The sequence below is a fragment of the Lissotriton vulgaris genome, chromosome 1_1 (assembly GCF_964263255.1).
Source record: "Lissotriton vulgaris chromosome 1_1, aLisVul1.2, whole genome shotgun sequence".
In the NCBI taxonomy this organism is placed as follows: Eukaryota; Metazoa; Chordata; class Amphibia; order Caudata; family Salamandridae; genus Lissotriton; species Lissotriton vulgaris.
The window spans coordinates 1492303856-1493200516 of NC_141685.1; the positions used below are offsets into that span (position 1 = coordinate 1492303856).

The window sequence follows — 896661 nt, forward strand, 5'->3', positions numbered from 1 at the left end:
AGGGACATTCTAGAAAGCTTATTGTTGGTGATAGTATTGAGGGACTGGGTAGAAACACGTTATTTTCCCTTCACTGGTCAGATGGTCCCTGTAACCAAGGCCACTGGAATTATGAGATTTTTAGAATTAGGCGTTTTCGCCATGATTATGGATGTGCCGCATTTGCCACATAATCCATAACTTTCAGATTTTAACAATTGAAATGGTTCCTAGGACAAATGTATCGAAGGTTACTGAAAACTCTGCAACATGTATTGCTGCGCAGTGGACAGCCTTTTCCATAGGTTGACTGGTCCCCTGTCTGGTGTTAAATGCTGTATTTGGGTGTTGAACTGATAGTAATAATGTGAAACCTTTGCCCAGACCGTGTTAACATGTGTAAAAAATGGCCAAATATGGATGAATACTGTCACAAATGTGTCTGATTACACAGCATAATTTGCCTTTTTTTTGTGGCATAATTTAGACAACCCTGATGCATAATTTGCTCCTCCCATGCCACATAATTCTAGTGACCCTGCCTATAAGGGCGATAGAAATAGGGCTGATTAACCAATTTTTTCTTTTCTGCAGAGTGGCGCCCTGGTTCCACGTCACAGATTCTGTCTGACCTGGATTTAACCTCACAGCGCGATGGCAGGTGGAAACGTTTCAACACTCTTAAGCACTATAACGTAAGTGAGACGTCCATCGCCTTTTGTCCATGTTATGAACTCCAAGTAGTTCTTTTGTACTGTTTTTAGGTCGAGCAGACGTACTCTCAATGCGTGAGCATTGAGAGTGTCTGCTACAGACCTAATGTGGCCCGTATTTAGGAAAGTGGACACGACTCAGACGCGCCCTTTTGCAGTCTCAGTTTTGACCACGGGAGCGCGCGTCTGAGCCGCGCTTGCGTAGAGTAACTCACAGCCCCTGCTCACACACAGACACAGCCAGCCCCCACCCCTCTGCATGCACGCACACACACACAGGCGCGTGCGCACACACACACACACACACACACACACACACACACATACATACACACGCTGCCGCCCCCCACCCCCCACCCCCCACCCCCCTGCATACACACAGACACGCAAGCACGGAGCCCCACTCACCGGGACTTCTACTCCGCAGGACCCTTCCGACGTCAACGGGCACAGGGACACCGGCACACCGCTCCTTGGCTTCCCGGGCGGACGCCGGCTGCACGCAGGGCTCTCCTCTCTCTGCACCGGAGCCATGCGCCAGCCACTGCAGCCTGCCTCCTGGGAAGCTCCGGTCGCGTGTCCGGCCCCGCCCCCATCCCAACAAAGGTTGCCTGGCTTCCTGTTGAAGCCGGGCTGCGGCGGTGAGTTTGCTATTTGGTTTTCTTGCTATGTGCGTCCCATGAGACGCTGGAGAGGCGTTCTTTGCCACACCATTGAATTTGATATCGGACATAGTGATATAATAATTGATGGGCAGAGAGGTGGATACATCAAAGTGGTGTACGAGAAGTCGAAAACATTATACCATCAATCGTAGGATTTCACCCCGAGGAGCCTATGTTTAGGCGAAACGAGAGGCGTTCTTTGCCACACCATTGAATTTGATATCGGACATAGTGATATAATAATTGATGGGCAGAGAGGTGGATACATCAAAGTGGTGTACGAGAAGTCGAAAACATTATACCATCAATCGTAGGATTTCACCCCGAGGAGCCTATGTTTAGGCGAAACACGTTGTCTGTGCTACCTGAAAAAGGATTGGAATAAAAGAGGGAATATACGGAGTGACTGATTCAATTTGCTTCTTCTAGTACTGTTCTTAATGTGTTGACTGTTACACTGAGGTTTGTTGTTGCCTCTCATCTTGTGTTCTAAAAGTCATTTATGTATGACCAATTGGAATGGGTCAATTTTGAGGAGGGCAACTTCGGCTTGATACATTGATTGCTACTTCAAGTGGTTCGGTAAGAGATCCCCTTGCTGCAATAATCTGTTGTAAAGTAATCATGATTCACACGGTTATTTACATTCAGTTACAGTTCTCATCAGTATGAGCTCATATCTATGTTAACCCGCCGGACGTCATAAATTAACCTTCAATTACTATTTATTGTTCAGGTACAATATTTTTGAAAAACTAGAAGTAAACACACTGAAAAAACTGTCCTTGCCAGAAGGTCACCTGTTAAAAGGTTGCAGTCAGATAGTTGCCGAATGCCCTGTGTCATGCGTGACACCTTCACCCGTCAGGTCTTTTTAGCCAATCGCACTCTACATGCCGGGAATTTTCAGACATAACATACTTCAAATGTTAAAAGCATAACTAAAAAACCTGGGATGCGATTTGTTTTTTTTCCGAAAAGCCGGTACTGGATGTAAGTGTCACACATTCCACTAGGCAGTTATACGCACTGTTCTGGAGCCAGACCGAAAGACACTGATTACCCTTCCAACTTTCAAAAAGTTTTCGAAAACAGTGTTCTCTAAAGTGGCATTTTAATAGTACTGGACCAACTCGTCACACCCAGGGGCGTGGCTACCATTCGTGCAGCTGGTGCAGTTGCACCGGCACTTAGAGCCCAGAGGGGCCCATTGAACCCTGATAATTGCTGTATTTTACTACCCTAGCAGCAGTGAAGGGGTAATTTTCCATACTTGCACCAGGGCCTATGGCATCCTTGTTACTCTACTGGCCCCGTCCACATCCCACCTCTCCCACAAAGAAGAGACGAGACCCTGGAGACCCTGTCTGTCCCACTGGCAGCTAGATTAAACTAAACGACATTGCAGTGCTGCAAAGTGCTGCAAACCTTGTAACACATGGAATTTCTTGAAAACAAATAAACAGCTTCAAGCTTTATTACAAATGTAACAAAAACATGTTAATATTTCACATCTGTTCTTGGATTTTCGCTTTCAATAAAATACACTGAACATAATCTTCACAAAAGTTATTTACAAAACTTTAAGCTATTGCCATTATAAAATACAATGACTTTTATTTAAGTATTAATTATTGAAAAAAAATTAAAAGCCATTGTTATTTGTAATATCAATACATGTATGTCACGTAAATACAACACATTGCATTACAAATGCTATAGGTGTCGCATTTGCGAAAGTTATAACTATTGGCATTGTAAATGACAAAGCTATTAATTTAGCTATTTTAAAAAACAAAACATGAATAAAACATTCGTCATTTACAATACCAATAGCTCAAACTTTCCTAATGCGAGACCTATTGCATTGCAAATGCTTGTTATTTCTTGCTTTTGCCCTTAGTGTGTCAGCAATATGCACAATATTTTTTCTTTACTAAAATTTCCTACAGTATATGAAATGTTTGAGCATGAAGGAGGGAGGGGAGTCAGATAAGCAAAGTCAGCCCCTGCTTAAAAAGAGCCATGGATGTCCACCTGGGTCTGGAAGAGTCCTCAAGTGCTTAGATTTTAAGTCATCTACTAATCCCATCTCTCTTCACATCTCTGTATTTCACGCAAAAATCTCATTAATGCAAGGTCCTCTTTACAAATGTGCTAATGAACAAATGGGTAAAAATCACCTAATGGTCTCAGGTCCACGGTGTTTGTATTGACACTTGGATGTCAAGTTCCAGTTTTGTAGTAAGACTGATTGCACGTTCCAGGCAGCTGAGAGCTCCCTTGCCCTGGGTCGGATATGGGGGGTTAGGTATGGTTGGGATAAGGTAAAATCATTTCCAACACTGAGGTCTCATTCAACAAGTCGGTGCTTCTTAGTGGTTTTAGTCATTTTTTCGATTTTTAAAATTTTTGTATTTCAGATGCCCCAGGTCACACAGTGCCACACAATATAGTTTTCATTCACTCTTGCACTACCATGAACCTCCACTTCATAGCTCTCAATCGTGGCCCGTTATAAACACCTGGGGGGGGGCGACTCAGTTTAAAGTATGTTTTCTACAAGAGCAACTAACTAACAAAACAACCCACAGAATCTCAACATCATGGAACTATCTAACACTCGTTGAGAATGCAAAATTAAGAAAAACATTGAAACTATATACAGGAACGAGCTCACAGGCATGGATTACCTTAACAGTTTTTGCATTTATTGTTCAGAAACGGATGCGTTTTTTTGCCAGTAAAGTTAAGGACAAAAATATTAGGGGTGGGCGGAATTTGCGTAGTGGCGCTACGCAAAGCTCAGCGAAACGGTAAAAAATCTCCACAAGCACGCAAAAGTTCAGCAAATACGCAGAATTGCGTGTTCCACCCGTTCGCGATGCTTTTTTCCTGTTCGCGAACACTGTTTGCGTGCTCGGGGAGAAATATCTCGCGAACACGCATTTAGAAAGCGCGAACAAGCCAAAAATTACACGAAGCTGCGGATCGCAGAATTTTTGGCAATTACGCTTTCTTCGCGTAACGTGGTCTGAGACCTGGCCTACCTAAAGCCCTAGCTGATTTCTAGTCTGTGTGAGGAGGCTCTGGGTAGCCAAAGCCCATCAGGAGTTATACAGCCTTCCTCAGAAGCCTTTAATTCTGTTTTTTGGGAAAGAATGAGGAGGGTCGATTCTGTCATAAAAATCCTTAACTTACCCTCGCCCCCTGCTTTTTCATGGTGGCCAGGTACTAATTGTCTGCAAGCCCTGTCCATGGATGTCATTTAGTTGTCACACCTGCAACCCCTGGCTTGCTTCTTGTGAACCCCCGGCACTGCCTTTGCAACCCCTTACAGGGGTCCTCGTCCAAAAGTAGTGCCGGAGGTAGTGGTGTCACTCTCCGAGGAGATGTCATCTCCGGGGTAATCTGGCATCTTTTTATTGAAATTGCTACATTTTAGATCATCGATGAGGTAGTCGTCGGAAGAATCGTCGATGAAGATTGGACCGTAGACGATGATGGAATGATCTTCGGCGCAACAGTCGATGAGCTCGTCGTTAGTACCACTGTAGATGTTGACGTCGACATAGTCATCGAACCATCCTCGTCGAGGTAGTCATCGTTGACGACATTGTAACTGGCACCTCAGATTGTAGCCTTGACAAAGTCGTTGGCGACTAAGGCACTGAAGATGAACAAGCTCTCGACGACAAGTCCGTCAACTGAGCTGAAATCAACGTCAATTGAATCTTTGACACTGTTGTCTACGTACCTGATGTCGTCGATGGACGGATCTTCTTGTCCGATTTTCCCTCAGAAGGTACTAAAGCTGGTTTTTTGAACAGCTTTGGCTTCTCAAAGGGTGGAGGCGACATAGAAAGCCCATGGCTCACCTTCTGAATAGAAAGTACCTCAGAAACCAGTCCTTCCCTCTCCTTTACTCCTCCGTGAGGGGATTTGATGGGACTGCGCCTGTCAGACCTATCAAAGGTCTTTTGCAAGGCCTTGGCAGGGGGGTCAGCCGAAGTAGGTGAAGACCTACCCCTTTTATGAGATCTCCTCGAAGATGTCGCAGAGGAGGCATCACACTGTCACTGGATATTGGTTCCTTTTGTGACTTTAACTTTTGGAGCCAGGTAAGTAAACGTCCCTCGCGTTCTCTCAAGGTCTTTGAAGAGAAAGTCTAACAGATCTTGCAGTCAGTGGCCTTGTGGTCAGGGTACAAGCAATAAATACAATCTTTATGCACGTCCTCCACATAAAGCCTCTTCTTTGAACAGGTGGCACAAGCTTTAAATAAAGCCGCCTTCTCCTTGTCTGACAAATGAAACACAGAAGTTGAAGAGAAATCTGAGCAGAGCTCAGTGGAGACTTCCTAGCACAACGTGCAGTAGAAAATCTGAGGCTGTCTCAGGAAGGTTCTAAGGGGTGAGGCTATTCTGATTGGTTGTTGCATTAGTTTGGTCTCTTTTGCAAAAAGGTGGATATGCTACAAAATGAGATGAGGCCTAGGCCTTTTCTTTCTCTTTTTGACCTACTGCTATGTTATTTTTATTTACCGAGACTCCCATTCTGACGACTGGGAATGATAAAAGCTATGGGAATCTATAAAAGTTACCAATACTGGAGAACCAAAGGTACAGGTACGTAACTTGATTTCTTTCACTCCACCTTGACGAGTATATTCCGTTGACCTCTTGTTATTGGCTGCTTGTTGTATCATTTAGCCTCCTATGCTTGCATGGCAATCCATCAGACACTATTTTGCATCACAAGGATTTGATTGGGCTTTTTTCCCCGCCTGTATTGCCCATTGTTATCTTTCATTTGTTCTTCCTTTATGCTATTTCTCCCTTTTTCCTGGATATGAAGTGCATTGTTTTTCCTCCTCCCATATCCCAAAAGTCTGCCTTTAATTTATAAATCTGAAAGAGACGCGTTCGTAATAGATTCCTTACCTTAGAATATCCCCAGGCGTCAGACTGGATCCGGAATGTTTTTGCGTAGCAGTATACCCCTGCACGTCAGTAGGTAGTGTCCTGCAGCTCCGCGTCCGTCACTGGCGTTGTCAGTGCTGAGATGACATCACGGAGAGTACTTGGGAGCCACCCATGCGCGCTGACGTCCGTTCTTTCTTTTTCCGCGCCAGTAAGCGCAGATCCGGATTGAGCACGTTCCTGGGTCACTTTTTGACCGTTATTTTGAGACTTTTGTCTCCCCACTTTTTCTCCTGGTGCACGTAGGGATACCTGGCTTTGGGTCTTGTGGGGCCTGTCGCCAAAATATGTCGGTGGAGGACCCCCACGATGTTTGCCTCTACTGCCTGGAGACTCATCACGACTCCCACGACTGTCGTGCCATGGCCCACAAGGCCTTGCGGGAGCGGCGCTGGAAGTTGCTGGAGGTCCAGCATTCGTCACCTTGCCTCTCCGGGTCTAGGGGCCGTTCCTGGGACCGCTCGCAGGACCGGAGACGTCTCTCCTCAGACTTCAAGTCTTCACCTTCTGATTCCGGTAAGCGTCGCCATAAAAAGAAGTCCAAGAAACGTGTTTGCTCTCTGACGTCACTCCTCGTAGGCAGACGAGGGGATGGGGGCCTCGCCCCTGTGGCTCCTCTGGAGCCTGGGAGTCCCGCGGCCTACCCGCCATACCCGGGTCCATCTGCGACTCCCGAACAGATGCAAGAGTTCCTTACTGGTATGGACAGCCTTTACAGGCCTCGGGCTCCCGCTGGCACGCCTTTGGGCCCTGCGGTCCCGTGTCCAGATCCTGCTGGCCCGGCAACTTCGCCACCGGCTCAAGCCCCGGCGCCACAGGATCCTGCGCTGCTGGTTCGGGCCCCGGCGCCACAAGGTGCGGCGTTGACTGCTCCGGCCCCGGCGCCACCCTCAACTCCAGCCCCGGCGCCACCCTCAACTCCAGCCCCGGCGCCACCCTCTGTGCTGCACTGGGTGCCATTTATCCAATCTTTACCCCGGTTCCCGGACCATTTTGTTCCGGCCTGGGATCCACATTGGGAGCCGGCGTCAGTCCCCCTCTATGCCAGAGACGGATGACGACTGGGAAGGGTCTGAGGACCCGCTTGCTCGACAATATGACTCCGAACAAGATTGGGTGAACGACTTGGAGGATGCAGGCGACCTCGATGTCTCCTCTGACCCGGGGTTTGCCTCTCCCCCGCCTGCGATGGAGGAGTGTGCCTCCTACACAATGGTGCTCCATCTGGCTGCTGAGGCCCTCAACCTTGACCCCCTCCCACAGTGGCCCTGAAGACCAAACTCCTCACCGAGGTGCTCCAGACGGCTTCTACTTCATCGCCGCTTCCCTTAATGATGTCCTTACAGAGGTCGTCATAGGCACTTGGTCGAGGTCCGCCACGTGGGCCCCAGTGGATAAAAACGTCACCAGATGCCACCGCCCGGTGACCACGCTTTCTTGACCACTCACCCTACACCTGAGAGCCTGATCATTCAGGCCTCGATGTCGCAGAGTGCCATTCCCACAGTCCCGCCAGATAAGGACTTTAACAGACTGGACCAGTTTGGGAAGCAGTTGTTCTCTTCGGCCAGCCTGGAGCTGCGGTCTGTAAACACCACCTGCTTGTTGGGCCGCTAATCCCACGCGGTATGGGATGCCATTGCTCAGGTGTTGCGTCAGTGTCCTGAGAAGATGCAGGCTGTCCTTTCTCAGGCAATTGCTGAAGGCAAGGATGCGGCTGAGTTTGTCATTCCCCAGCGATGCCACCTCGGTGCCACCGCATGTCAGCGCATCAATTGGTTCTTCTCCGATAGGAAGTCGCAGCCCTCTTGTCCAAGGGGCCCATTGAGTGCGTTCCTGGGCCAGAAGTAGGGAGTGGTTGTTATTCCCACTACTTTCTGGTCCCCATGAAGGACAAGGGGGTCTGCGCCCTATCTTGGACCTCCGGGACGTCAATCGCGTCCCCTGGAAGGAGAAGTTCAAGATGCTAACTCTGGCTCAGGTCTTGGCTGCCCTTGACCCTGGAGACTGGATGGTAGCATTGGACTTGCAGGACGCATATTTTCACATCCTCATCCTTCCGGCCCACTGGCGTTACCTGCCGTTCACGGTAGGCCAGGAGCATTTTCAGTTTACTGTGCTCCCCTTTTGCCTCACAAGTGCCCCTCGGGTGTTCACGAAAGTGATGGCGGTGGTCGCAGCTCATCTGCTCAGGTCAGGGGTATCAGTCTTCCCCTATCTCGACGACTGGTTGTTGAAGGCGGGCTCGCCCCAGGCAGTCGTCACCCACCTTCAGACTACGACTGACCTCCTGCATTTGCTGGGGTTCTCCATCAACGTGCCGAAGTCGCACCTGAGTCCCTCTCAGAAGCTCCCCTTCATCGGAGCAGTTTTGGGTCTATCCTACCGAGCAGCGAGTCTGGGATATTCAGGCTATGATTCCGATCTTTCAGCCTCTATCCCGGGTTTCAGTCAGGATGACCCTCCGGCTCCTGGGCCTGATGGCCTCCTGCATCCTGTTAGTGCAACATGCCAGGTGGCATATGCGGGTTCTGCAGTGGGACCTGATGTTCCAGTGGGCGCAGCATCAGGGCAACCTGTCCGATCATGTCCAGATCTCGGTGAGCACGGCACAACATTTGCAGTGGTGGCTCACGAATCACGATTGGGTCAATGGCAGATCCCTCTCCCTTCCCCAACCGGAGCACACAGTGGTGACTGATGCGTCCCTCCTGAGATAGGGAGGCTTCTAGGGAGAGGCGGAGGTCAGAGGCCTCTTGTCTCCGGCTCCATATCAATCTTTTGGAGCTTCGGGTGATCCGACTTGCACTGAAGGCATTACTTCCCTCTGTCTGGGGATGTGTAGTGCAGGTGTTCACGGACAAAACCACCGCCATGTGGTATTGCAACAAACAGGGCGGGGTATCCCAAGCTACTCAGTATGAGCATCGATCCCCCGATCAGACTGCCTCTTCGGGAGGATCTTCTGTCGCAGCAGCAGGGGATGGTCGTTCACCCGAAACCTGTCCAGCCTCCACCTCCATGCGTGGAGATTGAGCGGCGATAGTTGATGGCTTTCGACCTTCCTTCTGAAGTCTGTAATGTCATTCTTGCAGCCAGGCCTCCCTCCTCTAAAACAGTATACGCCTGCAGGTGGAACAAATTGTGACATGGTGCACAGCGAAGGCTGTGGATTCCCTTTCAGCCCCTCTTGCTGAGGTTCTTCTGTTTCTTCTATCTTTGGCCCAGCAGGGCTCTGCTCTGGGCACTATCAAAGGCTATCTTTCTGCCATCTCCGCCTTCTCTTTTAAAGTCCCCGGTTGTTAACCATTTCCTCAAAGGTATTACACACACGTTTCCTCCCATGCCTTTCATGATGCCTTAGTGGGACTTAAATCTTGTCTTGACTTAACTGATGTGCGCTCCCTTTGAGCCCCTTCATAACTGTCCCTTACGTCTTCTTACCTTAAAGATGGCTTTCCTGGTAGCTGTCCCTTCTGCCAGAAGAGTGAGTGAGCTCTAGGCTCTTTCTTCCAAGCCTCCTTTCCTCTCTGTTCATCCGGACAAGGTGGTTTTAAGGACCCGTCCTTCTTTTTCGCCAAAGGTTGTCACGCCCTTCCACATCGAGCAGACCATCATTTTGCCCACCTTCTTTCCGCCTTCGCATCCTTCCAAGGAAGAAGAGAGGCTCCACCGTCTGCACCCAAAACGTGTGCTTGCTTTCTATCAGCAGCGTACACAACAGTTCCGGGTGGATGATCAACTCTTTGTTGGCTAAGTGGGTGCCAAAAAAGGTTGGGCTGTGCACAAACGGACCATATCCCGGTAGGTCGTTCTGTGCATCAAAGCATGTTACTCCTTGGCCAAGAAGGAGCCTCCTGTGGGGCTACGTGCCCATTCGACCAGGCCAACTGCAGCCACTACTGCCTTTGGACGCGGCGTTCCCTTGCAGCACATTTGTGAGGCAGCTACGTGGGCCTTGTTGCACACGTTTACAAAGCACTACTGCCTTGATAGTCCGGTCCGGAGAGACGGCTTCTTTGGCCGTTCTGTGCTCCGTGACTTTCTGGTGTAATCCAGTTCGCAGACCCACCTCTGGGGTTGGTATTGCTGGGGTATCTATTCTAAGGTAAGGAATCTATATTTAACGGGTATCTTTCAGATGCACAAGTTACTACTTGTGTAACAATATATCTGTAAGACATTAATGATAGATTCCTTACCGTCCCACTTATCCTCCCCATTCTGCAAACTGATGACTAGGGTTAAGGTCATCCCCTTTCAGGACCCTAGTTTAATGCACCAATGGTCAGTATCTTGCATGGCTCTGGGTTCCTGGCACGGAAAGTAGTGTACAGAACTGACGTCAGCACGCAGGAGTGGCGCCTAAGTACTCTCCGTGACGTCATCTCGCCGCTGATGACGCCAGTGACGGAGGTGGAGCCGCAGGATGCCACCTACTGATGCGCATGGGGTACTGCTACGCAAAAAATTTCCAGATCCAGTCTGACGCCTGGAAATATTCTGAGGTAAGGAATCTTTCAATAACTAATGTCTCTTACAGATATATTGTTACACAAGTAGTAACTTGTGCTTTAAAAACATTATTGGTATTACTTGATAGTCAATCTAGGTTCCAGTAAATATGCTCAAGAACAATCATTACTATTATAAATTGCCCTTCATCACTTGCATATTTGTTATTAAATGTGATGACTGGTATCTTTTATATTGGCAGAAATTTTAGAAATATAAAGGAGTAAAAAAATGAAACCAGCAGAACCTGGGCAAAAAAAAAAGTACAGTATTTAACTTTTATTCGTACAAATACACCCGTACACAAATGCGGTTTTCGTATCTTAGTTCATTAAAGCTAGACCTGTTGCCTTTGGAAGTACTTGTTTCCTTTCCTATTGCATAGGATGAAGAAAATCACATCTACAAATATTTTACTTTGCAGACAATAAATAGCTTGCCCTGTAGGAATAATGAAAAAAAATAAGCACGTTATTGGTGTGAATTGTTGAATGTTTTTGCTTGGACTGGGGATTTACTCCCCAGGTCCCTTAATGCTTAAGTATCCTGCATCGCCAACACTAAAGAGCATGAATTATGGCAAAGGGAGTGCAGACCTGTACATGAGGGCATACCATCAACATTATTTCCATTTAGCCCCAGTCCTGAACCAGCATTGGCTTGTGGAAGTGAAATATTAACCTATACCATTTTGTACATTTTTACAAAAGCCAAATCAGAAAGGACTACTTGATCTAAATGTCTTGTGCCCTGTTCACTGAAATGCACAGGTAGCTGCAGTTCATTACAGAGGATTCTGATTAAAGCATGTTTGTCTAATTAATGCTCTCTGTTGTGTAATATGCAACATTCCATGGTTTGCGAACCAACTGTGATACTAATTTTTAATGTGAGATCTGTGGTTTTTGATTTGTCAGGTCCGGGATGGCGCAACGCTGATCCTGTCCAAAATGGGCATTTCCCAGCAGCAGGAGGAGAATCACCAGGACTTTCCAGGGGAGAGTGAGTGCATTGTTGTGTGTTTAACTCCTGCATAGAGGAGAAGTTGCCAGTCGCGCTTGGAAAGCGCTTGTTGACCCAGTTCCCTTAAAACCGCTTATCTTAGCAGTTTGGCAGTGGGAGGCGGTATTTCCCAGACTTCTAAATGAGTTGCTCTTTATTTACTGAAACAGTGTCAGGAGTACATGACTCAGTTCAGAGCACCCTCCTCAGCTCGGATAACCCCACTCAGAGTTTAAATTCATGAATACCTCTAGACTGTTTACCTTTTCACGATTCGCTGCCTTCACATCACGTGACAAATATGACCAATACGTGATGTACAGGTGCATACACATGATTGGACATTCTTTTGTTTTTACATGACTTTTAAGGAAAATGTCGACCCAAAAAATGATTTCCATGTATATACATCACATTGTGCAGCAACAGATGGAGTGTATCTCCTTATTACCAACAGCTCATGTAACCGTCCCTCTACCCGGTTCCCTTCAATAAGGGACTTGATCAGAAAATCACCAAAAAAAGGGGGGAGAACGAAGACGGGTGGCTAAGAAAGCACAGCGTAGAAAAAGATCTGGGATCCTTTCCTTGCTTATCCTTGACTAAATTCGGGGCTGTTAGTCCTCAGCCCTCCCTAATTCACCTCGCAGATTAGAGACCAGCAGAACACTCGTTTTAAATTTAATAGAAGTGAAAACAGTTTGAATTAATGAACCTAGGGAATGGTTCAGCTTGTGATTTAGTGCTGTAAAAACTATCACTGAGGGTGTACAATCAAAGTGTATCCACACTACTCTGTAAGGGTAATTGCAGCTACAAGTCTGCTGCAACACGATCGCTACCCAAAGCATCCCATACCTGCCCCAATACTTGCTCTCCAACCGTGTTCACTATACAGGGCATCTTCTTACACAACCACACTCCTGCTACAAGATCATACAATCCCCCTTGACAAACTGCACAGTTACAGGTTCTGATTTTGCTTTTATAATATTGATAAAGGGTTAAGAGTAAACATGCTATGAAGATCTCGTCCTATTGGAAAGCTATATTTTGTTTACAATTTTCCTCTATGTAATACTAGAACAGCACAGTCATTCACTTGTTTTCTGTGCCCTTGTCAGGTTGGTTTAAAAACTGTGTTAAGTGGTACGGTACCCACCTATTGACAAAAACAACTACCTGAGGTTAACTGTAATAGAGATTATCTGGAGGATGTTCTGTGGGCAGCCGTTGATCAGAGCTAGTAATAAAATTGATGTCGCGAGAGGCCAGAGGTGTCCCATGTATCCTAATTTACACAGGAGCCCGAGGTTTAGTCTGTTGTCCACTACAATTGCATGCCTGGAAGCTCATTGTACGTGTGTGTGTCAAACAACTACCCTGAGTATTCAGTTAGTGACTTGCTAAAAATTCTTAGCAATTAGGGTATGTTGTACAGAAAAGCCAACAAGTTACCAACATGTCTTGCATGTAAGTAACTTTTATGATTATTTTTTTTAATTTAGTAGTTTATACCTTTTAAAAAAAAACTCATCCGTGTTTAAAACGTGCTCCCTTATGCTGAGTATCAATATAACATTCAACATTTAAATGGAAAAAAAAACCTGAACATTTTCTTCTACCTGTAGCCAAGATCATAGGCAATTCATTTGCTTTCCATCAGCAAATTAATTCTCTCCCGCTGACTTTAAGCCACAAATACATGCACATTTGGAGCCTGCAATGTATGACTTCAGATTGAAAAGTGAACTGGAATGAAGTATAAAATAAGCTGCATGCTTTCTTAGCACTGTTCACAAAATCTGCACATTTTATGCCTTGAGGTGCTAGGGACATCCAAAAGTGAAGTGCTCATTTATCTATATATGAATCGCAAAAGAATTCCTAATTTCTGGGTTTGTGGCCTGTTCCAGATATCTGGGCACCAAGTACCACAGTGTATGCAACATAACTAAATGATCCTTGAATAGCTATAGTAGCTTCAGTATCTTGAGGCAAAGCAGTGGTGTAATATTCCCCAAAACTGTTGTTTGATGCAAAGAGGTTGTTATTAAGATACCCATATTTGAGATACAGGAATTTTCTTGCACTCCTAGGCCCCTGTGCTACTGCATCTGCTGCATGAGCGATAGCTTACGGATCGTCTTTGCACCATCCGCTCATCTCTTCCACATCTTCATTCCGTTCTCCTCATCTCCTTACATTTTCCCCTTCCAGTCCACTTGCAGGCTCTTCCCCATCACTTATCCTTATCTCCCTAAATTTCTTAGCTTTTCTTCCTGTTCTTGCTCCTTTACCTTCTCTTTCCCCTTTCACTCCTTCCTCCATTACTCTCATCTAACTACTCCCTATCCTTTGTTTCCCAGCCTCCCTTTAATTTCCCTGCTGTCCCTGCTCCCGTTTTATTCCACAGATACATGTTTTCTACACTTCTCTCTCATTTCCTACTTCCATGACTTACCTAGGTCTGACCCTTCTGTATTTCCACCCTACCCTTTTGCCCGTTCTAGTCTTTTATCTCCCTACTACATTATCTCCCTTTTCCTTCATCCCTTCATCATCTCCATTATTTCCTTATCGTCTCCTATTTTTCTTTCCCTTTTTTGTATCAGCTCTATGGCTCATCTTCCTTCTTTCCCTTTCTTTCTCCTCCTTGCCCCTTACCATCCTTCTTTCGTTCATTTGTGCTTCCTATATTTATACATTCCTTTTCCTTACTTTCTGTATATTCCATCCTTAGCTTACTTATGTTTTACTTTCATCCCACTGTTGTGTAAACAAAGACACTAGTTTAGCTTTTCAATGTTTGCTTTCACACCCAAGGGTGTCACGAGTAAACTTAGTTCAATACACCAGCAATTGAATGTGATGAGCAGGTTGTTGCAGCCCCACATAACCCCAATCAATACATAGTTCATGTAGTGTCTGTACTTTCTAGGTTAGCAACAGTCCCTTAAAAAGGTTCCAGGTATGCAGTAGTAATTTGATGACATCACCCATTTCCTAATGGCACATGCATTACAAACGGAATAGTTACTTGTCACAGCCATCATTGTGATATACTAAGGTCACAGAGTGAGGATCATATACCTAAGGGAAGACAAGGCGGTGAATCATAAGAGGAGTGATAAGTAAAAGACTGAAGTAGCAACACATTTGGACAAAAAAAGAGAGCAGCAATCAGTAAATGTCCTCAATGCTGCAAATGTATGCCAAATGTTAAGTAAGATGGTACTGTGGCACCAGTAAAGACTCAAGTGGACATGAAGACTCTCTTAACTATCACCACTTTTATGTTGGGAAAGGAAAGCAGTAATTTGACTTGACCGTAACATATGTGAACCTCTTACTATTTCTTTCCACAGAACATGCATTGCTAGAAGAAGAAAATAAAATTTGGCACCTTGTTCGGCCAGCTGATGAAGTAGATGACAGTAAATCAAAGCGAGGTAGCATGAAAGAAAAGGAACGAACCAAAGCCATAACTGAAATCTACCTGACTAGGCTTCTTTCTGTAAAGGTAGGATTTGTACCCAAGTGTGTAGGGGCTGTTATGACCAGTTATTCTACTTCTGCAAATTTAAACAGTGGTTGTAGATGATAGACACCATTTCTGACACTAGAGGCTGCTAGAGAGGGACAAGCTTGGAGAATTTGAGTTGACCATGATATACCCCTTAAAAAAGAGGGCACCCGCGAGAAGCATATGACATTCCAGATTGTGACATTAACACCATAATGATCTAAATAATTTGTGTGTTTACCAGAATGCTGTGACCCAAATATGATCAGGTTTATCAGCTACCTGTTTTTTTATATCAATAAAACTGTAATTCTTAAACATAATTCAGATCATTGAGATCCCTTCTTTGACACATAGCTTGCAGAATTATGTCAGACACACTGACATTATAGCTACCAGTGGATGCTAACTGTGGTGATACTTGTATGAATGATAAACCCTCTTACCAGTCTCCGAAAATGAATCAATTATTTTATGAGGAGTTTTTATTCTCTTGCATAAAGTGAAGAATGTCTAGTCTACTTTGTCACAGGGTAAGGATGAAACCCAGCTTATAGATCAGCAACCTGTAAAGTGGTAGAACAATGTGGTAATGTATGGTGTATTGTAGGTTTAGTTTACAATGTCCTCTCTGAATATCTCCAAGTTTTTGCCGTAAAGGTATTGGGAACTATGCTAGTGCCTTTGTTCATTTCTATCATTTAGAGGGGATTGAGTAAGTCCATGCTTAGAGTGCCTCTGGATGCAAGAGTTTTCTGAGCTGTTAAAAAAAACAGTACTAGGAAAAAGCCTAATTTCAATTTGTTTTTGCTGTTCCACTGCAGGGTACGCTTCAGCAGTTTGTAGATAACTTCTTTCAAAGTGTACTCACTTCCAGTAAAATTGTGCCACCAGCTGTAAAATACTTCTTTGACTTCCTCGATGAGCAAGCAGAGAAGCACGAGATCAAGGATGACGATACCATTCACATCTGGAAAACAAACAGGTGAGCTGTTACAGAAGATACTCAAATGAGGAAACTAAGTACAGTAAGCAGCATATTGTACATGCAGAGCAAAACAAATATTGGAAAAATCCATGTTTAACATGGTTTTCTTGTAGAGCAGTGTGTTGGTAAACAAGGTTGAATTTTCATGAATACTTCCACGCATAAATTGACTTTTCTTCAAAACTATCGATCATGTGCTGCCCGCAGACCGTTTGATGAAAGCCCTTTACACTAATAAGACGGAACTCACTCACAGGACCGACTGCCCACACGATAAAAATCTGGCATACAGCACAAAGGGCACTAGGATGGGAGGGAACACTAACCCAGGCCACCACTCTCTGGGAGACCCGACGCTTGGGCACACTGGCCAATACTAAGGGTTTTAAACAATGGGACCTCATTGGCCTCACCAAAATAAGGGATCTATGGGTTAAAGGGGAGGTCCTGCCTTTCGCAAAACTGAGGGAAAAATACGGGATGGCAGAGAAGGAACTCTACCGATATACACAAATCAGACACACACTCCAAAGTGATATCCCCCCAGACACTCACTTAGCAGAGACCTCACCTCTGGAAGACAGAATCCTCACGGAACATATGAAGAGGAAGGCCATATCCCAGACATATCGTAAATTGGTAAACAACCAACTAGACCCCATGGTAACACTGAGGGAGCGGTGGCAAGCCGAAATTGGGGACATGGAAGACTCCGACTGGATGGACGCGTTGGCGTCTGTCCGGGAAGCGGCGATCCCATCTAGGCTTAAACTAGTAAAACTTAAGGTGCTTCACCGGATATATTACTCCCGCTCTACACTACAGAAAATTGGTCATGCACCTGACCCACTGTGCCTTAGAAACTGCGGTCACATAGGAACTTTTTACCATATAATATGGGAATGCCCACACATACAATCCTTCTGGGAACGGGTCCCGAATATGATGTCGGAGGTGGGAGGGGGCTGAAGTTCCGTTGGATCCCAAAAGATACCTTCTAAATGCGTGGGAGCCTACAGATTTGAACCTGGCACTACAGAACTGGGCTACCCTGGGGATGACGATCACCAAACGAAACATAGCCAGAAATTGGGGTTCTGGTGTGCTCCCCACACACCAACAATGGGAAAAGGATATGGATGTCGCGATGGTGGCTGAGAGGGCGGTATACATTCATAGAGGATGTCCCAAGAAGTGGTCTAAAATATGAGGCAGGTGGAATAAATTTAGGGGGAATGTGTGTGAACCTCCAGAGATTGACGTGACTCCTGAGATCAGCACATAAACAATGCGGGGGTGGGCTCGAAACGAGGTGGGTGTAAACATCGGCGGAGGGAGGAAGGATAAAGGGAGCACTGTCAAGGGATGTATTTCTATGATAGTCTGCTATGATGAGATTGAGGTGTTTATCGTAATATGTGATATGTACTAGCAAATACTGATAGAGAGATTGATTATATTGTTCATAAGTTGTAATGTAAGAAATGCAATAAAAACAAATTTAAAAAAACTATCAATGATCATCTGTTTAAGGTACAACGATTTCTGTTGAAGCATATGGCATTCCTTTTTCCTGCCTAACTTTCATTGTAATTGTATTTATTGCAAAACTAGAGGAAATGGTATTGGATGGAAAATCAGCAAACGTGGGCTTGCTTTCTGCCCCATTGTATATCATTTGCTTCTTTCTTTCTTTACTTCCTAAGCCAGATAATGTGATACTGTTTTGTATTTAATGTTATGGATGTTACATAAATACCCTGTCTACGATAGATTAATAGCTACATGCTTCACTTTGGAGGAATTTTTTGATGCAATTACCATGGGTTGTGATTTTCAGAAGAAATCATAACCACTTTATCTCTATTTTTTGTTTGATGGGATGTCAGGAAATGTGGTTCTGTAACTGTCTTTGGTCATTGAAATAATATTTTGTGTTTTTTTTCAGTTTACCTCTGAGGTTTTGGGTGAACATTTTAAAGAATCCCCATTTTATCTTCGATGTTCATGTACATGAAGTTGTCGACGCTTCCTTGTCAGTAATTGCACAAACCTTCATGGACGCCTGCACGAGGACGGAGCACAAATTAAGCAGAGTACGTTTTGGGGGGGGTTTCTTTTATCAGAGAACTAACATATTTGACAAATTCTGCATTAATTGTTGGTCTTTGCCTGATAGAAATCTTTAAGGCCTCTAACGAGACCCCTCTGCTAAGGCTTTAGCCGATTTGAACTAATGATAACCCCCTCCCCCCGATTCACAGACGGTTCTGCAGTCAAAGTAAATGGTCTTTTTTGATATGTAAACCTCGCCTAGATTCAGATGGGCATGGTTTTTAAATTGATTGGCTGGGTCCAGGATTGTAATTAGCATTTTTAAGGTTATGTCCATGCCTCTTTTAAACCAAAGACTATTAAAAACAAAACAAATTAACAAATCATCAGTTGGCACATTAAGCGAAAATGTTGAAGAAAATTGAAGACAACGCCAACGCTGGACTTGGGCTTCAGAAACAAAATGTGCAACGACGATAAATGTACAAGCTATTGTACCACTACTAGAGAAGAATGACTTACTGGATTCACTTTATAGACATGTACTTCCATATACCCGTACATCCACCCCTCTGAAGATATCTGTTTTGTAATATTAGGAATGTGCTGCAAGTTCAAAGTATTACCATTTGGAATAAAGATTGCTCAAAGAGTGTTTACAATGTGTCTGCCAGTGGTGGCAGCATACCTGAAACCTATCCATTCACCTATATTTATACCTAGACAATTGGCTATTAAAAGGAGAATTGTTTATAGCATGCCAAAAAGTATTCAGAAGATGGTTAATCTAGTGTATCAACTCATGTTCTTGGTAAACCTATCTAAACTAGTTCAAGACTTTTGGCTTTGTGCAGTGGTATGAGACATCACTTAAAGTCCATCATATTCACGGTCTAGAAACATATGGAAAGACTACTTAAGAAGCGAGCTAGACATGTCATACGGATAGAAGCTAAAACAGTCCTTAGTCGCTCAAATGCGGGACGTATCAAACACAGAACTGTTTGCGACAAATCTAAACAAAGGAAATGCCAAAACTTTGCAACCAGGCTCCAACACTTTGCTGTTTCTAGAGAGTGCATGGTTGATAAGTTAGTTTGGGATCTTTGCATACACTTTTTCATAATCCCACGTAACCTATATTAAAAATAAAAAAAATCCATTATTAGATTTTTTGAATGATCTAATTGCTCCACAGCAGGTGAGGCACATAGTGAGTCTATGCAGGTGAAGGATAAAAAATTACGAGTCTCCAAGGACATGTCAACTATGGACGAATCTACTACCCATATTCAGAACAGTTAAAGATAGAAGCATGGCACCCTAGTTACTGGAATTTCAACACCACACTGTTACCTGAAAAATGGATAAATTTTATCTGGGAAGCAAGAAAAACATCCATCTGTAAATGTTATGAAGCAGAATAAGATTCATGAATTAGCGTTCAGAAAATATATTCAATGGACAGATAACAGAAGAGTCATAGTCCAATATCTAATGTTTTTCTCAAGTGTAATCTAAACTATGCTTTACCCCTTCGATGCTGATGAGGAGCTCAGCTCGTCATCACCCACGGGTGGCGTGTGCTGATGACGAGCTGAGCTAATCATCCAACGCGGTAATTAGAAAATAGCCGCACAGCGCAAAAATCGCCGCAGCAGCGATGTGGTTAATGAAGAGATGGTTTATCAGTTATAGTAGCATACACTAAAGCTATGAATCAAAAACAAATTGTCTCTATATTGGTTACTAAACAGTGCAAGGAAAGATTTAAAACCTATCAACCACAGGAGAACAGAGGAATTTAACCTCGTTTTGGCAAGCTCTGTGAAAGTCTTTTGAGCCTATTCATAAATCTAATGTAAAAAATGTAACTTTAAAGACTACTTTTGTTACAGATATTACATTTTTGGGAGCTGGTGTTGCTGTAGGTTGCATGCTGTGCCCAATCCTGCCATCTCGTTTTATGTTTTGTGTATAGAATGTTACAAGTTGTATTTCTTCAAAGAAGAGGTTTTGGTTTCGAGATGAGTTGTGATACTGCCTGATACCCACAATGCACAAGGTCAGTCTAGACCTCAGATTGTGTTTTTCTGCTATTGGGTCAGGCAGATTCAACTGCTCTGCTGCACACTATAAAACAATATTTGTGATGCACAAACTCCGCTTGAGGAACCATAGTTAGTTATACTCTGAGCCAAAATGGTTATGCAATCTAATCAATTGATGCCAATAGTGGCTTCCCACTTTCATGTTAAATCAACTGCCAGCCTTCTTTCAAAACCTTTCAAATCCATCTAAGAAAACATTGCACATGTTCGATGGTAGAGAACAGGTAATGTGCTACTTGCAGGAATCCAAAAATGTATGCAAATCAAAACAGCTATATATAGTATAGGCTCTGATAAGGGTCTTGGGCATACCAGTAATTAAGGGAACCATAGCGAGGTAGCTTGTAAAAGCCATTCAGTTCAGTTATGCGTTCAATTATGCTACTCCTTGGCAATTGAAACATTCGATTGGAAACCAAAAGCTCACGCTACTTGCAAAAATAGGGACATCACCTGCATGTATGGGTAATATTCGTGCTGATTGACGTGGCGCAATCGCAACCAAATCGCTTACGAGTAAGCAGTTGTGCAATATGCAGCCCGTGTGCACAGCAGAGAGGACTGCTTCCATGGCACTTGGAGTTTGCAAGGCCAATAAATGAGTTGAGTATGTATATGCCTCACTTGTCTCAAATGTGTGCCACTACTGTGTTGATCGCCACAATGCAGCGATGGGATTTCAAATATTAATGGGGTTCTGCAAGAGGCGCTGTTGTGTTGTGCGAATGGTTATACCTATTATAACCTTCCGGAACCCTCGAGGGTGAACCATGCTGCACCGATGTACATAGTCGATGATGAGTACTGGATGTGTGATCTGGCACGGCCCTGGGTGCAGTTCACACAGAAGGGGCTGCCAGAACTCCATAACAAACATTAACCCCATTGAAAACCACCCTGTGATGGCCCCGGCATTGTGTGAAGACGATAATGAACAGGCTAATGTGCCAGTGAAAGAAGTCAGCACTGTTAAATGTCTTTTATGCATCAAGGTCATGTGCTAAGCAAGTTTATTCTGTATCGATTTGTCACATTGCTCCTTATACCTACAGTGGACCTTTAATTATGTCCAGGCAGCAGCATTCTGCCACACCAGCAACTCTGAATTTCACGGAGTTCTTGGGGAACTCCCACCCCTACTGTCAATCCAAACAAATTGTTCCTCTAAAAGCTGCGGGGCAAGACATTACCTTCTTCATTTACAAAAGGCAGATCTAGCATAAGCTTCCATACGGTTACACCTTGCTGCAATTGCTGCCTACCTCTAAAATAGACATCTCTCACTTTAAGAAAAATTCCAGTCATTTGAAGTCTGTTGCACTTATTTTTGTGCATTGCAAAACTTTTTAAAAAATCCAGTCATCAAAGCTTTCACAGAAGGGCTCAGATGACTTATTCCACCAAGGGTTCCTCCAGCACCCTCCTGGAACCTGCACATCTTTCTCACCAGACCCTTGGGTCCACGATTGGACCCCCTACACTCATACCCCCTTCAATTTCTTTAGTGGAAAATGGCATCTTTTATGCCGTTACCTCACTCAGGTGTGTAAGTGAGCTCTAGCCTTTAACCTTAGAAGAACCCTTCTATCAAATACATAAAGACCAAGGGTTCTTTGCATCAACCCTAAATTCCTACCTGAAGTATTCTCTCAATTTCACTTCAGCCAATTGTAACGTTTCCAAATGAAGTTAAAACGAGGTATATTGTATATGTATTTATTAGGAATAAATACAGCAAACCATCTAGTAAAAGAGTCAGGGCCAACTGACTCATAATAGAATATGAGACATGTAGAACCCTGACCAATGGTTCGACAAGTCACCATTGGCCAGGATGCCACACCAATCCATTGAAGTGCCAGTGTTTTCCCACAAGATTATATTGCAAAAAGAGCTCTTCATACGTTAGATATCAAAAGAGCATTCATGTTCTGCATAGATGCAACATAAGCTTTCATAAAATGTAAACAACTTTGTCACTTTTTCACCACCTCATACAGTCAACCAAGTATCCAAATCCGGCATAGCCAGATGGATAGTCAAATGTATTGAAACTTGCTACCTTAAAGTCAAAAGATCTTTACCTATTCCTCCCAGAGTGCTCCACTCGGAAAAAGGGAGCGTCCATGACTTTTCTAGGAAACCTCTCCAGAGCTGACATTTGTAAGGCTGCTACATGGTCCAACTACCACCACCTTCACCAAACACTACTGTGTGGATATTCTAGCACAACAAAAGCCACTGCAACACACACAGGCTAGCCACCGCTTCTAAAGAGGGACTACTTTACAGTCTGTGCAGAGCATGTGTATCTATGACCACACATGCCATCAAATGGAATATGTTACTTACCCTTTAAGCATTTGTTTGTGTCATGTAGTGCTGTAGTCACATGCGACCTCCCTCTTCCCCAGACACAGGCCATTATACATTTACACTTAGCATGGTCATCCCATTACTTACTCATAGTTTACACTTTCTCACCCACCTGCCGAAAATCTATGCCCATGCACAATATCACAAGAGGAGAAGTCACTCAACCTTGTGACTCGAAAGACTTCTTCGAAAGAAAAGAACTTGAGCAACTCCGGACCCAACACTAGATGGCAGGAGTTTGTAGAGCACTTGTATCCACGGCCACACATGCCATCGAATATACATTTACTAAGCATTACTGTGCAGAGGAAGCTAAAGTAGGTCAGACATTATGACCTAATTTGTTTGGGACTACTCTCTTTAAAGAATCCTCAACATGGGAGCAGTACAGCTACATAAACGATGTAAAGCACATGAACGTAGAAGAGGTTCATGCTTCAGAAGAAATAGGTTACTTACCTGTAACAATAGTTTACAGCTTGCAATTCCAAATTCCTTCTGACCCTCCGATCCCCCTAGTGAAGGAACAAAGTTAATGCCAAGCTGCCCTAAAAAAGAAAGCTAGGATTGTGGGTTTATAATCAACTTCATATTGAGCCATCTTGACTCAAATTGTGGTTGACGCCCCTTATAAATGTTTAACATGCTGGGAATCTAGAAGAGTGTCAAGCCTCAAAAGCATTTATACAAGTAACTAGTTTCTTGCATGGCAAGGGGAAATTGGTATTCTCTGCATTTAATGTATATCTTTGCCCCACAGTTCATCAAATAACTGCAGATTTTTTAAAATCTACTTTAGAATTTTGAAGGATACCCTATAATTGCTTTTTGTTGACTGGAACTCAGTGGCTTCTTGAAAAACAAAATATATTTTTTCTAAGAACGACACAATCGTGTGCAGGAATTAAAAATGCCCATTTTGCATGTGTTCTCTCAAGTGAACCTTGTAATGTTTCAAGCAAACCTTGTAAAAAATGCATCCTTATTAATACTGTTTCTTTATATTTTCAGGATTCACCAAGTAATAAGCTGCTTTATGCAAAAGAAATCTCAACGTACAAAAAAATGGTGGAAGAGTAAGTCACTTGTTTATAGCTTCGCCTGATTATCAGTTTATTGTTCATGGAAGCATTGGACAATTAGTGTACCTGTAAATGAATCACCAGTACTACTTTATAACTTAGCAACAAATATTTCACCCACATCAAAGGTGCATCAGAAATAGTAATTTGCCATCAGATTCTGCTCAACCTTTAGTGTGATTTGCAAAATCTGATATTTTAGAAGTTATTTTAGTTTTGCTTGTGATCCAGTCTGTATAGCGCATCTAGCAATATTTGATGAGTTCATGTGTTGATCAAGTCCATTTCAGATTATAATAATTTGGTCATTGCATCATACACAGTCTCCCTGTCATTTCTTTTATCCCCTAACAGACACAATGGGATAATGGGATGTGCTAACAAACCACTCTGTTGAACTGCTCAGTTATTAAACAAATTGGTGAACTAGCAATTAAAATACATGGGGCCAGAAGTACGACCATAGTAAATTGCGACTTACAAATTACGAGTCGCAATTTTGCATGAATTACAGTGTCAAAGACACTGATTGCGATTCCCAATGGGGTCACAAAATGCGAGGCTCATTAATATTAATGAGGCCCTCCCATTTTGCAACCCGATTGGGAATGGCTGGCCCTTCAAGGTATGGTGGCCTGCTGGGCTCAGCAGACCACTGTCTGGGACTGCTTTTAAATAAAGCAGTTATTTTTAAATGCAACCCGTTTTCCCTAAAGGAATATAGAATGCATTTTAAAAAATGTAAATGAAACGTTTTAGTTTAATTTTTTAAGGGCTGGTAGTTGTCCCTGGGACCCACTGCATGCCCACAATAAATATTTTTGCATGCTTTTGCAAAGGGGAAGGGGGACCCTGTAGACCCTTTCCCATTTGCGATTGCATTACCACCTACTTGAAGTAGGTGGTAATTAGCGAGTGTTTTGCAACCGCTATTGCTCATGAGGCATTCATAAATGCCTCATAAGTCACTATTAGGAAGGGAACACCCCTTCCTATTAGCAAGTTGCAAAACATTTTGTGAGTTGCAAATTGATTAGCGACTCGCAAAATAGGTTTTGTACATTGGCTCAAACCTGTTTCCACATGCTAAAAACCGTTGTACATCTGATCCTAGTTCTTTTTTATAATTATTCACAAATGACAATCTCTTTTTTTAAAAACTTTTTATTCTTTTCCATCTTGTCAACAAATTGAGTCAGTCTTATACATAACAAACCCTCATTATACCACAGTACAACAATGCACAGCCTTTCAAATAGCACAATTACATTGTTCTGCCAATTATTCGCAATCGATGTCAAGCCCTGTCCCCCACACCACCACTCCTCACCCTTCATCCAGCCCCGAGGTATCCTATATGTCGGTGGATCGCAAATACCCCCCCCTGTAGTCATTCCATGTCCTCCAAATTTTAGTCCAATTTTTGGGGCATCCTCTATTACTAAACGCGCTCTTTCAGTTATCAAAGCCTCATCCATGTCTCTGCCCCACGCTGCAAGAGAAGGCACCCCCCTCTCCCCACCTTTGTGCTATATTCCTCTTAGCTATCATTATTTGATTGTAACCCAATTCTGCCCATGGCGTGTGAGATCATTTGGCTCCCATATATTTAGCAGACATCTGCGTGGTTCGGGCTTAAGTGACAACCCCTGTGATTGTGACATAGTACGCATCACTTGTGTCCAGTACGCTGCTATTCTGGGACATTCCCATATAGTATGGAAAAAGGTTCCCTCCTCTCCGCAGCCCCGGATACAAAAGGGGTGGTCCATTCTTCTCATCTTGTGCAGAACAAGTCTGGTATAATAGGATTGATGCAAAATTCGGAGTTGTACAAGTCTAAGGCGTGAGGGTGTGCCCACCTCCCTCGAGGACGCTAATGCTTCTTGCCATTCTGAGTCCTCCATCTCCCCTATGTCCTGCGACCACTTGAGTTTCAGGGGGCCTGTGGGGTCGGGCAAGTTGTTTACTAATTTACGATAGGTAAAAGAGGTAGCCTTCTTCTGCATGTAATCAGTTAGTAACCTATCCTCTATAGGGGACGCCTCAGGGACGTCGGAGCCAGGTGGTATCGCCGTCATCGGGGAATGCCTAATTTGTGTATATCTAAACACTTCAGAGGGCGCCAACTCATATAGATGTTGAAGGCGCTCAAACAACACTATTTCCCCTCCTTGCCACAAATCACCCACTGTTGATATTCCTATGTCATCCCATTGATCGAAGCCTTTGCTATTTCGGAGTCTTCCTAGTTTCTTGGTGTCCCATAGTGGAGTAAGCTGTGTTAGTACCCCCGGCCATCCCAGTTTTGCCTGTGCGGAATGCCATAACATCAGAGTATGGTGCAGTGGGCCAGACACCAGTTTCTTGTCATATAAGGGAGAAAGCATACCCCTTGTGCCAAGTTGTGATCTATCTGCCTTGTATGCCGGGTCAGATACAAATGACAATCTTGATCAGAATTCCGCTGATATAATTCATGCAACTTTTTTTTCATGGGCATTGAAAATATCTTTTGCTCGAGTAAATAACACATGATTCGCGACATATACAACATATTCCGACTGTTGGGAACAACAAATCCTTCCACTTCAATTTAGTCAGACTTTGGATAAAATCACTATAAACCTTAGATAAAAGAACCTTAGGATTTTAGCAATTAACAAAGTGCCAACTCAAGCGTGTTGAGGGAGTAAAGAAAGAGAACATAAATTAGTCTTTAACCTTTAATGCCCTTTTACCCAAAGGGGATCATAGCAGATACTTTTGCCAGTTGTAATAATTATTGTTACAGATTACAATAAAGCGTGATAAACCCATTTCATCCATTTTTCATGGACAGTACTGGCCAGTGTACTCTAAAATACCCCCTTTCCCACTAACATTCCTAAGATAATGCTCAGGGACAACCCACAAACCCTCCTGGAAAATTGCCTTTTCATTTTATCCAGCCATAACTCATACCCTTTGTCAGCCATAGCACATAGTTTCACAGTCCAGTCACTTAGAAATCGCTGGGTTATCCGATGGCAGAGACTGCCTCTCATGTAGGTTGTAATTCAGAATGATCATTCAGCCTGATCCCTCCTCTCCCCAAGTGATGATCTTCTAGACTCTCCTAAAGATCCTATTGATATTGACCTGCCCACTTCTCTGCTCATTTCTTTCATTTGTGCTTTTAGAGTCAGTCTGCCAGGTATAAATTTCAATCAGTCTCTCTAGTTTCGGCGCTTTATAAAGGCTAGAACTGTGTATTTAGCAGATGAAAACCCTACGAGAAGCCTGGCACAAACTTAAATGAAGGCTACTGAAGACCAAAAGTGTTAGCCTGTGAATTCTAATGGCAAAATGATGCGCAACTTTGAGTTGTTTCACTTTGAATGATTTCTTTTTGTTGTTGCAGCTATTACAAAGGGATCCGCCAGATGGTTCAAGTGAGTGACCAGGATATGAATACACATTTAGCAGAAATTTCCAGGGTAAGTGTCAGTTCTGTTATGCCCAATTTGGTCATTTAATAATGTATTGCATTTACAGTAAGTTTCGGCAACTCCAATGCGCTGTGATGGACTTTTGCACATTGATTGTAAGAGTAATGAGTGAGGGCAGTTGGATATGGGGTTAATGAAAATGCAAGGTGATAGTGCATAGTGCATTACTGCACTTAATACAACATATTAAAAGGTGATGCTTTACGGCTGTGTTTTAGCTACCTGTGTGAGGTAGTCTTTTTTTTTACCCTGAGCCTATCAGGAATAAAACTGAGCTGGAAATTTCTTGCAGTGATTTTGACATTTGTTTAGCGCTTCCAGTCATTATGTATTCATAGTACTTTTCTCAAACTGGGTGTCCTTTCGTGTAGACTGGGGCCGTATTACTTACTGCGGCTCATTCTCCTGATTAGCGCTGGGCGCACCTTTCAAAAGGAAAATGCACTGCATTATAGTGATGGCGCTGCCCCTAGGGCAGTCGCAAACTCGCACCTCCCTTGGCACAGCGCATTCAGGTGAAAAATACAGCGACAGGTTTGAAGCAGCTCAGTGAGTGACTGCGCCCGCCTGCAAGGGAATGTCTTGGTCTGTGAGACTCCCTTCGCCCCTTTCAGAGTGCTGGCATCAGGGGGCGCACTGAAAAGGTGGCGCACTGTCAGTGCGCCTCCTAACAGCTTCTTTGCCTCTTCACCTGCATCTGGATAACAGCGCAAGCACAGAGGCAAAAGGATTTCCTCATTTGCATGAAGCCACGCTCCCATGCAAATGAGGGAACGCCTTCTGATGATACCGCTGGCGCTTTGTGTGCGCCAGCAAGATCGGGATTACAGATGGGAATGTACAATTGTCTGCAGCCCCTTCTGTAATACCATAGTGCCCCGGGGCTCACAAAGCGGCTACAAACGTCCGGGCAGTCTGGTGATACGGCCCCTGGGACCTTAATATTTAAAGACACACTTTCCCTGTTTGCGCCCGGAGCACCTTGAAACAGGTGTGTCGGAGTGCAAACAGGGAAAGTGCGCTCTGTCACATGGAATGTGATGCCTACAGGGCAGGTGCCAACTCGTGCTGCTCTGCGGGCAGCTCATTCAGGTGAAATATAGAGCTGCTTTGAAGCAGCCAGCTCGTTTTAAACCTGCCTGCACTTTTAAAGGATATTCTAGATCTCCTTGCATGCGAGTGAAGCACCCACCTGCACAGGGACGTCTGGGGGATCCATGGGGACTCCCTTAAACTCCACCAGGGCACTGCAATCAGGAAGAAGCACTGACAGTTCGCCTCCTTGCAGCTTTTGTGCCAGCATCTATAATACGCCGAGGGTGCAGAGGCAAAGGGATTCCCTCATTTGCATTGGGCACTCCCCTATACATGTGAGGGAACGCCCTCTGAAGATTGTGCTGCCACTTTATGTGCACCAGCGCTATCTGTATTACAGATGGGTCTGCACATGCATATAGGGCCCTTTCTTTAAAACCATAGTGCCCAGAGGATGCGCAAAGTGGGCGCAAACACCTATTGCATCGCCCGGGCACTTCGATAATATGGCTCCTGGAAGTGCTTCCAGTCATTTGCGTTGTTTTGATGGATCTGTGAAAGTCCTAGTATCTACTTTCTTGCTGACAAGTAGCTAAAGCTAACCAGATTAATTAATCAAGGCATTAAAATCTCGCTGCTGAAGCCTGCAGTGATTTTCTGGTTACCAGTTTAAGTCTCATCAAAGCAGACTCAGCCTTTCCTTCTTTCAAGGTCCGTAATTTTATAACAGTAATAGACGTACTGCAAAAGTCCTAGATAGAAAGGGTGTTATGGTTTCCCGGTGAAGCCTCGGTGTTGACCTGCAGCCCATTGGCACCTCGAACAGCACGGACTTCCTCAGATTCCTGGGACCCATTTAATGTCCTCTTTGCCCCAATTAGCACAAGTTAAATATTCCAAATTGGGAAAGGCTAATTCGCTAACCGAATACTCAAGACTGAAAGATAAATAATGGATAAATAAGTACAGTTTCATATTTGAAACAGATATCCTGATATAAACCTTACCTTAGAATATCCCCAGGCGTCAGACTGGATCCGGAAACTTTTGCGTAGCAGTACCCTTGCGCATCGGTAGGAGTCGTATGCGACTCCGCGACCGTCGTCGGCGTCGTTGGTGGTGGGATGACGGCGCCGGAGTACTTAGACGCCGCCCTCGCGCGCTGACGTCAGTTCTTCTTTTTTTCCGCGCCAGCAAGTGCCGAACCGGAAAAAGTGGTACCCTTAGTCAATTTTTTACTAAACTTTTTCAATCATTTTTTGAAGTCTATCTACTCAGACGGTGCCTGTAGGGATGCCCGGGTTCAAACCCTGCGTCGATTGCAGCTGACTGATGTCAGTTACCGACCCCCATCGCCGGTGCCTCCACTGTCTGGGCCCCAACCACGACGACCAGTCCTGCTTCGACTAGACGGGGGCAGTCCCGCAAGCGACTCGAGCTCCGGCAGTCGGCCCGCGCCGCTCGAGGTCCCAGCCCGAAAGGAGGTCGAGGGACCGGTCGTGGGGTCGGAGTCCTCATATGTCCGGGAGTCGTCACCAGTCTTCGGGCTCGAAGTCCTAGAATAAGAAGCACAAGAAGTCAAAGAGGCGTCATCGCTCTTCCGACTCCCCCCGACGCTCGCGCGGCGCGGCCGGGGGTTCGGGCGACACAACCCATGCGGCTCTCCGGAGCCACAGGCGTCGCAGCCTGCTTCATACCCGCCGGTCCCTGGGCAGAACGCGACGCCGGAGGAGGTCAAGGCCTTCCTCATGGCCATGAGGTCGCTCGCTCCTCCGTCGGGTTCCACGGCGCCTTCGGGCCCAGCAGCCCCGACTGGGGGCCCTAGAGGGTCGGGTGCTTTGGCCCCGACGCCGCAGGTCCCCGCTGGATCCGGTTCCAGATCCGGGTCGTCGCTGGTTGACCTTACGACCTCGCTGATTCCCAGGTTGTCGCCTCCGGGCAACGCCGTCCCCGATCCCAACCTCGGTTCCGGCGCCGTGCTAGGAGATTTCTACTTCTATGACCCTGTCCCATCCTTTGACCCGGAGTTTCAGGAGATGGGTGGCGAGGGGGATTGGGAGGGGTCTGAGGACCCTCTGGCACAGGAGTGCCAGTCTTATCAGGACTGGACAGATGAGCTAGGGGAGGCCAGTGGTCTGGACACCTCGCCAGACACTGGTTTTGTCTCCCCTCCTACCGTGGCTACGGAGGAGGGGGCTGCCTATAGTGTGGTGCAGACGTGGGTGGCCAAGGCCTTGGGCCTTGTGCTCCCCGTCACGGCCGTGAGGACTAACCTCCTCATTGAGGTCCTTAAACCGCAGGCAAGCTCGGCTGAGCCTCTGCTGCCGTTTAATGAGGCCTTGTCTGACGTTCTTCTGGGCACTTGGTTCAAGCCCGCTAAAGGTCGACCTGTAGATAGGAACGTGGCCAGACGCCACCGCCTGGCTCCGGGCAACCCTTGCTTCCTGTCCACCCACCCCACCCCAACCCTGAGAGCCTGGTCATCCAGGCCTCTAACTCCCAGACCGCATCCCCGACAGCTCCCCCCGATCTGGAATCCAAGAGGTATGAGCAGTATGGAAAAAAGGTATTCTCCTCCCTGAGTTTGGGGTTACGGTCAGTCAACACCGCGTGCCTCTTGGGCCGTTACACCCAATCTCTGTGGGACACGGTCGCGGACGTGCTGCCACAATGTCCGGAGGAGGCTTGGACTAAACTCGCCCAGGCCCTTGCGGAGGGTCGAGATGCGGCACGGTATTCCATCCGGTGTGGGCTGGATACCACTGACTCACTGGGCAGAGCGATGGCAACGACGGTGGCGATTCGTCGCCAAGCCTGGTTGAGGTCCAAAACACCCTTATGGACATGCCGTTTGATGGCCGTCCCCTCTTTGGCAACAAGGCAGACCATGTGCTTCATCGCTTTAAGGATTCCAGGGCTACGGCCGAGTCTTTAAGCCTCTCGGCCCGCGCCAACAAACGGCTGCCTTTTGCTCCTTTCGTGGCCAAGGAAGGGGCACCCCCACACGTTCTGACAGCCACGGGCCGCAGAATAACATCCAGCGGGGTGGCGGACATGGAAACCGCCGCTGCGGCGGTCTGGGACAACGGCGAGGCCAGTCCACACCTACCCCTGCAGCATCCGCCTAAAAACCCTCCTAGTCCGAGCTTTCCGGGCCATGTGACGCCAGTGGGGGGCAGGGTTCGCCACCACCACCACTGCTGGCGCACTGTCACATCGGACAGGTGGGTGCTGCAAATCGTCCGAAGGAGCTACTCCCTCCCCTTCGAGGCGACCCCTCCAGCCATGCCACTGCAGTATCACCGTGTGTCGGGGATCACTTGAAACTTCTACAAGAGGAAGTTACAGCTCTCTTGGCCAAGGGGGGCATTGAGCGCGTTCCTGGGCCAGAAGTAGGGTGTGGTTGTTACTCCCACTACTTTCTGGTACCCAAGAAGGGCAAAGGGGGCCTACGCCCTATCTTGGACCTGCGGAACGTCAACGGCTTCCTCCGGAAGTAGAAGTTCAAGATGCTGACACTGGCTCAGGACTTAGCTTCCCTGGACCCGGGACACTGAATGGTAGCGTTGGACTTGCAGGACGCTTATTTCCACATCCCCGTCCTGCCAGCCCACCGGCGCTACCTGCGGTTCACGGTAGGCCACAAGCACTTTCAGTTTACCGTGCTCCCCTTCGGCCTTGCCAGCGCCCCACGAGTGTTCACGAAGGTGATGGCGGTGGTCGCAGCTCATCTGCGCAGGTTAGGGGTTTCAGTCTTCCCCTACCTCGACGACTGGTTGTTAAGGGGGGCTCGCCACAGAAAGTAGTCAGCCACCTCCAGACTACGGCCGACCTCCTGCACCTGCTGGGGTTCTCCATCAATGTGCCGAAGTCACACCTGTGTCCCTCTCAAAAACTACTCTTCATCGGAGCGGTTCTAGACTCTGCGCAGTTTCGGGTTTATCCTCCCGAACAGCGGGTTTGGGATATTCAGGCTCTGATTCCGATCTTTCAGCCGTTATCCCGAGTCTCGGTCAGGTTGACGCTGCGGCTTCTGGGGCTGATGGCCTCCTGCATCCTTCTGGTGCATCACGCCCGGTGGCGGATGCGGGCTCTGCAGTGGGACCTGAAGTTTCAGTGGGCCCAGCATCAGGGCAACCTGTCCAACCATGTCCTGATCTCGGAGGGCACTGCGAAACAGCTGCAGTGGTGGCTCACGGACCGCGATTGGGTCAGCGGCATATCCCTCTGCCTACCCCAACCAGAGCAAGTAGTTGTGACGGACGTGTCCCTCCAAGGTTGGGGGGGCCACATGGGAGAGGCGGAGATCAGAGGCCTCTGGTCTCCGGTGGAGTCCCGGCTCCACATCAACCTTCTGGAACTGCGGGCGATTTGTCTTGCACTGAAGGCATTCCTCCCCTCTGTGCAGGTGTTCACAGACAACACCACCGCCATGTGGTACTCCAACAAACAGTGCGGGGTGGGGAGGTGGACCCTCTGCCTCTGGCAGTGGCTGGAACACCAGGCGTGACCCTGGTGGTTCAACACCTGGCAGGTTCTCTGAACGCCACGGCGGATGAACTCAGCCAAAGGTGCATGATGGATCACGAATGGCGTCTGAACTCGGACGTGGTGCAAGGCCTCTTTCTGCAGTGGGGAGAGCCTTGGTTAGATCTATTCGCCACCGAAGAGAACGCGCAATGTCATCAGTTCTGCGCGTTGGAATTTCCAAGGCGGTACTCGCTCTGAGACGCTTTTTGTCGCGAGTGGAGTTGCGGTCTGTTGTACGCCTTTCCGCCTATACCACTTCTGCCCAGAGTGCTGAAGAAGATCAACCGTGACCGGGCCCTAGTCATCCTTGTGGATCCGGACTGGGCACGAAGGTACTGGTATCCCGAGCTACTCAGCATGTCAGTCGATCCCCCGATTCGTCTGCCTCTTCAGGAGGACCTTCTGTCGCAGCAGCAGGGGACGGTCCTCCACCCGAGCCTGTCCAGTCTCCACCTCCATGCTTGGAGATTGAGCGGCGACAGTTAAGGCCATTTGACTTGCCTCCTGAAGTTTGTAATGTGATTCTGACAGCCAGGCGTCCCTCCACAAAGTCAGTATACGCCTGCAGGTGGAAAAGATTTGTGGCACGGTGCACAGCAAAGGCTGTGGATCCACTCTCTGCCCCCCTTTCTGAGGTTCTCCTCTTCCTTCTTTCTCTTGCCCAGCAGGGCTCTGCTCTGGGCACTATCAAGGGCTACCTTTCTGCCCTTTCCGCCTTTTTAAGGCTACCTGATCAGCCTTCTTTGTTCAAGTCCCTGATTGTAAATAGGTTCTTGAAGGGCATCACTCATATGTTCCCCCCCCTGTTCCTTTTGTGATGCCCCAGTGGGACTTGAACCTGGTTCTGACTTACCTGATATGCGCTCCTTTTGAGCCGCTTCATAACTATCCTCTCCGTCTTCTTACCCTTAAGACTGCTTTCCTGGTTGCCATCACATCTGCCAGGAGAGTGAGTGAGCTCCAGGCTCTTTCCTCCAAGCCTCCTTTCCTTTCTGTCCATCCGGACAAAGTTGTGTTGCGGACAAGACCTGCCCAAGGTAGTCACAGCCTTCCACATCAGGCAGTCCATCACCTTGCCCACCTTCTTTCCGCATCCCTCTAAAGAGGAAGAGCGGCTCCACCGTCTGGACCCAAAACGTGCGCTCTCATACTATCTGGATCGCACACGCCAATTCCGGGTGGATGACCAACTCTTTGTTGGTTACCTGGGCGCTAAGAAGGGACGGGCGGTGCACAAACGGACCATCTCTCGGTGGGTCGTCTTGTGCATCAAGGCATGCTACTCTTTAGCTAAGAAGTAGCCTCCTGTTGGGCTGAGGGCCCATTCCACTCCGGCCACGGCGGCTACTACTGCCCTGTGCCGGGGAGTCCCCTTGCAGGACATCTGTCAGGCAGCTACGTGGGCCTCGCTGCACATGTTCGCAAGACACTACTGTCTGGACAGCCAAGTCTGGAGAGATGGCTTTTTTGGCTGTTCCATCCTCCAGGACTTTCTGGTGTGTTTATTGGTTCGCAGACCCACCACCGGGATTTGTATTGCTGGGGTATCTATTCTAAGGTAAGGATTCTAATACTAACCTGTTTCTTTCAGATGCACAAGTTACTTACCTTCGGTAACAATATGTCTGTAAGAAACAGTAGTTAGTATTAGATTCCTTACCGCCCCACCCATCCTCCCCGTTCTGCGAACCGATATCTAGGGTTAAGGTCATCCCCTTTCAGGGCCCTAGTTTCATGGCACCAGTGTTGGTTTTTATCATGGCTCTACGTTTCTGGCGCAGAAAAGCTGTGTATAAGAACTGACGTCAGCGCACGAGGGCGGCGTCTAAGTACTCCGGCGATGTCATCCTGGCGCAAACAACGACGGACACATAGCCGCAGACGACGTCTACTGACGCGCAAGGGTACTGCTACACAAACGTTTCAGGATCCAGTCTGACGCCTGGGGATATATATTCTAAGGTAAGGAATCTAATACTAACTTCTGTTCCTTACAGATATATTGTTACCGAAGGTAAGTAACTTGTGCTACTCTCACAAAGCCAGCAACTCCATTCTGTGGCATGAAACAGAAGGACCTTGTACTGGCACCAGCTCATCCGAGGCGGGAATGGCAGGGACTGGCTGGAATATTTATTTTAAGCTATATGGAATTATTGGAGATATAATATCCTACATGCTTGGAGTGGATTGTTTGGATTAGTTCAGATGTATATTCTTATTGAAGTAGATAGAAATTGTAGTCGAAATTGGATGGAAAGATAGTAATGTGATTATTTTATGAAAGAATGTTATCGGCAGTATTATTTATTGTTTCATGTACTTTCGTAGGCGCATACAGATTCGTTAAATACGCTTGTGGCCCTACATCAGCTGTACCAATATGTAAACAAATATTATGATCAGGTGAGTCTACATTTATTTTTGAAATATTACACAATATGCATTTGGCAAAATGACAATTGACAATGTGAGCGCACTGTAATGTGTGCTGCTTCCAGATAAAATTGTTTATCAGAAGGGGTTTTCTTTTAAAATACTTTTTAATTTTATTAGTGGATGGCTGCCATACTTCCAGTGTTGCCAAACCCTATATATTTTTCTCTCTCAGTGGAAGTAGTTGGATTTGACTGCGCCAATGAATGTTTTCTTTACTGGTCACCCAGTTTTCAGGAGGCAGGGGTGCTTAACTCTGGGACGGTAGAGCACAAGAGGACAGTCTTGAAAAGCACGACAAGGCCAGGGGCAAAAATGTATTCAGTTTTCACAAATATTTTTCTTCTCCCTTCGCAGACAACTAAGCCATATTGAATGCTTCGAGATGCCTTTTGGCTTGTTGGTGGCACCTCAGTGCCTACCATCGTAGGCACTGAGGTGTCGTCAAAATAGCATGTAATGGTAAGCCACAAGGATTGATCTAGAAATGTCTGCTTCTCCATACTTTTGTAGATTTAAACATGTAAAGAAAAATAGGTACTCTAGCAATAGAGACTTTAATCAAACTAGCGTAGCAGGTTTCTGTTTGTGCACTGCTAAGAGGCTGTTGCTCAGATCTGACAGTTACACCTTCCTCTTTGAAATATTTGCAAGAATTAATTTTACAATTGGTATTTTCCCAAGTGTGTGTTAATTTCACTTCTTTTTATGACCACGCTGTCTTAATTTTAGGTTTGCTCTTATGCACACTAACTTAGTCTCCTTAAACAGACACAAGTTAATGTTCTATAAAATCAAGGTATCTGACAGTTTTTACTGCTTTGCTGGCTGGGAGGGGGCTACATGTGCACTTTCCTTAGCTTTTTTTAATAACGAGAAAAAGAATCCACTTAATTTGAGGCAGTCTTAATTCTATATGATCCACTCCAATAAAGCCGCTATGAGGAAGTGTAAAAATTAATTTAAGTATTTGTGGAGGAGGAGGTACAATAACTTCCTCACCTACCCACTTCCATCACCATGCCCACGCACACCACAAACTGCTTCCAGCAAGGGCATCTATTTAGCAGTCCCTCAAACTGTCTGCTCTGCTCTCACCCCTTGCCACATCTATATTTTTTACTTAGTTTTCTTCTTCATTCAGAGCACTTATAATTGGTTTGCAATTTCATCCTTTTTTGTGGCTAAATTTGGGAATGTTTTTTCCTTGCTTTCAGTGAAGTGAAGGAAAATGAGTTAATTACCTTTAACTACAGGTATCCAATATTGGTATCTTTCATGGATTCACATGCTTGAATCATCACAGATGATGTGGGAGTCCCACTGTATAATTATGAAAGTAGTAAACAACATATACCTTAGACCTCAATGCAACGAGAAAGCAGTGCAATAGCCTGTCCTTGTCATTTTGTAAAAAGAACCAAATTTGAACTATAACCAATCCGGTGACAGCAGCCTTTAGAACACTCCCAAGAGAGACTCAGTCCCTCAGATTTTCTACTGCATATCATGTGATTGGGAGTCTCATTGAGCTCTGCTCAGTTTTTTCTTCTCTTCAACATGTCAGATGCTTAAAAAAAGGACTCTTCAGGTCATGTGGATCTTGTGGTAAGAAGAGGTTTCATATGGACGACCCACACAAGAACTGTATTTATTGCCTATATCCACGCATAAGGTCAAAGAAGGTAAAATCTGCTGTCTCAACCAAAACCCTCAAGTACAGAGAGGAAAGGCTATTCATTTGGTTAACAAAAATCAAAACCGAATCGGATTGGTACCGGAGGACAAGGGCACAGTTCTCACACCTCTGAAGTGAAACCCAAAACAGACCGAAAGCTCAAGAGTCTGCTGAGAGCCATAGAAAGGCTTCCAAAAATTCTCACCACGAAGCCTTCTCACAAAAAGGAAAGCACACATTTCCTTCTCAGGTTAAATCTGACCCTTCAACACCAGCATCAGTGGCCTTGAAACCTGGGAAATCCTCTTCAGACTCATCGCTGTCAAAAAAAAGATTTCCATAAAATCAACATAGTCAACGACGCAAAAGTCATCTTCAGACATCTCTTCTCCATCTTTGACTTAACCCATGTCGACTAAGGTTACACTGTCAACAAAACATCCATAGTCTACAAAAGATTAATCGTCGACAAAAGCTTTGCTGCCGTGGAAGCCCATCTCATCGGCAACAAATATTCCCCTCACTGCCGACGACCACCACCTCGTCTACGACGGCCGCAGCATCTATGCCGCCGGAATTGAAGGCATCATCGATGATCCTTCCAATTTCCTCAACGACTAAACCATCTTCACCTCCACAGTCGGCGAGAGTCTTATCGACGTCGCCAAAACCCAAGAGACCTTCCACTTTAGTCATTATGCCTATGTTAGCACCGTCTATGTTCTCATTGACAACGCCGTAGACTAGGCTTTTTCACTTTTAGAGGAGTCGGGTGACGACGATGGATTGTTTGGCTCAGTACACAGTCTATCTCAGCTTCATGTCAAATGCCAAGAAGAGGACTATGATAATGCATATTATGCGCAGGAATTTAATCACCAGCGCTACATTGCCAGAACGATGGAACCCATTCACCAGCCCATGGTTCAACTGTCTGTAGCTCTTATATAGGATTTACAAGCCAGGCTATAGGACTGTCACATTTTCCAACACCTGCAGGGAGGATCAGTTCATTTAATACGTGATACACAGGAAGTGAGACACACAGGTACAGTGCTGCAGGTAAATAGCTGCACATAGCGCATTTGAGAGGGGAGACACCACTAAGTTGTCCCAAACCAGCCACTGTTGAAGTCCTGGACCAATGCACAAACAAAAAACAAAAACAGCAAAGAAACCTGTGCATACAGTTAAAATTGGTATTAAGATGCACCATACCCAATGTGGTCCACACCCCTACCATATTGTGAGTTATCCAGAACGGTTGCTTCCATAAAAACTTGAAGTGGTCATTTATAGACTGACTCGAGTGGTTTACTATCAAGTGACTTAACATCCCTCTTGTTTCTTCTTCCCTTAAGAATGACATATCCCCATAATGTGTTCTTCAAGTGCCAAACTGCCAATTAAAATACTGACAGAACACTGCTTTCTTGCACACGCCCATCGATCACTGTATAATCAAGAGAAGAACTTTTTTCCACGCTGAAACTTTTTTGAGACGTATTTTAGTACTCTAGCTTGTGCTGCATACTTAAACATCACATGGAAGTAAAGATTTGCTTTTCTAAATGTCACATGTTAAAGTTTAACTCACATTTTTGTTAACCTTTTTAAGTTACTTTGCGTGATTACTTGAGTTATAAAAGCTCTTTCAGGAAATGTGAACTAACCAATGAATGAGTTGGTGCCGTAAGGCAACCATGTGAGGATGTATAAAACTCTAAATAGTAACATTTACGTTCTATATATATATATTTTTTTAGAACATTATGGAGAGGCGCTCCTCTTCTAATCACTTGCTTTCCTTTGTGGCTATCGGCCATCAGAAACATGTTTTCAGTCCTTTCAGTGGCACTTTGCCTCTGCAAAAGGTGCATGAAAGCATAAGGCAAAGACCATCAACCAGTTTGGCTTGTGTCTGTCAGGGGAAAAAACATTTTGAGCATATGGTTCACTTCCTGGCGTAAAACTGGTCAATGAGACACTGGGATTTCCATATAATTTGTTACCTGGTCCTTGAGCGACTCCATATAATGAAGTGTCTTAAATCTTTCCTCTAAAGGTTCCTAAGCTTTGGATGTCGAATCTAAAGGTTCCTAGTTATTTAGAGGCGATAGAAGAGTGTGTTGTAGGCCATGAATGGTAGGATGTCATGTGAGGGGATGGCTCGGTTAAATCTCAAACAGAACAGGCTTTTTCACATTTGTAATTTTTTTCCCACTGCAGATCATAAGTGCACTAGAAGAGGATCCGGCCGCCCAACGAATGCAGTTGGCCTACCGTTTACAACAGATCGCAGCAGCGTTAGAGAATAAAGTAACGGACCTTTGATTAGAAAGTGGCAATAAAGAAATCTGAGAGCGCAGATGCTGAAAACTCTTCTTCCTCGATATGGAAAAAAGTGTTATATTTTTAAATGCACAATGCCATTTTTTTTAAATGCAAATTTTTCCTTGTTTTAATATCGGCATCTCAGTGTACAGGTTTTATTGTAAATTATGCCTCTACTTGAAATCATGTCTTGTGTAGAAATGAACTTTGAAGGAAGAGGGGAGGGAAAGAGTATAGATGATAAAATAAAGTAGCACATCATCATTTTTAGAATTATGCAAGTGCACACAAAGCTACTTTAGCATCCTCTACACTCCAGCAATATTTGTACAAAGAAAAAATAGCAACAGCACATTTGAAGGTACAGCTGTGTCGCCTGGGTTTCCTTTTTGTGTTGCAATAATCGGATACAATAGTTAGTGTCCGACAGCTCATTCCTTTGAGATCTTACTTCTCAATTACTCTCAAAATGTAAAAGTGTTGTAACACCTCTTAATCTAATTCAGAAAGGAATAGATCTTCATATTGCGAACAGATTGGGCCTGCCACATAATACAGCCTTTGTATTGTGTGTTTTATTTTATATAAATATATATATATATATGCTAATGTGCCTTACCTGTACTAATTCATGTGAGTCTGATATTGAATGATTTTGTAAAGAAAGCAAGAGATCATGCATATTTTATTTATGTTCTTGACTGAATTTTGAGTCATTGGTACAAACAAATTCTTACAATAAGTGGCTCCTCAAGACTATTGTTTGACACGGTTTTGTAAACTTTTAATATGTTTAGTATCTTGTATTGGAAATTTCTGGTACGTTTTTTTATTTGCATACACAGCAGTCTTGATGACGGCAACAAATAATTTCTTACTATAAATGGAATGTAAATTACAGTGTAAAATATATTGTACAATTAGTCCCAAATACCACTATGTCTACAAGTTGTGAGCTTCAGCGTGCCACAGGACCTGTGTTGCAACTCCATGAGCTGATATTAAAGGAACTTACACATTTGGATTGTAAAATGTGTTTGACATATGACCTATCATCTAGGTTTCCACCATGCGGTACACTTTGGATTACACTCGGAGCCCTTTCTTTAACAAAGCGACTCTGCTCGCAAGGACCTAAGTACAGAGGCTGTGCTCAGTTTGTTGTGGGAGCATCATGGTTCATGTAGCATCTACTTCCTTCCTCTTTACTATAATTTAGAAAGCCACAGAAACGTCATCCAGCAGCTTTTTGGACAACCACTCATAACCACTAATACCATTTGTCAATTGAGGAACAATCCGAGAGAGAGTTCAGAAGAAAATGCTTATGATCTACTTACAAGGAGGACAATTTAAGGATAAGAAATCAATTCTATACAGTATACTTATCGGAACTGGGTATGGTACTGTGGCTCATAGGAACGTGTAAGCTGGGGCAATGGATGCTCTGGTGTTATTTTTGACAGTAAATTAGTTCACGTCGTGGCAATGGTTATTGGATCTTTTTACATATATTTCCCTTCTTGGAAATGTTTTTGGAAGAATACATTCTTTTGCCCAACTCATATTTCTTGTGACACAATTATACTATGCTGATACAATGCCTGAGCTCTCTGGATTTGTAAAATTCATATTGCTATTTATTCCAGTTTCTGTTGTGTTTTTGGTAACACACCGTGCATCTCTCATCGAATTACACTAAAATGTCCCGGTTTAGTTTGTAAAATGTGCCTGTTTTTGTCATCACAGTGCTGTATTTGTCGTAGTACTACTGTTTTGCTCCTTTTTTTGCAGTGACTTCACATTCTTGACTTTCCTAATTTCTGAACATTGCCTTCCTTTCCTCCAGAGCATTGTTTTTTTATGTACACCAATTGAAGTCATTAACAGCTGCCAAGTTTTGTCCTCCAGCTATTATGTCTTAGGAGCTGTGTGTATTTTTTTTAAGGGATGAATGTTCACTTTCTCCAGTTTCTCAGTACTATAGGCCCAAATTGGCATGTCTGTAAAGCTTTTTACTTTGTTTTTCCATGTTGTCATACCTCTCACTATTTCTCTGTTCTTTCCATTTAAGTTCGGTGTTGCTGGCACGTTCCCCACTTGGCTAACACTTCCCAACACCTGGCACTTTTGCACAACATAGTCCTTGTCACGTTCAGCTTCCATCCAACAACGCTAGGATGCCTGGCTTCACCTTGGGGGTGCCCAGGAGTGGGCACTTCACAGGAAAAGGCCAGGAAGGGTTCCTCAGTGGTATTCGTATAATCGCCGAGATGCCTCCGGGTAGTCGTGCGCTATACAAGTACCTCTACATTTACATTTTACATTTACCTCCTGTTTGATCGAAATATGTGTTTGGACATTTTGAGCTTTGTTTTACACTTGGCATGATCCTTCCTCCTTGACATTGAATTATTATCCTTTGAGCCTGGAATGTCTTTTGTGTAAATATTGCCTACCCGAAAATTCCATGACTCCTCTCCGACTCTAAAAATGGCAAGCTTTCATCTTTTTTCCTGGCAACTGTCTCCCTCACTTCATCAGTTCCCAAGATCTCTCAATAGTTGCCATTCCATTTCACTTTTTCCATTCTTTGTTTATTGCCGCCATCTTAACTATTTTTTTGTATTCTTTGAGTTTGTCAGCTCACTAAATGCTCCATGTCAATTGTCCTAGACACGTGCTGAAGCCCACCTTACTTGAGCTCCAATGCACTTTATACCAATTGGCCTCTAGGACAACTGCCCATTATTCATTGAGTATCTTCGTTAATTTAATGGCCCAATAAGATCATTCATGTATCAATTTCCAACGGTTTCTTAGGTATGCATTGTGATGTTTCTGAACCCAGCTCGCATGCACAAGTGGTAAAATGACCTTTATTTTCCTCATTACTCATCCCTGTGGATTATCTGGCATAATATTGTTGTTTTGGCACACTTGTTTTTATGTTTGAATTAGTGTCTGGTTTTCTTTGAAACCACATCACTGTGTCCCCATCACCTTTGTGCTGCACTATGTGGTTTTTGTGCCATCCTACAAATTGTTTCCTAGACTGTTTATTCTTCATCATCTACCTAAAATATGTAACTGTCTTTTGCATAACCTTGTTGTACCTTACTTTACGGTATCTGTAAAGTGCTATAGAAGAAGGCGTTTTGTAAATGAACAGAAATAAAATCTTTATTTTCCTGTTTCGTGTTTTTTTCTTGACGTGAAGCTCTATTTCACTTCCATTGACAGACAAAATTGCTTGTTCCAACCCTTGTTTTTTACCTAATCTACGGTATTTAGAGAAAGCAGTAGTTTTCCCAAAAATGTAATTTGCTAATTTTGAAACGTGTTGAATTTCCCAATCAAAAACTCAATCTTGTATGTTTTTTTTAAAACTCTTATATAATGTTCTTACTTGGTGTGTGATATAGTTTGAATCAGTAAGTGATTGGGCATTATTAATGTGCAAAGTAAGAATTGCAAGTTCTTGTTGATAGATAGTAATTAAAACAAGCATTGGTAAGGCCAACAGGTCTAGTGTTAGCCGCCAGCCTTTTAACATTTATTGTGTCAAAAGTTTTTTTTATTTAAACCTTATTGTTGAGGGCCAAAACATTGGCTAAAGGCACAAATACTTTTCGGGCCTTATAGCCATCATATTCCCATGTTTTAAAGGCTACTACATTGTTTGCTGATTTGATCTTTGTAAAAGGGCAGAATGCTGGCACTCAATGAGAAATTAACCAGTGGCTGAAGTGGGCTGCCCCATGCTGTAGTGGGCAGAGCAAAAATGTGAATGGCTATACACGAGACCAATTGATGTAGAGGATTGGCTGAAATATCCTGTAAGTATATAAAATGTTGGCAATTTTAAGTTCTGCCTTTAGCAGAGACCTTTTAATTTTACTAACTTCTACTTAGCACATTTTTACTATAGTAGATATGAGCATTCTATTGCTTTAACTTCTCTGATCTCACTTCCTATTCAAGAAAGTCTACTAATGAAGAGCATCCCAAGATGCAACAATGCACAGAAAAAAGATCAAGATATACAAGTGCAAAGTTGTGATTGACAAATCTGGTAGCATTTAATAAAATAATAGTCATTGACAACATATATTTTTTTTAATAAGCTGCTTTGCCGCTTTAATCAGAGCTAAAATGGTTCTATTCTTCCCTTGGCTCTGTCATTGTCTGAAAGAATTAATTTTGTGAATGAACTTGCAGCACGGTCCCCTTTTCAGCAGTAAATTCTACTTATGTGATGTTGAAAACTAAATTACAATGCAATCTTATTTTGTATGTTGGTAACAAACTGCACCTCAGACAAAAATTATCGCAGTTATGACCTGCCTTTGTTGGCATCCTCTGCGATAATATTTGTTGGCAGTCAAATCCTGCTCTCAAAAATTGCAAAGGCTATATTGTTTTTTAAACTTTAGGGTTTTCAAATTTGGAAGAAAATCTGAAAATAGTAAAGCGGCAGCCTTGCTAAGTCTCAGGAGCAGATCTCTACTCTAAATTTACAGAAACTGAATCCTATTTTTTCCAACATGGAACTACGTGACCACTTCTTTTCGATATTCATGAAACCACTCACTGTACTGAAGTAAGAAACTGGATTAATATTTGGATGACCTTCCATAAGTAACAAGCACAACCCTTGTCAGGGTGAACATTCACATTCACTAAATTAACCTGAGATCAACACCTTGGTATCTATGGCATAAAGCAGACAGGCCTAATGTAGAGCACTGTTAAAGTAGTTATGCAGTACCAAAAGAGTAACACTGTTGAAAAGCAACACAATAAAAATAAAATTTGAGTTAGAAAGCTAGAGTAAACTGTTACAAAATGACAATAATCCAACAAGGGGAACGTATGGATGTTTAACGTTTTAAGTAAGAATAGCGCAAAGAAGCATAAAGTGCCAATAATAGTTCATGGTCATAGATGACTGAGACCTTGCTGCGAATTTGGAGCTGACCACAATGGAGCATGGGTTGGACACACCAACTATTTTCATCCTGGTAATAAAATTTACCATCTGACTTTAGTCCTTTAAGTCCCTATCCACCACAGGACTACACTTCTCAAGCCCCCCAGAACCTAAGGAGAACCAAGCACTTAGAGACTCACAGGGTGTCAGGCAGATGCCAAACAAGCAAGGTCCAGTCCAGGATCAGTTGCCAATAGTGAGGTAACAGTTGCAGGAAACGGCTTCTTGTACCTTAAACAGGAAGTCAGCCTTATGACCATTTGAGTCAATATTTCTGTCCTGGGTACAAGAGGGAGAGCTGATCCGGTCTTCTAGGCTCTCCTCAGGTCTCAGACCACAGGTTCAGCCACGTTTGTTCTTCCACAGGTCCATGAGTATTCTGTAGAGGGTGCCTGCATGTGCCATATTTATGCCTGGCTCAAGCCAGTGGGTGGGAAAGACTCATAGGTACGCCCTAGCCAATGGGGTAAATGTTCCTATCTATTTGGGAACCCTATCCACTTGGCGCATTTTCAAGATAGTGAAAGTCTTCAGCCTCACTAAACGTAATGCTCTGAGGTTTGGGGGTGTACATGGTAGTGTACTATTATACCTTTAGTGTCCTTATGCATCAACATTAAAATCCAGTTTGTAACAGCCATGGTATTCCCAATAAACCCAGAGACAGAATTCTGGTAGTAGAAAGTGGGGGTTGCCCGTAACCAGACAGGATGTCAAAGTAATTTGTGAGTATACACTGTTTCCCTATTTTGACTTGCGCCCCCAGTAAATCCAATCAATCTGTCGAGCAAGCGTTGTCACCGTAATGTCCAAATGGGTGCTCACATTGATTGTAGCCTATCTAGTTTGGGGTGACAAAGGAAGGGCACGGCCCAGCAATCAGCTAACATTTGCCTGTGATAGAAGAAGCATCTTTGGATTTAATCAAGTTCCCAGTCACCAGCCATCCTGCCACAAGAATAACACCTCCCCACACTACAGGCCTTTGTCTTGCACTTGGAGTTTTCAACCCTTATTAAGGGGGCTATTCAGCTGCCAGGGGACAGTTGGAGCTCATGCAAATGAGCCTCCAGAGGCTTTAGGCAGGGAAAAGGTAACTTTCTAAAAGAACCTTATCCTTAGTATTTGTTTAAAAGTGTGATTTTACCAATACATTGAATTTAAACTAACTATGAATCAAGTGTCTTTAAATTTGATTGGGTGCTGTTTTCTTACCGAAATTAGCATTATTAAATGTAGTAATGTAACCCAGGGTTTTCCTATGGAACAGCCACCCTTGCTACAGTGAAAATAGCTTTTGGGGTCTTTTCACTCTAAGGACATGTTTAACATTAAACGTTTACATGCACTATCTTTAAATACCATGCACCCTGTCTTGTAGGCAATAAGGCCTACTTAAGGGTGACATATTTAAAAGGACGTTTGTAACCTATCTAAAGGGGTTATTATGTCAGGTCAAATTTACCGTGTAAAACTGCAACAGTCAGACTACAAATGATAGACCTGCAATCATTTTTGCATATTCATTGTAGTGGGTGGCACAATAGGTGCTGCAGTCGACTAGTGACAGTTAACTTTCAGACCCAGGGCTTTATACCATATACTAAGAACTTATAGGTAAGTTAAATATGCCAATAGGTGATATGCTTATGTCATATTGTTGAAAAGAGGAGCAAAGGCACCCATGGATAGCAGGGGTAACGTGTACAGAATTTGACTTGCCTGCAGAAACAGTTCAGGCAAACATCTGGGGGTAAACGGTGCAAAAGATTGGAAGTGCCTACAGCCCAGATCGGGGCTAAGAACATAGTTCAGTGAGCATGCTGGTTTCCTAGATTTTTACTTTTATCAACACAAATTCTTAATTTCAAATATATAGTATAACACTTCTACACTTATTAAAGTTAAGTTAAAAGATTGAATTATCACAAGTGCCTGTAGTTGATTTTAATTTCAACAGGGACTCCGACATCTTGGAAACTCTTGATATAGTAGGTCTCTAGACCAGGAGTCTCCAACCTTTTCAATAGTGAGAGCTACTTTTGATGCGAAAAAAACAACCTGAGCTCCAGCCTAATTTATGGATTAAATAACCGCCCAAAAAGGACAGATACTTTTAACACTGTCCCTAGAGCACCCAGTGCTGATGCAGTAAGCACACTCCACTAATGCAGAAGATCTATCGGGAAAGATTGTGGAGCTGTGTGGTCCACAAGAACCAGTGTTGTTGTTCCTTTACTCTCTGTGAATCATCTGTGAGATGTGTATTCATGATTTTGTGGTCTCTTAGTCATACATACATGGGAAAACACTTTCCTTATTATGCAAGATATCCCAAAATCCATTTGTTGATCTCCAGTAACTGGCACTGCCGTAATAATGTAAGATTAAGGGAGATCTGGGGTCTGCGAGGTGGACACGAGTGTGCGCAGCTCCTGAAAAGCTCACCTTTTCCGATGATTTAGAAGCGGCGGCAGTAATATTACACAGTAGCGAGAGCTAACTATTTACGGTCTTTTTTTAATCCGTTGGCAACTGCTCGTGAACGTTCTGTGGATCGAGGACTAAACCCAGCTGTGAGAACTGAGCTGAGTGTACTGGCGGCAAAACAGGGAGGCAACGGCAGTAAGCGGCAGCTGCTCACCTGCGCTGGATCTACGGGCGGCGTTCACGCTTCAGAGCTCGCTGCAAGAGTTGGAACTGGTAACACACTGGATTCGCATGCTTAGAGGAATTGCTTTTCTGAGGTTAGCAGCGAGGTGGATATTGGCGAGCTGGCTGCTCTGGGTGCTGTTCTCCCCTCTGGTTTTTGATTAACTTTACCGGCATTGAAAAAACATTTTTAAAAACAACGGAGGCAACATAAGACTTCGCTGAGTGTGGGGGGGGGGGCAAACTGAAAACTGGGACAGTGGCACATTGAGACTTTTCACCCTGTTCACAGCAAGGTGTGTTAAATGTTTAAAGACTGTCCCAACAATAGCGACAAGGTGGGCCCAAAGGATGAGGTACCATGGGAACTTTGGACTATTTGATCACTAGAGCCCCGAACGTGATCACAAAAGAGATTGCGGTGACTGAAAGACGGCTCTCACTTGGCTTGGGAGCTGCCAGAACCTCGACGGAGAATAGACAAGCGCAGGACGCTTTTTCCCCGGAGGCCCTAAACGTGATTATTAATGACCTCCCGGCACTGGACAGTAACACCTTACTTATGACTCAGGAGTGCGCCCAAGATTCAAGTACACCTAATCAGTCAGGTTGCGCAACAACCAGTTCTAAGTCAGCCTTGAACAAGCAAAGTCTGGACTCTCTGAAAGATAAACAAGGCCAAAAAACCAAGAGGAGGGGAGGTCATAGACAAAAGGGAAAAAATTGTGTGGGCGGCGGGATACCAATGAAGCGTGGGGGGGAGGGGAGCAAAGATGCGGAACAAATTGGGGAGTCAGAAAAGGAGTCAGAAAAGGTGGACCAAAGTGTGGTGCCTGAAATGGTGGAGTTGTCGCCACCTCCAATCATTCCGGACATACCGGTGGTTCCTGTGGTCTCTTTGAATAGTGTCTTTTGGGAGAAAGTGGGGACAATAATTGCTGAGTGCCTTATGCCCCTATCAAATAAAATGGCTGCCATAGAAGCAAAACTAATTTCACTCATTAATGCATTAGATAGAATCCCTGGTGCGCAAACAAACCTTAGCACCCCTACCACGGGACGATCGTCCCTAACTCCCTATATATAGAGCAAATGACCCAAGTGGAGTGAGGTCAGTGATAGACCATCAAAGTGTACAGGAGGTCGGAACAACATCATCTGCTAAACCAGGGACAGGAGGGAGTAGGTCGGGAATACAGACCCTAGTGGGTGGGAATTTAAAACAGGTGCTGCTAAGGCACCGGATAGGCATCCCCAAAGTAAGGATACAGTGAGGACAAATCCAAACACTGTCCCAAAACCCCTTGGCAAGAATAAATCTAGCGACTGTACGAATTTACCTACCCCCAGTATGGAGTCCCCTCGTAGTGGTTCTTACGGGGGTGCCATCATTGAAAAATGGGCAAGAAGAAAGACACACCACCCTTAAGAACAAAGTCACTGATTGGCTAAATAAAAATAGACTACTACCACAAGATGTTACCAGTGATATTCTGATGGTTCGAAGAGTAGCATGGGTAGGCCAAAGAACTAAGGACTTAGTGGGAGACTGTCCTAATTAATTTTAGGTACACACGGACAGTGGCCCATGTATGTCAGTGGCCCTATCCCACACCATCGACTGCCATACAGTCCCTTCCCCTCTCGTATTTTTATCCACCTGTTCCACCGCACAATATTATTGATACGGATGCAGGTTAGAACTGGGCAGCCTCCACAATAAGAACAGGAACTAGTCAGGGCAGACGCAGAGAATCCCTTGTTGCAGAGGACACGTGTCAGAACAGATTTAGCTCCTTAGACATGGTGGATTGACTAACTCCTAGTAAATTGGATATCAATCCCAGGGGCACACAGGGGGGGCAAACAGTGAAATGGAGGGGCTGGAAATGGGCGGATGCATGCAGGAAGGAAAAAACTGAAAGGGAATGATACATGCAGTGTGGTAGCCCTACTAAGCCCAGCAGATGCACCCACATTGCAATGAGATAGAGGGCCTGTAATTGATATCTGTGGGGGGGGGGGGCAAGCCGATGACTGGTAATGGCCCTAGAACTGGCTCTATAGAAGTGGGGAATGTTGCACAAATTGAGAGACGAGCCCCTACCATAAATTCAAAATCTATAAAAATTGTGACATGGAATGTTGCTGGACTATCCAATAAAATCACATGTCCAGAATGGGGATCATTTATGGACAAAAATGACGTGTGTCTACTCCAAGAGACCTGGGCACGCACAGAGGAACTCAGAGTTGGTTTTGCCTCCTTCCACGTCCTGGCACTATGGAGTGGGAGGAGGCGTCCCTCTGGCCGCCTCACAACCTGGGTTGGGACACAACTGGGCTGTAAGGCTAGTACTCTTACCACCTACTCCAGAGACATACAATGCGTGGTCCTTGCTTGGCCAAATCGTTACAACCTAGCATTGATTAATGTTTACTCGCGCTCAGTTAGAGCAGGCAGTGAGTCTAGCACTATTGATGATCTTTCCACCTTCATCTCAACTATTCCGAATAACTGCAATATAGTGGTAGGGAGCGATCTAAACTGTCACTACGAGCCGCTAGAGGGATTAAATGAAGGTGCCCTTACAGCAGAGGATGACCACTGGTCAATCCCCATGACCCAGGCCCCGTACGTCAGGGCATGGTCTCCTCTAGCTGTCCAAGTCACTGCACTAACCATCACCCATTCCCTACGAGCATGTAATGGGCGAACATCATCGGACATTCCAGCCAAACACACATACAATAAACCTGGACGAACATCGCATCTTGATTACATTATGGTGGAAACCAGGCTATGGCCAATGTTATCGATTTTGCTGTAATGACAAGAGAGGACCGTGACCACAACGCCCTAATTTTAGAAATGGCCGTGCCAAGGTCCAGCAGGTCTGGGGATCTATCGAGGGGCGGAGGCATTAGCAATCTGACCCTGACAAACAATAGGCGCAGAATTAGATGGTCACGACTAAAGGAAAAACCAGAACAGATTGCGAAACTATATAACCTGGCAGTTCCGCTGCTGATAGAAGCTGCTGTTCTGAATGATTTACCACCATCCCCTGACTCTCTTGTACGGATAGAGGCCATACATGGGAGCCTAGTATGTAGCCTGACCGAAATACTGAATCCCAGGGTGACCAGGGAAAGAAATAGTACCCCCTGTTCCTCCTGGTATAATAAGGCATGCAGGGAAGCGAAGTCGGAGTTAGTGGCAGCCGTAAAAGATAATAATAGAGCCCTAATAAAAGTCAAGAGGGCTCCCTATAAGAAAAAAATGAGGTGCGCTAAGGAAGAATGGGACCAGGAAAAGTGGTACAGTTTATCCTCTGCCCTAAACTGCAAAGACTTCAAAACATTCTGGTCTATAATTAGTGTAGGTTCAGGACAATCAAAACAAGCAGTAGAACCGAAATTAGGGCCTGAAGTATGGGAAGACCATTTCCGGGCTCTGTACTCCTGCGAGGCCATCCCTGAAGATGTGTCTGCAGATGCACTGGCCTATGGTTTGAGCACTTTCTGCCCGGAGGAGTGTATGGTCACGGTGGCCGAAGTATGCACAGCCATTAACAGACTTGCATCAGACAAAGCTCCCGGCTTGGATAAACTTCCGGGCGATCTTTTCAAGCACCAACTAAAAGTATGGGGCCCTTATCTCTGTCTGGTATTGAACGCAATCCTGAGGAGAATGGCGCTCGCCAGTACTTGGCTGGGAGCAGAGATAGTACCTAGTTTTTAAAAGGGCTCGCCTCTGCTCCCATTCAACTACAGACCAATAAGTCTCATTGATGTCCCGCAGAAGATCTTCGCAAGACTTATTTTAGATCAACTGCAGGATTGGATGGAGGAATTTGAAATACTTAGCCCCTATCAGGCAGGGTTCAGGAAGAACACCTCCACCATAGATCAAATCTTTTGCTTGGTATTATTATACTGGAAAAACGGTGCTTATAGAGGGTGGCAGTCTCTATATGGTGTTCGTAGACCAGCGGTCTGCCTTTGACCTTGTACCAAGAGGCAAATTATGTAAAGTCCTTCAAGATCTGGGCATCTCGATCATCTCCTCTCAGTCATGATTAGGTTACATGAGGCAAATTTTGCCCAAGTCCGATGCGGGAAAAGTGGTACTCTTACATCTAGATACCCCGTTGGCAGTAAGGCAGGGCAGTGTAATCACACCGACCCTGTTTTGCCTCTATGTCAATGGGGTAATCACGCATCTGAATGGGGTGCTGAATAATGATGCGCCAAGGATAGCCGGGAATAGGGTACCGGCGAAATTGTTCGCAGACGATACACTATTGCTCTCGAAATCCCCGATGGGTATCCAGAGAATACTGGATTGATTTGAAGAATTTTGTAACAAACCGGGTTTGGAGATCAATTCATTGAAAACAAAATTCATGATCTTCAACCCTCCCAGAACCACAAGACACAATCCCATCCTGGGCAAAATAATACTGGAAAGGGTTAGTACCTTTTATTTACCTTGGGGTCACGATCAATGAGAGCTTGTCGTGGGGTCCCCAGGCAACTAAATCCCAGCTAAAGCTTGCCCAATTAGCGGGTGGGATTTTGAGGCTATCCAATGCCTCAACAATAAAACAGTTGGGCCCTTCACCGGAGGTCTACAAATCACGGACGAGGGGCGCAAGTATGTACGGTAGTGAGCTGTAGGGTCACTGTAATAAATCCAAAATCTCCAGGGTTGAAAATAAGTTCTTAAGAAATGTATTAGCTCTTCCGCCCAGTACCCCGCTCCTCCCACTGAGACTTGATTTGGGGATTACCCCAATCGAGGAGGAGCTAGCTTTAAGACCACTGAAGTAATGGCGCCGTTTATGGGTTACACCTGAGCTGGTCAATTATAGGCAAGAGCTTAAAGAAGTACTCACTAGTAGCAGTGCATGTAAAATACCATGGCTTGCCTTCATTAAGAAGGAACTCATTAGACTGGGACTTTCAAGCCTATGGACTGACCCCGAGAGGGAATGCAATCAGATTTCGGCTACCATGCTCACGAAAGGATATCGTGCAGCGAGCTTGGATATGGCCTTGTGCAATCCTAAGCACGGCTCCAGAACTGTATCCTTTCTTATGGTAAAAGATGCATACTATTTTGAAGGCTTCCTGGATGTTATCTATCCCGTCATAGCAAGAAAACTTTGTGCAATGGTGACATGGTGTATTACCTATACAGGCCTTCACATCCAATAGGAGCATGTTTGCACCGAAAAATTGCCCCTGCTGTCAATGTGACAGTGAAACAGAGCACCACGTTTTCTTCTTTTGCCCTGCATACCTCAAACCAAGGAAATATTGGCTTGTTCCACTTTGTAAAAATCTTGGCTTCCGGCAGTGCACGCAAGCACTTAGGGTAATGCAAAATGACACCTCATAACCCATTGTTTTTGCAGTTTCGAAGTAGCTATGTGGCGCATAAGGGGATCCTCAAGTATTAAGGGCTAAGCGTACCTTATTGGACAAACAATGTATTCTGCTATTGAGGCTTTCCCTGGTCTCCTAGCCCCCTAGAATAGTGAATAACGAGCCCCATTGTTTTTTTTTTCTTTTCCTCAAAAAGAAATTTTTTTCATGTGATTTTATTGTGACTGTAACAATTAACTGTGTTTTTATAATATTTTTTTTAGTACATGATCTATGTCTTTTAAGCCTGTGCTTTTGTGGTATTTTCTTTTTTTTTTTTTTAAATTTAAACTTTCTTGTGCAAAAAATACCATTACAAGTATGGGCCTACAACCACAAGGGCCGGCGGCTAGAACGTATGAAGCAATTGTATAAAATCACAAAGCAGCGACCGCTCTCTAGTGGTCCAGCACAGTACAGGATACCTTTTGGCAACACAGGATGTAGGCAGGATATAGATGTTTTAAATTTTCAGAAACAAAACATAAAGGAAAACAAAAGAACAAAACTCAAGGCGAAAAGCGTTCTAGACAATGTCGAGCTCTGATGGGGGGGACCTACAGTACCGGACAACGAATCAGGAGGGCAAGAAAGATGATTGGGGGGAGGCAGTGGGGAAGTCAGACCATCGGAAAAAGGAGTAAATCGTTTCAGGAACCTCAGGATCAGGGGGAAAGTGGTGTGTCCGGAGTGTCTTCGATGAGGGATGTGCAGATCTTCCCTCGGTAGGTGTTCCATTGACCCCAAATTTTACTCCACGCCCTTGGCTTGCCCCTAGCCAAATATACCGTCTTCTCTCTAAACATGCACCAGACCATATTCTCCTTCCATACCGATACGGTGGGAGGCCGTGGGGAACCCCACAACTGCGCGATGTCTCTTTTTGCGATTATGTTCCCCAGTGCCGCCCACCGGGCCTGAGCAACGTTGTAATCATTTGGCTCCCACACATTAAACAATCATCTACGAGCCTCAGGCAGCAGAGCGACCCCGGTGACACATTCCATGATCGCATGCACCCGCTGCCAATACGCCGCCACATCCCGACACTCCCAGAGGATGTGGAAAAAGGTGGCACTCATTCCACATCCGCACTTACACAACCCATCTAAGGAAAAACCCATTGCAACCAAACGAGGACCCGTAACATACACACGATGAAGAATTTTGAGCTGGACGAGACGGAGACGGGCAGGAATGGCGACTTCTTTTGGGGAGGACAAGGCGGACTGCCAGTCCTCGTCGTCCAGCTCCAACCCGTCTCCGGTCCAGACCTCTCTGAGACGCGCAAGGAGATCTGCCCGATTGTTGATTAGGTTCTTATAGATCAAGGAGATCGTACTATCGGGCAGATGACCGTCAAGTATACGGTCCTCGAGGGGGGAAGATTCAGGAACCGTAACACCAGCTGTGAAGACAGACAGCAAAGCGTGGCGGACCTGCACATACCTGAAGAACTCCCGATCCCCCAACTCGTACTCACTTTGAAGCATCGCAAAGGTCTTCACCGCGCCTTTCACCCAGAGGTCACCCACTCTGCTAATACCAATCATATCCCAGTTCTCAAAACCTTTCGTTGTCCAGAGGCATCCCAATTGTTCAGAAGCATACAAAGGGGTCGCTCGTGTCAACCGATCATTCCAACCCATGGCCACATTGGCATCCTTCCACACACGCACCGCAATATTTGTGGGTTCCGTTAGGTTCCTCCCCGCCATCCGAGAGTAGAGAGCTCTATTAAAGTTACCGCCGGGCAGTTGATATTTGTCCATATCGAAGGCAGGAGTCCGACCGGGTGCATACGTAGCATGGTTGATGGCGGACAACTGGGAGGCCCAATAACCTCACCTCCTGATGTCCGGGAGCGCGATGCCCCCGTCATACCAGGGGAGAGTTAGTTTTGCAAGAGCTCTGCAAACCCTCCACCTCCCGAAAGTAGGCCGCCGGAATAACGTCAAAAGAATTTTGAAGTGCATAGAGAAATTGGGGCAAAGACATCATTTTAAAAAGAGCCGCTCGACCGAGTGGCGAAAGCGGCAATCTACTCCACCGAGCCACGTCCAACTTTAATCGTCGGATAGGAGGAAGGACATTATGCTCGTAACGGGCAACTGGGTCTACCGATATATAGACTCCCAAGTACTTGAAGCCCGAGATGACATACACACACGATTTGGAACAATTAATGATCAAACCGGAGTTCTTACCGAATGAAGTGAGAACGTCTAACAGGACGTTAAGGGATTTACGAGGTGAGGTACAGGAGGATATCGTCGACGTACGAGACACAATCTTCGAAATCGGGGGTCCACTGAATGCCCTTTATCGACGCCTCCCATCGGTGCCAGGCTGCGAGCGGTTCTAGAGCAAGAGCAAAGAGCAGGGGGGACAGCGGGCATCCCTGCCTAGTACCCCTCCCGAGAACAAAGGACTGGGACACTTTGCCGTTAACGACGACCTGAGCCAATGGATCTGTATATAAAAGTCTGACCCAACTGATAAACTCCACATCGAAACCGAACTTCGCCAGAGTGGCCCAAAGGTATGGCCACTCAATCGTGTCAAAGGCCATTGTGGCGTCCAAGGAAGCCAAGATGGCCGGCTCCGGAAGAGACTCCGCCCTAGCGAGAACGCCGTGTAGGTGCCGCAAATTAAGAGCAGTGTTCCGGTGCGGAATGAAACAGGATTGATCCGGGTGGATCAGGTCACAAATTACAGTGAGTAAACGATTAGCGAGAACCTTGGCAAGAATCTTGCATTCACTAGCGAAATAGGCCTATACGACGCACAGCGATCACAAGGCTTGCCCTCCTTAGGAATTACAACTATAGTAGCCAGACGCAGGTCACAAGGGAGGGCGCCGAGCTCACGTGACTCTCTGAACATTGCGCGAAGATAAGGCGCGACTTTGTCCGGGCGCAGTTTATACAGTTCGATAGGCAGGCCATTAGGGCCCATAGCCTTGCCAGAACGGAGGGAACGGATTGCGGTAGCAATCTCGTCGACCGACAACGGGGCCTCAATGCGCTCTCGATCCTCCTCAGACAGGGCAGTGCGATGTCCCTCAGCAGCAAACGAGAGTCATCCTTGTCTCTGTCGGACACCGGGGAGTAGACCACACGAAAATAATCGACAAAACACTCCACAATCTCGCCAGGGTCAGTCACGCACACACCATCCGAAGTCCGAATCACCGGGACCACACGATTCGCTCTTTCCTTTTTATCAAGCCAGGCGATCAATTTACCCGCCTTATCCCCAACATCATACAATCTACCCTGCTGTTCCCTATACATTGTCTTGGCAGCATCTGTAACAAGGGATTTATAATCAAACTGCCTCAAACTAAGGGCGTGGAGTTTCTCCCGGGTGACGCCTTAATCTAGGTCAGCCTCCAACTCCAGTATTTTGGCCTCCAGACTCACAACCTCCCTATTTCTAGCCTTCTTGGACTCCGCTATTAAAGATAGGGCCTGTCCACGAATAACAGTTTTGAAGGTTTCCCACAGGGACACAGAGGACAAAACGGACCCCTCGTTTTCCAGGAAGTAGTGATCTAGGGACTTTATCAGGCAGCTACAGGTCTTGGGGTTGCACAAGTACCATGGATTAATAGGGGCAATCCGCCCGCAGCGTGTATCCCCGTATCAAAACTAAGCCACACAGGAGAGTGATCTGAAATGCCTCGGGCCAGGTGTCTGATCTCCCTAACGTAGGAACACTGGACAGCAGGCATAAGGATGTAATCAAGCCTGGAGAGACTTCCATGAGCCCCGGAGTGAAAGGTGTATTGACATTGCGTCGGATGCATTAACCTCCAGCAGTCCACCAGACCAAAGGTGTCTATGAACCCACCAAGCCAAGATTGGGAAGTGGGAAGTGGGAAGATCCCTGGGAGGGTGGCGATCCAAACCGCCTGAAAGCACAGAATTAAAATCCCCACCCATGAGGAGAAGACTGTCAGGGAGTTCCAGCATCATCCGGCCAACATCCGAGAAAGTAGAGGTCTGGAGACCCGGGGGAATATATATAGTAACCAGTGAAAGAGTCTTACCCTCCCACCTACCAGTGAGGGCAGCGTAGCGCCCTCTGTCATCAAGGATAACATTATCAATCTCTATGGGGAGAGAAGACCGGATCAAAATACCAACCCCTCTGGAGCCAGTGGTGAACCCCGAGTGAGCAACCAATCTGTAACCCCACCTATTCATAGCATGACACATATTTCCCACCAGATGCGTCTCCTGCAAGAGTACCACATCAGGAGACAAACGACGCAAATATTGCAGTACAACACCCCGTTTGATACGATCCCCCAATCCATTGACATTCCAAGATACCAACCTCAACCCACTACCCCCCATCCCAACAAGTGATGCATAAGTCACCCCGCAAAGAGCAGGACACCTGAAGCAAAGAAAAAAACAATTTGCCGCCTTGAGAGAGAAAAACATACACACACAAACACCCCATCCCACCCCCCAACCCACACCTGTTACAACTCCCTGCACCCCTGCAGTAGACTAAGAAGCCACCCCAACATGCAGTGTGCCTGTCGCCCTAACAGCCCCATTCTACAAAAAGACCCCGGAGGAGGAAAGAGGCCCGTCACCACCGCCACCCGGATGTGGACAACAATGAAACATACTATAAAAAGGAAAAGAACCCAGCTGAGAAATGTCCAATGTTCGGAGGTCAGGGACCGAAAAGTCACTTCTGTGTAGTCTCACCCCCCCTCGGCACCGCCAGGGTGCTCCGTCCGATCGCCTTGGCCAGGCAGGGAATCCAACCAGTCACTCACATTGTCTGGTCGATCGAAGAAGAAGGCCCGCTCCTCATACTCCACTCGAAGCCTAGTAGGGAAAAGCATTGCATACTTTAGTCCCAGGTCCCGAAGACGTTGTTTTACTCCCTGAAAACCCATCCTTTGTCTCTGGACAAGTTGAGTGAAGTCCGGGAAAAAATTGACAGCCGAGTTCTCAAATTTTACCTGGCCGTGCACTCTCGATGCCTGCAGGATCGCATCCCGGTCTCTGAAGTGGAAAAGTTTTTCCGATAATAGGCCGCAGAGGAGCGCCCGGCTTGGGCTTACCACCCGGAACACTATGTGCACACTCCACTGCGAAAAACTTGCTGAGTCCAGAGGGGGAAAGATGGTTCCGGACAAGATCCTCGACCAGGAGATCCACTGAGTGAGTCTCAGGATTTTCTGGAACACCTATGATGCGAATGTTGTTGCGTCGCGCCCTGTTCTCAATCCTCCAGTCGGTGGGACATCAAGTCATTGGCCGATTTCAGATTGCCAAGTTCTGTTTGGAGTTCCGACACATCGGCCGTAAGGCTGGAAGTCTTCAGGTCCAATGACTTCACTTTCTCATTGGTTTTGGACAGGTCGGCCCTGATCAAGGTGACATCAATGGCGACCGTGTCGATTTTACGAGCCAGAGCCTCATATTGCTGGCCGATAGTCTCCTTCATGTTGGAGATGGCGCCCATAATGTCCTGCAGGGACAGATCAACAGGAGCGGACAGGTCCTCCTTGGCGTCCTCTGGGGTACAACTGGAGAGTCCGGGGGATCCTTTGGACTGAGTGTATCGGTCCATAACGTTTGTCTGGACCGGTCCCCCACGAAGAGGTGTCTTTGTCTTCCGCTTCTCAGCATCACCCCTGCCAGCCATGTTGGAAGATGCGCCCCGGAGGGGCCCGCGAGACCTGGTGAAAATGGCCGCCAGCAGGCCGGGTACCAACAGACCACAAAAGCTGGCTCGTACGGCCAAGAAAAGTCAGAAAGTGATCCAAAAGGCTGTGATGTTAAAGCAGTGCTTGCATTGAGTGGAGGCTGGATTGGCCCCCAGCCGAGCGAAACGGCCTCTCAATCAGACCGTGCCGGGAACCAGAAACGAAACCGAAAGTTATGATAGGGCTACCAAGGAGACCCCCCTGCCGTTGTTGTTCAACTTCGTCCCGGATCCACAAAGTCGCCCAGTCCCCTGCTCGCCTCCAGGTGGGCCCAAAAAGTTCAGATCGATGTAGTTTCGGTTGCCCAAGTCCGATTTAAATTCTGAAAAGAGTTATGGACTCAATCGAGGTTCATCTTAAAGGATCCATCCAAGAATTCAGGATATCATCAGGATAGATTGCAAAGAGTGGCGAGGGTCCGGAGAGCCCTGTACTCACGTGACCATCTTGGATGCGCGCTAAGCTCCTCCACCTTTTGTGGTATTTTCTGTACCGAAATAAAGATTTTATGATGATGATTAAGAATAGGTACATGTACACTTCATAGTAAACATACTACTGCAGCATCCCCATAAGCATACCTGTGAGGCAAAGATGAGAAACACAATAAATAAAGAGATTTGCTTTAAGAATTTAAGTACCTCTAAAGAACAGCAAGAAAGAGAAAAGGGAGTGAAACAAAGGAGAGAAAGAAGAAAGTCTGGGAGAAAGAAAGTCTGAAACAGTTGGTGAAAAGAAGTAAATAATGAAAGTAGGGACAAAACAGAGGCAGGAAGGGGAGGCAGAAAAGATGAAATGTGGAGAAGGAATCAAGAAAATCTAGAACATTTGCAAAATGAAGGAGAAGGAAAGGAAGGGTAGAAAGAAAGGAATATAAGAAGGAAAGAGAACCAAACAAAGGGAACTGAGGGAACAAAAAAGAACAAAGGAGAGAAGAAAATTATAGGAATGAAGAGAAGTAAAACTGGGAAAGAAGTAAAATAGAATAAAGGAAAGAAGTAACAGTGCAGGGGAAAGGAAAAATGGACAAAGTGAGAGACAGAAGGGAAGAAAGGAGAGAAGGAAACAAAAATAAAATAAGAGCCAGTGGGAGTGAAAGAATGTGAGGAAAAGTATGTAAAGGAAAGTCACAGAAAAATGAAAAGATAAAACAACCATTTGCAATGCAATAGCTCTCGCATTTACGCGAGTTTGAGCTAGTTATTGTAAATGACAATGCCTTTTCTTTGTTTTGGTTTTTAAAACATAAAGAAAAGGCTTTGGCATTTACAATGCCAAAAGCTCGAACTTGCGTAAATGCGAGACCTATGGCATTGCAGATGCTTGTTTTTCTTTGAAATGGAAAAGATTTTAGAATATGCAATTAAAAGGTTGGTCCCTGGTTAGGGGGTTATAATGTTTACTTTGTAAAACAAGACTGCACAATATTCACAGATGGATTGTCCATAAATTAGGTGACACTACATATGCCTGACTTTTGTAATGGGGTCACTGATTGGTCACAGGCAAATTCACCACTTGGATCATTAAGGGGCAGAGTAGGAGGAGATGTGAGGAGTCAAAAGAAAGTTAAAATGGCACTGTGCCCCGGTACTAGAATGGGTTCCAGTGCTCTGTGTGCAGTCCCCTCCAGTGCACAGGCTCCGCATACGACACATGCACACCACCACCAACTAAAAGCTTGTGTTTGGGGTACAAACTCAGCCTTAGTACTTCACCTGTTTAAATTGTTTCTGCACTGTGCAGCATGTGTTTTCTACGTTGGGATTGGGACTTAGCCTTAGAGTGCTACCACTCGGTGGTAGGGTATTACAAGAAAAAAGAAAAACCTTATTAGGGGATGTAAATGTGGAGCGCTCCAGAGGCAAAACTATGTAACGCATGCAACAGTCACCCCTTTGCATCGTTCCTGGTTGAGTCTCGCATGTACAGATCATCCATTCACCCCACTCAGGCACTAAGTTGACACTTCATTATATTTCACTGCTTTCTTTTCTAAATGATAAAATATTCTGTGCCTTTGTGCACTATAAATTCCAAGCTTGCACACAGGACAGACACATGTGCACCCACACCACTGTCTGCTAGTGCCTTAAGGGTTGACCTGTTTACACGCAGACCCTATGCGTGTATTCTTTAGGGCTACTGCCCTTGTATTCTTTAGGGCTACTGCCCTAAAGAATACATGTTTACACGGAGACCCATGATCTCTTCTAGTGGAAAATGGAAAAATAGAAGTGCCGCCACTGTCCAGCTCAATATAAACAAGCATTGGAAATGCAATAGGTCTTGCATTAGGAAAGTTTGAGCAATTGGTATTGTAAATGACACTTTTTTTATTTATGTGTTGGTTTTGAAAATAGCAAAAGTAATAGCTTTGTCAGTTACAATGTCAATAGTTTTAACTTTCGCAAATGTGGCACCTACAGCATTTGTAATGCAATGTGTGTTATCTTTACGTGACTTCGATGTATTGATATTGCAAATAACAATGGCTTTTAATTTTGTAAATAATTAATACTTAAATAAAATTTATTGTAATTTATAAATGGCAATAGCTTAAACGTTTGTAATTTAATTTTGTGAAGATTATGTTCAGTGTATTTTATTGTGACGAAAATCCAAGAACATTGCATTTGCACCTGGTGGTGGATGTGGTGGTGGATGTGGTGGTGGTGGATGCGGTGGAAGTGGTGGTGGATGTGGTGGAAGTGGTGGTGGATGTGGTGGTGGTGGTGGATGTGGTGGTGGTGGTGGTGGATGTGGTGGTGGTGGTGGTGGTGGATGTGGTGGTGGATGTGGCGGTGGTGGTGGTGGTGGTGGTGGTGGTGGTGGTGGATGTGGCGGTGGTGGATGTGGTGTTGGTGGTGGTGGATGTGGCGGTGGTGGATGTGGTGGTGGTGGTGGATGTGGCGGTGGATTTCATGATGGATGTGGTGGTGGATGTGATGGTGGTGGTGGATGTGGTGGTGGATGTGATGGTGGTGGTGGATGCGGTGGTGGATGGGATGGGGTGGTTGTTGTAGTGGATGTGGTGGTGGATGAAGTGGTGGTGGGTGTGGTGGTGGTGGTGCATGCGGTGGTGGTGGATGTGGTGGTGGTGGATGCGGTGGTGGTGGATGTGGTGGATGTGGTGGTGGTGGATGTGGCGGTGGATGTCACGATGGATGTGGAGGATGTGGAGGTGATGGTGGAGATGATGGTGGATGTGGTGGACAGTGCACACAGTCAGAGCAGCGTGCACCAAAAACAAACACAGCCCATACAAAACCGAAACAGCATGTATCAAATGCAGAGACGGTTCACACAGAAAATGAGCACCGTGCACCTAAAGAACACACAGCCTATGCACAACTGAAGCAGCATGCATTAATAGTTCCGACAGTACACATAACACGAGCAGTGTGCATCAAAGTACACAGGGATTAAGCAGCATGCAGCCAAACCAGCATTTCCCAAACAGTGGGTTGTGTGACCCACAGGTGGATCGTGCGCCAGTTTAGTCGAGTTGAAAAAGTCCCAGCATATGCAAGCAATTAGCTTTTCGATATTGCTATTTAATAATAAATGTAACAGTATTAGAAAAAATTACATGCCTACTGTTAAAAGTAATAGTGCTACCAAGATAGTCGGCAGCCTGTGTAGTCCACTTTCTAGACCAATTGTTAAGAGAGACGTTGACAGCTGTATGACCCGCCCATTCCAGGAGACATTTAACTGGCTGAGGTGAAGACCAATCATGAAAGGTCACATCTATTGAATGGACCGCCCCTCCAAAAAACAAGAGTAAGCTGCGGTATTGATCGGAAAATAGTGTACAGGAAGCGTACACGTCTTTGCCTGCACCTATCCAGACAGTACATCGTTGCATCTTTCTAAGTTTACTAGAAAGATTGGCGGGACGTGCAACACTCTCCATGAATACAAATAAAGCAACCATTTTGAAATAGTGATTCGTTGTGTTTTCACTGTTTTATATTAAGCCGCAAAACAATATAAAAGGGAAATACGTATTTTTTCTGTATTCAGCATAATATTATGCTTGGGTTAAGGAAGAAAGAGAACGATTGCGCCAACGAAAAAATAAAATGTGAAGTTTTCAATTTAATTAAGTACAATTGTAATACTTTCAATAGCATATATTTTAACTTTCGAAGTGTGTTCTCCACTTGTCATTAAATAAATGCTTCGAAACGACTAGCAGTGCTGTCATTTGCCTCCATTTGCCGCTTCATCCGGAATATACTTTTGTGTCCCTTATCTATGTTTGGAAAAGACTGTTCCCTCCTGAGGGCGATACTATCTTTGATATGTTTCAGGGTTTGTAATTTCTGCAGCTCGATTACGTGCCAGATAAGGCGTAAATTAATCCCTAGGAATCATTTTTTTGTTGTTAGTATCCCACCGAACGACAAAAGAAATTAGCTCGGAGGTGGAGATTTGAAGATCTTTCCCACCCCCTTCTTCCGAATCAGATGGTAGAGTCTACTCGAAAGCCTGCCCCTGGTGTGCTCCGGAAGTGTTTTGTAGTCTCTTTGGTGACGCTACCAGTGTGTGTGAAGGAGTGACTGCTGGAATCATGGGGGCCTGGGAAGGTAATGGTTTATTTTATTCCATTCATTTGCCTTTATGCTGAGCTATCGAACTTTGGTAACAAGCCTAATTTGAAACATTTATTATGTTTTTTAAAGTCTCGGTGAGGAAACGTTAAGGTTTAAGTGAAGGGATAAAAGTGCAATGTCTGTAAATGGCAACAGTGATCTCACTGGAGAGCCATGATTATTGAGTGAAAAATGGGGAGAGTGGGTTAATGCACGGAGCTAAAAGTGGTAAAGCAAAATGCACGAACCGGTATACGGATGTAATTTACCTTGACAGCAGAGAGGTGACCAATGGACGGAGGGAAGAGAGAGAAGGGGAGGGTTGAGGAGAAATGCGACACGGCGGGCAGGGGAGGGGGCGGAGCGGGTAAAAAAATAAATAAACAAGACGGAGGGAAGAGAGAAGGGGAGGTGGGAGGAGAAATGCGACACGGCGGGCAGGGGAGGGGGCGGAGCGGGTAAAAAAAAAATAAACAAGACGGAGGGAAGAGAGAAGGGGAGGGGGGAGGAGAAATGCGACGTGCGGATGAGGGAACTGATGTGCACGCGCTTTTAAGCTCAATGCGCATGCGCATTGAGCTTAAAAGTCACGGGCACTGCAAGGAATCGCCACGATTCCTTGCAAGTAGTTAAAGAGTGGATAAGCCCCCATAGTCTCGCAAGCTCGATGCGCATGCGCATCGACAGGCGAGACCTAAAAAACACTCGCATACCGACATTGTAATGCGGGTCAAGAGATTAACAATAAACAATGTTGTATATTTTCAGCAAAAACCACTCGCATACCGACATTTTAATGCGGGTCAAGAGATTAACAAACAATGTTGTATATTTTCAGCATATTACTTTTGTGATAAAACCAGCATACATAGACCTGTGCGACATTTCATTTTAATCAGTATGTCATGCTACTAGATTACTAATCCCTAGGACATTTCATGGACAGCGTGGAATATATATGCACATTTTGGAGCAGACTACAGTATGGAATTCAGATTTCTATGGAAACAGAAAATGCAGCAGCGCAGACAAGCAAAGAAAATATTACTGGACTTAGGTTGTTCGTGCAACTGAAAATGGCTACTGTCTGATGAGGGAACGCCTGCCTGTCTCGAGGCTGCTGACCTCCAGGGTCTGTCTTATACATTGTGTCCTGGGGGCGCAACAGGCACAAGAGCATGCTTTGAACATCCCCCCGTAGCACAATGGTGTTAAAGAAGGGGTGCAGATGCTTGTGCGTCCCCTTCTGGAATACACATAGCTCTGGTGCGCATGTTGCAACAGCGATATTATAAGAGGGCGGGCGTATCCTCATTTGCAGGGGTGTTCCCCATGCAAATGAGAAAATCACATTGCTTCGGCGCCCATGCTGCATTACCGATGAGGAAGCAGAGGAAAAAATGCCTTTGAGAGGCGCAATTTCAGTGCCCCTCTTAAAGGGAGCCCTTGGGGGGGTGAAAGGGGGGGGAATTGGTAGACCCCCGTGAACATTCCTCTGCAGGTGGGTGCAGCCCCTAACTGCACCGGTCTGCAAGGAGATCTCCAACCCGCCTGCAAGATCTCCAATCCCCTTTAAAGGTGGAGGCAGCTTGCTGCCAGCACTGTGAAACATGGAGCAGCTTTTAAACAGCTGGTCCCCGAACGCAACAGGAGTTTGCGCCTGCTTTGTGAGCCCCAGGGGCACTTTGGTATTACAGACAGGGCGGCATATGCCTGTGCAACCCCTTCTGTAATACCGATCGAGCTGGTGCATATGTTGCGCCAGCACACTCTCAATAGGGCAATGTGGGAATCGCTTTACATTTGCTCCCATGCACTATCATGGGCGCGGGCGCAGAGGTAAAGAAGCTGTCAGGAAGTGCGCTGACAGTGCGCCACAAAAAAGTGGGGCATTGTCAGTTCATCCCCTGAAGGCAGCACTCTGGAGGTGGTCAAGGGGGCCCTATGGACCCTCTCCTGACACCCCTTGCAAGCAGATGCAGTCACTCACTGCACCTGCCTGCACAGGGATCTCTCTGCCCCATTTTAAAGTGCAGGCGAGCGCTGCCAGCACAGTGAAACACTGAGCAGCTGTTTCAAAGCCTCTCTGTAGTAAATTTGAAATGTGCTGCCCCAAGACAGTACGACTTTGTAGCTGCCATGAGGGCAGCGCATGCAACCTAATGGGGCACACTTTCCTTGTTTGCACCTGGCACACCTGTTAGAAGATGCGCAGCGAGGCATACAGGGACAATTACAGTATATGTAATAGGGCCCCTGCTCCGAATTTCACGTGAATGCACTGCCCTGGGTGCAATGCAAGTTCACGGCTGCCCTGGGGGGCAGCGCATTCATTCTAATACACTGCACTTTCCTTGTTTGCACAGGTCGCACCTTTTGAAAGGTGCACTGTGGCGCAAACAAGAAAAGTGTACCGTATTTGTAAAACGGCCCCGGGACTGCAAACGTACGGTCAAGAAAACAAATCTAGTGCACAGGAAGCTGAAAAACTGGTTGTGCTACAAATTTGCCAGAAATGAATAAACTAAGTCAGCAAGTAAAGTAATTAAAAGAAACAGGAGCCCTGTAAAGCTGGAAATATGGCGTTGACTTCCATAACCCGGACGGATGTAGCAAAGACACTCACTAACGCAAAGTACGGAAGCGAAGTTCCTACCGCAAAACAAAACCTACAGAAGGCATGTGTGAAATCTTAACACCCTTGAGAAGGTAGGGAGGGTGACCACTCTACGTCCTTCGATTCATGTACCGCTGTTGCTTACAGGTAGCACTCAGTTGTTGTGGTGCCACTGCCACGTGTAAAGAGCCCATCAGGGAAAAGGATTGGGAGAGCTAGTCAAACGGAGATCCCCACCCCTTACTTCCCCTTCGAAATCTCCTCTTGTCCCACCACACACATGTTCACCGACTTGCCATACAAACACAGCCATCGAAACTCATTTAGTCAAACCATCCACTTATTTGGCCCTAAAGGATGCCATATTGGAATAACCAAATAATTGAAGGTTAAAGGTAAGAGATGCTTAATTGTGAGCCAGTTCTCACAGAACATCTAACACATAACATCACGAATCTGACCCTTTGCTTAAACACTGTACGAAAACTTTATTTTACAGCTTTAGTGGAAAGAGTATCACTGTAGGCTCAGTTTTGATTTTTCCATGGCGCCAGCAGTACCGCACCCTGTACTGGGGAGACAACTCTTAAGTACGTAAATGGACTTAAAGGGGGAAGTTGCAGACAAATAATAGCCGAAGTAAAACAGAGGAACCTGCGTCCCTCTGAAATAAAGAAGTCCACACTCTTACCGAAGGCGAGACACCGCCAAACACAGTAGCGATCTTCAGCACGTACCCCCAGAGGAATGAAACGTAAAGAAACTCTAACTTACCCCTTTAGATTTACCTACAGCTGAGAACAGAGATTTAAAAAAAAGCAATTACAGAACAGCCGTCGAACCAGAGTTAACAAAACAAATAGAGGGTTGAGGAGAAATGCGACACAGCGGGCAGGGGAGGGGGCGGAGCGGGTAAAAAAATAAATAAACAAGACAGAGGGAAGAGAGAGAAGGGGAGGGGGGAGGAGAAATGCGACACGGCGGGCAGGGGAGGGGGCGGAGCGGGTAAAAAAAAATAAACAAGACGGAGGGAAGAGAGAAGGGGAGGGGGGGGAGGAGAAATGCGACGTGCGGATGAGGGAACTGATGTGCACGCGCTTTTAAGCTCAATGCGCATGCGCATTGAGCTTAAAAGTTACGGGCACTGCAAGGAATCGCCACGATTCCTTGCAAGTAGTTAAAGAGTGGATAAGCCCCCATAGTCTCGCAAGCTCGATGCGCATGCGCATCGACAGGCGAGACCTAAAAAAGTGCCAGTACTCGGTACCGGCCCGTTTAAAGCACTGAACACACAGGCTTTCCAAGTCCTACTAACGCCCTTCCTTGGTGAAAGTGGATCGTAGAAGACAGCAGTGTAGTTGACATCTACTCTCCGATCTCCCCGTCTTCGAACACCCCTTCTGCCCCCATACACACACAACATCGGGTCCTCGACAAACAGCCCGCTGTGCCTTTACCCCGTCACAAGCAAATCTCACAATCAGGAAACCCCACATACTCGAATGAGTGAAAGAGCATTTGATAAACTGGTCTGTTTTCTAGCCTGGAACAAGGCGACGCTTGCCCGCCATCCATGGCGTCATATTTCCCGTGCAATCAGCTATGTTTTCCCCTGCCCCGGGGTAGGCCAGTGGCAGCGAGAATCCTCGACTTTGTCCTGTTTGTAGTGGTGTAAGTATTCACTTCAACAGATGCCGACATGTGCGCTTCTAGCATGTTTAGAGAACTGTCTTAAAAAGAAATCCAGACGGAGCACTAGACTCTTGGCCTCAGCTCATCAGGACAATCACCTGTTTTAAAGTGCAGCTGCAATTTAACTCGACAGCTCTTCCTGGTTCCCTGTTGTCTTCTTATCTGGCATTTCCAAAGTCCCGGGCCATGCACCCTTTTAGACGGCAACACAGCCTGCATCCATTGTTTCTGCAGGTCAGGCAGCTGAAAGAAACCAGAGAAAGGGCAAAGGAATTCGGGTATTAACTCGACCCGAAGGTATTGGTGCGCTGTACATGAGCACCAGTTAGTTACGTTACAAAAGAACACAGGGCTTTTAGTGGGAAAAAAAATGGGGGTGCTCTAAAAGGGGTGTGGCAAATGTCTTAAAGGGGTGTGCCCTATCAAGTAGGGGCGTGGTCTAAATCAAGATAACTAGCATTGTGTGCTTAAGAAAATCATGAAGTCGCATCCAGTCACAGAATTACCCAAAGTAGCATTTTTCCACAACTGTGAAACACCTTCTTATTACACTACAATGGATTAGTTGGGGCAACTAATGTGTAACTAGAGATAGGGTCAGCAGAACGTACTTGGGTCTCATCAGTGAGGTATAGCTTGGTTCCTATGACAATTGAGCGTGGTACCCACAACTGGGCGTAGCCGCTGCATTTACGGAGTCAGCCGCAACAACCAAGAAGGTGATGGGAATAATTCTAACATGAATTGCTGTCAGGTTTCGGACTCATGAATCCACTGAAAGCCCATGCCAACTCTCCATCTCTGCACTAATGCACAGGATGGAAAGTGCCAACAGGCCCAGAAATCAGGTGAGAAAGAGAATCCCTCTGTCTTTAGAGAACCAGGGAATGGGAGCAGAAGAGCAATGGCGATCTGGAGCCCACCTCCTTTGCACAGCTCTGTTTCAAGAGACAGCATCCCCTGTCTTGGTGTTACAAGGGGAGGAAAGCCAACTGGCTGTAGGACTGAGGGCATGTGCTGTACAGATAATACTGGGCATATAACAAGGAATAGATTCCTTATGAAACAAGCCGTACTGGTTTCAGCAGTGAGTGGTACAACAGTGACCCGGGGGCGTGCCAGGAATCTGACTGACCGGCGCACTGCTGCAAACACACTTGTAAGACCCACCAAAGTAGGCAAGAAGCAGCACTACAAAGGGGCATGGCAGGAGAGGTGCCAACGGCGACCCAAGAAATAGAGAGGGCGACAATGAGCAACTGCGAGGGCTGCCAACCAGATGTTAGCTATTGGGCTAAAGTCCAGAAGTCTTGAATATGAATCTCCCCCCAGTGGTGTAACAAAGGCCCCCCCCATATCAACAATATTCACCATCCAAAGCAAAAGTAAATACTGATCACGACTCATAGTTGCAGGAAATATGGCCGTTGCCTTCAAGGGACTGGTAGACCAATATGAAGCCATGGACGGCTTCCTTATCAAGCCCATCAAAAATGTCAAACCCCAAAACTACTTCATCTCATCCAGATACGTGGGAGTCCACCAGGTAGCACTAGAGTGGGACCCAAGTCTGGCACTGTTGTCCCTCAAAAACTGTTCAGCATACAAATTAGTCTGCTCAACAATCTCAGCCAAAAATACATCATCCAGAAACAAGTGAAAAAAACTGTATAGGCCAAAGAGATTGCCCCCAAAGGGGAGCGACCCTTGCCCAAGGGGCCACTCCCCACAAACAAATCCCTGGTGGTCTAGTGGGCCCCATCTTATAAAAACATGGCGAGACAGAGCCACACACATTACCCCCAAAGGAGAGCAACCCTTTCCTAAGGGGTCACTGTGAGAAGTTGGCCTGATATGATGCTCACTAGTTCTAGTGATCACCTTGTATCAGTCCAAACAACCCTTAAACCCTTATGGTGATTGGTTGTAAGTCAACCTTCTAGACCAGCTATCCTAATGGTAGCAGGGACAAAGCAGTCTTAGGCTAAACTCTTTTGGCATGTGAAGCCAGCTGTTTTACCACATATAACCCCTTGAATACCAAGTGAATGGACACCACACAGGTTGTTATAAAAATAAACAAGATATTTATTAATAACAAACACCTCTTAACTCTTTATGAGATCAGAGGGCTAAGCACAGGACAAGACTCTTAGGAAAAATACGTTTAAGTTGCACGAATTACAATGGTGCCCTAGGGGCACATCAAACCATATACTAAGTAAGTGGGTTGAGAAAGTCGATATAAGGAATGGAGCTGTCCAGAGGCTGTAGGATCACTGGGACTACACTATCCTAACCTTAGGTAAGTAATAGGAGGCCCACGGGACGCGTGTGCAGAGTGTGAACTCACACTAGAGATGCGTAACAAAGTCAATGGACAGTACAATTTACGAAAAGGTAAGTATTAGACAGTTCCGACTAGCTAGGACTAAAACGACTGGAAATCTGGACACTAGAAGAGTCAATCTACCCTTGAGCACCAAAATGCTCTTGTTACCTCACCCATGGGCTGCGGGTGCATAGGTGTCAAAGTGTGTCGGGTTTCCGCGTTGAAGTCTATGGAGCCTTGAAGAAAGATGCTGCAGGCGATCAGGAGGAAGCTGTCCGGAGTGATTCAAGGGTGGATCAAGGAAGATGAAGACCAGAAAGCAGAGGATACAATGTTCAAAGTCACTCGCCAGTGACTGGAGTGGAACCAGGAAGGAACCAGATGCAGTTGTCGCGATCAGGTGAAGAGTGGACGCTTGACTCTGCAGCCACGTGGACCAGGAGGTGTCTTCGACGACTAGGATGGAGGCACGAGCTGTCCCACGCAGGCTCTCGCTGTCGGCAGTGTTGGTTCTGGATTCGGCATCAACAGGCCTTGGCAAAGGCAACCAACGCGGTGAGTGGAAAAGGCGTCTGGTGCGGACCAGGAGGGTCCGGGGTGCTTCTTCTTTGCAGGGAAGCAAGGGCCAGTCTGGACCAACCAGACCAGCGGTGTGGTTTTCAAGGATAGTCGTCTAGGAGGCCACTAGCCAGCCGGCAAGTGACCAGACAACGCGTCGAGCAGCAATCAAGCAAAAGGGCCCCACGCAGATCTCATGGATGCTGGAGGGCTGATCTTCTGTGCAGGAGCTGCTCGGGCTGGGGCTTCTCAATCCCCAAAGCACTTCGTCGAGGATGCCACTGAAATCGTGCTGGAAGCGAAGTGCAGTTTCTTCAAGATGGCCGGTCCCACGTGTCTCGTCGCACCCACGGATCTCAGCTGTGCTGCAGATGTGAGTTGAGGTCGGAGAGGTCTGGAAGTCCTCTGGAAGTCCGGGTCTCGTCAGGCTCTGAAGTCTGGATCCACCAGGGAAGACGACAAAGTGAACCGCTGGAACGCTTGATGGTGCCTGCTTGTGCAGGGTGGTTTAAGAAAAACAAGGGTACCCCAATAGTTAAACCTGGGGTTGAATTCGTTTTGAGGGAGAACAATGGTTTTCGGTGGCCTAAAAAGGTCCTTGAATATATGGAAATTAGTAAATGTTGTTCGAATGAATCAAAAGATGGGAGAGGACGTTCTTTTGTAGGATAGCGTATAAAAAGCAACTTTATTCTATTTTTAAACACATTTGTAAATATATATTTCAGGTGCTCACATTGGTGACAAAGTGCATAAGGTGACTAAGTGAAAATTTACAAAAACTATGTACAGATGTCACACAAACAAGGATATATTCCACATAAATATATAGAATGGGGCAAGGAATTTCCTTGGTGGGGTCGACGGCGTTTCGATCTATATCAATTTAGATCATCATCAGGACATGGTGAGCTTTCTTAGGTTGGTGGAAATTCCTTCCATCCAATTTAGGCTTAGGAGTAGTTAATATGGTTGCCAATTATAAATTTGGTGTCTATTGACTTTCAACAGTGGTGTTAATTAAATTTCCATAGGTTATCGGTTTTCATTACAGCCACAATCCAGATTCAATTTGATGGATATCATAGATTTAAGCGAGCCAGGTGGCGACAGTCTGGTTTCTTTTATTCTAGAACGTTCATTTAAGCCTCGTCCCGGCAGGAGTGAATCACCGCGTCCGCGGGTACGATCGCTCTGCCTCGCTGCTACGGCGTCTTGTGCAAGGGTGGTCACTATTTGGCCACAAGTGAGATTTCTTCAGTCTTCTGTGGAGCAGAACGTCGGAGTCCAGAGTTTCTTCTTGTAAAGTTTCAATTCAGGATAATCTTAATTTGGAATGGGACCAGCTCCTACCTTTATTCTCCTAAAGGGGGCTGTACTATCACCAGGTCCCTCCCATTGGTGGGACCAGGAAAGGGGGTGGTTACACCCCCTATCCTTTGTCCGGTTTCGCGCCAGAGCTGGGGCTGGAGTGCCCCAGCAACTGGTTTGAGCCAGTGTATGCACAGGGCACCTTGTGTGCCCCAGGCAGGTCGCATTCCTTTCAGGCCTGTCCTACCCAATACACAAAATCCTGTCTGGGGTGGTGCTAGCACCTCCCAAGGCAGGAAACCCTTTGTCCAGGCCTCCCTCGCTGGAAGGACTCCTAGCAGCAGGAGGTCAGACTCGTGTCTGTGGTGGCAGCATCCATTTTGTGATGCTGAGGCTCAAGTTAACTTTAACAGGGGTTCACAGTTACATACATGTCGTGTCCCTCTAAAAGGGTGGAATGCTACCCCCGTCGCCAGAATTGGCGAGGGGGTAGTATTCCAATTCGTATGACACCTTACTCAACATGTTTTGATAATGCTATGCCAAAGTTAGCAATAACCCGAGGATTATAATGCACTTAAGAGTATATGGTATAGCGTTATCATGGAAACAGCTAAATGACCTGGTTCCGAAAGCTGTAGACAGGCTCAGCTTATGCCAGAGCACTATCTCACATAATTCCAAGCACTCTGCCTCCAGGATTGTTAAGGCCTGCCATAGGAGTGACTTATAGGAGTATATGTGTCCATTTTAGGTTTAGATATAGGTATACTATATCTAAAGCAAAGGGTGATTACACCACCTTGCCCAGCTGATTGATCAGCCAGTTGTGTCAGATTTGGATGGCCAGTCAGGGGTGGCATAATACATGCTGCAGCCCCTGGTAGGCCTTGGGTGCACTTATGCCCTGGGTACCTATGGTACACTGTACAAGGACTTACAAGAGTGACCCAATACCAATTAGATATGTACCTAAGGTACATGGAGTCCATTTTAACAGAGAGAGCAGGAACCCTGGGGTCCTGGATAGCAGGATCCCAGGCAAACTATGTCGAAAACCAGCAAAACACTAGGCAAAAAGTTGGGGGCAACCATAGTCAGATATCCACCTTCCTACAGTCACTCTCCACAAATAATTCCCTGGTGGTCTAGTGGGCCCTATATAAAAAAAAAGTGCAGAATCTGCCCCCGCCCCCATGGGGGCAGACAGCCATTAACATTGACCCCAAAGGGAAGCGACCCTTGCCCCCCCCCCCCACAAATGATTCCCTGGTGGTCCAGTGGGCCATGTTTAAAAACAAAATGGCAAAATATGCCCCCCCCCGGGGGGGAACAGACAAAGCCAAAAAACATTGTCCCCATAAGGTAAGCGACCCTAAGAGGCCGCTCCTCCCAAACAGTAATTCAATTTAAAAAAAATAATAATCCCTGGTGTCTAGTGGGCATGCCTGCTGTACAATCGCAGGATCCTGCAGCAGGAATGCACCAAAGAGGCAGCAGAGAAAAGGAAAAACCTTTCCCTTCCCCCGATGCCTCTTTTGTTTAAATACCCCCATTCCCCAAGGAGAAAATCACCTCCTCTCTTCCCAACGCGCTGGAAGCAAATGGCTTCCAGCAAGTTGGAAAACCTCTAATGTTGTCAGCAAGCCTTGCGCGCTGATGTCATTAGATGATGTGGGGGCAGGGGAAGGGCTCCCCCTGCCTTCCCGGTGGGGACACCTTAAAGAGCTGCCCACGGGGGGAGCGCCACCGTGACGTAGGATGGCTCCCGGCCATCCGACGCACGGAATGGGTTAAGAAAAATTGGCATTTTTTGGTATCAGGGAATTATAAACTCCACCCCGCGTCCCCTCTTCGCTTTCAAGTGGGTGCCGACCGTTGGGTATGAATTGGTAAAAGCTTGGTAAAATCTGACTTGGCCTAGTGCTCCCGACGGGTAAAAATCAAACCAGGGTCAAAGAAAGGCTTTCTGCGAGACTCCCTTTGAACTTGGTTTGATGCATGCTGGTCACGTGAACTAGGCTCACCCACACAAGTGAAGGTAACATTTTTATCAGGAAGAGTGGAGGAACGCTGGGTGGTATGAATTTTTTGGATTCCTGCTGATTCCCTAACTTTGCCACAGAAATGCATGGGAAAATATGCAATTTTAAGCTTGGAGGACATTGTGGGTAAGAAAACTTTGTGGGATCCACACAAGGCATACCACCCTGCACTCCCCAGGGTGTCTAGTTTTCACAAATGTCTGGGTTTGGTAGGTTTCTCATGGTGACAATCGATCCCTAGCCGAAAAACTATCGCTACCCCATTGCCAAATCAGAGCATTTTTAGGTTTCGCTGGGGAAAGGAGCCGTTAGGCTCCTCCTCCAGAGAAATCTATTGAGTACAGTAAGCACTATGGAACACGCCCCCCCGTCCCATTGGCTAGCTCCATAAATGGAGCCTAGCCATTGGACGAGGGGCCTGTCCATCAATGCCGGACCAGACACGGGGGCGTTCCCGAGATTCTTTGGCTTTTGCCGACGTCACGCGACGCCGGGAACGCCCCCGAATCCATCAACACGTGTTTGGTGCAGACTGAAGGTTTGTGAGCCTTCCCCGAGCAGAGCGCACTAAAATAACCTGTGTGCAGCTTCACCACCGCAACCCGGGATCAGTAAACCCCCGACGAAGGGCCCCGTACCTTGCCGGTACCAACGCGACCGAAAACGAGCCCGCTGCTCTCCGATTGGACGGGAGAGCCGAGCCCACTCACCAAACGCCGCGACGGGATTGGCCCGTGCGGCGCAGCGTCACCACTGTTGCCGTGTGGTGATTGGATTCCGGGGTTTGCAGTAATTTGGTACCCCCGAGTGCTTCGTTGCACTTTATTCTTAATTGACGGGTGCCACCCCGATTATGGCGCCCTTTGCGAGTGCCCACCTCGCTTCACTGTTTACTTTTGGTCTCGAGGGTGTCCACCCCTCTTAAATGCCCGAGAATCACCGCCGCGGCCCGAGCGCCGCAAAACAGGAAGCCAGGCACTACGGTGCCTGACGCGGGGCGGGACTTCCACATTTGGAGGGAAGTCCCGCCTGCCGCCGCGCACCGATTGGCTGCTCGCTGCCGCCGGGGAAAAAGAAACAAACAGCGCGAGCCATTGACGGCCCGGTCCCGAGATGGGGGACCGGGGGAACAGGTAGCGGGCCGGGAGCATTGTGAAGGCGGGGCTCTCATGTGCTGAGAGAGCCCCGCAAAGCGCTACCGCCACACAGGAGAAAGGACCGGAGTCACCCACGAACCGCCCGGTAAGTGAAGGAGGGCTGGTGGGGGCTCCGTGACTGTGCAAGGCTCTGGGGGCAGTTCCTATTTGTTCGCCGAGCGGCCCCAGTTGGCAGAGGGCCGCTCCAACGCGTCGGGTGGCATCTTCTTTTCGAGCCAGGAGGCTCAAGGGGCATTGGCGGCATCTCGAGTCCCCCGAGAGGGACTCCAGCGAAAGGGGGCATTTCTGTGCATTTCGAGTCCCCAGGAGGGGGACTCCAACCCGAGCCAGAGAGGCTCTTCCTGCCATTGGTCTTCCTGAGTCCCCAGGAGGGGGGACTCCACCGTGCCCACATTTGTTTATTGAGTCCTGAGAGGCTCACAGTATGACATCACTATCCCACGGGTAGAAGATAGCTTGTAGTGCGCGCTATATGCAACGTAGAACAACACCACAAGTCCCAGAATGCACTTGTTAAAATCCGGGCCAGGATGCACAGCTCCCACTGCAAATGGGACAACCGGAGAGTCTTGCTTGGGGGGAAGAACTTGTTACGGAGGGCGATAATTCATTGCCCCCTCCTCCCAGGCATGACATTTGGGTAAATAGTGACATTTCGTCAGTTGTTTCTGGAAAGTATATGGCGTTTGTTTTTATGGTTAATATGTTGCGGAATGTTCATGCATGTACTTTGTATGACGCCGCTGCTTCATGGTGAGTTTGCGATATGACAGAGCTGCCCATTGCCTTTTCCAGATCGTGAAAAAGCGCTGTATTTCTGATAGCGCCGCCGCTTTAAGGCGCTTAGCTGTTGACCAGGGCTGTCAAGGTTCTTTTGATGGCTTTTAGATAAGCGAGCGGGACCCTGGCCAAATCGCTTTTTCGCGTCTTCAGGTTGTCACCCCCACTTCTGTTGGTTTATGCTTGCGTATATGTCGAAGGCGCTTAGAAGCACGCTGGGGCAACTAGTAGATACTTATAAATTGTGCCCCCTCCCCTTGTGAAAAAATAGATATGCATTGCCCCAGTAGCCTGGAAAAGAAGGTCCCTTCGTGAAGCTTTGGGGGTCCTGTGTTGTGATAAAATGACGGGCTTCCCGTGTGTTTAATGTTGCTTTTCTTTGTTTCGATTCTGCATGGTGGTCATTGCGTAAGGGGTTTAAAGCCCTTTCTATTTTTTTTCCCTGGGGGCGATAGGAATACTGTTCACCTAGTTTTGGTCCAGCGGCAGTGGTGCCCCGTTTCACAGCGCTTTCTTTCTATTTTTAGCGCCTTTCTAATGGATTGTCGCACTTGCCACTTAACCCCTAACTGGCCGCTTCACTTGTGTCTTACTTGACACCTGCTGTCAAATAAATCAACTGAATGTAACACTATTGACACATGTATGGTGACTGTAAACATTGCCCGCCTGGGCTCCAGAGTCCTTGCATGCAAAGCAGCACGAGTTAAAGAGCCAGTCCAGACTCAAGGTGTCCCAGTGTGGGGCTGCGGGAACATCTTTACCAATGCTTGTTTATTGTTTTCAGTCCGGTTCTGACAGGAGCATGGGACACACCCTCTTTGGGAATGCGAGTTGCCCAAAGTCATTGGGGCGTGTGTGTTCACCATGCTGGACGGTGCTTTTAATTGTGTGTGTGTGTGTGTGTTTGGAGGGGGGGGCGAGGTCAACTTCACGTTCAAGCCTCGTTGTCCATTTGCTTAAGGTGGCAGGATTTTTTTCATTTAAAAAGAAAAATACGTGAAATGCTGTTCATCCAATTTAGACATCACTATGATAAAATTAATGAAAATCGCAATATTTTAAGAAAGGTATTCAAAAGTACAATAACACTATTTTAAAAACAAAATGTCTGCAAGCAAAGTAAAAAGGAGTATAATATAGGTTATTTGTGATATTTTGTAGCGCACTGAAATGTCGCAGCTCACTAGCCGCTACAAAGATGGGATATGGCTTTGTTTAAAGGGACCGCCATAAATAAATAATTGAATAAATAAGATGCATTGGCTACATGCAGCTATTTTTAGGGCTCGCCTGCTGTGCGCATGAGCACAGCTGGAAGCTCTAATGGGGCTTATCCAGTGTTGAACCACCACTGGCGATTCCACTGGCGATTCCTTTAAGTGCATGTGCTTTTTAGGTCATTGCGCAAGCGCAAGCCCTAAAAAGCGCGTGCACAATGCCACCAGCCATCTGCCTGCCTGCCTCGCATTACCACATCAAAGGCAGCCGTCCCAGGTCATTTGTCACCTCCTAATTATTCACTGCCTGCCGGCCGTATTTTCAGTTTCGTCTCCTAATCTTCCCGCCCCTTGCTGCAACAACTGTTTATGCTCTGCTTGAAAAGAAACATGGAATGCATGCTGTATCCAGGACCACGAATTCCATTTTACCTATCAGGTTTTGGGACTAGCTATTATGATGTTGCATTATTTGCTTTAAAAATCTGGGAATTTAGTTTCCCCTTTGATTTGCACAGAGGTGGCGTGCACAACTGTTGTCCTAGTGTGCAGTATATCACATTCTGCGCTCAACAATACCCTTTCTTTCACACTTCTCGTCCCAAAAAAAGTTTTTGTAAATTAGATGTAACTAACTGAAAATCTGAAAAGCAAAGATATTTCCATGCACTACTTATCTTCTTGGGGTCTTTTACAAAAGTATGCATTCTCCTTGAGTTATAGCGGAAGACATGCCACACATCAGTTGAGTTATCTCTTGCCCCATTAGATTGCACCCGAGTCTAGCTGTTTTTTAGTGTATTTTCCAAAATGAATTACTTTTTCGATCTGTAATTAGACAGACTAGTCTTCATTGTCTGGTGAGGAACCAGGATTGGGCGAAAAGGACCCCCGGCTTTAATCCTTAGTTCCCATGTGAAGAATTGTCCAGGTAGCAGTTTGATTGTTTTTTGCAACACATCGTGGATAGTTTAAAATACTGTAGATTCATAACTAATGCTAGATTTATGTGCCCTTTTCGAAGTGACAGCTTGTTGCCACCCCCTGTCCCTGAGCAAAGGAACATCTTTTCCTGGTTGTAGTGACAGTGGGTAATCCTCTACTTGTCACCCTAGGCGGCTGGCTTGTCTTGCCTTGTCCTACCACCCACTCTTCATAAAGTCTCGACCTGCTGATTGCTTTTTTCCAGCACTAGTCACTTTTTTTCCCTACATCCCGTGTTTGCACGGGAGGTGAGATTGGAAAAAATTCAAGGCCAGACATTTAAGTTGCTCCATGGACAAGATCGATTTTTATTCGTTTCCTTGTGCTGACGCACATGGTTTAGTATTTTGAGAGCTCGGGTATGTCAAGCTGCGTTCTCCATGCTGCGCAGCATTTAGCCTTTGGAGATGTCGGGTCAGGCTGGAGTGGAGGTCGGCAGCGTCATAAGCTGCAATGGGATGTTTGCATAAAGTCAAGTGTTGATGTATGCCCCCATTAGCCAAACCTTGGCAGTACGTCTGATTTTGTCTTACCTTTTATCGTGTATTCTTTCACCTTGGAAACCTTGTATTTATGAATTTACTGGCTTGCCACGTACGGTCTGAAGACAATCAAACCTTGCCATTTCATGTTTCTCACACCAGTGCAGCGCTGCCTTTCCTACTTTTAGTGATTCAGGCACCGGCGTAAGGGGTTGCGTTTAATGCCTGGGTCCCATGACCTGGCCCCTTCAAATAATTTTTCTCGTCACCTTTAGTAGTGCGTGAAGCGTCAATTTTGTTTCAAACAATTACCGCCAGTGGCTTGATAGACTTAATTAAGGATGCATGTGTGGGGTTTAGGTGTTCGGGCTATGCCGACCACTGAGAAATGCTTTCTCGGGCTGGCTGTTGGGCCAAGCAGGTTTCGCCAGAGTATAGCAACACTCAAGACAAAGGAACAGGTCTCCCTGCATCTTTGTAGAGCATAATTTAATTACAACACCACACAGCTCCACTGATGCACCCACCACACAGCTCCACCGACACAACTCCACCGATGCACCCACCACCCAACTCCACCTACACAGCTCCACCGATGCACCCACCACACAGCTCCACTGAGGCACCCACCACACAGCTCCACCGAGGCACCCACCACACAGCTCCACCGATGCATCCACCACACAGCTCCACCGATGCATCCACCACACCGCTCCACCGATGCACCCACCACCCAACTCCACCTACACAGCTCCACCGATGCACCCACCACACAGCTCCACTGAGGCACCCACCACACAGCTCCACTGAGGCACCCACCACACAGCTCCACCGATGCACCCACCACACAGCTCCACCGATGCATCCACCACACAGCTCCACCGATGCATCCACCACACAGCTCCACCGATGCACCCACCACCCAACTCCACCGATGCACCCACCACACAGCTCCACCGATGCACCCACCACACAGCTCCACCGATGCATCCACCACACAGATCCACCGATGCATCCACCACACATCTCCACCGATGCACCCACCACCCAACTCCACCGATGCACCCACCACACAGCTCCACCGACACAGCTCCACTGACGCACCCACCACACAGCTCCACCTACACAGCTCCACCGATGCACCCACCACTCAGCTCCACTGATGCACCCACCACACAGCTCCACTGATGCACCCACCACACAGCTCCACCGATGCACCCACCACCCAACTCCACCGATGCACCCACCACACAGCTCCACCGACACAGCTCCACCGACGCACCCACCACACAGCTCCACCGACACAGCTCCACCGATGCACCCACCACACAGCTCCACCGATGCACCCACCACACAGCTCCACCGATGCACCCACCACACAGCTCCACTGATGCATCCACCACACAGCTCCACTGATGCATCCACCACACAGCTCCACTGATGCATCCACCACACAGCTCCACCGATGCACCCACCACACAGCTCCACCGACACAGCTCCACCGACGCACCCACCACACAGCTCCACCTACACAGCTCCACCGATGCACCCACCACACAGCTCCACTGACACAGCTCCACCGATGCACCCACCACACAGCTCCACCGACACAGCTCCACCGATGCACCCACCCCACAGCTCCACCGACACAGCTCCACCGATGCACCCACCACACAGCTCCACCGATGCACCCACCACACAGCTCCACCTACACAGCTGCAGCGATGCACCCATCACACAGCTCCAGCGATGCAGCCACCACACAGCTCCACCGACACAGCTCCACCGATGCACCCACCACACAGCTCCACCGATTCAGCCACCACACAGCTCCACCGATTCAGCCACCACACAGCTCCACCGATGCAGTCACCACACAGCTCCACCGATGCAGCCACCACACAGCTCCATCGATGCAGACACCACACAGCTCCTCCGACACAGCTCCACCGATGCACCCACCACTCAACTCCACCGATGCACCCACCACACAGCTCCACCGACACAGCTCCACCGATGCACCCACCACACAGCATCACCTACACAGCTCCACCGAGGCACCCACCACACAGCTCCACTGATGCACCCACCACACAGCTCCACCGACACAGCTCCACCGATGCACCCACCACACACCTCCACCTACACAGCTCCACCGATGCACCCACCACCCAACTCCACCGATGCACCCACCACACAGCTCCACCGACACAGCTCCACCAATGCACTCACCACACAGATCTACCTACACAGCTCCACTGATGCAACCACAACACAGCTCCACCGATGCAACCACCACACAGCTCCACCGATGCAACCACCACACAGCTCCACCGATGCAACCACCACATAGCTCCACTGATGCACCCACCACACAGCTCCACCGACACAGCTCCACCGATGCACCCACCACACACCTCCACCTACACAGCTCCACCGATGCACCCACCACCCAACTCCACCGATGCACCCACCACACAGCTCCACCGACACAGCTCCACCAATGCACTCACCACACAGATCTACCTACACAGCTCCACTGATGCAACCACAACACAGCTCCACCGATGCAACCACCACACAGCTCCACCGATGCAACCACCACACAGCTCCACCGATGCAACCACCACACAGCTCCACTGATGCAACCACCACACAGCTCCACCGAGGCACCCACCACACAGCTCCACCGAGGCACCCACCACACAGCTCCACCGAGGCACCCACCACACAGCTCCACCGAGGCACCCACCACACAGCTCTACCGAGGCACCCACCACACAGCTCCACAGATGCACCCACCACACAGCTCCACAGATGCACCCACCACACAGCTCCACAGCTGCACCCACCACACAGCTCCACAGCTGCACCCACCACACAGCTACACCGATGCACCCACCACACAGCTCCACAGATGCACCCACCACACAGCTACACCAATGCACCCACCACACAGCTCCACCAATGCACCCACCACACACCTCCACCGATGCACCCACCACACACCTCCACCGATGCACCCACCACACATGCCCCCACCACACATGCCCCCACCACACTTGCCCCAACCACACAGCTCCATGAATGCCCCACCACACAGCTCCACCGATGCACCCACCACACAGCTCCACCGATGCACCCACCACACAGCTCCACCGATGCACCCACCACACAGCTCCACCGATGCACCCACCACACAGCTCCACCGATGCACCCACCACACAGCTCCACCGATGCACCCACCACACAGCTCCACCGATGCACCCACCACACAGCTCCGCCGATGCACCCACCACACAGCTCCGCCGATGCACCCACCACACAGCTCCGCCGATGCACCCACCACACAGCTCCGCCGAGGCACCCACCACACAGCTCCACTGATGCACCCACCACACAGCTCCACCGATGCTCTAACTAAGCTCCACTGATGCACACACCACTCAGCGCAACCACAGCATCACTCAGTGCAACCACAGCATCACTCAGCGCAACCACAGCATCACTCAGCGCAACCACAGCATCACTGGTTCAAATATGTTCTTTCAATGTTTCAAGCGGTTTTCAAGCTTTCTTGCTTTATTAAAAATCACAAAAAGATGTTAATATTTCACTTCTGTTTTTGGATTTTCGTCACAATAAAAAACACTGAACATAATCTTCACAAAAGGTATTTACAAAAGTTTAAGCTATTGCCATTACAAATTACATACATTTATTTAGGTATTAATTATTTACAAAAATTAAAAACCATTGTTATTTGTAATATCAATACATCTAAGTCACGTAAATACAAAACATGTTGCATTACAAATGCTATAGGTGTTTGCGAAAGTTAGAACTATTGGCATTGTAAATGACAAAGCTATTAATTTAGCTATTTTAAAAAATAACACAAATAAAAAAAAAATTCATTTATAAGACCAATAGCTCAAACTTTCCTAATGCGAGCCCTATTGCATTTCCAATGCTTGTTATGTGTTTGAAGCAAAGCCCCTTTACCCTTCTCTCTGCCTCCAGGATTTTGCAGTCTGTTACTATATTTTTAGAGTGAAGGTGCCTGTCTAGAAAGAAAAGACAATATTTCTCAAGAGACTGGAGTCTCTGAAAGAGGTATGGCTGGATGTCACCAAACCTCTCATGCTTCTGGCTCTTGCCTGGTCCTCCCAGAGGTGCACCCTCAGGATATATTTCCTGATTGCACTTTCTTTCAGCCAGTACCTGCTCTGACGTGGGATGTGAAGTCCTTCCATCACCGAGACAACGCCACATGGTTTGGCGTTGTGCCATGTGCAGAGTGGTTGGTCTTTGGTTAAATCACCGCCCTGCCTGTCTGGGATTGGAGAGGAGATAGAGTCTTGTCCTCCATCTCTCTCTTGTTCTCTCTCCTTCCTGTCCTCTCCTCCTCTAGCCCTCCTTCTCCTTCCTGCCCTCCCTCTCCTACCTGCCACCCTCTCCTTTCTGCCCTCTCTCACACACTCCTACCTTCCCTCCTGCCCTCCCACTCCTTCTTGCCCGCCCTCTCCTTTCTCCCTATTTTCCTTCCTGCCCTCCCTCTCTCTCCTGCCCTCTCTTCCTTTTGACCTCTCTTCCTTCTTCCTTCTTACTCCTGCTCTCCTTAACTTCTATATCTATCACTTCTTCTCTTGCACTCAGTCTCCATCTCTCTCCCTCTTGCCCTCTCTCTTTATCTTACACTCTCTCCTTCTTGCCCTCTCTCTCCTGTCTTCTCTCACACTCCTGGCTTCACTAACATGCTTTATGAAATAACGTGTATTCTAATTCACTGTGCATCTGCAACTAATTGCATTATAAATGTATCCATATTTCTGTGTAAAGTAAAACACATCAACGTTTTACACATAATTCAAAGAAGTTAGAAAAGACCATTTGTCAAAAGCAATACCAAAAGCTCAAACTTTAACAAAGGCGAAACCATTGCATTGTAAATGCTTGTTGTGATAGGAAATGTTGAAGTCTCCACATTGTATTTTGGGACCTTTCCTGTTGTCTGCACAAGGCCTACCCACACAAGCAAGGTACCATTTCTATTGGGGACTTGGAGGGGGGGGGCTTGGGGATGGTAAACTGTAGGAAAAGTGTGGCTGCCTGCAGATTTCAGAACTTTCCATCACAGAAATGTGAGGAAAGTGTGTTTTTTAGTCAAAGTTTTGGGACCAACTCACCTTGACGACATCCTTGCCGCCACCGCCGAGAGTCAGACGAGTGCTGAGAAAGCCAGAGGGAAGATCGCCGCCACCGCCCAGAGTCCCCAGGCACCGGACTCCGCGCCGCCGCTCCGGGAGACCACAAATCCCGGCAGGCCTCGCGGCGGCGCGTGCTGTGTGACGCGGCTAGCGCCAAAGAGAGCGCCAAAGAGAGCGCCAACGGAGCTATAAAGCTCAGGAGCCCCGGCAGAGCGGGGGGGACCAACTCACCTTGACGACATCCTTGCCGCCACCGCCGAGAGTCAGACGAGTGCTGACAAAGCCAGAGGGAAGATCGCCGCCACCGCCCAGAGTCCCCAGGCACCGGACTCCGCGCCGCCGCTCCGGGAGACCACAAATCCCGGCAGGCCTCGCGGCGGCGCGTGCTGTGTGACGCGGCTAGCGCCAAAGAGAGCGCCAACGGAGCTATAAAGCTCAGGAGCCCCGGCAGAGCGGGGGGGACCAACTCACCTTGACGACATCCTTGCCGCCACCGCCGAGAGTCAGACGAGTGCTGACAAAGCCAGAGGGAAGATCGCCGCCACCGCCCAGAGTCCCCAGGCACCGGACTCCGCGCCGCCGCTCCGGGAGACCACAAATCCCGGCAGGCCTCGCGGCGGTGCGTGCTGTGTGACGCGGCTAGCGCCAAAGAGAGCGCCAACGGAGCTATAAAGCTCAGGAGCCCCCGCATCGCGGGACGCCCGGGGCGAAGCCCGGGCAAAGGGCGGGCCCTCTGTGGCCCTCCGAGGACCGAGGAGCCGGGCCGGGGCCATACCTTTTTCGTCCCTTGTTCCATCATTCGAGCAGCTTCCTATTATGTGAGTGAGAACCTGTTATTTTATCATTTTACTTCTCGTATTAAGCTAGCATTCAACTATCAGCCACTATGACTACTAAAGTGGTTACTATGGACAATTTTCTTATAAAGAAGGTAGCGCAAATTAACAGTAACAGGAGGGCTTCACTGGGTCTGGAATACTCACCTGCCATTACTATTGCATCAGAACCCCCAGTTACTGGTTCTGATAACTCTGTGGCTAAGGAACACCCGGTCCCTGCAGGCAAAGTAACTATTGTAACAGCCATGGTCCATGCAGGCCAGTATGACGAAATCCCTTGTGCTCCAGTTCCCACAGTATTGGCCATATCATCTACAGGTTTAAATGATCTTGCAACTAAAGAATCCCCTAGAAAATTGAAGAAAGCCCGAGTGAGACGGAGGGGGAAGCAAAGTAAGACAAGTCATAAAATTACACAAGGAGGGGGGAGTGTGCCCGAAACTGCACCTCTACTTCTTGAGTTGAGATCTTCAAACCTGGGAGGAGTGGGGGATGCTACTTCACAGTCGACCCATAGATTCCTTGATGCTTATTGATTTTTCACAATCAGGGATCACAGACAATATTGATAATTTTCCCCTTGATCCCACTATAATGAGTAAGCATCTTTTGTCTAGTACGCCAACTACCTCATCTTTACTAGACTCATCTACAGGGAATGATAATGGAAGGTTATCAGGATCACCAAAAATGCCCATTGAGGCATCTTCCAGGTCTTCTATCTCACCCCTCACTATAAGAACAAGTAAAAAAAAGGGGGGGTGAGCCACTGTGTAATCGACCTCAGAAGATAAGGAAAGGGGTAGTTCAGACCCCACAGTCACAAACTGGTCAAACTTTATTAGGCGAAGAGGCCATGTTGGCCAAAATTCTAGAATTAATCAGGGGTGTGATGCAACCGATTTTGGATAAGACCGACTTGATGTCCACACATTTGGACATCATAGAGAAAAAGGTTGAAGAGAATTCCCTCCTTTTATATGACCTAATAAAAGGCCCGGGAAAAGCTAAGACAAATCCCGCAGTTAAGACTAACCCTCCTGTAAAATCTAAAGCTGTAGCGCCCCCTATAACACCAGCTCCTATAACCTCAGTAATTAAGACACCAGCACCCGTGTTAAAAAAGAAACTAGTGCAAGAAAAGGGAAGAGTGGATAGCCCAACGATTTTGCCATCAACTCCCATACTGCAACAGCCTGCAATTCAGCTGGCGGCCCCAGTAACTAAAGAACAAATTCAAAAATCTGGGGGGATCTCAAAATCAGGGAGGTAGAAAAGACCCTTTAACAACTAATCCGAGAAATAAGAATCCACCAACCACTGCCCTAGGAAAAACGAGCCACACTATAGACTTACCCCCAGATTCTGCCCCTTTCGTCATTGTAATGGCAGGGGTCCCAGAACTATCTGCAGGTAAATGGGAAGATCACGTTGCCTTACGGAACAAGGTCACATTCTGGCTCCGAGACAACAGACCGCTGCCTGCATCCATCAATGGAGAAATCCTAAGTGTAAGGCGTGCCCATTGGGTGGGAGTCAGACCTAAGGCTAGAAGGGGTGATGTAATAGTCATCAATTTTAAGGATTATAGGGCCGTGAGGCACATTGGAGATTGGTTCGATGCCAGTAGCAGCGATGCCATCTCCACACATCTTTAATCCTATTTCTATCCCTACGCACCACCAAAAGATTATAACAAACAGGGTTGGAATAGGCAGCTATTTAAGAAAACATCACATCGACAGCGGGGTTTTAGAAAAGTGGGACCATGGGATATGCCCGGTTTAATGGGGCCACCACCTTTGATGGGTTATCCTGTTTATGTAAATGCTCAGGACCCCCATATTCACATGCAAAGGTCGGAGGAGCTCTATCCCAGATACCAGGTATCAGATTATCAATACCCCCCTATAAATAGCCAATACCCACCACATCCCGAGTCCAACCTCCTGCAAGGGAGAGCATGGAACAACAGTGAGCTCCACCCATCCATGTATAATCTACCTATCCAAAATCGTTTCCAGATTTTTAATGGTCTGGATGGGGTAGATTGACAACAAGCTCAGACATCTCAAGAAATTCTGGTTGGGAATAAGTTTCTTCCTCCACTTTTTCACCCCTCTATTGAGGAGATAGTTCCCCTTAAAAGTACTGAGATGTTGAGCGGCCTTCCCCAAAATCAGCCAATCTTACAAAAGGCCCCTAACATTGACAGTTTGTTACCATGCAACAGTAATACCCTGGAACAGATGCAATCCCCCATAGTTGATATTAATAACAGGGGTGGGGAACAGGTAGGAGAAGGCCTGACCCAGAAAGAGAATGATCTATGTGCACTGTTGTTTTGGAATATAGCAGGGTTTAGGCAAAAAATTACAAATCCAGCCTGGGAGTCAGTAATAAACGGTCAGGATATAGTGGCCTTGCAAGAAACTTGGATACAGGAATCAATCCATGTAAGTGGCTATAGAACCTTCTTTACACCAGCGGTTGGAGGTCATTTTGGAAGAGCCAAGGGTGGGTTGACAACGCTTGTTTCAAATCAACTCAAAATTAAACAAGCTCACTGCCATTTAAATTCCTGTTATTTCAAAATTATAACTTTACGGAATTATAAAGGAGCTGTGGTGTTAATTATTAATTTCTATAACAATGTCCCGAGAGATGATATTCTGGTTGTAATGAAGCAGCTTAAAGATGAAATTCAGTTAGAGGTAGACAGAAATGAAAGGGAGCTGATAATCATATGGGGGGGGGGGGGGATTTTAATTGTCCATTATGTACTAAAAGGAATCAGGGCCTATGTGGCCTAATGACAGAGAGAGACATGCACTTGACACATTTTGATCATACCCTGATGGGGGACTTACTTAATGAATTATTATTCATGTTTGATTTGGGGTTCGCCAATGAATCTGCCCCAGAACCTACACCCTTTGTTCCGACTTTTGTTGGTAGAGGCTCATCGATAACTATTGATTTTATTATTACCTCCAGTAACCTCAATCATAGACTCTTGGGGGTTACGAATATTCAACTACCCATAAGTGACCACCTTCCACAATCTCTTAAGGTAGCAGTTTTGTTCCCAGACCCATCGACGGCCGCGCCTCTAGTAGAGACAGCGGTTGATGTCCTTGGGAGACAAAACGGGTACACACTTAAATGGAGTAAAGTAATCCCCACAACCTTTTTCGAGAAACTCTGGGAGGTGTGCTCAAATAGTTTTAGGATTTGCCTAAGTGACAACTCCACTAACGATCAAATTATTGAGCACTTTGGAACAATAGCTGCAAACATAAAAAGTAGCCTAAGGGTGGAGGCAAAACGCAAAGGCAAGGGGCCCAAGAGCTGGTTTAACACTGCATGTACAAGGGCTTTGAAAAATCTAAAACAGGCAGTACACAGATGCCCCAGGGATAAAAATGAAATAAGAGAGTGTAGGAATACATATACTCAGGCCCTGAAAGTAAGGAAAACCGCGTTGAATAAGGAGGCATTAGATTCCCTTTGTGAGGCCTCGCAATCTAAAGATTCCGCTGCATTTTGGAAAGCAATTAACACCCCTTTCCCCTATGAAACCCACACGGCGCGAATCGAGATTCCAATAGATGAAGACAAGGGGGTAGACCATTTTTCAAATCTTTACAAGGCACAGGGAGACATCCATGGTGGGGGTCTTAACTCTAGCCTGGATGCCCAACAGAGTTACAACCTGGTTACGACAATTGATGAAGTGCTTTTAGCCCTGGGATCTACTAAATGCGGTAAGGCTGCCGGACCAGATGGGATTCCGGCAGACCTATTTAAAGCTAATACTGAAATCTGGGGGCCAATGTTAGTACAACTTTTTAATGCAGCTCTTTCACTGGGTCTGAAAGAATCGTGGTTCACCTCAGTCATTGTCCCGATCTACAAGAAGGGGGATAGGAACAGCTGTGCATGTTACAGACCAATCTCCCTTCTTGATTCCTCAGTAAAAATTTTAGGACGCGTTGTGTTGGCAAGACTCCAAAGCTGGGCAGAGGAAAATGATATCAGTGATTTGCAATTTGGTTTTCAAAAAGGGATTGGTACAATTGAGCAAGGGTTAAACCTAATGCTTTTGCAGCATAAATATATAAGGATAAAATCTGAACGCTTGTATTTTACTTTTGTCGACCTTTCTTCAGCGTTCGACTGTGTATCACACTCTAAATTGTGGGACATAATGAAAGGTTTGGGAGTGGACAATAATATTATTTGTTTTTTGAGGGAACTCTACAGTGGAGCCACAGCCTCTGTTCGTTACGGCAGGGGAGGAGAATGCTCCAGACAATTTAGCGTAGGCCGCGGAGTGCGGCAAGGTTGCGTATTGGCACCTTTTTTATTCCTTCTTTATATTAATGGGCTCGAGCGTCACCTGCTGCAGGAGTGTAGGGATATGCCCAGGGTGGGGAGGAGGGAAATCCCTGCGCTCATGTATGCGGATGACGCAGTACTCATGGCACGCACTCCTCGCGCTCTGCAAAAACTAGTAGTTAGCTTTGAGAAATTTATGTTGAACCTGGACCTACTAGTAAACTGTAGCAAGACTTTCACAATGAATTGTGGCCTAAAACCAGGTAAACTAATGAAGCGTATTTTCTTAAACAATGTGCCGCTGGATAACACCCCAACCTTTTCTTATTTGGGCATTTTATTCCATGAGTCAGGTTCCTGGACAAGCGCTATTAAGGCTAGAACTCTTTTATTTATGAAAACGATCATGGCCTTACAGAATTTTGTTAGAAAACTGGGCAGGAAGCCGATAAAAGAAATGTTAACCATCTATAAAGCTACATGCTTGTCTGTGGCTATGTATGGCTCAGGTCTGTGGGGATATGCAAATGTTGATCAAATCCAGCTGGTAGAGAATACATTTCTGAGGGGAGTTCTAGCAGTTCCACAGTGTGCTGCCACATTTAATTGTCACGCTGAACTTGGCCAACCTTACATAACGGACATTATCAGAATTCAACCTATCCTATTGTGGCACAGGGTATGGACTACTAACGAATGCGTTATGAACCGGGCCCTGCTACGTGACACCCTCAGTTTGGACCATGCGGACAGAATGGAATGGCTGGGTTACGTAAAGCACTTTCTGACCGAGATTGGACTACATTCATATTTCTCGGACCCAACCTCAATGGACACTATTCCTAGGAAGACACTAAAAACTATCTGCCTGGACCACCTGCTGGATAAGAGGAAGAGAGTGGAAATTTTGAAATCTACAGTACACTCTCACCTTCCTACCCTCTGTGAGACTAACACTGTGCAGCCATATTTATCCCTGTCCATGACTAACTATGATCGTTTTCTTTTAACTCGTTTTAGATTTTGTATATTTTTTAGACTAGTGTCTTTTCCATGCATGAACTCATGGAATCATATTTTGCCCACCTGTTTGTGTGATGGTACGTCACAACAATCTGATATTCATATCCTTTTCTTCTGCAAATTTTATACTGCTATACGTAGGAAAATCATAGTCCCTTTTTTAAAAAATATGAATTTAACCAGATGTCGCCCAGCTTTTTCAGAAGTACAGAAAATTGACACGATTTTAACTGTTACTGTGATTTTAAATTATTTAAAAGTGTTTTTAAACTTAGGAAACAAATTCAAACTGAAATATCTTACACTCCCTACCGACCTACCTCACTGTACTACTAATCATGAGAAGTAACTATTGTAACTGCTGTAATCATTGTATTTTGTTTTATGTCTGTTACTTTTATGGTTATTTGCTTTTTAACCGAATAAAGTTTATTGAACTGAACTAGTCAAAGTTTGCTGTTTGCAAGGGCTTCTAGGTACGAAAACCTTTTGAGAGTTAAGCACGTCATGCCACTCTGGATTCCCCCAGTGTCTAGTTTTCATAAATTTGCAGGTTTGCTAGTTCTCCCTAGGTGCTGGCTGAGCTAGGGTCCAAAATCCACAGCTAGCCAGATTGCAAAAAAAAGGCCAGTTTTCAGTGTGAAAATGTGATGTGTCCATGTTGCGTTTCATGGCCTTTCTTGTGGCGGGCACTGGTCCTACCCACAGAAGCGAGATATCATTTTTATCTGGAGACGTGGGAATACAGAATAGTAGGAAATGTGTTATTACTAATTGTATTTCTTTGCATTTGTGACTTCCAAATGTAAGGCAGTGTGTAAGAAAGAAGAGATTTTGATATATGCGCTCTCAGTCACATGTAGTAAGGGTACCCACAAATTCACAGATGTACAGATAACCACTACTCATAAAGTCTGTTATGGTATCTATCTCTGAAATTTAGTTTCTTTGATACCAATTTTTCGCGGTTTATATATAACCATATGGATTGCTCAATACCGGTTATACAATGAAAAACCATTGTAAGGTGGAGTTCAGTTGTTGGCTCAGGGTACCTCAGATTCCTGCAGAACCTACAATCCCTGCAACTAGAAGGGTCTAGCAGACGTAATGGTATATTGCTTTTGTAAACTGGCCATCATGACAAGAAGTTACAAATGAAAACGTTGTCACAAATACCTTTTTTCCCCCTACTCAATTTAAATATTTCTTTATTTCAATAGTTATTTTTGGGGGGGAAACCTTGAAGGACTTACACAAGTTATCCCTTGCTGAATTTAGAATTGCCTACTTTTCAGAAACCAATAGCTTTCTGTGATCACCCATGGGTTTCATCCTGGTTACCACCATAAACTGGAAGTAGATTGAATGCACAAAAAGTAAGAAAAATTGGCTACCTCTGTGAAAAAATGGCAAAACTGTTATTCAACTCTGCATGTTCCTGAAAGCCAGGAATATGGTCACATCTGCACGGCAAACCTTTTCATAATGCCATTTCATTTTCAGGAAAGAAAAAATATGAGGAACTTTTTAGTGGAGCACTTTTCCCCTTTCCCCCCCCCCAAAAAGACCAACATTTTGCTACATTTTTGCTTTTTTCTCAGTCCCATCCAGGGAAATCTATAGATATATTTTATCAAACTAGTAGGATTTAAACTCCATTATTGCATGATTATTACTTAGTGTTCGAAGAATTTTACAAGGGTAGATGCATTCAGATCCTAGTAGGAGAGGTTTCAGTTAAAGTGGTCTTTAATGAAGATGCTTAGACCATATCCAGTGGCCAAGTACTCTGAAGATGTTTTTTTCTGCTCTATTCTTTCTGGCTATGCAGTATGCACAGCTCTTGCAGTTCTTCTCCACTGACTGTTGTCACATGAGGCCAGTAAAACATTCTTTAGACTGGCTCAAAGGTGTTACTTCAGAGTTAATTATCAACATCTAGTGACGTTCACACCATCTCATGGTACTCTTGTGGCAGAGCGTCATCAGTTGATCGATTTGGAATGGCAGAGTTTGGGTTTCTCTTTATAGGATTCCTCCTTGCACCGCAGATTTATTCCAACATCTGGGACAAGTTAGTCTCTTGATGAGCACACCTGACTCTGTGTCCTGCCTCCTATTCAATAGAGACTCTCTGGGGGTTGTTGTGTGCTTGGTTTTTTGCTCTTGTGATTATCCTGTCAGGGTATTCTATGCGAGTTTTGTTTGTGAGGACTTCTGCTTCTCTTTTGAAATCCTCTATTTTTGAACAGTTACTCCTTAAGTGTGAAAATTGCCCCACCCGCCCCCGGGTGGGTGCAGGTGAAATGAAGGAGGCTGCTTCAGTCTGTAGGTTTAGTGTATAGGTTAGTGGTCCACATTCTGTTACTGGTGTCAGGGCCTTGGTTTCTTAAGCCCCCCCTAGAGTTTCTCAGGAGCACTACCCTGAAGCCTACTATCTGCTGCAACGCTAGTACTTCCTCGTTTTCCTAGATGTGACAAATAACTCTGTCTAAAAAGGAAAACAAAGTAACTTTCCACCATGTAGTCTTTATATTCAGTAAGCAATATTCAGCACGCAATTTTGCGTTAATCGGCATAGACATAAAGTATCAACATGTATCACAGATTCAGTCAAGACTCATAATGGTTACAATAGCACAGGAGTTATTCAATACGTGGTGCATAAAGACTTACACAAACACAGGTGTTTTTCAATACGTACTGCATGGAAGTTGTTTCAAAGTAATACACGCAAATTAAGTCACCTCACATTAACCTCAGGTTGATGCACAAAAGAATGAATAGGTCTCAAGAACTAACTACTGTTCTATTCACAGCATTGTTCATTGCAATCATTCAAATACAAAAGAGCCAAGATGAGACCAAAAGAACTTAGAACAGAATCTATGCCCTAAGCCCTCCACCGAGGCAGTAGAAGTGTTTAGAAGTCTCAAAACTAGAAGCAAGAGTCCAGAAACCAAATCCGATAAACCAAGTCCAGAAAACAAACAAGGAAACGCCCCTCGCGTTTGTCCTTAAGAGCCTCTTGAAGGTTCCTCCAGCCGGCAAATAGTAATTGGTTAAATCCTACCTGCGTTTTCTGCAAGCGGATTTTCGTGGTAGTTTACTACCATTTTACAGGAAACAGGGTTGCTTGGAACTCCAGCGAAGACCTCCAGCGTTGGAAGCGAAGACCGGATCAGAAGCAGGGGACCTCCGATCTCAGGAACCGAAAGGAATAATCCGCGCGGTGGTTTGGGCGTGGCCGCCTTTATAGTCCCAAGCTGAAGTACGGAGGCTGCAGAGGGAACAAAGACCTCGGCAGCAAAACTCGAAATAGGAACTTCTGAGGCGTAAGGCAACAAGCATTGGCAAGGCGCTTTGATAACATTCGTAACAACAAGCATTGGCACACAGGTGATTCCAGCAACAAGCATTGGCAAGGCGCTGTGATAAACATTAGCAATAACAAGCATTGGCAGATTGATAGCAACAAGCACTGGCGCATAGCAAGGGCAAGGATCCGGTAATAACAAGCGGGCACATCGATAACAACAATCATTGGCGCATAGCAACAAGCATTGGTGCAGGGCAAGGGCAAGAATCCTGACAGTGCCCCCCAACAAAAACGGAGACACCCCCCCCCCCCAGGACCTCAAAATTGAGAGATCGGGTGCCGGGCATGAAAAGATCGCACCAAACGGGGAGCATGAACATTGGCCTCAGAGACCCATGAGTCCTCCTCAGGTCCATAGCCTTTCCAGGAGAGCAGGTACCAAAGCTTCCCCCTAACACGCTTACAGTCCTTAACACAGCGCACCTCGTACTCATCCTGACCTTTCACAAGAAGAGCAGGAGGGCGAGGTCGCCGTTTGACAGTTGCCCTCTTCAGCAGGGAAACATGGAATACAGGGTGAATTTTCATACTGTTAGGAAGGAGTAGCTTGTAAGTCACTGGATTCACACACTGAATAATCTTATATGGTCCAATGAATTTAGGATGGAACTTGTAACGTTTCCTGAACTGAAAGTTTCTGGTAGAAAGCCAAACCACATCTCCTACATGAAGATCTGGACCCTTTTGACGCTTCCTGTCTGCAAACTTTTTGTACGTGGCTTTGGCTTTCAATACATTTGTTTGCAAGGCTTTAGTGATGCGTTCCATTTCCCTAAAATGCGAATCCAAGGAAGGTATGTGGGTCTTGTGATGAGCCAGTAGCAAGGGTGAGAAATGAGGATGCCGGCCATAAACAGCAAAAAAGGGCGACAGACCCGTGGAGGCGTTCTGCAGGTTATTGTAAGCGAACTCAGCTTCCCATAAGAGAGTTAACCATGAACCCTGCTTCTTGAACAGGAAACACCTCAGATATTGTTTCAGGACCTGGTTAACTCGTTCTGTTTGCCCGTCTGACTCCGGATGGAAACTAGTGGAGGTGTTACAAGTAATGTGAAGAGCCTTACACCAAGCCTTCCAGAACTGCGAGATAAACTGTGGACCTCGATCTGAAGTAATGGATCTAGGAAGGCCGTGTAGACGAACCACATGTTCCAGGAGTAATTGGACCAAATGAGACGAAGTAGGAAGCCTAGAGCAAGGGATAAAGTGGGCCATCTTTGATAAACGATCCACCACCACAAGAATAGTGTTCATACCTTTCTCTTCCGGCAAATCAGTTATAAAGTCCATAGCAATGTCCTCCCAGACCTGTGTTGGGGTGGGAAGCGGAAGAAGAAGACCTTTCTTTCGACCATGTTCAGTTTTAGCTTGGGCACAAACATCGCAGTTTTGTATGAAAGATTGAACATCCCTATTCCAGGTTGGCCACCAGAAATTTCGCTGTAGCAACTCTTTGGTTTTTGTGATACCAGGATGACCAGCCAATTGACTAACATGACACCACTGTAAAACTTGAGTTTGTAGTTTCTTTGTTGGAACAAATAAGAGGTTGGAGAAGAAGGGTAGATTCTGATGGATTGTTCTATTGGGCCCATCCCGAACCCAGGAAAGAAGTTTGGGTATAGGCATTGCTTGTCTAATTTGTTGAAAGAAAACATCGGACATCGTGGCACCTATGATTTGCTTTTCGGAAAGCATACTAGTAGGTTTGGGATTTGAAAGGAAATCATCTGGTTTATGATCATACCGTGACAGGGAATCTGCTTTGTTGTTCTTGGTTCCAGGTCTAAAAGTTATGATGAAGTCAAATTCTGCAAAAAACAATGTCCAACGGAGTTGTCTGGGAGTTAAGGCTTTTGCACATCTTAGGAATTGCAGATTCCGATGGTCTGTGTATACGGTTACTGTGTGTCTTGCTCCTAGTAAATAGTGACGCCATTCTTTGAAGGCATAACGAATGGCCAGGAGTTCTTTCTCTGCAATGGTGTAATTAGTTTCTGCAGGTAGAAACTTTCTGGACAAAAAGGCAGTGGGATGCAGTTCATTGGTTTCTTGGTCTCTTTGTGAAAGAATCGCTCCTACTGCAAAGTCAGAAGCGTCCGCTTCTACGATAAAAGGCAAGTCCGAGTCAGGTTGTCGCAAAATGGGTGCTTGCGTAAAGGTTCTTTTAAGGGTTTGAAAGGAGGAGTCAGTGGTAGAGGACCAAGTGAACTTAACATTTTTCCTTAACAGCTGGGTCAAGGGTGTGGCCAAGGTTGAGAAATCTTTGATGAAACGGCGGTAGAAGTTGGCAAACCCAAGAAAACGTTGGATATCTTTCACTGAAGTTGGGGTAGGCCAATCAAGGATTGCTTGGATTTTTCTTGGGGCCATAGTAATTCCAGATGGAGAAAGAATAAAGCCAAGAAATTCAACTTTGGTGGTATGGAACTCACACTTAGACAGCTTACAGAACAGACCATGAGATCTCAAGGTGTTTAAGATGGTTTTCACATGTCTAATGTGTTCCTCCGTTGAGGATGAAAAAATTAAAAGGTCGTCAATATAGGCTATGACGAACCTATCTAAGAAGTCCCGAAGGACGTCATTAATAAAAAATTGGAATGCAGCCGGAGCGTTGCATAAGCCAAAGGGCATTACACAATACTCAAACAAGCCAAAACGAGTTCGGAAGGCGGTTTTCCTTTCATCACCTGGTCTGATACGGACCAAGTGGTAGGCGCCTCGCAAGTCGAGCTTCGTAAAAATTGTGGCCGAGCGCACTTGATCAAGAAGCACCGGGATCAATGGTAAAGGATATCTATTCTTGATGGTGATATTATTAAGTGCTCTGTAATCGATATAGGTGCGCAATTCTCCATTACTTTTAGGCACAAAAAAGAGCGGAGAAGCTGCGAGAGACTTGGAGGGCCGGATGAAACCATTTTTCAAAAATTTATCAAGATATTCCCGAAGGTGGTTATTTTCTAGGTCGGTCAAGGCGTAGATTCTACTACAGGGTATCTTGGCCCCAGGCACTAGATCTATGGCGCAATCATAGTCTCTATGTGGTGGTAAGGTTTCTGCCTTTTGCTCACAAAAAACATCTGAATATTTTTCGTAGATGGGAGGAAGATCTATGTCTTGCTCAGCGGCTGTGGAGACATAAAGGGCAGATGCAGTGTGTAGAAAGGAACTTGGAGAGTTCTTAGAGTCTTTTACCGGACCCCCACAGCATCCCTGTTTACACCAAGAGGAAGTGAAGTCAATTGTACGTTCAGTCCAATTGATGGTAGGATTATGCATCGTTAACCAGGGAATGCCCAAGATAACTCCGAATTGGGGTGCGTCAATCACATCGAAAGATATTGTTTCTTGATGTTGTTCGGAGCCCACATCACAAACCATTACTATGGGAGAGGTGCAGTGAGTGATCATTCCTGAAGTTAATTGGGTTCCGTCGACTGCATAGACTATTTCAGGTTTCTCCTTCACAATAATGGGTATACTTGTTTTTGCAATGAACTTGGAATCTATGAAATTTCCGGTGGCACCAGAGTCAATCATTGCTGCCACCAAGATTTGGTTGAGTTTAGGTATTCTGAAAGAAACATTCAAAGTGAGATGAGGCACTGTTAACTGCAAGGTGTTTGCAATGGTTTGTTCAGGAGGGGACTGCCAACTCGAAAAAGTCTCCTGATCCAATTTCGAGTTCTCTAGTTTTCCGACTTCGTTTCCTTTCTATCTCGAGACCAAGAGTTCTTAGGTTTGAGTGAACATTCCCTAACAAAATGTCCCTTTTTTCCACAATAAAGACATAGACCATTCTTGCGCCGGGTTTCTTTTTCTTCAGAAGTTAAGGGTTTCCTCAAACTTCCTATCTCCATAGGCTCTGTGGATTCCTGGGCACTGGGAAGTGATCTATCCTTAGTTCTGGAGAAGATTCTAACATCAGTTCGTTTCTTATCTCCTTTGCGGTCAGCAACTCGATGGTCCAGACGTAGACTGAGTGCTATAAGATCTGCACATGTTCGAGGTTGAGGATCGATTGGTGCAATAAGGTCTTTAAGCTCATCTCTTAGCCCTTGGTAATAAAGAGCTGCCCTCTTGGCTTCTGGCCAGCCAGTTTCTGCAATGAGACGGTTGAATTGGGTAAGGTAGTGTACAAGTTCCTTGTTTCCCTGTCTTAATTCTAATAGTTCTCTATCGGCTGATCCTGTTATTGTTCTTCTATCGAAAATTCTCTCAAACTCTCGTTTAAACTGCACCCAGTTATATAATATTGGATCATCGGATTGAACCAGGGGAACCGCCCACATAGCTGCGTCACCACTCAAAAAGGAAATCAGAAAGGCAGTTCGTGACTGAGGATTTGGGAACGAAGCTGGTTTAACCATGAAATGCAACTGAACCTGCGTAAGAAAGGTTTGGAACTTGTTTGGTTCCCCACCAAATCTCTCAGGCTGGGCCAACGGAACAGTAGTAGGAACAGTAACTGAAACAGAGGGCGATGAACCTGATACATTTGTTTGATGCTGAGCTGTAGATGGTGCTGAATCCAAACGTGATTGCAAATGAATAACCTTATTGGCTAAAGCTGCTGTTTCTGTTCTACTGACTGTTAATTCGGTTTGTAAATTCCCAATCATTGCACACAGATCATCCATGGTGGCATTCATTTGGTTTTGCTCGGGAGAAACAAAATTCGTGGGCGGATTATTCTGTCAGGGCCTTGGTTTCTTAAGCCCCCCCTAGAGTTTCTCAGGAGCACTACCCTGAAGCCTACTATCTGCTGAAACGCTAGTACTTCCCCGTTTTCCTAGATGTGACAAATAACTCTGTCTAAAAAGGAAAACAAAGTAACTTTCCACCATGTAGTTTTTATATTCAGTAAGCAATATTCAGCACGCAAGTTGGCGTTAATCGGCATAGACATAAAGTATCAACATGTATCACAGATTCAGTCAAGACTCATAATGGTTACAATAGCACAGGAGTTATTCAATACGTGGTGCATAAAGACTTACACAAACACAGGAGTTTTTCAATACGTACTGCATAGAAGTTGTTTCAAAGTAATACACGCAAATTAAGTCACCTCACATTAACCTCAGGTTGATGCACAAAAGAATGAATAGGTCTCAAGAACTAACTACTGTTCTATTCACAGCATTGTTCATTGCAATCATTCAAATACAAAAGAGCCAAGATGAGACCAAAAGAACTTAGAACAGAATCTATGCCCTAAGCCCTCCACCGAGGCAGTAGAAGTGTTTAGAAGTCTCAAAACTAGAAGCAAGAGTCCAGAAACCAAATCCGATAAACCAAGTCCAGAAAACAAACAAGGAAACGCCCCTCGCGTTTGTCCTTAAGAGCCTCTTGAAGGTTCCTCCAGCCGGCAAATAGTAATTGGTTAAATCCTACCTGCGTTTTCTGCAAGCGGATTTTCGTGGTAGTTTACTACCATTTTACAGGAAACAGGGTTGCTTGGAACTCCAGCGAAGACCTCCAGCGTTGGAAGCGAAGACCGGATCAGAAGCAGGGGACCTCCGATCTCAGGAACCGAAAGGAATAATCCGCGCGGTGGTTTGGGCGTGGCCGCCTTTATAGTCCCAAGCTGAAGTACGGAGGCTGCAGAGGGAACAAAGACCTCGGCAGCAAAACTCGAAATAGGAACTTCTGAGGCGTAAGGCAACAAGCATTGGCAAGGCGCTTTGATAACATTCGTAACAACAAGCATTGGCACACAGGTGATTCCAGCAACAAGCATTGGCAAGGCGCTGTGATAAACATTAGCAATAACAAGCATTGGCAGATTGATAGCAACAAGCACTGGCGCATAGCAAGGGCAAGGATCCGGTAATAACAAGCGGGCACATCGATAACAACAATCATTGGCGCATAGCAACAAGCATTGGTGCAGGGCAAGGGCAAGAATCCTGACAACTGGCCTTGATACAGCGAGAAATGATACAGAATATTTTCCGTCGTTGTGAACCTGAGATATGGGTTTTTATCGTTTAGCCACTCGAGGAACAGCTCTGTGGTCCTTTCCTCTAAGCACCAAATCAACAGGATGTATATCACCATGCCAGAGGTGTATCCCCTCTACAAAAGGGTTGTTGGTTCAGATCTTCTGCTCCTCAAACCAATGACCATACAGGCAAGATGTGCTCAGGGTAAAAGTGCTTCCCACAGATGTACTGTGACGTTGGAGGTAAATTTTATCCTTGAAGGAGTGCCAGTTTAGCCAACTTCATAATCCAGTGTGGGTCATACTCCACTTCTTTGATTATGTTAGAAACCAGTCAATGAACTGGGACAAAAGCTCAAGTACTAAGCCTATGTCAGAGATATTAGGTCTGCCTGGTGGTGATATTCGCCCTTTATGTATTTTTTGGACTGATTTGCCAGATCTAACCCAAATACAGGCCCCTGCAGATTGTTCAGGTTGTAATCAAGGACTTATTAACTGTTGACTGTAGAGGGTTGGGCCGCATGCCCATTGAAAAAGGCTATAGGGAATTACAGGTGAGCATGATTTTAGATTAACAGCTGTTAAATTTAAGATAGTTATGTGACAACCAATTCGATACTTTGTCCAAGGCAATAGCGAACAAATTCTTTGCCATGTCTTCGCCATTTCCAATATTTAAAAGAAGTTTGAAATTATAAGCAAACAAGTACATGACAGACCTATATTATGTATCAGGCAGGCTAGTGGAAGGAGGTACAGAGATAATGACAATCCTTGAGAAACTCCCCAGTAACTGGTTGGACTTTCGAGGTGAAAGTCCATCTGACAACTTAGGATCTGTCAGACAAAAATGATTAAACCCCCTTAGATATTGTCCAAGAAATAGTGGTTTCAGTTGAACAGCAAATGAGAAGCTGATGATGTTGAAGACCACAGACCAGTCGAATAAAATCAGGGCTCCCAAAAGTGCCATATCCACCATTTTACGTACAGCCAACAGTGAGACTGTCACCTCGGTGCTGAAGCCCAGTCAGAAAGCGGTGTGTCTAAAATTTAACAATGAATTGCTTCTGACAAACATTGAACTTGGACCGAAACTCCGATGGGTTTGGTATTAAAAGGAAGAAGGGAGATAGGGTGGAAATTGGCTGCTTCGAAGGTGCGGAGTGAGGTTTTTTTAAAAAGCGGACTTACCAAAGCAGTTTTGAGCTGAGAAAGACGCACATCCAAGTGATAAGTAGGCGTTAATGCGCTGGATAATAGGGCACAGAGTGCCTGGTATTTTAAGAATTTTGCTAGGATAAATGTCATTGGGAGAGACCCCAGGCTTACTCAAAACTACAAACTCATGAATTTGCACCACAAATAGGAATTGAAAGATGCAAAGTCAGGCCGTGTGAGAGATTTAAGTGGGGGAAAGAGGAGATCCGTGCAAGGAATGTTATTAGCAGTAATGTCTTTTCTCCAAAGCTTAATTGGGTTAAATAAGTAAAGGGAAAGGGAGTCTTCAAATTCTAGTGAAAGGATTAATTCTTTCTAGAGGATCTTAGTATGGGTAAGAATCAGGATTGTCTTTAGGAGAATTAGCATCCAGGTCAATAGTTGTCTGGTAATACTATCTTTTTTTAATATGTATCTAGATAATTATATTTTATCAGTTAAAACAAGATGATGTCAAAAGCAATCCACTTATTATTTGATGGCAGAACCAGGATTTTTAGAGCTGGACATGAGTCGTGATTGTAACTAGACATATTGGACTGTTAATTAACATGAGGTTGGTCCTGGGCACATAGTACTTTAACATGGATACAAGAGGATGCTACTAAGAATAAAGGTCTTTGCTTAGGTACATGAAAGTGGTATTGCCTTTGAGGCAGTCTCACACAACAAAATAACAGCACATTGGTATGTCAAATGGAAGCTGGGGTATTGAAGCTCTGCCTGGTCATAAGATACAGTATCTTGCATATGATGCAGCCATCATAACTAGATACAGTCTCGTATGGCCATGCAGAGAATCCCATGCCTAGGCGCCTGCCGCTGGATATCTAAACGTGCCAAGCTGGAAAAATATTGGATTTGGAAGCTGTACTTGGCATAGAACAACCAAAGCAGGACTGGAAATAGATTTGTGGCCTAAGTATAGGAAGCTGCATTTGACATATGACTGTACTGGGCTTGAGAGATTGGGTCTGCAAATATAAAGGCTGGTCCGGGGTATATATGTTTGGGAATATGAGGATGTAAGCAAACATTTTATACTGTGCTGGCAGATGAGGCTGTATCTTCTCGCAAGAAGATGCACTTGGCTAATTAACTTTGTATATTTGGTCGCACTGGACATTTGTGGCTTTATGAGGAGGTGGTTTAGCGAATGTGACTTAGTATATTAGGCTTTTTTTGTGGGCCTGATAAACTAAAGGAAAAGGTGTCCTTCCTCTTTGAGGCAAATCCTTTTTTATGGGAAAGGATTGGGATAGCAAAGCACAGTGGTTTAATATAGCATGTAGTGTTTTTTTTTTAATTATTTTTTTAAATATGCAATTGTAACATCCATAAATGCATATCGGTGTGAATTATACTGGGATCATAAACCAACCACAGTATCGTGCTAGTGAGAAATTCAACAATCCCAGCCAAATCAATTCATCAGTATTGGTCCTTGGTGATCTCTGAACATATCACCTCCTCATAAGCCACCAATTTTGAAGATACCAATGAGAAACCAACCACAGGATCCCTTCAGTAACACTACTACCCTCAACATGATGCCCACCCACAAAACGTTCACTTGTTATCCTGTCTTTCTATCCAAGTGACATCATTATTATTATTATTTTGAATTTTGTAGAGCGCCCAGCTACCTCCGACGGAGGTGTCCCGGCGCTGAAGACATAGTCTCAGGAGGGTCGGGGGGAAGTACAGAGGGGTCTTAGATCTGTGAAAATAACCAGGTCTTTAGTTTTTTTCTAAATAGGGGTTCGGACGTCAGGAATCTTAGTTCAGGGGGTAGCTGATTCCATAGTTTGGTGGTTGTTACTGCCAGGGCCCTTCCCCCTGTACGTGTGAGGCGAAAGCGGGGGCAGATATTGAGGCGAAGATGATTAGATCTCAGGTTTCTTGGTGCTTGTGAAAACCTCATTCTGTGACGTAGGTAGGATGGGCCTCTGTCATTGAGTGCTCTGAAGGCCAGTGTTAAGGCCTTGAATTGGATACGGAGTTTTATTGGTAGCCAGTGAAGTTTGATTAGATGGGGTGTGATGGAATGGCGATAGGGGACATTGCAGACAAGCCTGGCCGCCGCATTCTGGACTTTTTGAAGTTGGTGGATGAGGTAAGTGGGGGTGCCTACGTATAGGCTGTTGGCATAGTCCAGATGAGCGGTAATCAGGGCATGGACCACCGTTTTGCAAGACTCCAGTGGGAGGTATGGGATGATTTTTTTTATAATTCGGAGTTTGCTGAAGCAGGCTGAGGTGACTTTGTTGACTTGAGTTTTGCAGGAGAGGGAGGTGTTGAATTGAAAGCCAAGGTTGCGTGCGGTTTGAACTGGTTCTGGGGGGGGTTGAGTTCAGACGGCCACCAGAGGTTGGAGGGTATAGACGATTTTTGATTGAAGAACAGTACCTCGGTTTTGTCTGTATTGAGTTTCAGGTTGTTGGCGGACATCCAGGCTGCGATGTTGAGCATACAGAGGCGGAAGTTGGTAAAAGATTTTTCAGTGTGTTCTTTGAAGGAGAACACCAGTTGGGTGTCGTCACTTGCTGTATTCTATTTGTGAGAAAGGATTATATCCATGCAAGTGGGGGTCCGCTAATACCAACTTCTTGTAGGCGGGTCAGGAGTTTTTCGTGCGAGATGGTATCGAACGCTGCGGATAGTTCGAGGAGGACTAGCATGGCCTCCTCTCCCTTTCCGTGCATTTGCGGATCGATTCAGATACCTCGAGTAGCGCCGACTCGGTACTGTAGTCCGGTCTGAAACCTGACTGGGTGTCGTGGAATAGGGAGTTGGATTCCAAGTAGTGTGACAGTTGTTTTTGGACAGCTTTTTCCAGAACTTTTGCGAGTTTGGGTAGAAGTGATATTGGCCTGTAGTTATTTAGACAGGAAGGGTCGACGCCGGTTTTTTTTTGGCGAGGGATCAGCATGGCGTGTTTCCAGGCTGCGGGAACAACCCCAGTGAGTAGTGAGGAGTTCCAGATGTCAAGTAGGGGGTTAATGATGATGGGGGCAATTTCGTTCATGATAAGAGCTGGTGCTGGGTCCAGAGGTGAGCCAGATTTACATTCCAGAAATAGTTTTAGAGCAAGTTCTTTGCTAAGTGGTTGGAATGAGGTAAACGCATGAGTGCTATTGGGGATTGGATCTTTGGTGGTATCGGAATCTTTCTGCAGGATTGCTGCCGCTATGTTGGCAATTTTTTCTTCGAAAAAGTTGGATACGTTTTCACATAGTGTCTGTGACATGGGCACAGGGGTCGAGAGTGCGCTGGGGTGAGTGAATTCTTTCACTATATTGAATAGGGCTTTGGTCGAGTTTTTTGCTTTGTCGATTGTTTCAGAAAAGTAAGTGCTCATGGTTTGGCGTTTGAGTTTACGAAACTCTTTAAGGCTTTGACGATAGAGGGCTTTTGCTCCGGTATCGTAGTTCTGTCTCCATTGTCGTTCTAGCTTTTTGCACATGCTTCTGTGTGCCCGTAGTTTTTCCGTAAACCAAGGGGCCGATGGTTGTTTTCTACGGGAGGACAGGCTTTGAAGAGGCGCTACTTTCTCGATGGCGGACGTGAGGTCGCTATTTAGTGTGGTCACAGCTTTGTTGAGGTCGTCCGGGAGAGGGCTAAGACTGTTGTGGTAATTTGGTTCTCGGGTAGCAAGTGTAAGTTTGTGCCATTTTCTGCCCTGAGATCTGATGGAGGACTCTTGTTTTGTAGCTAGAGTCAGGGGTAGCTCGAAGGGTATAAGAAAATGGTCGGACCATGGGAGGGGTAGTGAAGGGAGGATTTGGAGTTTCTCGCTGTTCGAGAAAATAAGGTCAAGGGTATGGCCTGCTTTGTGAGTAGGGCCTTTTACTTTTTTGCGTAAGATTGATGTTTTGCATGGATTCGAGGAGTTGGGAGGCGCGGTTACACCTACTTACATCAACGTGGTGGTTGAAGTCTCCCAGAACCATGAAGTGGGGATGTTTGAGGGAGAGATCTGCTGTTGCAGCCAACAACTCTTGGACAGCCGATTGAGAGGTGTTAGGGGGGTTATAGACCAAGATCCCTGAGCAGACGGCCTTGGAGTAGTCAGTGATAGAGAAGTACATAGCTTCAATGGCGTTAATATTAGAGATTTTTCTTGAGGTGATTTTCAGGTGCTTCTTTAGAATCACCGCGATTCCTCCTCCTGTTTTGGAGCCTTCACGGCTGAGTCCCGTGAAACTGTAATCAGTGGGTAGAGCTAGAGCGATGTCAGGGTTGGAGGAGTCTTTAATCCATGTCTCTGTTAGGAACAGTGCGTCCCAGGCTAAGGTAGACAGTAGAAGCCAGATGTCATTGGCGTGACTGGGTAGAGAGCGACAGTTCACCAAACCCATGGAGTAGGCGTTGGAGGGGGGGGGGGGGGTTGTTTGGTAGTTGGTGTACTATTCCTAGTACGAGTCCAGTCGGGACAGAGGGAGAAAGGACAGTTGGGGCATTTGTGCCGGAAGGGGCAGGGTAGGGGAAAGCTACAGGTGATGGGAGACAGGCAGGATGTCTTACCTAGGTCTAGTAGCTGTGTGCTGGTCCACGTGATTCTTGGGGCTGGGGACTGACTGGCAGCGAGGCTGGCCCTAGGCCCGGAGCTGGCGTGGACGGGCGCAGACGGGCTTGCCTTAGGCACGCCTTTGGCGCGCAAACGTCGCGCCCGCTGCGCTCGCCCGCTGCGCGTTCTGTACATGCACATATTTATGGAGGAAGGGGGACTTGGTTAGAGAGGCGTGGCCTCGTAAAAAGGGGCGTGGCCTCAGAGTGTGGCGGGAAATGGCGGCAAAGTTTGTTTACCCAGCGAGTCCTCGGCAGCGTTAGGATCCGCTGTGGGCGGGAGAGTGCAGCTGTGAGAAGGTGAGGTTTTTTAAAATCAACACACACACATTCACACAGGATATCAACAGGTAGATTTTAGCAAAAGTACAAGTTATTTGTGACTCAAGTATTTTTAAAAATGAGCGAGTGCTCGTGCCTGTAGCTCCCGGCTTCCGCCTCAGGAAAAAAGGTCTTCTGACCAGATCATTGCTATCCTCCAGGCTTTAAGTACCATTAATGTTACTGATGGAAGTGAATCCCTTCCCCTACCCCCCCCCCCTATATAAATGCACTGCATGTATGTGTCATCACTCACAGCAATTCTAAATGAAATGAGGATTCCGTAATGAGAATGTGCACCCAATCATTCAAGACGAGGAGTTGGAAAGCCCAGTAATGTGGTCTTAGATATGGCAGTGCTACAGTTCTGTTATAGACCAGTCTGTAAAGGGCAGCCAGTGCTACCTATGAAGACCTACCGTCCTCCAAATAAAAACCATATTTTTTTTCCCAGTCTCTGGAACTATATAGTGACATTTGGGCAGAGAAATAGTTTTTAAAATGGCTGTTTTCCCCATTATTGACAGTGGCAGTCTATGCCAATGTTCCACATCTTCTTGGACTCTAAACATCATAAATTCTAAATCGTGGTCAAAAAACGTTGTTCATTCCTTGGTCATATTATTTCTAGGCATCTAATCTCATCTAAGATTACTCTCATACCCTATGAGTAATCATTCATATCCTTTGTATGTATCTTAAGCTCTTAAGCACAACAGAGTTGGTCCAATGAATCATTCAGACATACTACTGTCCCTATTTTCGAAAGATTAGCAATCCAGTATTGTCTAGAAAGGATTTACCATTTGAAAGAGAATGTAATACGTGTATAGACGTTTGACATGTGAATCCTATTTCTAGTACTCTCTAAGAGTGACTGCTCTGCTTGGCTAAACCAGATTAAAGAGCAGTCTCAAAGCAGTTGCTTGCTATAAATAAAATAAGACATTGGACCAAGCAGATATTTTGACTCATACAACCCCTGTTGATGGGCACCTTTCTCATCACACAATTATAATTTCTTATTTTGAACAGTTTTACTTGCGCAGATTAAGATAATCAATTGTGAACGCACTGGGAGATACTTGTTCTTGGATGAAACAATAATAAATCCATGCAGTCTGGCACAAACATTGTCAAAGTCTCTACATTTAACCTTGATCAACCACAGTCAGGTACACGTCGTTCAGATTAAGATTAGGCTTTTGTTGAATTATTGTCATGTCAACATTGAGGTGGTCTACTGCAGCTTTTCTAATGCTCTCCTTATGTCTACGGCAACTCGTCAAGATAAAGTTTAGGACCAAGGCACATTTCATCAGCACAGAAAACATTTAACTGCTCTAGTGATGAACCTTAAATCCTTATTAGATGAGTCAGATTTCTTTGTACCAAATGGAGTCGATCACCAGGTCAAGTGGCTCTGAAATAATGTGCTTAACCCCTTCGATGCTGATGACGAGCTCAGCTCGTCATCACCCACGGGTGGCGTGTGCTGATGACGAGCTCAGCTCGTCATCTAACGCGGAAAAGTGAAAAAAGCCGCGCAGCGCAAAAATCGCCGCAGCAGCGATGCGGTTAAGAGAGGACGACACCTTTTTCGTATTTAACCGCTTGAATTTCACATGACTGCTGGGGTTACTAATGCACCCGATTATTATTTATCTACCATAACTCAATACTTTCAAATACTTTTTTTGGGGGGGCGGGTGGGGGGAGATTAGCAAATGTTATCATGTTTTAGGTAGCCCGAGCACATAAACTGGGGCCTGAACAGCAATGCTTCCGTGTGCAGAGTTTGAAAATTGATAACACCAACAAGCCTTGGAAATGCAATAGGTCTCGCATTTGTTGGAGCTGGAGCTATTGGCATTGTAAATGGCAATGTGTTGTACTTTGCAGTAGGTCTTGTATTTGTTGGAGCTATTCACATTGTAAATGGCAATGGTTTTTATTTATCCTTGGGGTTTTATTTAGCGCGAACTTAACAGCCTCAGTTGTGAACTTCGATTCATCAAAGTTTTGTGAGGCCTGAAATTTGCACAAGTAAAGTGCTAGCAGTATAAATATTGGCACTGTCTAACACCTTAGCAGCTATGGAACATCCAGCTCCAGTGCTGAACGTTCCATTGCGCAGGTGAGGTTCGAACGTCCAACGGCCGACGGCAGCACTCCTGAGGTAGTGGTGCTGTCGGCCGTTGGACTAGGCGCAGCACTTATGAGGTTAATAAACGAAGTCACTGCAATACAAGAGCAAAGGTGACCGAGTGACTGCTTCTGGGTGGACGAAGTTGCTTACAGTCACTGCCTGTTAAAGCTAGCAGGCCCGCTACTATGAGTTTATCAAACTTAATGCTATGTTTTCTTATGTTATGCTATGCAATGCTATGTTTTGTTGCGTTTTGTTATGCTATGTTTTGTTTTGCTATGCTATGTTTTGTTTTGTTATGCTATGTTTTGTTATGCTGTTTTGTTATGCTATGCTTTGTTGTGTTTTGCTACGCTATGTTTTGTTTTGTTCTGCTATGCTGTTTTGTGTTGCTATCCTATGCAGACTTTAAGCCCGTTTTGAAGATTATTTAGGTTAACAATAGATTTCACTTACACTGAAACTTGAAATGGAGCACAAGGTAAGGGGGACAGTGACGGTGCCTGGAGTGGCATATGGCCCCCTGTGAATATTTCGAGGATGGCATTCAATTAAAGCTTAAAGACATGGAAGATGAAATCTCGCCAACTGAAACTTGACCACTAAAAAGTGACCAAAAAGTGTGGCGTGGTGCCTGTGTACTGTGGGTATCAACACAGAGCCAGGGAGATACTGCAAGTTGGTTCTTCTGACTCTTAGGACTTGCTATAAAACCAGAAGTGACGTCTCCAGTATACACTGACAGGAGTCCCATCACACTGACAGCAATTCCATGGTTTGAGTTTCCAATTAAATGGGCTGAGAGATGGGCTGAGCAACACCCCGGGAGTACACTGCAATGTGAATTCCAAAGTGCTCAAGGACATGGGAAACTTGCAGAGATGCGTGCAGTAACTATTCGGTGTACCAGGGATGCCTGTATCAGAGTTGCACATGCTGGGCGGGTGGGTGTCTGGTGACGTCTTTGGTAGTGTGCACTGATGCCCAATGTGTTGCACCTGTTCTGAAACTATTAACAATTTTTTTTTTAAATGCCTCAACGACTGGATTTGACAGTGCTTGGTGATGGCTCCGGTTAGTACTGGGCCTTCCTTACACTGCGTAGCCAATGTATTATGGGCCCTAGTGAAAAGACCGAAATGGGCGTCCAGCTGTTTTCATCACATAGTAAAGCAATAAGCAGGGTTCAGCGAGCCTCTCTGGCCCCTGGGCACCAGTGCCACTGCACCTGCTGGACCAATAAAAGCTAGGCCCTGCATATGCTACAAAAGTCTGTTTTCACCCTGTGAGGATCACCCCTCCCTGGCGGGGTGGTCTGCGCGGCTCTTGAACGTGCCGGAGCAGATTTTACCCACTCCCGATGGCAAGCTATGCTGAATGTTTCTGCAAGCAGTACTTCAGGGCTTCTCTGCGCTGTGGACATGAGTGCCAGAGCAATAGGAGGGTTACTTCTGTGCCAACCCCTCACACTGTGTTGCACCATTAGTCAGAGGCCTGAAGCTCAGTAAATGTTTTAGAACTTTGGTGCCCAGCTGATATGGTTATCTTTGAAACTTTCGCTAAACTGTGCTGTGGCTCTGAAATCTGTAAAGAGTAATGGCGCGCCTTTGAGAGGTTCCATGCATCAACTATACTATACCTGTGTGTACTTGGCAGACTTTGTGTCTTTCGGTGACACTTCGAATCTCTGAGGACTATGTACATCTTAGGCCAGTGGAATTATGCGGCGAGGGAAAAGCAAATTATGCAGCAGGGTTGACTAAATTATGCGTCAAGAAAACGTGAATTATGCGGCAAAACGCAGCAGATTTTGTGATAGTACTGCTTCACTATTTTGTGATTTTTACACATGGTAATACTGGGCAAAGATGTTACCTCAGTTTAACAGCAAAATATAGTAAGAAACAACTAAAAGATGACCACACAACCTTTGTTAGGGGCCTTCCACTGTGCACAAATACGTCGCCACATGTTTTGTATATTTTGATCCGAATGAGCTATAAACAGTTTTTGTTACAATCTGCATAGAATGCATCAGATGATCGATTAAGTGGCAAATCCATGATTAAGTGGTAAAAACGCCACAGTCGCAGAATCGCGTAATTCCAGTGGCCCTGGTATTTGTGGGCTAGTGCGTCTTAGAGAGCCCAGTGGGCACCCAAGCGCCTTCAAGCACTGCTGTGATTGTCTAAATGAATGTGGCCTTTTTGCTTGCTGTAGGTCCAAGGCGCTTTTTACATCATTCAAGACACTGCACAGCACATCCAGTAAATGTCCATGTAGTGTTTTGAGTGTTCACATAAATGAAAAGTACGAAGAGAAACGTATTTTAATCTTCCTTGTGGACAAAGAGGAACTGTTGAAACGTGGAACACAAATTTGCAAATTATGCCTGCATTGTCACTGTCTGCTTGACCATACCATCTTTTCGCGTGTTAGCAAGCTCATAGATGTGTTTGGCGGTGTCCAATTAGTAGTTTGTTTCAATATTTCTTCTACTTTAAGACACTTTTTATGTTCAATGTTACCATTACAGTCCGGGTAGCATCACGCAGCGAGGTATGGTGTTTTCTTTATTTATTGCAGGCAGATCTACTATATTGGCGTAGGTGTTTTAGCATCACTATAGGGTCTTAAATGGTCCTCATGGCGATGACTAAGACAGAAAGCAGTAGACACACATGAGCGGTGTGAGCACTAATAGCGGTGTTTATCTTATATTTACATTCTCATCCATTTTAAAGTGTGTGCAGACACCTTAACTTTAGTAATGAGCACAGCATCCCTCTCTGTCCTAGTGAACACGAGGCTAGAATATCAAATGAACACGCCATGGGCGTCAGTGGCTTACTCCTAGTAGTACTGCAACTACTCCTACTATACTTCTGCTACTATTACTACTACGACTATTAGTCTTACTAACAATAATAATAATAAATATGTTTACTATTATTATTTATATGCCGTCTCTTGCCGCACTGCTGTGCTTCTAAGCGCTTTAAATAACCGAAAGGTGCTCTTATTAACCACATTAATGATATTCACAAAGTTATACTTATGTGGATGTTGCAATGTCATTCATAACTTCCAATCCCTCCCCCAAAACACATGTCCCTTGGAAATGCCCCCACTCAGCCCACAAGGTCACACTCTTAAGACTCAGACTTTCAGCAGTCTGTTGCTAAAAGGTGGACCAATGCAATGGGTGATAACAGGAATTCCATTTAGGGCCGTTCTGCACTGTGCACGTACTAATAGCACTGCAAGTTGTAAAAAATAAAAATTAAAAAAAATGAACACGAGCACTAGACACAAACCAGGGCGTCCAAGGTTCATGACCTCTGCGAATACCTTTTCGACCAAAGTACGATGACATTCTTGAGTGATTACGTCATAACAGTAACACATCTAAAAACCAGGCTTCACAAACTTTGAAAAGTTTGCAACGTTAAAAAACGAGATGAGCTTAGGTTATGAGATCGCGGCTTAGTGCACACCGTTTAAAAGATGTCAGCGGTTGTTTTCTTTAGTTGCTCGCCGTGAAATGGATCCAAAAAACGCATAAAGAAATCACGCAAATTTTAAGCCCCTATACATCTCCCCCAAAGCACCAATGGGCCAAGTTTCCGCTGCAGAGCACGGACAAGCTTTGCACTTGAAATAACTTTTTTAGTGGGATCGATAGTATGCCCAACAGGAGATTTTTGCTAAATAAAAGGACTGTGCATTTTCTTCTTTCGTGCACCATAGCGCTGCAGTTTTTCACGCAGCGCTACATCGAGGTAAGACGAGTTATATAACCCACAGTCCTCAAATATATTTCCGGGATCCCCTCTATTGACGGATGCAGCCTCGCGCCTGGCATGCTCCATGTGTGGGGAGGAAGGGCTGCGTACCCCTCTGCCCCCCAGGGCACACATCCCACGTGTTCAAATGCCCGGCTTGGGAGCGGGATTGTGAGAGAGGGTCGCAGAGCCGAGACCACCACGGACCCTGCTCCTAGGCCGCAGACCTGCCTCAGTTGCTCCGCCGTGAAATGGATCCCAAAAAAAAGAGCCATTAGTGGTGCGCGCGCGCCCCACTGCGAGGCATATATCTTCAATTATCGGGGCTGTGTCTGGCCACAATAATTGAAGACATATGGGCTTTGGTGCGCGTAACAGACACCAATAGGCCATAGGCGGAGCTACGCGACCGCCTATGGCCTATTGCGTGTTCTGTTAAAAAAACAGCAAGCACGCAAAGCCCAATCAAAATGGACCTAGGAAATGCACACGCACGAGCGTGTGGAATTTCCAGGTCCATTTTGAAAACCCCTTCAAAACGGCTCGCCTACGCAAGCAATGCTACGCAGTGCATCACAAGGGCTCGCCCTAACGAAAAAATGGGGGTGACCATGCAAAAAGAGTACCTTTCTCACACTTCCCTTCTGGTTTCACACACCCTCTGTCCTGCCCTTAGATGAGTCAAGTGCATGGCCAAGGCCCCCCTTCCCCGAGATCATAACACTGGGCCTCATCAGATTACAGGTACACCTGTGCTACCAGGCGACTCAACTAGCACCACCCCTCCATGTAGAGATGTAGAGAGCCACCCAGCCTCTCTAGTACAATGTATCTTTTGCACCCAAGCATCCCCTCATCTCTCGGGGTGGGCTTGTCTGCTGCCCTGCCGTGTCCTGCGGCTCTATTCCTGGCTGAGGGAAGAGGCCCCCAGAGGCGAGGTTGCCCCCTCCAGTGCCTGCGCACCCAACGGCGTCCTCAAAAGGCGCCCAGCGACGTCCTCAAGCAGGAGCCTGCTCCCACCGCAGTGCCGGTGTGCATTCCACGTGACCCACCATCATCAAGCATTGGCAAGTCCAAGCCTTGAGTGGCTGATTGGGGAACAAGTACGGTCAATCTTCGGGGGCAGAAAAAAAATTATTAACCGAAGGAAAAGAAGACAGGGAGACCTAGAGGAAGAGCGCAGTCAGCAGTGGTAGGTGCTACATAGCCAGAGGGACACCGGTGGAGGAGCGCTGCAAGCTGAGAGGGAAGACAGAAGAAAACACATCGTGCGTGAGGCAGGCAGTGACTGAGCTCGCCCAACACAGTCCTCATCTCCCCCCCACATGCACACCCGCAGGACTGGGTCCAGAAGAGCAACCACGCCCCCTGCTGACAAAGGCAAGGAACGCAGCACAGAGCCACGTGCTAAAATGTCCGCCCCAGCGCAGTACGTCTACACGCAGACCACACCCTCGCGTCTACACACCGCCACAGCCAAGACAGGATGTCTGACCCAGCAGCAGGCGCCGCGGCTCAGCAAGATGGAAGATGGAATCCAGTGGTCGCCACCAATCCTCCACTCCCGGTGCACACTCATACCGCTGTCGTGCTGCTACCACCCTTCAGCGAAGCCTCGGATCCCGCGACAGCTGCACCCCGATGGAAAGCCTGGGTCGGACGGCTCCACCACTACTTTAAGGGGACAAGGGAGACAACGGCACCGTGAAGCGGTCACTCCATCTATTACAGCGGAGCAGAGATATATGACCTCTTCGAGACACTCCCCAACACAGGGAGGGAAGACGACTACGAGGCGGCGGTTGCCGCTCTCAATAGACACTTCGACCCGCAACAAAATCACGATTTTGAGAAGTTCAAGTTCAGTGGGGCGTGGCAAACCGAGACTGAATCAGTCGACATGTTCTACGCTCGGCTACGCTGGCTGGCTAGCACGTGCCCAGCGGGAAGAGATTCGTGATCAGATCATCCTTGGCTGTTGCTCGAAGCTTCTGCGGAAACTGATCCTTCGGCAACCTGGGATCTCACTGGACGAGATCCTGGTTCTCGTTCGCTCCCACGAACTGTCTGATGCTAGGGCGGAGGAAATGGAGGCCGCCCTACATTCACTGGTTGTCACTTCGCAGGCTCCCAAGATCCCGACAATCAAGGAGGAGAGAGTAGAAGCCATCCAGAGACGCCCCACGACGCCTCGCCAAGCGCCGAAACCAACCATGAGTGGACTGTGTGGATATTACGGTGAAGATCATCCTGCAACGGCCGTCTGGGGGGCAAAGGGGAAAACATGCTCTCGGTGCGGAAGACAAAATCATTATGCCCGAGAACATGTCTCAGAGGGTCCGACAAATATCCCATGTGGACCCGTCACCAGTGCCGGATGACCAACCGCAGGAACGACGTCCCATGTATGAAGACGAAGCCGTCGAAGAGGTATTTGTGGTGTCGTATGTCAGCCGGACAAGAACTCGTCGGAGGCCACCTCCCATGTGCTCTGTGTCCATCGGCGGAACCCTTGTGCGAGCTCTCATAGAAACGGGAGCCTCGGTCAACATGATAGACTCCGATCAATATGACCGCCTATCACCGCAACCTCCTCTAACACCGTCTACTGCCCGCATCTACACCTATGGAGGGACGGACCCGCTTCCTCTATGCGGCGTCATCCAGGTCATGGTCGCCAGCGGCAGCTACACTACGGAGGCGAGGTTCCACGTCACCAAAGGCAAGAAAGGGACTTTGTTGAGTTGCCACAAAGCGGAACACCTGGGGCTAGTCTTCTTTGCCAACCAGGTCCACGAATCCCATGCCGAAGCAATGCTAGAGGAATTCCCGGAGCTCTTCAAGGGACTGGGGAAGCTGAAAGTCAAAAGGTTCAAGCTGCACATTGATCCGTCAGTAGGGCCGGTGGCCCTCAGACATTGACGTGTGCCTTTCAACCTACGCCCGCAAGTGGAGGAGGAGCTGAGGAAGCTCCGAGAACTGGGAGTAATCGAAAAGGTGTCTGGGCCCAGACTGTGGGTGTCCCCGCTGGTTGTGACGCCCAAACCCAAGCAGCCAGTAGCCATTCAACTCTGTGTCGATATGAGACTGCCTAATACCTCAGTAAAGAGCGAGCGACACATCACCCCCACGATATCAGCGACGACATCTTGGTATATTCCCACACGCTTGAAGAACATCATGGCCATTTCCGGGCCACTCTGAGAAGACAGGTGGATTGTGGCCTAACTCTACACAAAGCCAAGTTTTCCTTCTATCAAGAGAGCGTGGACTTCTTCGGGTACACTTTCACTCGGGAAGGACTCCGGGTTGATCAGAAGAAGGCAGAAGCCATTCGGACAGCCAGCATGCCACAAAACCCTACCGAGGTGAGGACCTTCCTTGGTATGGCCACCTATTGCGGAGGCTTCATCCCCAATCTGGCCGCCATATCAAAGTCACTGCATGCCCTCACATGGCACTAATGGGAATGGACGCTTGCGGCCAACAAAGCGTTCCAGGACGTCAAGGCGGGCCTGCTGGACAAGTCCGTAATGCCGTACTTCCACCCACGATGCCGAACAGAATTGATCGTTGACGCCAGCCCGGTGGGTCTCGGGGCAGTCCTTCAGGAAGACAGCTCGGATGTGTGGAAGCCAGTGGCCTATGCCAGCAAAGCCCTCACCGACACCGAGACCAGATACGCCCAGATCGAAAGGGAGGCGTTGGCGATCAAATGGGCGTGCCAGCACTTCCATCTGTATCTGTGCGGCCACAAATTCAGTGTTGTGACTGACCACAAACCGTTGCTCCAGCTGTTTGCGGGCTCCTCTCGGCTAGCCCCTCCGAGGATTGAACGATGGGCCGTGCAGCTGCAAGGGTACAACTTCAAGGTGGTTTTCCGCGCCGGGGCGCACAACCCGGCCGATTACCTGTCCCGGTCACCCAGAATCTTCTACGTCACCCAAGTCGTCTGCGGATGCCTGCAGCACAGAAGAGTCCATACACCTGGTGTCGCAAGGAGCCTGTCCCAAAGCCATGACGCTTGAAGAGATTAGCCAAGCCACTCGAGATGACCCCACTCTCGCCCGAGTTCGATAAGCCCTGGAGAACAATGGCTGGACTCAATTCATGGACGGGGCTCGTGCCCTCCGGCTGGAGGTCAGCCATGCACGTCGACAGCTATGGCAAGTGAGAAGTGAGTTGAGCGTGGGAGCTGAAGGAGTGATTCCGAGAGGACATCTCATCGTCATACCCGAGAAGCTCCAGAAGAGGATCCTCGTGTTGGCTCACGTCGGCCACCAGGGAATGGCCAAGACCAAGGCCAGGCTACGGGACAAAGTGTGGTTTCCGGCGATGGACTTCATGGTGGAGGAGATGGTGAGGCAGTGCCATGCCTGCACGATCACAGGAGGAGACCCTACCACGGCACCCGTGCTCACAGAAGAGCCAAGCAATGCCCCATGGACACACCTCAACGTAGACTTCGGTTGTTTTCCCAACGGACGACATATGCTGGTCATAGACGATTCCTACTCGAAATTTCCGATTGTTGAGGTGGTGGCTCCCACTGCGTTTCCCCACGTGAAGAAAGTATTAGACAGGGTTTTCGCGATGATTTTTCAGGGGAGGGAGTTTCAGGAATACCTTGAGAAGCGAGCGGTGCGGCAGCGGAAGATCACCCCACTGCAGCCCCAGGCAAAAGGAGAAGTAAAAAAGGCTGATGCGAACCATCAACAGGGCATTATGCATCGCTGTGGACAAAGGAGAAGATCCTGAAGCGGCCTTGGAACAATTCCTGGGTGCGTACCGTCAGACTCCTCATAGCACCACTAAATCTGCTCCGGCTCATCTCCTGTTCAAGCATGCCCCAAGAGACAGCATCCCGGCTGACCCAACGTGGGTGCCCGTGGAGCAGGATGATGCTGCTGTCCAGGCGAGAAGGGAGAGGATGAACCGGAAGGCGAGTGAGGCCCGAAGGGCTCAGGAACCCCAGCTAAGAGTGGGAGACCAGGTAGTGATCAAAGACCGACACCCCGGGTGGAAGTTCCGGACGCCCTATGAGCCTAAAGCATGGGAAGTTGTGAATATCAAAGGCACCATGGCTCCTGTCCAAAGAGGACAGCAGTCAGTCACGAGGAATGTATCAAGCTTCTAGAAGACAGTGGAGACAGATGCAGATCCCGAGGCATCGGTGTGTCAAGGCTCCCCGCTGATCTTCTCTCCCACAGGATCGCCCGATGCAAGGAGCTCTGTGTTGGAGTCACCAAGGACCGTGAATCCAGGGAGTCCGGGAAATGCAAGGCGGACGATCTAAAACACTGGCGCAGAATCAGTGGAGGGCACCCCGGCTGGAGTGGTGACATCTCCTTTCTCCCAGAGCCAGAGGTATGGTCTCCGGCCAAAACCGGTGCCCAGTCAGTGGTTGAAGGACTTTGTGTACACCTCTCCATGAGGTGAGCGGTTTTGATTGTACAGGACTAAAAGAAGGAAGGGATGTAGAGAGCCACCCGGCCTCTCTAGTACAATGTATCTTTTGCACCAACGCATCCCCTCATCTCTCTGGGCGGGCTCGCCCCGAGGGCATAAATAAAGGGGCCATAGACCGCTCGGGGTCTTCCGGCCAGCCGAATAATACTGACCGTCTGTGTATCATTATAGCGCTGCCTCGGCCTATATAGCCCTAGGTCCGCCGCTACACTCCTTACCATGGTTGTGGAAAAGATCAACTGACACTAACCGTTAGCTTATAGTTTGTGAGGAAGGCGAGTGTTTGGTACTTTCATGGACACTAGTTCTTGAAGTTGGACCAGCAGGTGTGCACAAACAAGGCTGCGGTGATGTAACCACTCTGCAATGCATGTAGCGAAAGAGTGAAGAACATGATCATGTGGTTCAGCCTCCACCTCCCCACCTGTACAAGTCACCTAGGTCCTAGAACGCATGCATTGTAATATTGTCAAAAGCCTGGCAGGAGACCATTCAGCTCAGTCACTCAGTATAGCGCCTACGCAGCGAATGAAGCTGGAGGACCACCAGGCATCACCACTGTAGCTACAGTCCCAGGAGCAGTCTTGACCGGCTCCTTGGGGGGCATAGATATGGTGGCCAGAGTAACAACTGTGTGGTAGCGGAAGGGGGCACTAGCGTTGGCTGTCAGGTCTGACATATGCTAGCGAGAAGAGGCTGAGGGGAGCAGCTAGGAAGAGCTACTGTGAGCAAACGCTGGGGAACGCTAGCAGGACCCATAAACTTCTGGGCAGCATTTATCTCAGCGAGACTGCTCGGCTCGCACCACCAGCAGTGGGAGAGGCTGTCTGAGACGTGGACGGCATGTGGTCTTCGAGCTACAGGAGTGTGACGGGTCGGTGGCCACCCAGCGGAATTGGTGGTGTTCAGACGCACTGCTCACAGAGGTCGCTGAGCTAGGTCAGATGCCACACCAGCACGCAGAGGCTTCGAAATGGGGAGAACCCAAAAGAAGCAGTGGTTCACGGTTATTAGTGTAGACGCCCCGGGTCCTGACTCCAACGAGGAAGATGAATCGCCCGAAACAAGTGGAAACATGACCTCCTGGAAACCTACATTAGCTGAGATCATGCAGGCCATACCTGCCTCCAGAGAGGCGCTGGAAAGAAAAATAGATGCTATCGGTACGGACCTCAGTCTACTTAAAGATGATCATCGCAAGCTCACAGATATAGTGTCCAGCAATGAAAAGGAAATGAGCAGCCTGTCCGGAATCGGACCACGAGATGCGCCGATCTCTTGCTGTCCTGGAAACTAAGGTGAAAACCCTGGAAATGCATGCAGAGGACAGTGAAGGGTGGTCCCGGCGGAACAATATCTGCGTCATTGGGATGCCAGAAAAACGGAAGGGACAGACATGGTCCGCTATTTGGAGGAATGTCTCCGCGCTTAGGTGGCTCCAACAGGTCTGTCCCCCTTCTATGCCCTGGAGCTGGCTCACAGAGTTCCAGCTAAGCCACCAAAACCAGGAGCTCCCTCCCCACCTGTGGTGGCTAGACTTTTACACTTTCGGGATAGGGCCCACATTTTACAATGTGACCACCAAAAACAAACTCTATGCATCTACAATAGTAATTTCATGATTTTCCCAGATTTCACGAGAGAAGTTCAATGAAGCAGGGCATCCTTCGCTGCTGTCAACGCTAAACTGCACAAACTGAACCCGTCCTATGCAATGCTATTCCCCGCTCGACTTAGGGTGGCGGACCCGGTGGGAGCACGTTTCTTCAAGAAGTTTTGGACTGGCTTGAAGCCCGCAGCTCAGTAGATCATCATGCTTCAGCTTCAGGGACCCCACAGCAGAGCCCTTGTGGCCATAGGGCAGGCTCCAAGGCTCCTTCGTCCAGGGAACTTAGCCTTGAACATCGTAAAGCGCTGCAGGCAGTGGTATCACACAGTCAGAAAAGCCCTAGTTCCATTCCGATTTTTTTTGTTGCAAAAAACATAATTGATGGACAGAATGCAGAACAATGTCTTACATTCACCCCAGTACAAAGATCTGGGCCTAAATCCATCGTTTTTTGCACTCCACACCACCCTAGGTCAGACACTGGCTATATGCAAATCAGCCTTGACCCTGTGCCTCATGGGAACAGTCCAGCCCGAACTACCAAGCCATGTCTTTCCCAGACCGGAATCAAGCATCAAAGGACCGGTTTCTGGCTATCAGCCTTCTTCAGCCTGGATAGCTTGACTCCAGTGATGTGGAGAGCCTGGGACTCAAGTCTGAGCATACCCAGCCCACTCGGGGTGAAAATTGCAAAAAACACAGTTGATGGACAGAATGCAGAACAATGTCTTACATTCATCCCAGTACAAAGATCTGGGCCTAAATCCATCGTTTTTTTTGCACTCCACACCACCCTAGGTCAGACACTGGCTATATGCAAATCAGCCTTGACCCTGTGCCTCATGGGAACAGTCCAGCCCGAACTACCAAGCCATGTCTTTCCTAGACCGGAATCAAGCATCCAAGGACCGGTTTCTGGCTATCAGCCTTCTTCAGCCTGGATAGCTTGACTCCAGTGATGTGGAGAGCATGGGACTCACGTCTGAGCATACCCAGCCCACTCGGGGTGAAAATTGCAAAAAACACAGTTCCATTCCGAGCAGCAGTGGATTCCGCACTGGCAGATCAGAGACCTCAACGCATCGCAGTGACGACGACAGCCTAGCAGCGGACATGCCACAGGTTATGCCGATGATTTAATGTGAAGATCGTGGTCTGCCATCCAGCATGAAGGTTTCCCCTGGGCCTCTCATTCTGTTCCATAGGTGCAGTTTCAACGAACTTGTGGCTTCCCCACTTTGAACTATGGGCAACATTTAGCTGAACCGGGGCTTATTGGCTGGAGCAGTTAACCGGAAGGCAGCACTACAGGGGTGCCTTGTAAGGTCCTTAGCAGGAGACCACCCCTTCCTTTGTCACTAGACATTGGTTTGTACTATCACGGTTTGGATGGGAATACTTTGTTGGGATACCTGTCCTGGGAAGGGAACCAGGCGTCACAAGGGAAAAGTTTAAGGCTTGTGTGTGTGTGTAGGTTACAGCAATGGGACCCCCCATTAGGCTTGGCTTGTCTCTCGTGGAATGTGCAGGCATGCACTCTATGGTCAGACGCCACAAGATACACTCCTATCTGATTCGCAGAGGCATTCAGATTGCATTTCTTCAAGAAACCCATCTCCAGGCAAAAGATGGGCAGGTGTTATGACGCCGCTGTAGGGGTCAGGTTTAATATACTACTTACTCTGCCTTTGCGAGAGGAGTATTGATATGGATAAGGGCGGGCATCCTATTCCAATGCTCAACACAAGTGATTGATACAGAGGGCAGATATGTGGTGGTGACGGGGAGACTAGACGGTAGAAACCTCACCCTGGGTAGTATATATGTGCCTAACGCGGATCAGCCGGCCTTCTTCTCCCTACTATCAAGAAGGTTGGTGACCGCCCTCACAGGGTCGCTTTTACTGGGTGGAGACTTCAATTGCACCTCAGACATTACCCTTGAACTATCTCACACCCACTCCGTATGCACCTGCTCACAAACTGGCAGAATCACGCCAGAATTGGCAACAGAAATGGGGCCTGACACCTGGCTAGACGGGAGTCAGTTATACTAGAAATTAGGGACCAGGTATGACCAACAGGGGATCAACAACCTGTTTTTGGAATATTACACTGAGCTCTATTGGAGTCAGCTGTCCCCAATGGATGATTAACTACAGGAGTTCACACAGGAAGTTGACTTACCTGCACTGGAGGAGGATACGGCAACCTTGCTGGGCTGAGAGATCGAGGTAAGGGAGGTGCACTGACGGCCTCCAGATAGAATTTTACCTCGTCTACATTGACCTCCTAACTCTCAAACTCACACAATTATATAACGACACCAAGAGGCTTGCCAAACTACCTGTCTCCAATAGAGAAACGATCATCATTCCTTTGCTAAAGCCGGGCAAGCAGGCATGGCATAGAACTGCATATCACCCTTTATCCATGCTCAATCTCGATTATAAAATACTAAACAAGATCCTAGCCTCCTGTTTGCTCCCTCACATGACCACCCTAATACACACTGACCAATCCGGGTTCATACCCTCCAGAAACCCAGAAATATCAGAAGACTCCTGTGCATCTCGGAAGCGGATACTTACCACGTAGACACCGCTACGATCTTTGCAGTAGATATACAAAAAGCCTTCGACAGCCTGGAGTGGGCTTTCCTGTTTCAAGTGATGCGGAAAATGGGGCTCGGTTCTGACTTTGTGAGTTGGACGGCTCTCTTATAAGCTGAGTCCACCACCAGAAATAAAACTGGGGGTCTAATCTCGGAAACTTGCAGGGTGGGTCGGGGTACGCAGCAGGGGTGTCCCCTCTTCCCTCTGTTGTTTGCGCTGGCGATGGAGCCCTTAGTGGCACAAGCCAGATCAGGGTGGGCGTATCAGGGGCTTGATGTACACAGACAGGTCCATCATATTGCGCTATATGCTGTCGATCTTTTGCTTTTTGCTGTCGATCTTTTGCTTTTTCTTGCTGACTTACTTTGGGCGAAAACCTGCTCCACGCTCTCAGCAGAGTGGCAGGATTAAAAGTGAACTGGTCAAATTCTTGTCTTTTCTGGCGTGTAGTGATAGAATGGGTCCGCAGCACACGGAGGGAGTGAACTGGGAAGACAGATGCCAACCCTACCTGGGCACACATATCTAACACAGGCAGGAGGACATTCTTGAGGGTAATATTGGAAAGGCCGTCAGAGGGGGAAAAGTTAACTTCGAATTCTGGAACTCTTTGCCGTTGTCCGTAGCGGGCCATGTGGTTCTACTCAAAATGGTAACCCTCCTGAGGCTCCTAGATTACTTTGGGACCTTACCGATCTGGATCCCGGCAACCAACTTCAAGCAGCTCTGTTCAATGATCACAGCTTTCCTATGGGGGCAAGGGCAGGCACAGGGTAGCACTCAGCACGCTCATGCGACCAAGAGCAGGGGGTGGTCTAGCAGACCCAGACTACAAGACTTATTATCTGGCAGCCCAACTTCAATGGCTTACACAGTGGGTGGCGAGTGCCACTAGGGGGAAGAAGAGCCCAGGGAGGTCTTGGGGCCACTACTGTTGTTGTCCCGCATCATACTGCGACTCCCAGTCAGCGCCACATCCCTCAGCCTGGAATTTGCCACAGCCCGAAAATGCTGGTACAGATATTTATGGAGGGCTTCTATTAAGAACCCCAGAGCGCCGGAAATACCATTGATAATGTGCAGGGCCCTGCCACACGGTGGCAACTGGCAGAGATTGAAGTTTTGGGCGCAGCGAGGGCGGACTACCATGGGGGACCTCTATGAGGAAGGAGCCATGATCCCGTTTAACGATCTGCAAACCCGCTAAGAGTTCCCGGGGGTGATTTCTTACAGTAAACGGCCCTCACTGCAGCCATCAGGAAACATTGGGGTGGAGGACTCACAGAACCACCCACTTCTATGGGGAGCCAGTATGTGGTTTTGGCAGCGGGCACTTTTAAAGCAGTGAAGGGTCTCTATAGATGTATGACAATTGAATCCCTACCCCCTCTGTCAGCCCTAAAGCTCAAATGGGAAACTGATATAGGGGAGGCCATCTCAGACAAGGCATGGGGAGAACTCGTAGAGAGCCAGGAAGAGCACGAGGAATGTGAGGTTTCAATTAGTACATTTCCATATGTTACACAGAGTATATCTTACCCCAGCAAAACTACACGCATATTTCCCATCCAGGCAGCGTCCTGCCTGAGATGTAATGCAGACAGCGCAGACTTTAAACATATGTTATGGGACTGCTCGTTCCTCGACAGTTATTGGGAAGAGATATCAACATTACAGACAGATCTCACGGATAGGGAGCTAGAATCAACCATGGCTCACTGCATCCTACATTGGTTTCCCCATACTTCAAAGAACAAAATCACTAGTAAGTTTTTATATTTGGGCCTGCTCCTAGCCAAGAGAAACATCACCACACATTGGAAGGTGAACCAGGATCCTAGTATCGCTAAGTGGAAAGCAGAATTACATAAAATGGACCGAGTGTGAGGGAGTGATTAGGTTACAAATTGCGAATCGCACGGGGACTGAAAAGGCTCTGGAAAGGGCAAGAGCCTGGGAAACGCTCTTTGTAGCACTCAAATCTTCTGAAGACGAGGTGGAGGATGCATCTGTAGGTGACCTTGTGGCAGCCATAGTCTAACGTAGAGCCAGCTCTGCGCCCACCTTGCTCTGTAGCCTCATGATTAGCAGTGGCGCTAGACACGTAAGCCTGCTATCACTCAGCTGCAGCTATCTCCCATTCCAATAAGTCATACCTCTGAGATAACAGTTCTACTGACCTCTTGCAACCAGCACTTAAGTGACACGCCTGGGGGGTGGAGAGGGAGGAAGGGTGGGGGGTTAGTTGGGGATGGGAACTTTCAATGGTTGGACAATACTTATTGCGCGGATCATAAGCTTTGCCCGTGCAGTAGGCAGGGACATCTTAGGGAGCCATAACTGTGCCTAAAATGATCTGATTTAAAATGTGACTTCGCTAAATGGCTGGGGTATGTAACCGAACCCCTTTTGTCCTTTTTTACCCATTCTATTGTTTTGCTTTTTGGATGTATGGAAAATCAATAAAAAGCGGTTAAAAAAGAAAAATGTGCAAAGAAGAATCTGTGATGCTGCAGAGAAGAAACTTGGTGAACTAGGGGTAAAGTATATGATGCTGGTCCCAGAGAAACTTAAGATTATTGTGGAGGCCTAGATCTTGTATGTAAGGAGTGGTAATTTGTGGGGCAACATAAATAGTGTAGTGGGGAGTGGCTATTTATGCATACACCTCACACTGTTTAGAATTCACCTTAGATGGATAGACAGGAAGGGATGCTATGTCATGGTGTAACATGGATGGTGCAATACATTGTTGATATGCTCAACCTAGGCTCCAAAAAAAGGTTTAGAAGGCAGTAGGCACCCTGATACTGGAGGTCCCGAGGCAACATTGTTGATAAGAGGAGACTTCACAGACATTATGGACCCCCACAAAAGGCAAAAATATAGCCTATGTGTGAATTACTTTGAATAACCTATCAAGATTTGAAACAGCGATGGGGTATGCACCTCAATGCAAGTGCCACCCAATAATTTTTTCTTTTAAAACTTTATTTTTTATATTTTTCGTGGAAATTGTTATGCATACATCAGTCATACATCGAATATATCCATCGTATACAATATTGATGAGCATCAAAGGGACAACGCATAACAGTTGTAGTTGTGAGGCATCATGGCAAGTAATAACTCCATCTAAGTAATAGCTGCTGTAGAGACATACATCAAGAGCGGGCAGTCCAAAACACGAGGGGTGATGATAAATGTCCAGCAAATAGGGCCTACAATGAAAAAACATAAGCACAGCAATGCAGCAGAATGAACATTCACAACATCCACATTTCCGTTATCAACAGTAAATGAATCCGCAATACATTAGGGCCAATCTACAATATATAATCACAGGATTCTGTAATGGCGAAAGTCTCCAAGTAGGGCCCCCACCCATCTCCTTAAGCGTCTTAAATGAGGCCCCCCCACCCCCCCTGGGTACCAATCTCCACACCCTCCTCACCCGTTCTCTCCTCAGCCTTCAGCAAACACTCTTGTAAGGGGCCCCATATATCCTTTGGCCTAGACGACAATGGCAACAATTCCGCATATACAGCAGCTTGCTCCTGGCAGTATATAAGATCATGCAGCAAATCTTTGAATTTCGGAGCCCTCCCTCTCCCCCATCTACAAGCAACCCTACGCTTCGCCATCAACAGTGCAATGTCAATAAATTTGCTCGCCTTTTTCGGAATATGCATCGTATACCCCAGCAACATAAACAAGGGGTCAATATCTATATTGGTGCCCATCATACTTTCAAGTGCCGCGTGAACTTGTGACCAATACTCATTCACCTCTGAGCATTCCCATGCCAAATGCAGGAACCCTGCACCAGGTCTCCGACATCTCTCACACCTGTCATTGTCTGATAGTTGAAAGCGATATTTCTTGGCAGGGGTATAGTAAACACGTTGCAGGAACTTATAATGGATAACTTTGAATCTGCAGCTAGCCGATATATTTTCCGTGATGGTGCAACAATATTTTCACTGCTCATCTGTCAACTCCTGCCCTAGGTCAGCCGACCACTTAGCACGAGCGGAGCTATTAACGCCCGTCCTACAGTCTCTGATCATTTTGTACAACTTGGACACTAGATGTTTCCCATCAGGGGATCCAAGGAGGAGGTGCAACGGCGCCAGGTCCTCCGGTTCCGAGGGGAAGTCTGTGAGTAACATACGAATCCCCTGTCGAAGACAGATGTATAAGAAAAGGTCCAGGGGCTTGGGGTTAAGATCGTGAAAAAAGTGCTCCCTCGTTCGGAACTGGCAGTCAGCAAAGAGGTCGCCCCAGGAACCTATCCGTAACTTTTTGCCTAAGCCCTGAAATCCTGCCTCTTGTAATAGAAGCAGCTTGGGGTGATATGCAAGGGGCAATCGTGGTGAGTACAGCAATTGCACCTCCAGGATGCACGCTATACATTTCCAAGCATCCACTGTGCTAGTGACGGTCGTGAAGGGAGTCTCCACAGCTTCCAGCGGGCCATGGATCGCCCCCCCGAGTGGGAGCGGGCGAGCCATCCAATCCTCATCCGCCAGCTGGGGCATTAATGGCGTAGGTGCCATCCAGTGATACGCGTAGTGAGCCTGTGCACTCAAGTAATACATCTCAAAGTCTCAAAGTCAGGTATGTCTAAGCCACCCTTGCTATATGGTTGTATAAGAATCTCCCACCTGAGGCGCGGTTGTCTGCCACCCCACACCAGATGGATCAACGCAGACCGCAAGGTCTTAAAGAAATGGGCTCCAGGGTAGTATGGTATATTAAGGAACAAATATAAAAACTGGGGCAGAATTACCATTTTCACTAGTGACGCCCTACCCGCCAACGACAGAGTTAATGAGATCCATCGGGTGACTCTGGGCTCTAATTGCGTAATCACCGTTCCATAGTTTAAGTGTATCGTCTCCTCTCGATCTCTCAACACCTGTATTCCCAGATACCGTAGATCACCACTACACCATTCCAACAGAAAATCCAATGGGAATTTGGCAACTGCATCCGTTAGGGGGAAAAAAATTGATTTTTCCCAGTTAATATTAATCCCAGAGAGTTGCCCGAACACCAGGAACTCTCTTAGGAGAGGATTGAGGTTATGTTCTGGGTCCCTCACATACAATGTTATAACGTCCGCATAGAGCGATATCAACAGTTGCCGCTGATAGCAACAGAAAGCTTTATCATTGTGAATCTGATGTAACCTAGCCGCTAATGGCTCAATCGAGATCGCGAACAGTAAGGGCAAGAGAGGACACCCCTGGCGTGTGCCCCTCGTGAGTTCCATTTCCGATGACATGTGGCCGTTGATCACTACCTTAGCTGTCGGCTTGTAATACAACAGTTTAATCCATGTCACAAATATAGGAGTGAAACCCATTCGTAGTAGTATTTTAAACAGACAGCCCCACTCCACAGAATCGAAAGCCTTTGTGGCATCCAAGAAAACCGCTGCTACTGGAAAGTCTGGGGCTATTGTCTGTATCAGGGAGAACAGGGTGCGCAGATTGTGCGTGGTAGCCCGACCCGGAACAAACCCTGATTGATCTGGGAGCACTATGGTATTCATCAATAATGTCAATCTGGTAGCCAGTACCTTCGCGAGAATTTTAGTATCGCAGTTAATTAGCGACAAAGGCCTATATGAGTCTGGCCTTTGAGGGGGCTTCCCAGGCTTCAACAGCGAGGTAATGAGCACTTCTCTCAATCGATGAGGGCAAGACCCCTGCCGCCATAGTTTCCTCAAACCGTTCTCGAAGCACCAGCACCATGATATCTACATAGCATTTGTAAAATTCGGCAGGTATGCCATCTAGGCCCGGCGCTTTCCCATTTTGCAGGGAGATTATCGCTTCCCGGAACTTATCCGTCTCTAGTGGTGCACCAAGAAACTGTCTATGAACGTCACTTAGCCAACAAAGTGCCACGTCTCCTAGAAAATCCTCCAAGTCGACCTCCCCTGTCCCGCGCGTAGAGTAGAGATTTTCTTAATGTGCCTGAAATAATGCAAATATCCCTTCCATATCGTGCATCATCTCTCCCTCCTGTGTTTCTGTCTCCAAGACGGTGTTGGTGAATCTAGGACTTCTAGTAACCTCCGCCAGTGCCTTCCCCGGCCGCTCCCCCTCTCCGTTACCGTCGTGCCACCCAATGTTTCTCCCTAAATTTAGCTTCCTTGTCAGGTTCCTCCTCATATGTGGACAATTTATCTCTGAACTCACCTTGCAGAGCCTCTCCCCTCCCACCCCCCTCCCCCCCATTTGGTCCTCCAGCTCCTTTAACTCACTCTCTAAGGCTGTCAATGCGCGCTGGATATCCCGCAGGACTCCAAAACTCTTAGAGATACAGTAGCCAAGTATGGTGACCCTAAATGCCTCCCAGATAACTTCTATACTGTCCACCGACCCCTTATTCCTCGAGAAAAATCCTTAATCTCCTCTCCCAGTATACCAAATCCAGCAATGTCTTTAGTTGAAACCGCCAAATAGGTCTCGGTCTATCAAGGCCAGGCATCTGTAGAGTAAGCTTCACCGGGCAATGATCAGAATAGGTACGGGGTAAATGTGCAGCCCGCAACACTCCAGCCATCAAACCCCTGGATACCAGAAAGTAGTCCAGCCGTGCCAATGAACCAGAGTATGACGTGAAGTGCGTTCCTTCCCTGTCCTGCGGGTGCAGCATCCTCCATGCGTCCACCAAGCCACCATCTGTAATTAAATCCACTAGCACGTCACGGGATATATCATGATAATGTGCAGCTCCCTCCATCCTATACACTTCGGGGACCAAGCTGACCCTGAAGTCACCCCCCCATAATACATGCGATCCTATGTTAACTATTTTCCCCCACAACAGGGTAAAAAAATCTGGGGCATCCACATTAGGTGCGTAATAATTGACAAGCGTAATCGTGTCTCTGCCCATCCTACCCATACAATGACATAACGTCCCTGTGGATCTGTTATTGACCCTACCAAAGCAAACAGAACACCTTGTCGTATCAGTATTGCTGTCCCTCTAGCATAGGAGGAATAAGAGGAGAATATACCCACTGATGCCCAACGAGCCGCAAAGGTGTGATGTGTCTGCGGACGAAGGTGTGTTTCCTGCAGCAACGCTTTATGAATCTGTTGTCGATTAAGATACGCCAACACCTTCCTACATTTACATGAGTCATTATGCCCTCTTACATTCCAAGACAGTATATGCAAATCAGAATTTGTGCCCTGTCCCGCCATGCCGTCTCTCCTCATCTCCAGTGCCTCGTTGCCTCCATAAGCAACACGTCAGACCGAAAACCCATCCATGCTCCATCACCACCACAGCGACATCATCCATCCATACTCCACTCAGCATACACAACAAATAAGGCATGTCCTGATACCCAACATAAAACGAATGTAACGCAAATCATTTCAACAGCCACCCTCCCTTCCAGTCCCCACCTCCCCCCACCCCCCATCCTCCACTTAGAACACCGCATCAACCCATCTAGTCTTACCAGCCACCCATCCTCGTGTGACAAAATCATATACATTTCCCGTTTCGTAATCTGAACATTCCAACTCCCCCCTTACCCTCCCCCTCCAATTGAAGCAACCCAATCTTGCCAGCATCCAATCCCCACATCCCGCAACTGCATCAGACACAACATTTCTCCCGCCCCCAACAATGTGTCAGTACTGCTTGTGGGGGTACTCCCTCGGGGGTCATACCTAGAGAGCTACTCAGTCCCTCTGCTCCATTGTTCCCCCCCCCACCATCGTGCCTGTGCTCACAGAGGGGGTGGAGGCAGAGTCTGGAACTTAAATTCCTGAATATCCAATGAGTCAATACAGGATACTTCACCGTGCTCCTATACTTTATTCGCCATCGCAACGTAGTCCCTTATGCAGCGCTATTTGGCATCACATATTCGGTCTAGGACAGAGGTCTTCAAACTTTTTTACTCTGAGCCCTCCTAAGCAAAATGTTTTGAGGTCGGGCCCCCCTCCAAAACTTGATGGCAAGGATTGGGGGAGCGGGAGGGACATGGCTGCGTGCAGGGAGCGGGGCTTTTGGGATGATTTCAGGAATACTTTTTCTATAGCTTATGAACCGCACCAAATATGAGACTTATAATACAGCAAATGTATCGAACAAAAACAGATAACCCAAACAAACTGCTCCCCATAATTGGAGTGTTGGGAGCCCCTCACACTCTTTGACCTCAATGCAACTATACCTGCTGCACTAATGATAACTGCAGGCCAGAGTAGTAGGCTATCTCCTCTGCCTCTTACCCGGGCACCTGTATGCTGCACAAAGCCCAGCTCAGCCCCTACTTCTGCAGCCTCCACCCCTTCGGATGGCCGCAGCCCTGAGCCTGCAGTGTAAGTGGCACCGGGCTTTGGGTTGTGTTTCTGCTGAGAGTGGCGGGTGGGCGGGCGGATGTTTGTGAAGCGTGGCTCTCTGAGAGAGAGTGTGGGCTGGCAGAAGAAGAGGTCTGCTAATGCCACCTGCGAGATGTGGGCAGGCATTAACACCCCTCTGCCCGAGGCATTTCTGGGGACTTGAGTTTGGCTCCCTCCGGTGCAGGGATGGAACCCGGTTCAGTGTGCATTGGCGACCAACACTACGCCCCCTACCGGGTGACAGATATGGACTTGGATATATCTCTTTTGGACACTGAATCAAAGGGTGGGGCAAGCTCCCACCCCAGAGTAACACAAAAGGACTGGGAATACTTCCTTTGGGAGCAGAAGTCATGCTCCGGGATGTTGCCCCTTCCACTCCATGCTGGCAGATATGGCCTACTACCTACTATGCCTTTGGGACATTGGAAACATAAGCTGTAGTATTGCCCCCCTGCTGCTCCCAGGTGACAAGATATGGGCTCAGGCTACTCCCTAGGTAAGGTGGGATCATGCACAGCGCTCGTCGCCTCTCCAACCCGCGGTTAAGGATTTTTAATTGGGGTGACTCCATCTGGGAAGCTGAAAGTACGAGCTGGGGTATTGTACTGTATTTGGGCGAGGGTGTGGGCTGGCTCTATCTACCGCAGTGTGCTGGAGTCACTTGACCCATGCTCGTTTAAAAGTAGCGCCCTTTAACCACTTTGTGTGCCCCACGCTCACTTTGAATGAAGGGGGATAATAGGGCCTTAGAAACTGTGTTCAGAAATGCTTCTGCACATCTAACTTCGCCAAAGAGGTTTGTTTATATTTTAGTTCAAACAATATTTTAGTGCTGGTAGTGATTTGATCCTGTGTTAATGGACTGACAAAATGAGCAATGATATGATATTGAATATAACGACAAAATGAGCACGCCATAGGCTCTACTGCGTTGGTACAGGACACAAATGTCCATTAAAACAGATGGATTCATTCTTATTACTAGGACTATCTAGCCAGCCCTAGTACTACACTGCTTGGTCTCCAGCTTTGACTTAGCTGGTGCATCCTGATTTCTGTTGCCCGTGCATTCCCTTCCCTTGCTCTCGTTCTGCTTCGAGTATTGTGTCTGCCAGGCCTCGTTGGAGTCAGTGACTGTTTACCTCTTAATTGTGTCCCAGTACCTCTGCTCAAGCCAGCCCACTGCACTGCCTTAGTGTGCGGGTTTCACAGTGTTGCCAATCAGGGGCAGTGAGTGTACTTCGTCATTCATACTTAAAAGCTGTGGGCTTTTTTCGGTTAGTGATTGTTCTGGCATGGAGGAGGAGATATGCAAAGTTTTCTGCATCTTTTCTTTCTCTGCTTGCTTGCTTGCAGGGGTCGATGGCTATTAACATGGAGATTTGACCCTGAACAGAACCGAGGGGATGCAGCTTTTGAAAAGAGGTACTGCAGGGAGAATCTCGGTTCTGGGGGAGAGGGGCACCTCTGCTGTGATGCTGTTTAGTGTGCCTTTGCCAGTCAGGGTTGTGAGTTTGGAGGAAGGGGACCCTGGCCAACAACCTGAATGAATAATGCAACACTGCATCATATTTAGTTGGAATGTCTGCAGACCTGCATCTCGCATAGTGTGATTGTGCAGCTTTATTGCCAGTGCTTATATGAGATGTAAGGAATAGGCAGAGTGGGGCCCAGGGGGTAATGGAAAAAGAAAAAAAAACTAAGCCTCGATAAACAGTTTCCAATGGTATGCAAATGGTCTTTAAAGACCTGTGAAAAACATGTGCTGGAGTCTCAATAAGACTCCAGACACTGCCCAGCCAAGCCCCCAGCAGCACACCCACTGACTTCTGGCCCCAAGGCACTCTGAGGGCTTCGGAGTAAATTAAGACAGCCTGGAAATGCAGCAAATAAACATCGCTGAACTTCCAGTCGTCTTCATTTATATGTACCTCCAGAGGCCTTTGCGCCCCCCTGGGAACCCATCCACGCCCCCCCCCCAGGGGCACGCCCCACAGTTTGAAGACCTGTGGTCTAGGGGATAATTATTCCATACTTAACACAAAGAAGGGGAGAGGGCCATTCCTGTTTAAACTCTAATACCCCAGGCCCCCATTCCAAATTAAATGTTCACACTAAAGGGGTATGTAGAGTACACAATAGACATAACCAAGAACGATTGTGTTCCTAGGGAGACCCTCCGGGCGGACACCTGTTTGGGTTTGTGAAATTCATGAACTTGTAAATGTTTTCCCGCATTATTGGGATCAGCCTCCACTCTTAAATTGGAAGACTTGGAAGAGTACGGATACTGATGACCTACTCTCCTCCGAGGGGCCTTTGACCGGATTACGGAAGGGCCAACAGTGGCACTGATCGCGACAGTCCTGATGAAGACCGGGGTGACCTTTTTAGGCACAATTCCAGCGGTCGAAACATGTTGACTTCAGCAGTGGTAGGAGGGAAGTCTTGAGAAACCTCACTTTTTCAATAAGACATTTCCCATCCTTTTCTTATTTTTAATCCTGGTAGGGGTACCTAATTGTGTTCAATAAAGTAATTCTTTCTATTGGCACCCTTAATCAGTTTTAATCACTTTCCTATACTGCACCTTTTTGTCGCACTATCAGTTCCAGTCACAGGGTGTTTTTGTACACGCTCTTCACCTCATTTCGTGTTACTCGTTGTATGTGTTGATATTATTTGGTTGTACGTCTGGTAATGTGGAATTTATAGTTTTTCCCCCTCCCTAATGCTCCGCCCTGGATGTGGCTACACCAGGGCGTTTGTAGCAGGCCCTATGAAGAAGCATGTCACATACTTCGGTATGTGAGCGAGGGCAGTTTTTAAAAACTGAGAAATTTTTCTTGTTATGTGATAATTATTCCATGTCATCAGTATCTTCATTCCGAGCATTGTGTTGAGATGACCCCTGACCTCCTCCATTTCGAGCCGCACGTTTCACTGTTCTAAGAAAGTCGTCCACCTGTTGTGGATTTGTAAAGAACCTCTGCTTCCCCTGATGAGTCACTCTGAGTTTCGCCGGGTATAGAAGAGCATAGTCTATTTGCGCCAGCCTTAATTTCTACTTAACATCTACAAACTTACGCCGTTCCTCCTGTACAATGGGAGTGAAGTCTGGGTACAATGAAAAGGCGACCCCCATTATAGGTCATCGGTTGCTTCTGTCTCACTGCCCGAAGAGCCACATTGCTGTCCCGGTAATTCAGCAACCGGGCGATTATGGGGCGCGGGGGATTTCCTGGCGTCGGCCATGGTCCGAGGGACCTGTGTGCCCGTTCCACTATGAACTGGGAGGAGAATGCCTCTTTGCCAATCGTGCCCACTAGCAGCTTCTCTATGTGGTCCTCCATTCTGCCGGTGTTGGTCAATTCCGGCACCCCTACGACGCGTATGTTGTTGAGCCTGCTGCGGGCCTCCAAATCTTCATTCTTGGCCGCCACTGCCCTCAGTAGTTTCTCCAGTCTCGTCAATTGCACAGTGTGAGTAGCCGTGACGTCGTCCCCATCAGATATTCTACGCTCCGCCTCCTTTAGATGGTCTTCATGCCCATCTAGCCTTTGGGCTATTGCATCCATTCTGGAGGACATTCTATCAACTTTGTCCACCACTGTGGCAAAACTCTGTCGTGTTTCTTGCAATATCTAATTAATATCCAAAACCTGCAACGTGGCAGCCCCATTAGCTGACATCCGAGCCGCCAAGTCCTGTTCACCGTGTAAGGGTTTGTTTCCTTTCTTCGCCCCATCGAAAGTCAGTTTGGGCTGCCTAGTGTCCGGCTTCCCCATGGTCCCCGCAACACTCTGTCACGATTGTTCGTCCCACTGGCTGCCCCACTCTTGTGTACTGTCCCTGAGGCTGCGACTCGTGCAATCTCCTATGCGGGTGGACAGTACTCTGGCGCTATTCCCCCGTTCAATGAATGTGCCCGGGGAGTCTTGGCCATGAGCAATATTGCCCCTTAGCGCTTCATAGGAGCACTACACGCACAGTCTCTTCCAGGACCTCCTCCTTCGCCAATATTTTGTCCCGTAGATCAGGCGACCAAGTACCCACTGCACAACTGAACTCCCACTGTGTACTCCTCTTTGATCAGTATCCCTCTGTTATGGCATCCACTCAGTATTCTTCCTCCTCCACCCCTGTAGAGGTCATACATCGGGCACGCTCATGCCAGGGAACAGGCACACTGCTGGGAGGGGCAGTTCCTGATTGTACAATTGCGCCAGTGCCTCCACCCAGAGCCCAGTGCCCAGGCCAGGCCTGCCAGTCTCCGTCTGCTCCCGCGGTGCTACCAGGCGAGACCACCCCCCCCTCAGCAGGATACTTCGCCCTCAAGTTGAGCTCTTCAGGCGCCAGTCCCGTGGGACACCCTGCACTTCTCCTCTCTCAGCCAGCACCACGCATTGCAGGCCCCCCCTGTTGGACCGGGCCCTCCACACCCGTGAAGTCGTACCTGCGATCGATGTGGGCAAAGCGTATGGCGCCACCCAGCCGCCTGTGGGTCGCTTCCTCACCAGCGCCCGATCCTTCACCAGGCGCCCGCTGCTGGAAGAGGGGTCCCGGAGGAGGGGCTTTAATCCTGGCACGGCCGCGGCAGGTCTATGTGCTGCGCTTCCAGCTCACGGCCTGCTCTCCACGTGTGCAGCCCCGGCCTCTCCTGCGTCCACACGCCGCTCGCTCCTGTATCAGCACGCGGCCCGGCTCAGCATTCCCACAGCCGTATCTCCAGTGGCACTGCAGCAAACGCCCTGAGACTTGCTCCGATTGTCGGGGAGCCGCAGTTCTCTCTATTTCTTCCTTTAACGGCGATATATTGTGTAATTCACTCAGGATAAATGTCAGATTGTTGTTTCAGAGCGCAGGAGCCTCACATCAGTGCGGCCATTCTGCGTGCGCGCTCTCTAGCGCCACAAGTTCCACCCAATACTTCAATCAAAATAGGGGGCCAGCAAACTTGAGATTCAGCGTATGGGAATCCTTCCAAGTTGTGATCAGGGGCCAAGCCTCGTCATCAATGTCATTAAAAAAAGTTAGGGAGCAGTCTACTTGGAAACTGGAACTAGAAATTACCTGGGATTAGAGCACTGTCCAGGAGGCTCCCATCAATAATAATAAGAGGTCACCACAAAGCCTGCAAGACAAATATAGCAACTGAGGTGGCTAGGACATTGCAATGGGGTATCAGGAGAAGGATCTTTCTAAAAGTCGTCAAGAAGGGTGGATACAAACACTGACTACCAGCGGTAGTAGAACACAAATGATTGGAAGAAGGCTAAGGACTACTATGAAGCCTCACCAGGCTCCAATAGACTAAGCATGAACACAGAGCTGAAATATTTTCCAAAGATGATAGACAAACCATGCTTGTCAAAGGATGAGACATTGCAATTAGAACAGATATTGAGGGCTGAAGAAATAGCTACCCCATTCAGTCTGATGCAGTGGGGAAAGGCTTCAGGGGCAAAATGGCTTGCTGAACAATGACATAAGTGACTTTTGGGCATACTGTGCCAGGAACCTCTTCACTTATTGGCCTAAAAAAAGAAGGCAAGATGTCCTTGTGCCACATCTTATTGTTTAAGGACACAAAAAGGCAAAAACTGGAAGCAAATGCTCTTTGTACATGCCAATATCACTTCTTGAATTTTGAAAAAGTGATTGCAAACCACTTATTCCCTTTGTTATCTGCCCTCATACACCCAGACCAAATTGGTTTAGTGCAATGTAGATCAACCATGCTTACATAATAGTATGGCACCTATGTAATAGTATGGAGCATGCTGGGAAGCCGTCGTCGGGTTCCTTAGGGCAGTGGGACTGGGCACAATGTTTCTTGCAGAAATTGCTCTCATGTACACAGACCCTGCAAAAGCAATCAGTAAAATGGAGAAATATATGAGAAAATAGACTTGCATAGGGACATTACCACGGTTACCCATTACCTCCACTCCTCTTTCCAATGGGAACTGATCACATGGCATGCTTGGTTAAACAGGATCCCTTGGTGTAAGAATTCCATTGGGCAAAAATGTAAAAGGATCACATTTCATGATATGCAGATGCGCTTTTATTGCTAGCAAACAGATTCCACAAGTGTAGATTTTTTGAACATATAGGACGTATTAAAGTTTCAATATAAACTGGGACAAGTCTGTTCTTCCACCATACTGGAAATGCCTCCCATCATTCAACACAAGGATTTTTGCTATCCTAAAAATGAAAGTGACCAGAGATAAAGAAACCTTTTACTACTGCGGACTCCCTAGGCTGCTGCTAGAGTTCAGAGATGGCATACAAAATTAGGCTGCCCTGGCAATTTAGCTCCTTTGTAGAGCAGTGTTTAACATGATTTATTTGCCAAAATTCTTACATATCATAGAGAACACTCCGTTATGGATTCCAGATTCCTTTTTCTGGCAGCTGAACACCATGTTGCAACCTCTGCCTTAGGGCAGTGGGAGTCCCAAGTTCTCTCTGGCCAAGCTCTAACACAGCAGGTTTGAAGGAGGCATAACTCTGTCATACCTCAGAGATACAACAGAGAAGCCTGGTTGAGGGTGGTGAATGACTGGTCCTATGCAAAAGGAAATGTTACTAACCTGTATTCCTACTTCTGCATCATAGGATTTCTCACCAAAGTCATTCATTCACTCAGACTCTGCCATTTGTAGATGCATAAAGGATTTGAGCCCACTTCCTCGTATGTCGTCCAACTTATCGCCAATGGCTACAAGATGATAGACAGAGACTGCATCAACATACAAGGAGGGGGGATTGGCCATATTCTTCTTCAAGGAAACAATCCGATGCACCGCCTCAAACAATGACCCAACGCCTCTCATGGAACACCTCAATTTCCGAATACATATCAACACCAAGATCGCAACAGGAGGCACCCTCACTTACAGACCCCCGGAAGCCAAACCAGACTTCTGCGACACCATCCCTAACCTCATCAACCCCCTCAATTTTCACATTGACAAACCCAAGGATGCCAACTCCACCTAACTCCTGGAGAACCACAACAACATTGGCCTCACCAAACTAGTCACAACACCAAACTAGTAACCAAACCCACGCACAAAGCCGGACACACAATAGATGCCATCTTTACCTCCAGTGACAGAATCAAATTCACACGTCATGGAGCTCACCTGGATAAACCACACCATTGTCCACTTTACCATCTCCGACGCCCGACACACCATCGCAAAGCAACACAGTGCCACCCACCTTAGCTGGGGAAAAGTAACCGAGACCTAATGGACTCAGACACTCAGCTTCACACCACCCGAAACGTCAGCAGATCTTGACCAGGCCGTCCACAACTTCTCCACCTATATGAACAAATGGGCAGATAGAGTTGCCGCGCTGAAATCAGCGTAAACCAACAAAACCTCAAGACAAGCCGTCTGGTATACCCCAGTATAGCACTGAAACACCAAGTGAAACTGTTACCGACTCGAGAGGGGATGGCGCATGGCCAAAGACTGAGACTCACAAAGAAGCCCTCAGCGACTACCACCTACAAGGGGGGCAAAAGAACAGCCATCACTAACTGCATCAACACCACGGCGAACCACACAGAGGAGCTCCTCAAAATTATCAGGGACTTCTCCAACCCGGCAGCCTCAGAGAACACCACCCACCCATGCCAACTCTGCAACACCCTCTGAGACTACTTCCACAGCAAGATTGTCATCATCTTGAACAACTCAAACTCCCACTCACCAGGCTCAGCCTAGACAACCTCAACCAACCTGCAAACACCAGCTGAACGAGAACAACCTGATCTCTACTTGACACCAAGACCACCATGAACATATCGATCCACTCCGGAGCACCCGCCAACCCCTGCCCCCACCATCTCATCAACCTCACAGCCAACAATCTGCACAGAACTCACCCACTTCCTCAATTCTTTCATCTCCACCACAACCATCCCAGATGGATTTAAACACGCATGGGTTAGACCTCTCATAAAAAAGCCCTTTGCTGACCCCAGTGACTTCAAAATTTACTGACCAATCTCCATGCTCCCATACCCAGCAAAAGTACTCGAGAAAGCCATCAACAAACAACTCACTGACTGCCTAGAAAGAAACCACCTACTCGGCGTCTCACAATCAGGATTCCTGGACAACCACAGAACTGAGACCATGCTGATTGCCGCCAAAGACGACATCGGACTCCTTCTCGATCATGGTGAAACTGCACACCTGATCGTCCTCGACCTCTCTGCAGCATTCAACATCTCCAACCACATTCTCATCGACAGACACCACATCGGAATACAACAAAACACCCTCAAGTGGATCACCTCCTTTCTCTCTTCACCTCCACTCCCAAGGACATCATATGCAGCTTGCCCCAAGGATAATCACTCAGCCCCACCCTATTCAGCATCTACATGATCCCCCACCCTTGCAGACGTCAGATGCCACGGACTCAACATTATCTCCTACGCTGATGCCACCAAACTCATCCTCTCAGTCACAGACGACCTCTCCAAAATCGACTTCTGCCACGCCATGACCAACATAGCCAAATGGATGAGAGACAGCTGCCTCCTCAACTCCGACAAAACAGAAGTAGCGATCTCTGTAAAAAACACCTATGCATGGGAGCACAGCTAGTGGCTAGCAGAACTTGGACCAACACCCACACAGACTGACCATGCACCCAAGAAACTGTTTGAAATCCTCAAACAACAACAAGCTACTCATAATACAAACCATATATCGGCACTCATGACCTCCTGCCCCAGTGAGGAGGACTTCCCAGCTCACTTCTCAGAGAAGGAAAGGAAAATTGAACTGCAATGTGCCGCACCAAACCAGCGGTCCTTGAGCTCCCCTGCATTTGGTGTACCTAAGGCAGAGATTGCACTTTCCCACCCTATAGTCTGCTCTCCTAAAAAACAACGCTTATTGGAGTTTTTTCTGCTCCCGGATAATGCAGAGCTGGCACTTTCTCTGGCGTCTCTAAATCCCTATAATCACTTCAGCAATCCTCTTCCTGCTAAGCTTCTCAAAGATCTAAATTCAGCCATTCTTCCACTCTGGGCCCGGATCATTTAAGAATCTCTCTTATAGGGGAGGATTCCAGACTGCTTCAAGATGGGGCAAGTGACTCCCCAAGAAACCGAATACTGACCTAGTGGATCCCAATAATTTCCGTCCGATAACCAGCCTCATGACTTTAGCAAAATTACTCAAGAAATAAGTCCACACACAGCTCTGCAACTACATCGAGAAAGGTCAGCTCCTTGACCTTTACCAGTCAGGTTTCAGAGGAGGGGACAGTACTGAAACCGCACTAACTCACATCGTTGATGACACCTTGAGATCTCTTGATCAATATATCTCTTGTCTTCTGAGCCTTCTTGACTTGCCCTCAGCATTCGAGCTATCGGGATCAAGTAGCTCTAATACTCTACTTTTGAAACCACCCAAATTCAATAAGATAAGAACCTCCATCCATGCTTTCTCTGGTCTTGCTCCAAGAATTTGGAACACTCTTCCTCCCGAGATCAGATCCAACCCTTCGACTACCTCATTCAAAAAAACATGTCAAGTGGCTACTAGTGAATGAACATCTACAGCAATAGCCCTTATGCCATCTTTAATCCACTTGCATCGCCAGCTTGACAGTCTTTTTACTAAGTATGGGCGAATTTTGCGAATCTCGCGTTCGCGAATGTTGCGGATTTGCGAATTCGCAATCCGCAAAATCCGCGAATTCTCGCGAATTTGCGGATTTTTTTTTTTTGTGTTCGCAAGTGTTTCTGCCAGTTTGCAAGGATTTGGTACTAGTTCGCAATTGCGAACTTACTTGTCGGCTCGCAACGGTCGCGACTATGTTGTTTCTACGTCTGGTTCATCATCACAGCCTCCCAGCACCCTCTGTTTCACCACTGGCACCCTCTCTTTGACCCATGCCACCCTCTGTTACATCAATGCCACCCTCTGGTTCATCATCACTGTAGAAGATGGGGGGGAAAAGCAAGCCCACCTGCCCTGCTTGAAGTGACATGAATTAATTTGGGGTTAGTTTATTAACAACACCTGCCCTGCCCCAACTGACAATAATGAATTAGGGGGTAATTAATGTGTCACTGAATTTGAAGTTCCAGCCTGGCACCTGCTTGTCTGCTCCCTTAGCTGTAAATCAGGACCTTTGTGGCATACAGTTAAGGTCAGAGCAGGGTCACACAATAGTTGCAAGCAGGCAACCGAATTCTGGAGGGCCCCCTCAGGAAGCACTACAGGGAATCGTTACAAATCATGAGGTTGACCTTTTGCACCTGCTCATTGCTTTTGCTTTTGCAAAAATAGTTTTTAGTTTTTTTCGCGCTATTCGCGGGGCGCGGCGTCGTGCGAAACCGACCGGGGAAGCCGCCAATTCGTGCGAATGAGCTTTTTATTTTTTTGCGGCTTGTTGTTTCGCTAGTTTTTTTGCAGTATTCGCGAGCCGCTTGCAGCGCAACACGCGAATTTACCCCAAGGTCGAGTACGGGCGCGGCCATTTTGTTTGCGTGACGTATTTCCGTTTCCGCCCGCTATGTATAATCTCGCGCAGTAAGCACATTGCGAGTAGAAGTTCGCACGAGATCGCAAGGAAAATCTCGCGCGAACTTACTTTCGCGCTCGTGAACGGGCGCCGGCCATCTTGTTTTTCATTCATTTCCTGTGTCTGGGCATGGTGTTTAATCCTCTTGCTATCTTTGCCATCCTTTGCTTGTTTTCAGTTGTTTTTTTAACGATTTTGCTTCTTATCTATCCCTCTCTTTTCCCAGCTGTATATTTTTGTCTTTTCTGCTATTTTTCTTTACTTTTAAACTACTTTTTTAAACTCTTTTCTTTTCTTCTTCCCTATCCTATTCCTTCTTAATTTTCTACTTCCTACCTTACCTGCCCAGACCATGGTGAAGCCAGGCGCCGTGAAGCTGCCCAGGCACTTGAGGGCGGCAGCGGCGGCGGGGAGGAGGAGTCCTGGACCCCGTGCCAGGACACCATGCGGTCGATTGAGGGGGGAGCAGGTGATGCGACGGGAGATCTTCAGCCCGGAGGAAGTGGGCGCGCTGGTCTACTTCGTCCAGCGCCGCCTGCCCAGGACCATCGCGGGAGGCGGCAGGATCGCGGCCGGCGGCTACAACATGCGGGAGCGCCGGAAGCGGTGGGAGAAGGTGTGCTGGGCCATATCCCACCTCTACGGGGTCCAGCGCACCTACAGCCAGGTCACCCATCGCTGTACGGACCTCCTGGACCGGGAGCGCGACCTGCTGGACCAGCTCGGCTTGGAGATCCCCGGGCTTGGTGAGTAGTAGTAGCCATTTCATCACTCACTACTATGATGTTTTCTCCTGCTCTGTGTTGTTGTATTGCAAATATTTGTTTTTTACATGGAGCAAGCCAATAATGCCGCTGATGACGATTAGATTGTAGTTAAATTATATTTCAAAATCTTCTGTGCATTTCAGGTGCACTGCTCTCCTTCTCAGTGGCGTTGCTACTATGCTTATTTGTTTTCTATTTTGTGGTCTCATTGGCCTGAGTAACTATTATGTATGAGTGTACTTTACAGAACTGCGTAAGGCTAGACACTAGGGGGCAGATTACATTTACAAGCCCCTTGCGCCACGTTTACGTTGCCTTGCATGACGCAACAGCGGCGTAAACGTGCCGCATCCCTGCGAGTCATTTACAGCATGACGCATCTAGGGAGATGCGTCACGTTATAAAGCCATGGGCCTGCACCACAATGGGTGCGTTCCTAGTATGCAGGGTGGGCGGTCCGGCGGCTGTGCGCCTCGCAAAATTGCCTGCGTGAAATCTACAAGATTTAACGCAGGCACTTCTGCGACGCTGCTACGTCAATTCAATTCCTTATGCCTGCTTGAAGCAGGCGAAAGGACTGACACAGCATGTTAAGTATTGGGTGGCCCTGAGCATTACTGGAGTTGCATTGCGTTGGCGACGTGACTCCAGCGATGCGCCGCTCTTACGTGACGAGATGCGTCACGCAAGTGCCTACCCTTGCGCCAGGGTGCGCCGCATTGTAAATGAGGCGCATCTGCTGTGTCGCAAGGGTAGTTTTGCGTGACGCATTTGATCTGGCGCATTTCTGGAGATGCGCCAGAACGCGTAAGTAAGTATGCCTCTCAGGGGCAGAATTGCAATTACCGTCGCATCCCTGCAAAGTAGCAGGGATGCGCCATTAATTGTAAGGCCCGCTACCACCACCAAACATGGTGCGCCGTATTTGCAATGCGGCGCACCATGGGCCCAAAACGTCACCGAAGCTTTACTGCTGGAGTTGCGTCGCAACGATGGCGGAGCTCCAGCAATGCTCTGGGGTACCCTATCTCCCCAATGCTGGGTCAAGCCGTACGTCTGCTTCAAGCAGGTGCAGGGTTTGTGTGACGCATCATTGTCCTAAAGGTGACTGATTGAAATTTTGTAGATTTCCCTCAGCCACTTTTAGGATGTGTTCCAGCGCAGGAATGCCCTCCCTTGCGCCGGAGCGCCCCCTGATGGCGCAGGGCTTTATAACGGGATGCATCTCCCAAATGCGTCACGTTGTTATAATATGATACGCCGCACCATGGCGCCCTTTTTTGTTTAGCTGCTGCGTCACAAAAGTCACGCAAGAACGGAGCAAAAGAGCCGCAAGGGGCTTAAATCTGCCCCTTCCTTTGTACCCCTGACAATAAGAAAAATAGTGGCGGTAGATTGATAGTTTGACTATTTAAATGACTGGTAATGTAGCAGGCAACTGTTAGTGTTGTCACTGATCTGACTGAAATCACAATGGAGTTTGTCTGTCACTTTGCGTCTTGCCTGCGGACTGCTGCCTGCCAGTCCTAGGTGAACCTTTCAGTACTTTGTTTAGTGAGTTACGTGACTTTAGAAATCGCAGGTCCGCAAATCAATGAAAACTAACCCTAATCAATGTAATTTCGCGGAAATATTTTGTTATTGTTGTTTTGAAATGTTTGTTGCTTGTCAATGTCAACCAAATCAATCATCCATGTTTTCTGTTCTTTCTTTCATGTTGTACGTCAGCTCCCCCCAGGGGCGAGGGGAGGACACAGGAGCAGCAGGCGGCAGATGCTGTTGAACAGGGCCAGGATCGGGCAGGCGAGGGCTCCTTTGCTGGCCCCAGTAAGTTTTCATTTTAGACTAGTACCTATTTTTCCTAGCGTTCCTCATTTGAGTTTTTCAAAATCGTCTTTGATCTACTTGTAGACTGTATCTAAATTCTTATCCTGCCTCTACTATGACTCCCTGTGGTATTACTAGATTATTCTTATTAGTCTGTCTGTGTAGCTAACTAAGATTGCACGGTTGGCGAAACTCCCATTCTAGTCAGCAATAGCTCTATCAACTTAGTGCAGTCCTCTGGGATTGTCCATAATGTCTTTTGAAGTGTTCTATCTGGACTCATGCTTGCAAAAATTGCAAAACCTTTCGCTCAGTCACTCTAGTCTGGACAAAAAAACACTGAGTCTATTTAAGTTTAAAAGCTTTATTAAAAGTAAACACATTTATTAAAATTAAGTCATAATAAAACTAAACGTTTAACTGATAATGGAAAAGTGGTTAGTGCTGACGATTAATTGAAGACATTTCTTGTGGTCGAGCCGAGCTCTCACCTGGTTTCAACTTGATCTTGTTGTTAGAAGTCAATCTTCTGTCTGTGTGGAGAAAAATGGTGCGTGTTAAAAAACCAGCCTTCATTTGTGCCAAAAAGTGCAGCAAGACAACCTTCCCTGGAAAAAGGGACATTTTCTTTAACTTTAAAGTAGACAGTCACAAATTACATTGTTTTCACATGTCTTCATTCCTAGACCAAATACTAGTGAGTGCTTTATTCTAACATTCCTACATGTACTTTGTAGGTGGAACATCTGGTGGCGGGGCCAGCGTGGAGGTGGTGGTGCTCGACACGGAGGCGGAGGGCAATTCTTCAGGGGAGGAGGCGGCGGCTGTGAGAGTTGAGACGGTGGTGGTGGCGGCCAGAGGTAAGCTCTTATATATTCCTTACTTATTGAGATTGAAGACGTGGCTGGGAAGGCAAGAATATGAGATGCATGGCTGGGTGAATGATGAAGCAATGATGGGTGGAAGGACAACAGCCTGGGTGGGTGACACAGAAACTGTATGTGTCCATATACCTGGATCATGCTACTATCTGACTCTTAGATAGCATATGTGTATCTAGAGCAGGGGTACTCATAGTACGGCCCGCGTGCCGGTGGTGGCCCGGCAAGCCTTCCTTGGCGGTGCGCAGACCTTGCAGACAATCACTGCTCCCCCGGCCCCCACAGAGCAGAGGCTTTGTTGTATTTCACCTGTTAGCGCCCCTGCATCTCCACTCTGACAATCACTGCTCCCCCGGCCCTCACAGAGCAGAGTGGAGATGCAGGGCCACAAAGAGGTGAAATAGAACAAAGCCTCTGCTCTGTGGGGCCGGGCAAGCAGTGATTGTCAGGGTGGAGATGCAGGGGCGCTACAACAAACAAAGCCTCAATAATATGTTAATGGTCTTTTAAAGACCTGTTAAGTACTTTGGTGTGGTTGTCTGTGTGTGCGCGTTGAGGAAGCGGTCTCAGCCCGGGCTGAAGGCTGACACAGACAGACACACACACAGTGAGATGACAGAGGGGGAGGGAGAGGGAGGGCAGGAGGGAGAGCAGGAGGGAGAGAGATGTATGTAAATGCTGGGTCTGGTGGCTCAGTGGATGACGGCATCTGCTGCAGGGACCTGTGTGCAACCTCATGGTCAAAAGTTTTCGTTTTGCCTTAGCCCCGCCCCCTCTGACTCCGCCCCCACCAGTGCGGCCCTCGGCCACAAACTACACTGTAAATTTAGCCCCTGAGAGAAAGTTTGTGAGTACCCATGATCTAGAGAGAGTAGACGGTCAGTGGATGAACTAAGTGTAACTTTGAAGAGCATGTAACACTGCACCCGCACGTCCGTTCCAGTGTAGGAAAGGCAAGGAAAAGAAGTTTTAATTTTGTCCAAATACAACCATCAATAGTAGCAGTAGTTTGTATTGCAAGCACAGCATAGATCTGCTTATTACGGTGGCCACTCCCTACCTCTCGTAATAAGTTTAGTAGTACTCAGTCATTCATGTGTGGATGTATCACTTGTCACTCACTAAAAAGCAAAGCACCTAAAGTCATCCCATATATAAGCAAAAACATCCCATGTGAAGTGATAGATAATCAGATTATTTATCTTCTTCAATTTTCCATTTCTAGTACTCATTTGCACTGTAGGGTGAAAGTTAAAATAATTAAGCAGTAGCCCTTGTAACAGAGTATTCTCAGTGCCACCCGTAATAGAAAAGTAAGAGCTTCACCACCTGCATGTACTGGACGGGTACAGTAACGCAATGCAAGTCTAGGTCACTCATCATGGCGTGCGTCTCTTTTTCTCGGGTGCAAGTTCACTGCGCTGGCATTATGCCGGCTTGCAGAAGATAACGTACCAATTTTCCTAAACAAGAGACAAGAAGAAAAATAAGACTGGTGTACTTTCATAGTCGACTCCAATGGAAGTCCATAGTGCTCGTAGAATTTGTTCCTTAAACTCCCACTAATGTTAGAGCAAGGATGAAGAAGTGGGAGGTTAGATAGATACTGGCCTCAATAGTTATGTAATGCGCTTGCAAGTTGCTAGTTGTACTGCAACACAAATTTCTGCTGAATGATTGAGTTAATCTTAAAGAGCATTGGTTACAGACTATGTCTTTCTTTCATCATATAGATGCTCCTTCCAAACGAACAAGGAGGAAGGAGCTGGCTAGAGCGGCCCGGCAACGGAGGATCGAGGCCACTGTTGCGGAATATCGTCGGCTGGTGGCCCTGGAGGACGAAGAAAGTGTGCAGTCGACCACAACAACAACGTCGTCTGCATCGGCCTCCGTGGCCCCACGGGCTGCCACCCAGCACAGTGGTCCACCCAGACTGAGCCGGGCTGCCAAAGGCAAACGCCACCGCCGAGCAGCAAGGCCAACAGCTGCCTCTCACAGCCATTGCACCTGCAAGGCAGTGAAGGCACGCCTGCGCCGCAGTACCCTGATGGTGTCCTGCCTTCAGCAGGAGCTCGCCTTGCTCCGCGAGGAGCATGATGCCCTGGCCCAAAAAGTAAACAGCATCCACCCATAGTGTCCCTTGCCCCTTTTTTAGAGACTTTTGGGGGGTGGGAATTGGGAGTTGGGTTTTTGGGGACTTTTGAAGGACAATCGTTGGGGTTAGGGAGGGTCTTGCGGGAGATTATTTTGTTAGGGATATAAATATACTTTTTCAAACTTTATCTGAGCATACCTGTTTTTTACTGCTTGCCTGGTGGGTGGGGGTTTAACAGTGACTTTGTTTTCCTGAAAGTTTAGTTCCATTTTCTTCCTTTAAGTGTAAATGCCCAAATGTTTTCAACACTAAGTGCCTCTCACACAGTAAGTGAAGTGAATTCAAGAGTCCTAGGACTTTAGTAGTACTACCGTCAGTCTCTCGTCTCTCCTAATACTCCATTATACTCCCAAACCACCAAACGCTTATCTTACCTGTAATTTGTGTTTGAAAGTAGGGCTAGACCCAGGGCTGGCTCCACGGGAAACCGCGAATAAGGTTGGCAATCCTGGGCGGATAAAATTTCCTCATAGCGGTGGTACTAGTGGTGTGACACAGTGGCAGTTGCATGCCTATGAAAAAAAAGAAAATTAAATCTGGTTTGTCCTCCTGAGCAATTCAACGGTACAATAGAGAATATAGCAGGTGACAGAAGTACACTAGAACAGTGCCACATTGTAGCCTAACAAATGGTATAACTACTAATTCGGTTGAAGTTCTTTGACATTAGCCATGGGTCTTTGTCAAGCAGAGTAAGAATATATCCTCGGATTTCTTCACCAGCCTGTTGCTATCACCTTATCCTCCCCAGCAACTGTGTGGATTTATTGCTGTAATTTAGTCACACATCAATCAAAACCACACAGCCCGGGGGAAGAGGGTTAGGGTTTGAAAAATGGATGGGTACGGGGGTTTTTGGGAAAGGTTTTGGGAGACAAGAAAAAATAGTACAGCATGGACAAACAATTGTGAACATAAACAAATCTTTGGGTACAAACAAACCTACCCATCAATCTTTGAAAGTGCATGCACTACTGCATGCATGTCAGTGAAAAGTAAGTAGTACTTTCGACAACTGTGGAAGAAAGAATGCGACAGTACAGGGCGTGTGTGGAATTATTGATAACTATATTCAACACAAGGTCTCTGTTGCCAGATACCTGAGAGCCTTGCTGGTCACTATAAATCCATTCACCACACTCAATGGGGTTGGTCTGGAAGGTATAGTAGATAGAAAAGGAGAAATTGCTCTTTTTCTAGGTGTCCCCTCACTCACCAGGGTTGCCCCTTGGTGACATGCTTCATCATTGGGGCCATCCCAGTCCTTTACGGGCTGGGGCGTGCTGCGACTTGCGGATTACGTAGGAGCACTTACAAATGACTATGTGTGGTGCAGATGTGATAGTGGAGTGGACTAAGTGATGTGTTAAGGGATCAATTTAGAAGCAGAGAGAGATCCAAGAAATGCAGTCACAGTCAGAGAAAAAGACAAAGGATACTGTATCTCTATGTTGTTGTAGTTGTCCTGTTGAATTTGGTAAGTAAGTTGCCTGCAGAAAAAAAATCCTCTTATTAGCGGCACTCCTCCATTGCAGCTGACGCTTCGTCCATCGATGTTGGTCACCAGAAGACACCCTGTCCACTGCCTGGCTGATGCTGAAATGTGGCTCGCTAATGTGAAGCCTGACTCCATCCTTTTTTCCCCATTGCACAGACTGAAACCCGGCCTGTAATTATTCAACGAAAAACAGGAAGTGATATAATATTACAACACCACTGATAAATAAATATAAGGTATGTAGGCTGTGGAGTGCAAAAAGTCACACTTTGATTTTCCTAGTAGACAGTACAATATTTTTGAAAGTGCGTACTCTGTCAGAGTCACCTTTTAAAGGATAAATAAGTATGGGCAAATTAATGTAGCGGATCTTTCCCCTCAAGCTAGGTGTCCTGTAAACTGTGTTTTAGAACAAAATTAGATCTTCCCAGCAGTGCTCCCACCCAGACTCTTATTAAAGCCAGTCGCAAAAATGTAGAAGACCCCCAATCAAATCTCAAAAAACTAGGCCTAGCAGAAAACTGGTGACAAAACATACTTTGAAAGTAAAAGTAGGCCCAAGTACCCCCTTACCCACCGTGGATTGCATTCAAACCACTTGCAAGCAACCAAGCAAAAGTATCCATAGCCAGCATCGCTCCCAGACTCGAAAACTCCCCCACCCAAACACATGCAATAGAAATACTGCTAACCCTAACGAACCCTAAGTTAAGAATAGTGGCAAAGGCTTTCTTTAACTATGCCAAATCCCCCCTTTCCCACCATGGATTTTCTTCAAATGACTTGCAACCAAAATTACACATTCTCACGAGTGCTCTAAGACCCCAGAACTCAGTTGCAAAAATCTAGAACACTCCGAAAGACATGCAATCCTGCTGCTAGGGCTAACCCTAACGAACCCTAAGTTACAAAAAGTGCCAAAAGGCTTTTCGGCGTGGATTTTCTCCCAACCACTTCTACCCGGTATTAGACCTTCCCAGGAATGGCCCCAGAGCCGTCAACCCAGGAGAAAACTAGTAAAAAAACCCAAACAGCCAAAAAGCAAAAGTACAAAAATGGGGACTTAGTCATTTTCTTTCCAATTTCCTAAAACACTCCGCGCGCGCTCTGCAGCTAGGCCCTAACTCCCCTCTGCCACCATGGATTTGCTTCAAACCTCTTGCAAAGTAAAGTATCCATAGCCAGCAGTGCTCCCAGACCCCGAAACCCACCCACAAACACCAGGAAGCCCCACAAACAGGCCCCCGAAAACGCTACATTGAGCAAAATGTCAGAAATAGCAAAAAAAAAATCGGCCTGGATTTTGTCCCAACCACTTCTACCCGGTATTAGACCTTCCCAGGAATGCCCCAAGACCCGCCAACCCACCCACCAAGAAGCATAACACCCCCAAACAGGCCAAAAGCAAAATCTCATACTTGCAATATTTCTCGGCCTTCGGTCCAAAAGCGCTGCGTAGCTAGGCCATAAGTCGGGGTTGCCACCACGGATTTCCTGAAAAGCCAATGCAATCAAGATTAGAGTGTCCCAGCAGTGCTCCCAGACCCCGAAACTCACCCACAAACACCAGGAAGCCCCACAAACAGGCCCCGAAAACGCTACATTGAGCAAAATGTCAGAAATAGCAACAACAAAAAAAACGGCCTGGATTTTGTCCCAACCACTTCTACCCGGTATTAGACCTTCCCAGGAATGGCCCCAGAGCCGTCAACTCAGGAGAAAACTAGTAAAAGACCCCCAAACAGCCAAAAAGCAAAAGTACAAAAATGGGGACTTAGTCATTTTCTTTCCAATTTCCCAAAACACTCCGCACGCGCTCTGCAGCTAGGCCCTAACTCCCCTCTGCCACCATGGATTTGCTTCAAACCTCTTGCAAAGTAAAGTATCCATAGCCAGCAGTGCTCCCAGACCCCGAAACCCACCCACAAACACCAGGAAGCCCCACAAACAGGGCCCCGAAAACGCTACATTGAGCAAAATGTCAGAAATAGCAACAAAAAAAAAATCGGCCTGGATTTTGTCCCAACCACTTCTACCCGGTATTAGACCTTCCCAGGAATGCCCCAAGACCCGCCAACCCACCCGCCAAGAAGCATAACACCCCCAAACAGGCCAAAAGCAAAATCTCATACTTGCAATATTTCTCGGCCTTCGGTCCAAACGCGCTGCGTAGCTAGGCCATAAGTCGGGGTTGCCACCACGGATTTCCTGAAAAGCAAATTCAATCAAGATTAGAGTGTCCCAGCAGTGCTCCCAGACCACGAAACTCACCCACAAACAGACGGAACCCCCCCCTAAGAGCACCTAAAAGGCAAGCAAGTCATCAAAAACACAAAAAAATTCCGCCTGGGATTTGGTCCAAACCACTTTTATCCGGTATTAGAGCTTCCCAACAATGGTCCCAGAGCCGTCAACTCACCTGCAAAGAGGTACAACAACACCCCCACAAGTGCTGAGTCTTTCTTCATTGGGCGTAAACCAGCCCTCTGGTTTGATGGAAATAGGAGTCTGGAGGAGGAGGATAGAGGAGCATGTTCTTCTGAACTTGTGAACCTGAGGAATGCAGACTGCAACTTCAAATCAATTAGCAAACCAGTGAAGACAGTTCTGCTGAAGGACTTGTTTTTGTGATTATCTGATTAAAGTTTGAAATATATTAACTGTGCACAACAAAGAAAGACAGACACACAGGAATAAAAGTGAATAAGGACGAAAAAGAAAGTTATTGATTCGTGGTCTCATTTTCAGGGCTCGGTATCACGGTCCAGGAATGAGAATAAGGCTTCGTCATCATACTCTGCGAATTCAGGCAGGGTGAGCTCAGTGTCACCTGACAGAGTAGAAATTCCCTCATCTATGTTGCTGGCCACCTCCTCTTCATCCGGCACGCTTTCTCGTACTCTGAAATCTGGTGGTATGAGGTGCTGATTCATCTTGATCATTGTTAACCTCTCCACATTTTTGGGCGAGAGGCGGCTCCGTTTGGGAGTTACAATGCCACAAGCAGCACTGAAAACCCGTTCAGAAGACACGCTTGCGAGTGGGCAAGACAAGTAGTTTAAAGCCAGGTTGGTGAGCTGTGGCCACAATTCTTTTTTCCCATGCCAATACGCCAATGGGTCAGAATTAACATAGACCTCTGTTGAGTCATTCAGATAGTCCTTCACCATCGACTCAAGGTCCTCATCCAAGGTTCCTCCACTTTGCTTAGCTCTTGCTGTGCCTCTGACCTTTTGAGAACCAAACCCACGCAGAGCTAGCCAATCCTCTTCAGCCTCCAATGTTTCTGTTGTGTCTCGTGCAGATGATCCGGTTGCCGGTGTCTTTAACGGCTGAGAGGTCACTTGTGCCACAGCCACAGGTGCAGAAGTGGATTGTTTTGACTGGGGATGGCCTGCTGATGTACTGCCATTTCCTTCAATTTCCAGCCGTCTCTTTCAAACCTCTTGGCTGACAAGGCTAGCCAACGTTTGTACTTTGGAACATGTTCATCATCAAAAGGAAATAATGCTTGGCCTGCCAGCGCCTTTTTGTAGCGTGGATCCAGAATAGTAGCACAAATGTAATGCTCTTTTGAGTGGATCTTTTTAAGACGTTCATCACCTTGTAGGAGCTCTAATAATTTCTCAGCCAGAAGAAAAGAGTCTTGGTTTTTTACATCTTTTTCAAACACAGAACACACCTCCTTCAGTTGGTCCTCCAGCATGTACAACAATGGGATAGCTTTTCCCAAATTACAGTCCTCCTTGCTGACTGCACGCGTGAAGAACTCAAAAGGACGAAGCATGCGTGTCAGGCTTTGAACTATGTTCCATTGCGCCGCACCCATCCTCAGCTCCTCTGTACCCTCTGTAAGGAAATATTGATCGAGTTCCGTATACTGCTCATACAGACGCTCAAGCATGTAGAAGGTTGAGTTCCAACGTGTTACCACCTCCTGGATGAGTGCTTTCACTGGCATTTTACTTTGATATAGCAGGCTCCTCAGCTGCTTCCGGGCCTTAAAAGAATGGCTGAAATGCTTGCACATTTTTCGGCAGGTGTCCAATACGCTGTACGCTGCACTGCCTTTATTACCCAAGAATTTTTGGACAACCAGGTTTATACAGTGCGCCAAACACGGCACTCTGAAATAGTTACCGTCCCTCATGGCCTTCACTATATTGGCGCCATTGTCCGTGGAAACATAACCAACCTGGCGTTTTAGTGGGGACAGCCAGTTAAGGACCCTTGTGTTAAAGACATCCAAAATGTTTTCTGCTGTGTGACGTTTCTCCAAACCAAACATGGCTAGTGTTGCATGTTTCCGAGCAGCTTTAAAAACAATGTCCGTGTCAACACCTGTGTTTAGCTTTGCTTTAGCCCCAGAAAAAGAGACCCAGTGTGCAGTGATGCACATGTAATCAGCGCCTGGGCCACTGGTCCACATGTCTGTTGTCATATGTATAGTGTGAACAGCACTCTTCTGCAAACCTGCCCCAATCACCTTCAGAACATCTTCATGTAGTGCTGGAACCGCAACTCGGGCAAAATAGAACCGGCTAGGAACCTTCCATTTAGGGCAGAGCGCTGCCACGAATTCTAGAAAACCAACCCCTTCTACAAAAGAAAAAGGGAGAAGGTCCAGAGCTAGCATTTTAGCCAGCTTAGTGTTATAGAGACGGGTCAGTGGGTGGTTGTGTTCATATTGCGCTTCTGTAAACAACATCTTTTTAATGTTGCCCTGGACCAAAGATTTACGGGATGATGATGATATCTTCGACCCAGTTACGCTCGCTGATGAACTTTTTCGCAATGGTGTATCACTCTCTCCCACACTCTTAGTGTGGCTCACATGGGGTGTGCTGCTGACAGGGGTACTGGGTGTAAGTGAAGGGTTTGACACGTCTTCTTCCTCCTCGTCATCATCAGATGAAACAGCATTACGTGCAATTCGGGCTTCCTTGATCGCCTGTAGGTGCGCAAACCATTTGACAGCGTGCTTTCTTTCAAGATGACCTCTCTGGCCTCCGGTACCATAGTTGGAACCCAACTTACCACGACTAACTCGAAGCTTACACATGCTACAAATGGCTACGGTTTCATTTTTTGGGCAAACACTAAAGAAGTCCCAAACTGCAGACTTGAAATGTCTTTGGGGGCCGGAGGAGGCGGCGATACTGGTGGTGGTGGTCCTGCTGCTAATGCCCGATGAAGTGGAGGATGTGGATTGTCGAACTTCAGTACGTTTTGCACTTTCACCACCACGAATTGAGGTCGAGGTGGATGTAGGTCCCTTCTTGCGAGTTAGAAATATGGAAGCGGTAGGTGTTGGAGTACTACTTAACTCCAAATCTAATGATTGTTGTGTTTCCATTTCCATTGCCTCCTCGTCGACATCATCATCACACTCAGCAGCTTCTTGGGATAGGGTCAAAATGTCTCTTTGCTGCATGCCCGGTGGGGCTGCAGTGACCTTTGTGATGACTGGCTCGTCGTCATCGTGAGAGGCTTCATCACCAGCAGTATCTGTCACTTCTTGTTGAGCCTCATCACACTCCATAGGTATGAGTTTTTCGACGACCTTCCTTTTACGCTCAGGTACCTTTGTCAGATCATGGTGTGCCTCACTCTCAGACCGCAGTGGTGGTTTCCAAGCTGGATCCGTATCATCAGAAGGAGGTGGGCTTGAAGAAGATGTAGACACCCCCCTTGATCTTTTCCTTTCTAGGGATGTGGAAGACAATGAATGATGATCAGGAGGAGTGGCTTCCAATGATACCTCGGCTTCATTGTCGATTTCCTGATGTGCCCCTACTTCGGGAGGAACAACTATTGTGGGCACTTGTGACCCTCCATGCACCTCTGCTTGCGCATCTCCTTTTGCTGCCTCTCCTTCCACATGTACTTGGGCGTGTACTTGCACATGGTGTTGTTGTTGTGGCTGTGGTTGTTCAACACTTGTCAGATGAGTTACAACAACCTGTGTTGATTCAGGGACATTGCTGCTACTTTCTTGCGATGAGCCAACATCACTGGTCGATGGTGATTGGAGAAGTGCACTGACTGCCTCTGAAGCACTCAAGAGCTTTGACTTAAGTTGGCGTGGTGGTGGAGGCACTGAACCCAATGGAGCAGGGGTGCTGCTCCCAGCTTGGTCCCCAGCAGATCCTGCTGCTGGCGTACTTTTTTTTTGCTCCCAAAAAACGTGGCGGTTGGCACACCAGCCTCCTTGGTAACTTGCTTCTTCTGCTCCTTACTAGCAACTTTCTTGCTAGAGGGGCTACGGAGAACTTTTTTTGGGGCCATCTTCTTCAGAGCAGGTCAGACAGCAGGCCGCAGTTGCACGAATTGTAGAGTTGTCTGAGGCCAGACGTGACGTCGCGTGACGTTATGCTGCACACACACACCGCTGCAGGACTTCTTCCTGGCACTGGTGGTTCTCTTGAGTCTTGTGCACCTAAAAACAATGGAAGACAGAGGAACATCAGTTCAGTTATACACCACAAAAAAAAAATCGGAAAAAAAACAGAAAAATCAGCACAATCCCATTCCATCCATGCCCTCCATGATGTTTAAGTTCAAGACAGCCCACAGAAAGACTAGGCCCATGCTAGACTCAAATACCCCTGGTGAAAAGGCCACAAGTACAGCCCCAAAAAACGAAAATCACTGAAAAATCAGCACAATCCCAATCCATCCATGCCCTCCATGATGTTTAAATTCAAGACAACCCACAGAAAGACTAGGCCCATGCAAGACTCACTACCCCTGGGCATAAAGGTTGAAAAGTAGGCAAAATGGTTGCAGGCCTAACAACAAAGCCTGCATTCAAAATGGCCACTTGCCTGCCAGCACATGGCCAGTGCCTGTAGCAGCACTCAAAATGGCCACCAGCCACATGGCCTGTCCCTCCCCATGAACACCCCCAAAAATCGAAAAACACTGCAAAATCAGCACAATCCCATTCCATCCATGCCCTCCATGATGTTTAAGTTCCAGACAGCCCACAGAAAGACTAGGCCCATGCTAGACTCAAATACCCCTGGTGAAAAGGCCACAAGTACAGCCCCAAAAAACGAAAATCACTGAAAAATCAGCACAATCCCATTCCATCCATGGCCTCCATGATGTTTAACTTCAAGACAGCCCACAGAAAGACTAGGCCCATGCTAGACTCAAATACCCCTGGTGAAAAGGCCAGAAGTACAGCCCCAAAAAACGAAAATCACTGAAAAATCAGCACAATCCCAATCCATCCATGCCCTCCATGATGTTTAAATTCAAGACAACCCACAGAAAGACTAGGCCCATGCAAGACTCACTACCCCTGGGCACAAAGGTTGAAAAGTAGGCAAAATGGTTGCAGGCCTAACAACAAAGCCTGCATTCAAAATGGCCACTTGCCTGCCAGCACATGGCCAGTGCCTGTAGCAGCACTCAAAATGGCCACCAGCCACATGGCCTGTCCCTCCCCATGAACACCCCCAAAAATCGAAAAACACTGCAAAATCAGCACAATCCCATTCCATCCATGCCCTCCATGATGTTTAAGTTCAAGACAGCCCACAGAAAGGCTAGGCCCATGCTAGACTCAAATACCCCTGGTGAAAAGGCCACAAGTACAGCCCCAAAAAACGAAAATCACTGAAAAATCAGCACAATCCCAATCCATCCATGCCCTCCATGATGTTTAAATTCAAGACAACCTACAGAAAGACTAGGCCCATGCTAGACTCAAATACCCCTGGTGAAAAGGCCACAAGTACAGCCCCAAAAAACGAAAATCACTGAAAAATCAGCACAATCCCAATCCATCCATGCCCTCCATGATGTTTAAGTTCAAGACAGCCCACAGAAAGACTAGGCCCATGCTAGACTCAAATACCCCTGGTGAAAAGGCCACAAGTACAGCCCCAAAAAACGAAAATCACTGAAAAATCAGCACAATCCCAATCCATCAATGCCCTCCATGATGTTTAAATTCAAGACAACCCACAGAAAGACTAGGCCCATGCAAGACTCACTACCCCTGGGCATAAAGGTTGAAAAGTAGGCAAAATGGTTGCAGGCCTAACAACAAAGCCTGCATTCAAAATGGCCACTTGCCTGCCAGCACATGGCCAGTGCCTGTAGCAGCACTCAAAATGGCCACCAGCCACAGGGCCTGTCCCTCCCCATGAACACCCCCAAAAATCGAAAAACACTGCAAAATCAGCACAATCCCATTCCATCCATGCCCTCCATGATGTTTAAGTTCAAGACAGCCGACAGAAAGACTAGGCCCATGCTAGACTCAAATACCCCTGGTGAAAAGGCCACAAGTACAGCCCCAAAAAACGAAAATCACTGAAAAATCAGCACAATCCCAATCCATCCATGCCCTCCATGACGTTTCAGTTCAAGACAACCCACAGAAAGACTCAGTCCACCCACCACTGAGTACCCCTGGGCAAAAGGCCCCAAAACAGCCCAAAAATCGAAAATTCCAAAATTTTAGTTGCAGCAACTGTAATGCCCCAAACAAACTTACTTGTAAAATTTCTAATCCAACAGTGATCCAAAGAAAGTCAAAAAGGCCTCAAATCCAAAGATCCAGCAGTATCCACAAAAAGTAATCCTTCCAGCTCCAGATCCAAATGAAAAGTGACCAGGAGATGGACAAAGCACCGGGAGGAGCCTGCTGAACATGAACAGGAAGTTGAAGACTGTGGGGCACTTCCTTCCTCCCACCCCCTCCCCCCTCCCCAAAATGGACTCCTCGCTAAAAAAGTGCAGGCAAATGTCAACCTAAGGAGTTATTCAGATAAAAATCATCATTTCAAGAAGGTTTATGCTGCTTGCTGGTGGATTTCTTGTGCAGAATTGCAAATTTTATATTTTCGCTTGTGCGAGATTCTTGCTGCTCGCCGCATCTCAAATCTCGCAATTGCGAAGTACCGCGAGACGTGATCTCGCCGTACTCGCGTTGACAAACTTTCGCTGGCAAGCCGCGATGACGTAATCGCGCTCGCTAATTCCCGCGGGATCACACAGCAAGATCCAAAATGGCGCAGCACTCGCAAACTATCGAGAAAAACAACCCGGCAAACGATGATAAACGCCGCGTGCCATAAAAATTGTATCACCAACGTCGCGCGCCGCAAAAAAAATCCGCTGCGTGCGAATTTTGCGGGAAATTCGCAAATCTCGCGGATTGCGAATTTCCCGAAAATCCGCAAAATCCGCGAGCGTAACGGATTTTCCGCCCATGCTTACTTTTTACCGGTCGCTCAAAATTTGTTGTTTCTCTTCACAGGTCCTTTTTGATGTACTGCCTGCTGTAACTTTTTTTAGGCACCTCTTGTGTTCTACTTTTTACTGTACCCATATATTAAACCTCTTACTATGTACCCTCTTTTGTACAGCAATCTGATACCTTTTATGGGACATGTTTGTGCTTTTTAAAACTTTTCAAATAAATAAATTAAATAAATGCACGCAGCCTTATCATCCTCAACAGCCAACTGAACATGAAACGTCAAGTAAACTCAGTTTTCTGCTCATGCTTTCACACCAGGCGCAGGCTATGCAAAATCTTCAGATGATCCCAGTCAACACCAGAAAGAGCATGACACAGGTCCTTGTCACCAGCTGCCTCTACTATGGCCAAGCTCTCTACCCACGAATTTCCACAAAACTCCTCAAGAGATTCCAGACCATACACAACACCACAGACAGACTCATCCTGGATCTCCCCAAATGGACCCACATCACTCCTCACCTCAGATCTCCACTGGCTTCCTTCCAGAAGAGATGCCAGTTTAAGACCCTCACGCGGTTGTATGTCTAAACAACTACTGCCTAAACCACGACTGCCTTAACCACGAAAGCCTAACCACGCGCTATTTTTAACTACTACCTTTTTTAGCACGACTTCCTAAACCACGAAATTAAACATCTCGTGTTTGGCCATTAGACGGCAATATTGTACTTGCAATACATTTTGCGTGAACCACTTTTTTTTTAAAAACGGATCTAAATTTTCTGTTAGTATGCTTTGACAACGCATACCATTTTTTTATTTTTATTTATCCTTGGGGGGGGAGACCCCCCCACCACCCAAATCTTCCCTTAATTCTGATGAGTGAAGTTATACAGGATACGGTATACTTCATTGTTCAGCCCTTCGTAGTTCCGGCCGAAGTTGTTCAGCAGTCTTCGTTATTCTCTCCTCGTTGTTCAGGTGAGTCGTGGTTCAATCATCTTGGTTTAGGATGTTTCCCCCTCACGCATGCATACAAGGTCCTACACACCAAGGACCTTCCTACATTAACAAGACTGAACTTCCAACTTCCTGCAAGACACCTGCACTCTGCCTCACTCGCCCTCACACACACACACACACCATGCATCTGCAGCGGTGACTGCTCCTTCTTTATCAACGCCAAGACCTGGAACAACCAGCCCCTTCACCTCCGAACTGCACCCTACCTGGTGGACTTCAGAAAGCGACTCAAGACCTGGCTCTACGACAGGAGCACGGCACCCTCAGTACCCAGATACCCCTAGGGGTGACAGTGCTGCGCTATACAAATATAGGTTGATTGCCAATAAGGTCCCACTTCTTAAGGTGCTTTGCAATTATAATGGTTTTAAGAAAAGTGCCCCACCTCAGGAGTTTCTTTGGTCATTCCTTAGCTATTTTATCTAGTTAGCGCTGTCTTCCCCACAGTGAGGACATGACAGGCACAGACTCCCGCGACTAATCCCCCATATACGTTTAACATATAGATTTTGAGGTGCATCGCCATCCCATCTACCCTAACTGAGGGTTTGTCTGGTTCTGCGTCGTATGATTCTCACTGATCGTCGTGAACGTAGACAAGGCCCATCCTCGTGCGGGTTAATTTGACACTCCATCTTTAACTGCATATTATCTGCAGGAAACAACACCAAAGCAATTATGTTAACAAACCATATTACAGCATTTAGTGTAGAATGGTGCAAAACAAACAAAACTAGTTTAAATATCCACTGCAGAAAAAAATGGAGGGATGGATGCGTGTCGGGTCAAAAGTGTATTGGCTGTACACCGTATGCACTGTTACATTAAAAGAACAAGTAGCTTTCATTTCCCAGCATGCATTGTACTGACACTTTGCTGCACAGGCTCAGTTCTTTTTTAATAGGAGTGATGACATCCCAAAGGGAAACATCATTATATGCTTATATATTTATGTAGGAGTCATGAGTTTAGGGAGAATCAAATTCAACTCCCATGGCAGAGAAGGCCTTTTGATTAGAGGATGCACTTTCTTTCATTCTTCTGAAAAATCTTTGATTTGATCTTTTATGGTATGCTGCTATGGCTGCCAGAGCACTTTTACGGAAAGAAATTAGAACTTTGATTTTGCCTAAAACAGTAGGGAAGGCGACATTACATCTTCTTGGCACAATAAAAGTTCATAATGTTAATCCATGCACCAAAATACACATCTCTTCCATTTAAAGGCATGCAAACATTTGGTACATGACCTTTTAGATTCTTTGATTATTTTCAAACAGTATGGTGGAAAATTCGAGTGTCCATATTGCATGACCTCAGGAGCCATGCTGTCAAATTAAAGGTGTGTAGCTAGGGATGGAAGACCTGGCCTCTTGTTCTGGATAGGTTGTGTTTGCATTGTAGCTTCCTATGAGGTTTGAGTGGCAGATGAAGTTCTGAAAGCCACTATTGTCTCTGCCACTCTGAAGCATGAGAATCATGGTTGAGGGTGATAGTTTTTATTTGAAAATCAATGTCGCTATGAGTGGTACTGGAGGAAAGGCGTAAAGAAATGTGTTTGACCAGTTCATCAAAAGGGCATTTCCCATTGATTTTCGATCCCACACTCTGGACCTTTGCTTTTGGCATTTTCTGTTTTCTCTGTTTGCAAACAGATCTATTTCTTGTAAAAACCCAATCAAGAAGAATAGATTTCAGAACATCGTGGAGATCCCACTCATGGTTTTTGTGGAACTGTCTGCTGAGGACTGTTGATTTTGATGACCTGGTAAACGTACTGCTTGGAGCGCTAGATTTCTCACCAGTAGCCAATGCCTGATTGCCTTAGATGCCAATGACTAATTCCTTGACTTCTTTTCCCCAAGTTTTTTCAAATAATACAGTGTTGTGGTATTGTCTGTTTGAACTAGAACTCTGTTTGAAATTAGAGGTGGTTGAAAAGCTCTAAGAGAGAGAGATGGGCTGCTTTCAGTTCGAGAACACTGATGTGGTAAAGCTTTTTTTTAAAACCGATTTTATTGAGGTTGATCATATGAGCAGTTTACAACCATGTTTGCATTTTTATGCTTTACAATACCTCAAGGGTATGCAGTGGTCCTCAAAGACAGTCAAAAAATTCAACTCCCCAAACTTCCTGCCCTTCCGTTCACCTGTCTCTTATGAAGGGCGCAGAATAGAACCTCGGTTTCATTGAAGCTACACTAGTGTTCAAGGGGAGGAAGCCCCATAGTAGTTCCAACAGCAGTGGAGGGGGCACATGCAATAACACCCCCTTTGCCACCATCAGGTTGCAGATGTTCTTGTCATGGCTGTGGGCTGCATGACTCCTAAGCACATCTAGGTGGCTCAACTATCACAGCTAAGGAGGGGCAGTAGAAGGTGAAACCCTTGTTGTTCCCAATGATGACTGTTGATCTGGTGGGTCCTTCAGGCAATCCACCAGAGTTTGCCAAGCTTGTGCCATGTCCAGTGAGCCGAGTACCCCCCGCATTGACCTAGCCTTGTGCAGCAGTACCTCTTCCTCATATCCTGCCCATCGCTCAAGCTCTGTACGCCAAGTGGTGATCTAGGGACACACCCCTCCTCAACCCTCCATCCACCCCACCCAGGGCAATCCAGTTTCTGGTAGTTTCCCTCTTTGCTAACATGTACACTAGGTCCAGGAACCTGCTTGTTGTCTTCGTTTTGGAGGTATGTGGGAACCAGTTCAAGAGGAAATGACCAGGAGAACAGGGGTTCTCCCTCGATATGACATCTTCAACTACTGTTGTTACATCCTCCAAATAAGCAGACAGTGAGGGCAAGTCCACAGCATATGCATGAGCTCAGCTACCCACTCCCCACCTCATGAATGGGACGCCCCAGTTGTGTCAAGGTATTTATTGATATGCCCTGGAGTCATATATGCCCTATGTAGGACATTGTAATGGATTAGTTTGAACTGGGTATTTCTGGACAATTTTGGAGTCCTCTCCAGGATTGTCTCCCAGTCCCTGTCAGATATATGGATCCCCAAGTCCTCCCCCCAATAGGTTTGTAGGGTCTGCAGGGGTTGAAGCATGTTGTCTGGTATTGCTCTGTGTAAGCACGTTACCGCTTTACTAGTGCCCGAGGATGAAACAACTTACTGACAGACCATATGAGCTCCTGGTTCCGTCAGGCCAGCGCCCAAGTGTTTATGGAGCGCTGTTACAGGAAATGGCCCTGCGGTATGTCAAACTCTGAACAGAAATCATCATGTGGGTGAAGTCCCCCCTCCTAGAACAAAGCCCCTATTCTTGTTGCCCCCACCCCAACCCAGTCCCCCAGTATTCCCCAGTTGCCCCGTGGGGTAGCGTCTCCAACATGGTGATGGGTATGTCAGCAAAGTAGGGAATTTTTGTACGCGTGTTTTGCAAACCTCTATACCAGCATCTACTCAGTACGCCGAACTCCTGGATATCACTGTCTGAGGGGCGTCCAGTCTTCAACAGCACACCTACCAGAGTGGAAAGTTCAGGGACAAACGGCCGCACCGCACGGTCTGGAGTTTGCCTACCACATAGTACAGCTAGCCCACCCCAGTCATTGGACAATGTAGCATGGAGAGCACTGCCCTTCTACAGCCACTCCCCATAAAAATGCAACTATCAGGGAATCCAATTCCCGGAATGTTGCTCTACGTATCCAGACCGGTAATGCAGTGAAGTAGTATAATGAGCAGGGAAGTGCTCACATTTTATGCAGCACAACTCTCTCTGCCACTGAGAGAGACACCGTTTTCCACAAATCAGTATTCAACCGCAGTGTTCACACAGCTTGAACTATGTTCCAGTCGAGGAGGTCAGCCGCCCCATAATATTTTTTGATGCCCAGATAGTGCAGGCATTGAGCCTCCCACTGGACCAGGGGGGAGGCACACACGTACCTCCTTTATCAAGAACAGCTTAGATTTTTGCCAGTTAACTCTCTTCCTCGACAAGGAACCAAATTCCTCGCGCAGAGCCTGGCGCCTCTATGGTCAGTCATTGTGTTCACCAGGAACATCAATTGGTCATCTGCCTATAATGCAATGTGGTGGGTATGGTTGTCAACCTGTATGCCTTGCAGTGGCGGCTGGTGGATTTTAAAAGTGGTGAGGCGAAAATGTTGTACCGCAAAGTAATAAGCGAGCGTGCAAGCCCGAACTGCAAAAGGAGGGTGGGGGGGGGCAAGAATAGTCCTGTCTTTTATGTAGTGGTACTGGTTTGGAATCATGTCATGTTGTAAATATTTTGGCAAACAAGCTGCATTTCAACCAGGCTGTAGAGCCTATATACTGTACATTGGAAAAATCCAATAACCTGTGTGAGATGACTTCAAAAACGAAGTTGTAAATTACACTGGGGTGAGAGAAGTGACCCAGTCACAACTCAGACATGTTTACTTACTTTATGGCAGTGTAGGCGTGCGTCACTTTGCTGGAGGCAGTTAGTCCTATGCTTAGGTGCACATATTGGAGTCATGCTGCCATGCTGAATGGGCAGTGTGTGCTGATGTGATCAGACAGAATGGTTGCATAGGGTGGTTCAAGTGCAAACGAGGGAGTCTAGTGAAATGTGGTTTACACAAACAGAAGATTTTTGTACTGCGAATAATACATAAGGGGTTATTTCAAAAAGTACATCCCAGCATCGGAGACAGGGAGGAACAAATCAAAATACTCTTATCTTCATATTTCACTTCACTTTATAGAAACATTATTTTGTGCCGTTCATTATTTTTGTTAAGAAACCATTTTATAACACTGCCGGCTAGATTGTTTTCCTAGTTCAAGTTTTTCATCAAAGCAATAACAATTTATTTCACGCCACCAAGGGTAGCGAGGTCACAGCAGACACGATGTGACAACTACATGTTAACACAAACAGTAAAACGACGAGAGAGAGATGAGCTACAGACGGCCTCCAAAACCAATACTTTCACTAAGCATTTGTCAGTCTGCACAATAGTCGTCAAAGATAACCTGTTTTTTAAAGATTAAATGCACCGGATGTCGGTTTAGTCAGAACCAGTCCCTGCCGAGATCCCTGTGCAAAATTTGGCCACAATACATCTCTTCTTCGCTGGATTCAATCGACATCAATGATGTGCTTGCTCTGCTCCATCAACATTGGGAGCGGTGTTATCTAACCCAGCTGCTGCTTCTCCACAAGCCATTTCAGTCACCAAGGCCTGAACTGCTTTCTATGGCCTCAAACTCAGAATTCTGGCAAGCACATGTCCACATCACAAGTGGAAAGAAAATGCAGGGAGACAGAACACATCAACATTCAGGCACGTAACTGTACTGACAGGAATACACGGAGAAAGATTAAAAAAAAAAATGTTTTATGGGAATGTTTGCATCTCTTATTTTTCTTTTTGTAACCAGACACAAGTCAGAAAATGAAATAAATCACAGTCCTCGAGACACAGACCTCTATTCAGACTCCGAGGGCGCTTTGCCGGCCCCAGAATCGGATCTTTAAAGCAGCCAAATATTAAAGGAGGCCTGGCTGGAACTGAGCGGTACAGATGTCCGGAAGGAACTTACAAGGAAGGAGGATCTAGAAGTAACGAGGACACGCCGTTCTGCTAGACTCTCTCCCGTGACGCAGATGCATGCTGTTTTAGTACAGGCCAGGCCTGATTGTCAAGCCCGAACAACAGATACCCCCTGCCTCATGGAAGGTCTGGACACACCCGAGAGAGTGGGGGGTCTCGCTGCAGAGGGGATGGGGGGAGGCGGGATAATTATAAATAATAGAATTTTCAAACTTACCTGCTTCCCGCCTTTAAGTTCCCAGCAGACAGACTCCCGATTGCCGCCGTCCTACTTTCGAAGAATTCCCAGGGTGCTGCTCGTCAGCAGGAAGGCTGCAGGCAGCCTCCCTGACCCTCCCCTCCATGGCAGCCGGCGCTGATTGGTTCGGCCGGCTGCCCTAACCTCGTCATTCTTCCAAGTCTGCATTCTGCAGAACGGAGAGTGGGAGGAGGCTTGGGGGAGCGGCTTGCCCACTGTTGCTAATACTGTCTGTTTGGACAGCCTCTCAGGCTGTCCAAACAGTCCGTATTCACAACAGTGGGCAAGCCACTCCCCCAAGCCACTCCCCCTGCCCTGAGGCTCGACTCGTAATCAGGAAGTTCTGCTTCTGCAGTGCTGACTGCTTTCTCGCCGTGCGAGAAGGGCAGGCAGAAACAAATGGTAGTTATAAATAAATAACTACCATTTGTTTCTGCCTTCTTCTCGCACGGCGAGAAAGCAGGGGGGGGCGGCGCCCTAACGCCCCCATGGTAAAACCGTCACTGATGCCTTGGTATCTGTTCCCGGTTCTCATGTAACAGGTCCGTGGTTTCATAGCCAGCGCAAACAGTAACGGTGTCAATGGGCTCCAGTTGTGTCCCCCATTATTGCCTGGGGACATGGTATGCCCTGTTGGTACCTTTGCAGTGGGGTCCATGAGCAGTAGCTTCATCCTTGTCAAAAAGCTTCAACCTAACTGCAGACGCTCCATTACTCCACAAAAAAAAAACTCCATTCCAAGCTGTTAAATGCTTTTTCAATATTGACAGCAAACACCAGCTCCTCTCCCCGGTTGTAGATGTCAGCATCTAACAGAGTTAAGAGTCACCGGATATTCAGTGCCTTGTTAAAGTCCTATATAAACCCTGCTATCAGGGTGGACACGTCAGGTCATGAAGGGTAGGAGTCTGGTGGTTAAAATCCGACAGAGGAGTTCATAGTCAATACTCAGCATACGCAGTGGCCGATACGCTTTGTAGTCATCGGCGTGCCTGCCCAGTATGAGCAGTGGAACCACTAGCGTCTCCCGCACGTAACTCGCAGGCAACCCATGCCTTACTCTGCCTTGCAGAGATCCATCATTTTGAGGGCCTGGTCATACATGTATGCACCATAGAACTTGACAGGGAGTCCATCTGTTTCTGGTGTTTTGCCGCTGGCCTGACCTTTAATCGGCCCCGTATTTCTGGTACGGTCATGGCTCCGCTCAGCTCTTCAACCTCCTCCCATGTGAGTTCTGGTAATAGCATTGGTTCCAAGAAAGCATGCATCACTTCCTCAGTACACTTGACACTGGCATACAAGTTAGCATAAATAAACTGGAGTGCTAGTTTATTTCCCCTTGCCTATATAGCCTTTCCCCTTCTTCAGTAGTAAGTTCTACTATCAGCAACCCCCTTTTTACTGGGTCAGCGAGCCAGGCCAGAAGGGATCCCGTTCAATCCTATTCTGCATGAGCCTGTAGCATGTACTTTTGTAATCGAAACAGTAGAGTCTCTCAACATGCCCCGCTACTTGAGGGGGGACTTCCCACAGCCACGCTAACAGTGCAGGGCAAAGGTGAGGCACATCTTGAGACGCCTCTTACTGCGAGTACTTGGGAGACAATCCACGAGGGGGTTAAACTACCTGCACCAATGTGCGGTTCAAACTACTTCAGTACAACGAGATCCAACAAGTATATTTAGCTCCAAGTAGGCTGCAGGCCAGGAACCCGGAGCGGTCGGCAGACTGCCCCAGATGCAGGGGACAGTCTGCTGATTTCTTGCGCATGTTACGGAGTTGCCCCAGCATAGGCGGATCCTAGTGATACGTCACACTGAGGCTCAACTCGGTCACAGGATGGGGGATCCCTGGGGAGATAGCCCAGTCCCTGTTGGGACACATCCTGTTCCGCAAGAAGAATTTGAGCAGGATGTTTCTTATTCTGGGGTTGCTTAGGGCCAAATGCCGGGTTGTGATAGCATGGTTGTCCTAGAGACACCCGTTGGTTGAGAGATATGGCAGAATGGATAAACACTGAGGGGTGTCACAAGAAGCGCAGGTATGAAAAACTGGAAGATGACATGAGGGATTGGTTGGCAATGCTCACATAATTATTGACGTTGCCAGAGGAGTTACCCCCATAGATCAGGGAGGGGGGGGGGGTCAGTGAAAACTAATACATACGAGACTTATTGGTGCAGAAAGATTATGGCCCACTATTAATGAACCTAATGCAGTGCTGTACAGAATTACTTCTTCCTCCTATGTGGCGACCTGAGCGGTGTGTGGAGTTGATATATATATATATATATATATATATATATATATTCACTGAAAAAACCATAGGTTATAGACCATATATAGTTAGGAATTAGCATTTACAAAACCTTGAAAATTCACTGAAAAAAACATAGGTTATAGACCATATATAGTTAGGGATTAGCATTTACAAAACCTTATTTTACTCGCACATGCACATGCAAAGAATCAATCACACCTCCATTTCCTCAACTATACAGTTATACACACCTTACCTATTCAAACATATTTTAACACATATTTACTCTCTTATACAATCACTGATACAAGTTCACAATGATCCATGCAGCCACTCACACATTCACTAGCTCTTATATACAGTAATTTATATATGTCAACTCTCGCATGTACTGTGTTTTACATATGTACTTACTTTGACATGTAGCACTGAGAAACCAATCACTCACCAATACACTCATGCACACAGTCAACTACCCATAGAGCGGTTTCCACATGCAGTTTTGAACCCATACATTCAGTGAATCAACTGTTCACACATCTATGCACAGAGTCACACACCTCCCAGCCACCCATACACACACACTCAGTCTCCCATACAAATACTTGGGCAACCAATCAATAACCCATATAGTTACTCATATAGCTACTGATCAACACATGCAGCAGTTTACAGAACAACAGACATAATGATGTACAAACTAAGACAGTTTAGTCACTAACCCATGCACTCAGTGAGACACATCTAATCACTCACTCATACAATCGGTCATGCACCTACTAAATCCTTCATCCAGACACTTATACATCCACTCATTCTTCAATATGTAAGACATATTTTAACTCTACAGAAACATACAGTCACTGGATGCTGTCATCAGTGATGTCATCAGTGATGTCACTGACCATGTCATGAATGATGTAATATGTGACATCATCAGCAGTGGATTGCGGGTGCGCGATATATAGTTAGTGCAACTAACTATATATGCGAATTTCAATGGTTTTGTGCGAGTAAAATAAGGTTTTGTAAATGCTAATCCCTAACTATATATGGTCTATAACCTATGGTTTTTTCAGTGAATTTTCAAGGTTTTGTAAATGCTAATTCCTAACTATATATGGTCTATAACCTATGTTTTTTTCAGAGAATTTCAATGGTTTTTTAGTAGCAAATATCAAAAGCTGTAAAATGTATTCTTCTTTTAAATGACACTTTTTCCCCAAACTGCCTTGGTATAGTCCAATATATGTCAAAGACAAAAATGTAGGTGGTCAAATCAATTTTTTCCACAATTTGAGAAAGCACAGAAACATGTGAATAAATCTGTTTCTGCTTACATGAGAGACTATGGAATGGGTTTAATATACAACAATAACTTTCGTTCCAACATTCAACACATCTACAGAAGAGATGGTGTGCACTTCTCCGATGAAGGGAATAGAATATTCGTCCTTTATTTAAAAGTGTGCATTGGAACCTACTTGTAGGTACCTAAATTAGCCACAGAACACAATAGCTCTTTTCAGAGCTACCCTACCTCTGATCATTCAAAACGTTTATCTTTTTCTAATTTTTTTTTTCTTCACCAAAGTACGCTCCCCGGTTAGCTTACCGGTGCGCGTACCGGGCGCCTCCCCCGCGAAATTTTCAAAAATTTATTTTTTTTATTTTTGCTTATATCAGTGTCCTAATCGCCCCTCAGAAAACCTAGAGGGTCACAAAGTGTCTACCGTGCCCCCTTCTACCCATTCCGTACATTGTTTGTCCTCCATCTTATGTCTCAATTCTACCAATACACAAAATGGAGGACTCCCGTAACGCTGCCGGTTCGCGTACCGGGGAGCGCACCGGTAAGCGCTCGATAAAAAAAGGTGGGAAAGTAATTTACAGAAAAACTACTACAGACACTTTCATCAAATATTGAATAGGGCCTACTACATAGCAGTCCCTACCATTTACCCAAATTTGATGGAATTCCATTGAGAAAATTATGCTGTAAGCCTGACTAAATATCCTGAGGTAAATTCCCTAACAAAAACACTTATGAAGTGTTAGAATTGACAACCAATCAAAATGCTACTTTCAATATCTTCTATTATTTTATGACATTTGATTGGTTATGTACCTGAATATATATAAAGAAAGAGAGATAAACACAGCCATTTTGACTACTACTTCCTGAAGTACATATCAAGTGCATTTCAACTGAGAACTTAAACTTCTTTTTGATTGGTAAGATGATATTTTAAAAACTGAAGTATGTTTTGCACTTTAAGTTAATTAGGAAAAAATTTTCTGATAGTTATATACTATCCCTCTGTAATAGTTATAGAATAAGATAGACTTCTCTGTTTTAGTTATGGATGGAGTTAGGCTTGTCTTGTATAATTAAGAATTAACTTAGGCTTTATCACATACATTTTTTTATATTTCTACTTCCAGTCTGATACCATACACTGCCCAAAGATAAAATCACTGTTTAAAAAAACAAACTACCTGTCTGTACTTAAACCCAACAGTGCCCTATCTGTACTGATGTATTTTTTAAAAATTCGTTTTACAGCATAAAAATGGAAGGAGAGAACAAAACTAACTTGGAAATTGTTGCAAGAAGCAACACAGATCAGGCATATTGACTCTGAATTCTATGATGAATCACGGGACTTTGAACTTCTGCAATGTGTGGAATCAGTAGATTTCCTAATTGAAAATGAAAAAAAAAATCTGACAATGAATTATTAGAAGTTCTTTTTAATTTTGAAAACGAATCAGAAAAATGAATTTTTATTTAATAATTCAAAAATTGTTTGAGACATTATTCATTTTTATATGTATTTTGTAAACTAGTAGCAAATTGATTATAATGTAAAATCAGACTTTAAATATACTGTGCAACTTTTTTGTGTTACATAGTAACTTTGCTCATATTTACTTCCATTCCACTATATTATCTCCAAAGTGTATTTAACATCTCTTTATCATCTCCTGCCTCCATGGTGTTTCTGCTTTCCTGACAGACTACGCTATGAATTCCATATACCACAATAACTTCTGAAACAACATGCAAGATAAATAAAAATAAAAATAAAAAAAATCAAAAACAACAATCAATAAACATACAATATTTGAACATTCTTTCATCCCATGTTCCCAATATTACGCTTCCCGGACCGCTTCCCGGTGCGCGTACCTAGCGCTCCCCCCGCAAAAAAACGATAATAACTTTTTTTTTGACCCGCGGGGCCCTTTTAAAGCCCCCTCATCAAACCTAGGGGGTCAGGGAGGATGTACTCTGCCCCCTTATGCTCATTTCCCACTTTGTTTTTTCCACCTCTTGTGTCTCGATCCTACCGAGACACAAGATGGCGGCCGCTCCGGACTGTTTAGAATGTTGACAGTCACCGGGGAGCCAATCCGCTTCTCCTCGCGAAGTTCCGTTAAGCGTCCGGTACGCGAACCGAGGCGCTAACCGGGACGCTGTCACAGATATATCTGTTTTTTAAAATGTTAATTTCTCAAAATCTACTGGAGCACATATATTGAGACATAGCAAAGGCACGTCGGGCAAACCAAATCTACAATTTTGCCAAGTTTCATGTAAATCCATTCAGCCGTTTGAGCTAAAAGTGATTCCAACCGCCCTATGGAAAAATGAATGGGAAAAACACGTCTTGGGGCTGCTCAGAAACAAAATGTGCCATTTTCCTGAAAATTTCAGCCAATTCCGTCCACAAACGCCAAAGTTATTCGACATAGAATTTACAGAAATCCCATAGGAAAAAAATCCTAACTATATATACCTACTGGCGACCGCCAGTAGGTAAGAGATATATATATATATATATATATATATATATATATTCACTGAAAAAACCATAGGTTTCACACCAGTTATAGTTAGGAATTAGCATTTAAAAAACCTATTAAATTCACTGAAAAAAACATAGGTTTCACACCAGTTATAGTTACCTGGAAATTTTACTGACATAAAACCATTGAAATTCCCACGTTATAGTTAGTTGGACTCACTATAACTTGCGCGTGTAATGCACTGGTGATGACATCACATATTACATCACTCATGACATGGTCAGTGACATCACTCATGACATCACTGACATCACGTAAGCGCATCGGGTCATGTGACTTGAAAATAACACTTTTCATTGGTTCTCATCATTTTTTTTCTCCAAATAATGAAAGCCCCCTCCTTTTTTCCTCATTCTTACTTTCTTCATTGAGAGATCAAGAGCCATTTTTGAGCAAACAATGGCATCACTTGTTGCTGCAGCTGGTGCACCCCCACCACCACCCCCACCACCAAGAAAAGAAGGTCCACCACCACAGTTTCTTGGAGGACAAGAGGAAGAAGAGGAGGAGGATCAACAACGGAGGCACTTCCTCCATGAAGAACCAAGACAAAGGCACGTTAAAGTGCACTTCATTTGGCAATTTTTTTCTTTTCCAGATGACCAGAAAAAGGCGAACACCCCCAAAGTCACCTGTCTTATTTGTGACAAAGTTCTCTCCAGGTGCAATCCCTCAAAGAAATATTCTTTTGGTAATTTTACCATGATCCGCCACATGGAGAGGTGGCATCCCAATAATTTAAAACAAAACAAGTGATGGACAGAATGTGGATCAATGTCACACATTCACCCCAGTCCAAAGATCTGGGCCCAAATCCATCGTTTTTTTGCACTCCACACCACCCTGGGTTAGACAATGGCGATATGCAAATCAGCTCTGACCCTGTTGCCCCATGGGAACAGTCCAGTCCGAACTACAAAAGCCATGTCCTTCCCAGAACGGAATCAAGCATCCGAGGACCGGACCGGTTTCAAGGTAACACCTCTCATCAGCCCGGCTAGCTTGACTCCAGTGGTATGGAGTGCCTGGGACCCACGTCTGAGCATCCCCAGCGCACTTATGGCGGCAATTGCAAACAAAACAAGTGATGGACAGAATGTGGATCAATGTCACACATTCACCCCAGTCCAAAGATCTGGGCCCAAATCCATCGTTTTTTTGCACTCCACACCACCCTGGGTTAGACAATGGCGATATGCAAATCAGCTCTGACCCTGTTGCCCCATGGGAACAGTCCAGTCCGAACTACAAAAGCCATGTCCTTCCCAGAACGGAATCAAGCATCCGAGGACCGGACCGGTTTCGAGGTAACACCTCTCATCAGCCCGGCTAGCTTGACTCCAGTGGTATGGAGTGCCTGGGACCCACGTCTGAGCATCCCCAGCGCACTTATGGCGGCAATTGCAAACAAAACAAGTGATGGACAGAATGTGGATCAATGTCACACATTCACCCCAGTCCAAAGATCTGGGCCCAAATCCATCGTTTTTTTGCACTCCACACCACCCTGGGTTAGACAATGGCGATATGCAAATCAGCTCTGACCCTGTTGCCCCATGGGAACAGTCCAGTCCGAACTACAAAAGCCATGTCCTTCCCAGAACGGAATCAAGCATCCGAGGACCGGACCGGTTTCAAGGTAACACCTCTCATCAGCCCGGCTAGCTTGACTCCAGTGGTATGGAGTGCCTGGGACCCACGTCTGAGCATCCCCAGCGCACTTATGGCGGCAATTGCAAACAAAACAAGTGATGGACAGAATGTGGATCAATGTCACACATTCACCCCAGTCCAAAGATCTGTCCTCGGATGCTTGATTCCGTTCTGGGGAGGACATGGCTTTTGTAGTTCGGACTGGACTGTTCCCATGGGGCACAGGGTCAGAGCTGATTTGCATATCGCCATTGTCTAACCCAGGGTGGTGTGGAGTGCAAAAAAATGAAAAAAAAAAAAAAAAAAAAAAAATGATGGATTTGGGCCCAGATCTTTGGACTGGGGTGAATGTGTGACATTGATCCACATTCGGTCCATCACCTGTTTTGTTTGCAATCCCAATAATTTAGCCCAGGCTGAAGTCCAGGAACTTCGAAACAACCCACCCCCTGTGGCCAGCACTTCCTCTTCTGTACCCTCACTTTCTGGTCCTGAAGAACGCCAAATGGTGCCAACTATTCAGCAAAAATTTGGCAAGATCAAATTTGTTTGCATTTTCTGTGGCAAAACATTATGCTATGGTGAACTTAGCGTCACCTTAATAAATAATGCTATAGACAACCACCAATGCAGCAAGCAAAGAAAACAGTAATTCTTTTCTTTTTTTTGCTCCTGTTGAGCCATTTCCAATTCCCTGTTTTTTGTTTGTTCCCTTAAAAAAACCCCCAAAAATATAAAATTGTTCAAAAACACAAAATAAAAAAAAATGTTCAGAAAAATAATAAAAAATATAAAACAACAAAAAGAATTTAAAAAAAAGTTCTTTTCAGAACTACCTCCCATTTATAAAATTTTGTCAAAAATTTTAAACTGGCATTCTTTTTTCTCTTTTGTGCGCTTCCCGGTGCGCGTACCGGGCGCTCCCTCCGCGATAATCGAAAAAAAAAAAAAAAGGTTGACCGCCCTATGGAAATTAACATGGGGAAAACACGTTTTGGGACTCACCTTTTATCTCAGCCCCCGCTTGACAAATCCCCCCCAAACTTTCAGGGAAGGACCGGAGCGCCGCGAGGCCATTTTGAGGAAATTTTCAGGCAGATTCGTCAACCGGCGCCAAAGTTATTCCAAATAGAATGTTGAGATTTAACATTGAAAAAAATCCTAACTATAACTACCTACTGGCGACCGCCAGTAGGTAATATTGTGTAAATATACTAAAAAGCACACCCCGTTAGTAGTTCCTGAATGCCTCGTAAAGTGTGCTGCAGCTCGGGATGCCCTGGTCTACATCGTTCCACATCCCGCAAGTCTCTCTCTGCCACCATGACCTCTTGCAACAAAGGACCCCTGACTCCTATCTATTCAGCTACACATTTGCCCCTAACACTGTCTTAACACCATTGGTGCAGCGCATTTTCGCGTTGTGCGCTGAAGATTTGAAAATCACGCGGTTCATGACGAGCTCAGCTCGTCATGAGCGTACGAGAGGTGTACTTAGCGTCGAAGGGGTTAAAGGAGTCCCACTAAAGTCTGGAAAGTACTGCCTTATGTGTTTCCCATTCACTTCCTGGCACACTGGGTCTTCCAGTGACTCTGGTTTCAGTCTCCATGTCGGTATGCTGGGCCTAGGGCACTCCCATTGCAGGTGGAGAAGACTGGGTTATGATCAGAGATGGTCCTCACCGGATATTCAACATCCTGTACTGGCCCATGAACATCAGGTGTGCATAAGAACGTGTTGAGTCATATATGCAGTGCATGTAGGCTCGAGAAAAAGGAGTAATCCCAAATTTGTGGCTGCATTTGTCACCAGGTGTCATAAGCCCCCACTTGGTCTGCCAATCAGTACAAAGATCCAGCCGCGTGATATACTGGGGAATCCCGCAAGGGCGGGTGGGACCTGTCGGTGGCGGGGTCCGCAATGCATTTACGTCTACAACCAGGATTGATGAGTGAATTAAATAAGGGGTCAGAGTCCCCAAGAGTGTCGCCAAGAAGACCCTCTTGTCTGTGTTCAGGGCATACACATGGTCCAGAGCTATATCACAGCCTCTAGTCGGTCCCGTCTCTGCAACATACCTGCCATCTGGATCAATCAGTTCAGCAGTGCACTGAAATGGGCCCCCTGCACCCTTATTAGGGCCCCCCTTGCGCAAGCTGAATGTGTTGTATAATATGCCTGACCGCTCCACAAAGCTGCTTCCTCCTTGCTCGTCAAATGCATTTCTTCCAACAGCGCAATGTGAATCCCTCTCCCATTTAGATAATAAAATACTTTGTAGTGCTTTGTCATTGTGTGCATTCCCCTTGTGTTCCAGGAAAGGATCTTAAAAGTCATAGGGGCCACCATCTCTCATACATGCTCGCACACCAAAGCCTCCAGTGAGCTGCGTCATTCTCGCCATGCAGCGCTTTCTTCCAGTTGCGGGGCAAGAATACTGGATTTATGGGGTCACAGCTCATAGTTTCCCCTGAAACTACCAAACTACAGTCATCCCAACTCCCACACCCCATAACAAGGTGGCAACTACCCCCATCCAAACTTTCAGTCAAACCACTATCGCTTGTGGGAGAGCCCACGTGCAACTCTGAGTGAGGCGGGCATACTCAGACATCATCCTCGTGCTGCACGTCATATTTTAAAATAATAGTTTTCATCATATGATGTCCTCAGATGTCCCAAAGGGGGGTGGTGATGGACGGAGCATCTGAATCAAACACTCACACCCAGTCAAAAGATCTGTGTTTAATCCATCACCGTTCTTTAGTCCACTCTGCCACCCCAGTTCAGACATGGCTATATGCAAATCAGTCTGACCCTGCGCCTCATGGGAACAGTCCAGCCCGAACTGCCAAGCCATGTCTTCCCTGGACCGGAAACAAGCTTTCGAGGACCGGTTCCTGGCATTCCAGCCGTCTTCAGCCCGGCTTGCTTGAATCTAGTGGCAAAGTGAGCAAGGGACTCACGTCTGAGCATACCCTGCCACACTTATGGCGGCCAAAAGCGGTACAAAAGGGGGTGGTGATGGACGGAGCATCTGAATCAATCAAACACTCACACCCTGTCACGACTACCAGCAGTTCATTTCTTAAGTACGCAGAGGTATTGGACCCGCGGTTTGAATCAGAGTTCCGCTCCTCTCCTTCTTCCACCATTGATGTGGGGCTTGTGCCCCCACCACTGACCACAGTCTTTCTCGACAAGCTTCTGCAGTGACAGGGACAGCGCAACTACGGCGGGATGGTCTCTGTTTTGATCTTGCCCCCATGTCTAACTCTAGGCCTAGGCTGTGTGCACTGATACCAGTTCCAGACCTCCTGCGGGGTTTGAAAGAATTGTACACCTTTCACAACCGTCACTCTCAACCGGGCCGGAAACATCATTGCATATGGAACACCCAGTTCTCTAAGCCTCTTCTTCGCCACAAGGAAGGTAGCGCGCTGCTTCTGCATCTCTTTGAAAAAGTTTGGGAAAATTCGCACTATGCTGTTTGACAGTGAGGTCTCTCTTCCGCCAGGGAGCAGTGGCTTCGCCGGCACTCTATGCGCTGGTTCTAAAGCGAAGAATGATGAGTCCCTCCAATTCAACTTCCTCTTGCAACCAGTGTTCCAGATAGGTCAGCATTTTGTTGCCCTCGATTCTTTCCGGCAAGCCCACCACTCGTATGTTATTTAATCGCAACCTATTTTATGCATCCTCCGCTCATAGCACAAGTGTCCGTGTCTTCGCCTCCATTGTGACTAGGCGCTCATTCAATGATGACAGCACCATGGGTACCTCGCCAAGTCTCTCTCCATCGTCATGACCCACTCTGCAAGGCGTCGGTGGCCATCACGTAATATCCCCATATCTGCTACTAGGGTGTCAATTTTGGTTTCCAGCACTTCCCTGGAGACTGTTATGGCCTGCAGTATGTCCTGCAGCGTGGTGCCTTCAGGTGTCCCGGTCGCGATGGCCTACTCCCATCTTCCTGGGAAAGGCCTGCCTTCTTCTCTACTGGTGTGCCCCTGCTCCTTTTTCCTAGCAATCTTCCCCATATTGGTGGTGAGCGGCACACCTTAAGTATGATAAAGTGTGAGACCTCCTTGCACTGTCTCAGCGGCGGGAGTTGCTGGTGTTGGATTGCCAAGTGAATGGACTTTCAATGCTCCCTGGTGAGGAAGCCTGCAGCCCCCGTGCAGCAAAGGACCCCTTAGACAAGCAGACAACTGGTCAGTTCAAGGCTCCTCTCTCCGTGCCTTCAAGCCATCCAGTAGCCTACAATTATGCAGGGGTGGGGAGCAGGGAAGTCATGTCCAGTGTTCACAAGCCCCGAGAGGGCAGTTGTCCAGTGGCATTCCCCGGCTTAGGTGTATCTCATGAATGACGAAGGATCAAGCTCTCCTCACTGCTCGGCTGTCTCTCTCTGGGCCCGAAAGGCACCCCCACGCAGGGGATCCTCTAACCCCCCCCCACTCTGATAACTGCGCAAATGCAGTGCCCAGGTACTCATCAGCTTCCAGTTTGTGCCTCAGAGTTCAGATCTGGGCCGCCACGTGCACTCTGGTCTGTCTATCTGCCAATTCCTCAATCTCCATCAATGGCACCACTGCCAGGTCAGGGTCCTGGAGTGCGCTCCAGCGGCCAGGGGAGGGAGTGCCCGCAAGAGCTCCAAGTGCCGGTATCTCCTCAGCAGCGCTCCACAGTTCACCATTAAGGCCAAGCGAGGCCTCGTATTGCTCACCCTTCATTAGGTTTCAGCAGGTTTTCAAGGCTCCATCACATTCTGCTGCAATCTCTGGGCTTCCTGCTGCAGTGCTACTTTCCCCCTCCTCCATCTCCAGCGCAGTCATTCTACCAAGTAGGCCTGTGCTTAGGCCAGCCCTTTCATCTGCAGGTTTGGTGCCCCAGGGGGTGTTGCACCGCTTCAGTGCACTCGCCGTCAGCCGCACGCCACTGCCCGCTTCCCTATCATGGGCAACTTCACCCTGTCAGGTCCAACAGAGGTGGTGCTTCTCTCTGCTCCTTGCGCCCTGTCAGTGTCCTCGCAGCTCTACCCTCTAGGCCTCCGCCCAAGGTTCACCACCACTACAGAAGTCTCCTCTGCCACCTAAGAGCCAGGGTTGTGTGACAGAGGCTGGTGGCCCTTTCTCCTCCAGTATGCTTGCTCTTTCGGCTTTGCAGGCAAGGCTCCTGCAGGTTATCTGTCCTAAGATCAAGCAGTGCGCGGCCAGCATCTTATGCCCGCTGTTGTGCGGCCTAGTTTCCTTGCCCCAGAGGCCCCCACAGCTTTGGGACAGCAGTGCCGCCTCCAGTCCACGTGCCCCCATGGCTGAAGTCAATGAGCGGCTCAGCTAATCCCCACAAACAGTGCAATATAATCAGGCCATGGTCCTAGTCACCACCCACCAGACCTTCTCCAGCCTTGCCTCCTATGCAGCACAGGGACTCGCGCCGGGAGCCATAGCTGTGTCATCAGCCCCCCTCCTGGTCTCAGTTCTGTGATCGGGACATCTGCGACGGGAGCCTCTAAGGTCTTGCTATCTTGGTGCCGACGGTAGTGCAGGAAAGGCTCCGGCTTACCCTCCCACTTTGTGAGGTCTTAGCGCGCAGACGCCATCATAGGCCTGCAGCCGCGTATTGCTCGCTCTCAGTCAGAGCCACATTGATGCCCAGAACAGCAACCTCCGGTTCCCGTGCCAGCACCCCGGGAGTCAGGGGATGTCGATCTTCGTGCCGGTGCACCCCAGGTCAGGTAGGGGTGTCAGGATTATGCTGGATGGGGTTTTGCCAGCAGTAGCACCAACTTATGCGTCTTTCTCCATGGGCATTAAGCAAAACTCCCCTTTGAGGTGTTAAGGATGTTGCATTGTGAGTTCCCCAGTCAGACAGACACATGTGTCACTATAGTCTGAGTTGGATGTTCTTGATGAAAAAGGATCCATTTGAGTAGGTTATATTTGTTTATCCACCAGTGTATTAACTGATGAGTCAATAAGATTCTGTATTCCCCATTTCCTGTCCATTGGTCTTCCAAACATTGTTGGAGATGTATAGACAAGCATTCGGTACCAGAAATATACAAGAGGATAAGGAGAGTGGTTCCTCTTCCTAGTTTTTGAGTAACTTGAGACATTTTCAATAAATGGACACACTTTTCTCCAAAGGAAACACTTCTATTATGATATTGAAAGTTGCTCCCAGATATGACAGGATTTGAACTGGCGATGTTGTTGACTTGTCCAAGTTTATTTGTAGTCCGAAGCAGTCTAACAATTCTACAGTACAGTTGAAATCTTGTTGGGCTTGTAATGCTGTTTGCACCTTTATTACCCAGTCGTTTAGATATGGGTATACAAAGATCTTTTTCCATCAAAGGAAGGTTGCCACCGCTGCCATGTATTTTGTGGATGTAGTTGGGGCAGATTTGAGGCCAAAAGGTAATATCTTGTATTGAGAATAGGTTTTGTCAATCAGAAATCTGAGAATTTTTCCATTTTTCACTTCAAATGGAATGTGAAAATAAGCATCCTTTAGACCTACAGAGCACACCCGCTCTCTTTTCATTGGTTGTGAATAGATTTGATACAGTGCCAACTATCTGAATTTTTTTACGTTTGAAGGATCTGTTGGCCTGTCTGAGACTCAATATTGGACAGAATTCTTGTTTGGGGTATCTCTTACGTAGCAATAGATACCTTCCCCTTGCTGTGAAGGCGGAACCGGTTCCATTGATTATTTTTGGAGCACTGATGAAATCTCCAATTTGAGCCTGGGCAGTTGATGTTTAGGAGCAGTCTTTGCAGGAATTAAGTGTGGTGGAGATTTGAACTGGATGATGTAGCTGCTCCATATATTTTGTAACACATTTGTCTGCTGTAATTTTCCTCCACTCTTCCAAATGTTTTGCTATTCTCCATCCAATTGAAGTGGCAAGCAGGAGATGGAGTGTTGAACTCCTTGTTTGTTATTTTGATATCAGGATGTTCCACTTGGTGAAGTCTCTTCAATAGTGTGAAGACCATTGTTGTCTGCGTTGATATGATCTTCTTGATTGTCAGTGTTGTTGAGATTGATAGCCTTGCTGCTGTGAATAATATGTCCATTGCCTGGATAGAACCCTCTATCTCTGGTACTGTCTTGAATCGCTGTAACAGATTTGGGAAAAATAAAAATGTTTTCTCTGTTCTAATCTCAAAACTTAAAGCGTTCCCAATGTATTTTTCCACCATCTCCATTTGCTCATTCGCATGAGGACAAACAAGGACAAAAACTGAAGATGTCAGATTTAAAATCATCTGTTGAACATCTGGTTTCCAGTTGGTAAGTAAAAGCTGGAGGAACATCTGAAACATCTGATGGAGTTGCCATGACAGTAATTACCAGTCACCAAAGCTGACCCATCGACAGAAGCACTAAAAACTTAATTGAAAACAAGCTGTCCTTCATTCTGTTACTTGAGGTAGATCCTTTGTAAAGTTTTGTAGGGATTCCAATAAAGGCATGTCTTATTTCCCTAATAGTGCAAAATCACTACTTGGTTCTCATAGATTTTTCTTCCTGCAGCATCCATTTTCTTACTTGCCCTCTCAGGAGGGACTGATGTTTCAGGAGCTGAAAGATATTTCTTCCTGACAGCAGAAACAATAACCGAATCAGGTTTACGTTCTTGCTTAATAAAAAACTGTATCCTGTTCTGCAATCTTCAATTTCATTAGAAGTCTTGAAGTTGATGACTTCAAAGTGGCTGAAATGAGATTTTTTTCCTCTGCCATTTCTGTAACCCCGTGCGCTAGCGGTAGAGTCGGTCTTGGAGAAGCCCTTGACTAGAGTCTCCATGAGGATTTAGACTGTTGTACATGGGACCTCTATTTGAAAGTTACATTTTGCTGCCTCTGTGATGAGAACATTTTGGATTGTTAAAAACATCATCAACTGTAGAGGCACCTGGAGAAGCCGGAAGAGACAGAGTGTATTGACTTTTGTTTCTTACATATATTTAATTGCCATTTATATGACAATAAAACTTTCCCAAACAGGCATATTATTCCAAATACAACAATCTTATGTTCAATCGATCAGGATATACAATCATGTACCACAGATTATTAGCAGTACTCTGTTTGATATTCAACCATTGTGCCCAAATCACCAATGTCATCATTCCTACAACCATTGGTAACAATAACTGTAAACTTACACCCCCCCCCCCCCCCCTGCCCTCCCATCCCCTCCCACTCCCTCGCCCCCTCCCCGGGTCTTAGGTGGTCATGTGCAGTGAAAGGCATGGAGACCAATGTATCATAGATTACCTCAACTATCCAAGTTATTTTCTGACAGGTGCAAAACTATTGGTGTGCGTGACGTGTCGGTCTCTGCCTGAGTGGCACTCAGAGAAATCCCCTCCGTCTCTGGAGGACCGGACTCCGGGGGACCCGTCTCCTTGGACAACTCTGCAAGCATTAAGCGCCAGGCCCTCACATCATCCTCATGCTTGTCGTCCGTCTTGACCTTCTGCATCCTCACCACTTCCGCTGTGCCCCACTCCAGCACTTCCCTGATCCATTTCTTAGGCGTGGGCGGTTCTGAGCTTAACCAGTGGATTGCTATTCGTCTTTTTGCTAAGATGAGGCCCAGCTGCACAAACATCCTAGTGAGCTTTTTAGTTTGGGCATAGGTAATAACCCCAACACTACTCCTTTAATAGTGGCTTGTATGATCCATCCTGTTACAATCTGCAGGGTATCAATAACTGCCCCTCAGTATCGCACCAGCTCAGGACAGTCCCACAACATATGAATACAATGTGCATCCGGGCGTCTACATCTAGGACATGTGTCTACTCGGTCTGGATAATATTTTTTATGTAATACTCGGGAAGTGAGGTATGTCTGATGCACCACATTATACCGTGTTAATTGGAAGCGTACATTAGATCTTATCTGCTTTACCCCCTCATGTATTTTCTGTCATTGCGCCTCCATAAGAGGTTTCCCCAGTACATCGTGCCATTTCGTATGTATCGGAAGGGGGGCAGCCTGGGTATCCTCCCTTAATGCTTTTTATATATGTGAGAGACCAACCTTCCCCTTGCCAACGTGGTAACCATCTGCAGTACCGTTGTGACCTGTGGTTCCTGTGGAAATGCATATTTCTCTGACCACGGCTGAGATCTTAGCATATTGCAAAAACTTCCCCCTACCAAGCTGGAATGTGGTATCTGCTTCCTCTGTGGTCACGAACCGCTCCGCAACGCACAAGTCTCCCATTGTAAGGCTACCTCCCTCCTTCCATTTACGAACATTCATTGTGTGCCCTATCTGCTTGAAGGGCGTAACCGCCAACAACAGAACGTCCGGGGCGTATTGCGTTCTCTTGAGTACTTTCCGCACCACCATTCCCCAGACCAATGCGAGATGACATATGATATAAGGCAGGGGTCTCCAAACCAGTCCTGGAGGGCCGGATCCATGCCAGATTATTAAAATTACTACATGTATCTCAATGGGGATATCCAAAAAATCTGGAATGGATACGGCCCTCCAGGACCGGTTTGGAGACCCCTGAAGGAGTCTGGAATCTTAGTCCCCATCATAAAAAGCTCCAGCAACAGAAACCCCTGGGGCGTGCCCGCCAACAATCTTTTCTCCCAGTTGTCATGGTCATCAAACCAGTGCACTGCGTGTTGCAATTGCGCAGCTATGTAATAGTAATGTAGCTGAGGGACCTCCAGACCTTTCCGCCTTCAACCTCTCTGTAAAGTGCTCAACTCTATTCTCTTCCATTTAGGTGCCCACAACAGCTCCACTCTCCTCCGTATATTTGCAGCTAAGTATGTCTCGCTGGTGTCTGTCAGCATAATCCCTAGGTCCCTTCAGGAACCCATCTGTAATGGCTGCCCTTTTCTGGCTCCTTTAAGGGGGAGAATGATGGAGAGTGACTCCAGTCTATCACCCCCATAGCATAGGGATTAAGACTATAGACAGGATCCCTGCCTTTTATATAGTAGAGTATTTTCGTGTCCCTTTCCTTAGTGTAGGGCTTATGAATCTAAGTTAGGGGATAGATACATAAGTATTAATCATGATTTGCCCATGTGCTAAAGTGTTAGGATATTTTCCATGGAGTTGCGCATATTGCAGGCCCTGTAGGCCTTAAACGAGACAGACTCCATCTTGCTCTCTGCCTGGTAGCTTGAGAGGCCCTCTAGGTCAAGTGTAGTGTTTTAGTTTCAAGCTGTTGTTCGCTTGGAGAGAACCGGCTCAGGCTGGCCCTTATCGAAGGAATGTATTTTTCTCCACTCCGAAGACACAACTTCAGGCCGGCCGGCTGGGAACGTGTCCTTGGTACGGGGAGGTACAAGAATTTGGTGGGCGGCAGGTGGCTGACCGTAACTTTCCATGAAGGAACGGGCTTTGATATTAGAGAAGGTGTTAGTCAGTCGTCAGTCAGTCCGTAGGCGGCATCTAGCCGTTAGCATCTCTGCCATTAATTATTCCATGGCGGACAGTCGCCATCTTTGAAGTCCGAGAAAGATTTAAGATCGAAACTCTCTGAGAAAGACTGAAGGAGAATTAGCGCGGAGCGCACTGAAACAGAGAGAGAGAGAGAGAGACGGTAGTTAATAACCAGCAAGGTTCCGGTGGCCTGGAGGGAAGCAGACGAGGTTGAGCCTAGCGGTGCAGACGTGTACTTGTGACGGCTGGGGTGTGACTGCGAGGCGAGCCAGGACACAGAGACGAGAAGGGAACCTAGATGACTGCCGAGTCCCGACTTCACGTTAACAAGGTGATCTCCGCCCTTTCTTTAATGAGCGCGCATTCTAACCTTTACCTTTTCTTTGCAGAAATTATGTTGCATAGTATTGTGATGTATGTTCATTGTCAATAAATACCCTAGTTCTTAGTGAACTAACGTGTGCCTGGTATTCTTGTTCAATCCTGGTAAACAGCATTCCTAGGCGATTTCCATTTATATGAATGGACGAGTAATCCCACTCAGGTAAGAGGTGATCACATAAATAGGGAATAACGTGGACCTTCGATGCCAAGGATAGTAGGCACATTAAACTATTTGGAAATCATACCAAATCCTATTATTATAGTTTTATCCCAAGTAGACAAAGGAGAAATTGTTCCGATAAGTGCTCATAGGAATGTGATCGTCGTTGATATGCGGCGTTAGTGAGAACGTTGGGTAGGATTACCAGCGTGGATACCCACAGGATTGTGGCTTGCATAAGTGAGAGCGTCAGGGGGGATGACTGGCGTGTAGGTTTGCCGGATTGCGAACCGTTTGGAAAGGAGAGCATTGGGTTCTGCAGGCCCATGTGTAGACGCACCAGATTGTGTGTCATATCTGCCCTGGGGTAGATCAGTCTGGGTCGGAGTGGCCGCGAGACTAACTGATGTGAATAAGATATTGTAGAAAATCCATGCATGTGTATTGCTATTTCCCCATCCTTAGGTACGACCTGTATATACATATATCTATCCATATCCATTGTGAATACGTTCTAAGGAGGGAGGTGAGTACGTTTTGGCTGGGTTATCGGGGCCCCTAGGGGCTGATCCCATCTAAGCGGAAAATCCGGCCATTACATCTGGCGTCACGAACTGTTTACGAAGCCTGTGTGCGCTGTATTGTTTTGATCTTGTTGGTTTGCGCTCGGCTCGTACGTATAATATTTTGTGTATAATTGTATATATAATTTTTGCGTGTTAATATGTTTGCGAAAAAATCGCCGTCGGTTTTCAAGTTACCGATTCAGATTCCCGGCTGGGAGTGTACGCCCTACGAGGCTTTGGCCCGTGAATGGGCTGATTCTACTGGTTTGAGTGAAAATTGGTCTTCTTGTTTGGAGCAGGCGGAGCCTGCCGATGTGGTATCGTGCTTACAGAAGGCGCCAGTAGTGAAGGGTGATGAGCTTCCTATTTTAGGACGCAGAGGTTGGATTGTTCTTAATGCGTACAGGATACTTCATGAGAGATTTGTTCTGCTACAAAGACAATTTAAGGACATGGAAGGACAGTGTGTTGAGTTGCAAAATGCGCATACCCTTTTGCGTTGTCAAAATAAATTGCTTGCCGACAAACTTGAAACATATCAGACCATAGCCGAAAGAGCTGCGGTCCGCATTGCACGATATAAGTACAAACACCGACGTGGTCGTGTATCGTCACGGAAAGTGCGTCTGGTTGTAGCAAAAGCCGTAATGGATTGGAACCCTGATGAGTGGGATGGTAATATCTGGGATTCGAATGCTTCGGACTCCTCGGCTGAGGAGGGTGATAAGCGCGAATCTTCTCACTCCGGACGTGATTGTAAATCTGCTTCTTATACTGATACGGTTCCTCACAGCGACCGTGCACGTTCTTCCCATTTGGATGACGTATCTTGCCCCGATTGTTCTTCTAAATCTAAGATGCGGGCTTCCTCGGAAGCTCTTCCTGAGGTTTCTGCTCACCCTGTGTTTCGACGCAAATTACAACAAGCCCCTGGTAATCCAGCTGGTATTGCTTTGGATTGTATTGAGGATTTTACACAACAGGAGGTTAGTGACATTTTACAACGATTTCGACAACGGCCTGGTGAGGCCTTGCTTTCCTGGATGGTGCGCCTTTATGAACTCGGCGCTGCTGGTATTATGCTTGATGCTGTTGATTGCTTACGTTTTTGTTCTTTGAGTTCTGATTCCACTATTCAAGATCATTTTCGGAACTATAATGGTGCTGGTCAAATCACTTTGCTCCAGCTTGCGTCCGAAGGCTGTAACAACAAATATCCTACTGAATCTGACTGGCCTGTTAATGATAAACCATGGTACACTTTGCGCGATGCGTCGCAACGTTTGAAGGAGGAGGTCATGAAAACCGCTATCTTTCTTAGCACTTCTGACAGATTGTTGGATGGTCTTTTAACATCTTCTGTGCGCAATCGAATTATCCGCTCTTCGCCTGTTGCTTACAAGCAGGTTATGATGACTTTGTTGATTAATCAAACTGGCAATCCTTTGTCGGCTGTGCTTGAGTCTGTTCGTCAGCTTGGTGAGCTGGGTGAGTGGTTTAAACCTGAAAGACAATCTCGACCTGAGGGTCGTACTGGTGGGGACTATAAGTTCTCTAGACGTGACATGTTTCTTGCTCTTATTGCTGATGGTGTCAAAAGGGAGGACATTGACGGTGAGCCTAATAATCGCTTATGGGACATGTTTCGTAAGCGTGGTTTGGATCGGAAGGAGGGTGCCCGTCGTGTGCGAAAGAATGAGTATGACCGTGGTTCGGATGACAGTGATAATGAGAGACGACGTGTGAATTCTGATCGCCGTGATGGTTGGCGCTGTGAACGTGATGTATCCCCTCATCGTAATGGCGAGAGGGGGAGAGAGGATGAACGTGAAAGGGGGAGAGATGATCGTGTTTCCAACCGACATAGAGAGGAGAGGAGTTTTTCCCCTGAGATGAGAAGAAGGGAGGATCGTAACAGACTTTCTGACCGTAATTCACAATTTTTTGAACATGACAATAATCCGTTTCGTACTGGAGACGGATATGAACAAGACATTTTGATACCGAAGAAAACTGAGAGTATTTATCCTGATTTGTCTTGGTTGACAGAACGCAGGAACAATGACTAGGAAATAGGTCAAGCTCCAGTACACAAGTGGGCTCACAGAGACAACAGACCCTATGTAGATATTGAGATTTTTTGGAAACAACGTAATATCCAAAGGGCCCGAGCATTAGTCGATACTGGGGCGGAGGCCACTTTAATTCACGGTAAATCAAAGAAATTTAAAGGACAGTTTTTCACAATTACTGGTCTGGGTGGTAAAGAAACACCCGCAGTTCAAACTGCACTTGAAATTAAAATTGGTAGGATTCCTCGTAGAGAATACTCTGTGTTGGTTGTGCCACTTTTGGAATATATAATTGGAATTGACATCTTGAAAGGAATGACTTTGCATTTGGATGATGGTTGTTATCAATTTGGAACTAGACAGTACATTTCGACCAGACCCGTACGGGTTGGCCGTTTGCGAATGCCACCTATTAAAATTCCTTTAGCCACGAAAGTGGTTTCTCAGAAGCAATATCGTATCCCAGGTGGTCATGAAGAAATTACTGCTACAATTCAGGATTTGGTTGACGCGGGAGTTATAACTCCGGTCACGTCTGCTTGGAATAACCCTGTCTGGCCCGTGCGCAAAAGTGATAATTCTTGGCGCATGACTGTTGATTATCGAGAATTGAATAAACATACACCTAAATTGACTGTTGCAGTACCAGACATTGTCACTTTGATTCAAAGAATTCAAAAGCATCCAGGTACATGGTATGCTTCTATTGATATTGCTAATGCTTTCTTTTCGATTCCGATTGCCCCCGAGTGTCAGGAACAATTCAGTTTTACGTGGAATGGACGTCAAATGACGTTCCGGAGTCTTCCTCAAGGCTATGTGCACAGTCCTACGATCTGTCACCGGCTGGTGGCAGAGCATTTGTCTGAAGTGCCCACGAATCCACAAGTTCAGGTGTGTCATTATATTGACGACATTTTGATTCAAGGTGAAACGCAAGACCAGGTACAGTCATATTTAGATCAAATCCTTGACTGTTTGCGAGTAAAAGGTTGGGAAATTAATCCTGATAAATTACAAAACCCATCCCAAAATGTGAAATTTTTAGGAATTAATTGGCATGAAGGTCACAGAGAAGTGATCCCACAGGTGAAGCGAAAAATCCTTGATTTTGCAGTCCCAAGGAACAGGAAAGAGGCTCAATGTTTCATTGGTTTGTTTGGCTTTTGGCGGCAGCATATTCCCCATCTAAGTCAGATTTTGGCTCCATTATATCGAGTCACTCGTAAGAAGAATGCGTTTGAATGGGGTGAGTCTCAACAGAATGCTTTTAATTTGGCAAAAGAAGCTATTCAATATGCTTTGGATTTGTGGCCGGTGGGTGAAGGTGATGTGGACTTGAATGTGTCCGTGGAAGGTCTGTATGCCAATTGGAGCCTGTGGCAAAAGCAGGGCAGACAAAAAGTGCCATTGGGTTTTTGGACTAAAAAGTTACCTGAGGCTGGTGAGCGTTACTCACCCTTTGAGAAACAATTACTTGCTTGTTATTGGGCTCTGGTGGATACCGAGCAACTGACCCTAGGCCATGCTGTGATTTTGAGGCCTGAAATTCCCATTATGCAGTGGGTTTTGAGTTCACCGAAATCCCATCGAATTGGACATGTTCAAGAGGCGAGTGTGATTAAATGGAAATGGTACATTCAGGACAGAGCACGTGTGGGTCCGAAAGGTGTGGCGGTTTTACATGAGCGAGTGGCGCAGGCGCCCTCCAGTGAGACTGGAAGCGATTGTTCCGTACCCGTAGTGCAGGAGTCTCCTGTTAAGTGGGGTAAATCATTTGATGATCTGTCCGCGGAGGATAGAAAACGTGTGGTTTACGGATGGTTCGGCGAAGTTAATCGGTGAGAAAAAACATTGGAAGGCTGTTTCCTATAACCCAATCACGCAGAAATTATTGAGTACAACTGGGGATGGTAAGAGTAGTCAGTATGCTGAACTCTATGCAGTTTACCAGGTTTTGAAACAGGAATTGCCTGGCACATGTCATATTTTCACTGATTCCTGGTCCACTGCGAATGGACTGGCGGTATGGTTACCAACATGGCATTCTCATAATTGGGAATTGCATTCAAAAGAATTGTGGGGAAAAGAATTATGGCAAGAAATTTGGGAGTTGCTCCCGCAGAGTACTGTAACAATCTTTCACGTGGATGCTCACACTCCAATTGATTCCCTTGATAAATTCTTTCATAACATTGCAGATGAGAAATCTAAAATTGCTGAGGCAGTGGTGGACATGCAAGATTCTGATTTGGCGGGATTGGCTAAGTGGGCCCACCAGAAAGCGGGACATTTTGGAGAAAAGGCCACTAGCAGGTGGGCTGCCGATAGGGGTATTCATATTCCTTTTTCTTTAATTAAAGATGTCATTTTACATTGTCCCATTTGTCAGCATTCTAGAAAAAAGGAGGTGCCTCAAATTGTTCGAGCCCACTTACATCGAGGAAAATTACCCGCTCAAATTTGGCAGATTGACTATATTGGTCCGCTCCCTATGAGCAGAAATTGTCAGTATATTTGTACAGTTGTTGACACTTATAGTGGCCTTCTGGTCGCGTTCCCTTGCAAGAACGCTACCCAAGTGAATACCATTAAAACCCTGGAGCTGCTTATTTTGTACTATGGTGTCCCATTCCAAATTCAATCAGACAATGCATCCCACTTTCGTGGAAGATTGGTACAGGAATTTTGTGTGAGTAATAACATTGATTGGGTGTTTCACATTCCATATTATCCACAAGCTTCAGGACTGATTGAGAGAATGAATGGTTTATTAAAAGAACAATTACGTAAATTGACTGATGACCGATATAAGAATTGGAAGGATGTTTTGTTTCAAGCTCTATTGATTTTAAATAATCGCCCTTTGTTACATGCTGAATCCCCGTTGATGCGTTTATTTCCTCCTAATGTTGATGTAAAGCCTAATTCTCTATCCAACACTGTCATGTATTGGGAGATTACCCCCGGAGCTTTAGCTCCATGTAGAGCGACCCCAGGTTCCGCAGGTCTAGACCTGCATGCTTTAAAGGATGCAAACTTACCAGGAAAAGACCGAATCATTGTTGAAACTGGCATTGGTGTCTGTATACCTGCCGGTAGTTTTGGATTAATTGCCCCCAGATCAGGCCTTGCCCTGAAAGGTATTCAAGTGCTCGGAGGAGTAATTGACAGTGACTATCAGGGAGAGATCAAGGTTCTCCTGCTTAATAGCAGTGAGACTGAGTTATTGATCAAAAAGTCTGACCGTGTTGCTCAGTTATTGATTATGCCTGTCTTCTGTGGTGAGATCAAGAAAGGCTCTGCCCCAACGTTGCTAACTGTGCGAGGACAAAAAGGCTTCGGATCATCTGATCTTCCTGGAGCTAAAATATGGGTGCAATCGCCTAAAAATCCCCCTGAACAGGCTGATATTATTGCGACCGGTCATGACAACACCGTTTTGGTGATGAAGCCAGGGAAAGATGGCTGGGAAGCTGTCCCAGCGGATAAATGTTACTTACGAGAATGATTAAGGCCTGTATTTGTATTTTTTCAGATCATTCTCTGGACTGCTGCTGCAGGATGTGTCGGCGTTGGACTCCTTTTGGCCTGCTACGCCGGGAGAGGAGTGGATCCACCGACGTCGGTTGATGGAAGAATCCGAGTTCCGCGCTCTGCGTGGACGACGTCCTCTAATTTCTGGATAACACTCGCAAAGAGAGTGACGAACTCTCCACATTTCTGTCTTACACTAATGAGGTCTGTGACTGACATTCTAGCGACATGTTTAGTCGCTGTCCCAGCATCTACAGAGACTTTGCGACATTTTTAATATCTCGAATGCCCGACCAAATGTTATCCTGGGCGATTTTGCGGCCCACAAATTTTGTCCCTTATGTACTGCTCTTCCGGACCTCGATATCCCTATTCATTCCCGGATTACTACTTTTAACATTACCCCTATGTTTTATAATGACATGTGATCCTAAAGCTATCACCGAATGTATTAGGCTAAAGATACAAGCTGCAACTTCTTTTTCAGCTCATCAACGATTGCTGTGTTTGAAGAGACTTCCGAATTCGTGTCTCTCTGTTAAAAATAATATGACATGTAAACGTTTATTAGTTGCCCCTAGTTATTATCGTTCCATGTTATTGCCATCTGGATGGCTCTTTTCTTGCGGGAATTCATCCTGGCCTTATATTCCTGCAAATATTTCTGGTGGCCCATGTGCCATCACTAGATTGAGTTTATTAATGTTTTCCTCACATCCTAATTCACATTCCCGTATGGTACGTGATTCAATGTCATTGCATGAGGACTGTGATTCCTCTGTCCATCTTTACTCTAAATCGGAATATCTTGGTTTAGCTTTTTCTATTATTGGAGTCCCTGCGTTGGCCGTTTACAATGCCAAAACAATCGGCAAGATGGCCTGCTGGATGGTTAAGTCCATCAATCAAACCTCTACTGTTTTATCTGATCTGTTATTAGATGCCCAAGGCGAACGTAGAGCTATTTTACAGAATTGCGCTGCTATTGATTATCTTTTGCTAAAACATGGACATGAATGTTCTGATTTTGAAGGTCTATGCTGTTTTAATTTGTCCGACCATTCTAAATCAATCCAAGCCCATATTGACAAACTACATGACTTGACTGCAGAAATTAGACAACACATAGATCAGGGTTTCTTTGACTGGCTCTTTAATTGGTTACCTGACCTACATTCGTTGCGACAGATTTTAGGGGGAGTTATCGTTGTCATTTGTGTTTTAATAGCTATTTGTTGCTTTATTCAGTGCATTACTTCCCTGCTTCAATTTTGTAGACTTAGCAAGAGACATAGATCAGTTAATTTTGTTTCCTATTATTCTTCTACTGATGTGAGTTCTATTTAGTTTGTGGTTTATAGACTGGAGTCAAGGGGTGTAATGTAATGGCTGCCCTTTTCTGGCTCCTTTAAGGGGGAGAATGATGGAGAGTGACTCCAGTCTATCACCCCCATAGCATAGGGATTAGGACTATAGACAGGATCCCTGCCTTTTATATAGTAGAGTATTTTCGTGTCCCTTTCCTTAGTGTAGGGCTTATGAATCTAAGTTAGGGGATAGATACATAAGTATTAATCATGATTTGCCCATGTGCTAAAGTGTTAGGATATTTTCCATGGAGTTGCGCATATTGCGGGCCCTGTAGGCCTTAAACGAGACAGACTCCATCTTGCTCTCTGCCTGGTAGCTTGAGAGGCCCTCTAGGTCAAGTGTAGTGTTTTAGTTTCAAGCTGTTGTTCGCTTGGAGAGAACCGGCTCAGGCTGGCCCTTATCGAAGGAATGTATTTTTCTCCACTCCGAAGACACAACTTCAGGCCGGCCGGCTGGGAACGTGTCCTTGGTACGGGGAGGTACAAGAATTTGGTGGGCGGCAGGTGGCTGACCGTAACTTTCCATGAAGGAACGGGCTTTGATATTAGCGAAGGTGTTAGTCAGTCGTCAGTCAGTCCGTAGGCGGCATCTAGCCGTTAGCATCTCTGCCATTAATTATTCCATGGCGGACAGTCGCCATCTTTGAAGTCCGAGAAAGATTTAAGATCGAAACTCTCTGAGAAAGACTGAAGGAGAATTAGCGCGGAGCGCACTGAAACAGAGAGAGAGAGAGAGACGGTAGTTAATAACCAGCAAGGTTCCGGTGGCCTGGAGGGAAGCAGACGAGGTTGAGCCTAGCGGTGCAGACGTGTACTTGTGACGGCTGGGGTGTGACTGCGAGGCGAGCCAGGAGACAGAGACGAGAAGGGAACCTAGATGACTGCCGAGTCCCGACTTCACGTTAACAAGGTGATCTCCGCCCTTTCTTTAATGAGCGCGCATTCTAACCTTTACCTTTTCTTTGCAGAAATTATGTTGCATAGTATTGTGATGTATGTTCATTGTCAATAAATACCCTAGTTCTTAGTGAACTAACGTGTGCCTGGTATTCTTGTTCAATCCTGGTAAACAGCATTCCTAGGCGATTTCCATTTATATGAATGGACGAGTAATCCCACTCAGGTAAGAGGTGATCACATAAATAGGGAATAACGTGGACCTTCGATGCCAAGGATAGTAGGCACATTAAACTATTTGGAAATCATACCAAATCCTATTATTATAGTTTTATCCCAAGTAGACAAAGGAGAAATTGTTCCGATAAGTGCTCATAGGAATGTGGTCGTCGTTGATATGCGGCGTTAGTGAGAACGTTGGGTAGGATTACCACCGTGGATACTCACAGGATTGTGGCTTGCATAAGTGAGAGCGTCAGGGGGGATGACTGGCGTGTAGGTTTGCCGGATTGCGAACCGTTTGGAAAGGAAAGCATTGGGTTCTGCAGGCCCATGTGTAGACGCACCGGATTGTGTGTCATATCTGCCCTGGGGTAGATCAGTCTGGGTCGGAGTGGCCGCGAGACTAACTGATGTGAATAAGATATTGTAGAAAATCCATGCATGTGTATTGCTATTTCCCCATCCTTAGGTACGACCTGTATATACATATATCTATCCATATCCATTGTGAATACGTTCTAAGGAGGGAGGTGAGTACGTTTTGGCTGGGTTATCGGGGCCCCTTGGGGCTGATCCCATCTAAGCGGAAAATCCGGCCATTACACCATCTCATCCCCACCATGGGCAAATCAGTCGAGATTTCCCTCTTCAGCCCCCCTATGGTAAGCAACTTCGACTTACCTGTATTGAGGCGTAAACCGGACCACATACCAAACTCCTCCAGTTTCGCAGTGAGCACTGGGACACTCCACCTCCGGCTGATGTAATATATACCAACGTGTCCTCGACATCCATGGAGACCACATGCATCAACTCCCCCAATTTAATTCCCCATCCATTCATCTTTATACGTACAGTGATGGCCAGCGGCTCCATTGCGATGGCAAACAGGAGCAGGGACAAGGGGCACCCCTGGCGAGTGCCCCTCTTCAAAGAAAAGCTGTCCAAAACTTGCCCTGGAATGCGTACCCTTGCGGTTGGTCTAATATATATGACTTGCATCCAATTCATAAAGGATTGTCCGATCCTCTTCCCGGCCATCACTGCCCCCATATAATCCACTCTACACAATGAAATGCCTGTTGGATATCCAATAGCTCCAGTGCTCAGTTTTCTGCTTCCATACTCAATGCATGCCATACGTGCACCAAACGCCGCAAATTATGAGTGATATTGCGTTTGGGAATAAACCCTGCCTCATCTGGGTGGATCAGATTAGACATGTAGGACTATAACCGGGCCGCCAATATCCCACTCAGAATTTTTGCATGCACATTAAGGAGCAAAATAGGTCTGTAGGAGCTCGACAAAAGGAGGTCCCCATCAGGTTTAGGGAGCATAGATATAATTGCCTCCGACATTGTGTTCAGCAGCGTTTTACTGTCCAAGGCCTCATTGAACACTTCAAGTGAATGATCCACCAATAAAGGCGCATACTAATGATAAAACTCAGCCGAGAGCCCATCTCCTCCCGGGCATTTCGCAGACTTCAATTTCCGAATGGATACCAGGATTTCCTCCCTGGAGATTGTGGCCCCAAAGGCTTCCGCCTCCACATCATCCAGCATGGGAAGTGCCATCCCTGCCAAAAACTCCAGTAACCCCCCCGCCCCCAAAGTGGTGATCAGAGTGTATTGACTTGTCTGTGCCTTATGAAGATGGACTTGTAGAGGTTAATGGAGATCTTCTTTTCCCTCCATGTCTGTCAGGAGTCTGACGACGAGGTGTTGTAGAATCTGTTGGTGTTGGATCCAAAGGTAAAACTGACTCTTCTGGAAATAATGGAGTCAAATATATCAAACATCCTTGAGGATGGATTGGTATATTTGGAGGTGGTAAATATAATAGTTGTATAGGAACCTGTAATGGATTGTCTGCTGGAATGTTCAGCCTTGGCTTATTTGAAACAACAGTTTCCTCTATGGGTTCAGCATTATCTCCTGATGAAAGTGATTGTATTGATGCTGTCAAACACCTAGACATTGAATGTCTCAGTGTCAAAGGTGACATTCTTGGAGCAGAGATGTGGCACTCTCTTGACGCTAATGACGGTGTGTGTCACTGACATTGAGAGTGTTTCTATCGGTCTTGTTATTGATGCACCAGTTGATGGCAGTGGGTTTGCCGTAGATGGAGTCAACATCATTGCTAATAGTTGAAAGCTTTATTCGATATGCAAAGATATCTTACAAGCATAACATACATTTATAAAAACAACATTACAAAAAAGTGCAAGTATGTCATACATTTTAAGAAGATAAAATTGTAGGGAACCCCCTAAGATAAATTAGCTAAAAAGGAATTAAACCGATATAGACAATCTCTTGCAACGGATCAACCAGCAACATTTTAAAAATTTGGAGACACCACAGACTATGAGAGGGGAGGTATCAGTCAGTAAAATTCGGAGAGCCACCGAATGTATGCGTGTTCCCAAGCGTTTGAAAAGGGGTTTCAACCAGTATCTCCTTGGATAAATATAATCTGGACACTCAAAAAGTACATGAGCCACCGTCTCAGGTCTGGCTGGGCAACATACGCAGAAGGGGGATAAATGAGCATGGGACTTCCACTTTGATACAGTTGTTCCTAGCGGGAGAGTGCCAACTCTGAACTCGAAGTAAAGGGCCCTATCCACTGGCATAGTGATAAAATCCATGTAAGGTTCATATAATGTCACATCCTTTATTCTGAGGAACGCTGTAGTCGAATTGCAGTGATTAGGGTTCCCGCTTTGCTGACAAAAGACCCAGTCCCAATAAAGTTTTTTGAGGACTGCCTTTGGGGGAGCAGATTTTGTAGACCAACAGTGTCCCAGGCCCAGTTCCCCCAGAAGATTTTTTGTGTCCCTCAGCCACTTGATCTTGTTCCAGCCCCCCATGTCCATTACTTCTGATAGGCCCTCGGCATAAGATTTTAGTTCCGGGACCCTCCATATGCGGGACCATAAGAGCAATGGGCGAAGACGGGCCTGGTCTTTGATGCTTCTGCAGCCCAAATTCAAGAGCACCGGAACTGTGGGAGTGCTCGAGGGGAGGGCTAAGAGGTCCTTTAGGAGCTTATTTTCGGCCTTGGATAGGGAATCCACATTACAATTGCCCCATAGCTCCGTGCCGTACAAGGCAGAAGTGACCCCCCTTGCCTTGTAGATCTCAACTGCGGGCGCCACTGAGGATCTGGAAGATGTATGATATTCCTTTAGTAAGGCACCCCCTACCCTTTTGTGGCAAAGAACCATCGTGTCAATGTGAGAAGACCAGTTCATCTTGTCGTTCAGGCGTAAACCCAAATAATCAAATTCAGATACTTTCTCCAGAGGGACCGAGTTCAAGGTGGGAGGACGACCCAGTTTCTTTGGTGGGCGTAGTATCAAATATTTCGTTTTTTCTACATTTATCACCAACCCTCTAGCTACACAAAAGTCCTGGAAACAGGTTAACAGCTTCTGGAGAGGAGGAAAAGGATGTACGGGGGCAAGCCCAGACCATGGAGAACCCCCCAGAGTTCCTCCCTGGGAACTAGGTCAAAGGCATTCTTCAAGTCGATGAAGGCCAGGTAGAGACTGCCCTTGCCCAGTTCCACGACCTTCCAGTGCAGAAGTGTTAGCCGAAAGACTTGCTCAATTGTACCTGTTCCTGAGCGAAAGCCTGCCTGGAAGTCCGATAGGACTTGGTTCTCGTCCACCCAATGTAGGATTCTCCCCAGGATCACTTTTCCGGCTACTTTTTGTGAAGAGTCAATCAGGCTTATTGGCCTTTAATTTCCTGGAATGTCTCTACTACCCTTCTTATAGATGGGGACTACCACTGCCCCTCTCCATGACTCTGGGATCGGGCCACCCTCTAAGATGGCATTCAAGAGGGCAGAGATCATAAGACCCCAGTCAGATGGATAGGCCCGCAGTAGATCCCCTGGGAGCCCATCCGGGCCAGCAGCTTTCAGTGGGACCACAGTCTTGATGGCATCCTCAACCTCCCGTGGTGTTAATAGGGTAAGGGTGCTAGATTCCACCAAAAAGGGGAATACAGCTGGCTCATTTAGGGGCCCTTCTATCGCTGAGTAAAAGGCCCCAAAGTGATGGAACCAGCTCTGGGGTGGAATAGTGCAGGTCCTCAGAGTGTCATCGGGTCTTCTATGGGAGCCTATCAATTTCCAAAACTCCCTGGCATCTTTACCTTTGCTAGCAGCCAACAAGTCCGCCCAGAATTTCTCCTCCCATTCCCTCTTTGCTGTCTGGATAGCCTTGGAGTAGACCTTCCTAGCCTCCCTTGTCCTGACTTGAGATTTTGCTTTTACTGCCTCGACCAGGTTTTTTTTCGCCTCCCTACAGTTATGGGTATACCACCCGTCTTTTTTATTAGCCCTTTCTTTCACCCCAGTATGTCTCTGGCGCACAGTGAACAGATTTGTCAAGGCCCCAGTTAGGTCGCAAAATACTTCGCATACCTCCCCCAGGCCTCCTTCAACTATACCTAGGTTATGTTGGGCTAGGGCCAAAAGTTGGGACACAGCCTCAAGTTTTCCGGTCGACAAGAGAAGTTTTGACCACTTCAGGCGCCTACCGCAAAGAGATACCTCCGACTCGCCAAGGTCAACTGTGGGGCTAAGTATGGGACCCCCACTGCTAACAGACCACCAGGGGGCTAGAGTGAGGGACAGCAAATTGTGGTCGCTTTCGACTGAGGGGACTATTACCATATCCCTCACTGAGCTCCATAAACACACATCAAGCCAGATGTAATCTATTCTTGATGTGTGGTTGGGCCTATTGTATGTATGAGTACCCCCTTTGTCCGAGCTAGTCCTTCCATTTAAAGCCCTCGGGCCATATTCTATACTAAGGGCATTTAACTGCAATGCCACCTCGGTCCACTTTTTAATCGGGGGAAGTTCCAGGACTGGTATCCCCCTCCTGCCATCCTCCTCATCCTGGTCCTGGGTAACGTCCGAGCCCAAAGGCTCGAACGTGCAGTTAACATCACCTGCAATCAAAGTGCAGGCTTTGTATGGAGTTGCCCCTAACAAATCCTCCAACAATGCAATTGTGGGAGCCTGCCTCCCCTCCTTAGTGCCTCTGGCGTAGACATTAAATATGTTCAAAACAACACAACCCCTGGCGTCCTTCAGTGTAATATTAAGCAAGTTTGGGCTATTGGTCTTAGTTTCCAATACCGTGCAATTTAGGGTTGAAGCTACCCAGATAAGGAGACCCCCCAAAGGTCGCCCCCTACCCGAATCTGGGCAAACAGCTGGGATGGCATAGGCAGAATACCCCGCCCTATGCACTGGCTCCCTACTCCATGTCTCCTGGAAAATGCATATGGAATACTCTTCCGCTAGTGCATTCCAGACGGGCAATGCCAGTTTTCTGGCTATTCCGGCAACGTTCCAGCTGAAGACCTTCAAAACTTGGTCCGTCACAGCTGGAGCGCATAGGGAAACTATCTCTTGACATGGAGTCACCATGTCCGAGCATGGCAGTGATCGCCCAACACCAATAGGAACTAGGTCCCCCAAGAAGTCCAAAGTAACCGATGATGTGGTTTGGGATTCATTGGGGGAGGGAAGAATAGGTAGCATTACAGTACCGTTTGAAGGCTCGCCCGGTTCCCCCCTGTCCAGTCCTCCCGTTGCTTCGAGTCAGTAGCTCCTAGGGACACAATTTTGACCCAGCCACCCCGTTTGGGGATAGAAAGGGGGCACAGACAAACTACTTATTCCACCATTATGACCATTGCTCATTTCCCCCATAATAGGCCTGAGAATGGTGTGATTAGCAGGCCGCGGGTAGAAATAGGTCAGGTCTACTGCGCTAATTCCAGGGCCTCCCACCGTTTGGTCTTGGATACAGATCGATCTGGCTACTCTGTTGTCCTGGAAGTTAATAATAACGCAGTCTCCCTCCAGCTGCTTCTTGCCCTGTCCAACCCAGGGCACCCTGCGGACGCCAAGGATTAGTCAGTCTACGCCCGCAGGGAGTGGTTTGTTTATTTTTAGCCAGTGAAGGCTTTTATTTTTTAGGGCTTGGTGGGTTTCTGATTGGTTATCTTTCAAGGGTGGGACCTTCACCAGCACGACGACGTAAGGATGGCAGTCTGGGGGGAGGTCAGCATATGGTCTGCCAGAGAAGTTCTTCAAGGCGGGTGCAGCTAAGACAGGTGCTGCCAAATGGCTTTTGGCAGGCTTAGCTGGCAAAGCTGCCCCATCTCCCTTAGTCTTTGCACTGTTTGGGGGTATTTGCTTAGGTTTAGAGTTACACCCACCCGCGGGGGCCTTCGGTTGCGTTACTATCTTATGTACTTTATTGACCTTAGTGGGCTTCCCTTGAGTTGGAGTAGAGTGTAGGGCAGGACCTGATTTGGACATAGGTGGAGCAGTGGTAGTAGGACCTGATTTGGGCATGAGTGGGGCAGTGGTAGTGGGAGTTGGGGCCGTACTTGGTGCTATTGGGGAAGCCGCTTTTGGTGGAACTGGAACCTGTACCAGAGCAGCAACAGCTGCAGCTCCTTTTCCCAATCTGCCACATGAGGGGTCCTCGCTATTCCTGTTCTGATGTTTAATCAGAGTCTTAAGTGAAAAAAAGTTGTCAAGGGTCGACTGCTCAAGACTATTTACTCGGGCCTCCACCCTCTTGATTTGTTCTATGAGCGGTGTCAGGGAACGGTTAAGCGCATCAATGATTTGATCCAAGCAAGCTGGAACTTGGATAGCAGATGGCTTGATGTTGGTATTGAGTCCCCTTTCTTGAGGCGGAGACTCTCCCAATCCACCCAGACGCTCTGGGCTCTGACCATTATCTAATGTTACACCCGTGGCCCTTGACCCTTGCTTCCTAGAGTGTTTACAAAGTATGGAATGGCTACCTTTGCGTACACTCACAACCCTTTTCCTCTTAGCTTGTTTACGGGCACCCTGAAACACACAGGGCGGCAGGTTAATGAGGGACCCACAGAGGGAGCAGGGTCTGGAGACGGAGAGTTTTGACTAATAACAGGAGAAAATAAAGGTGGAACGCACCCTCCAGCAATCTCGTCACTGGGATCGCCTGGTGTTAACTGTGCTGCTAAGTTCCCTATCTATACTTTCGCCTATTTCAGACAACCGGGGAAGCTCAGGCATTTCTATACTAAGTGGGGACGGAGCTATAATTGGAGTAGGTGACAAGGCTTTGGCCGCAGAGCCAAGAGAGGATCGTCTAACTGGTAGGAGATCCCCGGAGAGGCGACGCTCCGTCATTGCGATCTCTTTCTCTATGACTGCCGCTACTCTGGTTATAAACCTATCCATGGTTCCTATCGTTGGGTTTCCCCCAACCCCTTCGCCCCCACCTCTGAGCAATTTCCCAGAGCGAGTAGACATGGTTCGGGTTTTGCCCTCTGACAATGTCACAATACCTTTCTGGGCCAGTGTAGATGATGTTAGGGGCCAGGCCCAGCCCAGCCTCCGTCAGCCCCTGACTGCCACAGACTGCCCGCCCTTTGCTCGGGCTTCGCTTGGCGTCCCGCGAGACGGTAGACGAGCTGTTGAAATAAGGGGCGTTGCAGGCTGGGGGCGTGGCTATTAGGGGGCACGTCCGTGATGTTCCTGGGTGTGCAGGGACTCCTGGGAGACAGAGTCCCTGCCGCGCACCACCACTGAAGCAACTGCCACACTCCAAGTCTCTCCCACAATCCTCAGCACAGTCCTGCCGCCTGAGCCCACGGACCTGAGCGCGAAGCGGGTGCGGCGAGCTGCAGCGCTGTTACCAGAAGTCCACAGAAGGGTCCAAAAACTGCTGCCCAGCCCGACACACAGCAACAAGGTAGGCGTCCCACAGGCTCACAGGGAGAGGCTAACTTTATCCACCTGGACAGGCTGGGGGCGTGGCTATCAGGGGGCGCGTCCGTGATTTTCCTGGGTGTGCAGGGACTCCTGGGAGACAGAGTCCCTGCCGCGCACCACCACTGAAGCAACTGCCACACTCCAAGTCTCTCCCACAATCCTCAGCACAGTCCTGCCGCCTGAGCCCACGGACCTGAGCGCGAAGCGGCACCCGCGAAGCGGGTGCAGCGAGCTGCAGCACTGTTACCAGAAGTCCACAGAAGGGTCCATAAACTGCTGCCCAGCCCGACACACAGCAACAAAGTAGGCGCCCATCTCCTCCCGGGCATTTCGCAGACTTCAATTTCCGAATGGATACCAGGATTTCCTCCCTGGAGATTGTGGCCCCAAAGGCTTCCGCCTCCACATCTTCCAGCATGGGAAGTGCCATCCCTGCCAAAAACTCCAGTAACCCCCCCCCCCCCCCCCCCCAGAGTGTATTGACTTGTCTGTGCCTTATGAAGATGGACTTGTAGAGGTCAATGGAGATCTTCTTTTCCCTCCATGTCTGTCAGGAGTCTGACAACGAGGTGTTGTAGAATCTGTTGGTGTTGGATCCAAAGGTAAAACTGACTCTTCTGGAAATAATGGAGTCAAATATATCAAACATCCTTGAGGATGGATTGGTATATTTGGAGGTGGTAAATATAATGGTTGTATAAGAACCTGTAATGGATTGTCTGCTGGAATGTTCAGCCTTGGCTTATTTGAAACAACAGTTTCTTCTATGGGTTCAGCATTATCTCCTGATGAAAGTGATTGTATTGATGCTGTCAAACACCTAGACATTGAATGTCTGTGTCAAAGGTGACATTCTTGGAGCAGAGATGTGGCACTCTCTTGACGCTAATGACGGTGTGTGTCACTGACATTGAGAGTGTTTCTATCGGTCTTGTTAGTGATGCACCTGTTGATGGCAGTGGGTTTGCCGTAGATGGAGTCAACATCATTGCTAATATACTTGATGGAGTTGACGATGGTACCTTATGTTTTAGAGTAGCCATTGCTCTTTTTTTACAGCAAACATGTTGATGTCAAACGTCTCAATATCAACATATCAACCAATGCTCCTGCGAATGACGGAAGTGTTTGCAATTATGTCAGTGTTGTTTCCTATGTCTCTTCTCCCTGGGTGTTCTTTTCATGGGAGGGTTCTGGGGCAGTAAAAGGAGCTCCCTCTTTTCTCAGTCTTTTCCTCTCTTCTGCAGCTTTGAGCTTTTCCAGCTTCCCTCTAAGCTGTCCCTGAGAACTCCTTTAGTCATTTTTTGACAAAAGAACATTAATTTACAGAATGTGAACTATGCAGACAGACCGCACATAGGCTATGTGGGCCAGAAGCAGCCTTCTTCTTCCTACAAGAGGGGCACTTCACAAAAAGTGAACGCATAGTTCAAGAAATATATTCCTGAAGAGGACAAAAATGGGGAAAGATTTTAAATGTCTTCCAGAGATGTTGAGTAAAGACAGACTGTAAGAAAGTGGCTCTGTATATACTGGACCAAAGTAAGGTACAGTGTGCACAGGGTCCACAGTCCCAAGGGGTTTGGCAGAGGCTAAAGTTAGATATAACCTTACTCTCTGAAGTGGTAGCTTGGTCGAGCAGTAAGGCAATATCAGAGGACAGTGTAAAGCATTTGTTGTACACACTCAGTCAGCAAATGGTCTCACACACTCAAGAACTGAACTCTAGGCCAATTGTTTGTATACAAATATATAGTTTTATTTTAGAACCAACAAGTTATCAAAATATACTTTCTCAGAATGGGTTAATTTAGTTAAGTACTTTTCAAATAGGCAATAGACTTTTGAGTACAATAGTTACAGTTGTTGCAATGGGCAACACAATTTCAAACCGAATGTTACATTGAGCTCAATGGGAATTTCTAGTTAAATGCAAATAGTTACTTTATAGATTACTTATCTGACCACAGTACTGGACCCTAGATTCAGTCCTGGAACATCTCCTGTAAACAATTGAGTAAAAGCGTTTTGGTTACAGTAGTGATTTTTAAGGAATATTATTGTATTTTAAAAGTTGACACTTAGAAACTTTTTCACATAGAATCACCAATGTTATCCAATGGGAGAAAATTCACTTAGCAGGTAAGTAATGTGATCATTACTTTTTTTTACTCAGTGTTGGATCCTGGATTCAGCACTGGTGTATCTCCCGTAAACAATTGAAAGAATGCGTTTAAGCCATACAGGCGATATTTGTAGTTTTTGAAAATCGACACATAGAAACTTTTCTGGTGAAAACCAGACAATGGATTCCTATGAAAGGAAATTCAAATTACTGGTATGTTAGGTTAAAGTTACTTTTCAGGGTCAGTGCTGGGCTAAAAGATGCAGCACTGGGTTCTCTCCTGATAACAGGTGAGTAAATCGGAATTTGTTGTTCAGCTGATTTTAGATGAATATTTTAAAGTTTCAAAACTCCACACTTAGAAGAATTTCCAGGTGAAACCAATCAATGTTACATTGAGTTAACGGCTTTTGGGTAAGTACTCGACTGGCAGAGTTAAGGTTCTGGGCATAGACTCAGGGGTCTCCCAGGGTCAGGTAGGTACAGTTGGTACACCCTCAGTGGCACAGGGGCAGTCGGGTGCAGAGGTAGTTAGGCCCAATGTTATCCTATGAGAGGCAGGGGGCCTTCGGTTGGTGGCTGCTGGCAAGCAGGCCAAGCGGCTGTGGGAGCTGGGCTCTTGGTCACTTGCTCAGGCAAATGGGGAAGTAGACTAGTACAAAGGTTGCACTGCCAGGGGCACTCGGGCGGCTGGGTGCAGGGTGTTTTTGAGCCATCGGGGGCTCAATGTTTTTCAATGGGAGACTTGGAAGTTGAACAAAGGCTGCAGGCTCGGGGAAGGAGATTCTTTAGGTACAACCACCACTGCGAGAGGTAAGTTGGGATCTTGGAGGATAGGTAGACACCCAGGAGTAGGACACAGGGAGCCGTGGAGCGCCGGGTTGTCTATGGACGTCGGGAAATCTTACCCTCAGCTGGTCGCGGTTAGAGGGGTCCCTTGCTGTGAGGCTGCAGGCATCGTCAGGATCGTCAAGGAGGGTCTTTGGGCACTGGATTCCAGGTCAAAATCGCCGGGGGGACTTCCTCAGGGTCTTTGTCCAATCAGGCACAGGCCGGGCTCGGCGGGTGCAGAGTGTGCTGGATTTGCGGGTTCTGGCTGGCACCAGGGGTGTTGCTGTTTGAGCAGAACCACTGCTCATGGGAGTCCCAGTCTTTTAGATGAGCAAGGCAGGCAGGTCCTTCGGGGTTTTCGAGGTTGCTGTCCGCAGCAGACTCCGGGGTTTAGCAGGAGCAGGTTCAAGGATAGACAGGCCTGTAGGGCTAGAGCCAAGTCAGTTGGTGTCGTCCTCTTGTTAGATGCTGAAAGGCAGGTCTTCTCGTTTCTTGTTCTTCTTGGTTTCAAATCGAGATCTGAGGAAGGAAGGTTCAGCGTGCCCCTAAATTCTAAATTTAGAGGCGTTACAGGTACGGCAAGGGCAGGGACCAATAGGTCCCAGTCCTGGGGTGAGTACACCCCCTATCCTACTCTTCTCCTGTGGGAGGGGGCAGGGGCCTATCTCTGATTGGGCAGGGCTCCCCATCCTCAAGATGGCGGCAGCCCGGTGTTGTGTTTCACCTCGCCTCTCCCACCTGAGAGGTGGAGTTGGCACAGGCTGGCACATCCCCTTTCCTCACTTAGGGTTCCCCGTCGGTCTTCCTGCCAGAGTGGGGGTAGGAACTGGTGGGGGCCAGTTCCTATGTACAGCAATTAGCCTGGGGAAGCTCACAAAAGGCGGCATGCCTTTGAAGCTTCCCCTGCCCATCCTGGGGGAGGAGGCTTGGCACCTTGTCCCAGGATGTGCATGTCTGCTGTGTGGCAGCCTAGGCAGCCTCTCAGTCAGGACACTGGTAGTTGGTTAGGTTTCAGGGGGCATCTGATGTCACCTGAGGCGTGAGCAGGGTGGACCCAAATTTAGGTGCTAAATCCTAGTTTTTAAAACACTTGGCTAAGAGGCTGATTTTAGTTGCGATTTTATTTTGACTACTGCTCCTGCACTCACCTATCGGAGCCTTCTCCCTGAACCAAGGTTTGGCGAGTATTCCCTGCGACCGCCATCTTGGGAGGGAAGTAAGGTTACCGGGCTAGTTGTTCTAATCGCCCTGCCTACAAAAGTGGAAGCAGACGCGAGCGCGCAGCGGGCACGTCGCAGGCGCGCCGAAGGGGTGCCAAAGGAAAGCCCGTCTGCGCCCGACCGACCGACGCACAGCGCCAGCCATGCTGTGGGTTTGATCACAGAAGCTCCATACCGCTACACCTACTCTGGCAGGTTTCTCCATAACCTAAACACCTCACAACCTAACCCAGCTTGTACTAAATTTTAGCCAGAAGAGCTTATGAGTAAAGGTTTGGTAAATTGTCCTGGCTGTAATCATACGGCTGCCCGGACCTCAAGGGACATACAAGGTGGGACAACTCAACAAATAAGTAAGGGTAAAACAGAAACCCAGGCGGGAAAGCAATGGAAGTGCGCTTTATTTAATGCAAGATCCTTAGTTAAACATAGTACGGAGATTGCAGACCTTATCCAGGAGGAAGGGATTATGATTGCCTTTATTACCGAATCCTGGGCAGATGAAGGGTCAGGCTCAAACCTAATAAAAGCCACCCCTCCTGGTTATATATGCCACACGTTAAATAGGATGGGGAAAAAGGGTGGTGGTCTGGCTGTGATATACCCACAAACACTGAAGGGAAACTTTAGCGCCTCTCTTAATCTGGAATGAGAGGCACTAGACTTCAGCTTCTTGCTGTCGCACCACTCCACATTTAAAGGCACCCTGATCTATAGACCACCGGGCCCTAGGGGCCAGTTTATAACAAGGAGAAAACTGGCTTGGAAAAGAGATAACTACCAGCTCATATACCATATTGGGGGACTTTAATTTCCACCTAGAAAAGGGAGAGGACGGAGATACATCCAGTTTGACAGACCTAATGAATTCATTAGATCTAGGTCAATTGGTTACGGATGCCACACATATAGCCGGGCATACACTCGATGGCATTTTCTCAAACAATAGCCACCTGAGATTTTTAAATACGCTCCCAGTTGTTTGGTCAGATAACAGGATTGTGTTCTTTGAAGTAAGATCAGCAACTCAAGAGAGTCTGAAACCTGGATCAAAATTAACAACGGTTAGATCATGGGGCCGAATACAGGCCACAGAACTCCAGAGTTAACTGGTCTGTACCGCCCCTTTGCTACCAGGAGACTTACATGAGGCCACTTTGGCCTACACTACATGGTTGGAAGCAGCAGCTGGTGAATTAGCTCCGATAAAAACTGTACATAACAGGGAACGTCCAAGGGCGCCCTGGTACTCCCAGAATCTTAGAGATAGTAAACTTCTGTGTAAACATCAAGAAAGGGTATGGAGGAGGGAGTATAATGATGAGGAAAAAATCAAATATAAACTCTGTCTGGTGGAACACAAGAAACTATTGCACAAAACTAAACAAGAGTTCTTGGTGATGAAAATACGGTCCGCAGAAAACTCTACTAAAGAGTTATTCAAAATTGTCACTTCCCTAGCCTTCTCCCCTCAAACCCCGGCATAGCTAGTCAAGAGCTATGTGATGATAGCCAGCTTCTTTATTAAGAAGGTAGAGGACATTTACATCACATTCACAGGAGATAAAGACGCCATTGCTCTAATGGAAAAGGCTAAGGGGGATGAAGTGGGGCTTGGCAAGCCCCAATTAAGCAACTTTGCACCGTCTACAGCAGTAGAGGTCCACAATGAATGCCCTTTTAAAAATTAAATCTGGATCATAATAAAGCTGGTAGCTGAACCAGTTGTACCGATCTTAACAGCAATTATTAACAGGGCCTTACTGGAGGGTTACTTTCCACGAATCTGGAATTCAGCATCGATTCTGCCCCTACTAAAGAAACATAAGCTGGATCCTAGGGACTCTAATAATTTTAGGCCAATCTCCAGATTACCGCTCCCGGCAAAAATCATTGAAAAAATAATCAACAGTCAACTCAGTTGGTTTCTAGAGGAGGAACACTTACTCGATCCCACACAGTACGGCTTCAGAGGAGGCCATAGTACGGAGTCGGCCCTTATCAAACCCACCGAAGAAATAAGGACCACCCTAGATCAAGGAGGGAACGGGGCTCTGATCATGTTGGACCTCTCTGGAACGTTTGACACGGTCCATCATAATCTTTTGATGGACCGGCTGCATGACATCAGGGTCACAGGCAATGCCTGGAAACTGCTCAAATCATTCTTAGCAGACAGAATACAGAAAGTTACACTTGGCAACTTTGCTGCAAAACCATTCTCCCTCCCCTGTGGCGTTCCACAGGGGTCATCTATGAGCCCCACGCTCTTCAATGTTTAGGTCTCTCAGCTGGCTCCCCTCATTATATCTTTCGGGTTCAAGTTGACATCATACGCCGATGACACCCAAATTGTGGTGTCAATGCGGCCTAATGAAACTCAGATTCCAGCAGGACAGTTTCACGACTGCATGATAGAGGTAGTGGGATGGATGGCCAGGAACTGTTTAAAACTCAACTCAGCAAAAACGGAGGTCAATTCTGGACCCAGGCGTAGTGGCCATTTGCCGACACCAGTTAAGAAAGTAAAAAATGTGGGATTCCTAATCGACAATAAGCTGTCCTACAAGGATCAAGTTAACTCTGTTGTTTCGTCCACTGCATTCATTCTAAAATCTTGTAAAAAAATACTGCCCTATCTGCCCTCTGAATGTAAGAAGACAGTGGTCACGGCACTAGCAATGTCCAGGCTGGACTATTATAATGGCCTATATATCAACCTGCAGGAATTTCTTCTAAGGAAACTACAAATTGTACAGAATGCAGCAGCCAGATTGTCAGGTACTCCTAGGCATCAATCGATTTCAGGGGAAGTTAGAAAGCTGCCCTGGCTGCCCATTAGGAAGCGAGTCCTGTTTAAGGCCTTGTGCATTACTCACAAGTCACTCCACTCCATGGGTTCAAACCATCTGATCCAAAATACCAATTGGTATATTCCCACAAGCCCGTTGCGCTCCTCTGAAGCCAAACTTATTGGTATTCCTTGGGCAAAAAAAACAACAACTGGGGAGGTAGGAGTTTGTTCGTAGGTGCTGCTAAAGCGTGGAATTCCCTCTCTCCTTCAATCAGAGGCATTACAGAGCTGCTGGCCTTTAGGAAGGCCCTGGAAACATGGCTATTTGACACCTAGAGGAGGAAGCTACCGCGTGATTAGGCCTCAGAAGGACATCTTACATAGCGCCAGGAAGCCTTGGGGCAGCAGTGCGCTTTAAAAATACCACTAACATTAACATCTCTAAGATTCCCTCTGTAGTGCATTTTTCATTAAATCCCACACTGGCATCAGTGTGGGTTTAATGTGCTGAGAAGTTTGATACTAAACTTCTCAGTCTTCAGTGTAGCCATTATGGTGCTGTGGAGTTCGTGATGATAACCTTCCAGCACCATATACTCTTAATGGCATCACTTTACTTACACTGCCCAGGAATGGCCCTGGGTAATGTAGGGGCACAGGACTCATGCACCTGTGCCCACACCACTGGAATAGTGAATCCAGCTAGAGGGGTGACTGAGGTATGCCAGGGGCAGTGTGTTTGTGGGCAGGGCACACAGGGATGTGTGCCATGTCGACTCTCTATTTAGTTGTGCACCAAGACACTCAGCCTGCAAAGGCAGTGTGTGTGTGTGTCAGGGTACAGGGCCCCTAAGGGTGGCACAATAAGTGCTGCAGCCCTTAGGGGTCTTCTCTGGTCACAATGCCCTGGGTACCTAGGGTATCATTTACCAGGGGCTGACATGTGGCTAGAGATGCCAATTGGGTTTAGGCTTTAGTACAGTTTTTAGGAAAGGAACACAGTCACTGGGTACCTGATTGGCAGGGACCTAGGGCACACCAAGGAAAAGTGCATCAGTTATCAGGCAAAAAGTGGGGGGTAACTGCAACATAAACCCACTTCCCTACACAGACAAAATGTCTTGATGAAGAAAAATCCTCAGAAAAAGGGTGCGACTATCTCCCTTAGAGACCTAGCTTTACGTTGGAGAGGAGGAGGCTGGCAGGACATACACGACTGGTGAAGGGGGGTAGACTGATACATGGCAATGGAGAAATCAATTAATACGTGAAAATACAAGAATGTGTTTATATGATAGCCTATGATAACCAGAGACAAATATGTAAAAAAGTATTAAAGTACGAGTTGCTGAGGAGGAGCCAAGATGGCGATTGCAGCGTCTGCTTAGGCTCCCGGCTCCGGGTGCCCTCTCCCAGCACGCAGACATCCTGATACCCATCCTGAGCGGACGCCGCAGATTCGTGGAGATGAAGTACAGGGGACACCGGCGATATGCTCCGGTGATCCCGACCTGCGGTAGAAATGCAGAACTCTCCCCTCGGCCTCTCTGGCCTTTGGAGGACTGAGTCCGGGGTCCCGAGTGCGCAGCGAGGCCGGCCACCAGCTAGACCATCTCGGCCGTGAGCGGGTGGCAGGAGTAATCGGCCTTAATTGAGACTCCGCGCGGTCGCCTCATAGGGCATTCGTCCAGCCCGCATCGAGGGATGACATTGTGAACCGCGCGGCGCCGCGGCTTTGGGGACAGCTGTGATCGCCCTGCCCTTCTTTGTTGTCGAGTGCGGCCATTGTTTCGATTCCCTACCAGGACTTGTGGACAGCCTACATTGAGATACGGGACCCTGTTATCTACAGCAGGGGCTCCGACCTGCACCGCCAGTTGTGTAGCCCACTGTCCCTGGCACTGACTGTTCCGTGCCATATCGGGCCGTTCCACATTATTATTTAATTGACCCATACCGGATCATCACGCGGCTGAACAGCGCCAGGATAGCTATGCCGGGGGAAGGTGCCCTACATCAGGTACCCCCGCCTGGGAGGGAGAGTGTTGTGGATTGTGGTGTTGCCCCGCACGCATCTGGAAACACTGGGTTCCCTTCGCGTGGCTCTCATTGGCGGCGCCTGGGCTTTGGAGAAGAGGGTGGACGCCATTTCCTCCTCCTTGGGACAAAGAGAATTGCGCTGCCTGCGGTGGCATGATGCTGACGTGGCACCTTCCCCAGCGAGGAGTGTCCCGTCTTCTCCCGAGATACCGACTGACCAGAGGTGTGGTGCGGACGACTCTACTTGGCCGTGTCCTGCTCCCCGGGCGCACGACTACCACAAACAGCTCCTCAGAAACCCCGGCCGTTGCGAATGCCACAAACCGTAGCAGTGCTTCTTTCCTCGATACTTTGTAGCCCACACTTTGGCCGCAGGAGCTGTGAAGTGACACCAACGATATGGCTTGAACCTAGCAGGACAGTGACGGTTGGTTCTCGATTGTTTGAAACTAAATGGGGGTTGGAGCAACTTCGTTTTGCCGTAAGACCGGGCTTTAATGTATGTTATCAAATACTGCTTGCTCAGCTTACGCACAAGGAGGGGCCGGATAGACGTGGACAGGGTTGAAAACTGTTTGCTGAACCGGGACTGATATCTGATGGCAGGCTGGCAGAACGGTGTTTGTTAGGGGCTCACGCTGGTGACCAGGACTCCTACGATTTGTCTGTATACTACTCTGTGTATATCTTCCACGAATTGGCTCTGCTTTTTGTACAATCATGGCGTGCGTGGGGTGGGGGAGGGGGGACCGGGGGACACACAGAATGGCCCTTCTCCGCATTCTTTCCTTGCTGGCCTTCGGGCTGGGCGGGGGGGATTTTCCTCACCTTTGGGAGGGGTTTCTTTATTTTTGGGGCGACAGGCACGCTGCTAGTGTTTAGGCTGTAGCCATCTGCAGGGGTGCAGGGTGGGGGGCTGGGGGGGGTTCTTGTCCCGGGGTGTTTTCATTTCTACTGCCTTTTTGTTCCTTCCTCTCTCTTTCTCTCTCTTGAGTAACACTTTGGGATATTTCAGCCTAAAGGGTTTCTTCTCCTTTTCCTGTAACTATATTTCGGGTATTCTTTATGGGGCGACAGGCACGCTGCTAGGGGGGGTAAGCCATAGCCTCTGCAGGGGTGCAGGGTGGGGGGGGGAGGGGTCCTTCCTTTTTTTTTGTTTTCTTGTCCCCTTTTTTAGTTTCTATGGGTCCTTTTTTCCTTCACTCACTTATCCTTCTTCGTCCTCTTATTCTTTCCCTTTCTCTTGGGTCATTCTGGAGGTTAAGTATTACGCCTCTTGTCGTATCTGTGTTTTGGTATATTGGTATTTTCTTAAGGTGGTCTTGCGTTCATGGGGTGGGCGATGACTGGTGCGAACTGTGATTGCTTATACCTTCATTCCGAAATGTGTACTGTAGCACCGATAAGTCGACAACGGTTACTAGCTCTGCTGACATCCTGATGTGTGCATTGCCCACCCTATGCCCTTAGCTTGATTGTATGCCATATGATCCTTCTCATTATATAATTTAAAATGAACCTTCACTGATCCTTTACCTCGGTGGGCGCGTCCAGCTGAAGTGCTTTTTGTATTGTACGCAATATGATGTGAGGTGGAATTCTGAGGTAATTCTTGATGGCCGTACTTGCTACAAACAGATTTCGAGGCCGGCCAGGTTGGTTGTAGGCCCGTAATTGTATTTACATGCTGCATAACAAAGGTTAAATAAAAATTTTTTTTTTTTAAAGTACGAGTTGCTTACCTTCGGTAGCTATGTATCTGGTAGAGACGTTGTCTAGCCACAGTTTCCTTAACTTAGAATATTCCCAGTTGTCAGACTGGATCCGGAATTTTTTTTGCAGCAGAACCTCCGCGCGCGGGGGGACGCCGCCACATTACCCCACCCGGACGTCGTCCACGTACGTGACATCTGCAAGGTCATACAAGTCCCTACCGGCGCGCTGACGTCAGTTTTCTCCGGAAGAAACTTTTCCACGGCACAACGCGGAGCCATCAACAAAAACTGTTAAAGTGTGGGAACAGTGTGCGAAGGATGAAAAATCCCTGAAACACGGTCTACATACAAGTGAAAAGCAAAAGTGGAACAAGGCTGTGAGCAAGAACCCCGCAAAGCAAAGCGTAGACCTTTCCTAAAGTGCGAGCAACAAGGAAAAAATAGCTCAGCAGACAAAAATAGACTTATTACCATGCAGAACTGTGCCGTCCAACAAGTACACAACACAGAAAAAAAGCAATCCACTGCAAGAAGGTATGAAAAGACTGGCACTTCCCTTATAATAATGGAAGTCTGAAACAGAGCTCAGCAAATCTCCAAAGAAGACGACTATATAGGAGACAAGAGCCCCTAGTCAATGGAGAAGGCGGGCGTAGAGGAGAAGGAGGAGAAGGTGGAGGAGAAGAAGGAGTAGGAGAAGGTGAGGAGGAGGAGGAGGAGGAGGAGAAGGAGGAGGAGGAGAAGGAGGAGGAGGAGGAGAAGGAGGAGAAGGAGGAGGAGAAGGAGGAGAAGGAGGAGGAGAAGGAAGAGGAGGCGGAGAAAAAGGAAGAGGTGGAGGAAAAGAAGGAGGAAAAGAAGGAGGAGGAGGAGAAGGAGGAGGAGGAGGAGGAGAAGAAGGAGAAGAAGTAGGAGAAGGAGAAGAAGGAGAAGGAGGAGAAGGAGGAGAAGGAGAAGAAGGAAGAAGAGGAGGAGGGGGAGAAGGAGGAGAAGGAGGAGAAGGAGTAGGAGGAGGAGAAGGAGGAGGAGGAGGAGGGGGAGGAGGAGGAGGAGGAGGAGGAGGGGGAGGAGGAGGAGGAGGAGGAGGAGGAGGAGGAGGAGGAGGAGGAGGAGGAGAAGGAGAGGGAGAAGAAGAAGAAGAAGGAGAAGGAGAAGGAGAAGAAGGAGAAGGAGAAGGAGAAGGAGAAGAACCTCCGATGAAAGTGAATGAAAAGGCCCCAGCTTTACAGGAAAGAAGCCCCTTGGAGGGAGTCAGCCGCATATGATAATTATCAAAGGGGCGCAACTATGTGAGTACCCTTGAAAGAAAACCAATGGCAAATGAAAGGAGGCAAGTGGAGAAACCCACCTGGCAAGGTCCTCGCACAACAGGGAGGATGGGTGGGCGTTAAGGAATCTACGGCTAGACAACGTCTCTACCAGATACATCTTTACCGAAGGTAAGTAACTCGTACATCTGATAGACATCAAGCAGCATATTCCTTAACTTAAAATAGATACCACAGCCATACCCCAAGGGGGTGGCGGGTCTGTGACAGAAAAACAGAAAGTGCCCGAAGCACTGAGCCGGCAACAGGGTGACTGACTATGGGAAAGACGGTGGCGGGAAAGCCAGACAGCAACCCAATTAGCTCGGAAGAGCAAAAAATAACGCAAAGCAAGACATAAAAAAAATGCCAGAATGGCACAACACCGTACCCATAGAAGTGTGAGAGGTATAAACGGCACCAGCATATCCTAGAACAAAAGAGAGAGAGTCCAAAACGAAGGAGGAAGAAGGACCACTCTCAGCTTGAAGGTGCACTATGTGGGCACTAACCACAGGTTGAAGAAAACATGAAGAGATGCAAACAGAACCTACCAGGCTAGCACACGGAAGGGAGGACGGAGAGGCCACCTTCAAAACTGAAGGGCAGAGGCAAGAATTGAGCAACATGTTACACTAAAAAGGGGGCAGCGTGAGGCTGTGGTACCACCTCAGGAAGTGGGACGCAAAATGAACCCTTATCGCCGAAGATGCAGAAAAAAGCAACAAAGTGCACTTAAACGTACTGAAAAGAGACACTGCCACGTAGAACAAGGGCAAGCTCGAGTAGAGCACTGAGACATGGGACCAGACCGGGCAGTAGCGAAGAGAGCACATGGGCGCCATAGAAGGAACTCACCTAGTGTATTCATGATAGGACATAGCCGCATTTCAAGCGTGATAAATACCTTGAAAACCTCCAAAGGAAGAGAATGAGGCACATATGCAAGGCGACCCATGGCGTATAGGATATAGCACCAAAAGTCTCAACAGTGAATACCGTACAACGGTAAGATAATGGCGTCAGTGGACGTATAGAGCCCAAAGGGATCTCCAGGCCCATCTATCAAATAGCAAAGCTATAAAAAAGCATACAAGTACCCCACGTGGAGTATGGCACACCCCCAAACAACGGGGAACATCTCTTAGGGCAAAGCACAGTCAGAGGACCAAACAAACGACCTGCGGACCACCACCACAGCAGGCTTACTGTCAGCCTAAAACTAATTATGCATTCAGAAACCACCCCAGAACATGTGAAAAGAAGACCTGCGAAATACAGACATAAGGGGGAGGGCAAAAGCCCGCAAGGAGACGCTGAACAGCCGATTCAGAGTGGGCATCAAACAACAGGACCCCATTCAAGGGGCAGATCAACAAGGCGCTCCTGGATGTTCTCCGGGAAGACGCAATCCTGCAACCAAGCGTGGCTCCGTAAGGAAACGAAAGCTAACCATAGCTCGGTCTAAGGAATCGCCAGTATCCAAGGCAGAGCGGATCATAAATTCAGCAAGGTCACGACCATCTCGGAGAAGATGAAGGAGGTCAACACAAGTGTCTTCAGAGGTGGCCGAAAGCAGAGACTCTACAGAGTCCCACAGGGCAGAGGTAGCCTGAGCCAAGACAGACACCGTATTCAGTGAACGAAGGGTTGCGCTAGTGGAGGAGAAGATGTTACAACCCCACGACTCTAGCCATCTGGACTCCCGGGAGGGAGGAAGCTTTAACGGAGGCAAGGAAGGGAACGCAATTTGCAGAACAAACCCCTGCACGTTTGGGTGAACAAATAAGCAAACTGGATCATGTGGAGCAGGGCGTTGGCGGTACAAGACAGAACGTGCCACCGGATCACCGGAAGCTGGCCGAGCCCAGGTGCCCAAAAGGGCGTCAAAGAGAACCTTCAAAAGGCAGAAGCGACTCCACATTCTCCGACCCGTGGGGGAGAACATCTAGCAGAGGGTCCACAGCCAAGGGGACCGTAGGGGGTTGCATGTGTAGAACACGAGCGGCCAAGGAGACTACTCTAAGAAACGCTGCACCGGCCTCTGTAGCCTTCTGAGGAGGGGACAGCAACTCATTCGTAGGTGAGGGCTGTAAAATAAGTCTTCCACCCCAAGGAGGTTGACCAAGAAACTGAGGGTGTGACCAATGCTCATATGAAGAAAGCACCTTTGATGAATGAGGGTCCTGATGGGGCTCCTGAGGAGGGAGGGATTTTGCCAGTTCCACAAATTCTAAGGGGGTGGGGGGACAGGCAAGGACCGATACGGTGTCGCTGGATGTGAAGGCAACGCCAAACTCTCTCCAGAAGCCTCCGGAGAAGAGTCAACAATCCGGCGTCGGGCAGCGCCATAGCGACTTCCGTCGGCGCCGACCCTGCCTCGTCTGGGGTAGGCTCAGCCTCATCTGGCGCTGACTCCTCGTCAACCACGGCAGGCTCTGCTTCTGAAGAAGGGGACGGCGCCAGGCCCGGGGAGGCAAGCCTACGGCGCTGACTCAGCCTCAACCACAAAAGGCTCCAACTACAAAGTAGGAAGCGGCGTCGGAGCCGGGGAGGCGAGTTTACATCGCTGGAACGGTGCCGACCCTGGCTCAGGACAGGCGGCCACCTGCCCAGAAGACCGAGGTGTGCTCGAAGCAAGACTGAGCACCAGCAACCAGCAGTGACGCCGCAGGGAGCCCCACGGGACTATGCGGCACGGCAGGGGTGCTATGGGTCGTAGAGGGGGACCCAGCTGGGCCGCACCCTGACACCATATCTCCGTCGTCCCTGGTGGGCAAGGGCTTGTTTGGGGCGCCGGGGGCGGACCCACCGGCAAGTCCGTCGGAGACCCCGTAAGTAGCAGAGGTCTGAGGACGCCTCGGGACAGAATGGGACCCAAAGAAGGCCTGCAGGGCCACGGCATAAGCCTCCATCTGGATCCGAGTCAACCCCTGAAAGGGCACACAGGGGAGGGCCAACTCACAGGGGTGCATGTTCGAAGGGCTCCTGGAACTAGTGCCCCCGACAACAGAGGGAAGTGAGGTTGAGGACCTAAGCGACATGTGCCGCGACTTACCCAGAAAGCGCGAACGACGCCGCCTGGCCCCACAGTGCGACCGACGCCACCACTGGAAACCACCGCCAGAGGGACCTGCCGCCGATAAGGAGGCTGGAGGTCGGGATGATTCCGACAAGGACAGGCAAGCCGAAAGGAGCTTCATCTGGCCTTCCCACTGGGACTTCAGCTTGAGTTGTTGGCAGGCGTCGCAATCCGTCGAGTCGTGGTGCTCACTCAAACACCGCATACAGATAAGGTGTGGGTTCGTCGCGGACATGTGCCGCGAACAGGAGGAACACGTTTTAAAGCCCGAAGGCATCGCACACTGTTCCAGACTCAATGCATCAAAAAGGGCCTGAAAACAGGCCAGAGGAACCGCTTCCTCCGGATCCGCGTTGCACGAGGAAAATAAGGAAACTGACAGCGCGCCGGGAGGGACTTATATGGCCTCGCTGATGTCACGTACGAGGACGACGTCAGGGCAGGGTCGTGTGGCGCCGTCCCCGGGCACGCAGAGTTTCTGCTGCAAAAAAAAATCCGGATCCAGTCTGACGCCTGGGGATATTCTAAGTTAAGGAATCTGCGGCTAGAGGTCTCTATCAGATTACTTTGTTGTGTACGAAGAAAAAATAAATGATTGTAACAAAAATAACCAACATTCGCATGGTGCATGCTATACTTATTGGCAACTCGTTCTTATCATAGCTCTTTACCACCACAGGATGAAAAGTAAGAAGACTCACACAATGAAGGAGTCTTTACTCATTTGAAAGTTACTTACTAAAATCTTACCAAAAGTTTCACAGTTTATTTCAAATAATTTTTTGACATTTTCAATTCATAATTCTATGCCATTTCATTTACAAAGTAACAAGATTGTGAGTCTCATGATAACAGTTCTCGGACAAAACAGATAGGAAGGAGCATTGTGATTTTTGAATGAGGTTTGTGATCCGTAATGTGCTTGTCATTTAGTCATCAGCTCAAGTTTGTGAAATGTCCTGAATTCCAGTCCAACCACCAACTAAAATGAAAAAGATGAAAAATAAAACAGTGAAGCATACTTGTTTTGAGTCCATGAAAAATATGTCAGCATTTAGTTTTACTACACAGATTCGATTTAAAAGCACATAACCTTGTTTGGGGTGCATTCAGCATATATAAGGCCATATTTTCTTTGATTTTGTTGTATATTCCAGATGAAAATTTCCTTCTGCACATTCTTCTGAAACAACTCCTAGATGCAGATACTATTTTGAAACCTTTGTATAACCACAAGGAGGTTATGAGCAGCCACAAGACTCCATACACTTGACCCCCCCATTTGTGATGTCCTTACAAGAGAGAATACATTAACTCTGGTCTCCTCACCGTGGTAGTTATTTATATTCCCTGGGACAATGGACTCTAGAGGCCGGCCCACCCATGAGGAACTTCGAAAGATAAACAATAACAAGAAAATGTCCAGGTTGTATGTTTTACAGAAGTCCTGTCATCAAAACACTGATCTTCCTACATCCGAAAAGGCCTCCATTGAATATCGTCTGAACCAGACATGTGGCTCTGATATTCACAGGCACTTATGACAGATTAGATGCTGTTGATACAGGTGAACTGCAGTAAAAGATACTTTCATGCAATTACTTCAATCCTGCTTTTACGAGAATATCCATCAGGCGAGGTTAGCCTTTTATCAGCACAAAGACATAACATCCATTACGTATTCAGTGAAGAGTGCTATGAGAGGGCTTCCCTCTGGTTCCTGGTTCAAGTTGAATCCATACATTTTTTTTTTCACCTTTGCCGTATATCACAGCCCGAATATATGGTCTGGAACAATCAAGCTCTAGAAGTGTCACAAGAAACACATCAGTGAGCTGTAGCAAAACTTTGAATAATATTCCTGCTAAATGTAAAGAGGCCTTCTGTGGGAACTGATGTGACTAGTCCTAACATTAGAGGATTTAAAGAATGAGATCTTTAACGGAAATTGATGCAATACCTACAAAATACGCAGGAGTCTATGGTCACCAATAAGAACAAATTGGAATAGAGCCCTTAAGAAGTCCATCAGGACGAAACGCATTGGCTACTAATTTTATGTTGATTATTAAACGAAGAAGAATATGAATATAGAATTTTCTTCAAAATATACTCACTGGAGAAAATGAATTATTGAAATAGTGCGGAACATCATGAGTTCTGTGTTGAACCACTATGAATAAGAATTAACATGGTTTATTGAATAGGGGTGCTAAACTATGACGATTGTTTAAGTTTGGATTTTTAGGTTTTGCCTAGCAAATGCGCACGAAGTGCGCATACGCTAGGAAAAACCTTATGTTTTACAGTGGGGAACAGGGACTCGCCCCCTGCTCCCATTGGCTAGCTCCATAAATGGAGGCTAGCCATTGGGAGACGGCTCTGTCTGTCAATGCCAGACCAGATTCGGGGGCGTTCCCGAGAATTTTTCGCTTTTGGCTACGTCAGCCGAAAGCCTGTTCTCGGGAACGCCCCCGAATCTGGTCCGGCATTGACGGCACCCGGAAGAAGTCCAGGTGAGTGCTTAGGAGTTACCGAGGCCGAGATCGTTCTCCTTAGCCCCCGATTTTGTGGCCTAAAAACTCCTGGCTGTGAGCACCCCTGCCGTGAGGTAACCCTGCTGTGTTCCACCGCCGTGGCCCGGGGCCTGAGACTGCCCTAGAAATCGCCGCCCGCATCTCCAGAGCCACGGAGACCAAACCGAAGGGGCAGCTAGCTGATTGGTGGCTGGCACGCAGGAGCCGTGCTCTGTAGGCTGCTGGCACGAGGGAGCCGCGCTCCGATTGGTCAAGGAGCTCTGACGTCATCGGGGGCTCGCCTCAGGGCCGCGCTGGGATTGGCCCATCGCTCGCAGAGGCCATGTGAAGCCGTCCGTGATCCCTGAAGCACCGAGGGTTCGCCTGACCCCGAGCCGCTGCAAGGTGCCCGCCGCGGGGACTGCACCACCTTTACAGCCACACGCTCTCGCCCAGCCGACAAGCAGGGGGGCAGCGAGGAGACCTTCCCGGAGATGGCTGTGGAGAGTGAGGCCAATGGGGACAAGCCCCCCACCAACCCCAGTAAGTGCACACACCCACCTACCGCTGCTGCACACTGGAGGGGCACCACACTTGTTGAATTTTTTCAAGCGAGTGGCCAGCACCCGAAGATTGCACCCCACCGTCAGTGGCCTTTACCAGCCTGTGCTGGTTTACGATTATCAGCAAATACTCGCGCAGCGTAATGCAGCCTCACCCGGCTAAGTAAAGCCTCGCTATTTCTGATAAAGCCATCAAATTCCTTATCGCTTTGTCACAAACGGCCTTTAAAGCGACAGGCTGATTTCTCTTCCTGCACTTCCACTCAGAAGCTGAGCTTTCCTGTCTAACCTCAGGAGAGGGGCTGCGAAGCAGCAGGACAGTGCCCTGTGCCCAGCCACACTATCTCCGACTGCTCGTGCGTCTCACAAGCACACCTGTCGCACAGCACCAAACAGGGACTTTGTGCCTTTTGCAGCTCCAGGTTCATAAGTGCACTAACAGGAAACTGATATTAAAATAGTCTGCTCAAAGTCAAAGCGTCACATGGATATTCACGTGGTGGTCTATTCACTTCCACTGCCTTAAGTAACACGGTTTTGACAATGCTCAACGTTCAGCAATTCAACAGTACTGTCTGTGCTGTACTCCACAAGGTACCAGCCGAGCACTATATTCATTTCGATGTCCCAATGTGTTTGTTAAAAATCTTCAGGTGTGGGTAGTTTCACTGTTCGGAGCACGGTGTTTTTTACTGGTGGCAGTAATTATTCTCGTGTGTGTTTTAGCATCAATGTGTTTGTTATTGGTGACAGTTATTGTTGTGGGGTGTGTTTTAGTGTCACGGTGTTTGCTAATGGTGACACTTGCTGTCGTGTGCGTTTTATCATCAAGGTACTTGTTCTTGGTGGCAGCTGCTCTCTATGTGTTTTAGCTTCACTGAATTTGTTATTGGCGGCTGTTGTTGGTCTCGGTGTGTTTAGTGTCACAGTGCTTCTAATTGGTGGCTGTTATTGTAGTTGGGGGTCATCCATTGCCACATTGCTTGTTATTGCTGTCAGTTATTGGTCTCGAGTCTGTTTTAGAGTCACTCTGTTATTGGTGGCAGTTATGGAGTTATGGCGCCTGTTGCTGGGCGGCAGCTGTTGGTCTCAGGTGTTTAGTAGTACCATGAAGCTATACCAGGGGTTGGTGGATTGCATACATTGTTGAGGGATTGGCTGTATATATGCATCTATCCATCCACCCATTCATGCATCTATCCATACACACATCCATGCATGCACCCATCCATGCATCCACCAACTCATCCTTGCAAGCATTACAACAAGAGCCCGCAGCTCTCCTTCATCTCTCCTCGCCCCCCCTTCCCTGAGCGGCAGCTCTCCTTTGTCTCTCCTCGCCCCCCCTCCTTTCCTGAGTCCGCAGCTCTCCTTCGTCTCTCCTCGCCCCCCTTCACTGGGCCCTGCCCTGCTATTGTAAATGACAATGCCATTTATTTATGTTTAAAAAAAAACATAAATAAAAATAATGTCAAGAGCAATGCCAATAGCTCTAACTTTAACAAAGGCAAAACCATTGCATTGTAAATGCTTGTTTTTCTGTTGAAAGGGGTTGAACTTTCGGTTCTGTGCACCTTTGTGAGTGTTTGATTGCTTTTCCCACTGTACGTAGTGGTAGTATATTGCCTCAACCTCTTTTGCATAACGTCTTCATTGACCTTTGTGTCTCTACCGTGGCCGTGTAGGTCACTAAAACAAACATTGCCGCAGCACAACCAAAACCATTCAATGCATCTCCGGCTTCTATTAAATACCAGAGCTTCATCCTGGGAGCCTTCAACAGTGCCTTTGAAATCACTCAGGACCTCTCTGTACCCACCTGTCTATCCAGGGCTACATTTTTTGTTAAGTTACCAGCTCTGAGGACTAATTGATAATGCTGGTATTAGAGGAACTAAACAAAGGGCAACAGTATACCTGTTACCTCATAAAATGATTATTATACAGACCCTTAGCATACCAGAGGGCTCAGTACCTCGCCTGCTCTAGAGGACCCTCGCCTATATGTTGAACTTGTCTCTTTTGCTGTACACTTGGGCAAGGACGGTAAAGTACAATGTTTCAGCGCCTAGTGTGGAGAAAACTGTCCACAGAAGCATAACTGAAATTGATACTAAAAAGCACAAGTCACAGTTGGAGGTCCATGCTTTTATGATCTCCCACCCCATTCCGGAGTCTAGTTGTGCAGGCTGCCAGAACCAGTTTCAATCTAAAGAACAAGTTACTTACCTTCGGTAACAATATATCTGTAAGAAACATTAGTTAGTGTTAGATTCCTTACCTTAGAATATCCCCAGGCGTCAGTCTGGATCCGGAAACTTTTGCGTAGCAGTACCCCTGCGCGTCGGTAGGCGTCGTCTGCAGGCGTCCCCTGCGGCTCCGCGTCCGTCGTCGGCGTCGTGCGCCGTGATGACGTCGCTGGAGTATATAGATGCCGCCTCCGCGCGCTGACGTCAGTTCTTTGTACACAGCTTTTCCGCGCCAGAAAACGCAGAGCCATGAGAGAACCAACACTGGTGCCATTTGAAACTAGGGCCCTGAAAGGGATGTCCTTAACCCTAGGTATCAGTTCGCAGAACGGGGAGGATGGGTGGGTTCGGTAAGGAATCTAACACTAACTAATGTTTCTTACAGATATATCGTTACCGAAGGTAAGTAACTTGTTCATCTGAAAGAAACACGTTAGTGTTAGATTCCTTACCTTAGAATAGATACCCCAGCAATACCAACCCCGGTGGTGGGTCTGCGAACCAATACATTCCTACACCAGAAAGTCCTGGAGGACAGAACGGCCAAAGAAGCCATCCCTCCGGACTTGACTGTCCAGGCAGTAGTGCCTCGCAAAGGTGTGCAGCGAGGCCCACGTAGCCGCCTGGCAAATGTCCTGCAAAGGGACTCCCCGGCCCAGGGCAGTAGTAGCCGCCGTGGCCCGAGTGGAATGGGCCCTCAGCCCAACAGGAGGCTCCTTCCGAGCCAAAGAGTAGCACGCTTTGATGCACAGAACGACCCACCGAGAGATGGTTCGTTTACACACCGCCCGTCCCTTCTTCGCACCCACGTAGCCAACAAACAGTTGGTCATCCACCCGGAACTGGCGTGTGCGATCCATATAAAATGAAAGCGCACGTTTTGGGTCCAGACGATGGAGCCGCTCTTCATCCTTTGAAGTATGCGGAGGCGGGAAGAAGGAAGGGAGGGTGATGGACTGCCCGATGTGAAAAGCAGAAACTACTTTGGGCAGGAAAGAAGGTCTAGTGCTCAGAACCACCTTGTCAGGATGAATGGACAGGAAAGTAGGTTGGACAGAAAGAGCCTGGAGCTCACTCACTCTCCTGGCAGAGGTGATGGCAACCAGGAAAGCCGTCTTCAAAGTCAGGAGACGAAGAGGGCAAGAATGAAGGGGCTCAAAGGGAGCACACATCAGAAAGGTAAGAACCAGGTTCAAGTCCCACTGAGGCATCACAAACGGAACAGGTGGATACATGTGTGTGATGCCCTTCAAGAATCTCGTTACAATCGGGGACTTGAACAAAGAATGCTGATCAGGAAGCCTTAGAAAGGCTGAAAGGGCAGAAAGGTGGCCCTTGATAGTGCCCAGAGCAGAGCCCTGCTGGGCAAGAGAAAGAAGAAACAGAAGAACCTCTGAAAGAGGGGCAGAAAGAGGATCCACAGCCTTTGCTGTGCACCATGCCACAAATCTGTTCCACCGACAGGCGTATACCGACTTTGTGGAGGGACGCCTGGCTGCCAGAATAACATCACAGATTTCAGGAGGCAAGTCAAATGGCCTCAACTGCCGCCGCTCAATCTCCAAGCATGGAGGTGGAGACTGGACAGGTTCGGGTGGAGGACCGTCCCCTGCTGCTGCGACAGAAGGTCCTCCTGAAGGGGCAGGCGGATCGGGGGACCGACTGACATGCTGAGTAGCTCGGGATAACCGTACCTTCGAGCCCAGTCCGGAGCCACAAGGATAACTTGGGCCCGGTCGCGCCTGACCTTCTTCAGCACTCTGGGCAGAAGTGGTATAGGCGGAAAGGCGTATAACAGACCGCAACTCCATTCGCGCCGAAAGGCGTCGCCGTGCGAGTGCCGTCTTGGAAACTCCAACGCGCAGAACTGATGACATTGCGCGTTCTCTTCTGTGGCGAATAGATCTAACCAAGGCTCTCCCCATTGCAGAAAGATGCCTTGCGCCACGTCCGAGTTCAGACGCCATTCGTGATCCATCGAGCACCGACGGCTGAGTTCGCCCGCCCTGGCATTCAGAGAGCCTGCCAGGTGTTGAACCGTCAAGGTCCCGCCCTGACGTTCCAGCCACTGCCAGAGGCGCAGAGCCTCCTGGCAAAGGGTCCACGACCCCACTCCGCCCTGTTTGTTGCAGTACCACATGGCGGTGGTGTTGTCGGTGAACACCTGCACTACACTCCCGTTGACAAAGGGGAGGAATGCCTTCAGTGCTAGACGAATCGCCCGCAGCTCCAACAGGTTGATATGGAGCCGGGACTCCGCCGGAGACCAGATGCCTCTGATCTCTGCCTCTCCCAAGTGGCCACCCCAGCCCTGGAGGGACGCGTCCGTCACAACAACGTGCTCCGGTTGGGGAAGGGAGAGGGATCTGCCTCTGACCCAATCGCGGTCCGTAAGCCACCACTGCAGTTGTCTCGCAGTGCCCTCCGAGATCAAGACGTGGTCGGACAAGTTGCCCTGATGCTGGGCCCACTGAAACTTCAGGTCCCACTGCAGAGCCCGCATCCGCCACCGGGCGTGATGCACCAGAAGGATGCAGGAAGCCATCAGTCCCAGCAGCCGCAGCGTCAACCTGACCGAAACCCGGGATAGCGGCTGAAAGATGGGAATCAAAGCCTGTATATCCCGGACCCGCCGTTCCGGAGGATAAACCCGAGACTGCGCCGAGTCCAGAACCGCTCCGATGAAAAGGAGCTTTTGAGAGGGACACAGGTGTGATTTCGGCACATTGATGGAGAACCCCAGGTCGTGCAAGAGGTCTGCCGTCATCTGAAGGTGGTGGACGACTGTCTGGGGCGAGCCCGCCTTCAACAACCAGTCGTCTAGGTAGGGGAAGACTGAAACCCCCAACCTGCGCAGATGGGCTGCGACCACCGCCATCACTTTCGTGAACACCCGTGGGGTGCTGGTAAGGCCGAAGGGAAGCACGATAAACTGAAAGTGCTCCTGGCCTACCGTGAACCGCAGGTAACGCCGGTGGGCCGGCAGGACGGGGATGTGAAAATAGGCATCCTGCAAGTCCAACGCTACCATCCAGTCTTGTGGGTCTAGAGCAGCCAAGACCTGAGCTAACGTCAACATCTTGAACTTCTCCTTCCGGAGGAAGCCGTTGACGTTCCTTAGATCCAAGATAGGACGTAGGCCCCCCTTGTCCTTCTTGGGTACCAGAAAGTAGTGGGAATAGCAACCACGCCCTACTTCTGGCCCAGGAACGCGCTCGATGGCCCCCTTGGCCAAGAGGGCCGTAACTTCCTCCTGCAGAAGTGTCAAGTGGTCCCCCGACACACGGTGGTTCTGCGGTGGCATGGCTGGAGGAGTGGTCTCGAAGGGGAGGGAGTAGCCCCTTCGGACGAGTTGCAGCACCCACCTGTCCGACGTGATTGTGCGCCAGTGAGCGTGGTGATGGCGAACCCTGCCACCCACTGGCGTCACATGGGGCCGAAAGCACGGACTAGGAGGATTTGGAGGCAGATGCTGCGGGGGGAGGTGTGGTCTGACCCCGCCGTTGACCCCGACCGCCGCCACGGCGGTTTCCACGGCTGCCACCGCGTTGAAAGGATTGTTGCGGTGCGTGGCTGGCAGCACGTGTGGGGACGCCCCTTCCTTGGCCACGAAAGGAGCGAAACGAACCCGTTTGCTGGCGCTGGGTCGAGAGACCCAAGGACTTGGCCGTGACCCTGGAGTCCTTGAAGCGTTCCAGCGCGTGGTCCGCCTTGTCACCAAAGAGGCGACAGCCATCGAACGGCATGTCCATCAGGGCATTTTGGACATCGGCCGAAAAGTTGGCGGATCTCAGCCAGGCGTGGCGACGAATCGCCACCGTCGTTGACATAGCTCTGCCCAGCGAGTCGGTCGTATCAAGACCACACCGTATTGAATATTTAGCTGCGTCTCGGCCCTCAGCCACAGCCTTGCCGAGCTTCGCCCGCACCTCCATGGGGCATTCTGGCAGCACTTCCGCGACCGTGTCCCACACAGAGTGGGTGTAGCGGCCCAAGAGGCATGCGGTGTTGCAAGACCGCAGTCCCAGACTCAGGGACGAGAAGACCTTCTTGCCATATTGGTCATACCTCTTGGATTCCCGATCGGGCGGGCCGACGGGAATGCGGACTGGGAGGTAGAGGCCTGGATCACCAGACTCTCGAGAGTGGGATGGGCGGACAGGAATTTGGGGTCGTCCGGACATGGACGGTGGCGCCTGGCCACGTTCCGATCAACAGGCGAACCTGAAGCGGGCCTGGACCACGTGCCCAACAGAACGTCTGATAAGGCTTCGTTAAACGGCAGCAGAGGCTCCTGTGGGCATGACTGCGGTTTGAAGACCTCAGTGAGGATGTTAGGCCTCACGGCCGCGACGGGGAGCTCAAGGTGTAAGGCCTTGGCAGCCCTCATCAGCACCACTGAGTATGCAGCTCCCTCCACCGACTCCACAGAAGGAGGAGAGACAAAACCAGGGTTAGGAGAATCGTCCAGACCACTGGCATCCCCCAAATCACCTGTCCAGTCTGGGTCATACTGGCACTCGCGTGACAGAGGGTCCTCAGACCCCTCCCAACCTTCCCCGTACTCTTCATCTTCTCCATACTCGGAGTCAACGATGTAGACCGGCTCCTCGGGGTTCACAGGCCCCATCGGCGTTGAACCCGGTCCGACTCCGCATCCGGATTCGGGGAAGGCAAGGGGACGGCGCCGCCCGGCGCCGGGCCCCCGGCGCCGGCCGAAGCCGGCACAGGAGAACCGGCGCCGCGCGGGGGCGGCGTCGGGGGCAACCCCGATGGAATCGGCGCCGAACCAGCCGGCAGACCAGCCGGCGCCGACCCCGAAGGCCCTTGCGGCGCCGGGGTCGGAGCCGTCGGCGGCACCGGGCCCGGAGCACCCGATGGCGTCGAGCCAGGGACACCCGATCCGCCAGGGCCTCCAGACGGTAGCACTGGGCCCGAAGGCGCCGTAGGCCCCGTCGGAGAACTGCGCGCCCTCATGGCCATGAGGAACGCCTCAATCTCCTCAGGCGTCGCACCGTGCCCAGGGACCGGAGAGTATGGGGCAGGCCGCGCCGGCGACTCACGCGGAGCCGCGGAGTTGGGGTCACCCGAACCCCCGGCCGCGTCTCGACGCGAGCGTCGGGGGGAGTCGGGGGTACGATGACGACGTCCCGACTTCTTGTGTTTCTTACCTGATGAGCCCGACGAATGGTGACTACTTCCGGAGCGCTTGGCGCGGCTCCGCGACCGCTCCCTTGAACGCTCCCTGGACCTCCGGCCGGACCGAGACCTCTCCTGACGGGGGGCCGACACCCGGAGCTCAAGCAGCTTGCGGGACCGCTCCCGTCTAGCCTTGTTAGTGAGGGCCCGGCAGTCGACGCAGGCGTCCACGTCGTGGTCGGGGCCCAGGCACCGGAGTCGGTGATGGTCCGTGACCGACATCGTGCGGTCACACCCGTCACAATTCTTGAAACCGGGCATCCTACCAGGCACAAAAAGAGTTATAGAGTTGAACAAAGTTGGTCAAAAGACCGGAGTACTACTCTTCGGATCTGCGCTTGCTGGCGCGGAAAAAAGAAGAACTGACGTCAGCGCGCGGAGGCGGCGTCTATATACTCCAGCGACGTCATCACGGCGCACGACGCCGACGACGGACGCGGAGCCGCAGGAGACGCCTGCAGACGTCGCCTACCGGCGCGCAGGGGTACTGCTACGCAAAAGTTTCCGGATCCAGACTGACGCCTGGGGATATTCTAAGGTAAGGAATCTAACACTAACGTGTTTCTTTCAGATTGCTTTCCCTAGCTTGTCCGCAAAAGAAATAAAAACAAACTTAACATCAAGGCACTAACCAGATGTCTGCCAAGCTGCAACGGTCTTCCCTCTACGTTTTCAAATCTTTACAATCTTCATGAAGAGAACAGTAAACATAGCATATTGGAAAAGAATTTCAAGGGGTATTTGAGAGCGATCCTTTGGTAAGGCATTAATGGGCAATGAAAAACGTTCCACATGAGTACTGTTAAACACAAAAATGTATCTTTAAAAAGCATTCCTTGGAATTAGCTATATTTTCATGCATTTCCAAATATATAACATGATTAAAGGTTTTGGGTGGAAGCTTATGAAAACTTTACAAACCTAACATTACACAGAAGGATCAACCTGAATCATTAATCACAGTTACACCACAACCACATATCCACTAACATGACTTCTCAGGCATCTCAATCAACAACATGCCTAGCCCAACACCACTTTAAAACATCAAACAATCTACTCTCTAAAACACACAACGCAGAACCAACTAATGGGTGCCTTCAGCAATTTCAGATAGCCACAAGCCCCCTCTAAAGCAACTCACCTAAGCTGATCACTACATGACATGGCTTGATGTCACACCATGGAAAGAAATAAGCCTGCTGCTACCCAAACTACATTTGGTTGCACCTAAAACCACAAAATGGTAGGAAGTGGCAAAACTCTTCTAAAAGACACAGTCTGCTCCAGTAACAGCTAAATATACATTTTTGAATTCCTGGCTGCTAACTTCAACCTCTCACTCATTCAAAACACAAACAAAGGATCCCTTCCAGCCACATATTTTGGAAACCATTTGTAAGACCACCACCCCAACACATTCATAATGAAGTATCACATTGGGCACTTCTCAGCAGCCTAATCAGTCACCATATGACCTGTATTCAGTACAAAGTGATACAGTACTACGCCAAAGATCAAATCTTGACTGCTCAATGTGAGTATAACTTTCTCCAACATCAGTATCACACAATACCCTTAAACCAAAGTAACACAAATACAACTTGAGAGAAAATAACAGAATCTCCTCCATCAAGAACAGTTAGATGATATATTGTTTTGTTGGAAGAAAGCAAAAAAATTAAAACGAAATATAAATATGGACCCAATAGTGAATCCTCGTTAGAAAACATTTTTAATATTGAAGTGGAGAAAAGTGGTATGAATACACAGGTAGAGAAAGGCATGTTATGCAAAGGTTCAAAAGCAGGAATGATGGTACGGAAGTATGTCCCAGAAAAAAGTGGAAAAAGAAGGTGCAAGGAAGAGAGATAAAAACTAATTTAAAACATGGCCGAATGTGGAGTTTTTGAGGATGTTGATAAAATATAAATGAAATTGAGAGGGAGGGAGGGAAAAATATCATGGGATTAAAAAAATTGAGTGGGGAGAGGAAATGGATATTCGGGGAAACCCCAAGGTACTGCATTTTTTTCTGCATTTAAAAAAAAAAGTAAAACATCACCCAGTGAAAAGGCATAAGAGAAGAGAGGGCCTGGTCTGCCCTTGCCCATCCAATTAATTTATTTATTTGTTGATCTTTTATAGCATCTCATGTCCCCTTTTCATCCTCTCGGGACTTTTGTGTGCAAAAGAACATATAAACTAGTCGTTGAAAAGGAGAACCTGGAAATGTTGGCATAGATTAGTAAACATCATGAAGGGACACAGAGGGTAGCGATGAGGAAGCAAAATAAGGGCACCTATTAGAAGGAGGTAGTGTGGTGGCAGATTGTGTCTTGTGCATTATCTTGAGACTGGATGCTGAGGCTTTACGCTATCACTAACAGCACAGTTCGAGTGAACGTTCCTTAAAGAGTTTAGTTTGTAGCATTTTACTGAAGATGAAATAGTTTCTTTTGGCACCAGGGATCCTTTCAGGGAGTTCCAAGACTTTGGACCTATTTTACACCAAGGAGCATACCTATGTATGGTTGTGTTTGTAGAGGAATGGTTTGCCATGCGCACAATGGAAGGCTTCTGGTCGGGACTTTGTTAGAGGTCAGCTTTTGAAAGCAGCCTGGACTTCTGGTCCAGCTGACACTCTGTAGAATGAACATAACTTTCAATTTTATCAGGGAAGTCTAAGAACAATATAAGGCCTTTCTTACACGTTTGTAGTAAGTCCTTAGTTTTTGATAACCAATTTTATTACTTTCCAAGTCATAAACAAAAACAAATTTGCTTGCCAAAAACAGCTGTAAGCACAATCCCACTCCCATGTGGGAGTACATATGCAAACATCCACACAGAGAGACCTTCGACTATAACGGTTTAACCATTTCCCCATATTCGTTCATGTTTACGGGGGCAACCCAATGCAGCGTTGATGGGCCCCTTTAGCGTTGCGCACCAGTCCATCCCCTTTCTCTATTTAGTCATCGTGGGTGGATTTGCAGACTTCCATTTACAGGCAAAATCAGTTTTGGCTATCATTATATCCATTCCAATGAGGTATCTTCCCCTCTCATGTGTCCAAGTTCCTCCTGTTAGTAAGCCTTCGTTTTAAAGGCTAAGATCTATCTCCACTGGCTAATTTCGCACTCTTTGGAGCCAATTAACTAGTTTAAGAGGCATCCTCACATAGCACGTTGAAGTAACATAGGAAAGTCATTCAAGGAACCTCATTTATGTATGAATGCATCTATGCATATGATATTTCTATAGCATGAATCCGGCCAAAAGGCAGTGGAGTGCTGTTTATGCTCATAGACATGCATAAAGTCAATGGGTAATAGGAGAGAAAGCTGGGTTGTGGACATTTTATGCATTGTGATGTAGTGTTCTTTAAAGAGGTGAATCTTTAACTGATACCTAAATGATCGGCTCCACCCAGTGATGTAATACAAGAGAGACAGATTTTTTTTCAGTGCCAAGGACAATTGGAGTTTGGTCCCACTCACCACTACCTAGATTTGGAGAAGACGAAGTGAAATCAAATAGAATGTTCAAGTTTCTGACTTTCAGTGATGAAGGCAGGGGGTCCAGAAGCTAGTGCACTCAGAGGGGGTTTGTATTCTTATCATGGTTGTCCACTGCAGTAGCTGCATCGGTTTCCTCACAGTTGAATTAAGGAAGCTTTTCATCATCCAAAAACGGTTGTAGTCCAGGCACTTGGTGATGCGTGCCTGGCTCCTTGCCTCCTCCTCAGAAGGAGCAGGATTACTTCTTTGCCTCAGCCCAGTGAAAAGAACAGCTATGGGTGCTCTAATCCCCTTTAAGATATACTTTAAAACATTTTAAGATATACTTGGACACAAATGTTTTAAAGCATATCTTAAAAGGGATTAGAGCACCCATAGTGTACAGCATCATTGAGCTAGTACCTTGAGAAGCATCATTATTGAGAGGGGTGGGGTTTGCTCATGATGTTGGGTCCCGCAATATAAAGCAAAGTAAAGGCGTCTGCTTTAATTAAAAAAAAAATATGTTGAAATTTTCCTCAACTGATCAAGAGCATGACTTTAGCGTTCTTGATTACCCACTAGACGCCACTGCTTTGGTTCAAGAGAACTTTATTTGCGTCAAACTTGAAATGCCACTCAGAGCACTGCTGGTTTCAGCCAGCACTCTTCAGTGAGACCAAGTTTGAGTTGCCCCACTTTATAATAGCTTTAATGCCTTATTTCAATCTCAGCATTTTAATAGGTATGATTTTGACATGCATCATTGGTGTTTGGAGAAAGACTCAAATAATGATTTTAGAGTTTGTGCTTTTTTTTAATGATTATTTTTTTAAACAGATTTTATTGAAGACTGCATACAATACGCAGAGCTCTGTACCCCAGAGGCATCTGCAAGTCAATTAGGGCACAACAATAAGATTGCAATCCAATTTTCATAAAGGAGAGATACAACTGGCATGAACAGTAAAATGCCAAGAAAACAAGCCCCCGGACAAGACATCCCCCAGGGTTGATATTCCAATGCTTTCCCATCCCCCAAAGCCCTGCAATGCCGCCAATCCAGGCAGTCGACCGTTATGCCAGAGGGGGGTCTCATTCGTCAAAGTGTTCCACCATCCCATACGCTGTAGGGCTTGCCTCCAAATCTGGAACACCGTCTGCGTTGCGGGGGCAATGTCTTCCGGATCTGTGCCGCATAGAGTATGGTGTGGAGCGTGCGGGCACCCATCAGGAAGCGTTCCAGGGCATACGCCGGGTCCCCCCTATCCCCGGACCACCACTCATTTAGCACCAGAAGGTGGGAGGCTTGGTACTAGGAAAGAATGTCCGAAGTTGCTAAACCACCGCAATAGGAGGACAGGTAACACGTACGCACTGCCACCTGCCGAAACCATTGGGGAGAGACAGGGTATGGATGATTCTGCAATTGATATAGCAGCCTGGGGAGAGCCACCATCTTAAAGATGGCTGATCTGCCGTAAATAGTCAACAGCATGCGGGTCCACGTCTTGATATCCTCCCTCACTCGCTCCCAAACCAGTGCCACATTCCTCTCCCAGGATATGGTGGGCATCTCGGAGAGGAAGACCCCCAGCTATTTAACTCCCCCCACCACTACCTGTAGTGCCGAGGCCCAGTCCCCGGCCACAGAGCACCCCCCAGCTCCCACAGAGTTGACTTGCGGGGGTTCATGTAGAGCCCAGACGTCTCGCCAAAGATTCTCATGATGTCCATGATGCGGGGCCCGACCTGTTAATGTCAGTATGGAAGAACAGGACATCGTCCGCATACAGTGCAATCCTATAAGCTAAGCCCTGAGCCCACTAAACCCCCACAGCTGTGCGTCCATACGTACCCACGCAGCAAGCGGCTCCATGGCCAAGGCAAATAAATAGGGCGATAAGGGGCATCCCTGCCTGGTGCCCCGCCCGAGATGAAAGCTAGCGGACATAGCCCCTGCCACCCTAACTGAGGCTGTTAGGTCTGTGTACAATAGCCGTATATATGACGGGGGCCAAAGTTAAGCCGCGGCAGGAGGGCAAACAGGTAGACCCAATTCAATGAGTCGAATGCTCTGTCCATATCCGCCAACAGGAGCGCCACAGGGACGCCCGTGCTCCGGACCGCCGCAATGGCCACGTGCGCTCTCCGTATATTGTGCCTAGTTGCCCTCTGGTGCATAAAGCCAGCCTGGTCTGGGTGGACAAGGTCCGCTATTAGGGGCAATAACCGGTTGGCCAAGGCGTTGGCCAGTATTTTGGCTTCAACGTTGAGCAAAGAAATCAGACGGTACGATGTGTGCTGTTCTGGGGGCCGGCCCGGTTTATGGAAGACTACCACCTCTGCATGCCTCCAGTCCGAAGGGAGACTCCCTCGCTCCCTTGCCTCTTCCACCGCCGCTCTATAATGGACACCGAGCTGTAAGTGAAACTTTCTATAGAATTCTCTAGGGAACCCATTGGGTCCAGGGGCCTTACCAGTGTTAAGTTCGCCCAATGTTGTACCCAGCTCCTCCTCTGTCAGTGGGAGCTCGAAACGCTCCTGCGCCTCGTCTGAGACTGCGCGGGGCGGCAAGTCCACCAGAAATTTGTCCACCACATCCGCGGGGAGACATTTATTGGGGGCATAGAGATCCGTGTAGTAAGCCGCAAATCTTTCGGCCAACTCCACCGGATCAGTCATTGGGGACCCCTCCTTATCCAAGATTCCCGGTAGGGCCTGAGCCTGAAACGTTCCCTGGCACAGTTGGTTTAGCATTGTCCCCCCCACTGGTAGATCCTGCTGCGCGTCGCGAGCCATATCTGTTTCGCTTCATCAACATGGATGCATATGACTGAGGAGCTAAGAGGAGCTGCCCCGCCGCCCGCATTGCACACTACCCTGGAGCTCTAATGCCGCAATTTCAGTCTCGGCTCGCACCAAGTCTGCCCTGCGTTTCCTTTTGGCAGCTGCACACCAGGCTATGTCGACCCCCGTAGCGTCGGTTTCATGGCCTCCCACAAGGTGCCGACCTCTGCCACTGATCCTACATTGTCAGACAGAAAGTGGGCGATAGCCTCACCCATATGTCTCTGATAGTCCGGCATCTGTAGGTGCCACACGGATAGACGCCATCTAAACGCCCGCCGCACCTTATCCATATAAACATCTATGGTAATAGGTGAATGGTCAGAGCCCACGGGGCAGGATATCGGCAGCCACAACCCTGGAGATCGCCATCCCGGGGACGAATATGTAATCGAGTCTCGAAAAGGATTTGTGTACAGCAGAGAGGTACGGGTATCCCTGGGTGTGACCATGAAGATGTTGCCATGTGCTACCCAATTGAGCTCCCGTGCCATGTCATTCAATTTGGTGGATGGGCCCACCACCCGTCCGCCCCCTGGTCGAAACCTGTCCACTAGGCTGTCCATTACGTCGTTCCAATCACCCCCAACAATCGCTAGTGCTTCCGGAATGTCTGCCCACACTGCAAATAACTTTTCTACCAGGGACCACTGCAAAGGAGGCAGGGCGTATACACTACCAAGGACTAAGGGTTCCCCTCCAACCGCACCCCTAATAATGATATAGCGGCCTTGTGTATCTACCCATTGAGCTGAGTGGACATAGGGGATTCTGCGGTGCACCACAATTGCAACTCCCCTAGAGCCCCTAGTAAAGCCTGCATGATACACCTGTTGGTAGCCATAGCGTTATAAACATAGTGTCTTAGTGCCCAATAGATGGGTTTCCTGTAGCATCAGCACATCCCTCTTCGCCTGCTGCAAAACCGCCCCCCTCTTAACCTTGTCCAGAACTCACAGCACATTCCAGCTGAGGATTCGGAGAGAACCCCTAGGTCCTCGGAGTGTGCCATTAGGGAACATCAAAGGCGAGCTTCCGGGCATCAGGCCCCATAGGTGCACATAGACATACCTTCGGGAACCCCGTGGGACCGTGCGACTCTCCCCCCCCCCTCCGACCCTGACCTGTCCCCCAATTCAAACAGCCCCCTCAACCGCCACCCCCACCCCCACCCCTCACCTCAAAAAACAATGAAGTACCTGTCGCGGTGTCGCGGGCCCCCGCCCCCAACCTGGGGCCGGAGACCATACACACCAATGGATCCCCATAGAACTTCCCAACACCTCTTCAACCCCCTTCAACCAACCCGCAAATGGTGGAACCCCCCGCCCCGATCATCCCTCCCTCCACCCCGGCGACCCGACAGACACATATTGGAACGCCAATCTGCTCTACAAATGTCTTTCACCCTCACAGTTGGGAACCTTCTGCATCCTAAGACACGGTACACTAAGCCGTATGGAAATTGCAGTACTCCTGAGGTTTGTCCGCCTGAGCCCTCAGGTACACTTCGCCTGACTCCCAGCAGCTCCTTTCCCTTTCTCTGATGCACTACCCGACGTAGATCGCTGCCTGGACCTGGACCTCCAATTATCCTTCCGCCGTGCCCCCCGTGAGGGCCGTGCCTGTGTCCCACTCTGAGAGGAATCGGAATCCAGCCCTGGAGGTGTATGCACTCTCACCGGTACTATCTCGTCTGTCCATTTGAACACCTCCTCGGGTGTTTCAAAGAAGTGAGTGCGGGACTGGAACACGACCCGAAGGCGGGCCGGAGAGAGCAAGGCGTAGGGCAGCTTCAGTTCTCTCAGCCGAGCTTTGGCCGCTGTAAATGATTGCCGTTGTTGTTGTTGTACCATACGGGTATAATCAGGGAAGATCAGGATATGATGATTCTCGTATAACAATGGTTCCTTTGCTCTGGCCAGACGCAGGATAACTTCCCGATCGTGATAATTTAACAATTTGGCTATTACAGGCTGAGGACGTGCCCCTGCCGGCGGTTTTTGCATGAGGGCCCGATGCACCCGCTCAATTACAAAGCATCTAGACAGAGTCAGGAGGGAGCCAGCTCTCCAGCCACTGCGCCAAGAAGCCCTCCATGTTGCCCTTCTCACATCCCTCTGACAGTCCAACAAAGCGCAGGTTGTTCGCCTGGCACACCCCTCCGCATCTTCCACTCTGAGCGCCAGGCCCTTCTGAACGGACTCCATGCTGGCCACCTTACGCTTGAGGGACGCAATGTCATCCTCCACCCCGAAGATGCGTGTCTCAGTCTCTGTGATACGGGGCACCGCATTCCGCAGATCCTGGTGCAGCAATGTGACATCGGACCCCACCGCCCCAATCTTTGCCTCCAACATGTCCAGCGACTAGGTTATGGCCGCCATGTGGGCCGCATTATCCGGTCCAGAGTCCTGAGGACCGCCCGACGCCCCTGCACCTCCACTGGGCCCCCTAAACGTATCTATCGGGCCTTGCTTGGGGGGGCCCCCCACCGCCTCCACCTCACGTCATGGCTACCAGGAGGCTGCCTCTCAGGGTCCATTAGTCGAATCCGCCTGCGGCCTTGCCTGCACCACCACCGACCCACCTCCGCGGCCCGATCCAGCCACCGAAGCACCACTCGGGGGGGGCCCCTCCGCTGATGTACACCCCATATGTGCCCCCAGTCCGTGCCTCCTTAGATAAGGGCAGCACACTCCTTCCGGGCTCCAGATGACGGCCCCGCCGGATAGTTGTACCCCCTCGGCCCCACTATGCAATTAAGGCCTATTCCGTGCCAGCTGACCAGGCACCAGATCAGCCCCCAGATCAGCCCCCTGGTCGGCCACAGGTTCCAGGGCTGGGTCGGATTTCATTGGGGCCCCCACGTGATATCCACGACCTCTGTGGACCGATCCGACTGCCGCCAGACTGGCCCCAGGCCCCCTCCGGCCACATGGTCCCACAGGCCCCCCCGCTCACCCCCACTCGGGGATCACCATACTCCTCCTTACTGTCCAGGCCGAAGTCGGCCGGGGAGGCCCGCCTCTAGGCTGAGGGCCGGGAGCTGCCTCCGGGGAGCACTTCAAACTTGAGCCCCCTGCTTCACCGCCTGGGCTAGGCCCCACAGCCCTGCTGCCTCGCCGGGACCGAGAGCCAGCCATTCTCCTCAGGTTCTCCTTGACGTCAGGGGCTCCAGGGACTTCAATCAGGCCCACCAAATATCGACGCAGATCCCTTATGGCCCGGGGCCGGCTCCGCTCGCCGTGCGCCCTCCGCTCCGCTTCACGCCTGCCACCGGGACTCGCGAAAATCGAGGTCCCCAGCTTCGTCTGGCTGCACAGGCCCCACTCCTCCTGGCTTCTGTTACTGGTCTGCCCAAGACTGCTCCGGAGGAGTGCCACCAAGGTATGACTCAGGATTCTCCCCTCCGGGTCGCACTGTGACGGGGGAGGCAGGATAATTATGCCGAGCTCCGTTAAGCTGCGTCCGCCATGATGGCTTCCTCGGCCACTCCCCGTTTGTGCTTTTTGAAATATGCAGAACTATCGGGGACATTCTGGGGAAGTTTAGGAGTATGCACAGTGGCTGTTGCAAGTATTGAGAGACATAGCATGTTTAGATACTGTGATAGGATAAGAAAATGGTCCAACCAGGGTAACAACACGTCATATGTCAATATTTTGAAACAATACCGGATTGGATTGTTGGTGTCTAAGGCATGCCTTTCCCAATTAGAACCAACTCCAATTCAGTCATGTATTTATGAATTTTGAGGCTTGTAGGTAAGTTGGGAGTGCTTGTCTACAAAATGTAATTCCCTACTATTAAGACAATTTGGGATACTGTTTTTAGATGGCGTGTTGGATCAAGGAGCTCCCTTTGCCTGAACCTAACAAATGAGCACTGCTGCCCCAAAGGATGAGTTAGGAATGATGTTACAATAGGCAATCATACACTCCTTTATGGAAGCATGGACTTCAGTAAATGGCAGATCTGTGTAAACAAATGCCACTCCAACTGTTAGCCATGTTTCCATGTTTTTGTATTTTTTGTATCCTAAGGGGAAAAAGTCCTACAGAAAAGTGATAAAAATCTCAAAGCTCGGTTTCTGTCACTCTAAGCATTTGGCATCCAACTTTGTGAGTCGTGTAATGTACGTAGCAGGTACGTTTGATAATTATTAGGTGTTAATCAGTCAGTTATTGAGGTGGTGATGGGCTCAAAACACCCAGCATTTATCAGCGCAGCTCCATGCTCACGCTCCATGGTGGGGTTGGGTCTCATAATTGGTACTTTGGATACAGTCATCATGTCCTCTTCCTCTAGTGAAAAGGTGCAGTCCACTCTTTAGGTGAATATTTTGATTTAACTGCTAACCTCCGTTTGGTGTATTTTTGTGTTTCTGTATCATGAGCAGTTTGAGCTCCGATATCTAGGGCATATTCAATTGATGCTGGTGACTTCTGTCAGTTAAATTGTCCTTCAGCACCGCCTTTGGACTTTGTGCTATATCAGAGATTTAACTCCCCAACCCAAATAGACCTGGTTAGTGCCTTTGAGAACTGAAACACTTAAGGCAAGCGGTCACCTTTCAGAGTGATCACAGATTAGTCATACACCTGCGTACATTCAACTCTGCTTTGGAGGTGTATACATGCCAAGCTGCCATTAGCCAACTTAAAGTCTTGTACCACAGCTAGTTTCATTCCTCTTGCAAGCTGAGCATCTTGGTTTAGTGGTAGAGGGATAACACCATGGGTTAGAGAGGTTTGCTTCTTCTCCGATTGGCGGAACTGGTGCAGGTGAGACGACATTTATGCTACAATTAAGGACCCATATTCTTATGTTTGAAGCTTGGTCAAAGCTGGAGCTAGTTATCTATTGGTTTTGCAACTAATTTTATTTAGGAGAGTGCTCTTCAGCCTTTTCAGGCTTCTATCACTCACATGAATCATGATTATTCCATCATCAAAAGACTATGCTCAGGCACCTTGGTTCACATTTTGTGAGATGATCCAAATCCAAATAATGTAGTAAACACATTTCAGGGGTTTGGTGTAGCCACAGCATGTTGATGAATGTAGCTTAAAAGGCATCCCCGTTTAGCAAAATAAAGGGAGTATCAGAGATATCCTGTCCTCGGCCTGCATTTATTAGAAATCCCCATGTTTTGAGCGGAATTCAGCCATAAATGTTATGTCTCAACTGAATAAACAGCCTAAAGCAACCCTATGGTCTCACCCACTTCTCCTCCTTTTCTGATTTTACTGATAGAAACAGTGCCTCTCAAGTGTTTGTAATACATATAAACATAACAGGATGCAACAGGGGCTGGGATTTCACTTAAGGATTTACAATTATTTACTTTAAAATTGAATATGAAGGGTTTCCAAGCATATGCTTTTACACAAGGAATCCCACATTGCCATATAAAATATGTGAGAGTGTTGTATTAAGATGTCAAGAGGAACATTGAGGTCTAACAGAGGGCTAGCCTAATATGCTTGGAACACGCCATTTTGCTAAGATTCAAGTGTGGTTTTGATATAAAGCAAGGTCCATTGCAAAATGTTCTATATACTTAAAGTAGACTGGGATTTTTGGCGATTCCATGCTGCTTTACAGAAATATCTTTCCAGAGTTCCTCATCTATGAGACTGCCCACATGCTTTTATGATGCACTCCGTTCGCTGTGCATGTTGTGGCATGCTCGCTTGAGAAGTGATCCCGCCACCAATTGAAGTTGATCCTCTATGACCCCTACAGTTCTTAAATGCGGAGGTGGGAGCAAACCCCTATGTATCAGAGATGTGTTCTTGTGCCATTTGAAAGATACATCCTGAAAAGAGAAGCACTGTAGATGGAACATAAACAACTGACCTGAACTTTGAAGCAGTTTCCATTCTTCCTGGAGCTTGTGCCTTCTTTCTTCTATTGCGAGGATGACCTCCTTCGGAGGCGGTGAATATGGCACTAGGGCAGGCACATTCACATTCATTAAAGCTTCAGCAATGCTTTCCATGTACTTTAATTCTGTGTCCTGTTATGGATACATAGACCACCAAATGATGACAAACCATATTTGTTTCCTCTTTTTACAACCTGCTTTGCATGATAAGTTTTGACTTTAAATCAATAAACGCCCAATAGTGTGTTAGCAAAACAAAAGACAAGTTTGTTTTCAAAACTTACACAAACTGCAGCAGGGCAAATATACATAAGGTCTGGTAAGATCAGGGAGGAAGGATGTGATTAAAGCTAAGAAGGAGTTAGATCAGGGAGGAAGGATGTGATTAAAGCTAAGAAGGAGTTGTTGTTAAGGTTCTCACTATGAAACGACAAGACTTTCAGAGAGGGTTTTTGTACTTTAATGTTGAAAGTACTTATTCACTAATTTAAAGCAGACAAAACATTACTCTCAGGCACTTTCATCTGCACCTACACCAGGTTCATAAAGATCACTCACTTAACCAACACACTATTGTAAGTCAATGCTAGAAACATGATGGCAGCAATTAAGCTTTTTTACAGCCTTCTGTTATAACAGACCACAAGTAGAAGCTTTGCAGAGACAAAGTACTCAACTGAAACTGAAACTAAGATTTCAAAGTAGAGACCACATTTAGCTGAACCTCAGTGCTATAAAAATCAGCTCTCATTGTGCTCTTGAAACGTTTTACAAAAATGAACAATAAGTGAAATAGAGGTCTTTAGAAAAGTAGGTCTGTTGGATGTGCCCACTGCAGAAGAATGCACTCCAAATTTAAGCACAAGTGGGCTCCCAGTCTCTTGAGGGAGCCCTGGAGAACTCTAACAGGGTGGGTGCAATCAATATGCTATTAAAACTAAAACAATAAGCTTTCCGCTATGTGATAGTCTACTCTCCTTAAAATAGATTAGACCCCTGAAGTTCCTAAAATTATCTGGGGTTTCCCCCACAGTAAATAAAGAGTGGGACGAGAAAAATCATGATATTTTTTAAACGCAGGGTTGACCTGTGAGGCTGAGTGTATCCGCAAGTAGTGTTATCATTAATTGCATACCATCGTATCTCGAATACATGTTAACCTGTTTTTCATGCCACAATACTACAGTAGATTTTCCTATAAACAAGTGTGGTGATGTTTATACAACATGTCGTCTCTATGTATGGAATGTCATTATAATCGCTTTGAGAAGTGTTTTAGGCTTTAGATTCCCTACCTGTATCACTGCGAGTATACGTCCATTAGCAAGGCTTTGCAACCATCGGGTCAGCAGGGCAATACTACGGACACTGAGCTTACTATTAGGTCCCAAAGCAATTATTGTTAATTCAGGCTGATAGCTGTATGCCAAAGGAAGTATTAAGCGAAGTGAAGCATACAGGAAACTGTTGTCTCTTTCCAGATCCTTTAGAAAAAGAAAAGGAAACAAGATGGTGAACAGTTTAAAAGTAACAAGTAAATCATCACAAAAGATAAACATGCTATCGTTTTTATGAAGTACAAGTTCATGAAAAATAACACTAGTCATTTCAATATGACAGCAAATCTCCAAGAATCGGTATGTAACTAAGGTGAGGGGATAAGGTTACACTGCCAGCCATGTATTAAATTGTGAACTTTTTCAAATAATGGGCAGAGATTGCGTCTGTACGCAAGAAGCTATATAGAGGACTTATCGAAGATGGAATTTATGTAGAACAACAAAGTCTGGAATACGACTGGATTCTGGAACCTTTTTGATACCCCGGACAGAGTATTAAAAAGGTCAGAGAACACGTGCACCACAGCATCAACACTGTCGCTAAGATGAACATTGCTAAGGGTATATCTTTTTCTGACCACATCAACTTTAAGTTTCTCAAAGTCTTTCCGCCAAGGAGGAAATCTACCACATTAAGGGAATTCACTAACTATTACTCCAATTGAACAAGTTACTCACTTTCGGTAACGCTCTTTCTGGTAGATTCTTTATCTAACCACAGATTCTTCACTTTTGGAATAGTCCCCAAGTGTCAAACTGTATCAGGAAACCTTTTAAGCAGTACCCCTGTGCTTGTGTAGGTGGAGGCATACAGCTCCATGCCAATGTCGTCTCACCCTGTAAGTGACGCGCAGAACTGCATATAGGTGCCACTCGAACACGCTAATGGTAGTTGATTTCTAGACTGTCCGCACCCTAAGATACAGACCGCAACAGCAAACTGGCTTTGATCACTGTGAAGATTTCTATAGTTGGACCTTTTTAGGTAGAAAAGAGCCCAGTTCACAGAACAGGGAGGCTCAGTGAAGATGATTAGATGGAGTATTTACCAGAAACCATGTTACCATAGATAAGTAACTAGTTCTTCTGATAGATACTTCGAACCACAGATTCATCACTGTTTGAATAGATACTAAAGCAATACATCACAGGTGGAGAGTCTGTGAATTGGCTCAAATCTGTAGGACTGAGAGGGAATCAAGTGCCCATCACAACAGACATGGCTGTCCAGGAAGAGTGACGCCCACATAGCAGCCTAGAAAACATCCAGAACTATGAGCCAATGCAGTGGTAGCAGCCTTGGTTCTGGTGAAATGAGCCTGCAAACCTTTTGGAGGCTGCTTCTTGCACAACATGTAGCAGATTTTATTGCAGAGCACAATCCACTGAAAGAAGGTCCACTTCTGCACTGCTTTGTCTTTCTGCGCTCCAGCGAATCCCACAAAGATGAGCGTCCACACAATTTTCCCTGGTACGATTTATGTAAAAGCTAAAAGTCCTTTTAGGAATCAGCCAGTGGAGCATCTTCTTCCCCATAGAGGGGTGAGATGGAGTGAGAACGCCAGTAGGGTGATATTTTATCCAACCTGAAACTGAGTCATCACTTTCAGAAGAAAGAAAGCCTGGATTCTAAGGACCAGCTAATCTGGGAAGAAAGCAGGGTATGGCAGGTTAATGGCAAGGGATTGCAGCACACTCATCTTGATGTAATGGCGTTGAGAAGCTTTTTCTTGAGGGTGAAAAATCATAGTAGACAGCTGTGCAGCAGTTCAAAAGGAATACACACCAGGAAGGTGAGGACCAAGTTAAGGTCCCACTGAGGCACGATGAAGGGGGAGAGTGGAAACAAATGTTTCAAACCCTTCAAAAACGCAACCCAACAGGTGATTTAAACAAAGATGGCTGATCCGGCAACCAAAAACGGCCGAAAGAGCTGCCAGGTACCTTTTCGCTGTGCCCAAAGCAAGTCCTTACTGGGCTAGAGGCACAAAAAAGCGATATTTCGGGCGACCTGGCCAGAGTGGGTCTATCTGCCGAACACTGCACAAAATCACAAACTTGTCCCAACGGCATGCGTATACTGATTTGTTTGAGGGGCGCCTAGTTGCTAAGATGACATCTACAACCTCAGGATGGAGATTGAAGCTCTGTCGACTATTGCTGCTCAATCTCCAAGCATGGACGTTAAGATTGCACCGCTACGGGTCCAGAACCCTGTCCTGCTGCTGCAACAGAAGGTGCGCGTGAGGCGGCAAGCTGATCAGAGGACAAACACTCATGTCCATTGGCTCGCGATACCACACTCCCTGTGCCCAATACAGTGCCACTAGGATGACTTAGGCCCAGTTGCTTACCTGATATTTGTCAGAGCAGGAGAGGTATCAGCAGAAAGGTGTAGAGTAGTCCAGAGCTCCACTCTATGCGAAACATCCCTCAAAGAGAGAGAGAAGTCTTTGAAACTCTAAATAGCAAAGTGCTGGCATAACACGCTCTTGGTGGTGAGGAAAAGCTCAAGCCAAGGTTCTCCCCATTAGTGGAAGAGGCCGTGCACCACCTCCTGATGCAACAGCCATTCATAGTCTGCTAGGAGTCAGTGGCTGATCTCATCGGAACTGGCATTTAGAGACCCTGGAAGGTTGTGTACCACCAAGAAAATCCACTTGTGTTTCAACCATTTCCAAAGACATAGTGCCTCTTGGCACATGGTTCATGACCCTTTTATTGCAACACCACATGACGGTGGCGTTGTCTGTGAGAACCTGCAGCAGCCTCCCTTTGCAGTCAAGCAATCATTACTGCAAGTCCTTTGCCATCTTATCCGTAATCTGGACATGAAGCCCCCTGATTCTGTGTCCACTGGGACTTCCGGTCCCACTGCAGAGGCAGCATACGCCTCAGAGCTGCTCTCACTAAGATCCAGGACAAAGGCTGAAACATCAGGATCATAGCCCGAATGTCCTGGGCTCTAAGTTCTAGGTGAAAGGCACACAACTGCACAGTTTCCAGAATGGCTCAGATAAAGGAGAGCATTTGTGAAGGTGTCAGGTGTAATTTTTGGCATGTTTATAGTGAACCCCAATGAATTGAAGAGGTTGGCAGTGGTTTGGAGGTGGGTGACGACTGCCTGGGGTAAGCCTGCCTTTAGCATCCAGTCATCAAGGCAGGGGAAGACTTAAATCCCTGACCTCTGAAGATGTGCTGCAATCACTGCCATCACTTTTTTGAACACCCGAAGGACACTAGCGATGCCAAAAGCGAACATAGCGAAGTAACTGTGAACTGAAGGTAGCACCTGTGGGCCTGCAGGATGGAGATGTGGCAATAAGTGTCCTGCATACATATTGCTATGATTCAGACTCTAAGGCCGAGGGCACACAAGCTCTGGATCAGGGTAAGCATTTTGAATTGGTCAGGATGATATTGAGAGGACAAAAGTTGATTATAGGACAAAGGCTTCTGACCTTTCTTTGTTAAGTTAAATACATTTCTAAAGCGCTCGAATACCTAGAGGCGTCTTGCGGCTAGCTTTGCTACTGTAAGAGGAGTACCCAAAAACAGTGTTAGGACTCAGTTATTATTGAATAACCAGGTTTTAAAAGCATTTCTAAAGGCTAACAGGTTGGGTATGGCTTTTATATGCAAAGGGACAGAGTTCCATGCATTTGCTTTTGCTGCTTCCGTCATAAATGTTCCGCCTCCTCAGGAGGATCGTTTGAACCTGGACACTACAGCACATTTGGCCGTCGCAGACCATAATGTCCTACCTGGGTTGTACCATTTAAAACGGTTTTTAGGACATTCCAGATCTAAATCATGCAGTGCTTTATCAGGGACATAGAGAGCTTTAATGGTGATCCTTTGTCTAACTAGCAACCAGTGCTGTTTCTTGATGGATTTGGATGCTGAGTGGTATGTATTTAGGAATCCTCAGAAGTGGTCGTGCTGCTGCATTCTGCAGCATCTGCAACTTATTAATTAAATGCTCATGTAAACTAAGATACAGTAGTCCATTTCTGAGAGCATTAAAAGGTGTGACTTTAAGACCATAAGGTAGCACGAGTAACAACCAAAGCCTACTTCTGATGCCGGCATCCTCTCTATGGCTCCTTTGACCAGAAGGACATTAACTTCCTGCTGAAGGAGGGACAGAATGTCTGCTGTCAGCTGCTCTGAGGATGGTGAAAGATGTGGCAGAGTGACAAGAAATGGTATGGTGTAGCCTGGCTGGACAATTCATAGGACACAGTTGACAGAAGTTATTGCCTGCCACCCTGGCAGGAAATGTCCGATCCTACATCAGACAGGGGTCTGTGTGCCTTGAAGGACCCACTAAAGAGGTTTTGAGGCAGAGGGAAGGGAGGAAGACTGGGTTGAACGCTGCCCTTGTTTTTCACATGGTCTGTGGGTACCACAGCCTCAACCGTAATAAGGCTGAAGGGTTTGCTGGGCAGGCTGAACTTGTTGGTGCAGCTGACGTGGCAGAGAAGACAGCCCATAGAAGGCACCGTGGCCCTACTATCCTTAAAGTGCTCAAGAATGGAGTCTGCCTTCTCACAAAAAAGGGGAGAGCCATCAAAGGTATATCCAGTAACGTGGACTTGGCATCACCAGCGAAGCCAGTGGACATTATCCAGACGTGCCCCCTAATAGCCACACTGGTGCTAATTGCCCTGCCTATGCAAACTGTGGTGTTCAAGCAACAGTAGATGGTAGATTTTCCCGCATCGCAGCCATCCCAAATAGCCTTCAAGGACACCAGGAATATTTGTGCAATGGAGTCTGTAAGGATGTGGGTATAAAACCATAGAAGCGAGCTGATTTTGATGGCCCAACTGGTTCAGGAGAGCAATTTTCCCAAAGCTTTCTATGCATTTTGATTATTCCCTGTCCGGTGGCATGGTAGGGAATGTGTTAAAGTTGACCTTACTTTTTGAGGCCTGCATGACTAGGCTCTCAGGTGTGGGGTGCTGAGTGAAGAAGTCAGGGTCACCCCCAGGGCTGGATGATGGCATTATGCTATCTCACTGTTCACCAGATGTCCAGAACAGGGTTTTGCCCATGGCCTGGAAAGGGTGCCTGTGAAGGTTTCACTTAACAGAAGCAGGGGATCTGTATTTGTTCGCCCAGGCGAAAGCACCTCAGCAAGGACATTAGTCTTCACTGCCAGAGTGGAAAACAAGAGGTTGTGCTACCCTTCATCTGACCATCATCCTCAGCAGCATATGCATGGTTGTCAGAATCCATTCAAGTAATGTATGTAGAGCTAGGGCCCTTTTTTTGAGGCAAGGGCAAAGTATTTGAATCTGGTAGGTTGCCCAAAGGCTGAATCGCATATGGATCAGAGTGCAGCCTTAGTTGCGGTTGAAGCGGTGCTGACTGAGTTGGAAAGCACAATAGGTTGCACTACGCAGTCCAGTGTCGGAGATGATTATCCAGGGTCTGGCTTGGGTCCTGGCATCAGATTGGAGTCAGCAATTAAGCCTGTGAGGAGCCCATGGCAGGTCCAGCTGGGCTCAAGGGCAGACCTGCCAGTAGGGTCCCAGGTGGAGGCCATTGCAGTTACCTGCAGTCCTGAGTTGCACCCGAGGGAACCAGTAATCTGCCAAAGAGCCGCAGTATTGGGTCTCAGAATACTTCGATTTGCTGTAGTGTTGCTGCCGGCCCTAGACATTGGGGGCGAACCAGCTCCAAAGGGAAATGGCTTTGGGAGCAACACCGGGAATCATGTTGACTCCCTCAAACCTTCTCTGGATTCAAGACTGGTTGAAAGGAGCTAAGTCACGCTTGGAATTTTTATGCTTTTTCTTCACCTTGCCCGAAGACTTCGACAATGAAGATTATCGGCCAAGGGAATAACTATGGGTGCTGGAATCTGACCTTCCCTTTAAATTTGACCAGTCATGGCATGGAGTCTTCTGGTACTTGGTGACATAGAGCTTTGAGATTCGCAAAGGCACAGTCTCTGCACTTGTGTTTCCATCCCAAGTACCACAGACAAAACTGAAGGGGCTCGGTCACAGAATTGGCTTGTGACTGTCCCTACAAGGTTTAAACCCTGTAGTCTTGGGAGATTACATTTTCCCTTGCACTGGGTTTTTTGGACAATTTTGGAAATAAAGGTCTCCTGAAAAGAAGAGGGGCAGCTCCGGACTGTGTCTGGTGGCGTGGAAAGAAAGGAAGTTAAGTCAGACAGCATGAGTAACACTTATAATCTGTTCTGGTTGTCAATACTAGAGCAGAATGATATCTGTGTGGAGCAGCACAATGCCAATTACAGGCACTCAGGAATATTGCTCAAAAGGTTTCGGTATCCATTTTCACGCCTGGGGAATATTCAAAAGTTGAGGAATCTGCTAATAGAAGAATTCCTCAGAAAAATAGGTTTATGTACACTAGATTTTATTATACAGCAGGATGAACCTGCAATACACTTACAAAGACCGACAGTGATTAATACATTTATATTTTTGCTCATTACATATTGTTACTTCTTACATTAATTGGCTGAGCAGACAATAATGTATTAGAAGTCATCAGTCAATTATTCAGTCCTAAATGCCCCTTGATAAATCATTTCTGTATTAGAAACTAGAACCAGGTTAAATTGCAGTTTACAAACAATATTTACAATCCATATGCTGGAACAGTGACAGATAAAAATATGCAGACTGTTGTGCCTGCTCAATCAACTTTACCTTTATCACCTAGTCATCCTGTTAGGGAAAAACCTTGCTTTCTATTATACGTCATTAGTGGAACAAGGCATGCAGAGAAGATCCTGGGAGCATTTTTGGAAACCTAGTGGTCAGTCTTTAGACTGAATACTGACCGGTCATTTAGAATTGAACATTCTGTTGGTACTTGGGATGGATAGGTATATATGCAAATACTCATAATTAAGATCCATCAATATCAACATTTCTCTCTATTCTCGTAGTGTGATAATGTCCTGTAGGGGGACCATCCTAAAATATAGCTTTTTTAAGAAATTTCTTTTGTTTCCTCAGATCCAAAATAGATCTTCATCTTCTAGTTCCTCCTATACAAGGAAGAGCCTGAGATAGAAACCTTTTTTCAAATAAGTTTTGGATACCTATTGTATTGTTCTTGTGGTGCAGGTCTTTTGGTTATTGACGTTTTCTGTGCAGCTGGAGGAACAGAGTGTTCACTCTTAATTAACTGCAAGATGTGGCTAAAGTAGATAAGCTGAAACACCCAATGATCTGTGATCATTTCCCCCCAGTCTCCAACAAAAACTACATTTCTTACACAAATAGGGCTTGGCAAGGTTGCCGGAGCGGTCAGTGTCAATTCTCTAAATTGCTTACGGATTTGTGGTCTGAGATCCTCCACATTGCCTTGTCAACAGATAGGTGTTGGACTGCCTCTGCTGGCCTCTACCCAATGAGTAGCCCATCTTGTAAGTAAACATGATGGGAGGGATGATGTTATTTTTGCTAAATGCAGTATCTCTACTGGGCGACAGTTAAAAGAAAAATCCTGATATCATCAAAATTTAGAGGTGGCTTATGCTAAAAGGCTCTAAGGGAGAATGAGGCGTCTGGTTTCGTGAAATGGAGGACTTCATCCACGCAGTTGCCATATAATGTTTTCCTGTGAAGAGGTATGTGTGTATATGACCTTGCAACTCCGAGCAAAAGGCTTTACTCTTAAACCATCTTCTAAAGTCGCTGCATCTGCTTGACAATTGAAGCATACATTTGACAGATCCATGGCTGTGTCGATGAGTCACACAAGTAAAGGATGGTTTATGCTTCTGCCCTTTTTGTCCTCTTGGATTAGCGCTAGAAAAGGAGCAATGCCGGCCTCCATTAGTTAAGCATAGTAACCCAGTTTTGCCAATGCTTTGGTTCCTTTAATGAAGACTACAGTCATAAAGGTGTACCAAAGGTATTCAAGTGCCACCTCCTCTAGTCACTAGAGATCAGAAAGCCAAAACTGTATGGACTGACTGGAGCACTGTTGCTGCAGGTAGGGCTTGTGGTGGCTCATAAGGCATGCAAGGGCATTTTTTCTCCACACATTGTATTGTGATCAGAAATGTTGCTGGGGCCTTCATTAATCATTGGCCCTTTTCCCATGAATTGCCTAAAATGAGAATGAATCTATTAGAACTGCAAAGCTTTTCTTTAAAATCATTGATTTACTTTTGAAGCAATGGCAGGTTGTAGTGCTCTGAAGTGAATTTGAACAGACTATGAAAATGTGCACTATCTGGAGGACAGTTGACAGTAGGTGTCTCTTTTGCCTTTCAGGAGGCACAATATATTTTTCCCACTTTGCTGTTATGGAACGTCCCCCTCTTTTTCCTAATCCTATAAGTCTTCTTCACCAAATACTGGACAATGGTAGAGCCGGTGTTGGCCGTAGTGGCATCTACGTTGTTGGCTGTATGTCAATTCCTTCGTAAACCTGGAGTTAAACGTATCTCTGAAGTCCTGGGGCCACATGGGAGGTAGTCAGATAGAATAGGAGCAATTGGTGGCTTTCAAAAGTGCCTTTTTGGCTCATAAATACTTCTTAAAAGCATTTGTAGTACAGAAGATACCAGTCAGGTAGTCTGGCCTCTACATGTTCTTCTTGATGGAATACAACTCCTTTGCATGACTTTTCTGCCTATTGTATGCTATTATCTTGACATTGGAGTTGAAATCTTGGTCCTGTTCGCTCATGTTTTCCTCAGTCTCCAGTATGGTGGAGAAGTGTGGCTCACTGGTTAGAGGAGGGAGACCTGGAAGCAGAGGTCAGCCCGGGACCAGGGTTCAATTCCCGGCTCGGCGGGGTCTTGAGTCCTAAAATGTCCATGGACTCGACAATTCTCGCTCTGGTGCCTTCTCGATTCACGGGTTCACACTCTGCGACTCTGGGCAATAGCTTGCTTAATCTCCACAACGGCCCCTCGCGGCGGGATGCCTGGCTTTCACCTTGCAGATACCCTGCCGGGGCTATCTCACGGGGGAATACCAGGACGGGTTCCCTAAGCTAGCGCTTAGAACCCGGTTGGTGATTTGAGCTATATAAATTCCTGTACATTTACATTTACATATGTGCACAGAGGACTGAGCGAACATTTTTAAAGGTGATGTCTGAATGTATTATTGACATGGACAATTCAGTAGATGTCATACTGATTTATGTGCCTTTGAAAGTGGAACATGCTATTTCAGGGTGGAGGCAGACTGAGCATTTTTAATGGGCATTGATAATGGTCTCATTGCTGAGGAGGATACCACCGACATTGATGTTGTTGATAACATAATAATTAAAACAGATGTTGATTTGATAGCAGTTGACAGAACAGTCACAGACCGTCTGATGAATATAGACGATGGAGGAGTGGCTGATAAGGATGGGGACGATGTAAGCTTGTCAGTAGGGCATGGCATGAGAAAAGCAGTTGAAGGAGTACTATCAGGAATGCCTTCTGTATTTTGGACTGGTCAATTATTTTTTTGGACGAAAGAATAAAAGTGCTCTGATGAGCTGGATTATTGTGAATGAGTGTCTGAGGAGGTGGTTGTTTCTCCCTTAGTAGGGGTGCATGTGTAAGGGGGCCACCCCTAAGGACACATATCAGCCCACATTCTCATTCCTGTTTGGGTCTTGGTTGCAAAATGTTACCAAACTTTGCAGACATTTGGGATATGGAATGTTATGTCGATGCAGGCAGCAAATGCCTTTTTGATGCGGATCTAATGCACATATCTGTTTCAGGCAGCAGGAGGTGCAAGGCATGAAGAGTGATTTCCTGGCCAAAAAACCCCAGATACAAACTACCACAGTTATTTGGCTGAAACTAGCCCTGGTGGTAAATACCATTGAAAACAATAGTGAAATATGGCTAAAAACCTTAAGTACATGCAGAGAAGGCTGTGGAGAGGGAATGTGATCCATGTTGACTGTAGAGGGAGCGGAGTGCTAAGCACATTCACCTCAGTAGACAACTTACAATGAGGGGAAAAAACAACTAAATAAACATTATTGAAGGGAGCAAGAAGCCAAAGACCTGTGTGTCCAGGCAAGAGGGAGTGAATCCATAGGATTCACAGGGGAGACATATCATTTGTCTTAAAAATAAAAGAAGGTTTAAGTGGAGCTAAAGTTGCAGCGATCACTCAGACAAATGCCAGAAACATTTATTGCATGTGTTGGCTTCTGTACTCCAACTGGAAAGGAGTCCCCGAAAAAGAGAAAAACAGAGAATGGACAGTAATGGAATGTTTTAAAGAAGGCAAATGACCCTCTCCGCAATGATAAGCATGGGAGAGTATCCCGGAATGGAGATTGGCCACTGGGAATGTACTAGGGACAGGCTGCCGAGAAAGTACAGCTGGGTGTCTACATATTCAAATCAATCAACACCAGCCTGCTGCCAAAACAGGTTGCCCTGGACTGGTTTACACCATTCCTGACAGAATATGTCAGTCAAGTCTTCTCCTTTTCAAATGAAGATAGAGGCTCTTTTCGGGGTGTCTCGGGGCTCATTGGTACCTCCGATCCTATCCAACATCAATGGCCAGCCATTGTCATCTTTAATGAGGCATTCTGGCTCTCAGGAGTTGTCATATGCTGATAATACACAGTTTATCAGCCAGGACAAGAGGGCCAACGTGAGCTGTTATTTTTAAGCTACGCCTGGCAACGTCAACCAATTGATGGGTCACACTTGTCTAAATGAACTGTAACTAAGAAAGTACTCTTGATCCTAGGGAAACAACAGGTAAGCTAGGACAACAGTCTCTTGAGAAAATGGATAGGCTCTCTCCCATTACCAGTGTCAAAAGTAAGATTATAGGGGTTAATCATAGATCAAGACTCCTCTTTAATATCCTAGGTCTGATCGGGGGTTGCCTGGTCTCTGCATCTTATGGATTCCGAGAAACAATCTTGCTGTTCCTTCCAAGTGAGATGCACGGGGTAGTGGTCTCAAGCATGTGTTATTATCAAGGATTCTTTCCTGTAAGAGTTGTGTGAGAGTCTTTCTTCTTGTGTCTAGGATTACAGTTATCGTTCTAGGTTCAGTGCCATGTCTCCTCTCTCCAGTATAAAATTACAGCTCCTTTGAGTGGGGATGTAGTGGTAAAGTCATCAATTATTCTCAGATTAGGTAGGAGGCAATGAGTCCTGGGCGCAGGTGAAACCTGGTTGTTTATCACATTGCTGGTAAAGTTCCTAAATGCAAATCTTCATTTTACAAAGCATTTAAGTCTAGTGAAGTAGTGTGGCTCACTGGTTAGAGGCGGCAGACCCGAGAGCAGAGGACGGCCCGGGACCAGGGTTCGATTCCCGGCGCGGCAGGTTTCTGGACCAGGGTCAGCGGACTCGACAATTCTCTCGCCTCTGTGCCCACTCTGATCAGCGATCACACTCGGCAACTCTGGGCATTAGCTTGCCTCATCTTCACTAACGGCCCCACCAGACCGCCGGGGATGCCTGGTCTCACCCTGGAGATACCCATTAAGGGATCATCTCTCAGGGAAGCCAGGAAGGGTTTTGCAGCGGTCAAAGCGCCTTGGGACCCTCCGGGTAAGTAGTGCGCTATATAAATGCCTATACATTTACATTTACATTTAGGTATGGACACGCACACAAGTCACACTAAGTGAAATTCCGCAGAGTTATCATGTTTCCTCATATCATAATTATGTAGTTCATCATACTCCGGTTTTTTCTTTGCATCCTGTTAGTTAGTCTTATTTATTCCATTATAAACTCAGGGCCACATGAACCAGAAAGCAAAAAAATAAACCCGACACAGATAAGCTACTCTCCCACAGACCAAGAAAACCTGAAAGATCTGTTCAGCATGGACTATTTGGTATGGACCAAGGCAGTCCAGAATAGAGTTTTTGTATTAAAAATACATTTCTCACAAAAATGTCAGGATTCTTATGTGAATATGATGCATAATGCTGAATCAGGACTATAAAATGTAATGGAGTGAAACAGATTTACTTTCAGAAAGCTTCAAATGATCTACATGAGATGCCATTTTGAATCTGTCAATGAGATGGAAACATTTGAAGAAACAATGGTGTGAAATGACACATGCCAAGACTAAACATCTATGTTCACAGCCCTAAGAGACAAGCTTTTATGGGCTTTTAGAACAAGCAATGATGTGACTGCCTGAAGGCCCGGAGAAAGGAAGAATTGGCTGATGGAAGAATAATTTATCAATCTTCCACCTACCAGAGTAGTATAGCTAGGGCCACTTGAAATATGTGATTATGCAGTTTTCTGCATAAATATGGATCTGCTGCATTTTCCACATAATCCATCGTCTGCCGTATAATCAACAGATTTTACAAAAAAAATGTTCCTAGATAGGACGGATCAAAAGTTACTAAAATTGCAGTTACCTTTATTGCAGGGAGGTAGAAGGTCCTTCACAAAGGTTGTTCAGCCACCTTTCCGTGGCTTAATGCTGTATTTGGGTGTTAAACTGGCACTAATGAGCTGAACACTTTGCCCTGACAATGTTAACGTATAAAAATGACAAGATAATTAAATAATACTATTGCAAATGTGCTGCATTATGCCGCACAAATTGTCTTTTGTGGACACATAATTTAATCAACCCTGCTGCATAATTTGGCCCTCCGCTGCCACATAATTCAAGTGGCCCTGGATATGTCTATCTTCCACAAGTACTCAGCCAAATGACTGCAACTGTTGGGAATCAGGGGTTGAAAGAGAATGCGTTCATTCTGCTGTGCATTATAGAGTAAGTTTGAAGCAGCTCTGTAATTTAAGATTCTTTACAATCTGAAAAGTCAGTCAGAATCAAAAAGGCACATGGGCAGGAGACAAAAGCACCACTAGATCTTTTCGAGATCTGATATCCACATGTTTTGATTACTCCAGAAGGTCCACCGAAAGACAAATGTTCTCAAGATGTTTCTCCCAGTGCACAGTGTGCCGTTTAATATTTATTGTTTAGTATGTGAATGCACAGCTTTAGAGTTCGATATGTGGTTCATGCATTTGGATCCACTTTAGGGTCTGGTATGTCTAATTCTGTCACCATGAAGGATTCAGAAAATTATTTTGAAGTCTTAGAGACAGATTTACTTTTATTTATTTTCAACATTTATAGAGCGCACTGTTACCAATGGTGTCCTGGCGCTGGTTGACCACTCCCGAAACCACTACCGAAGAGCTAGCCTGCTTATTGCATGAATAGCCAAGTTTTCAGTACCTTCCGGAAAGACATCAGATCTGGTATCTGTCTGATGTCCGCTGGCAGGGCGTTCCAGGCTTTTGCTGCTCCCAAGGAGAAACTTCTGCCTCCCCAGCGGGCTTTTTTAATTCTTGGGATCACTATCAGCCCTTGATTGGTTGATCTCAGTGATCTTACAGGATTGTACCATTGGAAGTACTGGGTCATGCACTGCGGACCTAGCCCCTTCAAGGCCTTAAAGACCAGACATACTGCTTTAAACGCAATGCGTTTGCGCACAGGCAGCCAGTGCAGTTTCACCAGCTCGTGGGCGACCGACGCGAATTTGGGAGTGCCCGAGATCAAGCGAGCTGCTGCATTTTGCAGCGTTTGTAGTTTATTTAAAAGACCCTGTTGAGCATTAAGCAGTAATCCGTTACAGTAATCCAGTCGAGACAAGATTAATCCTGATACTGCTGTTTTCCTATGCTCGTCTGGAAGAAAGGGCAGGATCTTGCGAAGAGTTTTTAGAACAAATTAAGTAGCTGAGGACAGTGCATTTACTTGAGGCCTGAAGGATAGTTCTTCATCCATTAGGACCCCGAGGTTTTTGACCTTGGCGGCTGGTATAGGGAGGGGTGCCGAGTTCTTCCGGCCACCAACTCGGAGACCAAAAGTTCTCCTTGGCCCCAAAAAGGAGAACTTCGGTCTTAGTCGAGTTTAGTTTTAGGCAATTCCCTGCCATCCAATCGCTGACCGCAAGCATGCAGTCTTTAAATCTGCTAGCTATGCTTTCCTCACCTCCTGGCAGCAGTGACACCACAATCTGTGTGTCATCTGCGTATGAGGTTATATTAAAACCAAAAGCTCTGATCACGGGTGCTAAAGTGGATACATAAACGTTAAAAAGCGTTGGACTCAGTGAAGAGCCCTTGGGCACCCCACAAGGGAGTAAGAACGGGCAGGATTCTTGATCATCCAGTGTCACTACCTGAGTTCTGTTAGTGAGGAAGGCCTTTAAGATCTTAAGTGCTTTGCCCTGAATCCCTGCAGCCCTCAACCGGTCCACCAATATCTCATGGTGGACCGTATCGAAGGCCGCAGACAGGTCCAAGAGAATCAGAACGGCTCTTCCTCCACCGTCCATCACTTTCCTAATGTCTTCTATAGATTTGATTAAGGCTGACTCAGTGCTGTGCCCTGCTCTGAATCCATGCTGAGATGGATCCAGAGCCTGGGCAGTGGCCAGATATGTACTTAACTGAGAGTTCATTATTCCCTCTATAATCTTGGCCGGTAGTGGCAGCCTGGCAATAGGTCGATAGCTGGCTAAATTGTCAATGTCCAGGTTTGCTTTTTTTAGGAGGGGAAGAATGGATGCCTGTTTCCAGCGGGATGGGAATTCCCCGCTTTCCAGCATTTTATTAAATAAAGATGTAAGTACAGAGGCTATGGGTGTAGCGGCTAACTTTATTATGGTAGGCGGGCAGGGATCATGAGGTGATCCTGATTTAAGCCTCAGTATCCGCTTCCTTACCTCCTCCTCATCAGCAGGGGCGAAGAACAAAAGTTTACCTTCCTGGGACTTGTTCTCTATTTGTTCGGGGTTGTCCTCTGTGGGGTTGCTCTTTGTTTGACCACCCAGAGAGTTAAAAATAGTCTCCACTTTGTTTTGAATTTTTTTTGCCAGGGCTTCGCAAAGTTCCTGACTAGGGGGGACAGCTGCTAGTTTAGGGGCTGCAAGAGTAAGGATAGTTTGATAGAGTTCTTTTGCATAATTACATGCATAATTTTACATAATTAATTCATTACAGTGTGTGCATATGATTAAATAGTAATGTTTACATTGGACTGAAGATCAATATTATTCAACAGACAATCTTAAACAGACACAAAGTTAATCAATCTTCTGCGGGCTTACCTCATTGAAGTTCAGAGAGATTACATATTTAGATGTTGATAAATCCAGTATCTCTTTTTCAGAAATTCTTATCGATAGAATTTTTCTGTGAATAAACATTTGTATTCAAGCTCCAATCAATTTGATATCAGTACAAGAATCAGCTAAACATTTACACACAAATATTGCACTATTGTTGTACCTCTCACTTGATCTACCCAAAATCCATATTATACAATGATGTAATACTTTTGTCCTTGTGCATAGTGAACTGCTTTCCAGTTCATGAGATCGTACATTTCACCCTCAAGTGCAGTCTTTCAGACAATGAAAGTTAAGTATAATAAACTGTATTACCAGGCGGTAAATTCCATATCTTTTCATAAAACACCCTGAGGCCTTTATAATAACCTAAATGGAAAGGATATCGTTGGACTTTTCATCTCTAGTAGTGTCTGCTATAGATTGTGAAAGAAATCCAGCAGGAGCCACTATTTACCTTGTACTTCCTGCATGCCTGAACTCGGTTATGTTTATGCACTAAAGAGAAATTCATACAAAAATGCATTTGACAAGTTCACAATATTTAAATTGTCAATCTTCTGACAGAAGTCTCTAAACAATGCATTGAATTACTGTTTTGCTGAAAAGGGAATTTCAGACAAGTTTTGAGTTAATATATTTGCCTACAAGTACCGAAGAAAGAGTGAAAGGAAATGTATTGAATAAGTAGGTTTTTACTAAGTTTTTTTGAATTGTAAATGGACGCTCGAAGTAAGTTCCAACGATTGCAGCCATGGAAGACAAAAATTTACCTCCAGACAGAATACTACACTTTCTCGGGGCTATAGCTAGGAACTTTCATTTCCCCCCAATAGTCCTAGTGAAATAAAAACCTTCAGACTAAATTTAAGATATTATGTAAACCTTTATGTACTAGGGTATGGTGGGTCTTGAACTTTTTTCCTAGCCAAGACAGGAAGTCAGCGCATGCGCTTGAATGCAAGAGTAAAAAAAAAAGTTTTAACTAATGTTAGCAATTGCTATAGTAGCTGAGGTTTTGACCGCCTGAAGCCCAAAAAACACTTCTTGTCTACACTAAACAGCAGGATGTCATAGTAATCTAACCTTGACCACACAATGGCTCTCGCAATAGTTGTTTAATGTTGGCTTGTTAGAAAAACGCTAATTCTACAAAGCATTTTGATAGAGTATATTTTGACCAAAAGTGCCTCATTGGTATGACTTGCTAAATTCAAAGGTGGATCAAACGATCTAAACAATCAATATTTTAAGACTTTGTAGTCTGGGTCCCATTCGTGTGGAATCCCCTATCCCAACTACAGTGCGTAAACACAAGACACCCTTAATTGCCAAAAACTCCTTAAATCCATTAACGTTCATAGGTTTCCTATGGGCAGAAAAACTCAAAACTAACAATAGGAAAAACAGAAGAGGGCCACTGATATTGAAGCTTGGGCAAAACCCATTTGGACATGGCATTTGTGTGTGCTTGTGCATATCTGTACATGTGATTGGTGTTGGTGTGTGCATGTATTTGGGTGTTTTTGTATTAGTGCTTGGGATTTTATGTGAGCTTGTGTTCTTGGATGTTTCTGGCTATGTGCCTGTCTGTGTGCATCAGTGTGCATATGAGTGTGTGCTCACATTGGTGTGTGCTTGTACATGTCTGTGCGTGTGATGGTGTGTGCACGCTGGATTTGTTATTTTCTGGCGGCCGCTGTCCTAGATATTGACTTAAGATGCCTGACCTTAGGATGGCTACCAGTGTACCGTACAGTCCCCTGCCTGACCCCAAGATGGCTTCCATAGTGGACCCCTACACGTTGTTTTACTTCCCTGGGACAACAATTGGACATTGACCAGACCTTGAACCTATCCCCTAACCTGCCTACACATCAGGACTTGGAACCTGCGGAACTTACCCCAGACTGTGGAGACCTAGCGATCTGGCTGATGCCCGGTGGAGCTACCATATAGCGAAGGAGGAGATGGTTTGTGGACTCCCCCTCCCTGCCGTCACTTACCCAGCCGGACCTTGGGCACATTTTCCCTCGTCTCTAAGTCCTATCTACCTCCTGCCCCTTTACCCTATCCCCATTCACCTTGTCCCCTATGTTCTTTAAATGCTTTTCTTGATACTTATGTAACTTTTATCTGATGTAAATTGCAACATTATAGTTCCTCATGTAAGGCGCTCTGATTCCATCTGGTCTAGCCAGTGCTATATAATAACTCATCAATTAATGTTGTTCCCATTTAGTACTCTTTCTCTCTTTGTCTTCCTCCCGAGCTCCTATCCACTCTCACCTGAATCTCTCACCTTGCCTGCTAGTCTGCCTAGCACTCATGTCCTTTGTGCTCTTTGACTAAGCACTCCTTCTCCCCTTGTTGGGGAAAGATCCAATATTTATACTCTGGAGTCTCAGCGTACCCGCTGAGCGAGTCCACTGCGCCAAGGGAGCCATTCACAGCTTTGATATGGTATGGCATCCCTTGCCAAAGCACTCCCTCTCCCCTTTTTGGGGAAGGATCCAGTATGTAGGCCTTGGAGTCTCAGAGACCCCTCTGGGAGAGTCCACTGCGTAAAGGGAGCCTCTCGCAACAGAGATAGAGAAGTGATACCACTTCCCCTAGGATCATAGCCTACTGGACTTTGGACGTTGCTTTGACTCGTCTACCGGTTTGTGTCCCCGTCGCCCTTCCCTTCCTCTTTCCTTGCGGTGTCCTTCACCCGCCCTTTCTCTTTCCCGCCTTCATTACCAGTTTACTTCCCCAGCTCCTACCCCCTCCCCTGAATCTTTCCCTTTGCCTGCTTTTCCCCTTACGCATTTGTGCTTATTGTTTATCTCGACCTTACTAGTAACTATGTTGCCATGGTCTAAACTATCTAACCTTTGTAACTTTGTAACAATGTAACCTGTAACTACGATCTGTTACTCAAGTAAAGCGCTCTGATACCTCGGGGTCTAGCCAGCGCTATATAAAACCTTTAAAATAAAAAATAGAAAAAAAATAAAAAAAATAAAGACATGCAATGATCTAATATAAATTAGAACATTTGAATGTGGAGCGCTCCATTGAAGACAATGGAGTGCTCCGGGCTTCTAATGGCTGGTAGAAGCCTGGAGAGCAACAGTCCACTGTTTTTTTTAATTTTACTGCGGTTGCTGTGAACAAAGGACGCTCGCAGCCAGATGAGATTTAAACTCCCTTGGACTCCGAAAGGCCTTTGTTTTTACAAATTAGAACATTCTGCCTTCTATGGGCGGAATGTTCTAATAGCCTTAGAGCCCTCCGTAGCTGGCTTTACCGCCCATTAAAGGCCCGCTCTCTTGTGAAACAGGCCTTTAACGCTGGAGCAGGCCTTTAATGGGCAGTAGAGCCCGCTACATCGGGCTCTGAGGCTATAATAATAATAATAATGTTTCTGAATGTTTTCGTACCAAAGAATAAACAAATTAAATCAAGTAATTAGCATTTCATACCCTTCTTCATTTAAATAGTTTCTGTCTGCATCACCCAAGACGATATGGAGCAGCCTATATAAAAAAAATAAAAGAAGAATTAGGCACATGACTAGTCACATACTCATAATTAATATCCCCCAAAATATGCCTTCTGAAATACAGTATGGCATCCAGAAGTTAATTGAGGAGACCATACTCCAGGAACCAACTAAAGAATCATGACTATTCCCATAAAAACATACAAAGCACATTCAAAACATAAAACATAAAACAGCTGCAGGTGGAAGGCATTGGCATTTATTTTTATGGATCAGCACTACGTTTTCATGACAAGACTTTGACCCAGGGTAATGAGAGAAAGGGAGAGAAACATTAGAAAAAGCAGGGATGAATAAGAGTGAAGTAATGTGAGTGGTAAAGTGCCAGGTCGTTTAGGAGTAGTGGAAGAAAGAAGCATGAGGTGGAATCAAAACTAGGTGTGCTTGCTATTTGGCAAACCCAGACATTCATCAGCACCACCACAATTCGCTCCCAAGAAAATGGTTTTGCCCCCATCACTTTTTGTAAACAAACTTAGCGATGTTAATGCATGGATGACCATGCCGCCAAAGCAAAACTGCATGCTCAGGCCTAGCTCCTTTCCTCTCAGACAGTGCAAATGCTGCCCCACCTACTCTACATTGTGTAGGTAGCTTGCTCTGTATATATTATACCAAAGTAAGGTATAGTGTGCACAGAGTACAGTTGATCCACAAAGGTATGCAGAGGTAAATGTAGATAATACCTTACTCTCTATTTGTGGTTGTGTGGGCGAGCAGTAAGGCTTTATCAGAGGGTTGTGTTAAGCATTTATTGTACAGATTCAGGCAAGAAATAATGCCACACACTCGGAGACTGAACTTAGACCAATTTGTTTGTATAAAAATATTATTTAGTTATATTTTATTTTCCAGAACCAAGCCAGGCCTGGTACAGGTAAGTATATAATACTTTGCATGAATTTTGCAGTTTGAATGCAGATGGATTGGTTTACAGGTAAGTCATGTGTTTATAAAATAGTTGAATTACTTTGTCAGATTAATTTTCAAGTTACTTTACAGATTACTTTTTAAGTTACTTTTTCAACTCAGTGTGATATGCCTTGATATCGCACTGGGACATTTCCGAGAGAAAAGGTAAGTAAATCAGTTTCGGTACTTTTGAAGTTTCTTAGGTTTTCATACAAACCAACTTCACACTTAAAATATTTTTCACACAAAAGTAGTCAATGCAATCCTATGGGAGAAAACAGTAAGTACGTTGGTTTTCTGGGGTTAGAACCTGGGTTCCCCTAGGATCAAGGATGCACTCTTAAAGCACCCTCAACGGCACTAGGGTGGCTGGGTGCAGAGTGATGAGGCCCAATGTTATCCAAAGGGGGATCGGGGGCCTCCGGTTGGTGCCTTCTCACGAGCAGGCCACAAGGTTGTGGGAACAAAGCTCCTACACTTAAGCTCAGGGCAAAGGGGGGATACAGTTTAGCACACGAGGTGCACCCACAGCGACACAGTGGCAGCCGGGTGCAAGGTGCGGTTTTAGCGTCGGGTGCCCTTTTGTTTTCAATGACCGTTTTGGATTTTGGCATGCTCAATCCAGAAAGACTTCCAGGAGGAACCAACAGCTGGGCAGGTAAGTAGGAGGGGTCGGGGACATAGGTGCACCTGGGTTCTCTACTTCAGGGTGCAGGGAGGCTGGATGCAGGGGTGTCTTTTGAGGTCAGATTTCACCTCACCGGGCCACTCGCGGTTGGGGAGATCTCCGTGCAGAGGCTGCAGGCATTGTCGGGGAGTCCTGGAGGGGTCAACTCACGGTGGACTCGGACCCTGGAGCGCTGGGTGACCTTGATGGCCTGGTGGGCCACCTGGATTTGGGCTGTAGACATCAGGTGCAGTGGTGGTTCCATACGTTGGGTTTCTTTGTCCTCAGCCAGCTCAGCGTATGTCTTGGGAGTTTCTTTTGAACATAGATGTTGTTCACAGGAGGTCCGGTCTTTGTTGAAGGCAGTTAGTTCTCCCAGGTTTCTGGAGGTTGCTTGCTGCAGGACTAGGCAACTTTTGGTGCAGGATCTCTGGAAACTGCAGACAGGCCAGTAAGGCTGGGACCAAGTCAGTTCTTCTCTGCAGTCTCTTCTGCTGGGAGTCTTCTCTCGTCCTTCTTCGTAGGTTGTGGGAACCTGCCTTCTTGGTGCCGGGCTGCCCCCTAAATACTGAATTTAGGGGGCGTTTTAGGGGTCTTGAGGTCAGTAGCCAATGGGCTACTGACCTTCGGGTGACTACATCCTTGGTGTGCTCACCCCACGTGGGGGAGTGGGCACAATCCCTCACACTGATTGGCAAGTGCCTTCCATCTGCAAGATGGCAGGCACTGAATAGTGGGCTTCACCTCGCCTCCCCTACCTGAGGGGTGGGGTTAGGCAGATGTAGGCACACCTTCTGGGCTGTTTTAATTTTTCCCGCCCGTCTTCCTGCCGAAAAGGAGGGGAGAAAGGAAGGGGGCCTTCTCCTGATAGCAGGAGAGGATGGGGGTCGCATTACAAAGGCGGCAAGGCCTTTGAAGCTCCCCTGCCACAGATGGCTCTTCTTGGCCTGGGGGAGGTGTGACGTCTGGGCTCAGGGAGAGAAGGCTCCCGCCCTAGGGGTCCAGAAACATGTCTCGTGGTGTCAGGCTGGAGTTCACCAGTCAGGGAACCCACCAGAGGCTGGTCGTATTTCAAGGGGCATCTCTAAGATGCCCTATGAGTGCACTGTATAATAAATCTCACACAGCATCAGTGTGGTTTTATTATGCTGAGAAGTTTGATACCAAACTTCCCAGAATTCAGTAAAGCTATTATTGTATTGTATTGTAATTGCATTTATATAGCGCTTACTACCCCCAATGAGGCTTCAAAGCGCTTTTTCGGCGAGTAGCATGCTACTCCAGGACCGATAGAGCATTAGTGTTGAATTAGTATAGTGAAACATGCAAGTACATTTTAAGTGGTGGATAGGTTAGTCAGTTATTTGGATTTGGAATGATAGCAGAAGGATAGAGGAGGACAAAGGTTTGTATTTATATAGCGCTTCTTGACGCACGCTATGCAGGAAGCCTACAAAGGATTAGTGGTGAATTAATATGGCAAAATATGAAGTCATTTCAGTGGTGGATATTAGTCAGTTACTTGGAGTGAGAAGGATAGCGGAGGTCTAAAAGGGGAAGAAAGATTTGCATTCATATAGTACTTGTTACCCCTGATGGGTGTTGAATCGCTTTTCTGGCGAGTAGCACACCACTAAAGGATAACGGTTGAAAATTAGTATAGTAAAATAAAAAATGAGGTAATCTGAGTAGTGGATATGTTATTCAGTTATTTGGGTAGTATATTAGTACAGTTTAATATGGAATTTGAGAAGTGAACATGTTAGTCTGTTAATTTCGATTGAAAAGGATAGTGGAGGGATAAAAGAGTGGGATTTTTTGTGTGTTTTTTATAGGAATTAGCAATAGGTGGAGGCTTTTGGATGAGTAAAAGGAATTTTGGAGGGGAGGACTCAGAGGAAAGAGTTTAGAAAGGTTTGTTTTAGGGGATCGGTAGAGTAAAAGAGGTGTCAGATGATGCAAGGAGGGGTAGAGTAGGAGAGAGTCTAGAAAGGGTTATTTTGGCAATCATAGTAATGGTATGCGGTTTGGGATAAATGAGAGAGTGGATGTAGAGGATATATTGATAGATGTATAGGCTGAGAGATAGGGTAGCGCATTGGAAGGAGTAGTAGAAGATGTTTGAGATGAGTCAGAAAGGTTGGGCTAGAAGATATATTCAGCAAAGTATAGGCTGAGAAATAGGGTAGTGCATTGGAAATGCTAAATTAGAAGAAAGTGATAAATATATAGATCCATAATTACATTGAAAGTATATAGATACATAAAGGAGGTAAGTATATGTAGATTAAAGATATTGATAGAGGCACAGGATGAGAAATAGGGGAGTGCACTGGATATGCTTTTTCAGGAGAAAAGTAACAGACACACAGATCCAAGTACATAGATGCACAATGGAAGTATGTACATGTAGACCAAAGATGATTTTAATTTATTTATTATTATTTTTTCTCTCAACAACATAATTATTTTACACGTTTATACAAAGTAATACACAAAGATAGGTACATATCTATAGTGAAAAAAATGCTTGTATACCGAGGGATATGCTGTAAATTTCGGTTTGCGTATGGTGCTTATGTGGGGAAGAGCAAAATCTTGAGTAGTTTTCGGACGATAAGGTGGTTGTCGGGGGACCTTATGTTAGGGGGTAAAGAGTTCCATAGTTTGGCTGCCTAAACAGAGAAGGATGTGCCACCCATGGCTTTTTTCTTGTATGGTGGGATTTTGAGGCGAGATGCTCCTTTAGGGCCAGATGTAGGTAAGTTAATTTTACCGATTCATAAATACCGAATTTTACCGATTCGGTATTTATGAATCGGTAAAATTGAAGGGGGGAGATGTAGAAAGAATCGGTAATGCCCATTGATTCCTATGGGCATTGAAGCCCATAGGAATCAATGGGCATTACCGAATCGGTATTTACCAATTCGGTAAATACCGTATTTTGCAAGGGTGCAGGGGGTGTCACTTTGACACCCTTTAGCACCCCGATTTAAGGCATGTGTGACATGTGGCACACAGACATGCCCTAAGGGCATGTCAGTCTGTCACATGCCATAGGTGTGCATGCACACATGTGCATGCACACCTGGAATCGGTATTTTACCACCCAATTGGATTGGGTGGTAAAATACCGATTCGGTAAGGCCTGTGGGACTCAGAAGAGTCCCACCTACATTTCAAAATTACAGAATCGGTAAAAATACTGATTCGGTATTTTACCGATTCGGTAAATTTACTGATTCGGTAAATTTACCGATTCGGTAAAATAGGCCACCTACATATGGAATGACCATTTACCGGTCGGTAAAGGGCCACCTACATCTGGCCTTTAGAGCGGAGGTTCCTTTGTTGAATGTGTTTGGTGATTTTATTCCTGATGGAGAGCGGTCCCATTCCATGTATTGCTTTGTGGGTGACACAAAGCAGCTTGAAAGTGGATCTTCGGGCAACCGGTAACCAATGCAGGGCTTTCAAGGCAGGGGCGATGTGGTCTCGCGGTTTGATATGCAAGAGTAGTCTGGCAGACGAGTTCTGAAAACGTTGTAGTCTTTTCATGGTTGTTAAAGGTGATCCGTGGTAGAGGCTATTGGCGTAATCGAGTTTGGACAGAACAAGGGAGATGGTAGCTTGGAACTTGTCTGGATATCCCAAATGAGGGAAAATTTGTCGCAGCGTTTTTATAGTAGCAAAGCTTGATCTTGCTAGTTTATCCACTTGGGCATTCATCAACAGCTTGGAGTCCATGGTCATTCCGAGGTTTCTTACTTCCTTCGATACTTTAGGCAGTGATCCCAGTTCATCAGGCCATGCGACAAGCAGGGTGTATTCTTTAGGTCATCCCAGATGGCAAGGAGGGCAGATTCAGTGCCTCTTCCCGGACGGAATCTTATAGCGTTGGTAGCAAACAGCGACACATACTGAAAAAACGCTACACAGTTAAAAAGATATTTGCAAACAGGCTTGCATGTATCATCAAAGTACAACTGGATGGTCAGGATCCCCTTCCACCCAGAAGCACCTCCAGGCTATCTTTATTACAGATTCCAGAACCGCTTATCTGACACTTAGTTAAAACTCCAAATCCATTCAGATACTGTAGGCCAAATTAGATCACAAAGTGAAACCTAGCAAACTTATACACTTTTGAAAACTAGACAACCAAGGGAATTCAGAATGGGGTGACTTGTGTGGCTCTCACATGGTTCTGTTACCCAGAATCCCTTGCAAACCTCAAAATTTGTCTAAAAACGCATTTCTCATATTTCTGTGATGCATAATTCTGGAATCTGAGGGGAGCCAGAAATCTCCTTCGACCCAGCATTCCTTCAAGTCTCCCAATAAACATAATACCTCACTGATGTGGGTAGGCCTAAGGGCCACTACAGGAAATGGCCCAAAACGCAACGTAGGAGTATCCCGTTTTTTCCAGTGAAAACGGACTCTCTTTTCGCAAAGTGCCTAGCTGTGGATTTTGAACCATAGCTCAGCCAGCACATAGGGAAACCTGCACACCTATACATTTTTTTAAACTAGACACCCAGGGGAATTCAAGATGGGTTGACTTATGTGGCTCCCACAGGGTTCTGTTACCCAGATTCCCTTGCAAACCTCAAACTTTGTAAAAAGAAAACATTTTGCTCACATTTGTGTGATGGAAAGTTCTTTAACCTGCTGGGAGCCACAAACTTCCCCCCACCCAGCATCTCCCCAAGTCTCCCGCATAAAATGGGACCTCCTTTGTGTGGGTAGGCCTTGTGCCCCTCTACAGGAAACTGCTCAAAACGTACTGTGTGGACTTCAAAATTATCGATTACAAAAAGACCTTGTTTTGAAAGGAAGTCACCTGAGTTTTTGATCCCAGGCTCAGTGGCCCTTTAAGGAAACCTACCAATCCCAGACATTTCTGAAAACTAGACACCTGAGGGAGTCCAGGGAGGCGAGGTTTTGTAAGGAGGGGCACCTGTGCTTTTGGTCACAGGATCGGCGGCCATTTTGGTAAACCTACAAAACCCACAAATTACTGAAACCTAGACAACTCGGAGAGTCCAGAGAGGTGTGGCTTGCGTGGATCCCCGAATGATTTCCTACAGAGAATCCCCTCTAAACCTCAAATTTAGTACAAAAAAAAAGAAATAAAATGTTTACTTACATTTCTGTGTAGGATCACTGCGTCTGCACAAATGTTCTAACACCCAGCATTCCCCAAGGCAAGGGTTATTGCCCACAAGGAGGGCAGGAAGACTGTGGCCATTCTTTTTTATTTTGGGGGGGGGGGGGTGTTAGGGAATTGGCATACCCATTTTGGGCAGCCCCCACTCCTATAAACATAAATAAAATAAATCCCTGGGGCCTACTTCGCTTGTGCCGTCCAAAGGGGCAGATTGGGGGGAATTGCCCCACCTGCCCACATAAACGTTGGGAGTGGAGCAAAAGCCCTTGCCCATGGTGCTGCTTCTTCCTCCCTAGTGCCTATTGAGTGGATCCCTGCTTAGAAATCGCCCCCCTGCGGCGCTCTACTAGGAAAGGGTATCTTTCGAAAGGAGTTATTCTCCCCTTTCCAATGATACCTCTCCAGTCTTTCTATGTGCTCGGGGGGGCTGAGATAGCCCCCTGAACATGTAGGCGGTGAAACTGAAAACAGCCGATAGGCTAATTTTAGTTTCGGTTTCAGTGAAGCAATGTGTGGGCTGATTGGCATTTCACTGAAAACATCAGAACAGCATCAGGAGCTGGAGAACCCTTCCCCAGCTCCTGAGGCTGTTTTGATGCAAAGGAAATCCCTCTGGTGCCTGCACCCAAGAGATTTCCAGTGCCATGTCATTGGACAAGAGGGGGCAGTCCGACACACAGGAGCACTTTTGCGTCAGACTCCGCCCTTCCAGTGCATCGAACAAGTCACGCCCTTAATTACATTGGCCACACCTCTTTGAAAGATAAATAAATAAAGAGAGAGACTTTCTTTGTGTAGTTCATACATACTATATATATGAACTACACAAAGAAAAAGAGTATCTATAGAGTGAGATTTTTATTTTTACAGGTGTGATTTCCTCGATCGCAGCGCCCAGGAAAACCACACATCTACAAAAAAAATTGCCCCCACTGGGGGACGGCCAGTAAGCGGGAGGGCCGGCTCCTGTTGATTTCGCAGAATTTATTTACATTCATTATTCCCACATGGGCCGACTTCCCCCCCCCTCCCCCAACCACCTCCAAAGACATCCCTGGTGTCTAGTGTGGTTTCCTAGCTGTGGATCAGGAAGGCCTCGTTTGAAAGGGGAGACTCTTCTTTCAAATGAGGCCTCCCTGAAAGCTCGGGGGCTGTTTTCTGCCTGTTTTCCCCCACCGGAGTCGAGCGCCGCCTTACAGTCGGCTGTCCTCGGCTCCGGTGGGGAAAATTGACATCAGAGCGTCTCACGGCATGCTTAAATCACAGATGGGCAGGATGGGGGGCGGGGAGGGACGCCGAAAGCCTTCTACATCTCCCCTGGAAAAAGGGGGGTGGGTGGGCGAGGAAAAGAAACCTCGGGTGTTTAGCACCGGATGATTAAAGGGGGCCCCCCTTGGTGTCGGTAAATGTCTGTGCACCGCACCTGGGAGGTAGTGCTTGCATCGGCCATTGCCCAATGCAAGCACCAAAAGGGTTGCTTCCCAGTCAGATTTTTTTTATGTCATGACCTCAATCTCATCGACATAGTTTGCGCTGTCTTTCACATCCTCCCTTCCTGTTGACTCCTCTGCAACTCATACCATTGTTCCCCCCTTCCTCCCTTTACACAACCCTGACCCTCCTTCACCCCCCCAATCTTGCTTCCTTCCCATCCTCCACCTCCATCCCTAACCCCCGGTTCCTAGCTGGGCAACTGGACCAGTCATGGTCCGTTGATGAAGTACCCCCTCCCCAAGCCTTGCTCCCTACAGCAGTAAAGGAAGAAAAGATAAGGAAGAGGAGATTTCCCCTTTCTTCCCTAGCACATTTCCATCTGTGTCAGCATACCATCTACACAACTTCATCAAGGAAAAAAAAACCCTCTGAGTTCATGAAGCACCCACGAAGCGTCCACCAGTCAGCAGTCACTGTCCCCAGAATAAATCAAAAAAGCCATTATTCATGCTGACAAGAGCAGATGAATATTCACCTCCCACAACACATACAAAAATACACATCAGTTTAAGGAAGCAACCCTGCCCCTTCCTATGAAAGAACTTGGAGCCGAGACACCATATTACCATATTACCCTAGGTTATCCAGAAACCCATTAGCCTTAACCTCAGCCAAAAACCAACCAGTTTTATCTTGAGAGATAACTTTCAGCTTTGTCAAACCTATCAAAAATGCTTGGGTGCCCTTGGACTGTAGAGGCTTTATCACCTGCCTAACGCGCAAGCGCCTTTCAACTGTAGTATGACAAAAGTCTGGCCTCATGAAAAACAAGCAACCATCAACCACTCATGTTAAATTAGGACGAGTTTTTTCACACACAGCGTGTCTCAGAAGAAAGGTACCAAAGAACACTAGAATGGCTCTCGGGTTAGTACCTTCTTGCCTCTGATGTCGATGCTGCCTAAAGGGAAATCTGATTGCACTCTACCTCCAGGTCTCAGTTCCAGTCCAGCAGCTCTTGGAAATACATGCTCAAATAAGCTGATTATTAACTTTCAGGGATAGTCTTTGTCAGCTCCTTCCGCGACTCCTAAGAACCTAGGGTTGTTATGCCTTAGTCTGTTTTTTAACTCCTAGTTTCTATTGCGTGACCACAAGGCGGGCTTCCTGTTCAGCTCCTGCTTTTCTGCTCACCAAGACAGCAGTGTCCAATATAGCCACCCTATTCTGTGTGTCAACCTTTTTATCTGAAAACTCAGAGCAGGTCTTTGCCACCCTCTGTATAGCTATCTGCAGTTTACTGGTTCCTGCTTGGGCTCTACGACTGTCCGCCCTGATCTCACGACGAGCCGTAATCCCCTTGTTTATCACCTTCAGAGTCACTGGATCAGCTTGATCTGGCCCTTATGTTATTGTAGCTGAAGTATTTCCTCTTAGCCTTCGCATTGCAGAGTAGTCCTATTGTAGACCAGCCTGAACTTTCCCCAGTTGCTGGAATTGCGGTTTGCCAGGAGTATTTCATCCCCAAGTCACCCCCACACTCACTTAGATCACTAGAGCTGCTTTCCAAGCTACCTCTGGTATCTCCAGTCAGCCCTCCTTCAGAGTCTTCCCCAGCGCAGTCTGACGGATCCGAGAGTGAGAAGAAATGTCCTACTGTGTCGGTCTCTCCCTCCAGTGTTAGCTGAAGTACGTATGCTTCTGCTTTGCACCCTTTTCTTGCGATCACTGGCCTTCCCAGCGACACAGGTAATAGCATCCATCTTTTGTTCATATGTTTGTAGCCAGAAGGACTCATCCTGCATTCCCATGGCTGGCTTATGCATGCCCCTGAAATGTTTCTCCAGTGTCCAGCCCCTTATTTCCTATTGAAGCATTATAAAAATTGTCTTGCTGACCCGTCTCCGGTTCGGGTGCCCATTGGCTTTGCAATTAAAGCACCGAGCCTTCTTGGGATCCCAGTTCTTACCCTGGACCCTTGGTCTTTTTCTTGTCTTAGGCCCACCCGCCTTAACAGGTTTTTGGAGGCCTTTAAATGACTCTGCTTTGGTCTTTAGACCTTTCAACATATTCCCCCCGGGGAATTCTACCCTCCTGCTGCTGAGCCTAGCTCGAGCAGAAGGCAGAACAATAGGTGTACTGTCACAGGGAAGTGTGACCACTGCCCAGACAGGGTTTAGTGTATTGAGGCCGGGTTGGAGCGCTTGCCAGCGCCACTCAGTTTGCTTGGAGGGCACATTTGGTGCCCTCCAAGATTAGTCCAGTTCAAACCAGCTCAGGGAGCCGTTGGCTCACGCTCTGGTACAAAACTGGACAAAGGAAATGGGAGTATCCTCCCCACTGTCCAACCCCTCCCCTGGGAGGGTACCCTGAATCGTCCCAACCCTTTCCTTACGGTACTTAAGGGCTTACCTGAGGGTGGGACCCTAGATTGGTCAAGGGACAACATTCATTCAAGACACCACTTCTTCGACTGCCTGGGCACTCTGGACTTCACTGGACTCTGCTCTGGGCATCAAGGCTGCAACTGGGAAGACCCCTGATGCTCCTGATCTGGTCACCCTGCTCCTCTGCTACAACATCCGTGCCTATGCTCCATACAGGAACCTTCCAAGGCCTGTGGGCATCCAAGACACCTGAAAGAATCTGCCTTGAAGTGAAGAAGTCACTTCCATGCATCTGCAGGCACCGAAACTAAGCTGACTGGTCTGCTGATCCTTGGATTCCACGACTCCAAAAGGCTCAGCAACACAGGTGGTGGTTCTACGCTTCCTTCAAGGCCTGCCCTGTTCTCTCACCAAGTTTGAGGCCAGTATCGCTTGTCTGAGATGCAGGAACCGAACCCCTGTTCACCACGTCAACTTCCTTTTTTACAAAGGCTTGCTAGCTTCCATCCTCCAAGATCTTTGGGCTCCAAGAAGCCCCCACCTCAAGCGTCTCCTGTGACCAAGGTCTTTGTCCTCATCGCTTCACTTGCACTGTGGGCCTACGTCTTTGGTTAGCTGCTCAAGGTCCTCTTGAGACTCCAGTTCCTCCGGCCTTTGGGTCCTGTTGAGATTCTGCTTTGATTTCTTTTGGCTCCCCTGATTGTTCGGGACTGCCCTGACTCCCCTGCTGGTGGTGAGTCACCTGGACCTTGCTGGTCCAGACACTGCACCTTCTTTGCTTTCCACGTTGTTTACAGCTGCCAAGGATTGTTGGTGCTCCCAACGGACACCGACCCCTCAACTCTCCACATCCGTCGTAGAACAGCTCTTGAACGACTCGTGGTCCTCCACAGCATCACCTGGTACCCACAGCTGCAGCTCTAAGGTCACCGTCATCTTCTCTACAGCACCCGACTTCGGTGGGCATTCGTCTTCCGTGACTCCTGGTCACTCCTGAGTGGCATAGACTATCCCCGCTGCTTGCAGGTACTTCTCACCTTGAATCCACCTTTGGGTTCCATCAGACACTTTCACCTTCTCCAGCAGCAGTATCTTCCTGAAGTGTTCCATTGAGTTTGACTGCGGTTTCCAACGCCAATTCAGACCTATTCACCTAGCCTCCCTGGTGTAGATATCCTGGTTCCTAGGGTATCCACGGATGGGGTGGCTCTCCAACCTTCGGTCTTCCATGGGATTTATTCAGGATCCACTGGGAAGGGTCCTTCTTTAAAATACAACTGCTACTTACCTGTTGACTTGTATTGAGAACGGGGTCATGGCTCCACACTGTACAAGACGTCCATGGGGTTCCTAGATATTCACCTTGGGTGGTTCCTTGAGTCCGCAACACTTCTACATCTTCTGGGTATAGTCTTGACTCGAGTCAGGGTTCAATATTTTAGTATATGGTTTGGTCTCCCTCTGGTGACCACTGTGTATTTCGTGCTACTTACCGGTGTTTAATTGAAAAGTATTGTGTGCATTGTGTATATCTCCATCTAGAAGAGATCTGTATGTTAGTGTGCATCTTATAATAAATACTTATTTTTATAAATACGTGTGGTTATGTCATGATCTGCCACGATCCACGTGAAGCGCCTGCATGAGGAACTAAACTCGGATGTGCAGGATACCACAGCGCTTCGTCATGGACTACAAGTCCCATAATGCCTATGAGTGGGAGGAGCTAGATGTTTACTTAGGTGGCCGGTTCACGGTCAGCAAACCGTACGTGATTAGCTACCCGAACTCGAGACTGGTCTTGAGCTTGTTTGGGTTTTTCCTGTTCATTATTTCGTTCAGCGGCTGCTGGACATCAGAGTTACTTCAAGGTTGTGGCGTGTCTCGGCTGAGACACGCAAGGAGCAGTGACCTTTTTTGGATTGTTTGTCGGCAGAGGGCGGCTGCCGAGCGTGCACAGGACTCGCTTGTGTTGCTGATATAAACACGAGGCGGGTTGTTTGGAATCCAGACTTCGGATGCACGCATTTTCTGGCGGCTGCTGGAAACATTTCTTTTGGCGTTTGAAGAGAACGGACACCCAGTGATTTTGGCGATCTTTTGGATAGTGTAACTGGGAGTTCAGCTGTTCGTGAGTACTCATGTACTTGGATGAGAAGTGTAAATACCTTAGTTTCATTTATCCGGAAAAACATTTCATTTGCTTATGAACTTGGCTGTTAATGATTGGAACTGTCGTCGTTTTCACAAGGAAAATACATATTTATTCCACATCGGATTTGATGAGTCGGATATAACTTTGTTCAGCCTTGGATTTAACACTGGAACACTATTTTTATAAATTCAGCTTTTGGAATGAACTAAGGGGATTTTTTCAGTTTAAAAAGGGAAGACTGGAAGGTATGCATGGTTCTGAAGAGTGGTAATTGCTGGGGCATGTTGTGAGGTCATCTGATTTGATTATTTCCCTGGTTTATGTATTACAGAAGTGGACGTTAGGATAAAACGTTATTATCCAACACCTACCACGAAAGAGGAGGAGAGCAGTCCACAGTTAGTTACCAGTGGTAGGTGGTGTTCTAGCGATAATTGAATGAGCGTAGTCAGTGATTTCTTGTATGTAATCTTATATGTGTTCTTCTTTTCTCGTTTCAGCCTCCCTTCCCGTTCCGGTCCCTTCCTTACCTTTTCCCTCGCCTGATTTCCTTTATGCTCTGTGTATTTATTACAATCGGAGTATAGGGCAATCTGGAGGTGGACCCCCTTTAAGCATCAGCTGATCCTGAGGAAGCGAAACCGTGACAGAATCGCGTACCCAAGTATATACTTCCTCCTGGTCAGGGCTGTTTGAAGGATGGCCTCCATGGATGATGTGCTCCATGCCTTAGGCTTAGTACAGCAAGAGCTGGAGGCGTCCAGGGCGGAAACGGCAGCGTTGAAAGAACGCCTAGATAGACAAGGGAGAAATCCTTTTGATGCAACAGCTGGTGGTTCACCCATACAAGTCACTGTATCCCCTCCGGTACTGTTAGCTAGTCCAGAGCGGTATGCTGGTGATCCCGCTAAGATACAGACGTTTTTGACGCAGATAGCGTTACACTTTTCATGCCGACCAGCCTCTTTTCCTACTAACATATCCAGAGTAGCCTTTGCGATTTCCTACTTAACTGGGGATGCTGCTAGTTGGGCAGTGCCCTTGGTACGTAATGATGATCCTTTACTAACAGACTGGGATGATTTCCGTAAAGAATTTGAAAGGGTCTTTGATAGGCGCGCTACTACATTGAGTGCTGATGGAGAGTTGTTGGAGTTGCGGCAGGGCAAGAAAGAACTCGTGACATATATGACTGCTTTTAATCGGTTGGTGGCGGAAACGTCATGGCCCGAAGAAAAGAGGATGGCCCTGTATTATCAGGGATTAAACGAAGATATCAAGGACGTACTGGCGCAGATAGATCCTCAGCCCACCACTTGTACGGCCTTGATAAACCTCACCTTGAGGTTGGACCATCGTATGTCAGAAAGAGGAGGGGAGCGTAGAAAGGGTGATAGAACAGGAGGAGGTTGGGACACGGCAGGACGCACCGGTCCGAAAGACGTGGGTCCGGAGCCTATGGAGATTGGGGCCGTTAGACCACATTTGACTAAGGCCGAAAGAGAGAGCAGAAGGGCGCAGGGCCTCTGCATGTATTGCGGCAAAAAGGGGCATTATGTTAGGGATTGCACAATGAGACCTAAAAAGAGTACTCCTTTTGTTCCCGGTAAAAGAATAGCAGTAATGAAGGCCAGTGATACCCCTTTAAGTCAGCAAGATAGTATACAAGAACAGACAGTCCTTCCGTCCTCTCATGAGTGGAAAATCCCTTCCTTGGAGGTGTCTACCTGTAAGAAGACTGAAACACACATAGTGTTGTCTATGTGGTTGTGCACTGCACAGAGTAGCTTTCCGGTGTCGACAATGATCGATTCCGGTGCCACAGGAAATGTTATAGACCAGGGTTTAGTGGACAGACTAGGGTTGGTGAGAGTGCCGAATCTTGTACCAGAGGCAGTATTGGCCGTGGATGGCACGCCGCTGAAATCTGGACCTATAGTAGCTCATACTGAGGAACTGGATCTTGTGTTGCCTGGGGGGAAAACTGATCATAGGGAAAGGATTGTGTTGAACATTATTGCAGCTCCTCAATATGAATTGATTTTGGGGGTGCCGTGGTTGTGTCAACACAACCCTTCTATGGATTGGAGGAACAAATCCATTGCATTCGAGTCTGAGTGGTGCATGGGTCATTGTCTGCAGTCTTCTGTGTCACACGTATTCTCTCTGGCCCAGGTATTTACCGCTGCTACAGCAGCGGAAAAAGTGGTTGAGTTACCACAGGCATACGCTGGACATCTTGATGTGTTTAGTGAAGTTATGGCGGTAGGCCTTCCCCCTCATAGGGAATATGACTGCCGGATTGATTTGGTTGAGGGGGCAGTGGTGCCTTCTTGTAGGGTGTATGCCTTGTCAGTCTCGGAAACGGCCCATTTGAAGAAATACCTAGAGCATTTCTGTTCAATAGGATTCATACGTCCCTCACGTTCTCCTGCTGCATCGCCGCTTTTTTTTCATTTCAAAAGCAAATGGAGAATTGAGGGCTTGCATCGATTATAGGCAGCTCAATAAAGTTACCATCCGTAATCGTTACCCGCTTCCACTCATCCCTGTTCTGTTGGTTCAGGTTCGGAGGGCAGTTATTTCACCCGTTTGGACCTGAGAGGCGCCTACCACCTGGTCCGTATTCGGGCAGGGAATGAGTGGAAACCGGCGTTTAAGACTTGTTTTGGACTCTATGAGTACTTGGTTATATCGTTTGGGCTTTGTAATGCCCCGGCGGCATTTCAATTCTTTTTGAATGATATCATGAAGGAGTATCTGGATCGCTTTGTTGTCATTTATATTGATGACTTGTTGATATATTCTGAGTCCTCAGCACAACATGTTAGCCACGTACTCCTAATCCTGCAGAAGTTACATGAAAACAGCTTGTATTGCAAATTGAGCAAGTGCGAGTTTGACGTGAGTGAGGTGGAATTCCTGGGTGTTATTCTTAACCCGAGAGGTTTCAGAATGGCGGAGAGAAAGGTGTTGGCGGTCCTGGAGTGGCCAGTGCCTGGGAGTGTGAGAGACGTCCAGTGCTTCCAGGGGTTTTCGAATTATTACAGGAGGTTCATCCCCCATTTTTCGCAACTTGCTTCTCCAATCACTCGTTTGTTGCGTAAAGGTGTTCCCTTTAAATGGACTCCGGAGGCTTCAGAAGCATTCAAACAAGTTAAACGGGCGTTCAGCTCTGCCCCAATTCTGACGTATCCTCAGATGGATGTGCCATTCATAGTGGAAGCTGATGCGTCTGAGGTGGCTATAGGAGCGGTACTATCCCAGAGAGACAAACAAACTGGTCAACATCCTGTTGCCTTTTTGTCAAAAAAACTCAATTCTGCTGAAGCTAATTATACCATAGCTGAAAAAGAGCTTTTGGCAGTGAAGAAGGCGTTTCAGGAATGGAGGCACTATTTGTGGGGTGGAATCCATCCAGTGACAGTATATTCTGACCACCGTAACCTCCAGTTCCTTAAGACTGCTCGCCATTTGTCCCAACGCCAGATGCGCAGGATGCTCTTTTTTGCGGAGTATGAGCTCACTATTACATTTCGTCCGGGAGTAGAAAATCGAAAAGCGGACTCCCTCTCTCGGCAGTTGGACTCGGAAGGACATATGAAATCGGATCCGCGTCCCATTCTCTCTCCAGAAGTGGTGTTGTGCTCCGTTCAGGTGGAACAGTTTATGGATGTCGTGGCTAAGCATCGGACTCTGCAACAATGGAAACAAGAATTTGCAATGCAATGGTCTCGGCATCATTAAAGGTAGAGCTATTGGCATTGCTCATGACATTTCTTTTTTATCTTTAAATCATAAATAAATGGCATCGTCATTTACATTGCCAATACACAGCACTCTGCACTCAACAGCAAACACCACTCTGCACCTGCACTCACTGCTCTGCACACTCACTCTGCACTCACTACTCTGGACTCACTACTCTGCATTTTGCACTCACTACTCTGGACTCACTACTCTGCATTTTGCACTCACTACTCTGGACTCACTACTCTGCATTTTGCACTCACTACTTTGGACTCACCACTCTGCACTCACTACACTGCACTCTCTGCACTCTGCACTCACAACTCTGCACTCACAACTCTGCACTCACAACTCTGCACTCACAACTCTGCACTCACAACTCTGCACTCACAACTCTGCACTCACACTCACACTCTGCAAAGCGCGTCCACATACCCTAAGCGGCTCGTGCACCTGTCTGTCTCCCTTGGGTGTGTGTATGTGTGGGGGGGTGTCTGTATGTGCATGCGTGCGTGCGTGCATGGGTGCTCGTGTGTGTGTGTGTCTGTGTGAATGCACGACAGCAGCTGCCCACAGCGAGCGTGTTCGCGTGCGCGTTTCAAATTGCCTCCAAGCGATGCGCGCGGCCAGGAGTGTCTGTCTCCTGGGAAGCACACCCGCCGACAATAGGTTCTCGGCGAGAACGCGCGCTTAGCCGAGACCTAAAAATGGGCTGCAGCTGATAGGCATCGTTCTCTCAAACATGTTTTGCCAATGGTACAGAACCGTCTATTTCTTCCTGTGCATGCTCTTCGGCTAATGGCCTTCAACTGGTGCCACAATGCTTTGGTGGCGGGACATCAAAAGACTGTTCATGCGTTGAGACGCCATTTTTGGTGGGAAGGTATGGTCAAAGACGTGCAGTTGTGGGTAAACCAATGTGAGACGAGTGCAAGAGCGAAGAATGTTTAATCAAAGGCTGCGGGTCTGCTCATGCCACTTCCAACTCCCTCCCGGCCGTGGCAGGTCATCAGCGTGGACTTTGTGTTGGGTTTGCCTCTGGATGCAGGTAGCAATGCCATTATGGTGGTTGTGGATAGTTTTACAAAGATGGGTCACTTTATCCCCTGTAAAAATCTTCCGACAGCCTCCCAAACCGCTCAGTTGCTATTAACTCAGGTGGTTCGTCTTCACGGCCTCCCTCAGGTTATCATCTCGGACAGGGGTCTGCAGTTCATTGCTAGGTTTTGGCGTACCTGGTGTAAGGCGTTGCATATATCTGCTGCCCTTTCAACAAGTTTCCATCCACAGTCCGATGGTCAGACTGAGAGGTTGAACCAAACCCTAAAGAAATACCTGCGTTGCTACGCAGATGAAGCGGCTGATTCATGGGTTTCCCTGTTGTGGCTGGCGGAACTGTCATATAATAATGCTTGGCATTGTTCCACTGGTGAGTCTCCTTTTCGTGCCAACTCTGGATTTAATGCGGATGTTTTGCCTGTGTCAATTCCGAGTGAAGTGATGAACCATCCCGCGGTGGCTGGCCAAGTGAAGGCTCTTCTGAAGATACACAGGAAGGTACAGCAGCATTTGGAGAAGGCCAAGGTGTCGTACAGGACATGGGAAGACAAGCATAGGAGGGAAGGTCCGGTGTATAAGGTGGGGGATCGAGTGGCTTTCAACCAAGAACATTAGTTTCCGTTTTCGGAGTATTTTTCATCCTCGGTTCATCGGGCCTTATTTGATTCTGCGTCAAGTTAATCCGGTGGCGTATAAACTCAAGCTTCCTGTGTCATCCAGTGTTCCATTGTAGCCTGTTGAAGCCAGCTCGATCGGCACACAGGAAAGCGGTGCCTCCGGTCCTCCGTGATGGGAACCTGGAGTATGAGGTCCGTCGGATTCTGGATTCCCGTTTTCGGATGGGTCCCCTGTGGTTTCTTGTATCATGGAAGGGGTATACTGCGGAGGACAATTCCTGGTAGCCGAGCTCGGGGGTCCATGCCCCTCTTGCGGTTCGCAGGTTTTATGCCCGTCACCCGGAGAAGCCTGGTGCTAGGAGGCGCTAGAGAGAGGGACATATTGTCATGATCTGCCACGATCCACGTGAAGCGCCTGCATGAGGAACTAAACTCGGATGTGCAGGATACCACAGCGCTTCGTCATGGACTACAAGTCCCATAATGCCTATGAGTGGGAGGAGCTAGATGTTTACTTAGGTGGCCGGTTCACGGTCAGCAAACCGTACGTGATTAGCTACCCGAACTGGAGACTGGTCTTGAGCTTGTTTGGGTTTTTCCTGTTCATTATTTCGTTCAGCGGCTACTGGACGTCCGAGTTACTTCAAGGTCGTGGCGTGTCTTGGCTGAGACACGCAAGGAGCAGTGACCTTTTTTGGATTGTTTGTCGGCAGAGGGCGGCTGCCAAGCGTGCACAGGACTCGCTTGTGTTGCTGATATAAACACGAGGCGGGTTGTTTGGAATCCAGACTTCGGATGCACGCATTTTCTGGCGGCTGCTGGAAACATTTCTTTTGGCGTTTGAAGAGAACGGACACCCAGTGATTTTGGCGATCTTTTGGATAGTGTAACTGGGAGTTCAGCTGTTCGTGATACTCGTGTACTTGGATGAGAAGTGTAAATACCTTAGTTTCATTTATCCGGATAAACATTTCATTTGCTTATGAACTTGGCTGTTAATGATCGGAACAGTCGTCGTTTTCACGAGGAAAAGACATTTATTCCACATCGGATTTGATGAGTCGGATATAACTTTGTTCAGCCTTGGATTTAACACTGGAACACTAATTTTTATAAGTTCAGCATTTGGAAAGAACTAAGGGGATTTTTTCAGTTAAAAAAGGGAAGAATGGAAGGTATGCATGGTTCTGAAGAGTGGTAATTGCTGGGGCATGTTGTGAGACCGCCTGATTTGATTATTTCCCTGGTTTATGTATTACAGAAGTGGACGTTAGGGTAAAAGGTTATTATCCAACACCTACCACGAAAGAGGAGGAGAGCAGTCCACAGTTAGTTACCAGTGGTAGGTGGTGTTCTAGCGATAATTGAATGAGCGTAGTCAGTGATTTCTTGTATGTAATCTTATATGTGTTATTCTTTTCTTGTTTCAGCCTCCCTTCCCGTTCCGGTCCCTTCTTTACCTTTTCCCTCGCCTGATTTCCTTTATGCTCTGTGTATTTATTACAATCGGAGTATAGGGCTATCTGGAGGTGGACCCTCTTTAAGCATCACCTGATCCTGAGGAAGCGAAACCGCGACAGGTTATTTTTCACTTAATCTATACCTCTAAGATTACATTCTGGTAAAACAAGCTGCTTTACACTCTTTCTGGACTAAGCCTGAAGGCTGCTCTCCACAGCTACCACTTCGAGAGCTTTCTAAGGTTATCTAAGACTACTAAAATCACCATAAGGCCTTCAATGTGGGAGCGAACCTCCGGACTGCTGAGGGGGGAAAGAACCAAGTGACGGTGCCCCGGGAGGCAGCCCTGAAAGACCCAGCCCGCAGGGCCCCCTAGGCCTGCGATGTGCAAACGTATCACACAGTGGCCCGGGAGTGAACACTTCGGCCTGGGCTACTGCATCTTTCCTCCCACACTCCTATCTCCAGACCCTGCTGCGGGGACCTGCCTGCCACGAGGTCGGAGGAACGCCCTCGCCTGTCTGCCACCAGTGCCCCCTTCGAGAGACAAGGGCTAGGGCCCCCTGATCAGCGGTGGTCCGCAGTGCGCCCGCGAGCTGAGCCGTCCCCGCTAAGACACACTGAGTGGCAACCCTTGCATACCCACTTAGAGGAACATTGGTGCTCAGGCTCTTGTCCTGTGGTGGCGGGATTATCGGGGTGATTACAGGTGAACGCCTGAGCCGCAACGTTGTACCCCAGAGCCTGGGAAGGCAGGAACCTACCGGCCAGCTCTGAGAAGAGGTGGTGGACCATTTCCCCATGCACCGGAGCTGGGACACACACTGGAAACCTGAGAACCTCGCCCCTGCCTCTGGCCGGACCTTGTTGCGGAGGGTCGCAGAGACTTCAGCCACAGTTCTGTGATTAATGGCCCTAACCTACAGGTTTGACATCTGGGGGCACCGGAGCTTCGACTCTTTTTAGGGCCAACAAGAATACTCACTTGCACTTAAAGTGGCTGCTCTTGAACTTGGGTAACCACATGCATGACAGACAATATATACTTTTTAATGGCTTTACTGAACTTGCAATGTCCCATAATGGGCTTAGACACTTTAGGGGTACAGTGCTCATGCAAATGTACCCGAACCAGTGGTATAGTGTACCCAACTAGAGGGTTGTCTTACCTATATACTATAGGCAGTGGGTTGCAGGCATAGCACATAGTTATGTGTGCCATGTCAACTCTACACTTTTCTCTGCACCAAAACACGCAGGATGCAATGGCAGTGTGTGTATTAAGGTACAGGACATCTAAGGGTGGCATAATATGTGTTGCAGCCTTAGAGGCCTTCCCTGGTCACAGTGCCCTTGGTACTCATGGTACCTTTTACTAGGGACTTGTATGTGGCCAAAGAGGTGCTAATTGGGGGCACAAAGGTACAGTTTTGGGAAAGAAGACAGGCCCTGGGGACCTGATTGGCAGGGACCATAGGCACATGAAGTCTAAGTTCATCAGAAATCTGGCAAAAAGTGGGGTGTTACTGCAACAGAGACCCAGCTTCCTACACATGATCCCCTACAACCCCACAGCCTAAAGGCCAGGAGACTCGGCCAAACCCGGGAGGGTTCTCTTAGTCTTTCAGGTGAGGAAGAGTAAGGGAAGTGGCTTGAAAGTTGCAGGGCCTAGCTGCCTTACATCCTTCTGTCCAGGTCAGTCCCTGTGGGGAGCTAGCCTACCTCAACAGTTCCAGGACCTAATTCCCAATGTTCCATTCCTACCTCTTTAGTGTCTTTACCCTGTCTTTTTATTTTGGGTTCAGAGGTGCTTACCTCTGCAAATTCTAACCTAGCTAGGGCAAAACCCAGCTTACCCACAGAGGTTAACCACAGCTTGAGAACCCCATATTTGACCCATAGGGTGAGGGGGCCTAACGTACTATTTGGCATGGGACTAGGTCACCATGCCAAGGACAGTGCTGCCATGAAGGCGAACACCCAGCAGAGGCCACTGACAGCTGCCAGTGCCCAGAACCACACCTGTACCTCTTCCCTGGCAGGTGAAGGGGCTTACATACAGGCTTCTTTTTGTTCTGGTGTCCTGTCTGCTGACTTAGGGTAGTGGGCCACTACACTTTGTAGTGAGCACCCTTCTTCCACCCTCTGTTCTGTCAGATGAGGAGCCACCAACTCAGGCAGAACAGTTGCTCGACTAGTCCGGTCTTTTTGTGGGCTAGGGAGGACTTCACCAGTGCCAATTTGGGATAGAATCTCTGTGGCCTACTGGAACTGTGGGTAACAGTTATCCAACGTTCCTACACTGTCTTTTTCTTTTGGGGCTTATCTGCACTAACTGCAGGTTCATCCCTCCGAGGAAGTTCTGGGTGGGGACTGGCTTTGTTATTTTCAAATCGGTTTATTGAACATAAGGTCGCAAAACAAAAAATTAAGACCAAGATCCATCACAAATGGCAGAATACATCGATGTAAGACATAGCCAGTACATTTTAACACAAACCCAAATCTAGAAATGAAGGAAAAACTGAAAAGAGAAGGGGAGTAATGTGTTGATTCCCTAGCAGAGAATATCTTGATACACTGTTCCATTAAGAAGACCAAAGTGAAATGCACAGTAATACCAGAGATATTATATTATTGGAACTTCTACAGTTTATTACTTCACAGTTATTTTGAATGGGACAACACATTTTACTCACAAAACAATGGAACCTCCATGGGTTTTGGCGGTGCGCCTTCGTACGCGAATATTTTTATGGCCAAACTAGAAAGTGATCATATTCTCAATAACGAAACATGGACTGAACATCTAGTTCTATACAAAAGGTATATAGACGATATACTAATAATATGGAAAGGTGATATCACCATCTTGGATGACAATATTCATGCACTAAACAACATTCATGATCAAGTTAAATTCACCCACCAAATTGAAAGAAATAATATTGCCTTACTGGATGTGCTAATTCAGATTGAATCAGGAAAAATCAGAACGAGTGTATACACAAAGAAAACAGACCGAAATAATACTCTACACTTTAGCAGTTTTCACCAGAAATCAATAAAGCATTCCATATTCTCAATTCATAAGACTGAAACGCATCACCTCGGACTTGACAGAAACAAATACAATAACCAAACAATTCAGAGAGAAATTCAAACAGAGGGGATACCCTGACGAGATACTTGAAAAAGCAACAAAAAGAGTGGAAACATTGGACAGAACATAATTATTGCAAAAAACAACACAAAAAAACATTGAGGAAGATAATTTGTGTCTTGAAATTTTCCACACAATCGAATCAAATCCATAAAAATGAAACACTGGTCCATTATCCATACAAAACCTGATCTCAAAGATCGGTTCCCTATACATCCAACATTTGCAATGCAAAGTTCCCGCAACCTTTAAGAACTTTTGAAAAAAGAAAAAGGTCACACAAAAAAAGAATACAAAGGCATGCAAAAATGCATGAATTGCATACATTGTAACAATGTAATGACAGGCAACAAATTCCTATACCCTACACAAGGCTACACCATTGAATTGAAACATTCAAGCACATGCAATTCATCACATGTCATCTATGCATTGAAATGCCCTTGTGGAGAAATGTATGTTGGAAAAAACGAACGGAAAGTGAAAATACGCATAGGGGAACACCAAAGCAACATAAGAAACTGCAATACAAAATCAACAGTGGCATCCCACTGGCTTGAAGATGGACACAACATTGCTCAATATAGGTTTACCCTTCTTGAAACCGTAATCTCAAGACAAGACACTGATCCGTCCAAAACATTAGCAAGATCTGAATTCTTTTGGACAAAAAAACTGAACGCTTTACAACCGGAAGGGATGAATGATCGAATTGAATATCACTGTTTCTTATAATAGACTATTGATTGATGATGTCCTTAAATCTCTTCTCTGACAGTTAATCTCTTTTTTGCCACAAATTGAAAATTGCTGGAATTAGTTACATATAATATGTTTTACTTCCTTTTATTGTCTAGATTAATTGAATATTTTTTAGTTCTTCACCTTATCAGGTTTACATGCATCCAACTAAAGTGTGCATCTCTCATGGTTTTTCTCCGCCCAAAATGTTTTGCCCCCCGCAATTTTTCCTTATCGTTTTTTTAGAACACACACCATTACAAACACTTTATTTTCGAACATTAACTTTATTAGGCGAGGTTGGAATTTTTTTTACATCACTTTAAAACAATCAGAGGTCGGGAACATTAACAAATACGGGCGCCTTTAAGACGCTGACACTTAATAGTGACATAAAATGCATCAACGTCACACAGCCACCACCGCTGAACTTTTCGCGGGAGCTAGGAAGGAGAGAAGTTACCCAACGCAGAGTCTTCCTGTTTGTCTATAACCGATTCAACACAATACGTGTTTGTTTACGGCATATATAATGACTAATACACTTGGTAGCCTCGCTTAACAAAACTTCCGGATCAGATAGGATAATGCCTGAAGATTCGACACACTTTCGTAACTAACAAAACAATTACTGAATAGACTTGACTTCACATTTGTTTTATCACCAATAGAACTGTCACAAATCTTTTGTTTATTTAACCGCATTTCATATCAGTTAGCTTTTAACACGCACCACACATGTATCCAGGCACGAGGACTTTCACTTTTTACATTTATCTATAAGAGACAGCTCATTTATTTAAAGGCCTCCTGTTTCCGCTTGCTTTATAGCTATGAAATACGACCTCTGACGAAGGTTCGAAGATCGACTCAAAATGCATTTGGTTTGCATTATAATTTGAATTTGAATTCATATGCGACATTATGGAATTGCGCAACATGATTATTGCACAACACGAATAAAGACTTATTGCAAATATTTGGTATTTTTCAACAATAAATTGGATTAAAACCTTCAGGTATCAATAACAGTGCTTCCACCAGCACGGAGAGGTCATCTCTTTGCATTTTCACGTAAAAATGCACAGTAATACCAGAGATATATGGGGGTCCATCCTTGACGAAGGGATTGGTTGGTCAATGTCCGGCAATGTTTATATGATAATGTACATATGTATTTTCCTCTTAACATTCTTATAATCAGGTCTGGAGAATAACAGGGGTATATCTCGAACTTCTAACAAATAAGGGGATAAACAAAATCCCGGATGGGAGGTTCAGGGAAGGGGTGATGAGCTGAAAACGCCTTGTTGTTGGGCCGGGGATGGGAACTGGGGCCTTTCAAGGGAGGGAGAGAGGCTTCTTCTACTAGTTCGACATCACTGGAGATACCGGCTGTCGACCCCTAAAATAGGGCACAAGAGGATCGTCAAACAATTGCAAAGCCAGTAGTCGAGGGGGAACCAAGCGAGAATGTTCGATCCTAGAGAAATAGTGTATTAGTGGCAGCCAGGTGCGAGTGAACTTGGCATCAGTGTGATTGATACGGGCAGAAAGTAGTTCAAGGGCTAGAACATGCCATAGGCGTAGAAACCATGTGGCTATAGGGAGGGGGGGTGAGATTTCAACCAGAATAGGGCTATGGACTGCCGGGCAGCTCCTAACATTGTAATATCAAACGCCAGTCCGTGTATGTCATAGCAGTCAATGTCGAGGGTCTATTGTCTAACAGAGTAACATTCAGAGGGAAAGGAATAGGGATTCCCACCATATCCTTGATGTGGCTGAGAATCTCTTTCCAAAATACCATGAGACAAGGGCAAGACCACCAGATATGAATAAAGTCACCTCTGTCATTCCTGGCATCTCCAGCATGTCAGGGGAAAGTTTGGTAGGATCTGTTGTATAAGGGTTGGAGTAAAGTACCATCATGTCATGAGCGTATATGCCGATTCGCGTTGCGGAGTGCTATAGTATATTTTCGGTATGTCTTGCCATAGCCAATCCCATGTCTCCGGGGAGATTTCTTCGCCTAAGTCCAAATTCCATTGTGTTTGATATGTGTGGGGTGAGGGCCATTGCGAGTGCTGTAAAACGGTGTAAGTGTGAGAAATCGGGCCCTTCGAACGCTCAAATTTACGGACTAAAGATTCAAAGGCAGTGAGGTGTCTAGTTGCGCCTTGGCTATAGGCATGAGAGAGTAGCCAGTGACGAATTTGATAATATTGCATCAGAGCCCTCTCAGTAACGTGAAATGCTTTTTTGCATTGTTCAAAGGTAAGAAATGTGTTGCCCTGGAATAGCTCTTGAATTATACGACATTCGCCATCAGACGACACACTAAATGCTCGAGGTTGCAGCGCAGGCGGGAACATGGGGGTCCCCCAAGGGTCTGCAAGCAACCTCTCGGTCAATGTGGAACCAATGTTTTTCGCTCTCGCGAACTACCCATTCAGATATATAGCGGAGGTGACAGGCAAAATAGTACTCCAGGAGAATAGGGCACGCAAGTCCGCTCCGGTCCCGTGGTAGTACCAGAACATTATTGGAAAAGCATGGATAGGATTTTCCCTAGATAAAATTGGTAAAGTCCCATTGAAGAGACAGGATGTCAGTTTGCGGAATAGGGGTAGGAAGGGATTGAAATAAGTATCATATCTTTGGGAGAAGCGACATTTTAATAGTGTTAATGCCTCTTAACCATGTAAGAGGACGGCCTCGCCACCTGTTCAGCTCTTTGTGAATAGCGCCTCTATATCTAGGGAAGTTGGCTGAAGTCCAGGATGTGAGCGAAGGGGTCAAGTCTAAACCCAAATATCGTGGCAACTGGTCAGACCACTTCAATGGTATCATATTTTGTAATTCCTGGACCTCAAACTGGAAGGGTGAGATGGAGGGCATGATATTTAGCTAGATTGATCCGGAATCCCAAAGCTCCCTCAAAAGACCGCAAAAGCGTGGCTAACGCTGGGAGAGAAGAGCAATGGGAGGATAGAGAGAGATCGTAAGCCCCCATAAGAATGCCCACAATTGCAGGTTCGCAACGGATTGCAATTTCCAGAGGTTCTACTACTAAGGCAAACAAGAGAGTGGATAGCAGACATCCTTGCCTGGTGCCGCAATAAATCGGGATGGGTGCAGTGAGACATCCGTTAAGAGGGGACTGGCTTTGAACGAGTACCCCACTTTGGCTCAGACCAACCTCTGGGTGGTTATTCCCAAGGAGAAAATCAAGGTGAAGGTCTTTATTGACTACCACCTTTCTCCAACTAAGGGACCCAGCTATTTCTAGGGGCACTACAGACACAGGCCTAACAGTGACCTCCCCTGGGTTAGCCCTTACTCTTTTGGTTTCCCATGGGACACACTGGTTTGAGAGTGCTAATCTGTCATGCACCACAGTGTGACTGGCACAGGTATCCCCCAGGGCAATGGCTGGGAATCCATTCACCAGAAGGTGGTGGAAGTGTGTACCTCTTCCTACACATCTGCCTTTTTCTACTCCAGAAAGTTATCTTCAGTGATGACTCCGGCAAAAGAGAAATGGTTAAAAGTATAAAACAGATACATAACTGTGCCTACAGTCACTATAGTGAACAACAGCTAAGACTGGGACATGCAGAAGCTAAGTCTAAGAAATACAAAGGGACAGTTGAGCATAAACAGAGGGCAATCAAGGCTGACTCATTGACACATTATGCTGCTTAGTCTCTACCACCAAGAGCAACTGAGACTATGAAAGAAAGAAGCACAGTTGTACCAGTAGAGGTCAGCAGCAGCTAAGACCTACACATGCTTTCAATCACTACAGTCAAAATCAGCTTACAGTATAAAATGCAGCAGCATAGTGGTGACTGAGAGATAATACGTGTAAAACAGAGCTACTGATAACATAGAATGTCAACCCATTTTTGGTCCCCAGAGCTGACCTTTCTTAAGCAGAGTTTGAAGTCGTTGAGTCACTGTGGTGAGCAGAATGGACCTTTTAGTACAGGAAGTAGGTAAACCCATGCATATGAAAGGTAAAAGATTCACCAAACTTTGGAACACCACAAGGGGCAAAAGTGTGCAAAGCAAGATTCAGGGCCTCTAGGAGCTCTAGAAATATGTTTCTACGGAAGGAACAGTAATATTGATACGTTTGAATCTGTCTGGTCATCCGTTATAGAGTTATATCTTCTGTGAGTCACGTAATCTTCCCTTTTCATTTGCCTGTTTCCCATTTATGATTTTTCTGGTTTCTTTGGCTGTCCATGTTTTGGGAGTTACATTACTTTACTCATTTGACTCAGATATTGTATACATATGTACTACCCCAATATATAGCAGTTGCCCTGAATCCATACTCCAGCAGTTGTGTTTACTGTATTTGTAAAGCGGTCCTCCCCTCTGCAGCCCTGCCGGGCCTTGCCTTCCATCTCTGGCTCTCCAGTGGTATTTAAGTGCCCCAAGATTTGTAAACACCTCAAACATTTGTTTACTACTATGATCTCCCAAACAACCATACTGAATTCTCCCTCATGTTAGCTCTCCTTGGACTCATCCCAAACCAAATTTTTCTACTAATTTTCTTTGTCGCTAATTCCTTTCTACAGGCTCATCCCTCCTTCAGCTCTCCTTTACTCATCCCAGACCTCAATTTACTACTGTGATCTCCCAACTAACATTTCTGGTATTCTTACCTCTTCTATCCCTCCACTACTCTATTGAATAGAACTAACAGACTTGCATATTCTACGCTCAAATTAACTGATACCTCCCAATACTAATACTATACTCAAATGTCCCTATACTAATCCAACACTAATACGTTTGGGTTACAGAGCAGCGTGCTACTTGCCGAAAAGTGCTTTGACGCCTTGTCAGGGGTAGTAATCGCTATATAAATACAACTACAATAGGTTATACAATATATATATAGGAATGGCATTTTTCTATTCAATCTCATAAATATGACAGTTATCGAAGTCTTCCCTCTCCTATCCTCTACTTTATTTATAGAAAGGTTAAGGTATAGAAAAGACAGACTAGGTAGTAAGGAGAATAGAGAGTCAGCATAGCTACATAATCCTGTCAGTCTGGTGAATCTAAACAACTAACGGGATAAGCTATAAATGGAAGTAATACGATTAGCCAGAAAAGGAACATTTGCACTTGACATCTTTTGCTGCCAAATTAAAGTTAAGACCTATGGAGAGAACATTATAAATGAAGAGCTTACACTTTAGCAAAGCTGCTCTTGTGGTAGAGGCTGGCTGAGGTTGGCCTTGTTAGATTCCCTGTATGTGATGTCTATATCAGCCATAATTTGTATAACCTTTTAATTTAATATCTCCATCTTCGAAGGTTTAGAGCAGAAACATTTCACAGCTATATATTCAAAACCGCAACGATCTACTACTGACTGGAAAAAGTAAAACTCCATCACCCGCATGATGTACTATTTTTATAAAACGTTTATAAAATGTATATTTTTATAAAACATTTATAAAAGTAAGCAGACTGAAAACCTGTGCCTCTTACTTTACATCTTCACTGGTTCAGTTTAAAATGCAATTCATGCTACTTTGGCTGAGAGCAAAAACATAAGTAATCGAATTCAGCATTTTTAACAGTGGCAGAGACTAAATGATGCTAGTGATTCTTAAACCTCGTTAACGGCTTCTCATTCTCTTTCAACAATCATGTGAAATCAGTGGCTCTTGTTACAGCTACTTGCTGCATTTCCACTTCTGAGATGTCAGGCACTTGGGAGGACTCACGTTGATTATTTTACAGTTCTCATTCCTCTTTCAAGAAGCCACATTTTAGTAATGTTCTTTGTTCTCTTCAGCATCTTGGAAAAAGCAGCAAAACAGATGGCGTTCCTTATCTTTCATCTTCATATCACATAGATATAGAAATGGTTTAAGGCTTTCCCCTTCTATTTATAACACTTCTGGAATAGTCATGCAGGCTGTCATGGGTATCCTTTATAATTTTCTGTTCTTAATTTAATGTCAGCGCTCTGTATAGTCTCTTTGATTTTAGATTCCCCACTTCCGCACAAGTCGAATTTCTTGATTTCCTTTTGCAGCTTTCAGTGACGTGCGCTCAGTTAACCTGAAGATCTCGCATATTTAACTGACCCAACAAGTTTTTGGTGCAGAACCTCAACTTGGAAAAAATGAACAAGTTACTTACCTTTGGTAGCACCTTATCTGGTAGAAACTCTATCTAGCTGCAGATTCTTTACATTAGAATTATTCCCAGGCGTCTGACTAGATTCAGAGATTTTAGGTGAACAGTTTACTTATTTTATAGTTTTATAGCGCGCCAACCAGACCTGTGAGGGTATCCGAGCGCTTTACTGGATTAAGGGGGAGGAATACAAAGCGTAAGGATGGGAGGGACCAAAATTGGGAAAGATAGGGGATACATTATACAGGAGGAGCACGCAGTCTAAAGTCCAAGCTACATGTGGGATAAAAATTAAAGCAGGTAGATATAATATACAAGAAGGCACGCAGTCTCAGCTCTTGGGTGGGTGACCAGGAGTGCAGAAAAATGTATCATCCGTAGAGGCGTGGATAATGCCGAGGTGGAGGGTGGAACATGTCGATGAGGTGATTGTAAAGTATTCATTAGATGAGGTATTTTCCCATTAAGAAGGTATTGGTCTCCTTCGTGAAGGGTACCAAAAACTGAAGTCTTCTGATGGAGGGTGGGAGAGAGTTCCAAATTCTTGGTGCAGCCCCAGAAAAGGCCAGATTGTAGGTTTTTTTCTTCCGGAAGCGTGCTGGTTGCAACAACATGTCTTTGGTAGATCGGGAGTTTCTGGCTCCACCAGATACCACGAGTTTTTGTGCGAGAAATGTAGGGGAATTGGAGTAAAGAGCTTTGTGAGTAATGCAGGCCAGTTTAAATTCGATTCTAGCCTCTAGGGGAAGCAAGTTCAGAGCTTTGAGGTGGGGAGAGATGTGGTTGAATTTCTTTGAGCCCATTAGGAGTCTGACAGCGGTGTTGAGGCAGGCTTTCAATGGGGAAAGAGAGTTCTTAGGTAGCCCTGCGAGAGTAGAGCATCCATATTCTAGTCTGGAAATGACTAGGGCCTGGGTTGCCGTTTTAAGGTCGGACACATCAAGGAAGGGTTTTAAGTTTCTTGGGTAGCTCAGGTGGAATCAAGCCGTTTTGGCCATCGAATTTATATGGCCAGGCATATTCAGGCTGCCGTCAAGGGTTATTCCAAGGGATTTCGCCGAGTCAACAATGGTAGGAGTGCAGTTTAGTGCTGTGATGGTCTTGATCCATTCCTGGATGCCTGGATTGTGTTTGGGTGAAGAGATCAGAAGAAATTCAGTTTTATTTGCGTTGAGTATAAACTGGTTGGCGGTGAGCCAATGGACTGTCAGCTTCAGGGCCTCATTCATGAAGAAAATGTCCTCAGGGGAAGAGATTTTTATGTAAACTGTGTATTGTCGGCGTACGTAAGGTAGGAGATGTTGGCGGCACAAAGCACCTCGGTGAGTGGTTCAAGGTAAAGGTTGAAGAGGGTAGAGGAGAGGTTTGATCCTTTGGGGACTCCAGCCGAAACCGGAGAGGAGGCGAATAGATCACTGTTGAGGAGGACTCTCTGTGAGCAGTTTTGGAGGAAGGATCTAAACCATTCGAGGACGGTGCCATCCAACCCCATCCTGAGTTTGAGGTGTTCTAGGAGAATTTTGTGGTTAACCGTATCAAAGGTGGAGGAAAGGTCTAGAAGGATTAGGAGACCGGTTTTGCCTAGGTCGAGGGCTTGGAGGGAGTCATCCACGATGTGGAGGAGGGTCGTTTCCGTGCTGTGTCCAGGTCTGAACCCTGATTGGAAGGCATCTAGCAGGTGAAAGTTGTAGGTGTGTAGGCTTAGCTGCTGTTGCACACATTTTTCCAGAACTTTGGCAAGAAGTGGGATGTTGGATATGGGTCTATATTTCTCCGCGGAGGTAGGGTCCAGCGTGTTTTTTTAGGATGGGGACAACTTGGCCAGCCTTGAGCGAATCAGGAATTGAGCCCTGTAGGAGGGAGGAGTTGATTATTCAGGTCCAGGAAGGGATGATAGCCTGAGCGACATCAGCTAGGCAGTTAGAGGGGAGAGGATTATTAAAATGATTGTTTGGTTTTAAGGAGGCAAGAATTCTCGAGATAGAGTGTTCGTCATAGATTTTAAAGTTGGACCTGTGCGCTAGGTTTTTGGGTGAGGTTTGGGAGGACAACGCAGAGAGAAGAGGTGGAGCTGGCAGATTTTGATTTTGGTGGTGAGTTGCGGATTTAAGTTAATTTCCTAGGGCAGAGATGTTGTCGCAGAAGAAGGAAGAGAATTCCTCGCTTGATATTAGGGGTTTCTTCGCCAAGGAAAATGTAATTAGAGTTTGGAGAAACCTTGGTTGTGATGAATTCCAAGAGGAGGTCCGTAAAGGTGTCATTCTGGCCTGGGGGGGTGGTAAAAGATGTGAAGTTTGCATAACTATGAGGTGTTGTTGGAGATGGAGAGTGCAAGGTATTCGCAGGAGTCTGTGGGGTCCACCGGCAGTTCCATAACAAGGAGGTTGGAGCGGTAGATACAGGCAATGCCACCCCCTTTTTTTTCTTTGAGTGCCTGTCCATCCTTACTATGTTATAGTTGGGCGGGACTAAGAGGTCTAGGTACGGTGATGAGGATTCCTTGAGCCAAGATTCAGTCAAGATCACTATATCTGAGTTATGACTCAGGATGAGGTCGGCGACATCAGATGAATGCTTTACAGCTGACCAGCAGTTTATTAGGAGGCCGGCTAGGGAGGGGTAGGAGTGGGTGTCGAAGGTAGAAGCAGAGGTGGTAACTTTAGCTACGTTGCTATTGATGCGGAGTGTAGCAGATCTGTTCGGGTTGGTTGCAACCGTGCAGATAGGGTGTTCTACCCTCAGGTCTAAGGGGCATGGGGTTGTCAAGGGAGAGCTGTAGCTACTGAGGAGGTCAGCCACTTTTTCCTCCGTGAGTTCTGAGGGATTAATCGTGCCAAGGGTGGGTTTGTAGGTGTGGAGGAGAGCAAGAATTACCTCCTCCAAGAGGTGGCAGGGTTGCTTGTGTAGGCGCAAGTGTCTCAGGGATAGTGGTAGTGGGTGAAGGAGCGGCTTCATGAGGGGGATGTGGGTCGAATTCTGTGAGAGCCAGAGATTCGAGAAGGAGCGTTCAGTGATGTGAAGGAGGTGCTTTAGGTCCAGAATCGATTTGTGGATGCTCAGTGTTAACTTGGAGGATCTGCGGTGGACAATATCAATATCTCTAAAAGAGGTATGTTCTGGCAGGCCGGGGGCCAGTTGCAAGGGAGCGGTTCTGATAGTATGTGCTGGTAGCCTAGAGGTGGGTTCAGGCAGACCAAGGGCTGGTTGCAGACGAGCAATTGGGATGGAGTGAGAGGAGCTAGGTCGATCAGCATCCCTATGAGAGGGAAGATCTTGCGGGCAGGGGGCCAAAGGGGGGGTGGAGCAAATTTGTCTGACTGAATTTGCAACCTAGTGGTGGGGCTAACTCGACCAGAGTTCTGGGCCCTATTAAGCGTTTCCATACCAGAGTTGTAGGCCCTAGTGGGAGTTTCAGTAGCCTGTTAGCAGGAGTTGAACGGTTTAGGGACACTTCTGGTGTTATGTGCCGGAAGCATGATGGCGAAGCTGGGTTGACATGTGGGGTGGGCCCTAGGGGGAGTTTCGGGGGTCGACGGAGCGGGGATCGCTAGGAGGTCTAGGATCAGTGGTAAGGGCGCGCAGTGGATGGCATGCGTAGGTGACAGGGTGACAGGGTGACAGGGCCGGGACGCCCAGTGACGTGGTCACTGGCAGGAGTGGTTGATGAGAGTCAAGGTACACTTGGCGGAGTGGGCGAGAGGTGGAGCGGCGGGAACATGGACTGAGACAGGTAGTGAACATTTTTTTAAGGAGGGGGAGGAGGGCCGCAAATTTGATGAGGTTTTTGGGAGGCATTTGAATCAGGATAGTGCCGCTGTTGTATAAGGTGATGGTAAGGTCAGCACGTAGGTTTTCAGATGGAGTGATTGTGAGTTTTTTCCGTGAGGGATGTTTCTTGCTTCTTGTACTTTGAGGAGGCTCGAGAAGGCATTGCGCCAGAGAGACGTTTACCTGGAATGGAAGATAAGGTCATTGATGACCGTGCCCTGGTTTACGCAGAGACGATGGTCCAATATCAGCGTCTCAGGATGAATTTTCAGGATGGAGTGTTTAAGGGCTTTGGAGGCAGATTTGGAGAGATTAGGAGGATAGATAACGTGTAGTAATTGTCTCCCATGGAGGTCAAGCAGGGCTCTGCCATGCTGGGGAGAGTGATGAGGCTACCACCCCAGAGGTTGGTTTGCGTGGTAAGATGTATCCACAGTTCTGCCCTACTGTCAAGGTTTGCTTACGGAAAGTGCTACCGCATCAAGATGGCCTGTCTTAGATGAGCAGCGAAAAGCAAAGTGCAAGGGCTGTTAGTCATATGCCCATGCCAGGGTGGGGGTTTACCAGGTCATTTTCAGTGCAGTAAGTTGAAAGGGTTATAGTATAAGTGTACAGTATCAGTATGGTATCCCTGCACACTAGTAGGTGGCGTCGTTCGGCTCCACGTGGCATCACCAGCGCCAGAGGTGATGTGCGTGGTGCTTTTACAGATGCCACCCAAGTGCGCTGACATCAATTTCTTTTTGCAACTGTCCATGCCTGGAGTGGTGCCATGAAAAACACTGACCACTGTTGTAGAAAATTAAGGCCCTGAGAAGGAAATAACCCGGTCCCTTGAAATCTGCTTGCAGAGCGGGGAGGGTGGGTGGGTCGGTAAGGAATCTGCGGCTGGACAGTCACTACCAGATACAGTGTTACCAAAAGGTAAGTAACTCGTTCATCTGATAGATATTTCTAGCTGTAGATTCCTTACCTTAGAATAATTACCCAAGCAATACCTCACACTAAAGAACAAGTTACTTACCTGTGGTAATGCCTTATCTGGTGGAGACACTATCTAGCCGCAGATTCCTTTCCTTAGAATTATCCCCAGGCAGCAGACTTGAGCCGGAAATTTTTTCTTGAGCAGTAGCCCTGCGCACTAGTAGGTGGCGTCGCTCAGGTCTGCGTGACATCATCTATGCCGATAGTGACATTCACTATGCCTGTATAGGTGCCCACTGGCCATGGTGTGTAAAACTAGGGCCCTGAAAGGGGAAGCCCTGTCCCTAGAAATTTGTTCACAGAGCGGGGAGGATGGTTGGGTAGGTAAGGAACCTGCAGCTAGATAGAGTCTCTACCAGATGAAGCTCTACCAAACGCAAGTAACTTGTTCATCTGATAGAGACTTCTAGCAGCAGATACCTTACCTTAGAATAGATATTCAAGCAATAACTCTCTGGAGATAGATCTGTGGACCACTTTCACATGAGGAATTCCTGTAGGACCGAATGGGCAAAATGCCCACCCCTCCGGACCTGACCTTGCAGGCAGTAGTGTTTGGAAAGCGTATGCACAGAATTCCACGTTGCTGCCTGGCAGATGCCTAGGACCGAAACTCTGCATGCCAATGCAGGGGTTGGATCTTTAGCTCTGGTGGAATGAGCATGTAAGCCCTTGGGGCTTGCCTCTTTGCTAATGCAAAGAAGATCTTGATATAGAGTATGATCCATCACAAGATGGTCATCTTCTGTACCGCCCATCCAGTCTTCGCTCCAACATACTCCATAAAGGATGGGTTGTCCACCCAGAACTCTCATTTGCAGTCAAGGTAGAATGCCAATGCTCTTTTTGGGTTGAGATGGTGAAATCACTCTTCTTTCATGGGGAATGAGGTGGAGCTTAAAAAATAGGCAGAGTGATGGTCTGGCCTACATGAAAGAAGTGACCGCTTTCGGTAGAAAGGGAGCTCTCTTACGAAGCACCTGTTTGACTGGGTGGATGCTCAGGTAAGGAGGCTTGGATGACAATGCCTGAAGTTCACTGACTCTCCAGGCAGATGTTATAGCCACGTGAAAGGCCTGCTTTATGGTAAGGAGTCTGAGTGGACAATTGTGCAGGGGCTCAAAGGAAGCGCACATAAGGAAAGTGAGCACCAGATTGAGGTCCCACTGGGGCATATTAAAAGGAGAAGCTGGGATCAAATGTTGTAAACCTTTCAGAAACCTATTTAGAATAGGGGATTTGAAGATAGGAAGTTTTGAAGTTAGGAAAGAGTAGAAAAGCTGAGGTAGCAGAATGATAGCCTTTAAGAGTGCCCAAAGCAGAGCCGAGCTGGGCATGAGAGAGAATGAAAAGGATAACCTGTGAAAGAGGGTCAGAAAGGAGATCGATCTATCGCTCTTTCCACCATGAGACAAAATTTCCCCAACGGAAGATGTATTTTGTCTTGGTGGAGGGACACCTGGCTGTTTAGAGAACATCTCAGACTTTGGATGGAAGATGGAAAGCTGCCAGCTTTCACCGCCCAATCTCCACACAAGAAGGTGGAGCGTAGACAGGTTCTGGTGGAGAACCCTCCCCTGCGCCATTTTCAACACTGTGGGAATCTCTGTGGCCAGTCCGGAGCCACAATTATAACTTGGGCTCGGTCACTCTTGATCTTCTTGAGAACTCTGGGCAGGAGTGGTATGGGTAGAAAGGCGTACAGGAGGCATGAGATGAAAAGCATCTCTGAGCGAGAGCCACCTTGGAAACTACAGAGCACATAATTGTTGACATTGCTCAATCTCAGCGGAGGCAAACAGATCTAACCAAGGCTCTCTCCACTGCTAAAAGAGACCTCGTACCACCTCCAGATAGAAACTCTATTTGTGATCCACTAGGCATCTTTGGCGGAGTTCGTCCACCCTGGCGTCCAGAGAGCCTGCTAAATTCGAACCACCAGGAAAATGCCCCGCTGTTCCATCCATGTCCAGAGACATAGGACCTCTTGACAAAGGATCCTTGATCACACTCACTCAGTTTGTAGCTTTCCACATGGCAGTGGTTTTGTCCGTGAACATCTGTATTAGCCTTCCCTTGTTGGAGAACAGAAAGGCTTTGAATGCCAGCCAGATCACCCGGAGCTCCAACAGGTATATGTGAGTCCGGATTCTACCGGACAGCAGAGGTCTTTGATCTCAACGTCTACCAGATGGCTGCTGCGTCACACTAGTAATGCATCTGTCTCCACTGTCCGATTTGGTTGGGGGAAGGGAGAGGGGTCTACTGCTGACCCAATCGTGGTTCGTTAATCACAACTGCAGGTCTTGTGCAGTTTCCTCTGGGATCTGGACCTTGTCAGAGAGATTTTGCTGATGCTGCATCGACTGGAACTTAATCTTCCACTGCAAAGCCTGCATATGTCAGCGGGCACGTGTCACAAGCAGAAGGCAAGCAGCCATGAGGCCCAGCAGCCTTAGAGTCAGTTTCACTGAAATCCAGGCCAGAGGCTGAAACATCTGCATCATATTCAGAATATCCTGGACTCGCCATTTGGGTGGATACGTTTTTTAACTTTTATGAGTCACTTCTAAACCTTAGTTGCATGCAACCCATCTGCATTAAGTGGTTAACACTGGGAAAATTATTCAATTTTTAAAAAACTTTGTGATTCTTAGTGTTGTATTGTATAACAGCCTTGAGAAAGTCGTCTACATGATGAAACATTTGTCGGCTGTCTGCATCTACTCTCCAACTATGTGTCAACAATATAAAGAACTTAACAAATGTGCATATTAAGTCGATGAGAAAATTCTTGTGTTGACAGTTTTCTTTTATTTGCCAGATGTGTTCAGTATGCACAGGATCAACATCAGCCAATGCGTTTCGCCCAGAGAGTGGGCTTCTTCAGGGCAATAATAGTTGTAGAGAAGGTTTTTGTAGAGAAATTGTCAAGGACGCACAATGTTAATTAAATCTGGTCCCAAGTAGAGAGTGTCCCATGTAAGGGCGAAATCTTGTTGAGGAAATTGAACATCAAACCAACGACTTTGGTAACACGATGTACACCGCACACGGTTCCTAGACTCCAGCTCAGACCGGACGACTAGCAGGTTCTTTCATTGTCCTCAACGAGATTTCGCCCTTAAATGGGACACTCTCTACTTGGGACCAGATTAAATTAACATTGTGCGTCCTTGACAATTTTCTCTACAAAAACCTCCTCTACAACTATTATTGCCCTGAAGAAGCCTGCTCTATGGGCGAAACGCATTGGCTGTGGTTGATCCTGTGCACACTGAACACATCTGGCAAATAAAAGAAAACTGTCAACACAAGAATTTTCTCAACGACTTAATATGCACATTTTATTTGTTTTCTGTACGTTGCCTCTCATCCACAAATTGTTGTTTCTATTTTATGATCTACTCGCAGCAGATCATTTGAGGTGGGCAATATAGGCTAAAGAAGTCTGTGACTAAGTCTAATTGTGCGGTCTCATAGAACCCAGCTGCTTGCTTCACTCAGATAATATCAAGAACTTATTTAATTTTGTATTCTCATTTGGACTTTATTAATCTGTCCATTCTGTTTTCCTTGGTGTTTTAATTAAATTAAATCTAACTGACAACAGAGTCAGTTCGAAACTACCTTGATACTGTGCTTTGTATTATAATTGTGATTATATCGAGATCATAGCCTGAATATCTTGGAATTAAGCTGGTGGAAAGGCTCAAAAGAGCACCATATCCAGAACAGAACCAATGCATGAAAGCCTCTGGTAAGGAGTCCGGTCTGACATCAGCAAGTTGATCAAAAACCCTAAAGATGTGAAAACGTTCGTCACTATCTGGATGTGGTCTATAACTGACTGTGGTGAGCCTAGTCTTCAGGAGCCAGTCGTCGAGCTATGGGAAGACTGGTTTTCCCAACCTCTGATGATGCGCTGTGACCACTGCCATCACTTTTGTGAATAACCGAGGGGCACTGGTGAGGCTGAAGGGAGCACAGAAAACTGAAAATGCTCTTGACCCAACTTGATCCCCAGGTAATGCAGGACGGGGATATGAAAATCAGTGTCCTACATATCCAACGCCAATATCCAGTTGTCTGGATCCAGGACAGATAGAGCTTGGGCCACCGTGAGCATCTTGAATTTGTCCTTCTTGGGAAAGTAGTTGAGAAGGCAAAGGTCTAAAAAAAGGACAGAGGCCTCTGTCCTTCTTCAGCACCAGGAAATAACAGGAATGGTAGCCAGTCTCCGTTTCTGATGCCAGGACACTTTCTATAGATTCTTTAGCCAAAAGAGTCTAACCTTCCTACAGCAGTATGGACAAATGATTCCCTAAAAAAGTACTGTAACAAGAGGAATAGGTTTTGGATTATCTAGTGATGGTAAAGCATATCCTTGTTGGACAATCTGAAGAACCCACTGATCGAATGCGATGCTCTGCCACCCTTGGAGAAAATGTGCCCTGCCAGAACCTGATGGCCATGTGCCAAGAGGGCAAATTAAAGAGGATTTGTGGCTCTGAAGTGAGGGTAGGGGGATTCGGGATTAAGATGTCCCTGAGGACTTTGATGCGAGTGGCTTGATCTGTGGCCCCAGCTTCGAAAGGACTGGGGGTCTTCTGTTCTCTTGACATTGTCACTGTCGGAAACCTCTGCCATTGGATTGATCTTTCATGAGACTGCTGCACGAGTGGTTCCACACCATTGACTTCTACTGAGAGTGGCCTTTCCTCATTTTCTGACGATGTTCTGCGACTTAATTCGGCTTTGTTTTTCTACCGGATCGCCTTCTAATTCCTCCTGGAATGCCAGAGTCATACCTTGTGAGGTCAGTCACAGACATTTGTTAGTGACAATCCGTGATGACATTTCCCTTGCGCACTGTAAAATTTTGAAGGTGGTGTCTTGTCAAGATGAAAGAGTGAGGGAGCGGGCTCTGGATCCTTGTCAAATGGCACAGAAAGAAAGCACCTGACCTCAGTGTGCAGGGGTGGTAATAAGATGTGCCTCCAACGTCCCTGCCATGGTGAGACGAAGTCAACACTGAGCCACACAGCACCACTTACCGTCATGTAAAGAAACTGCTGAAATATTCTCCTGATCCATTCTACTGTCAGGGTGGGGGTGTTCACAAGGTGGGAAATCTGCAGTTATAAGTATTCATCAGAAAAGGGTGTTTTTTTTCCAAAAAGGAGCACGATTCTTCAAGATGAACTGTACTGCTTGGTTTGGTTTTCTGTACTTTAACTAGGAGACCATATTACATTATGTAGCTAAAAGCGTAGGGTTTTGGGGAAAAATGATTGCTTTGTTAAAAAACAAAACATTCTTTTTGTAGCTGTTCGATACTTGTAGCTGCTGCCTGCAGGCTTCAGCTATCAATAGTCTATTTGCATTTAGAATGTACAGAGCTTAGTTAACTTCCATGAAGAAACTTCTCATTAAATACAGATCAATGTTGAAGTGGTTTGGGGCTATTAAAAACTAAATGTACTGTCACACTGGGAGTCTAATTAACTGGAGGGAAATAAATCAGATTGAGACTAGACTTCCTCGTGCATAAAATCCATATTTCACATGTATTAATGTCATATCCCTGAGAAAACACTGTATTCACGTGTAGTATGGGTTTTGAAACTACTGCTTCTTGCACAACAAAACCACCCACATGTAAGTTTGATCACTCTTTTTTCATCTGATGCTTTGCAACTTTTATGCCAAAATAAATCACCTTGATGACCTAGGTGTGCTCGGAACTTTGCAGTAGGAAGTAGAAAGTGAGACTGGGATTTTGGAATGAGACAACAATAACATTTTTTGAAAGAGTAGGTGGTGAGGTATTACCAGCGCATAGCCCATGCAGCAATAAATTTAGAAAGGATTATTCTGAAGTGGTATCAAGGGAACCAAAGACAGCTACCACCCACCGCTGTCAAGAGACCGCAATTACAAAGTAATTGTTGTCACAATAGAGCAAACATATAGGATTCCCTGAGCACAAAAGTACACGTATCTGTGAGTTTTACAGATAATATCTATTCAAACAATCATTGTCCATATCTGTGCATCCAAATTATGAAAAAGTCCTTATTTTTATTTTCTCAGTCCAGATGATCACGAAGACTTGTAGATACAGCAGGACAGTCCTGGTACAGTATACAACAGCCAAACGCCCTCTTGTCAACACGCCGTATTGACAAGAGGATCGGTTACACGTTTTGGTTGCGGGAACCCAAGATACGCTTGATGGTTCCAGAGAACGAAGGCTGATATTGCTGTTCCTCTATACCGAGAATTCTATACTATGAAAGACACTAATTAGTGATATAGTTGCAAGTTCATTTGAAGGTGAATATAACAAAGGTCCTTGATACCATCCTGTCTGTTTTGCAACTGAAAGTGATAACAGTTTTAGGCCCTGAGGAAGTCATTGGGTGGTGTCCCTTGACGAAACACGTGTTGGCGTTTGGCTGTTGTATACTGTACCAGGACTGTACTGCTGTATCTACAAGTCTTCGTGATCATCTGGACTGAGAAAATAAAAATAAGGACTTTTTCATAATTTGGATGTACAGATATGGACAATGATTGTTTGAATAGATATTATCTGTAAAACTCACAGATACGTGTACTTTTGTGCTCAGGGAATCCTATATGTTTGCAACAATAACATTTCTCATAGTAGCATTCTTTTATTTGTGTCTAGTTTGTCCCAGACTGCTCCAGTATGAAAGGGAGAGAGGAGACGATGGTCTGCTTTAATTGTCATTTATTTATTTGTTATATATATAGATCAAATATAACATGCAGAAGAAACTTCAGGGCACCTTGAGAAGAAGTCGATAGAAAAGCATTAAGATGACATAAGTAAAAGAAGGGTGACTGGGAGATTATTCCATATGGCTGTGCCAGTTACAGATATGAATGTGTGTCAAATGCAATGACCTGGGGGACCAGAGGTTTGCGGAAAGCTTGAGAAGCCCAGAGTTTGGGCGCAGGACGGTGATCTCTAAGACTTCTGTCTAACTGGAGTTATCAGAAGCATTTCTGGTTTTAGCAAAATGGCTTAATGTCTCATGAAATGTGGTTGGAAATTAAATACAGATCTAGTTTGACTCATGGTGTAAGGCATGATTTATTGATTTTTTACCCTTGGTTAAAATGATACCTTCAAAATTGTGAATATCACTGGGAAACAAAAAATTCTACCTCCTTCTCCCAGTTCATTTGTCACAATGTATTCTAATTCTGATTACTATGGATCGTTGTGCTAATCATTGTTCTGACTAAATATGAAGCACCTAATTGCGAACTACTGGACCAAAGTGGCTGTGGACCTGTGTGAGCTATTGAGCTGAGAGGTGGACCTCTCGCTGAAATGACTCCTGGGTATATTTGAGGGAACGGAGGGCAAGAGGGCCGACGGGTTTTGCTCGGGGTGGCCACCATGGTGGCCCAAAATGACATTGTCTTAATAGAAATCTCCTATCCCGCACTAGATGTTGCGCCCACAAGTGCTAGTGCACTACAGAACAAAACTAAATAGATACATTGGGTGCCTCTCCCACTTACTACCAAGAAAGGTGCTTGCTACGGCACCCAGTTTCTAAGCCTTTATTGCTCCGTTTTTTGGCTTCCCAACAAAGTGTGTACCAGACGGTTAACGAGGCGCCTCATACGAGAGGTAACACAAAGAGGTAAAATACACGAAAAAATTACCTCAAGTAGGAGAAGGAGTAGTTTCTTTTCTGTAACTCCAGTTCTGTAGTAGGGGTATCTCTGTTATAGTCATAATCTAGTGAATAGACCCGCCCATGTGCGTGGACCCCGGAGCAATCAAAAATAATCTCTTACAGTGTCAAAAAATGCAGAAAAGCATAGACACTTAAGAGAAAATTTAAAGACATATAATGCAGCCCCCAACAGGCTACACTGTCCAGTACTTCAGCTAGAAATTCCACCAAAAAAATCCACAAAACAGCAAAGCCTGTCCAGATTTTCATTTTCTTCAGTACAAACCCCTCTGGGAGATAGAGAGGAAGACCTGGACAGACAAGCCCCATAGGCTGCCATTATGTGTCTCAGAATAGGGTACTGTGCCTTTAAGAGAACTTTCCAGAACTTCACAGTATCCCAGAATGCCTTGCAGGTCTCTCTTACTTTCAGTTCTTTTTGAAGGTGTAAAACGCCAGACCTGTAGCATTTCTCGCATGAATATCTCTCTCTCTCTCTCCACCGGGGAGGAGGGCGGGCGCTTATGACTATAACAGATACCCCTACTACAGAACTGGAGTTACAGAAAAGAAACTACTCCTTCTGTAGTAGGGGATCTCTGTGTATAGTCATAATCTAGTGAATAGAATGGCAAGCCCATCCCCACACCAAGCGGCGGTGGAGAAAAGAGAACCAACCCCACTATTGCGCGAACAAATTCCGCAACGAAGCCTGTCCCACCTGAGCATCTGCTCTGGCATCAGTATCCAGACAGTAATGCTTAGTAAAGGTATGAACCGACTTCCAAGTGGCGGCCTTGCAAATTTCTGCAATCGGCACATTACGGAGCAATGCTGTCGTGGCAGCTTTGCCCCTGGTGGAATGAGCCTTAGGCTTACCCCCTAAGGTCTTATTAGCTTTCTGATAACATAGTTGTATGCAGGACACAATCCACCTAGAAATGGACTGCTTAGAGGTCGCAAGGCCCGTCCTGACCGATTCATAATTGATAAACAATTGGTCTGACCTACGAATACGTTTAGTCTTATCCAGGTAAAATTTCAGCACCCTCCTAACATCCAGGGAATGTAACGACATTTCCGCTGGAGATGAAGGATCCTGAAAAAACGTAGGTAAAGTAATGGTTTGATTGACATGAAAGTCAGAAACAACCTTGGGAAGAAATTTAGGGTGAGTTCGCATAACAACCTTAGCAGCATGAAATACAGTATAAGGTTCATTACAACACAACGCCTGAATTTCACTCACCCTGCGGGCCGATGTAATGGCCACGAGGAACGCCGCCTTCCAGGATAGGTGCTGCAACGAAGCCTTATGAATAGGTTCAAAAGGCTCCTTCATCAAACTGGACAGCACCACATTCAATTCCCATGAAGGCAATGGAAGCCTGACAGGAGGGAAGACTTTCTTCAAGCCTTCCAAAAAGTCTTTGATCACAGGGATCTGAAAGAAGAAAGTCTGTGAAGGGCTTTTCCTGTAGGCAGTCAATGCAGCGAGATGAACCCTAATAGAATGAACATTAAGGCCAGATCGCGCCAAATGTAGCAGGTAAGGAAGGATGACATCTTCCTTGCACGTCGTAGGATCCATGTTCTTGGACACACACCAGATACAAAATCTCTTCCACTTGTAAGCGTAGGACGTTCGAGTGGAAGGTCTCTTAGACTCCTTCAGTATGTCCATACAATCTTCAGGTAGATTCAAATGTCCATATTGCACTACCTCAGGAGCCATGCCGCCAAACTCAAGGACGAGAGGTTGGGGTGCACCATCTGCCCCCCGAACTTCGTGAGAAGGTCCGGCCTGCACGGCAACCGAATGTGCGGAAGGAGGGACCGGTGTAGAAGGTACGTGAACCACCACTGTCTGGGCCATTCCGGGGCAATCCAGATCATCCGTGCCCTGGACCGGGACAGCTTGATGAGCACCGCTGGAATCAGGGGAATGGGCGGAAAAGCGTAAACAAAGCTGTTCGACCAGTTGATCCAGAGTGCATTCCCCAGCGTCCCTTGCTGGTAGTACCTGGAGGCGAAGTCTCGGCATTTGCTGTTTTCTGCGGTGGCGAACAGATCTATGTCTGGAGACCCCCACCTTGCGAAGACTTCTCCTAGTACGTCGTTGTTTATGACCCACTCGTGGTTTTCCTGAATCAGCCTGCTCAGTGCGTCCGCCTGAACATTCTGCACACCTGGCAGATGGGTAGCCGTGATCGTCAATCCTCTTGCCAGAAGCCAGTGCCAGATCGCCTGCGCCTCTCGAGACAGGGTGCGCGATCTCGACCCCCCCTGCTTGTTGAGGTAATACATCGTGGTCGTATTGTCCGTCTGTACAAGCAGAGAGTTGGTCCGGAAGGACAGATGAAAGGCCTTCAGCGCCAAGTGAACAGCTCTGAGTTCCAGGAAATTGATGTGATACGTGGACTCCGTCTGAGACCACGTGCCTTGGATCTGTAAGTCTCCCAAATGCGCTCACCAGCCCTGGAGAGAAGCATCCGTCACGATCGTCTGAGTAGGAATGTCCTTGTGGAAGGGGACCCCCCTGAGGAGATTCTCCGCTGAACACCACCACTTCAGAGACTGAAGAGCATGCAGCGACAGTCGAACCCTGTCGTCCCAGGATCCTTTCCTCTGATCCCACTGGTCCTCCAAGCACTCCTGCAGAGGTCTCATGTGCAGCCGTGCGTGAGGTGTCAGGAAGATACAAGAGGCCATCGATCCCAGTAGAGAAGACACCGTCCTCCCTGTCGTAGATGGAGCGGTCATAAGAGCCTGAGCCTTCCGAAGGATCGATCTCCGTCGCTCCTCCGAAGGAGACACGCTTGCTGACAGCGTATTGATAGAGGCTCCCAAGTACTGGATACACTGGACCGGGATCGGGACAGACTTGGACATGTTGATGTGCAACCCCAGCTTGTTCAAGAGAACGCACGTCTTCTGGAAGTCTGCCTGAGCTTCTGAGAAGGAGGAGGCCTTGATCAACCAATCGTCCAGGTACGGGTGGACAAACACCTTGCCTTTCCGCAGGTGTGCCGCTACCACTGCCATGCACTTCGAGAATGTCCTGGGTGCAGACTTCAGTCCGAAAGGCAGCACCGTGTATTGGTAATGATTGGTGCCGACTTGAAATCGCAGAAACTTCCTGTGCTTGTGCGCTATGGGCAGGTGGAAGTACGCATCCTGTAGGTCTATGGCACAAAGCCAGTCCCCCTGCTGCAACTGAGGATAAATCTGATGCAACGACAGCATGCGAAACTTTTCTCTGCGAATCCACTTGTTTGCCTGCCGCAAGTCCAGAATGGGCCTGCACGCGTTCTTGTCCTTTTTGCGAACCAGAAAGAACCGGGAGTACAGACCTCTTCCTCTTTGAGACAGAGGTACGTCTTCTATTGCCCTTTTCCTTAACAGGATATCGGCCTCCGCCTGGAGCTCGCGCAGCTGATACTGCGAGCTGACCGGAGGGATCGCTGGAGGAGGGCTGATGAACCGAAGACTGTATCCATTGCAAACAATATTCAGCACCCACTTGTCCTGAGTAATTTTTCTCCACTCTGCCAGGAAAAATTGAACGCTTCCCCCCACCGGAGTGGGTAACGGATGACGGGGAAGTAACCGCTCAGGGTCGAGACCCGGCCGGGCCCTTGTTCGCTGTAGAGGGCTGCTGTCCACCTCTACCCCTCTGACGTTTTTGGAAAGGTCTCCGGAACTGCTGCTGTTGTTGCTGCAGCTGTTGTCCCGAAGACTGTCCTCTACCTTTCCCTTGCGCACCGAACCGCCGTTGGAACTGGCGGTATGGTTTCTTGTCCTTGGGCTTTTCCAATCCCACCGCCGTCAGGGTTTCTGCCTCGGCCTTCATCCGGGCCATCTCGTCATCTGCGTGTTTTCCGAAGAGCGTGTCCCCGGAAAACGGCAGGTTGGCCACACGTTGCTGCGCCTCGGGCTTGAGAGACGTGAGCCTGAGCCATGCATGGCGGCGCTGGTTGATACCGTGGCAGTAGCCATGCGCCGCCAACAAGGAAATATCCGCCGCGGCACTGATGGCCTGGTTCGAAACCAGCATCCCCTCCATGACGATTTCCATAAAGTCCTCCTTCCTGTCGCGCGGCACAAGGTCCGCGAACTGTTCCATGGAATCCCAAAGCGCCCGGTCATATCGTCCTAGTAATGCAGAGTCGCTGGAGGCCTTCATCGTGGTGGAAGAGGTCCCGCATGCTTTCCGTCCCGCCGAATCAATCCAGCGGCTCTCCTTGTCCGGAGGCACTGTGGAGGACGGGGAGGTAGAGTGTTGTTTTCTGGCTGCCGTAACGATCACTGAGTCGGGGACTGGGTCCATCCTCAGGAAGGCAGGGTCAGAGTCCGGTGCCCTGTATTTCTTCAAAAGCCTAGAAGGGGCGGCCTTAACCACCGCAGGCGTAAGAAATAATTCTTGTGCCGGTTCAACCAGTCCCGGGACCAAGGGCAACAGACGGCGAGACAGGCTCTTTTTGTGCAAAGTCTCGAATATCACGGACGTCGTAGGTGTAGGAGCCGTCACCGTGATACCCAACTTCGCGGCCCCCCTCAGGAGAACATCCTGGAATGTACTGATGTCATCGATAGGGGACACCCTAGTGTCCGGGGAATCGGACAGAGTAGGGGAATAGGAGCGAGTCCTGGAAGATGTATCCGTCCTGGATCTATGCCTCCTATGGCGCCGTCTGGAACGAGTGGAGGACCTGCGCCTGCTCCTCGATCGTTCTCTCCGTCTGGAGCGAGACTTCGACCTCCTGGGCTTCGGCCAGTCCACCGGTCTGTCCGGGGTGGCCGACTTGGGCTTACGCAGTTCTTTAGACTTAGGAGTCTTCTTGGGAGGGGTCGGAAGGTGAGGCAACGAGGCCGACCTTGGTGGAACCGGTGGAGGCTTCTCAGGAAGAGGAGGCAACGGAGGAGGTGTAGTCATCCTCGGACGCGGCCCTCTAGGCAACGGAGGGGGAGGTGTTATGGACTTCCGAGTGCACCGATCCCGGTGACCCACCATCCCTCCTGGGCTGAGGGGAGCCCCCCACAGCCTCAGGGCGCTTAGTACGGGCGTCCGGCACCGTTGACCGGTGTGCAGGAGTCGACCGCCGGTCCCTCGACGTCGAACGTCCCTTCGGCGTCGACCGTCTCTTCCTCTTCGGCGTCGAGCGACTCGCGTGTCTCGACGTCGATCCGGACCATCTCGACGACGCTCTGTGTCTTGACGGCGACCGCTTGCTTCTCGACGGCGACCGCCTCGACGTCCTGGGGCGTCTCGACGTCGACCTCGACGACGATCTCCTTCGCCTCGACGGGGCACGCCTCCGTCTCGCCGGCGAGTGCCTCTGCGTCGACGGCGGGCTCGACGACGAGGATCCCCTCGACGACGATGAAGCCTTTCTGGAAGGCGATCGACGGTATTGCCTCGGCAGAACTGAAAGTAAGAGAGACCTGCAAGGCATTCTGGGATACTGTGAAGTTCTGGAAAATTCTCTTAAAGGCACAGTACCCTATTCTGAGACACATAATGGCAGCCTATGGGGCTTGTCTGTCCAGGTCTTCCTCTCTGTCTCCCAGGAGGTTTGTACTGAAGAAAATGAAAATCTGGACAGGCTTTGCTGTTTTGTGGATTTTTTTGGTGGAATTTCTAGCTGAAGTACTGGACAGTGTAGCCTGTTGGGGGCTGCATTATATGCCTTTAAATTTTCTCTTAAGTGTCTATGCTTTTCTGCATTTTTTGACACTGTAAGAGATTATTTTTGATTGCTCCGGGGTCCACGCACATGGGCGGGACTATTCACTAGATTATGACTATACACAGAGATCCCCTACTACAGAAACACAGAGTATTCCTGAGGGCTTCTGCACTCAGGTGATGACGTGATGCACACGGCTTACAGCATAAGCTACCGTCCACACCGAAGAATAAAGAGCGCAAAGTGAGAAAGCCAAACGCAATTTTGACAAAATAAATGCAGGACCAGGGTGTGATGTGGCTAGTTGCTGTGCTAGAGAAATCACAAGTTCCAATTCACATTGATGAGTAGAAAAAGGGACTTCGCAACCCCATGCAATTGTGTTTTGAAAGGGCGCTACCAGGTACGACTCAGATACATATTTTCAGTATCTTACACATGAAACTCTATAAACAACTGCAGAAACTGTTTCCAGGCTTGCTGCTAGATGAACAATGGAACAAAGCCAGGAGCTAGAAGTAATACGTTTTTTAAAGTGCTGCAGTTTGAATGCAGCAGTAGAATATGGACACAATCATACAGTTTCACGCCACCAAAAAAACCAAAGCAGACTATAATAAAAATGAGATGCTCACCTGTTCAATCCAAAATTAATACTGTGCTTTAGAGCAACAACAGATGAAGAAGAAATTTCAGGGGATTCCACAATTCCGTTGCGTACCTTAAGCGAAACCAAAAAGTGAACTTAGAGACAACTCGATGAATCACATTGGATTATTTCCAAATGCATCATTGGGTCTTAAAGCACACCCATTCCCAAAATAAATAACACTTATTTTAAAGAAGATGGCAGTGAGAAAGGTTGATGGGCATTCAACCCACAAAACACCACATTCTGGGTTGTTCTAAAGCTAGGTGCAGTGCAGGTCATGTGGAGCCGGCTCAGTTTACCTTCGTGATGGGGCTAGCAAGGGTTTCAGTGTTGCACAAGTAACTTGTATGAGGCAGTGAAGTGACTTACACAGGGAAGAAAGATCAGGACCTTTCTAAACAGTGGCTGTGATGGATTTCTGTAAGGATTCAAACTTGTTGGTCCAAGTTTGTCTGAGGATACTTTGTAATGTTAAAGTGGATGTGATGCAAGAACCCTCACGTGGATGAGAAACAGGTAAAGAAAGAGCAGCTCCAACTTATAACATGCCCTGCACCCAGCACATCCCATCGAGTGTGCTGCCCCGTGCGGCACTCTGACTCCTTAGACTGCATTTTGTTACAGGTGACAGAGTAACCATTAAGGCATCTGAAAGCTGCAGGGCCATGTACACACTACTACCATGTAAAGAATATAGCTGTCACCATTGTGCGTAGACATTCATAACTACTGGTGGATGTCTTTCTGGGCCTCCACCAACTACTTAATGTGCTTTCCCTCATTTATATGTTATGTTATAAAATTTGTAAAGTGCATGGATGCCCCTGCAACGGACGTCCCACCTCTGACTGTCCAATATAGTGAGGAGACAAATAGAAATTTAGTGATTGGAGAAAAGCCAGGCCTTCATCGTCCTTCGAAAAGTCCAGTGGTCATGGGTGCTGCGGATAGAAAGAGGTAGGGAATTCCAGAGAGCGAGTGCCAGTGCCTTGAAAGAACGGCCACACGCTCTGGCCCTGGATCCCAAAAGCAGCACATTACAATAATCCAATCTAAACAAGATATGGGATATGCCACCATACAACTGAAGGACCCCCCACTGAATAAGCAGTTTCAATTTGGGATTATTAACTGGATAGAGCAGAAGCTGCTACATCCATACATGTTGGCCCTTCTATTATAACAAACTGCACTCAAAAAGTTAAAATGGTCAAAACTGATTGTGCACACCCAGTGCAATTTTTGTAATTTGGACCCTTGCGGTATGAACTTTGATGGGGCATGTGGGAGGTTACGGGCAGACAATTCAACCATCATCCAAAGCTATTTTTATGCTGTGTAACAAACAGTAGTTTCATTCCAAATAGTTCTCTGCCACTCAAGCATCTTTACATGTACTACATCAACATATATAAAACAAGATCACAAGGCACTAAATAAACAAAGATGCGTGCCCATCTTCCTTTACCTTACAAAAACCCCACAGTTCTTTAAAACATCCTCAGCTCCATGAAACAGATTCATAGAGCTATGGAAGGGGTCACTCTACTAATTCATTTTTGAGCAGCCTCAAAGCCCTTTGCAAGAAGGGGGTACAGTAATATGAGCTGGTGTGCAATCGAGTCCAGACTAGGTTGAATTTTCCAACATTACATGGGATTCTCGTTGGTGGCTTGGATGGTGAAGCTTTAACTGGGAAAAAACAAACCGTAAAAGCAAATTTGTAACTGCCTAGACTTGGGCCTCTAACCAGAAAGGGATGCGGAACATGACTGATGCAGAAAGGGGAGTTTATGAGCATAGGGGACAGAGGCTTGTGGGACTCGAAAGCCACCTAGTCACAGGCAGCTCTCAGGAGAAAGGGCTTCAGTTCTCTCGAGAACTAAGGAAATCTCAAATCTCATTCAATACTCCTTGTGGCAAGAGGCCATTCCAGAAAATGGCATGCTGAACATGAAGGGGCAGTCTCTGAATCTTGCGCTTTTATCTGGATGTCTTCCTAAAGGTTCCAAGTAGTTGATCTATGGTGTCTAAATGGGTGCTAGGGCTGGAGGGCCTTAGCAAAATCAATATAAGTATAAGGACCCCCTGCTACTCGACCTAAAAACACAAGCAGAAACAAGACTTATACTGCATTGAATACACGTCTCTAAATGAACTATTACAGTCAAACAATTACTTCATGTGTATTGCTTCATTAATGGAATTGATGTAGAAATAATTCAGAATTAATTAAATTAGAAAAAAATGCTTTCAAATAAAGTCATCACAAAGAAAACCATGAATGGCTGAATATTTAACAAAGATCAATATTATAATAAACACACAAGGCAGAATGCATCATATAAGAAACAAATTCGTTTTTGATCATTTGTATTAATAAAGGACTTTAATATTGTTCATAAGTAATCACCTAGCCTATTTCAGTATCATGTTGCAATTATGTCATATAATGCAAATTAGATGATTAATTGCTTAGGGATTGGGAATTAGCTAAATTACCTTGTGTGCAACGATTTGTTAGTTGGGCACATGAACAGAAGGGTCACCATGAAGGATGCTATACGATCACAACATCTTATGCCAAGGTTGAGCCAAGTACAGGGATTCTAGACTCACTGGAGCTTGGAAAGTTTTTAATCCTGTGTAGATGGTGTTACAAGTCTATTCTTGAGATTAGCACTGATAGCACAAGGGTGATCTTCTGGATGAGCTGTGGAAGCCGGGAAGATCATTTTAGCTGGTGTGGAGGGAAATATAGACTCTTGATGGAGGTATCTGCTTTAGGAGTAAACAAAGAGTATGCCCATTTTTCCTATCTTCTAGACGGTCATTGGAGGAGGTTCTTTCGAATACGGACAGGTAAAAGGGAGTTTTGAGGGCTCCCTTAGGTTCACAAATAAGATTTCTGCAAAGGAGTGAAATCCAGCAGCACCACATGTTGGACTTCCTTTAGGCAAGCTACCACTTTATGACATACCCTTCCCAGTTTTAGGTGGATCTTGTAGAGTACTTCGCTCCCAATACTGGCTCGGTGGCTTATTATTCCACTCTATGGGACGCCTTAAGGCGTTCATTCGGGGAGTTATCATTTCCAAACTGGCCATACAGGATAAGCGCCCTCTTGCTGGACTTCAATGATCACGCTGACAGGGAGGCCTCCCTGCTTGGTAAATACCAACTGTCTTGGCACTACGGAGAGGGCGAACGCCCTGGTAGGATGCTGGCTCGCTTGGTGAGCCCCCCGAAGGGGACTGGACAGATCACGTTGATTGAGCGTGCGGACGGTACATCTGCCACTTCTGACGCGGACATTGTGGCGGAGCTGGTGGCCTACTATTAGTCCCTTTATTCCACTATGCTTCCCAACAAGTTTAAACATCACCTGTCCTAACTGGAGGGAGTGGCTATGGTATGGCTTACTGAAGGCCAGGCTGATTTTTTAGCGGACCCCTTTACGCTAGAGGAAATCTCGCTTGCCATAGATGCACTCTCCGGCTCCAAAGCGCCTGGCCTTGATGGACTCTCTGGAGCGTTTTATAAAGACTACAAGGACCGCCTGGCGCCCCAACTCCTGGAGGGGTTTGCTGAGGCACTGGAATCGGGAGTCCTCCCCCCCACTATGCGCAAGGAGGCCATCTCCCTCCTACTCAAGCCGGGAAGGACCCCATGCATTGCTCGTCCTACCGGCCCATTTCGCTCATCAATTTCAATAATAAAATTCTTGCTAAATCGCTTTCACACGCCTTACCTTGCTTATGGATCAAATTTTGTCCCCAGTACAGTCCGGTTTTATACCGCATCGCTCCACTGCACTAAATCTTCGCACTGTATTCTCGGTTAACAAATACATCAAACCCACTACACCTGCAGCAGTGGCATTACTAGACACAGAGAAGGCCTTCGATTCCCTTGAGTGGCCCTTCTTTATGGCATCTTTGCGTAAAAAAGGCCTACCTTTTAACTTGATCGCCCCGATTGCTCTGCTGTATTCTTCTCCTACTGCCCATCTTTGGCTTAATGGCTCCTTGTCCCGTCCCATCTCCATTACGCGTGGCACACGTCAGGGGTGTCCCTTGTCCCCGCTCTTATTATCATAGCGATGGACCCACTGGTACACCACCTTCAAGAAAAGCACTTGTTTTGTGGCCTGCAATTCCCTGCTGGGTCGCTCTTAATGTCTCTATACGCAGATGACGTTTTGCTTTTCGTCCGCCATCCCCAAACTAATTTATAGCCCTTAATCAATGAGATTGAACGATTTGGCTCTGTGACCGGGCTCAAGATCAACTGGTGAAAATTAGTGCTATTTCCCATTACGGATGCAGTGGCGCCAGACGGGTCAGAGTATCCCTTACAGGTAGCCCGGGAGACTACGAAATATCTTGGGGTGCATCTCCATAGAGAAAAAGGCCAGGTTATACAGCTCAACTATGGACCGGCTATAGAACACCTCACTACGCAAGTGGAGCGATGGATACAACTACCCCTATCCATGGCGGGCCGTATCACACTTCTAAAGATGAAGGTATTGCCCTGTTTTCTCAATTTTTTTCATACCATACCCTTTCCGCTCACCAATGCCATTTTTGCTCAGTTACGTGGCCTCCTCATCCGGCTGATATGGGCTGGTCGTAGACCTATGGTCACATGGGACACTCTTACACTTCAGTATGCACAGGGGTGTTTGCGGTACCAGACCCTCAACTGTATTTCTTGGTAGCGCAGGCTCAATTCCACCTGGATGCCCGTATTCCCTATACCAAAATAGATAAGGAATTAGCCAATCTGACTCCTCTTGTGTCTCTGCTACCGAAGGGAATCTCCCTCGATTCGCAAGACAATCAACCTCTGCCTACCACATGCTGGCCTTGGCGCAAACTTAAACCTGTTATTTTGAGCTGGCCCACTTAACTCTCGCACTCTCCTGCTATCTCACAATCAGTTCTTACCTCTCACCACTGATAGGGGGGTCTTGGCCACTCTCTCTAAACTGGGGCTGGACACCTTTGGATCCCTGTTCCCGGATGGCAGGGCACGAAAATTAGCTGACCTGACGCAACTCCCCGAACTGACTTGCGTAGACTCCCTAAACATGGCCTGGCTTCAGGGGACCCTTCGGGCCACTTTCTTTGCTGTCCCCGCCCCGTAAGAAGACTTTCCTCGCTTACCCTGCTCATTGCGGACACACTGGATCTCACCTGGTCACAAAACTGTATAAGGCCTGTTTAGGACATTCGTTGACGGACAAGGAGTGGGCCTTATGTCTCGAGCAAACCCATAGAGTGTCTCCCAACCATAGGCATAAATTGCTTCATTTTAAGTGTGTCCCTAGAATTTATGTAATCCCTAGCCAACAGGCTAAGTTTGACCCCACTAAACTCACAAATTGCGCCAAGTGTAATGCTTTAGATGCAGATTTTGCACATATGTCCGGGGCTTGCCTTCCAATTTTGGCTTACTGACAGGAGGTCTTTGCAACGTAGGTGTAAATTATAGACACTGCTCTTGTACTCTCCCCTGAAATGGGTCTGTTAGGATTGGTTACTCACATTAAACTTTGTAATAGGCGCTTTGTGGCGATAGCATTACTTTTGGCCAAACGTGAGATTGCTGCCCTATGGGGAGCAAGGTTTCAACCAACTAAATCTGCCTGACTTCGTAGCCTGGCATATTGTAGCGTCCAATCTGAAATATATGCTACACTTCAGCCCCCAACCTCCAGACCCCGAGACATCCGGTGTGTTTATCGCAAGCACTTGCAGCGATAAATACTTACTTCGCAGGCTGCTACTACCCCGACGGCCTCCCAAGCCATTGAATGACCAGCATACTAGCTGCCTATGTCACTCACCTGGTCCGGCATTCCCCCTACCCGTGTGTATGTATGCAGGAGCGATGCACCACAGACACCTGGTGTGTCGTATTGTCACAGGCCGGTGTGTCGCACTTCAAATACTGGAACTAACTTAGTCTCTTTTCTTCATCTGGATATATTGTGGTAATTGCTTTATGTGATTTCTATTTTTTTGTGATTTGTTGCTGTATTTCAATTGTTTGGTATAATTTTGCATTTTCACATGTTTTTGTGCTGCGTATTTGATATTTTTTTAATTGCATATTTTGAAGTCGGATGACGTTTATGTTTTAGATAGATTTTTGTCCTATTTGTTTGTATTTTCAATAACAAATTCCACAAAAAAAATGGTGGATCTTGTAATAAATAGGCACAAAGGACAGTTTATGAGCTGGCAATCAATGTGGGACACTGCACTTAATGTGCGTTGTTCCAGTGGCTCTCATTTTGATTTTGTGCTTGCTTAAAAAAAATGAAGAACCAAGACATAGAAGTCCCACTGAAACAAGCCAGTGAAGCTTAGACAAACGGAAATGAATGATGGATGAAAAAAAATGAATGAAGAAACTTTATAGAAAAAGTAATTGTTTGTTATACCTGTTTTTGAAGAACTTTGTTCAAAAGGTTCAAGAGTTGTCCAAATGAAGACATGTTTGCTCCTTTCACCAGCTGCTCATGAAAACCACTATAAAAATAAAGAACATGCACATACCATTTTAGAGAATTGTGAACATGTTTTGTAAACGTGGAGACATATGCAATCCCACAAAATTCTATAGAAAATATAATGAAACGTTACAACAATCAAACAAGAATTTAAAATGGTGTCACAGCTAACCTGAGGTGCGCTTCAGTTTCTCCTGGTTCAACTGTCTCATTACACACAAGTACACCATTTGGGAGCAATAGTGCCTGGGTTTCTGAAACAGCTGCTGCAGTCCTTGCAGGAGGCACTGGAACAAGTATGCTTTTCATACAAGAGTCCAAAATTATATTTGTCTCCATTTCAACCTCCTTTTTGGTCTTCACACTAGTGAGACCTGCACCATGTACCCTCCTCTTAGTGCTGGCATTTTGCCCAATGGCTCCATCTACAAAACAGATTGATGAAAAGCGTCAGACAACAAACAAAGGCAAATAAATAAAGCATACCAAGTCACTTTACTGAGGACCGAACTCTGGAAGAACAGAATGCATTCAACACCACATTGGATAGATTTGTTTTTTACTTGTGCAATGTAGATTACCAAAGCACAAGTTACTTACCTTCGGTAATGATATATCTGTAAGAAACAGTAGTTAGTGTTAGATTCCTTACCTTAGAAAATCCCCAGGCATCAGACTGGATCCGGAAAGTTTGCGCAGAAGTACCCTTGCGGGTTGGTAGGCGTCGTCCGCGGCTCCGCGTCAGTCGTCAGCGTTGCGGGCGCCGTGATGACGTTGTCGGAGCACTTAGACGCCGCCCTCGTGCGCTGACGTCAGTTCTTATACATAGCTTTTCTGTGCCAGAAACGCAGAGCCATGATAACAACAGACACTGGTGCCATGAAACTAGGGCCCTTAACCCTAGATATCGGTTCGCAGAACGGGGAGGATGGGTGGGGCGGTAAGGAATCTAACACTAACTACTGTTTCTTACAGATATATCGTTACCGAAGGTAAGTAACTTGTGCAAGAAACAGGTTAGTGTTAGATTCCTTACCTTAGAATAGATACCCCAGCAATACCAACCCTGGTGGTGAGTCTGCGAACCAAGATCACACCAGAAAGTCCTGGAGCACCGAACAGCCAAAGAAGCCATCTCTCCGGACTTGGCTGTCCAGGCAGTAGTGTCTAGCAAACGTGTGCAGCGAGTACCACGTAGCTGCCTGACAGATGTCCTGCAAGGGGACTCCCCGACCCAGGGCAGTAGTAGCCGCCGTGGCCCGAGTGGAGTGGGCACGCAGCCCCACAGGAGGCTCCTTCTTAGCCAGAGAATAACAGGCCTTAATGCACAAAATGACCCATCGAGAAATGGCGCTTTGTGCACTGCCCGTCCCTTCTTAGCGTCCACGTAACCAAGAAAGAGCTGGTCGTCCACCCGGAACTGGCGTGTGCGGTCCAAATAAAATGAGAGCGCACGTTTTGGGTCCAGACGTTGGAGCCTCTCTTCCTCTTTTGAGGGATGCGGAAGCGGAAAGAAGGTGGGCAAGGTGATGGACTGCCTGATGTGGAAGGCTGAAAAAACCTTGGGCAGGAAAGAGGAACGCGTTTTTAAGACAAATTTGTCCGGATGGACGGAAAGGAAAGGAGACCTAGAAGAAAGAGCATGGAGCTCGCTCACTCTCCTGGCAGAGGTGATGGCAACCAGGAATTCAGTCTTAAGAGTAAGAAGACGGAGAGGACAATTGAAAAGTGGCTCAATGGGAGCGCACATCAAATAAGTTAGAACAAGGTTCAAGTCCCACTGAGGCATCACGAAAAGAACAGGAAGAGTGATGCCGTTCAAGAATCTATTTACAACTGGGAACTTGAACAGAGAAGGCGGATCAGGAAGTCTTAAGAAGGCTGAAATGGCAGAGAGGCAGCCCTTGATAGTGCCCAGATCAGAGCCCTGTTGGGCAAGTGAAAGAAGAAAGGGGAACCATAGCCTTTGCTGTGCACCATGCCACAGACTTCAGGAGGAAAGTCAAATGGCCTCAACTGCCGCCGCTCAATCTCCACGCATGGAGGTGGAGACTGGACTGGTTCGGGTGGAGGACCGTCCCCTGCTGCTGCAACAGAAGGTCCTCCTGAAGAGGCAGACGAATCGGGGTATCGATTTGCCATGCCGAGTAGATCGGGATGCCAGTATCTTCGTGCCCAGTCCGGGGCCACAAGGATGACTTGGGCCCGGTCGTGCCTGATCTTCTTCAGCACTCTGGGCAGAAGTGGTACAGGCGGAAAGGCGTACAATAGACCACAACTCCTCTCGCGACGAAAAGCGACGCCGAGCGAGTGCCGCTTTGGAAATTCCAATACGCAGAACTGATTACATTGCGCGTTCTCTTCTGTGGCGAATAGATCTAACCAAGGCTCTGCCCACTGCCAAAAGAGACCTTGCACCACGTCCAAGTTCAGACGCCATTCGTGATCCATCATGCTTCGACGGTTGAGTTTGTCCGCCCTGGCGTTCAGGGAACCTGCCAGGTGTTGAACCACCAGAGTGACGCCCTGGTGTTCCAGCCATTGCCAGAGGCGCAGAGCCTACTGGCAAAGGGTCCACGACCCCACCCCGCCCTGTTTGTTGCAGTACCACATAGCGGTGGTGTTGTCCATGAACACCTGCACCAAACTTCCCCGGACAGAGGGAAGGAATGCCTTCAGTGCAAGCCGGATCGCCCGCAGCTCCAGAAGATTGATGTGGAACCGGGACTACGCCGGAGACCAGAGGCCTCTGATCTCTGCCTCGCCCATGTGGCCCCCCTAGCCCAGGAGGGACGCATCTGTCACAACTACGTGCTCCGGTTGGGGTAGGGAGAGGGATCTGCTGCTGACCCAATCGCGGTCCGTGAGCCACCACTGCAACTGTCTCGCAGTGCCCTCAGAGATCAGGACATAGTCAGACAGGTTGCCCTGATGCTGGGCCCACTGAAACTTCAGGTCCCACTGCAGAGCCCGCATCCGCCACCTGGCGTGATGCACCAGAAGGATGCAGGAGGCCATCAGCCCCAGAAGCTGCAGTGTCAACCTGGCCGAGACCCAGGATAAAGGCTGAAAGATCGGAATCAGAGCCTGAATATCCAGAACCTGCTGTTCGGGAGGATAAACCCAAAACTGCGCCGAATCCAGAACCACTCCAATGAAGAGGAGCTTTTGAGAAGAACACCGGTGTGACTTCGGCCCATTGATGGAAAACCCCAGCAAGTTTAGGAGGTCGGCCGTAGTCTGGAGATGGCCGACGACTGTTTGGGGCGAACCCGCCTTCAACAACCAGTCGTCGAGATGGGGGGAGACTGACACCCCTAATCTGCGCAGATGAGATGCGACCACCGCCATCACTTTCGTGAACACCCGTGGGGCGCTGGTAAGGCCAAAGGGGAGCACAGTGAACTGAAAGTTCTCATTGCCTACCGTGAACCGCAGGTAATACCGGTGGGCCGGCAGGATTGGGATGTGGAAATTAGCGTTCTGCAAGTCCAACGCTACCATCCAGTCTCCGGGGTCCAGGGCAGCTAAGACCTGAGCCAAAGTCAGCATCTTGAACTTCTCCTTCCGGAGGAAGACGTTGACGTTCCCCAGGTCCAAGATAGGGCGTAGGCCCCCTTCGCCCTTCTTGGGAACCAGAAAGTAGTGGGAATAGCAACCACACCCTACTTCTGTCCCAGGAACGCGCTCAATGGCCCCCTTGGCCAAGAGGGCCGATACTTCTTCTTGCAGAAGTTGCAAGTGATTCCCCGACACGTGATGGTACTGGGGTGGCATTGCTGGAGGGGTCGCCTCAAAGGGGAGGGAGTAGCCCCTTCGGACGATTTGCAGCACCCACCTGTCTGAAGTAATTTTGCGCCAGTGGAGGAGGTGATGGCGGACCCTGCCCCCCACTGGCGTCAAATAGGCCTGAAAGCTCGGACTAGGAGGGCTTTGTGGCAGATGCTGCGGGGTGAATGTGGACTGGCCTCGCCGTTGTCCCCTGGCACCGCCACAGAGGTTACTTCAAAGCACAAAAAAATGTCTGCCCCCTATATTTAGTCTATCGGCTCGACAAGAGTCCTAGGTTTGCAAAATGCAGGGATGAGCTCACTGAAACCAGAAACCAGACAACATTTTAGAAAAATATAAAAATTATTTTATTTATATTCTTTTAATTTTAGATATATCAGTTCATTTCAAGACAGTAAGAACCAACAAGTGATTTAACACAAAGAATCATTTCATAAACACCCCACACACACCTCATTCTGCAACATAACAAATATCATACTATCAGTCATACCCATGCATTCTTCATTTATTCCAAACTCATCATATTTTAAGAGTCAGATGTAGCACAAATGTTCTGTTCATATAGATCTCCCTGTGACAGGATGGGAGATAAGATGGCAAAGATAACAGGACAGACTACAAAGTGCCAAAGCGCGTTTCGGTGCAATGCCAGGTCTCAGGCCACACATTCATCAGGGCAGTCAGAGTAGGGGGGTTGGGACAGGGAAACAGCACTAAGCTGGAGACTTATTACCAAAAGCTAGCAAGCTGACACAGCGATTACCACGTCTGCCGCCACGCTGGATGTTAGACTGCGGCCCATGGCTGGCAGGACGTGAAGGGGCGCCCCTTCCTTGGCCACGAAAGGAGCGAAAGGCAGAAGATGGCGGACGCTGGCCCGACAGGCCCAAGGACTTGGCCGTAGCCATGGAGTCCTTGAAGCGTTCAAGTGCATGATCTACCTTGCCACCAAAGAGGTAGCTGCCATCGAACGGCATGTCCAGGAGGGTGTTCTGAACATCAGCCGAGAAGTTACGGACCTCAGCCAGGCGTGGCGGCGAACCGCCACCGTCGTTGACATTGCCCTGCTCAGCGAGTCCGTGGTATCCAGCCCACATCTAATGGAATACCGCGCTGCATCTCGTCCCTCAGCAAGGGCTTGAACGAGCTTTGCCCGGGCCCCTTCCGGGCACTCCGGCAGCACGGTCGCACCCGTATCCCACAGAGAGTGGGTGTAACTGCCCAAAATGCAAGCGGTGTTGACTGACCGCAACCCCAAACTGAGGGAGGAGACCAGTTTCTTGCCAAACTGTTCATACCTTTTGGATTCCCGATCTGGAGGTGCAGTCGGGAATGCGGACTGGGAAGTAGAGGCCTGGATGACCAGGCTCTCGGGGTGGGGTGGGTGGACAGTAAACTAGGGTCGCCCCGAGCCGGGCGGTGGTGCCTGGCGATGATCCTATCTACAGGAGAAACTGTAGTGGGCCTGGACCAGGTGCCCAACAGGACGTCCGTGAGAGCCTCATGAAACAGCAGTAGAGGCTCCGGAGAGCCTGCCTGCAGGTTAAGGACCTCAGTGAGGATGTTAGACCTCACAGTTGCGACGGGGAGCTCAAGAGCCAAGGCCTTGGCCGCCCTCGTCAGCACCACACTATAAGGAGCCCCCTCCTCCGTAGCCACGGTAGGAGGGGAGACAAAGCCAGTGTCAGGTGAAGTGTCGAGACCACTGGCTTCCCCTAGCTTGTCTGTCCAGTCCTGAAATGACTGACACGCCCGTGTCAGAGGGGCATCAGACCCCTCCCAGTCACCCTCGCCCTCCATCTCCTGAAAATCAGGTGCAAAGGATGGAGCCGGATCATAGAAGAATTGCTCTTCTGCCGGCGTCAAATGCGGCGTCCGACGCCGGATCAGGACCGAGGGAAGAACCAGGGGGCGACACCCTAGGGGTTGACGCCAGCGGGGTCGTATGGTCGACCTGCGGCGACCCGGATCCGAAACCGGATCCAGCCGGGACCGAAGTCGCCGACGGCACTGGGGCCGAAGCACCCGGCCCGCTTGGACTCCCAGCCGGGACCGCGGGCCCGAAGGCGCTGTGGAACCCGACGGAGGAGAGAGCGGAGGAAGGCATCGATCTCCTCCGGGCGTGGCGGTGTCGCCAGAACCCCCGGCTGCACGAGGGGGGCGGTGAGAGTCGGAAGAGCGATGTCGCCTCTTCGACTTCTTGTGCTTCTTACCTGAGGACTTGGAGCACGACCAATGGTGACGACTCGCCGAGCTTCGACGACTGTGGCCGCACGACCTGTCCCTCGACCCCCTCCAGGACCGGGACCGTGAGCGACGCGGGCCGACTGCCGGATCTCGATGCGCTTAAGGGACCGCTCCCGACTACCCTTCGACGTCAGGGCCCGGCAGTAGGGGCACTACTTGTCGTCGTGGTCGGTCCCAAGGCAATAGAGGCACTGGCGGTGGGAATCGGTAACCGACAGTCGGTTGCAGTCGATACAGGGCTTGAACCCGGGCATCCCTACCGGCACCGAGAGTCGTAAAGACTCGAAAAGTGATCAAAAAGGATCGAAAAAGTTTAGTCAAAAAATGACTAAGAGTTATGCTTTTTCCGGATCTGCGCTTGCCGGCGCGGAAAAAAGAAGGACTGACGTCAGCGTGCGAGGGCGGCGTCTAAGTACTCCGACAACGTCATCACGGCGCCGACGACGGACGCGGAGCCGCGGACGATGCCTACCGACGCGCAAGGGTACTGCTGCACAAAACTTTCCGGATCCTGGGGATATTCTAAGGTAAGGAATCTAACACTAACCTGTTTCTTTCAGATTTTGTAGTGTAACTGTCCTGCACAAAGTCCAAAATGAAGCAATTTTGAGCACACGTTAGAAGTTAACAGCAAAGTAGTAAGTGAGGGTTACTAAATGAGTCCTTGCCATTGGGGCACCTCTTTTGAGTCACTGACTCATTTGAAAAAGCAGTGCATTTTGGGAGTTGTCTTGGCCTTATTCAACTGAACCAATTCAACTAACTCGCAAGCAATCATCAATTTTGGAAAGGGAATAGTGGCGGTGACAAGGGGTCATCTTGAAACCCTCAGTCAGTGCCGTACATTAAGAGAAGAGGGTTTTGAAAAAACATAGCTGCAGAACCAGAGTCTAGGATTGCCTATTGGTTTTGTGCTGCTAAAAGCACACTTGAATAAGTGGAATTTGGTACTTTTCAAAATATAGGCAGGTTGTTGTGGTTATGGTGTGTAGTAGTTACAGGCATTAGAGCCTGGGATGTGTTTATTATAGGAACATCACAGAAAATAGTCTCAAGATTTTCAAACTGGTAAGAGGGAGATTTTGAAAACAAAATCGGGGGAATCAGCTATTGGCTTATATGGAAACAATGGGGATATACCTAAAAGAAAGCTTTTTTGTACTTCAAAATCAGGGGTCTTCCATCTGAATCGAATCTACTTTCATGTATGTAGTCAGTTGGAATTTTGGATTTCCTTCTTGGCTCCTGTGGTGTTTGCCAACTGACATCAATCTGTTGATTATAAAGGTAGGGTTCTATGTGTGAATGCCTTTAAGCATATTTAAAATGTAACATGTAGTTCATGGAAAGGCAAAGAAGCCTAAGAAGCCTTTCTATGATATTCTCCTAGCACCTCGATCCACTGGATCGTACTCTTCGAGTCATCATGCCAATATACCTTAAACCACATGGTCATGTAATCATGTAGATCTCATAATCTGAACTGCAAATGGTGGGGGATCTCTGCTCCCAAAGTGTCCTGAATCGAAGGTCAATAGTTCTGTACACCGGTCTCTGCCTGCAAGCACATTTGTGGAATCAACAGAGAATTCTCATTTGAGTTTCATAGTGATTATGAGTTAAGTGAGAATCATCACTCACAATGTGGCCTCTAAGAGTACAAAGCACAATTCAAAAACACCGACACAAAGACCCTGTGGGTTGCTGTGTTATAGCCAACAGTTGACAAGATTGTGATGCCATGACAGCTGTGTGTCTATGCCCTGCCTAAATATCAGTCCGAAAAAGTGAGAAAAATTGGGCACCATTTGACAGAAGCTGACAACTCCACTGTTAATGTGAATGGCGATTGTACTTAAGTTATGAATGTAGAACATGAGAGTTTGCACTCACATGACACAATAAGTGTTGGTACCGCTGTCTACTAATATTTGGCACAACATTGGGACTGATAAATGTGTGGAAACATATGCATGTGACTTAACTCCTTCATTCAGGGGTAAATTCCACATTTTCTACATTAGAACTTATTTTATTTCACGTTAAAGTATTCTCCTGAAATTACACGTGGACTTCATGGGTATTTTGATCAATGACCATTCCCCTTTACTCCTAATTTCTGATATTGGTATTGGACAGGAGATTGTTATCTAGCATCTAAATGCTTGGAAATCTTAGCTACATACTTGTGAATTCCCGATCAGGAAATGCTAGATCACCATGGGGAATTTTGAAGAGAATAAAGAACGGCATGCTCCCCATGGGACTGTCTGGGAGGCTTAAAAGACCATTAGCCAGGATAATGCAATGTCTTGAATACCTTCGGACACAAAGAGTGTTTCCTTAAGGTTAGGGACTTAAAAGACTCAGGGGCATATGTAGGAAGGCGTTTGCGAATCGCAAAAGGGCGTTTTGGTATGTAGGGACCACATAGCAAAATAAGGAATCGCAAAAATTGAGATTCCTTATTTTGCTCAAGCATTTAAATAAATGCTATGTAGGGGTGCCTTGCAAATTGCGATTTTGGCTTAAGGAATCGCAAAATACCACCTACTCCAAGTAGATGGTATTTTGCGATTTCCTGTCAAAATGCATTTTTTTTTCAAAGTGGCATGTGGCGCACACACATGCCCTTAGGGCATGTATGTGCTCCACATTCCAGTAGTGCCCTGGCACCCTTGTAATTGCGATTCTCAAATTGCGATTTTCTCATAGAAAATCGCAATTTGGGAATAAATCCCCATTCATTCCTATGGGCCTATTGGCCCATAGGAATGAATGGACACTCCTTCCTTAATTGCGATTCGCAATTTGCGAATTGCAATTAAGGAATTTTAGAGATTCACAAAAAAATTGCGATTTATTACCTACATTCCATTTTGCAATTCTCAAATAGCGATTCCTTAAAAATCGCTATTTGAGAATCGCAAAATGTGAATTACCTACATATGCCCCCCAGAGAAATGACTGCATATTTAGAAATCGCATATTTTAGCAAATCAGAAATGCAATTCAGAACAAATCTTAACATAAGTAGAACACACATTTAGAAATGCCTTAAAAAAAATGTGTGAATATCTTTCAGAAGAAAAGTAATTAAAACTGAAACATATTATAAAGTGACAAACATGCAATTAGAAATGCAATTAAAAGCGCTTTACTGAAATTACATGTATTTTAAGATTTTGCATCATGTAAACTATACTTTAGCCTTTGCAGCAATTAGGCCTGAAGCTTCCTTTCGACCTGTGCTCATAGTAAAATGTTCTGTGCAGACAGCTTAATATTGATGGCATGTTAGAGATGTGCTGACTTTAATATGTTCATTTAGCTCCTCTCATCCCAAGTTAGATCATCTCCCTTAAGAATAATAGCTTATTGAACGGAATAGAATAAATGGTGATGTAGACTTATAATGTTGCTTAAAGATTAACTTGATATAGGTTTTCAAATTTTGCGGACTAGTTTTTAGGTCTCGCTGCGAAAAGCTGAGAGAACTATAGCTGTCAGCTCAGCCGACAACGAGGGGAGACAAGAGCTGGCCAGCAGCATTGTCTATGGCAGAGGCGAATTCAGACGTGCGCCTTCGGATTGGGTCGCGCGCGTGAGCTTCTGCCGTAAACAGCATGGCTGAAAGAATCGGATCGAGACGCGCGCCTCGTGCCACAAACGCGCGCGCGCACGCGCACACACACACACACACACACACACACACACACACACACGCGAACAGATTCCTGTTTCGAGCCGCATTGCCACTGCATTTAAAGTGCCACGATCTGGCAAGCTTGTACCCTGCAAAGTACGGCCCGCACTCTTCAGCCCCCGAAGCCGCACCGCATGTGAGGATTCCAAGTACGGCTCCACCGCTTCAGGGCACAAAGGTACGCCATGTACGCCTGAAGCGTACTCCAGTGCACTGTGTCCCCACCTCCTGGGGCCGCGCCGCAGAAGGGAAGCCGTCCGGTACGGGTCGTACTGGGCCGCTCCGTGCCGCACCGGGGATCCTGCCTGCAATAAGAACATACGGCTTGTTGAAACTTGTTGCGGTCCTGCGAGTGTGTTCAATGTGCGACGGCCATTGGAGAATGATACATCCCGCTGCGCGGGATTGCTTCCCTCCGGGACGGTTCAGAAGAGGTGAGGTTTGTACTGTGTGACATCTGCCTGGCAGTAAGGGCACTCTGAGATCGGGCGCACATCTACTGCTTGGGTGGTACAGGAAGGAATCGGAGCGCTTGCAGGTCAAGGCGCACATCTACTGTAGGGGTTAGTACAGGAGAGAATCAGGGTGCAGGGAAGCGTCTACAAGCTGTGCAGGGTTTGCGGAGCACCGCTTCTGTGGGGATAACGTACTTGGAAAAGGGGGTGAATGCGGATTCACGCAGCCTGTACAGCGCTTCGGGGTTCACATCTCCTGTGGGATCACTCGGTGTTCGGGTGCCGGGTAGCTCAGGCAGCCTATATAGGGGTTGAGGTGCAAGGCTCCTGTAGGGATGGTACATTTAGAGATCTGGTGCCTGGAGGGTCAGCAGCCTGCATTGGGGTTCAGGCGAACAGCTCCTGTAGGGAAGGAACACGCGGGGACCGGGGTGCGCAGCTCTAGCGCATGATGAGGGTGCCTAGTGGCGCACGCAGCCTCTACAGGGCTTCGTAGCACACTACGCGTATTGGGATAGCACACAAGGAGTTCAGGGTCCCTGCAGTTCACACTGCCTCTATAGGGCTTCAAAGCACGCACACACACCATCTATAGGGCTGGCACACTAGGAGATCAGGGTATGTGCGCAGACTGCACAGGAGTTGGTGGCACACATGCAAGGATCGGGGTACGTATGTCCTACCTTTGGAAGAAGCGGGGTGTCCAAGACCAGGGAGCAGCCCCCGCTCGTGCCATCAGCAGCAGCCCGGTGTGAGAAGTTGGCCTGATATATGATATTTCCAATACTGGAACCACCTTGTATCAGTCCAAACAATCCCTTATGGTGTCTGGTTGTAAGTCAACCTTATAGACAAGCTATCTTAATGGTAGCATAGACTAAGCAGCCTTAAAGGCTAAACTCAAGAGGTCGTGTTAAGCGAGCTGTTTTACCAATCACAATCCTGTAATATCAAATGAAATGACACCACACAAGTATATATTATAAAAATATATGTATTTATTACTAGAATAATCCCCAGTACTCTTCATGAGCAAAGGGGCACAAGCGGTAAATCAAAAGCACAGTATAACATATGAAAGTTGCACAATTATGGATGAGGGCGGGTGGCCACTCAAACCATATATTAAGAAAGTGGTATAAGAGATACCAATCGAACAGTGGTTAGGCCTAGGGCCTAGGGAATCGCTGGGAGCAGTCTGGACAAGCAATGCTGAAGTCGGGAAAAGCCAGCGGGATTCGGGTGCAGCGCTTAAAGCACACGCATGCACCAATGCAAAGTCAATGGTGCGTAAAAGTTACACAAATAGAGTTTAAGGATACTTCCGCTGAACCTAGATGGACAAAACTTTAGACACAGACCCTAGAGGTGTGCCAGTGTGGGAACACCGGCGTTGCCGAGTTACCTCACCCACAGGAAGCGGGTGCATAGGGTCGGAGTGGCGTCGGGTTTCGTCACGCAGGTTGTTGGTGCTTGATGCTGAAGATGCTGCAGGCGATGTGAAGGAGAAGTGTCCGGTGTGATCCAAGGGTGGATCAGAGTAGAAAAGTACCTGAAAGCAGAGGGGACAGAGTCTGGGTCACTCAGCAGTGACCAGGGTGGAACCAGGCAATGTCGGGCGCAATCAGGTGGTTGTCGAGGAGCTTCTCTCCGCTGCCACGTGGGCTCTGGGGCATCTGCGACGTCCAGGAGCGGGTCACAAGCTGTCCCACGCAGACTCTCACAGTCGGCGCTGTCGACTTCAAGATCGGAGCAAACAACACTTGGCAAGAGCAATCCACGCAGGACTGGAAGATTGCTTCTCACTCGGACCAGGAGGGTCAGAGCGGGTGCTCCTTTTCAGAGGAGCTGGTGCAAGTCTGGAGCAACCAGAATCACAAGTCGTATTTAGGTTTTCGCCGGCACAGGGGCCACAAGCCAGCTGGCAAGTGACCGGGCCAACGCGTCGAGCCAAAGAAAGCAGAAGGGCCCCACGCAGCACTCGTCGAGTGTAGAGGGGTGAGCTTCGGTGCAAGAGTGGCTCAGGGTTGGGACTTCTCAAACCCCGGTGTACAGCTTCGAGGGTCACTCGTGGGCTGCACTGTCAGCGTCTCGTGGTCTTTTCAAGATGGCGTGCCCCACGCTTCCGGTCGCCTCCACGGGTCTCAGCTCTGCAGGGACTGTGGATCGGGCTGTAAGAAGGCAGGCAAGCTTGATCTCGTCTATCTCTGTCGCTCGAGTTCCGGCGGGAACTGCAACAAAGCAGATGTCGAGGTGCTGGATGGTGCCTGTTTGCACAGGGTGGTCACTCCTTGACCACAAGGGAGATTCTTCAGTCTTCTACGTTGAGTAGGATGTCGAAGGGTCCAGAGTTTCGTTTCAAATGTTTCATCAGGATAATCTGAGTGCGTTGGCACTGCTCCCATTCTTATACCAATCTAGGGGGCTGGATTACCTGCTAGGTCCCCTCCTATGGGTGGGACCCAGGAAGGGGGTGGATACACCCCTTTCCCTTTGAACCAGGCCGCGCTGGGACTGGGGCTGGTGTGCCCCAGAACCGGTATGGCCGGATTATGCAAGGGGCAGCCTTGTGCGCCCCAGGCAGTGTCTGGTTTCTTTCAAACCTCCCTGCTATAATCCACTATCTCCTGTCTGGGGTGGTGTAACACCTCCCTGCGACAGGAAAGCCTTTGTCCAGGCCTCCTCTGCTGAGTTTCGGTCAGCAGCAGGAGGTCAGACTTGTTTCTGTGTAAGAAGCATCCATTTTGTGGATCTGAGGCTCTTTTAAAAATCAACCGCGTTTCAGTAAAGTAACATGTCTTCTTCCTCTAGAGGGGTTGAATGCTATCCCCGTCGACAGAACTGTCGAGGGGATAGTATTCCAAATCATATGACACCTTACACGACATGTTTTGATAAAGCCAAACCAAAGTTGCTATATAACCACGAGGATTATAATGCACTTAATAGCATATGGTATGGCATTATCCCAGAACAGCTTAGGGAGTTGTTCCCGACAGCTGCAGACAGGCTCAGCTCGTGCCAGAGCTCCATCTCACATTAAACCACGCACTCTGCCTTCAGGATTGATAAGGCCTTCCATAGGAGTGGCTCACAGGTTTATATGTGTCCAGATATAGGTATACTATATCTAAGCAAGGGGTGATTACACCCACTTGCACCAGCTGAGTGATCAGCCAGTTGTGTCAATTTAAGAACCAGCCAGGGGTGGCAAAAGCGAAGCTTCAGCCCCTGGTAGGCCTTGGTGGCACCTATGCCCTGAGCACCTATAGTGCATGGTATAGGGGCTGACAAGGAGTCCATTTTCCAATTGGGTTATGCACCCATAGTACATGTATGTGAATTTAGAGAGAGAACAGCAGGCTGGTGGTCTGATTAGCAGGCCCACAGCCTCAGTAAGTCGAAAACCAGTGAAGCAAAAAGCAAAAATTGGGGTGACCATAGGATAGCAGACCCTACTCTCCTACACCCGGTCTGACTATGAACACCGCCGCAGCCCCTGCGCGGACCCCCAGCACCTGTCCCTGCCTGGCAGCCTGTCCGGAGGGGGTGGGTGTGGACAGGTCGGAGGAGAGGGGAACACTAGGAGGGCCGATCCGAGAGCCCCCATTCCTCAGATATTACATTTGCACCCTGCACCCTAACACCATCAGCAGGGTGTAGAGGGCCTTGGTGACAGGGCATTGACTCCAGCAATGACCTGTGCTCAGTCCCATGTTCCTAGAACCAGTTGAGGGTTGGGTTTTTATTTGTGCTTTTTATCGAATGTGAATATCTTCACGTTCTTGGTGGGAATGGTACTTAAATACGTTTACTTTCTCATTCTGGCTTTCAAGAACTAAGAGTGCCCATTGAAAGCTATTCTGAATGCAAGTAAAGAGTATACTTGACCCAATGCAATAGGTCTGGCATTTGCTAGAGTTTGAGCTATTGGCATTGTAAATGATAATGCCATTTATTTATATGTTAGTTTTCAAAACAGATAAAAAGGGCATTGTCATTAACAATGCCAATAGTTTAAACTTTCGCGAATGAGAGACCTATTGCATTGCAAATGCTTGTTGTTTCTGTGCTGAAATTCACAATACTTCTTCAGCTTAGGTAAGAGGGTTCTCATGGGAACCTTCCTTCATGTAACAATTGTACCAAAGGACTGTATCACGTTAGATGACCAGATTGCAGACTGTGGGAATTGGAAGAAGATTAATCATATGACTGACAGCATAACCTTACGGACCGTTCTGATTGGACATAGAGGCAAAGCATTACAATTCAATTCAATTCAAAAGTGCTTTATTCGAGTAATTACTCATAAAAGCAAGACATACAGACATATTAAAAAACAATTAAATATACAAGTACTCAGAAATTACAAAGCACTTACAAATCCATAGAACAATTATATTAAAAACAAACCACAATATTAATAAACGAATAAGAAGGTATAAAAGTTCATTATTAAAAACTTGATTTTAGATAACCAGAGTTAAAAGCATTAATATACATTTCATGGAGACACTGATACAATACATAAGCAAAGAATAGTCAATTCACTAGCAGTCTCTGCTTAACGTCGGCAGAGAATAGTTACATAACTAGCAGTCTCTGCCTGATTATCCAAGCCCACCCAAGGTATTTTGCAGTGGCAATTATAATCCATGTAAGTGAGGTTGTACATAAAATACGCAGCGCAACTCTACTACATGTGGTACCAAGGTTTCTGCACATAGGTGCCAGCCAGCCTCGTCTAGGGTCACTGTAAGCTTTGCAGGAGAACAAAAAGTGTCCGAGAGATTCTCTTCCTAAGCCACAAACAGGGCAGATAGTGGACCCTCCAGAGCCCCATTTTGCTGTTAGTATTCTTAGGGGGAGTGAACCAGCTCTCATTTGAAATAAAAGTTTCCTGTCTAAGGGTTTAGATATAAAATCCCAGTACATTTCGAATACAGGAAACAATTTGACCTCCAGAAAACTAACAGCCATGGACCCATTATTAGAATTACGCAAACTGGCGTTAGCAACATATTCCCAATACATATTCTTTAAGATTGACTTAGATGGGAATAAAGCTCCTGATGGGTCAAACCACAACTCACTTAGCCCGAGCTCAAACAGCATCAGTTTTAGCATTTTAAACCAGGTGATCTTATGGAAACAGTCTGCTTTGATAACGTCAGTAAATCCTTCCGCATAGTGGGTGAGCTCAGTGGTAGTCCAAAGCCTACGCCAGTATAAAATTGCCATTTGCTAGAGTTTGAGCTATTGGCATTGTAAATGATAATGCCATTTATTTATATGTTCGTTTTCAAAACAGATAAAAAGGGCATTGTCATTAACAATGCCATTAGCTTAAACTTTCGCGAATGCGAGACCTATTGCATTGCAAATGCTTGTTGTTTCTGTGCTGAAATTCACAATACTTCTTTAGCTTAGGTAAGAGGGTTCTCATGGGAACCTTCCTTCATGTAACAATTGTACCAAAGGACTGTATCACGTTAGATGACAAGATTGCAGACTGTGGCAATTGGAAGAAGATTAATCATATGACTGACAGCACAACCTTACGGACCGTTCTGATTGGACATAGAGGCAAAGCATTACAAACCGATACATGCGTTGAAAGGTTATAATAACGAGTGTTCCTAGTCACATAATACACCTTCACTTTTCTTTTCACCTGTCTAGTAGTCCTGCTGTTCGATTTTTCTCTTCTGCCCAAGACTTCTTCATGGAGAGTTGATTTCCTTTAGACATTTGAGGTGACTTATTTTATTAATTTTGTGATCGATGCTACTGCACAGATAATTATTCTGGAAAGTTGTGACTGTAGCTTTAGGGAACTCTGCTGAGTTTCCAGAACGGAACAGAAGGGGAGTTCACCTGTCTAGTTATTGCTCTCCTTCAGCAGAACCCTTAAGGGACTAATATTTAGAATTGGTCTTTTAGTTACCTTATTGGTTTTCTTTATGTAACACGTCTTGATTGCTAATTTCTAATTTTCTTGTATTTTACTGTATTTTTGTAATTTGAATAAAGATACTTGAGATACTAATCATAAAGACAATAAACCTTTTAAAATTAAACCCAACCTCTCACCAATGGCTCATCACAATCCTAAATGAATATGATGTTTAATGACTGTACTTTGTAGGTGGCTTTAATTCTGAACAGGGTAGAAAGGGTCCATCCGACCGCTCACGTAGCTGGGAGGATTATGCGTGATGCTATTTGTAAGTGAGTGTATTTTAAGGTCTGAACCATCGAGGAGAGTCTTTTTGGGCTCCAGCAACTCCTCCGTTAAGAGTTGAACGAGGGCATTCAGTAGCTTATGCTCTACTTAACTGCAGTGCCCTGTCAGTTTAAAAATGGTGAAAAAAAATGCCATCAGGCAACACTACCTGGTAATCAGCAGAAGGTCTACGTGCATGGAAACAACACGCATTGGCATAGCCAATATGTCTCCCTTTTGGGACCTTATAAGTATTTAGTTATGCAGCACAATATCCTTGGTGCAACAACATCAACTGTTGCATGGCTAAACACGTATAAGGTCCCAAAGGCGAGACCTATTGGCTATGCCAATCCTTGTTAAAGCTAGTGTTTTGCTTGGACTCCTGGAATAGCTGTAGCTCACAGCCTTGCTGGCCTTTCCACTTCAGTTTCTTATAATGGATTAGAATTTGGGCATATGCCACTATGGTTGTCTTTAGTAAAAAGGGTAAGCCTCCAGAGATGCCGGGTTCATATCGCCCGATTACCCTACTCAACTGTGATAGCAAACTTTACTCCAAAATCTTAGCTAATCGTATCTCTAAAGTTATTTCCCCGCTAGTTTCTTTAAATCAACATGGATTTATTCCTAATAGAGGAACTGTTACACATATAAATAAAGTTATTACTGTATTCGATATCGCTCAAGCAAAAAAACGAGAATTAGCACTGATCTTACTAGACGCTGAGAAAGCGTTCGATCGCGTAGAATGGCATTATTTATGGGCGGTTATGCACAGAGCAGGTTTTGGAGAACATTTTTTAACAGCAATCCAGGTGTTATATTCTGCTCCGAATGCAAGAATAGCTGCTATGGGTATGAAATCGGCAATGAATAAAATAACAAGAGTGACTAGGCAAAGATGTCCTTGCTCCCCGTTACTCTTTGCTTTGTTTATAAATCCCTTCTTAAATAGACTATCTAATAGTCCGCATATTAAACCATTTAATGCCCAAAATATTTTGCGCACATTATTCGCATATGCGGATGATATTGCGGTGGTGATTTCAACTTAGTACTCAATCCAGAGCTGGACAGATCCGCTGGTCCACAACGTAGGCCGTCTGCAGCAGCCCAGCTTCTGAACTCACTGCTCATTGGCTTGGGCCTGGAAGACGTGTGGAGGTACAGAAACCCAGCACAGGGGGGGCTACACCCACTACTCGGCCAATTATGATATCCACACCAGGATTCATTATTGGCTGGCTACCTCCTCCATGATGGGTCGCGTTAGAGACTGCAAGATTCTGCACCGCACTTTATCGGATCACTCACCGCTCTTGCTATTGCTTGACACCCCAACGAAGGGGATTTCCCCCTTTCACGTGGCGATTTCCCCCGTTCTCCCTCCCGGACCCAGTGTTCAGGGGTGAGCTAATGGAGGCAAAAGATGTCTTTTTCGAAACTAATGTTGGGTCGGTGGACAATTTCCAAACCATATGGGAGGTCTTTAAGGTCTATATACGAGGTGTTGCTATGTCCAAACACTCTAGTGTTCTTAAATCCATCAGGCAGAGGCTGTCCGTATTAGAGAAACAACTATTGAAGCTGGAGGAGAGACAGTTGAGATGCCCTAACACAACAGTAGCGGAAGAGATAAAAACCCTTCTTACGGAATGTCATGAGGAAGTGGATAGGAAGGTCAAGCATATGGGTAAATACGCAACTGCGCGCTCGTATGGTGAGGGGGGGAGAGGCCTGGCTCAGTCCTTGCCAGAATGCTGAAGGGTAGGAGAGGGAAGCCGCAAGTAACTGAATTAAAAACTAGCGGTGGCTAGACCATCACTGACGAATTCGAAATAGCAAACACATTCAGGGACTATTATTCTGACCTCTACTCCTCGAAGAGTGGCGATCTCACTGACGAAATCTCAGAGTACTTGGAGCATATTGACTAGCCTATGCTCTCTAATACCCACAGAGAGTTCCTCACGCTCCCCACTGAGAAGGAGGAAATACTAGACGACCTGGCGTCCATGTGGTCCGGCAGCGCCCCAGGTGTAGATGTCCTTACAGTTGAATTCTATAAAGCCTTTAAGGAGTAACTTATCCCTCATCTGTCTGCACTATTTGACGACGTATGTGTGGAGGGCAGCATGCCGCAGTCTATGCGGGAAGCAGTACTAGTCACAATACTTAAGCCTGGAAAGGCACATGATGAGTGCAGTTCTTATAGGCCGCTGTCCTTGATAAACGTTGATACCAAGCTATACGCTAAGGTGCTGGTGACACGTCTGGCGCTTTTGGCCCCTAGTCTAGTGGCGCCGGAGCAAGCGGGCTTTATCCCCAGTAGGAACTTAACATACAATATCCGCACCGTATTGGGTACGATACAGCATGTCAAACAGGATACGAAGGCCATCGCCGTCTTCCTTGACATGGAGAAGGCATTTGATTCAGTAGAATGGCCCTTTCTGAGGCAGGTGCTGCACAGGATGGGACTGGGCGAGCCGTTTCTCCAAATGATAGGCGCTCTTTACAACAACCCCTTGGCCAGAGTGCGGATCGGCAATCTGGTTACGGATCCCTTCGCTATTGGGAGAGGGACGCGTCAGGGCTGCCCGCTTTCCCCACCACTGTACGCCTTGGCGGCTGAACCGATGGCCTGCGCTCTGAAGGAATATCATGGCAACGAAGGTATTCGCTTCCGTACTTATAACATAGTTGTCTCCATGTATGTAGACGACACCCAGTTGTACGTCCACAACCCCGTAAATAACCTGTCGCCGATGCTCAGGGAGGTAGTCCACTTTGGCGCCCTCTCGGGCTTGAAGGTAAACTGGACTAAATCATTGGCCTTCCCCCCTAACGCCAGTCACTCAAAAGTTTGACATGGAGTACCCACTACAATGGACTGAGGACCCTATTAGATATTTAGAGGTTCGTCTACACACAGACCCAGAGCTTCTGCTTAGGGAAAATTATGGTGTGGCGATAAGCAAACTGGAGGATGACGTGGCAACCTGGAGCAGGCTTCCTCTTTCTCTCATAGGGCGCATCGCCATAATGAAAATGGTAGTTTTACCTAGGTTATTGTTTCTCTTTAGTGCAATCCCGATTGTGCTGTCCAAATCTTTCTTCCAACGACTGACCCCGCTGATGGTCACTCTGGCGTGGGCTGGTAAGCAGCCTAGAGTCAAATGGACGACCCTTACACTGCCGTACAGTATGGGTGGCCTTGGCGCCCCAAATCTAGAACTCTACTATCGAGTGGCGCAGGCGTCACACTTGGACACCTGGGTGCACGCCGAACAACGCATCCCACATGTACCCATGGAGAGGCTGTTCGTGGAGCCACTTGTCCTCCCCGTCACGGTGTTCCAGCCAATGGACCGCAGGACTGGTATTCTTGATTCAATCACAGCTACTACAGCAGAGGCAGGGTAGTGTACTGCTATATTCGCCAATCATGCCAGCAGACTGGGCAGTGTGGCTGCCCCCTCTCAGCGAAAAAGGAGTGATCCGGGCTTTGCAGCAACTCGGCATACGCCTTGCGGGCGATTTTTTCAGGGAAGGCAAGGTTAAAACCTGGGAGCAAGTGGCGGGCTATAGTAGAGATTTCACGCTGCTGCTCCGATTCCAATACCATAGAGTTCGAAGTGCCTTTCTAGACTTGTTGGGGCCTGACCTGGCAGAACCACCGGAAGTGCCGGAGCTCACCTATGTCATAAAAACGGAATCTCCCCGTGAATTACTGACCAACTTGTACAGGCTCGCAATGTCCCACGAGGAACACCGCCTAATGAGCGCTAGAGTGGATTGGCAGAGAGATTTAGAGATTACAATAGATGACGCAATGTGGCAATATTGTTGCGTTAACACTAGGAAGATTTCACTGAACGGGAAGTACAGATTAATCCATTTCAAATTCCTTCAGAGGGTATATTATACTCCTGAGAGGCTGCACAGGTACGGTCTACGCCCTTCAGCGACATGCGACAGATGTTGTGCAACACTTGCTGACTTTCTACACTTGGCGTGGAGCTGCCTTGGAGTACAGTCATATTGGAATAAGGTTTTTTCAGAAATGAGTAAGATTCTTGAGGTCGAGCTGACTCCTGATCCGGCTTTGGCGCTCATAGGACATTCTAGGGGCCTCCCGGTTGCAATCCGGCGACTGGCAGACATGTGGATGCTAATGGCGCGAAGAGTGGTAGCACTCTGCTGGATGCGAGGGCCTCTGCCCACTGCAACCCGCTGGGCTCAAGATATGCTTTATTGCTGCACTCAAACTGAAAACTATAGTGAACTACTACCTCCTACAAGTCATCCCAAAAATTTCTGGGGACTGTATCAATCATATGTACGTGGTGCCACCGAGGAGGGGGATGCCGACTCGGAGGATGGAACTGGGGGGGGGGGGGGGGGGGGGGGGGGGGGGGTCCAAGCGGCTGCTGTGGAAAGTGATGCGGAATAGACACTGACGGTGCGTGATGCCGAAACGTAACCAGATGCCTACAAGCGCTGGAGGAGACAAGAGAGCGTGTCGGATGGGTGGGGGAGTGCAGTAGATACGAACTCCCCACATCATGACATGTGAGGTCTTGTATAGCCCGGGGGGAAGGTGGGGGAGAGAACAGCTACGAAGGGGAACGCAAGGTATGTGCTCACTGCTTCCTTGCAGAGGGTGTACTGAGGACCAGGTGTGCATGGACTCTTGAAGAACGTTCGATTTGTGTATAGGCAACTCATGACCTTGTGCGTGTGAACAGGGTGGGGTGAGGGGGGGTATTTGCTAATTTCAACAATAGATTTCACATAGCTTGTAAGCTACTAGTTGCAAAGTTGAATAGTGTTGACAGTACAGATCACAGTATAAATGAGATTTCACGCAGCTTGATATTATATTGGATATGTGTGCACATAGTTAATACAATGTTGATGATGCTTGAATCACGTGCATTTATATACGAAACGCCACCGGACCTCAGGGTTGTCGGCTAATGGGCTGTGTAATTATTGCAGGGATTAGCTAACTTTACTGTTTGCCCGCTGCCGGCCCCAGGGTTGTTGGCACTATGGCTGTGTCGCCACTGTGGAAAGAATAAAGGTTTTTGAAATAAAATAAAAAAAGAAATACCCTTTCCCAGGTTCATTTGCTAAACTGCCCAGTGACTGACTCCAATACGTGATCAGAACTTGGCCGAACCATTTCACCTAGGACATGTATGTTGTAGCTGGGGAAAGATATTGTCTAGTTGTGCTGGGGTTAAATAAATACGATGCACATACTTAAACTGCAGGGCTTAAAACCTCGTATTTCTTGAGCTCTTAGCTGTGTGTCGGAGCACCGCCACCTGCTCACCATCAGTGATTTCTACACCCATTGTTATCTCCTTTTCTTTCCTTCCGTTTCTAATGCGATGTAATACAGTGTCGCCGGGCTTGTGAAGGGCCCTCTCCCACGTTATCACTGCATGTTATCAGCTCTATAGGTAGAAGCACACGAAGACTAACATTTTCGCTAAACACCGGAATGTGATCTTATGCCAATATATTAAAATATGTACCTCTCTTTGAGGTGAACGTTGACTTCTCATGTGGTCTTCTTGTATATCACTTGTAACAATATCATTAAACTATTGTTGTCTCAAATCCCGAGTTGTAACCTATCTAAATATAAACATGTTTCTTCAACTAAATCAATAAAACAAATTTAAATTAAAAAAAGAAAACAGTCATCTCTAAGCCAAGATCACTCTCCTACCTCGCTCTTGACCCACTCTGGTCTTTATACTTCAGTTCTCCAACTGCCCTACGAAATAGTGTCACTGCATGGCGAAGTCCCCCGTGCCATGATCAAATGTAGCATCTGCTCCGTCTTGGGTTCCTGAGTCAATGAACCCCACAAGCTACGTTGCACAATACTGCATGTGATAAAAACTGCCCAACTGGGATTCTGTATTGTTCTCTAACCTCAGAGAACGTACTGAGATCCCAGGGTCATACAACGACCCCAGTGTGTCAATTCCGGCTCTAACTCAAGAGCCCCAGTCATGGGCATTTCCACCTCTGTGACGCAACTTATGGAGCGTTCCAGAGAATATGCCAGGTGTCTCCCTATGTTTTGTCAATACCTCACCCAGGTACTTATTGGCTACTGTCAACCACATGGACTGCAGCAGGACGCGAGGTTGTCATACACATATGTATTCCACTAGCCAGATATTACCCAATTCCAGCTAGGCGTATGCGAGCTCTGATCCCCCTTCTGACTTGTCCATGCCGATACCCACTGAAGTTGAGCTCCCTGGTAGAAGGACTCAAAACCAGGCACCTCCAAACCCCCCTCTTCTATTGGCAGGTATAGTTTCTCCATGATAACTCTGTCTGCCCGATCTCCAAATCAAGTCTGTAGGGATAGTCTCTAGATAGGTGAAAAAAAGGAGCATCATATTGGCGAGAGACATTCTTCACATTACTGTCAGGGGAGCCTTGTCCACAAACTCACCAAGGTCCTGGCAGAGGCTAGTGCCTCCTCAAAGTTGCCTGTGATCAGGTTTCAGACATAACGCAGAACATTATCAGCATTTAGAGAGACTATGTGCCTATGGCATCCCCACACTTCCATAACCAAAGCAGCAATCTAGTTCATTAATCTGGCTAGCAAACAACTCCTTGGCTAGAGCAAAAAGTAATGGGGATAAAGAGCACCCTGGCATGGTTCCCCTACAAATCTTTACATGGGCTATGGGGTTAGTACACAATCATTTAATCCAAGACCTCATTTTCACCCCGAGCCCCTTCTCTACCAGTACCTCAACAGGTACCCCCAGTTTAAGGTAAACAATTTTTCCAAATCAATGAAAACGACCGCATCTTTATGATGCATCGTCCAAGACATTGAAGAAACAGCATAGGTTACAGGATGTACTGCTCCCCAGGGAAAAACAATTCTGATCTGAATGTAGCGGGTGAGTAAGGACTCTCGAGATTATGGTTGCCAATACCTTTAACAACACTGTACAATCCAAAATTAGCATTGATAAAGGTCAGTATCACAAGCATAACAGGGGGTCATGACTTGCCTTAGGCCGCACCATAATAATGCTTTCCTGAATTGTGGGCACCCGCATTCTTGTATCCTTATCTGCGACAAACAACGGCTTGGCCACTAGGGCTGGAATTTCCTATAAAAATGTGTCTGGGAGCCCATAACATACAGAGGTTTTCACCACCACCAGCTGTTTTAGTGCCTCAATTATTTCTTCCTACGTAAGAGGGGATTCCAAGTCTGCAGCTTGATCGGGGCGTCAGTCATCAGAGTTGGGCTGCAAGTATACATGCGCTTCTTGAATGTTGATGGCAGCCTCTGGCTATTGGGCATATAATTGTCCATATTATTCTGCAATGTATTCAATAATGTTGGTCTCTGTATGCAACAGGTGTCTGTCCCAACGTCTCAGCACTGGATTGCTGTGCTTTGGATCCGGCTAAGGACACCAACAGACTCCTTCCAGAGCATTCTGATCAATTCTGCCCTAATAATCATTAGTCCTCATCTACTGCGTATCTCCCTAGGTGCCCACCTTATGTATTTTAAGTCCTGCTGTTTGTGGTTCGAGCGTATGAATCCTCCCCCCCCCTCCTCTTCCACTTGACTCAATTCTCCCTCTATGCTATCTAACTGGTTCTGTAGTGTCGCCCCCACTCCCTCTGCGGATTTAATGCGGATCCCCCTAATCTAGACTTTAAAATGCTCCCATTCAGTCAAAGCATCCCATGACGACCATGGCGTCACACCAGGCAATCGCCCCATGTGTCCATTAACACTGTTAAAGTGTCCTCATCTTTAGCACTGTTGCCGGTCAAGGACTCTGGAGTCGGCCAACCTGTCTGATCACAAAAGGCAGCTGCCACCAGAAGCGCCTCCCTCTTTCTCCTCCGTCTTCTCTCTGGGTGGGGCTGTCGGGTACTAGGTTTCCACTGTTGCTCACTGCACTCGTGCCTGCTTAGTCTAGTCTTCCAACTTGTGGAGGTACCAGCAGCGGGTGGGAGGCTCTGCTGGTGCAATCCAGTCCCACATCGCTTTAGGTTCAGTGAAAAAGTATCTCTTCTGATCCTTCATAATTTTCAGTGCAGCTTGGAACAACATGGAGTACTTCAATACAGTTTTGCTGAGTTTTCATTTCAATCCTAGGAAGGAGGCTCTATGGTGATGTGCCACCATTGTGTAACCTGGCAAAACCAGGACTTTGCCAATATTCGCTGTGAAATGCAACACAATTCTGGCCACCAGAAGTATAAAGTCTCTATCTTGATAATACAACAGTTTGGCCACTATGGGTCCAGGGACTGAGTGTCATGTTGGAACCAAATGAGCCCTATCTATGGAGAAAAAGGACCACTTTTCCAGTGCCACTAATCCTGGGACACAGCTCTCAAGATATTTAACCATATTGCCGTCTGATCCTTCAGGCAGGCTTCCTATTTGGATGTAACAACATCTTGCTCTAGTTTCCGCATATTCGGCCCTACCTAGCAGGAACCTCACCTGTTCCAGGTTGCCCTGCACCTGACAGTTCGCTAAGTTAGAATTTGTTCTAACTTACTCACTGAAGCCAGCACCTGGGTCTACTTCCAATGGACCGGGCACATGAGCAGGTTGTGAGACTTTGATATCCCTGAGTATCAAAAGCAGGAGGCGAGCCAACAAGCTTCACTTCTGGAGATCACTCTGGGTCCAAGCAGAGTCCAGTTCTCCCTTTGCAGGGTCAGAGAGAAGCAGGCAGCAAGGCAGCAAGGCAGCACAGCAGGAAAACAGTTCTTCCACAGCAGCGGTCCAGCAGAGTGACACTCCTTGTAGCAGCCCAGGAATTCTTCTTAGCAGAGTTGCTGTACATGTCAGAAGGGGGGTCAGAGGCCCAGTACTTATAACCAGTTGTGCCTTTAAGTGGGGTGACTTTAAATAAGGGTCTGGCTCCAGACTCACTACAGGGGTATTCAACCCTTTGTGTGGGGACAGGACACTGCCCATTCAGGTGTCTCAGCTCCTCCCTCCCATCCTGCTTAGGATGAGCCATCAGGATCAGATGCACACTCAGTCACACCTACCCTTCCTTTGTGTGTGGCTTTCTAGAGGGAATGCACAACGTCCAGCTGTCAACAACCCCATATATGTATCGGAGACAGGCTTTGGGCACACAGAGCTCTGTGAACAGTGAAATGGCATCTTTCTAAAGTAAACACAAGGAGATGATGGACGGAGCGCTGAAACTTTTCAGACACTCACCCCCAGTCACAGATATGGGTAGAATCCATCATCGTTCTTTAGCTCACTTCACCACCCCAGTTCAGACATAGCTATATGCAAATCAGTCTTGACCCTGTGCCTCATGGGAACAGTCCAGCCCGAACTGCCGAGCCATGTCTTCCCTGGACCGGAAACAAGCATCCTGGGAAATGTTTCGGGCTTACAGCCCTCATCAGCCAGGCTAGCTTTTAATCCAGTGGCAAAGTGAGCAATGGACCCACGTCTGGGCATACCCTGCCAACTTAGGGCGAGCAAAGCAAACACAAAGAGATGATGGACGGAGCACTAACACTTTTCAGACAATCACCCCGAGTCACAGATCTGGGTTGAATTCATCATCATTCTTTAGGTCACTTCACCACCCCAGTTCAGACACAGCTATATGCAAATCAGTTTTGACCCTGTGCCTCATGGGAACAGTCCAGCCCGAACTGCCAAGCCATGTCTTCCCTGGACCTGAAACAAGAATCCTGGGACCGGTTTCGGGCTAACAGCCCTCATCAGCCAGGCTATCTTGAATCCAGTGGCAAAGTGAGCAAGAGACCCACATCTGGGCATACCCTGCCAACTTAGGGCGAACAAAGAAAACACAAGGAGATGATGGACAGAGCGCTGAAACTTTTCAGACATTCTGCTGACGGCCCAGTGTCACGTCAGGCGGTTTCCCTCCTCTAGGGGTTGGGTTTCGTCATCAATGGCAGCAACTCAGTCCTTATTCCGACCCAGAACGCAGTGTTCCTCGGTTCGTCGTGGATTCAGTCCGGTCATCCTTAAGCCTGCCTTCCCGGAAAATGGCAAAAATACGACATGTGCTGAAGCAAACTATCTCCAAGGCTCAGACCTCTCTCCGGCAGATTGCCAAGGTGGTGGGTCTACTTTCCTCGTCCATCCAGGCAGTAGTCTTCCCGGGCACCTTCACTACCGGGCTCTCCAACGACTGAAAGCACATCATCTCCAAAGAGGCCTATCATACGATCAGATGGTTCCTCTTTCGGAGGAAGTCAAAGAGGAAATGTTGTGGTGGCTGACACAAATGGAGGCTTGGAATGGTCGGGCGACTTTCGGATCGGTTCCAGACCTAGTGATAGAATCCGACGCCAGCAGGTCAGGGTGGGGCGCCAGTTGCGGGGAATTCTCCACCGGAGGCGCCTGGTCATTGGACTAGTAGCAGCACATAAATTGCTAAGACCTCCCGGCAGGATCATTTGCAGTTCATTGCTGGACCAGAGACAAGTTGAGGTTGTGTCCTACTAAAGATGGACAATGTCTCGGCGGTCCGTTATGTCAACCATTTGGGAGGTTCTCGCTCCCGCGCCCTGGCGAACATGACAAGGGAGTGTCGGGACTATTGCCTAACCCATCATGTTTCGGCAACAGCAGAATATCTACCAGGCACTCCAGGCACCTGAGGGATTCCAGCCAGAGGAAGCTGGATGTTCAGGTCTTTCAGGTGCTGCAGGGCTTGTGGGGCCCGTTCTCGGTGGATCTGTTTGCAACCCACCTAGATCACCAGCTTCTGCGATTTTTCAGCTGGAAACCAAATCCTCTAGGGGAAGCAACGGATGCGTTTCACCAAGAATGGAACCGGAATAGGGGTTATGCCTTCCTCCCTTTCTCGATGGTTCTGCGGTCGGGAGCTTACATCTGCCATCAGGCGGCGGAGGTGGTGATGGTAACTCCATTTTGGAGGTCCCAAGTGGGGTTTCCAGTTCTTCTGAACTTTCTTGGGATTCTCCAATCCTACTCCCCCCTGTTTCCTCACCTCCTCCTCAATATGGAGGAAGAGCTTCACCACCTCCTCACTCAGGGGACTCTGCGCCTGATGGCGAGGCGGCTTTCAGGCGACGTTGGTCGCTCACGGGACTTTTGAGACCGGCTGAGATACTCCTTTCTAAGGCCTGGGCAGACAGTACCTCGAAGTGCTATCATTCAGCCTGGACTAGGTGGATGCGTTGGTGTCTTCGACAGGGTTTGGATTCCATGGTCTCAGGCGTCGTTCCAGTTCTCAACTTCTTAGCGGAATTGGCAACAGACGGCCTAGCATACCGTTCCATTAACGGGATGCGTTCGGCCATCTCGGCGGCTCATTGCCCAATCGACGGCGCCCCTATTGGGGGTCATACCTCTGTCTGTAGGCTACCCAGGGCCATTTGTCTCTCTTTACCTCCCGAACCGCGGTATTCTGCCCTGTGGGATGTCAATTTGGTTCTGAATCTGTTTGTCTCTCTGCAGCCTATCAAATACCTTTCTTAGAAAGAGCTGTCGGCCAAGTTGGCCATGCTCCTATGTCTGGTTTCTTGTCGCAGGGTGTCTGACGTCCGGGAACTGGATATCTTGGCGTGAGTTTTTCCCCCAGAGAGGGTTACATTTACAGTGGGACGCCATACTAAATCCGGTTCAAGGACAATTTCGTATCCATCTTTCTTAGATGTCCCTAAGCTGTGTGTGGTGAATTGCCTCAAAATATATGAGGATATGACTATTGAACTTCATCCTCTGGGCGAACAACAACTTATCGCCTTAAGGGAACCGCATAATACTGTCTCCTCACCCACTATAGCTAGGTGGGTGCGGTGGGTCATGCAGGAAGCGGGAATTGACACAAAACAGTTCAGTGCTCACTCAGCCAGAGGCGCAATGGCTTCTAAAGCTTTTGCTCTGGGAGCCTGTTTGGAGGATTTGATGCGTGCAGCGGATTGGTCATCGATTCCACCTTTAAGTGTTTTTGTTTCAAACCGGTGAAGGACATTGCTCAGTTAGTGGTAAGTAAGCTTTGAACTAGCATAATCGGAGCCTCCTGGTCTGACAGAACCGAAATTTGCCTAGCATTGTAACGGTAAGTTTCCAATTCTATTAGGACACAGAGGCGAGGATTATCCCTCCCAGAGAACGAAACTGTGCGAACCCTCCCGTATTTACCTAAGTAACCTGGTTTAAAGGTTTTATGGTCATATGCTTTGTCGTTCGTATTGATGAGCTTGCATTCACAAGATGTTGGTGCTTTTTCTTGAGGATTGGGTCCTGAGTAATCTCACATGGTTTCCTTATATTACAGGAAATGATGGAGCCAAACAGGATCAGTAACGTTCAAGCGTGACTCGCACAAAGAAAGAGGAGGGTTTGACAAGATGGAGGAGCTTTCTCTGGTTCATGGACATTGTAGAAGGACTCTGTTGCTACACTATCCGATGGACTAATGGGAATTGATGTTTATTAAGCGATTTTACTTGTTTTTTGGTTAAGAGGAAATTATGTTTTTCTACTATGTTGTTGGGAAAAAGTAATTTTTATTGCTTTTCTGGCTGCTGTGTGTTTGATATCAAATAACCTCAAAGGAAGAAAAGCATAATCCTCGCCTCCATGTCCTTAATAGAATTGAAACTTACCATTACAATGCTAGGCAAATTTCGAATTCTAAGCGCTAACACACCAGCTCTACAGACATTGACTGCATCAGGAGAAGCTATGAGCTGTTTACTCTAAAGGCGTTACTGTATTTAGGTTTCACCCAGGGTGCTAAAAAGTTTGTTAGAAGTCCAATTCTAGTCTGTTGTCATTTAAGACTTTTGTGATGTTTTTTTGCAATTTTATATAGTGCAAACTTGGCCCGAAGGTATTGGAAAAGCACCAGTTACGTTACAACAGTGCACATTCATTTTTTCCTGGAGTCCGAGTAGGCTCTTTGCAGTACTATGATGTACTTTCCTGACACCAATTCTGTATTCTTTTGCAGAATCATTCCCCCAGTCCCCGTCCTGAAGAGAACCTGGAACATCCAGGTTCGAAACGCGTCAACACTACCACCCTGTGGCAACAATGAAGGGTGCCGCTAGGATGTAAATTATATCACCACTCTGGACCCTAGCCTTGCAACCCTATAGAAACATTATACCACAGGCCCTTGTAGACAGGCAGGCTTGGTTTTTCGATCTCAATCCCGCCTGTCTTATGGTTTTTTAGTTCCTAGGACTGGTGTTCTTTCTTTGTTTATGTACTAATTTTTGCACTGTATATAATTGCAATTCAATTGGATCATTATATATGTTACTGTTTTTTGGTGTGTTAAACCAATTTTGCTTGATTCACTGTTGCAAATGTGTAAATGTGTATGTTTGTAGATACTGTATATATGAACCTTTTGATCTGACAGTAGTTCTGTTTGTGCCTGTTTTTCTAAAATATTGTGTGGAAATTATGTGAAAAAGAAAATAAATTTGTTTGGAATACAAATCCAGTGGTCTCACGGTACATATTGGCTGTGTGATTGGGGAATTGTTTTGTGAATAATCCTGTCCAGCCACCTTGCTCTGTTTTTTCCATTCATTTTTGGTAGGCAGGGGGAGATTTATTTCTTTAATTCTTTATTTATAGAGCGCAATATTCATCCATTAGGATATCACAGGGCTAGTTAGCAGAACTCATGGTAGAGGTGATATAAGGGTGTTGATGGATCGTCCAGTATTAAGTCTTAGGGAATAAATGAGTTTTGAGTTTCTTTCTGAATACTAGGTAGTCAGCCATGAGGCGAAGATCTTGTGGTCTTAAGTGATCTGCCCAGAATCACAGGATGTAGAGCGGACGTCAACAAAGTGACTTTTCACTCAATTATTTAATGATCTTGCGTGAGGTTTGTAGGTATTTGCACAGACGTATCTGTTACAGATTCACGCATATATAAATCCTGTAAGGTCACGGTTTCACTATATCCATTGCGGTTAAAAATGAAGAGGAGATATGTTTAGGCTGATTCAAAATGTTGACTGAACCAAAATCATGTTGAAATCGATTACATAAGTTGCCCCATTGATCATGTTTTAATTGATTTGAAGATTGAAAAGCTTCCTCCCAGGCCAGCTGCCAAAGAAAAAAATATATTTTCTCCCATGAAACGTAATTTGATGACTGAGAATGCAGAAAGAGAGAGATAAGAACTAAAACCAACCAGTTGTATGTATCAATCTTATTACAACTACATTCTTACAATAACAATATAACTTAGATGTCACAGAAAAAGGTTTTTAACCATCCCCAGTCAGATCAGATGCCATTAAGAAATGTAAACACTTCATTTGGGAGATGACATTTAAAGATGTATGAACTGCAGCACGAGGCACGCCATAAAAAAGCAAGCAATTATTATCTTTGCTATATGTTAGATTGTTAGGGTAATGTGAAGATTCAATATTTGACTCAAATGGGTTTCCTCTGCAATGGTGTCCTGAGTGCTGTCTAAGTATGGCATATAAAGCCCCAATCACTCAGGGGGAACACAGTATACCCCTCCTAAAAGAGCATCTAACTGTAGATTACTCAAAGCACGGGACTTGTAGCACTTCAACACACTTCCACACATTTGGTTTAAGTGTCCCTTCAAGGCTAATCACAACAGAGAGAGAGAATGTTTTCTCACACCTTCAATCATTCCACTGAATTTAATCTCTTAACGAAGTGAAGAAATGGAAAAGTTATTCAATCAGATTATGCCAAACCTTTGCATAATAACCAAGACCAAGGATAAGAACCTCAAAGATCCTATTTCATGGACCATTTCTGATAAACCATTGCCCTATTTTCACATGCGCCACTGGAGTGAGCTCATCGGCTATACTTTGGGTGGATGGGAAAGATGGATTAAAGATTGAAATGTAATTTCTCTCCTGTACTGTGTACCCCTTAAATAAAGGGACATCCTTTGGGTATACACATAGGTTGTTTTAACAGTATTCTAGATCCCATTTTATCTTGCACTCCCTCACAATGAGGTTGAAGCCACCCTGATAGTATCATCATAGTAAGGTGGGACAAGATAGACTATGATGAAACGTGACTCAAAAGTATGGGCGTGGCTTTCTCATCCAATATATTATATGGTTTGTTTTTAGCACCATACTGTTTCCAAATGTAGCCAGATTTTCTGAACTATTATCGCTCCCATGGCGTGTTTGATGAATGTTATGGAGCAGGAGCTATACTGCAAATGCTCTTCCTCTCTCTAATTGTGGTACACATATTTTCAGGATAACCACCGACTGTGTAAATGAACCTCATTTAGACTAAATATATTATACTCATGTGGTTATACAAAATATCAGGCATAACTTTGATCCTAATATGTGAAGGCCGGGCACAGCTGGGATAATTTACACTGCATGCATTACCCTACATCAATGGCTGTGATAGTCTTGGCATTGGAAACATGATATATGAAAGAAATGAACGTCACCAAAGAGCAGGCACTGGGTTGTAAGATGAATTGTGTGCCTAACGTTCCCTAAGAATGTTCCAGGATTTTGAGTGCTGGAAATGTACATCTGCAAAAACCCACTTTATCAGTGGATATTCTGGTCCCCAGTTACCTTCTCATGGCTACACTGTGTTCCGATGTGGTTCCTCCAACCAAATATGATAAGAGGATCTGCCATGACAATTGGCTGGAGATCCTTTTATTTGTGGATGACACCAATTTGGAACAATTCTGAAATAGCTATTTGCTCAGAATGTCAAAGCCATGTGTATAATTAGCAGGTGCATTCTCATCTTAAGCAATTTCAGTGCTGTTATTTCATGGTCAACTACCAATTTCTATGGTTGTTCAATAAGTAGCTAGTTTTGGCATATATTTGTGCAAAACTCGATGTTGTGCTGAGCAAAACTCGATGTTGTGGCTGTGCAATTCTGACTAGCGCATTTTTATGCGTCTTTGTAAAAAATAATTTCTGAAATTATTTTAGCACATGTCTTTGGTTTTAGCAAATGTCAGCAGGTGCCTGTTGAATTACTAGACCAGGACTTCTGTTATAGTGGTTGTTTCATTGTCCAGGGTTTTGCCAAGAGATGGATAGGATATGCAATTTAAAAACGGCATTATTGACAAACCGGTATTATTAGCCTGTGCAAATGTTTGGTGTTCCGATTCCCAGAGCTGATGATAATAGATTAAAAAAAAGCGTGAGCCCATACTATTAGTTTTCATTGACACACTGGTAACACTGGGGAGTATGGGGGTCAATAAGGTTTGGGCAAAGTGAAAAATCATAAAACATACATTGTAAGCACCCGCTGGGCAGAAAACATTCGAGAAAATAGGATTACTCGAAAATGACATTTTACAGATTGAGAAAATTGATTTATTGATATGTATTATTTTAGCTGTCCCTGCACTATAACAATAAGAGATGCAATCAAATGCGTCAATCATTTGAAACACAATCAGTATGCCCCATTTCAATTACAGCTCACTGATCGGGTTTTCTTTGTTAACACTCGAACACACATAGGCCAAGCTATAAGGTATACACGTGTATCAGCTTTACAAAGGGTTATGCACTGGTGCAAAAGGAAGTTCATAATAAGGACTGGTGTAAAACCTGATCATTACTATTTTACAACTACTAAAATAATAAAAGCATGATTTGCTCTTCTGTCTACACCAGTTCAAAGTGCATGTAAGACTGACCAGGATATTTGCATATGGTCGTTTTGTATGAATTCCACATTCTTGCTCATCGTCAGGCAAGGGTCGTCAGAGCCCTCGCAGGTGAGAGTGTAGAGACGTGTTGATGTTGGCGACAAGGCAGGAGCTGAGCAGGAAGTTAAAGAGTGGAACTCTGACTGAAAAGAGACCAGGCCCTACTATGAAACTAGAGGGCACCGATATATGCAGATGCATCGATAAAGTGGAAGCTGCTGAAGAAGACACCCCTCTAGTAACCACACTTTACTCATTAGTAATGAGTCCAGATTAGTGGAAATAGACTGGCAATGGAAGAAGTACATTTAACAAGCTAACGTTTTTGTTATTTGTCTTCTACTGAGGTTTTGACAAATCGAACACAATTCAAGTCATGTGAGAATTAAGACAATGATCAAAAACAAGGGGTGGAAATATCAACACAAAGGTGTAAAGTCCTGTGGGAGCATCAAGGACAGCTGGAGTTCAGCATCCTTCCTGGTCACTGATCATTACCCAACACCTTTTCGAACTCATCCCCCAAATTCCAGCGCTTCGCTCCAAGGGGAAATTAAGCAGGGATGCACTAAAGAGCAATTCCTGTTAAATAATAGCAGGTTGAGCTTGCAGTCCGTGCAAGTTTTAAAGTAATGACTGCCTTCTCTGAACTTTCAGGCGAAGGAAACTTGAGCAATAAAGGCCTTTGCTGAGTAACAATCTCCATCCACACAGAAAAGGTGTGGCTACATTTCTGGATCCTCAACCCACACCACACCAAGAAATGAAACACTCACCACTGTATGCCAAACATTTCCAGTATGGCTTATGTGCAGCTCTCACATTCTGAATGGATTCTACCGCACTAGAAGGGAAAAGACACGTGGAGGTTACATCATACTTTTAGCCTTAAGAATTTGTACAAACTAATTCCACAAAAGAAGACTTGCATGTGATTACACCGGGAGAAAACCATTCTGAGAACTCCACCAATTCATTAAGCTACATAAAATGAGTTTGTTTGATATTCGTCTCTGCCACCAATGACACTCTCAGCATATTGTGTCAGCAGCAGAGCCTTTTTCTTTAATTTGATTTAACCTATATAATACTCATGTCTTTTTCAGGATTAAACAGGCACTTTTACTCTACAGTTCAAGATGCCCTTCACACTGAACCTTTCCCAACAGCAGTATTTCCTCATCGCCACCCGGTTTCCCTCCTAGGATGAAATCGGAACCTTATATCCAAATCCAAATGAGAGGCCTACTCAAATCCATCACTACCTTGCATTCGTCCCCCTTGAACACCGAAGTGGCGCACCCTTTCCAATCAGTACCTTGATTCCGAAGACCCACTTACACTCATCAGTAGCCTGCAAATCCCTTTTTCTCCTAGCCTTCCATAAACATGGAGTGGAATAAAATGGCGCACAAGAATCCTAAATTAGCTTTCAGTAGGACAGGTATGCCATTGATGTAAATACATTCGCAGTTTTTTTTTACGACTCCTTTTCTAAGAGGAAGCTGCCCCCCAATCTATTAAACATTGCTCCTTTCCTTATCACAATATTCTCCAGGGAAATAAGTCTGTCATCTTTTTAAGTCTGGCCTTTGGGGTCGATTATCTTTCTCTCTGGACTGTTTTATTATATTAATATACATTTTTTTCCACTGGAAAAAACAAAGGTTTCAGGGATGTTATAGTAGGCTCAGATTTCACACGCACAAAACAATAGAAATTCAGCAGTTATAGTTATCTGGGCTAACAATAACTTACGTCACCTCAAGGCACTGCTCATGCCCTCACTTATTACATCACTTGTGACATGGTCATTAACATCACTGATGACATCATGCAGTGAGTGTTTTCTATGAGTTAATGAGCGTTAAACATATATACAAAGGTACTGCAAAAGTAAAATTAGCATACTAGGGGTACTACTAATGAGTGATGATACTTGGGTGAGTAACTGGGTGTGTAAGCGGCTGTGTGGGTTAGTGAGTGGCTGATTGAGTGGGTATTTGGTTAAGTGAGATGGTGTGTGAGTGACTGTATGGGTGAGTGAGCGGCTGTGTGATTGAGTATGTAAGTGGTTGTGTGGGTGTGTGAGTAGTTGTATGTGTGAGTGAGTGGCTGTGTTGAGAGGCTGCATGGGTGCATGAGTGGGTGTGCGAGTGGCTGTATGGATGAGTATGTGGCTGTATGAGTGAGTGGCTCTATGGATGAGTGAGTGCGAGTGGTTGTAGGGGTCTGAATTGGTATGTGAGTGGTTGCGTGGGTGTGTGAGTGGGTGTATGAGGTTGTATGGGGTGTGAATCGGTGTGTGAGTGTTCTGTAGATGATGTCATCCGTGATGTAATTTGAGATGTAATATGTGAGGCCATAAGTAGTGCATTTCAGTGGCGTAAGTTATAGTTGGCTCTGCACTAACCCACCCATCCAGTCACTCACACAGCTACTTATTCACCCATTCTGCAACTCACATACCAAAACAGCCACTCACTCAGCGACACACACAGATTCAGTCACTCAGCCACTCAAGTGAAATATGTTAGATATAGTATAACTCATTAGCAGTACAGAAACAATAGTAATTTCACTTATGCAGTAGCTTAGTATATATCTTTAAATCTCAGAACCTTTTATGAAACATACTCACTGGATGACGTCATCAATGATGTCAACAATGACGTCACTGACCATGCCATGAGTGATGTAATATGTGAGGTCATGAGTGATGTAATATGTGAGGTCATAAGCAATGCATTGCGGGGGCATGAGTTATAGTTAGCTCAGATAACTTTAACTGCTGAATGAACAAGTTACTTACCTTCGGGAACGATATATCTGTAAGAAACATTAGTTAGTGTTAGATTCCTTACCTTAGAATATCCCCAGGCGTCAGTCTGGATCCGGAAACTTTTGCGTAGCAGTACCCCTGCGCGTCGGTAGGCGTCGTCTGCAGGCGTCCCCTGCGGCTCCGCGTCCGTCGTCGGCGTCGTGCGCCGTGATGACGTCGCTGGAGTATATAGACGCCGCCTCGGCACGCTGACGTCAGTTCTTTGCACACAGCTTTTCCGCGCCAGGAGACGCAGAGCCATGAGAGAACCAACACTGGTGCCATGTAAAACTAGGGCCCTGAAAGGGATGTCCTTAACCCTAGGTATCAGTTCGCAGAACGGGGAGGATGGGTGGGTTCGGTAAGGAATCTAACACTAACTAATGTTTCTTACAGATATATCGTTACCGAAGGTAAGTAACTTGTTCATCTGAAAGAAACACGTTAGTGTTAGATTCCTTACCTTAGAATACATACCCCAGCAATACCAACCCCGGTGGTGGGTCTGCGAACCAATACAAAACTACACCAGAAAGTCCTGGAGGACAGAACGGCCAAAGAAGCCATCCCTCCGGACTTGACTGTCCAGGCAGTAGTGCCTCGCAAAGGTGTGCAGCGAGGCCCACGTAGCCGCTTGGCAAATGTCCTGCAAGGGGACTCCCCGGCCCAGGGCAGTAGTAGCCGCCGTGGCCCGAGTGGAATGGGCCCTCAGCCCAACAGGAGGCTCCTTCCGAGCCAAAGAGTAGCACGCTTTGATGCAGAGGACGACCCATCGAGAGATGGTTCGTTTACAAACCGCCCGTCCCTTCTTCGCACCCACGTAGCCAACAAACAGTTGGTCATCCACCCGGAACTGGCGAGTGCGATCCATGTAAAAGGAAAGCGCACGTTTTGGGTCCAGACGATGGAGCCGCTCTTCATCCTTTGAAGGATGCGGAGGCGGGAAGAAGGAAGGGAGGGTGATGGACTGCCCGATGTGAAAGGCCGAAACAACCTTGGGCAGGAAAGAAGGTCTAGTCCTCAGAACCACCTTGTCAGGATGAATGGACAGGAAAGGAGGTTGGACAGAAAGAGCCTGGAGCTCACTCACCCTCCTGGCAGAGGTGATGGCAACCAGGAAAGCCGTCTTTAAAGTCAGGAGACGGAGAGGGCAAGAATGAAGGGGCTCAAAGGGAGCACACATCAGGAAAGTCAGAACCAGGTTCAAATCCCACTGAGGCATCACAAACGTGACAGGTGGAAACATGTGAGTGATGCCTTTCAAGAATCGAGTTACAATCGGGGATTTGAACAAAGAAGGCTGATCAGGAAGCCTCAAAAAGGCTGAAAGGGCAGAAAGGTAGCCCTTGATAGTGCCCAGAGCAGAGCCCTGCTGGGCAAGAGAAAGAAGAAACAGAAGAACCTCCGAAAGAGGGGCAGAAAGAGGATCCACAGCCTTTGCTGTGCACCATGCCACAAATCTGTTCCACCGACAGGCGTATACCGACTTAGTGGAGGGACGCCTGGCTGCCAGAACAACATCACAGACTTCAGGAGGCAAGTCAAATGGCCTCAACTGCCGCCGCTCAATCTCCAAGCATGGAGGTGGAGACTGGACAGGTTCGGGTGGAGGACCGTCCCCTGCTGCTGCGACAGAAGGTCCTCCTGAAGGGGCAGGCGGATCGGGGGACCGACTGACATGCTGAGTAGCTCGGGATACCAGTACCTTCGAGCCCAGTCCGGAGCCACAAGGATAACTTGGGCCCGGTCGCGCCTGATCTTCTTCAGCACTCTGGGCAGAAGTGGTATAGGCGGAAAGGCGTATAACAGACCGCAACTCCACTCGGGCCGAAAGGCGTCGCCGTGCGAGTGCCGTCTTGGAAACTCCAACGCGCAGAACTGATGACATTGCGCGTTCTCTTCTGTGGCGAATAGATCTAACCAAGGCTCTCCCCATTGCAGAAAGATGCCTTGCGCCACGTCCGAGTTCAGACGCCATTCGTGATCCATCGAGCACCGACGGCTGAGTTCGTCCGCCCTGGCGTTCAGAGAACCTGCCAGGTGTTGAACCGTCAGAGTCACGCCCTGACGTTCCAGCCATTGTCAGAGGCGCAGAGCCTCCTGGCAAAGGGTCCACGACCCCACTCCGCCCTGTTTGTTGCAGTACTACATGGCGGTGGTGTTGTCGGTGAACACCTGCACTACACTCCCGTTGACAAAGGGGAGGAATGCCTTCAGTGCCAGACGAATCGCCCGCAGCTCCAACAGATTGATATGGAGCCGGGACTCCGCCGGAGACCAGATGCCTCTGATCTCTGCCTCTCCCAAGTGGCCACTGAAACTGAAGACTGAAACCCCCAACCTGCGCAGATGGGCTGCGACCACCGCCATCACCTTTGTGAACACCCGTGGGGCTCTGGTAAGGCCGAAGGGGAGCACGATAAACTGAAAGTGCTCCAGGCCTACCGTGAACCGCAGGTAACGCCGGTGGGCCGGCAGGACGGGAATGTGAAAATAGGCGTCCTGCAAGTCCAACGCTACCATCCAGTCTTGTGGGTCTAGAGCAGCCAAGACCTGAGCTAACATCAACATCTTGAACTTCTCCTTCCGGAGGAAGCCGTTGACGTTCCTTAGATCCAAGATAGGACGTAGGCCCCCCTTGTCCTTCTTGGGCACCAGAAAGTAGTGGGAATAGCAACCACGCCCTACTTCTGGCCCAGGAACGCGCTCGATGGCCCCCTTGGCCAAGAGGGCCGTAACTTCCTCCTGCAGAAGTGTCAAGTGGTCCCCCGACACACGGTGGTTCTGCGGTGGCATGGCTGGAGGAGAGGTCTCGAAGGGGAGGGAGTAGCCCCTTCGGACGATTTGCAGCACCCACCTGTCCGAAGTGATCGTGCGCCAGTGAGCGTGGTGATGGCGAACCCTGCCACCCACTGGCGTCACATGGGGCCGAAAGCACGGACTAGGAGGATTTTGGGGTAGATGCTGCGGGGGAAGGTGTGGTCTGACCCCGCCGTTGTCCCCGACCGCCACCACGGCGGTTTCCACGGCCGCCACCGCGTTGGAAGGATTGTTGCGGCGCGTGGCTGGCAGCACGTGTGGGGGCGCCCCTTCCTTGGCCACGAAAGGGACGAAACGAACCCGTTTGCTGACGCTGGGTCGAGAGACCCAAGGACTTGGCCGTGACCCTGGAGTCCTTGAAGCGTTCCAGCGCGTGGTCCGCCTTGTCACCGAACAGGTGACAGCCATCAAACGGCATGTCCATCAATGTATTCTGGACATCAGCCGAAAAATTGGCGGATCTCAGCCAGGCGTGGCGACGAATCGCCACCGTCGTTGACATAGCTCTGCCCAGCGAGTCGGTCGTATCAAGACCACACCGTATGGAATATTTCGCCCCATCCCGGCCCTCAGCCACAGCTTGACCGAGTTTTGCCCGCACCTCCATGGGGCATTCTGGCAGCAGTTCCGCGACCGTATCCCACACAGAGTGGGTGTAGCGGCCCAAGAGGCAAGCGGTGTTGCAAGACCGCAGGCCCAAACTAATGGACGAGAAGACCTTTTTGCCAAACTGGTCATACCTCTTGGATTCCCGGTCGGGCGGGGCCGACGGGAATGCGGACTGGGAGGTCGAGGCCTGGATCACCAGACTCTCAGGAGTGGGGTGGGTAGACAGGTACTTGGGGTCGTCCGGACAAGGACGGTGGCGCCTGGCCACGTTCCGATCAACAGGCGCACCTGAAGCGGGCCTGGACCACGTGCCCAACAGAACGTCTGACAAGGCTTCATTAAACGGCAGCAGTGGCTCCTGTGGGCATGACTGCGGTTTGAAGACCTCGGTGAGGATGTTAGGCCTCAGGGCCGCGACGGGTAGCTCAAGGTGTAAGGCCTTGGCAGCCCTCATCAGCACCACAGAATAGGCAGCTCCCTCCACCGATGCCACGGAAGGAGGAGAGATCAAACCAGGGTTAGGAGAGTCGTCCAAACCACTGGCATCCCCCAAGTCACCTGTCCAGTCCGGGTCATACTAGCACTCGCGTGACAGAGGGTCCTCGGACCCCCTCCCAACCTTCACCGTACTCCTCATCCTCTCCGTATTCGGAGTCAACGATGAAGACCGGCTCCTCGGGGTTCATGGGCCCCATCGGCGCCGGGACCGGCGTCGAGCGACGCCCGTCCGGCGCCGCATCTGGCGTCGGAGAAGGTAAGGGGACGGCGCCGCCCGGAGCCGGCGCCGGAACCCCACCGCCGGCCGGAGCCGGCACTGGAGAACCGGCGCCGCGCGGGGGCGGCGTCGGGGGTAACCCCGATGGCAACGGCGCCGGGGAGGCCGGAAGACCAGCCGGCGCCGATCCCGAAGGCCCTTGCGGCGCCGGGGTCGGAGCCGTCGGCGGCGCCGGGGCCGGAGCACCCGACGGCGCCGAGGCAGGGACACCCGAACCGCCAGGGCCCCCAGACGGTAGCACTGGGCCCGAAGGCGCCGTAGGCCCCGTCGGAGAAGCGAGCGCCCTCATGGCCATGAGGAACGCCTCGATCTCCTCAGGCGTCGCGCCATGCCCAGGGACCGGAGGGTATGAGGCAGGCCGCGCCGGCGACTCTCGCGGAGCCACGGGGTTGGGGTCACCCGAGCCCCCGGCCGCATCGCGCGAGCGTCGGGGGGGAGTCGGGGGTACGATGACGACGCCCCGACTTCTTGTGCTTCCTACCTGACGAGCCTGACGAGTGGTGTCGACTTCCGGAACGCTCGGCGCGGCTCCGCGACCGCTCCCTCGAACGCTCTCTCGACCTCCGGCCGGACCGGGACCGCTCCCGGTCCCGACGTGGGGCCGACACCCGGAGCTCCAGTAGCTTGCGGGACCGCTCCCGCCTAGCCTTGTTGGTGAGGGCCCGGCAGTCGACACAGGAGTCCACGTCGTGGTCGGGGCCCAGACACCGGAGACAGAGGCGGTGATGGTCCGTGACCGACATCGTGCGCTCACAGTCATCACAGTGCTTGAACCCAGGCATCCTATCAGGCACAATAAGAGAAAAAACAATCGAAAAACTTGGTCAAAGACCGGAGTACTGCTCTTCAGATCTGCGTCCACTGGCGCGGAAAAAAGAAGAACTGACGTCAGCGCGCGGAGGCGGCGTCTATATACTCCAGCGACGTCATCACGGCGCACGACGCCGACGACGGACGCGGAGCCGTAGGGGACGCCTGCAGACGACGCCTACCGACGCGCAGGGGTACTGCTACGCAAAAGTTTCCGGATCCAGACTGACGCCTGGGGATATTCTAAGGTAAGGAATCTAACACTAACGTGTTTCTTTCAGATTTCTATGATTTTGTGTGTGAAATCCGAGCCTAACTATAACGTCCCTGTAACCTTTTTTCCAGTGAATTTCAAGGTTTTTAAAATCCTATTGCCTAACTATAACGTTCCTGTAACCCTTGTTTTTTTAGTGAATTGCTATCATTTTTAATGCAATTTCCTAACTATAATGTCCATGCAACCTTAGCTTTTGTTTTGTGACTTTTGATTTTTTTTAAACTCTATTTCCTAACTGTAACCTGTAACCTCTAAGAATAGGTGTGTGATTGGCTGTATAAGTCGCTGAATGGGTGTGTAAGTGGTTGTATGGGTCTGTGAGTGGTTTTGTGGGTGTGTGAGTAGCTGTATGGGTCGGTGAGTGGGTGTGTTAGTGACTGTACGGGTCTGTGAGTGGGTGTGCGTGTAGCTGTATGGGTGGGTGAATAGGTCTGTGAGTGGCTGTATGGGTGTGTGAGTGGGTGTGTGAGTGTCTGCATGGGTGTCGGAGTAGGTGTGAGTATTTTTGTGGGTGTGTGGGTAGATCTGGGAGTTGGTGAGTGCATGGCTGTATGGGTCTGTGAGTAGGTTTGTGAGTAGCTGTGTGGGTTTGCGAGTGGCTTGATGGGTCTGTGAGTGTGTGTGAGTGGTTGTATCTATCTGTAAGTGGGTGTGAGTGTGTGGATGTGAGAGTGGCTAAATGGGTTTGTGAGAGGGTGTCTCAGTGTCTGTTTGGGTGTCTCAATAGCAGTGTGGGTGACTGGGCCAGAACGGAACCTCACCTGTCCCTTTATCCAACACGAGTCCACAGTTTTGAACAAAATGTCTACCCAACTGGAGTACTTTCTACCGATTATTTAGTAAGTGCCAAATCGCTGAGTAAATGTCCAGTGTATATTCGACACTATAGCTGCGCAATGGACCAGCAGCAATGATCTTCAGTGACCTTCTGTACATTTAATTTCGGAAACGTACTTGTACCTCATGAATCTTCTTCCAGAAATCTGTGAATAACATGAATACACAGAGAATATGGAGAGGCTACAAAGAGGTAAATCTCCATCAAACAAACATACTTACTTTTAACTATATAAAGTAAGTGCTTCTTTGTTTGGTGGAAATGTCATCATATTCCTCAGCATCAAGAACGTGTCACCAAAATCGGAGGGGCAAGCTATCCATCATCCTGGCAAAAGGCGGGAAGACCTTTGCATACTATGAAGTTGGACAGGGTGGGGCATAACAGGTAAACTTCCAGGTGATTTTACACATTTGCATATTCGTATAAAGTTAAAGGGAGAACCATGGACACTGCTCTCACCAGAAGAGGACAAGAAAGAATCCACTTGTCACAGTCACTACAGATTGCGTTCCAAAAGAGTAATGAGGATTCGCCTCCACCAAGGATTTGAGATTATTTTTCAATGTGGAACTGCAGAGAAAACGCATGTGCTTTGCCTTCGCCAAGCCCAAGAAGTCAAGGTAATTTGTTCTTTATAGAAGTGGAGGGGGGCCGTGTAGCCCCACTCCCTGGAACAATTTTGGCCTAGGGGACCCTATCCTCTGGGGCCTGGCACTTAATACTGGGGGCCCAGGAGCAACTGAGGGCACCCAGTGTGCACCGTTGTGGACCGCGGGTGGAGCCCCAATACCCGCACAGTTTGTTGGATCCCAGCCTCCAGTGGAAGCTGGCATTGCTCCCACATGGAGGGAGCAGCCAAAAATGTTGCTTCCTGCATGTGGGAGTAATTCTTCTATCTATTTCCAGGCAGGAAAACAGGTAAAAAGTCCGTCCCCAGCGTGCGGTAGCAGTTGCCCTGTTCCTGCCCGCTTGGGGCGGACTTCCTCTTTACTCTCGCTTAGCGAGAGCAATCAAAGCTCCCTCCAAGTGACAGCACACTATTATGTCCTGATGGTGGGCGCCTTGGGACATAGGGAGCAGGCCCTGAGGGGTGATGGTCTACAGGGCCATTATTGGCTCCCAGAGGAGGACTGCGCTGCCCCTATCCTTTGATTCTGTAGGGCTTGGTCCAGGGAGATGGCGGTCCTGGGGCTGAAAAATACCAGGTAGGGGAGGCTGCACATCTACATCCCCATTCTAAAACTGTTCAAGCCCTGGGTAGGTGATTGTCCCAGGGGCCGTAAATGGTCCGGGGGCACAGCCCCCTCTCCCTTTTAGCTACATGGGCCTGGTCCAGGGGAGGTGGTTGTCCCTGGGGCCATAAAGGGCCTTGGAAAGTGGGTCTGCGCTCTCCTCCCAGTATTTTATTGTTGGTTTTGCCTTGGAGAGGTGGTGATCCCCCAGGGACTAAAAAGGTCATAAACAGGAGGTGGCGGTCCCAGGGCTTGAGATCATCCATGGGGGGTGGGGGGGGGGGGTCACCTCCAACTTTATAATAATATATGCCCCATGGTCCTGGCCCACTAGACTAGGCTCAACTAGAAACACGCATGGTAGACAATATATTACCTACTGGCGGTCATTAGTAGTTATAGTTAGGACCTAGCTTCCGTAGATGATGTGTTTTTTGTTCTGCTGATAACTTTGGCACAGTTTGACAAATTGTCTCAAAATGTTCAAAACTAGTACACCAATCCCTTCAGCTGCTGTCTGGGAAGTTTCGGGGTGATTTGTCAAGTATGGGGCTAAGAAAATAGGGTGTCCCAAAACACATTTTGCCCATGGAGCTTCCCAGACGGATTTCAGACATGACTACAGCCCGACCTGCTGAATGGAATTACACCAAATTTGGAAAAAAGACAGCTCTTGGTCCAAAAAGAGCTTTTTTGCAATTTGGTGTTAATCCGTTCACTGGTTTTGAAGAAATTAAAGAAAAAAGAAAGAATATTTATGTATATCTAGGGATGCGGAGCCTCCACGGCTCCGACAGATCACAGGGTGAGATCTGATTGGCTGTCACCACTACAACCAGTAAGTGTTGGCAGCCATCTTGGGACTCAGGACTCTGCCTCTTTCTGCTTTTTTACGTTCTTTTGGGGACTCAGCTGAGTAGAAACAGCCCCCCACCCAAGGCAACGAAAAATTGTGGAGGATATGTGAATCTGTGGTAACATTTAAAGAAAGAATAATAAATGCGCAGGCTCCGGTGCTTCTTTTTTATGCCCTCCGGGTGGGCAAGGTCCCAGGGGCCTGGTTTTAAATGAATAATTTGGAGAGGAGGGTGTGCGTGGTGCCCCTCCTGAGGCTGAATTCAGATCCAGGGACCCATACCCGGTCTTTAAAATATATTGGGAGGGGTTAGCGGCCTCCCTCCTTGGGCGATTTCAGCTATTTGTAACCCATTCCTTGGGACCCAGTCAAGCATTTAATAGTGAGGGGGGCACCTGCTCCTGGAGCCATTAATGGCCCTGGGGACCATAACCCCCAGGGCCGGCTCCTACTATGTCCCAGGGTGCCCACCCCGAGACATAGCGATTTCCCTGTCTGCACTATTGAAGGCAGGAAAACCTGTGTTTGCTCTCGCTTGGTAAGAGCAATTTCAAAGCTCCTGCCAAGCGAGAGCAAACACGAAGGACCTGATTTAGAACTCTGTGGTACTCCTGCTGTCCCACCGAGGTGGTAGTTTCAAGTATTCCGTCGAGTTGACGGTGTACCAGCAGCTGTATTTAGCTGTGTGCTGGCTCTGCTTGCTCCGTCACTGTCAGGCCGGCGTCTGATAGCAATCGATGACCGTCTCTTCTAGATAGTAGCCAGCGCGAGTTTCCTGCTAGCGTGCAGTCTTCGGACTGTGATGTAACCCAATGTCATACTTCTATATAATGCCAGCGCTCTTAGTCTGAAAGTCCAAAACTCTGTTGCATATCTTTAAAATATAATAGGTCATGTTCATCTAACAGGTCACCAATGCGCTTGCAGTTGGCTTCTTGACACCAAGCATACTCTCATTCATTTAGGGCCTGTGGAAAGTCTTGGGATTCCCAGGATCTGAGTCATGGGAGAGATCGGGGTAGAGAGCTGTTTAAGGGCGCAGGTCTTATCCTAGGCTGCCACCACAGCTCTGACAACTTGGGAGATGTACACCACTGCAGGGCGCAATTGACGCGGAAGCCATAGAGATTTCCATAAGTGTATTCCTGCCACTTCTTGGTCCAGGAAACACCAATGCCTCTCTGAGTGGGCGTTGCCACGCCACCAAAAAGCGCAGTTGTGCTACCTTGTAGTAGTACGGTAAATCGGGTATGCCCAATCCTTCTTTGGCAACCGGTAGATATGCTCTTTACCTGGCCATTCTGGCTTGTTTGCTGCCCCAAATAAATGATTTGATAATAGATTGCAATTTTTTGATCGTGGAAATAGGTAGTTGTAGTGGCATCACCTGAATAAGATATAGAAACTTGGGCAAGAGAGACCTTTTCACAGCAGCTAAACGTCCCAGCCAGGATATGGGTCCCCCGTGCCAAGATTGAATAAGCAAATGTACTGTTCTCAGGAGTTTGGAGTAAGTTTATGATGTTTATTTATCTACAGTTGACATTATAATTATGCCGAAATAAGAGATCCCTCTTGTGGCCCACGTAAAGGGGAATTCCGTAGCGATGCGCAACTGTTCGTCATGGGGAATAGTGACATTTAGAGCTTGAGATTTGGTGTTGTTGACTTTAAACCCAGAAACTTCTCCAAATGCTGCAAGCTCCTCTAATAGTGGGGGTAGCGACTATCGGGGGGATAGTGATAGTTAATAGAACGTCATCAGCATATAACGCTATCTTATGTGACTGGCCTCCCATCCACACTCCTTCTATGAGGGAGTGCCTGAGAATGTGCTCTGCAAATGGTTCCATATATAATGCAAAGAGGAGTGGCGAGAGTGGGCACCCCTGCCGCATTCCTCTAGAGACTGGAAAGGAATAAGATGATGGGTTGTTGACATGCACTAGTGCCGTCGGTTTTTCGTATTCGGACCAGATCCAACTCCGGAAGCGGGCCCCAGGCCATAGTCTTTTAGCACCACCCTCATGAATGGCCAATGTACTCAGTCGAATGCCTTTCCGGCATCTATCGACAGAAGTAGTTTTGGGGCCCGGGCTCTATGTGTTTTGTCTAATAGATGGAAAAGGCGCTTCGTAATATTCCCACATGTGCGGACCGGCACAAATCCGGATTGATCCGGGTCCACGAGACCGGGGAGATATTGCCCCAGCCTGTGCCCCAATATAACTGTAAAATGTCAGCATTAACGTTAAGTAGTGAGGGGGGGCGTGGCTATGCGCCGAACATGGCGGTCGTCTTTTAGGCGAGCTCCGGACCTGGTCCAGTAGCATCCTGTCATAAATCCGCCACATCTGCATGAAGCGGACCGTGCATGTAGACAAAGCCGACCGGAAGGAAAGCGAAGCCTTGATGCGCCGTTAGCAGACCCGAAAGTCAACGAGGTTAAGGAATCCGACGTGCTGGCCTGACACCACAGATAACGGGAGGCGCCATCTCGGACCTGCAGTGGGGAGCCGTGGAAGATCGCCGCTGGCTACCGGAGGACTGGGGCAGATAAGTGCCACTGCAGTGTGGGGGTGAGTCTGCAGCCAGCGCCGGGGAACAGAGGGGGTGCGAATATGCAACCCGCGCGCAGCACGAGGAGTGGAGGGCGGGCCTGTGTGGCGGGCACCGGACTCGAGTAAGGCCGGGGCTGCGGGGCGGCCTACCCCAGCCCCCCTCCTACGCAGTAGAAAAGCAGGCCGTGGCGAAGGGAAAGTGGAAAAACCACCGCCCACTGTCAACCCTCTAGCCGCGCCAGAGAAGACAGCGTCCGCTGCGAAACTCCGGCTCCCGTGGCAAAATCAGACTCTCGACTGCGCCGAAGGCGCCAGCACCGGTATACTTCCGAGCCCGTGGCCGACCTTGAGGCTAAGACAGTGGTAGCGGTGAACTCAGACTCTGGCAGCGAAATTAGACCCCCGGCTGCACCAGCGGGGTACTCCTTCATGCCCGCAGCGGCCCATCAGGCCAGGTCAACGGCTGCAGCGTACTCTGGCAGCGCAATTAGACCCTGACAACTTCGGGAGAGCTCCTGGTGGAGGCAGCTGTGGCGTTCATTTCTCGTTCCCCTGGTGTTGAATCGGGGCAGGTGGCACTAAGGTGGTACTGAGCCGTGCAGCGGTATCGAGCCACATAAAACACCCGCATGAAGAAAATAAAGTGAGGCGGTGGGGGACGCGGCGGATCTGCGGACATAGATGTGAAAGGGGAACGCAGGTGACGCGGCACGATCCAGAGTGCAGACCCCCAAAGGCCGCTTCTAACCACGTGGGCGCCATTTGCAGAGGTAGAGCGGAGATCGGGAGGAGGCGACAAGGGATCGCTACGGGGGAACGGCTTGAGGTCTAGTGCTGTAACAAGGCCTGCGATACCTCACTGGGGCTGTGGGGGCAAAGGGTGCACTATATAGCACTGGCCTCTTACAAGTGGCGTTGGAGATAGCACTGCAGCTAAGTTTGGTGACTCTAGAAACACTAGGACAAGGAACCTGATACAGGGCGGACAACGAGGACCAGACCACAAGTTTCTTCATGCACGGGCCCCTGGCTGCGGCCGCACAGTGAACCTGCTCTGAACACTGCCATAGCAAGCAGAATGTTGGTGACTGGCGGGGTGTCTTTTTGAACAGCGGGGATACTATGGTGGTGATGTTACCGCGACCCGCCTGAGGCCTTCCAGCCAGGGATACCACACTATAGGCCGCGCAAGGAGTGTGCTTGTCCGACTGAGAAAGGGACTGGAGTGCCTGCTGCGTCACAACTGGAAGGGGGAGCGGACGACTGGCTTGGAGGATACTGGCACCTCTAACAGGCACTCTACCTACCCAGGACAATGGGGCGGAACAGAACAAAACAACAGGACCAGAGCTGCACAGACTGTCCAGGAAGTAACGGACCGTGTGGACAGCATGCTAGTTTCTGATTGTGTCCCGCCACTTCTGTAACTGCTCCGGCGGATAAGTTGGACCTCATTCTTTAAGAAGTACGAGACTCCAGGAAAGCAATCGAACTCCAGATTGGGACCTTGACCACTGGCCTTAATTTGCTTCGAGCGGACCACGCGAAGATGGTGGACAAGGTGAAGGAAAATACAGCGTCGCTAGCTGAGGTGGTACCAAGACAGCACCAGACTGAGACCAATGTGAAGCAACTGCAGACACAGGTTGCCACCTTACTTGACCGTGTGGAAGACGTGGAAGGCAGGGCACGAAGGAACAACATCCGGGTGATTGGAATGCCAGAGAAAAGTGAAGGGAATGATGCATCACGCTTTATGGAGCAGTGGTTTAGGGACCACGTCACGACGGAGGGCCTCTCTACGCAATACTGCATCGAGCGCGCGAACATCATACCTACCGGCAGGCCGAAACCGGGAGCCCCACCGCGGCCCCTCATAGTCAAGCTGCTGAATTTTCGAGATAGAGACACTCTTCTGCAAAAAGCTAGAGAATCAGCTCCGATAAACTTTGAGGATGCGAGAATCTCATTGTATCCCGATTACACGATGATGGTGCAGAGGCAGCGGTACTCCTTTATGGTGATCAAACGGAGACTTCGGAATTTGAATCTGAAATATTCACTGCTTTTTCCAGCACGGTTAAAAATACTACACGAGCAGAAATCCTACTTCGTTGAAAGCCCTGGGGACATTAAAGTCTGGCTGGAAGTGATGGAACTAACCAACGCTGCAGAGACCACATCACAACTCACGGACTGGGGCCGGTCCTCCGCTGGAGTCTCTGCGGGTCGTAGAGGCAGGCGACCGCGCCGAACTCCTGCACGTTAATATGTTACCTTGCAACAGATGCAGCACAACAAGTCACAGGCGATTATTGCTGTGGCCACTTTCAAGAACACCCCACGACTGGACACCAAGTCCTCATCAGAAGAAGAAGTGACACACGAATCAGACTCTGAAGGCAGTGTGGCCCTGTTCCCTTCTGCCACCCCGTAGCGGATTAAAGAACTGTATGGTTGACTGGACTCGTGCAAGTATCATTTCAACTTTCTAACTGCACTTTCTAAATTCCCTTGTTGAATTACTCATGGTAACGGCAGATTTATTGTAGATGGCATCATATTATTAGGGCCCAGGGTACCGTAGAAGCTTTTGTGTAATACTGTGAAGACGTATAGTCTACATGCAGAGGGCTAGCGTTGTCCCCCACATTGCGAAATCTCTTTCCATGACCATTATGTTCTTAATGGTTTAGTTATGTTTTATGGTCCGTATACTTTGGAGAGCAGACCGAGTATTGGGAATGTTGGGGGGTGGGACGGTCGCAACACGCACGTAGTTGTAGATACACTAATTTACTTGTGAACCATGTTGCAATACTATTTGACACAGAATACGATCCATGTGCTGGGCAAATGCACCATAATAACATGGAACATACGGGGTATGGGTACAGTACAGAAGCGTCACAGGATACATGGACACCTACAGCGCCGTAAGGCGCAGATAGTATACCTACAGGAGTCTCATATGGTGGAAAGTGAGGTGGTGAAACTCCGAAAGAAATGGCGGGGACACATTTTTTCAACTTCTTATTCTAACTATGCGAGGGGGACCACAATTTGGATACGGCATGGAGTGCTGTTCATAGCTCAAGATCAGAGGATTGACAAATTGGGTAGATATGTGTTTGTGAAGGGTACGCTAGATGGACAACTAGTGGTGCTGGGTACAGTATACGCCCCTAACTTTGACCAAGATAAGTATTGGGACATAGGGTGCGGGGCACTGGCGGGATGGGATACACACCCGTGGATAGTAGGAGGGGACTGCAACGCAGTAATGGATGTGTCCATGGACAGATCACGCCAGCCCTTGCATGGAGCTGGTGTGTTTTAACAGGCTGCGACTTTGGGCAGGTGGGCAGAGGGATGGGGACTATGCGACGTCTGGAGGATGCGGCACCCTACACATAAGGAATACTCCTATTCCACAGTACACAATCTCCACACTAGAATAGACAGGATATATTGTCTGATAGAATAGCAATGCAAGGTTTTCAATCCACATATTTGCCCAAAACTTTTTTCGGATCATAACTCACTGGAGTTAGTTGTTGCATGGGGAAGAGTACCCACCTCGGTCCCCATATGGCGTTTATGACCACAGTTGTTGGAAGACCCAGTGTTCTGCAGTGTCCTTTCAGAAATTATAGAGTGTTACTTTGCAGAAAATAGCAATACAGCAACGAGCAGACTTGTGGTGTGGGATACCTTTAAGGCAGTAATATGGGGGAAAGCAATTAGGGTGACCATGGGCGCAAGGCAGGAACTGCATAGGTCCCTAGTAGAGGTGGAGGAGAGAATGGGCAGATTAGAACAAGAAGCAATAACTAACGAAGAGCAAAAGGGCCCATTACAGGAGGCATGAATCAGGCACGCTGAGCTCTTAGAATCACTGAGGGTTATAGACCATCAGGCATATAAACAATGTGCCCATGCTGAAGCAGATAAGACAGGGGCTTTGCTTGCTAGACTGGTTTCTGTTGTCCCTCCTGCAGTGGTTATACATGAAATTAGCACGGGATGTGGAAACACAGTAACTAGTCAGGAAGATATCAATGCTGCCTTCCGGCAATACTATGCTGCACTATACGGTGCATCAGTTTACACCACAGGGGAACAAACGGAGGCTTTCCTATCCACTTTAACGTTTCCGGAGCTCCCGGCATCGGCCCAGAATGGCCTCACGGGGCCCATTACACAACATGAGATCAGAGTCGCTATGAAAGGGCTTCCGCGCAATAAAACCCCAGGTATGGATGGACTCCCCATTGAATTCTATGTCACATATGCAGAGGCCCTTGTGCCCAAAGTAGTGAAATTATTCAAAACAATACGGGAAAAGGGTTCCCTGCCCCTCACCACAGTGCAAGCACTAGTTATATTGTTACCAAAGCCAGGGAGACACCACACGGACATGGCTAACTATTGCCCGTTATTGTTATAATCCACGGAATATAACATTTTGAGTAAAGTGCTGGCCAACAGGTTGCTGCTGTACCTACGGAAACTGGTTCATATAAACCAAACTGGGGTTTTACCAGCGCGTTGCACATCGCTAACTATTAGAAAACTACATTATTTGATGACAGAGGCACCAAAACAATACCCTCATGCGGGCTGTATTTCGTTAGATCTCAGACAACCATTCGACTCCATCAATTGGGAATATATGTTTCAGGCACTGTCGAAATTTGGGATACCGGAGGGATACATAACCTGGCTGTGCCTACTCTACAAGGCCCCAACAGCACTTGCAAGAAAGGGAGGGCATATATCAGAAGAATACACCATACATAAAGGGACCAGGCAGGGATGTCCTTTGTCGCCTCTCATCTTTATACTGGCACTGAAACCATTAGCAATAAAACTGCGACAGGATTTCCTTGATTGGGGGATACCGATAGGGAACATAACACATCTCTTCTCAGCTTATGCCGACGACATTATCATGTACCTACACGACCTCCGCTTGCCCCTGACTCCAATGTAAGAGACATACCGCCAATTTGAAGTCTTATCTGGCTTGGCCTTAAACACTGCAAAATCACATGCATTCTTTTTCACGGATCACGCATGGGTCATAGACGCAGAATTTGTGGATACCAGAATTCAGGTAACACCGTCCACGTTCAAGTATCTGGGCATTCAGATATTCAGGACACATGAAGATATGATAGATGGAAATCTACACAGAGCAAATCAGAGCTTTGCCATCCAGTGTCACCTTCTGGACTGCGCTGCCATTGTCCATTATGGGAAGAGCGGCACTAGCCAAAATGGTTACTCTGCCAAGATGATTATATTATTTTACAAATGTACAATTAATAGTGGCACAGGCCACATTTAAAGTACAGAATACTTTTCTTATAGACCTTATCCGGGGAAAGGGTATTAGACGTATAAGCCTGAAAAAATTGCAAGAAGGTACTCGTATTGGGGGTCTGGGAGTGCCGGACTTCCCCGCCTATTACTACGCCTGTCAATTACAGTGGCCGTCATTTTGGACAGCGGGCGTAATCTACAGGAAATAGGTTACACGGACATGGACATGGATAATGGAGCACTACACGTCTTGCTGATGCCTGGTAATAGACCCCGGAGGGATCTCCCCCCTTTGTTAAACACTGCGCTCAAGTGCTGGAAGGCGGTGCTGCAATATACAAATGCACCCCCTGCACACACGGGCAACATCCCATTGTTAGGTATCCCATTGGCGGGCGACAGGCTCACTAACCGCAGATTAGCGCCCTGGTTAGATGCGGGTATTAGCACAGTGGTGGATTTATTCGGGGACAGGACACTGCTCGATCATGACACCTTTGTTAACGAGACAGGAGCCCCGGCACAGCTGTATTTAACACATGCCGCACTGATCAATACATAAAAACACATTGGGCTCCATAGAGAAGGGAACCCCCCAATAACGAGCTGGTCAAGATAGTACATTATATGGGTAGGGGTAGGCACCTAATCCGATGGCTGTACACTGGCATTAGCTCCCATACACGGGTCTCCCTGAATACACTGAAGAACGTGTGGTCAGAGGACGTAGATAAAGACCTGATGGAAAAGGAATGGTCTGCAGTACTTTAACACCCCAGGAAAGCCTCGAGAAATGCAAAATTTAAATTTATCCTGACTATGGTATTACACCGAGTTTACTTGACCCCGCGTAGACTGGATAGAACGTTTCCCCAGACGCAACACTCTTGCCGGAGATGTATGTCAGAAGGGGCAGACCTACTTCACACGCTAGGGGCGTGCCCGAAAGTAAAGGGGTACTGGGAAACGGTTCGAAAAATAACTGAAGCAGCACATCACGTAATCCAAAATACAGTAGAGGAATGCATTTTAGGCCCCCACAAACGATTAGCCAAACACAAGGTGCAATACCGATTCATAGACCTTGCGCTAATACTAGCTATCAGAACCATCATCATGAGATGGAAGTCACGTAAACCCCCAGCAATATCAAGCTGGCATACGGAAATGTTGAGATGGAGCTGCGCGGAGGGCGCGGCGTTGCGCAGAGATGAGACAAGAGGGCTACAAAAAACACCAATAGCGCTGGAATGGGAGACTATGTTGGAGGAGTTGAAATTAATTGATATAGATCTAGAATGTTAAGTATTATACGAAGAAATGCAATGTAGGGCGCCCATGCCTTGAACAAATGTTTAGCAAGAGGTGTTGTATGACTGAATGCATTACTTAAGAATATGTTATACCAAATGTGGTTCACGAACACTTTCGCAGAAAGTTTGAGACAGGGGGTTATTGGGTGAGGGGGAATTAGGTAAAAGTTGTAGATAATAATTTTTGTTACATGCTCAACCTAAACCCATGTTAGGTCCAATGCGGCTACAGAAGATATAAATGCTAGCAATCGTTAAAGAATGTGACACTGTAATAAGTGTAATGAGATACTGTCATACAATAGTAGATACAAGGAAGAAGACGTGTAAGCTGTGCAACATGATGCGGTCTGTCACAATTTGAAAAACTCAATAAAATATGCTTCAAAAAAACGTAAAGTAGTGAAATAGGGTGATATGACGCGCATGACTCGGGATCTTTCCTCGGATTTGGTATAACCATTTTTGCAGTACGCATGGACTCCGTAAGTGCTCCCGAAGTGCTAAAGGAGTTATATAGTCTAACTAGTACGGGGACAATAGAGACGCTTTTTGCTTATAAAAGGCTGCTATATATCCATCTTGCCCGGGAGCCTTCTTCCCCAGTCTCCTGATCGCTTCAAGGACTTCAAGTTCCGTTATTTCTGTTTCTAATGGGGCTGCTATGTTTTCTGCAAGGGTGGCCAGTGGTCGTTGTGCTACATATGCAGTGCCGTCTTTGGAGAGCAGTTTGTGCCTTCCAAATAAATGGGCATAGAATTGGCCAAATTCAGCAGCTATATCCGCATCCCAGGTTTTAAGTCTCTGGTTGTGGCCTATCACAATACAGGTGTGTTCATCTTACCTTGATAAGTTGTAAAATAAATGAACAGTACTGCATTATACGTAAGAATTTTTTTTATGGAAGAGCAATGCAAAAAGACACAAGGCTATACCAACTGTCGACACATGATTTATAGTAAGACAACTGTAAATGTTGCCTACCATGGATCCCGGCAATAACAGTCATTTGGCGTTGTGGTGGAGTCGGGTCCGCAAAGAAGGGTACTAGATGATGGTGTACAAAACGGAAATGGAAAACAGTGAGAAAGTTAAGTTCTTACATAATTTCCTTTGATTCCACCAACTCAAGGTAGGAGGTATTCCTGCCACAGTTGCCTTGATGGAAAGCAAAATCTTTTGCAGCTGCTCACTGCAGGCAGGAGCAATGCAGGGCAACATTGGAGGCCGTGGATCGGCTGGGGCTGTGAGGCTTCCCCCTCACTCCCCAACAAGGAGATAGTGGGTGCCATGGGTGTACACCAGGGCACCAGCCCAATTTTGGCCAGGCCCGAAGGATGGGGAATGTAGGACCCGGCCCCACTCCCCCATTAATTATTGGCCAGGTCCCACGGGATGGGGTCCAGTGGTGCTAAAATCGGCCTGGCAAGAGGACTGTGTGCCCCCTACCTCTTTACTAATTGGCCAGATTCCAGAAGATGGGGTCCCCGGGGCGAATATAGGCCTGGGGAGGGGGGCTGTGTGCCCCCTTCTCGTATATATTATGGCTGGCCTGTGAAAGAAGGCCCCCCAGGGCCAAAATCAGTCTGGAGAGGGAGGGCTGCATGCCCCCTCCCGTATAATTACAGTGGTGGGCCCGAGGGGTGGGGTTCCCGAGACCACAAATGGCTTGGGGAGCGAGACACGTGCCACCTGCCCCACAGAATGTGCTGGGCCCTTGGGGATGGGTCCCTGTCGCCCAAATCGGCACAGGGAGGGGCTGAGTTCCTCCCTCCCCGGTTGGCTGACTTTTGGGGGCTGGCCAAAGGGCCCGGCCACAGGCCAAGGCTAGTAGCCAAGCCTCCACTGCGCACGGCCGAAGACCGTGAATGGGGTTGACTGCTTGTGGGGGGAGGGATTGGCCACAGGGCCTGGCCGCAGGCTTCAGACATGTGCGGCAGCGGTTGGATTACCATATGCATTTAAAAAAAAACTACAAATTCACTTAAAAAAACTTAAGTTACAGGGTCATTATAATTAGGAAATAGCATTAAAGATTAGGAATTCACTTAAAAAAACAAAGGTTACAGGGATGTCATAGTTAGGAAATAGATTTTTTTTTAAAACTTAGAAATTCACCAAAAACAACAAAATTACAGTGATGTTATGGTTAGGTTCAAATTTTACACACAAAACCATAGACATTTAGCAATTGTAGTTCGAGTTATCTCAAGGAACTATAACTCAAACCCTAAGGTAACTAGAACTCGTGTCCTCGACCTGCATGGCTAATTACCCCACATTTTAATTCTCGTGACATCTTCTATGACATCATTGATAATATCTTGAGATAACTAACTATAACTGCTGAATTTCTATGGATTTGTGTGTGTAAAATCTGAACCTAACAAGAATATCCCTTAACCTTTGGATTTTAGTGAAAACACACCCACACACACACACACCCTACCTACCTACATGTATATATAGGGGGATTTTGATCAGTGTTTTTCACCCATTGTTCTATCAAGTTGTCATTCACATTTTGCTTCCACACAGCGTAGAGCAATGGGTCAGCACACTCAGATCTTCATGTAGGCGGTCATTGTGAATTCTGTGCTGACAGTTACTAGGCTGCCACCCTACTGCTGACCTCAATTACAAAGGTTCAGCAGACTGTGATGGGTAATCGGTTTAGGTCTATGGGTGTGGGGCTCTTACTTTATACTAACAAACATCATAATGCTCAAACCAGAACCAGCACAGTTAGATCAGGCCTAGAGTCCACTTTAGGACAAAACCCTAAAGTAAAATACATACTTGTACACAAACGCAGAGGGGCTGTGGGTTGTTAACCCTCTTCATTCACTGGTCTGTTACATTTTCGTTCACATTTTGGTTCTGCCCACTTCAGCATACAGCACGAGACGACGAGTCTGCCCACTTGAGCTATTTGCTCTCTTGCACTGAGAGGGAAGGCATTTTGTCAGATCACTAGTGCACATCTGCCTCACATGTAGTGCACCGACGTACTAGGAAAGGGAACATAGCAGACTTTCGAAGGCCAAAGTTATTGGAGTTCAAAATGCTTGTTCTGTCTTTATTGCTCCAAAGACAGCATTGTCCTTCCTCTCATCGCTCTTCAGTTCTTTCAGGTACATAACAAGATTCTCTCATGTATTACGGAGTATTGGCTATACGTTGTGGCAAACTGGATTGCTTCAAAGCGACAGCCTTTCATGAATCGTAAACACTGAAAAATAAAGTGACTATCCATACATTGCACCCTTAACATTCACAGTTGAAAGCAATCTCACGCAAAAGGGCTTTGCTCTAATCTGTGGTTTTACATGCCTCTGCAGCTGTGTAAAGACATGGCACCCCTCAGAACTATGCTCAAACTGTTTTCATACTCTGATTCTAAGCGTAGGTGCAGGGGTGACTACCAGAGGACCCGTGGCCTTCCTCCTACCTGTGGCCCCAGGTATACACCCAGAGCAAAAGTCCTAAAAAAAGAAGTGGGGGGGACTAACCAAATTAGGGAGTATGCAAGTAACATCATGGTGCGTGACATCATAGGAAGGGACAGCTAAACCATGATCTCAGAGGAAGTGACATCAGGCCTTAACACTTCACTTGTTTCACATGTCTATAATGAGTACATTTGAGCGCAATATGCAATTTAACAAATGAGATTTTGCATCTGCGTTGTACCAAAAAAGTGACGCAAGCCTGGCGCAAAATGTGGGCCTCAATTTATATATTGAGGGCCTCATACACAACTTTTTGGCGCAGGGCAGCCTACAAGGCTTGTTGCAGCGCTGCTCTGCTTCATAAGGAAAGGGCAGGAATGTGCAGTATTAATTAAATAGGGTACATTCATGACGTTTCTGCATGTGCAGGCACACAAACTGGTGCCTAGCACCAATGCAGGTTCTTACACCATGGTGCAGGGGTGTCTGCATTGTTGGCAGGATTGCTTTTGTGCAGAAAAGGACCCTTTCCAGCACAAAAATGATAAATGAGGCATTTTCCTCTTTCTATGTGTAATGCAAAATGCAGCACACATGGAAAGAGGAAAAAACGAGGCGAAATAAAGTTATTTCTCCTAGTTACTAACCCTGGGCATAGTTCGCTTAGTACCGCTACGCGTAGCTATGCGAAGTGCACTTCGCACGCTAGGCGAGCTGCGTAGTGCGGTAGGGAAAATGATGTTCGCACTGATTGCACAGTGCTTGTTCGCACTGTGCAATCATAGCAAACAGCATCTTGCACAGTGCAAGCGGTCGTTTTCTGCCACTCGAGTAGATTTGTACTCGAGCGGCAGCTTTCCCAACCCAGACTGGTAGTTTCTAAGCGCGAGCATACGCGACCATTAGCAATGAGAAACCCGACCTCCCCGCGTTGAGAATATTGCCAGGAGGTTTATTTTCCACACTTGTGATCGGCAACTTGATGTTGCTGATCGCGAACGAGGAAAAAATCTTGCAGGCTAGTTGATTTTGCTTGCTCGCGGTTGCCAACTTGACGTTGAGGACCACGAGCAAGCAAAAAATACCCACTACGATTTATGCACTGTGCTACGTGCAATTCGCGTAGAGCATAGTAGCACAAACTACGCAAGCTCTGCGAGCGTAGCATAGTACTACGCCCAGGGTTACTAGTTACTCCTCCCCGGGAGGTGCACAGTTTTGATGTATTCCCAGGTTTACAAATCCTTGTAAATCTGGAGATGCGTCAAAACCTATGGGTGCTGCATGGGAAAACCCACAGCAATGCCAATGGAACATCTCCTCGCAACGATTTAAGCTGCTTTGTCTTATTCAACATCTATGAGGCCATGAAAAGCCACGCAAGGTTGCTTTGTGTCGCCTCAACGATATTATTGAGAGGCCTGCACCACTGGGATGTCATAAAAAGCGAGGTCTCTTGTAAATGAGGTCCTTATTATTCTTTTTTTCAACTGTCAAAAAGAAGTTGAAAACAAGCAGACAGATAGCAGTAAATCTAATCTGCTTAATTGGTCGCAAAGTATGGATTAAAAAAATATCTTCTGGGGTAAGGCACTTGCTGCAGAGATCTTTGTGGCCCGGTATGTTTTGACAAAGTAGTGTAGAGGGTTAATGCGTCTCCTGCAAAGCACATCTAAAATGCAGATGACAGACTTATTTTATGTAGCTAGGTGAGTTAGTGCTTTTAACACAGAGATCCTTTAGTTATTTGCACTTCATAAATTGTAAACCTAATATAGCTCAGTGAGCTAGGAAGTCCATGTGACCCCTTCACTTTGTAACCCTCACGGTCTTTTGTAACACATTTTGTACACTGAGTTACACATTTAACTTATTTATGGTCAATGTGCTATGTATAGGTGAGATGCAAAGTGCTCTGACACACTGAATTGGGATGAGTGGCGCTATAAATTATTTTTTTTTAAATGTGGTAAATTGTTATTTGTGCATGCATATCGGAGCTTGAACAACGTAAAAAGCAGGCCTTTCAAGTATTTGTGAAGCGATAACAACAATCTGTGTGCCTTTGTTTCCCATCCCTTGCATTTAAGTGCGAGGCTCAGATAGCGCTGAGTTAGGATAGTGAAACAAAAGTAGGCCTGATGGCCCCTTAAATTCGGCCTTTCTTATAGGTAAAGGTGGAGTCTGAAATATTAAAGCCCCCATCGCAGTCTGAACGTTGCTGCTGGAAACAAAAGCAGACAACGGGCGATGGTGCTGAATCTGTCCCGGTGTCTGAAAATTACACCAGGACAAGTTCATCTTATTTAATTGGGGCCCACTTCTTGCAGGGTGGACGGCGTCCACCCTGTGAAAATAGTGGGTGGACGCCGTGTACCTGTATGTACCCCCGGCGTGTGCCCTGTATACACCCCTTCCTGCGGAGGCACACCGCGTGCTGCACGAAATCGGCAAAAAATAGGCCCCGGCTGCACGCCGGCAGAGGACTACACATAAGATGACGCAGCCCGCAACCCCGCAGAGACTCGGCTGCATCGCTCCAGCGCCCATGTCCTAGGCACCTTACTAGCCTGTGGACCTGGGGTGACCCCCTCTCTGCAGAGGCCCATCAGGACCCACGTGCCACTGGCGTGGTAGGCCTTGAAGGTGAGGTGCAGACCATGGTCCCGCTGGGGGCTTGTCCTGTCGCCACTGGCATAACGGGTGACCCCACTGAAGAGCAGAACGCCTGCAGACTGAAAGCAGCAGCAACCCCCAAAATATGCTGCCGGGAGCGAAGAGAAGACTCAAGCTGAGGCCCGCTGAAGGCCTGACAAATGACGCCTGCGGTGCCCCCGCTGGCACTTTCCTCCAGTGCCCAAGCGCTGGCCAGAGGTAGCGAAGGAGGGAGAGGGGGCACGCAGTGAACCCTAGGAGCGTCCCCCTAAGTGTGGGAGTCTGTCTTACGACACAGGGCCCACTGCGTCTCAAACAGTCGAGCCTCGTGGCTCTGGACTAGGGCCCAACCCTCCCCCCCCCCCTTTTTATGCCTGCAGTTCCTGGGGGTCCTTAGATCGAGGCTCCTCCTGCTGATGGATAAACTCTAGCCGAAGTGCCTGATCAAGGTTGCGGTTTGAGGGGCTGCTGCTTACCCCTTCCCCCGTTGTGAGGGTTACACCCCAAAAGAGCTGGTCATCCTTACCCAGAATACCAGGCCAGTGGCGAGAGGTGACCGCGACGTTAGACAGTGAGTGGTGCCCCTGGTCAGGGAGGGCATGCTACACAGGAGAGTGGCCCAAGCAGAAACTCTAAACCACACGAACTTGGTAGAGGAAGTTATCTCTGCCATTGCTAACCCGAAACCCCTCACATCTCCAGGACAGATGGCTTTTCAGCCCTCTTTTCTGAACCATTCTGCACTGCTCTCGCCCTGTCCTAATCAGGCTCTTTAACTCCATAGCTGACACGGTGACTGTGCTGCCTTCGATGCTGGATCTCTCCATCATTGTTATTCCCAAAAACTGGAAAAGAACAAACATTTGCAATGCAACAGGTCTCGCATTAACATGAGTTTGAGCTATTGGCATTCTAAATCACAATGCCTTTTATATTTATGTTTTGTTTTTTTGCAACGTAAACAAAACGCATTGTGGTTTACAATGCCAATAGCTTAAACTCGCGTAAATGCGAGACTTATTGCATTTCAATGCTTGTTTTTGAACAGGTATCTATGCAGCTGTCGTGTCTACAGGGTTGGCACTACGCAGCGCAATCACTCACGGACACGGGTAGGTGCGCTTTCGATTCTTTATTGTGATATTGCATACAGCTGGTCACACACACGTCCTTCTTCGTGGTCGCCCTGGTCCAATCTGTCCTCTTCCTGTCCCCTGACCGGATGTGGTGTCCGGTCACCTGGTCACCTCCCTCACGACCCACAGGGTCCTAGTGTCTGTTGTCCCTACTGTCCTGTCCGTCATCTATTTGTCAGGTCATGACATCTCCCCCCTTGTTGCAAACAGTCCGTGGTACAGTTCTATTAATCGCTCCGTGTCACCACCATTTACATCAGTGTGTGAGTGAGTGAGTGAGTGAGTGAGTGAGTGAGTGAGAGAGAGAGAGAGAGATTGTCAGTCTCGTCGATCCTTCTCCCCAGTCTCTGTTTCCTACTTCTTTCTACGTAGTCTCTTTGTCCCTTTGCATCTCTTCCTTGGTCGTCGTTTTCTGTCGTCATCTTTCTTTCTGCTCTTCAGTTGTTCTCCGTCTGTTCTCAGCTTGCCAGTCGCTCTCTCTTTGTCGTTGTTCTCTCCTCTTGCTCTTCTTTCTGTTCTTCCGTTGTCCTCCTTCTGCTCTCTTTTTGCCGGCCTCTCGTCGTCTTGATCGTTGTTCTCTGCCCTCCGCTTTGTTTCTTGCTCCTTTCTTTCTACAGTCGCCCTTTGTTGTATTTGTTCTCTCCATTATCCTTTTTTGTTCTCTTCCTCTTTCTTTGTTCCCTGAGTCTTCTCTTTGCTTGCTCTCAACATAGCTGTTGTCTTTTTTATATGTCATTGTTATAAGGCCCATCGTTTGGGCGTTGCTGCTGCTCATCAGGCATGGCCCTGGGACATCGCCTTGTAGAACATGAATGTCTTCCTTATTTATCTTGTCATTGTATCTAAGTTCCTCTGTGAACTTCCCCAAGTTAGTTACTTCTTTCCTTGCCCCCCAAGTAAAGATCTTTACCTTGGACGCTCTCAGGGTCAGCTTTACTTCCATTCTCTCATACTCCGATGCACACATGACATTGCAAGTTGCACCACTGTCCAGTACAAAGTCTGTTTCATGCACTCCTACTCTTATCTTTGCATGGTCTGTCTTTCCTCGGGTGCTTCTGTCTGCTGGCTGTGTTGTTTCTCCTGTTCCTTCATTCTTGCTCTGCTCGGTGTGCACCTCCGACATGTGATATAGTCTTTCTACTTTCTCTACTTCCTCTTCTTCACCTGACTCTCGTGATGAGCTCCTCCTTTCGTTGTCAATATACCTGACATGTCTTGTCGTCGATTCTTGTTGTCTTCCTGTTCTCCCATTGTCGTCTCTTAATGGGGCACCTTGGCACATACTGGCGTAGTGATTTCTTCCACCGCATCTTCTGCACGTCTGGCCAAAGGCGGGGCATTGACCTCTGTGTGGAAATTCCATTCCGCACTTGTAGCATGTTCTTTCAGGTCGTCTCCTCTCTTTTTGTTCCCTCCAGTCATTCTTTCGTTGGTCTGTGCGATATCTGTTTGTCGTAAAGTGTGCGCTTTCTGTTTCAACGCTCTTCCCTCTTTCCATTTCCTTGGCATGTTCCGTTGCTCTCGCCTCTGCTCTCGCTAGTGACAGGATGTTCTCCAATGAAGTTGGTTCCTTAAGTATTCTTGCTCTGAATCCTGTGTCGCGACAGCCTTCTATGATCCGTAGCCTGATTGCTTGCTCGTTATCAAATTTGTCAAATTCACAATGTGTCACCAATTTCCTCAGCCGTGTCGCGAAGTCGTCTAGTGTTTCGCCGACTTGTTGACATGCGATGGTGAAAGTATATCGATCGAAATCAATGTTTCGTTGCGGGTCGAATTTGGCTGTTAGACATTTCTTTAGTTGGTCATAAGTTTTTGTTTCTTCGGTCGGCAGTGTCACCAGAAGTTCTTCGACGTCGTCCCCTGCCAAGTTCAAAAGTAGTCCCAGTTTCTTTCCAGCTGCTACATCTGTATCGTCTACATATCTTTCAAACCGTCTGATCCACTTTTCCCACCTTATTCCTATTTGTGGCTCCGATAGGTTAAACGGTAGTGGTCTCCTGTATTGTGCGTTAGGCTTTGGATCTGCCATTCTTTCCTTCTTCTTTATCTGTTCGTTTCTCTTTTATTTCCTTTTTCTTCTTCTTCTTCTGTTCTTTTGCTTTATCTTCTTTTCTCTTTTGTCTCTTCTTTTATTTCCTCTTTTCCTTCTTATTCTTCTGTTCTCTTTTTCTTCTCTTTCTATCCGCACTTTCTTCTTTTATTTCCTCTTTTTCTTCTTATTCTTTTCTCTTTCTTTATCTTCCTCTTATGTCTCTTTTCTTCCCCTTGTTCTTTTTCTTCTTCTGCCTTGTTTTATTTTAATCTCTCTATTTTCTTTTTCCTTATGTGTCTCTTTTATTACTTTCTTTTCGTTTTCTTCTTTGTCTTCTTCTATTTTTATTCTTGTGCTTTTATTTTTAGCCTTTCTATGCTTTTCTTGTCTTTTCTTGACTGATTTCTGCTCTTTCTTCTTTTTCGCCTGACTCCGTGATGGCCGCTCTCCTTATTTCTATGCCTTTTCTGCTTTTGTCTTTTCCCTAAAATGGCCGCCGCTCTTCTCGCGAGATTTCGCGTTCGAAATCGCTTGTCTGGTCCCAAAATGGTCGCTTCCCCGATCTCGCCTCTGATTGGCCTAGCCGCCTGATCCCAAAATGGCCGCCGAGACTCTCGCGAGAGCTCGCGCCTATTTTGAGATTTCGCGCGTTCCTTCGCGCTTACCACAGTTCTGCCGGATTGTTCGTCAGAGGCGGTCGGGTGGGCTCCGATGTCGCTACTTTTCACTCTTCTTCTTTGGGCACATCCAGGGTGGGCACCTGGTTCTTCCGATGTTGATGGCGTCGAGATGCACGTCTGTTCCTCTCGCACCCTTCGTCGCCAGTTGTCGTGTCTACAGGGTTGGCACTACGCAGCGCAATCACTCACGGACACAGGTAGGTGCGCTTTCGATTCTTTATTGTGATATTGCATACAGCTGGTCACACATACTTCCTTCTTCGTGGTCGCCCTGGTCCAATCTGTCCTCTTCCTGTCCCCTGACCGGATGTGGTATCCGGTGACCTGGTCACCTCCCTCACGACCCACAGGGTCCTAGTGTCTGTTGTCCCTACTGTCCTGTCGCCCTGTCCGTCATCTATTTGTCAGGTCATGACAGCAGCTATTACTATGCAGCCATGTACTGCTAACGCCTCGTCCTGAGGTAGAAAGTGCGATATAAAAGTAATTTATGTAACATGTTACCATGGCAATTAATACCCTTTCTAAAATGTTACTTCAGCAGGTGGCGACGTAATCGGAATACAAGGATGAATAATCTATTACGAAAAAGGACCACAAGAGGGCAGTAAGAACACACAATACCTGTGCTACTTCTGCCCTCATTATTGAGCGAATTTGTTGCAGACAATTCATCCATTTAGGATATAGTCGTCTTTCTACTGGGAGCGTTCAGCTTCCTTTATATCGCTTTTGAATTATCGGCACGTGAAGGTGCTGTTTTTATTAGTTGCAAGACTCCTCATTAGCTAAATAGGGAAAATAATTTGTAGCGCTACAGTTACGGGCATTTTTGTACCTTTTATTTTATTTGTTATAGAGTGCTCGATCATCAGAACCCATCGCGTCCCTAAGAAATTAACAATGGTCCGCAGTTATGAAAAGAGCCGCGTCTTTAAGGGGTATTTAGGAGGAGTTTATGGATGGCGAGGAAGTTGTTCCAAAAGAAGGCCACCAAAATTCACAACTGTCTTCCACACAAGCGATGTTTCCTTAACAGAAAGATTGACAAAAGCTGGGCCAGTCCGGTGACCGCTGATGCCATTTGTGGTGGTGAGACATAAACGTTTTGGATGAGTGATATGTAACAAGCAAGCCCGTTCGACATAAGAGAGTTTGTGGGGGTACTCCCCTCGCACCCCAAGAAAATTTTGAAACAAGCAAAACAGACAGCAGCTCCACATCCGGGCCGGGGAGGAGACCTGGGAGGGCGAGGGCTGCCTGCGCATTCGCGGTACCTGTAACTTTTGCGTGTCCTGCGGCTTGTGCCCAGTGGCGGCACGTGCAAACTTCAGAATTAGCCAGAGTTTATTGAGTGGAGCAGGGCTCGTGTGGCCCAGGGAGGGGGCCGCCAAAGCGCCTAAGGCAAAAAAAATAAAGTACTGGAAGTCCTGCGGAAGCCCACCCTGCCTTCGTGAATGCTGCAGGGTGCGGCAAAACCAAGATTTCAGGCGGGGCTCCTGTGAGCAAAACGGATCCCCGCGTGTTGCTGCAGAGTCCCCACAAGAGCCGGTAAGTGGGGCATGTTGCATGTGCAAAGCTCGCCGCGCTTGGAGTGCGCGTGCGCATAAAAAAATAAAATGAAAGTGCATGAGGCTGCTGAGGACGGAAGGGAGACAGGAGAGGTGCACATCGCGTGTCTTTACGGGCGCGTTCACGACCTCCATTCGCCCTGCGCATGCCCATCTCCTGTCTCCCTTCAGAGGCAAGTCAGTGACAATAGATCTCGCTGGAGACAGCGCTTTCGCACTGCGGTCGCCAAGCGAGACCTAAAAAAAGCAATGTGGCTCATAACACCGCATGTCCCTCCTCAACTTGGATATTAAATTACTCACTAGCATCCTAGTGACGTGGTTGGCCAGATATCTGCCAGGACTGATTGACCCTGATCAGGCTGAATTTGTCTCCCACTGTCAATGCAGTGTTAATACCAAGTGGATCATTCACATGATTAACAAAGCCAAACGCTCTTGGAGGGAAATAATGCTCCTGGCCATAGATGTCAAGAAGGCATTTGGCCAGGTGCATTGGCCCTATTTAGATGCGACGCTCAAAGTCAAGTCAAGTCAAGTCATAACATTTATATAGCGCACTACATACCCAGAGGGTTTCAAGGCGCTAAGGAAGGGGAGGAGGATTATTTGTCAAATATCCACGTTTTAAGTTGCTTTCTGAACGCTAGATGATTCTGGGTGAGACAAAGGTAATCGGGGAGAGAGTTCCATGTTTTGGCAGCCAGGTATGAGAAGGATCTGCCTCCCATGGTGGTCTTGTTGATGCGAGGTACAGTGGCGAAGGCTTGGTTGGAGGAGCGAAGTTGGCGGGAGGGGGTATAAAAGGACAGTCGAGAGTTGAGGCACTCTGGTCCGATGTCGTAGAGTGATTTGTGTGCGTGGGTAAGCAGTCTGAAAGTAATCCTCTTATTGACGGAAGCCAGTGGAGGTCTTTAAGGTGACTAGAGATGTGTTCGTTGCGTGGGATGTCTAATATGAGCCTGGCTGAGGCGTTTTGGATTCGTTGTAGTTTCTTCTGGAGTTTTGCGGTAGTACCTGCGTAGAGGGTGTTTCCGTAGTCCAGTCGGCTCGTGACCAGAGCGTGGGTGACTGTTTTCCTTGTTTCGGAGGGGATCCAGCGAAATGTTTTTCTGAGCATGCGAAGAATGTTAAAGCAGGAAGAGGATACGGCGCCGACTTGTCTGTTCATAGAGAGAGAAGAATCCAGGATGACGCCTAGGTTCCGTGCGTGATCTGTCGGGATGGGTGCTTTTCCGAGGGCTTCCGGCCACCAAGAGTCGTCCCATGCAGAGGGGGATTTACCTAAGATGAGGACTTCTGTTTTGTCTGAGTTCAGTTTCAGACGGCTTTGTTTCATCCATTCAGCGACTTCTTTCATTCCCTCGTGTAGGTTAGTTTTGGCGGTGCAGGGGTCCTTGGTGAGGGATAGGATCAGTTGAGTGTCATCCGCGTAAGAGATGATGTTGAGGTTGTGTTGGCGGGCGATGGTCGCGAGGGGGCTCATGTAAACGTTGAAGAGGGTGGGACTGAGTGAGGATCCTTGTGGTACGCCGCAGATGATTTCAGAGGCCTCGGACTTGAATGGTGGGAGGCGAACTCTCTGGGTTCTTCCGGTGAGGAACGAGGTGATCCATTCCAGTGCCTTTCCTTGGATTCCGATGTTTCTGAGGCGTTGTAAAAGGGTGCTGTGGCAGACTGTGTCGAAGGCTGCAGAGAGGTCGAGGAGGATGAGGGCGACTGTGTCTCCATTGTCCAGTAGAGTTCGAATGTCGTCTGTTGCTGCGATGAGGGCGGTTTCAGTGCTGTGTTTGGCTCGGAAGCCAGATTGTGAGGGGTCGAGTGATTTGTTGGCTTCGAGGAAGGCGGCGAGCTGGATGTTGACAGCTTTCTCGATGACTTTGGCCGGGAATGGAAGAAGCGAGATGGGGCGGTAGTTTTTGAGTTCGGTGGGGTCTGCTGTTGGCTTTTTCAGAAGGGCGGTGAGTTCAGCGTGTTTCCAGTCTTCTGGGAAGGTAGCGGAGTTGAAGGAGCAGTTGATGACATCTCGGAGGTGCGGAGCTATGACGGAGTCTGCTTTGTTAAAGATGTGGTGAGGGCATGGGTCTGTGGGGGATCCAGAGTGGATGGAATTCATCATGCGGATGGTGTCCTCAGTGGAGATTGGGTTCCAGGCGTTAAGGGTGTTAACGGGGGGAAGATGGTCAGCTGATGGTAGGGTGGGTTGGCTTCCGGGTTGGTTGTCAAAGCTATTGTGGATGTCAGCAATCTTGTTGTGGAAAAAAGAGGCTAGGGAATCGCAGAGGGTTTGAGAGGGGGTGATGTCGTTGGAGTTGGCAGAGGGGTTGGAAAATTCCTTGACGATGTTGAATAGTTCCTTGCTGTTGTGGGCGTTGTTGTCAAGTCGATCTTTGAAAGCTGTTTTCTTGGCTTTTCGGATCAGTTGGTGGTGAGTACGGATGGCGCTTTTGAAGGCGTCCTTGTTGCTAGTGGATGGGTCTTTTTTCCAGGTCTTTTCAAGGGAGCGGCACAGTTTCTTTGACTTCTTGAGGTCGTCGTTGAACCATGAGGCCTTTTTGATGCCAGGTTTGTGTTGACGTTTTTTCAGTGGTGCTAAGTTGTTGGCGGTGTTGGATAACCATAGGGTGAGGTTGGAGGCGGCTTCGTTGGCGTTAGAAGAGAGGGCTGGGGAGGTTTGAAGGAGCGTTGTGGAGATCTGTTCTGAGGTGATTTTGTTCCAGTTTCTTTGTAGAGTTGGTTGGAGGTGGATGGTGGGTTTCGGCTTGTTGTAGGTAAAATGAACGCAGCTGTGGTCAGTCCAGAGGAGATCCGTAGTGTGGCTGAAGGAGACATGGTTGCTGGAGGTGAAGATGGGGTCGAGAGTGTGACCTGCGATGTGGGTGGGGGAAGTGACCAGTTGTTTAAGTCCGAGGTGGGCGAGGTTGTCCAAGAGGGTGGCGGTGTTGCGGTCGTTGTTCTTTTCAAGGTGGAAGTTGAGGTCTCCCAGGAGGATGTAGTCTTTGGAGGGGAGTGCGTGTGGAGTGATGAAGTCCGTGATGTCTTCACTGAATTTTGCGCGTGGTCCTGGTGGTCTGTAGAGGAGGGTGCCTCTGATTGTGGTCTTGGGGTCGATGTGGATCTGGAAGTGAAGGTGTTCGGAGTTGGCGAGGTTGGCGTCAGAGCTGGTAGAGATGCGGATGGATTTCTTATGGACGATAGCGATTCCTCCTCCTGTATGGTCGGTGCGGTCCTTGCGTGTGATCTTATAGTCATCAGGGATGGCGATGGCGATGTCAGGGGCGGAGGAAGCGTTCATCCATGTTTCCGTTAGGAAGGCGACGTCAGGAGAGATGATGTCAAGTAGGTTCCAAAGGTCAATGGCGTGCCTGTGGATCGAGCGGGTGTTGAGAAGGATGCATTCTAGGTGGTTGGGGTCGGGAATCTGAGTTGTGGTCGTAGCGGAGATGTTGTCGGTGCCGCGAAATTTGCAGGAGGGGCAGGAGAACGGTCCATGGGTGCGACCAGGAGCGGCTTGGAAGCAGTTGGCGGCGCGACCGGGGTTGAGGGCTAGGAGGGTGGCGGCATCGTAGGTAACGCGGGGGGGCTGAGCAGCGCGAGGGGCAGGGGGACTGGCGCTGGGCGCGGTCCAGGCGCGGACGGGCGCAGACGGGCTTACCTTTGGCGCACCTTCGGCGCGGGTTGGGCGCGGACGCTGCGCGTGAACGCTGCGCGCGGGAGCTACTGTCATATATGGATGGTGGAGGGGGAGGGGCGAGGGCGTCTCAGCTGGGAGGCGGGGCGGGCTTCTGACGACGCCAGACAACAAACAAAATGGAGGCGGAGGGGGGGGGGGGGGGGAGTACAGCCAAACACGCAAAGCACAGTGAAACAATTCCTAAAATGCACTTTAATAATGCAGGCAAGCGGAGCGCCGATCTGGCAGGTAGCAAGCACAGACAATGTTCAATTTTGACAAATAAAGCGGCACAGCGCGCAAAGCAGTCCCAATTCGGCACAACAAGCTATGTAAAGCGCGAGTAAGCCCAGCAGCGATCAGGCAGGCGGCAGGCACAGAAAGGAATCACTTTAGATAGGCAAAGCGCTAAAAACGAGGCAAAGCGCTAGAAACGATACCAGGTCTTTCAGGGGACGCTGGGGAGCGACCACTCAGCTCGAGGGAGGAGAGCAAGTCACAGCGTTTGTAGTAAGTGAAGCGCTGTTCTACTAAGTGGGAGGGCGTCTCAGCTGGGAGGCGGGGCGGGCTTCTGACGACGCCAGACAACAAACAAAATGGAGGCGGAGGGGGGGGGAGTACAGCCAAACACGCAAAGCACAGTGAAACAATTCCTAAAATGCACTTTAATAATGCAGGCAAGCGGAGCGCCGATCTGGCAGGTAGCAAGCACAGACAATGTTCAATTTTGACAAATAAAGCGGCACAGCGCGCAAAGCAGTCCCAATTCGGCACAACAAGCTATGTAAAGCGCGAGTAAGCCCAGCAGCGATCAGGCAGGCGGCAGGCACAGAAAGGAATCACTTTAGATAGGCAAAGCGCTAAAAACGAGGCAAAGCGCTAGAAACGATACCAGGTCTTTCAGGGGACGCTGGGGAGCGACCACTCAGCTCGAGGGAGGAGAGCAAGTCACAGCGTTTGTAGTAAGTGAAGCGCTGTTCTACTAAGTGGGAGGGCGTCTCAGCTGGGAGGCGGGGCGGGCTTCTGACGACGCCAGACAACAAACAAAATGGAGGCGGAGGGGGGGGGGAGTACAGCCAAACACGCAAAGCACAGTGAAACAATTCCTAAAATGCACTTTAATAATGCAGGCAAGCGGAGCGCCGATCTGGCAGGTAGCAAGCACAGACAATGTTCAATTTTGACAAATAAAGCGGCACAGCGCGCAAAGCAGTCCCAATTCGGCACAACAAGCTATGTAAAGCGCGAGTAAGCCCAGCAGCGATCAGGCAGGCGGCAGGCACAGAAAGGAATCACTTTAGATAGGCAAAGCGCTAAAAACGAGGCAAAGCGCTAGAAACGATACCAGGTCTTTCAGGGGACGCTGGGGAGCGACCACTCAGCTCGAGGGAGGAGAGCAAGTCACAGCGTTTGTAGTAAGTGAAGCGCTGTTCTACTAAGTGGGAGGGCGTCTCAGCTGGGAGGCGGGGCGGGCTTCTGACGACGCCAGACAACAAACAAAATGGAGGCGGAGGGGGGGGGAGTACAGCCAAACACGCAAAGCACAGTGAAACAATTCCTAAAATGCACTTTAATAATGCAGGCAAGCGGAGCGCCGATCTGGCAGGTAGCAAGCACAGACAATGTTCAATTTTGACAAATAAAGCGGCACAGCGCGCAAAGCAGTCCCAATTCGGCACAACAAGCTATGTAAAGCGCGAGTAAGCCCAGCAGCGATCAGGCAGGCGGCAGGCACAGAAAGGAATCACTTTAGATAGGCAAAGCGCTAAAAACGAGGCAAAGCGCTAGAAACGATACCAGGTCTTTCAGGGGACGCTGGGGAGCGACCACTCAGCTCGAGGGAGGAGAGCAAGTCACAGCGTTTGTAGTAAGTGAAGCGCTGTTCTACTAAGTGGGAGGGCGTCTCAGCTGGGAGGCGGGGCGGGCTTCTGACGACGCCAGACAACAAACAAAATGGAGGCGGAGGGGGGGGAGTACAGCCAAACACGCAAAGCACAGTGAAACAATTCCTAAAATGCACTTTAATAATGCAGGCAAGCGGAGCGCCGATCTGGCAGGTAGCAAGCACAGACAATGTTCAATTTTGACAAATAAAGCGGCACAGCGCGCAAAGCAGTCCCAATTCGGCACAACAAGCTATGTAAAGCGCGAGTAAGCCCAGCAGCGATCAGGCAGGCGGCAGGCACAGAAAGGAATCACTTTAGATAGGCAAAGCGCTAAAAACGAGGCAAAGCGCTAGAAACGATACCAGGTCCAAAGGACCTGGGTCCAAAGTAACTAGGGAACGCCACGAGCGACGGTGCAGGTCAATGGGCAGACCTCGGACCTCTTCACTATCCGTAGGGGAACTTGGCAGGGGTGCCCACTGTCACACCTGCTGTTTGCTCTGTATATAGACGCTCTGGCCAAGCACATATGGAACAATCAGACCATAACTGGGGTCTGCTTTGGTGGAGAGTAACACTCGGTGAGCCTCTAAGCCGATGGTGCATTAGAGGACACTAGATGACCCCATCAAGGCCCTCCTGGCCTTCCTGGCAGTGATCGAGGACTTGGGAAAGGCCGCCGGATTAAGTGTTAATCTTTAGACTACCTCCATCCCCTATCTGGGGGTCTGATTGGCCCAACAGTGAAAGCGACAGCAGCCTTCAACTATTAAACCCTATTCTGGCAGATACGGAGGGATTTGGCCCAAAGGAAACACTATGGACTGTCCTGGCTCGTCCTAGTGGCAGCATTACAGATGACTGCCCTCCTGAAGATACTGTTCTTATTTCAGGCCCTCCAGATAGATCCTCCCATAGGCATGCTTCAGTCCCTGCTGGGGGAGATGTGCAGAGTCGTTTAGGAGGAGGGGAGGCCTCATATGAGCTGGGAACAGAGTTATCTGTCCACATGAGAGGGAGGTCTGATGAACCCCAGCCTTCTACATTACTACCAGGCGGCACAACTCCGCTATATGGTGGAATGAACAAGGGAGGAGTCTGAGGAATAATTGACTAATTATGTACTGGGCGGTAGCTGGAGGATCATGTGTGGTAAGTCCAGGTCCTGCAACAGACACAGAGAGATTGGGGTCTTTACTCCTCCCCGGTCACTATAGCCACTCTTGAAGTGTGGTTTTGGGTGGCGACGCGTAAAACTCTGTCATTGTTCACTTCCCCATGGACCCTAATTGTGAGTAATGCAACCTTTACATCAGGGCTGGATCACACTGCGCTCCGGCCATGGCAAAAATAGGGGTGCAAATCCATCGCTACCTCATTGATGAGGAGGGCCCCATCTCCTTCGAGCAGCAGCGTAAAGATTATGCGCTGCCAGAAACAGAGAGAATGCACAATCTTCAAGTCTGTCATTGGCTCACTCACCCGACAGTTCATGCCAGGGCACAGCGCTTGCACACCCCCTTTGAGAAATGGCTTGTAACTAAGACCTCTGACAGCCACCTTATCACAGAACTATGCGTTATTCTCCGTCACACTACCTCAGCGACCAAGACCTCAGGGCAGAAGTAATGGAAGCTTAAATTAGGACAGACGCTAACGCACAAAGAATGGGACGAGATCTACTAAAGGACGCGACATACAGAACGCAACACTGCCAGCATTGAGACCGCTACTAAAATAGCTATATACTGGTCCATATCCTAGTGCAACTACATAGGGGGGGGGCTGCTTCATTTGTTGTGGGGCTGCTCCAAGCTTACACAATATTGGGAAATGATAGTAACTAATATAGATACCTACTTCAACACACAGTTGCCTCGCTTTCCCGCATATGTTATCCTGGGGCTCCCGAATGCACTTACCTGCCCACTGAAGTCCTCGCATTAGGGACAGCCCTACAAAGCATCCTCTCACATTGGGACACCATAAAGCTCCTGACACATCTCGGATGGTTGCATCGAATATGGCACATATTCGGGATGGAGCGACTAACTCTCACACGGACTAATCAGGATGATTCCTACAGAGAGTGTTGGCATCCTTACATTGTTCTCCTCTCCGCAGAGTTTAGGAAGCTGACCTGCACCTGCTGCGCTTGGCGGAACTGGACACCTTGCCATGGACAGGGGTGGAAGCCCGGGGTGGACCAGTGGAAGGCGAATAGGCATTACAAACACAATGACATTCGATTTGAGGTACTTCAGGGGTGGAGGTTTTGTTGGGTTCTCTGATTTCTATTTGTTTTGGAGCGGTTTCTCGCTTACTGTTTTCTGATTTGTATTTTTTGAAATGCAGTAAACAGATTTTAACCATAAATTTTGAAACTTCTTCAGACAGCTCTTGCTAAGTCTTAAGTACCTGAAACTAGACTTCTATGCTATTTCTAAGCTGGATCACATGCAGCAGGCTTTGTAATTTGTTAGGAGTTTGCTGCGTGAAAACGAAACCATCCATTTACAACGATTATAAATACTTAATTCCGTTCTCAGCTTTGAGGTCTCTTAAGTTATGCGTTTGCTTTCCCTCCAGTGTTTTTTCAAACAATGCTTTACAAAGAAGCACAGGCAAAGTCAATAGATTAGCACTTGTTTTATATAGGTGTGACCCATTGGATTTGCCAGTGCTTGAACTTTGTAGTCATGGACAGTATTTTTCTTTCCTTAGTAACTTTCCAGAAAATAGAACGATCCTCTGCACTGTTTGACAGCCCAGATTCTCTCAGTAGAGGAGTATGTTCTTTTCCTTAGGGCCTACATAAGTTGCAATTTATGACAGCTCCCACTATCAGAATACTACTAATGGCTACCTAAGCCATGTACACTAGGGTAATAAAGTGGTGCCTGGACAGGATGGATGTGCTGCTTCTTAGTGATAATCCGTGCAGGAGCTCCTTATTAGTGATGTGTGATTAACATAGGGATTCGGGGTCTGCCTTCAAAAGCGGTTGCCTCCATTAGTGGAAGATGATGGCAATTACTTCATTATGATACTCTCCTGAGGCATGAGCCAGTTTTAAAATATTCACCAGTTGTACCTCGCGTGCCACAACTCTGATGTCCAATCTCTAATCCCAGATATTTCTCCCATGGAGTCCAGTGGACACTGGTACTCAAGTCAAAGTACAGACATCCTTTTTAGTCAAGCGGCACTGGTGAACCACCACCTTAAGCAGGCACTTCACTCACAGAAGTTGTCTGCACTCAGTGTGTACAATCCATGGCCAGGCCAATGACCTACATGGTGTATCTGAAGGGTAGGTTTTAAAAGCTCTTTGGCCGAACGTAGTAGGCAACACATTGCAGAGGGAAGACACTTCACAGATAAATCTGCCTAGCAGCAGTTATTAAACTTCACAAAGAGATTAGAGTTATCATCCAGCATCTGGATGACCAACCTGGAAATATTCACAACATTCAACCTTCCACCTCCAGTCCGACAAAATTCTATCGATCTATGGCAAGAAACACTTACACACACGCCAACCCTCAGACATCCTACTACAAATTTAATGAATTACTTTTTCAATTCTGTGTCCTATGTGGAAAGAAAAGAAAACATTACTGTCTCTATTCATATTACTTTAATACACCCATCGGTCTCAATTCATAAACTCGTCCATGACCCCACGCACATCGCAGGCGACAGGCTAGACCCAGTCTTCACCTCCAGCAACTGCATCAGGTACAGCCACACCATGGAACTCACCTGGACCAACCACTCCATCGTCCACTTCAACATCTCCAGCTCACAGAACTCCGCCCCTCAGTCTACCCAATGCCCCTCACCATAGCAGGAACAAAGTCTCACAGGACACATTGATCAACGCACTCAACACCACCAATCCTCCCACTCCAACAATCTAGACCAGAATATCAGAAACTCCAACAATTGGATCGCCAACTGTTCAACAGTGTAGCTCCCATTGGCAACAACACCCACAGAAGGTCCACCAAGCAGGCTAGCTGGTACACTGAAGACCTCAGAGCTGCTAAACAACACTGTAAACAATTAAAAAGGAGATGGCACACCACCAAGGACACAACCAACAAGACCACCTTTAAGACAGCCCTCAAACTCTACCTTAGACAGGTGAGAGAATCAAAGAAAAAGGCATCGAATCAAGCTCCTATAACAGCAAAGAATTCTTCAGCATAGTCAAAGAATTCTCCAACAACTCAACTGCAACAAACAGTCCCCCTCAAATAAACTCTGCAACAAACTTGCAAACGTCTACACCAACAAGATCGCTTACATCTACAGAAACCTCAAACCCCAGCCCAAGACCACAGACTTCTTCAAGCAACATTACGACCCAGCTACCACCAGAGCCATCCAACGAACCGAATGGAGCCAGCTCACCCCACAGGACACCGTCTCCATCATGAACTCTGTCTACTCAGGGGCTCATTCCGACCCATGCTCTCACCACATTTCAACCAAGGTGAAGCCAGAATCAGCCACGTACTCAACACCTTGTTCAACACCTTTGTTGCCACGGCCACTTTCCCTGAGGACTGGAAACACACAGCCCTACTAAAGAAACCATTGGTAAATCCCAACAAATTCAACAACTATTGACTAATCTCGCTGCTCCAGTTGGCAGCCAAAGTATTAGAAAAAGCCATCAACCAACAACTCTCCTCACATTTTGAACAGAACCTCGACTGCTCCCAATTAAAAATTTGAGAACATTCATGACAAGAACTTTCAATTCTATTAAGGACAACGGAGGCGAGGATTATGCTTCTCATTTCTTTACTAGAAGCTCACAGCAGCCAATGAAAACACAGATTAAAAAAACAACATGTGACAACCATTGAGTCCCAGGTATATAAGGTCCCTGCAGGCACATAGAGTCCTCTTTCTTTGTAACAGTTAAGTCCATGCACAACCTGTTCTTGAAGGATCATCAACCGATAAGGACTTCTCCAACCAACGAACTGAAGGCCCAAGGGGGCTGAAAGCTTGAACTGGATCCTGATCCAGACACCTCACTCGTGTGCAGAACACAGAACCATAAACCAGCCAATCACTGCTGAACCATATTCCGATCTATTTGCTGTCAGCAACTGAAATAAAGAAGAATACTCCGTAAAAGCCATTCCAGACCGCTTGATGAAGACCAACATTACTATCATGAGAGACAGGGTGGGAACATTTGGAGCTATGCAAATATGTAGCATGATCAAACAGATAATATCACATAATACAACATGTATCTCCGGGTGGGATAATCCTCGCCTCCGTTGTCCTCAATAGAATTGAAAATTCTTGTCACGAATGTTCGCAAATATTTTATTCTATGTCAGGACCGGAGGCTCCGATTATGTTTGTTCAATGCTTAGCCACCACCATTGAAGCAACATCCACAATAGGCTTATAATAAAACGCTTTGAAAGTATGCTCATTTGACCAGTCAGCTGCGTTCATGATGTCTGAAAGGCTGACACAGGCTGAATACGCTTTCGAAGCCATAGCTCCACGGGCGGAGTGAGCCTCAAACTTAGAAATATCAATTTCTGCTTCGCCCATGAGCAGGCGCATCCATCGAGACAAGGTAGCCGGAGTCACTGGGCGAAATGGCTTCTGCAGAGCAATTAGCAATTGACCTTGCATATAGCACGAAACTCCTCAGTACTTACCTCGAAATCCTTAAGACATTGTACGACGCACAACTTAGGATTGTGAGGAAAAGATGGGGATGTGACAGAAGTAGTGTTACACTTCGTTCTCCTGGACAAGGTGATGGACCAACCTTCTGGGGAAAATCTACGACCCGCTAAATCCAGCGCACATACGTCAGATACCCGTTTGCAGGAAACTAGGCATAAGAGCATAGTTAACTTGGCCGAAAGTTGTTTACGAGACAAGAACCTATTGAACGGTCAAGCCTCCAGAAATTTAAGAACAACAGAGACATCCCACAAATGAGAAAATTTGGGGCAAGGAGGTTTCACCATCCTGACTCCCCTAAGCAGTTTACAAACTAATGGATGGTCCCCTATGGGTTTACCTTCTAAAGGCAAATGTCCCGCCGATATAGCGGACCGAAAGTTGTTGACTGTCCTGTAGGCTAAACCTGAGGATGCAATAGAGGCTAGAAAATTAACCACAAAAGACACATGTGCTTTAGAGGGATCCACGTCCAGTTGAGCGCACCAGTCACACCATCTCCTCCAAGAGGAGGAATATCTTTTGTGGGTGTTGGCCGACCAAGCCTCATTGATAAATCGGTCAGCCTCTCGTGAAAGGCCCGGGACTTTCCATCTGTCCCGGAAACCCACCAAGCTACTAGCGGAAGTTGGCCTGAGGTCACCAGCGGATGAGGGTTCTGAAGAGGGTCCAGCAATAGGTTCTGTAACCAGGGCAGAAAATCGGAGTCCCACAACACATTTCCAGTATGACTAAGCCCTCCACAATGGAGTGATCAAGATGAGTTCTGCTTGATAAGCCCTTGATCGCGCTAAAACCCTGGGAATCATGAGGAAGGGGAGAAACGCATAGCACAGAGACCGCTGCCATTCCTGCAGGAATGCGTCCGTGGCTAGGGCTTCTGGATCCGGCCTCCAACTGAAGAATTGGGGAACTTGTCTGTTGAGCCGGGATGCGAATACGTCTATCTGACAAGGTTCTGAAACACACTGGGTAATAGCATCCAATCGCTGGCATCCTGCAGATGCCGGGAGTTCCAATCTGTAACCTGGTTGCTGGAACCCGGAAGGTACTCCGCAACTACTGAAATTCTGTTCTGAAGACAGTAATGCCAAAAGTCCTTGGCAATCTCTACCAGCATCCGTGATTTGGTACCACCCAACTTGTTGAAGTACCGTACCATCGATATGTTGTCCATCCGGAGAAGGATACAACAATCTGTTTTCTGAGGCGAGAGACATCTGATTGCGAATGAACCAGCCAACAGTTCCAGGCAATTTATGTGCAAATGCAGTTCTTCCAGCGACCATCGACAATGTGCCGCAACGGGCTCCCCAACCCCACCAGCTGGCATCCGATTCGATTACCACATCCGGTGCCGATCCGAATAGTGCTCGGCCGTTCCAGGCCTCCATGTTGTTTAACCACCATCCCGTCTCCAGCCTCGCCTCCTCTGAGAAAGGAATCTGTTCTGAGTAGCTGAGACCTTTCCAGAGATGCCGGATCTTGAGCCGCTGAAGGGCCCGCGAATGAAGGGGGCCCGGGAAGATCGCCTGGATGGAAGAAGCCAAAAGACCCACTATGCGGGCTAATGATCTCAGGGGCGTCGTCCTCTTGTGAAGGGATGACCTATATTCCCGTTTGATGGCCCGGATCTTTGGCATTGGCAGCAAAAGCAGGCAAGTTAAAAAAATGATCTGAAAAAAAGCCCAGTAATTCGATAGACTGAGAAGGGATCAGTACCGACTTCTGCGGGTTGACAGTGAACCCCAAATTCTGCAACAGGCTTATAGCCCAATTGAGGTGCATTTGAACTGTCTGAGGGGAGGACGCCAAAATTATGATGTCGTCCAGATATATTATGAGGCAGACTCTCCGAGCTCAGAGATTCCACCACTGATCTCAGGAGCTTCGTGAAGCACCACGGTGCCGACGACAGACCAAACGGAAGGACTTTGTACTCGTAGCACACCTTGTTCCATACAAACTGAAGGAACCTCCGATGGGGGGGGGAAATATGGGAATGGACAAGTACGCATCCTTCATGTCCAATCGGACCATCCAGTCCCCTTCCTGGAAGGGAACGCGTAGTACATGGATACCTTCCATCTTGAAATGCCTGTAAACAATCCATGAGTTGAGCTCTTTGAGGTTTAACACCAATCTGCAGCCACCCCCTTTCTTCTCCACTAGGAAGACATTGCTTAGGAACCCATGAGGGTGGATCGTGGAGGGTGCAATTATGCCTTTCTGCAACAAGGACTCGATTTCTGTTGTGATAGAGCTCTGATCTTGTTGGGAAAAAGACAGAGGGAATGGGCGAACGTCTTGCGAGTGAGATTTGTACATCTCTAGCCTGTACCCCTGTACTGTCTGCAACACTCACGCATCCTGCGAGATTTCGCACCAGTTGCTGAGAAAAAAACCCACTCTGCCCCCCAACATGACTTCGGAAGAGGGAATTAGGTTCACCTGAGCTTATGGTATCCTGCTGATTATTGGCATTGCCACCAAATCTGCCTCCTTTGTGGAACCTGTTTCTTGAACATTGAGTGGGGTAGAAGTTGGAGGTAGTGGAAGTGTTGTCTTGATAACCTCCCCTTTGTTTGCCACGCTGGGCGCCTTGGTTGTACCCCCGGCTGAACGAGCGCTCACGAAAGCGTCCGGCCCTGCCAAAAACCGGGGGGAAAGCCCTTTTCAGAGAACCCGGGGCTTTATCCAGCCCGCAGAATGTGGCCACGAACTTCGTCAGTTCTTTCAAGAAAGGCTGCCCAAACAGGAGACCTTAGGCTAAAGGACCCGATTCCGATGTGGACAGTTCGGCCAGCTTGGGGTCCATCTTTAGGAGAATGGACCGGCGGCGTTCGGTTGAAAGAGCACAATTGGCATTGCCAAGTTGGCACACCGCCCTCTGGGCCCAGCCAATCAATTCATCAGGGTCAATGGCAAGGGATGACTCCTTGGCCCGAAAGCCCAGTTGCGAATCTTCGTCAGAGGACCCGTTACGTCCAGCAGCCTATCTAGACAGGACCTCCAAGACCTGTCCAGGCCTTTCTTGGGGACCTTAGAATACCTCTTCAGATAAGTTAGCATTGAAGGGTCAACTTCCGTGGTGTCCGCTACTTTATCTGCCAAGTCAGGCCTAGGGCACTCCGAAACGCAAATGCGCACTCACATCCTTGTCAAACGCCTGGCGTAGATGAGACTGGACATAATTTGCCACCTCCTGGGGTGGAAGCCAAGTCGTGGAGTTCGGTGGATAATGTCAGCAGGCTCGAAGTTGAGCACTTTGGGAGATTGAGTCGGAACTGAGTATTCTCCTTTCTTGCCTTCTTGGACGGGCGAGGGGCTTCCTCCTCGCCCGTGGTAGGGTCAGAGGTGGTGTCTTGGTCATCATCATCCTGAGATATTTCAGTAATCGTGGCTTCTCTACTGGGAGTAGAGCGTTCCTGATCTGCCATGAACCTGGCCAGTCTAGCGAAATCTACAGCATGGGGATTCGCCCTTCCTTTACCCCCGGATCTAGCTCGGGAATCTGACAAGAGAAGCCAGCCCTGCTGCTTGGTATAAGTGCAAAGGTGACGTTTTAATGGCGCAATTGCCCTCACCAACGCAGAGTTCACAGAGTGTTGGAAACCCGCGTCCAATGCTTCAAGGAGGTCATGCTCGGTAGACCCAGAGGGTTCCTCCTCGTAGTAGTAATAGTCTTCCTCATAGTATTCAGACATTTTCCACACAAAAGTGCAATCACCGACCCAGGAGGACCGCCTGTGACTGTGCCAAGTCAATTCAGGTAAGTACGATATGTACTAGAGGTCAGGGGGAGTGGTAACCCCAGGCAAGCCCTAGATCAGTCACCACACAGGTGAAACAAATAGCAATTTAGAATGTGGAGGGAGGGAGGGCTTGCTAACTCCACTCTAGGCAAAGCCTATGATCAATTGTGCAGCCCCACTGCGTAAGCATAAACAGCAGTGCGTCTGAGGAGCAAAAATGAGCAGTTTACCGCCAAAATCGGCATAAATCAGGGCCAAAAGCACAAAAAACGCTGCTCGGGCGTTCAACTCAATGCCACCAATGTTAGTAATGGGCAAATATGGCCGCCGCGCATGCGCACTGGCCGAGGCTCATTGAAAGTAAAAGAGGACTGCGCGTCACTCAGAGGTCCGTCCCAGCTCCTCAATTTCCTCCCGCTCCACAGTGCCCCGAGCCAGCGACGCGAGAAAACCGCCCAGCATCAAACTCGGGCGTGGCAGACCAAATGCAGAAAAAAGGCTCAAAGGGAAAGTGGAAGCCTCCGGTAAGCGTACACAGCACGTTTGAGGTCCCACAAATCCCACACAGAACACGTGTTAACACTGAGCAGCTAGTAAGCGTGTAGGCTCACAAATCGTCTCGCAACCAATGCGCACCCGTAATAGCTCTTAATTAGGCAAACTATCGCAACAAAACTCAACAAAGCAGAATTTAAAGAAATTATGCACTACCTCAATAGGAGTAAAGTAAAGGGCACTTAACTGGCTACGTAGCAGCAAAGAAAGTGGACTCTATGTGCCTGCAGGGACCTTATATAGCTGGGACTCTATGGTTGTCGCATGTTTTTTATCTGTGTTTTCATTGGCTGCTGTGAGCTTCTAGTGAAGAAATGAGAAGCATAATCGGAGCCTCCGGTCCTGACATAGAATCTGGTTTTCCCAGCAACCCCAGCACTGAGACAGCCCTCATCGCGGCTACAGACGACATCCAAGCCCTACTCGACCGAGACGAGACTACGGCTCTGATCCTCCTAGACCTCTCGGTAGCCTTCGATAGTCTCCCACCACACACTCATCACATGGCTGTACAACATGGGCATTCAAGGAGCTGCTCTCAGATGGATTGCATCTTTCCTCACAGGGAGAATGCAAAAAGTCAAATTTCCCACTTTTACCTCCAAACACAAGTAAATCATCTGTGGAGTACCCCATGGATTCTCACTCAACCCCACCCTCTTCAACACTTACATGATACCACTGGCCAGTATCCCCCAAAACCAACAGGCTCAACATATTATCCCATACCAATGACTCAACTCTTTCTCTCCCTCTCCAAAGACACCACCAACACTAAGACCAACTTCTTGACAGACTTTGCCAACTAGATAAAGGACAACTGCCTGCAGCTCAATTCGGACAAAACAGATACTGATTTTCAGAAACAAAAGCTCCCCATGGGACGCATTCTGTTGGCCCTCAGAACTCGGACCTACTACTACCCCCTCTGACCACACTAGGAACCTAGGCATCATTCTGGACAACAAACGAACCATGATGACTCAGGTCAACTCGGTCTCCTCCTCCTGCTTCTTCATAAGCTATTCAAAATAGCTACCCCAAAGTTCAAGACGCGGCCTCACCCAGGTCCTCATCTCCAGCCGATTGGACTACAGTAACGCTCTCTACGCAGGGATAGCTGCTCACTGTCGAGGACTACAGACCATACAGAACACCGCAGCCAGACTCTTCCTGGATCACCATGGAATACCGCAAACGCCCCTCCACCTGAGGGAACTCTCATTGGCTCCCTGTACAGAAACAAGGCTAGTTCAAGCTCCTGACCCATGTATACAGGCCTTACACAACTGTGGACCCACCAACTCGTACCATGAACTTCCATCAGCCGCCACCACTCTGTGTTCCTTTTTCTAACCCTCATCTCCCGCATCAGACGTAGCAGATGCAGAGATCGCTCCTTCTCATGCCTAGCAACGAAGACATGGAACAAGTTACCCATTCATCAATGGACCTCTCCATCTCTTTCAGAGTTCCGAAAGTCCGTGAAGACCTGGCTATTCCGTGAATCAACTGGACTCTGCCAGCACCAGGATTACCAGAAACACTCTACATATTTACTGATTGATTGATTTGTGCAATGTTGGAATCAGCGTATTCAATTTAAACAAAAAAAAGGAGACACAGATGTGTGCTGGTTTACCAAGAACGCCCCAATTTTTCCTCCTCAATGCTCCTCTTAGTGGAGAATTTCAGGCCACAGGGATTCACATAAAGAACTACCACAATAAAACATTTACTGAATTTGGGACTACTAGAACATAAAATTAATAGCAACTGTGCCACAGATGTGTTGTACACAATTATAGAAATCAATAACATCTCCAAATGTAAAGAAACACAGAAAAGTAGCCATGTTTGTAGCTACAACTGTACCCAAACACATGCACACACCAAACCCTCAAAACACAATACCAGTAGGTGTAGATCAAAGTCCAGTATGTTTGGATTCGATCAGTACAGAATTGAACCTTGATGACACCATTCAACACACACAAAACCTTCCCATAAAGGGGGCTTATAAGAAGCTAACTAGAAGTCTATATGAAGTGACTTCCATTCTGACATTTCCTTAACATTTGACAAACAAAAATCTAATGTTCTGGAGCATTGCAACCCAAATAGATCGGTCAACACCAATATTTTTTTAGCCCAAAAAGTCTGCCCTTTCTCATTAAGGTGACATCTTTTGCCTGGCATGATGTTCTGCAGGAGGGCATAATGTTCAACTGATTAGGTTTCAAATGCCTCTCATTTCATTGTTGTTGGTCACATTAAGCTTGTGACTAGTTAAAAGATGTTGAGCTCTGCTATTGTTGAACTCCCTGCCATGGTAGGATAAGACCAGAGAAAAGAGGAGGCTGATACAGGGCACAAACTTCCAAGTTTGAATGCTAAAATACTAAAACACATAAGATGATGATTGGGAGAAAATAGATGAATGCAGTTATAAAATATAAGAGACAAGTATGTACCTAACAGAGGCTGTAAAGAGTTACCCCAGAATTCCGTGAACTTAAAGCATTCATTTAGTAATCTCAGAAATGAAAGACACATTAGTCTGTATAATCTTCCCATCTAACACAGCATGTGAGAAGCGAGGGTTAAACTTTACCATATCACACGTAGTATAAAAAGAAATATATTTTACAAATATTGGTAGGTAGAATATGCTAGATGCATGCTATTTAAGTGTGTGATGACCTTCTTTACATTATTTGACAGACTACTGAATAAAATATTTAAAAACTGCCAAGCTGACCATGTGTGATAATGACATTGGTCATTGCAAATTGACCGGAACCTCAAAAACAGTGAAATGAAGATGTGGACTAGCATGGAATTCAATGAATGGCCTCCACGGTGAATGCAAAAACACGGTGGTATGAGAAGGAATAGCAGTAAGGAATGGAGGAAAATCCGTTTAAAATTTTTTAACAACGCCAAACTCGTCACATTCAGATTTACAGTTGCATATTTTCCATTACACATAAGGCAGTTATATATCAAAATTTATCATACACATTTTGTTAGATCATCTACTCATGTTCGCGATTCCCCCTCTTTGACATTTCCATTTCTACCGTTGGCGAAATACACAATTCCTCTCTATAGGCATTCCATCCTCCCCATTTTGTCCTATTTTTTGGGACAGCCTCTGGATTTATAGACATCTTTTTCAGCAATCATACATCTGTCCATTTCCCCGTTAGTGGCGTCAACGTAATCTGTTTCCCCAGCGCATCTCGCAACTTCTCTGTGGCCTTCTCCGACAGGGGTTTTATCTGGGGGCAGTCCCAAAGGATATGATAAAATGGTGCCTCTTGGTTGAATCAATGCAGGCATAGTGCATCCTGTCTTGTTCCCATTCTAGCTAAGATCACTCCAGTGAGGTATGTACAATGCAGAACTTTCAGTTGAATCAATCTAAGGGTTTCCCTTTTTGGTGGATGGGGTAAAGGGAGAGCATAGGAAAGGCTTGGCAAGAAGAAGAATATATGCTTGTCAAATTTGGCGGGTGAAAAATGAATTGTACTTAAATGTGGTAAAAAGCTTTAGTTCTATTAGATCATTAGTACATCACTCCATTTGGACTCGGACACTGATGAACAGAGTGGCACAAACCTGACCTGAAACTTAATCCTAACTCTTACCCTAGTCCACTAGTTCTTACCTTATTGAATTCTGTGGACCCCCACTTAATCAATACTGGAATTTGGGGCCCCCTGAATCATTATTGGAATCCTAGGACCATCACTGAGTTATCCCTGGACAGGGGGGCCCCAGCTTATTCAAATTTTGATGATGTAACCCGCAAACCAATACACAAAAATACAGAAACAAGCATTCATCAAATGCACAAATGATGAAGTATTTTAGTTAATTAACAAAGATTTATTAAAAACCAAAATGTTTTATTTTAATGGGCAGGATGGACCTGTTGTAAATTCAATTGAGGCCACCCATCAGCCATATTATATTCTTTTTGATGCACTAGCACTTCTCCCACAAATAAATCTGAGGATACCAACTTGATTTTTAGTCACCAATTTCGAATTCATTCACACACACACACACACACACTCACGCATACATACACACACACACGACATTTTAAAATGCTCAGCTCAACATGAGTCACAGTGGAGCTGCGCTCAGGACGAGCTGAGCTCGTCATAACAGCCGCGGCCCTCCCACGTGCAGTTAATTCCCCGCCTGTGCGGGAGAATTAATCAGTGGGCGGTATGTGATGAGCCCAGCTTGTCATGAGCACAGCTCCACTGTGAGTCATGACAAGCTGGGCTCGTCACGAGCACAGTGGCGCCGCTGACCGCCCCCCCTCGCGTACGTCTGGGGAATTACCCCCGCAGCGAAGGGGTTAAATATTACATTTGGTTCAGTAGTTATATAAACTTTATTAATCTGTTAATATTATCAAAATTTTTAAGCCTCCTTAGACCCCCAGAGAAGGTGTCGCGGACCCCCAGGGTTCCCGCACCACAGGTTAAGAACCGCTGCCCTAGACCATGAACCTAACTTTAATTGTTTTTGTTTTCTACTGTAGCAACTTAAAAATATTTTTTCTTGCAACTGTTTCCACTAGTGGGTTTTGAGCAGTTCTTTCTCTTCAACAACATTTCCCTGTGGAGATTTTTCGTAAAGCTATTCATCTTTAACAGTTTCACTGTGTAGTGTTTTCTCTATAACAACATTTCTCAGTAAATTCTTTTACTGCAGTGATTTGTCTAGCAAACTGTTTCTCTATAACAACGTTATACTGTAGTGGTTTCTTTGCAAGGGCATTTCTTTGTTTGTGTTTCTATGGAATGACAGGTATTCTAACGTTTGCTCTATTTTAAATTGCAATGCTCACCTTAAGCATGGTGTCATGTCTCCATGCAGCTGAGGCAAAGGATCCCCAAGCAATGCTTTCACAGTCATGCAGATGGATTCAGACAAGGACCTCAAATGGTACCCGCCCTAAAAAAAAAGTTCATATAGGTCTAAGTTTATCATTTTATCACTGAGTTTCAAAGCTATTGACACTGATTAATTACAATTAAAATGCCCAGTTTCTCCCTCAGTTCAATACAAACCCGCATCGCAAAGCCAGCAGATCTGGCTTTTTAGTTAATTGAGGGGTTTTCTTATAGTTGGGTGGTTGCATGTGTTGCATCTAGCTGTACTAGTAGCGAAAAGCCCAAAATGAGGCAACAACAATATGGCAGCTGGGAGTAGAACTCCTATGCTAAAGAGAGTCGATTAGCAGAGTTACGTTCTATACTCAAATGCTATGAAAATGAGTCAGAAGTTAAAGTAGGTGTTGTAAGTAGTGAACTTAAAAGCATACACAGCAAAATATTGCTTAGTACACACTTTTTACTACAGGCCAGTGTTTTTATCTGCATCCGTAAGAAAGGCCATGCTTGTGCACATCTTTACTTAGTGAACAAAAAAGCGGTTGATCAGACTGTGACAGCAGAGTAAACATCCAATGCTGATTAATGAATAGCCGAACCTTTGTCTCTCAAAACAGCAGACACTTCCTAAACAAAAAGTCACTATTCAGAGATTAAAATGTGATGATATCAGCTAAGTAAACACAAGACACACCACACACTGGGCCTCAATCACAAGGCACATGTCACATTTACAGGAACACAAATGAGACAAAGTAACCATCCTCAAAATGCCATGGCCTGATGGAAAGCCCATCCAGGCAATGGCAAACTATGAAAACACATGAAAGCCAGTAGCTGCAGAGGACTGACCCAAAGCCCCCTCTCTTTTTGCTCTACTGCTTAATGTACTTTTTTGAAGACTTAACATGAGAACTTCAAACCCTGTGATGCTGTCTGTACTGAGACCCAATGGCTCAGGAATAATTACAGATTTTAACAAAAATCTCTTGCTACTTTAATTCAATTCAATTCAATTTCAATCTTTATTTCGTTGCGTTGCAACATAAAAGATAACAATAAAATATACAGTTCATGGTAAAATATACAACAGTATAGAAACCTCCAGTTCATTCATTATAATGGGCGCCCTAATACTACATTACTTCTACATTTCATCAAATTTAACACATTAGCTGGTATTTCATCAAATATAGGCACATAATTTACAGTTTCAGTTTGGCACAGTATCAGATAAATATTAAAATGTTTAAAACAGTAGAAAGGTTAAAAAGACATTAAATTGAATTTAAGCAACCAGAATTAAAAATGCGATGCCTTGGCATTGTTCATGGTTTCGGAGAGTCTGAATAAGCAGTTTTCCTTGATTAAAATGAAAGAGATAATTTCCTTCTAATAAAATAAGTGGACAATAGAAATTTGCTAATACCGAACACGATTACTTGACTGGTGTCCGTGCTTAAGATTCTGCCAGCTTCCCTATGGGAAGTAGAGCCGATGTTACGGCACAAGGGGACTATCCACTTTTTCCTTGCCTTGTCGTAACTAGGGCAAAAAAACAGTATGTGGAAAATGTCCTCCCTTTGGTTATTAGTGCACAAGGTACAATGATCTTTATCAGTCTTCCCCCATCTTTTCTCAGTTACCTTTATCCTCAACGTTCCGTACCCATTTTTTGCCAAAAGAAATTTTTCAGTGAGGGGACCGTGAGTTCTTGTATACACAGAATCGTAACTCACATATGACCAGAAGCTTAATTTGACAATTTTCTTGGAAGCTGAGTTTAGAGATCCAAGCTCGTTCCAAAAGTGTGATAATCCGAGCTTGGTAAGCCAGTTTTTTACATGCTTAAACCAGAAGATCTTACTGTCCCTATCAAGCTCTAAAACTTCCTTCAGCCCATTTTTATAGTCAGATAATTCCAGGGTTGTCCATAATCTGACCCACAACAGCAATGGTCTCAATATAGCGTGCTGGTCTGTGTATCCCCTGACAAATTTGTTCTCCAGTACTTCAAAAGTTTTTTTACATGCTGGCCCCCAGATTTCTGCCCCGTACAAGGAGGCGGATTGTACCTTGTATCTAAAAAGCTCTATTGCTGGAGTGACTGCTTTGTTCACACTTTTGTTATACCTCTGTGTTATTGGGAAACAGTTTTGTTTGAACACCAATTTTGATTTTTCCAACTGTGGGCCCCATCCCATTACAGAGTCCATCAAGACCCCCAGGTAAGTGAAACTGTGCTCGTAGTCTAATCTTTGCCCATTTAACATTAGGTTCTTTTTAAAAGTTTTGTGCGGGTTCAGTGCCATATATTTTGTTTTTTTTATATTAATTTCTAATCCTTTATGGATACAGTACTGTTGGAACCTGTCTAATAGGATCTGCAGGCCACGTGCCGTTTGCGAGATTAGAATTGTGTCATCCGCGAAAAGGAGGGACGCAACGCGTTCCCCTCCCAGTCGAGGAGAATCGTTATCACAGTTTTCCATATAGGTTGCAATGTCGTTTACATAAAGGGAGAATAGCGTAGGGGCCAAGACACAGCCCTGTCGCACTCCCCTTTTTATCGGGATCGGGTCTGTGAGTTCCCCATTTGGGCCCCATCTAACCTTAGCATAATTCTCCCGATGCAATCCTATTACAAGTTTTAATAATTCGCCAGGCAGCCCTTGCCTATTCAGGGTTTCCCAAAGTAGGTCTCGTGGAATGAGATCAAATGCTGCTCGTAGGTCTACAAAGGTCACATACAAGTGACCTTTGCGGATGATGACATACTTCCAATACAAGCAGCATAGCCTAAATACTTGATCGATAGTACTTGTTTTGTTTCTGAATCCCGCCTGGTATTTGGATAAAATTGACTCCTCCTCCAACCATGAATTTATTCTATTTAGAATATGCCTAGCATATATTATCTGCGTGATATCTAAAAGGCTAATGGGGCGGTAATTTGCTGGATCACCACGATCCCCTTTTTTAAAAATGGTGATGATTTCTGCGCCATTCCAAGTGTCCGGGATGTGCTCACTAGCCGCAACTATGTTAAATAAATGATTTAAATAGGGTGCCCAAACATCAATATTATACAAGTACAGGTCACCAGGGATTCTATCAAGCCCTGGCGCCTTCCCTTTCTTTACTGTAGTAATTGCTGCCTCTGTTTCTTGTAAAGTAAAAACTACCGGGTGAGTATTGGTTGGTATTGTAAGCAGGGGTACGTCATTTGCTTCCTCAGTTGGCGTTTTGGCTGCATACAATAACGAAAAATGCTTGACCCAAATGTCTTCATCTAAGTAGACCTCCCTGGAACCTTTCTCCCGTTTATTTTCCTTAGCTGCCAATTCCCGAAATTGTTTCTGGTCCTTGCTTTTAGCGGCTGTTAACATATTGAGCCACAATTCCTCATCCCATCAGGATTTCGCTCTTAATATTATTTTGTTATAAGCCTTTCTTTTCTCTCTGATTGCTAAAGGACTTTCCCCTTTAACAGCATTAATCAGTGCAGTTTTGGCAAGGCGGCATTCGTTGTTATACCAAGGTTTGCCTACGGATTTTGCACTAGTCCTACCAGCACCTCTTTTGGGTTTTTTTGTAAGAATTTCTAATAATTTGCTGAAAAGGGACTTGTGTAAATCAATAAATTCTTTAGGGTTGCAGCTATGGGGACAATATGAGTCCAGAGTATCTGCAAAAGTGCAGTAAATATTGGCCAATAGGTCCTCTTTTTCTAGCACAAAGGCCCATTTAACCGCCCTACGATTGTTACTAAGGACAATATTGTCAGTTGTGGATGTGGATTCTATACTATGACCTCCCTCCATATTGTCAAGCCCCGTTACCATGCTTAGTAAAAAACTCATTTCTAAAGGGCAATGGTCACTTTCGTATCTCTCTTTGACCTTTAGGTCTACTGTAAAGGGCCAGAGGTCAAAGGAGACAATAACAATCTAAATTACTCCCATAATTACGTCTCTTAAAAGTGGGGGCTTTCGGGCTGTCTGATGGCATGCGGCCATTACATGCTCTCAAGCCATGTGAGGTCAGGAACCGTGTAATCTGTAAAGCCAATGCTGTACCGGCCACGATACAATTCTCATTCAGGGCGGGTATTGCATTGGCGTTGTCCTCCTCCTCAAACAATGGGGCTATCCCTGAGATTGGTTCAAAATTACAGTTCAGGTCTCCACATAGAATAACACCTGACTCTGTTTTTAGTGAATCCATAAGTGACTCCAACTTCCCTATACATATGGATTCCTTGTGGGAAGACTGGGGGCTGTTATAAACATTGAATAGATAAAACGCCCTATTATCCACTGTCGTTATTTCTAGACAAAGAATGTCTGGGGAGTCGGTGTTAATCATTTTAATAACTGATTTAATGGAAACATTGACCCATACTAGGAGGCCTCCAGATGCACGACCTCTCAAGGAAGGGACAGCCTCTATTTGATAGGTTTTATAGCCAACCCTGTGCAGTTGTACTGTGGCCCATGTTTCCTGCAGCACACAGATGTCAAAGGTGTTTATGTATGCATTCCAGTCGGGGTCATTTAATTTTGCACGCACCCCAGCAATGTTCCATGAGACGAGTGTAAATAGGGAAGATCCCTCATTCGTATCATGGGGCACAGCGGGTATAACGACTGGTGAGCTCCTATTGACTTCATCTGTACCTGTGACAACAGAACGTGTGTCCACCCTAGGACAGCTTTTACCTTCTTTTCGGTGGTGGTATCCCAAAGTACATGACACATTTTCATTCCCCCCAGCATCTCTACTTTTTTGACTTGGGGCGAATGGTAACAAAAATGAGCCCTCATTTGTCCCAGGAGACGCTACAGGTAATGCAACAGACAATCTATTGTTAATTGTTTCATCACAAATTACAGCAGTGTGTGGACCTGGCTTCAAACAACTAGATCCTTTTTCCACAATACACCCCAAAATACGTGAAACATTTTCAGTACCCCTATTGTCTTCCGTGCTCTTTAAACATCAATCGCACTCTTCCAAGCCACTGAATGCCTCAAACCTATTTGTTAGTTCCAAAGGAGTAAATGGGATGAGATTGGACATTTTTCCATTTCCTCCTGGGTTGTGGCTAGTGGGTACGATGTTCCACCCATGGATCAATGGGGGTGGGACAAGATGGTGCAAATAGGCAGGGTTCCTAGCTACTTCCATATTTGAGAATTGTGTATTAAAAGGAATGTAGCTAGTTGAGTGTTGAGGGGGGAATACAGTTGATCTTGGGTAGAAGTAAGTCAAAGGGCGTGGCACTATACTGTTGTTTTCGTTGCCATAGGGCCAACTCAAAATATATTGGACCGCCTTTCTGTCCCTAATGTTTACAACTACAATGTCACCCCCTATATCCTTTGTTCTACCACCCAGCCAAGACAGACGGCGCACATGGACTATTTCACCATTTACGTAGTTGGCTTTGGGTCTGTACAATGACAACCAGTGCATTATCTTGTTCTTTAGCTGAAAGTAACCTTCCCGCTTACCACTTGTCAGCTCAGGAACCCCGGCAAGCACCACTACATATGGTAGAGCTTCCGGTGGGAGTTCCGTAGGTGGTGTCCTTCCCTGTCCCCCTCTTACGTAACTAGCCTCGTTCTCTTCAACTCTAGGGAGACTATTTGGGGGGATAGTTGGTTCCCTAGGCTGGACGTTAGCTAGGGTGTCCGTAGAATTAGATGTTGTAGTTGGTCTACTCATAGATGATTTTAGTTGCTTTGGATTAGAGCTGTTGGGCGGTTTACTAACAGAAGGGGCACCTATAGTTGGGTGATTAGGGGCAGCTGCGTTGGCTACTACTAAGTTGTTATCAATAGTAGAGTTAGTAGATTTTACAACTGCCCTTTCAGTTGAGGGAGCACACATTGTATTTGAAGCTTTTTGGGACTGTGTCACGTTCTGGGGTCTTAGTGGCCTATCCGGTTGCCCAAGAGCTACCAGATCCAACTCAATCCTCCCCAGCCTTGATTCCACTCCCTTTAGTCTTTCAGATAGGGCTAGCATGTAGGTTCGCACAATCATTTCAATGTTGTCCAATAAATTCTTCGGAAAGGTTGTCTGCGAACCTTCTTCCATTGGGATGTGGATGATGTCAGGCACTGTGACTGATGGGGAAGGTGGTATTGTGGATTTTGAAGGGGTTAAGGCAGTTGCCGTTGTTTGCTTGCTGGCCGGCTTCCCCAAAGTCATAGTAGCAGCAAGACTAGGCTTCTTACCAAAATCTGAGTGGCTTAACTTGGACTTACTGGTGTCCATTTTCATCCGTCTCCTCGTGGGTGGTGGGGGCCCATGTGCTTTATGTGCCAATGTCCTCTGGTGTTTCCCTCTTACTACCTTTCCCGGCCTGATTGTGGGGGAAATCAAAATTTTTGCGGGGTTAGGTGTACTGGGAGGATCTTGTGCCTCAATTTGTGACTCAGCCTGGGTTTGCGTTGGTGAGATAGCGGGAGCTAGGCATTCCTTAAGCAATAGGGGCACACTGGCAGTTGGAGATAAATTATCTGTCAGAATGCTATTCGTTTCATTGTCCAAGGTAACAGAGTAAATAGGCTCAGACAATGTCCTATTTTTAATGCGTTCAATTGAACGACGCCGATCCGCCCGCCTCTCAGCAAGTAGTAGTTCTTTATTACCCTCAGGAGCAGCCTTAGAGAAATAGTCATCCAGTGTTCTGTTTAGTATGCTCCCCGTTTTATCCGAGCCGGTAGTGGCAGCGCTAACAGCGGCAGTAGCCATCATGCAGTTTCACAGTGAGTGGGATAGTAAAGTGGTTTGCTACTTACTCAGGGAAAAGATCAGGGCCTCATGCCCAGCCCAGCCTCTTCTGGCCTCTGAGGGCCTAAGAGGGCCCGCCCTTTGCCCGGGCTTCGCCCCGGGCGTCCCGCTCGCGTCCCGCGTTGCGGGCGCAGCCCCGCTTTGTAGCGCCGCCTGGCGCTGGTTGTTGATGCGCTCCGATGCGCGGTCGCAAAGCCCCCTGGGAATGCGAGTTCCTGCAACCTGCCTCGCCGTTCTTCTTGGCGTCCTTGCAGGGAGGAACCGGCAGGGGAAAGTGGCCAGACACGGGGGTTGTCGCGGGCTTCAGGCGAGTCTCCAATCACTCTGTAGCGTCCATACACCCGTCTTTCAATTGCAGCGTTTACACTTTAATTCAGATATCACCTGGGTTCCAAAAAGGCAAAAATAATTTGAAGAATAAGGAGGGAAAGAGTTATATATTTGTGATACTGTTATTGAGCGTTGCCATTTCATATCCCTTGGAATAAAGGGAAGATTGAACACAGAAATGCTTTCGGCATATAGTACCCAAACGTAGTACAATAAGAATGTAGTGAAACATTCATTTTTTGCTTTTACTTTACAAACAATTCTGTAGTAACTACAGCAAATTTCTCCTCTCGCGTATTTCCCTTGCCTGTAAGAATGGGGGATGACCGCGCACACCACCTTCCTTCATTTTCTGTACAAGAAGAGAAGGCATTCAAGCTTGTTGAATGTAGCAGCAGATTTCAGAAGCATACACCTACATAAAGGAAGGAACCAGCAGGGGCCAAAAACCTCAAAAGGCCAGAATGGTGCCCTGGCAAGATGGACATTCAACAGATGGTCATAAGTGCTTACACAAAGGGCAGTGCTTCTGCCCATCCAATCAGCTCCCAGTTGAGCTCTGAATAGAACTGGAGCATCTTTATAGTGTTTTCAAATGCATCAGCAGGGGCATTACCCAGATAACTCAGCAAATGCTGTAACTAGTGCTGGAGCCCTGTTTATTCAATTGTCCTCTAAACTGGGCTTGCACAATTGTGCCATCATGGTTTTCTCCTACGGGGGCCTATTGTTGACCTTCCAGATCACCAAATGGAGGAATCCGCTGCTGAAAGCCAACTAGAGTACATCAGACTTAATAAAGCACACACAATCATTGAATCGGTCTGTTCATCTTTGCTCCTTTTTTTGGTTTGGTCTCAGAAGTTCTGTCAACAGGATGTTTGTGCTATGCATTTACCCTACACAAATTTGTAACGCACTCACTAAAATGCTAACAAAAAAAAGAGGTAAACTGGTGGTTAGGGCCGGATTGGCCATTTATCCCATCAGACATTTCCCTTGTGGGTGGGAGATCATGGGGCCGATTTTGAAGTTTGTAGTTTAGCGCCATGGTTTCCAATCTCCTCGGTCAATGACAGCAGACATAGCAGAGGAACAAGAAACGAGAAATTAAATGCATGTAAATTGAGAGAGGGAGGATTGCGTCTGGTTTGAACATTTTTGCCAGAGCTGCTTTAGGTTCCTGGTCCGGCCATGCCAGTCTGTAAATCACCCCACAATTCACCTCCATAGTGCACCTGACCTCTTCCTACTCTGCGGTTTGTTTTAGATAGCAGTACTTTGTTGGTGTCTTTATTTTTTTTCTCCATATTTGTGTTTTCATGAACACTGCCACAGCTCAATCCCGCTCTCTTGGCCACCACTAGGTTCCTGACCAGAGAAGGAGGAGTTGGGATCTTAGCCAAGATCCATCTGCAAAGTGCTGTACAAGAACACAGCACTCTGCAAAAGGATGTCAGGACTGCAAATGTGTAAAGGCGTACTTCAGCTACGTCATACATTGGAAAATGTATATTATTTAGCAGACGCACTGCACATGGAAAAGGAAGCACAGAATTTCTGCTAAAATGGGGCTGTCAGGAAGCTCATCGATGCATTTCTGTGCACAACCTGAATCTACACAGAGCAACAGAAATGGGACCCCGAGCAATGTCTCAGGTGCCCAGAAGGTTGAATTTCAGCCCTATCTGCAGTTGGGAGAGGGAATAAGGTTGTCCTTCCTTATGTACATCCTACCTCTCCTGCCCTGGCCGTCAGGACTGCATGAATTATGCATTGCTGGTACCCATGTAATGTAATGTAATGATAATGTCTTGTAAAGCGCATGAATCACCCCACATGGGGTATCTCCGTGCTGTAGACCGCTGGGGAACCCGTCCTGGCTATCCCTGTGAGATGGACCCTACTGGGTATCTCCAGGGTGAAACCAGGCATCCCCGGCGTAGGTGGGGTGGTATTGTGGAGATGAGGCAAGCATGTTCCTCGCCGGATTCCGGCCCTGCTACTGCCGTGGAGTAGTCACCAGCAGAGGAATCAAGGTACACAACTATACATAAAAAAAAAGTGTTGCTGTTCTCTGCATGAGAGAGTAAGAATCATCAGTGTGAGTGGGTGTTTGAGTGCGACTGTGTGTGTGAAGACTAATGATTGAGAGTGTGGGTCTTTGTAAGAGTCTGTGGGTGAGTGGTGTGTGCGTGTGTAACCGAATGAGTGGGTAAAAGTGAGAATGAGTGAAAAAGTGAAGTAGTGTGAGTGAGTTAGAATGCATTACTGATGCGAAGTGAGTGTGAAAGAGTTACAATGTCTCTTTGTGAGTCTGTGAGTCACAGAATAAGTCAGTAACAGAACGCGAAAGTAAGTGTGGAAGTGTATTTGTGTGAGTGGGAATGAGTATGAATGAGCAAGTGAGTAAAAGTGTGTATGTGAATTTGAGTTCAAATGGGTGAGTGAGGGGGAGTGTGTGAGAATGTGTGAGTGTGAGAGCTTGTGTTATGGTTGCAAAGGCTGCTGCTGACCAAAACATATGAGGTAATTTGTTGTTTATTAGCGCACCCAAGGCAACATGCTGGCGCGGGCACAATGGAGATAATTCTTGGTCTAAAGAAGTACAACCACTGCATAGGAGGTAGGAAATGTACACGACTAAATGCTGAGCGTGACATCTAGAGGTATGTTTTTGACTTATGGAGCACACACAACATACAGGTGTTATCAGTGACAAGATTCTGGTATTGGCATGTTGTTTGGATTTCGTGGCATGACCGGGATACACAAGGTATAAGCCGGGAACTCATGACAATATTTTGGCAATGGCATACTGGAGGCAAGTCTTCACCCACTGGATGTAGTCCATAGCAAAGTATGTAACGCGTTCGCATCATTGGTACACCATGAAAATAAAAGAGAACCCCCCTTTCAAATTCTATGCTATTTAACTAATTTATGTGAAAATTGTGCTTTTAAAATGCACAGTTTGACCACAATTTGATCTAAGTTTTCTCGATGTAGAACCCCCTGCACCTTCCTACCACAAGCCAGGCTTACTCGCTGGAATTTAGGTCAAGCATTACAAGCCAGCACTTTCAAAGATCCCAAGCTGCTACGAATTAAACCTAAAATGTAACTTTTAATGAAGAAAGCAAAGTTCTGCTATAAAAACAATTTACAAAAAAAGAAACACTAATTCAAAATACAATCTCAATAAAGATATCAAATTCACCAACATCCCCAAAAATCAATATGCAAAATGCTAATCAGATGCTGGATAAGGTCATCACATGGTTTACTGTGGTAAAAGAAAAGTGCTGATGCACGAGTTGTGGCATTCATTTTCTTTTGTAGCGACCAACAAGATTATTTCTGTCTGCTTACATTGAAATAAAGGCAAGTAGATATGGAAGGCAAGATGGATTAAAGGCTAAAAGGCTGTGGCATCCGAATTGTAAGTAGATATGGAAAGAAAGATGGATTAAAGGCTAAAAGGCTGTGGCGTCCGAATTGTAAGTCATCTAGGCACATGGTGTCCACATACTTGGGCTGCTGAGTAGGGAACAGCAGCCTCATAGGTGGCATGAGTGAAACTGAGCAACTTCGAAAAGATGTATGTAAACTGCATCACAATGTATGAACTATGAACTCAAAATTGATGAGCCTTCCAGATAAAGTAACACACCACAATGAAAGAAATGTCTAGAAAGTATAGTGCCATATGGTCTAGTAGTATGCAAGTGAGCAACTTCACTTCCGCATTCTGCAAAGCAGGCATTTTCTGAATCAGAAAGAGATGAGAGCCAGGGCCGGATTGGGTTCCCTGAGGGAGTCGAAGGTCACTCGCCTGAAAACATTTTGGAAACCTGGATTGCTACCTGGATGTCCGCTTCAGTACTCTCTACTTGCTTTGTGGTGGAAAGGGCAGGGCTCTCCACTCCCTGACACAGAAGCCCCTATTCCGGGAGCTCCCACTGGTCCGATCATTGCTAAACTCCTGAGCTATATGGACAGAGGCGCCATAGTAAGAGAGGCTAGCAAGGAAGGGGACATCCGATTCCAATCAAGTTGAATTATGATTTTTCCAGACTACAAAAACTTGGTCCAAAAACGGCGGCTGCTGTCCTATGGGGAGGTGAAACAACACATCCGGGCACAGAGAATCCAGTATATGCTTCTGTTCCCTGAGAACCTTAAAGTAATTCACAAATCAAAATCCCTTTTCTTCAAGACTCCAGAGGCTGCCTGAACCTGGGCATCTGAACAACGGCTCCTCATGAGTAACCCACCGCCACCTAGTGGGTTGACTGCTTCACAGACAGATGACTTCCGGGACGACTTATGTGGGGCTGCCTTGCTCAACGAGGCATAATCAATGGGGTTCCCTGCCACTGAAGCCACTAGACTATGAAGAGGTCAGTTTCAGTGATGCCCTTACAGCCTCCCTTGAACCACCAAGGCCCATGTCGCCCTCGTCTACACCTGGATCTACACTACACCAGTCCCTCCACACCACTAAATAACCCAGTCGACTGCTTACTTCTAACTACAATGCCAGCACCACTATATTCTTTTCTAGGCCCACTCGGATAGGGCAAGACTCCTGTTACTGATTTACCACAGTTTTTAGTTGAGGGAGGGTGGTGCTACTGCAGGAAACAAACCTGCTCAGTAATAATTATCACTCTCTACAACGAGGCGGATAAACTAGAGTCTAATATGTAAGTTACTCTAACACATCTCTTGGAAAGGTTGTCTTCCTGCATAAGCACTTTTCCGTACATGTCACTAAATTTCACTGCGACGCCTTAGGCCACTGTTATTGAGGGGAACATGGTGGGCACACACTGGACAACTAAATCCATGTATGCTACTCCATACACTTGTGATGATGTTATTTCAGTTACCCCGCCCCAACATTTTTGAGGGGTGACTTTAATTCAGTTATGGATCCCAGTTTGGGGTCTAGCAACCCCTTGGCAGGTAAGATGATAGACTTGGCAGCATGCACCAGGTCCCTGGCCCTGATGAATGCTTGGCCCCTGCTTCCCGCTCAGAGGTGGGTTACATCTTTCATTACCACTCACACAGATCCTCCTCTCGCATAGACTATTACCTTCTGCCCTTGACAGACACGGCAGATCAAGTGGAGGGACTGATCCTCCCGAGCATGCTGGCAGATCACTCACACTTTAGATCGTGCAGACGGAGACTAGTGGGGCAATGGAGACAGAGTGCCTTGTGGCTCCTGAACACTACATTTAATGATTTCATCCGACAACATATTTCTGATTATTCCAAAACCAATAAGGGCACTGTGGATTCACCAACCTTATTTTGGGAGGCCCTAAAGGCATCCCTGAGGGGATAGATCATATCCTAGCTAGCTGCAGCCAAAGCTTGCAAGCATAAGGACACAACTGAGGTGGAACAGGAAATATCTGTGGCAGAAAGGGACCTTTGCCAAACCCCCAATGACTGTGTAAGGCACAACTTAGAACTGAAAAGGTTGGCACTTAGAAAGGCAATGCTTGACAAGTTGACCCTGCCAAACCTTGCTAAACCATACAATCTGTATGAGATTGAAGATAAGGCAGGGAAACTCCTCCACTGGCTAATACATACGGAACAAGAACAGACTAGTTCCCAGCCTGACTACGAACACAGGAATAACTCACTGCATCCTATCGCATTGCCCAAGAATTCGCAAATTACTATGCATGCCTCTATGTAAGGTACCCTATGCCCACGCTCAAGCAGGACAACCCAATCATCGAAGACCTGATTGTCCTCAAACTCACGGACGCAGATAGGTGCAACCTAGACAAACTCCTTACCTACAATGTACTTTTGGAAGCCATCCTAACGGCTTCCCATTGGAAATGTATAAGATATGCAACACGGTTGGTTCCTCCTTTGCTGGACCTGTATAATGATACTTGGAAATCAGGGGAGCTCCTGTACGATTTCCAAGGAGCCGGGATTTCAGTAATCTGGAAAATGAAGAAGGCATTAGATGTATGTGAATCCTATAGACCGATCTCCATTATCAACATGCTCAAAAGAAAAGAATTATTCATAAATCACCTGCCCTTTGGTACAACGAGGCACTTAGTCTTCATAAATCCCGATGCAAAAAATTGGAACGTGTCTGGAGAAGGGATTATTCCATCTCAGCCGGTCTTATTTATAAAACGGAACTAAAGCAATATCACAAGGCTTGTGCCCACACTAGAGCCACTTATGCAAACAAAATAATCACCCAAGCAATAAACAAAGCTAAGGTATTGTTCAATGTGGTCAGAGATCTTGCTGGCTCACAGACTACTGCTACACCCCCCCCTCTATCTAGCAGTAAATGTGATGAACTTGCCCAGTATTTTAGCTCTAAAATCGAGAATATTTACCAGGATATTGCAGCCCGAGATGAGAGCAATGCCTTGATGAATTCGCCCTCTATTACGGGGAATGGCGCAGACCCCTTGTTGCTACCCCCAGCTTTGTGTCCACCTTCGGCCTCACTTTTGACCTGGCCTGATCTCTGCCCTTCTACCTTACTGGAGATCTTGAGCAACATTAAGTCAGGCTCTCCGGTTGATCCATTACCCAATTCGATTTTACGTATGCTGGAGCTCCCTCAACTTACCACAATTTGCATTTTACTTAATTTTTCACTTAGCTCGGCCACTGTCCCCAGTTGTTGGAAGCACAAAATGGTCACTCCGCTATTAAAAAAAAAACGACCGCGGATCCAAATGTTGCTTCTAACTTTCGCCCTATTTAGTTATTGCCTGCATTCTCTAAAATCCTTGAGAGGCATGTTCATTTGCATTTGTCACAATTTGTGGCAACTAACAATCTTCTTCATCCTTCCCTGTCTGGTTTTTGTCCGGGTTTCTCTACAGAAACCACTCTTCTAGGAGTGACTGAGAATCTTCGCTTGCTATTGGATCGAGGCGAAATGGCTGCACTGATATTACTTGATCTCAGTGCAGCCTTTGACACTGTATCGCACAGCATCCTTCTCAATAATCTAGCTTTCTTTGGCATAGGCGAAAAAGCCCTGAACTGGCTTACATCTTTTCTCACGGACCGTACTTTCCAAATTTTCTCTCACACGTCCACTTCCAATACTTATGTATCCCCACATGGTGTCCCCCAGGGTTCTATCCTTAGCCCTCTTCTTTTTCATCTTTACGTTATTCCTCCGGCCCATATTGCACATCGTTCTGGTTTAAATGTATTCACTTACGCTGATGATTCTCAAATTGTTTTTTCCTTATCCCAAGCTGATTCTACTTCTTCCTCCTCCCTGCAAACGGGTCTCAGTGAAATATCCTGTTGGATGAATCGCAACTTTCTTAAATTAAACAGCGGAAAGACTGAGGTATTAGTCTTCGGAAACAAACCTGGTCTTTGGAGCCCGAGACACTGGCCATCGGCCATGGGTTCCTTGCCCATTCCATCAGATCGAGTACGTAACCTCGGGGTCATTATCGACAAGGGTCTATCTATGAAAGATCAGGCCAACAAAGTTGCAGCCACCTGTTTCACCATCTTACGGTGGCTGATAAAAATCTTCTGGATATTACCTCCTAACACCCAGAGATCCGTGATGACGGCCTTGGTGACTTCCAGATTGGACTACGGCAACGTGCTCTATCTAGGGTCTACCAAGGCGGTCATACGCCGTCTCCAATTGGTTCAAAATGCTGCTGCACGGCTTCTCTGTGGTTGCAGTAAACGGGATCACATTACTGAGCGACTGAGGGAGCTTCACTGGCTCAGTCTGGCACTGTGCTTTATGCACAAGATCAAGATTGGAGTTGCCCCCTCTTATCTTCAGTCCCTCGTTACACCTTATATCCCTGCCCGTTCACTTCGCTCTTCTTCCGGCCACTTATTCTGTATTCCTAAGTTCAGACTCTCGAGAATGGGCGGCAGCTCATTCGCAACCTTGGGACCCAAACTTTGGAACTCTCTTCCCTTGGTTCTGCGGATGGAGAAATGCCACATTCGTTTCCGTAGAGCCGTGAAGACCTGGCTTTTTGTCCAATAATTCTCCTGGGATTGTAATTTTGCTGCAATTGTCTTTCAGCGCCGGGAAACCCTTACGGGTAGCTGTCGCGCTATATAAACTTAATAAATACATAAATAAATGAATAAATAAATAAGCCAAGATCCTAGCCAAAGCAAACCATCTAGTGAAGACGATCCCAACTCTGATACATCTGGATCAGAATGGCATCATTCTGGGCGTGACACCCGTCACGGTCTCCGCGGACTCAATAACGCAATAGCCTTGACTAAAGACGGGACAGAGCGCAGAACTCTCATATCTATTTATTTTGAAAAAACATTTGATTTGGTCCAATGGAACTTTATTTCCCGCCTACTGGCATGTATTAACTATGGCCCCCTCTTTCACTGCTACATCAAACTACTATATTCAAAGCCGTGGAAGAGGGTCCAAATGAACAGGACACTCTCTTTGACCTTTAACATTGAAGGAAAAACAAGGCAGGGCTGCTCCCAGTCACCTCTCCTATTCTCTCTGGTCATTTAACCTCTTGCAGAGTGGATTTAGCGAGGCGCCCAACTAAATGGGTTTCGCTGGCCTGATGGTAGCGAGGACAGTGTTATGTGTGGATGACGTCTTAATTTATATCAGTGACCCTGAGAACTTTTTGCCAGACTCCTCACATTCATCCTTACCTTGAACGGGCCCAATTTACTTATATCTTCTTAAACAATTCACAAGAAGAAATCACAGCCGCCTTCCCAGTGCAATGGGTAATCCAACATTGCAAATACCTAAGTATGCACATTGCACTCACCCAGCAGCGGACGTGGGACTTAATTATTATACCTATTAATAACTTGGGTACGGAGAGACTTTGACAACTGGGGGAGTCTTCTGCCAAATACAGAAGGAAGAGGAGCACTGTTTAACCCCTCCCATGCTCATGACGAGCTGAGCATGGGAGGGGTTAAACAGCTCGTCACGACCGCCATGGCGCTCACACGCAGGCATAACTTCCCTGCTGTGCTGAATGTTCCACGGAAACGCGCGTGGTCATGACGACCTCAGCTCGTCCTGAGCACAGCGCCACCGTGCTGCATGACGAGCCGAGCTCGTCATGAGCACCTGGGCGCTGTGCCTGCCCCCCTCCCCCCAGCACAGCAGGGGAATTACCCCCGCGGCCAAGAGGTTAAGATGATATTGATCCCCTGACACCTAAACTCGTTGCAAAATTACCCTCAAAATATACCACCTGCCTTTTTCTACACCCTAAAATCAGACGTGGTAAAATACCTCTGAGCAGGAGGCCTACCGCGCTTCTTCTATCATAAATGCGTACTCACCCTCGACAAGGGGGGTCTGGGACTTGCAGATATAAGACCATACTACTAAGCTAGTTACCTTGTACCAATCAATGATTGGCTTTTTGCAAGATGGGTTGACCTATTTAGAACACTGAGGCTCTGCGCCCTTGAACATCACAGTGTACTCAACCTCTTTTATAGTGCCAACATACCCACAATCCTTCCACCTGCAACACAAACTTCTTTAACGTGCTGGCACCAGGTTCTGTGGTGGACCAGGGGAAAGGAGTGCAGATGGCGGAAACACAACCGTGGGCCGGGAGCTGGCTCAGGCATACAGTCCGGGTGGAGAGCTTCAGGGTATGGGATAATACTGATATTTCCAAGTTGTGAGACGTCTGGAAGGACATTGGCATGTGCACATTCCAATATCTCGTAGACACATGTACAATGCAAAAGACACAATTTTATCGATATCTACAAATGCACCGAAGGCCTCACTCGATCCTACATAAACCCTCCCACAACACACTCCCCTGGAAACATGTTGCGGATTCACAGATGGGCAGGAAAAGAATTCCCTTTTTATATTGCACGCTGGTGAATAAAACCCCGAACCCTATGGGGACATTAAGGGAAAGGTGGGAGTGCGACATGGGGCCATTGGAAGAAAAGGATTGTGTGGAGGCCAGTATGGTCCTCTGGGCACTTGAGATCTCTATGAAATTGCAATTAATCCAACTTAAATATTTGCACTGTGTCTATTTTAGCCCCACAAGGCTTAATAATATGAAGCGCAACCTAGATCTGCAGTGTTTGCAATGTCACTGCTTCTTGGGTACCTTCTTCCCTACCATATGGGAATCTACGTCATATCTCCGTTCCTGTGAAAGCCTGGTCGCCTGCATCGAGGACGGCCCTGTCCTGCATGGCCTTGAGCGGGGATGTCCCGGAGCGAGAGCGCCCCTCCTCATCGCCCAACACTCTAAGCCGGATGTTGGAGGCCTATCCTGGGGCCGCCTCCTCTCCAGTTCAGCACCGGAGCAAGGCCTTCTTCACCCGGCCTGCTCGGCTCCCTGGGGACAGCCTCTTCGCCAGATGCAGGGCCCACTGCGGAGGCTTGCCACGGTTCGAGGCCTAGTCGACTTCTTTGAGGGCGCCCCCGGAGTCCTGCAGCACGGAGCACGGATGACCCGTAAGAGATCGCCCCTCCACGCCAGATGTTGAGGTTCGTCCTGTGGCCCCTGGAACGACGACGGCCCCCTCTTCAGTTCTTTTACCCTCCAGCCCCACAGGCCACATTCAACCTGGTCTGCCTTGCCCCCGGGGTCCTCCTCTATGCCCGATGCTGGCCCGCTGCCAGGGTTTGCCGCAATTTGAGGCCGGGTCGACTGCGCCGAGGGCGTTCATGTTTTTGTAAGGCCCGGCGCGGGGGCAACCCAGTGGGAGAGCGTCCCTCCCTTCGCTTGCTGCCCGCCGCCGACTGACTGATGGACCTGTGATGAACTCGGTTGAGCCTCATTTCGGGAAAGAGCCGGGACGGTGGTCACCTGGGGCATTTTCGCCCACTGCTCGGTTGCTTGGGGGTCTGGAGTCTAGAGACTTGGTTCGATAAAGCTGGGCTCTCGCTGCTTAGGACTGGCACTGGGCGGGAGATCTGGTGACTGATGTGACCTTGTTCACTGCCCTTTCTGTATTTTGCCAGCGTTTTCAGACTCAGCCTAGCTCCCTCTGCGTTTTGCCCTTCTGGTCACTGTGGGCCATTTTCCCCCTGACACACTGCCATTTTATGCCTCTCACTCAGTCCTGTGGCTAGGTTGTGCTGGTGTCACTAGAAATAGAAGATGCTGTAGTGTAGTTCCTAGTTTCCCACTAGGCCCTGCGCATTGGAATAACATAAACAGTAGTATCGACGTGGAACTGCTTATATTCCAGGCCTCCACTGACTATGCTAAACTTAATTGGGTTGTGTTACCAACTAGCTCAGAGGTCACTGGAAACTTTCTTCTCTGCATAGGAAGTGATCAGCTTCCTTGGCACAGACAAGAAGGGATTCAGCTTTCCAACAACCGTGCAACATGACAACTTTGCTCCTCAGATCAAGAGTCGATCTCTAGGGTCGTGTGAAACAATAGACATAGATTTCACTCAGTCAGTCTAGTGCAGTTTACTTTCACAGTATGTAGAGAATAGAGAGACGGGCGTGTATCAATAAAGGGTTAACATTTATTGAACAGTCTTTCTTCTCGTACAAGAGAAATGTATTGCCACAATTGCAATAACTGTTATTATAAAAAGTACGTACAGTAAGATAAGAATAGCGAAATAGAACTGTAAAAGCATTGATATGGTTTCTTAGCCACACAATGGTTTAAAAGTAATAAAACATATATACAGTCATATATACATTAGGCTAACATACTCAACTGGTGCTTCTAACTAAGCCTACCCCAGTGTGCCTGACCTAAGCCTAACACGTGAAAAGGGGAGTAAGTAAGTAGCTTAAGTTAAGTTGGTTTTGCCAAGGTTTGTTTCAAGAATTCTCGTCTAAGGGTTTAGTCAACACCATACCTCTGAATAGAATGATGGAGGATTGGTATCTCCTTCAGGGGTCTCTCTCGATATCCCAGTCACCTGCGAGGGTAAACTGGAAGCGCCGGGACTGGATTTCTCTGCACGAGAAAGGCAGCGGCTTCTCTCAGCGCGTCGAGGAAGGAGGGGTGACAGCGTCCGCGGGCAGCTGGGCTGGATGTCTTCGCAGAGGACGGCTGCACGGCTCCTCAAGCGTACTGCACCATAGGTCGCGCTGTAGCGGCGATAATGGTAATCAGTAGCTTCACCACCACAGGATAGCAGGCTGCAGCGACAGAGTGCTAGTTTTTACCAACACGGGGTCATGCAGGCAGCTGGCATCAGCAACATGTTCGCTCACAGCTAACAGCTCACAGCTTCGCATTGCTTAAGGCAACGTTGGTAATATTTATACCTGACAGGTGCCGGGTTTGACGCAAGTTTGCTGGACATAAGACGTCAATTAAAGATGTCACTAGGAAGTGATAGTTATCAGTTGCTCATTAGAGTTCCATTACTAATCAAAACATAGCAAGCGGGGATTTCCAGGTTTGCTAAGTTTTTATCTTGTTGAAGAACTCGGAGTGTTATCTAGGAATATCAGATAGTGACTGCTGCTCTGTCATTGCACTAATTGGTCGCAAAGGAAGTAGCAGAGAGTCATGCTGGAATGTGGCTCTGTGGCTCTGCTCGTGTGAGGCCAGAGATGACTTTTCAGAAAATCGCACTTGAACGGTTATGCCAATATAGGGAAAAAGGGGCTTTATAGCCGAATAGGGGCATAAGGTCACAGTATCGATCAGGAACCTAGATAAGCACATGACACCCACTCCACGAATTCATGTCCATCAAAATTACTAAAACTAAGCAATTAGATGCATGTGTAACATGGTGTAACATAGCCCACCCCAAAATACATAAATGCATTCGAAATAGGCGTACTTGAAATACATGGAATTTAGGTACTGTACGTTTTTTAAAGCATAGTAATCATTCAAAAGGTATAGCATATAAAATCAATGAACGATTATGCAAAAAGAATTACACATGAAGTATCTCTGACAGAAGAAATGCGAGATAAAACATCACATAAAAATGCATTGTAATAATATGTGTGCTAGAGGCTGGTGTTATGTTGTTATGTCTCTAGATGTGTTTTTTAGAAATAGAAGTGTGAAGCTTCTGTTCTCTAAGAATAGTTTTTACGTTAAGCAAAGAATTGTTCGTGCCAAAAGGAGAGGGCCAATATTTTTAAAAAATTGTCCAATTCAAAGAAAAATCAGTTTACCAAAGCTCCTGGCAGTTTTATGTTGATCAAAACTGAAGGCCGAATTCAGAGTTCATGGGAACGCCGTGTGTCGGAAAGCTTTTCAAAAGTTATTGTTTCTCTGTGGGTGAGAACATCGTATCAGACAGGCTCGCAAGGAATTGGTCTACAAAATCAGGTGATAGTTCAACCAAATTAGATAGCGCTGTAACTTGGCAGGTGTGAGAATGATTGCTGTCATCATAGCCGGGACCAGCAATGCTCACAGAACGTTGTACCTGGATGATGTTGCTTTTGTCACTCGCTCCACTGTTACCACTTGGCTGTAGTACAGGAGTCTCCACGAATGCCGTCATCAGTATTGGTAGCCGCTGGGGACAACACAATGCGTGAGCCGTTATTGGACTGAGCAAAGTATCGACGTCCATTGGTACTGCTGATGGAAGTGAAAGACAGATGTCCAACACGCATTCATCGCCGCAAAGCATACACCGTAGCACAGGTAAAATGCAATTTTGCCATATTGGTCTGAATGAAAGGAACCAGGTCATGTTTAGATCTCTCAGCCTGGCCAATCCGAGGACGTTAGTTATCCTGTCCCTGTAGCGCATTGCTAGGATTGTTTCTTCCATTCCCATGGGAGCTATGTCTGAGCCGAGGCTTGCCATAACGTAGCAGGAGGGTCAAAAATAGAATCCCTGCGATGAGTCCAAAAAATAGTGGAATACCACCAAAGATGGAGTGCACAAAATTAGGAAAGATTCCCAAAATTGCCTGGAAGGGTGTTAGCAGTCCCGTAAAGACTGTCTTAAATATGCCTGGGATGCTTGTAGCACTAGAGATGTTAAGGAGTTGGTCGAGCATTTGTACGAAATGCACGGGGCAATTTGTTGATAAAAGGTCATGGACTTCAGTAGCCGTCCTTGCGACTAGAAGATCATACGTCTCTTTAGATGACGTTATAGGCACTGTTGTCTGTAAAAGCACAGATTTCATTTTGCTTAATGTATCAATTCGTATAGAATAGAGATTCAGACGAGGCCAGAGGGGAGTCACTATGTCTGGAGGCCCGCTCGGGAACAATGCTTGCATACAACATTTGACCATGGACGTTACTTGTACTAGATAACTTAGTCCGGGCGCGAGGCCACAGCACCTGTGATCCGTTCTAAGAATGTAACTCCCGTTTGCGAGTTGCATAAAGAAGGGCTCTATCTGAGTTGCAGGTGTGACTAGCTGGTGGCATGAAAGGTTGTTTGAATTGCCATCACATGCTCCGTGTAAATTAATACCCTGACACAAAAGTATACCGCTTAGTGAGTGTTTACAATTTTCACCACTAAGAAATACATTTTTGTCGCTGTCACTATAGCAAGAATGAGTGTATGGTAATTTCCATTCGGATTTTACATATCCCTTACCCAATTGTTCATATTGGCCAGCAGGTATGTATTCAAGGCACTTTTTAAAGCGGAAAGTTGTTATCGGAATTGTGATAATTCCGTGTATTATCCATTCAATGACAGGACTCTCTGACATTGTCAATGGTAATCTCTCGAGTTTCTCGATGCTCAAGATTGTATAGTCTGCTCCTTTCTGTGCCAAACTGATCTGTTTATCAGTAAGGTTAAAAATGGAAAATAATGACGTTGTGTTTATCAGACGCCAAGGCACATAGCCAGAACGAAGATTTTGCAGCGTCCAGCCTAGTTCTATAATAGAGCGTAATTGAGACTGGCCATGTTGTAACATTAGCAAATCCCTGTCTATCACATCAAAGGCAGAGGATACAATATTGTCCAAAGAATATATTCTGGAAGACAGAGTCATTAACCCATTGTCTACCACAGAAAGTGATTTTTCCAAATTAATACGATCAATTTCTCGTATCTTTTCAGCAGTTTCAATTTGCTTTACTTTCCAAGCCTCGTTGTAAGCAGCATAGATGCTGGTCGCTATGAAACGCTTTTGACGCTGTTTGCGTGGACCAAGAAGGAAGTCGCGCAAATCAGCACCATCTTTTAATAAAGACAAGTGTTGCTTAATTTCAGCCAGTGTGGATGTAGTTAGCCATTCAAGGCAGAGTTTCCCTACACTGTATGTGGTTATAATTCCTGGATGTTGTCTCTGGGAATATCTAGGGTCTAATCTGGTCATTTTTAAACCCTGTGTTTTATTCAGGAATCTATCTTGACAGCTAATTGTGTCTGTAGGCCAGATTAACCATTTTTTCCAATCAGGATGTGTTCTGTTGAAATGTAAAATGTGTGACACGTCTAACTCAATATCAGCTGTTGCATTTTCAGTATTGGCTTTGGTATAGACGGTGTTTTCATTTCTTTGTTCTTGGCTAGGCCAAGACAAGATGTTTGGTGTACAGTGTCATTTAAAAATAACATTTGTTCTGGTATCATGCAGGTTCTAAACAGTGCTTCTATGCCTTGCACCTGCCAATCTTTTGTACCCCAAATTGTTTTCGTTTCAATATTATTTTTCCAATAATCAAAACCAAATGTCATCATTTTGTCATAAAATGCTTCTGAATATATCAATTTAGAATTTGTCAGCATGGTTTTCATTCCTGTTTTATCTAACAGTTTATAATAAAACGTTTCTGCATCACTGGTGTTAAACCCTGAAAAATATTTGAATTTCTCAAAAAATGCTTTAGAACTGCTTTTAGGGGGTGTAGAACAATGTTCCCATTGATTATACATAAAAACATTTCTAGGCTGTGCAGATTTATGCAAGTAATGATCCCCATAGTGGGTGTAACAGAATAACTGCTCATAACTAGATGAACCTTGTAAATAATCATGATCTGTGAATCTAGCTGACATTACTAAATCAGACATCATGTCATTAATACTGTTAAAGTCCCAATCATCAGAGAATGTACTTGGTGTCAAAAAGTCACTTAAGGAAACCTTTAGTTGATGAGGATACTTCAGGATTTCGACCGGACCATAGATCTCATAGTCTGTTTTCTCCCATACTACCCCACCAGGTATTGGAATTGCTGTGACATTTACTGTTGACAGTTCTCTTTTCTTCACGTGGGATGATCTGTGTGGTTTCAGGACTAGGTTGATGTTCTGACTTGCTGTGTCCATTCAATTCTAATGAACTTCCCTAAAATTAAAACTAAAATTAGGCATAGTAGGAGTATGAATACCCCTGAGATAATCCAATGCTCAATCAACGGTGAATCCAGATATAGTTCTTTGATTTGTTGAAGGAGTCCTGTTTCATTTTCTTTAGAAATCTTTTTTGTTTCTGGCATCACTTCGGGGTCATTTAAATCTTCAGAGAAGTTGTCGAAGTTGATGAAATAACCAGAGGCAGTTCTGTCAATTGATGGGATTGTTCTTTCAATCTGTCTCTCGGTAGCACTTTCTGATGCCACATTAGTGTAGACTGGTGTTGTTTCTTGACGAACTGTTTCAATCTGTGTTTCAAGAGGCACGAGTTCCATGGCATTATTGCATAGTCCTTCATTGTGCACTGCAGGCTGATCGAATGTGATTAGTCTTTCAGTTTGAACCTCTTGGATTGTTGCAAGTTTGGGTATTCTGTTGTTTCTTGGGAGTCCACTGGTCCTACTGTTGATTATAGGCCACATGCTTGTGGTTTTACCAGATCGATGGACACGACTCTGTTCTCCTTTTTACCAGCAAGGGGCGGTAGCACAACTGATCTTGTTCCGGTGACTGCTAAGACAGGTACTGCTTTTCTGTAAGAAGGCCCAAATTCCTTCTTAACCGCGATCTTTTCTCTGACTAGATCCCCAATCTTTGGAATCCAGACAGGCCTTGCTGGGGCTGTTGCGGGTGGTGCCTCGTCAGTGGTACTTGGCTGTTGCTTTAACTTTATGTTGCTTAATGATTTTCTTGTTTCATTCAGTTCCTGTAAAACAGCCAAACGGTCTTTTACTTCAAACTGCTTTGTTTCTGCTTGTACCACTGACATCTGACTATCGAGGTCCTGAACGTTCATTCTTATTCCGAACAATAGTTCGTATGGGCTGAAACCTTTTAGAGAATTTCTTGGCATGTTGTTAAGACTAGTCTGGACACTTATTAAATGTTTGACCCACCCAGCGCCTGAACCTAATACCTTCGCTGTTATAGATTGCTTTATGTCCCGGTTTTTTCTTTCTACCACACTATTCCCTTCCGGGGTATGACTGACAAGAATACCGCAACCCAATTCCCATGCTAGCCATGGCCCTCTTATAGGCTCGAGAGCTGAAAGCAGGACCCTGGTCAGAATGGAACGTGGTAATTGCGTATGTGCCGATATGGACTCGCTAATCTTTTATAACAGTTCTAGCGTCAGCCGAGCGCTGGTGGCCTCATTATTTTAAGTGCATTTCGTCTTAAACGTTGTACACTGGGACGCGCTTCTCTTCTTTGATTGCGCAGATAGACCGCCTTATGCTGTCTAGAAGGGATCCTGAAACTACACTAGCCTGTTCATTACTGCGATCTCTGTTGCAGTCTTCACAATTTTGAGCAAAACATTGAATATCTATACTCATTCCTGGCCACCAGTACTCTGATTGCAATTCTTTCAGAGAGGCTTTGATTGTTTGGTGTTTCAGACCCAACCCCATGTGTGCTTCCAGTAGGAGGAAGCCCCTCCTGCTCCTGTTTGGAATTACTCTATCCCCCACTCCAGGGATTCGAGCAAAAGGAACGGAGTTTGCATCGATTATGTATGCATAATTGAGTGGATAGTTTACGGGTAGTGCTGCACAGTCGCCTTTTACGGTCGTTTTTACTGCTAGCATGGTTTCCCCGTCTATATACTTATCTGTACGCTTTTTTGTGGCTACGGAAGCCGGGTTAGTTGCTTCCGCGGTGGCTGTATTAGCCAATGAATTCCCTGCAACGTGAACGCCATCACGTTGAAGACTCTGTGCGTGAATCACGTGAGTCTTTTGTAGTTCTTTGTGTAAAAGAGCTACTTGTTCCCAAAGCAATTTATGCTTTATTGTGGCACCTGTGTCATCTTTGTAGTCGTTTTCGATCCAACTCTGCAGTTTGTTGTTGTAAGAATTGACGCAAAAATGAGAATCGCACACGATAAGTGTGGGGAATTCGCGTTCTGCATTTTCGAGCGCCATCTTTAAAGATCTGATTTCAGTTCTCTGAACCGAACAGTTTCTTACAGATTCAGTTTTTGTTACTTTCGGTCTGAATTTACCGCACAGCCAACGACCTTTAATAATCGCACATGCTGCATCGTAGGATTTTCTCTCTACGTTGAAATGCTGTACAAAGCTATCTGTATAGATTATACATGCGTATTGTGGGAGAGGCAGGATTTCGATTGGCAGAGGATATTCTTCTTCATATTCTAAATCATTCAGTTCTTCAAATTGCGGGGCGAAATAGTATTTCACATCTTCCGCTCCTAGAGAATCTATGCACTGTATCCATTTCGGATCCAGTGACACTGTAGGCAGGTTTACTGGGCTGAATAGCGCCTCGAAGGCGGATTCCGCTGTAAGGATATTAATCCGTTTGCCGTGTGCTAGTTCTCTTTCATTTGCTAATGCGATTTGCACTGCGTTCACAGTTTTTTCTGTGCGACTGAATGTTTTTTCTGCTTGTGTGTACAAGTGAGATTTAATTGAAATAGGTACCTTTTCTCCCTCATTAGAGGTCAGGTACGTGAATCCGCATCTTCCTGGGATGACTCGGATTACAAGATCGATTGTCTTGTCACGTGTATCTAATTTTGTTTTTGCTAACATGTCTGTTTGCAGTGATCTCAAAATTTCTGTGTGTTTTTGAGTCCAATTGATTTGTTTTAAATCAGGTTTAATTAGTTCGTAGAGAGGTTTAACCCACTCTGCGTAATTTAGTATGTAAGTTCTTCCGAAATTCAGAAAACCTAGTATGGATTGTAAATTCTTCAGCGTTTTTGGAGCTTGGAGTACAGCGCACTTCTCTAAGAAGTTGTCCGCTAGGCTTTTTCCTTCACTTGATAATTCGTACCCTAAAAACAGTACTGTCAGATGGGCAATTCGAGACTTTTTAAAGTTGAATTTGTAACCCTCTGCTGCGAACCCAAGTATAATGGTGTTCACTCTTTTCAAGTGAGTATCCAAGTCGTCGTCTGTGAGATAAATATCATCTACGTAAGATAATGCTTCATCATCATAGATTTGTAGTAACTCTGTTACCCTAGCTGAGAATAGTCCTGGGCTGTTCTTGAACCCCTGTGGGAGTCGACAGAATTTTTTCTGTGACCCAAATGCGGAGAAAGCGGTCAAATATCTGCTTTCTGGTGCAATGTTTTGACAAAAGAAACCATTAGAAATGTCTAATGTCGTTTTATATTTTTTCCTAACTATATTATTCATTAGGGCTGCACTATGCGAGTTTTGAACTGCAAAAGTTTTGCAACATGTATTAAGGTGTCTGTAGTCCAAAACTAGACGATATGAATTGTCTGGCTTGGAGACAGGAAACAAAGGATTGTTCATTTGAGAGGTGCATGTTTCAATCACCCCCTGGTACTCAAGTTGATCTAAGATCTCCCTGACTTGTTTTTTAGCTTCTTGCTTTATGGGATACTGCCGTTGGGCAGTTGGTTCATTTTTTAGTTGGATTTTGTGAGGCGGAGAATCCTCATCCCATCCTACATGATTTTTATACAATGCAGGTGCCTGGGCTACTGCCCATTTCCTTGCATATGTGTATTTCTTATGAATTGGTATGTGATTCGAGAAGGCAGGCATAATCACTTCTTCGCCACGAGGGCACTCCCTGACAAACTCAGCTAACAGAATATCATAGCCTTTTGAGAGCTTATCCCAAAATAGACCCTTAATTTTCCTAGTCTTATCACCCTCTATACGCAATGTTATTTCGTATATTTTATGGGGCTCGCTAAGCCTGGCGTCGGCAGTTTCAACCTGAATGTATTCATTCGTGTCCACTGTCTCCAGATGACTCATCAAGATCTTGCGCGCTATACTTATTTCTGCTGCACTGTCCAACATTGTCAATGCCCACTCCCCGTTTTTCAACGGTGTCCTCAGTATTCTCGGCATGGTTGATTACTCTAATACTGGCTACCTTCTTTTTAGGAAATTGAGATTTCTTATTTTGAGCAGGTTCCTTGTCTTTGGACTTGGTGTGCTCTCCTGGGTCTGACCGTCCTCTTCTTTCCGAATTCTGTGGAAGAGATCGAGAGGGACGTGTATCAATACTTTGATATCTATCAGGTTTTTTTATATTATCCCTATTTCTAAGGTTATATCTTTTCTCAGAGGGCTCCCGTTGGGGAGACTGGCGTTCTCGAGTCGGAGTTCTTTCCCTCCGTCGAGGAGACCTTCCTCTGGACTGGAAAACTTTTTCCTTGGGACTGGATTGTTTATTTCCATCCCAGCTCTTTTTAGGAGTATTTAAATTATTTTTAATAAATAATTTTTCTGGATTTTCGAGCAGTTGGGGCTTAACTGGTTTCCCACCCAAGCTGTCTCTACCTAATTCTTCATAGCATTTTTCTATGATTTTTGCAAGCTCAACAGGATCTTTTATATCTGTTTCCCTCAACTTCTGGCGAATCGCCACAGATGCTGCTTCTCCCTTTACATTGGCTAATAATATAGCCGTGACCTGCTTGAAGTCTTTCAGTAATTTCATACCTAGATTTAAAGCGGGTTCTGGACCGAATTCATTTTGAATCTGTTTTAGCACGTCTGGTATTACCGCCATAGACGGAACACCGTGTGTTTTTGTGTAAATGGAAGCAAAGACTGTACCCCAAGTGTCGCAGTCCTCCACGTGTGGTGCGATTCCCATAGGAAGGCAGATGGTCAAGATTCTGTGTTTCTCAATAGGGGTAGTATCAGGAAATACTGCCTCTATTTGAGTGATTTTCTGGGCTAACCAGAAAGGAATTTGTTCCCGTTTTACGGGTGTTTTACCAAGACATGACTGTATGTTCTGTGGTGTAATTTTATTTGTGTTCCCCTGATGAGGGGTCAGCTGGTGTGAATTAACAGCTGGCTGGACTGTTGCAGTCCGTATTACATATTGGACTAATTGCCTATGTATTTTTATTAATGTGTTTAGCTGTACTAACAGCTCTTCTCTAGACATTTTGCAATGTCAGGATGTGGTGTGTAGCTGGCTAGAACCGGCCACGTGGCTCCTGGTCTACCTAGTGGACCGAGCCTGGTTATGTGATCATTGTGTTTTAGGGCGCCATTAAACCAGAGCAGGTGCTCTTGAAATTTAAGTGGGATTTCAATCTCCTCGAAAGGAGCGTACTCTCCCGGAGGTTCCTCTATTTTGTAATAGTGAAACTCTTTTGTTATAGCGTTTACCGCTGGAAAGTTTATCCATGAATAGAATACCTCTGTCTGCCGATACTCGTGAGCCTCTATCACGAAAATTACTGTACCACCTTGAGGTGGCAGTCCGTTTTCTATAAGTTTTAAAGTTATAGATCTTCTTAACTGGACCGGGATGATAATAGCACCCGGGTCTGTGTATTCGGGACCTTGCTGAGTCGCATCTACTGCGGCCCCAGTGGTGCCGTTGTTTTCTACTGACATTGTATAAATGCAGTTTTTGCAGAGTGGGTCTCCAAGGAGACAAAGATTAGATGCACAATATTTTGGAACACTGTATCCTTCAACGTTGAATAAACCAGAGCTTTACATAGGAATCTCTTCCTACTAAGGTCGGGCGGATTTTAACCTTTCACCCACTCCAGACGTCTATTGGAGTATTTACGGGAGAAAGGGGTGTGAAATATGCACGACTGAGTTACTCTATAAGTCTTGCGTTAGTTTATCGCCTTACCAAACGTTAGGGCGCCATGTAGTGTAGTTCCTAGTTTCCCACTAGGCCCTGCGCATTGGAATAACATAAACAGTAGTATCGACGTGGAACTGCTTATATTCCAGGCCTCCACTGACTATGCTAAACTTAATTGGGTTGTGTTACCAACTAGCTCAGAGGTCACTGGAAACTTTCTTCTCTGCATAGGAAGTGATCAGCTTCCTTGGCACAGACAAGAAGGGATTCAGCTTTCCAACAACCGTGCAACATGACAACTTTGCTCCTCAGATCAAGAGTCGATCTCTAGGGTCGTGTGAAACAATAGACATAGATTTCACTCAGTCAGTCTAGTGCAGTTTACTTTCACAGTATGTAGAGAATAGAGAGACGGGCGTGTATCAATAAAGGGTTAACATTTATTGAACAGTCTTTCTTCTCGTACAAGAGAAATGTATTGCCACAATTGCAATAACTGTTATTATAAAAAGTACGTACAGTAAGATAAGAATAGCGAAATAGAACTGTAAAAGCATTGATATGGTTTCTTAGCCACACAATGGTTTAAAAGTAATAAAACATATATACAGTCATATATACATTAGGCTAACATACTCAACTGGTGCTTCTAACTAAGCCTACCCCAGTGTGCCTGACCTAAGCCTAACACGTGAAAAGGGGAGTAAGTAAGTAGCTTAAGTTAAGTTGGTTTTGCCAAGGTTTGTTTCAAGAATTCTCGTCTAAGGGTTTAGTCAACACCATACCTCTGAATAGAATGATGGAGGATTGGTATCTCCTTCAGGGGTCTCTCTCGATATCCCAGTCACCTGCGAGGGTAAACTGGAAGCGCCGGGACTGGATTTCTCTGCACGAGAAAGGCAGCGGCTTCTCTCAGCGCGTCGAGGAAGGAGGGGTGACAGCGTCCGCGGGCAGCTGGGCTGGATGTCTTCGCAGAGGACGGCTGCACGGCTCCTCAAGCGTACTGCACCATAGGTCGCGCTGTAGCGGCGATAATGGTAATCAGTAGCTTCACCACCACAGGATAGCAGGCTGCAGCGACAGAGTGCTAGTTTTTACCAACACGGGGTCATGCAGGCAGCTGGCATCAGCAACATGTTCGCTCACAGCTAACAGCTCACAGCTTCGCATTGCTTAAGGCAACGTTGGTAATATTTATACCTGACAGGTGCCGGGTTTGACGCAAGTTTGCTGGACATAAGACGTCAATTAAAGATGTCACTAGGAAGTGATAGTTATCAGTTGCTCATTAGAGTTCCATTACTAATCAAAACATAGCAAGCGGGGATTTCCAGGTTTGCTAAGTTTTTATCTTGTTGAAGAACTCGGAGTGTTATCTAGGAATATCAGATAGTGACTGCTGCTCTGTCATTGCACTAATTGGTCGCAAAGGAAGTAGCAGAGAGTCATGCTGGAATGTGGCTCTGTGGCTCTGCTCGTGTGAGGCCAGAGATGACTTTTCAGAAAATCGCACTTGAACGGTTATGCCAATATAGGGAAAAAGGGGCTTTATAGCCGAATAGGGGCATAAGGTCACAGTATCGATCAGGAACCTAGATAAGCACATGACAATGCACTGGCTCCCCCCCTCCAGCTCTGTTGCATTTCTCATCTTTGGAAGGGGTCCCTGCGATGGAAGTGACCAGGAGGTCAGAGTCCTACAAATGTTCATGGTCTCTGAGCCCCCGCGAGCCTGGCCCCCACCCACCCACCACCTGTTCCTCCACTCTACCGTACAATTTCCTGATCCTCCATCCTACCATACAGTCACCACACTCCTGACACACCTGGCTCATCTAAGAAGGCTCTTCGGGCTCATATAACCCTGCCATCATTTTTCATCTGACCCAACGACTCCAGCTGCTCTATCCTGAGGATGGATCCCAAATGAGGTACTCCTATCATGTCGAACTTGGTATCCTCGGGATACAAGGCCGTCTTAATTAAGTACCCTTCCAACCTAACAAAAAACACATCCAAAAACTTTAAACATACTCCTAAAAACGCATCTAGGAATGCTCATCTCACATACCTACTTCTGCATTAAAAAAAGGTGCTGTAGTAAGTGACCTTATCTTCTTCACGAAAAGACGGGCTAAATGGAGACTGGCATTCTACTCAATGCTCAAAATTATCACCTCCAAGAAGACTCCCTCATGGGCTCAGACTCTCAGTCACTCCCTCCCCTTCCTATAAAATCGTAGCCACTATCTCCCTTTACAACAATGGAACCATACTCATACAATCTTCTGACCACAACCTAGGCATCTTCGACTACATCTTCCCCATCATCAAAACACGTTACCTAAGGGCAACCCTTCATCCTCCCAAGATCCCCCTTTCCCAGCTGACAATCCCCTTAATCCTCTACCTACGCTCTCTCACAGTCCGGATAGCGACCCCACTCCTCCCCGACCTAGCTCGGATATAGGGTCTGGCCTCCTAGATAGCAACTCTCCCAAGTCTATAGGCATGCTAGGTCACACCTCTCCTTCCCCCCTCACCTACCAACAGGCTCACCAATCGCCTAATCGCAGGGGGCTGAAACTCAGAAGCCAAGTTTGCAAACCAACCCCCCCCCCCCACTTCCCCACCCTCCTTACTCACTCCTATAGTCTGTTTGAACCCTCCCCCCCCTCTCAGCACCTCGAGGACCAAGAACCTGCCCCCAGACAGGCCTGGAATCTAGATTGGATGCTATATTACTTACACTCCTACAACTCAAGGCAGCTGCACATAGCCTCTTACTCCTCACATCGGAGCAGTCGGTTAATAATAGGGGGTTCTCAGAGACTGTGCCACACATCTACAGTTATCCCTCGACATCTGGGGCTAGACTGCCTGTATACACCACCACACTAACTATGTCCTCACCTCCAGGGGCTAATACTCTCTAAAGCTGAAAAACACTACCCTTCCCTAATGACCCCCTCTCGGTCTCTCAGAGCTAAAGTCCCACTTCTAGACTCAGATATTAGAACCCTTCTGCTATCTTATGATGAATCACCTGCTTTGAACACTGATATGATGTACCAAATCAAAATTATCCACTTTGAACCGGCTAGAGAACCCACGGCTAACATTAGATCGTTAAATAATAGCAACCTCACCATAGTCCCCACCACCTCCCTCTCCTCAGATGATCTCAAATCCCACGTTAAATGCATACTTCTCAATTGCAGATCGGCAGTCTGCCAAGTTGCAGACATTGCAGACATCATCATTGCAAATGATCCTGATATTGCAGTGCTGATGGAAACTTGGCTTAACGATCCTGCTGGTCCGATGATCTATATTCTAGTGCCCCCCCCCAACTATAACATTATCAGGCTTGACAGACTGGGTGGGCTAGGTGACGGCATCGCTTGCATTCATCATATCAATTTATCAGTTAGACAACTGCACTCAGATTCCCTGGCTTCATGCGACTACATGTGCTTCGAGGTCTCATGCACCAACAAGCAGGCCTGCAAATTCCACGCCTTCTACCAGCCTCTTAGAGAAAATCCCCCTTTTATAGAACAAGCCATGGAAATCATTTCAACAAATGTGAGCAATCCCGGAACCCAGATCTTCCTGGGGGACTTTAACTTGCATTGGAATAACTCAAATGACGCGTCAGTCAATGGCCTTAAAACCTTTATATCAGACCGCAACCCTACTCAAATATGTGACAGCCCTATACACAACAAGGGAGCTACCTTAGATCTGGTTATTGGCAACAGCAACTCCACTCAACTTATATCTATCCTCCCATGTGACTGGTCTGACCACTACTGCATCTCCTTCCTCATCTCAGAACCGGTGAGAACCATTAAATTGCAAAAGAAGAAACCTAGAATCTGCCCAAGAAACCTGAGAAATATTAACCTATGTGATCTGTCCTGCCGCACAGACATCATCCTGTCTCCTCCCCCTGGACATGTTGGCGGTCAGCGGCCTCACACATCACTACACTCACTTGATGTCCAACATACTAGACGCTATGGCACCAATGCAACTGAAAAGAATACCCTCTAAAATCTCCAAACCTTTGGACAACAGGAACCTAAATACTGATAGAAGAAATCTAAGACTAGCAGAATATATATGGAGATCATCGCCCTCCTTGTACCATCTTTCGCACCCGAGATCTCTCAGAAACGTATATAACAAACGCATTAGAAGCTCTAAAGCTAGCTACTTCGGAGAACAACTAGACCAGGCAAGAAATCATCCAAAAAAGCTATTCATCAAGCTTCAATCTAACAACACACCTATTCAGACCTCCACAGGACCGGACCAGCAGCCAGACTGAGGAGTTTGCTTCCTTCTTCTGGGATAAAACAACAAAGATTGAACAGGATCTACAGGCAGCCGTGAAAATCTACCTGCCACCTTTCTATCCCCTGGGCTGGTTATGCCCCCTCAAAGTCTGATTCCTCCACCCAAAAACAATGCCTCTTGGAATCTATTCCAAACCGTTGAAGAGAGCACCATACGAAAAACCCTTGCTACTCTGAAACCTTCCAACCACTTCAATGACCCTCTACCTCCAAACTTCAAGGAGATTAGATCATCCATACTCCCTCTATGGACGAAGATAGTGAACGGCTCTCTGCTCCAAGGGCCTATCCCGGACTGCCTAAAGGCCGGGCAGGTCACCCCCATATTAAAAAAAAACAATGGCTGACCAGACCAATCTTCACAACTTCCATCCAATCTCCACCATTCCCACACTGGCAAAACTCCTGGAGAAATGCGTTCACACCCAACTTTGTAGTGATATTGAACAATTCCAACTTCTTGCCAAATTCCAATCCAGCTTCAGACAAGGTCATAGCATGGAATCTGCTCTTTTTGACATTGTGGATGATGCACTAAGTTTGCTGGAACAAAATGAATCATGTCTTTTGGGCCTACTTGACCTTTCATCAGTGTTTGACACAGTCAAACATGTTACCCTCATCAGTCTACTGGAGCACAAGATGGGGTTATCTGGGACCGTGCTTAACTGGTTTTCTTCTTTTCTACACAATAGATCTCAAAGGCTGGAGGTTAATCAGTCCCTCTCCGAACACTCTCGCTCAGTCTGGGAGTACCGCAGGGGTCCACGCTCTCACCCCCTCTCTTCAACCTGTTCATGGACCTCTAACAGAAATCCTGAAAGTGTCCAACAGCCATTATCATATGTATGCTGACAAAATACAACTGTACCTGGAAATCTCCTCCCCAGAGGACATGAGATCTCTCAACTCAGTGCTTCAAGAAACACAAAGTTGGCTAACACTCAATCATCTGAAAATGAATGCTCTCAAAACTAAATTCCTCCTCATCGCCCCTGACAAACAGTCCCCAGTCATTGCAAAATGGATGCACCAACTGACAGCCCTCAACTGATCGCCAAATATCATTGACACTACGAGCTCACTCTGATTAATACTGGACAGACACCTGAACATGCAGAATCACATCAGCTCTCTCACCAAAGGAGCAAACTTCCACCTAAGGAAATTAAAACTGTTCCTCCTCCACAATGACCTCAAAACTGCGGTGCAACATTAGTGATCTCTAAGCTGGATTATAGCAGTGCACCCTATGTGGTCTTCCGAGAGCGAGCACTGCCCCACTCAAGGCCTCTTCAATTCTGCTGCAAGGCTCATCACAGGCTCCAAACGTTATCACATCTCGCCTGAGCTTAAAGCTCTTCATTGGCTCCTGTATGAGGCAAGGGTACATCTAAAAATTGCCTGCATAACTCACAAAGCTCTCCACTTGGACACCCCTCTATATCTTGCGCAATAACTTGAGCTCTCGGGAGGTTCCAGATCCTCTAGGGGCTCCAGCACCTTACTACTTAAACCACAGAAATTCTATAAAATGAAAACATACAATCGAGCATTCTCAGGTTTTGCACCTAGAATTTGGAACTGCTTACCACCAGAATTAAGACTGAATAATTCCACCGCTTCATTCAAAAGGTAAGTAAAACTAATTCTGATGAAAAAATGTCTGGCCTAGTCCCACAGCCCATTTGAGAAGGCCTGCTTTTCCCTTATCTCATGTGTACTATAAGGATTGCTATTGTCATTTAGTTCTGTCCTCTCCTGTTCAGCTATGACATTAACTCTTGCTCCCCAATCAATCAAGAAAGTCATAGGGGTACATTGAAAGAGCTCGCTGTCTTACTCTCCCCCCTGTTGAAATATGCTACGGTTGTGACCGATTGTGTCCCTTTCCAGGCCTCCCTGTTCTAATGTTGTTTTTATTGCTTGTACCCTGTAATGTTGTTTCTAATGCTTGTACCCTTGTAACTATATAACTACCTTTCTGTGAAGCGTTCTGATACCCCCTGTGGTCTTGCCCGCACTGTATAAAACTCTCAAAATAAATAAATAAATAAATAAAATACAACTGTATTGGCAGAACATAAGCGCCAAATGATCGCAGGTAGTGCGCAAGACGGTAGCCCCGGAAGCAACGTCGATCCTACTCGGGCTGATGGGCAAATGGCGAGGGAGCCGAGGAATGGTGGGGAGGGTGGGGTGGTGTATTCGGTCGCTGGGAGGGGCGTGGCCTGGAGCTGTCAATGGTGGACGTGTAGTTCGTTAGCTCCGTCCTATGCCCTAAACACGAGCTCAATATCCTGCACTTCCCTGCCTGCAACCCACCTAATCTCGGCAACGGCTGTCTCCGGGGGCTGTCTGAGGGAAGCGGTGCGACTTAGCCCCTCTGAGACGTCTCCGTTGCTGAGCTCCGGCGGCGGGACCTGGTGCGGCCTTCAAGCCAAAGCGAAGCCCCGACCTGAAGTGTTCGGCCTGGCCGGCCCACCCACAGCCTCACTCGCGGTCCACTCAGGACCCAGACCCGGAACTCTGCTGCTCTCCCGCCCGACTCCGGAGTGCGACACGGTGCTTACCCGCACTGCGGCTCCGCTGCCCTTCCACGCCCAGCCACTCCAGCACTGACGGGCTGCCTTCCTGCACGGCCCCCTTTGAAACGCGGGGGCACCACCGGACCATCCTCCCGCCCGCCCAAGGGGTCAGCGGGCCTCCAGCGTCCCGCCGCTGCGACTGGGACATCGGTGCGGCGGCGCAATCACCCTACCACCAACGCCGTGACCCGGCTGCTTACGCCGCATTATACTTGAGGATTGGCCAGACATCAGAAACATTCAGGCGCCATTTTACCTACACGAAGGGGCCTGGTGAAGGCCCTTGAACCCTGACGGACCCCATTCGTATGCCCCAGAGACATCGGAACGAAGACCGGGAGCGGACACGTGACGCAAGGTGTCACACATTGCGAATCCACTGACCGCAGGTGCTGGGGCCCGGGGGGGTGGAGCGCCACGAGCCTGGACCTTGTATTCCGGCGCTGCAGCCCTGACCCTTGCCGCGCCTCCGCAAGGTGAGTCGGACGCACTTTCCTGAGGCCTGGACCCCATCGCCTCCTCTCCCATGACGCATCTACGGCGCTAGGGTCGCGCCTGCATGCAAAGCCTTCGGTGTCGCGCCGACTCACACCACGCAGACACCTTGCCAAGATAAACCACATCGCCCCCGCCAGCCCTGGATCCCGCGCCACGCCTGCCTCTACCTAGTTAGTGGCTGGTCCTCGCACATCCTCTGCCGGTCTCTTCGTGGGTTCGCGGCGGCCTGCTGTATCCACTGCAGCGCCACCCTGCTAACGAGAACTATGGGCAGGAACAGGGGCAGACCCCAGGACCAGGGCGCCCGAACGGACATGCAATCCACGGGCTCTGAGGACCCACTGGCCTCCTCCAACGTGGACATCATCCCTCCGACCGGTAAAGGGTCGCAAGATGCCAAACTGGATCTGATCTTGAACGAAATACGCGCGAGGCGCTAGAATCGCGTATAGATAGTATGGCGACCGGCCTATCCCTATTAAAGGCCGACCACAACAAGCTGGCAGACCGAGTGGCGGAGCAAAAAATAGCGCTGGACGACCTAATCCCGCAGCAGACGGAACACTCCACGAAATTAGAGAATGTTGAGAAGCAATTGAAGCAACTGTGGGGTAGAGTGGACGATGCAGAAGGACGTGCCCGCCGCAACAACGTCCGCATCCTAGGCATTCCGGAAAGGAGCGAGGGGAGAGACCCCACGCAATTCGTGGAAGATTGGCTGAAGAAACTGGTGGGCCAGAGAGATCTCACCGCCCTCTACAGTGTGGAGAGGGCCCACAGGATGCCATCGCGGCCCCCACAACCAGGGGCACCCCCTCGTCCCCTGATCGCTCGTCTCCTCCACTTCAGAGACCGCGACACCGTCCTGCGGGCGGCCAGGGAGGACGCACCGATACGCTTCGAGGACAGGAACATTTCGATCTACCCCGATTTCACGCCCACGGTGCAACGAGCCAGGTCCGACTTTCTGGGGGTGAAACGCAAGTTGCGGGACAGAAACATGAAATACGCGCTTTTGTTCCCTGCTCGGCTCAAAATCCTGCATAATAACAAGTCACATTTTTTCGACTCGCCTGAGGAAGCGGCGGAGTGGATGGAGGTCACCTTGACACCGCCGGCATCACAGGATCCATTCACCGACCGCCACAGCGACACCCGAGGGGGCTCGCCGGTCCGGCAGGGCGACGCTCGCAGCCCCGGACATCACTCACCCCACGGCACATCGGCAACGACGCAGCCTCCCGAACGCCGGACAGCAGGACATCCGTCTACCTCCCTACATCAACGTCTAACGGAGGAGGCACTGGCCGCCCACGACGCGGGGGCAACCGGAGACAGACTCACCGACACCACCGACACCCACACTGAGGTGTCTGGTTCAATCGACAGCTTGCAGCTCTTCCCGAAGATCACGGCCCAGATGGCAGAAGAGTTCTGAACTACGGCGCGATTGATCCTCTCAAGGTGGTAACGTATGACTATTCCCCTCCTTTACACAATGTGGGTTGCATGTGCAGGGGCCCATTGTAAAGTGGGCTGTCGTGCCCACGCAGACAGTTCAGTGCCCATCGACGGAGGCCTACCACCCCCGGTATGCACACGAACTTGACTGAATTGTGCCCACGTTGGGCACCTTGGTTTGGCCCCTGGGTACGTTGGCTCAGGGACCTTTTTGTTCAGGGAACACTTGACTGCGAGACACTCTCACCTATTAACACTGCAGGACATATGGGGTCGCCCAGTTGGTACATATTACAGCACCACACAGATGGGAATGGGACCTCTTAACACTTACCAATTGTGCACCTGGAATGTGCGTGGCATGGGATCAGTGCATAAACGGCACAGAATTCTGGCACAACTCAACCGAAGGGGGACCAGATAGCATGCTTGCAAGAGACACATTTGAACACTGCTGAGGCGGTGAAGTTGCGCAAGAAATGGAGGGGACAACTCTTCGCCACCTCATATTCTGCATTTTCGAGGGGGGCGGCGATTTAGTTACGTGGCTCTCTTCCCTTCCAGCTGCTGGAACAACGGGTTGATCATGAGGGTCGATATGTTTTTGTGCGGGGACTGTTGGACGGGGAGGCGGTTGTCATTGGTTGTGTATATTCGCCTAACACTAATCAGTCGGATTTCCTGTTTACTGTCAACGGAGTGCTTGCGGACTGGGCTGATCATAGCTGGATTATTGGGGGCGATTTCAACGCTGTGCTTGATGTCATGTTAGATAGGTCGCACCCTCCCTTGCAGGCTACCGAGAGCAGGAAACAGGCTGATGCGCTTGCGAGTTGGGCTGAGGGTTGGGACATGGCGGATGTGTGGCGCAGCATACACCCTATAGAAAGGGAATACACCTTCTCCCCTCCCCACCAGCTCCATACCAGAATTGATCATGTCTTCTGCTCCCGTCCCCTTACAGCACTGATTGTCCAGGCCCAACACATGGGGAAGACACTCTCAGATCACAACCCCGTGGAAATCACCTGGCAGTGGGGAAGGCGCCTGGCTCCCATCCCAACCTGGCGACTGTCTCCTGACCTCCTAGAGGACTCGGTCTTCCGATCTGCTCTGTCCGACACTATAGATACCTACTTCTCCACGAATGCACACACAGCCAGCTCACGGCAAATAGAGTGGGACGCTTTCAAAGTCTGTCTCAGGGGGACTGCTATGACTGTTAAGGTGGGGAGAAAACGGGAGGTGATAGACCAGCTAAGGGAGGTAGAAGGTTCACTAGCGTCCCTGGAAAACGAGGCAGCGGGTACCAATGTTCCCTTTACACCACTGCAAGAGGCGCATATTAGACACGCGGAACTACTAGAGGAACTGCGGCTAATAGACTATAGGGAGTACACAAACAGACAGCATACGCAGGCCGACCGAGCTGGTACCCTACTAGCACGCCTCCTGCGGGACTCCCCGATCAGCCACCACATCCTGAGAGTTTTGGACCAGTCTGGCCGCCCGGCTACCACTCAAATAGGGATCAACACGGCGTTTAAAGATTACTACACTGCGCTATATAGCCACCTGCAGCCCTTATCGGAGCCCGCACTAACGGCCTTCATGGAGGGTCTAGCTCTCCCGCAACTCACTATCGACCAGAACAAAGACTTGAAACGTATTATATCGGTGGCGGAAATCAGACAGGCAATCAGAGCCCTTCCAAAGGGTAAGGCCCCTGGTACGGACGGCCTGCCGGCGGAATTCTACGCCACTTATATTGACCTCCTGGCCCCACGATTACACACGGTTTATCTAGAAGCCTTGCGCACGTCCTCACTGCCGCAATCATCCATGCAGGCGCTGATCACTTCCCTCTTGAAACCATCCAAAGATGGTCTACACATGGCCGATTACAGACCCCTGTCCCTTCTCAATACTGACTCTAAAATATTGAGCAAGGTGCTAGCGACGAGGCTCGTGCGATACGTGCCCCATCTGGTCCACCCGGATCAATGTGGGTTTGTAACGGGCCGTAATACGGCCATGAACCTTAGGCGCTTGGCCCAACTCATGCTCGGAGACAACATCGACGCAGGCTCCGAAGGATGCATTTCTCTAGACCTAAAACAAGCCTTTGACTCCTTAAGGTGGGACTATATGTTTGCCACCCTATCGAGATTCGGGATACCGCACGAATTCCTAGCATGGGTCAGACTGCTGTACACCATCCCCACGGCCCGGGTGCGCACCTCCAGTCAAATCTCAGGCCCCATGGCCATTGCCAGGGGCACCAGACAGGGCTGCCCGCTCGCCCCTCTCCTATTCGTCCTTGCCCTCGAACCTTTGCTCTGCAGGCTCAGGTTAATGGCCCCCCGATATGGCATACGACGGCATGGTGTAGACCACGTTGTATCTGCATATGCGGATGATATCATTTTATATCTCCGCGACCTGAGGGGTGACCTGAGCCCAGTTTCCCGGGTTTGAGGATTTCAGGGAGATCTCTGGCCTCGCCATCAGCGAATCTAAGTCCTACGGGTTTACCTTTGCAGCCGTAGATGGGTCGGCCCCCTTACCTTTCGCCCCCCATGTGTTCCAGATAGCGGAAACCACGTTCCGATACCTTGGAATACAGATCTACCGTGAGGCGGGCATGATGATAGATGGCAATTTGGGAAAGGCCATTAGATCGCTGAGGTCACAGGTTCAATTCTGGCTGACGTTGCCGCTCTCGATACCCGGTAGAGTGGCGGTTTCCAAGATGGTGATGCTCCCCCGTCTTATCTACTACTTCACCAACCTGCCTTTCCAGATCCCGGCGGTAACGTTTAAGACCCTTGACTCCCTGCTCATCGAACTTGTTTGGGGAGGTGGCCGCAGACGCATAGGTCTAGCCAAACTGCAACTCCCCTCCAGCTCCGGAGGCATGGGTTTACCGGACTTCAGAGCTTATAATTACGCGTGCCAGCTACAATGGCTAGCCTACTGGGTGGCAGGCCGCAATCTTCATGAGATTAATATGTCGATGGACGACCATGCTAAAGGGAGAGTGCACATCTTGCTCCTACCTGGCTCGGTTCTACCCAGAAACGCTCTGCCCCTTCTTAAACTGGCGATCATGTATTGGCAGAAGGCGCTGAAATACACGTCCCCCGGGACACCCTATGCCCCCACGGTCCCACTACTGGGCATCCCACTAGGCTCGGGCACACTCACGGCGACCCTACTGGAGCCCTGGCATGACGCAGGTGCAACACACATTGGTGACCTGTTTGCGGAGGGCCACCTGTTATCCTTCGAGGACTTCAGAACCACTCAGGGCGTCCCCAACGGCTCCTTCCTCCTGTACGCCGGACTCCGACACTACATCGAACGCACATGGTCGCCTGACGGACGGGAGCCTATTACAAACCCCCTCGTCTCAATGCTCTACCTCATGGGAACGGGCGGCCACCTGACCAGATGGCTCACAGCTAGCATCAAATCAGGTAGGGCACTTCCACTGGCATCACTGCGGGCGAAGTGGGAAATAGACATAGGGAGGCCACTGCGAGACAAAGAATGGGAGCGCATACTTCAATTTCCTAGGAAAGTAGCTAGGAACCCCAAATACAAGTTCATCCAACTGATGATACTACATAGAGCTTACCTGACTCCACACCGCCTGCATGTGATGTTCCCTGCAGCCAGGAGTAACTGCCCCCGATGCGACGCAGACGACGCATCGTTGATACATATGCTATGGCAGTGCCCTAAATTGGGGTATTTCTGGACCACTGTCCATGCCTCGCTTGAGACAACTGGTACCCTCCCCCAACCACCTACACTGGAGAGTACACTCCTAGGACTAGGACCGACGACACGCACAAGAACGGTTATGGCGCGCTTCTCGGACCTGGCCCTCTTGCTAGCGAAGCGTGCCATCACGATGAGATGGAAATCATCTACACCACCTAACCCTGACTTATGGCGGACGGAAGTAGTGCGCTGGGGTAAGGCTGAGGGTGAGGCATTACAGAGGGAGGAGAGTAGAGGCCTTCGGAAAACCCCGATATCACTGGAGTGGTGTAGTATGTACTTTATAGCTTTATATCGTTTTGTCATACTTGCTCTTTAAGGAATGTTATGCTTAGGTTCCTGTTCCATGTTCTTAGAATGGTGATGTGTTTGTCATGACCATTGCATACCTGTTACTCTACTTCATTGGTCGTGGGTTGATTCACTCTTACCATTAAATCTTAATGGTGAAACTACAACTTGGACTTTGTCTCTAATTTACTTAACGGATCCATACCACATTTATTGGCGACGATTGGAAAATATTTTGGACCTCGTTTTGATCAAACCCACCGACGTGAGCCGATCAGCTGTTAAACTGTTGAGCATTCAAGTCATCGTGTCTCAACCGAACCTGGCAATTTGGATACGTTTGCCTATATTAATGCGTTCTCTTTTAACGGGACTTCAGAAACTGTAAGTTATTTATTTCTATTTCTCAAATTACCTGAAGACAATCATCTTTAAAGCAGGCCTGACATCACCGTTTGATTCAAACCGGAGAAGGATTCCAATCTCGCACATCCCGACTTGTTGTTTTTCACGCGGCGCTCACGCATGCGCTGCACGTCTTTCAATCAGACGTCATCACGGGATTGCTGTCATAGCAACCTGCCTTGCCGCTCACACACGCGCTACACGTCTTTCAATAAGACGTTATCAGGAAGTCGCTACCATAGTAACCTGCCTCATTTGCGTTTCCTGCGCGTAGCGTTTTCAACACGAGTGTGTAAAAAGGCATTTTGTTTATTTTAAAGGTGAATTGGTCAGCGCAACGCGACTATCAAGACTATAGTCGATTGTTTCCTGTACAGGTAATTTTAAAAAAGATAAAAGAAGAGATCGCCTAAGTTTCAAAAAGACTTACAAGTAAGAACATTATATTTTATTATTTAAAATTGTCATTTGTTTTACTGCATTATGGCAACTTCTGGAAATAACAACAATGGTATTGTAGCACCTCCTTCATTTTTAATTGTTCCTGGCAAGCCTCCTACACCATGGCACAAATGGCTACGTGTGTTCACTAACTATTTGGAAGCTATAGATGCTTTAGATTATCCTGCGTCCAGAAAAAGAGCTATCCTTTTCAATCATTTAGGAGATGCTGGCCAACAATTATTTGACAATTTAGCAGTGGTACAAGCACCTGCTGATGATGACTCGTGGAATGTATACACAGAGGCATTAACACGTTTGGGCAAACAATTTAAAGATGATCCATCAGTCATGGTTGAGAGACATATGTTCTTTAAAAGAAAACAGTTACAGGAGGAGTCTATAGAAGACTATGTTGCTACCTTACGAGTTCTTGCATCAAAATGCGAATTTGGAACTTATCTGGAGACTGCTCTACGTGATCAGTTAGTTTTTAATTGCTTTAATAAGAAGATCCAAGAGCGAATTTTGACTTGTAAAAATCCAACTTTAGATGAAGTTATTGTAATTGCGAAAAGTATTGAGTGTTCTGTTGTCTCCTCTAAAATTTTAGCTGAACATGCCTCTTCTTCAACTGTTTGCAATATTTCGCAGGCATCAGGGGACAATTGTAATGTTAATGTTGTTTCTAACCGTAATATTGGGAAAAAAGTTTTTGAATCTAAAGCTAATGCATTTTGTTACAGGTGCGGTTCAAAGTTTCATGTTGCAAATAATCCAAAATGTCCTGCACAAGGTAAAAGGTGTTCTAATTGTAAACGTGTAGGTCACTTTGCTGCTTCGTGTCGTTTACCCAAAGATAAGTCTAAGGTTAATATGGTTTATTCCGAGGAAGAAATTTGTGATGCGTTAAATCTTTCTTCTATTTCGTTCATTCAGGTAAATGCTTTATGTGATTTCAGCATCAAGGGTCCTATTTGTACCATTTCTATTGGGATTCAGACCATACAGGTTATGGCTGACTCCGGATCCCCTATTACCATTTTGGATGAAACTACTTTTCAGTGCTCTTGGAATGACAAAGAATTATTTACTACTGATGTTAATCCTAAAGCTTTCGGGGGTTTTGACATAACTATGCGAGGATATTTTCCAGACAACATTGATTTTAAAGGTCGCATCATATATACTAAAATATATGTTGCACACAATGGCCGTGATATTATAGGTTGGCAAGACCAGGCCAGACTGGGCATAATTTTAAAACCCGGTCATCCTGAACCTGTTGCTTTGGGCGATCTACCCATACTGTCTGTCTTTGATTATTGTAATGACCCCATTCTTTGCAATGTTTTAGAGAAATACAAAGTTGTTTTTGAAGATAAGATTGGGTTGGTGAAGAATTTCGAACATGATATTAAGTTAAAAGACAACGCTTGTCCTGTTATTCAAAAGGTACGGCCTGTTCCCCTGTCTGTAAGAGAGGATTTGAGAAAGCACATCGAGTCTCTTATTGCCCAAGACATTATTTGTCCAGTTGAGTCTTCAGAATGGGTTTCTGCTGCCGTCGTAGCACGAAAACCTTCTGGGGAAATTCGTTTATGTGCAGACCTGCGAGTACTCAATCGCAACATTGTCATTGATGTACACCCCTTGCCTAAAATCCATGATATGCTGGCCAACATCGGTAGTAGCAAATACTTCTCCACTATCGATTTGCGCTCAGCGTACCACCAAATTCCTTTATCTTTAGAATCTCAACCTCTCACAACATTTGTTACACCTTTTGGTGTGTATATGTATAAAAGGTTACCATTTGGGCTTGCCTCCGCAGCCAGTATATTTCAAAGATTAATGGACTCTATTTTTTATAATTGTCCTGGCATTCAGGCGTTCCAGGATGACATTTTGGTTCATTCCGAATCCCTGGATCAACATTACATATTGATGGAGTATGTTTTAAAATCTCTACAAAACAATGGTCTTACCGTCAACAAGAAGAAGTGTAAGTTTTTGGCTAATGAGGTTGATTACTTAGGCCACAACCTCTCAAAAGATGGTATTAAACCCAAATCTTCTTTGTTGGAAGCTATTAAAAATGCTCCTCCTCCTCTTGATAAAGACTCGCTCAGAGCATTTTTGGGGTTGAGTGAATATTACGCTCGTTTTGTTAGGAGCTATGCTCTTGTAGTTCAACCTCTTAGAGATCTGTTAAAAAAACATGCTAAATTTGTGTGGTCCTCTGAATCTCAATCTGCTTTTGACTCTGTCAAAGATTTGATACTCTCTGCTCCTGCCATCAAGCCATTTTCCCATGGTGTACAATGCATCATTACTGTGGATGCTAGTTCCCGTGGTCTAGGAGCTGTTCTTAGTCAAGTGATTAAGGGTGAGGAATGCACCATTGCATTCGCTTCTCGTTCGTTATCTTCAGCTGAAGCAAATTACAGCACCATAGAGCGAGAAGCCTTAGCTTGCTCATGGTCTGTTGAAAAATTTAAAATGTACATTTGGGGTACCAGATTTCTTTTATACACAGACCACAAGCCGTTAATTTACATGCTTGGTGAGAGTTCCTCCAATCGAGCTTCTTCTCGCTTAGTTAGACTATTGGCACGTCTTCAAGAATTTAATTTTGAGATAAAATATTTGCCTGGTGGCAAAAACATTCGTGCTGATGGTTTGTCACGCATTCCTTTGTCCACGTGTAATTTAGTCAACTCTGACTTAGAGTATGTGTTTGCCGTTGATGATGCCCTTCTTGGTACAAAACTTACTAAACAAGAGTGGTTAAAGGGTATGGATAACGATTCTTGTTTACTCAATGTTAAGAAATTTTTGATTAAAGGTTGGCCCAGGGATAGAAGCATGTCAACGGAGGAAAATCATTATGCACAGGTTGCATCTGAATTGTCGGTGTCAGGTGACATTTTGTTCAGGCAAGACAAATTTGTCCCACCCGTTGGCATCCGACAAACCATTATTTCTTTGGCCCATGAATCTCACCCTGGTATCACTGGTACCACCAATAAGATTAAAACCACTTATTGGTGGCCGGGTATCGATAGCCAGGTTAAATCCTTTGTCAATCAATGCCCACAGTGTCTATGCTCGGATAAACACTGGAAGTTGTCCAATGCACCACTTGTCCCTGTAGAGTGGCCTGAGTCTCCTTGGCAGAAAATTGCCATAGATTTTTCTGGTCCATTTTCTGTTTTCAATGATGACTTCAAATTCTTAATCGTGGCCATTGATTACTTTTCTAAATGGATCTATTTTTCTTTGGTCAAGAACCCTAATTCTGTTGCTGTAATTTCATTTTTAAAGGGTTTGTTTGTCATCGATGGTACTCCACATGAAATTGTTTCAGATAACGGTTCGCACTTTGTCTCACAGGAGATGAATTTGTTTTTAAACAATTTAGACATTAAGCACATGTTAGTTCCTCTTTACAGTCCTGCTTCTAATGGCCTTGTAGAAAGAGCTAACCGTTTATTGAAGGAAGCTATTCAAACAGCCTGTGCTAATAAACTTGATATTGCCGAATTTCTAAGCGAGAAGATCTGGAACTATAATTGTACCCCGCATAGTACGACAGGAGTGTCCCCTTTTGTTTTACTGCGAGGTAGAAATCCCATTTCTAGGTTGAACCCATCTTGGTTGATGAAAAGTTCTCTGGTCAACGTGGATTTAGCTAAAATTCGTGAACATGTCAAGAGCAAACAGGAAAGTTACAAAAATAATTATGACAAACGTATGCATGTCACAGAAAAACCACTTGTTTCTGGTGATTGGGTCATCATTAAGAAACCTGTTAAAATAACTAAGGGGCAATCCAAATTTTCTGCTCCTGTTAAGGTTTTAAAAGTTTCTCGTTCTGCAGCTCTTTTATTTGAAAGGGGTTGGTGGAACAAGAATGCTCTTATTAAAATCTCTGACCAACAAGCTAAGATCATTTCTTCCAACAAGCAGTCCTCAGATTTGTCTGAGGATCGCAGTTCTGATTGGTTCGGGGTTGGAGAATCCTCCAGGTCTCCATCTGCTCCTTCAGTTCCTACTAATCCCTCTTCCCTTGATCCTTCCCTGTTAGCACATGGTGATTCAAATGATCTTACTCCCTCTCCCAATTTACAGCCTGTTTCCAATTCCATTGGTGCGGGGGATGGTAGGGATCTCAGTCGCAGAATCAGATCTGTTCCTGTGAGACTCCATGATTATGTTTTGAATTAATCTTGTTTTTTTAATGTATCCATTTATGTTATATTACTGTGTTTTCTTTTATCTGCTTTTCTTTTTCATTTATTAGGGGAAGGATGTGTAGTATGTACTTTATAGCTTTATATCGTTTTGTCATACTTGCTCTTTAAGGAATGTTATGCTTAGGTTCCTGTTCCATGTTCTTAGAATGGTGATGTGTTTGTCATGACCATTGCATACCTGTTACTCTACTTCATTGGTCGTGGGTTGATTCACTCTTACCATTAAATCTTAATGGTGAAACTACAACTTGGACTTTGTCTCTAATTTACTTAACGGATCCATACCACAAGTGGTTTGACACCTTGGGGGTCTTTGAGGTTGGCAATGGCGAGGGGGAAGAAGACACTAGTGATTAGCCGCTTAGAATAGTACTATACCACAAGCCACCTCCCCATACACGATCACTACCCTCGGTGCACAGCAATGGGGTTCGGACGCCCTCCGAACCTACGATTACATTCTCACACCCTACCTGTGTGTTACATCAGAACATACACTGCGCGTCAGACCGTTACTGGAGACCCATATATCGATACCTCACATAAGTACCTGCCCAGAGAGTGAAGGGAGGGATGTTGTTGGGGTGGAGGGAGGGATTGGGGTTAGACGGGGTTTGTTAGTTTCATCTGTTTCATCGACAGCATAAAGAAGAAAATCGAATGTAATTTGTTTCTATATATGCTCTGAGCGAACGCATGCATGTGACACCGTGATCAACATTGCGCTTGTATGTATAAACTGTATGCTGCTACTGCTCTTGAAACTATGCTAATAAACAGATTTAAAAAAAAAAAAGTGTATTCGGTCGCTACAAAAGGCTTCTCATTGCCACAGGCGGAATAACATATTGCTAAGAGGGACACAGCATGTCATTGGCGCTATGCACAGGCACCGCCAATGACTTTAAGGACACATGAACTGAACTATTGTGCTGTGGCGGAAAAACCGTTAAAAATCTTGTGGTTGCTTCAAAAGATCTAGAGGGGGCTGGAAGGCTTGTACAGATGGCCAGCTTACTTTGTAAGGTTAACATGTGTATTGTAAACCTATGTTTTACTTACCTGTTGAAAGGGGTATCAGTAATAACCGCCCAGCAATGTTTATTTATTTTTTTATACAAAAGACGTTGTATACGGCTTAAAATCCCCAAAAAAGTGTTATAAAAAAACAGAAACCAATCCCTAGATTCTGAGAATTGCAGTTTTCGTTCAGCTCAAATGTACCAATTGCCCGAGCTTACGTGAATACCCAGTAATGTGCGATTGAAAAGCCCTGCATTGGAAACATTGAATTATCTGGTGACCAAAAGATGTGGCTTAACGGTTAGAGCGACCGACTTTGAAGCTGGTTCGAGTCTGGCAGAGGCTCAAACATCCTGTGATCCTGGGCAAATCACTTAATAATCTCCCGTGTCTACAAATGAATGTATAAAAAATGAATGTAATGCAACTGGTGCTCATGTAAAGCGTTTTGATAGCTTCGGGTCGAGTTCGCGCTATATAAAACTGCAAAAAAGAAAATGCTGGTGAGATCCGGAAAAATCTTAATCCTGTTCCGATATGGAAGGTCGATAAACACATAGCTTCAATTGTACTAAAACGGATATCATTGTGTGTAGCGACACCTGGTGGCCTCCTCCAGTACAGGCGGCCAACGGTGAACACTTGTTTAGTGGGCTGAGTTTTGACAGTTTAACTGCAACTAGGCCTGTTATATCGTAAAGGTATATAGCTCGGCTGCAACTAGGCCTGTTGTATAGTAAAGGTAAATAAATAGTATTTACTTCTCTACATGAGGCATTGAAGTGCTTAGCGCTGGGCAGCACAGTGCTCTGGAACGCCAGATTGGTTGGCAATCAGTGGTTATTAGTTACTGGGATTAGCTTTTTGCTCCTCGGGAAGCCGTTCCATTGCGCCACTTCTTTTGCAGTAGATTAAAATAATAGCCGCTTTATTGGAGTTTTGGGGGTTGGGTGGATTATGTGAGATTAATGCACAAACCCGAAGAGATTAGGTTTTGCTAGGTTGCACAGGTAGCACTTTCACAGGAGAAGCTATGGTCTTTGACATTTGGTGTGGATAACTTGCAGACGCACAATAATAGGAGATTACGGCAAAGATGCATGGGACAGAGTAGGCTGTGCCGGGAAGGAGGAGTCATGCAGACGATGGAAGGTAAGGAGTTTAAGAATATTCAAAGAGTGGGCTTTGGGTCCACCCCTTTCAATCTTTAAGGCACTGGACTGACACGTTGTCAAACACTCCTTGGCTCAGGCCTCTGCCGTATTTGTCTCCTCGAATGCTATTGGCTGCTGGGTTGAACCCTTCGGCATCCGTGCGTGTGCTCGCACTGAACTGAATGAGACGGAGTGTCAACTCTAGGGCTTTAGTTCTGTCCATTCCTGCAGCATGCAGTAGTATATTAAACCCAGATCTGTTGGCTTTGCCAAGGCTTGCGTTTACGTGCAATAGCAGCATTGCAGGATTAGGTAGAAGACAGCAAGCTACCGGTGCACCTCTCCGTGCTGCTCCAACGGCAGCAGTCGTAAAGTGGGGCAATCCAAGTGGAACCGAACAATAACCACCAATCAATCACTCGTGCTTTTTATTTCACGAACCCAGCCTTCGACTAGTGGAGGTTGGTCGAGTCTCGATCCATGCCTCACAGATCTGATGTCTAGCCTTCAACATTAGACAGAAAATCCGCTCGACTTTTCCTTTTGGCTGTGCTGCCTGTGCATTTATGATCCGCTCTGTCACTGTAAGAAACAAACCGAGCACAGGGCTCAGGATGCCTCGCCCCTCACTCACCTACTTGAACTTGCGCGTGTGCGGTTACCGAAATAATAATATCTGCTTGTGTGTATAGCTGGCCTTTCAGTAAAAGAATCCGTGCATTCTGAGAGTTGTAATCTTGGTTCCGCTCAAATGAATCACATTTTTGTTTTTAAGGTAAGTCCTGGGAAAGTTGTGCCATCCGGCAATCCTGCGCAGGCGTCGACTCTCTTCAATAGTGGTTAGCCTGGCTTGAAAGAGTTCATGGGTTCGCTTTATGCGTGGTGCATGCATGACAAAAACACTGTTGTGATCTTAGCAAGGAAAACAATTATTCCATATTCGATTTACTTCAATCATTTATTTATTTAGTATATTGAAGCAGATATCCTTGTGTGTGGTGCCACCTGGTGGCCTTCTCCTGCAAGGAGTTCTGCCTTGATGGAACGTTTTGGGATTGATCTAGATCTGGGCAGACGGGTTGTTAGTCCCTCACAACTGTGACGGATATCTGCTGAAATATAAAATCCCAAGTTGTGACGAGTAAACCGCCCGCCGAAAAATCTAAATTAGGCCCAGAGTGGGTTACATTTTAGGCTTGCCTTTTACTAATTCCTACATAAACAAGCTCTAACAAAGACAATATGTCTGGTGTCATGAGACAGCTTTTTTGCTTTCTCCATGGATGTTTTAGACCCGAGAGCAGAGGACGGCCCGGGACCAGGGTTCGATTCCCGGCGCGGCAGGTTTCTGGACCAGGGTCAGCGGACTCGATAATTCTCTCGCCTCGGTGCCCACTCTGATCAGCGATCACACTCGGCAACTCTGGGCATTAGCTTGCCTCATCTTCACTAACGGCCCCACCAGACCGCCGGGGATGCCTGGTCTCACCCTGGAGATACCCATTAAGGGACCATCTCTCAGGGAAGCCAGGAAGGGTTTCGCAGCGGTCAAAGCGCCTTGGGACCCTACGGGTAAGTAGTGCGCTATATAAATGCCAATACATTTACATTTACATTTGTCATTGTTAGGTCGAGGTAATATCCGGTCTGCCGAAGGCAGAATCGGAAGTACAGAGATTTAATGTTTCTTAGTGTGAACTATTTGTCCCGCCTCTGTTTTTGCCTCTCTCCCATTGGCTGGCTTCTTAAACGGAGGCCAGCCATTGGAGGAGAGAGCTGTCCCTCCGAATAGGCTCTGTCCTTTTCTGATTTGGAGGTGTGTTCGATGTTCTTCTTTCCACTTTTAAGCCACGCCCATTCTGAGAACACCGAACACGCCCCCGAATCTGAAAAATTTCGGAAGCTTGAGGCCGCCATTTTGTTTTCACCCGCAGTGAAGGTGAGCCTCGAGCCTCTGCTCCCGTTTGTGCCGTTTTTAGTGCTCCTGCTCCCCTGTTTGTGCCTTTCACCCGTTGCCTATCACGGAGCGGGAGCCAGAGCGCACAAGCAGCAGCCTCACTACACCCCGTCCTGCAGCTCGCACAGCCTGCACTCCCCATGGCCACCAGCGCCGTGCTGAGCATGTCCTCCCGGCTGGGCCAGCAGCCCCCAACACGCAGGCTCCACGCTACACATTTCTTCACAGAGGCTGAAGGCACGCGAAGTGTTTGTTTTACCAAGATGGCCATTTAAGTGGCTTCTGCGTGCGTAAGCTCCTCATCCCCCTCCCCCCTCGATGCTTGTGTGCGTGAGCTCCTCACCACCTTCCCCCTCGTTGCTTGTTTGTGCGTGAGCTCCTCACCCCCCTTGTTACTTGTGTGCGTGAGCTCCTCACCCCCACCCCTCCTCGTTGCTTGTGTGCGTGAGCTCCTCACCCCCCTAGTTGCTTATGTGCGTAATCTCCTCACCCCCTCCCCTCTCGTTGCTTATGTGAGTGAGCTCCTCACCCCCCCTCGTTGCTTGTGTGTGTAAGATCCTCACCCCCTCCCCCCTCGTGGCTTCTCCATGCGTGAGCTCCTCACCCCTCTCCACCCTCGTGGCTTCTGAGTGCGTGCAAGAGCTCCTCACTCCCCTCCACCCTCGTGGCTTCTGCGTGCGTGAGCTCCCCCACCCCCCCTCGTTGCTTGTGTGCGTGAGCTCCTCACCCCCCTCGTTGCTTGTGTGTGCGTGAGCTCCTCATGAGCTCCCCAACCCCCCCTCGTTGCTTGTGTGAGTGAGCTCCTCACCCCCCTCGTTGCTTGTGTGTGCGTGAGCTCCTCACCCCCCTCGTTTCCCTTTCATTTTGACATGGTGGTTGTTTGTACTGCTATTAATTGCTGTTAGTGACATGCAATAGCCACAAGTTCTCAATAAAGTTTCTTTTTTTTAAACATACACTGGTAGGAGTCAGATTTGGCACAACCGGGGCCAAGAACAAATTTGATGTGGGAAACGTGGTCCATTGATGATTGGAGAAGGGTATTATCGCGAAAGGTTGTTCAATTACCCAATCGCAGAATGTAATGATAGTTAGTGCTTGTGCTGCGTTACGACCCCTGGCTGTGCTTGCTCCCCTGCCCCCTGCCTGTGCTTGCTCCCATGCCCCCTGCCTGTGCTTGCTCCCCTGCCCCCTGCCTGTGCTTGCTCCCCTGGCTGTGCTTGCTCCCCTGCCCCCTGGCTGTGCTTGCTCCCCTGCCCCCTGGCTGTGCTTGCTCCCCTGCCCTCTGGCTGTGCTTGCTCCCCTGCCCCCTGGCTGTGCTTGCTCCCCTGCCCCCTGGCTGTGCTTGCTCCCCTGCCCCGTGGCTGTGCTTGCTCCCCTGGCCCCTGGCTGTGCTTGCTCCCCTGGCTGTGCTTGCTCTCCTGCCCCCTCGCTGTGCTTGCTTCCCTGCCCCCTCGCTGTGCTTGCTTCCCTGCCCCCTCGCTGTGCTTGCTTCCCTGCCCCCTGGCTGTGCTTGCTCCCCTGCCCCCTGGCTGTGCTTGCTCCCCTGCCCCCTGGCTGTGCTTGCTCCCCTGGCCCCTGGCTGTGCTTGCTCCCCTGGCTGTGCTTGCTCTCCTGCCCCCTCGCTGTGCTTGCTTCCCTGCCCCCTCGCTGTGCTTGCTTCCCTGCCCCCTCGCTGTGCTTGCTTCCCTGCCCCCTCGCTGTGCTTGCTTCCCTGCCCCCTCGCTGTGCTTGCTCTCCTGTTTGTGTGTGTGGCTGTGGGTGTGTGTGTGTGTGTGTGGCTCTGGGTGTGTGTGTGGCTCTAGGTGTGGGTGTGTGTGTGGCTGTGGGTGTGCGTGTGGCTCTGGGTGTGTGTGGGGGGGGCTCTGTGTGTGTGGGGGGCTCTGTGTGTGTGTGGGGGGGGCTCTCTGTGTGTGTGTGGGGGGGGCTCTCTGTGTGTGTGTGGGGGGGGCTCTCTGTGTGTGTGGGGGGGCTCTCTGTGTGTGTGGGGGGCTCTCTGTGTGTGTGTGGGGGGCTCTCTGTGTGTGTGTGGGGGGCTCTCTGTGTGTGTGGGGGGGGCTCTCTGTGTGTGTGTGGGGGGCTCTCTGTGTGTGTGGGGGGGCTCTCTGTGTGTGGGGGGGGGCTCTGTGTGTGTGTGTGTGTGGGGGGGCTCTCTGTGTGTGTGGGGGGCTCTGTGTGTGTGGGGGGGCTCTGTGTGTGTGGGGGGGCTCTGTGTGTGTGTGTGGGGGGCTCTGTGTGTGTGTGGGGCTCTGTGTGTGGGGCGCTCTGTGTGGGTGGCTCTGTGTGGGTGGCTCTGTGTGGGTGTAAATGCAATAGGTCATGCATTTGCGAGCTATTAAGCTATTGGCATTGTAAATGACAATGCCATTTATTTAACGATTAAGCTATTGGCAATGTAAATGACAATGCCATTTATTTATGATAAAAAAAAAATGTCATGAACAATGCCAATAGCTCTACCTTTAATAATGCCGAGACCATTGCATTGTAAATGCTTGTTTTTTTTATAAAGTCCAGCAGGTGGAGCTGCTGGAGTCTTGCCAACATAAAACAAGCATTTGCAAAAACCAATAGTTCTCAGCAATGCCCTTCAAATGTGAATGTCTTTTAGCGACGGATCAAGCAGGGTAGCTGAGGGAATGTGGAGATGGGCAAACAACGACAGGAGAGGGCAGGAGGGAGCAACAATGAAGGGGGAAAAATACCTTAATTGAAGCAGGATTGGCGACAAAAATGAATGTGTCAAATCAAATCAAATTAAGCTTTATTCGGTTGTAGAGAAAACATCCATAAAGGCACAGTATATGTTACATCTAGGTAAAAAAAAAAGAAAAATACATTTAAAAAAGGATTTTAAAGATAAATAGTAAAATATATAACTGACAGTTTGTTTTTTTCTCTTTTCCATTTTTAGAATAAAAAAAAGATTAGGAAAAGGTGGGTTTTCTCAATGTTCCATTCCTCCCATAGGAAAGCACTTTTTACTCCTGATGTGGAAGCTATGACCATGGAGTATAAGCTACTAATGCATGTACACGGAATGAAGCAATACAGTCAACGTGAAAAGCTTATAAGTTAAAATAAGAAACAGTCGCAGTATCAAAATTAATAAAAAAGGTACAGCAAAATGTAGAGAATGAAGAACAAATCATCTTTACTATTACAGAACGAGCGGGTCAATGTTGCTCGAGATTCTGCCTGCGTTTAATAACCAATTTCAGGAAGTTTACTATCTTTTTAGTAAAAGGTTCAACTTCTAGAAATTGAAGGGCAAGGAATGCCTGGCAACACCTACGTAGGCCCATAATTTTTAAAATCGGAATGAGCCACTGTTTCCTCAAATCCTGGTAAAATTTGCAGAAGAGTAGTGTGTGGATCGTGGTTTGGGGGGGGAACTATCCACACAGGGACATGGTTGTGGTAATTTTTCCCAGGTGTTAATCTTAGGGAAGGTGACTAGGTGCTGAAAGATGTTTAGTCTAAACCTGGTTAGCAAAAGTCTATTGTATCCCGAAAGCTCGAAGGTTAAATAAGGCTGGACCGTTGTTGTTGTTTGTATATGTAGTGAGTGTTGCACAGTTGGTTTAGAAACCTCACTAGACAGTCGTAGGGATTCAAGACGAGTCAAGCAAGCCTTTTTAAACTGTTTCCTTGGTATTACTGGAATTGTAGAGGGAGAGGTGTAATACTGTTGCATGCCAAGGTCGGTAAAGAATTGCCTAATATACGCTATCCAGGTGATTTTGTGTCCCTTGTCGAGGGAAATACAGTCTTCAATGAACTCCCTACAGAGACAGGTTTCACTAGAGGACCATATACGGTGCCACAGAAGAAGGGGTTGGATCCTTATCAGATCGGTTATAAAAGTCAATCCCAATTCCAGGTGGCATGCGTAAGTTGAAGTTCCATGTGGGAAAGCCAAGATGAATCTTAAAAAATTGTTTTCCACCCTTTGCACCTCCTCAACCTTGGCAAAAGCCCCAGACCCCAGACCCATATATTGCACTTGAAATGCATTTAGCTCTATAGATTTCAAGAAGTTCTACCGGGGGGCGCCTGCGTAATTTATTAGCAAAGTTAACCAAGGTTGCTGTTGTCCTCTTGAAAGTAAGCTTCCTTGATTCAATGGCAAGCTTCCAGGAGCATTTGTTGTCAAATACTACGCCCAGGTAAGGATAGGTGGTTGTAGTATCCAATTTTTGATTTTCAATATACATAGGCTTAATGTTCTTCATCCTTTGGCCTGCGGACGTAACATACGTCTTTTTGATGTTAATTTTTAGGTCCAGGTTAGCCATGAAATCGTGATACTTTACGAGGGCACCCTGTAGCTCCATGGGAGTATGGGCTAATATGACAGCGTCATCCGCATAGTGTAGGATCGGTATAGGGCGCTTATTTATAGAGGGGAGTGTAAAGATGAAATGAAGAAAATTGCAGGTTTGTAGGATTGTAGATATATGTCTTTATTTGAGGATATGACACCGGAAACTCCAGCTCCTCCATCCACCAGCTTCACTCTGTACCGCCTCAGTCTTTCCAATGATAACATTCTATGTTACCTAGTTACATATGAACATTCTATCAGAGACATCTCTACACATCTTCCCCATACAAAAATGTAACCAAAACATTTGAATATTTGAAAAACATAAACTAACACTTATACATATACATCCAAATAAAGTTGTCAATTGCATGGCAACAATGAAGGTGATGAACATTTAGAAATATTTCCATAACTCCAAATGGAACCATCATTTAAGACCACCACGCTTTTCTTCACTTCTTTGACTAGAAAGGGTTTAGAAAAGTTACTATCACCTTTGACAACAGCACCACCCCGTTTCACAACCACCCAGTCACCCACTTCAATAGTAGGAACCCTGACACCGCTGGTTTGATTATATCGAGAAGCAGCAACTAATTGTTGACACTTAACCCTTCTACCAATACTCTCTCGGTCCACCCACAGACACTCCTTATCTTTTAACCACCCAGGTATTTCCTTAACCCCTGGCTCTCTACCCTTGAGTGATACAAAAGGTGAGACACCAGTCACTGAATGAGGCGTCACTCTATAAGACATAATTAATTTCCTTAACTCATCTGACCATGACAATCCATTACACAAAGAAAGCTGAATATTATCCATTATTAACCGATTAATTCTCTCCACTAAACCATTCGCCTGAGGCCTGAACATAGCAACTTTTTCATGTTTCACTCCTTTTCCGCGAAGAAAATCTTGCATAGCCCTAGAAACAAGCTGAGGACCATTATCTGACACAAGAATCTTTGGAATTCCTCCATTCATAAAGACCTTCTCCAAAAATGTTATGACTTTCTCAGATACAATACTGTCAGCCGTCTCCACAACAAACCATTTGGAGTGGTAATCCACTAAAACCATTAAAAACTTACAATTTGACCCCAACTTAGAAATGGGACCAAGGAAATCTATTGCTACTACTTCCCAAGGACGATCAGGAAACTTAACACACGAGAGTGGTGGTTGACGAACAACTTTGGTTTCGTCACTAGCAGCACAAGCGTAACAATCCTTAACTGCATCTTCAACATCCTTATCTATTTTAGGCCACCAGAATGACTGACGTATGCGTCTTTTAGTCATACTCCTTCTCATATGACCTTTGTGCGCAATATTGATGATCCTGGCTTTCAAACCTTGAGGAGGAGCAAGTTTATCCTCCACAACTTTCCTTCTCTTACACTCAACTCTTCCTTCACGTTCTTGTAACCCTTGAAAGACAAATCATGACTAGAATCACCCTTCCAACCATTACACACTCGCAGAATGACTTCTTAATACAACATCTTCTGACATTGCAGCTTCCCATTCTTCCTTATCAAAGGATTGTTCTTCAGTATAACATATCAAACAACTTCCTCCTCCTCACTTATTTCAATAGGCATCCTTGATAAGCAATCAGCCACAACGTTTTTTAAACCCTTCAAATACTAGATTTCAAAATTATAATCCAAAACAGAAAGAATCCACCCTGAAATTCTCGGGGTTACACTCCCTTCTAATCCTTTTCCACCTTTAAATAAGTGCACGAGAGGCTTATGATCAGTTCGAAGTTTAAAAGGAATACCCCAAACAAAATACTTGAAGTGTTTAATTCCCCAACAGCATGCTAAAGCCTCTTTTTCTATCACAGAGTAGGAAGTTTCAGCATTTTGTAACCTTCTGGATGCAAATCCTATCACCCTCTCTTCACCATCTTTTACCAGTAACAAGACCGCACCGATACCCACAGCGCTAGCATCAGTTGTAACATATGTTTTTGCTTTAACATCAAAATGTCCTAAACAAGGAGCAGACAAAATCCCTTCCTTAACTTGTCTGAACGCTGCTTCACAAACTTCACTCCAAACAAACTCTACCCCCGTTTTCATTAGTAGCCGCAAAGGTTCAAAAATGTTCGTAAATCCTTTTACAAATTTCGAACAGTATTCTGCTAAACCCAAGAAACTCCTAAGTTGTTCTTTGTTTGTAGGAGTAGGAGCATCTTTGATAGCTAAAACAATGTTCTTTTTAGGTTTGATTCCATGCTTCGAGATCTCATGACCCAAAGAACATACAACATCCTTTCTCAACTGACACTTTTCCCTTTTGATTGTCAACCCATTTTCTCGCATCCGACATAAAACATCTTCCATAACTATATCATGATGTTCATAATCCCTGCCTACAATGAGTACATCGTCTTGAAAACAAAGTACATCTTTCAATCCTTGTAACACTTTTTGCATAACTCTTTGAAAAACTGCTGAAGCCGAAGCCAGGCCAAATGGCATTCGACAATAGCGGAATGCACCTAAGGGAGTTACAAACGATGTTAAGTGTCTAGATTTTTCATCAAGATCTATCTGATGATACGCTGCTGACATATCCATGACACTAAATACACTTCCCCCACCCATTGCAGTGAGCATTTCTGATATATTGGGCAAGGGTTGACGATCTACCCATGTATTCTTATTTAAATCGCGGAGGTCTATGCATAAACGAATCTTCTTTCCACCATCCTTTGGTGCGACTACGATGGGTGCCAACCATTCAGAAGCCTGGTGCTGTTGTTGAAAATAAAAACGATTTAAAGCAGGTTTCTATAATCCGCTAGAGCATTCAGTAGAGCATTCACTCGGTATCACGAACGATAAAGTGGCATCAATTATTTTTTTCTATACTTCTGTAAATTCAGTTGTTCATTTCCATGTCTCCTTCGGGTTACTAGTATATATAACCCATGGAAGGTCGAAAATCCAACTCCACTACGAATTAAATCTGAATTTGAATCACAAATTAAATCACGAATTATGCTCCAATACTCCAATACTCCTTTTGAGTTTAAAATCTTCCAATTAAATTCAGTACAGTTCTTCTGAATTTAAAATGTTCCAATTAAATTCAGTACAGTTCTTCTGAATTTAAAATGTTCCAATTAAATTCAGTACAGTTCTTCTGAAGCTAAATACACTTCCTTTTTAGTTTCAAAAGGTAAAAATTGTACTCACAGGTGGATGAGGCTCCTTTTTTTTTTTTATCTATTAAAGAATGATAATCCAAGAGTGGAGAATCCAAAATCTGCCCTTTGCGCAGAAATAACCACAATCATCCTATCCTCGTCGCCATTGTAAAGATGAAATGAAGAAAATTGCAGCTTTGTAGGATTGTAGTATATGTCTTTATTTGAGGATATGACACGGAAACTCCAGCTCCTCCATCCACCAGCTTCACTCTGTACAGCCTCAGTCTTTCCAATGATAACATTCTATGTTACATATGAACATTCTATCAGAGACATCTCTACACAGAGGTCCTTGCAACCCGTAACCATGGCTTTTTCAAGGCCATTGGTGTAGAGATTAAATAAAAACGGGGCTAGGACACAGCCCTGCCTTACCCCGCGCTCTACTCTAAACGGCTTTGTTAGCTCGCCCCCCACTCCGTATCGAACTCTAGCTGTGGCATTTGAATATAGTTCTCGCAAGAATGTTAAGATACGTCTCTATTCCCATGTCAGCTAGGATGGTCCACAGCTTATTATGAATAACGCAGTCAAATGCTGCTGAGAGGTCAGCGTATGCCATGTAAATGCCCCCCCCCCCCCTTTGCCTTTACGTACTTATCAACTAATAGGGGTATATTAAGGGCTTGCTCACGAAACCCGAACTGCAAATCGAAAAGAACTTTGTTATCTGATGCCCACTGCTGGAGTCGATCTAGGATAATGCGACCGGCCACTTTCCCCAGCGAGTCCAGCAGGGAAATAGGCCGGTAGCAGGATGGTAATTGACATTCCCCCTTTTTAAATATGGGCACGAAGATGGATTGGGACCATGAATCAATAAGGCCCACGTCACATGTAGCCTGTAGGATCCTAGTTAAAATAGGCGACCAGAGTTCCATATTGAATTTAAAAAAGTCAATAGGGACTCCGTCTGGGCCCGGTGCTTTGACGTTTTTGCTGGCTATCAAGGCTAACTCCACCTCCTCGTGAGTTATATTAATAGGTAACGGAAAAGAAATAGAATTTAACCCAGAAAAAAGTATTTGAGTTGCGGATGAAGGTGAGCTGAATATCCGCTCAAAATAATCAACCCACGTCTGCTCATCAATCGCAACATCAAGACTGGGGTTCTCCGTTGAGTTAGCTAAAAAAGGAGACTTCAAGACCTTCCAGAAGGCGGCACTGTCCCTTATGGAGCAAGAGGAATGTAGTTGGATCCAAAGATCTTTTTTCAGCGAGTTCTTCCTACATTTTAGGGCCTGTTTGTAAGTTTTCCGATAGGCAGCTATTTCCTTAGAGGTTCTATCCTTTTTGTTTAACGCTGCTTCTTTTAGACTCTGATAGGCTTTCGTACAGGCACTATCGAACCATCCCTTCTTGGTAATTTTCCCTGTCTTCAGTTTAACAAAAAGGGATTCCCTGATTGATGTTATTAATGTTAAAAAACTAACCATAATGTCCTCACTGGTGGTGGCTGGGTGAAAAATTTCTCAAGAACTGGTCTTAAATTAGAAACCAGTTTAGTAGTAATTGCCAGGGGGTCCACCTTTTCCCACCTTAGCCGAATAGCCGTTAAGTCTATCTAGAGTGAGGTTATTTTGGACTAAGGTCGTCTTAATATTAAACCCTTCGCCTTTCTTAGTCAGTTTAAAGTTATGCTGATTGGGTAGTGGTCACTGAGGATTATATCGTGAGTTTTACAATTAATGAGATATCTTCCTGCAGTTGCCGAGATAAAGATAAAGTCAATTGCGCTTGGCCTGCCTCTACCATTAAACGTAGGTATGACCGGGATAGGAGGATTTACCAGGTCGTTGGCAAGGACAAGTTCAATGCCACAAAGAGTTTCATTCAGACACTGGCCAACCACAGTGTGGGGAAAATGAGATATCGGGTCGCCATTTTCATCCTCAACCCCACACACTGTACTCGCACTGTGGTTGCACAGGGTCTGATTGAAATCCCCACACCAGGGGGGGGCGTGGCTTGGACGCCTAGGAAGATGGCGGTGTAGAGCGTCTCTCCTCCCGTCACGAACGTTCATACCGGCGATTGGAACGTTTTAACACGCCTAAAACAGCGATGTGACCGCAGATCTACTGAACGGAATACACTGGGAATGCAGTGAACTAATACTCAAGGCTGGGGCTGCACCAGAACTGAAGATTCACCGAACGGGACTCCGGACGTCCCCTGCCGCATCACTGAAGAGGGAACAACGTGGAGGCGCTGAGAGATCACCGCCGAGATCTTGCTGACTGCAAACACGCGGTCTGACTGACACAAGGCGAAGCAGGGATGTCCTAGAAGACGACGGAGTGCCCGACCCTGGAAACGGACTCGTGAGTAAAAGTCCGATCGGCCATGTGGGGGCCCAGGGCTTCCGATGCCTTTACCAAGATGGCGGCCGCCACTTTGTCTTGCATAAAAACGATCGCAAATGACTTTTATTAATGCTGATCTCCCCGAAGAAAGTCTGGAAAACAGTATTGCCACCACTGGGGGCTTCTGAGAGAATAAGGGGCACATATTCATGATCTGGCAACGAGGGCTTTATGCATTGGAGCCATATGAATGCTATAGGAATGTAATGCCTGCCCTCAGTCTATGGTGACTTCTCCCATGATGCCACGTGCAATCCCTGAGTGAGTCTATGTGACCCTCGTACTTCAAGACCCTCCTGGTGACACACCATAACGGCTAGGTATATCGAGGGCTGGCCGGCCTATTTGCCCTACCGACTTACCTCCACTCTTCTACTTACAACAGTGCGACTGCGTCTGTGTTAGTTATATTGAACATTGTCAAGTCTGCTCTTCACGTTGGCGGTGGGAGGGTCCCCGAGACACCACTCAAGGCTCCAAAGAAACACAATGGATACCAAGGATCAAGGCACCCTAAAAAGACTCAAATCAGACCATTCGAACCCGGGATCGCCGAACAAGCCAAAGAAAGTCACCAGGGAGGCACTTGATATGATCCTAAATAGGTTGGACGAAGTGAAAGATTTGGCTAAGGTCACCAAGGAGGAAGTGGTGGCAATCCGTCAAGATATTAGGGATACCAACGCGCGTCTGACAGAAACGGAATCCAGGATAAGCCGTTTGGAAGACATCGAGGCTAAAAATTGTGCAGCCCTGAAACACCTACACATCTCCTCCGACCAAACTACTAGAAGGCTGGCTGAGTTGGAGGATAGAAATAGAAGAGGGAACCTACGCATTTTTGGGGTCCCGGAGGGGTCCGAAGATTCTGAAGGGTCGTGCATCCAGTTTTTGGAATCATGGTTTGCTCAGGCCACGAATTTGACTTTTGCTAATCCTCTAGAGTTTGACAGAGCGCACAGAGTGCCCGGAAGAATCAACAAGACGCAAAAAGGTCCTAGGCCCATCGTCTGTAAGCCATTGCGCTATCAACATGTGGAGCAAATACTCGCCTTTGTTCGAAAGCACAATCATATCCTGTGGAGGGACGCAAAGATCTATATCTCTCAAGACTACAGTAAGGAGACTGTAGAAATCAGGAAGGCCTTCTTAGCCCTGCGACCACAACTAAAATCGAGGGGATATCAATTTGGCTTCGTGGGCCCGGCGAAATACAGAGTAACAATACGTGGATCGCCTCACTATTTCACAGATCCTATGAAACTCAAAGGCATGCTCGAGGAATTGGAAGAACGCGACATGGAACGCGACATGGAGACCTACAACCCAGAAAATATGGCGGCCTTGGCTTCAGGATAGAAATGAACATCTCGGGGAGTTGCTGTTTACAATTGATTATCTCTATCCTGATAGGATCGCAGGCCTGGTAGGCTTGTCACTTGCCGGATCAGGCTCCATGCTCGCAGTCGCCTTCTGACACTGGAAGTGATGCCGTGAGTTGTACTATGGCATAGGGGTTTGGCTCAATGTTTTGGCAATCTCTTTGCTCTTCACTTCTTGTTATCGAACTGCTATCGATCTGCTGTTGCTGATCTAACCTTTTTGACTTGACTTGATTTGCCCTGTTTGGTTTATACTGTCACTAGTCCCGAAGAGGAGTAATTCGGAATGATCTAAATGTGTCCATATTTCAGTGCACCGGCATGTGACTTCGGTGCTGATCAGGTCTCATCACGGCCGTGCTGAGATGCTTTGACTAAGGGAACGCTCGTTGGTAGTTTATTGCTCTTGTTTTTGCTACTTATCAATATTGAATAGGCCTAGAGTCTACTAGCTCTTATGGGTGCCCTTGACGATGGATATGATACTATAATATCTTATAAGGGTCCTCAGTGTACTTCATGTTGCTTCTAATTGCCGTTCTACTGCTATAATCTCATAGAAAGTATTTCAGATTACATCCAGTTATCAAGATTGTACTTTATTGGTTAAACCACACCATTTATATGTTCTCATTGCTTATGTGTATGGTTATATGCATTACGCATAGTTGTTCCAATGTTTATGCAAGATTGGTATGGACGGGAGGGTTACTGCGGTTTTCCTCACGTCGCCATGCTTCTGCACTACAGTTGGGGTGGGTGGGGTGGGGGGGATGGGGGGAAAGTGGGGTGTGTGTTGTATGTTATGGTTTTCATTTTTGTTTTTGATTCCTCTTTTTTCTTTGCTTTCCTTTTCTCTTCCAATCTATTCCTTTTCTCTTGACTGGACAAGGTGCATCATTTACATGCTGTATCGGTTCACACACACTTGGATCGTTCATATACCAGCGTTGGCTCATGGTTTCTGTCAATTTCGCCACATATTTGTTAAAACAAGGTACTCCTCACATAAAGGGCCGCGTGGCACACTACTCCTTGGGATTCATAATGCACTCATGATACATGTAATAATATAAATGTTACACTCTACACTCCGCTTGGAACGACCTCACTTGACCAGCTAAAAATTCTGTCTATGAATGTTAAAGGTTTGAACCAGCCCATAAAAAAAACAGAAGATATTAGACTATGTACGTAGGCAGAGAGGAGACCTTGTTCTGCTACAGGAGACCAAACTAGACACAAAACAGTTCTATACTCTACGTAATAAGTTTTATTCGGAGGTTGTGGGGTCAAGTGCACTTGGCAAAAAGAATGGGGTACTGATATTACTATCGAAAAGATCCAAGATAGAACTATTGTCTTCGTCATCAGACGAAAAGGGTCGCTGGGTCACAGTAAAGCTCGCCAGAGACAACACAGAATTTTTTGTCACAAATATTTACGCACCTAACACTAATGATCTAAACTTCTGGCAAGACTTAGTCAAACAGATTGCAATGATACCTGATACGGCAGTACATATACTAGGGGGTGACTTTAACCTTCCATTTGATCCTGCCCTGGACAGAGACTCGAAGTGTGTATTTAAACCGAACAAATCACATAATGCTTTCATTAAATTGTGTCAACGCTTTAATTTGGTCGATACGTGGAGAATACAAAACCCTACTGACAGGGACTACACATTTTACTCTTCCCCTCACGATTCGTACTCCCGCATTGACTATATCCTCATTACACAAAATGGAGTTGCAAGGATAGAGGATACATCAATAGAACCAAGAGTACTGTCGGATCACTCATGCATTTCCCTTTCCATCAGCAACATTAAACCCTCCCCTAAACAAACGTCGTGGAGACTCAATGAGGAAATCTTAAACAAAGAACAAAACAAGGCTGCCATTCAAGCAGCCATCCGGTCATATTTGGATATAAACAGGAGAGGGGACACTTCAGATCTTGTGCGCTGGGAGGCTTTGAAAAGTACCTTAAGGGGGGTCTGCATCAAAATCCGTTCGGCAATGAACAGAGATTGCAATGCAAAATTAGAAGCGTTGGAAACATGGATAGCTAATCTAGAAAACAGACACCAATTGACAAGGGATAGGGAGACACTTAATACCATGACTAATAGAAAATACGAATATAACAAGCTGGTGAGCGAAAGGGCGGGAGTATGGCTAGACAGGAGGCGGAAATGTAAGATCTGCGAATCTAACAAGGCTGGTAAAAGCCTAGCTGCATACCTAAAATTCAAAGTGCAGAAAAATTCTATTAATGGCATAAAGGATTCTACGGGAGTCAGCCACTCTGACCCCCAAAAAATAACTGAGGTCTTTAAAGACTTTTATGAGGACATGTATGCTAAAAATGTATTGGTTGATGAGGGTAAAATCCAAGGGTACTTACAGGAATGCGATCTGCCAAAGCTGAGGCCGGAAGAACAACACAGCCTTAATGAACCGATCTCGATTAGTGAGGTGGAGAAAGCAATCAGAAGGTTGAAATGTGGGAAGGCACCTGGCCCTGATGGTTTTACGGCTAAATTTTACAAAAGTTTTGCAACTGATCTAGTTGAACCTCTTCTACACCTTTTCCACGAATTCACAGAGTCAGGTGAAGTAAGGGGCACACTGGCGGAGGCGACTATCGCAGTTCTGCCAAAGGATGGAAAAGATCCATCGCTACCAAAAAATTATCGGCCGATTTCCCTGATTAATCTAGATTGTAAGTTGCTAGCCATGATTTTATTAGCCCGATTACAAAAAGTTCTCCCTACCCTCGTACACCCATTTCAGGCGGGCTTCTTAAAACACAGGCTGTCCAGCGATAACACCAGAGTCTTAGCCCACGCCTTAGAAAAAGCGAAACCTTTGAATACCCCCACGGTAGCGGTCACATTAGACGCTGAAAAAGCCTTCGACAAGGTAGATTGGACCTTCCTTGAGGCAGTTTTACACAAATTTAATCTAGGGAAGACATTCACTAAACTTGTAATGGCTCTGTATGCCGGTCCTACAGCTAGGGTTAGAGCGGGAGGCTCCTTTTCCTCATCCTTCTGCCTGAAACAGGGAACAAGGCAAGGATGCCCATTATCACCATCTCTGTTTTTACTAGCGATAGAACCTTTTCTATACCATATCCGGAATAATGAGACCATTGCAGGTGTTCCATTTGATGACTGTACTGTGAAATTAACTGCATACGCCGATGATGTGCTCATTTTGACGGAGAAAGCTGACGAAGCTATCCCGGCTTTAATGGACACGATTGACGAGTATTCCAAAGTTTCAGGCTACAAGCTGAATAAGGATAAAACAGAAGTCAAGCTGTTAAATAACATCGGGAGTAAAGAAATACTTGGCTCATCTGGCCTCACCTGGCAGCCAAAAACTTTTAAATACCTGGGCTTAGATTTTGAGAAGGAATTAATAACAACCCTGAAGGTGAATGAGGACCTAACATTAAAAAAGATCTCTGCGTTATTAGATAGCTGGTCACCCAAGTTTTTGTCCTGGTGGGGTAGGGCTGAGACCCTTAAAATGATGTGCACGCCTCTGGTTAACTACCTGGCTTGCATGCTCATAATGACTTTTACGGACAAATTCATCAAAAAAGTGGACAGGTTGTTTGGGGAGTTCCTGTGGCGAGGGAAAAAAGCCAGGATATCATTGAAAAAGTTGCAACTGGCAAAAGAAAAGGGCGGCCTGGGCCTTCCCTCGTTCAGGAACTACCAGACGGCTTTCCTTTGTAAGCAGGGGGCTCTTTGGCTAGTTGACTCTACATCCTATACTCCAGTATGGCTATCTATTGAGCGATCATTACTGGCGCATGCACCCCTCTCAGCTTTCCTCAGCATGGATTTGACCCATGTACCACACTCCAAATATATCCTACTAAATACCAGAAGGGCCCTCCTCAGGCTTGACAAGTCCCATAAAACTGATGCTTAAGAAATCTACCCTATGGCATAATCTTATGTTTCGGATAGAGGGGAAAACCCTTTATTGGGAGCTGTGGGCTAAACGTGATATCCATATGGTAAGTGACCTTTATGAAAACGGTATGCCCATCCCTTTTTCGACACTGCAAGAGAAATTTAATTTGCCACCCAAAGAATTTTATCAATTCTTGAAACTGAAGGCCGTTATCTCTAAACGTACCCTCACTACAGATTTACCATGGCTCTTGACACGTCTCCGGTTACTGTACCATGCTGACCATTTTGTCTCCAGAATATATAAATTGCTCCTCCCCCCTGCCCAAGAAGCCACATAAGTTAACAGAAAGCAAGTGGGAGTCGGAACCTAACTCGACAGGGATATCAATAGATTGGGAGGTAATACACAACACTGCATTATCAAATAAGGTCTCCCCAATTCTCTGTCAAACGAAATACATGTTGCTGAACAGAGTGTTCAGAGTGTTCTGTAATCTAAAAGATACGCCCAATTGTTGGAATTGCCAGGCAGCACCTGGAGATCTGGCGCACATGCTTTTTGATTGCCCCCTATTAAGTACATTTTGGAGGAAAATCTTTGCCTATATCCAACAAGTGTTTGGAATCACACCCGTTCAGGACTTTTTATACGTCATTTTGGGCCCTTTAGAAGCACAATTACCTGACATACACGACCGACAACTGCTAGATATCATGTTGACATTGGCGTGCAAGGTCATTCTCTGTAAATGGAAAAACTTTGAAGAAGTCAACTTTAAAATATGGTTGGAATGGCTTTCCTTTTTGAGAGGGGCGGACAATCCAGCACTGCAATCAGCCACATGAAAGCCTTCTAACAGGAAATTGTGGTCTTCCTTAGATGCGTCATCCTTCCACTTTGAACCTCCATGATTTGAACCTCCATGATTTGAACCTCCATGATACGAACTTCAACAGACTGGCTGTCTTTATGTACATAAGTATCTCTGTTTGATCCCATATATTACATGTTTAAATACTTTACTGTATATTCCATGTTTAAATACTTTATTGTATACTTAACCCTTTCGATGCTCATGACGAGCTCAGTTGAGCTGTGCTGATGACGAGCTGAGCTCGACATAAATCAAGTAATAAAGCACTTTCCAGCACAGGGGGGGGAAAACGCCTAGCAGCCAAGGTGTTAATCTCCTATACTGCGACTTATGTTTCTGTAAGCCGATTGCTAATGATATATTGATACATCTGTCCTTTTCTCTTACTCCTCCTTTCCTTTCTACTTTCCCTATTTGTTCTCTATTCCTTTGACTTTTGGTACGCGTCATTATGACCAAAAATGCATTTTCTATGTATTGGATGATTTATTGTATTGTCTATGCTCTCCTTTTCTTCATTCTTCAATAAAAAAGATTCGAACTAAAAAAAAAAAGAAAAAAAGAAATCCCCACACCAGATTATGGTCAACACCTTCCGTACCTTTACTTGTAGTTCATAAAGGAACACATTTATCTCCGTTATGGTTTTTATTAGATCGACTATGGGAAGATTGTTATAAAAGTTCACAATAACAAGCGCTTTAGAGTTACTATAGTGTAGGATAAGAATTTGAAAGTTTGTGTCCAGTTTTATTGGGACTATGTTTGTAAAATGGAGAAGGTTTGATACAAAAATAATTAATCCACCCTTGGCTCTACCAGAGGAAGAGGGTCGTGCTGGAGATAAATATGTTCCGTATCCCTCCAGATGTAACTCTGAAGGCACCCATGTTTCCTGTAGGCATAAAATGCTAAAGCTGAGAACGAAGTCTAACCAGACGTTGTTGGCAATCTTTGCACGGAGCCCTGCGACGTTCCAGAATAATATCCCCATATTTGGTACGTTTTTATTTGTTACAGTATCAATAACTGTTCCCGTGAGGTCTTCGCAGTGGGAGGCATTACTGATAATTAAAAGGGGTTCTTTATTTTTATCATCACTATGGTCCATTTTACCTTCTTTTTTCCTACACAGGGTATGTGTTTTGGCCATACTATTTGAGGTAAGGTCGACAGACTCAAGTCAATCCAAACTTTCCAAGTCAGAGAGCTTGTCATAGTAGTTAAAAGTTGGGAAGTTATATCTGCTTCCCCTTCCCTCTTCCAGGTGCCTATATGGAAATTCCAATCGGGTCATTGTTGTTTGTAGGGAGGGTAATTGGGATAGAAAAAACTCAAATCCCTGGTGAGGATATTGCTCGCACCGTACTGGAAGGGCCAGTTACATATATGGTGGACCACCCGCTTGTCTCCAAAATTAATAATGATACAGTGCCCTGGGATGTTCTTTCTCCTATGCCCCAGCCAGCTTAACCTTCTTGCAAATAATATTTGACCGCACAAGTCAGAGGGAAGTGGTCTATTCTTGTTCAGCAAGTACACAGCTTTATTTCTTAATTCAAAGAAGGACTCTGGTTTTCATTGGGGCAATTCTGGAACACCGACTAGCACTACCGTATATGGTAGCGATTTTGGGGGTAAGTCTATGTATGAGGGTGGCCTCATTGATCTAGTGTGGGGGGTGGGAGCCTTTGGTTCCCTGTCATTATTGTTTGGGTTACCCAAATTGTGTGTAGCTGTTCGTTGAGTACCCCCCCCCCCCCCCTAGGCGTTTTGTGAGTTTCCGGCCTTCTCGAGTCCCTCTGCAAAGACCTATCCGTCGTTCCCTTGGTCTTTGTTCCTTGAGAGTCTATGGGGCTTGGTTCAAGTGGGGGATGATCCATGCTTTTTGAGCGAGTTTTTTTAGCTAAAGGGGGTGTTGATTTTCTTTTCCGATGGACTTTGTGGTTGCCCCAACCAATGAGTGGCCTAAAGTGGACGTGTTATTCTTCATCAGTTGCTCCAAGTTGTCTATTTTTTACCCAAGGCGTTTTACCCGTTCCACAAGGGGGACCATTAAGGATTTCATGAGGGTTTCAATTTTATCAAAGAGACCATCATTACGGGGGGGGGCAAGGTGAGAAAAGTGGGAAAGTAGCAGGCTTCTCTGTGTTTGCGATGTAAGGGCCTACATCTGTATTTGTAGTGGGTACAATTAGCAGAACACTGTTGCTAACATTATTTCCTTTTGTTGTGTTATTTTTAGCAGCAGCTTTCTTTTTTTTAGTGCCCGTAACAGACCCCATAGGTTTTTTAGCCACTGGGGTTTGCAATTTAGGATGTTTTAGTTTATTCCTGACCCTCTGCCCTCTCGTGGTTACCCGTGGGCTAATGTTATTGACGTGAGAGAGACCAAAGTCGGGCTTATTGGTGTATCGCTAGACTCGCTAACTATTGAGTCTTCTAAGCTAAGCCCAAATTAGTTACTGTGGCCGAGCTGCACGGCCCTCCTCCTAATAAGCGTAGAAGGAAGTCAAGGGCAGGTAAGGGTAAATCCAAACTTTCCCATACCGATTTTGGAAAACCTACTAAGTCTGTTCCTGTTCCCGGTAAGTCTAATGAAGATACGGGTACTATTCCTCCCCCTATGAATAGCTTGCCTATTTTACTGCCCCCAGTTGTCCCCCAGGGGAACCTAGAATTCTTACTCAGATCTCTGCTGCAGCCTATCACCGAGAGTATTAAGAGAGTGGAGATCCGTCTAACTATTCTTGAGGCTACATTAAGTAGTTTGAATTCGCAGGTCAATACCCTTGGAAGACCCCCTGAGACTATGTCCCCCCCACCCTACCCCCCACCTCACAACCTCCTCCAGCTATTCCACAACCAACTGCAGTGACTTCTGCCACCCCTATTTTGCAACCCCTCATGGCCATACCAGTTCCTCCATGCCATAGTAAAACTATTATTCACCCATTACTACCTGCAGGTATTACTCCCCCTGTTATAAATTCCAATGGGGCTGTAAATGGTGACGGTATTCCACCCCCTTTACCGGAGAAACCTGCCCCTAGAGTTCGGAGACCCGACCTTCCCCCCCGAAGCTAACGATCTTATGGTAGTTTTGGCCGGGGTTCCTCCCCTGGAGATGGGGGAAGGCGAGAATTTTTTCTCACTAAAAAATCAAGTAATTAAATGGTTGAACTGGAATAGACCTCTTCCTGCATATTTTAACAATGAAATTGTGATGGTAAGGAGGGTACCCTGGCTGGGCAAGACCAGGAAGTCAATAGTTGGGGACTGTATTTTGGTGAGCTTTAGAGACCCAAGGACTGTTCATTACATCTGCTCGGGGTCGAATAGATCATCTGAATCCACCATCCGGACCCTGCCTGTATCTTTTTTCTTCCCCCCTGTACAAATGCATCGTGATCAAGATCAGGACAAATGGACAAGGGTTGCTCGGAGGGGTAGATTTTGTGGGTATCCAGCTCAACCTGTTTTTCAACCACCTATGACACCCTTTCATAATTATAGTCGTTTTAATTGTCTGAGTGGCCTTAATGGTGTTGATTGACTGCCCACTGCTGTAGACCCCACTATTTCTTCTGATAAAGAGCCTACGGTATTGCCCGACAGTAGCCCTATTCCCATTCAAGACCTTACAATGTCCCAAACTGCCCCGATAATCCCCGTGACCTATCCAGTATTACTGGACCCTCTTCCTGTCAATAATGCTTTAATCACCACGGTACCAGTGCCTATTCAACCCCCCATTTGTTCCCCTGGGCTGAAGTTTGTTACCTGGAATGTTGCAGGGTGGAGCAGGCAACCGGCCTCATTGGGGTGGAAAGAGATCCTCTCGGATTTTGATATTTTATGCTTTCAAGAGACCTGGGCAACTGCTGATATTGAACTCGATGGGTTTGTGTCTTATAACAACCAGGCAATAAGGACAGGTATGGGTAGGGCTAAAGGGGGATTAGTGATTTTTACATCAGTCAAACTCCCACTATGTTTGATTTCCTACCTCCCTGTGGGACACCACTCCCAAATTTTAATATTAGAACATCCTAAGGGCCATGTTTTAGTGGTGGTCAACCACTATAACAATTTGTTTAATGCCTCAGATACCTCGGTGGCAGAGGAGCTGGGTCCTTTTTTGAAGAACTTACGAAACGATGTTAGTAAACCAATTGAGATCATTTGGGGTGGGGATTTTAACCTTCGTACTTGCCCACATTCCTTTTTTAGAACCTGTGGTTTTGATGGAGACAACGGGGAAAACAGAGCACATTTTGTACACTCCCCCCATGGTGACTCCTTTAATTCCCTTGTGCTGAACCTGGATCTTATGATCCACTCCCCGGCCCTAGATGTGGATGGTATGCCTGTTCCAACTTTTGTAGGACCCAACTCGTCCTCTGCCATTGATCACATACTGGTTTCTACGCATTTCACTCCTCATTGTACAGTTCCCGTCGTTACTGATCTGGGAGGTAGTGATCACCAAGCAATCACCATGCTTATTTCTGCATGGGGGCCTAGTGCTAGGAATGATTATTTGGTATTAGAAGATGTTACCCCATGCAGACAGAATGGTTTCCGGATAAAGTGGAAATTGGACAACTCCGATAAACTGCAAGCTAGAATTATTAAAGAGGGGTTTGCTGAAATTTATAGTTGCCTTAATCCTGAGGCCCCTAACGGGTGTATTATAACTAATTTTGTGGCACTCGGTGATGCTGTAAAAAGGTGCCTTACCATTACTAAAGCCCGAATTAGGAACCAAAATGTGGGCTGGTTTGATAGCTTATGTACTCAATCCCTGCGGGAACTCAAGCTGGCCTTAACAAAACACCCGAGAGATAGGGAGGCCGTCAAATTACTTAGGCTCACCTATAAAAGTAATCTTGTACGTAGGAAGCAGGAACTCAGGGAACTTGCTTGGGATGCCCTGAACCAAGCATCGGTACTACGGGACAGTAGGCTGTTTTGGTCTACGGTTAATAGTCCTTTCCTTGCCAATGAAGAGGTTCCCAAACTATCAGCGCAGGTTAGCTAAGCCAATTGGGTCTTCCATTTTTCTGGTATTTTTAATCCACCCGGGGGAGACTCTGACGGTCCTACTATCCCGATGTCTGAGACTAGGATACCTTTGGATATTACCCTATCAGAGGTGGTTATCTCCCTAAGCCAGAGTAAAGGTGGAAAGGCACCGGGACCCGATGGGGTACCGGTAGATCTGTACAAATCTAACCCCAGTCTCTGGTGCCCACTCCTGACCCAGGTGTTTAATGCATCAGTCCTGGAGAACACCCCTCCTACTTGGAGTGAATCCCTAATTCTACCTATTTACAAGAAGGGAGATAGAGGCGAGGCTAAGAACTATCGCCCTATCTCCCTTCTTGATTCCTCCCTGAAGATTATGAGCAGGGTTCTCCTTATAAGGCTCGAGGAGTGGGTTGAAGAAAATAATATCATGGCTGAATCCCAATTTGGTTTTCGCAAAGGCTTAGGGACTACGGAGCAGTGCCTTAACCTTGACCTCCTTATAGGGAAATATACGAGAGCGAAACAAGGGTCCCTATTTCTCTGTTTTGCCGATCTTTCGAGCGCCTTTGACCTTGTGGACCATGAACTCTTGTGGTGCACTTTATTGGCCATGGGCGCTCCCCCGGCAATCATTCACTTTCTGGCTCGTCTCTATAATAAGCTGTCGGCCCAGATACGTTTTGGTCCGTCGGGTGAATGTACCGAGAAAATCAGGGTTAAGTCAGGCATAAGGCAGGGCTGTGTACTGGCCCCCCTGCTATTTTCCCTCTTTATCAACTCCATCGAATCTGAACTCAAAAAGGTCCAGGCGGATTCCCCTCAAGTCGGTGGACTTCCCGTACCAGTTCTGCTTTATGCCGACGATACGGTGCTCCTTTCGCGTACTCCAAATGGGCTACAGAAACTTATGAATACTTTTTATGATTTTATTAATGCGAGTAAATTGAAAATAAATAACACCAAGACTTTTATTATGGCCTGTGGTAAACGGATGAAATCTGTTATGCCGTTCCATTTTAACAATCATACTATTGAGGTAGTGGATAGGTTCTGCTACCTCGGTGTTACCTTTAACAACAAGGGGACATGGTCCCAGAAGATCTCAAATGTTAATGGTAGAATGGCCAAAAGCTCATCTGGTATTTTTCGATTCGCTGCAAAGCTAGGAAGCCGCCGTATACCTGATATGGTAGACATTTACAGGCATAGATGTGCGTCTATTGCTCTGTACGGTTCTGGTATATGGGGCTATAGTCAGCATAGGACACTGCAAATTACCGAGAATGGGTTCCTTAGAAGATTGCTTTGCCTACCTCCCTCGGCACCTACTGTACTGTGCCATAGCGAAGTCTGTTTAAACTATCTGACTGATCTTATGGGATTAAGACTCCTCATGGTATGGAGGTCAATATGGGCTAAAGAAGAGACTAATTTTTCTAGGAAGATTATCACTGATTGTTTGAAGTTGGACAAAGTCCTTAAGATTCCCTGGCTAAGCTATGTCTCTTATACTTATGACAAGGTATTTAATTTTGACATCATTAAGGATCCCTATTGTGCCGTTACTGTATTGAAAAAGGAACTTAAAGATGTTTTCATCCAAACTAAGTCTGATATGCGCAGGGTAAAGTGTGCTACCATGTCTACCTATGTATTTTATCACACCACTAAATCTGAAGGAAAGGGCATGCCTATGTACTTAAAATTCATAACCAAGCAGTCCCATCAGTTTGTTCTGACACGTCTCAGACTTGGTATAGTACATAATTTAGTTGCCTTCCCTGAGATGAAAGTTCCTAGCCATTCCCCCTGTCCTTGCGATGGTCAGACTAGGCAAAGTACTCGGCACTTTATGCTCATTTGTCCACTCTATATGCATCTTCGCCGTCTCTATCTCAGACCTATGTTTTTAAGATTATCAGTGTATACTATTACCCAAGCCATGGAATTATTATTTGCACTTGACTCTGCAGACACCTGTTTTTTTACTGCTACTTTTTTACTCAAAGCCATTTCTCATTGGAAAAGTCTGGTGTTTTAAATCTTCCTAAATTCTTCATTTCTGAGCTACTGTTTTATTATAATGTTTGTATTGTGTTTTATTGTACGCTTTTGTGATTGTTTTTGATAGTCGAATAAAGCTTGAAAATTGAAAAAAAATATTGAGTCTTCTACCTGAAGAAGAGAGTCAGGAGTGGGGTCTTTTAAGAAAGACGTTGGGGTCATAGATAACCTAGTTAATACAGGTAGAGACTCCTCATGTAGGTTACCCATATCTGAGGCAAAGTCTTGTGTTGTTAGAGGGTGGTGATCCCCAGGAAGTGCAGCAAAAGAAGGTGCCATTATCGAGTCTTGGGAATTTATTGTACATGTTGATATGTTAGTGGAAGGCAAAGGGGGTAGAGAGCTGGGTGGAAGCAAAAGGTGGCGTTCAGTGTTTTCTATCGCGTTTACCACCACCCCAATTGTTTTCTGGAGCATGCGATCAATTGCAGTCAGGCTGGGTAATGGGGCAGTTTTTGGAGCAGGGAGTTGGATGGCTGGATTATTCTTCCCCATATTTTACCCCTATTAGTTAAAGGAGTATGTGGATATATTTATATTAGTTAGATCCCTCAATGTGTCAAGAGTAACAAGTACAATAAACCACCAACCGCGTTCAGACCAGCGTGGCGTGCTAGCAGAGCCAAGGGATGGGGGGGGGGGGGGGGGGGTGTCCCGGCCCGGCCTCCTCCGGCCACTAACGGTCACAAACGGTCCCGCCCTTGTCCCGGGACACTCCCGCACGCTCCCCCGTAGCTGGTTCCTGGGATTATTAAGTATCACGTGCGTTGACCAGTGGGCGGGGCTTGCAGCCTAGCGCCGGCTCCGGTGTGGTAGTTCGAGCAGGGACTCCTGGTAGTTAGAGTCCCTGCTGACAGTCAGTGCAGTCTCCTTCGTGGCCAGATTCGCCCCAGAACACAAGCAGGGACAGGTAGAGACCCTCACAGTCATACACAGCGGCGATGCGGCACCCGCGAAGCGGGTGCGGAGAGGAGCGGAGATTTTGGCAGCTTCTCCTCCCGTGATATCCACAGGCTGGCAAACGGACAGTAAAAGGCTCCTCTCCTAGTAAGAAAGCAGTTCCCCAATGAATGTGTCATGGAGGATTGTAGCTGGTGAGCACTTAAAGTGCTCCAATACCATTGGCTCATATTCGAGCTATGGTAAGACAGAGGATGGAGTGAAAGCTCCAATACCATTGGATCATGCATAAAAAAGTGCTGTTAATGTTTGAACAACTTTTTAAGAAATGCATTTTTTTTTATGTACACACGCATGCATTTTAGTGGTATTTTACAAGGGAAAGCATGGCAAGAAGGAGGACAGAACAAACGCTCCAAAACTATTGGATCATACAAAAAAAAACAGCCGCGATGAGGGAGGTAGTGAGGGGATTTGTCAAGCAGGGAAGCAGGAGAGGATGGTGAGATGGGCAAACAACGACAGGAGAGGGCAGGAGGGAGCAACAAAGGAGGGGAAAGAAAATACTTTAATTGAAGCAGGATCAGTGGCAAAAATTAATGTGTCATTGTGGAATGTAACTGGTGAGCACTCAAAGCACTTCAATACCATCGTCTCGTCTTCCCACTAGGCAAGACATAGGACGGAGCAAGCACTCCAATACCATCGAATCGTGCGAAAATTTAAATAAACAAGTACTGTTCTGTTCGAGTTTTAACAACTTTTTAAGAAATATATTCATTCATGTACACATGCATGTATTTTAGTGGAATGTGTGTATGTGTACTAATGAGACAGACTGAAAACACAAGGACTCCTACGGAGTGCTTGAAAGCAAAGAAAAAATGGCTGCGCAAATCGGGAGCAGTATAAGGAGAGATGTACTTGGTCCATGCTCTATGGGAGGGCTAAATACAATAGGAGGGCAAGATGTCCACATGCCATGACAAATGACAAAGAAAATGAAAGCGACACTGAAGTTTACCAATAGTAGGAGATGGGCGGCCTGTAAGCCCACAGATAGAACACAACACATCTCTTCGAGACAGCGCATGCACTGTCTAGCCAAGACCTAAAAACAATTTTATTTCTCACAGGTGAAACCTACTGACTTTGCCAATGCTGATTGTGTTTAGAAATGGGGAGATCAAGTGATTTATGCATAATCACAAAATGTGGAACTGAGGTAGGGGCTAGGGAGATGAAAGGGCGTCCTTTTGGGAGAGGATGTTGTTTAAGGGGCAGAACTGGAAACTAATGAGCTCGTAATCGATTTTTAGTTTCAGGGTCCGCTTAACATCCTCTATTTTGTGAAAATAACAAATGCCCCTGTAGCCCCTGTGGTGGGGGACGTGGCAGTGAGCTCCAGGGGCCCCCTTATCACACAGTACACTTACACTGACAGGGTCGGTCTATGGAAATTAGTTTTAAAGTTACGATTGTCGCTGTCAACTCATAAATTACATGGTGCATACTGCGCAGCACACGCAGTCTTCAGCCTCACGGTGGGGCATAAGGTGGGGCAGGGCTGGGCTGGTGTGACTGAATGGTCATGCACAGTCAGTGTAAACTGCACTTGGGGTAGCCAGTGGGACCAGGTCAGACACTGGGACCAAACCAAAATGTAATTGCCCGCTATGGTCTTCTGCTGCCTGCCATCAAAGCTGCAGGTCTCAGGTGATTCAGAGAGAGAGTGAGAGATACAACAGGACGACTGGTAGTTGTGCTAGTATAGTCCAGGCACTTACTAGTGTTAAGTTATGTTCTATCTTCCCTTCTGTGCAGTAGGGGCTGCTTTTATTCAGGGACCCAGGGGACCACGGCAGGGTTGCTTGTGTACCGTTGCGAAACTTGAGTCACATTCATAATAAGCATACAAAACTTATAAAATATATTGGCGAATGCGAGCGTGCTGCCCTGTGAATGCATTGTTGGATTTATTGATGCTTCTTTATTAGAAGGTCCAGTCACTCTCAGGTCACTGCAAGGGAGAGAGGCTGGGGGGGGGAAGAACATATACCTAAATGAAAACTTATCAAATTACCTTTGCAACAGCCATTCTTAAGGGATTATAAGCAGCGATTCCATTACACCCTAGTGGGAACTAAGCAAGCAGACAAACAGGAAGACCAAAATGCTTCCAATTATCGCATGCTTCCTCTGGAGGAGCGGTGTGGTGTTCTATTCATATGGCAATGTTAATTTTTCAAAATACCCAATTGTGCTTCACATTCAAACATTCAAAATAAATTATGCATGCCCCCATTGCTTTTTTTCTGTAACAGTTGTGAGAATTTTAGGCAATAATTCAGGTGATAATGTTCTGCAGAGATGATGTTCGGCAACCGCTTGCTTGCTTCATTTTCAATGTGAGTGCCTATTACAGACATTTTGTAGAGAAATGTTGTGTTTATGTGACAAGCAATAGCCATAAAAAGAAAGGTTCTTTAAGATCAAATCAGGACCTCACATGTGAGAAAAGAGCATCAAAGAGATTATTTGCAATAATATTAGTGAGCAGCTGCTGTGTTACAATATTGAAAAAACATCACTATCCCTGAATATCACATGTAAACATAATTAGAATTTGGACCAGTGTTTCTGTGCACTGTTTGTGACCCAGCCAGAGAGGGCATGAAAGAGCTGAAACTGGATCATAAATTCAAAACTGTTACTGAGAGTGGCCCCGAAAATATGCTTGGCCCAGGACTCCCAAAATCCTTAAGATGTCCTTGGCGCCCTCTGTGAATATGATGGTCCTAATTACCACATGTGCTGGCACGTCTAGGCCCATCATGGAAAATACATTTTGCGTACAAGCTTCATCAAAACAGCATTGTAGCAAAGGCACAGAATGTTTAAACACTGAATAAGTGTTTGAGGTTATATGAAATGCTACAGGCACTGTGCATCATTTCTCTTTGTATTGCACGTGTCCTCACATCACATCACATTCCCTCAATGTGAAAAATTACCTGAGTGAAAGTGCTGAAGAACCCTCACTACATCTACAGATGTAATGTATCCACACAGCTCTGAATAAATTAAGATGGACAAATTCTGAATTGCCTGAAATTCACAGAATTCGGAGTGGGTTGAACCCACAAAGCCTTTTTCATATGCAAGCTTGTGGTTCTTGGGTTTGTGAGATGGCGAGTGGGCAGTCTGGCATTTATTTGAATGTGTACTACAATACTCAATCAATCAATCAGGGGGTTTATAAAGCGCACTACTCACCTGTGAGGGTCTCAAGGCGCTGGGAGGGGAGGTGGGGTTGCAGCTCTGGTTCAAACGAAAAGGCAGGCCTTTAGGCTCTTCCTGAATGTGTGGAGGGTGGGGGTGCGTCTCATGTTCACTGGGAGTTCGTTCCAGGCTTTGGCTGTGACGTAGGAGAAAGCTCTACCTCCTGCTCTGGTTCTACAGATGTGGGGGTCTCTGCGAGGGAGAGGTCTGCGGAGAGAAGGATCCACTTGGGTACGTGGAAGGAGACTCTTGTTGAGGTATTTGGGTCCGATGTTGTGGAGCGATATGTAGGCATGGGTGAGCCAGTTTGAAGGTAACTCTTTTCTCGACAGGGAGCCAGTGTAGGTTGCGAAGGTGTCTGGTCATGTGTTTGTGCTGTGGGGTTTCTAGGACGTGTCTGGCAGCGGCGTTCTGGATGGTCTGTAGCCTGTGTAGGAGGGTTCTGTTGATTCCGGTGTAGAGGGCGCTGCTGTAGTCCAATCTGCTGGTTAGAGGTACGTGGGTGACTGTTTTTCTGCATTCTGGGGTATCCATTTGAAGGTCTTGCAGAGGATCCGGAGGCAGTTGAAGCTGGTGGAGGCAATGGAGTTGATCTGGCGGGTCATAGTGAGGGAGGAGTCGAGGATGATGCAGAGGGTCCATGCGTGGTCTGTCGGGGTGGGTGGACTCCCGAGGGCGGAAGGCCACCAGGAGCCGTCCCAACATGTAAGAGAAATTAGTAGTCAAAAGTACCACAGACGATTGCATTAACCTCCTCTTCTGTAGACTGGCTAATGTCAAAATAGTGAATATTCTCGCTTCATGTCATCAAGAATGGTACAAAAAGATAAGCAGCGTAACAAAGCCTACATTTTAATCAAATGCATGCATCTTTAAAGATATTTATCATTCACATGTGAGGGAATAATTGCTGTCTCGCATGTTATTTATCACAAAACTCGAGAAAAATACTATCTATGATCTTGGGAACCCCTTTAGGGGGTAACAGACTGTACATAATGTTACCCTAGCACAGTGTTCTAAGGTCAAGTGGGTGGTATTGATGGAACCCAACACTGCCTGGTTTCCTCAAATCTGAAATACAATCCAGGCCTTTTTCTCAACAGTTGGCATGGAGGATAACAATTAGTTCCCTAGAGCTACTTGGAGCTGCCAGTAAATTTAGGTTTTCACAATTGCCTCCGTCATGGTACCCTCCTAATACTTAGGGATTGAGAAGGTCAGCATGAATCACACTGTGCAATTCTCTCCTCCACTTGCCATTATTTTAACTTTTAATGAGAAATTAAAGAGTTTATAATTCCATCAAAGTGTCTCCTGCCTGCAAAGGAGAGAGTTAAATAACTTACTCTTTGTTAGAAAGTCTGAGCCTTCTTTATTTTTGGGTTTTGCCTGCCGAAGGCTGCGCTCTGCGCAGCTTTTCGGCGCAGGCGAAATCTATTGATTACAATAAGGACTTCAGGAACGTCCCCCGGCTCCAATTGGCTAGCTCCATAAATGGAGGCTAGCCATTGGTTGCCGGATCTGTCCGTCAAGGCCGGACCAGATTCGGGGGCGTTCCCGAGAATTTTTCTCTTTTGGCCACGTCATGCGGCGGTAGGCGGGGCTTTTTTTTTTGGCTCGTTGAGGTTTGTTTGGGCCATCTGGCGGCCGACCGCCGGCCGAGGAAGTCCAGGTGAGTGGTTCCTTTCCTGTCCCCCCTCCCGCGGTCCGTTCCTTTCCCGCCCCCCCCCTCCCGCTGTCCGTTCCTTTCCCGCCCCCCCTCCTGCTGTCCGTTCCTTTCCCGCCCCCCTCCCGCTGTCCATGTGCCTGCCCGCCACGTTTCTGCTGCTTGTTTTCACATTTAGTGGCAGCGTGTTGACGGTTCCCTGCCCTCTTCCCTAGCACCTACAGCCTCCCCCTCCCTGCACAGGGGGAGGGAGCTCTGCTGTCCTATTAATAGCAGTTTCTGATTTACACAGTGAGCTGTGACGCTGTTGGCGTCTGGTGCGAAGGGGGTGGGTGAAATTAACATTGATTATTTAAACCTGAATGGCAAACCAAACGCATCCAAATGTCCATCTCCCTGGCATATGGAAATCTTTTAGACACTTATTCTGTGGGGGGAGTGGAGGGGAGGTATGTAGCCGGAGGTGATTTGAAGGGCGGCGGCGTCAGACACCCACCGGGTTGGCCCTGTGCCGCTTACCAGCAAGCGAGCGTGTTCATGAGGACGTTGTCGGGTGCTGGGTACCACCGTTCTTGATGTCTTTTTATGAATGACGGGGCAATAACTTACTCTTTGAAATAAGGTGATTGGAAGCTTCAACGTTAGATAAGAGCGTTGACTCCTTGCGTTTTACGTAAAGAGAAAGCCATCCACCTACCCCCTTCCACCTTGTGCGCGACCCTGATCCGCCCGGCCCTTCCACGGCTTACAGCTATCCATTACATACTAGCTGGGTTCACGTTATGCACGTCTATATGCGCGCATAGATGGTTTGCATTAGCACTTTAAGACCGAAGCACCTCCATATTAGTGAGCGCTAGTTCCTGCCGATGTGCTCTGTTTATTTACCTATTTTGAGTACATAATTGATAGGTGGCAGGTGGATGATGTTGCGGGATCTCATTGCATTTCTGAAATGTAGAAATAATTACGAAGACGACTTTATAACTAACTTTTGCATCCAAAGTCATCATTTGGCGTTTTGCCATGGCACCTGTTGCTCATCGCAATATCCCGGCTGCGGTATCTTCCGCGCCAGGAGGTTATCGGAAACGGAGGGATCCACTTAAATCTTGTTTTGCCACAGTGTGAGGTGTCTCCTTCCCGGTTTGGCAGTTGTTCCTGGTTTGTAGTTCGTAACCACGGCCTCCATTTCCCACGCAGTGCATATCGGGGTGTTTTGTAAACGGTAATACCCGTTAAACAAATCTGCTAGATTATTGCGCCAGAGGTCAAAGCAGATTTCCTCATTTCATGCCGACCACGGCCACCGGAAGAAGTCCAGGTGAGTGCGTTCCTCCCCCCCCCGCCCTCCCGCTGTCCGTGTCTTTCCCGCCCCCCCCGCCCCCCCCGCTGTCCGTGTCTTTCCCGCCCCCCTCCCGCTGTCCGTTCCTTTCCCGCCCCCCTCCCGCTGTCCGTGTGTCTGTTTAATTTCCAGTGTCTATTTCAAAATGATGGGGTGTGCCAGGGCATTATCTCCTATATTACCCACACTCCAAAATCGGAAGGGGGGGTGGGGTATATACCCACGCTGCCACCATCCATTCTGACGCTCTGGACTAACGCCCGGCTCTGCCGAGCCTCGGCTTCAGGTTCGAGTCAACATAATGTGATTCAGGGCAAATCACTTAACCTGCGTCCTTGAGTAATGTAAATGGTACTCGTAAAGCACACAATACCTTATGTTCTAGTTCGCGCCAAAAAAAAACAGCAAAAAAAAGGCTGTTGAAAGAGAGGGGCTGTCTGTTTCTGGAAGCCCCGCCGTCTGTCACTCGGCCGCTCTTCCCGGTCGCTCATCCTGTACCGCAGCCTGACAGACGAGCAGCGCGCCCAAGACAGCGGGCGGAATTAATAACTTTTTTTCTCCCTGGGGTTTGCGGGCATCTTCCCATGCTCCCCCCTACGGCGCTGTGCGAGGCTATTACTTTCACGAGGCCTCGTCGGCTGATGTCAAGCTTTTAAACATTTACGTGCAGTCGATCTTCTAGAAAGCACTGTGTCGATTCACTTAAACGAGACTGGCGGCGAGGCCCGATCAAGGGATTCCTCTCTCCATTTTGAAATGAATGATTCAGCTGTGTACCGCCGTCCATTTCCTGCAGCCGCTCCTCAGAACGACGACCGCCACCGCTAGGCCTATGACAGTCCGGCTTAGCATTCATTGGGGTTCCCGGTCATATTTAATGTTTAAGGTCCCTTCCACGGATTTATAGCAAATGAACTGGAAACCCCAAAAGGCCTTTCGGCAGTTTTGTTTCGGTTAAAAAATGCTTTGACCAGCTGAACAGTAACTCGACCATGCCCAGCATTGAATACGTTTACAGCCTGGTCCGAAAACAGGCCTCAGCAGATGTGCAGGAATCCACCTCCAGCTGCTGCAGGGCTCTGGCTCTGCCCGGCTTCCTTCACCTGACCGACCCCGCCCTGCAACGCGATTCGTGATCACAGCTCGCGGAGGAGGTGGGTGCGAGCACTGCCCCAGGAGCTGCGGGGACCGGGCGTTGTAGCCAGCGAGGGACCGTCGGGCAACCAGAACCGCTCACCGGCACTGCCAGGAGGAAGCCCCAGAGCCCCGGGACATCCGAGCTCCGCCGGGAGTAAACCAACATGGCTTCTACCCCAGGAGGCGGCGGCGCCCTCCAGGTGAGCCCAGCCCCTCCTCCTGCCCGTGCGGATGCATGGCACCGGTGCCCTCTGTCCCCAGAGTGACAGGAGCCCCAGGCTAGCCACGCAGCTTTGCCAACAAGGCATAGTTTTCAAACTCAGCTGTAATGTCTCACAGACAGTCTGAAACTTACAACCCATCATTACTCATAAGTGTCTTGTTCCTAAGAATGTCTCGCAACTGTCCATTCAGTTGCCTCCACATTTCTACTTGTGGCCCTGCAGTTCTGTTCTTTACCTATTTTAGCTAGGTGACCTATTCACTTTTAGGTTTGATCCCATGTTTCACTTTTGATCTGGGCGTTTATCAGATTTCATGAAGAATGGCAAGCCTGCACCAAAATACCAGGTACAACTTTGTTTTGTTTTTTCTTGCCTTCTGCCTTTTGATTGTGCCTGTGCCCGTTCCCGTCCCCCCCTCCCGCTGTCCGTGTGCCCGTTCCCGCCCCCCCTCCCGCTGTCCGTGTGCCCGTTCCCGCCCCCCCCTCCCGCTGTCCGTGTCTCCGGCCCCACTTGTAAATGCTTGTTTTATTTTTGCAGTATATTTCCTTGGGAAAGCACATGTCTGTAGTTGCATTTGGGGAATGAATCTCTGAAACTGAGATCTGTTTTGAATTTGGGAAGTGCTTCTCTTAGAGACAGCAGCATAGTGTGGGCTGTGAGAGCTGTGTGGGCTGTGTAAGCTGCGAGAGCTGTGTGGGCTGTGAGAGCTGTGTGGGCTGTGAGAGCTGTGTGGGCTGTGAGAGCTGTGTGGGCTGTGTGGGCTGTGTGGGCTGTGAGAGCTGTGAGAGCTGTGAGAGCTGTGAGAGCTGTGTGGGCCGTGTGGGCTGTGTGGGCTGTGTGGGCTGTGTGGGCTGTGTGGGCTGTGAGAGCTGTGAGAGCTGTGTGGGCTGTGAAAGCTGTGTGGGCTGTGAAAGCTGTGTGGGCTGTGAAAGCTGTTGGCAATGTAAAAAACAATGCCATTTATTTATAAGTAAAACAAAAAAAAGAAATGTCATGAGCAATGCTTGTTATTTTCTAAAGTTTGTAATCTGGAATTTTTCTTACGCTGCAGTGTTTAGAACAACTAGCACTTTACGCTACTTTGTGTCAAGGGGTGTACTGGGGTGGTCCATGGGCAGTCCCATGCAACCATTGCTTTAATTGGGCAGGTGCTGGCTGGTACTGAATGCCTGCACTGCTAAAAAATTAACAGGGAAAGTACCTGCACTGCTCAGCACTGGTGCACTTCTTTTAATGGGAGAGTACCTGCACTCCTCAGTTGAAAACAGCTACTCTAGATGATAGAGTACTTACATTTTATATTTCCATTTTAAGCATTACAAGCAACCAGCCATGTTTTTGGACCAAATCCCTATTTACTAACATATTTGTGGATGGGTATTTGCACCAAAATGTATATACCTCCTCAAGGCATCACTCACACACTCATCTTGAACTCACTCCTCTAGTGCAGTACAAAGATATCACACACATCATTCATCCTCACCTGGAGTACGGTCACGCTGATACAACTAGCTAAATACTACGACTGGCGACCGCTTCCTGACACCTCACAATGACAATCAGATAAGGGATGCTTTTAACAAAGTCCATTCCAGCTGGTAACTCCACTATTCTCTACCCTTTGATCCATGCCTGCTCAGGACCATTAACTTTAAACATTAGACAAAGTATCTCAGAGTGGACGACTCAGTGCAGTAACCACCAAGGTATGAACAAAGGAAATACCATAAATGGACCTGTAAAGAGATGAAAACCAAAAACCAATATAGCGTGCCTGTCTCTCACATCTCTTAATCCATAAGATTGCTAAGCACTGCGTCTCATTGCACAATAAGATGCACACACCCCTGCCAGTGGTTCCTCATACACAACATGGAAACACTTCCCACCTAGCATCAAAAAATATACAACACCCTTCCAACCATACACCCTACACACAGTGTAGTTTGCTTCACAACTGCAAATGCTTCATTGTGCCACATAGGAGTAGTAAGCCGTCAATAAATAGAACAATACAATACATCAAAGACGGGTCCATCACCTCATCTCCTCTTGGTTCCGTTCCATTATCTCCTGACTCCTTGCAGCCATCCTTTTAGTTCATGCCTTACCCTCTCCTTCTCCTGCATTCTTGGCTTTTATCGCCCTCATCCAACTGTTGAGGTATTACCTCCTTAATCCTATACCTTCTTGAGTACTCCCCTTCTTGCATCCAATCTTTGACTGGAAAACAACAATGACAACAACACCACCGCCCTGCTGGACAACCTCGCCAACCTCGGACTCAAGCAACTGGTGAACACCCCCACCCACCACGCCGGCCACACGCTTGACCCGGTCTCATCCAGCAACCACATCTCCTTCAGCCACTCCACCGGACTACACTGGACAGATCCCAGCTGCGTCCATTTCAACTTCAGGAAAACCACGACCCACCACCACCCGAAGATGCTGAAGTAAGATCACCACCGACCAGCTCACCACGTCCCTGAGCCAGAACCCTCCCACCAACACTACGGACTCCAACAAAGCAGCCCGCAACCTCACACAGTGGCTCACCAACTGCGCCGATGCCCTCGCACCACTGAAGAATCCTCCCAGCAGACCCGGCAGCAAGAAAGTTTCATGGTTCACCAACGACCTCAAAAACTCCAAGAAATCCTGCCGTACCCTCGAGAAAGCCTGGCGCCACGACCAGTCAATAGGAAACATGATAGCCCTCAAGAACGCCATCCGCAAACACCACCAGCTGATCCGCACCACTAAAAGGACAGCATTCAGAGAACGACTGGACAACAACACCCACAACAACAAGCAACTCTTCAGCATCGTTAAAGAGCTCTCCAACCCCAGCGCCAGCAAAAACGACATCACACCCTCGCAAGACCTCTGCGTGTCACTCGCCTCGTTCTTCCACCACAAGATCGCCGACATACACAACAGCTTCGGCGCCCAGACCACGCATCCAACCACCGAACCAACACCCCCCACCACCACCCTCTGCACCTGGACCTCCGTCAGAACTGAAGACACCACCGACGTGATGAACACCATCCACTCCGGCTCCCCAGCCGACCCCGGCCCACACCACATCTTTAAGAAAGCAGACTCCCATCATCGCACCCCAACTCCGGAACATCATTAACATCTCCTTCACATCTGCCACCTTTCCGGAGAGCTGGAAACATGCAGAGATCAGCGCCTTCCTGAAAAAACCCACTGCGGACCCCACAGACCTCAAGAACCTCCGCCCCATCTCGCTCCTCCCCTTCCCCGCCAAAGTCATCGAGAAGACCGTCAACAAACAGCTAACCGCCTTCCTCGAGACAAACGGCTCCCTCGACCCATTACAATCCGGTTTCCGAGCAAACCACAGCACTGAGACCACCCTCATTGCTGCCACCGACGACATCAGGTCCCTGTTCGACAACAGGGAAACTGCTGCCCTCATCCTCCACGACCTACCGGCCGCATTCAACACAGTCTGCCACCGCACCCTAACAACCCGCTTCCACCACACCGGGATCCAAGGAAAAGCTCTGAAATGGATCACCTCCTTCCTCTCCGACAGAACTCAGAGAGTCCGCCTCCCCCCCTTCCGCTCAACGGCCACCAAGATCATCTGCGGCGTCCCTCAAGGCTCCTCGCTCAGCCCCACCCTCTTCAACGGCTACATGAGCCCCCTCGCAGCCATCGCACGCCAACACAATCTAAACATCATCTCCTACGCTGACGACACCCAGCTGATCCTCTCCCACACCAACGACCCCACCATCGCCAGAGCCAACCTCCAGGAAGGAATGAAAGACGTCGCGGAATGGACGAAGCTCAGCCGTCTGAAACTGAACTCAAACAAGACGGAAGTCCTCATCCTCGGACCATCCCCCTCCGCCTGGGACGACTCCTGGTGACACCCTGCACTGGGCACCGCCCCCAAGCCCACAGACCACGCACGCAACCTGGGCTTCAATCTGGACTCCTCCCTCACGATGACCAAGCAAGTCAACGCCATCTCGGCATCCTGTTTCAACACCCTACGCATGCTCGGAAAGATCTTCCGGTGGATCCCCACCGTAACCAGAAAGACGGTAACCCAGGCCCTCATCACCAGCCGACTGGACTACGGGAACGCCCTCTACGCTGGAACCACAGCCAAACTACAGAAAAGACTACAGTGCATACAGAACGCTTCTGCACGACTCATCCTGGACATCCCCCGTCACAGCCACATCTCTGCCCACCTGAGAGACCTGCACTGGCTCCCCGTCAACAAGAGGATCACTTTCAGGCTCCTCACCCACGCACACAAGGCTCTCCACGACATGGGCCCCAAATACCTCAACAACCGCCTCACGTTCTACGCACCCACCCGTCAGCTCCGCTCCACCAGCATCGCCCTCGCCGCCGTCCCACGGATTCGCAGAACCACCACCGGAGGAAGATCTTTCTCCTACCTGGCGGCCAAGACATGGAACTCCCTCCCCACCCACCGACGGCTGACCTAGGACCATCTCTCCTTCAAGAAGCAACTTAAGACCTGGCTCTTCGAGCAGGAGCAGAACCCCCCCCCCCCCCTCCTCCCAGCGCCTTGAGACCCTTGCGGGTGAGTAGCGAGCTCTACAAGTATGATTGATTGACTGGTTCGTAGTGTGCATTTACCACTTTTGCATTGTTTACTTATGCACAAAAAGTTATGTTATGTTATGTTAAATTAATTTATTGAGCGCGCTAACACCATTAGGTTTCTTGGCGCTATACAGAGGGAGCAGGGAGGAGAGACAGAAAATAACATAACTGAGGATGACAACTAGTGGTAGGCTACAGTAAACAGGTGCGTTTTGAGAAAAGATCTGAACACGGAGTAGGGGGAGGACAACCTAAGAGAGAGAGGTAGGGAGTTCCAGAAAGACGGAGCTAAGAAAGAAAACCTAAGGCCACCGTGTTTCTTCCGCTTGAATCTGGGGACAGAAAGTAAAGCCAATTGGGATGACCGCAGGGTGCGAGAAGGGACAGAAGGATGGAGCAAGGAAGAAATGAAGGAGGGGCCATGACCAGTGAGGGATTTGAAAATGATGCAACCAAGCTTAAATTTACAGCGGGCAGAGACCGGGAGCCAGTGGAGACTTTTTAGGAGAGGTTGAACGTGCTGATCTCTGGGTTGATGGTAAATCAAGCGAGCAGCTTGATTTTGGATCAGCTGGAGTCTCCTGAGTTGGTATGCAGGAATGCCTACGTATAGTGCATTTGCGTAGTCAAGCCTAGACATGACTAACGCAAGCAGGGCCAAGGTAAGGGCATCGGTGGTAAGTAGGCGGGAGATTTTGCGTATTTTCCTGAGCTGGAAATGGCTGGAGGAAACTACAGCGCTGATCTGGGGTGTCATAGATAGGTCGTTGCTTATGACAACTCCCAGACTTTTTGCTGAGTTGACGGGACAAGGGGGGTTGCCAAGACTGGCAGGCCAAAAGGAAGAGTGCCAGGGATTGGAGGGCCCCCCGACAAGGACCAGCTCAGTCTTGTCGGGGTTGAGTTTCAGATGGTTTGTGCCCATCCAATCACTGATGAAGCAGAGGGTGTTTTGAAAAGTAGAGATAGATTGGTCACTGGAGTCGATGGTGAAAACCAGTTGGATGTCGTCCGCGTAGTTGAACGCGGAGACATTGAATCGACGGAGGGAACGGATTAACGGGGCAAGGTATAAATTAAAAAGGAGAGGGGATAAGGAGGAACCTTGCGGGACACCACAGGTCAGCTCGACTTGAGAGGCGGAAAACTGGGACAGCCTGACAGCTTGATGGCGATGGGTCAGGAAAGAACGCACCCAGTCCAGAGCTGTACCCTGGATGCCAGCCTCTCTGACACGGTCGACCAAAATATCATGGTCGACCGTGTCAAAGGCGGCCGACAAATCCAGAAGGACCAGGGCCTGACAGGTGTTGGAGTCGGCGCCCCTGCGTGGTTCGTCCATCACAGAGAGGATAACTGCTTCTGTGGAATGCGCAGGTCTGAACCCAGCCTGCTGGGGGTCCAAGACACAAGAGTCCTCTATAAAAGAAGTAAGGGTTTGAGTGACGTGGGACTCCAGGACTTTGCTGAGGAAGGGGAGGAGGGAAATAGGGCGGTAGTTGCTCATGGTGGACGGATCAGCCGTAGGTTTTTTCAAGATGGCGACCACCTCTGCCCGTTTGAAAGAGGCCGGAACCACCCCCAAGGTTAAAGAGTTGTTTAAAAGGGCCAAAGGGGGGTCCGGACAGGAAGTGAAACCTTCTCGCAGGGCAGAGGGGGGGCAGCAATCGCTGGGGGAGCCAGAAGAGACTTTGAGCAGGAGGGGGAGAAAATTCTCTTTTGAGATGAGGGGAAACTGGGAGAGGGTGTGGGTGGTGTGGTGAGAGGAAGTGCTAGCGGGGGGAGAGGCAGGTGAGACATGAGCGGAGATGCTGGTTTTGATTTTAACAATTTTGTCCACAAAGAACTGATTCAAAGAATCACACAGAGGCTGGGAGGGGAGCGGGGCGATAGTAACTCTAGCCGGATTGGACAGTTCCTCAACAATTGAGAAAATATCCTTGGACTTATTGGTGGAGTTCAGAATCTTGTTGGAGAAATAGCTAGATTTAGCTCGGGCTATAACAGATTTGTATTCCCTCAGCTGAGAAGAAAAGACAGCCTTTGTCTCAGGGGTATATCCTCGACGCCAGCGTCTTTCGGCCTGACGGAGACTAAGTTTCAGTGCCTTGAGTTCCTCGGTGAACCACCTATGGGCGTCGTGGCTGCGCCGCGTTTTAACAGGTTTTAGAGGTGCCACCGAGTCAGCGGCAGAGACAAGCCATTGGGTAAGGTGATCAGACTGAGAGTCAATGGAGGTGATGGGTCCCGTGATGGAGGGGGCTGATGAGCTCAGGAGAGAGGTGAATTTATTAAGGTCGGCCTTGTTCCAATTACGTGCCAGAAAGTTAGATTCTCGGGTGATATTGGCCGGGGAGGGCTTAGCCAGGGAAAAGGTGATAAGTAGATGATCTGACCAGGGGCAGGGGAGGACAAGGGGAGTGGAGATAACTAAAGAGGAAGTCCATACCTGGTCCAAAATATGACCTTTTATGTGCGTGGGTGTGTGTATGTGTTGGGTACAATTGAGACCCAACATAAGGTCGGAAAAGGCGAGGGAATCAGGGGTTTCGTGAGGGTCTGATGGCCAGTAATTGAAGTCACCGAGAACTAAGACATTGGTGTTATTGATAGTTAGCTGGGAGATGAGCTCCCCAAACTGGACTGAAAAGTTAGGCATGGGTTGGGGGGGGGGACGGTAAACTAGGACACATACAAGAGAGGACCCAGGTTGCTCTAGCCTGAGAGCGAGACAGTCAGTCATAGGGATGCTGGGAGTAGACACAGGGGAAAACCTGATTGAGTGACTAATGATGGCTGCAACCCCGCCGCCCGCTCTTCCAGAGGGGCGATTGGCTTGCAGTATGTAATATCCTGGGGGGATGGCCGCCAGGATATCAGGAGAAGAGTCATCTGTGAGCCAGGTCTCGGACAGGAACAAGATGTCAGGCTGTTCCGATCCTAAGAGATAGAAGATGTCAGTTTTATGGCTGACCAGGGACCGAGTGTTCAGGTACATCACAGATAAGGGGGAATTGGGGGCAAGTCCCGAGGTGGTAGGGCGAGATTTGCCTACCAGTCAGGCTTTTGTTTGCCTCGACCAGTATTCCTAGGTCTAGCAGGCCGTATGTAGGAATCCAACTATTTCTACATTTGAGTTTACCTGTAGCAACAGGTGGCAACCTGCTACTTGGGCTTCACCAACTATCACGGGTCAGAGGCCATCACTATGAGACATGTATGCCTACACTAATCACTATGGGCGAATTTGCATACACTATGTGTATTTAGCATGTCCATGTGTGAAATGTTGTTCTTAGTGAATAAATAGTCCGACTCACTGTCTGCACTCGAATATAGTTGCAAACACTCCATCACATGTCGGATTAGGTGACTGCACAGCTGCATTAATTTCCATTTTAATGTATGTCCTTTATGTTGTGCTTTGTTTTTCGAAATTTTAACCAGGCGGTGGGAACCGTAAAGACGGCTACACCACTGCATGCACAGCACACCTTAGTGCGTGTGCTGAAAGATTCATGTGGCCGCATACTTTCTTGCCACACTTCACCTCTCTTTGGTCCTGAAGAAAGCCTCTTAACCTTAGCGAAGGCTGAAACATGTCGACCATTTAATGGGGATAATAAAGACCAATTTCATCTTCACATTATGCCCACTTTGTTTTTAACCGTGCCCTAGGACCTCTGGAATAAATCCGGCCATTGGATGATCCCAGAGGCATTTTTAAATCACACTTTTGAGCACCCCATTCACACAACAAAAATCAACCCGCTCTGCTGTAACTCAAACGTCATAGCACAGCTGGGTTGCATTCAACAGCCCAGCTGGGAACCCAATAATTAAGCATGCCACCAACTAGGTTGGTGGGTGAGGGTTCTTAAAAACCCAATGGCTTTTTCTTCAATCAAGTGTGTGACATGGAGTCATCCCTGTATGTAGATTCCTTATTGGGTCTATCCAAGTTGTTCTTTATCTAGTGACAAGGTAGGAGACAGAGCAAGCTTGGATAAATAAGCAGAGAACCTCAGTGTATTGTGCATAGTTCAAAAATCATAAAAAATACACAAGAATGTAAATCTCTGTAGCCTAGGCAAAAAACGTGGAAGATATATTTAAAATCTACAGGGGTGACCGTAGATGAAATCGGCAGGTCCCAAGTGAAGTGTGGTTCTATCATAAGGGTTACTTAGATACACACAAACGGAGGAGTAACATTAGAAAAGTCATCTTGAAACATGGAAAAACATCAAGGCCAGGGAGAAGGGTGGGAAGAAATGAGTAGTAGACCAGTATCAGGATCCAAAAAAGGGAGGGGACAGACAAATGGAAATCAGTTTATGATCAAAGAACAAGTCCAACAGGAAATAGAAGGTTGTAGTAGAGAGTATAGTAGATGGTCTAGGTGGGTTTACTGGTCATTCTCAGTATGTATGGGCATGAGACAGGGTTGCTGGCTGCTGAGCTATCAAAAGCCCCTCATGAAACACTAAGGTGGTGGGTGGAATTCTTGCAAAAGTCTCAGGCCCTGGCAATCACTTGGGCTACTTTCCAGACCATCATTTTTTTCCCTATACAACTCCAGACGTTGACATACCTTATAAAAGTCAGACATGGTCGTGTTCAATTGGGACAGTTCAGCCCAAACTGAAAGGCCAGGTACCCTTCCAGGTGTAAACACAACCAATCCAAGACAGGGTTAGGTCTTTTTGGACCTCATCAGCAAAGTGCAGCTCAAGTGTTCTGGCACAGCGAGCACGGGGCACACCCAACTCACAAAGGACATCACAATGAAACACAAAGGTGGTGGTTGGAATGCTAAAATAAAGTCTCCATCACTAGCAAATGCTTGGGGTTAAGTACAGTGTAATATTTGTTCACCCACTATGCCACTGCAAAAAGGACCATCCAACTGCAAATCAGACTTGGTCCTACCTGCTCCAGTAGGATTACAACTCGAGACGGTTGAGGTGTCTTACTTTTTTACTGCCTCTAAATTGTCATTTCAATTGAAATAGTTTAAACACATCAGTCCATCAACAAGCTCATTCAGAAATTCTCAAGGGTACTGCTGTATTACAGAATTAAGTGTTTGTCCATCACAGTCACCATTCCTTGTCCAATCAACTTCCAAAAAGAAAGACAAACCCACACCAAGTGAAATGCTTCATCAAAGGTTTGGCTCCTCGTCATGGCCACATATCCCTGCACATGGTGGGTTCCCATAGAATAGTTTAAAGCTGCAGTTCCTGCGGACACGTTCCTGTGTTACCGGGGTGTTTAGATTACTTTACTTAAACACTTAGTACTGTAAGTAGGACTTCATGTCTAAATAAGGCGATGTATTAAAAGTGTGAATAGGATGGTTATTGACTTAATGACATCCTTTTAACAAGGTTAAAAAAAGGAGACCAGAGGATCTTAGCTGGTCCTTTTTTATCTCTCAAGTCTAAACAACTGTCTGCCCTATACAGTGCCTCTAAGGGTCTTGGCATTCATCCGGGCTCGGCACTTTCTTTCCTATGTCCCACTAAACGCTGCCCTGTAATGTGTATTATATGTGGAAGATTGGAACTGATCCACCTGGTTAGGAATGTTGCAGGTGTGAGGTTAATTTTCCTCAAATCCCATCAAGATTACAGCTAATAACCTCCTCCACATGGATCTTAGATGTTCCTAAGAAGTTGTTTGTAAGAGTGTGTGAGAAGTTGGCCTGGTATATAATGCTCACTAATTCTAGTGATCACTTTGTACCATGCCAAGCAACCCTTATGATGATGGTTGTAATTCAACCTTGTAGACCAGTTATCCTAGTGGTAACGTGGACAAAGCAGTCTTAGGCTAAACTCTGAAAGGCATGTGAAGCCAGCTGTTATACCATACACAACCCCCTTGAATACCAAATGAAAGGGACACCACACAGATATATATTGAAAATATATATTGATTTATTAACTATAAAATCCCCTGGACTCTTTATGAGCACAGAAGCACAAGCGTTAAATCACAAGACAGTTTAAAATACACAAAAGTTGCACAATATGGATGAGCCCTAGGGGCCACCTAAACCATATACTAAATAAGTGGTATAAGGGATACCAGGAGGAAAGTGAAGAGGCCTAGGGCCTGGGGAATCGCTGGAGCTATTCGAGACTGGAGTTAGCTAAGTCGGGAAAGGCCCACGGGACTCGGGTGCAGTGTCCAAAGTGCACGCACTTCTCAATACAAAGTCTATGGTGCGTAAAAAGCACAAAGTTAGAAAGTTAGGAACCTTCCGAGTGACCTACGGAGCTGAAACTTAAAACACAGGCCCTTGGGATGTGTACCAGTGCAGGAGCACCGGCGGAGCTGAGTTACCTCACCCACAGGAAGCGGGTGCACAGGGTCGAAGATGTGTCGGGTTTCGTCACGCTGGTCGATGGTGCTTGGAGCAGGAGATGCTGCAGGCGGCTCGATGAGGAGAGTTCCGGTGGATCCAAGGGTGGATCTGTAGATGTGAAGACCTGAAAGCAGAGGGGACAGTGTTCAAAGTCACTAGCCAGTGACTGCCGTGGAACCAGAGTGGAACCAGGTGATGTCGGGTGCAAACAGGCGTTGTCGGGTAGCTTCTTTCTGCAGCCACGTGGATACCCGGGGTCGAGGACGTCCAGGAGTCGGTCACGAGCTGTCCCACGTAGGCTTCTCGCTGTTGGCGGTGTCGGCGACCTGATCGGAGCAAACAGGCCTTGGCAAATGCAAGCCACGCAGGAGTTGAAAGATGCTGTTCACTCGGACCAGCAAGGTCAGAGCGAGTACTCCTTTTCACAGGAGCTTGGGTAGGTCTGGAGCAACCAGACCTGCTGTTTAAATCTTCGGGTTCGTCGCCAAGATGGCCGCTGGCCGCGTGGCTAGTGGCCGGGATGGCGCGTCGAGTGGCACAATGCAAAAGGGCCCCACACAGATCGTGGAGATGCTGGAGGGCTGATCTTCGGTGCAAGGGCTGCTCGGTGGTGGGGGTTCTCAATCCCCAAAGCACAACGTCGAGGATGCCTCAGAAGCTGCGCAGTCAGCTTGTCGGGTGTCTTTCAAGAGGTCCGGTCCCACGTCGCTCGGTGCCTCCACGGGTCCCTTCTTCGCAGGGACTGTGGATCGGGCTCTGAGAGGTCTGGGAGTCTGGTTCTTGTCGGGCTCTGGGCTCGGTCTCCGGCGGGAGGCGGCGGCAAAGCAGACGTCGAGTCGCTGGTTGGTACCTGTGTTCACAGGGTGGTCACTCCTTGGCCACAAGGGAGATTCTTCTTCAGTCTTCTGTGCAGCAGAATGTCGAAGTCCAGTCTTCTTCTTAGTTTTAAGTTGATTTCGGGATGATCTGCTGTGCAATGGCACTGCTCCCCCTCTTATTCCAATCTAGGGGGTGGATCACCTACTAGGTCCCTCCTCTGGGAGGAACCAGGAAGGGGGGCGGTTACACCCCCTTTCCTTTGTCCAGCTCCGCGCCAGGACTGGGGCTGGAAGGCCCCAGAACCGGTTTGGGCTGGCCTATGCACGGGGACACCTTGTGTGCCCCGGGCATGTCTGATTCTATTCAGCCCTGTCCTACCCAATACACAAAATCCTGTCTGGGGTGGTGCTCGCACCTCCCAAGGCAGGAAACCCTTTGTCCAGGCCACCATCTGCCGAGTTTCGGTCAGCAGCAGGAGGCCAGACTTGTGTCTGTGGTGGCAGCATCCATTTTGTGATGCTGAGGCTCTGTTTAACTTTAACCGGGGTTAAGGCTACACACATGTCGTGTCCCTCTAGAAGGGTGGAATGCTATCCCCGTCGCCAGAACTGGCGAGGGGATAGTATTCCAATTCGTATGACACCTTACTCGACATGTTTTGATAAAGCCAAACCAAAGATAGCATTTAACCGCGAGGATTATAATGCACTTAAGAGTATATGGTATGGCAATATCCCGGAACAGCTTAGGGAGTGGTTCCCGACAGCTGCAGACAGGCTCAGCTCATGCTAGAGCACCATCTCACATATTTCCAAGCACTCTGCCTCCAGGATTGATGAGGCCTTCCATAGGAGTGGCTGATAGGAACATATGTGTCCAGTTTAGGGTTAGGCACAGACATACTGTACCTAAGTAAGAGGTGGTTACACCGACTTACCCCAGCTGAGTGATCAGCCAGTTGTGTCACAGATGGAGGCCAGGCCAGGGGTGGCACAATACGTGCTGCAGCCCCTGGTAGGCCTTGGATACACCTATGCCCTGGGCACCTAGGGTGCACTATTACAGGGGCTCATAAGGTGAACCAGTTCCAATTCGTAATGCACCTAGAGTGCATGGGCATCAATTTAGAGAGAGAACAGCAGGCTGTGGGTCTGATTAGCAGGCCCACAGCCACATTAAGTCAGAAACCAGTGAAGCAAAAAGCAAAAATTTGGGGTGACCATAGGATAGCAGACCCTACTCTCCTACATAACCCCCCCCCAAACGCAGGGACATTAGACTAACCTTGACCAGTTGTGTCTTCATGTTCTAAGTGGAAGTACCTGGAGAGACCATCTGCGTTGCCATGGTCAGTCCCTGGGCGGTGCTCCACTGTAAAGTCCATCCCCTGTAGGGAAATGGACCACCTGAGTAGTTTGGGGTTTTCACCCTTCATCTGATTAAGCCATAGGAGGGGCTTATGGTCGGTCTGAATCTTGAAGTGAGTGCCAAATAAGTATGGTCTCAGCTTCTTCAGGGCCCACACCACAGCAAAGGCCTCCCTCTCTATAGCTGACCAACGTTTCTCTCTGGGGGTCAGCCTTCTGCTAATGAAAGCAATGGGCTGGTCCTGGCCATCTACATTAAGCTGTGAAAGCACTGCTCCCACTCCCAACTCAGAAGCATCTGTTTGGACAATGAACTCTCTTGAGTAGTCAGGACTCTTCAGGATAGGTGCAGAGCACATGGCCTTCTTCAGGTCATCAAATGCCTTTTGACAGATTTCTGTCCACTGAACCTTTTTGGGCATCTTCTTGGATGTCAGATCATTAAGAGGAGTCACAATGGACCCATAGTTCTTAACAAACTTCCTGTAGTACCCAGTCAGGCCCAAGAAAGCTCTGACCTGAGTCTGGGTGGTTGGAGGGGACCAGTCCTTGATGGTCTGGATCTTACTCTCCAGTGGTTGAACTTGGCCTCCACCTACAAGGTGGCCCAGGTATACAACCTTGCTCTGCCCTATCTGGCACTTTGTTGCCTTGATAGTGAGGCCTGCCTTCTGCAGAGCCTCAAGCACTTCCTTCAGGTGGATCAGGTGATCCTCCCAGGTGGAGCTAAAGACAGCAATATCGTCCAGATAAGCTGCACAAAAGTCATCCAACCCAGTGAGGACTTGGTTCACCAACCTTTGGAAGGTGGCAGGTGCATTTTTCAAACCAAAGGGCATCACCACAAACTGATAATGCCCACTAGGGGTAGAAAATGCTGTCTTGGCTTTAGACTCCTCAGCTAACCTGATTTGCCAGTAGCCAGCTGTCAAGTCAAATGTGCTCAAATATTTGGCAGAAGCCAACTTGTCAATGAGCTCATCTGCCCTTGGAATAGGGTGTGCATCTGTCCTGGTGACAGCATTGAGTCCTCTGTAATCCACACAGAACCTCATCTCTCTCTTGCCATCTTTGGTGTGAGGTTTGGGGACCAGAACCACTGGGCTAGCCCAGGGGCTCTCTGAAGGCTCAATGACACCTAATTCCAGCATCTTTTGCACCTCAGTCTTTATACAGTCCCTGACGTGGTCAGGTTGCCTGTAAATTTTGCTCTTTACAGGAAGACTGTCACCAGTGTCCACCACATGTGTACACCAGTTAGTCTGACTGGGTGTCAAGGAGAACATATGCCCATATGCCTGTAGAACTTGTCTGCAGTCATGTTGCTGATGCTCAGTGAGGTTGTCACCTAAGGCCACACCATCAACTGAACCATCCTCAGGGTTCTGAGTGAGCAGGTCTGGGAGAGGGTCACTCTCTTCCTCCTGTCCCTCATCTGTAGCCATGAGCAAGCCCATGTCTGCCCTGCTGACATATGCCTTCAATCTGTTCACATGGAGCACCCTGTGGGGGCTCCTGGGAGTTCCTAGGTCCACCAAGTAGGTAACCTCTCCCTTCTTTTCCAGAACTGTATGGGGTCCAGACCATTTGTCTTGGAGTGCTGCTGGGGCCACTGGCTCCAACACCCATACCTTCTGTCCAGGCTGAAACTCAACAAGGACAGCCTTTTGGTCATGCCAAGCTTTTTGTAATTCTTGGCTAGCCTCAAGGTTTTTGGATGCCTTTTCCATGTACTCTGCCATCCTGGAGCGGAGACCAAGTACATAGTCCACTATGTCCTGTTTAGGCTTTTTGAGAGGTAACTCCCATCCTTCCTTCACAAGACACAGGGGTCCTCTTACAGGGTGCCCAAACAACAATTCAAAGGGGCTGAATCCAACCCCCTTTTGAGGGACCTCTCTGTAAGCGAACAAAAGGCAGGGCAGAAGGATGTCCCATCTTCGCCTGAGCTTTTCAGGTAATCCTTTAATCATGCCCTTTAGGGTCTTGTTAAATCTCTCAACAAGCCCATTGCATTGTGGGTGATAAGGAGTGGTGAACTTGTAGTTTACACCACATTCCTTCCACATAGCTGTCAAATATCCAGACATGAAGTTAGTACCTCTATCGGATATTACCTCCTTAGGAAACCCCACTCTGGAGAAAACTCCAAGTAAGGCCCTGGCCACAACAGGAGCTGTTGTGGTCCTAAGGGGAATTGCCTCTGGGTACCTGGTGGCATGATCCACTACCACCAGTATGAATCTGTGCCCAGATGCTGTAGGGGGATCCATTGGACCAACAATATCAATCCCCACTCTCTCAAAGGGAACCCCCACCACAGGTAGTGGGATCAGGGGGGCCTTGGTTGTTCCACCTGCTTTACCACTGGCTTGGCAGGTTTCACAGGAGCGACAAAACTCCTTGGTGTCTTCAGACATGTGAGGCCAGTGAAAGTGAGGGACAAGCCTGTCCCAAGTCTTGTTCTGGCCTAGGTGTCCTGCTAAAGGAATATCATGGGCCAAGGTGAGTAGGAAGCCCCTAAATTGCAGAGGTATAACCAACCTCCTGGTAGCACCAGGCTTGGGGTCTCTAGCCTCTGAATAAAGGAGTCCATCGTCCCAATATACTTTATGGGCACCTTGAGCATTCCCAGCAGCCTCAGCAGCAGCCTGCTGTCTGAGGGGTTCAAGAGAAGGACAGGTTAACTGAGCCTGCCCCAAGTCTGCCCTAGAAGGTCCCCCTGTCCCCAGAAACTCAACCTGATCAGGTTCAAGTTCTTCAGGGACAGTTCCTTCAGAGGTCTCAAGATCAGTTTCCTGTGAAGCCTGATCCTCACTTGTAGGCAGTTGGGAAGGCGCAGCCTTAACCCTCCTGTTCTTCTTCTTGGGAGGTACTTGGTCCATTGTTCCAGGATCCAAGACCTGAGGTTCAGAGAGGCACTTTTTGGCCTGTGACCTGGTCACAGCAAGGACATGTGATGATATCCCTAACATCTCTGCATGAGTCCTGTACTCAACTTCTGACCATAGAGAGTTCTCCAGGTCATTGCCCAACAAACATTCTACTGGGAGATCAGCACTAACCACAACTTTCTTTAGGCCAGTTACCCCTCCCCAGGAAAAGTTAACAAGTGCCACACTATGTGTAGTAGTGACATTGCTGGCATTGGTCACCAGGTAATCATCGCCTGGCATGTATTGTCCAGGGTCCACAAAGTTAGGTGTCACCATAGTGACACTGGCACATGTGTCCCTGTAAGCTTGAGCCACTTTGTTGTTAATCAAAGGTGTCTGTCTGTATTTGCCCAGGTTACTGGGACTTATGTCAGGGGTCAAATCTATGTCCCCTTCACAAACCAGAACAGCCTGTGTAAGGGTTCTGACTAGGTCAGAATCTCCTTCAGTTCCCAAAGTGATTCCCACTAAACCCTTGGCTTGAGGACCAACACTGCTAACTGTACTAGTGGGTGCAGGTGCCTTAGGGGCTGCAGTGCTGGGGGCTCCACCCTTTTTACACTCACTTGTCCAGTGAGAGGTGTTCTTACAAGTTTTACACCAGGGTTTCTTCTGACCTTCTTTCTTCTTCTTCTTGGAAGTTTGGGACCCACCCTCTGTCTCAGTTTGGGGCCCTGTTGAAGACTTCTGGTCTTTAGCTTTCTGCTCCCCACCCTTCTGGTCTGTTTTCTTCTGGTCACCACCCTGGTTCTGGTTCTGGTTCTTTTGCTTAACTCTGGTTCTTACCCATTTATCTGCCCTCTTTCCCAATTCTTGGGGAGAGGTCAAATCTGAGTCAACCAAATGTTGATGCAACTGCTGGTTCTGACAATTATTTAAAATTTGTTCTCTCATCAGCAAATTGTACAATCCTTCATAGTCTGTAACCTTACTTCCCAGCAACCATCCCTCCAGAGCCTTAGTGGCACACTCAACAAATTCAGACCAGTCCTGAGTCTGTGTCTTCTGGGTATCTCTGAACATTAACCTGTACTGTTCAGTGGTTAAGCCTAACCCATCAATCAGAGCACTCTTCAGGACCAGGTAGTTTCTAGAATCCCCATCACTAACTGTGAGGAGTCTGTCTCGGCCTCTACCTTCAAAGGAGAGCCACAAGATTGCTGCCCACTGCTCCTGAGGGATCTGCTGTACTCTGCAGGCTCTCTCCATTGCAGTAATCCATTTATGGATGTCATCCCCAGCTTTGTAGGGGGGCACAATCTTACTCAGGTTTCTATTATCAAAAGACCTGTCTTTATCCTTGTGGATATTGCTGCCACCAGTGGGTTCTATTACCCCACTCTCTCTAGGCTGTCTTGCTCTAGCAAGTTTCTCCTTAGCCAGGGCAACCTCTAACTCTTGCCTCTGGATCCTAAGCTCAGCCTCTCTCATCTTGGCCTCATGTTCCCTTCTCTGAGGGCTAGTCATCTCCTTTCTGGAGTGACCATGAGAGCCTCTAGAGACATGGGAGGTATTGGATTCACCTGAGTGATGCCTTCTCCTCCTATGGCCCTGGTTAAGTCCACCTGGGGGTCGGAATGGGTTGTTACCTGATTCATTCCCAAGTTGACTTAAGTTAGCCTGGTTCAGTCTACTGACCAGCACCTGACTATCTCTGTCATCATCTGACTCACTGCTTTCCACCTCCTCCTCCTCTTCTTCTTCTTCCTCTTCATCTACCTGAGGAGCTCCAGTGGTGGAGGCTTCCTCATCTACTAGGATGATAGGGGTAGGGGTGTCTACAGTGTCATCCTCTGAAGGATGGCCTCCTTCAGCATCCCCTGTGGGGTTTGCTTTAGAGGTCTTTAGAGCCTCAGACTGATCCAAGAGCTCTCTTAGGTGGTCTGTAGTAGGGGAAGGCCCTGTCTTCAGACCCCTTAAGACACAAAGCTGTCTTAATTCCTTAAAGGGAAAAATAGCAAACTGGGATGGTGCCCTTGGAGGGTCACTCTCAACAGGAGTAAGTCCACTGGACCCCTCTGTTCCAGACATTGCTCTAGTGTGGGTGGATGTGTTGCAATCTACCTACACTGGTGTTTACCTACTAAACCTATCTAGTAGTTGTAGCTAGGGTGTGCTACTCCCTTTGCTCTACAACAACTAAGTTCAGTAGAACTTAAGTATACTAGTCTTGTTTTATATGTACCTAGCAGGTACCTGTATGATCTTTCAAATGATAATCTCAAAGATTGTAATGGTAAAACAACAGCAAGCTCAGATCCCACCGCTGCCACCAATGTGAGAAGTTGGCCTGGTATATAATGCTCACTAATTCTAGTGATCACTTTGTACCATGCCAAGCAACCCTTATGATGATGGTTGTAATTCAACCTTGTAGACCAGTTATCCTAGTGGTAACGTGGACAAAGCAGTCTTAGGCTAAACTCTGAAAGGCATGTGAAGCCAGCTGTTATACCATACACAACCCCCTTGAATACCAAATGAAAGGGACACCACACAGATATATATTGAAAATATATATTGATTTATTAACTATAAAATCCCCTGGACTCTTTATGAGCACAGAAGCACAAGCGTTAAATCACAAGACAGTTTAAAATACACAAAAGTTGCACAATATGGATGAGCCCTAGGGGCCACCTAAACCATATACTAAATAAGTGGTATAAGGGATACCAGGAGGAAAGTGAAGAGGCCTAGGGCCTGGGGAATCGCTGGAGCTATTCGAGACTGGAGTTAGCTAAGTCGGGAAAGGCCCACGGGACTCGGGTGCAGTGTCCAAAGTGCACGCACTTCTCAATACAAAGTCTATGGTGCGTAAAAAGCACAAAGTTAGAAAGTTAGGAACCTTCCGAGTGACCTACGGAGCTGAAACTTAAAACACAGGCCCTTGGGATGTGTACCAGTGCAGGAGCACCGGCGGAGCTGAGTTACCTCACCCACAGGAAGCGGGTGCACAGGGTCGAAGATGTGTCGGGTTTCGTCACGCTGGTCGATGGTGCTTGGAGCAGGAGATGCTGCAGGCGGCTCGATGAGGAGAGTTCCGGTGGATCCAAGGGTGGATCTGTAGATGTGAAGACCTGAAAGCAGAGGGGACAGTGTTCAAAGTCACTAGCCAGTGACTGCCGTGGAACCAGAGTGGAACCAGGTGATGTCGGGTGCAAACAGGCGTTGTCGGGTAGCTTCTTTCTGCAGCCACGTGGATACCCGGGGTCGAGGACGTCCAGGAGTCGGTCACGAGCTGTCCCACGTAGGCTTCTCGCTGTTGGCGGTGTCGGCGACCTGATCGGAGCAAACAGGCCTTGGCAAATGCAAGCCACGCAGGAGTTGAAAGATGCTGTTCACTCGGACCAGCAAGGTCAGAGCGAGTACTCCTTTTCACAGGAGCTTGGGTAGGTCTGGAGCAACCAGACCTGCTGTTTAAATCTTCGGGTTCGTCGCCAAGATGGCCGCTGGCCGCGTGGCTAGTGGCCGGGATGGCGCGTCGAGTGGCACAATGCAAAAGGGCCCCACACAGATCGTGGAGATGCTGGAGGGCTGATCTTCGGTGCAAGGGCTGCTCGGTGGTGGGGGTTCTCAATCCCCAAAGCACAACGTCGAGGATGCCTCAGAAGCTGCGCAGTCAGCTTGTCGGGTGTCTTTCAAGAGGTCCGGTCCCACGTCGCTCGGTGCCTCCACGGGTCCCTTCTTCGCAGGGACTGTGGATCGGGCTCTGAGAGGTCTGGGAGTCTGGTTCTTGTCGGGCTCTGGGCTCGGTCTCCGGCGGGAGGCGGCGGCAAAGCAGACGTCGAGTCGCTGGTTGGTACCTGTGTTCACAGGGTGGTCACTCCTTGGCCACAAGGGAGATTCTTCTTCAGTCTTCTGTGCAGCAGAATGTCGAAGTCCAGTCTTCTTCTTAGTTTTAAGTTGATTTCGGGATGATCTGCTGTGCAATGGCACTGCTCCCCCTCTTATTCCAATCTAGGGGGTGGATCACCTACTAGGTCCCTCCTCTGGGAGGAACCAGGAAGGGGGGCGGTTACACCCCCTTTCCTTTGTCCAGCTCCGCGCCAGGACTGGGGCTGGAAGGCCCCAGAACCGGTTTGGGCTGGCCTATGCACGGGGACACCTTGTGTGCCCCGGGCATGTCTGATTCTATTCAGCCCTGTCCTACCCAATACACAAAATCCTGTCTGGGGTGGTGCTCGCACCTCCCAAGGCAGGAAACCCTTTGTCCAGGCCACCATCTGCCGAGTTTCGGTCAGCAGCAGGAGGCCAGACTTGTGTCTGTGGTGGCAGCATCCATTTTGTGATGCTGAGGCTCTGTTTAACTTTAACCGGGGTTAAGGCTACACACATGTCGTGTCCCTCTAGAAGGGTGGAATGCTATCCCCGTCGCCAGAACTGGCGAGGGGATAGTATTCCAATTCGTATGACACCTTACTCGACATGTTTTGATAAAGCCAAACCAAAGATAGCATTTAACCGCGAGGATTATAATGCACTTAAGAGTATATGGTATGGCAATATCCCGGAACAGCTTAGGGAGTGGTTCCCGACAGCTGCAGACAGGCTCAGCTCATGCTAGAGCACCATCTCACATATTTCCAAGCACTCTGCCTCCAGGATTGATGAGGCCTTCCATAGGAGTGGCTGATAGGAACATATGTGTCCAGTTTAGGGTTAGGCACAGACATACTGTACCTAAGTAAGAGGTGGTTACACCGACTTACCCCAGCTGAGTGATCAGCCAGTTGTGTCACAGATGGAGGCCAGGCCAGGGGTGGCACAATACGTGCTGCAGCCCCTGGTAGGCCTTGGATACACCTATGCCCTGGGCACCTAGGGTGCACTATTACAGGGGCTCATAAGGTGAACCAGTTCCAATTCGTAATGCACCTAGAGTGCATGGGCATCAATTTAGAGAGAGAACAGCAGGCTGTGGGTCTGATTAGCAGGCCCACAGCCACATTAAGTCAGAAACCAGTGAAGCAAAAAGCAAAAATTTGGGGTGACCATAGGATAGCAGACCCTACTCTCCTACAGAGTGCAAATATCCATGGTTGACAAAAGCAATTAGCATATCCTTCAATTACACTCGATAGCTGCTGTTGTCTTGCACCCTTTTATTACAGATGCCATCACAGATATTAACTTGGACAGGGTTTTCATTGCTGAAACATGGCTTAATTCACATGCTCAAGCAATTTTAGTTTTTTGTCCCTGCAAACTGAGATTATCAGAGAGGTTGGACCTAAAAATGTTTAGGGTAGAGCAGCATTAGTTTAAGAAGAACGTCCCTTTGAAGTAACTGAACTCCACTAAATGTACTTCCTTTGAACATTGTGAAGGTTCCCAGAAATCCACCCGTTCGTTACACTGATCAATCTGCACATCATTTAAAATCCTTTCAGATACCACAAACCCTTCACTGACGAATTTACTTCATACTTTACAGAGCATCAATTGTCAGAGTCCCATAAAATAATCCACAAGGCAACAACAGTCCATTTTCAATCACCCACTGAGGCAAAGTGGCCCAACCACCGCATGTTTCCTCTCAAAATCGAGGTGATATCTTAAATCTTGTACCATTCCCTAGCCAGGTTCCTCTCCAAAATATTATTTAGAAAGGCTCCCGATATGGACTGAGCTGGAGCAATTTCTAATACCACTAAAGCATCTGATATTTTCATGACGTGTGGAACTTATTCGCCCCCCACAATGTGCAGTTTTAAAGGAAATTAACTCTAGAACCCCTCTCCGAAGAACCAAACTTTAACCGCATGCGCGCTAGCGGTTTTCCTGCTGAGCGCGGCGATTTCGAAAATCCCGCGTTACGTGACAAGGTCAACTCGTCACACGCACAGCGCAGGTAACGCCCATGACGAGTTGACCTTGTCACACGCATCGAAGGGGTTAAGTGACAAATGGAATACTTAGTTCTGTGATCTATTCTGTTTGAGAAAAGTCAGTAACTTGAGACCATGCGGGCTTTGAAAACTCCTAGCTTTCGAGCAGGCCTCAAAAAGGTAGGCAGAAAATACAAAGGTGATGTCCTAATTGCAAAGCTGAATGCGTGCAAGGAAAAAAACAACCAGATTCTAGAGATGTTATCTAGTAAGATCACACTAAATAGGAGCACCATACAAGTCCTAGTTAATCAATCTCCTTTGCTTTTCTTTTTAAACAGTTTATATTTCTGTCACATACAATAAAACACAGCTTAGACAACAAAATAGACGGGAGTCTGTGTTGTATATACATCAGATAAGTACAAGGTGGTGGGGGCACTGTTCTTAGGGAGGTGTGCAGAGTGCCACTCACTCCCTTAGGAAAAAAGACAAAAGAAGAGAAAGGGAAATAGGCAACCTAGGCTTTGGGCTCACTAGTGAAAGGGAGGAACAGGTCTTGTTCCTTGTTGCCCTCACACACCCCAAAGAATGTCATGCTTCATCATCGGGCAGTTGCTCCTCGTCGGGCCAAAGCTGCAATGCCCTACGGGTCCCCAGAAGGTTCACTTTGTCGGAGATCTTTTGCGAACTGCGTTTGGTCCATGTGATTGTGCAGTGGGGAGTCCTAAATCAAAATGTAAGATGTGCGTGCAGTGATTAAAATTGACTAAGGGTTACAAGTGAACTAAGTTTTAATATGGCGCAACCCTTGCCAAAGTAAAAACCCCGTAGGTCAGGAGTTACCCACGAAGCGTAATGTACCTAGGGTAATTTAAACGGTCAACATGTTTCGCGCCTATAGGGTCCCGTAGGATCTGCAGCGCTTTTTCAGGACCAGGTGAGCATGAAGTGAGTTCTAGTGCACATGATAAAAAATAGTAATAGAAAGAAAATGAAAAGGTACAGAGGGTAAGTCACCTTCTGTAGGGATCAGGGCAGGCCCAGACCTTTGACAACTGCTGGTGGGCAACAACTAAATAGTTGAGACTGCTTCCTGATGGCCTAGTATATGGTGGAGTAGTGCTCCATAGTTTAAGGACGTGGTGTGCCCGCACCTTACCGGAATACATACTCGGGTGCCGGCTCGTCAGCACCTACCCGTTACGCACGTCTGCCCGAAACATCATAAACCTGCAATTCTACTATATAGTAAGCATAACTAACTCACAACATAATGTAAAGGTACAAAAACAACTAAATATATGCCATAGACCGTAGTATCAAATCCCTAGCAAAGAGAGGATAAGGAGACGGTAGCAGGATGGGGGAACTTTGTAAATTCTCAACTTAGAGGACTGTGGAATGGGTTTCTATAGGAGTAATAAGAACTTTATGGTATAGATTCCATGTGTGAACTAGAACAGAGCCCTCTGATAAGAGGTCAGCTATGTTGTATCGGATTGCACCATACTGTGGGTTTGAACTTTGGGGTGGTACCTACAGTCTGACTAACTAGTTGATGGATAAAGCAGCCTTTGGACTTAATAGTACTGGGTGGTATGGACTTTCAGAGATAAAAACTACACAACTGTGTAGTTTCTTTTTATAAACCTTTTTATTGGATTTCACAATTAGACAGGTCATACATTACTCATACTTCATACTTGACTGCTGCAGTATTACAATCAACATTAACAATGTCATGACAATGAGCAGCTGGGGCAATTAATCAGGTAATCAATTAGCCGACTGGGGGAAGGGATCCTCCCGAGCACCTCTGTCGGAGCTGCCAGGGGGCAACGCAAACGTGGTCATTGGTAAGATTGTTGCATTTCATCGACCTGTATGCTAGTCTCTAGTTCATAGGCCCCTGCAAGAGGTGTCAGCAAATGGCAATCCAGGTTCTGAACTGAACTAAGGGGTCCGTAACTCAGGGAATGAGGGGTCGGGTGGGGGGGCTGGTGTTTACATATGGCGGGTGGGCCAGTGTAGTGGAGGTCCGAGTTATGCCCTCACCTGTGGGCCCTTTTTCTCTATCCTGTTCAAGATTATATGTCCCAGAGGGTGGTCTGGACATTTGGCCGAAAAAGCAGGGGGGCTGGGGGGGGGACTGGGGGGTGCGTGCATGGGCGGAGTAGCATGCGTTCGGGCCAGGTGCCACATGAGTATCTAGCGGGCCGCTGCTTCACTAGCTTGTGTTTGCTTAAAGTCGTGCAGGAGCGTCGCTCACTCTAGTGAAATGGTACAACGTTGTATGCCTCGAGCATCCTCCTGCCGCTATTGGGGGACTCTCTGCCGCGCACCAGTACATTGCCACACTGCGTTTTGCTAGTAGGACGGCTAGCAGGGCGACTTTGGTCTCTACTTTCTTTCGCTTATTGCGCTTAAAGATGCCTAGGGCGCATGCTTCGTGGTGTGAAAATCTGCTAGGCCTGTGACTGTTTGTAGTGTGGTGTGCACTGTCGTCCAAAGGGATTGTATCACGGGGCATGTCCAAAACATGTGGATAAATGGGGCGTCCGGAGTGTGGCAGCGGGGGCATTCGAAGTGGGATGATGGGTAAAAGCGCTTAAGCCGCGCCGGCGGGAGGTAGGCGTGGTGCAACACGTTAAACTGGATATTTTTGAATCTTTGGTTGCGGGACACTTTTTTGTGGTGTTCTAGAGCAGTCAGCCACTCACTGTCATGGAGGTTGCGACCAAAGTCCTCCTCCCAACGGAGCTGCAGTCTTGTCAGTGGTACCTGTGTGAGTTCCATGATGGATTTATAGATCCATGTGATATGGTGTCTGCCAGCCCCCAGATATAGTAGGGTGTGCAACACCAGATGAGTCGGGGGTTCCCCGTCCCCCAGGTCCCAGATCCGCCTGCAGTCCGCCACCAGCTGCCGGTGTAGCAGAAATTAGCCAGCCGGAAGCCCGCTTCCTTCGGCCAAGTCTTTGAACAGGAGCAGTTGGCCATCTGAGAATAGGGCTTTGGTTAGCTGGTATTTGGTCCAAATCCTAAGCTCTCCCGCAGTGTAGAATTCGTGTCCTTTAGGGAGTCCCGCCAGCAGTAGTAACGGGGAATATATCGGAGTCCCTTTGGACATGCGGTGAATCCGCATGATACAAGTTCTGGCCGTTTTAACCAATAATGGATGAGCCGGGTTGGGTTTGGTACCCAGAAGGAGCATTCGGGTCAGCTCCGGGAGCGTTATCCGTCCGTCCTGTGCTACTGTTTCCCCAAGGTTGCGGTCCGCTGTCCAGCGTGACAGCCACTGTAGTTGCGTCGCTAAAATGTAAGCCTCGAATGTCGGGGCGCCCATTCCTCCTTTGTCGCGCGGCAGCTGCAGAGCCGACAGGGCCACTCTACAGCAGCTCTTCCCCCAGATCAAGGAGATTAGTAATGAGTTGAGCTCTTGGAAGAAGGTAAGCGGCGGGATCACTGGGATATTAGTAAAGTAGTAAAGAAGCCGGGGCACCATGATCATTTTGGATAAGGCTACCCTCCCGATGGGAGCCAAAGGTAGGGTCCACCAGAAATTAATTTGACTCTTAAGTCCCCGGAGGGTCCGGTAGTGGTTGCCTTGCAGGAGGTCACGGGGCTCATGGGAAAGCCTGACACCTAGGTAGCGCGGGGCATCGCCCTTCCATGCTAGTGAGGCCTCTCCCAAACGAATTTCCCTGTGTGGGGTATTGGGGTGCAGGGGGTAGATAGAGGATTTCTCCTAATTCACCCGCAACCCTGCAGATCTCTCGAATTCAGCAAGCATGGTCCATAGGTTTGTGAGGTCTGCTGTGATTTCTCTAACATAATTGAGGAGATCATCCGCATAGAGGGCGATGCAATGTGTGCAGCCTCCCAATGGGATGCCCCAGTGCTCGCCCACCTCCCATAGTCGCGCTGCCAGTGGCTCCATAGCTATGGCGAATAGGACGGGGGATAGGGGGCACCCTTGGAGTGTCCGGCGCATGATTGGGATGGGAGAGGAGACATAGCGGCCTATCTGAACCCTTGTGGTAAGGTCAGTATACAATAGTCGGGTGTACGCTATAAATTGGGGCCCTATGCCCACCCTCCGGAGCACCTCAAAGAGGTATTGCCACGCCAGGGTGTCGAACGCTTTCTCAAGGTCCGGTACTAGGCACACCGCACATGGGAACTTGCCCCGCACTCCATCCTGGACCTGGAACAGCCGACGTATATTCTGGGAGGTATTTCTCTCGAGGACAAATCCACTCTGGTCCGTATGCACCAGTCTGGGGAGTATTTCCGTGAGTCTATCTGCCAGGATCCTCCCCAGGATTTTACAATCCGTAGTCAGGAGGGTGCGAGGGCGATAGGAAGCTCGGAGCAGAGGGTCCCTATCTGGCTTGGGGAACGTTACCAACACAGATTCCCGCATCGATCGAGGGAGGAGTCCCACTTCTAGCGCCTCCCGAAAGAGGACGCTGAGCGGCGGGACCAGCTGCTGGGAGAATGTGGAGTACAGCTCTATCGGGAAGCAGTCATTATTATTATTATTATTACATTTCTTATATGGCGCCAGAATCGACCCCCGAAGGGGTATCTCCGCGCTTGCCTTGGGAACCCGTCCTGGTTTTTCCCTGTGAGATAGCCCCTACAGGGCATCCCCAAGGTGAAAGCCAGGCATCCCGCCGCGGGGGGCCGTTGTGGAGATTAAGCAAGCTTAATGCCCAGAGTTGCAGAGTGTGAACCCATGTCCTGGAGCTTTGTTTTTGGCCAAGCAGGGGATGGCGGATTTGATCTCCGCCAGTGCCAGTGGGACATCTAATGTTGAGCGTTCCTCATCTGTTTTGGACTATGGTGTTTGCGGTGAGTATACTGCGAATGTGTTCCCCCTGTTCTGAGTGGGCTCCTTGTAACGTATGGTGTAGTAGTCATGGAAAGCCGATAAAATATCCACCAGCGCGTAGACCACCTCCCCCTTGGTATTGCGGATGCCGGTGATCAGTTGCCATTGCGCCCTCTGTTTGGGTTGCGCCTCCTGGGTTGTGTCGCTCTGTGTCTCTGTCCTCGCAGGGTATCTGACCCAGGGAGCTGCGGGCAGTGCAGGTCCGCCCAGTCCCTAGCCTCCTCCGCGCATGTAAAGAACAAGGTAGCGTTGTTGTGGATAATTCTGAGTCTGGCGGGAAATAACAGAGTATTGAATGTCATTTGCCCTTAGTTGTCGCTTCACCTCCAAGAAAAGTGATCTCTGCTGCCGCACCGCTCATGCATAATCCTGAAAAATCATCACCTGCTTGTCCTCCACCTGGAGGGGGCCCGATCGTCTGGCGGCCCTGAGCACCGCATCTGGGTCTCTAAAATGGAGGAATTTTGCTAACATCGGCCGGGGGGCGCTCCCGGTGGAGGTCTTCGAGTCGGGACTCTGTGGGCACGCTCAATAGAGAAGAAGGCCGATCGGTCGGCAACTGGGATAAAGGACTTCACCCACGCCTCCATGTGCCCCACCGGGTCCTGCCCCTCATTTCCCTCCGGCAGTCAAAGCACGCGTATATTGCAGAGTCTCGAGCGTGCCTCCAAGTCGACCATTCGTTCCTCTATTGTGGGAAGGCGAGTTAGGACATCCCGTATTGTCTTCTGCTGGTCTTTCACTGCTGGTTGCAAGTCCGCCATGATCTTTCCCCCTTCATTGACCCTGTCGGCCAGCTTGCGGTGGTCGTCCTTAATGAGGTTGATGTCGGTCGTCAGGGTGCCAAGTCTTTCTTCCATTGATACCCTGGATAGTTCAATGGCTGCCAGCACGCGGTCCAGTTTGTCGGATATGGACAGGTCCGGTGGAGTCGTAGTCAGTCTAGTCCCCGTTTTGGGCTGCGGCATGTGTTCCAGCGACGTCTCCTGGACCCTGATTGTCTGCGTGGCCCTAGGTTTCCCCATCGTGCCTCCTGGGGTGTGCAGTCCCTCTCGGGTCCACGTGCTGTGGAGCTGGAGTCCGGCGGACGCTGTACGTGACCCTTCCTCCTCAGATGCGGACTCTGGGTGAGCTCTATCCCTCGTTCGCTCCGTCCGGCGATCGGGTGTCCCAAGTGTCCAGCCCGGGGGCATGTCTGCCCTTTGGTAGGCATCATGACTGTCCTTCTGAGGATTTCAGCCTTCTCGGTTAGGTAGCTTACACAGCCGGATGAGCCCAATAGCTCATGGGTTTAAAAGGAGGAACTTGTTGTGTTACACTCTCTACTGCTGGTCAATTGGGGAAGACCAAGCACTGCTTTTGGCGCCAATCGGTTTGTTGAGCCTCCATTTTAGGGCCAGGCACCGGTCTATTTGGGCCTCGTGGTAGGGGGCACCACGCACCCCTCCGGTTATCAGTAAGCCTGGGGGGGTTGGGTTCCCCCCACCACTCACTGTATACGATACGGTGTTTCCTCCTTTCTGGTGGTCTGGCCCCTCGTTCTGTCCCCCAGGAGACTAAGTAGTTGTCTTCGCAGGGCGCAATGTTAGGATCGGGCAGCCTCGGCTCCAAAGGTTCTCAGGCTCCCGGTGGCCCGGGAGGGGGATTCAGCCCAGGGCCACCAGTTCCCGGCTGTTCCGTGCAGTTCCCACCCTCCCTCTCGGCCGATTATGCCAGGACCGGCTCACCTGCCAGTCACAGGGTGCAGCGGGCTGTGTGGTGCAGGGCTCCGGGGAACCGCCTCATGCGTTTGACCCATCCGTCCGCGGCGCCTACACCCCTGAAGTCTGCTGTCGGGCGCTCAGAGTGCCGCACGTTACCACCGCTTGGTTCTCCCTGGTGCATAAGCGGTGTCTCAGGGTGCGCCTTACATTCCTTTCCAGTATTAATAATAACTCCAAACTAGATCTTTCCAGTTCTGCATTTTCTTACTGGCATTGGGTATTTGGACAACTGAGTGTGCTTTAAGTTTTATGTTGGTATTGTCCGGGATAGAACAATGGGTATTTCAGACACAACCCTTTTAAAGTAACATAGTAAAACAATATATCATCTTTTTTCCACCATTTATGATGTGTTTTACATATCATACATGTTATTACTAATCAGTATAATCACTATCATGACCTTCCAGATTTAAAGAAAATAAGATTACCACTTGGGTATCACATATTCACTTTGGTATCCATCAGAAAGACAAAAAATGTTTTTGAAGTCGTCCAACCGTAGGAGTGGTTACAGGGATCATCCTTGAGGGCCTGACTAAAAGCCTTTGGGTATACGCTTGAAACATTTAGACCTTGAGACACTAACGCCTGCCTCTAAAAAAAATCCTTTTTACCCATACCAGCAGGAGGTCCAAATAAAATTTTCCTTTTGTTCCTACCTAGCCAGGTATTTTTAACTCTAACCTAGACCCTTCCACTCTTATACCATCAAACTCTTCATAGTATTTACTACAAGTGCTCCCTTGCCTCCGTTGGTCACAGCACAACCAGTTTTGCTGTGGGATGGGAAGAATCCGATAATGAAGCATGCCACCAAGGGGACTCTTGGTAGGTGCTGATTTTAGGAAAACGTTTTATTTTCCTTAAATAGAGTGGAAAGATAGTCACTAAACAAAACAGGGGGACTCTTTTTGGTTGATTATAGCTGAGGTTTTTATCATTGCCTCTGAGACGCTTTCTCTGCAGCCCATAATATCTTATGTTAAGAGACGGCCTCCTAGTTTTTTTTCAGATAGTCTTCCATGTGTGAACTGAGCAACAGTTTCCCGTCCAGTCCCATTGTTTCAGCTCGGAAGTTAATGGCCTTACATTTAGGAGTAAATGGATTAGAGAATAATCACACAGGCGGAGCTCTAATATTGTTGTAGTGGCTGTCCTTTAGTATTGTGCATAAGATGATTTCAGGAAATAATCAATCTTGGTTAAGGCAACAGGGAACACAATACTAAAGTCTCTTTCACAGGGATTAGCTATTCTCCAGAGATCTGCCAATTCTTGGTTGATTCTAAAGATATACTTAGAAGCCCACACCTCTGCCACTTGCCATTTTAGGTCAGTTCAATGTGTTTAAAACTGAATCCAGAGACAAGCTCCAGTCTCCTCCAATTCCAGTTTTGGTTTTCCAAAATTCTGTAATTACTCTGGATGTAGCAGAAAAAAGCCTGCTGTGGGCCAGATGAAAGCGTATACAAAACTCACAATCAAGTTGGTATCTTGTAAGGAGAATTTGGCAAAGGCACAACGACCATCAGGATCCAACCACCTTTTTATCATCTGCGTAGATAGGGATTTCCTGATTAATATAGCTACTCAACTTTTTCAGTAGCTTGATGAAAAAGATGGGCTCTTCATGTTTGCCTTGGTTGTTCTAGGACTCAAAATAACAACCCATTCTCTCTACAGTTTTCTACATTCCGAGACTGAGACATGGGTTTTGGGTTTTTTTCAAAACATTTTTTTTTTATTACTGTTAGTGATCAGGTGCAACACAAGTGCAGCACTCCACATTCAGGAGACTACTGCAAACAAGTCAAGAAACCTCAATTTACTTACATCCCAGATCACATTTGAACTCCTCTAGCCCTCCCCCTCCAACCCAGTCCCCTCCCAGTCCCCCATCTTCCCCTCCACCCGGATCCCTCCCCAGCCCGTTGCACGTGTACATCTCTGAAACTTTGCACCAAACAATACAGTGTATACAGTTCCTCAGATACCGCCTCCAGCGCCCCCAGCAATATCCTCAGGTTCCGCCGGTGGATCCAGACAAAGGCCCCTATAGTCTGCCCATCTCTTCCATATTTTGTAGTGTTTTCTAGGGCAGCCCCAGGCTTCAAATACAGGACGCTCCAACCCCATACAGTAATCTAACCCCTTCTTCCATACCGTTATTGGGGGTGCTTGCGTACTTTTCCAAGCCTGGGCTACATCTCGCTTGGCGGTGGTAAGGCCCAACAGCAGTAGATGCCTCTTATATACATTTCCCTCTACCATCACATGGAAGAGACCCAACTTGGGAGTACGGGGGAGGTCCCACCTCAACACCTCAGACAAACAGTCCCACACCCCTTTCCAAAACCGAGTGAGGCCCTCACAGGAGACATGGGTTTTTTGAAGCAGAACAATGCTCGTAGACTTGGAGGACAGGAAATACTAGATGCTCTTCCTCTTAATGAAGTGTGGCAGTCTGTTAACATTCAATGGTAGGAATGCAAGAGATACAGCTACATGAGGAAACATTTTACAAACAAAGTATGTGATACGTAGAGTCTTAATCCTCTGTTTGTCAGGAGTTTAGGTGCACCTGAAATTTGGAGTGTGACTGAGTAATTACGGTGATGAGTGAGAAATCTAGTGAAGTCAAAGATAGTGACAATATCATACAGGGCCAAAACCCATGTTGAGGTCTCATGTAGAAAGAACATTTTTACAATATGCAGGGAATGTAGGAATGAACATTGGTATACAATAATAAATCTGTGATCATCTTTAGTAGGATAAAACTGGAATTTGTGTTAATAAGGAAAGAAAGTAAAGGACAAATAGGTGCAGACCTCATTCTGAAAGGTTATACAACTTTGGTGTAGTGTGCAAACCCTCATGAGCAGATGACCAGCATGCTATTTACACATTTGGAAATGTCGGTTTTGATGAAGCATAAATGTTAGGGGTACGGAGTCAGTACCTCTAGTATGAGTCAAAGGGAGTTGAGAGTCAGATATAGTCTAGGCTCGAGGAGGTCAGAGCTTGCACAATTGAAATATTGGTCATTTGAGTAAGCAGCTATGTAGGGTCAAATAAAGAGTCTCTGCGGTTGGTGATTTAAGATATTGTTGCAGAGTCTTTGGGGGGAGATCTGGAAATGTCTTGAGATTTAGACGATTGAGTTTCAGTAAATGGTTCTTTAGTAGACCACGGTGGTTACATGCATTTTCTGGAAAGTTGCTTGAAAGTCTGCAGTGCCACATTTCTTCATGCTTTCTGTTTGATGGGGTCTGCATTTGAAGTATTCCTATCACATGTTCCTAGAAATTACAAAAACGATTTCAAATCCGCTGGGTCACAGATGTCTGTTGGTTTTCCATTTAAAGTAATTAGCATTGTGGCTGGCCTTCCAAAACCAAAAAGGATATCCCATTTGGGGAACAGCAGCCTCAGGGTTAGAAATGTCTTTCTCTGTGTATATGGGTCTTGTGTGAAGTCAGTAGAAATTGTAATGCATGTAACATTAAAGGAGTAGGGACCATGTTTCTTAGCTGTCTTGATCACTCGACTAGCATGTTCATAGCAGAGGAGGGATGTTATGAGAGAATGTGGTGCATTTACATCATCAGTTCTACAAGATTGCTCCATATGAGCTCTCTGGAATGCTAGTGGAGATGTAAATGCAATGTCCAATTAACAATCAAATTATGAAGTTGTATACATCATATCCTTCCTATTTTTCAGGAATGCCAAGGAGGTGTACATTGACCCTTCTTCTATTATGTTCTTTACACCTTCAATGCTACAGTGATTCATCTTGGATGCTGCACTCCCTTGAATCCCATTGTTCATGACGAGCTCAGCTCGTCATGAGCACACGAGCAGTGTACTCTCAGCTTGTCATGAGCATGGAAGGTGTTAAACCATATTCCTGAAACACAAATCCAAGGTTTCTTGGCCTCAGTCCAGCAAGTACAGCAGACTCTCCTCTGCTGCTTCTTTCTTCCCTGTAGCATGAAATCGAGAGTGAAAGGAGATAATATCTGTAAAGGGGATGTTGATTTCTATCACACTCCTGAGGTGTCTTCTTGGAAAGTCCCAATTTAAGATTTCATAGAAGTGAGCTTTTCTATGAGAAATTCAGTGTGACCATAGATGTTTTCCAGTAGAAGGAAGCATGTGCTTTAGCATGTGAGTTATCAATTCTGAGAAAAGGAGTTAACTTCAAGCCAGCCTCCAGAAACATATGTGTCTGAAGGCTTTTTAAGAGAACGACCTGGCGCAGGTAACATCTCTGTAATACTCTCACTAATACATTTCCTCACTTTATTCGTCTTTATTCAACAGAGTAATAACACATTTGTGACCCCATCTATATAAAGAAGTCAGAAGGTATGAAAGGCAGACTATCTGCAGACTAGGGTTTGGGAAGGAAAAGTCCTCTGCATCCTAAAAGACAAGCACTCCTGTTCTGAATGCCCAACTGTACTGTTGCCTGGATCCTTAATGCTGATTTCTGCTGTCATAGGCAAAGACGAGTGGTCGCTCCCCTACCTCCCTGGCACACTGTGGTATCGTTGATCCGCTTTGCTTACTATAACTAACTGTCTGTAGTCTGCACCGCTTGGCGCTTTACCTATCTCTCATTCTCAGACCGCGTTTGCCATTGTTTATACATTTTGAAGTATTTGTGCTGGCGCACTGTGGTTTCGCTGCTCCGCTTTTGTGTACTATAATTAACTGCCTGCAGTCTGCATCACTTGGCGCTTTGATTTTCTTTCATTTTGACCGCGTTTGTCAGTGTATTGTACATCTTAGCAGTATCAGTGCATTCCGCCCCAAGCGCTCCGCTCCGCTGAGCCCTCCGCTGCCATTTTGTGTGTTGTTGTCATCCCTCGTGGACCGCCCCGCCTCCCAGCTGAGACGCCCTCCCACTGCCTAGATACAGCGCTCCGTGCCCGGAACACGCTGTGACTCACTTCGCCCTCCAGCCGAGTGATCGCTCCCCTACCTCCCTGGCACACTGTGGTATCGTTGATCCGCTTTGCTTACTATAACTAACTGTCTGTAGTCTGCACCGCTTGGCGCTTTACCCATCTCTCATTCTCAGACCGCGTTTGCCATTGTTTATACATTTTGAAGTATTTGTGCTGGCGCACTGTGGTTTCGCTGCTCCGCTTTTGTGTACTATAATTAACTGCCTGCAGTCTGCATCGCTTGGCGCTTTGATTTTCTTTCATTTTGACCGCGTTTGTCAGTGTATTGTACATCTTAGCAGTATCAGTGCATTCCGCCCCAAGCGCTCCGCTCCGCTGAGCCCTCCGCTGCCATTTTGTGTGTTGTTGTCCTCCCTCGTGGACCGCCCCGCCTCCCAGCTGAGACGCCCTCCCACTGTCTAGATACAGCGCTCCGTGCCCGGAACACGCTGTGACTCACTTCGCCCTCCAGCCGAGTGGTCGCTCCCCTACCTCCCTGGCACACTGTGGTATCGTTGATCCGCTTTGCTTACTATAACTAACTGTCTGTAGTCTGCACCGCTTGGCGCTTTACCTATCTCTCATTCTCAGACCGCGTTTGCCATTGTTTATACATTTTGAAGTATTTGTGCTGGCGCACTGTGGTTTCGCTGCTCCGCTTTTGTGTACTATAATTAACTGCCTGCAGTCTGCATCGCTTGGCGCTTTGATTTTCTTTCATTTTGACCGCGTTTGTCAGTGTATTGTACATCTTAGCAGTATCAGTGCATTCCGCCCCAAGCGCTCCGCTCCGCTGAGCCCTCCGCTGCCATTTTGTGTGTTGTTGTCCTCCCTCGTGGACCGCCCCGCCTCCCAGCTGAGACGCCCTCGCCCCTCCCCCTCCACCATCCATATATGCCCACTGCATTAACACGCAGCGTCCACGCGCAGCGACCGCGCCCAACCCGCGCCGAAGGTGCGCCAAAGGTAAGCCCGTCTACGCCCGTCCGTGCCTGGACCGCGCCCAGCGCCATACCCCCTGCCCCTCGCGCTGCCCAGCCCACTCGCCTCACTTACGATGCCGCCACCCTCCTAGCCCTTAACCCCGGTCGCGCCCCCAACTGCGTCCAAGCCGCTCCTGGACGCACCCATGGACCGTTCTCCTGCGTCACCTGCAAATTCAGCGGCACCGACAACATCTCCGCTACGACCACACCACAGATTCCCGACCCCAACCACCTACAGTGCATCCTTCTCAACACCCGATCAGTCCACAGGCACGCCATTGACCTTTGGAACCTACTAGACACCATCTCTCCCGACGTCGCCTTCCTAACGGAAACATGGATGAACGCTTCCTCCGCCCCTGACATCGCCATCGCTATCCCTGATGACTATAAGATCACACGCAAGGACCGCACCGACCATACAGGAGGAGGAATCGCTATCGTCCATAAGAAATCAATCCGCATCTCAACCAGCTCTGACGCCAACCTCGCCAACTCCGAACACCTTCACTTCCAGATCCACATCGACCCCAAGACCACACTCAGAGGCACCCTCCTCTACAGACCACCAGGACCCCGCGCAAAATTCAGTGAAGACATCACGGACTTCATCACCCCACACGCGCTCCCCTCCAAAGACTACATCCTCCTGGGAGACCTCAACTTCCACCTTGAAAAGAACAACGACCGCAACACCGCCACCCTCTTAGACAACCTCGCCAACCTCGGACTTAACCAGCTGGTCACTTCCCCCACCCACATCGCAGGTCATACACTCGACCCCATCTTCACCTCCAGCAACCATGTCTCCTTCAGCCACACTACGGATCTCCTCTGGACTGACCACAGCTGCGTTCACTTCACCTACAACAAGCCGAAACCCATCATCCACCTCCAACCTACTCTACAAAGAAACTGGAACAAAATCACCACGGATCAGATCTCCACATCGCTCCTTCGAACCTCCCCGGCCCTCTCTTCTAACACCAACGAAGCCGCCTCCAACCTCACCCTTTGGTTATCCAACACCGCCGACACCTTAGCACCACTGAAAAAACGTCAACACAAACTTGGCAACAAGAAGGCCTCATGGTTCAACGATGACCTCAAGAAGTCCAAGAAACTGTGCCGCTCCCTTGAAAAAGCCTGGAAAAAAGACCCTTCCACCAGCAACAAGGACGCCTTCAAAAGCGCCACCCGCACCCACCACCAACTAATCCGAAAGGCCAAGAAAACAGCATTCAAGGATCGACTTGACAACAACGCCCACAACAGCAAGGAACTTTTCAACATCGTCAAGGAATTTTCCAACCCCTCGGCCAACTCCAACGACATCACCCCCTCTCAAGCCCTCTGCGACTCCCTAGCCTCATTCTTCCACAACAAGATTGCTGACATCCACAACAGCTTTGACAACCAACCCGGAAGCCAACCCACCCTACCATCTGCTGACCATCTTCCCCCCGTAAACACCCTTAACGACTGGAAGCCAATCTCCACTGAGGACACCATCCGCCTGATAAATTCCATCCACTCCGGATCCCCCACAGACCCATGCCCTCACCACATCTTCAACATAGCAGACTCCGTCATAGCTCCGCACCTCCGAGACGTCATCAACTGCTCCTTCAACTCCGCTACCTTCCCAGAAGACTGGAAAAACGCTGAACTCACCGCCCTTCTGAAAAAACCAACAGCGGACCCCACCGAACTCAAAAACTACCGCCCCATCTCACTTCTTCGATTCCCGGCCAAAGTCATTGAGAAAGCCGTCAACAACCAGCTCGCCGCCTTCCTCGAAGCCAACAAATCACTGGACCCCTCACAATCTGGCTTCCGAGCCAAACACAGCACTGAGACCGCCCTCATCGCAGCAACAGACGACATTCGAACTCTACTGGACAATGGAGACACAGTCGCCCTCATCCTCCTCGACCTCTCCGCAGCCTTCGATACAGTCTGCCACAGCACCCTTTTACAACGCCTCAGAGACATCGGAATCCAAGGAAAAGCACTGGAATGGATCACCTCGTTCCTCACCGGAAGAACCCAGAGAGTCCGCCTCCCACCATACAAGTCCGAGGCCTCTGAAATCATCTGCGGCGTACCACAAGGATCCTCACTCAGCCCCACACTTTTCAACGTATATATGAGCCCCCTTGCGGCCATCGCCCGCCAACACAACCTCAACATCATCTCTTACGCGGACGACACTCAACTGATCCTCTCTCTCACCAAGGACCCCAGCACCGCCAAAACTAACCTACACGAAGGAATGAAAGAAGTCGCCGAATGGATGAAACAAAGCCGTCTGAAACTGAACTCAGACAAAACAGAAGTCCTCATCTTAGGCACATCCCCCTCTGCATGGGACGACTCCTGGTGGCCGGAAGCCCTTGGAAAAGCACCCATCCCGACAAACCACGCACGGAACCTTGGCGTCATCCTGGATTCTTCACTCTCAATGAACAGACAAGTCAGCGCCGTATCCTCTTCCTGCTTTAACATTCTTCGCATGCTCAGAAAAACATTTCGCTGGATCCCCTCCGAAACAAGGAAAACAGTCACCCACGCTCTAGTCACGAGCCGACTGGACTACGGAAACACCCTCTACGCAGGTACCACCGCTAAACTCCAGAAGAAACTACAACGAATCCAAAACGCCTCAGCCAGACTCATATTAGACATCCCACGCAACGAACACATTTCTGGTCACCTTAAAGACCTCCACTGGCTACCCGTCAATAAGAGGATCACTTTCCGACTGCTTACCCACGCACACAAATCACTCTACGACATCGGACCAGATTGCCTCAACTCTCGACTGTCCTTCTACACCCCCTCCCGCCAACTTCGCTCTTCCAGCCAAGCCTTCGCCACTGTACCTCGCATCAACAAGACCACCATGGGAGGCAGATCCTTTTCATACCTGGCGGCCAAAACATGGAACTCACTCCCCGCCTACCTTCGCCTCACCCAGAATCACCTAGCGTTCAGAAAGCAGCTTAAAACGTGGATATTTGACAAATAATCCTCCTCCCCTTCCTAAGCGCCTTGAAACCCTCTGGGTATGTAGTGCGCTATACAAATTTTATGACTTGACTTGACTTGACTTGCGTATACGCCATGACATAGGCCTGTCTCCCGGACTGACTTCTTGTTGGGCGGAAAGGGGCACCCAATACGATACCCTCATAGTGGTGGAAGGTTTAAGCCTGTACCAAGAGTTAAGCAGCACAAGCGTGGTGGTGGCAGCGTACCATGTAGAGAGTGAACAGGTCCTTTTTACCCTATGTCATTGGAGTGAGGCCTTTAAGCTAACTCACCTTTTTTTGTTTTTTAAAGTTCCACACCTGTGAACTTAACTCTACCTTGTCCTACATCAGCTGGATGCAGAGTGCTGCAAAGCGTAGGAGTAGTGACTGCACTGGATGTATGTGTGCCTAGGAAGGGCACAGTACAGGGATAGAGCAGCGCTGTGCAGTACAAGCATGCTTAGTGCCTGTATGGAGTGTATGCATGCCTGCGAGAAATACATTATATGAGAGATGTAGTGCTGTGTAGTGCATGCACAATGAAAGAATGTGCTCGCTGTAAGTGTGCTGGCAAGAAATACAATGTACGAAGGGGGAAGTGTTGTGCGGTTCATGTATACCGAGTCTATGTTTTTGTAAAAAGCACACAATGAAAAATCAGAAGGGTACGTTACTGAGCAGCGCACACAGAGTGATTGTTAGCTAGATGTATGTGCGCCTGGGGTGGCACAATACATGGACAGGACAGGGCTGGACAGATTGTGTGCTGTGTTTGCACTCTGACTGCAAAGTAAGTCCACAATGGCACATTACATGGATGATATCAGGTTCCATTTTGGGTAGCCCAGGCCTGTCTGGTGAAGACATGAGAAATAGAGGAATCCCCCAGACAAATTTGGGTAGTGCGGCATTCATGTGAGTTGGGTGGGACACATTGGAGAAAGGGAAAGATAGACTCCCCTTTACACTTAAAAAGGTGCTGTGTGATTCAGTCATTGATCACAAGGAAAGGGCCTATACATGTCTCAGGAAGTAGATGGGGCTGATAGGGGAATCATAAAGAGTAGGGCTGGGAGCCGGGAATGAACCTTTTGAGACACATATCACTGTGGCTGACATTCAGGTGTGAACTCTAGATACTCCCATGGTCTGTGTGTGGGAACATTAGCTTTCGAATCTCTCCAGCTGTGACAGACAGACTTTCAAGAGGAAGAAGAAAGAGAAAAGTGTACACCACAAAAATGGCAGAACACCAACAAGAAACTTCAAAGACCCAGGGCCTAAATTACATTTGGTCACTGGAGGTGGGCTATAAGAAGGGGAGGTCGAGACCCCAAAATGTGTTTTCTTCCAAGCAGCCAGATGGGCTGTGTGAGAAGGGGACGCTCTGCAAGACTTCTCTGCCTGTGACCATGACTGGGGGACAAGGCCTGCTTGTTTTTCAGCTGGGTGAGGAGACATCACCCAGGGAAACCAAGACCATCTCCTCTGGAGCTTGGAGCAGCAGCACATGCCTGCTTGCGAAGACCAATGTGCCCTTTGAGGAAGAGGAGAGCGCTGGAAGAAGCGAGGTCCAATAGAGAACCCTACCAAGAGGATTCTCGTGTGCAGGAGTGCTACGGCGACTCCTGTATGTAAGGAGAGGGCCGCCAAGGACTAAGCCGTGCATCAAGTGCCATGCCGAGCCAAGCCCATAACGCCTCATTGCAGTGACCCCGTATGCCAGAGGTGGCCACCGTAGAAGTGACTGTGTGACAAAGTATGTGACTAGTTTCTTGGGCCACCAGCACTTGCCTGCCGATTTAGAGCTGGCAGGGCGTGCGCGCGGCCATATTGACTTGTGAATCACCACCTAATTTGCCGCGAATTGTGTGCATGTAGCCTTGATCTATTATAGGCTTCTTAATCTGTTCTGTTTGACATTGTCGCCTTGGGGAGCAGTGTTTTTAATAAATAGCCTAAATTCACTTTTACGGTTTGTTTAATTGTTGCCCATTTCTTCGGCGCTTACCTGCACTTTAAAATCTGTACAGCATCTCGCCACTTTGGCGGGAATAGAAATTTCGGCGTCCCTCCCCAGCGCCATCTTGGGTGTAGGGACCCGTGTTTGGGGGCACTTCAGGGGTTGCGCTCTAGTTTCTTGGGCCATCAGCACTAAATCTGGCTATGCAAGAGTGCAGCAGGCAAGCCTGTCTGCGCCCGTCCGTGCCAGGACGCCAGACTCGATGGTGGTCTCCAGGCAGGGGCGCTGAGTTATACCAGGGTACACTTGTTGTCCATTAATCTGCGCTGTGGATCCTGTGGTTCTCATCAAGGGGCTGTTGAGGTTGGCTCTTCTTGTTGTTCTAACTGTAGCGACCGGGTTCGCTCTCTAGGGCCTACCACCCCTTCCCGACCTAACATGAAAATGTTACTTCTGAATGTTCGTTTATTGGTTAAACGTTATATGGAGGTCTATGATCTTATTGAGGACGAGTCACCTGATGTACTCTTTATTACCGAAACTTGGTTGACAGATGCCTCAGTGGCTGAACCTGGGCTCGCCCTTCCTCTGGGGTTTAGCATTTTAACTCTTAATAGGGAGTCTAGAGGCGGGGGTATAGCAGTGATTTTTAAAGCCGGTTATGGTTGCAACTATGTAAAGGAGGAGGTGGCCGGGTGCGAATGCGCCCGTTTTGCTATCTCCTTTAATGCCCATTCATCCATCTCTGGCCTATTAGTGTATCGCCCCCCTGGGGCCATCGATGACTTTAAGGCAGCCATTATCGATGCAGCTGGCTCGCTGTCGCTAAAGGCGTCGAACTTCTGCCTGATTAGGGATCTTAATCTACACTCTGACCACCCCAACGACCCTGATATCAGCAGATTGCGTGCGGATTTCGCCGCCTGCCAATTAATACAGTCGGTAGTGGGTCCCACCCACTCAGCTGGCCATTTACTCGATCGGGTGTTCTCTAACATCCCTTCTCTTATGGTGGGGATCCCTAGTCCGATGTGTTGGACCGATCATTTTTTAGTCACTTTCTTTGTTCCCCTTTCCACGGTCACACCTAGAGTGAGCCTTAAAGCCACTTTTAGACGGTGTTGGCATAAACTTAACCCCATGGCTGCTAAGGCAATTCCCCTCCGGTGCTGGCGATTTTACTTTTACATTGTTTTATGACGAGCTGGGCTCGTCATCAGTGTACGAGGAGGCTACACCATGACGAGCCCAGCTCGTCATCAGCTTGGAAGGGGTTAACATTGTTCCATTCTGACATCCTCCTGCCCTATTTTTGAAACTGACCCCGAGCAAGCTTATAACACTTTCTGTATCTGGATACTCAAAGCTCTAGACTCTTTGATTCCAGCCAAATGGTCGAAGGGCCGTTGCTCAAAGTCTAATCCCTGGTTTGATGACTCCTTGGCTGCTTTATGTAGTTCTTGTAAAAAGCTTGAACGCGCTTGGAGAAAGGCATATGATCCTGGGGCAAAAAAGCTTTATCAGGAAGCGATTAAGCGCTATCGCAAAGCTATACATCAGGCCCGTACGGCCTTTCTCACTAAGGAGATTAAGGCCCGCAACAATCCTGTTAAAAGCATTTTTAAAATACTCCACAATTTTAAAACCCGGAAATATCCTGTTACAACATGTATCACGTCTGAGCGACAATGTGAGGAGTTGGCTATCTTCTTTGTTCAAAAGGTTGAGACCATCTACAAATCCTTTTCTACTGCCCCTACGGACTTTGCTCCAATTGTTACTCCTCGGCCCACTACTACGTTAGCTGTTATCCCTCCTTTGTCCCATGACAAATTCCTTACGCTGAGTAAGAGGGTCAAATCGGGCTACCCTATTGACCCTATGAAACCTGTCCAAATCAGAGATGCTCTGTCTGTGCTACTGTCACCTATATGCCAGATTCTAAACTCCTCCTTTTCTACAGCAGTAGTGCCTACTCCTTGGAAAACTGCGAGGGTGGTCCCCCTGCTAAAAAAATCCACTCTTGACCCTGCTAAGCAAGAAAACTTTCGCCCCACATCCCTGCTTCCCTGGGTCGCAAAAATTGCTGAAGCCCATGTCAATAGCACTCTTTCTGGCCACTTGAGCAATATTGACGCCTTAGATCGTTCCCAGAATGGGTTCCGCCCGGGCCATAACACTGCGACCGCACTTGTAGCAGTGTGTGAACATCTTCGTACCCTCTTGATTGAGTGACAGACTGCGGCTCTCATCCTGCTCGATCTCAGTGCGGCGTTCGACACTGTCTCCGATAAGATCCTCTTGCGCCGCTTAGAAGAGGTGGGGGTGGTAGGTTCGGCTCTGGAGTGGTTCCGTTCGTTTCTATTGGACAGATGATTTCTGGTCGCGGTCCCCCTTCCTCTCCCATGCCATCGGGCAGGGGGTGCCGCAGGGCTCGGCTTTAAGCCCGGCCCTGTTTAACCTCTATGTGCAACATTTGACTGCGGTAGCAAGAGCTCATGGTCTGACTGATTTCGTACGCTGATGACACTCAGCTAGTGGTGGCCCTTTCTGAAGACCACTCTTGGGATGCCGCCCAGTTTCAGGCTGGCCTTGCTGCGGTTGCGCAGTGGATGACCTCTAATTGTTTGCAACTCAAAGCGAACAAATCAGAGGTATTGTTGGTGGGGAAAGATAAGGGACTATGGAGCAAACATTGGTGGCCGGATTCTATGGGTGATGCCCCTACCCCTAAGCTGGCCGTGAAAAACTTAGGGGTTTGGTTTGAAACCAAGCTGGATTTTCAAGAGCACACCAAGAAGATCGCGGGTTCCTGCTTCGGTCTCCTCCGAGGATTATGACCTTTGCTTGGTTTCTTCGATTCCCCCACCCGTCAGTTGATAGTCCAAGCAACTATTTTGTCTAGGCTGGACTATGCTAATTCTCTTTTATTGGGAGCCAATAAGGCGGAAGTTATGCGTTTTGTTAGGGTGCAGAACGCTGCTGCCCGAGTCCTCCTGGGGCTCCCTAGAAGGTCTTCTGCGACGGGTGCCCTGTGGTGTCTGCACTGGCTGCCTGTGCCCCGTAGGATTGAATTTAAGGTACTTTGTCTGACTTTTAAAATTCTGAAAAGGTCTTCTCCTGAGATCATGTCCAATTTGCTGATTCCCTATGTACCTACACACCAGCTGCGCTCGGCCGACAACTTCCTTGCTGTGGTCCCCCGGGTGAAGCGGCTTAGAGCAGGGGGTCGGTCCTTTCGGTATCTTGCTGCCAAACTATGGAACTCCCTCCCTGTGCACATTCGCCGTATTGATTGCCTTCTGTCTTTCCGTAAAGCGATTAAAACTTTTGTATTCTCTAGGGTCTAGCTTTTTCTTCTAGGTGCCTAGCTTCTGCACGCTGTTGGCATGTCTACTAGCGCCGGGACGCCTCTTCGATGAAGCATCTGCTGCACGATATAAATGATCCAAATAAATAAATAAAAACTAAATAAAGCACCAAGACTTGAGTGAGCCTTAAAGGCAACTGAACTTACCCTGTCGACGAAAGCGGAGAGCATCTCCGATCACTGCTGAAGCCAACAGCGCTGCTCAGTACAGAGCCTGAGCTGCTTGGTTCTGCTGCATGTATTGCGAGTAGCCTGACTCTGCAGAACAGGATTAGAGCTCAAGTGCCTGCCGTTGAGTATCCCGCTGAAATGGTGAACGCTTCTGTGCTGTTGGAGCGGGTAACACGTGAAACTGGCCTGTCTGGGCCAGGGGACTCACTGTTAAAGGTGATGTGACACCATATACACTTCTGAATATTTCATAAAAACAAAAAAGTCACAGGGGACTCTTGAGTAAGGCCTACTAGTGAGCATTCGCTAAATACGGCCACGTGAAACGGGAATACCCTCAATCACATTGCAAACAAGTGTGACCAGGATTTGCCATTTAAATACTAGAACCCCAAGCTTGGGGGGATGTGGTGTTGCTTACAGAATGTCATTATTTCTTTGAATGTGTAGAGTTAGAAATGAAATACTTCTTCTTATACTTCAAGTATTTGACAGGAAACTGATTTTTAGACATTACTGAGTGCACTTTGAGTTAGGAGTAGTTTTCACTACCCTGTATCAACCCTCCTCCCCCCGAGGGAGTATTTGACTGCTAGTCCACAGTTACCATAAGAGACACCTGCAGAAGGGGCACTTGACCCAGTTGAGCATGATCCATAGAAGGACAGACCGCAGGACATCAGGAGTAAAAGGTGTTAACTATCACAGTTGGGCCCAGTGGCCCCGGTGTGCCTCTGAAGTGGGTTCTGATACCAGGCATCAGTATTTCAAATGGAAGAATCACCTTTAAGTGAGAGTGTGAGGCTCTGCAATATGACTACTTTACAGACGCAACTGTAATGTTACATTATATGGTCATTTCATCCACTTTTGTTTTCACAAGTTGTGTTGGACTTGGCCCTTCTAACAGGTTCACCCCTAAACTTTTTGCTTTTTGAATGTGAATTGGAGGTAGTGATTTTTGATTTCTGCTCACTTTCACTGTGTCCCAGTGGAAAGTGCGAGTGCACTCTGAGTGCGTGGAGTAAGGTTGGCCTGCCCTCCCATAGGAATGCATGGGGAATGTCTGTGTCCCTGGTAGTTCCTGATGCGTGAGGTGTGCAGGCTTGAGTTTGGTATGTGCGGACTCGTGTGATTGAATGCTGCGCAATGATGCGTGAGGCGTGTTTGTGTCTAGTGTGGAAGTGCCACTTCTAGACATGGGTGTGCGTGTGCAGTGAGTGTGCTGGCACGTGATTGGCTGGAGCTGGCTGGTGAGCCTGGCTCCAGGAGTCTGGATGGGTCTGCCCCGGTGGTGAGTGGTGAGATTAGCATGCTGATGTGAGGGAGGGGTGCACCTGGGTCCTGAATAGGGCTGGGCTTTCCCCAAACAATGCTGGCTCCGCCCCCTGAGGTGCGTCTAATGTCCCTAGCCATGCCAGTGAATGGAGTGAGGGGATGAGCACATCAAGAGTGCTCACAAACCAGCTGCGACTGGTTTTTCCCCTCACCCTGAAGCCAGACAAAGGATTTATCAGTATAAAAAGGGGCTGTGTCCCCTTACAGGTTGTTCTCTTCCAGGATCCTATCTGAGGGGGGCTGCTGCTGCTGCTGCTGGGCACCAGGAGGACCACCACTTGGACTGCCTGCCTGGAGGCCCAGTGAGCTGGCTCTGGGCCCAGCCTTGCCCCCCCTCTCTTGCTGTACCTCTACAAGGACTTTTTGCTGGACCTTTGTTTGCCCTAGCGCTGGGAGCGCTTCTTGGGGGTCTGCCTGATGCCACAGCGCTTGGAAGCGCTTTATTTATACTTCTAGCGCTTGGGAGCGCTTTCTTTATCCCCTATAGTGCCTGGGAGCGCTTCATGTGCGGCTAGCGCCCAAGCGCCCTATTTCCATTTATAGCGCTTTGGGAGCGCTCTATTTATCTTTAAAGCCGGTGCCCACCCAGCGTTGCCCCCAGGGGATTGTTGCCTCGAGGGTGCCCATCCCTCATTAGGCCGAAGCGCTGCCTGCGAGTGCTGGGGGAGGGCCGCCGCGCTGCCCTCGGCAACCCGGAAGGACTGTTGCTCAAAAGCAGAAGTCCCGCCCGCAGCCTGGCCGCTTGACAGAGGAGCCGCCGCCTGGAGGAGCAGGCAGGGCTCCAGTGAGAGAAGAAGACGTAGCCCAGCAATCAGGAGGACCGGGAGCCTACCCCGCGCTCCTGAGTCCAGCCGCCAAGTACCGGTGAGTGGGGTCCGGGGCTGTGCTACAGAGAGGGGGGGTGTCAGGGCACATTGCCGGTGCCCGTCCCCTCCTGCCGCAGCGTTGCGAAGCCCACGAGGGTTTCAGGGCACTCCGCTGTTCTCGAGTCCCCCAGAGGCAGGGACTCCACCTACCAAAGCGCCACATTTGTTTTCTGAGCCCACAAGAGGCTCAAGGCGCCATTAGTTCCTAGAGCCCCGAGAGGCTCAAAAGCGCCCCATTTGTTTTGCGAGGCCCACGAGTGCCCCAGGGCCCTATCTTCATTCAGAGTCCCCGGGGGGGGCGACTCGTACGATTTCCGGCCATTGTCCCTTTTGAGTCCCCAGGAGGGGGACTCCCGCATAGGGGGCATTTCTTGTTGGTTGAGCCAGAGAGGCTCCTGAGGGCCCAGTCTTTTAGCCTACAAGGCTCCAGCGTTGGCCCCATGATTGTTCTACAGCTGCCCAGCACTTAGTGGGCAGCTACTACGTTTAGGCCCCCCGGACTTTAGGACACAGGGCGGCCTAGCCCCAGAAAGGCAAGTTGGCCTAAGGACAGTCACAGGAGGTGACTTAAGGTGATTTCTGCGCAATTGTGTTCTTTGATACACCACTGAATGTATGGTTATGCATCATGTGTTTTCCTTCCCCACACCTCTGAATGTTATGATGCATCATGTGTAATATGTTCAGGCTTATACCCCTAAATGTATGGTGATACTTAGGTGGTTCTTCTTCATAGTACAGGTGTTGCTAGTGAGGTCCTGGTTCCCTGCGGAACATTCTCCTAAGGTGGTTAGGGTTGCGTAGGTGGTACTTACCTGTTAACAGTAGTTACTGGTTGTGTGCGCTATTTCCTATTTTTGTGCTACAGTAATTTTATATTGTATGTTACAAGTGCTAGTTCTAAAAGTGCCTATTCCTGACAGTGGTCCATGTGGCCCTGTCCTGTACATATATCACCTGTGAATTCTGCCCGTGTCTGTTGGCACATTGTAAAGTGTGTGTTTTTATTTAATGTGTTTTGGTATAATACAAAGGCTATTTTTTTATATAACCTTGTGTGGAGTTTCCTTTGTGGTGGGCTTTGGGTGCTGTTGCTGGGTGCGCGCGCAAACACTTCACCTACATAGCCTCCGAGTTTAGCCTTACTGCTCGTGTCATGTTACCATGGGGTGAGCAAGGGTTATCTTGGCGTGTAACTCCCTTGCCCTGACGTAGGAATGGGGGTTTCTGCCTGGCTTTGGCGCAAGCCTCGGCCAACCTGCAATCCCATTAATAACAAGTTGTATAAAAAATAGTAACCCCCCCCTTAGTTTGCTTGTCTAACCACGTGGTCTGAAATGGTGTTTGTCTGTGACGGTGGTTGACATCTTATTACTGAAAAGTTACTGCATTTCCTCACATTCTATGATCGCTTACCTCACCAATATGCACACCCCAGGGTATGTAGCAACCAGGGCAAGGCATAGAAAAGCACCAGCAGTACCTAGATACAAGGATCCCCTGCAGCTCATCGCCCGAACTTACTCACCTAACACCACGGAGCCTGCATCAACAGATTGCCAGGCACAGCACTGAGCAGGCTGATTGCATGCACCATCTCTACAGTCTTTGACTGTTACACTGTCTCTCTCACTTCAGCTTGAAAGACCACTCACCAAGACCTCCCATGTTTGCTGGCAGTCTCTGGAAAGTAACACCAGACTGAGCGTTTTCAACAATCAGGAAAGGCAAGACATCCCAATTTGCTGATAGACTAGTAAGCCTTTTGCTATGCTCGCTTGGGTCCTTTGTGGTTTTCCTGAGTCTGGAGCAGCTCAATTTAGTTGACCTTTCCCATATCTATTTCCCAGGTCTTGAATTCCTGTGAAATTAATTTTGTCACCATTTTGGAAAGGTAGGGTTGCAGTGTGATCTGTGTATGTAGAGGACTCCTGGGAGTCCGACATTGTGGTGGCTCACTCTTGTGGCCAAATAGCAACCAATCCTTTGACACTATGCAACCAAACTTTGGACAAACTTGTCCAACATAACCAAAGCTAACCTAAGTTCCTTTGGGACTTCGGAAAGACATTTCATCTAAAAAAACATGTTGTGCTATTTTCTAATCTATGGTGCCGACTTGTTAAAAGTTCTTGAAGGGAAAGGACCTCGACACACCAACATGTATTGTCTTAAGATCCACAAGCAAATCCAAACAGTCGGAATACTTTGCAGTCTGTATCAAATCTTCCTTGGCTAGGAAATTTTCTTGAGAAATGTCAAGTCATACAGTGCAACAGAAACATTAAAGAAAGCAATCTCCTGGTACCCTATCAATCAGGCTTTCATTGTGGATGCAGCACTGAAACAGGCTCTCAAAGTCCTTGCTGATATCCACTACATGCTATAATAGCGTTGGGTCTTCTGGTGCCTCTTAATTTATTGGTGGCTTTTAAAACGATCAATCATCACAGACTATTAGAGGTCCTAGAGATCTGTGTGTGCTTTTGGGGAAGAGGGCTTTAAGCTGCATTAACTAATAGAAAACAACAGACTACAATACGGAAACGTTCACTCTAAACTGCCCCTGCGATCTGTGGTGTCCGCCAACGTTCGGTCTTATCTCTTGTGTATTTTACGCTTTGCATAGATTCAATAAAAATCAAACAGAGAATCATATATACAAAGAGATGTCTTTGTGTACCTGCAAGAAATAATGGTCAATCCTTACCTCCAGGACCGCGCAACATTTTCCATTAGCTAACTGCATGAGGAAATTTGTAAGATGGGAGAAACACTCTGGAGTAGCACACATGCAACCCTGAAATCAAACACATAAATTATAATTAAAAGAGTAGTTCATATTCACAGTTCTCCCTATAGCTGTAAATTATGTCATTGGTAGTTAATAAAGAGGATTTTTAAATAATACTAACTCATACACAGTGTTCGCTATATTTCCATCAAAAATAGAATTTTGAGTACAGACGGGAACCCTTGGTGTCCTATCTCACAAAGGTTCTACAGCTGACGGTGTGCCCAACTAACCTGATGGAACTACACTTACTTCAGTTCTAGGTCCCGTTTAGGAGAGAACCCAGATAACACCTACTGACAGGATGTAGGGGGCAACCTAGAGCCCACAACGGAAGAGATCACCCCACTCACCGGGATAGAGCAAGGAGCAAGGATAAGATAACTAGATCTTCTCCTCCACAGGGGAAGGAGGGGGTGGAAGTTATAATTGTTGTACAATTGTTATGTTGTTTTGGGAAAGTTTTGAGACTAGCGATATAATACTGAATTTCCTGCGTTTTACGTCACTGGGTTCTCTTTAGCATGGGGGGGTTTGCAGGAGACTTTGAGGCTCCGTGTTCAATGGTATGATGCATAACATTTCAATGAACAGAAGTTTGAAAAAAAAAAAAAAATAAAGAGATCCATGATAATTATAGTGGCATGTTGGTAGCAATGGTGCTCCAAAAGGAGTCATATGGGGTATTCAAGGTGTAGGGAGCCCTGTGACCAGCATATTCATATTTTCACAGCAGACAAACAGTCCTGATGATGGGGTTACGGAACCTTTCAGTCACATTCACTGCACTTAACTCGAATTCCACTGTGGTCAGGATCCAATAAGTCAAAGGTGCCAGAGCGCTTGCAAACATAGGAGTCATTTATCCATTTCAGACCTGGGAAGAATGTGACTACATTTCTATTTATGCTCCCCTTTGAGACAGATGGTGGATGGTTCTCATGGTGTCCCACGTCCAATCCTTTGAATATGTTAACGCAGTCTTTGAGGAAGAATGTGTATTCTTGAGCTGATCAGCACACTAAAACAAAAGGGCAGTGGCGAGAGCATGGCACAGCTACGATCAGGGCTTTGAAACAATCTCACACCTGTTTAAAATGAAACCATGACCATCACATTGGGCTAACGAGAAGTGATTTATGGGATGGGTATGACATGATGACATTTGCTTCACTGCAAGAAGCAAACGAGGTTCATAAATCACAGTTTTGTAAATCTAAATCCAGGTCAGGCATGCCCATGATGTATCCTGTACTTATGAAATATAGCCCCCTATAGGCTCAATTAATGATGGATGCCTAAATCAGAGTTGCCTAAATCAGAGTTGAGTCTCGAGACCATATGGCTCCATTATCAATAATTTTCCATACAATTTATCAGCCCTGAGATACATAGTGGGAGGAGGACCTGGGCACCATAGACGATGCCCATTAGAGGAATACATTATACACAACCTGTGAACTGGCTATTTCATTTCGATTACTGGTGTAATTTAAATACCTACATAGAGCATATTTCACACCCGGGCAGCTACGGAGAATGAAAGAGAACAATCGTCAATTTCACTAGGTGTCAGATGGAAATGAAAGGTTTCATTCATATCATATGACGATGCCAAATAACTGAAGTATACGGACAAAGTTCTCCAAACATTACCTAAAGTGACATGATAACTGTTAGATTTGGGGTCTCTAGTTGGCAGAGGTAGGTACCTTTGACCAAATAGGGACCCTTGCGTCTAGTCAGGATAAGGGGTACACTCCTAAAATAACCCCTGCTCACCCCCTAGGTAGCTTGGCACAAGCAGGCAGGCTTATCTCAGAGACAGTGTGTAAAGCATTTGTGAACACATACAGTAACCCAGTGACAACACTACAGATGGACACCACACAAGTTGTAGTATAAAAATAAGTATTTCTTATATAGATGTTACCCAAGACCACAAACTACAAAAATACACAATACTGTACTTTAAAAATGGTAGAATTAGCTTAGTTCTCGATAGAAGTAAAATGCGACACTTTAAGTTCAATCTACCTTTGGATGCATAACGTTATACAACGAAAGTGTGGCAGGGAAGGTGATGTGTCAGTTCCTTACACGCAAGAACAGTGATGCATCGGTTCCCTGCTGCTGCGTAGGGGATGCGTTGTTTCTTCTCAGTGCGGGTAGGTGATGGGTCTATTTCTTACTGTGCTTCCGTGGCGATGCGACTAGCAGCGCATAATGGGATGAAGATCTGGTGCAACGAAACAAAAATGGCGTCTTCTCCTGGATGCGACACGATGCGTGCACGCCCAACGACTGTGCGGCGACTCAACGATTATTCTGAGCCGCGACAGGCCCTGCAACACGCTTCTCCGGTGAGGCGACAGCGTCACTCTTCTCCAGTGATGTGAGACGCTTCGGCGATGCGACAGCAGAAACACCCTTCTTCAGTGATGTGAGACGCTTCGGCGATGCGACAGCGGAGACACCTTTCTTCAGTGATGCGACGACAGTGGTTGCGGCAGCGACACACTTCTCCGATGACGAGATGCCGTCTGACGCAACGGCGACACTCTTCTCCGGTGATGCGAGCCACTTCTGCGAGGCGAAGGGGCAGCAGCGACACCCTTCTCCAGTGATATGACGACAGCGGCTGTGGTGGCGACCCGCTTCGTCTTCATGAGTCGCGCATCCAGCTCCTTGCGACACGCAGTCCCTCAGAAGGCCCAACACAACAGCAGGCACTTCCAAAGAAATCTTGAGGAGCTGGTGGATGAAGTCCGTTGTCCCTGAGACTTCAGCAGGAGGCAAGCTCCATCTTAAGCCCTTGGAGATCCTTCACAAGTTGAATGAAAGTAGCACAAAGTCCTTTCTCCTTTCTTTGGCAGTCAGGCAACCACTGCAGGCCAATCCCCCAGACAGCACCCAGCTTAGGGATATTCTCTTCCTCAGTTCCTCTGGTTCCTCTCCTCAGCAAAGGTTTCTTCCTGTTTGCCAAAAGTGATCTAGTTCACTGGAGTCTGGGTCTCCATATTTATACTAGCAAATCCTTTGTCCTCTGAAGGCAGAGGATCCTGTACCTAGTCCAAACCAGTTCTGTGCAGTCCTGGAGCCCTTTGTTGACAAGACTCCTTCTTTCCTTTGACAGTGTGGGCCGGGGACATCAGACGCACCACAGGAGGTGTAGCCAGCATTGTGGAAGGCAGGCACAGTCCTATTCAGGTCCCAGGTGCACTCCTCCCACCCATCTACATGCAGATAGCTCTATTCAGCCCTGTGCTGACTCACCCGGTCTCCTGTAATCCCCCAGCCCCTGTTACTCAAACTCCAGACAAGGAATACACAACTTAGAAGAGGCAGGCTTGGATGGTTAGATAATAAAATACCTACTTTCTAAAAGTGGTATTTTCAAACACAGAATGTTAAAACCAAGTTCACTAAAAGATGTATTTTATCATTCTGAGTTCAGGCATACTAAACTCGAATTTCTACTTAGTTCCCAATGTCAATTAGGATTATAAGATGTAATAATCAAACAGCCCATTCTCACCTATGGGGATAGGTAGCCTTGCAATAGTGAAAAACGAAAATGGCTATAATTCACTATTAAGACATGCCACACACATCAGGGCTCGTCATACCTTTTACCTACAATGCACCCTGCCCTTGGGCCTATCATAGGGGTGACTAATATGCAGAAAAGGGAAGCTTTAGGGACAGGCAAGCGGGTGCACTTGCCCAATCAACATGGCAGTACCAGACTGCACACAGGCTCTGCGATGACAGACCTGATACACACTTTTACAGGCTGCTTCTGTGGGTGGCACAACCAGTGCTGCAATCCCACCAGCAGCATTTGATTTACAAGCACTGGGCACACGCAGTGCACTGTACTAGGGTCTGAAAAGTAAACCAAACCAGCCAATCATGGAGTCACTAATCCATACATCAATTTACCATAGGGAGAGCATATGCACTTTAGCACCGAACAGCAGTGGTAAAGTGCCCAAAGTCATAAACCAACAACAACAGGTCAGACAAAACACAGGAAGGCAAAAAGTTCAGGGATGACCCTGCAAAAAGGGCCAAGTCCAACAATAACCCGTTGTTTTTTCACCCAAAATGATACTGTTAGCGGGCGCTGGAAGAGACTGGGGGCTTAAGAGACAGCCATCTTAGTGTGCTTGAGTGAACTCCTGGCAAAAAGAGATCTAGTTAAACAATGGTGGTCAGAGACAGGTCCTACACAAGAGGTATGACTGAGGCGTATGTGCTGGTGCTCAAAGACAGAAGAACAACTCAGCCAAACCATAGGATTCCCAAATCGTACAAGAGAATATGGGAGCCTTGGCTGGAACATTTTCAATCCGATATTACGTAAAAGTCTTTGCAATTCTATTGGGCTCTACTTTACTCTGGATTACAGAATGTAAAATATACATTGTGAGATGCTAGTCAATAAAAATTGTGCCAGATTATGTTTCAATTTTAACTGTCAGATATGTTGTTGTGTTGTTTGCAAAAACTAATATAAAGAACCATATAAAATTTAAGCAAGACTAAGCAGAATAAGACCGTCTAAGCTCCATAAGATTATTAGTTGTCTTTAGGGATCCATGCAATCTTCAGTTTACATGTACTAGACAAAGAAAATGAATCCAAAACGTATGGCGAATACCCATAAAACACACATGGGGTCCAGCAAGTTAATATGAACCTCAATGTCCAACTTGTGTACCTCCCCAGTAGAATAAAACTACTGTGCTAAACTCAGATGCATTTCCAAAAAGTACTCTTGCCCATGAGGTAAAAAGCACTCATCTTGCATTAAATCAACTATGGAAATACTCTGCAATGGAGTGATTAGAAAGCAGCTAATTAAAGGCTTAAATGCCTAAGTCAAAAGATAGTTTGGACTACGAAGCACAGCTATCTTTGCCTGTCCTCACAAATGCACTGGCACTTTTAGTCTTTGAATTAAAAAAAGAACTGTAAAATCCTAGCGGCCCAACTGATCAAATATTGTGAACACATCATCGTGGTTGCCAGCTACAAGACTTCTGTCAAAGTTAACTCACTGAAAAAGTTTCATGTTAATCAGAAATTAGATTTAAATGTGTGACCTTTTTAAAAACTTCACTTCTTACTCTTGAATTGGCTGCTTATTTTGCTGGGTTAAATGCAGAGACAATGGCTTCAAAGTGGGTCTCTGAATAAGACACCAGGAAACCATTACACATTCAAGCTAATTGTTGAGACAGGTTATGTTCTCAGCAGTGGAAGTGGGTTTTGTAGCTGAACTTCCATATTTTACTTCTGTAGACAGAATCAAGAACTAGACATAAAAAACTAATATTGGGTTTGCTTACTTCAGGATCACCAATTGCCGAGTCATAACCAGATGAAACCAGAACCAGTTCAGGATTAAACTGTGAGCAGAAGAAAACAAGATTTAGCGTGATTGCAACTACAAAACACAGGCTCACAGTACAAAAGGGATCATTGAATACATTGTAGATCTTCACATCCTACTAATAATATACTCGTCTTAGAGTAGTTCCCTGTAAAACCCCTATTGTAGGATCATGGAGCTGATATTCACTGTCAGTACTGAAAGGCAGAGGCATCATGGGTCAGGCTAAAGCAGGGATTGTGATGGGGTACACGTACTACAGTAGTAGAGCAATTGTGAAAACACCATTTAAATGTGCAGCAAGACAGCTTTGGATTAGCAAATATTCAGATAAGAGGAGAGCAGCTGCATGAATATGGAGTACACTGTAGGATTTGGAGAATAAGGCACAGTAACGAAATTTTTGGAGGTTTATGCAGAGACTGAAAGACACAGCAATACATTAACATTGTCACTAAGACAGCCAAAGCAATCACTCAGAATAGTGGAATAAAAAAAAATGAGGAAAAAAAGAGTTCAAGGATCGTGTAGTTTGCTTCTTTGAAATTTCTTGTTCTTTACATTTTTGTTAACCATATGCCACTATGGATAATTTATATGTGTATGCTTGCCTTCCCATTGCCAAACCTGGGCATAGTGGTTCAAGCTGGGTTCGACTGCTTTGAGTGTGCCACCACGTTGGCTTTGAGGGCTATTGTAAAACCGAAAATATTTGCTCTTTTGCGACATGCACGCCACTGTGACATCACAGCATCTGTTTGAGCCCCAAAAGCCTCTGCTTTGTCAATTATTTCGAATAACTGGCAAACACCTTATCAAAGCACAAAGGCCGACCTCAGGAGGAAAGGGGGAGCTGCAACACAGCTGAACCATCATGCAGGTTTACATTACCTGTACTTTAGCAACTTTCGGCACATACTGAATTCACTGTCTTTTTCTTCTCTGCTCCTGGTGATTTTAGTGTTGTTTAAAGAGCCTGCCTCTGGCTGGAAGGGACTGAGCGATTTCCAGCAGCACTTTCTGATCAGAGTCTCCTCAATTCACTCTTGATCCGAGTGGGATCTTGCTGAGGAATCCTTCACCCATACCTACTACAATCATGCTGTCAACATGCAGATCATCCTTAAACTGCTGCTTCAATCTGTCTGTTTAGCACCTGGATGCTGTCTCATCGTCATCTAGACTGGGCGACCCACAAGTATCTGAAAACCATTGGCAGGATGGCAAAAACATCTATTGTTTAATTATGTGAGAAGCCCTCAATTACAAGGAATATTAAGCTGGGCACCCGTCACCTCGGTCATCTTAAGAAAGAGTGTCTGTAGTCATCGTACAGCTCCCGGATCCAAATTGTTGCTAAGCTTAATCCATCATTAAAGACTGATCAGGCGTGACTTTCTTTGTCGATTACATGCAGCTATCAGACTTTTGCTCTTAAGATTGGACTATGTCTACTCTCTCTACCATGAAGCATCCACTTGCCGTTTGCGTGACTCTTAAGTATTCAGAACCCAAAGCTAAACATCTTCGACAACTGCAGCACATTTCCCCAGCAGTGGACGCCATGCACTGCCTTCCGCTAACCAGAATAATCAGTTTCAAGGTCCTGTGCATCGCCCCAACAAACTACATGGAATCGGACTTACTTTCTTTCCAAAAAAACTATGACTCACTCGACCCAGAGGCAATCTTTGCCCAACAGAAAATGATGGGCAGAAACCCCAAACTGCAACTTGAAGGCTTTAATCTCTGTGGCATAAACTGGGAAACTTACACACACTTGCATCCTACCCTTATTTGAAATATTCATGACCACTTTGCCTTGGAGAGTCGATCAAAATGTACATGTTTCCAAACCAAGGACTTCATCATCACCACCAGTTATAAACCTCTACTGCACTCAGTCCTGGTATGTCCTGGTATGTAGAGTAAAACAACTGCCACCAATCCATTTAAGTACAAAAATGTGATTCCCTCTACCTCTATGCTTCTTGTGCTGCACTATGACGGAGGCACAACCCTGGCCCTCATGCAAGACCCCCACAGATAGCTACATCTTCTTCCTCATAAGTTGTGAGACTCCACATCAATGTATTGTTGTTTAGTCTTGCATGCCTACATTATTGAACTCAAACTCATCTGTCCCTACATTACACTCCATCAAGCTCATTGTGACAATACTATAGCAGTTGCCACAAGTCAGCTGGGCTCTAAGAACAGATCATGCTACCCATCACCCTTCCTTCTTTCCTTCCTTTCTTACAATCAGACAGGCAACTGTATGGCTGAAGTTAACAAAGCTTCAAAGAAACACTAGAAGTAGCAGTGCTCTGAATGCATGAGAGGATGTGCTAATTTTCTTTGTTTATCACTATTTTTCGTTTCAATGATGGGAAGATCCTTGGCTGCTTTCTGTTTTTATTTTTTGATACATTGCATTACAGAGTGTTACGTTTAGAAAGGATGATTACCTTTTTTATTTTATTTTTTATGTTATCTAATTAACTTTCCTTGTCTGCATTCAGAATCCTTCTGCAGGACGTGGTTTCCTTTCCTCTCTGCCTTGGGCTTGTTTCTTCTGCTTAGCCCCCCTTCCTCTCTCTCACATGCTTTCAGCTGCTTATTCTGCAACAATGAAAGTCAGTCTTAGGGCAGCCGTCTGGGCCCTTCTAGGATTGGGTGGTTGCAGGATTCTGATGAACACAACTATTGGTTGGATGGTTATAGAATGGCTGGAACCTAGAAGTAAAAACATCTGAGCTTTCGTGGCACGGGTAAACAAGCACACCCTGGGTAACACATTTTTAATCGTAGCATGGGCCCTTGCAGTGCTCTCAAAGATATTTGAGAAACATAGCTTCCTGCTGGACAATAAAGGTGCGATGTAATGCTGTCGCACCTTGCTTCACTCCTGAAGGGCTTAAGACTTTGGTCGCTTCTGTTGTAGGATCCTAGAAAGGTTATGGCAATGCTCCATGTTTGTCTGGACATTTTGCAGATGGTTCGTAATGTGGAAGCTGAAGCTTGCTTGGGCCCTGGCACTGGAAGGCACACGTCTTTTCTACAGAGAAATCTTCACCAGCTGCGGTTAACAGCCAGGATACAATTTAAAATTCTGTGAGAGGTGTATCGGGTTATTCGTGACAAGAGCCAGTCATTCCTTCTAGAAGCTATGAAGTCCTACCGCCCTTGGGGAACACTGAGTTTTGAAACACGGATTCATCAGGGTAACCCATTGCAGTCGTGAAAGAACTGCATTTTGGCCCCTGGCCTGTTGAACAATGTTCTTTTTCCCCAGGTCTAAAAACTGATTTTCTGATATTTAGGAAACAACTGAAAACACTGTTGTCTTCTTTATATTCTCTGGTGTGCTCCGTCAGCCCCTTTATCTCTGCACTAACCTAATTGCTAGGAGTCTGCTTTACAAACATACACAACATATCAAAAATCTTGAAGATACAAGCAATTTCCATTGGCTTTAAGGGACGAAAAGAATAGCCTGGAGTGAAGCCAAAGTTAGAGGATCATCATCTAAGAAGTAATATGTACTTAGAATAGCGGTGTGTAATTTCTATGCACACAACTGTGTATCAGGTCTACCACCAACCTGCCATAATGGAATATTCAAAATGCTTGAAGCCACAAGGAACACAGGCAAAAACAGTGACCATCACGAAAAACATGTAAATACATTATCCCCAACATTCACCTGTGAAATTTAAATTTAGAATATTTTTTCGTGTTTAGTTCTCAATATGTAATGCATTACAAACATTAGGTATTTTAAGTAAACATTAAAAAATATACAGACCCCCCCAACCACCCACCCCCCCAACCTTTATAGTTTACAAAGCAATGTTACCATTAAGGTTAAGGCGTGCTCAAACGTGAAGACCAGTTTCGCAAAGGCACTCGTCCATAATATTAGTCTCAAAATATGGTTCTTATGTTCTTTACCCTCTCGTAACTAGAAGGCTGTTATGTGCACCACGCGCTGTCCACACACTACATAATGTTTACAGTTCACTCAATTTAAAGTACCTCAAATGCAATCGGCAGCAATACGTGCAAAAACACCGCAATATAATCTGCATTTCCCATCCAGAGCTGCGAAACAAAAATCAAAAAAGAGGTAAAAAAAACAAAACATTATAGTCAGTAGAATACCATATTAAAATGACATATACATATGGTACACTCAGTCTCCTGGTGATACAATTTAGTGTGAAAATGGACATGATTCACAACTGAATGCCTTAATTTATTTGTCAGAAATTCACAGAAGAATTCAATGCAGGTGTAAATGGTTTTACCACTGTGCACTTCTATGTCATGAGTATGAAGAAATCCACTGTAGAAAATCCCACACAAGGGCTGGGAAGGACTAAGTCGTGGTTTACTTTGTAAGTTTGTGAATGCCCACAAACGTTTGTTTGAGACCATTAACAATATGAAAACGAACGCCTTCAAACACTGGAACTGGTCAGAGAGGAGGAATTCCCTTTCCAGATTGTAAAGGAAAAAGAATTGCCTCTGGATTTTTAGTTTAGTTGAAAGGCCTTCTCAACAGGGAACAACAATAACCCAACGATCAGATAGGACCCAAGGGAATATTTAAAGACCAGGCTCTGGGAACATTCCCAACAGATACATAACCGTTGTTCGGCGTTCCAACATACCAGCATATGAGCACAATGAAAAGTTAAAATAAGCAAATCAAGCGCCAGAGATAAGCGTGTGAGCTGGGTGCATGATGAGCCCAGGAGCTTAGGAGAATAGAAGCTAGAGTCAGAGCCGAGATCCACTTACGAGCCTCACTATGCATGCATCATTGTGTGTGTGTGTGTTTATATACATATTTGGACATTTGTGTGTCTGTGTGTGTTTGGCATTTTGAGTTTCCTTAATGAACATGGTTGCTTCCTGGATGCTATGCCTAGTATCATGGACCAACAAAAGTGTATGTGGTTCCCCATTATACAGGGTCCATCATAGGCAAAAACATGTGTCCTTTCATGCCATAGTAGTGGTGCTGGCATACTAACTGTTTCCTTGCCATACATGGGTGATTCTTGGGCTAGCTATGCTTACTGGCAGTCCTCATTGACAAAGCAAGATTAGGACAAACCAAAATTTGATATACTAATGGCCTGACTGGTGTACTGTGAGTATCTTGATAGTTACAATGTCATGCCTTGGTACAGTGGTGCCTCTGCTATTATTTGCATAGTTGAGGCATCCATGGCTTTAGGGCGAGCATCCAAGGCATGTGATTGTAAAGCTTGTACATCTGAAGCAGATTCTGTGCATCTGAAGCAATTGAACATGTGAGCACTTCATAGAAATGGCAACCTGATCTCTGGTGACTGCGTATTTACTAAAATGAAAACTGGCATTTCGTAGGCGAAAATGATGTTTCTTTCAGTAAAGACATCTGGGGATCTCAGTTTTGTTTGCCCGAAATGGAAAAACTATTTGATAAAAATCATATGTTTATTTTCAGAAATTGATATGGTGAAGAATGCAAAATGGTTGCATTTCTAAAACATATTTAAAAGCGGACAGTTGAATAGTCATTCATGCTGAGTGGTGGAGACTTACTGCTGGGGGTGTATCCTTTGTGCCAGAGGGCACATGCTGCTTCGGCTCTCATTTCATTAGTCATGTGGAAGCATCTCATACTGATAATGCTTTGTCTGACATTTCTGCTGGTAGCCCCACTTGAAATGCTTCAGGGATCATTCCATTAGTGTATTGTTAACAGTTGTGGTTTCTAGATATTGTGTTAAAATTTGATAGCAGTTAGGGATGATTTTCTTTGAACAAAAGTAGCTCTCAGAATAGAAAAGGTTGGAGAAACCTGGGCCACAGCAACACTACATTCTGTAAAGTTTTCTTCCACGAGATGTATGCAATCTAAATACTCAAATATGTGCCTGCCTGTGGATCTGCTCCTTCTGTAGCAAGTTTAATTTGAGCTCTGCTCACTTCATTTACGAAGGACACTGCAATCCAAGTCTTGCTTCGAGGCAGTTTGCAGGCAATGCCCTGTTGATGCTAAGATGGCAACAACTGATATTGTGATGGCCCTGAGGAGATGTACAGTGAAGCAGCAAAACTAGAGGTGAACTTAATACTGACTTTTCTGTCAGTTGCCCAAACTTAAACTAAAGTCAAAGTCAGCAGACTGAACTTCAGCAGGTTGGGGAAATAGTTTACCTTATACACATCTAATATGGGATGCGAACCCTAATCCCTTTTTCCTTACAAGAAAACAGTTTGAGTAATATCCCAGTCCCTTTTCCGAGAGAGGAACTGATTTTATCGCTCCTAGAAAGAGAAGCTTCTCTACCTCCTTCAAAATGTCCTTGCGCTGCAGACCTGGGCCGAGAGGGCCTTGATGGAGGCCACTGTGAAAACAGTCGAGCACAGTCACAACTCACTGCAGAGATGGCCAATCCCATTATCTGGCTCCAGTATTAATAGAAGAGAGAATGTTTTCCTCATAGTGGTATAGTGTGCCTCTGGTGATGGCACTGAGGAGGGTGGCTGATTCCAGGAAAGTCACTGGAACCTCTAGGTTTCAGTTAAAGCTGCCAGAGCTTGTTTGTTCTTTCTAAAACATCTTCTCATTGACCTCAGATTCCCTCAGGAATAGGAGAATCCCCACTGGTCATCCTAGTCTTGAAAGCCTAATAAGAAAGTGCCATTTAAAGAAAGTGGGTAGTCTTGGTAGTACTGGGTTTGCCTTGTCTGTGCTGGTCTTGGATTAATGGAGAAGTGTGGCTCACTGGTTAGAGCAGGCAGACCCTGAAGCAGAGGTCAGACCCAGGACCAGGGTTCAATTCCCGACGCGGCAGGGTCTTGAGCTCAAATGTCCATGGACACGATAATTCTCGCTTCGGTGCCTGACCTAATCATGGGTTCACACTCTGCAACTCTGGGCATTAAGATTGCTTAATCTCCACAACGGCCCCCCGCGGCGGGATGCCTGGCTTTCACCTTGGGGATGCCCTGTAGGGGCTATCTCACAGGGAAAAACCAGGACGGGTTCCCAAGGCAAGCGCGGAGATACCCCTTCGGGGGTCGATTCTGGCGCTATATAAGAATATAATAATAATAATAATAATAATAATGGAGGACTTCACTCAGTGAGAGATCAAACAAGTACTGCCCATCAAAGTGGAGGTGGTCTATCTGTTGAAATTGTGCCGTACACATGGCCCCAATGGAGTTGTTCTATATCAGGGAGAGGTTACAGGACTAGTAGATATTTTCATACTTTATATGAAGACACTTAAGACTCCTTGTTCATGTAGAAGCACAATTTCTCATCCTTTAGGAAAGTAGCCAGCACTAAAACAGTTTTCAGATGTTCTAAAAGACAAAGATTAGTCTGCTTTTGGGAGCACGATAAGTGATGTCAAAGGTTTTTCAGAATGCATGTCCCAGAAAGGGTTAACTGTTTTCTTCAGATATCCTATGCCTACTTGAAGACTTGTGCTTAATGGCCAGGCTGAGCTTTAGTGGAGGATCATCATCACACAGGACTCCTGGCCTCATTCTCCAGCAGGAATTCTGTGTTTTTTAAGGGCAACACATCCAAAGCCTTGAATTAGGACGTTGTGTGCAGGTCTTCATAGTTTGTAGACCTACTGTTGGTGTCATTCTGTGGTTAGCTAAAGCATGCCCACTTGAAAAAAAGCTCAGGAGTTGGATCCATGGAGGTGTCTAACTCTCGCCAGCGGCTAATTTAATACATATGCTATGGTCTTGACCAGTGCTGTCCTCTTACTGGTCAGTGATAGGGGATACCCTCAAGGAGGTAACTGGGAGAGACCTGATAATGGATGCCGCGGCTGGAATACTGCACTGGTTCCCCCACACTCCCAAGAACAAGCTCTCGAGTAAATTTATTGACCTAGGCCTACTGCTGGCAAAACGAGAGATCACTAGACATTGGAAAGCACGAGTTGGTCCAACGGGCACTAAATGGCGCAACGAATTCTTGAAATGGGCTGCTGGAGAAAGCACCCTTAGGTACCAATTAGCAAGGCGGCAGCGCAACAAGAAGATGTTAGAGGCGGCGCAGGAATGGGAAACATTGGTGCAGGCCCTGCGCGATTACAGCACTTCCAGCGACTCAGATAGCGATGATGATGCACACACTCCGGCCCATTAACCTTCTTTCACCATGTTCTCCTTTACGATAGGATAGGTTCCCTACCGCTAGCTCTAGACACATGCACAACACACCAATGGCGGGATGGGCGGGAGGGGGGTGGCGAGAGGCAGGAGAGGCCAAGTGCTACTCTTTCATTTCTATAGAAAAGGTAACTTTATTATTCGATTGGCTCGGATCCTCTGGGGGGGTTGGTCTTCGGGGGAGGTGGGGGGGTGTTTTATATAGTTATTTAGAAAAGCAGACGAAGATTTGCATTACTCCTGGCGGATATCGCATGACGATCGGATTATTCTGTGTGGGATATTAAGAAACGCCGCCAAGCCTCCGGGATGTGGGCTGAAAGGCTGTGTAAACCGATTACTCTCTGATGAGGTCCCTTTACTACCATTGTCACTGTTTCTACAATCTGATATCAGCGAGTGACTTGTACTAATTCCTGCAATAAAAATATATTTAAAAAAAAAAATGGAGGTGTCTAACTCTCACTCCTGAAAGTCTGGCTGGAACCATCAGGTTTGGGATTGGCAGCTGAATCAAGTCTGGTGGTGCAAGATTAGTCAGGGGTTCTGGCGCATAGGGCTGGTCTTTCTGGAGATCTGCCAAAGTCAGCAAAGGCAGCATTAGGGATAGCAGGAGCTGTACCAAGGGTGGTGGGGCCTTCAGTAGAGTAGGGAGGAACAGCACCAGCCCTGGAGGCTGAAGGTTCAGGGAAGACACCCTACCCTACACTCACAGCACACATGAAGGAATGCATACTGTGCACTAGATTCACAACAGCAATGAGTCAGAGTTAGCCGTCTAGCCCAAGAGAAGGAGAGAGGAATTTCACAACTCCAAATATGATGGATAGGTTGAATCAGGTCTGTCCACCATGAAGTCATGTACAGAGGATGGACGGATGGACAGGCGATAGTCCAAAGAAAATGGATTCCTGAAGAGAAGAAGCTCGTGTGCTCTACAGCTGCACCAAATGGACTACTGTCCTCTCTTATTTCATCAATTGTCAGAGGAGGTAGTGGAGAGAAAATATATACAATACGTCAAGAGAAGCAATGGCAAGGTCTGACATTAGAAATTTTCTGAGCATATTGAGAGAAAAACACCATATGGCCGAAGAAAGGGTGTTGTCTATTACAACAAACTCACATGAAAGGGGCGAGTGCTGCTCATGATGAATGTTTGTTCGGTACGGTTGTGCAAAAGTAATTAATTCACAGTTACAGACACAGTTACTGGCCATGCTACCATGTGGTAGGGTGACACTATACTGGGAAAGAGACAGGATGCAGAAGTACAATTGATATGCACCGCTTTAAAACTTAAAAATAAATACAAAATCTGACATATTATGTACCGTTCTCGCTAACAATGCAATGAAGGTATTCAAAAAATAGATGTAAACATAACCACAAGTATTTTAAAATAATTCAATAACCCACCAAAAAGAGCCATTCCTTGTTCCCAGCCAATGCTAGAGAATCTATGACAAATTACCAAAATGTTTTCAGGTACACACTACCTACGTTCTATTACCCAGCTCATGTATTTTATTGTTATAACCTTAAACATAAGAAATGCAAATTCATTATCATAAAGCTAGCATTTTACCTTGTTCCAAGGGACATTGATGTTGAATCCAGATCCTTTTCCTTTACCAATGACATCATATTCAGATTCCCTGAGATTTGGCCAAAACTCTTGATGTTGGTAGCGATGCCAGGAGAAATACAGAACACTAAATTAGGAAAAATCATAAAATATGTTGCTAATTAGGCTTCCAGCAAAGTCCACGTTTTAGGTATGAAAAATCAAATCTTCAGATACTGTATCAGTCCTTTTGGACTCTGGTGAGCTATTTACCCCTTAGACTGATGAAATTAGTTACAGCAGCCTTAGTAACTCAGCAAGCAACTTGAAAGTATACATTCTTCATAAAAATAGCACTAACAGTCATATATGGTGGGACTGCCCTTCTATTCAACCTTTCTGGAAATAAACTCTATCCCAAATCAAACAGATTCTGGAGTACCCAATCCCAGACTCCCTGGAATACACTCTTCTGGGATGCGAGACCCCTGTCTGAAGCACCAAACACAGTGGGACAGCTCCATTATGTGACTCTGCTTGGGGGGCGGCTAAAATTGCAATAGCAGCAGCCTAGAAGAAATTGGAGGCCCCCTCTCTTATCCAATGGCACACCCGCTTATGGCGAGCCCTAGCTCTTGAACGGATGACAGATATTATTGAGGCTTCTCGCAAGAGCTTTGATTACATATGGAGTACCTTGGTGGGTTACCTGTAGGAGGGGTTGCCTCGCTTTGCCTGTGGGCCCAGGTTGCGGGCCATCTACTTTTTTCAAATAACTGATTTTGCCCGGTCTTGATCCCGCTGGAGCCAGAGTCCCTAAACCTTTTGAGTACGGTCCCAATTCCCCCCCCCCCCCCCCCCGCCCCCCCCCTCCTGAGTTTGAAGCAGTGGGCCCCATGGGTCCTCTGGGTCCTGGAAAGTGCCCGCTCTACACTCCCCTCAATCACTTAAGGGTCATATACATGGGGTGCCACGGAAATGTTATGCAAGATTTGGGGACAAAACTCAATTAAATTAAATAAAAGAATACATAACATGATAATTGCATCTACCATGAGACAACCGAGTCCTCTCTGCGCTGCTTTCACGCTCTCAGATTTACATAAATTGAAATACATGCTGACAGTCTGATTCCATGATTTTGTAAACTTTGCAGCCTGCGAGTTAACTGCATTGGAAGGCAAATGTAAATATTACTGCAGTAATCGAGGTAAGTGGTTTATTAACGAGGTTCTAGTCAGTATGAAAGTGTATAATTTTGTGGTGAGGGCACAGGGTCACCTGCAGACATTGCTATGTTAGCATAAGTGAGGTATATGCTTACATGCTATTTTGCTGCTCTTGCACATGACACTACATGGCTCTCATAAATAACCTGCCTGTGCTCTTTCACATGAGAACAGTCTGTTTTTCACAAATCTAGGCGCGCTCTGTGCTTTTAGTCTGCACAGCGCGTTCAAGGTCGAACAACAACGTATGCTGTTAATTCATGTTGCTCAGTCCCATGCACCTTAGACATAACAGAAACTCAGCTGCAAATAACAAACTTGGGTGCTTTTAATATTGCATTGCATACATGAGACGGCACTTGGAGAAAACCTTTCCAACATCAAGGAGATATTATACCTTAACATTAGTTCCTAGCACGGGGAGGGTGGTCACTGCATTATAATCCTATATCCACTGTCATTTATAATATGCTTTAACCTTTTGTGTTTTATGGCATTGTAACAATGTTGATCGTATTATTCTTATGCGCTTGTTTGTTAGTATTGGCGAAAGTACTGCATCTTAGAGCACGTTAGTTAAAATAAACATTTTAAACTATACTGTGTCTCGGATTACTCATATTGTGGATTTATAGGAACATTAACCCCAAAGAGTGCTCTTGATTCCCACTATTCCTTAGAGTTTTCTAAGTCGCATGTTCTAGGTTGTCTAATCATTGGTAGCTTTGCTGAAGCACGGAGAACGAATGAGACACTAATGCTAGTCGGATCGGGGTTCTAGGCACTGAGGTGGGTGTTTGGTACACTACAATACATCGAGGTCCTGGTTTCCTGCACATAGTTCTGTGCATGAGCAGAATCCCTGCAACAATTTGTAGAAACCGGAGGATTTTCACTCAAAGAAAGATGCACCTGAGCCTCTCTAGTTTCCTGGGCCTCTGGTTCATTTTTGAATAGCAAGTGAATTTTGGTGCCACTGGCGCACATTAGGATGTCCGCCGGATACTGTTTTAACGACTGTGCCAAAGAGTCCTTACATATTAAAAAATGGGCACTCCCCATGACACCACACAATTTGATGATTCCAGTATCTTGCTTCTTTAGTCCCATTAATCCTAGAAACTGAATTGGCATCGGAAGCTCCTGGTTGTTGAAATCTTCATGAGGAAGTTTACTCTGCACCTGAGACTCAAAACTCGGGCGCACTGACATAGTTCATGCTCAAACGGAGGACCACAGAAGATATTACAATTTGGGACATACTCCGATATGGAAGGTTCAGTATCAGAAGGCTGTACCCAACACTGCAGGTTTACTGATACAGAATGGCGCAATACATCAAGAGGTGTGTCAATCTTGTTGTGTTTCATGGCACAACGTCAGACCATTACGCAAAGTACAGAATCAACTGAGAAACTTTACTCATTACTATCCATCTGCTCTCCCACAATCCCGTACTTCCATAGGGTTTGATGAAGTCCTTTGCTAGCAGAAAAAATGGATCAGAATTGTCCAGTGATGTAGTAGGAAGGGCACTGCTAAGCACAGTCCTGCTGGGTTTGGGTCCAGAGCACTGCCACCTTAGGGCAGTGTATTCAAAATTAATCCTATGACAGTGGATGTTAGGCTGTCAGTGGCAGTGACAGACACTTCCGTGGTGTACTCTGGGGACAGTCTCAGTGCGGGGGTGTGAAGGGGAGGATTACGGGGCGATTCGGCCCGTTTTTGTTAGATTGATGCTCAGAATTTAACTGACTTTTAAAACGGTTTAAAATGTGTTTACTGCTGCTAGCTCGTTTTTGTTCTTAATTTGCTGATCCCTACCTGCTTCCTTATCCCGCCCCGTTCCGCCACATCCATTGTGGGCATTTGAGCGGAGGGTGAGGAACCCACCACTTCCTGCCTCACCAGCGCTCGGGTTAGCGCTCTAGTTTCTACAGGCTTACCCCTATTTATGAGGATAGGTCAGCGACCGTGCAGCGGGCGCGCCGAGTGCGCGCCGAAGGCGTGCACAAGGCAAGCCCGTCTGCGCCTGTCCGCGACTGGGCGCGGCCAGGGGCCAGTACCTCTGAATCCAATTCCAGCGATCTGGTAAAAGATCTGCGATATTCATGTGAAGAATTAACCCTTCTCCGCCCCATTCCCATGGCCGCATGTAAACACAGTTTGCAGCCTGAATGCATGCCCCAAGTGTGTAGGGGTTGCCATTTTTATCCTGTTACTGATTCGGATATTGTGAGGGAGGCGGATCAACTCGCCATGTTCTTAGTGAACTGTTGTTCATTTAAAAAACACAGACTGAACATCTAACGGAGACCTGGCTTGATGAGGCCTCTGCTCCTGAGATTCTGGAGGCCCTTCCATCGGCCTATGCCCTTTTAAGAATTGATAGAGGAATCCAAAGAGGGGGTGACATTGCTATAGTGTATAAAATGGAGCTCGAGTGCTCCTTGGAGCAAGTGAAAATCAGTAACTGTGAAGCGGAACTATTCTCTATCAAAGTCTCCCCAGAGTGTACCATCAAGGGCTATCTTATATCTATCGCCCTCCAGGAGGTCCATACAATTCGCTGAGAGCCTCCTGAAAACGGTGGCTCAGCCGGCCCTACGGTATAGTAAATTCCTCATAGTAGGTGATCTTAACTTACATTTTGAGGATGCTAACTGTGCAGAGGCACAATCAGTAATTACCTCTTTGAATGCCCTGATGCTTAGACTTTCTGATGGGAGGACAACACATCAAGCGGGGCATCTTCTGGATCCCATTTTTTCTAATTGGGATGATATTAAGGTGCTCACCCCCATAAGGATCCTATGGTCAGACCATTATCTTATTCCTTTTGTTGTATTAGGCATGCCCAGAGGAGAAATACCCAAGAGACCTCTCCTATCTAAGCGTAGGAATTGGAAAAAAATTCAGCCATAAGGTATATGAATCTGCATTAAGCCAGGAAGCCCCTCTGCTTAGTAAGACTCTCATGGTAGATTGGAAGGACTACGAGGAATGGGTATCTAAGGCATTAGAGAAGGCGGCCCCTGGACCCTAAAAGCCCCAGTATGAGGGTCTAGGTCAGCCCCATGGTATAATGATGATTTGCGCGCAGCGAAGGCTAAATGTAAGTGTCTGGAACGCCTCTGGCGCAAAGACTATGATCCGGCCCGTAAAGAGTTATACAGGAGCAGCTTGAGGGAATACCATAGTCTGATTAAAAAGGCTAAAAGGAATTTTATAAAAAAGAGAGGATTGAATTATCCGATAATTCCTCCAAAGAGCTTTTCTTAATTTATAAGGAGTTAACGTCTCTTACAACTACATTGACCAAAGACCTACCCTCCACTGAGATATGTGAAGCCATTGCTGACCACTTTGTGAGCAAAGTGGAGAAGATTTATGAATCTTTTCAACAGAGCCCAGCCGAAAACATCTCGGCTGTGGATACTTGTCAAAGGCTCATGAAGAATAGGTGCCTCATGGAGTTCAAGGTCCCCCCCAGGGAGGAGTTGATAAAAGTAATCACGGGTATCCATTCTGGGTCTCCTATGGATGTCGCCCCTGCTAAGATCCTCAGAAGCCATATACCCCTTCTGAGTGACTATATAGGTAAACTGGCTACTCTATCTTTTCAAGAAAGTCTGGTGCCTGAGGAATGGAAACTTGCCCAGGTTGTTCCTATAAAAAAGAAGGCTAATCTGAGTATGACCCAGCTCGATAATCTCCGCCCTATTTCCCTCCTGCCTTTCTGCGCCAAAGTAGTGGAGAAATTGGTCAATATCCAATTGGTTAAATTTGTGGAGGATAATCATCTTCTTCACTCATTCCAATCGGGCTTAAGGGCGATACATTCTACGGAGACCGCCCTCCTTTTCTTTACAGAATTGCTTCGTCACAAAGTGGATGAGGGACATACAGCCGCTCTGATACTACTAGACTTGAGTGCGGCTTTCGATACCGTATCGCATTCTGGACTTCTTGTCCGAGATGGGGATAGCCGGCTCAGCCTATGAATGGATGGGTTGCTTTCTGGCGGATAGGAAATTTCAAGTGCATTGCCCCCCTTTTAAATCCACACCTCGGTCTCTTAAACAAGGGGTTCCGCAGGACTCAATACTGATCCCTACGCTGTTTAATCTTTATATGGAGCCCCTGGCAAGGTTGGTAGAATCTTATGGGGTGGATATTGTGTCATATGCGGATGACACCCAACTGGTGGTTACTCTATCTCATAACCCAGTTGAGACAGCTGATAACTTCTCCGCTTGTCTTGTGGCACTTGCTGGCTGGATGAAGAGCAATTGCCTTTGTCTTAACGGGAACAAGACGGAACTTCTAGTGATAGGTCCTTCTCCCTCTATTTGGACATCGGCCTGGTGACCAGCCAACTTGGGTCCCACGCTCACCCCCTCTGATACGGTGAAGAACTTGGGTGTACTTTTGGACACTAACCTTTCATATTCCCAACATGTTGGGATTGTGGCCGGCAAATGCTATGGCATACTAAAGGTCTTTCGTAAAATTCTAGATCTTCTTCCCATTAAAGCGAGGAAAACCTTAGTGCACACCTTGGTCACTTCTCATCTTGATTATAGGAACTCTCTGCTCTGTGGCCTTAGTAAAAAGGGCCTGAACCAACTTCAATGTGTCCAAAATGCGGCTGCCAGACTGGTCTTGAACCTGCCTAGGAGGTCATCGGGGAAACGTGCTTTACAGACCTTGCACTGGCTTCCCATGCAGGAACACGTCCGGTTTAAAACCATGTGCATCACCCACCATATTGCACATGGCCGCGGCCCTGCCTACCTCCAAAATATGATGACCATATACCGTCCCAAACGTTTTTTGAGATCTATGGGCAGCATGCAGCTCGTGGTACCTCGTATCCGTAGAGCACGGATGGGAGGGCGGTCCTTCAGGTTCCTAGCCAGTAAACAATGGAACGAACTACCTATTGAACTCCGGATCAAACAGTCTGAATTACTGTTCAGGCTGAAACTGAAGACCTACCTGTTTCCCAATGATTAGTTTTGTAGGATCCTATTGTCCCTTCCCTCCCCTATACGTTGGGCCTGTTTTTAGGAGTTATGGGGGAATACATCCCCAGCGCGGGGACACACAGTTCTTCTGTGTAACCAGGCGCTTAATAAATGTTATTATTATCTCACCAAACAGAACCACTAGTTTTTTTTCACGCTATGACTAATGAAATACTAAATTAAAAGAGGTATTTTTCACTTATTTAGCATGCAGTGTACTTGCAAATATGCCAGGTACCAGGTGCCTTTGTTAGCCCGATTCACACATTGCTTCACAGAATGGGGAGCAAGAGGTAACAGTATTTGCCCTTGTTTGGACAAATAGTTTCCATCTGCTCTCGCTTTGATTACCAGCTAGTGGTTGGTGGTAAATGCAAGAACAAAATAGGAGTAGGCTCAATTTATGTTCAGCTCTTCATCAACAAGTGTGTAAAAATGGGTGCAAAAGCTAGTAGGATCCATTTTTGCACTACTACCGATGTCTAAATAACTAGATATGAATCAAATTTTAAATCCCAAAACATAAAATATGTATTGGCCCACTTCGTTTGTGTGAAGAAAATGTACATGTGTGATTTCAGGTAGACGAATGACCAGATCTGGACCAAGATGAAGATTTAGGACAGGGCTCGAAAATCATTACAATTCAAGAGCAATTTCAAAGTGAGCTTCATCACCTGGGATCCTCCTCGAAGATGTACTGAATGCCTTGCCCATGGTGAATATCCCAGTCCACAATCAGAATTCTGCAAAACACAGGAGAGTTGATGTATACAAACAAGAAATGTATCTACCAACGTGAGGATTTCAAACTACTTAAGAGTGAAAAAGGAAATGTCCGACCTACTCACCTCTGAAGGTTATATTTCTTTTTGGCATATTCTGCAGCAATAGCAACATTGTTAAACAGGCAAAAGCCGTTGCTTTCACTGCGCTGACTGTGGTGACCTGGGGGCCTTGGAGTAGAAACGATGAATTAGGTGCAGGTAAAATTCACAAAACAAAACCAATCACGGGCACTCGTCTGAGCTTTACCTGACTAGAGCCATTCCATTGCGCACTCTACCCGACATCACGGAGTCGACGAGCTGCAAGACGCCTCCGGCAGCCAGCCTTGCACAACGATAGGATGTCTAGGGAGAGAAAATACACTGGTAATGAGAACACTTTTCATTCTTAAAGTTGATCATAACTCAAAGCAAATGAAATTCAAATACAGGAACAGGTTTGTATTCTTTAAACATAAAGCAATCTTGTTGCCAATGTAAGGCTATCCAGGAACAAACAGTAAATCCCACCAATACTGAGTAACTCCTCAGGTTGGATTACCAGGCAGTGAAGGGGCATCAGAAGTGATGTGAATAGGACTGCACACAGGGGTGAGATGTGCATGGAGGCGAATAGGTAAGATCAGACTGGAGGGAAGAAGGCTGTGAAGAAGATATGAAGCACTGGCATAGGGTTGTGCTAACCAGGCATCTGCGCAGGCCGCAGTCATGGTGGTGGGCCAGCTTGTGGACTCATGGTAGAAGCTTCAGAGTGTACAAGGGCAAAAAAGGGGGCATATAGAAGGCCTTTAAGGCAGGCTGAGCTGTAATCCAAGATGGCTATCCTTGTTGGTCCAAGTCCTGGTCTTGGAGGCTACTGAGAGGTGTGCTGACCTAGGGGTACAAGACATATAGGTGGATTCTTTCCCTAACTCTGTGGCATTGTGGAAGGTGGCTAGTATAGGAGAAAAGTCTGCAGTATGAATTCAGGCAGCTGACACTCTGGTCTAGAGTATACGAAGAGCAAACAAACACACTGATTAAAACTTTTCATAGGTGAGCTGAAGGAGTACATTGAACAAAGAAAAGAAGAGAACTCTAGAAGGAAAGATATAGCTGAGGCACTTAGTCAACAATACTGCATCAATCTGTATTGGGCAAATCTTCTTTTATAATATAACCAACGTTATAAATGCATTATATAAGAGATATCTATTCCTGAACCCCATATAAGTTGAGTGGGTACACAGATCATCATCACAATGATTGCACATTTCTTCTATTTAGAGTTTATTCTTTTACAAATCATACACCTTAAAAACAGTAGTCACAAGCACATTACCCTTGTAATATCTAAGTTGACATAATATGATGGCTAATCTTACATTCTTGGGCGTGGTCCGTCACTAAATATATCAATGGGCTACCTAAAAAAATAATTCACAGCTACCACATTCCTGGTGCACTCCTCCTTGTGAACCGTCAACACTTTTCGGCCTCACTAGTTCTGGCCTCCTCAGGACACAACTAGGGAGTGTGGAATCATTTCAGAGATGAAAGGAGGACAAACTGAGCTATATCATACAGTGGAGTATCAACAAAGTTCATATACACGCGGTACCAGGTGGTCTAAAACTAGTAACACTGTACTGCGCGGCCAGACAGTGTAACAAAATCGTGCAAGGTCATGCGTCGCAGAGGTGACTCTCTCCCCCCATTGACCCCCCTCTTCCTGACATCCCTATGGCATACCCCCTCTCCCTATCACACACGCTCTCCAACCACCTGTCCCCGCCAACCCTTTCTAAAATTCTTAACCCCTATCCATCCTCCCCGCTTCCCCAACCTGAATCCCTACCCCTCCACCCTGATTCACCTATTGTGCCCCATCTGGCCCCATCATCTCCATCTCTGAATCCTGCATCCCACCCCCCAAATTTCACACCACCACTAAACCCTGATGCGGTCTAGCTCCACACTCTACACGCCCTTGTAACACTTCATCCCTTGAGGCCTTAAATCTCCTGTCACCCATCACGCCACCCACCACGTCCAACAGCCTTAACTCTCCTCGTCCCTCCCCCTTGACCTCTCACGTCCTACACACAACAGCCCTCCCCCGTAGCAAACACAGACCACCCCCTATCCCCCTCCTCCGCCCCAACAGTTTTTCCCCTCTCTCTAATTACCCAGACTCTGCGGAACATAGAACGTGATCTCTCTAAGTCGATGATTGAACTCGCTCGACTTAGAGATGATTTTAATTCCCTTAGCACCAAACCCCCCAACCTTGCAATCTCTCCCTACTCCAGCCAAAAAAAACCCACTAGCTATAATCATTGGAGTACTACCCTTCCCTGTAGCCGTATTCATAGTTCCTACAGCACCGTGAGCCATCTCTCCACGTCAGACACTTCCGACCTATGCAACTCCAACCAACCTAGTTCATCAATCAACAATCATCCACTCCCCTACTCTAACATCCCTGTTATATTGTAAACTAAAAGAATCCCCCAATCCAGTCTCCCCCAGACCTCCTCCTCAACTCACCACTATCCACTCCAGCCCTTCCCCCAATAGCAACTCTTACCATCCCAGTTCATAAATCAACTTTCCTCTATTCACCTACTATAACATCCCCATTACCCTGGGGACTAACAGAATTTCCTCCTCTCCAGTCTCCCCCAGACCTCCCCCGCAACTCACCACTATTCACTCCTGCCCACCAACCAAAACCCACCCCAAACCCTTCACTTGCCTGCTTGTGAACTGTAGATCCGCCATCCTACATGCCATGGAAATTTCTGAAACTATCATAAGCGAATCCATTGACATTGCGTTCCTCACAGAAACCTGGCTCAATGACCACTCAACTAGCATACTTGACCTTCTCTCCCACTCGATACTCCAGCCTTAGAAAAGATAGACCCGAAAGAATTGGGGGTGGTCTAGCCATAATCTTCAAAAACTAACTGCATCTCTCCCTTGTTAACAATTCTGGCCACTCCACCTTCGAATACCTTGAAGATGAACTAAAAATACAAAGTTCTCTCCCAATTTGCCTACATAACATCTACCACCCTCCTGGAGTTCCTCATCCCTTCATTGATGAAATATCCGACCTTCTGACACAGTCCTCAATTTCCAACTCAAAAAAACTCTACCTTGGAGATCTCAACCTCCACTGGAACAATACCAATGACCCATCAACCAACCTCCTCACCAATCTTCTTGAGATCAATGACCTCAAACAACTACGCCATTCCCCGACCCACACCAAAGGAGCCATCCTGGATGCTATCATTACCAACAAGGATCTGGCCTTCCTGATCAATAACATCCCCATTGACTGGTCCAACGACCACCTCATACTGTTCACCATTGCTACCATGGCACCACCCCGCCCTCCCACCCACTAAAATCTAAAACTTATCTCCCCTGATGAACTTGACTCTAAACTCCATGCTCAACTTCTCCACACCCCTCTATCGCAAAACGCTAATGAGCTTAAGGAACATTTTGATAAAGCAGTGAGTGTTGCCCTTGACCAACTGCCCCCCCTAAACTTAAAAATTAAAGAAACATCCCCTCTAAATCATGGTTCAACTCAGAGCTCAACAACGAAACACGCTTGCTAAGACTGATGGAAAGAACATGGACACAGCATCCATCTCACTCACATCTGGCACTCCTCCGATTAGCTAGATCTACATACAAGAAATACATTTTTAACGAAATGGCATTCGTCTTCCGTACACAACTCGATCTGGCCAACAATAGACTGTTCAACATAATTCGTAAACAAACATGTGCCGCACCTCCAAATCAGATTGCGTTGACTGCTCGATGTGAAGAAATAGCCCACTTCTTCTCCGAAAAAAATTGATAAAAAAAATTGCTAAAATAGAGCAATCCTTCCTTTTAACTCCGATCCCTTCCAACTCCCAACATACACCGTGCTTCTCACATAGACAACTGTATGTGGCCAGCTCATGCGTCAGAAAACCTTCCGATTTATTAGTCTACGCACCAGACGGAAAAACAAAAAATATCGTGCATCCACAAGCACTCGAATAAATAAATAGAATTAAAACAACACTTTGAAATGTTTTCCATATTAAAATGAATACGTTTCAATAAAAATGACAATGTAAATTGAATGTTATCATAACAAGTTTCCTTAAATTTCCTTTCTTCTGAGATCGCAGCAACGCGCGACGGGCAAGCTAGTACATACATAAATAATACAGGCTAAAATACTCAACTGGTGCTTCTAAAATACGCCTACCCCAGTGTACCTAACCTAGGTCTAGTACGAGGGAAGAAGTAAGTGCTGTCTTAGCTATAGTTTAGTTTTGCCAAGATTTGCCAAAGGTTTCTCTGGGTTCTAATCCGCTCCATACCTTAGAATGAGAGAGGTTGGTATCTCTTTCCTGGGACTCGATTTCCCAACACCCCGCATGGGTAGTCAGAAACACTGGAGCTGGAGTCTCGGCAGGAGGATGACAGCTTCTGATCAGCGCGTCAGCTGGGGAGTTGGCTTCCTTCGGTACTTGCTGTGGCGATCTGCGTTGTGCAAGTAGATCGTCAAACTGCACCGAACCACACCATCCTTTCCCATAGCAAGTGAAGGTATATTTATAGCTTGAAGGTGTTTAGGAATGCCAGTATTGACGTAAAAGTCGGGCATATGAACGTCATGAATGAACCCCTAAGGAATAGATATTCATGCATAATAAATGAGTTCTTGGAGAAATCAATATCGAGGCAAGGGGAATTCCCTATAGCTTAAGAGTCTGGTTTTCCAAGTAGTCGTTGTGACGTAGATGAGCGGATGTAAGTAGCCATGCCTGTATTTGGGTAGCATGGGCTATGCCTAAATAAGAACTGGATTTCTATACCTATATAAGGACAATGTGAATTATACCTATATAAGGGCATGAATCAGGAGATGCATACGGAATCTAAATCGATACACAACACCTTTACCAGGAAAAATGACTGAGAAAGCTTTGAATGCTCAAATCAGCCTATTTCTTCAGACTAACAATATACTGGACCCAACACAATACAGCTTTAGAGCTGAACACTGTTCAGAGCTGGCCTTGATTAAATCCACAGAGGAGGTAAGAGAGGCCTTGGACCAGGGAGGTGCGACAGTATTGATCACGTTGGATCTTTCAGCAGCCTTCGATACGGTTCCTCATAAGGTTTTGATGGACCGTTTATCAGAAGGTGGGGTACAAGGCATGGCCAGGAACCTCCTGTAATCCTTTCTTACTGACAGATCACAAACAATGGATTTGGAGAAAGATAGGTCAAATCCTTTTTACCTTCCTTGCGGGGTACCTCAGGGGTCTTCCCCTGAGTCCTATACTTTTTAACGTAAACGTGTCCTCATTGGCGGCTCTGATAAGCTCATTTGGGTTCTAATTGACATCTTATGCAGATGAAATGCAAATGGTGCTGTCCCTCCAGCGTGGCTAAGAAGCTGAAACAGGAGCAAGATGTAATGACTGCATGAAAGCCATCACGGGGTGGATGTCCTCGAACTGATTGACACTTAACTCTGGAAAATCAGAGGTTACTATATTTGTGAATAATTTTAACCTCTGGACGCCTGACTGGTGGCCGGAAGAACTGGGAATTCTCCCGGAACAGACTAAGAAAGTGAATAATCTGGGGGTCATTGTGGACAACAGTCTCACTTTCGGGGATCAGATAAGTGGGGTTGCTTCTACATGTTTCTCCCTCCTCAGAATCCTAAGGAAAGGAAAATGCTACTTACCAGTATGCATCTGTTCTTGGCATGTAGAGCTGCAGAGTTACACACTATGCATAGATGGCCACCTAGTGTTGGGCCCGGATGTTTGCAGTTTGTTTTGTTGCAGAAAAGTCTTTGGAAGTCACGGGATAGGTGACTCCTCCTTTGGATGATACTGCGCATGGGCATCGGCTCCATCCCCAGATTGTTTTTCGCCATCAGGGAAGTGATGGAGCTGTACAAGAGGTAGAGATGTCCATGTGATTTGTATCTAATTAAGATAATACTGGAACAGAAAAAGGTAGCCGGGGAGGTGGTTGGGCGTGTGTAACTCTGCAGCTCTGCATGCCAATAACAGATGCATACTGGTAAGTAGCATTTTCCGTTCGAGGCATATGAGCTGCAGATTACACACTATGCATAGATTATATAGCAGTACCCACACCTAGTGGCAATCACCAGTATCTGTTGCAGTTGTTTGAACCAGTGTTTTTAGTACAGCCTGGCCCACAGTGGCTTGTTGTTTAGTTTGAACATCTATACAGTAATGCTTTGTGAATGTGTGCGGTGTAAGCCATGTAGCTGCTCTGCATAGATCATCTAAGGGAATGTTCCCCAAGAATGCCATTGAAGCCCCTATCTTTCTTGTTGAATGGGCTTGTGGAGAAATTGTTAACGTACGTTTGGCTTTCTGGTAGCATATTTTTATGCATTTAACAATCAACCTAGCGATCCCCGATTTTGATATGGGGTTGCCTTTATGTGGTGGTGAAAAAGACACAAAAAGTTGTTTTGTTTTACGAAAAGTTTGTGTCCTTTCGATATAGTACAGTAATGCTCTTTTGATATCTAAGGTGTGAAGAGCTCTTTCTGCGACTGATTGAGGCTGCGAGAAAAATACGGGCAGCTCAACTGATTGATTTAGATGGAATGGTGAAATGACTTTAGGAAGGAATTTAGGATTAGTACGAAGAACCACTTTGTTATGATGCATTTGCAGAAAAGGTTCTTGAATGGTAAATGCTTGTAGTTCACTAACCCTTCTGAGAGAAGTAATTGCTACTAGGAAAGCTACTTTCCAGGTTAGGAATTGCAATTCACATTTATGTAATGGTTCAAAGGGAGGTCCCATTAATATTGTAAGAACAATGTTTAAGTTCCACACTGGTGCAGGTGGCGTTCTGGGAGGAATTATTCTTTTGAGTCCTTCCATGAAAGCTTTTATAGCTGGTACTCTAAAAAGAGATGGATGTCTATTTTGTAAGTATGCTGCAATGGCACCAAGGTGTAGTCTGATAGACGTATAAGCTAAATTACACTTTTGAAGGTGTAATAGATATCCTATGATGTGTTGAATAGACACGTCTAAGGGATTTCTTTGGTTGTTTTGGCAGTATATGACTAAGCGTTTCCACTTAGCAGCATAACATGCTCTAGTAGCGAGACGTCTAGCCTCTTTGATAATGTTCATACATTCCGGAGGAAGGTAGAGGTAACCAAACTCTATGACCTCAGGAGCCAGATTGCTAGGTTTAGCTGAGCTGGGTCCGGGTGTCTGATCTCTCCATGGTTCTGTGTTAATAGGCGTGGAGATAGGTTTCGTTTTTGGTGTGGTACTACAGACATCTGCAACAGCGTGGTGTACCACGGTTGTCTGGCCCAAGTTGGAGCGATTAGAATGAGCGTTAGGGAATGTTGTTGTAGTTTGTGTACCACTAACGGAAGTAGTGGGAGAGGAGGAAAAGCGTATGCAAATAGTCTTGACCAGTTCATCCATATAGCATTGCCTTTGGACAATGGGTGTGGGTATCTGGCGGCAAAGCTTGGGCATTTTGCGTTTTCGTGGGTGGCAAAGAGACCTATCTGAGGTTGCTCCTACATTTGAAATAACGGATGAAGAACTTGCGGATGAAGTTCCCACTCCTGGATCTGCTGTGTTTGTCGACTTAGCAGGTCTGCCATAGTGTTTTGTACTCCTGGGACGTGTTTGGCTAAGAGGAAGATCTTTAGTGGTATAGCCCATCTCTATATCTACTGTGCTAGCTGAGAGAGCTGCAGAGAGTGTGTTCCCCCTTGTTTGTTTATGTAGTACATAGCTGTCATATTGCGGACTAAGACAGCTTTGCCGGACACTTGAATTTGAAATGCTTTTAGGGCTAGAAACACAGCTAGCAACTCCAAATGATTGATGTGGAGTAACTTCTGTTGCGGTGTCCACCTGCCTTGCAGGGTGTGATGCAGTAGGTGAGCTCCCCAGCCGGAGAGCGATGCGTCCGCTGTCATGACTGTTTGAGGAACGGGCTCTAGAAATGGTCGCCCTTTGGAAAAGTTTTTGGTGTTCCACCATTGCAGAGAACGATGAGCCCGACCGTCTACCAACACTAGGTCTGTTAGTTGACCTTGAGCCTGGTTCCATTGGCGTGCTAGGCACTCTTGAAGTGGACGCATTAGCAGTCTTGCGTGAGCTACTACAAATATGCAAGATGCCCTCATTCCTATGATCTGCATGAACACTTGAGCTGGTAGCGAATGTTGCGGTTTGAATTTTGTTAGGAGAGTTTGCACACTTGTTATCCTGGCTGGAGAGGGATAAGCTAGTGTTAGTTGAGTGTTTATTGTAGCACCGAGATATTGTTGTATGTGCGAGGGTTGCAGATGTGATTTGGTGTGATTTACTGTGAATCCCAAGTCGTGAAGCAGTTGAATAGTAGCGCGAGTGTGTTGTACACACTGGCTGTATGAGCTGGCTTTTTTGAGCCAGTCGTCTAGATATGGGAAGACGTGAATATGTTGTTTTAAGTGTGCTGCTACTACTGCTAGACATTTGGTAAACACCCTTGGCGCTGTTGTGACTCCGAATGGGAGCACTTTGACCTGGTAGTGATGCCCGTCTAGCACAAATCTGAGATATTTTCTGTGCGCTGTGTGGATGGGAATATGGAAGTAGGCGTCCTTGAGATCTAGGGTGACCAGGAAGTCATTTAGTACCAGAAGTGGAAGGATTTGTTGGGAGTGTGACCATGTGAAAATGATCCGACTGTATGTAAATGTTTAGAGGTCTGAGGTCTAGGATGGGTCTTAAAGAGCCGTCCTTCTTTGGTATTAAGAAATACAGTGAGTATACTCCTTTGTTTTTCTGATGCTCTGGAACTATTTCTATTGCATTTTTCTGCAGGAGGGATATTACCTCCTGTCTGAGCAGTGTTAAATGTTCTTGTGACATTGGACGTTACTTGGGTGGTATGTTTGGGGGGGTGGATGTTCGTTCTAGACAGTAACCTGACTGAATTATTTGGAGCACCCACCTGTCTGATGTGATGTTTTCCCAAGCTGGCAGGTATTGTTGAAGTCTTCCCCCGACAAGAGTGGAATGGGACGGGGGGGAAGGGGAAGGGAGTCATTGGGCAGGGGTAGAGGCAGAGCAGGAGTTGTTATTTTTACTTCTGCCTTTTTTATTGTTACCCCTGTAACCACCCCTTTGGTAGCCCTTGCTGTAAGTGGACTGTGTAGGGGCTTTGTACGAGGTAGAAGCTGTGTCCGAAGAGTATTCCCTGGTGGCACCTTGATAGGATGAGCGACGAAATGAACGTCTGGGAGCCTGCGACTGCAGGGCTCCCATAGATTTGGCGGTATCTGTATCCTTTTTGATTTTTTCAAGTGATACATCTACATTAGGTCCGAATAGGTGTTGCTCATCATAGGGTGGATTAAGAATGGCACTTTGTACTTCAGGTTTGAACCCGGATATACATAGCCAGGCATGTCTAAGTAATAGGACGCTGGTGTTAACTGCCCTAGAGGCAGTATCTGCTGCATCCAGTGCACACCGAATAGAGGTGTTTGTAATGTTTTTCCCCTCTTGGATAAGTTAATTTGCTCGATTCTTGTACTTATCAGGGAGGTGCCTCATTAATGATTCTAATTCGTCATAATGTGCCTGTTGGACCCGGGGTCACCGATCCACATAGGGTAGCCTGGCACAAAGTGGAGAGGACTATTCTCTAAGGTAGTTGTGTTATGCTTGCGTCACAATCTCCACAGCAACCCAGCGCCCATCCACTAAAAATGACACTACACCAAGTTAGAAAAATATGGAATGCTTTATAAAAATTCTTTGAGTTATCTTATTCCGTTGTTTTCACACATCAAGCACTTCCACAGTTGATTACCTGCATCAATGAGAATTCAACATTACATGTAGTTCCAGAACCTTGTTCCTTAGAGGAATTGAGTACAGTAATACCACTTATTGCTCTAGATTTTCAGCCCGTACTTTTGTAGTTTAAATAAGATTCAGCCGGAAGAAAACACATTAAATATATCTAGCAAAGCAAAATTAGGCATTATCACAGCATGGTAACCCTTCTGCACATCTTCTTAAATAAAATTGGATTTTGCGTTGTAAAAGCAGGTGTCAGAACCAGGTACTCCTGGTCAAATTAGGAAGAGTGTTAAGTTCAGTCAATAACCTGCATTTGTTCCGGCGACTTATGGTACTCTGGTTTCTGTTTAACTTTTATATAGGGCCAACAGAAGCTCAATGAATGACAGTTTCCTAGCTCCAGTAGGGTAGTTCCACAAGTCTAGGCTCCCCTGGCATACACGAACTCTGTGATTAGACTTCAGGAGAACAGGTCATCTGTTAGGCCCCGTGGGGATTTCTCTAATTTCGTATCCCTCACCAGCCCCCAGGTCCCGGCTTACTTGTGGCTGGAAGTTGTGTAGCTCGAATTCAGCTGTCACGGGCAGCCAGAAGGTTTTTAGTGAAGCGCACACTCCCTCCCAGGCAAGGCCGGATCACGCACTGGGCCTGCGCTGGGAAAGAGACGCTTCTGATGCACGGCGATGTAAGGCCCCGCTGAGATCTTCGGGGGATTAGTTCCTCTCCTCAGGGCAGCCGCGATCCCAGGAGCCTGCGCAAGAGAAGAGTGTCTATGTTTCGGCTCCGCCCCCTCAGGGAAGCAGACAGGACCTCCTCTGAGCCTGCGCAAAGGGAGAGACACCTTCTGGCAGCGCCGCCCCCTTAGGGAAGCCTTCGCAGCAAGGGGCGGCCTGACCAGCCTCAGCGCGACTTCCGACTCCTCACCTCAGAAGGGAGTCGCACCACACACCTCTATTCACGGGGCCCCAGCCTGATGTTGCAAGCCACGCTACTCCCCCACGCCACAGCAGAGCCTCCGCAGATCTGTCCGGGAGAGGGAATCAAAGGGAGCGTCCCACCTCAGCACTCCTCAACACCAGTAAGTCAGACAATATTCCCGCGCTACTACCTCTCAGAAGTGATGTCGTTAGGGAGGAAACAGGGAAGGGGTGGTTTTAACAGACCCTCAGGACAGTTCTCACTCCCACAGGACAGCAGTGCAGTTCGTGACAGGCAGAGCCGGTCCCACAGTTACTCTGGGTCAATCTGAGGAGAGTGATAACTCCTTCCTTGGTATAGACAAACACCAGGACAAGGTCCCTCAAGATGACAACTTGGCAGGGTCAGGTCTAGAGGTAGAGGGGCAATAACAGCAGTAGGGAAGCAACCCTAAGGAGTAGACAGCCCTTCCAGTGCCCTATCCCCCTGATGCCACAGCCTGTACTCCAGCCAGCCCTTTGATGAACAAAATGGCCTCCCTGGTTCTGACCTTATATACCCTAGGTCCAGTTCACTAGAATGGGCCAGAAGGTTCTAGATCCCTCTACACTAACCTATGGGCCAAGCTCTGAGGTAAAATTTTGACAGTTGGCAGGCCACCATTTTGTGAGGGTACCTGCTCTATCCCCATTTTATAGGAGCACCTGCGCTGCATTATTAATAAGTAATAATGAGGCGCCCAAAGTTCTAGGGTCAACACCAGAAAAAAAATGTAGCGGACACCCAAGAAAAATACAGAGGCAAAAAGGGGATAAAATAAATAATACTTAGGAGGGACCACCCAAGAGGGGCTGACCGGTCTAACACGCGCCCCCCCCCCCCCCAGCTGAAAGTAGGGAGAGCTACCCAACCCCTTGGGAGTTCTCATCACTAAGGGGGAAGTACCTCAAAAGACCGTCTGCGTTGACGTGGTCCACTCCAGGCCGATGTTCCACCTTGAAGTCCATTACCTGTAGGGAGATGGACCATATCAACAACTTGGGATTCTCGCCCTTCATTTGCATCAGCCAACGAAGGGGCCAGTGGTCAGTCCGTACAAGGAAGTGCAAGCCCACACCACCACAAAGGCTTCCCGCTCAATTGCACTCCACTTCTGTTCCCGGGGGAGTAGTCTCCTTGATAGGAAAACAGGTTGGTCCAGACCCTCTTCATTGAGTTGCGACAACACTGCCCCAATGCCATGCTCTGATGCATCCGTTTGGACAATAAACTCCTTGGAAAAATCAGGGATCTTTAAGACAGGAGCTGCACTCATTGCTTGTTTCAGAGTGTCAAAGGCTCGTTGACCCGCCTCAGTCCAGACTACCCGTCGAGTTTGTTTCTTGGAGGTGAGCTCAGTTAGGGGTGCCACAATTGTGCCATACCCCTCAACAAAGCGACGGTAATATCCTGTTAGGCCCAGGAAAGCCCGGACCTCGGTTTGGGTCTTGGGGGGGCTCCCAGGCCATGATAGTCTCAATCTTAGCCTGGAGGGGCTGCACCGTTCCCCTGCCCACCAAGTGGCTTAGGTACACTACCGACCCCTGCCCGATCTGGCATTTGCTGGCCTTGATCGTCAAGCCAGCCTGCTTCAGGGCATGGAGAACAGCTTGTAAGTGACACAAGTGGTCCTCCCAGCTGCTGCTGAAGACTGCAATGTCATCTAGATAAGCAGCAGAGAAGGCCTCCATTCCGGAGAGGACCTGGTTCACCAGCCGCTGAAAAGTGGCAGGGGCGTTCTTGAGCCCAAAGGGCATCACACAGAACTGATAGTGGCCCTCAGGAGTGGAGAAGGCTGATCTTTCCTTGGCTCCATCTGTAAGGGAGATCTGCCAATACCCTGATGTGAGGTCAAAAGTACTCAAATATAGGGCAGCTCCCAGCCGGTCAATAAGCTCATCCGCCCTAGGGATTGGGTGAGCATCAGTTTTTGTCACTGAATTCAGTCTACGGTAATCCACACAAAACCTGAATTCCGGAGTGGTGCCTGGTGGGGCAGCTTTTGGTACCAGAACCACCGGACTGGACCAGGGGCTACTTGAAGGTTCAATCACTCCCAGCTCCAGCATCTTAGTGACTTCACTATGAATGCTGGCCTTCACCTTATCTGACAGCCAGTAGGTCTTGGACTTCACAGGTGGGCTGTCCCCTGTGTCCACATCTTGAGTACACAGGTGGGTCCTTCCCGGGATAAGGGAGAACAGCGAGGAATACTGCTCCAGGACTTGACGGCAGTCCCTCCGCTGTTAAGGAGTTAGGGATGGTGAGAGGATCACCCCTTCCACCAACCCATCCTTCTCTTGAGACGAAAATAGATCAGGGAGAGGCTCACTTTCCTCTTCCTCCGCTCCATCAGTCTCCATCATCAGGATGACCTCGGGCCTCTCATGGTGGGTTTGAGGCGGTTGACATGGAGCACCTGATGGGGCTGCCTAGGGGTCTTAAGATCCACTAAGTAAGTGACCTTGCCCTTCTTCTCTATCACCTCAAAGGGGCCTGTCCAGCGATCCTGGAGGGCACTAAGTTCTCCAGGCTCCATGACCCACACTTTCTGGCCAGGCTCCAACTCCACAGGGTGAGAATTGTGTTCATACCACTCTTTCATAACTGCCTGGCTGGCTTCCAGGTTGTCAGAAGCTTGCTTCCACAACTTAGCTATTTGGCTCCGGAAGGCCAGCATGTAGCTCACCACATCCTGGGGAAGCTTCCTGGGAGTCTTTTCCCATCCGTCTTTCACCAGGCCCTGTCATATCTGGCTAATAATGCCTCTGTATTGGCGATACACCAATTGTTTGCTGCTTGAGACGCCATTCTTTTCCCTGATGCGTCAAGTAGCTTAGACTCTTTATCTGGAGGTAGAGCTTCACCTGATGTTTGTGAGTTTGCTCTCTTGCGTGCATTGGAAACTACAAGCGAGTCTAGTGGTACAGGACCTTTAATATATGCCGGGTCTGAGGGAGCAGCTTTATATTTTTTCTCTATGCGAGGGTTAATGACCAGAGTTCTGACTGGGTCTTTGAAGACTTCAGGAGCATACTTAATCACTCCTTTAAGCATTGGTAGAATGGATGAGAACCTTTGTGCACTATGAAAGGTCTCCATTAAGAAGTCTTCATCTACAGGGTTTGTGTGCATGTCTACCCCATGACATTGGGCAGCCCTGTGAATTAATTGATTGAAACCCATAGTGTCTTCTGGTGGGGAAGGCCTTGAGGGGTATAGGTCATCCTGAGGGACATTTGGGACATCAGGTTGGTATAATCATCCCACGGGTCAGGTGATCCTGTAGGAGTAGCTGGATCAGGCATGTTATCCCCCCCCCCCCCCCCCCCCATGTCATCGTCTGTTGTGATAGAGGATGCTGGGATATGTTGTGGTATGGGAGGATGTGGTGATGGTACAGGTGAAAGAAGGGGAAGGCAGTCTTAAGGGGGAGGTAGCCATGTCCTTCTTTGAATGAGGAGCTGGAGCTGGTGTGTCCAGTGGTCGCTTTTTTAAAGCCAAAATCAGCTGTCCAGTGATTGGATCTTTAGCTAGAGTCTTTTGAGCAAGGTCTGGATAAAGTAAGTCCTCTGCAGGAGGACGATCTTTTGGTGCGGAGGAAGGTTTTGGCACCAAAGCGGCTTATTTTGGTTTTTTGGCAATGTCTTTAACCGCAGAAGCCGGAGTCTTTTTCAGCTCCGAAGTTTTTTTTGGTTCAGAGGATTTTTTCGGCTCCGGTATGTTTTTTGGATCCAATGTTTTTTTGGGTTCCGGTAGTTTTTTCGAATCCGAAGCGGGTTTGCTTGGTTCCGACCTGGGTTTCGGTGCCGAAGGAGTAGTGGTATGTTTCGGCGCCGATGGATTAGATGCCGGCGTGGCAGGTGAAGAGGTCTTTTTCGGTGCTGGTAAGTGTCCGCCGGCACAGTGCGAAGGCCGACTCGAGCCTGAGTTGCCTGAAGGCTTCATTAGCTTCTTAGCCGGGCCCGAAGGTATGGCAGTAGAAGCAGTGTATCGGTGTGCACCCGAGCCCGAGGGCGAGGGTGTGACCGGGGCCTTCTTTGGGTGTGTCGAGGAAGGGTCAGGGTCTACGGTCTTACGACCTGCTGTGCTGGAGTGATGTCCTCGACTTCGGAGTCTTCTGCCTCTGAATTGCTGTCAACGTTGTGTTGTTCTGGAACGTTAACGCCTTCCTCGAAGATGTCGTCTGGAATCGAAGCAGAAGAAGATCGAGCCATGGTTCGCCTCGCTCTTTGGTCCTGGATAGTCTTCTTGGAGCGGAAAGAGGCACAAGCGGAACAGTCTTTGGCCTCGTACTCCGGGGAGAGGCACAGGGTACACAATTCATGCAGGTCGGTGTGGGGAAACTTCGACCCACATTGAGGACACTTTTTAAATAGCGTCCTTTCCATGAGCTGGAGTCGAGGCCTAGTTAGGCCCGAAGGCCGTCGACGACGACCGGAATAGAAGTTTTCGGTGTTGAAGAGTAGTGTCAACTGGAAAAGCGTTCAAACGTAATTTCTGTAAGTTGGTGAGAATTGCGCGCCGAAGGAAATTGGTTCCAACACGGAGCGATGGAAACACATCCGAGCCCGGTGGCGGAAAAAAACAATCTGGGGATGGAGCCGATGCCCATGCGCAGTATCATCCAAAGGAGGAGTCACCTATCCCGTGACTTCCAAAGACTTTTCTACAACAAAACAAACTGCAAACATCCGGTCCCAACGCTAGGTGGCCATCTATGCATAGTGTGTAATCTGCAGCTCATATGCCTCGAACATAAAGTTCCTTCGTCCGGAAGACAGCCTTAGGACAGTGGTTACAGCACTCATTATGTCACAGCTGGACCACTGTAATAGTCTCTACTTGAACATCCAAAAGAGACATATGAACAGACTCCAAATCGTGCAAAATGCAGCAGCCAGGTTGCTGATGGGTACACCCAGGTTTGTCTCGGTCAGAAAGGAACTAAGATCTCTTCATTGGCTCTCAGTTAAACATAGGACACAATTTAAAGCCCTTTGCAAAGTTTACAAGGCTCTAAAGGGAACTGGCCCTGACTATTTGAGTCCACTGTTTCAATGATACGTTCCCAGTAGAATCTTGCACTCTGAGACAGCAAGGCAAGTGACTGTTCCCTCAGTAAAAAAAAAGGCAGTTGGGGTGGTAGAAGTTGTATTACTTCTGCCGCAAAAGCTTGGAACAATCTAACATTCCACCTCAGAAATGCAACTGATCTCCTCTCGTTCAGGGAAGGGCTGAAAAACTGGCTATTTAAGCGATAGCCACTTACTCAACCGCAACCTTTTAGGCAAATGCTCAGCGCCAGGACACCCTAGGGTAACAGTTGCGCTTTAGAAGTTATACTATTTTCTAGAGAACAGTGGTCCCTATTTTTGGAGCAAAAATTACAAACAAGGAATAATCATACTCTGAATAGCTAGTATGTCTTATGTCCAGCCGGACACAAATTTATTTTCAAAATGAGAATAGAATGCGAAGGAGTTTCAAACAATAGATGACAAGTGGGCACAGCCGTGACCCACAGAACATTGAGACACAACAACAAACACAGAATGGCCAAAGGGCAAGGTAAAATCTGTCTGTATACTTTTGTTTTAGAATTTTACAGACTTAAGTCATTACTATCTACACCATTGCACATTACAATATTGTTTAGTCATATTGCATATGGCGTGTGGGTGTCGATGACGTTTCGATGCCAGCACTAGATACTAGGCATCATCTTCAGGACTTTTTGATCAATCATTGTTGTCTTAATTTAGTACATTACACATTGCCTTATTTGCATTACTGCAATGATATTGAAAACGCTCGTAAGAGCTGGCACCAATGATTTGTGATTTAGAGTCTTCAGCGCGTGGGCTCGTAATGGGTGAATAGGTCAGTAGATGGGACCTAATGAGTTGGAAGTCCCGCTCGTGATGCGAATAAATACGGGTCCAAACAAGTGCAGGGTCGCACGAATTCGAGAAGCAGGAGCACAATCACCTGTCCGGCTGAAAACGCGGAGTCTAAATCACAAATCATTGGCGCCAGCTCTTACGAGCGTTTTCAATATCAACGCAACGAGGCTGGATGCGTCCTAAAAGCGCTCCGGCGTGAACCTCCACATCGGGGGTACTTTATCCGATCAATACTACGACAAGCCGGCCACAAATCGGGGAATAGTGCTGCGGGAACAGACCGGCATCGGACTAAGTTTCGAGCTTCTGCGAGCTCCGGGTCCGCACCGACACCACCGCGGAAGACTGAGCCGGGCGAAGAGTAGCCGCGCCGGCGGGCCTCGCCATGCAAGACCGAGGACTGAGCCGGAAGTGCGGGCCGCGAGAGCTGGCGACGAGCGCGAGCTACGCGGAGGAGGTCGAGCTGGGGCCCTGCGCATCATCGCCGACCCTTTGAAACCCTCAGGTGAGGCTGCAGTCGGACGAGACCCATAACAGAGGCGAGGAAGAGGGGCGCCCACGACTGACTGGAGCCGGCGACTGAGGGAAGCAGGGCGCGAGCACAGCTGCCGGTAAGGAGAGGCCCCCTCCCCCCTGGCTGCGGAATCGTCAGGCGGAGGCCCGCCATCTGGAGACCTGCACGCCCGCCCGCAGCCACTGGCGCCGGAGACCGGAGGGGAAGCCCCCGAGCCACAGGGACGCTCGGGTCAGGACCTGGGGACCCTGCACCGCACCGCTCGCACCAACGGGCCCTTCCGTGTTGTCAGGAAGAGGCGCCCACACCAACATGGCGGCACCCGTCCGGCAACCAGGCACTATGAGCCCATAACACCAATACAGATCCAAAGCGGGGGAGGCACGCCCAGGCCCGACACCCTTGGGGGACACAATACAAGTTTAAAACTGGTGACACCGGTGGCGAGACGAGCAGGTGTCCCCGGGGACAAACGCAAGGCCTACGCCCCACCACCATCGAGGCGTGCATAAACCAGCCGACGCAGGCCACCAGAACAGCGCGCACGACAACGGAGCACCGGTGAAGACAAAGGCCACCGCAGGGGTGCGTGGCGAAGCAGCCCCCCGGCAGATCAAACGGGAAGTGACCACCCATGAAGATTTAACCAGGGTTGAAGAAGCAGGACTGCTGAGGGGGGCGCTGCCGGCCGGGAGCCCTGCAGTCAACGGGGCGCTGAAGACCACGAGGCGCACTGAGGAGAGATCGTGCAGCCTCACCCCCATCGCAGATTTACACCAACGAGTGGAAAACGTCGCGGTAGAGCAGCGCAGGAAGCAGAGCACACTACCTCTGGGGCCGAATACCACTGCTGAACACGCCTAGCCGGAGGACGCCGAGGAAGTGCAACACACACCGGAATAATAAAGCCTGCACCCCGGCCTGACCAAGATTAGCACACTGGGCGCCTGCCTACAAAATCACCTCATCAGCGCGGTGACGCCACACCTGCCCTGAATTATCACCCAGCGGAGCGAGGACTCACACGGCCCTACCAGGCCATCCTGTCCCGGGCTCCTGGCCGGAGAACTTTCCATGCTCTGTAGCCGCGAGCCCCGGAACATTGCTGAGCAGCGACACCGGGAGTCACTCCTGCAACGACAGATGAGCAGGACCCTGCCCATGTCTGGAGGTGCAGGGAAGCGCACGGGAGCTGGGGGCACGCACCGAAAGGCAAAATGGACAAGACACCGAAGTCAGGTGAAGCAGACCCAGTGACAGCCAGATTGGACTCCGTCCTGGCAGCCATGGAACGTCTAGAGAATTCCATACAATCCACCCGAACATCGCTGGAGGCGAAAATTGACGGAGTCGCCATAGACCTGACGCACCGGAGGGCGGATCACAAAAAACTTGCTGAACGCACCGCGACTCTGGAACACACCGCATCGGACCTGGAACCACGAGTTACGCAATCAGACAAGCAACTGAAGGACCTTCTCAACAGAGTCGAGTTCTTAGAAGACAGGGCAGAGGATGCGGAAGGACGGGCGAGACGCAACAACGTCCGAATAGTGGGATTGCCCGAAAAAAGGGAAGGGAGAGACCCTACGACACATGTGGAGGACTGGCTCCGCGCTCTGCTGCCGGAGGGCGCCCTGTTGCCTCACTTCGTGGTCGAGCGGGCACACAGGGTCCCATCCAGACCACTCCCAACAGGCTCTAACCCGCGCCCACTGCTCATCCGCATCCTGAACTATAGAGACCGCGACTCCATCTTAAGGGAAACTCGCAAACTCGGCAACAACCAGGTGGACAACGCCAGTGTAATGTTTTTTCCGGACTACACGATCCAAGTGCAGCACCAGAGACACTCATTCCTGGCAGTGAAACGGCGACTGCGCCAGCTTGGACTCACGTACTCCCTTCTCTTCCGGGCAAGGCTGCGAGTGGTAGCAAATGAACAGACCCACTTCTTCAACACCTCAGAAGAGGTGGAAGCCTGGCTGGACAACGGAACGGACAAAAGTACCACGAGGCCAGTAGACCAGCCCCGAGCGAGAAGACGCAGAGGCTCCAAACGGAGACGCGGAAACAGATCGCCTTCGCCAGCAGTGATCGGAACACAACATAACGCAAGCCCACCCGAGGAAGAAATGCGCCGGGAACAACAGGATGCCCTACGAATGGCCACGGAACTCAACAACTCACCGCCCCAGCGCTCTTTGCCGGCCACCAGCCCCAGGGCATTATTGAGCGACGACGAGGCAATTTACGGAATACCGGACTCACAAGTCTCTGAAGATCTACCTGACATCACACCGCAGACGGTGCACCTGTTCGGATAACAGACTGGTGCGCCCCGCCGCCTCCTCCCCCTCGTTCCCCTATTCCTTCCATTCTCCCAGCTCGCACTACCTGATCGAAGGGAGCGGAGTGCTGGAAGGAGAACGACATAAGACACTGAAGGGCTACATGAGTGGAGGCCGAAGGAGTAGACCGTCTCTGCTGACACACACACCCGAGACACAGTGAGTAGATGCTGAGACTTGCAGAGAGCTGGCAGTCAATAGGTGGACAGCCACAGGTAACTTCTCTTAACTGGACTCAATGACATGGGGGCCGCGTAGACCGGCATCGCTCGGCGGGCTCGTGCCGCGGCGGCACTCCGCAAACTGGTGCCTGCGGTGCCACGCAACCTAATGGACGCACTGCAGTGTCTATTACGAGGCCTACTAAGTGGCCGGCTGGGATAACAGACCCCCCCCCCACGCGAGGCTATACATGCACTCACGCTTTGTTTAATGATAGTGACTCTCTCGCCCTGCGTGATGGGCAGCGACCCCCAGGCTTGAAAGTTGACTATCTCAGTAGTGTTTGGACGACTGCACGTTCAGCAGCCAACCTTATGGTATTATCCCCTGTTCATGCTTCCCCCTCCCCCTTTTTTGAACTCTGCTGCATCCACAGGTTGGTAACAATCTCATTATACTCACCTTTGCGCCCCACAGGTACACGTGGAAATGTTGTAGTGGGTGGTGGGAGGCTCTGTGGGGGGACCCACAAGGCTGGGAGGGAGGAGGGAGGAGCCCCACTGACGACCTGTGATGACTGCGGTTAAGATTTGCACTAGGAATGTGCGTGGCATACATACACCCTCGCGTAGGTACATGATCTACTCATACCTGAAAAGACACAAGGTCCAAATAGCACTCCTGCAGGAGACGCATTTAACTACACCCGAGGTACATACACTACGCAGACGGTGGCGCGGACAAATATACCCGACAGGGTTCTCCTCCTATGCACGGGGTGTGTTGATATGGATGAAACTGGGGACCCCGTTCGACATTGAGGACTCTTACATAGATGGAGAGGGGAGGCTGGTAGCTGTGAAGGGGTGCCTGGATGGACGCCCGATAATTTTGGTGTCAATTTAGGCTCCCAACACGGATCAACAGGGATTCCTCACGAGAGTATCGGTGGCTCTATCGCACTGGCACGGGACCCCCTGGATACTGGGGAGGGGGGGACTACAAATGCGTGCTAGACACCACGCTGGACCGCTCCTTCCCACCATTACCCAATGCACCAGTAGTGGGCGCCATGAAGGCCCTTATGGCCTGGGCCACTCCCTGGAACCTACAAGATGTGTGGCGACACCGAAACCCGGGCACCCGGACATACTCATACTACTCAGGTGCCCATGGCCTACACACACGACTAGACAGGTACATGCTCACTGAGGACCTACTCCCATTAGCGACTGACGCATACTATATGGGCCGGACGCATTCGGACCACAATCCCCACATGTTGGAAGTCACATGGGCGAACACACATCCTCCTATCCCCACCTGGAGACTGCAGCCAGATCTCCTGTTGGATGCACCTTTCCGGGATTCGCTTTTCACACATATAGTACACTACTTTGAGGAAAACACAGGCACAGCATCCACCCGCCAGATAGAATGGGATGCGTTCAAAGTGGTGATAAGGGGACAATGCCTGGGCACGCAGGTAAACTTTAAGCGGCGTGTTGAGAAAGACCTCAAAAGAGTGGAGGCAGAGCTGCTACGACACAAACAAGATATGGTGAGGGATGACGGAGCAGAGTTGCGGGCCGCGCAAGCGGAACACGAAAAGCTGATAGAGAGGCTGCGATGCTTGAATTATGCAGCCCACGCGGCACGCACCCATGACAGGGGAGATAAACCAGGCAAGCTACGAACATGGTTAATTAGCAGGGAGGAAAAGACAAAACCAGTAACGAAAATACTGGGAGCCACAGGAGTACTCCTGCACACACAACAGGAGATACATCGTGCGTTCACTGGTCACTATGACAAACTATACCGCTCTTGCTTGCCTACTCCCGCTCCGGACACTAGGGAGTACCTCAGACCGATACCACTACCGACTCTTAGATACACTCAACGCGACGAATTGGCGGCGTCCATCACCTCAGAAGTGCTCCGGGTAGTCATTGCAGCGCTTTCCAATGGGAAATCCCCGGGCCCCAATGGACTCCCAGCGGAGTTCTACAAGGCATATCCGGACCTCCTGATCCCGGAACTGATCAAAATGTATGAGGCAGCGCTGGAAGACTCCTCATTACCACCCACCTTAAATGAAGCCACCCTGGTCTCCCTCTTAAAGCCTGGAAAGGACGGGACGCAGTTGGGTTCATACCGGCCACTCGCCCTTCTGAATACCGACTATAAAATATTAGCATCCACACTGGCCTGGAGGTTAGCCCTATACACGCCCACATTAGTCCATGCAGACCAGAACGGTTTTGTACCCGCACGTAGTACATCACAAAATATCCGCCGGCTATTCAGGGTACAGGAATACGCGAGGACGCCTTGGCCGCGATCGGGGTGTCTTGTGCTAGATCTGGAAAAGGCATTGGATTCAGTGGAATGGCCGTACCTCAGAGCAGTAATGCAGACGTACGACCTGGGAGAGGCATACACGGATATGGTCGGCCTCCTCTACCAGACGCCCAGCGTACGGGTCCGGATCGGGGGCCTCCTGTCCGACACCATACAAGTCAGGCGGGGCACGAGACAGGGTTGCCCCTTGTCGCCACTGCTCTTCTCCTTAGCGATGGAACCGCTGGCGGAATTACTGAGGAGGCAGGGCGCAGATTGGGGTATTCCATTGATAGATGGCACGCACGCGGTCTCGCTATACGCTGATGACCTGCTCCTCTACATTAGAGACCTCACACAGATACCGCAAGGACTCACGGACACCCTACGAGAGTTCACGACTCACTCGGACTGAAAGTTAACTGGGGGAAATCCGGGGTTTACCCCTTTCACCCCGACATGCAGGAATGCGAGGTGCGACTGGGGGGAACGACACTGACCTGGCACGCAGGCGCCTTCAAATACCTAGGCATCCACATCTACCGGTCCCCGGCAGACGTGCTGGAAGGCAACCTAGTCAGGGCTATTTCCTCCCTGCGAGCCCAAATGGCTTTCTGGAGCACGCTTCCACTGAATGTCCCAGCCAGAGTCACCCTGACAAAGAGGATAGCGCTTCCGAGGCTCCTTTACTATTACTCTAATATACCGGTGTACGTTCCCACCCGGATCTTTAGAGAGCTAGAGACTATGATCCGGGCGCTCATTTGGAACAACGGGAGGCCCAGAGTGGCGCAGAAAAAACTATAAGCCCCGACATCCATGGGGGGACTTGCGGTCCCCAATCAGGAGCTTTACTATCTTGCGGCACAGCTACAATGGGTGGTGGGCTGGCTCGCAGGGAGGAACCTGACTGATACGGCTTCGGAAATACCGGCCCTGACCCATGCCCGGGCGCTCGCGCTGTTCCACCTCTAAGCTAAAGCAACCCACGGAACACAGCTGCACCTGACGGTGGCACTCAAATGTTACAAACGCGCACTAAGACTCACGCGGGTGGTCACACCCTACGCCCCCGCGCTCCCACTGCAGGGCATGCCCAGAGTTGGAGGAGTGATCACTGCGACCTTGTTGGAGAGCTGGGAGTGAGCGGGGATAGAAACGATGACGGATTTGTACAAAGATGGCGCCCTGATCCCGTTTGAGAGCCTGGTGACGGACGCCAATTTGCCGGCGGGGCAGTTCCTACTGCATGTCTCCATGATTCGAGAATACACGAGACGCTGGGGAGACATGACGGAGGAGCCGCAGACACACCTGCTGATCCAGTACCTTCACATCATGGGGAATGGGTCCCATGTGATACATTGGCTGGCACAGGCACTACAGTCACACACGGCATGCTCGCTCCAGCCGCTGAGAGACAAATGGAGAGCTGACAGAGGGAGGGACTGGACAGACAAGGAATGGGAGAGAATCCTGGAGGGACCGCGCCATATACCACGGAACTCGAGATTTAAAATCATACAATTCTACATCATACACAGAGCATATCTGTCCCCTGACAAAATTAACCGATATTTTGCGCTGGACACCTCCGGCTGCCCGCGCTGTTCGTTACTAAACGCTGACCTTCTGCACATGCTGTGGGCATGTCCCAGGCTGCAGACGTATTGGCAGGATGTAACTGCACTGTTAACGAAAGGTGTAGGGACAGAATTACGACATGCATGGGAAACTTGCGTGCTGGGGCTGTTCAAGAGGACGAAGCAAAGCAAGGCCCTTGCCAGGTTCTGGGATCTGGGACTGGTAACCGCCAAACGACTCATAACACGACACTGGAAAGACGCAAATCCACCGCAAACGAAACATTGGTGTGCCTCTTTCACTTACTTGGGCAACAGCAGAAGGCACGATTCTCCGTAGAGAAGAGACTGCGGGACGGAGAGCCATACCGATTGCGCAGACCTGGGACGGCCTCCTACAGGCCTTCGGCAAAACATGCCAGGAGCAGGGTATAACATAGACAGGGTGACCCCCTTGTAACATGAAGGCATGCAGACGGGGAAGGACACACGGTAACACCATAGCGAATAGCGCATACACACACAGGACACGGAGTCATAACCTAGCCCTGCCTCCCCCCCGCCCCCTCCCCCCACACGGGGACGACCGACCTCGCACCCAACCGATGCAGAACCACAACTCCCCAACATCAGACGCACCCCGCCACTCACCCACACACACCGATCCGCAAATGCAGAGCATCCACAACTCGCATGGACACGGTACCTGGCCACGGGACTTTGACGATCAGAGCCGTAACGCAGCACCCACTTTCCTTTGAGTTAATGTTTGCCCCCTCCCTGATATTTCTTTTCCTTCCTCCCTCTGTTCGGAGGTTGGTTTTACAGACTGTTGCCCCCCAGTTGGCAGCGCTGTACTCTTAGGATTCACGGACACATTTACAAGCACATATCATACGGCAACCCATACCACATCACTCCGCTGTCGTACGACAGTGGCCATGAAGCGCTTACAGACAGCAGCATTACCACACCGGACTAAGAGACCGATCCGCCCGGAGAGGTCCCTTATTTGGGAAACATCACACCGTAACGCAGAGTATGAAATCGAGGGTTACATAGAGGGCAGCGAGCCAAGGGCGCGCCCTGGATGACATGATAAACCGGGTACTCTGGTGAGATAGATGACGCTATATGTAACGATATGTAACGAGGAAATGTTATCTGGTCACATTGCCGGCTTTTCCCATTGATGCTAACGGTCCAGTTATGTGCCGATTGAAATTCTCAGAATAATAACTGCTGTTATTGTTTCCATACATCATGCACATGCTAACCTGATTTATGCTTCCTCATTGAGATGTGCTCAAAGTGATGTAACTGTATGTTAAGTGATCAATAAAACATATTAAAAAAAATAAATAAATAGACGGCCACCTGATGAAGGAAGCAACGCCAAAACGCGCTTGGAGCCCCATCTACCGCATTGCCTCCATCAACTTCAGGTCTATCGTATTCACCTATGGAATTCATTTATTTATGTGACTTTTGTAATATGTATTATGTGAGAAGAATGAACTCTTTTTAAAAAAAACGAAATCTTAAAAAAAAACAAAGAAAAGTTGAGAATCCAAAATAACAATAATTTGCATTGAAAATAAAATGAAATATATTTTTTCAGATGTATTTGTGTTTATATATTTTGTGTACTAGTGGTTACTGTCAACAGAGAGATCTAGAATAGGTAGGGTTCATTATCTGATGTAAACTAGCTATAGACCTTTACTTTTCCCTATGTATAGCTTGTGTATTAGATATATAGGGGTCCCCGGTTTTCAAAAGAGTTACTTGTCTTCAATTGCAGGTTTCCAGTCTGTAAGGTATTTGGATTTGAGTGGGCAGGTGCAAGTACCCACAAAGACAAGGTAATTCAGTTTACGCTCCTCATTGGGTTGGGGGTTGCTGGGTAAATAGATTAACAATCTGCACCCCTTTTCTTTTGCAGGTTCGTGAGACCGTACTACGAATACAATTGCACAGGCAGACGTGAGTACAGGCAGAACAAATAGGTAATTGCTTGGTAGAGATAAACTAGTACATCTTCTGTTGCAGGTTGCCTTGTATTCAAGAAATGTTGCCTTGTATTCAAGGAAGAGTGGATGAAAGAAATTGTAGAGGTTGAGACACAGAAATCACGAAGCAAGGTTCGCGTGCAACTCTGGGAACTATTTCAATACAGTCCAGACGTGGGCTTGATTTGCAAAGCATGTGACGAAGCCAAGATTGTTGGGAACTTTTCCACAGGGAAGAAATGGAGTGATGGATGGAAACTGGATTACATGAAACGCCATCTACTTAGCAAAGTACACAAGTCTGCCATGGCGATATTGAGAAACAGAAGTGCTGCTGCCAGGTTTGTTTATGGAGTGCGGGCAATGCTGACAAAAACTGTCACTGACAAAGCAAATAGAATGGAAGTAGTTAAACTCCAAAGATCTATGCCTCAGGAGAGAACGATTCTCATCAACAACGTGTTGCTGCCTGTCAAGAATAATACTTCAATGTGATCTGTACAAGACATCCATAACCACCTAGCTTTGTATGTCAAGATACCAGACAGCTGGAGGAGCAAGAACTATGCCTTTGAGTTCCTTGAGGCCATCAATAGTGTGATACACTGTGACGCTCTGGCAGAACTTCAACATGCTTTATATCACACATTAATAATTGATGAGAAAACAGATATTTCTGTTACAATAATGCTCATCCTGTACTTCAAGTTTCAACCTGTAACATCACTGGAGCACAAAACACTTTGGGGGCATAGTGAAGCGGACTAGTTGTAATGCTGAGGCTATCACTACGGCTGTGAAAGAATTCTACACGGCCAATGAACTGGACCTTATGAAAATTGTAATGTTCACATCCGATGGTGTGTCTGTGATGCTGGGTAAGAATAATGGGGTTGCTACTTGCCTTAAACAATCCATTCCTCATCTAGTAGACCAGAATTGTGTCACCCATCGAGAAGATTTGGGAGTTGATGCATGGAAGAGGGTTCCAATGATTAAAGAGATAGAGACATTATTGCGGACTGTCTACACTATGTTCTCCAGATCTCCTGCAAGGAAGTCCAAGCTGGATGAAATTGCATCGGTCACTGAATGCGACGTGGTCTCTTTTCGACCACTGAATGAAGTCCGGTGGCTTTCAAGGCATTTTGCTGTTGGTGCACTAACTTGGAATTACGAGGCTGTTCTTAAGTACTTTGAGCATGAGAAAGTTGAGGAGAATGATCCAGTTCCTAAATATTGTTACAAAAAGCTATCAAACTCCAACTGCCATATTTCACTTGCAGTACTTGATGACATCATTCTGGGTGAATTCGCATCTTTGGGCAAACTATTCCAAAAATGTTATTTGACCACTGTTGAAGCTCTACAGTATGCAAGAGCAAAGATTGGTCAAGTTAAGCAACAGTATTTGGGGGGCACTGTCTTTTGGAGCAGCAATGTAAGAGATCTGATGATGTTGTACAAGGAAAGGCAAGAGTTTGACAGTGGGCCTATTTTGACTTTTGTTTCCCTTCTTTGTGTGCACATGCAAAAAAGGTTCCCTGAAGATAAGCTGAAAGAATGGGCACGTTTTGAAATCCATGCAATAGCAACACAATCACATTTTGATTTTGGACTGAGAATATACAAAGACTTGTTGAAAAGTATAAAAATGTATTGGTCCTAGGTGACTGTGAAACACCAGAAGATGTTGGTCGACAATACTGAGACTATAAATGTGGGGCAGAATATGTAAAGGGTGGGTTATTGACCACCTTTCAAGACATGGTGAATTTCACTGTATGCAATGCTGCTCAGTATAGTGTGGCGTCTCAGCTTGTTAATGTCTGCGCAACGTTTCAAGCATCTTGTGCAGATTGCGAACAAGGATTCAGCCTCATGAATACTATTCAAAGTAAATTGAGGAATAGACTAGAGCAGAAGCATTTGGATATGCTGATGAGGACAAAGGCCTACCTCCTGAATTGTAAAGTTGACCTAGATAGAGTTCATCAGCACTGGAAAAATGGCAATGATTGCCGTGAGAAGCAACCCTGTCACCCATCTAGTGATGCCACTTGACGTGTCTGTACGGCCCTCTCCCTTATTGTTTATATGTGATATTGTATAGGCTCTCAACATTTCCCCACCCAATGAACAGTTCTACAGTTAAGAATATTTATTAAAATCTTATGATGGTACCACCGTTGAAGTCTTGTTCTTTTCTAAACATGAAGTGTACTTGCCTGTGTAACCAATTCATGTCATGGCATGTTTATTCAATTTGCAAACTGCCCTTAAGACCCTTATTGTGGTGCTGTAAGTGTAAAAAAGGAACAATTTTTTCACTTCCTAAAGTAAAGGTTTTGAGTGACATTTGGCGCAGCACACACGCGCGGTCTGGTTCCTGGCGCACATAGCCATGGTTGCAGCGCACAGAGACCCTCCACTGCCGCACACAGAGGAAACAAGCATTTGCAATGCAATAGGTCTCGCATTAGGAAAGTTTGAGTTATTTGTACTGTACATGACAAATTTGTTATTTATGTGTTATTTTTGAAAATTGTGAAATTAATAGCTTTGTCATTTACAATTGTAATACTTTTATTTTTTGAAAATGTGACACCTATATATTTTTAATGCAACATGTTTTGTATTTACGTGACTTAGAAGTATTGATTTGACAAATAATGTTTTTTTTAAATTATTAATACTTAAATAAAAGTTATTGTAATGTATAATGGCAATAGCTTAAACTGGATGTTAGCCTTTCAACCACAGGTATTTGATGCTATTTTTATAAAAGCGTCTTTAGAGTAATAAAGTACTTTTCTTTCTGCTAAAAGAAGCGCCTCTCTGGACAAGCATGCTGATGCATGGATGGGTGTCTGCTGAGGTCTGGGCACACTGCACCCTCCACACTAACCTCCCGCAGATGCGGAGGACTGCTCGCCGTCGCTCCCCCTGACAGCCAAGCTTTGTCGGGCTTGAACCTGGCCAAGTTTCCAGAGCAATGTAACCAGGGACAGTAGAGACAAACAAGCCCAGGAGGTGCTGTATGCCCCAAGCCCCACCCAAGCCGCCAAACGGGGGCTGACAGCACCCTCGATCATATATGTCACTCGGTGCAGCCCACCTGCGTCACGCGATGTGCGGCTATTTTGCAGAACAAATAATAATAAAGGCTCTTTTGGTGGCATTTATTTATGGTGTCTAACTTTAAATACACATCAGAAGAACTTTGAAGCTTCCTTGTCCTCAAGAATGCCCGAAGCGGAGAGGAGCGGGGTTTCTTTTGTTACGCAAGGGGCACTGGAAGAGGGCATTTTTTGAGTTAATGAATGAAGGAAGGCTCCCAGCCCTCCAGTCAGGAAGGGGAAGTGGGGCCCAGGGGAGGGGTATTGATTTACACATATCAATAGAACAGGTTTTACGAACAAGGTGAGAAGCTCCCCCTGCTTACACAAAGGGGCTTGTGGGAGGAGCTGGGGGGCCGTGGGTGCACGCTCAGCGGGGAGGGGTCTAGGGAACAAAGATGTGTGGGGGAGAGCAGATACCCAACAAACCGAAACTGCCCCTCCCACACCGCAACCCGACCACCCTCCCTGCACAGGTTTCGATCGCTTCGGGGAGCTCCCCTGCCCTGCCAGGGACAGCACCAGCCAAAACACGCGGGTTTTAAAGTGAGCTATAAGACACCGAAAAAAAAACAAGGCCCTGAGCAGGCTTCTTTCTATACGGGATTTATGTATGTAATCATAAAGCGGAGCGGGCAGACAATGAGCGTTTTCGGCGCCTGATCTCGGAGTTTCACCTGAATACATTCGTTGACGAACTCAGCATAGTAAACACGAGGAATGTCTCCTGTTTAATAATCTATGCTCATATCTCACCTAGTTAGATATGTGAATATTTTAATGGCCCCGTCGCTGCTGTGAAGAACCCTGCGAGCTGGCTATTTATCCAGCAGGATGGCAGAGGTCCCCCTCACCATAATTTCTACCATGGCGAGAAACAACACCTTGGTCCCCACAGGCAAACAAAGTTTCACGTGCACTGTAGTCTGGGCGGACATGCCTGCACACGCAAGCGCCAACATCACACTGATTGTGATTCCAGGACTGCCCCATGTTCTGCAAAGATTCCAAACTGACTGCCTGCTGTCCTGGGTGGGTGCCTGCAATAAAAGTCTTCCAGTTAGCTCTATGTGCTCTACACCAAGTACCCACTACAGGGCGCCTCGGCACTTAATCGTCACCAGGGGCACTCACTTTGAAGAGTCTGATAGTTCAAGACCTCTGCCATTATTCTTCAGCGGCAGGCTAGTACATCAACACTCACTAATCACAGAGCGAGAAACAAACAAGAAACAAAACAAATTAAAATTTAGTGAACTCCGTTTTGAGTGCGGCATCTTCAGCGAGACGTCTTTAAAGTTGGTTACACTGTTTGTGTGTTGGGACATGAAATCAATCAGATATTTCAAAAACTCAGCCGCTAATGCCAAATTCTGTATTACATGACAATTGCCGAAGTGCTGCTGAAGTGGAGATCTCAAAATACCCTGGATGCCTTTAATATCAGTCTCGGCGCCTATAATATCAATCTTGCATCGTTAAATAGACCGCGTCCCTCCCCTCTGAAGAGAATTCGCGGGTTTGTCGCCATATTGGTAACAGTTTGATCAATACTTACGCGTGAAGTGCGTTCAAAATGATACATTGCATTTTTTACTATAGGCAAAGTGCGCCTGCTTTTCATTCCATATTTCCATTTGCTGTTTCTGAATAGTTGCAAAGGAAAATAGTACCAGGCTCGGTCTCAGCAGCACTGTACTTGAAGGCGGAAATTGGGGAGAATTCATAGGAGACCCTCGCATCGGCCGCGCGGCCATAAAAACGAAAGTGAGCCACACGGGGAACAAGAAGTGGGCAAAGAGGTGTCACGAGGGAGACGGGGAGAGGAAGGAAGAAGAGGGAACGTGGAGGGAAAGTGAATGCAGCAGGGGGCGGAGCGGCTCCCTTTGAAGCACGGCCGCCGTGAAAGAAGTGTGTGTTAATTAGGGGGAGGAGAAGTGAGGCCGAGTGCGTTGGGGAAGCAACAGATGGCTTTAATTTGAAGCTCTCGGAGGCAGGCGGCTTGGATAAAAGCGCGGTCACGAGAACTCATGCACTCGTGGAAATCCGCTTTAGTTAAAGTTTTTGGGTTCACCGTAATAGGTCCCTCTACGAGACCTAAAAAATCAGAGGGAACATTGGAGACCACTCCAACTGTGAATAGAGGCCTGCCATTGCAGCCTGGGTGAACTGGTGCTAGCACCACTCACAACAGATATAAGTTTCCTTATGTTGGGGGTCACTGCACTTAAAACCTATAAGTCACCCCTAAGGCAGGTCTTTCAATCAAGAAGGCAGGGTGCTAGGTTATAAGTGTGAGGGTGCCCTGCATGAGCAGGACACCCCCTACTAACCCCAGAGTCAATTCTCCAGGCGTTGTAATAAGTGCAATCAGCTATTTAATACATATAGTGGACATCCAATCAATTTTGAGATGCCAACTATATATTGGCTGCACCAAAACCAACCATGTTTGGTATAAAACATGTTGGAATCCTATCCCAACACAGATTCCAGTGTTGGGTGTAGGACACCATGTACTGGGGGGCTCCTCCCAGTACCAGCCTTCCAGAGTCTAACAGCAAGCTAGTGCTGCTGCCCACCAGACACAATTCTGCCCTCCTGCTGAGGTGAGCTTATGCAGGAGAAGGTAGAACAAAAGGTTTCCTGTCATAGGGAGGTGTGACTACCTCTCAGACAGGACGTAGTGTATTGGGCTGTGCGCTGGGGGCGCTTGCCAGGGCCTCCAGACTGCTTGGAAGGGCACATTTGGTGCCCTCCTAGCACACTCCAGTTGAAACCAGTTCAGGGAGCTGTTCGCTCCCGCTCTGGCGCAACACTGGACAAGGGACATGGGAATATCCTTACCTCTGTCCAGCCCCGCCTCTGGGAGGGATCCATGAATCGTACCAAACCCTTTCCCTTTGAGAGATAAGGGCTTACCTGTGGTTGGCGCTTCAGATCAGTCGTGGGAAAAGACTCAGATTCGAAGCCACTTCAACAGTCTGGGCACCTTGGACTTAGTTGGACTTCGTCTGGACCAGAGACTGCATCAAGGAAGACCTGTGCTGCTCCTGGTCTCATTGTCCTGCCAGTCTTCTGCGTCATCTGTGCCTGTGCTTCACCCAGGTTCTTTTCCAGGCCTGTAGACAAAGAAACTTGAAGTAAGTTCCCTAGGAGTAAAGAAGTCACTCCCCTGCATTTGCAGGCACAGCAACAAAGCTGACCGGTCTGCTGCACCCGAGAACCCACAGACTCCAAAAGGCTCAGCAACACAGGTGATGGTTCTGCAACTCCCTCGAGGCCTGCACTGTCTTCTCAGCATGTTTGAGTCCAGTATCCCTTTTCAGAACCACTGGAACAGAACCCCTGTGCACAGCATCGACTTGCAGTTGCTAAGGCTTGTCGACTCTGTCCTCCAGAGAACTTCGGGCTACAAGAAGCCCCAGCATCTCTTCCTGCTAAAATCTTCATCCTCACTGCATCCTCTGCACCATGGGTCTGCATTCTTGGTGAGCTGCTCGAGGTCCTCTTGAGACTGCGGTTCCTTTGGCCTGTTGGTCCTCTTGAGGGTCTTCTTTGGCTTCAGGGGCCTCACCTGCTTGCTCGGCCTGCTCGGACTCAAGCCCTTGTCGAGTCCCTCGGACCTTGCTGGTCCCAACACTGCACCTTTTTTGTTCTTCATGTCTGTTGCTGTTGCCAAGGCTTGTTGGTGCACCCACCAGACACCGACCCCTGGTTCTTGACTTCAGACGTGGGGCAGCTCATGAACAGATTCTGCTCTTCCACATCGTCGCCTTGTCCTCACAGCTGCAAAAACAAGATCTCCATCAACCCTCCTGCATATTCAGTCATAGGTGCTCATTGGTCTTCTGTGTCTCCTGGTCACTCCCAAGTGGCATAGACTCGGTTCACTCTGCTTCCAGGTGCTCCTCTTCAAGAATCCATCCTTGGATTCCACTGGACTCCTTCACCTTCTTCACCAGCGGCATCTTCACTGAAGTCAGTCATTGTGGTCTACGGCGGTTTCCGACGTCACTTTGTACTTATGCCCCAGCCTTTCTGGTGTAGATATCCTGGTTCCTGGGATAGCCACAGGTGGGGTGACTCTCCAACCTTCCATTGTGTTTCTTCAGGGTCCACTGGGAAGGGTTCTTCGAAACTGCATCAGCGACTTTACCATAGACTTGCATTGAGTACGCAGCTGTGTTTACACTCCACACAGCCTCCGTGGGGTTCCTAGGTACTTACCTCGGGTGGTTCCTTGGGTCCCCAGCTCTTTTGAGCCTTCTGGTCACATCTCTACTTCAGTCACAGTTTGCATTCCACTTCTTTAGTATATGGTTTGGTCTACCCCTGGAGATCACTGTGTACTGGTGCTTATTTACCTGGTTCCATTTGAAATATTGTGTGTATTGTGTTGATATCACCAGGTAGGAAATATACCAATATGTTAGTGAGCGCGTATAGTAAAGATACTTATTTTTATACCTACAATGTGTGCTTCTTTTTCGTTTAGCCTACACTATATGATTAGGTCTGATAAAACAAGCTGCTTAACACTCCTTCTGGACTAAGCCTGAAGGCTGCTCTCCACAGCTACCACTTGGAGAGCTTTCTATGGTCGTCTAAGACCACTAAAATCACCATAAGAGTTTAGTGCAAGGTGCTTCACTTGAATATGTGTGCACCATATTCTAAGCCAGCCTCCCACAGTGATATCTGTTGGACGCAAACCAAGCACACAAAGGTGGGACAGATGGACAGTATTGACTAACCAGAGAAAAGGAGTTTAGAAAGGAAGGTCAACTAACCAACCAGAAAGAAGCGTTGGTCGTGTTGAATGTCCATATCCTGAATACAGCATGACTCGAAGAGACAGCGCAAGCAATGCCTAGCGAGACCTAAAAAGAGCCTGGTGTCACCTGTATTCTGGTACCTGGCACACAAGACTGCGGGGTACTTCCGGACTACTGTCCTAGAAGGCTAGGTGTATCCAGGGTCTTGGACCATCACATTAGCAACAGGTTCTACCTGTATGATGCTTCCCAGATGTACACAGTATTCCAAGCTTTGCAAGGATTACATATTTAGAAATGTCAACCTCACATGAATGGACGTCGCCCACACCAAGGATGCCATGTAAACACGAGCAGGAGTCCCAGTTACTTAGAAGGCAGGTTTACAATAAACGGACATGGAAAAGAAGAACAAAAGAAGAATCCCTGAACTGGTTCAAATAACCTGCTGGCACTCTATGGAGGGAAAAGCAAGACAGAATTTTATTGATTACAGAGCTGGTGCACAGACTCACAGAAAACCTCCAGTGAGAATCTACAACCAGGGGCGGCTCCTCCACGTAGGTGGAGGAGCGTCGCCCCACTGCTTTCTCGCAGTGCAAGAAGCAGAAACATAAAAAGGTATTATGAATACCATTTTATGTTTCTGCTTCTCGCACTGCGATAAAAGCGGAAGGGTTTGGTTGGTTTGGGCGGTCCTGTTCCAGGCGGGAGAGGAGTGGCTTGCCCACTGTTGTTGGTGCTGACTGTTTAGTCGGCCCCAGGGCCGACCAAACCAGTCATAGGCACTATCCCGTTTTCTCCATGTAGGCTGCGTGCAGCCTGCAGGGAGAAAATGGCAGCCCCATAGACGCCTGTGCGGACGGCATTCCAGTCAATCACAACGTTGCCATTGCAGCATAGTGATTGTCTTAGGGGAGGAGAGTGAGACTGCCTTCTTCCTGTGAGGAGCAAAGAGAGGAGACGCGACACGGGACCGGAGGCGAAGGTACTTTCTTTTTTTAATCAACCCCCCTCCCTGAACTGCATGACCCCCTCCCTGCATGACCCCCTCCCCACGTGACACCCTTCCTCCCCACGTGACACCCTTCCTCCCCACGTGACCCCCCCCTTCCTCCCCGCGTGACCCCCCTCAACGTGTGACCCCCCTTCCCAAGTCATGCTGGCCGCGACTGTACAACCATCAATAAATAATGAAAGAGTGAAGCGTGCGAGACAGAAGTGAGCACAGTGGGAGTTCGCAAATATAGATGAGGAAAATCTAAGCACAGGGTGACAGCGTAGGATGGAGTTGCAAAAGCACAGAAAGAAGCAAGTGAGGTGCAGAAAGAAGCAAGTGATGTGCAGAAAGACGAAGAAAGAGGCACGAGAAGTGCAGAAAAAGAAGAGGCAGCACAGAGCGAAGAAGAAAGGCGCAGAAAGAAGAAATAGGTGCAGAAAGAGGAAAGTGAGGCGCAGAAAGAGAAAACAAGAAATAAGCAAGAAGTACAGAAAGAGGCAAGAGGGACAGAAAGGAGCAAGAGCGGCGCAGAAAGTCAGCTGTTGATGAGAAAAAGGACTAATGAACTAGTGAAAGGTGAGACAACGTAAAATGAGGTTTGACTGACAGGGCGAGGGAGGGAGCGGGGGAGCATAGTCAAAGAATGAACTAGCACGATGTGAAAGTCCACAGGAGAGAGAGCAAGCGAGACTGGCAGATACGGGCACGTCAGGCAAAAAAACGAACCAGCAAAAGGTGAAACACTATACGAAAATGGAGAAAGACAGACCAAGAGGCAAACGATGAACCTTATCCAAACTAAATTCACTCCCTTGCCTATTGCACCAAATGCGAAAAAGTGGTTCTTCACTTTACAATAACATATTTTAAAAGATCTCGGAGTAATCGACAAAAAATGCACAGCATTGTGAGTAAGAACTGAAACAGCAAGTACACTGCAAAATAAATGAATAGGCGAATCAATCCATCCAGGCACGTCTGATCCTCGATATCCCCAGTCGCAGCCACATCACCCCCACCTGAGAGACCTGCACTGGCTCCCCGTCAACAAGATGGTCACCTTCAAGCTCCTCCTCCACGCACACAAATCTAACACCAGCCCAGCATACCTCAAAAGACGACCCAGCTTCCACACCCCCACCCGCCAGCTCCACTCCGCAGGCCTCGCCATCGCCACAGTCCCTCTCATCCAAAGAACGACCGTCAGATCCTTCTCCCACCTCGCCGCCAAGACCTGGAACACCATCCCCACAAAACTACGACAGACCCTTCAGAAGACTCCTCAAGACCTGGCTCTTTGATCAGTAGCAGCCCCCCTCCCCCCTCCCCAGAGCCTTGATACCCTAACGGATATGTAGTGCGCTTTATAAGTGTCTTGATTGATTGAGTGAAGACTGTAAACAGAGTTTACGATGTTCCATGCCACATTTGGGTTTTGCTGAGTTTGCTTTTATGAAACCTCCAAAAAAGACAGTCCACCACAAACTGAGGCAGAAAATGGAGAAGAAAAAGCTGCCATGAGATATAAACTCCCACACAATAGTGGCTGGTGAAGCACATGCACAACTAGGCTCACATCACTACATTCCAGCAAGTACCTGGGTTTGAAGCTGTGAATGGGCCGACATAAATCAGCTGAGAGGCGAACACCCTCCACATTGGCTACAGAAAAGCAAACTAGGTACAATCAAGACGCACTCTGCATGATATAAGAGCGCAGGAATGAAGCTGCTCGGTGCTTCGGACAAAGGGGTCAGGGACAGAGTGTTATTAATAACCGAGATGCTCTAAAGCTCCCCCAGCCTTCAGATCTGAGGCAGGGTTCTGCTGGAACTACTGACTCCCCGACCCCCCCCCCCCACCCCACCCCATCCCCCGTAGCTTTTAGTGACCTGGGCTATGAATGAAGAGCCCCACAAACTCAAAACAAGCGCTATAGAGCCAAGCCATCTAGACTGGGCAGGCTGATGCCATAATTCGATTTAAAAAGCTTACAGCAAGCTTAGGATAAAAACATTTTTTTTTAAAAGAGAAAACATGTCACCATCCAAACATTACAGATATATAAGCGTGACATTACAAAGCAACAGCGGCACTTGCTCTTTAGCTCCAAACATCTTAAGTTAAAGCATGGGTGCCGCGACTGCCCATAAAGTAAAGAAATAGAAAAGCTTTTTTTCAATTACTTTACTTTTGAAGCAATTGTGGCCCCCGCTTAAGATGTGTACAGCTAAAACTTGTGAGCCGCAATTGTAACAAAAGTTAAATAAATAGAAAAAAATGGCGGGCGCACACTTTTTTCCTGTTTATTTACTTTTGTTACAATGGCAGCACTGCACGCTCTTTAACTGACGATGTTTAAAGCTAAAGCGTGAGTGCCGCCATTGTAAACAAAATACATAAACAAAAATAAAAGGCGTTTTTTGCTAAAAATAACAGAATAAAAGCACGACCGCCATTATTACGCTTCAATTAATAATAAAAAATAAAAAGCATCACAGCCTCAAGCACTATTTTCTGTTGCAGGCAGGAGAAAAACATTTAAGAAAATAGTATTTTGAGGCTGTAATGAAACATACCGAGTAACAACAAATGTAACAGGGGGTGTCCTAATGGGAGGTTACAAGAATTAACAAGGAATCGCCACGATTCCTTGCAGTGTGGATAAAGAGCGGATAAGTGCCAATACTCTCGCCTTGCTCGATGCGCATGCGCATCGACAGGCGAGACCTAAAAAGTTGGTACTAAGGAGGGACTACTAAGCCTATTGACCAATGACAAGTCACTATTTACAAAGCACAGTGATAGGAGCCAATTAAAAAGATGTGTGGGAAAGTGAGCGGAGCTTCATGCCCATATCCTGAATACTGTACTAAAGTGTAGGGTACCCCCAATACCATAAATCGCATTGTGGTTTCAAACTGGATATGTCTGTCATTCGTATCAGTAAAGTGCAATTAAGGCCACAAAATATGTTGTTTGAATTCTACTTTTCGTTACCCGTCAATTTTGCATCAAACCTTCTACACCATGATTATACAAGAGTATGCAAGCCTTGCGAGTATAAACAAGGGGATGAATCCTGTCTGGTTTTGATCATTTTACTTCACAAAAACATCGGCAGTCTTAAATCTTATGCAATGCACTTAAACAGAATACACAGAAATAAATAATAACATACAATTAACATCAAAGTTAGTTTAGAAACAACATACACAGTACAATGTGATAGCGATACATTAATTAAACATATATAGTCACAAATGCATTCCCATATCCTGAATATAGCCTGTCTAGAAGAGAGGGCAAGCGCTGCCTGTGCGCGACCTAAAAAACTATCCAAATGCAATACAACAATGTCAGCTTGGCATACTCTTTTTGGTGAGAGTCAGAAAATTGAGAAACAGAGCACATACAGCTATTTAGGTCATTACAAGAGGACTGATTAAGAGTCCTGTTTAGATATAAGATCTGAGCGTTATAATTACTTAATAAAACAATACCTTCTGAAAAATCAATGCGGAGTGCAAATCCTAACGGTCATATATTCAAATCCCACATCACCAACACAACTTTTAATCTCTCCAAGATGGATAAAAAGAATACCTCTGAGTTGGTTAACTTTAACCATTTTAATTAAAACACTTTGAAAGTCCTACATAAGCAACCTGTAATTTTTATCATTATTAGTATACCTTGTGGAAGAATACGGCATTATATTTTTTGGAGGCATTTTGTAACTCCTCTGTGCTCATTGTTTCGGTGCTCTTTATAACTTCTAGGTATTCTTGGCTGAATAAACAAGAAAACACATTAAAACGTATTAATCACAACCATATTTATATATTTTTTTTAAAGTAAATCACGAAGTGAATTTGAAAGCTTTCGAAACCTCCATGGATGTACTAATGGCTCATTGTAAAGTTTCCTACATATGCAGTTAGTGCCACCAGGACCATCCTAAAAACAAAACTATCAACCATGCATAATAAATGAGGTACCATCATAAAAGCCGTTTGGATTTCTTAAGAGGTAAGAAACATTTAAATGTCACAACAATATGATGCAACACAACACAGTTGAAATGTATTGTTCAAATTATATCAATTTAGAACGGGGAGTATAGAGAAGAGATGAGTAACTCACCGTACAGTATGTACAGCAAATTAAGTGTTCCACAGTGGACGGTACACAACTTGAAAAATCTAGAGGTTTGATTGGTGCAAAAGTATAATTCAGGGCAAACATTAGTGGCAAATATTGGGAATTATCTCGTCCATGTAGGATGTTCTTGGGAGTTTCATTTCATCTATTGGTCCAAAGCGCTGACACTTTTCAACCGAGTTGCTATATCTCTCTGCACCTGCCTCCTATGATCCATGAACAAGAGTCTGTGGATTGCTGCCTGTTGCCTAGTAAATGTAAATGTAAATGTATACGTATTTATATAGCGCAAATCTCCCACATCGCAGGCATCTATGCGCTTGCTTAGGGAACCCGTCCTGGTATTCCCCTGTGTGATACCCCGGCAGGGTATCCACAAGGTGAAAACCAGGCATCCCGCCGCGAGGGGCCGTTGTGGAGATTAAGCAAGCTATTGCCCAGAGTCGCAGAGTGTGAACCCGTGAATCGAGTAGGCACCGGAGTGAGAATTATCGAGTCCGTGGAATTATTGAGCCCAACCCCCGTCAGGGCGGGGAATTGAACCCTGGTCCAGGGCCGATCTCAGCTTCCGGGTCTGCCGCCTCTAACCCCTGAGCCACACTTCTCCACAGTGTACATATCATACTACCTATGTGTCTAAATTTGTCTATCAGTGTAGTGTCCCCATGTCATTGCAATATTCTCAGGGTTCAGCTCCTAATTTCTAGTTAGCAGTGTCGGCGCCTCCATACAAAGGCTCTGGCAGCAGTGCTCCTGGCAACGTATCCTCATCCCAGTCTATCTATCTCGGGCCATCTATCCCGGGGTTATTGTTTTTATTTTTTATAAATCTTTTTATTAAACAATCGACATAAGGGTACAGCGTCACAATGATTAGCAGGCAGGGTACAACAGGTCACAAAGGAAAAGGCATACGATTGCAGTAAAATAATTCAATGGAAATCACGGGGAGGGTGAATCGTCGCTGTCTAGTTCTTGAGAGGCGGTACAAATATCTCCTCAATAAGCATTCCAATGGGCCCATACCTTAGACCATTTCCGGGGGCAGCCCCGGGCCACATATACGTTTTTTCACGTAACATACTCCAATCTAGGTCTTTTTTCCAGTCAGCAACCGTGGGTGTATGAGTGGCCCCCCAGAGTTGTGCTGTGTTCATCTTGGCAAGTATGCAAGCGAGAGGGACCCATTGTTCGGCGTATGTATTGAGATCGGTTGGATCCCAGACATTAAGGAGGCACCTAGATGCTACTGGCTTGATTTCGACCCCCAATATTTCGCTCATGACCACATGGATTGCACGTCAGTATTCTTGGATTGTGTCACAGGGCCAGAGAATATGCATGAAAATACCTGTCTGAGTGGATCCCCGTCTACATGAGTCGTCCGTCAGCCCACCAATGTGTACTAATTGGGGTCCAGTCATGTATACCCTGTAAAGGATTTTTAGTTGCATTATGCGGAGCCGCGCCGGGATAGCAACAGTCCTAGGGGAGGAGACTGCTGTCTGCCAGTCTTCATCATCTAGCTCGAACCCATCCCTAGTCCATTTCTCACGCAGTGCCAGTAGGGGGGTCATCTATATTGTTTATCAGCTTATGATAGGTAAGGGAGATAGCCTTCTCGGGTAGGTGTCCATCTAACAGTCTGTCCTCTAAAGGGGAGCTTTCTGGAGGGGTAGCGTCGCGGCACAGTGTTGTGGTTAGCGCATGCCGGGCTTGGAGATAGCGAAAGCGCTCCGAGTTCGCGAGGGAGTATTGACTAAGCAGAATGGCAAAGGGTTTCACGCCCTCAGCACTCCAAAGGTCTTTGATGTGGGAAATACAGATTAGGTCCCACTTGTGGAAGGCCTTGGATTGTTGCAAGTCTCCTAGCTTTTGAGTGTCCCACAATGAGGTGGCGAGCGTCAATTTATTACTCCAGCCAAGGGATTTAGTTGGAGCATGCCAAATTTGACTGTGTGTTGTGTTGGGCCGGTGAGTGGGTATCTATCTGGCTTAGAGTATAATGCACGGGTAAAAGACCCTTTCGGGAGGAGCCGTCGGTCCATATTGAAACCCGGATCGTCTGGGCGGCCGTAGGTGCAATGATTAATAGCCGTGAGGTGTGCCGCTCTTGATGTCAGGTACCCCAATACCGCCGTCGTATCAACTGAGCATAAGTTTTTTTCATGGCTATGCGCGGTCGTCCTGCCCACAGAAGGTCTTGCTGGAGCCTTTCTCTCTCTTTAAAATACGAGTTCGGGACAGGATCAGCTGAGTTTTGAAGGGCATAGAGGAAGCGAAGTAGGGACATCATTTTAAAAAGGGCCGCCTTACCCAAAAGTGAAAGTGGGAGTATCTTCCTATGCGTGATGTTACTTCTGAGCCGCTGCAGGGGGGGGGGGGGGCAAGGTTACGGTCATGCCTGACCAGCGGGTCTAGAGAGATGTATATTCCTGGGTATTTGAAGCCGTCCGAGACTGTAGGTATGGGGCAGTTCTGGGGTAGCAGAGGAGGACCCCCGTGCGGAACATATCAATCAATCAATCAGGGCATTTGTTAAGCACGTTACATACCCGTGAGGGTCTCAAGGTGCTGGGGGGGGGGGGGGGGGGTGCTGCAACTGATCGAAGAGCCAGGTCTTGAGAAGTTGTCTGAAGGCCAGGAAGTCTTGGGTCTGCCGTAGGTTGGTGGGGGAGGGTGTCCAGGTCTTGGCGGCGAGGTGGGAAAAGGATCTGCCGCCGGCGGTTGTTTTTTGGATGCGTCGCACTGTGGCGAGGGCGAGGTTGGCGGAGCAGAGCTTGCAGGTAGGGGCGTAGCAGCCGAGTCGTTTGTTGAGGTATGCTGGGCCGGCGTTGTGGAGGGCCTTGTGTGCGTGGATGAGGAGCTTGAAGGTTATACTCTTGTTGAAGGAGAGCCAATGTAGGTCTCTCAGGTGGGGTATGATGTGGCGGCGGCGGGGGATGTCGAGGATCAGTCGTGCCGAGGCGTTCTGGATGCGTTGCAACCGTTTCAGGAGTTTGTTCGACGTTCCTGCGTAGAGGGCATTACCGTAGTCCAGTCTACTGGAGACGAGGGCCTGTGTTACTGTTCTTGTTTTGGAGGAGATCCACTTGAAGATTCTGCGGAGCATTTGTAGGGTTTTGAAGCAGGATGAGGAGACTGTGTTGACCTGTTTGGTCATGGAGAGGGTGGAGTCGAGGATGACCCCCAGGTTGCATGCGTGGTTCGTGGGGGTTGGGGCTGTTCCCAGCGATGTCGGCCACCAGGAGTCGTCCCATGCTGAGGGGGTGGAGCAGAGGATGAGGACCTCCATCTTGTCAGAGTTCAGCTTCAGTCGGCTGTTCCTCATCCATTCGGCGACGGCCTTCATTCCTTCATGGAGGTTGGTTTTGGCAGTGTGAGGGTCTTTGGTGGGGGAGATGATCAGCTGGGTCCCGTCGGCGTAGGAGATGATGTTGAGGTTGTGATGGTGGGCGACATAGGCGAGGGGTGCCATGTATATGTTGAACAGTGTTGGGCTGAGGGAGGAGTCCTGGGGTACGCCGCAGATGATCTTGGTGGCGGTGGAGATGAAGGGGGGGGGGGGGGGAGACGGACGCTCTGTGTTCTGCCGGAGAGGAAGGATGTGGTCCAGTCCAGGGCCTTCTCTTGGATCCCGGCGTCGTGTAGGCATGTTCATAGTGTCTGGTGGCAGACCGTGTCGGAGGCAGTTGACAGGTCCAGGAGTTTGAGGGCTGCTGCTTCTCCGTTGTCTATCAGGGTCCTGATGTAGTCGGTGGCGGCGATGAGGGCAGTTTTGGTACTGTGGTTGCTGCGGAAGCCGGACTGGGATGGGTCCAGGATGTTGTTGTCCTTGAGGTAGCGGGTCAGTTGCTTGTTGACGATGTGCAAGTACTGCAAAGAGCTAAGGCCACTCATTTGTATGAAATGCCATAGTGGCATCTAAAGCGGCTAGGACTGCATCCTCCCGTATAGTAGAAGCCCTGCCCGGCGCCCGGGCATTCTGCGCAGATTCAGAGCTGTGTTCCTTCACGGCATAAAGCCTGATTGGTCGGGATGCACTAAATCCCTGATTACTTTAATCAGTCTGTGTCACACCCTTGCTCACTTGAACATCCAGTTAGTTCTGCCGGAGAGATCTGAAGATAATTCACATCCACTCTTGAACCTCTAATCCCACTACACTGATATAAAAACAGTGAATGAAGAAAAGAAGCCCAAGGGAGGGGGGGAAGTGGAGAAAATAACAAAAGAGAGAGAAACACTGCTTCTATTGAGAAGTCACTGGGAAGAGATGTCTGTTTGCTGTGTCATCTATCAGAAAAGACAACCAAACAAGAATATTATGAACTGTCTATAAATAAATGTTGTCAGTTTTCTCTCTGTTACACTAGATAACTCAAATGCTACACAATCTCCATTAATATACCTCTCTGTTCCTGGCCTTTAAATGGTCTGCCAGTTTATGACCCTTTCCGTGAGAAAATAAGATTTCTTTTCCTGCATTCAGTGAGAGAAAGAACAAGCATTAAACATATTAAATCATTAAGTGCGTTATTTCTTAGAGGATTCCTTTGTCTTTTACTTACTCTATTTTTTGGTCCTTGTATCACGAATTATTATCCTGAAAGGATTTAAGCTATTTTTTGCCCTTTGAAAAAGCATACAATTCAAACTCTTTTTTAACATAAATGAATGTTTGGTTTGGAAGTCTTTGTGCAAAACCTTTGAACCTCAATAACCATAAATAATGTCTCAAAGATTACTGATTCGGCAGAGAAAGTTTCACAAAACCCCCAAAAAATTAGTGAAGTTCACAAGTTCAAAGTCTTCGAAGATTCTTTCAGCTTCAAGCTTTTCTGATTTAAAATGTTTAAACGTACTTACTTGAGCTTTGTACATTAGGTACTGAGAAGTCTAATCACCTTCCTTTTGTTTTTGTTGCAGGTGGTGCAGTGTAGTTCCTATTTTCCCGATAGGCTCTGCGCATTGGAATAACAAACAGCACTGTAGACGTAGGACTGAGGTCATCTAGGTCTCTACTGACTATGTTAAACTTAATTTAGGTTTGCGCCAGCTAGCTCAGAGGTCACTGGAAACTTTCTTGAATGAAGAGGGATGGATAACCTTTCCTGGCTCATACAAGAAGGGATTCAGTTTCCGACAACCGCATAAACAGGACAACTTTGCTCCCTCAGAATAAGAGTATATCTCTAGAGTCGTGTGAAAACAATAGACAGATATTTCACTCAGTCATCAGTGCAAACTTAGTTTCACCAGAGTGCAGAGAAATAGAGAGACGGGCATTTTCAATAAAGAGGTGTTATTTATTGAGCAGTCTTCTTTCTCATACAAGAGAAGTGAATTGCCACAATTGCAATACTTAGAGTAAAGTAAAGTGCAAAAAGTAAAAGTAGTATTATGAAAGAATACTGTAAAAGCATGGATACGGTTTCTTAGCCATATGATACTTTAAAATGGATAAAATATATACATACACAAATACATTGACCAAAATACTCAACTGGTGCTTCTAACTAAGCCTACCCCGGTGTACCTGACCTAAGCCTAATACTCGGGAAGGGACAAGTAAGTAGCGATGTTAAGTTACGTTGGTTAAGATAGTTTTGCCAAGAATCTGCATCAAGAATTCTCCTAAGGGTTTAGTCAACTCCGTACCTTGGTATTAGAATGTGGGAGGTCTGGTATCTCTTTCCTCAGGACTAGATATCCCAACAACCCGCAAGGGTAGGCTGGAAACACCGGAGCTGAATTTTCTCGGCTGGAGAAAAAGACAGCGTCTCTCTCAGTGCATCAAACAGGAGGGGCGGCTTCCGTGGGCACTCGCATCAGCTGGGCTCTCGGGCAAGTAGATGTCCGCTCTGTTTCAAACCACCGTGTGTTTGCTTAAGGCAACTGTTGGTATTTTATACCTGAAAGGTCCTGGGTTTGACGTAAGGTTGGACATAAGACATCACCAAGAACTAACAGTTCTTGCAGGACTTCAGGAGTTCTTGTTCAAATCAAAACAAAAGCAGGGGGGGTTTCCCGGGCTGCTGAAGGCTTGGTTTGTTTAAAGAACGCGTTGTGCTTTCTAGGAGTCGATGGGAGTAGCCGTGCTGTGTTTCGGATTGCATGGGCTATTACTGAATATGAATCTGATTCTTATGCCGTTGTTAGGACATTATTGATTATAACCTCACAAGGGCATAAATCGGGAATATCGAATTAGGGTCCTAGATAAGAACACGACACCCACTCCACGAATTGATGTCCATCATTACTAAAACTAAGCAATATTAAACATTCAAAGGTGCATGTGTTTTTTTCCGACCCACCCCAAAATACATATTTCGCATTTGAAATGGTATACGGTAAATACACGGAAAATGAGTATTTGTACTGTACGCTTTTCAAGCAGTGTTATCATTCAGAGAAATGCATATATATATATATGAGCTGAACAAATTGCTAAATTACACATGAAATGGCTCTAAATACAGAAAAGAAGGTCGAGACCATTTCATCACATATTTATATAAATTTCTGTTATTTGTGCTAGAGGCGGAGGTAAAATATTGTCTCTAGTATCCTATAATAGAAGCTCTGTTCTCTAAGAATAGTTCTACTTTAAGCAGAGTACCATGTGCCAAAAAAAGGTCAATATTTTGAAAAATAAGAGCAAAAATGATTTCGCTTTCAGGGGAAAAGTTCCAAATATTTTCTGTAGCTCTGTTTATCAAAAACTGAAGGCCGAATTCAGAGTTCAGGGAACGCTGTGTGCTCATTGTTTTTCTTAAGAGTTATTCTCGTTGGATGGAGAGAACATTGTTTCAGACATGTTCGCAAAGAATAGGTCTACCACATCAGGTGAAAGTTCGACCAAGTATGAAAATGCTGCAACTGTGCAGTTTTCTGCGTGAGTGCTATCATCGATGGTGGGATCAGCAATGCTCACAGAAGGCTGTACCTGTTCGGTGCTGCTTTCCTCTCTTACCTAACCGCCACATACTCGTAGTGGTGAAGTCTCAACGAATGCAGTCATCAGAATCGGTAGCCGCTGGGGACAACACGATGCATGAGTCGTTACCGGACCTAGCAAGGTATCGATATCCAGTGGTACTGCTGATTGTAGTGTAAGACAGATGTCCAACACGCATTCTTCTCCGCATAGCAGACATCGAAGCACAGGTATGATGCAATCTTTCCAGATCGGTCTGAATGAAAGAAACCAAGTTGCACTTAGATCTCTTAGCCAGGCCAATCCGAGGACCTTAGTGATATGGTCTCGGTATCGTATTGCTAGGATAGTTTCTTCCATCGTTGCTAGAGTCTTGCCTGTGGATTGGCTTGCCATATCGGTGCAGAAGAAGCAAAAATAAAATTCCTGCTACGACTTCCAAAATTAAAGGTAGGCCGCCAAAGACAGAGTGGACAAAATTCGGGAAGATGCCCAGAACTGTTTCAAAGGGTGCTAACAGTCCCGAAAAAATTGTCTTAAATACATGTGCGATGCCACTGGTATCAGACATGTTTACGATGTGGCTCAAAACTTCTACAAAATGTACGGGGCAATTTGTTGATAAAAGGGTATGTATCTCTGCTGCTGTCCTTGCAACTTGCAGATCATATGTTTCTTTTGATGACGTTAGAGGCACAGTTGTTTATAAGAATAGACTTCATTCTGCTTAAAGAATCAATTCGAATAGAAGAGATATTCAACCGAGGCCAAGCTGTACAATAGAACGTAATTGAGACTGACCATGTTGCAACATTAGTAAGTCCTACTCTATTATATCAAAGGCAGATGATGCAATACTGTCCAGTGAATATATTCTGGAAGACAGAGTCATTAACCCATTGTCAACAGCAGAAAGTGATTTTTCCAAATTAATACGATCAATTTCTCGTATTTTTTCAGCAGTTTCAATTTCTATTACTTTCCATGCTTCGTTGTATGAAGCATATATATACCGGCCGCTATGAAACGTTTTTGACGCTGTTTGCGTGATCCCATTATGAAATCACGCAAGTCAGCACCATCCCTAAGTAAAGTCAAGTGTTGCTTAATTTCAGCTAGTTTAGATTTCTGTAGCCACTCAAGGCATAGTTTCCCTCCACTGTATGTTGTAACTATCCCTGGATGTTGTCTCTAGGAATATCTAGGGTCTGGTCTGGTCATTTTGAACCCCTGTGTTTTATTCAGGAATCTATCTTGACAGTTATTTGTGTCTGTTGGCCAGATCAACCACTTTTTCCAATCAGTATGTGTTCTGTTTTGGTATAAAATATTAGAAACGTCTATCTCCACATCAGTAGTGCTTTCACTATCATGCATGGGTTTCGGAATAGACGGTGTGTTTATGTCTTTTATTTTAGCAAGGCCAAGACAAGTAGTTTGTTGAATTGTGTCATTCAAGAAAATAATTTGTTCTGGGATCATGCAGGCCCTAAACAGTGCTTCTAGGCCTTGTACTTGCCAATCTTTGCAACCCCAGATTGTTTTTGTTTCAATGGTATTTTTCCAAATTTCGAAACCTAATGTAGACATTTTGTCATCACATTTTTCTGAATATATCAATTTAGTATTTGTCAACATTGTTTTCATTCCAGTTTTATTTGACATTTTAAAATAAAACGTTCTTGGGTCACTGTTATTAAGTCCTGAGAAGTATTGGAATTTATCAGAAAAAAATTTTGAACTGCCTTTTGGTGATGTTGGACAGTGTTCCCACTGGTTAAAAGAAAAAACATTTCTAGGTTGAGCACTTTTATGCAAATAGTGATCACCATAATGGTTGTAGCAGTAAAGCTCCTCATAATTGGACGAACCCTGCAAGTAATCTTGTTCTGTAAATTTTGCTGACATTACTAAATCTGACATCATATTATTAATGTTTTCAAAGTCCCAGTCATCAGAGAAGGTACTAGGTGTTACAAAGTCACTTAATGAAATCTTGAGCTGGTGGGGATACTTTAAAAGCTCGACCGGGCCCAAAATGTCATAATCAGCTCTGTCCCATGCTACCCCACCGGGTATTGGAATGGCTGTTCTGTTCACTGATGACAGTTCTCTTTTCTCGATGTGAGAACATGTGTGTGGCTTTAGGACCAAGTTGAAGTTCTGACTTGTTGTGTCCATTGTACTATATTTTCCCTCAATGAATCTTCCCAAACATATAACCATGATCAGCCAAAGCAGGAGGAAAAGTACACCGAACACAATCCAAAATTTAATCCATGGTGAAATTAGATATGTCTCTTTCAGTTGGTGAAAAAAGTTCAATTACTTTGTTTTTAAAACTTTGTGTTGGAGGCGTTTTTTCATGTTTGCTTGGGTCTTCAGAGAAATTGTCGAAGTTGATTAAGTAGCCTGATGCAGTTCTGTCAATTGTTGGAATTGCTTCCGGATTTTCATTTGCTTTTGCATTTTTCGTTGTTTCATTAGAATATTCTGAAGCTACATCATTGTAGATTGGTGTTTCTTGAGGAACTGTTATTATTTGGGTTTCAAAAGGCACAAGTTCCATGGCATTATTGCATAGTCCTTTTTTATTCATTGCAGATTTTTCAATTTTGATTAGTCTCTCAGCATGAGCCTCTTGGATTGTAGCAAACTTTGGTATTCTGCTATTTCTTGGGAGTCCACTTGGCCTACTACTTATTATTGGCCACATGATTGTGGTTTTACCAGGTCAATGGATAAAACTCGGTTCTCCTTTTTACCAGCAAGGGGCGGTAGTACTACTGATTTTGTTCCGTTGATAGCTAAGACAGGTACTGCTTTTCTGTATGAATGCCCAAATTCCTTCTTTACCGCGATCTTTTCTCGGACCAGATCCCCAATCTTTGGAAACCAGACAGGTCTTGCTGGGACAGGTGGTTTTTCTTCAGTGGGTTTCGACTGTTGTTTCAACTTTATATTACTCAGGTTTTTTCTGGTTTCATTTAAATCCTGTAAAACAGCCAAACGATCTTTGATATCAAAGCTTTTACTTCTACCACTGAAGTATGACTATCTAAGTCCTGAATAAGCATTCTAGTTTCGAACAATAGTTCGTATGGAGTGAGACCTTTTAGAGAGTTTCTTGGCAGATTATTAAGACTACGTTGGACACTTGTTAAATGTTTGACCCATCCATCACCCGAACCTAATACCCTCGCCGTTATAGATTGCTTTATGTCCCGGTTTTTTCTTTCCACAACTGCATTTCCCTCAGGATGGAAGGGAGAAGAATACAGCAATGTGATGCCCATACTGTTCATGGCCTCTTTGTAAGCTCGAGAGCTAAACGCAGGACCCTAATCAGAATGTAGCATGCCAATTGCGTATGTGCCGATAAAGACTCGCAAATCTTTTATAACAGCGCTGGGGCCTACATTTTAAGTGAATTTAGTCTTAATTATTATGGGGATGCATTTCTCCGGCTGGATTTCTGCGATATAGAGAGCCTGATGCTCTCTAGTAGTGGTATCTGGGCTACAGGCTGGACCGGTTCAAAACTGCGATCTCTGTTGCAGTCCTTGCAATTCTTTGCAAAATAGTAGCTATCTACGCTCATTCCCGGCCACCAGTACTCCGATTGTAGTTCCATCAGAGATTTCAGGATCTCTTGGTGCCTCAGACCCAACCCCATATGAGCTTCTTGTAGTAAGAAGATTCTCTGGTTCGTGTTTTGAATTACCCTATCCCCCACTCCAGGGATTCGAGCAAACGGAACGGAGTTTGCATCAATTTTATATGTATTACTGAGTGGATAGTTGAGAGGTAGTGCTGAATAATCGCCCTTTAATGAGGCTTTCACCGCTAGCATTGTTTCTCCATCTATGTGTTTTTCTGAACGCTTTTTACTGGCTACGGAAGCCGGGTGAACCGCTTCCGATGTGGCTGTGTTAGCCAATGAATTCCCTGCAACGTGAGCGCCATCACGTTGATGACTCAATGCGTGTATCACGTGAGTCTTTCGTAGTTCTTTCTGTAAAAGAACTACTTGTTCCCAAAGCTTTTTATGCTTAATTGTGGCACCGGTGTCATCTTTGTAACCGTTTTTGATCCATGTCTGCATGTCACTGTTATAGGATTTGACGCAGAAATACGAATCGCACACTATTAGTGTGGGGAGAATTCGCGATCGGCATTTTCAAACGCCATCTTTAAGGTTCTTATTTCAGCTCGCTGAGCTGAACATTTCCTGAGTGATTCTGTTTTGATAATCATTGGTTTGAATTTACCAGAGCGCCAGCGACCTTTAACAATCGCGCACACTGCATCATAGGATTTATTTTCTACATCGTAGTGTTGTGCGAATCTGTCCATGTAGATTACACAGGTATATTTTTCTAGAGGCAGAATTTCAGCTGGCAGAGGATATTCGCGTTCATATACTAGATCAGCTAGTTTTTTCAAATTTGGGTCAAAATAGTATTTAATGTCTTCTGTAGCAAAAGAAGTTTCCCATTCTATCCATTCTGGATCTAGTACTCCTTTAACCAAGTTACGAGGACTTGTTAACGCCTCAAGGGCTGATTCTGCTGAAAAAACAGATATTCTTCTGCCTTGGGCTAGGGCTTTTTCTTTAGCTACAGCAGTTTTAACCGCAGTTAGAATTCTTTCTGTGGAGCTGAATTTCATTTCAGTGTACAAGTCTTATTTGTAAGCTATAGGTACCGTTTCTCCCTCATTAGAGGTTGGGTATGTGAATCCGCATCTTCCTGGGATGACTCAGATTACAAGATTGCGTGTGTTCTCACGTGTTTGCAATTTTGTTTTAGTTAACCTGTTTGTAGTGATCTCAAAATTTCTGTGCGTTTCTGAGTCCAATTGGTTTGTTAGAAATCTAGTTTTCTTAATTCATAGAGAGGTTTAACCCTCTCAGCATAATTTAGAATTTATGTTCTTCCGAAATTCAGGAAACCTAGTAGTGATTGTAAATTCTTCAGCGTTTTTTGGTGCTTGGAGTATAGCACATTTCTCTAAGAAATTGTCTGCCAGGCTTTTGCCTTCACTTGATAATTCATAACCTAAAAATAGGACAGTTAAATGGGCAATTCGTGACTTTTTAAAGTTGAATTTGTAACCCTCTGAGGCGAGTCCAAGTATTATGGTGTTCACCCTTCTTAAGTGAGTCTCCAAATCATCATCTGTGAGATAGATGTCATCGACATATGATAATGCTTCATCATCATATATTTGTAGTAACTCTGTTACTCTTGCTGAGAATAATCCTGGGCTATTCTTGGATCCCTGTGGGAGTCGGCAAAATAGTTTTTGCGATCCAAATATTGAGAAAGCGGTCAAATACCTGCTTTCTGGAGCAATATTTTGACAGAAGAATCCATTAGAGATGTCTAGTGTCGTTTTATATCTTTTTCGCACTATGTTATTCATTAGTGCTGCACTATGTGAGTTTTGCACTGCAAATGTTTTACAACAGGAGTTTAGGTGTCTGTAGTCCAAAACTAGATGATACGAATCGTCTAGCTTGGAGACAGGAAACAAAGGATTGTTCATTTGAGAGGTGCATGTTTCGATCACCCCTTGGTATTCAAGTTGATCTAAGATCTCCCTGACTTGTTTTTTAGCTTCTTGTTTAACTGGGTACTGCCTTTGTGCAGTGGGCTGATTTTTTAACTGGATCTTGTGGTGAGGTGAGTCCTCATCCCATCCCACATGATTTTTGTATAAAGCAGGAGCTTGGGCTACTGCCCATTTTCTTGCATAAGTACATTTTTTATGATTCGGGATAGGATTCGAGAAGGCAGGCATAATCATTTGTTCGCCATGAGGGCACTCCCTGACAAACTCTGGTGGCCAGTCCTTTTCAGCTAACAGAATGTCATAGCCTTTTGAAAGTTTTTCCCAAAAGAGACTTTTTATTCTCCTTGTTTTTATCTCCCTCTATACGTAATGTTATTTCATATAGCTTATGGGGCACACCAACTCGTGTGTCTGCAGTTTCCACTTGAATGTATTCATTCGTGTCCACTGTCTCCAGAAGATTCATCAGGGTCTTGTGAGCTATGGTCACTTCTGCTCCGCTGTCTAACATTGTCTGTGCCCACTCTCTGTTTTTCAGCTGTGTCCTCAGAATTCTCGGCATGTTTAATCTTAATACTTGCTACCTTCTTTCTGGGAAATTGTAATTTTTTACTTTGATGAGCAGGTTCCTTGTCTTTGGACTTGGCGTGCTCTTCTCTGTGTTCTGATCGTCCTCTTCTTTCCAATTTCTGTGAGGAAGATCGAGAAGGATTCAGTGGGAATGATCTAGAGGGACGTGTATCAACATCTTGGTATCTGTCTGGTTTTCTTATTTTATCCCTATCTCTAAATTTGTATCTTTTTTCAGAGGGTTCCCTTTGGGGAGATCTCTCTCTACGCTGAGGAGACCTTCCTCTGGACTGGAAACTTTTTTTCCTGGGATTGGATTGTTTATTACCACCCCAGCTCTTTTTTGGAGTCTTTAAATTATTTTTAATAAATGATTTTTCAGGATTTTAAGTTAGTTGGGGTTTTATCGGTTTTCCACCCAAACTATCTCTTCCTAGCTCTTCATAGGATTTTTCTATGATTCTGGCAAGTTCCAATGGTTGGGCTGCTGTATCTGTATCCTTCAATTTCTGGAGGTTCTCTGCATCACCCCTTGCTATTTGAACTAATTCTCTATATGCCTTTGTTAATTCTTTTAGTTTAACTAGGAGTTGTTCGCTTGACATTATTTCGTAGTCTGGGTGTGTTGCATAGTTGAATAGGACCGGCCCCGTTTCTTCTGGTCTACCCAGTGGACCGAGCCTGGTGATGTGATCATTATGTTTTAGGGCGCCTTTAAATCAGAGCAGGTGCTCTTGGTATTTTAGTGGGATTTCAATCTCCTCGAAAGGAGTGTATTCATCCGGAGGTTCCTCTATTTTATAATAGTGGAAGTCTTTTGTCGTACCGTGTGCTGCTGGAAAGTGTATCCATGAATAGAATACCTCTGTCTTCCGATATTCGTGTGCCTCTATCACGAATATAACTGTACCACCTCGCGGTGTCAGGCCATTTTCTATAAGTTTTAGAGTTATTGTTCTTCTTAGATTTACCGGAATGAGTATTGCATCCGGGTCGGTTTCATGAAGACTTGTGTCTTCCTCAAAGAGTCGAGCTGCTAGTCTTGCTCGCTCCCTTTCTTCGTCACTTTCTGCCATTTAACTGACTGAAAGTTTTCTGTTGCAGATCGAGTTTCAAGGAAACAAAGATTAGGTGCACAATATTTTGGAACACTGTATCCATCAACGTTGATCAAACCCAGAAACTAATACATAGGATTTTCATCCTACTAAGTTCTGGCGGATATTAACCGTACACCCACTTCAGACGTCTATTGGAGTTTATACGGGGAAAGGGTTCTGTGTGAAAAAAGCACGACTGAGTTACTCTATTGTCTTGCGTTAGATTATCGCCTTACAAAACGTTGGGCGCCATGTAGTGTAGTTCCTTTTTTCCCAATAGGCTCTACGCATTGGAATAACAAACAGCAGTGTAGACGTAGGACTGAGGTCATCTAGGTCTCTAATGACTATGTTAAACTTAATTTAGGTTTGCGCCAGCTAGCTCAGAGGTCACTGGAAACTTTCTTGAATGAAGAGGGATGGATAACCTTCCCTGGCTCATACAAGAAGGGATTCAGTTTCCGACAACCGCATAAACAGGACAACTTTGCTCCCTCAGAATAAGAGTATCTCTCTAGAGTCGTGTGAAAACAATAGACAGATATTTCACTCAGTCATCAGTGCATACTTAGTTTCACCAGAGTGCAGAGAAATAGAGAGACGGGCATTTTCAATAAAGAGGTGTTATTTATTGAGCAGTCTTCTTTCTCATACAAGAGAAGTGAATTGCCACAATTGCAATACATAAATAAAGTAAAGTGCATAAAGTAAAAGTAGTATTATGAAATAATACTGTAAAAGTATGGATACGGTTTCTTAGCCATATGATACTTTAAAATGGATAAAATGGATGGATAAAATATATACATACACAAATACATTGACTAAAATACTCAACTGGTGCTTCTAACTAAGCCTACCCCAGTGTACCTGACCTAAGCCTAATACTCGGGAAGGGACAAGTAAGTAGCAATGTTCAGTTAAGTTGGTTAAGATTGTTTTGCCAAGAATCTGCATCAAGAATTCTCCTAAGGGTTTAGTCAACTCCGTACCTTGGTATTCGAATGTGGGAGGTCTGGTATCTCTTTCCTCAGGACTCGATATCCCAGCAACCCGCAAGGGTAGGCTGGAAACACCAGAGCTGGATTTTCTCGGCTGGAGAAAAAGACAGCATCTCTCTCAGTGTGTCAAACAGGAGGGGCGGCTTCCGCGGGCACTCGCATTAGCTGGGCTCTCGGGCAAGTAGATGGCCACTTTGCTCCAAACCACTGTGTGTTTGCTTAAGGCAACTGTTGGTATTTTATACCTGAAAGGTGCCGGGTTTGACGTAAGGTTGGACATAAGACGTCACCAAGAACTAACAGTTCTTGCAGGACTTCAGGAGTTCTTGTTCAAATCAAAACAAAAGCAGGGGGGGGCTTTCCCGGGCTGCTGAAGGCTTGGTTTGTTTAAAGAACGCGTTGTGCTTTCTAGGAGTCGATGGGAGTAGCCGTGCTGTGTTTCGGATTGCATGGGCTATTACTGAATATGAATCTGATTCTTATGCCGTTGTCAGGACATTGATCAGAACCTCACAAGGGCATAAATCGGGAATATCGAATTAGGGTCCTAGATAGGAACACGACAGTGGTACCGGTTTCCTTGGGGACCGGAATCCTGAAAGCGCCGGAAATGGTAGGGAAAATCTCCAGGCAGGACCCAGAGGCACTCGGAAGGAGAAACGCCGGAAGACAATGCGAGCTGCGACGGAAGCAGAGCTCCAGAAGAACAAAGGATTCCTGGCGCTTTTTTCAGGTTAGCTGGTGCAGGTGAAAGAATGCGGGATGGAGCAGGACCTTCAGATGAGCTGGGAATCCGACGAGCACAAGCATGTGTCTCTGCACCGGTCTGCTTTTTATAGATGACTTCGGGTGGGGCTCACACGCGCTGCTCGTTGTAAGGACTTCAGTTAGGAAACGTGCAGCGCTCTTTCATATGTAAATGAAGGCTTTTGGATCGAAGGTTTAGGTTTACAATTTCAAGCAAACTGAGACAGCATAAAACAAACCTTGGCAAATACAATTTCAGCATTGTGTAATAGTGAGAACCATACAATGTGGTATTCCAAACAATTCACACAAAACGTTACTGCATTATTTAAAACCCACATCATTGTGAGGAAGAGGGACAGGCTCTTTGCCTTGAACAGATCCTAACAGTCTGCTGGCGAGAATTTTATCTAATTATTTGGGTTCTGCGTTAAGAAGGGATATAGGGCGGTAGGAGGCGCAGTCTGTTTTTGGATTTCCGTCTTTGTGGATCGCAACTATAGTGGCGAGTCTCTGATCGGGGGGCAGTGCTCTTTTTTCAAGGCTATCTTCATACATGAGTTTCAGATAGGGGGCTAATTTGTCGGGGCGGAGCTTGTAGAGTTCGATTGGAATTCCATTTGGGCCGAGAGCCTTGCCCAATTGGAGTGTTTGGATCGCCAATGCAATTTCATCCGTGGTAAGGGCGCCATCAATGAAAGTCCAGTCAGTTTCAGAGAGGGTTGGGAGTGAGATATCTCTGATGAGGTCCGAGGAGTCTGACTCTGTGTAGGACGTCACCAAGCTGCAGACTGAGTGGAAGTGTGTTGCGAAGTGTTTGGCTATGGATTGGGGGTCTGTGATGAGGGATCCGTCAGCGTCTCTAAGTTCTGAGACGAGTCTACTAGCGTGGTCTTTCTGGTCAAGCAAGGCGATTAGTTTCCCGGCCTAGTCTCCCCAGTCGTAGATACGGCCTAGTCTGTCTTGCCCCAATAGCTTTGCATGGTCTGTGACCAGAGCCCGATATTCGTCTTGATACAACGAAGTGAGTAAAGGGCTTCCAGGGTGAAGTCAGTGCTTATTTCCTGTTCGAGGCAGTAGATCTTTTGCTCGGCCACTGAAATGGCTTAAACCCTGTCTTTTTTGGATCCCGCTGTAAGAGAGAGGGCCTGGCCCCGAACCATGGTTTTGAAGGCCTCCCACAACATCTGGGGGGATTCCACCGTTCCCTCATTTTCCAGGAAGTAATTGTCTATGGATTTTTTGAGGTCTTTACAAATTTTGGGGTTTTTGAGGTACCAGGGGTTGATAGGTGCAACACGTCCCACTTGTGTATGGTCAAGAACAATGTGGACCCATAGGGGAGAATGGTCTGATATTCCCCTGGCCAGGTGTCGGATCTCGTGAATGGTGGAGACCTGTGGGGCCAGGACAATTATGTAGTCAAGGCGCGAAAGGCTGTTGTGAGCCCCAGAGTGGAAAGTGTGTTGGATCTTGTCTGGATTGTAAGTTCTCCAGCCGTCCACTAAACCAATCGGCTCTAAAAATCTAGGAAAGGAGTGTGCGCTTGGGTAATGAGCGAGGAGGTTGCCTGTCTAGAGAGCCCGACAAGACTGAATTAAAATCACAGCCCAATACCAAGTGCCCCTCTGGTAACGCTAGCAATATGGCGCGGAGGTCTGCGAAGGTTGCGGCTTGTAGCCCTGGCGGCGCATATATGGAAATGAGAGTAAAGGTAACGCCCTCCCAGGTGCCTGTGATCCCCACGTATCTCTCACGGTCATCTAGATACGTGGATGTGACAGATAAGAAATGATTTCCTCTGCAGTATGCCCACCCCTCTTGAGCAAGACGTGAAGCCTACATGTGCCACCATGTGGTATCCATACCTGTGCATTGCCTTACATACATTGCCTATAAGGTGGGTTTCTTGGAGCAACACAATGTCTGGCGAAAACCTCTTGATAAGCTGTAGTACCATCGTTCTTTTGATTCTGTCCCCCAGCCCGTTAACATACCAGCTTAGGACTTTGAGTTCCTTGTTACGCTGTGTCCCCATGGATTTGGGCGTGGCGAGTAACAGGTTACATTGTGAGCAGAAGCTGTACCATTGAGATAGAACATAATACAACAAACAGCAAAAAACAACCCTTCCCAACCACCCCCCACCCTGCTTCCCTGCACTCTGGGCTCAGAACTGCCCATATATAAAAATGCAGAGTGCCTGTCGGCCAACTGTGTGACTAAAAGAAGAACGTGGGGGGAGGCCCTCCTGCCCCATTTGCCCTCCCCACCCATCGTCATGGATTTAGGTGCATATTGACAATCATATTATAGAAGAAACATTGGCTACTAAAATAGACATGTGCCCAGTTCAATGTTATCAAAAGTCAGAGATCTGCGGGCGAGTTTGTGACCAAAAATAAAAGTGAGGCTTGGTATTGCCAGAGACAAACTGGTCATAGGATACTTGCGTTTCAGAGAGCTAAAGGTATTCACTCCGATGAAGCCTTCAGGATGTCTAGCCAGTCAGATGCGACCTCTGGCAAGTCGAAAAACCTGGTTTTGCCATCAATCTCCACAAGTAAACGGGCGGGGAAGAGCATGGCGTATTTGAGCCCTTTTTCTTGCAACCGTCCCTTGACATCTAAGAAGGAGTGTCAGCGTATTTGCACTGCACGAGTGAAGTCAGGAAAAAAGGAGATTTCGGAGTTATCCAGTTGGACTGGCAGGGCGTCCCTGGCCGCCTGAAGGATGGTGTCTCTGTCTCTATATTTCAGCAGTCTAGCCAGGATTGGATGAGGTGGGGCACCCGGCCTTGGGCTGCCCCCCGGTACTCTGTGCACTCGTTCGACAACAAACAGTATGGACAGTCCCTTTGGCTGCAGTTTCGTGGTAATCAGGTTTTTTATAAACAGGTCGACGGCAGGTCCCGCCGCGTTCTCCGGCACTCCAAGGACGCAGATGTTATTGCGTTGCAAACACCCCTCATAGTCATCCAGCTTGTCTTCAGCGAATCGTCGGATCGCCTGAAGCTCCCTTACGTCTGTCTGCAGTTGCGATGTATCTTCCACTAGGCTGGCAGCGGTTAGTTCCAGCTGTTTGATCTTTTCCCGATTTTTAGCGAGGTCTGCCCTGATCAGTGTCACTTCAGTTGAAAGGTTATCGATGGATGTGCGAACCCCGGTTATTAATGCCATAAGGTCTTTCATTGTGGGTTCCGAGGGATCTGGCTCCGTGCTGCCAGTCTGTTTGTCGCCAGCCCCTTTCCTGTAAGGGAGGTCGGCATTCGGGCAAGTGTATCGGTCCAGTCTGCTCTGTTGGGAGGCCCTTGCGCCCTTTGCATTGGACATGGCGAGGGTGGATGAGTTCACAAGGCAAGGGAAGCACTGGCAAGTAAGCGCTACACCAAAGGTGGCGCAAGGCAGTGGTGAAAAGTCACTTTAGGTCAGGCCCCTGGCGAATCGGGCACAATTTATTGGGTACCTGCCATGCTCCCCTATGGTGCTTCTCGTTGCGATATCTTCCTCCCCGTACTCCGCAATGGCTCCTCCAACCAGGGGGAGCAAGTCAGGCAAAGGTGGCTAAGGCTGTCGCGATAAGAAATGTATGTGGTGTGGGCCCAGGACCGCTGGTAAGGGGCATGGGCCAGAGAGAGCACGAATTAGAGGGAGGCAGCACCAGGGGCCCCCAGTCGTCGGGAAAGACAAGGCTCTTTGGACAATGGGGGTGTGGGAGCACCCAGGCTGCTCACCTTCTTATGGGCTTCCTTGAGGATTCGACTTCTCCTGCAGCAATTAGTATCTCCAGGGAGGGGGGGGGGTAGAGGGCGAAGGCTCGCGAGCCACTGGATCACGGGCCACGAGGCTCGCAGTTATATATCCCTCCAGGCGTCCCCCTCAGCAAGGTCGGCACTCCAGCAGACACTCGGGCACAGGCGACGTCTCCGTAGCAGCGCTAGCCACGCACAATGCCGGCCCACGCAGCGAGGGAAACGGGGCCGCCCACAGCACCCCCGGGCGAGTCTGTCGCTCTGCTGCGAGGCCCAGCCCCGCACAGCCCACAGTTACTTCGACGCCGTAAGCTCAGCAGCGGGGGTCCAGTTCTGGCTCCGCTATCCAGGGATCAAGTGTTGACTGCTAGGATGAAAGTTACTCGGCGGCTGGATGGTGCCCAGGGGATGGGGGAGGATGCATGCCGGCAACCCCAGCACACAAGTCGGCAGACTCCACAACCTGAGGCCCCGGCTTCCACGAGTAGAAGGCCTCAGGATTGCAGTGCGGGTAAGTCAGGCCCCGGCATCCGTTTTTGCCCCTGGCAGCAGCGTTGGGCACCGCTCACCTTAGGGCGTTAAGATATGCACTTATAATGTGGATTAGTGTATCGGATTATTGGGGTGGGATCGGAGGGCTTCCGAGGAACTCTAGCAAGCGGCCATCTTGGGCTTGGGTATTGTTTTTAAGGTCTCGGCTAGCGAAGGCTGCGCACATGCGCAGTCTCGCTGGCAAGACTTTATGTTTTAGAGTACGTTTCACTAGCGAGGGTTAAGCCCCGCCCCTCTTTTCCATTGGCTGGCGTCACCGTTCATGCTAAACGGTGGCCAGCCATTGGAAAAGAGGTTACAGTGACGTACTGTTTTCTCTTTTAGACCCGTCCCATTTGGACTGGCTGCCCAGACTTACTGCTGGTGTAAAAGGTTTCTTATCTTCTTTATGGGTCCAAACAGAAGGCCCCATAAAGAAGATAAGAAACCTTTTACGCCATCAGTCCGAGGCCGTCCAAGCTTTCAATCCAGGCTGTGCGTATTGTGGCATCAGCCCCCCCACAGCCCCCGTCCAGGTCGTGTGCAGGGGTGGCATCAGGCCAGTCCGTGGTGTGCCGTGGTGTCAGCCCTGGTTGCCTCGTAGGGTGGCAACAGCCCCGGCTCCCCGCCTGGCTGCATTCATCGACTGCGGCCCCGGAGATGCTTTTTGAATTGTGTACAAAAAGTCCAAATTGCAAAAGTTTATCGCCAGTACCGGTGTACTGACAAGAAAATACTGACGCATATCTAGTTAGAGAAGTGCTTTCAGCTTCACATACTCTCTTTGCTGGACAGTGTATCCCTCTAAAATAGAGTTGCTAGATTTATTTTGCTTGTGTGAAGTTGAATAAAAATCTTTGCAGGGGACAAAAAATATGGTTGTTCGTCTTTATCAGTGCTTTTTATTATGTTTCAATATATCCCCTTTAAATAGTGTTATCGTTGACACTGTATTACAGTCTATGTTTTCTAATCACAAACCTTTATATTTTAGAACTCGAGTCAAATTGCTTCTGCTGGGATCAACCTGAACTACAACTCCCAGAATGCAGTCCGTTAAACTAGCGTGTGATGGCACGGAGTCTCCGGGACACTGTGTCTCTGAAAAACAACAAAAACATTAGCGTGTCTGCAGGAGGCTCTTGGCCGGGCCGTCCCCAGCCTCTGCCGAGAGTGGGGCGGTGGATGGAAGCCTCGGTGCCCGGTGTGTGTCCATGCCCTGGAGGCACTCCTGGCGTGGCCTTTGTAGGTAGGCCAACACTCTCTTCTATTTTTACGGTGACATGACAGCTCAGCTTTCTTCTCAGCGTGTGCTCTTGGGGCGCCCGGATCATGCATGCTGCTTTTTAATGAACGCAAGTCCCTCTCCCGCCCGCCGTCTGCCGAGGAGGTCCCCCCGCGGGTGCTGGGGGGGCTCTCGCTGCGCTTTGAGGCAGACCGTAGGCGCACACCCCGGTGTGCTGGCATCTGGACGCCTCCCTGTGGGAGCCTTGAGCATGTATAATCCGGTGTCAGTCCGAGTGATCGACACGCCGGGGCCCCAAGGGAAGAGAGAAATCAGAAGAATAACTTCAAGGCAGTCCAACCTCATTCTTTAGAGTTTTATATAGTGCCATTGTCTACGTCAGAGCTCTGTACAAAGGCGCAGGTATATCTACAATGACTAAAAAACGGAAATACCTCTACCGCATTGAAATCTAACAAGGTGCAGTGGATGTGGACATAACTGTAGTGGGTAAAACAGCGATGACGTAAATATACTGGATGAGTTCAGCTTACACTGCAACAGCACCTAAAGTGGATGCAAACATCCAGGTGAGTTTCATCTCAAACGGCAGACATATATACTCCAGGTGAGTTTCATATCTGGTTCCTTACTGCTGCACTCGGCTGAGTATGCTTCAAGGTCAGAAGCAGCGCGGGCCTCCTATGGGGCCACAGGGCGACCTGCGCAGCTCTCCGCAACGCAAGGCCTCTCTATGGTAGCCCTTCTGCAGTGCCACGGCAGAGCACTGCTTCCAGGTCTGCCGCCTCTAACCAGTGAGCCACACTTCACCACCAAGGAGGAAACGAAAGAACAAAAGGAAAGGGAAGAGGGTGCAACAAAGAGGGAGAAAAGACGGCATTTAATATGAAAGGTAGAGATAAACAAGCACTGAAAATGCAACCGGTCTCGCATTTGGTTAAGTCAAAGCCATTTGTTTTGCTAAAGGTATTGTATAGCAAAGCACAAGATTTTAACTTAATAAAAGGCGAGACCTATTGCATTTTAATGCTTGTTGGCTTTTGTATCCAGTGTTTGCATAACAGCATCGCTTTCAGTATTTCAGTCTCCCTAACCCAATGTCCACACCAAAGTACACTCCTCTCAGTGCTTGAGTGCTTACAGTGTCCTATCTAGTCAGTGCGCATCCAGTGCTTCCTACTAGCATCTTACCTGTTTTGCGACTGAGGAGGTGATTTGGGGAATTTTTGCTTTTCTACGAAGACGTGCCCCTTTACCCTTTGATGAGCTAGCAGCCTCTACAACATAATCACGTGCACTTGTGTCCAGCACAGGGCTTTTACAATTCTTGTGCTGTACTCTTGACTTAATGACCCTGCAATCTTCAATTCCAGACTCTTGTGCTACGCTCTGAGGCCAGCTAATAGACTGCCACTGGATGTATGCATTTTATTGTTGGCATTTTATTGACAGAAATCTGCTTTTGAGTAAGGCCAACATACCCTCATATCTCTGTTGCAAAACACTTTGAGAAATTTTGGTTCTAATGAAAAGTGTGGCAAACTCAGAGCACAGAAACACACATGCACCCTCTTCACAACACCAGAGTCCTGAATGCTATAAAACGTGGGAAGAAAGGTAAGATAAAGAGTAGGAACAGAAACATTAACAAAGTTACTAGGGTGTGTGTTTGACTCTGGGTGACAATCCCGTGCTTGCTAGCGAAGTGATCGCTCACACTATCTCTCCCCTGCCATTGGACCCATCCTGTCGAGCTGCCAATCATCCACATTACCCTCATAACAGTTAGAGAATGTGCCTTCATCTCCAAATACCAGCGATTGCATGGGTTCAGATGTGGTTTCCTCAGGAACGGGTTTGGCATCCATTAGGTGAAAACGGCGATGCTTCAACGTGGGCAGCCGTGGGGTTGCTCTCATAAGGAGAGTGTAGGTCCGGATCCTGTTGAAACTGTTAGTGGTTCTGTCACTTTCTACCAGAGCCTAACTGCACAGTGCAGTTGTGTTGTGCTCCAATATATGAACCTCTCTTGTTGCCTTTTTTTTATAAATTATAAGGTTCTCAAAAAGCAAGTCTATCAGCAGGGCGTGCAAGCTCAAATTGACCCAGCAAACCTTTCAGGTAGATGAATGACTGAATTCTATTTCTCTCAAGTCAAAACTGGCGCCACCATCTTGGGTGACGTATACCTAGCACTATCTATTTCCTAAAGATTCAGGAGTAAGTGCAAAGAGAATAGGCCTAGACAAACCAAAGTAACTTCCATAGTGCCTCAGCATAGATGGTTTAAAGGTTCTCGTGGTCTTTTTGGGCGGTTTAAGCTCAACCCTAAGAACTGGGAAAAGATGGGAAAACCTTTATCTTAGACCTTACTCAGTACATGAAAGATGACAAAACCAAACCGGAACACCCCTCAAAACTCAAGACTAATCAAATTTGCAGTACTTATTCAAAAGCGACATCTAAGGCCACAAATTGGCCCTATACTTAATGGATGCGACACCCTACAGCAAACAGAAAACACCCCACCACCACGAGGAATGTTTTGACGTTTTTTGCAGTCCACAGGCCAACAACTGAAGTTGTCCTTTCAGAGTTGGAGGACCAGAGTCAACGTTTAAAAAAATGTCCTGTATGGACAGAGAAAAGAACAGCGGAACCAGCATCTGAAGCCATCTAGAGTGTTATCCATATTTTCTTCCTCTTCGTTAATAAATAGCTTTGTTTAACGTGTGAAGGACCTGAAAGAACCTGGGGTCCCTCTGCTCTCGCTGCTTCTGAGCTGCCTGCCCGGGGCAGCAAATAACAGTGTACTACCCCAGACCTCAATGGAGAATGAATTCACTTGCGAGAGGATAGTGTAAACGTAGATAAAGGGTTTATGTGTTTAACTACACCTTGCATAGCAACCTATCTCAACTGATGCTGCAGTGGTGAGTCAATTCTCCTTGTACACGAGGAACCCTAGGGCTCCAGGTTTACCAGAGGTGCATGAGACACACGTCCCTCAGAAGCCTACATAGATTATTGCTAATTATGTAGAAACAAAATAAGTTTCTCATTTTGAGGAACAAACTATTCATTGTTCAAGACATTTGTTTTGTGAATTCGAATATTGAGGGCATGTGATAATAAAATCAGCCTTCATTGAGGACTGATTCACATTTTGTCCAAATTGAAGTTACAAACACTTCTGGAAAAGTTGGGTAGAATGCATGTACCAATTGTGCACGAATCTCAAATAATGAGGGCATGCAATCTTCGAATGCCGACCAATGCACAGTGTGGCCTAGTGGCCGATACGACTGCGTATTTTATCCGACGGAATTTCAAATCGGTGTGGAAATAGTGAGCAATTCCAATACAAAGACTGCTTACCATTCACAAGATAATAAGCGTTTGGGTACTGACTAACGTGCATTTCACTTCTCTCGGCACCTAAAGTACAACCAAGTGGTCCTGACCGAAGTTATGCAGAAAATTGAGCACTACAGGCACTGCTTACAGAATATGTGTATGGGGATTTCAGGCATTTGTGATAAGGATATTCAGATGGAAGGAAAGAAGAATTTACAGAAACTAATATGAAAATTCATAATTTTCCTAAACCTAGACTTTGTTTAGTGTACGCATGCGTACAATAGGCACATGTTGGGTAACGAAACAAGACATCCATTAATTTCTTATATCGTTTTACTGCATTCAAATTTGCTGAATTCTTACATGAATTAACATGTTTTATGTGTACTGCGATTTGTATGATATTTTAAATGTACTTGTATGCTGCTTTTTGCACCTGAATAAAGGAATTTCTTAATCTGAAGATAAAAAGCTTAAGTCACCAGTGTATGAGAATACCATGCAGTTCTGCCCATACAGTATCTCACAAGTGTACTGAAAAATGGGTAGGAACAGAATATTTACCCAAAAAATTGTGCACCACATACGTGTATTAACATAGATTTTGTAGCATAGGTGTCAAATCTAAACCTTTTTGAGACAGTACCATAATGAATTATATAATCTGTATAGCAATACTGATTTTGGTTCCACAATGGTAAAGGTAATGGTGGGTCACCTCTATGTTTACTCCACAAAGAGGTAATGAGTACTGCTTTAAATGATTCTTAATATAATATTGTAGAACAACTGGTGTACTCCTAAAAACATGAATGTATAGAAATATAAAAATGTTACCAAGCCAAATAAAGCAGTGCAGATTAAAAAAGGCTGGGGATGCAAATCATTGCGAGTGAAAACAAGGAAACAGTACAAAGCGACGGAAAAGAATTACAGAAGCAGACAGTACCTGTGAACCAACGTGATCTCTTCTTCGGTCGCCTCCCTGACCGGTATCGAGACACATCGCTCTACAAGATTGTAATGTTTAAGTCGATCATAAGACACTGATAACCGCTCAGGAACTTCAATTTCACACTCCAAGCTACGAACAGAAAAAAGTCAGAACGTTTTGATATGGAGGGCGTTTGCAAGCAAGCTGGGATTTTAATAACAAGTAGCATGAACATAGATCATAAACTGGTGAAAGTTTTATGTTGGTGGTAAGAATCCGAAGTCTGGAATACACAAAAGGACCTCCAAGCAACATACCCGGTGAACTAATCCCCATTTTCTCTTTCGGTCCATGAAGCATCACAGCACAGAGCATACTGTGATAAGTACCAAGACTGACACATGAAAACTGAGAGATATCAAGTTTGACTGATCCTTGGATTATCTGAAGAAGTAGAGGTAAACATATTAGCCCAGAGGAATGGACCACTAAGATGTGATGAGTACCTTGGCATGCATGTCTGGGTGTAGACCTAGAAACTGAACTGCAGTATCTTGGCCAGTATAGGCCAGATATGACATGATAAGAAAGGGTATATTAAATTCTAAGGTGGAAGACATATTGTTCATGAATGCGCCTAAGTGACTTCAGAACTCTTTAGATGGACTAACCTCTGGAATGGCCACTAAACTAAGCTGAATAGGTGCAGTGGTGTAACATACTCCCACAGTGCGGGGTCCCCCGAGCTCCAGGGGGTCCCCTTAGCACAGTACCCTGGCTGGAGAGCTCCTGAGTCCTGAGGGGGCCTCTCAACGTACCTTGCAGGGAGGCCCGCTCAAGTTCCGTTGCGCCACTGAACAGGGGTTGTTACTTTGTACGCTTTACATCTGGCATCATTACATCGCAGTAAGTACAACAGGAGCACCTTCACTAAGGCTAGACAAGGAGGGAGTTCCTTTACAATCCTGACATCCAAGCTTGTTAGCCTTCGCAGAGCTGCCTCTGTCTCGATTTTCAAGTAAGAATTGAAACCCCTAAACTGTATTCGTTTTTTTGATCAGTCTTGCTTAGCCTTGAGAGCCGGGATGCTTCTGGTGAAGCAGCTGTGCACTGTACAAATGTTTTTTGATGGATTGACCTTTACAATGGGAGTTTACATCAGGAGTGCCTTTAATTCGAATCAGTGAAGGTAACTTTATTTTAACTATATATTTGAATGTACATACACACAAAGAAATATATAGAGAAAATTGTATGTGCATGTATATATGTGTGAGTGTGTGCGTGTGTATGGATACATATACATATAATAGATAGTAATTAGAATACAAATATTAGAAATAATCACAGCAATAATAATATTTTATGTAATATTTATTTTGGATTATTTCAAGTATGATACTGCTGAATGCGAACTTGTGTAACCTTAGAAAAAAATCTTTAAACTGTATACCCAAACACTCCTTCAAAACCTAACACTCCCCTTAACCCTGAACCCATTCCTACCCTTGAGCCCTTAAAAAACTCAATCTAAAACATTACCCATCTGTGAACCCTAAAAATCCCAATAACTAAAAAAAGCACATCCCTCAACCCTAAAAACCTCCCCAAAACCATAGAATTCCCCTGGCCACTCTCAACCCTGAACTCTAAATACCCATTACACCCCACACTACCCATCCTTGAATTGTAGAAACTCCATTAACCCATACTTTTGTTTAAAAACACATATGTGAAGCCTTAAAATGTTATATCAAACACTCCCCAATACCCTATAACTCCCCTTAGGTTTAAACCCATTTCCAGCTCTGAACTCTAAAAACCCAATTCACGTACCCGATTGGGCATGGAAATCTGTAAGTTGGTTTTCTTCAAAGAAGATGTAGTCTCATCATATCATGTGAGTCCTCCCTTAGCCCACGATACATCAGGAAAGAGACTCAGCCTCAGATTGTTTTTCCACAATGAGTGAGAGATGGAAGAGGAGTGTAGTGAACCAAAATCAGAAATATGTACTGTGCATTGTGACCAAGTTGTGATAAACATATTTGATGACAGCGCGCTTTCAGGGAGACGGAAGGGTGCATGTTGATCTACAGCATTACGCGATACAGTCAGATGGTTACAGGAAAAGTAACATGTTCATTTTGCAGCATGTGCTGCTGTAAATCACATGCTCTGCATAGAGTGAGGAGCAGCATACTCCTATTAAGCTGTTGCTAGGGAGCAGGTGATGTTGATTTTTGGAATAAAGTTTTAAATACTGTTAAGCCAACTAAAGTCTCTTAATAGGCTTGAATGTCGGCACAATGGTGCTCAGTGAACATGTGGGCAGTGCATGAAGTGTGTACTTAGCCTTAGGATAGCATGTCTATATAAACATAACTGTCCACCTTGCAATTTCACCCTTGGAAATGGGGTTTCCCGAGTAAGGCTTTGCCAAGCAATAAACAGTTGCTTTGTTTTGCGGATTATGGTGTTTATTATGTTCTCTTGATATTTAAAGGGTGTAATGACCTATCAGCTACTGTCCCCGAGTGTGGGGTGTAAATAGACTCAGTGGTCTGGTGGCCAAAGAAAGGGCAGACCACCTTTGGAGAAAACTCAGGATTGTCCTTAGGACAGCTTCATCTTTATTGACATGATTAATGGGTTCCAATTCACGAACTCCCGAGGAGGGGGGGATGTAAGTGTGGCTTGACACGTGGCAAGATGGCCGCATAATACTGCAGCTCCGCCGACCACCGGTATAATCCTACAACAATCCTGTGTTCCTGACGCCATCGATCAGAGTGCGATGCAGCGCCGAGCATCCTGATACCAGAGGACTGCTCGCTGAGGAAATTGCGGCAATAACGAGCGATAAAAGAGCGGTGATCTGCGGCTCACTTAGACACCACGTTAGAAACAACATGGCGGCTCCCATACCCAAGTTCTGGTGAACCGGAGTTCGCGGATAGAGCTGCGGCTGTACCTGCTGCGAGGCTGCTAACTTCTGATTCTACAGTCCTACAGTCCTCCATTCAGCTTGGCGTTCAGACGAATGCAGCCGGAGTGATAGAGCTGTTCCATATCGCCTGCTGTTTTCACTGACGGCGTCGGAGGATCCTGTGCAGCGGCTCTGAGGCAATGAGGTGAGCTGCACGCTCTGGGAGCAGGATGGTTGACCGTGAGGACGATTGCGGGACAGCGCATTGAGGACCCCGCGGGCGGGACGTGGCAGCGCCTCCTCGAGTGCATCGGCTGGAGACACACAGCGCACCGTGGGAGCGGAATACTGAGACCGCTTTATAGCAGCTGGGCAGGGCTACTCATTACCACGAACCGCCCAGGGACATGCATCATTGATTCTTCCAGCAAATGCAGTGCACAGATGCACATATGTGACAGTGGTGGAGGACGTGATAAGGCTGATTGTACCAGCAGAAGTACTGGGGCTATAGATGAGGCACGGACCTTAATTGTGATAATGGTGAGTGGCACATTGCAAAGCACAAGCGCCTTTACAACCTGCAGATACTGTGCAGATACATGCTACACAGACTGCCTTAAATAGCGGAGGCAGTAGGGGGGTGCGCGCTACAAGGACAAGGTGATTTCTGGGGCTTACCACTTGTCCAAAAAGCGCACACACACCTCGAGTAACATTGCTGCAAGCTTGCATCAGTGGGACTTCCAGCCGGCGCGTGGCGACCCGCGTGAAAATCTGGCAGCCCTCGGGCACACATTGCTGTGCCTGCTTGCTCAAAAACACTTAAAACGCTTTGCTGCTGGGATCCTGCCTCCACGCTACCGTCTCGCCATGGGAAAACCAGATAAGCATTAACCGAGGCTAACATTCGAGCTGTGCAAATCGGGGAAACACCAGCATGCTTCGGACTCAGAACTAGAAGGTGCCACTTCAGCCTCAACCACGTTGGAGAAATCCCTGGCGGCTATTTACATGAGTCTATATCAATCAACGATAATAGGGCAGCGTTAAACAATACCCACCACACTGGATAAGCAAGGCCTGCGCATTGGGGAAGCGGAACAACGCATCTCGAACACGGAAGATGGCCTCCAAAAAATTTAAACAAAAACATCGGAAATGGAACTGTTAGAGGTCATCAAAACGATGAATGAGGACCTAGAGGCACGCTCGAGGCGCAATAATATATGCATTTTGGAGCTTCCTGAATCAACTAATGTGGGGCGCCTACAGTGGCGTCACTAGGGCTGGTGTCACCCGGTGCGGGTAACTCATGGTGTCACCCCCTCACAACTTACCGGATGGACCATCTCACCCTCTGCCTGCACCATGTCCCCTCTGCCTGCACCATCTCCCCTCCACCTGCACCATCTCACCCCCTGCGTGCACCATCTCACCCTCTGCCTGCTTCCAATTGAAACACGTCAGTCTTTTGAATAAACTTTTGAATAAACTACTACGGCAACTATATCTCACAATGCAAGCTTTCCTCTGTGTGTGACCACGATGCTCTCGCTCTATCTATCCCTCTCCTCTCTCTCTTTTTATCCTTCTCCTCTCTCTCTTACACGCTCTCTATCCGTCTTCTGTCTTTATCCCTGCCCCTCGCTCTCTCCCTCTCTTTATCGCTCTTTCTTTATTCCTCTCCTCTCTCTTTATCCTTCTCCTCTTTTGTATTCCTCTTCCCTCTCACACACTCTCTCTCGCTATCCCTCGCCTCTCTATCCTTTTATCCCTCTCCTCTCTCACGCGCTCACTCTCTAGACCTCTGCTCTGTCTTTATTCCCCTCTCCCCTCGCATGATCTCTCTCTTTCCCTCTCCTCTCTATCCTTTCATCCCTCTCCAATCCTTTTATCCCTCTCCTGTCTCTTTTTATCCCTCTCCTCTGTCTCTTTTTATCCCTCTCCTCTCTCTCAAGCACTTGCTCTCTATCCCTCTCCTGTCATTATCCCTCTCTCGCATGCTCACTCTCTCTATCCCTCTCCTCTCTATCCTTTTATCCCTCTCCTGTCTCTTTTTATCCCTCTCCCCCTCTCGCACGCTCTCTCTCTATCCCTCTCCTCTCTATCCTTTTATGCCTCTCCTCTCTATCCTTTTATCCCTCTCCTGTCTCTTTTTATCCCTCTCCGCCTCTCGCACACTCTCTCTCTATCCCTCTCCTCTCTATCCTTTTATCCCTCTCCTCTCGCTGTCTAGTTTTATCCCTCTCCTCTCTCTGCCTCTTTTTATCCCTCTCCTCTCTCACACTCACTCTCTAGCCCTCTCCTGTCTTTATCCATCCCCCCTCTTGCACACTCTCTCTATCCTTTTATCCCTCTCCTGTCTTTTTTTATCCCTCTCCTGTCTCTGCCTCTTTTTATCCCTCTCCTCTCTCATGCGCTCTCTCTAGCCCTCTCATCTCTCTCTCACCAGGTTGCACTGTTTGTTTTGATCTGAAAACGTTAATTTTGATTCATTTTACAAATTGCAAATACAGATGAAGCGCCATTTTCACACAGTTGTGAAAAATGTCACCTTGCCTTTAAATATCCGTTATGAAAAATGAAAATGTTTTGGCAAACAGGGCTACGCACCTGCTCTTACTCAGCCTTAGCTTGCGCAGGGTAAGTTCAACTGTTCCAAAAATGCCAGCAACCCTCTGTACTCCCCGCTTCTCTTGGGCCTACCTTCCTTCCACAGAGACACCTGCTCCGGTCTGTTTTTTACTGGTCACGACCGCACTTTTAATTGTTGTGCATGACTGACATTAGTGGTCCTGCTGCTCTTTGATTCTCTGAGGGTGTTGTCTCGACTTTACTCCATTTTTTTAAGGCTTGAGTCTGTATACCAAGACCGAAAAGGGGCCCATTAGTACTGCAGAGACCTGTCCAGCTGCGATGAGCAGCAGCCTCACTCTGCCTGTACTCCCGTCAGACACAGGCTCCAGCACGATCCCTCGACCGGCCCTCCGGGTCGGCAAACATTATTTACTGGCAGGGGACAGAACATAGATGATATAATTTGAGCCCCACTGTAACAGACTGAAGGTGCGCTCTGACTAGTGCTGCCTGTGCCAGCCAGCGAGCCGAGCACATGATTCCGGTGCACCTGCCGCCCGCTGCCCGCTAACCAGTGCGCTCTGCAGCCAGCCAGCCTCTACTTCTCAGTTGGAACGGACCCCCCCCAGTGGGTACTACTGACGATGTGCAGTTGTTCTCGTCTCTGCACTCACTCAATTCAGTGCCAGCTTGTGTGTACGCCACGCCGCGCGCATCCGCATCGCACCACCAGTGACGATCATTCACATACATGATCTCTGGTCAGGTGAGGTGCGGTGCACAGTGCGTGGCGCGGGGTGGTGTGCGCTTCAACAGCTAGTGGCCAGGCTAACTAACTAGATTGGTGTCACCCCCAGATGGGGTGACACCCGGTGCGGTCCGCACCCCCCGCACCCCCCTAGTGACGCCACTGGGCGCCTAGAGACGTATGTCGAAAACCTGTTCAAGGAGCTTTGTGGAGAAGACACCCTGTCCAGTATGTTTATTGTGGAGAGGGCCCACCGATCGTTAGCAACACGACCGCCTCCGGGTGCACCACCTAGGCAACTTATTGCTCGCGTACTCAATTACAGAGATAGAGACACTGTAATCCGGATATCAAGGCAAAAAGGAAATGTTAATTATCAAGGTAATGCCCTTTCCTTCTACCCGGACTTCACAGCGACAGTGCAATCAGCGCGTAAAGAATTTCAAGCAGCCAAGAAAATTCTCTTTGCAGAAAAGATCCCTTACGCCAGGGCCGGCCCTAGGCATGTGCAAAGTGTGCACCTGCACAGGGCCGCCAAACCCCAGGGGCCGCCACGACGAGGATCGGAGGGATCGTGGCAGTTGCACTGGCGGCCCCCTGGCAGGATTTGGCGGCCTCCGCCCCGGCTCCGACCCCGGCTAGCGTGACTCCTGGTGGAATTGCAGTGCGGCGCAGGTGTGGCAGTGAGAGTGGTGTGGTGGGAGGAAAGAGTCGAGGTGGACGAGCCAACTGAATTACAGGTGGAGCCGAGCCACGGATCTTTGGCTCAGATCTAAGAGCCCGTGCAAGAGCCGAGCCCTCAGCATGGTTGCCATGTAGATGACACCACATAAAATGTAATAAAGACGCTTCAAAGTTCCAAAAAGTGAATTGCTTTGTTTGAAGCTTTGACATTAGCACGTCATATTATAGCAGTCCCCTGAAAAGTAATTATTACAAATAAGCCCACTAAGGGTTTATGTCTAAAAGCTAAGAAGCAAGACAATTGTCATGTAAACTCTGTTGATTATTATAGTGCAAAGGAAAGTGTTTTGGTGAAATACAATCCTTGCCTAAAATCAGTGGAGAAGCCGCGACTGATGTATCCAGCTTTTTGGTGTCACTTTGTTCAAATGAGTACCTATTTGTCTTTCCTTACGTCCAGGCGTTGTTTTTACCTCTTAGTGCATTTACATATGGCGTGAACTCCACAGGAAGGTATTGGAGGTTTAACACGACCACCGGCCCCATGACGCAAGGTCCATTCCTGACTTGTAGACATAGCGATGATCACAGGAGGTTGACGCAGAAACTCGAACCCAGTTTCAGAGTCAGTATCTTTGTCCCTATACAAGGGAGGAATTAGGCAGAAGGCACGGGAGAGCTCGGCTCGTTTTGGGCTCGGGGTTTCAGCAGGACCATGAGCCGAGCCAGGCTTCGGGCTCGAGCTTTCAGTGGCTCGCCCACCCCTAGGAATGAGGGAGAAATGAGGGAGACAGAGCTAATGGGAAGTAGGGGAGCCCTTTCACTGCCCTGCCAGTCAGGACTCCGTCACAAGACAAAGCAGGAGCAGGTGGGACAGTGAGAAGAGGGCAGTGTGAGAGGGTGGGAGTAAGGAGAGATACATAACTAGTGGAAAGGAGTGGCAGAGCCCGGTCACTGGCACTGCCCTTCAAGTCACGGCGCTGTTACGAGACAACACAGGGGCAGAGCAGTCCGGGGCAGAAACCCCCCGAAGCCCTGCGTGAACGTGTTGTGAAAGGTCATGCCAACCTCTTGGGGCCGGTGCCAGGCAGTAACGAGTGACTGAAGTAAACCCAGAGCCCCAATGAGAACCAGGCGCAGGACTTATATTACCACGCAAGATTTCTGACCAATCATAGCGTCCGCTCCTGGGGCCCTCTCTCCTGGTGAGCCGACACCCGGCTCTGTAAGGACAGAGTGTCCCGGCCCCATGATGAACACACACCGAGGGGCGCACCGGAAGCACTCCTCGGCAGCCTCCCGTCCAAATAAGAATAATGCAAACGTGTTTTTATACAGCGCTTCCTACCGCACTAAGCACTATAATTAACTGACAAGTTTAACACTCAATTCAAGCGTGCCGGATTTACAGATGTAGGAAGGATAGAATGCTGAGCCCGCCCCGCCAGAATATCAGCTTTTGGCCTGCAGATCCCAGCTGCTCTCGTCTGACATAAGTTTGTTAAGGAGTTGATAAGAGATAAGGATTGAAAGTGTTTACTTTGAAAGTGCTGCGCTTTGGCACCTGATTGATTCATGGGGTAATGGTGACGTGTTTCCATATATCTCCAGTGTAGTCAAGTCAAGTCAAGTCATGAAATTTGTATAGCGCACTACATACCCAGAGGGTTTCAAGGCGCTTAGGAAAGGGGAGGAGGATTATTTGTCAAATATCCATGTTTTAAGCTGCTTTCTGAACGCTAGGTCATTCTGGGTGAGGCGAAGGTAAGCGGGGAGTGAGTTCCATGTTTTGGCAGCCAGGTATGAAAAGGATCTGCCTCCCATGGTGGTCTTGTTGATGCGAGGTACAGTGGCGAAGGCTTGGCTGGAAGAGCGAAGTTGGCGGGCGGGGGTGTAGAAGGATAGCCGAGAGTTGAGGCAATCTGGTCCAATGTCGTAGAGTGATTTGTGTGCGTGGGTAAGCAGTCGGAAAGTGATCCTCTTATTGACGGGTAGCCAGTGGAGGTCTCTAAGGTGACCAGAGATGTGTTCGTTGCGTGGGATGTCCAATATGAGCCTGGCTGATGCGTTTTGGATTCGTTGGAGTTTCTTCTGGAGTTTAGCGGTGGTGCCTGCGTAGAGGGTGTTTCCGTAGTCCAGTCGGCTCGTGACCAGAGCATGGGTGACTGTTTTCCTTGTTTCGGAGGGGATCCAGCGAAATGTTTTTCTGAGCATGCGAAGAATGTTAAAGCAGGAGGAGGATACGGCGCTGACTTGTTTGTCCATTGAGAGTGAAGAATCTAGGATGACGCCTAGGTTCCGTGCGTGGTCTGTCGGGATGGGTGCTTTTCCGAGGGCTTCCGGCCACCAGGAGTCGTCCCAAGCCGAGGGGGATGTACCTAAGATGAGTACTTCTGTTTTGTCCGAGTTCAGTTTCAGACGGCTGTGTTTCATCCATTCTGCGACTTCTTTCATTCCTTCGTGTAGGTTAGTTTTGGCGGTGCTGGGGTCCCTGGTGAGAGAAAGGATCAGTTGAGTGTCATCCGCGTAGGAGATGATGTTGAGATTGTGTTGGCGAGCGATGGCCGCAAGGGGGCTCATGTATACGTTGAAGAGGGTGGGGCTGAGTGAGGATCCTTGTGGTACGCCGCAGATGATTTCAGAGGCCTCGGACTTGAATGGTGGGAGGCGGACTCTCTGGGTTCTTCCAGTGAGGAACGAGGTGATCCAATCAAGTGCTTTTCCTTGGATTCCGATGTTGTTGAGGCGTTGTAGAAGGGTGCTGTGGCAGGCTGTATCGAATGCTGCAGAGAGGTCGAGGAGGATGAGGGCGACTGTGTCTCCATTGTCCAGTAGAGTTCGAATGTCGTCTGTTGCTGCGATGAGGGCGGTCTCAGTGCTGTGTTTTGCTCGGAAGCCAGATTGTGAGGGGTCGAGGGATTTGTTGGCTTCGAGGAAGGCGGCAAGCTGGTTGTTGACTGCTTTCTCGATGACTTTGGCCGGGAATGGCAGAAGCGAGATGGGGCGGTAGTTTTTGAGTTCGGTGGGGTATGCTGTTGGTTTTTTCAGAAGGGCGGTGAGTTCAGCGTGTTTCCAGTCATCCGGGAAGGTGGCGGAGTTGAAGGAGCAGTTGATGACGTCTCGGAGGTGCGGAGCTATGACGGAGTCTGCTTTGTTGAAGATGTGGTGAGGGCATGGGTCTGTGGGGGATCCAGAGTGGATGGAGTTCATCAGGCGGATGGTGTCCTCGGTGGAGATTGGGTTCCAGGCGTTAATGGTGTTAGCGGGGGGAAGATGGTCAGCAGATGGTAGGGTGGGTTGGCTTCCGGGTTGGTTGTCGAAGCTGTTGTGGATGTCAGCAATCTTGTTGTGGAAGAAAGAGGCAAGGGAGTCGCAGAGGGTTTGAGAGGGGGTGATGTCGTTGGAGTTGGCCGAGGGGTTGGAAAATTCCTTGACGATGTTGAAAAGTTCCTTGCTGTTGTGGGCGTTGTTGTCAAGTCGATCCTTGAATGATGTTTTCTTGGCTTTTCGGATCAGTTGGTGGTGAGTACGAATGGCGCTTTTGAAGGCATCCTTGTTGCTGGTGGATGGGTCTTTTTTCCAGGCCTTTTCAAGGGAGCGGCACAGTTTCTTGGATTTCTTGAGGTCATCGTTGAACCATGAGGCCTTCTTGTTGCCAAGTTTGTGATGACGTTTTTTCAGTGGTGCTAAGGTGTCGGCGGTGTTGGATAGCCAAAGGGTGAGGTTGGAGGCGGCTTCGTTGGCATTAGAAGAGAGGGCTGGGGGGTTTAGAAGGAGCGATGAGGAGATCTGGTCGCTGGTGATTTTGTTCCAGTTTCTTTGTAGAGTTGGTTGGTGGTGGTTGATGGGTTTTGGTTTGTTGTAGGTGAAGTGAACGCAGCTGTGGTCAGTCCAGATGAGCTCCGTAGTGTGGCTGAAGGAGACATGGTTGCTGGAGGTGAAGATGGGGTCGAGTGTGTGACCTGCGATGTGGGTGGGGGAAGTGACCAGTTGTTTAAGTCCGAGGTTGGCGAGGTTGTCCAAGAGGGTGGCGGTGTTGCGGTCGTTGAGCTTTTCGAGGTGGAAGTTGAGGTCTCCCAGGAGGATGTAGTCTTTGGAGGGGAGCGCGTGTGGGGTGATGAAGTCCGTGATGTCTTCACTGAATTTTGCGCGGGGTCCTGGTGGTCTGTAGAGGAGGGTGCCTCTAAGAGTTGTCTTGGGGTCGATGTGGATCTGGAAGTGAAGGTGTTCGGAGTTAGCAAGGTTGGCGTCGGAGTGGGTGGAAATGCGGATGGATTTCTTATGGACGATAGCGATTCCACCTCCTGTATGGTCGGTGCGGTCCTTGCGTGTGATCTTGTAGTCTTCAGGGATAGCGATGGCGATGTCAGGGGCGGAGGAAGCGTTCATCCATGTTTCAGTTAGGAAGGCGACGTCAGGAGAGATGGTGTCTAGTAGGTTCCAGAGGTCAATGGCGTGCCTGTGGACCGAGCGGGTGTTGAGAAGGATGCATTCTAGGTGGTTGGGGTCGGGAATCCGTGGTGTGATCGTATCGGAGATGTTGTCGGTGCCGCTGAATTTGCAGGAGTGGCATGAGAAAGGTCCATGGGTTTGTCCAGGGGCGGCTTGGACGCAGTTGGGGGCGCGACCGGGGTTAAGGGCTAGGAGGGAGGCGGCATCGTAGGTAATGCGGGAGAGCTGGGCAGCGCGAGGGGCAGGGGGTCTGGCGCTGGGCGCGGTCCAGGCGCGAACGGGCGTAGACGGGCTTACCTTTGGCGCACCTTCGGCGCGGATTGGGCGCGGTCGCTGCGCGTGAACGCTGCGCGCGGGAGCTACTGTCATATATGGATAGTGGAGGGGGAGGGGCGAGGGCGTATCAGCTGGGAGGCGGGGCGGGTGCACGAGGACGACGAGGACAACAAACAAAATGGAGGCGGGGGGGGGGGAGGCACAGCGTAGCGCTACAGGTAAATGCGCTGAGAGCGTAGGGGAAGCAGTTCTAATCTTACAGAGCGCAAATGAGGCACAAAGCAAGCAAAATGTCAATAAAGCGGCACAATTTCAGAAGCCACAGAGCGCCAATGCAAAATACACTTTGAGCAGATAAACAGCGCAGATCAAGCAAAGCGCTACTTAGCTATGCAGCAGGCGAAATGGACCAAGTGAATATTTCTGGCAAGCGAGGCAAAGCAGCGCGGAGAAACCAGCTGTCTGCAGGGACAGTGGGAGCGACTCCTCAGCTCGTGGGAAAGGAGCGAGTCACGGCGCTTCCAGGGGCAGGGAGCTATTTGAGGACAGTGGGAGGGCGTATCAGCTGGGAGGCGGGGCGGGTGCACGAGGACGACGAGGACAACAAACAAAATGGAGGCGGGGGGGGGAGGCACAGCGTAGCGCTACAGGTAAATGCGCTGAGAGCGTAGGGGAAGCAGTTCTAATCTTACAGAGCGCAAATGAGGCACAAAGCAAGCAAAATGTCAATAAAGCGGCACAATTTCAGAAGCCACAGAGCGCCAATGCAAAATACACTTTGAGCAGATAAACAGCGCAGATCAAGCAAAGCGCTACTTAGCTATGCAGCAGGCGAAATGGACCAAGTGAATATTTCTGGCAAGCGAGGCAAAGCAGCGCGGAGAAACCAGCTGTCTGCAGGGACAGTGGGAGCCACTCCTCAGCTCGTGGGAAAGGAGCGAGTCACGGCGCTTCCAGGGGCAGGGAGCTATTTGAGGACAGTGGGAGGGCGTACCGGATCAAGGTGTGAGATCTTAGAGGGGGTGTACCATCACTCTGGTTGATTAAGGAGTTCGTCACGATCCATTGCGTTACAGGTCATGGCAGCGTTGTTGTTTAATTTCAGTTTCACTTGCCCAGCCAGCCAGCAGTTTGGGTCCCAGGGCCGTCAATCTTAGCCCTACTACCAATGACGTGACGGCCCTGGGACAGCCCCCGCGCGCTGTGCGCAACTGCACCTGCTGCTCTTAGCCGCTCTGACGCGTCACGGTGGTCACGCTCCCGCCAGGGAGGGAGAGTGCGTGAGCGTTGGTGCCACTGTGCGTCGTCATCGTGTGAGCAGGATAAAAAACAATTAATACCAACGCCACTGACGATCGACTCCGGCACTATCTCGACTCTTCCCCGACCAGCCTTCAAATTAACGGTGAGAGTCTAACTGAGACGAGACTGCTAGAGAGAGTCTAAGAATTAATTAAATAGTATATAATTTTAATTTCAATGTGCAGGCCTCGAGAGGGAACAGTCTTACAATGAGTCATGACACCTGCACAGCCTGCTGCAGTGCTGCCTGATCGCGCCGACACCGGCAGTGACGTACGCCCTACATAATTCTATATTAGGCATTATTTAAAAGGCTCATCCCTGGTCTCAGGCTCCACCTCAAAAACACGGATCCCTGTGCGTCCTGAGCCCAATGAACCCCTGTACTGAGTCGAGAACAAAGGAGCAAGGTGACAGACGACCAAAATACCCCTTGTTCAGGCCTCAGACAGTGTGTGAAATGGAAATATTGAATTGCAGGCACTCACTAATTAGAGTACCTGCTTGCTCCTGAGAAGTGCCGGTGCTCTCCCATTAAATATGTTACAGCAGTGCTGAGAGGTGCAGATACTCTACCCTTCACATTCAGGAAGTGCAGGCACGCAGTACCGGGCAGTATCTTCCCATTTAAAGCACTTCCCTTTCCCTTTTCTCTAACCACTTCACCGAGCCCCTAGAGAAGACTCCACCCCCCCTGCCTTCTATTTATTCCCTGTGTAGCATGGCCCCCAGAGATGACCTCTGTCTGCCTTCTACTCTCGGCACAGCACTTCCCAGAAATGAAGACGCCTTGCTTTCTACTGCCTGCATAGAGTCCCCCCCTCAGAGATGACCCCTTGCCATCTATGCCTTGCATGGCATGGTGTGCCCAATGGGGGTGATGCTCTGAAGACTATCAGATTTTGTGCACTTGATCCTCTTCAGATTAATGCAGTGGGCGTGTGTGGGCAAATCTACCTGGCTGGGTGGGAATATAATGATGCTCCCCAGTTGACAAAAAGGTCACCTTGGCAGATCTTTCGAGTGAGTGTTGCCGGGGACTGCGTGGTAATGGCATTTTGTTTGCTTTGATACTTGCACAAGTGCCACCATTGCCTTTGCCTACGAACGTAACGTTTGTTCTTGTGCTCGAGTGTCTACCATATATTGCTGTATTATACCTCCTCTAATTATACTTTGTTTTCTCTCGAGCAGGCTTCACTTTAAAATAGTTTATTGCAGGGGATTAGACTGTAGACACCTAGATCTTTGTTTACCCAACAAATTCCAAAGCATTGTAGCTGTAAGATAACTTTGGTGGTGAATACACTTGCTGGAGACTGGCGAGATCTGTGTGCAGTCTAGTTACAGGCCGGCCTCAGTCACTCATACAAAGTATAAAGAGACAAAGTTAAATGTGATGTCCCAGCTGCAAAGTGAAGCATGCACCATGCAGGTCACAGATGCGCCCAGTCCCTCATGTCGTGTGTCACAATGCCCTCCTCCACCTAAATTGTATCGTTCTGAGACGAATTCGGAATGGTAGTAGGAGCAGCCGCAGGTACTGGTCAATCATTTAACGACTTTTCTGGACGTAATATTAAAACACCTTCCTGAGCTCCGCCCCGTCCGGACCCCCCACCTACGCTCCCTGCACAGGGCCACCATGAGCCTAGAGCCGGCCCTGCTTACGCTATGCTATATCCAGCACAGCTACGTATTGGAAGTGAGGATGAAGCTAAATTCTTCGTTCATCCCAAACGGGGCCTGGACTATGCGAAAACACTGCAGCGCAAAAAAACACCATCTCCCGCCACCTCAGATGTTGATGAATAAGTGGGAATTGACAGGTCACTACGCTCCGATGCTATGAACTGCTGTGGGGACTATGGGGTGATCTACCCCCAATGTCGCACCAAGAGTCTACACCATTATGCGACCCCTCACACTGGACACGTCATTCCTACTTTGGGCCATATGCTTGCGCTGCTGTGGCGTTACGATGGTTTTGTAGCCTTTACTTTTATTAGCAACCTGGCTCGCACAGGCTGGTATTGCAGAAGACTTTGGACAGTTATGCTTGCATCGTTATTTTGTTTGGCTACAACAGTGGCTCAGGTGTTATTCTTGGACATTCCATGGTCACCTCCCTTATCCAGTGGGAGGGTGGTTGTGTCGCAACGCACCCCATGAATGGGTATGCCCTACTTTCTTGCACTAGGGTTGTTGTTGTTTGTAATTGGGGTCGTTGGGGATATAGAGCATGGCTTTGGCAATGTTAGGGTGCGGTAGGGTTTTATAATGTTGATTTACTTTTTGAAAGATGTAAATCACTCAACTACACATGAGGAAGATGTGTTTACTAGGGTTTACGTGGGACATTCTGTACAACATCGGATAACAAACAGTTATTGTACCAACCACGACTGTGGGATCTTAAAGTATATTATGGACATTTCTGAAAGGAGTCTACGGCTAAAGGTTGATGTGTTATACAATGGCCATAATGATCAGATAGGGCGGGGTCCCCAATCACCGCTAGCTATAACGGTTTTCTTAAATACTGCACAATAAGTATGCTTGCTTGACATGAAATGTAAAGGGACTCAATACCACTAAAAAAAACGTCAAGTACTCGCTTATTTAGACAGAAAACGGAACTCAAATAGCCATTTTGCAGGAAACGCATCTAACCAAATCATCAGAAGCCAGAATTGCAAACAGATGGGCAGGGTATAGACTGGCATCATATTCTGCTTATGCCAGAGGGGTCCTGATATTGTTTAAACAAGATCTGCAATTTACCGCCCTAAAGGACTACATTGATGATGAGGGAAGGTGTGCAACGGTCCATGGGAAATTGGGACAAAATATGATCACTGTCATTAACATTTATGGCCCTGTGGTGGATGACCCACTCGTATTTCTCCGAATGATAACAGTGCTCCGGACATGGCCTGAGGCAGCCATAATGTGGGGGGGGGGGGGGGGGGGGGGGGGGGGGGTGATCTCAATACACACTTGGACCCCACCAAAGATAGATCGAACCCACAGGGTGCACGCAATGTGAAGGGGGCTCAATGTATACGTGATGCTATGTTGGAATTGGGCCTAGTAGATGCCTGGTACTACACAATGCACAGGTAAGGGTGGGCACACATCACGCCTACTTATAACACATGGTCCAGATTGGATTACTGACTATTAAATGAAGAGTGTAACAACTGGGTAACAGATGTAGTTCTGCTACCACGCACACTATCAGACCATAACCCAGTAAAGTTAAGTATCAACATCCTCACTAATTTACACTGTCCATTCACATGGCGCTTCAGGGCTGAGGCATTGCTGGACCCTATTTATAGAGACACCATAAGACAAGCGATAGAGCAATTTTTAAAAATAGATGTGGGAACCATGGAGAGAACTGCCACGCTGTGGGAGGCCTTCAAGGTCACTGTGAGGAGAGTATGCATAAGCACTACGGCTGAGAGAATGTGTAATCCCTATGCACTCAATAAAAAACGTTTATCTGATGTGTTCAACAAGTTCGTGGTGGCGCATGAACGTCGCACGTAGTCTGTCCGTGCCTTATTACAACAAACGAATGGTGTGGATAGAATCAACTACCCTCATGTTGATGCGCTCAATTATCCATGAAACAAGAGAGTTTCTTCTCAGATTTTTCTTTTTATTATTGATGATATTAAACCAATTGCAAAATCATTGGTGAGTCAAATTGTAGCTGTCTTGTTTTTTTACGAACATAATCATCTCCTTATGTCGCAATTATAACATTTTACTTGCATTTCTCATCCACCCAATGCATTTCGGGTCATTGAACAAGACCCTTTGTCAGGGGTCTGTGGACAAGGGATAAGACAGGACCAAATTAGTTGCAACCACAACTATAGTAAAATAAAAGATAGAGGTTCAAAAGAATAGCTGAAGCAATCAACGAAAACAAACTAAAACAGTTCACTGCAGAGTCAAGATAACAGATGGGGAATCGGGGTAGTGATGAATGCGTATACTTCGAAACTATCAGCGGTGAATGACATGCAAAAGAAACACACAAGAATGTGTTTTAGAGAACACCCAGTGCTGTCTACGCGTTACCTGTACATGTGTCAGAACCGGAACCCAAAGCGTCAGAGCCCCAAACACTTACAGAGAATCGGCAGGCGCCGTAACCTCGAGCGAGTCGCGGTAAGCCTCGGTGTTAAGCGATGTGTGCAGCAAGCGTTTAAAAGACGGTCATGTGATCGGAGAGTAAACCAATCGGTGAATAGAAGAGAAAAATAGTGCGGAAATGTGTAGGAAATAGGTGACAACGAGTGTATATATGAAACCACATATAGCATAATAGAATACAGTGCACCCAATTATGTAATTACATAATTGGGTGCACTGTATTCTATTATGCTATATGTGGTTTCGTATATACACTCGTTGTCACCTATTTCCTATTTTGATGCTCACGCACTCATATCACATGATGAGAGCTTTTTGTTTACACTCGTTTTTCCTATACTCCACCCTCATTGGGTTATTCCTACACATTTCCGCACTATTTTTCTCCGCTGATAGTTTCGAAGTATACGCATTCATCACTACCCCGATTCCCCATCTGTTATCTTGACTCTGCAGTGAACTGTTTTAGTTTGTTTTCGTTAATTGCTTCAGCTATTCTTTTGAACCTCTATCTTTTATTTTACTATAGTTGTGGTTGCAACTAATTTGGTCCTGTCTTATCCCTTGTCCACAGACCCCTGACGAAGGGTCGTGTTCAATGACCCGAAATGCATTGGGTGGATGAGAAATGCAAGTAAATTGTTATAATTGCGACATAAGGAGATGATTATGTTCGTAAAAAAACAAGACAGCTACAATTTGACTCACCAATGATTTTGCAATTGGTTTAATATCATCAATAATAAAAAGAAAAATCTGAGAAGAAACTCTTGTTTCATGGATAATTGAGCGCATCAACATGAGGGTAGTTGATTCTATCCACACCATTCGTTTGTAAGCACTACGGCTGGCATATTGAAAGATATACAAGGCCAAATTTCTTAAATTGAACACACGTTAGCGAACCTAGAGCGCGATTACACAGCCAACCCTGACACAGTCACATTAGCACGCATTCACGAACAGTTACAGGAATATAACGAAATGGCGGAATCAGAAACTCATTATTTATCGCGCCGCCACATGGCGCAAGCGTACGGCAAAGGTGGACGACCTGGTCATAACCTAGCCACCAGACTCCACTTCCGTGCTGAACATTCTCCCATCATGAAAATAATAGATGCACAGGGAGAAGAAAATTATACACTTCATGAGATAGTGGACCAATTAAAACTTGCTATTCTACACTATACACATCCTGTGGAAGCGCAGATGAGGCGGCGCTTGATGACTATCTCTCCGATATAGCACGTGCCTGGTTAGCAGATAGACATTGTGAATATCTCAGCCAACCAATTGATGAAGATGATATTAAAACAGCGATCCGATCTTTGCCGAATAAAAAAGCCCCTGGATCTGACGGACTCACAGCTGAGTTCTACAAGGAGTACGCTGACCTTTTAGCACCATATCTATTAGAGGTATATGCAGAGGCCCATGATACAGGTATTCTCCCCCGTCACTGAGACAAGCCTTAATTATCACCTTATTAAAAAAAGATAAACCATCTTTACAGTGCGACTCCCACCGTCCCTTGTCGCTCATTAACCTAGATGCCAAAAAATATTAGCTAAAATACTGGCCACCCGACTTCAACCGCTCATGCCCTACCTAGTGCTTCCAGATCAATCTTGTGTTATACTGGAACAATCCACGTCGCACAATTTAAGAACGCTTTGTCATGTTTCATGTTCTCACACCAGAGCTGCCTGCTGCTGCGGCAATGTTGGATGCAGCAAAAGCATTCAACTCCATCGAATGGTGCTACATGTTTTATATCCGGAAACAAATGGGATTTCCGCCAGTATTCACTCGTTGGATACAACTGCTATAAACAGAACCAACAGCGAGGGCTCGGGTGGGGAGCCTCACCTCTGAACCGTTTGCTATTAATAGGGGCACTCGACAAGGCTGCTCCCTATCCCCATTACTTTTTGCTCTCACACTCGAGCCATTAGCGTGTGTAATCCGGAAGTGGCACAGAGAGTCTGCGCTCAACTTCAATCATAGACCTTTTGGCATATCACGATATGAAGATGACATGGTGCTTTTCGTTCGTGGACCCCATAAATATTTATCTCCACTTTTACGAGAATATATCCGATTGGGTTTATTCTCTGGACTTTTAATAAACTGGGATAAATCGATGGCTGTACCACTGACGACGATCACTACGGCCCCACCACTGGAATTCCCGCTGATTTGGTCTGCAGACCCTGTGAATTATCTGAGTGTGGGTGCATCGCGACCCGGATATAGTAATCAAGGAAAATTATGGTACAGCATACACAAACTTAGAATCGCAAGTTGATAGATGGTCCTCCCTGCTCCTCTTCCTGCTACCACGATTTCTCTACCTCTTTAATAACATCCCGATTACACTGCCTAAACAACTCTTCCATAATATCCGCACTCAACTACTTAGAATGATTTGGAATGGCAAGCAGGCTAGGGTGAGCTGGACCACACTTACTCTGGATTTTGCACATGGAGGTTTCTGCGCACCGGACCTATAAGTAAACTACTTATGCGCACATGCACAATATGTCTGCTATTGGTACAACCCACACGACTTCACGCCCCACGTGAGAGTGGAAGACAGAGAGGCCCATCCAATCCCACTGGCGGGAAAAATCACGCATACACGCAGAGGTACGCCACGTACGGAAATCAACACGATAGACGCTACTATCACTGCCTGGCAGACTATTGGTAAATTAACAGCAAACCTCATGCTATATGCTCCAGCACGGCCACTCGCACACCATACTTCCCTATCTGTTACTGAAAAAAAAGGGGCGATCCGATCACTTCAGATGGTGGGTATACAACGCATGCAGGATCTCTATGAAGCGGGCCAATGTCTCACAACAGATGACCTACAATACATTACCCATCAATCGTTGTTTCAGTTCACCATTCACCAAATGAAACAGGCGCTTTAAGATCACTACGGTTCATTCCCAATAGAGCCACCTATATCACAATCACTACAGCTTCTACTGGTAGCACCATCTAAGCGTAAGCTGGTTACTAAATTATATAGGATGGTGCGGTCTGAGATGGTGGGGTAGAAGATAGCAGTCTGGCTAGATGGTATAATCGACTAGATCCTCCACTGGCCCTACCTGATTGGGAACACATATGTACACTGACTGGTAAACTGACCTCAAAGGGCAATCTAAGAATTATCCATTTCAAGTATATTCATCAAGTATATCATACACCTTTAAAACTGCACAAAATCGGAATCCGCGACACCAGGGACTGTAAAGATGTCGCTAGCCTGATGCAGACTTTTGGCATCTAGCATGGCATTGCGCGACTGTCACTAAATTTTGGGGTGAGGTTGTACAATGTCTGCAGAATATGACTAATTTACAATTGCAATGTACACCTGCTATGTGTCTGCTGAGTTATGTACCTCATATTAAGGGAGTGGTGGGGAAATTCTTACGAATTGCATTACTTGTAGCAAAGCGCCAAATAGCCTTGACGTGGGAAAGTACCTTGACCTCACACCTTGCTCACTGGTTAACAGACGTGGTGTACTGCAAAGAATCCCTGGAGCTGTATGCGGAAGAATTGCCTTCAACCTCTAAACCAAAAGACATATGGGAGCCGCTGCGACAATATTTATCGATGACGAATCAACAAGACTCTGCAACGCCTTCCTAAGTGTCATCTGCGTATACTATGTAATCCCTATGATATGTCATGAACATCATGAACACTAGCCCCTTTGGTAACTGCACATGTAAAACAACATCGATCACATCTTGTTGACTGTGTTGAAGGTTCTGGTTGTTGATATACCGCCAACAGGGCGGGTTGCTTGTTTTCTCTGCTTAAACTCAAAAAAAGGAATATTTTTTTTTTTTAACTCTCCCAAGCGGGGGAATTGCAACATTGCAACTAGAAAGGCTACCTTCAATTACAGGAACTTCACGCCAAAAAACTGTAGTGGGTAAAACAGAGGGCCCGTAAGACTTGAGCACAACATTTTGGTCCTATGTAGTGGCCAGTGGGATTGCTTTAGTCCCATCATAAAGGCTTTAACAACAGGTATTCTAAATAGAGAAAGGCATTTCCTCTTTTGCATTTAGGCAGCTACAGTTCTAAATGTAACTAAATAGAATTGTATGCAAATCCAGCTTTATGGAGGTGGAGCAGGTAACCAATGATATTTTACACGGATACCAGTGGCGTAACCACAGCCCACAAAGTGCGGGCAGGGGCCGGAGCTCCAGGGGGCTCCCTCAGATACTGTGCACGGGTGGCAGCTGAGAGCTCCTGACTGGCTCCGGATCGTGGGAAGCCCCCTCCATGCAGTTTGCAAGGGGATTCCTAGAGTTTTGTTAAGCTACTGACTGATGCCTTACGAGGTTCTGCCTGTTTAGGCGAACAGTATTGGACACATCGTTTCCATTTTGCGGCATCCCACAAGTGTGTGTCCGTTTGCTTCCTTCTCATAGGATTTGCATACACTCATGTGGAAGGTTTAAGTAAAGACACTCTATGAGGTGCAAGATAACTAGGTTAATTTCTTTGAGGTTTGGAGGTCTGAAATGGCCTTGATGCTGATTCAGAATGTCTCGTCTGATGAGTAACATTTTGTATGGATGCACAGGATTTTCTAGAGGCTTCAAACATCATGGTAGTTTCACTCATGTTTCGGTGACAACGATGAGCCATGTATATCAGATGCACTTTTCTCACTACGTATGGAATCAGAGGCAGTGGAGTAAAAGCAAAAGCAAATATACCTGACCAGAACTTCAATAGTGCATTGCCCATGGACTGTGGACTGGGGTTGCAGGTATCTTTAGGTATAGTTTGTGAATTTGCGATTCTGACAGTGGAAAACAGATCAGCTATAGTTGTGCCACATTACTGACAATATAGAGCTGAAGTACATGGGCATTCAGCTCCCATTCTTGTACTTTTTTTAATCTTCCTGCTTATAAGGTCTGCGATATCCTTCTCCACCCCAACCAGGATGTGGTTGTGAATGGCCCAGTGCCAGATTGTCTGGGCTAGGCCTGAGGGCTGAAGAGAGCAAGTCCCCCTGTTTTTTAATAGAGTGCATTGCAGTTATATTCTTCCCCTTTACCAGGTTTGTATTCCCTTGAATGAGCATATAAAATGCTCTGAGTACCAACTGAATCACTGTCAGTTCTAGGTAACTTATGTGAACAATGCTGTTCCGGCATTCAGCTAACTTGAACAGTCTTGTGGCAGAGAAATACTGCCCATCCCAAAAGTAAAGCATCTGCCATAATGGTCACTTGTGGCTGAGGGTTTCGAAATGACCTGGCCAACAATCAGTAATGTCATCAACACTAGTATTTAACATGTTATGAGTGATGGAATATATGAGATCATAAGCAATGCATGGTGGGGGCATAAGTTCTGTTAGTTCACCAAAATATAACTGGCGAATCAGTGCAGTGTCGGATTCTTGTTACATCGTATCTCATTTCAATCACTTTAAACCTAGTTTTTCAGTGAATTTCAGATTTTTATCATATTCTAATTTGTGTATATACCCAATCCCTTCAGGGAACCTGTACCCAACCCCCAAAAAAGAGGCCAACTCCCCCTGGGTAGCAGCCAACCCCCGATGTACACAGCATTTGGCTGTGGGTTGGACGTGACTTCAACCCAACAGTGTGGCAAAATACCGCTGTGCACAGCCTGCGGCTATGAGCACCTAGGGTTAGCCACAGGATCTGCCTGCAGTGTGAAGCGGTGGATTGGCCAGTGCACAACCCACTACCTGCCCGACGGCGGTTGGTGCAGGGTTTGGTCAATGACCAGACCACGTCATTCTTTTTTTTTTTGGTACCGTAGTACCACAGAGGGTGCCATGCTGGTTACTGTGGTACCTGGTGATGGTATTGGTGACCCGAACTATTTTGTTTCCTGATGGTTAACTCCTTCATGCCTAACTTGAGACACTCTTTAACCATTAATTTCTTGAAACTGCCTGAATGGATTTACAGTAAGTAAAATATAAAAAAAAATTTAAAGTACAGTTTGAGTAAAGTTCTAACTTTTAACCAAATTTGGTGCAATTCCGTTCAGCTGTTTTTTCTCTACCAAACAGCAAATGTTTCAATGGTATTAACATGTAAAATTGCATTGTGGGACTCCTCCCCTTTTTCTTGACGGATCAGCGCAAAATTTCCATGAAAGAGCCAAAGTGTATTAACTTTTTCAGGAAAGTTTCATGCAGATGTCAAAAGGTACCGAAGTTACTAATGGAAAAAGAAATGCCTTTCCCATGCAAACTTTGACTGAACTATAACACTACAGTGTGGTGACTGCCGCTGTATGTGTGTACATATGTATATGTGTGTTTATATATCTACTGGTGGTTGCCAGTAGATAGTTATAGTTACTACCATGTTTCCATAGGAAAAGTGTTTTTTGACTTGCCTGTATCTTTGGCGCAGTTTGTTGAATCAAGAATAGGATTTTCCCTTAGTAAGAACTTTCTTGAAACAGAGTACTGAAAGGAAGTTAAGTATAAGAAGTCAAGCATGACAGTATTGATAGATACATACCTTAAGAAAAGTAGGAACCGAATCAAATAGACACTTAGATTGACACATAGATTTGAACAAGATCCTTTTCCGACTTGGGAGCCAATGGAACTGGTGCAAGAGAAGCTTGGCTGAGGTATAGCGGGAGGTTGTGTGACAGCTCGCGCCACCTTAGTCTGAATCATCTATAATTTCAGGTATTGGTATTTGGATAGGCCCAGATATAAAGAATTAAAATATTCAAGCTTTGAGCCAATAGTAACCAAGACAAAGGACGTTCTATTATCTAACAACAGCAGAGACAGAAAGGGTTTCTGTTTGAAATTCAGGGCTGGGACCTACATTGGGTAGGGAACAGAACAGAAAGACAAATTGCTGTTTTTTTCCAACCAAAATAATCTTGCTTCATGTCCGTCCATCTTTTAAGACTGTGCAGACAGTCTAGTAAAGCTTCTATTGAACAAATGTGGCCTTTAAGTCTGAAGATAAACGGAGTATAATTGGCATATGAATAGAAAGAACAACCAGCATTCTTGAAAATATGTTGCCTGGAGACTCTGCTTCACCCCACTGTCATGCTAACACTTTACACCAAGCCCATAGCTGGACCAGTCTGCCTCAAAATTGCAGAACTGCGGAACTGCCAGGAACCAGTCACTGAACTAAACTGCTGGAGTTATTAAAGATGGAGAGGTGGACCCGGAAATCCATTGAAGTCCATGAAAATCCAATAAGTGTTGCGAGATTTCTGTTTATATAATATTCATCTCAAATCCAAATGCAATCTTGTTTGTGCAACAAACTTTCAGCCAACACGTTTTGCTCAAAGAAAAATATTTTGAACTTCATCAGAGCTCATTATATCTTGCGATCAGAAAACATTGGAAACAAAGTGGCAACTATGGCACAGTGCTTTAGACCTTTGTTAACAACAAATCATACACTAACTCCAAGATACTTTGAATTAATGTATGCGCTGAAGAGGGCAAAAAGAAAAACACAGTTCCCTCAGGCCCATACTACAGCTATGTCTAGGTGCGGCGAAGCTAGCATTGGCAGCAGTGTGAGAAGAAAAGGGAGCACCACGCTTACCATGGAAAGAATGGCTGACTAGAAAATTATAACCATGTTGAATACATTTAGGGCCCCTTGGTGTCCTATCTTGTCAGAGGCTTGCACCTTGTGCATGCCCTAACCTTAGGAGAGCTCTTCACCTCTTTCAGTTCTAGGTTGGAGGGCAGCTACCAGTGTCTCTGGGGAAAAGTTTCCTACTCAACCTATTGCTCTACGACTGACCACTCTTACCACATGAACTAGTCTTTAGGCTTAACGGCTGATGATCCACTCATGTACCTTGTTTCTTTGTGTTTACCTCTCTTCGAAGTACTGTTTTTGTGTTGCTTGGGGGTGGGGGGTGGGGGGGGGGGGGGGAGAAATAGTTATTCACTCGCATTGCAAATTTGATAGTAGTGGCGATCGAATACGCACTGTTCAATAATGAGCATCCCTAAAATGTTGACAACTGTTCACTGCATAAGCAAATCTGAGGATATTGGTGGGGTCTGAACTGTATGAAACTGCCAATGAGGGGGGGGGGCGTGGCTTGGATGGCAATGAAGAGTGTTTCCTGAATCCGAGCTCCGCTTTACCCAGGGACAAAGCAAGGCTAAAAAGCGAGCCAAACAAGTGAAGCACTGTTTTAAACAACGAAGAAGCAGTCGGAATACCCAGCGATCAGAAAAACTGTATCGAAAGAGGATAACAAGGCACAGCAGGACGAATAAAGCAAAATGTAGTAAGGCGGTCCCCCGAGACAAACGGAGACCCAAAATGGCGACTGCCTACTGAAGGACTGAGGCGCCAAGAGAGGAAGGTGTTCCGGCGTAGCAAAGAAGCAAAGAGCAGCCACCGTTTCAATACCGGAGAGACGACTACAAGAATGGTGCAAAACACCCCCCAACCAGTGAAGCAACTCACCCTACAACTATCACAAAGTATCCAAGCCCCCACCAAAACGAAACCGAAGGCAACACAGGAAGCGGCCATCTTACGAGGGACAGAGAAAGAGGATAAACGGCAGGCGAACCACGACAAAGAAGTGAGGTCTGCTGGTGAAACCAGAGTGCCACTGCGAACGTCTGAGCGCAACACCACCAGCAGAGAAAAGGTACGGCGCTCCCTCCATCTCTGCCCCGACTTCCATCGACCGAACCGAAACCCGCAGTATCCCAAGAAGGCGGCCATTTTGGGGTGGGCAAGCATGAACTCTCCCGGCGCGGGGTAAAATACAAAAGTGATCAGCGTAGGAAAGCAGACCAACCGACAATCACGCAGAAGACAACGTTAATCATGGTAGGAAGGATTCTTGGAAACCGGTAAAAAAAGAAAAAAAAAAAAAGGAAAAACAAAAGCGAAAGTACAAACACAGCAGAGGGACCGCCATATCGAGCAGCGACGTCAGCAAGGGCGATACCCGATTAAGACACACATGTGGGACACTGAAAGCAGCTCAAGGGGGTAGACATCTTGAGGGAAAATAACAAAAAGGGCGCACACACAAGGAACAGAGTGTAGAACGGCAAGCGTGAATCAACTAGAGAAGGAACACTTCCTAGAAATCTCAACTGACAGCCTGACAGAGCAAAAACGAAGCAGAAAGCTCCACAAGTAGGACAACACATTTGGTTCACGCACCTCATGAGTTATGCAACCAAGAGGAATCGAAACCAGGGAGAAACCCGGGATAACCCCACAAAAATAGTGACAAGCACAGCCAAATACATCTGAGGCGCGAGAAGTTGCGCTGAACGTACGGACATAAGTGAATTTTAACGCCTAGTAGCGGAAGGCCCAAAGCCCATAAGTGAAAGAACGACATGCAAGCCTGCCACCCGGTCAGCCCGCTACACTCAGACACCAGCCAAAAATACGGAAATCACACTAAGAGCCGCAAAGCCTAAGCTCCTCCCAAAAAACGCAAAACACGGTCTCTACGAAGAGAGCGACGAGCCACGCATTGCAGCACAGAAAAAGTCTGCAAATCTGCCGGACCAACTGAGCACAAACACTTGCAAGGGCAAAAGCAGAAGATTCAAGCTTCTCCAGGCAAGAAGAGGGCTACCCACAATGGCTGGCAATCAACCACCAAAGAAAACAAAACCGGAAGGTCATACAAAATCGCCCATCAAACCAAAATCAGATATTAACAGTACATTGGAGAGCATCCTTAAAAAACTGGCAAATGTCCACGACCTTGCAAAATCGACCAAACTAACAACGGACGCAATACAACTCGAACTTGCAGCGGTAAGAGCAGATATTCACACTGCAAACACAGACTATCAGAGGTGGAACAGAGAGTGAGCGATATAGAAGATAAGGCTCTCCACACAAACAAAGCCATCAACACCATAGCGTGTGCGACCACAGCCCTTCAAAAACAGGCAGCTGAGTTCGAGGACCGGAGCAGAAGGGGTAACATAAGGATACTCGGAATAGCAAAGGGAGAAGAGGATAAAGCAGGTTCATGCGTAACACTCATCTAAGAACTTCTACCTAAGCTCACGAAACTTAAATTCGAATATCCCTTCGAACTAGACAGAGCCTAGAGAGTACCAGCCTTCAAATCTTCGAACAGGTCTGGTCCAAGACCAATAATCTGAAAACCACTAAGGTCACATCACACGGATGCCATCTTTGGGGTTGCGAAAAAGAATCCAAATCTACAATGGAATGGCCAAAAAATAATCCAAACACAAGACTATTCAAAGTTAACTGTGGACATAAGAAAAGGCTTCTTAGCACAAAGAGACAAACTTAGGCAAAAAAACATCCTGTTCTCCTTCGTGGGCCCCACTAAATTCAGGATTAGCAACAACGGGAGGTCACACACATTTGATGACCCAAGGGAGCTGTCACGACACCTACAAGGACCGTCCCCACAGGAGATGGAAATTACAGCATCGACATCAAGCAAAAGACGGGCATCACCAGAACAAGCGGCGGAATAACCTACAAGAGTCTCGAAGTTAGACCTCAGAGGAATCAATCACGAACACACACCGCAAAATGGAGTTGTTGAACGGAGGCTGCACCTACCTCTTTACAGCGGTGTCCGAGCGTGGGAATCCTGTCCCCCACGCTCGGTCGGTTAACGTCCCGGTCACCCAGGACACCCTCTCTTTCTCGTTCCCTGCAGGTGCCGACCCCTGAACACGGAGAACCGGAAACACTCGCCAGCGATCCCGGAAGCGGAAACAGGACGACCTCTATCAACCCGGAAGTACCCGCCCCTGACCCCGGAAGTGGTCAGGCTGTCAACCAGCCGGAAGATAGAAAAAGCCCCGAGGAGAAAGGAAAGGCGTTCGGAGCAACCGACTCGTGGCAGGAGGCAGCGGAGAGCGACGGACCCCCGACAGAGAGCGGCGCAGCACGGCTAGACCGGAGCGAGGAAGAGGACGAGGACGTCTGGACGGAGGACTGGTGGCGTCCTCAGGAGGAGGCTGGAGAGCGGCCGCAACTCGGACGAGAGTTGCGGCGGGGCACGTGAGTACACGTCACCCTTTCTCAGTGCCCCTGTACATAGAGTTGTATATATAGAGTGTAAATATCATAGGATTCACGAGCACCGAGACACTGTATATTAATCCCCCTTTTTTCACGCACACTGTATAGAGCCCGATCACTGCCCAGCACCTGGCACCTCTCTTCCTTCCCATCTCTTCCTTGCCTTTTCCAAACCCCTTACCGTCCCTCCCTCACCATCCTCTTTCATACCCTCTCACGCCCGGGTGTAGGTGGAAGCATTCCGACTGTGTTGCTCGGACTAAAGCCCTTACGCTTCTCTCCCTTTCTTCAAGCCTCCGTGGAGCCCCAGTACCATACCGAGGAGACTACTGGTGAAAGCGGGAAGCAGCACTTGATCCAGAATCCACCTCACCGAGCCGGGTCATCAGCCAAGTCCACCATCCCTATCTGCATTGTGACTTTGTATTTCCATTCATCTGTTGAATAAATACCACAGACATAGCTCACTATATTCGGCCTCCCCGCCTATTATTCCGGTCCGCACGTTCCCCAAGTCCACAATTGGTGTCAGAAGTGGGATATCCCGGAGGCATGGAGGCCGCAGTCAAACAACTGGCGGAATGCCAGGAGCAACTGGGGAAGATGATGGAGAGATTCCTCAAGACGGCTGAAGACGATCGCGGTCAGCTGCACGACGTGCTGAAGGGCCAGGGTACCGCGCAGGACCAAGCCCTCGAGAAGCTCACAACTGTTATGGGGCAACAAAGACCCGTCACCTCCCTGCCCTCAGTCGTGTTACAGAAGTACGTACCCGGAGAAGACCCCGATTACTTCTTCACGAACTTCGAGCGCCTAGCTCAGGCGGCTGCCTGGCCAGAAGACCGGTGGGGCCACTACTTAGGACCCCTATTGACCGGAGAACTGCAGGCCGCCTACCAGCAAGCCAATATCCAGGGACAAACACCGTACGCCGACATCAAGACCTGCATCCTGGAACGACTGGGGATTGATGACGAGGCATACAGGGTTCGGCTACGGCAAGCAAAGGAAGGACCCCAAGAAACTCCTAGGGCTCTAGCCTTCCGTATTCAAGATCTGGCCAATCGGTGGTTAAAACCGGCTACAGCCACCAAGGAAGACATTCTGTCCAAAACATATCTAGAGCAATATCTGGCTTCCCTGCACCCTGCCACCCAGAAGTGGGTACGCCAACATGCGCGTCTAACGCTCGACAGTGCTGTAGAAATAGCCAGCGCCTATAGCAGAGCCCAGGAATCCCAGCGACCCAAGGAGGAACATCATCCCCGTATACCCCCGGGGACCCATGCTCGGCTCCCACGACCCCCTCCAGTGGTCAGGAAACCTGAGCCCGCTCCCCTTATGCCTTACCCTGTCTTGCCTCGCCCCCACCCACCTGGACCCCAATGTTATCATTGTGGTGGGTACGGACATATTGCTCGCGTCTGTCCGCAAAAGGAGGAGCCCATGGAGATAGGGATGGCGAGAAACTATGTGTGCCTCACGGCTGAGAACACTCCTCCCCCGTTTCGATGCCCAGTGCGGATTGAAGGACATAGAATGATGGCACTGGCCGACACTGGATGCAGACAAAGTGTCCTAAGACCCCAAGAACTACCTCACCCTGTCGGTCCGGTCACAGGTACCGTAGCTATCAAATGTGTCCATGGCGACACCAAGCACTATCCGACCACACAGGTCCATGTCCAACACCCCACGGATATGGGTAGTCTACTGACAGTGGGCCTCATACCAACTCTCCCCGAACAAGCGATATTGGGGAGTGACTATAGTGGACTACCCCATCTCCTTCAAGACACCACCGAGTCTCTGAAGAAGTGGTGGGCCGATGCCCCGTTTTCCCGTGAACCCCCTCCGGGGCATCCAGCGGTCAAACCAGCCAAGACCAAAAGACAGAAAAGGAACGAAAGAAAAGACTTTGCTATGGCCTTTCCTGCCCAAGTCGATATCCATCCGTGGGAAACCAACAGGGAGTTCCGCGCCACGCAACAGGAAGACCCGGTGTTGCAGGAGGCTTGGGCCCGTGCTCTGGATGCTGAGGATCCCCTACATGTAGGTCCTTATTTTTTTCGGAAAAACGGACTCCTTTACAGAAAGGGAGGACCCCAACAGCCTACCCAGCTGGTCATCCCCGGGTTGTTTCGTGAGAAAGTACTGTTCCTAGCCCACAGCCATTTACTGGGAGGTCATTTCAGTGATGAAAAAACCGGACACACGATCCTAGATAAGTTTTATTGGCCAGGGGTACACGGACAAATCAAACGGTATTGTCGAGAATGCCCAGTCTGCCAACGGAACAGTCGATACCGTCCTCCCCGGGTTCCTCTCCAGCCCCTTCCCATCATCGATGTCCCTTTCACAAGAGTGGGCATGGACATTATAGGACCCTTGCTTCCCTCGAGATCTGGATGTAGATATGCTCTTGTACTGGTGGACTATGCCACCCGCTTCCCTGAAGCAGTACCCTTACGCCAACCCACCACTCAAGACATAGCCAAGGCCCTCATATCCATATTCTCGAGAGTAGGTTTTCCCCGCGAGATATTAACTGACCAGGGGACACCCTTTGTATCCTCCCTTATGCGCCAAGTATGCTCCCACCTAGGCATCAAACAAATACGAACAGCTGCCTACCACCCCCAGACAGATGGGTTGGTAGAGCGATACAATGCTACACTCAAAACGACCCTTAAGAAACTTTTAGGCCTCGAAAGTAAAAGATGGGAGGAGATGCTTCCCCTGGCGCTGTTTGCCATCAGGTGTAAGCCTCAAAGCAGCACAGGTTATTCACCGTACGAGTTGTTGTATGGGCGAGCCCCACGGACACTCTTAGATATGGCTAAGGAAGCCTGGGAAGCCGAACCAGACAGAACCCGACCCCTACCCGAATATGTGGACAACCTAAAGACCCACTTGGAACAGATAAGGGTCATTGTGAGGCAGAATCTGGTAGCCGCTCAAGACACCCAAAAACACCAATACGATAAGGGAACCAAAGCCCGGAAATTCAATCCTGGTGATCTGGTATTATTACTATTGCCTTCTTCCGACCACAAGTTACTGGGACAGTGGCAGGGCCCCTTCCCTGTACTACGAGCCGTAACTCCTGTTACCTATGAAGTGGAAACAGAACCCACCCGAGGTATCACGCAGATCTATCACGTGAACCTCTTGAAGAAGTGGGAGGGAGCCCGTCCTGTCATGTCCAATGCAATAGCCCCCCCCTTTGAAGGATGCATTGACGCTGACCTCCCAGAACCCAACAGACAGGATCTCAGGCGAGCCCTATCCTCGGTACAAACAGTATTCTCCTCCCTTCCAGGACACTCCACCGTGGTTGAACATGCCATCAATACGGAACCAGGAAAAACCGTAAGACAAAGGCCCTACCGCATCCCCGAAGCTCGTAGAGCCATCATCAAAGAGGAGACCAATCAAATGCTGAAAATGGGCATCATAGAACCCTCCAACAGCAGCTGGAATTCCCGATTGTTCTAGCACCCAAGCCAGACGGCTCCACCAGATTTTGTATAGACTTTAGAGAAGTAAACAAAATATCGGCCTTCGACACCTACCCCTTGCCCCGCGTAGATGAAATGGTGGAGCGCATAGGCAAAGCCAAGTACATAAGCACCCTTGACCTCTGCAAGGGCTACTGGCAGATCCCTCTTAAAGAAACAGACAAACCCAAGACTGCCTTTTCCACCCCTGAGGGTTTATTTCAGTTCAAGGTGATGCCCTTTGGGCTTCACGGTGCCCCGGCTACCTTTCAAAGAGCCATGAACTTGGTACTACAGCCACACGTGAGGTACGCCGGGGCATACCTGGACGACATCGTCATTTACAGTGACAGTTGGGAGCAGCACTTACATCATTTACGAGCCGTAGTGACCTCTTTAGGGAACAACGGTTTTACCATCAACCCCTCCAAGACCACCCTAGCAGCCCAGAGTGTGAAATACCTCGGATACCTGTTGGGGGAAGGACTCATACGGCCTCAGAACAATAAGATCAAGGCCATTCAGACCATCCCCTTCCCTCAAAAACGGAAGGAACTTCGTGCCTTTCTTGGATTATTGGGGTACTATCGGAGGTTTATCCCGAATTTCTCACAAACCGCAGCCCCATTGACTGATTTGTTGAAGAAAACCACAAAAACTGAAGAAGCGCTCAGACATCCCTCAACCGTGGTAGTACACTCCTTTGAGCAACTGAAACAGTCCCTGGTTTCGGAACCAGTGTTAGTCAGCCCGGACTATACACAAACATTCATATTGCAGACCGATGCCTCTGATCAAGGCTTGGGGGCTGTGCTCTCACAAAAGGACTCGACAGGGGTCGAACGGCCAATCCTATACCTCAGCAGAAAACTCTTTCCCCGAGAAGTCAATTATGCAGTGGTAGAGAAAGAGGCCCTTGCCATTAAGTGGGCAGTAGAAAGCCTTAGGTACTACCTCGAGGGGCGTGAATTTATACTATACACCGATCATGCCCCTCTGGAATGGATGGCCCGCAATAGGGGCCACAATGACCGAGTTCTTCGGTGGTTTCTCTCCCTACAACCCTTCAGGTTTAGAACCTTACACAGGAAAGGACTACAACAGGGCAACGCTGATTATCTGTCCCGGTATCCACCTCCCAACCCCCCTACAAGAAAGACAGCTAGGGAAAGGGGATGTGGAACGGAGGCTGCACCTACCTCTTTACAGCGGTGTCCGAGCGTGGGAATCCTGTCCCCCACGCTCGATCGGTTAACGTCCCGGTCACCCAGGACACCCTCTCTTTCTCGTCCCCTGCAGGTGCCGACCCCTGAACACGGAGAACCGGAAACACTCGCCAGCGATCCCGGAAGCGGAAACAGGACGACCTCTATCAACCCGGAAGTACCCGCCCCTGACCCCGGAAGTGGTCGGGCTGTCAACCAGCCGGAAGATAGAAAAAGCCCAGAGGAGAAAGGAAAGGCGTTTGGAGCAACCGACTCGTGGCAGGAGGCAGCGGAGAGCGACGGACCCCCGTCAGAGAGCGGCGCAGCACGGCTAGACCGGAGCGAGGAAGAGGACGAGGACGTCTGGACGGAGGACTGGTGGCGTCCTCAGGAGGAGGCTGGAGAGCGGCCGCAACTCGGACGAGAGTTGCGGCGGGGCACGTGAGTACACGTCACCCTTTCTCAGTGCCCCTGTACATAGAGTTGTATATATAGAGTGTAAATATCATAGGATTCACGAGCACCGAGACACTGTATATTAATCCCCCTTTTTTCACGCACACTGTATAGAGCCCGATCACTGCCCAGCACCTGGCACCTCTCTTCCTTCCCATCTCTTCCTTGCCTCTTCCAAACCCCTTACCGTCCCTCCCTCACCGTCCTTTCATACCCTCTCACGCCCGGGTGTAGGTGGAAGCATTCCGACTGTGTTGCTCGGACTAAAGCCCTTACGCTTCTCTCCCTTTCTTCAAGCCTCCGTGGAGCCCCAGTACCATACCGAGGAGACTACTGGTGAAAGCGGGAAGCAGCACTTGATCCAGAATCCACCTCACCGAGCTGGGTCATCAGCCAAGTCCACCATCCCTATCTGCATTGTGACTTTGTATTTCCATTCATCTGTTGAATAAATACCACAGACATAGCTCACTATATTCGGCCTCCCCGCCTATTATTCCGGTCCGCACGTTCCCCAAGTCCACAGGAGTAAACAAAGAAAATGTAGCCCACTTCAAACTCTAGCCGAAGCAGCACTAACAACACACTACCTCGTCTACAACAACAAGACTACCTCATCTATAACGATAAGAATATGATATGGTGTCCAGTCGACAGAAAACACAGACAGCTGGTCTCAGCAAGCATGGATGCAACAACCAAGTACGTCCAACGTCAGCAGCAATATCCTTTGTATGGGCAAGAGCAGAAGGTTATTCTTACTGACTCTTAAAAACCACTTGTAACCAAGAGACCTTTCCCTTTTGCATGTCGATTCACCATTGCAAACTAAACATCCCTGGGAGAAGGCGGGGCGGGAGGGATCTTGCAGTCGCACGCCTTCCGCACAATGTTATAGAGAAGGGGGGGAGGAGAGGGAGGGGGAGAAGGTTACCTCGTCTGTTGTCACGTCTGTCTAGTCAGTACGGTCCATTGTTCCGTCTGTCTAGTCTGTCTCGTCCACTTGTACTGTCGCGCACACGCAGATGTCCATAAACCAATATCATGTGGACCAGACCTCTTAACAGTGCCACTTAAACAATTGATCCTGACCAACCCGAAAGAGCAGCGATGCATCAGCTACTGTAACCTGCAATCGCACGCGATCCTCTACACCACGAATCGTAAAAGGAGTGCTAAGGGTAAGATAACGAAACCCACATGTGAGACATAATGACACCCAACAATAATACACCCCAACCACAAGGAGCTAGCTCCACCCTACAGACAGACCTGAAGATAGTGTCGCTCAATGTGAAGGGGCTAAACCACCCAATTAAGAGGACAAAGGGACTAGATTATCTAGCAAAGACGAAGGGAGATGTCATACTACTACAAGAGACAAAACTATCCAGAGAGGAAGCTAACAAGCTCAGAGCAAGGTGGATAGGACAGGTAGCCTGCTCACCAGCTGAAGGCAAGAGAAAAGGGGTCTTCACACTGATTAATAGAAACTCGAAGCTATCCATTGATAAAGAACAGCACAATGAGAAAGGGAGACTACTAATAACTCACCTGAAAAGAGGAGGCGACACTATAGTCATAGCTAACACATACGCGCCAAATAAGGATGACACAGAGTTCTGGGAGAAAATAGCGAAAAGGTTGGAGTCAATTGATCCCAGCCACATGTTAGTAGTAGCCGGTGACTTCAATCTAGCATTAGACCACACCCTAGACAGACAGTCGACAACACATTGCAAGCCCCCTGCCTCACACAACACCCTGAAGAACATGTGCAACAAGTTCAACCTAAAAGATCCATGGCGGCTCCAACATCCTGACACCAGAGACTACACTTTTTACTCCTACCCACATAACTCCTGCAGCAGGATTGACTACATACTCATATCAGGCTCCCACACACACATAATAGAGCACACAGAAATAGCGACAAGAAAAATCTCCGACCACTCATGCATCACCTTAAAACTAGGAGGCCGCCACAATGAACGACCCGTAAATGGCGCTTTAACAACATAGTAATGGCGAAACAGGAGGACAAGGCGACTATAGAGCTAGCCATCAAGAACTACATAGCAGATAACAACACAGGACATAAACCCTAAAACACTGTGGGACACACTCAAAGCTACAGTGAGGGGGACACTAATAGAAATCAAAGCCAGAAGAGACAGGGAAACAAAGCACCAGCAAGACCAATTAGAGAAATACATCAAAGAATTAGAAACTAAGCACATCAAGGAAACCACAAACTCCAACTCACTGCTAGAGATCACAAGTAAAAAATACGAGTTCAGCAGAATCCTAGGCGAACGAGCAGGCTTATGGATAAATAAATACAAGCAAATTAACCTCTGCGAGGCAAACAAAGCAGGGAAAATACTAGCATCAGACCTCAAGCATAAACAAAATCAACACGCCATTTCATCGATCACAGATGCAAATGGTAACGTACACCCCGAACACAAAGACATATTGCGCACGTTCAGGGACTTCTACCAAGAACTATACAAGGAAGACACAACCCTAGACCAGAAAGGCTGCAGCGCATACCAAGACAATCTAAAGCTGCCCAAAATAACTACAGAGGAGGTGCAGTCTCTAGGACAAGAAATTAAAGCTAATGAGATCGTCCAGGCAAGTTAAACATGCAGAGGTAGTAACATCAGAGTATCGCCATGGGTCGATGAATGAAGACCATGTTGCATACAGTGTGCTATTGGTCGCACTTACTTTTTTACAACTAACGATCGATGTTCTGTTACTACCTCTGCATGTTTAACTCTGGTGCATACAGAATAAATCGACAAGCACCATTGAGTGTATTTTTAAAAGCACATCTTCTACAAATGAATTGCTGTCTGGCCTTCATGAAAAGGTCTATTTTCATATGCACAAATATTTTGTCCTGAGGATGGTATGACAGATGTATTCAAAGGAAGACCGAAACGTTGACTTGACTGTCTGTTTCCCCAATCATCTCATGTTTGCATGACAACAAATTGTTCAAATATGATAATTGTTTACTGTTTGACTTATTGTGGAACTGACATGTTTATTCATGAAGTATAGGTCAGATTTTATAGGACCTTTTTCATGTCTTTGCATTTGATCTTATGAAATTCTTTTGTATGTACCCTATCAAATATATTTATAAATTGTGATCAGATATTCCAGTGTTTTTGTTTTTCCAAATTGTCGCTTATCTCTGAATGCTTTGATTGCATTGTGTTTTCAAGTAATTTGAATGGTGGCTTTAGAAATCACTAACTAAGACCCCCCCTCTCCGTGAAAAATAACTAGAATACTCCTAAATGAAATCCCTTGCAGGCACCCTCGACCAGTGAATATTCTTACAAAGGCCTGTCCTCTGGAGGTACTTCCAATATGAGCAGGCAATTGTGTTCTAAAATTTTCTAGACGATTCAAGTCAACAAAAGATGATACAGCATGGAAAAAAATACCAAATTTAAAGTAATCATATATTTTTTTTTAGGAATATCCCTTAAATGGTGAATCAATAGCTAGAGCTGGGCACCTAAATTGCCACCTCTTGGTTGCTACCATTATTCCAGCTTGACCTTATGTTAACTCAGTGCCGTTGATAAAACAGCACAAGATGCTTCTGGAACATTTAAAAGTGACATATGGCCTTAAGAAGCCTGACTTATAGTGTGTTCTACTTTATAGAATGAAAATCATGTTACAAATTTACTTTGCATTCCAGACTCGTTCCCAAAGTCAATTTACATAAGTAGAGAAATCAAAAAAACCTCTTGAATATTTTGCAGGGGGCATTTTTATCTCCAGCACACACAAGGATGTCATCAAGTTCTAAAACTGTAGTCCAGCAAAAAATAAACTACAATTTTGGTTTTAGAGCTGGCGTTTCTGGTTTAGCCGAGGTATGCACCCTGTCAAAGCAGAAACCACTACTCTAGTCAGAGTAAGTCAAATACACACTAAAAGATAACCTTTGCTCACCCGAAATGGAGGGGTAGGCCCGCTACAGGACTCACACAGGTTCTACTGAAAAGATACCTTGGATGGAGGAAGCGTCGACCTCGAATATTAGGAATTTATTTTCTATTTTTCTGGAGGTATGCCTTTACCACATCTCATCAAGAGATCACCTTCAACAGTGAATGTGTTCCTCCTAAAATTTGTGCATTTAATCAACAACATTCCCATCCCGCTCCCAAATAGATTCTTTCTTAAGTTGTGTTCTCATCTGATTAGACTGGTCTGAGGGGGGAGGGGTTTCGGGCAAGAGACCTAGGGTTAGCTGGAATGTTATGACCTGCAGCACGATTTTCTTTTTTTTTTTTTTACCTTTTTATTGGCATTTTTCATTTTTGCACAATACATCCATTTTGGTCAGTCATGTAATACATATCATACAGAGTTTCAATATAATACTCAGCAAGCTGTTACATTCATAGCATAGGATTCTTATCTTCATTTATGTGACTTTGTCCCTATGAAAGTGTAAAACCTATCAGCTCATGACTGCGTGGATCAATGCCTACGGTGGCTATTGTACACAGAGTCTTCATCTGCTGTGCTGAAACTGCGGTATAAACTTTCAGTTTTTTAGCATGGAACTAAACTTTTCAACCGGGATAACTAGAACTGGGATACACTGTGTTTAGGGATTTAGCGTTCCAAATCTCCAGCTATACTACTTGGCTGCACAATGTAGTTATGTGCACTCTTGGGTTAACCCAGATGCCGGAATTCCATACCTAAGGCCGGAGGCAGACTTAGTCTTACCTAGGTCCCTCAACGTGGTGCTACCTCGAGGAGTCCCGAGGGACTCCCGAGATATCCAAACTGTATCGACAACCAGCTGGACCTGGAGCAAATTGATTAGAGTCACCGGAACCCATATCTTATACTCTACCGAAACCCCGATCATAAACAACTCCTGTATAACCATCATGGAGGAGAAATTGGTACAGCGCATACTTTCCAAATATGACAAGTAAAACTGCGGTTCTATTCACTGGGGGCCATGCCTTCTTTAGCACGGAAGAGGAGAGATTTCACGAGCCCTCTTTTATGGACCATTTTATCCTAAACCGGGCCTCTCCACACTAAGAGCAGTAAGTGCAGGGTTCCCCTTAGAGCCCAAGCCCTTTGTCCCACTTACCAAAGTGATTGGGAGCTAAGGGTGAGAACATCTCATTTCCAAACTACATGGGGCGTGTGCTGCACAGGTTCCCAATAGCGACGATCAGGTCCGAGAAGCTTGGGAAAGAGATCTTGGGCACCCTATACTGGACGCGCACTGGTGTTTTTGCTCCTCACAAACTAAAGGAGGACCCTTGAACAGCCGACACGTATTGATATACTATAAATTTTTGCGGAGGATTTACATAACACCGAAGAAAATGCACACTATTGATCCGGATAGATCACAATACTGTTTGGAATGCGGGGTACAGCATGCAGACTTTGCGCATCTTACTTGGAATTGCGTTAAAATTAAGGCTTATTGGCGAGAGGTGTTCAGGATTATTGGGGAAATGGTAGATCTGGAGATTGCACTAATGCCTGAAACTGCATTGCTGGGCTACGTACTAGGCTTCCCAAAAGGGGTCCACAAGTTTATGGCAATTGTGTTGCTACTGGCGAAACGGGAGATAGCTCTAAAATGGGGCCGTAAATCCTCCCCAAAGTTAAAAAGCTGGCTCAACAGTTTAACATACTGCAACACAAATAGTTACTTATATGCTACACCCAGCCACGGGCTTCCCGCCCGAAAGATATTTGGGGGCCCTTTAAGTGCTATTTGCGGACATCAAGCGCTCCCACTGATGAATAAGCGCACAGGATTGTCCCCACTGGACTGGGTTAAACTGTTTCATACTGGGTTCCTGATAGTTTGTTTGCAGGGCAGCCCCATTAGAGACAACACAGATGCTGTGTACGGGGCAGTTGGGAATGAGAATTTTGGGCATAGGTGGGGGAACAGGGGTGAGCAGAATTCGCAAGAAATGTAATTGTTGTCTAATCTGCATCATGCTTGTTGTAATGCAAAATACAGTGAGTACCCATGTATGGACTGTATCTCTTATGAAACTGGTAAATAAAGTATAACATTAAAAATAAAAAACAGTGAATGTGTTCCTCACCAAACACATAGATCCTGACTGAAATCCTTCTTTGAGAGCCATCAAGCCTTCATACATACCATTACCTCTTGCAATGTTCTATACTCCCAACAATTGTCCTTTCCGCTCTTCCTCAGCAATACCATGCTACTCTTCAGTCCACAACATAGCCACAAAATAAGCATCCCACTATTTTTTTATTTTCATCTTTCATGGGCAAATGTATGCAAATTAAAAAATGTGCCACTCTGCGTTCACTCCTGCAAGATATTTCACTTGATAGTTGTAATTGAGAATCTTCTCAAACAGAGTTATACATTATGAAGCATTTTATAACCCAACCATTGTAAGAATGATGTCAGGGGTTTATGGTCACATCTTAACATAACAGGCATGACCCACGCAAACTGGAGAAAATGTTCCCAAACACTCAAACACATGCTAATACGTCTTTCAATTAAGGGATATCTTACTTCCGTGGGTGTTAATGAGAAGCAAAAGCTACTCTGCCATCTTTACATCAACATGGCACCCATACATTTACTACTAGCATCCATACTAATGCAAGACTTACAAAGCAAACACTACATATAAAAAGCCCCAGTGGCAGCTAAATTGAATAAAACACAAAAAGGAAAGTTAAAAAAGCATTCTTAGGCAATCTATAAACAACAAAGCATGTGAGCTGGAGCCTACAAGCTTAGCTATGTTAATAAGGAGATGTTGGCTTTGGCAATGTTTGTCTCCGAAGTATTTTTTAAAATGTGAAAAAAACTATTTCAAATTACTACTGGAATAGCAAACACATAACTAATGGTACCTCAAAACTGTACATTTTATTCTAGGTTTGCAAACTTTATAAATAGCATGGTCTGTTTTTCAAATATTTCTCACTCTGGAAATTCTGACCAGATTTTCAAAAGAAGAAGGAAGTGCTCAAACACACCAGGAAACGCTTGCTTATGCTTGCTAATTGACTTTTTACAGGCTTCAGCCATTTGGTCTTCTGTAGTAATCCAGGGAGCAGGTTTACAAGCCTCCAAAAGAAGCGAAATGCTACGAACACCTTCTGCCCCAGACAGCAGCTAACCTTTTCCCCGCCATCATAAAGGGCTTTATGTGCTGAAGTGTGTGCTTATATATTGCGGAATGCAGGAGATAAAACAACACTTAAAGTCTATGCCCCCTCAAATACATCCCTGATGCTGTGCTTATACTGACAGACTGGAAGGGGTGGGGATTAACAGTGCTGGAGGCTATTAGAAAGTTTGAGCAGTCAGAGAGAGCAGCAGCTAGAAAACACCTGCACTTTCCTGGAGTGTTGAATATAAACGAATAATAATAGCTCCATAAATGGGAGCAGAGGAAGCATACAAGTCAGTCAATCATAACGATTGTAGAGAGGCTACGCTACACACGAATGACAAACACAAGAGAAAGGCAAGCCATAGAATAAGAATCAAGGAAATAAGAGTGACAGTAAAGCCAATAAATGGTAAGTAATGGGTGGCTGAAAGCCCGCTGTAAGTACACAATAGGTTTTTGGCAACCATACAGCTTGTGCTGTCTGGTAAAAGGGAACGAAACATCTCTCCCACCATTGTAAACGTTTCAGGTAGGATTCAATTGTAACACCAGCAAATTAAGTATCCAAACATTCTAGAGAAACGTCATCAAATGTAATTTATTAACACACACATTTTCTGTTTATAGAATTTGACTGATTCAAATGCAACAGATTGTGTGTGTGTTTTAAAACAAGAAATAAGTGACTCAAACAGTAGGATTCCCCCCACTCCCAAAACAGTCTTTATCCTTTTGTAAGGTCGAGCTATTAAATCCCGCAGGGATTAATAGCTCGAACCTATAGCAGGGGAACAAACTCTCTTGAACAAGTGGATTTCTCAGCGGATTTCCCACAATGCATGTTAACTCTTGAAGTGTGACGCTTCGCCAGCGCGCGCTTGGCCTCAGTCATTCCATCCGCCTCGCACACACCACCATCGGCCTCGCACACCACATCAAAGGCTGCTGCTCCCCCTTACTCACACCCCATCCGCTCCTTTCCCACCTCCCCCGCCCCCCCACCAGGCTCTTGAAGCGCGACCCTTCGCCAGCACTTCCCTCCCACTCGCTCACTCCCCTGCTCCCCCGCCCCCCACCCCCATCCGACTTGTTTTCATTTATTTAATTAATGTGGTTTGAGGTCTGCTTTCAATTTAGCGACCACAGTACAGAGAATTGTTTACTCTTGGTTTCCTTGATATTTAAACTAGCATTGTCTGAAGCCAGCCCAAATTAATGCTGTCGCCCATACCTTGCAAAACCATTATACTCTATTTCTTTAAAAGTTCAAACTGTCACAATTTGCAAACGTGGGCCGCTCTCTGATTAACTAATGACGGCATCTTTTGCTCTAGGACTATTTTCTGACACAGCCCGACCCTGGTTACAGCTATAACGTCTCAGTAGTGACTTGGAGGTCAAGAGGCGCACAATTTGCAATTATCATTTTCATTGAATAGTCATACTGGCTTCGCACATCGCAGCGCCTACTCACTTCTCCACTCTTTTTCTGCAGCCCCAGCCAGTGACTCACTGTGAAGTATTGTGATCTTCTGACAGTGTTGAGTGTATGGCAGCCATGTGTTATGGCCCAGCAACCCCTCTCTAATCGCCCCCCTGGCGTGTCAGCTGCTCCCCTGGCAGTGCACCAGCAGCGTTAACTCCTTTTAGCAGTGCCCTTTCAGATCGCTAAGACTTTGGCAATGTCACATATGCCAACTGCTCAGATAATTCCAGCAATTTCAGTTTTGCGCAGGGCCCAGGGGCAACCTTTACCTGCAGTGCGAAGCTTTAGCGAACAGTGCTATGCTAGTATCAAATAACTAGAACACAAAGAGTGTCTTCTAGCAGTTCCATCTTCTCGTTGACGAAAGTGGCATCTAAATATATGGAATCACTGCATTGGGGGCTACCAGCAGCACTGCCATCTCGTTTCTGTACAGAGCCATGAGTGCTTTGTGAATATATTGTGCCACTGCATTGGGGGTTCCCCCTGCAGTGCCCCCTCGCTTCTGTAAAGCTCCATAAGTACATTATTGAGGATTGTGTACCGCTGCATTTGGCGCTCCCTGCAGCAGTGCCCCCTCGCTTCTGAATAGCTGCACACGTGTCTTATTGAGGATAGTGTACAATGAGGACAATTGCTAAAATTCAAATAGGCAGATGATTGGGTCTTAATTCAACCATACAGGTTTAAGGCCCATCCTCCAAAAGACACGCACTTGTCTCAGGCATGACACACATGTAGCATTCATGTGACACGTGAAAAATACAAAAAATGCACGACTTATGCTTGGCATGTTCGATATCTCCCACCCGTATTCTCGGTCAGGTACCGAGGGCTTCATTCCCGTCCCTCCCACTCGCTCACTCCCTTGCTCCGCCGCCGCCCCTCCACCCCCATCCGCCTCGCACACCACATCAAAGGCTGCTGCTCCCCCGCCCCTCCCCCCCCCCCCCTCTCACAGCAATGCAGAGAGCTTGTTTTGCTTTGAAGGGAAAACCAAAACGAGACAAGGTTTTAAATTGTCCTTCACTTTCTGCAACAATTAATCCCACATAATGTTCTTTTCTTAGCACGCATTGTCAACATTTTTAAGAGCTATGTTATCTATTAGGTTTTAGTGTGTAATAACTACTTTTTAGTAATGTGCCCGTAAATTATTCAAAACGTCACAAAATATATTTTGTAGACTTTCTCCCACAACAAAAGCACACATTTGCAGCGTGCTTTGACAGATTTATATATTAAGTTTCTCCGACGGCTTATTTTAGAAAAAATTCAGTCTTCGATTTCACCACAATCCTTTCAAGTAATCTTAGTGTGTTTTCATGTGAAGCAGAGGTGTCACATTTGAGAAAGTTAAAAACATTGGCATTGTAAATGACAAAGCTATTAATTTAGCTATTTTCAAAATCAACACATACATAAAACAATGTGTCATTTACAACACCAATAGCTCAAACTTTCCTAATGCGAGACCTATTGCATTGCAAATGCTTGTTTGGGGTAGTAACCACCTCTCACTAAACCTCTTTTTCTTTTCTATTGAGGGGATTCCCCTCCAAAACTCCGCCTTGTTCTTTTATACCCTTAACTTTACCTTACTGCTACCCGCCTCTGAACCCTAAAACCCTTTACCTCTACCCAAACCTGAACTCTGAAAACCCATACCCCCTTTGCCTTTACCCATCGACACCCTAAAAACCCCTTACCTTCCTTTACTTCTGCCCTCCCCCGAATCCTAAAATACCCTTGTTTTTCTTTATCACTACCTGACCCGGACATCTGAAAAAAACAACAATAACAATAAAACCATACATCCCTTTACCTCTACCCTCCTTGAACCCTAAAAAACCCTTAACTCCCTTTACCACTGCACCTTAAACATCCATACCGCTACCCTTTCTTTCTTAACCCTTACCCATCCATTAATTCTTAATTACCCTTATCCCCTTTAGTTAATGACATAATTATTTCATTGCAAATCCAAAGGGGATGATGGACGGAGTGTTGAACATTGCAAGCACTCACCCCCAATCAACTGATCTGGTTTTAATCCATCATCATTCTTTAGCTCACTCCGCCACCCCAGTTCAGACGTGGTCATATGCAAATCAGTCTGACCCTGTGCCTCATGGGAACAGTCCAGCCTGAACTGCCAAGCCACGTCTTCCCTGGACCGGAAACAAGCATCATGGGTCCAGTTTCTGGCTAATCAGCCGTCATCAGCCAGGCTAGCTTGAATCCAGTGGCAAAGTGAACAAGGGACCCACGTCTGGGCATACCCTGCCAACTTAGGGCAAACAAAGCAAAACCAAAGGGGATGATGGACGGAGTGTTGAACATTGCAAGCACTCACCCCCAATCAACTGATCTGGGTTTAATCCATCAACATTCCTTAGCTCATTAAAATATATATTTATTTACCAGAGTGGTAAAGTACAGCTTGGTAAAGCACTAAAAGAAGCCTGCATGACACTTACCTGTGTGGTACTTGCCTGTGTGGTAAAGATCTATGGGGTAAAGACTGCACACCTTCCTGTATACATTCACGAAAGTGGTTGAACACAGTGTGAACGCTACAAAACTTTATTACCAAGTTATCTTATTTTCATATCTTCAACAGTCCTAAATGATCCAACTTAGTAAATGTAATGCTTCACACTCTTGGGTAGTACCTCCAAATGTCTGAGAGTCAGAAATGCTGACCTTCTGTTGCACTGCATACAGCGATTTGCACATACATTTTGTTACCTTCATTTATGGTATGTTATGTTATGGACATTTATTACGCGCACAGCTGCTCCAGCAAAGGAGCGTCCTGGCCCGTTACACTCTTCACATTTAGATTTTGTCCACTGGTTATTGCCAAGCAGAGCGAAACTCAGCGCAGGGTTTACCCATCTTATTGACTCCGAATACGAACAAGAATTTCCCTCGAAACCACAGGGTTGAGAACAGAGATCAGTTTGAAGCCCTGCCTATCCTGCCTTTACCACTGACCATAGTCTGTGCCTGATTGATCTAGGTTAGCCATCACTGTAACCCAGCAAGTTCAAACTCTTCCTGCTCGCAACAACCCTCAACGTGTTCATAAAGAAATAACAAAGCATTGTCATCGCATACAGTGTCATTTTAAGTATTTTTGGGGCCCAGGCAAGATATATTTTGTGTCTCCCTGTTCAGAATAAATTGGAATTACATTGCCTATTTTCTGATCAATTAAGCCTGCCTGATTCCAAACAATATTATCCTTAAACGTTCACACAAAATAACTAAAATAGGTCTTGTTTGGAAAATGAGACTGGTGGAAATAGAAAGAGACTGTGTGAGAGGGAAAGGCAGGAAGGGAGAGAGATGTTCTGTAAGAGAAATCAAAAGACAGAGGGTGAGTGAAACTAAGAAAAGACCACTTTGCCAGCTGGGCCCTTAAAAGTAATGGCCCTGGGCAATTGCTCACTTTGCCCATGCTTTAAAATATGTCTGATGATTCGCACAACATCCTACGTTAAATAAAAAAAACTGGAAAAAACACTTACTCATCCCATAAAAGTTTGTGGCTTGTCATTTCTTCATCGTAAATCAATGCAGTCCCCGATGCCATGACTGAAACAAATAAAGTAACATATACATTTGTCTTATAGCTCCATATTGCAAGTTTCATGAAAAACACTTTGTTTGAGTTTGGGTTATGGGGTCTTACTAAATTACAGGATATACCAGACTGCTAAGTGATTTGAGAGACCAAAATCTATTCAGGATTTTCCTATGAACACACAATGTGTCCATATTCAGGGAGAGGAGTCATGAACTCATGTAGCAAGATTCATTAAATACTAAAGACAAAACTGGTCTGTAAAATCTAATAAAACTCAAAGACACGCCAGGGGAGAGGAGTCAGATAGAAAGTATAATTGCTGATAATAGAGATCAGTGGATAAAGACCCCCAACGTCCAGAGTTGCAAACCACTTGTTTTCATATTGAAGTGTTCAGAAATATCTTTGTTGATTTTTTTGTAACATTTTTTATTTTCCATTGGTTTTTCAGAACTTTGCCCCCCCCCACCCCCCCCCCCTAGCAGTGAATATTAATTAATCATACCCATCCATGAGTCGGTCAACATTAATTTTGCTACACTGAGATTGCGTGGGTTTAATTTCAAGTTGCTCGTTGTGGGCAACAATTTAGAGCTTTTTTTGTTCAAAGTATTAAAAGTGTTTTAATTTAATTTTGCTTTCAGACCTCTCATAATTGCCCCCTAAATTATCTTTCCATTTGTTGTTAGTTTTTGGTGTGCCCACACCTTTTTGTTGTTGGACTTCCTGGAACTAGGTTCGGGGACTATAAAAATTGTCAATGCCGCTAATCAAATGTCAGTCCACTGTTCACTTTTTATTTTCTTTCTAATTTATTGTGTTTTACTCTAACCCTACTTAGGCCACGAGATATTGTGGAAGAAACCTACATTTATGATTTTGTATCGACTACACCAAAGAACTGTGTAGTAGTCTGTCATTAACTACACAGGTTCTTTATTCCCTAGATAGCAATGTCGTGTTGTGGCTAAGAAAACCCATTTGTTGGGTTTATATTTCAATCGCGCACTAGTCGCACTTCTGTGGTAACACGACCAGAGCCATGGTTGCCTCAAACACTGTGAGCTGTACCAACCAGGATGCAGAAGTCTGTTTCTTACTCTTTCTTCGGTTTCCACTGGGTTGGTCACAGAATTTTGGGTTCAATATTTATTCAGACCTTCTGTATGTACTGATTTTGACTATTTCTCATTCAGAGACACAGTTTTGCTGCCACTTTAGAATTCACACAATGCTTCTGTGGAATGCTTCGCTTTATATTTCCTTCACATTTTAACATTGCATTTATAGATTTACTTTGATAGTCAAATATTAAAAACAACGTTTTGCATCTTCGCGTTAGTGATAAAAATGAAAGTATAAATGATTATCCTCTTGAGAACCAGATGTCCGGGATTTCTAAGACAAGCACAATGTGATGACAAGATCAGGTGACTGAACTAATTCATACTGACTACATTAAGTATGCTTTATCTCATTCCTGCCTTCTTTCCCTCACATGCATACATGTCAATTTAACTTTCCAAAGCCGTAACGTGCTGTAAGGTGGACATAGCGCTATTAAACATTATGCAATATACATAAATATGTATATCAGTGATCATAAGATAAAATTGCAGCCAGATCTTACAGATGCCGCCAGCATTACACACATCTCAAATCATCTTCTTGTGTTCGCTCGAGAAAAAAATACAGCAACTATAATTCAACCCCGTTTATGTATGTATACTATCCTAGACACATATTTAACAGATTTCAAGGCTCCAAAATGGATGAGGAGGTGTTGTACAGGGGGAAGACCATATATATGAAATTGGCGGAAGCAGCTCTGTAATTATGCTGGAGTTGATGTTTACATGGAAAATGCTCTTAATGTGTTTTATATCAACTTAGGTCACATTTGAGGAATGCCCACGAGATTTGACAAAGACTTGGTCCTTTTAATTCATGCTGTTCCTTCACATTTTGTGTACACGGTTCACAGGGAAGCAAAGTTATTAGGAACACCACAACAGTGTAATTTTTCATTTTAAGTCCCTTGGGAATGTTTGCTCTTTGTTACAGGACTGCTATGCCGATTCAGGGCAAATTCAGCATGAAGCTAGTACTTTAACTGTTTGACGTGAACATATTTGTAGGTTTTTTAAAATACGTCCAATGTAAGATGTTGTTGTGGTACAAAGGGTTACTTTCATGTATAGTAGGACTGTTAGGTTTGTGAACCTTTGACAGAAATGAATACACTAAATGGTGGAACAATTCAGCTATCCAAGCTGAACAAATTCACCAAATGCCATTTTGTGATCTCGCACAATATGTGTGTGTTCCATTTCATAGCTTTAATTGGACAGCTGAGGCAAGTCTAGCGGCACCATCCAACTAGTTCGCCTCCTTTTATACCTACATTGCGCACCTCCATGGGTCAGTTGTCCAAGTCCCAGGCAACTAAACTGATATTTTTAAAAAAAGGAAATGTATTTGATGAGGATGATAGTCTGTCCTATTGTTTCTAAGCTGAACTAGGATTGCATTGTTTTGATGTTAACTTTTTTTAAATAAAAGAATGTTGTACTTCTGTATTTAAATTTGTGATTTACAGCCCAGAAGAAGCTCTTTGATATGTGAGCTAAACATATTGGCTGTTCTGATGTTTTTTTATGTCAAGCACCTAATGTGTAATAAAGAAGCTTTTTTAACTAGGATCTCGAAATATCTCGAGTGTTTTCTGGAATTAATTGACTGAGTTACCATACAGTTAATTAATATGTTGATAATAGGTTTTTCGTTGCCTCTATCGTTTTGAAATGATCAGAGACCAAAATCGGTCTATATCCACAGCAACTGTTACCACAGGAAACAGGAGAAGTACCAAATGCAACCCAGATCCACCAAACGCGGACAACGCAGGTTAGATTAGTTGTAGGGCTTGCAGCTTGTGCTTGAGAACGTATAAAACTGGTTCCTACATCTATAGAAAAGAAATGGGCTTCATAGCCATACATAGCACAAAACAGGTTGAGAAGCTTGTATGTCCTGCAGAGCAAGACCAGATATTACTGCAAAATTTGACAAATTGTCCCACACCGTGAAGAGCAGTACACATATCTATAGCAAAGTCTTACAATAGGGTGCACTTTCTCCGTTTGTGCTGTGCGGCATATTTAAATAGGTGCGCTGGGAGCAAACAGACAGTCAGCCCTATTATGATGAACGTGCTGCCCTCAGGACAGCTGCAAACAAGTGCGGTCCTTGAGGCAGTGCATTCAGTGAAATACAGAGCAGCTGTGTCAAAGCCCCTCCTTGTTTCTACGTAATGCTCAGAAAAGGGGAAAAAGATCCCTAGCAGGCAGATGCAGTGAGTGACTGAACCCGTCCATGGGATCCCCTTTCACCCCTCCAGAGGTCTGTCCACAGGGAGCACACTTATACTTCGCCACTTTTTTGTGGTGCACTTTCAATGTGGCTCCTAAGGGCCTGTTTCCTTCTGCCTCTGTGTCCACAATATGGTGCAGGCACAGAGGCAAAGTGATTCCATAAATTGCATGGGGGGAAAGGCCCTCTGAAGACAGAGCAGGCACTAGATGTGCACCACGACTATCAGTATTATAGAAGAGGCCACACAAGCGTCTGCTGCCCCTTCTGTAACACAAAAGTGCCAGACAGAGGCACAGAGTGGGCACACTCACCTATTGCCCCCCTGTGGCATTTTCCATAATATGGCCCCAGCTTGTACGAACTGAACATTCAGTGTGAAAGCCACTTCCAGTTACTGTGTCCAGCAAGTCTAAATGATGCCCCCTTTCTTCTACATTTTAACATCAACAAATAATACCCAAGTCACCATAAAAACACAAAAAAGCCACCATGCGTCTATGTGTTACAGTATAACAGTATCTCAAATTAACAAATAATCAGAACATACCTCTCTCTGGCAATGCACAGTACAGATCAATTTTCTAAAGTTCAATCTCCAAAAAAACAGAACACAAGAAACCCATGATCTCTTCTTCCAAAACTGGAATGCCATACTCCCTCATGCTGGATTGTCCCTCAGTCTTGTGTCAGATGCTAAATGTTTAGGCTTCATTCTCAAGAGCAAGGTTCATATGGAACACGAAAGCAAGAGCCAGGTGTAAGGAGCATTTTGTATAACAGGACCTCTGTTTGATGTAGAAGACCTGTCTTTAGAACCAGATCTATCAAAATGCCCTACTGAGAGGACTTGTGAAAAATATCTCCTAGGCATACTCTTTGCGGTGTAAAGCACGGCAGCATGATAAACCTCTTGCACTAGTCACTCTAACCACATTGGTCTGCACCCGATAACTGTTCACTGATTCCTTATTTAAGTCTGCTGTGTATTAAAAACAATATGCCTCACTAATAAGAACCTCTACCTTAACACCCCTAGCTACCACAGACATTACTCTCTGAACTGGCTCTTAACGTGTGCTTTCTTCAAGGAACTGAAAGCCTTTCTCTTGGCCAAATAACTCCCTTTTAGAAGCTAAAGTTGACAACCTTTCTCCCTCAATCTCAGTCTCATCTGTACTACCACATAGTTATAAAGGTTTTTTTAATCTCTGTGTTTACAGAGTCTTCTTCCCCTATGCCACTCGGCCGACTTTACTGCCCCTGCGAGTTCTAACCACAGACAGCCATCACCCAGGCATGTTCTTCCTTTCCATCATCACAATTCAGGAATAATTCTAAACATGACTCAGGTAAGGCAATGAAGAACACACTAGACCCTAATTATGTTCGATAACGTGTCACTGTAGGTAAGGTTCTCTCTACCAACCCCTTTCTCTTCCACTTCGCAAGATAAGTATTTCTCCCTTTTCAAATCCCTCATGGACCGTGTTATACATAAACACTTTTCCTACTCTTCACACAGTAAACACTTCAAGTATCAGATTGCTGGGGATGCTAACATCTGTGATACATTAGGGACAAGTACCAATATATTGATTGCACTGCCAGATCATTCAATACATAAAGATAGTGAGGTTGTCCGAGCCCTGTGGATGTGCATCTTGTTTTCTAGCAAAATGTAAACTGAAATTGACTAAAGGGCCTGATTACATGTTTGGTGGTCCATCAGACCGCGAATCCCATGGTAAGGGTAAGGTGTTGGTCGGGGACCACTGCACCATTAGTCCAACCGCCGTATTAAGAATACGGTGTTCGGACAGTGAATGGACCGCTGCCAGGGATCTGGGATACCTGGCGCAGCGGTCTTGAGGCAGCAAGATGCTTGGCGGTGCCGCTGCTGCACCGGCAAGGATTTAAGTTCTCACTGCGACCCTAACCAAAGAGGTGAGACCGCATTTATTAGGGTGGCAGTGAGGAAACAGGGCCCCCAGTTGCCTCATGGCCCATGAGATGCATGCAGGGGGGCACATGGTGTACCCCCATGTGCATGCACTCCCTCTCCTGCACAGCATGGACTTCACAGTCCTTGCCGTGTAGGTACAGAGTTTGATGTTCCCATTGTGGTGCCTTTTTGAAAGGTACCATCATGGGAACGCCAAAAGACCGCCTGCCAGACCAGGAGAAAACTCCTAATCTGGCAGACACCAGTCGACTTTGGCAGTGCGGAAGTAGAGTGGTGGCGTACCGCCCTGCTCCCCTACTGCCAAACTCATAACAGTTCCTAAATGAGCAACATATGGAGTAGCATATAGGCAATATCGCCCAGAAAAGGTATGAATACACCTCTCTATTGTCAAAAGGTGTGAAATGCCCTTAAGAATTCCTTGCCAAGCAGTAATTAGCTGAAATAATACATTGAAAAATACTTTAGGATTTTATGATTATTGTGAGGCACCTTCTCCAGCCCCACCTTTTAATCCCCCCCTTACGTATTTCACTGGGAACACTGACCACTACTACAAAATGTTGATAGAATTCAACAGATGCGCTAAACGCAGGTCAAAGCCTGTAAAGAGTGGTTAAATAACTTGAAACACTGGCACTTTACCTTTACAGCAAGTTCGTTAACCGAATCCACAGAATTCTCACCTTTTCCCCCAATGCCCTATTCATCCTAGCTCTTCTTATGCCACCTCGTGACCCCCCTAGAGCCCAAGTGATGTTGTAAATACTTTCAAAATCCTCCAGGCACGTTGCCACTCCATGTCACCTCTACTCACTTTGAATACATGACAGGAGGAGCACGGGATAGAAGAACTAGGGCAGAGCAGACAGGTTCTCGGTCAAGCCCATTTTTCAGGGCCTATATGACACAATGGGAGTTAGATAATCACTGTGACAATTATTGCTGCTGTTCTTGGTAAGACAGGAACCAGGTTAGTGGTAACTGAGTTGGAAAGTGGTAGGCATTAAACCGTTTAACAAATGATTGCAAGGGAGCAAAAAATAATATTGTGAAACGCTACATTTTCCAGCCCAATGTCTTTATGCGCCTCATCCCTGGTGGCCAGTGGTAGGCCTTAGGTTTGTTTGTCATTTGTCATTTCATTGTATTGCCCTTTTTTGGTGTCTGTGACTGATGTGGTCTGTCTCCCCCCCCCCCTGTTCCTGTATTCTCTCCTGTGCCCTTTTCTTCTTCTGTCCCCTTCGTTGCCCCTGTGATTCTGTGCCCTTTTTTCCTTTTGTCCCCTTCGTTGCCCCCGTGATTCTGTGCACTTTTTTCCTCCTGTCCCCTTCGTTGCCCTGTGATTCTGTGCCCTTTTTACCTTTTGTCCCCTTCGCTGCCCCCGTGATTCTATGCCCTTTTTCCCTCCTGTCCCCTTCGTGGCCCCTATGATTCTGTGCCCTTTTTCTCTTCTGTCCCCTTCGTTGCCCCCGGGATTCTGTGCCCTTGCTTCCGTTCCCTCGCCGCTCCCGCCGCTGCTTCCCCCGCGGCTCGGCCCCCCCTGACTGCCCATTCGCTGCCCCTGCCTCCCGCCTCCCAGCTGCTCCTCCCTCCCACCTCCCCATATGTGGCGGCTGCTGCGCGGTGAGGAGAGCGACCCGTGACCTTGTTAGGTAGGTCGGTCCCCCTCCGCACAGCACCGTCTGTGCGACCTGACCCTGCCCCAGCTGCTGCTGCTGTGGAAGTGGAGGCCCTCCTCCACCCGCAGGCTACCTCCTGCGCCTCATCCCTGGTGGCCAGTGGTAGGCCTTAGGGTTGTTTGTCATTTCATTGTATTGCCCTTTTTTGGTGTCTGTAACTGCTGTTGTCCGTCTCTCCCCTGTGCCTGTATTCTCCCCTGTGCCTGTATTCTATCCTGTGCCCGTTTTAGGTCTCGCACTTGGCGACGCATGTCGCCAGCGAGACCTTTTGTTGTTGTTTTCCCTCCCAAGTGGTACAGACCGGTGCACGAGCCGATCAGGGTCTGTAGACGCGCATACGCAGGCCAGCCGAAGGCGCGGACGCGGACACACACACACACACACACACGCGCGCGGACACGGACACTTCACCTGCCATCTAGGAGATGAGGGACAGGCGCGCCCGCTCCTCTGCAACCGCGAAACCGTGTTCGCACTGGCTGCGGACCTCAGGAGGGGGAAACGAGATGTCCGGGCATAGCATCACGGACTGCATCACAGCGGCGCAGCACATCATAGCGGGTTCGGCTTTCACCACCACTCACGAGATCATGGGCCCTAAGAAGTAGGACCTGGACTGTGAGTACCCAGCGCGCGCCACTGACGCAGGGGGAGGGCAGCAACCACCGCCCCACGCGCGCGCTGCTGACGCAGGGGGGAGGGCAACGCCCGCCTGGAGGAGACGCAGCGTCACCTGCGTGTGGAGGGCTGTTGACATACCCTGGCATCTGGGTGCTGTTGTGAGTGTAGTTGCCCATCCTAGGGCGCTTTCATAAAAATGCTCAGCGCTTCTGGTGCATTCACTTGTGTCACAAACTGTCACTTGCGACCAGCAAATACGTTGTCTACTTAATAAAATTGTATTTAAGTTTTTTTAATTTTGTGGGGTGACAGAGAGATGTTGAGGGGCAGATAGAAAGAAAGTTTAGCTTAGTAACCCATTCGAAGTTTCTTACTTTTATTATTACTCGACTCTTGTCCCTAACTTGAATTTGTTTGCAGTGACACGTTAAAGCAGCCTCGCGGTCCAGCTTTTTTGGCATGGAGAACATTTAGTGTAGAATATCTCTGAAAATGCACAGTTCTCGTCCCTGCTGTATGTTACAATACAAAATGTGTCACAATACAATTTTTTTTTTTAAATCCACAGTTTTATGGGAGATCAAGTTATCCTCTTCCCAGATGTCAAGTGTCTCTTACTGAACACTCCATCAATTGCAAGTCGGCCAGGGTTGGATTGGGACAGAAAATAGGTCCGGACACTAAAATAAAAGTGGCTCGCAGACCATAAAACAAGGTCACAACCAACAAGAAAACGGCACACACACACACACTGACTTTCAGACTAGCTCACATGTCACTGACTGATTGTGTGGCTTGTCCGACCTTGAAGCCTTCTTTTCTCAAACTTCGAACATCCCAAGTGCTACCTGACCCTTAGTGTAATCAATTACCATTTCTCAGCACTTACATAAAAGAGCATACATACATTCACTGGATGGAATAAGTGGCACCTAACGGTTTTCCACATTTGTCTGTAGCCATACTCTGTTGCAATCAACAAATATTGCAGATGCACCCTTTTAATTAAAAATGTGTAGTCATGCGCATCACCATTTTTGTTGAAACTTATATTTTCTGGTTGTTACGGGCATCTTTGGAAAATGCATAAAAATCGCAGTTTTGTCCTGTCATGACTGAAAACTTTCTAAATTTACAGGATATGTATTTATGGCAGCTTGAGGTTTTGATTACCCCTGCTAATTACATAATTCCTGGACACTTTCGTTAAGCTATTTCTACTTTGGAGCACATTATGTGCATGCACTACTGGCGGGTAGCAACATATCAAAGGAAATATTTTGAAGGAACCGTGATTTCATTTGTAATTTACAAAGACAGTTTGGACCAATTTGCTACTGAAAACTGGTAAAGTAGCTTGATGGCTCATCCAATGTTCATCTTTAGTTGTGAACTTTCAACTTGCATAGAATGGAGTCATGCACAATGTTCTCTAACTACATTGGATTTGTTGCTCTCATACAGCGCTTACAACTCCCACATCATCTAAATTGTAGAATGTGTGTGTGTAGCCTGTGTTTTCGGCTCAAGTCTTAAGAAAATGTCTGCTGCAGAATAGTTCTTAGGTTTGCTCAAAACAAAGACGATAAACCTGGAAATGTGGCCCAAAACAGAGACAAGTGTCAACAATATCTTTAGTGAATATAAAATCAATTTCAAGGTACTTGGTCACAGGTTCACATTCTAAAAAGAACACATTATTTTAAAAATGAGCTCCCAGTAGAAAATTTTGGATGAATCTTTTCTCCAAGTTCAAGGACCATGACAAGTACATTATATTGAAACCAGCGCTGTAAAGACCTAGCAGAGGTACGCACAAGCAGAATGTGTAGTTCTCATCCCATTACCTGACTCTCCTATGCAGGACTGTCACCACCTCCTAAGCAAGGGTTTGTTATGTTTTAAATGTCTGATATTACTTTCAGTTGACTGTTATTTGATATATCAACCTACTACGAATGCAAAGATTTCTCAGAGACAGCTTGTTGGATTTCGATTGCCTATTTACGTGCAGAATAATGCCTGAAGCCACTTTTCCATGGGATGGCAACTAGTGATGGTACTCAGATGAGTAGAGTAAAGCAGGTTACCATTTGTTTCGCTTTGTGTTTTGTAGTCTCACGGTGGCGTGTTTAGTTATAGGTTGCCATTTATCTGTAGATGTGTTTACTTATTTATTTGCTTATTTATTTCTGTGCCTTGTAGGCCACACCTCCCATATGATCTTCGGGCTTGTTATGTTAGAATGGGATTTTCCGTTAAAGCCCTCCACGGACATACTTGTCAAGCTTCAGAACTACTGTTCTTTCTGGGTAATAATCAGCGAGGTTTTTCTCAAAAGAAACGACCATCCTTTCTTATTTCCGGAGTTCCAGTCACTCCTTTGTGTGCCTATATGTGAGTGGTGTGACTAATTGCAAGAACCGCTAAAAGTTATGAAGGTAAACGGACTCACATTCAATTCAGCAGCCCCACTCCCTTCTCATTTCTCTTGTGCACTACTGCACTTCTGTTCCTCTGTGTAAAGGATATAAATGCCAGCATAATATTGAATCCAGCACAATCTAAATTTGGAATCAGCTATATACTGATTTGCAATGAATAGATCGTAATTATAAATGGGCACGCATTCTTCCAAAACTGGTAGATGCGAGTGACCCTGTATAAACTTTTTTTCAACCTAAGTGAAGAGTAAAGAAGATATCAAGCCCTTCTGAGAATTATACACTCTGTGAATTGCTAGCCAGCAGGACACTTGGGGACAGTATAAAGGAAAAGCACTCGTGGTCCTTCACTAGCACATTACAAAGCACCTATTCCTTTTGCACTTACCATGCCCCACACGAGAGCTCCACTTGGTTGCTACTATAACCTTTAAGGAACTATACACTTAGGACATTTAACAATATTTGCTGTATGTACTTGGGATCTTCGTACATACAGTAATGTTCTCTTCTGTGCACCGGCCCACCTAGAGTGAATACTAAATAAAAACGTGACGGGAGGCTAATGACAGTACGGACCCATCCTCATCACCATTTCTTTATTTGTAAAAAAAAGTATATGTTATGCCATAAAGCTTTTCTTGGGAGACCACTAGCGCTGCTACAGAATACCGGGGTCACCAAATACCAATGACTCCGACTACTAAGGCTGCCTAGTACTGATTTCACCTCGTACCTCTTTCTCCTTCCACGCCGCACCCCCTCTGACAAACACGGTCATGCTTTTCATCCATTCTTTCTCCCTTTGTCACCGTTCTTCGATCTTGCTTACTAGTCCATTCTGCCTTTCTCTCTCTTGCTCGGGGTCAAAGTCTGGTGATAAAAAGTACGTTCCAGTCTAGATAAAACAAGCATTTGCAATGCAATAGGTCTCGCATTATTAAAGTTTGAGCTGTTCGTGTTGTATTATTTAGCAATGCCAATAGCTCAAACTTTAGTAATGCGAGACCTATCGCATTGCAAATGCTTGGTTTACTCTTCCCTCTGCTCACTTCATATTCTCTGCATTCCCTTTTTATTATTTGCCCGTTTCCTCCACTATTTTCATATGTTCCCGCTCTCCTTTTCTATATCTTTTGACTGTCTATTCCCTTCACATCACCCCACATCCTTTGCATATTCAGATTGCGCGAACTCTATACCCCTTGTTTCTCCTTTATTTTCAAGTCCTCCCCTTCTCAGCCTCTCAATATTTGCTCTCTCAGACCTTTACTCCCTCTTTCGTTGCACGCTTCTCCTTCCCCTTTCGCCTTGTATTCTCTCATTCCGGGGATCCCCAACCCCTGAACAGGCCTTTTCTCATTCTCAGTCCCGGGATATCCCTTCAGAGCAGGATTTTGGGCAGAGGCCTTGCCTCTCTTCTGCCCACAGATAGTCACCGCAGCGCCCCCACCCTCTTTTCCCACACATCCTTTCACAGAGCATGGCACTGCCTTCAAGCTGGCACCACTTGTAGCAGGCTTATCGGAAATTAGCTTTTTCTTCAACATTTCGTCCAGCCAGCAGGGGCAGGTGGTCGTTTCACAGCGCGCTCCGGAAGCAGATACCAGCCCTAAAGAATGAATTACCCCAGGTGCTTTCCCACCTGAAGCTGGGTATGTGACAGCCCCGTACGGAGCACTGAGAGCTTTCAGACACCGTAATGTGCACATGTGCAAGGACGGAAAACGGCCCAAATATCCCCTAGTTTTAAGTAAAAAACATCAAAACTATATTTCTGAATCACGGTAGAGGAAGAGCAAACTTTCAATGTTATCAATGCACAATAAAGTCCACAAAGACTAATTTCTATATTCTTTCTTTATTCTTGGCTAAAGATAAAACAGAAACAGGTAATGCATGTTGTCCCTTCTGACTGTGGAACTTAATGATTCATCACATTGAACTTCTGATGCACTAATTCCTGGTCCATGTGAGTTTTTACCTACAGTCATATGGCAATCAAGCCACATGTGCTCCGCATATAGCGTGAGGTCGGTCACGAACATCTAATATCGTTTTTCATGTGCAATTTCGTTGTAGTTGACCTGGCGCCACCTGCTGCACCACTGGTAGCGACGTCCCTTTACCCGTTACCTGTCTCTCACTTCCACTGTTTTTGTCACATGACACACGTACACAACATTCATATTTTCATTAAAAAGCACGGAAGGAGAGCCGGGGGGAGCCTGGTCCATAGTGCACACACTGAGGGGACCCTTTACGGTCCATGATGTCCACGGGTAGAGGCCAGAAGGAGAAGACCGTCAAAGACCTTTCCGCGTCCATCCAGGTGCGGCAACAGGCCAAGGATATGGCGACCAAGTCCCTACAATCCACGGCGGGGACAGCGGAAGGCAAAGACTTGATAACGAAGGCCTTCCTGGAATCACTCTTCTCCACTTTACTTGATGACATCCAATCCCTGAAGAAGGAGTTCACTGACGAGATTAAGGAGGTTCGTAGAGACATGGACAGTATTGGGGAAAGGGTTGCGGACCTCGAAACTAAGAGAGACTCCAGGGACTTGGAGATAGAGGGACTGCGCCAAGAGGTGGTCCGCCTTCATGACCAGAATGTAGATTTGCAGACCACATGGAAGACCTGGAGAACCGCTTCCGGCGCCATAAGGTCCGCATTCGGGGCTTAACCATGGCAGATGATACCAAAGATCTCCTGAGCTTTACTAATCGTCTCTTCAAATCACATTTTGAGTCGCTCGCCGGAGGAAGAGATGCGCATTGACAGAGTACACAGAGTGGGCCCGCCGCACTCTCCCACGGCTCCCCCGCCTGATATCCTGGCGTGTGTGCAGGACTTTCGCACCAAGGAGGAGATCCTGCTAAAAGCTTGGCACCTGCACCCTCTTTCCTACAAGGGACAAGCCCCAGTCTTGTATCAAGACCTGTCCGCCATTACCCTGCAGAAGCAGCGGCTCTCCAGGCCGGTCACGGCCTTCCTGTAACAGCACAAAATCCCCTATAGCTGGGGTCATCCCTTTCGCTTGATGTTCAAGAAGGACAATAAGTTGTTTCAGTTGAGATCCCTGACAGAGGCCTGCCGATTGCTAGGAATTGACCCACCTGAGGAGTCGGACGGAGCAGCGGATCCCACGCTAGGCCGCGACGATGGGAGGCCCCGATGGCAGCAGCAACGCAGAAGACGCCGGCTCAACAGGCCTCCAGCGGCGGCGATCGAGGAAGGACAGCGTGCCGCGGTGGCGGCGGTGTCCGCCACCCCAGAGGTGACCCAACCCAGCTGAGAGCCGGACCGTGCCCTACATTGATGGGGCGGGTTCAATGGTGATAGTCCCCGCTGTCGGCGGGAGACCGGGGAATCATGTGGTGCAGTCGACCTTTCCTGAGGTGACATTTTACCATTCATCCTTGGATGATGGACATTGACTGTGGGTTCTTGGGGTGGGGGATAGTTGTAACTGTTTTCATTCATGGTTGGGCGGGTAGTTCTGGTGGGATGGGGGGGTTCCGGATTCGAGTGAGGCTGGCGACGTGTGAGTGTGTTGGGGCCTGGGATGTTGGTGAGGAGTCGGAGAGGAGAGGTTACTGGTGGTCTGAACGTCGGCTGAGAATGATGCAGCCTGCGGTTAGGCCAGCAGACTATGTGTCAGAGCGAGGGGGGGATGATTACCTATGCCTGCGACTGAGCTGCGCCTTCTCACTCTAAATGTACATGGGCTCAACAACCCCATGAAGCGCCGGGCAGTCCTGTCCCTCCTGGAAAATTCCAAAGCGGATATCGGTCTTCTCCAGGAGACACACTTGTTGCCCAAAGACTGCCACAGGCTAAAGTCCCGTCATTTCCCAATACAATTCTTTTCTTCCGCACACACGAAGACGGCAGGGGTGGCAATCCTGGTGTCCCAACTGTTTAAGGGGAGAGGGATACACAAGGGAACCAAGCTTAAAGGGCGATTATTGTCCTGCAGATTGTCAATAGGAATGGACACCTTCACCATTATTTCAGTGTATGCGCCGAACGAGGGGCAGGAGAAGTTTCTCCACCAAGCGCTCAGAGAGGCAGCCTCTGCGCCTGACGGACACATCTTAATGGGGGGGGGGGGACCTTAATCTGGTATTCGACAACCTCTTGGACAGATCTGCTCAGCGGTCCATGCAGGCAGGCACTCTCTCAGAGGGGGGCGGAGCAGATTGAAAGAACTGGGGATGGTCGACCTGTGGCGTACCTTTCACCCGGGAGTCCGGGACTATAGATATTATTCCAACGCTCACAAGACCTATGCACGCCTGGATTATTTCCTAGCATCTCCCTCGCTTCGGGCGCTAGCGTCAAGTGTAGAAATAGGGGCTGCGGCACTCTCTAACCATGCACCACTCTCTGTAGTGTTCTCCTTTACCCCTCCCCCGAGCGCGGCGCGCGTTTCTGGAGGTTACGCGACACACTCTTACATAGGAAGGACGTGGTGGCCAAAATTAAGGGAGCTATAACCGACTACTTAACACACAATCGGCCGTCAGATACCTCCCTAGCGACGCACTGGGCGGCTCTCAAGACGATCCTACGGGGCGAGTTCATAGCGCATTCGGCAGCAGAGAACGTGGAGCGGGTGCGCAAGAGGGAGGAGCTGACGTCCCGCACAAGGGAATTGGAACAGATACACCAACGGACGTAGGCGCCGCGGGTCTGGAGACAGCTGCGACTGGCACGTCAATAGCTGGCTGCTCTGGATCAGGACCGAGCAGAATATGCGGCTCTGCGAGTGCGGCACACTTATTACACAGGGGGTGACAGGTGCGGGCGCCTGTTCGGGCGAGCCATTCGTGAGCTACAGCAGCGACACATGGTGCAGGAAGTCCACACACAGGGAGGGGATAGAGTGACCGGAGATGGAGCCATAGCAAAAGCCTTTAGCAACTTTTACACCTCGTTATATGCAGGGGCTCGGCTTGATCCCTGCGAACAGCGCAGCCTTTCTGGACTCGGTGTCCCTCCCGTCCTTATCGTCAGATCAGTTGGAGCTATTAGAGAGGGCGATCCGTCCTGAAGAGGTCATATCAGCAATTTCACGCCTCAAACTAGCTAAGGCGCCGGGCCCGGACAGTTTCACTGCTATCTTTTACAAGACTTTCTGTGCCCGGATAGCCCCGTTATTGACCGCCGTTTTTAACTCCTTTTCCGATTCCGGCGCTATCCCAAAGGATCTGATGGGTGCCACGATATCGGTCATCCCTAAACCTGGGAAGGACCGAACGCAATGTGGAGCCTACCGGCCTATATCACTTCTCAATGTAGATCTCAAACTCTATACTAGTATTCTGGCGGCGCGGTTAGGTCCATTCATGCAGGGATTGGTTTACCCGGATCAGGCTGGCTTTATCCCGAAGCGTCAGACCGTCGACAACACAAAGAGGCACTCCACTTGCTTGAGCGGGCCACAAGACTGCCAGGTGAATTCACGATGATGGCAATTGACGCAGAGAAGGTGTTTGATCGTGTTCACTGGCCATACTTGGAGCAAGTGCTTATTAGGGCAGGGCTGGGGGTTAAATTTTGCACGTGGGTCCTGAATTGCTACACCTACCCACGGCGTCAGTGCGAGTTAACGGCTGTTCGTCCCCCACTTTTCCCATCGAGCGTGGAACCCGTCACGGGTGTCAGCTTTCCCCCTTGCTCTTCGCGCTGTACATGGAACCTCTGGCACAGGATATGCAAATGGACTCAAAGGTGCGAGGAATCACATTCGGGGCAGATGTCCACACGATCAGCTTATAAGCCGATGACGTCCTTCTTTCCCTAGTCTCCCCTGCAACATAGTTGCCGGCTAGTGTGGCGGTCCTGGAGGCGTTTGCGAAAGCTTCCGGCTTTAAAGTTAATATGGCAAAATTGTTGGCCCCGGATCTTTCCCTGGAGACACAGACACGTGCCTCATTGGAGGCGAAGTTCCCCTTCCGCTGGGCGGATGATACAGTCCCCTACCTGGGGATACAGCTGGCGTCCACATTGCAGGACACGGTGTGTATTAACTACGCTACCCTCCGTCGCAACATCCGCGCAGAAATTGGGACGATGGCGACATATCCCGCTTTCCTGGCTGGGCCGGGTGGCGGCGGTAAAGATGACGGTCCTTCCGCAGATCTTGTACATCTTTCGGGCTATCCTGCTCCGCCCCCGGAGAGAGCTGGATCCGTCGAACGCAGTTGGAACTGGCGCAGTTTGTCTGGAACAGAAAACGGCCCAGGATAAAGCAGAGGTTGGCAATGCTTGCCCGGAGAGGGGTGGCTTGGGATTGCCGGATTTACAGCTCTATTATCAAGCGACTCAACTCCGGACCTTTGTGGAATGGAGCAAATGGGAATCGGAACGGCATTGGCTTTTTCAGGATCAGGCGGTGGCGGGGCGCCCGCTGCAGGAGATGCCCTACCTCCGTCGACAACACCAACCCCCTAACCTGTACGCTTCTTTTATCACGCGGGTCCCGCTTGAGGTGTGGGATCAAACTTGTGTCCGACACAGCTTGACGATGTTTCCTTCCCCTCTCACTCCCTTGTTGGAGAACCCTGATTTTGGCCCAGGTAGAGATGTTCGAGCTTTAGCACTCTGGCGCCCGCAGGCTGTAGATATCTTTTTCACATCTATTCGGGTGAGGGGTGACACCCTTCGAGGATCTACGGAAGTTCTATGGCTTACCGGAAACAGAGCGCCTTCGCTATCTCCAGGTGCGACACTGGGCGCTCCACCCCCTGGTCCGCGGGGAAGCGGACCGCAAGCTTAGTCAATACGAATATTGGCTTATCACACGCACGGCAGACAAACGGCTTATTTCGGACATCTATCGGCTACTCTTGGACAGGTACTCACACGTTTATAACGCAGGACGGGTGAGGTGGGAGAGAGAACTGGGGCGGGACCTGAGTAACAAGGAATGGGACGAGATTTACTATCGCGCCCGACACTCTGCTTATCACATGGGGTTGACGGACACCTTTACTAAGATGGTAACCTACTGGTACTATACACCTGAACGGCTGCATGAAATGGATCGTACTAGGGATGCTTCCTGCTGGCGGGGTTGGGGGGAGAGGGGTACGTTGACACATTTTTTGTGGGATTGTAAGCATATCCAGGGCTACTGGAAAGCGATCCTAGATGAGGTGGACGCACACTTTGATACGGAGATCCCCCGATTCCCGGCCTATGTCCTTTTAGGGCTTCCCAATGCCATTACCTTCCCTTTGAGAGCGCGCAGGGGCCGATTGATTGCGATAGCACTGGGTTCTGCTGTTCAGACTCTTTTGGCTCTGTGGCACACCGCGCATGTCCCTACATTCCAAAGTTGGCTGGGTAGGCTCTGGTCTGTCCTGGGTATGGAAAAACTATCCCTGGTGAAGGCGGGAGAGGGGGCTAAATATGCTGAACTATGGCAACCCTTCTTATCCCTCTTGGCCACTGAATTCAAAGAGGTGACCTGCCCCCGGTATCTCAGATTATTCCGCTTATCACACACGAATGATTGAATTGTGTTGGTATGTATGGCTATATGCTTGGTGCGGGACTTTGAATCCGGAACTAGGGTGGGGGTGGGTAGGCCGGGGGGTAGTTCTGGGAGGGGCGGGATAGGGGTGGGGTTGTTCATTGTTGTGGCTCTGTGGACAATGGGCCCGCTCCGACTGATGGTCCCGCAATTTTCGGGGATTATTGGACTGTGTGGGTGTAGCCTAAAGCCGAGTATCGTTGGTATCGCTATGGAAGTCAGCAGTTTTTATATGCTTTGTGCAACGAAACGTTTCTGTTTGGTGAAAGAGCCTTTCTTTTTTCAATAAAAATATTTAATACTAAAAAGCACGGAAGCCCATCCTTATGTGTGTGGTCGTTAATCAATGCACCTGAAGTAACAGTATGTTATGTTGGTATGAATTTGTAGAGCGCACGTTCACCCCAGGGTTTCTTGGCGCTGTGTGCCGCTGGGGAACCTGTCCTGGCTTTCCCTGTGAGATGGTCCTTATTGGGCATCCCCAAGGTGAAGCCAGGCATCCCCGGCAGCGAGGGGGCCGTTGTGCGAGATTAAGCAAGCTATTGCCCAGAGTTGCAGCGTGGGACCCATGGTTAGAGAGGCACCAAGGCGAGATTTATCGAGCCCGCTGACATTGGTTCCACACCCTGCCGCGTCGGGAATTGAACCCTGGTCCCAGGCCGACCTCTGCTTCTGGGTCTGCCGCTTCTAACCGGTGAGCCACACTTCCCCACAGTAGATGGTGTAACACCCAGGATAATGTGCTGCATGGCTAAATACTTCAAAAGGTCCAAATGGCATCATCACCAGTCAGTGCATGCTTCCATCATGCACACACACTACTAGCTGTCTGTGCACACTTCCATCAGACACACACCACCAGCCGTCAGTGCACGCTTTCACCAGGCAGACACACACCACCAGCTGCCAGTGCACGTTTTAACAGGGACACTCCTCCAGCTGTCAGTGCACACTTTCACCAGGCATACACAACACCAGCTATATTTGCATGCTTCCACAAGGCACACACACCACCGTTTGTCAGTGCACGCTTCCATCAGTACACACCACCAGCCATCAGTACACGCTTCTAGCAGGCAGACACACCACCATCCGACCCACTTAATGGTTAGAAAACTATTTTTTTATGTATAGTCTTTTACACACTGTTAGGCTGATCTATTTTAGTACACATTATGCTGCAATCTGGCGTTTATGAGTTTTTTTCTGGCACATCTCTACCCCAAAGCCTCTCACTGAAAGGTGTGAACTCTAGCACTGCCACACTCGTGAATGCCTTACAGTGCAACCACACACACACCACACACACACACACACCCACCCACAGAGCCACACACACACACCCACAGAGCCACACTCACACCCAGATCCACACACACAGAGCCACACATTATCGAAATATCACCTTGGAAAGGGTCATGAGCCTCCCCTCAATATAGCTCGGCTGACTATAACTCAACACTGAGACATCCAAGTGCCATCCGAGGCCTCATGGCTTAGTCCCCATTTGTAATGACTTCCAATGTACAATGATTGTGCCCAGGCAAGAATGAATTAACATGTAAAATTCCACAAGACACAGCTGTAGGCCTATGGATACTTTTCTAATGATCAGTAACCCTAAGCTAAGATTGTGGACACTTGTGTTCCTTGGTGACCTGAACTGAAGTACGTTCATTCATAAGAGGCAACTAATCTGCCGTAGAGCAAAGAGTTAGGGATGCGCCTGCTTAAATAAGCCTTACATTCTTTCCCTTAGAAAAATGGAATGGCGAGCAATGGCTCAATTGTATTGAGAAAAGACTACAGAACCCAGAATGCATTATGTTATTTACAAAAAGCACATGACTGGGACACAGAGTCCTAGTGTTACATGGTCAAGCAACAGAAACTGTAAATTCATTAGGAACAGCGTAGTCGTGTAAGGGAAGGCAGAAGTATTTGTAAAGGAAATGTTTTTTTTGGCAAATGTTTATAATTCCGGTTTCAATAATTTAAATTCTATGCAGTTTACACAATGTTACTGCTTTATTGCTTATTCAAACCAATGGCTTACCCGCCCTATTGCGTAGTATATTTTTTACAAGTAAAATTGCCTGTCCTTTCCATAATAAGCAGTCTGCCACACAACTGTTAACCCCCTAAGCATTAAGCCCCTGTAAAGCATTCCTTCTATATAGATCGGCAAGTTACATGCACGCTGATAACATCTGGAGTGATCAGCAGGTCATAAATTGAAGGGACAAGAGAAGTGGATGAGACAAACAGATCGAGTGGGAGGGATGAAGGAAGTGAGAGAGGGAAGCAGACAAAAGAGAGAGAATTAGAACAGACTTCTTCTGTACACTGAGTTAGCAACCCTTGAAAGACCCCAACTTGGAAAAGGAGGAAACAAATCTTCCTTCGGCAGGATTCCTTTTGCTCAATGCATCATCACAGTTGGTAGGATAGCTCAGCAAGTTCAGTGTTCACTGCTGTAGTTTGTGTGTGCTATGCAGGCCGCACAGTAATATACCCTCTGATCATTGTGAGGCTAACAGAGCGAATGCCACTGGGATAATCACATCAGGCAGTGTTTGCTAACAAGGGCTTGGCTCCTCTACATAAAACATTTTCACTGTTGTATTTTAACCAGATTTCTAGCTTTCAGCAAGCTCGTGAGCGGCTGCGTTGATATCTCTGTATACATAAAGGCTTGTTCAGCTCCCCTCCCATCCCCTCCCTTTGCTGCCTGCTTGCTTTGTGTGTGAGTGAGAGGAAGGGGGCAGGGCGAGAGCGAGAGTGTGTGAAAGGACCACATCTTGTAAATGGAGTAAACATATGTTTCTTCTAAGGGACCCGTTTTTTTGGCTGGAATGTTGGCAGTTTATACAAACATGAACGCTGGTGTTGGAGATATACAGGGTGTGTGCGAGACAGTAGTAATTCACAATCCAAACAGCAAACAGATCAAATGCTTTGATTGCCAAGGCCTATTTATGAAAAGCCCTATCTGATAATGTAAATGTAAATGTAAATGTATAGGCATTTATATAGCGCACTACTTACCCGTAGGGTCCCAAGGCGCTTCGACCGCTGCGAAACCCTTCCTGGCTTCCCTGAGAGATGGTCCCTAATGGGTATCTCCAGGGTGAGACCAGGCATCCCCGGCGGTCTGGTGGGGCCGTTAGTGAAGATGAGGCAAGCTAATGCCCAGAGTTGCCGAGTGTGATCGCTGATCAGAGTGGGCACCGAGGCGAGAGAATTATCGAGTCCGCTGACCCTGGTAATATTTTACCACTAAATTTGCACGTTTAAATGCCTTTTGTGGATAAGCGTTCCATTAAACACCTGTTCAAATTAAGCCCCCTTAATGTCAATACGGCAAATGCCAGAAGTGCTGTTTTTTTTTTTTTACTTTCGTAATGTGAATTTTTTTTTTATTAATAAATAAAATAACTACTGTAACATAGGGCAACTTGATTTGTGTTAAAAAAAATGACCATTATAATAAAAATATAGACCCATGACAACATATGAAAAAGCCAACACACAGCACGGTACTAATAAAACATAGTTGAAACGCACTCACATTCGTGTGAGAGGCAGGCGCTCATGTGGAGACGGGTCCTCTGTTACAAACACCTCGTGTTACTAACAGCGACAACGTTTTAAAACAATGTTTGCACTTTAAAACAAAGAGATTACCACAAACGTGTGTTTAGTTTAGAAGAAAGGGCTTTTATTTTAGCCCACCTTAACCGTACTACTACGGTGCGCTATAGAAGTCAATGGAGGGTAGGTAGGGCTGGGGGAAGAGTCAATGGCTGCAGCGCTACCCAGCGTGAACCCAAATAGCCCATGTGCATTATAAACACACCAAAGAAGATGTGGCCTTGGTTACAAACACCTTGTTTGTGTAAGGCGAGAGGGGGAGGTGGGGGGTGAAACTCTGTGTGGCTTGTGCTCTCCTGGCGCCTCGGGTCTGTTTACTGTAAACACGTGGAATTCCAAACCATTCATGAAGCAGGATGGCTCCGTCTCTATTGAGCCCCACTGGCGCCTGTTGTATGTTTCCAGAAGAGAGGAAGGATCTGGAGAAGCAGGAAGCACGCACTCCCTATACAGCCGGCTGTGAAATTGTAGGCACAGTTACTATGCGAGATCTGCAATTTCTAAATGTAAACACATTTTATGAAACGTAAGATGTCCACAAGTTTGGGGCTATAAAAACAAGCATCACCCCTTGTGACCGGGCGCGGTTCGAGGGTATGAATGAGGCGACGGTCGCACGTGACCTTCGTGCTTAAATTAAGCCACAACTGAAAGTGCTTTTGGGCTGAGTGCTGCACAGGCCGCAGAAACTTACCTGGTTCGTACACTGGTGAGGAGGGGAGCGTTACCCTCGCGGCTTCCTCTGCTCTGCTGCGACGTTGAACCGGCGAGCCCTGTCCTGCTCGAACGGCCTCCGGAGGATCGACCTGAGGGCAGCACATCGGCCTGCTCTGCTTCCCCTCACTCACGGCAGAGGTGAACTGTGGAGTCACCTGGCGTGCTACGCAGTCAGTGGCTGAGACAAGGACAGCGGGAGGGGGGACGGACAGCGGGAAGGTGGTCAGGATACAACCACGCGGGACAGGAACGAGGTTAACAATAAGAAAAAACATCGGTGTAAAAAAAAAAAAAAAAAAAAAAAAAAAAAGGGAACGCCCACAACTTCATGACGGGAAAAAGGGGTGGGGAATAAAAAATAAAAAAACACCGGAACGCCCACGAATCTGCTCCGAGAATGATTGCCACATCTCTCTTCCAATGGCTAGCCTCCATTTATGGAGCTAGCCAATGGAAGAGAGAGGCGGGTTAAAGCCCCATACTGGATATCAAAAAATCTTGCCTGCGCGACACTGCTGCCGCAGTGAACGCCAGGCTGCGACCTAAAAAGGGTTCCTCTCCTCTTTCTCAGTTTCTCCTCCAGCTCTCACATGAGTTACCACTGGACCATTCCTCTGGGTCTGATTCGCTTCTGGTGGATGAGTCTGCTTCTGAATCATATTGTTTCTTCTAGTCGTCTTTGATGTAGGGGTAGACGGTCTCATGGGAGAACTTTCTCCAATGTTTCTGCAATTTATTAATTTTACTTTGCATAAGAACATCTTTGTTTGCTAATCTCCTTTTTCAATTACTCCAGTTTCTTCTCGAAGAGGGAGATCTTAATTTGGGTGCTCAGGGCGTCTTCACTTGCTTTTATTTCAATCGACATGGTTTCAGATACGCGTTTGGTTGTATTAATGATCAAGATGAGCATGTCTCTAGAGCACCACCACCAGACCACTCTTTTTGAAGATAGGATTTTCCAGGAAGACTCTGGTTTGTTAGCCACTAGTAGACCTGTTGGAGCTGCGTTGCCTCGTAAATACTCAGTCATTATGGCTCCATGTAGAAGTACTGTTATCTGGTCTATCTTGAGTTCTTTATTTCATCCCATTTATGTGATTGGGCCGTTCTTTCTGTTATGTTGCTATCTGGTAGGAGTGAGGGAGCTGATAATATCAGAGATGTCATTTCATCGGTTATGCTATGCCAAGCTGTTTGGTCAGTGAATGGTAGGTTTATACAAAGGGTACTTGGGTGTGTTAAGAAATTATCTTGTCACAAACCCTACAGCAGTGCACTGCTCTAGCTTTTGTAAACAAGGGACTGGAAGTGTAATGAACACTAACCAGTCCTGGGAGGTGGAGAGATCCTTTTTATTCTAGGAAAGGAGAGGAGGGATACGTCCTCCCAAATCAAAATGTACAATACTCAAAGTTACTCCACCGAGTCTCCGGACACTATACATGACGAGAGGAAGTGCTTGCCCCAACTAGACTCCACGCTACTAGGCGTGGGAAAGGAAAAAAATGTTTTTCTTTAAATAACCCTCTCACACTCTAGTAGTGTCATACTTCATCATTGGGTTCAACCTAACTTCTAAAGATGAAATAGGGTCTATCGTCGTATAAACAACTGTGGAAGCTCCATGTAGGCTCCTCTCAGCCAAGTGCAGCATTGTGTAGCATTATTGCTCTTGACAGAAATGGATTGCTGCTTACTGTCTCCTGGCTCCAAACAGTGAATTCACTTTGGTTTCTTAATAGGGTGACTGCTGGGCTGCTTAGAAGAATTCAACAGCAGAGTTTAGTTTTTCGTTCCCCCTATTCTAAACTGCTCTCTCACTGTTTTGCCCACAGCCCTGGTGATCAGTGATGAAAATGCACTGCTGCCATGTTGGGATGTGCTTATAAAGTATTAAACCCACTTAGAAGTGCTGAAAAAGTAATTATTAAATCCATGCCACAAAGTGTACATTAGGGCAGCAAAGGGCTTGAAGTGTACTATAGTCACGTTGAAAAGTGGCACCGTAGATAAATGCTTGTTGAGTACTCTAGTGAAGCACTTATAAACTGATGTATCGCTCTAGTGATTTGTTGTCCTAGTATTGCCCTTACGAGGCTGCTGGTACAGCCACGATTCGGGCAAAGCTGCTTTAGGTTTGAATGTCAGCTAACAAATGCGGACAAAATATTGCGACCTTGCTGAGAACGGCATATGAAGTATTGAGGCACAAAAAAAAGATTGCTGAAATGCTGAACTGTCACGATCTCAGCAACAGCACAACCTTCAATTTGACATGGACTATGATCCCATTCTCCCTCTACCCTCTGGAAGGCACATTTATTCTCAAATTGAAATGCTGTGTGTTTTGTTCACCAAAGTGATGGCCTTTCAAAAATAGACACTTAACTGTTTGTAAATGTAAATCTGTATGTGTAAAGCGCGAAATACTCATCCTTACGGGTCTCAAGGCGCTGGGGGGCGTTGTGGAAACTAAATGAAGTATTGCCCAGAATCACATGGTGCTGAGCTGCCGCCGGCGGGGATCAAACCCTGAACCCTGTGCTCCAAAGTCAGCTGCCCTGACCGCTACACCACACCACGCCACGCCGCACCTCTCCACGGTCTGAAACTACTAGTGAGCAGCAGAATCCTCCAGAAGGCTTCAACCTCCACTTAACCCTGCAAGTGCACCTGTTAAATATCTAAATGTATTACTTTTGGCGCTACAGCAGCGCCTGTAACTTTCTGCTAATTAGCTTCATTTAAAAGAACATTGCCCGAGGCTGTGTTGAACAATCCATGATCCCGACAGGTGCCTTCCTGCAAATTAGCCTGGAGCAGTGTTGAACATTCTATGAACTCGGCAGGTATCTCCTGGCAATTAAAATCCTGTGACTCAGCATCTGCAACTTCCCATGTTTTCCCCCTTCAAGTGCCTTATACGTAGCCAGCAGCACTTTAAATAGTCCACGATGGCCCATTAGTATTGCTTGTTCTCCCTGCTGACCACTCACCTGTTTCCTACAACTGGCTCCTCTCCTGACGTTGTTCCAGCTTCCCCAGCGATCCGATGCAGTCTCTAGCTACCGGCTGAACCACGATCTCTGAAAAAAGAACAAAAAGAACAAAAAGATTAAAAGAGAAATCAAGAACAACCCAGCTTCAGTGTATTCTTGTTCACAATCGATAAATGCATATATTGAAACGCTCCGGGCTTAGTAGCCTTCCTGAACAATTCCTTTGCAAGGCAATAACCGAAGCGCGACATCTAATCTCCTCTGACAGGGTTCTGTCAGAACCCAGATATTTTCTGGACACCCCTCAAATGTCTGTGCTATACATTGGCTGGCTGTCCCCAGGGATTTTAATATTGCCTAAATAAATCTACTCCTTACAACACTGAGTCATAGACCAGTTACAAAGCGCAGAGTCAGGAACTAATTTTTTCTGAGTCTTGACGTCTGCTCGAACCTTAGCAAGATTGCAACCTCCAATTAAGTGAGTTCAGAAGACTCAATCATCGGTAGGACAGTGCCCTGCAGATGCTTGTTTTAAGGTATGGTCACAACTAATGCTTCAATTACTTACCGGTAATTGCATTACTCTGAGTCCTACTCCCTCGCTTCCGTTACTTACGAAATTGAGGCATCCCTGCCTCACCAGACACCCGTACCCACGTGATTTGTCACGTGGGGACTATATATAGCCCCCAGCCCCCTCATACCTCCTGTAATACCACACAGATCGAAACCATACCAAAAGGTTGGCCTGGACCATCAGGGAGGGAGGGAGGGATGTAAGTAAGGGAAGCGAGGGAGTAGGACTCAGAGTAATGCAATTACCGGTAAGTAATTGAAGCATTACCTCATCGTCCCTCCCTCGCTTCCCTTCCTTACGAAATTGAGATGTACAAAGCCAAACAGGACAACCAAAGAAGGTATGCAAAAAACAGGTTTATTAAAAAACACAGAAGACCAGGGGAAAAATCACTATTCAGGAATCATAGTGGAAAGAACCCTGTGTCCAAACACACCAGCACAGTCAACCTCCTGGCCAATCCTGTAATGAGAGGCAAAGGTCAGCGGGGAAGCCCAGGTGGCAGCCCGGCAGATCTCTGAAATGGAAGCCCCTTGGACCTCCGCACAGGAAGCAGCCATGGAGCGAGTGGAACAACCCTGAACCCCCAAAGGAGAAAGGTGCCCCCCTCTTTGTACGCCAAAGAAATCAGAGAACGAACCCAACGACTCAAGGAAGGAGTAGAAGGACGCAAACCCCTATTCACAGGACCAAAATTAACAAAAATGGAATCTGAGAGACGGAAAGGAGCGACCTGCTCCAAATAGACCAGGAGAGCCCTCCTAACATCCAAAGAGTGAAGCCGCACCTCAGACTCAGAGGACAGGGAACCAAAAAAAGGAAGGAAGAACCAACTCCTGATCCCTGTGGAATTGAGAGTCCACCTTAGGACGAAAGGAAAGAATAGGTCGCAACACGATCCTGTCATCAAAAACCCGACAAAAAGGGTGTTTGGAAGAAAGAGCCCCCAGTTCACTCAGGCGGCGAGCAGATGAAATGGCCACCAAAAAGAAAGTCTTGAAGGACAACAGGCGCAGATCCACAGAAGCCAACGGCTCAAAGGGAGATGACATCAAGGCGTCCAAGACCAGAGAAAGATCCCAGGTCGGAAAATGCCGCCGAGGGGCAGGAAGAACGTTACTCAAACCCTTAAAAAGGCGACTGACCAACCCCTCAGAATCTGAGAGATTGCCCTAAGAGCTCCTAAACGCCCTAATCGCAGCCCACTGCAAACGAAGGGAAGACACCTTCAAGCCCAAGGAAGCACCCTCCTGAAGAAACAGCATCACCTCAAACAAAGAAGAGGAAGAGGGGTCCAAACCTTTGACAAGACACCACCGCGGCAGCAGCGATCAACTCTTAGTCAGTTTACTCTCTCCCTCCTTTATAAATATAAGGGTTCCTTTAAAACAATTGCGCTTAGTTTCATTTTCCAACAGCCGTTTTTTTTTACATTGAGCACGTGCATATGAGCTAATATGTTCTTTTTATGCCCTTTAAACTGTCCGGAAATAAATCAATTCAATATTATTGTTTCCAGATAGAACAGAACACTTCTCCGACTGGACTAATTAGCCAGCGCACTTGAAACCGAAAACGTTGTTTCACATCCGTTTTCTGGGAGGTAGACTTAACTCAGCTTTATTCAATGCATTTTCACATTTTCACCGCCTCATAGACTAAGAGGGTCCTTTTCTCCCTTTAGACTTCTTCTTTGACCGTTTTACATCTGACACGGTTCCCCTTGAAACACCCTAAGGTATGTCATTAGCCCTGGATGTTTAAACATATTTGGAGCTTTATTTAGATGCTCTATTTTTGGAGAAGAGAGTGTGATTTAAGATGACAATTTCGACTATATTTATTTGTCACGACCTTGTTTTCTTGATAAAGACTGGCAGTCATACTGTCATTACAATGCACTGGACTTTGCTTTTACATGTTTCATAAAAAAGTGAATGTTGACTCGTTTCTAACTATAGAGAATGTGGTTTCAATGGAGCTGTTCTACTTGAGTCCATTAACTACCTCTTAATCATAGAACTGTTGTTCTTTTCACATGATGTGCAGTATTAGTGGTTTCTCAATTCTGAGATTAATGACTATTTTTCAGTGTAAGAATGTACACTCAAAAGTCACTCCATCATGATACTCCGTAATGTAATGTTGTTCATGTTGAATGATACAAAACTCCATGTTTTTGATTACTGGGTTTTGTGTTTTCTTAGCACCAGTGTTTTTTTTAATAAATATGTCTGCATGTGGATTAATTCAAATAGGATAAAAGACAAATATCCACACAAATTTGTACTCAGTCACATTGACTGAAAATTTATTTTTAGATATCTTGGAAGTATCACCGGGAAGGGGTAGATACTTTCCTTAAGTTTTATGTATGTTACATGTTTTCAGAGCTTTTTAGGGTCTAGAAATCTTCAATATTATTTTAATAATGATTGATTTATTTTTATATAGGGAGTTGTTTACAGCATTGAAATAAAACATCGTCCTGATGATGGTCTTATCGATGAATACAACAAAGACCGAAACGTCGACATCCTGTTATCATCTCCTTTAATGCTGTCTTTAGACGCCAACCTACAACCACTTTTTATTTTTTAATTTGGGTTGTTTGTTTGATTTAGCTGGAGCTGATACTCAATGTTATGAACCATAGAAAAAATACTGTCTTTCTTCGTTCATGACTTCTTTTGCTTGAATTAATTTGTGTTTTCACATCCCTTGTCACTTTTACAAAGTAAAGATTTGATTCAAAACAAACTCCCCTTTTTTGCTCTGTTTTATCTTTACCTTCCATGCATTTATGCTGTGTTCAAAACAAATTTGATATCCTCTGGATACTTAAGAGTGTGAAATTGCAATACCACTCATTACCTCCAAGGAGCCAAACACATGGTCACAATGTTTGCTAACCATAACAACTTACAATTCTTCAGTTCTGTCAAGGCAATGACTCCACGCCAAATGGGGTGGCTCAATTTTTTTATTAACTTCGATTTTACCAACACATATTGCCCAGGAGCCAAACAAATTCAGTCAGACACTATCTAGACTAGGTCATACTAACACCCTGGGCCCTTCACCTGACCCCCTCAGTATTATTCCTATTGAAAGACTATTCACAGTCCCAGAAGTTGAGATTTTCATGAAAGACATACAGAACGAACATCAAAAATTAGTTTGTCATGTCTGGGCACAAAATTCAAAACAGATTATAAAGGATAATTTCCTCTTTTACAATGAAAAATTCTTCGGTTCCCCCTGACAAGTTACAACACTAGGTAATTCAATGGAATCATGAATCAGTTCAGTTCATAAGCTTTATTCGATTATTCAATAAACAATCATAAAAGCACACAGAATATTAAAAACAACACATTAAGATTATTAAACAAGCATTTACAATGCAATAGGTCTCGCATTATTTAAGTTTGAGCTATTGGCCTTGTAAATGACAATGCCTTTTATTCCTTTGCATCGGTGCGTAAAAAAACACTTTGTACTTATAGTCCATGCTTATGAGAAGCAAGGCTGGCAATCTCTTTTACTGCCAGCCTTGCTCATCATAAGCAAGGACTATACGTTCAAGGTGCGTGTTGATGCACCGTTTGCAGGTTTTAAAAACAAATGAATACAAGCATTGGCATAGTCAATAGGTCTCGCCTTTGTGACCTTATAAGTATTTAGCCATGCAAATGTTATCTTGGGTGCTACAACATCTATTGTTCTTTAACGTGGAATCTTTGACACTAAAGGTCACATTATAGCACTGCATTGAGAATTATTTATTTAAAGTGCTATGTTTGTACAACTGGTAGAGTGAACTCACATATCTGGAAGTGCTTTCATATGCGATAATGAAGAAAAAAATATGTTTAGTGAAATAATTAATTTGCTGATCATAGAGTTTAAGCGAGGAAGCCGCAATGCGTCCAATTTTTCTGGTTTCACTTTGTAAAAATCAGCCAATAAATGGGTAGCAATGTGCCTCTTCTTACGCTAAGGTTTGTTTTTATCTTAATGCACGTTTCAAAATATAGCGCAAACTTTACCAGGTTATTGGAGCACTTTACATGAGCATCAGTTCCATTACACAAGTTCACACACAATTGTTTATAGGGATGGGGAGATTAGGTGATTTGTCCAGAATCACAGGATGTTGAGCCGACGTCAAGACTCAAACCCACTTCCCCAGTCAGCAGCTCTGACTGTAACGCCACACCCTGGGTAGAGAAAAGCAGGCAGAAGCCAAATGAAAGCTCAGCTCGTTATGGGCTTCAGGTCCCAACAGGACCTCGAGCTGAGCCAGATCCATGCTTCAGGCTCAAGCCTGGCTCGAGCTCTCAGTGTCTCACCCACCTCTACGGTTGTGGTGAACAAACACTGCTATGGGGCGAGGGAGTTGGCTGTTGTGTGATCAGTTGTAGCAGAAGCGCCGACCATGGTGTGACCTGTGCAATGGGAGCACTGGGTCTGGTCTGTGCTGTTGCATTCCATTGCCGGCTGTGGTGGACCTCATTCTACGCTGCACTGGTTGTGATGCCAGTGGCGTAGCAAGTGCACACTCAGTTCTAAAGTGAGCAATGAAAATGGGACCCTATGGCATAGTTTGGAGTAGAAAATAACTACTAAGTATGATGTAGCGGGCCCCCCAAATGTGTTAGCCTGGTGCTGCTGCACCTGCTGCACTCTGGTGCGTGTTATGGTGCAAGGACACCGACCAAGGTGTTGAAGGGCTGTCTGTCACAGGCATGCAGAGCGATGGCTGATGTACAGGCATGGGTGCAGGAGCAACAGCTGGGATGACACGCTGCTGGTTATGATGCAGCGCAGGAGCAATGACTGAGGTATAGGAGAGCACTGACAAATGTGCAGTACCAGAACATCGACTGTGGTGAATGTTGTAGCCCTGAATGTGGTGTGAAAGTGCTGTCGGTGAAGCACAAACGCTGGCTGTGACGCAGGAGCGCTGTGCCACTAGAGCACTGTATCAGCTGTAAAAGCACTGGCTGCAGCGCCAGATCACTGGCTGTGGTATCCGAAGGCGTTGCAGCTTTCTGGATCAGCACCTGAGCTGTCTGCCACAGCCCACGAGGGAAGCGAGTTCAGATGTGTGCGGCCGCAGTGACTGAGTAAACAAAGACATATTCTGGAATCATCTTCCGTTTTCCCAATACTGGTCTGCTCAGGCAGATTATATCACCAGAAAAAATGAGCGGGATCTACGAGAGAGCGTACCTGCACTCACCAAACAGCAGAGCATCCCCGTTGCAGCAGCTCCAATTTGAGCACAACAGTTGGTCTTTGCCGGCTAAGGCCGATGAGGAAACTAAAGCAGGCAGAGTTAAAGGTGAAGTGGAACACAGGGGCAAAAGCACGGTTATAGGGACAGCCATTGGCCATTCAGAGGAGTAGGCCGGGAGCAAATGCAGAGACTCAAACCCATTTAAGAGCGTGCCATGGGTGCGTGTTTTAAAGATAATTGTTACTTTGCTTGTAATTAACAGCCTTCAGTTATAAAAAAAAAAAAGAATTGCAAGCACACACTGACGTTATTACAACAAAGGACAAGGAACACAACACACAGAAACAAGACGTCAGCGTTTAGTTGCGTCGGCCGCGAAATGGATCCAAAAAACTAAGCTGGAGGCAGCTCGGGCGCAGCACGTCTTCCGGAGACGTGCACGTTCACAGAGCACAATCGGCCAGAGGAGCGGGGGTAAGGGAGCACGAAGACGCCGAGACGAGGTAGGGGATGTGTGTGTAAGCGCCGGGGGGTTCTCTGTGTATGTGTGTGCGTGCGTGCGTGGGGGTCTGTATGGGCGTTGTATGTGTGTTGTGCATGTGTGGTGAAAAGCCTGCCGGAATCGGAGCGCGCGTTGACGCGCGTGACCTGATCCCGGCAGGCTGCTGCTGCGTGCGCGTGACAGTCTGTTGTCCTCTCCCCTTGAGTCCTTGAAAGCCGGAATGACAACAATAGTCTCGCTCTGCGACAGCAGGCCTTTGGCCTGCAATCGCAGGGCGAGACCTAAAAAGGGTAACAGTATTTTACAAGATTTAAGACAATTCAATTAGAAAGAATACAATGGACATAGCAGCAATTAATGCACAAAAGGCATAATTAGAATTCCAGGTTTTTTCTGATGGACATTGATTTTAGAATAAAGGTTGCAGTAAAAAAACAGATATCCGAATTATCCAGTGCAAATAAGAGTTTCATAGCAGTTGTAACTGTAAACACAGAGTATTTATTGAAAAGAGGTTTGAGATAAAAAAATACGGAGTTGCAAATACAAGGGGCAAATTAGCATAAAGTGCAGTGTGCTCTGTTTGGTGGTTCCATCACACGGGCAGGGAGTTGTAATGTAATGTAATGATGATACTTGTAAAGCGCACTGTTACCCCATCTTGGGGTGTCCTGGCGCTGAAGACCGCTGGGGAACCAGTCCTGGCTTTCCCTGTGAGATGGTCCCTTCTGGGTATCTCCAAGGTGAAACCAGGCATCCCCGGCGTCTGTGGGGGGCCGTGGTAGAGATGAGGCAAGCTTAATGCCCAGAGTTGCCGAATGTGATCCCTGGTTAGAGTAGGCACCGAGGCGAGAATTATCGAGTCCGTTGACCCTGGTCCACGACCCTGCCGCGTCGGGAATTGAACCCTGGTCCTGGGCCGTTCTCTGCTTCCGGGTCTGCCGCCTCTAACCAGTGAGCCACACCACTCCACACGGACGTATGGTTTTTCATCCTAGGGAATGCCACCAAGTTATGAACAATGTCTAATCTCAGCCTTGTTAGGACAAACTGATGGGACTGTTTGGTAATTACTTAGGCATGCCATAACCTTCCACATAATTAGATATATAAAATACATGAGTTGTAAAGTGGCTAAATTGATCTTTACGCATCTTAGATTTGTCCCCCAAAAAGACACTTTTGACCTCCTGTTTAGTTTTGTTGATTGCACATACAGGGTCACTGAAAACGTCCAAATCAAACATTTCTTTATAAGATGTTAGGACATATTTTAACCAGGGGATCTGACAGACTTTATCCAGGCGGAGACAGTCTTGTATTATTCGCCTAGTGAATCCTGTTTCGGCCTTGGCCCATATTGACCTCCAGACCATAAGGGGTCTCAATCCTATCAGGTCAGTCAGGTATTCCAACCCCACCTCTTTGTGAATCAGTTCGGTGGATGCCGAGGGTGGGAGACAGAGGAGTCTCTTTAGGAATGAATTTTCAGCTACTTGCAAGTCCCCTTGATTCCAATGTCCCCATACTCCCGAACCGTAAAGAGCAACGGAGGCACATCTGTGCCGGTAGACATTTAACATATCAGGAATGCGACGACTACCTAATTTAGAAGCAAAACGAAAAACTCCCGTGTAATCCTTGCCCATCTTGGCCTTGATGTTAAGTAGCTCTGGGGCCCACGACCCACTGTTGCTGAAAGTTATTCCTAGATAACAGAATTTGTCCACAACCTCAATTCTATGTTCCTTGAACTGGAACGGTTTAAGCGGTTTCACCTTTTTCCCGCAAGCCATGATAAAAGTTTTAGAATTATTCATTTTTAATTTCCTCCCCTTAATAAAATCATAGAAATGGTTCATTAATTTTTGCAGGCCAATTGGGGTTCTCGAGAGTAGGACAGTATCGTCTGCATAAAGCAGTACCGGGATCGCTTGGCCCTCGACTTGGGGAGCATCTGCTTGAACCTTCTTCAAGTCGGATTCCATAGCGTTTATAAAAAGGGAGAAAAGTAACGGGGCTAAAACACAACCTTGCCTGATGTCGGATTTGACCTTGATCTCCTTTGTGCATTCCCCCGCTTGGCCAAAGTGAATCTGTGCTGACAACTTGTTGTATAGTCTGGCCAGGAAGTAAATAATTGCAGCCGGGGCTCCCATTTCAAGTAAGGTGGACCACAAGAGAGTATGATCCACCAGATCAAAGGCACTAGAGAGGTCTGCGAAACAGAGAAATAAAAAGCCCTGTTTAGCTTTGGTGTATTTCCCGATGATAAGATCTAAATTAATACACTGCTCAATAGTGCCAAGACCCTTCCGAAAACCATATTGGGAGTCCGCAAGGATATTGTTTGCTTCAGCCCATTCCTCCAGACGCAACAGTAGGACCCTGCTCATAATTTTCAACGAAGAATCCAGAAGGGAGATGGAGGAGAGGCCAAGAACTACCGCCCTATCTCCCTTCTTATAGATCCGCAAAATTATGGATTCACTCCACGTAGGTGTACTATCGTTAACGGAGGCATTAAAGACCTGGGTCAGGAGGGGGCTCCATAGCGCTAAATCGGTTTTATACAGGTCGACCGGAACTCCGTCCGGTCCTGGGGCCTTCCCCCCTTTGCTGTTACGGATAGCGTTATCAACTTCTAGTAGTGTAATCTACAGAGGTAGTTTAGGTCCTACATTATCTGCACTTAAACAAACATGGTCCTCCCTGGCCGGATCGAAAATTCCTGTAAAATATTGAACCCAGTTATCCTCACTGACCTGAGCTGTTAAAACTGGGAATTCCTCCTTTTGGAGGAATGGGCTGTTAACAGTACTCCAGAATAACTTGCTATCTCGCAGCTCCGCCGCTTTAGTCAAGTTGTCCCACGCTTGCTCCCTAAGCTCCTGTTTTCTACGAGTCAAAAAGAGTTTGTAGGTTGCCCTAAGAAGTGTTACGGCTTCCCGGTCTCTAGGGTGGTTTGAAAGTGCCCTCTTTAATTCTTGTAGTGAGTTCGTGCAGGCTCTGTCAAACCAACCTACAGTTGCCCTCTTAGATTTAACCTTAGTAATGGTGAGAGACCTTTTGATTATATCACTGAGTTTTTCGAATTCAGCGATAATGCACCTTGGGGCAGCATCATCATCAAGGCAGCGGAGCAGCTCTACACAGCCGGCTCCCACTATTTTCCGCATCAATTTGTCAGAGTTTTCCCCACACCATTTGATCCTAATACCATTTTTCCTACAAGGGGTAATTTCATCAACAATCCTACGCTTAAGTGTAGGCATAGTCCCCCAGATAGAAGTCGACATAGTAATGGCATTATGGTCACTGAGGCCAAAATCAACAATGTTAGGAACAGCACAGAGTGGGGCAATATGTACAGAAATCAGCAAATGGTCAATAACGGAGGCTGAGTTCCTCCCTACAAAGGTCGGTACAATATTACCATCTCTATCCTCAGCAGGTTGAAGGATTAGCAAATCAAAATTAAGCAAAAGGGTATTAAGGGAGTCGCCATAAGGTGTATGGATAAAATTAGCCCGGTCCTCTCCATTGGCCCCGTCAAAACCACATACATTTGTAAATGAGTAGGGACAAGTTCGAATATTGAAATCCCCTCCCCAAACAATGTCATGAGGGTTATGAATATCCCTACAAATTTTCTTAACATCTGTCTCGAGATCATTTACAACACAAGTACTCGTGGGGTCAAACTTTTTGTTATAGTGATTGATTAACAGAGTATCGCGGCCCCCTCTTTGTTCCAACCATAGTATTTGTGAATGAGATCTTACGGTAGAATGGGATTTCACACGAACTGGAAAGTTAACAGACAATAAAGTTACGAGCCCACCTTTTGCCCTACCCATGGTGGACTCTTGCGCTAGACAATTGTAAGACACAAAGCCATCAAAGTGGATCTCTGTCGTAGACCAAGTCTCTTGTAGGCAGAGGATGTCAAACTTGGAAATGGATTCCCTCCAACCTAGAGACAACACCTTCTGTCGCCAACCGGCAATATTCCAGCTCATAATTTTGAAACCAGGAACACAAGGGACTGGCTCAGTGAGCCCAGGATCACTTGGGAGTACTGGAGATGATAGCGACTCCTCAAGATTAACCGGGGGGATCAATGGGTGGGGGATGTCCACTTGATCTACATCCTGTGGTTGCTCTAAAGAATTAATGGTAGTAAGGAGAGATAACTCCATATTGGCTACAACCACTGGCATGCACTCTACAAGGGGGTTTTCGTTTGGTTCAGCCACTTCGACTGTCAAACCTTTACAAAGGTCGGAGGTGGAAAATCGTGTAGTTAAAGGTGACTCAGTGGCTAGGGGTAGTCAGTCAACTCCATCCAAACAACTGAACCGATTATAGTCACAGAATGGAGCATTCAGGGGCAAGAGAACCGGTCTTACTTCGTGTCTTCTTTGTCTACCCCTCCGCTCAACCCTGGTCCAGTCATCTCTTCCTCTACCATAGTTCGTGGGAATGGGTGGAAAAAAGAAGGACAGTGGGAGGGTCTGGATGGTGGAGTCGAAAGATCTATTAAAACCCGCACAAATATGCGAAACTGTTCTGGGGTCTCTGAAATTAACCGTTATGCAATCCCCATTTATGGTCTTAACAGTTTTACCCAGCCAGGGCACCCTTCTTACCATGATAATTTCATTGTGGAGGTGGGCCGGCAAGGGTCTGTTCCAATTGAGCCACCCGACAACCTTGCTTTTTAGGGCATAAAAGGTTTCTGCTTCCCCAGCTTCCAAGGTGGGGGTTCCCGCTAATACTACCATAAAGCGATTTGCTTCCGGTGGAAGATCTGGCAAACGGGGTCTAGGAGCTCTATGCTCTTTCACTGGGGAGCCTGTTTGACCATCATCAGTTAACCCATTAGCTTTAACATTACTCGGTTGGGGTGCAGGTATTTGCTGAGACGGGAAAATATTTACCGGATTAGGGCCCTGAAAGCCTGGGGTGGACAGGTTAGTTTTTGGGCCATATTGACTAGTTGGGCAGTAGCCCCCCCCTGTGGGGGTCCAGGGGTAGTGATGGCAGCAGGAATAGTAGTCGGGTTACAGGGCTTGTTGGAATTCGCTAATATAGCAGCTGTCACTTTCTCTATATTTGACAGTCTTAGTTCGATTCGCTCCAATTTGGCTTCCAGAGGAAATAAGATCGATTTAAATAGGGCACCCATACTTTCAATTGATACATCATTGCTAAGTCGGTTGGGGGGAGGGGATTGAGTTAAGGCGATTGGAGGGGAAGTGGTGTCATGCTGTAACTTAGCTGATTTTGCCTTGCTTCCATCTTTCTTCTTGTAAGCCCTCTTTCTTTTTGAGATAGCTCCTTCCTTAACCCCCTGTGACAGAGTATTATTAACAGTAACATCATGATCAGAGGTGTTAGGTACATTATTATCAAGGATTAGATTAATTTCGGGAAGTATCGTTGACCAAGATGTCCAAGTCCTGTGTAGCGTGTTCATCTACTTCCGGAATAGTAGCTTGACCAGCCACACAGGGAGTAGCAGTAACAAGATCTAGGGGCCTTTCAGGCGTTTTGGCGTTAGCAATCGTTCCCAGGGAGGATCTCTTAATAGCCGATAATTCTTGGGAGAGGCATTTTTCCAGGACAGTAATTTCGGTGTCAAAGATAGAGTTAGCTCTAATGAGGAATTTTTCCATACCTCCGACTGTAGACCCTCCAACTGATGACGTCTTGCTCCTTTTTCGCGTCCAGCCATGAAGTACCAGTATAGCAGACAGAAGTTGACAATAGGCCAGATGCAAGAGGGGGGGGCCCGGTCCGGTCAAGACAGGTCACGAACGGGCACAAACTGGCCCGCCCTTGGCCCAGGCTTCGCCCGGCGCCGTCCCGCGTGCGGAGTCACAACTATATGCGAGTGGGAGGGGCGGGAAGAGTCGCAGGTGCGCCTGGTGGTGAACGGGCTCCGCCTGCTGGGACTCGCAGTCCCGCACCCTCTGTCAGGTAGGTGGCAGTGTCAATGGGACTCCAACAGCGTGAGCCTTACGAGACTCTGGGACGCCTTGCTCCCTTCCACACGGGGAACTGGTTCAGGTTTTGCCTCCACACGGCTGCGAGCGGAGTTCTATCGTAAAAGGCCCAAAAACTGGTCATTTACATTCCACAGCCTTTTATTCTAAGAAACTCCTTCTGCCACAGCATAAGGTCGCTGTAAGAGAGCCCCTAGCCATTAAATTAGTCTTCACCAAGTGGCGACATTACCTCCAAGGAGCCAAACACATGGTCACAATGTTTGCTAACCATAACCTACAATTCTTCAGTTCTGTCAAGGCAATGACTCCATGCCAAATGCGGTGGCTCAATTTTTTTTATTAACTTCGATTTTACCAACACATATTGCCCAGGAGCCAAACAAATTCAGTCAGACACTATCTAGACTAGGTCATACTAACACCCTGGGCCCTTCACCTGACCCCCTCAGTATTATTCCTATTGAAAGACTATTCACAGTCCCAGAAGTTGAGATTTTCATGAAAGACATACAGAACGAACATCAAAAATTAGTTTGTCATGTCTGGGCACAAAATTCAAAACAGATTATAAAGGATAATTTCCTCTTTTACAATGAAAAATTCTTCGGTTCCCCCAGACAAGTTACAACACTAGGTAATTCAATGGAATCATTAATCTACTTTAGCTTTTACTTTTGATTCGTTTGAGCAAGAAACAATTTCTTTTTGCTAAAATCTGCAGACTGTGCATTAGATTAGGGAATTATGTGGCAAGTCCATAATAATGCAAAAAAGGCTGTGGCCGCAGAATCACACAATTCCAGTGGTCCTGATTATAGCATGGTTCGTGTTGTAGCAATGCCCTGATTTTGCCACCTTTTTGTAAATAGACATACTAGGGAAGTGGTAGTTCCACAGTTGGAATACACTTTTGAGTCTGTGCACGCCTGCAAACTTGCATGTTTATGGGTTTGCAGCAACTCTTCCCACCCTGCGAAAGGTTGGAAATGTACCCTTGCCAAAGGCAGAAGTAAACGGTTTGCTATGGGGGAAACAGAAGATATGGGGAACGTGAACTTGCAAAATGCTTGTAGATTCTCAAATGTGCAAAAATTCACATGCATATTGTTCATGCTAAAATGCTGGTTTCAAGCTTTTTCTAGGAGCATGGTTCACAGGCCTACTTCTGTAAGTTCTCGGAATTCTTTTTTTTTTTTGTGAACCTTTATTTGTAGTACATGCAGTTACAAGTATGGGCCTACAACCATCCTGGCCGGCCGCTAAACAGAACGAGAATAATGCAAGCAGTATGTGTAGTGATAGCAGTTCGAAACCCGGGTTCATAAAATAACGGTACATAGCTTGTAATCAGACACAACAGATTGAAATCAGGATGTGAGAGGTTCTTTTTCAACTAAGAAACTAAAGAAGAGGCTTCGCACAGTCGTACACAGTCCCGCAATAGTGTGCTAATCAGGATATCTAAAAACAGTGTTAATACGAAGGAAATATCGGGGGGAAGATATACAAAACAGAAGAAATGCAGGCACAACCCCAGCGTGTGGCAAGTCTAACTCCCACCCCTCATCACCAAACATACCGCACAGAGCGTGAGCGACGACGACACTAAAAAGAGAAGAAAGACTAAAGGGCCATAGAAACTAATATCGCTCAACCACCCATCCCGCAACCCCCCACCCCGCACACCCACAGAAGGCCATGGCCTACCCCCCCAGCAGCGTGCCTGTCGCCCTAATAGAGACCCGAAATATAGAAAGATAGAGAAAGGAGGAAAAGATAATAAGCGGAGGAGGGCCCTCATCCTGCCGCCCTGCCCCGCCCCTCGCCCCTACACCTCGGAAATCCCAGAAAGGAAGTAACACTGTAATGAAGAAGAACAAATCCCAAGCATAATAGCGATGAATTATCGATCGAGCATACCCACTGCACCGTCTGTCAACAATAAAGCCAATAGACCATGAACCGCTTCATCCCTGACCCGGTCTGGCGGCGGTACCGCCCGAAGTCCACTCATTAAGCAATTTAAAGCACAGTCCTGAGGGTCCGAACAATATGGGTGGATCCGGGTGGGGCACAGACCCATAAAAGCACAACAATCCAAGTCCATTTAAGTACCGACAGCAACGATCAGACAATAGCAACTCCGGTCTCGGGAACTTCCAAAAGCTCACAGATAATAACACCATCCAGGAGAGGAGAGTCACACAGTGTGGCCACCGCTGCGACACAACCAGGCCAGTCCGAGAGGAAAAACAGCGCTCCATCCGCAGCCGCCAGTTGAACACGTGTCCCAAGAAGACATCCATACGAGCAAGCAAGTCGGTCCGCGCGGGCACGGGAGCCCGAACCTCGAGCGGCTCCCGGTGCCTCTGCGGAGCTGGAACTTGCTTCATGGACTCAGCAGCAAGTTCATCGGCAGCCCCCTGGAATCGGACCATGGCCGATAGGGACGGCGAAACAGCAATGGCGTCCATTCTTTCACCCAGGTCCCAGGCATGGCAATTCATGGTCTCGTGCAAAACCGTTAGGGCAGCCAACACGTCCCAGGATGTAAGCTCCTGCGTATGTTGCGAGCATCCCGGCCCCATCAGCGCAGCAGCCATCTCACGTGGACGCGGGCCGTAGAGGAGAGCACCAGCCGCCATCTTAATCCAGTCGGCCCGTCCCTCTTCACCACTGTCGGGGACCAGGCCTCACCTTCGAGGGCGCCACGGGATGCGTCCCCGGGGCAAAAAGCTGTGAGGCAGGCTCCTAAAAAGAGAGCCACCAAAAGGCTAAAATCCCTGCCGGGCCCCGGGAGTCGCCTGCCAATGTCAGGGGCAGTCCTTGGCTATACCCGGGCCACAAAGTTTGAAGAGGGGGCAGGAGGCATGCGCCCCCTCCGATCCTGTGCCACCACACTGCCCCTCAAGGGTTACCGCCCAGTGGACCGGGTCTCCACCGACAGGCCCTTCACCGCCATCAACGGCCGCCAATGCTGCAGCTGCGGCCGAAGGCCCTGTCGAGTCAACGCCCCGGTCTCATCGCCGCGTGGGCCGCGGAGCAGTCGGGGACGGTTCTCAGGATTCGCTGCACCCAGGAGCTTCGGGAGCAAACGGTAGGTGCTCGTTTTCTTTTCTCCTATTAAAGTATGCCTTCGTGGCTCAGGATAGACGTCAGGATAGACGTGTGGGGCGAAAGGGCTCACGGAGCCGAGCGACTATGCGGCCATTTCGAATGCCTGCTTGGCTCCTCCGTTCTCGGAATTCTTGAAAGTCCTAACTGTGAACTAAAGCGAGCTGCCCTTTTGTGACTTTCTTCATAAATTGGGCCCCAAATGATATCTGGTGTTACTCACGACCATTTGTTTTTATTATTAATATATATATATTTATAACTTATTATATGGCTCACTTCACTGTGAGTGACATCATTCTGATCTTTCACAAGGAGTACATTAGTAAAGTAGTTTCATTCAGTGCCAGGAACTAATGCGGCAATGTGTCCTTTCTTGAACAAAAACAGTTTATCTTTTTAGCCAAAGTTTTTGTTACTTTGCTGAGGACCCACCAGCTCCTAGAACAATAAAGTGTAACAAACACTAGGTCAAAACAAAGCACGCATTGACAAAAGCAAAAAGGTGGCAACCAGTGCCAGACCTATTGTATTTGTCAATGCTTGTTTAATTCCCCATAATCTTGCCAAAACTGGTTTTACACTTATTTATATTCTTTGGAAACATTACAATGGAAAAGTTCTCTGCATGGTAAATGACGTGGGCCACCTCATTCCCCCCCCCCCCCCCCCCCCCCTCCCGCCTCGGGTGCCCAACGGTACTAATGTCTAAATCCCTATGTCTGATTTTTGTTGTCATAGGCAAATACAGATCACTCATGTGCTCCAAGTCTCACGGATTGCGGTCTGGTTGGATTCGGGATGGGTGCCCAAAGTAATACCCTGATAGTGGTGAAAGGAGTTAAGCAGAACGAGTGCGGTGGTAGCTGCATACTGTGTAGTGAGCAGTAGCAGTGAACAGGTCCTTTTTAAACCTGTGTCAATGGAGTGAGGTCTACAGGCTTGCTCATTTTTAAGTTCCACTGCTGCGTGCTGAACTCAGACCTTGGCTACATCGGTTTGGTGTGTAGTGCTGCTCATGAGTGGTGTCTCTGTGCTGGGTATACGTGTGCTTGGGAAGGGTACAATACACAGATAACGCAATACTGTGCAGTGCATTCATGCTGGGTGTATGGGAACCTAAGAGTAGTATAGTACAGTGCGTGCATATTAAATGCATGTGTTGGATCTTTGGGTGCCTATGAGGGTACAGTGCCTGAAAGATACACTGCTAGCTAGCGACTGTTGGCTATAAATTAGAGTAGTCATGCCTTTGAATGGTACAATACATGGAGGGTTCTGGGTTCCATCTAGGAGACCCAGGCCTGCATGATGAAACATGAGAGGAGGTGGAGGAATCTCCTCCAGATTTGTGTGTTGCTGCATTCCTTTAAGTTGGCTGGGACACCTTATGTGTTCTTCAATTCAGTGAGAGGTCACAAGAAAGGGGCCTGGTCACATTTCAGGAAGGAGGTGGGGATGACAAGAGAATCATAAAAGCGTAAGTGCGGGGTCCTGGGCTAACCTTTTGATTTACATTATCGCTGTGGCTGACATGCAAGTGCGAACTTTAGTCACTCCCATGGCCTGTGTTGTGGGGCTATCAATTCTGGAGTCGCACCTGCTGTGACAGACTTTTTTCAACAGGGCAGAGGAGTAAGCACTTCAAAGGAAGCTCACTCCCAAAATAAACTTCAAAGACTCGGACTCTAAACTACATTTGGTGTCTGGAAAAAGACTATAACAAGCATTTACAATGCAATGGTTTCGCCTTTGGAAAAGTTAGAGCTATTGGCATTGCTCATGACATTTCTTTTTTTGTTTTTGACTTATAAATAAATGGCATTGTTATTTACATTGCCAACAGCTCTCTCAGACCACACAGCTCTCTCAGCCTTGTATATCCCTTCATAATAGCGAGTGGCAAACCCTATTTTGCGAGTCTGTAATGTTGCAGATTCGCAAAACAGGGTTTGTACATTGCACAGGCCTATTTTCCTATTTTGCGGTCGCAAACGGGCCAATTTCCCATTTGCGACCGCAAAAAAAAGGTTGTGCATCTGTCCCAAAGTAATTAAACTACAATCTATCCTCACACTCGTAATCTCCAAGCTCAACTATGAAAACAGCCCATCCTCGGCTCCCCAGCTACATCATATGTAAATGTAACTAATTCAAAATGGTGTTGCAAGACTACGTCTCCCCCTCCACCCTTGAGAATATATGACATCAGTCCTGGAAGCTCTCCACTGGTTATTCACAACTAGATAGATAAGCAATGTTCATAACGCCAAGCTCTAGAGCTCACTATCAGCCAAGATTCGGAGCCTTAACATTTTGGAGGGAGGGGAAACAGCTGCTTGCAACATAACTACAAAGTGACCGAGTCCGAGTCAGAGCGAGTATGGTGAGATGTTCAAACAAACAGAAAGTGTGAGTGAGAGAGAGAGAGAGAAATGAAGTCCGTGTGTAAGAGAGGGAATCAGAGAGAGAGAGAGAGAGAGAGAGAGAGAGAGAGATAGATAGAGAGAGAGAGAGAGAGAAATGATGTCCGTGTGTAAGAGAGGGAATCAGAGAATGAGAGAGAGAAAGAGAGAGAGAGAGAGAGAGAGAGAGAGGAAGAGCGCGAGAGGAAAAATATGTGTGTGTGTGAGGAAGAAAAAGATGGAAAGAAAAGTACTGTGAAATGGAAATGCATTGTTTTGGGGAGAATGGTAGTCAGAAATATATACGGTGGATACAGATATAAAGTGAGTGGGAGAGAGAGCGCGAAAGTGCGAGCCAGACTCCGAAAAAGAGACGCAGTTAGTGACAACGAAATAAGAGGGGGTGAAGCGAACATTTCAGGCATTATGGACCTATAATTGCATATGGGATATTAGAGACAAGGTCAATCGCGGCCTTGTTCTTTATTGTCATAGGACTATGAGATGGCATTGTAGGACCCCCCCCAAAAATGGAAAATAATTGTTATGAGTAATTAACAATAAAACGTTCTTTTGGGGGTTGAAATACCGCTATTTGCAGGGATGACGTCATGCGTATGAAATAGGGGCCTTACAACTTCTGGCATTTGCAGAATCACACTGAAGAATAAGTCAATCACTGACACGGTTAAGGACAAGGTCGGCCTTGGAAAGCGGCTCAGCGTCCGAGTTGTGCTTTCCCGCCCTCACCCGCCAGTGATAAACAGTGTGATGGCGAAATGCCTTCCAGCCTCCATGTAGTGTTGTTGCTAGATGACTTTTCCAGATAGTAATACAGGAATCAGTTCATCTAATACACCGCTTGTTTACAATACAATGCATAAGGTATAGATAAGGACGTATAGCGGTTTATTTGGTCCACCCAGAACATCTAATTCTGTTTTATAGAAAATAACAATATATTTTGTAGGGCGTCACTACAATGGAAGCTTTTAGGAAGCACTCCCCTCTGTAACATAAAGGTAACATTTAGATTATTCAAGTGTGTACGTCCGTTCCTCTGATGTATGCATGCATGTTAAGGAAATAAATGCATGTACAAAAAATATAAATAGAAAAACAGGAACATATAATGCAACCTCATAATGCCTAAAGTTATCTTTCATTTAGTGTCTTATTATAATGTAGGGCCTAATACAGAATGTAATGGCAGCAACATCTCAAACGTGCATTTACTACAATGACTGTCTTTGCCCGCCCCCACCACCACTGGTTTTCACATTGCCCTGACCCAGTCGCTGTTGTTAGCCTTCTTTCAGGAAGAGCTGACCCTGAGCAGTGGCACCAGAAAGGAGAAAAGTGTCTGAAAATGGCACACAAACATTTTGAAGATTGGTGTTAGGTTTCTAGGAGCTGAGATCAAGCGATGAAGCACCCAAGGGAAAGCGGTCGCAGCTTTCCCACTTGGCCTAATTGTGTCATCCTGGGCACTTAATTGGTGCATGCCTCAGTAGATTCATTTAAATATATGGGAGCGCCTAGAAAGAGGCAGGAACGCAAGGGTGGGGCGCTGTATGCAAACGGCACAGTTGCCTTTGGCATTGGAATTGTTGCTTAATTGGGACAGGCAGGGGAGCTTAGGTCACGCGGGTCCTGGACGCCTTGCAAGTGGTAGCTGTGTCAGAATAAACAAGATATCTGATGTCCCTTGGACACCCCTTCGGGCATCCTTGGCGGAAGTGTACCTAAGCTGCTCTGCCATCAAGCGCCACCAGGTGAAATCTGGGGCACCATAGCAGGGTGCTCGTGTTTTATTTAGGTGGGGTTTAGCGCCAACATGCTTCTAGTCACATCTTTCGGATGGCTTCGAAGCACTGTAAACATTCTGAAATACTAAAATAATACGGAATATAGAAAACATGGGCAGTGGCAGCTACCAGAGGTAGCATCACGCATCGAGGCTCAGAGCAAAAATGGTGAACTAAGTGGGGGATGGGCATTACCCCGCCCCGTTTTGTTACAGACGATGAAGTTGGCATGAGCACAGCATTCGTATGTCACGCCTCAAATCCCACCAAACCACAGGGGAGGGTGCGAGTGTGTTTTGAAAATTGATCACCGATACCACGTCAGAAAAAAGTCACTGACGGTTCAAATGCTGACACTGACAGACACCCGCGTCTGCCACCCTGCGTCCCGCACCCTCAGGGAGGCAGGCCAGCGCATCCTCGTATGGACACTGTGCACTTGGGCATGTGAGAAGCATCTAGTAGCTGCCTAGATAGAGGCAGAGGGCCAGGGGCCGACAGCACCACCCCGCCAACTCCCGGGAGGAACCCCGAGCGCCTGCACTCGAGGCAGCCTCCGAGGTTGGCTGCGAGGCGCCTGCTCATCACGGGTCTCTTGGAAGTGGATGCGAGTGGTCTATATGGACTCTGAGCCATATAGACCATTTGGCCCCTCCTCCAAACCCAATAAAATCGATGAAAGTGTTCAGAATCGCAGCTCATATGGGGGGAACGCATGATTATTTTATAGAACCATTTGCTTCGTGTATTTTTCCCAGGCGGGTCTGTTCCGGGTCTCTAGTGTCTGTACACGCAGAGAGCGCTGCTAAACCACGGAGTGTTAAATATGTATTTTAAATGCTGCTATTTTTCCCAGGCGGGTCTGTTCCGGGTCTCTAGTGTCTGTACACGCAGAGAGCGCTGCTAAACCACGGAGTGTTAAATATGTATTTTAAATGCTGCTATTTTTCCCAGGCGGGTCTGTTCCGGGTCTCTAGTGTCTGTACACGCAGAGAGCGCTGCTAAACCACGGAGTGTTAAATATGTATTTTAAATGCTGCTATTTTTCCCAGGCGGGTCTGTTCCGGGTATCTAGTGTCTGTACACGCAGAGAGCGCTGCTAAACCACGGACTGTTAAATATGTATTTTAAATGCTGCTATTTTTCCCAGGCGGGTCTGTTCCGGGTCTCTAGTGTCTGTACACGCAGAGAGCGCTGCTAAACCACGGAGTGTTAAATATGTATTTTAAATGCTGCTTAATAGAAGCACCCTTGTGTCTGAGAAGATCCACGTCCTGTTCCCACATACATTTGTACGGCCTGTGTATTGATAGTGTTTCTAGCGCTCGGAGCCGGGAGCGGGGCCAGCAGTGCTCTGCACACCGGTTTAGAAGAGGCACCCAGAAAAGGGATGGGAAAGAGGAAGGCACGTATTCTTGCCAGACGGAGAGAGTAAGGTCGACCAGTCTCCTCTCCTGTCTTTTACAGCGCCTGGTGGACTACAATGCAGCGCTAAGCAATCCTCCCGCTCTATCACGTAAACTCGTTCGCTGCTCTTTCTTACGGCACACAGAGGCAGCAACAATACAGCGCTACACAGACAGTGGGAGGGGGGGCGGGAAAGCACACGGACAGCAGGAGGGGGGGCGGGGAGGCACACGGACAGCGGGAGGGGGGGCGGGAACGGCCAGCACTCACCTGGACTTCCTCTGGCGGAGATCGGCCGCACAAGGGCAGAGGAGCGCGCAGAGCGAGAAGCGCCGCGTTCGCTGCTCTTTCTTACGGCACACAGAGGCAGCAACAATACAGCGCTACACAGACAGTGGGAGGGGGGGCGGGAAAGCACACGGACAGCAGGAGGGGGGGCGGGGAGGCACACGGACAGCGGGAGGGGGGGCGGGAACGGCCAGCACTCACCTGGACTTCCTCTGGCGGAGATCGGCCGCACAAGGGCAGAGGAGCGCGCAGAGCGAGAAGCGCCGAGAGGGAGAGACCAGGGGGAGGGGAGTCTGCGGGGAGCGGGCCTGCCCTACAGTGCCGGCAATGCCGGACCAGACACGGGGGCGTTCCCGGCGTCCCGTGACGTCGGAAAAAGCCAAAGAATGTCGGGAACGCCCCCGTGTCTGGTCCGGCATTGACGGACAGGCCCCTCGTCCAATGGCAAGGCTCCGTTTACGGAGCCAGCCAATCAAGGACGAGGGCCGAACAAAAGCCACACTACCATTCTCAACAGGATTTCGCCTGCGCGGAAAAGCTGCGCAGAGCGCAGCTTCCGCTAGGCGAAACCTAAAAAGGGGGGTTGAGACCCCAAAAATTGTCAACTGCCAAGCAGCCAGGTGGGCTATGTGAGGTGGGGAAGCTCTGCATGACTTCTGTCTGTGACCAGGACCGGGGGCCAAACCCTGCTAGTCCCCCTGCTGGGTGAGAGGACATCATCCAGGGAATCCAAGATCAACTGACTTATAGCTTGCAGCACCATGGCTTGCCAAGACCAGAGTGCCCTGTGATGAAGAGGATAATGTTGGAGGGAGGGAAGTGCAGTGGGGAATACAGTTGAGACGTATGATGAAACAGCAGCTACACCAATCGTCTTGTTGACCGTGTGCAGGACAAAGTTGGCAATCCCCGTATGCCGGAGAGGGCTGCAGTGAAGCTACTAAGGATCGCAGCCCTGTATGTCAGGAGGGGCTGCAGCAACATTAACTTTCTGAAATGCTTTATCCCACTTCCAGTTTTTTGTATACTTTTCTTTTTAAGCAAAGAATCATCAATCTTGCTTTCAGGCTTCTGGGAGTAGTACCACCTAATCAGAGAGCATTCTGGGAGCATTACAGGTAGCCTCAAATTCTTAAACTTTGCAAACGTGTGCACACCATTTTATACAAGAACCATTGCAAGTAGTGCAAACCAAGCTCACAGCATCTCCTTAGAGCACTCAACCTATTAATAAAGATTTTGTATTAATAAACCATAAACAGAGATTTAAACAACATGAACATATGGATACAATTACTACTTTAACTGCAGACAATGCTTTTTCAAAAATCCATAATGTGGTACTGTAAAATGGAAGCCAAAGTGCTGAGCAGCGTTGGGCCTACTACTACTACTACTAAAGACAAAATATAAATGAAAACTTAATATCATTGACCCCTAACAATATATGTCCAGGGTGTCGAGCAAAAGGACTTCCTCACCCATGGACACTCTTGGTCACCTGAGAGATAGCTCTGGTTTTGGAGTCCTGAGCATTTAATTTGGTTGTCTGGGCACCGTTTGTACCAAAGATTGTATGAGTCAGAGCCTGAACCTTCCATTTGCCTCCACAAATCTGCAACGTTGACAGGCATTGTGAAGAATCTTGCAGCAACACAAAAGGCCTTGGACTCTAGTATTCTCAGTCCTGCACAGGCACCAAAAATAATTTCAATCAAAAACTTTGAGGCGATTCAAACCCTAAAGGATTTTACTATAAAAGTGTAACTACTGTCTTTCTCTGTGAGACATATTTGCATGCTAAAGTACTATAGCATAACTTACCACTGATAACACTTTATCAGCATTCGCCTGACTCTTGCCCCTGCTCTGCCACCCTTTGCCTTGGCAGGGTTTTACACAGAATCCGTTTTTAGGTCGAGCCTGGGCAGCGCATGCGCTGCTCTGGGGCATGCTGTATTGGGAGTATGGAATAGAAGGCCCGCCCACTCTCCGCCCAGATTTGTCATTGGCTTGTGCCATTGTCCTTCGTAAATTATGACTTCTGATTCGTTAATAGGCTTGCTAGACCCTTTTTAGTACTGCCTTGGCTTCAATTGTAACCTCCCATGAGGACTGGCCCTTTTACTGCAGTTGTTACATTGTACATCTTTTTTAGTCTGTAAGCACTATTTTCTTTAATGAGTTGTTCCTGCTCCAGGCACGACATGCTTACATGCAATATTAAGCGTGCCATGCGCGCTTTCGCTTTCAGAGCAGCCCGGGACAATGGTGGGCACTTTTTAGGTATCTCTGAGCCAGCGCATACGCTGCTCTGCAAGACATTTAGTAAGCAGCTTTTGAAAGTGCCACCACAGGCTTTTTGTGGCCTCAAGCTTGCGTGCACGCGAGCGTGCACGTGCGCAGCCGCCATGCGATCGCGATCACTTTCACTGCCGCGCGGCCAATGCTTGTTTTAATGGGTCTATGTTTTTACCATATTACTTATAAGACCTTTATATCCATTCTTGTAGGTGTTGAGCGAAAGGCTAAAGCTGAAAGCTTAATTAATAAAAGTGAGTAGTCCGTAATCACAGACCTGCATCCCGCCGGCTCCTCCAATGCAGAGCTTCGATTGCCGGCCAGGCCCTCACATGGCCACAATGGCTTCTTTTGGTTAGTTAACCCCAGTGATGTCCTGATATACTTTATCAGTGCTTTCGCCTCATAATATTTTCAACAGATTAGGGCTGTATATTATTGCAGGTCAGGGGCGCCACCTAGAGGCATTCTTTCCTCTTTTTAGTATCAGGTTTTTTCCAGTTCAAATCTTGCTCATTCATTAAAAGATAGTGAGTCGACTAACCAGAACACTTAGACAGCTGGGCATACAAAAGTTCTCGTTAGTAGAGTCAAAGAAAAAACACATTTCAGTAATACGATACCCTTGTGGGGAGCGGCTCGGGTCATTCATCTATATGTGGAAATAAAAAAAGCAAAAACAGCACAAAATGCATAAAAAGGTGATGTGGGGGGCCTTAGAAAAATGCACAAGCATTTTACCATTATATTGCAAGAATCTGCACGAAAATAATCAGACTCACTGTGATCGAATAACGTCATTTACACTCCTGCCCTCTTTAACTCACTGCAGCTTAAAACTGTTTGCCTTACTTGTACAAAACTGCATGTTGTCTGTTTTTAGAACTCGCTGTACTTACTAATGGGTTTGCTCACTATTTCAACAAACTACGCATTTTCAGAAAATAGTAATAATCACCTTGTGTACTTTTATTTTTAGCATTGACCTAACGTTTTGATTCTGCAAAAACATAATTGGACAGCCCAGAATAACAATCATGTTTTAACACAATTACTGTATCTAGTTGGCAGCTCTGAATATATTTAACAATTCAAACACTGCACTTAAGTGCATTTATTGTTTTAAAATATGCAATCAAATACGCGATTGCTTACATGTTATTGGCAGCTTGGTCCTTTTTTTAAGTGTAATGGTTTATCACAAATATTGTTTTGGGTAGGACTCTGAAGGTTATTTGGAAACCTTCCATACCCCACTTTGACACCTACTCCCGGCCAAGACATGAATTTAAAAGACGTTCCTGATGGTCCCCTAAGAGAGAGGCTCACAGCCACTCTCAGCACGGTATCGGTCTCTGTTCCTAGGGGCATAATGTGTGCTGCACCTGGCCAGAGGGTGGTGCCCCCGATCAAAGTAGACAGACCCCTGAGGGGGCCCGCCCAGCCTTTTGAAGATATCGGATCTTTAACTATCTCTCTCTGCTAGAACTTTCGAATATCCTCTTCAGATCTCCCCAGCACCCCCCATGCTATCTATTTCCATCCAGTACCAGCTACTCCCACGTCAAACTTACTATAGTAATTCAAACGAACGTTAATATTGAGAACACAAGACCAAAACAACCAACTAAAAAGCAGTGGCATAGCTTATAGGTCTTGACTTTGGGGCCTTAAGTATTTAGTTATGCAGCACAATATCCTTGGTGCAACAACATCAACTGTTGCATGGCTAAACACTGGCTATGCCAATGCTTGTTTGAATAGGTCTCGAGTTTGAGCTATTGGCATTGTATATGACAATGCCTTTTACTTATGTGCTAATTAGCAAAACAGATCACTAAAAGGCACTGTCATTTACAAGGCCAATAGCTTAAACTCTTGTAAATGCGAGACCTTTTGCATTGCAAATGCTTGTTCATTCTGTTGTATAGAGGCAATCACGAACACATGCCAGCCATTCCTGAAAGACAACAGAAATCATTGGCATATGCTAACCACACCTGGTAATGCATGCCAATCTTTGTACTCCGTGAATGTTATGTACTACATTTCTAAGCCATGACTTTAAGGGGTTGTTCAGAAATGTGGCCAAACGGCTTGGTCGGTTGACCTCGGAGCTGGGGAACGGGGCTCGAGTCTGGGCAGGGACGCTTAACATTGTATTATTGAGGGCAAATCACTTATCTCCCTGTGCCGAAAAGAAAATGAATGTGTTCGTCTAACATAACTGGTGCTCATGTAAAGCGCTCTGATACCTTCGGGTCTAGTTCGTGATATATAAAACTCCACACAAAAAAAAAAATGTCAAGTGATGTTTTCATGTGATGTCACTTCATCTAATATCAGATGGTATGCATAATTAGAAGGACTTTGCACTTACCCTGTCTGCCGGGCCCCCAAAAAACCTACAAACTGCCCTACATTTAGCCCCAGTTTTATAATGGAACTACACGAACCACAGCATACAACAGCAAGCATTGGCAATTCCAACAAATTTGGCTTATGAACAGAAATACCTTGTGTGTCATTGATGAGTTTTTGTAAACAGCAAGTCATTATCTATATACTCTGTCACTCGTCTTTACTATCAGGCATCCATTTGTCCATCCACTGACTCATTCTTGCATTCCCGCACAGACAAAACCACAATAAGACACACACACCAAACAACATATGCAAGATAATTACAAGAATTCAAGTAGAAAAAAGAAAATAGGCTGATGTTTAACCGCATCGGGAATATTCTCTAAATAATGAAACAAAACATAACAGTTGGTGTCAGTCTTGTAGCGATATTATACATAGAAAATTGCTTCATATAAGTTCCAGCATGAATACACATTTAGAACCAACATTTTGGCCATCTTAGAATTGTAACACAATGATACACTACGGATAACAGTGTTCCATAATTATCAAAAGGGAGTGGCCATACGGGAAACAGTGCACTACATATCACAGGAACAGCAAGCATAGGACCCTATATCACTGACTGACCAGTGGCTGAACAAGGCTGACCCAAAGGCCCTCTTTTTATCTATTAGGATATATATTTATTCATAAATGGATGTTTATAACATTTTTATTACAAAATCCTGGCAGACTGCCAAGCTTATCAGACAGTCCAAAGAAATTCCAACAAGAATTGTTACAATGTAATTAATTGATCCCTATAATTTGCAAAAGGGGTAACCAACAGCCAATTCCTTCCCTACTAAGGTGAGATTTCATGCAACAAAATATCTGACTGTAGTCATTAACATTGTGCAAAAACAATCCTCCCTTAATCTTCTATTGGCTTTAACATGATTTACATAGTAAACAAATCAGTACTACGGCATATGTCATAACTTTTCATAATAAACACATCAGACCTATGGCATCTCAAACATCCTTTTCCTAGTGAAACGATCATGTCTGAAACAATTATCATTGGCTTTTCACCACAACCAACAAGCTTTCTCATAAGGCAACCATCAGGCAGACAATCATAAAATGACAGAAGTTTGCAAAATTACAGTTGGAAAAAAGTGCTAATCACACCCCCCCACCCCCCCCCCCCCCCACATCACCCCCCAGATGGTCTCACGGCGAATCCCACCGTACTATATATACATGGTTTGTCAGAGGAGGTAGGCCACAGCAAAATGCTTGCCTACTACAGCAATCTGTGAAATTCCATATAGCAAAATACATATATGTGGGCTTTAATACACAGAAAGAACAATCCACCCTTAAATGCCTATTGACTTTAACAAATGCTTTTCAAAATAAATATATCATGTCTACAATTTTTATTATAACTTTTAATAACAATCAGACCTATAACCTTTGGAAATGGCTTGTCTCCATAACCAACACAGACCTATTGTGTTGGGCATAAGCTTTCCCACTAGGCAACCACCAACTATACGGTAGTAAAATTATAAATATGTACAAAACCGTCAAAACAATATAAAATCTCTCCTAAGTGAGCGGCAGTGCATATTTTCTACCCCTAAGGATTGTTGAGGTGGGTCACAAACACCAAAACATTTGCCCACTATGGTAATCTGATATTCGATGGAACAAAGTACTTACCTAATTCTACGGCCTTTCCTGTCACACTTTCAGGCAAGTAAAATTGTCACATAATTACTTTACTTTCTTTGACTCCAAAGTGAGAGGAGTTTGTAAACACTAGTTCCCATGTTAAAAAAATGAGCAGCAGGAGACATAGCTGCTTTACACAATATGCAAGTCAGGCCTAGTGGCACCATCATAATGTTTCATAATAAACAGATCAAACATATGGAATCTGGCATAATATTTCCAAATGAGCCAATAAAGCTTATAGTCTGCGGGCCGGACTGGTCTAAGGGGAAATCAGGCAGTGATTGAAGGGCTGGTCTGACACGTAAGAATGTGAGACAGATTTTTGTCTGCCTGTGGGCCAGATAATGTCGTGTGGGATGATTTTTATTGTTTATTTCCCTGATATTGCCTCAAAGATTGACTGCAGCAAGCAGAAAAGCATGCCTACTCCCATACCTGCCCACCAACATGCGAATGGAGCCAAAGATGCACTATGAAGTACTCCTGAAGGCTCATTTTAAGTTGATCACATAAGATCAGTTCACAGCTTTGCTCTCCAGCCAGACCTGAAAACAGAATCTTGGGTCGGGATGCACTTTTCATGCATGGAACTGCTGGGTAACTTGCGAGTTTTGCTCACAGTTCCACCATTGCAGTGCTCCTCCGGTAAGTCTGCAACTCCTGCCCGGTTGAACCCATACATACGGTCTGGAAAACTCACAGTTACAATACGGTTAGAGCTAGGGTTGACGCCTTTCCAAATAAAAAATACAGGCCATTTGTTGTTGTTTTAGGAGACTGTAGAGGCAAGCACATGATACTAAATAGGACTTTAAACAAAATCGTATGTATTAATTTGTAACATAGCGTTTCTGTCATGGTTCATTTGAATTATTTGTCAGGGCTCGTTAATGCAGCTCAAGACTACATTTAAAAGGGCTTTCTACTTATAGCTGCTGTTTTTATTCGGCTGATTTTGTTACGGGGGCGATATTGCCGACCCTGGTAACAAACACAGCCCCCCAGGAGCCCAAAACCAGACCCCACCCTAGCGGCCCACCGAGGAAAAGCCCGGTGTCCGCTACGGCAAGTCCGGCCCTGGTTTGAAGTATGTACAGATACGGGCTAAAAATACTGGCGTTAGGTGCTTTTGCTTATTTTTGTCCAGGCAGGAACATTAAAATACTGATTACTTCGGGGGCCATGGACCTGGGAGAGCCGTCCCCCCACGACTCACCACATATACAGTGGCGGTTGGAGAACGGACATTTGGCCCTGCCCAGAGCACTTGAACTGTCCTCTCGGCTGCGAGTTTCAAGGGGCAGGTGCCCTCTTCTGTTGCTGCTGCTGTGGGAGGGATCGGTGGATAGGTCGACCGGCCGGTCCCCCTCCCCACCACCCTCAATACCTCCTGGCTACAGCCCTAGAAGGAAGACTAAGATGGCAGCCTCCCATTGGCTGCGGGAGCCACCTTGATTACCCCTGCAGCCACATCAGTGAGTTACTTTGAGGGTGGTCAGCACCCACTACTCCACTCTCTCCCACATCACCGAACTAATGACTACCTTTCCTCCATTTACGAACTCCCCTACACTGGCTATGGAGCCCTCAAGCCCTACAGCAAGGGTGACCAACCGTCCGTAAATTTCACGGACCGTCCGTCATTTAGTATGATGTCCACAAGGCGTCCGTAATTTGGGGACCCCAAATTACGGACGCCTTACAGACATCATACTAAAATCGAAATGGGAAATCTCAGTAAGGAATGCTGCTTCCCATGCGAGAGGCCCCTTGAGTTAATAAGATTTCACTCGGGCCTCTTGCACTTATCTTTTAAACTGAAGAGGCTGCCTGCAGCAGCCCCTCCTGGACCTCCCTCTTGCAGACTGTGGAGTGGCCCATTGTCATTCTGAGCACTTGTAGAATGACAATGGCCCAATTGTAGCGACAGCATGTGGTGTGCCTTCTCCTGCATGGGACTGTCTAGGCAAAGCATTCTGCTTTTGTCTTGGCGCCATGCTGGAGAAAGTAAAAATAACATATCTAACAGCGTTTTCACTGCACATTTAATCCCTTCCATGCGGCCGCGATTCCCCTGGTGTGCTGTAAACAACACGAACAGGGGCGGGCCGTGACGAACCCCAGCCGTCATCAGCACACGAGCACCGTAGTGCATGACGGCTGGGGTTCGTCATCAGTATGGAAGGGGTTAAAAGACAGATTTTAACATACAAAACAAAAAACCATTTAATGTTTATTGTTACTAGCACAAATATTGATTGAGCAAAGGGCCCGATGTCGCTTTGTAAAGCTGCGCACATACTGAAAAACTGTCAAGTGCACGATTGTCTCAACCTTATATAAACTTATTTTGATTTGTATTTATTTTGGTTGTCTTTATTTACATATATATTATTATGCCACCTCCTCTGATATGTCTGTAAAACTTATGTTTTGTCCCAAATTTTTGTCCTGAATTTTGACCTTCTGTCCTGAATTTTTGTCCTGAATTTTGACCCTTTGTCCTGAATTTTTACACTGACCGTCCTGAATTTGCACCCATGCCAGTTGGTTACCCTACCTACAGCGCAGAGCTGCCCCGTCCCATTGTTGCCACCCAGCATGACCTCAAGAGCCCCAGGCTCCAGCATACCGCTTTCGCCCACCACCACCCGACCTTCTACCCCCAAAGGCCATCACCAGCTCGGGGATCTCTGCAGGACCTAGATCACTGCCCGTGAGTAGCTCCCTGAATGGCTGGCTGAACGAGCACCGCAAAAACCCCAGCAATGGCGAGAAGCCCTTGCTCTGTAAATATGTAATATATATATTTTTCCAACCATAATCGCTTCAACTTTCTTAAAATGTAATCTTGAGTGGATTTACAACTTGAATATATGTAACTCTAACCACTGGTATCTGTAATAGACGTAAGTATTTACTACCATTCTTAAGTGAGTTTAGAGTTTATCAGTCTCGTATCTTTTTTGTAATTCATGTACTCAGAAGTCTTCTTTCAATGGTACTGGTTCTATTGGTAAGCGCTCCGACACCTTTGGGTAAAGTTGGTGCTATATAAAAACGCATACAAAATAAACGTAAATAGAAAACCGTCCTGGTGACAACCCTATTAGGAGCACGTCTACGGAAATAGCGTACTACAACCAAACGCTTGCCACTACTACTACAGTTATCGTCCAAACCGACAGACCCTTACTACGGTGTACTATGCAAAACTTCCCATTAGTGAGCCATCACCAAAGTGTTTTGCTATCTCAATAGGGTATGAAGTACTACTGAAATACGAAAATACAAGATACTAGTGTTTTTAAAACTGTGTAAATAAGCACCCTGGTTGTCAGCCTCTCACTCCACAGAGAACTGCATGCTTTCCGGTCCAACACCTCCCAGATACACAGAACACATAGGCTCCCTACACGTGTAAATTCAGCTGCGCACACTGACCGTATGTGAATCCAGCTTAATAGCCGTCGTCTGATTCAGGACTAGTTTCACCGCTTATCATTGGTATGCTATATCCGGGATCGGGAGTTACTGATAATGTGTAGGGTGTCCTCGGATTGGTGCTTTACCTCCAATCGAGTGCGGCTACCAAAATTCCGAAGTGCTGATTGGCTGTGGAGTTCGCATGCGCCTGAGTCCCCGGCGTTTTACATTCGGCGGGTGTCTCCCAGTTTGAAGTTGAGGGGGCTTGGCTGGGCGTCCAGCTGAGGTTACTGACTTACCTGCCACGGGTCAGGCAGGCCTGCCAAGTCTGTTGCCACCTACCGTTCAGGATACGTGTCGTCTTTAGGCCCCCGCTCCGCCAGCTAACCGCGCGGGGGTTGAGCGGAAGCTATGGAACCCTCAAGGCTGGTGACAGGCACAGAGGACTTGTCAGCGACCCAAGAAGTGCCCCTCTGGTGACAGGCTGCACACATTAGTGTTGTGCGTTGTAATCTACAGGCAGAGTCCTCTTGATAGAAGTCTGAATGAAATTCATTTATAGCTACTTTTATGGGTGGTTGTCAATGGGCTTTATTTCGGTGTTTAAAATCGCAAGTGCATTGTGAGGAGCATGACAGAGGATGAACTCTGGCGCAGCACCTGAGAGTGCAGCCGACGTTGCTTTCGTTACCACATTACAAGCTCTTGAGACTGAAGCGAAGTGCTGTTCGTTTGTCCACTGTTTTCCGTCTCGTTTGTACTAAATAACTCCTTAATTATTTACATGACTAGGTAGTGCTGCAAACAACTATTTCTTTCAAGTATAAGGCTAATTACACTGCAGTATTCCTTTTCTTCTTCCCCAGCTTTGCCATTGACATTAAAAGGAGAAGAAAAAAATGTATTAAAATATGCCCAGCTTGAGTCTTGCCGTGTCAACCTGTTGCCTGACGGCAAGATAGTTTTTCAGTTCCAGAATTCACTTGTGTAGCTTAAGTCCTACAACGATGAACAAACAGGAGGTATGCATATTCTTAAAGCTATATCTCACATGGTAATAATGAGTAGTCATTTCATGTGGTTTAGTTGCTGCATTTGGAATGAGGGAAAACATAGGATGATGGAAAATCAGATATACACTTAGTGTGATATTTGCAAGTTGATTAGAAACCTCATTTGGATGTTTAGGATATTATAGGCACCTTACTGTCTTTGAAGGGACCCCATAAAAACTCTGGACGATCAGCCTCAGCAAGCAGATCTTGTTTTTTTAAGCACTCCTTAAGAAATGCCTGGAAAATATAATGTTTTTAAACATTTTTTTGAAAAATTGTACTTTACAAAGCCCTCTAGATGAGTTTGTACTTACACACTTTGAATGTTCACTCACTTAAGACCCTGCCAAACGTAGTTCCAAGAGGGAGGTCATTTTGTTTTCCGGCTACTCCCTTGGACTTAGAGAAAAGAATAGAGCAGAAGAAAGGGGTGTCCATGTTACACGGAAAATAAGCTGGGCCTCGGGCATGAAAATAAAAGTGATTCTCCCCCCCCACCAGCGAAGTTAGTGAAGGGATTTTATAGAATACACACGAGCAGCTGAAGCACACGTTGCACCAGTAGTTTGGGAATACCTGCCAACTTACAACATACTTTACCCTTGTGAGGAGGAGGCGGGGCCTGGTGCAGAGATCTAAGAGGCACTGTGACCCTCACCCAGACCCCACCACTCCCCACTAAAAACAAGCATTTGCAATGAAATAGGTCTCACTTGCGAGAGTTAGAGCTATTGGTACTGTAAATGGCAAGGTCTTTTATCTATGTGTTGGGAGCTTATGTAGAGTGTTAGGAGCTCGCAATGTTGTAATTGCCTTTAGCCTACAGACCGCAAACACCATTATATTTTGTGACAAGCGAAAGGCTAGGGGAGAGAGGGGTGTGGGGGCAGCACTGACATGGCAGGTGCGGGCAAAGTCCAAGAGGGTAAATCTGCCTAAGAAAAGCGAGAGTAGTAGCAGAAACTGCAACATCGTAAAAATATTGTTTTTTTTGTAAATATAAAAGCGGGCGCTGTGCTCAAACAAAGCGCACACCTGTGTTGCAAATATGAAAACGGGCACCTTGCACGTAAAAGTTAAGCGCATGTCACCAGTGAAGTGACTTGTATGTCTTACAATATTTATATGGCAAGCTGTACATAAACAAAGGTGCATGGCTGCCATTGCTTAAGTGAAAGCGCAGCATGGGACACTTTACATCACTCAGAGTATGTTTTTCTTCCCTTATTGATGGCTCCAAGTGTTCACAAATCTTGAAATCAGAAAGGGCAGTATGTGCTGATAGAGGTATTCCTGCTATAAAGTAAAAAAGAATCCAAAAAAAATCACTGAGTCACATTGCACCTTGGGGTGAATGCATGATGGAGGATTGCGAATAAAAGATTTGGATGCATGTTTTTCTTTCTGTGCAATGAATCGAAAGATATCTGCCAGACCTCAGCAGAGCAACTTGTTTGAACCCATCTGTCACTAGGACATTAGGACATGGATGTATATATATATATATATTCACTGAAAAAACCTTAGGTTTCACACCAGTTATAGTTACCTGGAAATTTTGCTGACATAAAATCATTGAAATTCCCACGTTATAGTTAGTTGGACTCACTATAACTTTGCTCGCCTGCAATGCACTGCTGATAACGTCACATATTACATCACTCATGACATGGTCAGTGACATCACTCATGACATCACTGATGACACCATCCAAGGAATGTGTGTCTTTCTGAAAAATAAATATGTTTTATATATGTATTTGTAAAGGACGATGGAAGAATAAATGGTTAAATGAGTGTGTAAATGGATGTTTTTTAAAAAAAAGAATTGATTGCTTAACTGCCTTATTAAGTGTATCTTAGTGAATACATATATTAGCGAGTAACTTTTAAATATTGTAATATATGTATCAGTGTTTCACTTTGTGTATAAGTGGCTGCATGGATTGGTGACTGACTCACTGTTTGTATGTGTTTTGAAGACAGCATATGTGCAGGACTGTATGGGTGGATGAGTGTGTATATGTGTGTGTTAGTGAGTAAATGACTGTCATACTAGTGTCTTTATCAGTAACAAGATATGTTTTAATCTAGTATCTGTGAGTATTGATGTATATAAGTGAGTATATGAGAGAGTGAGAGATTGTAAGAGTTCCTGTTTAAATAAGTATGTGTTTCTATAAGTGATTGTTTAAGTGAGTAAGTATGTGTAAGTTTCCTTAGAAGTAAGGTGGTAGTGTGTGTATAGTTGTATATGCAAATAAATGGATGTTCAATAGTTTATTTGCATGTGTGAGTATATTTTGGATGACTGTCGGTGTGTAACAGGATGTATAGGTGTACCTCTACATATGATGAGTGAGTATATGTATGAGTGACTATATAGAACTGTTGGTGAATGAGTGGATGTGTATATAGATGGTGGAATTACTGAATTGGTTGTTGTAACTGGTATGGGTATCTCCATTTTTTTGAAAATGTTAGTTTCTATTTTTGAATATGTGTTTCAAGGGTTACATTACACTGAAAGGATATCTGTCACTTTCTCACAAGGATGGTGTCCTCAGTGATGTCATGAGTTATGTCACTGACCATGTCATGAGTGATGTAATATGTGACGTCATCAGCAGTGCATTGCAGGCGCGCAAGTTATAGTGAGTCCAACTAACTATAACGTGGGAATTTCAATGGTTTTATGTCAGTAAAATTTCCAGGTAACTATAACTGGTGTGAAACCTATGGTTTTTTCAGTGAATTTAATAGGTTTTTTAAATGCTAATTGCTAACTATAACTGGTGTGAAACCTATGTTTTTTTCTGTGAATTTCAAAGGTTTTTTAAATGCTAATTCCTAACTATAAGTCTCACTTTATAAGTAAGACTGTTAGCGCTCTAGTTGTTCTTTAGAACACTCTGGGACATTCTTTCATTGGGCTATAGTTGGGCTACATCTGGCTGATATTTGGGCTACATTTGTTTTTTTTTTGTCTCTGGTGCCATCTTTGGGCTACATTGGGCTACATTTGGGCTCTAACATATATATAGCCCAATGTAGCCCAATATATATTTTTTCAAAGTTAATTTTCATAAAAACCACTGGAGCATATATCTTGAGACATAGCAAAGGCACATCGGGCTACCAGTCCCTACAATTTTGCCAAGTTTGGTGGAAATCCATTCAGCCGTTCGGGCTAAAAGTGAGTTCGACTGCCCTATGGAAATTAACATGGAGAAAACACGTTTTGGGACCCCCTTTTATCTCGGCCCCCGCTTGACGAATCCCCCCCCCTTTTTTAGGGAAGGAGCGGAGCAGAGCAAGCCACCTACTTTGAGAAATTCGCGAAGATTCGTCCACCAGCGCCAAAGTTATTCCCAATAGAATGTTGCGGATTTCCTATGGAAAGTAGATCCTAACTATAACTACCTACTGGCGACCGCCAGTAGGTAATATATATATATATATATTCTCGCTCCAAGGTTGTCCACCATTGAGTAGCACATGAGCAGCAGCTTAATTTATGCGTAGGTGGGGACGGGAATCCGCTTGCAGATGCCGCTCCGTAGTGGATCTGCCCGACGCGTTTCGAAGCTCCATATGCTTCTCTTCAGGGGCTTTAACGTAAGCGGCGTGCATGATCGCCAACCAACTTCTCCATTTTCCATATGCCACACCCACCATTGGGAGACTCAAATGAGACTGTGCGTTATGGGAAGTATGGTGTGGAAAGCACAAATCAAGTCCTGTATGGACCCCGCAAGAGTGCCCGTCCTCGATTCCATGTACGGCTGCTGCTTCACTGCCATGACCCCCAAGGCTAGCGGGGTGGTGCCTGCTCTGCGGCTTGACGGCCGCATATATATTCTCGCTCCAAGGTTGTCCACCATTGAGTAGCACACGAGCAGCAGCTTAATTTATGCATAGGTGAGGACGGGAATCCGCTTGCAGATGCCGCTCTGTAGTGGATCTGCCCGACGCGTTTCGAAGCTCCATATGCTTCTCTTCAGGGGCTTTAACGTAAGCGGCGTGCATGACTGCCAACCAACCTCTCCATTTTCCATATGCCACACCCACCATTGGGAGGCTCAGATGAGACTGTGCGTTATGGAAAGTATGGTGTGGAAAGCACAAATCAAGTCCTGTATGGACCCCGCAAGAGTGCCCGTCCTCGATTCCATGTACGGCTGCTGCTTCACTGCCGTGACCCCCAAGGCTAGCGGGGTGGTGCCTGCTCTGCGGCTGGACGGCCGCATATATATTCTCGCTCCAAGGTTGTCCACCATTGAGTAGCACACGAACAGCAGCTTAATTTATGCGTAGGTGAGGACGGGAATCCGCTTGCAGATGCCGCTCCGTAGTGGATCTGCCCGACGCGTTTCGAAGCTCCATATGCTTCTCTTCAGGGGCTTTAACGTAAGCGGCGTGCATGATCGCCAACCAACTTCTCCATTTTCCATATGCCACACCCACCATTGGGAGACTCAAATGAGACTGTGCGTTATGGGAAGTATGGTGTGGAAAGCACAAATCAAGTCCTGTATGGACCCCGCAAGAGTGCCCGTCCTCGATTCCATGTACGGCTGCTGCTTCACTGCCATGACCCCCAAGGCTAGCGGGGTGGTGCCTGCTCTGCGGCTGGACGGCCGCATATATATTCTCGCTCCAAGGTTGTCCACCATTGAGTAGCACACGAGCAGCAGCTTAATTTATGCATAGGTGAGGACGGGAATCCGCTTGCAGATGCCGCTCTGTAGTGGATCTGCCCGACGCGTTTCGAAGCTCCATATGCTTCTCTTTAGGGGCTTTAACGTAAGCGGCGTGCATGACCGCCAACCAACCTCTCCATTTTCCATATGCCACACCCACCATTGGGAGGCTCAGATGAGACTGTGCGTTATGGAAAGTATGGTGTGGAAAGCACAAATCAAGTCCTGTATGGACCCCGCAAGAGTGCCCGTCCTCGATTCCATGTACGGCTGCTGCTTCACTGCCGTGACCCCCAAGGCTAGCGGGGTGGTGCCTGCTCTGCGGCTGGACAGCCGCATATATATTCTCGCTCCAAGGTTGTCCACCATTGAGTAGCACACGAACAGCAGCTTAATTTATGCGTAGGTGAGGACGGGAATCCACTTGCAGATGCCGCTCCGCGGTGGATCTGCCCGACGTGTTTCGAAGCTCCATATGCTTCTCTTCAGGGGCTTTAACGTAAGCGGCGTGCATGACCCCCAACCAACTTCTCCATATGCCACACCCACCATTGGGAGGCTCAGATGAGGCTGTGCGTTATGGGAAGTATGGTGTGGAAAGCACAAATCAAGTCCTGTATGGACCCCGCAAGAGTGCCCGTCCTCGATTCCATGTACGGCTGCTGCTTCACTGCCGTGATCCCCAAGGCTAGCGGGGTGGTGCCTGCTCTGCGGCTGGACAGCTGCATATATATTCTCGCTCCAAGGTTGTCCACCATTGAGTAACACACGAGCAGCAGCTTAATTTATGAGTAGGTGAGGACAGGAATCCGCTTGCAGATGCCGCTCCGTAGTGGATCTGCCCGACGCGTTTTGAAGCTCCATATGCTTCTCTTCAGGGGCTTTAACATAAGCGGCGTGCATGACCGCCAACCAACTTCTCCATTTTCCATATGCCACACCCACCATTGGGAGGCTCAGATGAGACTGTGCGTTATGGGAAGTATGGTGTGGAAAGCACAAATCAAGTCCTGTATGGACCCCGCAAGAGTGCCCGTCCTCGATTCCATGTACGGCTGCTGCTTCACTGCTGTGACCCCCAAGGCTAGCGGGGTGGTGCCTGCTCTGCGGCTGGACGGCCGCATATATATTCTTGCTCCAAGGTTGTCCACCATTGAGTAGCACACGAGAAGCAGCTTAATTTATGCGTAGGTGAGGACGGGAATCCGCTTGCAGATGCCGCTCCGTAGTGGATCTGCCCGACGCGTTTCGAAGCTCCATATGCTTCTCTTCAGGGGCTTTAACGTAAGCGCCGTGCATGACCGCCAACCAACTTCTCCATTTTCCATATGCCACACCCACCATTGGGAGGCTCAGATGAGACTGTGCGTTATGGGAAGTATGGTGTTGAAAGCACAAATCAAGTCCTGTATGGACCCCTTAAGAGTGCCCGTCCTCGATTCCATGTACGGCTACTGCTTCACTGCCGTGACCCCCAAGGCTAGCGGGGTGGTGCCTGCTCTGCGGCTGGACAGCCGCATATATATTCTCGCTCCAAGGTTGTCTAACATTGAGTAGCACACGAGCAGCAGCTTAATTTATGCGTAGGTGAGGACGGGAATCCGCTTGCATATGCCGCTCCGTGCTACTCAATGGTGGACAACCTTGGAGCGAGAATATACATGCGGCCATCCAGCCGCAGAGCAGGCACCACCCCGCTGGCCTTGGGGGTCACGGCAGTGAAGCAGCAGCCGTACATGGAATCGAGGACGGGCACTCTTGCGGGGTCCATACAGGACTTGATTTCTGCTTTCCACACCATACTTCCCATAACGCACTGTCTCATCTGACTGAGCCTCCCAATGGTGGGTGTGGCATATGGAAAATGGAGAAGTTGGTTGGCAGTCATGCACACCGCTTACGTTAAAGCCCCTGAAGAGAAGCATATGGAGCTTTGAAACGCGTCGGGCAGATCCACTACGGAGCGGCATCTGCAAGCGGATTCCCGTCCTCACCTACGCATAAATTAAGCTGCTGCTCGTGTGCTACTCAATGGTGGACAACCTTGGAGCGAGAATATATATGCGGCCGTCCAGCCGCAGAGCAGGCACCACCCCGCTAGCCTTGGGGGTCACGGCAGTGAAGCAGCAGCCGTATATGGAATCGAGGACGGGCACTCTTGCGGGGTCCATACAGGACTTGATTTCTGCTTTCCACACCATACTTCCCATAACGCACAGTGTCATCTGAGCCTCCCAATAGTGGGTGTGGCATATGGAAAATAGAGAAGTTGATTGGCGGTCATGCACGCCGCTTACGTTAAAGCCCCTGAAGAGAAGCATATGGAGCTTCGAAACGCGTCGGGCAGATCCACTACGGAGCGGCATCTGCAAGAGGATTCCCGTCCTCACCTACGCATAAATTAAGCTGCTGCTCGTGTGCTACTCAATGGTGGACAACCTTGGAGTGAGAATATACATGCGGCCGTCCAGCAGCAGAGCAGGCACCACCCCGCTAGCCTTGGGGGTCACGGCAGTGAAGCAGCAGCCGTACATGGAATCGAGGACGGGCACTCTTGCGGGGTCCATACAGGACTTGATTTGTGCTTTCCACACCATACTTCCCATAACGCACAGTCTCATCTGAGCCTCCCAATGGTGGGTGTGGCATATGGAAAATGGAGAAGTTGGTTGGCGGTCATGCACGCCGCTTACGTTAAAGCCCCTGAAGAGAAGCATATGGAGCTTCGAACCGCATCGGGCAGATCCACTGTGGAGCGGCATCTGCAAGCGGATTCCCGTCCTCACCTACGCATAAATTAAGCTGCTGCTCATGTGCTACTCAATGGTGGACAACCTTGGAGCGAGAATATACATGCGGCCGTCCAGCCGCAGAGCAGGCACCACCCCGCTAGACTTGGGGGTCATGGCAGTGAAGCAGCAGCCGTACATGGAATCGAGGACGGGCACTCTTGCGGGGTCCATACAGGATTGGATTTGTACTTTCCACACCATACTTCCCATAACGCACAGTCTCATCTGAGCCTCCCAATGGTGGGTGTGGCATATGGAAAATGGAGAAATTGGTTGGCCGTCATGCACGCCGCTTACGTTAAAGCCCCTGAAGAGAAGCATAAGGAGCTTCGAAACGTGTCGGGCAGATCCACTACGGAGCGGCATCTGCAAGCGGATTCCTGTCCTCACCTACGCATAAATTAAGCTGCTGCTCGTGTGCTACTCAATGGTGGACAACCTTGGAGCGAGAATATACATGCGGCCGTCCAGCCGCAGAGCAGGCACCACCCCGCTAGCCTTGGGGGTCACGGCAGTGAAGCAGCAGCCGTACATGGAATCGAGGACGGGCACTCTTGCGGGGTCCATACAGGACTTGATTTGTGCTTTCCACACCATACTTCCCATAACGCACAGTCTCATCTGAGCCTCCCAATGGTGGGTGTGGCATATGGAAAATGGAGAAGTTGGTTGGCGGTCATGCACGCCGCTTACGTTAAAGCCCCTGAAGAGAAGCATATGGAGCTTCGAAACGCGTTGGGCAGATCCACTACGGAGCGGCATCTGCAAACGGATTCCCGTCCTCACCTACGCATAAATTAAGCTGCTGCTCATGTGCTACTCAATGGTGGACAACCTTGGAGCGAGAATATACATGCGGCCGTCCAGCCGCTGAGCAGGCACCACCCCGCTAGCCTTGGGGGTTACGGCAGTGAAGCAGCAGCCGTACATGGAATCGAGGACGGGCACTCTTGCGGGGTCCATACAGGACTTGATTTGTGCTTTCCACACCATACTTCCCATAACGCACAGTGTCATCTGAGCCTCCCAATGGTGGGTGTGGCATATGGAAAATGGAGAAGTTGGTTGGCGGTCATGCACGCCGCTTACGTTAAAGCCCCTGAAGAGAAGCATATGGAGCTTCGAAACGCGTCGGGCAGATCCACTACGGAGCGGCATCTGCAAGAGGATTCCCGTCCTCACCTACGCATAAATTAAGCTGCTGCTCGTGTGCTACTCAATGGTGGACAACCTTGGAGTGAGAATATACATGCGGCCGTCCAGCAGCAGAGCAGGCACCACCCCGCTAGCCTTGGGGGTCACGGCAGTGAAGCAGCAGCCGTACATGGAATCGAGGACGGGCACTCTTGCGGGGTCCATACAGGACTTGATTTGTGCTTTCCACACCATACTTCCCATAACGCACAGTCTCATCTGAGCCTCCCAATGGTGGGTGTGGCATATGGAAAATGGAGAAGTTGGTTGGCCGTCATGCACGTCGCTTACGTTAAAGCCCCTGAAGAGAAGCATATGGAGCTTCGAACCGCATCGGGCAGATCCACTATGGAGCGGCATCTGCAAGCGGATTCCCGTCCTCACCTACGCATAAATTAAGCTGCTGCTCATGTGCTACTCAATGGTGGACAACCTTGGAGCGAGAATATACATGCGGCCATCCAGCCGCAGAGCAGGCACCACCCCGCTAGACTTGGGGGTCATGGCAGTGAAGCAGCAGCCGTACATGGAATCGAGGACGGGCACTCTTGCGGGGTCCATACAGGATTGGATTTGTACTTTCCACACCATACTTCCCATAATGCACAGTCTCATCTGAGCCTCCCAATGGTGGGTGTGGCATATGGAAAATTGAGAAATTGGTTGGCGGTCATGCACGCCGCTTACGTTCAAGCCCCTGAAGAGAAGCATATGGAGCTTCGAAACGTGTCGGGCAGATCCACTACGGAGCGGCATCTGCAAGCGGATTCCCGTCCTCACCTACGCATAAATTAAGCTGCTGCTCGTGTGCTACTCAATGGTGGACAACCTTGGAGCGATAATATACATGCGGCCGTCCAGCCACAGAGCAGGCACCACCCCGCTTGCCTTGGGGGTCACGGCAGAGAAGCAGCAGCCGTACATGGAATCGAGGACGGGCACTCTTGCGGGGTCCATACAGGACTTGATTTGTGCTTTCCACACCATACTTCCCATAACGCACAGTCTCATCTGAGCCTCCCAATGGTGGGTGTGGCATATGGAAAATGGAGAAGTTGGTTGGCGGTCATGCACGCCGCTTACGTTAAAGCCCCTGAAGAGAAGCATATGGAGCCTGAAACGCGTCGGGCAGATCCACTACGAAGCGGCATCTGCAAACGGATTCCCGTCCTCACCTACGCATAAATTAAGCTGCTGCTCATGTGCTACTCAATGGTGGACAACCTTGGAGCGAGAATATACATGCGGCCGTCCAGCCACTGAGCAGGCACCACCCCGCTAGCCTTGGGGGTTACGGCAGTGAAGCAGCAGCCGTACATGGAATCGAGGACGGGCACTCTTGCGGGGTCCATACAGGACTTGATTTGTGCTTTCCACACCATACTTCCCATAACGCACAGTCTCATCTGAGCCTCCCAATGGTGGGTGTGGCATATGGAAAATGGAGAAGTTGGTTGGCCGTCATGCACGTCGCTTACGTTAAAGCCCCTGAAGAGAAGCATATGGAGCTTCGAACTGCATCGGGCAGATCCACTATGGAGCGGCATCTGCAAGCAGGTTCCCGTCCTCACCTACGCATAAATTAAGCTGCTGCTCATGTGCTACTCAATGGTGGACAACCTTGGAGCGAGAATATACATGCGGCCGTCCAGCCGCAGAGCAGGCACCACCCCGCTAGACTTGGGGGTCATGGCAGTGAAGCAGCAGCCGTACATGGAATCGAGGACGGGCACTCTTGCGGGGTCCATACAGGATTGGATTTGTACTTTCCACACCATACTTCCCATAATGCACAGTCTCATCTGAGCCTCCCAATGGTGGGTGTGGCATATGGAAAATTGAGAAATTGGTTGGCGGTCATGCACGCCGCTTACGTTCAAGCCCCTGAAGAGAAGCATATGGAGCTTCGAAACGTGTCGGGCAGATCCACTACGGAGCGGCATCTGCAAGCGGATTCCCGTCCTCACCTACGCATAAATTAAGCTGCTGCTCGTGTGCTACTCAATGGTGGACAACCTTGGAGCGATAATATACATGCGGCCGTCCAGCCGCAGAGCAGGCACCACCCCGCTTGCCTTGGGGGTCACGGCAGTGAAGCAGCAGCCGTACATGGAATCGAGGACGGGCACTCTTGCGGGGTCCATACAGGACTTGATTTGTGCTTTCCACACCATACTTCCCATAACGCACAGTCTCATCTGAGCCTCCCAATGGTGGGTGTGTCATATGGAAAATGGAGAAGTTGGTTGGCGGTCATGCACGCCGCTTACGTTAAAGCCCCTGAAGAGAAGCATATGGAGCCTGAAACGCGTCGGGCAGATCCACTACGAAGCGGCATCTGCAAACGGATTCCCGTCCTCACCTACGCATAAATTAAGCTGCTGCTCATGTGCTACTCAATGGTGGACAACCTTGGAGCGAGAATATACATGCGGCCGTCCAGCCGCTGAGCAGGCACCACCCCGCTAGCCTTGGGGGTTACGGCAGTGAAGCAGCAGCCGTACATGGAATCGAGGACGGGCACTCTTGCGGGGTCCATACAGGACTTGATTTGTGCTTCCCACACCATACTTCCCATAACGCACAGTCTCATCTGAGCCTCCCAATGGTGGGTGTGGCATATGGAAAATGGAGAAGTTGGTTGGCGGTCATGCACGCCGCTTACGTTAAAGCCCCTGAAGAGAAGCATATGGAGCTTCGAAACGCGTCGGGCAGATCCACTACGGAGCGGCATCTGCAAGAGGATTCCCAACCTCACCTACGCATAAATTAAGCTGCTGCTCGTGTGCTACTCAATGGTGGACAACCTTGGAGCGAGAATATACATGCGGCCGTCCAGCCGCAGAGCAGGCACCACCCCGCTAGCCTTGGGGGTCACGGCAGTGAAGCAGCAGCCGTACATGGAATCGAGGACGGGCACTCTTGCGGGGTCCATACAGGACTTGATTTGTGCTTTCCACACCATACTTCCCATAACGCACAGTCTCATCTGAGCCTCCCAATGGTGGGTGTGGCATATGGAAAATGGAGAAGTTGGTTGGCGGTCATGCACGCCGCTTACGTTAAAGCCCCTGAAGAGAAGCATATGGAGCTGCGAACCGCATCGGGCAGATCCACTATGGAGCGGCATCTGCAAGCGGATTCCCGTCCTCACCTACGCATAAATTAAGCTGCTGCTCGTGTGCTACTCAATGGTGGACAACCTTGGAGCGAGAATATACATGCGTCCGTCCAGCCGCAGAGCAGGCACCACCCCGCTAGCCTTGGGGGTCACGGCAGTGAAGCAGCAGCCGTACATGGATTCGAGGACGGGCACTCTTGCGGGGTCCATACAGGACTTGATTTGTGCTTTCCACACCATACTTCCCATAATGCACAGTCTCATCTGAGCCTCCCAATGGTGGGTGTGGCATATGGAAAATGGAGAAGTTGGTTGGCGGTCATGCACGCCGCTTACGTTAAAGCCCCTGAAGAGAAGCATATGGAGCTTCGAAACGTGTCGGGCAGATCCACTACGGAGCGGCATCTGCAAGCGGATTCCCGTCCTCACCTACGCATAAATTAAGCTGCTGCTCGTGTGCTACTCAATGGTGGACAACCTTGGAGTGAGAATATACATGCGGCCGTCCAGCCGCAGAGCAGGCACCACCCCGCTAGCCTTGGGGGTCACGACAGTGAAGCAGCGGCTTGGAATACGGAACTGCAGTACGGAGGGTTGCGGGGAAGACGTCGGAAGACATCAACTCGGCACCAACTGGAAACAGTGAGTAAACCAACCGTGTTATACAAACAACTAATTAACGCTCAGCCTCAAACCTGTTTGGTACCGAAAAGGAATGCAAACCCCCTTTAAACAGTGACTTTATCACCCCATTTGACTTTTATGAGTACAAACTTTCTTGAAAAAGCTGCAATGTCACAAATGGAGGACATTTCGGGAGAAAGGGAATCAGCAGCAAATATTATGTTCAGGTCAAGCGCAGACAGACCACAGAGGTCTGACAACATCGTAGAGACCCCAGTGGCAAGTAGCAATATAAAGACAATGTTTCAAAAATTGGAGAGATTATTAGAGAGAGAGGTGAGAAAGTGGTGGGAAGCCACCTCTCTCCAACGCTACATAGATTGTGATAGGATTCCCAGAGGGCTCCGGATATACACTATACCATCTTATGAAAACCCGGATCCCAACCTCCTAAAGGATTGGGCAGAATATACAGCTGATTCTGCCAAAGGAATGGTATGGTTATTAATCAAATATGCCTGGAGTGACCGGGATAAGTGTTTGAAGGATATAGCTGAACTGGAAGAAGCTATCAAAAAAGAAAAAGACAGGTGTTTCGTGATCGAGAGGGCCCACAGGGCCCTGACCCAGCGGCCGCCGGAGGGTGAGCGCCCGCGGCCGGTCATAGCCCGCCTGCTGAACTACCATGACCGTGATGTTATCCTGCGGGAGGCGAGGAACAAGGGCTCCCTCGCCTTTGAGAATCATACCATTATGATTTTCCCGGACTACACAAAAATGGTGCAACAACAGCGGCACTCCTTCATGGACGCTAAGGCCAAGCTCCGGGGCCTCAAGCTCCAGTACTCGCTCCTGTATCCAGCTCGCCTGCGGGTCATATACCAGTCTCGTACCCACTTCTTTGACTCGCCAGAGGAGGTGTTTCGCTGGACGGATGAGGCAGTGCGACTTCGTCCCCACGCCCAACCGGGACTGGACCCGGGCAGGTCTCCAGGTTCGTCGCCGGAGCGGACACAACGCCAGCCCAAGAAGGGCCGACATCGGAGGTCTCGCTCCAAGAAAAAGTCGGCTTCCGCCTGTGCGTCGCAATCGGGTGGCACCAGGGACTCTGAACACTCCGATGCGGGCAGCTGAACACTGTTGGGCCTCCATACATTCTGTCTGCTGCATATGGACTCGCTCTGCCTTGGCTGGTGAGACTGTCTTATTTTGTCCTTGATGTACCAGCCGGCTCCCATGTGGAGACTTCAGCTATAGACATGGGGACACTGTGTGGCTCGGAGGGTACCTTATACGGGCCTCAGACCCTCACGGATGTGAGTGTTGTAGGGGGGGTGGTGAGTGTGCGTCCTGGTGGGGTTTTGGGGATCCATTGGTATGGCGGGCCCTGAGTCCTCTGTTTTGGGCTCAGGTCTCTCCATGCCGCGACAGGTACTTCACTGTTTTCTGAGGTATTGGGGTGGGGGGGGTGGGGTATGGGGGGGTGTTTTGGTGTTGCACTTGTTGTTGGGGGGGCTTTGGGCTGGAACGGGGGAGTTGTGTTTGCGGGCTGGGGGGGTGGGTCCACACGTGTCGGGGGCTGTGCTTTTTGTCGTTTTGCGGGTAGCACCTGGGTGGGAGGGTGGGCCAGATCTTGAACTGTATGTCGATAATGGCTAGTGCTGCGAATGTGACTCCTTCGAAGACCCTGCGGGTGGTGACGTGGAATGTGCGGGGTGTCCTGGATAAGATTAAGCGGGGGGCTGTGCTGCGGTGGGGGAAAAGGGAGATGGTGGATGTTCTTTTGCTTCAGGAAACACACATGCTGGGATCCAAAGCCCTTAGCCTCCAGAGGTTCGGCTACCACCAGGTCTATCATGCTGGCTTTACGAGGGGCTCGAGGGGGGTGGCCATACTGATTCATCGTAGGGTGGCCTATGTCCACGAGAAGCAATGGATTGACCCCCAGGGCAGATTTGTTTTTGTTAAAGGCCTGCTGGGTTCTGAGCCGGTGGTTTTTGGTAGTGTCTATGCCCCTCCCCCCCTGCAATGGGCACTGTCTGAACGGCTGTTTGCGTTGTGGGACGAAATCCCCGAGGTCCTGACTGTGGTGGGGGGTGATTGGAATGAAGTCATGGATGTGGGCCTGGACCGCCAGCGGCGAGCGTGTGTGGTACCTAACCCCCCCCCCCGCGGCTGCCCCCACCCGGTTGAGTGCAACGGCGCGCAGTATGGGCTGGGTCGATGTGTGGCGGCATTTTCATCCCGCAGTACAGGCCTTCACGTATGTATCGGCGGTGCATGGGTCATTCTCGAGGCTCGATTACTTGTTTGTACCCGGGGCCTGCCTGAGCCGTGTTAGGGACGCCTCGATACTCCCCAGGGGCCTTTCGGATCATTCCCCTGTCCTGGCCACTCTGACCCTCCCCGTTAAACGGCAACCTTTTCGCTGGCGTATGTCCGCCTGGCAGTTGCAGCGGCCGGACTACGTGGCGCACCTACGGGAGGCAATCGACCACTTCTGGCGCGAGAACTTGGTGGGGGGAGCCGATGCTGTTGTGGTGTGGGAGGCGCTGAAGCCCACGATCCGGGGCATCGACATAACTTGGTGTGCGGCCGCTCGGCGGAAGCACCGAGAGGCCATTGTGGCTGCCGCGGCCCGCGTGGAGGAGTTGGAGCAGCGTGGTCGACTTGGAGGTGAGGAGGGCGTGGTGCGCCAGCTCCTGCAGGCCCAGCAGACTTACTCCTCGGTCCTCCATGAGGAGGCCCGGCAGGCGTGGCTCGCCACGCGCAGTAGGGTATATCAGTGGGGCGATAAGTCCTGCACCATGTTGCATAGACTTTGCCAGGCGACCTTCCAGCCCCTGGAGCTACCTGGTCTCACGGCGGGGGATGGCTCGGTCATAACCGACCCGGACCAATTGGCGGCCAGCTTTGCCCGCTACTACGAGGCACAATATGCCCCTCGCGATCCACTGAGGGAGTGCGGGATTGCCCCGTACTTGGATGCTTTACTCCCGCAGGCAGTCCCGGAGGAGACCAGGACGGCCCTAGAGGTCCCACTTACGTCCGAGGAGCTAGGGGAGGCCCTTGGCCAACTGAACACTGGGAAGGCGCCCGGCCCTAGTGGCTACCCTGCCGAATTTTATAAAAAATTCCACGTCCAGCTGGGACCCCACTTTCGCAATGCGCTAGAGGCAGCGCGGTCTAGGGGCGAGCTGCCACCTGACTGGCGTCATGCTGAGATTGTGGTCTTTTTGAAGCCTGGTAGGGCGCCTGACCGTCATGATTCGTACAGGCCTATCTCCCTCCTCAACATCGAGGCCAAGATCTTGGCGAAAGCCCTGGCGAACCGCCTTCTGCCCCTCATAGCCGACCTGGTCCACCCCGACCAGGCCGGGTTCATGCCGCACCGGGCCACCCGACACAATATCCGGCGGGCGCAGGCAGCGATCGACGCCATGAGTGCTAGGGATGAACAGGCCGCACTTCTCCTTGCGGACATGGACCGGGCCTTTGACTCGGTGAGCTGGGCGTATCTCTTCACCTTATTGGCCCGTCTAAACCTCGGGCCGGTCTTTCTGTCCTATATCCGCCTCCTGTATACCAATGTCACGGCGTCGGTCCGGGTGGCAGGCGCGGTCTCAGGACGCTTCCCAATCGGCCGCGGTACGCGCCAGGGTTGCCCATTGTCCCCATACCTATTTGCCCTGGCCATGGAGCCCCTCGCGGCGCGGGTGCGGCTAGATGCCCAGCTGCGTGGCTTTGTCTGGAACGATACTCTTACAGATAGGATTGCGCTCTACGCGGACGATGTCCTCCTGTTCCTTACGGATCTGCGGCGCTCTGGCCCCCGAATCCTGGAGATCATGCGGGGGTTTGGCGAAGTCTCCGGGCTTACCCTTAACCTATCTAAGTCGACCCTGTGGGTTTTGCAAGGCGGAGTGGTGGCCGAAGATTGGGCTGTTGATCTACGAGTGGCGACGGACGGCCTGAAATACTTGGGTGTTTTCCTCTCGACTTCGCGGGCCGTGGCTTGGACGCGTAGTGTCCTACCGGTGTGGGAACGGGTCCAGACGGATGTTAAAACGTGGTCCAGGATGCCGCTTACGATCTTTGGGAGGTCGGCCATCTTTAAGATGGTGGCGCTACCGAGACTGCTGTACCAACTCCAACATTTCCCGCACCCTATAGGCATGGAGTGGTTTCGCCAGGTGAACTCTGTGCTGGGCCGCTTCCTGTGGGAGGGCGGAGCAGCCAGGGTGGCCCTAAAGACATGTTTTCTATCCACCTACTGTGGTGGCTTGGCCACGTCTGATCTCCTCTCCTACTACCAAGCATCGCATCTGCTTGTTCTTAACGATTGGTGGTATGGGGATAGGAGTGATCCGGCATATGCCCTGGAAAGGCATCTTATGGGTGACCATACGCTCCACACCGTTCTATACTCGGCGCGTATACGCCGTGGGTTGCCATCGGTGACAAGGGTGGTCTTTGCAGTGTGGCGGCAGTCCTTGCGCCGCATGGGATGGTGGGGCAAGTTGACGGCGGAAACGCCGCTGTGGCACAACGGTCTGCTTCCAGAGCTGGCGACTCTGGCTGGGTTCGAGGGTTGGGAGACTATTGGGATTACTCAACTGGGCCACGTCGTGTCCGGCGCAACCCTCAAGTCCTTTGCAGACCTCCGAGTGGAATTCCAGATGCCTCAGTCCCAGTTTTTCCGTTACTTACAGCTGCGACATGCCCTTGCCCCAAGCATTGCCGGCCTTGACTCCCTTCCGTAGTTTAGCCCAATTGAGGCGAAAGTCTTTATGGGCGACCTGGGAGACAAGAAGGTCTCCAGGATCTACCAGACTCTGGTTATTCACTGCTCGTCTACTCTCAGCTCCCTCCGGGAAGCCTGGGAGGTGGACGTGGGCACTCTGGACGAGGACGACTGGAGAGAGGCCCTGGAGTCTCCTCGTGGCACCGCTATCGCGGTTCGGCTCCGTCTCATACAATTCAAGTATCTGCATCGTGCCTATTACACACGTGAACGACTGTGGAGGGCTGGTTTGATTGAGTCATCGGAGTGCCTGCGATGTGGTGAAGTGCCTGGCACCTTGTTGCACACAGTATGGTCATGTGGTCGCCTGGCTGGCTTCTGGAGGGGTGTATGGAATTGCCTGGCTGAGGTCCTGGGCTGGGATCTTCCCCGTACCCACCGGCTGGGCCTGCTGCACGTCATGGACGGGGTTGGGGGCAACATCTATAAACGTCACCTATTGCTTCTGGGCCTGGTGGTGGCTAAGCGCGACTTGGCTCGGGCCTGGAAATCTGTGAGGGCCCCCCCCCTGTCGGCATGGAAGGCGGGACTGGACTATTTTATGGGTCTTGAGAAACCGATTTTTGAGGCGCGGGGCTGCCCACGCAAGCACTTCAAGATCTGGAAGCGGTGGGCTGACTACCGTGGCCTATCCTTGGAACCCCCGGCGGAACCGGAGGAGGACATTTGATCGCAGCGCTGTCTCTGGCCCTAAAGGCACGTCCCAGGTTGCTTCATGCCTGCTTCTCTTATATGAACCATCTCTGTATTGCCTCTGTACATGTGTGGAAGGGGGGGGGGATAGTGGGTACGGGTGGGGGTGTAGTTGGGGTTGGGGTTGGGATGGGTAGTTGGGATTTTAAAGCTGAGCTTCATTGATACTTGCTTAAGTATTTCTTGTGTATGTGATCCATGCATTGATCTTGATGTGGTGACCTTGGTGTGGGAAGGTGCCTCATGCTTGTCATTCTTTTGCTCAATAAACTTGGTTGTGAAAAAAAAAAAAGAAAAAGACACCAAAATGTGCGATGACCTTAGAGCTATAATGATGAAAAGGATTAAAGAATATGAAATGGGCATCCGGAAGTGAAAACAGAATAAATTCCAAAGAGATGAGCAGGATTATCTCTCAGGCAGAATATTAACATTTGCTAAGAAATTTGATGTTACGCGAAAGAGATTGGCGCAGGAAAGTGGAACAAGAAGCAATGTAGACACAGAAGAATCAGAAGTCGAGCTCTCTGATGGAGAGCAGGTTGTTGCTCCAGTACCCAAAAATAAAGCGCCTGAAAAACCTTTTTTCGACGAGTACCAGGTCATAAAGGAAACTCGCCAGAGACCCCAACAAACAAACCATCCACCTCAGTCAAACCAAAGAGGAAAACGAGGAGGGGCAAGAGGGGCAAGAGGAGGTACACAGATCAGTACCTCACCGAGAGTAACAAGGAGCATCACGAATCGTTGGAAACAATAATAAAAGATGACAACAACGTGATTAATCTATCTAAGAGAACATTAACAAACTCTGAAATAAAGGTTCTCAAAAAAGGATTAAGCTTCTGCCCAACAAGTGAATTTGACCTGGTAGAAACAACAATCGATCTTTTCAGATACATACGAAAATTAAAATTCCAAAAAATCTTTTCATCAAATCCAACAAACGCGGAAATGGGAACGCGTCCGGTTGATACCACGGAATTACCGGAAGAAGCGGATGCCAGTCCGCTGGCAGAAATACTGTTAGCTCCTACACAAAATTCTCAAGAATGGAGTTCACAGGCCGACCAAGCAAGTATGATATCTGGAACAATACATCAAATCAGAGAACCTAGCAATTTGAAAAATAAATCAAGGAAACTGCCAACTTCTGCCCACGATGCAATAGATGTTTTCAATGAAGCAGTGTTAATGGATATGGACACAATGGCAAAAACTAGAATGGATATGAGGACATCAAATATCTCAAGAAAGGAATGGGAAGCAATTAAGTCCCTAAAAAATGATCCAACAATTGAGATAAAGCCCTCTGATAAGGGTGGGAACATTGTAATTATCAATAAGGTGGACTATGAACAAGAGGCACTAAAACAACTGAAGGATACCGAGTGCTACATTACCATCAAACGAGTGGAATATGTGAACAGCATTACAAAATATCATTCTATGCTAGATGAATGGAAGAATGATGGTATGTTAAATATGGAAGAACTCTCATTTTTGAAATGCGATGCTCCTATCTTACCCACCTTCTACCATCTCCCTAAGATCCATAAAGACGCCAAAAGACCACCAGGGCGTCCAATTGTATCTTCAATTGGAAGTCTTCTAGAAAACACTTCTCGTTTCATAGATCATTTCCTTTCACCGATTGTTAAAGATTTACCCTCATATGTCAGGGACACTCAAGACTTTCTGCGACTAATGGATAACATCTCTTGGGAACCGGACATGCTTCTAATCACGCTGGACGTAACAAATCTATATACGTGTATTAAACACGAACATGGTCTAGCAGCTACTAAGTGGTTCCTGGATAGGAAACCAGAAAAATATCGGACACATAGTAGCATGATTCTTAGCATGATACGTTTCTGCTTATACAATAATATGTTTCTTTTCGCAGGACAAATATACAAACAAATAAGGGGGACTTCCATGGGCTTGTGCTTCTCCCCCAGCTACGCAAATCTTTTTGTTGGCTGGTGGGAGAAGCACGAGGCATGGGGAGGAACCAACGAAATGTGGGATGACAATTTGTTGTTATGGACCAGGTACATAGATGACCTTTTTATAGTGTGGCGGGGCGATCAATCCTCGGCTGAGGCATATATCATGGCCCTTAATGAAAACCAGTGGAATTTGAAATTTACGAGCACGATAAGTACCACTAATGTGTTTTATCTTGATTTGGAGGTTTTTGTACACAATGAAAGACTACACACAACACTTTATAGGAAACCTACAGCAGGTAACGCCGTATTGCATGCGGCGAGTTACCATCCTAGGAGCCTTGTAAAAAACGTTCCTTATGGGGAACTCCTACGATTAAAAAGAAACTGTTCATCTGAAGATGATTTCTTAAAAGCTCAAATTGAGGCAGGAACACGTTTCAAAAATAGGGGCTATTCTAGCAACCTTTTCAAAGAAGCTGTTGAGAAATCATTGTCTATATATAGGAGGGATCTCTTAATAGTCAAAGATAAACCCCAACAAGACAACAATGTGAGAATGATCACCACATATAATAACAAATCGTGTGATCTAGTACGGAGTTTTCAAAAAAACTGGCACATCTTGAACACGGACAATATCTTGAAAAAGGAGCTGACAGACAGGCCCTTAATTACATATCGCCGTTGTCAATCACTATCAGATCACCTTGTACATAGCCATTTCATTTCAAAACCCCCACCTGCACCTTTAACTAAAACAAAGGGATTTTTTTCCTTGTCTAAGGTGCAAAGCCTGCAAAAATAGCAGAAAAGTTTTAGAATTCCCAGGCAGAACAGGTGAAGACAGACCCCACAGAAAAACCAAACATCTTCTCAATTGTAACTCTGACCATACGATCTATTGCCTCGAGTGAGCATGCAAGAAAAGATATATAGGCAGCACTATAAACGCCACCAAGCTGAGGATTTTAGAGCACATGCGAGCTATTACAAATAAGGATAAGAATTATCCGGTCGCTCGACATTTTGCCATATACCACCAAAGTAACAGGGATCTGCTCAGCTTCTATTGCATGGACCAAGTTGCCAAAGCAGAAAGAGGCGGTAACAGAGAAAAGACACTTCGAATCTTGGAGTCGAAATACATTATTGACCTCAAAACAACAACACCTTGGGGCCTGAATAATGATGAGGAGATGTGGGTTCATCTTTGAAATCCTTTAAGACAGGGGTAGTAGAAACTGTAGAACCGAGTTCCGGCTACAAACAGTCATTGGGTATTTTCTTCAGAAACATTAGAATAAATGAAAACAGTCCCGACATAATCTTGTCCGACAGTATGTTGCAGTTTATTATGAAATAGTTAAAATGGTTAAGCCAGCCCATACAGGGCAAAAAAACAAAGACTAAAGAGTAGTGGCTAAATTTAAGGGGATTTATCCCTTTCAAGAAAATAGAATGATGCCAACACACACAAAAAAAAAGTTGGAATAAGTCACTACAAACCCATGAAATTTGCATGCTAAATATGGTAAAATGAAAGTTTGTACATATATGAGATTATCATTTTGTTATTGTTTCGTAATTTTATCAAGCACTTGTCATCCGTGATGTCATCAGTGATGTCATTTGAGATGTCATCAGTGATGTCATCAGTGATGTCACTGACCATGTCATGAATGATGTAATATGTGACATCATTAGCAGTGGATTGCGGGTCCGCGATATATAGTTAGTGCAACTAACTATATATGGAATTTCAATGGTTTTGTGCAAATAAAATAAGGTTTTTTAAATGCTAATCCCTAACTATATATGGTCTATAACCTATGGTTTTTTCAGTGAATTTTCAAGGTTTTGTAAATGCAAATTCCTAACTATATATGGTCTATAACCTATGGTTTTTTCTGTGAATATATATATATATATATATATATATATATATATATATATATATACCATAGGTTATAGACCATATATAGTTAGGAATTTGCATTTACAAAACCTTGAAAATTCACTGAAAAAACCATAGGTTATAGACCATATATAGTTAGGGATTAGCATTTAAAAAACCTTATTTTATTTGCACAAAACCATTGAAATTCCATATATAGTTAGTTGCACTAACTATATATCGCGGACCCGCAATCCACTGCTAATGATGTCACATATTACATCATTCATGACATGGTCAGTGACATCACTGATGACATCACTGATGACATCTCAAATGACATCACTGATGACATCACTGATGACAACACCCAGTGACTGTATGTTTCTGTAAAGTTAAAATATGTCTTACATATTGAAGAATGAGTGGATGTATAAGTGTCTGGATGAAGGATTTAGTAGGTGCATGACTGACTGTATGAGAGAATGATTAAATGTGTCTCACTGAGTGCATGGGTTAGTGATTAAAGTGTCTTAATTTGGCAATCATTATTTATGTTCTTCTGTAAACTGCTGCATGTTTAAATCAGTAGCTATATCAGTAACTATATGGGTTATTGAATGGTTGCCCAAGTATTTGTATGGGAGACTGAGTATGTGTGTGGGTGGCTGGGAGGTGTATAACTCTGTGCATAGATGTGTGAGATTATAACTCTGTGCATAGATGTGTGAGCAGTTGATTCCCTAGGTGTATGGGTTCAAAAGTGCATGTAGAAACAGCTGTATGGACAGTTGACTGTGTGCATGAGTATATTGGTGAGTGAATGGATATCTCAGTTCTACATGTCAAAGTAAGTACATATGTAAAACACACTCCATGTGAGAGTTGACATATATAAATAACTGAACATAAGAGCCAGTGAATGTGAGAGTGGCTGTATGAATCATTGTGAACTTGTATCAAGGATTGTATAAGAGAGTAAATATGTGTTAGTATATGTTTGAATAAGTAAGGTGTGTATAACTGTATAGTTGAGGAAATGGAGGTGTGATTGATTCTTTGCATGACTGACTAGGTGTGTGGGTAAGTCCATGGATGTGTGACAGTCTGTGAGTGCCTGTTTACACTGAGTGTATCTAAGGTTATATTAGAGTCTGAAGATGTATTATCACATAAATGATATCATCAGTGATGTAATCAGTAATGTCAAATGAGATGTCAGTGATGTCATCAGTGATGTCATTTGAGATGTCATCAGTGATGTCATTTGAGATGTCATCAGTGATGTCATCAGTGATGTCACTGACCATGTCATGAATGATGTAATATGTGACATCATTAGCAGTGGATTGCGGGTCCGCGATATATAGTTAGTGCAACTAACTATATATGGAATTTCAATGGTTTTGTGCAAATAAAATAAGGTTTTTTAAATGCTAATCCCTAACTATATATGGTCTATAACCTATGGTTTTTTCAGTGAATTTTCAAGGTTTTGTAAATGCAAATTCCTAACTATATATGGTCTATAACCTATGGTTTTTTCTGTGAATTTCATTGGTTTTTTAAAAGCTAATATCTATAGCTGTAAAATATATTCTTTATTAAGTGACGTATCACGTAGCCCGTGAGACGCCTAATGATGCATCGCATAACCGTGACGTATCGTCTCTGCAGCGCAAACCAAACCCAAAACGTAAGCGCGCCAGAACACGCTTAAAGATATATATATATTTTTTTAACCTTAATTAGACAAAATCCACACGTGCACATATCACAAACGTTTAAAAAACACAATATGTCGGACTCCCGTTACGCTGCCGGTTAGCTGCCCGGTTAACGTACCAGGAAGCACCTTTACTGCGAAAAATCGCAATTTTTTTTTCACCCCCCAGGGAACTTTAATAGCCCCCTCATCAATCCTAGGGGTTCAGGAGGGGTCTGCCTTACCCCTTTCATTCATTTACACCTTTTTTTTTTCCACCTCTTGTCTCTCGATCCCACAGAGAGACAAGATGGCGGCTGCTCCAGACTGTTTACAATGATAACAGCCAATCAGCTTCTCCTCAGACTCCCGTTACACTGCCGGTTAGCTTCCCGGTTAGCTGACCGGTTAGCTGCCCGGTTCGCGTACCAAGACGCGTCTCTACGGCGAAAAAATCGGATTTTTTTTTTTTTTTTTTTGGGCCCCGCGTGGCTTTATAATATCCCCCTCATCAATCCTAGGGGGTCAGAAGGGGTGTACCTTGCCCTCTTTCCTTCATTTCCCCCTTTGTTTTGGCCTCCTCTTGTCTCTCGATCCTACCGAGAGACAAGATGGCGGCCGCTCCGGACTGTTTACAATGTTGACAGCCAATCAGCTACTCGTCAGACTCCCGTTACACTGCCGGTTAGCTTCCCGGTTAGCTGCCCGGTTCGCGTACCAAGACGCGTCTCTACGGCGAAAAAAACGGATTTTTTTTTTTTTTTTTTTTTTTTTGGGCCCAGCGTGGCTCTATAATATCCCCTCATCAATCCTAGGGGGTCAGAAGGGGTCTACCTTGCCCCCTTTCCTTCATTTCCTCCTTTGTTTTGGCCTCCTCTTGTCTCTCGATCCTACCGAGAGACAAGATGGCGGCCGCACCGGACTGTTTAGAATGTTGACAGACACCGGAGAGCCAATCAGCTTCGCTTCGCAAAGTTCCGATAAGCGAAAAGTACGCGAACCGGATCGCTGCCCGGAGCGCTGTTACAGATATATATCTTGATTTAAACGTTAATTTCTCAAAATTCACTGAAGCACATATATTGAGACCTAGCAAAGGCACATCAGGCTAACAGTCCCTACAATTTTGCCAAGTTTCGTGGAAATCCATTCAGCCGTTCGGGCTAAAAGTGAGTCCAACCGCCCTATGGAAATTAACATGGGAAAAACGCGTTTTGGGACCCCCCTTTTTTCTCGGCCCCCCCTTGACGAACCCCCCCCAAATTTACAGGAGCTGCTCAGAAACAAAATGTGCCATTTTCCTGAAAATTTCAGCCAATTCCGTCCACAAACGCCAACGTTATTAGACATAGAATTTTCAGAAATCCCATAGGGAAAAAATCCTAACTATATATACCTACTGTCTATCGCCAGTAGCTAATATATATATATATATATATATATGCAACGCAAAATCCCCCAGTCCTCGGGATTTCAACCAAAGAAGAGCACTCACAGCCAATACAGCGTGTGTTCGCCAGGTATTTTATTACAGAACCTTTCTGCAGGTAAAGTCAAGCTTACAAACGCGTTTCGGCGTTGCCGCCTTCGCCAGTGTAAACTGACATTTGTTTTTACCATTATTTAAATAAAACCCTGGTGACCATGTGTCACGTGTTTCTAAAGGAATATACATAAACATAAAAGAAGGGCACATAACTTGTAATTCCATCATTACTTCTGCGGCGGCCATCTTATAATGGCTAGAATGAAAATTATAATCGTCATTTGCAATGCATTCGATACCATCATGTAGTTCAAAATGTGGGTTAAATGTATATCATATTGAAATTCTTTCTCAAAATTAAATCTTTTAAGAGTTCACGGTACCTTATGCTACATATTTACATTTTGTGGCGCCTATGCGGGTAGTGCCTTTAAATCGTGAGGCTCATTATGGTTCCTTTATGAGCCCTCACGAGAGGTTCACAGTTTCATGGCACATTATGGAACAATCCATATTCTAGAAATGAAATACAATCAAGCCCTGAATGGGCATATCATTATTCATATTGTACATTCGGACAAGCAACTTTTTGGAATTGTCCCTGTGATTTACCATGAGCAAAGAATGATTTTTATGAAATATAGGGTGATAGGGCAGGCATCACTGATTTAAAGAAATATTTGTTAGTCTATTTTTCCAGGTTTCTAAGAGAACAACACTGGGGCCCGGATGAAGTTTTTTAGATGTGAGTCCACATCTCTTCCTCATTGTTCATCCCACCCGGGGTTTTGGTCTGTAACTGGATGATGAATCTTGATTCTAGGGTTCTCAGTTTTTTCACCCAGTTACCCCCTCTCTCTGTTCTGACTAGTTGATCCAGAATGAAATAGGTCAACAGATTACTGTTACTGTTGTGTGCCTGCTCGAAATGACGGGCTACTGGATAGCTTGGATCCTTCGAGGTGATAGCCCTCATATGTTCAAGGACCCTTAGTTTGGTGGGTTTCACTGTGCTCCCTATATATTTCTTCCCACAGGGACATATCAAGCAGTACACAGTATAGTCAGAGTTACAGTTTAGTAATTTTGTTATCTTATTCTTTGTTTTCTTTCCTGGAATTGGGTATTCCTTGACTTTTTTCGAGTTTCTACAGGCCTTGCACTTCATGCAAGGAAAGAAGCCTGAAACAGTTGATTTGATCTTTTTCTTCTTCTCATAGTGACTGTTCACTAAATGATCTTTAAAGGAATTCCCCTTTCTATATGTGATGAGAGGATAGTCAGATAGGGACTTTCCGATTACAGAGTCTGATTTTAAGATTTTCCAATTTTTCCGCATTATGTTAAAGATTTCTGGTGACTTTTCTGAGTAATCAGTGATCAATCTAATCTTTGAATCTCGGGATCTGGGTTTGTCAGTTAGCAGGTCTTTTCTCCCCACTAGGTTGCTTCTCATTTCCGCTCGATCCAAAATCCCTTTCCCATATCCTCTCTGTGAGAATCTTCTTTTGGACTGTTCCTTTGCTTTTTCAAACTCCTGTACAGTTGAGCAGTTGCGTTTTATTCGCAAAAACTCTCCCAGGGGAATGTTATTATTGACACTACGGGGATGATAGCTGCGTGAGTGCAATATAGTATTGCCCGCGGTTGGTTTTCTATAAACCGTGGTTTGTATTGAATCATTTTCCACATAGACCCGAAGGTCCAAGTAGAACACCTCACTCTTGCTGATGTTGCTTGTGAAACTGAGGTTCAAATTGTTTCTGTTTAGTTCAGCAATGTATTCCTCAGCCTCATTCTGTGGGCCCCGCCACACTAAAAACAAGTCATCGATGTAGCGGGTCCACAGGATGATATTACTCATCCACCTGTCATTGTCCCCCGCCCAGGCCACGTGCTTCTCCCACCAGCCCACGAAAAGGTTCGCGTAGCTGGGGGCGAAGCACGTGCCTATCGCGGTCCCTTGGAGTTGTAGGTACAATTTCCCTGCAAACAGAAAGATGTTATTTCTTAAACAGAAGTCTGTTAATTCTAGCAACATAGTATTGTGGCTTCGGTATTTGATCGGTCTATTTTCTAAGAAGCTCTTCATTAAAAAAAAAAAAAAAAAAAAAAATATATATATATATATATATATATATATATATATATATATATATATATATATATATATATATATATATGTATATATATATGTGTGTGTGTGTTCTGTTTTTCAAAGAAGCGCACTGTTCTTGTCTTCGAAGGGTACCTAAACCTGGACTGCCATGTCAGGTGACCAAACTATACATTCATGATATCACAATATAATGCATAAGAAAATTGGGGGATGGGGCAACAGTGATAGATTGTTAGGGGACGTGCCTAAGGTATCTTCCAGCTCAACCATTGGTACAGGGACTCCAAGGGATGAAGATGGCGGGATCCGAGACCAGAGAAGCCGGGAAAGACTCATCCTGGAAGAAGCAGCATCTGGTGGATGAGAAGGGACAATGGCGAGAGGGTGGAAGTAACAAAACAAGGAGACCGCCATCTTGAAAGCGTGCCTTCCAACAGCGTTCACCTGTAAGAACAAAGCATCAGATGCCTATGTTGAGATACAGTCTCCTGTGTGTCACTTTCACACAAAGGGAAGGAAACATAAAATCAATATTAGAAATAAAATCTATTTTATTCCATTCAAACTGCAGCAAACCATAGCATATTTTTGCTTGGGCGTGTATCAGCTCGTCATTTTAAGATGTCTGCTACTTTCATGCCCCGTGCAGATCTCATAGACAGGTGGGGCTAGGACTTGTAAGAACAAAACATTAAGTTTAAGAGTTGTACACCGGGAATAATCCTAAAAGACTGGTCAAGTTATAAACTATAGTTACCACCTGGCTGTTTTTCTTTTTACTGTGTGGCCAGTATTGTATTGTCTCAGTCAGGACAAAAAAATCATAAAATGTGCGGCGCCCAGGGCGGGATGGGGATGAGTAGCAAATAGTCGAGCAGAGAGAGGAAAAGCGGGTGCCATGCTGCAACATAAAGTGTGGTGCCCTTGTTGTTAATATAAAAGCGGGCGCCATGCTAAAACCTAAAGCTCGGTGACTGGAGTTGGGACGGGGATGAGGAGCAGACAGTTTAGCAGAGAGTGGAAAAGCAGGCGCCGTTGGAGGAAATGCAGGAAAGCATGTTGTGCATGCAATAGGAGAAAGTCATTTAGGAAAATGGTGCTCACAGACTGTAGATAAAAGAACCAGAGTAACAACACATGTAAGAGGGCCAGTCCTCATGGGAGGTAACAGGAGAAAAGGAGGGACTACAAGGCCTATTCACAAATCAAAAGCAACGCTTTAGAAAGGACAGTAACAGGAGCCAATGAAAAAGATGGGCGGAGCTTCCAGTTCATACCTGAATACAGCATGTCTCGAAGAGACAGTACAACTTCCTAGGCGAGACCTAAAAACCCAAAACAAAGCGTCATCGATGCTGTCACTGATGTCCTGGGGTGTTCTCACACCTTTTAAGGACATCCGCTAATTACTGCCTCTAAAACGAGCTGGAAATCCACTGTTTACAGTGGTTTTCAGCTCGTTTTCTCTGACCCTGTGTGATTTCAGCTCCTCACCTGGGTACCGTGTGAAAGACCTCCCGGGGCAAGCTCTACTCAAATCGAGGTACCGGCGGACAGAGCGGGGCCTCCGTCCTGAGGGGCCAGCCAGGTTGAGTTGAGGCAGGGTTATCCTATATGGAAGGATACCTTGCGTATTACCTAATAAGAAGACTCAGGAATACTGGTTTTGTATGATTATCATTTCTTTTCACACATTTTGTAGCAGCAGCATATTTCATAAATGGTCCTGAAGAAAGCCAACGATACAGGGATCTGATCATTCGGCTGAAACATGTTGACCATAATTGAACAGTGGTTTTAAATCCATACCACTATGTTGCTTTACGTTTTAACACTATCAGATAGAGCACAAGAATAAAATTCAGGGTAGTGCATCTATTCTAGATAGTTTTAACTTCTTTTCATTATCATTTCACACAGCGCTGCAACCTCACAACACCCTTCACATCCACATATGGGAATTAGTACCCATCCTGATAGAAAAATAAAACATCTCTGAGCTCCTTCATAACACTATGAAGTAGTAGCTCCCAGTGTTGACTAGGATTTCTTCACTGGTAAGGAGGACCCATATGATGAAGCATGTCACCTTTGGGTGAGTGAGGGGTCTAATCCTTAAGGGATGAATTCCCCCTTTATTGATGAACACATTATGTTGTTTTTATATTTGAGAGGACTCCGACTGTAGTTCATTACATTTTTTGCTGTTGAGTAGACTCGAGGTGTGTGTATTATAATATTGGGGAATCTTCACCTCGTGGGTCTTTAAATCCTTTCCCTTGGACCCCTAATCCATGGTTGTTATAAGTACCGTGTGAAAGGACCTGAAATCGTGTGACACACTGTGGCACCATGTGAATTAGTAGGTCTGGTTTGTGGCCCTGAACTGGACCAATTAGTGAGTGGTGGATCAGAATAGGCACTCTGCAAGAGCAGGCGTCCATCATTCACAGTCAATGATTGTGAATGACACTACAGCAGACCATTAATTAGATAAAGAGGGCTGGCTGAACGTACTGATAAGTAAGTATTTAGGTGTTAATGGGTATGGCCTTTTTTCAATGAAAGTGATTCTTTATGGATTGTGATTTGGTATGTATGGTTGTGCAGACTGGTGAGGTGGTGAATGTGTGAGTGAGTCCATGAATAAGAAGGCGGATGTATAGATGAGTGAATGGGTAATTTAGGCGCATGGGTGAATTGATGTAAACATATGTGATGAGTGTTTGCATAAACTGATAGATGGGAACAATAGTTCTTGCGCAGTAGGACCACAGGAACACATACTGTATAATGATGTATAGAAAATTCCAGTGTAGCAAAGGCCTGAATGAAATTAAAATAAACACAGGACAGACTATTCTCAAGCACAATACAGTGGCCATGTAATGACCAAGTCTCAGAGAATGAGTGTGTTTTGTAGCTTAAAAACACTCTCTGAAGTACAGTCTGCTAGCTTTTGTTTAGACATTTTTTTTTCATTTCCATTGTACTTTAGTGATGCAACTGCAGAAAATGGTTATTGCTGGTTTGTTCGTGTGTTGCGAAGTTGACCCTTGAAATCAATGGTAAAGTAAGATATTTCCATCATTAATGCAGTGACTTAAAGGGAAGTCAGAGGGCTTTAATATCAAAAGTATTCAAGAGAGTGCCTGCTTTTTCACAGCAAGTGACCATTTCTCTGCAAGTAAACAAAGGAAGCAAGGGGGGGCGCTAGGTGGCGCACAGACAGTATGGCCGCACTCACGAGAGGCTCCTGCAGCCTGGATCGCTGATCCGCTATTTATCCTTCATCCCTTCCAGCCGAGGTGATTTATTAATGCCCCGTTAAAGCAGACATCTGTATCCTGCTCCGGTGTTGATTTGGACCGCGGAGAGGCTTTGCAGCGCCCGTCACGCTTTGCGGAAGATTGAGCGGGAGGAGGAGTGGAACTCCCGCGTGGTGAGGAGGCAGCACCAGCAGCTACTTGAGGCCGCGGCTGGCCATGAGGGGTCCAGGCCTTGGTGCGCGGCTGTTCGAGAGGCCGCGGTGAAAGAGAACAGGGAAGCGGCTTGGCGGCGCGCTGGACGGAGGTGAGGGCGGGTTGATCTCCGGACCGGCGACGGCCTGAAAGCTATTGGCCATATCGCTGCAGTTTTTCCCTTTTTATTTTTTTTTGTGTGGAGCCTTGGACGGTTTTAGCGTGCTGCGTCCCGGGCGGCTGCCGCACTGACTCTCTGACTGCCCTTCGGGATGGTGCCCCCTTCACAGCGGCCGATGCATAAGGCGACCCGTCATTTGAGGCACTAAATCGAGCCCGGGGACCTCCCCCGCCCCTCCCCTTTCTCCCTTGCTGCACCGTGGTGAGGCACAGAGCCGCGGAGGTCCACCGAGGTGCGGTCCAGCCTTGCTGGTGCGGCGGGGGGTCGGTGAAGTCGAGGCTGGTGGTGGTGCGCTTCCCTCTTGCTACGCAGACCAGTGTGCTGGGACTTACTGGCCCGACGACGCCTGTGGACGCTGGGCCGCGCAGATACCGCTCAAGGCTGCCCCCATGGGAATGATTATTGGCGAAGCTGTGCAACACTTGGGGAGATGAGAGGAGCGTGGGAAGGGCAGTCCACTCCCACGGAAGGGCGGCATTGATTCACGCTTGGAAGGCTGAGGGGCCACACAGCAGATATGCACGCTACATAAAGGCAGGGGAAAGGGCGCTGCCACTGTCTTTTTAGTGCTACATGCTGAGGCCCTTGGTGAGTGCATATCTGGGACGGAGTTGGAGGCCGCTGTCCTACCGCCTTGACCCCTCATTGGCTGTGGGGTGCAATTCTCACTCTCCGTTACCTGCCTGGGTGCATCACTTTGGGTTGCCTGCTCATTTTGGGGAAGTTATTGACTGTAGAATAAGTGAATTGCTACCTAAGTGCTCGAACAATCGTGCAGTACTACAGTACTGTGGGAAGACGCCGTTAATCATGGGTAAACCACATATTATACAGCCAAAACTGACTTTCGAAGCTGCAAAAGGTGGTACACGTGGGCTGCAAGGCGAACGCGAGGAGAATGGCGGTGATGAGGTGCGACAATGTGGGGCGGAGCCATCATCCGATGTGCAGAGTATACTGCAGGAAGTGCGCCACAGCTTTGCCACCATTGTAGACAAGGTCGACAAGATGTTGACGCGAATGGATGCCATAGCACACAAATTAGAGGGGCATGACGACCGTCTGAAGGAAGCTGAGAGGCGCATCTCGGATACTGAAGACACGACGAACAGGACCACAGCACAACTTGCAAATTTGGACAGACTCCTCAAACTGGTTGCTGCCAAGAATGAGGACTTGGAAGGACGCAGTAGGCGCAATAATATATGCATAATTGGCATTCCAGAATCTACAAATACAGGTAGAATGGAGAAATATGTTGAACGCCTGCTACTATCCTCTATTGGAGAAGAGGCGCTGTCCAAACATTTTATTGTGGAAAGGGCTCATCGCTCCCTGGCAATGAAACCTCCCCCTGGTGCCACGCCACAACCAATAATAGCGCGGCTCTTTAATGACAGAGAATGTGATCTTGTGTTGCGAGTAGTGCGGAGCAAACAACAGCTCACATAAGAGGGTAATACGTTTTCTATATGTCTGGACTTTACTCCTATTGTCCAAGAGGAGCGGCGAAAGTTTATGGAGGTCAAGAATAAGCTAAGAGCGGCTCAGATCGACTACGCCCTCCTATACCCGGCGCGTCTCAGGGTCACACAGCAGGTGGAAGAATTCCTGAAGCATGTCAAGCGGGCACAACTCGGAGGCGGGAGTCAATCAGCGTTGCAGCGCTCCTCCTCGAAAGGAGTAGAGGATGACTCGCATTGACAGTTTATCCTGGGACAAATACAAATTGGTTTGGTGATACGATGTACTGGGCGAGGGGCAATCAAGTATTGTTCATTATATGCATGTTCGACCCAGCTGTTAAATGGAGGTATGTTCTATTTGTAACCAGGCACCCTCGACCTCTTGAAGTCCTTGATGAACCCGGTTGGACTCGAGAGGTAAGAGGTATTTGTGTCGCCACCTAGATGTTATCCCCCATAGGGTGCTCCCCCACTATTGCTCATTGTGGGTTACATGAGAACATGGTTAATAGTTCAATATTTGTTGTTAGTACTGCAGGGGAGGGATAGTACTTCAGGGGAGGGAGGGGCGGGCATCTTATTCTGGCAAGTTGGGGTTGCTTCATTGGGGGAGGTATTTGGGGGGTAAGTTGGAGATTGCACATGGTCGTCGCCATACATGACTTTTTTGATTGTTATTTTGTCATGATGCTTTGTGTAGTGCTTGCAGGTCAGGCGCAGCCGGGTTGGTGGCGGGGCACTGAAGGACCCTTTCTTCTAGTTCGTGCATCTGGACTGGGTTTCATATGGGTTGCTTGCTTACGGAACTGTCATGACTGCCACCGCTGACCAATTGAATATACTTACATGGAATGTACGGGGGCTTGTGGATCTGACTAAAAAGAAACACATACTTGCCTACCTGGATCGACATCAACTTCATATAGCTATGTTACAAGAGTCACATTTTAACCCACAATACACTAACACCTTCGCTAGTAAATGGGCAGAAAATAGAATTTTCTCTTCTTGTTCCTCTTATGCGAGAGGCACAGCAATACTTATAAAAAAACGCACACCATTCACGGTGGCCGGGACCGCCTGGGACGCTCATGGACGGTATTGTCTGGCGTGGGGCAGATTGGGGTCCGACTCAGTGACTTTGGCCTGCTGCTATGGTCCGAATATAGACAACCCACACTTTTATGCTACATTGTGGGCCAGGATTTTTGATATTGGGTCCAACAACATTATATGGGGAGGCGACTTTAATGTAGCCTGTAACCTAGTGGCTGATAGATCTCATCCTGCCCCTCATCATGACACCAAAGCGCGAACACTTCCTAATAGCACTCTCGCGGAATACCGCTAGATAGACGCTTGGAGGCATGTGCATCCTGATGGTAGGGAAGGTACCCACTTTACGGCGCATGTAACATCTTGGGCGCATGGACTATCTGTTCCTTTCCGCGACGCTCGGTCCGGCTGTCTTACAGGCAAAACATTTGGCCCGCACATATTCTGATCACGCACCTGTTAAGCTTATTCTATCCTCGGTGGACTACGGACCGCCGCGTGGCAGTTGGAGGCTGCAGGCCACCACTTTATTGGACTCGGTGTTTCAGGAGGAACTACTAGAGGAAGTGCAGGATTTGTTTGTGCGAAATAAGGACACAGTTGACAGCATAGAAACCATTTGGGAAGCGTTTAAAGTAACTTAAAGGGGATACTGCATAGTGAAGGGGGTTGGGGTACTTAAAGACATAGTCCATACGTTACATAATTTAGAGATAGAACTCAAAACATTGGAAGACACACTGGACAGGAAGGCAAATGGGGCTGCTCAGGCAACGTTGTGGGAGAAACTCACAGAATATATGGATGCAGCACGCAGGGAGACGCGCTTTAGAGGGAAATACTGGGAGGCTCGTCGTTATGGAGAGTTCGAGCGACCAGGTAAAGGGCTGGCTGAAGTGATCAGGAAGCCTAGGTATTCCAATTATGTACTGGAACTAAATGGCCTAGATGGGTTGGTGTACAGAGACACTGCGAATATCCTAAATGCCTTTACCACGCACTATACTAAATTATACACTTCACAGCGAGCAGACATATTGGACCTGGATAACTATCTGGGTGATGTGATGCTAGGATGGCTGAGCGACGTGCAGCGGAAATTTCTGTGTTCTCCGTTCGAACTTGATGAAGTAAGAGAGCGATAATGCATATGCAATCTGGGAAAGCCTCGGGGACAGATGGCATTCCCATCGAGTTCTATAAAACGTATATAAATTGAATGATCCCTATACTACTCGAGGTTTATGAAGATGCACTGGATACGGGGCATCTCTTCCCCACCCCCACTCCATGAGGGAAGCTCTCATTACCTCGCTTTTAAAACCAGGGAAGCCACCCAAGCAATGTGACTCTTACAGGCCGCTGTCTCTTCTTAATTGTGACGATAAAATACTGGCTAAACTGATCGCCACACGACTCAGCCTGCTCATGGGAAACTTGACATTACCTGATCAGTCAGGTTTTGTCCCTGGAAGAGCATTATCCCATAAACTAAGAACATTATTTACAATTTTGAATAACGTCTCTAACGAGCTGCCCTTAGCGGCTGTTTTTTTGGATGCCACGAAGGCCTTCAATTTAATAGAGTGGGATTATATATTCTGAGGGATGTCGCGGATGGGGTTCCCCCCGCTTTTCCTTTCCTGGATACAGCTACTGTACTGTCTACCGGTCGCAAAGGTGCTTATTAATGGTAAGGTCACCAAAGCGTTCTCAATCACGAGAGGTACCAGGCAGGGCTGCCCCTTATCGCCCCTCCTTTTTGCGATAGCGGTTGAGCCGCTGGCGGCTAAATTAAGGCAGCATCATCAAGACAAGGCATTTAGATGCAATATGAGGCAGATCTTGATATCATTATATGTGGATGATATCACGCTGTATATCCGGGACCCACAGCACAATTTGAATTCTATTCTTAGGGAATTTATAGTGTTTGGTAGGCTTTCCAGGGTTCAGATAAATTGGGCCAAGTCATGTATTTTTCCTCTTACAGCCTCGACTGTTCGGTTCTGTTGGACTACCCACTGGAATGGTGTGAAGATGATTTGAGATACCTGGGTATCACCGTAACGAGAGACAAAGACGAGTTGATGCGCCTTACTTACTGTACAACCATGACACGTATAGCGGACAATGTATCTCGCTGGCTTACACTCCCACTCTCTATGGCGGGGCGGGTGTCTCTGTTTAAGATGGTGGTGCTCCTCCAGTTGTTGTATCTGTTTATGAACATACCGTTTCATCCAGGGGCTTATTTCTTTCAGAAGCTTAAATCGGAAATTACGCGATTAATATAGGGGGGGGACAGCCGCGGTTGCAGTGGAGTGTTCTTACCAGGCCCTACTCACAAGGGGGTTTGGGGTACCCAACTTTGAGTTATATTATGTTAGTACAGGCACATTACGCATATTATTGGATACATGCCTCAAGTGGCAGCGGAGCACTGGCTTGCGCTCCCGGTTCCCATTGACGGGACTTGGGCTCAATGTCCGCGGCCTCGATAATTCTTGCCTCGGTGCCTACTCTAATCATAGGTCCCACTCTGCAACTCTGGGCAATAGCTTGCTTAATCTCCACAACGGCCCCAACAGTGCTGGGAAACCTGGCTTCACCTTGGGGGTGCCCAGGAGGGGGCATCTCACAGGGAAAGCCAGGAAGGGTTCCACAGCGGTATACAGCGCCAGGATGCCCTGAGATGGGGCAACAGTGCGCTTTACAAGTATACACAAATTTACATTTACATTTATATTAAAGGAGCACTGCATGTTCCACTCACTATCAGGGACAGAACTCCGAACACGGTTACTTGCACAGCGTCGGCATGGGCCACTATCAGCAAACTGTTGGATGTCCCCATGCTTTATTCCCCACTGCTGCCGCTGATGTACCATCCGGCTATGCCTCTTCTTCAGGAAGCGGTTTTTCATCGGTTCAAAGAGCGCACACACATTGTAACATGGGGTGATATGTTCCATGAAGGTACTTTTAGGACAATTGAGCACTTTTTTCAGGGGTTACAGCAGACACCACTTGACACCTTTCTTTATATCCGTCTTCGTCAGTGGTCCGATCCATTACCCCAGAATTCCCAAAGGAGCCCCCGATCCTGGCACCGTTACAACTGATTCTCCAGGGGGTTACAGCTAAGAGATTAGACTCCACTATATATCACACAGTACACACGCAGAGGGTAGAGACGTCTGCACTGGCCAGAACACGATGGGATACGGAATTTGGCACAGTGATGACGGATGAACAGTGGGAATACTGCTCCTCGCAAACTGAACAGGTGTCAGCTAAGTCGTATAATCCATTATAAATTTCTCCATAGGCTGTATTACACCCCGGCCCAAATGCGTAGGTACAAATTAAGGGAGGATGACAGATGTGACAAGTGTCGAGCCCCTGCGGCTGACTTTCTACATCTTGCATGGGATTGCCCAGCAGTAAATGAGTATTGGATGTTAATCTTTGAAGCCCTGTCCTTAACGATAAATACGTGGGTTGAACCCACTCCACAGATGGCCCTATTAGATTACGTTAAGGCGATAGAGGCCTCACACCGTAAATTTGTGGCCCTAGCATTATTGATGGCCAAAAGGAGAGTGGCGTGTCGCTGGGGCAGGGGAAAGGCACCCAAATTCAAAGAATAGATCAGTGACCTTATACACTGTCAGGAACAGCTAGCGACATATGCAGAGTTGTTACCTGTGGCCTCCAGACCCCGGGATATTTGGGCACCGCTGACGTGTTATTTACTGGCACACCCTCAAGAATAATTAGTAGCGAACACCATATGTTTTCCATGTCTACATATGTTTTCTTATGTACTTTACAATGTACTGTATGGCTGTGCTGTACCTTTGGGGTGGAGTTAATGCTGTGACAGCAGATCCTATGTGTTGTCCGACCAGAGTAATACCAGGGATTCGAGAGACTGGTCAAGACGTGGCTGAATATAGATGGGATATATCTATAGAGTGACCTGTAAACAACTGTTAACAATTGTTGCACGTGCTTAGGGGAGAATTAATGCCTGCCCACTGCTTCTTTTTTAGGTCTCGTAGAGAGACCTATTGCAGTGAAACCAAAAAGTTTAACTAGAGCAGATTTCCACGAGTGCATGAGTTCTCGTGCCCGCGCTTTTATCCGAGCCGGCTGCCTCCGAGAGCTTCAAATTAAAGCCATCTGTTGCTGTTGCTTCCCCAGCGCACTCGGCCTCACTTCTCCTCCCCCTAATTAACACACACTTCTTTCACGGCCGCGAGGCCGTGCTTCAAAGGGATCCGCTCCCCCTGTAATGTGAAGGAATTAGTGATTTTCCATCTGTGAAAACGTACTTCAAAGCGATGCGCTCCGCCCCCTGCTGCATTCACTTTCCCTCCACGTTCCCTCTTCTTCCTTCCTCTACCCGTCTCCCTGGTGACACCTCTATGCCCACTTCTTGTTTTTTAACTTGTTTATTCATGGCTTGCGCCTGCCGTAATTTCACATTTTTTATTCATGGCTTGCAGAATAGGTTTATATGAAACAAATACTTTGCTTGCCTCACTCGTATTAACATCAGAGCCCTTCGTGAGTGCTCCCATTGGATTTTATTCATGGCTTGGGCCGGCCGTAATTTCACTTTTTTAATTCATGGCTTGCGCCGGCCGTAATTTTACTTTTTTTATTCATTGCTTGCATACTCTGGATTGCTGTGTTTGATGCATCCACTTTTGCTGTACTTTTTGTTCTTTGCTCGTTTTGGAAAGATGGCGTTGCCGGGGTCTATGAGCCGCGTCTCTTCCTGCCCTTATTCGCTGCCAGCCATGGTCCTGCTGCTGTCCCTGTGTGCGGTGGGGGCCGAGGGCTTCATTTTCCCACAGCAGCCCACGTGAGTACCTCCCCCCGCCTCACCCCCACCCTTTGCCAGTCTCCCTGGATGTCAGTGTCATTACTGGCACCGGAGTCATCCCCATCACTGCCAGCAGCATCGCCGCCAGCGCTGCAAGCGTCGCTCCCACTACTCTTGCTGCCAAAAGCGCCGCTGCCCGTACTGCTGTCCGTACCATCTTTCTCAGCAGTACTGCTGCCACTGCTACTACTATAACGCTGCCAAAAGCGTCACTGTCTGTACCACTACACTTACGATCTCTCTCAGCAGTACTGCTGCCACCATCGCGGCTACTACTGTCAATGCCAAAAGCATCACTGCCCGTACCACTGCCCTTACTAGCAGTACCGCTACCATGCAAGCATCGGTACTACCACTATCGGTACCAACGGCGTCACCTCGAGTACCACTGTATTTACGATGTCTCACAGAAGTATTATCAGTACCACAACTACTGCCCGCAGCATGCACGCCTCACTGGCAGCACTGCTGCCCTGGCCATCTCCCTCAGCAGTGCGACTGCCACCTGCATCAGCATGCACGCACCTCTGCTGGTACTACCACTGCCAAACACGTCACTGCCTTTACCACTGCCCTAATGCTTTCTCTCAGAAGCACCACTGCCGGCAGTGCACGCTTCTCTTCTACTGCTGCCAACTCCGTCACTGCCAGTAACACTACTCCGGTCATCTCTCTCAGCAGCATTACCGGTACCACTACTATCAGAGGAGCCAGCATGCTTGCATTCAGGCCAGTACCACTGCCTCTCTGGAGTATTTTCTGTGCCGCTGACTCCACCGTGCAATCCTCACTGTTACTGTCGCTGCCGAAAGCCTCACTGCCGGTAGCACTGCCCTACTGATATGTCTCTGCAGTATTATCAGTATTTATTCCACAGCCTCGCTGCCAGTACCATTGCTCTTCAGACGCCTCTCAGCAGTATTATCGGTGCCACGACCACCAGCATGCAAGCCTCACTGCCTTTACCACTGCCCTTCAGGTACCTCTCAGCAGTATTATGGGTATCACTGCCACCGGCATGCAAGCCTCACTGCCAGTACATCCGCCCTTCAGATACCACTAAGCAGTATTATCAGTATTTATTCCACAGCCTCACTGCCAGTACCTCTGCCCTTCAGATACCTCTCAGCAGTATTATGGGTACCACTGCCACCAGCATGCAAGCCTCACTGCCAGTACATCTGCCCTTTAGATACCTCTCAGCAGGATTATCCGTATGTATTCCCAGCATCACTGCCCTTATCATATTTACCATCAGCGGCATCGTTGTCAGTGCCACCAGCACCCCTAGCGCCAGCCTTACTGCCTATATCACCAGCAGTGCTGCCACCATCCGTACCTCCAGTACCCTAGCATCTTTGCCAGCAGTACTAGCTATACCATAAACAGTGCTACCAGGATCAACAGTGTTGGAGCAAGCATCCGTGGTAGCTTCGCCAGCAGCAGCGCCGGTGCCATCAGCATTGCTGCCACCAGCATCACAGCCAGTGCTCCCAGCACTCAATGGCATAACTGCCACCACCCTCCGGTGTTATCACCGCTCCCTCCAGCATCACTTCATGTGTCTTTACCATCAGTGTTAACACCTGCACTGCCTTCCTGGATACCGAAAGCATCAAGTAGACACCTCACTGAAAAGGGTCTCACTGCCAGTTCTGTGCCCACTGCCATTACTGCTGCATAAAACGTCACAGCATCTCTGCCAGTGCTGCTGATGCCTCAAGCAGCAAGCCTCGTTGCCACCATCATGCTAGCTGGAGCAGTGCTTTCTTCACCTAGTGCCTCAGCCACCAGGAAACTTCGATCATTGGCTAGGGCTACCGACGTCACTGCCACCGTCAGCACTGGCAGCATTGGCATCTAGATAGAACTGAGGCCTTCTCCATCATTCATGCCAGGTCACCATCAACTGCTCTGCTGGTGACATTGACCACACCTCCGTTAGGCTCATGCACAATCTCACTGACCTAAGCACAAATGTCAGTGCCACCATAATCAGTTGTAACAACATAATTATTCATGCCACAAGAGCAATGTTTTCAGTGGTCTCATCTTCACTGAAAAAACGACCATTTCAGTGCCATCACGAAAATCACTTTCACACAGGCCAGCGCTGATGTCCATATCATCTCCACACAGTGAACTTGGTACGATTTATAACCCAGTGACGATAGATCCCATCCATCAACTGGGTACCAATCCATGGTCACCGCTGTAACTCATGATGTGCAACAGCACCTGCCATTGAAAATCATGATAGGCAACAGCACCTACCATTGACACTCGTGATGGTCAACAGCACCCGCCATTGACACTAGTGATAGGCAACAGCACCTACCATTGCCACTCATGATAGGCAGCAGCACCTCCCATTGTCACTCATGATAGGCAACAGCACCTCCCATTTAAACTCTTGATAGGCAACAGCACCTGCCACTGACACTCGTGATGGTCAACAGCACCCGTTATTGACACTAGTGATAGGCAACAGCACCTACCATTGCCACTCATGATAGGTAACGGCACCTCCCATTGTCACTCATGATAGGCAACAGCACCTCCCATTTAATCTCTTGATAGGCAACAGCACCTGCCACTGACACTCGTGGTGGTCAACAGCACCCGTCATTGACACTAGTGATCGGCAAAAGCACCTACCATTGACACTCATGATATGCAACTGAACATAATCTTCACGAAAGTTATTTACAAAAGTTTAAGCTATAGCCATTATAAATTACAATCACTTTTATTCAAGTATTAATTAATTAAAACAATTAAAAGCCATTTTTATATACTTGTGATGGAATATTCCTGTATGTGATATGTCCTATTATGTGAAACCCAGAAAATGCAATGTTTAGATGCCCTAGACTGCTAAGACTATCGCTTCCGATTGCTATATCCGACTTACTGATAAGCATGTACTGTGATATGAATGTGCGATGACCTACATGTGTACCTTGTTTGGAAAATTTAATTAAAAAAATTAAATAAATAAAAATAAAGGAAACAAATTAATTTCCCAGAGGAAATGCGTTTTCCTTATAGTTCTAATGCATTGATAAATGCCCTCCGTTCTCCAAGAATTCGCAATTCCCATACAGGAGTGAGTGGATTTTTTGGGGGGGTTATTTGGGGGATATCATTGAAGTCTTATAAAATGCTTCTTTATACATCAGATGTGATGTGGCACTTCAGAGGGTGGGGTTTTGTCCTCGTCATATCATAAATGACAGCAGTAACGTGTAGCTAAGATGAGTGAGGTCTCATGTCATGGGTAGGGCACGGGAAGCGAGAGAGACAAACAGGCTAGAGAGGAAGCAAGTGAGACAGCCAAGAGAGGCATGGAGGAAAAGTGAGATAGACCAGGGCGGGAGAGAAACAGGGGCAGATGACGGAGAGCAAAAGCAGAGCGAGAGATAGAAAGACAGAAGACTGCTGAAATCGGACAGATTGCCACGCGGAAGGAAGCTACAGAGGTACACAAGCATGTTTGTCACCCTGCGCTCTCTGAAACTCGACCTTCTGTGCTCTCATGTCTTATCAGCCTTCCCCATGTCTACTGGGTCTGTTACCCTGGAGATACAGAAGCGAACATCGCCGTGACATGACTATATGGCAGTAGCAGCCGTCATGGAACGGCAGCAACCATCAAGTAATAACAGTGAACAATAGCAATGCTCAGTCTGAACAATAAGGTCAATAAAATATGTATTTTGTTTTATTTCACAACATTCATATGTTTAAGATGTAAACAATAGAGCATGTTCGTATTTAAAGTGCTTATAGTGATCAAGGAGCCGTACGGGATCTGTATTTTTTATATTTAGTGAAGTAACTCCCTAAAACCCATACAGCCATGATGGATGCACGCTAATTACTTTATTTTAGCCACTCCACAAGGACAAGAAGCATAAGATAGGAGCGGATCTTCATCAAAGGCAGCTTTGTGGTGCCATAAGTTAACTTTTCTGCGTAGTGAGAGGTTGAATGGGCAAAACGCGGTTACTCACTGTGATCTAGGTTGGTTCCATGTTGGAACGTGAAGCTGGAACTTGTGTGGAGATTCTATGTTAGGCAGTTAACCGGTCTCGCTGATGGATGGGGTGATTATTAAAGCCTTCCTAATTTGCATGTGTCTTCAGTGAGTTTCCACTTCAATAAACTGGCAATGATCGTGTGTGGAAGAAGACTGATCACCCCAGGGTTGGATTGGGAATGAAAATCGGCCCGGGCACACACAAAAAAATCAGCCCACATTTGCATAAGCACTCCTCATATCACTGCAGTGGTGTAATATGTAACATCATCAGCAGTGCATTGCGTGCGCGCGAGTTATAGTTAGCTGAAGTAACTATAACGGGGGAATTTCATTGGTTTTTATATGAGTGAAATGTCCAGCTAACTATAACATGTGTCAAACCTATGGTTTTTTCAGTGAATTTCATAGGTTTTGTAAATGCTACTTCCTAACTATAACGTGTGTAAAACCTATGGTTTTTTCAGTGAATTTCATAGGTTTTTTAAATGCTACTTCCTAACTATAACGTGTGTAAAACCTATGTTTTTTTCAGTGAATTTCATAGGTTTTTAAAATTCAGAACTATATCGTGAATGCAACCTATAGTTTTGTCAATGAATTTCTGCCAATATTTTTTTCGGAAAGAAACCGTTTTCTTGACTGTCAGAGTTGTATAGAGACTCCTTGTAAAGCGGCACAGGATTAAAAGTCTCTACCTTGCCTTATTTTGAACGTATTGAAATTTGTCAGTAAATGGAGATCGCCTTTGTAAACTTTCGTGCGCGACCCGGTGCGCGCACCCTCTGCACCAGTTGTCAATAAATGGAGATCGCCTTTCTAAACTTTTGTGCGCGACCGAGTGCGCGCACCCTCCTATATATTTCGAGAAAACATTGCAATTCAAACTCATTGAGTTTCTTCATAGACCCCTCAAAGAACTTATAGTACGTCAAAGGGACTGTACCTAGGCTTCTTTTTTATTATTATGAAACTTTTCAGTAAATGGAGCCGAATGTCTTTTTAAACTTTCGTGCGTGACCGGATGCACACACCCCGGTATTTTTTCAAAAACATAAAAGGTTTTATACTTTAACAATTGTATGCTTCAATCCCCCTCAGAAGATATACAAAATCAGGATGTGTTTAAGTTTACTCCTTTTCACGTTTTGAAACTTCACTGAATTAGACCGCTACTTCCAAAAGACGTACGTGACTAGATACTGTCACCGCGTACACGTCCTGAGACGCGCATGTGAAGTCATGTGACTTGAAAACAACACCTCCAATTGGTTCTTAGTAGTTTCTATTCTGGAATTTTCATGGAGCACTCCACCCACTTCCCTCACTATCTTTTGTACTCTCAAGGGAGAACAACGTCTTACATCTTTCGGGAGACTTTGCTGAAATGGCTGCCGCTTCGCATTCATCTTCCGAATCTGAACAAAATGATCGACTACCTCTAAGAAGAAAGAAAGAATCTTTCATTTGGCAATTTTTCACTTATCCTCAAGATCAAAAGAAAGTGAATGCGCCAAAAGTAACTTGCACAATATGTGACTCGGTTCTCTCAAGAGGAAATCCGTCCAAAAAATATTCCTTTTCCATACATACCATGATCAGGCATGTCAAACAAGTGCACCCTGTGCAATTTGCAAAGGCATCGACAAGAGCCCTGGCCACGCTATTACCATCAGAGGTAGCCAGCACATCTTCTGGTCGATGACCTGTATCTCCATCGAGTGCAGAGATGGATTTGAGACCATATCTTGCGAAGGTGCACATGAAATGCAACGACTGTGAAGAAATTCTTCTGTACGGAGAGCAGAGCCTCAATCTTATTCAACTAAAAATTGAGAGTCATCAATGCTCCGACAAAAGATAAATTTTATCATTTCATTTTGATCCTGTGTCACAGTTGAAAATGTCGGTGCAAGTTTAAAAAATCAAAAACAACATAACACTTGTTTTTAAAAAAGAAAAAAAAAAAGTTATTTTCAGAACTAACTCATTGTACCAAAAAGAGCTCTATTCACAAGCTGAAGTATCGACGCTTTTTTTCAGGACAATTATGCAAAAAAGCGACGATACTTCGGAATATTATGAAGGAGACGTAATACATTATCGTCGATTTCATCCACAGGACACTGCCGATAAAACAACGATAATAGCCTTCATAATATGATGTATGAATTGCAACCGAAACCTACGTTACTTGTCTTTACATCTAACATTAGATTTGATTGCAATTCATAGAGCATATTATCAACGCCGTTATCGCCGCTATATCAGCAGTTTTCTGCCGATAAAAGCGGCGTTAATGTTTTACCTATCCTTGAAAATATTCTCCAGTACCTCCTTGAAAACGGCATTACATCGCCTGCCGTAAGACCACTTTGCATATGTTGCGCACAGTAAGTCAATGACATGCAATGTGGGCGTAGGTCAAAGCACATGCAAAATTTGGTTGGAGGGGAAAATACCCTATCACGAAAAGAGGCGTTGCGAGAAAAAGAGGTGGAATAAACTTGTTTATCGCAGGACTATTAAAGCCTGCTCTAATCAAGCATTCAGCAGCGTTAACATGAGGGTGTGGAAAATAAAACTAAATCCACCCCGTCCCCTAATTACAAGGCACACATTACTGTGTAAAAACAACGTTTGTTTTCACGCGATAATGTAAAGTACCGCGGCTGTTACAGGATTTACTATCACATATGTGTTCTCATTGATATTAAAGCACTAACACCGTAGAAAATTCCGCCCATACCGTCGATATTTACAACGCCAAGCAGCAGCGATTTTTATCGCTTAGGGACCTTGCTATTATAAAGGTTTATCTCCTAAGTCTCTGATTCTCAAACTGTGCAATGCGGCTCCCCTGTGTGCCGTAATGAGGTGCCAGGGGCGCCGCGCACACTCTAGAGTGACTAATCATCCGTAAATTCCATGGACATCCATACCCTGTTATCTGTAATTGTGGCCATCAAAAGGAACTGCGCTGCTCCCCTCTGAGAGGTCTCACTCCCACTGCTGCATCGGCTTCGCAGTCCTCTAGGAGCACAGGAACAGCCCCTCCCGCCCATTGAAGTTCTGTGTCGGTCTCATTACCACTTAGTAAATGAAAATAAGCACTGAAGAATATTCAAGTATGTAGTACTCCTCCGGCTACAGCATACAGAATGCATTGTGTTAGGTGAAACACCCACACTACAATCATATAGAACACTTCCTTTAAAGAAGCCTGTGAATACGTTTAAAAGATCAGGTTAACCCTCTTTTACTCTCTCATCATTCTTAAACATAAGTATTTACAATACTATATTGAACAATGCCATGGTGCTGCTTTTTAATTTTAAGAATCTTGCAATCATTCGCAAACCCAATAGTCATGGCTTCTTTTTCGTGAGAAAAACTTGCAATATTACATATCTACATAGAATAACAGAAAAAACATAACACTACAAAGGCCCAACACTCTACTAAACGCAGATTTTTAACCTATGGGGCAGATTTATGTTAACTGGTTCATCCCCAGAGATGCACCAGTTAATATGCGCCACAGTATGCCACTGCTCCGTCACCCATGGTGCGCCACATTTATAATGCGGCGCACCAAGGTGCAAAAACAGCACAGATGCGTAACGCATCTGTGCCGGAATGGTAATACATTGCTAGAGTTGCGTCGCAAGTGTGATGCAGCTCCAGCAAGGCTCAGCAGTGCACTATATTCACAATGCTGCGTCAATACCTACGCCTGCTTCAAGCACATGCAGAGTTTTGAAACAGCATGGGCCTGAAAGTGACTGAGTGAAATCTCATGGGTTTAACTCAGCCACTTTCAAGACGCGTTCCTGCACAGGAACGCCCCCCCTTCAGAGGAACACTTCCTTATGGTGCAGGGCTTTAGAATGTGACATATCTCCTAGATGCATAACGTTGTAAATATGGTGCATTATTTGCACCGTCATTGTATTAAATAAAGTGAAGAAATTGTGGCGCAAAGAGACGCAAGGTCATCATAAATCTGCCCCTATGTGTTTTAAAGTGCCCTCTAAATTACAACCAACACTCTCTTTGAAGAGACCCCCCAGTTTTTTTTAACACCTCTTAACTCCTGCCATGCTCATGACAGAGCCGCTCTGTCACGAGCATCGCCTGAGCTGTCCTCATGACGGAGCGGTTTTGTCATGGCCTTGCCGCTACGCTTGCGCAGCACTGATTTTGCGCCTCCGCGTCGCGTTCTATTGACTGAGCGGGGCCATGACGGAACCGCTCTGTCATGAGCACAGCTCAACCGTGGCTCGTGAAGGAGTGGCTCCATCATGAGCATGCGAGCGCCACTCAGCCCCCCGCCCCCCTAACGCTGAGGCAAAATTGCCACTGCAGCAAAGGACTTAAAGTCCTGGAAAGAACACCATTTAACATTTAATATCATTTACCACCAATGTTTTCATATATCAGTGTTGCTGAACTCACTCAGTGAAATATCGCTCATTTCATTAAATCACTTTTAAAGCACGCCTTATGACATTGCACCCAATCCTATGTGGAAGTGCTTATATTAAACATGACATTGCTATAACCAGGATAGACAATGAAATGACACAGTGATGGAAAAGTTTATTTATCTTTTATACTTACCTAAGAAATAGTAAAAAAGTAAAAGTAAATTTCTTTTAAAAACATAGTATCTGTGGAAGAAAAGTAAAAATAAGATTATAATGTACATTTCATAAAACAAAAAAAAGTAGGAGTCAATGAAACAGAAAGTAAAAGAAAAAAAGACCAAGGGAGAGAGAAAGAGACAGAGACAGAATGTCTAGTATATAAATCAATAAATAACTTAATTAATTGAAAGACATAATAGCACTGAAAGAATGAGTGTCTAAACGAAAGTAAAGTAAGAGAGAAAATAAAAGTATGCTCAGTGATAGTACACGAACTAAACAGTCTCTTACAGAAACACAGTAAGAGTACAGGAATATCTTAAGGAGATAAATAAAATACAGGAAAAACAGTAAGAGAAACAGAGTGAAAAGGATGAGTAACAGAAAGTAAACGGGGTACAAATAGACAAGCACTGCAAGACACATATAAATTGAAATAAAGTAGGGTAAGAGAAGTAAATTATGGGCCTTATTTATGAAGACCTTGCACCGCCCATGCGTCACTTTTAACATGGGAAAATTGGTGCTTCGGTGGCGCAAGGCTTTCATAAGTGAGGCCCTTTACATTTAAGTCAATAAAGGTGAGTCACCATGAGACAACAGTAGAAAAAAACTGGAGATAGATAGACTGAATAAGATAGTGACAGAAAAGATGTTACAGAAATAGAGAAAAAATTAAACTACACAAAATGTGAAGGAGTTAAACGGAATAAGTGTGACTAAACAGTACTGAGAAAGGAAGGAGATCAAAACAATAAGAATAAGAGAGAGGCAGACAAAACTCTCGGATGTTATTAGTTGGACTTACCTTATAAATGTAATATCTGTGGAAGACAGTAAAAAAATCTGTTATAATACATATTTCTAAATTCAATGTAACAAAATAACTTAAACAACATATTACATGATTTATTTTTGCTGTCCTCAGAATACATTGATTTTCACTATAAACAGTGATTTCAATATTAATCATCATATAACAGCGGGGAAAAAACACAATCAAAATGATTGTGTTTAAAAAAACCCATACAAAATCTCCATACATAATATAAATACCTGAAAAAAACATGTCTTAAATGTTTTTCTCTAATTCGCAATTTCTTGAGTAAGCACACTACATCTTCCACAGTTACAAACTAATTAAACTATACAACCTATTTTTAAATATATCTCAACAAAGCCCCGTGCAAGTATCTTCTATAAAAATCTATCTTAAGTACACATTTTCTTCTCTCATACATTTCCGCGTGGCCAAATTGTATAAGTTAACTCGTTATCTTTTAAATACCTCTCCAAAAACTTGCGTCCATATATGTTCTAAAATAATTATCTGAAGTACTCATTTTGTTGTCTCATATTTTTCCGCGTGGCCAAATACTATGAGTTAAGTAGTTTTTTTCTGAAATTTCTTAATCTTAGTCTTATCTATTATTTTCTGAATCTTTCCAGTTAAAATTTGTAACGTGTTCTATACCATCAAACATTAAGTAAACTTGTACCTGATGCTATCACTATGCCAAAAACAAATTTCATTTCTAGATTTGCACACCCTCAGTCACATGATATTTCTAAACAACAGAGTTTCATATCTTTACAGTATTAATCTTCCTACACCAAGTCATTTTACTGAAATTTGGGTTGCAAAAATAGCAGATAGGAGTTAGTTAAGGCAAAAGGCAAACGTTTCTTAAAAGTCAATTGACTATCATTGCAAAGCGTCCAGCCTCTTGCACACTTCAAATAAGCTGTGTAATGTCCTGATGATGTTGAAGGCCCTTCATGAAAAATAATGGCTACAGTTACAAATGTTCTTCTAGAAATAGATACTTGAGAAGCCACAAATTTTTAATTAAAGTTGACAATTTACTCCCATCAGCTCTGCATTGTTGAAACATTAAAATTACATATTGTCCATATCTGTGGATAAATAAAGTTGATAACATTTCAGACTTACATTGAGAACAGACCATGTTCTGATGCAAATCTTTAACTAGTTTATTAAAAGACACTTCTTTACAGTCTGGTATTGTTAAATATATAAATCTTTCACTGTGTATATCAGTAATACTTGAAAATGAGCAATTATCACACTTATGTTCCCATTTATAAGAAAGGCCAAAAAGACTATCAATATCTACACCTTCATCTTCCAAAACTGTAAACATATACATAATAAATTCCTGACAATCTTGCTGAATATTCTGAGAAAATTGATTTAGTCCTGCACATATGTCTAAAACATTCCTTAGTTCTGAAACACTTGCTACTTCACTATCACCACTGCTACATTTTTCAAATACAGAATTTAATGAACAACAAAATGTTTGCTCCCGATTTTGTACAATCTGTTGCTTAACATTTTTTAGAAAAAAACAACATTAACTACTACATTTGCATAGCAGTTGACACCAGACCTGTTTTCAAACTTAAATCCAACAATCTCTTCAATACTAAGCTTTGTCTGACGCCTACCAACGACAGCTACATCTTTTTTTCTTCGTTTCTCGACTACTTCAGCACATTTTTCCTCATTTCTCCTTTTCTGACCAACCATACGCCTTTCAATTAAAGGATATTGAGGTAAACTTGGAGCATATTCTCTTCTTAACCTATTATACTCCTTCACACAATTTAAATCTGCACTAATCTTTGTCTCATCATAATCAATTAGATAAAGTCCACATAAAGTTCTAACTCGCGATAAAGCAACATACGCCATACCCTCTTTGAATACAGTGCTTCCAATATTTACCAAAGCACAATCTACACTTAAACCTTGAGATTTGTGAATAGTCACTGCATATGCCAAACAAATTGGAAATTGCTTCCGACGGACATATAAGTCTTTCACAAGCAAAAAACGAGTTGAACAGCGACTAATTTGTTAAACTTCCTCAATTCCATCAAATTTTATTCTTAAAAATGTAATCTCATCTCTATTTGTGTAATTGACAAAACCAACAACATTACCCATTGCACCATTTACCAATCCTCTTTCTACATGTAAATTTCTCCTTAAAATTATCCGACAATTTAAACATACATACAGATTTTTCTCTAAACCAGCAGTTTTAGATATAGTTTTCTGAAGAGAATCCAATTTTAACTTCAACTTTTCAGACAAAACAATAGTACTAGCTTCATGCTCTATTCTATCTTTAGCTTCCAGTTACTTAATTTCTTGATTTTCTAAATTCAACATTTTCTCATTAAAAAATGAACATTCTTTGAGAGTTGGCATCAAGCATATCACTGACTTATCTGCTACATCTTTACTATATATTTTCTCAGGTACATTATCTTAATTAGGAAACAGCTTGGAAAGTAATCGTGTTCGTAGAGTGTCTTTCGCATCTTCAGTTAGTTTTCCAATCCTTATATCTTGAAGAATATTTCCATATTTAGTATCCTTTGCCTGTCGCATATTTTGAATCAGTTCAGTATATTTGAAATGTGACCATATATTAACATTTCCAATACTGCCCAGGCACTTTCTGGTCTCCTCATGCGTAACAGTTTCAAATACAGGTTGTCCTTTCACAGGAGTTAGCTGCAGTAGATCTCCAAAAACTATGACATGTTTACCTCCAAATAACACATCATACTCTGTCTTAAGTATCTGTTGCATTCTTAAATGCACAAAAGCAAGCATTAAATTGGATACCATGCTTACCTCATCAATAATAAGAAGTTTCATTTTTTAAGGACTCTAGAAACTTCAAAACAAGCTTCTCCAGATAGCTTGTGATATTGTAATTTATTTTCATGTTCAACTGGCAGCATCAGTAAACTATGTAAAGTAATACCTTTAATATTATGTGCTGCCAATCCAGTTGGAGCAGTAACAACACACAACAGTGTTGACTGAGTTCTTTGCTGTAGATATGTAGTAATTCCTTTAATTAGGAAACTTTTACCAGTTCCAGCTTCTCCACTTACATATAGTCGAATAGGTTCAAATGACATACATGAGCAATCTTTTTTCTCATGACGAAAGCCATGCTCAATGTGCTCTGTCACTTCATCATATATCTGTCTTTGCTCACGATTAAATTACTTCTTTAATTCTTCTAAGTTTATTACTTCCTCTTGACCTTGCTGGATTGCTCTTTCCACCTCATCCATGGCAGTGGCTGCTTCATTTTGGATAATTGGTTGTCCCAGTGGATCTTGACTTAATGAAGCTGAACTTTGACTACCTTGTGAACTATCTCTAGCAATCTCCGCTGCAATTGTTGCTTCTTGCTCTATTTCATCATTCAACATTTGGAGATAATTACTAAAAACAGGACATTCGATACTACTTTTAGATGCGTTGAATGAATCTTCATAACTATCAAAGTCACCAAGTAGTTCCTCTTCTGTACGCCATGGTTTAAAGAGTTGCAAAAGAGCAAAATAGTAAAATTCTCTTTTGTCAGGTGTATAGCAACTCAGTTTTCGATGATTAATCAAGTGTCCTTTTCTTTGTTTCACCAGACATCCTTCATGTCCAATTACAGCGTGTACACCTTTATCAATATTCTCTGTAATATTCCTTTTAAAAGTGTAGTTTTGAAGTATTTCATACAGACAAATGTTTTCAAGCAGAGTACTTCTATTTGGACAGTATGTATCCAACATATTTGTTTTCAGAATGTCTGTACTGTTTGGTTCTTTCTGGGCTAAATATTCAATTTCTTGCACAGATTTCAGAACACGGTTTCGTGTTTCTGCAAGACCCAAACTCACCCAGAGAATAGTCCTTGATTTTGCATAAAGACTTGCTGATGATAACCGATCACAACATTCATATGCTCCAATTTCTCGATGAGACAACATCTTCCAACTGTACGTATACAATTTCTTGCTTAGGCTCTTTTCATGAGAAATGTCTTCCCACATCTCCTTCAGTTCCGTCTTTTCAGATTTCGTGATGTAAGACGTTACATATCGAGCCACAGCAATAGAGTTGTCTGCAACATATTGTATGTCCATGTTAGCATTCCACATGGACAAAATGACTGGGTTATAGTCATTTATATATTTGGATTCTTCACCTCTTCTTAAATTGTACGTATTTTTAGGTGACCTTCTTCTGATGTTATGTCGCAAAGATGACATCAAATTGTTGACTCTTCCTTTTGAAAGTACCGGTCGTGCAAATCCAAAACGACATTTGGTGTATAATTTACTCTTTGATTTGAATTTTCGCCGACAATATTTTCCACAACGATGACTTTGAGAACGTAACACTTTTCCTCTTAAGTCCTTATCAGTTGTACTATTAGGTATGTCACAAGTGGCATACTGTTCAATAAAGGACAGTACAGTCTCATCCGAGTCTGTTCCAAATTTAGGAGCATCCTTGATCCATAACAGCATATGAATATGAGGAGCACCTCTTGCTTGATATTCTTTTCTCCAAAAGAAATCCAGTACTTCACCAAGAGGCGGATTTTTCTTGTTTGTAATAAAAGACATCATAGCTTCAAATCTATGATTAAAATATCTGCAAACATTAACCGGATCTAACGAACACAGTTCTCCAGGTGTCTTGTAGTTTATATTTTCTATGTTTGCATTCGCCTCCCGAAGAAATTCAAGTAAATCTTCCCAAGCATACTCTGCACAGCTTAGAGTCAAAAACCATGTAGGTGCTCCTAAGTTTCTAAGCATGCACTTCAAATCTCCATGACGACGGTACCAATACTCATTAGTACCACGCTGACAAGCCATTAAATTAATTAGGTGTGAATCCAAAACACTATCTTTCTGTTGCACTTTATCCATAAATTCCTTTGCTGAAATATTTTCCAGATGAACTCCACTTTTTAAGATATGGTTTACTGCATAAGACAGACCAGATAAGTCACTCTCAAACAGAAGATGAAACAAATATGGAATGCATTGGCGAAACCTCGGATCTTCTGCATATAATCTTGTTGTCCGGTACTCAGATGCAGGAATCTGCATAGGTCGATCATCATATCGTGTACCTTCAACTGTAGGGAATAACTGTGGAAAACAACAACCTTCCAAACTTTCTTCCAATACACTAATAGGATTTCCTTTTGCTTTTTTCATCTGAAATAATTCAATAGCATTCCCTATTGCTTCTTTGGAATGCAGTGGATGAACACTGTAATGCTCATAAATTTCTTCACTTCTAGATAAGTCAACTTTTTCAATTTGTCCAATAGACAAATCAGTGTCCTCTTCTTCACTTACTTCTTCTATGTATACATCTTTATAATACTTATTGTTTTGGACTAAATACAACGTTGCCTTTTTGACTTTTCTAACATCCACTAAATCTTGCCAGATTGTCTTACTCTTTGTAGGTACACCATTAACTAGAATAACTAGAGGTTCCTCTTCTACATTTTCAACACCAATTGTTTCCATATTTATTTTTAATCAAGTGGCAAATATACAACTCTACCCTTTAATCCTCTTTGTAAATCTGAAGGATTTAATTTGCCAGTCTTAGGCTCCATACGACCAATAGCCTGAAAAGGATGTACACATCAAATCAGAATAGTCTCATAAGTATTTAAATCCATCAGTTCCGATGGAATATTTATCAACTCAAGATTATTATGAACAGCTCTAGCTGGCATTCTATTTTCATTTAATTTATTATAACAATATTTACAAATACGTTGCTCAAAACCCAAATCAAAATAGTTTTCCACCAACAAATAAGTTGCAAAATCTTTCCATTGACTATTACTTTCATCTTCACTTTTTAAATATAAATCAACTAACCTAGTTTGACTTTTGTAATGAATGCGTCGACAACAGACACAAGAAAAATTTGGTTTCTCACCTGCAATAACCTTAAACTTTGTTATTTCCTGTTCAAAATTTTCAATATTAACATTTAAAACATTTTCTAACACATTTCCTTCTATAATTATATCAGTTTCTGCATTATCTTCCTCTGGACCAAAATAACTTACCTCAATTTCTGCACAAATCTTCTTAACATCTAATTCACATCCATGCAAAAGAGCACTATTTAACTGTTTAAGTTTAAGTGCTGGACTTTTCGCATAATACAACTTTCTCACTAATTTTCTCATTTTGGTATGATGCACTGCTAACATCCTGAAATGATGAAAGACACTCTGGCATATTTTTTTTAGAAAGACAAGCCAGAGAATGACCTTGCAGTCCTATTTTTTCTCGCACTCTGCAATGATCTAATTCTTGCAACATTACAATTTTTTTTAAAGACTTTCTTTAGTGTACTTACGTAAGAAATTGTGAAAGAAATCAATTGAATCCTGTCGTACACTACAAATGCTACTACAATTCCAACTGTAAACAGGAATATTAGGACGTCCCTCTAAAGCTTCTCCAGCCATCACCTCTTCTGCATTTCTAACCACAATTTTCTCTTTCTCAATTACACAACCATCCTTCACCTCATATGCTCGACCACTGGTGTCAACTGCATGCAACAAATCGTTACTTTGAAAGTAACTCTCTTCATTAAAAAATGGTTCAGAAGTTGAAGTATGCATCCACTTCCCAGAAAACACTTTACAAAAAAAACTTCTATTTATATGTCTCTTCCATTTACTTTTAGCCTATAAAACTCGGATTGCCTTATTTAGTGTATTTATTCTATTAAGTACTAAAATAAATAATTTTCTTTTTGTCTCAAACGCGCGCTGAACAATACCCTCTATATGTTGTTTCTTCTTAAAAAAAGCAGACCTTCTATTACAAACTTTCTCCTTTTTTAATAAATTCGAAACTACTCTGTTATAAAACATACGCTTCCTGATTTGTGTAAACTGATTTGTCCGAGTTTTACTATAAAGATTTTCCTCTCTGCTGATTCCAGAAACATTTTTATGTTTGGTTCCATTTCTCGTTCTCGATACTGATAAGTCTTTTTCCTTTTGAAAGTTAGCGCTAACAGTTTTCCTTTCACATAATCTTCTCAAAAAACTTTTGGTTTTCTTACCAGGAGCACTCTTCTTTTTATCCGTCCTTTGTTCTTTTGATAATTCTTGAATTTCTTTCTTCTTCAAATTGTAAGTCCGTTTATAGAGCTTTCTTTTTTCACTTCTGGTCGGCATATTAATTTATGATTTTGATGAAAATGACAATCTGTAAAACACAAACAACAAATATTATAGTTGGCTACTAGCATATAACGTACAAATTAAAACCACAGATTCATTTTCTAAGTAGAATAAAGACAAAGAAAAAGTCTCTGAACAGAGTAGGAAATCCTGTAGTGAATGTTGGTTCTAAATTTATGACAGTCCATAGCTGTGTTAACATTATAGACGTATTTTCTAATTCTAATTTTTTAAAGCATACAAACAGTACACTCTTTTCAAGAACTATCGGTCATCCTAGTGCTTTAATCTTTTTTACTACAATCTCTTTTACACTTCATGAGAACATGTCTTATCACTCTCATAAAGCAGATGAACGACGAATAGGACAAGAAAACTGTCTTCAAAAATGCTTTACTAGTAAAAATAATTGTATTCATTTAAAAGTTCATAATTTAATAGAACTTCCAGCATAACGTCATCAGGGACTTCCTCTAATTCATAGTCCTCATCCCCTTCCACCATCTCTAAAAAGGCAGAGTCCAAGGAAATGTCCATGAAATCATCATTCTCATTTTGTATTTCCTCCTGAAACACAGCGTCTAATATTTCGTCCATCACTTCATTTATAATTTCGAAATGAATTTCTTTCTCTTGAGAACAATTCTCCATCTCTATATTCTGTTTGATCTTCTGTATCCTTTTAAAAAAATATAGAGACTAAATTATATCTTTTTTCATAAATATATAACTTAAAAGTACCTTTACTAATTTTTAAACTACATATATTTTTATAATTTCTAACTTATTAACTACATATATTAAGATAGCACCTTCCTCTTGTTTTGAAAACAAGCTGGCAGTATAACCCTAAAAATTAACACTGATCCTTTTTTTGCATTAAATAATTACTGCTGTTAAAAGACATTTTACTGTAAAATTTGTTTTTAAATTTTCTAGATATCAGAAATATTGATACACTTTAGAATTAATTTTTAGAGATCCATTTTCTGAGTTCACCACTACAAAGTGCTATTATACACTCTAAAGAGAAAGCTCACATTGTACAAACCATAACATTCACTTAACAGATTACTACTTCCCACAGAGACAGTGGATTTTATGTTTGAACAGCATACTCAGCATGTGAATTTCATAGCATATACAAAATTTCATGCTAACCATGAAGAACCACATCATAATAAAGCTCTGCAAATATATGTAAAACAGTGCCTATCGATAGTACAGTCACAGATATGCAGGGAAGATGCCCATCATACCAAGAACCATATCATAATACCCCTCTGTAAATGAAGAAAAAAGACTGCCAAACATAATACAGCATGATTTCAAAAATAATGAACACTTCGCAAGAATTATTTCATGAAAACCGGAAAGAATTATACTCAAATGATACGTAAATCTGAACTCCATCAAAAAGAACACATGCACCAGGCCCATAAAAAGATAATTTCAACTGTCAGTGGAAAAATATCTCAAAATACATATCTAGTATAAGCACATACAGACATGGGAAAGATAAAATCATGGTCCAAACCGAAATTTTACAAATATTTAAAAAAATCTTCTTTATTATTTTAATGGGCACCCAAAAAAATTGCCTTTGCAAAAATACCAACTCACCTGAAAAAAAGAATATAATTCCTGGAATTCTGTGATATGGAAGGCAGGTTGTTGCTTTTCAGCACCAAACACTATAAAAAAGAAAATAATAAAATTTAATTAACATATTACAGACTTATTTATTACACAACATAGAGCCATTATAGCAAATAACAAGCATAACAGATAAATTCCCCAAGATTTTCTACCATTAGATATCCTAATGCCTAACTAAGTTCAATAATTGTTTATTTAACACATAACATAACTAAATATAAAATAAAATATCAAATATAGAGTACAAAATAGATACAGGACAGGAGAGATACAAACTACAGGAAAGGAGAGACAGTAGCAGGAAGAGGAACATAAAGAGACAAAATAGCATTCAAAGCACAAACAGATAGGCAGAAAAATAACACCACCACTAAAAACTCAAGAAACAAATGGAAGGTATAATAAAGAAAAAGATGACCATACAGACGGAGTCACAAAGTAGAAATAACAGACAAAGAACAAAGAAGACAAAAGACAGGAGGTACAGACACAGAGAGGACAGCAGGCAAACACTACAATAGGAGAGAGCAGAAGGAACACAGAGTTGGACAAACAAAGCAGAAGAGAGAGAAAGATGGAGAGAAGAAGAGTGAATACGAGGAAAAGAGATATACACCACCATACAGACAATCTAGGAGGAAGACTGAGAACAGGAGACAGAGAAGCATACAAAAAGAGCACGAGAAGAACAGAGATATCAGAAGGGACAGTGAAGTTAAGAGTGCTTTCAGGCCAAAAATAAAACAATCTCAGAAATGAATAAATATAGTGAAAACCACAACAAACACAAAGAGACCAAGAGAAACAAAAAGAATAAGATACAAAACGTCTCATTTATGAAAGCCTTGCGCCACAGATACATCACTTTTTCCCATGTTAAAAGTGATGCACCGGCAGCACAAGGCCTTCATAATTAAAGGCCCATGTGAGGGAGAACAACAACTGCATAGAGGCAAAATGTATAAGACACAGCAACGGTAAAAATCAAAGAATAGGCAACATGCAGAAAAACTGCACAGTAGACAAAGAAACATATTTTTTGGATAACCCCATTGAAAAACATGTAGTAATTTTTAAAATCTGCCATGCATCTGGCCCTCCAGGACCGCTTTGGAAACCCCTGCTTTAAACCTTTACATTTCATTTCCAAACCATACACACGTTTTTTTTCAAGGCTCCACATTGAACGCCTAAACACTTTTCCCTTTTTAGAATCCGAAGCCACAACTGCAACATGGCTAATGCACGAATTAATTAGTGTACCTTTCCCGTTTTTTCACTCTTTAAATTCTATAAATTTCTTCACGTAAATAGATACCAGCGGCTCAGTACCTCCTACAGTCATAAAACTAAGTCGCTCCCTTTCACTTACAAATGCCTTTGAGACGGCAAAAAAATGTTGGGCAGATTTACAATCCCCTTACGCCACTTTAGCATCACTTTTAACATGCGACAAGTGAAGCAAAACTGCCGCACGGAGCATGTTAATCTGCCCCTAAATCTTTATAGAAATGACTGTACTCAAACATGTAATTAGTCGTCCACATGCAGGCACTTTCAATCACATAACTTATTTAACTAGAATCCCTGTAATGTTGCATGTCTTTTCAAAGATACACCAGTGCCTGCTATTATGCCGACTTTTTCTTTATTCTTCTTCAGTGGTAATTTTTTTTTCATGTAATATAAATTACTATGACTTTTTAAACGGCAAAGCTTACTCGGTAATAAGCACTCTGCATATGCTTCCCTTTAAGAATTTAGTTTATCTACCCCCGCATGTGAACCTTGATGTTTCCATCTGGCAGCGAATTTCGGCCTTGAATCACAAGACATGAACAACAGTCTTATTGTCACAAAAACAAGTTACCCTACCATCTGTCCGCACACATATCTTTCACTTAGCTAATATTCACAGAGAAGAGCATTCCTTATAAAATAGTGACCTTCCTTTACAATTTGCTGAGGTGACTCCCTTAATTTTTAACGCATCCTCCACTTCAGGACAGGCTATTTTTTTATAACTACTAAGCAATGATTGAGTGACTGGTCTGCCAGAAATTATATCAAGTCATTCTGCTACTCTTCACTCCATAGTCGGCGACCTATTTTTCTGGACTTCCTGTTGAACTACCAGTGCTGCGACTTTTGTGTTCCTATCTTGTTTATTTCAAAATGGATGTCCCTCCTGTCTTCGCAAACGAGCCGGAACACTTAGAACTATTTCGCCAGAGGATGCTTGACTACTACGGCATCTTACCACTCTCGACTTTGAATGCATCATATCGATTATCATTTCGATATTCCTATTTCACCTGTGTGCAGCCTGTATTTCATTGCCTGAGCTGTGATTTCATGTGGGCCCTGGACTTATGTCTCTGCAACTTGGTACCTCCTGAAGTGAATTACAATCATCTCATGAATCCGTTAATTGATCATGAACAGCTTTGTTCCAACGGAGGGATTATGGCCTTTGCAGCGATACAAGGAGTTCTGGGTCATTGGAATATATTCACAGCGGCGCAAGATTTCCTGGCATACAGCTACATTGAAAACCCACCGAGCTGCCCTCTGATGGTACTAGAGGCTCCGGTAATAGAAGACCATGAATGCTGTTTTCCTCTTTTGAATTGGATGGCTGACATGTTTTCGGATCATAACAGTGACCTCCTTTTAGAAGCGGTAGCTGCCTACTTCGCCTACACAATTGTAGGATGACTGTTATGCAAGCCATTGACGTCCACATTTCGTTTTGCCTCCCTATCTTTTTCACGTTTTCTTGGATATTTTTTTACATCAACAGACCTATTGGCTTTACTAACAGTGGACATTATAATTTCCTGCTGGTCAGATTTTTGTCTTTTATGTGGACTACATTTTTTTTCCTCAGCTACTCGAGTTTCGAACTTAAGTTTTTATTAAACTCTAATCTCAACAATTCTGTTGCATATCTTATCTTATGTTATTTCAAACGTACTCGGAGCAAAACTGGCTAATATATGCTACATGTGCCCTGATTAATGTGTAAAGATAGCATGAGTTTTTTATAACTGTAAACGCCATTTCTCCTTTGAACTGCTTATTTCCGCCTCACACACCTCTGCTCCTTTAGTTTTCCATGAACTAAAATATTTTTTAATGCATAAGAGAAAAATATGTTCTTTCACTAATATTTCCGTTGCTTTTCGTGGTGTATTTCAAATGCAATACTGAAACGTTCAAAAGATATGTCAGTACAGTAGTTCTACTCAACACTAATTTGCGAACGTTCCAACAGATTACATACATGCACCTCCAGCCAACTTGTCGCTTTTGGCACCTTTTTTTTTCCTTACACAATAGCATAACACAAACTTGATAGTGCTTCGCATACAGAGAGCCGATTGTTAATGAGCTGATGTCTAACCACTAGCATTTTCATGTATCGTTCCTAAACTGAAAGGCCAGAGACCTTCTTAGATTTTATAAAATATAATGTACTGCCTCAAAACAGTGTACAATTAATTTTGCTAAACCATATTCATTTTACACCAACTATACCGTTTGTATTCTATTTACTAGTGACTATACCGATTACTTTGTTTCTTGCAATGTCTGTACTCGTATTAGATAAGAGACTTGCCTTGAAAACAGTGCATTTCTGAATAAACATTTCAAATATACACGTTCTCTCTTTTAATCCATAATCTCAACTGAAATAAGTGTATACTAAAAGAATATTCATGTGTTCCACGTAACCTCAGCTGTACTAACTTCATGTTTTCTTTTGTCGACCTGACTTACTCATACTAGAACCCGCAGGCCTATAACAGCCCGTCAACCCTTTCTTAGTGGGTCGCGCACCATGCAAACAGTTGTACCTCTGTAAAAAAATAATTTATTACTGTTACCAAGCACCGCCGCAGTTCCGCTTGACTCAGTGTTAATCACTACTCCCCCGCTTCTCCAGAGCAGACGCTATGTCGTATTTCACTACTTATCACGCTTTCATCTCCACAATAACAAACACTTCACCGCCAGCCACCAGAGAACAGAGTGCAGATGCAGAGGCACTAAGTAGTGAAATACGACATACCCTCTGCTCTATGGAAGCAACCGAGCGGTAATTGTGAAAGTAGACATTCACTAGCGCTTCAAAAAAGCATCTCAATTATATAAATATTTTTTTGAAAACGTTCCAACTACTTTGATGCGACTATCTGTGTGTTCCTCCACAGCAAACTTCCTCACCCCGGACTGAAGGCAGACACAGACAGATACACACACAGTAAGATAACACAGGGCAACGGAGACGGAAAGCAGAAGGGAGATTAAGATGGAGTCAAACGGCAGGAGGGAGAGAGATATTTGTATGCTCGGTTTGCTACCTCAATGTATGAAGACATGTACTGCACAAACCTGTGTACAACCTCATTGTCGTCTGACAGAAAGTTTATGAATACCTTAATCATTACCACTTTTTGTCGACGATTTCACATTTCTAGTACACGAACCTGTGTACAACCTCATGGTCACAACTTTTCATTTTATTTTACTCGACCACCTCCCCTCTCACCCCACCCCCACCAGTGCAGGCCAAGGCCACAAACCACACTGTAATTTTGTCGTCTGACAGAAAGTTTATGAATACCTTAATCATTACCACTTTTTGTCGACGATTTCACATTTCTAGTACACGAACCTGTGTACAACCTCATGGTCACAACTTTTCATTTTATTTTACTCGACCACCTCCCCTCTCACCCCACTCCCACCAGTGCAGGCCACGGCCACAAACCACACTGTAATTTTGTCATCTGACAGAAAGTTTAGGAATTCATTAGGCATTACCACTTTTTGACGACGATTTCACATTTCTAGTACACGAACCTGTGTACAACCTCATGGTCACAACTTTTCATTTTATTTTACTCGACCACCTCCCCCTCTCACCCTACCCCCACCAATACAGGCCGCGGCCACAAACCTCACTGTAATTTTGTCGTCTGACAGAAAGTTTATGAATACCTTAATCATTACCACTTTTTGTCAACGGTTTCACATTTGTACTACACGAACCTGTGTACAACCTCATGGTCACAACTTTTCATTTTATTTTACTTGGCCCCCTCCCCCTCTCACCCCACCCCCACCAGTGCAGCCCTCGGCCACAAACCACACTGTAATTTTGTCGTCTGACAGAAAGTTTAGGAATTCATTAACCATTAGCACTTTTTGACGACGGTATCACATGTAATGTACCATTTCTCTCTCTATCTGCATTATCTGTATCTCTGCTAATACCATTTTTTCACTTCAAAATCAACTTCTCTCATTACATGTAAACGCTTCAAAATCACACAAATAATTACTCTCTATATTAAACATATTTTATACTCCATTTTTTACTGTTCACCAAAATTATATACAAAACTATAATTTACACTTGAAAGAATGTGAGGAAAAGGCGCGCAACCCCCATTAAATTCACAGGACTTCAGGCCCCCACCCCCCCCGTCTGGCGTAGCAGCCTAAGGTAACATATATATTCCAGGTACACACACCGCCGCACCTGAACGTTTCACATCTCTATAAACATCCATTTGAATGTTAAATAGGCCTTGCAGTTATTTTACCCCTCCTAAAAGCCCCTGCACCTTTACTCTGCCAACTAATTAAACCTTCAAGTTCGCCTAACAAAATATTTTTAATTTGCCCCCCCCCAAAAAAAATTTCGTTCCAGTTTCGTCTCTGACTCACAGTGATTTAAAAAAACTAACAGTAAAAGATTACATAAGAACATGACTGAACACCATTTAGCTTATTGAAATTTGTTATCCCAAATGTAAAACTAATAATTTTTAAACAAATAATGTCGATAAAGAGTGATGAAACGGAATGGAAAAATAGTTTTAAAAATACAAGACATAATGACAGCCAAAAATGAGTTTACTTCCAGACTGTGAGGAAAATCAATCAATGTTTGTGACTAAACCACATTTTACGGTACATGACAAAACAAACAGTTACAGACTTACCTTTACCAATGCTTTGTACGATGTAGAACAGTGACAGTCACAAAACAGATATTCGTTTGACGGAACTCTCAATAATGCTTCTATCACTGCAACCAAAATTCAATGGCACAGATATCCTGTCAATACAGACTCATATATGTCTCTTCAACCAATCATATTTCTTCCCGCAAAATTTTGAAATCAAATTTACATTTCAGTTGGTTGTCTCTCACAATATTTTTAATGTCACATAAAAGTCACCCATCACCCACTGCCATCTCTCGCTGTTTCCATGGTAACACCTCATTCTGCACCTGGCTGAAGGCACAGGTCAAAAGTTCATATCTCAATGTTCTACAGCAAACTAAGAAGACTGTTTTCCCTCCAGAAACACCTGCCTATCCACAGCTCTGTTACATGTTATTTTTTTCACACCCAATAGTACTTTTCGTTTTACATAAACATTAACATGCAACGTAGTCTTCAATCTTGAGGTATTACAATCAACCAATCATTTTTACTTTTCAACCACACCAAGCCTCATCCATTTTTTTATCCTGACTTTCAGCTTCTAACTACCATTCCACTTCCAGAAGCCATCGGAGTACGAGTGCATCTGCCTTGAAAATGAAGGTTTGGCTTTTAGGACACAGTTATATTCACTGGAGTGGAAAATATGCAGCAAACAGACGAATTTCCAACCTTGATTTATCAAATGTGCAGATAACGTGGATTGGCCAAAGAGGATTGAGATGTCACCAATTGATACCATTGGTGAAAACTTTTATGCATCTCCCAGAACCAGACCTTATAATTGTGCACTGTGGTGGGAACGATCTAGGCACATTGACTGGGGTAGGTCTGGAAATGCTTCTAAAAGACACCTTTCGACAATTGATGACACTTTTTCCTCGAACTGCCTTGGTATATTCCAATATTTGCCAAAGACAGAAATGGAATTGGTCCAATCAACATTGTGCACAAATTGAGAAAGCAAGGAAATATGTAAATAAATCTGTTTCCGCTTTCCTCAGAGATTATAGCATGGGTTCTATTTACCATAACAACTTGCGTTACAACATGCAAGGCATCTATAGGAGAGATGGTCATTTCACGGATGAGGGAAACAGAATCTTCCTCTGTAACATGAGACTCTGCATCGGTACTTACTTATAAATGCAGAAAAAACTCAATTAACACAAGGGCTCTTTTCAGAGCCTACTTATATCTAAGCACTCAAACTTCTGATTTATCTCCATTTTCACACTCTTGTAAATAGGTGTGCGCGACCCGTCCGCGCACCCCGCAACTTAAAAAAAAAAATATATATATATTTTCGCGTTTAAGGGCCTTACTGCACACCCTGAGAAAACCTACGTGGCCAGACAATCTCTACCTTCTCCCCTTTCCATGTTCCAACGCTTTGAAATGAACAATATATTCACTCGCAGTAACAAAATGGCGGTCAACACTTCCTGATTTCCTTCGAAACGAACGTTAACAGACGTCACACAGCAAAAAAAAAAAATCCGCTCACGCGCAGCCGCACGAGTGCGCGCACCCGTGCGCGCGTATAGATATATAATTGACTTCAACTTCAATTTTCTCAGCAACTACTGAACTGATTTACACCATTCCAAAAAAAGCGTAATCTGCAAGCCGGACTCTACCGTTTCGCCAAATTTCTTATAAATCCATTCAGCCGTTCGAGCTGTAGCCGTGTCTAAACGTCCTATAGAAAATAACATGGAGAAAACACGTTTTGGGACCCCCCTTTTATCTCAGCCTCCACTTGACGAATCCCCCCCAAACTTTCAGGGAAGGAGCGCAGTGGACCGAGCCATCTTCTTTGAGAAATTCGCAAAGATTCATCCACCAGGGCCAAAGTTAATCCAAATAGAATGTTGAGGATTTCCTATGGAAACTAGGTCCTAACTATAACTACCTACTGGCGACCGCCAGTAGGTAATATATATATATATATATATATATATATATATATATATATATATATATATATATATATATAATCGCTCCAGGGTCTGCCACACTGTGAAAGAGCACTCGAACAGCTGAAAGGCTTTGCCCCGTAACCTTTATTTTCAGTATGAACTGAACGTGACCAGTTCATACTGAAAGCAAAGGTTACGGGGCAAACGTTTTCAGCTGTTCGAGTGCTCTTTCACAGTGTGGCAGACCCTGGAGCGATCATATATATAGATTTGCAGAAACTCCGTCTCGCCTGACGAGTTTCGATACTTTCTTCCTCAGAGGCTTTATAACGAAGTTTACGTGCAACACTCCCACACATTGCCCAGATGGGCCATGTCACGCCCCCAGGGATTTGTGGGAGGTGAAGTCCTTAATGTTCCTTTATGGATGCACTTTCTTTACTGCCACTCTGTATGAGCCCAAAGCTCTGATGAGCCCCCACTCGCGCCGCAGTTCTTATCCAGCTCAGCTGTTTCCACTAATGAGGCAGGTGACATCCCAACTCGTGGCCCCTGTGTTAAACAGGGTGGGGCTCCTTCGCGGCTAGGCTGCCGCTAATATGATCGCTCCAGGGTCTGCCACACTGTGAAAGAGCACTCGAACAGCTGAAAGGGTTTGACCCGTAACCTTTATTTTCAGTATGAACTGCTCACGTTCGTAGGCTAGATTTGCAGAAACTCCGTCTCGCCTGACGCGTTTCGATACTTTCTTCCTCAGAGGCTTTATAACGAAGTTTACGTGCGACACTCCCACACATTGCCCGGATGGGCCAGGTCACGCCCCCAGGGATTTGTGGGAGTGGAGCTTTGGGCTCATACAGAGTGGCAGTAAAGAAAGTGCCCCTGGGGGCGTGACAACGTTTGGACGGGCTGCTAGTAATGAATAAACTCAAGTGGAACTTCCCTTATGGAGAGTTGCCTAAGGCAAAGCGCAATTTCAGCACTGGTAGTATAGCTTACAGAGAGGAGAAGGGCCGTATGACAACTAGATTCGGGCAAGAGAATATCGCTATAAGGTTTTAAAGGCAGCCAGTGAGAAAGTAGCCCACGCCAGGAGAGAGAGTCTCTTAGCTGTGAGACCAAAGAAAGAGCAAGATCCTCACATAGTGAGATTGATCACTACTTTTAACAGCAAATCTGACTCTGAAAGAAAAATGCTCAATAGATATTGGCAACTGGTTAAAGCTGATGCTATCACCAGGAGTTTCATTTCCTGCCAGCCCCTATTCACATACTGTAAATCTAAATCTTTATGGGATTTCTTGGTGCACAGTTATTGAACACACGGAAAACACAGGGTGGCTGGCCACATGTACAGAACTTTTTTTTGTAAATGCAGCAGATGCAAAGCTTGTAAGGGGAGAAGTAACAAGAAAGTATCGGTTTCCTACTGGCAAGAAACTTCACATGAACTAAATCCAGCACATGTGGGAGTGATATTTCTTGTATATGTTCTAATAGTTCCATGTGGCTACAGATATGTAGGCAGTACCATCTGCCCAGTAAAGAAAAGTGCGTTGGAACACTTTAGGGCCATCAAGAAGTGTGATATACATTACCCGGTGGCAAGGCACTGGACAAGAGCACATAAAATGATTTGTCGTCCTATTTTGGCATTGACATGGTCTTGAAGAGTGCAGGAGGAGGAGGCGAAGAAGAGACTTGGGTGTGGAGTCAGATTACATTGTTCTAGTTGGGGGCAAATCCCTTGCAGGACTGAATGAAGACGAATAATTAAAAGTTCATATCGGCTGATATTGGTCTCCGGTTTGAGTTTGTTGGTCGCACCTATCTGTTTGTTGTATTTACCCGGTGATTTATGGTATTGAGAATGCTACATGCTCTCTCTCGTAGTCTAGACAAATATATTAATATCCCACTATGTGTGGCGTTGGACATAGAGACGAAGAGACAAACCAGTTTGCAGGGCAGTGGACTTCGTGCCGTAAGTATAGGGGGACTAGCACATGTTTGACATTAGATTTTCTTTTCCTTTTTGTACTTTTTAAAACTCTTTAACTTCCTTTTGATTTCATGCTAATTGTCCCCAGTACACAACACAACTGCGAAATGAGTGAGGAGAGAGTGGGAGATTCTTTAGTTTCCCTGGCAATTCTACACACGCTTCTCCTTGGATTTTCCAATACTTAAATACTTGGCCATGTTGGCGTATATCACTGAACCCGATAGAACAGACAAGGGTGGTAGCCTGGAAATGTCCTATGACCTCTGTTTTGTGTCAGTTGACTACTAGCCAGCCACTAGGTTTTGACTCTGGAAGATACCTTCCTTCGTGTGCAGACTGGGATAGTGTGGTTTGGTGCACCTGCACTTTAGGTGACGAATCACTGACAGAATATAGACAACAGAAATGTCGACCTACAAAAATATCATGACAAAAATATCGTTGTCAAAAATATGAAGTCCTATCTTCTCTTCATAATGGTAAGTACAAAAATATCGATTAAAAATATCGTTTTTTTGTTATGTTTTTCTTTGTTTCACATTTTCTCAAATACATATAATAAACAAATGGTTAGAATTATTAGAAAATGTTTCAAATTATAAGTAATAAATATAATGTAAAAAATAAATTAAACATATATATATATATATATACATATATATATATATATATATATATATATATATATATATATATATATATATATATATATATATATATATATATATATAATATTCATAAATAATTATTTTAATAAATCATAAATACAGTAGGGAAAGTGTTGGATAGCGAAGGGGAATAATTTACTATTCCCACTCCAGCAAGTACAACAGTAGGGAAAGTGTTGGATAGCATAGGGGAAAAATGTACTATTCCCACTCCAGCATGTAGAACAGTCGGGAAAGTGTTGGCTAGCGGAGGGAAGGAGGGAAATAATTTACTATTTCCACTCGAGGGAGTCCAACAGTAGGGAAAGTGTTGGATAGCGAAGTGGCCACGTGGGGAGCCGTTTCCTGATTTATTCACCCCACAGCCCAGTGCCGTTAGATTGGCGGCATCACCTTGAAAAACGACGTCGGATCGCCAGTAGAATTGGAACTGGCTGTTCGTGTCATCACAGATTTCCGCCTTCCGAGGGCCTGTCTGGACCATTGGTTTGTAGGTTTTTGACTGGACCAACTGAGATTCATTTATATTGGGAATGATTGTTTACACCCGGAATTCCAATACTATGCCGATTTAGGCTCTGATTGTTTTGTGGAACTACTTGGCGCATTGTGTTTCCATTGCTAACGTCATTGGAGGGCTGTAAATCATAGCCATGTTTGCTGCTGGAACCCGTGAACAAGGTAGTATGCTGAAACGCGTTGGGGAGGCATATATGTCCCTGTTGCCTTTACATATTAAAGATGATTGTTCCCAGTTGGAGTGTGCCGCCTTTTTGCTCCCGGGGCCACGTGGGGAGCCAATTCCTGATGTATTCACCGCACAGCCCAGTGCCGGTAGATTGGTGTAATCACCTTGAAAAACGACGTCGGATCGCCAGTAGAATTGGAACTGACGGTTCGTGTCATTGCGGATTTCTGCATTCTGAAGGCCTGCTGGACCATTGGATTGTAGGTTTGTGAAGGGACCAACTGGGATTCATATACATAGGGCATGATTGTTTACACACAGACTTCCGATACTATGCCGATTTAGACTCTGATTGTTTTGTTGAACTACTTGGCCCAGGACGCATTGTGTTTCCATTGGGAACGCCATTGGAGGACTATAAATCATACTCACCTGTGACTGTCCAAGTAGCCAAGTTTGCAGCTCGAACCCGTGACCAAGGCAGTACGCTGAAACGCGTTGGGGAGGCTGATATGTCCGTGTTGCCTTTACATATTAAAGATGATTGTTCCCAGTTGGAGTGTGCTGCCTTTGCTTCCCGGGGCCACGTGGGGAGCCATTTCCTGATTGATATATACCAGAAAAATTATATATATATATATATATATATATATATATATATATATATATATATATATATATATATTCACTGAAAAAACCATAGGTTATAGACCATATATAGTTAGGAATTCGCATTTACAAAACCTTATTTTACTCACACAAAACCATTGAAATTCCATATATAGTTAGTTGCACTAACTATATATCGCGCACCCGCAATCCACTGCTGATGATGTCACATATTACATCATTCATGACATGGTCAGTGACATCACTGATGACATCACTGATGACATCTCAAATGACATCACTGATGACATCTCAAATTACATCACTGATGACATCACTGATGGCATCTCATTTGACATTACTGATCACATCACTGATGATATCATTCATGTGATAATACGATGAACCTCTTCAGACTCTAATATAACCTTAGATACAATCAGTGTAAACAGACACTCACAGACTGTCACTCATCCATGGAGTTACTCACACACCTAGTCAGTCATGCAAAGAATCAATCACACCTCCATTTCCTCAACTATTCAGTTATACAAACTTTACTTATTCAAACATATACTAACACATATTTACTCTCTTATACATTCCCTGATACAAGTTCACAATGATCCATACAGCCACTCACACATTCACTGGCTCTTATGCACAGTTATTTATATATGTCAACTCTCACATGTACTGTGTTTTACATATGTACTTACTTTGACATGTAGCACTGAGATATCCATTCACTCACCAATACACTCATGCACACAGTCAACCGCCCATACAGCTGTTTCCACATGAACTTTTGAAACCATACATCTAGTGAATCAACTGCTCACACATCTATGCACAGAGTCATACACCTCCCAGCCACCCACACACACACTCAGTCTCCCATACAAATACTTGGGCAACCAATCAATAACCCATATAGTTACTCATATAGCTACTTATCAACACATGCAACAGTTTACAGAACAACAGACATAATGATGCACAAATTAAGACAGTTTAGTCACTAACCCATGCACTCAGTGAGGCAGATTTAATCACTCACTCATACAGTTAGTCATGCACCTACTAAATCCTTCATCCAGACACTTATACATCCACTCATTCTTCAATATGTAAGACATATTTTAACTTTACAGAAACATACAGTTACTGGATGTTGTCATCAGTAATGTCATCAGTGATGTCATTTGAGATGTCATCAGTGATGTCATCAGTGATGTCACTGACCATGTCATGAATGATGTAATATGTGACATCATCAGCAGTGGATTGCGGGTGCGCGATATATAGTTAGTGCAACTAACTATATATGGAATTTCAATGGTTTTGTGTGAGTAAAATAAGGTTTTGTAAATGCGAATTCCTAACTATATATGGTCTATAACCTATGGTTTTTTCAGTGAATTTTCAAGGTTTTGTAAATGCTAATTCCTAACTATATATGGTCTATAACCTATGGTTTTTTCAGTGAATTTTCAAGGTTTTGTAAATGCTAATTCCTAACTATATATGGTGTATAGCCTATGCTTTTTTCAGTGAATATATATATATACATACATATATAAACATATATCATCGGTATATCTATATAAATACAAACATAAATGCATGCATACATATACTTATATGCATTTTAGGGTTGTTAGGGCGTTTTCGTGTGTATTATGTTGCTTTTTTAGGGCTTTTGGGTCAATTAAGTAGGGTTCCCGGAGCCTAGGGCTGAGGGGCCGGTTCAGTTTCGTGCGTATTGGTGTTGGCAAGGTTTTGAGGGATTTTGGCGGTTTTTGGTTGAGATTTGGCCGTTTTATGGCTTTTTTTTGTGTTTGCGGGGGGCGCGTATTCGGGTTGAAATTCGTCCCCGTTCCAGTGGATGGATTGGGCTGATTTTTGGTGAGATGTTAGGGAATCGCTGGAACTAGTGTCCAGCCAAGTTTGAAGCGGATCGGAGCAGTGGAAGTGCTTTAAAGAGCAATTTTTGTGCGGAGTAGCGAATTGCCATGTTATTCAATGGGAGTTTTTGGTGCGCATGGAGAAGGTGAATTTGGGGTGTTCCAGTTGCGCTAGAGGGACGGGGCTTGGGTGAGCTGTAGGGAGAGAGGATCGGCAGGTGTGCCGAATTTTTGGGATTTGTTGGCCGAAGGGAAGGGTGTGCTTGGGCAAAGTCGATTTGGTGAAAACGGTGCGTTATTTACATGAAAGTTGAAAAAACACTAATAAAAGCAAAGCTAAAAAGCCACCTCATTACAAACAGAATGGCTTTAACTTAAACGAGGGCGAGATCTATTGCATTTTCAATGCTTGTTTACTTTGGTTCCATCAAGAAGGCATTCAGATGTGTCACACATTTGCCATAAATTCTGAATGTTAGCACTCTAGTTGCACATTAGATCACTGTAGTAATGCTACTGCTCACCAGGGACGTCTGCCGCTGGTGTTCAAAGTGCATGTTTCAGTCTGCATGTCAGAATTTTTTTAATGAAATAGAAGAGGATTTGAGAAGTCACTCAAAATGATCCCTAATTTTTCTTTCTGAAGCACTAATCATACTTTCTATGGCAAAATTAACCCCCTCATGTTGTTCCTTTTTAAATTGAGTGTTTTCAGACTTACCACTTCATTCCAATCAAGATGGCTTCTGGTGTGCCATACTTTTGTCATAAGTAAGACTGTTAGCGCTCTAGTTGTTCTTTAGAACACTCTGGGACATTCTGTCATTGGGCTATACTTGGGGTACATCTGGGTGATATTTGGGCTACATTTAGGCTCTTTTGTCTCTGGTGGCCATCTTGGGAGACTATGTCAGAATTTTTTAATGAAATTGAAGAGGGTTTGAGAAGTCACTCAAAATGTGCCCTAATTTTTCTTTCTGCAGCACTAATCATAATTCATATGGCAAAATATACCCCCTCATTTTGTTCCTTTTTAAATTAAATGTTTTAAGAGTTACCACTTTATTCCAATCAAGATGGCTTCAGGTGTGCCATACCTTTGTAATAAGTAGGACTGTTAGCGCTCTAGTTGTTCTTTAGAACACTCTGGGACATTCTGTCATTGGGCTATACTTGGGCTACATCTAGGTGATATTTGGGCTACATTTGGGCTCTTTTGTCTCTGGTGGCCATTTTGGGAGACTGCATGTCAGAATTTTTTAATGAAATAGAAGAGGATTTGAAAAGTCACTCAAAATGTGCCCTAATTTTTCTTTCTGCAGCACTAATAATACCTTCTATTGCATAATATACCCCCTCATTTTGTTCCTTTTTAAATTAAATGTCTTAAGAGTTACCACTTTATTCCCATCACGATGGCTCCAGGTGTGCTATACCTTTGTAATAAGTAGGACTGTTAGCGCTCTAGTTGTTCTTTAGAACACTCTGGGACATTCTGTCATTGGGCTATACTTGGGCTACATCTGGGTGATATTTGGGCTACATTTGGGCTCTTTTGTCTCTGGTGGCCATTTTGGGAGACTGCATGTCAGAATGTTTTAATGAAATAGAAAAGGATTTGAGAAGTCACTCAAAATGTGCCCTAATTTTTCATTCTGCAGCACTAATCATACTTTCTATGGTAAAATATACCCCCTCATGTTGTTTCTTTTTAAATAAATGTTTTAAGAGTTACCACTTTATTCCAATCAAGATGGCTTCAGGTGTGCCATACCTTTGTAATAAGTAGGACTTTTAGCGCTCTAGTTGTTCTTTAGAACACTCTAGGAGGCTGCAGTAGAACACAAAGGAATCAACTGACAGTCTCTGTCCTTGTTGGATGTACATGTTTTACTGAGAATGTCAGACTTCATTTTCACATGACTGAGAAAGATAATGTGAATTTACAGAAAATATGCTTTCAGTTTAGCTTACAGATCCCCTTCCAAACCACTGTGGGAAAATCATGAGATATTAGTTTTCTTTCAAACAATATTCATGATATCACAGCAGAAGGTTTTTTCACATGGTAAAATCACCTTAGAACCCACCACAATTCCTAAAACGAGTATGGTACCATCAACAAATGATTTATAATGTAACTAAGGTCCTAAAACCCTCTATAAACTACAATGCTTTTTAATGAGGTGCTATCATGTATATTGGTCCCAAGATGGCTGCCAACACTTCTTGGATGAAGTGCTGACAGCCAATCAGATCAGATGTGTGGTTAGGCTCCGCCCAGATATATATCTTTTTTTGAACCTAAATTACTCAAAATCCACTGGAGCACATATATTGAGACCTAGCAAAGGCACATCGGGCTAACAGTCCCTACAATTTTGCCAAGTTTCGTGCAAATCCATTCAGCCGTTCGAGCTAAAAGTGAGGCCAACCGCCCTATGGAAATTAACATGGGAAAAACGCGTTTTGGGACCCCCCTTTTTTCTCGGCCCCCCCTTGATGAAACCCCCCCAAATTGTCAGGGGCTGCTCAGAAACAAAATGTTCCATTTTCCTGAAAATTTCAGCCAATTCCATCCACAAACGCCAAAGTTATTAGACATAGAATTTTCAAAAATCCCATAGAGAAAAAATCTTAACTATATATACCTACTGGCGACCGCCAGTAGGTAATATATATATATATATATATATATTGACGCTCACGGGGAATGACCAAACAGCGGGAGGAACTCGCACACCACAACGGCTTTTCCCCAACAACCTTTATTAGGTTCAGAACGCTGCTTTCACCGGTAAGTGGGCTGCTTCAACCGGACGCGTTTCGGGCATCTCCCTTCCTCGGCGGCATACAGTCCCTGAGACACCATGAAGCTCCGCCTCCATATAGAGCCATATCGCAAGCCAGGGATTGGCTGATCTGTATGATCGGATTGCGTTGCTTTGTGGGAGGCGTAGTCCGTAGTTACATGATGCTCGAATGCACTGATTTCAAAGCTCTGGATGAGCCCCAGCGTGGGCAGCGTGATAATGTCCTTGTTGCAGTGTCCCACAAGTGAAGCCACTGGAAGTAGCTTCGTGGCCTCCTTCTCTTGAGTGGTGCCTTCCCAGCGGCAGGCGGCCGCTAATTATTGACGCTCACGGGGAATGACCAAACAGCGGGAGGAACTCGCACACCACAACGGCTTTTCCCCAACAGCCTTTATTAGGTTCAGAACGCTGCTTTCACCGGTAAGTGGGCTGCTTCAACCGGACGCGTTTCGGGCATCTCCCTTCCTCGGCGGCATACAGTCCCTGAGACACCATGAAGCTCCGCCTCCATATAGAGCCATATCGCAAGCCAGGGATTGGCTGATCTGTATGATCGGATTGCGTTGCTTTGTGGGAGGCGTAGTCCGTAGTTACATGATGCTCGAATGCACTGATTTCAAAGCTCTGGATGAGCCCCAGCGTGGGCAGCGTGATAATGTCCTTGTTGCAGTGTCCCACAAGTGAAGCCACTGGAAGTAGCTTCGTGGCCTCCTTCTCTTGAGTGGTGCCTTCCCAGCGGCAGGACGGCCGCTAATTATTGACGCTCACGGGGAATGACCAAACAGCGGGAGGAACTCGCACACCACAACGGCTTTTCCCCAACAGCCTTTATTAGGTTCAGAACGCTGCTTTCACCGGTAAGTGGGCTGCTTCAACCGGACGCGTTTTGGGCATCTCCCTTCCTCGGCGGCATACAGTCCCTGAGACACCATGAAGCTCCGCCTCCATATAGAGCCATATCGCAAGCCAGGGATTGGCTGATCTGTATGATCGGATTGCGTTGCTTTGTGGGAGGCGTAGTCCGTAGTTACATGATGCTCGAATGCACTGATTTCAAAGCTCTGGATGAGCCCCAGCGTGGGCAGCGTGATAATGTCCTTGTTGCAGTGTCCCACAAGTGAAGCCACTGGAAGTAGCTTCGTGGCCTCCTTCTCTTGAGTGGTGCCTTCCCAGCGGCAGGACGGCCGCTAATTATTGACGCTCACGGGGAATGACCAAACAGCGGGAGGAACTCGCACACCACAACGGCTTTTCCCCAACAGCCTTTATTAGGTTCAGAACGCTGCTTTCACCGGTAAGTGGGCTGCTTCAACCGGACGCGTTTCGGGCATCTCCCTTCCTCGGCGGCATACAGTCCCTGAGACACCATGAAGCTCCGCCTCCATATAGAGCCATATCGCAAGCCAGGGATTGGCTGATCTGTATGATCGGATTGCGTTGCTTTGTGGGAGGCGTAGTCCGTAGTTACATGATGCTCGAATGCACTGATTTCAAAGCTCTGGATGAGCCCCAGCGTGGGCAGCGTGATAATGTCCTTGTTGCAGTGTCCCACAAGTGAAGCCACTGGAAGTAGCTTCGTGGCCTCCTTCTCTTGAGTGGTGCCTTCCCAGTGGCAGGACGGCCGCTAATTATTGACGCTCACGGGGAATGACCAAACAGCGGGAGGAACTCGCACACCACAACGGCTTTTCCCCAACAGCCTTTATTAGGTTCAGAACGCTGCTTTCACCGGTAAGTGGGCTGCTTCAACCGGACGCGTTTCGGGCATCTCCCTTCCTCGGCGGCATACAGTCCCTGAGACACCATGAAGCTCCGCCTCCATATAGAGCCATATCGCAAGCCAGGGATTGGCTGATCTGTATGATCGGATTGCGTTGCTTTGTGGGAGGCGTAGTCCGTAGTTACATGATGCTCGAATGCACTGATTTCAAAGCTCTGGATGAGCCCCAGCGTGGGCAGCGTGATAATGTCCTTGTTGCAGTGTCCCACAAGTGAAGCCACTGGAAGTAGCTTCGTGGCCTCCTTCTCTTGAGTGGTGCCTTCCCAGCGGCAGGACGGCCGCTAATTATTGACGCTCACGGGTAATGACCAAACAGCGGGAGGAACTCGCACACCACAACGGCTTTTCCCCAACAGCCTTTATTAGGTTCAGAACGCTGCTTTCACCGGTAAGTGGGCTGCTTCAACCGGACGCATTTCGGGCATCTCCCTTCCTCGGCGGCATACAGTCCCTGAGACACCATGAAGCTCCGCCTCCATATAGAGCCATATCGCAAGCCAGGGATTGGCTGATCTGTATGATCGGATTGCGTTGCTTTGTGGGAGGCGTAGTCCGTAGTTACATGATGCTCGAATGCACTGATTTCAAAGCTCTGGATGAGCCCCAGCGTGGGCAGCGTGATAATGTCCTTGTTGCAGTGTCCCACAAGTGAAGCCACTGGAAGTAGCTTCGTGGCCTCCTTCTCTTGAGTGGTGCCTTCCCAGTGGCAGGACGGCCGCTAATTATTGACGCTCACGGGGAATGACCAAACAGCGGGAGGAACTCGCACACCACAACGGCATTTCCCCAACAGCCTTTATTAGGTTCAGAACGCTGCTTTCACCGGTAAGTGGGCTGCTTCAACCGGACGCGTTTCGGGCATCTCCCTTCCTCGGCGGCATACAGTCCCTGAGACACCATGAAGCTCCGCCTCCATATAGAGCCATATCGCAAGCCAGGGATTGGCTGATCTGTATGATCGGATTGCGTTGCTTTGTGGGAGGCGTAGTCCGTAGTTACATGATGCTCGAATGCACTGATTTCAAAGCTCTGGATGAGCCCCAGCGTGGGCAGCGTGATAATGTCCTTGTTGCAGTGTCCAACAAGTGAAGCCACTGGAAGTAGCTTCGTGGCCTCCTTCTCTTGAGTGGTGCCTTCCCAGCGGCAGGACGGCCGCTAATTATTGACGCTCACGGGTAATGACCAAACAGCGGGAGGAACTCGCACACCACAACGGCTTTTCCCCAACAGCCTTTATTAGGTTCAGAACGCTGCTTTCACCGGTAAGTGGGCTGCTTCAACCGGACGCGTTTCGGGCATCTCCCTTCCTCGGCGGCATACAGTCCCTGAGACACCATGAAGCTCCGCCTCCATATAGAGCCATATCGCAAGCCAGGGATTGGCTGATCTGTATGATCGGATTGCGTTGCTTTGTGGGAGGCGTAGTCCGTAGTTACATGATGCTCGAATGCACTGATTTCAAAGCTCTGGATGAGCCCCAGCGTGGGCAGCGTGATAATGTCCTTGTTGCAGTGTCCCACAAGTGAAGCCACTGGAAGTAGCTTCGTGGCCTCCTTCTCTTGAGTGGTGCCTTCCCAGCGGCAGGACGGCCGCTAATTATTGACGCTGTGGTGTGCGAGTTCCTCCCGCTGTTTGGTCATTCCCCGTGAGCGTCAATAATTAGCGGCCGTCCTGCCGCTGGGAAGGCACCACTCAAGAGAAGGAGGCCACGAAGCTACATCCAGTGGCTTCACTTGTGGGACACTGCAACAAGGACATTATCACGCTGCCCACGCTGGGGCTCATCCAGAGCTTTGAAATCAGTGCATTCGAGCATCATGTAACTACGGACTACGCCTCCCACAAAGCAACGCAATCCGATCATACAGATCAGCCAATCCCTGGCTTGCGATATGGCTCTATATGGAGGCGGAGCTTCATGGTGTCTCAGGGACTGTATGCCGCCGAGGAAGGGAGATGCCCGAAACGCGTCCGGTTGAAGCAGCCCACTTACCGGTGAAAGCAGCGTTCTGAACCTAATAAAGGCTGTTGGGGAAAAGCCGTTGTGGTGTGCGAGTTCCTCCCGCTGTTTGGTCATTCCCCGTGAGCGTCAATAATTAGCGGCCGTCCTGCCGCTGGGAAGGCACCACTCAAGAGAAGGAGGCCACGAAGCTACATCCAGTGGCTTCACTTGTGGGACACTGCAACAAGGACATTATCACGCTGCCCACGCTGGGGCTCATCCAGAGCTTTGAAATCAGTGCATTCGAGCATCATGTAACTACGGACTACGCCTCCCACAAAGCAACGCAATCCGATCATACAGATCAGCCAATCCCTGGCTTGCGATATGGCTCTATATGGAGGCGGAGCTTCATGGTGTCTCAGGGACTGTATGCCGCCGAGGAAGGGAGATGCCCGAAACGCGTCCGGTTGAAGCAGCCCACTTACCGGTGAAAGCAGCGTTCTGAACCTAATAAAGGCTGTTGGGGAAAAGCCGTTGTGGTGTGCGAGTTCCTCCCGCTGTTTGGTCATTCCCCGTGAGCGTCAATATATATATATATATATAAAATATAAAATAAATTCAAATATTTTTATTTTTTTACAATTACATTTGACACTACATTAACTGCAACAGTAGGGAAAGTGTTGGATAGCGGAGGGGATAAAATGTACTATTCCCACTCCAAAAAAAGTGCAACAGTAGGGAAAGTGTTGGATAGCGGAGGGGTTAAAATGACTATTCCCACTCCAGTAAGTGCAACAGTAGGGAAAGTGTTGGATAGCGAAGGGGAATAATGTACTATTCCAACTCCAGCAAGTACAACAGTAGGGAAGGTGTTGGATAGCGAAGGGGAATAATTTACTATTCCCACTCCAGCAGGTAGAACAGTCAGGAAAGTGTTGGTTAGCGGAGGGGAATCATTTACTATTCCCACTCCAAGGAGTGCAACAGTAGGGAAAGTGTTGGATAGTGGAGGGGAATGATTTACTATTCCCGCTCCAGAGAGTGCAACAGTACGGAAAGTGTTAGATAGCAGAGGGGTTAAATTTACTATTCTCACTCCAGAGAGTGCAACAGTAGGGAAAGTGTTGCATAGCGGAGGGGATAAAATTACTAATCCCACTCCAGCGAGTGCAACAGTAGGGAAAGTGTTGGATAGCGTAGGTGTAAAAATTACTATTTCCACTCCAGCCAGTGCAACAGTAGAGAAAGTGTTGGATAGCAGAAGGGAATCATTTACTATTCCAACTCTAGCGAGTGCAACAGTAGGGAAAGTGTTGGATAGCAGAGGGGAATCATTTACTATTCCAACTCCAGCGAGTGCAACAGTAGGGAAAGTGTTGGATAGATGAGGGAAATCATTTACTATTCCCACTCCCACAAAATAATTAAAATTATTTAACAAACAATTAATTAATTAAAAATACTTTACCTCCCACCATATTCCCCTATAAATGACACCACCAATGTTTTAAAGCATAACACAATTAACATTATTAAGTAATAATAATTAACAAGCCATTTAAAAACAATAATACATTGATTCACACAATTATCTCTATAAAACAACTTAAAATAATTTTTTATTAAAAGTTTTGTCATGTTCTTATCTAGGACCCTAATTCGATATTCCCGATTTATGCCCTTGTGAGGTTATAATCAATAATATCCTGACAAAGGCATAAATACGTGTATTTACCGTATACCATTTCAAATGCAAAATATGTATTTTGGGGTGAGTCGGAAAAAAACACATGCACCTTTGAATGTTTAATATTGCTTAGTTTTAGTAATGATGGACATCAATTTGTGGAGTGGGTGTCGTGTTCTTATCTAGGACCCTAATTCGATATTCCCGATTTATGCCCTTGTGAGGTTATAATCAATAATGTCCTGACAAAGGCATAAGAATCAGATTCATATTCAGTAAAAGCCCATGCAATCCAAAACACAGCACGGCTACTCCCATCGACTCCTAGAAAGCACAACGCGTTCTTTAAACAAACCAAGCCTCCAGCAGCCCGGGAAAACCCCCCCTGCTTTTGTTTTGATTTGAACAAAAACTCCTGAAATCCTGCAAGAGCTGTTAGTTCTTGGTGACGTCTTATGTCCAACCCTACGTCAAACCCGGCACCTTTCAGGTATAAAATACCAACAGTTGCCTTAAGCAAACACACAGTGGTTTGGAGCAGAGCGGCCATCTACTTGCCCGAGAGCCCAGCTGATGCAAGTGCCAGCGGAAGCCGCCCCTCCTGTTTGACGCACTGAGAGAGACGCTGTCTTTTTCTCTAGCCGAGAAAATCCAGCTCCGGTGTTTCCAGACTACCCTAGCGGGTTGCTGGAATATCGAGTCCTGAGGAAAGAGATACCAGACCTCCCACATTCTATTACCAAGGTACGGAGCTGACTAAACCCTTAGGAGAATTCTTGATGCAGATTCTTGGAAAAAATATCTTAACCAACTTAACTTAACATCGCTACTTACTTGTCACTTCCCAGGTATTAGGCTTAGGTCAGGTACACCGGGGTAGGCGTAGTTAGAAGCACCAGTTGAGCCTTTTTAGTCAATGTATTTATGTATGTATATATTTTATCCATTTTAAAGTATCAAGGCTAAGAAACCGTATCCATGCTTTTACAGTATTATTTCATAATACTACTTTTACTGTACGCACTTGTATAGACAGGCTTTTTGGCCCTAGTTGGCAGTGATATAGACTTTAATCTTGCTCACATCTAGGATATGTATTCCTGGCTTGTGTTGGCCCTTTTAAGCCCTTTCTTCCAGACCTAGAAGAGGCCATCTATTGCCTATTGGCTTTGGCCTGTCATTATTGCTTATAGTAGAGGTTGGATCCTGTGGTCCTGACTTTATATTACACATTGGTATGGTTTATGTAGGTACTCTGACAGAGCTAAGGGTTATTTCATCCTTCTTAGGCCTACAAGGTCCAGAACTAGAGAGACTCCATTTTGATGGAGCTGAGAGGCTTCAGGGGTAAAGGTAAAGTTTATAGTTAAGGCTGTTGACTGCTAGGGGAAAACCAGTCAGGACTGCTTCTTATCCGAGGAATGTGTTTGTCTCTTGGGCCCAGACGTAACAAGCAGCTGGCCACTGCGGTTGCGCAAAGAGCTCTGGAGCTAGCACAGGAATTCGGTGGGAGGCAGCCCTCTGTTGGAAATTTCCATGAGGGGAGAGGAATCCATATTAGCGAGCTGCAGGAGAGGAGGAGTGGTCAGTTCAGTTTGGTTCTTGCAGAGGAGAGAGCAGGATGTCTGCTGGAGCTGCAGAATGCAGTGCAGTTCTGGAATGGAGAAAGAAGGCAGATGATTGCTGAAGCTGAAGAGAGAGCAGTGCAGAGAGCATCAAAGCAGATGGAGGAGCTAAGGCTGTCAGCTGGAGCAATTGAACCAGAGGCGTGTAGCTGTGGTGACGGAGGGAGAGACAGAGAGAGCCCTGATCCCACCAGAGTCAGAGAGAAATCTTCCTTTTAATAGGTGAGGTAGTCTAAACTAGTCCCCTTTACAATTACACCTTAATCTTATCCTTAGTCCCTAGGCTATTGTATATCTAATCCTTTTCTTCCAGCGGTGTGTTAAAAGTTCCTGTGTCCCCGCAGATAACATTGTCCCTGTATATCTAATCCTTTTCTTTCAGCGGTGTGTTAAAGTTCCTGTTAGTCATAGAGACCCCGCAGATCTGTGTATGTGTATTTCATCATTGTTAAAATAAAGATACTCCAGTTCTTAGTGAACTAGTGTGGTGTATATCTTTTGTCCCCATACAGTGGAGGTAACCTTGTCTCCTAGTCAGGTATTACTGTTTGAACAGATGTTACCCCTGATCAGGTAAGTGATAGTTGAATAATTAGGGAGATAGGAGACCTGCAACTAAGGGATAAAGTTTATACCAGGTAATTTGGCCATCCCATAATATTATTGTAGTAGCGAACTCTTAGTGAATAGTGAGAGAGACTTCCCAACATAGAGACAGAGAGCTGAAGGTATTCATAGGAAAGTGGTCGTCATTTTTAAGTGGCGTTAATGAGAACATTGGGAAGGAGACCAGTGTTTAGATCTGCCGGATTGTAGATCGTGTGTAAATGAGAGCACTGGGAAGGAGACCAGTGTTTAGATCTGCCGGATTGCAGATCGGATTGTAAGTGAGTGAGCACCAGGTAGGAGACTGGTGTGTAAGTCCCGCTGGATTGGGGACACAATAGAAAGAGAGTGAGCACTGGGGCTGCAGCCCAGTGTATATGGCACGCTGGATTGTGTGTTGAGTGAGCACTGAGGGTGAGCAGTGTGTATACCCGCAAGATTGCGGCTTGAGTGAGCACTGAGGGTAATCAGTGTGTAATGGTAGATAATCAGAACTGCCCAGGGTAGATTAGTCTGGACCCATGAGGTCGCGAGACTATGAGGTATGAGTGTGGTGTAGGGCATGGATGTCCTTAGTAATCAGTGAGTATTCTTAGTATCCCTATAGATTTAGTGGTGTTTCTGATGATATGAGCTTGTATATTGCGAGTTCCCAATCCTCAGGTAGGTACCCAGGTGCCTGGATAGATGGTCCTGAGGAGGGAGGTGGTTACGTTCCGGCTGGGTTAGAGGGGCTCTCAGGAGCTGATCCCATCTGGTCCAAAAATCCAGTCGTTACAGCACTCTACTTTACTTTAAGTATTGCAATTGTGGCAATTCATTTCTCTTGCATGAGAAAGAAGGCTGCTCAATAAATAACACCTTTTTATTGAAAACGCCCGTCTCTCTATTTCTCTGCACTGTGGTGAAACTAAGTATGCACTGCTGACTGAGTGAAATATCTGTCTATTGTTTTCACACGACTCTAGAGATAAACTCTTATTCTGAGGGAGCAAAGTTGTCATGTTTATGCGGTTGTCGGAAACGGAATCCCTTCTTGTCTGAGCCAGGGAAGGTTATCCATCCCTCTTCATTCAAGAAAGTTTCCAGTGACCTCTGAGCTAGCTGGCAGAAACCTAAATTAAGTTTAACATAGTCAGTAGAGACCTAGATGACCTCAGTCCTACGTCTACACTGCTGTTTATGTTATTGCAATGCGCAGAGCCTATTGGGAAAATAGGAACTACACTACATGGCGCCCAACGTTTGGTAAGGCGATAAACTAACGCAAGACAATAGAGTAACTCAGTCGTGCTTTTTCACACAGAACCCTTTTCCCGTAAAAACTCCAATAGACGTCTGGAGTGGGTGAAAGGTTAATATCCACCGGAACTTAGTAGGATGAGAATCCTATGTATTAGTTTTTGGTTTGATCAACGTTGAAGGATACAGTGTTCCAAAATATTGTGCACCTAATCTTTGTTTCCTTAAAACTCGATCTGCAACAGAAAACTTTCAGTCAGTTAAATGGAAGAAAGTGACGAAGAAAGGGAGCGAGCAAGAATAGCAGCTCGACTCTTAGAGGAAGACGCAAATCTCCATGAAACTGAACCGGATGCAATACTCATTCCGGTCAATGTAAGAAGAACTATAACTCTAAAACTTATAGAAAATGGACTGACACCGTGAGGTGGTACAGTCATATTAGTGATAGAGGCACTCGAATATCGGCAGACAGGTATTCTATTCATGGATACATTTTCCAGCAGCACACGCTACGACAAAAGACTTCCACTATCACAAAATAGAGGAACCTCCGGATGAATACACTCCTTTCGAGGAGATTGAAATTCCACTAAAATACCAAGAGCACCTGCTCTGGTTTAAAGGCGCCCTAAAACATAATAATCATATCACCAGGCTCGGTCCACTAGGTAGACCAGAAGAAACGGGGCCGGTCCTATGCAACTATGCAACACACCCAGACTACAAAATAATGTCAAGCGAACAACTCCTAGTTAAACTAAAATAACTAACAAAGGCATATAGAGAATTAGTTCAAGTGGCAAGAGATGATATAAAGAACCTCCAGAAATTGAAGGAAACAGATATAGCAGCCCAACTATTGGAACTTGCCAGAATCATAGAAAAATCCTATGAAGAGCGAAGAAGAGATAGTTTGGGTGGGAAACCGGTATAACCCCAACTAACTGAAAATCCTGAAAAAACATTTATTAAAAATAATTTAAAGACTCCAAAAAAGAGTTCGGAAGGTAATAAACAAACCATTCCCAGGGAAAAACGTTTCCAGCCCAGAGGAAGGTCTCCTCAGTGTAGAGCGAGATCTCCAGGCCGAGAAGACAAGTCTCCCCAAAGGGAACCCTCTGAAAAAAGATACAACCTTAGAGATAGGGATAAAATAAGAAAACCAGACAGATATCAAGATGTTGATACACGTCCCTCTAGATCATTCTCACTGAATCCTTATCGATCTTCCTCACAGAAATCGGAAAGAAGAGGACGGTCAGAACACAGAGAAGAGCACGCCAAGTCCAAAGACAAGGAACGTGCTCATCAAAGTAAAAAATTACAATTTCCCAGAAAGAAGGTAGCAAGTATTAAGATTAAACATGCGAGGATACTGAGGACACAGCTGAAAAACGGAGAGTGGGCACAAACAATGCTAGACAGCGGAGCAGAAGTGACCATAGCTCACAAGACCCTGATGAATCTTCTGGAGACAGTGGACACGAATAAATATATTCAAGTGGAAACTGCAGACACACGAGTTAGTGTGCCCCATAAGCTATATGAAATAACATTACGTATAGAGGGAGATAAAACCAGGAAAATAAAAAATCTCTTTTGGGAAAAACTTTCAAAAGGCTATGACATTCTGTTAGCTGAAAAAGACTGGCCACCAGAGTTTGTCAGGGAGTGCCCTCATGGCGAAGAAATGATTATGCCTGCCTTCTCGAATCATATCCCGATTCATAAAAAATATACTTATGCAAGAAAATGGGCAGTAGCCCAAGCTCCTGCTTTGTACAAAAATCATGTAGGATGGGATGAGGACTCACCTCACCACAAGATCCAGTTAAAAAATCAGCCCACTGCACAAAGGCAGTACCCAGTTAAACAAGAAGCTAAAAAACAAGTCAGGGAGATCTTAGATCAACTTGAATATCAAGGGGTGATCGAAACATGCACCTCTCAAATGAACAATCCTTTGTTTCCTGTCTCCAAGCCAGACGATTCATATCGTCTAGTTTTGGACTACAGACACCTTAACTCCTGTTGTAAAACATTTGCAGTACAAAACTCACACAGTGCACCACTAATGAATAACATTGTGCGCAAAAAAATATAAAACGACATTAGACATCTCTAATGGATTCTTCTGTCAAAACATTGCACCAGAAAGCAGGTATATGACCGCTTTCACAATATTTGGGTCGCAAAAACAATTTTGCTGACTCCCACAGGGATTCAAGAATAGCCCGGGATTATTCTCAGCAAGGGTAACAGAGTTACTACAAATATATGATGATGAAGCATTATCATATGTCGATGACATCTATCTCACAGATGATGACTTGGAGACTCACTTAAAAAGGGTGAACACCATAATACTTGGACTCGCCTCAGAGGGTTACAAATTCAACTTTAAAAAGTCACGAATTGCCCATCTAACTGTCCTATTTTTAGGTTATGAATTATCAAGTGAAGGCAAAAGCCTGGCAAACAATTTCTTAAAGAAATGTGGTATACTCCAAGCACCAAAAACGCTGAAGAATTTACAATCACTACTAGGTTTCCTGAATTTCGGAAGAACATACATTCTAAATTATGCAGAGAGGGTTAAACCTCTCTATGAATTAATAAAACCAGATTTGAAACAAACGAATTGGACTCAAAAACACACAGAAATTTTGAGATCACTACAAACAGACATGTTAACTAAAACAAAATTGCAAACATGTGAGAACACACGCAATCTTGTAATCCGAGTCATCCCAGGAAGATGCGGATTCACATACCTGACCTCTAATGAGGGAGAAACGGTACCTATAAGCTTACAAATCACATTTGTACACTGAAGCTGAAATGAAATTCAGCTCCACAGAAAAAATTCTAACTGTGGTTAGAACTGCTGTAGCAAAAGAACGAGACCTAGCCCAAGGCAGAAGAATAGCTGTTTTTTCAGCAGAATCAGCCCTTGAGGCGTTAAAAAGTCCTCGTAACCTGGTTAAAGGGGTATTAGATCCAAAATGGATAGAATGGGAAACTTCTTTTGCTACAGAAGACGTGAAATACTATTTTGACCAAAAACTGACAAAACGAGATGATCTAGTATATGAACGTGAATATCCTCTGCCAGCTGAAATTCTGCCTCTGGAAAAATATACCTGCGTAATCTATGAGGACAGATTCGCGCAACACTATGATGTAGAAAATAAATCCTATGATGCAGCGTGCGTGATTGTTAAAGGTTGCTGGCGCTCTGGTAAATTCAAACCAATGATTACCAAAACAGAATCACTCGGGAAATGTTCAGCTCAGCGAGCTGAAATAAGAACCTTAAAGATGGCGCTTGAAAATGCAGATTGCGAATTCCCCACACTAATAGTGTGCGATTCGTGTTTCTGCGTCAAATCCTATAACAGTGACATGCAGACATGGATCAAAAACGGTTACAAAGATGACAAAGGTGCTACAATAAAGCATAAAAGGCTTTGGGAACAAGTAGTTCTTTTGCAGAAAGAACTACGAAAGACTCACGTGATACATGCATTGAGTCATCGCCGTGATGGCGTTCACGTTGCAGGGAATTCATTGGCTAATACAGCCACAGCGGAAGCGGTTCACCCGGCTTCCGTAGCCACTGAAAAGCGTTCAGAAAAACACATAGATGGAGAAACCATGCTAGTGGTAAAAGCCTCATTAAAAGGCGATTATTCAGCATTACCTCTCAACTATCCACTCAATAATACATACATTATTGATGCAAACTCCGTTCCATTTGCTCGAATCCCTGGAGTGGGGGATAGGGTAATTCCAAACACGAATCGGAGAATCTTCTTATTACAAGAATCACATATGGGGTTGGGTCTGAGGCACCAAGAGATCCTGAAATCTCTGATGGACCTACAATCAGAGTACCGGTGGCCGGGAATGAGCGTAGATATCTACTATTTTGCAAAAAATTGCAAGGACTGCAACAGAGATCGCAGTTGTGAACCGGTCCAGCCTGTAGCCCAGATACCACTATTACATAGCATCAGGCTATCTATAGCGCAGAAATCCAGTCGGAGAAATGCGCCCCCATAATAATTAGACTGAATGCACTTAAAAATGTAGACCCCAGCACTCGGCTGACGCCAGAACTGTTAAAAGATTTGCGAGTCTTTATCGGCACATACGTAATTGGCATGCTACATTCTGATCAGGGTCCTGCGTTTAGCTCTCAAGCTTACAAAGAGGCCATGAACATTATGGGCATCGCATTGCGGTATTCTTCTCCCTTCCATCCTGAGGGAAATACGATTGTGGAAAGAAAATACTGGGACATAAAGCAATCTATAACGGCGAGGGTATTAGGTTCGGGTGATAGGTGGGTCAAACATTTAACAAGTGTCCAACGTAGTCCTAATAATCTGCCAAGAAACTCTCTAAAAGGTCTCACTCCATACGAACTATTGTTCGGAACTAGAATGCTTATTCAGGACCTAGATAGTTACACTTCAGTGGTAGAAGAAAAAAGCTTTGATATCAAAGATCGTTTGGCTGTTTTACAGGATCTAAATGAAAAAAGAAAAAACCTAAGTAACATAAAGTTGAAACAACAGTCGACATCCACTGAAGAAAAACCACCTGTCCCAGCAGGACCTGTCTGGATTCCAAAGATTGGGGATCTGGTCAGAGAAAAGATCGCGGTAAAGAAGGAATTTGGGCCTTCATACAGAAAAGCAGTATTTGTCTTAGTTATCAACGGAACAAGATTAGTAGTACTACCGCCCCTTGCTTGTAAAAAGGAGAACCGAGTTGTATCCATCGACCTGGTAAAACCACAATCATGTGGCCAATAATAAGTAGTAGGCCCAGTGGACTCCCAAGAAATAGCAGAATACCAAAGTTTGCTACAATCCAAGAGGCTCATGCTGAGAGACTAATCAAATTGGAGAAATCAGCAATGAACTGTGCAATAATGCCATGGAACTGGTGTCTCTTGAAACCCAAATAATAACAGTTCGTCAAGAAACACCAATCTACAATGATGTAGCCTCAGACTATTCTAATGAAACAAAGAAAAATGCAAAAGCAAATGAAAATCTGGAAGCAATTCCAACAATTGACAGAACTGCATCAGGCTTCTTCATCAACTTCGACAATTTCTCTGAAGACCCAAGCGAACATGAAGAAACGCCTCCAACACAAAGTTTTAAAAACAAAGTAATTGAACTTTTCCAACAACTGAAAAAGACTTACCTAATTTCACCATGGATTGAATTTTGGATTATGTCAGGTGTACTTTTCCTCCTGCTTTGGCTCATCATGGTTATATGTTTGGGAAGATTCATTGAAGGAAAATATAGTACAAAGGACACAGCAAGTCAGAACATCAACTTGGTCCTAAAGCCACACACATCTTCTCACATCGAGAAAAGAGAACTGTCATCAGTAAACATCACAGCCATTCCAATACCCGGTGGGGTAGCATGGGACAGAACTGATTATGACATTTTGGGCCCGGTCGAGATTTTGAAGTATCTCCACCAGCTCCAGATTTCATTAAGTGATTTTGTAACACCTAGTACCTTCTCTGATGACTGGGACTTTGAAAACATTAATAATATGATGTCAGATTTAGTAATGTCAGCAAAATTTACAGAACAAGATTACTTGCAGGGTTCATCCAATTATGAAGAGCTTAACTGCTACAACCATTATGGTGATCACTATTTGCATAAAAGTGCTCAGCCTAGAAATGTTTTATCTTTTAACCAGTGGGAACACTGTCCTACTCCACCAAAAGGCAGTTCAAAAAAAAGTTTTCTGATAAATTCCAATACTTCTCAGGACTTAATAACAGTGACCCAAGAACGTTTCATTTTAAAATGTCAAATAGAACAGGAATGAAAACAATGTTGACAAATACTAAATTGATTTATTCAGAAAAATTTTACGACAAAATGTCTACATTAGGTTTCGAAATTTGGAAAAACACCATTGAAACAAAAACAATCTGGGGTTCCAAAGATTGGCAAGTACAAGGCCTAGAAGCACTGTTTAGGGCCTGCATGATCCCAGAACAAATTATTTTCTTGAATGACACAATTCAACAAACTACTTGTCTTGGCCTTGCTAAGATAAAAGACAAGATCTCACCGTCTATTCCAAAACCCATGCTTGATAGTGACAGCACTACTGATGTGGAGATAGACGTTTCTAATATTTTATACCAAAACAGATCACATACTGATTGGAAAAAGTGGTCGATCTGGCCAACAGACACGAATAACTGTCAAGATAGATTCCTGAACAAAACACAGGGGTTCAAAATGACCAGACCAGACCCTAGATATTCCCAGAGACAACATCCAGGGATAGTTACAACATACAGTGTTGGGAAACTATGCCTTGAGTGGCTACAGAAATCCACACTGGCTGAAATTAAGCAACACTTGACTTTACTTAAAGACGGTGCTGACTTGCGTGATTTCTTAATGGGACCACGCAAACAGCGTCAAAAACGTTTCATAGCGGCCAGTATATACGCTGCATACAACGAAGCATGGAAAGTAATGCAAATTGAGACAGCAGAAATTGATCTTATTTATTTGGAAAAATCACTTTCTGTTGTGGACAATGGGTTAACGACTCTGTCTTCCAGAATATATTCACTGGACAGTATTGTATCGTCTGCCTTTGATATAATAGATTCAGAAAAGGGGGTGGTGATGGACAGAGTCTCTGAATTAAGCAGAACACTCATATCCAGTCAACAGATCGGTGATGGATCAAGCCCTATCGGTTGACTGGGTAGGAGTGTTCTGCTTAATTCAGAGACTCTGTCCATCACCACCCCCTTTTCTGAATCATTTTGTCCACCATAAGCGTGGAAGGGTATGCTCAGATGTGAGTCCCTTGCTCACTGCACCATCAAGATTCAAGCAAGCCGGGCCGAAGACGGCTGTAATGCCGGAAACCGGTCCCCGGAAGCTTGTTTCCTTTCCAGTAAAAGAATTGGTTTGGTAGTTTGGTCTGCCCTGTTCCCATGATGCACTGGGCCAGTGACAGACTAATTTGCATGTAGCCAGGTTCTGAGCTGGGATGGTGCAGTGAGCTAAAAAACGGTGATGGATCAAGCCCTGATCTGTTGACTGGGTAGGAGTGTTCTGCTTAATTCAGAGACTCTGTCCATCACCACCCCCTTTTCTGAATCGTTTTGATATAATAGAGCAGGACTTACTAATGCTACAACATGGTCAGTTTCAATTACGTTCTATTGTACAGCTTGGATGGACGTAGCAAAATCTGCGTTCAGGCTACCTACCATGGCGTTTAATCAACACAACGTCATTATTCGGTCTCTTTAACCTTACTGATAAACAAATCAGTTTGGCACAAAAAGGAGCAGAGTATACAATCCTGAGCATTGAAAAACTCGAGAGATTACCATTGACAATGTCAGAAAGACCTGTCATTGAAAGGATAATACATGGAACAATTACAATTCCGATAACAACTTTCCAGTTTAACTACTGTCAAGAGTATATACCAGCAGGCCAGTATGAAAGGTTGGGTAAAGAATACATCAAATCAACCTGGGATTTACCTTATACACACAGATGTTATAGTGAAGGAAACAGAGAGGTATTTCTTAGTGGTAAAAATTTTAAAAAATCACTAAGCTGTACACTTCTGTGTCAAGGAATTAATTTGCATGGAGCCTGCGAAGGGTCTTCAAATAACCTTTCATGTCACCTGCATGGCAAGCCTGCAAAACAGATAGAGCCATTTTTTAGACCACTTTCTAATGGTAGTTACGTTTTAATAAGTGACCACAGCTGTTGTGGCATGCTGCCAGGAAAAGCCTATCTGACAACTGTAACTTTCAGGGCCGTTTGCTGTATGCAAGTATTGTATCCACACAGCAATCCAGATATGGGGGCTGCGTTATGGCCTCGGTTGAATATCTCTTCTATTCGAATTGATACTTTAAGCAGAATGAAGTCTATTCTTTTACAAACAACTGTGCCTCTAACGTCATCAAAAGAAACATATGAACTGCAAGTTGCAAGGACAACAGCCGAGATACATACCCTTTTATCAACAAATTGCCCTGTACATTTCGTAGAAGTATTAAGCCAAATCTTAAACATGTCTGATACCAGTGGGATCGCACATGTATTTAAGACAATTTTTTCGGGGCTGTTAACACCATTTGAAACAGTTCTGGGCATCTTCCCGAATTTTGTCCATTCTGTCTTTGGCGGCCTACCCTTAATCTTGGGACTCGTGGCAGGAATTTTATTTTTTGCTTCTTCTGCACCGATATGGCAAGCCAATCCACAGGCAAGACTCTAGCAACGATGGAAGAAACGATCCTAGCAATATGATACCGAGACCGTATCACTAAGGTCCTCGGATTGGCCCGGCTAAGAGATCTAAATACAACCTGATTTCTTTCATTTAGACCGATCTGGCAAGATTGCATCATACCTGTGCTTCGATGTCTGCTATGCGGAGAAGAATGCATGTTGGACATCTGTCTTACACTACAATCAGCAGTACCAATGGATATCGATACTTTGCTAGGTCCGGTAACGACTCATGCATCGTGTTGTCCCCAGCGGCTACAGATTCTGATGACGGCATTCGTTGAGACTTCACCACTACGAGTATGTGGCAGTGAGGTAAGAGAGGAAAGCAGCACCGAACAGGTACAGCCTTCTGTGAGCATTTCTGATCCAACCATCGATGATAGCACTCACGCAGAGAACTGCACAGTTGCAGCATTTTCATACTTGGTTGAATTTTCACCTGATGTGGTAGACCAATTTTTTGCGGGTATGTCTGAGATAATGTTCTCTCCAGTCAACGAGAATAACTCTTAATAAAAACAATGAGCACACAGCGTTCCCTGAACTCTGAATTCGGCCTTCAGTTTTTGATGAACAAAGCTACAGAAAATATTTGGAACTTTTCCCCTGAAAGCAAAATTATTTTTGCCCATATTTTCAAAATATTTACTTTTTTTGGCACATGGTACTCTGCTTAAAGTAGAACTATTCTTAGAGAACAGAGCTTCTATTTTAGGATACTAGAGACAATATTTTACCTCAGCCTCTAGCACATATACAGAAATTTGTATAAATATGGGATGAAATGGTCCCGACCTTCTTTTCTGTATTTAGAGCCATTTCATGTGTAATTTTTGCAATTCCTTCAGCTGGTATATATATGCATTTCTCTGAATGATAACACTGCTTGAAAAGCGTACAGTACAAATACTCATCTACGTGTATTTACCGTATACCATTTCAAATGCAAAATATGTATTTTGGGATGAGTCGGAAAAAAACACATGCACCTTTGAATGTTTAATATTGCTTAGTTTTAGTAATGATGGACATCAATTTGTGGAGTGGGTGTCGTGTTCTTATCTAGGACCCTAATTCGATATTCCCGATTTATGCCCTTGTGAGGTTATAATCAATAATGTCCTGACAAAGGCATAAGAATCAGATTCATATTCAGTAAAAGCCCATGCAATCCAAAACACAGCACGGCTACTCCCATCGACTCCTAGAAAGCACAACGCGTTCTTTAAACAAACCAAGCCTCCAGCAGCCCGGGAAAACCCCCCCTGCTTTTGTTTTGATTTGAACAAAAACTCCTGAAATCCTGCAAGAGCTGTTAGTTCTTGGTGACGTCTTATGTCCAACCCTACGTCAAACCCGGCACCTTTCAGGTATAAAATACCAACAGTTGCCTTAAGCAAACACACAGTGGTTTGGAGCAGAGCGGCCATCTACTTGCCCGAGAGCCCAGCTGATGCAAGTGCCAGCGGAAGCCGCCCCTCCTGTTTGACGCACTGAGAGAGACGCTGTCTTTTTCTCTAGCCGAGAAAATCCAGCTCCGGTGTTTCCAGACTACCCTAGCGGGTTGCTGGAATATCGAGTCCTGAGGAAAGAGATACCAGACCTCCCACATTCTATTACCAAGGTACGGAGCTGACTAAACCCTTAGGAGAATTCTTGATGCAGATTCTTGGCAAAATTATCTTAACCAACTTAACTTAACATCACTACTTACTTGTCCCTTCCCACGTATTAGGCTTAGGTCAGGTACACCGGGGTAGGCGTAGTTAGAAGCACCAGTTGAGCCTTTTTAGTCAATGTATTTATGTATGTATATATTTTATTCATTTTAAAGTATCATATGGCTAAGAAACCGTATCAATGCTTTTACAGTATTATTTCATAATACTACTTTTACTGTACGCACTCCACTTTACTTTAAGTATTGCAATTGTGGCAATTCATTCCTCTTGCATGAGAAAGAAGACTGCTCAATAAATAACACCTTTTTATTGAAAACGCCCGTCTCTCTATTTCTCTGCACTCTGGTGAAACTAAGTATGCACTGCTGACTGAGTGAAATATCTGTCTATTGTTTTCACACGACTCTAGAGATATACTCTTATTCTGAGGGAGCAAAGTTGTCATGTTTATGCGGTTGTCGGAAACTGAATCCCTTCTTGTCTGAGCCAGGGAAGGTTATCCATCCCTCTTAATTCAAGAAAGTTTCCAGTGACCTCTGAGCTAGCTGGGGCAAACCTAAATTAAGTTTAACATAGTCAGTAGAGACCTAGATGACCTCAGTCCTACGTCTACACTGCTGTTTATGTTATTCCAATGCGCAGAGCCTATTGGGAAAATAGGAACTACACTACAGTTTTACAAGATATATTAAAATTAAATTACTTCTCAGCCTACTCCCCTCTCAACCCAGAACCCGCTCTTTAAAAAAATGACACAAATAACATAATTAATAATTAATAAATATTAATAACCAATTAATAAATATTATACAATAAATGATTTACTACAATTAACAATATAAAATGTTAAATACATAAATATTAAATAATAAAACATATATATTAATTCATTATTATTCAATTACTTCCCACCCTACTCCCCTATAAACCCACAAGTTGCTCCTAAAAAAGACACAATTAACATATTTACCAATTAAATAATAAATAACAAACTATTAATAACTAATTAATAATAAATTAATTACCACAATTAACAATATACCATCTTAAATACTTAAATAATAATAATAATAAATATTAATTAATCATAATTAAATTACTTCTCACCCTATTCCCCTATAAACCCACAACCCGCTCCAAAAAAAGAACATTTTTTTTACATTCTTTTTATTAAACATAAAAAACAAGCTTCATATAGTCATCACATACATAGATAGGATAAACGTTTGTCACCGGTAACCCACGGCATACCACATATCAAAATCCATTACTAGCTGTTATCATCTCCAGGGGTATACAAACATCTGCCATTCTGGCAGTTTCTGGAACACACGTTATGATATTGTCCATTGGCCTCTACCCACCCCCACCCCCATATCTTTTCTCCTTTACGTGGGCATCCCCGATCTGATAGATCACTTGCTCCGCCCCTTGGCACCAATCCAAGTCTTTCTTCCAGGCCTTCAACGTGGGGGCCATCCCTGCCCCCCCATGCCTGGGCTATATTCCTCTTGGCAAATCCCACTGCTAGGGCCAGTCAGGTCTTGGCTTATTACGGCCACGTCGTATCTCCTGTTACTCTCAGTATGTGCCACCTTGGCTCTAGCGGGACATCCTCCCCCACCAGAGGCCGTCATCACTCGGGCAACACCTTCCCAGTACTTTTAAATTATGGGACAAGACCACAAAATGTGGAAGAAGGAGCCTTTCTCGCCACAACCTCTGGCACACTTGTCTGACGTACTGCTACCCATTCGTACTTGAGCCATTCGTGAGGCGTAGGATCTATGGAGGATATGGAGCTGGATAAGTCTGAAGCGTGCTCTAATGGCTATGTCTCAGGGACTCTCCAGGGCTTTAGCCCAGTCATCATCCTCGAAGGACCGCATCCGATTCTCAGGCCTCTCGCAGCGGGCCCATGCAATCTGGGGAGTTTTTCACAAGCTTTTATATGTGAGGGATCTTGCTTTATCTATCATGGGGTCTAGGAGGAGACGATCCTCAAGCGATGAATACTCAGTTCATAAAACTTTATTTCGATTCACTGGAGGAATCATAAAAGTGTGCATTTTTAAAACAGGAGTTACAAATGGTTTTCAAATCTATAGGTTCAGATTATTATCATACAATAAATTTCAGCCACATTTCAACACACTTCCCAAAATAATTTCAATCCATATATAAAAAAGGTTAACAAAATTCCTAAAAATCCGAAAGGACAAAATGTGCAGTAGTAAAGTGCATTATGCTGTTTAAAAATGTGGGTATCACGAATATAAGCCAGTTCAACCTTTCACGCTATCCAGCTTATTTTGCCCTAAACTCTTTAAATAAGTGTTTTCTCAGTGTTCCCACTAAAGCAACCACATTTCTTTCAAACAGAATCATATTTTCAATGTTGTTTCCTGATAATAGGTTCTAATCTGATAAAACTAAGCATGGCACTGCATATAGCAGCAGTATGCAACAATCTTAAATACTCATATCCTTCTTTGTAATTGCATGGTCGAATATCCATTAAAATAGGTTTGATAAACCGGTTTCTCAGTATTTTATAAAAAGAGCAAAAAAGAACAAAGTGCAAAGTGCATTGTAGAGATTTGTTATCACATGGGCAGTGGGGTAGCCTCTCACACCAGATGAATACTCCGGGACCAGAGTTCCATCCTTCAGGTGACAGTGAAGGGCATGGCGCAGCTGGTGGTACCGAAGATATTCTCCTCTCTCCATTTGGAACCCTTCCAGCAAGAAAAAAAAATAACACAATTAAGCTGTATACCAAATAGTTATTCATAATTAACAACCAATTCATAACTAATTAATAATTAATTACCACAATTAACTATATCAAATATTAAATACATACATATTAATTAATCAAATATATTAATTAATTCTAATTAAATTACTTCCCACCCTATTCCCCTATAAACCCACAACCTGCTAAGGAACGAAAACGCAAAATGTACTTACATTTTTTTTTAGTAACTTCTAAAAATTATTATTAAATGTATTATAATTAAATTACTTCCCACCCTATTCCCCTATAAACCCACAACCCGCTATGGAACTAAAAAGCTAAATTTACTTTTTATTAAATTAATAACTTCTAAAAATGTTACACATATATTAAAAAACAAATGCAATACTTGAACAAAAAAGTAGAACACACACATTTAAAATACACGCTAAAATACATAACACTAAATAAAACAACGATATTTTTGCAAACAATATTACTTCGATATTTTAAAAAACGATATTACTTATCTACTCGATATTCTTGACAACGATATTCTGACAGTCGATATTTTTGTACTAGGATATTTTGCACTCGATATTAGTGCAAGTCGACATTTGCAACTCAATAATATGTCTGTTCACCTTAGGTGATACAAGGGAAATAATGCAGATTTGCCCACGCTCTAAAATAGACTATGCAATCTGAATGTTATATCTCAGGTGGTAAATTACCACACACATACATGAAAATGTGCATCCCTATTTTTTTCATGCAGTAACAATGAACCTCAATTGTTACGTATTTTATATGTAATGTCATTTATTTTCCCCATAAATTGTGTTGAAACAAAATGTACATAAAATCGTATTTTGAAATGTAATATTTTACTCAGGACTGGCACACTACACTGCTGTTTTTAACTTTACTATGTCTATCGGTTTCATTATCTAGGGATACAAGCATTTCTAATTAATTCAATTGAAATAAACATTTCAGGAGAAAAACAACAGGAAAGGACAAAGGGGCATATGTATGAAAATCCTTGTTTGCGATTCTCAAATAGCGATTTTTTGAGAATCGCTATTTGAGAATTGCAAAAAGTGATGTATGCAGAAAATCGCGATTTTTTTGCGATTTCTTAGTCTTCCTTAATTGCGATTCGCAAATTGCAAAATCGCAATTAAGGAATACTTTGCCATTCATTTCTGTGGGCCAGGAGGCCCATTGGAATGAATGGGAAGTTATTCTCAATTTGCGATTCGCAATTTGAGAATCGCAAATTGAGAATAATTTCAAGGGTGTCATAAGGACACACTGATGCACTCCTGAAATTTACATTTGTGCGCATATGGCACACATACATGCCCTAAGGACATGTATGTGCGCCACATGGCACCTTCACAAATGGCAAAAAGTGCATTTATGAAAGAAATCGCAAATTACCACCAACTTCAAGTTGATGGTAATTTGCGATTTCTTAATAAAAATCGCACAACTTGGGTGCTTCATACATAGCATTTAAGGAATCGCAATTTGCGATTCCTTAAATGCTGACGCAAAATTAAGGATCGCAAATTTTGCGATTCCTTAATTTTGCGATGCGATTTTAATCATACATCGCATTTCCCAAAATTTTTAGTCGGAAACGCTGCTTTTATGCGAATCGCAGCGTTTGCGACAAAAAAAACGGATGATACATGTGCCCCAAAGTAATTAGCTGAGTGTAAGAGAAAGGAAAGGAGTGAGTAGTTTAAAAAGAAAAGTGGGAATATTACCAGGTCTCCCCTTGCAAAAAAAACACCCTGAAAGAGGGCTTACAAGTGGTTATTTGTATAATAAAAGTACAAAAACAAGCACTGGCAAAGCCAACAGATCTTGTATATGCAAGAACTATTGCCTTTTCCAATGTCTTTTAAGCATTTTGCACAGAAGAGTGGCTGCTGCTCAGCTTGGCTAAGTTAGTGTTGTCGCATAGAGTCGCGTAGAGTGGAGTGGTGTAGAGTGGAGTGGCACAGATAGAAGTGGAGTAGAGTGGCATAGACTAGAGTGGCGCAGAGTGGAGTGACATGGAGTGGTGTGGATTATAGTAGCGTGGAGTAAAGTAGAATGGAGTAGAGTGGTGTGGAGAGTTATGGAGAGGCATATAGTGGAGAGACGTGGAGTGGTGTAGGGTGGGGTGGAGTGGCCTGGCGCAGAGTGGAGTATTGTGGAGTGGCATAGAGTGAAGTGGTGTAGCGATGCATAGTGTAGAGTGTCTTAGAGTGGAGTGGCGTAGAGTGGAGTGGGATAGAGTGCAGTGGCATAGAGTACAGTGGAGTGGATTGACAGTGGTGTGGATAGAGTGCCATTGAGTGGGTTGGAGTGGTGTAGATTGAAGTGGAGTGGTGTAGAGTATAGTGGCATATAGTGAAATACAGTGGTGAGGGTGTAGAGTAGCATTGTGTGGTGTTTCGTGGAGTGGCACTGTGTGGAGCAGACTTCCATTGTGTGGTATTGAAGTTGGCTGAGTTGTCAATGAATTGCTCTGTAGCATCCTAAAACCTCATCAGGGTAAGTACTATATAAATGCAATTATAATACAATACAATAGGTTACCAATTATCTTGACCTACAAACTATGTAGGCATCTGGGGCCTTTGATCTGAAGCAGAAACGTGCTAGTATGTACAGCTCTTTTGCGAGAATTTGTTTACAAATTAATGAGTTTTAGACCAGAAAGGGCTAGTTGGCAAGGTAGCAACATATATGGCACCGGTTGGGGGTAAAGGAGATGGAGCAAGGTAGCAGCAGTGAAAGACATGGCACCTGAATTAGAGGGTAGATATTAATTACGTTAAATCAATCTGTACGTAGTCCATGCTCCATAGAAAAAAAGAAAGTGACATACACAATATAAGCTACATGCAGAGATCCTAAATGTTTGTGATCTTATGGTTTTATTAGAACCCTGAAGATACCTCCCAATCTGGAGATTGGACTTCTGAGCCACATTTATATGGAATAATGGTTGACCACACCGCTGGCCTATTAAAACCCCGTCTTATTGACTTTGACCCAAGTGAACTCTCCAGGCCCTCTAGAGGTAGCTTTTACTGGATAAACTCATCCGCTCCCTCACAGGAAGGGGGACCTGGGCCACCATTTTAGCTGAGCACATAAACAACCATGCCAGAGCCAACCAATAAAGGGATCCTCCTGGCATCCTTAGGAAGTTAGACCTGAGCAGCAAGGCCCTGACCCCTTGGTGCAAGCACCAACTCCCAACATCCACAAGGCAGAGCAGCAGAGTGCCCTGAGAGAGCTAAGACAATCACTGTAGCATACCGCCCCAACTCTGCCCTATTCCCTGTAGTATGACTGCTTCAACTTGAGACAAGATTGTAAGACCAATCGAGCCACCTGCTTTATGGCCAAGCACAGCCCCACTTCCTCCCCTGGCCTGGCTGGTGAGCTGACCGTCAGGCCTCACCCTCAAGCTTGCCTCCTATGAATTGCAAAATTTGACACTGCAAATTCTAACAGGGATTCGATAAACATCTCATTGCTCTGAGCAAATAAATGGACATCATCCCAGTGAAAAAAGGCCTCACCCCTGAAGCAACTGTGAAGTATTAATTTTAGTAAATCGGTATTAAGAAGTTTTCACAGTGAACTGAAACCTTATGCCAAGTACTAGCCAACAGGCTCCTGAAGGTTCTCACAGCACTCGTCCACCCATACAGTGCAGCTTTATTCCCCACATCAGGACGAGGCACTGCATAAGGAAAGTTCACGTGGCACTGGCACACCGCCATCGACATACAGACCTGATGCCACTTATGCTCATCAACTTTGAGAAAGCATTCAACTCTTGTGATTGGAACTTTCTTGTAGAATTGTTTGGCCGCTTCCGGCTTGGGCTGCTTTAGCTCTTATATCTGAGTGTTATTCGCCCAACCTAGAGTGCAAGAGAGAATACATGGGGTACTCTCTTGTCCTTTCGCGATCCAGAGGGGCACCCAGCAGGGCTAACTGCTTTCATCCCGTTATTTGGGTTGGCCATAGACAGATGGGAGCATGGATTCGCTGCGATGCTCCTATCTTCAGACATTATGCTATTTCGCGGATACAGGGCCTAGGCTTCTTCTCATTTTGCACCTATTCGGACAAGATTCCGAAAACTGAGCTAAGTCTCTCCTGGTACCTCTCTCCAGGAGCAAGGAGGCAGTGGATTGGTAAGACCGATTTCCAACCTGCAAACTCAGTTTTCAATACCTGGGTATCAACATCTCCCTTCTTCCCAATCTAACATGGATCCCAAGTTTAAACCTCTGGTCACCCAAATGGGCGACGACCTTGCTAGGTGGACAAAACTACCGCTCAATTTGGGGGGGCGGGGGGGAAGGGGCGGCCTTATTCAAAATGACGGTCCAGCCACAATTTCTGTACGTCTTTCGGAACATCCCGCTGCAGACACCACAGTACTTGGTCCCGACCTTGCAGGCTAGAATCAGCTCTTTCCTTTCAGCAAACCAGACTCTCTGAATAGTCTTTTGCAAATGCACAAAGTTAACCTTTGACAGGACTGGATGTGGCTGACTGGTGTTTGTATTACTGGACATCACAGATGCTGGTACTAAATGATTATCTTAAAAGTAGATAGCCAATTCCGCCTTTCGTATCTAACTCTTTTATAGGCTGTGTTAATTTCATAGGCATGATGTATGGGACCCCTGTCCTGTGTACTTTACCGGTATTGTCTAGAATAGTGCTGTTAGCCTGGTGATGGGCCAAGCACAGGACAGGAGGGAACTGTAAACCTACCCTAGAGACCCCATTATGGCAAGTGGCACGACTGGAGGTGTTCAGCGTTTGGCACCAGATTTGCATCGCAAAGCTTAGGGATTTCTGGCAGGGGTTCCTCGTGAAGTCTTTTTCCGAAGCTCCAGGTGGAATACCAGCTCCACAAATCCCAATTTTAAATTCCTACAGCTCCACTCTTGCAGGATGACTCCCTAGAGGGAGTTCCTGAATATCCTCCTCCTAGAGGCAAAAATTCTCATGGGCCCGCTGGGGAAAGGGGGCATTTCTCGCATCTACAAATTACTATTTATTAATGCACTGGACCTCTTCCTACCCTTGAAGGAAAAAGGGAGGCATGAGTGGACCCCTTAGACGAATGTGACTGGAGGGATTCTAGAATGGCTCAGCGAGTGCTCCCATTATCCTCACAACTTCGTGTCATACAACTAAAGTAGCTACACAGTACTTGCTTGTCACCTTTGAGGTTGTGGAAGGTAAATAAATGTCCTTCTCCTACGTACTTTAGATTCCCACAGGTTGAGGAAGATGTGTTCCATGTACTTTGGAAATGTCCAGTGATTGCAACACACTCCTTGGCTGTCTTCTCCACTCTCTCTGGTGTGTTGAAAACACCTATTGACTCTATATTGCATTGCTGGGATCCTGGAGGATCTGTGAGGCCTTCGGGGGGATTGAACAGAGGTAGGCTTGGGGACTATGGTCTTATCGAGGGACATGGCATGCCATTAACACTCTGCTAACCCGGCCTCGCTGGCGACATGGTGTATGACATCAGACTGGTGTAGGAAACTGGAGAAGTCTGTCCACGAAGCAAGAGAATGTCTCCATAAGCCTAAGAAAGTATGGCGTAGATAGTGATGTTATTATGGACTGATGCTGTAGCTAAATTGGCTGTAAACATTGGAAGGAACTGTGACGACTGACTTTTATGTTTGATACTCTATGGCTTGCACTGGTTTATCTGCTGTAAATGTTGTAAAATCAATAAATTTGCTTTATAAAAAAAAGGTTTCCTGCAGATAGCTGTTTAAGAGTCTCACTGACTCATTTTGTAGCCTTGCGCAATGACCAACCCCGCATACACCTCGCGAATAGTATGCGATCAAGCACCTCCGGAAGCTTTTCACCACCCACGAAATTTCCACCATCAAGTTCTTAAATAGGCTTCATCAGCTCAAGAGCGCCGAATCATTATCACCATTATGAACAAGCATTGGCAAAGCCAATAGGTCTCGCCTTTGGGACCTATTGGATTTCCAAACGATATTGAGCCATGCTGCACGCTGCCGTTGGTGTTACTTTGTAGGGGCGCAGTGTCTTTTTAAATTTTTTATCTATCTGTCAGAGTTGGAGTGTAGATTAAAAAAATGTATAATAATTTTAAAGCATGGAAGTGCATTTTTTTTAAAGCAGACAGGAAGGGGGGAAGCCAAACTGGGGAGGCAGAAGCTATTATAGGTAGTGAAAGCAGCAGGGTGCCACAGAGGCACGGGTGGTGATGATGGTAGAAGCAAAATACTGGAAAGGACAAAGAGTCTCAAGTACCAGGGGTGATAGCGGTTGGGAAAAGGGTCAGTATGTTGAGGCAGCAATGGTTCGAGAAAGGAGTGTGTAAGTGCCTATTGATGGGGGAGTTAGTGCCTAAAGTGGTGATGGTTCAGGAGGGCTTAGTAACTGGAGTGATATGGTTCTGGGGCATAGGAAAAAAGTACCTGTGGACAGTAAAGTTTGTGGGGTGGCAGTAATTGGGGGCACTAACCATTGAGAAGTAGCAGCATGTACTTTGTAACAGTGGTTTGAGTTTGGGGGGTAGGGCTTGTGGTGTGGAATACAAGTAACTGGTAGTGGTAATGGTAAGGGATGGGAACGAATACGTGGTGGTAGTAATGCGAGCCATCTTACCGTCTAGCTCCACTCCTCTAGGATGAGCAACCATGAGTGTTCTGAGCTCTCCTACCTTGAAGCTCCAAGTTGTGCATCAAAGCCCACTTAGAGCTGAGCTGAAATTTATTTTTGTGAAGCAAACCAGTCACTGCAGCAATCTGTACAGCGCAAGTAAACTACGAGGGACCAGAGGAGTACTAGACAAGTGAAATAAAGGAATGCCAAGCTCTGCCTTTCAAAATTATTACATGCAGATCTCTGTTAAGAACAAGGGTCACAGTTTAAAGCCAGAGCAATCCGGATCTCTGTAAACTATGCTCAGCTATGTTTTGTTTTTTTAGAACTTCAGCACGCGGAGGGTGTGTGCTTTCTAATCACCCCACTATGGACCGAGGAGGAGAGCTCCAATTTTCAACATGCATGAAAGCCAAAGGGACTGGAGGGAGGGACACTGTTTTATGCAGAGAGCTGTCCCTATCTTTGTATATCACGGCATGGTGAAATGTGTTTTCCTCCTTAACATCTGTAGTCCCGATCTCACCCCAGAGTTAGAACGGCAGCCCAAAGCGCAAGTTACTTACCTTCGGTAACAATATATCTGTAAGAAACAGTAGTTAGTGTTAGATTCTTTACCTTAGAATATCCCCAGGTGTCAGACTGGATCCGGAAAGTTTAGCAGTACCCCTGCGCGTCGGTAGGCGTCGTCTGCGGCTCCGCGTCCGTCGTTGGTGCTGGGATGACGTCGACTGAGTACTTAGACGCCGCCCTCGCGCGCTGACGTCAGTTCTTCTACATAGCTTTCCGCGCCAGGAACGCAGAGCCATGCCAGAGACCGACACTGGTGCCATAAAACTAAGGCCCTCAAAGGGAATACCTTAACCCTAGATGTCGGTTCGCAGAACGGGGAGGATGGGTGGGACTGTAAGGAATCTAACACTAACTACTGTTTCTAATAGATATATTGTTACCGAAGGTAAGTAACTTGTGCATCTGAAAGAAACAGGTTAGTGTTAGATTCCTTACCTTAGATTAGATACCCCAGCAATACCAAACCCGGAGGTGGGTCTGCGAACCAAGATCACACCAGAAAGTCGTGGAGAACAAGACGGCCAAAAAAGCCATCTCTCCGGACTTGGCTGTCCCGGCAGTAGTGTCTAGCAAACGTATGCAGCAAGACACACGTAGCTGCCTGACAGATGTCCTGCAAGGGGACTCCCGACCCAGGGCAGCAGTAGCCGCCATGGCCCGAGTGGAATGGGCCCTCAGCCCAACAGGGTGCTCCTTTTTAGACAAGGAGTAACAGACCTTGATGCACAACACGACCCACCGAGAGATGGTCCATTTGTGCACCGCCCGTCCCTTCTTCGCGCCCACGTAAGTCCACCCGGAACTGGTGTGTGCGATCAAGGTAGAAGGAGAGCACACGTTTTGGGTCCAGATGGTGAAGCCTCTCTTCCTCTTTCGAGGGATGCGGAGGCAGAAAGAAGGTGGGCAAGGTGATGGACTGCCTAATGTGAAAGGCCGTAACCACCTTGGGCAGGAAAGAAGGACGCGTTCTTAAAACAACTTTGTCCGGATGGACAAAAAGGAAAGGAGGCTTAGAAGATAGAACTCACTCACCCTCCTGGCAGAGGTGATGTCAACCAGGAATGCAGTCTTAAGAGTTAGAAGACGAAGAGGGCAATTGTGAAGTGGCTCAAAAGGAGCGCACGTCAGATAGGTTAGAACAAGGGTCAAGTCCCTCTGAGGCATCACGAAAGGAACAGGAGGAAACATGTGCTTGATGCCCTTCAAGAATCTATTTACAACAGGGGACTTGAAAAGAGAAGGCTGATCAGGAAGCCTCAAGAAGGCAGAGAGGTAGCCCTTAAGAGTGCCCAGCGCAGAGCCCTGCTGGGCAAGAGAAAGAAGGAAGAGGAGAACCTCTGAAAGGGGGGCAGAGAGAGGATCCACAGCCTTTGCTGTGCACCATGCCACAAATTTGTTACACCTGCAGGCGTACACCGATTTTGTGGAGGGACGCCTGGCTGCCAAAATCACATCAAGGACTTCAGGAGGCAAGTCAAATGGCCTCAACTGCCGCCGCTCAATCTCCACGCATGGAGGTGGAGGTTGGACAGGTTTGGGTGGAGGACAGTCCCCTGCTGTTGCGACAGAAGGTCCTCCTGAAGAGGCAGACGAATCGGGGGATCAACTGACATGGTGAGTAGCTCAGGATACCAGTACCTTCGTGCCCATTCCGGAGCCACAAGGATGACTTGGGCCCGGTCACGCCTGATCTTCTTCAGCACTCTGAGCAGAAGTGCTATAGGCGGAAAGGTGTACAACAGACCGCAGCTCCACTTGCGACGAAAAGCGTCTCCAAGCGAGTGCCGCCTTCGAAATTCCAACGCGCAGAACTTATGACATTGCGTGTTCTCTTCAGTGGCGAATAGATCTAACCAAGGATCTCCCCACTGCTGAAAGAGACCTTGCACCACGTCCAAGTTCAGACGCCCTTCGTGATCCATCATGCACCGGCGGCTGAGTTCATCCGCCCTGGAATTCAGAGAACCTGCCAGGTGTTGAACCACTAGGGTGACGCCCTGGCATTCCAGCCATTACCAGAGGCGCAGAGCCTCCTGACAAAGAGTCCACGACCCCACTCTGCCCTTTTTGTAGGAGTACCACATGGCGGTGGTGTTGTCCATGAACACCTGCACTACACTCCCCCAGACAGAGGGGAGGAATGCCTTCAGTGCAAGTCGGATCGCCCGCAGCTCCAGAAGGTTGATATGGAGCCGGGACTCCAGCGGAGACCAGAGGCCTCTGATCTCCGCCTCTCCCATGTGGCCCCCCCAGCCCAGGAGGGACGCATCCGACACAACTACGTGCTCCGGTTGGGGTAAGGAGAGGGATCTGCCGCTGATCCAATCGCGGTTCGTGAGCCACCACTCCAACTGTCTTTCAGTGCCCTCCGAGATCAAGACATGGTCGGACAAGTTGCCCTGATGCTGTACCCAATGAAACTTCAGGTCCCACTGCAGAGCCCGCATCCGCCACTTGGCGTGATGCACCAGAATGATGCAGGAGACCATAAGCCCCAGCCGCAGCGTCAACCTGACCGAGACACGGGATAAAGGCTGAAAGATCGGAATCAAAGCCTGAATATCCCGAACTCGCTGATCGGGAGGATAAACCCGAAACTGTGCCGAGTCCAGAACTGCTCCGATGAAGAGGAGCTTCTGAGAGTGGCACAGGTGTGACTTCAGCACATTGATGGAGAGCCCCAGCAGGCACAGGAGGTCGGCCGTAGTCTGGAGGTGGCTGACTGTCCGGGGCGAGCCCGCCTTCAACAGCCAGTCGTTGAGATAGGGGAAGACTGACACCCCCGATCTTTGCAGATGAGCTGCGAACACCGCATCACTTTCGTGAACACCTGAGGGGCGCTGGTAAGGCCAAAGGAGAGCACGGTAATCTGAAAGTGCTCGTGGCCTACCGTGAACCACAGGTAACGCCGGAGGGCCGGCAGAACGGGGATATAGGAATATGCGTCCTGCAAGTCCAACGCTGCCATCTAGTCTCCAGGGTCTAGGGCAGCTAGGAACTGAGCTAAGGTCAGCATCTAGTACTTTTCCTTCCGGAGGAAGCCGTTGACGCTCCGGAGGTCCAAGATAGGGCATAGGCCTCCTTTGCCCTTCTAGGGTACCAGAAAGTAGTGGGAGTAGCAACCACGTCCTACTTCTGGCCCAGGAATGCGCTTGATGGCCCCCTTGGCCAAGAGGGCCGTAACTTCCTCCTGCATAATTGCAAGTGATCCACCGACATGCGGTGGTACTGCAGTGGAATGTCTGGAGGGGTCGCCTCGAAGGGGAGGGAGTAGCCCCTTCGGACGATTTGCAGCACCCACCTGTCCGATGTGATGGTGCGCCAGTGGAGCAGGTGATGGCGAACCCTGCCCCCCACTGGCATTGAGTGGGCCTGAAAGCACGGACTAGGAGGGCTTTGAGGCGGATGCTGCGGGGGTGGATGTGGACTGGCATTGCCGTTGTCCCCTGGCACCGCCACGGCGGTTCCCACATCCTCCACCGCGCTGAGGTTGGGTTTGCGGCCTGTGGCTGGCAGGACGTGCCTTTCTTGGCCACGAAAGGGGCGAAAGGCAGAAGTTTGCTGGCGCTGGCCCAACAAGCCCAAGGACTTGGCCGTAGCCCTGGAGTCCTTGAAACGCTCAAGCGCACTGTCTGCCTTGTCGCCAAAAAGGCGACGGCCATCGAACGGCATGTCCATGAGCCGAAAAGTTGGCGGACTTGAGCCAGGCGTGGCGAAGAACCACCACCGTCGTGGAAATCGCTCTACCTAGCGGGTCTGTGGTATCCACTCCACATCGTATGGAGTAACGCGCTGCATCCCGCCCTTCCGCAAGGGCTTGAGCGAGCTTTGCCCGGACCTTCGCCGGGCACTTCGGCAGCATGGCCGCAACCGTATCCCACAGAGAGTGGGTGTAATGGCCCAAAAGGCAAGCGGTGTTGACAGACTGCAGCCCCAAACTGAGTGAGGAGAACAGCTTCTTACAAAACTGGTCATACCTTTTTGATTCCCGATCTGGCGGGGCAGTCTTGAATGCGGTCTGGGAATTAGAGGCCTGGATAACCAGACTCTCAGGGGTGGGGTGGGTGGACAGAAAGCAAGGGTCGCTCGGAGCCGGAATCAGGCCACGTTCCGATCTACAGGAAGGCCTGTAGCGGGCTTGGACCAGGTGCCCAGCAGAACGTCCGAGAGGGCTTTATTAAATGGCAGGAGAGGCTCTGAGGAGCTTACCTGCTGTTTGAGCACCTCAGTGAGGAGGTTAGTCCTCACGGCCGCGACGGGGAGTTCAAGAGCCAAGGCCTTGGCCACCCTCGTCAACACCACGCTGTAAGCAGCCCCCTCCTTTGTAGCCACAGTAGGAGGGGAGACAGATCCAGTGTCGGGCGAAGTGTCCAGTCCACTGGCCTCCCCTAGCTCAACTGCCCAGTCCTGATCCGACTGACACTCCTGTACCAGAGGGTCCTCAGACCCCTCCCAGTCCTCCCCGATATCCATCTCCTGATAGTCAGGGTAAAATGATGGAGCCGGGTCGTAGATGAATTGCTCATCCCTCGGCGTCGAAGCCATCCGGCGCCGGTCCGACGCCGGATCCGGACCGGGACTGGGACCGGGGATGACGGCGTCCGGAGACGGCGTCGGGGGCGACACCCTTGGTGACGGCAGAGGGGTTGTGAGGTCGACCGGCGTCGTTACGGATCCAGGCCTGGATCCTGAGGGGTCCTACGGCGTCGGGACCAGAGTCGTTGACGGCATCGGGGCCAAAGCACCCAACGGGGCCGGGGCCGGAGCCGCCGGCCCGCTTGGGCTCCCAGACGGATCCGTGAGGCCCAAAGGCGCCTCAGCGGGATCCGGCGGAGGGAAGCGCGACCTCATGGCCGCGAGGAAGGCGCTGATCTCCTCCAGCGCCGCGTGCAGCCCAGGGACCGGCGGGTATGGAGCTGGACGCGGCGCTTGCGGCTCCGGCGGAACCCCCGGCCGCATTGCGCGAGCGTCGGGGGGAGTCAGAAGAGCGATGTTGCTTCTTCGACTTCTTGTGCCTCGACTTACCTGTGGACTTTGAACCTGATGAGTGGAATTGACTCGCCGAACTGTGATGACTGCGGCCCCGTGATCGGTCCCTCGACCTCCTCCTGGACCGGGACCTCGAGCGGCGCGGGCGGACTGCCGGATCTCGAGTCGCTTTTGGGACCGCTCCCGCCTTTGTCATCATGGTCAGCCCCGAGGCAAGAAATGCACCGACGGTGGGGGGGTCGGTAACCGACATCAGTCGGCTACAGTAGTCACAGGGCTTGAACCCGGGCATCCCTACCGGCACCGGACTCGATAAACGAATCGATAAGATCCAAACTAGATCGAAAAAAGTTACGTCAAAAAATGAACTAACCTCTCATATATTTTGTCTTGTCAGCAAAGTTTTTTACAAACTTGGCGTAAAATTCAATTACCCCCAAGAAAGATCTTAAATCATCTTTGCACATCGGAATTGTAGTATTTGCAATGTTACTTACTAACTTTTCTCGAGGTCTAACTTCACAGACATCAATATCATGACCTAAATAAGTTACTCTGTTTACCCTCAATTTACATTTCTCCTGTTTAACTGTCAAACCATTACAACAAAGCCTTTCCAGAACACCATACAATTTCATATCATGGTCTTGAACATCCTTACCACAAATCAAAACATTATCATGGAAATAACTGACTCCAGGCCTGTCTCCAAAACTTTTCAGCATCAGCCTTTGGAAAACAGATGACGCTGATGCCAAGCCAAATGGAATTCATTTAATCTGTACGCTCCAAAAGGTGTAATAAAAGAGGTAAAATGTTTTGATGAATCGTGCAAATCAATCTGATGGTATGCTGCGGATAGATCAATGGTCGAGAAACATTTATTTTTACCCACAGTAGGTATCATTTAATTTATGTTGGGTAAAGAGTGTCTATCAACCCACATTGCGCTGTTTAAATCGCCAAGATCCACACATAACCTAATAGATTGATCTGGTTTCCTCAGTACCAAAATGGGTGCCAAAGAATCAGACGATTCAATATCCTATATGATGTTGGCTACCACCAATTTTTTTTTATTCACTTTTGACCTCATCCCTCATAGACATTAAATTGCGTACCTTGTGTACTTTCGGCAAACAATCCCGGTGTAAAACTATTTGATGTTTGAAACCTTTTAATTTGCCCAATTTATTAGTAAACACTCCAGGAAATGCTTGAATGATATCCTCCCCTTGATTAGTGGAATCCACCTGTACAACATCTCTTTCTTGATCTATGGTACCAGCCAGCACTATTTGTTCACGCGCCCCAAGTGTAATTGTATGCCCATGGCAGACTGGATAAGACCAAGTAATGGGGCCCCTCTATTGGCAATATACACCCTACCTGAAATTTCTTTAATTTTATATGCAGTACCTGCAATAAAAAATCCTATTCATTCTACTGACTCACCACTGTATGACTTCAATTTAACATCAGGTTTGTATATACTACTGTATTTTTGATCTTGTGCAGTACTACTGTTGTAAAGTGCTCCGATACACTCGGGTCTGGCCAGCACTATGTAAAACTTCAGAATAAATAATAATAAATAAATAATAATAATAACTTTGTTCATAAAAGCTTTACACTTTTGAAAATCATCTTCTGCAATAATTGTGTATCTAGTGCCTGAATCGACAAGCATGGAAAATGGTTGCCCATCTATCTCAATGATACACTTGGGATCTTTAATACACAACACTCTATCCTTGTTGGGATACACCAGGTGGGGATACCATTGATCTATCCCCGATACACTAGAACCTTCACCAGATCCTCATCCAATACAAACAGAATCTGATCAATGTAACCACCTTCAACGTGGTCATCACCATCACATTCTTTAATTCTCCCTTCTGTCCTAGATCCTGATCATTTAGATACACGTGCCTATTGTCCCAATTTCTTACAACAGAAGCAGGTTGCATTTCTAGCAGGACACGACCTATCATTGTCCCAGTGGTCCAGATTGCCACATCTTACACATGCATTTTTGTGTGAACTCCATCGCCTACGTTTACTTTTTTGGGTTATACCAATAGCTAATTTTTCATCCTTAGCTTTGTTATTGTTGAATTGTTTCTCATTCACTGTCTCTTGATTAACCGCTTTAACACATTTGTTTCTTAATTCTTGACTCCTAGCAATAGTCAATGCCACTACTAACGTAGGATTGCGAGCACTCCACAATTCTTTTTGTAAAGGCACATTGGATGTGTGTATCATCAACTGGTCACGAATATATTCGTCCTGATTTTTTTTTAAATATGTTTTTATTGCAGAATTATAAACAAGACCTCGGAATAGGTCAACCAGTACACTCATGACACCTCAAAGCATAGGAATGACAATAAAAATCTTACACAGCCATTCAGCCCATATACCGGAGGCCGGGCGGCGCACCAGTTCGATCCTGCAAAGAAATGTCACAGCGGTCACCTCACAGAGGTGTCTGGTTAACAACACAATTCGGTATCTGCTTTTTACCCAACAAAAAACTCCCTCCCCCCTAGTCACCATCAAATGTAGCCAGTCTCCCCATGGGGGCGATGCCAGTGTCCCCAATGTCCGCTTCAGCACGTCCCTATCAGTACCCTGCTTTGGCTGCCTTCCCCAGGGTCTAGCAATAACCACCCCATAGGAGCCCACAGTATACCACCCGGAGATCCCACCTCTTTAGTGACCAACTATGCAGCCTAACCGCAGGCATCCTTCATAACATGACAATGGTGCCTAAGAACACCCCACTAACCTCCCCCCCCCCAACTGCTGCTGATGTGGGTATAATCGTGTATTCTGATGGAATAGTATGCCACTTGTCGGGTGTTGCATCCGTCTCTCCCGGCCTCATGGAACCCCCGCCTCCGCGTGCACCTACTCTTCATCCCCTACCATGTAATCACGTAACGCTTGCACGATCAGTTCCCAGGCCCTCGCCATCTCCACACTCTTCTCATTATTAGTTCTGGTAGCCTGTCGCATTCTAATCACGCTTTCGCTTCTGGACCATTTCAACAACTCATTCATCCATCTCTTCACCGATGGGCCCTCCTTGGATTTCCAGTGCCAGGTAATCTCTCTCTGAGCTAGGATGAGCCCTAGGTCGATAAATTTGCTCGTTATTTTCGTCTTTTTCGTGTGAGGGAACCAAAGCAGCAGGCATGCCGCCATGTCAAATTCCACCTCCCTGTCGGTAACCGTGTTCAAAAGTTCTCCCACTTCAGGCCAATATGTCCCTAACTTTCGGCATCCCCACAACAAGTGGTCCAGCTCAACCTCAGGCGCTAAGCACCTTGGGCACACTGCATCCTGCACCTTAAAGTATCGCTTGATCCTCCCCGGGGTCAGATAGGCCCTGTGTAATATGAAGAAGTGCACCTGCTGGAAGCGGGCATTTCTGGTACCCTTCCACGTCCGTTTCATAATATGACTCCAGACTGTGTTTGGTATGGGCCTACCTATGCTGTCCTCCCATTTCATCTTCAGCGCCAGCAGTGGCTCCAGTCCCTCGTCTAACATTCTAAAGTGGAAGCAGGTCACCGCCTTAACGGTGCCCGCAGCCATCACCACGTACTGGCAGGCCATGGTCGTGTCCGGTTCCACCAGCCCTCCCTTCCAGTGCCTCTGCATCGCCGCTACCACTGCTGCATGCAAGAGATAGCTCCCATCTGGGAGACCAAATTGCTCCTGCAACGCCTGAAAGGGGAGCAGCTTCCCGTCCATATTTAGATCCCCCACCATCTGTAGGCCCAGTTCGTCCCATTCCGCCAATGGGGACCAATCGCCCCCATGGAGCAGCGCCGTCAGCATTCCCAAAGGGATTTCCGGTGCATACGGTCGAGCTGTCTTCGCTCTCCTCAGACTTCTGTGCCAGCATGACCGAAGGGTCTTTTCCTCTATGGTGAGATCCCTCAAATCTAGTTTCTGTTGCATGATTATGTATGACAAGATGTGTCGTTGGACGCCGGTCCCCCATTCGTGGTCCGGGCCCCTAAATTCTCTGGCAATATTTTGCGTTAGTATCTGCAGGTGAGCCGCTATGTAATATAATTCAAAATCGGGAACTGCCATCCCCCCCTCTAGTTTGGGTCGGAGCAAAGTATTCAGTGCCACCCTACCTCGTCCTTGTCCCCAAAGGAAGCTAGTAATCATCGTCTTCAAGTCTTTGAAGATCCGCTGAGGGATCCATATCAGTAGGGTACGGAAGTAATAGAGCAACCTTGGTAGAGCCACCATCTTCAACAGACGAATATATTCGCCCTGATTACCAGTGAAAGCACAATTTACCATTAATGCTCTTTATGCAGTAACAAACATGTCAATAGATTAATCCGAACCCTGTTTACGAGATAAAAACGTATACTGTTCTGAAATAACATTCGTTTTGTTCCCAAAATATAATTCCAGCTGTTTTGTGGTTTTTGTATATAATGATACACTATCACCTTCTTCCTGTGCTGGCATATCAGGTAAAGTACGATAAATTTGTAAACCTTCCTTGCCTAAAGAATATAGCAAAATGGCTTGTTTCCACTCATCTGCCATTCTCTGTTTACCTGCCGGCAACATGTACATTTTGAAATCATCAATCCATTCTTCCCACAGAACAGTGGGCTCCCCGGGACTAGGTAAAAATGGTGGAGGAATAGCTAAATTGTGAGTCTTTTTTCATATTACTGAATATGTGCTAAAAATGTAGAATTTTGCGCCCACCCCCCGAAAAACATGGGTCTGTATCACCGTGAATCAGCTTACACACTTCATACAGCAGGTATTTTGAAATGCTTCAAAAACAGTAACATCCAGGTGTGTGTATCACTGTAAAATGATGCACACAAGCTCCTTGAGATACTCTTTAGATCTAAGCCCCTTCCAAAGCATGCAGGCCGGCAGCTGCACACCAACAAATTATTTGTTTATTATGTAGAGTGCACTGCAATTCCAATTTCAACCTGCGCTATGAGATCCATCAGCATTCAATAAAAATGAGGTAATTACTCATCGTCATCCATAACTGGGAAGACTAGCACTGATGTGGAGCACACACGAATGCGCCCTTTGTGATCCTGGAGGAGTGACCGGATGTGGAGCGTCATTGATCCTGCCACCGCTTAAGCTGTGCTGTGCGTACCTGGTTGCTATGGAGATGGTTGGATCGCAGCTTGTGCCAACGTGACAGCCATGGGGGGTTATGTTGACGCACACTTTCACATGCAGAGGCTTGAGTGTAATGTCAAGCTGTGCTTGTTATGTTCTACATGCCTTGTTCTCTTTTAGAATATGGAACTTACTCTCTTTGATGTTCTGTTGCTAGGAATGTTATGTTGAGATTCCTGGCAGTTGAGCCTGTGCATTCGGTGGATGAGAATTAATAAATTATACCTCGTTAAACTTCAACTTTTGTCATAAATTATTCATGTGGTAAACACCACATATATTTGGCGACGATCGGAAGAGGACCCTTCTTACCTCAACACGAAGCCTGCTCAAGCATCAAGGCGAAGCCTGCTCAAAAATCGCCTCTTCACTCCTCCAGCGGCAGTAAATTTAATTGGAAGCGTAGTCTTTCCAGCGGCAGACACGCAACTCTTTATTGTGATATATTACGGTGAGGAGTGTGGCGGGAGGCCGTAAATGGGTTTAATGTGATTTTGGAAGAAATCAGGAGAAGCCGTTCAGTACGCTGCTCAAACGCTTTGCGTTTCAGTGACGCTGATTTCACTCGCGTCTGCGTTCCATTGAGAGCAGTGTGCGCTTCGTCGGGAGCATTGTTCAGCGTCTACGTGTCAGCGTGTGCGTGCCAATGACACATTAAGTAAACAGCTTTCCCTCTAGCTGCAAAGGCATTGTGACGTGGGAAAGTCGATTAAAAAAAAAAGAAGAAATAATAAAAGGCAACGTTCTCTTACCAACAATGGCCTGTTCTGGCTTGTGAAAGGAAATAAAACCAGCCCTACTTTGCTTTGAGTTATCTTCACTCTGTACTTGTTTACATGGTATTTCCTTTTGATAAACAACTCTATAGTGATAGAAATGTTGTTTACATTTTTTTTTCTTATATCTACAGACAGAATAAATTATAAGGATCTTCAAGATATATTGAAAAAAGTATTATCAAAAAAAGAGAGAGAAATAAATAAGATATTTATATTTATTTAAATTAAAAGAGTGATATTTAAAAGAAAAGAGGATAACATTATAAAAAAAAAGGAGAATGCACAATGTAACACAGCCAGCGTTTTTCTTAACTAGTCCAGGAGAACCTAACGTAAAATGGCAGAAATGGAAGAAAATATTTGCTAACTATGCGAGAGTGTGCGGAACTAATTTAAGTGCAGAAAGGAAACATTCATTATTACTCCATTGCTTGGGAGGTGAAGGTCAGGATGTATTGGAACATTTACCGGAACTAAGTACTTCTGAACAAAGGAAATTAAACGAATATGAAGTAGCAATTGAACAGTTGGATAGACATTATCTTCCCAGATTGAGTACTATTATGGAAAGATATCATTTTGGTTTGAGAGGTCAAAAGAAAGATGAATCCGTAGACGAATATGTTTCTGCGTTAAGGAAGTTGGCCTCCTCGTGTAAATTTGGTCAAACGTTGGAAGAAAGAATAAGAGACCAGTTTGTTTTAAAATGTGCACATGACAGTATCCGGAAAGAACTCTGGTTAAAGGATGAACCTCCTTTGGAAGAAGTTTTAGTAATTGCGAAGCAAGTTGAACACATGACAAAATGTGTAGATGAATTGAAAGGAGAGAAAGAAAGAGAATCAGACACAGAGAAGAAAAGTGAATTAAAAGTTGAAGAAGTAATTTGTCAAGTGAAGAAAGAAGACAAAGGAACTGTAGATAAAAGTGATTCTTCTTTGATCAGTACTAATCCTAATGTCACAAATGTTAATAACAAGTTTTCCTGTTTTAGATGTGGAAATATAGGTCATTTGGCAAACTCTCCTACATGTCCTGCCTTGAAATCTATATGCAATACGTGTGGAAAGAGGGGGCATTTTTCAAAATGTTGTAGAACTGAAATTAACAAAAGAGAGAATATTAATAGAAGATGGTCTCAACCTCAGGTAAAGACTGTGACTTTTCAAGTTAATGGAGGACATTTAGAACACCCTTCTCATTTGGTAAAAGTTGATGATGCATTAATTGAGTTCAAATTTGATTATTGTTCGCAAATTACAATGATTAATGAGACATTATTTCACAGAAGTTTTGGGAAAAATGTTAAACTCTTAAGAAGTGACATTTTACCATTGGGGTATGGGAACAAACCTATCAAATTGTTGGGTTATTTTATGGCTACTATTGAATTGGGAAGTCGCATTATCCCTGGAAAGGTTTATGTAGCTAAACATGGAGATGCTCTGATCAGTTGGAGACATCAACGTGATTTAGGTGTTAAGCTTAATCCAAATGCTTCACCTCAAGTGCAGATACAAGAGGTGGAGGATTTGTCTTCAATGTTTGCAGAAAAATTTCCCTGTGTATTCAATGAGAAATTAGGATGCTTAAAAGGTTACAAACATTGTATAAAATTAAAGAAAGATGCAATCCCTGTTGTGGCAAAAGTAAGAAGGATTCCTTTAGGTGAACAAGAAAAGGTACAGAAAGAAATTGATAAACTGATTGAGAATCAAATTATTTAGCCAGTTGAGGCAACAGACTGGTTGGCGCCCATTGTTATAGCTAAGAAACCTACTGGCGAAATTCACTTATGCATAGATTTACGGGCCTTAAATAAGGAAGTTATTGTGGACAGATTTCCGTTACCAAATATTGATGAAATCGTAGGAACATTGGAAGGTGCGAGGTATTTCACCACATTAGATTTAGCTTCTGCCTACCACCAGGTAGAGTTAGATGTGTCATGTCAGGACTTGACTGCATTTATTACTCCTATGGGCACTTTTAAATTTAAAAGGATGCCCTTTGGGCTGATTTCAGCTGCCTCAGTTTTTCAACGTATAATGGCATGTATTCTTAAAGGTCTGTGTGGCGTAAAGTGTTATCAAGATGATTTGTTGATTTATGGAGCTGACATGTCTGAGCACAATGATTGTGTGTGTGCAGTATTAGACAGATTGAGTAAAGCTGGGTTGTCTCTTAAGAGAGAAAAATGTAAGTTTGGTTTGGAAGAGGTGAATTACCTGGGCATTGTATCAAGAGAGAAGGTGTTTTTCCTAAATCTGAGTTGGTTGGATCCATTGATGACATGGCTGAACCTGTAAATAAGGAGGAGCTACTTTCCTTTCTTGGTATGGTGGAATTTTATGGGAAATTCATTATGCATTTCGCTGATAAAACCAAGAACATGAGAAGGCTTACTGCGAAGAGTGTGGTTTTTGAATGGTCAGTTGAGTGTAAGAGAGAATTTGTTGAGATAAAAAAGGAATTAAAGAAAGCTCCTTGTCTACATGCTTTTGTTCCAGGAATTCCAACCTATTTATTCACTGATGCTAGTGATAAAGGTCTTGGTTCTGTTTTGGTACAAAGTAAACAGGGTAATGATTCTTTAATTGCTTGTGCTTCAAGGTGTCTTAGAGGACCTGAGTTAAATTACTCTGTCATAGAGAAAGAGTCTTTAGCGATTTTCTGGGCTTTGAGAAAGTTTAAAATTTTAATTTTAGGTACTACGGTCTTTGTTATGTCTGATCACAAGCCTTTAAAAGAGGTTTTTTGTAAAAAGGGTTTAGATTCTATCTCGTCTAGGATTAAGAGATGGATTATCTCTGCAAGAGTTTGACTTTGAGGTACAGTACATACCTGGTGTTTCTAATAAATCTGCAGATTGCTTCTCTAGATTGGTAAAAAGAGATAATGGGTTTGCAGAGAGATAATGGGTTTGCAGAGAATGTGGTGGAGGAAGATGATGATGTTATCAATGTATGTGAAATTACGGAAGGTGTTGTTGAGGAAAATGAGTGGAGGAATGAACTGACAAAAGATGAGGATCTAGTTAAGGTTATGGGTATGCTGAAAGAAAAGAAACGTTTAGAGAAACCTTGGTCTCTTGTTTCTGATGAATTGTCTATTAATGATGGCATGTTGACACGTGGTGTGAGACTTATACCTCCTTCTGTCTTGCGGAAAAAGTTGTTGTTGCATGCACACTGTGGTCACTTGGGTATTGTGAAGACTAAGGAGATGTTACGGACACAGTTTTGGTGGCCGGGTATGGATTTGGAATTAGAGAGAATGATTAGAGAATGTGTTGAGTGTTGCGGAAGTGATAAAATTCTTAAGACTAAGCAAATGCCCATAGTTTGTAGGAATTTACCAAATCATCCGTGGGATGAGATTGCCATTGATATCCTAGGGCCGCTCCCTGGTGTTTCTGACACACCATATTTGATCGTTGTGATTGATTTGTATTCTAGATGGATTGAGGTGTGTGCAGTTAATGATATTACATCTCACTCTGGTATTAAGTTTCTCGAGGAAATCTTCAAAAGGGAAAGTTTTCCTAACAGTATATTGTCAGACAATGGTCCCCAATTTTGTTCTTCTGTTTTTAGCGAATACTTGAATCTTCGTGGTGTTATCCATAAGAGATCTTCATTGTATCATCCCCAGACCAATGGTGCTGCTGAGAGGGTGAATAAAACGTTGAAAGAATGTATTCAGCTTGCGAGGGCTAATGGTTTAAATTGGAAGGTAGCTCTCAAGGAAAGGATTGAGGCTTACCGTTGTTCACCTCACTCCACCACTGGGAGATCTCCTTTTGAGTTATTCAGAGGCAGAACTCCCAATACGATGTGGTGTCCTGGTTGGATGAAGTTGAATAAAGGGTTGGTGGATAATCACATTGGTTCTTGGAGGAAGAAGGAGTTGGTGAATCAAGCTAATAAGCTAAAATGTGTTCATTTCCAAGAAGTCAATATAGGTAATTTAGTCAAAATAAAAGCACCTGTTGGACGTCAATCTTGGTCTAAGTACACGAATGTAAGATCTGTAATAAAAGTTTTTAGGAATGCTATCAAAACTAATGATGGAAGAATTTGGAACAAAAGTTGTGTGGTTGTAGTAAGGTCCAGGTGTGGTGAACAAGATGGTGTTGATACTGATAAACACTTATTTGGTCCTGTCAATGTTCCTTCACTTAGTTCCAGTAATACTTCTGGTGTTCGTGCTAGGAGCCAAAGATGACGCAGGGCTCCTGCTTACATGAATGACTATGTATGAACTTGTTTTCCTTGTTTTCTTTTGCTTCCATAGTTTTATTTACTCTTCTTACTCATTTTGACGGTATGTTTTCCTTTTCTTTGTTAAGAAGAAAGATGTGTAATGTCAAGCTGTGCTTGTTATGTTCTACATGCCTTGTTCTCTTTTAGAATATGGAACTTACTCTATTTGATGTTCTGTTGCTAGGAATGTTATGTTGGGATTCCTGGCAGTTGAGCCTGTGCATTCGGTGGATGAGGTTTAATAAATTATACCTCGTTAAACTTCAACTTTTGTCATAAATTATTCATGTGGTAAACACCACATTGAGCAGGGCTGTGCAACAGTACAACTTTAAAATATCCAAAATCCGGGTAGACCATAGAACCAGGCAGCCTTTCAGGCAATAACGAGGGCGGCAATGTCCCGTGAAAGGTCACACTATACCGGGTATGAAGAAATCTTCAGCTGATCAGATCCACAATCCCAACGATAATTCCCCTGTTCTGGGTTCACAGTGGAGGTGCCAACTTGTCGCCACCAATAATGTGGTAATCTCATGTAGAAAGAAGCATACGCCAGGTAAAAACGTACGTCCTTTATACAACAACTCCCCAAGAGGAGCCGGATGTTGGCTGCTCAACATAAAACCTTTCCAACGTTCCCTCATCGTAATTGAACTCCAATTCCTCACGTGCGTCGTTCTAAGTACGTGAGGCATTGCAGAGGATTGAACATCATAACAGGCTGTCCATCAGAATCTGCAGAAGGGTGCAGGGCTATGCTTCTAGAAACGGCAGTGAGCAGTGTGAAGGGACAGAGGAAGCAATAACCTATTTTTTATGTACTAAAAAAAAGGCAAATAAAAAGACAAGAACGATTAGTTGAAGGACAGCAAAATTAAACCATTCAGGCAATCCTAGCAAGACTGTTTCCTTAGTTTCAAAGAAAACGGTCTTGCTAAACTGCATGGAGGGTTTCATTTTGCCGTCTTGAAACGTATCAGAGGATCCACAGACTAAACCTGTCTGTATAAGGAACAGCTGACGGGCAATTTCTTATTTAATAATTGAAGACAAAAACGCCACTTGATTAATCTACTTGTGATTTTACTGTTACTCAAGTTCTTGTCTGAAGTTGCCTCTCTTGTGTTTTAAAAAAAACTTGTATTATTCATGGCTTAAATTGGTGGCTAGCCATTTGAGTTGGGCAACAATTGATTTTTGTACTTAACCGCATGCGCGCTAGCGGTTTTCCCGCTGGGCGCTGAAAATGTAAAAAACCCGCGTTACGTGACAAAGCCAGCTCGTCATGCGAGTAGCGCAGGTAACGCCCATGACGAGCTGGCTTTGTCATCAGCACTGAAGGGGTTAAATATAATACACGGGATAGTGCGACAAACGGGTCCCCTAGCCGCCATTACGTGTTCAGCTACTCTCTGTGGAAGCCCTGTGCTGCGTCTTTATGCCTATTTATTTGAACTCTTGGGTGCGCGTGGCAGAGAGATGCGTGCTGCCGTCACCACCCTGCCAGTAGGGGATAGATGGTCTTCTACATCCCTCCTCACATTGGGAAGGCATGAACACCAAATAGTAATGACCACATGAACAATGCAGGGGATCTCGCCATACTAGGGCAAAGGGACAAAGTCACGAAAGTGGGTATTTGGCCGTGGATTGGCACGCAGATAGCGGTGGCAGGTACAACAACTACTCATGTCCTTTTCACTGTTGTGTGGCATCTGGGTGTCCAGCTCAGTCACTGGCACGTGTTGGGTGGGCATCTCCTTTGCTTTGGGATGCCCCTGTAACTGTGACAGGTGGGTTGGGTGAATGGCCCACCTCTATCCAGTCACCCTCGTCCTCTACTTCCTCAGTCATTTCAGGTACGAGTAAGGAGCTGCAAGATATTGGTGAATCAGGTAGGAGGATGGAGGGTGATATCGTGCCTAGTAACAAGGTCTCAATTACAGTCAGGAAGGATAAGCTTGCCTGTGGGCAGCTCAATGTTAGGTCGTTACACAAACATGCGGTGGAGATCCAACTATTAGTGGATACCCATAAATTGGATATCCTTCAAGGTCTCACTGGTGTTAGCAGCGCGAATCGCTGCGTCCAGCGAAAGACCTTATGTTGTGCACTTGCCGGGAATGTTGGACAGGGGAAGGGTACACGCTTTCCCTCGGCGATTTCATCTCGTGGGCGCGCACGCCCAGCCCGGCGCCATGCACATCTGCTGTTCAACATTCACCGCAAGTCAGCCTCTCGCCTCTCTCAATCGCACGCGCACACACACGGCCACAATAACGCATGCACACACACACAAACACGCACACACACACACGCAGGCACACACACGCACACACACTGCATACACACACTGCATACACACACGTGCACACACACACATGCACACACACACACACGCACGCACACAGCCACCCCACCCACTCACCTGGCTCTTTTGTCGAGACTCCCCTGGTATCTCCGCACGTATCACCTAGCACACGAGCGGGGCTTCCCTCACTCATTGGAGCCCCGCACTTGTTGTACAATAGCTAAGAAATTTAGCCGTGCACGTATACCAGACCCCAAACTCCAGTCTCAGCAAGACCCCGATTCTATGTACTCACGGGTCATTGCTGCCGTGCTCCCAGGTTCGAATACACCGAAACTCCGCTCTCTCGTACTCTCCTGACGTCACTGATTGCCGCCGGACCGACCGAACGCCGTTTACTGAAAAACGGTTTCACTCCGCCCTCGAGACCCTACACTCTATTGGTTAACTGGACACCACGTGATTCGTGTTTGTTTTATGTTGAGTCTACCAGCGCAAAAAGTATGGGGAAAACACTTGCTGCACAGTTCTATGAAGAAATATTGCATCTGAATGGTCATTTAGTAGTAAAATGTTCTTTGAAAGTCGTTCACAAACTGGGCTGCAGGAATGTTAAAATCGGCCCTGTCGCTATTAGTGTCCGCTGGTTACCACACTCCACCGCTAAAATCGGGCCTGTCCCTATTAGTGTCCACTGGTTACCGCATTCCACCAATCATCTTTGACCTCAGGGTTTTGCCTCTCAGAATTGCCAAAAAATGGGACTTAGGCCCAATAAAAATGAGCTGCCCTGATGAAGTGAAAATAGACTGAACTAACGTGTCATGAAATGAAAGGTCAGCGCCAATGTGTCTCAATAGAATGTCGCGAATCGGGTGCACCCTGTGAATGCAGCCGGCCTGTGCAGCCCCTATTGCAATGGCGATGCCAGCAACCAGTGAGGGGGCACTATGCGGGCACAGGTCGGCCTGCCAGGGACAGGGCTTTGAAGTCCTTTCAGGTCGTGCAGGGGTACTGTGAACTACCTTGGATGGTTTGTTGGTGGAGCCTGTCATGTTTGTGTGTCTACACAAGAAAATGCTGGCTATGTGAGACGATTTAAAGGCGAGGGAGTCTGTCGGAGTTGCGATGTCACCTGTATGCGCATTTTTTCACGGCTTTTAGTGAAGCGCGCTTCTTGCCAATTGTATGGTTTCGTAGCACTTTCTGAGACTTTGTGCACCTTCTGTGAATAATAAGGGTCTTGCAGGCCTAAATGCAACCAAGCTAAAATAGGCTGATTGCTTCCAGGTTGAGTAGCAAAAAAAAACAACCATAAAAACAGCCGTAATGGTGATGCAGTGCGCCGCTTAGATTGGGACTTGGCGCCACTGCACCTGCAGCACTATCGATAGCCTTGCCACTGCACACTCTCTCCTAACGCTTATCTTTGAAGCACGGGCGCCAAATGCATTTAGAATGCAATAGGTCTCACATTTGCGAAAGTTTAAGCTATTGGCGCTGTAAATGACAATGCCTTTTATTTTGGTTTTAAAAACAAGCCATAAATAAAAGGCATTGTCATTTACAATGGCAATAGCGCAAACTCTCGTAAATGCGAGACCTATTGCATTGCAAATGCTTGTTTATGACTGAGACCTGGTCCCACATGGGGTCCGACAAGGAGGGCTGGGGCTAAGCTGTCCGCCAGGCTATAAAGCACTACATAAACCACGATCGACTGGGAGAGGAGATGGGGTTGGGATCATCTTTAAAGATAAGTGGGACATTATCTCTATAGACATTGACAATGTGGTTGGCGCCAAATTATAGGGATTTGCACCACAGGATCCCAAAGGACATATACTGACAGGCATAGTCTGTTACAGACCGCCGGGACTAGCTAGCGCTCAACAACAGTGTGAGCTGGCAGATGTTCTCAGCAATATGGCACTCACTCACTCAAGACTATTCAGCTTGGGGAATTTTAACCTGTGGCCCAATGGGAATTGAGATGTGGGCTATAAAAGTTTTATCCGGACATGTGAAGATGTGAATCTGACACAGTGGGTCATTGAACCCACGCACATGGCTGGGCATTGTCTGGACCTAATCTTTGCTAATAAAGATCTGATAGAGATGGGGACAGTCCTGCCTGTGGGATGGTCTGATCACTATTTGGTTCAATTCGGGATTGCAAGCCCGAGATTGAAATCGGCTAACCCTAAGGAGTGAAAGAAGCTCAAAGGCAGGGATTGGAGAACAATTTTTTTGTTGCAAACTTTATTTTTGATAGTTTCCAGACAAAATACAAAGTTACAAAACTAAGCTTCGTGACATAATTATGGAAATACAGAGGCAGTCGCAATGGCCTAATCATTCCCTCAGTCCATACACAGGAGGCTTTGCTTCTCACATCCACAGTATTATGCAGGGATAACCAGTGTCTTCTTATTATTGTGTATTTGTTGTTTTTCTCGTCCCCTGAGACAGTATATCCTGAGGCATAGCGTTGCCTTGGGGATCTGGGATCCGGAACGCAAGCTCAGGTTATTAAACATGTGTCAAAGACAACACTATATCTCAGTAGTAAGACAACCATATAGACATCCCGCCAAACAAAAAAAAAACCAGCCAGCATCAGTACAGATTCAACATTATGTGATCACTCCAGCGCTCGAAGGGTCTATGTACAATCTCCAGTAGCTATTCATCTGTTGGTGAAGCGGAACCCGCGCCTTCCTCGTCCCCTCGCATAAGATAATTCTGTAGGGGACCCCATATGTCCTTAGGTCTAGAGGCCATCGGCAGTGTCTCTGCATATATGGAGGTTTGCTCCTGACAGTAAATCACATCCTATATCCACTCCTTAAATTTAGGGGCCCTCCCCCATCTGCATGCCACCGACGTTTGGCCAGTAATAACACAATATCCAGAAATTGTCTGTTATGCTTAGATATGAGCGCAGTATATCCCAACAGCATAACAATCGGGTCTCTCTCCAAGATGACATCCAGCATGTGTGCAAGGTCCTCATGGACCTGCGTCCAGAAGTCACATATTAGCGGGCACTCCCATGCCAGATGCATGAAACCAGCCCCAGGCCAATGACATCGTTCGCAGCTGTCATTATCTGAGAGCCGATATTTGTATTTCTTGGCAGGTGTGTAGTAAAGACGTTGTAGGAACCTATAATGCATGACCTTAAATTGATAACTAGCAGATACAGATTCCTTAACAGTGCAGCAATACTTCCATTTGTCATCAGTGAGTTCTTGTCCCACATCATCGCTCCAATGCTGGCGAGCGGAGCTGTCCACCCCCCTGCGATGTGCTCTTATACTATGATACAGCCCCGACACCAGGTGCTTCCCTTCGGGGGAACTGAGAAGAAAGTGCAGTGGTGCAAGAGGTTCCGGTTCATGGGGGAAATCGGGTAGTAATGCCCTCATTCCCTGACTCAATCGTACGTATAGACAGACCTCCAAAGGTGTAGGCTGAATACCCTGGAATAGGTTCTCTAAGGTGCGAAACGACCCCTCATGAAACAAGTCTCCCCATGTAGTAACATGAATACGTTTACATAGAGCCTGGAAACCCACTTCTCTTAGAAGTACTATTTGCGGATGATATGTAAGTGGGAGTCTCTGTGAATACAGCAGTGGACACTCCAGCATACGCCCCACACACCTCCATGCGTCCACAGTACAAGTTATATTTGTGAAGGGTGTCTCTATGGCGTAAATATGACCATGTATTAGGCCAGTTAAAGGGAGAGGATGCGCCAACTAGTCCTCAGTAGCAAGCTGTGGCATGAATGGTGTAGGTACCATCCAATGATATGCATAATGAGCTTGTGCGCTTTTGTAGTAGAGTTCGAAGTCGGGAATGTCAAAGCCTCCCCTATCATAAGGTTGGGTAAGAACTGCCCAGCGAAGTCGTGGCTGCTTACCACCCCACAATAATCGTATTATTTCAGTGCGGAGAGTTTTAAAGAAAAACGCCCCCGGGTAATAAGGGATGTTGAGGCAGAGATATAAAAATTGGGGGAGAACCACCATCTTTATAAGGGAGGCACGCCCCGCCAGAGACTATGGCATAGAAATCCACTGTGAGACATTATTAGTCAATCTCGTGATCGCCGACCGTAATTCAATCTAAGTGTTTCCTCCCTATCCTTAGAAATCTGTATACCTAAATACCTTAGGTCAGTAGAGCACCATTCTAAAGGAAAATCCAGCGAGAACTGGGGTACAGCAGGGGTGAGCGGGAAAATTTTTGATTTTCCCCAATTAATGTTAACACCCGATAGTTGGCCAAACATTAGAAATTCCCCCAATAGTGGGTTAATATTATGCTGAGGGTCCTTTACATACAGCGTAACATCATCAGCATACAGCGACACCAGTATTTGCATCTGAAAGCACTGAAAGGCCCTATCGCGGTGGAGCTGACGCAGCCTAGATGCCAGGGGCTCAATGGCTATGGCAAAAAGTAATGGGGAAAGCGGGCACCCCTGCCGAGTGCCACGCGAGATGGAGAAAGCATCAGAGAGACGACCATTTATTAGTACCCTGGCTGAGGGCCGGTGGTACAGCAACTGCATCCAAGAAATGAATAGTGGGGGAAATCCCATCCTATGTAGGACTCCGAACACATAACTCCACTCCACAGAGTCAAAGGCCTTAGAGGCATCTAGGAAAACAACAGCAACTGGGAATTCCGGCGCCATGGTTTGTATGAGGGAGAATAAAGTCCGTAAATTATGGGTGGTAGCCCTACCCGGGACAAATCTCGATTGATCAGGGAGGATAATCTTATCCATGAGGCGCGTCAGGCGTTTAGCTAACACCTTGGCTAACATTTTTGTGTTGCAGTTAATAAGTGAGAGTGATCTATAGGAGTCACATACCCTGGGAGATTTACCAGGCTTCAATAAAGAGGTAATCACCACTTCACGCATTGTGGAGGGTAGTATCCCCGCTTCCAGGGACTCTGCCAATATTTCCTGTAGGACTGGTGCCATAATATCAATGTTAGTAGGAAAAAAAGGGTATGGCTCTATTCAGTAAGGCTGAGCCCTATACATGATATAACAATAAACAATGCCAATACTGATACATTAATCAAACACTGTTTTCACAAGAATGCATAAACCATACGACAATGGTCATAACCCACCTGAAACATTCGACCCACTAAATACACACACACACCAAGGGAGATGCTTTTCCAATGAAAGGAAGCTGTTTAGAGATGGACACTCTGGAACATTAATAGAACTATTGGAAAAGAATATTTGGGGATCTAAGATATTGTGAGATCAGCTGTACTGATTTTTGTGGTCCTGAGGAGAATCCCAAGATCAAAGGGATTCAAAACGCGTAGACCTTCGGTTCTGCCAAACAGTTTTTCTGCAAATTGGTTGTGACAATGTCACTTTGAATTATTTGGATCACTTTGTGATTAAGAGTTTTAATTGAATTAATCAATACAGAGTATACACAGCTTGTGTTGGCAGTTCAGTTGCTCCTTAAGTGGAGCGTTGTATTTCCCTTGGTGTGTGTGTATTTAGTGGGTCGAATGTTTCAGGTGGGTTATGAAAAGAGTAAGTTTGGGTGAGTGAATGGAGATTCCCTATGAGTCCTTGTGTCCTTATTTTTTCTTGGTGTTAGCTGTATGTTTTAAGTATTGAACCTTTTTTGAGATGCAAAATTGTATGTTAAAATAAAAAGTGAATAATGAGCTTTCAAACTTTCAAATGCATTGTCGTATGGTTTGTGCATTTTTGTGAAAACATTGTTTGATTAATGTATCAGTATTGGCATTGTTTCTCATAATATCAATGTAGCATTTGTAGAATCCAGCAGGTAGGCCATCCAGGCTCAGGGCCTTACCATTCTGCAATGACATGATGGCCTCTCTGATTTCATCCACCTCAAGTTGAGCGCTAAGAAACTGTGGATGGACATCACTAAACCAGCATAGGGCAACATCTCCCATAAAGTCTTCCAGCTCTATCTCTCCACTCCGCGGCGTAGTGTACAATGCAGAATAGTGAGAAACGAAGGTCTCCATAATACCCCAAGTATCCTGACATAGCCCACTCCCCGGTCTCTCTATCTCCAATATGTTGTTATTGAAACGTGGGCAGCGTGTGAGTGCAGCCAGAGCCCTACCCAGACGTTCTCCTTCATCATATCTACGCGCTACCAAATGGTGCCCCCGAAAATTACCTTCCCTGGCAGCTTCCTCCTCATATTTAGATAACTTGACCCTGAATTCCTTGTGTACCTGTCCAGTAGCCCCCTCCACCATTCTGCTCTCTAACCCCTTCAGCTCCTGCTCCAGAGTCCGTAGCGTACGTTGGATGTCTCGCAATGCCCCAAAGCTTTTAGAGATATAAACTAACTTTAAAGGCTTCCCATATTAGCTCCACGCTATCCACTGAGCCCTTATTTCGTATGAAGAAGTCCTTTATTTCCTCCCCTATTTCAGTCCTAAATACCAGGTCTATCAAAGCCTTCAGTTGCATTCGCCATGCCGGCCTGGGCATAGCATAGGCATTGAGGTTGTCCGGCTGTCCACATCATCCTTGTTCCAACGGCAGACAGTGTCCCCTTTCAGGAACTCTTACCACTAGTGATGACCAGATCAGATGCTGAATAAAGCAATGCACCTAGTAAAGGTAATTGGTGTACAGAACAAAGCTCAGAGCGAACCCGAAGGAGATCATTCCACATCTGAGAGGTGCGCCTCCGATGCATCCCCCTGTTCAGAAACCGCACCCTTACTTCGCTTCAACTTCTTGAGGAACTCCTCCACCTGCTGCGGTCTCGTGTAAATCTGCTGTGTGCGTATCATGTTACTCGAAGACGCGCCGGATACAAGAGGGCATAGTCCACCTGCGCCTGCCGTAGTTTCTGTTTCACAACGTTGAACTTTCGCCTCTCCTCCTGAACATGAGCGGTGAAGTATGGAAAAATAGAGAAGGATACGCCTTCATAAGACAACTGTTTCTGCTCCCTCGTGATCCGTAGCACAGTGTCCCTATCCCTATAATTAAGAAGGCGTGCAATGAGGTCGAGGTGTACCTCCAGGAGGCAGTCTAGGACCAAGGGATCTATGGGCCCTTTCCACGATAAACTGTGAGGAAAGCTTATCTGCCCCAGCCACTGCGAGTAGCATTTTTTCAACGTACCCCTCAAGTCGTCCCGTATTGGTGCTCTCCGGCGCACCTATAATGCAAGTATTATTACGCCTATTACGAGCTTCAATGTCCTCATTCTTGGCATTGATTATTTTCAACAATTTGTCTATCTGGGACATCGCTGATTTCAATTGCGCCGTTACATCCTCTGTATCGGAAATCCGTTGTTCAGCTTCCTTGAGGCGTGCATCATGGCCATCTAATTTATGGGCTATAGCATCCACACAGGTAGCCATTTTATCCGCCATCGTCGCAAACCCCTGACGCACCTCCGACAGAATGGCTTGCATGTCGTTACCAGTTCCCACACTTTGCTCAGGGGGCGCCTTCATTGCACCACTCTCCACCTCCGAGGCCTGCTGACGCACGCTCTTTTTATTTTCAAAGGTAATGCGCGGTTGGCGCGCATCCGTTCTCCCCATCATGTGGTGCCCAGCCTATCCAGAGCGTTGCTAAGTCTACCTTTGCACTCCAGTGACAGAGGGCGCAAGGAAGTAGTCGCACCCGGCAATTGCCAAGTCCAGTACCACCACAGTGCGCCCCGTTATCCAGCCGCACCTCCACAATGAACGTCCTACTCCAATATCTCACAGTACAGTGTTGAAACGCCTCTTAATAGCAGATCCACACGCTAGGGATATACATGCACCAACCAGTCCCAGCAAATTTTACGCAGTCCACCCACCCGGCACTGCACTCCTGGGCCAATCGCCTCAAACACCAGCTGAAGAATAAAAAACAGATGGATGCCGTTGCCGGTCACAAGGAGCTCTCACCCGTAGCGCTCCACACGGCCTGCACGAGCCACAGGATAGCGCAGGTCAGTTTAGGCACTCCTTCCGCTGATGTCCCACAAGTCCTCCAAATAGCAAGCAGCGCAAAGGGCCCCACCACTCCAATATGATATAGAAAGCGTCGCAGGCAGAAGAAACCGAAGGTGTTTCCAAGTAGAGACCCACAGTAATGTCCACTATGCAGCTACCAGGCCCTCCGGCAGCCCGCACATCCGCTAATGGCAGCGCGACTCAGCCCCACAGTAATGGCCGCCACTTTACTATTCAGGGAGGCGCCGCCGCTGGAAACTCAATTCAAAGCCTCCTGATATATTTCAGCGCTGAGGAGAAGTATTGCTCACTTGCGCGATTCCCGTCTTAGGCAGTCTGGGTAATGGTCCCACCGTTCGTTCCGCAACAGCACTGAGATGCAGGGGGAGCCGCGCGGCCCACACACCACGTGGCCGCCGCGGCTCTTGCGTAGCTCCTCTCCCCCGGGCACCGCTCCGCTTGTCTCCAGAGGGCAAACCGCCCGCGTCCCTCAACAGCCGGAGAACCGGCACCAGACGTCCGATGGCACCAGCGCAACCACCGCACGCAGCACCAGTACAAGTCCTCGCTATAAAGCAGTGCAGCGTCACTCCACTTAATCAGGAATGCAGGATAAATATAGGATCTTTAACCAGACTGTGGGAGCCTCACGATGTCACAGCCATTCCACTCGTGTGCCACCTAGCGCCCCCAGGGATTGGAGAAATGTAGTAGGAAAAATAGGATCACCAACGGTGCTGTTAGGGACTGGAGTCTTTGACGCAGATAAACAGGTAGATGAAATTTACTCTAACTTCTGAAATCACATAGAGATAAGGCTTGACGAAATAGCACCATTAAAAAACATCAAAAAGAGGACAGAGCCTCCGCTCTGTGGTATACCGATAAACTGAGACTGCTGAAAAGGGATTGCAAACGGGCAGAGAGAAAATGGAAGAAAGCATACAGAGACAAGGATAAAGTCTTCTGGAGAAAATTAATATCTAATTATAAAAAAGAAATAACTATTGCCAAAGGGAATACTTTGCTATCTCCATTTTGAAATCCTCCAATAGTGCCAGAAGCATTTTTAGAATAGTGAATGACATCTCCAAACCTGTCTGTACAAAGAAAGAGATCACCCCCTCACAGGATCTCTGGACGGTCGGGCCACCTTTTTTGAGGGTAAAATTACTAAAATTATTAAGGGGCTACAGGGGGTTAATCTGCCCGCTACAAAGGATCAACATGGCAAAATCAGTGGGCAGGTAGATACCCAGAAACAAGAGCATGGTATGACGGGAACCTCTGGTAGCCTGTATTACTTTGTAATCTCATCAGAGAAGGAATTTGCTTATCTAGCTCTTAGTGTCTCCTCGGGCTCCCCATTGGATCCGCTACCCTCTAAAATCTGGAGAGCCTTAGTATCTGAACTCTTCCCGGGGTTCTGAAAAAAGCTTCGCTAGACCCAAAATGCCTAAAAAACGATAGGCCGATCTCCCTACTGCCCTACCGGGTGAGGATCATTGAGCGGTTGATCAGTAGAGCACTATCCCAGTTTCTTGAGATAAACATGACGCTGTGGATGTGCAGTTCGGCTTCCATCCAGGACCTGGGACGGAAACAGCTCTAGTGACAGTGTTGGACGATCTTCGAATGCAGGCGAACAGGGAGCAATCAGAAACTTTGATCTTGCTAGACCTGTCCGCCGCATTTGATACGGTCAATCACAAGACTCTACTGGACAGGCTCGCAGGGGCAGGAGTTGGAGGTATAGCATTGGAATGGTTTCGATCCTACCTCTCCGGCAGACGACAGGCAGTGGCTCTCCCTCCTTATCAATCTCAATTTAAGAGTTCCAGTATGGTGTGCCACAGGGGTCTGCTATTAGTCCTATTTTATTTAATATTTATCTGAGACCTCTAGTTGCCATCATGAAATTACATAATATCAGTCTTGTGAACTATGCTGACGACACCCAACTGATTCTGTTGTTAGAAGGCCATCACTCACTTCCATTGGAAACATTTCACGAATGTCTGCAAGACACTGCTGCATGACTTTGCAATAACTATCTGCAATTCAATGGGGACAAAACTGAGATTTTGTGTTGTCCAGTCGGGAAGGTTTCCCGCCCATTGTCAACAGATTTGTGGCCATTCCCGGTGCCAGCACCATTGACCCCTGTTAAAGTAGTACGTAACGTAGGTGTCAGTTTTGATTGCAATCTAAGTTTAGAGCCCCAAGTGACTCAGACAGCTGCCAGCGGCTTTGCTCGGTTTCGAGTGTTGCGGGGGATCCTTGCTTTGCTCCCTATACCAGCAAGATCATTGGTGGTAGGGAGCATTATTTTAAGTCGACTGGACTATTGCAACGCGTTACTGCTGGAATCTCCCAGATATTTGATTGGAAGACTCCAGAGAATCCAGTCGATGGTGGCCAAACTAGCTTTAGGGAAACCATGCCGATCAATCGGCATCCCAGGCTCTCTTCGAGCTTCACTGGCTTCCAGTCATGCAGAGAATTCAGTTTAAGTCCCTCTGTATAGTTTTCAAGGCTCTGCATGGTCTTGGGCCCAAGCCATTACAGAAGAGATTTGAGTGGTACATTCTTGTGCGCAATCTCCGCTCCTCGTCTGCTAGATTGGTAAGAGTGCCCAGGGTTAGGAAAGCCAATACAGGAGGTAGGGCTTTCAGTACTGCAGCAGCAGCAGCAGCTTGGAATAGACTTCCAGCCGAACTTAGGCCGGTGGATAACCCATTACAGTTTAGAAAAAGATTAAAGACCTGGCTGTTTCCTAAGATACAGCTGTGATATTTCTAACCTCTGAATATACACCCTCCTCACTCTCAGAATCTAGTTCACGTGTACTAGCGCCAGGATACCCGTACCCATATAAATGTGGAAATCAATCCATAAAGGGGATAGGTGGGTTATTGCCAGTGGGCACCGGCTGAAACCAATAAGCATTGCCGGTGGCTACCTTCTGCCCCCTCGCGGCAGTGATCATGGTGTCCTTCCGCTTTGTGACTCTCGACTGACCCCTGTCAAATACGGTCCTGAACTTCCAATCGGGGTGCTGGTCTCAACTCACCACCATGTTTCCCACTCGCTGTTTGGGGTTCGAGGCCCTCCTGGCCTGTTCATTTGCGGCCTTCCTTTGAGCTAGCATTGCAGCAGTGTCTAGGTGATCGGGCCTCCAATTTGACCCAACTTGAATACTGTCCCTCATCAGTCGCTAGAACAATAAGGTCAAGGGCGAACAAGATGTTGTGCTATGAGCCATGTTTCATTAGCTTAGCAGAAACTGGTGCAGACCCCATTGTAGTTCATTGTGCTGGGACACCCCAATTCATAGTGTCTTATTCAGAGTCCTCATGAATCGCTCATGCTCCTCATTAGCTTGAGGTTGTTGGGGCGTTATTCTCTTGCGAGTCACCCCAAGAGACTGGAAATGTTCCTTGAACTCCTGACTTTGAAATGGGGAACCATTGTCAGTCTTAATGATGCGTGGTAACCCACAAGTGGCAAAGACTTTCTCCAAGATGGGCCGGAGAGTGGGAAAAGCTGTAGAGACAGTTCGCTCCACCGCTGAATACTGTGAGCAGCAGTCTGGACCACCATTTGACGCCCATCCGTGAAGCTACTGAAGTCCATACTCTGCATGCTCTATGGCTCAGTACTAGCTTTCTCCGTCTGAATCATGGACGTGGCCAGCAGGGTGCCAGAGATTTGGCATGGGTAACACCTCTTGATCCTCTCCTCTCCTCTCCTCTACCATTGTGTCCATCCCAGGGAACCCCACCTTTTCATGAAGCCTAACCTTTGTCTTGGCAACTCCTTGGTGACCTTGATGAGCCAAGTCCACTCTCCGTTCCCAGAGTCATTGAGGCACGAGGATGCACCACCCCCAAATGATGACAACCTCTTCTATGGTGCTGAGGTAGTCACATACTCTCCAGAGCTGGGCTATGATCATCCCATCCACCAGACTCCAATGTCTTGCTTACTCTAGGAATTTCCTCCATCGATAGTTCTGAAGTGCTTGAGCCACCTTTTGTATACCACTGTCTTCTGCTGTGGCTTCCTTGATCTCCTCTATGGATAGCGCTTTGGGGCATCCAGCTCAAAGAACCATGTTTACAAAACCCTTGGCAGCTTTGGCGTCTCAACTCCTTGCAGCTTGCTTGGGTTGAAGTTGCCTGGAAAGATAGTCCACTGGGTTGCCTGCACCGGGTCAGTAGAACACAGTGAAATCCTAGAGCTGCAGCTGTACTGCCTAATGTTCAGTTTGGGGTGAAGGGTTTCTGTACGTGCCCGCGAACAGTGTCACCAGTGATTTGTGATCAGACACCACTTTAAATTCTCGCCCACACAGACATAAGTGGAGATGCCTGCATCCCCACTGGATGACAGGGGCTGCACACTTACTCTGGACGTATCTGGCCTCGGTCAGCGTCCACGCCCAGGTGGCGTATGCGATCAGCACCCACTTTCCCGGTAACTCAATTTGGGTCAGCATCACACCAAGACCTACAGAACTGGCATCCACTATTAACTCGGTGGAACGTCGTGGGTCAAAATAGAACATCATCGTAGCTCTAGGCAACACCTTTTTTTTTTAAATAGTATTTTTATTGATTTAAAAATCAGGGCAAAATTACATTCATCATAGATTCATTACTGGCTGTAATCACCTCAGATCAATAAGACAACGCTACATCTTGTCATACCCACAGATTATACAAACAAACCCATATACATGACCCCCTCCCGCAACCCCCCACAACAGTACCGCCCCTCTACGGAGAAACACCCTCTGTGTCAATTTCTGGCGGGTCACAGATGTATCCCCTAAATTTGTTCCAGGCCCCCCATACCTTTTCCCACTTTCGAGGACATCCACGATGGATAAAAAACGCTTTTTCTGCTACAATCACCTCGTCCTGCACCATTTTTGGACCATAGTCAGCACCTCTGACCCCCACAACATAGCAATATTGCGTTTCGCCATCGTCATACCAAGCATAGCCCAATCTTGTTCTTGGTGATTGAGGTCATTCGGCTCCCACATATTCAACAGGCAGCACCTCGGCTCTGGTAAGAGCAAGATTTCTATTGTCTGGGCGATAGTGCGCATTACCTTGGCCCAGTATGCCGCAATGTGTGAACATTCCTAGATAGTGTGGTAAAATGTACAGGCAGTATCTGTGTTGGGCTATCCCGATTACATAGAGAGTTGTTCTAGTGTGGTACGTGCGGTGCAGCACTTTGAGTTCGACCAGCCGGAGCTTAGAGGGTATAGCCGTCTCACGGGGTGAGGACAGGGCTTCCTGCCATTCTGACTCATCAAAGTCGTCCACATCCCGGGACCAAGTCTGCCTCAGCTTGGATGTCGGGTCTGGCAAATTGTTGACAAGTTTACGGTACGTCAAGGATGTCGCCCTGCTCGTCATGTGCTCCTTCAAAAGTCTATCCTCCAATGGGGTGGCCTCTTGTAGGGAAGTGCCCGGTGGTACGGTTGTCTGAATCGCCTGTCGGATTTGGAAGTATCTAAACTTCTCCGTCTGCGCCATACCGTATTGGGCTTGCAAGTGTACAAACTCGACCACCGCCCCCTTCTTCCAAAGATCCCCCACTACAGAAACACCAATATTGTCCCAGTTTTGGAACCCTTTACTCCTGCGAAGGCAGCCCAGCCTTTGTGAGTCCCACAGTGGTGTCATTTGTGTGATAGTTCCTACGCATTTTAATCGGGCCTGCGCTTGGTACCATATAGGAATTGTATGTGCCGTAGGGCCAATCAGTCCTGGGGGCATACGCTTTCTGTATAGGATCCCCATTAGTCCCTTCCCCTCTAGGTTCTGCCTGTCTGCTTAGTACGCCGGTTCATTCTATGGGGTATGCAACCAATAGTTGATTATTTTAAGATGCGCGGCCCAGTAATACAGCAGCACGTTTGGAAGCGCTATCCCCCCATCGTACCAGCTGCGCACCAGTTTATCCTGGGCAATCCGCGCCGGTTTTGTTTCCCCATAACAGACTGGAAACTTCAGCCGCTATGGCTTTGAAGTAGGCCTGCGGGACTAGAAATGGAGTATTTTCGAGGACATATAGAAAACGTGGGAGCGCCATCATTTTGTAGAGTGCCGCCTTCCCCGACAATGTGATGGGGAGATTGCACCATATCACCACATCAAGCTTATAGCGTTCTAATTGAGGCTTTAAATTCTTCACGTAGGACTCGTTGGAGTCAGGTGTTGCATAAATGCCCAGGTACTTGAAGGCGTCGCCAGTGACCCGCAATGGGCAATCTGCAGGCAATAGCGGTGGAGGACCGGTCAGCACATAGAGTATGGACTTGGACCAATTAATTGTGTACCCGGAGACCCTACCGAATTTCTCGCACACGTTCAATAGCGCCATGAGGGATTTTCTGGGGGAGGTTAAATACAGCAACACATCATCTGCATACATTGATATGTGATCTTCCCAGGTATTAGTCCACCGAATACTGTGAATAGAGGGCTCCCATCTAAGCCACGACGCAAGCGTCTCTAGAACCAGCGCAAACAACAAGGAGGATAGTGGGCATCCCTGTCGTGTCCCTCGAGATAGCGGGAAGTCCATTGAGATGTGCCTATTGGCCGCCACATGCGCCAGTAGGTTATTAAATAACAAACAAATCCAGGCACAGAACTTTGGGCCAAAGCCCAGATATTGCAACGCTGCAAACAAATACGGCCACTCCACCGTATGGAATGCCATACTGGCGTCGAGCGAGAGAATGACCGCGGGTTCCTGAATGTATGCCTGCCGAGCCAACACCGCATGTAACCGCCGCAAGTTGAGTGCTGTGCTGTGCTGAGGCATGAATCCGGACTGATCAGGACTTATGAGAGACGAAAGGTGGGGGGTCAACCGCATCGCCAGCAGCTTGGCCAATATCTTAGGTTCAGCGTTAATCAAAGATATTGGGCGGTAGGAGCTACAATCCGTCTGAGGTTTGTCCGGTTTGGGGATCGCTATAATTGTAGCCAAGCGCTGATCGCGTGGCAGTTCTCCAGCCTGAAGACTTTCCTGAAACATTTTCAAGAGGAAGGGGGCCGTTACATGCGCACTTTGCTTATAAAGTTCGATTGGAATCCGTTTGGTCCCACTGCTTTACCTGACGCGAGAGAGCTAATAGCCGTCTGTACCTCCTCGATCGAAAAGTCGGCTTCTAAAAGTAGTGCAGCCTCCAGTGTGAGCCTCGGCATGGCAATATCTTTGATGTATCCGTGCGCTTCCTCAATCGTGAATGTGGATCGAGAGGTATATATCTGCTCAAAATGGTCAGCTAACATGGCCACTATATCATTTGGAGCAGTTACCAGATAGCCTACGGACTTACGTAGTTGCGCAATCACCCTATCCGCTTTCTCCTTTTTATCTAGCCATGCTAGCATTTTGCCCGCCTTATCCCCTAGTTCGTACACCCTGTGGCTCGTGGCTTGAAGTCTGACAGTGACCATTTCTCTCTGGTACACCACAAACTCGCTTTGCTTAAGGCGCACCGCACCCTCTGTGCAGTATGAGGCGTTGGGTGAGCTGCATGCTGAACCGTTGCATTATCTAGGTCTAAGTCTATACCATCCAGTTCAGCCCGTTTTTCCCGTTTATGTCCAGTGATAGATGCTATAGCTTGCCCAAGCACAACCACTTCATATGCCTCCAATAAAATGCTGGATGACTCCACCGACTCTGTGTTCTCTTGAAAAAAATGTTTAGTGGTGTCTATGAGCCCCTTTTGCACCTCCGGTATGTGCAAATAACTAGAATGAATGGGGAACATACGGCGCCTAAGAGCCAGATGGCGTGTATATGACAGCAGTATTGGTGAGTGAACTGATATACCCCTAGGGCGAATGTCCACTTCTTCTATCCCCCCCCAGGCCATCCGCCGAGACCAGGAAGTAGTCAATGTGTGTGAGGCAGTTGTGAACCCCTGAGTGGAAGGTGTATTGTTTAGCATTTGGGTGCCTGTACCTCCATGCGTCTGTGAGCCCCAAGGCCCCTAAAAACCCAGTCATACTGCGACCACTCTGTGCATTCAGTTTAATGGGGTGCCTATCTATTGCGCCGTCCACTATATCATTGAAGTCGCCTCCAATCACCAACGTCGCAAGCAAGAATGCAGTAAGTGCAGAATGTGCCAGTGCATGTAAGGATGGTGGGATGTATACTGAGACTAGATTAAACGGTTTCCCTTCCCATTGGCAAGTAACAGCCGCAAAGCGTATTATGAGCGGGAAGTGCTTCTTTATAAGTATGCCCACACCTCTAGATCCAGAGGAGAATTCGGAGTGCACCATCATTTTGTAACCCCATCTATCCATGGCCTTGCAAGTGGAGCCCACTAAGTGCGTCTCCTGTAGGAGGGCCACCGCAAGCACGCATCGTTTTAAATATTGCAAAACTAGACTTCTTTTCACCTTGACTCCCAACCCCCACACATTCCAAGTCCTCACAGTCAATGGGGTCCCCGGGGTCAGCTGATTCAATTGCCGATTAGCATCCTGCTGGGTTTGTGCAAGCATAGGTAATAAAAACAAATTACAGCGTTGTAAAATTTAGTCTGACAATGCAGCCTCAGTGCGTTGACAGCCTTTCTTGTCATCATGTGTGCTCTTTGCCCCAAACATAAAACAGTAAAACTTTGAACAAGTCCCAGAAACCATCTTGCCCTGCCCTCCCCCACCCTGCCTCCCTGCTTGACGGAATTACAACAACCCGCCACCTCAACAAAGCAGAGCGCTTGGTACCCGTTCCCATTCTACAACGATGGGGGAGAGAAAAAACTGTTCCCGCCCCCACAGAGCCCTTTTATCACAACAGTGTCAGTGACCCAGTGTCCCTGTCAAATGTAACAGGAGGGAATTTATAAGGAATATCCTTTTAAATGTCCTTAAACAGCAGCTAGGCTGGATATCCCCACCAAACATTAGCTAGAAATACCTTAGGATGGCTTCGTAATATGGTCGCAGTTATACATCTATATATCACATCAGACAGCGTTACCAATGCGAGGCCAGGTCCGAGGAAGCAGTGCACAGTTCCCTCACGTAGCCACAAGGTTGGCTGCACCACAATGTTGGCTGCACATTATGAGCATGTCCGAGTTTAGTGACCTGCAGTCATTCTTGTTCCATGTCGTCCTGTCGTACGTTGCGCCGCGGCGATTGATGACCAGTGCGGCCCTGCCTTGATACTTTACGCCATCCCTCCAGCCAATCTTGTGCCTCCTCGGGCGTAAGGAAGAACCACACTTTACCCTCATCTTCGACTCTCAATTTGGCTGGAAAGAGCATGGAGTATTTTATCTCACGTTCCCGAAGGGCTTTTTTCACATCAAGGAATCCCCTGCGTTGCTTCGTGGCTGCCGCTTTGTAGTCCGGGAAGATCGTGATAGTGGCGTTGTCAATGCGGATCGATGGAACCTTCCGGGCCGCTTGTAAGATTGTAGTGCCAGGATAGGGCCCGGGGGTGCCCCAGGTTTCAGCCTGCCACCCGGGACCCGATGTGCCCGCTCTGCAGAGAAGAAGTTTGATAACCCCTGCGGTGAGTTGTTACCAGATCCTCCACAAAGAGGTTGAGGGCCGGTCCCTGTGCCGCTTCCAGCACGCCAATTAGGCGAATTCTGCCTCGAGCGCCCTTCCTGATCCTCAAGGCGGGCCTTTAGAAACTTATTGTCCTCCTCCAGCTGATGTACTTGCTTCTTGAGGGTGGAAGTGTATGAGGAGAGGGCTTCTGTTGTAGTTTCGACGTCCGAAATTTTGGCGGATAGTTTGTTGAAATCAGCGCGGATTAATGCCAGATCAATTGCGAGAGTCCCAATTCTGGAATCCACCCTATTCAACGCTGCCATAATTTCTTGCAGAGTGACCTCCTGCGTGGTTCCCCCTGCAGCTCCTGCAGATTAAGGGACCTCCTTGTCATGCACTTCCCCTTGTGACTTGATGAACGCAAATTTGTCCAGCTTCACCTGATTGGCCCCTTTCGCGTTTCTGCCGCTCATGGTGTCGGTGGAGGGGAGGTATGCACGCGGAGCTGGACACTTAACAATCGGTGTCCACAGGATAATGCACCTTAGTGTTCCAAAGCAGGGAGTGCGAGTACGTCCCGTTCCTTGGGGAGGGGGAGATTGCAAGTGTTGTAGGGAGGCAGGTTTTCCATAAAGGTGCTGCTCCGCAGTAGGTCAGGCGGGTGTCCGGTCGCGACGGCAGACCATTTCAGGCAGTACAGGACTTTGGGCGGAGCAGGTATATGCGGCGAACCTGCAGATCAGATCAGTGCCCGGGGGCGGCCAGATGGCTGCTCAGTGGAGATCCCTCACTGCGCTGGTGGTCCGCGCCTCAGGAGCATGTGGGAGGCTGTCGTCGCTTTACCTAACCTTCCTTCGGTGCCCCTGTCTAGGTATGTATACTGTTCAGGCCCGCGATTGGTACTCACAGTCACTAAATGGTGGCCTGGGGTCCAACAGTTTGTCACTCTCATCAATTGGGGCTCCGCACGGCCGCACCATCACATTGCCTCCAGTACTTATTTTTCCCCTTTGCCAGGCCGCTGCACGAGTGTTAGCCTCCCACTGCCAACTACAGGACAGAGAGGGGGTGGTGGGGAGCGCTATGCCCCTTCACACTGACGTCTTCTCCTGGGCCGTTATTCTGCATTTCTCACGCTGCCACCAAGCCAGCTGTAATATGTCAATCGCAAGTGCGTGTTCCACAGTGCATTCTCACTCGTAATGGCGGCAGGGGGGGTCCTTCTCAAGCTCTGCTCCTGCCACCGAGCTGATCTCTCGAAACCCCCACCACAGGGACTCCACCGGTCTTGGCGCCGGACTGCCTGTCCTGCTTTGCGCCGCCTACACTCACCAGCTCTTCAAGGATAGATGGGAGGGAGGGGGGAGTACCCAAACCACCGGCACTTCCGCCCACTTCCGATCCGGCGCGTAATCGCACACTCCTGGGCACCTTCACCACTGTGGGTCCCAGCTGCTGCACCTCTTTGGGCCTGAGTTCTCTGGTGCTCGCCACGGCCGCTGGTAAGGTCGAGGGTCGCTGCAATCGCCATCGGACGGTGCCGCTCACCTTCCACCGTGAACCCATAAGTTTAGTGGCCACTAAGGTTGCGGATAAGTAATCGGATTGTCTGGGCTCTGTAGTGGGAGCCCGGAGCCTCTCTAGGCTGCAGCCATGCTTCTCGGCTGCTAGCCATGCCCCCCTAGGCAACACCTTCTTAACTACCTCAAAGTCCCTTTCAGTGAGGTCAGGCCACACCCATAATGCATCTGTTTTCATCAGCCCTCTAAGAGACTATGAGATAGTCAAAAAATCAGTCGGAGAGCAAGGGTATGTTGGGCGCGTCCTGTCCCCGGAAGTAATATGTAGAAACAATGTGGACTAGCCCACTATGTGTATGCGATTCTCTTAGTCACTATTTTTGTGGCCTGGATACTGGACCCATTGGGTGTTGTTAAAAGACCCCACACACACCAACCTGGTTGGTGTCATGCTTAATCATTGGGGTCCCAACCAGGTGGCCGATTGCCACCTGGTTGTGCTTCGACGCCTGACTACAGCGGAGGGGGTGTTGGTGCAACAGTGTGATGTGGGTGAAGGTGAAATGATAAAAAATACTTCTGGGAATCCTTGCCTAACGTTTTATTACTGGCGGCCCAGGGTATTGGTTAAATGTATGTGTGATGCAACTACTAGAGGAACAATTTTCCTGTGAGTTGACTTAAGTGTGGCGGTCTACATGTTTCAGCCCCCTCTAGGTGTTTTACGGGTCTTTCTTCAGGACCAGTAGGTGAAAAGTGTGTGGCAAAAAGGGGATAGCCACGTGAAACAGTGTTTTTCCTACACACTCCAAGTGTGAGGAGTAATCATATGTTCTTCCGACAGACGGAGTTTCGTCTTGTGCAGAAAGGAAAACTGGCGTCATGCACACTGTCTCGGCCACATGGCAGGAAGGACCCTTGGGTGCAGTCGTGCATGGACACCCCGTCCCTTACTGCAGAACGGTGCCGCTGGCTGGGCGCACCGCAAGAGGAGAGGCAAGCGAGGAGCCCTTGAACGTCGGCCTCTCCAAGCTGTTCAGCGGGTGGGCTCTGCCTTGTCGCAAGTTATTGTGACTCCTGCCCCTGGCAAGAACTGGGAGGGGGAGGGGGGGTTCTCAGCGCACCGATGCTCCAGAAGCCATATCTCCCCACAGGCAGAGGCAGGGGCGTAACAAACACCACCACAGCCCCCACTCTAAAGTAAATAAAGGGGGCCCCCTCAGATCTTTGGTGAGAGCTGTGAGAGAGAGGCTTGAGCTAAAGCGCAAGAACATTCCCCACAGGCCACTGCTCGTCTGAGAAGAGGCAGCACAGAGCTGACAGGGCCAGGAGCAGGGACATTTTAAGGATTTTGGGGGCCCTGGGCCAAATTATTTTGGGGTTCCTGTTTGGAACAGCATTGAATTTATTTCAGCTTTTTCATGCACCCTTTGGCCAGGTCACTGACCGTGCACAAGCACACTATTACAAATTCTAAATGTGTTTACAACTAATATTAAGGAGTAGTAACTTGTGTTTTCAATATTGTAACACAGCAGCAGCTCACTAATGTTACTGCTTATAACCTCTGTGTCACACTCCCATTTCTCAAATTTCAGGTCCTTTTGATGTAAAACAACTTTTTTTATACATTTTGCAATAAACATAAACACAACATTTCTCTGCAAAATGTCTGTAATAGACTTTCACATATCACCCACATTAAAAATAAATTAAAGAAAAATAGTATATATAACAAACTGTCTAAGCATTACTCAAGATCACCAGGACAAGACTCTGCAGAAAAGAGCTCACTCTATGAGGGGACCCCCTGAAAGGCCGGGGTCCTGGGCCAGAGCCCACTTTGCCCATGCCTTAAAACATCCCTGGCCAGAAGGTTTGCAGCTCCAGGAATAGGACTCTGCTGGGACGCATTGTAAGGTAAGCGAGCATTGGAAATGCAATAGTCCTCGCATATGTTTGTGTTGGAGATATTGGCATTGTAAATGGCAATGTTTTTACTTATTTGTTACAGAGTGTATGCATGTGGTTTGTTGTGGAATTATGTGGGTTGGATTGAATTAGTTAGTTGTGTAATTGTGTGGCTTGGAATTGTGTGGTGTGGAGTGAATTTGTGTATTGGAATAATGTGGCATGGATGCTGAGGATTTATGTGGATAGTAATTATGTGGTATTAAGTGTCCTGGAATTATTTGGAGTGGGATTGTGTCAAGCTACATACAAAAACTTAAACTGTCCTCATGATATCTAGCACTCTTTGTTTTTAAAGAGATAGCTTCAGTATTTATCTGTGATTAATCTGCCATAAACATAGTGCAACATGAGGAGCAGGGTAGGCGGGGCTTTAGCAAGACGCAATGCAGATAAGAGGAGGGACTATTACACACTGTAACAGGAGAAACTATGAAAGTACTATCCTAGCCAACAACATTGTTCTCTTAGTGAAATCGCCTAGGTATCAACCAAGCAGCCTGGGGTGGGACTTTGGAAAGCAGTCCACCAAAAGGGGGCCAGCATTTCTGACTCACAAAGCAGAGAGCGAGTGGAAATCACTCTGACTCTAAGCTTGACCTAAAAAGCAGAGCTATGCTGCTACTTTGGGTCTAGGAAACCAGATTAAAGTTTCAGAGTCAGGCTTTTCATCCAGCATGCATGGCACTGTTGGAATAATCAGGGTACACTGAAAGTCAGTGACATGCTGACAGCTGAGCACCTAGTATAGCACGGCCTAGGGAGGAGGGGGGTGAGAAGGCATGACCTTTGCCCCCCAGAGTACACAGTGGATGCTGGGTGCCAAACACGAGGTATTGGAGATGCCAAGATGGACCAGTAAAGCTGGACATAGGCCGCCAGGACAGGCTTTCAGCTGAGTGCAGACCTAAAGTCCCAACACCCAAAGGGATGCCTGAAGGGGTCTTTTGTAATGGGGTCACTTTACAGCTGCTATGACCATAGCTTCCTACTATCTTTTCAGGGGACAAGAGATACACCACCCATATCTCACACTTTATGGTTTAAATCTCTTTTTTAAAATGTCAGAGAAAACAAGACAAAAATACCTCAATCTCTTCTTCAGACACCACAATACAAACTCCAGCTCAATAAAGACAGTCTTGCTAGGAGTTGGTCAGCAGTACAGGTCACGTAGAACACCCCAAAACTGATCAACAAGACACCCCCCCACCCCTCCCACCTCCCTCTGTCCACAAATCAAAAGGAGAACCCCACCAGGAGGAAAAAGGAGAAGATAGACGAATCAGCAGAGTGTGGCCTTCCGCGGGCGCACAGATTTCCTCAGTTCTGGGATTGGGGTGTCTGCCAGACCCAGAAGGCGTAGGTATCTTGGACAACTCAGTTCACGGAACTCCCCAGTGAGTAGTGTCAGGAAAGGCCGCCACAATTCAGGGAATTCCTGCCCTCTACCTGCTAGGACTAGCGACAATTTCTCCATGCCTAGCACCATCCACAACCTATGCAGCCAGCCTGTATGTGGGGGGGCCTGCGGGGTCCTCCAGTGTGCTAGAATGTTTAGTGTGGCTGCCCCTAGTGCTATAGCGATGAGGCGGCCTCTCCGTGATTTCAAGGGATACATCAAGGCGTTGGGCAACCACAGGAGGATATAGGATGGGAACCGGGGTAGTTGGGTGTCCAAGTGTGAATCTATATCGTCCAGAATCGCGCTCCAGTACTCCTGCAGTAGGTCGCAACTCCACAGCAAATGTTCTAGTGTGCCTAGTTCCCCACACCCTCTCCAACAGCTTTCACTAATGTGTATGGTACCAGTAGGTGGCCACTTTAGTCAGGGTTTCCGTGAGGCCTGCTTGATATGCGGAGTGTCTGGCTCTGTAGTAAATGCCGCGCCATTCTTTTGGTGTGAGAGCCCTCCCTATTTCCCGCTCCCACCAACATCTGCCAGCATTGTACCTGTAAAAGTTTGTAACAAGGAGGTGTTGGTACAAATCGGAAATTAATTTTTTGTCAGACGTGCGCGTGACTAACCACTTATCGTACGGAGTGAGATGACGTTGCGCTCCTGGCCTAACCTGTGGATGAAGTGCCCAGTGACGAACCTGCATATAAGGTCGCCTATCACCCTCTGGGATGCCATAGTCCTCTCTCATTTGTTGGAATGAAAGGATACCGTCCAGGTTAAAAAGGTGCCCTAAACACCTGCAAGGGGAATGCCGCCATGCCGCGAATCCCTTGGGGTCAAGACCCGGGGTGAAATCAGGGTTGGCAAATAGTGGTGTCAGGGGGGAGGGTAGAGACCCGATCCCACACTTCCATGACCGTGCTGGTGATATGGGACGCATATAGATTAGGCGGCCGGTTTTGCTTTGGGAGGAAAGGAATCCCTTGCAAGGGCATGCCCGCCACCGGCTGGTCCTGGAAGAGCCAGTTTTTGCCAGACTCCAGCTGGTGCCATTCCACCAGGCATCGGAGCTGCGCCGCATGGAAATAGAGTTGTAGATCGAGTACCCCCACTCCATCGTGCTCGGGTGGGAGAACCGCGATGCCCTGCTTAAAACGTGGACGACGACCCTGCCATATGAAACGCGCCAATTCAGACTGCATCTGCTGCCTCCTCAGAGACGATGCTACACTGTGTCAGGGGATGCTCATTCCGCAGCACAGGGCCACCCTCAGTCCCCACTGTTGGCCTCCACTGCCCGCAGGGGGGCCACCCAGCACACAGTTGCACTCCTCGAGTGCGGGGGGGGATGCTCCGCCGCACCAGCTCCCTCAGCGCTTAACGTGAGCGCGGTGGGGCGCACCGCTCAGTTGTAGGCCCCAGCCTCGTGGCTCGATTTTTGCGCCTCCCGGGCTGTCCCCACTGCAGCTCACCTCTCTCACCCAGCGCTGCCGCCACTTCACATCTGCCGGCTCCTGGTCGCAGCTCCAGCTATCTGCGTTTCAGTGGGCAGTCCGCTAGTGTCCCGCTTCACCGACCTCCGCTCCGCTAGATGTGAGCCCGGCGGGGTCGTCTCGCACCAACCAGATGCAGGCCTCAAATCCCGGGGGTCGAGTTTCGTGCCCTCCGGGTCGGGAGCCCCTCATCCGCCGACCGCTCTCGCTGCCGTTCTCCTCTGCCACCATGCGCTACAGCCTCGCTCCTCACCACAGGCGTCCGGCCCCAGCTCCGATTGTCTTTCCCTCTGTGGTTGTCCCCCTGATGGCCCTCATCCAGCAGAGTATCCGCGAGCTACAAAGCTCCTCCAGCCGCCATGACACTCCAGCACCATTCGGGAACCCGCACCGCGGGGGAAGTGTGTCCCAGGGGAACAGTTCTGCCTGTCTCCCGTCATCAAAGGACCGGCCCCAGCTGCTCTTGCTTTCCCAGGTAGGATGCTATCTAGTACAGGGCTCAAGTACTGTTTAACCGGTCTCTGCGGGGATCCGGGACGGGGAGCCTCATTAACGAACGTCCACTCAGGCCGCCATCTTGACCACACCCCCATATGTCACACTTTAAAACACGTCCTGATAATGCAGGTAAATGTGAGGAGGAGAGTGGGGAGAAGGCTGAGATATGCCCCAAAGGTCCTTTTCCTGCTGACCTCTGTATATCCACAAGTATGTGTATACACCAGGGATAGTTGCGCCTTTCCCCTTACCGGCTTTGTGTTAAACATGCAGGCTAACAACTGCATGTGTAGTCTTGGGGTGAATGCGACCTATTTAACAGTTCTATGTGTACAAGTCTAAGAGCCGTGTGTGCACGTGTACATATGTCTTCTGCATTCATTGCTTTTAAGTACAACTCCCAAGGCCACATATGAAACTGTGTAAACTAGGGATGACGGTAGATGTTTTTCTACATTCCAGTGTCCGTGTTCATCCTCCTGGGTCCCAGTCACATGCATGTACACATAGGCAGCTTGAAGGCTACTCTGTGTAAAACTAGGAGCTTCCTGTTATATTCAATGCATTGATATGTTGACATCAGAGACTCTGTTTAACCCCTTCTAGCCTAGTGGTGTACGGTTGGAGAGGAGTGTAAGGAAACAAAATCGTTTTTAAAAAAAGGAGGTGTCTCCCAGGCAGTCATAATGGAATAATAAATGGAGTACTGGTTCAGACAGGCATCCCCTTTGTGTCCCTCTGGGTACATGAAGACACCGGAAGTTATTGTCGCCTTGGCTGAAGCACACGCTATCCGTGACACTGTGGGGCTGCCGCCATGACAGGATGCCAACACTCTCTTAACTGAGGTGTCCCACATGTTCAGCTCTATTCGCTGCTACCTAATCTCAAAGCTCGTGGTGTAGTTCTCAAAAACAGCAGGCACGTAGTTCTGAAAGACAGAGGTGACAGCAGCTGCGTCTTAGTACACCACTTTGAATTTTACTTGTGTTGATGAAATATTATATTAATAATGTTAAAATGACAATATTTTGCTGACCCTTTGATCTTTTATGGTTCAGATCTTTTTATTAATTTATCCAGGAACATATACTCTTAACTAAATCCAAAGGCTGATGAGGTAGAACAGTGGGAGAACAGAAGAAGGAGATAGAAGGCGAGGAAGGGAGGATACCAGGGGGGACTGGGAAAGGCAAGAGGGAAGCGATAAAATATCAGGGGTTGTCACCCAAGGAGCATAGCCGCTCTCGCCAGAATTGTCTCTTTCGCAACGGATTCAGTGTCAGAAGGCTGGGTATTTTAATGTGTCACACCCACTGCGGGCAGTCTTTGTCTTGCTGATCAGGCGTGCCCCCTCGTCCTTTAAGCTTGTGTACTCCTAAGTGAAGAGGACTAGTAAGTTCCCAAAAGTCCTGTGCCAGATATTGAATGCATGGGCTCCTCATTTTGTCAAAGTATAGCAAGTTGTTCTGCAGGGAAGCAGTAAGCTTGTCCAACCCTGTGAGGTCCCACAGTTTATGCAGCCAGTCAAAGTGAGACGACAATGTATATGTGCCCCATTTGGTTTTGATGACATATTTAGCCCCACACAAAGCCAAAACCCATTATTATTGCTTTCCCTTTGTTAGAGTGTAGAGGGTGTGTTTGGGCATTGGTGAGGCTCAGTAGGACATAGCTAGAAAGACAGGGTATATCTGTTGCAAACATTTCATTGATATCCTTCAGACGGCCTACCAGTAGCGTTTGAGTTTGGGACAGAACCAGAGGACACGAGTCAGTGTGTCTGGGTGGCAGAAGTTGCGTTAACAGCCATTAGGACTGTTGAGTTTCCATTTCACCTTCTGGCTTGGGTGTAGTACCAATAGTGTGTCACCTTAAGCATTGCTTCTTTTCCTGAGGCACAGAATGAGGAGGCGTGCACTTTGTGGAAGATGTCAGTCCATTTCTTTATGATGAAGTGAAAGTCCAGTTCAGCTTCCGAGCTGCGGGGCAAGAATAGTTGCACAATTCCCATGTTTTGACTTGTGTACCCAGATCCACCTTATCTAGTATTTTCCACAAAAAAGGCCTGTGCACTCGATCAAATGCATGGTCTCTGTCAATTGACAAGAGAAGTGCTGGGACTCACTCTACAGTGAACGTGTGTCTGTCTGTCAGTCTCTCAGACACCCTGGAAGAGAAAGCTGCACAGTGTGAAAGGTTATGTTTGTGACTGGTTGTCTTTATCGATTTAGAGAAATTTGGGGAAGACACCTTGGATTGTTTTTGCAGGACAGTAGGTTGAAGAAAGAGGTAGGGCTTACTTTTGGGCTGATGATCGACAAGGCAGGAGTTGGGGAAACGTATGCGTCTTTAGTTAGTAGGTTGGGTGTTGGCAGGAGATCCTTGCGTTGTACTCTGAACAGTAGCAGGTTAGATGGGTTTTGATGCTCTACAGGAAGTCTGTTTCAAAGGCTGCTGTCAAACATTAAATGGATCAGACCTCTGCAGAGTATTTTAAAGTGAGTTATTGGAAAGGTGGTGTGGGGTTGGAACATAGCTTATTTTTTGGGGTGATTTTGTTCTTGATCGAAAGTGGTGCTTATCAGTAAATGGCTTTGTGAGGTAGTGCAGTGGAGGTTGACCAAGCAGGAAGAGCGAGTACTTAGCATCCAGGAAATTCAACAATGTACTGTTTAAATACATCTGTCCAAGAATGGTAACAGACAGTTGCATGTGTTAAAACCCTTAGCCCTGCCTGGTCTTTACAATTTATTAATAGAGTGTAAACACCAATGAATTAGCAAAATTAAAAGGCAGCAGGGAGAGATTCCAAGACCAGGTTTACTAATGTCACAATGTCACAGGTGATGGAAAATGTTGATAAACGAACTCCGAGCACAAGAAAAGTGTACATCCCACTTAAGCCAATGTGCTGACATAATAGATGCGCCTCATGCAATATACTCTCCTCCATCAGTGGCCTTTTTTTGTGTGTGTGTGTGTGTGTGTGTGTGTGTGTGTGTGTTTGTGTGTTTGTGTGTGTGGTTGTGTGTGTGTGGCTGCGTGTGTGTGTGTGGCTCTGAGTGTGTGTGTGTGGCTCTGTGTGTGTGTGTGGCTTTGTGTGTGTGTATGTGTGACTCTGTGTGTGTGTGTGGCTCTGGGTGTGTGTGTGGCTCTGGGTGTGTGTGTGTTGGTGTGTGTGTGTGTGTGTACGTAGATGGAGAGAGAGAGATTCAAACAATGTTATCAAACAGCACTGATTTGCTACAAAAGGTAGTTGGACAATTTAATGTGTGTGGCAAGGTGCAGTGTCTGTTTTTACTGTGTCGTCACTCAATACATTAATCAGCTGTGGTGGAGGGCACTACGGAAGCCAGGACAAATAGCACTGGGGAACAGACACCATCTGGCCTCTATAGAGACACCAGTGAAGACCCTGGAGTAAACAAATACAACCTTTGAGGCTAGGGGTTCTGGGAGAGTATGAGAGAGAAAGAAGAAGGGCAATAAGGTCTGCACGGGATTGATGAAGAATAAGAATGCACTGGAAGCGCTAATCAAGGGACCCAGTGAGAAAGTATGAAGGAAAGAAATCACAAGGTGCTATAGGGACAAGGTCAGCTGGGGTATAAAAGAAGAAAAGAGAGGTAGGGAATGGAGAGGGTGAGAAAATAGACGAAGGGAATACAAAGCAGATAGCATAAAAAAAGCATAGAAAGGGAGAGAAAAACTGCACAGGAGTTAGGAAAAGCATAGTGGAATGATTTTGACGGGATGGGAGAGAAAAAGTTGGAGATAAGTGATGAAGAATAGAAAGAAAAAGCAGTGTTGAGAATGAAGAAAAGATAGGATGCTCAGAAATAATAGAAAGGAAGAGACAGAAAGCAATAGGGAGGAAGTAGGTGTGAAAGAGAAGGAGCAGTGGATGAACTTTTGGCAAAACTAAACAATGAGTTGGCCCTATGTTGTATATCATGACAGGAGTCTGCATCAGGAACCCACCTAAAATAGGGCAAACTTCCCCAGCGTACTGATGGCAGGGACCATGTAGTGGATAGACCACCACCTAAATAGACTGCAAGCAAACTAAGCCTACCTATTAACTCCACCATCCAGGGTTACTTATAACGGCCCTCTTGGTACCAGTGCAGTAGCAATAGCTCCTGCAGTAAGGCAGGTGTCTGGCCTTAGAGATCTTGTGTGGTGGAGAATGGGGAGGCCCCATCCATGTACTTTGCAGGGAGGGGCCCTCAAGTTTTGTTACGCCACTGCTTGTATTATACTAGGCATCTCATTGATGTTTGGGAGAGGATGTCTATGAACTCGTATATTAGCGTTAAGGTCTCTTAAGTCAACACACAACCTGATGCTCTTCCCCCTTTCTTTGGATGCTATAACAATGGGGGCGACCCACTCTGAACTCTCAATTTCCTCAATAATTCCATTGTCTTCCAATTTATCCAACTCTTCTTTCAAAGGGGTACGTAGAAGTAAAGGGACTGATCTAGCCTTATTAACAACTGGTTTGATATCTTTGATTTTAATCTTAAGGAGGTAGTCTTTAAGTAACCCCAGCTTGTTGGAGAAAACTTCAGGAAATCTTTCACAAATGTCATATCCTGTTATGGACTCATCAACAAGATAGACTGGTTCTGGGGCATTGGGATCTAACTTGATCCCAAGATCCTTTTGGTGGTTCCACCCTAGCAAATTTTAACCACTTTTTATTATGTAAACATTTCTAACAGTAGACCTATTTTTTAATCCTATTTGCATTACTAGCATTCTATCTAATGGTATGGGATCATTGTGATAGCCACCGGGGTTAACGTCAAGTGGTAACAATGTGTAATTCTTGTTTTTATACCTTTCCAGAAAATATTTTTCAATAATCAAAGTAAATGGAGAGCAAGAATCAGCAAAAACTGTAAAGGAGACTTCACCCAACAATATGTCACAAGTGGGATCATTGTTGTTGTAAACACCCAAATTATCAGCAATGTGAAAAATTCTATCTTCACAGGGATTTTCTTCACAGTTGACTAAGTGTGTCACTTTGCTCTTTATATCTTTGCAAACCTTTGAAAAATGCCCGCTTTTATTGCATTTCCTACATATCACACCTCTGGCAGGGCAGCAAATTTTATTAGCTAAATAGTTAGCATTCCCTCACCTATAACATTTCATTTTAGTAGGTTCAATCCTTTGATTATAGTTTTCTACAATGACTGGTTTGTTTTTGTCATCCTTACCAGAAATTCTACACACATTCTTCTCCTTTACTTGTTTTACACCAAGATTCTCTTTCATTTCTCTCATACAGAAAGCAGCATGTCCAATACTCTTTGCAATGTGTATTGCTTGTTTGAGATCAGGTGCATCAGACAATAATTTCTCCTGAATCTTCTTGTCACGTGTGCAACGCACCAATTGGTCTCTAATTCGAGATTCTGTTAAGGTGTCAAAATCACATGGGGCAGCTAATCCTCTTAAAACTGCTATGTAATTAACAACTTTCACCTTCTTCCCATGTGCTCTTGAAAAGAACTTGTGTCGTTCAAGAACTATATTCATTTTTCCCCAAATTGCATTTCCAATTTCTTAAGGTGTTATGGTAAACATCTTGTTGAGTATCCCCCATTGCATCTTCATTAGAACTTTGATTTTCCACAGCAAGATCTGGTAATTCATCATACATTTATTGTGCATGTTTACCTAAATTATGCAAAAGAATATGTTGCTTACTTACATTAGAGAATCTGTCATCCCCTATCGCTATTAAAAAGCTACTCAAAAAGATTCACCTATTTCTTCCAAGGAATAAGAGGCTCCCCCTCCTCATTAAGGAAAGAAGGAGGTTGAGACATTGCAAAAGAAGCCGTAATAAGAAAAGTAAGGGCGATAAAAAGGAGAATATAGAGGAAGGAGAACAATAGAATAAAAAGGTATGTATGAGAATGAGTAAAGGGAGAAAAAGATTCAGAAATAATGTAAAGGATAAAAAACAGAATAGATAATGTAATAAAGTAATGAAAAAAACTTGAGAATTTTCTAAAACTGTATAATACTTGACTGTAAGAGAGTTGAAAGAACAAGCTTTATGGTGAAAATCTATATATAAGCTGTGCCCATCAGCGAAGGAGAGCACATAATGAAGCATCCAAATAGTAACTGTATAATTGGTAGGTTGGGCTTATGAGTGTTGAGTAGAACTGACAGCCTAAAATGACATGGTATTCTCGAATAGAGGAATATAGAATATCTGTAGTACAATGGAAAGCTGTGCCTGTCAGCGTTAATGAAGGTAGGCAGGTGGAAAAACAGTCACTGTTTAAACAACAAATCCCAAAAGTAATGTGTTCCACAATGCTACAGCACAGTTAAGTAGAAACAAACGGTGAGGCCTTGAGTCTTCCTTGAGCTCAAAGTATATAAGGAACAAAACATTAACAGTTGAGGAAATAAAGGCAATTCTAAGTTCTGAGGAGAAATAAAAAAACAGTAATGTTTTTTCCAGTAAGAGTGATGAATGCAGAACCACCATTAAGAGCCAGCTGGTGAGGAAACTGACCAGCAGGAAATTGACACTGAACTCGCTCTCCAGAAGGCAGGGAAAGATGTAACGTGGAGAATGCTGCCACTTGCTGGGCAGAAATAGAATAAGAACACAATTCCTTTCAGCTGATGAAAGTGTCACCTTCACGCTGGAAATCAGCTGGAGACGTGAGGGAAGAGAAAATAAACAAAAATAGCTCACTCCGCGCGATCGATACACAGCAAACTCTGCTCCCAAGGCTCTGAGGAAGGAGTGGGACCGCATCACTCGGCAACAGCTCAGAATTGCTGTAAGTCGGAACTTGGCATACGAAGATCGACTTCTGTTAGAGAAGTCCTTGTACACCGTTGTTCCCGGCTGATGGTACTAAGGAAACGCTGCCGCCACCTACTGGACAAATAAAAAAGGAGCACCGCAACTCTCCTCAGTTGACAAGCTCGTAAATTCCACACGCCAGAATCAGCTGTTCAAACACCTCAAACGAGAAACGCGTGGCGTCAACGGCTTTAATTTCAGGCAGAAGTCTGTGACGCGCCCACACACTATGGATCGCACACACAACAAAACAGGTTACACTTGTAATTAATTAACTTAGTCCAGATCCAATACTCCACATCGGCCGGAGTAGTGCCATGCGCCAGACTAAAGTTGAAACGGAGAACCGGGTAACATTTTAACAGCGCAGCACTGACCACAATGTCGAAGGAAAATGCAGGAAAAGACCAGTGTGTGATTGCAGATCCGTAAAAGTAGTTGGTGAAGCAGGTATAAAGGGGAGAGAACCAGGAGCCTGCCCCAGCGCAGTAAAGGAGAGAAGGAATTGTCGACAAAATGTAATGAGAAGAATGAAAACTCCAAAGGGTAAGGAACGTCCTTTATTCTCTGGTTCTCAATCACCGACCGACAAGCAGTGTGCCAACATTCCAAGTTGAGCTTCACATCCAAAGTTTCAAGGAGGAAGATACCAAGGGTAGAAGGGCGGAGGGGGGGGGAGGTAAGAAGGGGAAACTGTTGTGATTACAACATGAGGCGGAGACTCAGTTCAAGTACAAGCTTTATTATATCAACAACAAGACAACAATGCGCCCGCCGTCTTCAGCCAGCTGGATAGAACTCGCAGGTCAGCGTGCGGCGGCGCTCAACTTCGAACGTTTGGAATCCCAACATTCTACCGTGGCGCGCGGAGCGGAGCCACGGTGTCAATCAAGTCACAACACACCTCCCTTTCCTCTACACGCAGGTAGAGTGTAAACAGAAGAAAGGACAATAGTAGGTAAAGCAAGCAACAGGAAGTAGGAACAAGGAACATGACAGGAAGTTATCCCACAATGAAATCATGCAAATGTTGTGGCAGTCTCCTGGCCAGTAAGGGTCTTTGATGAGGTTGAGCTCTATGGTGATCGTGAGACTCATTATTAGTGTCAAAAGCTCTTTGCCCAGTGCTCAAGTTATCCCCGCCAGAACCTAGTGCCCACACTGCTGCACCTGTGCGAGCACTGTTGAGCAATTGTCGATCAAGGGCTAACATGTAACCAGAACATGAATTCTTGGAGTCAGCATTGCTTATGAATGTTCTAGGAACACTGTTGCGTGAGCAATACTTTGCTACCCTACGTCGGTTCCATTTTTCTCAATTTTCTAACACCACATAGAAAGGGTAAACCTCCTTCACCTTGAAGGGTCCTCGAAATTTACACAAGCCTCTGACCCATCGTCCAGAATGGACTTTGACCCAGTCACCAACAATTATATTCGGCGAGGTCTTTTCCTCGTCGCGTGCACGCCTGGACGCATTCACAGGAACGCTCACTTCACAACCACCACCATTCTTTCCATCCACTAATTCTCTGATCCATGGAGGCACCAGTTTAGAAGCTGGTTTTCTGCCTCGCATAGCAGTGAAGGGAACTACTCCGGTAGTGGAGTTCTCCGTTGTGCGATAGGCCCATACTAACTCACTCAAAGTCTCTTCTATGTCAAGGTCATTGGTGAGTGCCAGACTAATCGCGCCTTGAATTATGCGATTTGCTCTCTCAACAATCCCATTGGATTGTGGGTTGTACAAAGTGGTGAAAGAATGTTTAATGCCACACTCACTCAAAAACTCTCTCATCTCAGTGGAAGTCAATTGAGTCCCAGTATCTGTAATGAGGACTGTGGGGTGACCCTCCTCTTTGAAAATCATGCGCAAAACTTTAATGGTAACTCAAGTTGTTATTTCAGGGAGTAGGTGAATGATGAGCCAGCGAGTATGGACATCCATGACCACTAAACCAAATCTTTTGCTGGGGTGAACACCCGGCATAGGCCCGATAAAATCGAGGCATATGCTGTGCCACACTACACCTGGGTCATGGATGGAACTTGGGACAGATTGAGGTCCCACCTTGAGTCTCTTTTCACATTCACGGCACTCACTGCACCTCTCCACCCAACTGACCACCTCACCATCCATTCCAGGCCACCAAAATTCATTTCTCAACCGTCTTCTTGTGATCGTTTGGCCCAGGTGCCCTTCGTGCGCTAAGTCAAAGAGTCGCTTGCGAATTTCAAATGGGGGAATAATCTCATCACCACGCATGATGACCTGATCAGTGACAATAGACAATTCGTCAATGACAGCATTAAAAGGCCTAACGCTGATTGGCAAGGAGCTTTCTCTATGTCTACCCTTAGAGATGAGGTTCATAACATTCTTTAAGACTTCATCATGAGACATTGCTTCTCCCCACTCTTTCTTACTGACTGCTCCACAACTCCACTGAATCACATCCTCAACACAAGAAATAGCCCCTTCACTCTCTTTTTTCGACACTCCTGCCTTGTCCACATCCTCCCATTTCAAGGATAAACGTGACATACAATCGGCCTGTACATTACGCCAGCCCGAAATGAACTCAACATCAAAATTGTACTCCTGTACACTGGAGGCTAACCTAGGCAGTCTGGCTGACCCCTTTCCTGTTCCACCTGGTGAGAGTATTTTCAACAAAGGCTTATGGTCAATGCGAAGCTTAAACCTACACCCCCACACATACATCCTGAAATATTCTACACCCCAAGCAGCTGCCAGGGTTTCTTTTTCAATAACAGAGTAACAGCGCTCAGTGGCAGTTAAATTGCGAGATAAAAATGCCACTGTTTTCTCATTAGTGCCATCGCTCTGTGATAACACAGCTCCTATGCCAGTTTCGCTCGCATCCACGGTGGGTTCGTATCCCATCCTCGTCGCTAAGAACATGTTGTGATTACAACATGAGGCGGAGACTCGGTTCAAGTACAAGCTTTATTATATCAACAACAAGACATCAGCGCGCCCGCCGTTTTTAGCCAGCTGGTTAGAACTTGCAGGTCAGCGTGCGGCGGCGCTCAACTTCGAACGTTTGGAATCCCAACATTCTACCGTGGCGCGCGGAGCGGAGCCACGGTGTCAATCAAGTCACAACACAAACCAAGGTAAAGATCAAGGACCTTATTACAACAACTTGCATTATAGAATAGCATAAATAACTGTAGATCTGCATTTAGTTAAGCTTAATTAGGAATTCTATTGTCTTTTTTAATCTCCCCGACCTCTGAATCTGTACACCTACTGACCTGGCACTCATGGCTGACAGTTGAAACAATTATCCAAACAAGGCCTATTGTCAGTATATTTCTGTATTTTAAAATAAATACAGCCAGAAAGTAAATAGTTTTCTGTCTGTATTTATCTGTAAAAATCAGTAAAAATGGAAAACTGGGAGCCTTACTCCTATATTAGTACTGTGAAGTAACACTAAGGCGATGTGTTACATAAAAATCTAACACAAAAAAGTGAATAGGCGCTACTTACCATTAAAATCAACCTTTGATTAACTAAGCAGTTTACAACCTATATATTAATTCTCACAATCCACAAACCAAAATAGTCTTAAGAAAGCAATGTAGCTACTTGCTGTGTAAAAATAACAGCAGGAGCTAAGTTGGAGGACTTCCATTAATACAGCTTTGCGGGTCAGCCCAGGAGCCGTGGCATTGATGGAAAAGTGGTCAATTGTAAGAATGCTCCCCACACATGGCAATAACCTGTGTGTTATGTGTTGATGTTTGAAGTAGACACGCGCGCGCACGCACTCGTGTCAACTTCAAATAACATTTCTTGCGCGAGGGGGGACCCGGGGAGAGCCGTGCGCGAGCCGGTCTCCCTCCGGGTAGATTCGCGCGTGTCAATGGCCACGGCAGGTGGGCCCTGATTAGCGAGGGTCAGGTGGGGTAATTAGGGTTAGCGCAGGGCAGGGAATCATTGTGCACTAGGGAGGCGGGCGGCGAGGTTCTTTTTTGTCCCACCCGCCCTCCCCCTTGTTTTTCGTTGGGTCTTTTTGTTTTCCAGTGCTTTTGTGCTGGTCTAGTGGGTTTTTTATTTTGCCACTTTAAGACAGGTTGTTTTTTCTTTGTAGGCGGATTTTTAGTTGGGGGTGGGCAGCCTGGAGCGGGTTGGTCCATCCTCAAAAGGCAGTTGTAGGAAAGGAAGGGGTATACATAAGAGTTAGGGGCTTCTGGTTTGTTTAGGGTTAACTTGGTGGGGGGGTTTATCAGTTGGTAGGAATGATCTGTTAGGCTGAGAGCTGTTTGAATTAATAATTAAATAAATAAACAAGTTGTGTGATGTGTTCACTCCTGTCTTAATAAAGTGGCCTTTCTTGCTGACTAAGAAGTTGTGAACAATGACTTTCTTGCGCAATGAGTTTGTTGAATGTGAGCCGCATGGGATGTAATGCTTGAATGATACAGGGGTTAGATAAGCTTTAGCAAGTGGCTGGTACGGTATTCTTATCATGTACCTGAGTGAAGCTGGATCGCAATAAACCGCTCTGTACACTACCTGCTTTTCTTCTCGTCATTTCTTGGATTATGACAGAGTGAAGTGCTTTTTCAACACTGTTCATTGCTCACTGAAGGTTGCTTGTTACAGCCTACGTAATTACAAGACTGCACCATTTTCCTCTTTCCACTCATGGCCTGACTCCAGTCACCGCATCCTTCAACACAACGCCTGCAATAACTGTTTTACTTAAGGAAACTTACATGGGGGGGGGCCGTGGCTTGGACGGCATGAGGAATGGCCGCCTGAACTCAGTGCTCCGCGGAAAGGGAGAGCGAGCTCTCAGCCACCCCTGCTTCCAGAGCCGCAAATCATGCCAGGATCAAGGTGCCGGCACTGAGACCCTTGCTGCACCCACCGATGACCTGAAAACTGCCTGGAACCGTTTTTTACGGTCTTTTCTGGGCTTTTGGCGGCCGTGCATTCTCCGATCCGGGCTTTGCCTAAAATGGGGGTGCCCGGTCGCGGCTGCAACGCCTGATCCCCGCGAGCGCATACAGCGCTCCTACTGCCAACAGAAGACCTCCACGGGCAGAAAAGGCGCCATAACCAACGAGAAACCACCCCTCAAGTGCCGCTGATGTTGGAGGTTGGTAGTTAGACGTCTCGGCTCACATCGACCGGCTCGACGTGCCTGACCCTAAAATGGCGGCGGCGGCGATCCCCGCGAAGATTCAATGCCTCGACTCACGGTGAGCTTATATGCCCTTCATAAGCCCATCCATTGTCATCTAGTGCCAAGTCCACCACCCAAGCGAATTTCTTAGGGATATGTGCAGCCCCACCCTGCCTCACCATCCTTGGAAGTGACTACTTGTGCCATGTGCCATATGCCGGTGCTGCCTACCATGCAGTAATCATGGCCTGCCTCATTACCTCATTGCCGAAGTATCACCTTAAGCGGAGAAACTCACCCCTGACTTAAGTGAGCAGCGCAACCCATCTGATAAGTAACGCTCAGTCACAGCGCCTACTCAATTCTCTGTGCGCTCCCTACTCTCCCATAAGCCTGTAGCCAGTGTCCTGCCGCCCTTGGAGCCTGGCCCTGACCATTTACGAGATCCCAGGCGCAACAGTAGTCCTGCAGCCAATTCTTTTTGCGTGGGTGCCCAGTCTCGCCAGCAGTGTCCTCCTACAGCATTTTAAGGTCTACCCAGCTCCCAGCAAAAGCGAACACACATCAGGCAGCAATGGCGAATAGGGAGGACAGAAACAATACTAAAAAGGCGAAATCAGACTCACTTTTGGACTCACCCATCAAAAGTAAAGCAGATATGGCAGCCAATATGGAAATGTTTCTCAGGAAACTGGCAGACCTACACGAACTCTCAAAATCAACCAAATCCAATACCGACTCTATGCAACTAGAACTCACTGCGATCAGAGCTGATATAAATGTAATAAACACGGGCCTGGGTGCGGCTGAACAACGTATAAGCGACGTGGAGGACCTCACAAAACAATCAGCTTCCAAGATCCAATGTCTAGAAAAGTCCACGGAAGAACTTAAACGCCATAACGCAGAGTTGGAGGATAGGAACAGAAGAGGTAACATCAAGATCTTTGGCGTTCCGGAGAATTCCGAAAAAGATGCTGATTCCTGTGTGGCCTTCCTTGAATCGTGGATTCCCATGATCACCAAATTAGACTTTCCACACGGCCTTGAATTGGATAGGGCACACAGGATCCCCACTTTTGCTAACAGGAGCTCCAATGGCCCCAGACCATTGATCTGCAAACCGCTCAGATTTCAGCACGTTGAGATGATCCTTCAATTCTCAAGAAGAAATCACTCCATCTCATGGGAAGGTCATAGAATCATCTTCACACAAGACTACTCAAGAGACACGGTGGCAATTCGCAAGAGTTTCCTGGAGCTCAGAGACAAGCTAAGATCCAAAAACATTACTTTCTCCTTTGCTGGTCCGGCGAAATTCATGGTTGTAGTCAATGGCCACCCGAGATTCTTCACGGACCCCAGAGCCCTTGCTGATCTTCTGGAAGACCGTCGCGAACAAGAAATGGACTTAGCGTCCGGCCTCTCGAACAAAAGGAAAACGTGAACTCATCCTCCAATTGGCTCTTCACATTAGCTCATCAAGCTGTTTACGGTTATGATACGGTTATGATACTGACATTGTCATTCTAGGTTTAATTCTAGCATCAATACCCTAGCTTGTAAATGAAGCCCTTCGCCTCAATGTTCACTTTCCTGCATAGTGAGCCTATTTTTTCTTAACAGGGTGCCAGTGCTTCCTTTACTGTTTGCTGTCCTAAGGTTGCAGGTACCCACAACTTTACTGTAAGTAGGCCTCGTGCCCCAATATATTATCGTACTACTGTTGATCTCTAATACTCGTGATATATGGTACTTTCTAAGGTCACTGTTTTCCTTTAAAGTTTGCCTCTCTGCGGATGTAGTTGCCGCAGCTTTGATGTAAGCAGGCCTTATGCCTCAATATAGTGTACTATTGTTGCTCTTTATTGCTCGTTGGCACTGGTAGTTTCTAAGTGCTATCGTTATAATCGTTACGCCTTACCGCGAAATGCCTTCGCTCTCTAGCCTCGCCCAATGTTTACTGTTATAATTAATAGGTCTTTTTTCAGCGTCATTGCAGTCTGAACTGTGTAAAGGATTTCGAGTTCATTACTACCACTACAATCTCAAGGTCTAGGGAAGCTACTAGCTATCATCTGTGTATCCCTGACGGGGGCGTGGCTTGGGCGCCGATGGCGATGGTCGCCTGAGAGCTCGGCTCCGGGACTGAGCCCGTGATTATCCTGTAAATCGGAGGCTGCGGGGCACCCCAACCCCCGCATTCTGTTGATCGGCCCGACGGAGACCCGCCGGGGCCCTTGGCGCAGTCCGAACGAGTGGTGACCCGGCAGAAAATCGAAGTTTGTGGAACTGCGGAGTGCGACCCAACATGGCGCCGGGACTTCATTGTCCCCTTGGCCAGATCCATTAGACTGGAGGGGCATCACTAGCAGCGGCGCGCCCCCTGCTCTTCCTTCTCCCAGTGATGTGAGGATCTGGACATCGATCTGATCGGACTCTTTCAACGGGGATCGCACTTGGATGGGCAGATGCCCTCACTATAGTGGATCCCGCACGCGGACGCCTAGAGGTCCCGACAGTAGCCCCACTCCCTACACCGCACTTGGCTACTTTTTCCTGGCCGACCCACTTCCATGGGAGGCGCAACCCTTTGGCGCCGCAAATCATCCGGTGGAGTTGGTGACCCTCACTCCGGGACTTTATCAGCCGTACGGGCCTGCCCGACCTGGCGACGATTGTCTCCGCCTCCTCCTCGGTGCCCTCAGACGACGTGGTGGTGGCGCGAGCCGAAGCTGAGAAGGTCCAACAGGCCCTGGAGACGGGGATCTCCGGCACTCGACCTGAGGCCCAGCAACCGGGAGAGTCATAGCCGGCGCCTGCATTCGGGGGCGCCTGCTCCTGGATCCGCACTGTGTGCTCCCGGCGACATGGGGAAACCTAGGGGAGCCAAGGGGACTACCCCAGCCGCCTCAGACTCGGAGACCCAGGACAAAGAGGAACATGTGGACCCGGAGAGTTCTGGTGGTGCACCAATGCAGCAGCAATTTGACCGCGTCTTGGAGGCGATTGCGACCACGCGCTCGGCCCTCCAGCAGGACATTGCCCAGGTAGCGACGAGCCTAGGCCTCCTTAGAGCGGATCACGGCAAACTTTCGGACAGGGTCAAGGAAGTGGAGAGCTCGGTGAAAACCTTGGAGCCGGCGCAGCGAACCTTGGCCGCGACTATGAAGGATGCCCTGTCCCGGATTACGGCCCTGGAGCAGAGAGCGGAGGATGCGGAAGGCCGTAACAGGCGGAACAACATTCATGTGGTGGGCCTGCCGGAAAAGATTGAGGATGGCGACATGGTGGCATACTTGGAAGCCTGGCTCCGAGACACGGTGGCCCCGGAGGGTCTATCCTCCTTCTACACCCTGGAGCGTGCCCATAGAGTCCCAGCGAGGCCACCGCAACAGGGACGTGCCCCGCGACCGGTGGTGGCACGGTTATTGCACTTTCGAGACAGAGACCTCATCCTCAATGCCGCCAGACATAATGGTCCATTCAAAGTGGCGAACAGCCAGGTGAACATCTTCCCGGATTACACCTATGAAACTCAACGCAGACGGTTTTCCTTCCTGGCGGTCAAGCGCGAGCTCCGGAGCGAGGGCATCCAATACTCGCTCCTATTTCCTGCGAGGCTCCGCATAATTGTCGATGACAAGACTCAATTCTTTGATACCCCGGAGGATGTCTGTAACTGGCTTGAACTCTATAGAGCGGGGAAAGATGGCTTCGGCTCCTCATCTCAGCAGGCGGCGGAGCCGGAGCAGAGACGGCGGTCCAAAAGGATTCGGAGTCGCCGCGGCCGCTCAGGCGGACCCTCAACTGCGGAGACATCAACGGAGCGGAAGGGAGTGCTAGAGGTGTTATCTGCGCTGTCTGGCTCACGGGACGATGCCATTGAAGAGGAAGCGGACCCTGGTGACGAGGGGGTACCAACGGACTCCGAGGAATCGGTGACTGATAGCGTCCATACACCGGTGATCACACCGAAATCGGTGGAGGACCTTCTGGATGGACAGGGTTAACGGGGTGAGCTACTTCCTTTTGGGTGGGGGCCCGGCACGGGGGTGGCGGGTGCCGACAGTTGATGCTGACTCCCGGGGAGGGGGGGGTGGGGTGCCTTGATTTTGCCCTGAGGGTTTTTGGCACTGTTTCGGGCTTGCCTTAGTCCTGGTGGCCTGAGCATCGAGGGCCCACTGCCACCGCCCGGCCCGCACCTGGCCCTTAAGGCCTTCCTACGGTGGCGACCGCAGGATTAGTAGGGGACAGTGGGTTTTTGGAGGGTATGGTTTGGATGGGAACTAGATGGTGCTATTTGGGTCCTGTTCTGGGGAGGGTGGATGGGGGTTTGGTTCATACTTGGGTTGTTAAGTTTTGGTTGGGGAAAATGGCCGCCATCAGTGCTGGGTTGATTGATGCCTTTTTTTTGTTGGGACCCAGATGGGGAGACTTTGCGAGAACGATATGGGACAATGGCTGATGTTGCTAATCTGAAATGTATTACTTGGAACGTGCGGGGGCTTCATACCATGTCTAGGCGTCACAAAGTCCACGCTTATTTAGTGCGTAGGGGGGTACAAATGGCGCTGCTACAGGAGACCCATCTGAACAAGGCGGAAGGGGCGGCGCTACAGCGTAGATGGAGGGGGCAGGTCTTTTGCACTTCGTACTCCGCGCATGCCAGAGGGGCGCTGATTTGGGTTAGAGCTGGGGTTCCCTTCCAGGTCACGAAAACAGTGATAGATCCAGAGGGGCGATATGTGGCCATTTCGGGCACTTTGGGAGGGAGGGACCTAAACGTTTGCTGCGTGTACGCTCCCAATATAGACCAGACTACCTTCCTTTCCAGGTTATCGGGCTCGTTGGCCCACTTCTTCTCCGGGCCCCTCCTGCTCGGTGGAGATTTCAACTCAGTAGTGGATGTGGACACTGACCGCTCGCATCCACCCCTCCCTGATTCTCCGGTTCGCCGCATGGCTAAGGGTCGTAGGGACTGGCAGACTCACTGGGGTCTAACGGATATCTGGAGGGCGCAACACCCCACAACTAGCGACTATTCCTACTTCTCGAGCCTCTATGAGTTGCACGTTAGACTGGACGGATTTCTTGGCTCGCCTGAACTGGTTTCGGCAGCGGTCCGATCTGAATATTTGACCAGGACCATATCAGATCATAACCCCCTCCTGCTGGACCTTCGTTGGTTTCCCGGGGTGCCTGCGGTGCCCACCTGGAAGTTACGGCCCGAGATCCTTGAGGACAGTGTTTTCAGAGCGGACCTAGGCGATAAGATCTCGGAGTACTTTGCGTCCAACGGAGGCACCGCGAGCTCGAGAGCGCTAGAGTGGGACGCTTTTAAGGTGGTGGTGAGGGGATACTGTATTTCTAAAAAGGTCGGCATGAGGCGAATTATCCTCGCCGACCTAGATACAGCGGACCGGAAACTCCGCGAGTTGGAACTCCGCCGCCCCGGGCGCCCTGAATTACAGGAACGCACAGCGGAGGCGAAGGAGGCGGTAGCGGCGGAGGTCGAACGGCTGCGCTGTTTTGACTACAAGGCCTATACGGTTCGGTCCCTCGCAGAGGGGGATAGGTCGAGCGCGTTGCTGGCATGGCTAGCCAACCCTACGCGCCAGTCCTCATTGACGACGTCCATGCGCATGGCAGACGGGACTGTAGTATACACTCAACCTGAGATTCTGAGCTGCTACCTGCAATACTACGAACGTTTGTACCGCAGTCGCTCTGTCCGAGACCCTGACCTGCTTGATAATTATCTACGGCCTCTGGAGCTCCGAACAGTGGAGCAGGACGTGGCGAAAGCCCTGGGGTCCGACATAGAACTGGGAGAGATCCGTAGCGCCATTAAAAAGATGGCGAGGAATAAGACCCCGGGCCTGGACGGCCTTCCTGTGGAGTTCTATGCAGCTTATGCTGATCTCCTAGCCCCTAGGTTATTAATAGTATACAGAGAGGCTAAGAGGCTTGGGCGACTCCCAGGCTCGATGTGCGAGGCCTTGGTGGTTCCCCTCCTCAAGCCCGGAAGGGATTCATCCGATCCGGGGTCTTACCGTCCCTTATCAATGTTGACGGTTGACTATAAAATACTGAGCAGCATCTGGCTTCGAGGCTGCTGGGGCACATGAGCTCCCTGGTACATGGGGACCAAGCTGGATTTATCCCCAGGCGTAACACGACCATGAACATTCGCAGGTTGTTCCGCTTGCTAGGAGAACCGCTCGTGGACGCCCCGTGCCCGGTTGTCTTATCGGTAGACTTAGAGAAGGCTTTTGACAGCCTGGAATGGGACTACCTTTGCACTGTGCTACGGAGGTTCGGCCTCGGTGAGGTTTCATCAGATGGACCACGGTCCTGTATGCCTCTGCATCGGCCAGGGTTCGGGCGGGACCGCTAATTTCCTCACAATATCCGGTGGAGAGGGGCACGAGGCAGGGATGTTCGTTATCCCCGCTTCTCTTTGCGCTGGCGGTGGAGCCGCTCGCGCTGCATCTCCGGTCGGGAGCCCATTATACTGGCCTATGGACTCCTTCGGGCCCGCACTACATTTCGCTGTATGCAGACGACCTGCTGCTCTTCCTCGAGGACCCGTTCGCTGCCTTGCATGGAGCTGCGACGGCGCTCACGGAGTTTGGGGAGGTCTCGGGCCTCCGGGTAAATTGGACTAAGACCTGTCTTTTCCCGGTTCGCAAAGGCACCCCTAGCCCTGCTCTCAGTAGGGAGATTAGATGGGAACCCGACTGCTTTAAGTACCTGGGGGTGTACGTCTATCATGAACCATCTGACCTCCTGGATGGGAACATTGCCCGCGGCACTCGAGCACTTCGGGGCAGTATGGACTTCTGGGCCACGCTACCGCTCTGGGTGGCAGGGAGGATCGCTTTGCTCAAAATGGTGGCGCTTCCCTGGTTGCTGTATTATTTCCGGACGCTACCGATCTGGGTCCCACCGGCCACGTTTCGCCTATTACGATCAATGATAGTCGGATTCCTCTGGGGCTCGGGCCGCCGACGGGTGGCCCTCAAGACCCTGATGAGGCCGAAGGCTGAGGGTGGGCTTGCGGTGCCGGACTTTGAAAAGTATTATTTAGCGGCGCAGCTCCAGACCTTCACTCAGGAGATCGCCCGGGAATTCCGGGGCCCAGAAGACAGAAGGGGTACGGGTATGGCCAGGCATGTTCTCTCCTTCATAGCGCTGCGACAACGTTTGGCCTTACAGGACTTGTCGCTTGAGGAGCGGACCGTTCGCCTGTGTTGGAACCGAGCTCACGCCCGGGGCCACCTGAGGATAGCGTATGCGCCCGAAATACCTTTGGGGATGCTGACGGCTTTGCCCCATGGCGGCGATTGGTCACGGTTGGCGAGCTGGGAGGACGCAGGCTTACAGCTGATAGGTGACCTCTACGAGGACGGGGCGCTCTTGCCCTTTCAGGAGCTCATTGATCGCTTCGAGATTCCTCGCGGCGACTTTCTGTTGCACTCGGCCCTTGTCCGAGCGATCCAGGCGCACTGGAAACGCGGGCAGGAGGAACCCCCTTTATCTCCGGTGTGCCAATACGTGATGATGTCTGCGGGAACGGTGAAGGCGGTCACTTGCCTCTACGGCAGACTGATCAATGAGGGGCTGGCTCCCCTCACTACTCTGAGAACCCGTTGGGAGGAGGATATTGGCAAGGAGATCCCGGAGACGACCTGGTCCCAACTGGTGCGGCGAGCCTGGAAGGGCACACGCCACGCCCGCTTTCAATTGGTCCACTACTACGTGCTCCATAGAGCATATCTGACCCCGGTGAAAATCAGGCGATATTTTGCTACGAGTTCGGCGGACTGCCCCAGATGCCCGGCCCAGGAGGCGGACCTTCTCCACATGTTGTGGGCCTGCCCGGGATTGTCCTCCTATTGGGTAGAAGTGGGGAAGACCCTGGAGGAGGTGACAGGAAGATCCTTATCGTTTGACGCGGCGGTGGGACTCCTGCACTGGTTCCCTCATACCCCCAAGAACAAAATATCTAGCAAGTTCATCGATTTGGGGCTGCTCCTTGCTAAACGAGAGGTGACCAGGAACTGGAAGGCACGAGCTGGTCCGACAGGAGGCCGGTGGCACAGCGAACTTTTGAAGTGGGCAGCGGGGGAGAGCACACTGAGATACCAGCTAGCTTGGAGGCAGCGTAATGAGAAGGCACAGGAGGCAGCGCTAGAGTGGGAGACGTTAGTGCAGGCCCTTAGGGATTATTGCGCCCCCAGCGAATCTGAAAGTGAGGAAGCAGCTCGCCCCAAGTCCCGATAGACGATTGCAATTTTCAGCTCTGTTGCTTTCCCCATGGGTCCTTTCGCAGATCCTGCTGCGGTTGTTACCGTGCACTGATGGCGGGGTTGGGTAGGGTTTACTTTGGTTCATAGCGTTTTGAGGGTGGGGTTTTCTTTCTGGGTTTTGTAGGCTTGTTTGGAAAAGCAGATGACGGACAGTGGATCATCCGGACCAGCTTCGCCTTCCTGCTGAGCCCCCATTGAATTTCGCCGCCCGACCCCAGGGTTGTGGGCTGAAAGGCTGTGTACGAGAACTACTGCTGGGGGACGGTGGGTTGTGTTTCATTGATTTTGCTTGTTCTATAATGCTGGTCGATTATGTAACGATTTACTGATTCCTGCAATAAAAATATATTTAAAAATAAAAAAATAAAAAAATTTAAAAAAAATCTGTGTATCCCTGACTTCCGCCTTGCACGGGACTGCAGTCGCACTCCCGATGTACGTATTTGGGGGGAGGGGAGGGTGGGACAGGGGGAGGGGGTTGGGGGAGAGGGAGGACAGGGGGGGAAGAAAATGGAGCTAAAAGAGTTCAAAGATTCTTAGTCTTTTTTTCTGTTTTGTACTGTTTTTTACTTATGTTTACCTATTTCACATATGACATGTGTATTTCGTTGCAGTCCAATGTAACTCCACACAATGGCCCACATGCTGTCCGCGCTGAGCAGCTCGCGGCGCTATTCACTGATATCCTTAGATTACAACACACTTTCCCAGCGATGTTACCCATCTCCAATGGCTAAGGCAAAATCACTAGCCGATGATCTCACGATAGTCTCTCGTAATGTTAAGGGCCTCAACCATCCGGTAAAAAGGAGGAAAGTTCTTGAGTATCTTACCAAATCTAAGGGGGACATTATATTACTTCAAGAAACCAAACTGTCCGAGGATGATCTACGCTTTCTGAACATCCATTGGGCGTCACACATTCTGAGTTCACCAGCAATTCATAAAAAAGGGGGGTAATCACCCTTTTAGCGAAAAAAGCTAACCTAACACTAGTCTCGCACTCTCACGACGAAGTAGGTAGACTTTCCATTACAAACCTTCTAAGGGAAGACGACCCCATTCATGTAGTAAATATCTACGGCCCAAATGCAGACGACCCGAAATTCTGGGACTCTGTCTCCCGCTCATTAGAACCCATCCCTTCAGAGGACCTGATGATAGTGGGAGGAGATTTTAATCTCCCCCTTGACCCGATTCTTGATAGGCAATCCAAATGTGCCTTCCACCCCTCCCGCTCGCATGACGCCCTCCTTCGCCTCTGTGATAGATACAATCTGAAGGATTCCTGGCGCCTCCAAAACCCGGACGGTAGGGATTATACATTTTACTCCGCACCACACAACTCCTATTCACGTATCTACTTCATCTTGATCTCAAGCCCCTTTACACATCTTATAGAGGAGACAGAAATAGCCCCTAAACTGGTCTCTGATCACGCCTGTATCCGCACCAAGCTGGCTGGCTCTAAATCGATTCTCCCACCCAAGAGATGGCGCTTTAACGATGAGACACTTTCAGATCCCACAAACAAATTACTAATAACTAATGCCATTGAGGAATACCTATCCATAAATGACACCCCCGACACTACACCCAACACCCTGTGGGATGCTCTGAAAGCCACGATTCTCGGGGTCATCATCACCATCAGGGCCAAGACAAACAAGGCGCTAAATAAAGAACTAGAGACTCTGGAACATCAGATTGGTGCACTGGAAGCCCAACACAAATCCAACCCGTTAGATAATATAGTACTAGATACACTAACCAAAAAAAAGTACGAATACAACACCATCACCAGCAAACGGGCGGGTGTATGGAGCAATCGTTTCAAGGCCCTAAAACTGTGTGAGGGTAACAAAGCTGGGAAACTGTTAGCCTCCTACCTCAAACATAAACAGAAACTGACCACCATATCGTCCATTAAAGATTCCAGAAACATCACAAATACTAAACAATCTAATATCCTTGATACTTTCAAAACATTCTACGAAGACCTATACAAAAATGACAAACTACTAGACGAATCAGCATGCTTGGACTACCTCAATTCACTCCACCTTCCCAAACTTTCTGAAACAGATAGGTCTCACCTGGGCTCCCCAATCTCTAGCACAGAAATCAGAGCAGCAATCAACACACTGAAGAATAATAAGGCCCCCGGTCCGGACGGCTTCACTGCGCCCTTCTATAAGGCCTTTACAGATCAACTTAGCCCTCCTCTCCCTAAACTTTATAACTCTACTGCGGCCAGTGGCGGTGTTTCCCCATCGATGAGTGAGGCCACGAATATAGTAATACCCAAGGAAGGGAAAGACCCCCCTACTCACTAAAAATTACCGCCCCATCTCTTTGATAAATCTTGATTGCAAAATGTATGCAAAAAGTTTGGCGACCAGACTAAATTCCATCCTCCACAAATTAATTAGCCCCTCGCAAGTTGGCTTCCTAAAACACCGGATGTCAAATGACAACACAAGACTATTATGTCACCTTCTAGAAAAAGCAAAGACCTCTTCCTCCCCAATGGTAGCGGTAACCTTGGACGCGGAAAAGGCCTTTGACAAGGTCTCGTGGTCCTTCCTACGACAGTGCATGCATTCTTTTAACCTTGGCGACTCCTTTACCAGGATGGTGATGGCCCTCTACTCTGCCCCATCTGCCAGGATAGCTATAAATGGAACCCTATCCGATCCGTTCCGCCTATACCAAGGAACCAGACAAGGCTGCCCTCTCTCCCCAGCTCTCTTTCTACTAGCCCTTGAGCCCCTCCTTACAGACATCAAAAATAACAGAGACATTGCGGGTATCTCCTTTGGGGACACGCGAGTCAAGTTAGCAGCGTATGCTGACGACATCCTAATCGCTACGGAAGACCCTGCTAACTCCATCGCTGGGCTAATGACCTTAATAGACAAATACTCCCCCCTATCCGGCTACAAATTAATTAGAGATAAATCCGAAGTAAAACCTCTAAATGTCCACACCCCTAGAGAAGTACTGGGCGACTCCGGCCTAATCTGGCAAACAGACGTGATTAAATATTTGGGCCGATGACCTTCTAAGTACCCTTAAACATAACGAAAACAAAACCCTGGACAAAATCAAAAGACTGCTAGAGAGTTGGTCACCCCGTTTCATCACCTGGTGGGGCCGTATTGAAACCATAAAAATGATGATATCCCCCCTGGTTAACTACCTCATCACTATGCTCCCACTCATGCTCTCCAAAGAGTTTCATAACAAGTTGGATTGGATAAACTCATCTCGACCTTTCTATGGCAAGGAAAAAAAGCCAGAATCAGTTTAAAGAAATTACGATTAGACAAAAAATTAGGAGGAGTCAACCTAGCGGATTTCCAAATTTACCAAATAGCCTTTTTAGCAAAACAGGGTTCGCACTGGATAACCTCACAGACTGATTATACCCCTGTGTGGCTCTCTGTGGAAAGGTCAATATTGAATGGCCTCAACCCCTGTGCCCTACTTACCATTAAACTCCGTTGCACCTTAGGCTCGGGCCCTATTTTCAAGAATACTAAAATGGCTCTTCTACAAGTTAGTAAACACCTGCCACAACAATTTCGACACTCAAATTGGGAGTCGCTATGGCACAATGCCGCCGTTACATGCAAAGGGAAAACTCTAAATTACTCCTCCTGGATAGATAGAGGTATGCTATTCCCCCACCAACTCACCGAAAATTCGCTTCCACTAACCTTTAGGGAAATACAGAATAGGTTCCTTCTACATAATGTTGAATTTTATAACTTCTTACACATTAAAGTAGCACTAGCGAAAGCTAACCTGAAGGATGTCACCCCCTCCCTCCTAGGCGTGCTCACCTCCCTTAACAAATTGGGCCACCAAGTCTCTAGATTGTATAAACTTATGCGCCCACAAATGTCCTCCTTAAATGAACCTCTCCAACGCTACTGGGATTCATTCTCATCCACACCTACCTCAGACATAGACTGGGCCAGTACTTGGGAGTCCACCACTCGCCACAAAATATACCCAACACTCTCACAAACCAAGTTCTGGCTACTACATAAGGCCTTGTGGACACCTAGGAGGCTGTTTCTCCACAAAATCAAGACCGACGACACGTGCTGGAACTGTACAGGGGAGGGAGGAAACCTGGAACACCTAATTTTCAGATGCCCCTGTGTAACCTCCTATTGGGACAGAATCTTTGATTTTATAACAAAAGTCCTCCATATCACCCTCCCAAGAGAATTTTCAACGCTCGTTCTAGGTTTTGCCAAAGCCGTCACACTCAATGATGAAGACAAAGCCCTACTCGACCTACTGCTGACGGCTGCGGTTAAAATCATACTTAATAACTGGAAAAGCACGAACAAAGCTTCTTTCCCCCACTGGTTGAACTGGGTCACCAACTTAAGAGGAGCTGACAACATAGCCTTAGCTACTACCCCATGGCGTCCGCCACTCGGGAAAATCTGGTCCTCGCTAGACGATCACTTTGACTTATACAAACCTCCTTGAAACTGGTTACTTCGCACTCATATCGTATTTTCGCCTACCAATCAGTGGCGGCTGGTGAAGTTTGAGAGTGGTGAGGCTGGGGTTGCGAAGGTATGAGTTAACATAACATTAGGGTAGCACAGGTTTTTTTTGCGAGGTCGGTCGCGATTTCCTGCACAAATCTTGTTTTAAAACTTAAATAATTCATATTCAAGAACAATTCTTTTAAATAAAAAGAGCAAAACACCATAGATGTTTTTGACTTCAATGGTTCCCCGTTTAATGGAAGTCCTTATTTTGGCATATTTTTGTATTGCAGGAATATATAAAGGAAATTAGCAACGAATTGAGCACAACAATGTTGTGATGAGCAGAAGCAGAAAAAGTTCAGTTGAAATGAAATTCTTTTAAGAGACAATTTTCAATTAGGTGGCTGTTCAAACAGCCAGGCACCAGCATCCTGCTGACTAGTCATTGAAAGTGCAAAAAAAACCAATCATGCATGCTCTGCACTTCAGGCGGCATAGGTAAAAGCTTCAACAGAGATAGGCAAATGATTGATACTATTAATCAAAGGTACTTTGTGATGAAAACAAATGCAACGTTATTTGCTCCAAAAAGAGAAGAGAACTCTACAAAGCTAACTCATTCAGTGTTTTGTTGAGTTCAGATCTAGTTGTATGACTCCCCAAATCAGTTGTGAAGGAATATCTGGATGTGGTAAAAATGAACAGTAAATGCTTTTTAATGTCAGTTCTGACATTCTAGCTCTGTATTTTTTTTGCAGCTTTTATAAAGGCCAAACTCCCCCAAAGATACTGGTGCACTTTACATGAGCACCAGTTGCATGAGACAAGGGCATATTCATGTTCTATAAGGACAGGGACAGCATTTACTCAGAACCACAGGATGTTGAGCTGACACCACGACTCGATCCTAGCTCACCACTGAAAAATCGTCTGCTCTGACATTCACATCATCTACCATAAAGAAAATATGCCAGTCATAACATGTCACAAGCACACCTCACGGGATCATTTTGTTTACAAGCTAGGACCGCCATATACTTGAAATAGCACCCCATATTAAACTCTAAAGAATTATAAATACGTTCCTACCTGTATTTACAAATTACATTTATAAAATAAAAATTCCTCCCTCCTGATCCTAACAATAAACCTTAAGAAAGTTAGAAAATGATGTGTCCATTCCAACATGCAAAAAACAATTAATTTATACCTTTTATTGGGATTATAATACAGCAGTGATGATTGATAAAATTGCTTACTTTACATTCTTCAAATAGGCCGGGTCCGAGCAAGTCACTTTCTCATTTCCCCAGCAGCAAAGTTTTTCTTTTTCATGCCGGTCTGAGGCATTGTCAGGACTGACTCGGGTGACTCGTTAATTGAAGCAGGGCAAGGTCTTTCACTGCACTGGACATCTGCAGTGTCTAAAATTCACGAGTCTGCATGTGGTGGAAAAAGCGTCCAAAAATGTCTGCAGCTCGGGAAGCAGACAACTCGAGTCTGCGAAAGTGTGTATTCAAAATTAATGAAGACACACTGCGCAGACTCGATTACTTGGCTTCCAGGCTGCCTGTAGCCTTAACTACACCCTTTCCTAGTACATCACAGGGTGGGTGCCACCCCACCTTGTGACGTGCTGGGAAAGGGTGTGGTGACCATGCTCTCACCTCCCTGAGTGACGGAAAGCCCCAGAGATACAGGGCTTCAGTTAAAGACGCCCGGGGCTGATTTCATTCCCAGGGGATCAGGGGGAGGAGACTGGTCGACAAGGCTTTGTATTTGCCGAGCTGACGACCTCACAGGCATCAGGGCTGTGAGAGCTTCAGCCCGGCAAATGCTCTACACTTTCGGCAAGCCTAGGGGGCAGCATTTAAGGAATGCTTGCTTCCGTCACGGATGGAAGCAAGCACAGTGACTGACACGGCGTCGGTGCATCAGAGAAAGCACAAAATGTGTGCTCATTTTATTAAAAAAATAAAACATTTGTGTGCCAACAAATTGCTTTAGTTTGATTTACGCTGACTCTGTCCTTGGCAATGAAAGTAAGGGGGGCGGAGCCCCGACGCCCAACAGCAGAAACCGCCACTGCTACCAATATCGCCAGTTGGGGGGGGGTTGTTTTCCCTTTCTGTGCCTCTCAACGGCTACCATTCTAAAACTCTGTACGCTCAACGTCAAAGTTTATCAATTCCGACTCTCCTATGTATTATATATATGTTTCGCGCAAATGTATGACTTACGATGCTTCTGTTCTATTGAGGTGGTGACACTATCATTCCAGGGCTTGGTATACAGTCCGTCATGTAACATTGGTTGCAACTCTCATTTGTCTATCTGCTGGTTAATACATGTGAAATTTTGTTTGCTTTATTTTATTTAATTTTATTTAATTTTACTGTACTGTATTTTACTGTATTTAATTTTACTGCAAATAATTACTTATGTCCAGATGTATCTCTCTGAAGCTCCTAATAAAAAACTTTAAACACAAAAAAAAAAAGGAAACTTACATTGGTAGTGTGCTGCTTTTCAACTGCACCCACTGCGCGTTTCTGAAAAGGTGGTATTTAATGTGTGTACATAGAAGTTTCATAATAAATGCACTGACTGTACTGTGCCCTTGGAAAAGCTGGGACATCAGCACATCACCTATTCCGCACCCAAGGCCTGCAATCTCCCCCATATAGTATTTTGGTGTAAGCGTCTGCGAAATGAAACATTTCCTGTGAGCCCACGCCAACCACCAGCGTGGCTTAACCTCTAGACGTTGTACATCTCCAGCGTCTTTTATTTTAAAAACAGAAGCTGTTTCTGGCCCGACATTCTCTTTCATCCTGACTCTTTCCCACTCTTATATATATCGCTCTTCATCCGACCCTCGCCCTAATGAGACAGTTCAGCTCCCTCGCACGTTCCCAGAGCCTACGTCATCCGCGCAGGCGTCAACTGTGGCCGTCCCCAATGGTTGGTCTTTTCTCTACAGAGCCAGGTGCCTCAGTCTCGTGCTTTATCAAATAGTGCCTCCTGTCGGCACCACTCCGCACCTTCAGTGAAGCCTCGGCGGAGCAGTGATTCTCTCTCCATTTCCCTATCTGACGCAGTACCAGCTCTTCACTACTGAACTGCTCGATTCCAAACAAGTGGATGGATGTCTCGAAACTTCTAGCTGGCCAACGCAGGCCGGTGGTCGGTCTAGTGCGCCTGGCCGAGACAGCCCTGGCAGGTAAGCTGTTCGTGTTTCTCAACTGCCTGACTGAGCCTGTTCTTGACCTATCCCTGGACCTAGGTTTGCCACTTATTTTTTTATTTTATTTTTAAATACCGCCAGTACCTTTGTTTCAGTTCTGGAACAGTCGGGAGTTAATTGACCCGCGGTGACAAGGCTATTTAGGCTTACCACAGAGCTCTCAAGTTTCAAAAGTACAAGGTCGAGTAGCTCATCCAGTACATCTTGTACTCGAATTAGTCCTGTTTAGAAACTAAGGACTACAGGTTTGGGGGTGCAAAGAATAAATACGGAGGGCGTGATTTACTCCTGTGTGGACCTGATGAACTTGAGAGGTCTGTATTTATTCTTGCTCTAGGGTCACTGGGAGTATTAACGTCATTGCTACTGGTCCCCTGCAGCTCCACGAGTGATGAAGACTGCTGAGGAACAGTAAATTACTGTTAAATAGAACATCCGGGACATTTTGAGCCACCAATACGTGGGCTAGGTTTCCGCCGTTTTGAGAAATCAATTCCGTTAGTATTGTGGCAAGACCAGCTGGTGCGTGGTACCAGGCACAGGGTGTCTATCCCAAGAGAGGCTATCCATGATGTGGGTGTGTTATAAACGTAGCACCGACTTCTGACTAGCAGTGCCTTGTAACATTTATAAATAGCGCACACAGCAGAACAAATATGCTCCTCGGAGTTCATGCTTTGTTGAGTGAGCATTTTGAGACTGAAATGTTCAGTATGTATATTATTTTAAAGGAAGCAAAAATATCTCCTCTTCGGTTTTTTTCAACTTATAATATTGCTTCTCTATAGAGGTGGAATTGTTGCCATAGTCTGCACCCTCGGGGTTAGCAGATGTTATTGTGGAAGCTTTGGAGGCTAATTTACTATTCAATGTTACAGCAAAACAAAAGTGAATGCAGCCATTGCTAATGGTGTGATCTCCTTTCACTTTTGATCACTGCCGGTAGGCATAATTCTGCCCCTGAGAACTCATCAACGCAGTGTAGTGTTGTGAGACTATGTTCACTAGAGGACCCTTGCGGTTCTGGGCTGGCTCGACAGAGGAATTACATAACTTGCTGGGGTGGTCTTAAGGTGTGGTTATTAACGGTTATGACGTAAATAAAAAGCAGGGTGTGATTATATTCTGTGGAATAAAGACAAACAATCCAGAGCTGTGTGTGGCGTATCCGTTTGCATGTTCCCGGGCTGGGAAGGGCGCTACAACTGGGGATGAGTAGGGTATCTGTGCACCAAAGAAACAACACTGCTCTCCCTGAAAGTTTACAACGCTACAGCAAACTGTTAATTTGTGCCACGTGTGCCCACTTTGACGAGAAGTAGTTTGAAGTTGGTGCATGTGGAATCGAAGCCCCGCTCCAGACCATATACTGCCCTTGAAGAAATTGAAGGCCCTGCAGGGGAGTGCATTTGAAAAGCCCACCAGAATCCGTTGGTAAGACTGAAAGAAGAAACACTGCTTTGCTCCATTACACAGAGCCAGCATCCATGCAAAGCAATTGATAATGGCAGCAATAACCAGGTACGAAAGTGCACACAAACTTACCAAGAGCGAGGGAAGTGCTACACAACCTCGAATTGTGGAAAATTAATACGGTTTGGTAAACATTATCTGCGTCATCTTGCCCTTTTCCCCCGAATGCCACACTTTTTGTCGTGCACACCCGCCATTTTAGGTGCCTTGGTCAGAACCACACTCTGCATGCCGCTGACCCCTAGCGTGGCTCTTCTCCCTCACAAGCACACCCCCCGCATGCTGCCAGCCCCCGCTCTCACATGCCTTGGGTCATAAACCCCTCTTCCACGCAGCTCTGCCTCGGAACCCCATCCTGTTCCCAGCGCGACACTTCCCTCCATCCCTTTCATGGTCCCGGATCCCTTGATAACACCCCTCTTTCCCTTTGTGCCCGTTTGTCTTCCTCGTTCCCAGGCCGCCACCTGGCCCTGCGGATACTGTTATTGCCCCCCCTCCTGTACAGTAGGAAGCCTCCCTCATCGAAGGATCCAAGAGCTGATCAAAGTCCCCACCCCATGAGATCCGATCAACCTCACACATTCCGTGAATCGGCGGAATGTCCAGCTGCGCGATAATCATCACCTGTCGTGACCGGGGTGGGGACTTCAACTGTAAATATGTGTGGGAACGGGCCTGAAGCGGGGATTCTGAGGATGTCTTTCCGTACAACAAAGGGTTGACAGAGATGTGTTTTATGCAATAAAGTAATAAACCTGTGTATAAGAGGCCAGGCCTCGGAGATGCAGTTAGAGCACCTCGTGACGATACTTGCTGTCCGAACTGATGTGTTTCTCCTCCGGAGAGAATAAAACTTCTGTTTCCTGCCTTCCAAGTCTCCAGCGCCTGCCTCTTTGTTTGGTAAACTTAAGTGGGTATAGAGGCGGCTAACGCCGGGCAACTTCGGAAAAGGTCTTCTGCCAGTACCTTTTTCAACAATTGGCGTCCCAAACGTGGGGCCCATCAGCGACACGTGGATCCAGTGGGAGAGGTCCTGACGACAGAGTGAACGACTGCAACGATCGGGAGAGCTCCTGCCCAATAGACCCTCGTCTGGCAGCCGATCATCCGAACTTCACTGGTTCCGAACAGACCTCTCTCGAGTGATCTACGGTCCTGACTGGGAACCATCAGGAGTGCCACGAGGAATACGGAGAAAAGAGGACGATCGGGCGCTGGAGTTGGAAGACAAGAAACTGACCATGCGGTCCGGGTAAGGTCGTGTAAACACGACAAATTGCGAAATTATTGTTTGAAAAAATACTAGTATTACTCTTTGTTGATTTGATTCGGAGGCTCGCTGTCTGCAAACGGAAAAACAACCGGCTCGCTCTTTGCAAGCAGTGAAGGATAGGTAACGCAACCGTCGTGCCTATCTTTCTCCCCCACTGATTGATTGTTTGAACCCGAACTACGGTTCGGGGATTGTTTTCGGTAGATTTCCCTCTCCCACACTGATTAATTGATTGAACCCGAACTACTGTTCGCGGATTGTTTTCTGGAGATTCTCTGTCTACAAACAGGAAAGAACAGATTCCCTCTTTGTAGATAGTGAAAGGGTAGGTGACGCAGACCTTTGCGGGCCTACTTATTCTCCCCACTGATTGTTTTGATTGACCGAACGTTTTGATATTGGTTCTTGAGATATTCACTGCCTGCAAACAACGTAGAATAGAAATATTCTGTCTAGTCTTTGCACGCAGTGATGAGATAGGTAGTGCTGACTTTTGACCCCATTGTGATCCGTCATGTCTATCTTCTCCTCACTGATTGGTAGCTGGTTCAACCCGGACCGTTTATTAGAGGTGGACCATCTAGCTCCGCTGGAAGGTACCCCTAATAAAGACATGTACACAAAATATGGATTAGTTACCATAGCTTATAGTAAGCTATGGCACAAGTATACCAAAGTAAATCAAGAGAAACAGTGGCCACTGATAGGATCCTTCGACCTTGATAAAATAGAAACGTTAGAAATAGCCCTTTGTAGTAGTAAGACAACGCCTATTATGCTCGACAGTCTCGGTATGTGGCGCAAAGAAGCAATGCTACGAAAAGAAAGAGACGAGGTCAGAGTAGGTAAAGAAACGCGACAGACAACCTTCCAAGCATCTGAAAGGCCAAAGGAAGGGATAGCGGCGACACGGTTCCAAGGAGTAAACACAGGAAGGGAACGGTGTAAAGGGATGTACCGACAGGACAACCCCAAGACACGACGACCTGAACGTAATCCCCCGACATTACGCGCAGGGCGAACAGACTTAGGACAAAATCAATGTGCTTTTTGTAAATATTCCGGGCACTGGAAAACCCAATGCCCGACTCTACTGAACACAGGTAAGAGCAGAGAGCCGACAGAGATAACAGGCCGGCAGAAAAGGAAAAAGCGTGAGACAAAGATGAATCAGACTGATACAGACAGGCCGGATAGAACCACCACGTTTGATTACGCCCGATGGCACAGATTTCGCCAGACCAATTTCAGTGACATGTTGGAGTTCTCATAGAGCGAACAGCGCTAGGACGGGAAACCCAGTCGAGCTCTAAGTTACCCGGTGACGAACCCCGTACTACCGCTACTATTCCTGAACACAAAAGCCACCCTTTCGGATAACATACAGAAACAACACACAGAGTAGCTTCGGACAGATTAGTACACATTCCATTAATGAACTCAAACTTTGAGCGCAATGGGACTGATTACTCTCTGCTGCCCCCACTCTGTGGACAAAAGCAATTACAGGCCTGCATAGACAACCCCCCGTTCAGGAAAACTGTTCTTGTGGACACCCCATCCCCCATTGCCCAGACATAAATACCTACCCCCACTGCAGTGAGGTTCTCGTAGTAAAAAGATTCAAGGAAGCCAAGTCTCTGTCAATATGAGTTAAGATTTAATTCCAGTAAAGTAAAAAAAAATACTAATAGGAGCAATACAGTACATATTACGCCCACTCCGGAAGTTCCCAAAATGCAACAGGTCACCGGTCACGCCCATCCGGAAGGTGAAACACCAAGCACGTGTGGGGCGGGGTCCTGCCGACAGCCAGCAATCACGGAGGTCGCCGGTGGGATGCCCAGAAGGCACCATGGGCCCGGCATGTCCCTTCCTCTTCTCCCATATGGTCTAGCGGTTAGGATTCCTGGTTTTCACCGCCGCGGTCCGGGCCACGAGTAGGGAGGGGGCGGATGCAGATGACCCCCTCCCTCGTATCTTCTGGTCCGGCCATCACGAATACCTCCGCTGAAAACTGGTGCAGGGTGGGCTGGGGAAGGGAGGCGACGCGAACGAGCCTCCCTCGCCTCCCCAGGTGGAGGTTTCCCAGCCCCGGCCCGGCGCAGAAATCCTCCAGCCGGGCGACCACCCTATTTGCGCAGCACAGAACATGGAATGGCTGGCCACCCTATTTGCGCAGCACAGAACATGGAATGGCTGGCCACCCTATTTGCACAGCACAGAACATGGAATGGCCGGCCACCCTACTTGCGCAGCACCGGACACAGAATGGCCCGCAAACCATACTTGCGCAGCACAAGACATACGATGGCCCTCAAGTGTGCTGGTGGAGGCATCACAGCTGCACCTTAGCGCCCCAAGCCGAATGTCTTGCTCCAACAACACAGTTCCGTTTTTTTTCTCGCCCTAAGAAGTCTATGTAACTAGGACGCTTGCCCCCCTGGGCACGAGTCCCCACCTCCGACAGCATCTCCACGACCTTGAAGATTCTACAAGAGTCCCAGGAGCCCTCGGCCCCTACAGGCTTCCGGTGGAGAACAACTGCTTTGATCACTAACGACGTAGCCACAAGATGGTGGTGCCCTCGTGTCAGCGCCAGCTTCAGCCTGAACCATCCAGAAAGATTGTGGGCTAATAGATTCGAGCAAGTTCCGGCTGAACCTCAACGTGACCCGGTAGGGGAAATTTTGCTTCCCTCCCCACCCCCTTTTCCTTTGATTGATGTTCCACATTGCCTGCCCCTTCTGTTAGCACAAGCCTTTTTGAACTACCGAAAGGAACTCTGGTCCAACCGCCGGTTAATGGAGACATTTTGTCCCTGATGCTGCTTCCGGACTAACCCGGCCTCGCCCAAAATGGCGCCGGTGTCAACAGGAACTCACGAACACCTCGTGGTGTTTTTTTAGCTAATAAGACTTGATGTTCTGAAATATGTATATGATCCTTTGTACACTTGACGAAAAAGAGGGAGGGTTCACTTGGCGAACATGTAAAATGATCCCGTTAAAATGTTGGTTTCAATGTACGATTTATTATGATATTATTGTAACTGATACATAACGTCGCTTATGACACACACCCACGGTATGCATCTAGGAAATTTGATTGCCAAAAGTCTAACTATGCTTCCAATTATGAAACGAATGCCCCCTGATCCCTCAACTATTGATAGACGTTTTATTCTCCTGCAAAATGACGAAACAGACCCTTTTTAAATGTTTTATTAATGCTGCAAAATAGCCCCATACTGTACGTGCTTCAACCAACGCCGTGTCCGGCCAAATACGATTGCACTCTCATATTTTACATACTGATCAAATCGTGTTAATAAAGGTTTTTCAAACTATGAACAGGTATCGCATACTTTTGTAAATGTGGGATCAGCGGGAAGGTTTTTCTGCACGACCTGTTTTGTTCTCTTTTTAAGGTTTATTAGAAGATGGTTGCTCAACCCCGGATTAATGATCGAATCTAAGATACGTTACGTTGCCTCCAAATGTGCGGCTGACTCAGGAACAAACGCATGAAGAAGGACATCGACTTCCGAGAACGGGTAAAGTGACATGGTGTAAATGATAAAATGTTATAAAGGCATGGTACTCAAGGGTACTAGGGAACAGGGTTGGCCGAAGAGCCGATATGCCTTAGGACATCACCGCATGGGGAATAATTTAAGGACCCCGCTAGCTGGATACATCTACAAACTAGATACCTCGCACTAAGCGCCTCTGATTTTTTAAAGTCTCCCTACACACGACCTATAATGCCACACTCGGACCGTCTCCCTCATGAACAACCTATCGCTTGCCATCCTTACCACACTGCCCGCCCCCCCTGGCCTCGGAAACCAAGACCTCAGAGATTATATCCCGAGAGGATAAGACGAGTATGTGGTAAGTAAAGAATTTTCGTGCCCGTACATTTGATCTGCTCGGATGTTGTTCCCCCTCCCTTCCCCTCTTTTCCTCCCACTACAGGTTACATCGGAATCACGACTGGGGTATAGTGAAGATCCGAAGCCACGCCATGCCTGGTGCATGAAGCAGACGAACACAGCAAGGTGGCACCTAAAGACACCCACACACTGCTCTTGTAACGAAAGAGCCAATCATTGTATGATATGATGAGACGCGATCACCCCTAACCTGTGTTGCGTGAATGAGCCCATGTCATGTATGACTGAAACTATGAGAAAAGGTTTTCTGTGCGACTGAAGCGTTGATTTAACTAGGCAAAGGACCGAGAGTGCGAGAAGCGCAACACTATGGCGCTTTTTACTCAATGCATGTCCCTCTGTACCAGACCTAATGCTCATCCGTCCCAAACTGCAT

General features: G+C 46.7%; 2 protein-coding genes across 5 annotated transcripts in view; one reads left to right on the forward strand and one right to left on the reverse strand.

The window, feature by feature from the left end:
* PLXNB2 (plexin B2) overlaps positions 1-42692 on the forward strand; it is a 629238-nt gene extending 586546 nt beyond the window's left edge. For all 3 annotated transcript variants that reach the window (XM_086967392.1, XM_086967395.1, XM_086967394.1), the window contains 9 exons: positions 574-674; positions 11772-11856; positions 15225-15379; positions 16207-16367; positions 18319-18466; positions 23924-23988; positions 27398-27473; positions 35382-35456; positions 39394-42692. In XM_086967392.1, coding sequence (XP_086823518.1) covers positions 574-674; positions 11772-11856; positions 15225-15379; positions 16207-16367; positions 18319-18466; positions 23924-23988; positions 27398-27473; positions 35382-35456; positions 39394-39498 — 971 coding nt within the window. In that variant the 3' untranslated portion in view covers positions 39499-42692. The remainder of the gene's footprint in view (positions 1-573; positions 675-11771; positions 11857-15224; positions 15380-16206; positions 16368-18318; positions 18467-23923; positions 23989-27397; positions 27474-35381; positions 35457-39393) is intronic.
* A 171119-nt stretch (positions 42693-213811) lies between these two features.
* Positions 213812-716365, reverse strand: HDAC10 (histone deacetylase 10). Of its 2 annotated transcripts, XM_086967401.1 has the most exons (23): positions 716281-716365; positions 709365-709393; positions 685075-685164; positions 660012-660078; positions 614381-614515; positions 588137-588233; positions 550059-550156; positions 549875-549979; positions 549701-549769; positions 542786-542912; positions 537034-537099; positions 532949-533008; positions 527508-527597; positions 396362-396468; positions 344888-344955; positions 311089-311341; positions 310848-310935; positions 304377-304462; positions 255794-255847; positions 252306-252390; positions 237157-237345; positions 235834-235993; positions 213812-214070 (listed from the first exon to the last, which is right to left on the reverse strand). In XM_086967401.1, exons 4-23 carry the CDS (start codon positions 660074-660076, stop codon positions 214030-214032), a joined length of 2043 nt encoding a protein of 680 aa, XP_086823527.1. In that variant the 5' UTR covers positions 660077-660078; positions 685075-685164; positions 709365-709393; positions 716281-716365; the 3' UTR covers positions 213812-214029. The 2 variants fall into 2 exon arrangements, with proteins under 2 accessions (XP_086823527.1, XP_086823524.1); XM_086967398.1 differs by lacking the exon at positions 709365-709393 and having other exon boundaries at positions 716281-716349.
* Positions 716366-896661: the final 180296 nt, after the last annotated feature.

Excerpts from the sequence above, each read along its gene's own strand:
- HDAC10 (XM_086967401.1), bottom strand. The coding sequence starts at position 660,076 with ATGGCATCGGGGACTGCATTGATTTACGATGAAGAAATGACAAGCCAC. Across the intron at positions 549,770-549,874 it reads AAGAAATATAACCTTCAGAG|AATTCTGATTGTGGACTGGG; the intron begins GTGAGTAGGTCG and ends TGTGTTTTGCAG. Across the intron at positions 396,469-527,507 it reads AATGTTGCGCGGTCCTGGAG|GGCGGGTACCATTTGAGGTC; the intron begins GTAAGGATTGAC and ends CTTTTTTTTTAG.